This window comes from Chaetomium fimeti (genome assembly GCF_033439085.1).
Source record: "Chaetomium fimeti strain CBS 168.71 chromosome Unknown B0H64scaffold_1, whole genome shotgun sequence".
Lineage (NCBI taxonomy): Eukaryota > Fungi > Ascomycota > Sordariomycetes > Sordariales > Chaetomiaceae > Chaetomium > Chaetomium fimeti.
The window spans coordinates 10,958-842,595 of record NW_026944329.1 but is presented as its reverse complement, the minus strand read 5'-3'; the positions used below and the strand labels follow the sequence as shown (position 1 = coordinate 842,595).

Here is an 831,638-nt window from a genome sequence, read left to right as displayed (position 1 = left end):
TTTGGTACCGGTGGTGGCTAAATCGCCTCTTGCAAATCACGGCTCAGGGACCGATGCTACCGTGGCAGTCCCTCATGTCAGTGCGCGGTGCGTTTCACCGGGTCGCTTGGGCTAGCCGGCCGGACCCAGGCCGGCGATGTTTCCCACTTCATCGAACGATCTTTGGAATGATTCCCCGCGGGTGACAGGAAGCAAAGCAACGCAACCCATTGTGGGCTTGATGTCGCCTGCTCATGCAGTTAGCTCAAGGTTGCATGCGCACGCAGTGCACCGCAGCGCGTGTTCGCCACGAGCAGTTCCGGGAATCCGCGAGGCGGGTCCGTTTGGAAGTTTGGAACCTCCAGGCCCGGGGAGAAAAAAAAAAGGATTTTTCGTTTTGATGAAGAGACACACCGCAATCAAAAATGGGTCCATGCCACACCCACCTGAGGGCGACTGATTCTGGACGTACGCGCAGCCAACGTACTGTGTGAAGTGGTGTGCTCGGGATGCAAGCGAGCAGAAAACCTGGGGTTGGTGGGCCACCGGAACGACTCATGCGGAAATCTGGGGTGCATCGTCTTCCCCGAGCATGCGCCGTTGACGTTGTGCAAGCCAAGAGCTTCAAGAAGCTGTCATCGGCCGGATCACAAGCAGACTGATGATGATATGGAGAACGCACGGGATTTCTAAGTGTGCCGAGGCAGATAAGCCCCCGCATCTCCAATCCCCGAGCTGCAGCGGGGGATTTTATAACAAAAGGCAGGCGCAGTGTTGAAAATCATGGACGAAGATGGAAGGCGTTTACGGTGCCCGATGCTGCTGCCACACTCTCGCATGCAGTCTTACGCCGATTAGGGAAGAGGAGGAGGAGGGGGGGGTTCTTGCCAACTTCGACTTCACATCGAGTCGCCAGTCTACGAGCACACCACTTCCACTCCACTGCCGACACATCAGTAGCGCCTTCCACAACAGCGAGACCTCCCTTCAATCTTCAACCCGAGGCAAGAAAGAAGCCAGGCCACGCCTCGCATGTGGAAGGAAGGAAGTCAGTCTTCAAGCTCATGACGAACTCGAGCTTAGCGTCAGCCGGACCAACTCAACTCAAAGCTCTTACGTGTAGAGCTTCCCGGAACGAAGTGGTCAGCACAAGTGCCGTGGCTTGGAGTGTCGGACAGGAACGGCGCACAGCAACCTTTCTCCATCGAGCCGTCATCCCCAAGGACCACAGTTCTAGGCTTATGACGCAGTTCATCCAACTCTCTTAGAGGTCCTAATGCGTGATATCCCGAACCTCGACTCTCTCACACCAACAATCGAACCGGCATATGGTGGAGCTTTCTTCTGCCCCGATAGGAGTAATCCATGCTTTCCATTCCCGGGTTACCTCCTTTATCAGAGCATGTTCTCAGCTCTCAGATATTTGCTGCCTGCCGGGTGTCTTTAGATGGGGACGGTGGCGACCTAAGACTCGATGACGGCGGTGTCTACGGTAAACGTAGTTTCGTGGTTAAGGGAACCCGCCTTGTAGAACCCTTCTCGAGCCTCCCAGGAAAGCAGGTCTCTATTTAATAATTTCGGTAACGATGTGAAAAGCAGGCTACTGTCGAGTATATTAAGAGCGGTGCCCGACCCAGCGCCCAATCCTATCCCAGATCTGGACTCGCCTCCCATCTGCCATGATATCATCAACCTCAGAGTAGGATGCAAGCACGAAACCATATATTCATGTCTCTCCCTCTCTGGTCCTTATTTTCTTCTTTTTCTCATGGTCCGCCAACTCATCCGCTCTCGAAGTGAACTGGCCCGATAATGCCGCGGCGGTACTGGGCGGTTCATTATTTTGAACGCTGATGAAACTGAGTTTCTCGCTGCTATGGTGAACAGTTGCCGTTACCGTTCTCCCGGCCCGCAACCAAAACCAAACAAAACCAAGTACCATGGCCCGCTCGAGCAGTCATCGAAGCCCTGTAAGATACTAAGAGGCTGGGCAGCAACCCGTGTGGCAAACCAGTGTACAAGGAAACATACATGCAATGATAGTGGGTTGGTTTTGGTCAGTTCCAGATGGCCGGAGTCCGCGACTAGGCAAGCTGGGTTATACATATGTACCAAAAGCCCCATGACATCCACCACCAAGACCAGACGAGACATATAACACCAGCGTTTGTCACGCCTTCCGTCTTATTTTAGCCCCTTGTACGATAACGACGAGCCGTTAGACTGCTTGCCTCTGTTACAATATACTTGGCTTTCAAAACCATACCGGCGCCAGTCTTTGATGACCTACGAGCGAGTCAACTGCTGCACATAACGTCTGAATATACGGCGCCCCGAGAAGAAGAAGCTGAGCACGATGGCCCCGGGCTCGGGGATACCGTGGTCCGAGTCGGGGTTGTCTCCTAGCGGCCCGGTTCCTCTGAACCCTTTCTTAGGTTGACACAACGGAACAGCTACGCCTGGAAGTCGGCCGCCCTGGTGGCCACGGCCTCCTGTTCAAGTCCAGACGAAATTGACCAAGTGTACGGTAGAGTTGAGGCGGCCGCCCACCCATCTCTCCGTGTTTTAAAAGGCTTCTCTATTCTCGTAGGGGGGGGGGGGGGGGGGGGCGGGAGGGCAAGCGTTCCCGAGGGGGCTTGTTCAGTTGACGACATGAGACCACAAGTTCACCTTCACAGCACAAACAGGCTCCCAGCCCCCAATCCCACATTATAGCAGGTAAGAAGGCGCTGGTACCTACCCTAACGTGAATGTCATGCTCGGATTCCAGAACACGAAGCGCCGTAAATATCAAATAACCCCTTAAAAACCAGCGGTGGTCCTGATACAAAACAGAACAAGTCTAATATCACCCCGTAGAACGAGCAGGTATTGGCATTGTACTAGCAATAGCTGGTCCCCACTATATCATTCCAGGCCACTGTATCCTTTATTCTATTTCCAAACGCCTATGGAGGGACTTAGTGTCCATTTTGTAAATCCAATTCCACAAATGGCGTGCCATAACATGGCCACGGACTCCGTCTCCTCACAAGGACTGGATTGTCATCGCGTGATAACCTACCAGAGCAATGATGGGGCTGAAAAGTTCAATACAAATCGTTAGGAATGTAAAAGTGTTCCTAGTTGGTCAGGGGACAAACTTGTTCCATAGTATGAGCCCTGAGTTACCATCTCGATGGCGTTTGAGCCTCGCGTCTTCGACCCAACGACCAACAACTCTATATCGAAAGGCACCGATCATTTTTCACGGATAATGCGCTTCGGTTCAATAAACTGCTACATAGGGATGTGGTTCCTTGAAACAGGTCACGTATGGAGTCGTCCTCGAAGTCAAACTTGCTCAACTCATTTTTTCTCGTAGCAGTAGCCCTCTAGCTCCCAGACCGCTTTAATGAAATGTCAACAATAACTGCTGAAATCGGCAGTCTGTCAACAATAACTACCCCTGAATGACAACAGTTGCGCAGTCATTAACGCTTGATGCTCCCTAATGTATCATCTTTTCTAATTTATTTATATTCCTGCTGTCGTTCACTACTCTTTACTATCCTAGTCTTCTAGTAACCTCCACAGCAAGAGGCCGCTATCCGTGCCAATCTGTGTTTCCTTATCCATAGTTTTTCAGCGACATCAGCCTCAAGTTCTTCTCCATCTCCGAAACCGTGCATGCCCACCCTACATCGCCTTCACTTTTGTACGTTGTCATCATGCACCCCTTCGGTATGGAAGCAAGAAGGTGGCCTAGATGAAGAACGCACGGCCGTCAGATACGGCAGCATCCGTGACTCAAACGCGGTCCTTCAACACGCCACCTATGGCGACTAGTCAATAAAGGGAGCTTAGAAGCGAGCGGACCGTCGGCACACATACGCGCCGAGAAAAACAACGATGTCTCTCTTATGCGGCCTGTTCCCAAAGCAACTGTCAACACCCCTAGCAAGCCTCCAAACTCACCGTCCTCATCGGAATGACCGAGTCATAACGCGGCGCGTACAGCAGTACAGAGAGATAGATAGGGAGATAGTTAGAGCACATCGACATAGCCCGCAACTAGCAAGCCCCATCAACAAGAAATGTCTAGGGCGGGCGCGCCTCGCATGACGCAACCACACATCACACGACGAAAAAGCAAAGCCTCACGCCTCACTGCACAGTAAGCAACCCGGCTATCCCGCCCGGGGTCGGGGGTCGGTGGGGGGAGGGGATGCTCCGGGATTCTCCCATAGTTACCGGGGCGTGCATACCTAGGTACCGCCCGTGCTCGGCCGGAGGCCACCAACTACCGAGACATGAGACATGGCGGGGGAGACGGGGCCCCGACACGTGTGAGGCGGGCGGAGGGCGGTTCAAGGATCGGGGCTGTCTCAACGCCTCGAAATAACCCCCCCTCCCCCTCCTCCTCCTCCTCCTCCTCCTCCAGGACCCTTGCCGATCAGTGAGGACGGCAAGGCTGCACTAGTGTATGTAGTTAGACAGAGGAGATAAGAGACACATAATAGTTAGAACGACGACGGCGCACGGTCTGGCCTCCGCCCGGGGCCCATCCCATTACGTACCCGGGGTCTCGCCAAGCCTCCACACGCGGACATACACATAAACCCAAGTCGGGGCCCCGTCTCCCACTTTCCGAATCCGATTGGCGTCGGGGAGGGGGGAGGAGGAGTCAGTCATCAAAAGTGAATCATGACGGGGCGAGAGGGGGAGAGAGACTGTTCGTTCTGCTGTTCGTATTGGAGCCGCCGAGGCTGGTGGCGAGGAGTCAGCTAAACGAGAGATCGCGCAAATCCCATATGTGCTCATTTCCGACTTGGGGATGCCGTTCAGCTGGTGTCGATAGTGAAGTTTGATATCACACCTGCAAAGCCCCTCTCACCCCACTGAGGTGATCCCACGATGCCCGCCCTTTCAGGTGATTACTAACCGACCGAGGAGGGGTCCTTCTAACCCGAAGAGGTGCCGGTTTGTTCTTTGTACCATGAGGAGTGTGTGTCCCTGGGGATACAAGTGGGCGGGCCCGACTAATCCGGGCCGTCTGTTGTTTCGGGAAGATTCCGAGCCGGACACGCCAGAAGGGCAGGTGGGTGAGAGCCAAGGCTCGAAGGTGAGAGGACCGGAGAGTGGCGCTGCTGACCTGGAGGCCCGTCCTCCAAACACATGCAAACATGGGGATGCAGACACGCCATCTGCTACCGGACTCGGGCAGTGATATCATATCATCATGCTGCTCCCCGCCCTTGTGCAAGGGTGGCCGACGCCGCCACTCCCGTCAACGGGCCGAGTCAGCGCCCCCAGGCCGGCAACTGGACGCCCAAGGCGCCGCCCACAGGCGCCCTACATGTGGTCTGTGAGACACCCCGGGCGAAACCGACTCAGATGGAAACCCGGATGAGGCAAGACGCTCTTGTTCCGCGAGGCAGAGGAACGTATCGGGGCGTCCAGAAACAGCAATACGCCCTTGATAAGCACACTAACCAGCGCAAAACGTGGGGATCACCGACGAGGCGGTTCCGGCCTGGCCAATCGCAACCGTACGGCTTACACACAGGATAGGACTCGGGCCCTTTCGTGGCTTTCCCACGCATGAGACGAACAAAAATCCCACCCACCACCGCGGCTCGGGATTGGGCAAAAAGAAAAGCAAGTTGCTCCTCGCCAGCCTCAAGGCCGATGCTGTCGTCCCTTTTCAGCCGCCTCCGGAGCCCCGGGCTATCCCCAAAGCTGCACAGGATCGGCACGGAAACTTGGAAACCCGGAACCGTGGATCGGGGGCATCGGATTTGTGATGTGCCATGGGAACGGGACGCTCGAATGACAGACAGCAATCCGTTCCTGCGGTTCGTTCGTGCGGGATAGCTGGTTAGGGCGGTGTGACGAGTGACGACTGACGGGTGGTTGCGCCGTACTTTTGATCGAGTCATCGCCATCCGGCTAGCCTGGTCGCTACCGAGTCCTTGTTCTGCGAAATACCTACCGGGTTGGGTGGCAGCGGGGTCGACGGCGGCGGTGGTGGTGCGCAAGAATTCGGTCTTTTGTTCCCTTCCGACAGTCCATGGCATTCATCGGTCCCCCTTTCTGTCTGCCGAGGAATGGGATAGTCCACCTCACCGCTGATTTTATTTGTTGGGCTCCGGCTGACCCGCTTCTCGGTGTTTAGGGTTTCTTGGGGTGTCTTGGTGAGCCCAAAGGGAGGGGGAGGATCGGCCGTCCCAAACCCTTGGGACGTAGTGGATCGCATGATCTACCGGGCCAGAACTGTCACTGCTGCAAGAGCCGCAGAGCAGGGCTGACCGGAAAAAGAAAAAAGAAAAATACACGATGTAGATGAGCAGCGTCATTGTGACGAGGTGGACGATGGTCTGCCGTGCCGTGGGGGGGGGTCGACCTAGCTCAGAGAAACCGAGCGAGAATTCTGAGGCCCTGGGCAATGGGAAAGTTGGGAACGGACCATGGAATTTCGCCCGTCACCACGGCATCACTGCCGATGGCCTGCATATCTGACAAGCCACGCAAAAAAGAAAAGCGAAAAAAAATAAAATTTGATCATGGAAGCGCATGGCTGGGAGGGAAGGTGCAGCTGAGACACAGCTTGTTGAGGTGTGATGAATCCCCGCACGTGCATCCACCCCCCCTGGAAGGGAAGTGGAAGAAGTGGGACCCCGCAAGCCCCGGCTTTTGAAGACCCACTCCGATCCGATCGGGAATGTAACCTCGGAGCAACTGCCGGCCATAGCCCGGGAGCGACGGTAAGCTTATCTGGGTGATACATACATACATACATGTTTGCACCTCGCCAGAAAAGCGTTGGTCTCGGAAGATCCCATCAAAAATAGGGCGGGCCAAGGAGAAACCCCGTATTCGTACATGTATGTATGTACTGTGCCGGATCGTGCAGCGCATATTTTCCTTCTCAAGAGCATCACAGTCCGTTCTTGTGTAAGTGAAGTGGAATTTGTTCGTGTTCTAGCCCTCTGCGCCGCAAATATTTCACCCTCCATATCTCCACCACACTCCGCTATCTACTCGAGACCCAGCCGCGGAAGACGGCCCCGACCAGCCTGCACAGTAAGCTATTCCTCATCTTACCAGACTAATAACACGGGGTGGATCGGAGCCATGCTTCTTCGTCTGCGCGTGCTTCTGAACGTGGTAAATGCCCCGCTATCAGATCCCCAAAGACCCCTGCTGCCTAGCCCTTTCTAGCCTCCCTGCACAGCTATGCAGGCGTGATGATTTGGGTGTTTGGGTCTCGCTGCAAGTGGGAATCCAGCTTTGTGAGGGGTCGTGTGGATCCCGGTCTTGGAACGTTGGGATGCGATGCGGTCAAGGTGGCAGTGGGTGGACAGCAGTATCTGGAATCTCGCATGCGTGGCAATTTGTGTGCGCCCGGATGGAACCTTGGAAGACTTCTTGCAGTGCTTTGGCAGAAAACTTCATTTCCGGCACTTCCAGTACTATTAGAGCTTGAAGAAGAGGCAAAGAGCCGTACTGATCAGGCTAATCTTGAGGCCAGCTTTGGCCAATAACTAACTAACAAACATCGTCTAAATAGAAGGTAGAGAAAGCAAACCTTTGAATCGGAAGTCGACCAGCAATGTGGATACAGTCTGTGTGTCCACCTTCCATGCTACCACTACCTCCCGTCAGTCATTATCGTCGCAGGAAACTAAGTATAAAAAAACTGAAATGATATCAAATGCCAACCCAAACGCCCCCGTGTCTTTTTAGCCCCCCGTCCCATGTCCAGCTTTAGTTTGAGAACACCTAGAATGCGACGAGAAAAGGGCGAAAACAAAGTACAACCACGAAGGGGGGAGCGCTTTCTTGGGCTAGTTGGGATACAGACGCATAGGGAAAAAGTAGAAAGGCATCGGTTCCACGTGCCAATGCTTGACGCCATGCTTCTTGAACGCATCGTCCCATTCCGCCTCGAGCTCGCGGGGGATCGACCACCCTTGCTCGGCGCTGCGAAGCCGCATGCGCACCAGATGGCGTTTTTCAGTGCGAGCCTGCCCATTAGCAAAGCCTTCGCGGCGGTGAAGGATGGCGAGGTTGTTGACGAAATGCATGTCCCCAGCCTGCGTCTGGATCTCTAGCTGAGTGGCCTGCGCAATGGTCTCGATAGCGTCCAAAGCTTCGATCTGGCGCGCTGTGAGAGAGGGCAGGTGCTGAGGCCGGGGATGAGCCTCGCTGCCCAGGAGGGCGGCGCGACCAAAGTTCATGATGAGCTTCGAGTCCTGGTAGAAGATAACCGGACGGCACTGGAAGCGCGGCCTAGAAGAAGCCAAGCCAGTCAGCGAATTGTATCGATTGAGCCGCAGGGTGTCACCTACATGGCAAAAGGCCAATCGGACCGGGACAAGGTACGGATCACATCGGGCCGAGTGGCTGCCAGAACGTTGTAAACCGTGTAGGCCGAGGCAATGATGCACTTGCCGCCCGCTGCAGCGGTGCTGCGAGTCAACCAGCTAACGACATCGCCGGCTTCCTCGTTGTGGAACGTCTAAGAGATCCGGACGTGGTTAGCCGTCATCCGCATATGCACCATAGGGCGCACCGAGTGAGAACTGACAATTGCTTTGGTCGAGTGCCGATGATGCTCGGCCGCCTGCTTGGTGCTATTATCCGCAACAATATGGACTACCAAACCGTCAGCAAGTGCTGAGTTAGGAAGAGGAGAATGCCTCTTCACTTACCGAGCATGTTTCCACACTTATCCTGGCGGCCACGCTCTTCGGCAATATACGACTGAACGCCAAGATAGACCAGAGTCAAGTCCTCGACGGTGTAAGAAGCAGGGTTGATGCCTCGGATGACACAGAAACCCCTGCCATTGTGGACGTCGCCGCTGAGCTCCTTGAGCTTTGGGCCGAGCGTTGGGAGCGGGAAGTTGGCAGGCTCCACGAGGTCTCCATCTTGACCGAGGGCTGGCCGGACACTGTTAGCGGAACAAAACGGGCTGGAGTGGATTCTCGGCAGGAAAACACTTGCATTTGTAGCTCTCAAGAGCGGCACTAATCTCGGCATGGTGGGTACCACTCAAGTTCAGGATGTGGTTAGACGTCTTGTTGAAGTCGGAACCGGTCCATGATAGCTTATCCGGCAGATGGGCGGGGAAGCCGGCCGGAAGGGTGGGGGCATCGGCATTGGTTTTGGCATGCAGGGCCAAGTTGGGAGTACCAACGACCGAGGCAGTGGCCGCGGCGAGAACGGGTCCGGCACCGGCAGTGGGCATGTTGACGATGGGTTTCCTGTTCGGAGGTTAGCACCCTTCGTAGACGCACATTGCGGCTCCACGGCCAGCGCATCAGATTCAATGGGAAGGGTGCAGCGAACCCACCTCGAAAGAGAATCCGGCTTATCAACAATGGATCGGCGGGCAACGAGACGTTCCTTTGAGTGTCGAGTAACCGTGTGCTTGATATGTCGCAAGCGGATGGGTAACTGGGAGGCACAAACCGGGTAGACCAGAGAACGAGCGAATGGAGAGTTGATGGAGGTTGGAAGGACTCGATGTCTGATGGATGGGCAGAGAACAAAGTCCAAGCCGACTTATATAGACGGAAAGATTTGTTTTGGCGAGCAATCAGACATCCCAGGAGGGACAGAACGGCCAAACACTGCGGCTCACGTCGAACAGACAACAGCCTGCCCGCATCCCTTCTTGTTTGTGGTCGCGGAGCGAGGGCAAGTGCAGACCCGGCGGGCAACGGAGAGAGGATACCTTGAATAAGGCCGTTTGAGGCGGACGACCGAGGCCGGTAAGAAGAAAGAACGAGTGAAAATGAAGTCAGGGGTGACACTGAAAGAAACTAGGGCGGCAGGCACCCAGCCAGACAGACGGGAGAGCGTCAGGTAGCCCTACCCCCTTGGAGGACGGGCAGGTGTTGGGTTCCGTGGTTCCTGCTCCAGAGATGAGCGGGTTTAGGTAAGGAATGTACGGGGAGCCAAGGTGGGCAGGGGAGGCCAGGCTCGGCGAACGATAGGTGAGACTGGACGCAAAAAGAGAAGAAGGCGTTTGGGGAGGGGTGAAACTGTAACAGAAGGCATGTACCAGACACGGCGCTTTCCGTGACGGCGCCTGAGGGGGGCGGCAGATCGAAGGACACGCCCCTCGAGGCCGGCTAACTACCTTTGATTTGCACTTGCCGACATTGGAGATGGCCACCGGTCACGGAAGACGAGGCGGAGGGACCACCAGCTGATGATCACGAGCAGATGGCAGGGGCTGCTGTGGGATGGCGTTCGACCGCAGCAACCGGGGCACTTGCCCGCGAAACCTGGAAGCTCTTAGCAAGATCAGGACCCGCCGCCGGAGACACTAATCTGCTAGGCCATGCATCACCTGCATATAGGGCAGAGGGTGGCATGTCGAGACATCCAGACTGGTAGGTAAGGCAGGTAGCGGACTCGGAGACGGCCATCACGCCGAAGAAGAAGGCGTTGTTCGTCAGTAAGCGAAGCAACGGGTATCAGAAGAAGATGTGGCGCAAATCAAGGGTAACTGCGGAATAACCAGGCATAAATCATGCAGGCGCGAAGAAGCAGAGAAACCTAGGGAGGGAAAAAAAAGAAATCGAAAGATTTCCGAGTGGCACAAGCGACTTGGATAATACTGGAACCCACATGCAGTGGAAGAACCTGGTAGGTGGCCGTGAAGTGTAGCAGGTCGTTCTTTCCGTTGTACAACACAAGCCGTAGCTATCCCCGATTTTGACTCGGCGGGAAAAAACGAGCGGGCACGGAGAAAACCGGGGGCAGCCTGGAAACCCGAAGTGACATGCTGTTCTGGTGGGCTTTGATGGATGTCGTGCCTTCCTTGGACGAGGCCACATCTAACTAGAGGAAAGCATAAAGCAGTGTCAAGCGCGATCCTCAATGACGGAATACGTGGCTTGCTGTTCAGCTCGGCAGGCTGCGCAGAAGCTCGAAGGAAATTTGAATGCTGAAGAATCCCAGCAGGACCAGGTTTGGAATCGTATGCAAGAGAAATGTGAGAAGCCTGACACACCAAAAAGCCTCTCCCGTCCCTGACCTTCGACAAGATCTCATCTCGGACGCGGGCGGGACGGGAAGACATTGATACCCAAAAATTCCCGCTGTTGCAGGTGGCTGGTGCGACCGGGAATTGCCAAAGTGGTACACCAGCTGCATGAGATGGGAAATACGTAGCGTGATTGCGGTTGTGGTTGTGGTTTGTGGTTGCAATTGCTAGCGGCTTCTCGGGCGGTGTCGCGACGTTCGCAAAGGTGCAAATCGCCCGCGTGGCAAGCATGATCAAGCATGATCGCCTTCTTTTTTCTTTCCCTTTCCTCGGCCGCCCGTTCACCGGCCCCGATTTCCGACCAAAAAGAAAGGGTGCAAGCAAATCCGATTGCGGTTAGAAGCCTAGTTGGAGGAACTGGTTCTGGCACTCGACATGTGGGTGGTGGCTTGAGCCGGTGAGGAAATGAGACATAGGATGGAGAAGAAAGGGGGAAAAAGGACGAAAAAACGATAGGAACCTCACACATGGCCCGGGTTGTCTTTCCGGCGACCTGCAGCCACCCGACGTCCAGCCCAGCTGTCTCATGCCGGTGTTTGTGAGTTTCCAGCCAGCCATCGATGTGGAAGCAAAGATCGGATCGGATAAGAAAGATCTGTGTCCCCTTTGCCAAAACCCCTGATCCTGGGTTCTTGATGGGCTGGAGCGCCAACTCTGCAATTGGATAGGTGGGGAGCAACAACTGGGGATCTGCAGTCGCATCCGCTGGAACATGCCGCCATTCCGCGATTGGCTAGCGGTGGCTTTCACAGCACGATGGAGATGCGTCGTGATGCAGCCGAACCTGTGGTGTCTGCAGTCGGTGATTGGGGGGCTCCTTGGTCTTGTTGCAGAGTGTCCGATGTACATCCGGTTTCCATGGGATGGAGGGCACCACGGCACCAAGAACGAAGGAGAAGAAAAAACTCCGAGGCATCTCTCGAGTTCGTCTGGCGGACGACGCGTTCAAGAAGATGGACCTTTGGGTTGAGCATGTCGGGTATGTATTTCACAGCACAAACGGTCGTACCTTGCGTGGATCCCATAATTGTTCCTTGCCCGTGGCCATTTGTCAATGTCAAACCTCGAGTGCCTGGAACAACCAAGGAAAGCAGCGATTCCTTAAAACAAACCTTCGGCAGTAACGGAAGCGGCCCCTCATCGCTACCCCCTCACCCGCAAACAGTCGGTTGACCACCCCGGAAATGTTATCCTGTCACCTGCAAACCACGCTCACTCTTAGCCGCACAAATAGCATGTCCCGCCCACGAAAACAACTACGCCATGGTTCGGGGCTGCCAGTTGTGCTCGAATAGCTGGCTCGCATAGTAGTACTCGTCCTCATATATATCATGGGTCCACAGGCGCTCCCATTCTTTTCCTGCCACGACGGAGTCAGATAGGATCCCAATAATGGTGTTGGCCTACTTACTATGTTCGGCAACCATCTTTCGAGTATAATGTACGAACGAGATGGCTTCGTCGTCGAGCTCTGCTAGGGTCTGCAGATCCTGGTCTTTACACTCGCTAGAGAATGGGTAGATGGCTTTGTTGCAGTAGTGGAAGTAGGCAAGAAGGGTATTCGCCCCTAGTCACCGGGTCAGTTGCGAGTCATCTTACACTCCCCCCGTCGCGCGCACTCACCCAGGTTGTACTCCTTGACATGGGCCTCCCGTGCGAACCGAGTCTGGCGATAAGGTCAGTCGAGTCACAATGTTTCCGGTTCCGAGACGAATAAACGCACCTGCATGCCGTGTTTTTTGGCATAGTCCGCATCGTGCTTGGTTATCAGACCAATGTTGTGCAACAGGATGAACGTCACCAGATATGTGGTGAGCCAAGTCTTTTGCTTCTTTTCCTGCGTCATTTTCTGCAGCTCCTCGAGTGCCCTTCGACGAAGGCGAGGCTGGATCTGGTGAATAATGACCGAATCAATCTGCGCACCCATCACCGGGGGGAGCGGGATCTTCCCATGCAGCGGATTGTCCTGGTCATCGATGATGTCTCGTGGCATCCCCAACGTGTCATCACCTACGATCTCAAACGACTTGGTGGTCAATCGGACTGACATCCAGAGGTCGAGCGTCGAAACCAGCAGGCTTTTCTCCGACTGCGGCGTGGAGGAATCTCGTGCAGTTTTGATGGCTAGAGAATAAGTTCGCCAAAGGAGTTTGTCCCGTGAGCCCAGCAAGTGGTGGCAGCAGTCGACCAAGCCGATTTTGATATACTGGTCGAATTCGGCCTTGGCGTTATCCAGATTTACAATGGCGAAGGTCGGAATCTGGATCTCATGTTTGTTGCCATTCCTCGACACCCAAGACCTGTTGATTTTGTCACCTTGCTGAGGCTTGAACTGCCGAACCTGTAGTCTGACAGACTGGCCCGTGTAACCCTCAGTGACGCGGATAGTCCGCACTTGGCCGGCTTCCCAGTTGCCAATGTCGTCCATCACGCTGTCCTTCCAACGGTTAGTCCACTCCTGCCCCTTGACCTGGCCAGGCTTGAAGAGCTTCACGTCCGTGATCTTTAGACGCAAGCAGTTCAGCCGATATACCTTGGCACTGCTGGCAATCTTCTTGCACGATAAACACGGGCCTCCTTCGTTCTCTGGATCGAGATTGCACTGTCACGGAGCGTTAGGTTGGCCTCCAACAAAAGAGCGGGGGACAACATGTGCTTACCCGAATCCGCTGCATTCGACATCGGATGCAGCTGCCCATCTTCCTGGTCAGAGCCGTTTTCTCCCGCGAGTCTTGGTCCTTGAACGGCCCGCGCTTGACGGGAGTGGTTCTGTGTGCTGGGAAAAAGTCCAGATCCTGGGCACCCGCGTTCTCCGTTCCCGGGACAACATCGAAACATTGGATTGGGTGGAAGCGCGACGGCAAGTTCATGACCATCCCGTGCCCTTCATACGGCGATGGTTCACCGATAGGGTATGGAGTCGGGACGGCGCCTGTCTGCGGGGGCCCGTATGGAGGCGGTTGTATCCCAATGCCCGAGGCGTCAGGAGGGCTGTCGGCGCTGCCTTCGAATTTGACGATTGGCGAAACACTCGGGTAGATCATTTCTTCCCGACTTGTAGCGGGCTGAAGACCCATGACCCGCTCAGGTTGCAGCGGGGGGTAGTTTGATAGATACTGAGCCATCAATGCAGGGTGATCACAGGGATAGAGCGCACCCGGGTCTGAGGTAACGGGCGTGGGGAGGAGAGAGGCTTGGGCTTGCGGCTGCACTGAGACCACCGCAGTATCCAGCGCCGGGGGACGACGATCATCGTAATCATACGATGGAGGTGTTAAGAGTGGTTGGTACGCCGCTGGCAATGTCGTTAGCCTCCCTCTGCGGAACACTGGGGCATGGTACGAGGAAGGGAAACCTACCTGGCTGAGCCTCAAATGGTGGGCACATGGAGAAGCTCGCAAAACAGTCGGCTAGCCGCGTGCCCGTCCAGCCAGTTGTGACGTCCCTCCCAGGGAAAAGCCCATGCGGTTTGCGAGCAGTGCCTGCCCCTGCATCCGGCTGGCCAGCCGGCGGGCCAAGTGGACTTTTCTCTTGCCCATTATGCACGGGGAGGCCGTCGGAGTAAGGGAGTGAAGGCATCGAGGTACTCGGACTCAGTCGAAGTCTCTTATGGAAGTGATGTTGACCCTCCGGATCCTGATGTTGTGGTTGGTTGGCGAACGGGTACTGTTGGTTGCTAAGGTCCAATAGAGCGTTCACGGGTTGGTTTAGAATCAGAGCTGCCTGCTCCAGCACATACTGCCGAGATTCTGGACGCGTCAGATAGTGAGGACTAGATGAGGGCAGCACGCAAGGTGGAGGGCCCTGGTCGAGTATATACCGGTGGTCGGGTGGCAAAGATATGTTGTCTAGGAGAGCTGGCGTGTAGGTCAGGTCATAGAAGACTGACTCTGCAGGGGCCTCCTCGTGGCCATAAGCCCGCCGTTTTCTGATATTGGGATTCTAGACGACCATTGTCAATTCAATTCACCGCAGGTTGGACGAATTAAGAGGGAGAGCTGAGAATGGGGCGCGGACCGGTGAAGGTAGGTCGTGACGGGGCAGGACAGGGGAGAGAACCGGAGAGAGCTGGAAGGGGGATGTGCGTGTAAGTGACACGAGAGGGGGGGGGTGGACGGTGGGAGTGGAAGGGGACATGAAGCAGCCACGAGGACGATCTGTGATTGCCGCCATGCATCCTGCCGCCTAGCCTAGTATGAAAGACAAAATTCTTACCATGATGTAGACAAGCCCGGGGTATTATGTTAGGCAAGTCCGAGGGGGGCGATGACCCAGGATGTGTGAGGTGGAGAGGTACCCGGTCTGCAAGGGGGAAACAAGGGAGCAGAGGAAGCCAGCCAACACCTGGTCCGCGTCTCGGGACGACTAAAGGATAAGTCACAACCGTCCGAAGGAGGTGGGGAGGGGGGGTGAATGTGTGGATGCCCAGGGCTGAGCATCTCACAGATGCGCCATCGCCACGAGGGACGAAATAGCCCGGACGGGAAACGTGGAGAGTGATGCGGGCGCACCTGAAAACGGCACCCGATGCAGTTGGGGGGCGGCGGACAGGAGCCGCGACGAGGGGTGGGGTTGTAACAAGATCGGGGTTGAGAAGGGAAGAGGCAGGGGGTCGGCACGAGCCAAGAAAAACAGCCGGAAGACGAGTAGCACAAATTGCTGTTTGTCTAGTGACTACCACCACCCCCAGCGCCGAGGCTCCCTTTGGCTTCGGCTAGTGCGGCCGGGGATGAGAGGGTGCGGCTCCGGACAAAGCCGCCGACTTGGTCGGAGCAGATGGGGTTCCCTCGGCCGCGGCGAGACAGACCCGATCGGCACGAACACTGCGCGTTCCGAGGCGGTGCTGGACAACGGTCGGCCTCGACGCAAACTCGAGCTGGGCTGCCGACGTTTGGCGCGGCTGCCGCGGATGGGTGCGCGCGATGGACTGGCGAGCGGTTCGCAGGTCGGCTCGTCCCAACAATGAACTGGTTGCTCGGGAGTGGAGATCCGATACCGACTCGGTCGGCGGCCGGTGCTGTCCTGCCGTTTGAGTGCTGCCCAATAATGGCGAGGTCCTCTGCGAGGTCAAGCGGGTAATACACGCGATGTCTCACGGCACAGACCGAATGGGACCGTGGTTGTTGCAAGGTGGAGTCCAGAACAGCCGGTGAAGAATGCTATTGTCTCGTTTGCTGGCAAAGGAAGGAATCGGTGAGAGCTGCGAGGGGATGAAGTGAAGAAGAGAGATTCACCGGTCGCGGGGAAGGCGCGGCCTGACCACGTCTTGCCCCTTCACCCTTGTTGGTTCCTGGTTGACAAGTGGAAGGCGCGGCCAGTGAGCGGAGCAGCTCGGAGCAGGGGAGTGCAATTGCGGGAAAGTGAAATGCGACAGCGCCGGGTTTGGCAGTCGCAGAAGTCGGTCATCAGGCCACGGGATGGAACGTGCGAACGCCTTTTTTCTCGCGTCGCACAGGACACAATTCGTCTCTCATCCCGCCTCGACCGCCATCGCCAGGCTTCTCGGCGACTCGATTCGACGACCGACTGCCGGCACAACCATCTTACATGTCATGTCCCGGACCTGCAGAGGTATAATGACAGAAGGCGATACCCGCTTCCAATCCTCCCTCGAAGCTTCCAACAAGACCTGTTTCTTGTTCAGGGCCGGCGGGTAATATCCTTGCCCAACCGACGACGTGGGACTCCATCCTTGCAACCAATGGCAGATTTGCGAAGCAGCGGGGAAGGTTCTAGCGCGGGCCTGTTGTGCTTGGTGATCTTGGCACCACCTGACAGCTCCTCTGAGGCTTCACTCTTCCTTGCTGGCGTGCTGGCGCCCTCGGCCGCGAGCGCTGCACTTCGTGATCTTGGCTGCGATGGAGCCCTGACCCCGGGAACAAGACCGTCAGCCCGTTGCTTGTGCAACCCGAGACGCTCAAGAGCATCGGTCTCCACACCGATCAAGAGTTAGCTGACAAGGCCGTCGTCGACTGCGGTTTCAGGCTCGATCGTCCAAATTCAACAAACTTGAATCCAACAACGACTGCAGGACTGACTTGCAGCAGAGATGCAGTGGCTCCCGCTTTCCCCACAAACCTGGAACTCTTGCGTTATCAGGATCCACTTTATGTCGTCGACGCTGCCGGCAATGCATCGATGTACTCCCAGCCACGTCCAGTGGCCTCGGAAACGTGGTTTCGATGGTTCAAAGGGGGGCGATCACGCTTCAAACCGAGCCCCGGGGCTGAACCCGGTAGCCATCCAATAACCCGGTAGTATACCAAGTAGGAGAGTTTGGCACTTGACCGAGGCTCAAGGTTCCCATACTTGCATACGAAGCAAGGACCTCCTGTGCAGTGAGGTACTCGGAACTGACTGATCAAGATCGGGCCGACAAGCCAGAGGAGAGACGGGTCCGCCGAGAAACCCCCCCAAAAAGCGTGATTGGCTTTCTTTTTTTGGTGGGGTGGTCTGAAGAAGATTCAGCTGGCCGTTTTTCCCAACACAGGGGCACCGAGCCGGGATGCGAGGAGGGACTCGTTTTCAGGGTCCTGCCAGGGCTAGTTGGGTCCGGAAGCGACCCCAATCCCCTCAACACCTCAGGTCAAATGCCGACTGCAAAAACGGTGCAAGCAGGAGGCGGGCTGCGAAGGGGCCGAGGGAGGGTGCCCTCCAGCTGTTCAGTCGGCATTTCCGACCCGCTGAATCCGGCCCCGACCGACGAGAGACCCCATCGGAAGCATTGTTCGTCGTCGTTACCACCCCACCGGAAGAGTTGCTGACCACCCCCTGCTCACCGGTCAATATAACCTTGCAGATATTGCGGGCCCACGGGACGACGAAGGGAGGCCGGGTTCTGCAGCCGACAGCGCGACTGCCTCACCGGCATCACTTCGATCCCTTCGCGGAACTGCACTTGGGCCAACTCTGTCGCGTACCTGTCTGGAGCAGGTAGGTGGAGGGTGCCATCAATGAGCGCCCGTGTGGGAGAGACACGGCTGTCGGCCACCCGGGGAATTGCCCAAAGATGCCCCGCGCCTACGGTGAAAAAACTTTGCGGCCCAAAGGATGCTTGGTCGTTTAACGATGCGGTGCGGTTTCCATGCTTCCGGCACAAACATCTTCGGCCCCGGTTCTTGGGTTGCGGCCCTGTGGTTCACAAGCACTCGCTGTGTCACACCGGCACTCGACACCGCCCTATTATTTGTCGCGCTGTCTGCTCGGTCGAAGTCTGCCCGCCGAGAGACCTGACGGAGGGCACGGCCGCGGTTGTCCCAGCGCTTCGTGATGCCTTGGCTTTGAACAGCCCATTCCGCTTGCCTTCAAACATGCGGTGAACCGAACTAGCCTCCTGGAAACCCTCCACGGGCTGGTGAGCTTGCTCCAGACCAAATCCTGTGACGACAAGCGGTGGGCATACATGGCCCCAGCCACGATCACCAGATTTGACCCTCGTCCCCGCTGGTATAGAGCAGGATGCCATCACGGCTTGAACTTAACCAGTTTGATGGGATAGGGCAATCCATCTGTCACCCAAACCTGCCCGGGATATGATTGATCCCGAATTATTCGCCGATTCAAGCCGGCCATGTTTCTGGTTCCATAGGCCATCGCTCGAGGGATGACAGATCGATGAGCCCCCGCTTGCACCGGGCATACCTGAGTGCCGTTTCAGCGTGGACCATGTGAAGTCCCATGCAGACGAGTTCGGCACGCATCAGCAGGAAATGCTGCCGCGATCACACTCCCCTTCCCTCTCGCCCCAACCCCACGTTCCACAACTTCCAGAACAAATACGGCCCGAGACGGGTGGTCAGGACACCACCGATGCTCTGGAAATGCAGGCCGGCCCGCCTTCTAAACCTGGGTAGGCCCTGTGCTGCGTGCACATATCTCCCGGCTGACAACTAGAGGGTTCTAACCCTTCTCCCCACGCACTTGAATCGGGGACGACGAACTAGAGGGGGCGCGGGATGGAAAAGACCGAACCTAATATATTAGAGGTCTTAGCTGGCCCAGATAACTCTGACGCTTCGTTTCAACTCGTGTGCCGACCCCTTCCGTCAGCTTCAGTCGGGCCGTCGAACTGAGTTTCTTCGCTCGGCCAGGACGGGCGTGGCTGCGTCAGACACGGCGAAGAAGCTGCCCACCGGCACGCTACTTGTATGCCAGGCCCGGCTCGCATACGCCTGCAAGAGTCTAAAAAAAGGACAGGAGTGAAACCCCCCCCTCAACCCATCCCTGATCTCAAGGGCGATACGTCACTCTTTCTCGAACTTCCAAACCTCGGGGCCACCATCATCACTTCACTTTTCCTCCTCGGATCCGCACATCGGGGCGCCGTCCGGCCGATCCCCAAAAAAGTTCGTGGCTCATTCTTTTCTTTTCTTTTTTCCCACATTCCACTGCTGTGCATGCAGAAGCGATGCAGCCCACAAGTCAGACGCGGACTTGGCTACCAAACGGAGCCATGTCAAACCCTCCATTATGCGAGCAAAGGTGGAGCGCCCTTGCCAACTCCCTACGTACGGCCTACACAGTACGTCGTTAGCGCTTTCCTCAGCTTAGGCGGCCATCGGCCCTGCGGTCGTCATGCAGAACCCGAGCCATGAGACAACCTAGCAGGGTTCAGATCTGGTCCAACGGTGCACACATCTGGGGCAGCAGACAGACCCCTGACACCCTGTCGCGGCTTCCTCTTTTCATAACCTCCGGCCCGATATCCATCTGTCACTCATCTGTTTTGAGAAAAGACAACAGCCAATCAGATAGGGTCTCGGTTGAGCAGCTGGAAATGTTCTCTTCAGGTTTGCAAAAAAGTTCTCCCGGCATCGCGCTTGATTCACTCAAAAGGGAAACCGCTCAACATCCCTGTGTCCGAAGGCTGCAGTCCGCCCAAGTCGGCCGAACCTCGAATGGAAAAAATACCACAAAAAAACCGTCGTTTTCGCGAGCCGTGGGGGAAAGTGCGCTGGCCTGCCCGTGTCGGGTCCGATGGAAGCTGCGTTCGTCAGGGCTTCTTCGACTCGGCAGGAGCGTCCGGGCGGGAAGTTGCAGCCGGTGAGTTCCCCAGAAAGCCCGAGCAGCTAAACCCAAGAGTGACTCGGGCGGCACTCACCGCCAGAACCTCTAGGTGTTTCAGCCCGTACCTACCCATTCGAACCTTCCGTAAGGTAGGTAGGTACCTGAAGTGCAAAGCTGCCGGTACCTGCCCGGGGCTGTTAGGTAGGTAGGTACCTACCTGTGGCGAGGAGCTTCGGGCGTGCTTTGTCAACAGGCCCGGGGCACGCGGGCCGTGTTGACTGCTTCATCTGCTCACTACCTACAGCCCTGCCCAGGTTAGGTGACGATTAACCTCTCGAGAACATTACTCTCGTGGGTCGACTTGTGCAGCCGGTAGCTGTTTTCACAAAATCATAGCCTGGTCGAACCTCATACTCTTCGCCATGGAACTCAGCTCGGCAGCGATACACGATGTCATCCACCCCACGGCCGCCTTCAACCAGAACTCGGCATTGGCCCGACGTAGGGCTCCAGCGCCGTCAAAGGGTGTTCCTTGGGAGGATTCCCAACAAAACCCAAAGAACCGGCTCGACAGCCTCGACCTTCCTCGAGCGCCCCTCTTCAGGATTGACGGCTGCACAGGCCTAGGGACACAGTATTATGCTGTCCCCATCTTCCGCCCCGACATGCCGCTGATGCGCTTCGATGTGTTCATCCCAGGGGAAGCAGTTGCCTCCCCCGATCTCCGCGAGCTACTGGGTTTGGATACCGCCTTCCACACAAAAGACGCACCGAGACTCCGGCGACTGGGCATTTCCACCTACATAGTGCGCGTGCTGCAAGCCTGGGTTACAGAAAACGGCTATGGCACTTATTCATCGCTGTCTGAAACCCTCCCCTTCGGCTCCCGCATCATCTTGGAGTCTCTCCACTTCGACATCCGCAAGACGAAACCCTCCGTTGTGCCGACTTACTATGTGGAGAGGCAGCTGCTTGGAACGGCCAGATTAGACGAGAGCCTCGGTGTTGCCCCTGAACTCCTCCCGAAGGCCATCGACATCTCGCGCTTGACCATCCTCCGGATACTGTACGACAGTGTGTGCCTCGTCCGTATGCCGGGCCATGGGGCTAACCATGGGACTGGCAACCTATGGATCTTCAAGGCCCTGACCAGCAGCACCAAATATCTGTTCGTAGAGCTGCGAAACCTGCTGCAGATGGAACCGCACCCAAACGTTATTTCGAGGCCTGATTATCTCGTCACCAAGCGCTGCTTGTTCGGTGGCAAGACAGCGGTACTTGGCTTTCTTTTGCCCTTCCACGAGCCCGGTAGTGTTCGTGATGCACTGCCGCTGCTGCGTATCCACGGCCGTCTCAGCCTAGAACAGCAGCTGAGATGGGCCATTCAGCTGACTTCGGCTGTCTTGCACGTCCATGAGCGCGGCCGCATGTTCTATCCAGACCTGCGGCTTGATAATATTCTCCTCTCTGCCGCCCGCGATATCGTCCTGATCGATCTCGAGCAACGCGGCGTGTGGTGCGAGTTTTCCGCCCCGGAGGTCAACGCAATCGACTACGTGCGCATCCTGGCCGGCGACGAGGTGGATGAGGCCAATCTCACCATCCCGGAAGAGGCACGCAAGCGCTTCACCGCCATCCTCGACCGGCTTCTCCCGGGTTGGGATGTCCTCCAGGCATGCGAGGATTACTCTTCTCCGCGGCCACATGGATACTCGAACTACAACATCCCCTGGCTCGCTCTAGATGAGACGGAGCAGGAGGCCGCGACCGTCTACATGCTCGGTCGAGTCCTGTGGTGCATTTTCGAGGGCCAGAGCGCGCCGCAGGAGGCTGCCGTTTGGCAATCCTACCGCTATGAGCCGGACATCGAGTTCCCGGTCTTTCGCTTGACACCAGAGACGCTGATGAGCCTTATTGACCGCTGCACAAAGGGCAGGCGTGGTACGCTGTCGGACTTGATTGTCAGGCAGGGGAGCAGGCTTGTGCTCCGGGACAGGGAGAGCACTAGCGAGGAGGTACTCGGCGTGGCTCGCGGCTGGTGGGAGGCTGAGATTAGGGCCACGGAGGCGTTTCTCAGCGAGCGTGAGGAATTGAAGGCCAGCGGGCAGTGGGATGGGAACCACTTTGGGCGACCCAAATTGGCAGAGGTTCTGGCCGAGCTGAAGAAGTTCTACGAGGTGATCGCGTCCCCTACTGTTACGGAGGAAAGCTGAAGGGGGATCCGGTAATCGGCAAAGCCAGTCACGATACCCCTAGATCTTACTGTGGTGGGATACAAGGGGATATGGCGTTCGCGAATAGCTATCACTTTACTAGGAACGGCTTATTTTACAGGTCAGGGGAGATGGAAAATGTTGTTATAGAGTAATGGAATGTGTGAGCGACCTGCCTCGCATTTTGCGGGCATTCATTCTGATGCAACGCCTCAAAACGAAACCAGGTGAAACAACCGGTGTCTTTCATGGTTAACTGTACAGACCATTTCTCGATTTGAGAGGCTCGGGCTGTTCTGATCTTGTCATGACCCGCCAAATTATATATATCGTGGCGCTTGTACCCGGGGGCAAGTAAACAAAGTACCACTTGAACGGAGATGACATTTTTACATTCCATTGAATACATTACTACTACATGCAGATGAGATCGTTGATCATTACATCCCATCCCCATCTCCCCATCTCCCCATCTCCCCATCTCCCCATCACCACACCCTCTCCCCAGCAACTCCCCCATCCCCTCCCCTATTCCCACCACCACCACCACCACCACCACCACCCCTCTGCAAACCCGCAACCCGCCTCGCGTTCCCCACCTCCCACTCAAACTCCCTCAGCGCATTCAACTCCCCCCCAAAAAACAACAACGCCATCAACCCATCCACCGTCCCCGCCACCAGCCCCACACTGCTCACCACCACCAACACAAACCTCACATAATTTGCCGGAGCAAACCACACCCCGACCATACACCCCACGCCGATGAGAACAGAGAGGAAGAAGTGCCGCGCGCGCCAGGCGCGCTGCCGCTCCTCGCGCGCGGCGTAGGTCGCGATGACATCGAGGATGGCGTCGTAGGTGGCGAGGGGGAGTTGGGCGATGGGGGGCGGCGGTTGGTCGGTGGAGGTGCGCTGGCTGGGGGTGGGGGTTTGCAGTTGGAGGTAGGTGCCGTTGTGGAGGGCGGATTCGGTTTTGGAGATTCGGTGGGATGGTTGTGGTTGTGCGGGTGGTGGTCCTGGTGGTGGTCCTGGTGGTGGTCCTGGTGGTGGTGGTGTTGTGGTTGTTGGTGGGGTGGGTTCGGAGGGTGGTGCTTCGGGGGCGTTGGGTACTGCTGTTGTGGGGGAGGGTTCGTGTATGGAGGCTGGGTTGGAGGTGGGGGAGGGTGGTGCTGGTGGTGGATGGAAGGGCGGGGACGGTGGGAGTGGCTGGAAGGAGAGGGTGGCTTCGACGGAGAAGTGGTCGCTGAGAGAGCAGCCCAGGTCGGGATGCCGCATCATCATGCCCACGCTCGCTCGCTCGACACTCCAGGTGCCGCCTAGGGCGGTGGCGTCCCCAGAGCTGGCAAAGATGTAGTCTAGCCTCTTGCCGAGTGGGTCTTGGTGAGGGTCAGTAATGGAGGTTTCGAGGAGATGGGGACAACAACGCACCAGGTGTGTCGGGGGACACCGTCACTGGACGCCTGCCTGACCCTAGTAGCTTCTGCTGCGCCTTGGTCCACCGCCAGGTGTTGTACGGGCCGTCCGAAGTAGCTCCGTTCTCCAGGATGTTGAACTCGGCAGTAGGGACAGGGCGGCGGCGAGCCTCCTCTGCAGGGTGGTGGGACGGCCCCAACGAGCTATCCGGGTGGAGGGTGCGCCAGACATCGTTGACTGGAGCCAGGCCGGTGATGAGCTGGTACTCGGGTGACATGGGGACCATGTTGAAGTCGCCCATAGCAAGCACGAGATGGCCGCGCTCAGCAGCGCCCCGCAGCAACTTGGCCATCTCCCACGACTGGGCAGTGCGGTGGCAGAGATACGAATCATCCGGCTTCCCACCCTCGTAGGGGGCGTGGGTGTGAGTGTTGAAGACCTCCACGACCTGCTTCGCCGCCGGGCCGTAGCGGATCTTTGCGCAGGCGATGCCCTTTCCGACGTACCAGTCGCCACGCCAGAAGGCGGTGGGACGGCCATTCAAGGGGTAACGATGCATGGTGCTCTCCTCGATGGGCCAGCGCGAGAGGATGGCTAAACCGCCACCGAAGGCAGCACTGTGGTAGAATTTGCCATGGGGGAGGATGGATTTGGTTTTGTAGCGGATGCTCTTGTAGTCCTCTTCAGTGAAACATTCCTGCAGGGCGACGATGTCCGGCTGGGGGCTAGCTGTGGCAAGTTGACGGCCGATCTCGGTCAGACGTTGTCTGCGAAGCTTGGAGATGTACTTGAGGCCCCAGCAGTTGAGTGTGACAAGGTTGATTTCTTCCGGCGGGTACGGCATTCTGATCTCTACGGTTATGCTATGTGGTGGGTGTGAGTGAGTGATGTCGAGCGAGTTGTGAAATGGAAGTCACTTACGGATCTGTACTTGACTACGTCGTAGTATATACTGTTCGCCCACGAGATTGTGATCTACTCGAGCACGTTTCGACTGATGAGAAGCAAACAATTGGATGGATGTCACCGGGCGTCTCGGAGAGGTATTCGACTCAATTGTCAGACAATTACGTGATGAGGATAATTAAATGTGCTTGATTAGAATAACAGCATGAGAAGTAGATAGATCATGTCCGCGGAATATCTAGTGCCTGAAATTGTTGTCGATGAATTTGTCAACATGAAAGAGAAATCCCAACCCGAGGTGAAAGAGAGGAAGCTCACATGCACTCTGAAAGCCCCTGGGTTCAGCTGCTGGGTTGCCCCTGTGAGTCGCCTTCTCTTAGCGTTGCCCGCTGGAACCCTCGGGATGGCAGATGGGAGCCATGGAAGCCAGGAAAGAAAAGACCCACTGAAATTTGGCTCCCTGTCACGCTGTCGCATTCAATGCTTCGATTGGAACAAACCGACGCGGCACACGGAAACCGCGACTGGTTTTTGAAAGAGCTTGGTTGCTGGGGCTGTCAACTTTTCTTTACATAAACATACACAGAAACCGGCCATGTCAAATATTGACCCAGCAGCGGGGGTACCCGTCTCGGAGCCGCCGTCAAAAAGGCGCAGGGTGCACGATGATAGCCTCGATTCCACTCCCCGGTATGCGTCGCCCGACAGCGAAGAGCAGAACTCTCTGCCCAACACCGGTCACCTTCCCGACCAAAGGCTCTCCATCCGGCGCGGTCCCCCGAGCAGTCGGTCGCGAAGCAGGAGTAGAGACGGGAACGCCATGACAGACAACGACAATGAAGATAATAGAAGACGATACCGTTCCTCGCCGTCAAGATCTCGATCAAGTTCTCGCGCGCGGTCGACACCCCGTTCTCGATCGCAGTCAAGAGACCGTCGACGCTCCCGCAGCGCCTCATACTCCCGCTCCCGCTCCCGATCCGCATCCCACGACCACAGCCGCTCCCAAAGCAGAAGCAGAAGCAGAAGCCGAAGCCTATCATCTCCCTCCCACCCGCAACCAACCACCCACGACAAACCCGACCCCCACCACCACCGCCACGACAACCAACCACCCATCCTCCCCAACTACCACCCGCACCTCCTCCTGCAAGGCCACACGGGCGCCGTCTCGCAAGTGCGCATCTCGCCCGACGGCCGGTGGATCGCGTCGGCGTCGGCCGACGGCACGGCCAAGATCTGGGACGCGGCGACGGGCGCCCACCTCGAGACGCTGGTCGGCCACATGGCGGGCGTGTCGTGCCTGGCGTGGGCGCCCGACAGCAACACGCTGGCCACGGGCTCCGACGACAAGGCGATCCGGCTGTGGGACCGCGTCACGGGCAGCCCGGCGCACGCCGTCGCCCACCGCGAGAACACCGCCGCCACCGCGGGCATGATGGGGGGGAGTGTGGCGGCGGTGAAGGGGGCCGCTGCGAAAGTGGCGGCGCGGAGGGCGCGGATGGGGGTGCCTGGGGAGGGGGTTAGGGGCGGGAGGACGGGGCGCGGGCCGCTTTTGGGGCATCACAATTATGTGTATTGTCTGGCGTTCTCGCCCAAGGGGAATATTCTGGCTAGTGGGAGCTATGATGAGGCGGTGTTTTTGTGGGATGTCAGGGCTGGGCGGTTGATGCGCAGCTTGCCGGCGCATAGTGACCCGGTGAGCGGCGTGGACTTTTGCAGGGACGGGACGTTGGTGGTGAGCTGCTCGACGGATGGGTTGATGTGAGTTGCTATGGTTTTCTTGCGCTGTTTTGCTACCTCTGCGACCGACCCCGTGGCTGACAATGCTCTTGATAGTCGCGTCTGGGACACCTCCACCGGCCAGTGCCTCCGCACCCTCGTGCACGAAGACAACCCCGCCGTCGCGAACGTCTGCTTCAGCCCCAACGGCCGCTTCGTGCTCGCTTTCAGCCTCGATAACTCGATCCGGCTGTGGGACTACGTTTCGGGCTCGGTCAAGAAGACATACCAGGGCCATGCGAACAAGGGGTTCTCAATTGGGGGCTGCTTCGGCGTGCTCGTCGACCAGGACGATGGGGCCGCGGGGGACCAAAGCGTGGACAATGACGAGAGCCGGCGGCAGTCGTTCATAGCATCAGCGAGCGAGGACGGCGACATCGTCATGTGGGACGTCAAGAGCAAAGGGGTGATACAAAGGATCAAGGGTGCACACGACGGGGTGTGTTTCTGCGTGGATGTCCACGGTGGCATCATGGTCAGCTCAGGGCAGGACGGGTTCATCAAGGTGTTTAGACACCGCCCCAGGAGTGGCCCCGTTAAGCGGGAGGATGGGGATGCGAACGAATTCAGTGGCGCCAATGGGCACTTGGAGGAGGACACGCCTGACGCGGTGGCGGCAGCGGACGAGGAACTGCAACGGCAGGTTGAGGCCGACGCTGAGTCGCCAGGACAGCACGTTAAAGAGGAGCGGTTGTAACCGGTATGCAACCGGAACGTCTGCTGGATGGTCTGTCTAGCTGTGGGGTGCAGGCTTTGAATCATGATACCCGTTTAACAGCAAGCAAATCTTCGTTTCCCGGTCCTCCATCGTGATGGGCACGCGTTTAGCGATGCTGCCCTTTTTGAGCGTGCCTTCCGCTTACTTCTCCCATGCCTTTGCAGAGCTATGCGACTGACGCCATTTTTATGGAGGGTCTAAAGGCTCTGTCAAGTTCCTAGGCTTAATGATTGAGGCTGGGCTCCGTGTGTTTTTTCTTTTGCCGTCTGTCCCCCTCGCATTCAACCACTCTTCTCCTGCGCCCGCCCGGCCTCTACCACATCCACGTCCAGCTCCTCTTGAACCTCCAACACCAAAGCAAGACTATCGAGGAATGAGTTGACAGCGACGCGCAGCATGCGGTTGGTCGCGGCTTTGTATTCGATTCGGAGAACGGTCGGATCTGATGACCCCTCGGTGGCGACGGCCGAGAGATCACGCTTCACTAGTGACGATAGCTCCTTGTCTACTCTGAGAGCCTGGAGAGCGACCGAGGCGAGGCGCGCATCGGGGAAGGGGACGTCGAGGGTTCTGCGATAGGAGAAAGACAACATCAAGTTAGCGGGGTAAATTCTCTCCAAAACGTCGCAGGTAGTCTGTATGTATATGTTTTGATGTCTTCTGCTCAACATGTCTCATAATGTGACGTACAGCGCGCAGGGGAACCCGGCTGACGTGTCGGTCGCCATGGCTGTGCTGGCGCCAACAATTGTGGCAGTCAAGGGGGTTCGTCTCGAAGTGGTGACAGATGACGATGTTCGAATTCCAGAGCTGCACTGGTGGGGCAAACGGTTGGCTTTCTGATAAGATAACAGGCGCGCAGAAGGGGTCAGCAAGCACCCCTGTTGCTCACTGGCTCCACCAGGCCAATTGTCTCGCAGCCTGCCTTACTTGTTGCCATGGCGACAATACCCCCGGCGCAGATTGGACGATGCCAATTGGCCACGAGCTCCCAGCGCCGAAGAGACCCTGAACGAGCCATAACAACAGGCCCTGAGCCAAAAACATCACATCATTCATACAAAACCTCACCCTCAACCGTTGCTTGCGCACATCTCCTCCTTTCCAATTGCATCCCTCATGAACGCAGGTTTCCATTCCCTCAGCGCGTTTGCTTGAGCCCTGTATACCGACCAGCATTATTGGCGATTGCACTTGCTTCTTCGATCCTAATACCCTCGCGCGTTCTCAACTCCTCCGTGACTGCTGTCAACATCGCCACCTACAAAACAACGACCGCAACAAAGGAAGGCTCCTGCATCTGTTTTTACCTCAAGTGCTCGAAGTCGCAAGACTCGGCACATCAGATATTAGCAGGTCTTGTTGCGTAGTCCCTGCGCAGGCACGCCGCAGCACTTTCCTCTTCGATCAATACCAACAACGCATAACATCGACATCATGGCTCCTTCTTCTCGGCATCCCACAAACCTGGGGCAGATTATTGAGTATATTCCAGGTATGTGTTTACTACGAGGTTGCGCCGCCTTCGGTCCCCGGTCGCATTCGCGGCGCCATCACATGTGTTTTTGTTATTGTTGGCCTCGCCCAGCAACCATGAGGCGCAGTCGCATGGCTCGCAAAGATGCATTATTCTCTGGGTCTGTTGGAATAGTGCTAACCATTACAGACCGTCTCTATCTCGCATCCTACGTCGAAACTCCCGATGCCAACACCGTCTTCCCGTATCCCGACCCTCCTCCGCGCTCGCCAAGCAAGAGGTCGCAACGGTCTCTGGAGTCCCCCGCGCCAACACACAGCCAGAAGCAGCCCTACTACTTTACCGTAGACGACACTCTTCTCTACAACGCTTTCCACCACGACTTTGGCCCGCTGCACATTGGCCACCTCTACCGCTTCGCGCTGCAGTTTCACGAGATCCTCGGAGCCAAGGAGAACAAGGACAGGCCGATTGTCTTCTGGAGCAGGGCAGACCCGCGCAGTACGTGTCCTCGCTCCTCATTGTTTCCGCTGCTTGATGGTGTTTGCTAACGACCATGTGCAGGCCGCGCCAATGCCTCCTGCCTACTCGCGTGCTACATGGTCCTCATCCAGTCATGGCCTCCCCACCTCGCGTTGGCACCTGTAGCCCAGGTCGACCCGCCGCTGATGCCTTTCAGAGACGCCGGCTATAGTCAAGCTGACTACGGCATCACCGTGCAAGATATCGTGTACGGTGTCTGGAAAGCGAAGGAGGAGGGCTGCTGCGTCCTCGAGACCTTCGACCTCGACGAATACGAGCGCTACGAACGGGTTGAGCAGGGCGACTTCAACTGGATTACTCCCCATTTCCTCGCCTTTGCCTCGCCTCAGAGCACCCCCTCTGCTCGCACCATCGAGGGAACCGATGCCTGGAAGGCGTTGCCAAAGACGATGTCGGCAGTTGATGCCCACCCCACTCTCCCGCAGCCGTTCAAGAACGTCCTAGCGCATTTCACCGAGAGGAACATCGGACTCGTAGTGCGCCTGAACTCGGTTCTCTACGACTCGTCTTACTTTGAAGCCCTCGGCATCCAACATCTCGACATGATTTTCGAAGACGGCACCTGCCCGCCCCTCTCGATGGTGCGCAAGTTCATCCGCATGGCGCACGACATGATCACGGTGAAGAAGAAGGGAATCGCAGTCCACTGCAAGGCCGGATTGGGTCGCACCGGTTGCCTCATTGGCGCGTACCTCATCTACCGGCACGGCTTCACGGCCAACGAGATCATTTCCTACATGCGCTTCATGCGCCCCGGGATGGTCGTTGGCCCTCAGCAGCACTGGCTGCACCTCAACCAGGGGACATTCCGCGAATGGTGGATCGAGGAGCGCCTCGAGCGGAAGCTTCGCAAGGAGGCAGCCCTCGCCGCTGCACAGGCCCACGGCAGCCACCAGCCCAGCACCCCCGTTCGCGCCATGCAAAAGGCGCACATCGGCCGCAGCGCGAGCAAGAACGGGACATCGACTCCCCCCAACAGGGGCGGCGTCCGGACACCGCTTGGGGAGATCGACCAGGAGAGCGCTCGTGATAACACCATTGGCGTGCAAGACGACTACCTCCCTGCGCCTACACCCGGCCAGCCGCGCAAGTCTCAGCGGGCCGGTGCTGATCGCCACCATCCTTATAACCGCAGCACAAATGCGGTGCCGACGGTTGAGGAAGAAGGTGCCAGTCGTGAAACGCACGCGGGAGCCAGTTCGGTGCGCCGCTCGCGCGCCAACGAGTCTGATGAGGAGTGGAACTTGCGCATGCGGTCGCATCGCAAGGCATCGGCTTCGCTTTCACCAGACCGCCGGGAACGGTCTGTCAGCCACCACACCACGATGACAACTACAACCACCACCGTGTACCAGGCCATTGACAACGACGCCTCGAACGACATCGAGAACCTCGGCATGGCCGCCGCCAAGTCAAAATCGTACGACCAGGCACAGCGCGCTACTTCGGCGTCCGGAGTCCTGGCCAAGGTTCGCGGGACAAGCGGCTCTCCCAAGCGTGCCGCTGCTGCTGGTGCGGTGCGAGAGGCCGGTGTCCGCAAGACCAGCGGACGCGTCGGTAGTATCGGGAATGTCTCGCCCATCGCCGCCACAAGGAAGGTCAGTGGAACACACTAAGCCAACAGCTGACAAACGCTGCGTGGTCTTTTGTGCTTTCTCATATCCCCTTCAGCACGACGCGACCGACGTTCACGAGTTATGACGATACGAAACCTCCGCAATTCTCTCACCAATTTAATGATCTCCGACTTGAACTTCGTTGTTGGTTATGGGACAACCCCTACGTACTACTGCATGCCCGGCGTTGCGGAAAAACGGACCTGGGATGGGGTGAGATGATGGCTCCGGGGAGCGCGAGCGTTCATTATATTGCATATGATTGATGCATGCATCTTCTGGCAGGATTTTCGTCCTTCATCCATACCCTTTTTTTGCTCCTCTCCATCCTCTGGTTATTATCTCGTCTTTAGGAGCGGCTCTTCCGCCCGCCTTGGTATGATCTCTCGCCTCCAGGCGGTGATTCGCGGCGCGGTGGAGAGGTTTTGTTGTGGGATGAGGAAGGGCTACTTACCTCGACTGAGATAGATAGACGAGACGCATGGAGGGGGTTTGTTGTTTTCTTTTCTTCTTGCTTAAGTTGGAGTTTTCCGAGGTTAGTGTTGGCGTTTTGGTTTGCCTTTTTGGCGAAGACGGTGGAATGGGAGTGAAAGGGAAGGGAGTTCCTTTTGGAGACGTGTTTCCATGGGCTTGGGTCGGGCTTGGGTTATGTTGTTTTTACGCTGCATTTTTGATGTCCTGTCTTTTTGTTGGGGTTACAGTATAGCATTTGGGTTTAGCTTGTCTCTTGGGTTGTAGCAATACAAGAGTATGAGGTCAGTCTATGTGTTTGCTGTTGGTGGTGATGTTGACATTCATGTTGATGGTGACGTGTGGTGTTTTGTTTCAACGGTTGCCAGTCATTCCTCTAGCCTTGTGTCCCGGTTGTCTCTCGATTATGTCAATCGCCTTCGTTCCGGTTGTGGGATGCAATCCAATGTACCCTCTACTTGCTCACTTTGCCCTACCCGTCCCAACTTGGCGTCATCAAATGAAATCGACTCTTCTTAAAGCAGAATGGGCGCAGCACCGAGTCAATCCATGGCTCGACCAGGCTTTTGCAGCCCAACCGCCCGCAAATATGCAAAGCTGCGTTCTTTTTTCCTTTGTGCCAGAGTTACAGGTGGCTATGCTTGCTGCCTGCCTATCCGTCTGCCGCCCACCCTGTCGTGTGCGGGAGAAGGATGAGATAACACAGCCTCGTCGTTCCTCGTCGCCAACAAGACTGTTATTATTTGATATACGTTGCGGGTTACTCAGGTTAGTTGCAGGTTCTCTACACAGTGGCGTGCTGCGGATGGATTAGCCCCGTCCCGGTAATGGCGTTGTTGATGTTGCCAGCCCCGTCCAGACCTTGATAAGATCCCATACGGAACTCAACCAACATTGCCACCTAGAGTTGGAAGTGGCTTAATGCGGGTAAGAAGTTTGCAGCTGTTATTTGAGTTAGGAGTTAGATTTGTTCTAAAATAGGTTGGTATTAGTCCAATAATTGACCCCTTTTGGGGGGCGGCTTAGGTGAAGTGCTCATGAAGACATGAACTACCGGTATTCATTCTCTTGATACCTCCTGCTTAATCTCCGCTGCATTTGTGAGACCAAACAAGCCGTGTTGGCTACGGAAAAGACTTTGTCCGAGGCCGTATTGACTATTATGGTCAGGTCATGTAGTCGGCATCTCAGCCGCACTCGCAGCTGAGATCTCAACTGCTTCAACCCACTTCTGTTCTGCAACTCGTTCACTGCCGACGCCTGAAAGAGACGCATCTGTTACCTTAGCCGCCCGGGAAGAATGTCAAGAAGCGTGCACTTTCCAAAGGCAATCGACCCTTATACCGTCGGTGGTTGCCTGTGTTCGGACCCCCACGACGACAACATTTCGGACCCCGTTCTTCATTACATGGGCTGTCTCCGGTTCGATGAGAGAGAGAACTTCTTTAACCCTTCTAACCCACTATGGCGCCGATGTGTCACGGCCGCATCCGCCAGCGGGTCACAAAGTGAAGAGGCTGCGCGCCTGGTGGTCGAGGAGAAGCTGAGGAGCTGGAAGAGAACCGTCGATGAGAGACTGGAGAGGGCCATGCGTCTTCGCCGAGCGATGAATACAGACCTTCGATATAACGTATTAACAGAGAACTTTCCCAGAAGCCGCTGGCGCTGGAAATCGTCGGGTAGGGCTTATCTGGGCATGTCCCAGGATGGGGGCCCGGAACAGTACGATCCGGACGAGGACTCAGTTGCATATGTTGCCCATGTTGGAAGCACTGTTCCCCGTGTAGATGAAGATGTCGACGTTTTTACGGAACGCCAGCAATACGCGGAGCACCGCATATCGGTTAATCAGCTCTTGTACTGCCGAGATTTCGATGGCGCCCATGGGCTACTCGAGAATCTGGTGGGCGGCGGTATCAAGTGGATTCATCTGCCAGCGAATAACATGGCCGTAGGTTTATGCCTCAAACAGGGCTTGTGTCTCATGGCGACGGCGACATCTGCTAACACATTGGGTACAATTATAGTGGGCTGAAGTGCGTCCGTCTATCCCCGTCTTGGCTCCTCGACTGTCTTTGACATAGCAACAGGAGGCTGTTAGAGCATACTTTGGCGAGGGGGAGACATTGCGGCCTCACGGCCACCGCCTTCACAAGCTAATATTTGGTCATGATCAACTGTCTGCTGCGGCCCAGGCACTCTGTCCAGACGCATGGCAGACCAAACCCCCAGAGAAGCTGAGGCTCCTCAGCGCTCGATCCCTCCGTCAAACATGCAGATCTACAGTCTTCGACACGAGTAGGCTACAAGATTACAGGCCTTTGAGCTTCCACTACTAATACCTAGCTAACGTTTTGTTTCTAGAATCACGCCCGGGAGGCCCCCAGCCTGTCTCGACCTGTGTAACTCTGTTTGTATGTTGTTTTCACTTGCGGTTTCACACGAACAAGGGGCTAACTGGATGTTGACTGCGGCCTTCAGACGCCGTTCCTTTCCTGGGAGTCTGCTAGGCGTCAGGCTCTCATCTCGCAGATGGTCGATGCGAACCTCGGTGACTACAGAGAACGGCAGATAGCGGAAAACAGAGAGAAGTGGCGTAACCGCATCGCCAGACGACAGGGCGTCGTGCAACCTCTCTCTCAAAGCCGCATACCTCGTGCTATCAGTCAGTTTATATCGAACACCCCAGTCCTAGGCGGAAAACGGCGCGGGTGGCATTCCTACATCGACGAAGCAGGGACATTGCAAGTCCGCAGCCGGCTCGGCCAGTACTTGGTCAACTGTGCTAGGATGTACGAGGCCATGGCAACCTATCGTGATCGGCTACTTCTCGACAGGTACCTCACCGCCGACAAGCCGCTGCATCTCAGACGCACACTCCATCGAGCCTTCATGCCATCCAAGGTGGGAGATGTCAATACGCGTGATTGGCAGCAAGTTGTCCATCACTTCACCGCGCCCAACCCGAATTTCCCGCACGAGTATGGCCATGGCCTCGAAATGTGGCCCGACCACATTCTTGACGAGAGCCCATGCGAAAGCTGCGCGCTCAACATCGGCATGTCACCCAAAGTGATCGTGGTTGACCAGCTATGGATGTGGATTCTAGACCGACATACCATCATTACATGTTTCCCGAACCGTCATGGATCGGATCATGATGAATCGGCCGAAATGCACAGCGCCATTCGATCCGAGCTACGAGCGTCATCCAACGCTATCAACTCGGCTTTTGATGTTGCCTTGGCTATTCTCGACGGGAGTTTCAACTACCTCTTGGACCCGGAGAGCAACCCCGCCGTCAAACTACGCGATCGGAAACCCCCAGTGTTCGAGGCGTTCGAAGAAGCTCTTACTAAACTAGTATGACACCCAACCGTCCCCCCCGAGAGGGCCTTCACTCACCTTCTCACCCAGAGTCGCCAAGGGTCACTATCACGCGAGAAGCTATATCAAGTTGCAGACGTCATGCAGACACTCCACGGACGGGGCCATTTCCAAGGTCGTTCAGTCGAATCAGTCACCTGGGCTACCCATGCCATCAACCCGGAGAGTTTTATTCGCGGCAAGCTCCAAGACATGACCGAGGAGTTGCGGATGATGCTCAATATCACGGAGACGCACGAGCAGACGCTCGAGAGCCTAAAAGCGCAAGTGGGACGGCTGTTGGATTCCAAGTCTACCCATCGGCAACGAGGCTTCGAGGGTGGACAGGACCTAGACAACGGGTTTCCAAGTCTATCGAGTAGCAGTAACTCCGCCGGGGATCCGGGGAAGGGCAAGCACAAACACGTCATGTCGGGTAGTGTCCTAAGAGACGAGGAGACCCTGCGGAGGTTCGCGACCAAAGCGGACGAGGTTATGGCACGGATCCGGGCTCGGAAGGCTCGACTGGATGATATGCTCAGGGCTGCAGACAACCTGTCTGCAAGTGTAAGTCATGGCACGATCCACAGAGACACATGCACATTGGCCCGACGAGCCCTTGAAAATACACTGACAAGTAACTCGTCGGCATTCGGGAACCCAGATCCTCGAGTTCCTCACCGTGAAACAACACACGATGGCGACGGCGGACTCCTGGCGATCCCAGATGCAATCCACATTGACTTACAGGCAGAGTACGGCCATTGTTATGTTTACCGTCGTCACCGTCATATTTGTGCGTTCTCTCTCTCTCTTCTGAGTACCTCGCTACGCTCTCTTCCCTACTTTGTGGATGGGGTTTGACTCACTCTCTGTCGTAATCACAGGCACCGTTGTCCTTCATGTCCAGCGTCTTCGGCATGAGCGCGGCCGAGTTCGCCAACGATTCATGGTCACTAGGAGAGCAGTTCCGGCTGCTGTGTAAGTCTACGGATCCTCCCTGTCGAATCAAGCTCGCTGACAAAGAGGCACGCGATAAGTCCCAATCTCCTTCGCGGTAACCGCCCTCACCATCATCGCGGCTTTTAGCAGCCGCATCCAGCGCATCTTTCTCCTCATCTACCGCCTCCTGAAGGTCGTTCTGCTATACAAATCCGGCATCTACCGGCTCTGGGCGCAGACGCGCTTTTCTACCGACCGTTTCACCGACTGGGCGTCCGCGGTCGCCGTGGAAGCGCGGGACACGGAGCGCTACAAGATTGCTCGCAAGCGGCACCGTCGCGTCGCGCGTCGGGAGGCGATTCGGTACCAGGCCCGGCGGGCACACGAGGCCGAGAAGGCCAAGGAGAGGAACAAGGCTGCTGCTGTTACCGCCGCCACCGCCGCCACCCCGGCCCCCGCCATTAGCTCTGGTGGTGGTCTCGCAGGGGGGAGTAAAGGGGGCGGGGGGGGGGGGGCAAGGTGTGATGGCTGAGAAGACGGCCGCTGTGGAAGCAGCTGTGCAGGGCTCTCCTGCCGGTGCTGGTGCTGCTGGTACTTCAGTTGCGGTTGCGGGTGAGGACCCCAGCAACGTGGAGCAGGATGTGTCGTCGGTGAGATCGGGAAATAGTAGGCAGAAAACGCAGCCGCAGGGTGATGAGATTGTCTAGATCGTGTGTTCCTCGGTAAGGTTGTACCTTGGCTGCTGGTCGACAAATAGAGAGTCCGAGTCCGAGTCTCGAAGCTACTACTACATGTACCAAAAAGAATAGGGCTGTATGTCTGGTAACTATTATTATCTAGTTGGAGTATTTTATTCGCTATTATTCCTAACCACGACTATACATCCACGGGTTTGGGAAATGGATCAACAGTGCTTCGGCTAGAGAGTCACGAGAAGGGTGTCTCTCTGATATCCAAAGTATGAGACATGGCGCTGTATCCATCCCGGCAATGCATCTTCCCTCCCCCGCCCGGCAGACGGGAAGACTAACATAATTTCGACGTTCTTGGAGCGGGGACGAGGCAATGATTGAACCATGCCCGGTGAGAAACTCCCCAGATCCTGCATTTCGGCGCTGGCAGTGCAATGGCCGGACGGCTTGTTGTTCGGGACCCGCGGTGAAAGAGGACGGAGACGGAGGATCGCCGTCGTTTCTGCTTGGTTACCGCCTCGCCGGGACCGATCCTGCCAAAGTCCTGGCCTATCAGCAGCGGCTTTCTCAAACGGGCATGTGCAGAAGACGGCGAGGCTGAGGCCGTCATGACTAATTCTTGGGAGAGCTGCTCGGAGGGCTGAGGGAGTTTTCACGGTCCAATGCGACGTTCCAGGACCGCTGCCTGCAGATGACATTGTGGCCTGGGATGGAGGTTGACATGGCCGTTTCCTCCTCCCAAAGTGGTGTAGTTGTGTGTCTGTGAAATGGGGGCTGGGGGGGAATGCACAACCGTACGGTTTCGTGACCGCCCTGATGCCTGTCATCCGGTCTCACATCCTGACAATGGGATCCGGGCGCTCCCGTCAACGGTGGGCCGAAAAGATGAGATGCAGTTGGGCGCATAGACGAGCTCGATTTACACATGGAACCATCACCATTCGGCCTCTTGTGCATGTGAAAAGGGGCCATCAGCTGGCGAGATAAAAGTATGACCGCATCGTGGAAACAAAACAGGTTTCGGGGCAGCACTCGGTGATTCGAGTTATATACCAGGTGAGGCTTGTTGCCTCTCCATCGGAATTCGAGCTTACTCTTATTTCGGCTACGCAGGTAGTTGCAAGCAACACAATTGGTATCAACCCCTGAGTGAGCGGGCAAAAGGGGCATCACGGGTCAGTTCTTGGCTACCCCTGAGATTCAAGACGATCCCCAACTTGCCTGCGTCTCCGTGGGGTAAAAGGCTTCGGGGCCCCTATATTGGTAGACCGACGGTTGGCCGGGAGCAGGCCAACTTTGCCGCGATAAGCGACCGTCACACGAGCCGTTGACGGCCAACCTATGCCATCCGTCTGATGAGATTGGCCGGAGACCGATTACAGCGTGGTCGAGCCTCGTCTGCTTGCCCCCCAGCCGGGGGGGGCTGATTCTATGCCGCCGTAAATAGATGCAGCACACGATAGAATCCCGCTGGCACCAACAGCGGTTATCCGTCCAGTTAGCGGAAGCCTCCTAATAACGGGGCGAAGCTTTGGTGTTGTTCTCGAGGAAGGGTTTGGAGTGCCTCTGACGCCGAAATAGACGAAACTGGGCTTGTAGGCGCGAACCGGTGGGAGTGTGGAAGAAGCGGCCCCTTCTGCGGCCAACGACGGCAAACACAGCAGTGGAATCACGAAGCGAGGGAAAAGACAAAAAAGACTGGTGATATCGCGGAACCCGGCTGCAACAAAAGGGTCGCGAAAAGCGGCCGCATCCACCTCTTATATGAAGGGGAAGGGGGTAAAACCATCGATCGAGGATAGCGCAAGGCTCATTTCTCCGCTGATGGCAAGGCGGAGCCGAGTCGATGTTGAAGGTGAAATCGAGAAATGGAGGGAAGTTGGTGGGGGTGGGTGCAAGAGAACCGCAGGGCTGAGGGTCCACAAGCCAACATGGCCAATTAAACAACCTGGAGCTCGACGCTGAGTGGCGAAGCGGATGCACGGGCCATCTGGCCTTGAAAACGGGCCTGGCTGGGGGCGAGCTGGGGCCTTGCCGAAGCCCTTCGCCAAGGCAAGCACAGGTCCACGGGTGTGTGTAACTCTGAGAAAGTAATCGGGCTGTAACCACACACAAACGAGGCAACCAAATGTCATCGACAGATCAAACTTTTTTATCACGAACCGGCACCGAGAGCGGCATCTCCGGCCCATTCTTGCCTACCTAGGTACCTAGCCTCTAAGGAAGTTTGCTTCGCCATCCAAAATGCATGTTGGGGATTTGGGGACATGGCCTCTTGCCTCTCTTGCCATGGAGGTTTGACTGCCGGATTGCTCTTTCCGTTCACTCGCTGCTCGGGCTCCGCCGCGGCTGCTGTTTGTTGGAGGCCGTGACTATGATGGCAGTGACGACCATGGCCATGACAAATTCCCAGATGCATGCCAGTGCCAAATATTGCTCGCCGCAGGTCGATCCATGTGCTTCGCCTGGCGTGGCTTCCCGACCGTTTCGCAACATCCCGCATCCCGCATCATCAACCTTCGCTCATCTCACCATGGACCAATCGACTTGTTTTGTCGAGAGACAAGTTCCCGGAAGCGGAGAGCCGTGAAATGGCTGCCACCTTCGCTTTCCCAAAGACGCTTCTCTATACGCTCGCGGATTACCAGTCGTAATTCGGTACTGCAGTCTCTCCTGCACCATCTCCTTTTGCGTCACCCCGGTCTTACAGGCCCTACCCGTCGGTTGTGGGTTGCCTACCGTTCTACCATCTCACCCTTCCCCCCTTTCCTCTTCCCCAGTGTGACCCCCCATGCAGGTTGCTGCAGGAATAGGGGCACAGGTCAAAGATACCCGACGTTTCTGCTATCCGTGCTGCCAGGTTGGCTGTTCCCGTGGCTCATGAGCACTGCGGATCACCCGGCCTGGTGGGCAGGCCATCCTCCATGATGTCCTCAGTTCTCCTTAGCCAAGACGGACACCAACCAACAGCCCTAGACCATGCCGCATTCAGTCTTTGCCCAACCCATTGGGCCGGCCAGGGCACTTGAACCAGCCGTCATACTTGCCAGGTACCTACCTGCTCTACCGTCCGAGTCATATAAGAGACCCGTGACAACATTCCGGGGACGCTATCGTTGGTTTGGATACACACCTGCTACTCCCCTCGGCCCCGATTCTGACGCCACTTGCTCTTTCGACCTTCCATCTCCTTTCCCTATTCCTCCCGGGCTCCAATGTCCTTATCCCCGACCACACGACTGAGCAGGCTTTCCCTAGAGTGTAACTCGGTCATTCCTCTAGACAAGGGCCGGATGTCATCCCCACGCACACCCGCTCCGATGCCTGACTCCGGGCACGCTTCGGACGCCAGTGACTGGGAGATTGAAGAGGAGGAGGAGGATGAAGAGGGTACAAACGTTGTGTCGTCGCCCACGGGGTTCAAGTACAACGTATCCCGGCTCTCGCCAGAAGCCCGGCAGGCGGCCAAGGGGCTCTTCAACCAGACATCCCCCAGAGAACCCCCTCAGATATCACTCGAGCTCTGCGGCGTGAGAGAGGAGGACTCGGAAGGTGCCGGCTTCTTCTACGCCTTCCAGATGCACGAGGTGGTGCCGTGCTCTGTAAGGATCGGTGCCCGGGACAGCGGGAGGTTCTCAACCCCAAAGTGCGAGTGCCCCGATGCGAGATACGGCCAAGCAAGCCCCTGCAAGCACCTCATCTGGCTCTTCGATAAGATCTCAAAACAAGCCCTTTTCGATCACGATCCTGACTCAGAGCTCAACTTGACCGAGTTTGGCTACCCCGAAGAGCTGGGCGACCCGTTCGACCAGATATCACAAATCGGTCTCGACATCCTTGCCGACGACCTCCGCTGCGACGCCTCCGAGCCCGACAGCGACATCACCCCTCCCAACCCGACTCGTGTAAGAGAAGCACGAGAAATGGTTGCTGCGGTAGCGGGCGTCCAGCCCTACGAGCTTGACGACTACAGGCCGGACCTAGAAGTCTCGTACAACCCCGACAACCTGATACGCCGTGGCGATCTGGGAGCGACCTTGTTCTCTCTCATTCTCGCCTCACACTCGCTCGCAGAGTGGGTGCGCGCCGAGCTTAGCCCGTCCGACCCCGCGGTCGACCCCTTCCGAAGCATCCAGTACCGAGTCATCCGTGTCATACAGCAACTAGACGCATCCTTGGACCCAGAGCGCGACCCAACCGTCGCTGAGAGGCGAGAGAGGCGGACAGGGGCCCCTCGAAGCGTGGACTGGGCATGCCGTCAAATCCAGCACAGCGTAAGGCGGATTGAGAAGCTTGTCTCCCGCGGCTCCAGTCCACTTTCCGGGTGGGCTCGGTCGTCCGCCGCCCGGTCTCTTGTTGTCATTCTCAAGGCCGTAGTCGGACAGAAGGACCTGTATGCACGTCTGGTCGGTGACCATGACACAGGCTTCGTCTACTCGGCACTCGACATGCTTGCCGACCAGAGCCAGTATATCGACGCGCTTGAAGAGATCATGGAGAAGATCGGCGTGTACGGCGCACCGCCTTCCTATGTCGCCAATATGCGGGGTCTGATCGCCCGCATGCGCAGTCACAAGGTCGAGGATGTCGGTGCGGCCAGCGGGAGCGGCGTCCCAAGGAGCGAGACGCCGCCACTAGACCAACCATCTCCGGGCGCTGTCCAACACCCCGAGCCAAGCCGCTCTAGCAGTAGCGTGCGGTTTCTCACCCCCGATCTGCCGGCGAGCGCTCGGGGGCGTGGTGGTCAGGGCGGAGGCGGCCGCGGTAGGGGGGGTGGGAGGGGCAGTGGGAGAGGCGCAAAACGCCCGGTCTCCCAGGGCAGCTCGCAGGAGAGTCCAGGGGGGCCAAAGAAGAGACCTCGCGGATCATAAGCTCCGGAGCGAGGGTTCTTACAAACACAAACGAGCGCGACCAACGCGCGCTTATTTAAACGGTACAAAAAACGTCAGGCGCGCTGGCCGCCTTGATTCGATCCATGAACGGAAACGGTAGCGGATTTTCGGTGTTTCTGTTTTTCGTATATACCATTCATTCTGTTACAAAACCCCTCGGCTCAGTGCCGCTAGATACCATGGGTAATCGGGATGTCACTCCGAACAGCGAAGAGTGGCAGAGGAGACACTCGCTGGCGGGTGCACAGGGCTGTCTGTCTGTTGGACACCTAGATAGAGGCGTGTGACTGCAGAGCTGGTTGACCCAGCTTTGCTGCAATAAAGACCGATATCGCTGAATCCGTTCGAACACTCGTGGCGTGACAAATTGGATGTTTACACACTGACTTGAGAGCATTACCAACACCCGGCCACGATAGAGTCATCAAGCTGGATTACCTTCACAAGTGCCCATGTTTTGGTGCGAAGACACAGTTACAACCTTGGTGCTAATCCGGCCGTCTTTGAAATGACTCGGATGAACTCACCTCGCATGTCCAAGCCACCACGATCTGGAAACGGATTGGCAAAACATCATCTCCCGGTTGCTCATACGCAAAATGAATTCTCTCCAGAAATGCTCTATGGGGGTATTTTCCAATCAGAAACCAAAACCCAAAAAAACCAATCCAACCCGCAATGCGACGCCCCAACGCCACCGCTTCCTCTAGAATTTACGCTCCCTCCCAACATCACCACCCACCTCACCAACTAATCACCTCAACGTTCCGCTCGTATCCGTGACCTCCCCGCTGCCCGCCCTCTCCCCACCAACCGCTGTCCCAGCCCCCGTCGCAGTCCCAGCACCAGCACCAACACCAACACCCGCACCGGCATCAGCCCCAACCGCAACCGCAACCGCATCCTGCCCAGCAACCTCAACCTCCCCGCGCGCCTCGACATTGGCCACGGCACTCTGCAGCGCACTCGTCAGATCAACATGGAACAGCGGGCGGTTGATGCCATGCACGGCCACCGTGCGGCCCGCATGCAGCGCAGGCGCAGGCGCCGCCTCAACACCTCCCTTCCCATCATCACCCTCTGTCTCAGCACTACCGCCATCATCCTCCCCCTTCGCCGACACACCACTCCCGCCACCACCACTCCCACCCTCACCCCCAGCAGCAGCAGGCAACCCCGCCTCCAAATCATGCAGACGATGCCGATGCCGACTAGGCGCAACCGAAGACGAAACCCGCCTCAGCTCCGTCTCCAACAACTTCTCATTATCCTCCAACTCCGCCGCGGCGGCCGCACTCTGCGCGCCGCCAATCTCCGCCACGGAGAAGATACTCCGCCACCGCAGATGCGGCACGTCCGGGCGAGCGGTCGGGTATCCGAACCCGGCCGCCGCGAGCGCCCGCTTCGCCCACCGGTTGCTGATGCAGGCGATGTGCCAGTCGACGGTTCCCGGGGCGGCGTAGCGGTCGAGTTGGTTTCGCACGTCGATGAGCTGCTGGACCGAGGTGATGTCGACGTGGTTGACGGAGCTGAAGTCGAGGATGATGGCTTTGAGGGTGGGGCGGTTGGAGGAGTCGTCCTCGTCGTTGTTTTCGTCAATGGCGGCGGCGGCGGCGGCGGCGGCGGCCTTGAGCTTGCGCCGGGACGGGCCCGGGTCGTTCCAGGGCCGGTCGCCGGGGCGGTCGAAGCTCTCGAGGTTGGTGCGGCGCGTGTGCGCGAAGATGTAGTCCGTCATGTACCCCAGGCTGTGGCTCGCGTTGGTGTAGTTGAAGCCTTCGGCGAAGCGGTAGATGAAGATGCCCGGGTAGGGGTTGTCCAGCTCCACCTCCGGGTTGGAGCCGTCGGCGTGGGTGATGGGGAGGAACACGTTGCGGAAGGGGGCTTCCGGGGAGCCCGTGAAGGTGCCGTACTCGCCGCCCCGGCGCGAGTCGTCGCCGACCACGTGGTCGTCGAGCATGGATGCGACGCTGACGCGTCCGAGGAACCGGCCCTTGGCCCGCAGGATGCGGTAGAGCAGCATGGCGGCCGAGAGGCAGACGGTGGCGTAGATGCCGTTCTCGATGGTTGAGAAGACGGTGACGAGCACGCCGACGAAGAAGATGAAGACCTCCAGCGGCGAGACGAGCCAGAACTGGTAGACGGTGTTTGGCGGCGTGATCAGGTCACCGACGGCATGGATGATGACGGCGGCGAGGGAGGCGTTCGGGATGTAGTAGAACACCGCGGGCAGGGCGTAGATGGCGAGCAGGACCACAGCCGCGGTGATGACACCGGCAAACGGAGAACGGACGCCGGCCTTTGACTTGATAGCGGTACGGCTGAAGGAGCCGGTGGCAGCATATCCGCCCAAGAAGGGGCCTAGCATGTTGGTGACACCGATGGCGACCATCTCCTGCGAGGGGTTGATGGTATAGTTGTTCACCCGCCCGAACGACTTCGAGATGGCGATGTGCTCAATCAACAGGACGATAACGGTGGCGGGCAGATAGCTGGCGAGGTTGCTCGCGATACGCTGGTTAAGCACGGGGACCGCCGCATTTTGAAAGCCTGCGTCTCGGTTAGTCTTGACTAGTGCCTACCCAAACTTTAGAACTCACCTCTCGGGACGTCGAGCAGGATCTTAAATTTCACTTGGTCCTCGGGAAGACCCCGGTTGACGAGCCAGCTGATCATGGTGTACAGGAGGATGACAAAGACAGTCCTCAGGGTCGAGAGAAAGAAGGCTAGGCGCTGGTGCTTCGGCCACCGTTTCGCAGCGAGCGAGCAGCCTGCCCTGATCAGGTACAGCATCGTCAGAGCACTAAGCCCCATAGCAGCATCCAGAGTAGTGCGGGGTAGGCCTTGAAGGGTGTGGATGAAGACGAGGTAGGGCGCGTCGCGAGTCGAGAAGCCTGTGATGCCCATCATAGAAGGGATCTGACCGACCACGATGTTAAGGGCCGAGCCAGTCATGAAAGCCGAGAGGGCAGTGAGCGAGATCAGATCAACGATCCATCCGCAGCGGATGAGCCCGATAAACAGGACGATGGAACCGGCAAGGATCGCGAGAGCGGAAGCGATGACATGGGCCTCGACGTCGGGTAAAGCGACGGCCAGGTCGGCGACAATGCCACCGGTAAGCTGCGACATGACGGCGACCGGCTGTGTGATACCGTCAGCACTTCCCAAGTTGCACAAATTGGTGGAGCCCACTTACACCAATGGTGATATCTTTAGAGGTGGCAAAAAACCAGTAGACCAATACGCCCATGAAGGAAGAGTAGAGACCGAATTGGACCTCGAGATTTGCCAGCTTGGCGTAGGCCATACCTTGGGGAACGACGACAGCGCCAATAGTGATACCTATGCGGCAGTGAGTGATCTGTTCCTATAACTACCAGAAGAGGGGTTCTTACCGGCAACGAGATCTCCAATGAGCCACTGCAAGTTGTAGTGTCCGATCCAGGAGAGGAAGGGGAACAGCGAGAGGGAGTACTCGTAGAGCTCCTGGCCTGACGGAATGAGGGTTCTCAAGTAGTCGACAACCTGAGGGGGCTCCTCCACAAAGGTGTGGTCCGTCCGGTCGGACACCACCGAAGCCCCGGGCCTGTCGAGCTCTCGGAAAGGGTCTTCATCCTGAAGTTTGATACCTAGCACTTTGGCCACAGTTTGGCGGGCCCTGAGAGGCATCGCGCCGTCTTATGGCTGAGACTGGGCGGCGCGGGCTAGAGAGACGGTCCTAGAGATGGGAATATGAAGATGTGAGGTGGTGTGTGAAGTCGAGTCGTTCTTCCAAAGCCGAGAAATGGGAGATATCAATGATCTCGGTTTGTGCGCGGAGGTTGGAAGTACAGATCTGTAGTATGGGAAGATGAAAGCGGACGAGCAATGGGTTGGCTCGGGAGCGCAGAAGTTCGCACGGGGGGCCCGCACAAATGAACGTGAGGGGGCGATTATGGCGTGTGGTGTCGAACAGCAGTTGATATGCTGCAATGATAATGGTAGAGAAGGCCGAGACTCAGAGACCGGTATGGCGCAGTGTTAAAGATGCGGAGGAGGTCCGTGTAAACTGCCCGGCGGCCAGTGCTCGATGAGAATCCTAGTTGATAGGGAGCTCTGAGAGGGGGGCAAGATGGAGAGAGGCCAGCTCCGAAGATATTAAGAAAGTTGAGTGCTTTTGCAATTGTCATCAAAATAGATACTGTGAAGAAAAGGGTTGACAAGGGCTTGGCTTGTCCCGCTCCTCGCTACTACACTACCAAGTACATCGACAGAATGTGAGGAAGCGGGTCTCGGAACTTGCGGAGAGCGGGCACCAGCTGGATGGCGCAATCGCTGCCTTGCCTATCACAGCTTAGCAGCGGGAGTTTGACAGTGGAACTGGGGCATCTTGGAGATGGAACCAGCCGTCAGGATATTGCCATGGCAGAGTTGGGCGAATAAGCTGCCCAGAAGGGACGAGGTGGCCTTGCTTGTGCCCTGGCCGGGACGAGGGGCAACGGTACATGCTCCGTCCCTGCTTTGTCGGGGGTCCTTACCTCCGTACCTCCGTTGCGTCCGGGGCATCCCCGAGGAAGTCGGAGGTGGTTGAGACGAAGGAACACCATAACTGTACACAGTAGGTAGATATGCCGGCTGAATCGAGTAATTTTGTGGTCATGGATACGACAATGCTTTTGTCACTTGCGCATGCATGCCACCTGCGGACGCCGTGCAGCCCGATACTGCCCAGACCGCCCAGCGGCATACCCCAGCACCCAAGCACCCAAGCACTCACCAAGCAACCGAAGCACGCCCAACAACGGTTTTTCGGCGGCAAGAGGCACCGGTGCTTTGGCGCGCTGTGCTTGGGTCCCATCGAGAGCGCAGAAGCGGCGTCATGGTGGGCAGCCGTGTCAGCGTGCCGAGCTGAGCAACGAATAAACTGCCGGGATGGCGATGATGCAATTTTGCCCCAACGATGATGTGCTCGCCAAGTTCAGCGCCTCAAAGCTTAACCCCCACGTTAACTTGAGAAATCGTCCAGCTCAAGGTGATTTCTCTCGGCTAGTCCAATAGCCATGATTTGTAAACCATAACCCCGCGTGTTCGATCTCGTTAACCAGCTTCCTGGATCGAGGGACGCGGCTTCTCGCGGCTGCGCGGATTTCCAGCATCTGAGATCCGAATGGGAATGTCTGCCCCGCTCTGCCGCTTTGACCTTTGATCGGCCTCCTTCGCAGTCAGGCTCGGTCTCTCAGACAGCGCCGACTGCCCGTGCAACGGATGTGATCCGACAGATTGCGAGGTCATAGTCGCATCCTATCGCCGTGTTACCACCCAAGTATGACCGCATAGTCTCGACGAGTCGCCGGGACAAGCCGAGCTCCTAGCCTGACGGGGAATCCGAGTCGGTGTGAGATCGCTGATCGGTGGGGTGAGAAACATCATCGAGAGAAAAGCATCGTGGAACCTGCCGCGGGGCCTGATCAGAGCGTGGAGACGCGCGGCCAACGTGCCAACCCGGGATGGAGATCTGTCCGGTGTCAAGGATCTCATGGAATCGTGAACCTAAAAAGCTACCCATGTGACTAAGACCATGTTAACATTGTTTGCTCAACATCGACTCCCGTCGGGGCGCGACGAGCCGCGACGAGCCGCATCGGAGCTTGTGGACAAAGCCGCCCGTCTCTGGCATGGGCAAAACCCATCCTTCGGGCGCGTGCCATACCGACCAATCCCCATGCAGCCGATATCCTATTCAGGAAAGCGAGGGGAGGCCACAGGTTGAAAACGGATGAAACATCGCACACACATGGGCAAACATGTGTGTACCTGTGTCGCCCATCCGATTGAACGCAGCGCGCAAGATCTGGATCATCAGAATATATCCCGAGACATCGACTTCATACTTCCTCTGCCTCAATCGCCAGCGGACAAAATCACTTCACACTGGCCTGGAGAGGAGCGCCCTCCCTCGGTCAAGGCTCGTCGCCCATGATTCCAAAACTTTCTCCTCGACGGCCCCAAATCATTCTTGAAGACCAGCAAAGGGAAGTGGCTTGCTGGGGTTAAAATCCCCCGGTCGCATGAATCCAACTTGTTTGCACTTTCAAGTTTAATTTCGAGATTTCGGTTAGGATTCAGTGAGCCTTGTCATTCGGTCCGGTGCATGCGAAGAAACTCGGAGTGGGATGGACTCGAGGACGTTTTTGCTGTTGGCATCGCTGGCTTTTCTCCGAAGATTGGTAAGATTGGTTGAGATTTGCATTCTTGACTGAACATCGCAATTCTTTGCTTGCAAATGCTCGAAAGTTTCCGGGCTTCGGTGGCTTCCAAAAGTGCGGGGCAACGGCCGGGGAACCGGGCGAGCCTGTGTTTGGTGGGGCATAAACCGCCAGATTGGGAAGCCCCTCGTTCAGCCACGCGAGATTCAAGAATGATCCGCCAAGGATCCGCGCGTTCCATGCCCCGATGAGCGAAGGAACTCACAGGATCTTCGAAAAAAAAAAAGAATTCCAAGACGAGGCACCGAGGAGAATTCGAGTCCGTGAAGACTGTCACGAGGGTGGCACAGGGTGTACTTCGTACCATACGATGTACACTACAGAGGTCGACCATCGCACAGGAGGAGAACTTGCCGTTTCGGAAGTGCAGTTGAGTTCGTTATTGGCTAAACGGACGCGTTGTCGCGAAATGAACACGGCGGCTGGGCCGTCCACAAGCGCACTTCCGGGTTGCGGGCAGCCCGCATTCAGGGCGCTCACTCGTCCAACTTTTCCTCCAACCTCCTGCCAGGATTCAGCCCAATCGTCAACCACCCTGCCTGAGATTTGCTGTGGCAGAGCGCTGCCATCTCCGGCGTCGTTTTCGTCGTCTCGAAACTTTCCCAATTAAGAGTGTTTAAAAAAGCCCCCTTTACAATGACCCTGCGAGATTTGAATCAATTAGACAGGATGCCGAGTCCGACCAAGGAAACCCAGTCTCCGCTAGGCCCTCTTTCCTCGGCGATGCAACTCCACCCCCCGAGCTCTCCGGGCCCTCAACGAACACTCAGGAGATTGCAGTCGGCTCACAGCCTGGGAGCGAAGGCTGCAGCCCAACCGTCGCTCATTTCTCAGCAGAGACTCCAACTCCAACCGCAGCAACAGCCCCAGGTCCAGTTCCAGAATTTGAACCAGCACCTCCAACGGTACCCTCCTGCCCCGGCGAGAAGACATGTGAGCACCAACCGCTCGCCACAGAGAGGACGCTCCAACAGCGACGCACCACCGATCCCCAACGCCGCCCAGTTCAGTACCGCGAACATGACGGCAGCAACGGCGACGCGCCGTTCTGCGCTCGGCAGGCGGTCCCTCGCGGCCGACGCCATGACTTTGGAAAGGCTCCTGCGGGAAGGACCCCCCAATGGCGACGTGGCGGGTGCCCTCGAGAGCACGCGACTCAAGATCCTCGACCAGGGCATCAGGTCTGACGGCGATGGCATGGTGAGCGGCACCCCGAGCAGCCGTGGCGGCCCTAGCAGGTGTGATTTCTCGGGTCGCTAACTCGAGAGCATAGTCTTCCCTCCGTATATACGTTTGGCTCATCCTCCTGAACGCGCCCATGCTCGAAACCGACAGTTACCTTTCCCTCATCCACCGTGGCGCGTCCCCCGCCTATTCGAAGATCCGCAACGATACCTTCCGCACTCTATCCACCGACCCACTCTTCCGACGCCGTGTGAGCGAGGCGAGCCTCATCCGCCTGCTCAATGCCTTCGCCTGGACACTACATGATGCTCGCGAGGGGCGAACGCGCGACCCGAGCGTGGCTAGCAGTTCGCGTCAATCGCTCGACCAATCCAGTAGCCGACCGGGAACGGGCTACAGCAGCGATTTCGGAAGCCCAGCCTCCTCTCCAGCAGCCAAGAGAGCGCGTGCCCTAACACTGACGACCGAGGGCTCCGTCACCAGCGTGACGGCCGAACCGGGCACCTATGTCCAGGGCATGAACGTTTTGGCAGCCCCCTTCCTGTACGCCGCCCGCAGCGAGGCCGAGGCATATGTCGCTTTCCATCAGCTCTTGACCAAGGAGTGCCCGGGATACATCCGCGGTGCTATGGACGGTGTGCACAAAGGGCTGGCGTTGGTCGACAAGGTGCTAGCCATCGTCGATCCTAAGCTCAGCCTGCACTTGCTTTCTAAAAACCTGTCGGCCGAGATCTACGCCTTCCCCTCCGTTCTGACGCTATGCGCCTGCACGCCTCCGTTGCCCGAGGTCCTGAGGCTCTGGGACTTTCTCTTTGCGTACGGGCCGCATCTTAATATCCTTTGCATAGTTGCGCAGCTGGTTATGATTCGCACCAAGATCATGGAATCGCCTAGGTACGCCCGGCTTAACTTTCACTTTCATTGAGCAGCATAACTAACAAATGACCACTAGCCCCAACAAGCTCCTCCGATCATTCCCAGCGCTCCAGGCCGACCAGATCAAGGCCACGACGCTCGCCGTAATAAAAATGATACCCGACGATGTCTACGCCGAAATTGTTGCTCATGCCCGGTAAAGCAAGCCATGCGACCTTTTGCCAACGCGACAACATCCGACGGCGGACGGTCTAGCGGGAACGAATTTTGAATACCAGTCCCTTTGACCATGCCCGTCTGGCCTAATACTAATACACGTACCGCCCTGGAAATGAATTCCCCAGCGGCACCTCTATAAGTCGCCGAGCCGCGATTGACGTGCCGGCGTACTGGGGGGCTCGACCAGCAACGAGACCAAGCGATCCAGGACCGCGATATCCCGCTGGCCCAGTCTCAGGATCAACCCATTGTGCACGCCTGGTCTTCCGGCTGCTTCCACGGGAGCAACCCCTAGGCTTAAGGACCTTGGTGGTGATCACTCAAGATCCGCGCCAGGGGGAGGGAGAATCGGAAAAGCGAATGAAGCGCCACTAACGCATTTACCCGCATACCGCGCGCGGTATCGAGATGGGCGATCACCTATCGTAGGAACCGAGTTGGTTTGTTCGCCCATACATAGCCTATCCAGCCCCGGCCCCCTCCGGCTGGGGCGAGACAGCCGTGTGGAAGAATTCCCATTCCATCGGGGTTCAATCAGGGACAATAAACCAACCTCCCCAGCCGCGCCGATCAACCCCCAAGCGTCGCGAACGCGCCTTCAGACGCGCTGCCACGCGACACATCGCCTCAGAGAGTCGTCTGGGAGAGAGCACGTCATGCTGCACTACTTTTGTAGGGAGGGGTGGTAGCGCAGGCTACCTCCCGACGCTAGACAGACATGTGTTACCACTTGCTGCGGGGCGGGGTGGGTGTTGCCGAACGGCCGGGTTTGTTGTGCAGTTGCAATCATCCGGCGGATTGATGGACGGCTGATATCTGACGGAGGGAGGGAGATAACTACTTAGACGGTTGGAGGGAGAGACAAAGGAGATCGGCGCGCTCTTTGCTTTGCCACGTTTTTTCTTGGTTTCAATCGGCCGGCAAATCGGCCTTATTACACCAACGGCGCGGTTCGAGTTGGTGTGCTTATTAGCCATGGTTTTACAGCTGTTCCTCCCTTGCTTGCAGTTTGAGTAGGTACCTATGCAGCGATACATAGCATTCTTGTTAATGCTTTTCCGACTACACAGTATCATCAGTTTGTCACTCAACTTAATCCGTGTTTTGAGGTAGCATTGGCTCTCGGACGCCTTCCGGCCACATGCGAGTTTGCTTGGTACTCGAGCCTGTGTGCTCTGTAATCTGTAGAACGGGTGGTTCGAGTGCCCAGGCTGGTGTCAGTCGACGTTTCACCAACCCCTGCATGACCGTCGACGCCATTTTTGTGTTCAGGCAAGGGGCGTTTCTTGGGGTTTCAATCGTTTTTCTCGACGAGCTGTTTCCTCGGGGAAGTGGATATTATTCCATGAGAAGGGAGCACAATATTGAAGGTGCGGCGGGCGGGCCAACGAAGCGTAGGGAGAGTTAATATACTACTACAGCAGCCGGATTTCATGTTCCCTAATCGTGCTCTCCCTGGGCTGGTCAAATCACGCGCTAACCCTCTCATCGCACGCGTGAAACAGCGGCTGTGACACCGAGCCGGCAAGTTCTAGGAGCTGTGCTGACCGTTGGGTCTGTGGATGATGCTGATATTAATATATATACCGTGGTGTCCTGTACCTTGCATACGCTGTGTGCCATGACGCAGATCCTGGCCACGCTGTCTCCGCTCCCCTAACCTCCTCTAATTTGGACCCTACATCTAATTTATTTTTCATCATCCGGACGTCTGCCAACCCGACGTCAAGTCTAATCCCCAAAAACGATATTTTAGAACAGAAATCTCACCGCAGCCCGGTGGCTTCCGCCTCTGGCACGACCAGTACATTCCTCCGTCCTCCCTGTGCCACGTCGCTCGGCATCTCCCAGCGGCGTCTGATGCCCGCTTGTCTCTCGTTACGCCCTAGCTAGTACGGCAAGGGGAACGCTCGGTCGCGTCTCGCAGCCTCTGTCCGGCGGGTACAAAAGACTCGCGCCCGCATCACTGTTCGGTGTCCACCGGTTCCGCCGTTTTTGCCACTCCCTGGTGGAAACAACGCGACTGCCATGTGGATAACAACGGACGCACTATAACGAGGACGAAAATCGAAATTTTGATCGCTGGATGCGAAGGGAGAACGGGGAGGGGAAACGCTGAAAACCGACAAAATGCATCAATGGGTGGTTGTGTGGCACCTGGCCGTCAGCAGCGTGCTGGCGGCGGCAGTGCCGGTAGCAGACCGGCAAAAGCTACTGGGGCACCTTGCTCAGATGTCAGGCGTTACGCGACAGTATATGTCGTGCGGAGAGACGTATGGTGACGGGTGGACGAAGTGTGGGAGTCGGGTATGTTCCCTTCGCTGTTCGCTCACATGGAGATATTTGGTTTGCTGAATGATGAGATCAGAATAGCAAGTCCTGCTATAGTCCGGCTTTGGGACATGTAAGTTGGCCACCTCCGTTCCGTACACGGCTGCACGACTATAGCTGACCTGCAGTGAAGTCGTGCTGTGATGTCGACAACAGTTATTGCGAGGTGGGGACATGGTGTGCACCAGTCGCTGGGTATTGCTGCTTGGACGTAAGGGCTCGCATCGTCTCCGCCGAAGAATGGCAGGAATGCTGACAAGTAGCGTAGACCGAAGACTTGGAGACATGTGCTGAAAATGCAGGCTTCGTGTTGCCGGGTCTCAAGATTTTGGAAAGCCTCGCAACGACGGCACCCCCGGAGCCAACAATACTGAGGACAAGACCGGATATATGACAGGGCGAGTGTATCCAGTCTTGCCAACAGGAATAGAACCCTGGGCTCAGCGGCTTAAAGCACCAAATACCGATTCAGCCCCGAGATTCCACCGTTCTTTCGTATCTGCGGGGCACTGAGCATGATAGGAATCGGCTCCCATGAGATTTGAGCAGTCGGATTACCCGTGATGCTTCACCGAAAGCGGTGGCGGTGATGGCATAACGCATGAGGACAACCCCCATTGCCAGCATTCTGAGCCAGCAGCAAAGCGTAGCGCGCCACAGGAGAAGACGGATGGTGTGCGGTCGACGGTGCTGCCATGTGGCCACCTGAAGGAAACAGCCCCTGTGCCTGCCCCCCTGGATTGAGCCGAAAAGCAGATGGAGATGGGAAACTCAGTATGCTGTGCAACCGTCCTTGGCGAGTTTGAAGGCGTGGGCGAATAATTCTTGCATAGCTGTGTAATGGAACAGAATACCCCCGAGCACAGCAATGTGCCAAAGGTTGTGACTGCCACCGACGTAGTCGAACATGCCGGGGCGCCACCGCTCGGGGACTTTGCTGGCATAGACTAGAGCGCCGACCAAATAGACAAGAAGCGATTTGCCGATCGGAGTGTAAAACTCGAAGACCGCTTCGGGGTTGCGCGTGATCGAGAGCTGGACAATCGGGAGGAAGCCGGTCGCCGCGAGCGCGACGTAAAAGGCAACCCTCGCCCATGCCATATCCTGGCCGTTGAACCGGGGATGCCACGGAAGGACAACGCCGCCGATGCCCAAGAGAGCGGTGGTAACCATGTAGACCCAACGGCTCACGGGCTCGCAGTAGAAGGCGGTGTACTCGGTTGTCATAATGGAGGCGGCGATCAGCAGGGAGATGCCGGTATAATCCACACAAGCGAACATGGAGATGAGGCCAACATCGGCGACTGAGCTCATCGTGTGCCAGATGACACTGCAGATCAAACACTGGCAAGCGGCAAAGAAGAAGACTGCCGCGATGAAGATGTCGGTCTTGGAGCTCTGGGAGAAGTTTGTGCTCGTGGGGTAGAAGTAGAAGGCGATGGCGAGGACGAGAACGAGGCCGATAGTATGGGACCAGATATTGACGAGCTCGTTGGAGAAGGTGAAGGCTGACCTCACGCAGGCGAGTTTGGTCTCGGAGAAGCGGTAGCCCTTGGTGATGTGCGGGTTGGTCCTCCAGGGTATCGGCAGATCTTCGTACCGGATCAAGCCGTGCTCTCTGGCCCGGGTGATGGCGCGCTGAACATGGTCCTCGAGGGTCTCGGCGGCACGGATCGCTCTCTCGATGCCCCCATCGACAACGCGGTGCGCCTCGTCTATGAGGCTCTCGGCGGCATTCGCAAGCCCCTTCTCGCGGAACCTCGCCGCCTGCTCCTCCATCTCCTGCAGCATCTCATCGAGCAATTCGATGCCGACCTTTGCCTTCTCGTTCAGCGAGCCAGCCGCAGACAAGGCCTCGTGATAGCCAGATTCGAGTGTCTCCACCATAACGTGCAGTCGCCTCCGCCCGGCACCCATGACCTCCTCCGAGGCCTGCGAGCATCGTGTCCGAACAGCCTGCAGGGTCTCGAAGACGGCCGAGATGTTAGAGTCCAAGCTAAGTTCCGCATAGTTTTCCCAATCCTCGAGCCGCCGTTCGAGCTCGGTCAAGAAAAGATCCAATTTGAGAAGCAGGCCTTCCTCGCCCTCCATAAGATGGTTGACGATGGACTTTCTCCTCTGCAAGAAGTGGGAATGACGCCGCCTCCGGGCGTTGGGCCGACCCTGGGGCTGCGCCCCGGAAGACGCGCCTTTCGGAGCATCGTCACAGGAGCCAAAAGTGAAAGGGGCGGGACACCCCATGTTGGATGAAACATCCATGATGGAAAAGAGAAAGTATAAACAACCGGATATACCCTACACAGTCTGGTGCGACTGGAAGAGGTGTTCGGTTGGTGTAGCAGTAGATTGTAGCCAAACAGGAGGGGCACTGTTGTATGCAGGGCCGGCTCGAAGGCAAGCAACCGGGAAATGAGGGATCGGGTGCGACGTGTATTCTGGTGGTGAGGGAAAAATCGTTCCTGTTTGGTCGCCACTCGCTGTTTGGGAATCCAGGTTGTTGGTTATGGAAGAAGGGGAGATGGCTAGGAAGGGGAAATTCTAGAAGCGAACATCAGGGCAATCCCGGACAAAAGATCCGATTCAGTCAAAGATCTGTCATGGGCTGTGCGCATTGGTAAAACCAGGCCAGGAGGTTGAATGGAATGTCGGATGAGATGGAAGTAAATACCTACATGGGACTTCGGGAGAGGGGCTGCTGTCAGTTAGGTAACCGCTGGTTCTCCATGGCTGCAGCGAAGGCCGAGCCCAAGGCCTAGCGCCCGAAAGCGCCCGCTCTGGTGCATTCAACAATGTGCCAGGGCGCCAATTACTGCCGTTGTTGCCGCTGCAGCCCCACAAGCTCAACACCAATACTAAGCCAAGGATGTGTTGCTTTTGGCTTTCCTTTCGACAACTGGAACATCTTCCGACGCATGTGAAGCCAACCCCCGATAATTCGCCAGCGCAAAGAAGCTCATCATCACCACGTCAAAATTTGTTGGCCGCGTCCCTCCACTATCCCCACTTGAATTCGGACAACGAAATCCCGAGTGACTTGGCCCAACGCTCCCCACGACCGACTGCACCTCACTGCATTCCCTCACCACGAACGCACATCCGGCCCACATCTTTTCTTGAACCGGCGGCCCGATCGGCCGAACCGACTTCCGTCGCATCACTGCCCACCACCAGCCAACTCAGCAAGCCATCCAAGAAAACATCCAGCCATGGCGATCGACGACCACATCACCGACCCCTCGCTGGCATCGGCCGTCGAGACGTCCGGGGCCGCGCGGGAGCAGGCGCAGGCGCTCGTCGACCTGGTCGCGCAGGCCATCGCCGCCAACACCGCCGGGCCCCTCCCCGCCGACGCCCTGACGGAGATCTCGAAGCAGCAGAAGCTGCTCAACACCAACCTCGCCCACCTGCGGGGCCTGCACCGGGCCGCCCACTTCCGCGCGCGCGAGACCAAGAGCCAGACGGCCGAGGCGCGCCACGAGGTCGATGTGCTGCACCTGCAGCTCCAGAACCTGTACTACGAGCAGCGGCACTTGGAGGGAGAGATTGCCGCCTGCGAGGGGTTTGAGTGCGTGTTTCTGGTTCTGTTCTGTTATCCTTGGGGATTTGCTGTTGCTAACGGTCTTCTTTTTGTTGTTGTTTAGTCACACATACCAGCTCCTCCCGTTGATTCCGGTAGAGGAGTTCCTATCCCAACACCCCGAGCATGCCGACGCCGACGAGAACGCGCTGATGGTGGCGCGGATCAACCATGAGAGGGCAGAGCGCGAGACACTCGAGCAGCAGCGACTGGAACTGCAGAAGCGGAAGCAAAAGCTCATCGCCGAGAACAAGAAGCGGAGAGACGACCTGGCGAATCTCGACAAGGATCTGGAAAAGTTTATTGATGTAAGTTACGGCTGGTGTCACGGACGACCATGTCACTAATGAGTTGGTTCACAGGCCGCCAAACCCATCCAGAAGATGTTCGAGAAGGTGGTGTGAGGGTACATGAGCAGGATACGGCTATGATCGCCCCTACGATCAGATCGGCTATGAATGTGGATTGAAAAGCTTGCGGTCACAGACGCCAGGGACCCCACCCCTTTGTGGCGTTTATTGAGCCGTGTAACCTGGAAGCTCAGAGAAAGTCGAGCTGCTGCAGTGGGGGATTGAGAAACAGGCAAGGGCGTGAGCCTGGTTTACTTCGACGCCCAAACACCAACAAACAACGGAAACAAGCACACTGTTCGATCTAGGAGACACTGGGCAGCATGGACGTGAGGGAAGCGGCTCTCCCGTATCGGACCCGGATGGGGGCCGGCTTGTGGAGGCGGCCACCTCCGGAGGGCGTGTGGGGCAATATCGGGTCCTCGGCACCCTTCCGTCTGCGCATCCCGGGCCGCATCTCGAATTGGACCGTGCCTTTCCCGGCATCTGTTCGCCTGGAGAAGTCGTGGGTGGGACAGCTTCAACACCACTGAGACTTTTAACCCAAGTCTAATGCGGTCTCCCGGGGATGGCAAGCCTCTAAACCCAGCCCAGCCCCGACGTCGCAACATGTCGAAATGATGTGGAAGCATACGAGTGGATGCGAGCTCTCGGCCGCTGGAAACGGGACCTTACACAGTACACGATCGGGAACATGCATTTGCCCCATCGTTGTTGGTAACTAACCGTATGAGGAGAATGGAGGAACCAAGTACGCATGCTCCTTCAATTAGCCCGGAGATTAGATCGATAAGCGCTTGCGCGGTGGTGAGATGGCGGGGTCGGTAAATTCGCGAGCCCTGACAGACGCGTCCAAGACGCGAGAGAAATCGTTAAAATTGCGACGAGTGCTCATTGGTGTGACAACGCCGAACAAGGCTGAAAAACGGGACCCCAAGTGACGGGCCGGGGGGCGGGATCACGGCGCAGTCCGGTCGGAGACACGCTGCTCGCCAGCCGGAGGCATGCTCCGAATGGACAGTCGAACTTTTTGAACGTGGGGTGTTGCGCAAGCCTGTCATCAGTCAGCCATGTTTCGAGCCATCTTCCTTTCCCCTTCTTCTGCAGTGAATTGGGTGACACAAATGAAGTGTTGTGACCGGGTTCAACGCAGCCTCCCGGTTCACCAGCGATTGCTGACGGGGAACCCGAGCTTGTCTCAGACCCCCATGATCACCGGGGTATTGTACGAAAGGGCGCGAAAAGTACGAAGTCCACGGTAATGACAACGCACCACAAGGAAACGCGCCGAGCCGCCAAGCTGGATCACCAGTTTCCGCGGACTGAAGAGTTGACCAACCCATTGACCACCTCGGCCCCGACGTTGGTTCAGACCAGGGCCAAGCGAAATGATGTCGCCCAAGGCTGACAGGGGAGGAAAAGAAGCTTCAAAAAAGGTTTGCGAGGCCCTTGCCGATTGGGGCAATCGCCGGAAAAAGACTGAGGTCTCGGCGAGCCAATGGGTGCTCGTCACATCCTGGATTAAAATGAGATGATCGTGCAGGAGTTGCCGAGCTCGTCAGATGAGCGAGGCCTCCCGCAATACATGTCGTTACGCGGATCGTGCCCGTTGCGAAAGAAACCGGGCGTCGTTCGGCAATCGAGTGAGCATCCATCGCCAAATTGCCCAGCCCTGCGGAGTGAGGTCCATACCTCCGGGGTCGCCAAAGCCTGGACAGCATCGAGAAATCCCAATCGAAAGTCATCTTGCGTCAGCAACAAGGGCGGGCTGGTCAGCCCCAGGCGATGCAGAACTGACATCCACCCGACATCGTCTCAGAATTCGTCGGCAAGCATGGCTGAGCATGCTCGCAGAAAATTACTCGTACCGGGTCGTAACGCGCTCGAGTGTTCCCATTTCAAAGCACAGGTGGGGGGAAGCTGTCCCTGTCTTTTTTGCGAGTCCAATGGCACTTCGATGTGCTTGACAAGAAGGAGGAGCTCCCATCATAATTTCCCCAAAGTGGCATCGATCCACCAACCAAAACAGAGAGGTACGGGACGGGAACAACTTGACAGGCCGGGGAGGCTGGTAATTTGACCTTTCCCAGGAGCCCAGCTCCAGCTTTTTTGCCCGTGCTTTGGTAGCAATGACAAACGGCATTGTGCCGACTTGCCGGCTCGTTCCCGTTGCCCAGTCAGGTCCTTCGATATCTCAACAGGATGGCGATGCGGGTCATGCTGTGCGCAAGCATTCAGAAACAGACCTGGGGCCCCACACCAGGAGCTCCAAGCTGCCCGGAATCAACCTCCCAAGCGATTTCTGCCGCCCGACCGGCCGCAGCTCCCAACCGTTCATGCTGGCCGCGTGGGAAGCACGGGAGAAGCAATGGCGCGAAACGGTGCTCAACCCGACCTTTGTTTGACCTCCATTTGGAGTATCTCTTGACGGCGACGATGCAAGCATGGCTCGTCTTGGAGGGATACACCGCCGTGGTGGTCGGTGGAGTTGATCCCCACGCGTGTCTTGACGACGGTCTGTGGTTGGTGAAGGAGACCGTCATGTCCCTTTTTCTTGCTGCTAGGCAGGCAACAAAGCTGCAAGCGACAAGCAACCGGGCGAGAACTACCGCTGCTTGGCAGTGACTTGGAACCCGAACATTTCTCAACGTGACCCTGAGTTTGTCTCAGCCGCCCACTGATGGGAAACCATTGCTGCCGTCACCGTTGCGTCCTGTGCGTGTCGCCAAAAATGGAAGACTCAAAACGTTGAAGCAAGCTCCCGCGTCCTCGGTCCCTTCCCCGCAGTTTTCCCAGGTACATTGTAAAAAGGTAAGTTTGGTGGTGCAAGTGGCGTAGTGGCTCCGTCACTGCCCCCAAGAGCAGCACTGCCGAGTCGTGAACGAGGGCAGTGAGCCGTGACTCGGATGGCGACCGAGTCGAAGGGACCAATTGCGGGCTCCATCGCCAACCCGTTCAAAAGGTTGAGCAAAAATCGGCATCTGGAGCAAACATCGGTTTCTTTCCCGCTTGCCGCTTGCCGCTTGCCGCTTGCCGCTTGCTTGCGAGAAACGTTTCGGCACCCATGCTTCGCTCTCTCCAGGGTGGGAAATTTGTTACCCGAACAGGGCAAGCGTGAGATATTGGACAGGCTCACCTCACCGCATCCCTGTTCCTGGTGGTGCTCATCCAGCCTAGCCAAAAGTAACACCCTAGCCCGAGCACTGTGCATGGCGGGCTGGCGCTGAACGCGCGGGCTTGCAGTCCCCCCTTTTTTTTTCTGCTGATGGCCTGTCGTGGGTTTCATCGACGGCGACCCTCAGCTCCCAGCACGTTTCCCGACACAGTACAGATACTCCGTAGTGTACAAGCCCCAGCGCACCAGAACTGCGCCGCCTGACGGGAATCATTCCACCCCAATATTTCCCTCTTTTTCCTTCTTCCCTTTTTTTTTACCCTCTCCTCCCGCAGTCCCTCCTTCCCGTCGCTCGAAGCTTGCGCCTGTGGACCTGTTGAAGCATCACGCTGAGTGCATCTCGACTCGCGTCCCCTCTGTCCACACTGGCCTCCACCAACTCTCGACTTCTCACATCACGCGGTCAAGCTGTCGGTCACCCGTTCGCTAGCCCCGATCAATTCATCGGCGCATCTGATTCACAAGGGAATTCCAGCAACGCGACTCGCCTACCCGGTTCCCTCGCCTGGTCAATTCGCGACATAATTTGGGGCCTCTGATTCTCGACCTATTCGCTCGTGCAGTCAAACACCATGTCGATCTTTGCGTGGTGCAGCCGCCGCGTCGGAGGGCTGGCGATGCTGGGCACCATCTCGCTTTCATACTTGGTTATCTCGAACGAACTGGAAAACCGACGGCATACTTTCAAGTATGAAACACTCGACAGCCTTAGTGCGCCGCCGCATCGCGACCCGAAAACTGGCGGCGGCTTGCTCAAATTATTCTGTTACTACTGCCTACTCATCCACTTCCTCGTCTTCATCTTTCCGATCCGGTCCTGCTGGGCTGTTTTCAACATCACGGGGAGCCTGAAAAAGGCCGCGCGCACCAGGGCCATGAGGGACATCAAGTTCGGCCACCGCCGCCGTGGCTCGTCGACATCGCTCTCCAGCTCCGAGACGTTGACCTCTTCGCGCGATATCAGCTCCACCTCGAGCAGCGAGGCTGGCGATTTGGAACTCGAGGGCTACGGCGACGGCGACATTGCTCCCGACCGCGTCATTCACGCAATTGTCATCCCGAACTACAAGGAAGAGAACGACACCCTGAGGGAGACTCTCGAGGTACTCGCCTCGCACCCGCAAGCGCGCAACACCTACGATGTGAGTTTGCTCCCCTTCTTTCCCCCGCCGCAATGCCAGCTGGCAACTGTTCTTGAGTTCTCCACGCAGTCGTTTGTTGGAGTGGCGACAGGTGGAGTAATGATCTTCAGGGGAACATCTTTGCTGTTTTTGCGTTACCCGATAACTCCTCGGAGCTAACCACGGCGAATCAGGTCTACCTTGCCATGGAGCAGAGAGAACACAATGCCGAGACGAAGGCCATGAGGTTCACCAACGAGTTCGCCAAGAAATTCCGCTCAATTGACTTCACGATCCACCCTCCCGACATTCCGGGTGAGCTGGCTGGCAAGGGCAGCAACATGGCATGGGCTGCGCGGAAGCTGAGCGAGAAGTACAACCTGGGCCAGCGGAAGGACGTAATCGTCACGGGTATCGATGGTCAGTGTGCCCCGCCAGTTGGCCTGGATCAGGTCAACGGCCATTGCGCTATCTGTGCGTCAGGATTCGCTAACCAAACTTGCCCAATGCAGCCGACAGCCACCTCTCGTCCAATTATTTCGCCAGTGTGACCACCATGCATGTGGCCTATCCCGACGTGGCTACCACAACTCTGTACTCGGCTCCCATCATCTTCGACCGGAACGCCCACAACGTCCCCGCTATTGTCCGGGTCGCTGACATCCTCTGGTCGGCCGCTGGCATGTCCGGGCTATACGAGGGTTCAACAATTGCCCCGCCCACGTCCGTCTACTCCGTACCTCTCGAGCTGGTCGACCGTGTTGGTGGTTGGGACTGCGACTCGGAGGCCATCGGCGAGGATTTTCACATGTACCTCAAGTGTTTCTTCGCCCTCAACGGAAATCTCACCGTGCGGACGGTCATGAGCCCTGTCAGCCAAACGAACGTCACCGGTGGTGGCCGCGGCAAGGGGCTTCCTGGCATGGCCCAAGACGTTCGCGCTCGGTACAAGCAGGCTATGAGGCACATGTGGGGTGCTCTCGACTCCGGTTATGCTCTCAGGAAGGTTGTCGAGGTCTGGAAGGAGAGAAAGCACACCTCGAGGGCGTTCCGGCCGCTCCACACCTCAATGTGAGTTGCGCCGAGATAAATGCGGGTGGCATGCAATGGCTAACATGAGCTAGGAACGACGACTCGGACACCTATGTTCCGGAGTCGCAAATCGATGGGGTAGATGCTGAGGCTGTCCCCGAGAGCGGTATTTTCTCCGACGTTGTGTCCGATACCCTGAAGGAACCCGATTGGGAGCGCATTGCCTTCATGGGCCATCGTTTGTTCGAAGCCCACTTCCTGCCGGTCCAAACGACCATCATGATCGTCGCTTCAACTCTCTACATGTGGGCTGCCGACGGCACCGGCGACGTTCACGGAATTTCCTGGATCTTCACCGTGTGCAACATCCTCCGGACGCTCGGTGTCATGGAAGTCGCCTTGTACCTTTTCCTGTACGAGCGCTTCCACAAGATGTGCGTTGAGTCGCGCGAAAAGGAGATGGGCGACGCCGGTCTGTTGAAAGGCATGCATTTCTCGAAGAGAGAAGTCAAGACCAACTACATCGACTACGTCATGGTGCCGCTGGTCGCTCCGATTTTCGGTTCGATTCCGTGCGCGCAAGCGCAAATATGCCACTTCTGGACTCTGGATTTGGTATACACGGTCAGCAAGAAGGTGACCCGACGGAGGGCGAAGTCGATGACGGTTGATGCGTTGGTATAACACCGCATGCATGGATTACGACAACTTTTTGCTGCTTTCGATTTCGACGACCTCTTCTTTTTCCCCATTTGCTCACTCGGCTAATTCTTCCTCCCGGACTCGGTCCTGCCGTCCGATTTTGACGACAACTCGTGGCGAGAAGCTCGCCAGCATAACCATAACCAAACACACCTCCGAGTTCTGAACCCCGTTATCTTCGCTTCTTGGGAAATGTTTATTTTTGACGGACCCGGGCGACAGGCACTTGTCCCCGCCCGCGGTTTCGGCCTTTGTTCTTTATAAGCACGGGTTTTAGGGGCGCGCGTGTGTACATCAAGAGGAGGTAATGTTGATATGCATGGCATGGCATCGGCATTTGGCATCTAGATATGGGGGCTCGACTTTTTTGTCATGTTTTTGTCCCCGCTTTTTTTTTTATTGGCGGTTTCCACCGGAGTTCAAGGAGCAGGAGAGGGGAGAGATCATTATACCGGCAGGGGTTTTGGGGGGGGTTGGCATCACACACAAACGATATCCCGCCTGCTGGCGCCATTCGCTTACAAACTTTTTGGGGGAGGGGGGGGGGGCGGGCGCGGGAAATGGTGGCGCAGGCACACACGTTCTACATGACAAGACGAGCCGAGTCGAAAGGGAGTCACGACAACAGAGCATCGACCCGAAGACGAAGATGGGTTTTGTTTGCCGCCTGGGAACTGGCTTGGCCTGGCGCGGCGCGGCGCAACAGAGAGGAGGATAATGATGGCGAACGGGGCCCTACGATCCGTGACTGGGACGAACGAGGCGCGATTCCCAGGGGGCACCCCTAATATCAACACGTCTAGCCCCCTAATATTTAATCTTATAACCATGTACATACAAGGAGGACTCGGAGGGGGAACATCACGGCATCCGCTTCTCAGCAGGCGGATGGGGGTGTGGTGTTTTTCCTGGCCGGTTGGTTGGCACGGCGAGGGGACGGGGGGGAGGGGGGATTGGGGGGGAGTTGGGCGGAAGGCAGGCGCCATGCTACGGGGTTTATTATCATGTATCGTCTTTATTCTGGGGCCGATATGGGGTGCTGCTCTGGAGATGGCATTGGCGCAGAGAGGAAGAATAAATTCACCACGCTCGCTTTGGCCTGCGATTACAACAAACAAACGTTCACTAGTATTTGCTCCTCGTGACCTGCTTCTAGCAAGCTTCTGGCCAAGCTCAAGCTCGGTAGCGGCTTGCACATGTTCTCTGCGTCACTGCTTCGCCCCGCTGCTCCCAGCCCGGAAGAGAGAGCACGCAAGCTACGTTGGGCAATTATCTCACCCGTTTTTTGCTCGCCCGTCTTGTCTGGTATGTACCTTTATACATGACGTACGCAGCAAGGTACATACCGAGTAGCCCGCTCCTCTGCATGCGTGGCCCCCGCATGCATACATGCATGCATGCAATGCAAGGAGAGCAAGACGCAAGCAGTTGGGCAGTCTTTTTTTTTATTCCTTTCCGGTTAGAATTTACCCAATCCTACCACCCGGAGATGCAAGGCCCAGCCGGGCGTTGAGGGGTGGGGCCCTGAAGGGGGAGGATGGGGGTGGGTGGTTGCAAGAAGGTGTGGCGGAGCGGGGCGGGCTGGGCTGTCCCCCCATTCCTGCTGCTTTCAGTTGCTTGTATGTGTGTGCATGTGAGTGTGCCTTGGTTTGGTTGTCGCTCATGGTGGTAGTGGTGGTGGTAGTGGTGGTGGTGGTGGCGGGCTTGGCTATGAGGTCAGGAGGGATTGTACATACATGAGGGAGTGTGGGGGCGAAGGGAGGGGGAGTGGGTGGATGTTGTTCAGTGTGTTTTGCTCATTTGTTCCCCGAAAGGTTCTTTGCCTTGTCGGTCAGAGTGAGGAGGATGCGTATAATCAAGGAGAACTATCATCTGAGGCTCGTCTGAGGCGGATTGGACTGTCGTCAGCCAGCCTTACGCGGTTATCTTCAGCGTGGTCGCCGAATCACTTCCTAGGTAGGTTATCTATGGCGGGGTAGGTGGGTTGATTCGTAGTTTGGGGGCGGACAAATACGCAGTGACGCGGCTTGGGCTGAGTGAGAGGTGAGGTGTTTCCAGTATGTGGGTTTTTGCCGGAGTATCATGGTTGTGGCTGTGCTGAGGAAGGATAGCCAGATAGATGACTTGGCTTGCATTCAAGGGTGAGATGAGATGTAACGAATATTGTTAAGAAGATACTTGAAGGCTAAAAGAGCGAGGCTCTTGCAATCGAACCTGCGACGCTGCTTACTGGCTCTGGGTATGCAGTTACCGATCTAGGTTTAGCAGTGCTTGACTTTGGGTTCCGAGTTTAAAGGATCAGTTTCACATCCGACGTGACGCGGCCTTTACATAACATTACCCAGGGGAGGACCACCGCATCACAGGCAAGAAGAGCAAAGGATTAAAGGTCCGGATGCTGTCGGTCCAACCTCCTACTGTGAAGGGACTGAAACCCAGGGCACCAACTCCGTGCCGAGGGCACTCGGAGACTCGGGGTGAACCGACCAATCAACGTCCAAGCCGGGTGCCCACCCGGCCGAGTATCAAGACGCCAGCGCCGGATTGGGACCGCCGGGTTTGAGCCTCAGCGCCGAGTCTCCGGGTCCTCTCGGCGGTGGTTTAGTTTCTCAGACGGCCAACTAGTTAAAGAGACGGCCGTGATGTATGTTGTCCAGCGTAGCTATCACCATAGAAAACATACTGGAGACTGCGTAGCACTTGCTTTCAACCCAATATCCCCCACCATGACGGCCACTGACTCCCGCCCGACCATCCGTGTCGGTGTCTTCATCCCAACAGACTGCCAATTACTAGACATGGCCTGTGTCGACATCTTGGGCACCATGAGCCACGAATACTTCACCATACTCGGCGATGCCAGCCCAGCCCCGATCGCCAACCTGGCCCCAAGCGTCAAGATCTTCTGTAAAGCCAAACCCCTTACCTACCCGACTCACACCTACCTACCTACCCACCCCCCACTAACCACGCCCTACCCTTAACAAAAACAAACAGACATCTCCACCGTCCAACCCAACAACCCCATCCCCATGACCTCCGCCGCCCAACTAACCTGCACCCACCACCTCTCCGACCCCGCCGTGCAGCCCGGCGAGCTGGACATCGTCCTGGTACCCGGGCCCGACCCAACCACCGACTGGAGCAAGCAGCGCGAGGCGACGGGGTGGCTGGCGGGCCACGCGGCGCGGCCGACGACCGACATCCTGAGCGTGTGCACGGGCATCTACCTGTGCGGCGCGGCGGGCCTGCTGCGCGGGCGCAAGGCGTGCGGGCCGAGGGGTTTGCAGGCGGATCTGGCGAAGCGGTTTGAGGGGGTGCAGTGGGTCGGGGAGGAGGTGCGGTGGGTGCGGGATGGGAATGTGTGGAGTAGTGGTGAGTTTTCTGTCTTTCTCTTTCTTTCTTTCTTTCTCTGTAGCTCTCTCTCTTTTTCTTGGGGGCGTGTGCGAAGGGTAAAGAAGGGAAACCGTTTGGCTGATTGTGGGTGATGGTTTAGGGGGGATCACGAATGGCAACGACTTGGTTGCGGCCTATGCTAGAAATAGCGGCCGGTTCCCGGGGCCGGTGGCCGAGTTTGGCTTGGTGATGACGGAGACGGGGGACAGGCCGCAGAGGTATGAGACTGGGAAGACGGCCATAACTTTGGGCATCGTGTGGCAGATTTTGAAGGCTGCGTTGATGGGATTTGGAAAGAAAAAGACAGCTTGACGAGGGGGACGGCGGGTTGAGAATAAAATAACATGAGTTGTGGGATAAGCAGAGGAGCAAGATACACGGTTTTTTAAGGAAACATTGTAAAGATAGAGAGCTCTTGGAAGTTGTTCAATATTACCAATTCCATACCGCTTAGTTTTTAAAAGTGTTAAACTGTGTAGGTGCAGCCGAGGTGCCGAGTTAGGTTGAGTTGATAGCAGAGACAATGCTATTATTTCCCCCGAGGGAAGGGGCAGGAAAGCAAGAAAAAGTGTGAAAACGAAATGAATGGCAAATAAAAGGGCTGGGACGAAAGAAAGGGATCTTGCTATGCGAAAGGAAATAATCCTTTTGCCTCTCCAACTTTTACCATTCTCTTATTTCGGCCTGTCTTAGGATTTGAGGTCAGGCACTCGCTCTCCAACAATGGCGTCGAGCTGGGCGAGGTCCGTGTCAAAACATCATCGTGGGGGCCGCTAATCCAAAGGGAGCAGGCGGTGACCATTCTGGCGGGGTCTGGCATGGTTGGCCGGGGAGCCGGTGGGGGGATAAGGCCTTATCGACGGCAAACTGTGGGACGGCTCCAAATTTTTCTGGATTCGAGCTCCGGCGAGTGAAGGATTCTTGCAGAACCGACTTTTCGATCAGTCGGTTTCCCTTCGACTTTCTTCGCATCTTCATCCCACCCTCCGCAACTGAATAGATCTCCTGGTATTCCTCTAGTACATTCATCGTAGAGGCCAATTTCAATTCCCACCAGGCTACCCTTTTTTATCTACGGCCAATTGCACCTACATCAAGATGTCGCCGCTTCTGCCTGTCGCCGTTTACGGCCTTGAGGTCCCTACGGGAGAGCTCTTGATCCCCGCCGAGATTGAGTTCCCGGCGACGGTACGTTTATTGCGAGTTTACGGCATAGGCCTTGATTGAGGATCGCTAACGGTTTATCCCAGATCCGCATCACCATGGCGGCCATTGACCCCACCGCGGCCCCGGAGACCGACGGACAGGGCAATGTACCTTCGGTTCCTCGCTCGACCCTGAAGATCTACAAGGCCAATGTCGATGAGGACGATGAGGATGAGGGCGACTATCTCGAGTCGCTCCTCGGCGGCGGGGACGATGATGAGGAGTCGGACGAAGAGGATGAGGAGGTCAACGGCGGCCCCAGCGACCCCTCCAAGTCCAGCAAGGCGCGCCGCGCTGCCGCCATCAAGAAGATCCTCGATGCCACCCAAGAGGACTCGGACGATGAGATGGAGGATGCCAGCTCCAAGCCTAACGGCGCCAAGAGTAAGGGCAAGAGCAAGGCCAGCGATGAGGACGAGGAGGAGAGCGACGAGGAGGACGATGATGGCCTTGACGCCAACATGGAGGAGTACGTCGTGTGCACTCTCGACACCGAGCGCGTATGTAACCCCCCTCAAACATGTCCGAACTCGCTGGATCGAGTACACTAACACCCACCGCAGATCTACCAGCAACCCATCGACATCACGGTTGGTGAGGGCGAGAAGGTCTTCTTCAGCGTCAAGGGAACTCACGCCGTTTACCTCACCGGCAACTACGTCGTCCCCCAGGACGAAGAGGAGGACGATGACGAGGAATACTCGGACGACGAGTACGACCTCCCCCCTGGCCTCGAGGACGAGGATTCGGACGAGATGAGCGATGAGCTCGATGACATCGATGGTACCCCCCGTATCAAGGAGATTGACACCGATGAGGAGGAGGCCCCTAAGCTTGTCCAGACCAAGAAGAGCAAGAAGCGGGCTGCTGAGGAAGAGGCTGAGGGTCTCGACGAGATGATGGCCAAGGACGAGAAGAAGGCGAGCAAGAAGCAAAAGAAGCTCAAGAACAACCAGGGCGAGGCTGTCGCCGCCGAGGCCAAGGCCAAGGAGGCCAAGGAGTCGGCCGCCAAGGGCGACAAGAAGGTTCAGTTCGCCAAGAACCTCGAGCAGGGCCCGACCGGTCCCGCTAAGGACAAGGCCGAGAACAAGGGCGACAAGAAGGGTGCCCTCGGCGTCAAGGTTGTCCAGGGCGTCACCATCGACGACCGCAAGACCGGCACCGGCCGCACCGTGAAGTCTGGCGACAAGGTCGGCATGCGGTACATTGGCAAGCTCCAGAACGGCAAGGTGTTTGACTGTAAGTCGCCATGAGGGGAACTCTCCGTGACGAACTAGGCTAACGCGCAATGATGCAGCCAACAAGAAGGGCGCGCCGTTCTCCTTCAAGATCGGCAAGGGCGAGGTCATCAAGGGGTGGGACATTGGCATTGCCGGCATGTCCGTCGGCGGTGAGCGCCGCCTGACCATCCCCGCCCACCTCGCCTACGGCAGCCGCGCTATCCCCGGGATCCCGGCGAACAGCACGCTCATCTTCGACGTCAAGCTCCTCGAGATCAAGTAAACGGCAGCCCATGCTGGAACGCTTGTGAGGGGTCATATCTGGACTGCCTTCTCTCGGTATCCTAAGCGCGGCGTTGGTCGTTGCTTGTTCCTGTACTTTATGAGGATTCTATTTCTGCTGTCTGCCTCACTCGCGCCTCGAGATCGAGGGCGCTTAATTTCCTTTGGTTTGCTGTCCCCGCTGCGGGTTAATGCACAGCACCGTGGAGACTTCTGACCTGGCGCAGTCTGCGAGGATCCCTCGCTCTCTGGGGAGCAGACACGGTTTGACGGGATGACGACGTCTACATTGCATCTGGGTCGGCGAACTGAAAAAGTCTTTCGGAAGGTTTTCTTATCTCGTCATGCTTTTTTACTCCGTTCATAGGCGCAATGATATCTCGGCACTTTCGAAGATACATTCAGTCATTTGCTTCCGCTCTCTACGCCCAGTGCCGTTTGCCATGTCCATTATATCCTAGCTTGACTGGGCTTGTCTCGTTAGCTGGGGGTGTATGCCAACCCAGTAACTCCTGCCGTATCTTCTTGCTCTCCGTGTCACGAGCTTCAAGCTCGAGTTGCCCAGGGGGCAGAGGAAGGCGCCGCCGAGGGCAGATCACTGGTTTATCCACTCCTACCTTGACTGGATTTCATCTTTAGGCTTAATCACGCTCAGAATTGCTAGAGGCCTCTTTTGTCACCGGTTGCATCTCCCCGACATTCGTTAGCTTCAGGGGCTCAACCACATACCGCAGTATTATCAGGCCCGCGTTCCATGGACTGCATCAACCGTCATGAACGAGCATCTTGCCCGGGACCCAAGTCAGGCGGGCGACTCCTCTCCAGGTCCCGAGAACACGCTGGAAGTCGTTTCCGGTGGCTGTCATCCTGCCCCATCCAAATCAAGCTCTGCGCTTTCTGCCAAACTCCGCCGGCAGAAGGCTAAGGTGGTCACGGCTCTCAAATCACTGACCAACAGTTGTAAGTCTTGGTTGACACCGGCTTTACCGGTCCGATACTGATATTGGGATGCTAGCCTCGGAGCAGCTCGTCGCCGTAGAGCAACCCAGTCCATCCCCCGGGGAGCACGAAACGAAGTCCACCTTGATATATGGCATCCACAAAATGTCCAACGCCATATTCCGCCCTCCCCTGGAGCCGACCGTCGTTCGCAGGACGTCACCAAAGAGCCGGCCGCTGTTGAAGGAAACCTTCCAGGAGGCAGGGACGTGGCCAGATCCAGGTTCCGGCCCCGGTCCCACGCACACCACGACATCCAACACCAGCTCCAGCAAAACCAGCGGCTCCAACACCAACTCGGCCAAGACAACCCAAAAGACGTCGGCGGATTCCACGTTCAAGACACAAGACCCCAACACAGTAGACCGCGAAGGCAACCGCCCGCCGAACCGTCCCCCGCGTCCGGACACCCGGGCCAGAGCAACTCCGCCGTCCACCCCGAAACGCGCCAACAACCGTCAACTCGCAACCACAACCCCCAAAACAACCACACCCCCCAAAGGAATCACACCCCCCAAAACAACAACAACCCTCCCCACCCCACGTAGCAACACCAACAGACGCCCCACCCCCATCAACACCATCACCCACCTCCTCCACCCCTACCGCACCCCAATCTCCCCCCCAACGCCCATCCCAACGCCCATCCCAACGCCCATCCCAACGCCAACTCCCACCCGGGCTCTCACCCCAAACTCCTCGCCCCAAACCCCCAAGTCCACTCCCATCCCGGCCCCAACACCAACCCCAAGCATCGCCACCGCCGAACGCGCCGCCGCCGCCAAGGTCTTCCTCGAAACACACTTCGGCAAGCTGCTCGGGCCGGGCCCGTCGCCGAGGCAGATGCGGCAGCAGATGCTGGAGACGGAGCTGTTTAATCGGAATCGGGTTGGCGGTGCTGGGGCTGGCGCTGCGGGTGGGGGCGGTGGTGGGGGTGGTGGTAATGGTTTGGGTTTGGGGGGTGGTGGTGCGGCGGCGGCGCGGGCGAGGTTTTGGAGGCGGGAGAGTGAGTATTTGAGGGAGATGAGGGTTGTGAAGGCGGGGGGGTTGGGGTTGGTGAAAATAGGGTTGGGTTCTGGTTTTGGGGGGTGTTCTGGGTTGGGTTCTGGGTCGGGGGGTGAGGGGAAAGGAGTTGGGGACGGGAATGGGAACGGGAATGGCAATGGGACTGGTAATAGGAAAGTGGGTGGGGATAGGGATGGGGTGAGGGGGGAGGGGGATAAAGGTGAGAATGGAAATGGGAATGGAGTAGGTGCGGCTGGAGGAGCAGGGTTGTTGACCTGCCGGGGATACCAGACGGTGAGTGTGCTGGGAAAGGGGAGCTTTGGAGTCGTGAGGCTGGTCCGCGGGCGGGCGGGCAGGGTGTACGCGATGAAGGTTATCCGGAAGAGCAAGATGCTGAGGACGAGCCAGGAGGGGCACTTGCGGGCCGAGAGGGATATACTGGTGGCGAGCGAGGGGTCACGATGGTAAGTTCATATGTGTCGAGTCTCGAACGGTCGATTGCTAACCGTCTTAGGATCGTACCCCTCGTGGCCAGCTTCCAGGACCTGGCGAATCTGTATCTGGTGATGGAATACATGCCGGGCGGCGACTTCCTGAGTCTCCTGATCCGCGAGAACGTCCTGCACGAGTCGGTGGCGCGCTTCTACGTCGCCGAGATCGTCCTGTGCGTCGAGGCGGCGCACTCGCTCAAGTGCATCCACCGCGATATCAAGCCGGACAACTTCCTCGTCTCAGCCTCGGGCCACCTCAAGATCAGCGACTTCGGCCTGGCCTTCGACGGGCACTGGTCCCACGACGCGACCTACTACAACAGCCACCGGTAGAGCCTGGTGCGGAAGTTGGGCATCCCGGTCGACGGTGACGATGATGACAAGAACGAGAGTCGCGACCCCGAGGCCAAGAAGCGGTCCAGCGGTATCACGGCCGCCATCGCGAGACACGACAGGAAGATGGGGCATGACGGCGAGCCGTTGCTGGCCTGGCGCAACAGATGCGGGATCCGGCACGCGGCGAGGAGCGTTGTCGGGACCAGCCAGTACATGGCCCCTGAGGTGATTGAGGGGAGGAGGTACGACGCGCGGTGTGACTGGTGGAGCGTCGGTGTCATCCTGTTCGAGTGCATATACGGCCATACCCCCTTTCTGTCCGAGGACGGCCGGCACCAGACCAAGGACAACATCTTGCGGCACCACGAGACGTTCGGGTTCCCGCCGCGCCCTACCGTGTCCCGCCGATGCCAGCATCTGATGCTCTCTCTAATCGCGGACAAGGAGTATCGACTCTGCTCGGAGCGGTACCGCATGAAGGATTTAATCACGTCGTCGTCGTCATCCTCGTCGTCCGGGGCCGGCTGCAAGATTCGCGACTTTGCCGGCCGCTACGTGTTTCCCTACGACGCCGAAGACATCAAGGCGCACAAGTGGTTCCGCCACATCCCCTGGGAGCGGCTACACGAGCTGGAGCCGCCGCTTGTGCCCAAGCTCCGCTCGGTCGATGACACGCACTACTTCGAGGATGGCGGGTCGGTGAGCGACGGGAGCGAGAGCGCGGCCGCAGACGACGACGCCCAAGCCAACGATGCCAACGACGGCGCCGCCGAACGGGGCCCCAACATCCTTTTCTCCCCGCCCGCCTCCATCCCGGGCTGGACCGCCGCGGCCTACTACCCGCCCCCCGTCGCGCACGCCCACCCCTACCCCGACCACGTCGACGCCGCCGGCTATCTCCAGAGCTACAACCCCAGCGACACAAACTGCTGCTACTCACCACCACCACCAACCACCATCACCGCGGGCGCCACCCCCTTACAATTCCTCCCGTCCCTCGAATCCGCCGCCAGCCCGGCCCATTTCCAGCCCACGCCCCTCAACGCCCACCATGAAGAACAGCTCGCCTTCCTCCGCCCGCTGCGGTACGCGCTGCAGAGCCTGGCTTTGACGGTGCTGGCGACACCACCGCCGCCGCCGGCCCACATGGACGGCGTCGACACCAAGCTGCGCGTGCTCGAGGCGTACCTGGCGCAGATGACGCTGGCTGATACCACCGAGGCGGAGCGCTCGTATCTGCGGGGGTTTGTTAGGCGGTTTGGTGGTGGTGGTGGTGGTGGGAAGGGGCTGCTGGGTGGGGATGGCAAAGAGGGCCACGGGCAGAAAGAGCGCAGGCGGCCGCGGGATAAGTTGTTGAGGGATGGACGGACTCGGGCGGTTGCGATGGAGGTGAGAAGGCGGACGGCGTTTTTGGGGTATGAGTGGACGCGAATGAGGGGGGGGGAAGAGGAGGATGGGGATGGGGGTGACGTGGGTGGTGGTGGTGGGTTTGTTGCTGGGTTGGATGGGGAGGATGGGGGCGGGGAGGATGAGGAGAATCATGTTGATGAGGGGGGTCATGGAACCGGGGTACATGGACAGCAACGTCGGCAGCAGCAAGAACAGCGGGGGGGATTCCAGGCGTGGGGGGATGATGTCGCGGTTGTGCGGGCCATGTATAACGGTCCATGGAGCCTGCGGTGAGCTTCCCAGGGGGCTTTGCTGGGAAGATAGTGATAGGCAGCTGGGCTTCGTGTCTGCACAAAGGAGGAGAACTTGTATCGATAGAGCGAGTAGTTGGTTACATACTAGGCACCGAGACGAGTAGTAATAGAGAGCATTACCATGTGAGATGGATGAAGCCTTGCTTGCCTCGTGGCTGGCATAAATACCACAGGAACAGCACGAACCTGGAGCCTGGTTGGTATTGTTGCTACCATTGGTCCGTCGGGAGAGCCTTGCTTACTGGGAGATGTTCTAGGCGGTCTTATATGCAGACGGCCACGTTGTGATGCAGATTTGGGCAGAGAGCTGCCTAAATCAGGGGGGAAGCTGACAACGACAACAATCATGAATATGTATAGGTGTTCCCAAGCCTATTGGCCTTGCAGTGGTGTAGTCTAGGCGTTCGCAAAAGCCCAAATATGGCTAGAACAGGGTTAAGAAGGAATAATTGAGCGATGGTCCGCTAGAGTGTCCTCACAGTATAATTTTAGCATCATTATACCCCTATGTTTACTAGCTAATCCCAGTGAGTGAGTCAGTCAAAGGAGAGGAAGGACATAGTTATGTGTGCCTACTTAAGGCCAGCCTTCTGACTTCTAGCGGACTATTCTCCTTCCCCCCTCCTCATCATCCTCCCACTTAACAAGTCAATAACCGACCAAGAACAAAACAAAACAAAACAAAACACAACCACACCGTCGTCCACACCACAAAACAACATGGCTTCCACCACCGCCACTACCACACCACCCCATCCACCCCATCCACCCAACAACAACAACACACCCCCCGCAGCGCCGAAACCGCCCTCGACATCGCCGCCGACGTGATCCGCCTGCTCCGCGCCGCCAACGCCACCGTCGGCGTCGCCGAGTCCCTGACCGCCGGCGGGCTCATGGCCGCCATCACCTCGGTGCCCGGCGCCAGCGCCGCCTTCCGCGGCGGCGTCGTCACCTACGCCACGCCGCTCAAGCAAGCCCTGCTGGGCGTCGATGCTGCGTTGATCGAGCGGGAGGGGGTGATCCATGGGGATGTGGCGGCGCAGATGGCGGAGGGGGCGAGGAGGGTTACTGCTGTTGCTGGGGAGAACGGGGAGGGTGTGGGTGGTGTGAATGGGGGGGAGGAGGGGTGGGCGACGTGGGGGGTGGGTACGACGGGCGTGGCCGGGCCGGATATGCAGGATGGGAAGGCCGTTGGGACCGTGTATATCGGTATTGCCTCGCCGGAGGGTGCGAGGGCTTGGGGCCCGTTTATGTTCCCGGGTTCGAGGGAGCGCGTGCGCGAGGCGACGGTCGTGGAGGCGTTGGCTAGGCTGAGGGAGGCGCTCTTGGCTGAGGGCGGCGCTCGTGCCTAGGCAGAGCGGTACGGGAACATAGTTGCTCTGCTACTCGACAACAGCCACTGCCAGTCCTAGCCATCTTGAGATAGCCTATCGACCATTACCATCACCCGGTAGGCCAGAGGCATGATAACCAGCGGAAGGTTGATAAGGCTCTTCGAAGTTTCCCGGGGCAACTAGAGAGCGAGAAGAGAGCAGAAACGCTGACTCCATGTTAGCTGAGGAGACCACCTTTTAACTCTACCCCCTACCCTTTGGCCTTAGATACTGAGCTATATTGCTCGTCCTTTCACGGTCCACTGACTCCATGGTAGAGAATCTGACTGCTCCCCAACCTGCCGATCTCCTCAAGTGAAGTGAAGTCCCATTATCAGCCCTCGAACCGCTCTAGGACTCCTGACGTACTGCCACAGCAGCTTTTGCCATGGACTCCCGCCTCGTTCTTCAACAACAACTAACGAGGTTCGCTGGCTCAATGTTCTTCCACCGACCAATACCCAACACTCTCCCGGCTTCAGACCACACCTACCCCATAGTGCCACCCTTCTCATCTAGCGACGTACGTGGCCGTACCTTTAAATTTCACTCCCCGCACGATTGGCATATGGGGTAGCCGGAGTTTAAGGCGCAGCAAGCCTGATAAGTCTCCACGGATGATTCGGCCACACCTCCGCACTGTCTCACCGAAACCGGTCAGCCTTCATTCGCCCTTAGTTAGGCTCACGGCGGCACAGTAGCGTCCTAATACTCAACGAAGATCATGGGACAAGAAATGAAAAAGAAACGCACCGTGTCGTCGTCACTGAGCGTGCCGTTCACGCAGCACGTTTTACTGGGGCCGCTAAGGGTGCGGCCTAGGCCGTCTATGCACTGGCACCAGTTTGAGCACTCGGCTTCCTGCCGGGTGGAGAGGACGGCTGGGTTGGGCGCGGCAAAGGCCAGCGTGGTGAGGGTGAGGAGGATGGTGGTGACGGCTTTCATGGTGACGGTGACGGTGACGGTGATGGTGGTGGGTTTGGTGTTGGGTGTGGCGGTGCTGCTGGGAGTTGTTGTTGTTGTTGTTGGAGGAGGAGGAGGAGGAGAAGGAGAAGGAGGACAACGGACCGAAGATGCTTATGTCTAAGGGCCCTTGGGACAAGCGACAACTTACACCTGTTTGGGTAAAGGTGTTTAATAACTAATGCCAACAAACTTCAGCTGGACAAGAATTGGGAAGACTAAAGCTTTACGCTACCCGGTAGTTAACGAGTTATGGTATGAGCTGAACGGCGATCCAGGCCAAGAGAGCGCATGTAAGTGCCCATTGGTGCCGATCGATAGCTTTGTCTTAAAAATTATCTGTATCCGTACGTCTGCCCAAATTAGCACGAGTCAACAACATCACACCGCTAATGAGCATGCCCGGATTGAGCATTGGGCACCATCTTCGCGTGCCGCAGAGCGTTTGACTTCGACTCCTCTACCTACCTCCTCTGGGATGTCTTAGGGCGGATCGTGTAATCAAGAGGTTCCAAATTCGAGTCCTGGGCAGACCGGGATAATACACTAACTACAGAATAGGTCATGAGACACCCCTTTCCTCCGAGGTGACTCGGAAGTTGCCAGGAAGTTCCGGATTTGACTCCTGGACCGACCCTCCCCGTTTGCATGTCTCAAAACGATTCTCTTTCCCCCCCAAATCACACACACACATCCTCTTTCTCCCCCACTTTCACACATACACACACATGCGTGGTTGCCGCGGTAATCGAAGCACGAGCCCGTATGTAGTGAGGATGTACCGAGGTTCTTTGTATCCACTAACCCCTAAAATCACCACCTCCCATTCTGTATACCAGCGTGTAGAAACGGTAAGCGGGTAAGCAAGTAGCCATGTATTCTCGTCCTCTCAAAACACAAAAAAACAAAAAGGAAGAAACCAAACGCCCGCCAGATAAATTCATTTGTAACCGCTTCCAAACACCCCCATATGCACACCACCGCTCACGCACATTCTTCTTTCTTACCCCACCCCCGCCCCCCCTCAGAAACAAGCCAACCAAGCCCAACCACCGCCCCTAAATAGTCTCCCACCCCCCATTATTGATATCGGCCTCGAGCTTGCGCGCAATAAAACTCGGCACGCCGTGGCCGAGCCACAGGCTGCGCAGCATGGAGTCGTAGCGCTTCTGGTGGAGGAACAGCTGGCGGCCGTAGCGCAGGCCCATGTCGACCTCGCCGTACTTGTCGATGTAGGGCGCGTTGCTGAAGGAGCCCGAGCGGCGCGAGAGGTAGAAGACGCAGCACTTGCGGATGTTGATGAAGAGGCCGATGTTCTTCTGGCATCTGTTGCGGTGGTGTGCGTGTTAGTGAGTGCAGTCCGGGTTGGGGGAGACTAAGAGAAGGAGAAACTTACTTTTGCATATGCTGCTGCGACCCGCCGATCTGGGAGTCCTTGTACGGGCCTTCCTTGAGCTCCTTGGCGCAGCAGACGGCCTGGCCGCAGAAGATGTCGCCGCAGAACAGGCAGATGGTGGGGTCGGTAAGGTCCTTGCCCTTGGTCGGGCACCGGCGGCGCGTGCACTCCTCGATGAGCGTGTCGTAGTTCTTGGGCAGGCCCACCAGCTCGAAGATGCCCGGGTGGCTGAGCACGGCCGACCCCGGGAGCGACTCGTCGCCGCCGTTGTACGGCCACAGCGTCTGGTGCTTGACCCACCCGGCCACGAGCCGTGGCGTGTCGCCGGGCCAACCGTACCGCACGCCCTGCGCCGGCGTGAGCGCCGTGAGCATCTCGTCGAGCGAAGGGAGGCGCAGGGCCTCGGTGAGGCGCTCGAGCTCGCGCTGCTCCGGGTTGGGGCTCACGCGGCTGTTGAAGTTGACGCCGTACTTGACGTGCAGGAGCATGACGCTCTTGCGCAGGAACGTCAGAGCGTACTTGCGCAGGAGGACGTACCACGACTCCCACCTATCCAAACCGGGTTGCTCGAAGCCCTTGTTATCCAACGTGGGCCGATGAATCCCCGGTTCTGGTTCTGAAGCGCAATCCAAGTCGATCTTGATGAGCTCCTCGCAGAAGGACACGAAGTTGGCCATGGACGGGTCCAGATCCTCTTCGCGGGACAAGAACTGCAGAAACAGCGCTGCGGGCATATTGCGGGCGAGGTGGTAGACGACCTTTGTGATCTCGGCCAGGTAACACAGACGGACCATGTGCGCGATGTCATACCCCTGCGCCGGAATGACACCAAAGACGCATTCGCAGAGGAAGATGAACGGGTCCTGGCTGAGAAGAGGAGCGTAGTTGTTGGCCGGGAACCGGGTGTGCTCCGTCTCCTCGCCCAGGTACTGCGTGATAAACAACTGGCAGTGCTGGCGCTCGCTATCCCGGCGGTACTCGGTATCGATCTTATTCTCACCGGACTCGCGCAACCCCCCGACAGCAACGAAGGAGGTAACCGTCTCGCTGAGGATCCGGAGCTGCGTGAGAACCTGGTCCGGGATCTTCTCAAGGAACGTCATGCCGTACTCAGCCTCTACGCCGCGCTGCTGAATCTCCACGGCAGAAATGGAGAACCCAACGGATTGCGCCAGAACGTCGCTGCCGTACAGTTCATTGGCATCCTGCTCGGGGGGCTCAAATTGATGGCGAGACGTGATGCCGTTCTCCCTCAGCGTATCCCTAAGTCGGCGATAGACATTGACGAGCTCCCTCATCGGGGTGCTGGCGTCGGGGGTGGGCCCTCGGCCGCCTTGATCTGGGGCTGAAACCATCGAGAACGTCTCGCTAAACGGCGTGCCCGTGGAGACAGACTGGGCCCCCACGTCGACCCAGGCGTCGTCCAGCAGCTGCGACGACTTCTCTGCGAGGTTGTTGATCATGTGGTGAGCCGTGTAGGCAGCGAAGGCGTTCTGTACCGTGTCTGGCGGACGCGAGGCTCCGAGCGTGTAGTACGCCGAGTGAAGTTGGGAGTCGAGGAAGGACGAGAACGGAGTGGGCGGCATCAGGGGCCCCGGATACGACTCCTCTTGACCCTTCCAGATGATGGGCAGGAACGCATTCCCGAGTGCTTTGCAGAGCGGGCACACAAACTCGAGCCTGGCCGTCTTCTCCGGAGCATGTCGCGCGATCTGCTGGTTGTGTCGCCTCACGGTAGCGTCGTAGTAGGCTTCGAAGCAGTGGTAATGCATGATATGGCCGCAGCCAATCGCGACTGGCCCGAGGCGAGAGAGTTCCGCAGGGAACCCCTTGCCGATGACCTGGCGCTCCGTCTCAAACGTCTGACCTTGTTGGTTCACCTTCTGAACCACTTGTCGGTTCTCGTGGGCAACACCAAACGGGCGGATGTCCTCCGCAGATCGATCGAGGTTGTCCGGGGTATTGAATGCCTCCCTCACAAAATCGGCATCTTGCAAGTCCGTCTGCCGGAGGATATTGCTCTCGGTGAAGTAGGAGAACGTGCCGTATAGTCGTCGATCGTCCGTGTCCTCCTGGCACAGAATACAAGTGCCTGTCGGGTACTTCCAAAAGTCCCGGTGCTCTTCCATGGGCGGAACGACCTCGTCGTCTTCGAGGTCCTCCACCTCTCCCCAGTTGATATCGCCCTGGTTCTCCATGAAGCTCTTCTGCTGGGCCTGAAACTGCGCCATGACCCGCGCCTGACGGTCCAGTGCCGCCTGTTTCTTACGCTCCCGCTCTTCGTCACCACTGCCGGCCGCGGGCGAGGCCGTGCCCATACGGTCAACGGAAAGGCCGAGACGCTCGTAGCTGAACTCGAAGGATTTAGGTCTCTTCTGCCGCATTCGCCGAAGGATGGTGGCCACCTTCGGGTGGCAGGCCTTGAACTCGTCCTTGGAAGCAATCAAGTTCAGCAGGGCCACGATCGTCTTGGCCTGTGGAGGTTCAGGTAGAAGGACGGTGAGGGCTTGCTGGTTGAGGGCGGTAGCAATGAAGGACGGCTGTGGTTGGTCCTCGTCTGATTTGTCCTCGGCAATGGCGACGAGGACTAGGTGCAACACCACTTGCAAGAAGGTCTCGACGCGGGTGGCCGGGACCTGGGGCGTCAGGCGACCGTACACAAGGGTGTAAAGCAGCGAGTAGTGGATGATCTGTGCGAACATGCCGGTGGTTGTGAACTGGCTTAGCCCGGCGAACACTCCCGACGGGATGGGCCGCAGCTTGGGCTCGTAGACGACGTCTTCCACCGCCTTGCCGGTCTTCTTGGCCACGCACTTCCGCCAAGCCATCTCGGCCTCTTCCCGCTGGTTCTTATTATAGTGGGCGATATAAGGGTCGACATTCTCGATGTACTCCGGCTTGAGCTCGAAAGTGCCGACGTCGGTCAGGCCTTCTGGTGACTTGAAGATTGTCATTTCGTCCAGTATCTTGTGGAAATCCTCCTGCTCCTGGAACTTATCTGGGAGCTTCAGACAAATATCTGAGAAGGACAGAGGCTTGAAACAGAGGACGTGCGTGACGTCGCGGCGCATAGACGCAACGTGGGATGCGCTTCGGGAATCCTCGGCAGGGATGAGCGAAGTTCTGTCGCTAAGGAGGACGATGAGGAGGTGTATCATATCCTCGACGACATCCAGGTGTTGGATGTCATCCTGAGCCTTGGACTTTTGCTCGAAAAAGCCCCTGGACCACTTCTCCATGCCGAAGCGGTCGACGACAGAGGCGAGCACGCGACTGGGGTCGCAGATCACCAGGGCTGTCTGCAGCAAGAAGATGTCGCGGTGATGCGAGACGTCCCTCTGCCCGACGCCACGGTAAGTGCCGGCCTGGTGGCGCAGGCTGAGGCCATTTCTAACCCACATGCCCGCTTTCATCTGGGCGAGCCAGGCGCACACGCGGAGCGGGAAGTCAAAGACGGCCATCAGGTAGTCCTCTGGGCCGTACTCGTCGTCTCGCGGCATCGTCTTCTTTCCCATGGAGCGCGGCTTCATCATGAGCTCCTGACTCGTGAAGCTAAGTAGCGCCCTGAGCTGTTCGACAGGCATCGTTTTGCCGCATTCGACCAGCCACGAGAGGGTGTAGTGGAGAGCGTGATGGAAACTGATGGGCTCCTCTTCCACCACAAACTTGACAACGTCGAAGTTTCGGCCATGGCTCTCGAATTCAAAGTCGCCGAGGGTCTTGAAACTGACTTCATTCTTGATCTCGGATTGGCTGAACCTGCCGCGCTCGGCTCCGATCGAGTTGATGATGACGGTCTTTGCGGCGAGGCGGATCGCTCGCGAGACGTAGGGCGTATCCTGCTCTTTAACATTGCGGAAGGACTCGGCGAACTGTCTGCATAGCCTGTTAATCTCGCGCGTAACGAGAGAAGCACTAATCCAGCCGTCCGCCTCGTACTCGACATGTTCGCCGATCGCCCGCACGTTGGGGCATATTCCCTGATGTAGTTTGACAAGGTCCAGGAACTGCATCATGTACCGCTCTTCGGTCCTGAGGCGGTCTTGGACGTGGGGAGACCCAAAGAGGTACTTTAGGTCGAGGAAGAAGTGATACATTCTCCGGTTTGTGACAGAGCCGGTGTCAAAGGACAAGACGGCGTTCGACCCCACGTCCCACGGGTGCCCAACTTGTCGGGAAGTCAAGAAGGTGTATAGAATAGCCATCAGGCTGGTGAGGAAGTTGCCACGTTCAACAATTTCGGCGGTGATGGAAGGAGTGGTTAGCATCTGTAGCGAGATGTTGATGATGGAATGGTCGGGCTCCCGGTCGCCGATGAGGTAGAGTTGGGCAAGGGTGGTGTAGAGACCGGCAAAGCGTAGGCCGAGGACCCGCTTGAACTCCGGTATAGTGACCACGGTCGAGATGTAGAGCGATCGCAGATCGTTGCGCACCTTCTTCCACATCCTGAGGTCAAAGAGGATCATCCAGTCTAGGCGGACTCGCTCGAAGAGATCCTCAGCCACTGGGATGTCTTCTTGCTCCACGTAGCCACTGGGTGTAGCCAGCCAGTACTGGCCAGGTTTGGGAGGCGGCGAGGCCGGTGTCCCTGTCTGGCCAGGGGTCTTGGGGATTTCTAGATGGGCTTTTGCGTATACCGTAGGAGCGATGAGGGGTTCTGCTGTATCAGAGTCGGAAGGCGTGAGTTCGCGTTCGCGCGCGGTGCGACGGGGAACCGGAGGTGGTGGTGGCGGAGGCGGATAACCAGCGACTGTAGCCTCGTCTTCCTCCAGTGCTGTGTCTTGCCGCCAGTCCTGCATGGGTACATCGCCGTCTTCCCGGGTATCAAGCATCATGACGTCGTCGTCGTCGTCGCCGCCGTCTTCCTCCATATCGCTCCCCGGTGTGTTGTCTCCGTCTTCCTCGTCCTCCTCTCCATCGTCGCTCCCTTCGCCCCCAGCGGTGTCCATGCCGGCTGCACGGGCTGCCTGGCGAGCCTGCAGTAAAATTCTTGCCTGCTGGAGGTAAAAGTCTTCATGCGCTTCTCGATCTTGCTGGTCAAGCAGTTCCTCGTCATCAATCCCGCCCTTACCGACAATGGCATGCGACGCCGGGCTCCCTCTGCGCCACGGCCTGAGCATCTCCTCGCAGACGACCTGTCGTAGGAGCTGGTGGTCTTCACCCACGCTGCATCCGGAGATGTCCCGCAGCCACTCGATCATGGTGCCACACATTTGTTCCCTAAATGTGTCCCTAGCGGACCGGATGGTTACGGTAACCCTGATCCTCTCGAGGGTGGTGGCGACCTCGATGAGCTTCTCGATGCTCTTGTCGTACATCAAAATGCTCCTCCCGATACCGTCCGTCTCGTAGGCCTTGAACATGGCGTTGGCCATGGTCGTGCTGCACGCGCGAGCCACCTGGTCCCTGACGTCTATGACGGTGTGCTTCTCATCGTTCCACAACAGCACAGCGTACTCCCCTGGCGACTCGGTATCCCCTCCACAATATGTAGGCGACAGCCTCGACATCCTCTCGTCCTGCTCGATGGATTCGACTGTTTTCGTTTGGCGCAACTGCTCGGGAGAGCACGAGACGACGTCGCACAGATAGTCGAAGACGCGACCGATGGTCATCCGCGTGTTGGAAACGAGGTCCTCAGGCAATGCCGGCGCTTCCTTGCCCTTCCCCTTCCCTTCGCCCTCCCATATCGAATGTATGGTGCAGAACACGGGTCTGTTCCATGCCTCGGGGTCCCCGCAGTCACAGCACCCGCTGTTGCCAGGCGAGATGCTGATCCTGACCATGTGGCCGGTATGGTCGGTGGCGTCGAAGCATTTGCTGCACAGGCAACAGGTGTCGTCGGCACTGCATGTCCTGCACGCATACGAAGCCTCGCCCTGCCTGAATATGTGCCCGCAAGCCTTGCCGCGTGCGGCCTCGGTGTATTCGGCACCCTCCACTGCGCCCTGCGCCTCTCGAAGCTTGAGGGTTCCATTTCGCGCTGGACCGCCGGTCGGGAAGAAAAGGTTCATGTAGTCGGACTTGCCGCCGGCCATGCACCAAAAAAGGGCATTCAACAGCTCTCGGGCTGCATCTTCGGTGTATCGGTAGCCGTGGCGAACAGGTAGCTCCAGCAGCAGCTGACAAAGCTGCTGCTCCTGTGTCGACATCGGTGTCTCCATCGTGGTAGACAGGTCAGAAAGCCTACGTTACTGTCATGTGTGCAAAAGGTATGAATAGTGCCGCGAGATGATGTCGTGGCAAAACGTTGGAGTTGATGGGGGGAAAATCAGGTTGCTTGGTTGGTTGGGTTATCGGAGGGCTGATAGAGGGTGGGCGGTGGAGGAGGGGTGTCGAGTCCCTATCGTGGGGTCCTTGGCTTAGGAAGCAGGATGGACAGGAGCAGGCCCGGGCGTCTGGGTGGCGTGTGTTGGATGTACTCAAATGCTCAGTCTCTTAACAAACCGGGCCACCTGAGGTAGTCTGGGTGGGGGGAGAAAAGATCAATTTTTCTGGCTGCAACAATGCAAATTTATCAGACGTAGGGGGAACAGAAAAAGTAAGGAAAAAACAAGACAAGACTGAGGTTAGAACGTGATGATCTCACAAAGTAGTGGAGGTATGTAGAAAGGAGCAGCCACAGGCGAGTCTCTGGAACAGTGTTGCTGCAGTGGAACACAGGGCTTTGGCGGCATTCATGCGGGCAGGGGTCCCTTGGGGTTTCGGGCCATTGAGCGTGTGCGTCTTGCCTCGGTTTAGCGCCAATATCAAGCAGCCATGCGAGGACAATGGATGCCCGGCACCCATGGACAGGAATGTCGGGTGGAAGCTATGTATGTGAGATGGCAAGAGTCATCCTCTTCCACCAAAAAAATAACCATGAGGTCATTTCCTGCGGTTTTGAAGGGCGAAGCAGAGCTTTTACTCTAGCGCCTTCTCCAGTGTCGTAGAGACCAGAACATTAGTTTTGAACCTAAATTCACTGTCGACAAGCCAAGCTCTATTCTCTACAACCCTCTCCATAACCGAATGTACACGGGTGAAGCTCCCGTAACCCGGGGTTGGCGCAATACCCTCGTCCTTGTCTTCGTCCTGGTAGTTTTCGATGTGCCCCGTTGAAGTCTGCCTACTCGTCATCGCCACCCTCGATGTACTTGTGCCGGATGTCCTTCCATTGGCGCTGTTGGCTGCTGTCAGCATCCGTGCTCGAGGAAACGCAATTTGGAATATCCGTACCCCCCGGTTGTTGTTGTCCCAGACCCTGTCCATCACCTTATCGTAACCACTGCACATAACACTCAGTACCAAGTTCCCCATTCGTTCCCAGTTCAAGTGGTCACATACAGCTCGAAGGCGAAGGCGCCGGCGAAGACAACGCCGAGCATGGTCCAGTTCCTCCGGAAGAGGGTGCTAGTGACGAGGGTTAGCTTCGGTCTCGGTCGGCGGTTGCTGATCGGAAGGGACTTGCTTGTAGATTGCGGTAGCCTGTGGACGCGCCGTTAGCTGTCAAATTTCCATCGCTCACGATGCTGCACCATGCTCCAAACTTACCATTTTGAAGGCGGTTGTGATCCCAATTGAGGGTGGGTGTTGGGACTGGCGTTGTTTCGTGGGTTGGCAACCTGAAGAGCTGTTCCGGATTGTTTGCGCTGCGACGAGCAAAAACGACCAGTCAGTGAAGCCGGAAAGGCCGCACGGAAGTATGCGGGGCGCCTTCTTCATTGGCCCGAGCTCTCTCAGAGCCCAAAGCTTGGCGAAAATGACCGAGCGGCGATTCCAGAACCCCGCCAAGTATACCCAATTGAAGGTTGCCCGAGATAAGTCTATCAAATGCTTCAATTCACCGACGTCCTACCTATCACCAGGTGCCCCAGGAAATGAGGTGCTGGGAGGCGACACCACTCTCTGAGTCACAAAAAGAGGCCATAGCGCAGATGTCCTGGTACTGGAGAAGGGTGTGAAATCCAATCCTCCACGACCCATTAACATAAAGCGGTTTCACAACTTCGACTACTCTCATTCAAACAAAATCTCGATTCTCGATTTGTTTGACCAGAATTTGTCGGACCTCATTTTCACACTCTACCTTCATATTATCTAGGTGTATCACACTACACCTTACATCTTTATCACCCTACACCTCACCTCTTCGTCACATTGCACCTGACATCCATCATGGCTACAGGACCATCAGCCTCCGGCATTGTGACGGATGAAACCAGCGGCGAGCGTCACATCCCGGCGTCCAAGAGAGCCGACGGCAGCACGAGGAAAGCCAAGAAGATCCGCCCCGGCTACCTCCCTCCCGAGGATGTCGCAGTTTACAAGAACCGAAACATTGAGGCCTTCCGCAACCGCGGGAAGGGACCCGTCCCCGGTGCAGAGGGCTTGAAGGACGACAAGCCAGCCCAGCCATCTTCGTCTACCGCCAACAAGAACGCCAAGCGTCGCGAGGCACGCAAGAAGGCCAATGCCAGCGAGGAGGGGCAGGAGAAGCCAGCTCCGGCCGAGAAGGCCCAGGAGGAGGAGGTTGATCCCGCCGTCGAGAAGGAGAAGAAGGTCCGGAATCTAAAGAAGAAGCTCAAGCAGGCAAGGGAGCTCAAGGAGAAGAAGGAGACTGGCATGACGTTGCTCTCGGAGCAGATCGCCAAGGTCATGAAGATGAATGAGCTCATTCGGGAGCTGGATGCCTTGGGATTTGATGCCGAGGGCGAGCCCAAGGCTGAGGAGGCGGGCGAGCCCAGGGCTGAGGAGGCGGGCGAACCCAAGGTTGAGGAGGCGGGTAAGCCCGAGGTTGAGGGGCCGACCGAGTACAAGATTGTGGAGACGGGCGACCCCCCGACCAGGAAGCTGGTCACCGACAAGTGGGAGGTGTGGCAATGAATGAAAAGGTTGAGTTGAAGGAACAACTTTTGAACCGCTGGCTATCGACGACGCCGTCGATCGTATGCGTCAGTGGTTACGACCTGGTCTCTCCCCCCCGCCGACGCCAGGAGAGGTGCCGGGGACAGGTCAGTTCAGAGTAAGGTTCCCCACATTGGAGTCCCGCTTGTACATGCGCAGGTGTCGCTGGCGCCCAGCTCTAATGGGTAAAGCCACCACTGTTCATTCAACTTGATAGGGACCCGTGGAGTCTAGTGGGAGACCCGGTTGAGTCTAGGGGCTTAACCCAATACGCACACTGCGCACCCTCCGGGTCTCCAGATACTAAATTGATGTGGTAGAATATCTATTGGTGCCGTGATGAGTCTTGACCATGTCTAATGTAATGTTATCCTTGTGCTTTTCCCGGGCTCCGATAGCCGAACGTCACAGCTAGAGAACGCCACGAACCGAGCACCCGAGACATCACTTGGCAGTTGTGCCGGGGTGGGGTATCACCGATCTATATCAGATAGTACATCGTAGTCCTACATATTACACAAGCAGCCCCTGGTTTCACGCCGGGGACTTGATTGTCCCGTCCGCGGACGGCTGTTCGGGCTCGAACGTCCGGGGGATCAGGCCCTCGGCCATTTTAATCGCACCCTCCATATCCCCCTTATTGAACTGGAAGAGACCCTGGATAGCAGCGGTAGAGGTGTGTCTCTTGGGCACGTCCGGGTTCTGGCTGTCGCCGCCGAACAAGCCCAGCTCGTCCAACCGATTCAAAAACCGCTCCCGCCCTGCGTGGTCGGTGTCGATATCACCGTAGTAGCGGTCCCACATCTGAGCCGCCTGGTACCGCGTGGCCTCGCCGATGCGCACCATCATGTCGACGCGGCCCGGCCGAATCAGCGCCGGGTCCAGCCTGTCGATGTGATTGGTCGTGAGGAACGCGATGCGGTCCTCGCCCGCGGCCAGGCCGTCGAGCGCGTTGAGCAGGCCCGACGCCGTCACCGTGCGGCCGCTGTACCCGTCCGGGTCCCGCTCCCGGCGGTTCGCCAGCGCCGCGTCCACGTCCTCGAGCAGCAGGATGCTCTTCTCGGGCAGCTGTGTCAGCAGCTGCGCCAGCAGGTCGTCCGTCATGCCCATCTCGCTCAGGTTGATCATGGCCACGCTGTAGTCCAACTCGCCCGCCAGCGCCTGGATGAACGACGTCTTGCCCGTCCCCGGCGGGCCATACAGCAGATACCCCCTGCGGTACGGCACGCCACGATCGGTATACCACTGCTGGGCCTTCAAAAATTCCTTCACGTCATCCACCAAGCCCTCCTTCACCCCCTCATCCAGCACCACGCTGCCCAGGGGGCGCTTGAGGCGGGGCTTGCCCAGCACGGCCCACTCCATCTTGCGGGCGGTGTAGACGACCGTCTTGCCCTGCTGGAAGCTCTGGGCGAGGGCGTGGGCCTGCGTGAACACGTCGGCCAGCACGTGGCGGTGCACCCACAGCAGGGTCAGGGTCAGGGTCTCGTGCGGCTCGCCCGTCGCCGTCGTCGCCGTGCCGGCCTTCTCGCGGTTCACCGCGATGTACACCCCCGGCGCGTGCCGCACCATGTGCCGCCCGAACCCGGGCTGCACGCGGAAGTCGGCGTGGATCCGGCCCCCCGCCGCGCCGCCGCCGCCACCGCCGCCATCCTCCGCCATCCCGCGCGGGCTCAGCGACTTGGTGCTGGTGGTGACGGAGAGGTTGCGCAGGCGGGTCAGGCGCTGGGCGAGGAAGCCGCGGTTGTCGCGCGGCTGGGCCAGCCAGGCCAGCACCCAGCTGTAGGACGGGTCGCGCTTGCTGATCTCGATGTTGACGAGCAGCTGGCGGCGGAGGAGGCCGGCGCCGGAGATGAGGGCGCGGCGGCCGAAGGCGGCGGCTGCGCCGAGGCCGGCTAGCCCGATGCCGCCGGCAAAGACGGGGTTGGTGAAGAGGGCATCGAGGCCGAGGAATGACGGCGCTGAGGGCGAGGGAGACGGCGGTGGTGGGGTGGCGGGCGTAGCTGTGGGCGTCGTCGTCGGTGCTGGTATCGTGAGTAATGGGTGGAGTGGCTGGGAGACTGCGGTTGGGGTTGTTGGTGTTGTTGGTGACATTGTAAGTTGTTGTTTCTGGTCGCTACATGACGTAGCGACGTTCCGTGTGGAAGTTGTGGGTTCCCGCCGTTGATGTTGGATGGCGGATGGATGGTGGGGAGCTCTCTTCCGAACATGGCAATCAATTGATCGCCGCCGAAGACCTGAAATTTTAGTGGGTCTCGGGACGGGAATTCGGGCAACGAAACACCGACATGCGAGCATCTGAAGAACGCCACGGCGGGAGGCGGAGGGTCGCAAAGGGTGACCACTTCCAGCACAGGCCGGAGTTGCTACTCACGTGGGCACGGTCAATGATGGTACAACCAGAGATTGACCAAAAAGGGTTGTTTGTAGTATACACATATACATAAGGACCGGACCTGTCCCGGATATGGACGGGCCCGGACCCGGACCCGGAGCACTCGAGACCACGGTTTGCTCTATTCCCAAACCCCCAAACACCATCCAACACCAACCAAACCCTCTTAACCCAGTCTTCTCTTCTTCTTGCTCCGAGTACCACCAAACTTGAGTCTCGTCGAATCTGACACCCGCGTGATCTTGGGCCGCAGCAATTTACCCTCGTTCCCCATCAGCACCTTGACAACCGCTTCTCTGCCAGGCCCGAACCCCCGCAAGACTACCTCCATCTTGTTGATCTTGCTCGCAAAGCCCTTCTGGTGCATCTTGTCGATCACATAGGCACCGAGCTGGTATGCCGAATCGTAGTGCTTGCGCCCAGACTTCTTGAACCCCAGGTTTCCGCATGATAGGGAGAGCAGGGCGTCCCGGTTCGGCTTGGTAAGGGTGATGTGCGTGTTGTGCTTGTGGCTGTAGATGTGGAAATGGTAGGGTTCTGTGCTCTCGTCTTCCGGTGCGGCCAGATCCTCAGAGAGGGAGTCGGTGTCTTCCTGGCCCCCACTACCACGCTTCATATGCTGAAGGATGCGGTTCATTGAACCGCTCCCCAGCCCTTGAGTTGGCTGCAATGGCGGCTTCTGGGGATTTTGCGAGAAGATGTTGCTGGCGACGTTTGACTGGGAGAAGAGTCGGGTCCATTGCGGGACTGTCGTTGTCGGGCAGACGGTTTGGGAGAGCGGTCGGGTCAGCCCTGGCGCCAAAAGGCGGTTTATTGTAAGTCGGTTCATCGCCACCGGGCAATGGTCATCCGGATGACCTCAGTGCCTGGGCGGGAGCGGGGGATGGTGTTCGAGATTTGGACCAGAGGAACTGCGAACACGCGAAAGTCGAGATTGAGCCGCCGCTTCGTGGTTGGTGAATGGAGCACACTGGAAATTTTGGGGTCGGAACTTTCCGCCGCTGCGGAGGGTGGGGGGTGGGAGGGAAGAACCTGGAAGGGTCCCACCACTCCGGGAATTTGCCGACTCTTGGCAATGATTCTGGGCAAAAGAATTCCAGAAAGTCGCCTTTGAAGTTTGCCATCGTGAGCAAAATCCCTATCAACCAAAGCGAGGTTGCGCGCCGCCCCTCCCATCATCCATTTCTCCATCTTCTGCCACGCCTATCACTTCTATTGAGGGCGATTCGGCTTGTTCAGAGTTATGAATTCAGCACGGCAAATCCCCAGGCTTGTGCCCGGTGCCCCATTGAGGCCATCAGGCTTGCGGAGCTCCCGTTGCACGCCGCCCTCACAGTACCGTTCTCTCTCGTCTCGGGTAACACAACCCGGTGTTTCTGAGAGTGCGACATGCTCTACATCCGTGCTTCTCCAGCGACAGCCGCTCTTGCGCTCGACGCTCCCTGTCAATGCCCTCAGGTTAGACAGCATATCACGGAGCCACGCACGCTTGTTCCACGTCTCGGGCCGCATACAGCAAAAGGACGCCGCAGAGAAGGAGGCCAAGACACCACCAGAAACAAAGGAAGGCGAGGAAGAGAAATCTTCAGAGCCTAAAGAGGAGTCTAGGGAGAAGGCAAAAGAAGAGAAGGAGGGCGAGGAGAAGGAGGGCGAGGAGAAGGAGGGTGAAGAGAAGGCCGAGGGCAAGGAGAAGGAGAAAAAAGAGGATCTCCCTCCACCACCGCCTCATGGCGACAAGACCCCATGGCAGGTGTTCCTAGAGACCATGGATACCGAGCTCAAGCAGTCCAAGGAGTGGAACGAGTCAACCAAGGCCCTCGCCTCCTCCGCGAACGAGTTTGTCGAGAGTGAGCGCGTTCGGAAAGCACGACAAGCCTACGAGGCCACCTCGGGCGCCGTCTCGTCCACGGCTGCGAAAGCGGTCAAGTCGACAGCCGGCGCCATCGGGAAGGGTGCCACGTGGACGTGGGACACTCCTGTTATGAAAGGCGTGCGCAAAGGCGCAAATAAAACGGGCGAGGCGCTCGACAAGGCGACCAAGCCGATCCGGGACACCGAAGCGTACAGGAACGTCAAGGATGTCATCGACGACGGGAGCAGCTCCAGGTACGGCGGGTGGGTCGACAAGGAGGAGCGCAAGCGTCGGAGGGAGCTGCGGGAGCAAATGGACAAGAAGAATGGGGTGGACAATACGATCCACGATGAGGATCCCAAGTAAGACTCCTTGCCGAACACGTCCCGCAATTCATCTGCTAATCTTGGTAGTGCCGGAACCAACGTCACGCTTCACAAGGACGCCGCGTGGAAGGAGGCATGGAGGGACTTCAGAGATCAAAACAAATTCGTCCAGGGCGTATTCGGCATGAAGTCAGTGTACCAAGAGTCGGAAAATCCCCTGATCTCGACGGCCCGAAGCATTACCGACAGGGTTGCCGGCTTCTTTGCCGAGAACGAGACGGCCATGGTGATCAAGAAGCTACGGTCCATGGACCCGTCGTTCAAGCTGGAGCCGTTCATACAAGAACTCCGCGAGTACATTCTCCCCGAGGTCTTGGACGCCTACGTCAAGGGCGACGTGGAGACACTGAAGCTGTGGTTGTCGGAGGCTCAGTATTCCGTCTACGAGGCCCTGACCAAGCAGTATCTGCAGGCTGGCCTCAAGTCGGACGGCAAAATCCTCGACATCCGAGGAGTGGACATCCTCCGCGCACGGATGCTCGACCCTGGTGAGATCCCGGTATTCATCGTCACCTGCCGGACACAGGAGGTCCATGTCTACCGCAACGCCAAGTCAGGCGAGCTCGCGGCGGGTATGGAGGACAAGGTCCAGCTGGTTACTTACGCCATCGGCGTCACACGCATTGCCGAGGACGTCAACAACCCGGAGACGAGGGGATGGCGTCTGATCGAGATGCAGAAGAGCGGCCGCGACTACATTTAATCGGCCTGCATTTACGAACTCGACGCGTGTGTGACTCCCCAGGAGGGGGGCAAACGCCCAAGCACCTTGCCCAAGGTGCTGGTTACTTCTCATTCATTGTGTTCTATTGTCACAAAAACTGTATCATACGGCATCTGGGATCCTGTCGCCTGAGATTGCGGGGAGTTTTGGGGCTTATTGTGGTATAGAGCAGGAGGAGCAGGCGGAAGGCGTCTTGATGCATTTCTACGATCACACCACTCCGCGAGGGCCGATTGGAGACGGCCATGACATGAAAAGTATACTGTACAATATTGAAGGAGACGTGGATGCGACGGGAGGGGCGCGTCCTCGACGACCAAACGATGCATCCGAGACAATACATAATAATACCTAAAATATGGGTACGCAATCTGATATCATGACTAACTGCAACCCTTCTCAAGACAGTTCATATCGGCCTTTCTCTAACCCGCTACTCCATCTTTCTTCTCTTCCCCTTCTGTCCGCCCTCTTCTTCATCCTCACCCTTTTCATCGCCCTTCTCATCGCCCTTCTCGTCGCCCTTCTCATCGCCCTTCTCACCACCGCCCTCCTTACCCTTCTCAACGCCCTTCCCATCAACCACCTCCTCCCCACCCTCCTCCCCCCTCAACTCATCCCTCACAGCCACCAACGCCTTCCCCAACAAATTCAGCCCCCACCTCGCCCTCACACTCCCAGCCTTCGCCGCGCCAAACCCAATCCCCCACACCCGATCCATCGGGCTCGCCTCCACAATCTCCCTCTCCCCCGTCCGCAGCAACAGCTCCTTCAGACTGACGAGCCCCCCCTCCCCGGCCCCCTCCTCCCGCCCCGGCACCGGCACCGGCACCGCGACCCGCCACATCCCGTCATCCGGGTTAGCCGGCCGCGTGAACTTGAGACGGTTGCCGCGCCGCACGATGGCCTCGCGGTGGGCGTGCCAGACGCTGTCGGAGAAACCGGAGACTTTGCGGCCTAGGGATTTGACTTGCCGGGGGTGGGGGGCGGCGAGGATTTGGGTCGCCATGGCGGGGTCGTTGAAGAGGATGGCTTTTTGGTACATCATGTAGCTGTGAGGGGAGGGTTAGTGGGGGGTTTGGAGGGTTGGTTTGGTTTGGTTTGGTTTGGTTGGGGGGGGGGTTACTTACTGCTCGGCGGTTGGGTAGGTGATGGAGGGGTCGGTGTCGTCGGTGAAGGCGCAGGCGTACCATTGGGAGAGGTAGCCGACCAATGGGTCGGTTTCGCGCCAGAAGTAGACTGGGGATGTGCCGCTTGAGGTCGCGGTTTGAGGCTCGGTGGATGGGACCGTGGCCGCCGTGGCTGCCGTGGCTCTGGGCCGCTTGGTTACACGGTGAGCGGGCTTGGATCGTCTGGACGGCATGGCGATAGAGTTGGGGAGTTGAGCTTGGGAAAATGGGAAGGGGAATGGAAACGGAAACAGCTATTTTGCATAGAATCTCTCCTTGATTGTTGTAAATAAATGCAGGTTCAGAGTACTCCCATCCATGTAAGAACAACCAAGGATTATTCAGGTGCTTTGTTCTTGAGGCTGTGCCTTAGCGTCAATTTTGTTACCGGTGACTCAGTCCGGGGAAATCATGACCCGAGATTATTTAATTCAGTGAACTTCACAAACTGAACATGTCAGGACTGGAGGAAAAATGCACAGCGAGAAACTTGAACGGCAATGGAAGACGGCGATGGGAGGGCAGGCAGCGATACTGTGACCCTAACCCTCTATTAGCACCGGTGCAAGTGAATCTTCAATTGGGTGGGGGTGGGATTCAGGAAACCTTCATCACCCTTCCGTGCCCGCCAGGTTGTATCACTATAAAATATAGGACTAGCAATATCTCGACTATATCTGTAGAGCTTGAAACCAATCGACGAGATCTGGATCTCTGGTCTCAAGAGAGACCGGCCCTCACTCAACGCAACCTTATCAGCCTGACCTCCGACGTATGCGTGAACCGGCCGAGCGGTGGAGCGCCTGGCCTCCCTTGAAATGACCGGCATATGGCTGCAGGCACTGTCGGATCGCTATTGGCGCAAAGAAGCGCCCAAGAGGCCCCCAGCCTTACCATCACTTCTGATATCCTCTCCTGTGTATCATGTCCCGTGTATGTATGCACATAGTAGATAAGAACCGCACAGTATGTCGACGATGAGGCCATCCTGGCTGCTCCCCGTAAGCGTCCCAATGAAGAGCGAGCCGGCCCCGAACTCCGGAGCACCGGGCCCGACCTGCGTGGCAGCCGAGTCGGGGACGCCAAATTCGACAAGGGGAACCACGACAGGAGGGCCGTTGTCGGAAGGTAGGGATGCGGGTAGAGATGCAAGCTGCCATGCAAGCAACCAAGGATATTCGCCCATGCAGACGCAGCCAGGATCACCGCATGTATCGGCTGCAGGAAAATTGCCGCCGTGGTGCTGGTTTCGTCCTGCACGTCTTGCCATCAGGTTGGCTGCCAAGAGCGGTATCCGGCAACCTTGAAATAGCTGCCCTGCGACTTGGGCTCGGAGTTTGTCCCTTCCTAGCATCATCACCTTCGTGTCAACCAGTCCACACTTCAAGACACACATCGCTGGTAGTCGGTCTCCGTGGCCGCTGTCAGAGAAGAAACACCAAAGGCTCCGGACTTCACTTTGCACCTCGCATCTTAGCTCCGACGTCACGCCACGTTCCACGACGGTCCAATACCGTGATGCCAGCGATATATTGGGGCGATTTATTCGGTGCACGCTTCCAATGAAGCAAGGCACATGCCCGCCGCCGTGGAATCATCCACTCTAGTTGACGCCCCGAGGAGGCCATTCCTACCAAAGTCTCATCCGGTCCCTTGCCGCTCGGAGTCCGGAGAGAACAACCCACTCGGAACATGGGTTACCTTCACCGCTGGTCGAATACTTTCCCCTTTTGGTTGCGATATACCTGTGTGAGATTCAGCGCACATGGAGAGCAGGGGCTTACGATCCAGAGTTTGCTCTGCTGTGTCTGCTCTTTCTTGGCAATGCCAGCGGCGAGGGACGGTCCCTCGCCGCCAATTCCATCGTTCCACTAACGCCTTTCGGCATCTAGCGCGTTGTCGTCAGGATTGTTACCGACCGTGAGTCCTACACCGTCTGTTCCCGCGCATTGGATCGATCACGAGGGTGGCAGATTCTTCCCGCCACCATTCCATGTCGAAGGGTGTGTTTTTATGTTGTAATCGTGCTGTAATTGAGGGCATCATTTTCACGCCACCATAAACATAACTGTCGTCCGACGTTAGTTAAACGCGCTGGGCCACATTCACGGACCCGGGTGTCTGGAACTCCCAACCGCGCGGTGGCAGTGAAGTCTGTGCCGCTGAACGTACCTAGTCAGGCAGACAATTGGTCTCTTGCGCCTCTTTCTTGCCGTCATCATTCCAGGCATCCGAGAACGGGAGACGAACCAACAACTTACCAAGGGTTTCGTCAGCTTTATACTTTCCCCTTCCGACCTCTCCGTGGGGCGCCAAATCCATCCGTTACTCTCGCCAAGGGCTCATCCAACAGTAACCTGTGCCCACTCTTGCGCTCATACGTTGTCTCTGGTCTTTGGCTTCGGATCAGAACACCACAACAAGGTAATCGCGACCACTCTCTCCGACGTTGTGCCTGCTGACCGTTCGCATAGGTAGCAAGCGCCGGTTCGTTGGCTGCGTAAGAGGGTTCACAAGCTCGTAGTTTGTAAGAGCCCAGATCCTCCACGACAGGCAGACGTTTCGTAGGACAAACGCGCCGGCTGCTGTTGAACAGTCAAACTTCAGACCAATATCCGACTTGTTGCCACCTTACATTCGCTGTTCGGGGTGACCAGGTCGCGAGGCTGGGGGCTCTTCAAGGCGGGAAAAGGGGCCTTGCCTCATAAATACGCAGCTGCCTACCTAGTATCAGCTCCAGCGCTCTGCGTGGAAATCGACTCGACCTAGTTGTTTCTGTTTCTGTTCCTGCAGAAACCGGGCTGCCCGGGGAAACGGTGGCGGAAACCAAGTTTGCAAAAGTTTGCCGCTGCCTGTCGCAGAGATTGCAGTGCTGCCACCAATCCTCAGATCAGATAGGTGCACTGGTCCTTCCCTCCAGGGCTAGTGTTGACTCCGATCTCGCTCATCGCAACCATTGAGGAAGGAACGAGAAGCTGCTGGCAACTTGGCCACCTGGCACCGTTGAAGGCGGTTCACGTGGAAAAAAAACTGGTGCTTTGTCTTACTTCGGAAGGCTCAACCGTTCCAAACACTGGGAGCGTTGGGTTACCTTCCTGGCGTACGAAACCGGCGAAGCAAGTTCTCGTCGGATTGTCTGATCCGCGTGTGTGGCACGCCTAAGGATCCTGGGAAGCGACAAAAGAGTACATCGTCCCGCTGCAAAACGAGCTATCAGTTTTCGGGCGATTTTGAGCAGACCTACCTAGTCTAGCCTGGCACATCAGCCATCTCGGCAACCTCTAGGATTGATCGTGGGATTCCTCTCCCCCCTTCATCGACATTGCACCGGTCTCTCCCTCCATCATGGCGGATCCATATGGCATCGATGCGGCCGACGAGCCCGCTGGGCTGCCGATGCGCCAAGTCCTAGCAAGTCTTCATTACGCCTACCCAACCACCGTCTTCATCTACTACATGGTCACCTCCACCGTGGCCATATGCACTCTGCAAACTAGGTCTTCGGAAGACGCTCACCCGCGCCGCCGTCCGATCACGTGGTTGCTCGTGCTCGTTATCCTCACCTACTTTGCCCAGCTGCTCGCTTTGAGTATTCAGGGCGCCGTCCAGCATGTGTTCCCATTCGCCGAGCAGGATACCATCATCGGTCTTATGTCATGCGCCCTAGCATTCGGAGTTGTCTTTGCGGGTCTCTCGGAGGCGGCCAATCCGGTCTGGTATCCGTACATTGGATCCTTCGCGATAGCACTCATTCTCGAACCAGTCGTGGGGGCCGTGTCTCTGATGGCTCGGTCCACGGGACCTCTCAAGTTCATCGAGTTGTTCGACATCTCGGCCCTCGCCGTCAGGTACCTTGCAGTCGTCCTAGCCGTGGTCTTCTATTTGGAAGGGAACCACTACACCCGGAAGGAGAAGGGCACCGACTCGGAACGCCAAAGCTTGCTCAAGGCGAACGGCCATGCCAGCCACGATTCCGACTCGGATGATCAGGGGAACAGAACTCAGCAGAACGGGTACGGGTCGACGTCAGATGGCTCGAGCGATAGCAACCAGTCCTCCTCGAGCGATAGCAACCAGCCCTCCGACACCGACGACGACGAAAACCCTTACGAAAGACGCCAGCGGCAAGCGAGCGAGCAGATGGAAAAAAGGCTCAAGGAAAAGGGGAACTGGGTCACATATGCCAAGAGTTTTCGGGTTCGTCGTCCCCCGACCCTGTCTGATCCCGTCACTGACAAGCGCTTGTTTAGGTCTTCTTCCCGTACATCTGGCCCGTGAAGCACCGTTCGCTCCAGATCCGCGTAGTGCTTGTCGGTATATGCCTGCTTGCCATGAACTTCATCAACGTCTTGATCCCGCGCCAGCTGGGTATCATCATGGACAGTCTTTCCGGTTCAAACGGCAAGAACCCCTGGAGCGAGGTTCTCTTCTTTGCCGGCCTCAAGCTCGTGGCTTCCGAAGCCGGTCTCTCACTGTTACGCCAGTGGCTCTGGATCCCTGTTGAGTATTACTCGTTTGGCGCTATTAGCACCGCCGCGTATTCTCACGTTCTCAACCTGTCTTCCGACTTTCACGATTCCAAGAGCTCCTCCGACATCATGATGGCCATACAGTCCGGCCAAAGCATCTCCAACATTCTCGAGTCGATCTGTTTCCGGGCGGTGCCGATGCTCATCGATATGACGGTCGCCTTTGTATATCTCTCGGCAACCTTTGGTCCGTACGAGGGCTTCATCACCATCGCGACCGCCGCCATTTTCATCTATATCGCTACTCGCATGATCGCCGCACTCAAGGGCGCACGTAGGAATGAGGTAGGGGCTTGGTATAAGGAGCACTATGTCCGGCAAGCCGGAATTCAGGGGTGGTCGACGGTCGCCAGCTTCAACCAAATCCGGCACGAGGAAAACCGCTACTCGGACGCCGTCGAGGACCGTGTGGCCAAGACCCAAAAGGTGTACTTCGGCTACGTCCTTGCTTATGCGTTCCAGTTCTTGGTTCTCCTCTCAGGGCTTCTCGCTGGAGCATTCCTGGCAGTGTACCAGGTTACCCACGGCCAGGCCACCCCAGGTGACTTCATCATGCTGCTGACATACTGGGCCCAACTGGTCTCCCCTCTCACCTTTTTTGCTGGCCTCGGGAAAAGCATCTCGAGGGACCTCCTCCATGCAGAGCAGCTTCTGGAGATCATGCAGACCAAGCCAAGCGTGCTCAGCAAGGAGGGAGCACCGCCTCTGCATTTCAAAAACGGAGAAGTCCGCTTTGGCGGTGTCTGCTTCTCGTACGACAATAAGAAGGAGATTTTGAAGGACATCAACTTCACCGCAACACCAGGCATGACGGTGGCTTTTGTCGGTGCGACGGGGGCTGGCAAATCTACCATCTTGAAACTTCTCGACCGGTTTTACGACGTTACGAAGGGGTCGATTGCAATCGATGGACAGGATATCCGAAACGTTGATCTATACAGGTGGGTTGTGGTCCTCTGTGGATGGTGTATCACGTTGCGCTAAGACCTCTCAGTCTCCGAGCCCAGATCGGAGTCGTGCCCCAGGCTCCTATCCTATTCGACGACACCATCATGAACAACGTGCGGTATGCCAAGCTCACGGCGACTGACGAAGAGGTCTACGAAGCGTGCAAGGCTGCCAGCATTCACGACCAGATCTTGACATTTACTGATGGTAGGTGCCCCTTGACCCCGCAGGTAGAACGGCGGAACCAAGCTGACCGAGACAGGCTACCAAACCAAGGTCGGAGAGCGAGGCGTCAAGCTCTCTGGTGGCGAGCTGCAGCGAGTGGCCATTGCCCGGGCTATTCTGAAGAGGCCTTCAATGGTTCTCCTTGACGAGGCAACGAGCGCAGTCGACACAGAGACCGAGCAGAAGATCCAGGACGCTCTACGCACTCTCTGCGAAGGCCGCACGACTTTCATTGTAGCGTGAGTTGCGTTCTGATGGAACTTGAGGAATCCAGACTAACGGGCTTAGGCATCGCTTATCCACCATTATGAACGCCGACCGCATCATCGTCGTTACCGGGGGAGAAATTGTTGAGCAGGGTAGCCACGAAGAGCTGATCCGGGCAGACGGAAAGTACGCAGAGCTATGGTCGAAACAGATTTTCGTCAAGCCCAAGGACAAGGGGCCGCGCGAGGACAAGCCTGCCACCAAGGGGCGCAAAGGCCCAAATATTGTCAACGACTTGACCGCCGAGGCTACCTGTTCGGAACTTCGTAAGGTCAAATCGACCCCGACGACAAATGGCCAGGCCGAGAGTTCCGACAGCACCACAGAGACGAACAACCAAACGACTCCCGGGCACGAGAAAGAGGTATGAGCGAGAGAAACCAGTCGAAGCATGCATGTATCATTACCGCCATAACATACATACATACATACTTTGACCGTTTCTCCCCGCGCTGCCGCCTCTTCTAACCCCCACAGACCTCTCAGCTGAACCCGGGCGCGGCAACCTTTACGCCCCGATCGGCGGTTGCTCCGAGCCCAACCCGGCAACCCCATCGCTCCCTGGACGGCTTCTTCAACAACCCACCCGTGAGCCCAGAGCCCGTCCCTGCTGCCCCGCCGCCCACGCAACACCAAGTCCACTACTTCGCCGCCGCGCCGATGCTGATGGTGCCGATGTCGGCCTCGTATGCCCCCATGTTTCAAGCGCATCCGGGAGTGCTTTCCCAGCCTGTCTTGCCGCCACCGATCACGGGGATGGTGAGGAGGCGATTTGAAACAGTCGAGTCCAGCGTTGGCGAGGAAGATGACGCCTCAGAGCCGTCAAGAGAGAGGCGAATCCGGGTTAAGGAGCCAACGCGGGCGGATTCCGTTTCTACTTCTTCTAGCTCGCGTGCGGACGACGGGGGAGGGCCGAGGTACCCGCGATACTCGAGGAGGGTACAGTCAAAGAGTGAGCCGGTGACCGGAACGACGGAAATGGGTTCGGAGCTTGCTTGAGTGGGATGGATAGGTACTCTGCTTCGCCTGGTTTGGTGGAGGGGTCGATGGGGGTTATGAGGCGGGATAGCCATGTCAAGTCTTTTCTGCCTTGTTGTTGTTGTGTTGCATTTCTCGGTGGGAGTATGTCTTATGATACCTTTATGTTGTGTTCATGAATACCTACGGAGGGGGGTTGGAGTGGGGTTTTATCAGGTTGCCTGTCTGTTAACGTTAGGTTCAAGTCAGTCATGATAGAGGGTTGGAGGGTATGTTAGATAGGGCCTGGTCAAGATGAAAAACGGACTGGAAAATAGATTAGAATGGGCTGGGTTGGGCGGGAAAAGATTGTCCTTGTTTGGAGTCGTGTTGGCGGGCAAAATACTCTGGTTCTAGTCAGGATTGTGATGCCTGATTGCTATTTCTGAACGAGAAGCCATCATGTTATTCTCCTGAGTGGCCGATGGGTGTGGCCGATGGGTGTGGCCGATGGGTTCCTGATTATTCGCCAACATTGCTCTGCTGGTATTCTCGCAAGTGCAATCCTGGAGTTGTCTGTCTGGCGTACGGGGTTTCTTAGGAGGCTTCGTTCACTATTATGAACAAGAGGAGGCTAGGAACACTACTATCGATATGCCAACTGCCATCTGGCCTCTATTTAAGTATTAAAACTAACTAGCAGGAACTAGATCCTAATAACTCTACTTTAACTCATTCAGGTCGTAAATAACACAGGAAATTCGACGTCGTGTCATGTCGTGTCGTTCGTCAGTCGTGCCAATATCCATTTCCAGCCCCTTTTCTCTCCGATATTACGATAGTTAGGTAGGTGTCCGATCGATGGGTTACTCGTCAGTCAGGGGGGTTATGTTAAGACTGCGCAGTGAGAGAGCGGACGCCGTAGGTAGCGGTTAACGCCCCTAACGGCCATCATCACCCCCCTTTTGCCCTTTGGGCTCGATCGGCTCGGCGCCGAGGTTCATTTTCTGCAGGACATCGACGGCGAGCTCGTTTTCCGAGCGCATCTTGTCTTCTTCCTCATGTTTTTGCTGCTGCTGCTGCTGCTGCTGCTGCTGCTGTTGTTGTTTTTGTTGTTGCCGTTGCGCCTCGTCGTCTGCCTCCCTCGTAAACGACGAAGCTCCTGCCCTGTCTGGCGGCGGCTCGGCACCCTTTCCGCGCTCTACTGGGGAACGACGTGACCCATCCTCACCACTCGTCGGCCCGCCCTCCCCATCCCCACGCTCCCACCGCGGCAGCACCTCAGGCACAACCAACACCCCCTTTTCCTCCCCCTTCCCCCTCCCCCCACGACCCCTTCCCCTCACCCTCCCCAGCACCTCCCCCGCCTTCCCCCTTACCTTCGCGTACGCCTCCAACCCAACCAGCACCGCATAACTCTTGCTGACCGACACGCGGCGCATATCGGCGCCCGCATCCCGCAGCGAGCGCACAAAGGCGCGGAAGTTGCTCGCGGGCGGGCGGTAGTGGCCGCTGAGCGGGGAGAGCGAGGTCAGGCGGCCGTCGCGCACGCGCACGAGCCCCGCGGCCGAGATGCGGCTGCCCTGCAGGAAGGAGGAGTGCTGGAAGGCGCCGCTGTTCTTGATGCCCACGTACAGGCGGAAGGAGGTGTCGGCGACGAAGATCCAGGTGTTTTTGCGGACGGTTTTGCGGAGGAGCTTGTTGAGGATGGTGGCGCCCGAGAGGTGGTGGGTGATTTTTTGTTTGGTGCGCGTGTTGGGGGTGAGGGAGGAGGCGTAGCGGGCTGCGTTGGCGGAGTCTGTGGATGAGGAGGAGGTGGATGTGGAGGTGGTGGTGGGGCGGGAGGAGGAGGAGGACGGGGATGAGTCGGTGCTGGTGTCGCCGAGGAGGGTGGTTTGGTTCTCGCCTAGCGGGCTGTAGGCGGGGGTTGGGTCGTCGCTGGGGACGATACCGTGGATGGAGTCCTTCCATTTCTCGGTGGTGTCGATGCGCGCGCCGTTCTTGGCCCAGCAGAGGCGGCCCTCGGAGTCGACGTTCACGAGGTAGTACTGGCGTTCTTCTCGGGAGAGGTAGCGCACCTGCTCGCGGTCGAGGCGCTCGCGCGGGCAGGCTTCGATGTCGAGGTTCTTGCCCTCGCCGTAGTCGAGCCAGTAGAAGAAGTTCTCGTTAGTCTCGGCGCGCTTCCACTCTTCATGGTACACCCGCAGGTTGGCGCCGTAGCGGTGCTTGAGGTCGATCATCTCGAGGAAGTACTGCAGGCCCATCATTTTGGCGGTTTGTTTGCGGCGCGCCTTGGCTTCTTCCCTCCGCCTCCGCTCCGCCTTCTTTTGCTCTCTGGAATTCCGGTGGTCGCCCGAATCGGAGTCGGAGTCAGAGGAGGAGCTAGTATCGGCGTCTAGGTCATTCCCGGCGTGCCGGGCAATGGCGGAAACCTTCTTCCAGTTCTGGCGTGCTGTCGACGGCCGGTCGGCCGCAGTTCCTGGCCGTTCAGGAGAGGACATCCCGTTGGTGACGGAAGCGGCCCTGGCGCGGGGCGTGGTCATGTCTCTCCATTGTGCCTCCCGTACGGCATATATCCAACGGGTAGAAGCATCAATACCTAGCCCCTGAATCTCTCGACGGGCGCGGTACCCGCGGTATGTGCGCTGGATAACGGTGGCAGCCCGGTTGCGGAGCCCATCGTCGCTGCTGCCGGTACGGTGACTGAACCCGAAGCCAAGCCGGCTGGCGAGGGGTATATGGTGCGGTTGTTGAGGTTGCGGTCTCGAAGGAGATAATGGGCCCAGTACGGCGTCGAGACTCTGAGGCTGTTTATGGCGATGGGCGCGTTTCTGTTCGGCCTCCCTCTCTGCTTGTTTTTCTGCAATGTGGGCGAATTGCTCTTTTGTTGGCGATACCAGCGAGTCTAGATACTCCTGACGGCTTCGCGTCGAGTGTGCCGAATCGGCTGAGCCTTGCGACAGTGGGCGCTTTCCTTTTGGTCTTTTGTCTGGACTATCTGGAGGGGTCACTGACGATAGCGGGGCCACCGGGTCTTCCACAAGTTCATGCATCGACCGAGTCTCGGAATGGGAATTAGTGGTGTTCATGATTGGTCGATTAACAATCGCGGTTCTCTGTTTGAGGTGTCTTCACATCGGGTTAGGGAACTCAGGTCATTAAAGCTGCTAACAATACACTTTGTATATGCCGGTGTTCTCGAGAACTCGGCTGGGCGGCACTGATGAGAGTCGTGCACCGCCCGCTGCTTGCGCGTGCAGATGCTACGAGCGTGGGGCAAGCCGATGATCTGAGGGTGACATGTGGGTGCCAAGTCTCGGCGCCAACGGACTTTGACCGAGCCGCGATTCCAGCTACAGATTTACTGTGTAGGAGGAGCCGGGATTTCAAATAGTAATAGGACAAATCTAGAAGAGAAATGTTTGCAAATACTGATTATTGATACATGTATACAAACGGACAGGTTAAAAAAAAAGCCTAAAAAACCAAAACTCAACACCAGTCTTTGAGGTGAGAACAGCTTGAATCCTTGCAAGTCTGGGCGGATATTGCCAAGCCCCGGCAGCCGCTTGTTAGTGGAAAGCTTGGCCCGGAACAGGGCTGAGAACAGGGCCGGACCCAGGCCTAAATTTCCTCTCTCGGCGCCTCCGAGTCCCTCATTGTCGACATAGAAACTGCCTCCCACTCCTTGACCAGCTTCAGCGTGCTCTCACACTTTGCGCGCACAACGTCGAGACAATCCGACCCCAGCACCAACCGCACCGGCACCGCCCTCCCCTTGGCGACACCCTCCTTGGTCAACACGTCAACAATGACCTTGGCGCACTTGACGACGTCGCCTGGTTGGTTGCCGCTGAAAGCATCGAGGGCTGCGCGCATCTTGGCCGCGTCGGTCTCTTGGTGCATGTAGACGTCCAGCTGCCGCGCCGTCTTCACCCGATGATTCACCCCGTCAGCCCCGTTCGCCAGGATCGGCGTGCGCGTGTATCCCGGTTCCACGCAGCAGACGTCGACCCCGAAAGGCCGGAACTCTTCGGCCAAGCCCTCGGTCAGCCCGCTCACGGCGAACTTGGTGCTGCAGTCTGTGGCAGGCAGGACTTGTAATTAGCGAACCAGACCCTCAGAAAAGGAGACGAGAGAGGCCTCACAATGAGCAGCCGCGGCACCCGACAACCAACTCCCCAAGCTCCCAAACGTCGCCAGCGCCGCCATCTGCCCGGGCTCCTTGGCCGCCTCGCGCAGGTAGGGCGCCGCAGCCCGAGCGACGTTGAAGGTGCCGAGCACGTTGGTGTTGAAGATATCAAACACCTCTTTCCCGCTGTCCCATGACCACAACCATTAGCCCCGCCCCACTCCACTCCAACCCACTTCCTACCCTCCGGAAAGAAGAAGGAAGAACCCACCTCGCCTCCTCAACCGCCCCCTCCAACAGATACCCCGCGCAGTTCACGACGTGTGTGATGCGCCCGTGGACGGCGTGTGCCGCGCGGAAGGTCGCCGCCAGCGTCGCCTCGTCGCTCGTCACGTCCAGCGCCAGCGCCGTCGCCCCGGCCGACTCGAGCTCCGTTAGTCTGCAGGTGCCGCGCGCCGTCGCGATGACGTGGTGGCCCCGCGCGAGCGCTTCCTGCGCGATGGCTTCGCCGAACCCGGACGAGGCGCCGGTGATGAGGAAGACGGGTGTGGCTGGCATGGTGGTGGTGGTGGTGGTGGTGGTGGTGGTGAGTCTGTGCTGGTTTGTGGTGATGGCGAATTTGTTGGTTTGTTGTGGCTGTGATGTGATACAAGACCGGTTGGTTGTCAAGATGCTTCTGGCAGTGAGGGTGATGGTATTGCGATGGTGTTGAGATGCTGTTTAAGGCTGTCCCTTGGGGCGAGCACGGCTTTTATACGCATCGTTGAGTCGCCATCGTCGTTCACCCAACTGCACCCACGCCGTCGTAAACCAAGCTAGGTAAGTCCGCCATCACCGTCCAAGTCCGTGAACTCCCGTCACACAACCTGCCGACGCCCTAAACATCGTCATGAATGTTTTTAGCGGATGAACTCAACTCCGAAGACTGAATCCCGATATCGATGTTCTTCAACCTATCCCCGATGGTGGTCGAGTCGTACGCCCTTGGGCTGAGCAGCCGACAGGGGTTCATCGGCGTTAGCAGTAAATTTTATCGGCGATGGCTTTAGCGCTTCGGGCTTGGTACTTGGTACATACACCCGACGACGCCACCGGAAACTCGCGGAACTGCAGTCCGCTTGTTAACCTTTGCACAATCGAGGTTCTCTGCCCGCGAGTTCTCGGACATATCGGAGCCGGATGTTGGACAAGCTTGTCCCGGGCTCGAACTACCTCACTACGCATAGCAGGATGGCTTTCTACATACATCAGACCCTTTGATTTAAGCCTAAACTTGGATGCCCCAACAGATGTCTCCACCTCTTTTCATAACCTTTTAACTACGAATACACGTCGTCCTGCTCACCCCATCTCGTATTTTACCTCATAACTCACGATCGTAAGAACTCAACAATACGTACATTGACTAGCAGCCCTTCGCTCATCAGAAACGGGCCCTTCCCTTTGGATGTACCTGAACGCCTAATCCATCAGTCATAACTGGTTTGATACCTTTGGTAATACACCTCTGGGACCTCAGTTACAGTTGATCGTTTGGGTATTATACTCCACAGGTAAAAAACCGCCTCGGGCCCCAAGTTCTATTCATGTTCTTGTTGTTTCCGTTTTACATCCGGAGCCATGGCCGCGAAGCGGACACGCGAGATGACGATTTGACATGTGGCGCTCAGCTGGCTCCTCCGTAGAAGACATCCCATACCTCCTGCATACCGCCCATCCAGCGACTCGAGCGCCGTGCACCTTTTTCGACAGTGTAACACCGCTGCACCCTTTCGACATTGTGACACCGCTCACACGCTGTCCCCGCCCGCCTCCAGCTGCGTGGTGATAATAACTACCATTGGTCGTTGCCGACCGTCCCTCGCGTTCTAAGCCCTTTTCGGGCCGCTGCTCTATTTATGTGGCTTGTTGGGAAGCCAAAAACGACCATGGAACACTGTGTGCGACGCTGAGAATGTCTCCGTGTCTTACTGGGTGGACCAAACCCCAACAAATAAGTCGTGGGAGAAGATGTGCGATAGCCCGCGTATTTAAAAAGCAAAGTCGACCTAACCGCGCGCAGGCAAGCCGGGCGAAATGAGGCCGGCTGAACGCGGGCTCGACGCGGGGTTCTTCGGGCAGCATTTATATCGGTACCTGACCTTGAAGATATAAATCATGAAGATGTAGCCCCCCCCGACTCGCAAGGACGGTCAACTCATTATACTCCAACCAACCAGCACTTAACGCAAACCTGTAACGACGTGAAACTTTAGCCATGTCCTTCAAGTACAACCGTGTCCTCCTCGTCGGGGCTACCTCTGGGATAGGGGCGTCCATGGCCGAGAAGTTCATCCGCGAGGGTGCCAAGGTCATCGCCGTTGGACGCCGTCAGGAGAGGCTCGATGCCTTTGTCCAAAAGCACGGCCCGGATAAGGCCAGCGGTGTCCGCTACGATATCACGGATAGCGCTGGCTTGGATGCCTTCGTCGATGGGCAAGTGACACCATCTCCAACCCCCCAACGGCGACGCACACGCCCGAAGCAGGCTAACCTCCTCCCCCAAAAGCATCGTGAGCAAGTACCCCGACCTCGACTGCGTCTTCCTCAACGCAGGGACCCAGACCCCGATCCTGCTCTCGAAGCCGGCCGAGGTCGACCTGGATGCCTTCCACCGGGAGATCAGTACCAACTTCTCGCGGCCCATGGACCTCTCCATCAAGTTCCTTCCGCACCTGCTGGCGAAGCCGTTCCCCACCGCCCTACTCTTCACCGGCTCGCTGCTGGCCGCCGTCCCCGTCATCAAGGCGCCGGCATACGCGACCTCCAAGGCAGCCCTCACCGCCTACGTGAGCTGCCTGCGCCAGGTGCACAAGGGCTCCAACACCAAGATCATCGAGATCTGGCCGCCCCTCGTTCAGAGTGAGCCCCCTCCACCATCGACACACACACACCCCCCTCACCCAATCCATATTCGACTAACCACCCCCCCGCAGGCGAAATCCACGACTACATGGGTCCCGAGAAGGGCCGGAAGATGGGGATGCCGACGGACGAGTTCACGGAGCAGGCGTGGGCGCAGCTGGCGGCGGGATCTGAAATGGTGATTGTGGGGTCGCTAGGGCCGCCGAAGGAGTTCCACGAGATGTTGAGGCTGCGTAACGGCATATTCGACACCATGGCCAATGGCCGGTGGGGGCCTTGAAGGGGGCCCTCTGCTCCTGGGATTAGACGTTAGTTGCCTCCCTACAAGCTCTTTGGGGACCCGTTTTATGGTTCATGGGGACTTCTCGGGGGTGGTAATTTAATCTGGGCTTGATGTTCGTCTCTGAGAGTGACTCTCGTGTTTGTTGGGTTGGGCGATGAAGACGTGAATGGCTACACGGACGAAACCTTCGCTGTGAAGAAGAAAGAAGAAAAAGAAAAGAGGGTGGGTGGGCAGTGCATTCAAGCGTAAGCCACCGCACACCTATCTTGATGCTGAATGATAAGCGAGAGTGAAACCCAGTAGGCGGTTGAACCTCCAGCGCTCAGTATATCGACTATGAATATTTGGCTTCAACGGTGAGAGAAAATGGGGCGCAACAAACCTTCATTATTTTGCATCGTTTTTATCTTGTTTACCCGAAGGTTGAATTTACTCTTGTCGGCTAGGAGACGAGAGATGAAAAGAAGATCTCCACTGTGGGGCTATTCAGGGACACTTGCAGCTTCCCCAACTCGACTTCACCCGGCTTATACCACGTTGCCATTTCTCTTTTGACACAAGCCACACTTCGAAACCGGACAGCCTCATCATGAGATAAAATCGTCAATTGATTTGGTGTATACGCACACAAATGGGATACAACCATCTCAGCATGATTCCGACCCCCCCTCACAAACACCAACACCAACAACAAAAAGCTGCATCTCGCAGCCACCCTCCTCCACAATGAGACACCACCACCTCCTTCCCTCCCTCCTCCTCCTCCTCACCACAACAACCACCCACATCCCCCCCGCCCTCGCATACACCCCCCTCTCCGACACCTCCCTCCTGCACCTCCTCCCCCCATCATCATCAAACCCACCACCACCACCCCTAAACCCCAACCCCGACCAAAAACCCAACCCAACAAACCCAACAAACCCCAAAACCCCCAAAGACTTCGACCCGGACTTCGACCCGGACTTCGACCCCCACCACGGCGCCCTCCTCGCGCCCATCCTGCAGCCCCGCGTGCCCGGCACGCCGGGCCACGCCCGCGTGCAGGAGCACTTCCTCGCCTTTGTGCGCGCCCACCTGCACCCGGACTGGACGGTCGCGTGGCACAACACGACGGCGACGACGCCCGCGACGGGCGAGAGGCTGGTGCCGTTTCAGAATTTGGTGCTGAGGCGCGATCCGCCTTGGGTGCGCTCTTCTTCTGATGGGGATGGGGAGGGTCGGGGTGAGGGTGGGGATGGGGATGGGGGTGGGGGTGGTGAGAATGGGGGTGGGGGTTGGGGTGATGATGGGGGGGAGGTGGCGCGGCTGACGCTCGCGGCGCATTATGATAGTTTGTACCGGCCGGAGGGGTTTGTGGGCGCGGTGGATAGTGCGGTGCCCTGCGCGCTGCTGTTGGCGGTGGCGAGGGGGGTGGATGGGGCGTTGACGCGGCGATGGGAGGGCATGGTGGAGGAGGGGTTGGCCGGGTTGGAGGAGGAGAGCGGGGTGCAGATTTTGTTGTTGGATGGCGAGGAGGCGTGGGTGCAGTGGAATGCGGCGGATAGTTTGTACGGGTCGAGGTGAGTCTTGCTGTTGCTGTGTGTGTTTGTGCGTGGGAGATACTGATGATGGGCTTGCAGGGCGCTCGCTGAGGAGTGGGAGGCGACGCGGTACGAAGCCGGGAGTCGCTTCTCGACGCCGCTGGAGGCGATCAGCCTGTTTGTGTTGTTGGATTTGTTGGGCGCGGCGGCGCCCAACATCCCGTCCTACTTTCCCGGGACGCACTGGGCGTATCGAAACTTGGCCAAGATCGAGGGGAGACTGCGGAAACTGGGGGTGCTCGAGACGAAACCGAAGAAGTCGTTCCTGGCGGAGAGCGAGAAGGAAGGGGTGAAGTTCCGTGGCTTTGTGGAGGACGACCACGTGCCTTTTATGAGAAGGGGCGTCGACATCTTGCATGTCATTCCCACCCCGTTCCCGCCCGTGTGGCATACCATGGATGATGACGCGGCGCATCTGGATGTACCGACCATCAGGGACTGGGCAAAGATCATGACGGCTTTTGTGGCTGAGTGGATGGATGTGGAGGGATACGTGCCAGAGGTAGCGGCAGGGTCAGGGGAAGAGAGAGCTGAAGAAGTAGAGTCCGAGAAGGAAGAGCTGTAGTTTTATGTTGGAGCATAAGCGTCGAGGAGGATGTATGTATTATATAGAAACGTTGTATATGGTCTGCCTCTGTTGCCTTGAGCGACGCATCTTACAGTTATGAATCTTTAAACCAACTATCATGTAAACATACAAACCGTCCCAACTTCGGAGGATCAGATAACCATTTCTTTTAGCTTAACGAACGTCTGGTATTCTCGAGTTCAGACGGGAGCACCCTAACCCTGAATCTCGAATTGTGAATGGCGGTGTCAGGGAACGAATTTCGGTCATTGGGGCTCACAAATATTGGATGAAAAGTTTTAATCTGCGTCTAGGACTCGATTGTATTTTATACTGAACTTTACCTCACCTCCTGAGTTCAGTATAACATCACGCTCCAAGTGCCATTTAACACAGGGGAAGGACCCTTGGTGGGGTTTGTGTGGGGCAATTGGGGATGACGTTGAAACCGAGGTCTTGGCAAGAATCTCGAGTTCCACTGCCACATCGCCCATGTTTGCGCAAACTGGCAAGCAAGGGATGTCTCCATATCTCCACGACTCCCAGGATAAACCCTCCTTGACCACCTCCAAATTTGCGGGTCATACCTCGACGCTTATTCAAGAACTACTGTTTACAAACCTCACTATCAGCCCTCAAGCCGCGCTTAACCCGTCGAGATAGCCGCTTTTCCCGGCCTCGAACCGTCTTTGTCGCAACCACCACATCACATCGCAACAGTCGCAACAGTCGTACCTCCCGTTCACGACTCGTTCATTGCTCTAAATCATCCCAGAGGCAGCTCCGACGCCGAATGGCCTGAATGGCGCCGAACAACGAGCAAGACCAGCACCCACCACAACCAGCGCACCGGGAGCCACCGCCAGATCCCCTTCGCAATGGCAACCCCGACAACAACCACCCAGCCGACGGCGAAGGGACCTCGATACCCCCAAGCCCGCCACAAGTAAACGGCGACGAACCCGCCCCCTCCCGCGCCGCGCTCTTCCCCTCTGACAGCGCCTCCGAGACCTCGATCCCCTCAACCACCGCCGAAGCCGAAGACGAAGAAGGCGACCTGATCTCGCCCAGCGCATCCATCCCGCCCTACTGGTCCAGCGCGCGCGCCGCCGAGCAACTCCTTCTCCTCCAGCAACAACAACACAACAACAACCATAACAACCCGCTGCGACCGCACGGCCACGCCCCGGGCCACGCGCGCGGCGCGTCCTCGGCGTCGGTCGAGTCGGTGCTGCCGCCGGGGGCGATCACGCTGCAGGACAACGAGGAGGAGGATGACGGGGAGGATGAGGAGGGCGGGAGTAATAGGGGGAACGGGAACGGGAATGGGAATGGCGGGGAGCACGCCGGGCGGCGCAGCAACAGCAGCGAGGTGTACGGGCGCGACCGCAACCGGGCGTGCTGGGCGCGCAGCGTGCAGGTGACGGATCCCGTGGTGGTGAACGGGAGCGCGACGAATATCGGGGCGTTTGTGGTGTGGAATATCAAGGTGGAGGCGTTGAATGTAGGTTTCTTTCTCTTTGCCTGCCTGCCTTTCCGTATCGCGGTAAAAAAAAAAAAGGGAGGGGAGGGGGGTAGGGAGAGCTGGAAAACTACCTGCGGAACGGCATCTAACATTTACCTCTGCTAGGGCTCCCGCATAAACATCCGCAAGCGCTACTCCGAGTTCGACGACCTCCGCCGGCGGCTGGTCCAGACCTTCCCCGGCTTCGAGGCGGCCGTGCCGGCGCTGCCGCCCAAGAGCGTGCTGAAGCGCTTCCACCCGCGCTTCCTCGAGAAGAGGCGGGCCGGGCTGCAGTATTTCCTAAAGTGAGTCAGACCTGCTCTTGAGTACTAACACCAACACCCCCGTGGGGAGAGGATTCGAACAAGTGGTTGACTGACTGACTCTCCTACTTAAAAGCTGTATCCTGCTCAACCCGGAGTTCTCGGGGTCCCCTGTGTTGAAGGAGTTTCTCTTCTCGTGAGCGTGGCGTGTACCAATCTTAGTAACGACGACACGACTTTCAAAGTAATGATAATCTTGGATAACAGCCACATCTGTGTCTCGATATGAGAGTGCTTTTTTTTTTTAAAAAAAAAAGAGTGCTTGGTTTATGTGAAATCTCTATGTATTACCGCCGCAGACCATTACAAATCCAGGGCTTCTCTAACGTTGGCCGCCAGCCGCCAGCAAGGGCCATAATGCATGCATCAATGCCCTCCACGCCCGGAAACGAAGAACGCCATGCTCCAATGCAAACCCAATGTCCAAAGTCAAACAACTTGGCCCTAGGCAGCCACTTTATATGTTGAATGATCATCCCCCCATTTCAGCCACTTTTTCATCCTCAAACCCCTTTTTACTTTGTGACTCGGACTCCCCTTCCATGACAGCTCAGTCCACCTTACGGCCCCCACTTGGCGTCCCGTTCGGGATCCCCTGACTCTGCGCCTTGTTCTGCAGCTTATTCTGCATCTGCTTCTCATGGGGGATGGTCAGGCAGTTGATCCCGAGGAAGCGGCAGATGCTGGTGGTGACGAGCCACGCCCACCGGAAGTACACGACGGCCGAGAAGACCAGGTACCCGACCAGGTACAGGTACTCGAACTCGGCGGAGACGGCGGGAAAGCCAAAGCGGGGCAGGTTCCCGAGCACGGCGCCCCCGACCAGCGGCCACAGCATGACGGTCCAGTAGGGGAACGGCTGGCGCGTGAGGTGGGCGAGGATCATCTTGGTGGTCATGCGGCCGAAGACGAAGCTCATGATGATGCAGAACATGACGAGGTGGTTCTCCGACCGGAGGGTGGAGTAGGGCGAGTAGAGCCACGCGCCGATGGAGAGGGTGTAGACGGCCATGGGGGTCCATTCCAAGAACACGGGGGCTACGGGCAGGCCCTTTGCGCGCCGGGCCTTGACGACGTTGTGGATGCAGAAGGGGATGTGGGTGAAGAGCAGCGAGACCACGATGACGGTCACCCACAGGTCACGGATCGAGAGGCTGTCGAGCACTTCGTCAGAGACGCCCAAGGAGTTGAGCACCGAGATGCGCGGGCCCAGGAGTGTGGGGAGGGGCTGGGTCCAGATGGCCGGGCCGTAGTAGCCCGAGAGAACCATGAAAGTGCACGCGAGCAGGAGGCCCTCGGTCGGCCCGTTGACGACGCCCAGGTAGAGGGTGTGGGTGTGGTACGTCTCCCAGGTGGAGAAGAACATGGGCAAGCATGGGCAGAGCGCGGTGAAAACGCCCGACTTGGAAGTGCCGAGACCCATGGCGGCCGTCTCGAGAAGGCTGGCGAGGGTGCAGTTAAGGCTGTCGATGCCGTGGTCGAAAAGTTCGCCGAGACCGCTCGAGGTGCCGGTGCGGCGGGCCTGCTTGCCGTCGACATTGTCGAAGGTCTGGTACATGAAGAGGCCGAAGGCGAAGCTGTAGTATACCCAAGGGGGTGCCTGGAAGGTCAGCTAGGAACTGTGGAATGTGTGGCGGCGGCTGATCTCACTGGTCCTTCAAGATCCGGCATCATGACCACCAACAGGCCGACGTTGAAGAGGATGCACATGAACCCGAGGAGGGTTACCATGTTCGGGGCCAGCCATAGCGGCAATAGCTCGACAAAGGCGTTCCACTGCTCTCATATTTTAGCTGTGTCCTCTTTCTCGCCATCGATACCAAGCCGTCGCGCAGAGCACACGAAGCTTGCATGTAGGGCGGGGGTGGGGCAATGCGCACGTATGGCCGAAGGATGTAGTGGGATATCGGTGACTTGTCGACGGCGGAGTACTTGTAAGATTTGAGGTGGATGAGGGCATCATCTGATACGCACTCGGCGGCTGCTTTTCCTGTTGGGCCGCGGCGTCACGGTTAGCAAATTGTGACGTTGACATAAGTTCCATTCTCTTGCTCTGGACCCCGGCAGATGCAGGAAGTCCGCCGACAGCGGGAGCGCGGGGGTGGGGCTCGACGAACTGCTGTTGGGAGCCATGGTCGGCTGTCGGGGCGGGCGACGCGAGCAAAACCGGCTTCGTATGGGGTTGCTTTCGACGCGTAGAATGGACAGGCGGTGCTAGAAAGGGGCCAGACACGGAGATTTGAGGAATCTGGTTGAGGCTCTCTCTCCCCGGTTAGATCTGTGGATCTGGGAAGGAGGTGGAACAAGGGGAAAAAAGGTCTCGCGGCAACCGGCAGAGCACAGCAAGCGAATGCGTATGCCTTTGGCGGATGGGGGTCGCTATATTCCGTACTGTGTATGTACGTTAGCGCAAGCTACGTTGTCGGTTCCACGCGTCCTGCACCGACTGCGGCGGAAAGTTTTCACAATTCTCGTTGAGACAAGACCCAGGCCGTCGCGAATCAAATCTCCAGTCAAGGTTTCCTCGGTTGGCTGTTGAGGATCCACACCAATGTTAGCCTGAGAACCTGACACGTGAAAATAACGAACTCCTGGGCGGTGAAGCTCCGGTTTGTACAGAATACACAAACACCGTCACTTGAACGATAAAAATAAAAAGTTTGGGTCTGGCGATTGGACTGGATTCCGTTTGGCAACTGCCACTTTTTGGGGAAGATCATTTGGGGTCTTGGATGGATCGGTAGTTGTCACCATCCGATGTTCGGGTGCCTCGCCTACGTCAAGGAATGCATGATTCGCAAGAAAGGCACCAGTCCAGAACATCCAATGGGCAATTTTCCAGAGTTCAGATGAAACAACCAGATGGTTGCTGATCAACAGTTATCCTGACATTCTTGCCAATTGCCACCGGAGGGAACAACACGCGGGCATGCGAGCACTGGAAAATGTGTCGAATTGCTGAACTTGATTCTTGAAACCACTAATGCAATAATTACCCAATACTTCGTCGTACCCAATGATGCGTCAGACTCCGGAAGCCGACATTAAAAAGATAAACCATGACTAACACCGTTCCTGGTTGGGGCGATTGGCGATCCGCCGTTTTCCGCCAGCTCGGTTCCACCAACAGGGTCCTGTCCCATAGGCCCAGATTTCCCCGGATCGTCTAAATTAACTTTGGTCACCACCCAGCCAGCCGTTGAAATGCAGATATCAACCACACACACGCGAACAACAACCAACTCGACCCCTTACAGCAACACGGCGAACCCGGCGAACAACCCGCCGGCCACGAGGGCCAGGCCGTACGAGTTCGCGAACCGCAGCGAGCCGGCCGCGTTCTCGTCGTTATCGTTACCGTCGGAGCCGTCATCGAGGCCGTCGAAGACCTGGTCTGCCGGGGGCCCGGTGGCGGAGGGCACAGCGGCGGTGGTGGAGGAGGTGTCGGTGTCGTTGACGCGGGTCGGGCGCTGGGCGCCGCAGGGGTGGTCCTCGCGGCAGTCGCGCGCGCAGTAGTTGTCGGAGCCGCACTTCTCCACGCACTGCGTGCCCCAGGCCGTGCACATGTGGTAGGGCAGCGTCAGCGTGTACTCGGTCACGTTGGGCTGCTTGCCGTCGCTGCACACGCAGCCGTACGTGAGGGTCTCCTGTGGGTGGGGGAGGATTGTCAGTCGGGTTGCGTCGCGTCACGCGACCACACGCGCGAGCGCGGGCTGCGGGTTGTGGGAGGGTCTACGTACGGAATCGCAGGTGTTAACCTGCGGCTCGCCCCTCGAAGTCTCGAGGCAGATCGGCTTGCACATGCTGCGCTGGTCGCTGCACCACGCCGCTGTGACGGTTGTCAGTTCATGCTCCTCTGGAGGGTGGTCTGGATTCCAAGCGTACTTCTGAGCATCGGCGACACGGTCTCAGGATCGACCCAGTAGTCGGCCGAGACGGCCACGGCGCCAACGAGGGCCAGCAGGGTTGTCCGGAAGGAAACCATTGTGAATGATGAGAGGGTGATTCGCTGGAGGTCGGAGTTGTGGGAGCTGCGAAGGTTAAGAATTAACTATTAACTATGGATAGGCGACCGGTGACTGTCTGAACAAAAGTTATGTGAGCGGCCCAGACATTAAAGACGAACAAGAGTCCGAGAATGTCAAGTTGCTGCAGAGACCAGCCCGCATTCCAGTGGGGACGGCTTGACTTACAGTCGGTGTCGATCCGAACCGAGACCTCGTAAAAAGGGGTGTTGGATTAGATATAGAGAAATTACTCAATTACAGCGAGTGAGTGAGCCGAGCTCAAATATGAAGGGTTGGAAGGGGAAACGAAGGCGAGAAGAGGAATTAAGTGCCCGGCGACTGGTGTCCTTGAAACGAGGGGAGGACGCAGCTCTTGAGGGTATCAAGGATGATGAGAACGGCGCAGGAGGAAAAAACGCGAGCTGGCATGATAAAAAGGGAAGCACTCCCAGCAACCCCGGATCCAGAGTGGATGCCATGGAAGCTCCCGAGCCCGCAGCCTGTGTCGGATTGGCCGGTTTTGGCAGTTCAATCAACAAGAAGGTGTCATGATAGGTCGGAGCTCCCCCATCCCTGTCGTCTCGCCGTGTTCGCTCCGCCGCAGGGATCAGCAAGCCAACACTGAGTGAGCAGTCATGGCACTCCGCGATGCAGCCGTGGCAAGAGAAAACGGCGATGAGGATCGGAAGGAGGCTGGGCCCGGAGGGGCGTCTGTGGCACGACTCTGCCATTTGTTTCGGACGACGCAAAAGCAATCCGATCGCGCATCATCATCAAGTTTTTATCGACCACAACGGAATAGTCAAGTTCGTGAGTCGAGGTTCCAGAACGAGCCAGGCCGGAGTCATTACCCGAGGGCTCCACCACATATTGGATGGCTGCTCACCATCCACCTACACAGTAATGTCGTGTGCTCTTGCCGGGCAGTTGACAAAACCTGTTGGCTCATCCCAGGGAGGTAGGTGTGTTGCCTCAATTCATCTGGTTGCCTGTGCGGCACTCCCAGCTGCGAATCTATTTGTGCCTCGAGCAACGGCTCGGAAACGGCGCGGAACATGCTGCGCCAAACGGGAAACCTCTGTGCCTTGTGGGCCGAGTAACCCGAGGGATGCCATCTGAATCACGCTAGGGGCTTGCATTCCTCGTGTGGGTGCACCTATTCCTTTCCTCCTGTCAGAGAAGATCTTTTTGCTGCAGTCGGCGTCGTCTGCGGTGCGATAGGAGGATTTCGACGTCCGGCAAGTTGTCCATTTTGGATGTGTAAGTGTCGTTGTCTTCGATAAGGTATGCCCGCTGGTGCAGGAGGGGGTCGCATGCAGTGTTCCATACGAGAAACCCCGCCCAGAATGGAGCTCCATGGTCTCGAGACTCAACCGCCGAGTCTCGTATCTCGACCCCATGCTCATCATCATGCCTTTGCCACATACCGCCTCTTCCATCCAGACTTGCGTTCAGGCCGCTAAAGATATCGGACTTTTTCCATCTCAAAATACAGGGTCCGCCGGGTTTGGTTGTGCCGGATGTCCGAGCGTGGGGTGTTGTCGTTTGGTGGTGGGAGGAGATGGATGGATGCAGCTCTCCCCGCGAACGGCGGGGTTCTCTGGATGGAAGCAACCAATCGACGCTTTGAGCTGCTGCAAGAGGGCCAATGCACCCGAATGTTGATCTCTTGGTTCTTCTCATTGTTGCGTGCCAGTGACGGAGGTAGCAGAGCCTCTCTGTACACCCCCAACCCCCGCCTGGCATGGAGTCCTCGGTTGCCGACCGCTCATTGCCTGCGTTGGCGCACCTGTTCCAAGGCAGGGAAAGCTAAAACATGCATTATTCTGTAATGTGCGACCAAAACACACAACCAAAGTCCTCGAGTGACGACGCTCTTCTTCAGCTCAGAAGACGAACGAAGCTTTCGGTGCGCTTCAAGTCGGAATGCCGAGTTAGCTGTCTTCCAAATACCCATCGCAGCGTACGGAGACATGGAGTCTTCAGACGCGATAGGACCTATATGAATAGGTTATGTTGGTATTATGGTTTTCTTGAAATCGCACGATGCCCCATTCTGGAAGGTTTGAACTTCTGTTTGGTGTTCAGTTGGCAATTGGAATTGGATCGCCAAGCCCTCTTACAGGCTAGCCTGATATGGATTAGCCGCAGCGAAGGACATTGATCTGGCCCGTGCGTCTTGCCAAGGCAAGCCGTGCATGGAGCTTGAGCTGAACAAGTGTCCAGAGTTTTGGAAGCAACCGTCAGCCTTGCTGTTTACTCGCCGCTCTCTAGACGGGCAAGAAATACTGCCACGACAACCACACACAATGCGGTTTACACAGTCAATTGCTCCGGCGCTCTTGCTGCTTGCAGCGGGCGTTTCTCAGGCCGCCTCTGCTTGGGGGTTCGACGACGGCAGCATCCAGATTGCCGCAAAGAAGTCGGGCGAGTCCGTCAAGAAGTACGCGCCAATGCACGTTGAATCTCCCAAGCCCAGAGATGATAACAATTCTTCCCTTTTGCAGGTTCAACCAAAACAGCCCGCTCTCGAAACCAGTCTCCCTCGGAAGCACCAGCACCCTGAAACTGATCCTGACGGCCAAGGACGATGGCAAGGGGAAGCGCCCCCACCAGGCATTCCTCGTGCTGCAGGAGCAGGACACCGGGCTCGAAGCCCCCTTTCCGTTGACCGTCAAGGAGAGTGGAAAGGCAACTGTCCAGATTGTAAGAGCGCCGTCTTATCTTACAAAATAGAGACCAGATTGCTGACGTCCTCCCCGCAGTCACACAAGGACCTCCCTGTCCAGCTGGGCATCGCGACCAAACCCCTCAAAGCATCCGTCGTCCTCGCCTCTTTCGGTTCTTCCCAAGGTCTCGATACTCCTGTTTTTGAGGTCAAGGTTGAGCAGGATGCCAACGTGCCGCCTCCGACCTACGAGAAGCCTCTCCGTTATGGCAAGCAGCCCGAGATCCACCACATCTTCCGGCCCGACGCGAAGAGCCCGCCCAAGGTCGTCTCGCTCGTCTTTGGCCTGGCCGTGATTGCGACCCTACCGGTGCTGTTGATCAGCGTAAGTCATACCGCCCAGCCCTTTCGCGCGGCAATACTGACACCTACCAACAGTGGCTGTCTCTTGGCGGGAACCTCAACCACTTCTCCAAAGCCATTGGCGTGGCACCGCTGTCACATGCCACCTTTTTCGGCTCGATTATCGCCATGGAGTTCGTCTTCTTCATGTACTACACTAGCTGGAACCTGTTCCAGGTGCTGCCGGTCATGGGTGTGGTCGGTGCTGTCGCTGTGCTAAGCGGGACGAAGGCGCTTGGGGAGGTCCAGAGCAGGAGGCTTGCCGGAGAGCGCTGAACAACAAATACTACGGCTAACTCGTGGAGGGGGAGGGACTATAAAAATGCCCGGCCTGGTCACAAGCAAGGCGCGAGGGCGCAGTTGTGGTCTATGTGTATGAGTGATAAAAACGAGACGATTTAGTCGAGCAAGCGATGCAATTTTGGGCTGTTAGATATCACCCACGGGGCATGCGCAATACCTCCATCATGCCTGTATTTGGATGCCATCTACACAGTAAGCCTCGGTCAACTTGAGAGTTTGGGCGGGAACCGTTGTCTGAAGAGAGTTCTGAGTGTGTTGAGTTGTTGAACACCGGTGGTGAACCTGCACCGGATCTGCCAATGAGAGCGCATGCAGCGGCCTTTTTCCAGCCCCACCATCAGCCCGTTCATGCCCCACTTGGTCTATTTTGACCCCTGCATGTAAACAAATGGATTCCGATCGCGTCCTTGCCTCCAAGTCAATCACGACTGCCACGACTGCCACGGGCGACTCGCGACTTCCACTTCCCATTGTCTTCTCGCAACTCTGCGGAAAGCACGACCATCGTACGAGTACCATGCAATCCTGACCTGGACTTAACATCAGACGCACCTTCTCCCCTCTGTTTTGCAATTTGCAGCAGCACACCGACGTCGGCGTCGCTCCAGTCGACGGTAAACCCCGTCGAGGTACCCTCGATTGCACCTGCTGCCGGTCCACGCCCCGGTTTAACCAGTGTCGCGCTCGACGCGCTCTCGGCAGGCTCACCATGGACATCAACAGCAATATCAGAGGCAATCATGCGACTAGCAGGCCAAAGCATATTTCTAGGCTTAGAAAAGAAATGCTCCAACATCGTATGCACCAGAACCCATTCAGCTCACCACCCTCATCAACCGGCTCCCACGACACGGTTAGCACCACCACCGAAGAGCTCTCCCAGAACCTCTCCGACTTTTCTTTTAGCCCCGACGGCGAAGGCACCCGCCGCTTCGGCGAGGAAGTTCAGGCCACATCCAAGAGACACGCCTCCCGGTCAGGCCGCTTCGGTTCTAAGCAAATGGACGCGGTCCTCAACACGTCGGCAATTGCCCGCACCTTTCCGGAATGGACCGGCCTCCTGAACAAGGACAACGCAACCTTTACCCAGACTGGCGATATGACCGCACCACCTAGGCCCGTTTCTGCCTCCCCCGGTGGGAAGGAGAACATGCCCCCGGCCCAGGAACGTGCCGATGAGAACACATTCGAGGATATGGCCGAGATGAAGAGGAAGCGCTTCCGCGCTGACCTGCAAGCACGCGTAGAGAACGAGTCCGACTGCTCCACCATCCTCTCCCTCTCGCCCGCCCGGCCTGTCTCGGCCTCCCGCCGGTCTCGTTTTGCCCCCGCCGAGCCAGAGGTCATGATCTCCCCCGGATCTGGCAAGCGCTCTCTCCAGGACATGGTGTCCAAAATCCGCACCGAAAAGCAGACTAGCCAGCGCGACATCACCCCGAAGCGCTCGCCTGCTGTGCGCCCCAGTTATGACACCCCGGCCCACGCCCTCGTGCTCGACAACGGCATTATCACACCCACCAGCCGATCGTTCTTCTTGCCATCTTTCCGTCATCTCCCAGACTGGACGTCCGGCACTCTCAAATTTAGCACGATGAAGAACGGCGTTCCCGTCTTTGTCAAGTCAGACAAGTCAGGCGTCCGACTGGACAAATATGGGAGGGACCATGAGGAGATCCACGCCGTCGGAATCACCAAGGAGGACGAGGAGATGTTTGTTTCCATGGATAAGCTCCAGGAAGAAGTCCGCGAACTCCATGACCACGACGCAATGCTTCAGCGCGAGGCCGAGAAGCTGCAGCGGGAAGTCAACCAACTCCAAGGCGAGCTTAAGAGGCTCAAGACCAGGAAGCTTTCGGATAGTGCCATTGGTTCAGAATCCGACGCCTCATTCAGGCGCAGCGTTGGGCAAAACGACGACCTGGAGTACGAGATTGCGCAGCTGCGGGATCGTCTCGACCAGGCTAGTAGGCAGGTCGGCGTCAATGACATCCACAGTGCCGCCCTCGCTGCAGAGCGCGATGAAGCTTTGCACCAAGCCTCCGTTGCCCGCGAGCGTGCTACCAAGCTCCACGCCGAGCTTGAAGCCACACAGAAGGATCTCGAATCATCTCTTCATTTGCTGCAGGAGAGGGAAGAATTGCAGCTCGAGAACGAGGCCCTACTCTCCGAGAACCAGACCCTCAAACACCAACGCGACTCCGCGCTTCAAAACAACAAAACCCTCACCGCCGAAAACGACAAGCTTCGCCGGGAACTCGGTGGGGTACAAAAAGACATTCGCATGACTCGCGAGGAGCTTGCCTCTGTTCGCAAGCAGTACGAAGGCCTGCAAGATGAGAAGCGGCACATATCACAGGACCATGCCAGCATGGAGCGCAACAATGACCACTATTACAAGGAAAACAAAAAGTTGCAGGCACAGGTCGCCGCGCGTGATCAACATATCACCGATCTCAAGAGGGGAATCACCTCCCGAGACAAGATGCTCGATAACATCCAAGGCTTGACAACAAATACCGCCGTCCTCGAGCTGAATGCCGAGCTCCAAGCCGAAGCCGAGCAACTGCAAACAAGGGTCGAAGAGCAAGTCGCTGAGCTGAACCAAAGGGAAAACGAGATCAGCGCAAGTGAAGGTCGGATCCGTTCTCTCAAGGAACAGAACTTGGACCTCTCCATCGCCAATGAACGGCTGCGGGAGGAGAACCGACGCCTTCGTTCAGGCCACGAGGAAGCGAGGGGCCAGTGGGCCGACGAAAGGGATAAGCAGGACCAGTTCCTCTCCAAGAACATCATCGATGAGGATGCCGACGACTGCATCCGCTTGGACGATGATTTCAAACAGAGAGAAGCGGCTCTGCGGAAGAAACTCGAGCGCCGAGAGGCAGCCGTTCAGAAAGTCAAACGCCTGTCCAACAGAATCAGCGAGATTGCGGAGCAGGAGTTCACGGGGAAATCGACCAAAATTACCCGCATTGTTGAGCCAAAAGACGTACAAACAACAACCGACGAAATGACGGGGAAGAGCGGCGCCGTCAACGTTGACGACGACGATCTTACAAGGGAGCTCCACTTCACTGAGGAGGACTCGGACTTTGCGAGTGTGATGGAGGGCGAAATCGTCAAGCTGAGGCATACCTATCGAGAGCTTCAGAAACGGGTACAGCAGGATCCTGACACTGATCATTCGCTGCCTTCGCTTCCCCCGACACTTCAGAGGAGCAAGTCTGATAGCGGCGTCCCTTCCAGGTTCGGCCCGCAAAAGGCCCAGCTCCCCGGTATCCTCAAGAAGTCTAGTCAATTTGAGGACACCGGCCGCTTTAGCGTCAAGTCTGGGCTGAGCATTGCCAACCACCACGTGGAGGACGAGGCTTTCAACAACACGCGCACCCGGAGGTCGTCAATGGGTAATACCCAGGACCTCCCCCGCGCAGAATCCCGCCTCCGCCGCAACTCGGAGGCCGGCCGTGAAACGACGGAGGCCAACACCACCTCTGCCTTCTTCATGCCCGACATAACACTCGAGGGTCTCAAGCAGGGCACCGCTCAGGACCTGCCGCAAGAGCCCGTCCCATCACTCAGCAAGGATGCTCGCCGCTTGCTGGATGGCATCTGCAAGCACAATTCTGTCAACTGCAACATCTGCGTGCGGATTGCCGCCCACGGCGGAGAGAAGCCCGCCTCCGCCGCTACAACATCCGCCAACAAAATCTTCATCACCCCGGAGGACGTACGGCGCGGCAAGAAGATCGTCTCCGCCGAGAAGCCCATTCCAGTCTCGGACCGCGTCCTCACGGACCAGCCGCACACTCAGCAGCAGGCCGAAGACGCCACCGTCCGCCCGGCCATGGCACCCGGCGAGGCGCTGGCCGTCCTGATCAAGGAAACGCAGGACGAAATCGACCACCTCCAGATCGAGCTCAAGCGGCTCAACGAAGTGTACTTTGCCCTGGACAAGTCACTCGGCATGCGCGAGCGGCGACGCGTCATGGGCGACATCAAGCGCCTGCAGAGCGAGCTCGAGGCCAAGAGCGGCCACCTCTATCGCCTCCATGATGTCCTCGAGGGGCAGAAGCAGGCCGGTCAGTTGATGGAGGGGGAGGGTGTTGATGTTACCGTGTTGAGTGGGCTGCTGAGGGCGGAGGTCAATGAGACGGGGGAGAGCAGAGGGGAGTGGGAAGGGTTTGAATGAGTGTGCTTGCCGTCTTTTTTGTTGTTATTGAGAGGTGTGCATGGCGGGGGGGTTGTTTTCGATTCGAGTTGCTGTGTTGTGGGTACTAGGGGTCGAGTATCGGTACGGGTGGGCGTTTGGGAAATGGGTTGTCTATTTCCACACTTTTATTTTGTGTGTTTGGGTTCTGGTTCCGTTGGAGTACTGTGGGTTTGGCTTGCAACGGGCAATGTTTGGTCTAGGAGGGTCTGGTCCATGACCGGCTGAGAGTATAGTCAAGGAGTTACGTCTCAACTTGCATATTAGAGCGCTCCGTAGGGCGGGTTGGGTGTGGGAGAAGAATCGAAATCCTCTTTGTTCTCTGCCCCTCACGGCTTTCAACCGGAATGGGTTTAACGCCCTCACTCCTCAGTTAGGTGCTCTTGGAAACTGGTAACTGTGCCATCAACTTGATGGAACCCTCGAGACATTGGGCATCACTGAGACCCGTTAGCTCGATTGCATGCATCGTGCGTCCACGCAGGGTCCTTGCCAAGGCACCTAAATAAATCCAATATTGCCTTGGCTTTGTGTTGGATCTCTGCTGTCCTATTCTCTTCACTAACAACACAACGAGCTGCCTTTTCAAGCTGAAAATCAGGTGAGACGGGTGGGTGTTGACACCGAGCCACGATAGGACGTCCAGCTACCGACGTCCACGTCCACGTCAAGAGAGGGGAGGGGGTGTGTTCCTCTCTCGGGTGTTGTTCAGACGAGCAACCGACCAACCAACCCTCACAGCATCCCGCCGATTGCCCAATCGGGTATCCGATATTGCCAGGTGCGGAATCAGCATCAGCAGGAGAGAGGCCAAGACGGGCGGGCGAGATGTTGTTTCACCCGCTCTTCCTTCCCATCGTGCCATCCCATCCCACTCCCGATCTCACCCAGCAAGCCCGGCGGCCCGGCAGCCAGTGCGAAGAAAACACAGCCGATGTCTCTTTTTTTCCCTTTCCCTCTCTGCCCATCACCTTCCCAGACCGTCCGTCGCAGCCCTGGGACCAGACCGGGACGCTGACCAAGCCCCTCGGATTTAAGTTTGGCAAAACCCGACGCCGGTCTCAAATGGAGCCGCCCCCCCCCCCTCCCCCTTCCGTGACACAATACACAGTATGTATGTACAGATCCCGTTCGAGGGGGCCATCATCTCGAAGGGGAAGGAAACAACAATCCCCTCTCTCCTCCAGCCACCGCTTCCAGCCTCGCGCACGCCAAGACGTCCAAAAAAAAAAGCGGCAGATGTGTCAAAAATACCCTCCCTCAGTTCAGTTCAGGTTGCTCCAATGTGACCTGTGCCGCACCTGAAAAGGAGAGAGCGCCTGTGGCCCGTAAGCCCGGCCTCAAGAAACCCCCCATCGTTACATAGTCAATAGTACACTTCGTAGGCCCGATAACTACTGTGGAGATACTTGTCCAGTGATACAGTGGCCAAGTGCAGCAGCGGGCGTCCACCCCCGTCCCGCCTGCCTACCTGCCTCCCTCCTCCTCCTGCTTGCCGCCCCCGGAGATATCATATCACACACACGGCAGCCGGCACGCGCAAGTGAGGCCCTCGGCCCGGGAAGCGAACAAACATCTCTGTTTCGGGTAACCGCATTGGGGGGTGCTTTGCTTACAGACTTGGCTTTTTTTTCCTTGCCTGCCGGGGAAGGGGACCCGGGACCCGGGGAATGCCGCGACCGACGAGTGCCGATGCGGCCTGGGGGCGGCGGTTCTCCTGCACACACACACACACACACACACACACACAGACGCGCGCGCGCGCACTCGCCGCACAGACAAAGAAAAGCTGGGGAAAAGTACCGAGGCGAAAAGGGGCACGGTGAGGGATGCGGAATCGGGTTGTGGCGGTAGTCACGATGTCGCCGGCGCCATGGTGCCGTGTCGCTAGTCTACAAATACAGAGATCCTCTTCCGAGGATGGCGAGGAGGGGGCCGGGTTTGGGGCGGGCGATCTTCCCATTCAGTGTTGCTGCTGCAAGAGCTCAACGCTCACTTGTCTCTCTCTCTCTCTGCTGCTGCTCGATTGACGCACGCAGGGTCTGCGGTGCAACGGTTTCACCCCATGCGGTACCACCGGGGCAAATGTGCCGGGCCAGGTACCCATGGACCATGGGCCAGGAGCTGGCGGTCTGTTTGTCAAGCTCTGCTGGTCAGCAGTTTGAAGGGCCCCTGGGGGCCCTCTCTTCACGGCGGACGGCGCGGAAAGGGTGCTGTCACTTCCCACCAGTTCCCTTGCCGTCGCGAGGCCTATCACGGACTAGCCGGGTCTCAATGAGAGGGAGATCTCCAGACCCCGCATTGGCTGGGCCGCAGGGTGGTTGCGTGGCCGTGTGGATGTCTTCTTGTACTGCACTGTGTGTAGCGTGTGGTTCATTGTGTTCTCCCGCTTCATTAGGTAACCGGGCGTCCCTCCCAGGTGTCCTCTCCCGAGATGCAAAGAGAGGCCAGTCCCGAGTGTGGGATTGAGAATGGCAACCGTTCAAGGTCCCGGTGCCCGGGATATCGCAAGGGTTTGGGCTGCAGGCGCGCCATCCTCAACACACCCCCACTGCATTCTTGGCAAGCAGTGATTGGGGACGCTGGGAATCGTCATTTGGTGGGAAGCAAAATCCGAGATTTGTTGCTGTGATACAATAAGGGTCGCAAGCAGGGGGCCTGGCCGATTTGGGGCTGGACTCGGCTTTCACAGCAAACCTGGCGCGAAGCTGCCTCCGCTTTCTTCAGACGCCACCGCTGCCCTCCTGGAACCACAACTGCTGCAACGTCCCGCCGTGCCGCCGGGATCGACCTGACAGAGCCTCGACGTCCATTCTCGGTCTGGGAAGTCCATCTCGGATCCGTTCTTTTTCTTCAACCGGCAGCGACCAGAACCACGCAAGGGCGACATGGCCTCAAACGCTGCGGCAGTCGTGTCTTGCGGCGAGTGCAAACGGCGCAAGCAAAAGGTAAACGACCGCGAATGACCTGAGACCCACACCGCCACAAGGGCGACGGGCGGAAGAACGGGCGGGCTCTTACACAGAACGCTCTGGCTGACAGCTCAATCCAGTGCGACCGCAAGTTTCCTTGCAATCATTGCTTGAAGCGAGGAGTGTCCCACCTCTGCCGGTTTGCATCGAAACCTGCTGGCCTCAAGGCCAGAGATGACGGTTCAAATGACGGCCAGCCAAGGTTAGGCTCATGAGCCCGAATCCTTCGCGTCGCTGCTAACCGGTGACTCTACCGTTCTATCAGGGCATCCAGGAAGCGCAGTCTCGACAGCTCAGACAAAGGTGCGCCGTCCGACAGAGACTCGGATCACGATGACTCGGGCTCGGATATCGACGTGAGCGGCGCCTTGAATGGGCTAGGTTACCTCCCCCATCATCACCACTTAGTGCTAGGCCAGGGCCCTGGCCCGAAGGTAAAGTGACGCGCGCCGTGGCGGAGAGGCGCGAACCCCCCTTACTAACAGCCCAGCAGGCAGTCAGGGATATCGTGGAGGAAAGTGATGAAGAACAGTGTGATGAGCTCAAAGACGCCCTGCGGCTGATGCCGGAAAAGCGGTACACCGGTAATTCCAACCCTCCTATCCCACCAACGTTTTGCTGGTGCTGACCGGCGCAGATTGCCTCGTCGACAACTGGCTGAACGGCGCAAATCATCAGTATTACGCCTTGTACCCGCCCGAATTCAGGACTCAGTACGACGGCTGGTGGGCGACTCCGCGAAACAAGGTGACGCCGGAACTCACGAGCCTGATCCTGCGCGTTTGCGCATGCTCCCTCCATTTCATCATCGACGACAACGTCAGAGTGAGACTTGAAACCGACCTTGACACGGACGTCCTGACGTTCGCGGACCGCATGCACGCTGCGGCCCAGAAGCTCGGCGCCAGCATTCCCCTAGGGAAAGGCGGCCTCGTTCACGTTCAGCAGCTGTTCCTTACGGCATTCTGGTTCAAGTCGGCTGAGAAATGGGCGGAGGCCTGGAATGCTTTGAGCCGGGCCATCCCCGCCGCGAACGAGATAGGTAATACTCGACAATCTCGGCGCTCTGAAACCATGTCAGGCTGACGTAGTACAGGTCTGCACCAAGATTCCTCCTCTGAGGGTATGTCGGAATATGACCGCGAGATGAGGAGGCGCATGTGGGTTATCTTGTATCTGTGGGATTTGTAAGTGTCATGAGTGCCCCTGCCTATAAAGATGGCGTGTTAACGTTGTTCAGCGCGTTGGGTTCCATGCTATCTCGCCCGTTCATGATCGACCGCGCCCACAGTACAGTCGTGATGCCGACCCTAACTCTCGAGAACAACCGAGAGCGGCCCGACCAGCCTTCACAATTCCGCCACATGAACCTCCACTGCCAGCTGTGCATCGACTTAGCCGCGGTGTTGGCGAAGGACTCGGATTCCGAGACAGGTAAGGCAGAAGCAGCCCAACGGATGCAGGGCGCGGTGGAGAATTGGTTCGCGAAGCTCCCGGCCGAATACGCCGTGAAGTCACCCGAGACGCGATGGGACCGCGAGTTTGATTGGGTCGTGTTTCAACGCCGGTATCTGCACCTGATCGGATACATGGGTTTGTTCAGTCAGCTGAAGCCCTTCCTCACGCGGAGCTCGGCGAAACCCATGTCGGAACTCGAATCGAAGCTTCGAGAGGCCGGCGTCGATGCGGCGCTGGGCCTCATGGATGTGTCGTGGAAGCTTTTCGAAAACCTGGCCTCGGTGGGGGCCAAGTTCCATTATGCCATCTTTTGCATTTTCGACGCAGCAACCGTTATGTGTTCCGCATTCCTCCAGGACGAGGCCCGCAACCTCCCGCAGCGGGAGACGGTCCTCGAGGCCGTCAAGAAATCCTTGGGCATGCTCGCAGAGGTTTCTCCCGAGTCCAAGACGACGGCAGCGCTATACCGCATCCTCAAAGACCTCCTTACCAAACTGCCGCTGAGCACCAGAGAGCAAGGGGTGACTGGGGCGGCAAAACGGGTGAAGAACGAGAGGTCTACGCCGCCCAGCGACCGAGCTCTCGCAATGAAGTCCCCGAGCGTTCCCTCGTCGCAGCGTACCCGACCGGAAGGTCGTCGGAATCACAAACCCCGGCACCGCTCCAGCAGCGCCAGCTCCAACAGCGATTCCACGATGGATTCGTCCAAGTTCCAGCCACGCAGCGAGAGCTCCGTGTCGGTACCTGACAGCTGTCGGTCGATAAATCCCCGAGTATCATCGGAAGTTCAGCCACAGCCTAGGTCCGTCGTTCCATCGAATGGTGTGGCGCCGGCGGCTGGTCTTTCGTCTTCTAGCAACTTCGTGCCGGTCCACCCGGCGTACCCGGGAGCAACGGGCAGCTTCATGCCGGCGACAAACACCATGCCGGCGGCCGTCTACATGCCACCAGAGGCATACAACCCCGGTCCCGGGTACGTGCAGGAGCCCGGGTTTCAATACCCGTCGCAGAGTCCCGTGGATGCGCTTCCCTTCAGCCAGCCCGGTTGGCAGCCACCCCAGGCGATTGAAGGCCTGGGCAGCAATGTGCCGATGTACCAAAACGGCGGCCTTCCCGGATTCGACAGCTCGCCACCCCCGCAACAGCCCGCGTTGCTCGAATATTGGGGTTGGCAGGGCCTCGGACTTGGCCATCCCTCGACTTGGCCCGTGCCGCTTCCGGATCAAAGCGGGATGCGGCAGCACTACGTCGACCTGCCTGGGGGGTTTGACGGCCGGGGGATGTTGAATGATTGCGGGGAGAGCGCGAGCACCGATCTGAGTCGGTGACGGCCGACGACTGACATCTGTAATCTGATTGTTGGTTGATGATTCCCATGAAGAGTAGTTGGAGGTGTCGTCGGTTTACCGGATTTGGTAATTTTGTTGGAGGCTCGCCTCGCTGGGGTTCTTCGGTGGTTGTGCAACAGGCGCTGAAGGCCATATCTCGCTTGGGGTTGGACCCTGAGAAGGTCTTAATTGCTTAACCCGTATCAGTCAAAAGAAGGAAAATCAGTCAGCTTTGGGATTGTCAGGGTTTCATACGTTTTATGGGTCCGCGTTCATGCTCCCTTTTCACCTTGAGCTTGCGCAATTGTTAGGTAGAAGGGGGCTAAATCGAAAGGTGCGAGAAGTGCGAGGGAGGAACTACTTATATCACCTGCAGCTGTGTTCCCCGAAACGAGAACCAGTCGCCGAAGTTCCTAATTCTTAGTCACCTCCTGTCCCCTGAGGCCCCGAAAACCGTCGGACTCGGATTTGTGGCAACGGCCTGCATCACATCTGGGCGAGGGGGAGCTTTTTCGTAACACAGCTGGAACGCAACAGCGCTAAGATTGGGATCCCGGGGATTGGGAATTCTCACGACCAGTCCATGGACGATTTCTGATCCGGTGGCTTGGAAGTGTCTCGCCGTATTGCTGGTTTGCTGCCACGTGCGAACGGCTCGCTTGCTGTGCGCGTGGGTGACAGTATTGCCTGTCCCTCGTGGACGAGAAAGAGAGTGAGCGGGATCGGCTCAATCGGGAAGCCAATCTCAGTGGGTCACTGCACCAAAGCACATCGGAAATCTTTGCAGTCTTTGCCCACGCGGGTGGGTCGCGCCTTGGTGCTAGGAAGGTGCCAGACCGCAGTTCCTTTCGTCGGGTAGTCACCGCCCGGTGGCCCTTCCATGTTCGAGGGCTTTCGACTGGCTCCTATCAAATGTGGCGGTCTCGACCTGGTCGGTTGGTGAGAACAACCCCGCCGTGCCTGCCCCGCGAGGATCTGCCCTCCTGCCGTCCGCGTCCCGGGTCCGGTAATCGTCGGCCGCCGCTGCCCTCCACCGAACTCCAAATCCTTATCTTACATTAGTTGCGGTGCAATGCAACTCTGGAGAAGAGTCACGCCGGCTACGGTAAGTTGGAGAAATGCTGCAATACGTTGTCCACTCCGCACTTTGTCTGTCAGAGACAGCCCAAGAAGGGCATTATATTTGCGGTCGCTGTCTCCCCTCACCTCTAAAGTTTCCTTTGTAACATCGGCATCGCGACCTTTAAAAATGGCATCATCAAACGGAAATACAATCGACACCTCAACGGCCCCGAAGCACAATGCCTGGATCGGCAGTGCTGGGGCCGCCGGCCATGATCTCAGGAGTTAGTGCCGGTGAACCCCTCTCCCTCAGTTCCGTGGCTGACTCCAAAAAGGCGACACCATGACCACGCCGACGGCATCTATGCTAGCCGCGATTCAATCGTGCTCTCTCCTGGATAGCGTATTCAACGAGGACGCCACGACGATAGAGCTGGAGAGCCACTGTGCCGCTCTGACCGGCAAGGAAGCTGGCCTGTTCGTCTTGTCGGGAACGATGGGGAATCAGTTGGCCTTAAGGTCTCTGTTGACGCAACCTCCACACGGCGTCTTGTGTGACCATCGTTCCCATATTGTTAAATATGAGGCTGGAGGGTAAGCGCCCGTTGAGAGTCCTGTGCGTGCTGCTTCACCAAAGCCCCTACTGACCCGCCTCACAGCGTTTCGTCCCTGACGGGCGCCATGGTTAAGGCCGTCGCGCCCAAGAACGGTGTCTATCTTACACTAGAAGACATCAAAGCAAATATCTATCTTGACGACGACGTGCATACGTGCCCCACCCGCGTCATCAGTCTAGAAAACACACTCAATGGCATGATTATGCCTTTGGAGGAGGTTCAGCGCATCTCAGCCTTTGCTCGCGAGCACGGCGTCAAGATGCACTGCGATGGCGCTCGGCTCTGGGAGGTCGCAGCGTCGGGTGCGGGCAGCTTGGTCGAGTTCGCCTCGTGCTTTGACACGGTGACGCTCTGCTTTTCCAAGGGCCTCGGCGCGCCGATCGGGAGCATCCTGCTCGGCAATAAGGACGTGATCAAGCATGCGCGCTGGGTGAGGAAGTCCATTGGCGGCGGATTGCGCCAGTCAGGTGTTGTCACCGCTGCCGCTCGTGTTGCGGTCGACGAGACCTTTGGGAAGGGGCCCAACGGCGAGGGCGGCCTGTTGAAGAACACGCATACCCTCGCACAAGAGGTGGCCAAGATGTGGACAGATCTCGGCGGCAAGCTTGTTCATCCAGTGCATACCAACATGGTCTGGGTCGACCTGGAGGACGCCGATTGCCCCAGCGCCAGGTTCGAGGAGCTCGGGGAGGAGGCCGGCCTTAAGCTCATGGGCGGCAGGATGATCATGCATTACCAGATCTACGAGCGGCGGGACATTGTTGTGCCGAAACTGGCACACATCTTCAAGGTAGTGTTTGATAGCAAGACGAAGGGCGGTGCGAGATCTCAAGTCAAGGATGGAGAGACGTCCATGTATCGCTCACAATAGCCAGGACAAGTTCATCCTTGCCTCAAGACAAATGCCGACGAGAGTGAACGACCCACGGATGCGCCCTTGACCACAAAAGAAGACGCTGATGAACCCCGAGTCCCCGACATTCCGGGGTTTCCGGCGTGACCGAGCCGTTGTTGACATCCGCATCAAACCTCTCAACTACCGTGATGAGGGTGAGCAGATGGGCCCAGAGCACTATCCCTTGATAGACCTAACGGCCCCGCCATGCAGCGAAGAAGGGCCGAACGCTGCGGGCCGAGAGGTCTCCATGACTCGGCGTCAGCCGTTAGTGAAGTGGCCCACACCAGGAGGCTGGGGCGCACGAATGTCGGAGCTGTAACACACCAATACTCTAATTACACGACTCTCCTACGCATTGCATAGGAAAGGTGATGCTTAAGAATACATCATCGTGGCTCGGGGATCTGGATGGGGGCGACAGTAGACACGTGCTACCTTGAGATCGAACAAACCAAGGTGGCACAAAGCCAATGAAAGTAGTCACCGCCACTGGCATCGTTAGCCCAGCCGTCCCCGGCCATCAGTTCATCGCAAGTTTTCGGAGTTACGCGGTGACCCACGAAACTTGTTGGGAAATGCAAAAGCTCGGAACCAGGATGCTGGAATTGGCTGGGGAAAACGGGCCATTGCCGGCTGGGGAAACCTCGAGTTGCCCCGCACAACCCCTGTATGTCCCGCACCGGGCCTGGCTTGACGTCACTCAAACCTGGGGATTTCAGCGAATCGAGGCGCCGGATTCGGGGCGATGCCGGGGGTTTTGCTTGGTGGCTGCGGGGAATGCAACTCCAACACCGAAATTCTCGGCCCTCCCTCGAGCCTTCTTTCCTCCCGCTCGCATATTCTCGACCAGATGCAGTTATGAGAAGGTGCGAGGGGACTCAGGGGAAGCAATTGAGTTGGGTTACGCAATTATCATCGTCCTCAAAAAACGCGAAACTAGCGCATAGTTAGGTAGAAACTGGGAATTCTCACACAATCCCTAAAACGGCGATGCTTGCTTTTCGGCTCCGAATCCGTTTACAAACAAAAAGTTGGAGAAAGTGACCATTGTGATCAACTCCCAGGCACCCCTCGGACAGGGAGACCAGCCCAGCCCTCCCCGGATCCAGGCGTCACCCCAGTACCACCTTACGTATTCAACACTGAGCTGCAGCTTGCTGCAAGCAGGGTTGCACGTGCGACTTCTTGGTTCGCATCGAAAGGGTTCGCCAAAGCTTCGTTTCCCTCCCGAGAGCTCTCTCGGGACTAAGACGGCGTGCCTTCCGTCCGCTCCCAAAGCCCGATGACGCCGGCTCTGTGGATTTTCCCCTCTCTTTCTTGGCCAGCCAGGTGGATAGAGGGCCTCTCTCGCTAAATAGCCCGAAGTCCCCCTTGTTACCATCCCTACTCTCGTTCTCTCCCAATTCCTAGAGGGTTGTTTTGTTTGTACCTAGTCAAGGTGACCACCACGTGTCGAGAGTTACACCATGGCGTTCCGAGATCTTGCGATCGCGGCACTCGCCGGTCTCATCCCAAGCGCTTCGGCGCTGTACATCAATGGCTCCGTCACAGCACCGTGCGACTCGCCGTTATACTGCCAGGGAGAAATCCTGAAGGCCATCGAGTTAGCCCGGCCGTTCTCAGATTCCAAGACATTCGTGGATATGTAAGTTTCACTAGGCTCCTTAGACATTGGCCTATCCGCGGTGAGACATAGACTGACTCAGACACTTCCTTACATAGGCCAACGATCAAGCCGCTGGACGAAGTGATTGCAGCCTTTAGCCGGTTGGGTCAGCCATTGTCCAATAATTCGGAGCTCACTGCCTTCCTGGCTGAGAACTTCGCCCCAGCCGGCGGCGAGCTCGAGGAGGTGCCTACCAGCGAGCTCGAGACGGATCCGAGCTTCCTCGACAAGCTCGAAAATGTCGACATTAAAGAGTTCGTCGGGAAGGTGATCGACATCTGGCCCGACCTGACCAGGCGCTATGCCGGCGCGGGCAACTGCTCTGAGTGCGCCAACAGCTTCATCCCGGTGAACCGTACGTTCGTCGTGGCTGGTGGCCGCTTCCGCGAGCCCTACTACTGGGACTCGTATTGGATTCTCGAGGGCCTGCTGCGCACCGGGGGTGCATTCACCCAGATCTCCAAGAACATGATCGAGAACTTCCTCGACTTTGTGGAGACGATTGGCTTCGTTCCCAACGGCGCCAGGATTTACTACTTGAACAGGTCTCAGCCTCCTCTTTTGACGCTGATGGTCAAGACCTACGTCGACTATACCAACGACACCAGCATTCTGGAGAGGGCCCTGCCACTGCTGGTCAAGGAGCACGAGTTCTGGACCAACAACCGGACCGTGTCCATCACCGCCACCGACGGCAAGGAGTACACTTTGAATAGGTAGGCAAACCGAACGAGACGCACCTTGATGACCATTGGCTTATACTTGTGTTCCAGATACTCCGTCAACAACAACCAGCCGCGCCCCGAGTCGTACCGGGAAGACTATGTCACGGCCACGAACACGTCCTACTACGCGGAGTCGGGTATCATATATCCCGTCAAGACCCCTCTCAACGAGACGGAAAAGGCCGAGCTGTACTCCAACCTGGCTAGCGGCGCCGAGTCCGGCTGGGACTACACGGCCCGGTGGCTTCGAACCCCCAACGATGCGGCGAGAGACGTCTACTTCCCCCTCCGCTCGCTCAACGTCCGCAGCATAGTATCCGTCGACCTCAACTCGATTCTCTACCAAAACGAGGTGATCATCTCCGAGTACCTCGAGCAAGCCGGCAACTCCTCCGAGGCGAAGCGCTTCGCGGATGCCGCCGAGCAGCGCAGCGAGGCCATGTACGCGCTCATGTGGAATGCCACGCACTGGTCCTACTTCGACTACAACCTCACCGACAATTCGCAGCGTGTCTTCGTCCCCGAAGACGCCGACACCGCGCCCAGCGACCAAACCGCCGCCCCGCCCGGCCAGCAGGTCCTGTTCGACATCGCGCAGCTGTACCCCTTCTGGACAGGCGCAGCCCCCGCCAGCCTCAAGGCCAACCCGCTCGCCGTGCAGAACGCCTACGCGCGCGTGGCGCGCCTACTCGACACCAAAGCGGGCGCCATCGCCGCGACCAACTTCCGCACGGGGCAGCAGTGGGACCAGCCGAACGTGTGGCCACCCCTCCAACACATCCTGATGAAGGGCCTGCTCAACACGCCCGCGACGTTCGGCACGGAGGACCCCGCCTACGCCCACACGCAGGACCTCGCCCTGCGGCTCGCCCAGCGCTACCTGGACTCGACCTTCTGCACGTGGTACGCGACGGGCGGCTCGACCAGCGCCACGCCCCAGCTGCAGGGCGCCGCCCCGGGCGCCAGGGGAACCATGTTTGAAAAGTACGCCGACGACGCTACCAACGTCGCCGGCGGCGGCGGCGAGTACGAGGTCGTCGAGGGCTTTGGCTGGACCAACGGCGTCCTGATCTGGGCGGCTGACGTCTTTGGCGACCGCCTCGCTCGCCCGGACTGTGGTGACATCACCGCGGCGCATACCCATTCTAGCGAGAAGCGGGCTGTATCTGACGATGTGGCTGGTGTTGCTGGGGTGCGGCGTGGGAGGAGGGCGGTGGAGCTGGATCCGTGGGATGCCGCGTGGACGAAGATGTTTGGGCGGAGGAAGTTGAAATAGAGAGATAGAGAGAGGGTGGGTGGGTGGAAGCGGTGGTTGAATTGAGCGGAGTTGAGTGGGTTGGTTGGTGATAATGGTGTTCAAGACTGGAGGGATATATTCCTACCTATAGTAGTGGCCTTAGTGTTTAGTACCGGCGAGCCTGGGTGGTCTGGAGCTGCGCCTATGCGTGGCTTCGAAGCTGCCTGGGTGGGTTGCGTCGCATCCGTATGATACCTACCTAATGAATGACCTTGGCTTTTGCTTTCGCACATAGAGTACCTCGGTACTGGTGAATAATATCGGTAGCTTCTTGCTGCTGGATCCGAATAACCAAAGCGCTATGCGATTGTACTAAATATGACCTCCCTCCCAAGAAACAACCAAAGCCCAAGCCCACCCAGATCCCTCCCAGGGACTGTCCAAGACCATCGCCGACGCCAAAATCCCCCACACAACCACCCACCTCCTCCACGTCAACGCCGTTGAAAATGCAACCAAAGCCTCCCCGTTTCATGTCCTTCTCCCATCCCTTCCCGCGCGTAATGGCTAAAGATCCGCAACCCGCCTCCCCCGCCGACCAGCCGACCTACCCCGGCGAGGCTTCACGCTCGGTGAACCGCCGCTCTGGCCGGCAATACTACCACCCGCCGCAGAAACGACGGCAGGCAGATCCTCGACCATGACCGTTTCCTCCCCGCCGGACTTCTTCTTCCCCCCCGCCGAGTCCCCGTCCTAAGAGTTCTCGAGGTGCGACCACTCCGGGATGGCGCGGATCTGCTGCCACATGAACTTCTCGAGCTTGTTGGCCGACTTGGCGTAGGGGGTCGTCTCGTTGTTGTACTTGCGGCAGTTGTCGAAGATGAGCTTGGCGTCGCGGATGAAGTCCTCGGGCGTGTTGTACTGGTCCGCCTCGAGCTTGGTCTCCATGGTGGAGAGGTCCATCGGCTCCTTGATCACCTCGTAGTAGTCGAGCACCTCGTCCTTGTTGACGGGCGTGAGGAACGGCCAGCTCGACGGGTGGTTCTGCAGGTCGTTGAGCAGGTGCAGGAGTTGGTTGTAGTTGGGCCCGTGCCGCGGCTGGCGGGCGAGTTCGTCCATGTCGGGCGACCAGCCCGAGGCGCGGATCGCTTCGATGGAGAGCGGGTCGATCGGGGCGACGCCGTTCTTTTGCCACTGTTTTGGGGGCTGGTGGACGATGTGGGAGCGGGAGAAGGCCCGGATCTTGGCCTGGACGCATTCTTTCTGCTTGAGCAGCATGCGGCCCATTTCGAGGTAGCGGATGCGCGGGAGCATGGTGCACTGCATTATGGTGCCGCCTTCGTAGTCCTTGATATAGCCCATCCAGACCGACTTGTCGAGGGTGATCTCCTTAGTAAAGCCCTGCTTCTTAAAGTAGCCAATCGCGTAGTTATCTGCGTATGTCAAGAAATGCATGACGTCTGAGGTCGCCTTGACGTAGTCTTTGAGATGAGACATGAGATGCGCGCCGTAGCCTTTGACCTGCTGGTCGGACGATATGGCGCAAAAGACGATCTCGGCAAACTGGCGCCCCTTGAACGGCCGGTATGTGATGCCGCCAACCACCTCGAGCGGCTTCTTCACGATGGCGATGGACAAGTGGGTACGATCGTACACCAGGCGGGCTATGTAATCCTTCGGCATCTTCGGTAGTTGTTTCTGGAAAATGCACTTAAGGCCGGTGAGGATAATATAGCTGTCATGGTCGTTGTCGTTGTTGACCACTCGGAATTCGATCTCTCCATTGCGCTCTTCGATAACCGCAGGCTGGACGTGACAGTGTTAGTAAGAGGGTCCCATACGAGTTGTCGGAGGTGGGGCAAGAGAAGCCAAGGTTGGGCGCACCTTTTCCGGGAATGGGATTGCCGGCGTCTTCGCAGGCTTGCTCTCGGGCTCAGCAGAGTCGTCGTGCTTAACGCGCTTAGATATGGTCGGCGACGGCGGCTCGTCCGACGCCTTGCGCTTCCCCTCTGCGGAGTGTACGTTAGCGGGATTGTCTAGTAAATAAAAACATTAATATTATTTAAAAGTAGGGAACTCACTCCCGTCCTGCATATCGATAGAGCGCGGCGGTTCCGCGATGACAGAGTTGGCGCGGGGCGTGGATTCAAAGTCGCGGTTGATGAATGATGATGGGATGCGGAGAGGAGTGGATCTTGAATCCCCGGTTGCACCCCTGCCCGGGCCGAGCAGGGGCCACGTTTAGGCGAGCGGCAGCTCCTTGTCTCTGCCAAGCTTCAATGGGCGGGCTGAAGCAAGCAAGCAACAATCGAAAGCTGTCCAATTGACATTTCCAGTCCATTGACAGCTTGAGCACCATCACCAACTCGCGTCCTTCTTTCGGTCTTCTCGGGAGCTATCCATACTGCGAATTTGCAGCAACTCTCAGCTTCATTCAGACAACCCAATTTGCAGCACATGGATTCGTCACTGCATGAGGTCTGGCAGGCAGCAGCTGGCTCGCCCTTTGTCCCCACCGTTGGAAAGGACAGCCAATTCCTCGTCGCCTCGGTGCTTGTGCTTCTGGGTCTCGGGCTCGGTGGTGCATTTACTTTGAGTATGTTTGGTGCTCTCAATCCCCCTCGTTCTGGCAACCATTCCATCCTCCTTCATGTGCTAATTGTCTCAATTCAGACCGGTCAATTGTGAACCTGCCCGTCCTCGCCGTGCCCGCATCCCTGGCTCTTGCGTACGTCTCTCGCCCCCGTTCCGACTCGATTTCCCCAAAAACCGTCTAACAAAGTTGGCAGGTTTGGCGTGGTTTACATGTTCTGTGCGGTCGGAGTTTACGTCTAAGATACCCAAATCTCTCGTCGAGTCTGTACCGTAGCATTTTTCAAACACAAGTCGATTTTGCGCACTTCCAAGCAGACGTCCCCGTTGAGGCTTGTCACATTTTCCCCTCCACGCTCCCACATCACATCGTCATGGACACGCAAGGCTCTGCTCCCGCCCCTCCTATTTTCCGGGCTGTCGCCAGCTCTACGAGGCCGCTGTACCAGCTCCTCAAGGCGATCAATTTTACAAATAAGGTGCACGTCGATGTCACAGACAACGGCTTGAGGTTTGCGGCCGACCATGCTCGCGTCATGCAAGGTAGGCGCAACTATCTAACCCCTTAAGCCAAAGTCACCACGACTAACTGCGTAAGGGGTTGCCCATTGGACCAAGAGCCTCTTTACCAGCTACACGACGAACCTTCCCTCTCCCGCCACCCCCGCCGACGACGCCGAAGAAGATGACGAAGACGATGAAGTCACGCCCCCAACGTTCCAAATATCCCTCCCCGCCCTTCTCGAAACCCTCCAGATATTCGGCGCCGCCGACGCCGCGGCGCGCCAGGCCAAAGCCGACGTCGACCCCTACCGCAGCAACCTGCGCAACTACCGGTCCGACGCCTTCTCCAACCAGACGCTCGGCATGTCGGGCACCTGCTCGCTGGCCTACGCGCAGGAGGGCGAGCCCTTCAGCATCGTGCTGGACGAGGCCGGGGTCAGCACGACGTGCAACCTGACGACGTACGTGCCCGAGGCGCCCGACGACATCCCCTTCGACATGGACGACCTGTCCTTCAAGATGATCACGTCGGCGCGCTGGCTGCTCGACGCCCTCGCCGAGATGGCCCCGACCAGCCCCGAGAAGCTGACCATCGCCGCCTGCAGGGCCGAGCCCTACCTGCGCCTGACCAGCTCCGGCGGCCCGCTCGGCTCCAGCACCGTCGACTTCGCCAACGGCCGCGACCTGCTCGAGACCTTCTCCGTGGGGGCCCGGTGGGTGCAGACGTTCAAGTTTGATATCATCAAGTCCGCTAGCGAGGCCATGCGCATCGCGAGCAAGGTTAGCTTGCGCGGGGATGGGCAGGGCGTGCTCAGCATGCAGTTTATGGTGGAGGTGGAGGGGTCCAAGCCGTGCTTTTTGGACTTTCGGTTTGTGCCGTATGCCGTGTGTGAGGATGAGGGGGAGGATGAGGAGGAGGAAGGGCAGGAGGGAATGGATACGGAGGCATAGACGGATGGGAAAAGTAGTTTGTGATGGTGAAGCGCTGCTGGTTTTCGTTTGCGTGTCCCGATTCACCGTGTAGACTCGAGAGCTGAGAAACAGACAAATATACCGAGAGATTCGATTCGTCATAATCGCCTTCGATGAGACCCCGACGCCGTTCCCGTGTTTGCTTGTTTCGGCGGCCTTAGCGAGCGGGCTCTGAATACACGTGGCAACTGGTCGAAGCCGGCGCTGCTGCCGCCGGGAACGACTCCACCACCAACGGCAACATGGCGATGTTCCGGTTTGAAGTGGGACCGACTTGCTTGCCCTACGGTTTCTTCTTATCCACATGGAACCTCCTCCCTTGTATTTCAGAACCTACACAGCAACGAGCGCTCCCCTGGTCGTTCAACGCCAGAACCGACCGAACCTCTAACTGAGCCCAGGAAAAAATGACCTTGCTAACTTACCTTTTTTTTTCTTTCTTTTTTTCCAAAGAGCAAGTCATGTGACCCGTGAATGGCGAGAGCCAACCTTAACGGAAATTTGAAAACGTTAGCCAAAGAGCTTCCGTCACAGAGACGGTCTCAATATATCAAGTGGTTAAACCTCCACCCATTCCCTTACCCCTGTTTAACCAAACGAGGTGGGAGAAGTGGGCTGGACTCAGCGAATGACGATAACGATTTATGACAAGCGCTCGCGAACAAACCAACGGGTTAGGTTCTGTTGGAGGCCGGTGGACCTCCTGCATCACGTGGTGAGCGGGGCGTTGTTTGGGCGGAGGCAAGGTTTTCAACCAGATTCCAATCATCAATGGATCTCTGAGCTTAGCATTATGGATGAAAGCGAGCAGTTGATCAGGGAACCCTCCTCGACAACGAAATCCGTGTGGATAGGTACTCTTTGCAGCCTCGGGGATGTGTCGAAAATCATTCAGACATGAAGTTAAGGCTTGTCGTTTTTTCCGCGGAATGTCCTGCATTCGAAACAAAACCTACGATATAAACGCCGGGTCGAAAGCGTCAGTAAAGGGGGCACCAGCATCTGTCACGGCCTCATTACTCTGTTGCATAACTTGGGTTTCGGCGAGATGCGTTCACTGAGAACTCCCCGGGTTGCTGCCGTTTATTAACAACTCCATTGTCGGGGATCAATCTCCCTTCATGTCCCCACGTGTCATGTTTGCGAGCTACGCCAGTTTCCGATTCCAAGAGTTTGCTCCGCCAAGGGTGTGGCGAACTGGTCTGACATCCGCTCATGGCTCCGCATGATGTTCATGGTGTCTGCTCATCCGGTCCTCCATGATACGTCTAGGGGTCTGGCTAGCAGTTAGTTCGCTTGTTTTTCCCATCTTAATCCGTGACGTGTGCGCTGATGAGTGCATGGGGGACAAATCCTTGCTCGACGAGGTGACTGCCACCCCTCCTTACCACCCTCGTGCATTTGCGTTAGCCTTTCTATGCCGCCCGGTTTCCAACGAAGGCGATTTCTATGCACCTGTCGATCCGGGCTCACCGGTTTATGTCTAGGATGCCTATCTGCGGCACTCGTTCCATTTCCAGTTCCTTCAATAGATCTCGGCGCCTCTCTTTGCCGTCTCCCCCATTCCCGTGCAGCTGCCAAGGGAAGGGGGAGGTTAACACAGCCGCCGAGTTGGGTCTTGTTGGTTATGTTGTGGGTGGGACAGTGGCAATCTTGCTCACCGGCTGAAAAGCATCCTGGCAGCCGGTTCTGTTGGTTCTTTCTGCAGCTCGCAGAGTGAAGGAGCATGTAACCTTTCATCGAAACCTTCCACCCAATCGAATGGGCATGTGAAGAGTGACTACCTAGATACCTATCCAAGTACTTCGGGCCTTATCTGAGGATGATGGAATTCATGGCAATTTCGCACAAGTCAATCAACCAACAACAAGCAACGGAAAGAAAGGTATGGGCTGGAAACTTTGATAAGGAAGGGTAGACGAACAACTGGCATGATCAAGGAGATCGGGAGAAGACAGAAAGTACAAGCCACTAATCTCAACAACCGGGATTGATTGATTGTTTGAAGTTTTCGGGTCTTCTCAACAGGTTTGTGAATCAAGCGAGACCAATTACTAGTAAACACCACCATCAAACCGTCTCAGGCGTCTTGGTCGGCTCAGCGGTTTCGACCCCCTTTCTCTCATCTCCATTTCCCTCTCCAGTCTCACCACCAGGCTGGGCAGGCGCCTTGCATCCACCAAGAGCTGGGCACTGATACGTCCAATAACACTCGCAGTGGTTGAAACACCAGTTGTCGTCTGTTGTAACCCACGGGCCATCGCACCATGTGTTCCACGCGTTCACGCAATTGGGGGTCAGCCCGTCGGTGCAGTTAAGGGTCCAAAACCGTTTCATCAGCGCGTGAGCCGGATTGCGAGATGTGCCGGGTGAGCCAACTGGTGCTGCGAGCAGCGGCCGAGCGCTCAGAGCAAGGCCAACGAGGTAGAGTGCGGCGCCAGTCTGGAATGAGTTGGAGTGATTAGCGTACTGACTGTAGTATGTGTGAAAAAATGACCCAAATCTCCTACCTTCATTGTTCGTGGAGGGAGCGGTTTTAAAAATGCCGGCTGTGGTGGTGAATAGCTGGATTTGTTCGAAGAGATGCGGAGGATTCCTAACGACAGCCATCCACCAAAGTGGCTCAATATTTATACCTGAATTTGGACACTCTAACCGCCAATGCATTGTGATTGCGGCAACTCCAACATCCGGGAACTTTCGCAGCAGAGCCTGGTTCAAGGACTTTGCCAGTTCCGTACATCGACATGTTGAACATCCCGGAATGATGGGTTGGACCCGTTGGCTGCAAAGCAGATGCAGAACCGAGTCGATGGCTCAATAACGAGACTCCCCGGGTGTCCTTACCCGTGCACAATGACCGACATAGAACCAACTGCTTAAAGAAAGCGAGTCCTGCCCAGGCCCAATTCCTATTCCGTCACTACCTTCATCAGTGTCGGTCTCGGGCTTCGGCAAACGATTAAAACAAAGCTTCCCAGGCTACATACTGAAACGGAGAAGTAAGCAACTGTATTCACGAAGCCTGGGCGCTTGAAATAAGTGTACTTACCTACCTAGGTGCACCATACAGACCCCGCTATGGAACCTCCCGCCAACACCAACCCGCCGGGCACAAACGATGCCCTCACCGAATCCGAACCTGCTGCCAGCGACGGCGGACGCCCGACCCAGCGCTGGACCGTGGACGGGTACCCAATCGTCGACGGCAAGTACCTCGACCTCTCCGCGGGCGAGCTCAAGACACACGTGGCTGGTGTGGACCAGTTCAGGGGCGGCCCGCCGTCGGTCTCGGTCTACTGGCAGAACCGACTGGCCTCGGGCCGTGGTGACCAGTTCCTGGTAATTGCCAAGGTCGTCACACACGTGAGGGACCTCACCGAGTACCTGGCGCGCGTTGGTACCTTTCTGGGAAAGGGCCTGTGCAAGGTATGCTCGTTGAATGCGACGCGCTATGAGGTGTATGTGGTTGTGTCGTCGGAGCTGTCCGAGGGGGGATTTCGGGAGGCTTTGGCGAAGGATGGGCTTTTGTAGTAGGATGTTGTCCCATTTTGATTTAGTTGTATGTGGCGGATGAGCCGGCGCTATATGTGGGAGAGTGCGATATTCTAATATCACCTGAAGTCGATCTAATACGTGATAACAAGTGACTCTATTAACAGCCTACGTCCTTTATGGTTCATCAAGCTTAATGGCCTAAGCTACAAACACCAACACTAGAGAGCCGACATTACCTAAATGACGGCAACAACCCACATCATGCTAGAAACCAACCCGCACCCAGCATCCCAGCACCGAACCCAGCGCAATACAAACAACACAGGAACCACACAAGACGAAGAAGGACACAAAGCTTATACAATCCTAAACACTAAACTCCCTCAAACGACATCTCCCACACCAACGCAAGCCCATCACTCGTTGACGAGGGAGCTTAAAGCTTCCTTAGCAAAAACAATTATACTTAAATCATAGTCGTACTATGTATTGAGACCCAGTTCATGGAACTTGTTGTCTACCTACCTTTTGGCTCTACCGAAACATTCTTCCCATTGGCAGGCAGAGGTGGTCAGTGCAGTTGAGCAATGCAACGTCTTTCCCGTGTAAGTGGCCGTGGTAGCCCCAGATGCCACACAGGGAGGAAGAGAGAGTACGAGTATAAAAGGCATCTCTCCTCCTCCCACTGATCACTTCCAGCTTGCAGACCGCAACCCTACACCACTTACAGACTTCGAGTCTCTCCTTCCCCCTTTTTTGGTGTCTACCTCTTTCAGTCTTTCTTGGTGCCTCCCGTCCAAGTCCTGACCATAGCATGCCCGCCCGTACGTCTCCTACAGCCCGTCGCCCTCCAAATTGACGCCACCACACGCTGCGTCCTGGAGATCAACATCCCCATCCCACTCCCTTACCGCCTTGACCCGCAACTGCCCGCGCCTCCCTACATCCTTGACGACAAGAACGACAACGACAACGACAACGACAACGACAACGACAACGACAACGACAACGACAACGACAACGACAACGACACCACCACTCCCGAGGCCTTCCGCGACACTCATGTCCAGCCCCTTATCCGCCGCCTGATCCCCCAGATCGCAGCCCACCTGTTCGGCTCGGTCGTCGTCCCGGATGCGGGGTGACAGCTCCGACTCGGACCCTAACCATCTCGGCGGCCGGCTTCTCTCCTCCTGGGACGCCAGCATCGCCAGGGGGGTAATAAGCAGGACGACTTTGACCTTGCCGGCCGCGGGTGGTGATGGCGCGACCGCTTCGGGGTGGAATACCGCGGCGGCGCCGTGCACGCGTACAACGAGTTCGTCGACGCCGTCCAGGTGCTGCACGTATTTCGCTTCTATCTCGTTCGCGGCGTCGGCGCGGATGCTGCGGCGCTCGGGGCTTCCAATCCGAGGGTGCTGCGGTTGGATGTGGTGGAGGGGCATGTTGACGGCTGCGGGTGGAGGCGGTGGCAGGGTCGGGAGGGGGGGGGGGGTGGCGTTTGAGGTGAGGGGATATACCGAGGCTATGAGGAGGACGTATGTGAATCCGATTGTTGCGTGGTTGATGGAGGAAGGTGAGGAAGATCGGGCGCTTGGTGCTCAGGGGAAATCAGTTGAATAAAGATACTTGGGTACCTACTTGCCCTTGCCGAGGATCGAAGCTCACCTTCTTTAACTATCTTTCATAAAACGAGGGAAGATACTCGCAGTTTTGGGCTTGGAACCCCCAGGACTTTGACCAGCGAACGATTTCATTCCTCCTTCCCAGAAAAGAAAAGCCCCACAGGGGAGAGTGGACGGGATCCTCACTTTTCAAGTAGGTATGGTCGTATGTGGTGGTTGCGAGGACAAAAGATGGTTATATTCGGGGTCGTTGAAGCCGCAGGGGGGATGCTCCTTAACCAAACACAGCCAGATAGCAACGGCTTTGGTTAGTTGGCTTGGAATATTCGGTCCACGAACACTGGCTGAAGGTGTTGCTCATGGACTTGCTCTGCGAGTACCCCCCGAGACGATCAATCAGCTTGAGCACCGAGGGTGGATAGCGTGAGGTAGGTAGTTATAGTTGATGCGGTCCCCAGTTGGGCACAGCGGGAAGAAAACCCATGCATTTCCGAACATGCCGAAGCCGCACTACCAGCCCGAGTGGGATAGGTGCTTTGCTCTGTACGCCCTCATGCCAAACGACACCGACACCCGGAATCAATGTTATCAGCCATTGAGCATGGAGCCTTACTAGGAATCAGGAGAGGTGGGCTGGTGACAATGAGTTTTCCAAGTCCTCCCGGCTACTCTCCTGCTAGTCGGCATGAGAGACGACAAAATGCAAGGGCGTATGTACTTGATAAGGCACATCGTACGCCCACCCGGGGAGCTCCTCGATCTTATCCCACCACCTCCACCAACCACGTCCTCCATGGGGCCGGCCATTACCTATGGCACACGCAACAGCCCACGGCTAAAAATACCAACTAGAGAGACGGGAGGGGATAGGAGGCATGAGAAGGGGGAAACGTATTTGCAAGCCGGCTCCGTCCACTCCAAACTATCTCTGCCAGTATCAGTTCGCAGACCTACCTACCACGGAAACAAGCGTCCGAGATGAGCCAAAAGTTCCCGCCTCTTATGGGCCATCCCGGTGAGTTATGTAGACCGGTCGACGCCCTCCACCTACTTACTTTGAAGGGTAACAAGAGTTAAGTTAATCCCTACAGAGCATCCGGTCATTTCTGTTTCTATATACACGGGCACACACAAGTACCGCACAAGAACAGCACTACACACAGCAGCGCCGGCCGGGCGGGCTGCAACCACAGCTGAGTGAGCCGAGAGAAGGGGCGGCGCGGCGGGAGAAAGGAGAAAAACAACATGAGCGCTAGAGAAACGGAGGCGGGGGAGACAACCTGCCAGCAAGCTAGGCCATGCAACTCCGACGAGACTCGACAAATCCCCATAAAGACCTAAGCCGCATTTCCCTTTCTAGACCCCCGTCCCGATCATCGAGCCACTTCGGCATCTAGGAAGGGGGGCGGGCGACCCAAGGGGTTGGTCGAGGGCGTGGAGGAGAACGCCGCCTAGGCAACGAGCGGCAGAGGGGGATTTTGCTTTGGTTGGAGCGGCAGTTGCCACAGGGTCGGGACTTGTTGTTCATCGGTAGACGGCTGATTGATAGCTGTACGTCTTTTCTTCGTCAGTCTTCGGTTGTATCCGTGGTTTACTCCATAGAATGAGAGAATGAAGTGTACGAGACGGGGAGTCGAGAGCAAAGGGAGCAATTCACAACGCAATACACATTTACTGAGACCTTGGAAGATCCTTTCTTCATAGCTCCCTACGAACGATAAGAATGACCGCCTCCAACCGGACAGCTCTTCCGTCACCCGCCCTCAACTGTGGCGCCGACACCGGCATGCCACTGGCCAGATCGTCGACAGCGCTCAGTCACCCGCGTGTCAAGTGATGCGGACGGCGACGCACTAGTTCGAACCTTTTCAGCCCCGGCCCAAAGCCATGCACACATGTATGCAAGCGATCCCGATGCTCCATTTTCTTCCACCCGCGGTGAGACGGCGCGTATGGCCAAAGACCAAAGAAGCAAAGGCACGTCTGAAACTAGACAGCGGAAGACCTGGAGGCGTTGTGGAGGCACCTCAGGGCTGACGATGTGAAACTCCGTCTCACTTTCCGCATTTCTCCACGCGTGAAGCGAGGCTCTGTCCAATTCCCGATGGTTTGGGCCGACCACCTGCCACCTGCCGGGTTCTGGGCCCTGCGTGCGGCTCCGAGTAGACAACCTTCGCGCCGTCTCGCTCCCGATCTGCCAATGGAAAATCTTTGCGAGACGTAAAAGGTGGTGTCCTTGCACGCGGAGTCGGGATCGGAGACGTCTAGACGGGTGTCAGCTCGTGGCGTGGAACTTGTTTCCTGCTTTGGCGCTTATATCAGCGCCGCCCTGGCACGCTGCCTCTGTCTGACTCGCGTCGAGGAATGGATCAGCTGGTTATATCGTCGACGCGATCGCCGCGGAATGGATTTTGGGTTCTCCCTAGGCACGTCCTCGTATTTGTTTAAACCGCCCCATCTTACGGTTCATTCCCTCGACATCTTCTGGGGTATACCGCTGGACAGGCATCGCACGATGGAGAACGGCAACTATAGCGATCTCGAACGGGATGGAAATGATACGCCAAAGGAAACCCGGACTTGCCTGCCACTCGGCTTGATCAAGTCGTCGTTCGGATCCTTGGCCCGCTGTTGGGGCCCCAAGCAAGGCGGCCAGATGCCCGACCCTTTTGAGAAAAAATATGTCCACAAGCCGACACACGCCGCGTCGTCATTTCTCAAGACAGCCACATCAAAGGACATGCAAAACGCGAACGCCATCCTCTGACACCCGCTGTCACTTGGTCACCGTCGTCAGCATTGATCAATCAACAGCCCTCGGGGTCGTCGGCGTGGGACTTATGTGAACCAACACCGGCCGAGAAAACCGGCGAAGGACTCGGTGAAACGAGAGCAAAAAAGCCCGGAAGGAGGAGAGAAGGGGGCCACAACAGTGGCCGAGTCAACTATATTCAACGGTGGAAAATGGCACAGCGGGCTCAGCGGGCGCTGCGGATACGGCGGGGCTCGGGGAGTTGGTTTCACGGTTTGCGGATGAGGCACTTGCCGCGGCGGCGTCGAGTTCCCACGGGCTTGTCTCCGGGGTCGGCCGAGGGAGGCCGGGGCGCAACAAGGCGCAACAATGGGGGCCGGCCACTCCCAGTTATACATAGCAGCAGCAGCAGCAGCAGCGGAGCAACAGCAGTCAAACCTCTCCCGACCGGGCGGGAAAAAGCAACGGTGGAACACATGCGGGAGCGGGTTGGAGGTGCGGGCGGCTCTGTCATATTCTCGGCTTTGTGTTGGGTCCGCCGATCAGATGCTGCAGAGCGCCCCAGAGGGTCGCGGTTTCGGGCCTTGACTGTTGGTTGGGACGACATGTGAAGGCCAATGGGCATGGGGACCAGAGTGATGGGACTGTCTCTGATAGGAAGTTGCTGAGTCGAGGTGCCGCATGAACAGATCCAACAGCGAGCGGGTGGAGACGTCCGGCGATTTGGTTTTGCACAATTGAACCGAGTCATCCGTGGCGAAGTCCCAGGTACCGATTTTTTGAAACAGCAGCGCCATTGGTGCGCCGTGAAAGGATCTTATCACAACCATGCTGCCATGCTCTGAGGTGAGAGTTCCCGGGGTGCCGGGCATGGGAGAAGTGGAGGTCCGACAAGAAGAGACCCATTTTGGCGCGGCCGCCTCTCATCAAGGCCGCAGACTGGGCGAGGCTCGTTGCTCTTCTCGAGGCGGAAATTGAGGATGACGGCCGCTTCGTCCAATGCGGAGAGGAAGCGCGCCTGAGCGCTCGGTCTCACGGGTGCCCGGGGGCGGCTCTCATTGAACGGCGTTTTCGACGGGGATCCTTCGCCCGGTTAGTTACACAAAGCGGCGCCGGAATGAAGCCGATGACCTCATCGAAACAGTCTGCTCGTGATGGCCTCTTATTTTCCGAGAAGGAGCGCTAATGGCATCGCATCTTCGCCCGCACAGGCTTGGTGGACGAGGCGATATCACGTAACGTATCCGAACAAATTCATTAGTTGCTTGGTACGATGTCGCGGCAACGGTGAATTTCCGGCGGAAGTTCAGGGAGAGGAGACCGGGGGGTTGACGCTAACAAGGCCAATACCAAGCGGCCATGGATGGTGTTGAGACTTGGCCAACGCTCCTCGACGTTGCACCGAGGCAACAAGGCTCGCAAGGCCAGGCGAGCGTCTGGTTTTCCCCATCCACGTTAGTGGCATGATAACGAGCCGGGGAAGGGGAGGCTTGCTGCTATGGTGAGACGCGAGGACGCATGCACACATGCACGCATGGTCGGCTGTCGGTGGTCGGCGGTTGCTCGTGGGCCTTGCTCAAGCGCCATCAGGATGCGCACGCCGACGAAGGTGGAGAGCACCGCCGCAGGATGACGGCTGCCCTGGGCAACACAGGCACGAACTGGACCACAAGTCAGGAACGCGGCTCTTGGCCGCCGCAGTCTGGTCCAGGGTCTCGAGACGCTGTTCCCGATCAGGTATGTGTGGTGTTGGGTTGTGGCGAAGCTTCCCGCTTTTGCGCTTGCTGCTCGCCATCTGCTGCTCTGGTTGGCTGCGGCGGCTGGGCGCATGCACCGGCGCGGCAGTTGCAGTCGAGATGGTGTGCAGCTCGCACCAAAATCCCAGCGGGAAACTAGGACTGGCGGCGGGTGACTTGCGATGGTCCGGGCGATGCTCGGCTCGATTAACTTTGTTGCCTGGAGGAGGGAAACTGCCGCTCAGGCACTCCCGGGCAGGAACGAAACGACGGTTGCGATCTGGAATCATGCTCATCATCGCGGCCTACACTAGCCAACTACTGCATTAGCATGTTTGGTTTGATCGAGCTGTGGCGGAGATAAATCCTGGCCCCGGTCGCCGGAGGAGCATTCTCTGTCGGATCATTGGGCCGATAATCGAGAGACCGGCCTGGGGGCCGCTGGTTTTTGTCTGAGCTTGTTTGATGAGAAAAGCCACACTCGGATTTTGAGTTCGTGGGGGCCGATTTGGGAGGTCCAGGAATGGTCCGGGATGGCGGAGAGTCGGGCGATAAACCCTGGTGAACACACTTGGTCATCACCCGCCCGCAGGGAGCTAAACTCATTAGCGTCTGAGGACCCCTCGCAGTGCCCCCCTCAACCCTGGCGGGCGTGAAGAGCGTGCCTGGAGAATCCACTCCACGACAATGGAAGCGACCTTGAACCTCCGAGTCCAGTCCTTCCACGTGCGCCTGATGAGACGGACTGGCGATTCAAAGTTCGGAGCCGTCTCCGCTTCCTTTGCTTCAGGGGCGATGGTGCGTCAAAAAACCCGCCGGTGGAGATAACCAAATACACATCCTAGTATCGAGCGTAGAGGCTACCCATTGGCTTTCATCAGCGCCATTTCTCTGAATTGTCAGTGTTTGCTTCTGCTCAGGTGCTCATTCTGTGGGTAGGTGGTTTATGTTTGGAAATTGCTGACTATCAAGGGCGGCGGCGGGGAGTGGTGTGCTGTGGTGCTGAGAGAGCGCCCGTGGACCGGCTGAATTGGGGAAGTTGTGTCCAGATTCGGGCACTCAGGTCACTCGGGGGCTCGTGCACAGTGCGGCCCGTTCGGAGGAGAACTCGGCCGCTAACGCCGCTAAGCTAACCGAGCAGGGTGAGTTTCCCCACTGATCAGATCTCCAACGGCGGATTCGGCCAGTGCGGCATCCCCAGGCTGCCGAGATTGCACACTGTCCACTTGGTGCGGGGCACCTGGGCAGTTCCTGCCGCCCTGCAGAGAAAGTACCTTGCTCTCCCGCTCTCGTCTGAACTTCAGGGCCAATCCATTGAAACAAGCCCTGAGTGCAGCGGGAGCTCAGCCCCTGCGGTCTCCATTTTCATCATCGAAGATCGACGCGGCATTGTTTCTGGGTTGATACACGGCAGTCCAAATCCTCATTCCTACCATCAGACCTCCGTCCTCATCCTTACTCATCACGCATCACTCATCAACCCCGATAAATACGGATACCTACACGGTAATCCGACCGATAGCCGGGGCCGAATGGGGTTGCCGGCGTTAGGTTGGTGATTGGTGATTGCAGTGCGCTAGTTGGGAGGGAATTCGCTACTGCCCGCACATGGAGGTCACGGCGCAATCCGCCCCTGCCATGACTTCCATTCCATGCTCACCGTGCCTTCGCGGCGCTTGGGATGGAAGCAGCAACCCATTGAGCCATTGAGCCATTGTCCCGCACAAACCCGGGCTGCCCCGACCTAACTGACTGATCAACCGACCAACACCGAGCCCGATTCGTGTTTCTCGCAACATTTCCTCGCTAGTTCAGCTCTCAACTTCTCCCAACAGCATAATGTTGGTTGAGACTTATCATCACGGGTTCGGCCTGGACTAGCTTGGCTCGTCTTGCTGTCTTACTTTACATACCAAGTATGGGCAACAATCAATCACAGCCCAGGAACTGCCAGTAGTTAAGCTGCAACACCGAAAAAGACCAAGAGAAGCCACCGTCTCTCTCCACTCCAAGCCGAGGTCACCTCACCCCGCAGCAGGGGGGGCATGAATGAGCCAGAAACCCAGAACAGAGTTCCTTGCTCATTCATCCATCCATCCATCCCATAACGTCTTTTCTGTTGCCTGCTTGCCAGCTGCGCGGATCCGATCGAGCGCCGGGGCAAGCCAGGCACAACGTCGGGTCCTTCCTCCTGCTGCAGGATGCTGTGCGCGATCGCAGCGGGATCGTGTGGGCAGTCAGTGCGAGACGACTCAGACGACAAGGTCTGGGTGGGCGAGGGTGAGGAAACAAGGATCACTGCCGCCTTCTCCATCAGGTTACGCGTCGATCACTCCATCACCGGGTGATGCCCCTCCCCTCTCCCGGGCAGCCGGCACTGACGCCTCGGCGCAAATCGATGTGTTTTGTTTCTTCATGGCTTGCTCCATTGAGGGAGTCGCCATCGTCGTCACCATGGCTGCCGTTGCGGTTCAGCTCGGCGTATAGATGACACAGCTTGACCACAGCTCCTCAGACGTTTCGACGGCGAGGCCAGATGGTTGGCCAATTGCGGCACTGTAAAAATAACTAACCAGCGTAAGAAGCAGAGAAAGCAGCAGGCCAGGTGCGTGCGGGAGCAGGCCACCAGGCTCAAGCAGGCATGGCAGGGTCCCCCCCCTTCAGCGCCCGCACCCATCACTCATCGCTTCCTCCTCTCCTCTCACCCCCGGTGCCCCATCGCTCGCTTGTTGCGGACACACAGCGATGTGCCCGCCCCAGCCCTCTTGGCGGAACCGGGGCCCTGGTCTTTGCATTCTTTGCAGGTTTGGGTTGTGGGCAACGCCACACTCGGCGCAAGAGTCGCACACGCCTGGGGACTCGAGCCAGTCGCAGGGCGAGGCGGCCCCGGCGGGTGCCGTTCGTCGTGGAGACCACTGGCATGCAATGCTGCAATACGGCCATGCGCCGCTCTGTTTAATATTACAGCGTTCATACCCCCCCTCCCGCGCCCCCGGCCATGCCCTTCCCGGCGAGCCTGGCCTCTCTCTCCCTCCTCTCCTCTCACCGTGTGTCTGTATGTTGGGTTTGTCGTCACATTCTCGACCTCGACTCCAACAACAAGACGGCATTGGCATACGGTGACCGGGAAACTCGATCTCCTTCCTGACGCCCATCACTCATATCTGCGTGCCATGGTGCTACATCCCTAACCCCGTCTCTCTTTCTTTCTCTTTCCCCTCTTGAGCCACTCCCAGACAGCACCATGTTGTCCCGGCCGACCTTTAGCATCCGGAAGTTTATCCCGAGCCCCCAGAAGAAGCCTGAGGGGCCGGAGGGGGAGTACGAGGGATCCTACTTTTATCACGACGACGAGGAGGATATGGATACACTCAGCAAGATCAAGACATGGAGGCCACCAATGGGGTTGATGAAGCGTTCCAAACCAAGCATCGATATCCGCCGGAGCGAGGACCTGCACCGCATCATCTGTATCCCGCCATTGCCCGATACACCGCAGTCGTCAACTACTTCTTTGTGCAGCATTGACAATGGCACCGCCGGTTACGTTATGTCTGCCAGCCCGAGGTCTTCGCCTCCCCGTCGCCCCGACCGGAGTCCTTTGGGAAGCCCCTTGATGAGCCCCCAAAGAAGCCCACAGAGGAGTCCGCTCCTCCTACCCCAACAATTCGAAGACCAACAACAACCGCCACGAGGCAGGAGTCCGGTCTCAGTTCACACGCTTCAGAGTCCTCAACTGACGCCTCCCTCATCCCCTCCCCAACAAGCAGAAATGGTTCCGGAGACACCCCTGACCTCGCCGGATACCATGCCGTCAACGCCTGCGACCACAAACAGCAGTCAACCCACGTCTCCAGAGACAATCATGGTGGTGACCCCGCCACCCCCAGAAACACTCGTAGACAGCAACGATGTTGCCGTCTCTCCCGATGTTCAGATCCTCACGCCGGAGACGGACGAGGCGCCGGCTCTCAGCCAGGCCCTGAGCAACGCGAAACTATCTGACCATGAGCTAGACAAGTTCCCAAAGCCCAAGGAGCCGTCGCCCGTGTCGGTACCTGTGCGCAGGAAATCACAACGGCGGAGCCAGGGTTCGGTCAAGTCTGTCAAGTCTCCCACAAAGACGTCGATGAAAGACCCTTTATTACCGGCCCAGGCGCGAATCCAGTCCAACTCTCGGCCGAAGCGGGCAAAGTCAAAGAAGTCTCGGAGGAGGCCACGTGCCCCGGCAAGGCAATCGTCCATGTGGCAATTGACCGAGAGCGCCAAGGACTTGTTTACGATACGTATCTTCCACCGGATCGAGGTCGATGAGATGCTGCCCGAGAGCACGCTCCGGGAGATTCGCATGAGCAGGGCTGCTCATTGGACGAGGTCTCCCGAACTGGGGGTGACACACGTCGACAAGAGCACAGCTGCCGCGCCGATCGAGCCGCTCAGTCTCGACGACTCTCCCGATGCCGTGATGGAGGAGGACGTCGTGACGCCCCGTGCGTCCGTCGTGGACCAGGGGGCGGAGATCTATGAGGAGGACTGCAAGACGCCTACGGCGGCCCCGGAAGCGCAATTAAGCCTAACTCCAGAGGCTATCAACGTACAGGCACAGGCCGAGGAGCAGGTGGGAGAATCGCAGTTGTTGATGCAGCTGCCGGATTCACCGACCACGAAATCCTACGACGGAGAGGAAGATGACGGGAACCTGCCGATCATGATGATCGCGGAGGACAACCCGTCCGCTCAACCCCAGCCGGCCGAAGCCAAGTTGGCCCCGTCGCCGATGCCGCCGATGAAGGGTCCGATGCATCGCCGCATGCCGAGCAGGCAACTGCCGCCGCTCCCGACTATCCCCGAGATCGTGGCCACAGCTCCCGAAGAGACGCCGCTGTCACCCACTTCGGCACCGCCCCTCGGACCCGCCAGCAAGTCAAACACAGATGACTACATTTACCTCGACAGCAACCCCTGCACGCTGACCATGCCGGCCATCCGACACGGCCGGATCCGCCTAGCCAAATCCGATCTGCCAATTAACAAATTGGCCGCGGCCGTTGATGACACGCTCGATTGGACGGCGTTTCAGATGGCCATCCTCGGCGGCGCGGGCGACTTCTTCAGCGAGCCGACTGATTACTCGCGCCCTTCCGACGAGGAGCTCGACGAGCTCGAAAAGCTGGCGTCGTGGTACGGGGAGTTTGGTTTTGACGGGGCCGGCTCGCTGGTCGGCCCCAGCGAACCGCACACGCCCACCCAATCGTGGACGCCCGTCCTACCGCGGACGCCCGTGCTGTCTCCTCCCTCCCCGACCTCCACCCCTGGCAGCAGCCCGCGCACCGTCGTCGGCACCCGGAGCCCCGGCATCCGGCGGATCGACCCGCCCGCCGCAAAGGACAGCGAAAGCGGATTCAACAGCTTCTCGCTGGGCGACTCCATCGCCGGCCGCTTCTTCCCCTCTCCCTCCCTCGCCCCCGCCGGGCCGGGCTACTCGCGCCACCGGCGCAGCGCCAGCAGCACCACCTTTGGGCAGCCGCCGCAGAAGCCGAAGCAGCTGACGCACTCGGCGTCGTTTGAGAGCCGCAACCACGCTGGCCTCGCCATCGACTCGACCCGGCGGCCCAGCATCGACAGCATCCAGAGCCTGCCGCAGAGCCCCATGATGGACCTCGTCGTGAGCCACGATGTCGAAGGCAACGAGTACATGGTGCCGATGGGTTTCAACCTCAGCCACGACCTGGGCGATTTCCTGAACTGGCATACCGAACATATCTCCGGCGCTGGGTTTGGACCGGCCGAGGGGAACCAGATTTAATTCCTGGTTCGCCCCGAATAAACATATCATTGTCGCATATGGCGGGAACGCTATATGCGACCAGCCATATGCATATTGTCACATTACGTTGTATCTGTATTTTTACCACCTTCCTTCCCTTGTTTCCTTTTCCTCCATCTGTCATCCGTCTTTCCCTTCTTTCTCTATCCTCGTCCTCGTCACAAGCTGGTACGGCACGGTACTCGGTTCGGTCATTTGCACGGTGTTTTAGCAGGCATGCAGGCAGGACGGGGGCATCTTTTGACTCCGTTTTTTCTTTTTACCCTCTCTCTTTGGCAAAGGCGTTCTACTGGCCATTCCTTCCCGGTATCTTCATCTATCTGGCAGCATTCAGGGGGGCGCAAAGCGGCAAGGGGTGGTGGTTGCAAAACTTTGCTGGTTGTTGTTTTTGGACTTGGACTTGATACCACATTCCTTTTCTGGGTCTTCCTCTTCTTCTCATCTTTCTTTTTTTCTTCTTCTTTTCCAAAAAGCCTGGTCACCCACCCGCGTTGCCGGGTTGGTTTGGACGGTGTTTAGTTTGGGATGGGGGTGGGAGGTTGTGTCGACGGACAGACGAAGCACATGTCGTTTTACGCGGTGACGTCTCCATGATTTTTGGGGTATGGTGTTTTGTTACGGCGAGAAAGGCGATGTGTACATATAGTAGGGAGCTGCAGTTTTGAAGCAAATACAGGTATATACCTCATCATTCTTGTCCATCTTCATCGTCGTTGAATACAAATGCGTCAATTACTCCACCGACGACACTTAGCAACGCATGGCATTATCCACCTCAATCCCCTAGCTCCCGCCAGGATCGCATTGCATTTGCAGACGGCAGGTGAAAACATTGGACGACTCTGGCCTCCATGTCCCGGCAATCCATCGTCCCGCTCATACATTGCGTTGATGGGGTTCGTTTCTGCATGTGCTGGCATCTCAGTCTTACCTGCAGCAAAAGTCTCCACTGGCCACGACGTATCACGGAGTACCCGACAGGGGTGGTGGTCATTCCACGAGGTCATCACGGAGGCTGTGAGATGACAAGATGCGTGTGTGTTGCCAACAACGGTTTTTAGCCCCGATGATGGTTATATGGGGGTTTCATGTCCTGCGGCGTCCGACGTCACGATCCCCTCAGCTGAGCCGTAGCTGATGGTGATGCGGTGCGGCTGGCGTATTACCCCGTATTCCTCGCGCGTAAGGAAGCGTAAGACGGAAAGATGAATACACACACACACGAGCACTCACACGACCGGCCTCGGGAACACTCACCTTCCCATCACTTCAGTTAATCAACTCCCCCCTCTCAATTTCCCTCCTCCTCCTCCTCCTCGACAACCAATCCCTCGCATCATCCCCCCCCGCGGCACATCCCATCCCATCATGCGACCTTCCCCTGCCTGCGGGGTCAAGTCAAGTCAAGCCCGCCGATGATTGAATGCATGCGATCTCGTCTCGGTCCCGATCCTCCCCCGGAACCTGTCGGGGCCAAGCACAAAGGAAACCTCCGGTGGTCACTCACTCACCTTGAGCCTGCCTTGAACATCTCTGTCGCATCCCCCACCATCCCTGAGACTTTGGTAAACGCCCTGCCTAGCCATCCCCAATACTCTCCACCATACAAGTACTCCGTACCCACGGCGAGCCCGCATGCAACACCCCGAGACCCTTTTCCCCAAAAACCCGCCGCACGCTCGCATCCCACAAGGTAACAGACAAGTGAGAGTGGGACGAAGTACAGTGGTATTGTAGTTTACAGCGTCACATCCTGCCGCGTAAGGTAAGGGTACGAAGGTCGTGTAGGCGGAAACCGACCCCGCCAACTCCGCCGCGGCTGCGCTTGCTCCTTCTGCACTCACTTAAATCCAGGGCCAGGGGGCGGTTCGGGGTCGGAAGACAGACACACCACCACCACGGCTCGCAGTCGAGGCCAGAACAAAACAGGGGAAAACAACAAGACCGGGGGGCGGGAGGCCGGGGGATGGGTGACGGGGGGGGGAGGACAATGACGAACCCCGCCTCGCCGGGATGCGGATCCTGCGTGTGCGGTTGCGGTTGCGGTTGCTGTGTGTGGATGTGGATGAACACCCGCCGCGAGCAGGAAACGAAACGAAACGAAACAACAAGCCCGTTTGTGTGCGATTGTGTGTGTGTGTGTGCGGCCAGGTAAGCGACCGACCGACCGGCTGGCCAGCCGTTGGGGCCAGCGATCGTTGCTTCTTTTCACCTTCGTTTTGTTGGCACAGTTGGTCGGGTTGGAAAGACAAAATATGTACAATTGGGGACTCGGACCCGGGGGCCGGGGCCGTTCGTTTCGTTTCACCTTTCCCAACCCACACCCACACCCACACCACCACCACCAACCCACCCCGTGTCCGTTGGTGGGCGGCGGGTTGTGTGTTAAGGCATACCATACATGCCACAGGAGGTATGTGACACGGCCCGGGGGCAAAGGGCGTCCGGCTCAACAAACCCCCCATGCCGCATTCACAGTGGGCCCGGCATTCATCCGTTCAATCATCCGTTCAATCATCCGTTCAATCACTCATTCAATCAATCATTCGCCTTCTTCCCCTGGGAGGAGGGGAAGCGAGGAAGGAGGAGGCTTTTCCGCTAACGCAGGTACGGCCGGGCGGACGGGGCGGGCGTCAGACGGCAACCCGAGCGAGGGATTCCCGCGGGGTGGAGCTGGCTGGCTGGCCCCGGGGATTTTTGCGCGCGTGTATTTTCAGGCGGCGGCATCCCGAGTGGTGCGATGGTGCGATCCGATGGTGCGGTTGGTGGGTTGGTGAGTTGTTGAGTTCTCAAGTTGAAGGAGGAGGGGAACTTGAAGGTGGAGTTGAAGGATGCACTTTTGTTGCCGAGGGGAACGCGGCTGCGGGAAGGGCAAGCAGGCAAGGCACTCTGCGCTTCCTTCCCTTCCTTCCTTCCTACCTTGTCCGACTCATCGACCTACCTACCTAGGTGAGTGAGGGTGGGGTTGAATGGTGGGAGGGGGACTGCTGTGGGTGAGTGATTTATGCTAGGTGCTGGAGGAACCGACGGCGAGGTCATGGATGGGAGCTGTGGGAAGGAGATCGGGATGGAATCAACCATCAGCTGTTTTTTCGTTGGGTCGAGGTGTGCGAAGTTCGGAGTGCGGTATGAGATCTATTTTAATCGGTCCCTGAATCCGCTCCACTGCTTCGTACCCGGTAACACTTACACAGAAGTCGTTCAACAAGACACTCAGCTTTCATTAACTCAACACGTCAAAAGCTCCCAAAAATACCACCCAGCATTAAATGCGTGCCTAATTACCCCACCATCAAGCAATTCGAGCTCGCACAAAACCCCCGGCCACGGCGGCTGTTCAGGGCTTGCCCGGGGGAACCAACCCAACCTGATAAACCCGGTCGGTGCATTGCGTGCATGCTCGCGTGCCGTAAGCGCCGGGCTCCGCCGGGGCGATGCGCAATGACCCGGCCGCACAGCCATGCTGCGGACACGGAGGTAACTCACCCCGAACCGCAGACCGCAGATCTTTGGAAAAGATGGGGTTCGGAACCAGGCAGGCGAGTATTCTTGGTTTCCATTGTCAAGGATGAATGAGAGACGAGCCTCACCGCCGGGATCGGTGAGAACAAGTTTCGGCATTTTGAGCCGGAGTAACTCGGAAATCTCAACCACCAAGTCTCCGAGGGACGCCCGCCGAATCTCGTATCGGCGTGTGTGACTCTCGGCGGCTTACGGTGCAGACGCACATCAACTGTGTTGGACAGTTTACTTCCAATCTCGGATATCCAGACATCACATCGTAATCTTCCTCAACTCATCCGTCGCCTCTCCAAGTCGCAGTCACGCACTCCATCACTTCACGCCCTAACTCTGCAACGGCTTCCCCATACCCCCGTACGTAACCATCTTGGTGACTTGGTATTCCCCAATGCCGTATAGCGAGCCCTCCCGCCCAAAGCCGCTCTCCTTTACCCCGCCAAAGGGCGAGGCCGGGTCCGAGATCAACCCCGTGTTCACGCCCACCATACCCACCTCGAGGTGCTCCGCAACGCGGTATACACGGTGCAGATCCCGTGAAAAGAAGTACCCGGCCAGCCCGACAGGAGTGGAGTTGGCGATCCTGACCACCTCCTCCTCCGTGTCGAAGGCAAACAGCCCAGCCACGGGACCAAACGTTTCCTCGGCCGCCATGGCCATGTCGGTCGTCACGCCCCTCAACACGGTTGGCTGGTAGAAGTTGGGCCCTAGATCGGGGAGCTTGTGTCCGCCCAAGACGACCTTCGCGCCCTTCTGCTCGGCGTCGCGCACGTGCTGCTCGACCTTGTCGACGGCCTTGTGGTGGATCAGGGGCCCGTGGGTGACGCCCGCGCCGAAAGGGTTCCCGACGGTAAACTCGCGGACCTTGGCGGCGAACTTGGTGGCGAACTCGTCGTAGATGCCGCGTTGCACGAAGATGCGGTTGGCGCAGACGCATGTCTGGCCCGACGAGCGGAACTTGGAAGCGATGGCGCCCGCGACGGCGAGGTCGACGTCAGCATCGTCGAAGACGATAAAGGGTGCATTACCGCCGAGCTCAAGCGAGAGCTTCTTGAGTGTGCCCGAGCACTGCTTCATGAGCAGCTTGCCGACGGGGGTCGAGCCGGTGAAGGAGATCTTGCGGACGGCCGGGTCGGTGGTCAGGACTTCGCCCACCTTGGGGGTATTGTGGAGCGCCGTGATAACGTTGACGACGCCCTTGGGGATCCCGGCGCGGTGGGCGAGCTCGGCGAGAGCCAATGGGGTGTAGGGCGTCTCGCCGGGGGCTTTGCACACCACGGTGCAGCCCACGGCCAGCGCGGGGCCGACCTTGCGGGTGATCATGGCGGCGGGGAAGTTCCATGGCGTGATGAGCCCGCAGACGCCGACGGGCTCCTTCAGGGTGAAGACGCGGTTGCCCGGCACTGACGAGGGGATGGTGTCACCGTAGATGCGTGGCGCTTCCTCGCTGAACCACTCAAAAAAGTTGGCGGCGTACGTCACCTCACCCTTGGCGTCGGCTGTTGGCTTGCCGTTCTCCAAGGTGATGAGGGTGGCCAGGTCGTCGGCGTTTTCAACCATGAGGTCGTACCATTTCCGGAGCAACTTGGAGCGCTCGCGCCCTGTCTTGTGGCGGAACTCGTCAAAGGCGACCTCGGCTGCCGCAATAGCCTTCTCGGTGTCCTGGGTGTCAAACTCGGGACATGTACCGATTAGTTGGCCAGTGGCTGGATCTAGACCGGGAGTGAGCGGACTAGATCAGGGCAAGCATGGCCGAACAGGGCTTACCATGGACCTCGAATGTCTTGCCCGACTGGGCTTTTACCCATTCGCCATTCACGTAGCACACGTCTTGTTTGAAAAGGGAGGGATCTCTGAGCTGGCGGCATTGTTAGCCGCCGGATACTCGCATTGTCATCGACGATAACCGGGGAGATAACCGGGGAGAATGCGGTGAGGAGGTAATTACCCTGGGAGCCATGGTGGATGCCAGACGTGAGGATAAAAATGGATTAACAATGGCTGGCAACGCTGACCGCCGGAACTGAGACCTGACTGCTGCAGCCCGTGAGGCAGAAAATAGAGTCTTTTGTAGAACCGACATTCCGCCGGGCTGCGTGCGTCCTTCGTTGCGGATAACACGGAAGCGACCCGAGGTTGATGTGATGAGGAGACAACTCCGCAGCTGCGGAGGGCCGAGGGATGGAATGCCAAGGCGGGTTTGATCGGTCACTGGTAGGGCAACCTCGGGCAAGTAGGGAATTTCGTGGGATGGAATCGGTATGGGATTGGGGTTCAAATTGCTAAAATTTTGTTTGAGAACTGCACCTTCCTCGACCTCCATCCGACCCTTTGTCGCCGCTGTTTCCTTCCCGTTTGGATGACGTCGGTGTTCGAGGCCAATCGCAATTGCCAGATGAACCGCGGTTTGGCATCCTCAGGCAAGAACCCGGCTTAAGAGTGGGGAAACGGCGCCGAGCGTCGGGGAACGGCAGTGGAGACGATCCCGGAGCGCCGTGGCGCCCGGCGTCCCTCTCCAAGGCAATGATTCTGATTATCCGTCGCTCAGAATGCACCGAAGATTCTGTGACTTTTCAATTCTCCAGTTTATTTATTCTCCACGTTACTCAATCCCATTTTCCCAATATCCTCATTTTGGAGATTTCCATTCACTCCTGGAAGAACCCACTCTTTCCCTGCAGGTGCCTCGTGCAGTAACACCGGATTTAACCCTCCAAATGCCCTCTCTAGAGGCTGAGAAAACACCTCTAAGGGTTTGACCCTTCAGTTAGGTCCCTAAATTCTTCCATCGTACACAATTTCCACCGAATTAAACCTGGAAGTCTCGCCCCGCGCAATGCAACGGATTCCAGGGCTGCCGCCAGGTCTACAGTACCTCGGTAGCACAAAGACCAACATTCAGCCCACAACTCCAGGCTTGGATTTACCTTCAGCGTTTCGATAGTTACCTTCCTATTGAATGGAGTCGAGTCGGTTACCTGCGTACCCGAGTGGCTTGCTTCGACTGTCTCAAACCTCACGAGCAAACATCGTTCCCCAGCGTTCCCCAACGTTCCCCAACTCGCTTTCCCACATCCACGATGTCGATCAGTCAATTCGACCTGCATCCCAACCACTCACCGTGCCCATTCGGCAACCCAATGCTGCATTCCCGTACCACAACGTCAGCGGCTATTCTGTTTGTTTAAGTCTTGTGAGCTGCCGCCCCGCTGGCCATGCACCTTTTTGGCCGAGATCATGGCCGATTGCTGGAACTTATGGCCGCCGGTAGGTAGCGGTAGGTAGCCCTGGGGGTGAGCTGTGATGCGACCCCGGTTGATTGAGTCCAGTGAGGGGACATGAGCGTGGGCGGCGTCAGGAGTGGACCGTATATGAATGATTGTTTGTCTCCTGCCGGCCATACCGCCTTGGGAAGCCCGTTCAATTCCGCCTGGCGTATTTCCAGTATGAAACAAGTCGCCCTCCTTTATACCCTCGCCAGCCCAGCGCTGGTTAGGTCTGAGTATACCGTCGCCGCCTCAGTAGAGAGTAACGATGTCTTTGACGGCTATGTGAGCTACAGCATCGAGTTCTCGAGCTTCCCAGAGTTTGCAGGTAGGTATGCCCAGTCCCATCTCTGGCATGAACCATCCTCTAACCCCCCTAGGGAACAACACACATCCCAACACGTTCTCAGACATACTGTTGGACAATATCGCGCGCATCATCGGGCACAAGCCCTACATCCGCGTTGGCGGAAACACCCAGGACTATGCTCTCTATGACGCTTCCCTACCATACGCTCTCAATGGCACCTTTGACCCGGCACGGTCCGAGGACTACCCAACCACTATCACCATTGGGCCGTCTTATTTTGAGGCATACAACACTTGGAAAGACGTCAAATACTACCATGGATTTAACCTTGGTTTGGGGGGGAATAGGTCGAGCGGGTGGCAAACTCTGCTCGATACTGTGCCATTGGCCTGCAGAGCCCTGAGTGGCGGGAAGCTATATGTCTGGGGATACGGCAACGAGCCAGACCTGTATTCGACCTCGGCCCAGGGGCCTGTGAGGCCGTCTGACTGGAGCGAGGATGCTTACGTCTCCCAATGGCACAATGGCACCAGGCAGATCAAGGCCCTCATTGAGGAGCATTGCCCTGAGATGGCGGACGAGGATAGTTACGGCTACATGGCGCCCTCGTTCGCTGGCGTCGGCAACCATCTGAAAGCCGAGGCAGCATGGGCGGCCGGGCTCAACGACGACAAGAATGTCAAGCTATTCTCAACCCACAAGTCAGCCCTCTTCTTGAGCCACAACCCGCTAGCAATTACTGACCATCCCCAGCTATATCAGCGGCGCCGAAACCCCCGGGGTGACACTCCAGGGGACACTCATGAACCACGCCGTAACCAAGCGTTCCGTCGACGCGCACATCGAGGAGTACAACAAGATGCTCTCGCAGTCCACCGACCCCGTTCCGCCGCTCATCTTCGGCGAGACCAACTCCCTCTACAACCAAGGCCGCCCGGGTCTGTCCAACACCTTCGGTGCCGCCCTCTGGGGCCTCGACTTCAACCTCTACGCGGCGTCAGTCGGCTTCAAGCGCGTGCACATGCACATGGGGACCAACTATCGCGTGCGTCTCCCCCGTTTATCAACCCCCTTCCCAACAACCCCCTCTCCCACCAACCTTTTTTCCACACCCCACTCCACAACCACCCAACTAACCCCGACCCAAACCTAGTACGCCGCCTGGCAGCCCATCCCCACCACCCTCACCACCATCGGCACCAAAGCGCCCTACTACGGCTCCATCGCCGTCGCCGCCGCCCTCGGCCCCACCCCCGCCACAGTCGTCGAAATCCCCCTCACCACCACCACCCCCAACCCCTCCTCCCCCAACCTCACCCCAGAATCCGCCTACGCCATCTACACCGCCCACGGCACCCATCTCACCCGCCTCATCATCCTCAACCTGCACACTCACAACACCACCGTCGACGGCGCCGGCCTGACCCCCCTGCCCCACCCCCCCACCACGCCGCGCAACACCACCGAATACACCTTCCGCCTCCCCTCCTCTTCCTTCCCCGAGGGAACGCTGGTGGGAGTGCGGCGGCTGATGGCGAACGGCAGCGACGCGATCACGGGGATCAGCTGGGACGGGTGGAGCTATAATTACGAGCTGGATGGCGGGCGGCCGGCGAGGTTGGGGAATGTGACGGTGGGGGAGACGGTGGTTGTGGGCGAGGGCGGGGTGGTGAGGGTGGGGGTGCCGGATGCGAGTGCGGTGGTGGTGGATTTGGATTTGGATTTGGGTTTGGGTTTGGGTTTGGATTTGGGTTTGGGTTTGGGTTTGGATGGGGGTGTTGGGGAGGGGGGAGGGGGGATGTGAGTGAGATGGAGGGGGATGTGAGTGAGATGGAGGGAGAGGTGAGGTGAGATGAGATGGGGTGGGAGAGGATGGGATAGGGTTATGTTGAGGGGTGGTTGGTCAGGGGGTTTGATGTTTTCGTATTGTTTGTTTCGTGTTTGATGGTGTCATGACGATTGATAAACGACGACGATGGACGACCCTCGTTTTGACACGAATAATGTGGAAGGCTGTACGCCGTGACAGGGCAGCTGCATTGAGTGTATCAACTACACTGGACTGAACCGAGATATCATTTCGTAACGTGTCAAAACCACCAACTCCGTGATCGCGAGAGATCCAACTAGTGATGCCCAGAAATAGTAGCCCCAATCCCTAATCGGAGAACAAATACAAGCCACCTGGCCTTCCGGATATTCCAACCTAGTCCCCTACCGCGGGGCGACCTATGCCCCGGCCAGCAGAGCAGTGACTCTGAACACGGCTCTGGCGCCGCCCAATATATACTCCATCCCACTCCTCCGTCAGCCTCTTAAGAGTACCGAAGCGGCAGTTTCCTTTCTAACGTGTGGAACGCCTGTGTCCGCGGGGTAAACGGCGCCTGATCGGGCGGCGGCGTGGGCTGCATCTGGACCGAGACGCCCTTGTTCTTCGCAGGGTGGCGGCCGTATTCCTCGGCATCCTCATCGTCCGAGTCATACATGTCGAGCTCCTTGTTGGGAAGCATCGCCCAGATGGCAAAACCGGTCTGGTAGAGGTAGACGGCGCTGAACCCTTGTTAGTCGTCCGTCAAAATGAGACAAGGGAATGGATCCATTGGCTTACAGCATATACACCGTCACACCGAGTGTCCCTTGAACCATGCGACAGGTCTTGGTGACCCCGTACGGCTCCGCGAGACTGCACCCCACCCGGAGATGCCAGGGGGTCGGGCTTGGGTATCGCGGGTCGGCGTAGTCGGGCCCGGCTTGGCCGTAGACGCTCACGGCGTAGAGGGCCGTGAGGGCGATGCTGATGAAGGTGCCGAAGATGGGATAGAAGACCTTCATGATGGTGGCAATCATTTTGGCCAGGAGGACGAAGAGGGAGATGATGGAGATGGCGACATTGTAGTCGGTTAACCTGGTCTGGTTAGTCGTCCGGAATCTTGTCCACAAAAGACGAGGGACACTCACATTCGTGACCAGACAAAAGGGACGGCCGGCACTTCCTGGTAGTTGGCGTATGCGTAGAGAATCATGTTGGGGTTTGAGTTCAACTTGTTCTCATACCCAATGCGCCAGAAGAGCGAGCGGAAAGCGTCGGGCTGCTGGACGCCGAAGAGGACCAGCAGGGTGATGATGCCGGTCAGCTCGGGAATCATGACGAAGTACAGAGGCCGCCTAGCTCTCCATGGGCGATGGAGAATCCGGTATGTGCGCGCCATTGTTCGTCCCTCAAACGCCGGTTATGTATGGTATGGTACGGCCTCGGTGGTTTGTCTTTGTCGCCTGTGGCCCGTCTTGGTGCCTGCCGGTCTTGCCAATAATCGGGGTCCGCGCTGGATGCCGGAAGCCGCCAGGGAACGGCTCACATCGAAATCCTTGCAATCAATCGGGGATCGGGGGCGGGCTGCCGAATGAGCACTGCTCCGGCTGTCGGTTGTCGGCGACAGCAGATATCGCGATAATACCCCTCGCCGTTGCTTTTGTCGTAATCCGGGACAAAAAGGAGGGGAACAGGCGGCAGCCGCGATTTATTAAAGGGACCGCCCTCATTTTCTTGCGCTCGCAGGCCTCGCTCGCCGCCCGTATGTGGGTGGTGCCGCCCGCGACCATGGCAAAACTCCCTGGAGATGCGGGTGGCAGGTCAATCACAGCTCGACGCCCAATGAGAGCTCCAGATGGGCTCGCTGTGGCAGCGTGTAAGCGCCGAGTTGTCCAATCGTAGGGTGAGTCGCAGGAGCGGGGATTGGGGGCGGCAGCTGTTTATGGCTGGCAAGCCCTGCCAAGTTATCATGACAGCTGGCCAGTGTTACCCACCAGGCGCTGTGAGATGCCGCCAGTGACGGACATGAACTCGAGGGCGGGCGCTATGCGGCCGCTGCCGGTTGGTCGGGAGTCAAAAGCAGAGTGACAACTGCCGTCCAATCTAGCGCCTGGTCGCTTTCGAGGTTTCCGATCAATCGGATCCCCACAAGCCCCAACACGGCTTCGCCATTGTTCTGTGTGCGCGGGCGGTGCGTGATCCGGAAGCAACCGACTGGGGTTTCTTTCTTTCTTTTGAATTACGGTGTGCCGACCGACTGGAACCGGGCCGATCAAGTGTGTTCAGGAACATCCCGCGCGTCGCCAGTGGTTGATATATGTACTTGTACATACAGATCCGTACACTTAACTGATTCGTACACACATGCACCGCGCTGGCTTGTATTGTAACCATCTTCTGGGGAGGCATCAGAATAAAAAGCGCTCGAGCTCATCCAGAATGACGCTTCTCGCCCTGTTGGGCTGACCATCGCCGACATTCTGGATGAGGCGCATAACGTTATGCTTGCTCCGTGGACGAGGGAACGGAGCCGATGGCTGTCCCGTGCAGCAGCGAAGGCAGGACGGAACAAACTCCGATCTGTGGGCCGTGGCGCGATCTCATCAATCGAACAAGCGAGTGCCCAGAAAGCCTTGCTAACTATTTCCGTGGTGTGGCCGCTTGCATCCTCAAATTTTTCGATGTCGTCCCGAAACAATGGACACGGGCTGAAGGTTGGCTCAATGGTTCCTCAGTAGTTCACCAAGCGGTGTCGATCTGGGTATGTTGGTTGCCCTTCGCGCCCTTGAACGACGCCGCCAGGATCGGAGTCTAGCCATAACAACCTGACGATCAGCGCTGTGTCGCTGATGGGAATCGCGGAATGCCGCTGTCGGCGAATGGGAATTGCGTCTTCAACGCAGACCAAAACTGGGCGGCCACTGATTGGTCTCTTGCTCCAGGTCTCTCGTTGATGGAGCCAAGAAATAGGCCGTTCCAGAACGCGAGACTGGCGCCGCACAGAAGGGACACGACATTTCCCCAGACATTGAACCGCTGTATGGGAGCACGGGAGCCACGAGAGCCTCATCAGATTGGCAGAGAACGCGGAGGGGTCTCGCAGATAACGTGCGGCGGTGTCCGCAGAACTCATCCTTCACATCTCCGCTTTCCGCCACCAGGATGCAATCGTGCACACTCCGGGATATCAGGTGGAAGCCCCTCTTTTACAAACTGGGTATGAACCATTGAACTCTTCACGAGACAAGCGCGTTACTTGAACACGAAATGAATGAACGGCGTTCGATCTGCCATAACTAAACATACCTCCGAACCTTAACTAGCAGATCGGGGTGAGGTCTGCGAACATGCAAATGGAAAGCTTCCATCTCTCTGCTGCTGGGGTGGAGACTTCGTGATTGCAAGGGTCAACAAGCTGCTCCACAGCGGACCAAACGGCACAAGAAAACTCCAAGCTCCAGACCCCAATGGACCGCACCACCCCTGTCGCCCGCTTGGGTTCCCGTTCGCCGCCTGCTGTTCTAGGCGGACTGTCGAAGACTTCCTCTCCACTTGGACGCAATGTTTGACGGATCCGTATCCTCGTTCTTGCTGTGCATCAGCAGAATGCAGACAGGCGGACAAAAGACAAAACTGACAGCGGTCGCCGGAACTGTTCGGGAGGGTGTTTCTGCCTGCAGCCGGGGTAGTGGTATGTAATTAAGGTACCTACCGTACATACACGACTGACCACCTCAGCTCTTTCCTGCCCCTGTTTCTCCATTGCATCGCTGCTGCTGTTGCTGCTGTTGCTGCTGTTGCTGCTGCTGGCTGCTGCAACCTCTCCCAAGCAGGTCGCTCTTTCTTTACGTATAACGCCCGGGTTACCTGCCCCTTCCCTTCCAGGTTCAGTTCTCTATGCAGAACATGCCGTGCCATGCAGCATCACCTGCCCCTGCCTGAACACCCATTGGATTGAGCTTTCTTCTGCACCGGACGCTTTCCCCCGCGACAACCGAAGTGCCCTGCGGAGTGCCTGTCTTTCCATGGTCCCCGGGCCGTCGGTCGATTCTAGCAAGTTCATTTTACATGCAATGACACCAACTGAACACCGCACTCTTTCGGGTCCTCGAGTCTCAACTGCCTGCAGTGGGGTGCAAAAATCCACCGTTGCGAATACTGCTGCCATCCCTTTGAGCATACGCTGCCAACCGACTTTAGCTCCGTTGCGTGCTTTCGCTAGTACGGTGCAGTGGTGTAACTACCTACTGGAGGGCACCGAAAAAGCCCATCGCAGGCTGCCGCGTACGACAAAAGACGATATCCCGGAAGAGCTGAACCGTATGCTCGCCACAAGCCGGCCCCGACTCGCCGATTTCGACCATCCCGTTCGGGCCCAAGCCCTTACGCTCATCCATCTGTTTTATTCTTGATTTGACTTTTGCGTGCCAATGGGGCCCGCTGCTGGGCTCGCCTACCGATAACGTGCTGTCATCCGCCCCGGTGCCGTTACTGTGGTCCCGGGTCTTTGGTAGCGGACTCAGCCCTCCGTAGCCGTGTAGGTCGCTCAGGAAATCACGAAGTTCCTCGGCAGCGCCCCCCTGTTGGGAGAGCGTCGAGATACGCCGGTTGCCTCCGACATGACACTAGAGGGCCAACCCGAGCCCTGTATATCTTCTCCCCACGCCGCTGCCTCACCCCCGCCAAACCAGCTCCGCTCTGTCCCCCCGGGCGCATCGTCGACCAACGGCTGTTCTACTCCATTCGCTCATCCTGCTCGCCGTACGGGGAACGTTAGAATTAGCCCTAGCAGCAGTAATCAGCTGGACGAGCTTGCCGGGAGGATCGAAAGAGAAGACGGCCAGTCGACGCGAGCACCTGATACTAGCCGGCATCGGCATGGTCTGGCATCTCGCTCATTGACGGGCGAACTGTCTGAGCGTGGGCTTCTCCCGTCCGGAACTCGGGCCCCGGTGATCTCGACGGGACCGCCACTAGGACGCCCTCAGGGCAAGAGGTACTCGGCGACGGACAAGAGCGCCGCGCGCCCTTTCGGGTCGCCGACCAAGAAGCCCCGGCTTGTGGCGCCTGGAAATCTCTCATTACCGTCCCCCTTGGACGAGACGATTCCCGTCCAGTCGGCCGTGGCATCTCCCCTCTTCTTCTCCAACTCGCCGAGGCGTCTGCTCAATCGCCCACCCAGCGTTCCTACTCCGGAAGTGCCCCCCTCCAGAATGGGTGGCAGGAACGAGGCTCTCGGTGAAGTGACTACGCTCCGCTTGCCGAAAGGCCAGGTCAGCGTGACAAGTCCTGCGAGGTCGTCGGGCACCCCGCGTAGCTGGTCATCAACCGACCTTTCTAGTCTCTCCCGCAGCCCCGATGGTTGGCCACAGCCGTCCGTCGTTCAGCTTCTTCAGGGGATCGGGGTCGTCGAGCTGTTGGAAGAAGACGAACGGCCGACCTTCATCATCGACCTCAATGACCCGGCAAACTTCCACCCTGGTCCTCTGCATCTTCTCTACGCTAACGTCGCGTTGAGAACAACGCCCAATGTCCTACACTTGCTGCAGCTCAACCAAGCAGAATCGCGGCACAGCCCCGAATTTGCCGCGTTCAAGACGTGGGCCGCCAGTTTGGTGGGAGACAAGTCGAGTACCAATGCTGCTGCTCAGTCTGCCCCCTATGCTGGGTTTCCGTGGACTTTTTCGACCCTCCGGAGGCGCTTCCGAATCATTCGTGGATACCAGAACATGACCTTCAACGCAACGACCTCCCCGAGCCAAACACCAACATCCGAACCCTCGCCTGCCGCCGAACTGTTACCAAGCGGGCGCTGGCCAGAAGAGAGGCTCGCCTCGCCCGGAGAACGCAGCGATTACTTTGGGACAGCTGGGCGGACGCACCCCCGTTCTCACTCTGAGCCCCGCAGCAGGGCTGGCTCAACTGCCGACACTGTTGTCCGCCCCTTTGATGACCTGGCGCTCTCGTCTCCACCGCTACGTACAACGTTTGACTGGACTTGTATTCCCATCGACGACCCCGGCCTCTCCGCTCACCATCGGTTTGCACGGTCGATCGACTGGGCGTCCACTCCGCTCGGGCCCATCGAGTTGTGGCCGCTCGAATTGCGGATAATGTCATCTATGATCATGGGCAGCCCGCATCCGGCCGCGCTCTACTGGGGTCGAGACTATGTTGCTATCTACAACGAGGCCTACATCTCTCTTGCTGGCCAAAAACACCCCCGACTAATGGGCTCTCGGTATCGGGACGCCTGGCCCGAGATATGGGGCCAGATCCAGCCAGTTTTCGATGCCGCCTGGGATAGTGGGCATGCAACAATGAAGAACGATGACACACTCTTCGTATCCCGCCACGGCTTCATGGAGGAGGCCTTTTTCAACTGGGCAGTCATCCCTCTGTTGGGAGGCGACGGGACAGTCGTGGCCATCTACAACCCAGCGTTCGAGAATACGCGCCGGAGGGTCGTCGAGCGCCGCATGCTGACACTTCGCGAGATCGGCATCGAGACAGCGCAGGCCCGCGACGTGAAGGGGTTTTGGGCTCAGCTCCAGAAGGGCCTCGAGTACAATGAACTAGATGCTCCTTTTGCCCTCATTTACTCGGTCGGCGAAGATAGCGAGAGTGAAGTCTCGTCTCTAAATTCGGGGAGCGTCGCACACCCGCCGCAAATAGTCCTCGAAGGTTCCATCGGCACACCCGACGGCCACCCCTGCGCCGTTTCGTCTATCGATTTGCGGTTCAGCGACGAAGGATTCGCCCCATACCTAAGAGAATCGATGGCGCACCCGGCAACTCCTATCGTACTCAGCGAGGCTGACGGCACCCTGCCGACCGCACTAATAGAAGGCATCGCGTGGGCCGGGTATGGCGACCCGTGCCATACTATAGTCGTATTTCCCGTGCATCTCACGACAGCAGGAGATGCTGTGGTTGGGTTCATCGTTCTGGGTGCGAACCCACGGCGCCCCTATAACGAGGATTACCAACTCTTTATCAACCTCCTCGCCCGTCAGCTCGCTACCTCCTTAGCCTCTGTGGTTTTGTTCGAGGAGGAAATCAGGCGCGGACAGAAGGCTGCCCGCCTAGCCGCGCTCGATCGGCAAGAACTCTCATTGCAACTTCACCTTCGGACACAGGAGGCCGTCGAGAGCGAATACCGGTTTACGAGAATGGCTGAGTTTGGGCCCGTGGGCTTGTTCATTGCGGACGGTCACGGGCACATCAACTACTGCAATGAGATGTGGTACAGGATATCTGGGCTCCCGAGAAACGCCAGCACCTTCGCCGCGTGGATGCAGAGCATCCGGGACGAGGACCGGCTTGGCACAGAGCTCGCGTGGCGCCGTGTCGTCGAGGATAAGAGGGCCGTGACGCACGAATTCCGGTTCAACGGCTCCAGAGAACTCATTGATGGCCATCTGGTCGATGTTTGGGTCTTGATGAGCGCCTACCCCGAGAGAGACGGGTCCGGGGGTGTCAAGAGCATCTTCGGCTGTATCACCGACATCTCGCAACAGAAGTGGGCCGAAAGCGTCCAGAAGCAGCGACGGGACGAGGCGGTTGAGCTGAAGCGCCAGCAGGAGAATTTCATCGACATAACCAGTCATGAAATGCGAAATCCCCTGAGCGCCATGCTGCAGTGCGCCGACGAGATAGCGTCAGGTTTGAGTCGATACACCCAAGGGGACCCATCGATTCGCGCTCCCAGTGCAATGAACGCCTTGGTCGAAAGCTGCGTCGAGGCAGCCAGCATTATCTCGTTGTGTGCAAACCATCAGAAGCGGATCGTGGACGACATCCTGACCCTGTCCAAGCTGGATTCGAACCTGCTACTCGTGACGCCTGTCGATGTACAACCTGTCACGGTAGTGCAAGATGTGCTCAAGATGTTCGAGGCTGAACTCAGCTCAAATGGTATCGACGGGCAGGTAACGGTCGAAAAGTCGTACCGAGATCTAGCCGTTGACTGGGTGAAACTAGACCCTTCGCGTCTTCGCCAGGTTCTTATCAACCTGATGAGCAACGCCATTCGATTCACACAGAACCAGCCGACGCGATCGATCGCAATCAGTATCGGCGCATCTACAGACGTGTGGGAGGACGGCTTGCCGTACGTTCCTCCCCGAAAGCCACCAGCGGAAGATTTTACAGATGAAGCCGACTGGGCTGGTGGTGAGAAGGTCAATATCCACTTCGCCATCACCGACTCCGGCCCGGGACTGGATGACAATGAAAAACAAATCCTGTTGCAGCAGTTCAGCCAAGCAAGCCCGAGGACTCACGTCCAATACGGCGGTTCAGGCCTAGGGCTCTACATCTGCCGGACATTGACAGAGCTGCAGGGCGGTCAAATTGCGGTACAATCTACGAAGGGGCAAGGAAGCACGTTTGCCTTCTACATCAAGGGTCGAAAGTCAGACTTTACGCCCGTCGACTCGCCGCTTCCCACACCCACACTCACGCCCACGCCCACGCCCACCTCAAATGACAACGTTCCTCTCCCGGGACCTCTGCACAGTGTGCCGTTAGAACAAATACCGTCTCCCGCGAGATCTGCCACACCGACGACTGAGGCCGCTCAGCAACCGCTACCGCCATCCCCCATGGTGCAGCCGGACCCGTCCCGGCTCGATATCCTGGTGGTTGAGGACAACCTAGTGAACCAAAAGGTCCTGAAGCGACAGCTGGAGTTCGCTGGGAGCAACACGTACGTCGCCAACCACGGCGGGGAGGCTCTGGCCGAGCTCCGCCGTTCTCGCTTCTGGTACGAATGCGCCACAGCCCCAGAGAGCAAGTCTGGCGGGCTGGCGCCGCCAGATCCCGGGCCGACAAACTACAGCAACAATTGCCGGAATATCTCGGTCATCTTGATGGACCTTGAAATGCCCGTCATGGATGGCATCAGCTGCACCCGTGAGATTAGGCGGCTAGAAGCGGAAGGAGTCATCACTCAGCATATCCCCATCATCGCTGTCACTGCCTATGCGCGGCCGGAGCAGGTGGAGAACGCGAAGGCCGCGGGCGTTGTAAGTTCTTCCGTCTGATCTTTTTCGCCACCCTTCAACGCTAGCTATGATCCCGTCGCTAACCGCTGGATGTTTCTTGTAGGATGGCGTCATCTCGAAACCGTTTCGAATCTCGGAACTAATACCCAAAATCGAGGAGCTCGTGCTAAAATACAACATGGTGCCAGCACCATGTTGACACTGGGGGGATATCTTAGCGGAGAGGAGGCTGAGATCAGGATACTAGGCATTAATTTGAGAGTGGTATACGCGTGGATGGAGCTCTGAGAGAATGCACAGAGGCGTTGGGGCCGTGCGGGCTACGGACACTGAGGCGTTGAGTTGTCGCGATAGTCGAAAGAGGCAGGATGCAATGGGTGAATGAATGACTAGTGTGGGAAGATACTGTGGCGTTTTGTGATCTGTCTGACACGACTGGTGCTGCTTTGCGGGCGTTGGGGAGGGAAAAAAAAAGAGTTGGGAGTCAACAGCCAGGGGTGGACTGAGCCCGGGGGAGAGGATTGATAGGGAGAGGGATCTGTGAAGGGGCGGAGGATATACCACCTTGCAGGATATGTTTAGTTTGGGGTACCTACCTAATCATTAAGGAGCCGATTTGCTGTGTAGGATGGCAAACATGGTGATGGTGATGGTGATGGTAATGGATAGTTAATGTTTTCTCCAATGGCCGGGAAGATCACCCAAAATGCGTATGTAAAATAACTCCTTTGGCCAGTTCACCTCTGTGAATCCTCGGCGATTGGAACAAATGGTGGCAGGACTGAGTGGAATGTTAACTGTTTGTCAGATTATGTGGAGTACATACATAACAGGACGAAGAGACACAACAGCAAGGTCACCACTAAACTGAGTGGAAAGGATAGATAGGCGAACTCAACACGCGAGAGGTATATTATTAGTTATTAGCGAGTTTTGGGTCAGCCCTCCCTCGATCATCACCCTAAGTGGCGAGAAGGACAGAGAACACCCGTCCGATGGACCCATTCCTCAACCGCCACACCACAACACCGATTTTTTAATGTTTTGTGTGATTTTCTTTGGTCTCCCATCACCATCTCCACATCGTCCTTCGCATCGGACAGACAGACCCAAAGCCAACCTAAACGACTGTGCCTTCTCATTGTTGAGGGGAGGATAGGCGGGGGGTATACTCTGGGTATCAAAAACACAGGAACAAGACAGGAAAACAGCAATGGCAAAGCATAAAAAGCAAGAGAAACAAAAGCATGTAGCAGCAGCGCAACAAATGTGCGGTGGTCTATGTGCGAGACACCGGGGCGTTGTCTTTGTTCGCGTGCAGCCAGAAGCTGAGGGTATCAGAGAACCAATCTTGACTTGGGTATCTCGAAATGCAGATCCGATCCCGACCAAACCCGAGGGTAGAGGTAAAAAAAGGAGGGTATTATGCCTCTCATGGTGGCGTGCGTTGTTGGGAGAATTCGCTCTAATTATTTTTTGGGTCGTATTTCATCTCCCGTCCGATCCGATGCTCATGATCATAGCAGGCCGGCACCTCACGCACTGCGACGCGTCGCTTCCTAGGCGGCAGCGGTCACAGCCGGGGTGGCCTCGAGGGGCTTGGCGGGGGTCTCCTCCTCGGTGGTAGCCGGGGCGGAGGCGGTAGCCTCAGTCTCGGCAGGCTTGGCGGCATCCTCGGCAGCGGGCTCGGCGGCCTTGGCCTCAGTCTCGGCCTCGGTGGCGGGAAGGGCAGGGACAGCGGGGGTCTCCTCTGTCTTCTCCTCAGTCTTCTCGGTCTTCTCGGCCTTGCCCTTGCCCTACGGATGTGTTAGTCTCACATGTCTCCTCACATCCAAACCCTGGTGCATTTGCGATCAACTTACCTTGATGGTGGCACGGAGCTTGGAGAAAGCCGAGGGCGACTTGGGCTTCTCGGCCTCCTCATCAGACGAGGCGTCCTTCTTCTTGCCGAAGGCAAACGGCAGCGAGCTCTTGCGCTTCTCGCTCTTGACCTCCTTCTTGGTCTCGCCGTTGACGGCAGCAGGGGCCTCGACGGCCTCGGTGGGGACAGTCGCAGGGGAAGAAACCTCGGCAGAGAGAGGCTCGCTGGTCTCGACGGCAGGGATCACAGGGGCAGTCTCAGCGACAGCCTCAGTGGCGGGGGTCTCCTTGGAAGGAGAAACAGCCTCAGCCGGAGCAGCCGCCTTCTTCTTGCCGAAGGAGAGGTTGCCGAAGATGCTTTGGGGAGTTGTTAGCAGTTGCCAATTGAATTGAAGTAATTGCCTGCTTACCTGGTGCGCTTGACTTGGGCGGGGCGGGCCTCGGCCGCCTCCTTCTTGTCCTCCTCCTTGGCCTCCTCAGCCTTGTCCTCGGGCTTAGCCTCGGCGGCAGCATCAGTGGCAGCAGGAGTCTCGACGGTGGCAGGCTCGGCAGTAGGCTCAGCAGCGGCCTCAGCGGCAGCCTCAGCGGCGGGAGCCTCAACGACCTCGGCGGCGCTAGTCTCAGCAACCGGAGTCTCGGCCTCCGCGGGCTTAGCCTCAGTAGCCTCAACGGCCTTCTTCTCCTCCTTCTTGCCGAGGAAGTTGCCGAAGATGGAGGCACGCTTGCGGCTGGCAGAGCGGCGCTTGGGCTCCTCCTTCTCAGCCTTCTCGGCCTTCTCTTCCTCCTTCTTGGGCTCGTCCTTGACGGCCTCAGCGGCAGCCGTCTCAGCGGCGGGAGTAGCCTCCTCGGTAGTGGCAGCCGGCTCAGTGGCAGCGGCAGCAGGCTCGGCAGCGGGGGCCTTCTCCTCCTTCTTGACAGGAGCAGGCTTCAGGCCCTCGAGAGTCTTCTTGTAGGTCTCAGACTCAGTGACGGTAGCAGCAAGCTCCTTGGCCTCGGCAATCTTGGCCTTCACCTGAGCGACCCAGTTGTCACGGTCGGCAGCGTTGGCAGCCTTGAAAGTGTGCTTGTGCCCCTTGGCAGTGAAGAAGAACTTGTTGGAACCATCGACGGCAGGCTCCGAAGCGTCGGCCTGGAACACGTTAGCAGTGGAACTACAAAAAAACGCAACATTTATTTGTCTTACCAGGTGGATGGCGCCATGGGGAGCGGCCTTGTCACCCTTCTCGCTGTAGAAGAGGAGACCCTTGCCGGTCTCAGCGGCCCACGAGGTGACGTGGTGCGCAACATCAGCGACCTTGTCGGCCTTGAAGGAGCTGAGGGTCTTGAGGTCGACGGGGTCAGAGCCGAACCAGAAGAGCTGCTTGGTGTACAGGAAGTTCCTGATTGTGGCGTTAGCGACACAATAATGGCAATGCGACGTGATTGTAGGGCTTACTTGGGGAAGTTGGCGCCCTGGCCCTTGTGCTCGAGGTGGCCCTCCTCAACGGGCTTCACCTCCTCCTCCTTCTTGGCCTCCTCAGCCGGGGCGGCAGCGGCCTCGGTCTCGGCGGCAGCCGGAGTCTCGGTGGCAGCCTCGGTGGTAGTCTCGACAGCGGGAGCAGCAGCAGTCTCGGTGGTCTCGACGGTAGTCTCGGCGGCGGGGGTAGTCTCAACAACAGGCTCGGCGACCGGGGTCTCCTTGGGCACCTCGGCGGGCTTCTGAGTGTCGGCCATTGTGACGTTTTTGGGGGGTTTGCTTGAAAAGCAGGGTATCTCAAGAAAATTAGAAAATGGGTATCGGGTATCACTGAGAAGACAGAGAGCAAGAAAAAACAGGTGCCTCTGAGTGACGAATTATTATCACGGCGTGGCCTGCACTTGGTTCTTGGGGGTATCGACGAGGCGCGTTGTGTGCAAAGGAAAAAGAGAAAGAGAGAGGAAGGAGGGCCTGCCGCGTGATGGCCGCTTGGGGCTACTTATTTCGGCACGAGGCAGGTCACGGTTTGTGATGGGACGGCAACGGCTGGGGCCATTCTCGAAAAAACGGCAACGACTTGGCTACTGCGACTGTGTAGCTTTGTGCAGCCCCTCCCCCCTCCAGACAGACCCTGCTGCCTTCCCCCAGGTCTCTGACTGGTTCAATTCTGGATCTGTTCTCAAAACGGAAGCAAGCTCTGTGCGGCAAGAACGGGCAGTCGCCCCAATCACCGTCACGGAAGGTGCTGCCGTGCCCTGGGTTCGCAAAAGGGGCGTGCAACGGCTTGTCAAATGGATGGGCCAAGGTCGAGTCGCGACCAGAACACGAAATTGCTTCAGGCCGTTTCTGGCCAAGAATTCAAGGATCCAAGCTTGCCCTTGCACGCGCTCAAGCTGCAGCCCAGCGGACGACCCACATGGAAACGCTGCAGCCCAATGGCCAGTGCACCTCTGGGGTTTCTGTCAGCCCACAGCAGTGGGGGTACCTGAGATGCGAGTACCGGCATGCTCGCTGCATGTCGAACAGCTCCCTGCAGTTTAAGATGGAACCCACTGATGCACGCCGTATTCAGGCGTCTGGCTCCCGTGAGAGTGCTGCAGGCGGCGTCTAGCCCTTGTCAGGGTGACTTCGCTTGCAGGTTGCTCGTCTCCCCCACCAGGATGCGCCCAGTCTCCTTGTCGATCCGGTTTTCCAGGTTGCCCTCATCAAACACCGTCTCCATCGACTTCAGCCGTCCCCAGTTTGCATGTCACGGCACCTTTCGAAGCGCCGTTGGCTTGCGTAAACAGCTTGATTGCCGTTCATAAACTTGCACTTCAATTCATTCCACGGTTATTCTGGTGCACAAGTTGTAACTTCCATTGCTCAGTTCGCTTCGAGCTGGCCTGACGATCCTGCAAATCCAGAACCACAAAGAATTCCGCTCCTGGTCGCTGAGTCCCCTTTGTTTCCTGCATACTGTGTGGGTGCCGCCGGCCGGCCACTACCGGTGCCCAGAGGTTCCACCTGTAAAATTTGGTTTGGACGTAATCAATTTGAGGATCCACCGTTTCCATGGCGTTGCCGTTCAGTTTGCCATTTTCGCCATCGATACCATAACAGTCCACATGACGATTCGGATCAGAGTTCGGACGATTTCTAATGCTTGCAGTTCAGGCTTTCCCGGCACATGAAAAGAAAATGAGGTCGTTTATAGCTTCAATCATCGAGTCCAGGCCTTTCTCTCCTACCCACGGGTCCTCGCAGCGCGTTCCTGCATCGGCTCCACGCAGTAACTAAACATAATTTGAATCAGACTCGAGCCGGGATGCGAAAAGCGGACGTGATTTTCGGGAGTGTTGAAGATGTCGGTGTGCCTCAGATCATGGCTCAAGCAACCTGGAAGGTTCCCCCGCTCTCATGCATCTTGTTTCTCGGCTCATCGCGAAAGAAGGCTCCGGTAGATTTCCAAGTACTCTCTGACAAGAAATGCCACTGCACTGAAAAGAGCCATCGTGATCCTCCCAACAACGGAGTTGTCTGCACGGCGGATCGGATGCCATTCCCCATCTCTACCTATGAGTCGAGAAGACTGGGATGATAGGCTCGGCGTGCAATGAGCAGTGGGGCATCAAACAGGCCAGTCTGCGGAACAAAGATACCAGGAGCAAGAAAGTTATCGGGCCTTCAAATACTCGACTCCGTCGGCATCTTGATCAGTCTGTGACTGTCAAGATCTGGCAAACATCATTCGAGCCTGCATGACGCCTCCCACAGGCCTAGCCTCGCTCCAAGCCAGCCAAGGTTGTGTGCATTGGTCATGCAACTCGCATGATTCCTCACAGCTGCAAGTCTGCTGAGGGTCCCGTGCCGCCCACGAGCCTTCAAGGTGTCCCCCTCTAAAGCGATTGGTTCCTCCTCACTTCGGATGGGCTGTGATGCGGGTCCGACCTTTGGCTAATTCTTCTCCCGTCACCAATTTTGATGCCGACAGTCAGATGTCATCCCTCGGAGTTTCAAAAGCTTTTCGGGCATCATCTCGTTACCAGCGGCGGGCTGCGGCATGGTTGCCAAATCTTCAGACAAGGCGCTTGACTCTTGATCGTGGGCTTCGTATCTACAATATTTTTTTTCTGATTCCCAGCAAGCTTTTCCCCTGGACTCACCGCCCGTCTCCTTCGAACACAAGCGAAGTCTCCTGTTGATGGCATGTAACTAGGGGTTGCGGCCTTGGCGGGCCCCTCTGTCCTTGTCCTGACCTCCCCCCTCCACCCACAATCCGCGCCCTTCAACAACAAAAAGTTTAACTACTTCTCCCTTTGTTGGTGAAGCTGGAAAATAGCATAGGTTCCAAATCTATAGCCGGCTCTCTATTCATACTAGACTCCTATATAGACCGTGCTTCCAACAAAGTAGAATTAATTTCGACACTCTTTGCTCATGTCCTTTCCAGCTCTCGGTCTTGGAGATAACACGGGAAGAGCCTGGATGCTGGGTGGTCAAAGAACGCTACTCCCTTTACAGGTTAGCGCCGCTGATAGTGTTGATCCAGATCTTCAACGTTTCCACTTGCGGGGCTTCACCCAGGAATGATTGACCGACAATGGACTTTCGGATCTGCCACCATTCAGTCACATCAACCCTCCGAACCCCCCTCGGGTGACTCAAGCTGGACGGATCGTGTCTCCGTCAGAGGAGATGGTGATTTTCTCTCTGGGATGGCGACATTGAGGCTCCCATGAGAGCATCTTTGTTCATTAAGAGCCGACACATTGCATCATTGCATCATTCGCTCTCAAAATCTCACTTTTCCTGGGTCTGACTTGCGCAAAAGCCATCCTCCCCATCACACCCACTCGTCGACCTCTCATCGATAACGGCCGCTGCCGATCCCTCCCGATCCCTCCTTCGCGACCTGACACAACATCACACTCGTTTACACAAATCAACCTTCTCAAATGCAGTCCGAAGTATATCGACTTACAAGTTTCCACCACTTGCATTACCCAATGTGTGGGGAGGAGGGGGGACAAGCCTCGGCCAACCTCACATGTACCTTGCGCTCCTCTCAACCTGCCCGCCTGACCACCTCTCGCCCGACCAGAGAGCTCCTTACCACGCCCATTTATGCACGCCAACTGAACCGGCCGCAGCTCCGACCGATTGCACGAGATCACTCGTTGCTCATTCCCAAGAATAGGGTGGCAGGTCTGCACAGCCAACCTGCAGGGTGGTTGTTGCGCGCTCATCTCCCCGCATCTTGCTCAATGCCTCATGCCTTCTCCCGGCTCCCCCCACCCCTACTTCAGCATTTCGAGGCTCTGGCTCGAGTTTGGCTAACTTTCTCAAGCCCCCGAGGTCGGCAGGCCGATAGCCCAGACCATCGCGTACTTGTTCAATCGATGAGGCGGCCAGCGCCTCTCTTGTGACGAGCAGCCGCTCAATTCTCCAATCGCCATCGGCCAACGGTTCCGTTGCTGCCGTGCCGATGCTTGGTGAGGGGAGGGTCGGGTTGCACAGCCATTCCAATCGAGCAGGAGCGGCACGCGACTCGTTTGGCCACCCGTGGCGTCCCGTGGTTTGCACCACAATGCTGTATGGTTGTACATTGGTACATGTACAAGCAGATGCTGCGGGGCAGCGAATGGGGCAAAGCTCAGTGATGCGGGAATCAAGAGATCTCTGTCACCTCCACAGGAGGAAGGTGGACAAATGGCTGTGCCTTCAAGGTAGAGTAGAGCGACTGAATTCGCCTGCCTTTCTTTTTAAAGATACTCCCTGTGAGCAAGTGCTCTCGACAATATAGTGAGCAGTCGGCTAGGTCTAATATGCTTCTCTTTTTCGTTCTTTGCTCATTTCTTTCTCGAGTTTTGAGGCTCCCCTCCACCTTATCGCAAGCATGGCCCTTATCGGCAGGTAACACTTCCAAGTCGGATTATGCAGCCGTCTGATCATTGTTTTGATAAGACCTCCTTGCTCTTTCTCCCAGTCCCTGCCATTGTCGAGGCGCCTGGTTGATCTCTTCACCGATTCACGGTCGACGGTCACAGCAGGTTGCTAAAATCAGGGGCTTATTCAGGGGTAACCGGGGATGTCAACACCGACCCAATTCCATCGCTCCTGGATCCGTCTTAGACTGCCCCTGGCTGCATTCGCTGTGGAGGGGTCAGGGGTAATGCTGGGATGTCAATACTAGGATATCAAGACTGGGGTCCTTGGGCTTCGCGCCCGCATCACGCTTGGGGACACAGCAACGTCGTTCGCAACACCGTCGGCTCGGGGGTGTCTCAGATGTCAACGACGACACAATCCCTTAACTACTATGCAGCCCGTGAGAAGCCTTCTTTTTCCTGCTATTCCTCCTCCACATCAAGATTGTCGGCTTCTACAGACACGTCGCCCCTCTGCTATCCCACCTCAAGGAGGGTACTCTCCGGCCTTCTCTCTGCCACGCTGGATTTTGACCCTCTTAAACCTATGTATGTATGTATACATTGACCGGACACCCGCTGTTGGTCAACTAGATCCTAGCCGCTGGGGCAATTATTCCTACGTGGCGAAATGGTTTACATCGCAAGGACGCATCCTGCATCTATCTTATTATAGGCCCTCACACTAAGAGGGTTCGCAGATCAACTTTGATTTCTTGCATCTTTCTCCTTGTCGCTTTGTCAACCCACTCCAGTAGGGCTGGGAACGATTTGTTTCTTGTCAAATACAGCATTTCCATAGTCACTTTTTCATGGCGTGTCCCTTCCAATCCCGGTTGTTGACAGCCTTTGCTCCTTTTAGTATGATAACATCGGGTAACAAGGGTCACATGTTGTGAGCTGTCACAGTCTCATCCTGTTGGTTGTTGAACAAGACATTATCACCCGACTGCCTCACTTGTGTGTTCAACAGGTGTGATTCACTAGGTTATCACCCCGGGGTTTCTGCCGGGGCGTCGACGGGGACAAGAGGCACACCTGCCAGTTCTGCGGCTTGCAGCCTCTCGGTGCCGACATTCTCAGAGGGCACACCGGTGTTTAACAAGGCGAGAGACTTACCAGCCAGCCAACCCTGGGGTCCCCTGCTCAGGTTCTTTCCCGTACCGCGGGAGCTCAGCGGAGGCAAACTACGAATGGGCGATAGGTTTGAAAGTTGGTGCAGATGGAAGAAGTCAAGGAACAATAACAATAACAGGAACCGGTCGGGATTGGGTCAAGTATGAGGGCGTAGTTACTCTTTGCGCTGTAATAGGAGGTCCAACCGCTTTGATCCGAGCACAGGCTAGTTTCTCTGGCATAAACCCTGAGTTATTAGGTATGCCCCTATCCCACAACTTTCGCCGTGGAAACCTAGAACCCATTGCTGTCCGACCTACCACTTGGCACTGACCAGTCACTCCCCGCCCTTGTTGTAGAGCCTCCCTCTTTTCCCAACCTCAACTTCTTCGCCTCCTTTGCACGAACCCGCTCGCCCGCCGCCGAAAGCCTTGTAAGTCATGGATTCTTTCCTATTTGCTCTTGATACCGTCACTCTCGCAGAGCCCGTCTCGTATTTATTTCGAGGCGTTCCCCGCGCGAAGGGGGGACCAAAGACCACCACCCTATCCTCCCCCTTCAAAACTTCCAATCCCATCTGCAACGCCAGCTTACCTACCTGGCTACCTAGGTAGGTACCCAGGTAGCTCGGGTACTGAGGCAGGTACCCACTGTGAGTTCGAGCGCGGTACTGGGTAGCTCTTTCCCATTCAGAACCTGCCAGGGCCCACAGATTTGTGCAACAGGTCTGAGCGAGCTGTTGGATTCTCATTGCGTTTGATGGGTGTCCGGTGACCCTAGGGTCCGAGTCACGCTTCCGGTCCTCTGCCTGCTTCTAGACCAAACGGCACATTCCCCCCCTCAAAACCATCTTCTTCTCGAATTCATCGTCATCCCGAATCCATCATCATTCCATCGCATCTACTCTCTACGATGGCTCGAAGATCGAACAAAGGCCGCAAGGCCCAAAATGCTGACTCCAGTTCCGTTCTGCAGTCCCAAGAAAATCAGAAGCCGAAGAGACAGACCCAAAGGCCCAAACAACAGCAGCAGAAGAACCAGTCGCGGAAGGGCGGTCGCAAAAACAAGAATAAAGCGGCTCCAGCGCCCAAAACCCAAACCGCTAAGCTGGACCTCCCCGACCGCCACGTTCGTCCGAATCGACAGGCCAAGGAGAGCAACGCCCAGAAAGGCTCTAGGAAAATGAACAATCCTCAGGTGATCAGTCCTCAGGTATGTTTGGCTTTTTGGTTTCACATGGCATTTTCCCCCTCTCTCTGTTCTTCAATCAAGCTCACTAACGTCCCATAGACACAGGTCCCAGAACCAGGTGCGAGGATGCCGTGGGACCTGGATCCGAAATACGTAAGTGACCGTTCGTCCATTTGCTTGACACCATCCTCCGCCACCTTCCAAGAAGCTGACCAGACCTTATTTGAAGCCCAAACCGCTAACCGATTACTGCGCTTGGGGCTATGACCGTCCCGTCTATCATTCAATGCCTGGCCTTAACGTCGAGGTTGAATGGACTAAGGAGATGGCTCGAAGCCGTAAGCGCCAGCTTCGCTTGCCCTCTTCTCAAATGGCGGGGGAGGAACTGCAGGCGCTACACGATCGGTACTGGCAGGCAGGCGAGCCGGACCTGTTCAGGGCCAGGCTGGCAAACATCAACCAGTCCGGCTCACCCAAGCTCTTCATCGCGGTAAGTTTGATTCTCTAGGGGGCTACCGCAGCAGCCGTGCTGACCCTATTATAGAATTCGGCTGTCGATGCTGGTAGGATCACCTCGGTGAACGATAACTCCATTCTGGTCCGGCTCCTGCAAGTCTCCGAGCTTAGCGGCATGATAATCGATTTGATTAGCCCCAGCGTCCGTGATATCACGGCACTGGCCATGTCCTGCAAACGGGTGGCCGCCTGTACGCGGGCCAAATTTGTGCGTCCTATCCTACCCCCTGAATGCAATCCCTAGCCCGCGGTGCTAACGTTTATGGGTAGGACGTTTGGGACTTTAGAGGGGGCGTCTTCCCTACTGAGCCCTATGCCAAGAAACAAGACGAGGAGGGCCATATCATTCAGGGCGGCGGCTTTCGGTCCAACACCTTGATCATCAGCCCAACCTCGGACGAGCCGAGGTGCCCCAAGAAACCTTACATGACCGACTTCTGGCACATGATGCAGCTTTGTATGTCCTCTAATTTCACCGTTGGAACCAATGCTAACTGTGAGTTTGGTAGGCCGCGCTATTGCGCAAATACCATCGACGTTCCGTTCCATCGTCTTGGATCAGCTCCCCTTCTTTGACGTCGCCATGTTTGAGCTCATGATCAACACGATGCCGAGGCTGACGACAGTCACGATCACTCGGTGCTTGCTTCTCGACGTGACCAAGTTGAGGCCATTGCTCGGAGTCATCAAACGCCACCCGCGGCGCTTGGAAGACAGGCCGTCTCGTACGATGCCCAACGACCCCTGGGCCAAAATGCCCAAACAGAAGATGTCGGGGTTGGAGGCGCAGGCACAGGTTGAAACCTCGAGAAACAATGCTGGACGAGAGGGAACCCAACGGAGAAAAACACAGCAGAAAAAAACCCGGCAGGGTACCAGGGCGTACATCCGCCTGGACTTCTCGCCCTTCTTTTTTTCCGGACCTGAATCAGGTGCACGCCTGGGTACATACGGCGTGACTCATAATGAGCCGACGTTTAACACGCCCAAGGCCGTGTTTGCCTTGATTCTGCAGTGCCGGGACCTAGCCCGAACGGTGGGCATGGACCTGCTCAGTGATAGCTCGTCCTTTTGGGCCTTTGTTCGCCGGCTGCCCGGTCCCGACGTCCTCTGGGCCCTAAAGGCTCGGGAGACTCTGATGACCCGCGAGCATGAACTGGCCGTGGGCAAAAAGTCCGCCGAGATCATCTGGGACAGGTTTGCGGACGACCTCACGGCCGCCTTGACCGGGGACAACCAGACGCACCCCAGGATGCCCGCCACCATGGCGAGATATCGATCATATGAGATGACCGGGAAGTACTGGCGAAGTTCGGAGGAGTGCCGCATGTGCGGTTCGACCTACCCCGTGTCTCTCTTTCCTCTCCGGCGCGACACTTGCTGGGGATGCAAGATGGTGAGGTATGTCGAGATGATGGAAGACAGCCATCTCCGGCTCTGGCAAGAGAGCGCTCTTCAGCAATGGCGATCTGGACTTAATCTACCCAGGACGAACCTCAGGAAACTGCTCTCGTATAAGAAATCGACTTTGGATAAGGCTCTGGAAGATGTTCGGTGCGCGGACTGGGTAAGGGAGTACTTCCTCGACTTTAACCCCCCGCCGCAAAGCACGGCCGCGTACGACTGGGGAACCGGTACACCACCGGAACCATTGTACTGCCCTCCACCGCCTAGTAGTCTCAACCCGATCCGAGCCTCGATGGCTCGCTGGCGCTGGGATCGAGCTGCGGCTACCGCGGCCTTTGATTATAGGAAGGGGGGGTCCTCAGCGCAGCCACCCCTGCACCATACCGCTCAGCGCTAGTGACTCTACCGATCCCAACTACGGCGCTGAGGCGCAGGAACATTTTGAGAGCCGTTGGGAATGGACGGAACTGAGCGACAAGATTTTCACCGATATTTGGTTCCAAGAGTATCGAGACAAGGTGGCAGAGGATCGACTCGGTAACCTGCCTTCGAACATCACCGACGATCAACATCCCGCCTTCGAACGGGAGCTGAAGCGCGCTCGCAAGATGCCCGAGTACCGCAAAAGGGTCCAGGAGCGTGAGTGGCTCAAGCAAAACAAAGAGGACAAAACCTCGTACGCCACGCAGCTTAATCTCATCGAGGACTGCTTGTGGTCCATGTCGACGCTGACCCGCAAGCCTTTCAACCTGGACAAGCCCATACCCGACCCGGGTGTGGATCCGGTGGCGTACAATCGTCTACTGGATGAGCATAGTCGGATGAGCGGCTATGGCTTCAGAAAGGAGGGCTTCTGGCAGTAAGCCTGTCTATCGTCACACCACCATCTTCTGTCGTAGTGCGGGTTCTTCTCGACTTCTCACATTGACTGGAGGCACATGCATGCCTTCCAAACCACGGATTACTTGTGTCTTTTTTTTTTTGCGGCACTCGCCGAACAGATCTCACCCTTGTGGACAACCTGTACCTGTCCCTTTGTGTTTCCCATCTCTCCGGTGGAAGGGGAGGGGTGGTGGGGGATGGCCGGTAGAGGTATGCAGCAGGACGGAGGGTCCCGAGTCCGCTTTCTTTTCTGGCTGCTTCTCTGGCCGCTTTTCTTTTTCGTTTTTCTTTTCATTCCACATGGAGCCAGTCCTTTCGGCACCGGCATCGGCATAGTGCATAATCTGGCCGTGTTTCCGGCTCGCATACTTGCATCATCGGCATCGGCACTGGCGTTGGAGGTTGGTAAAGGCAGGCATCACATCACGACATGGCGCGGCGTTAGGTCCGGAGTTGGAGATCAGTTCACAACAAGGATGGATAGGATAACTAGGGAGTTTCGGGGGGCGGGAACATGAAAATTGGCGTTGGTATGGTATGGGATCGGGGGGAACGCGATGAATGAATGCATGGATGGATGGATGGGATATCTTGCCGCCGGAAGCCACTTTGCTTTGCTACTTAGTTACTTTGGGATTCAGTTTCTCCCCTCCCTATTTTAGAGAGAAGTCTTGCCTTTTCTGTAGGACAAGTGCGGTTTACTTTCTTGGGGTCTCGATCTTGCTTCGTGTGTGATGGTATGATATGAACACGTGATCCAGCGGCCGAGATATCTGAATCATTTGACTCCACGGTGATGCTTCCGGGTTTTAACCCCATGGCTTTTCGTGGGGTAATATCAATAAGGGGGTATCTAGTTCTTTTGTATACAAGCGCAGCTGATATAAGTACAAAGTCTTACACTGACGCACATACATCACCACCATCACCATCACTCCACTCCGGTAGAAGATGCCTTCCCCTGTTTCTCCTCCGCACCCGGCTCCAGCACCACGTCCTCAACTCCCTTCCCAGCACCAGCAGCAGTAGCGGCAGAAGACAACCCAACCACATTCCTCAACGTCCCAAAGCTCAGGCAATCCGCAATCCGCCCCGTCCCGCTGAACAGCATGACCAGCCTCTCTACACCACACCCCCAGCCTCCCGTAGGCGGCAACCCGCTCGCGAGAGCGCGCACGTAGCTCTCGTCGACAGCACTCACGGCATCTCCCGTGTCGGCGGCGGTCTTTGCGGCGAGCTGCTCGGCAAACTTGCGGCGCTGCTCGAAGGGGTCGTTCTCCTCCTCGTACATGTTGGCCAGCTCGCGGCCGGCCATGAAGAGCTCGGTGCGGGCCGACACGGCCTGGCCCGTGCGCGGGCAGGCGAAGGACTTGGAGAGCGGCGACATGCAGACCGGGTGGTGGGTGACGAAGAGCGGGCCGTGCGCGGAGCGCGGCTCGATGTAGGTCGCCGCTAGGTGGTCGAGGAGGTGCGGGAGGTCCGGGGTGGTGGTGGTGGTGTCGACGGGGATGTTGTGCTCTTTGAGGAGGGATAGGAGGTCCGGGAGGGCGGTCGGGGAGGTGAGCGTGGGGAGGGTGAAGCCGAGGGTTTCTTCGAGGGTGGGGATGAATTCGGCTTGTTGGAAGGGCCGCTCGAAGGTGGGGAGATCGATGGGTGGGAGGGAGGTGAGTTTGGTGGAGACGAGGGCCTGGCAGTGGGCGGCTGCGCCGCGGATGAGGTCCTCGGTGAGGGAGATGAGATCGGAGAGGTTGGCGTAGGCGTGGTAGAATTCGCAGATGGTGAATTCGGGGTTGTGCGTTTGGTCGATGCCTTCGTTGCGGAAGGCTGGACCGAGCTCAAACACGCGGTCTACGCCGCCCACGACAAGGCGTTTGAGCCAGAGCTCAGGGGCGATCCGGAGGGAGACATCTCTGGATACCGTTTTGGCGGAGACGGTAAAGGGGCGGGCGCTGGCCCCGCCGGCATCACCAGCCAAGATAGGGGTCTGGAACTCGAGAAAGTCTCGCTCGTGCAGAAAATCGCGCAGGTACTTGGTAAGGTAAGACCGTAGCCGCAGGATATCCCTCGTCCGAGGATTCACGAGCATATCAATGTGCCGATGCTGCATCCGAGACTCTTCGTCGATGAATTTGGTAGGGAGTGGGATCAGACCCGGGGTCAGGATCTCGGGGAGGTGCGTCGCCTGAATGGTGAGCTCGCCAGTTGGTGTCCGCGTGGCCTTCCCCTTGATTGATATGATATCCCCTCGCTTGAGCAGCGCGGCAAGCCCTTTTAACCCGGGGACGGTGGTCCCATCTACGAGCTTGCCAAAGTTGCAGACGCCCTGCACGCGCTCAAACTCGCTCCCTATGTCGAGGAAGACGAGCTTGGAGCTGGCGCGGCGGATGGAGTCCACGCGGCCGTGCAGTGTCACATCCTCTTCGGCAACGGCGCCCTGCTGAATACCGGCGTACTTCTCGCGGAAGTCCGGGATACGCATGGGCGGGCCATGGTGACGGAGGCGGGGGTATTTGAGGGCATTGGCCTGCTCCAGCTCCTGCTGCCGGGCCAAGTGGAAGAAGCGTAGGTAAGCCGGGTTGGGCAGACCCGCGGGCTTCCAGGAGTACGGGCGCAGGAACTGGAGACGCGGGGTTGGCCTCATTGCATCGTCTGGTAGTAGAAAGCAAGCCAGGTTAGCTGGTGTTGCATAACGTAACATGCAAAAAGAGACCACGAGGGGAAGTAGATAAGTCAGAAAATAGGCATTTTGATCATACGCGCAAGCGCGTCAGTCGCAACGGTTCTTGATGATGCGGTTCATCATTGGAGTCTACATTGGGAAAAAAAAATAGGAATCGTTACTCACAATTGTTTGGTGTTCCTCGAACTCTGAGAAGTTGAGGTTGTCCCAGGTTGGAGACAAATGCAAAGTTGTGCCTGGAAGTTTAACTTTTTGTAACTTTTTTGCGGGGATGGATCCCAGAAACCAGCCAACCAGCGCTGCACAATGGCCATCTTGGCACTCATTTGGTGGTTCTGCCGAGAATGTCCCGGGCTTGGCATGACGAGCAAAACCGCTGCGTTCACATCGAGATCCAAATCCAGGCCTTAAACAGAAGCCGACAAACGACAACTACAACACCAACTAAATCCCTTAACTAGCCATCACAGACCGGCGCAGCGCAAAACAACCCTCTAATCCGACACCATCACCAAAAATACCCCCCCAACCGCCAAAATGTCCTTCCTAGGCCTCGGCCGTCCGCAGCCCACCTCCGCCGAGAAGATCGCAGCGGTCGAGAACGAGCTCAAGGTGATTGCCGAGATGCACACACGGTAAGCTCACATCTTTCCCCCCTCCCGTTTCAAGATCCCAACCCAGCTCCCCCAATCCACCACCCCACCCCGGCCACCTCAAAAAAAACTAACACACAACCCCCAAACAGGATGCTCAAAGTCTGCACGTCCAAGTGCGTGGACAAGTCGTACCGCGAGGCCGACCTCTCCAAGGGCGAGGCCGTGTGCCTGGACCGGTGCTCGGCCAAGTTCTTTGAGGCGCACACGACCATCTCGGAGCAGCTGCAGAAGGAGGGCGCGGCGCGCGGGTTCGGCGGCGGGGGGATGTAAACTCTGTCACCCTGCCGATTGGGTCGCTGGGGCTGGGGCTGGGTGGGAATGGATGGGGATGGATGGATGATACATATACAGGCTTCTGATCCTGGGTGGAGGGCAGAGTAGAACCAGTGCCTGGTCGTTTGATTGGGTTTACCCTCCTTTTTTGGAGGCTGGCCTGGTGGAGGTGGATGGATTTGCCGAGTCGAGTCGAGCGTGTACGGATATGGGACGGGACAGGACGGGACGGGACGGGGCATGGAGCTATGATATCTCTGTTGTTTTGGGCAGTTTTACTGGTTCTGGCTGGCGGGTACCTAGATGGTCTGCGGACCGATGACGATGGCCGGGTCTGCGGTTTGGGCTACGGCGTGTACAATAGAACCGACTGAACACGGGAGGAGTAACTAGAGGTCCGGTGAGACCACGGATGGGGCGGGATTGTAACCATGGCATCTCTTCTCCGCTGGCGCGCCGACGCTATTTATCACTGCTTGGGCTATCCAATATCGCATCCCATGCAATGCTCCCATAAAACCAATGCCACTGCGTAATGCAACCCTCTCTAAAAACGCCCAACGCCATCCTCCAACCCACTGTTACCCACCCGACCAGACTGTCGACCACCTATCCAGTACAAAACCCCCGGCAGCTCTCACCCTCCCCCATTTGACTGGACGGCGACCCCCCTCGTGATATTCGGCCCCGTCCCAATCCCGGTCGCGGTCCTCACGAACCAGTGCACCCAGCTCTCCGTCTCGAGCACCTCCCTCAGCTCGTCAGCCCGGCGCTCGACGTCCTCGACCTGGGCCTCGAAGTGCGCGACCCCGTCCTCGACCTCGTTCACGCGCGACACGAGCGCGCCGATCTCGTACTCCAGCTTGGCGGCCAGCATCTCGACGTCCTTGACCGCCTCGGCCAGGCGGCCGCGCTCCTCGGCCACCAACTCGCCGCTGCCGTGCCGGGCGCGCTGGTACGCCTCCTCCATGGCGTCGTGCAGGGCCTGGAGTTCTGTTTGCTGGGCTCCGAGGGCCTGGTCGAGTGCGGTGACCGCTGAGAGCTTCCCCGACGCCCAGGGCGCGAGGCCCGTTTGGATCCGCTGGAGGCGTGTGTAGAGGCTGTAGGACAGTTCCGCTTGTGAGCGCAGGCTTGCCAGGTCGTTGGCGCCTGGCTGTGTGTCGGTCAGGGTAATGAGGTCTTCCCAATAGAGGATGGCGTCCTCGGCCGCGCTGAATGACAGCCGTCGTGGGTACCGGGCCTCGCCGAAGCGGCGGTTGAGGGAGGCGATGCAGTCGATGCTGCGACGACGCTGCAGGGACAAGAGCGGTCCGTCAGAACTCCGCTCAATGGCGAGGACGGGCCCCTGCAAGTCTCCATCGGCCACAACTGAGCCCGGGGCAGAGACATTGGTACTGCGGACGTCTTTCGCCATCTCGGCGAGCGCGCACTCTAACCTGTCCTTCTCCTCGAGCGTTTGGAAGGGCACCCCGTAGGGTTGGGCATAATCCTTGGCGGTCAACTGGTCTCCAGTTTCGTCAACACAGAAAGTAGGTATTGAAGGTGCCGACTCAGCAGTTTCGCCGTTTCTTACGGCGGGGGGATAGTCTTCCGGCCTGACCTTCCATGAGAAGGTTTTGCCAACGGCGACCGGGCTCGTCACAATAGCTGATGACTGGGCCAGCGTCGCAATACTCGGGCTAGAGTACCCGCTCATGGCCGTGTCCGGGGTCTCGTCCTTAGAAGGCCGGCCGGCGTGCCCTCTTCGGCTGCCGCCAACAGCGTCCCTAATGCGCCCCAGCCCCGAACGGGCGTCGTTCACTTTCCCGGCGACGCTCTTGAAAACGTTCTTTCGTAGGGCATCTCGGTCGCCACCAGGAGCGTCTGCGCCGATGGGCAAGGAGTTTGTTGGCTGGGGGGGAGGGCAGGGTGCAGGGGAGTCTTCTTTGTTGCTGGGTTCCGGCTCTTCCTCTATTGGTGCTGATTGTGTTCTCCTGCTTCCCACTTGAGGGCTTATTTCGTCTCTGAGCTCCTTTCCGAACGCTGATGGGGTATGGTCATGCTCGTGGTCCAGAAGGGTCTTTTTTGGCTTTCCGTGCCAGAGGAATTTCGAGCGTTCTCCGGAGGCCAAACTGATGACCTTGTTTAGGTCCAAAGTTTCGATGTCTCCGATGTTGGCCTTGTCTCGGCCGCCCACCATACCTATGACCAGCTCGCCGCGCTTTCCGCCTATCTCGGCCATTGTGGACTTGACGGCCCTCTGTACACCCCATCCGCCGTCGCCTGCCGCTGCCTTGGCCGTTACGCCGTGTAGTTTGTGTAGGGTTTGCCGGTCAAGGCGGCGCGTCCTTTCCAGCCTCATGGCCTTTTGGAAGGTGCCAACGCCTTTTTTCGTGCATTCAATATCGAAAACATCCTTGGACACCGGAGCACCCCAGTAGCTGAGCCGATTCCTTGAACCCAAAAGGGTACCGAGCAGGGCGGCGACTGTGGTTGGTCCTAGGATGCCGTCTGCCGGCTCGATGTTGAAGTACTCGGTGCCGATCTCGGTCCACCAGTCGTTGATGGCTTTCTCCGTGACGTCGCAGAGCAGACCGTCCATGTACTCCTGCTCAAGCATGCCGAACAGGAAGAGGGCCACCTGACATAACTTGACAAGCTCGAGGACAGCGTCGACGAAGGGTATCCTATCGCTGGTCTTGTACATTTGCATGAACTTGGCTCGGGTGGCCGATGTTGGCTCTGTCAGCGTGAGACCGGACCGTCCCGAACAGCCCAGCCGCTTCAAGTCCTCGTTGACGATGAACTCTTGGCGATGCTTCCGTATGTCGCCTTCTGGTACGGGAATAACAGTTAGGGCGGAGGGGAAACTGCTGAGGTTTGTGACCATGAGCTCCCCAATTTCGGTTTCCTTGGGCCGTGCGTGATATTGGTGGATGGCTCGGAAGTAAACCCTCAACCTCGGCGACCAGTCCCTCTCGTCTGCGGGCACCTCCAACACGCCAACGACCACCGAGTGTCTCGGGTCGCCCGTGTAGGTGGCAATGACGAGCGTGGGTGACTGGCGCGAGCACGCCCACTGCTCGACCAGGTAGAGCTCGTAGCCGGGGAGGACATGTCTGCGCTCGACAACGGCAACCAAGGGATCGCTTTCTAAGAACCTACACAAGAGCTGTTAGTCGCCCTGGGGGTGTGCGCTGTTGCGTGATCGAATGAAGCCTACTTGAAGGCGACGGGATCCGGGAGAACGACACGGCGCCGACCCGTGCTATGGGTGGCCGGAAGAGGAAGAGCGCTGCTCATGGCAGCGCCGTCCGGTGTATCTGGCGCGGCCGACTTCGCATTTCTCTGGTGGTTGTGATACGAAGCTGTGCGGGCCAGCGTCAGTTCCTCTTCCCGGTGCGCCCTTGGATCTACGGCGGTCGGGAAAGAGAGGCGGAGGGACATGATGTCGGGTGCTCCGTCGACGTCAACAGGGCAATTGAGCATAACAGGGACCCAGTAACGGCGCCCCGGGGGGGTACATCCATGTCAACGGCAGGGACCACGGCCAAGTTAGCGAAACACAAAGCGCCAAAGTCCAGGGCCTATCGTGGGGCTAACAGGAGCGGTGAGGGGAATGATCGGGGCAATATGCAATATGCCGCACTGTTGGGTTCAGAGGGACAAGGGACGAGATGAAGACTTCCACGAGTTTTGCTGTGCTGCTGGAAGCTACCTAGAACGGCAGTCGCACCCCAGGATGGAATGGTGTTGGTTCACGGGCGCAGGCAGGCATGCAGGCATGTGATGCAATGCCGTCTGTGGGATTCAAGGCCCTGGGGGCTAGACCAACACCGATTTCTGCGCATTGAGTGTACTGTGTATGGTACTCGCAGTGTATTATAGTACTGTACTGTACTCGCCAGGTATTTTACCAGACACCGCCAGTGGGCTTGGGATGGAAGGACCTGGTGCTTGCAGCGAGGGACCCGACGTCATTTGAGCAGCAAATTAGCGCCTGCCATCCAAGCGCGGCGCCGGAACTGCAGGCCCGCTTGCAGAGCCGAGCGCTGGGGGGGAGGTACCTACCTATGGACCGATCTCGATTTGGCCAGAGCAATGCAGTCCACAACGTGACAACCCAGAACTGCACAACGAACTTTGAACTTGGATAAGGTCAGGCGTCACCACAGAGGTCCGACCCCGCCGGCGACAACCTACCAACCCACCTTCACCAACATCCCTTACTCTACCGCCGGCAAGACAATGCTGGGCGCCTTTGCGCCATAGCCCACTGTTGCACCGCACCGTGCGCACCTACCTACCACTCACGGACTCGAGGACCTAAGCATCCGACCACCCGAACACCAAGTTTATAACAATGGAGGCAAAACACAGGCTGGAGTCCCTCTTGGACGAGCTGTCTAAAGCGAGCAGCTTGCCCAGGCTCTCATCAGCTGTCAGCGATGTCGACCAGGTCATCGAGCTGCTCAGTGATGCTCGGGAGCGGATCGCCGGAGGTTGGTATCCCCGACCCCCCCCCCTCCTCGTCCTCCCAGACGACTTGATGGAAAGCAGGCCACTGACATGGGCGCCACCAGCCATGGACCCTCATACGGCGAGTCTAAACATGACGAAGCTTCAGAACCCTATCAAGTTTGCGTTCGGGAAAATCAACGACGACCTGAAGGCGGCCTCGTCGTCACACAAGAAGGTTGGAAGGTCGTTAGACAAGGCATGTACCCATTCCCTCCGCCCCAGCCGCCCTCGTACGAGGCTCTAACATGCGTTCGCCTCCAGCACTTCCCGCTTAAACAATTGCCCACGGACGATGACGGTATGGAGGACCGTCTACCTCTAATAAACCGGGCCATCGCCATGCACTTGCTGCGAGAGGGCCAGTTCACAGTCGCCTCGACCTTCATAAACGAAGTCCAAACCAAGACCCCACCAGCCCCTCCTTCCACCTTTAGTGAACCCATGGACGAGGACGATGACGAGGACGAGGGTGAAGATGAGGACGAGGATGAAGAGGCCGCTGAAACCCACACCAACACGAATGGATCTCCGGTCGCCCCCGACGATGACGATTATGACCTTTCGTCTCTCCACTCTCAAGAACTCCAAGACAAGTTTGCCGAAATGTACACAATCCTACAGCAGCTAAAAGCACAGAACCTGCTCCCCGCTATCGAATGGGCGCGTTCGAACTCGGCCGAGCTCGAAGCCCGCGGCAGCAATCTCGAGTTCGAGCTCTCCAAGCTTCAATACGTCTGGCTCTTCAAAGGCCCTTCCGTCAACAACCTCCCCGACGACGAACACAATGGCCGCCCGGGCGCGCTCGCCTATGCCCGCCAGCACTTCGGCCGCTTCCAAGCCCGCCACCTACGTGAGATCCGACAGCTCGCGGCGGCCATGGTCTTCGCCCCCAACCTCCCGGACTCCCCCTACCACATGACTTTTGCCGCCATCTCCACCGCCTTTACCGATGTCGCCGCCTCCTTTACCCGCGAGTTCTGCAGCCTGCTCGGTCTGTCGGCAGAATCCCCCCTCTACCTCGCCGTCACCGCCGGCGCCCTGGCCTTGCCCCGACTCATGAAATTCATGCTCGCCACCCGCTCCAAGGGCACCGAGTGGACAACTGCGCAGGAGCTTCCATTCGAAACACCGCTTCCCGAGAGCATGCTGTTCCATAGCATCTTTGTCTGCCCAGTGTCCAAGGAGCAGACGACCGAGGACAACCCGCCCATGGTGATTCCCTGCGGCCATATGCTGGCACGCGAGACGCTGCAGAAGCTGTGCAAGGGTAACAGGTTCAAGTGCCCGTACTGTCCAAGCGAGGGGCTGTTCAAGGACGCCCGGAGGGTCGTCTTGTAGGGTGGCGCGGACTCGACGGGGGTAAGGGAGGTTGGAAGCGGAGTGGGCTTGGGGCATGACGCTGCCTGTGGCGACAGGGACCACCGACAGGGACCCACGCCTGGCCTGGGAGACGCAGACGTATCTCTCGCGCTTATCGTCGACCGGGTCTTCGATGGTCTTTTTCAAAATACCGACTCTTCCCGGGCCCTGGAGAGTCTCCTTCAGCCCGGGGGCGAGCCGGCGGACAGCGGCTTAGCAACGGCGACCTTGCTGCCCAACCCGGAAACGCTGCAGGGCGTTTACAACACGCTGGATTCGTGGGACGCCTTCTTTGCCTACCAGGACGCGGTGCGCCCCGGGAGGAGGCCTGTGGACTCTGGTTTGGAACGGCACCGCAGCTCGGACGAGGCGAGGGTTTACAGGGATAGCCAGGAGTTTGGTGATTCCGAGGCAACGGAGACGGATAGCGGGCGTGGCTCGACGGACGCGGTTGATACCGAGCTACGGTTTCTACGCTGGGGGGTCGGCTGGAGACACGGGACCGAGTTGGACGCGGATGTCGATGACCTGGACGTTGCGCTTTACGTGCCCACGTTGGGCGAGTTTATGGTCCGGTATGCGGGGGATATGGCCACATTGGAATCACCATCGGAATCGGAATCGGGGTCGGGATAGCGGGTACAGGGTGGTTTTCTTCTTCTTTTTTCTTTTTATCAGCGGCGTATTTTGCCTTTAGCAGCAACGGGGAGGATGGATGGGTTCAGGTGTATAACGAGTGGTTCAAGAGTTTTTTTTGCTCCCTTTTTGGGGGTATTTCGGGATTGTTTGGGCTATGGGCGGGGCATGGAATGGTTTGGGTGAGCTCACAAGAGTATCAGTAGCGGACAACGGTAACGGAGTCAAGGGCAAAGAGGTAGATTGATATCAATTGCTATACTTTGAACCAGAAAGCTCCGAGTTAGACTCTTTATGTACTACGTACCTATGTGCTGTACGCCGCAGGGTGTTAGGACCCGATTCTCTAACTTCACTTTGTCGAGACAGAGATAGCGTATCGAACTGCTTGCTTATTCAACCAAGCCCTTCCCTTCTTATTAACAGTCACTTCGCCAACAGCCATCACGACCAATGTACTTTGTACATGCATTTTAACACGTCCCGGCTTCGACCTGCTCTCGGATCTACCCCCTCATACATTCTTCATTTACCCATCCCCACCCTCCCAAGGTAGTCATCATCACCGTCTGCCGGGCCAGCCAGCCGACGAGCAGGCGAAGCGTGCGGTTCGATGCAAGCGCACAAGTCCTGATAGCCGGGCCGGGGGAAATTCCCATCCCACAACAACAAATTCAATTGGAAGCCACCGACCGACCTGATTGTGATCCAGGCTAAATCCCACCCTCGAAAAGGAAAAAAAAGAAACAAATGAGAAAAGAAAAAACGCCATTCTCCCCTCCGCCTTCCAACGCTTTCTGTGCCTCTCCCCGTGGGGACGGCACAGCAATGATGTGCTTGCCAAAATATGATAAGATAACGCCTGGGATCGTGTTCTTGAACACGCCGAAGCTTACAGAAGAAAAAAAAGGAAAAAAAAAAAGAAATCACAAAAATCAATGTGGATATCTATGCCGGCCAGGTGTAGCCATGGTGTTCCGCTGCTGACAAGTGAAACAACCTAGGAAATGCCTCTCCTCCCTCGGCCCTCTCTTTGGAGCTGGTGTTGTTTTGTTTCAGACTCCGGAGTCGTCGTAAATTTCGTTATTGGCGCAGGCGAGATGCGCCCCGCCCTATTTTCGGTTTCCACCATTCAATTCCGTATTACTCCCTCCCTATCATCTAGATACTCGCTTAATCGATGGTCATCCGAGTGGGCAGCGCCGTCTGCTGGTCGTTCATCTGGTACGAGTTGGCATCCTCCTTCTCCGGATCGGGGGCCGTGGGCCTGAGAAGGTGGGCCTTGAGCCCGGCGCCGAAGTTGCTCATGCAGATGAAGGCATTGATGATGGTCAGAATGATGAGGATGATGGTGAGCACGGCGAATGCCGTCAGTGACCGCCTGACGGCGTCGTAGTCCTGGCTGTGGCCCGGCTGGTAGATGCGCACCAGCTTGAAGAAGAAATAGGCCAGGCCACCGAAGTAGAGAAGGATGACGAAGGCGACGCCGAGCCGGTTCTCACGCCGGGTAAAGAAGGCGGCGCAAAGAAGAATGGCGATGGTGATCGGGATGGCGGCGACGTGCAGGCCCAGTTCGAGGTCGTTCAGGCCGTTGACGATGACGAGGAACTGCACGGTGAAGCCGAGGAAAAAGAAGAAATCGAACTTCAGCAGGGCAATATAAATCTGCACCTTGTTAGGACATGGCGTTCGCATACGTGGTCGTCTGAACTCACCTGATAGTGCAAGAAGCGCTTCTTCATGCGGTAGTCGGCACCGATCTGCTTCAGGATATCCCAGGCAAACTCTCGGTAGAGCTGGTAAGCGAGGCCACCCATGATGGCAGTGACGACGCCCACCACAGCCGGGACGGCAATCAGGAAGGGCCTGCACAGCGCCCACACGTTCCTGTCTTCCTTATCCGGCTTCAGGGCGCCATTCTTCAGGAGCGTATCGATCGAACCGTTGATTTGATCGATCTGGAGGATAGCGTAGACGAAAATGGCCAGGTTGGCCACGCATAAGCCGATGATCTGAATGGTGTTCTTGAGCCGCAGGGCGTCCCATGTGAGGAATAGGATGTAGAGGAAGCCGAAGATGAATAGGGTCAAAAAGGTCGGGATGGTGCGGTATTGTGACTTTAGCCTGTCAGTGAGATTCGACTCCTCCTGGTACTCCAGACTGAACTGGAATCTCCCAAACACGTATCTGCATCGTCATGTCAGTATTGCGTGGGTCTTGTTTTGTGGTTGCGGTTGGTAGCATGGCGACGTACGATTCGAAAGCGACACAGATTAGGGCCTGCAACCCAACGATGAGGAAGAAGAGCTTCGCCCATTTCGAGGCGAGGAACTCTGATGAAAAGAGTGGCTTCTTGCGCCCAGAGGTGGGCGGGACACCTGAGGCCATCATGGCGCTGTCTCTGTAGTTGTACGCCCCGTCAAAGCTCGAGATGGGCTGCGACCCGGCCAGATAGGACCGGCGAAGTTCCCGTTGCGAATCCAGGACGGGCGGTTCTGAATGCACTTTGGCGGTTTGATTTTGTGTTTGTCAAGCTTCTTTGTCAGTGGTTGTTTGCTTGGGTCGACGGGGCCGGTTGGTCGTCGAGGGTCGCTGAAAAGGGTTTGGTGGAGAGAGCAAAAGCTCGGGGGCGGTTGGCGCCTCACGGGGGGGATTGGTGGGAAAGCGAATGAATGGTGGTCAGAGTGTGGTCAAGCGCGCTTCTCTGCCGTCGCCGTCCGATTTTCGTCGCAGTGATCAAAGACGGGGCTCGGCTGGGTCAAGGGGGATTGTGCGTCGAATTCCGGCGGCCGAGGGCAGGCTGAAACACGTCGAGGAGCTGAGATGTTCGAAAGCACTTCGGCCACAAGGACTTGGCTTCTTTCCGGTCACGTTTTGCCGAGAGTCGACTTGCGGAGGCGGTTGGGTCGTTCGTGCGCCCGGGAAATGGCAGGGCAGAGTGGAGCTGGGAAGGATCCGATGAAAACGAAAAAGAGAGATTGGAAAGATGGCCAAATGGGCACCTCGAAATTGATAAACGATGGGATGAAAAAAGAGGGAACCAAGGACACGGCCCTGCGGGAGTGGGATGTTGCAGACAGGACTGGGGTGCTGGGGTTTGGCAGGTGACAAACGGGGCCAAGACAGGAACCAGGACTCTGGCGAGCATCAGCGAGAATTCCAAACAGGGGCTAGTTTCTCCCCATCAGCCTCCTGCAGAGCCAAGCTTGGCTGGCCGAGTTCGAGGCTGTGCCAGTTTGCCTACACTAGGTAGTTTATGCGGCCGCGATTCATTCAAAGCCTCCACTCTTTGTACAGAGTCTGTTGACGTCGTGTATCACTGTCTGTCGACCGGCCGGCAGTTTCGTGATCCCACCTTGGATTTGTTCTCTTTCCCTCCCGTCCCTTTTCTGATGTGAACAAGGCCAGGCGGCTGTCACGGTTTCGTCCGTATTTCGTTTGCTGCAGCGACTTGCACTGGCTCCACATGCCGTTTCGGACATGCAAACGGCTTTCACAGCCCAACCAACCATCTTGCATCGAGCCAACCGACCAACCAAGGTCATCATTTAGTTACAAGTATAGCTTTGCAGGCCTTTCCAACAAATCCATCATGATCATAATAACACGTCGAGCCCGCAGAGGATCGGCTGCTCCCATGGAACTATCCAGTCATTGAGTTCTGCGCCGTTCTTCGGCATCCCCAGCCTGTCCGCGGAGTCAGTCAGCCCTTTCAGCCCAGCCCCACGTGGGTCTGCTCGGCGAGTCGACCGGGGAGGATGGAGCTCGATATCCACAATAATCTGGAGGACTTGGGTTATTTTTTCGAGTGCTCGCACGACTCGCAGGACAGACAGTCTGCGGACTTGATTGAGGTTACTTCGTATGGGCCTTGCGATGGGCTCCGCTACACGCTGAAAGCAACACCGGGTTGGGAGGGGCGGCTTCGTTTTCACCGAAATCCATCTTGAATGCCAGGTTACCCTCCGCAGCAACTCGCGACAGGTTGAACCCTGAAGAAACCACGGCCTTGGGCTAAACAAGCGGGTCAGAATCCTTTGGCGGGAGACGCCGAGCAAAAGGCATTCATGCTGGCCGCATCACGGTTCAGCTTTCTCCGTGAGATGACGACAGAGGTGCGGACGATCGGACGCGCCGCAATTGATAACATTGCCCGTTTGTCGCAGCGATCGCTGTGCTCGCTGTGGTTCTGGGGCGCCACGAAAGAGCCCTGAGATGGGGAGCGGATGATCGGCGGGATTCCTGTCTGCACATAGGGCCGATCGCGGTGGTTCGTGGTCGATACGAAGTATTCGTGCGTCTGTCATTTCTTTCGTCGGTCCAAAGGTCGTGAGTCTCGAGTCATGGCTTGCTGCCGCTTCGCTCCTTAAAAGCATGGGAGGTGAAATAAAATCGATCATTCCGGGTTGTATAGAGGGGTGGGATGGAATAGCGAGTCGTTCTGAAGATGGGAAATTGTATGGGGAACGAAATACTTCTGTTTTAGGTAATCTGTAGCACTTGAGTACCTCCATTAGCTGGCCCGGGACATTCATACCTTGGGACGGGAAGGGAAAGTACTGCCCGTGTATGTACGGATTACGGCCGTCGCTGCGACATTGAGGTGCCAGGCTAAGTTGGTGGGGCATCCATCGCTAGCGGACCTTCTAGGCCCTGCCTGCAGGTGCCCATGACGCGCTCCATGGCGACCGAGCACGCGCCAAACATCTGGACCTTGAGTTACCTAACCTCAACCTCGACTCCAGCTCACATTCACCCCACCCTTAATATGGCCGAGATGGAGATAGACACAGGCGATGACGTTCTCAGGAAGGCCGCGCTGGACGGTTCTATGGACTAGTGAGTATCGCCCACCATGCCACAACTGCGACTCGCAATGGTGCTAATCCAGCATGCCACAGTTCGCTTTGGCCAGAGCTGCTCCCGACGGTCCTATCGCGAATCGAAAAGGTGAGTATCCCGTCAAGATCGATCTTTGATTTAACTAGCCTAAACTGGTCTTCTCTGGTCTGACAATGCCACTTTTCAGATTGCACATACCGAGTTCCCCATCCCCAATATTCCGCCCCCCGCCCAACCTGCGAGACCTCCCTCCCCACGCTTCCTCGCCCCGCTTCCTTCCTCCGACCCGTTTGATGCGCCAGACCAGACAGAAACATCGTCATCACAAGGGACAAATAAGGAGAATGCCGATCCATCTCTGCCCTCCGCTGCTGCAGGTGCTGGCGCTAGCACCAACGTTGCGTCCGCCGCGGTGGTAGGACCGGGCACACCCGCTCAGCAACCCACGCCGACCGCTTCCCTCCCGAAACCCATCGCCGATATGCTCGATGAGATTATATCCGTCTTGCGCACGAGTTTCCCCCAGTACCCACCGCACACCATTCAACGGCTATCCGAGCTAATCCTGCGCCCGCGCCAACACTATCGCCACTTGGTACCCTATCTCCACGCCCTCGACCGTGTTGTCCACGTAACCAGCGGCGCAAACACCTACCCGCTTCCCCCGGCCCTTCCCGACGTAGGCGCCATGTCCCTGCTAGCGAACGGCGCGGGCAGTGGGAGCACAGGGAATCTGTCTATCGACACAGCGGCGGCCAACAGCCTCGGGTCGGACGAGGCATTGGGCGGGGCCTTGTTGACGCCAATCCCCTGGCTTTCGAGGAGATCAAACGGGAGCGGCAGCGAAGACGGCAGTGAGGCAGGCGGCTCATCTCCGCTGTCCGCCGGTGAGAACCCCGAGCGACAGTTTCAGGCCCAACAGCAGCAGCAGCGACCAGGCGGCCATATCGAGGGTCGAGTGCGGACGGAAAGCACCGAAACTATCGAAGGGCCTAATGGGATTGGGAGCATCGAAACCGTCTCGGTGTCGGTGAACGGCATCCCGTCCACCGGCGCCGGCGTGGCCCTGCTCACCCAGCGCAGCGTCACCCAGGGGGAGCTCCTACGCCAGGAGCAGCGTGCCGGCCTCGTGCCGCTGAACCAGATCAACAGGCAACAGCAATCGCCGCAGCAGCAGACGCAGGGCGATTCCGACGCCACGGCACAGGAAGACGCCACCATGGGCGAGGGCGCCGACAAGGAGGAGGAAGAGACGCCCCACGTCCGGGGACCGGAGGAGATCGGCGCCGCCGACATGGGCCCGCAGAGCGCCGCGACGGCGAACTACATCGCCAGCGGCGGCAGCCCGATGGACGTGCAGGGTCTCGACGTGGAGGCGGCCGTCGGGCGGCGGGTCCAGTCGCCCCCCGCGCAGCAGCAGCAGGATGGCGACAACAAACCGGCCAGCGACAGCCGCGAGGGCAGCGAACCCGCACCGAAACGCGAGGCGGGTGACGACCTGGAACCCGAATCCCCTACCACCAAGAGGAGGAAGGACGACGACGAACCCGGCGCCCAGGAGAACAAGGACCAAAACACGACGACGACGACGACAGAGCAAAAGCCTGCCGACGGAAACGCCGCCCCCTCGGAACCAAAACGTGACGCCGAAGGCGACGTCGTCCTGCCGGATGCCGGCGCCGCCGAGGCGGGCAACGAGGGCGGGGCTGCTGCGGACCCCGAGAAGGGGCGGCCGGTGGACGGTACCAAGGGAGACGACGAAAAGGACACGGCTGGGAGTGGTGAAGGGGGTTCTGTTGTGACGAAGCAGGACGAGGCTGCTAAAGATCAGGCCGGTGGCTAGTGTGGCCCGGCTTTGCCGGTGGTCTCGGAGAAGGCACACGCCGCGCCGTCGTCGGTTGTTTTGCCTGCGCGGTGGGCGAATTGCGGAGCGGGATTGAGGGCGGTGGTGACGTCGTTGTTCGGCGGATGCTTTGGGAGAAGGGAATAGATTCGGGTTGGGTTCACCCGGCTCAGGGTTGGGTTGGTGTGTATCAGCGGTGCTTGTGTTTTAGGGCGCTGGATACAATACACCGCAGTGGTTAGTTGAACCGAGGACCGAGGGTCAGCAGAGCAGTGAGTGTCGGATACCCCGGGAACGAAGGTGTTGGTATCTCTCCATCTTCATTCATTACAAGCCAGACCCATGCGCCAATATCAACCATCAGCGAGAAATGCCAACTCCTTAAAGTACAAAAACAGGAGAGCAATATGAACCCCCCCAACCCGTGCTCTCTCCCTACTCCATGATCCTGGTAATACTCTCCCGCACAATAACACTATTCTGCTTCTCATCTCTCCTAACTCGGAAGAAGTCATCGCAGAAATCGCTGCACTGCATGTGTTTCAAAAACTCCTCGTCGTGGGTGATGACGATCAGCTGCAGGTTGCTCTGGGAGCGGCGGGCCTTGATGATGCCGTGCAAGCTCTCGGCCAGGCTGCGGATGTTGTCGCTGTCGAGGTTGGTGGTGGGCTCGTCGAGGGCGATGAGGCCGCAGTTGACGCCAAAGGACTCGGCCAGGGCCAGACGGATGATGATGCAGGCGAGGACCTTCTGGCCCGCGCTGCAGCGGCCGCGCATGTCCATCTCGGTGTCGCCCTTGACCATGGACACGCGGTAGTTGTAGTTGCGCTTGCCGCCGCCAGACCCGGCCCCGGCCTCCACGTCGGACCGGATCTGGATCGTGTCGATGTCGGTGCCCTGGTACGTGCTCTGCCACAGCTCGCCGATGGTGCGGTTGATCTCCTCCATTTTCAGGGAGTGGTATCGCATGATGGCGTGGTCAAGGGCAGCAGTCCCGTGGCCGAGGTCGTCGATGGCGGCCTTGGTGGTCTCGACCTTGATATGGGATTCCTTGTACTTGGCCTTGGCGTCCTTGAGCTCGATCTGGTATTCTTCATCCAGTCGCTTGAACTCTTCGTCCTTGGTCGTTAGGGACCCCACGAGGCGCTCCCGGTCGGCGGTGAGCTTGCCGCGGCGGGTTTCGAGGTAGCGGGCTTCCTGAGTGAGACGGTCGTAGTCTTCCTGAGCGTTGCGAGACTCGAGCTCGACGATTTCTTCCTCGAGGGCGTCGCACTCACGCAGGTTCTTGCGGTAGGTCAGGTTGTCGGCGATGTTCCGTTTCTTGGCGTCGCTGTTGTCGATCTCCTTGTTCAATTTGTTGATTTGAACTGTTAGATCTTTCATCTCGCTCTCGAGATTGGCGATCGTGGCTTCTAGGGTAGCAATGGCCCGCTGGTTCGAGGCCAGGTTTGAAGGACCGCCACGATCCAGGTACTCTTGGATGTCGGTGCTGACCATCTTGAGCTCGCTGAAGGTAGTGGCGATGGCATCTCTCTCTTCTGCGACCTTCTGCTCCTTGGCTCGCCCCTGTTGCCGAGCTTCCTCTAGCGCTGCACGAGCACTTGCAATCTCTGGCTCGAGACGCTCTACTTCCTTATCGGCCTCCTGGATGGTTTCCCGCAGGTGACCCTGCTCCTCCTTGTATCTGCGGATAGAGTCCTGGAGGCTCTTCTTCCGCTCCAGTTGCTGAACGGCACTGCTGATCTTATGCCTCAACTCGAGCCTCTCGACCTCGAGCTGTGCGGCCAGGTCTTTCAGGCGCTGCCTCTCGGTGGTGAGCTTGCTGAGCTTAGCTTGGGCAGTTCGGGTCTGCTCCGCGCAAGTGGTTTGCTCCTCGTTGATCTCGTCAGGACTCCGCATTGCAATGCTCGAAGACTGCTGCGACCTCTCCACCTGCCTCTCCGCCTCGATGATATCCTTATGCGTCTGGGATATCTTCAGGACGTTCTTGCTCAGTCCGTCAACCTCTTGACGCTTGTCCTCTGCTTCTCTGAAGGCGAGATCCTGGTCCTCCAGGCGGCGGACCAACTCCTCCCGCTGAGACGAGGCCGCGTCAATGTCTTTGGTTATTAACGGCAACTCAGTTTCAAGTCGCCGATAGCTGTCATACTGAGCGCGTACAGCTCTGAGAGTTTTGATCTGTTCAGTGAAGTGAACCTGGTCTTCCATTAATTCTTGCTTGTCCTCATCACTCAGCTTCTTCGCGATTTTGTCAAGGAGTTTTGACCTCGCGGTGGGCTGGTCCTTGAAATCCCGTTCGCAATAGTAGCACTTGTTGAACCGCACAGCCCGGTCCTTGATGCTCGCGTAGTGCTTCTTCATCTCATCGTAGAGCTTCAGATCCGTCTCCGTTTGGCTGAGCTCGGCCTCGATGCTTTCCATCTCCTTCGTGTAGTCCTCAATGGGTGGTGAGTCCGGGTTCCTCACGTCCTTAAGGGCTTTTGTGACGGCGCGGTTGCAGTTTTCTCTCTCCGTGGACAGCTTGCTATGCCGATCCCGTGCGTTTGAGAGTTTATACTCCACTTGCTTCAACTCCTGCTGAGTCGCATCTTTCTGCTTCCTACACTCGGCAACAACCGTGTTTTGGTGTTTGACTGCGTTCTGGAACTCAGTTTCGATAGTCTCTGGTTGCCAATCGTTCCCGACCAACGCCGAAAGTTGTTCGGTCCAAGTCTTCCTGAGTATCTCTAGTTCTCGCCGCCGCTCGGTTAGTTGTTTCTTTCGCAGGTCGAGCTGGGCTCGCTCGGATGCGAGTCTCGTGCACTCGACGAGCTCTCTGGCGAGCTTGGCGGTCTGCGCTTCGAGGTTCCAAATATCGTCGTTGACCTTCTTGATCTGCGCGTCCAAGTCCGCCCCTTGCTCCTCGGCCTTTGCTGTCTCAATCCTAGCCTCGAGCTCCTTCATTTCAGTCCGAAGCATGGCCTCGGCGCCCTCGTCGATATCCAATCTGCTGAGTTCGCCCTGGATAGTGGCCGATTCCTTGCCGACTGTGATGATGCGCTGCTTGGCCGATGCGCGATCCCGGATCAGCGATGCCTTTCGGCTATCGCGTTCCGTGATGACGGCAGACTTCTTGTCGAGCTCTTCAGAATTTTCACGCTGAATGCGCTCCAACTCGCGTTTCTTATCATTGAGGGTCTTTTGGATGCGTTCATTAAAGGCGGCGATCCTCCGGTCGTCTAGGTCCCCATCGTAGCCCCGGATTTCGTGGCGAGTAGCCGCCTCGTGGATCATACGGTCCTGGGTGACAAGCTGGCGCTCGTACTTGTCCTTGTCCGACTGGTGCTTGCCCTGCTCGGAGGCCTTCGCGGTATGCTGCTCCCGGGATGACTTGAGATCCCCCTGGAGCTCGTGGAACTGGGTAGCTTTTCTGTCGCGGTCGGCGACGGTCCTCTCGATCGTCTGCTCGTACTCATCAAGAGAGTTCTTTAGGACTTGGTCTGTGTCGGAAGATTCTTCGATGCGGCTGCGTAGCTCCTGGATTGCCTCCTTCTTGTACTCCAACTTCTCGGTCTTGGTCTGGAGATCGTTTACAATCCTCAGGAAACTATTGGCCTGCTCGTGTTTTGATTTGATTTTGGCGCCCTCTTCCGCCATTTGTTCTGTGAGCTCGTCGTACTTGCCCCGGCCCTCCTCGATCTCCCTCGTCAGCTGGCCCATGAGCTTGTTGACCTTGTCCGCCCTCTCCTTATTCGCCTTGTCCTGGTTCTCCTGCAACTTCAACTCACGGAGCTCCTCGCCTTTCTTCTTACGGAGAATCTTCAGGTTGTCGATGACCTTGGTGTACTTCATGGCTTCGAAAATCTCGTCGAACCGCTTCTTGAGGGCAGAGGGCTCGCTCATGGGCCACAGGGACTCGTCCTGATGGCAGAAGATGACGGTGTCCAGAACAGCCGGCGAAACACCAAGCTTCTCAGGGACGAGCTTGTCAAGTTCCATGACCCGTGTGGAAATGACGTGCCGCTCTCCATTGTTCCGCAGTAGCAGGCTCCCTTCCAGTGTTTTCTGCGACCTCGTGCTCTTCTTCACTATGAGCTGGACATTACGCGTCACAACGTAGGACTCGCCGACGGTCGATCGAAAGGATACTTTGACTTGGGCGCGAACATCCTTCTCACCAGCCAGTGTGGGGTCGTGGATGAAGGCGCCGCCCTTGCTGTTCGGGGGGAGTTCGCCGGTGGTGGCATACTTGAGGCATTCGATAATGGTCTAGAAGGGTGTCAGCAAAGCAACGGTGTGACTGAGATGGTCGAAAAATGAAAACCCACCGTTTTTCCCGAGCCATTATAACCAACGATCAAGGTCAGGGGGGTGTTAAACGCGATCGTTTCCTGGTGTTGCGGCCCGAAGGAGCGCACACCAAGAATCGAGAGCTTCTCTATCCTAGACATGGCGGTGCGACGGGGTGAGGCCCGAGCTGGTGGGGTCCAATTCCATGCAACCGTTTTAAAGGGGGAAAGGAAGCGGTGTTCCTGGGCCTCGGCTCTCGATGTCGATCGGATGCGAACGCGTGGTGCCGCGACACGGAGTGGAGGTTGCAAGCGCTCCTTCAACTCAAATCGCGAGATCACGGGACAAGGCTAGGCAGCGAAGTGGGTCCAACTTTAAAGACCCTTGTGGCCCGACCCGGCCGTGTCCGTCGACTTTCTCGCTAAGCTGACCGCTCTCTCTCATTGCCCCTTGAAAGGTGAACACCATGATTGGATTTGATAAAAGAACCGCGAACATACACAGTCATACCCTACGGCACCAGACGTAATCGTTCCCATCATGCCTTTCAACATCCTTCTTTCTCCCTAGGCATTCAACAACCATGAGGGCAAAATCGGATTGAAAACACCAACTTAGACTTCAAAAATAAAAATAAAAAATAACAACCACCCCCTATCTTACCCCCCCTTCCCTGGGTACCTAACTCATTCCCGTCATTTCATAAACTTCCCCGCCAACCCCAGCAACCCCTCCACACCCCCACCCGCACCACCCGCCGCCCCGCCAGCACCAGCACCCCCCTTACTCTTCAGATACATCTTCAACGCCATCTCCCCCGCCTTCCGCACCACGCTCTGCTTGTCCGCGCCCGCCTCGACATTGCCCTGCGAGGACTGGGCGTCGAACAGCTTGGCGGCCTGCGCCATGGCCAGCCCGACAAACGCGTTCTGGCTCTGCGGCGGGGCCGCCGCAGAGGAGTCGCTGCTCCCGGATGAGGTGAAGAGCTTGAGGGCTTGCATCGCGGCGGCGTTGCCTAGGGATGAGCTGGATGCGGGGGCTTGTTGGGCGGTGGCGGCGGAGGCGGCGTCGCCGAGGCCGAAGAATTTGCGGTGGGATTGGACTGCGTCTGTTTTTTAGGGGATAGGAGGGGGGAGGTTAGCTGGGGCCTCTTTGGTCGGGTGTGACAAAATAGGGGGTGAGGAGGGTGGTGGTGTGTGGTGTGGTGTGGTGTGGTGGTGTGCGCACCGTCCTCGTCGAGGTCCTCCTCCTCGAGCTTTGCCTTGGGCTTGTCCTTGAGCAGCGTGCCCAGGATGTCGTCGAAGAAGCCCTGGCTCTCGGGCGCTTCCTTGGCCGCGATGGAGGCCGCGCCGCGCAGGTCGTCGTCGTCGTCGTGTGGGTAACCGCCGCCGGCGGGGTAGGCGCCGCCGTGGGTCACTATTAGAGAGTTAGTGTCGTGATTCGGGGGGTGAGGGCGGGGAGGCTGGCGTACGGTTACCGCCTCCTTGCTGTAGGCCTGGATGGACGGGTCTGTTAGCCATTCCCATTCTTGGTTGTTGTGTCACTGTATTGGTTGGGGTTGTGTCTGTCACTCACCCTGGGGCCGCTCGTCGTCGTCGCCCAACACCTTGCCGACAGCCTTTCCGAGGAGCCCGTCCATGTTGGCCTCTGAATGTTCAAAATTGAAGAAGTAAGCGTGGTAAGAGAGGTTAACTGCCGCGGTCAGTACTTGGGGAAACCAAATACACCAAGCGAAGCAACGACTTACTATTGCTTCCACGGATGGTTTGCTTGTGTTGAAGTGGGTGCCTCCCAGAAGGCAGTTCCAGGTTGCTCGAGGGGTATAAGTATAAGTGGAGGGAGAGGGGTACGCTGGAGCTCAGCTGCACTTTGGCGGGGTAAGTAACGAAGGCAGCTGAAGGAGGGGAAGGTCTCCTGTCATTTCTGGTGTCCAGGCCATCGCGGGGTCGTGTTTGGGCCCAATTGGAGGTGTGGTTTAAGCAACGCGATCCCACAGCTTGTTTCACCTTCATCTTTCACCAATGACAACAAATCCGTCAAGACATCAGAGAATAATAATCAGGTCACCCCACGGCCCCACGCGTGGACCAGGTGATGAGGTTATGCGGGCCGAAGGCTGGTCACTAGAACTTTGCTGTGATTGTGTTTGTTGTTGTAGTTTTGTGGTATGTTCGGGAAAGTACTACTAAAATAGAGAAGTCCAATATCATAAGCAAGTCCCTTAGTATGTTTTGTGTTGTGACCCGTGCGCCCAGGACCAACCCAATACCTGTCATCCAAAGCCAGCCGTTGCCGTCTTATACATACATGACCGTTACTGCGTTGTGTTAATTTTAGGGGGCTAGCCAGAAAGCTGCTTCGTACGGCGCCAGCAAAGAGACCGCCGAAATCCCCGCCTTGACGACACCTATTAACGTATGCCGCCACAACCAGGTAACGCCGTAGAAACGGTTGACGTTCTGGGTCCCGTAGTCGTAGTCTCATTTCTGAGCGAGTCTCTGCGTCTAGCCGGTAGTGTTCCCCTTGGGCCCGAGATACTATGACGTTCCGTGCCGCCGTGGTCGAGGCCCCGACCCTTCGTTTGCCAAAGGCTGCATGCGTTGCAGGACGTTTTGGAACCACCAGGGCCCTGTCGCTTTTCCAGAGACCTTGTACCTAAAAGCCAACCAACTTTCGGAGGAAGGGCTTCGAATCGTCGCAACACACGCAACATGAATTACTTGACCAATTCAAAACAGGCGAACGACCTCTAGCCGATAATATCACCGCCAGGCCCAGGATGTTGTTCTAAGCCGCTTCCCACAACATGGCTGGCGCTCTTTTTCTTCTCCCTCTTCGCCCAGCGAAGCCCGCAGGCGTTGCAGAGGGTTTTAGGCCCGCTAGGCCCTTTGCGCCATTCGGGAGACTCAAGTGTTCCTAAGAAGTAAATCAGTGCTTGTCAACCTCCGAGCCGGAAGGGTATGAACTCACCGCAATCCGTACAGACGTATTCCTCGGCTAACTTGAGCTTCTTCTTCTTCTCTCCTGCACGCTGATCTCTGTCCACTGGGATGGCGATGCCGGCGTCTCCAGTGAGGACGCCAGCGTCTCCCGACACGAGAGTGGGGCTAGCCACCCCCGTGGTAATTCCATGGCTTCGTTCGCCTTCCTGATACCGGAGGCCGGTGAGCATCTCGATGGTGTCGGCATGGGTTACCCCTATCGAGGACCGCCGCGAGCCCGTCACGCCATCCATGAACCCGCCGTCTAGGGAGGCATCCCGCTCCCGAAGGTGGGTGGACGCATCTGGCAGGGGTTGGAAGGTCGTCGTCCCGAAGCGTACGCCGTTTTCGGACGGTGTGGTCTCTTGGCTCCGCCGCCACGTCCTTTCGGACTCGTCGGCGTCGTCCTGCTCCTCCTTTTGGAGCTCTGCGATCTTACGCCTGAGGCGCTCGTTCTCCATCTTGTGTTCTAGGAATGAGTCGAGCAGAGCCGCGTTCTTGGTGGGATACGGCCTGGCCATCATGAAGACAGCTTGGCAGAAGGGTGTTTGGTTGTCTGGGTTGGGCGCAAACTTGGCGGCGGCGATGTGGGCGTGGCCAATGGCTTCAAAGACGGCGTAGGTCCCGTCCTTCTTCCTCATCCTGTAAAAGACGCGGAACGGAGTACCCACGGCTATGGATTGGTTTAGCTCCGATGTGAAGACGCCTACGTCATCGGGGTGCAACAGCTCGCGCATGAGCATGTCACGGAGCTCGGCCGGCTTGTAGCCAGTCAGATGCTCGGCGCTCGGCGAGACCGTCTTGACCCTCCCTTCGGCGTCCAAGATGTGTAACAAGTCCCGGAGCTCGTCGACCACTCGGGCTGGCCAATTGGACCGCTTGGTGAACTCGTTCAACCCGCTTGGTTGGGTCTGGTTTCCAGTTCCCGGGGGCTCGTGGGCCGGCTCGGTGGCCGTCGTGTCATTGGGAGAGAAAGAGGACGACTGTGGGGTGTTCCCTACCAGGCCGGCCGAGGAGGCAGGGCCCGGCCCGGTTTCGTAGATCCTCGAGGCTGATTCAATTGGTTGTAGAGCCAAGGACATGTTGCCGTCGACAAATGGATAAAAAAATGAGCTGTCGAGCGGGAACAGCGTGTCGGTGGCGTCGGGATTCATCTGCATAGTCAAGACGGTGTCAGTAGGTCTGATGCCTCGCGAAAGTGAATTTAAAGGCGGACCTGCAGCGTGGACGTCTCGGAGCCCATGCTCATCGGCATCCCAAAGCCCATGAAGCTTGAGGATAGAGAACGCCGGTGGGACATGATGGCGAACGGGGGGTAGTATGGGGCCGTCGGGGCAAGAGTTTGGATTTTGGACGGGGGGGGCGCGGTCTAGACCCAGCAAGCGATTATGAGGTGCCTGTCAAAGCGATGCACGTGGGCATTGGTGGCGAATAACGATGAAAAATAAGATAAAACGACCGTCTCGAAGATGTTTAGTGCGCATAGTAGGTGCGCTTAAAAGAAGAAGAAAACGAGGGAAATGGAACCCGAGTCAACGGAAGGGACGGCAGGCCTACAATCAATTCCGTCAGTCGTTGTCCAACCGGTCCAGACTCAATGACTTGTCGACCGAGACTGTCGATCATAGCGGGAAGCGGCGGGGGCGGGGCTGTAGAGAATGGGATTCCTGATTTCAACATGGGAATCTCGAGGTCCCCGCTTCCCAAAGTCCCTTGGACCCAGCGTTTCCACCTCTCGGCAATCAGCAGGGGGGAGCACAGCCTGGCCAACGAAGCGCATCCACTGGGCTGGAATCAGTTCCGCGGGTCGCACACCACGCTACCGTCGTATCCAGCCGGAGTTTTTTCTCCTGTCGAGGAGACAAGGACGTCGAAGGATGAAGCAGCAAATCGGGTTCGAAACGGCTTTGCCGAGACCTGATTCTCATGACGAACGAAAAGTTGTAAAAGTAAAATGGAAAACGCGAAGAGGAGGGGACCAAAAGATAACAGAAGGAGCTCTCAGCTGCACACTTCATTAAATCCATACAGTTGGTAACCCGATTCAGCAGTGATTCAATTCATCCACCCATCACACAATCAGTCATTTTTCTTTCTCAATATACGAAATTAAAATATCACATCCCCCTTCAAAGCTGTTGACCCATCGCACTAATCTCCTTGACCGCCTCAAACTCCTGCACCAAGCCCTCAAACTTAGCCTTGCCCATCTTCCAGGCCACGGCACCCAGCGGCAGCCTCAGGGGGACCCGCTCTCCGCGACTCGCAATATTGTAGAGCGCATCGGCCACGGCGGCGGGCTCCATCATGCCCACGCCCGACTTGATGCCCATGTTGACGTACATCTCGAGCTTGCGCGCCGGCATGTCGGGGCCGGCATACGCCGGGTGCGCCGCCGTGCGCGCCTTGCTGTGGCCCTCGAAGTTGGTCCGGACGCCGCTCGGTTCAACGATGCACATGTTAACTAAGGAGGGTTGTTGCCATCTTCGTTAGCCATTGCACTACACACGGACAAGTGGGTACCCGACTTCAAACAAGCAGGGAGGCAGGTAAAGAGGTTGAAAATTTGCACTTACTCCCCCAGTCCGGGTGGACCTCTCTTGCGACGCTCTCAGAGAAACCCTCGACGGCGAACTTGCCAGCGTGGTAGTACGCATGCCCGGGAAAGGCGCACAGCCCGGCCAGCGACGAGATGTTGAAGATGACACCGCCCCTGGCGTCGTCCCCGTCCGCCTGCTGCTGCGGGCGCATGGCCTCCACGGCCCGCGTGGTCACGCGCGCGGTGCCGAAGAACAGCGTCTCCATCTCCCGGTGTGTTTCCTCCTCGGTGGCTGACTCCGTGTCGCCCGAGAGGGAGTAGCCGGCGTTGTTGACGACGACGTCGAGGTGGAATCTGCCGTCGCCGCCGTTCTCTGTCTTGGAAAAGTGCTCTGCGGCGGCGGTGAAGGCGGCGTTGACGGAGTCTGGCGAGGTCACGTCCAGCGGGAGCTTAAGGATGTTAGGGTTGCCGTCGGAGAGGTAGGCGAGGTCGGCTGGGTTGCGGGCCGTGGCGATGAGACGGTGGTTGGGCTTGCTGGCGACGAGCGTCGCGAGGGCGCGGCCGATGCCGGACGAGCAGCCGGTTACTGGAGATTGGGGTCAATTTTTGATGTCTTCAGGGGCGGGAAACGTCTGGGGGTACTCACTCAACCACACTGCATCGTCTGGAAGCTTGTAGGGCTTGGTGTTGACGGGATTCATCGTTGCATACACTACCACACTCGTTGGGTACTCTTGATCAGAGAAACACGTACTTGGCGCATACGGCAATGCAGGCTATTAATACTCGACCTACTCGACTTCAGCACACTACACTTCCTAGATGCTATTCCCGACGCCGTAACCTCGTCTCTCTCCCGTAGTATGGGAATCACCTCAATGCCCGTTATCTCCGGGCGCCCTCGCTCCTCCTCAACCGGCGAGCCAGATCCAGCCAAGCCCAACACGTTACCAAAAACCAAACCCAATCAACATCCAACTCGCCCCCCAGCATCTCGGAATCCAAGCCGTCTTGAGTCATGCCGAACGCAGGGCGTTGATGTGAGCCGGAGCCGGTCTACCGGCAAAGGAAGACGGCGAGCCGAAAACGGACGTGAGACGGGTCCGTAGGATTGGATCGCCGGAGCCCGCGCAATTTCCGGGCATCTGCAATGAGACGCCGAAACCGCATCGGCATGCAATGCGCCGAGAAGTTGCGCACACCAATTGCTGCCTCGCCACACGCCGGTCTGCCGATCGCATGACGTTCCCTCCACCAGGGAGCTCCTTCGAAAAAAGGAAACTGCGCCGGGAGCTGGATGATGAATAATGTTAGCTAAGCAACGAAAGGAACCACCGATGTGGAAAGCCATTCGTCGCGGCACGGTCCGGCCGGCCGGCAAGGCACTGCCGGGGCGGATTGCTTCTTGAACGAAGGGCGCGGGAGCTTGCAGGATGATGTCGGCGTCCCCGCGGTGATGATATCACAGCTACAAAGCATGCATATGAGACAGGGTATACATTTCGACACCTGAATAAGCTGCCGAGTTAAATTGTACAAATGGCTTTCCACTACCACTCAGCCACCTCCCCGCGGGCAGGCTTTTGCACACGGACGACCTTGTCGCAGTTGAGGAGGCACAGGGGGTCGAAGGCGGCTTTGATCTAAACGTTAGGGACGGTGGTTAGCGAGCGGTTCACTTTTCCGATCGGGGAAAAAAGGGGGTTGTTTGTTACCTTCCTCATAGCATCCACCGTCGTCTCGCCCAGCTCGTGGGGCAGGTAATCGCGCTTGACGAGGCCGACTCCGTGCTCACCCTAGAAGAGAAACCAGATTAGTCGAGCCAAGGGGCTGTGAAAAAGGTTGATTATCGGCTTACCGTAACGGTGCCCTCCATCTCGACGGCCCGCTTCACCATGCGGTGGACGCAGTCCTCGGCCAGCTTCCGCTCCATCTCATTGTACAAGAGAATAACTAGACATGTTAGCCGATACTCTCTCTATCCAGCAGGAAGCTAGTTAGAAACAGAAACATACTATGAAAGTTCCCATCCCCCACATGCCCCACAATCGAGCTGGTCAACCCCGTCGTCTTCAGATCCCGCTTCGTCTCCTCAATAATATCCGGCAGCCTGCTCATCGGCACGGCCACATCCCCCGTCCAGACATGATCACCGGGACGGCGCTGGCCCATGGTGGCCCACAGGGCATCCTTCCTCGCGGACCACAGCTCGGCCTGCTCGGCGTCGTCGCGGGCGAAGTCGAAGGACTGGCCGCCGGCGCGGCGGGCGACGGCGCGCACGAGGTCGACCTGCTCCCTGACGCCCGCGGGCGAGCCCGAGAACTTGAAGAAGAGCGTGGGCGCCTCGCGCCACTTGCGCGTCGTGTTGCCCAGCGCGTTGATGAAGCGCATCTGGTCGTCGTCGAGGATCTCGACGGCGGCGACCGTCACCCCGTCGCCCACCACGCGCGCCACGCAGTCGGCCGCGTTGCGGATAGAGGGAAAACTCGCGACCGCGACGGAGGCGGCGGCGGGCGTGACGCACAGCTTGAGCGTGGCTTCCGTCACCAGCCCCAGGGTGCCCTCGGAGCCGATGAACAGGCGGGTCAGGTCGTAGCCGGCGCTGCTCTTGCGCGGGCGCTGGCGGGTCTTGATGACGGTGCCGTCGGCGAGCACGACGGTCAGGGACAGGACCCACTCGCGCATGGTGCCGTAGCGGTAGGCGTTGGTGCCGCTGCAGCCCGTGCCGATCATGCCGCCGATCTGGGCGCCCGGCCCCGGGTCGGGGGGGAAGAAGAGGTTGTGCTCGGCCAGCTGCTCGTTGAGGGCCTCCCAGCCGACGCCCGGCTGCACCACCACGTCCAGGTCCTCCTTGTGCAGGGCCAGCACCTTGTCCATGCGGCTGAAGTCGACGCAGATGCCGCCGCGCGTCGGCGTGTAGTGGCCCTCGAGACTGGTGCCGCCGCTGTAGCCGACGACGGGGATTTGGCGGACGTGGCAGATCTTCATGAGGGCGGCCACCTGCTCGGTGGTAGAGGGGTAGACGACGCAGAAGGGCTTGTGGGCGGGGTCGGATTGGTGGGAGGACCAGTCCGAGGTGGCATGCTGCTTGATGTCGTCCTCGACTGTGCTGACGTTCTCCTGGCCGACGATCTCGACGAAGTCGGCCCAGGCGGCTTCGAGATGGGCCGGGTTGAGCTTGTAGGACGGCGGTCGTGTTGCGTTGAGGGGTAGCGTCGAGTTGGGGTCGACATCGCGCGGGTACTGGTAGCCGAGCAGCCATGAAACGGAGCCGACGAAGAAGAGGACTGGCACAATGAGCAGTCAGACAAGGAGCGCATTCAAGGCAAGGAAGGGTAAAAGCTTACCGAAGGTAAGACTAAAGTTCCTTGCGATATTCGACTCGGGCCGCGTCCTAGCCATGCGTTCGAGATCGGACCTCTCCCGCTGCAGACGGTTCATGATACTGTGGGTCAGCTGGCCCTGGAATGAATGCCCGCTCGGCCTAGGTTTGTTGCTGTTGTTCTCTGTCGATGAGAAGCGCGCGGGCACAATACGGAGAGAGAGACATGTCGACCGGCGAGCAGCAGCAGCAGCACCAGCAGCTGTCGCACCGACCGGAGCTGTCCAGCGCTGCCCCAGGCTTTTGGGCATCCTGCCCGCAAGCCGCGACATGGCGTATATCGGTATGTGTAAGGGTCAATTGGCCTCGGGTTCGGAGCTCGAAGCTAGCTCGGCCGCATGCCGTGTCGTCGGCTGTCGCTTTCGTCGCTTTCGTCGCTGGTCCGGGGATGTTGACCCGCGTGCCAAGGTCTGGAAAGTTGACGAGAGGGAGAAAAAAGATCGGAGCTCCCGGCAAAGTGGAACCCCGCAATGGGCCGTTGAGCAGGGGTCAGTCCCCGGAGGATGGAATTGAACACCGAAATCACGCCAACACCTCGAGGACATCTTGTGTGATTCGTGTAATAAAGATAGAATCAAGATAATTGATGTTCCCTTTTCTAAGAGGGATATTCCCACACTAGGCGATAACTGCCCGATACCAACTACATCGGTACTCTAACATTCGCAACACCAATCCGTGTAAGTCAGTCCGCTCTCCCCACGACCACACAGCAACCCCCAGCAACCCCCCACCTCCCCCCACTCTCACCACCCCCCCCCCCAACCTACTTCCACGACACATCATCCCCCGGCACGACATGAACATGAAACGTCGGCGCCCCATTCCCCCGCACATGCTGCAGGTATGTCTCGAGCTCGCCCTCGTCGCTCACGGGCAGCGGCAGCTCGCCGCCCTTGCCGTCCTTGACGACGCCCTCGATCTTGTAGCAGAGGCCGCCGGGCGTCTTCTGCAGGGCGGCGCTGCGCAGCTCGGCCATGGTCCGCTCGCTGAGCGTGGCGATCCACTGCGCTTGTACTCCCGGGAACATCATCATGGCGGCGCCGTTCAGCCGGAAGAAGGCGGCGATGGCGTTGGATGGGGTTGGTGATGGGTCTGGTTGCTGTGGCGCCTGTTGCTGCTGCTGCTGCTGCTGCTGCTGTTGTTGTTGTTCCTGATGTGGCATATGTGGCGCCTGATGCTGCTGCGGCTGTGGCGGCGGCGGCGACGGTTGTTGTTGTTGTTGCGGCTGCTGCTGCTGCTGCCGTTGTTGTTGCTGTTGTTCCTGTTGTGTCCGGTAGGCCGCCTGCTGGGCGGCGGCATATGCTTCCCGGTACTGGTCCTCCACAAATGGGCTCTGGCTCTGTGGCTCGCCGGACATGTTGGCTCCAAGTTGCGCATCCACCATCTGCTGGTCCGCCTGGGGGTCTGAATGGGCCAAGACTAGGCGGGATTGGACATGAGGGAAAGGCTTCTTATTCTTGCCGCCCGGTGGCCGGCCACGCCGCCGGGGTTGAGGTGGGCCTGCAGGTGTTTCCGTAGCGGCGGGTTCGGACCCAGGTGTGGCTGTTTGCGCGGTTTCCTGGCCTGCCTCCTCACCTGTGGCATCGGTCGGCTGCTTCGAGGCCGCCTTTTTTCCCTTGGCCTTTGGAGTCGGCGCCTCCGAGGGCGGCAGCAAAATGGCCGGAGTCTTCCCCAAGCGAAACACGTCATCTCGGTACCTCCTCGTCGCGTCTTTGCAAAGCACATTGACGGCCTTCACCTTGCGTTGGTACTCGGGATCGAGCGGCCCAACCGCGATGGCCCTGGTCAGCTCTGGTGACTCGGCAATCCATCGCTGCTTGAGCTCGTCGAAGAATTCTAGTCCTTCCTCCAGCTTCGATGTGAACCTCTCCTGGGCTAAAAGATTGTACAGCTGACCACGAACCAACCTCCCCTCTTCCGGGTTTAAGCCAAGAATGACTTTGGCATCGGCCAATTTCACGGAGGTGGCCTCGGTCCTGATCCTCTTGGTCACGTCGCAGGCAATGACCTCGATTGCCAGCTTCTTCTTCTCTATGTCAGTGACGTCCCACATGACAGCACGGAGGTGCATGGTCTCGCGGATCAGCTGGTCCTTGAGCGACTCCCACCTCTCGGGCCCGACGAGCGTCTTCTTGTAGACGGCTGCATCTACGCAAATGGTATAGAACTTCTCCCGCACCGCGAGGTAAGTCTTCCTGTCCAACTGCAGGATCTCTTTGGCCTCGGTGAGGGTGGTCTCCGACGGGAAGCGGGGCGGCCCAGGAGGGTCGGGGGGTAGGCCGCCGTAAGGCTTGGTGTGTCGACGCCGCTTCTTAGTGGCCCACCTCTCGTGGCTCTCGGCCTCGTAGGCGCGCTTCCGGTACTCCCTCCGGGCCTCGCGCACGGCGTTGAGGGTCTCCTCCTGCACCTGCGCGTCGGCGGGTTCCAGTCCGGTAGCCCCGTAGTTCCAGTAGTTGCTCTGGTCCTCCTGCGTCTCAACGCTAGCGTTGACGTCGTCGCCATTGGCATTCCCGGCGTAGTCTCCCCCGTCAGTCCCTGTGGCGCCGTCTTCGGCACTTCCAGTCCGCTGGCGCGCAGCAGCATCCGACAGAGGATATCCGCCGTTGGTCCGCATCAGCCATCCGTTTTTGGACCGAATCCGGGCAACCTCACGGTCGCCAACTTCGTAACCCTCGTCGGCGAGCATGGAGACCATCTCCTTCTGGGACAAGTTCCGCTCCCATAGCTCTCGGATTCGCGCGACGAGCTGTTCATTTTTGTAGGCGGGGTTCAGCTTGTTGGGGAATCCCCAGCGAGAGAATGCTCCCTGAAAGGCGCGACGACTGCAGCGGCGGCCGGGCCCTGGTTAGCTTATCCATACACGTGGGAAATGCGTGATGTGATAAAAGCGCAGTGGGTCTTAGTGAGTGGGTGCTGGAAAGACGGAGTTGCAGTGTGTACGGTGAGGAAAATTGGCCAGTTGACATAAAAGCAATTAGTGACTTACCTCGGAGTGAAGTCATGGTGCACTCGCATGTACTCCACCACGTCCTGAATCGGCTTGTTCTCTTCGACGTATAAGCGATAGCAGGTTAGCCGATGCTGTTCCCACCGGTACACCATGGCTGCGGTGTCAATCGCCCGAGATGGCCGACGTTTGTGAGCCGAGGTTTGCGATGGTTCAAGTTGTGGCTCGCCGGAGGTCTTGCGCGGTCGGGGGTGGAGGTTGCCCCGCAGGAAAGAGGAAATGACCCGCGGAAATCTGTATCCAGTCACCCCGGCAGTGAGTCTAGGCGTTCTCGCCCCGCTTATTTCATCCCTTTTCCTGTAAACAACATTTCCCTTGGACAACGGCGAGAGGCAGATGAAAATAGTGAAGGTGATGTAAACGAGAAAGGAAAGAAAAAAGAAGGGGAGGAAAATAAAGGAAGGGAAAAAATAGAACAAAAAGATCAGGTGTTATTGAGGGTTCTTCTGCCGGCGGTTCTTCTCCCACTGGCATTTCAGGGGTTAGAGAAGCAAAGCTCACCGCGTTCTCTGGTTACATAGGTATACACATAGATTTACTGAGAGGAAAATAAATACAGCTTTCGGAAGGATGAGAAAGGGGATAAGGAAAAGTACCCCCAATGCACCAACGTGACAAGAAGTGTTAGTAACAAACGGAACCGAGACTATATATAGGTCATGGTTCGTCTCCAGGAGAGAGGCTTGTTATAAGTTTGCTGCTTGCGAAGATAGTTTATAAAAGGTCTATTTAGGACGTCTATCGCTACACCATTAACCGCCCCAGGGTATCATCCTCCAACATCACCATCTATTAACCCCCCCCCCCCCCCTTCTTCCCAAAAGAAGTCACACACCCCCCCTCAAAAACCCCAACTCCTCCAACAGCGGCACCACCACCCCCTCCACCACCCCCATCCGACACCCCAGATCCCCCAGATCCGTATCCGGATCTGCGAAACCCTGCATGCAGAAGCGCACCGCGTCCCGGAACGCAAACGACAGGTTCCCCTTCTCCTGCTGCACCCACCGCTTCAGCGTCTGCAGATCGGTCGCCTCGTTGGGGCGCGCCCCGGGCCCGAGGTCCGTGTTGGAGCGGAGGGATTCGATGCGCCGCCCGGAGCGGATCTCCAGGAGGATGCGGGCGAGGGTTAGGAGGTTGATGCTGTCGTCGTGGGTGGTGGGGGTGGTGGTGGTGGTGGGGGAGAAGATTGTGGCTTGCGGGGGTTGCGGGGGTTGGGTGGGGGTGGGGGGAAGGGGGTTGGCGGTGCTGGTGTATGTTTTGCTGACGAAGGCGTGTTGGATGTCGGCGCGTTTGGCCTGTCCTATTGTTGTTGTTGTTGTTGTTGTTGTGTCAGGGGGTTGGGCGAAGAAGTGGATGTCGCGTCCGCTCCAACGGTCGCCGACCCACGGTGTCTTGTGGAGTTGGAGAAAGGATGCTACCAAGGTGATGCAGAGGACGTAGCGGTCCTCGTGCGTGAGGGGCTGCCACTTGTTGTCTGTCGAGAAGAGCACGTCCTCTAGTGAGACTAGGTCGTCCCCTACACATATTGACCGCTGCGCTGCCGGATATGTGCCCCGTAACACGCTTTGCGACGTTAGATCTAGGCAGAAACCAAGGCAAGCATTACCGGTGGAAGAGTACGATGAGCAGATGTCCTGTACTATATCAAGGCTGGAAATATTTTCCGAGGGTGGGCCCAAGAGCGAACAGTCTTTGGGAGCGGATGGAGGCGAGATGCTAAACTTGACACCAGCAGATCTAGAGACCCCTTGTCGTCAGCTTGTGTTCTTCTTTTACTTACCAGGGTTCGAAGCCAATGCAGTTGTGACTACTTACCTCGGCGGTATAGCTGGCTCGTCCAGCACCTTAACTTCAGCGAGATACCAGGTGGCAGCGTCTGTGTCTCCCGTGCCCTTGAAAGCCAACGTGAAATTGGCCTGGTCACCTCCCTGTCTATTGTTGCCGCCGTAGGTCCTTAACTGTTGCTTCTTCCTCCCCTTGGGGACCATGCGATGCTCGAGCAGTAAGTGAGCCCGGTGAGAGGCGTGAGCACCACAAGCCCAAGCCTTGCAAAGCACCTGATGGAGGTGAGCAGCGTGCTCATATACTTGCTGAAGAGGCGTGCTCAAGCTGAACTTGCTGCGTTTTTGCGCCGACTGTAGCGGAGAGGCTTGCTCCACATTCCTCGCTTTTGTAATAAACAGGTCCAGCTGGTCATTACACTCCTTGATACTGCTGAGTAGTTGGCGGATATCGCGTCGTTTTATCGTTAGCTTGATGCGCCGGCGGAACTCAAACTTAGCATGGCCTTGCTGCTGAGACCCAGGAACTGGCTGGTTTGCCTCCAGAATAGCCTCGAGGTCGTCGGCGCTGGTAGCCTGGGAATCATACGGCCGTGGTCAGAGTCTCGATATGTTCCCATGGTTCCATAATGATACCATCAAGCGTGAAAACATACATCGCGCCTGTCAATATCCAGATGCCTCGCGAGAGTTTTGACGCAACCCTCCATCTGCTTGATCGTGTAGACGTAGACCTGGTACGTCTCTCCTAGTTTGTCCCGTAACCCGCGGATCAACTCCGGGCTATCCCATAGTGTGCTTTGGGGTTCACTCAAGAGCTCTTCCAGCTCGGCTTCGTTTGCAAGGTCCACCAAGAGAATGCGGAGTGTCATCTCGTAGGACGAGTACTGGACCCAAAGATCCCGCCTTGCTTTCTCTAGGACATCCTGCCATTTGAAAAACACCTTGGCTCTGTCTAGGCCTGATTCGTAGTGCTCTATGGCTGAAATGACGAGAGGGATGGCGCCCAGCACCAAACCGGCAATTTCGAACCCGGACATGCCGAAGGGGTAACCGAACACATCGACTATGTACCCTAGCGAGGAGGGTTGTGACCGGGGTGGGCAGTTAGTTAGGTATGCATATGACAAATAAATGAACTTCAAATTCCAAGAAATTATATGTTGGGTTAGAACTTGAAGAACCGCATCGTTCGAGGAAAACAGGGGGATGAGAGGCTCTCCAGCACCATGAGGCGAGGCTCGACCGAGGCTGAGAGTGATTGGTGCCCGCAGTTGACCGCAGCGATTCCCCAATTCAGCTGAGTGAAAGTCCAGGGGGTATTCGTATGCAAGAAGCCTTCCTTACATTTGAACCCCTGCTCATCGGCCGTCGACATCACAGAACAGAAGTATTATTTCACTCAGACTGCTCACCTCAACCCTCCTCCACCCCCCCGGGGATTTTCCTCTTTGCCATGGATCCCGACATATTCACTCTTGCCAGTGACTGCCGGCAGTCGTTTGTCACCCTTGGCAAGGAGCTGCTCGCCCGTCCAACTGTCCTCATGCCGCGGGAATCCGTCGAGAACGAGGGCGGCCGGTTTAGAGTATGGTGTGGGAATCTCGGTGCCTTGCAGCAGAGCTTTGCTTCTCTGGACTATCGGCTGCGAGAATCTCCAGTCATATTATCCACTGTCTGCGGACTGCTCCAACAGTTGCGCTCCAACTTGGACGAGAGTAAGCGGGTTGCCCTGGCCGTACATGGCGAGTTAAGCTCATGCTGGCATAGGTATTTCCGTTGTGTCTGGCTCACGGCTTGCTTTCGAAGACCAGACGCAGCCCGGTGATTCGAGTGATGAGTCTGCCGATGATAGCGAAGACGATGATGGAAATCCCATCCGCCAGCGACACGAACTCTCGATGCGCCTATTGAGTATTGTTGACTTGGTAAAAAAGCTGTACGAACTTGGGTTCAGGATCCGCGATCCCCGTTTGCGGCCCTCGTCTTCCAAAGCAACCCGCTACCGGGAAATCGATCCAGACACGGGCGTCGACCTTTTCGACGCCTTCCCCCAATTTGACCGGCAGCATGTTGATGCGTTGCTCGAGTCTCTTCGGCGAGGGCGTGAGCCACCGTCTGCATCTGACGAGGACCCCGACTATCTCATGCCTCGCCTAGCGGCATCCATAACTCTGCGGCGTAAGCACTTCCGGTACTGGGAGAAGCATGGAAAAAAGCTGTCCCTCCATACCGTGCCACGTATCAAACCAGTCGAAGCCACCGAGGATCCCAGGCCCGCTAGTCAGGGGCAACGGAACCAGGTGCCCCAGCTGATCCGGCCGCTCGGTACCGACGAGCCGAAGACGTTGATGTCGATGACGGAGGCCACCAACCACCAAGACAATCTCGACGACATGACCGAAAGGGGAACCGTGGTCTCATACGCTTCGACGACTCTCGACGCCGACGGGCATCGGCTGGAATTGCCGAATCCTCCGACAGAGGCCCTCAGGGGAAAGGATTTTGTGTGTCCCTACTGCTCGGTTATATGCCCCGCGAGGTATGGACAGCGGAAGGCTTGGAGGTCAGTAAAGGCTTTTGTTCTGGTCAAGCTCGAATGGACTATATTTAACACTTGGCCTAGGTCTCACGTCTTGCACGATCTACAGCCATACATCTGCACGTACCAGGATTGCCCTGAACCGTCCCGACTTTACCGGTCCAAGAGGCAGTGGGCAGACCACGAAAGCTCAAGGCATAGACGGCTCTATCGATGCTATGAACACCCGGAACTACTCTATAAAACCCCAGACCGACTGAAGGCTCATCTGCAGCGGGAGCACTCCAGCCGCCTCACAGATGAACAGATCGACAGCCTCGTTGAACTTTCCGGCGTCAACATATCGGATGAGCGCTCTAATTGTCCCATCTGTTTCGAACCGGCACCGTTTGCCAAAGGCCTTGAGAACCACTTGGCCCATCACCTCGAACGGCTTGCTATGTTTGCACTGCCGAGGCCTGTCGAAGACGGCGCCTCTACCACGGACAAGCTGGATTCCGAGGGAATGGGTAAAAGGTCCTCTGACTCGGGGCGATCGCTTGGCCCGCCGGTATTTTCGGATCATGGCGCCCCCAACAGCGCTGCCAGTGACCAAAACAGCACGCCCAGGGAGCCCGAGAGTCTCATCCCCCGCCGCCTGGAGTGGGAAGTCTCAGCGGACCCTGAATTTCGACTTGACGCCCTTAGGGTCATCCATGATCTGTTCTGCCGACTCAACGGCGAGCTAAGTGAAAGCGCCAAAGACGACGAGAAGATGCTCGTTCGATCACCCCAGGAGCTCGTCTGCTTGGCGCTGGACGAGGAACAAAGAGTGGCAACGGAAAGCCCGTCTACCTACCGTGACGCTATGATGCAACGCATCTTGATCTACCAGGAAATGACCCCAGGCCAGTGGAGGGACAAGCTCGTCGAGCACGACTTAGGGAGGCAGATTCATTCCATACCCCCAGCCGGAGAGGGCGAAGTCCCACAGGAAGAAGGGCAGGTTGAAGAGACGCCGGAACAACGGCTACAAAAGCTCGATCGGAGGACGTTTGATCGGTGGAGGAAAGTCCTGCTAGGCAGTAGGCGCTTTGATGTGTGGAGTAATGTGGTCGACGCCGCGGAGGTGCTCCGACGCAAGGACCGCTTGAAGAGAGCCACCCTGCTGCTCATATTTGCAACCAAGGGGCAAAGCGCGCATTCAGGAGCCGCTGAGTTCTCTAAAGTGTATGCATTTGCGGAACTCGCACATACGTATGGCGAAAGAGGTCTATGGGACGAGTCTGGAAACCTGTTGGTGAAACTCGTGGAAATGCGAAAGGCAAGCTTTGGAGACGAGGATGAACCCACGCTCTTGGCCATGGAGCGTTTGGCAGCGATATATTTCACCTTAAAGCAGTGGAAGGAATCCGAGTCCCTATGGAAGGATATTATAAAGATACGAGAGAGAAAAGGTGGGATAAAGGAGAATGCCAAAATGCTGGTCAACCTCGCTTTCCTCGCGACAGTATATCAAAAACAAGATCGGCTGGACGAGGCTGAGACGATAAACGCAGAGATAGAGGAGCTGTCCTCCTGGGCCCTCAAGAGCGGCGGTCTCCTCGGTCTACACAGTGTAAAGGTCCTAGCGACGTTTTATGGTGGACGGGGCAAGTTAGATGAAGCCGTGGGACTGTTGGAACGGCTGCTAAAGGCCGAGAGGGTGCACCTGGGAGAAACGCACCACAGCACGATTGAGACTATGGGCCAGCTGGCGGTCCTCTTACATGATCAGGGTTACCTCGAGAGAGCTCTGGGCCTCATGCGGAAATCCGTCCAGCTTCAAAGAAAACACTCCGGCCGTATCAATGCTCGGCCCAGGGCAAATATCTCTTTGCTCGCCGAATGGGAGCGGGAATGGGAAACACGAGAGGATTGAAATATTAATAGAGTTCATGCGACTAGTTGATCCCGATGCTGGTAGTCTTGCTTGATGTGATCCCCTACCGTAGACCGCCACCCTGCACACTGCCCAGAACCGTGTTACTGCGTCGTTATATTGTTAACGCCTCAACAACCTCAGAAGAAGTCATGTGTGGGCGGCAAGGTGCATATTCCGGTCTCGGTCATGCTTCGGTTTAGGCTGGGGGTGTTGACGTATGTTAGTACACACACTTAACAACCCTGAAATAGACTCAGTTCTCTCGTATTCTCACATCGTATGTACCTACTCAATGGTTACTCAAAGTCTGTCCATCCACGCCTCCATATCAAGGTAGTGTGGTGTAAGTGGCTGGCCGCTACCATAGTCGATGTGGGAAAGGAAACACAAGCGATCCAAGAGACCCTTCACAACCTCCCAACTGTGTGGCTCGATGAAGTGTTAGGATATTCCGAGCAAGTGACCATAGGTTACCCGAGACGTCCACCAAACACTGATCGGATGAGAGGTTACCGGAAAGGTGGTCAACACCCGGGCCACACCATGCCCGTCATTAATACAGCTAACTCGGATACACAGAACTAGTACATACATTTGACCTTCCGCCCTCTAAGCCATTTATCTGCCTCTCTATTAATACAACTCCAACACGTTATTAACTCGTTCTCACACTCGACCAACCTCTCACACCTAATCAGCCTCATACACCCAACCAACCTCTAACAGCTAATCAACCTCTCGCGCCTAATCAAACTCTCATACCTAATCGCCCCTTCACACCTAAGCAGTCTCATACACCCAACCAACCCCTTACACCCAACCTCCCTCCCACTCCTCACCACCCCCTACCCGCCCTCTTAGCCATTTTCTCCGCCATCTCCTTCTCAATCTGCTTCCTCACCGCAGCCGCAGTCGCCGGCCACTTCTTCGCCCGCACAATCATATCCAGCCACTTCTCCGGCCGACGCCTGCCGCCGGGATAGACGTCATTCAGATACGCCTCGCGCTCCCGCGCAAAAGCGAGCAGCTGCTCCTCCATGCCCCACTCGGCCAGGGCCATCAAGCCGACGGGCAAGACACCCTCGCCCTGGTCCGGGTCGACGTAGCCGGCGGGCAGGCTGACGGCGGGGCAGCCCGACATGTTGGCGAGCCAGACGAAGGTCATGTTGCGGATGAGCTTGTTGGCGTCGACGCAGCCGTGGGCCTGGTCTCCCGGGGCGATGGGCCAGCCGGCGGCCGGGGTGGCCGGGGTGAGGAGCAGCATGCCCGGGTGGCGGGCGAAGAGGAAGGCCAGGTGGCGCATGATGACGGTTCGGATCTGCCCGTAGCGGATGTAGTCGATCGCCGGCGTCTGCACGCCCGCGCAGATGGTGACGCGGTTGGCTGGGTTGAGCAGGCGCGTGAAGTTGTCTGGGTCGTTGGCACGCGCGCGCGCGTCTGCTGCTGCCTCCGTCACGCACGTTGCTGAGTGTGCTAGCTGGCCCTCGCGCAGGAAGGGTAGGTCCACGTCTACGACCTCGTATCCGAGCGTGGTGAGGTGGGCTAGCGACTTCTCGAAGATCTCTAGCACGTTGGCGTCCGCCGTGGCTACCCACTTACGGCAGACGCCGACGTACTTCTTGGCGGAGGGATCGGGGAGCGTGGAGATGGCGAGAAGGTTCTGGACGGGGTCGTTGGGGTTGGGCTGCGACGCGAACCGGTAGGCGATGGTCAAGTCTGCGGCGGTTGACGCCATGGGACCAACCGTGCACATGGACGAGCTCATATGGCAAGCACGGTTGTGCGTAGTCTTGAGACCGTAGACACCACAGAAGGCGGATGGGATGCGGATGCTGCCTCCTAGAGTAGAGCAAAATGTCAGGCATCGTTTCCGAAGAAGTTGTTTAGCTTCACTTACCTGCGTCGGTCCCGATCGAAATCGGTACAATGCCGGCGCTGAGAGCAGACCCTGCGCCGGATGACGACCCGCCTGGGTAGTACGACTTGTTATACCAGTTGGTGGGAGTCCCCGTCGATGGCTTAATAGATGTTAGTTCTTATCACGAGCCCCAACCGGAGGGGTAGTTGATACTCACATTGCAGCCGTTCGTATCTACCACACAGTCAGCGAAAAGGCACTTCGAATATAGGGAGGCAGATAAACTTACCCATGCCAATCTCATGCTGGTTCATCTTGCCCACCATAATGGCACCCGCCTCCTGCAGGGCCTTCACCGGCCAAACAGTCTCCTTGCTCACCCTACGAAAGAACTCCTCCTCCTCATTCATCTTCATCCCCATCCGCGACACAAACCCCTCCACGGCCAGGTCATCCTTCACACCAAACGGCACGCCATCCACAAAACTGAGGGGCTCCCCCACAGCCCAGCGGGCAGTCGACGCCCTGGCGGCGGCCAGGAGCTCGTCGGCGTGCGTCCGGGCCCAGGCGTCCGCGTACTCGGACCGCAGCTCGCGGCCGGGGTCGACGAGCGGCAGCAGCGCGGTCACGACGTCGACCGGCCGCGCCGCCCCGCTCTTGTACAGCTCGTGGTAGTCGGCGACCGAAAGGAAGCGGCCGGCTAGCGAGGCCGGCTGCGGCTGGCGCAGTTCGGGTTCGAGCTCTAGCATCTTGCCTGGCGAGGTGCCGTCGGCGAGGGGGATGACGTCGGGCTGGTGGTTGGGGGAGGGGGGATGTTAGAGAGGGGGTGGCTTGGATGGGATGTGCTGGTGGTGGTTTCGGCCGGCCTACCTGAATTCGCCATGGGACGCCATCCAGGTCGGGGATGTACTTAGCCTGTCCGAACTTGGCGTTGTTCCAGAGGATCTTCTGGAGAAAGGGCAAGCGTTCGATTCTGGGCATGGTCAGCATGCATGGTTGGTTAAGGTACCATTGTTGCTAGGACACATGAGAGGAGGCACTTACATGGCCGAGGCAATGACAAGAGGATAGCCACGCATGGGAGGATTACGGTCTTCCTCAAGACGGTATTCCAACGCGGAGGAGGGAGCTTCCTTTGCGCCGGGATGGTTGGCGAATCGCCTGGTTTGGGAATCCATTCTTGTGTTGGCGGTCAATGAAATGGTGGGCTAGAGTTGCCTCCGGTGTACTGTGTAGTGGATGTGTCGAATGTCCACGAAGATGCGAAGATCGAGCGAGTTGCTGCTGACTAACCGTATCTAGAACATACCCACAGCTGCAGGTACCCGTACCTCCCAAGTACGATTTTGGAGGTTAAAATGGGATTCCCACGGATTTCACATGAATCCCGTCGCAGCTTCCCGCAACTCACAATCCCTGTTTTTACGTGAGTGAGCACTAACGGCCCCGCGTAGGATCAGGAAGGATCCCCAGCTGCGATTCGGTGAAGAACGAGTTCCGTCAATGCGTTTGGTTTTGAAGGAAGCTTCAATTGAAGCTCCAATTGGGAATTGAAGGAACAATGAAGTTAGGATGGGGCAATTACCATGGAAGTCGGTATCATGGAAGTAACATCCGCTTGGCGTTGTACCGAGCGGGAAGAACTTCAAAGCGGGAAAGAGCCGACTGGGTTCAGGGTTAATGTGAAGCCCCACTCGGACTTTGGTGATGGTGATGCCTCGGTTGATTGATAACGACGACGGTGACGAACAAGTGATCGTCGGCGGCGCGATGTATCGAGGTGGGATGGCGAAAGATGACGGAGAGCCCGGAATACGGGAATCCGGACAAAGAACTGTACTAAACTATGGAATACCGCGATAACTATGCCGGTGTAATCGCCTAGGCCGTTCCGTGTTTCCGTATCTCCGATTCAAAGAGGGTGAGATGTAGTTGTCGAACCTCACACGGCAATTCACAAAAAACCATAGTTATAAGTAGCATCAGGTAAATTCAGAGCAAGCAAGCAAGCTTGATCTACCTAACGCGAGGCAGTCTCGAGACCGCAGGCGAGCTCAACCACATATGGGAGCTCCACCTAATTCCATGTGTCCAGCCAAACCACGGCCATGTCTACCCACCGTGACCCTTTAACGATAGCGCAAAGAGTGAAAGAAGCAAGGGGCGAACCCCTAGGCCCGAGGAAGAGGTACCCAATACCTCGCCCAGTCCAACCCGATGATCCAATGCCATCGAAAAAAAAACCCGAACCCAAACCCCTTAAGTTCAGTGGCCCTCTAAATCCCAGACCCGAGCCGGAACCATGGTCTGCCGTGACGTGACGATGTTATGCTCCAGAAACCCCCAATCCAGCAAAGGGGTGATGTATCCCCACTTGACAAAAGCCCCTTCCCAACGTAAACCGAGAGATAGATACGATACCCAGGTACCAATCCGATCCGATCCGATCCGATCCAGTCCAATCCAATCCCCGAGAGGGAGAGGGAGCGGGGGAGCCAAAGCCAAAAATGACCGTCAAGAAGAGGTGAGGTAAAATATCATGCAAAAGAAGGATGCGAAAAAAACAAGAGAGTCCCCGTCCAGAAACGCCCTCGCAAAATGTAGGTAAGTGGGAAAACAAAAAGACCAGCCTCCGGTTCCGTGCCTTCCAAAGGACAGGAACCCCAGCCCTTGAACGCCTTCGTAAAAAGCAATTCCGGATGCCACGAGTGTGTGCTGGCTCGTGGCATCCGCCGTGTACTGGTTGTTGTTTTCGAGAGAGAGGAAGAATGAATCATGTCTAAGTTCCGCGGCCGATGTCCGGGTTCCTAAAAGGTTACCCAGTCTGGTCGGTCAAACCCGGCGGTGAAGTGTGATGTGTTGATGGAATACCAAATATGGGTCGGTGAGCCAGCGAATGGGTGAGTCGGTGGGTGTGAATGGTGAATGTTTGTGTCGGTAACTGTGATGTTGAATGTGAGGGGTTCTGTTGTCCTCCTCGCCGCTTGGTACTGTTTTTTAACCCAAGCGGAACGTAAGTGCGCCGTGGAGAGGACCGTCTACCGCGTGCTCATGCGGAGCAGCTTCGTCCTCAGCCAGAGGAGGAATCCCTGCCAATATCCCTGGGTCTTCCGTTTCGCACTGCTGACCCGGCGCGGCTGGGCCTGATCGAACCGCACCTCATCGGCCGTCACGCCAAACGAAGGGGGTGTGTGGGACATGACCGAAACGCTCTCGTACCGGCGGGCGGCAAAGCCCATCTGCTTATCGCTCTTGGCGGTGGTTGTGGGCGAGTCGCTGTGTCGCCGCTTTCCGATCCCAAGCACGATGCCACCGCTGTGGCCGGCCGGAGCCGAGAACCCGAAGTGCGGAGCCGATTGTTTCGGCTTGGTAGGTTTCGGGCCTGGCTCGGAGACGGTCGACAGCCCCGTAGGTGTCTTCTTGCGATGCATCGAGGGCCGGCTCGGAGTCTCGCCCTTCTCGATGCGGCTAGCCTCCTTGTTGTCACGGCGCTCGCGCTTGCGGATCATCTCGCGGTCATACTTTTCTTCCTTCTCGCGTTCGCGCTCCTCGAACTTGCGGCGTGCGGCGCGGATGCTCTCGCCGCGCGCGGCCGTGTCCCATTCGGAGTGATTGCGGAGACGGGGGAACACGCCCATGTCGAGCGATGTGCGAAGAGGCGATAATTGAGACTGTTGTTGGGGCGAAGCGATGACACTGCCGCCGCCCAAGCTTCCTGTGGGTGAGTCGAGAGTGCCGGTCAAACTGACACTCAAGTTGTGAGAATCGAGGTTGAGTTCGGAATGGCTCGGAGAGGAAACACTGTTGTGGGCGAGACGTGAAGAAGTTGCAGTAGTGCCAGAAACCGACCGACCAGTATTGATGCGAAGAGACGGCGGTTTCGATGCGGGCGTTTCTGGGAATGAGGCGGTCCGCTGGCTATTCAAAGATGGCCGTTGAAGATTTGCCTGCGAGGTCCCAGCGGGAGGAGGGTGCGTAGGCGCATGCGCTATGAATGCTGTAGCGCTGGTGTCAAAGCCCACATCGTCCTCGGTCTCGGTGATAGTGGGGGAGCAGTCCCTCCCATTGTCGAATGAGGCCAGAGAGTTGGCATATGACAGCGGTGGCGTGGACGTGCGTGGTGTCTGGGCGAATGGATGCACGAAGGCCGCGCGAGGGCCGCTTCCACCCGAAGTTTGGGAACCGGAACGACCGTGTTGAAACTTGAGGTTCGACCGGATTGCACTTCCCCCGCCCATCGCCGCAACAGCATCACCTTCTCCAGCTCCCGGGGCACCTGCAAAGCCAAAACTCACGTCTCTCGCCTGCCCTGCATAGCCCAACGCCCCGTCCCACCCGCCCGCCGCCAACTGCTCAATCTGCTGCTCATCCCAACCCCGATCCAAATCCAACGAGTTTTTCTCCGAGTGCGACAGCCTCTTCAATATCGGCTTCACCATTTTCCCTCTCGCTTTGGTAATCTTGGTGACCGAGACACCGGACTGACCACTTCCCACGGACGCCATGTCGGTCGGTGACCTAGGTTACCGAATCGCGGCAGCGCACGGATCGGAGATGCGGGGACACCGGGAGGAGAAATGCCTGCTGTCGCTCGAGAGGAAGCACCGGAGAATGAACGCGGGGTGTGAATGGCAATTGAGGAGGAGCCCCGCGACGTGCTTCGGCGCTGCCGCCGTGTCAGGCACGACACGACGAGCGGGAGATGGAGACGGCCACTAGAGTCCTTTCGAAGAGCATTTAAAGATACGACACTTTGGGAGGTAGAAATGAGGAGAGGATCCCGTCGGCGCGGCCGCGGGTAGAGTCCGACACGCAAATTCCCGACCAACACGCAGCAACACAGGCACGATGGTCGTGAGAGGCAAAACCAGGCGATTCGCGGTCGGTTTGTCGTCGCAGTCTTCCGGAGAAGCGGCTGCCTGATGTTGAAAGGTCAAGGTCAGCGAAATGGCGGCGCGGATGGGCCGGCAATTGAAGAATGCGGTTCAGAGAAGGGCGGGCAGCCGAGAACAAAGGGCGAGGTCCGGGATGAAGGTCGTTGTTTTTGCGACGAGACCGACAAGCCCGCTCATCACCACGCAGGCCAGATCGACGAACCACACCGATTTCATCAGCCTCATTCCCTCGTCCTCTCCATGTGCGACTGTGGGGAAGAGGAGGGGTTGGCAAGGGTGCCTTGCCCGGGGCTTGGGCTACGTGCGGGGCCCTGAAACGGCGGTCCAGTAGCGGTCAAGCAAAGCGCGCATCGTCACGCATCGTCAGCCACACGCTTTGCCCGTCGCGCGTCGGCTTGATTGGCTGGGCAGCCTGGATCCGGACAGCTGGATGGCTGAACTCGCATCGATTGGCTCCGAGAGGGAGGAAGGGCTTTCACCAAGAGGCCGGAAACACAACCAACCAGAGACATCATCAACACCACGGACACTTGCAACAACAGTGGCCACCGCTGGTTGCGGATTTTCCACAGACGTCGCTGTTGTTGTGGTTACGACTGGTGACAACATAGCCCAACCCAGACGCGGAATTCGCGACCCGTAACGGCGGTCAAGAGATGGCCCCCGGCCCGGCCAGGGGATCGAGGTCAATAGCGCCAGCCGGATACAGACGATCCTGACCTTGACGGTGGGCACCGCACCCGGGCGTTGGATCCCGCTGCCCCGCGAACACGGACGGGACCGGTCCACCTCACCCATCCAGAGGATCAGAGCGAGCAAAGAATGGGAAGAGCCGCTGATCGACTCCCGCCTGCTGTCTCAATTCCATTCCCCGGAAGAGAGATCTCACCTCCGCAGATTCTCGCCTGATGCGGGGTGAGAACCAAGATCGACCTGTGTCGTTCACTAGTGCAGTTCAGGCCCCGTGCCAGTGGCAAGGACATCAATTGATGAAGACGGAATAGACTGAAAACGGAAATAGACTAAGTGGACACGAGAAGGATGGAAGCAAACCGAGCGAAGGGCAACCCGAACCTCGCTAGTTAGTTGGGTCGTTACCTCGTTGCTGTATGTAGTGTAGGAAGAACCTTCGCTGGCATGGCGCAACAACAACCCGTGCAGAGACCCTCACCTGGCCCCGATGCATTTTAGCCTCCCGCTTCGCTTTCTCAATTCGTTTGTCCCCCGATGCAATGGTTGCGGGTTGCACCGAGCGGCGAACCCAACCCCGCGTTTCCGACTCGAACCCCTCCTTCCCCGCGGCCAAAAATAACACTGTCGAAGCAATATTACGACGGTCCTCGCCTTCATGGCTGCCACGAGCAATGAATCCAGGGCAAGCAAAACGAGAATGAGATTCACAACCCTCAGGCATGTTTCAAAAAAAAAAAAAAAAAATTGTTTGTCGTCCCATGTCGTCTGGACGGGCCGGGACCTGTTGATCTTTCGGTTGGTGGGTTGTGACGGTGGGGTTCGCCGGGATCGAAGCCACCGGCCGGGATCCCCGGATGGATTTTCAGGAGGGGCGGTGAGCGGTGGGGCCACGGCCAGACGAAAGGCGGTGGGAAAGCGATGCTGCCCTGTGCCTCCGGCAACTGCCGCGGGGACAATGTTCAAAAAAAAAAGGTGAGTTGCCCTTTGCGGTGACCGATCGTGTGTGTGAATGGTCGTGGATTGTTGTTGCATCCTTGGGGACGAGCAGTTGGCATTCTGCCGAAATGAGTGTCAGTGCTGAGGTGGTGAGGTTCTCATGGTCCTCCCGTCCAGCGTTATCGACCTGCCTTTCCGGCTTCGTTGCATACCCGGCGGTGTGATAGGGCCGGCTGGGGAGGATTCAGAGATAAGAGTCGTACTTTGTATGTAGATGCATGCTTCTCCTGTGCATGAGAACCTGAGTTAGCAGAAGGCATCCCACCCCCTCTAAAGGCGCCGAGCTCGCCCATCCGCTCCAGGGGCAGCGTGCTGATCTAGGTTGGAGGGCAGCATTGCAGCACAGCGAGTCTTTGGATGCCTTTTTAGCCAGTTATGAGTCTCCTGCCGGCTCAGCGCCCGGCGCCGTGTTGCCGTTGGCCAACCACGCCGACGCCGGACCGGAATTCACTTGATCGTAGTTCCGACGTCCCCCGTTTATCCGGGTGGCGGCGGGCTATGGTCTGAAAAGAATGAATCGGACCTCTTCAATCCAGGGCATCGCGAATAGATGGTGTGCTATGAGTCGACCTGAGGTTCACGTCATGAAAGAAGAACTCGGCCAGCTCGTAAGCCTCAGCTTACCCCGTCCGTCGGCCCAACCGCCGGCCGGCCAACACACGATCAGTTTTACCCACCGACGACTAGACATATCTCTCAACCGCCGAGACCGCTTGTGGAAGTCGATCGGCTACCACAGCCTAGCCCATCGAACAGTTACGTCCTTCTAAAAGGGAGTCGTTTTAGCGACTAAGGAGTTGGCAGGTCTCGCAAGCCGCAGAAAAGGGGAAGATCGAGATGAAAGCCGAGTGGTTACTTCTAGCCAGCGGCCTCCTTAGCGGCGGGGATTGCCCCTTCGACTAAGGAAGGAAGGGAAGGACCGCTCCGTCTCGGCTTGCCCATCTGGGATGCATCCCATAATTCGTGGAGTGTTGTGACATGGCGATATCAGATGGAAAATCAGCCGACTGCACCTACCTCAGGCCGCGGACCCGGCTTGCGGTCCGGGCCTCTCCGGTGATGGAAAGAGAGGCTTTCAACAAAGTGCTAGGCTGGTTGTTGGTGATGACCATGTGCAGGTTGCAGCTGGCCGTTCCCCGGTCTCCCCGACGTGGTTCGTTGTGATGAGAACACTGGGCGCGAGGCCGACGCCATCACAACCGTCATCAACTCGCCCTCTGGCTGGGCGGAGGGAGTTGAGCCTATAAACCGCGGTAACTTCGTTTCCCGGACGGAACAGTACGCCACTAAGGGGTTAGTGGCGTCGACAAGACTGGCCATCGTTGCCAATGAGGATTCTGAGACGCGTTGACACTGCTGGAGAGATCTACCTCAGAGTCGTGGGGGTTTCAACGGCCTCGACGGCGCCCTCAGTGTCCCGGGTGTAGTTTTCCCGTGCTTTCCCCGGGTTATTCAGAGAGCCACAGCAAGAAGGGACGCTCCATTACCCCCGAGTCCAGTGTGAGAATGACACCGTCATCGCCCAGAATTGTGGGCTCTGCCACACTGTGGCCTGCTCCGCATGCCTCGAGTAAACTTTCAGCTTCAAATCTTTGGCTCGATTTTCCGACGCTTCAGGGGTTCTTGGGGCCGTTCACGTACGTTGGGAGTCGCCGCAGAGCTTCTAGAACTACATCATGCCTGTGACAGGATGCCTATCACCCGCCTCTTGACTACCAACGACGGGCCTAGAACCTATGGGAGGCGGGGTATCCTGCTCAAACACGAGGCTTCGGGTGGGAAACCGAAGAGCGCCCCGAGTGGCGACGCTCATCCCGCAGTGTTTCGAGGTAGGTGTGTCGGGATATGCGGATCTAGATGTGCCGGATGGCGTCGACGGTGGGACGGAGAGACAGGTGTTCGACCCCAAAGTCGCCCTGCCTCGGCCAACCAGAGCCCAAAGGGCGTACTTTCCCCTCAGCTTGACAACACTGCTGACCTCGGCGGTTTGAATGTGTGTCATGAAAACGGCCTCGGCAAGCCAAATGGAGAGTCCCAATGAAGGCAAAGATCCTCTCATGTTTCGTCACCTTTCACACGGTCGTCCCCAACGTGCAACAGTGCCTCGCAAGAACCCCCTTCGTTCACAGGAACGGTGTTCACGTCCTATCAGCTCGTTTCCCTCGTTGAGTCGATGGAGGTGCTGGACAAAGGAGAATGGGTTCCGGCCACTCGGCACGCAGATCGAGTTTGGCGCTTGCCACAGGACGAAGGCGCATCAGAGCACCAACAAGCCCTCTCGCCGCTGTCCGTTGTCCGTCGTCGGCATCAAGCCTATGAGCGAGGGCGGCCCGAGTTCCCAAACGACATCCCTCCCGCGGCAAGAAGCCGGGATGTGTCTAAGTGGCCCGAAAGCTTAGGGTTAGACGAGGGCGCCGGACTTCGTAGGTATTGGCGAAACAAAGGCATTCTGACACTTGTTTGTCCCCTGTGAATTTGCGAGGTTGGGTCTGCAAAGCGCTCGGCCTCGTCTGACCGCCAGTCGCGGTCAGGCCATAACGCTCGCTCCGATCCTATTTTTGCCAACCACGTAGCCTGTCCGACCACTTCCAAACCAGTCGAGCTGAACGCTCGAAGTGCCCCGACTCCGGCGGCACGGTAGAAAATTTCTTGGGGTTTCGAATGTTGTTTGAAAGCAGGCCCCATGGTTTTGCCGCGTTGGTTGACAGGATTTGCGGCCCTGAACCCTGTACACTTGCATCAGCGAAGCCGGACAACGCACGATGTGGTAACAGAATGCAACCAAGACTCCAAGGCATATGCAGGAGGAAGGCGCGTCATGGAGAAGAGTGCTTGGGGGAAAAAAAAATCTGAACCCCCTTGCTAGTCGGTCATTCTTCCAAACCACTCTGCGCCAGCCAACTCACGAGCTCCGCCGTTTCGTTAGAGTACTGTGTTCGTTTTCGGAGGCTCTTCATCTAAAAATGACACGCCGACCGCATGAAGAGAGCCACGGGTCAAAGTCTCTGGGTGCACATCATCCAGATCGTCCGCATCTACCGGAAGAGCCTTCCTGCTTCCCCGGGCCTGTTCTCCCGCTTGATCCGCGCTTGGGCCGGTGGACCCTTGGGGACAAGGACGAGCCCCGGCAGGCAGTTGGGGGGCAGTTTGTGTGGCATGGCATATGTAATGCGTGTGATGGGCAGGCCTGCATGGTGGGCGGAAGCAAATTTGTTTTCCTTTCTGCTGATAAACGAGGGCAGAGGATATCTTGGAAGTTGCGCGTTGCTATCCGGGGGAGGAGGTGCAGGGTTGTTGAAGAATTTGGGGAATGAAACAGAAGTTCTGGATGTAACGCTGCTATCCCCATTTGACTGAGGGACGACTGGGGGGATGACGAGAGATGGCGAGGGACAACAACGTAATCTGCCTCCCGTTGTCTAAGTGAAGGGCTTGAAGAGACTTCCGGTCCGTAAAGGACAACCTGTCTCGAGATTGCGCAATGCGCTCCGAAAACATTGGAACCGTGGAACGGAACGGTGAAGAGCGGTTTCAAGTTACGAACGGCAGCCGGGAAACCTCGCGATTCCCCCATGCTGGGAGATGGAGGCTCATGCGGCGAACTTTTTGGAACCGGAAGAATAAAATGACTGTTTTAAATGTTTCGATTTTATATTCAATCCCCCATGTTAATGTTTGAAGTAAACTGAAGATCATTTATTTGGCAATCGTAGCCGAGACTTCGGGCGGGGAATGGGTAGGTCGCAGAAACTCAGCTCTGAAGTTGAGCTTGAGAGCGAGCTTGCTCAACAAAAGAACCTTGAAGGCTGTTCGTGCTTTCCTCCCATCGCCAAATGTTTCCACAAGACGAGCGAATTTCCGGGCGGGGGCCACGTAATTTCCCTCGCTACTGCCGCCATCAGCACTGAAAGAACGCATGTCAATATCGATACTTGTTCCTGCCTTTTGAAGACTCGGCGGCCCAAATCGACTGATCAAGGGAGGGCTGGCCCCCCACCGAACTTGCCTCGCCCCTGCCGTTTCGCGGGACAAAGCTTGGCAGGCGGTCGCTCCCGAAGCCGGCCGGCGGCCTGTGCGCCCTGCCCACAAAATTTTATTTTTCAGAAGAACCGGCGCTTCTTGTTTGTTTGCCACACAAGTCTTTCGGGAGATCGCCGTGCCCGCCATTAGCTTCAGCGGGCTCTCTTGCTAGCGCATTTCAGATAAATGGTTGCAGGCAGAGGATGTTTCCCCGCTGTCTTCTCGAGACTCCCACTGATCCAATCCAGACTTGGCAGGCCGCCCGCGCAAGGACTTCGGTTTCAGCACCCGGCTTGTTTATTTACCGCCCGGTTCAATGCGGCCAGCAGCTGTATCGGCATTTTGCCCAAATACCGGGATGACCACCTCCCCAGCCGGTAACTATCCTAGTATGCCTCTCGGTTGTGCAGCCGGCAAGGCTGCGGCGGTCGGGGGCTCTTTGATGAAACCTCCATATCAGATGCTAGGCAACAGTTGTCCGCCAACCGAGAAGAGGAATATTCCTGGTGGAGGGGCAATTGGCGCGAAAAACCAACCCCGGCCACCGAGCCAATGCTTATCACCCCAGCGAAACGTCCTCGGACTCGAGGACAGAGCTCGCCATCCTCGCCATGTCGGTCCATTCCATAACTACACACTACAGGCAGAACTCGGATGGTTTCGCAACCCTGATCGCGCAGGCAGGACTCCGGGCCACGGACCACGGACCACGGACCGCGTCCGAACTCGCCGCTGATCCCATTTTGTTGGCTGCGGGCTTGCTGCGGGCCGGCGAGTGGGGGCCTTTCACCCTCCAGTCCGGTCTCCAAATCCACGAACCCTGCCCGTGCGGAACCCTTGATGCTCACCGAAGCGTGCCGTCGCTCGCTCACCTGGCGCTGCTATTGGGCCTAGATGCGTGCGGAAGACTGCAACGGTGTTGTGTGCTTCACCTCTCTGTGGGTCAAACCATTGCCGACACCCTCAACACGGCCGAATAGGTTGATATCTCCGGAGGCACCTGCGGGCCGCTCATGGGATGTATGGGCGCACGGATCACGCATTCAAGGTGTAACGACGAGTGAGCAGTCGTTCCCACAGGGCTTTGCGGGTCTTGTATTCCGTGCCTCGACGTGATGAGTGCCGAGCCGGCTTCGACCGGACGGTGATCGGCGATATCAAGCCGTCCTCGCCACCGGAGGATACCGGATTCGACGAAAGACGAGAAACGAGAGCTGCGTACCCAACCGGCCGTCACAGAGCTCCCCGATACAACCAGGCACAATCGGCTCCGGGACGGGAAGGCGCAGCACAACCGTTCGCGAAGGTTCACACGGATGGTTTCGGCCGACCCTGGTCCAAGATTGCGGTTGGGGGGTTTGGACCCTGAGATGCGTCGACTCCAGGTTCTCCAAATTACATCCCGCACCCCTACCCCAGAGGGTTGCTCAAGGAGGCAGGCCCGAAGCCCAAACAGGGCGACGGGGCCTTCAGCAAGGTGACATGATAAGACCTTGTTGGTCCGTATTAGGACCGAGTCGAGGGAGACCACCCCTTGCGTTGCCGTTTGCTGTCACGCTTCTCGGCCGCGGGCCCAGGCGCACAAGGACATCCAAGTGAGTTTGCGAGACATTCTCCAACAGAGAGGATCCTTGGGGAGCTGGGGATTTCGCGAATCGTCAAAGCGACGCCAAGAGGTGCAGAAACCAACAGCTCCACCCCAGATCTTCGCTCTTCAGCCGCGCTCCCTTGCCTGGCGCGCGAACATGGGCCTCATAAGTCTCACCATGATCAGCCGCGCGGCTTGTTCGAGCAACGAGCGATGTGTTTCTCGGGGGGTGGAAAAGCGCGAATTTGCGACCTCGCTGAGCTCTGCGGCCGCACAGACTTCGATCAGGACATGGCCATCCCAACTGGATGATCCATCACTTGCAAACTGTACTATCGATGGATCCTTGGCCCCTGTGGGCCTTTGAACTCCAGCGCTGATTGCCCACCCCTTCGCCAATAACCGCTCCCGGAGCACTCCCCATGTGATATCGAGCAATCGCCACAGGCAGCCAGCGCACCCGTCACGAGAAGGATGCTGCCAAAGAAAGCCAGACGCGAAGGCTTCGCCCTCTCAACGGCGATCTAGCCCGCGGTGGACTCACCGGGCCGGCGAGAGTCTGGCAAGCCCAGGCGTCTCGAAGGTCGGAGCACGGGCGGCTCGGCCGCAGATTCTCACGTGGATTCCAAACAGCCCAAGTACGAAGTACATTCGTGGTACTCGGCTGTCTCTTCTCGGTCCCTCCTCCTGAGTGGATCAAGGGAACGCGACTCCGCACAGCCATTTCAAAGTCTCTTGTTCCTCCTCCCCCCAACTTCAATTTTGACCATCAACACGCACGTCAAAACGCTCTGGTGAGGCGCCATAGAAGAAGGGCGAGAAAACGGGCTCTGGGACAGCAGAGAGGAATTGCGTCGGTACGTCTGATTCGCTTGCATGTCAAAAAATTAAAAGCTGCACATCCGGGGGGGACTTCAAAGGGACGTGGGGTGGTCTGTCTCCTCCACAGGCTGTCTGCACACCCCCTCCTCCGAGGGTGCATGCGATACCCCGAAGGGAACATAGCCCCAACGGGCCTTGGCAAGCCATGGTGTGGGGCTGCGTAGGGGCACCCCCCTGCCTCCCGATTCGACATCGCTTGGCCTACTACGACGTGCGGTTCATCAACCAATCTGCGCAATGCACCTCATGTATGGACATGGGCTGGACGGCTACCCTGCCCTACATTTTACCTACCCGCGTCTCGCCCGCCATCTGGCGTTTCCACCGCACGAGAAGCCACGCACCAAAAGAGGGACTTGCCCACCAGCTGGAGCCAGTCCATGTACGGAGGGACGGGGATACGGGGGTACTGGGGTACGGCTGCACCTTAAGATTGCATCTCACTTCTGGTGGACTTGACCGGAGCACATTGGTGACATGCACGAGAGACGCTTGCCGGCCCGCGGCCGGCGTGCTGTACTTTCCAGGTACCGTCTCCCTCGTTACTAGTCCCGGTCTCGTCTCGCCATTCGCCCCTCCTCGTTTCCACAGGCACACTCGGCCGACTTGTTAAGTAACAGTCTCAATGCCTGCCTCGCCTTCTGCCTCGCTTGTTATCCTCTTGCACTTGCCTATATATCCCGGTGCTCCCTCCCGAGTCTAGACCCCCCCCTCCAACTCAGTCTGCCGACACCTCTTGTTCTTTTCTATTATTGTTTCTTTTTGTCGTTGTTCACCAGGAAAGAGACCAATCGGTCCTGGCAATGGTCTTGTTTCCTTGAGCCCTCGCCCATCTTGTCGTGTATACCATCCCTTGGCACCCTCCCCCGACGGCACATTCCCGTCGTGTCAGCAGGAGCAGCTTGTGTCGGTCGTTCCGTCTCCCTTCCGCCGCCCCAGTCCCGCCTTGAACACGGCCGGTCCTTTCTCGCCAAACGTCTACCACTGCTCATTGAGGTGTCTGATTCGGGGGTGCCTTCCTGTCCAAACCTTTGGCCTAGCAGGTAGACCTTTCGTTCCTACCCTCTTTGACGACGGCCCCAGTTGGCGTCGATTCCCATAATACGGCGGTGCCGTTTCTGCCTTCCGTCGCCAGACCAGCTGCACTCGCTTAACCTCGGAGCCGATCCGGTCTGAATACCGTCTTCAAATCCATTTTCGCAGTCCCGCCTCGACCAGGCCACTGCCATCTCGGCGACCCCGATTCACAGCTCAGCGAGACGTGCTCGTTGATATTCCGGGGCTGGAAAACGTCCCTGAACCACTTTAGTCATATTGGACCTTAGGACGGATACACTCCTCGCTTTCCGCTTTTTTCGCCTCAGCATGCCTTCATTAATGGATATTGTAATTCCGAGGCTGGACTTTCTCTGGTCCACCAAGTTCTGGGCTGTTTTTCACATAGTCCTTTGGTATGGTTGCTTTACCCGGGCTTGGCGTGCCGCTCTCGGCACCCCGTGGCCCTTTTGCTGCTCGCCGGCTAACGGCTTATTACAGGCTCCATCGATACGTGCGACTTATCGTCCATTGCATCAGCCATTGGTGCTACAAGTCAGTGGTGCCAAACTTGGAGAAGCCGAGATACACCTCCCAAGACGTCACGGTGATCATCCCCACCATCCATAACCGCCCAGAGGAGCTGCGGCCCTCGCTCGAGAGCATTCTGGCCTGCAAGCCGGCGAAACTAGTGCTCGTGACGACATGGAACAAGCACGAAGCCCTGAGCCAGGTCGCCGAGTCTCTACGGATGCCGGATTTTACTTCCTCCGTTGAAATCGATGTACTGCACGTGGACAAGGCGAACAAACGTCTGCAGGTGTGTAAGGCGCTCGAAGACGATCACGTCAAGACTTCCATTACGGTCATGGCCGACGACGACGTGGAGTGGCCTTCCACCCTGATGCCATGGCTTCTCGCACCATTTGACGACGATCAGATGGGCGGCGTTGGGACCTGCCAGAGGGTAAAGCGCGTCGTCGACGGGGATATCATGACCCGCATCTTCAACTGGCTCGGTGCCGCTTACATTGAGCGCCGGAATTTTGAGATCTCGGCGACGCACAATATCGACGGCGGCACTTCGTGCATGTCTGGGCGCACGGGTGCCTACCGAACGGAGATTCTCAAGAGCTATAGTTTCTTGGGCAACTTCAAGAACGAGAAATGGGGGAGGTACATCCTTAACGCCGATGACGACAACTTTGTCACTCGCTGGCTGGTCGCTCACCAGTGGAAGACCTGGATTCAGTACCACCGCGAGTGCGAGATTGAGACAACCCTCGAAAACAGCACCAAATTTCTCTATCAGTGCTCTCGCTGGGCACGGAGCAACTGGAGGAGCAACTGGACTAGCCTGGTCCACGAGAAATACGTCCTGAGGTATGCTATGCCTCCTCCCCCTTCTACGAGTTTGAGCTTCTGCTGACGACGGTAAAATCCAGTCAGCAGCCGTGGTGCACCTATGCCCTGCACATTGCGACTTTCACCTCGCTCGCGTTCCTTGTCGACCCTCTCTTGCTCTTCTCGTGCTGGTGGGGTACGGAGAACTGGGAGCTCAAGAATCGCTACATCCTGCTTGGGACGGAGATCGCATTCATGTTCGCCTTTACCAAAGTAGTGAAACTGGTTGGGCTGTTCCGCAGGAACCCGAGTGATATTATGTTCCTGCCGGTGTCCATCCTGTTCGGCTATTTTCACGGCTTGATCAAGCTGTGGGCGCTCTGCACCCTCAAACAGGTATGCTACGAGTTGCCCTCCTCCCCCATCTAACCATTTATCTAACCAAAAAATAGACGTCTTGGGGAAGCCGTGAGGACGGTGACGAGCACAACACTTTCCGTCTGCAGGAGAAGCCTCCTCGCAGCCAGAGCATGTCAACACCATTTGGGCCGGACTTGCCGAAAGCAATGCGGCACTCTCGGTTTTCACAGGCCCGCCGCGCCGCCATGTCGTCCCAAAAGCGCGACCTCATTGGCTGCACTGTGACGGCGGAAGTTCCCTTCCCAAAAGCCACCAAAGCTCCAATGCGCTAAGGCAGCATCGCAACAACAACCAACCAACGGGCACATTGGTTTTCGACGGTCTCCAACAAGAGACCTTCTCATCCTCCCGGCTCAACGAACATTACGACTCATGGCTGAATGATATGGATTTCATTTCGGTCTCCATGGCACCAGGGGTACAGGGTCGAGGTTAAACAGGACTCGACATGGGCTGGGATTGCTTCAGGGAATTTGGGTGACCCATGCCGGGGCGCATCTTCTTTTTCGAGGCACCATAAAATAAACGGGGATCGGATCGGGGCCGAGTCGGGAAAACAAAAGTTTGAGTTTTTGTTTCTCTTTTTCATTTTCGACCTCTGGGGGGAAGGATTTGGCTCTCCCTCTAAACGGGAAGCCGGTGTCTACCTAAATCTTAATGGTACCAATTGGCGATGGCTGGGGTGGTAGGAAGGACAGGACGATGGCATCGGAAGCTTGCGGCGCATAGCCTGGCTCCCTGTGGGCATAGAATGATACGGGTGTTTGTTTCTCTAGTTATTTCTCAAGCTTTTGTGTGGTTAACAAAAAGAGGAGCCGAAGGGAAGTTACAGCTGAAGCAGGAATTAATCCCAGGTTGGTTGTGAAGACACGGGGGAGGAAGGAAATTCGAGGCGCATTAGAACAATCCGTTAACTATAGTTAGGTAGACTAGGTGTTTAGACAAACGGAAATGCTCAGATAAAAAAAAATAAAGAAAATAAACAAATTAAACCAAAAAACAATGACCGAAATGGGGAAGCCCTCACTGTTGCAGCCGGGGCCTCTTGACGATCTGTGGTTGGGATCTTGATTCGCAAATCCATGATACTCACAATTGGCCAATCAAGGGCAAGCAAATATCCCAATCAGGCTACTGTGGACTGATCTTATCCCTTGTTAGGTGGTACAACATATCAATGCACGCCATTGTGCGTTTGCCTCGTGCAAGATGATGCTTCGAATCTTGGCCGGATGGAGCCCATGTGACACAACTTCAACCTGGACTAGGGCGCGATCCGGCATGATGATGCTTTGCCCGCAGGTGCGCGTTCCCATCGTATATCCGGACGAATTGTCAACAGGTGTATGTGTGTTTGGTGAGTTTTGGCGAAAACAAGCGAAAGTTCCCCAATTCTCACTCCCCGGCCAGACACACGCCCTCTTCCCACGCTGCTGCGGTCTTCCATGCCCTATTGACATCAGCATTGCAGTCCCGCGTACGAAAAGGGAATATCTTTGCCGTTCTGGTAGATATTTCACACAGTTGCCTCCGAGAGTTCACTTCCATCGAGTCACATGTCCCCTCGACGGCGCCGCTACATGTCATGCGGAGCTTACAAGTATACGAAGTACTATCTTACACAGCAGATTTCGAGGCGACAGATGTCACCGTTCGTGGTAACCTGCTCGGGGCCCTCGAAATAGAATGCCTGATCGAGAAGCACACGCAGTCAGGTCCCTGCCCCCCACGCCTCGAACCCTGGTCCCCGTCCTGCAGATGGACCAGCCATCGACTGCCCTGGCAGGCCTCGCGCATGAACGATCTTGCAGCTTGCCTTCACGATTGGTTGTCCCCGCAGACAGGGAACTCCGGACGAACCCCCCATGTGCGGATAGCAGATGGCGAGGTCCCGGACAGGGGCGGTTTCGTGCAGGTCGACCGAGCAGGTGCTGCAGCTTCTGAGTCGGGTTGATTCGTGAGTCGTGACTGCCCCCCTCCGCTGTCCTCGGCCCACTTGCTCCTTCCCCAGCGACCGGCAGGCATTCAGCCAAGGTAGCCTAGACCGTTGAGCGAGGTAGGGAAGGTACGTCACCGTCACTGGACTGTCTCACCTCACGGGCTGGGTCTTCGGCTTACCCATCTTGGATGCCTGGGGAATGCCCGTTCCTGCCAGCGATTGGTCTCAGGACCAAGAACTCATCACACACACACATGGCACACGAGGCGCGCTGGGTACCGTACACCGACGGCATTACGTGCTTCATGCACAGCAGACAACATCGGACCCTCCTTCGTGGCGCGCACCAAACACACCAGACACACGATCAAGCAAACCCTGCCAGCAGCGATCATCCTCGCGGCCTCTACCTGTGCGCCATGGATATGTGGTGCCAGAATCGCCTAGATGTTGGCTTGTCCTTTATAAAATACACCCCCGCTTCCCAGCCGCATGCGAAAGGGCGTTACTCCTGCCTCATGCGATTGCCGTTGTAACGGCACGGTCAGGAAAAGGCCGAGAACTTTCGCCTATTTCTCCACCCGCCTGTGAGGAGGATCATACCGAAACGGAATTGGAATAGCATCTACCCCCCCAGGAATGCTTAAAAAGGAAAGGGCACTTGTTCAACAATCCCCGGCTAAGCTCGGAGACTCGGTCTCACCTCATCATCGCTCGGTGGCCCCATGACAACTCTGGCTCCAGCTAACTCGGTCAGCCTGTCTCGGAGATCGGCCACGGAGACTTTTCAGTTGCTTGAGACATCGCATCGCGCCGGCACGCGACCTCGTTGGTAGACATAACCGCTGTGGCGTGGAGGCTCCTGATCGCCAAGCAACTGGTTTGGGAACAGTTCCGATCTCGTTCACACCCTTCAACACGAGGATGCCACTTTCACCCGAAGTGACGTCCACCACGATGCGGCACGCAACCCACTCGCTGCGCAAGGAGCAAGCACAATCGACCGAATCGTCAATCTGCATCGATCTAAAGCCGCCAACGCTCGGCGGAGTGGAGGGCCTGGTAAACAATCAGGCAATCCGAAGAATTGAAGAATTACCTCCGTCCAAAGCCCCACGACGATGCACAATGAGCCGCCTAATCCCTGCCATACCTCTCCAGCCAATCTTTCCAAAACACCCCTCGAGGGTGTGTCTAGCACCGACTGCAGCGCTGCTGTTTACCCCTCCCACCCAGGGAGCCGCGCCTTACCCCTTCCTCTCGGACCTGCATCTGCTGGGCCCACAGGCGTGTGGGAGTGTGGCACAGTTTGGGTGGGCTTTCAACGACGCATGTCTTGCAGAAGATAGTCAAGCTACTGCAGTCTGCATTTGTTGATGGGCGTGTCAAAGCAGGAAGAGCGGGATGACAGTGGAGCAAGACCGGGTTTCTCTCATCACCAATCTGCCTCAGAGAGTTGAGCGACGTCGAAGTCGACATCGAAGCCGTCAACTCGACGATCATTCTCCCAAACAGCTTTCGCACGTGGATGAGATGAGTCTGTGGCTGTGCCACAACGGAGCGGTTCCAGACTGGGCTAGTGAAGAGCCGTGGGATCGATCGGTGGTGCGCATGTGCTCACGATCAGCACTCTCGTCGCCGACCACTCAGAGATTACCCTCGGCCTGGCATGTACTGGGGTCAGGGTTGAGGGGGTGTTGGGGGAGGGGGTGGAGGCAGACGGAATCCGAAAAACCCGCGAGTTGCCGGACTCCGTAACGGTGCCCAGAGAGACAGCGCTGGAGCAGGGCATGTACCAGGTAGGTATCTCGTTCTTTTCCCTTCTCCCAGCGCAGAGACGCGTCACCAGTTTTTGAGACACTCTTACCAACCGCAGTTTCACGCCAAACTACTGCTATCATCGTCTCATTGCATTATTTTTCTACTCTGCCGCCCTGCAGCTCAATGTGCATTTGCCAATATGCCGGATGTCGCACCCGCAGGTCCAAGACATCCAACACATGCAGGCGATGCCACCTCATCCAGCATTGGGAGGGCTTTCCGATGCAGGGCTTCCCGCCGTAGTGCACCACCACGGCAAGCGAATGCACGCCCACGGTGTCGCGGCCCCAGTCGTTACCTGATAATTCCCACGGCAGTTGGGGGTTTTCTTGACAAAAAGACGATGCAGGCTGTTGACGCGGAGGCAGGCTGGGATGCCGCGGGACGGAGACTGACGCAAGAGCCTGGGGAAGCGGCAGCCAGCGTGTCAACAAGCGGGGACACAAAATGCAAAGAAAACAAACCGGGCGCGGCACGAAACTGATGTTGCGTCATGCTGCTGTCCCGGAACAGCGTGGACCGTGTGGGTTTGCGAAGTCGGCACTCGGGGCACGGCATGGAAGGGACTGCCGCAATGCGACACCCCGAGCCTGCCGGCGCCGACTCCATCGGCGACAACCCCCTTTCGGTGACACCAGGAAGGTGGGCTCGGCGCCGGATGATGGCAAGTGGGTGGGTGGATGGACGGCTAGAATCTGCGGGCATGCACGCGGAACCCGAAATGGCGATGGTTGTCTTGACGCGAACTGCGTCACCAAACGCCCGCGAGATTACTTAGCCGGGAGAGTGACGGCGATCTCAGGGACCCGCCGGCGGCGCGATGATGATGCACTCCAGCGCCGGCCGACGGCTTCACGTGAGAGCGACTTGTCAAACCCGTGGCGTTTTGTTGGCGTGGCTTGCCGTGCCTTGGACAAGTGGCAACGACCTACCATCGGAATGGCCGGTTAAAAGGCGTTCATGCCATCATTCCGACATACTTCCTCCGTGGTCGTCGGAGAGATCAAGCCACCGGCCACTCTCATAGGTTGGTCTCGGCCGGCCTGCTTCTGGAACTTCCTGATCGACGGTTGTGGTAACCGTGGGAGGGAAGCAAAAAGAAAGGAGAAGATCTACGAAGCGAGAAGCTTATCAAGATGCCAAGGCCAGCCACGATCCCACGGTTTGCTCAACGCCGGTTCACAGCACGCTACCGAATCATTGACTGCGGACGATTAGGATGGATGAGGATTCCTTATTTTGTTTTTTGAGTTATTGCGCGCAGAATATGGATTTGGCAAGGCCACTTCGGTTTCTGTCCTCTAAGGATCAATCTTCGGAAAGAAGGCCGGAGGAGTTGAGCCAAGTGGCTCCTTGGCGAGAACCATCGGTAGCTCCGAAGATGGAATGGTGAGGCCACGATGGGCGGCACACTGGAGCAGACGCACTGCAGTTTCCATGCCCGGCAGCAGCCAGAGCTCTTCCGCCCGCTGAGATATGCAAAGCAAGGCTTGATGCAAAGCTGAGGTGTCACATTCCGGACACCTGTCCATCTCCTTCTGGCTGCAGGCCGGCTGGAACTGTCGAAATATGCGAGCGGGTTGCGGCCAAAGTCCCGAAGCGAAACATCAACGGCGATAGGGTGGAATCCGGCAGCCCCCTCGGCGACTCAGGCCGGGGATCCGCAATCTGCCCCGCATCCCGCCGGGAGACCCTTGAAAAAGCACGGCCTGTCAACGGTCGACGGCGCGGATCGCAAATCTGGGGCCGCTTGGCTCAGGCGAGGGCCGGGTCTAGGCCGGAGGAGATCACGAAAATGAAACGAAACAAAGCCGGGTGTGAATTGGTTACCTAACTTAGCCGCACCAGACCAGCAGGGTGTTTTGTTTCGGTGTTTGTTTGAGGGTTGCGTTTCTGAGTGTTTACATAAGAAATACACGAAGGTGAGGGAGTTTGTGGGATTGTGGGAGACGCACACACGCACATAAGTTGCAATTTATGCAAAGTTTTGACATATTCCTCCCCCATTTTTCCTTGGGTCGAATGATTGCTGAGTTGACGGCCGAGCTATCCCCTCTTTTTTTCCCGGCTCACATAATCTTGTGGTGTCTGGACCCTGGGCGCTGCCGCCAACATGCACGCAATCAACCGCTTCAGAGTCGCATGAGCGGGGCCAAGCCCTGGGCCCGGCGTTTAACCAACTTGGTCCCCCCTCGTTCCAGCACGAACACGGCGGGGTGATTGGCCGGGTACGGGAGGCGACGGAGGAACCGAAAGGGTCCTGCAAGTCAAGCGGCATCCCACTACCACAAGGGAAGGGAAAGCGGCGTGTTGTGATTGATGGGACAACGCCAATCCTTGCGGCGATTGCCTCTCGAGACGTGTTGTATGCGGAAAGTATGTGCGAACGGGTTGATGGCACAAGGCAACCTCCCGCAAAGGCAAGGCAACTGGGTGCTGCTTCTCCGAGGGATTATTGATGGCGATCCGGACATCGGAGAGATTTGGCGGGGGGTTGCAACCAAGTTGGGAAAGAAACTGGGAATGGGAGATCTTGTTATCTTGCTTCTCGCTCTCGCAGCTGAGCCGAGATGGTGGGCTGGTGGGTTGGATAGATGGAGAGATGGGTTGATACTCTCTCACGCCACCGCTGGGTTTCAGCTTTGCTGATACATACTACATCAAATATCCTAATCTAGTCTCACGGCAGGTCAAGTGATACGAGGACGACCCCTAAAACTTGATTCTTTCCCTCGGTCGCCTTGCACAGCAGCAGGGAGGGCTGGAATCTGGGCTCGCTGGGAAGCGAGCCTGGTGAATCAAGGCAAAGGCCAGGAAGGGACTCGCCGCCTGCGAAAGTGAGGGAGTTTGTTACGTCTTTCCTTCCCGCGCGCCCAGTGTAGGCGTAGCAACCTACCTATTCCGGAGACTGCGACACCCGTTGCAGCGTCGCACCGCCCGTGGAGCCTGCTCGACGCGCAACAAGATTGCGATGGGGCCTGAGGACTTTTTGTGATGAGAGCAATTGCTTGAGGAGTTGCGCGCTCCAGTTGCGCCATCTTGGGTCATGGGCGATCAACTTCTTGTTGTTGGTTCGGCTCGGTTCGGTTCGCCTGCTTTTTGACTTTCGCACTCCTCCCCTCACTCCTCCACCACCCCTGAGCCTTGTTGGTGATCGCCCTTGTGTGGAGTTGTGCCCCCGCCGGGTTCCTCTTCTTTTGCTGTGGCTTCGGCCCGCGTCGGGGGATCGGAGGGCTCTGGGAGGGGCCTGCGGAGATTGCGCTTGCTTTTTTGGCCTGCCTTGTTGGTGGTTGTCGTGTGAGGTACCGTGGATGTACCTCATGTACTTCTCATGTATATGGGGGAGAGGCTCGTGGGATGTGGAGATGTGGATATGGTCGATAGTGTTGCCACGGAGTGTTCCGTTTGGGGAGACATTCGAAGTGGATGTGAGTGGGATGGTTTTACAGGGGACGGAACTTGTTTGTCGTTAGTGTGGAAAGCTGGCCGTGGGGGAGTTGATGAATGTTAATGAGACGTGGCAAACTCGTTCCTAGGAAGTTGGCAGCGTAAGTGTGGTGGTGGCTACGATTATGACATACACTACGGAGTTTGAACCGCTATCTTTGGCTTGTGTCTGAACATCTGGACGAAGGAGTCGTATACATAGGAACAGGTATAAGGGAGCGATTTCTTGAGGGCGGGACATGGCGATTGAAACCTTTTTCGTAAAGCGGTGTTCTCATTTCATGCTTTCATGTTTGGATATCATCTTTCCGATAAAAGTACAACTAGACTTGTCCCTCAAGCAAGCCTCAATGCCGACGCCAGCGCCAACAGGCCGTGAAATGCATCCAAATACCAACCATGGGTACACAGTCCGTCCCTTACATGACACGCGCCCCTGTCGTAGCCAAGATCCGGTTCATGTCGAACTCTTCCCCGGCTGTGCTCCCCACTCGTCTACTGCACCCGTGGCGCAATCTGGGGGCCTTCCTGCGGCTATCGTGGGTGAATCTGCGAGATGCCGTCCCGGGGATGCCCTTCCGCCCCCTGGTCCGGTACAGCACCGCTGGAGGGCCGTGGGTGTAGGCAAGCTGGGCGGAAACCGGGGGTTACAGCCAACGAACGACCCCAGACCGGAGGGTTTAACAGTTTTGACCCTGGTCATATACCGGATGGGTCTGACCTCGGTCTGGCCTCACCGTGTCGTATCCCCCGGACTGGGAGTAAGGTGAGCAGCGTGGGTGAAAGGGGCCGGAGGCTACTCCGGCCCGAACAGAGGCCAAGGCCGGTCGTCCCCTGCTGAAGCGCCATGTGATATTGTCTCCCATCCTTGCCTGGACGTTGTGTCTCACACGGCCCGTCCCTCTCCTGCAGGAGGTTGTGAAACAAAACAAGGCAGACCACACCGCGCAATATAATACGCCGTACGGGTACGGTGCCGAGATACCCGGCCTGGTCTTGTGCCCTGGGGGGCGGTGTGGCTTCGTGACCGGTGTGGCTCGCTCAGATCTGGTTGGTCTCGCTTCTTAGTCGGTGAGGGGAAACCAATAGAACCCGTTAGGCGCGCGGCGTGGCTCGTTGGTCTCGGGGCCACATCGCGGAGGCCAAGATATAATCTGTACCGCCCTTAGCCCGTGCCTGTCCCCTCGGGACAGCCCTGCTGAGGAGGGGGGCCGAGAGACTGCGCCAGCCACTCTGGTATAAGACCTCACCCTCACTTCCCTTCGGGCACTCCCGGCGCTTCCAGCTTCCCCTCACTCTCCAGCCCTTCCCCGGGCGTCGTGGCAACGCTACAGGCACTGCTGCATAGCTCAGCATCCCTCTCTGCCTGTAGCCCCTTCACGAACGCGATAATCTCCAACGCCACCTCAAATGGCGGCAAACATGAGGCATCAACGGTCAGCCCAGCCTTCGTAGGCCTCGCCAGGCCAAGCTCCGACCCGCCGCCCCGAGCCCAGCACGACCCCATGCCCGTCCCAGGCCCAGCTCCGCCACCGACTTGGGTTCCAGGACCGTACAGACTGAACGCCCTCCCCCTCGCCTCCCCGTACCCTCCCGCACCCCGTCCTATAATAGACGCACCCGTCGGCTGTCTCCCTCCTCCCTCTCCGTGACCACCATCACCACCATCAGCACGACCGCCATCCTCACTCCCCACCCCACCCCCGCCCCCCTCCTCTTTTGACCACCCAGACGACGCCGACGCCGACGCCGACGCCGACGACAGCAGCACCGAGTCCAACCCCCCGACACTAGCGACCCTCCTCCTCGGGGCGCCACCAACAGCCCTCCCCATACCCACACCACCCACACCACCAACACCACCACCACCACCACCACCAAAACCACCAAACCCTCCACCACCTCGACCGCCACCCCCACTCCCACCCCCGCCCGCCCTCCGGCCCCCGCAAGCCGCGCCCCCGCCGCCGCCGCCGTCCGCACAGCACAGCACGACCCCGACAAACAGACGCCCCGCGCGGGCGGCCGCCTCCTCGAAGGTGTGCAGGGCGGCGCGCCCCGCCGCAGTATCCGGGCAGCAGGCGGGCAGCACGGCGATGCGGGCGCCGTTGCGGGGGCGGGTGAGTAGGGCGGTGAGGTTCTCGCTGCTGCAGGGTGGGGCGGGGGCGGGGGCTGGTGTTGTGGTTGCTGTTGGGGAGGGGGGGATGGTGGTTGCTATTGTTGTTGTTGTTGTTGGGGGGGTGGGTTTGAGGGCGGTGGGGGTTGCGGAGGTGGTGGAGGTGGAGGTGGCGGCTGTGGAGGCGGTGGAGGCGGAGGAGATGGAGCCGGAGCGGGAGATGGTTGGTGAGTAGGAGGAGGAGGATGAGAAGGAGGGGGATAAGAAGGAGGGGGATGAGAAGGAGGGGGGCGAGAAGGAAGTGGATGAGAAGGAGGGTGAGGGTAGGGGGCTGAGGTCGTGGATGGAGGAGTCGACGTCGGAAGAGAAGTAGCGCGGATGTTCGGGAGTCAAGAGCGGGTGGTGCTCGTGCCGGCGTTGGTGCTTGTGTTTGGAGGCGGTGCGGTTGATGCCGCAACAATTGCTGCTGCTGGCGGCCTCCCGGCCAACACTGCGGACGTCGACGAGTAGTGAATTCTCGCTGCCGAGGAGAAGCGTCAGGTACTCGGCTACCGTCTCCTTCCCGACGCCATTCCAGCCGTTGATGTACACCAACGGTGCAGGGGCGGGATCCATGGGCCGGCAGAAAATATCAGGCGTAGAGACAGACGGGGCCAGGCGGGGACGCCGGTTGGGAACGTTACTCATTGGGTCAACTTGGTGTTGCCGTTTGAGTTGTTGTTTCGACCGTTTGGCTCGGTGAGATCACGATGTGAACAGTGTCCATGGCAGTTGGGCCGAAAGGGTGGACGACCACCGTGCACGCTCACTGGCATAGATATACACACCAGAGGCGTTGGGCGGCTCTCGTAGTCCCCGTGGTTGAAGGTGAGGGGCAGTTGAATCTGGACTCATCGAATAATCGTGGTATTGACTCAGGATCAGCTGCGAATCGGCCTAGCCACTCTAACATCAGACGGCGGAGACAAAACATCGGCCTCGGGAAAGGCCTAGGATCTAGGGGGCGAGAAACTTACCCGCGGGAGGGCGCAGTCTTGTATTTCCAACCAGCAGGCACTTTCAATCGATGGCCACAACTCGGACACGCCATCTCGATAGCAAACACGGAGCACATATTCCGGTCAGCGCGACTTACACGGTACACGACGGAAGGGTAAACGCGGGTTCTCACTAGCAATGTATTTCGCCATCAAAGACATACTGCGGAAGTCCAGGGCAAGGCCCGCCATACAAAAGTACATGATGAGAGGGGTCGATTAGTAGTCAGGGGCAGTCCCAGATCATGTGAGCGATGACGGCAAAGAAGAATGATTTCGTGCGCCCCACGCTCTTATCTCACGCTTTCCCTCCGAGGTACTCGATGTTTTGTTTGATTGCCTCCGTGAGCTCTCCCTGGCCGGTGTAAACGTGTGCCACCGTCTGAGCCCATACCTTCGGGTTAGGCATGGGCAGGTCGATTATGTCGCCCTTCTCGATGTGGCCTGAATAGAGAAACGCGGCCAGGACGGGGAAGAAAGCGCGTGCATACTTGGCATCTGTAGGAGACTTGTTAGCTACGGCACGATCATGACAACCGGAGAAACCACACTGACGGATCGGCACTGTATTTGTGCTCTGGACGTGAGATCTGTCGCGATCTAGACCGTGCTTGGCGCTGGCCGCCACCGATGAACGCCGCCTGCCGGTTGGAAGAGGGCTCCGGAGAGGAAGCTCACTGGAAGGCCGCCTAGGTCCAGCCGATGGGGGCGGCAGCTCCGGGATGGTAGCCCTAAGCCCATCCATATCGAATGTCCGCCGAAGGAGAAAAGGTTCCCGATTGAGCGCGCACGGTCTCACGCGTGCACGAATGGTGAGCTGGCTGCTGTCCCCGGACGGCCGTTCCAGGGATGCCGCATCACCGTCTGTCGAGGAGCTGTCGCTATGTCTCCGAAGAGCGACGGCCGACACTAAGCAGTCGGCGATGGCCTTGTTGCCAAAGTATACATGGCCCCAATCCTGGAGGCCTTCTCGGATTTGTTGGCTGTTACGCCGCCCACTAGGGGAGGATAATGCCGGGAGCGAGTGGCGGCGGTCGTCGATGGCGCTAGTGATGGCGGGTGTCAACGGCGATCGTGGTAGTCCGTCAGGCAACCCCCCGAGCAGGATCTCTCTCGTTCGGGCCGCGAGGGTCTGCGGGCCGGTGTACTGCATGAGCTTGGGAGACAGCGGAGAGGGTGCCGGAGCACGGGGCAAGGGTAAGCTGGCGGCAGACCCGCGTCGAGCATCTGGGTTTTGCTCGGATATGGGGGAGAGCGACCGGGCCGTGGTTGGCGACTGCTGGGATCCCCGCCTCCCCCGAGGATCTACGCGGTCCAGCCTATCCACCAAAGCTCGCTCGTGGGCTCTCATGGGGTCATAGCCAGGCGGTGTTGGGTGCATAGGGCTGGGCAAACTCAAGGATGCCGAGTAAAGAGGGCTCGTCGCAGAGAGCGCGGTGGTTCCGGGAGAGGGCTGGGGGTGATCGCCGCGGCCGGTCCAAACCGGACGCAGCTCGGGTCGAGACCTCGTCTCTGTCTCCATCCTGGGTGATGGCGTGTGGTAACAACTGATTTCGGTTCAAGTGACTCTTGCGTCTAGTTGGTTCGACACCACGGTGAGAATATTTCTGGTGGTGTTGAGTGCAACCTTCCAAGTGCTGAGGAACATGTCGACGATAATGGGGGTGGCGGCGTGGCTGGCGACGACGCCTGCTTTTGTACTTACTCCCTTTCTTCGGCAGTGAAAGAATGCCGCCCTCAAAGCAGCCCGTATCCCCGGTGAGTCAGCCAGAGGCAATGATGCGAGACAAAGCTCTGGGCGACTCATCAGTTCTGGGGGGAGGTGGACAAAGACCGGGGGCGTGCAGAGTGTGACGAGCTCGCAGGAAAGATAGCGGGAATCACGGTATGCTGTGCGTTCCAGAGCAGAGCGTCGTCACTAGCCTCCTGAGTTGTGCAGTCTCCCGGCACAACCCGGGATAGAGGACAAAGAAAAAAAAAACCCAAGCACGCCACTGACAACATTTGTTTGCAGCATCCTGAATTTCGGAACCGAGGTTCAAACGTAGCTGTTGTTGAAGCCTTTGAAGACCAAATGTCGAATATATCAGCATTTTATGATGTAGGAGTGATGATTACTGCTTGTCTTCGTCCGATACATTTTGAGGAGAACCCAAACTTAATTCAAGAGTTCATGAAAGTTGAGGATTGGGTTTGGAATGCGGGCGTCTGATGCTGGAATGTGACAGGGAGCAGGCATGCATCCAGTCTTGGCAGCCTGGAGAGCTTCTGAGGGTTGCTATTGGCCGGATGGGGCGCACCTTGGCGGCTGGCGGCCTTATCGGGAAGTCGCAAGCTGGCATCGCCAACTTGAAACTGACAACTCCTCCACTATCACTTCTCACTTGGCAATTACTGCCGGGTTTCGGCATTAGGCAGTCGCAACTTCCGCATGATCGTTTGTTGAGGAGAACGAATGTTATCCTGAAATTCTGAGACGCCGATTTCCCCCCCTCCTCCCGTTTATCCCATATTCCTCAGCTTAGGTCTTTCCACATGGCTGATTTGGCCGATGACTTGGCGGCGGCCGCGGCAGCGGCAGCAGCATCGCCGAGCTACAAGCAATTGAAGGAGGACTTTGTCTCAAACCTTTCGGGCGGGTCCGTGGTGGAGATTGCCCAGGTTTGCGCAGTGGCACCGGTATGAACCATCAGACGGAACTATCGAACGAGGCTATCACGGGGATGTCGCTGATCAACCATCCCATCACAGGTCGTCTCCCTCCTTTGGTCTGCCCTCCAAGCCCGACAAACGTTTTTCAAGCCGTATAACCCGATAGCCTTCGTCGTCGACTTCCTCCTCAACGTGGGAGCCCTCCTGCTCTCCGTCACTCTCTACTCGAGCGTGCCTCTCCTACTCAACATCCTCCTCCTGGCACCCGCCGCCGTGGTTTATTTCAGCCCCCCGAACAACCCCTCGGCACGCAAGAAAAAGCCCCAGCTCCCGCCCAATGCGCAGTCCAAAACATCGCCGGGGCTCCCCGGTGCCCTCTCCACCAAGCCCTTTCTGACCAACTACCGTGGCAACATGATGGTCGTCACCTGCATATGCATTCTCGCCGTCGACTTCCGTCTGTTCCCGCGCCGGTACGCCAAGGTGGAAACCTGGGGTACCTCGCTGATGGACATGGGCGTCGGGTCATTTGTCTACTCGGCCGGCGTCGTCGCATCTCGGCCCGTGCTCAAGGAGCGCGCCGACGGTCGAACCACACCGCTAGCTACTCGGCTGATGCGGTCACTGCGTCACTCTCTACCGCTCCTCGCTCTGGGTGTTGTGAGGCTGCTTAGCGTCAAGGGCCTGGACTATGCCGAACACGTGACGGAGTATGGCGTGCACTGGAATTTCTTCTTTACCCTGGGCTTCTTGCCACCTTTCGTGGCGCTCTTCCAGTCGGCGCTCAAGTTGGTGCCGTCGTATGCCGGACTGGCCATCCTGCTTGGTACCTTGTACCAGGTGGTTTTGGAGACTACGGAGCTGAAGGCGTACATCCTGGCGGGACCGAGGACCGACCTCTTGTCCATGAACAGAGAGGGAATTTTCAGTTTTATTGGATACCTCGCCATTTTCCTCGCCGGCCAAGACACGGGCATGCTCGTCCTACCGAGGAGCCTTGCCCGAGACGGTGCGTCCGGAGCCACTGGCTCTCGGCGCCGCGCGCTAGTGCTCAACTTGGCCGGGTGGTCGGCGGTCTGGATAACCCTCTACCTCCTTTGCACCGACTACACATACGGTGCGGGGTTGACGGTATCCAGGCGGTTGGCAAACCTGCCATACATACTGTGGGTGGTGGCCTCCAACAGCGGGCTCATGTTGGCCTTTTGCCTGGTCGACACGCTTCTCTTTCCTGCATTCTACAAGGCGCAGGACGCGAAGTCGGAGAAGGAGGCCTACGACACGGCAACGAGCCGTGTGCTGAAGGCGTATAACCGCAACGGCCTGGCCATCTTTCTACTGGCTAACCTCCTGACGGGGCTCGTCAACATGACGGTGCGCACGCTGGATGTGGGCAGAATCCCGACAATGGGGCTGTTGGGTGGGTATATGGCCGTGTTGACGGCTGCTGCGGTCGGGTTGGACATGTACGATATCACTATCAAGTTGTAGATGGGGCGTCTACTGTGTAAAAAGAAGATGGGATGGTGAGTAGCCCTGGATTGGGCATCAATATTTAGATAATGTCGGCTTCCGAGGTGTGTAACAGTGTAAGACAAGGCTGTTTGCAGCGGGCGAGTGCGGCCGGCTCTTGGGTTCGCGAATTGCCGGTTTTGCTTTTCTCTACTGTGGGTTGGGGTTTCCCCTCTTGGTCACAAACGAGCACCCAAACGACACATTGAAAAGGTTCACTTTCAAAAAGCAAAGTTGTTCCCACGTCGTCGGACGCGGTGTTACGAAACACGTCATACCTGACCAGGTAATACATACATGCCTGTAATATATTGACCAAATACACGGGCGCATGCTGGACGCCTCCTCTCCACATGCCGGGCAAGTGCATCTAAATATTGCGACCTGTGCTCGATCTCAATGCCGCTTCGATCTGTGCTTCTTTTTTTTTTCAATCTCCGATCTCACCTAATCTTGCTGTTCCTGCAGCCGCGGGTGCATGTTGCTGCAAGGGGGCCAGAAAACACGGCTTCTCCGCCCCTGACAGCGTCGTTCAGTCAGCCCAGTTTCTGGGCTTCTGATCCTGAAGCGCGGCTGCGATGATGGGCAGGGGCCGAGGGGTGATGCCACGCTTCTGGAAGTCAAGGGTGGACGTGACTCTGTCTCGTTCAGGCAAGGGACTCCACCGCGAGATCAGCCGCAATTCCGAAAGGGACGATGGGATGCCCTGCTTTGGGACGATGCGATTTGTTCACGGCGTTGCCGTTTTCGACGGCCGTGGGGGATGCCGTCAGCTGGTGCATCCCTGCGTTTCGATATGCGCCTCATCTCCGACATCAATGCGTGCCGCCGTCCACGTTTATATTAGCCTGGGATGGCCTGATGGGCGACGTTGGTACAGATTATTCTGTACTTGGTAACTAGTTGTGGGCAGGTTGATTGTTGTGCTCCATGGGCAGATTACCTTGTCGTTCAACATCGGTGTCATGCGGAGACGGCGATACGGGCGAACCGGCGTTTTGCGCAAAGCCCGCTCGTTCTCAAGGTTGGATTGTGAATCCCTCGGTTGTGGCAACCCTCTCACCGCGTCCCTGCTCCCTCGGATAGCTCCCGAAGGAAGTGATTATCCCAGAGCCACGGGCACAGCCGGCACAACTCAAAACAAAGCCGCTTACTGTGTACTTGTATTCTGTGCATCGTGTCACAATGTGCATCTCGACCGCCCCTTTGCCGAAACCGTTTTTGATATCCCTCTGTCGGTGTCCTGGAGGGGTTCTTTTGGGATGATGGAGTCGGTGGAAAAAGGTCCACCGCATTGCAAACGGATACCCCTGAACCATGTCTCAATCCCGCTTGGCCCAGGTACGGAGGCGCTTGCTATTAGGGGTCAAGACGCACAGTGTGCTGGATGGACGGATCGCTTGGCACTGCGACGAGGATCTGCAAAACAGCCCTTGAGGATCCAATCATGCCCGCATATGCCTCGAAACATCAGACGGAAAGAGGCACACTTCATGAAGGGGAACTGGCTGAGCGAGGCGGCGATGTTTCGTGAGCGGGATGCAGTTGAGTTGTTTGTAATCGCCATCTGTCGTCGTCAGTGATGCAAGCCCGTCAGCCCAAGGGTGTGAGTGCGTCGGGTGATGTCAGGATACGGGTCGACCGCTCAAGCTGGAGGAAGAGGTTGATCCATTACACAGTTGTTATGGCTTTCATGCGTCCGAAGGCAAGTTGTGAGATGAACGAGGCTTGTTGGCGCGTTGGCTTCCTCTCCAAACGCGATGTTCCGTCGAGGTCTGGTTCACAGCCCGCTCAACGGCCCACTAACCACCGGCCATTGTTGACAGCCGCGTCTGCGGAAACGTGAAAGGTGTGCTTGAATCGAGCGACGGCAGCTGCTGGAGGGTGGCTTGGGACTGGGGAATTAAAGGGCTTCGAGGTAAAAACTGACCGGGCTGGTACGAGTCAGACCAGCGGAAATTGGTGGCAGTTTATGTATCTCCCTCGATGGCGCTAACGGCGGCCTGTAACAGCTTTAAGCCAAAATTCCCACTGTACAAATGCTGCAGAGCATGGACATGTTGGCCAACATCTTGGCCGAGTTGCGGGCGGGAGGAACTGGGGGAAGGAACCCCAGCCGAGAAACGGGCAGCGCGGGCAAGAGCGCCAAACAATCACCCACATCGACAACAAACCCATTGGCTCTCCGCTCCCAGCTCCTCAAACCTTCCCTTCCTCCCTCACCGCCCTCTTCCTCCCTCCCCCCCTCCTCCCCCTCTCCACCGTCGCGCGACGGGAGAGCGATCCGCACGGAGCACAGGGCTACCCTCCGACCTCCAGACTCTGCCGTATACCGAGTCCGCCCCCGAACTTTTTAGGCGCATTGTCCTGCGGGTGCGGCGCGAGTAAACAAGGCCCACGACTCAGGCTTCGCAGTAGCTCCTCGCGACCCCAACATCACCGTCGCACCTGCGAGTCTAAAACCCGACGGCAGGCGATCAATCAGCACGCGGGATTCCCGACATCGAATCGCAGCACAAAATGCCAATCGAATTGGCCCATTGATAGTACGAACCGCCAATCGACTTCTGGACTTTAGCACCACGCAAACAGGGAACTTCGAGGGCGCTGCACCGCCGCCGCACAGTCGGCGATTTTCTGTCTCATCTCGACCGACCGCGATTTCCTGGTTTTGCTGAGAGGAGAGGTCCTGTTCGACCCCCCAAATCATCCCGCTTCAACTGGCACCAATCCCCCCAACCAGGCAAAAACATTTGCTAGTGCTGCACGCACTTTGCTTGCCTGTCTGCGCGTCTGCGGAGACGGAAAATGTCCAGTGCTTTCCAAACAGTGCCCCATCATCCAACATCAGCTGCTTCGCAATTCGGTCGACAATACCCGTCGGCCCATCCATCTCCGACACGGGAAGGGCCCGGCTATCATGCAAATCAGGAACTCTCGGGAGCCTCACCAGCATCGTCTTCCGGACGACCTCCTTACAGACCCAGCACCAACGACGACGCGGACCCCTCTCCCAACGCTCCAATGAGCTCCCGCGCCGCCGTCGCCTCACCGGTGACAATTCCGGTGCATTCCGCCACAGATCCTTCTGAACTACAGTTCGCGGAGCGAAGGCGTAACATGCCGACCGCCGTCCCTCCGCGGACATCAAGTTCCCGGCGGACTCAACCTAGCGAGCGCTCCGCTGACCCGTCCCGCCGAACCCACGCCGATTCCAGCCGCGACGCGAACGGCAGGATAGATCCGTCCGAGCAGAGCTCCCGCAGCCGACGAGCAAACCAAGCTTCCCAGGATCAATACGGGGTAAATGGCACCCGCGATGCCCGCGGAAACCCTTCGGCGACAGGACCAGCCCGCTCACCGCCTCTCAACGCGCATTCGACCAACGGACCGTCAAGGGAGGCGAGCGAGATTTTGAACAGCATCTTGATTTCCCAGCCTGAAGTTGACATTGAGAGAGAAAAGGAGCGCCTCGCCCTGGCCCAGCCGCACCAAGATGCGGGACTGCACGACGACGATGCGGCATCACCCCCCGTGGTTGCAATGTCCGACCCCGCAGAAGACACGAGGCGCAGCGGGAGAAGTCGGCACGATCACTCAAGACGCGAAAAGCAGACCAAGTTTGGCGAGTTCATATTGGGGAATACAATTGGTGAGGGTGAGTTCGGGAAAGTCAAACTCGGCTGGAAGCAAGAAGGAGGTGTGCAGGTACGTCGTCGTCCGAGTCACCCAATCCGCTTGTCCCGCTAACCCGGCCATCAGGTCGCCATCAAGCTCATCAAAAAGGACCAGCTAGGCGGCAACCCCTCACGCATGGCCAAGATTATGCGCGAGGTGGCCATCTTGAAGCAGCTAACGCACCCCAACATTGTCCGACTCCATAAGATGGAAGAATCGGATAGGCACTATGGAATCGTGTTGGAATACGCCTCCGGGGGCGAGCTGTTTGACTACATCTTGAACCACCGATACCTGAAGGACAACGCCGCACGGCGGTTATTCGCCCAGCTCGTGTCAGGGGTGGGTTACCTGCACAAGAAGGGAATAGTGCACCGCGACTTGAAGCTGGAGAACCTCCTACTGGATCGGAACCGCAACATCATCATCACAGACTTTGGGTTCGCTAACACGTTCGACCCGCACGAGGAGCTGAGCGAGGAGGAAGAGCTGAACCTGACAGATCGCGAATTCGTTAAGCGCGTGGGGCTGGACAAGGTCAAAGCCAACGGCTCACGAAAGGGCGACCTAATGCAAACCAGCTGCGGCAGCCCCTGTTACGCAGCGCCGGAGCTCGTAGTTAGTGACTCGTTATACACCGGAAGAAAGGTGGATGTTTGGAGCTGCGGTGTTATCCTGGTAAGTGGTGCGGTTCGTGGTGCAGGGAGTTAGTTGGCGCTAACCTCTACATCTCCATTCAGTACGCGATGCTAGCTGGTTATCTTCCCTTCGATGACGACCCGGCGAACCCCGAAGGCGACAATATCAACCTTCTCTACAAATACATCGTCAACACCCCCGCTAACCTTCCCCGAGTACGTCACTCCTCACGCGCGCGACCTGTTGCGGAGGATTCTCGTTCCGAACCCGCGCAAAAGAGCGGACTTGTTTGAGGTGGCCCGCCACAGCTGGCTTAGCGAGTACGCCCATGTCGTCGAGTTCATTACGTCGAGCACCACGAGCCCCAAAGATATCCAAAACACGACGGTACCCGCAGAAGAGGAGGAGAACCCGTCCCTCGGGCGGAGTTCGTCGGTGCGGGAATCGTCAAAAAAGACGGCCGTTTCACCTCCAATTGGCGGGTTGGTCAGCAAACAGGGCACCATCGATGCGGACGCAGAGGCTACCGCGCAAGCCAAGCAGCAGAGGGACAACAAGCGTCGTACGGTGCAGGTGGAATATGTGGCGCCGAATACGACCACACAACGCGGCGAATCGTCGGGCACTCAAGCATCCGGCAGCCGTACGCGTGCTCGTCCCGGGAGCCAAGGAGCTGTGGAGGTTGCCGACGTTGGCTCGACATCATCACCCAAGGAGAAGCCGTTGCCTCAAAATCACCATGCGGGTGCAGAGTCGTACGCCAAGCCGCCGGTCGCGTCGAGGAGGCCGCCGAGCACTCACCGCAATCCGAGCTCATCAGCCGCAGCCGTTCGCGGCGCACGCGAGGGCCCGTTCATGCCGACAGTCCCAAGCACCTCTTCCGCCAGGCCCGCAACCGGCGGCTCCATGCAGTCGACCGGCTCTAAGGGCCCCGGGGCGGGCGCGAAACCCTCGTACAGTCAGCCGGTGCCCCCCGAGGTTGCAGATACAAATGCCCACGGAAGGATCCAACAACCATCACGAAGCGGCAGCAGCTACGGAATCCCCACATCGACATCACAACCCCAACCCCAACCCCAACCTCAAGAGTATGGGCGGCCCAGCACCACTCTACCTCCCAAATTCGCCAGGCTCTCCGGCCTTGGTCCCGAGACGGGTGATACCAGCCCCGGAGGCGCTTCGGGCGGGGAGGCCAAGGGCCACAAACGGTCTAGCACAATGGGCGAGATTGGCGGCAAGCTCTTCGGCCGGAGCGGGTCGCTGTTTGGCGGTAAGAACCGCAAACGGGCGGAGCAGCAACCGGCCGGGGAGAAGGGCAGGAAATATCCGCCTGTCAGCATGAACAACTCGCTATCAGGAGGTGATGAAACGCGGCCGTCTATGGATTCGAAGCGCTCCCGCAGGTCCTTCTCTATCGGCCTCGGTAAGAAGACATCGGGCAGCATCAGCGGCTCGCAGAAGTCCCAGGAGAAGCACGCGAGACGTTTTTCGTTCATCCCGGCATCTTTCTCGCTCAAGGCGATCGGGATCGGCAAAGATGACCCGCAGCTCGATTCACAGCAAGACCTACCTATCCAGGAACCCCCGACCGTTGACCAATATGGTCGGTACACGGACCAGGACATGGTGCGGGAACAGCACGTGGATGCGTCCACTCTAGATGGCATGTACGCACAACTCCATGAAGAATCCCGCACGTCGATCGATCCCTATGGGCGTCAAGAGCAGTACCCCGCCAACGGGTACGGACATATGTCCGCCAGCCAAGGCTATGTGCCGGCTCCGCTCCTAAGCGGCGGCTCGGATGGGTCGGTGGACAACATGCGGCGCCCTGCCGGATCTGCGCCGCAGCTCCCACAGCTTTCCCACCAGGACGGGGCCTACGACGGGCGCCGGGTTCCTGGTGGCCCCAAAGCCAACCGTGGTGTTCTGCAGAAAAACAAGCGGTTTGTCGACGCGTGGGACACTGACTCGTATTCACGCGGCCACGACCACTCTGGCAGCAGCGGCCCCGCGAGGAAGGTTATGGACTTCTTCAGGAGGAGAGGAAAGGCCAGGGGTGGCGAGATCGGGTGAGCCATGCTTGACCGTCGCAAAACGTCGGGTACTTGGCGTGTACCCGCCCTCCTTTAGCAACCCGTACCGGAAGTCGCGGAGACCGGTGGGATTGATGGCTGTTGGAGAGTGGCGCCAAGAAGAAGTTGACGACCGAGGAATCCAGGTCGTGTCGGGGGAGGGCTGGACCGCACTGCACACAACCCTTGCATTGCAAAGTCAAATCGCAACTCCATGCTCTCCTTTTTCGTTGCGTTGGGCTTGAAATTGAGACCAAAATGATACCTACTCTGTTGTTTTCCTCTCTCTCTCTCTCTCACAATCCTCTGTTTTTTTGTTATCATATCGCAATATATTGCTCTTGTAATACAATGGCGGTCGGGCGGTCGGTGTTGGTGTTGGTGTTGGTCGTCGGTTGGGTGTTTGGTCAGTGTCGGGGTGGCCTGGACACATATATCAATCAGCAAAGCAATGGTATTTATTGAGATTCCTGCCCCTTTTCTTCAACTACCTCTTTCTGCGCACAAGAGCGGAGCGGAGCGTGCGTGAGCTAGGCGCTGCGCATTCGGTAAAGCCTGGGGATGTGGTGGTGTTGGGCGGGCTCGTGGGTGGTTGGCTTGTATTTCTGATGGTTGCTTGGTTTCATGGACATATATTTGCTGTGTACTTTGTCTAGTTTGCCAGCCTGCCCATCTAGTTTTGTTTGTCTTTTCCAGTTGGATTTTCTGGGTGCCATTTGCGTGTAAGATATACGATGTCACGAGGAGTATCATCAGCCCGGGCTTGGTCCCCCCCCCCCCGAGCGGGATGCCCAATGGCTGTGGTTAGCGGTTGCTGGAGAGCGCCTTGGTTTTTCTGTGGTTTATTTTCCTGACCACTAACAATACTGTATCATGGCAGCTCGGCGTTATTATTCCAATTCTCATCATGGCTTGTTAGTATCGGTTGGTCTGGTACTGAAAGGTTTGTTTATTTAGCAAGGCACCCTGTGTAACGAATGCATTCTCGTCTGCAATACTACCTACCTATCGTTGCCGGTATTATAAATATCTCGTGTGCATGGTTGTTCGGTACTGTTACTTTCTGATGTGAGGAGAGGGTATATCAAGAAGTTGACTCTTTCCCAAACAGGAGCCGAAGTTCTGGCTAAGAGTTTAAGACGCGAGTTCACTTTCACTACGAACCATAGGGAATACTAGTCTGCCACGGCAGGAGGAGACTGTGCCAACTAAAACATGCATGCTCAATATCTTTCTTTTGTGTCTTGTTTTGTTACTTTTGGCCTGTTGAGTAGAACTACGTCAGCCGCATGATGCCCAAACCTAACATGGGTCTTCGGCTGGAATATACCATTCTGTTCCGGTTGTTAGTTAAAGCCAGGAGGAGGAAGGAAGACAACAAGAACTTACTATCAAACTGCCATGGCAAGATGCCGACGTGTTTTCTCAAGCCTCCCTCGAGACACACACATCGGCTGAATTCTGCGCCGTACGGCTCTTTTTGCGTCCTCATTCACAAGGTCTAGCCCCAGCCCAGCGCAGCAACAATTCACTTCCCTCAAGTGCCCCTAGCCCATCGTGGTAGCCACCCCATCATCACAAACCATCATCCTTCCCGGCCCCGGGACTGCGGCTGCGACTCCTCCCGCTGCGCGCCCCGCGATTCGACCCCCGCGGTCCGCCGCCGCCGCCACCACCGCCGCCGCCGCCGCCTGACCCGCCGCCGAGCCGCCCGCTGTTGTTGTTCTGCTTGCCCGGCGGCGGGCGCACAAACGCAAAGTCCACCTGCACGTTCTGGTCGAGCAGCTCCGTGTCGTTGGCGCCGTCGATGGCCGCGCGCGCCTCCTCCAGCGTCGTGTACTCGATCAGCGCGTAGCCCTGTGTTTTGCGTCGCGTTAGCAAGGGTTGGCGGGGGAAGGGGGGTGGTGGGGGGATCCGCAGCTCCAGATGGTAGGGAGTGTGAGGCCTCGTCCGTCCGTACGTACCTTGACATAGCCCGTCCTGCGGTCGAGGTTCAGGTGCACGTTGCGAATCTCGCCGAACTCGCCGAACTTGTCGTGGATGGCCTCCTCGTCGGCCTCCTCGTGCACGTTGGTCACCATGACGATCCAGCCTTCGATGGAGCGCACGGCGGTGGCTTTGGTGAGGGTCTGCATGGCGGCCAGCTTGGCGGAGCTGTTGCCGTTGTTCGAGGGGGCGTCGCCGGGTCCTTGCTGGACGGGCTCGTCGAGCTCCATTTCTTCCGAGGCCATGTTGGATGGATGGAGGTGGGTTTGGTTTTGTGTTGGTGGTGAAGGGTAATGTTACTGTATGGGTTCGGGACCGAGGTGGGAGAATGTGAAATAGCGTTAAGTTTTGAGAAAGCGAGGTTGTTCGTGGGTCGCGGATGGATTGTTGGGCTGGCGATAATGCTGGTCGCGGGTCCGGCGGGGTGTTGTTGCACTGCACTCAGTGGGCTGGAGCAAAACTGGAGAGAACTCAAAACACCCTAACCCTGGGGAAGGAAGCCATGAGGGAAGGGGTTCAGGGGCATGGGATGACAACAAACTACCTGTGAGGCACAAAAGAAGGAAACGGTTCGGGTGGTTTACGGTAGAGTTTCCTGTAGGTTCCCGCCGGATCACGGATCTCGAGCTCAATCTCTCTCTCCCATCCGTCTCCCTCAACACACGTGGGACTGAACCAAACCGGAAAGTGTAACGATGAGGTGTATGATACTAACCAAGAATAACCCTTCTAAGATGTACTCCCAGGTCCCAGGTGCCCACCAAGTCTATTCCATAGGTAGCCACGCCATGCCATCCCATACCAATGTGTACCACAACCCAACCCCCCTCCAACAGACGCCATCATAGCTCATGACCCGAAACGACCCATAACGCCCTGAGAACCGCCAACCCGCCGCCCTGCGTCTCCAGCGTCCTTCCTCGCCCGCGAAGATTAGGGTCCCAAACACCCGCCTTATCCGAATCCACACCACTTCCCCCCATCATAGGATCCGTCTTGTTATCCCGGTCCCGTCCACCCAACCCACCCGTACCTCCAGTCAGGGGTTTCTGTCCCCCCTCCCCCTCTTCCTCCAGACTCGGCATCGGCACGGGCCGCGGGAGATCCACCTCGCGCATCCACACCTCATCCATGGGCACGCCCAAGTTGCGGTAATCCACCACCTGGCCATCACCCTCCTCCTCCTCCTCCGCCGCCGCCGCCGCCGCCTCCACCATCTCGGCCTCCACGGCGGCAAGCCTCAGCAGCCCCGCGGTCCACCACATGCCAAACAGGCCCCTCGCGTCGCGCGTGCCCAGCGCCGCGCGCGCGTTGTGCCGCAGCCAGGGCACGTACCGCCTGCAATCGGCCTCATGCCTGGCGCGGACGGCCTCGGCTTCCGCTTCGGCTTCCGCTTCCGCTTCCGCTCCGGCGGGTGTGGCGACGGCGGCGCGGGAGCGCAGCAGGGCGCCCGGGGCGCAAAAGGCGGCGAAGTGGTGCATCCAGATGCCCTTGAAGGTCTGGGCGTCCTGGGAGCAGGACCCCAGGGCGTCACAGGCCTCTTCGAGCACGCCGAGGCGGCCGAGGCCGCGCCAGGGCGGGATGGGGCGGGTGGGGTCGCGGCCGTCGTCGATGGGTCGGTTGCGGGCGAGGTCGTAGCCCGTGGCGCGGATCACGTTCTGGATTAAGGTGTGGCCCTCGCGCAGGTAGTGCTCCCGCGCCGGGCCGCCGGTGGCTTGGTATAGGCCGAGTAAGCCAGTTAGGACTACGCCCTGGTTGTAGGTGTAGACCATCTCGTCGCGCTCGTCGCAGTTCGTGTTGTTGCCGCCGGAGTGGTGGCCCGAGATGTGGAAGCCGTCGGCGTAGAGGCCCTGGTGGTTGGTCATGTTGGAGGATGCGAGCCAGCGGTGGGCTTCCTGGGCGGCCCTGCCGAAGATGGGGTCGTGGGGGGGCCATTCTGTTGTGCGGTGGTTGTCGGTGAGTGTGGGATTGGCACCGCTGCCGAAGGGGGAGGCGTTGGGGTCGCCGGGGAAGTGGAGGTACATGCCAATGGAGGCGGAGATGAACAGTTGGTTGGTGATGGCGTTTTTGTACGGCATGAGGCGCGGATTCCAGAGCATGCCGCCTCCGCAGAGCTTCGTGTCCCATCCCCGGGCGGCAAGCTCCCAGAATATCCTCGCGCGATGAGCGAAAGCGGGTATCCAGCGACTTCCATACCACGCCTCGGCCCCGGGGGTGGTTCCCAACCCTGCGGAGGCCGTACCAGAGAGAAACCTGCTGTGCTCATTGATAAACTGGATAGACTCAAGCCAGCCCAGCACGACCCAGAGCATGTCGTCGTAGGCTTGGTTGCGGAGAGAAAAGGCGTCCTCGGCGAAGTAGTAGGCAATGACGTCCGCAAAATACCCGGCAATGACATCCTCCTTTCTGCTGGTACATTCTACGCCTTGGTTGGGACGGTTGAGTTCGAGTTCGTCAGAGATGGTCCGGAGCGTAGCGGCAACATGCGTGCTCATGACGGCACGGGTCCAGTCGATCCCGTGAGGCCAAGTGCCGAGCCAACGCTGGAAGTAATTATCCTGCATGTCGCTCAGTGCCATGAACATGTCCTGGAACAGGTCGATGTCTGGAAGGGGATGGCGTCCCGCATTGCTGCCGTTTCTATCTTTCAGCTTCAACAGAAGTGACGACCAGGGAGAGGTAGCGCAGACGGCCGTGGCCGTAGCTACGACCACGGCCCAGGTAATAAGCATGCTGGCTGGGCCAGGGAGCAGACGGAGTGCCCTTTTGGGCTAACAGGAGAAGTTAAGAAAGTCTTTGTCTGGGTAGAGGTAGTTGTTAGCATGCATATCCTGGGGGGAAGGGGAGATAGTGTAAAACGCCGTACTCTTCGATATAGGAAAACAGGTTGATTCAGATTCAGGATCGGGTATGGTCTACACAGTACAAACCCAAGGTCTAACGGTTTAAGATCGAAGTACGTAGGTAGGCTTGAGCGTGACACAGTTTGTCCCTGCAAGAAACCGAAACCAAGTCGTGTTCAATAACTCGGTAACAGCCGAAGCAAACTTCACCGGGTAGTCAACGAGTAGCGGCTACCAGAGCAGCTTCGAGTTGATCAAACCACGACCAGATCATCATGCTATCATGTTGGTTGTGTTTCTCGAGATACACCGTTTCCAACTTGTTTCGGAGTCTTGTTTCGGAGTGTGGTGACGCCCGGGTGATGGATTGAGAAGGTGGAAGAGAAGATCAGTGGACGGTGTCCTTAGGGTGGTGAGGCCGCCCTTTGGAACTCGACGAATGTTGAAAGAGAGCGACCAATATACGCCGGGAAGCACAATGCTAAAAAGGAACCACGAGACCAGGTCACCAACAAAAAGGAAAAAAAGTTCAAGACATTTGAGCGCCTGTGACGCCTGAGACCATGCGAACAACCCAGACCCGGGGCTGGAGTGTGCCAAGGAAGGAATCAGGGCTTGGAACGGCGCTGCAGGCGGTGTCTCCAGAAGGGGTGGAGGGTGGGCAGCACTCAGCGTGCAGTGGCCGGCTGGTGGCCGGTGAGGTGGTACAAGGGTTCCCCACCATGCACTATGCGGGGAGGCGGGCATCCATGTGCAGCAGCGGGGCGGCTTGCATCGTTCTCCTTGAAGGGTGGCAGGCACGGGACGGTCTGATCTGCAATATTCAGGGGAGCTGCGTGAACCGCCCCTGATAAAGTTGAGACGACGTTTATCTTGGATGGGTGGGTTGGATTGTCCAGTATCGTTAATAGTTCGGTCCATGAATAGATTCGTGACAACTTGTCAAGCCGAGTTGCGCGCAATGTATATCTGTAGTCAAGGCAAGTGCAGACGTCGTAAATATGATAGATATAGTGTATCGCTATCGAGAAAAAAAGGATGAAGTAGGAATTACATATACTGACACTACAAAGTGTTCAGATGTAACCAAAACCCGAGGACGAGATGACTCAGTCCCATAAACGCCATGCGCCCTCCCGTTAAGCAGGAATCCACCACCATCTATACACCGTTGAGGGTAGTACAAGACGCCGCCCAAGCTGTATACCGCGCTCTAAATATGCCGAGGCGCGAGCCCCATCAAACAAACCGCCGCTCGAATTCGCTTAGGAGCTTCGGTGTGATCTCGTCGCTGCTCATGCCATCCACCTCCCACAGCACGCCCTTGCGAGCGTAGTGCTCCAGCAGCGGCTCGCTGGTCTCCTGGAACTTCTTCCACCGCGCGCGGTACACCTCTTCGCTGTCGTCGGACCGGCGCTCGAGCGGCTCGCCCGTGATGTCGTCACGGCCGGGTACCTTGGGCGCGTTGTATGACGTGTTGTACACACGCCCCGACGGCTCGTGCACCCACCGCCCGTTTATCCGCTCCATGATGACCGAGAGCGGCGTCTTGATCGACACGGCCAGGTTGATGGGCACGATCTCGTCGAGGCGGTCGGCCTGCGGGGCTGTGCGCGGGAAGCCGTCGAGGAGGAACGAGGCGGACGGGTCTTCGTTGATGCGAGCCTGGCCGTAGCCGCGGGCGTGTGCCGGGGAGGAGAGGAAGGCGGCCATCTCGGCATCGTGCTGGAATGACTGGCTGGGCTCGGAAATGTCGACGGAGGAGGAGGATAGCGTCATGATGTTGCCGGACGGGTTGCCCGAGTGGAGCCACCCGCGCTGGTTGAGCTCGTTGCTGATGAGTCGGAGGATGAGGTCATCCGAGACGAGACCGCCGGCCTTCATCGTGCTCTCCACCTTGATTCCTGTTGATCATATTTGTTAATTCGGTAAACGTAAGATAGTATCGGCGGGCTAATGCACGCACCGAGAGGTGTGCGTTGCTTGACATTGTGCCGCAGCAGGTCTCCGGAGCTGATCGAGGATAGCTGTGGAAACCTCTGCAGCAACCGCTCCGATTGCGTCCCCTTCCCAACTCCTGGCGCGCCTACAAGAATAACTCGGGCTGCTTTTCGGAAGCGCATAGTTTGACGGTGGAGCGATTGCGTTGCGTGGACGGACGTGGACGGGCGTGAATGGATTCGGAAAATAGGCGGGGACGACGCGGCCCAAGGTCGGCCGATTGTACTTGTAGTTCTGGCGAGTTTGGGAGCGAGCCACAGTCAACTTGGGCTGTCACAGCGATCGGAGTGCGGGGAACAACCGATCGGCACGCAATCGAGACGCAACCGAGGACCGAAAAGCTACAAAAACTCCATGCTTGGCAATGTCAAGTGTCAAAGATTGAGATGATGGATTACGGAAGAAATCGCGTGCTTCATTTCATCCGGCGCGCACCTGCTTGTCTAGATTATGTAGCGAAAAGAAGCGCCGCGGGGAACTTTAACTCCCGTCTCTTGGCATGGAGATGCACAGGTCGCTCACCTTGGGAAAAGATTGGCAGGGTCAGCCTCCTCACCAAAATCCCGACCATTTTGTTGAGCCGCTGTTACTGAGGAACACCGATGTCGCCCCCAAACCAAGGCCGGGGCTTTTTCTCGGACTCGGCCTTCCGACGCCGGAATGTGCGGTGGCGTTGGTGGGCAACTCTTATCGTTATCGCGTGGGAACTGCCACCGGAACCCGAAAAGCATCTCATGTTCCTCTGTTCCTGAAACCGGCTTTGAAGAGAGCACCCAGGTTGTTCCGAACAATTTGCAGCGCGAGAATACTCAAAGCTGGGATGACCCCTCAAGACTGAGGGACGACGGGTCAGTGGCATGCAATCGTCTCGAGGTTGTCAACTCGGCCAAAACGTGTCAAGCAGCCATCGGTTGCGGGCGGCAATGTGTCAAAGATTCACATGTACCACTTCAGAGTCCGATAGAACCCGACCGAGCCCGACTGCATTCATCCATCAATGAACAGTGGGTGCGTGGTTTGAAAACGGTCATGGAAATCGTTCTGATAGATCACGTGATTTGCATCCGTGTTCCTGACTCGCCAGCTGGCCTGTCGGGGGCGACCGCGGGGCGGAATGGAGCCATCACTTGCATCGAAACGCAGCGAAACGTGGATTTCGATGTCACTGCGCCCCTTTTGACAGCGGCGCCGACCAACTCGCCAACTTCATCTTGATTCAGTAAACCCCTGCCTTTTGTCTCTTGATCTCGTTTCTCCTAGACGGTTTTACTTTTCTCTCTTCTACGCTGCTCGGACACCACCCGGGCACCCTTTTTGCCACGCAACCAACGTTCTCCCGTTTCCGAGATTCCCGACCGGCGTTTACCGCCGTTATCGACGTTTGACTTTTAAGCACAGCAACACGCCATTTCCATAACGCATCCCTAAACGCAACCCCATAACACATCGGCGCAGTCCCCTTGATCTCCATTTCCGATAAAAACTCTTGTTCCAAACGAGGAGTGACGGCGCTACATACGGACTACACTACTCGCAGCCCTCCCATTCCAAGACAACCGTGATGAGCGCCTCGACAAGAGTTGCGCGCCGGGCGCTGGTTGTCAACCCTTTCCTGGGCACTGGTGGGTCCTCTGCGTTTTGAAGCTATTTGCCATTTGGATGCGCATCGCTAACGTCGGTCGCGCAGGCCGTGCTTTGCCTCGATCCGCGCTCCTTGCTACCTCAATCCATCTCGCCCGCAATGCACAGAACCTGGGCCCGGCCTCTGCCCTGCTAATCCCAATCCGAACCCTTACGACGTCCGGCACAACCACCCATGGCCCGCCCGGAGGACCGCCGCCTGGCTTCAATTCGGATGAGGCTAAGAAACCCCTTCCGAGGGAACCCGGAAGCGCCACCAAGCCCGCAGTCAAGGCCGCCGAGAAGCCCAAGACGGAGGCCGGTGTGAAAGAGGGGGGCAAGGAATCGAAGGGAGCGCAGGCCGGTTCAGATGCCTCGCTCACACAGCTCGCCGCCCAGAAGGAGAGCGCTGTAGAGAAGGCAGAGGGCAAGAAAGAGGAGAAGAAGCTGACGATCGGGCAAAAGATCAAGAAGGAGGCCCAGCATTACTGGGATGGTACGAAGCTGCTGGCGGCCGAGGTCAAAATCAGCTCGAGTCTCGCGCTCAAGATGGCCGCCGGGTACGAGCTGACCCGGAGAGAGAACCGCCAGCTCCAGCGCACCGTCCAGGATCTCGGACGGCTAGTCCCCTTCTCCGTCTTCGTCATCGTCCCGTTTGCCGAACTCCTCCTCCCGGTCGCCCTCAAGCTCTTCCCCAACATGCTGCCCAGCACCTACGAAGGCCAGAAGTCTAGGGACAAGAAGGCGTCGACACTGCGGGCCACGCGCCAGGAGGTTAGCGATTTCCTTCGACAAACCCTGAAGGAGACAGGGCTCCCCCTGACGCAGGCGACGGCGCAAAAGGAGGAGTTTACCAACTTCTTCCGGAAGCTCCGTGCCACAGGAGAGACACCGACAGCCGAGGACGTCATCAAGGTGTGCAAGGTCTTCAAGGATGATCTCACCCTCGACAACCTGTCGCGGCCACAGCTGGTGTCCATGTGCCGGTACCTGAACCTCAACACCTTCGGCACCGACATGATGCTCCGGTACCAGATCCGCCACCGCATGCGCCAGATCAAGCGGGATGACCGTGCTATCAGCTACGAGGGCGTCGACAGCCTTTCCGTTGCTGAGCTCCAGGTGGCCTGCGCCAGCCGCGGCATCAAGAGCCACGGCGTGTCCCCCGCTAGCCTCCGCGAGGATCTGCAGACTTGGCTCGACCTGAGGCTCCGCGAGGGTGTGCCCTCGACCCTGCTGGTTCTCAGCAGCGCCTACATGTACGGGCAGACCTCGTCCCAGGAGGGCGTGTCGAGCCAGATCCAGGCGTTGACCGGTGTGCTGTCGTCGATCCCCGAGGAGCTCTTCCACGAGATCGAGCTCGAGGTGCACAACGCCGAGGGTGCCGCCACCAACAAGCAGCGTCTCGAGGTGATCAAGGAGCAGCAGGAGCTCATCGATGAAGAGCTCGAGCAGGACCAGGAGAACCAGGCGACCGGATTCGCCTCGCCCCGGGATACCGAGGACATTGACGACAAGGAAGAACGCCAGGCACACGCTGCAGCCGACGCCACCATTGAGAAGGCACAGGTCGGCGAGGCGGTGGATGCCGAGAAGGATATGCTCAATGCTGCGAGGTTAGAGCAGGAGCAGGAGAAGCGTGAGGCGGCGCAACCCAAGTCCAGCGACAAGTGAGCGCTTAGAACGGGGTTCGCGGTGTAACATTGGTATTCCCACACGAGGATGCTTACAGTCCTTTTTTTCTCCTTTGTATGTCATGACTGAGTAATTCACATGGCACTGGCGAGGATTCTGTATGTATAGACACAGCGGCCAAGCTGCGAAATCAGGCTGGAGTTGGGGTCTGGGTTTCGGTGGAATTCTTTCTTTTGTCTTGAACGGTCCGGGATATAGACCTCATCTCATCTAGACACCGTGGATAGCATCAACTCTATCGTTTGATTTCTACTATATCCGAGTGTCTTCCTAGCCTACACAGTAGAAGTTTCAACACGTTCGGCCTGGCGCAAACGAAGCAGCAGTGTCAAGTGCCAAACGCTTCTGGTTGTTACACCGTATTTTGCCACTCTTCAAAGGGACCAGTGACGCGCCAAGCACGAATACGTCCTGCCCGTAACTTACCTCGATGTCTGGGCCCAAACCGGCAGCGCTAACTAACGGGCGAGCTCCTCCCCCACCATCATACGTCAATCGCCAAGCACCCTGCCTCGCACTGCCGCACTGCCGCACCACAAATCACCAACCTTCAAACATTCATCACCTATTACCGATTGAACGCCAGCTCAGCTTCCAAGGACATCCGCTCACTTCGAAACGCCTTAGCTTGTAGCCGGTACCTTTTGACAATACCAACCCGAACAACCTCCAAAGATCGATTCCACCATTCCCCGCGCAACCTAGCACCGTTCCGTCGAACCTCGTAAGCCGACAAGATGGCCGGCGGCGAGGACAACTTCTCCAATATATCCTGGCACAGCGAGCAGAATGCCGATCGAGCAGGGACGAGCACATCCGCTTCACACAACCCCGTCAGCAGTCCCGGATTCTCCAGCCATCAATCAGATGATGCCATTAGGACAGACGATGAAAGGGACGTTGACTACGGCCACTCCGCCGGCGAGATCCTCGAGTGCACAGTCGCGGAGCCACACAAGGAGAACGACGGAACCAAGGACACTTATGTCTCTTATTTGATTACCACAAATGTAGGTTGGCTTCATAGCTGTTGTTGGTGCCGCCAGCTGACCCTCTAGACCACCTTCTCAACCTTCCAGCGACCAACCACGACCGTCCGCCGCCGATTCACCGACTTCGTCTTTCTCTACAAGTCCCTTACTCACGGCTACCCGGCATGCGCGGTCCCCCCATTACCAGACAAGGAGCGCATGGAATATGTCCGGGGCGACCGGTTTGGTCCCGATTTCACTGCGCGGCGGGCCTACTCCCTCCAACGCTTCCTGTTCCGACTCACTCTCCACCCCGTCCTCCGCCGCGCGAGCATATTGCATACCTTCCTCGAGACTCCCGACTGGAATGCGACTATGCATAGCCGAGCAGGGCGTCTTGGTACCGCTGGAGTAGGGGGTGACGCCCTCGGGCAGAGCCAGTCCGCGAGCAGCAACGGTAGCGGCGTTTTTGACTCGTTCGCCGACAGCTTCATGAACGCCTTTGCAAAAGTGCACAAAGTCGACCCTCGCTTCACCAAGATCAAGGAAAGGTCAGACAAGCTCGACGAGGACCTCAACAATGTCGAAAAGGTTGTCGCCCGTGTCGCCCGGCGAGAGTCGGACCTCGAAACCGACTTGAAGGATCTCGCCGAGCAATTCCAGAAGCTCATCACCCTCGAACCGGGCGTGGAATCCTCCGTGCACGCTTTTGCCGCCTCGGTCGAGGACACATCGGCCGGCCTCAAGAAACTCAAAGACCACACCGACCAAGACTATCTCACCTCCCTCCGCGACATGGTCGCCTACAGCGGGGCCATCAAGCACCTCCTCAAATCCCGCGAGCAGAAGCAGCTCGACTACGAGCAGCTCACCGAGTACCTCAACCGCTCGACCGCCGACCGCGACACGCTCGCCTCCGGGCACGGGTACTCGGCGGGCCCGCTCTCGGGCGCGCTCGGCGGCGCGGGCGGCTTCATCCGGTCCAAGATCGAGGACGTGCGCGGGGTGGACCACGAGCAGGCGCGGCGCGACCGCCAGCGCAAGCTGGAGCTGCGCATCGACGAGCTGACGGGCGAGGTCGAGCACGCCCGCACCGACGCCGACCTGTTCGCCGACCAGACCCTGCGCGAGGCCGACAACTTCGAGTGGATCAAGAAGGTCGAGTTCAAGCGCCAGTTCGCGGGGCTCGTCGACGCCCACGTCGACTTCTACGGCGGCGTCATCGACGTCTGGGAGGAGTACGTCCGCGAGATGGAGAGGGAGGGCGTCGTGCTCCCGGCTTAGTGGGGCCGCCGAGCGGCGGTGGGCGAGGCCTGGGCGGTCGTGTCCATGGATGGGGCCGATGATGATGGGGCCTATTATGATGATGGGCGTCTGGAGTTGGAGGGGGCTGATATCGCGACCGGATCTGGCTCGTTGCCGGAGGGGTTCGAGGATACGGCTGGGGTCTGGGGAAAGGCGCGATAGCGGGTGGGCGGCTTGGTCAACCAGTTGGAGGGATAGCGAAGGAAGTATCGCTATTGCTTGGGAGCGGAAACAGCCCTTGTATCGATACTCAAGCTCTGGGGTCGTGGCGTTCAAGATTGGCTTTTTGCAACATTGGTTAGGGCGGGTTGCGTGCGTTTCTCGGTGGGTGGTAGGAATCAACTGCATTTTACCTTAGTTCCACAGAGCAAGCAAGCGTGTTTCATTGAAACAATGATTGTGTTCTCAAGCGCGACATGACCACAAGGCACCGTATCCCACAAGCATGCACGCACGCACACGTTTATACACATCTATCCGCTATACTTACTACCTAGGTGCCAAACGATATGCCCAACCAGACAACAAAAAACGCCTTAACGACGCGCGACACCCAACGACGGAAAAAACAAAAACTACCGACCCCCAGCATGCAACGGCCTCTGGTCATCATCCCCATCCTCCTCATCACTATCCCCCTCATCGTCACTATCCCCAATAACATGATGCTCCGCCGACTCCTCACTATCCCGCCGCCCAGGCAATTTCTCGCTCATGCGAATCGGCGACACACTCCCCTCCGACCCCGACCCGCTCCGATCACGGTACTGGCCCCCCACACCCCCGGCACGACCCCCAAAATCATCACTATCATCATCCCCATCCTCCTCGTCACTCTCCCCCGCAAACGCATCATACAGCTCCCCACCGCGTGTCCGGCCCCCACGCCGTCCACCCATACCACGAGCACCCACACCCATACCACCACCGCCACCAGCACCACCACCACCGCCACCAGCGACGCCCTTCTCACCACGATCACCGCCGGCGAGGGCGTCGGCCTCGTCGTCGTCGAGCAGCTCGAACTCGTAGTCGTTGCGCGGGTTGTTGCGCAGGCGGCGGCGGCGGGCGAGGTAGAAGTAGACGGCGAGGCCGGCGCAGAAGACGACGATGAGGACGAGCGAGCCGTAGATCCAGGCCTGGGTGGCGGCGGAGACGCCGAAGGTGGGCAGGAAGGAGGGCAGCCAGGTGGACGTCTTGTTGGCGGAGGACGAGGACGGCTCGGGCGGGGCCACGGCCTCGCCCGTTGCGGTGCCCGTTGGTTTTGGGTTGACGGGCCGGTTGGCCTGGTCGGTGGTCGACGGGGTCGGCTTGGCGCCGACGGTGCTGGTGGGGATTTTGGCGTGGTCGTCGTCGTCTTCTTCGGTTGGCATCGGGAGGACCTTGGCTTTGGAGGCGTCGCGGGTCTCGCCCCAGAGCTTGAGGTGCCAGTCGATGAACTTTCCGCTGTGCGTGTTGTCTTCGGTGTCCCTGACAACAATGGTCCAGGTGCCGGTGCCGGATTCGCCCCTGGGAAGGTTAGTTAAGGGGTTTGGGTGGGTGGGAGAAAGGGGAGTGCTTACCAGTGAGCCACGCTCATGAACGTCCAGTCATCGTAGCCCTCGGTGGATTCGTCGAACTTGCGCGTCACCGACAGGTGGCTGACGATCTTGTTGGGGCTGATGAGGTCGACGCTGATATCACCGCGCCGTCCGTGCTCGACATTCATGGTGACGGTGATGTGTTCAACACGCGCAAAGTTGGCATCTTTGAGCATGTCCTCGGTCACCTCAAAATCGACAGAAACGCCCTTGTCACCTTGGGGGATCGATTTGTTGACGTGGATCCAGGGAGTATAGAACCAAGCCTGTGGCTTCACCTTCTTCCAAGTCTTGGCGGCCTTCACAATGGCAGCGCTGTCCAGCTTGCCGTATCCAAAGGTATGACTGAACTTCTTGCCGATTGTGGTGTCCTGGTAGTCGCCCGTGTCTAGGTTGACGGGCACCGCGGTGTCCATGGCGAGGTACTGCATGTCTCTCCAGGACAGGTCCGGGCGCACCTGAAGAGCGAGGGCAAAAATACCAGCTGCGAGCGGGGCGGCCGCAGAAGTGCCGCCGTGGCCGTTCGAGCAGGTATTCTGACCGACATCCGTGGTGTGGATGGCGTCGCCGCCGCCGCTGGAGTAGGTCACGACTAGCCCGGCGGAGCACTTCTCAGAGTAGCTCGGGTGCTGGCCTTTCCTGTCGATGGCGCCGACCGTAATGCTGTAAATGCTGTTGGTATAGCCGTCGAAGTTGCAGTTGTCTTCATTCTGCGCCCCGTTGCCGCTGGCAAAGACGTAGATGGAGCCCAGACCCTGGCGGCCGTTCTGCACGGCGTTCAACATGGCGCGGCGGATGAGAATTCCGGGCGCATCCATGCTCTTTCCATCGTCTGGCGGCCCCCATGAACAAGAATAGATCTGGTTATGCTGAAAGTCGTAGTTCATGGCTACGGCTTCGTCCGCATCTGAGATCAACTTGGACAGGATTCGGAGGCCGGCAATCTTGGAGTCATATGCCACGCCCAGGCCGCAGGCGTTATTCCTGCCGGCCGACACTTCACCGGCGCACCGGGTTCCGTGCCTGTCGTCTGACAGGCGGGGCTTCGGCTCCTCTGTTTTATCGTTGAAGTCGTAGGAGCCCAACGCGTAATAGTTGTCTTTCAGGTCATCGCTGTACATGTCTAGGCCGTCGTCGACGATGGCAACCGTGGTATTGCTCCCCGTAACGCCCTCGAGCCACAGGTCGGCGACATTGACGTCGTGACCGACTTGGACGGTATTGAAGAGATGCCATTGTTTATGGAAGATGGGGTCGTTGATTTCCAGTTTCCGAGTTAGATCGGTCTGTTTGCGGACGGCCGATTCCACCGGTTCATCGACAGCCCTCGAGGGACGGGGCAGAGGTCCTGGTTGTTCGGGAATGATGCGCTTTTCCCACGGTTGTCGAAGCCCCTGTTTCTCGGAGAAGAGAACGCCATCGAGGACGTGTCTCTCGCCTACCGACCGCCTCTTTCGTCTTTGGGCCAGTTCTCGCTTGACGAAATCGTGATCGGCTCGTTTCGTAGCGAAGATGTGATGGTCCTGGAGTTCACCGAGGGGGCCCTCGTGCGAGAGCCCCAAGCTCCTGGCTACCTCGTGAGGCGATGTGTTTGCATCGAGATGGAGCACATAGTAGTCGTTTGATTCCCAGTTCCGCGGGAGAACGTGTGTAGCTGTCGCGAGGGCGGCAAGACCCAGCAGCGTCGCACCTGACCAGATCTTCATCGTGTTGGGAGGTCGAGGGCGAGGGCCTGGCGTTGAACCCGGCGCGGGTATGAGAAGAGTCGGTTACGGATCGAATGAGCGTACATATAGGGGCGATTTGAAAGCCGGTTGTTGTAGCGTCTTTTGTTCCTGTCAAGACGACGGTGGCGCGGTAGGGTGGAAGGCGGGTTGCGACGAAGGCGTCGCAGAGTCGCAAGTAGGTCGGTTGCAACTCGAATTGAGCCAAGGACCTGTGGCGAGTGCACAAGCCCGGTGCAAAAGGAGGTCAACCCACTGTTTCAAAACTTCCAACTTTCCAAACTCTCCGAGTCCCGCAGTGGATTACACATTCAACTGCCGGACCCAAAAAAAATCCTCTTTTCAAAACGATGGCCTTTGTGTGTCGTAGGTAATGGAGAGGTGGCCTTGGAGTTGCAGTGTCAGCCACGTCCCGAGATGGAGAGTCGCCAAGCGTTACACGGGATGTGGCCTCGCAATCTGCAGGCAGTCCCTTGTGAGCGGGCTTCGGCGGGCTTCGCGGCCCCAAAAGGTGCCTGTATAAGCCACGAATGGGAGACCAATCAAAGAATATTCCGCTCACGGACAGGCCGGAAGGGAGGGTGGGCAGTCGGGCTGCCAAGCCTCAGCTGGGGGTCAAAAATAGGTCGGTTACTTCCTGCTTGCCTGCCGAGGAGAGGACGACTTCGCATCGTCCTCACCATGATCATCCCGTCTCATGATTACTTTGTACAGTCGTTCAATTTATTTCTATTCCCATCATCGGTTGGGATTACGTTTCTCGAAAGGTGATCTCAAAGTGGAATATGGTGGGACGGATAGCCCCGCTTTGTCTGATGTTGGTCCTTAACAATGAGGACCCGAGCTTAGGTTGCTTCATGGCAGTTGAGGTTCTTCCGTTCAGATCATTTGTCGCCGGACTTCCATGTGGGAACTATCCGCAGTGGTGGAATGTTACCAATATCCCATTCTACGAGGAGTCCTTCCATGGCTGCCCCTTAAACGATTTCTTCCTGGGAGAAGTTGTGGTAAATAGTCAACGCAAGCCAGACTCAACTTTTGGAATCATCGGCTCGACCTCGTAATTGAAATCAGTGACTAACCGGGAGATCACACTGTCATACAAGCCGGTGACTGAAGACGAGCAATGAGCGGGAGTCCGCATTGGGCTTGTGGAGGACAGACATCCATGGCATGGGTATGTGGTCGAGTAGAATTCCTTGTCTGACCAGCGCCGGGTGTAAGGCACACAAGCACATAACTAGTGCACATCCATGCCAGCTATCCATTGTCACTAGTGCGCAGGATCTTCGAACCTGCGTGCGGAAGAGCAAGTCATCCAAACCTGGCACCTATGTACCCTCCTTTGTAATCCGTACCTGACGTCGCAATCGTCCAATCCCTCGTCAGTCGGTTCATCCCGTCTCCATGTGGGAGCCATGTGCGTATGATGGAATCGAGAGGAGAAACCCCAGACATCTCGCAGGCCATCAGTGGTCGAGATAGACGACGACGACTCTACCCCAAAGCCTTCGATTCCGTCCCTGACTTTCCCGCTTGTTGCACAAATCGGCAGCCAGCCACCAGCATTTCGGCAATGCGCTTGAACCAAGGTGAGTTGTTGAGGCTCGCCAAGCACTTGGAGATGTGGGCACAAAGTGGGCTTCCCGCCTTCTGATTTTGGGCGACCCCTGTTGGAATTCGTCAATCAGGGCCCGTCGATGCCAGCCCAACCACGCCAAGCCAGATCTTTCCGCCCAACCTGGAAGCTCCAGTGGCTCCCCCAGCTGGCCCTGCCCGAGGTGCCGAGTCTGGCGTTGGCCCGCTGTTCCCAGCCGGGGCTTTGAAGCCGACTTTTTTTTTGCCGCCAGGCCACCCCGGCCACCTCGATTGCATCCATGGATCCATGGATGCAGGTGGTTAGTTGGGTCTCGGTCGATGGCGTTGTGGCCGACCTCCCGCCCTGGCAGAAAGCTGGGTATAACTGGCCGACAGCCCCGGGGCATGCGCTGGTCACGGCTTCTCGAGCCCGAAGGTGCATGTGTCTCGCGAATATTGGTTGGTATGGTTGCCCGCAGCTCGTGGACGAATGGCAAGTCGTGAGCACCGCCTGCGAACCGGCATTGACTCCCCGACGAGCGGTCAGCCCACCCCACAAGCGAGCCCCAGTACACCAAGTTCCATCCGAGACAGTCTGGCGCCGAGCTCGAATCCAAGCCTCCACGCCTTGCAAGAACCCAACCGTCCGACATGTCTGCTCCCTACTGGGGCCAGCTCCCACCACCTCAGGCGGGCCAAACCAGAGCTCGCCGCTTGTCCGAGGAACAGGACCCGTTGACAGATCGGCGCCAGTCATTGGACGCCCCGGTCCAGGGACAACCGCGATCGAACCGCATTTCCGTTCAGACTACAAAATCCGATGCGCCGACCGATTCGACCTTCAGTCCCTTCGTGTCGCCAACCGCCTCTAGTTTCCAGGGTCAGGGACTCACACCACGACCGCCGTCTCTGCCGTACGCCGCCGACCAATACCCACCCGAGCTACTCGAGAACCGTCGCCGGCGCAAGAGTCGAAACCAGGAGCAGGAGGCCGATTATGCTGCCGTGACCGACGCGCTACCCCCCGCCGCTCCCGACGTACCCCGCGCTCCGCCTTCGAGCTCCAAGTACCCGCCTGCGAGCGGCGGACCATTATACCAGAATCAACCGTCGCCCCAAGGAATTGGTCGCCAGGGCAGCCAGAGGGAGACTGAGGAACACCGCCGGAGGGAGAAGTACCCGGTCTCGGACCGCACCCGCAATATGTTGGAAGAATCTGCCATGCCGCGGCCCCAGAGGGTCACCACCGATCCCACCCTCGGCAGGATGTCCCCGCTGCCCAATGGCCGCCGGAGGTCTGCCGCCGAGCAGTCGCTACAAAGGAGCGCCCGTCGCACATCGACCAGCACCGCAACAGACCGACCCAAAGCGTTCGCAGACGTCCGATCACCACTTCAAAGGCTTGAGCTGACGCTCGACAGCATCTCCAAGGAGGACAAACGGGCGCGTGTCGAGGCTGCCGAGAGGGCTGCCCGAGAGAGAGCAGCGGCGAAGGAGGGGATCGCTCAAGACGAAAGGAGCCCACAGCAGGTGCGCTTCCACGAGCGACCAACCCCTGGGGCCGCCGGGGATAGCCCTGCCATCCCGATAACACCCACAAGACCGGCGCAGCATTCTGCGGGACAGAATGCGCAAAACGGCCCCCTCTCGCAGAACCCTCCCGATGAAGGACGGAGGCATAGCACATCTGGCGGACCGTCCCCGAGGGGACCAAACCCCGAGTCACGGATTCCCGCCCCTATCCAGTCGTCCGGAATCCCGCAGCGCAACCTCAGCTTTCGCGAGCGCGCCGCGAGGACGGACGGAAAGATACCCAATAGCCTCGACTCTCCTGCATCCAAGGAGACAACAACCCCCACGGCCGGCCCCGATGGCCGCACTCCGCCGAGGAGTGGCAGTAATAGGTTAAGGAAAAACCCTCCGGGCGACATGTGGCCCAATCGCATCTCGGAAACGGACGAGATTTACAACACGGGCGAGGTAGTTGCCCATACTCCGCGGGTGGTAGGCGGGCCTGGCATGCCCACCAACACCCGAGCCACCAACCCCCCTGAGCGGCGCCAATTCGAGCCAGCGGCCAAGGCTCCCCCCACCAGGGATCCTAACCTCCTTGACGACGATTTCGCCGAAGAGTTTATGTTGTACCCGTCTACAGGGAAACTAACCAAATCACCCAGCCAGAGAAAGGCTAACCAGATTCTGGGCCGTGGTCCGACCCAGACGGCTGCGACAGATGGGGATCAAAACGCTGTCTCGTTCAGGGCCATGACCTCCCCTGCTGCAGCCATGAACCCCCCGGCATATCCTCCCGGAGGAGAGACCCGCGAACCTCATTTCGGGCCTCCTGGAGAACACGAAACCCACACCGATGCCAGCGGGCAACGGCACCACGTATCGGACTACCTCTACAACGCCCGCGATAAGTTCCAACCCGGCCAGGGCATCTTTCAGCCGAGCAAGTTCCTGGAGGAATGGAAGGGAGCGAATGTAGGGGCCCTTTCAGGCGGCCTCCTCGACCTCGAGGATGTGCCGGCTTCGGGGGAGAAGAACGCCGCGTTGGTGGACGCATCACAGTCCCGGCTGCGGAGTAACAGCCTGTCGTCACGACCGAAGAAAGCGGAGGCATTTGAAGGAGAATATGATGAGACAAACAACGGTACGCGTACCCCTAATCAACAGGCAGTCTATCCTAGCATTCGGGAGGTGCAGAGCGGGGATTTCCACCTTCAGTCCACTAGCAGTTTTGGTGCCGGTTCCTTGTTCGAGCCTCAACACCTCGCTTCTCGGCGAGCGAGGGCCCGCGCTAAGCGTTGGGACGGGTTGCGTCCCTTCAGCCCGAGTCCTTCCGCGAACGATTCCCAAGACAGTCTCGGCTGCTTTTCGTTGTCTAGCAACGATGCGGCCTTCTCCCGACTAGCTTTGCCATACTCCTGTACAAAGACCCTGCTCTTTGGTTTCCCATACCTTTCGGGGGAGCAAGCTAACATGATTTGTGTCTAGCTCCGACGAGATTCAAGCCGCCGCTCTATCTCAAGTGCGGCCCGCTGCTACGGTACTGCGGTATCCGACATGAGCGGGTGCCGAACCGGCCCTCCCGGACCGGCGCTGCCGTTGAACGGGAGATCTGGAGGGGCTCCATCATGATCGTGACGACAGATTCCGACTCGTCTTACGATATCGCCCCTATCCTGAGACTGTTTGCCCAGCCGATCGAGCTGCTCCCGCCGCCGCCGAGGGAGGTTCAGGGCGACCTGGCGCCCGAGTACATCGACCCGATCGCCGGACATCCCAAACTCGGCCGAAAAGGCGAGACCTTGTACGTCCGACCGGTCGACCATCTCGAGGAGGGCAAGGACGTCTCTAGGAACGAGACAGACGAGGGACTGTATGAGAAGTCACGAAGCCCGCCGGAGGTACCCTTACCCGATGGCATGATCGACCCCCCGGGCTCGTTCGCCGCTCGGAGGAAGCGGGCCGAGATGGACGGTGAGAAGGCCGGCAAGTACAAGGACATCCGGGGCTTCAGGCTGCACACCGAGCGCGGCTATACCTTCTGGAGGTTCAACGTCGAGGTCGAGCTCCGCGATAAGCAACAACGCATCGCGTACCGCATCAACCGCGGCCCCTCGACGGGCTTCTGGGTCCCCGCCAAGGGCCAGAGCATGAACATCATGTTCCACAGCTGCAACGGCTTCAGCCTGAGCGCCGATTCCAACCAGTTCACCGGGCCGGACCCGATGTGGCGCGACGTGTTGAACAGCCACCAGAGCCAACCGTTCCACGTCATGATTGGCGGCGGCGACCAGATCTACAACGACCGGTGCATGCAGGAGACCACCATCTTCAAGGACTGGCTGATGACCAAGAACCCGCTGCACAAGCACAACGCGCCCTTCACGCCGGAGATGCAGAGCGAGCTCGAGGAATTCTACCTCGAACGCTACGCCATGTGGTTCTCGCAGGGCCTCTTCGGCATGGCCAACTCGCAGATCCCCATGGTCAACATGTACGACGACCACGACATCATCGACGGGTTCGGCTCGTACCCCCACCACTTCATGAACTCGCCCGTCTTCTCGGGGCTCGGCAACGTCGCCTTCAAGTACTACATGCTCTTCCAGCACCAGAGCGTCATGGCCGAGACGGAGAAGACGGAGCCGAGCTGGATCCTCGGCACGCGCCCGGGGCCGTACATCACCGAACTCAGCCGCAGCTTGTTCATGTTCTTGGGTGGCAAGGTCGCGCTGCTGGTGGTCGATTCGCGGACCGAGCGGACGCGCGAGGAGGTGATGCGCGAGGATACGTGGAAGAAGATTATGGACCGGTGCTATGGGGAGATCGACAAGGGGAAGATCGAGCATTTGCTGGTGGTGATGGGCGTGCCCATCGCGTATCCTAGGCTGGTGTGGCTGGAGAACATGTGAGTTGTTTCGTAACAAAGGTGCTCGAGAATCGTGCTGACTAGCGTCCTTAGCTTGACTTCCCGCGTCATGGACCCTGTCAAGGCGCTCGCCAAGCTGGGCATGTTCGGAGGCCTGCTCAACCGCTTCGACGGCGGCGTCGAGGTCCTCGACGACCTCGATGACCACTGGACGGCCAAGAACCACAAGCAGGAGCGCGCCCTCGTGATTGAAGACTTGCAGGATTTGGCCGCGGACAAGTCGATGCGCGTTTCAATCTTGAGGTGAGTGTTGGAGATTCCAATGCAAGTGGTTGGTTTACTGACTTGTCTAGTGGTGACGTCCACCTGGCGGCAATCGGGCAGTTCTACTCGAACCCCAAGCTCGGCCTAGCCAAGCACAAGGACTTCCGCTACATTCCCAACATCATCTCCTCTGCCATCGTCAACACGCCGCCACCGGACCTGCTCGCGGACGTGCTGAACAAGCGCAATAAGGTGCACCACTTCGACAAGGAAACGGACGAGGACATGATTCCCATTTTCGGTCACGGCGTCGACGGCAAGCCGCGCAACAACAAGCATCTCCTCCCGCACCGCAACTGGTGCGCCATCCGCCAGTACGTGCCCGGCCACACGCCCCCGCCGACACCTGGTGGGTCGGCCTACGACATCACCTCGCAGTCCGGAGAGGTCCGCAAGCGGAGAAGCAGCATCTTCCGCCGCCTCTCCATTTCCAGGTCCAAAACCACCGGTCCCGACGGCGGTCCCAAGGACAGGTCCCGCCCTCCCGTATCGGGCGGTCTGCTGAAGTCGCTCTCCCGCCGCGCCGTCGCCGCCAGCGCCGACGACCTCGGCAAGCCCGGCCCGCCCAAGCCAGGCTTCCTCACCCGCACCATGTCATCATCCTCCGTGTCGAGCCGCATCGGCGGGCTCTTCCGCCGCGGCAGCAGCGCCAGCAGGCGCGACGACGGCGGGATCAACGGCACGTGGGGCGCGGACACGGACGAGGAGGAAGCCCAGTACCAGCAGCAGCAGCAGTTCGACCATCCCCGTGGCGGCGTCGGGATGCGCGGCGGCCTAGGCGGCGAGTACGCCCACACCACCCAGACAAGCGGCGGCGGCGGCGGATACAACAGCGAGTACGACCAGGGCGACGAAGGGTTCTTCACCGTCAAGCCGGCCCCGCCGGCCCCCTCCAGCGGCGGCTACTCGGACGACTACCGCCCGCCCGTCCCGCCCAAACCGGTCATGACGGGCGGCGCAGGCGTCGGCCCGCAGCAGCCGCAGCAGCAGGGCCAGGGCCAGCAACAGGGTGCCGGTGCCGCCGGTGTGGGAGAGGAGGCGGGCTTCGTGCCGAAACCGTTCCACCGCGCCCCCACCACGCTGTCGGTCAAGCAGCGCAAGACGTTCCGGCCCGAGGACTATGCCGTCGACCTCACGGGTGCCATGGAGGTCACGCTCAACGTGGAGATCAGTCCCAAGGATCCCGGCGGGAGCACGGTGCCGTATCGGTTGGTGGTGCCGCGGTTGTGGTATGAGTATGAGGGGGAGGGTGAAGAGGATGGGGAGGGGGAGGGGGAGAGTGAGGAGGGTGAGGGGGTTTCTGGTGCTGGTGCTGGTGCTGGTGCTGGTGCGCAGCAGAGGGGGGTGGGGAATATGGGGTTGGCGCCGCCGGGGGATCGTCCGGGTGTCGGGTTTGAGAAGGGGGTTGGTGTGGGTGAGAGGGGTGGGGAGGTGGAGGGGGGTATTGGAGGGGGTGTGGTAGGGGTAGGGGAGCCGAAGAAGGCGGGGATCAAGAGGTTGTTGAGTTTGAGGAAGAGTGGATGAGGGATGTGAGCGTGTTTGACACAGCTGGGTTTTTGGGTATGATATGAGAAGATGGTGGGGTTCTTTTGGCGTTTCATGATATGAGATATACGGTTGGGTGGCTGACATGATTTGATGGAGATATGAGTGATGGATATGGACACGGGGTTCTTCCCTGATCGGTCGTTGGTCCCAAGGGGTTTGGTTACTTTTCTTGAGCTGGCGCTGGTTACCCGGTATTTTTCTTTGAGTTCGAAACCAGGGGGGTAAAAGAGTCGAGATAGGACATCTCAGGATGTATGAACTAAGATACTTGATAGAAAGTCATTCAAGTTTCTCATAACGGTATAGTCTGGAACACGAGTCAACGATGTACTTAGTGTGGCAACAGCAAAGAGTCTCGGGCTAGGCCTATCACCCAACCCTCAACCACAACGATAGGAAATTAAAATCGCCTGGCTGTTCGGAGAATGAGAAAGTACCACAACGAGAAACGTATGACGTGTGAACAAAATTCACAACTTTATTCTATACCTGGCTTTTGGGTTTTACGTTCTTCTATTTTCTTATGAGGCGGGCTTCTCGGACTGCCATAGGGACCCCCCGGGGGTTTTCTTGCGTACAGTGTTCCTCCCTAGCCACAACTCATCATGAAACAAAGCTGGTTTGATGCTTGTGAATGGTAGTATAGTGGCGCAGCCGTTGTGGACTTCGGTCAGTTGTGGCTCGAGATCGGATGATTCACGATCGCCGTGACGTCACATTGCATGGAGCACCCTCCCCACCTGCCGATACAAGATGTGTTCTGTTTGTGACAGAGCTGCATGACAAGAGGCAGTCTTCCTCTGCTTGTTGCCCAAGTGTTGCATTGAGTGATTAAGTGTCTTACAGACCCACACCATCACTGCGCTGATGACTGCTCGGGGTGAGATCTCGTTTCCGAGGTTTCCCAAGCTTCTGTGGTTTAGGCTTGGCATTGCCGTTGAGGAAAGGCCAAGTTCGAAGAAGCTTTTGTGTGGCTCCTTGGCGATGCCTGGGCGGCTTGGTATCTTAATCTTCAGACTTGAGCTCCTCTACACTTGTATCCTCAAGTGCTTTATGCCGTGAATGAGCAGATGGGCCATAAAATTAACAGAATTAGAGGGTGCCCCTTGAGCAACCACGGGCAACCAACGCTTGCTTCTCTCTCTGATGTTTGTGGAGTTGCCGATTGGGGCAGGTTTGGGGTGTCTCCCGGTTTCCACAGCATACTTTGTGGGGCGCCCCAGTCAGTGCCCAAAACGGAACGAGACACTTGCCTTCACTGCGCCCCGGCAGGGATAGGCCACTGTTTGGCAGCTTCCCATCCGAGCCATCCTGCGTATAAAGCATCCGCCACAGCGCAACGGTTCCTGCCCTCCCCCTCTCACATTACACACCCAGGGATCAGTCCATCTGGCCGCCATCTGCTTCACGACCATCGCGTCGAGACTTGCCCGAACAACACCCAATTCGATGAAGGAAGCTTCCAAGCAGCAGACCAAATCGCATGGCGACATTCATCGCTCGCCGAGAAGACCAGACTCCAACCCGGTTCCCGTAAAGGGTGGTTCACACAACCTGGAACCCTCCAAATCCAGCAATGGCAACCCAGCTTCGTCCTCGCCCAACGGCACTCCCGGTGGCGGCGGCCCCGGACTCGAATCTGCTCAACCGGCACCGGCTACTGACCCGGACAGTAGTAGTAGTGGCCACGCCATCAATACATCGCCGGCTGCACAATCGGGGTTTGTCTTAGGGGACGATGAGAAGCAGGATGTCAACAAAAAAGAAAAGAAGCCCGTCATGCAGCGGTTCTGGTACACCACCAAGGCGATCGTGCTCTCTTCCAAGATCAACGTGCTCCTCGTCTTTGTGCCGGTCGGCATCGCCGTCGCCCAGATCCACAGCATGTCCCCGGCTGTCATCTTCGCCATGAACGCCGTCGCCATCATCCCGCTGGCCGGCCTTCTGAGCTTCGCTACCGAGTCGGTGGCCCATAGACTTGGAGACTCACTTGGTGCTCTGCTGAATGTCACGTTTGGTAACGCTGTAGAGCTGATTATCTTGTAAGCTGGCCGCCGTCCGGACCACGTATGCATCTCAAGCTAACAGTCTGCAGCATGTACGTTGCTGCAAGCACCACCCATCCCGCCAGCACTTCTCTCGCATTTAGACGGTGCCACGGACCGCTACTGACTACTGATTTAACAGCATTGCACTCGTCAAGGACCAAATCCGCATCGTCCAGGCCTCGCTCCTTGGCTCTATCCTGGCCAACTTGCTGCTGATCTTGGGCATGTCGTTTTTTCTCGGAGGCTTGCGTTACCGCGAACAGGTCGGTGTCTGGCCGTTTCTCTTTGGCCGGATGTATACTGACCGTGTTAGATCTACAATAGCACCGTGACTCAGATGAGCGCCTGTCTGCTGAGCCTGAGCGTCGTCAGCCTCGTCCTGCCGGTGCGTCGAAATCTAGAGCCATTGGGCCACCACGCTAACCTGTCCAGACCGCTTTCCACGCTTCGTTCAGTGACATCAACCTTGCCGATAGACAGTCTCTAAGGGTTAGCCGCGGAACTAGCGTGGTGAGTAGACTTGCCCCTAATTACAACGGGCGGAAGCTGACGTGAAGCAGATTCTCTTGCTGGTGTACATTGTGTACCTGCTCTTCCAGCTGATCTCGCACTCGTACCTCTACGAGTCGACGCCCCAGCACATCATCGATGAGGAGGCAACGCCCGGCCCTGCGGCCAACTGGCTCGACTCCTCGAGCTCCGACAGCAGCTCCTCCAGCGATTCGGATTCGTCAGACTCGGAACACTCCCGAAACACTATGTCGAAGCGGATGAGACGGGTTATGCGTCGCCGCCGGAGGTCCAGTGTAGTCTCGTCGGATACCGGCGAGCTTAGTCCCGTTTTTGCCCGTACACCCCCGACAGACGATCCTAAGTCGGAAGAATCCTCGTCTCGCCCGCCCATTCTTCATCAGAAGCCGAGCGGCGGCGGAAGCGATGAGATGGAAGAAGACAAGTCCCATCGTCATGGGAAGCGCCACCGCCGTCGACTGCCGAGACGGAAGCACCGCAAGCGCAAACACTCCCCCGAAGCCGTGGTCGAGGAGAACACCGAGGCTGAACCTTCGGGCGGTGAAGCTCAGAGAGTCGAGTTCGCTACCGACACGATCGATCACCAAAACTCGACTGGGGAACCACGGACTCGCAGCCCCCTTCAAGGCCTGCGTAGCATGTCTTTCCGGCCTGTCGTCAACAGTCTGGCACCGACCGTCTTCACCCAGTCCCAAGATGCCAACGCGCCGAACGCCCTTGCCGGCCCGATTCCCCGCGTGCGCTACGGCATCCGCAGGACAAACTCGCTCCCGGACCGGCTAAGCCAACACTACCGTCCCCCCGGCGCTATGATGCCCTCGCAGATCCCGCTAGCTCACCCACCTACGGTAGCCCTTGCCGAGATGGAAAATGTTGGTCAACTGTCGCGCACTGCGGCCGTCATTCTGCTCCTCGTCTCGACCGCCCTGGTCGCCGTGTGCGCCGAGTTCATGGTGGACTCGATCAACGGGCTCGTCGAGACGAGCAACGTCAGCGAAATCTTCATTGGCCTCATCATCCTGCCCATCGTGGGCAACGCGGCCGAGCACGTCACAGCCATCACGGTGGCCATGAAGAACAAGATGGATCTCGCTATCGGCGTCGCTGTCGGCAGCTCCATCCAGATCGCCCTCTTCATTACGCCACTGGTTGTCATCATCGGGTGGGGCTTGGATCGTGAGATGACACTCTACTTTACGCTATTCGAGACGGTCTGCCTGTTTGTCTCGGCCTTCATCACCAACTTCCTAGTGCTCGACGGCAGGAGTAATTACCTGGAGGGCGCGTTATTGATGTCGACTTATGTCATTATCGCCGTCGTGGCTTTCTTTTACCCCAGACCTGAAGAGGCATCCGCCTGGGGTGCTTAAGCCACAAGGAAGCTCTGGTTGTGAGACTGGGATCAAAGACCCTTGGGATGGAGGAGTCGCCGGTTGCAGAACATCCGGGACACCCAGCATAGCATATGTAGGTATCCATGAGCTAGCTGGAGCACTAAAACCACTAGCTGGTCAATCATAAAAGGGATCTTCCCACTAAATTTATATTTTTGTATCGTGATTCTCATGTTGGAGGGTGAAAAGTTATCCAACCATCGTTCTAGAACATGCATATAAACTATACTGCATCTTCGTGAGCTTCCCTCGGGATGCGGCCGGGGCCACCTGCTGAAATGGAGGCGTCATCCTCCAGGCGGTGCCGGCTCAAAGAGGCCGCCCGTTAGCGGGTGTATTAACACTGTGGGGGTACATGCCTTTCCAGTGGGAGCACCTTCTTGGCGCAAGCACAGCCATTCTTGGGGCGGTCACTCGCTGCATTCAACCATCAAATCAGCACCATCCGAGCACCCCAAGCTCTCTCCTTTGGGACTGGGCAATAACTCCCGCGTGAGAGCGTATTCGACTACGGGCATTCAACGCGCCGTGTTGTATACGGAATCGGTCAATTGAAAGGCCATCCACATAATCTGGTTAGTTGGATCAAAGCACCTTCCCGCGACCGGTTGGCTGCATTACCGACGACAAACACGTTCCCAGCCCGCCTTTGATGAGTGGGATCTGACTGTGGCTTAGACTTGTCAAGAAAGAGCAGACCGGAACTGCGATACTACATATTTTGCTGAGGGGATTGTGTTCCCTTTCCCCCACCGCACTTCCCAGCTAAACGACACATCGCCACATAATTACAGCAAACATGTGTTTCGGTAGCAAGAATGACGCCGGCGAGGCCGAGGCACCTCGACCCGCCCAGACCCAGCAACTGCATGGCGGCCAGAAGAGGGCGAGTCTGCCTCCCCAGTACCTCCAGCAGCAGCAGCAGCAGCAACAACCGCAGTTTCAGCAGGCGCCGAGTCACGAGTATGCTCCTCCTGCCGGCCCCCCTCCATCCCAAAGACCTCCGGGGATCTCGGGGGTTGACGACTTTGCTCCGCCGCCGGGCCCGCCTCCAGGCCCGAGGCCAGGGGACGACTTTGCTGCCCCTCCGGGTCCTCCGCCGGGTCCAAGACCCGCGATGCCTGGCGATGATTTCGCTCCCCCTCCTGGACCTCCCCTGTCACAGAGACCTCCGGTTGATGACTTTGCTCCACCACCTGGACCTCCCCTGGTTACTTCCACCAGACCCGGGGACGACTTCGCTCCTCCTCCGGGACCACCCCCTTTCCGTGGGCAAACAGGCGGTGACGACTTTGCCCCCCCTCCCGGACCACCTCCCGGCCACGGAGCCCCGGCTGGGCAGGACTTTGCCCCTCCCCCCGGCCCTCCCCCGTCTCACAACATGAGCTATATGGCACCACCGCCTGGCCCACCGCCGGGTCACAACGACATGAGTTACATGGCGCCACCACCCGGCCCGCCGCCAGCTGACAAGCCGAAGCATGACTGGTAAGCATCTCTCTCCTCTTCGCCTCTACTGTCCACTACTAACAATCCCCAGGGAGGCCGTCGTGCCGGATACATCGCTCTTCCCGCCGCCGCCCAGCTTCTTCTCCGGCTTTGACCGCTCCCCCGCCAACAACGCCACCGAAGCCGAGGCCGAGGCCGGCGAGCAATGGTGTGCCCAGCACCCGCTGACCGCGCCCATCAGCCTGGATGGCCCGGCCGTCAACGCGCTCAACACGCACAACCCGCGCATGATGCAACCCGACCTGTACCGTGGCATCCTCGCCTGTGTCGCGCCGGGTGTCTGGCAGGGGAGCACCGACTCGAGCGCAGCCGACTCCACGTAAGCACCTCCACACCTTACCCCCCTTATCATCAACCATCAACTAACAAACCCACACACAGCATCATCGCCTACCCTCCCCTCTACACCGTCACGCTGCACTCCCCACTCGCACCCACCAACCCCACCCGCAGCAAGACCATCTACTACGAAGTGCAACTCACGCACGCCAACCCGTCCCGGGAGATCCAAGTGGCCATGGGCTTCACGGCGCTGCCGTACCCCTCCTTCCGCATGCCCGGCTGGCACCGCGGCTCGCTGGCCGTGCACGGCGACGACGGCCACAAGTTTATCAACGACCGCTGGGGCGGCAAGGCCTTCACCGCGCCCTTTGCCCGCGGCGACCGCCTCGGCGTGGGCATGACCTTCCGCGACGTCGGTGGCCGGATCGACACCGAGGTCTTCTTCACGCGTGGTGGGCAGGAGGTCGGGCGCTGGAACCTGCACGAGGAGACGGATGCCGAGGAGGACTTGCCCGTTACGGGGCTCGAGGGGTATCATGACCTCAGCTGTGCCGTGGGGACGTGCGGGCAGACCGGGTTTGAGGTGCTGTTTGATCCGGCGAGGTGGATGTATCGGCCGGCGGGGTATTGATAGACTCGCCGGGGGAGGTTTGCCACTAGGGACTGTATGTGATATCTGGGGTTGATTTGGGGTGGGCGAGGTTCTTCCTTCCTTTCAAAGAGAGCGATTGCTTGGCCTTGGGCCTGTGACTGTCGTAGCGTCTTGTAGTGTTTTGTAGTGCTTTGTAATACACCTATCTCATAGACACCGTAACATCCACCCTCTCCACCTCCTACTCTCCCTGTTCCGAATACACGCGCGGGTATCAAGCAATCCATCAATCAATCAATCCTCCAACCCTCCCCACTCACCCTCGGGCACCGCACCGGCCGACTCCTCCGGCCCCTCCTCCCGCCGCTGCCTCTTCCGCCGTTTACTCGCCTCAACCGCCTGCGCGCGATTATGCTCCCTCCGCCGCTCCCACGAGCTCTTCGTCGTGATCGTCGCCTTACCACCCGTGCGCCGCGACTCGACGCCACGCACCTTCAGCTTGCGCTTATCCTCCTTGGCGACCTTGGGCAGCGCATCCAGCAGCCACTTCTGCACGGCCGCACCCTCAGCACCGGCCTTCCCAGCCTGCTTCTCGCTCGCGGCGATGACGTTGGCGACGCTCTTGACGAAGGGGATGTCGTCCTTGGTGTAGAAGGTGACGGCGACGCCGCCCTCGCGGCCCGCGCGCCCCGTGCGGCCTGCGCGGTGCACGTAGGCGGCCGCCGAGGTGGGCACGTCGTAGTTGACGACCCCGTTGACGCCGGCGAAGTCGACGCCGCGCGCGAGCACGTCGGTGGTTACGAGCACCCACACCTCGCCCGCGCGGAACCGCGCCATGATCTTGGACCGGGCTGAGTCGGCCATGGAGGAGTGGAGTACGGCTACTCGTGCTGAGCCGCCCGCTTCGAGGGGGATGTCGTACTTGAGCTCGTCGTGGAGTGACTGCGCCCGCTCGATTGTCTGCGTGAAGACGAGGAATGGTGGTCGGAGCGGCGGGCCTGAGTCGGGTGACGAGACTGGGTGCAGGAGCTGGCGCAGGGCGAGGAGCTTGCCCGGCTCGGTGGCGGTGTAGGTGAGTTTGTGGGTGACGTTGGGGACGGCCGTGTCTTTGAGGCCGACGACGAGCCGGATGAGCGGGCGCGGTGGGCTGTCGGTCTTCTTGGCGCGCTTGGAGAGGTGCTTGGTGACGAGGGCCTCGACGTTGGAGGCCATAGTGGCGGACCAGCAGGTCAGGCTGACGTTGGGGTGGGTGCAGGCGCGCCAGATAGCCATGGTTTGTTTGCGGAAGAGAGGGTCGAGCAGGACGTCGGCCTCGTCCAGAATGAGGGACCTGACTGAGGGTAGGATTCTGCGGGCACCGGATTTCCCAGACAGAAAATTGAGCAAGATCTTGGGCGTCGTCACGAGGATATCGACCCTTGCCAGAGGCTTGGCTTCTTTGCTGGTTTTGCCCTCCTCTCCTTCTGACTCTTCCTCGCTCTCCTCATCGCTCTCCTGCTCACCCCCACTGCCTTCCTCCTCATCCTTGCTCTTCTCGTCCTCTACCTCCTCCGTAGCTAGCCTTAGCGCCCGCTTCATCAGCACCACCCTCACGCCGGTCCCAATAGCCAACTTCCGCCCCTCATTCACAATCTGGCTCGCCAGCTCCCTCGTCGGTGCAACAACAACCGCTTCCAGCACGTGCTGGTCGTTCTCCCTCCCCTCCTCCGCACGCCGCCTTAGCACGCCGTCGATAGCCGGAATGAGAAATGTAATGGTCTTGCCGCTACCCGTGGGGGCAACAGCGAGGAAGTCCGCCCCGTTGTCGATGTTGGGAATATCCGCGCCCCCAGACTTCTTCAGCGCCGTGGCTGGCCGCAGTAGCAGGGGCAGACTGGCCATCTGAACCTCGGTCGGCACACGGAACCCCTGCGCGGCAATATTCGCTGCCAGCTGCTGGGACACGTCGTATGTATGCCGGAGCTCGCCAAACGAGGCAAGTGGTTGCGGGAAGATCTGCTTCTTGTGCTCGTCCTTCTTGTCCTTCTCGCCCTTGCTCTCGGGCTCCTTCTTTTTTTTCTTGCTGCTCTTCTTCTTTGACGCTGGCTCTTCCTCCTCCAGATTCACCTCAGCTTGGGGTTGGCTTGATAGAATCATGAATTTGAGACGGTGCGAGCGCAGGATCTGACGACACTCGTCCTCGTCTAGGAGCTTGATCTTGCGCTTCTTGGGTGTCTCCTCGACGTCGGTCGGTGCAGCTTCCGGGGCGGGCTTTTTCGGGGCGAAGTAATCGACATCGCTGAGCTCTTCCTCGTCTTCATCCGGCTCGTCATCCTGGGCACCCCGTCTTCTTTTCCTCTTCTTGCCGCGGGAGCTGATGGGGTCGTGAAAGAGCTGCGGGCGGGGAAGGGCGCCGGCCGATGGGAGCTGGGTCGTGGCACCCGCGGTTTGGGCTTTGTTTTTTGGGTTGGGCTTGATGCCGCGAGATAGTACTTTGAGAATGTCCATGGCGGAGCAATTGGAGTACCACGCGCAATTGAACGTTTGCGTCTTCTTGGATCAATCTGAAGATAAATTTTGGGCGCCGCGAACTCGATAAGAAAAGTTCTGCCCCACAACAGCTGGGATTCTTATCGGTGGGTCTGGTATTGCGGTGGTAATAACCGTATCCTGTAACATACCCCTTCCCCTTTGATGACCACGGCTGAGCATGAGAAACTGGGATATTCCCGATTGTGATGATGATACAGGATATAGTCTTCATTGCAACCGTCTAGTGCATCTATATGCCTCTATGTTTCACATATAATACACCTACTCTACAGCCTCGCCCACAACGTCCTCACATCTCCCGCACAGCTCATCCTCCTTGGGCGCAACATACCTCCAGCACCGCGGGCACTTGGCCTGCTTGGGCGGGAGCACCCACGCCTTGCACTTTTCCCCGCCCAGCTCAAACTCCTCACAGTACTTCCACTGCGCATCCTCTGGGACCGACCCATTAAGCTCGACGGACGACACCACAAACATGGCCTCCAACTCCTCTTGGAACCTCTCGAGGGTCTGCAGTGCCTTCCCCTCGGGCACCTCCAGCACCACATCACACTGCAGCGACGAGCCGAGTACCTTATCGCCCCTAGCCGGCTCCGCCGCCGCCTTGATCGCGGCGTGCGTCCGCATCAGCACCGGCACGGCCTCCCTCAGCTCCGCCTCGGCAAGGGTAAGCCGACTCTCCTCCACGAGCGGCGCATCATAGAGCTGACGCAGCGGATGCACGACCGATTCGTCCTCCCTTAGCCACTGCGGGCGGTGGGCCCAGGCCTCCTCGACCAGGACGGGGGTGACGGGGGCGAGCATGCGCAGGAGGCCGAGGAAGAGGGGCTCGAGGACGCCGCCGCCGTCGGCGCAGTAGAGGCGGTCCTTGAGGGCCTCGAGGTAGAAGGCCGACAGGTCGTTGGTGATCCAGCGGTTGAGGGCGCCGACGGCCTTGTTGAACTCGTGCGCGTCGTAGTGCCGGCCCGCCTCGGCCATGACGTCGCGCAGCTGGAGGAGCGCGATCTGGTCGACGGCCGTGAGCGGCGCGGTGCGTGCCGAACGGTGCATCGACCCTGTGAGCATCTTGATGGTGGTGCGGTACTTGAGCAGCGCTTGGTGCACTGACTGGAGCACGGTCTCGCCGAGGACGATGTCGCGCGTGTAATCGCTGCCGGCGACCCAGAGCCGGAGGGCGTCGGGCCCGAGAGCTTCCTTGATGGGAGGTGAATTGGGTTTTTGCTTTTTGAATTTGAGGGGCGGGACGAGCGAGCCGTTCATGACCTCGTCGGCCGAGATAGTGTTGCCAAGCGATTTGGACATCTTTTTTCCCTTCTTGTCAAGGGTAAAGCCGTGTGTAATGAGGGTCTTGAAGGGCGACAGGCCGAGTGTATTGGTCGTAGACTTTGCGCTGTGGTCGGCCGTGGCAGCCACGCGAGTGAGCAGGCTTGACTGGAACCAGCCGCGGTGCTGGTCAGAGCCCTCGAGATACAAGTCAGCTTGCTTGTCCATCATCGTCCAACTGGTGCCGCTGTCGAACCAAACATCCATGGTATCTCGCCCACGCGAGTACTCCCCTTTTCCCCGAAGCGACTCGGGAATCCATGCCGGGTCGTCTGGGGCATCCGTCCACCAGGCATCTGTCCCCCGCTCCTGAATGACTGAGATTATGTGGTCGATAACTTCGTCGCTCATCACGGCGTCACCATTCAGCTCGTACAATGCGGGTATTGGCACGCCCCAGGCACGTTGTCTCGAGATGCACCATTCGCTGCGGCCTTTGATGAACGCCTCGAGCCTGTTCTTTCCGTTCTCGGGCACAAACTGCACTTGGTCGATTGCTCCCAGCGCATCTTCCTTGATGGTATCGACGTCAGCAAACCACTGGGCTGTGGCCCTGATGATGATAGGCTTCTTGGTGCGCCAGTCGTAGGGGTACTTGTGCTGGTAGTCGTGGACATCCATGACATCGTCTCCAAGGATCTCGATTACAGCCTCATTGCCACCGCCGTGGACCGAGATGCCCCTCAGACGATCAGGCTCAGGAGGATAGGCCTCCTCGGTGAACAAACCGCCATCGTCCACCGGCGCAGAGACCGTGACCCCGAGAGAGCGGCAGGCCAAGTAGTCGTCGAACCCGTGGCCTGGCGCGCAATGAACAAGACCACTTCCCGAACCGTCCGTTACGAACGAGCCGTGCATGAATGGCTGAGCCTCGGCCGACTCCCCACGAAGTCGGTTGATGTACCGCAATTGCGTTAGCTGGCTGCCGCTGAACGTGCCAAGGAACTCGGGGGTTTCCTCCCCTAACAGCTTCGCGACTCGCTCCAAGCAGTTCTCCGCCACCAAATACGCGTCTGCACCGGCCCTCACGACATGGTACTGCAACTCCTCATTAATCGCGATCGCCTGATTCGCAGGCAGCGTCCACGGCGTCGTCGTCCATATCACCGCATACAAGTTCCCCGAAATGTCTTCCAACCCCGGCATCTCGTGATAACCACTGACCACCCGAAAGCGCACGAACGCCGCCGTTGACACGTGAGCGTCATTGTACTCCAGCTCGGCCTCGGCGAGGGCGGTGCCGGACGACGGCGACCAGTAGACGGGCTTGTACTTGCGGTACACCAGGCCGCGGCGGGCCATCTGGCGGAACAGGCGCAGCTGGCGGATCTCGTAGGCCATGTCCATGGTGGTCCAGTGGGCGTCCCAGTCGCCCATGACGGCGTAGGTGCGGAAGCTCTTCATCTGGCTGGCGACCGTCTTGGTGGCGAGCTTGCGCGCGGCCTTGCGGATGGCCCCCGCCGACATGCGGTCGTCCGCCTTGGGGCCGACCGCCTGGAGCTCGATCGGGAGGCCGTGGCAGTCCCAGCCGGGTATGTACGAGACGCGGCGGCCTGGTGTGTGCATTCGTTAGTAGATGTGGGGAGGGAGGGGTTCCTGAGATGAGGCGGCTGCATACCTTGCTGGACCTTAAAGCGTAGGATCATGTCCTTGAGGATTTTGTTTAGGGCATGCCCGGCGTGCAATTTGCCATTGGCGTAGGGCGGCCCATCGTGCAAAACAAATTCATCTTCGGCAGGGCGATTGGCCGCCTGCCACTTGTAGAGATCATCGGCGCATTGTTGGATGTACTCCTCCCGGTTCTGCTGGAGAGGACGTGGTCTACGACGCGTGAGCGAAAGAATATTGTAACCGAGCGGGAACAAGTAACATACGGAAATGTCGACTTGGGCAGCCGTAGCGTCGATGCCCAGCTCTTCGACATGGTCTCTGTCACGTCATAGCGGGGAGTGACTGGTCGTGAGAAGGGAGTCGGAGAAACTCGAAATAAATTTCGGGCTCGGCGTTCGGTGGACCCAAGCTCCCGACGTCGCTGCGGCTTGGCCCGGGTCGGCAGGGGTCCACAGGCCCGGCCAAGGTGCACCACCGGGAATCACTCCGGATCACAAAGCTTAAAAATTCCAGATACTTCAAACGTGGGGATTTAATGGATCAAATCAGCCTCTTAATCTTAAAGCCGTTATCAAGAGGATAGCTTCGACTCAGTCATAACTGCATAAAAGCTGGACTACCCGGGCCGAGATACCACGCGAAATGCAACCGGTAAATGCAAGGACATACATGTACATCATGAGGGGAATATGTTTAGCCCAGCCTGTCATCACTCCAAACGCCAGACCTAACCTTTTGTCCGCCTAATCGATTCCGTAAAGTGCCCCTGAAAACATAGCGCCAGCCGCTCCAAAGCTGCTTAATGACACCACCGGTTTTCTCCAGACCTGCACGGCCTCACCAAACGGCGGCAGGCCGCGGTAGAAGAAGGCACCGGCACCCATAGCCGTCAGCCCCAGCCCGGCCCCGAGAAACAGCAGCAGGTCCCCGCTTGACCCGACCTTGGCACCCCTACTCGCCAACACCTCCCTCTTCTTCCTCGCCGTCCACCACTGGCTCCAATACTCCCCAACCAACGGCACCTCTCCCAACACCCCCCTCACAAACCTCATCCCCACCGCCACCGCCGACACATCCTGCCCCTCCTCCACCCACGGCAGCATCCTCCCCTCAGGGAACACCTCCCCCCGAAACCCCCTCACAAACTCACACAACCCGCCATACCTCCCCTCCATAACCTCCCTCAACCACGGCCTCGGCACCTCCGGCACAAGCATCAACACCAAGTACCCAAACGCAAGACACCTCACCGCCAGCCCCTGCCCCTCCCACTCCACCTCCCCCAACACATCCAACACCCCCGCGGCAACCCCCTCCAACCGAATCCTCATCTTCTGCTCTGCACTCAGCGCCGCCCCCACCCCCTTCTTCTCTTGCAGCCCCTCCGGCACAGTAACCCAACCCTCCGCGGCCAGGCGGTCCCTCTCGGCGCGCTCGCGCGCCCGCACCGAGTCGGTGTCGAGCGCCGACAGGCCCAGGGGGGCCGCGCGGCGGGCGTGGGCGGCGCGCAAAGCGGGGGGTTCCGTCCAGGGCAGCGGGAGCGGGAGGAGCGCGCTGTAGGCCGGCCGGGTCGTGGTGCTGTAGTTGGCGGAGGAGACGTAGAGGGATAGGGAGAGGAGGGGCGCGGCGTGGGCGGTTAGGAAGGCCGTGTAGGCGGTGCTGTCGGCTGTTTGTGTGGTGGTGGTGGTAGTGGTGGGGGGGTGGGGGGTTGTTGGTTGTTTTTGTTTTTGGGGGGGTGAGGGGGGGTGGGCGAGGAGGTGGGTTGTGATGGAGGAGAAGCCGCTTGTCCAGGTAGAGCTGGAGGGGTTGTAAAGGGCGGGGAGGTGCTCTGACGTGGGGTGCGTGGTTAGCGGGAGGTGAGCACGAGTGGGTCTGGGCTGGGTTCGGGGTACGCACGGGTTGGAACCGCCGAGGGGCTGCTCTGGATGAGCTGGTAGTCGGCCGGACTAACGGTTTGGGCGAGGTATGCGATGGCGGCGATACACTCGGCGTCGATGGACGGCAGGCCGAATGCCGGGCCCCAGACATGGAGCTGGAGGACCATGGCGAACTATGACAACTGACGTAGGTAACTGGGGTAAATTGCAAGTGCCGTGCGTGGGTGACAACCTACGCCGGAGCAGAATCTCCTACTTGTAATATCAAGCTTGGCCTAGATTGGGGCGGGATCGAGTCGATGCACTGATACAACTGGTCGTGTTTCTTGCGGGTTCACGTCTTCACGTGGCGATAAGCGTCGAGAAAAAAACCGATAACCTTCACCCAAGCCAGAATCCGACTCGGGAAATTTTCCAGAACGCCGCTGCTAGCGGGGAATGCCAAATTGAGCTCAGTGGGCCCTTCTCCAGTTCCGTCCCGCAGCCGCGAGTTTCCCCCCACGAACGTTACTCCACCGTCCTGAGATTCGGCACGACAAAATTCTAATTTCGAGTTCTTTCGCATGTGGAGCGATCTCGTCTCGATGTCTGAGTCGCATGAACCCCAAAGTCCTGCGTCATTCAACCCCTATCTTACCCACTGTTCACCGCGAGCCGTTTCAGACCCGCAAATTGTGTTCGCGACAGGAGATGGCAAGTGACGTTGCGCAGGTCTCGGAGCGGAGATGTGGGAGAGAGGTGGGAGAGGCGCTTGTTGACAGCAACAAACACCTCAATTCCCAAAGGAGCAATCGTTCCTTGCAGCCCCCTGTCTCGCCCGCTTGGCACCGCTGCTCCCGTGGCTCGCCGTGCCGTCTCAAACACGCCGCCGCTCGATCTCGATAGCGAGGGAAGCGAGCGGATGGTGCGGCAGTCTCCTGCGCATCGCTTGCGACCAAGCCCAACACTGTCGCTTTTCGACCGGACTGGGCGGCGAGAGCAACAGCCCGGTCGCCCGAAGCTCGCTGCCTGCCGTGCTCCCCTCACTGGCTGCCTCGATTGAACGGCGGGCAACACCGGATTTCTGTTTCACCCAGGTGGACCGCGATCACCAAATCCCCGAGCCCGTCATTACAGACATTGAACATCGCACAATCAAGACAGGAGAGGCGCTGATCTCCCGCGCTCGATCTGTTGCGCTGGCCAAGGGGCCACGCCCGGCTGTGCCGTCTGGGTGCTGGCCTCTCGGCTGTCTTTGCCGTGTATGTATGTAGGTACAGTAGGGGTCTCAGTCAGTCATTTCCGCCTCAGACACAGGAGCCCGAATGCCATGATGTAACCGCTGTATGCCGAGAGCGCGCCGGCAGCGTCGCAGCACCGGCGGGACCTGGTTGCAATTGCGACAACCCACCCCCGCCCACAGAGGGAAAAAGCAGGGTGTCGTGCAGCATATGATCTGAGATGAGCGTTAACGAATGGTTTCATCCACCAGCACAATCCAACATGGACATGGTCACACGGTCGCATTTCGAGAGAGTGAAGCAGCAGTTTTTGAAATCATCAGTTATCGTGTTGGTATTATTGCCTAATGCCAGGTATGTAATCTGGTGCAAAGGAGAGCCCAACGTGCCCTCATCCGAAATCCCCGTCCCCTTCGTCCGCCGCCCCTCACTCGTCGCCCTCATAACTCTGCCCCCCGCGGGGTATCGGCGACGTGGTATCATATGACGCCGGTAGCCCAAAAATGCTCGTAGTGATACAGTGAACCAATCCCTTTCTAATTCCCAGATGTGCCGAAATGTCGTAACACTTGATATCGATGTCGTCGCCCCAAACAAGATAGGAAAAAAGCCAGAGAAAAACAAAAAGACCGTTGATTAAATGTCCGTATTCCCAGGTGGTGGTACAAGGGGGTTGAATGCGCCCATGTGCGTTGCGCCGATAAGGTTGAAGGTGAAGGCGGTGAAAGCCGAGGACTCCCTGAGCCGGCTCTCGGGATGCATCCGCAAGGAGATGGTGTGATGTCGACGGCTGGCCCGCGATGATGCAGCCAGGTGGAGGGGAAGGTGGTGGCGGCGCCAGCCACCTCAGCCGAGATGTGTGTGCAACACAGCATGCTGCGTGGTTGAGAGGCGGAGGGCTGCTTGCCGGGTCGGCCAATCAGAGGCTAAAAGCCATGCGTGGAGGGTATGGGCGGGTGAATGGCCGGAGTTGAGGCTGGTCGAGAGGGGCTGTTGCTGCATCCCGAAATATGCGGCTTAGAGGCATGCAAAGGTACGATGGCGTGCAGCTCAGGAATGCTGCGTCCGAAACCAATGCAGATACCAATGCAGATGACAGCAGAGTGGGAGCGTTGTGTAGCAAGCCCCGCGTGCGCGACCATGGAGACATCAGAACGTGCGGCTCGCGGCGATCTCCCAGAAAGAGATGCGCGAAGCCTGGTAACCGAGTGATGAAACATGCGACATGGCGAATCCCGAAGGGGGTCGCACTGGTTGGTGACCCTTTCCTTAACCCCTCTTGGGAAGAGGAGGCAGAGGCCTGCTCGGCGGCGGGCCGGGGCAGGGAGGGAGTTGAGACGGTCTCTGAGAGGGCATCATGGTGAAGGTTGACTGGTTGTTGATTGAGGAAGCCAGCTTGACGGTTGGTGGGTGTTATGAGGCGAGGCCGTTGATGTTGGTCGTTGGTTGGTTGTTGTTGTTGGTGCTTACAGGTCAGAGCCGAGAAGCAGTTGTGATTAGGTAGATAGTCGTTAAGAGAAAGCTAGGTTCTCGTGTAGTGTTGTTCTGAAGAGCGATGTTGTTCGACTGTCGATGGGTTCAGAGGTGTGGACGAGGTAAGGGTGAGAGGGCAGAGGCTGCTTTTATGTATGTCGCCATGCCCGACAACTTCTCAAATTACTCTTCCAAGCCAAGCAGAGAAAGGAGCAAGTTCACTGACAGGGCTGCCAGGACTTGTGGGGCGCCAGGTACCGCAGGTTCCTGAAGGCCGAAGTCCTCGGTACGGAAAACGGAGCGCATGGTACTTTGGGAGCCAGGGACGTCCCCACCCGATGCTGCCCGAAGATTCCGCCAAGCCCGAGTCGTGCAGCCGTGCCTGAAAAGTACCTCGACTCGCCGCGGAACCCCAAGTTGCGGTGACGCAGCCATTGCTTGGCGAGAGCCGGGTTCTCGATGACCACCACAAAGAAATGAAACGCTGCATCAGAGCCGGGATAGCTCCCTGTCGTTAATACCGCCTGGCCCCGGTCGGGAGACACGACAGGACGGACAGGTACAGTACTTCGTTCATGCCACATGTGCGCGCCTCCACGCCGACTTGACGCCTTGAATTTTAACGAAAGAGCGGTCGACAAGACTCCATCGCGGAAGCAAAACGGCCGCCCGGTTGCCTGGTCGCCGCCTGGTCGACTCATCATGATCCGCCGCCGGACCGCCGGCAAACCGAGGGGCTTCCATTCATCTCATGTCAGTGAGCCAGGCGGCCGGCGGCCGAATGGGTTGGGCATCTCCGCAGGCAGCATACAAACCCGCATTCGGCAGGTCTTGCATCGTCAGACTGGGCACACTGGCCTGGCGGCGCAAACGGAAGCGCCCGTCATGCGGAGTTCGGGGGTTGCAGCGAGCAGCTGGACCGTCCGTTGCGTCCGAAATGAGCGCCTCACAGCTGAGCTGAGGGCGATCGTGGACAATGCAAATCGAGGTAGCAATTGGCCTGTGGAGACCTCCGTCCAAACGGACTCGGGTTGGGAAGCCTTGTGTGCGCCCGCGAACCCCACAGGCAATTTCAACAACTTTGACAAATTTCTCAACGGTGAGAGACTTGTGCGAGCAAAATTTACACTTGGGGCTTCCAGGGGTGGATCATCGCAGGGCTTTCGGCAATGTTGACAGCAATGCATCAGGGGCCGCCAATTCCAAAGATTTTCATCAGGGGTACTGACAATTTCCGGCGATACTGGCGGTCTGTGAAGGTTAGCATGGAGATGTTTCCAAGAGTTCCATTTGCGATTTGAGTTTTCCCGGGGAAACTGCGCTCTCGCTGTTTCAGAAACAATGGCCACTGCGCCGAGACAGCGTTGAATCGGGGAGGGGATGGAGGCACCCATCTGGCGAAGCGGCCGACACAGGTCCGTTTGTGGTCAGCCGGCCACTTCTGCGGCCTTTCACAAAAACAACCTCGCAACCCCCTGCCTTCGGCCCTCGTATCCTCCGTCCGGGGAGGACGCAAAACTGCCACGTCTGTGAGCGTGGCTTGGAACATCACGCAGCAAATGCGACACCCAATTTTGGGGCACCCCGAACGACAGATCAACGACCAGGAGCGTCCGTCGCAAGACAGCCTGGTCGCAATCGCATCATCCCTTTGTTCGTTCCTGAGCCTTTCCTGGGGAAGCCAATCACGGCGTGGTTGAGGCGCCGCAGCTCCACATGCATTCTTTCTTTTTTCGTCAATTGTCCTCCATGATCTGGGGTACGCCAAGACTGCGTTTCCAGGGCTGTGGTCGGAACCAGACACGCCAGAATGGAAATGCCTCCTTTTTCGTTTTCTCCTTGTTCACCCGGCCACGCCGACCGTCCCGGCTCGCGCAGCCGCGCGCAACTTACCCTCCAGTTGTCTCATGTCTCACGCTGCTCCGAACAGTGGCATACAGCCGCTTCGGCTCCAGAAGATGCAGCATCTCCAGTTTTTTCGTTTGTTTATTACTCAACATCAACAGGCAGCGACTGCGGAGCGACGTGCAGCGCAAACCGCTGCGCTGTTTGATGGTCGCCTCCAAGGCCGCAACAACTCCGGGCAAGGTGGTGTGAAGGCTGGCTTGGCCCAGGAACAGGCTCGGGAAGCGCGGCCGTGATTGGACACCAAGGTGTGCACCCGCGAACAGACCTTGGTACCTGACCTGGGCCCCACGCATCGGGCACGCAGGGCTATCCTTTTCCCCGCACTTTTTCGGTCATCCGACGGGATCTGTGACGAAGGAAATGCCATCCTCCCTTCCCTTCGCATCCGCTTAGGGGGGGCAGGGTTGACAAGACATGCCGGCGAGTGACCAACACAACGTGGGTTTCAATGTTGCCTTACCGCAGCTGCAGTAGCGCCCAGGGCGCCTGGCATGTTTTCCAGCCCAGCAGCTTCCCTCTTTTGGAAACCCGCGATGTGAACCCCGCTCGCTGCCCACGTTTCCGGAGCGTTGCCCGACCATGACTCACATATGTACGCAGGACGCACGCCGATGTGCTGGCATTCCCAGCTGCCGGGGTCGGATGTGGGCAACGGTGATCAGGCAGGATGGGTGGGAGGTGTAAGCAGGGTGAGTTTTGAACCCCGGAGGATTTGGCAGGTGTGAGTCCCTTCCGAGCTAGTGAGCGAGCCAAGGAAACGTCAGGTAACAAAGAACACTTACTGTGAGATTAACTTCACAGTCAGCGGCCGCAACGGAGACGCTCGCAGCGTCCGCATGATACGCCCTCAACTTGATACCCTCAAGGTCCAGCGTCTCGCTCCAGCCTCGGGATATCCCGTAGACGCCCAGGCGCCGGCGGCAGCGCCAGCGGCAGCGCAGTGATTAACGGCAAAAGCCAGCCGCCGTACCATCAGCGCTTAACGTGATACTGCCGCGCTTCTACACCGACGGCGCTGTGATAATGCTACAACGACATACTATCTCGACTGCAACCGCGAAGCGGCTGTTCAAACATGTCGTCTCAAGCCGAAACGCCGTATTTTTGGCAGCACTTACACAACATGTTTCCCGCTCGCACGCCAGCGGCGGAGGCGGGTGCTGAAGGTGGCACAGCCAAAGCCGCATGTCGAGGTTGCAGCAGACAGAGCCGACAACCGACCGTCGCACGGGGTGACAACACGAAAAGGCGCAGCCCACGCAACATAATTACCCGCTGTATAGGCAAGGTATGCGCGCGCAGCGTGCGTGAGTGTGTGAGTGCGAGCGATATCAGGTGCGTCAGCAAACGAAAAAAAAATAATGCGCAGTCGGTATGGCCCCGAAGTCAGACGCCAAATGGTGTGCTCGACCAGGCCGGCCGGACGATAACGAACGACGTCGTGCTCGGTGGGACGAATCTCACTCAGCAACTCTGTGCGCGGGCGGAATTCGGGGATTATTGCGCTGACTCGCGATCGCATATCGGGGATAGAGCTCACCGAGGTCAGCTCGTCCATCGCCGGCCCCCAAAACGGACTCAGGCACGCACGCAAACGGTCGCGAACGAGTGTCGCCAACACCAGAACGGAGCAACGACCGTGCGGACGAGACCCGGCAGCTTGGAACCAATGTCGTCCGTCGGACCCGCCCAAGCCGCAACCGTCGTTCGTCATCGCCAACTCGACACGCAAAGCCCTGGCCTGCATGGAAGAGGCAGGTATCAGATGCTGTTCACCACGAGGGAAAAAAATTCTCTCTTCCCGCTCTGGGGCAATTCTCCTGGGATGCTCCCCGTCCAACGGTTTGAAATCATCTCGCATTCCTGAGCGGTGAAGGTCGTTTGTTAATCTATCCCGGAGGGCCAAGGATCATTTGCCCGGCAGAGGTGGTGTAAGAGAAAGCGGTCATCTGACACGGACCACCCAGCCAAAGGGAGGATGTGTCCCATCCCACCCACCCTGTGTCCCTGTCTCGGCCTTGGCTTGGGGGTCGCACCCAGCATTCCCGTCCGGCGTGGCCGCCGCGCAATGTGGTTGGCCCCTCGGTGTAGCAGGCATCCCCCCGGCTTTTCCAACCTTCCAGAAGGTCAGAAGCCTGTTCCACGATGGGGTTTGCTCATCTGCCATCGCCCATCACTCACCGCCGGTTCTTCGCTCCGATTTCCAGAGGACCCCTTTTCTTGGCTCCGGGATGCCGGGGTATGAGAGACACAGTCAGTGCATGAAGCATGTCACAGAGTGAAATGTTTGTTGAGACCGTTTGTGCCGAGCAAGAATATCTCCGAGCCGCCAAGTGGAATGGAGGCGGTGTCCTTTTCCACGTGTCAGCCCAACCAAACATTTCCTGATTCCGAATGTGACAGGTCGCATCCATGCCCAACGGAGCTGAGAAGGGTGTCCGTGATTCCTTTTCCGGCTCGCAGATGATTTGATGACCGCGCTGCCGGGCTCAGGCAGGGACGCCCATCTGCAAGATTGCCAGCCTTACGGCTTCTTTGGGGCACCCAAACTTCATGACACCCAATCCTGTGCAGCCTGGCGTATCCGGTTGCGTCAGTCGCTCCTGCAGTCAGCGGGCACAGCTCGGCGGTGCAGGACGGGAAGTCTGGAGATCCCCACCACCAATGCTTATCGCTCGTGTCCACTCTGCTGGCCCGAGAAGAACGAAAGAAAACGGATCTCTGTCGTCATCCCAAATCTTAGTTGCTTCATCCGAACCGAACATCGAAGAAAACGTGGATTGGGGGTCTCTGTCCGGCAATTCGGTTCTCAGGGTCCGCCGGAGGTCCACCTCGGACACCGTGCTTCCTTGGAAAACTCGTGAAAAAAAAAACGACACAACCGCAAATGAGATGAGGGTGGATCATCTCTCGGCATGCTCACGAGGGCAAACACCGAAGACCGCGGAAAAGAAGGAAGAAAATTTGCTACGTTAGCTGCCGTTACCCGTACGCCGTCGACCATTCTCCAGGCGTTCAGCTCAGGGTCCTGCCCATCGTCCGGGGGTCTGCCTTGTCGAACGAACAGACCATGCCGCATCCTCACCAATGGCGGGCTGAGAAAGGACGATTAAAAATCCTGAAACCAGGGGGAAAAAGCCGAGGTCCCCACGCACAGCTGACTGGCCGTGCTGGCCTGCGTGGCTACATCCCTGCGCTTCCACGTGGGAAATGGCGGATGGCGCAGGTTGCACCAGAGTTGCCCCTGGCCGATCGCGCGCGCGCACACATGCACAAAAGAACCCCAGCCCCGGTTCGGATGAACTGGTTGATTGATGAGAGGCCAGCTTGGCTGTCGCAAACGGCAAACCCCGATGAGGAAAAAAAGGGGCAAAGGGGTCTGGAATCATGCACCACCTCCTAAGTGGCGTTTGCGGCTCAAATTGTCGCGTCGGAAGAGCAGCCGTCGCGCCCGCCCGCCCAGCCGCAGCGGCGGCGTCGGAATGGGGGCGGGCGCCACTCAGGGACAAAGAAATTGTAGGTTTCGGCCGCCGTGTTGTGGTGGTGCTTTGGTGCTGGAAGAGGCTGGAAGGCTGGAAAACGATGGCGCTGCCGCGACCACGGAAAACGGGACCAACCTGGGCCCTGGATGCGCCCTCGTTCCGCTATTTCGGGCAAAGGCAGGGACGGGCTGCTGCATTTCCTGCGGCCCACTGCCACCCTGAAAGTCATGGCGACGCACGGACGGAGCAATCGGTTGCGAGTCGACGTTTGACCCTTTGCCCGAGCCATCGCGGCGTCGTATCTTGGCTTGTCGATAGCCTCCTGTGGTGGGAGCCAAAAAGGGAACCCCGAGCCGCTACCGAAACACCATCGTTACCCTCCCAATTCAGCCGAAGGCGGTGTTTCGAGAGAATTGCAATTGCCCTGGTAGCGTGGGGGCTCAAGTTTGGGGGTTTGGGGGTTTGGAGCCGCCGTCCCGTGTTGAATCCGCAGGCCGAGAGGCCGGAGAGAAGGATAGACATACTGTACTTGGCACGGACGAACTTGCAACCCCGGTACATTAACAGACGCCTTGCCTGTGTTATTCGGATGATCGCTGCATGCTATTCTTGGCCATCCGGAAATGGGCTCCCTATGCGCCCAAATGATGGGGTTTTGTCTGGAGGTTTGCTCAATCAGTCACCCAAGAAGTCTGGGCGGGCGGCCGCGTGGCAGCATGGTCTGATGCACGGCCGTGGCGTCCGATATATCGAATGAGGTGTGCATCGACCGGCAACCGAGGGAGGGCTTATCGCAGCCCAGCTGACGCCAACGGAACTCTCGAGCCGCCCGTCGATGAGGCCATTCGACAATCGGGACGGTTCGGAGAGAGGAACGGGAGTACCTGGCGGTAGCGTCCTCTTGCTCGGCCGTTTTGGAGTCGCGTTCCCGGCCCAACATCTTTCCGGCGCTGTGGCTGAACGCTCTTGGCCTCTTGCGCCCAAGATCGCCGTTTACGTCGTATGGATGTACTGTACTTGGGACGTGTAAGACGCACTTTGCCATTTGAGGTTGGTATGAGAGCTCGCCCCAGGACAGCTTGGGCAGGATCCGGAGCCCCGCGATCCATCAGCACAAACCCCAGCTTAGCTCCTCCGTCCCAAGCCGGATTGCTAAGACAAAGCATCAACGCTTTCAAATCGCCGATTTGACAAATCCCCGATCATGATAATCGCGAGTTTCACCTGCCTCTGGCGCGATAGCGATTGGCGGGAGCGGGGCTGAGTCTGGCCAACTCCAGGTTGAGAAACGGTGATCGCAACATGTCTATCTCCTACGAGGCATCTGCAAGCGAGGAAGTGAAACAAGTTTGCGGGGTATCTTCAGCTCATCAGCAGCCCAAGCTGGCGAAAAAAGCGATGTTTCCTTGTTCAATGACATCAAGCGGCAAGGACAAGCCAACCGGCGGCGCGATCGCAATCGTCGGGCCATCTCCCGCCCCCGCGCCGACCGACCGGCAATTGGGTGCCGCCTCATAGCGCATCTACTTCCCCGGCCGCCTCAGGGAGCTGGGTAGATGCGATCCAGTTCTCCATCATGGCCTGGCCACCAGGCCGGCCGGTCTGGTCTTTTGTCCGAGCTGGGACAGCTGAACCACCACCTTTGTCCGCGCCATCGCCGCGCCGCTTGACCACAAGGCACAGCACCCGCCCGTAGATGGCGAAGCCCTCGTACGAGATATCCATGGCCATCTTCTTTTTGTCGTCCCGCTCTGCCGTGTCACCCACGGCGGCCGCCTTCTCCTTGCGGCGCTTGGGTGGCCGCTGGCCAGTCGCGGCATCGCTCTCGTCGCTCTCTTCATCGCCCACAAACAGCTCATCGGCCGATGAGCCTGAATCATCGATCACCTCCACGTCGCTCCCATCCTCGGAGCCTCTTTCCGGTTCCTGCCCCTGTTCACGGGGGCGTCGTCGTTTTGGCCTCCTATTGGTGGGTTCCGAGTCTGCAGCTGTTTCATCTGCCGTGGGAATGTCGGCCAAGTTGACGGCGTCTTGGTCGTCGTCCTCCTCGCGGATCGTCGGTACGTCATCTCCCTGCGGGAACTGGCCCTCGACGTCGATGGGCTCCTCGTGGGATGCGCCCATCAGCTTGGACGAGTTGGAGGTGAGCCTTGTCTGGATCTTGTCACGGAACAGCTTCCTCTTGTGTAGCAGCGAGTGCCGCGTGTCGGTCTCGGTCAGGAAGATCGACACCTCGAAGCCATCTGGGGTTGCTCAGCATATGTTATTGCCCGGGGAATGGTGACTCGACAGCGGTGTGTCAGCCAAAATGCGTAGCGCCGTACCCACCTTCGACGACCACGTCCTTGATGCTCCGTTTCTTGCTTTTCTTCTTGCTTCGCTCGCGCTCCTGCTCCTCGCGTAGTTTCGGTAAGACCAGCGGCCGCACGCTCTCAATGACCTTGGGGAGGATGGGATCCCGCGGATTGAGCAGCCAAGACTGCGCCAGTGCGGGGTTGTCGAGGTAGATGCGGCATTCGAGAACCGAGTACTTGGTGATCCTGAGGTAGCGGCGTATCGGTGCCATGACGTTGACGAGCTCTATGACGAGAATTGTAAGCAAGGAGAGAAGGCCGCTTTGATCGCGATGTGAGACGTGATGATGCCGTGTGGTGGGGCTCCCTACTGGGCTGATGGCCTGTGGCTGGGAAACACTTACAACCTCCATTTGGAAAGTCCAACCAAACCTGCAGCAACAACATCTCCTCACTCTTAGAAACAGACAGCCCGAAGTATTAATCCAGAGCTATTCCTTATTCCAGCCAAATTGGCCGATCCATTGTGTATTTGACTGTGGCCCCGTATAGTTTCTCTTATTTGTTGCATACCGTTTTGTAATAGGTATTTTTATCACAACGAGTACCCAACAATTACTCCCTCTTATCTGTGTCTAAGCCTCTGGTTTTGTTTTTTTACTAGGCTGTCCTCTAAATCTGTCCCTCTCTTCTCTAGGAACACAACGCCCGGTTGCCATAGCATCTCTCGCGTGTATCGTAAACTTGCATAATGCCATAGTAACATTAACTAAGGTATCATAGGTGGTGAGAGACATTGTCGCTCTCGTGGACTACACCCCTTGTTATATCGTATCTGAATATAAACAGTTTGTCGATGTTACCGACACCTTCTCCTGTTTCCGATGGAGGGCCCGTCGTAAGTATAGCATCGTTCAAGGAAGAAACTCCAACCAGCACAACATGACATCGATGGTTATTTGGATCGTCGAGAAGAAAGGCTGGGGGCAACTTACACTAAACTAACAAGCCATGGCTAACCGCTATCCATTATATAGGACTGTAATAGTGTTCGATGCTCTACTCTCGGAATTTCGGTCAAGAGGGTAAGGTAGCTGTGAATGGAGAATCAAGACGCTTACATGTGTACATGCACTTGGCAAGCAAAGCTGTGAGATAATACTACATTGGCTGAACATATCAACCGCTCGAGAAAGGTGCAGTGATAGGAAGCGAAGTGCTAGGTCCTCCACATGTTACAAACAAGAACAAAGATACTAAATAGAGGAAATGAGGAGGGCCGGGTCATGTGGGTGATTTTATAGCTTTCAATCCTAGCCACTCACCTCTAGCTGAGAGAGTACTAACTCCTTATACAAGACAGTTATCACCCCTGGCCTACTAATTAGATAACCACAGGCTCACATCCGTTCTTATCATTCACTAATTGAACTTCCTATTTATTTGTAAAGAGACCTGGAGGTGTCTTTTACTTCATGAGACAAAATAAACACAAAGAACCAGCACAAAACCACAACTTTCAAGCCATGAAAGTCTCGGCGGCAAAAGCTCACCGGCTAGCCACCCGAAGGGAGGTATCCGGCTACGAAACCCCGTTGGGTTTACTCCGTATTAAAGTGAAGGGTGGCGGACCCCAATCCGTTCGCTCGAAAGGTGCCCCGGGCCACGGCTCGAACCCGCAGCCTACTTGTTCAGGAGGCGGGGAAGCTCAGTTGCCCGGGGCGGTGGTCCTCGTTGGAAACTGACGGCGCAAAACTGCTATAACAATGGGTCTCGGGGTGTCCCGTGCCCTGGAACTTGTGAAATGGGGGAAGAGTACTTGAATTGGGACAACTTCAAACTCTACGGTTGGCATATCGGAGGCTAATAATATAGTGTAAAACGCCGGCGTCTCAACGCCCTCCCGCCCATAGCACCAACTACTGGGGTGTAACGGAGATTCGCAGACTGTATTCACGTCGAATCTAGACCGTGCCCTCGCTTCTATGGGGATCATGTAGACTTCTTCTCTATAATCTCAGTTGCAGGGCAGTCAATGATCATCTTGGAGCTCCAGAAGCTCGTTCTATATCTGTCGAATTTCCTTGCCCACCATCTCAGGCCTCTCCACCTCCCACTCATCCCTCAACACAGCAAACAACAAGTCACACACCAGCAGACTTTGCCCCAAATTCCACACCAACGTGATGGCGTAGAAGAAGTTCGCGTTTCCGCTGCCGGCGTAGATCCACAGATAGTAAAACGCCGGCCCGAGGCAGGTCGCGTACATGATGACGGCCGTGCTGACAAAGGTGTACCGCATCAGCGGAAACACGTGGCGGTACAGCGGCACCATGGCCTGGAACAGCGCGGCGTCGCTGATGCTCGGATACGGCTTGAAGATGGCAAAGATGCCGAGGATCAGGGTGAGCGCGACCAGCGGCTGGCGGCGGATGCGCACCGTCAGGCCGCCGACGTAGCTCGACAGGTGCAGCCAGAAGACGGCGAGGAAGAAGGAGCGGAACGAGTCGAACATCTCGATGAAGAAGTACCACCAGAGCCCCACGTTGGGGGTCAGGTCCGAGAGCGTCAGCTGCACGCCGTAGGTCGACGGCAGGAACTCCCACGAGCCGGTGACGAGGTACGACAGCTGGAAGAGCGCTGCTAGTACGCCGGCGACGGTGGATGCGCAGATGGCGGCGAATTTGGGGGCAGATTTGATGGCCCGCCCGGAGTGCTGTCTGTCATAGGATAGGAGGACGAGCGGCGGGAGGAGTAGCAGCGGGTACATGGAGAGGTAGCTAGCGAAGGAGATGGCGACCATGGCGCCGAAAGGCGCCCCCGACACGGCCTTGGCGACGGCGTGGAGAATGGCGCAGGTTGTAAATACGCTAGTTGACCGTCCGAGGCATGTTGCCACGGTGAAGGGGTTGAAGAGGAAACTGAACCAGGTTAGGATACGCAACGGGAAAGGGGTTGAGAGGGGGCGCATACACTGCAGCAATAACCAGCCCGCTCCATCGCTTCTCCCGGCGCGGCGAGGTAAACAGAGCGGACGAGCCCGCTTCACCAGAGTCTGCAATCCGCCACAGCGCGCTGGCGCTTAATAAATCCACGGCGATGTAGAGGAGGTAGGTAAAGATCGGGAGGCGCGTGATGCTCGGGAGTAGCGAGAAGAGAGGAAGGAGGAGTGGCGCCTGGTGGTAGACACCGCCGTCGTAGGGAGAGACATTATGGTTGTATAAAAAGAGGCCTTCCTGTACTGTAAGGGGTCAGTATTGGAACAGAAGCGCAGGTTGAAGGCGAATAGATGGCTTACATCGCTTGAAGCTCGTGACAGGAGTCGAGATCTCGACGCGGCCGGTCAGCAGATCCGGGAGTCCGGGAAGAAGCGTGAAAATGACAAGGCGCAGGACGGCTGCACCAATATACAGACATGCCGTCCGCCCCGGGGTTACCTTGGCGCCATCCATAGTTCAATGCGCCATGACCGGGACATGGGAAGTGAAGAGGCCAAATTCGAATTCGAGATGCGGGTTGGAGTCGTGTCGTGTCGGCGAATCAGTGGGGAACAGGCAGGGACTCTCCACAAGCGAACGGCCGCAGCACAGTCTTGGCAGGGACGAAGCGCCATCTTATCGGCCGGAGCGGTGAAGAAGGGCATAAAAAAGTTACTGGATAAAAAATTCCAAAAGTTTGGCGAATGGCCCCGCTACCCAGGAAGATCTTCTTGCAGAGGGTTGAGCGACAGATTCCGCCGCCCATCAACAAAACCAATTGACACAATGGGAAAACTCAAGAAGAAGGGCCAGTCCGGCCAGGCCAAGAACTACATCACGCGCACGCAGGCGGTCAAAAAGCTGCAACTCAGCCTTCCCGACTTCCGTAAGCTATGCATCTGGAAGGGCATCTACCCGCGCGAGCCTCGGAGCCGCAAGAAGGTGTCTAGGTCGGCCACAGCCTCGACCACCTTTTACTACACCAAGGACATCCAGTACCTCCTGCACGAGCCGCTGCTGCAGAAGTTCCGCGACCAGAAAGTTCTCGAGAAGAAGATCTCGCGCGCCCTCGGCCGTGGTGATGTTGGCGACGCCGCCCGGCTCGAGCGCAATGCCGCCCGCCCCGACAAGACGGGCAAGCCGCGCTACACGCTCAACCACGTCATCCGCGAGCGCTACCCAACCTTCATCGACGCCCTGCGCGACCTGGACGACTGCCTGTCGATGCTTTTCCTGTTTGCCAACCTCCCGTCCACGAGTGCCGTGCCGGCCAAGATGATCGCCCGCTGCGAGCGCCTTTGCCTCGAGTTCGAGCACTACCTCATCACCTCGCACAGCCTCCGCAAATCGTTCCTGTCGATCAAGGGGATATACTACCAGGCCAACATTCAGGGCGAGGACATCCTGTGGCTGGTGCCGTACAAGTTCAACCAGAGGGTTGTCGGGGATATTGACTTCCGCATCATGGGGACCTTTGTCGAGTTTTATATGACGCTGCTCGGATTTGTCAACTACAGGCTGTACACGGCCGTCGGTCTCAAGTACCCTCCCAAGTTCGACCAGCTCAAGGACGACCAGGGTGCCGAGCTTGGCGCCTTTGCGCTGGAGGGTGTCAACATTGCGACGAACGATGACACCAAGGCCATCACGAGTGGCGAGGTGGAGCACGGACCCGACCCCAAGGTCCAGGCCGAGGTGGACAAGATTGTGCAGCAGCTGAGGGTCGAGTCGGACGACAAGGCGGCTGAGGAGAGCTCTGCGGACGATGTCGAGGGCGAGGAGAAGCCTAGCGATGCCATTGACAAGTTCGAGCCTGTCGCCCCCGGCGGCGATGTTCTTCCCCAGCCGTCGTACAGCAGCAGCGACCCGGCGCAATTGTTTTCCGGGCTCACCTTCTTCCTGTCCCGCGAAACACCGCGGCAGTCTCTGGAATTCATCCTCCGCGCGTTTGGGTGCAAGAGGATAGGCTGGGATTCTGTGCTCGGCGAGGGCTCCTTCACAACCGACGAGTCGGACCCGTCCATCACACACCAGATCGTCGACAGGCCGGTCGTCCAGGCCGCCATGAGCGAGGAGGGCGACGGCGAGGACAACCAGACGTCGCAGAAGGTCGGGCCCAACCACCGGTACCCCGGGCGCGTGTACGTGCAGCCGCAGTGGGTGTGGGACAGCGTCAACGACGAGGAGCTCAAGAGCCCCGAGGTCTATGGCCCCGGCGCGGCGCTGCCGCCCCATCTCAGCCCCTTCGTCAAGCCCACGCAAGGGCAGTACGACCCCACCATCCCTCTGGAAGAGCAGCAATCGGAAGGCGAGGCCATCGACGCCCAGCTGGAGGATGCCAACGAGGAGGCGGGCGAGGAATCCGAGGTCGAGAACGACATGGACGTTGCCTCGGACGAAGACGAGGAAGAGGAGGACGAGGAGGAATTTGGCGGGGTCTCCGGGTCGGAAGAGGAGGAAGGCTCCGAGGACGAGGAGGAGTCGGCCACGCTGCAGCGGCAGCGCGAGCTCGAGGCCGAGATCTCGGGCAAGTCGGTCAAGGGCGACAAGAAGGTGGACGCCAAGACCAAGGCGAAGCTGGAGGCCAAGAAGGCGCTGGAGAGGAAAAAGAAGGCTGAGGCCGAGGACCTGGAGCGGGCCAAGGGTATGCTCAGCAAGAAGAAGCGCAAGTTGTTTGAGCAGATGCAGTACACGAACAACAAGAAGAGCGCCGAGGACCTGAAACTGCGGCAGAAGCGGAGGCGGTTAGAGAAGGAGAAGAAGGTGTAGTGTTTCCTTTGGGTTGGAGTAAATATAATGATACCACCGAAGTGTTCCTCGGCGGTGACGATGCTTGTGTCGGGATGGTATGTTGCGCTGTTCCAGATTGGGTGTAGACACTACGCCACAACAACGAAGCTGTAGTTGGAATGTGCTGTATGAACTAGGTGGAGAGGTTGGAGGGAGTTGAGTGACCAAGTTGGGAGCAGCCTTCGCCTCTATACCTGCCTTCCCGTGTTCGCCACATGACTGTCAGGGACGGAATATACAAACTACATCGTCCGGGTGTGGTACCGAAAGTAGAAACGGCTCGGTTGGGTGTCGGGTTATATACCTCGACGTGCGTGGTAACTTGACTCACTCCAGGGGGCTAAACTCGGGAGGGGGGGTTGATTGCGCCGAGACGGGGCAAATGCAAGCACTGACAATTGCAGTTGTGAAGTCCATTTTTGCTCTTAACAACCAAGTCACATGTGCAATATCGTTCATTTCTTCAGTCCGTCTTCATCCGATGATTCTCATTCTGGGTTTGGTAGTTATCAACTGACATTCCAAACAAAGTGACGAGGCAGAGGAGATTTGGTTACCCCACAAATGATTTTACAAACGGACCGGTCCTGCTTTACGCATTCTATCCAACTTGCCTTTCCAGTCTCACTAATTCGATCTAACATCCAACTCCATTAAACCCGGATTTCATCCCCATTCATTCAATGCCATAGCCCACGCCGATACCGAAACAATACAAAACAAAACAACCGCGGGAACATCAACATCAAACTTCGACATGCACCAACCACCACCACCACTCTTCTCAACCTCCCCGATCCCAACCCCAACCCGCCCTTCCCACTCACCACCACCCCCCCACATAAAATCCGAACCCGACCTCGACTCCGACCTAGACCTAGCCTCCAACCCAGCTGCAGCACCCAACACCAACACCTACCCGAACCCCACCAACACCAACCCCCCCACCAACCCCAACACCAACCCCGACTCGGCCTCGGCCTCCGACTCGGACTCGGACCGCCTGCACGAGACGCGCCCCAACCGCTGGCGCGGCCACCCGTCGACCTGGCAGGCCTGGACGGAGCGCGACCGGCGCGCCTGGCTGGCGCTGGAGAACGCGCGCAAGGAGGACCTCGCCGTGCACTTGTACAATGCCTTCGCGCTGAGGCGGGGGTTGAGGGTGGGGCCGGATGTTGAGGATCGGGGTCATGGTCATGATGGGGAGGGGGGTGGTGGTGGTGGTGGGGAGAATCAGGGTGGTGGTGATGGTGATGATGGTGGGGATGGTGGGGAGGGGGGTGTTGGTGGTGGGGGCAAGGAGAGGGGTGAGAATGAGGGGTGGGAGCCGGGGAAGTTGTGGACGGCGTGGCCGATGCGGGCCGATGAGGTGCCTGGGGATGGGCTGCTGCCGCGGACGGCGGATGTGAATGAGCCGTTTACCTTCCGGCGGCGGGAGCAGGGGCGGGGGTTTGCGGGGTGTGAGTTGGAGGAGGAGATCTCGGCGACGATTTTGCGGTATGCAAAGGAGCGGTTTCGGGAGAGGGATTTGCAGGGTTCGCGGGTGGATGGAGAGCCGGTGATGCCGTCTATCGAGACGGGTGACGCTACTACCGAGGGTGAGACGGACGCGGAAGATATTGCGGAGACGACCGGCCAGGACGAGGAGACGGACGAGCCGCGCAGGACACCCCGGCGCAAGCGGCGGGCTGTGTCGCCCACTTTTACACCCGTCGTATCGGCCGACGACGAACGGTCGTATGCGCTGCTGCGGCCGGCTACGCGTCGGATTATGTCACAGTTTGACGACGCCCTCATGATCCTGCACAACCAGCGCATGGCTGGCCTTGGTAACATGTCTGAGTCCTCTGCTAGTGACGAGGACGAGACAGACGCCGAGGGCTGGCAGGAGAAGGCGTCTCAGGTGCCGCCAAAGTCGCGAAAGGGGGGCCGACCCAGGAAGGTGCATGTCCCTCGGGAAGGGGAAACAGAGCAGGAGATGTTGATCAGGCTGGCAAGAGAGAATAGGAAGAAGATACCGACTTTCTCTTCGGGAGCAGAATCGGGGGGGGAGGCCGGCCGCGGCAGGAGCAGGAGCAACAGTCTTGGCAGGGGCCAGCGCTCAGTATCGGTGGCCTCGAGGGCCACTTCGCGGGCAAGTTCTCGACCAGCAAGGTCTAGAAGTTCCAGCGCCTCACTCGAGGCCAACAGGGAGAAGCTGCTCGCCAGATGGGGCCTACGTAACTGGCGGGACGTGCTGGGTGCCGCCGCCCTGGCTGGTTTCTCGCCGACAGTCATCGCTCGTGCCACCCAGCGATGCTCGACACTATTTGGGGAGGGGATGACAATACACACACTGCAAGAGCGGTCTGCTACATCCGGTATGGCCGGAATAGAGACCATGCGGTATGTACCCGGAGCGTCTCTGCTGGTATCTTCAGATGAAGACGATTCTTCCCAGGAGGAGCTGGCCCAGTTCCTGACAATCAGCCGCCAATCGAGCGTCAGACCGGCTGGCTCGTCGTCACCGGAGCCAGAGTCAGACGCGCCGGCAGCCCTGGTGTGCCCCTATCCGGACTGCCATAAAGCTACCCGGCCGTTTATGAGGAGGTCAAATTTCGACAGACACCTCAGGGACATGCATGGCGATCAGCCACCTGCCGCCACAGAGCCAAATTATACGAACGAAGAAGCACTACCTGCACGCCGTAGTCGGTCGGGAACACCTGCAATTGCCCATCGTTGCCCCTACCCCAACTGCCCCCGGGCAATCGAGGCGTTCACAAAGCGGAAAAACCTGTCTCGACATCTCAAGCGGGTACACGGCAAGCGGGCGGCCGAGTTTACGGACGATGAAGAGGACAGCGCGGATGAGATGGACGGCGGCGTACACGTGGACGGGTTCCTCCAGCCGATCAAGATGAGGAAGGGGTGGCGGGGAGAGGACATGCAGCAGCGTACCCGGGCGTGCAGGTCACGGAAAAAGGCTAGGGCGGAATCCGAGGAGCTTGATTCAGCGTTTCTGTAGATGACACCGAGCAGACCAGAGAGACGACCAAACACACACACGAAGCACGCTCACTTCTTCTCGCGTGCCTCTTTCTCAGCAAACTGCCTCTCCACCTCGTCCGCAAACTCCCCTATCGTCTGAAACAGCCACTCAAACCCCAGCTTCCCCTCCCCCTTCAACTTCTCATAATCCCCTCCCACCCCATACCCCTCCGGCCTATCCCCGCCCCTCGCAATCCACACGCTCCTCAACCCCAGCTCCTTCGCCGGCACATGGTCCACCGGCAAACTCCTCGCAACATGCAACAGCCCACCCGCCTCCTTGTCCACCCCAAACTCCCGCCGCACCCCGTCAAACAAATACCTGAAGTTCTCCACACTCGGCTTGTAACTCCCGATCGCCTCGGCCGTGTACACGGCATCGAAGCGCACCCCACCCAGCGGGCCCGCCGTGGCGCGCGCGATGTTGGCCTCGTCCACGTTGCTGAGGATGACCAGCTTGTAGAAGCGGCCCAGGCGGCGCAGCCCGTCGACCGTGTCGGCGAAGGCCGGCCAGCGGCCGGGGCCGGAGGCGATGTCGATGCTGGCCAGCAGCGTCTCGCTTGCCTCCCGGGACAGGCCGGTTTCTTTTGCGAGTTGGCGGAGGGATTCGGTTAGGTTGGCGTTGTAGCTGAGGGTGGGCTGTGAGGCGGAGAGGGCGTTGGAGTGGTGGTTGAAGCGGAATACCGCGAGGGAGGGGTCCGCGCGCCAGGGGTGGGAGGATGGGAGGGAGGTGAGTAGGGGGGCGATGTCGGTGGCTAGGCCGCCTTGCCAGTCGATGAGCGTGCCGTAGCAGTCGAAGGAGAGGGCGCGGAAGGTGGTGAGGTCGGGGTGGGAGGCCATGGTGGTGGGTGTGGTGGGTGATGGTGATAGATGGTTGTAATGATGGGTAGAGGGTGTGATGCAAGACGGGTAAGAAAGAGTTTAACTATTAGAGGTTGATACTGTTTCAACTTGTACCCTTTATACAGTTTACACACCTTTTTGATGACGCCTTTAACACGACTGATCCGACGCCTGTCGTCACCCTCTCCGGAACACACGCCGGTGGTCGAATCAGCTATCACCCCCCCCCACCGCTAACCTGCCGTTCCGGCACCTGCCCAATCCGCACCCGGCGAGCCTGGCCGACGACTCACCGGCATCCGGGTTTGGAGATGTCATGCCATGTAACGGTACTTATTCTTTGCCCCGCAATTGAAGGTGAGAGGAACACTCTGTTTCGTGCTTGTGCAAAGGGCGCGCCCTGCAGTGCTTAGGGATTTGCATTGTACATGTATGTTGATATCAGCATCGAAAAGTAAAATATGAGTGAGGTATTGCATCATCTCACCCTCAAATCCCACCCCATTCCATCACATTTCACAGAGCCGTCGCCAACCCCAACCCCGACAGCCCTCAAGCAGTAACGGTGCTGGTGGATCCCCCCTCCACCTCCACAACTCCACACCCACGATCAAAAGCCCTCCCCCGAAACCGGCCCTTCACAAAACAAATCCAAAGGCAAGGTGGCCGAGCGGTCTAAGGCGCCACGTTAAGGTCCACCCTTAATCTCCCTTCTCATCCGAGAAAATCCGTGGTCTCGAAAGGGGCGTGAGTTCGAATCTCACCCTTGTCAACACAACACCAACTGTCCCGGTTCAGGGGCTTGACTTTTTTCTTGTTGTATGAATGGTGCGGTCGAAAATGTGGAATGGACTGTCACTCAGTGGGATTGGCTGGACAGAGATGCAGGCTGCTGCAATACTCTCATTTTTACCGTAGCTAGTAACTGTCTTGTCAACTGCCTCGAATTTGGCAGAGATAATACGCATGGTTTGGTCTTGTATCATGCATCCAGCACCGCCATGAACGAGACGCTCGCCCAATAATCTGGACATGCCGTATCATAACAGTAATAATTCTGAATTGAAACCGCCAACTCGAAGCGAACGGGTATCGGTGCTCAGTAACCCTACAACCTAGACAACTGCCTGCCAGCCAGCCAAAACGCCTCCTATTTATACCCCTAGCCCACACAGCCGAGACCACCTTTCTTCCATCACAGTTCAAAAGAACGCCAACTCCCACCAGACAAAATAAACCCCAGCATAAAAGATTGACTCCACCGCTAACCACCAACCCTGAAGACCATGACCATCAACCCCTGAGACCATCAACCCCCAACCCCAGCCTAACGCAACCGCGGACTCTTCCTCCTAGCGGAGCCCCGCATCGCCGGCGGCGGGACGTTCTCGGCGCCCTCAGCCACGGCGCCCATGCCGCCGACGCGCTTCGCCAGCCGGGACGCCCTGGCCCTGGTGTTGGTAGTCGGCTTCAGCAGCGGCAGCGGCGTGGCCGCGTCGACGCCGGCCGCCGTCGGCGATAGCATGTTGGACGCGGGATCGAACATGATGGCGCCCCCCGCGGCGGCGGCGGCGGCGCCGCCCGCCGACGCCAGGTTGGGGTTGAGCTCGCGCAGGCCCTCCGAGTGGTGGCTGCCGGAGCTGGTCGGGCGGGAGGGGGATCGCACGGGTGTGAGGTTGATGTCTGGCAGGACGATGGGGCTCGGCCTGGTCGGGCTGGGCGACTCGCGCATGGCGGCGAGGAGCAGCTCGTGGGCGGCGGTGCGGGGCAGCTCGGTGGGGTAGTCGTACTTGACCTTTTCGGGGCTCTCACCTGTCGGCTCGTACTCGGCTAGCTCCGTGTTTTGGACGTTGTCTCTGAGCTCCGACAGGGGCTGGCAGACGTTTTCGTCGAGCGGCTCGAGCGCGTTTTCGAGTGTCTCCGCATCGGCCTTCATCTCCTCGCCGAGGGTCTGCACCCTGCCAAACGTTTCCTTGAAATGGCCGGATATGTTGTTGAACGACTGCTCCACCGTTTTATTTAGGCCCTGCACCGACTCGGCGTGCCGTTGGTGGTGATTCGCATTGTGCGACTTGGCCCGCGATACAAAGTCGTCGAGGTCTTGCATCTGCACGTCGAGGTCTTGTATTTGCTCCTCGACCACCCTCACCGTCTCGGCGTGGACCGACTTGGTGGTGGTTTGGATCGAGTTGCTGTGCTTGCTCGCGACCTGGGATTGTTAGCAGAGCTTACTGAAGGTTTGACATCCTAACTTACTGTCCAGTCGTCCTTGAGCCTGTTCTTCAGCGCGTCCCTAGAGCTGGTTACCTCCTCGAGCACCTTGTTGTCTCGCTCGCTCCACGCGTTCATGCCCGTAGAGTATTCGGCAATGCTGCCCTCAAACGTCTTGTTGGAATCCGCAATGGTGTCCTGTATGAGAGCTGCCTTGTCGGCCAGGCGAGACTCTTGAAGTTCGGCTTGTGAGTTGATGAGTCTCGTCATTTGCGAAAGAAGGGTCTGCCGCTCCGCTGCCGCTTGTGTCCGTTCTTCGTCCAAGACCTCTTGTATCCTCGTCGAGACCGATTCGTTCGACTCGACGATGGCGTGGCTCGCCTCCTCCAGCTCATGTTTGAGCCTGTCAGACTCGGCCTTCTGCGCGCGTATGTGCCGCAGCAGTTCCTCAAAGACCGACTTGCAGTCCTTCCCCAAGGAGCTGTATGACGTGTGTAGCTGGCTGTGAAACGTGCCCAGCTCGCTCAGCACGTCCCCAGCGATTCGCTCGGCCGCCGCGGCAATGGCCTGGAGACTCTCACCCACGCGCTGTTTCACGTTGTCCCGAACAACCTGGATTTCTTCCAGCACCGTGTCCATTTCCTCCTTTGACCGCTCCTGCTGCGCGGCGAGCTGTGTCCTTGACTCAGCAAATTGGGTCAGGTTCTCGTCGAGGAAGGTCTGGGTTGACGAGAGCTTTTCCAGCTCGTTCTTAACAAAAAGCTGCATTCGCTGTGAGACGTGAGAGATATGGTCCTCCTGACCCTGCCGGAACTCCTCGATGCGGCCCTCCACGAGCTCGGTGATATCGGCGACGTGCGCTTGCGACATGTTCCACGTGCTCCGGTTGAGGTTGTGCAGGTCCGACTTGCGCCTGTTCTTAGCCCGCAGGCTGCTGATGTCGCCGACCGTCCTTTCCAGCGTGCTGAGCAGGTCGCCCCCGAGGAGCGCCAGCTGCTCTTCCGTCTCCTGGTGGGCTTTGCGGAGGTGTGTTTCTTCGGTGAGTGCCTTCTTGGTGGCAGCGAGCACTATCTCGGTCTGCTCGAGCACCTCCTTCGCCTCGTCAAATTGAGCCACTGTCGCTTCGTGGTCCTTTTTGAGCCCCATAAAGTTTGACGTTACCGACAAGAGCTCCTGCAGTTTGTTCTTCAGGTTTGTCTCGAGCGTCTCGATTTTGGCGCCCTGCTCCTCCGTCAAGATGCGACGTGATTCGTTTTGCACTGTCAGTTCCTCGTACATGTCGTTGGACAGGTAGACGCCGTTCCGCTGACGTGTCGCAATTAGTTCGGCTTTCAGCCGCTCGATCTCGATGGTGAAATCTCGCAGAAGCGTCTTCTTGTTAGTGAGCGCGTTCAGCTGCGGCTTGTTGCGGATGTTCTTGGCCCGGAAGGCGTAGTCTAGTGTTGAAATGGTCTCTTCGAGGTTGCTCTTCGCTGGGGATATCGTCGCGATAATGCATGTTTTTGTCCGGCCGCCTAGCGAATCTTGCAGCAGACGAGTGAGCTTTGACTCTCGGTACGGAATGTGAGGGCTGCGGTCAACCAAGGCATTGATGACCCGTCCGAGGGTGAGCAAGCTCTTGTTGATCAGCCCTGCCTCGGCCGCGCGCTTGTTTTCCGCCCCCGACCGCTGAATGTTTTCGCTGCCAGCCAGATCGACCAAATTCAGCTTGCCCAACATGAGAAAGTCCTCCCCGTTCTCTGTCTTTTGTTTCGCGTAGACCGTTATCGTAAAGACTGTGTGACTTCTGCTGCTCAGGTCGTTGCACTTCGTGGCTGCTACCTGCCTCTTGATGCTGCCTTCTCGGAGCCATTTGAGGCCGTCACCGGCGTTCAGAATGTACCTCTCCTCCATTCCTTGCACCATTGTCGTGGAGTGCCCCTTTCGTGATGTATCGTCGTAGATCTTGAGCTTCGCGCTGTCGTCAGATGAAAGGAGGTCCCGCAGCTCCTCGTTGTACAGTTCGATGAAAGAGCACCGGACCGAGTTTTCTTGCTCGTCAAGCTCTAGCTTCTTGAACAGGGCTTGGAGCACCCGAGGGATGATGCCGGCGTTATCGGACAGCATACCCATGGTCTCGGTCAGGTCGCCGGACATTGTGTATGTTTTGCCGGTGCCGGTTTGGCCGTAGGCAAAGATGGTGCAGTTGTAGCCCGAGAGCATCTGCTGGCGTTAGTGATATTCCGAATGCGGCTCGGATTGCCTACCTCGTCCAGGACCGGCTTAACCACTTCCTCAAAAACCATGTTCTGGTCTGCGGCTTGCGAAAAGGCACGGTCAAAGTTGTATGTCTTGTCGCTGACCGAGTTTGGCCCCATCGAAAGCTGGATCAGTTTCCCTTTGGTCGCCTCTGTCCGCACCACCACAGCGCTGTTCTCTTTAACTTCCCGATCGTTCCTCCCGCGACACCTCACGACGACATTGATGTTCGTAGCCTCGCCGTCGTCGGGGTCAAAGTCGCGCTCCTTGCGCTTCGCACCTGTCGTGGCCGATGTTGCTACCGACATGAGCGAGTCCGCTGGTGATGCCGCTCGCGCCAGCCGCGAAGTTGGCGCGTGGCGCCCGGCTCCTATCCTCGACGAGCTCGCTGCTGTAGTTCGTACTCCAGGGCGGAGGCTCGGGCGCCCGGGACCCAGCCGAGATGGCGGCGCCATTGACGTGTTTCTGCGCTCCATCGGGAGCGGGTCGCGTAGGTTGTGATGATGACTGGGTCGAATTATTTTTGGGAATTAACACGCGGTACTTGATTTTGAGGAGAACATCCAAAAAAAACTGAATTGGAGGCGCGTCGTGCTTCGTTCTGCAGGCAGGGGATATTAAAGTGTGTGGACTGTGGTCTTTGCTATCGGTATCATGGGCAAAAATGGAGGTGTGTGCTTGCTGCCGTGGGCCGAGTGGGGATTGCAAGGGTGCGACAGGCGCGACGCACACAAACACGCACGGGCTGGGGTGCGATTGCCGTAGCAACGCCTGCCCCACATGCCATTCCTGGTTCTCGCCAAGCCAGAAAGGCAGCCTGAAGCCCCCACCTGCCCCTCCATGGATCTGCCGCGTGCTTGCCGGATCCATGACGTCCACCTCCCAGCGGCCATCTCACCTGCCACGATCACGGGGCTTTCCGGACCATTTCGGTCAGGTAACTCTGTACACCTCCGATTTGATTCGACTCGATAATACTCAGCTGTTTAACTTGACTTAATAATACTCAGGATTTTAACTTGACTTGATGATAGCCGGCTCTTTGACTCAATAATCCTCCGCCGTTTGGACCGCGCGAGACTGGTCACCATTACGAACCGGCCCCCGGCCGATGATCTCCTCTCTCGAAGCTGCGCTCACGCCGTAGCAGCACACAAGCTGGGGCATTTCACATCGCGAGCATCTCCGACAAACAACCACCCATCATGTCATCGCTTTTCTCGGCCCAGCTTCACCCTGGCCGGGCTCTAGGCTTTCTTGTCCTCGGAGCCTCGTTGCACGATGTCTTGACTCGCCTCAAGGCCGAACCTCAGCGGTTCCCGAAGCTTGACCTCATGTACACCCCGACCGACCCGGTGAAGCAACCCGTGATCCTCGGACTGCCGGCGAACGGAATACGGATGCGTTTCGACGGTCCCGAGCAGCGGCTGCGGCTGATCGAGGTGACCGACTTCACCAAGAACCATATCTTTCTCAAGCCGGCCAACGACAAGGAGCGGGATCTTGTCCGGCCCACCACAGAAGACGTACCACCGGCCGATGCCACACCCGGCCCGACATTCCGTCACATTTACCAGCGGTTTTTGGGACCTACATACGATGGAGAATACCTGCCGTCTGCCGAAATGTACGTGCTGTCGTACCCTGGCGTGGCATTCACGTTTGCCATGAAGAAAAAGGAATACTCGCCGTCCAAGGATGTTGTGTCGTTGCTGCATTCAACAGCCATCCCGACCTCCATGGCTGTGTTTAGCGGCGACTCGTGGGTCAAGGCCCGCGGCACCATGTGGACAGAGACACTCCCTAGCGTTAAGACGTTCGCACCGCTTGCCAAGGGCAAGGATACGAGCCCGGATGAGGTCTCACTGGTGAGGATTCACGGGGGCGGCAAGCTGCAGCTTTTTCGGAAGTGGACCAACAATTCCTTCTGGATTATGCTCAACGAGACCACCCCGCAACAGTTGGTTGCCGAGCTCGGGCCGCCCGACGCCATCTACCGCAAGAGTGACCAGCGGATGTATATCCACAAGTTGCGGGCCACCAGTAACACTATGGCCGGTCCCAGCGGCAACGACCTGAAGCGACCGGATGACCTGACAGACACCGACCAGTCCTCGCACCCCGCGTCAGACGAGTATGACTCCAACGATGAGGCAGTCGAAGACGACATCGCCGCCAACATATCCGGCGAGTGTTTTTACAACTATTTCTACCTCGGCTTCGACGTGCTCATCTCGACACCCAACACGACCCCCGGACCCCCGCCATCAGGAGAGGTCAACCCCGATACCCCCAAACCGCCTTTTAGTTCTACCACCGCCGACCGCTTGGTTGCTACAAAGGTTATTCTCCACGGCAATGTCCCAGGCTCCTACCCGTTCAACCGCCACCGCCGTTGCCGCTGGGAGATTAGCTACCTCTCGTCGTCCAATGACAGTGATGCCGCAAACTCGGAAACCCCCTTCACAGAAATGGAAGAGAAGCTCCGCAAAGCGTGGCAGTTCATCTACCCATCCGAGGCCGAGGCTCAGCAAAAACAGCGGGGTATGGTGCTCAACCGCGGATGGGGGGACAGTCCAGGGAGTAGCTGTGAATTGTTGGGTGGGTGGGAGGAAAGCGGCGGAACGAACCCTGGTGTCGGCAAGGGCCGCGGGGAGGACTCAACCACGACGCTCTATGGATTTCCGGGATTGGTGTTTGAGGTGTTGAAGAATGGTTGGGTGAGCGCGGTGACTGTTTTCTGAAGGCGGGTTTTGGTTTAGAGGTGTTTGGGGCGTTTGAATCGGTATGGGCATGATGGTTAGAGGATGGGGCCCGGCGAAGGGTTATGGGTATTGGATTTGTCCATGGCTAAAGGTCTGGGCGTGCATGTTCTCGAGCAGCCAGTAGGTAGTTTTGGTATTGGAATACCTACCTAAAACTGACTGACTGCCCCAAGCGCGTTACTATTTATGTTTTATCTAGCCACCGACGGGAATGTTTTTCTTTATTCTAAGTTGTTTATTTCCTGCGAGTGTCACCCAGTTCCGGCTCACTGTATGCGTATTGAATGGCTAGCGAGCACCTATCTAACGTGCAGTGCGGGCAGAATTACCCAGGAAGCGGCACCTCATGCAAGCCTTCATAGGTGGTATCCATCCGATTCGACGTTCAGATTGAGTTGAAGGATTCCAGTTCCAGACCAGGCTCCGAGCACTGACACCAGCAACAGCTCCCCGCCTGTTGGCGGGTAACAGTGGGTATATGGCGGCCTCCCTCCAGTCAGGTGCTCTGCTTTGTCCTTGGACCCTGCCGAGCCTGCTCACCGACTGCCGAGCCGAATTTCGCAGGGCCCGGTTTCCCCTGCAAACCAAACTTGGAATGTTCAAACCAACTGATCTCGGCGAATGGGAAGACCCAGCGACCGCCTCCTGACGTCGACCTTCACATGGTTCCCTCGCCTTGCGAACCGCGTCCCAGCACCCACACCCCGTAACAATGCATCGAACCTAGTGACAGCTAGAAGCCCAAGTCCCGTCGACCAGTTCCTGTGGCACAAGAGGCATCGACGGGCGCAATGACGGACCAAGATGCCAGCCCACCCCCAAATCTGCGCCCGCAGCGAGCTGCACGACTACCCAACTCTCCGTCTCGCGGCGCCGATGCTCGAGATCCTTCCTTCCTAAGCACTGCGGGCCCACCGATTGCCGACGTCGAAATACACCGCCAAAGCGCCCGCCCAAACCTCGCCAACCGCAACTTTGCCGAAAACCGCCTCTCGGGCGTCCATCGCGCCCACAAGCATCGCTCTAGCGGAAGCTTCCTCCTCCCCGACCCGGTGGCCCGCCACAATTCTACCCGCCGCCGCGACCCGGATCCGCACACACCGGAGAGATGGCAGCGGAGGTCCTTTGACCAACAGACGTTGGCAGACTCCCAGCATGGCCAGGAACCGGTGCTGGGGCCTGCCTCCAGCAGCACGCAGGGGCCGTCTGGTGCGCCTAGGCCGAGCGGCCTTCCTGAAGAAGAGTCGAGTTCGACAACAATCACAAACCGGAGGTCATTAGCCGGCGATACTATGGTCGGCTCTTCCTCCGGGGCGAGCACCCCGCAGCTGGACGTCGAGTCGGCCCAGATTGTCAGCATGGCTCTGAACCTGAGCGAGTCGAGACGGCTTGCTTCTCGCAGGAATATCTCGCAACCTACCCCGCCAAGATTGGCTCCCCTCCCAGACAATGCGCATGGAGGGAGTCTCAGATATCACCTCCAGCAACAGCGAAAGATCTCGCGGACGGTGTCGCCTAAACCTGACAGGTCGCCGAGGGTCGGGATTGGGAGGGTTTTCACACCTTTGCAGCCTGCGTTTGATCCCGGGACAAGCTATCGCTACCATTTCTCCACTTCCACTCTCGCCAGAGCCCAAAAGGCCAAAGAGTACCTGGACCTGATGGCACAATATCGCCGAGTGCTCGAGTTGGTACCCCAGCTAGAGCCCGAGGCGACAGCGAGGCCATGGTCTGCGACGCACCCGGCCACGCCGAACAGCTCGGGCTCGGTGTCTCGGACGACGACCAACGAGTCAGAAGCAAAGATTGGGCGACCTTATAACCCGCTCCAATACATACGGAACCGGAAAGTGCGAGCCCGCGAGAGACGGACTATTGACGGTGAGGAGCAGGGCTTCACCGATGTTATGAAGGTGTCTGAGTGGGTCGACGAGGTGGCCAAGTGGGTGGCCACCGGGCAAGCTCGCCAACCCGGGAACCCTAATCTGCCTCCGTTCACGACTGCGCAGGCGGCTGAGTTGCAAGCTTCTCCGCCACCGGCGAACGTGAGAGCGGCAGCCGCGACGAAGCCTAAGCGGCCCCGGGTTGACTGGGTAATTGACCCGGCAGACATGCTGGCAGACGTACACTGGCTTGAGCTTGATGACAACAAGAGGCTGGTGGAAGACCGCCACTGGAGGCGCGTCTTTCCCCAAGGGCCCGAGGCACCCAGGCCCATGTCCCGCGACGAGGCGGCCCGTCTAACAACTCCCGGTTCGGCTAAGGTTTCGCTAGAAGCCCACACCCCCGGCGAGAAGGCGACCCCGGAACCGCCAGCGAAGCATGACCACGAACATGTACTTATGGCAGCGAGGGACCGGGCCCAGCAGAAATTCCGCGCGCTCAAAGGCTCACATCACCGGCATACCAGCTCATTCACCAACCGTGACTTGCTCCGCCTCCATCGGGGTTCGGCATCTGAGTCGTCTGATACTGACAGCGATCGCCGACGGCGGGCGAAGAGCGGCATTCCTCCCAATACCGTTCGGTCCGTTCTGGAAAAGCAGATGGAGGAAATGATTGCTCGTGAGCAGTTGGAGGCCGAATCACACCCGCTTTACGATCATGAGGCGAAACGTATGAAGTTCGCACCGATGACCCCAGATCGAGATCCGAGCGCGAGTGGACACCACCCTGCAGACTCCCGCGCAGAATTGAGCGATACTGAAACTAAGGGTGCCGGACTGAGGCCGCACCCGTTGGTGAGGTCACCGCCATCACACGCCGGGCGAGCTAGCTTGGAAGTCCCAACGAGCAGACGCTTCTCGGTTGACGACGATACGTCGCAGCCAAACTCCCCGAACTTGCGGCCGACCCCTGAAGTCGGCTTGGTGCCGGCGCTCGGCATGGACCTGTCGCCCATGTCCAGTAGGGCAGGATCGCCGCACCGTAACCCACTGACGAGGGTCAAAGGCATTTTCCGTGAACGCAGCAAGGAACGCAACACGGATGCCCACCATTTGGGGGAGGACGGGGGGACTCTGAACCCCCAAGACCACTGGACCGGAACGCCGGAGCCGACTGGGAGCGGCGTCTCGTCACCACAGCGGAGGCCCTCGAGGAGTCCGATCGGCGAGCGGATACTGGGCCACCGGTCGCATAAAAGCCTCAGCAGCGCCAAGCTGCGCGGGGAAGATGGCGGGATAAGCTTCCGGTCGCTACTCCGCGGCCCGCGCATCGATACCGTGCTGCGCAGCGGCGTTTCTAAGGTCAGCGATATGATATGGCGGAAAGACGGCGATGACTCCTCCGGCACCTCGTCCGACGACTCTGAGGTTGAGGCCAGGGGCAGATCGCGCGGGCCTCGACATGGCCGTAGCCGCTCAGCGCAGGACGTAAAGACCTTGCTCGACGCTCCGCTGCTACAAAACTACGAATCTACTTCTCAGACCCAGCTTCAGCACCCGTCGGTACGGCCCATCAGCCGACGATCTTCGCGGTTCGACTTGCTCAAGCCGCCGAGGATTGATGTGCAGAACGCGTCCCCAAGTACCTCGCCGCCCCCAGTCCAGGTACGCAACCAAGCGCCTGTCGGGTCGGACACGGAGTCGCAAGCCGGGCCGGACGACACCCGCGCCGCCTCCATCCGCCTCGACGCGGCGCTCGCACTCCCTCACCGTTCCACCATACCCGCCAACCGGCAGTGGTCGATCGCCGATCGTAGCATAGCTTCCGGCTCGACCGCCGTCTCCAAGCGCGAAATCGCCCGCCTCCGCACTCTCCTCCTTAGCTCGGGCATCCACGCCATGGAAATGGACCGCCGCGCCAAAGCGCGCAAGCTCCTCCCATCACCAGCCATTGCCCCAACCACAACCACCACCACCGCCACCGCCACCGACCCCTCCTCATCCCTCACCTGGCCCGAAATCGCCCGCCTCGCGCCCGACGCCGCCACCGAGCAGCGGCTGCTGACCACCCCGCTGGCACAGGTCGAAGCGTACCCGATCGCGGCGCGCACGCTCGCGGCGTCGACCCAGGCGTCCACCTCCCATCTGCACACGCTCTCGTCGCGCTTCGTGTCGGACACGGCGCCCGCCCTCCTCCGCCGCGTCGAGTCGCTGCGCGGCAAGGTCGCCCACGAGCTGACCGACCTCGCGCAGTCGGCCATCGACGCCGCGGATGAGGCGAACCATGACCTGGTGGTGGGTCAAAGGTTGAAGGTCAAGCATGTGTTGGATGCGATGGATAAGATGTTGCGGAGGAGGCGGAGGCGGTTTAGGTGGATTCGGCGGGTCGGGTGGCTGGTGGTGGAGTGGGTGTTGGTTGGGTGCATGTGGTATGTGTGGTTTTTGGTCATGATTGCGAGGGTTGGGTTGGGGGTTGGGAAGGGCGCTGTGAGGGGGGTGAAGTGGTTGTTGTGGTTGTAGCTTTTTCTATGTTTATTATTTTGCATTGGTGTTGTTGTTGTGGTTTTCAGGGGGAGGGGGTTTGCATAGCCTGGTTATGGGCGGGAGCAACTAGTTACCTCTTTGTTTTTGGGGATTTGGCGAGCATTGCTGAGAGCTGAAGCGCGATACCCAGACGTGTAGTTTTTGTAATATTTTATGCCTGACTTGGTAATTTAACCTTGGATTTTATATGTCTTGACTTGACGTGTCATGATGGACTCGCTCTGGACGTCACATTGTGTGGACGCTGCTCAAATTCCACCGGATAACCACCAACAAATCGACCACTACATTATCCGCAGCATGACTTAACTAACCACCGAAACCTCTTTATTATTAAAACAATTCCAAGTCGAAGCCCAACATCGCTCTACCCTAGCCCTACGGGCACTACTAACACACCATAACGACACTACAAGAATACGCCAAATCTCGAACGGAAGCCCCAATCACACACACGAACACCACCGCCACCACTGTCGGCCAGTCTACTCGATCCTCTTCTTGCCCTCCTCGGCATTGATATACCGCGCCGTGCTGAGTCCACGCTCGTGCCGCGCCACCAGCGGGCCTAGCAGCGCGTCCTTGCGCACCCGGCTGATGGTCTCGTGGTACCCCTCCGTCGCCCAGGGGCGCGGGTTCAGCTTGGGCCAGTTAACCTATGTGGGTGGTTAGTATAGTACTTAGGTAGGGGAGGGTAGGGGGTAGGGGCTTACATAGAGCATCCCGTTGCTAAATATGAAGCGCACGCTCCACAGCGTGACGATGGCCCAGAAGATGGTGAACAGCCGTAGCGGCCAGACAGCCGCGTCAGGGAGGCGCGGGGTGTAGGTGGCGACCAGGACAAAGAAGAAGCCAAAGGCGGCGATGTAGGGCACGCTCTGAATCCAGACCGGGCGGCGGTCGGCAAAGATGAATCCCGACCCGATGCCGCCGGCGGGGACCTGGTAGGCGCCGAGGAAGAGGTCGAAGGCGTCCTGGCGGGGGCCGTCGAGGAAGTTGTTCTTCCAGTAGCGGGTGACGGCGACGTTGCCGTCCTGCAGGGCGCCGCCCTTGGTGCGCTTGCCGAGGCGGGTCAGGTCCGTCTTCATGGCGCCCGTGCCCGAGTAGGCGTTGGAGACGACGTCGGCGTTGTCGGCCCACATGTTGCGGAACATGAGCTCGAAGGCGTCGTCCTCGTCGGCGAAGCGCGCCCCGCGCGGCAGCAGGCCCAGGTCGATGAACATGCGGTCCAGCGTCCAGCGCGCCAGCATGCTCTGCACCACGTTGGTGCGGTCCAGGCAGTCCATGCAGTTGGAGCGCACCACGCTGGTCTGCAGGCTGCGCACCTCGAGCCGGCCGTCGATGCGGCTGCCCGGCATGTCGGCGGCGCGGAAGTACTGCTGGGCGACGAGCGCCTCGCGCATGCGGTCGATGAGCAGCTGCGCCCGGTGCATCTGCATGCCCTTGGTCTCGGCGTGGAAGTCGAAGTAGACGTAGTGCAGCCGGTCGAAGGGGGAGCGCTGCGGGCCGCCGCCCGTCTCGATGGTGTGAAACTTCTCCTCGGTGCGCTGGTCCGCCTGCACGCGCTCCTTGGGGTTCGACACGAGCATGTCGACCATTTGTTCGTAGGCCTCCTTCACGGGCTTCTCGCGGCCTTTTTGGTTGACGAGGTTGACCAGGTAGTTGTCGCCGTAGATGCGGATCTGCTCGTCGAAGTGGGTGCGCGCGGCCGGGAGCGCGGTCTCGAGAGCGCGGAGCTGCAGCTTCGGCGTATACTTGAGCACGTTGACCTCGGCCCAGTAGGCTGGCACGCTGCCGCGGGTCTGGACGTACGACATGATCTGCATGTCCTTGCCTTCGGTGGAAGCGTTGCGCTGGACGCCCGGCCCGGCGCTGCCCGCAAAACCGCCCAGCCCCGCAGTGCTGTCGTTGAGGATCAAGATTTGTTCCGTCTCGTTGTAGTTGGCGGCATTCCCCTGGTCGTCAAGACCGCGGGTGAAGTAGCGGGTGCCCGCCCGGTTGCGAGACCGCCGGGTGATGAGCGCTATCGTCAGGGGTGTGCCCTTGAATGTTGTCGGGTGGATTTCGAGCATGCCAAACATGACGGGTAGGATATAGGGGTCAATGCCAGGCTGGGGTGCCGGCTGGCCGCGGCCGCCCTGGTTGCGGAAGTCGATCAGGTCGGTCTGGACGAAGCGGTTCCAGAAGAAGCGGTCGTCGGCGCGCTTCCAGAGCGGGCGCTCGGCGTCCTGCTGGGCCTGGCGCTGGAAGCTGTTGGTGAGATCGATCGCGTATGAAAAGTACATGGGGCCGGACTTGATGAAGGTGCGAAGCAGGGCGAGGAAGCGGTCCTCATCGGGGTCGTGTACTTGGCGCTCACGCAGCGGGAGGAGCTCGGTCGAGACGACCTTGTACACCATGTGTCCGCGCAGGCGGCCCACGGGCTGGGCCTTGGTGATGACGATGATGTACTTGTCTGAGCGGTTAGCGCCCTGTTAGCATCCTGACCATACCACGCCCTGAGCCATCGTGAACATACCCAACCGCAACCGGATCATGCCCAGGATACCCGAGATGCTGGTGACGCGGGACACGCGCTTTCCGGCGAGGAGGGATGCATCGCTGAGCCGGATGTCGCCCGTCGGGCGGTCGATGCAGAGGGCGGGCGAATTGGGGCTAGAGGGCGAGGAGAAGATGTACGAGTCGGATGCGGTTTGCACGTTGATGTCGCGGAAGGGAAGCGCCATGGTTGCGACGGCCAACGATGTCGGCGGCGAAAAGGGGACAAACTCAGGGGTTTGGATGAGTTATTTGCATCCCGTGAGGTTCGGGTTATTGCGCATAAAATGCAACCGTCAAGTGTTGCCGTCAATTTTGTACAATTTGTGTTGGAGAATCTAAAATTGGCCGTTTCAATCCCATCCCTCAGTTCGGTGCAGTGCCTTGAAGCTGACATGGATTCTTGGCTGCCAACAACAGGCGTGGCATGTGTTGCCAGATCGGCTCAGCTTCTGGCCAGGTCCCAATTTCTTGGCATCTTGAAGGCGGCGCTTCTGGCTGCCGGTGCCGGCTGGTGCGGGATGACGGCCACACAGGGGTACGTAACCAGGTCGCCGTTGCATCACGTGGAAGTGCACGGACACTTTGACAAGCCCGGCTGCCTTCTCTCTTCTGCGCCTGACGTGTGCACCGCCGCTGACCAGTGACAGTGAGTGGCCAGGCCCAGGCTGCGCTCAACAACCTCCAACCAGCTCTGTTCGACGAACCACCTCATTCAACTTTAGTCCCGTGGTTCCCTCGACATCCCCGACTGACTGCGCCCTTTGAACGGTCGACCATTCCATCGCGGCCTTTATCCGCGACAACACTGCTACACGTCTACCGTACAGCGAGCTTTGTTCCCCGCGACAGCTTTTCCCGGTCTTTTAGAGCCGAGCTCCCGTACCGAACCGACAATACCGCCTCAGTCGGCTTTGAAGTCGGCCGCTTCTCCCACAACCACAACCACCATGGCGACCCGAGGCCCCCCTGGCGCGCGCGGAATGAACAACCGCTTTGCTCAGTTCAAGCTGGTGTTGTTAGGTGAGACGGCGCGTGCCTCTGGAAAGATACACCACCATACTTACTCGACGCAGGTGAATCTGCCGTGGGAAAGAGCTCGATCGTGTTGCGATTCGTCAAGGTGAGCCGACTTATTTGCGCGCACGATGAGCGCGGGGACTAACGAGAGTTAGGATCAATTCGACTCATACCGGGAATCAACTATCGGCGCCGCCTTCTTAACACAGACCATTTCGCTCGACGAGAACACGACGGTCAAGTTTGAGATCTGGGACACTGCGGGCCAGGAACGGTATAAGTCGCTTGCGCCCATGTATTACAGAAACGCCAACTGCGCAGTCGTCGTCTACGACATCACCCAAGCCGTGCGTACTGTTTCTACCTCGTTTACATTATCTTTGCTAACTCGACTAGACATCACTCGACAAGGCCAAGTCGTGGGTGAAGGAGCTACAGAGGCAAGCCAACGAAAACATCATTATCGCGCTCGCCGGGAACAAGCTGGATTTGGTGACAGAGCAGCCCGACAAGCGAGCGATCGAGACGGCTGACGCCGAGGCCTACGCGAAGGAGGCCGGTCTTCTTTTCTTCGAGACATCGGCAAAGACGGCCGAGAACGTGCAGGAGCTTTTTACTGCCATCGCCAAGAAGTTGCCGCTTGACCAGGTCGGACCGAGGCACGCCCGGCCAGGCCAGCGACCCGGCGTCAGCCTGGCCCCCGAAGGGGCAAACACCCAAGCTGGCGGGCCATGCGCTTGCTGAGGGACCGGAGAAGAGGGCTGGGCATTTCGATGGGATTCTAAGATGCGACTGCAGAGAGACTGGAGACGGATAGCGGGAACCGGACCGCGGTCATAGAGCAGGTCATGCGCGTTAGCTGGGTTATGACGGAGGGAGTGTTGGCATCACACATCTGGGGCGGAGTCTGCTGGGGGGATGGTACGGATGCCGTTTAATACCTTTTTTTTACGGGTTTATGTTTGTTTTCGGCACACTGATAGCTCGCCCTATAACGTGGGGTGGCGGGTAAGAGCCTGGGCAGGTGCTTCCGTGTATAGTAAGCAGATAGAGCAACAGCTTGCAACGACGCGGTAATCCTAATGAGGCTGATGATGGATGTAGTGAGCGCTGGAAGTATTGTTGACTTGCAAGGATGCCTCACAGTTAAACTCTTATACTGTGTACTAACTAACTCGACTTTAATGGATCGACAGATCTGTAATTCCATTAATGCTTTTTCCCTTTATCCCCCACCTGCTCAGATTCTGACATTTCGGCGCGTGTTTTGAGCTGGATGGATCCTGCGGTGTTGGCAGAATGCTCGCTGGCCTGTTCCGCCAAGACCCGCCTTGCCAGGGTCAGTTCCCGCAGCTGTCCCGGAACTTTGCCGAGCTCTTTTTTGCTCCCACTTTCAAACCACCACATCAACATTTCATTTGCGCCCTCTCGGCCACCCCATCCCCTCATGTTGCGGACATCGCTGCAATCCGTGAGGGCGCTGGGCAGCAGGCCCGCCGCCGCTGCTGCCAGCCGCCAATGGCCGGTTTCCGCAGCCCGGCGTGCAGTCGTGTCTGGGCAGGTATGAGGTCATGCCCGGGCATTATTATACCCACGTTATGAGCTAACCTGCTCGATTTTGTGTGTGCGTGTTAGAGATTCTATGCCTCCGACAAGAAGCGCTCAGATGAGACCAAGATTCCTGCATCCGAGACTCTGACGGCCCCGTCGACACCCCCTCCTCCGCCCTCCCTCGACACTGCTGCTTCGACGACCATCCCCTCCAAGAACGTCCCCCTCACCCCTCCCTCCCCTGACTCTGTGGCCACCGAGGCGGCCGATATTGCGCCGCCGCCGCCTCTACCGACGCCGCGCAAGAAGAAGGGCTTCTTCCGGAGACTGCGCAACTTCTTCCTGACGCTTACCCTACTGAGCGCCCTCGGATTCGGCGGCGGCGTCTGGTACTCGCGTATCAACGACAACTTCCACGACTTCTTCACCGAGTACATCCCCTACGGCGAACAGGCCGTTCTCTACCTGGAGGAGATGGATTTCAAGAAGCGCTTCCCCAACGTGGCCAGCCGGGTGGCAGGCAGGCGGCCCGACGGCGAGCAGGTGACGGTGCCCGCCCAGAGCGGCGCTTCTTGGCGTGTCGCTGACACGAGGGAGACGGCTGGCAGGCAGTCGAGCGCAGTTCAGAAGGTGGCTGCTGCCAAGGAGCCCAGCAAGAAAGCTGAGCCGGTTGTGGCTGCCCAGCCCAAGGAGACCAAGCTGCCCACGGCTGAGGCCAAGGCCGAGGATCTCCAGAAGTCGGCGCCTGCACCTGTTGCGGAAAAGAAGCGCACAGCAAAGAAGGTGGCGGAGAAGAAGGCCGTGGAGAAGAAGCCGGTGGAGAACAAGCCCGTGGAGAAGGCACCCGAGCCCGAGACGGCGCTCGTGCCCGCGGCCACGGCACTCGTCCCCACGCAGAAGCCGTTCAAGGCTCCCGAGGTGGACGAGCCTTCGCGGTGGCCCCCAGCTTCGCCTATCGACCCGCTGGCCGTCCCCAACGCGGCCGACCCCGTCGTGCAAGACCTGGTGCGCATGCTAAACGACATCATCACTGTGATCAACCACGACGGCGCCAACGACAGGTACGGCGCGACGATTGGCAAGGCCAAGGGCGAGATCAGCAAGGTCGGCCAGAAGATCCGCGATATCAAGACGTCTGTCGAGAAGGAGGCTGCCCAGCAGGTCCGGCAACGCGTCGACGGCTTCGACCAGGCCGCCAACGACTTGGTCGCCCGCCTGGAGGCCGCCATGTCGGTCCAGGAGCAGCAGTTCCGGCGCGAGTTCGAGGCCGAGATGGACCGGCTCCGGAAGAGCTACGACAACAAGGTGCAGCTGATCCAAGAGCGCGAGCGCCAGCTCGCCGAGGAGAAGCTCAACAACCAGCTGCTGGAGCAGGCCGTGCAACTGCAGCGCGCCTTCACCCAGGACATCAAGAAGCACGTCGAGCAGGAGCGCGACGGCCGCCTCGGCAAGCTGAACGAGCTCACGGCTGCGGTCGACGGTCTCGAGAAGCTCACCGCCAGCTGGAACGACGTCATCGACGCCAACCTGCGCACGCAGCAGATGCACGTCGCCGTCGAGGCGGTGCGCGCCAGCCTCGAGGACGCCCACCACCCGCGGCCCTTCATCAAGGAGCTGGTCGCGCTCAAGGAGATCGCCGCGCAGGACCCCGTGGTCGACGCCGCCATCGCCTCCGTCCACCCGTCGGCCTACCAGCGCGGCATCTCGACGCCCGCCGAGCTCATCGACCGCTTCCGCCGCGTCGCCGCCGAGGTGCGCAAGGCCTCGCTGCTGCCCGACGACGCGGGCGTCGCCAGCCACGCCTCGAGCTACGTCCTGAGCAAGGTCATGTTCAAGAAGCAGGGCCTGGCCGCCGGCGACGACGTCGAGAGCATCCTCACCCGCACCCAGACCTTCCTCGAGGAGGGCGACCTCGACAACGCCGCCCGGGAGATGAACGGCCTTACGGGGTGGTCCAAGACGCTCAGCCGCGACTGGCTGGGTGAGGTGCGCAAGGTGTTGGAGGTGCGGCAGGCTTTGGAGGTATGTCTTTTTTTGTTTTTATGACGTGTTTGTTCGTGTGTGTGTGGGCACGCTGCTAACTGATTGTCTACAGGTCATCCAGACGGAGGCGAGGCTACAGAGCTTGAAGGTGGAATAAGCCCGAGACCATGGGCGTTTCTTTTGTCGATGTACAGATTACATTCCTGCGTTAGATCTGTTAGGTAAAGAAAGGTCTGGGCTGGTTGTGGTGTATCAAGTAGTCAATAGACGCGAGTTGGCGATTTAACTCAGAGTGCGTCGTAATTCCTCAGCTTGGGTGATTCGACGAGTTGTTTTGTTGTTGTGGTGTTTTCTTGGATAAGCGAAGTCGGAGTGTCCCACCTTCATTCCACTCACCTTTCAAGGTTATGGATTCTTCTCTTTCATTCAACAACCATCAATCGATAAGGCGTCGAGGTTCAGCTCAGCTATTTCGGGATCGATATCGGGGACATTTATCTCAGTAAACCGAAACAGATTGGAACCTCACCGGACCGCGCGGTCAAACCCGAGACATGCCGCCGATATAAACACTCACTCACGACTTTTCCTTCACACCTTGACATGCGAGTAGCGAACCGAACCACCATCAGGACCATCACCACCCAACCCATCCACCGCCAACCAAATCCCACCACAAACACCATATCCCTATCCCCATTCTCCCGCCGCACCCACAAAATGGCCACCCCAACCCCCTCCCCACCAGCACCAGCAAGCTACGCGACCGCCCTGACCCGACTCGCCCAACTCCAATCCAACCGCGCCGTAACCTCCCTCTTTGACCCCCCCATCCCCACCACCACCACAACAGGAGGAGGAGCAACAGGAGCAGCCGGAGCCCCCAAAATCGCCGACATCAACGCCCTCGCCATCCCCGAGATGCTCGCCTGGCTGCGCCGCACCGGCTACACCCCGGCCTCGCTGGCCGCATCCCCGCTGCGCTGCGTGCACGTCGCGGGCACCAAGGGCAAGGGCAGCGTCAGCGCACTGGTGGCGGGGGTTTTGGGGCAGTATCACCACCACCCCCGTTCCAACAGAGAAGGGGAGGGAGGGGGAGCTGGAGGCGGGGGGGTGGGGTTGTATACCTCGCCGCATGTGCTGTCGGTGCGGGAGCGGATCGTGCTGGACGGGGAGCCGATTCCGCGGGAGAAGTTGGGGCGGTACGTGGGTGAGGTGTGGGAGCGGTTGACGGAGGCGGCGCGCGCGGAGGCGGTGGTGAAAGGGGTGGTGGTGGAGGAGGGGGAGTTGGAGGGCCCGGCGACCAAGCCGTTTTATTTTCGGTTCTTGACGCTGGTGGCGCTGCATGCGTTCTTGGAGGAGGGGTTGCCGAGTGCGGTGGTGGAGTGTGGGATTGGGGGGGAGTATGACTCGACGAATGTGCTGCCGAAGGAGGTGGTTACCGCGGCGGTGGTGACGCAGTTGGGGATTGATCATGTGGGTATGCTGGGGGATACGGTTGAGAAGATTGCGTGGCATAAGAGTGGGGTTTTTAAGGAGGGCGTGAAGGCGTTTACGAGGAAGTTGCCGGAGGGGCAGGCGGCGGTGATGGAGGTGTTGAGGGCGCGGGCGAAGGAGAAGGGGGCCGTGTTGGTAGAGGTGGCGGACGAGGAGGTTGAGCGGTGGGGAGGGGTGGAGGGTGCGAAGCTGCAAGGCCCGTTCCAGAAGTATAACATGGCGTTGGCGGTATATGCCGCGAGGGAACACCTGCTGCGGACGGGCGTTAAGTTGGAGGGACGCTTTGGAACAGATGAGTGGTCGCTGAACGATATTCCTCCGGAATTTGTGAAGGGGCTGAAGGAGGCAGCTCTGCGCGGTCGTTGCGAGATCCTCAAGGATGAGGATGGCATTGAGTGGCACGTGGATGGTGCACATACCGATGACAGCCTCGCTGGGGTTGGGCGATGGTTTGGGAGCAGAGCACGGGGCGACGAGGTGCGGGTGCTAGTGTTCAACCAACAAGAGAGGGACCCAGCCCCCTTACTAAGGGCGCTGCTGGCTGGCATTAAGGATACCACGACGTTCACCCACGCTATCTTCACAAGAAACGAGGAGCAGAAGCCAGAGGGCGAGAAACGCGACCTCTCCATCCAGATCAGGGCACAGGAGACGATGCGGGAGGTTGACGGCGCCACAGAAACAACAGTACAAGATGCTGTGCAGCCTACGGTCGAGCAGGTCAAGTCTATCGTGGCCCAGGCGAGAAAGGACGGAAAAGTGTGCAAGGTCCTGGTCACCGGGAGCTTCCACCTGGTGGGCGCCGTGCTCAAAGTCATCGATCATGTTGAATACTAGGCTGCCAATCTATGCAAGAACTCCATCCCAACCAATGCCGCGAAGCCAACCTGTACAGTTGAATTACAAGGTAAATCACGGACAGTCGATGAAGACGTGCCCGGGTCGACTTTTGTGCTCTACAGAGCATCCGCACCCTCGAGAATTCCCAGGGCACCACCGACAAGGTGCAGGCTCCCGGTAATGAGCGCCTGCACCTTGGGTCCGTCCTCCTTCGCCAAACCACGGGCTGTATTGATAGCGTCCTCGATGGTCGGGATGAGCATGATGTTGGCGGACGGGTCGAGTTGTTTCCACTTGTCGGCAAACACCCGCTGCTGGGTCATTTTCTCGATATCGGCGGGATTGTGTTGGCGGTTTACAAAATCTGGAAGGTCAGCACACGGCAGCAGCAGCAACACCGGGATTTACATACCCCTTTTGTAACCCGTCGCCGCGTAGGTGACGTTCGTGCAGAAGATAACGTGCTCGAACCCCTGCCCCGAGCTTTTCACGATATTGTGGAGTCCATCAAGAAAGTCCACCGCTTCGGTGCGCCCTTGCTGGTTGAAGACCAGCACCTTAGGCCCTCGGTCGGGCCGGCCGGCGCACTCACCGACAAACCAGCGGGCTGCCATCTTCAGGCTGTCCACCGTATGTGCCCCGTCGACATGCCATATCACGCTGTCTTCGTCCTTCACCTCGCACCTGCCGCGCCAGATGACCTGCTCAAGCCCGTCAATAAACTCCCGGGGCAAGGCTTCGGGGTTAGGCGAGAAGGAAGGATCCAGCTTCTTCATCACAGTCTCTGCCAGTGCCACCCCTAGTGTGGCATTGCGTTTCTGGAAAGCAGCATCAGGGCGGATATTGACGCCCGCCAGGCGCGGGTCGACATCTAGCACCTTCAGATCCACCTTCTTTTCTACCGCCCGCTTCTTGAGCACCTCCCCGGCTTCGGGGACCTGCTCGATCGTAAACGCTGGACTTCCAGGCTTCATGATTCCAGCCTTGTGCCAGGCAATTTTGTCGACGGTGTTGCCCAGAACAAAGACATGGTCAATCGCCAGCGTGCTGATGCCGCTGGCCACGGGGCGCTCCACCACGTTGGTGGCATCGTACTCCCCGCCGATGCCGGTCTCGTACACGGCCGCATCGACCCCCTCGGACAGGAACACGTGGTAGCTCATGAGGGTCAGGTACCGCGAATAGATGGGCTTGCTCCCAGGCGCGGCCGCATCCGCCGCGACATCCTTATTCGCCTCCAGCTTGTCCCACACCTGAAAGAAGTACTTGGCAAACAGCTCCTCGGAGATCGGGGACGAGTCGATGCGGATGCGCTCGCGCACGGCGATGAGGTGCGGGGAGGTGAAGAGGCCGACCTTGCGCGGGCCGCCGCCGCCGCCGCCGCCGCGTTGGCGGTAGCGCGACAGGACGGAGTCGACAAAGGCGCAGGTGCTGCCCTTGCCCTTGGTGCCGGCGACGTGGACGATGTTGAGGCGGTCGAGGTCGCGCGGGGTGTAGCCGACGCGGGCGAGGTAGGCGCGCATCTCGCGCACGGAGGCGGCATCGGGCCGGATGCCGGCGCGGCGGCGGGCCTCGATCACGTCGAAGGGGGTTTGGAGGGAGTTGAGGGCGTCGATTGCGTCCTGGACATGGCATGGGCAGTAGTAGTAAGCAATCTGGACGGTGTCATGATTGATGGTTTTATGGCTTTCGAGCTGCGCACATTGTAATTGCGGGTGGCGGTTGCCATCGTTCTCGAAAATGGCCCGAAGCCGGATATCGCGCGGGTCAGTGACCGTGGGACGATGGCTGTCCACCGCGCATGACGCATTGAAGGGTCGCCGGTTCTAGTGGGATCCTCCTTCCTGGATGCCAATCACCTAGGAAGTTAGGAGGTTAATGGGATTTCGTCACGGGCATCGAGATATGCAATTAGATAACCCCGAGGTTTTCCATCGATGGCTGCGATAGACCGGAATACTCCGGGTTGCGTCGGGCCATGGAGCTGTCGCCGACACCGCTCACGACGTCACTTAACTGCCCCGCAGTTGATGGTTCGTGCACGACACACACACAGTCTCAAACCTCGAAATTGCTTGCTGCAACCTCCCATCCGAGACTCCTCCTTTTCTCTCTTTGCGCAACTCCACAAACTCCATCAACGGCAAGGTGGCCGAGCGGTCTAAGGCGCCAGGTTCAGGCCCACCTGAATTGGCTCATTGAGCATTCCTGGTCTCAGTAATGGGGCGTGAGTTCGAATCTCACCCTTGTCATCTTTTGCATGTCGGAGTTGGAGTTTGGGTGGGATGGCGGGAGCTCTGATCTCTTTTGCTTTTGTTGGTGCGGGGTGATTTGGATGAGGGGCATGCATCCCAAGTAACAGCTCCCTCCTTGCTCGAGGAACCCCCTTGAGATCAGATGGCAAATGGCAGATCACCCACTCGATGCTCCTCTCACCAGACAGGCCCCAACCCAAAGGCCTCGATTTGAATTGAGCCCTGCGAACTCGGCGAACTGCCGTGACCGGCGCGGGACTGGTCTCGCCCGTCTGCAATGCTACCTCCCCACGAGCTGCCGGATCACGCGCCAGGCGATAAATAGCGATAAATAGAGCCCGTCTGCATCTCGTGCATTGGTACCCGCTCGGCTTCTAGAGCTCTGTCGTGTCGTGTCCGCGATAGTTACCTGCGAAGTACTTCGTACCAGGCACGGCGCCTTCATCAATTGCTCACTCAATCAGCCCACAATGCTTTCATGCTGCATCTCGACACCCTAGTCACCCACTCTCCCGGCGCCCCCGAGCCAACGCAGCGGATTCTGCGGCAAATTGCCCCTTGAACCTGCCCCATTGCCCCTTTCTCACCGACATTAACCACCTTCTAGATCGTGGATAAAGAAGTCTCTGATTCTCAGCTGACAGGTCTGGCCTGGCAACCTTCGTCGTGACAGCCACCGAGCGGATCCCGACCGCCAATGCGCTCGGCCCATGATTGGCGCGGGTAAAATGCCAGGATAAATCGCCCGCAAGACTGTTCGTGGGGTTTCGCGGGAGCTTGCTGCATGGCAAGCATTGGCAGCTGCAACAAGCGTTTCGGGAGCTGGCGGCTGGCGGGTATGCGCGGGCTCACCACCAAAACCATGGCGTAATCGGATACAACCAGGCTCGGTCCTCGCTGCGGTGGAGAGGCGTGGTGGGGAATGGAGGTGGGAGGAGGTGGGAGGCGACCGTATCGAGAGCTCCCCGCACCCACCCCAACCAAAGCCTGTCTGTCTCCTTGATACGGTTGGACAAGGAGGGGCATGCCCTTCACTCCTGTTGTGCCTGAGTTCGTTCTGGGCAAAACCAGCAGGAGGGCCTGGGTAAGAGATCTCCGAGCAACGGTGCTCACCCTATGTGTGAGCGAGCGACCATATTTAAGCCCGTCCTCCTGTTGAGTTCTCCTCCTCGAGCTCCTTCTTCCATCTCCAACTCTGCCGACCCCTCCTGCCGAACCATTGTGCAGTCACACAATCCGTCCCCCATCCGACTCACTCACCACCATCACAATGGCTTCCGTAAGTCACAATCCCCAACCAACTCCAACTAAACCAATTTCCCCCTCATCAACCCACTAACAAACCTCCCCTAGAACCTCTCCTTCATCCTCAACAAGCCCAACGACGTCAGCTTCGAGGAGCGGCCCGTGCCCAAGCTGCAGCACGCGCACGACGTCCTCGTCGCCATCAACTACACGGGCATCTGCGGGTCCGACGTGCACTACTGGCAGCACGGGGCGATCGGGCACTTCGTGGTCAAAGACCCCATGGTGCTCGGCCACGAGTCGGCCGGCACGGTGGTGGAGGTCGGGTCGGCGGTCAAGACGCTGCGCAAGGGCGACCGCATCGCGCTCGAGCCGGGCTACCCCTGCCGCCGCTGCGCGCCCTGCCTGTCGGGCCACTACAACCTGTGCCCGGACATGGTCTTCGCCGCCACCCCGCCCTACCACGGCACGCTGACGGGCTTCTGGACGGCGCCCTCGGATTTCTGCTACAAGCTCCCCGATAACGTCTCCCTCCAGGAGGGCGCGCTCATCGAGCCGCTCGCCGTCGCCGTGCACATCGTCAAGCAGGCGCGCGTGCAGCCGGGTCAGAGCGTGGTGGTGATGGGGGCCGGCCCCGTGGGCCTGCTGTGCGGGGCGGTGGCGCGGGCGTTCGGGGCGACCAAGGTGGTGGCGGTGGACATCGTGCAGGGCAAGCTGGACTTTGCGCGCGGGTACGCGGCGACGCACACGTACCTGTCGCAGCGGGTGTCGGCGGAGGAGAACGGGCGGCGGCTGGTGGCGGAGGCGGATCTGGGCGGCGGCGCCGACGTGGTCATCGACGCTTCCGGCGCGGGGCCGTCGATCCAGGCGTCGCTGCACGTGGTGCGCATGGGCGGCACCTACGTGCAGGGCGGCATGGGCAAGGCCGACATCAGCTTCCCCATCATGGCGCTCTGCCTCAAGGAGGTGACGGCGCGCGGCTCGTTCCGCTACGGCAGCGGCGACTACAAGCTCGCCATCGAGCTCGTCGCCGCCGGCAAGGTCGACGTCAAGGCCCTCGTCAACGGCGTCGTCCCCTTCAAGGACGCCGAGGAGGCCTTCAAGAAGGTCAAGGAGGGCCAGGTCATCAAGATCCTGATCGCCGGGCCCAACGAGAAGGTTGACGGCGCCATGGACACCAGCGTGGACGAGAAGAAACTCAAGGAGGCCAAGGCGGCCGGCAGCACCGGCTGCTGCTAAGGGGATGAGGGGAATGGTTGCATAAGTGTCATGGCGTACGGTGCATGGGTCGGTTTTTTTGTTCATGATCTATTGGCGTCTGTGTATGGGAATCTAATGAAAAACGACTTGGAACTCTTCCTCTGCTGCCTCTCTCTACATCTAGAGCATACCCATATACCGCGTCGTGATCTTGGTGTCCTTGGTCGCACCCCTGACACCGATGCTCACCACCTCGCCGGGCACGATATCCACCAGATTGTCATCAAACTTCACCTCGTCATCCTCACACTCCACCGCCACGCCCTTGACCGGCACCTCGGCGCTGACCTCGACGGCCGACAGATCCGCCGTGAGCTGCGCCTTGAGCGCCGCGGGCTTCTGCAGGTGCACGTACTTGAGCGGCTCGGGCCAGTTGACGTAGCGCGCGATCTGCTTGCCGTCCTTGACCAGGTACGCCGCCACCACGATGCGGGCCTCCTCATCCACATTCTTCTCCCGGACGGGCACATCCAGCGCGGCAATCTCGGTCGACCTGTTCTCCGGCAGCAGCTTCGCGGCCGCCACCGTCTCGGAGAAGGTCTCCTCGCCGCTCACCACATCCCACGCCTTCAGCACACAGTCCACCGTCAGGTCTTCGACCATGAGATTGCTCCCCCACACCTCGATCTGGGTGGTGACGTCGATGTTGACCCTGGTATGGCGGTCCCGCGGGTGGCGGTGGGTGCGGCGGGTGATGCCGATGCTGACGGGGGCCATCTCGCGCTTGACTGTGAAGTAGGCGAGCTTGGGGCGCAGGTAGTAGTCGGCGATGCTCCAGCTGGTGACGGGCCAGCAGTCGTTGGTCTGCCAGACGAGGGCGCCGCCGCAGTACTCGCGGCCCGGGCCGCGCCACTCGCGCTTCCAGAGGCGGTAGGCCGACGCGAGGCACTCGGCCTGCATCAGCTGCGTGCTGTAGACGAACTGCTCGAGCGGGTCCGGCGCGTACCGCAGGTTCTCGACGAGGTAGAGCGCGATGCGCCGCTCGTGGCCCTCGGCCTTGTTGTGGAAGTCCACCGTCGACGACTGCGGGTACCGGTCCGGGTCGTCCTTGCCCAGGGGCAGGTACGAGTCGATCGTCTTGACCGAGGGGAAGGCCTCCATGCCGAACTCGGACACGAACCGGCCGACGAGCTTGTCGAAGTTCTGCCACTTCTCCTGCGTGCCGTGCCACACGTTCCATTGGTGGATATCACCGACCGTGGCGTCGTGCGTGTTGAGCCCGGCACCCCAGGGGGAGCCGGGGTGGTAGAAGGTGCCGGGGATCAGGTCCGCGCACGCATCCGCCAGTATCTTCTCGTAGATGTAGCGGGCGGGAAAGTCGGTCTTGAGCCAGCTCTCGGCATCCTTGTTGGCGTAGTCGTACGTGAGGCCTTCGGACTCCTGGTACTGATAGTCCTCGTTGTTGCCTGCCCAGATGACGATGGAAGGGTGGTGGCGCAGCAGCTTGACGTTCTCGCGCGCCTCGCGGTTGATGGATTCGCGTAGCGCCGGCCACGCCGGGTAGTTGCCGCAGCCGAACATAAAGTCCTGCCACACGAGGATGCCGAGCTCATCGCAGGCATCGTAGAAGGCCTGCTCCTCGTAAATGCCACCACCCCAGACGCGGATCATGAACTGGTTGCCCTCAGCAACTAGCTTGACCCAGTCAAAGTATCGCTGACGGCTGATACGCGGGATGAAGTTGTCGGCGGGGATCCAGTCGCTACCGCCGCAGTAAATGGGGATGTTGTTGACTTCAAAGAAGAAGCTCGTCCCTGGCTGCTCCTCAAGGGGGCGTTGGATCAACTCGGCGCGGCGGAGACCGATCCGCTTGGAGAGAGTGTCGACCTCCTCATCTCCGGCTAACAGCGTAGCCTTGATGTCGTAGAGGGGCTGCTTACCATAACGGATGGGGAACCACAAGGCGGGGCTGTCGATGAGGAACGAGACAGTGACTGTGTCGGCAGACCTGACATCAGCGGTCTCGGTTGCGACCTGCTCGCCATCCAGCGAGATGTCAAACCGGACCTTGTTGGCCTTCCGCTCGACTGCCGCCGTAACCTTGACGGTAGCCCGGCTGAGTGACTTGTCAACGACCGTGTCCGCGTAGAGGTCTGTCAGGCGCGAGTCGTAGATTTCCAGATTAACGGGGCGCCAGGGCCCGCAGGTCATGAGAGTTGGACCCCAATCCCAGCCCTGGAAGGTTAGTATCATGGAGTCAAAAAGGGGATCATGATGGCCTACTCACCCAGTGATACTGCGCCTTCCGTACCCCCAGCCGCGAGACGTCGCCGTTCCAGCAGCCCCACTTGTGGTCCGGATGCTGCTCGACCAGCTTGCACCCCCGGAGGTAAGCGCTGTCGAAGGTGATAACGAGCTCGTTCACCTCCTTCAAAACCGAAGTCACATTGACCCGCTCGGGGAGGAACATGTTGTCAGCCTCGAGGATAGTGGTGCCATTGAGCACAACCGTTGCGAACGTGTCGAGGCCATCGAACGCAATGACTGCCTGGGAACCCTCGGGCACCGTCTGGGCCCTGAAGGTGGTCCGGTAAGTCCATTGGGCTTCACCTACCCACTGCACAGCAAGTTCATTCTTGCCTATGTAGGGGTCCGGGATCAGGCCATGGTGCTGAAGATCGAGGTGGACATTGGTTGGGAACTGGCTGACGGGTAGGAATTTGGAGTCGTCCTTGTCGGCCTGCCGGAACTCCCAGTTCTTGTCGAGGGGGATTACCACGCGGAGCGTCATGGCGGAGGAAGGAAAGACGAGGGGCAGGGGAGAGGGGCAGCCAGCGGGCGGGGTATGCCTACAGTACGAGTAGACAGCAAACAGGTTTTTGTTAGGTACCTAAGTTGGCTGAGGAAGGAACGAGTGCCGTCTGACAGAACTCAGAACGGTGACATTGGTTGAGGAGGAAAGCGACGGGCAGCATCAACCGCGAGCCAGGTCAGTTTATATGTTGTGTTTTCGTCCGTGTAAGTCATCCTGATGCGACCTGGCGTTTGAGTTGCCGGATGTGCACCCGCGGGGCCAGATGCCCCGCGGCAACGAATGGCGTCTCTCATGCAGAAGCCCCGATGATCCCCACAGCTGCCGCAGCCTGGGTTGGTGTGAATCCTTGTTGGGAGGTACCGTGGTACCTCGACCAGAGAGTCAGTGCACTTCGTATGTCGATGTCCCCTTTGGATGCCCCCCACATTGCATTTACCCTGCCGCGTAGCCGCACAGCCTTGACCCCGGAGGATGCACCTCCGGCACGCTTCGGGTCAGACAAGCGCGATTTGCCGCTCCCCGCGGCTACGGAGGTATGACTCGGGGGGTATTCCTCATGGCGTTTGAACCTTGCACCTTTCGACTGAAAGACCAGGCAGCTCGATTTAAAACCGATCATTCTCAATGGATGCCTAGGTAATACCTAACCGCTTCAATTGAATGAATACCTACCTACCTACCAGCTGTCTGGAGATACAGCGCGTTGGGGGACGGGAAGTCGCGTGTTGATGGTTCCATCCCTCGTGTCAAATTTCCCCAGCTCGTTCTCTCAGCCGCAACCTTGCAGCTTCGAGAGCCATGACAGCGTACTGAATAACTACCTACCTAGCAGTTTGGAAACTGCCACATGTCCTCCCTTAGCGGCCCAATCTATCGGTGCATATCCTTGAGCATCCTTCAAATCGATCTCGGCTCCATTTTCAAGTAGCAGTTTGGCAACCGCCTCATATCCGTGTTCAGCAGCCAAGCTCAATGGCGTTCGGCCAGAACTATCCTTCGAATCAACCTCAGCTCCACCTTCGAGGAGCGCTTTAATCATCGTTTCCACATCGCTCCAATCTCCACGTTCAGCAGCCCAGCTCAATGGTGTTCGGCCAGAACTATCCTTCGAATCAACCTCAGCTCCACCTTCGAGGAACGCTTTAATCGTCGTTTCCACACCGCTCCGATATCCACGTTCAGCAGCCCAGCTCAATGGTGTTCGGCCAGAACTATCCTTCGAATCAACCTCAGCACCACCTTCGAGGAGCGCTTTAATCATCGTTTCCACATCGCTCCAATCTCCACGTTCAGCAGCCCAGCTCAATGGTGTTCGGCCAGAACTATCCTTCGAATCAACCTCAGCTCCACCTTCGAGGAGCGCTTTAATCGTAGTTTCCACACCGCTCCAATGTCCATGTTCAGTAGTCAGGCTCAATGGTGTTCGACCAGAATTATCCTTCGAATCAACCTCAGCTCCGCTTTCAAGTAGTAGCTTGACAGCTGCCTCATATCCGTATTCAGCAGCCAAGCTCAATGGTGTTCGGCTATGATTATTCTTCGAATCGACCTCGGCTCCGCTTTCAAGTAGTAGTTTGATAGCTGCCTCGGATCCGGAGTACGCAGCCAAGCTCAATGGTGTTTGGCCATGATTATTCTTCGAATCGACCTCAGCTCCGCTTTCAAGTAGTCGTTTGACAGCTGGCTTGGATCCGGAGTACGCAGCCAAGCTCAATGGTGTTTGGCCATAATTATCCTTCGAATTGACCTCGGCTCCGCTTTCGAGTAGTAGTTTGATAGCTGCCTCATATCCGTAGTACGCAGCCCAGCTTAATGGTCTTCGGCCCATCCGATCCTTCGAGTCAGTGTCGACTTGGCCTGTCGCGAGGAGTAGTCTAACCACTGTCTCATGGCCGCGCTCAGCGGCCCAGCTCAACGGCGTTTGGCCGCCGTAATCCCTCGAGTCGATCTCGGGTTGATGTGTTTTAAGCAAGATTTCGGCAAATGCCGCCTGTCCGATTCGGGCGGCGATGGCCAGTGGTGTTCGGCCGAAGTTGTCGCGCGCATTCGGATCGAGGTGTTGCAATAAGTGAAGCACTTCGTGAAATCCGAATGCCGCGGCAAGGTGCAAACCGTTCTGCCCAATGGCTTCCCGCTCGGATTTGGCAGGGAGACGTGAATTTCTCCACCGGTTTTGAGTCAGAACGCTCCGCGCAGGGTCGGGTGTTTGGTGCCTTTCGCAAGCGAAAAAAGCCACCTCTGATGGGCACTCCAAGAACTCAATTACCACGCCATGCAATTTTGACGATTTGCGAGCATGGTAACCCCAGTTGAGAACCGCATAGGCAGCGAACGGATATGCGTCTAGATTGAATCCCGATGCACCCGAGCCGCAATCCACCGTGCTGTCAAAGGCCGAAGATAGGCAGGTGATGCTGCAAATGCAGGCCCTTGTGATATCGGACTGAGCCTCGGGAAACCAGGTACCTTGCGTTTGCTCAAAGTATTCCTGAGTCGTGTAATGAACTAGCCGGATGATGCCGTTTTGCTCGTTGACTGTAACCAGCCCGGCACATACCGAAACTATGAGTTTGATCCCAGGAAAGTTATCCTCGCTGAGTTCGGAGGCGTTCTGCTCAACCGCAAGCGCGTGTTGGAGTTCCACAGTGGTGAGCGGTCGCTCAGCACAAGTGATCCACGACAGGGCGCCTTTGGCCAGGTCCCGAAAACCTTGCTCTTGTCCCATGATTCGCGCCATGGTTTGGTCGTATGCGTTTGCAATTTGCTTGCCATTTGTGCCTTCCCTAGAGGCCTGCCCCTGAAACTCTGCCAGCGCATCTCTAACCTTCTTGGGTGTAACCTTGTCGTTGAGCAGGCCGAGATAGATTTGTGCCAAGAGAAACCTGTGCCAGATACATCATAGGTTAGTATCGAGACCCGACCACAGAAGACTTGGGAGGAATTGGATACTTACATTCCCTGAACCGCGGCGGTGATACCGGTGACAATTTCTTCCTTCAGCTGCGGGAACTTCTCAATGTGTTCCCGCAGCGGTGGCATATGACGGTCGATGTGCCCTTCGATGTACCGCCTTACATCTCCATCGCTTGCACGGACCTCCACCATCATGCTTTGGGTGAACCTCGCCGTGATTTCCGGAATGTCACGCGATGTGGCGAAGAGGTTTGCTTCATACTTAGCCCGGAGAGCGAACATTTCCGACAGGAGTCGGTCGCGACATCCGTCAGACGCTTGGCATTCATCAAGGGCGTCGATGACGAGGAAGACTCGGGTGTATCCCGAAGCTACGGAATGGAGAGACTCCAAGATTTCGTCGAATGATGGCCGCGTCTTTTGGCGGCTATGCCTGTCATGAAGTGACTTTAGGGTCTGCGGGAGAGTCGACCTGCCTTGGGCAAGCTGCTTCAGCACACTGCTGATAAGGTCTTCGGTGTTTTGGCGGTCCTTCCAATTGCAGTATAGGTAGGCAATTCCGATGTCGCTGTTGTTCCTGAAGTCTGCGATAAGCTTGTTGACGACGATGGAGGCGAGCATCGTCTTTCCCGACCCGGGCATGCCTGGGCAGAACAGTGTCTGCTGACGACCCTCCACCCATTGCCTGAATTCGTTCGTATCCAGAAGCCACTGGCCGGTTCCGGGTTGCCGTCGATTGAAGTAGTCACTATGTTGAGGGCCGTAGTTGACCGGTGTAAGCCAGTCGAGGATCTCAAGATGTTCCTTGTTGTCGAGTGTCCATCTGATTGCACCAACGTTCTCTCTGCATTCCTGAACATCACTTCGAACTATAAATTGCGTTAGAAGATTATTGTAACGCCGTGTATTTTTAAATCTACTCACTATGGTCAAGGATGTGCTTCACGGTACTCTCTGCCCTCACATCACTCGGCTGGACGTGGCTTAGAAGTTCCCTGGCAAAGGCAGCCGCCACGGCCGCTGCATGTTTCTGCCACCTGTCGTTCTTGTGCGAGTCTGCATAATCGCATATCCCGCGGATGACCATGCAGGGGAAGTTATCCATCAACCCGGCCGCTTCCATCTCGACGCAGAGGGCTTGGTTCTCCAGGGATCTTTTGATCCGGTTGCGGACCATGGCATCCTTTACGACTTTGTTTCCCGATGCGATCAAGCCGTAGTGTACATCCCCATCATCGGCAACCCTCGGCGTCATTTTCGCGATCCTGGTCTTGTCGCAGTGAGGGCAATCGTCTTCCTCTGTTGCAAACCCCGTCTGCGGGACCACGTTCTGGACCGCCGGTTGTTGCCAGATACCGCCGCCCACGCTTTGGATCCACGCAGCCCACATCGCCACCAGCCACTGCACTATGATGCGGAGGAAAAAGCCGTTTTCATCTGCTGATCGCCCTGTTCCCTGTCTTGCTACAGCGTCATGTCCATCGTCATGCTCGTCCTCCTCTTCATCGGCCGCAGGGTCCTTGGTGACATGACTGTATTTTGCTTCGAATAGCACATCTTTGAGCGAATCGGTTCTCAGATAGGCCGACGCCATTCTGGGGTACTTCTGCGCCAACTGGTCTAGATATTCGGGCATTCGTGAGCCAGTTCGCTCGTGTTCCGCTTGCAGCTTCCTAGCAGCCGTAAGAAGTGACCTCGGGGGGTTATTCAACGCCCCCGTCCGCTCGAATTTGCCGCCGTCTTTGGCCTTGCCGAAGTCGTACTGGACCACGCCTGGGTAACTCCCGGTGGGTGTGCTGACGACAACATCGCCGAGCTTGACGTTGGGCGGGATACCGCCGCCAATGCCAACCATGAGGCCGAAACGGATGGATGGGAAAGTTCGGATCATCTGCACCGCAACGGTTGCTGCCGAGTTGTTACCGGTCTTTCCGATGGGCAGACAGGCGATGACGATGTTGTGCCCGCTTATCGAACCAAGGGTGTATGCGTTCGTATCGTCGCCCGGCGTTGGGAGATCGGAATGGGTCTGTTCTAGCATGGCCGTCGCTGCGGTGAGCTCCGAATCTAGGGCACAGACCCATCCCACCGTGTAGTCGTCGTGGGCCAACGATTTTGGATTCGGCGTCGAAGCCATCGCGGTTTGTGCGGGCCGATTACCGATAATCGGAAATGGGCTTTCGATCGTGGGCGGCCAAAAACGGATTTTGGGATTCAATGATTGTGTAACGTTGAGTGAGTAGGGCGAGGCTCAGCCTCAGCGTACCTCGGATGAGGAGGAGGGTTTGAAGTCACAGTGGCTACGCCCAATCCACGCCCGTTCTGTCGGATCATGCGTGAGTGGTGCCCAACGAGGCTGTTGGGTGAGAGGGGGTACCGTGCAGGGGTCAGGATTGGGTGATCTTTGGCCCAGGAGGTGATGAGAGGCAGGCCACAGACGCGTTTTCATAGGTCCTTACAAGAAACAAAGTTGGTTGTCTCAGGTAGCCTGAGGGTACATACTAGGTACCTAGGTAGCTATTTTATAGGAGCGATAACAGAGCAATGCCACCCCTTTGCGTTTGCGAACTAGTAATTGCCTCGTACCAAATTCAGTGTAGCAACAGAGGCCATCATCTTGAGCGGGTGCGTGACTCGCAGCTACTATAATTTATGAGTGAAAGCCACCCCCTCACGCTGCAATGGCCTTGGTAAACCGCAGCGTGCCCACATAAGCGAACTGCAAAGTGGTGGCTGACCACCAACAACGATGCTGAGCCGGCGCCATAGCTCCAATCATAGATCCGAGCCCGGGCCCTGTCTCGAGATTTTGCGGCACTATTCCGAGCTTGGATGTCGTGCTCCCAACCGGCAACAAGCGTGGAACCCGATGAACCCTCACCCGCATAAGGTCATTGATTCTCACCTGCATGGCCTGCATTACGCCTTGGCTTTTTCCCACACGACCTGTGCAGCCAGCCACCAAAGCGCAAAGTGCATAGGCAGTCGAGACGGCACTGTCAGCTACCCAGGTATGTACATAAACACCCTTAACATTCTCCCGTGCTGACGGGACTCTCCCTTGTCTCCACGTCTTCTTTCTCGCCACGCCGCATCCAATATCTAGAGAAACACGCCGGCCTCCCTGCCATTACACCAGTACAATGAGGACTGATGATATCATCGCTGCGCTTGCGGGGACATATTCCCTGATAAACAGCACCGCGTAAGTGGCACCGCGTCTTCCTTTCCTCACGCCTACTAACGGTGAACTAGCTGGCAAAATGGAACGGAACTGCCCAGCCCCTGGGGCAGCAACCCAGTCGGCCTCCTAACCTACACCCGTTATGGTTACATGGCGGCGAACACCGCAGCCACGGAGGAGAGCCTGCGGCCGGCGAACATTCGCTGGCCCCCGAAAGACACCGACGCCGATGAGGATTGGGTCTTGGTGGGCAGGCACGCCATGTCGTACGCAGGGCCCTTCAGTGTTAGCCCATCTGTGCCGGCGACAAAGTATAGCGGCCAACTCCTACATGGCCCTATCGTAGCCGCAAGTGTGCCGGCCATGGTCGGGTCGACGTCGAAACGCAACTATGTTGTACACGAACGGGAAGAAGCAACTTATTTGTTAGTCTCGGTCGCGTCGGATGACCCTACATTTAGGTCGGAGATATGGTGGAAGCGGGTGGTAAAGGGGTAGATTCAACTTTGGGTTGGTAGAGTTGCGGGGAATTACCGTTGCAATGTTCAAGTCTACCTCGGAGCGTGAAGGCAATCTTGCCGTAAAATAATAGTCAAATGCATCACTGGAGACCCTCCCTCAATGACCTTCAGGCTTTGTAGTTGCGTTTCTCAGGGCTTGCGCTCGTAAAGCTGTGGCCGGCTCCAACGCCTTTCGTTGGCACTTTCGGTCAGGTTCCGTCCGGATCCTCAGGAAGGTAGGTACTTAGAACTCTCTCAGGATGTATTGGTGGGTGTTTAGGATCAACCTGGATCAAGCATAGCTCGTTGATCAACCCGTCCTCGAGACAAGATTTCAGAGTTATCGTGGAGGTTTGTCCACTTGGGAAAGGCTCATCGGCCACACACCAAATCTCGACGACGGCATCGCAACTCTTGCGGACAGCATCACGCTGCCATGCTCGAGAGGGCCCTTCGCACGTTGAATAGGCCAATCGGAAACCTACCACAACCATTGCGCCTAGCCAATGGTTGTCCTTTTCCCTTACCACACTCGCAAATGGGATTGATCAATATGGTTGGCCGTCACTACGTTGGGCTCCCCTTAGGCTTTGCGTCCACTGCATTTGTCTTTTCGACTGTCTCCGGCTGATGCTTCCGGGGGTTATTGACTGCACGCGACACCCCGTTAGTGACATCCTCAAAGCTCCATCTCCCTGAAAGTGATCTCGATAGGCACCATGAAGTTCCGCCATCGTCTTAAACGTCTTCGCGAGCGCTACCGGCGGTTGCGAGGGAGCCGGCCAACAGGTGCCGAGTCTTCCAATCTTCCCGACCCCGAAGGTGACTGCGTGCCCCCCGTCGAGCATGACCCGATCAAAGCATTCACGAATTGGGCCCACCCCAAACCAAGTATGATTAAATATGCCCGGTCCGGGCATGCCACGCCTCCAAACTGTGTCGACCCTGAACCCGAGACTCAAGAACCGTCCACAGGCCTCTGGGACCGCGCGTACAAAGCACTCGGGGAACAGGAGCCAAGGCTAGTTGAGAAGTATGAGGACTTGCTATTCGACGAGTTAGAGACAATAGGTGTGTTCGCCCCCCTCCCCCCTTTAGCTAGCGCTGACTTATCACCGGCGTAGATGGTACCGCGGACGGGGCCAACGATACTATGACTGCCAACACGAGCGACAAATTGGGCCGGGAGCGATTGCAAACAATAGTCGAACGAGGCCTGAAGCGGTTGGAAGAAAAGAAGCTCAAATACACTATTGCCGGCCACGAAATCGCCGTGGGGGACCGTATTGCTCAGGCTGCCGACCTGGTGCTGTGGGCCAAGGACTGGATTTCTTTCGCCACCAAGACCTCGCCCGAGGCCTCCATCGCCTGGGCTGGCATTTCCGTTGTCCTCCCGCTTCTCACGAACCCCAGAACCGCCGAGGAAGCCAATCGTGACGGCTTTGCTTATGTGACCACTCGGATGAGCTATTATGCGGCTTTTGAGCCTCTGGTTTTCCGCCTTGGCCAAAGTTGCAACCCCGGCGACGAAGAGCTGATGGCCCAAGTCACTACGCACATTGTGGACCTTTATGAGAAGATTTTGGAATTCCAACTCCGAACCGTACTCAGATTCTATCAAAGTCGCCGTCGGGGACTTGCACGGGATATGGTCCGGTACGATGACTGGGAAGGGTGGCAGAGAGATATCACACGACTAGAGGATGTTGTCAATCAAGATCTAGAGCGTATCAACGCTTTCGTGGCGAGAGAGAAGCTGGAGGAACACAACGAGAAATTGGAAGAGCTGAGGAAGGCGAGCGCCCGGTCCCTCGGCGCCATGCAGGGGTTACTCGCTACTCACCAGGAGCACCTCCAAGTTGCGAAACAAGCCCTTGAGATCCAGACAGGCATGGTCAAGCAGAATCGGACCGACAAGGAGGAACAGTGTCACCAATTGTTCCGCCTGACAGCAGGGACTAAGGATGTCTCGTACGAGTGGTACAAAGACCGCGTGGAAGACAGGGTGGAAGACACCTGCCAGTGGTTTCTCGGACACGACAACTTCAGACAGTGGCTCGATCAAGATTCGGGGCCACTATTGGTTTCAGCAGACCCCGGCTGCGGCAAGTCAGTGCTAGCAAAATATCTGATCGACCACGCGCTGCCTAGGCCACCCAACGGCAGTATCTGCTACTTCTTTTTCAAGGACCAGGACCAGAACACCGTCAGCCAAGCGCTCTGCGCGCTACTCCATCAGCTCTTCACGCACAAGCCTCTTTTGATCCGCCATGCAATGTCGAAGCATGCCCAAGACGGCTCGGCTCTGGTCAGAAACACCGCAGCGTTGTGGAGCATTTTGGAAGACGTTATACAGGATGTACAGACGGGGCCCGTTATCTTGGTCTTGGATGCGCTGGACGAATGCCTGGAACCCGAGTTTCGGGACCTAGCCCGGAGGCTGAAACAACTCCACCGAAAGATGCGGCATCAATCTCACGGCAAGATCCGGACTCTGCTAACTTGTCGACCATATGAGGGTATCGTCGCAGAATTCCGGGATCTCGTCGGCGATTTCCCATTCATCCGCATCCCAGGTGAAGATGAGTCAGATGCCATCGGCAGAGAAGTGAATCTTGTTGTCGCCCATCGAGTCGAGCAACTCGCGCAGGAGAAGGAGCTCGGGGATGAAGTCAAGGGACGCCTGAAACAGAGGCTACTTGAGATTAAGCATCGCACCTACCTTTGGGTATATCTTGTGTTCGACTTCCTGAAAGAGTTTGATTTCAAGAAGACCATGAAGGGTGTCGATGCTAGCATTGCAACGCTGCCTGATAACGTCAACCAAGCATACGAGAAGATTCTCACCAAGTCTCGCGAGACCTCCATGGTTCGGAAAGCGTTGAGCATTATTTTGGTGGCAGGCCGGCCTCTAACGCTATCGGAAATGAACATCGCCGTCAACACAGACACTGATGCCAGCACCCCGGAGGCCCTCGACCTAGAATCGGAAAAGGATTTCCAAGCACGCCTGAGGAATTGGTGTGGACTGTTTGTCTCGGTGTACCATGGCAAGATCTATTTCCTCCACCAGACAGCCAGGGAATTTCTGCTCGCCCCTCCATCGCCACTGATGGCAGCCATACCGACTTCACATTGGCAGCAATCTATCACAGCCCGCAGTGCCCACCAAGTCCTTGCTGAGGTCTGCGTTGCCTACCTCGATCTGTTCAATTCACCCGAGACTTCTCCGAGCGGTTCATGTGTCGGGCTTTTGGATTACTCGGCCAATTACTGGGCTGACCATTTCCGTGAAGCTTCGTTCAGTGGTTCGATTAGCACTGTCCATCGCGCGTTAAGGATCTATGACATGGATCTGGAAAGCGTTTCAAAATGGTACCAGATCTACAGGGATTCGCATTTTGGAGCTCCAAGCAAGGCAGAATCTCTCCATCTCGCAGCATACTTTGGTCATGAGGTTGTTGTCAAGTTGTTGCTAGATGGAGGTGCCAATATCGAAGCGGAGGACAAAGATGACGAAACACCACTTGCCTGGGCTGTTGAGGAGGGCTATGAGGCTGTTGTCAAGCTTTTGCTAGATAAAGGCGCCAATATCGAAGCGGAGGATAACTTTGGCCAAACACCACTTGGCTGGGCCGCTGATAGGGGCCGTGAGGCAGTTGTCAAGCTTTTGCTAGACAAAGGTGCTGATTTCGAAGCGAATGATAATTACTATCGCCGGACACCACTTGGGCAGGCCGCTAATCAGGGCTACGAAGGCGTTGTCAAGCTTTTGCTAGATGGTGGTGCCAATATCGAAGCAAAGGATAAGGATGGCCAAACACCACTTGTCCGGGCTGCTGATGAGGGCCATGAAACCGTTGTCAAGGTTTTACTAGACAAAGGTGCCAATATCGAAGCAAAGGGTGCAGATGGCCAAGCACCACTTGCCTTGGCCGCTGAAAACGGTCACGAGGCTGTTGTCAAGCTTTTACTCGACAACGGTGCCAACATCGAAGCGAAGGATAAATCTGGCCGAACAGCAATTGCCTGGGCTATAGATGAGGGCCGTGAGGCTGTTGTCAAGGTTTTACTTGACAGAGGTGCCAACATCGAAGCGAAGTATAAAACTGGTCGAACAGCAGTTTCCCGGGCCACAGATGAGGGCCGTGAGGCTGCTGTCAAACTTCTGAAAAATAGATGGGCCAATACCAGTTAAATTTAGGGCGGCCTTGTCTGTGTTGGCAAGGTCGGGTTGCGAATTTGGGTCACGTTGCCAGGGGTCATGCCTCTTGTCTACAGGAATCCGGCGAAGGGGATGGGCTAGATCTGGGTCGATCTAATTAAATGCTCGGGTGGGGATGGCGACATTTCTGGCGCTGATTGTGAGTCCCCAGTCTACCAAGCAGTCCCTACCACGGCCTCCATTACGCTATGCTTCTGCCTTCGGCCACTCTACTGACGCGTCTGAGCTCGTGCCTTGACATTGGCAGGGTGAGTTCGGAGATCTAGACAGCGGGACTGAATCCCATGTGTTTTTACGGAACTGGGGCAGCATCAAGCTGTGGTTCCAGTCAACTTTGACGCTTTTGGAGGACTGTGTCCGAATCATGGCCACGGCCCTGGCCGCGTGTATCGTGTCCTTGGGCGTTGCTGACGAGCATGGCATGGCTTTCAAGGGGGGGGATGGACAGGGAGCGAACAAGGAGGTATTGAGGAGGGAATGTCTTAAGGAAATCTATTCCTAGGGTCTCCACACCCTCAATTCTATCACCCCCGTTCTAAGTTGCGCAGCGTTTTCTTCCGCGCCGGCACCTCAACGGCGACGGCCTTTCCATCCTTGCCTAGGTCAAAACCTTTGGATACATCGGTTACGGCTTCAGCTTGAACCTGGATTACTAACGAGTTGGACATCTCTCCCTTTTCAACACCACGTTGCGGAAAGCCTCTCCCCTTCATAAACATTGCGAATACCAATTATTCGAAAACACCCAGAAATAAGGCGCAGCACAAGCCGTGAACTCCCGCTCGGATGATGCCAAGTATGAAGGATTCGAACTCGAACCCTGGTTCGTATTCGTATTCGCGGGGACTTGCACACCTTGGACCCGACTCTTCGCAAGAGATATAACTAAGGGAGCTCCTCATGATCTCCCTTTCATAACCGTAACATCTATCCAAATCTTCTTGTGCTCTCTAGGTACTCGACCATCCTCCATATCCATACTTTCCCCCTTTATAGGCTCCGCGATGTCACCTCTCGCTCCTTTCCAACTCACTGTCCATCCATTTTCATCCCCAACTCACGACTCCTGTGCCTACGAGAGGGGTTCGGCTTCCGCTAAAAATGCCCTAGTTTTCATTGGCGGACTGACTACCGGGCCACATGGAACAAATCTCACCGCCCTCGCAAAGACGTTGGAACAGTCCCCCTTGGACTACTCGCTCTGGGAATTCCGGATGCGCAGCTCATACTCTGGCTTCGGATACTCCAGCATCGCCAACGACGCCGAGGACACGGCTGCCCTGGTGAAGTATCTGCGCGGCATCGGCAAGGAGAAGATCGTCCTGATGGGCGCATCGACTGGTACCCATGCCCAGTCTATAACACGGCGGACATTTAAGCTCACTAACACGCCCAGGTTGCCAGGACTGCCTCGAATACACCAACCGCGACAAGTACCAGACGCCCCTAGTGGATGGCTATATCCTCACCAGCCCGGTCTCAGACCGCGAGTCCGTCGTCCTGTTTATGTCCCCCGGGGGATCCGCCAAGAGCATCCAAGTGGCCAAGGAAATGATCGAGGACGGCCGGAAGGACGAGCCAATGCCAAAGCAATATCTCCCCTTTTTCCTCACGACACCAGTTACCGCTTACAGATGGCATTCCCTCGCCGCCGAAGGGTACGCACACCCCAGACCCCCCACTCTCCACCCTCCCTATATCCCACCCCAACAACTAACACCCCCTGACTCGTAGCGGCGACGAGGATTACCTCTCCTCCGATCTCTCCGACGCAGCGCTCGCGGCCACGTTTGGCAGGGTTGACAAGCCCATGCTGATACTGCCGGCGGGCGAGGACGAGATGGTCCCGCCCACGGTGGACAGGAAGGCACTGCTTGGGAGGTGGATGGCGGCGTGCAGAGACGGGGTTGCCAGCGACTTGTCTGGCTTTATTCCGGGCGCTGATCATAGTGTGACGGGTGCGGAGGCGCAGGAGTGGATGGCGGAGCGGGTGAAGGCATTTTTGGGACGGCTTTGAGATGGGGTGAATGTTTTTTTCGTGCAAAATGCAACCATGGGAGTAACTGAGTTTGTGGATAATCCCAGTTGTGGGTAGCTCTCATCGGAACTCGGATCAACCAAGTTCAATGAAACCTGAAGGTTCCGCCTTTGCGATCACCACAACCATGCCGCACTCCCCAAGAGCTCGCTCCGCAACCACACCACCCCCAACTCCCCCATCCATCAACCACAAAAAGCAGGCAACTCCTCCCCACACGGCAGCTCCTCCAACTTATCATCATCGGGCCCCTCTCTGTTCAGACAAGTGCACGACCCGCCACGGCGCCGGCTGATCCAGTAGGTCGGAAGCGGGTGTTGGTTGAGCGCGTCGTAGACCGGGTCGTCCGTCGATTTGGGTACGGGGTACAGCGACATGTTCCACTCCTGGCAGCGGCTTAGGGCCTCCTGCCAGGGCACTGGGGTCGGCATATACCGAACGGTTGACGTTTGTGCGATCGCGGATGGGGTAAGGCGGAGGGCGAGAAGAATCGTGAGTCCGGTCGTGGAGAGCATTGTGGAAGTGATGGGTACGTGTGGTGTCGAGGGTTGGTGGTTGGTGGGTGACGCGAACAGAAGCCGGTATGACCAATTCAGTATGTTGTCACTCAAGGCGAACACACGCTTGAAAGTCTCAGACCATCGCCTTAAGTCTGTTTAAATCTTAACACGAAGACGGTGAGCGGGGGGAAGGTTACATCTCGGCGAGAAGTTGTCCCGGCGATGTGCCTTCCTGCAATAAGCAGAATCAAGACCACAGAGCCAGCTTACCCGTTTCCCCCAGACCTCCTCATGGTTCGTCAAACCATACCACTTCTCGGAGTCAAGAGTTCCGAAGCCAAGTTGCCCTGCAAGCTGCCGGAGGCAGAGCGTCTCCGTGAACGTATCATGAGCTTTCCCGAGGTATCCGTCGGAGCAGTCTCAGTAAAAGCAAATTGGTGGTTACTTAGTAGAGTTCTACAAGTGCTGGCTCCCGGTACTCGGACAATTTCCGTGACGGATGCGGGTGGGAAAGTTGGGTTACGCTCCGTGTGGAACCCGCGACCAGATCGACAACTTTATTTTGTCGAGCCCCCGCATTGCAGCAACGTCGCTGCTTTCGAGCTCTCGCCATTGTCCTCGAACTGGGGTTTTAGAATAACTCCCTATCAGCTTAGGATTGCATTAGTCCACTTACAGTGGTACTTAGTAACAGGGGGAGGAGGAGGGGGTTCAGCCCGGGAATGGTTCGAGGCGTGGGGCAGCTGGGGTGATTGTAATGCCGGTTGCTGACCACGCCGCCGTGATGTCACCGCCATCCTGCCGGCTCCCGAATCCACCTTTGCGTGCGGTCATTTCGTCTTCAAGAGGGTTCGGCGGTTGAGAAGTTACGTCTTTGGATCGGGCCGGGTTCTGGCGGGTACCGTAACCGTCGCCGAGACCCTCCCGGCTGGCGGGGTACGCTGGTGCGAATTGCCGAAACGCTCAGGTCACGGCGGTGTCGATAAACTCGGGCCCCCGTACATTGCACTACGTAAAAGCCGCAGAAGAGTAGGCGAGTCGACGGCGTTGACTGGAAGCGGAAGATTTGAATAATCCCGACACCCGCGCCAAGTACCGACTGCCTGTGAGGAATGGAGTCTGGCGAGGTTGCGCGCTGCGGGGAAGGTGCCGTGGAACACGAGTGGGGCCGGCAATGACGGGATCGTGGACCTCGCTGACGGCAAACGACATCCAGTGCATCAAGCAACCGGTCAAAAGCTACCTCATGAGGTATGCAGTCTCTCACAAAGGTGTTCACTAGAGCAACACCTTTGTATCCTTCTCGACACATCCACAACACCCGAACTTTGTCAGCCATGTCTCGCCCAGTCAAGGTCGCCGTCCTCGACGACTACCAAGGGATTTCTGAGCCCAAGTTCAAGGCCCTCGACCCATCCAAATACGATGTCTCATTCTTCAAGGACACGCTGCGCCCCTACAACCGCCCCGACACGCCTCAAGACGTGAAAGGCAACCTAGTCGCGCGCCTCGAACCCTTCACCGTAATCTGTATATCCCCCCTTTCCCAACCCTCCGGCCACCCCCAGACTAACCCCCACCAGCCACCATGCGCGAGCGCACCCCCTTCCCAAGCGAGCTCGTCTCCCGCCTACCCAACCTGCAGCTACTGCTCACAACAGGCAACCGCAATCTGGCGCTGGACCTCGACGCCCTACAGGCGCGCGGGATCCCCGTCGTGGGGACCGGCCACCGCGCGCCCCCCGGGAAGGCCGGGCCGGCCCTCGCAGACAGCACGACGGAGCACTGCGTGGCCATGGTGCTCGCCGCGGCCCGCAACCTCGCCCAGGACGACGCCGCCGTCAAGTCCGGCGCTTGGCAGACCGCGCCCGCCGTCAGCTTGCGCGGGAAGGTGTTTGGCGTGGTGGGCCTCGGCCGTCTCGGAGTGGCTGTCGCGCGCATCATGAGTGTTGGGTTCGGTATGCGTGTGGTTGCGTGGAGTGAGAATCTGACGCAGGAGCGCGCTGATGAGAGGGCTCGGGAGGCGGGGCTGCCGGTGGAGGATGCTGAGGGTCGGAAGACGTTCGCGGCGGTCGGGAAGGAGGAGTTATTCCGGACTGCGGATGTGGTCAGCATGCATCTGGTGCTGTCGGATCGCTCTCGGGGGATTGTTACGGCAGCGGACCTGGAGATGATGAAGTCGACAGCTATCTTTGTCAATACATCTAGGGGCCCGCTAGTGGTGGAGGAGGATTTGCTGGGTGTGCTAGAGAAGGGCGGCATCCGGGCAGCGGCGCTGGATGTGTTTGATCTGGAGCCACTGCCCCTAGACAGTCGGTGGAGGACAACGAAATGGGGCCAGGACGGGCGAAGCCGGGTACTGCTGACGCCACACATGGGATATGTCGAAGAGGCCACACTAAATGCGTGGTATGACCAACAAGTCGAAAGCCTCCAGCGGTGGGAGAAGGGCGAGGAGTTGGTCGAGCGTCTGTGCTAGTGGGAGCCAAGCCCATAAGTACCAAATGCTAGGTAAACAGGAAACAGCAGAAACTGGGCCGTCAAATCGAGAATCTGCGGGCAGTCCGCGATTCTGCGGGTGGCACTTGCATACAAACGGCGAGACACAAATTTATTGAACGAAAGTTTAATTAACACGCTGTGTCAAAAAAGCCGAGGTTCCCAGTGGTGAACACCGAAACCAAATTCCTTCACAGTGCCGAGCCAATTGCTGCTGCTGCTCTACAACTCCCCATCGGCATGGCTGTACCTTCCATCTTCAAATTTCATCCGGTTCCAGAACGCACAAATCCGGAACTTGGGACCGGTTTGATCATTCGCTTCTACCAAATAAATAGCCGATCTCGTTCCTGTCCAATTCCACCAGTCCCCGTCAATTCTTCTCTCCCAACTCCGCCATTCATCGTGTCAACGTACACTACCACTTTCTTCATCGTTGATTTTGATCTTTTTTCCCATATATAGGTTCGCGGCCCTATCACCTGCGTGTTTTGCAGTGACCAGCAGACTGCCCAGGCCCCCCTCTAGCGGACCGATGGCGAATTCAACACAGTCCACCATGGACCTGCCGGAAGTCAAACAGGAGCCCGGTGAGTCACGGGTGCCTCTGGCACTCCCTGAAGTAAAACGCGAACCCGACAATGCCCAGGTTTTACTGGGCTCTGGAAAGGTCAAACTGGAGCCCCAAGGTAACTTATCCTTTGGCTCCAGCGCTATTAAGTTGGTTTCGCTAACCGACGGTCAACAGAGAGCAAAGGGCGCAATGTGAATCAACCCACAGGTCGACCTGCCTCCCGTTTGTATTTTCCTATTGTGTTACCTGAGAATGTACTAAATTGTGCAGTTGAGCCAGGTGAGATCCCCTCGATCGCGACTGTCTTCCCGCGCGCCCTCTACGAAACACCCTCGGCCAATCGCCCGGACACCAGCCATCATCAGTCCACCGAGCCCAAAGGCAGTGGCGCTCCCCGCTCGTGGGCTGCTTCTGCTCATAACCAGGGAAGCCCGCTAAGGCGCGCTAAGGAACTGTTCGAGCAGGCACAGCTACGCCTGCGTAGGGAGCGCAATGCCCGTGCCGGCCCTAGCGCCCCTAACGGGGCCGCCGCTGGGCAAACATCGGCATCGAGTGGCCACAGAGGCACAGGGAATCCAGGCTTATCTGCGATTACGAATTCGCAGGCCTCCGTGAACACCAGTGCTCCCGCCCTCAACGGAACTGTTCAATCTGGCCATTATCCAAGCGTGCTAGGGCGCCTCTCGAGAGAGTGCCAGATGCGCCATTTCAACTTGGAGTGGCAACTTCAAACTTTGCAGGGCGGCAAGTTCACTTGCCACGTAAAGCTGCGCGATTTGATTGTCCGGGGCGACAAGCAATACGACTGCGAACAGCTCGCAAAGGAGGCAGTCGCCCACAAGGCCATCGCAGTTGTTCAGGCGTGGCCCATCGACCATTTCCCGTCGGCATCCTCGCGTGCTCATAGAAGAGCACCGGGGCAGATGGAGGGCCGTTGGGGTAGCCGAAACGGTCCAACCACGAAGCAAGAGGGCTCCTCCCTGATGGAAGCCCTGGGCCATGGTAGAGCCATGGCCCTGACAGCCATGGGTCCTGGAGACAGGTGGACCGAACAGCAGGCCGCCCTGCTTGATCATATGAGTAGAGTCATGGGCATTTCGGTGCCCGTGTCCTCGAGAAAGAACCCGGAGGCAACACAAGCATTCCTCGATGGCGTGGCCGTCGGCACACGTCTGGCTGGTGCCGGCATCTCCGGGTTCTCAATGCGGAACCGGTCGCGATCGCCGTCTATCTTTCGGGCCTCCTCCCCGATTCCCTCCCGGGCCTGCTCACCCCCGCCTCGCGACAATAGAAGGCTGAACTCGTCTCCGCCAAACCGCCGACCGCCTCTGTCCTCTCCCCGCCTACCCGTTCGTAGGCGGGGTAGGTTGAGCCCACCCTCGGTGCACGACCGGTGGGTGCATGACCGTTACAGAGATGACAGGCGGCCTAGCCACAACTAGAGAGGTGGTGAGATGGTCTGGGCCCCATCTTGGCCCAGCGATGGGTCCTACGAGGTCCCTTAGCTTGTCAGGCCTACGTCAGCATAGTTATCAGCGTTGTTCTGTTGGAAGAAAGCAGTGGTGTACCAGCGCTCGGGACGACGCCGTAGCAGGTCTTCACGGGTAGAACAGGCGTATTACCGAGCCTGACGGCTCAAGCTCATGTAGAGTAGCAGTCTATCATATTTGTAGGACATTCCACTGGCTGCGGCTCGCCTTCTTGAGATTGTTTCGACAATAACCAGGTCCTCCCAGCATTGTATGAAGCAACACATCCAATCCCACCCACTTGATCACAACTTGCTGGGCATTCGTGTCGCTCCATCCAACCTAATCACTACCCCGTTCAACATGACATTTTCAATTGCCTGCCGGACCAGCGAAGCAAACTCCTCGGGCTGCCCCGGCCGCGCGGGGAACTCCATGGCCTTCTTCAGCCCCACGCGCACCTTGTCCGACATGTGCGCCGTCATGTTGGACTCGAACATGCTCGGGGCAATGGTAACAACACGGATGCCGAACCGCGACAGGTCCCGCGCCATGGGCAGCGTCATGGCCGCCACGGCCCCCTTGCTCGCCGCGTACGCCACCTGGCCCATCTGCCCCTCAAACGCCGCCGCGCTCGCCACCATCACCACCACGCCGCGCTCCCCATCCACACCCTCGGGCTCCACCGCCCCCAGATGCGGAAGCACCTGCCGCACCAGGTCCAGCGTGCCCCGCAGGTTGATGCGCAGCACCAGGTCCACGTTCTCCAGCGACACCGGCCGCAGCTGCTTGTCCAGCACCAAGCCCGGGAACCCCACCCCCGCCGCGGGAATCACCCCGCCCAGCGGCTTGCCCGTCTCGGATGCCCACGCCACCGCTGCCGCCACCGCGCCGGCGATGCTGTCCGTGTCGGTCACGTCGCATGGCAGGAACTTGGCTTGGGAGCCGCCGAGTTCTTGGACTAGCGCGCTGCCGAGCTCTTCGTTCATGTCCAGGATTGCTGCGTGCCCGCCGAGCGCGCAGATGTCGCGCACGCAGGCCCGGCCGAGACCGGAGGCGCTGGTGGTGGGTGTTAGTAGGAGATTTGGGACTGACAAGCTAGAGCTCTTGGGGGTTGTTGGGGCCAAGTTGGGTGCTTACCCGCCTGATACGACGAAGGTGCGGCCTGAGATCTTCATTTTGGGGTGTGTGGTATGGAGATGGAGGCTTTGGTTTCAAAAGTAAGATTCACGGTTGAGAGGTGTGGTTGTGAAGTGCATGTTAAACGGGATGAGCCGTTCAATGGCCCGCGCCAATGCCGGTCGTTCCCCCCTGCCGATATGGGGAAATGCATGGGATGCCTCGGCTCCAAGTCAGGACCCCGGTTTCCAATGCAGGGTGCTTTTGTAAGTTACGTTCTCTTTCGGTATGATACGGGGAAATTTCCCAATCGTGTTTGAAATTTGGAAGAACCGCGCCGCATTGTTGGTTGGCTGCGCTGCCTGTGACTGACCCCACATGTCACTGCAGGCATGACCCGGCAGCATCCACTCAGATAACGTTCACTCGAGCAACATCGCGACAAGCAGCAATCAGGAGACAAGGTACACGACGCGCTGGGAAGACCCGAGAACGATAGACGCAAGATTGGGAAGGCATTTAAAGTTGACACACAACACCAACCGACAACCGGTAATCGACTGCGCGCGCGCAACAATATCTCGACCAATATTCCACAAACTCTCGTCGATCACGCATGAGCAGCTTCGAGTTGCCGGGCATGACGCGCCCGCGGGGGTCGTCGGGCGCCAGTGAGGACAGCAGCAATGGGACGGTGCGCGAGCAAGAATTGGGGAGCATGTACGACTATCTAGCAAAAATAATATTAATAGGGCCGAGCGGGGCGGGCAAGTGAGTGGCCATAGTCCCGGAACTCCCGGCGTCCGCTAACAGAACCTAGATCCTGTCTGCTACATCGGTTCGTCAAGGATGAGTGGCTCGTCGAGTCCTCCGCAACACTAAGCGTCGAGTTCGCAAGCAAGATCATCAAGGTTGGCACGGGGGCGCGGAGGAAGAGGATAAAGCTGCAGGTACGCTCAACATCCCTCCCCGCCCGTACATATCAGACCCTCTAGACATATAACTAACACAGCTCTCCCAGCTCTGGGACACGGCAGGGACAGAACGCTTCCGGGCGACAACACACGGATTCTACCGCAACGCGGCGGGCGCGATTCTAGTCTACGACGTGACGTCACGCTCGTCATTCCACAGCCTACAACCATTCCTCAACGACGCGCGGGCGATAGCGTCGCGGGAGCTGCCGGTACTGCTGGTCGGGACCAAACTGGACGTGTCGGGCGACCCGCTGATCGACATGGGGGTACCGCCACCGACGCCCGGGGGGAGCATCAGCTCGGCGACGGCGTCGTCGTACGCCAGCACGCCCGCCCTGTCGTCGTCGTACTCGTCCACCTCCACCGTCCACCCGGGCCTGGGCGGCCAGCTGCGCGCCACCGTCGCCCCCGACGGCCGCGCCGTCTCCGCCGTCGAGGCTAGCCGCTGGGCTAGCACCATGCACATCCCCGTCACCATGGAGGTCAGCGCCCGCAGCGGCGACGGCGTCGACGAGGTGTTTGGCCGCCTGGCGAGGATGATCCTGACCAAGATTGAGTTGGGCGAGATCGACCCCGATGACCCAGAGAGTGGGATCCAGTATGGAGATGCTGGTGCGATATGGAATGCTGGGACTAGCGACGGGGGGAGTGTCAAGAGCACGATGACGGCGGATGACGTGGGCCGGAGGAGGAGGAAGGGGAGAGGGGCCGGGCAAGGGCTGAGGGAGTGGGAAGAGGTGTTCACATTGACCGCAAGGAGGCGTAATCGGGGGTGTTGCTGATGCACCGGAGAGTTGATGATACCATATTCTTTTACCTAATACCGGCCGAGCCGGCCCCGGCTGGCTGGGCTGCTGAGCGTAACGGAGGAGGCTCGGTTACTTCGTAGTCGGCATGTGGGTTCGGCGGGGAACTGGTTTTCTATTGCATGGAGTTGGACGGAGATAGACGGTGTCTTCAGATACCCGAATAATGAGCCCTTCTTCTTTACGCGCTGCTGACGCGGCAGGGTGATGAAGCTGCGTGGTGGGCGGGTGTAGGTATCGACATGACAACGGTGTCACAACTGGTTACCCGAGCTCCAGTCCTATTTATTCCTGTGGTACGTTGGGTCAGAGTGTATCATGCGGGTTTTATAATGGCGAATTCATCCGCGGCTTTCCCCATCGATCCCGCGGCGGAGTCCAGCCAGGAAAGGCAACCAGCACGGTGTCAGGGACAGCCGATGCCACATACATCAATCAAAAATCCCAACCTTGGAATGCCTCTCTTTTCTACAAATGACCACAGGTACCACGATAGCGGCATCGTATATTGTTACGAAATATCGCCATGCACGCTGGACAACGGGCAAGACTTTGAATCACTCCACCTGGGTCCACCATAATCCATTCCCAGATCAACTTCGACAATTCTGGAAAGCCTAGGACGCTGTTTGCCATCCGCGCTTGGTAGTAGTTGAGGACATTCATCAACCGTTGATTGAACGGCTACGCGATAACCTCGAACTAAACCCTCTCGTCCTCATCTAGCATCATCTTGAGGGATCTAGCGTCAATGACGACTTTCTCGATCCACTTATAGGAGGATGGTGCGTCGGTGCCTTTCTAGACACCCGTATTGTCTCTGCGCGCTAGGGGAAGCTGTAGCAGGAGAGTGGCACTCACCAGTAATTCGCGCAACTTCCGCAACTCCTTCTCGCTACCTATCCTCAATTTTCTGCACGACCTCCTTTCTATTTTCCTCCCACTCCTATGATTGCAGGTTGGTGTCGCTGACCTGCGCTTGAGGGTTGCTGGAGTCTAATTCCCTGAGATTGTCGTTGAGCACCTGGAGCTTGTCCTTGATATGTCGCTTCACTTCCCTCCCGACCCTGGTCTTGGAGACGTTTCCCTTGACGTCGATCAGCTCCTGCCGCAACTGCAGCTGAACCCCGCCGCCCTCAACCTCGGACTTCTGGATAATTTGCCGTATAATGCCGTGTGCCGAATCTTTGTTGTTGTTGTGACGAAGGATGGTGGCGCCCTTGGCGTTCATCTCGCTCCATACTTCTCCCTCTTCCAATCGACCATCTATCCCGTGGGTGAACCTGTCGTCGTCGTTTCTGAGATCGTCCCACATGGTCGTGCCGATTATCACCCTCTTGTAGGCATTCTCGCCTAGGATCGTCTGGAGGAGACGTGTTCGTTCCCGCTCGGTGCCGCCGATTCGGTTGGCTGTAATGGGGTGGAAAAGAATGAGGCCGTCGAGCAAGAGGCGGCGTTCTCCGGAATTGTATAGCCAAAGCCATTTCGCGATGATTTGGAAAATCTCGACGTCGGACCTCTCGTCATCATCGAATCCCGGGGTGTCAACCAAGACAATAGAGTGCCCATCCACCTCGAATCTGACCACCTGAGGCTCTTGGGTGCCTGTTATGCTTGTTAGCCTGTTCATGCTCAAACGTCTCCGTTGGCGCCGGAGACGGGGGGCTGGACTGTCCCACAGGATCTGAGTGTGCGTCCAATTTTCAAATCTGATTGGCCAGACGCGATCGACGCAAATGTTGTTTTCCCGGACCCGGTCACACCGATCAGCCCAATCAAAACCTCTCGCCCCATCTCCCTGAACCAATGGCACAATGCAAAGAGAGGAGATTCCAACGAAACCGACGAGAAAGCCGAGCTACGGGATTTTGTTGATATGGGCCGGCGCACTGAAGGGCTCGAATCGAGTTCGCGTTGCCTAGGTACATGTAGGTTGGATTGCGTTTTGCCCTGATTTCGACAATTTGAATTTGCGCCCGAGTCCACCTGGCCCTCACCGGTGCCGGTTAGTGTTGGGCATCCGTCAGTTTTACTGGGCTCCAATTGGGGTCACACCCACCAACGTCGAGCCGACACGTTGGGAAGCTTGGGGGTGCGTTAGGTTCGGGATGGGCCGGTATTGTCGAATTAACGTGGCATCATAATATTTCACAGATTGAAGCCGTCCCCTCGCGTTTTATCCACGCGCCGACTCCTTAATGGCTCATCACCCATCATCAACACAAGCCCAGTTTTATCTGTCGCGTCACGCGTGGTGTCCGTGCTTTCGTATCTTTCCATCCGTCTTGGGGACTGGAGGTGACGGGTCTCAACAACATCGATCCTTATCCCCCAAGAGTCGACGATGCCCGTGAATATGGCGTCTCCAGAGGTGACCCTCCTCCTCATCGGGCCCACCGGATCAGGGAAGTCCGCTTTCGTTAAGGAAGTAGCCGGCCTCGGCGGCAACGATATCCAAGTCGGGCATGGGCCAAACCCCTGTACGTCCCCTCCAACGTATTACTCTTATCAACAGTTTGACTCAGTCAGGACTGACCAAGAATCCAAGGTACCTCACGTTGCAAGGTCTACAGGGTCCCGTTATACGGGACCACATTCGCTCTCATAGACACTCCCGGCTTGGAAGACGTGGCAGGCGCGAGTCGAAACCTCGGGGTTCTCCAGGAGATCGTAAACCAGCTTAAAGGCCTCGGAAACGATGCCAAGGTTACCGGCGCTATATACTTCCACAAAATCACCGACAAGCGTTTTACGGGGACAAGCAAGTTCAACTTCGACATCTTCAAAGCAATATGCGGCGAGGCATTTTACCCGCGCATGGCCTGCGTCACCACTATGTGGAATCACATCCGAGCCGAGAAAATGATGCAATACGAGAATTTCGGCGAAGAGCTGAGGGAGAATTCTCTGAAATTCAACGGGAACAGTGTGGCCGTCTTTGACCTCCGAGGAGGCGACCCAGACGTGTATTTTGAAGTCCTCCGCCACTTTGCCCGCTTTGGCCGCGGTAGTCACCGCCCGCTTCAGCTAGAACAGGAGGCACGCGATCCGAAGCGAAAGGGGGTTAAGAAAACGATGGCGGGCAGAGAGGTAATGAAGAAGGTGAACACCGGGTTTTGTGTAATTCTATAAACGTCTTAGAACTAAGTGAACAATAAAACATTTAAGCTACTTCCCGACCCAATCGCAAATGGGTCCGGGTGCGTGCTAGTCTGCGTTAAACAACTTGAGTGATTGATCATGGATTGCTTTCCGGATCCCAGAGCGACACAACCTTGCAAATGCCATGGGTTGCTGTTACTGCCACGGTAAAGACCTGGGCACAACAGGCTCAAGTGCAGAGCACTCGCTGGGTTATTATCACGGTATTGGTGGGTACCAACCAACTCAATTGACTTCTGGCCCCTCCTACCCTCCCAGTCCTTAAATAACAGACGGGATAGCATGTAACAACCGACGAAGCTACCTATCTACCAAACAACGAGGAAAGAAAACTTTTGAATCGGAACTTTGAAACGAAGAATTAGCAACTCTAGGTCTCGTATTGATCTCCGAAGGGTTATACCCATGGCAGACTATAAGTTCTCAAGTGACTATTAGGAAAGGTTCACGACTTACAGACAAGGAGTTTAACTTTTTCAGCCGGAATTCCAGCATGTCGAGCTTCTCATCCAGCAGCCTCTCGTCCTCGCGCCACTCCTTCCACTCCCTCCGAATGGTAGCATCTGAACACCGTTTTCCAGGCCGTTGGGGGCGAGTTTGCTGGTGTTCCTTGATATCTTTCCTGGTTTTCTTGATACTTTTCAAGATCTCACTCTTCACCTCCTTGCCGGCTGACGTAGTGACGACGCGCGGGTTGATCTCCAACTCGGTTTGGAGCAAAGGCTCGAGCTTTCCAAGCCTATCTGATGTCTTGATGATCTTCCGGATGATCTTGTGCGTTGACTCTTGGTTGTTTTGATGTCGCACAATCTGGGTGCCCTTGCCAACTAGCTCGGCCCACACACCCCCTGCAGCTTTCCGGCCATCGAGCCGGCTTTGCATAGCGTCTTCCGACTTCATGTCGTCCCACATGGTGGTCGCGATGATGATCCTCTCGTAGGCCTTCTCGCCTAGAATTTTCTGGAGGAGGCGAGTACGTCTCCTCTCGGTCCCGCCGACCCGGTTCATAGTAATGGGGTGGAGCATGATCAGGCCGTCGAGGCGGTACTTTTTGAGATATCCCTTATCGGCCAACCACTTGACGATGTCTTGAAGAATCTCCACGTCAGACCGAGTGTCGTCATCGAACCCGGGAGTGTCTATCAGAACAACTGTGCGGCCGTCTAGAGCAAAACGGACGATCTGGGGATCTTGTGTGCCTGTAGACCATTGTTGAATTAGTTAACCGCGGCTGGTGACAATGGGTTCCCTCACATGGATTCACGCCATGCCCGACCTGCAACTTGGTTGGGTCGCCAACCGCGACGTTTGCAAATGTCGTCTTGCCGGCGCCGGTCAAGCCCATCAAAGCTATCAGGGCATCGGATTTGCTTATAGCGTCTGCCTGCGTCATCTTTCTCGATTAATCCGACCGAATCCAGTGATTGATATGAAGAGTTACTGGAAACTTTGGGTAGGTAGTCAATAGGCAATGGTTTGTGGGAGGTCTGGTTCAAAAGAAAGGGAACAAGAGGCTCTCCATTGTCCCTCTTTTCTGTCTCCCTGCTCGGGCCTGGGGTCTCCAAGAATCAACGCGCGCCAGGGTTGGTTAGCAGGCCGCATTGGGCCAGTCGCCAGGAGGCTCCGGTCGGGCAGCGCCGTCGCACCGCCCAACATCGAATCACACATGAACCCGCCGCCCAACATTGAACTGATACGTCAAGATTAAACAGAGGCACGAGCCACGTGAACCGACGAGTCAAAGGTTAAGTTAATGCGCTGGCCACGACAAGACCTATCAAAGTGCACACCCGTACCCAACCTCACCTCGCATCCCTGCCTTGGTAACTGATCACGCCAAAGTTAGATACTACATATTCCTGGACTTATGCGTCGATCCGTCTGCAATTTCATCATGATCTCGACCACCAACAACGAATAACTTGGCGAGCATCCGCACGTTCAGCTCCCTCGAGTATCAAATCTCTTTCCTAACCCCGTGGGCTTTCCTAACAACTCTCATCTACACGTCAAGTCGCTAGAATCCGATGGATGTTCCCTCCATGGTGTACCAGGGTGTAGTCATTTTACTTATTGGCCTTCATGGGACCGGAAAGTCGACTTTCGCGGCAGCCGCAGCGGGGGCGGATATTGAGGTTGGGGATGGTCTTGATCCCTGTAAGTTTCTTATATGACCGTGCCAACTCGGTAGGTACGTAACTACTCGCTAATTAAACCTGGAAGGTACGAGCAAATGCGAGAGATACATTGTCGAGCAAACATCCGATGCTCCCCAGTTCACCATCATTGACACTCCCGGCTTTGCGGATAAGAACACGACCGAGGAGAACATGGATGTCCTTCGGCTGATTGCTGAAGAACTCCGCAACATGGGACAGGAAAGGGTCAGCGGCATCATTTTTTTCCACAGCATCGAAGGCGCCCGTCTGACGGGGGTCGACCATGCCAACCTCCGGATTCTTAAGTCGATGTGCGGCGAAAAGTTCCAACGCCATGTGGCCTTCGTCACAACCAGATGGGATTGCATGAACGACAGTGAGGACGAGAAGCTCGTGACCCGAAACAACAATATTGAGGTAGAGTTCAAGAAACTATTGCCAAAAGGTCCCGAAATCTTCAAGTTTCTCAACGATGGAGAGAGCCATCGACCTGTACTTGAGCACTTTGCGCAGTTGGCCAGAACCGGCACTGTGGCACCTCCGCTTCAGTTTGCGGAGGAACTCGAACGGTATTACAATAAGTGGATGTCGAAGAGAGCGGCGGTGGAGAAGACGAAGGCAGGGAAGGAGATAAGAGCCACATCGAGAAAGGTGGGCGGTTGGAATTACTGCACGATTCTATAAATTGGTACTCATGATAGTAATAACGCCTATTTTAGGAACGTCATCGGATTTTCAAGTTGCTCAAATTTAGAGTCTAGCCCTCCCACCTCTGATAGACTGAAGCAATACTTCAGACCAGGTTTGGCCGACGCCCAGGCCATAAACTTTGGCTGGGATCATGGATTGAAATGTCGCTCCCGCAGCGCTCCTAACAATCGAATCAATCCAACCACACCCTAAATGTGATGGGATTGAATGGGTGAATTGTGATCTGAATCACATGGTTTCCGGTGAACTCTTAACATGAATACAACCATGCCCCTAACAACAACCCAGCTACCAAGGAGTCAAACACTTCGATTCCGCAGCCAATTCTTCAGGTAATGGACCTTTGATATCGTACATATGGAGTGGCTCGGCATCTCCACAGCCGGGCAGTTTCGCAAGGCTGAATGTCCTCTCGCACAGGTACCATTAATTACCGCCACCCCACCACCACCTAGCCGCGTTTTCCTTCACTCCAACGACAGTAGGGGAAAAAGCCCACAGCTTTAAACACGTTGATAAACGATGATATGATATTTGCAGTCCGAAAGTTTTGCTGTAGACCCATTTCACACTCTTACGCCCGTTGTACCCGGTTAGATCGACTTGTCCATTTTCTCGAACTAGCAACCTTAGGTAGGTACCTAGGTACCACCTAACCCAACCTATCAACGTAGACATGTTTTTCAGAAGTGTAATCATGACTAGAGACTGCGGCATGAATCACAGCGTCTGTGCCGGCATTGCTGCTGGGTCCTTCTACACCGGTACCACCGTGGGCTGGGACTCGTGTGCGCAAACAGCCCGGTAGTTGCCCAGCCTACCCCTACGACGCGTGAGCCAACATCACCGTGGAGATGTACCCTTGCTACAGGCCCTGGGCCAAATACGCTCATCATTCACGGCTCCGCTAACACTTGACGGTTATCTACCGGCGGAATGTCAACGAGACGGGCGAAGACGAAACCGGCCCGTTGTGCATATATTATTATAGATGCGGTTCTCCTCGAAAAGCTCTGCTGGGGAATCATGATCGGAATACCCCAGGTACGTCTATGGCGCGAACCCGATCCGGGTTCATATCACCGGAGCGGGTTAGGATGTCCCTGCCAACGGCACCTGGGATCCATAGTGGTTCGGAATTACGGGGCGCAATGTCCTAGTTACTATTACGAGTGACTTGGAACCGACGACGGCGTTGGTTACGTTAGATAGCTCGAGAACGAGTTTGGTGGCTATAACGACTGCGACTGCACTTTGTGCTTCTGGGGCGGGCGTGTCCACCACTACCCTGGGGTCGTTGCCAGTGGCCAAGAGGAGAAAGCCAGGCAGTTACCTACCTACTTAAACAAGATGGAGCGTCTTGGTGATACTGCAGGGTTGGTGCTGTAGAGCTGCGCCGCGGGCCGCCCCCAATCCGCGGCCGTCCGAGGTAATTCTCCTCCGAGGTAAAGTAGAACTATCTAGGTACGATCTCCGACGTTCGTGCCGTAGGCCCACACGGCCACGTCCTGGATGGTGGAGTAGGCGTCCTCGATCGACGACCTCCGACTTACTCTCGTCCACTGAGTTGCCGCCATTACCTACCTAACTACCTACCTTAACTATCTAGCCTCCATGCGCTCCCACCTCTTTGTTGAGCAATCCGTGGGATATAGGTGTTCGCAGGACACCCCGGGTTTCGGTTTGTCAGACCGAACAACGTTCGCCGATTCTTGACTGGTAATTATGCCATGTTCTTCAGCCTAGATTCGTGTGATTTGTAACAGGGTTAATAGTGGCTGGAACAGCATTTTATGCAGTTTGTTGCACATTGTTCTTGGCTAACGTAAGTGGTAGGTACCTACCTAGATAGGTACACCTACGTATTTAATATAAGAAGTTCGAAGGCTTCCCGCCCCTTAGCCTCAGGAAGATATTCAATCCTACCTCTTTACTCAGGTTGTTTTTGCTAAGCAAACGGAAGTGTTGAGGTACCGTCACATCATCGTCCTGCGGGTCTCCTTCAAGTTCTCGATTGAAGAGGCTGTTACTCTTGTTCCCTTACCCACCTCTTCATCAAACAGAGACGGCGGGCTTTGACCACCAGCTAGGTACCTACATGTACCTAGGTACGCAGCATTTCAACTCCAGATCTTGGGCTTTTCCCCGCCTCGTTCTCTTTAATTCATACGCTATTAACCCGCAACTCTCAAAAGCGACAACCTTTTTTACGTCACCTTTTTAGGCATAGGTTAAAATCGTCGGAACCTGAGTTTCCAAGCCACGCGACCCCCAGCCGACATAACGATTCGAGTTCCCAGCAGTCATGTGCCTCCCCGTCCCATACACCAAGGAACGGGACTGGTCGGACGACTCGGAGCAGTCCGTCGACAGCGATGATGAGTACCCCGGGCCCGAGGACTCCGAACGGTTCAAGGTGGACTGGTCCATCGACGTCGGCAATGAGAGCGAGGACTTCGACAGGTATGGCGGAAATGGCTTCTGCTTGATCCGGCTCGGCGACTGCATCGCTGATCGTTTCACGATTCTACACAAACTCGGCCATGGTGGGTTCGGGACTGTGTGGCTTGTTCGCGATGCCGAGGAACGCCATGGCCGTTACGTCGCGCTGAAAGTCGTGTCGCATTTGCATTCCGAAAACTACGAGGTACAAGAAGTTCTCGACCGACTGAAGAAACACGAGGGCGACCATGGCCACCCGGGGGTGTTCCTGATCGAGCTCGAACGCCTATTCCACAGGAGCAGCGGCCGCCGTCACTTGTGCCAAGTCTTTCCGGTACTGGGGCCGCCTCTCTCTTCATTGAATTTGGGCAATACCGCGCTGCTATACCCAATGTTTGTTCGATATTTTGCCCGGCAACTTGCCAGCGGCCTCGCCACTATGCACTCCTTGGGTGTTTGTCACGGAGGTAAGTTTTGACAAATCACCCACAACTTAATTCCCAATTCCGATGCATCACTAACGCCAGGTTTCTACGTGCAGACCTCACCATGTCTAATCTCTCCATCCGGCTCCGCAAGTCGTTCGACCATTTGACGGAGCAACAACTACTTGCAGATGACATGTTCGGTAAACCGCGCGTGAGACCACTCGACCGCCGCTTTGGGTCGCCCTATGTGGTCGCCGCCGCCGATCTCACCCGCCTGCCGGTGGAGTATTACTCGACCAAAATCAGCATCCTGGACTTTGACCAGGCATTCCTGACCAGCAACCCTCCTCGGAAGGTCGCCGGCATCCCGGCGTCTTACCTCGCGCCAGAATCCATCTTCGCCCTCACCAACAGCCCTGCGGCGGACGTTTGGGCTTTGGGGTGCATTTTATTCAACCTGAGAGATCCATTCCCGCTTTTCTCAGACATGCTTGGCAGTGATCCCGAGGCAAAGGCGCGGAGGATGCAATCAGCCTTGGGCCCCTTGCCGAAAGAGTGGATGTCAATCCAGTTCCTTGACGGGTGGCCCGTTCATCCGGAGCTGGAACCTGATCTTCTGGACGAATCCAAGCCTATCGAACTTCTGGACAATCCTCACTTATTCCCTCCTCTCGAAAAGTGCGTGGACCATTTTCGTGAGCCACGTCGCCTGGCTGGCGGGATGCACCCGAAGACTGGGCGCGAGCTCTTTTGTTTGCATTTTCCGTGCTTTACCGTGGAGGAACGTGCAGAAAAAGAGAGGTTTGAAACCGAAAATACACCACTGATCGAGAAGGCGGACGCAAAGCTTTTCTCCAACCTTCTCCGGGAAATCTTTAATTACGACCACAAAAGTCGGGTTACTGCAGGCCAGCTCCCAGAACACCCATGGATGCAGGAAACAGACGAAGAGCTTAGTGCTTTCGAAACGTTGCTGATGGCGACCGATAATGCAAACGTCCCGCCCCGAGCTGACCATGACCGAGTACGGGACTTGGGCAATACGGCGGGCGGTTCGGAGAATCAAAGCCCAAGCTCCGGACCCTGTGTGGACGAACCCGGTCCCGAGGAGTGCTGTCGAGAGGAAAAAAGCCCGGGTTCTGCATGGGAAGGAGGCGTGACGGAGGAAGCTGCATGTAAGGAGGATGAGGCAGCGAAAGGGGAGGAGGGGGGGGACAAGCGACTGGTAAGGAACCGACTCTAGAGGCACAGTAAATGAACAAAGGAACAGGCCGAAAAGACGGTTGACACGAACACGCAGAACTGAATTAGCTGCCCTAGCCTAGTAGATGCCTGCCGCTAGGTACCTATCTGAGGTACTCAGGGTGGAGGTTCCCAAGCGAGGATATCCACCTTCCGGCACCAGGCTCTGTATCTCGGGCTCATGAATTTAAGCGGCTTACCTACTTATATGTCCATTTTCCCATCCTTTAATGTAGCGAAGTGACCGTTCCCGGACATGGAAGCATCCGGATCTAATCACTAAGCAGACATGATGTTCCGGTCCACATCCCTGTCCTCAACCCGCATCGAAACTGCGTTGTGTCCGATACTCTCGAGGACCAGGAAAACAAAGGAACTGGCACACGAAACCCAAATTGACTACTAGGTACCTAGGTACCTAAGCAAAACCTAACGAGCAAAGAAAAAACAACGAGATACAAAAAGAACAACAGAAAATCAGAAAACCACAACCGGAAACACCCCTAATAACCAACAATCAAATCAACCCTTACCACCCCGCCCACTCATCCAACAACGCTTCACCACCCCCAGTCTACCCACACATTCCAACAACTCCCAGCATGCTAACCCAACATACCTACTTCCGCGTAGACTCTTCACGCAAGGCGGGCCACTGCTCCCGGGGTCTCTGTGCCGACCGCACACGCCCCCCTGTGGTAGTCGTAGGACCCTGGCTGTCGATCGTCGGCTTTGGTGGCTGGGCAGCGCGCTTGTTGCTCGTCTTGGTGTTGAGGATGGGGGGAGGTGGCGGATTGTTATTGGCCGGGGCGGTCTTGAGGGGCGTGGGTGGGTTGTTGTTGTTGTTGTTGTTGTTGGTGGTGGTGGTTGTTTTGGGAACGGTTGAAATTTCCGTTGTGGTTGGCTTGTTGGTGGAGGTGGTGGGGGTGGTTACCAAGGGGGACTTTTCGCTGGGTGGCATGGGGCGGGCGACGGTGGCGGTGTTGCTGTGAGGGCTGCGGGGGGTGGTGAGTCTTGCTACGTGGGCGAAGCTGGGGGTTACCCGGCCGCTGCTGTGACGTCGGGTTGTGTATTCGTTGTCGTTGTTGGCGATGTCATTGCTCGGGGAACTGGAGCGAGTGTCGGTAGCGTCGGCGGTACTGTCCTGCTCAGACAGATACTCGAGGATGGAGAACCTGTTATTGCTCTCGCCAGGTACTTTGGAGCCCCCTTTGGCAGAACCGTTCCATGTGGGGGCGCTGGAACTGGAGCTGCTAGGATGGTTTGCCGAGCTGCGCCCTACAGCACCAAGGCCATCCCGTCAATATCACTGTCCAAAAGCTAGACCAGGGGGTGGAACTTCTGAAGACGCGGGACGCCGAACGGGGGAGGCTTCGAGCCATGTGTTCAAACAACGCCAGAGGCAGAGAGACTTACCGGCCAGTTCAGGAACACCACTCTCAGGGCTATCAAAACGGTTCATGGCCTCCTTTCTGGCAATCTTCTGCTGGTTGCGTTTCTAGATGTTGTAGATCCTGGCGTATTCCTGCTTGGGAGGTTGGAGGCGGGTCGAATGTTCGCTCAGACCCTTTGGTTTCAGACGTTCAAACGGGAATCCGACGGGATACTTCTGTCTATCGAACATCTCTGCGCGATTTTGTGGCCCGTTGAGGACAAGGTCTCCCGAGGCCACCGCCGTGTTAATGTGAACGGTGCTATTGAGGCTTGGGAATTCTTCCGATTCCATGGTTACGGTGAGGTGGGGATCGTCTGACATGATTTGAATCTTACGCCCACTCCCAATAACATTTGAAGGCTGAGGATGTTTAGACTCATGGTGGGTCCCCCCTGTAGTGGTATTGTGGATGTCGTTCCTGAGGGATCGTCAGCCTTTATGTTGTGATGTTGAATGTTTACCGTACTCTCTTGTACACCTACTTGATACTAGCCGTGCTCCAGCCACCTTCGATTGCGATGGTCCTTACAATGTCGACGAGGACGTCCTTGTACTTCGTTGGCAGGCGTTCTATGCTGCGGTTCCCGAACCTTATGTCCGGTTCTTTGTATGGGAGTTCATCGAGGGCGGTGTGGTCTAGTAAGATCGGCTTCTTTAATCTGTCATACTTCCTCAGAGTCTCAATGGTGTGCCGTGACTTCAATTTGGGCTGGAAGCTGGACATTGTTCGGGAGTAGACAGGTCGCAGTGGCACTTGTGGTGGGGGGCGCGGACCGATAACAGAATGAAGAAAGGGAAGAGGATAAAATAGTCCAAACGATAACCAAAGGATGGACGACGGGGGTAGTTGGGGGATGAAAAGAAAGGGGGGAGACCCGAACAATGGGTTGTAGGGAAGAAGATGGGCCGGGGTTACGGTGGGATGGGCGGGAAAAGGGGGCAAGGCAATGTGTGACGACGTTGGTAGGGTTCAGCACGAACAAACGCACGCTTTGTAGCCCTAGGCAAGGGTTATGCTGGAAAGCGATTTGGTGATTTTGTGAAATACCGAGAGAAAGGATAATTAGAGCTTCACGGCATGGCGTGTTTTGGATGATGCCGCCGTCCCTGCACATCGGCCAGCGAGTGACAACAACAGCCCTAGAAACATCGAGAAACTTACCTAGCCACATGCCAGGGTCTCTCTCGGCGGCCGAGCATGATTGCGGCGGTGGCCAGGAGGTGTGCCGCAAGACAGCTGAAGTAGAGTTTCAGTTCCGGCTCAAGGTTGGCACCGTGACCCCGGAGTCACCAAAAAGACTCGAATAACAAATTCTTTGCCGGCGTTTTACGTGGTTAAGGGAACGGACTTTACGGGTAGATATGTGCCTGGGATTCACATATTAAGAACATGAAGCCACGGATTGGGAGTTGTCTCCTGAGTGTCTAGACGCACACCGTTTTGTCAACAGTCGGGTTTCGGTTGCACCTCGGAAGGTAACTGGACCGCCCGCTAAATCCAACACCTCACACACTGTCCGCATGGCTGGGAAAATTATTTGCATACGAAACCTGGTACACCTGGTTGGTTCCCGAAATAACCCATTGGATTTTCTCCAACATACATGGTCTGGGCGGTTGGGTCGTCTTCGAGGCCCAGACTTTCAGCTCAGGGGCTCGGCGCCGGCCCGTTGGTTGCGAAGAACATTTTCTAAAACCTGGTGTTTGAACCAACCTGAACGTATGTGGTCCAAACCTGCAAGCGCTTGCCGTGCCGCTGCCTCAGAACAGCGCAGGGCTGGGGCCCGGACATTTGAAGACTGGGGCCCCAACTTTGGGCCTTGGGCCACCAACTGGCATGGAGGGTTTGGTCACTGGCATGGAGGGTTTGGTGTGGCAGTCGGAAGCGTTATCGCTGCACTCGAAAATGACACGTGCACGGCAGCCGCCAAGGTCACGTGGGTTGCCGCGCTCAGGCCCGCTCGCCCCGCTTGGAGTTCACTCCCGGCCAATCATGTCGGCAACCAGAAGACCGACTTGCCTCGTTCGCGCCCCTTTCGTCAACCTCTTGAGTCTTGACGCCGCCTTGTCGTCGTTCACCAAACGATCTCGCCATGACGGTACGATGCTTTATTGAAGACACGGACAAAAGCGCCACCCAACACGATGGAACTGAAGACCTGGTTGTCAATGATAGCCTCATTTACCGCTTCCTGTCGCTTCTCGCTCTGAAAACCACAAAGCGCTTCTACGGCTCCAATGGCCCATGTGCAATCATCTCTCCACATCTCATCATCAAGAGGGGTCCGTTTGCCCATCTCACCGAAGCCGCCACTCTGAGATATCTCGCCGAAAAGACATCCATCCCTGTACCACGCCTGCACTGTGCTTTTGTCCATAATAATCGAGCTTCCATTGTCATGGAGCGTCTCCAGGGCGTCACCCTCGGAGTAGCTTGGAAATCACTGTCGAACGCGCAACGCGCTGCCATTTTTGAGCAGCTTAAGTCAATATTCCGGGAATTAAGGTCGCTCCCACCACCTCCCGGTGTAGGAATTGAAAGCTGCGTGGGCGGCTCCTTGCGCGACTCCCGCATCCCTCGATCCTCACCCAGATTCGGACCCTTCAAAACGGTTCAAGAGTTCCACCTGTGGCTCCGCGAGGACCTTCGGCCGGAAGACCACCCAAACCGTAAAGACGACCAGGATTGGAAGGATATCAAACGAATGGTAGCTAAACAGGACGGCCCATGGCCGCCACCGGTGTTCACCCACGGAGATCTCCACCCCTCCAACATTATGGTTTGTGGCGATTGCGTTACTGGAATCATTGACTGGGAGTTTGCTGGCTGGTACCCCCACTACTGGGAGTACACTTCTGCATGGTACGGTCATCATACCCGGCATGGGTGGGAAAACGAGATCCTGAAGTTTCTTGATCCGTATCCCGAAGAGCTGGAGATGGAGAAGACGCGTCAAAGGTGGTGGGGAGACTTTTAAAAACAGATGTCAAATTTTAGGACATAAATTGTATTGAAGTTGAAGTCCCGCGCATCAAGTCTTCGTCCGGATACTATCTCCAAAAGAACCCCCATAAAATACCCCATTTTGCAGGCATGACCGAGTGCCTTACATTCTGTCCACCCGCCCCTGATTAACGAAAGTCACCTACCAGGTAGCTCTGGTTGTCTAGAACACAGTGTGGACCGCACCTTGTTCGTGTACCTGCTGCAGCCGCCTGCTGGGGTGGTAGTAGCCTTGATTCGGGCGACGAAGACCATTGCGCGAAGCGCTGAGGGTTTCCAAGCGACAAGATCATGCGCGTCTCCCTCGTGCAATTGTGCCGTTTATTGGCTCTCCAACCCCCGCCAAGCGCCACCGCATGTGTTGTGCCGCCGAGCTGGGCTCCGTCGGAGGCCAACATTAACGCCGACGGTTGATATCAGGAAAGATGATGGAAGACGTCAGTGAAGGAATAGAAGATAAGAAATCTTGCTTCCTAAATCTTTTGCATCTTGTGGTAAACCCATTCACTGTACTATTGTGCCTCGCACCGATCCCGCATCTTCTCGTTTCTCATCCCACTGGGCTGCTGCTGGCGATCCACGTTTCTTTGAACACCGCTAAGGACTTCCTTTCTATTCTCCGTTACCTTCTCATCATGGTTTCAAACAAGAAACGGCTGTATATAGCTTTGTACCCTAGTGGAGTGGCTAGAAATGACGAACGGAAGTATTTCACCCTTCCCTTTTCCCCCTCTCCCCTTATTCCCCCGTGCCTCGAACTTACGACCAACGCGTGGTTTAATACTAGATATCACTGGGGCTTCCTGACCGGACCCAAGATTGAAGACGAAGAGGAAGTTCCGGGCACGCGTTACCATGTCAAGAACCACCCCATACAGGGCTGGGTGTACGAGGAACGTCACGTCACCAACGTGCAGTCCACCGTCACCCTCCTCGCCCGCATCCTAATCGCAAAGATCGAAGATGAAAGACGGCTCGTCGCAAGTTTCCGGAACACACCCGTCGTTCAGGCCGACCCCAATTGGCGCTGCCGTGCATGGGTCCGGGCGGTCCTGGCGAGCATCAAAAGGGATGGCAGGGCGGTTGGAACTTCCAATCTGAGTTGGGCCGAAATTGAGCCTTTGGCTCGCGACTACGTGGCGAAGAAGGCCGAAAGCGGGAGGTATGGCGTGTCTCAAATCGAAAACATGAACCAGCCGAAGCCGACATGGGATATGCTCGAGGACAAGGAGATTGTGCCTTAGACAATCGAGTGCTGTCCGTCCGTGAGTCGAAGACAAGGGCTGCTGCCCTGCCAGTGCCCAGGGCAAGGGGATTCAGCTTTTCCATGTACTATTATTTGCATTCCATAGGTATCAATTCCGTGTTCCGCGCGGGGTTTGTAGGTATTGCAGGGTTGGATTAGGTACCCATGGCATAATGGCAACCTGGGTCTCACGGGAGAAAATAAAATCCCTGTTTACTTTCACACTGTAGCCTGTTGACGTCCCCTGAGAGCAACGGCTGCGAGGATCTGCCATGCCGTGTACAGAATACCTCTTGACTACTTAGGTACTTGAACGGCAATGATTTCGTTTGGACACCGTGGGATGAGGGGTTGAATGGGCCAAAACAGTCCGCGGTTCCGGGTTGTCTGCAGTGAGGCCTACCACAGCGTTAATGTTACACCGGCCTCGTTCGAGTCAGCCCAAGGGGACGTGGTCCAATGAAACAAGAAACATTGTTCCCTCGTGCCTGATCAGGTGAGTTGCACGAGCAAATGCACAGTTCTTCAACCCCGCTCACTTCCATCTACCTCTGGTCACTTGTTGGGATTTGATATTGCTTGACCCGGTCTGGACCCGGCGTCCACCACTCTTCAGTTTTTGTCTACCTCATATTCCATACCAGAGTGAACCGCCATGGCTCAGAAAGCAACACCCCCAAAAGCCTTCCACTGCGAGATGTGTCCCGGTAAATCATTTCGAACCCGGGACGCGCTCTCTGCGCACACCAGCGCTAAGAGGCATTGGCACTGCGAACCATGTAAGCGGTTCTTCGGGAGCGTGGAAAGCCTCGAGCAGCACCGGACAAATGCCGCGGTTCACAATAAACCTTCTAGAAATCCCCAACCACCCGCTCGGCCTGCCCCAATGGCCGAGACGGGTCCGTTGGCTCACGTCAACCTACCCGCGGGAGGCTATCCATCCGTTCATCGAGTTCAGCCAGTCCAGCCCCTTCCGCCCGTTCCGCCCTCGCCAGAGGTTGTCACTGTAGACGACGGCTTCGCCCGCTTCATGGCCGGGCTCGAGCTAAGAGCCCAGAGCCTCGGACTCCAAACCGGCCAGTCCGCCCTCGGCCCCACCTCCCACGGCGCCAGCACTTACACCCTCATCCCCGCGCCGGCCGAAGCACCAGCCCTCACCCATACCCCCCCTGCCACCACCGCAACCCAACCCGCTCCCCAACCCGCCCCTCCAACAGCAGCAGCAGTAGCAGCGGCGGTAGCAGCAGTAGCAGCAGCAGCAGCACCACCACCACCCCCACCCCCCCTCAAGCACCGCGGCATAACCTACACAACCCTCACCCCCACCGAGCAAACCGCCCTCCACCCCCTCCTCCTCAACCACACCCACCCCCCGACCCGCCTCAGCCTCGAAGGCTACGCCCTAACCGCCTGCCCCCCCAAAACCATCCCCACCCCGCCACGCAACCCCCTGCACCCGCGCCACCACGCCGTCGTCCTCGACTGCGAGATGGCAGGCACCTCCCCCTCGCGCGCCGACGACTACCCGATCTCGCTGTCGCTGCTGGACTTCTTCACGGGCGCGGTACTTGTCGACGCGCTCGTGCGGCCCGCGGGCGGGGTGGTGGTGCGGGACTGGCGGAGCGGGATCACGGGGATTACGGCGGGGAGGATGGCTGCCGCGGGGAGGGAGGAGAGTGGGGATGGGGAGCCCCTTGTGGGGAGGGAGGGGGCGAGGGAGAGGGTGTTGGAGTTTGTGGACGCGGAGACGGTGGTGGTGGGGCAGGCGGTGCAGTTTGATTTGAAGGCGCTGGGGTTGGTGCATGGGAGGGTGGTGGACTCGGCGGTGGTGACGGCGGAGGCGTCGGGGAAGTTTGCGAATAGGGGGGCGGGTGGGGGGAAGATGAAGATCTCGGGGCAGGCGGGGTTGGAGAAGTTGTGTCGGGAGCTGTTGGGGGTGAGGATTCGGAGGAAGGGGCAGTCGCATGATAGCTTGGAGGATGTGCTGGCGACGAGGGAGGTGGTGGTGTGGTGTCTGCGGCACCCGGAGGAGTTGAAGGCGTGGGCGGAGAAACGTTGGCAGGTGGGGAAGAATAATAAGAAGGCTGCGCAGGGAAAGAAGGGTGGTAGCGGGAGGAACAAGAAGACTACGGCACAGCCGAGCAATGCCAGAGCGGCGCCAGATAACGCTTATAGGGGGCGGGGGTGGGATTCGGATGATGGGTTGCTTCGTTGGGAGGATGTGGTCGACTACGACTGCTGGCCCAAGTCACCGCCCGACTGGTCCGACTGATGTAGCCAATTGGGATAGATTTGGTAACACACATTCCAGAGTGGTTCACAGTACATGTAATCGACGGAGCCGCAATGGCGTTCCCTGTCCCGAAAGTTCCCCTTCTAGGACCGGACAGAACTAGTAAATTGACAGCGACATCTTTGTTCCCACAACCTGGTTGTAATGAACCCTTCCGCGGTAAGAGAGAGATTGGATCGTTGATGCCGGGGGCGGAGGGGTCTGACCAACACATGTGTGACAGGTCAGCTTCGCCAAAGCCCAACGCCTTGATATTGGCACCACATATGTATTCTGAGTCGAGGGAGGTGGCTTTGGGCCGGACAAACCTCTCTGTAGTCAGGCTTCGAACCAACGGTTAACTGTGGGGTGTGTTGGGCGACATTCTGGCGATCAGCTCGCAATATACGGCTCGAAATGCTCGATCATCCTGCCTGGCTCGGTCCCTGCAATCCTGGTAGAAACGCCGCCAGTCAACATCCAAATCAGGAGCTTCTTCAGGATTTGAACGGCTAGGATTGATACCTACGGCAGATAGGTGGTACTACCACACACTCCTTTGAAGTCTACAAGTGAAGCCCTTCCCCGACCCAGGCACGTCGAACCACTATTCACAGCTCGATATGGCCGTCTGGCCCCTCGTTGGTCACATCATACTGCGACACTATGTCGTCGAATCCATCACAGTATGACCAGTCCATCCTGGAGCGTAACCAGAAAGCTGCGCCGCGAGCAGCAGAAAATGCGGGATCATCTGGCATTACAAGCTCAACCTTGGGCAGCGTGGCAGCACCGTGATCAGTCCGAACCTTTGGGATACTCTCGGCGACGCTCCGGACAACGTCCACGAATTCCGGCCGATCAGCTGATTCGCCCGCAGTGAGGACGATAAAATTGGAATATTTATACCCCGTGTTCCTCTTTGAGAACTCAACAACGGATGAAAGTAGGTGGTCCCGGAGTGCATTCCAGAAATGCTCGGTTGTGTTTTCGGGGACCTCATCCAGGCCATACTTGGTGTCGACCGTGGGGAGGTAACTCTCCCACGCGCGATGGTAATAGCACCTTGTGGCCTGGAACGTTGTATACAGAGAGTGGTTGGTAAGACTCCACAAACCGAGTTAGCAGCTTATCAGGATATGGACAGAGAGCGGGAGGCCAACCTGATGAAGAAGACGATTTGGGGCCAGAGGTCGCTTGTGTCATCCTCGTCCAGTCTGCACCAACGTTCCTTACATAGCCGGTGCCCGTTCGCCGCCAACACCCCGCTTGGCTCGCTCAGGTAGATGGGACCGCTGGCCTCCCAGGTCCACGGCTTCAGCCCTGCCGACACGAGCGCATCGTTGATAACGCTGTCGACAGGTATGTCATTTTCCCACGCCGCTACCCAGGGGGCCGTGACGGAGACGACGTCTATGCGTGCTTCCAGGGCGGCCTCCGATTCAGCCTTCAGTGCGGTTACGAGCTGGGCCAAGATAGTTGCCTCGTCAGTGCCGGCAAAGCCCACGAGACGTCTAAGCAATCGCCACCAGCCTAGCCATTTGCCAGCAGCCCCAAAGAGACTTCGCCAGTACGGAGTTTGGGGCGCCTCTACTAGCCGTGCCATGAGCGTCATGTATTCGGGACTTGCTGGCACTTTCGCCAGGTTGAGTATTGTCCCGTTTTCGAAGCGGGCGACCGAAGTCCTGTGAGATTGGTGAGTCTCATGGCGAAGAAGACATGGAAGATGGGCCTGTAGTCTCTCTTACCCGTATGATTGGCCTAGGTTAAACCCAATTGCAACCTCACTTCGCAGTGGGTATAAAGAGTGTAGATGTTCCCCGGTCTTATCGTGCTGACACAGCGCCACAGTCGAGAGGGATAAAAGGAGAAGGGCAAGGACTCTAGGCTGCCCGTATCGCCCGGCCGTGCGCTGTAACCCGCGTTCCCTGCAGCCCATCATCGGTGCCATGCTGCTAGATGGTGTTTATCGGCGACATGAATGTGTGCTGTTATTCGTTGTGTCCCATACCGCCCCGTAACAGTTTCTGGGGCATGGATGGAGAACCCACGTCGGGCTGTTTGGTATTTTGGCAGGTCCGGAGCCGTCCGCATTGAGGTTGGTTGAAAGCTGAAATGCTGGGTTCTTGTGTGTTCTCTGGGTTGGTCACATTGCTGCCGCAATATTGTCGAAGCGCCAGTCCCATTGGTCAACGGCGCCATTATTCCAGTAGTGTGGGGTAGCACGGAAGCCCTCTCTGAGCCTTTTGAAAACCAAGTCCCGCGCGTAGAGTATTGCCCTAGTTTGGTGGACAAAGTCTCGATCTCGATGCAGTGTAACCCGTAAGCCTACCAGGTCTTCAAAGCGGATATTGCGTTGGTGGCAGAGGTTGCTGTGCCATAGGAACCTCCCTACCTCGTTATGGTTGTACTCAAGAGCCAATAGTTCAACAATGGTGCTCGCGGTTTGTCGTCTTGCTAGCAGAGGGGCTGATTCAGAATCCCAGAACTTAAACATCACCGCCCATGGCCTGGCACTGCTTTCAAGTGCGAAAAGATGACGCCTCTAGACCAATCCAACAATGATACTTCCCATGCCGACCTTTTCTTAGACCAAGAAAGGCCAAGTTGTTGTCAAGCTCGAGCTATTACCTACTGAGCCCTGGCTCTGAACTTACACAAAGGCGCCGCATGCGCTATTGAGCCATGGATGTCAGCCGAAGCCAATAGGTGAAGCAAAAATGGAACAGAAGGGAGGTTACAGCGAGTTTCAATATTTTACCAGTGCTTATTGACCCGCCGAAAAGAGATAGTTGCTAGGCTAGCGAGGGTGGTACTCGGGGCGTATTCCTCGGCCCCTGGGGGGATAAGTACCCTCATGGACGCGGACGAGGCCCATCATACTCCCTCTTCCCGGTCCATCTTCGGGGCCTAGATGTTCCCAGTCTAGTTCAACTCTCAGAGGAACATGTCAGGAGTACTCCGTGTCGCCGTCGTGGCTTTGGTCGCCATGGGCGGAGCCCGCGCCGCCGGACGTGGTAACTCTGTCTACTTCTCTGGGTCAGACCCGTGCCCGGTTCTGTGCGACGCGGCTGGTTCTAATCCAAGCAACTGGACGGTATACCATTCCGTCGAGCGAGTAGCATACTGTTCGAGCCCTCTCGCCCTCTCTTTTGCTATCTTTAACCCACTGGATGACCCCAAGACAGCGAAAAGCATTCGAACCTGCGCTCTCGGCTCGGCTCACGCCAGCAAGGGAAACAACGCAGCGCCTACGTCAAAGCAGGGAACGAGGGACATCCATGGCAAGTCCGGATCTCTTCGTTTTCGATCAGGCAATTCTACAGAGGGGGGAGCATCAAGGGATCAGCAGGCATCGATTCAGGCCGCGTGGAAGAAGTCGTCCCAGACCACGGATAGCGCCAACGTCATCTCTCAGGCGCAGCAATTACAACAATTCCTCGATTCGGCGGCAGCTATCGTCTCATCGTTGGGGCCCACCATCATCTTTTCGTATTGGCCGGATAGCTCAACATCTGTCGGCATCTACGCCGGCACCGGAGTTCCAACACACCCGTTAATCACCGAGCTTGACAACTTCATCCGCTCCCATGGCTACTCGGGTGATGGCTTAATTCAAGCATGCAGTACTGCAACATCTGGACCCGCGGCTGGAATCGTGGTCAGCACTGGCCCGCACGGCATTATTACAGCCCAGCGAGCGGTCAGGGACTGGGCCAACTCCAGCTGCGTCTCTACTGGATACGACGGTTTTCAGCCCCTTTCCACTTCTTTGCAAGTCTCTACTATTGACTCAGTGCCCCTGACAAGGCGCGCGATCTGGAGGCGGGATGCTTGCCGAACAGTCGGTGTTGAGGCCGGCGACCTGTGTGCGGATCTAGCACGGAAGTGCGGCATTTCGGTGACCGATCTCCTGAAGTACAACCCCCAAACCAATTTCTGCACCACTCTGAAGGTCCCGCAGTTGGTCTGCTGTTCTGGAGGAGACTTACCCATCCCCAAGCCAGACGCCAACGGAAACTGTGCCACTTACACGGTCCAGAGCGGGGATAGCTGCTGGGGCATCACCGAGTCGCTGTCCGGTCTCATCTCGACAAACGACATCGAGAGATACAATACCGGGACATGGGGATGGGGCGGCTGCGGAAATCTCCAGGCCAACACAGCTATTTGCGTGAGCTCAGGAAGGCCGCCGTTACCACTGCCGGTCAGCGACGCAGAATGCGGGCCCCTTAAACCGGGGACAACAGCACCCAGCGCTGGTACCGACCTCGCCTCTGTCAATCCTTGCCCGCTGAACACATGCTGTAACGTCTGGGGTCACTGCGGTACGACAGACGAGTTTTGCCGCCCTATGCCGACCGGACAAGCACCTGGAGCTCCCCAGCCCCTTGGAGGGCCCAACTGCATCTCGAACTGCGGAACCGACATTGTGAACAACGTAAGGGAGAGAAACAACACCAGTGCTCGTGCTAGTGTTCCTGAATAAAAGGCCACGGCGACTAAACATACTACAGGACGTCCCCCCAGCAACCTTTTTCAAGGTCGGCTACTTTGAAGGCTATGGCGTCGCGCGACCGTGTGATAGGGTCGACGTCCGGACCGTCAACTACGACGGTTACACCCACATTCACTTCGCTTTCGCCACCGTCACTGCAGATACGTTTGAAGTGGACATGGGGCCTACGCTAAACCAGTTTCATTATTTCAAGCAGCTCACCAGCGTCAAGAAGATTCTCTCCTTTGGCGGCTGGACTTTCTCCACCGAGTATGTGACTTTATCCCCCCCCTCCCCGTTGGAGAGTAAAGCGCTGACTCTAAACGCCAAACAGCCCCGAGACATATGGCATTTTTCGGGCCGGCGTGCAGGGGGAAAACCGAAATACGATGGCTAGGAACATCGCTAATTTCATTATTAGCAACGACCTAGATGGGGTCGACATTGACTGGGAGTATCCTGCCGCTCCAGATATCCCAGACATTCCTTCGGCCGACCCGACCGAGGGTTTAAATTACTTGAGCTTTCTCATCGTCCTCAGGGACCTTCTACCCTCCAGCAAGTCCGTGTCATTTGCGGCACCGGCTGGGTACTGGTATCTGAAAGGGTTCCCCATGGAGAGCATCGCCAGAGTCGTCGACTACGTGATTTACATGACCTATGACCTCCATGGACAAGTAAGTACGCAACTGCCGTCTGATCAGGCTGAGTCTAACGTCTTCCAGTGGGACTATGGCAACAAATGGGCCGACCCGGGGTGTCCTGCTGGCAATTGTCTTCGCTCGCATGTCAACATGACCGAGACGCTAAACTCTCTATCCATGATCACCAAGGCGGGCGTGCCTTCAAACAAGGTTATCGTTGGCGTCTCGAGCTATGGCCGCTCCTTCGAAATGACGGCGGCTGGCTGCACGGGGCCCATGTGCACATACACCGGGCCCGAGTCAGGGGCTACGCCAGGCAAGTGCACGGGAACGGCCGGCTACATCGCCAACTCGGAGATCAAAGCCATCATCCAGGACAACCCTACCGCGGAGATGTGGTCAGACGGAGACAGCATGAGCAACATTCTGGTCTATGACTCGACGCAGTGGGTGGGCTATATGGACGACGATAACAAGAAGCAGCGCGCCGCCAAGTACAGGGCACTGAACTTCCTTGGGACGACCGACTGGGCCATCACGCTTGATACCGAAGGGTTAGAGGCGCCGTCGCCAATTACCATTGGCCCGAATGACACTTTCCCCGCTCCGCTGAACGCTGTTATCCCACAACTGCACAAGTCCTGTGAGCCGTTCAAGAACATCATCTTGGAAGCTTGGAACGAGGCCGGTGAACTCACTACGGCGCCTCCCAAATGGAGCCGCTGGAACAAGTACCAGAACGCTCTGAACACCTACCTTGGGCCTAGGTCTGGCCAGGTGCCCCTCGTCAACGACCACATCTGGCGTGAGTACCTACCTTTGGCAATGCGCGGCCCAGCTGTGATGTTTGCTTAGCCACCTGCTTACCCTCCGTCTTTTGGTAGGCAATTTCCAGCGTCATTACCAGGCACACTACGGTGGCAGCGGTTCCCAGCGTGGCTTGTACAACTACTACTACTGCGATGTGAACGAGATGCCCGAAAAGGTGAAGGACAAGATCAGGCGAACGCCCTGCCCGTACAACGACAGAAGGAAGCGGGGCACAGCCGCCATCACCTGGCGTTTCCCGGGCTCGGTTTGGTCCGAGTACTACACGCTCCTTTGCCCCTGGTGGTTAGGGACCATACCCGGTGCCCCGGCGTTCAGCAGCCTGAAGAACGTCGCGAACGAGGGCGACTCGTTCGAGACGCTCAGGACGCAGATCGACCGGTGGTCCAACAGCGTGCGCGCTGTCACGATATACCACGAGACCGCGCACTGGCAGGATATATCGTGGCCGACCTGCGACGCCAATGAGCTATACGCACCGGAGGACATTGCGTCCCACGCCAAGTACGGCGGTACCAACGGGTACGAGTTCAACCTCCGCAACGCCCATTCCTGGGTAAGTCGCCTGTCCAAGCAACATCAAACAGAACGGTCTCCCCCCCTCCCGCCCGGTGTAGAGTCCTGGACGTTATGGAACCTAAAGGATGCTAACATAGAAGGGCCTGTGACAGACGTTGGCGTCCACAGCGATGTGGATGATGCAGCGCTGGCGAAACATCGGCGTGCCCATGCCGAGAAAGCCTATTCCCACCCAGCCCCCCACGGCGTGGGAGGATACCGAGGACGGTGTTGGCGACGATGAGACGTGGTTTGACCAGGTGGACTTGAGTTGTCGGTTTCCCTCCTTTTCCTACTTATTACGTCGACCGATTACTCACTCTCTCCGGCCTGGCATGGGGGCACTACCGTACTAGCATTGGATCGCTGACGTCTTCAAACTTTCAACAGGGTTCGACCCAGCGCAAGTGAATCCCAACGACTTCACTCCCTTGAACCACTATGGACCATTACCCAGCAATGGCATAAGGTATGATCGACCCCTTACTCTGCTTGCCGCCTTTACTCCCCCCGGTCGCCCGCCGAGGACTAACGCCGCCGTCTGCACCGAAACGTAGTGATTGTACCGAGGGCACGTACGACTTTGAAGACCAGTGTCTCTTAGTTTGCGACCATGGAGAAGAGGGAAGCGCTTGCTCAAAGAACGCAGACGGCACCTGGGAGTGTAAAGGATGCGACAAGACACCGACATCGTGCACGGCTGGCTTGCACGACGGCTGGGATGCCTGTTATAGCAACTGCCTGAACGGGCTATGCTCCGAGAATGTGGGAGAGGACGGAATCAGATGCACCTGCTAACCGGCTTGGGTACGGCTACCACCAGTGGCGATGCACAGTCAACAAGATGAACATCGAGAATCACGTCTCTCGTTATCTGGAGGAAAAGCAGAGGAACAAGCGACACTGTCTTTGGATAACGCTAGTGCCCTGGACAGCTTCACAGAGCTATCGTCTTTCTAGTTTCGCTTTAATGATTTCCTTATGGGACCCGAGCGCAAATCATGAAACGGTCCACGCATCTTACACATTCGATTACATGTAGGTATGCTAAGCCCCCGAGGTATCAATCAGACAGCCATCCTGCAAACCATCACCACAAAACATTAGGAAGTGCCCCTCTAGCTGCTGACAGCCTGTATCCTACAACTGTTCATGCCGCGCCGTCAGTAATTCCGAACGTAAATGGCCAAAGACGACCCGAAACCGGCCAGGTCCGCGGGAAACGGAAACTCGGTGTAGTCCTTGATCATCTCCTCCACGCGGGGAGAGATATTATCGGCTCTGTAGTTACCCATTAGCTTGCCATTGCCCCGTGGAGTCGTGGACACGGCTCTCTTCAAAAACGAAAAACAAAAACCACAAAAGAAACTCACCGCTCCGCCCGACCAACCCAATCCCCCTCGCGTGGAATCTCCCGCACCCTATTCCACACCATCACCGCGGGCCGCGCAAGATCCGCCACGACCTGCCGCACCGCCACATCCGGCGCGAGCGAGAACACCACCGCAGACTCGTCCACCTCGAGAAACCCGCGCGGGTGGTCCAGCACCGTAACCCCCACCTCCGCCAGCACCGCGCGGTCAACGTCCTGGTATGCGGGATCCTGCGCGTAGCAGCGCACCACTCCCGCCGTCTCGGGGTCGCGCCGCTGCGTATGCGTAGTAAAGAAATCCCGTAGGCTCAGCACCAGCGCGTGCTCCGCCGCCACCCGCCCGGCATCTTCGGTCGTCGAGAGCTGGTTGCACGCGAACGCGACCACCTTGTCGACGTGTGGTAGGGGGGCGAGGCCAGCTGCTTGCCGTGCCTCGGCTGCGCTATGCAGGGTTGCCACCAGCTCGCGGCAGGCCGCGCCGCTGTTCCATTGAGCTTGGGCTTGCTGTAGGGTGGCAAGTGTCTCTGGTGCCGAGCGGGGAAGGGGGGGTTGTGGGACGGGCTCGCCGGTGCCTGGGTGTATGGGGATGGGTACTGCGCGTACGGTTATGGGTAGGAAGGCCTTGTCATGGTCGAAGTCGTGGACGTTGATGAAGGCGGTCGAGGTCAAGTAGTCTGCCGGGCGGAGGTCGATGAAGAGCATGGCGTCCATCAGCACCGAGCCGTCGGCGCGTTGGGGCCAGTGTGGAGGGAGCGGGTGCTTGACGCCGAGCTGGATGGGGAAGTCTACGGTCCTGCCGTCGATACCCGTGATGGAGAAGTGTAACGAGAGCGGCGCGGTTTGGATACGCCGCATGCCGGACTCGTCGATCTCCCGGACCAGGTCGCGGATGGCGGCCTTGGTGAAGAGGGGCGTGCCGGACTCATAGATCGCGTTGATGGGACCGCACAGCCCGTGGATGGTAGCTCGGTTTCCGGCCCACCGCTCTATCTCCTCCTCGGGTACTCCCATTTGTCTCTCCTCATTTTCGATCTCATCGATAACATGGCTGGGGATTGGGAGAGGATAATACGGCATGACTTGACTTGAATTTAGTCAACGTGATGGTGGATAATGAGAAAACAAGGAGAACGAGTCCGGTACTGCCCGTGCCCCGACCAGATGCGGCGTGGGGGCTGAATTCCCGAGAACCGAGCACCGAAGAACGGGGTGGTTGGTGGCGGTGTTCAGCTGTGCCGCACCGGCCCCGGGCCCCCCTATGTCTCGGAGGCGTTCACACAGCCCCACACTAACGCTCAATAGAGCACAATGGCAAAGACAGTTGACACCGGAAAGCTTCGGTCTCGTATTGTTCGGTTTGGTCAGTGACACAAGGACCCGCCCCATACACTTCCAGGAACCTTCTGTCACCTAATATTCATCCCCCCGGCCTGCACCATCTTCTTTTCCTCGAAAGCGCGCGTGCATTTTACTTCCTTGACCTTCCCAGCAACTTCAACAACTTCGACTTGAACCCCGAGGGCTTAGGCTTCCTAGTGGCAACGGGGCGCGGGGCAGGGACGTCGATCTTCTTCATGTTACCAAGACAGCCGCAATGCCCAGGCTTGAGTTGAAAGCAGATTCCCCAGGTCGCGTCCTGGCAGGTATCAGCATTGGCACCGGGGCCGCACTTCTTGATAAGCTCGGTCTGGCAAGGGTGGTCGCAATCGATCCACCCAGCATAACGTCTCCAGGTGCACATTTCTTTTAGTTTCGCGTGGTGCTGCGAACGAGTCGATGAGAGGGCTGCCGCGTCGTAGTTGTTAGCAATGGCGGTTATTAGTGTTCTGAGAAGTAAGAACACCTACCCGGTGTTTGTGAGTTGCCTTGCGGACCGGGGTGCAGCGGCTTAAATGCTCGAAACTTTATGATGAATTCTGTGGGTTGTGGTGGTGGCCGTGCTGCTGCTGCTGTGGTGATGATGCTGGTGCTGATGTGTTTATGTTACCTCACCCTGGGAACCAGTGGTTATCTTATATTGGTCTACACCGGACTAGCTTTCCACAACTCTTGCTGGGTGCCCGACGTGATCGCGTGCCTGAATAGGTCGGGAGCCAGCAGGGCCGTTTCACCCCGTCGGCGTCGTCGTCCCGGCCGCCATGATGTTGATGCATCACAGGGCGGTGGTGCGCGTGTTGGCCTGGCCCTGACCACCCTGGCGACTCGTAGCTTAGCAGTTACCAAGAAAATAATTGATACGCGACCCCTTTTCCATCCAATTAGCGGGGACAACTGACCGGGAATGGGGGTAGTGTTGACCGCAATGACCGCGGTTGTTTGGGATTCTGGCCCCCAATTGTAGGAGTAACGGCAAGCCAAACAACCCTCGCCACCAAGGCGCCCAGCCCCATTGTATCCAGTCCGGATCTATTCACAGACCTCAACAAAATCTCAAATTCATACCCGAAGCCAGTTTGTTGACATAGGGGATGGGAATGCCGCCTCCTAACCTAATGGAGGATCTGGGAACCCCCTGGCTCAAACAAAAGGCAGCCACCCCTTACTTTTCTCCATTAACTCCTCAAGCCACCCCGTAGCGAAGCATGCTGGTTAGGAAAGTCGTGACGGGCACGGTTCAGCTCCCATCAATTGCGTGGCTCAACCCACAAAAATGGCGTCGTCTCAGGATCGTGATGCCAGTCTCGAACACCCCGGAAGCCCGGTGGATCCAGGCCCGCCGGGCAGTGAAACAACTCGACCTTGGTCCCCAGCCCAAGTCCGCCGGGATTGCAAACTATAGGAATGGCTACCCGGCCCCCAACTAGGAGAAGGATACCCATAAGGCCCACCCACGAGCCGTGCAAAGACTTGGACAAAACACACGACGGCCCAACGGCAAAATCCGATGCGTGTTGGGGATGTATGTATCTATCTAGGTACCGTGCCTAGTGCCACAAGCAGATAGCCGTTGTTGGGTTTCGCATAAAAGGAACGAAGAAGGGATGAGAGAGGTTCCAATCCCATGGGTAAGCCAGGAACACGGGCTGAAAGTCGGACACGGTCGGTTTACATCCTCGACGGCAGTCCCTAGTGGCCACGCCTGCTTTCTGCTGTGAGTTTGTGCATCCTACGTTTTCCCCTTCTTTCTCGCCCCCCAACATTGTCTTACGCCTACTGAACGGAAACCCTGATCGTGCCTTGCTCGGAGCTTGGCACTCGCATACCTGCTGCCTTGAGGTCCCTTACAGACCCCGAGACTGGTGCGGTTCCCGCGTAAGGAGTAATGTTCTTTGATCATATCCCTATATCTTGTTTTATCACCGATAGCGCTTCTCAGTCAACATACCCGACCAGCCGTCTTGCCGGGTAGTCGGGTGGACGTTTCTAGAGGCCCGAGGGGTAATAACCGGGCGATGGATCATACCCTGCTTGGGCGCCCTTCCAAAGTTAGCAGTTGAGACATGCATTGACAGGACAACACACTGCAGCCCCGGTTCCTGGAGCAGCAACGAACCGCTACAAAGCGCGCCAATAGCACGTGTGGTGTCTATTCTCAGTCTTCCCCCTTTACCCAGTGCATTCATACTATATCTTTTTGCCATCCGTGTTGTCTTCCGGTTTCTAACTACGGCAGTATCCTCGTGCACGCCAGCTCCTCCGAGCCCAGTCGGCGGAAGCACCGTTTGGGATAAAGGTATTATTGGTGCGCGTCCCGGGGCTAATATATCCTAAAACAGCCCACCGCCCCCCTTTCCCCGGGAAAAGGGACGTCGGCAGTGACCGGGAATACCCCACAAAATCGGAGATCCCGAATATGGTTGCATGAGGCAGGCCGGACGATGATCATCGCGGATCTGCGGTGATGCTTCAGCCTAAATATAATGCTCCATCAGGCATGATCTCGAGTGTTCCCTAAACCTGGAAGCTTCCGTTGGTCCCGTGGTGTTGGGCCAACTCTCCACCAGAAACTACCGGCATGCAACCTCAGTATAACCTAGTTTCGGGAAAATGGCTGTCAGTCGAGTCAGTCACGTCAATCTCAGCCTGGCCCTGGCCATTTCGCAGCGGATCGTCAGGGCATCGCGATGCTAAATCTGGGGAAGGTTTGACCCGGGCTCCGGCTATAAATACCGGGTGTTTCTTCTAATTATTCACAAAACATCCCCATGGTTCTTCGTTGTTTCCACATTCAACACTCACGTATTCACAATGGTCCAACTCTCCCTTCTCACGGCCGCCAGCCTTATGGTGCCCGGCATGCTCGCCGCCCCCGCTGCTGAGCCGGCCAGCAACCTCCAGGCCCGCTTCGACGGAAACGGCTTCAACAGCTGGTCGGAAGGCGGCAGCAACATCCGCTGCGTGAACGGCCAGGGCGGTTCCTTCACGGCCGACTGGGACAGCCAGGGCGGTTTCGTCTGCGGCAAGGGATGGAATGGGCAGGGCGCCAGGTGAGCTCACCATACATCAGCCAACAAACAACGACAACAAAGCACCTCACTAACCAACCAACCCTCGCCATCTAGAACCATCACCTTCAGCGGCACATACAACGCCACCGGGCCGGGCTACCTGGCCATCTACGGGTGGACGCGCAACCCGCTGATCGAGTACTACATCGTCGAGTCGTACCCGGAGCTGGCGCCCAACGAGGTGTGGACGTCCAAGGGCGAGTTCACCATCGACGAGGGCACCTACGAGATCTTCACCAGCACGCGCGTCAACAAGCCCTCCATCGAGGGCACCCGCACCTTTGAGCAGTACTGGTCCGTCCGCAAGGAGAAGCGCGTCGGCGGCACCGTGACCACCACCAAGCACTTCGATGCCTGGAAGGAGCAGGGCATGACCCTGGGCACGTACGACTCGGTTATTGTGGCTGTGGAGGGCTATACTGCTGATGGTGGGCCCGGCAGCAGCGGGTCGGCGAGCATCAACATCGAGTAGGTGGATGGATGGTGGTGGTCTGGTGCTGTACATAGGAACCCTCGAGTGTGATCACGACGGTTGTTCTCGCTGTCCCTCGGATGGGAGTTGAGGTTAGGCTTGGCAAAGCTTGTCTATACAAACGAACAGTGTGTCTGGGTTCCTCTTGGCAACTCTCGGCCGTTCTCACCCCTTGCTCGCGGATGTTTACCTTCGTGATTGAGATATTTTGCCAATATGCACTCTATGTACAACGGCACGATGTTTGAGTTTAAGTTCGCATGGCTTGCTTTGGCCACTAAAGTACCTCCCTCACACGAGCACTGGCAGAACAGGTTTGCCAAGTCTAAGCCCCCCTCGTCTTCTTTTGGTGGTGTGCCGTCAAGTGTGCGTAGTGTGCTGCATCACCCTCTCCCGATACTAAGGATCTTCGTAAAGATCATTCCAAAAGAGAATATCTTGTAGGAAATCCTCTGGGAGAGCCAGAGATGCAAAATTCTCCCTTTTCGGCGTCCGAATTCCCACATGCACATCAGCAGCAGTCTTCCGCCCAAACCATCCCGCCATCTCCCAGTCCACAAGGCCAACGATTCTGTCATTGTCAACGATGGTGTTGGACAGGGAGAAATCGTTATGCATGAAGCCAATGTCGGAATCTGCGTTCTGTTTTGAGAAGATGATCTGCTCCTCAAGCTCCTGGATCCCCTTGTTCTTCACCGGATTAGGGTCTGGTACGGCATAAGACCGACTTTGGCCAGCTGGAGAGGGGATCGATTGCAGACGGCGCAACACCTCCCTGGCCTGGTTTTTGAACGATTTCTTTTGCTCCTTGGAGATGTATTGCCAAGCGATATTGAGACCAACTCCCGGTATCCGTTCTTGAACGAAAACCTGATGCTTGTCAATCTAAATGGTATCGTCAGTTTCGTACCAGGTTTTGGTGGAGACGCAACCCCTGACTGGAATCACGCGGTTTAAAAAGACGCACCTTTCCCGCAAAGTAGATCTGGGGAACTCTGATACCCAACTCACTGAGGGACCGCCGGACTACAGCCGTAGCCACGACCTCGTTCTCGTCTGCCAGGGAATAGTCCCGTGTCGATCGCCGTCCCTCCTGTTCAGGGTGAAGGTGGCATGACTTCACGATAACCCGCCCCAGAGCGAAGACGTCGCGCCCTCCATCGAGATTTTCGTAAATCCTGTTCGTTTTGTCGCATTGGGATAACACCGACGACCAGTACGCAACGGCTTCGGGTGAGGTGGACAGAAAATGGGCAGGATCTGGCTGGAAATCCCCGGCCGTGGGGTGATAACGACCGTAGAAGGGCACATCTGCATAACGGTCATCGAGGGGGATCCTCTCGGGATTGGCCTCGTAAGGGTTCATTTTGAGAAAGCCGTGAATGATTTTGGAAAGTTGGCTGGGGATGTGCGAACAGAGAGGTTGATCGAACGAGAGAGTACGAGGGGCACCGCCGCACCACCATACCGGCCAAGCCAGGGACGGCCAATGAATGATCGCACCAACATCTTGCCAGGTTCCACCGCCTTCCGACAAGATCCAGAGCGCGGCCTTCAAGAGGCCCACCGACAATCCCCTTTCGCCAATCAAGTGTAATACATATCCCGCGAGTGGCTCCCATGGCCCGAATTCGGCCTCTGGTGCCAACAGCTGCCTTGCTATTCGTGCTATGCTCCCTCAGTAGGCTCTCAAGGCTCACTTGTTGGTTCCTGACCGAGAAAACGTCAACACGATGTTGGTTATGTTGGCCCAATTTGCGGCCACCGTAAGGTATTGTAGGGAGGCAGCGAATTACCCAGGCAGTGAGGGGAGCAAATTGCAAAAGACCATCGGAGCGAGAGGCCTAGGCCTGACCGACCGAGGCTAGGTAGTCAGAAGTCGGGCGATACGCCTTGGGATGTTGCCTTGTCATCCTGGGCTGATCAGTTCCATGTGCGGCGAAGCATTGCAGTTGAGGTCGGCTGCGACGGAGTGACATCTGGGGCAGGGCGAAGACTTCGAGGGGAAGAGGAATATAAAAAAGACTCTTCATCCAGATTCTAACTACCTTCCTCTTAAACCATCACACTCTCAACTCATTTCTCAACAACCCTTCAAGACGAAGCTACAGAACCCGAAAAACAATCCTTCCACTCTTATACAACAACCCACATCCCACCGTTTCCACTAACGATAACAATATGGCTGACCGCTGCCCCGTGTGTAACGGCTGGATGAATACCACCGCCGGTGGCGTCCACAACTGCCCAGGCAAGGCCAAGGCGGTTGCCGAAATGTTCGCCTGCGAGGATGATGTCCCGCTCCTCATCGACGTAGCCACGTAAGTGCACGCATTGTCGGACGGAGAGCCGTTGTTTGTGAGTATTTGCAGCTGACCCGAGTAATTACTACCTAGCATTGGAAGTTCTAGCTAGGCCCGAGGTACCGGTTGACAACAAGGATGGTACCGTAAAGCCCGGGAAATAGACTTGAGTGGGTTGACGGGCTTGATGGAGTCACGGCGGGGCTTTTGAAGCATGGACAGCATGGTCGGCGACAGGGGAAGTTGCTACTCGTTTTGGATATTCATTGTCTGAGGTAGCTTGGCAAATCATGACGATACCTGGTTTTCTATCTCGTTTGGATTGTGACTCCAACGTCCGTGGGTAGCCGGATTCAACTCCTGGCGGGCCAGGATATCCCAACCACTAGTTGCCGCCCTCTCTACTCATATATGTAGCAGAGCGGTCCATCAATCGTCGACACAAGGTCCCTAACAGGTTTAGAAGGGGAGAGCAGTCCAAACGGCACCGCCGTGTCCAGGGTGACATTGTCACTCGGGGGCGCTGGAACACGAAATGTTAGCAGAGCACCAACCCCAAGAAGCCCTTACTCACTGTTCGCCGCCGTCTCCGTTCCCCAAACTTGGTACGTCCTATCCCGCGGATCCCCCAAGTTCTGCCAGATGGTCCACAGCCTGTCCATCTGCGCATGATGCAGCCAAAAGATCGGATCCGCCGGGCTGGCAAACACATCCAACGCAATCGCGCCCACCTGGAAGTGCCCGGAGCCGTGCACACCTCCCTGTGGCTCATCGAGCTGAACATTAAAACACGCCAGATCCGCACAGCCCAGCAAGGCCGTGACATTCGTCGGCCGGGTGTCGCCCGCAAAAGCCGGACTCACATCCCGGACCAGACAGCGCGGGTTATACCCGAACCCCCCCTCCGGCGCAGCAGGCTCAAACGACACGGGTCCAAGGTTAACCGTAAACCGGTCCTCCGTAAACGGGCCCGAATGAACACAACCACCGCCCGTCGCAGGCGGGAAAGTGCGGGTCAGCGCCGGCCCGGCGACGGACAGTGGCGGGCGGCCGGGGACATAAACACCATTACTGCCCATGGACCAGGGCGAACCGTCGAGCACGGAGGACGCGGCCGGGTCGGTGTAGGAGAGCGTCCAGTCCCAGTAGGGCTGGGCGCCGCGGTAGCCGCACTCGGTGCGCAGGGCCGTCTCGTACAGGTGCACGTAGAAGCGGTGGAAGGGCAGGAAGAGGCCCGACGCGTGCACGGCGGGGGTCAGCAGCATGTGGCTGCCGACGAAGTCGTCGTAGCGGTTGCGCACGCCGGGGATGGTGGTCGGCGGGGTGATGAAGGTGTGGTTGTTGTGCAGGCAGTAGACGGCGTCGATGTAGGAGCGGCGGTCCGCTTTGGAGAGCGCGCCCCTATGGTGGGTGGGTGGGTGTTAGTCTTATATGTGACGGGGGTTCAAGACGGGGAACTGACCATTCTCGGCGCCGGAGGATGTTCTTCTTGGTGCAACCTGTCTGACGGGTCTTTAGGGTTGCGTGGATGTACTTTTGGTACTCCCTTTGGAGATGGGCAATCTGTTTGGATGCCACAGCCTCGGCATCATGGCCATTAGCAACGTTGCCGGGCGCAGCACTGGCCAGGGCGCTCAGGGATAGCACGTTAATCAAGAAAGCAACGGGCTTCATCTTGAGATATTTTCTGGTATGGAAATGTGGCGGCGCACTCACTCCCTTCATTGACGGTGGGTTGCTGGGGGAAGCATCCCTCCTTATACGCACGCAGACTATCCCTCGGGCTTGTCCAACCTATCCTGCATTCACCTCTGGCGCTGAGCTGCAGCTGGCCGTGGATCCCAAACCCAAATCGAAGCATAATGATACCCTCCAACGCCGAGGGGAGGCGGGAGCGGCGCGTCGGCCCAACCAACACGTGCGGCTACTGCAATGTCACGCTGATGTTGGCTGGGAGGTGCGTCAGCATGCGGGATGGTTCAGCATGGCTGTCCCGGGCCCGTCCCGCGAACCAGGGGGCGGCTTCAGGTGTGTGGAGGGGAGCCCGCTCGTGCTGACAGTGCATCTCCCCGCGACAACGGACCGGCCAGGGCAGGAGAGTCAGGAGTTTATGGAGCCCGAGCGGTGGATTATCGGAAGTTGCCTACCTCGCTCGTTCTCAATATGAGTAATGGAAACCAGAAGGCTCATTCATATCTTTGTACCAAGAACCATCCCATCAACCCTTCCATCTTGCGATCTCGCCGACATCCCCTGTCCCAATGGCAACCGCCGTGCCGTCCGCTTCGGCGGAGCCGGGGACAACCCCGCTCCACGCCATCCTTCACCACCATGCACGACTTCTCGTTTTGTCCCCCCTGTTCCTCCCTCCCGCCTCCTCGGTGTCCCTCCTTCTTCCATAGGTCCCTCAAGGGTAGTTACGTTACGGTTCGGACACACCAACAACTAAAAAGAAAAAGGAAAGAACCGAAACAAAAGGAGAAAATAAGAAGAAAAACAAGGAGAAGCCATTTATCCCGCGCTGCGCGCTGATAGTTGTTCCCCTATCCACTTCAGCCCACCCAACGAATGTTGAACTCCCGTCTCACTCTAATCCCATCACTGACGGTAGCAGTCAAGGATGCAACCATGTCCCGACATCCAGTTGTGGAAAATGGGATACCGATCGACTATAGTGGCTTTAAAGTTTAAGAGAAATGTGGTGGGATCAACTCGGGAAAAGGATAGCGTGTTGGGTACCTACCTCGGTACCTTGCGTAAATATCATGGCGACCCATGTCGAACGGACTGGGTACCTAGGTAGGTACATACGTAAGTACCTAGGGGAGCTCCAAGTATGCCGTAGGGAATTCCATATCGGGGATAGGAAGTCTATAACAGACTGGTATCCGCGAGCTCCGATGCCACTGCAGGTCTCGACTGGACCACGGGGTTGTATTCGTGTACAGGCTTGACCAAGGCCCTTAAATGATAACCCCATACGGAGGCAAAAAACCGGTCTGCGAGTGCAGCTGTCCACCAAACGCCACAATAGTAAGGAAAGAAAAGCACACTCTTTTTGATTCGCTACTAAAGGGACGATGTGAACTATAAGAGACGCTCGTCAAAGTCAAGGAGGCTATTAACATGAGTCCCTGGTTTAGGACTTGAGGCTGGGAATATCTTTTGCATACCCCCATAAAGGAACTTGGGCGTGACAGGAAGTAGGCAGCGGGACACGTTAGAGAAAGCCCTCGCACCTCAAATTAGTGTCTGGGCCGTACAATTCCACCACCGCCGTATCCCTAACCTAGCTCAACCCATCCCCACTTGACACGACCCCCGACATATCCCGCCCCAACCACTACGCAGCCACCCCCTACACCTCAACCCCCCCCCCCCCCCCCCCCCGGCTTTTACTACCTCCCCCCCTCCCACAACCCCTCACATAAAAGCCGCGGTACTCTGGGTCGAATTCCCCGGCGCCCCCGTCGCGGCGTACTTGCGCACGCCCGTGCGCTCCGCCTCGAGCGCCTCCCGCTCGCGCGCCGCGTTGGCCTGCCGCACCACCGAGCTCTCGAACTTGGACAGGAACCGGCTCAGGCGCGACTTGGGCTTGGGCTGCGCGTCTGGGTTCGGGGCCACGCGCTTGTCGACGTAGACGTATTGGCGGGGTTCGCGCGTCGGGGGGGTGGTGGTTTGGTTGGTGGCGGTTTGGTTGGTGGTGGGTGCCGTGAGGGTGGTGGAGGAGGTGGTGGAGTGGAGGGAGGGTTGTTGTTGTTGTTGTGGTTTGGCGGTGCTCATTTTGGTGGGTCGGGGGTGGTTGTGATGTCGGGGTGATGGTTTGTTGTGGTTCAAGTTGGCTTTTGAGTCTGGGGGTTGCTGTCCGAGAGCAAAGAATCAAGGGACAATATTGCTTTATATCACATCCCCTGAAGCTTAAATGTCGTTAAGCACTATGGCATCCCCCTCGGATAATGACCAACGACCGGCAGACGACCTGTACACAGCCATCCTTGGCGGTGGTGCATTTGTCGACCAGCGGGCCGCGGGCCCTTTTCGCTTCGGTTGGCATCTAACGTGACAGTCAACCTTGAACATTACTGGCGTGCCTGTGTCGAAACCCGTGGGAGGATGGCTGGATTTGCAAAAGGTGTCTTCACTCGACCTCCGGCTAATGTCTTGTTGGGGGCCGCATGTTGTGCATTGGGGCTGTGCAAACCACCTTCACCAGCGGTCCGAGTTTGGTGAATGGCAAACCTCCCGAGTTTAAGCCTGATGAAAGGCTCGAAGGATTCCGGGAGGCGTCAGGTAGACCCTTGGTGACATAACGTTTCCTAAATTCGTTGGTAGAGAGCACGAGGGGTTGATGAAGGGTTACAATAGAGTGTCAAGAGAAACAAGGACCGGGTTGCCACATCACGAAGGGTAGGAGTTTCTGGGGAATATGGTGGTTGCTGGGTAGGAATCAGACAGCTCGTTATTGTGGGTAGTGGGATGGGCAGCAGATCCCCAACTCTTCTCGTACGTCCCAACCGTCATGCCCTCATTCGCCTCCGGGGGCTCAGGTTGTTCTGCAATTTATTTTGTTTTGCTGTCCTTGACCCCCGCGAACCCAGCCCCACCGATCCTTCGCACGGCAGGCTTGGGAGGCCTCCAAACCCTGCGATATGCCGACCCAGGCCCACGTCTTTCCCCCATGGATAAGACGCTAGCAGGGCTCAAACAACGCCCGGGCTGTTCTTCCAAAGCGGAACCATCAGCACCGGGAGGTCACGGTCACGGGTGAACCTGATGCGACCACCACAGCTCCGCAGCTTCTCGAGGCGGATACAGTACCCGCGCATGACGGCGTGGATGTCCTCGTCGCAGCAGCAGCATGTCAGCCGCACGTCGATGCAGCCGATGCCGCGTTGAACAATGGCGGAGATGCAGAACCGGACGCCCTCGGGGCCCGCGGCGGTGGTAGTCGTCGAAGCGGGCGCGGAGGACCTTGTCGTCGAAGATGCGCGTGAAGAACTCGATGGTGAAGGAGGCCGGGATCTTGCTGTCGCGTACGTCGAAGCGTAACAGGTATTGGGTGATGTTTAGGCGGGTCTTGATGAAGTTGCGCTGCGCCAGTAGGTCCTCGTCTTCTGTGCTCTCGTCCGGAGTGTCCATGTCGGCACTCTGTCCGCTTGAGCTCCGCTCGCCGATGTTGAACAGCTGGTCAATCTTGTCCATGATATCGATGGCGATCAGGCAATCGTGAAAAAGCCCCGGTGTGTGGGGAAGGACGCGAGCGACCTGCGATTCTGTCACTTGACCTTTCTCGGAGCCCTCAAGAAACACATCGGTAATCGCGAGGCTGGCAGCATAATCGTGGATTTGCTGGTCAACCCTGGAGGTTTGGGGTGGCATCTTGTCAATCTCGAGAGTTCGAAAAGTCCGAGTGTTGATGATGGACTGGTGAGATGGTGGGTTGTGTGTGCTGATGTGTTGTCGATCAAGGTGGTAGGTAAGCACAAATACAACAAGAGAAAGCAAACAAAAACCTGGAAACAAATTCATGCATTATTGTGTGATTAGGGCGTTAAGATGGTGGAAGCCGAGGTCGTCAGTCGGTCCATGCTCATTCCCCCTCCTGCGACCCGGCTCGGCCTAGTGAACCCTAGGGGAATCTGCTTTGCTATTCCAGCACTGATGAGGCTTGGTGGGTGCACACTTTCACAAGGTCTCACTAAAAGCTTGGAAGGGAAACTGAGGAAGTAACAGGTACCTCACTGTACAAAGGGTCCCATCATGGAAGGGCAAGGCAATGGTATCACACCGAAACAATAGAAGGTAGGATGGTGGGTTAAACGTGTGATAGAGGCAAAGGGTGGAAGAGCAAAAGCCAAAATGAGAACCTATCAGGCTGGCTAAGGTAAGGTACCTAATAGTTGGAGGTGAGGTCCACAAAGGTGATAATGGCGGATAATAAGACAGCGCATGCATATATTGACCTTTCACAGCGGATCGCCATTGTCTTCAAGCTGCATTAGTTACCACGTCCTTCCAGTCTACATGGACACCTTTTCCTTTAAGTGTCCAGTGAACCACACTAATACTTTCAACGAAGAGAAGAAAAAGAATCTTGACATTCTATGGATTCTATGTTGAAGGTTTATCCCCGACAGCAACTATCAACATGGTGCCCAGACATACCTTACCTATTCTGACATCGAAAAAGCCTTCAACAGACCCTTCCGTGGCTCGCTCTCTTTCTTTTCAACACGGACGCGTTGGGCTATTCCGTTTGCCAATCAGGGGGCTGTTGGGTGTCAGCTTGTGAAGATTGTGAGCATCCAAGCAAGCCTGTCGGCTGAGGAGCACAGCTTCACGGCCACGCTGGGCCATTTCTGTTTCATACGCGGTCAGTGCTTCTTGGCGAGTCTTGCTGCCGCCATGCCATAGAGCCAACTGTTGCGCAAGGTTCTTGGCATCCGTAAACCCCTGATTCGCGGCCTCGCCCCGGTCTACAGGTATGGCGGGGATTAGCCTTGAGTTGGTTACGATGATGGATCTGTTCGCCTGTCACAGTCATGACACTTACACATGGTCATAGGGTGAGCTGCGTCCCCGAGCAGCGTGACCCTGCCGCCGAAACCATCCCAGCTGGTTGTGGGCCAGTCGGCCAACCTGACAATGCTGACTTGGGTGTCGTCGGGGATGTCGTCGATGACCTTTCGCAGGGTGATGTGAAACCCAGTATCCTTTGCCGCCATGTGCTTGATCCTAGCAAGCCGAGCCGCGTTGGTCCGCGGCACCACGTCTTCTGGTCCCTCAGACAGCCAGCTCACGTCAAGTTGAGCCTCGTAGTACGGGTTGCTGGTACGACGGCTCCCGTTCACCTCTGGCGTTGAGAGGGTTGAGAAGAACATGTAATATCCCGTAGCTGGATGGCTACCCTGGAAGATGACGGGGTGAGGCAACTGGTTCAACGTGTCCTCTGTTAAGCGGACGGTAACGGCGAGGTAGTGGGCCGGGACTGGGTTAAGGCGTCCCACCCGGTCTCCTACCAACAGTCTTCGTACTCGACTCCCGCTGCCATCTGCTGCAACTAGTACAGAGCCTTCCACCTTCGTTCCGTCGGAAAAGCACACGGAGACGCCAGAGTCGGTGAGCTTGAAGCTCACGACCCTTTTGGTCCACTTGACGTCAATATCGGTGGCGAGCAGCTCCCGGAGCCGTCCGCGGTCGACGCGGCGGCGAAGGCTAGACGGGATGGTGAGCCATGGCTGCGCTGTTTCGAGATTGAGGAACCCGGTCCCGATATCTGGCCATGGTTGTATCTATGAGCTCGGGCCATTGGAAGGATAACTCTGAAGGACCTGGTATTTGACATCAGGAAATACGTACCACTAGTGGGTCGCTGCCGGGGATCAACCTGAATTGAATCTAGGCGGTCGAACAAGCTGTTTGGCAAACAGTGCCTCAGGGCTTCCGAGTTGACAGAAAGGCCCCATCCAGAGAACCTTGCGTGAAGATTCTGGTCACGCTCGTAAATACAGAACGGGGCCCCGGACTTCTTCAGTGCTTGTGCCAGTGCGAGGCCTACAATTCCGGCACCGGCTATGATAACAGGCAGTTGACATGGTTCGGACATGATCGAGGTTGACGTTGAGGAGTAAGTAGGTATTTGCTCTGTAGCAATGGGGATGTGTGTTTTGAATGTGTGTGGATTCCGGTATCGAAGAAAGCTGATCACTGAAATTCGAACGCGACACAAGAGGAGGCATCTGGTCCCTATATACACCCAACTAAAGTCTTGTCCAAATGCTCAGAAGTGACAGCAGGACGACCTAGGTCCTTAGGCCACGGTGAACGCGCAGGGCGCCAAAGGTCAGGTCCCGTGTTGGCCACTCACCATATACCCAAGTACCTCCTTTCCTTATTCCATTGGTCCTCACTGGTGCAAAAGTGTCGTTGAACGGGCAGACTCTTAGGTTGACCGATTCTCCGAGGCGATAAACCTTTTGAGGCGTGTGAATCTGCTGGCTCATCGGGTGGCAGGGGGCTGAAAGCCATCTTTGGTGCGTGGAATATCGCTGCGACTGAGCCAGGACAACGGCGTCGAACCAATGAAGTCCAAAACGTGCAACGGTGAGTCAGTAGGTATATGTAATTCTCCGGGGCTGGGTGAACAAACCTGGTGATTGTTGATGCCTTTGATCGGGCTCACCGGTCGCCTCATTGAGTGTGACTGGCTCCCGAGTCAATTGTAATTGCCCTTACGAGGTCAAGTGGGATTCTGGGAAGGCTCACTCAGGTATGTCAAGTGCCCCGAGGCGCCACCGGAGGCATATAACAATTGAACGGCCGGGTATACTTCGTACTTGCTTAAACAACCGGGCACATAAGTACCTTGGTACCCGAGGTACCTCCCTGTGCATCACCCATGCATGGAGCCTTGTATCCGTCTCAGCCGTGCGCCTAGACGGTCCAGTAATAAGGCACCTTCCATTTCGTCCCCGTCGTACTCGCACACACCCCCCCGTGAGCACCAACCTCTTTCCTCTATGGTCATCAGTCGTGCGGGGTATTTTGGTATTTAGGTCGATGCATTGCAGCCCGAGCCTGTCAAGAAAACCGACCTCTTTGCTGGCCTTCATCCCAACACTCATGTGGGTGTTGAAGCTTCAACTCTGCAAACGCTCACCGCCTCTGGCTCAACATGAGGTACCTACATACGCGTGCCGAGTTCATTCCTTACTTTATCTAGATCAACGACTGCACACTCCACTACCGCATACCACTAGTATCACCTAACGACAATGCGTGTGGCCCGACCACTCTACGCCTTAACGGCCAGCGAAACCCTTGACCTTTTGAAGGGCAACACGGTAACGGTTGAACAATATGCGCATTCTCTGCTAGGTCGCGTCAAGGAGAGGGATCATATAATCAAAGCGTGGGCATATCTCGGTGAGTCGGTCCCCATCCATTGTCAACGCTTCCCTGGTGGTCCTGTCTAGGCACCTTCGCTGATAGTCCGTTCGGCAGATCCCGAGTCGGTTCTCAAGCAAGCTAAAGCCCTGGACCAGATCCCCGAAGACCGGCGAGGGCCCTTACACGGCATTGCAGTCGGGATCAAGGATGTGATGAACACCAAAGACATGCCCACCCAATTCGGTTCTGTATTGTATGAAGGCCACCAACCTGGGTTCGATTCATCGGCTGTGGCAATTCTGCGAGCCGCTGGCGCGCTCATCTTCGGTTCGCTGACTCCTGTGACTCCGAGGGTCTCCAAGACTCCCCAGTCAGTCGAGTAATAGTTGACCCATCCCGCTAATAATGTGATTTCTTAACAGGCAAGACAACCACGACTGAGTTCACAGTGCCCAATTCCGGACCTGGTACCACGAATCCACATGACCCTAAGCGAACACCTGGCGGTTCCTCTTGCGGTTCAGCCGCGGCCGTGGCCGATTTCCAAGTCCCCATTAGCCTCGGATCCCAGACTGGTGGAAGCCTGATCCGCCCGGCTTCCTTCACTGGACTTTTTGCTATGAAGCCGACTCATAATGCGATTTCGACAGAAGGCCAGAAGGCATTCTCCCCCAGCTTCGACACGCTGGGTTTTATGACTCGCAGCATGGACGATCTGCGGCTGCTTGCGACGGTGTTTGGCCTCAAAGACGACAAGTCTCCCGAAGACGTGGCTTTAGAGAGACTGTCGGTTGCCTTGGTCAAGAGCCCAATGTGGCACCGAGCAGGGCCCGGCACGGTAGCCGCCATGAAGAACGCAGTCGCTATTCTTGAGGACAGCGGCGTCAGAGTCGACGAGGTTTCATTTCCGCCCGAGTTCGGCGTCGAAGAAACTATAAGGGAAATGCAACGTGTTGTCATGGGAAGTGAGGCCCGGGTCTCCTTTCTCGGTGATTATCGGATAGGTAAGACGAAGCTCGATAGCAAGATTTGTGACCTTGTCGAAAACAGCTCTGGCATCACCCATGAGCAGAGGATACAAGCCCTCGATGGATACGCCAACATGCGGGCCATCGCCGACGGGCTGGCCGCCAAGTACTCCGTGATCATCACGCCCAGCGCCGTGGACGAAGCTCCGCTTGGATTGCAGGACATGGGGAGTGCGGCTTTCAACACTCTTTGGACGGTAATTCCCCCCCTCCGCCCCCCCCCCCCCCTCCTTTCCCACGCCCCCTTTCCCCCACCCCTCTTCCCCCAAAGCAAGAAAAGCCGCGTGGATCTCCTCAATTCCTAGCTAAACTGATTCGTCTAGGGGTTGCATCTGCCTCTTATCAATATTCCAGCATTTGTGGGCGCCCACGGGATGCCTATTGGAATCTCGCTCGTCGCTGGCAGATTCCACGACCAGTATCTCATACGCCTCGGGACAGCACTCAGTGAGCCACTCATGGCTGTTGGTGGCTGGCAGGAGGCGCTCTGTTCGGTACGCGAGAACCAGCACGTTCCCGAATATGCACATGATATGACCGCCCAGACATCCCGGGTGTCGGTGTGTTCCATTTTATGATGGCGAGATTGGTCGGTTCCCGAAACCCCCCCTCATCAAAAAGGCAAAAAAGGAAATGCGGTCTGCCCGGATGGTGGGCGCGCGGTTTCATTGGCCGGATCTTGAGTCACCGGCTTGGGCACCATCCGTGATACACCCACTAGCCGGGCATCATGCATGGGCGCCGCGGCTATCCAAGCCGGTGTTGCCAGCGAGATTATTGAGGCTCGTGGAGAAGAGATGTGCTTATCGAGAATACCTAATGAGAGAAAACCGGGCATGCGTCCCCGCTTGGCTGCGGCGTGGTTCTAACACTGCCGTTTGTGAGTTGTGACTGTGCATGGTCCTGAATCCTGGAGAACCGCTCTCTGTGCGGCCTCAATGGCGGCAGGGAGCCTTCTCCTCGCCATCATGGATAAGGCTCGACTTCGGGTCGATATTGGGGTATCACGGCATGTATGATATGCGGGGTGCCCGAGCCTTGGTTGCACATGGAGAAGCTCAACCTTCCGCACTTTTCCGTGGTCAGCTTATTGTCGCAACCCTTACAGCCCTGCTCACGGTTGTTTTGCAAGTTACACACTCCCAGATTAACGACCACATCGACCGCACTCACGACGAACCTCCATCGCTTACTCCCGCCGGAATACCCTTCGACATAACCCCAACGGAGAGCAATGCGGCTCTTACGGCGCCGAGACGATGGCCGATTCGAGCTTACCAGAAACTTAGCAGAGGACAAACGGCCTCAGTATGCTATACTCTCTCATACCTGGCTTCTGGATAACGACAAAGAAGTCACTTTCGAGGACCTCTTGCTTGACGACTTACCAGCAACGAAAGAGGCCGGTTCTGCAAAGATCAGATTCTGCAGTGACCAAGCAGGCAAGGATGGGTTGGAGTACTTCTGGGTTGATACGTGTTGTATCGATAAGAAAAGCAGCTCCGAGCTTCAAGAGGCGATCACGTCCATGTTCACTTGGTACCAGAACTCGGCCAGGTGCTACGTCTATCTGACCGATGTCTCGTCCGTTGATGGGACAATCGTTACCGGAGGGGGTAGCAAAACATCTTCATGCTCGTGGGAGCCGGAGTTTCGTCACAGCAAGTGGTTTACTCGGGGCTGGACACTCCAAGAGTTGCTTGCTCCTGCGTCTGTCGAGTTCTTCTCAGCTGAAGGGATCCGGCTTGGAGACAAAACGTCACTTGAACCATTGCTTCACGAAATCACCGGCATTCCACATCAGGCCTTGCGCGACAACACTCTCACTAACTTCACCGTTGCCGAGAGGCTGTCGTGGGCTGAGAATCGAAAGACGACGCGCAAGGAGGACAGGGCTTATTGTCTCTTGGGCATATTTAACGTCTTTATGCCGCTCATGTACGGCGAAGGGGACTATGCATTCACTCGCCTGCGAGAACATATTGACAAAGGCTATGTCGAGGATGCAGCGCTAGATGAAACCCTCTCGGCGCTCCCTGTGGCCTCGGAAGCGGCATTCAACTCGTTCAACAAGCAGCATGAGCCAACGTGTCTCCCGAATACCAGAACTGAACTCCTGCATGACATCGCACAATGGACTGATGGCCTTGATGACAAGTGTATCTACTGGCTGAGCGGGATAGCTGGTACGGGAAAATCAACAGTAGCACGCACTGTTGCAAGAAGGTGCCACGAACGAGGCAGACTGGGGGCCAGCTTCTTTTTCTCCAAGGGAGGCGGTGATCTCAACAATGCCACCAAGCTGGTCACGACTATTGCCCGACAACTGGCAACGGCAATACCGGCGACAAAAAGACACATTTGTGAGGCCATCATGAGGCAAAAACACATTGCGGAGCACTCCTACTGGGATCAATGGGATCAATTGATCATAGGCCCCCTTTCTCAGCTCCATGGCCACTCCTCCCCACCCACCATCGTTATTGTGGCTGACGCCTTAGATGAGTGCGAGAGCGAGAGGGATATCCGAGCCCTCCTGCGGGTCTTTCCCACCGCTCGGTCGCTCACCAAGGTTCGGCTGCGGCTACTGTTGACCAGCCGACCAGAGATAGCCATCCGCCATAGTCTCGGGGGGATACCGGACGCGGAACGTGAGATCTTCGCCCTCCACGAAATCTCACCCGATCTCGTCAACCGCGATCTCAGTCTCTTCTTCGAGAGTAACTTCTCCGCCATCAGAGAAGAACGTGGCCTCGACCAAGACTGGCCCGGCAAGCGCGTAATTGAACGGCTCGTCGAGATTTCGTGTGGCCTGTTCATCTGGGCCTCGATCGCGTGCCGTTTTATCCGCGAGGGCAGGCGGCTTACAATGAGGCGGGTCTCCATACTGCTCGATGGGCATCGCACTGATGCAGGCCCGGAGAAGCAGCTGGACCAAATATACACGGACGTCATCCGTGATTCCATTCGCAAAGACTACAACTACGAAGAGAAGGCGGAGATTTGCATCATACTTCGTGAGGTACTAGGAAGCATCGTTGTTCTCGCCGCACCTCTGTCCATGCTCTCGCTGGCCAGCTTGCTCGGCATGCCCCTGAGTGATATAAAGGAGACGCTACTCGATCTGCACACCATCTTTCACATCCCCAGTCAGCCGACCTGGCCCATCCGCTTACATCACCCAACATTCCGTGACTTCCTTCTTGACGAGGAGCGGTGCGGAGACCTCGACTTTTCGGTCAACGAGAAACAGGCTCATCGGGACCTTGCCGAAGGGTGTCTGAGGGTCATGTCAAAGATGCTCAAACGAGACATCTGCGAACTCGGTTCGCCCGGGACACTGGTGAAGGATGTGGACGCAGAACGAGTACGCCGCCACATCCCCGACCACCTGCAGTACGCATGCCTTTACTGGGTCCAACATTACCGATCAAGTGGCCTAGTTCTTTCCGACGATGGCCAAGTCGCGACCCTTTTCCGGGAACATTTCCTCCATTGGGTCGAGGCTATCTGCCTCATGGGGAAGAGCTCCGAGATGGGTGCAATGATACGACTCTACCATTCTATGCTCGAGGTATGTTACCACATTCGGGTCGAGCTTCATACCTATTTTGCAGTCTCCTGACACAAACCTCCGATCCAGCCGACATCGAGTGTACAGCAACTGCCGTTTGTCAAAGATGCCAGACGATGGTTCTTTGCCTTTCAGAATATCATCAAACAAGCGCCACTTCAAGTGTACGGCGCAGCCCTTGCCTTCGCCCGTCCGAACAACCGACTCAAGCAACATTTCAGAGGTCATATGCACCCTTGGATCAAGGACATATGGGTTGCTCCAGCTGATGTCCGCGAGGCCAAAGACGAGTTCAACTACGTCAACGACCTAGCATTCACACCCGACGGCAGACAGGTCGCCTCGGGGTCCAACACCGAAATCGCCAGATTGTGGGACGTGCCGTCCAAGAGCGCGCTGTGGAAATTTGAGGGGCCGACTGACAAGGTCAGCTCGGTTTCCATTTCGCCAGACGGAACCCTCATCGCCGCGGGGTCGGATGATTTCGGTGTCATGGTATGGGACTTGAACACGAGGGCGGTGCGTTATGCCCTCCGCAAGGCCCATTCCCGCTGGGTCAACTCGGTCGCCTTTTCACCGGACGGCAAGGTCCTGGCGTCCGGGTCGATGGATGAAACGGTGGCGCTGTGGGACGCCGCAACGGGGAGTGAGCTCAGGAGGTTTGACAATCAGTCCAGTTGTGTAAACACGGCCGCGTTTTCTCCCGACGGTTCCCTGATCGCAACCGGGTCTGTTGATCAGATGATACGGGTTTGGGATGTTTCGGGGGAGTCAGAACAACTCTGCATGGTGCTCGACGGCCATCTAGGCTGCATCAACTGCGTCAGGTTCTCGCCGACTGGAGAGCGGCTTGTCTCTGGGTCGGATGATATGACGGTCAGAGTGTGGGACCTTGCGACCAAGACCGAGCTCATGTCGATGAGCGGGCACACAAAGAAGGTTATGGCCGTCACATTCTCCCTGGATGCTCAACTAATCGTGTCTGGGGCGGAAGATATGACCGTCCGCGTTTGGGATGCGTCCAACGGCACTGCTCTGCACACGCTCAAGGGGCATACCAGTGGCATCAACGCGGTTGTATTCTCCCCAAGTGGCACACTTCTTGCATCTGCATCGTTTGACGATGACATGCGGCTATGGGATGCAGAGACCTTCGCTCCATGTGGACAGCTCGAAGACTTCGATGTCGTGGATGATATCAACTCTGGTTCCCCTGGCGGGTTGCTCGGGCGCGCTCAACACCCCAGGCCCCTCAACACTGGGCCCGCCAAGTTCAAAGCACATTCGAGTTCGGTCACTTTCATGACCTTTTCTCCAGATGGCCGCTTCCTAGCTTCCGGTTCGGAAGACGGCGCTGTCAAGCTGTGGCCCAAAGACGGCGGAGGCAAGAATCTCGCCCTTCGAGGCCACCGTTCCCGCATTCACCACCTTGCCTTCTCCCCCTGTGGTCGTGTCATGGCGTCAGCGTCGTCCGACAAAACCGTTAGCGTCTGGGACACCGCAACCGGAACGAAACTGCACACGCTCGTTGGCCATTCGGCCGGCGTGTTCCGCGTCCTCTTTTCACCCGACGGCGAGCTCCTAGCTTCGTGCTCGGCTGACACGACAACCCGGATCTGGGACGTAGAGAGCGGGGCAGCGTTGGCTACCTTTGCAGCCCACCAGGGCGTAGTCACAGATCTTTGCTTCTCACCGGACGGTCTATCCCTTGCCTCCTGCTCGGCAGACACGACCGTCGTTGTGTGGTGTTTTGAGTCAGGGGCTGCCCGTGCTGTCCTCCAGGGCCACTTGGCCCAGGTGAACTCTGTGGCGTTCTCGTATGGGGAAGGCGAGCTTCTTGCGTCTTGTTCCGAGGATGCCACCATTCGGGTGTGGGACTGGCGGCAGGGGGCGACCGTCCGGGTGATCAAGGGGGAACAGCCAATCAAGTGCGTGTCGTTTTCGCGAGACTGTACGTTGCTGGTCTCTGCCTTGGCTGATGGAAGGGTTGGGATTTGGGAATGCGAAACGGGTTTGTCCAAGGGCTTAGTCGAGACTGGCGTCGTGGTTCGAAGGGTCTGCTTCTCGGATGACGGCCGATACGTCCATACGGACCACGGGACATTAGACACAAGTTCCTTCCCCCTCGATGGTCGCCCGTCCTCTTCCTTTGTTTGCTCTACACCCCCATGCTCTTCTCGTACTGTTTTTGCGACCTCAAACTGGGTAAAGAGAGATGAGGAGAACCTGATATGGGTTCCTGATGAGTATGCTGCCAGTGCTGTGGCTGCTTGTGATGGGTCTGTTGCTATGGGACACTCATCTGGTGCGGTTTCGGTAATATCTGTCGATGAAGCTTAGGATCTAATGTTATGGTAATAGCGTTGCGTTCAATTGTAATGGAATGACTGGGACCCAGCGTCATGGGTCTCCATCAGCCTTCGCTGGAAGCCTAAAGGTTAAACAAGCTCATCACACCGTCAACGGAACCGAAACCCGTCTCCACCCAGGCAGGCTGGCAACGAATGACGGCCAGCCGAACATCATGTACGTTGGGCTTCGACCTTCCATGCAGTAGCGTGCTCCGTCCCTTGGGAGGGTTCCCGTTCCGCGCACGGTGGCGGACCTTACCAGATTGCATTAATAGGTAGGTATGTACATCACCTTGCCACATGAACACAAGTTCAATAGGTATAGAGTTGCAGCCTGGGATCTGGCCCCGGCCCAAGGGTGAAACATGGCAAACGGCCACCGTTCTCGCAACCGCACGCACCAACAACCGTCTCTCAACCTCCCGCCGTGACAAAGCTTGACAGTCCGAAAATGGAGGACATGGATAAAGGCATGGACACGTCACAATTAGCAAAGTCGCCGTGTGTGAAACGTGGGTTGGGTCCGCTACCGCGGCATCGCGGCGGTTTACACGCCCCACGGCCCAGAGAAAGGCCACTAAGCTAACATCTAACAGCACCCGGGGGCTTTACGGAATCACCCGTCTCCGACGACCCCTGGCATATGGCGAGTTGGATTCCACGCCGAAACTTGGGACAACCTCGACAGCGGAGCCGTCGGACCACAAGCATGGCTTGGAACCTTGCACGTTCTTTTTTTACGACACGCTGATGGGTCCCAATGTGCTGATGACGGTGCCAAATTTGGACGACAGGCCCCGGTTACAAGGTGCGTGGATCGACGGTTTCACCATGAAGATGTGGAGCGGTAAATACCCCGTTGTTCTCCCCAGAGACAACGCAGCGACAGGGCCCCAGGACCGCGACTACGGCGAGATATGGCGAGCCGCGACCATCATTCGATGTCTACGACTGCAGAGGTACGAAACGTAAGCGTACGAACCTGCGGATTGCCAGATCCAATGCGATGATGGCAATTCTATCAACGGTTTGGTCCAAGTGGGCGCGGGATTCGAGGAGCAGCGAGCTCGTTGAAGGGAACTTTGACATGCAGGACTAGCAGAAGAGCCACAAGGCCCCGTTGTATTGAAGTGACCTACACAAGTTAATAGCTTTGCAATACATTACCAGCGCGGCGGTCTCTTCTCGAGAAAGGCCGAGACTCCTTCCACTTTGTCTCTGCTACTGAAGGCAGAGTAGTAAAGCTTCCGCTCAAACTCTTCGTCTCGTCCCAGAGAGTCCGCTAGGATGAGGAATTAGGAAACAGCTGGAAGATGGACACTACATACGCGGGCAGGTACTTACCGCGGCAAATTGCCTCTTTTGCTAGGCAGAGCGAAGAGCTGCTTTGCTGGGCGAGGACACTGGCCATCTTGACTGCATCGTCAAGCACGGCTCCGGGCTGGGAGAGCTCCGCAACCAAGCCCATCGACAAAGCCTCCTCGGAGGAGATGGGCTGGCCAGACAAGATAATCTTCATTGCCTGGGGATATGATCAGACCCGAGACAGCAGTTTGTGGTTCTTCCAGGTCTGGCAGCACCCACTCTGTATTTTCCCACGGCACTCGTTAGGCGTTGAGTCCCCCCGGCGCCTGGTATCAAGCCAATCTTGACCTCAGGCAAGCCGAACTTGGCCGACGTCGACGCGAATATGAGGTCGCACTAGCGCGTTTCATCAATGATCAGGGGTTCGGGGTTGGAGAGTCGTCGAGGCGATGCGGCTGAATAGCGAATGAAACATGGCACCCACCATCAGCGCAAGTTCGAAGCCGCCGCCGAACTAGAGTGTAGAGAAAGTTGCTACAAGTCAGCCTCGACTCTTGATTCGCAGGAAAGAACTCAGTTCATTGGCTGGACCGCCCGGGAAACTCACAGCAATACCCTCGACCGCCGCGAGCAGCGGCTTTTTCGTGTTGGCCATGCCATCGCACAAGTCCTCCAGATACCGGCACTGGGTTGCCGTCTCCGTGTTGAGAGTGGCGATTTCCTTGAGATCTGCGCCAGCTGAGAGCAGCAACCGCGCCGCCGAGGTGGCAGCACAATTGCAGGTCGTCAGCTTGGGGGCCACGAAAGGGGGCTTTCCCCTCACAGCCCGTCTTATGTCAGAAGATCATCGGCATTGGGGCCTACCACAGAACAGCACGTCGGTGCCGGTCACGACAATCACCCTGACACTGTCGTCATGGGATGCGGCGTGCAGCTCCTCGAGGAAGCGGTCAATGACTTCTTGCGACAGCGCATTCCGCTTGGTTGGCCGGTTGATGGACAGCACGCGGACGTGCGCCGCTGGATCGCTGCGCAGGATGGAGGATGCCATCACGTCCGCTCTGCTGTGACCTTCTGGTTGCGGTTGCGTTGTTGGCCGCCGGTGGCCGCAGAAGAGACCGAATGATGTGAAAGTTCTTGGTCAACGGCACGCATGAACTGGCGGCGCAACCTGGCGTAGATGAGGCGACATCGACCTTCTGTGTATGAACACAGGAGGAAGCAATCAGCAGACTTTGTGGCATGTGAAAGAGGGGGTGGGATTTGTTTCGTGTCGCATACGGACACTTGGCATGCCGGGAGACGCTGGAGTTGCCCGTCGTGGAAACAGGAAACCAATTCGTCCGAACTTCAGTTTTGGTACCGAGGAGGCAAGCAACCCGGTTCCTAACCGGGCGTGGAATCGAGTGTTCTTGGACGACCAGGCACGAGACCCTGATTGTTTGCTGCTCTGTCATCGTCACGTAAGGCCCATTCCCCCCCGAGCCCTCGACCGAAGCTGGCACTTCTGACCAGGGGTACCTTGCATGGCTGTAACATGCTGTGGATTCAAGGCCGTTGCTGGTCTTGGAGACCCGCCGTTGCAACGTTTGCGGGCCGCCTAACTGCAGCCCTCCATCGAGATGGCCCCCCTAACGGTCCTGATCGCCCAAGACACGATCTCGACCCCCTTGCGTTCCGCCGTTAACCTGATTCGCGCGAATCAACTGCTCACGATGCACTGCTACACGCCAAGGCAGGTAAGGCCCAAGGAAAATACGTACCGGGCAAGGTCGCCGGACGGCGCTCCGCAAGTTTGATACGACTGTAACGGATAACTCCCTCAAACCTTTCAAGATTGAAGGGCTCTCTCTCAACGGCCCAGCCTCCGAGGCTACCTGGCCTACACCCGCGCAGCTCACGGCTTCCCTTCCTAGACGGGCCCGATGCAAGGGGACCGATCCGGAACGGACCTCTACGATCTGGCTGTGTTAGGAATACGGCCCCGGTATGGCGCGCAAGGTACAGGACTCCAGCAGAGCTACCAGCGCGCCAAAGGGGTGAATATGGGACGACGGATGTTACGCGCGCGGTATCGAAGAGACGAAATGGTCTTTCTTTGTCTTGGTGGTCAGCTTAAGCTTGGCTGAGGTGAGAACTTAAAAAGCGCCTTCGCTCCTGCGCCCCAGGCGGATCGGCCCCCATGGCTGACATCCACGGTTCTTGGAAACCACATATTACAATCCTCCGTATCTGACATACCCCCCTCCCCACCTTGGAGTTGGGATCCGCGAGCATGGCTCAAAAAACAATGGACAATGCCCAATGCGTGCCGGAGTCGTTCACGACCGGGGAGATTATTCCATGTCCTTTTCCCACAGTCACAGCGGCGATCCGTCACGCCACTAGCAACTACCCAGAAGCGGTCGCCGCTATTGACCTCTCCCAGGCCGGCACCCGCCGCGAAGTCTCGTACGCACAACTCGAAATCCGTGCTCGATGGCTAGCACAACGTCTCCGGATGGCTGGGGTTGGCCCCGGCGACCGCGTCCCGCTCGTGGTAAAACGAAGCATCGAGATGCTCGTCGGCATCTACGCTATTCTGCTCTGCGGCGCGCAGTATGTGCCTCTGGACGGCGGAGTCGTCACCCAGACCGCCCTGGAGACTGTCATCTCCCAGTCCGGCGGCAGCAGGGTTGTCTGCACAAAGTCCACGAGGAAACGGCTGCAGCAGACACATTCCGACATGGTTCGAGGATGCCGCCTGCTGTGCGTCGAAGATGAATCCGAACCCGAACTGGAGAAGGAGGCCGAGTCCATCGATCTCGCCACACCCGAGAGCGGGTGTTATGTAATTTACACGTCAGGTTCGTGGGAGCCCCGCAGCCGAGTTATCTACGTGGTCAACATCCTGACGTTGGAATAGGGACCACAGGAACCCCCAAAGGGGTTGACGTTACACATTCCAACGTTGCAAACTTGGTGTGCATGTCACCCGGTGGCCTGGGGATTCGGCCCGGGACGAAAGTTGGGCAGGTCCTCAACATCAGTTTCGACATGGGTAAGCAAGCGTCCCGTCACAGCTTTACCGTCAATAGGGATCCAACTAACAATGGAATAGCTGCTTGGGAGATTCTAGGTTGTCTCTGCAATGGCGGCACCTTGGTAATACGTGGTTCAGACTGGGTTCCCACGTTAAAAGAGGTAAACAAAACATACTGGTCGCCCTCTCCCGGTAGTCATGCGCGTTCTAACACCGGAATTTAGATCGATACTTTAATTTGCACACCCTCGATCTTGTCCCTGAAAGCAACAGAAGAATTTCCAAACATCAAGGTCGTTGCGACCGCCGGTGAGCCCAGCAACCAGCTGTGAGACAACCCATGCATGGCCTAGACGATGCTCCCTATCCCGATAACTAAAGCTAACGGCCGGTTACCTAGACTTGCGGACAAGTGGGCAAAACACGGGACCTACTACAACTGCTGCGGTCCCACTGAGACCACCATCGTAAACACCATGGTTCAACACCAGCCAGGGAAACCCCTGACGATCGGCAAGCCCACACCAAACAACTCAGTTTATATCATGGACGACGATCTCCGACCGGTTGCCGTTGGCGAAATTGGCACATTATGGGCCGGAGGGCGAGGAATCTCCAGGGGCTATGTTGGTTTGCCGGACATGACGGCTACAAAATTCCGGGAAGATCCATTTGCTCTTGACGGGTACGTTACCTACACAGTCAACCCACCGCTGGTACGATTCTTGCTTGCTCACACGTCGCAGGTCGATGGTTTACAACACAGGGGACCTTGGAAGGTGGCTTGAATCCGGAGAGATTGAGATAATGGGGAGGAAAGACGACCAGGTCAAAGTGAACGTACGTATTGGGTTTTTGCTATTTTACCATAATGACTACAAGCTGATCGTTTCAGGGGTTCCGGGTTGAACTCGACGGTGTTGCCCACGTTATGGCAGCAACTCCGGGCGTCCAGAACGCCTACGCAATCCTGGTCGACGGCGATATCCACGGCTTCCTCCACCCCGCAAGCTGCGACACGCAGCAGGTGATACAACAAGTCGAGCAGGTTCTCCCGTATTACTCCCGCCCAACACACCTCCACAACCTCGAACATGTGCCCCTTACACAGAATGGGAAAGTCGACAAGGCCGCCCTACGCGTTATTGCCATTGAAGGGAACGCAGAGGCAATCGCTATACCGGCTACACAAGATACCAGCTCATATGCCCCATCCGCATCCACTCGTGACAATTCCGATCAAGAAGCCGGAGTTGTCGATGCTCAGGAAAAGGGCTCCATCACCACCATGACGAGCGGAGCGTCCACAACCACCCTCGACATGGTCAAGCCGGAAGGAGAGGCTGTGACCCTAAACATCGAAGGCGACCTTCCGGAGAAGGACCACGCAAAGTTCTTCCGGAATCTCGTGCACAGGGCCTTCATCCCGTACCGTTTTCTACTCATGCTGGTCTACCTAGGCAACGTCGGAGCGTTGGTTGCCATGTACGTCAACGGCATCAACCGCCCCTGGATCGGGAACATGGTGGCTATCAACCTCCTCGTCGCGGTGCTCATCCGCCAGGACATGGTTATCAACCTGCTATACACGGTGTGCTGCTCAGTACCCAAGACCTGGCCCCTCTGGTTCCGCGCCTCTTGCGCCAAGATCTACCACCTCGGCGGCGTCCACGCCGGTGCGGCCACTTGGTCCAGCCTGTGGCTCCTCGCAGCAAACATCAGCGACGTGTACTGCTTCGCAAGCCACGCCTGCAGCAGCTACCCTTACCACTCAGCAGCCTACCAAGCCATCTCCTGGATCCTAACCGCCCTCTTCGCGAGCGTCATCGGCTTCGCCCTGCCCCAGTTCCGCTCCACCCACCACGACTTCTTCGAGCGCTATCACCGCTTCGTCGGGTGGACCATGCTGGCGCTATTCTGGGTACAGACCTTCCTCGGGCTGGCCGACGAGGTCACCCGGGGGGCATCCCCCACCTACGCATCCGCGCTCGTCTCGGCCCCGCCCTTCTGGATCCTGTCCGCCGCGACCCTCAGCATCGCGAGCTCCTGGCTCTGGCTGCGCCGGGTGCCCGTCGAGGCCGAGGTGCTCTCGGACCACGCCGTGCGCCTGCACTTCGACTACACCGTCCCCGTCAACGGCACCTTCACGCGCCTGTCCTTCCGCCCGCTGCTGGAGTGGCACTCCTTCGCGACGGTGCCGGCGCCTGAGCCCGCGGGCGGCCGCGCCGCCGGCTACTCGCTCGTCGTCTCCAACGCCGGCGACTGGACGCGCGCCTGCATCCGCAAGGGCCCCCAGCGCGTGTGGGTTCGCGGCGTGCCGGCCTGCGGCGTGATGCGGATTGCGACGCTGTTCAACCGCGTCGTGGTCGTCGCGACGGGCTCCGGGATTGGCCCGCTGCTGGGGCATATCCAGCTGCCCAGCTGTGCGACTGCGTGTCTGTGGAGTACCAAGGATCCCGTCAAGACGTATGGTAAGGAGTTGGTCGATACGGTGCGACGCCAGATCCCGGGGGCGGTGATTTGGGATACGTCGGCGCAGGGCCGGCCCGATATGGTCAAGTTGAGCTACAACCTCGCTCGCAGCTTTCAGGCCGAGGCGGTCATAATCATTGCTAATCGCAAGATTACCACCAAGGTTGTGTATGGGCTGGAGACGCGGGGTGTGCATGCTTACGGTGCCATTTGGGATAGTTAGCGGGGGATGTGTTTGAGAGCGAGGTTGAGGTTGCCTGGGTTTGAGGGAGATAGCAGTGAGCAAAGGCTGGCCTGGGGCTACTCGTATTTAGTTGGGCAGGACGCTGAAAAGGTCAGAAAATAGGGGGACATTGCTTTGTTATTCTTCACCCCACTTTCATCATGGAGCAAACACCAAGTAGGACACACGACAGGTCAATGTTGACGTAGCCTTGATCATTTCTGTATCTTGCTCTAGAACATCAGGGCCTAGGACATACACAAGCAGAACTGTATCACTACGACTTGATAAAAGTCTACGGGCCATAATTATAAGCTGTTTGTCAGTTGATGCTACACAAGCGCTTCTGGGTTACCCTTTAGTTGTTCGTACAGTCATAATAAGATCGGCGGATCTACCGTAGGCTTTGCTGGTTCTGAGCATACAGGTGTTGTTGTCCCCATGCGTGTTCGGTTATATTTGGTGTCATCACATGGCATGGCGTGAAGTCCCGGATAGATGTAGGAGGTGGCTCGTGTACTTGTCCCCAGCACATTCTTCGTGACGTCTGTGGTGCCCTACACCAAGATGATATATTTCACATTATAGGGCCGTGGGTCGTTTACTCGTGTATAGGTAGCTACCTACGTAACAAGTCACACAAGGGTTCCGTAGTACTCTCATGGTAGCTTAATCCCTGACGGCCTCAAGCGCATTCCTTCATCATTCTTATGCATCATCCGTTTCCATATGCGAAGCTCTTCCGCCCTTTCAGCGAACATGAAAGAAAATGCCAACGTGATACGCCAACAACGCATCCCACGGGGGTGTTACTGATCCCCTGATGTTACGGGTTGTCAAACACTCGGGCAGGCGTACCCAACTTTGGCTTCTGACCCCCTCCTTAGAAAAGTAAGGTTGACCCCCAGCAAACAGGATCATAATACCATAGCCCCGAAACCAACAGCTTCCATTTCTAACCTCACTTGCAACAACACCAACAACACCAACGTCATGGCCCATCTCGCTAGCATGCACTACCAAATAGTAGACCCCCCCCCCGCATCCCCACCATCACCACCCCTCCTCCCAAACCAACCGAACGCGCCCCCTCCACCCCCGTCCCCGCCGTACAGCCTGCATACTGGTCCCACGCCTGCCAGCGGGCCATCCCCACCAACGGAGCTCATCACCAGCCACTGCCAGCCTCGGCCTTCCTAAAGTCCAGCATCCTGTGCTCTCTAGAATGCGGGCGGGGCATCAGCCGCGACACCGCGCTGCTCGACGCAGACCACCAACCTATCGCCCTTATGGGCGGCAAGAACCTGCTGCCGGCACGGCTGGAGCGGTGGTGGATGGAGTGTGGGGTGTGCGGGGAGACAAAGAGAAACTTCCTGCTGGATCATCCTGCGGTTAAGAAAGGGAAGAGAGCGGAGATGGGGGGTGCTGGGGGAGGTAACCTGCGGCTGGTTCGGGTTGGGGAGGATATCATGGCGGTTGCCGGAGAGATGAGCGGGTTCGAGACGAGGGTTGTGACGGAGGGGGGGAGATGTCAGTCGTGCCTTTGTGAGTTTACTTCGGAGGCCATTGCACGAAACGGGTATGGGGAGGATGTGGAGTGGGTGGCGGGGAGGGATGGTGCCTATCATGGGCTCTGGGAGTCGATGGTGCCGGCGCGGACGCTGGGGATGCTTGGGGCCGAGGAGTTGAAGCGGAGACAGTGGTTCAAGTTCTGAGGCGTGTCGCAGGAAGGCATCCCAACTCTCTTGTCGTGTTGATCACGTTTTCTCTTCCCGTCCCCGCCGTTTTCTTTTTTTGTTTCTGCGGTTCCACTACCTAGGGCAATACGCCCTACGATTAGTCGTCTCAGCTGTCTAAAGAAGAGCTGTTTTTGCGAGAATTCGTGGCTTTATTCTCCGCTTTCAAGGTTACCACTCGAGGTTCGCGAGCGGCGGTCGGTGGTGGTGGCGGGGGAGGAGGAGGGTGAGAAGGGTGGTGAGGGGACGGTGTCGGCGCGGCTGCTGCCTGTCGGGCTCTCCGGGTAGGCGAACCCCACGTCGCTCAGGGATTTGGGGTAACTGGCCCAGGCGTGGGGGGATGTGTGCGCGTGGCATAGCTACCTATATGATGGGGTGTGAGGAGGGGGGGTGGTATGATTTGGATGAGTTTATGTGGGAGAGGGTGCTGGATCATGTTGCTGTTGGGTTCGCGGGGCATGGGACACGAAGTGGTCGTGAATAAGGGGCGGCGAGCTCGTGTGCTCACTGGCGGCGACGAGTATGGTACGGGAATGCGCTGTTGTCTTTGTTTTAGGATTGAGCAACGGCCAGCACTCGGCTAGACATTGTTTCCTTAGTTAAGTAGGTAGGTATCTTTGTTAAGAAACCAACCGCTCCTGTGATGGCCGGTCATTGCCGCCGTCGATGATGACAAGGGCGCAACCCCCTTTGCCGATATACTCGTCCCAACGAAATTGCGTGGGCGGGTGAGAAATAGGCATGAACCTTAAGTTCCATCCCACACCCACCTCAATTCAGGGTCAAGTTCGCTCCCAGCCAACCTGGGTTCCAACTATCTTGCAGTCTTTCCCATCGTTTTCTTTACTCTGCTCGGCGAGTTCGCATCTAAATTCACAACTTGTTGATCCCTCATATTTGCCTGGACTCTCGTTCGCATTGCCACTCGCGGTCATACCATGCCGCACAACGAGTTTGTCAACCCGGCGACCGCGGCTCATATTCTCTGTCGAGCGCTAGCCCTTCTCTTCGAGCTGGCTATCTTGATAATTCTCATTTATATCAGCGCGACTGAGGGCTACACAAACGGCGTCAAATATGCTGGCGTAAGTCGAGTCCTCTTCCGCCCCCCCTTCCTCGGACCGGCGAGGCTACCTAATCATTATCCCCCTTTAGGTTATCTGCGCGGTTTTGTTCGATGTGAGTCAGGTGGTGACCCTGAATGATCGTCGTCGTCGGCTACGCCATATACCTCCTCCATGTGTCGTCCTCTTGGATTTCGATACTTTTGGCCGGCGGCATTGTATACGATTACCTAAATGCTTGGTCTCGCGGCTTCGAAAAGAGCTATGGCTCATCCCTGCGCTACAGCGCTCTTTTTGAGAAGCATATTTACCTGATATGTGCCGTTCTGTAAGATTTCCATTCAACGCACATGCACTTCCCGGCGGTCAAGCGACTACCTAACTACCGCGCAGTGCGATACGCGGTGTCCTTATAGTTGTCTCGCTGTGCGACTTTTGCCTTCGGAGGCGCCTGGACGGTCCGCAGGCGCCGCGCTGACACTTGGCCACTTTGACGGCAGTCGTTGTATGCACGTGGAGATGTCAAAGAGGTGGCGCCCGGCCGCGTATGTCCCGGTTTTCATGTTATCTGATCCGCTTACTTATTACCTTGACGACCGGAAAGAGCGGAGGCAACTTGAGGACAAAGGTTAGGTAGCGAGAACATGAGTTTGGGGTATCCACGTTTGACCTGATGCACCTAGTTTTGCGCATGTAAAGTTCCCCGTTGAGATAAGTTGCCGATTGCTCGGAAGGTAAACTTCCTCCGGACTACTAGAAAAAATAGGAAATCGGAGTCGCCTTGCAAATTGATCTCCAGGGCTGGGACTGTAAAACCCCACCCATACGAGACCTATCTTAATTGGCCGATTCCTACATTGGGAACTGACCTTTACACAGTGAAACAGGTTTCATGTAAAATGTTCAAGCTACTGCTCTTATGATTGTGGCATAACTGACCCTGGTTTCGGAACACCCGCATTGTAGAAGCTGTGGGCGCCTTAATTTTCTTTTACTGGATATACCACTAGGGTGGGCTTGAATTCTCAAGAAAGCTTTGTTGCATTTACCATATAACATAGGTGATTAAGAGAAATGGTAGGTACCTGCCTACTTATCCATCTATCCCGATTTATTTTGCAGACCCGAGGTCACACCTTGCCAAATCTCGTACAAAACCGCCTTGACATTATCCGCTCTCTTTTGTCACATACAATTACCTGGCATACTAATATGAACAATCCAACATCGATGCCCATGGCGGATGTGACAGATGGCGTGCTACTCCAACACCTTGCTGGGGACCTTGAGAGGAGATACCAGAATCACAAAGTGGACATAGAGGCTCTTTGGCGGTCATTTGACAGAGAAAAGCGTAGCAAATGCCTTACTACCAAGCCAATGAACCGGGAAGACCTGTATCAAGCCACGGGTAAGCAGGATACAGTCCCGGAGTGGAATCTGCGTGATATGGCACAGTCGGGACCCGACTTCGACCTCACCCTTCTCAGAGACCGTGCCACCACGTCCCTCGTGGAGCAGTATCATGGTCCGATGCCGTCGGGTCGCCTTGGTGACCGCGACGTGATTTTCCAGAAAACCGGTACCGCGAATACAGAGCCAATTAACGCTCGCCTGGATGTGTACGCTTCCTTCGAGAAGGAAGGAGATAGCTACGGGCAGCTGGTTACACCGGAAACACTCCCCGGGGGGTATGATGAGTGGACTAAGGCCGTAGAAGACCATACTTTCATTCCCGAGCCCACGGCTCGCCTTGTTTTGAAGCGACAAGTTATCTTGCTCCAACTTCTCCTCTCCCTGACCCAAAAGATCCTTTTAGACGGTTTCAGTGATGGCACCTTCTATTTTAGCAGGTCTCAGCCAAGGATGTTGGGGGCCATGGAAAAGCTGACCGTCGGGGAAAGCCCGTCTGAGCTCTCCCTTGCCGACGTCGTCGCTAGTGCCGAGGAACAAAACAGAGACATCAAACAAAACTTTACTCTCCTCTGCACCGAACCCTTCATTCTTGGATCCACGGTACACGCGCAGTTAAACACACGGGCGGAGCTACTGGCGGACGAGAACGGCAAGGTACACACGATATATGGCCGGGACAAGTACATCAGCGGCGTCCTCCTTGAGGTTGTCCACGATGCGGTCCAGCAGACAGCGATTTCGGACTACACCTACCGCCTCCTCAAGCTCCTACAAGACAACCCGGACGACAAGGCCTACCGAGCCGTCATTTTGCAGCAAATTTCCAACGTCTGCCATTTTGAATACGGCCGTGTCAAAGCCGCCTTTCAGCGCACCCTCCACCGCGGCGTCAAAACAAGAAATGGCAAGGATCTCTTCAAGCGCCAGTCTGGCGCGCTGGACAAGTTCGGAAACCCCCGGGTGAAGATGGCATTCAACCCCGGCGACCTCGCTAAAACGGACCCGGGGCTTTATTGCTTGACGCGTTTCTGCCTCCCCGAGACTGGTTATGCGGAAGGCGCCTATTGGTTGTCGAAGATGGTTGAGGTCGAGGTCAAACAACCATCACTCGGAGACTGGCTCGCTAAGATGCATACCGCCGCGTTTTGCGACCTCGTCCTGTTACTCGGGTTCATCCATGACCTCAACTTGGGGCTTACCCTGCCCTCGACATCGCGCCAAAAGGGGCAAACGTTTGTCGCACGGTCGCAGGACCTGGCAACCGAACTGTTGGCGCTCAGGAGTGAGGTCGACATCCGCGATTTCACCGCCCCGGTCAGTGCCTTGCTCAAGCCGGGCTCGTCCAAGGGCGCCCTCCGGGCACTTGACCAGTTCATTATCGACAAGGTCGGCACGAAAATGGGGTTCCTGTACGATGACTTGGTTGAGGAATGTCTCGGCTCCATCGATGGCGAGTACGAGCGGGAGAAGGTTAGGCTGGCCAGACAAGAAAAGAAAAAAGAAATCGAAAACGCCGAGTGGATACCATTCCCCGTATCGGCCGAAATGACAACCGAGAAGCGCATCGAACAACGGCGGGAAAAGGAAAAGACACGGCCAGCCCACGCCTCCCCGTACGACATCAGCCCGGCTGCGCCGCCCGCCGAAGAGTCGGTGGCCGAATCAGCTACCTCGGTCTTCAAGGTGAGTGCGGCAACGGCCAAGGTGTTCTCGACCCTATTCGACAACACGCAGTCGCGTGGGGCGATCAACTGGGTAGATTTTGAGAGCGCCATGGTCGAGCTACGCTTCTCGATCAAGCCCACGTCGGGGTCGGCCTACACTTTCATTCCGGCCCTGGGGACGGGGCTGAAAAAGTTCAATGCCCATCGCCCACACCAGGGGCGTATTGAAGGCTGGCGTATCTTGCACCTGGCCAAGCGGCTGACCAACATGTATGGGTGGGGGGAGAAGACTTTCGAGATTGCCTAAGCTGTCACGGTGTCGGACAAGACACAAGACTGTTGACTTGTACATGGTGCGGTCCGTCTGTGGAGGGGACAATTTGGAAGGGTTGGTCCGCCTGTAGTTGCATATATGTAAGGGCCGGTTGCCGGGATGAGGTCATCGATGCTGCCGAGGTTGCATGGAATCGGACATGTCCACCCGGGCCGAGACAATGTGAACTTAGACGTGGTGATTATGCTGCTAGACGAATATAAAATAGACCACCGCTTCTACCCTATTATTGATGATCCTGATCCTGAAGATAGGGGCCTTACTCTAGCCGGGGTTTGGTTAGCTGGTGGTGCCTTGTACACAGTAGGTGTGTGAATTGTAAGGTACAACCGTACAACGTCATTGCATATTCCGCGGTCATAGACTTCATCATGACGGCTTCACTGGATCGTGACATCATGACCACCTCTGTTGTCTGAAAACAAGGAAGATGGCGTTGTGGGGGGGTAAAAGCAGAATACTTTGGGATAAGGACTTAAAACGGGGTTTCGTCTCACCTGGGAGTCCCTCAAAATAAAACACGCAGGGTACTCAAACTGCCTACCTAGGTACACAGGCAGTAGTACTACTGCAATAAACTATTCTTCCCAACAGCTTGCTTGCCTCGCACAAATGGCCCCTTTCACGGCTTCTCGGATTGCCACCCTGTTAGCTCTGACAAGCAACGTGCGCGCCGTCCCCGTCGTATCAGAGCCTACAACAACGGTCTTCTCGGAGCCGACGAACTTACCCTCTCCCTACGCGATCTCTCACTCCAATGTGACGTCTCACGGCCCTTACGACGGCCCGCCTGCCACCACAACCGGTGCCCTTTCAACCGATGTCCTGGCGCCCTCCATCGCTGCGGCACCGCCCCCGCCTGGGATTGTTGAGTATGAGGCCGACGGCGAGCTCCATGGCGATCAGCCGATGCCTTACACCCCTAGCGGAGGGATCGGCACCAACGGTTCAGTGCCCATCTACAAAGTAGCCAGCGACTTCGACTATCAGTCCCTCGCGCTGGCACTTTACCACGAATGGATCGAACTGGACGCGTTCCACTGGGGACTCGCCACGTTCTCGGACGAGGAGTTTGACGCGTACGGTATCACAGCCGAGGATCGCCACCTCCTGCAGCACATGGCCGACCAGGAGATCGGCCACGCATCGGTGATAGCCAACATGCTGGGCCCCAACGCACCCAGGCAATGCACCTACAACTACCCGGTCTCCAACGTGCGCGAGTACATCGACTTCAACCAGAAGCTCACCCGCTGGGCCGAGGCCGGCGTGTACGGCTTCCTCCCGCACCTCAACTCGGGCCCGGCCGCGGCGATGCTGCTGCAGAGCATCACGGTCGAGGCGCGACAGCAGCTCATCTTCCGGCAGTTCGGCGGGCAGTTCCCCATGCCCGAGTGGCACACGCCCGGCATCCCCCAGAGCTGGGCCTGGACCCTGCTCGCCCCCTACATCTCGTCCTGCCCCTACAACCAGACCCGGCTGGTATGGCAGAACTTCCCCGCCCTGCACATCCTCAACCAGCCCAACCCGGCGCGCATCAACGGCGCCGACGTGTGGAACGAGACGACCGGCGGCTGGGCCAACACGCTCTCCACGGCGGACGTCCCGGCCGACGAGCTGTGCATCAACGCGACGGACGAGACGCTCGACTGCCCCGCGGCCATCTCCAACAACCGGTCCATCCCGCTGTCGTACCCGGGGCGCGAGGTCTTCTTCCGCTGGGACGCGCCCGGTCAGCTGGTGGGGCCCAACAACAGCTACGTGACGACGACCAACGTCGCCGAGCCGCGCTTCGCCGCCTGGCTGTCGCAGCTCAATGTCACCTACACGCCGCTGCTGAATGTCAGTCTGCAGGAGATGACGGCGTATACCATCCAGCCGAATGTGTCAACTTGGAAGGGGGATCCCGCGGTCAATGGGACCATGTTCATCGCGTTGACGGATACGGACTTGTTTGTCACGCCGTATAATGTCACCATGATCAACCCCCATGTTGCCGCTTTGGCGGTGTATCAGGCCGGTTGAGGCTTTGGGGGGTTCTCCTGATGTGGGAGTGTAAGAGGGGGGGGTGGGGAGGCAAATGGGGGCGGAGGTGGGATGATGTGGTGACGGTGGTTTTGTTAATGCTGTTGGTTGAAATACGATTTTCATCTTAACGCCGCCCGTGCTGGGGAGACTTGTTTGATGTGAGTTAGTGATGTCCCGAAATGTTCGCAGTGGGCACCACATGTGATGACCAAAAGGCCCTGGTGACAATACCTGTCATGACTCAAGACAACTTGCCTTGACTCCGATGCAGAGTCCCCCGGACTGAGCAGCGGTTGTCCTCCTCCCCCCTTGCCACGTCAAGACTTGGGACTGACCACAGAAGCAAGCATCCATGATATTAACCGACCCTCCACTCAGCGAACCCGAGTTTTACATTGGCTTCGAACCGAAGGCGAACCGAACTCAACGGTACTCCTAGAAAGTAAGCAGGCCACACGACAACCTTCCGCGTTGTACCGTCCAACACCATCGCGAGAGACTCCTCCCTGTCTTGGCATCTCGTTGGTTCGCAACTTTCGCCCGAGCTGAAGCACCGCAGCATTCATTGGGCGCATTGACAAGAAGGATGCGGGGTGCATGGGACTCCAAAGGCTGAGACGCTGGGAACTTTTACGCAAAAGGAAAGCGATGGGTGTGACGCGTCCTGGTTGCGTACCAGCGGACTGGAAAACTACCCGTCTGACATCCTTGATCATCAACTCCACGACCGATGTAACACCCCTTGTCCATGGACTGGAATCGGCGGTGGTTATAAACTGACACGGAGAGCCAGCTTAGGGTTGACAGTGAGTTGAGGCGGCAAACATGCAGAATCCACTTCATAAGTTCTTCAACGCACTTCGATCACCATTATGCAACTCTTCACTACACTCGTCTTTATAGCGGCCACTGTTGCAGCCATGCCGACGGAACCGCAGAGCAACGAAATGAACTTTGTTGTTGTAAGCTTAAACAGCGTTCTTTGTTGGCTATGGCTCTGTCCACTAACATGTCAACACTTCAGAGGAGGGATACTTGGAAGAGAGCTAGCTGCGCCGTTGAACTTCCCAGTACGCTTTACTCCTATTCCCTACTTCCCAGTCGCCACCGTCCTCTACTAACACAATGACACCACAGAACCGAAATGCGCCAATGCTTGCTGTGAGCTGGCCGGCGGGTGCAGCTCTCTCAACTGTGCCGATTCCTACGTATGGATTGCGTATCCATTGTTTGTGGAATGAACAAAGATACTAATGACAGATACAGTGCAGGATGTTTGCCCTCGACCAGCCGGAATGTGTGTGCAAGTGCCATTATGGATGATCACCGCTCAGGGGTTGGACTAGGGCTCGGCGGAAGGGCAGCATATGGCCGGGACATATCTATCATTAGTCGAATCGGTTGTGAATATTCCAATTGTTACGTGGTATTTGCTTTAATAGATGTCTCCTTGATCTTATTCCTGACGTACGCCTCTCTCAACTCGAAAAACAGTACCCCCCAACTACCTCACGAACAGTACCGGTTCTGCGTCACCCAGTTGCACATGACGGTGCCGACACAGCTGCAACACTTGCATGCCTACTGAAGTTAGCATCATCTCACGGTAACCTGTAACGATGACCTCCAACAGGAGCTACCTACCCTCTCTTTCCTCTGCGTGTCGTTCTCCCCCTCGATGCAACCGAGCGTACGCGCGCTCCAGCGGAATTGGTTGTAACAAGCGTTGGGGTTGACCACCGCCGCACAATCGTCGGTACGAAGAAGCTCTCTGGTGCATTCCGGGAAGCTTTGACCCAGAGCCGCCCCGAGGAAGAGGGCAATGAGCCCCGAAGAAGTTGTGAGTTTCATGATGAACAGTTGAACGTGGATGAGGAATTTAGGGCAAACATGGACCATTGACGAAATACCGAGCGTCCGTATATCAAGGACAACTACAGCGATATCACGGCGCATATACCGATTTCACGTGCTGATGGCGTCCCACACCATTGTCTTGGAACGACATTAGGCGGGGACAACCGGGTCAATCGGCTGTCTGCCGGTGATTAAAAGTATCAAAATAGAGTTGGCTGCCACGTTCATCCGTGATCAGCTCCTGCCGGCAGAATGTTTCACTCCCGTTTACCGAGCCGGGCGTCACCAGATCGTTCAGCCATGGTGATGCAGTGAACATGACTGGCCAGTTTTGGTTCCAAAAGAACTTCCATCTGCAGCCGGATACATCACTACGACCCCCTCGTCCCGGTCCTCTCAACCGCTACCCATGTCTTGGGAACTGAATGTCAACAAGCCGAGCAATTGGTGGATCTGTAATCCCGGTTATGAAGCTAGATTAACTTGGAAGCGGCTCGGTTGCCGGAACGTTTACCATCTCGCCATCCTGCGCAGCCCTTTGATCTGTCTGGTGCATACCGGGATCGGCACTTGCCAGCTCATCGTTCCATTCTTCTCGAAGAATCTGGACCTTGGACATAAGTCGGTTGGCCGCGTTCCACCTTTTCAGTTGTTCCTAGTTCCGAGGCTTTCTTGAACCACTGCCCCGTACCAACCCCCAACAATCGGCCGCATCACCAGTTGAACATGAAGTGGAACACCATTACGGCCGCCCTCGGGCTAGCTGCCCCCGCGACGGCGCTGCTTCGTTTCGGCTGTGCCCGTCTAACAATCCAACGTCTAGATCCTCTGGTCACCCCGGGCCAGAACCCATCGCCGCATCTTCACCAGATCATCGGAGGGGTAGGTTCATCTCCCTGGTCTAAGAGTCGAACTAACAGCGTAGGACTCGTTCAACGTGTCCATGGACCACCCCAATCATGACCTCGTCAAGCAATCCACCTGCACCAGTTGCCAGTTCACCGAGGACTTCTCCAACTACTGGACCGCCGTCCTGTACTTCCGCGCAAGGAACGGAACTTTCAAGCGCGTTCCCCAAATCGCCCAAGCTGGCATGGAGGGCACCCAAGGGGGCATGGTAAGCCAGCCTAACACATCCCTAAGAGATAGATGACACCCACTGACCACCTACCCAGGTCGTCTATTACATGTCCGACGCCCTGTTCGACACGGCCCAGCGCTCCACCGTAACGGCCTTCAAGCCAGGCTTCCGTATGCTAATCGGCGACGCGTCATACAAGACCCGGGACGAGGCGCGCGACTTCCGGCAGCTGACATACACGTGCATGGAAAACCAGGCGTCCCGGCAGCCCGAGAGCATCGGGTTCCCCAAGACGCCATGCAAGCTCGGCATCATGGCCAACCACCGATTCCCGACCTGCTGGGACGGCGTCAACCTGGACACGCCCAACCACCAGGACCACGTCGCCTACCCAGAAACAGGAACGTTCGAGTCGGGCGGGCCGTGCCCGGCGTCGCACCCGGTCAAGCTGCCGCAGATCCTGCTGGAGACGGTGTGGGACACGTCGGCGTTCAACCGGGCCGAGGACTGGCCCGAGGACGGCAGCCAGCCGTTCGTGTGGTCCAATGGCGACTCGACGGGCTTCTCGTCGCACGCCGACTACGTCTTTGGCTGGCAGGACGACTCCCTCCAGCGCGCCATGGACGCCCACACCTACGTCTCGGCCCCGATGCTCAAGACCCAGAGCATCGCCCAGCAGAACAAGTGCGTCGCCGAGGAGATGGTCCACGAGGACTTTGATGGCTGTAAGTGCTCCTCCTGCTGTCTCTTTGTGCCTGTGAGTGTTGGGGGGGTTGCTAACTTTGGCCGTGATACAGGGCTGAAGGAGCTGCCGGGTGGAAACCCCATCTTCTAAGCCGCGGGCAAATGGAAAAGTTGTGAAGAGCACTGGGTTCGATAGGAGACAAATTGAGAGACCTTGGTTGCCTACCTAAACAACACAATGATCCAACATTTGCCCTTGTCTCGTACAGTCCAAAACATGGTATTGTTTTTAAAGCTGGATTCGGGATCTGGGCTCACAGTCCTCTCCTTCATCAGGATCATATGGGTGATTATTGACCCGACCGGGCGGCGAGTAAACTCTGTCAGAGCAACCTATCTCCTTATTCACCCCATCTTGCTTAATGCATCCCATCCCGGCTTGGCCATTGCGGTGTGACCGCGAGGCTTTTCGAGCGGAGAAACCCGTCCTCACTTCCATCTCGCAAGATCCTATATAGTATGTGCATAAGTACTTTATCCAACGTGTTCCTCTCTTCCCCGCCCAATCTAACATGCTTGGAACGCTGGGTCCAGGCTTGCAATGATAAAGATTGTTATCCCTTTACAAATGACGGTATCGACTGCACTTTGGGAATCTTTGCGGCCGTCACGGTTCGTTTCTGAGTTGTTAAGGGCGGTAGTCGACGGCCGCTCGTTGTCTTCATTCAATACGTTAAAGCACTGCTCCTCGTCCGCAACGGAGGTCCAGTCGCCATCAGTATCGCTGTCACTTATATTGTCCGACTATCTGCATCGTGTGACGCGAGAGTAAAGAGAGAAAGCTGTGTTTAGTGCCGGCCCACGTGCCGTCAGTACCGCTGGGCCCAATAGAGAACAAGGGGGCAGAGGAGATACGGAGCTCCTCGTGGTATTATCTACTGGTTTTTCGGAAAGCTTTACCAGGGGCCCAGCTGCTCTGCCGGCCGTTTGGCAGGGTGGTATATTCGAAATGGCTGGTACAGTTCGGCGGCGGGGAGGCCAGCCCGGAGCTGACGCACCTATATATTGTCTAGTGGTTTTGCCCGCGATCTGTTGAATCCGCTTATATTGTTGTAAGTACTTACATTCGGGCAATACAATCGCTTTCCAGGCATACGGCTGTTGCAGTCAGGCAACACGCATGTTAAGAAAGGTGTTCGGGGTGCTGTAAATGATAATTTGAAAGGTCAATGCAATCTATAATTGGGCAATATAAAGGCTAAATAGCATGCAAATCAACACTGCGTTTGTACATCGTTAGATATACTTATAAATAATTATACTTTCTTTGCCCTCAGTGGGCTAAAACTACCAAATGCCAGGAAAGCTAGAGATAGGTACTATCTACTTCCCTTATATTCCATCCTTTGCTACGATTATCATCTAGCAAGAACGGCTCATCATATGCTTCCTTTGGTAGCGAACGAATCGTGAGTCTTTCGGCACTGGCTAGACACGTGGGTCCCGGATCGCCGACGACAACCTCAGAAAACAGTTGATCACCCTAGCCATGTGGCCCGCGATTTGGGCAAGCTCCGTGTCAGGGCCAAGAACGGGTGAATGTCAACTTGAAGCCTGTGCAACCAGGGGCAAAATGCAAAACTATACCTTTATGTATTTCCCTTTCATTTCTAGAACATTGCTGGTGGTGTATTATCGCAGAGTACCTAACAAGCCCGAGTTTGGGCGAATTTGGGTGCCAAGATAAAAGAAGTGTGATCTTCCTTTTTGACTACAACTATAGTTGTCGTTGCTTCGGCGGGTCCAAAACCTCACGTCACATTCTAGTTTTGTGCTCTAATTCGCGATTGGGCTCATGGGTCTTTTCCTCGTGATGATTGTCTTCGTTTCTAACTGCCTAGGTAGGTAGGTACCTATTGATGAGATTTGGCGATGATTGAGCTCCGCCGCTCCGGCGGAGCAACCCCTGTTCTTCTTCGCCCTGTTCTTGCCGATGGCCCCTCTCTCAGGTTTCGGCCTAGTGGTTCCCAGGCGCCATGTTCTGAGTTACGGCGAGACCGAGACGCTTCTTTGAGCGGACAAAATCGTACTCGCTTCCGCGATCCTGCCAAGCTCGAGGCTCTTTTCCGACAAAAGGTTCGGAGTCATCGTGAGACCCGCCATCTTGGTCGGCTATGCGTATTGCCGGGGTATGATAGAATAGCACGGCTCGTTCCCATTCCGGTAGCCAGCGCTCGATGATAATATGATCCTGGTCCTGTCATCATATACATCAGTATACGGCGTGAGATGCGGTGGATCTAAAGGGAACTTACGCCGTGTACCAGAACGCCCCCCTTGCAAGGAGTCTAAACTGTCCATGTCGAGGTACTGCGCGATATGCACGTAAGCGCGGGTCTGTTGTCGTTCTCGTCGGCGTCGGGTTCCATCTTCTCCCTCGTCTCCCTCTTCCTGTTTTCTTCTTGTATAGCTGGCTCAGTCTCTTCCTCCTTCAAACCAGCCAGATCGAACTCCTTCACAAAACGGCCGCTAAACCCGTTTGCTCGAGCCTGCGCCTCGCGCTGCGACCTTGTCCAATGTTCCACGCCCTTACCCCGGCCGTACATGCGAATAGCTTCCTTGGCCTCCCGCTTCCGTAAATCGTAAAACAGGTGCAAAGTGTCAAACACCTTGTCCGACTCACCCAGCTCCAGCCGATCTTCCTCCAGCGCTGCCTGCACTATCTCGCACCTGGCGACCGTCGCGGCGAGTTCGTCCATCGTAGGTGCGCGCTCCTCTTTTGGAACCGGCTCTGTTTTTTTGGACGTCTCCCGTTCTAAATCCTCCTTTTCAATCCGCGTCGCCTCAGGCTCCGCGCTGTCCTCGCCCTCGTGTCCGAATAACCTTTGGATCATCGGTTCGGCCCGGCGACTGATCTTTTGAGGGTTCGTCTTCTCGGCCTTCTCTTCAATCCTGTCACGAACGTGCTTGACGATCTCCCACATCAACCCCTTGCTCATGACCGGGAATATCATCCGGTACGCAGCAAAGATTTCTCTGGCTCCACTTTCTGCCTGTGCGAGCACCTCTTCTCGGGACAGCCGATCCTTTTCCATTGGCACTGCCTTCGCGGCCCCATACTCGTTCTTCGCTTCTGCCGCGAACCCCAAAAGTGCAGAACAATGTGAAAGGAATTTCCCGAGCAGCATGCTCTGAGTGTCGCTAGTAACCCCGTCATGGTTCGTTTCTGGGTTGTTGAGGTCGGCAATCGACGGCTGCTTTTTCTCGTCATCCAATGCGTTGAAGCAGTGCCGCTCGTCGTCCGCAATGTAGTCCCGGGCGTCGTAGGTATCGCTGTCCCCTTCGCCATCCCCCAGCCTAATATCGGCATCAGGTGAATGGAGAGCAAAGAGAGAAAGTTGTTCCTGGTGGCGGCCCACGTGGCGTTGGTAGTGCTGGTCCGAACGGAGAGCAAGGTGGCAGAGGGGACACGGAGCTCTTGGTTGGATATTTTCCACTGGTTGCCGGGAAAGCTTTGATAGGGCGTCCAAGTCCTTAGGCGACTGTTCGGCAGGTTGGCAGGTTGCCAAATGGGCCCTATATTCTTCCCGCGACGTGGAGACCCATTCGCAGCTGGGGCACGTGTATACCGCCCAGTGGTTTTGCCTGACGTGTTGAATCCACTCATGCCGGTTCGAGTACTCGTTTTCGGGGGTGATGCAATCCTCCTCTAGACAAACATCTGTTGGGGTTAGTAAACGGGTGTCTCACGAAAGGGTCTCGAGGGGCTGCAGATGATGATATAAAAGTTCAATAGGATGGATACGAAACGCGCGCCTTACAAGGTTTGAGGTCATCGTAAACATGGTCTCTTTGGGCTCGGTCAGCTGGAACCAGAGAAATGGAAGATGGGAGAGAAGTTCGACCTACTCCCATGACGCTCGGTCCTTTGCCACGACTACCATGTAGCAAAGAGGGCACTGGAACGGCCCATCATGGGCTTCCTTGGGAAGCGGGGGTATTGCGAGTATGTCCGCTTTGCCTAGACATGCAGCACAGGACGTCTGCGACATGCCGGCATCCGAGCCATCATCTTTGAGGATCGGGAAACCCTGGGAGCCTGCGCGTCCTTCTTTCGGGTGACTCGGAGTTGAGGACGCTACGGTTTGGTCTTCCAGGCCTCTTCCGGCGTCGAGCTCAATCTCGCCTGGCTTGTGTGAGAGCTTTTCGTGCTGAAAAAGGCGGTGCTTCAGATACTGTCGCGTCCTGCTGATTGATTTGCCGAGTCGATCCGCGAGCCACGGCTTAACGCTCCTGTGTGTGGAAGCCACACGTCGCACGTCGAGATGCTCCAATCGTGATGCGTCGGAGGGCTTTGCTGCCATGATGCGGTCGTGCGGCGCTGGGTTCCGGATTGCCGGCTTGAGCTCGACGAGGTAACCGACCATATTAACCATGCTGATCGCGATCTGACCAAGCTGCGTGTCAGCAACATCAAATTGGTCCAGCTCGCCCTCTTCTAGCTCCAGGTCCTCTTCTAGCTCCTCCTGATCCCACGGAGTCCGCTCCCCTCGGACGATGGCCGACGCAGCCTCGATCATTTCGATGAGCCCCTTCACCAGGTTGATGACGGGGATTTTGATGTGCGAGGCATCTCGAAGCCGGTAGTCCAGCGAGCTCATATCAGGCTTGTCCGCCCCGACGCTGGAAACCCATAGCTTGAAGCGGTAGTGCTGGTCGATCATTTGAATCGCAACATTCCGGTCCGGGAAGTCCAGGTTGCCCGAGTCCAATTTGGAGCCATCCTCGGGGCCCACTAAAGCGTGGAAAAGGGTGAGACATCTCTCGACAACACCCGAAATAGTCTCCGCCATGGCCTGAGAGTGGGGAGGGGGGGCCGGTTATTTGAGTATGATGTGACGTTGGTGCTGTTGTTGTTGCTGTTGGTGTTTCTTGCATTCAACGTCCGCGGAGGATGACGGTGTAAATACAAACAGGCTCAAGAAACGCTGACGAGCGGGGTTTGAAGTAGCACAAAGCGGCTGCTGTTGGAAGGACAAACTCATAACACCTCGAAAGGGTTAGGGCCCTTTCATTTCTGAACGGTTGGTACGGAACCATGTTTTTCCTTTCATGCTCAACAGCTGCGTTCCCGTCCCCCGCCAGTTATTGATCCCAACAAGACAAGACGGTCGGCAAACGCAACACCCAGCCTTGGCCCCCAACAAAGCGGTCGACAACGCAACATCCAACCCCAATCTCCAACAAAGCGGTCGACAAACACATGATCAAACCCACCGGGGGTTCACCATGTCCGGCATTGAGGCCATTGGCATCGCTCTCGGATCAGTGTCCGTGCTCATCTCCTTGCTTCAAAGCTATGGCAAAGGAGCTTCGGTGTTCAGAGTGTGGCGGAATTACCGCCCGGCGATATGGGAGCTCACCTTGGGCCTACAAGTCGAGGAGTCCAAGCTTCGCAATGTATGCCATACGCTGCTGGTTGGGCGCGTTCCGCATTCCGATCTCGCGGACATGATGCGTGATCCAGGCGGAGATCTTTGGAAGCAGGAATCTCTCAGACAAAACATGCGGGCCTTACTCGGGACGTCCGAGTTAGACAACTTGAAGGTCTTCGAGTACATCCTCGAGCTCAACTCGAATGCGATTGCCGAGATCCGGTCGGCAATAGACGCCCAAAATAACGGCGAGGCCTCAAAACTCACCCGTGCCAGATTCACCCTGAACAACGCGCGCTTGCTGGAGCTTCTCTCTGTCGTCCGAGCCGCCGTAGCCGACCTAGACACTCTCGCAAGGCAGAGCAAAGAACGCGAGCCGGAGCACAGGGCGCGCTCTCAAACAATACTCTTCTCAGAGTTGCGGGACATATCGAGCAGCTTCTATCGCGCCCTGCGGGGAAATTTCCGCTGTTCTTGCTCACACAAGATCGGGTTGGAGTTGCAGAGCCACTCGGCCGACATCATCCCTACGGACGACAGCGACAAGATCATGAAGGATCTTTCGTTCCAGGTAGCCATCTCGTCTAGATCGACAAGACACGGCGACCAGGCGAACCCCACGGCGGTGCTAAACTGGCAAGGCATTATCGTCAAAGCATGGACACCTCCCACAACCCCGACCAAGGGACCCACTGTGGCCCCGGTAAAGACCGACACGAAGAAGGGCATCTTTCCTCTCCGCCTTTCCCGATCCACAACCCCAACAACGTCCACCGCTGTGGGCACCAATATCACCTCCACGAATCTGCTCCCCGCCGACCCGCCCCCGGACACTGCCAGAAGCGCCGCCTACTCCAACTGCCACGGTAAGTTGGACCTGTGCAAGAAACTTTCCGAGACCCAGAAACAAGCAACATCCGACATCTACGGAATCCTCGTCGATTACCACCCGCAACCCTCCAGGACTATGAGATACTCCATCAGCCCCGCCCCGTGCATCGAGGAGTCACGGGCCTGGTCCGTCGTCTCCCTCCGCGACATTCTCGAACAAACGAACCGCGTCCCGCCGCTATACCTCCGCGACCGCGTCCGCCTAGCCGTCACTATCTCCTCGAGCGTCCTCCAACTACACGGCACGCCTTGGCTCCCGCACATCCTGACCAGCCGCCACATCTTCTTCCTTCAAACGAACGACGCTCTAACAGGAACCACGTATTGCCGCCCCGTGCTGCTCCGACACTTCCCCGGCGGCGAAGCACAACCACCTGAAGCGGGACCGACGATTGACGGGGGGTACAGGTACAACCCGACGCTGCTGTCGCTAGGGTGCCTGCTGATCGAGGTGCTCCTGGGACAGCCGCTCCACTCGCCCCAGGCTAGTACTGCTTCGCGACCGGACACCGGCGTAAATCTGCTGTCGGACCGTGATGCGGCGGAGGGCCTGCTGCCCGAGGTGAAGCGGATGAGCGAGAGCTGTTATACGGCGGTGGTGAACTGTATTGATATTGAGGGAGAACTGCATCGGAGTTGGTGCGGGTTGGAAGATTGGGACCTGTGCCACGAGGTGTACTCGCGGGTTGTTGTGTTGTTAGAGGAGGAAGCAAAGAGGTGAGTGAGTTAGTGTGGGAAGGGGGTCGATTTCCTGGAAAAGCATGAGTTGAAGGCTGTGTCTTGGTGGGCCCCAGGCAGAGGCTTTTGGCCTCTGTCACCCGATCCTCCTTCTTTAGTTAAATTCTTGTAGTTAAGGTGCGAAGGAAAGCGGTATTTCGTTGACCAAGGCGGGGAAAGGATTTGTCAAACTTCACCACAACCTGGAACCTTTTTATGCACATGGGAGGGCGTCTAGATTAGAAATGAAGCATGGGCCGTACATTGGGCCCCCACAGACACTACACGGAAATAGAGACTAAAGGTGGGACAACCTGCTCAGCAAGTGGTATTTTGAATTAAAGATAAACAACACCATGGGTTCATCTTCATGTCGTCCAAACGTAAGCCGTTTAATCGTCTGAGCACAGGATGTTGTTTAGTCGCACACCATGATCAGCGAAAAGCAAGTGGTATTAAGTTGAACCAAGATCGTGAATCCCAAAGACACATTATCTGACTCTGCTGTGAGCCATCGTGCCCTTTTTGTCTCATCCCACTTACCCCTGAGCCCCGTAAATATCATCCAGCAACCCCCAGTGCACCACCATGAATGACATCGTCACCCTCAAAACCGCTGCCTACATAACAAGCGGCCAACCACGCGGGGAGAGGAGCGGGTCATTGTGCACAAAATGAAAGTTTTACTCAAATCCTTCCCCTCTTCTAGTACTTGTCAATATCCTCTGCCCGCAAGCGACTCCTCTTCCTTTTGAGACCCTGATCAGAAACTGCTTTGGCTTCGTCTTCTTTTATTCGGGCATCAACAACTCGATCTCCTCGTGACTGTTCTATTTCCGTGGCCGAAGCCACCATGTCACCCTTTTCGCCAGCCGACGGAGGTGCTGCCTCCGCCGCAGCCACCAACTGTGAGGACCTTGTGGCCGGTTGAAGGTGACGGGTTGAGAGGTGGCGAGACTAGCGCGTACATCGCAGCCACTGCCCACCCGCGCAATGCCTGCAACCATGGAAAGTATTCCGGGTTGACTGAGACAGAGTGACAACCACAATGATGCCAACACCTGTGTCCCGCAGCCGCCACTACTTTCTCCTCTGTGGCCGGCAACAGTACAGGCCTCGAGTCCAGACGACCAAAGCTAACGGGCGTTTTGTCGTCGCCGTCAGCAACGCGCCCAGCCCCGAGTTCCCTGGTAAGTGCCCCCAATGAGCGGCGTACACGTCGACAGCTTTGACTAACCCACCCCCAGTGGACCCGACTCTCCACTACTTCGTACGCACTCGTCATGCCCACCGTCAACCTTGAAGACCGGGAGGATGCGTTTGCTCTAACCATGGCCACGCACAGTTGTTCCTGCACTCGCCCCTCCTCAGCACTCTCGACGCCCTTAGCTCGTCCACTACTCCCTCGCCGGGGGCTACTGCAGTTTTGGTTGGCTTGGCTCTCGGGCCTTTTGGGCATACCCACGCCCCCCATGTAAGTCATCGCTCGGCCTTCGCAACATCCTATGATGGCTAACCTTGCATGCCGTCAGCATCATCAAGGTCAATCGCTGAAGTGCCCGTCTCCGCGCCTCAGGTTTGCACTCGGACACTTTAACAAAAGCGACACCGTTAACCATGATAAACAGCATACCCACAACTATCCCTTGACCGGTCATCCTCCGTTTGGTGGCGGTGCTCACTTCTCTTTGCCGTTGTTTGGTTCCGTATGCTGTCACTCGAAGACGCGACTACGAATCCAAGCCTGGCCGGCTAACACGCAACGTGATCTCATCAGCAGTATCCCCAACCTGACGCCTCGCGTCCTTCCGTGCCGAATCAGGTATGTGTTCACCCTACCGCTGGCAGGGTGGCAATGTGTTACTAACCGCACCATGCAGCAACCTTATAATCACAACCATGTCGAATCTTCTCCCTTGGGCCCGCGGCGCTACTGATATAAGCCCTTACCCTATCCTAGGACCTACGACGGTGGTCAAAACTCACCGCTGATCACACAACGTACAGTACAATATCCAGTTGGAGATGCTTGTTGCCCCGGTTTCGGACGATCCCATCTTCAATCCCGGTGATCGGCGAATACAATATCATGAAACAACCAGGCGCCAAAACACAAGCTTAGCTAACGACACACTGAAGTATTCAACTCCGTACCAGGAGCTTTATTACCCCTTCGTTGCGTCACGGGTAAGTATCCTTGAGTGAGCCACATCCCCTTCGTGAGCCAGCCAACGCGGAGTGTCCAGTCCAACGACCACATACTGTCGGCTTCCCCTGTTGCCAGCCCAGTCCCGGCGAACTCGTTGCCCGCTTCCGACGTCCAGGCACGATATCCTGATGAGACAGCATCAGCAGGACTGTGCTTCACTGACTTGAGCAGCCATATACATCAGCAGAACGGCCCTTCTCCGTCGCCTTTACTCCCTGTATGTGTTCACCCCACAAGCTTGCGCAATGAAAAACAGCTCGCCAACTCATATTGTAGCAGGGCAACTACCAGTCGACCCCTACGCTTGGTACCGCCGCACCGGGGCAGCCATTCTTTGTCCCGGTATGTCCAATCACATCAAAAATTAAGGCGAAAGCGGAGGATCTCTAACTGACGACCTTATCTCGGTCAGCTAAACTGCTTTCCCTCCTAGGAACCAAGATATATACGTACTATGCTCAGCGTCGACCAACTCTCCATCTCGTTGTCATCTGCACATCACAGTCTCAATACGACACCTCTTTCCCCGCCACGGACTTTCAAGTATGTGCAAGCCTCGAAAGTCTTTGGCCATCCGGTAGCGTGATAACTTGGACAAAGTACAGCACCTTTACACCCCCAACGCAAATGCGTATACTGGCGACGACGTGGTTGGCTCCCGGGTGGTTGTTTTCGGAAGCTCACTGCTTACTGGCCGGGATGTGGGCTTCGTTCCGAGGCGGGAACATCGCACTCTCGCGCGCATGGCTCCTGCTCACCCGCCAATCCAGGTGAGCCGGGTGAGCTGGGTGAGCCGGGGTGAGCGCTCCCCGCTTTTGGCTCACCCGCTCCGCCCAAAACAAGGGGTAAAAGCAAAAGCGGTCATCTATATTATTATATCTAGGAACTCTTTAAGATACTAGCAAAGACAGCGTCAAACTATATAGTATGCGGAGAGTTCCAGGATGGGGCTGTATCTGAGCCTCAATTTTTGGATATCAATTGGTGCCGGTCTGGCAAAGAAGGTTGCCGGGACGGAGACACCGTTGTGGACCCTGAGCTTTGCGGTCAGTTGGGCGTTTATTCAAGAAAACGATCATTGAGTCGCTGACGATCCCTTCAGGAAGCTAACACCCCTGCAATTGCGGGATTCTGTCAAGGCTTCGGACCTCAGGGCCAGGAGTATCTAGCAGCGGCGTAGTCCAGTCGACCGGAAGTGACAACGGCTGCCTAGGTGCTTACCTTGTTTGGTGTCAACAAAGAGGAGAAGTAGTAGAGTTGCCCTTCCATTCTTTCATAAACACTAAGAATCCGCCGTGTTTGGAGATCGAGGGGCTGGATATGTTGAACTACATAGGGTGCCCGTATCCTTGTAATAGCAAGGAATTCCTCTTTTGCTTGCGCACAACAGGATACCATCGCGCTTCAAAGCCGAGTCGGACGCGTCCATTATGCAAGATGTATGGTTACTATCTACCGACCGGCCCAGTGTCTAGTATGTATAATCTTTACATCAGTATGTCTAGAAGCCGGACCAACCCCCGGACAAACGCATGCAGAGTGTCGGGTCTCAGCAACATGCGTTGTCGGAATAGCGCGGTGTGGGAGAGGGCATCCGCGCTGAAAGTTGCAAAGTGGAGGCCTCACTTTCGTGAATTTGTAATCCCTATTAGCGACGTCAGCTCCTCTGTAGAGTGTCATTCTCGGAATTGGCTCTTACGTGGAGTTAGGACTTTAAGGCACAATTATGTCCGCGTCCAGTCGAAGCATTGGATTCGGCCCCCTTTACCGACGAAACTGCACTTGGCGGATGTCAAAACAAATGGGAAGGGAACCAACAGGTGAGATTAATATATGGAAATCCGTTACTCTTCCAAATAAGAGTAGACTACAACAGGAGTTCGGAGTTTAAGGTACAATTATGTCCGCGTCTAATTAAGGCATCGGATTTCGAAAGACAGGGAACAGAACTATACAAGTGTTGCTGATGACGAGTATTACGTGGAGGAAGGTGGCTGAGGATATCGAACAGTCTTGGCTAGCCCAACATCATGTTCAGAACAAGTGATCATCTCGTGATACAGAGATGCCATAGACGTATAAATAGGTCTCGCAAAAGCTCTCTACCGTTAGATTAGAGACTTAGACTTCCCTTACCGCGCCCACCAACATCACCAATACCGGTAAAGATTCCCAAGTCAACATGCGAGCGAATCTCATTGCCCCCTGGCCCCTGGCGATCGCCTCGTGCACCTTGGCCGGCCCTACCCTCGCGGGATCACAGCCCTTCGACACGAATGAAACCTACGATTACATCGTCGTCGGGTCGGGTCCTGGCGGCGCTCCTGTTGCCTCCCAACTCTCCAAAAACGGGTATTCGGTTCTTCTCCTGGATGCCGGTGACGACCAGCGACGCAATCTCAACACTAGCGTTGCACTCGCTCTTGCCGATGTTGCAGCCGAAGACGAGAAGCTGCGTTGGGATTTCTTCGTGCGATACCACGCAGATGACGAGGTTCAGAATAGTAACCGCTACTTGACTTGGGAAACCGAAGACGGGAACCACTATGTCGGCCAAAGCCCCCCTGAGGGTGCCAGACCGCTGGGTATATACTACCCACGGTCGGGAACGCTGGGCGGATGCTCTGCTCATAATGCTGGTGCCGCAATCGTTCCTCAGGATAGCTTTTGGGACTACATCGCCAACATCACTAGTGATGCTTCCTGGGGGTAAGTGCATACATCACTCAGCACAACTCATAACGACCAGTTGCTTACCGGAATACCAGACACGAAAATATGCGTCAGTATTTCGTCCGCTTGGAAAACAACACCTACCTCCCTCCCGGAACACCGGGTCACGGGTTTGACGGTTGGCTCGCCACCTCGACTCCCAACCCCGAAATGGCGTGGGCAAACCGAACCGCCGAGTTATCCATCCTCGGCGAGTTGGCCGCCACTCTGGGACATGGCAGCGACCAGGCGCACCTCTTCGAACGAATGCGAACAGACGCCAACTCGGCGAGCCCAGACCGAGACCAGCAACAGGGCCTCTTCAACTTCCCCTTCCACCACACACCCTTGGGTCACCGGACCAATGCCAATGACCTCTTGGAGGCCACACTTGCGGAGCGTAAGACGGACGGATCTCCAGCGAATCCGCTCACGATCCAACTCGAGTCCCTGGTTACCCGTGTTCTATTCTCGCACGACAACGACCGGACCAGCGGAGGAGCCAACTCTGGTAGCCAGCCCCGAGCAATAGGCGTCGAATACCTCCGCGGCAAGTCCCTCTACCGCGCCGACCCTCGCTCCTCGGCAGGAAAGGCCACCACCAACCCGACAACGCACAAAGTCTTCGCCCGCCGCGAAGTGATCCTATCCGGAGGCGTCTTCAACACCCCGCAGCTCCTCAAACTGAGCGGTATCGGGCCCCGCGAAGAACTCGACTCCTTCGGTATCCCAGTCCTCGTGGACCTTCCCGGCGTAGGCGCCCGCCTGCAGGACGACTACGAAATCAGCCTCGCCGCGACCGCCTCGGTCGACCTGGGGCCGGCATCCCCGGCGCCGGTCCAATGCACCCTCGGCGTGGGCGACGATCCATGCATCGACCTGTGGCGGCAGGGCCGGGGGCCGTACGCCATCCCCGGCCCGCCGCACGCCACCCATCTCCGGACTTCCGTCTCCCGGGACGGCGAGAGAGACCTGGTGTTGTGGAACCCGCCGGACGTGTTCCGGGGCTTCTTCCCGGGCTATTCTCGACCGCAGGGAGACCCGCCGAGCACGTTTACCTTTGCCATGGCGCATACGCAGGGACGCAACCACCGTGGCGGGACGGTGAAGCTGCGATCGGCCAATCCGAGGGATGTGCCCGAGATATTCTTTGACTTCTGGGCCGAGAATGCCGACGTGGATCTGCAGGCTCTGTATGAGGGCGTTGAGTTTGGAAGGGGGGTTTTGAGGGGGGTGGAAACTCCCGTTGGGCCGTTTACGGAATTCCAGCCTTGCGTTGGCGAGATTGGGACGAACTGCACCGAGAAAGCTACCAAGGAGTTTATAAGAAGGCAGGTCTACTCGCATCATGCTTCGTCGTCGGCGGCTATTGGTGCCGATGATGATCCGTTTGCGGTTCTAGATCCCAGGTTTCGGGTTCGGGGGGTGAGGAACCTGAGAGTGGTAGATGGGAGTGCGCTACCCAGAGTGCCGAGTCCGTTTCCTATTGTTGGCCAGTTCATGGCGAGTTATAAGGCGGCTGAGGCGATCTTGGAGGATGCTGCTACTAGGAGGGATTAGATAGGTAGAGAGGAAGATTTGGGATGTGGTTATGCTTAAGTCGGTACCTAGGTAGTTACCTAGGTATGATAATATGCCGTCCAGTCGTTTCCTCACTAACCGCCCTCACCGCCACGCAAATGCACCGCACGGTGAGCCCAGCCTTCGACAGCACTACCAGCATTTCAACACAATCAACTCCCGTCCCGCTCCCACAAACTTAACACCCAGTTCGCACCACGATTCTCCGTCGTACCAGCTCTCCCCCTGCACTGGTAATTGCACTGCCACTCGCGCACCTTCTTGCTGCCCAGCACCACATCACTCAGGGTGCCACAAAAGCATCGGCTGCCATGCTGCGTCCCAAAGTGCCGCGGCCCGCTATCGACGTCGGCGCTGTCCGAGCAAAAGCTAGCGCAGACGTCGTTGGTGATGTTGGCCCCCGCTGCTCGGCGCCGGCGAGGATGCGCACACTCGAGTCATAGTAACAACCGAGGTACGTCCAGCCTGCGACGACGATGGTCGTCCGGGTGAGTGGTGGTGGTGGTGGTGGTGGTGTGCTGCTGCACGGGTTATTGGCTGTGTTATTGCTGCTGTCGTCAGGGGTGGTGATGGCGAGAGCGGGGATGGTGTCTTCGACTGGAGGTGGGCGATCTTGTTGCGAGTAGGCCGCCTACTTTTACCGGGGCCGCGACGACGACGAGCAGAATGCAGGAGAGGATAGAGGTGGGGAGACTGAGGTTGAGCATCTTGCGCTGCGGCGGTGCTGGCGTGTGTTGGCAACACTCTAGCCGTGACTGTTCTATCTGCTTTGACGAGCTGTGGCACCTTTCCGAACGCCGTGTCGTCGCCGGATTTCAGGTACTTGACAGCCTTCCAGATATTGCCGTTGTCCGCGAGAAACTCGTCCCAGTGCTTTTTCTTCTGTTGTCGGATAGCGTCGTGGTACTGCTTTGCTGCCCCTTTTGCCGTTTCCTCCAAGTCCACCAAAGCTCGCCCCGCTCGTCGTTTGGCCCGGGCACGGTTCCTCCAGTATGTGTAAATACGACGTAGTTGTGTAAGGTCGGCTGTCCACTACCTCTTGGTGTATAGCGATGGTCTGGCTTTCGGTGTCAAGGTTTGGACCGCTTCTAGGACCGCCGACATTAGTCGATCCGTCTGCTGCTGTACAGTGCACCTAGAGTGGTGGGTATCCAGTGCGCTTTTAATCCTGATGTTTATCTCCTTCCAAGGTGCATTCTTGACGAGAAGGCGGTCCCGTTGATTTGGTACTGGGACCAAGGGGTCAAAAGTCGTCTCAATCGCGTAGGTACTCCAACCACTCTCATCCAAGTCAGTGGTGCTAATGAAAATACCTACCTCATATGGACACATACCCACCGACGGCGCCGAATGTCCGTGTCCCGGCACCTTCCGGTTCCCGGCCCGGCCTGTTGGGAGCAACATTTGCCCCAACCAGGCTCCTGTGCCTCCGAATGTCGACCCGAGATGTAAGTGTCCTCTTTCCCCCCATCCCGCCTTGCCCCAGCTAACCCCGCGGCCCAATCCACAGACCGGCGCAAAGTCTATAACCGGGCCGATTCGAAGTTCGCGGACGGTTGGCCGCCGGCACCAACCCGCCAAGCCAGACCCGACGGCGTGACCCGCCAACTGGCCTACGAGCTGCTGGCTCAAGACGTCGCAAAATCACTGGCGATCCAGGATCCCCAGAGCAACCGGGGAACCAAGGCCAGACACTTGCAGACGGCAAGATTGCTGTGAGTCTCACCTCTCGTCGCCCGGCCGGGGAGTCGCGGGATGGTCCTCCGCCGCTCGGGCTGGCCGCCCGTCGCCGCGCCGGCTGCGGGTCCGGCCGTCCGCGCCCACCCAGCCGACCCGGGGTGCGGGCTCCACTGGGCGACCAACGTCTAATTCGGCTGTGGGCCGAGCCGCTGTTGCTTATCGTAGAATACCTGGAGCCATGGGGCCTGCCTTCCTTGTGCATTCTTCGGCTGGTGTCGAGACAGTTGAACCACGCGGCGCTTCCCGCTCGACCCAGCGGCCGGACGCAGATCCCCCCGTCCTTCTCCCAGAGAGCGCGGTTGCAGGCCCTACGGTCCCTACAGCCCAGGGGGTTCGGGTGCACGGCGGGAGAACTGGTTGGCTTGCTTCGGGCCCACGGGGACTCTCTGCAAGATGTCACGCTAAAGACAGACAGGGTTGGCGCACAGCCTTGGGTGGCATCCACGACGAAGCGCCGATCCAGACGCCAGGAATGGAAGTCTAGCGTGAGGGGAAGATGTTGGCTATCACGAGCCTGGCGGCAAGGGGTTCGTGAATTGTGACTTTTTGCGGGTTACTAATAACGTCCTTCCTGGTTCGCCAAACTGGACGACCATGACCAACGGTCTTGTAATTGGGGATAGGGCCGCGTAGGATCAACCGCTTGGGTTGATATCCACGGGTTCAGTAACCCAATGAGAGAAGCAGTCGGTGACTCTGAGAGGACTGGAGTTAGGTTCCAGTTATTCGTGCCACTGTCTCAAAATTGCATATCCTGAGATTAACTCACGCCATTGAGACGCCGCAATATTGCAGCCTCCAATGCATGGGTACCTACGGTAGCTTGGGCGGTGCTACTGACATGAGAGAAACTCCAAGTCGTTTTGTGCTGCAGCGGGACTCGAATCTGACCAGACGGTGTAAACCACCAAAATTGCAAGCATCTCCAACATGACAACATTCTGTCTTTTCACTTATAGTCCCGACGTTCGTTGTTTTATCCTGGATACTAGCAATTAGTAGGTTCCAGGTTGCTTTAAGACCACTCGTCTTTTCAGTTCTCTCCTGAGGCGGTATAATCCCTATCAACACTTCAACGCACTCCGCACTCCGACGCCACTTCTTTTTCTGGCTTATTGGGAACACCCATCGAAGACGATCAAAATCATCGCCGCCTTGGACTACACCTCACAAACTGTACAGACATTCCGTGCACCTTGCAGTGCTCTGCGCTTTTCCGGATACTTGGTGCTACCGTAATACCAGTCGTCGTTGTCCGACTCGCACTGTTGAAAAAGGGAGAACGGTCGGCTGCACTTTCGGAAATTGTTGTGTTTGCCAGGTGACAGCTCGCTCAAGTCGGAAAGAAATCCGCGCTCAATGTCGTCCGGAAGGACCGGATGCAACTACGATCTGTCTGGCGGCTGGCATCGCGTTACGCAGCTGGTACGCGCAGGAACTGTGAGACCAATGCCCAAGACAAAAAGGAAAGATAAACGTACTTCATAGAGAGAGAAAAGGAAAAAGAAGCAAGAGCAACGAAGCGAAGTGCCACTCTGCTCGATGTGGTTAGACGGACAGGGATGCCCATAAGCCACCGCAAGAATGCCTCCCTCGATTTCATTCAGGAAGGAGGTCAGGCTCCTTCCTTCCAGTGATGACAAACCACCTCCGGGAATATTTCGCAAGCATTGCTCACTGCAGTCTGTTGCTTGACTGCCCATTCCCAACTGCATGTGGCATCTGAGACTTTGCAAACAAAATCCAAAACGTTTCGTCTCGCCCCAGCTTTGGCCACATCCGCCGCGCTCAACCCCAGTATTTGCACGGAGCGAAATCCTTGTTGCACGGAGTAATTAGGCCTGATACAGCTAGCGGTCTCACAAAACTCCAGACTCCCTTGCTCATCGCCACATGGCCCACAGACTTGAAGCAATCACTCCCCACATGCGCCACCTATTCAAGCTCAGTCTTGAGTCAGGGTGCTCCCTGCGCTGTGCTTGACTGAGCCTAGTTACTCCGTGCAACAAAGATCTCACTCCGTGCAAATATTGGGGTCGGCCACCCGGCACCCGGGAACTCAGGCGAAACTCCATCTCGACCAATCGAGCCAAACCCAAGAAAATGGCCAGCCAGGATCTGCAACCGGTCTGGGGAAACAAACAATCCTCATCACCCCCCCCTTTGGCCAGCCCGATCGGTGAAGATTGAAGATCGGGTTTGAACTGTTCTCGCGCTCTCCTTTTGAACCGCCAGCCCGCAACCTCCAGCATCCAGCCAACACTCCACCGCCGCTCCTCTCCATCGCCATCATCGTCCCGGTGCAGCGCATATGACGGTGGACCACCGCAAGAGGAGGCTGCCGACGCCTCTGAAGTCGCCGCCATGAACAACACCACCGATGCTGACAATCCCGAGTCTTTGGCAGGCAGCATTGTCCTTACCTGCATCCTGGCTCCCCTGTTTGCCGTCCTTTTTGTGGCCCTCCGCTTCTTCACCGCCCGGAGAATCCTCCGGACCATTCACGTAGACGACTGTATGTGCCGCCCCTCCTCGACGACGACGTTGCTGACCCAAGTCCAGGGCTCATTCTAGCGGCACTAGTAAGCCTGTTGTTGCGGGACTGCTCCACCATGCAGGTTGACTAAATCTTCATAGGTCTTCTCGATCAGCTACTCGATTTGTATCGCCATCCGTATGTGCCGTCGCACCAGATCATGCCCACCTAAACAAGCACTGACCATATACAGTCACCAACCATGGCTTGGGCTACCACCGCGCGTACTTGGCCGCGCAGGGACTAACCAACCTGCGCACGTTCATGATGGTGCGTCGTCATCCTCGACTTCCCCGGGTGGGCGCTGGCAGACTGACGCAACTCCCAGCTCTCCATCCTCTCCATCGCTATCACCGGTAACATCTCAATCCTCTTCATCAAAACGTCCATCCTTCGCTTCTACCTCCGCTTCTCAACCTCTCGCCGCTTCAACATCGCCGTCTATATCCTAATGTTCCTCGTCATTGCCGCCTATCTGACCGGCGCCTTCGGGTTCCTCTTTGGGTGCCAGCCCATCAACTACCAATGGGACTATGCCACGATGGAGGGCAAGGGGAGATGCCTCGCCATGGATCCGTGGTACGGGTGGCTCGTCGCGTTCAACTGCATAACCGACGCCGTGCTGCTGGTCCTGCCCGCCTGGATCATCGGGCCCTTGCGGATCGGCTTCGCCCAGAAGGCTGCGCTTGCGGCCATCCTCGGAACAGGTGGATTGTACGTTGGGCAATAGTTCTTTTTGGCGGCCCAATGCTTGCTTGTCCTTGTGCTAACACCCGGCAGCGTCTTCGGCGTGAGCGTCATGCGCTTCGTCATCGTCGCCCAGGGGTGGGGAGACACGGACTTCACCTTCAAATTCGCGGTGAACTACATCTGGAGGTATGGCGAGCCCCCTATCGGACGGTGCCACACCGCGGGACGCATCATCCGACCAACTAACCAACCGCGCACAGCATCATCGAGACCAACGTCGGCATCGTCTGCGCCTGCGCGCCCTGCCTGCGCGCCCTCGTCGGCCGCTACATCCCGTCGCTGATGCATCTCGGCCGGAGGGACGAGGCCGTGGACCTCTACACCATCCCCGTGTCCCAGGTGGCGCAGCGGTTGCCGAGCTCGCCCGCGCGCGGGCGGGATAAAGAGACCGGGACCGACTCAACCAACTCGACGACCTCAATGCCGGCGTCGCCGAGCTGGCGCAATACATTCTTTGGCCAGGGCGCCGGCTCCAGCAGTCGGCGGGAACAGGTATAGCGGGTGCGCTGCCGTCTCTCGGTAGTTGTGGGACACCTTCATCGTTGGCGGGTTTTGGATCGGCACGGCGTTTGGGGACTGGAACAAGTGAGTTATTCTTAGTTATTGGGCCGGTTTTGCACATCGATTCGAGGGTACGGTCTCTGGGATTGCTTGTGTATCGTTTGATGATGCGGCGTTGGGCTACAATTTTAATGAATACGCTTTAGTCTATAAACACTGCAGCACACTTTGAGGGGGTACTTGCTTTGCCGGTAATGCTACTCGTATTTTAGAGACGGCGGTAAATGTGAACAATACTAACCCCCCTCGCGTGGCGGGTTGACCCCACGACCTTCCCTAGCCTCCAGTTTCCGTGGTCCCGGAAGCTTGTCATCTAGGTAGCCGTGTTATTCTGGGCCGGGGTAACGCCATCGTTGTTGGTTGAGCTGGCCCTCGCCCCTGGCAACTTGCGTCTAGCAGCGCCGATGCACATGCCAACCTTGGACGCGACATTCTTTCCCAACCCCTTGACACATTTCCGCTTGGTACCGCGCGTTTTATACATAAATAGGACGAAACAAAACAAAATTGGGATTCCGATCAACCCCCCAAACACGGACGCAATGATGGCGACGTCTGTTGGTGTGAGATGCTGGTCCGAACTTGCCGAACTTGAGGAAGAATGCGGCAGCAACCACCAAGACGTGTACCAGAGTGGATAAATCGAGCTGGCGACTGGCGCGGCGACCACCATCCGTGTGAACGACAGGGCAAGCGCCAGTACTGCGGTGTTGGGTTGGGTCATCATGAGTGGTGATAACTCGCCGAGAGGGATTCTTGATATGTCGAATGCCGGGGAGGGAAACACGGTGTAGAGTAGGTGGAGAAGATGCGCTCTACTGTTTCCGAAACTTGGTAGCGCTGGGGAAGCATAAATAGGTAGGGAGGTACTTATTTATAATTGAATCTTGGAAGTTCCAGTATCTCTGTTTCTTCGTTTTAGATTAGACCTCTACCCCGGCCCACCAATGACCCTTGTTGTTTACAGGAACACTTGTATCGTGCACTGTGTCAATGTAGTGTGGGGGGCATGGTGAAGCGAGTCGAACACTCACCTAAGTCGGTGAACAACGCGTGGGGAATGTGGAATTTGTAGGGAGTATTGTGGTGTTTTTAGTCGGCGAGGGGCCCCTTCACGGTTGCCTTGCACCTTTCTCGTCTAAAGATTGCCATATTGATTCTTCGGCCCAGCCTATCCCGGGTCGGATGTCAAGATGGTTTGCCCTCAGCGCCGCCACGCGTTACCATACATGTCATTGTTCACCCCTCGGCACCGGGGACTTTGGCCTTCGATCAGAGCCCCGAGAGAGTAACGTTACAGCATGTGGCTGCGCACCATTCAACCTATGGAAACTTCAGAGAGGCTGTCGAGCGACGTTGAAGCGTGCGTGTTCCCCTTTAGGCGATATTGGGAACCGGAACAGCAGAGTTGCCTCAAGAACATGGCTTGGTCCGGTAAGGGTATGGCCTCGGTGTCTCGCTCGGCGGCACAGCATTCCACAGTCCCGGCTTCTAGGGTCCGATGGGTCGAGGTCGGAGTGTATAGGATCACGATTCGTTTTATTTCCACTACCTTCGACGCGTATATTCTTACCTTATCCCCTCAGTGGTGAGACTTCCTTTCAGTTTCACGACAACCCGCGCCACGCCAACGAACATTAACTGCCTTCAATAGGTAAGTACATACCGAGGTAACTGGATTGTGTGGATACCGACGAACACCGTGACCCCACCGCGCTCATTGACCATATACCCGGTCCCCGGAGACCTTGGTTAAGAGTCGGGAGATGCAGAGCTGGCTTGGGGGACTAAACTTCGATGGTACGTAGGTACCTATCCAACTTGCCTCATTCACTTGAGCCGTGTGCAGGCCGCAGAACCGTTGTAGGAGCAGATAAGTAGTGGGTCGGATAGAAAAGCGCAAAAGTGATTCCGCCGAGGCGATACACGCATCAACAAGGTGGAGTAAACCTGGCGCCTTTCCTTGACCCTGTTTTCCTTCTTTTTCTTCTTCTTTTTCTTGTATCTGTTTCCCCTCTTCCTTTCTTCCTGCCGCGGCAAAGGACTGTATCTCGAGTCGCTCATTTATGAGCCGTTACATGCTTTGCACTCGTCTTACACAGTATTTACGAGGAGCGAGTCAGCTCTTTACCAGAAACAAAAAAAGCGGGTGAAGCGCACATCTTCATCAATCGTTTAACCTTAATGCTTTGAGCGGTTCCAGACCCCCCGTGGGGAAGCAGAGGCCAGTGCCGAATTTCCCCATATACGTGTAAAAGCACTGTACCGCCCGCGCGAAGGAGCGCAAATCCCTCCAAGATGGGAATCAAATGATCGACAATCATGGGTCGCAGTGCAACCCCTCGCACTTCCAATTCTGGGCGCTGAAAATTTTCCCCTCGCAGTGCGAGGCTTTGCAAGGCCCGGCAAGCGTCCCTACCAGGCTCGCCAGGTAACTCGTACTCGCACTAGTTAGCACATAGGTAGTTATACCGGACGAGCAGGTATACAAGCTGCGCAAAGCCGAAGGCAATGAGCCTAAGGATATCGCAGGGCGAGGTTATCTAAGAGCATATCCAGCTCTCGTTTTCGTCGTACGGGAGCCCGTTTCCCTTTCGAGGAAGACGATGTCCGAATGTACACTGTCGCTCCACGCAAGGGGCCAGCCACGTGAAGTGAGCGGGGACCAAAAGTCAGCCGTTGATTTCTGACCGAGAAACGCTGGTCTCTGTAACGTGATAAGGGATCCTATTGGTGGCCTCTTGACTCTGGATGTCCACAGGAAGACGCGAAAGGATGCGGTGCGACGTTGTGTTGCACCACTTCCTTGGATATGACGTCGCGAAATGGCCGAGGTTAAGGATTGTTCAGGATTCCCATCCATGCTCGAGCTCGAGTTCGAGCCCATGGAGCCATGGAGGAGGTCGGGGAAAACAGCGGAGTTCCGGGGAAATGGTGGGGCCCCAGGTTTTGGAATGACTGTTGATTCGTTCAATCGCTTCCATCTTGTTGCCTCCCAGGAAGGATCTTGGGGAGGGACGAGGGGAAAGAGGTCTTGGTATGTTTGCCAAGGAACGGCTAATCGGCACTGATCAAGTATTCAGCATGCACATCAACTGTATTAGGTAGGTCGTTAGTGAGACGCGTTGGACCCCGGGCCTTCTTAAGCTTCTCAAGCTTCTCAAGCTTCTCAAGCTTTTAATGTCCCCGCCCTTCCTCCATCCTCCTTCACCACAAATCCGAGGTCCATAGGGGATTCCACGCCCAAAGGAAAAAAAAAAGAAAATGGCCAAAGACGCGACAGCGGTCGAACCGACGGCCTCTCATGGCGAGAAGCCGGTGTCGGCTCAGGAGGCAGTGAGCTCGACGCCGGAGGACGTGAAGATGGAAGACGCTACCGCGACCAAGGGTGGCCGTCGCAGCTCGGTCGCCCTCAATGTTATCGAGAATCCGCTTACTGTAGGTCAAAGTTTCCGGCTGTCCTCTCACCATTGACAACAGCAACTTACAAAATCAAACAGCGCGTTTCTTCGGAGCAGGTTGTCGCCGACGCCAGGCGATTCGCCGAGGAACATGGCATGGCCGAGCACGTCGATATTTTCGGGCGTGGCGCCCTCGTCGCCCGCGACATGGATAACTTCGCGAGCGTCCCCGGCCTCACCGAAGAGGAGCTCGCAGCCCTGGAATATGAGAAGGCTCACAAATGGCACGGCACCTCCTCGCTCTGGTACGCCATCGGCTTGTGCGCCATGGGCGCCGCGACCCAAGGCTGGGACCAAACTGGTACCAACGGCGCCAACCTGACTTTTCCCCAGTCGCTCGGCCTCGATATCGAAAATTCGGCCACGGACCAGTGGATTCAGGGTCTCATCAACTCCATCATCTTCCTGACAGCCGGTCTTATGTAAGTTCATGTTGCCCATTGCAAACCTAAACCTTGCGCAGCAGTGTGCAATGCCACTGACACAGTCCTGGCAGTGGTGCCTTTATCGTCGATCCTCTGAATAAATACTTTGGTCGGCGCGGTGAAATCTTCATCACCGCTGTCTGTCTCACCCTTACCCCGATCGGATCTGCCTGTGCACAGTCTTGGCAGGGCCTCTTCGCAGCCCGCTTCGTGATGGGCATTGGTATTGGCGCAAAGAACGCGACTGTTCCTATCTACTCGGCCGAGATGGCTCCGGCCCGCATCCGTGGTGCTCTCGTCATGTTCTGGCAGCTTTGGGTCGTTATCGGTAAGCTTCCTTGCCTACCTACCTATCTAGTGGTTTCCAGGTTCAGGCAAACTGATTTTTAATGTTCCCTACCTACCTAGGCATCTTCCTCGGTCTCCTTGCCAATATCGCCGTCTTGGGCGTCGAAGACAACCTCGAGTGGCGTCTACAGCTCGGCTCTGCCTTTATCCCCTCGTTGATCCTCGCCGTCGGCATCTACTTTTGTCCCGAGTCCCCGCGTTGGCTCATGAAGCACGGCAAACAGGCCGAGGCATTCCGCTCCATGTGTCGCCTTCGTGCACACAACATCATCGCCGTCAGGGACTACTACTACTCCTGGATCATCTACGAGGAGGAAGCCCGCTTGGCCGCCGGCTCCACCTACTTTACCCGTCTCTGGGACTGCTTTGCCGTCCCTAGGATCAGACGCTCCAACTATGGTGCCTCGACGGTCATGATTGCCCAGCAGATGTGTGGCATTAACAGTGTGTTTTCCATTCTTCCCGCGTCCGCATGCCAACATATCCGCTGACGCCTCACAGTTATCTCTTTCTACAGCTCCAGCATCTTCGAAAACGTCGGCTACTCGCCGCACGACGCCCTTTATGCCTCTCTCGGCTTTGGTGCCGTTCAGGTCCTCGCTACCATTCCCACCCTATTCCTGATTGATACCAAGGGGCGCCGCACTCTCTGCATGATCGTGAGCTCTCACTGCTTGAACCCCCCCCCCCGGTGCTGTACCCCTTGAGCTAACCATTGCACTTCCCCACGCCATTTAGACGTTCCCATTTATGTGTGTCTTTTTGCTTGCAGGTGGTCTCTCTCTGCTCAACCCCAGCGAAGACAGAGCAGCCAAACTCGGCCCGGTCGTTTTGTTCGTCTATCTCTTCACGATTGCCTACTCGCTAGGCGAAGGACCGATTGCTTTCCAGTATTCCGCCGAGGTATTCCCTACCATTCAGCGTGAGCAGGGCATGGCCTGGGCCGTGTGCATTAACAACACCTTCGGTAAGCTTTGTCCCCCTTGAGTATCCATCGGTGCGCTTTACTAACTGTAACCTTCAACAGCCGGTGTCCTTGGTCTTACCTTCCCCCGTATGCAAACCGTCATGACTCCCACCGGAGCTTGTATGTCCCTCCCTACTCCAGTGCTATGTCCTTGCCTGGTCGCTAACAATAGTCCACAGTCGGGTTCTACGCTGGCCTGAATCTTATTGCCTGGTTCATGATCTTCTGCTTTGTGCGCGAAACCAAGCAGCTTACCCTGGAAGAATTAGACCGTAAGTGGACCAACTACATTCAACTCCCTCTCTCAGTTTGGCAACACAATTTCGATGCTAACTCTCGTTCCCAGAGGTCTTCTCCGTCCCGACGAGCCAGTTCATTAGCTACGAGCTCAAGGTTACCATACCTTACGTCTTCAAGCGGCACATCCTCCGCCAAAACATCCCCAAGCCCGCTCCGCTCATGGAGAAGAGCGCCCACAACACCGAGTCGAGCTCGGCCTAATGATCCAGGGGAACACTCAATGATGGATTTCCTTCTGCGTGGTGTGTTGTGGTTATACCCGGCTCGCACGTCAGTGCAGCTGTAATTGTTTGGTCGGTTGGTCCAGGTTGGCTCCTATTCGGGGCTTGCATCAGGAGTTCCACTCCTAGATTTGTATGTTAGAAGGGCCTCCTCCTGGTTAAGGTTACCTTAACCCAAGAGCCTAGCTTTATCTTAAAGGCCCTCTGGCAAACTCGCAATGCACCTTCTTCCTCATTAATCGTTGGCCCGGGGCAAGCCACGCCCGCCTGTGCACTCTACTACTTGACTAGGACCGAGCATCCGGTTGCTGTGCCGAGTCGGTTCCTCTACCTATCTTTTTGTTGACACTACCTAGTTATAATTGCGGATCTTTTTTTGAGAATGCAAGGTGTGTAAAAGTGATTGTTGCTAAACGGGAAATCGGGACTGTTCACACCATGGCCCACCTCTGTTTCAGGGGTCAACAAATACCCCTTTTCCTGGGGGGGAAACAAAGACAAGCGGCGCCGTGCTTGCAAAATCAGTAAACACGGGCCAACGCTCGCCTGAAGGTTTGCCAGCCGAGAACCGGTTCGCGTTCCCGGACCGGGGCGGCCTCCGGAACGACTCCAAATGGCGCCGGCGACGGAGGCCGGAACGCGTAGCCCATTCCACCTCGTTCACCCCCTATAGTCCCCCAGTACGCGCCCCGCACATTCGCGATGGCCCTGCATATTTGGCGCCAGGATCCTGTTTCCGGTTCGGCCTCAGTGCTGGCCTGGGTCGCTTATGTTGTCTGTTGTGGCCTCCCTCTCGGCCTCTCCCCTTAAACCTTAGAATGCCGTTCTCCCTACCTTCTTGTCCCTCTTCTTGCTCTCTACGCCCGCTCTCTGACTTACCAAAATGGCATAACAAAAGATACGCTTCTCCAAGGTAGATAAGGAAAAGCTTCTTATACATTCTTCCACGCTATTATAGGTATAGATAGTGCCATCGAGCAGTAGGCCAATAAGAAGCTGTGATAAATCCGGTCGGACCTGACTCTAAAACGGTTCGGTAGAGGTATCCTACCACATCTAGGCCCGTCTCACACTAACCTTTCAAAACAACAAAATATAAATGAGGATACACTTCGCTAGGTAGTGACGGTTTCAACATAGGGTGTTTAAATTGGAAAGACTCCTAGTTTTCCCTCTTCGTTACGACGTAGAGTGCGCGCCCCGGAGGATGGTACGCTGAAATCTCTCTTTTAAGGGAAGAAGGTGTTGGAATGTATACTAGTTATTTATTTCGTGTACTATTAATACGTAACCACCAGTTGGCCGATATGAAACTTTCTCCGTTGAGCCCAGCGAAGGTTGACCTCTCAAGACAGTTGTACTAATGCTGCCGGAGCTTGCGGGCCCGTGGAAGTTTAATGATGGAACCGGCAGCGTTATGGGGGCATTTGTGAGAGGGTCGGATATGCAGGTGGCTACGATTAACGCCGTTGATTATTGTGGCAGGCGAGGGCTTCCACAAGAAGGCCACCATCCTCCTCGAGCGAGCCAAGGGGCAAGCGTGGGGGGGCCGTGCTTGTTGGATGGTGCTGGCACGCTGCGCCGGAGGCACACTGGAGGCATGGGTACCTAGGTAGGTAAGGTACCTTAGGGAGCTTGTCATTGGGTACGGAGGTATGGGACCCGGACTGTTGAGTCCAAAACCCAGATTTTATGACTAGGCTCACGGTGACGTGGAAATAGCGAACCTTTTTATTGACAATAGCCCCGCCCAGTTCTTCCGTGACTGGTCTGCATGCATCGAGCCCGCCGCAGTTCCGGTGGGACGGCTCATGTAGTTGGTAGGTACACACCTCAATCTTCAGAAGCATGATTCTGGCATCGATAAAGGGAGAGAAGCATCTTAAGAGCAGCAAGTTCTTGCTTCTCTCCTCCCAAAATCACTTACTCAAGGTTCTCACAGCTCACACACTTTTCCAAGTTACCGAAGCCTTGTCACCCAAGACAACTTCTCTGTGAAAGAACGACGCGCCCTGCTTTCCATTGCATGTACCCACCATGTCTTCCTCCCAGCCCTCCACCACCGTTCCCCTCTCGGTACCCTTCACCATCGACACGGTCCTCTCGGGCATGCTCGCCTTCCCCGACTCGCCCGACATATACCGCATCCGCGTGTCGCGCGAGCACGCCGGCAACAGCGGCGGCCCAACCGTCAAATACCTGGCCGCGCCCAACACGGCCCGCCTCTTCGCGGGGCCCGTGGACGCCCAGCAGCGCCGCCTGACCAACCTCGCCTTCGACCACGTCCCGGCAGGCGACTGGGTCGTCGGCCGGCTTGCCGCCCCCGCCGAGGGAGGCGCCGAGGCCAAGCTGGAGCTCGCCTCCACCGATGACGGCCCCGACGCGCTCGCGGACCTCGACCTGGGCAGCGCGGACCCGGCCTGGTGCGGCACCACCATCGACGAGGCAGACTGCCCCGAGCCGCCGGCCGGCGCGCGCTGGACCACCGTCGCCAACTCGGCCGGCCAGGAGGTTACCGTGCCCAAGCCGACCGAGCTGCAGTGCATGGGCTATCTCTCGGCGGCCGTCGTGCCCGCGCCGCCGCAGGGCGTTGACGCCGAAGTGGTGGTGCGCGTGTCGGAGTGGATGCCGGGCCACTGGGAGGGCATCGAGAACGAGGCGCGCACGCACCACATCATCGCGACGCGCGACCCGGGCCTGGCGCCGCGCTTCCTGGCGTACGTGACAGAGAACTGCCGCCCGCGCCGCGTGGTCGGGTTCCTGCTCGAGCACGTCCCCCGCGCGCGCGAGGCCGGTCTGGCGGACTTGGACAAGTGTAGAGCCGTCCTGGCGCGGCTGCACGCGCTGGGGATTCCGCTGCGGCGGCTCGCCCGGGAGTCGTTCCTCGTGCGGGAGGACGGCTCCGTGCTGGTCCGGGGGCCCTTTGATGGGTCGCCGGATGAGGGGGTGGGTGAGGAGGTGTTGCAGGCGGAGATGGAGAGCCTCGAGCGGGTGCTGGCGCAAAGCCCGTCTGCGTTTGAGCGCCAGGCCGCGAAGATGCTCGCGCGGGCTGACCCCGGGAGGGTGGACATGCTGAGCGCGTTCCAGAAGGCGCATGGCTTTATAGTGCCGTTTGCGGTCTGGCAGGAGAGCCGGGCAGGACGCATAACCCTCACGGTCGAGGAGCATGGCATATTGGCCAAGGAGTGCGAGGACAGCGGCTTCAAGTGGACCAAGGAAATGCAGGAGCGGGCTGAGAAACGGTTTGGACCCTCCGCCACACAGGGGGTGGGAGCCTGAGGGGGGGTTATCACGAGTTGCCGTCAATAGGGGGTGGATTCTCACGAGGATAGTCACTCCTGTAATGACCTCATTGTCTGTTCCCTGGCATCCTTCTGTGGTGCTACGATAGATACGTGTACTTGGCCATAGTCTGGAATGCTTTATTGGCGAGCTGGACGCACTCTGCCACAAAAAGCCCCCTATTTGTATTATGTAGGATACATCCTGACTATCTAGGTACCTAACACTCAATCGTCATAAAAGACCAAGGCCCTCACCTCGATACTCTCCCTCCCCTTGGTCCCCTCGGGCGTCGCCGGGTCCTGAAACGCGGTATGTGGCGACAGCGCCGCGATTCCCTGCTTGCCCCCCGGTTTCCCCTCGGCCCAGCTGTCAAAGCACTTGATGAAGATGGCCTCATCCGGCGTCATATCCTTGACATAGTAAAACCGGTGGCCCTCCCCGGGCAGCACGCCGTACGTCTCCCCCTTGGCCTCGTACCCCTCGGTGCTCTCGCGCTTCTTCGTCGGGTCCGGCAGCCTCTCCTTGCCCCGATCATCATCATCCCCGTCCGCCCGATCCTGCACCGGGTACAGCAGGTCGAGCGGGACCAGGTCCTCGGGCGCCGTCGAGCGCCAGTCGACGACCGCCAGCGGGTAGTCGGTCGCGGGCCGCCGGATCGGCCGCCATATGTTGATCAGCTGGTACCGCTTCGCCAGCAGCGCGTCGACGCCCTCCGGCGGGAGGTCGGTCACGTGCCGCCGCACGCGCGCCACGGCCGCCGCCGGCGTCTGGTCCACGTGCACTTGCATGACGGGCTGCCGCGGCGACGAGGGGTCGCGCTTGCGGATCGTGTGGTCGAAGATCTCGATGCGCGCGATGCGGCCGGGGAGCTTGGCCCGGAGGAGGGCTTCGACCTCGGCGTAGTAGGGCCCGCGCACGGCGGCGTCCGAGGTGAAGTCTTTCTCGTTTGCCGGGGAGTGGTAGAAGGCGAAGCCGGCGACGTCGATGTCGCTGCCGAGGTGGCCTGGCGGGGAGTCGGGCTTGACGTGGTCGCGGAGGTTGGTCACGGTGCGTTGTTCGCCGCACAGGGTGAAGGAGGCGTAGGCGCCGTCGACTTTGGTCCAGGGCTTGACGCCCGGTTTGATGGACGTCGGGTCGAGGTAGTTGAATTCTCCGGTGGTGGTCATTGTTACGGATGGAGCTCGGACTTCGGGTTGGGCGTAGGGAGAGTCTGATAATGATATTGTGGTCGGGATAGGAGTGCCGTGTAAGTGTGTAGATGAGATGAGATGAGCCCTCAAGATGGGATGGAGCAAGATGAGATGCGATACCTCTAACCAAAGATGCAGTGTCTGGTTTTACACCTCAAGAAAGAGGGGACTTTCCGGGGATGGCGGGCTTAAATCGTCAAGAAGCAAAGGCACGTCCTGTCGACGGTGACATGTCGAGGATTAATAATTGGACAGTGGCAAGGGTTGGAAATCAAAAATGCAGCCAAGCCGGGGAACAGAATTTGGAGATGGTTGGGCGAGATGGTTGGGCGCCACCAGGCTCAGTTCGTAACTGTGCATGATACGGCAGGCACTTAAGCCTGACGGGTGTCGAGCCAGCACAGAGAAAGGGGTTGATCCGGTTGGACGAGGCAGATAGAGAACATCATCAGGCAAACCAAATCCCTTCTCATTAGTATTCATAGCCATAACCCATAGCGTGATATGTTTATTCCAGGAACCGCCCCATCCGCCCAACCCAGTGACATGCCGTGAAACCATCCCCAACCGGTTAGTAATCATGATATACATCTATTCCATACCAGACGTAAAACCCATCCACCCATTTAGTATGGTAAACCGCCCATTTGCAGTCCCCGACCCACAACCATGACCTTCCATCCACCCGCTTAACTATCAAAAATCGGCCCGTACGCGGCAATGCCACGTGTCTCCAGGCTGTACACCAGACTGCGGGTCATCTTCGGGTTGCTGATGACACACACGGCATCGGCGCCAAACTCCTTGTACAGCCGCAGCACAACGGGCAGCATATCCACGCGGCCCGTAACCGACGTATCGATAATTACCGGCTCGGCATCCATGCGCTTGACCAGATCCAGCGTGCGCTGGCCATACGTCTTGAGCGGGCTCTTGGTCTGCCACACGACGCGCATGTCGGGCCGGCGCGGGTCCTCGATGAACGACAGACAAGGCCCGATGCCCGACCCGGTAGTAACAACAATGATGCGCTCAAACATGCGGAACACGTAGCCGAAGCCGTAGGTGGGCACGCCGCGCTTCCACAGCCGCGTCGGCGGCTGCGCGATGGCCTGGCGCGTCCAGTCGCCGGCCTTGGAGACTAAGCAGGAGAACTTGGTGTCGGCCGCGTCGAACTGGTCCGTGAAGCTCGCGAAGCTGTGCCAGTCGCCGAGCGGGTGGCGCGCCACGCTGATGCCCTGCCCGAAGTGCACGGTGGCGTGCGAGAAGTGCAGGCGCACGGCGTGCGGGGAGAGCGCCTCGGCCTTGACGGGGACGCGGCGGAGGAGCAGCCAGGGGTGGATGGTGGCGGCGGTGAGGATGATGAGGATCCAGAAGGCGGGGAGGTTGATTAGGAAGGCGGAGAGGGAGGGTTCCTGGGCGCCGAGCAGGAAGATGAGCACCCAGAAGAGGGCGAGGATGGCCCAGTTGGCGAAGCGGTGGGTGAGTTCGAAGTAGTCGTGGTACTTGGCCCGGAAGACGGGGTGGGCGACGGTGATGATGGCGAGGAGCAGGGCTAGGACGAACCAGACCAGCACGAGCACCGCGATGGACGCGGGCGAGGGCACGAAATGGTAGGTGTAGAGCCCCGCGAAGCCGATGTACCAGACGCACGAGGCCACGCCGGCGCCGCTGTGGACGCCGCCGAGGTGGAAGATCTTGCAGGCTAGGCGGCGCAGCCTCACGGGCGCCGAGCGCGGGACGGAGCCGAAGGTGAGAAACAGCGAGTTGACGACCAGCGGGTGGCGGCAGAGGCCACAGACGGCCAGGTTGACGGCGGCGGCATTGACGAAGTCCAGGGGGGCGGTCCCCTTGACCATGAGAATGATGAAAGCGATGGCATTGCCGATGAAGGCAATGCTGAATAGGCGGCGGTAGACGTTGAGCGCCGTGTACCGGATGAAGCCGAAGCGCTTGTGGGCGAAGTCGTCGATCTCGGCATTCTGGGCTTCGAGGTCTGATGAGACTGAGGAGTAGCTCTCCCGCTTTGCTTTCGCGACGGACGAGACCGACCCCGAGAACGCGTATCTCTTCTCCTCGTCGACAGTGTATACCGTTTCCGTGGTGTATGCCGTGTCTGAGGACGCTGTTGACGTGTTCCTTGTATGTGCCGGGCTGACAGTCTGGATGTCGTTCTTGACGGGTGGTATTGTTGATTGCTCCATGGCGGTGAATGGGCCTCTGATTCAAGTCCGACTGGTTACGAGATGCAAGGACCAACTGAGGGAACCAAGACTAGCCATATATGCGATGAGGGTGGTGTCTCGGGACGGACCAAGGCATGGGTCGCGGAGTTTCTCCCCGTGCATGACATCTTGCTTGATGGTCGATCGATCCTCCAAGGCCACCAATGCGGGTGTGAGAGGATACTAGTTTGACTAGTGATGCATGCCGGTGGTGTGGTGTCATCGGCGGTTCCCCGCCGCATCTTGAACCCAACACATGGTTTTGCGGACACTTCAAGAAATCACCGGAGTTTCTCGCCCTTGTCCCACTCCCTCGCCGCAGACCGAGCTGGGTTCCCCGCCCAACGTGCCAGTCATCGCTGCTGCTTTCGATCAATGGAGCTTGAATCGGCAGACTCGGAGTCGCATGGGGGCTGTTGGGGCCCTGGGGGGGACGGCGATGGTCCACCGGGGGGGGGGGCCGAGATGCCAATCGGAGTTGGTGTCCGAACTCCAAGTCAGCGATCTTGATTGTCGAGGCTCAAGACACGTTCGCAATTGTTTGCAAGCTCCGAGAACTGTCGGCTAGTGATTTGGAATTCTTCAGTGTCATCGATGCGGTTTGGTAGTTTTAACGAGCTGCCCTCCAAGCCCAAACGCCAAATGCCATCCATCTGTCAAGCTGGCTGGACCGGGGTCAGGCCGGTCACTCGGGTGTCGTTCATGAATCCATGCCATGGTCACACAACAGCTGGGGCTTGCAGTTTTCACTTGGCCGTTCCCAGGACTGCATCGGCGGTTGCATGTATGTACATGATTAATTATCGGCTGACATATTCGCTCGAATTCTTCGGATGTGCACTGGGTGATGAATGGGACAGAGCTGTGCCGCAGTCAGTCCCGCGATCAACAAAAGAATCGGATCCATGGATTTTTGGTCGGAGTGCGGACAAACTCTGGCGGCTTCTCCACCTGCTGAATTCAGCAGATTCTGTTGGCGACCGGGGTCAGAATCCGGGGGTTGCATCCCCCTCAACCTGTCGGACCTGTCGGCAGAAAACTTAAAAAGACATAAATCTTGCCATTGCCCCGATTTCATGTCACAGCGACGCGATGCGTGCGGTTGGACGCGGTTGGAAAACCCGCATGTCGACATGCCGAGATTGTTTGACGAGCCCGTGTTGTGGCGTCGCAGATGCACTGTGGGACGAAGGACGGGGCAGCCAGCAGTTTGTTTGTGCTGTTTGTGCCAGGGGACGCCGAGGCGCACTGTGTGCTGTTTCACTGTATCCAGAATATCCATCCAGGTGGGGCGAGTTTTGGTTGTCTTGAGGTTGTCACAAACTCGCAAGCTCTCCAATCCCGTGCACTCCCTCACCTCAAACCCTGCTGAGTGCATCTCGAGTTGGGCAGAGATGGCGACACGCGGATAACCGCCAATGGCATTTTGACACCAGCACCAAACCCTTTCTTTGGCTCAGAGAAACCCTCGTTCGCTCAGCCAGGGCTTCGGATTGGCGTCGGCATTGGCAATGGCACCTAAGCTGAGCCACTTCCCAATTGCGGCTGTGCGCCTGCGCAATCAGCGACTCGACTCGTCACCTCTGGTCATTTTACCATGGCGTTGAAACTTCAAAGGCCGGAATTTAATCCGCAAATTGCTCCCATTCTTTCACATTCCCGTCGGTATCAATAAAGTTTTGAGCGCTCATAATGGACGACCCGAAAAGAAAACAATGTTGGGAGTGCCGTCGCCGCCGGTTGGTGTGCGACTTTGCGCGTCCCAAGTGTGAGAAATGCCAGTCCAGGGGGGTGGCTTGCCCGGGATATGACGGCAAAAAGCCGCTGAAGTGGCTGCAGCCACAGCAGGTGAACTCCAAAGGGCCCGAGAAGATGGTCGTAGCTCGGAATTCCGTGCCTCGGGCACTCAAACCGGAGGGCGACCACCAGATGACCGTCATCGTGGAGGCCATCGAGTACTGTCAGTATCCTACCTACCTACCTTGGAAGGCTACAGGGTAGCAGTAGCTAATGCATACTTGCCTTAGACAATGCACACATCGCTCCCGATCTGATCGCCACAGGGTCTCGGGGACCCCGGACTCCCTACTGGATGCCTCCTATCACTGCTTCCATCCTCCCTCGGTCCTTCACCCAGTCCATTGTTTGCACCTCGCTTTGCCACCGCATCCTGCAGTCGAGTGATGCAGCTCCGTCAGACCAGGTTGTGCTTGCTCGGAGACTGCAGCGGCATCGCGGTGACGCCCTCCAAGCTTTAACGGCCGACCTGGGGAAACAGAAGGAGCCTTCAGATGTAACTCTAGCGTCGGTGCTTACTCTGCTGCTCGTCGAGGTAGGCATTACACAACCGTCAAATTCAGCTCTTCAACCCTAACACTGTTACAGATTCAACAATCCTTCGAGCCACCCAACTGGCGAAACCACGGCAACGGCGCGGCTGTCATGATCGAGCTAAAAGGAGGCTTGCAGTCTCTTGTGCTTTCCCGTCCCTTTCTCCGCCACCTCTTCCGATATTATGCTCTGTAGGATTGTCCAGTGTTTTACCTTTGACCACTGTACTTGTTGCTAACCCTCAAAAGCATCGAAGCGATAGGTAACACAACTTCACCCCGGGTCGAGATGCGCTCAGCCCGCAGCCAACTCGAGCTGGTTTCCCTGCTCCCGGTCTTCTATGGAAACGGCCTCTCCACATGCTTCCCGTGCCCTCCCGATTTGCTCGCTGAAATCATCCACATCAACCACCTCCGGTCCGTTTTCCAAGGAGGCGCCCTTCTCTCGGCCGACAAGGACTCAACTCCGCGAGAAGAAGACGGCCAAGACCCACAATACTCGGCAGCTATGGACGTCCTCCGCCGCATCAGGTCATTTTCGACCGATAAGTGGGCTGCCGAGGTTACCGTCAGTATCACCAGGGACGAGAATACCGCGCCTCCCGGTTTGAGCGGTTGGCACGCAATTGCTTGCATCTACCAGTCGGCTGTCGCCATCTATTGCATTGCGTCCCTACTCCACGAGGCGGTGGGCAGCCCAGACCAAAACACGGAGCTAGTGGCGGATGCACCGCTCACTCGTTGGGAGGTCCTCACCGAGGTGAGGAGCATGTATGCCTCAACGCTGCTCAGCCGGCTTCACCAAGTCAGCAAGTGCACTCAACTGCGCAAGCTGGTTCTCTGGCCCTTGTTCGTCATGGGTGTTGAGGCGGAAGATGAGGAGACGAAGCGGTTTGTCATGGGCGAGTTACGGTGGATCAGCAATGCCCTCGGCACCGCTGCGCCCCTGGTAGCGAAAGATTTGTTGGAGAAGCGCGTGTGGAAGCTTGGGATGGGGAAAGGGGGCTGGGATGCCATGTTCGACCAGTCTTATGTCTTTGTTCTTTAGTTGGCGGACAACTTAGCAACCTGCACGATACCCACCCACTTGGGTATTCCACGGCTCCTTTTCCCGGCGGATGCCACGCGCTTGAGTCAAATTGCAATCCGTCTACGAATAGCCCGTCTGGTACCCTGCGCGACGAAGCTCGACGAGGCTCTCACGCTATTCGCCAAGCTCCCCGAGCACGGCCACGGCCCGCCCCGGGGCGTCGGTTGATCAGGTCTTGGCCCCCTATGTTTCCTATCTGGGAACCGCTAAGCATTTTTGAACACGACGGACACGACAATAGTATCAACTCCTCGGGTCAATGCTGACGATTCTATGAGATGGCCCGGAAAGAGGAGCGAGATCGAGGTTGAATTACAGCGCGCAGTCTCTGCAACGGAATACCTCCCGGAGAGTATATAATGGCCGCCGGGCACCACCTTCGGGGGGTGGGACGGACACTCTCACACATCGTTCAAGTGTCGTCTCAAACTCCGCGTCCACGCACCATGGCCATTTCGTTTCGACGCCTCCTTTCTCTTGTTCCCCTGGGTTTGGTTCCCTCTGCCGCGGCCACCACATTACGCCCACGCATCTTCGCGGACACAAATCGAGACGGATTCGTCAACCAGCTGGACGAGCCCCACAAGCACGATTGGACAGCTTCTCGTGGAGCTATCTTTCTGCCGAACATCGGTGATTCCGACCGCAGATGCCCGGTCGCTGACCTAACCGGTACACCTCTCTCCAACGACGAGCTCTGGCGCTGTCACGATGCCTCCGGCGACCGCCTAATACCCTCGAGTGCTGCTTACGCCGCGCCGCTCCTTACTCTCCCACTACCGAATGTGTCCGACAACGCGGTAGGACACATCTACACGGAGCCTGCCCACACCCGTGACCGCGTCCGCCTCTTTTGGAAGGAGAATGATTGGAGCACCGGTTACTCGACTGTTTGGGCAACTGTAGACCGTCAGGTCACCTTCAACGCAACCAGCCTGCGAAATGGCATCACCCTCGCCATCGACGGACGCGAGCTGGTGACGGATGAGGCAGTCTGGGACGGCTCGGTCAAGGTTGTGTTCGAAGTCACAGACGGTGACCGAAAGGCCCGCGATTTCGTTGCTATGAAGCAGGCTCCGGTGCTGATACACCATCATTTGCAACAAGCCGAAGTTGTTCTCGCTACTGCCCCGGGGGACAATCAGACTATTGGATCCTCGTGGCAAGGTCATTTCGTCCGCGGTGTCGAGAAAGCGATTGACGGCGATGTGCCCACGGTTCTGTTTAACCAGAGCACCGACATATGGGCCCAGGACTTCCTCGAGCCCGGATACGCTAGCATGCCTGGCCCAGACGGCCCCATTTCCATTCGCGTCCTCCTTCGCTCCGCCCAGTCTACACGGGAAGCCGGTCGACAAGTATTTTCGCAGCTTCGGAGCGCCGGTATTGGAGGTTTCCAGCCTGGCTCAGGCTCCGGGTTTGGCTGGGAAGAGATCAACTCGGGTGGCAACATCGAGACAATCCCGCCATACACCTCCCGCAAGGGCAAGCGCTGGCCCAATGGCCGTGTCATCATGGGCCACCATTTCGGCACCTACCCAGCCGAGTCGATGGTGAAATTCCTCCAAAGCCAAAAGGCCCAATCCCCGCTCTTCCTCGAAACAGGCTGGCTCGCCGTCGGCCACGTCGACGAGCTGGTCCAGTTCCTCCCCGCCAACACCAGCCTCGGCTTCACCATGGCCGTAGCAGACACCACGTCCGCCACCGCCCTCCTCCGCGAGGCTGACGCCTCCGGCCACGGAACCACCCCCTTCGTCTCCTACACCGGCGACGCCACCCCCGACGAGCTGACCATTTTCCTCGACCCCGCCTTCCTCCACAACACCTCCGTCTCCTCCCTGCTCTCGGACCCCTCCTTCCACGACACGCAAGCCTACGCCCAGCGCTACATCGACCGGAACCTCGCCCTCCTCCTGAGCGAGATACCACTCCAGGACAGCGACATCCTCCGCGTCCCGACCCTCTTCAAAGACGTCAACTTCCCTTTCTTGCCGGCCACGCCCGACGGCCACCCGCCGCGGTTATCCCCGCTGCGTGAGGGCGAGAGGCAGCTTAAGGCGATGGTGCCCCAGGCGATCAATGGGTTGGTGCTGGGGAATGGGAAGTATCTCGCGCCGAAGCAGTGGGGGCCGGTGGTGGATGGGAGGGATATCTTTGCTGAGGCGGTGGAGGAGGTTTATGGGAGGGTGGGCATGAAGGTGGAGTGGGTGGATGACTATATGAGCCATCATGTTAGGGGCGGGGAGGTGCATTGTGGGACGAATGCGTTGAGGGAGATGGGGGCGTGGTGGGAGGAGTAATCGGTGACGGGGTGTCGAGCTGGGGAAGGGTGATGGACGGTTTTAGCACACTGTAATTTGAGGGAGGGCCGTTGGGTTGTTAGAGTAGAAGGTTACTGTTAGATATACAAACGCGAAGTTTAGATACAATCAACTCTTCTCCCACACCCTCCCGAGCTCACGGGTGTCAATACTGTTTCTTCACCTTGCACTTCTCCCCATCCGACCCGACCCTCCTAAAGGTCTTCCTCAACACCGGCACCTCCACCGCCACGGCCTTCCCATCCTCTCCCAGCTCAAAAATAAGCAGATCCGCCGACTTCCCCCCGTACTTGGCCAGATCCAACGACCCCCACGACGCGCACGTCTCACCCGCCGGCACCCCCATCGCCCCAAACGCCGCCCGAAACGCCACCTTCCCTCCCCCCTCCAGCCCCATCGGGTACAACCACGCCCCAAGCCTCGCCCCCTGGGGCCCCAACCCCGCACCGCCCAGAAACTCCAACAAATCCACCCCATCATTCACCCACCTCTGCACAAACAACCCCGGCTCATCATCCACCACCCTCAACTCCACCACCGCCTCCCCCTCCTCACCATTGTCACCACCCGCAACCTTATACTCCCCCGCAAACCTCCCCCCCACCTCCTCCCTCCCCGCCTGCTCCGCCGCGCCCAACCACACCCGATCCAACACCCCCTGCAAAAACCCATACGTCCCCGCAGCCCCCTCCCCCCCAATCAGCATCGCGTACCCCACCCCATGGTCAGGCGACAGCGCCAGCAGGCTCTGGTACTGGCCGATGGACCCCTGCTTGGAATACACATCCGTGACACGGGTGGTGTTGGAGGGCGGGGAGACGGAGATGGGCAGGGCGAGGCGGGCGATCTCCCAGGGCCGGCCGACTGAGAGGGTGGTGCGCGCGGTGTGGGTGATGGGCGCGAGCCAGCGGCGCGTGGTGGGGGGCGGGAGGAGGGTGGAGCGGAGGATGGAGCGGCCGAGGTGGGTTAGGTCGTGGGCCGTGGAGAGGTAGCCGCCGCCGCTGTGGTGGGAGGGGGGGTTAGTTTAAGTTGTTAAGGGGGGGGTAGGTTTGGGTTGGGAGGGGGATAGGAGGTGGTGTAAGGGATGAGAGGGGTGGACTGGAGAGTGGGATGGAGGAAAGGGACTTACGGAGCTTCCTCGCCAAAGTCCCAGTCCCAGGCCTCGAGGACCACGGCGTTGGTGTCGTTGATGGGTGGCGAGAGAAAGGTGCGGGTGAGATTTAGGGCCTGGATGAGATTCTTGTCGACGAGCGTCGAGAATTTCTTGCCGGTGATCCCCTCGACGGCATAGCTGAGCAGCTGGAAGGCCATGTTGGAGTAGGCGGGGGTGTGGTCGCTAGGTGCGATCGGGAACGACTTCGATATCATGGCGAACGTCTCTGTCCGGTTTTAGTGCTACTCATTAGAGCTTAGAAAACACAAAGACGTACCCTCCCTCGTGCATGGCCGGACGTTGATGTTGCCACACTGGATCTGCTCCGTCTCATTCAGGGCCGGCAACCCAGGAGTACCTTCCGGGATGAGAGCGGACACGTCCCCGAGGGCGTCTTTCTCTTGTTAGTAATTCGCTAATCATGGAAAATGACGAACAAAGGAACCTACAGTCTCGCGGGATGCCGCCCATATGGCCGGCAATGGCGCCGAGGGTGACCTCAGACCAGTCGACATCGTAGACCGGATTCTGCACCTTGAGCCGTGCGAGCTCCGGGACGTGCTTGGTAATGGGGTCGTTCCAGTATCCGTCGCCCAACTCTGCTAGGGTTGTGTACACACTCATGAGCTTCGAGATGCTGGCAAGGCGGAACACGGTGTCGGGGCCGATCGAGGGTCCATAGTAGTGCTCATGCAATATCTCGTCCGAGTGACGGGAGAAGACCTGTATCGCAAAGACTGTTCCATTGTCCAACTGCCCACTGGAAATGCCTTTGGAAATCTCATCTTCGATGGCGGTCTTAGCCTCGATGAATGCCGTTGCGGAGCCGGGATCGACGATCTGCGGATACGCCGGTCCAAAGATGGGACAGTCCTGGCCAAGCCCGAGGGTAGCAAATGCGCCCAAGAGGGCGAGGTGGCTAAAGAGGCCCATTGTTAGTTCTCCTGTAGGCAATGGGGTAAAGGATGAGAGGTATGAGATGGGCGGAATCAAGTGATAGCTGGAAAATGCTCCGTCTTATCCTTTCCCGCGAAGGTCCAAGGCCCGAGAGTGCGTCCAGAAAGTCCATCCAACCCGGATTCCGGGCCGCCCCAATGCGACAATGTCCCCGTCTCCTCAACTGCGCCAAGCATTCCATTGGATCCTGAACAAGGTTTCTTACGCAGTCGAACCTTGCATTTCGCTTGGGCTGATCCGATCCTTTGGGTTGGTTTCCGCGGGAAAGCGACGTCAGCTGCGGGCCAAAATTTAGCCATGAGGTTGAGGGCCTCCTTGTAGGCATTCTCTTTGACCATTACTCCGTCGCGCTGTGTACCAGAAGGGAGGCATTGCTAGTTGTACTTCACTTGTTCTTCCCGGCCGCGCCGACCTCTTCAGGGGTACTCACCCTCATCACGCACAAGGCTCAGGAGCCCCTTGCAGGGCATTCAAGCGATGAGCCTAGCCTCCACCTCGGCTACAGCTCCATTTAGCCGGTACTCCTTCTGACTTCCCAACGAAAACCATCACCACGAGACAGACACCCTGAGTCCTTGGTGGAATCGCCTCCACGAATCTAGCCGACGTCTTCACTCACAGTTTCATCGGATAACAGATAATTGCCATGTCGTTAAGTATCACTGTCAGGCAGAGGCCACTAGTTCAATACCTGGGGTCTCTCTTTTTCCCATGATGTAGTCCCTTTTCCTCATTGTCGTGGTTATTACTTTCCCCACATGACAACGATGTGTTTCGTGGTTAGACAAGGGGTTGGGGTTGATGTGAAATCTTAATAGCATCGGTGGGCGTGCTAAAACCCCCACGGGCAATACCTGTGCAGCCAAGCTACCTAGACGATGTCCCTTTAACAGGAGAGCGAAGAGTTTGGCCGGGTAAAACACCAGCATAATTACCCCAACATGTTGCCGGGGGAAATCTCGCAATCTGGCTACAAGCTTGACTTCCATAGCACTCAACCACGGTTTTCGATAGTTCAGAATGGCCCGCCTCCATGTTCTCACTCTGACAGTTTCCGCACTCCTTGTTCTAGCACAGGCAGCGCAGATACGGTGGATGCCCCTCGGCGACTCCATCACCGATTATGGCTGTTGGAGAGCCTGGATCTGGGAGCGGTTCCAGAAGGACGGCCACGATGTCAACATTGTCGGCAGCCAGGTGGCAGGCGAGGACTGCAACGGCCTTGCCTTCGACCGCGACCAGGAGGGACACCCAGGATTCCAGGCCACCGACATCGCGGCCAAAGGCCAGCTCGTGGATTGGTTGAAGCAGAACCCGGCTGCCATCGTCACCATGCATCTCGGCACCGTTGATATTCTCCGGGGGATGCTGAGTGGACTGGAAGTGCTCACGGCACTGGGAAAGCTGGTTGACCAGATGCGAGACAGCAACCCAGCCATGAGGATTATTGTAACGACCCATGTGATGCGGTTTTCAAGGCAGGGCTAACACCAAGCAGGTAGCGCAGTTGATCCCGTTGCCGGCCATGGATAGTGAGGTGCGGGAGTTCAACGCAGCGATTCCGGGGTATTTTGCGGACAAAAACTCGACGGCCTCTCCCATATGGGTGGTGGACCAGTGGACCAACTTTACCAGCGCTGACTTGTACGATGGCATCCACCCGAGTGCGTCTGGGGACGTCAAGATCGCCGACAGGTTCTACCCAGCCTTAGTCGGGGCGATTCAGAGTATTCAGGGAGAACTGAGGGCGTAAGGGACGTCTCCATTTGCTCATATATCAACCGGTCATTTCCACTGAGTCTTGTCAAATGTAGCAAGTCCTCAACTTCAACGCAGTCATTAGGATATTAGGGACAAATAAAATATATACAAAGACATGCTCGGCTACCCCAAACATACCTAATAATAGGACCGTACCAACCAACAACCTGAAACTCCCCCATTCACTTCCCACCCCCACTCTTCCCGGGCCACTCCCTCCTCCTCTCAGCCCTCACATACAAATTATTCGGCCTGATCAGCTGAAACATGGGATCATACTCGACCGTCTCGGTCTCATCCTCCCGCTCAAACTTGTACCGATACACCAACTTGGGCAAAAACACCTTGACCTCCTGCAGGGCAAAGTTGAAGCCGATGCACGAGCGCGGGCCCGTCGCGAAGGGGATGTAGGCGGCCTTGTGGCGGTTGCGCACGGCGTCGGTGTCCCACCGGTCCGGGTCGAACCGCGCGGGGCTGTCCCACACGGCCGGGTTGTTGTGGATGTGGTGGAGGGCTGGGATGACCACCGCGCCGGCGGGGAGCTTGTAGCCGCCGGGGAGGATGAGATCGCGGAGGGCGGTGCGCGCGGGCTGGAAGGAGGGGTTGTGGCGCCGTTGGGTCTCTTTGATGTACTTGTCGAGGAAGGTGAGCTTGCTGGTCAGCTCGGCGGTGATTTGCGTGTTCTCGTCGAAGCCGTTGTCGATGAGTTCTTGGAGGAGCCGGTCTTGCATGCCGGGGTATGCGACCAGGCCGTAGATGAGCCATGAGAGGAGGGAGCTGGTGGTGGTGAAGCCGGCGCCGGTGGCTACCAGCAGCGGCTCGATGAAGGAGGTCTTGGGGAGTTTGTTGCCCTTGTTGTCGGTGGCGCGGAGGACGTAGTCTGGTAGCATCTCTGTTAGTGGAATTCATAGCACACCGAAGAAGAGGTCAACCGTACCTATCATGTTCTCTGCCTTGAGGGCAGCATCTTGGAGGTCAAGGTCCTGGATCCCGCCACGCTTGGCTTTTTGGATGGGCTCTTCCATGAGGTTCGCGAGGCGCTCTTTCATGCCGCGTAACCGTTTGGGATCTCCAAACGGCAGCGACGCATACCAGTCTCCCCGGGATGCGACCTTCTTGTTGAGCTCCAGGGATTCCGCTATCAGCATCACGAGCTCATGGGGGCGTGCGTCTACCGCGGTGAAGTGGTTGAAGTCGAAGCCAAGAACGAGCTTCCCGACGGCCTGGGATCCAAGCTTCAGCATGTAGGGGTAGACGTTCCAAGCCTCATTCCGCTCGTCCATCTCGTCAAATACATTGAACGCGTCTTCGACTGTCTTTTGCATGGTAGGGGCGTAATGCCGAACCGCCTTGGGTCCGAAAGCTGGCGGAAGGAATTTGTGGACGATGCGCCACTCCTCGGTGTTGGTATCACCGAGGAAGACGCCGGCTTGTTGGTTCCTGATCGGGTAGAGGGGGTGGTCTTCGTTGATCACCTTGGAGAAGAACTCGCTCTCTGCAAAGGCGATGCTGGCGAGCGCGGGGTCATTGGTGTGATAGATGGTCCGGCCCATAGTGCTTGTCTTGAACATGGCGCCATACAAGTCAAACAGCCGTTGGTGGTTGCCGAGATGGTCTGGGTAGATCTCAAAGAAGGAGCCAAAGTACGGTAGGCCCTTGGGACCAGGAACCTCCCTGACCTTGCTGCCATCAATGCTGATGGCGACAGCTTCGACTGCAGCCAGGACTTCTTGGACCGAAGAAAGATTTACATTTTGTGATGAAAATGAAATGCCTATTGCGTGTGAGTTTGTGGTGTCTCATATGGGGATGTCACCGAGTATAGTACCTTTGGGCTCTACGATGCCAAAATAAGCGGCTGTGATTTCTTGCAGGTCCGTGAGCTCTGCATCCACTGCAACGTCGATCTCTCTGGCTGTCGTAACATCCTCACCAAGGAGGTAAAATTGTTTGTTCGGCATTATGAGAACAGAGGGTTCGGGGAAATAGTCCGAGGAGTTTAGCAAGTAGGGGCTAGGTATCTGGTTCGGGGCAATGATGAATAACAAGAATAGGGAGATGAGCGTTCAGTTTAAAAAAGAATTCCAAAGACAGATTATTAGGTCCTTTAGCAGTACGTAGTATGCATGGCTGGGCGACGTCTTCTTGTTAAGTATTTTGAGTGATTATCAAGATATCTTGAGGCATACCCTTAGGCCAGCAAAACCTTGCGAATCGGATCGGCATTCAAACGCGCGCCGACCCGGTGGCCACACGGAGCGGGCTCGCGAAAGCATGGAATATTCGATACTCGGCATCTGTGGATCGTGACGAGATGCCGCGGCATGGCGTTCACTGGGTGCAGGGATTACCTGGTCGCCGTCGCTGAGTGGGACCCAAGTGCCGGCCAGGGGTAAGTTCTGATGCTACACTGGACGCGTTCATGCAAATCATGTTCAGGAGTCGGGATGGCCGAACTCCACCCCGTTCCGGACGAGGACCCCTGAAAACCTCGTTCTCCCAGTTGTGTCCCGAGGCAAAACGAGGCTTTATCACGGAGATTGCTGTTAATCCACACAAGGGTGTTCTCGCTCCACCACACCACTCCTAAGTCCGGATGCCGGCGCACCGGGTTTCAGAGCGCCGCCCAACGCCGACGCAAACATGGTCATCATATGGATCATAAGCGTGACGGTTTGACACTTTTTCGTCACTCGTGCTCACCGGCTCCTTATAACAACATAACCAGGCACGGCGCGGAGGTTCGCTTTGGTCACTCTCGTGCTCCCTAGGTATTCAGTAACTTCGGTTCATGCTTCACACCTACAATGGCTCCCCCTGTAACCAGACAGACACTCCCGATGGAGTACACGGCTGAAGACGTGACTGCGCACAAGGGCAAATCCGACAATTGGATGATTATCCATGGCGAAGGTTAGTAAGAATGAGTGAACAACCTACCCATTGACCGTTACTAACAGACTCGTCAGTCTTTGACGTCTCACGATACATTGAAGACCACCCCGGTGGTGCCGATCTGCTCGTGGAAGCGGCCGGCACTGACGCCACAGAGGACTTCGACAATGCAGGTCACTCCGAGGATGCGCTGGAGATTATGCGGGAGTTGTGTGTCGGCGTGCTGAAGGGGTACAAGAAGCCGGCACCCAAACGTGTTGTCCAGGTTCCACGAGTCATTGAACCGGCCGCCAAACCCCAGCCTTCTTCCACCTCTCAAGCGGCGAAGGTCTTGACCGTTGCGACTTGCGTCGTAGCCACCCTGTGCTCTGCTGCCCACTACTCTCAGCATCGCAGCACCATCAAGTTCCCCAAGATCCTCCCATCAACGACGACACAAAACTTTCCTCACCTTGGCACCACAGGAAGTGGCGGCTTTTCAGTCGGCTTCCTCGCCGCATCAGCACTGACTGCCATCCTCGCGGCAGCAGCAGCCAACAAGATCTCCAAACTCACCCAAATTCCCTCCGGCTTCATCCGCTTTCCGCCGCACAAGCCCTCGACCAAACCCCGACGGACACGGCCCACAACCACCCTCTCCAAAACCGAAACCAAAACCACCCCCACCACCTTCCTCAACCCGCAAACCTACCAAACCCTCCCCCTCACCCACAAAGAAACCCTCGCCCCCGGCGTGCTCCGCCTGGTCTTCGCCCTCCCCACGCCCACCACAACCCTCGGCCTCCCAACCGGCCAACACGTCTCCATCCGCGCCACCATCGACAACAAGCCCGTCACGCGCTCCTACACGCCCATCTCCAACGACACCGACCAGGGCATCCTCGAGCTCGTGGTCCGCTGCTACCCCGACGGGCAGCTGACGTCGCGCTACCTGGCCCACCTGCGCGCGGGGGTGGACAGCGTGGCGTTCCGCGGCCCCAAGGGCGCGATGCGCTACCGGCGCGGGTGGGCGGCAAGGATCGGCATGGTGGCGGGCGGGACGGGGATCACGCCCATGTACCAGGTGGTGCGGGCGATTTGTGAGGATGAGGGGGATGAGACGAAGGTGAGTTTGGTGTATGCGAATAAGGGGGAGGGGGATATTTTGTTGAGAAGGGAGTTGGAAGAGTTGGCGGGGAGGTTTCCGGAGAAGTTGCGGGTGTGGTATATGTTGGATGTGGCGCCTGAGGGGTGGGGGTATGGGGTGGGGCATATTACGAGGGAGGTGGTGCGGGAGAGGATGCCGCTGCCGGGGGTGGGGAGTAAGGTGATGGTGTGTGGGCCGCCGGGGATGGTGAATGCGGCGAAGGGGATGCTGGGGGAGGTGGGTTTCAGAGTGCCGGGGGCGGTGGCGAGGATGGACGACGATATCTTTGTGTTTTAGACGGTTGGTTGGGGGTGTCATTAGGTGTTGGGACTAGGGTAGTTGGTGGTACACTAAAACAGTAATACGATTAGATCATAGAGTTGTGTGATAGAAGCCAGCGCATTTTCTGTGTTGGTGACCTTCTCTCCGGACCATGTGGCGCTCGTGGACGGTATTGTGTCCATATGACAAACTCCCGTCAGTACGGCATACTGGTATTGATGATGTTGGATCGTGCCAACAATGCGGACACACGCTTACTGTTACCTTGAACACACCAACTGCTGCGAAACCATCCCACAAAGGCGTGGGTGATGAGGACGGACGGAGCCTTGAAACGTAACCTGGATCACATGGTGTCAGGATAATAATGCGTTGGTATATGTAAAGCCCATGGGGATCCTCGATCTTATGCCATTTCTTTTACTCTAGCATCGGTATTGATCTATCTTCCCACACTCTGTAACAACGACTCCTCTCAGCACGATGACCTTTGACGACGTTAATCTCCCCAAAGGATACGAAATCCGCAGGCTCGGGCTTGGGCATCTCGGATGGGTCCAGGCTATCATCGCCCACACCATGAGCTTCGACTCCCCTGTCTGGTCCAACGTTGGTTACACGGACGGGGCAACCCAGCGCGCCTACGACATGTTTGACGCGATAGAGTACTCCTCGATCGAAAACATACGATCCGGCTTGTCTTATGGCGTGTTCTCAACGGAGAACAAGTGGGCAAATCCAGACGAGGAGGGAACCCTAAAATGGGATTTCGACGACCGGTCTGCGGACAGAGAGAAGCTCCTCGAGCAGATGGACTTCCCACTCGTATCAATTGCCATGTCCAAAGACGTCGTCAAGTCCGGGTGTGTACCCAGAACCAATGTTGAGGCCTGGAGTGAGATCGTGGACGGCCATAGAGACATCAGCGACGGGCTCAAAGCCGGCGACAAGCGCCCCGAGTCGGTCTGGGCACCGACAAACAGAGGAAATGTGGTGCGGAGGAGTGGAACGCACACCCGCGGCGACCATGCTGGTAAGGGCCTCTCAAAGGCTCTAGCCCACTATGTAATGCACAAAATCAGGGAGCACGACAACGGATACAGGGCCATCCTCATTCACACCGGGAGTGAAGCTGTCGACAAGGTCTGGTTGAGGCCGCCGGTGCCGTTCAAGAGCGAAGAGATTAGCACGTTCTCTACTGCTGGATATCAAAAGAGAAACAGCCACACTGGTGCGTTGTACAATCCATTTGGGAGCGCCGAGGTGGTGAGTAGGCGCATCTGGATTACCTGGCCCGAGGAGGAGGAGGAGGAAGGAAACGAAGCCAAGGTGCTCGAGTCACGAAGGATGAGAGCTGTTGTGATAGCGGATGATGACTCGGAGTGAAAGCAAATCGGTGTACGAATAGGAGGTGTTCGAGAATAAATGTGGCGTAGCCCCTGAATAAGACAGGACCTAACCAGCGCAAAAGAGGCCGATTTTCCACGTGAACGTCGACCAAACATTGAGTAGAGGGGGGGAAAGGAGAGTCATCCGGAAGCTCACGACCTGTACCTATCAATTTACCTTCTTTTTACCCGATTTCTTTCTGTTTATCCGTTCTACTTTTTTCTTGTTTTCCTGCGCCGTTCGGCTTTTCTTTTGGCGCTTAGGAGCGGGCTCACTTCAGCCCTTATTCTCCGTTAAATCCGACGGTCCACTTTTCTGTTACGGACCTTCTTAACTTCTCCCTCCCTTCATTCACTCATTACCTACCTATAATTACATCATGATCGCCCATCTGACACGGCAGCACAGCGCACCCATTCCCCGTCCTTACTCCCATTGAATTCGTAGTGAACCACATCAAAATGCAGGCTCCAGTATGCCGCGATTGCTTTACGGGTACTCTCCGTGACGACGCGACCCCTACAGGCCATGAGGAGGTCATCTACGGTCTCCCGACCTACGTCACTCGCCCCGAGCCCGGCGTCAAGCCCCTCGGTACTGTGGTTTTCATCACGGATGCCTTCGGTTGGAAACTACGCAACTCGCGGACCCTGGCAGACGCCTACGCCAAGCGCGTTCCGTGCATCGTCTACGTGCCGGATTTTATGAACGGTATGTCCTCTTGGGCCCCTACCTTAGACCCTGGTACCTAGGTACCTAGGTAGCCACACAAGAACGCTCCCCCAACTCACCTCTCTCCAAACCACCTCCAGGCCACGCATTCCCCGAATCCCTCCTCTCCGCGGTCGAACCCCCACCCACAGTCCCCCCAACAACCCTCACCGGCCGGCTCTTCACCCATCTCCGCAGCGCCCTCACCGCCCTCCGCCTCCTCCCCACCGTCCTCCTCTTCCTCTTCCGCACCCGCCAATCCGTCACCCACCCGCGCGTGCTCGCCTTCCTCACCGCGCTGCGCACCACCACCACCACCACCACCACCACCACCAAAGTCGGCGTCGCCGGCTTCTGCTGGGGCGGTCTGCACACCATCCTCCTTACCCACGACGTGCCCCGCAACCGCTACCGGATCGCCACCGCCGCCCAGCAGGGAGGGAACGAGGGCCCGGGGGAGGAGGAGCGGCCGCTGATCGACTGCGGGTTCACGGCGCACCCGTCGCTGCTGAGCTTCCCGGCGCACATCGAGCGGGTGGAGCGGCCGCTGAGCGTGGCGATCGGGGACGAGGACGCGTATGTGGGGCGGGAGAACGTGGCGTTGATGGAGCGGGTGTTGGGGGGGAAGAATGAGGCGGATGCGGAGGGTGGTGGTGGTGCTGGTGCTGGTGCCGGTGGGGATGGGGGGGAGCCTGAAGGGGTTGTGCTTGGGCGGGGGCCGAGGTATGAGATGGTGATGTATCCCGGTGCGAGGCATGGGTTTGCGGTTAGGGGGAATCGGGAGGATCCGGCGCAGAGGGAGATGGGCGAGCAGTGCGAGGACCAGGCTGTGAGGTGGTTTAGGGTGTGGTTTCGCTGAGCTGGGGTTGACGGAGGATGGCGCGGATGGGGGATTAATGCAGTTGAGGTTATGTCGTTGATGTGTGAGCTGGCTGTTGGTCTGGGTTTGGTAATTACTGGTGGGATATGGTAGTAAATGACCCAGCTATAAGCACTTGTGCCTTTGAGAATATCGTATGCGTTTCATACCATTCAATGTTTGCTTCTTGGTCTTCCATTCACAACTGGGTTCCTTTGCTGAAGAAAACTCCAACTTGTCCTTGACCGGTCTCGTTCTCATCTTTAGTCGACCAAGTTGTGGGAAATTGGGAAATATTTCAGTCCCTCGAGCTCAAAAGAAGGGTTTAACACTGCATTCAAGCGATGCTCCCCCCCCCCCCCCCCCCAGAACTACACAGATCACAATGTCGCATAGGGGAGATGATGGCGTCGGAAGTGAGCTTCGTTGCAGGAGGTCCCACGACCTCAGTGTCAATGCGCCTACACGCGTGCCCCTCGAGGCAAATGGTCACCGTCACAAACACTGCCAAATACGAAGTAGAGCGGTTCCTCCGACGATTGAAACAGAGTACAATTGCTTGGCAATGTTTACTGACCCCTGAACCCCTGAGGGGTGCCGGGACCCTCACATTGAATACAAGGACTGCGATTGTAGGAGAACGCAACTGAAAAAGGGAAAAGCTACAAGCCACCTCCTCAGTTCAACATCATCTCCCCCATCGACTCAACCAAACCACCGTCCAAGTGAACCATTTCAATCAATACAAAAACTGACCGACGAAGCAAAATAGACCAGGCCTGTACCCCAACCTGTAGGGTACCCCAATAACCTTCATACGGCGGCGGGAGAGGAAAGGGAGCAGAGAGAGAAAGCAGGTTGAGGAGAAGGGGGACAAAAGGGAGAAGAGAGGTAGCAAACAAGGCGAGAAAATGAGGATCGGACAAGGTGGAAAAGGACATACCTGGGCGGGATTGTCTTGGCGACAGCACCCCCGAGGGAATGCTGCCGAGCCCCGGCACCACGTCAAGGTGCAATCCCATCGCCGGGGTACCTCTGGGGTTCTGAGGATGGAGGTCTAATATATGAAATTGTCCCCAGAGGCACCACCCGCCGCCCCGGACGACGGGTGGAGCTGCTGCGTCTCCGCCGTGTTCACGCAAGCAGCCTAGACGGTGGCGCCGTAGCTACCTTGCCGTCTCTTCAAGACTTGGAGTGCCTTGGGTCTGAGTCGGCTCTGTCGCAGACTCTGACTGCGCCGTGCGAGGCTCGCTCACTTCCCCGACTGGTTTCGACATGCGCCCGAGGGCCTCTGCCAATGACTCTGTCGCATCTTTCACGGCGTGAAGGCAATGCCTTACGTCGGATTGATGGCTGTTCGAGTCAACCTGGGCCGTTTTGAGTTCGTCGGTGATGGCCTTCAAGGCGTCGACGGTCGCCTTCGGAACATCGTCGAGGGCCTTCAGCCGATTGTCGACCGCGTGAATACCATCGCCGAGGGCCCGAAAGCGATTGTCTAGGGTCTGCTGACCCTTGGCGATCACCTTCACCTCTTCGCCAATGGAACTCAGACGGTCGGCGATTAGCTGAAACCCCTCAGCGATGGTCGTTTGGTTCGCGACGATGGCTCTCTGGCCATCACGGATTTGCTCTACAAGCCCGGGAACCGGATCGGGGGGAGGTGTTGGTGGCCTGTTAGGCTGGCCGAACCGAAGCAAAGAAGAAATTACCGGCAATGCGGCAATAGTGGCCCAGACCGACTGCCAAATGCTAACGAAGCTCATGATGTTTTCTTCAGTGTCAGAAACAAAGTTGAAGAGTGAGCTTTTGGTCTGTTTGGTGAGGAGAGAAGGGAAGCGAAGAGAAGCAAAGGGAGGAGGGAAAAGGTATTTTAACGAGCGGTCTATGGCAAACGACGCCTTCCATGGCAGTCAATGCCCGACCGTTCCGTCTTGCACCCAGACGATGGTTGTTGTTCTGAAAGCGCAGGAGGGGGACAATTCCGTGAAGAAGGAGGCCCGTTCCTTTCTTACAAGGGCCTTCCTGGCAGCGGCGATTCAAACGAACCGGGAAGCTACCACGCAGTTTACAGTTGGCACCTGGCCAAGAAGCGGTGCCGTCTCTGGCTTGTCTTTGAGAAAAGATAGGGAAGTAATGGCAGTGGCAACCAGCAAGCGCGCCGTGGGAAGGAGCGCGATGAGTGCGACTGTCGCCTCCGCCGCACAGAACCCAAGAAAGGAAGTTACAGCTCAGGACCAGTGGACGACAGGGACACGGACTACACCGGGGCCCGCCCCCGTTCCCGCCAGCAGTGCGTCCGCCACACCGTCACGCACCGGGCCGGGGAGGCGGAAAGTCAAAGTCAGATATGGCATGGCTCTCCTGCAGAGAGACAAGGGGTTGGGTGTGGCACAACGACGAATTCTTCAGGAAGAATAGAGAGCGCCAGGTTGGGGACAGCTGCCCCTCGACCTTGGTTATCCACAGGATGCTTTGGTAGACTTCTGTATTGCTATGTGCCCGTGTCCAAACGCCCTTTAGGACTAGGGTTTGTACGACTCCCATGACCTTTTGACCGCACCCGGAGGATGTGTTACCATGTCCCGCCTCATGCGGTAGGAATCCAGACTCATTAGATGCCCAAAGGCGTCGAAATTTGCATCAGTGGCGGATCGGCCACTTCCTAGTTGATGATACGAGGTAATGGTAATGAACCAATACCTGGTCGTCTGTTCTGTGTCGGTTCCCACGTGCTCTATTGTAGTTGCGTAATCCGTGAGACAGCGGTAGCATGACTCGACAACATCACGGCATGGTACAAAGGAGCGTGGATATGCACGATAGGTGCAGCTAAGAGCCTTGACCGAATGAACACATGGACGCGACGATATCTTGACGTGTCCGCAGAGCTCCCGCTCCTCATGGGCCAAGGCCTCTCGCAGCGTGTTGTCGGCCCATCCGGCGCTACTTAGGGTACGCGTGGCCGATAAAAAGAACTGGCCTTGGACGATACGGGCTGACCATCCTTCTCGCCACGGGACCAATTTTCCTTGCCATGGGTTGAAGAACATGGAGCTAGCTTCGACGGTGAAACTCCCCAAGGGTAAACCGTTTGGGGGCCCGAGGAAATGACGGTTCATGACAAGGCGGACGCTCTCGTAGTCGAGGACAAAAGTGCTTCCTTCAAACCAGTGACTGTTGTGACATGGGCGGCCGGGTTCCCAGGTGATTGGCGGCCAATAAGCTGTAGCACTGGTGGGAGGGTCGGTAGTCGGACCGTGGCTACGGATGCGGTGGAGTAAAGAGCAGCCGTGGCAGTACCACCAATGCTGCCCCAAGTCCCTCTCAAGCAGCAGCTGTAGAGCTTCGCGCTCCGCCGGGTTCCTGCCAAGGCCTGGTGCTGCCTCTGGAAAGACGAGGCCAAACAACGCTTTGCAGGTCAGCGACAAGCCCACGGCTGCAGAAGGCGGCAGGTGTTCCCGGCAGAGGTACAGAACAACGTCGGCAGGCAACCACAGAAAGCCCGAGAGCGGCAGTGGTGGTGACGGTAGAGGGGACGTCGACGGGGACGGCGGAAGAGACGACGAAAGAGATAGTGGAAGAGACGGCGGAAGAGACGGCGGAAAAGACGGCGGAAGAGACGGCGGGGGGAACAGTTGAGTATACCGTGGAGGGCGCGGTGGAAGAGATGGCGGAAGAGATGGCTGAAGGGACGGAGGCGGGGACGGCGCGGAAGGCGACTCTCGGGTCTCGGCCGGGGTGCAGCACGTCTCGCGCCGCGGCTGCCGGCGGAAGCATGAGAGGAAGTTGTGGAAGGTGAGGCATCCCATTTTATTTGTCAACGGTCGAACTGTCGATCCCAAAGGATGCTTGGGGGTCAAGTTGGGCAACCAGGTAAGGTACTAGAGGTTGGTGGCAAATGGGAACAGTTACCTATAGAGCATGCCAGGATGGCCGACGCTCGCACGAATGATGACGCGCGGGGGCCCGATAGGGGCCACCTGACCACAGATACCCGATGCATCCATGGTGTGTTTCCTTGATACCCGGGGGTGCCGTGTACATCGTCCGCTGTCATATTTTCGCCCAAAACAACACAAAATTGGGGTTACATGGACTTGAGAGGTAACAGTATCTTTTAATTTACATGATCATTGCAAAACCCATCGCCAAAACTACAACCAACACGGCAGTGCTTTTGGGGATAGCGATCGATGCGGCACCCTCGAGCGGGTCAGGTTGGGGGTCGCCGTTGGCCTGGTACGTCTTCATACAAACGAACTGAACCTCGGGCTCGGTATCGTTGTTTCCATCATAGACAACCGTGAAGACGGGCGTGGATCCAGCGCGACCGCCGAACAGCGGCTGGAGGAACTCGGACGCAGGCGGATCGATAAAGTAGTATTGCCGCATCCTGGCCACCGAGTACATCTGGAAGGCCTGCGGCAGCATTGGGCGGCACGATTGTTCGCCGAGGGCTTCGTGGGTTACCGTCCGTGACTCGGGCCCGGGCAGGGCGCCGCCCGTGACGTTGATGAAGGTGGAGAGGTAGTGCCCGCCGCACAGGAAGGCGTCCTCGCGCATGCGCGTGTTGATGTGCCGCGTCAGCTCCCTGCAGCGGTCCGATTCATCGTCCTGCGAAGAAGAGGAGGCGTTGCTGAAGCTCTGGACCATATTGTAGATGGACGCTTGACAGAGTTCGTCGACAACTTCCCCGCACAATGTTGACTGGGAGCGATTCGATTCTTCGTCGTCGTCGGAAACTGGGAACGTCTGTCCTTGGTACTGCATCATTAAAGCGCACCCGGACGGATAGTCGTCCTCTGCTAGGTCGGGGTCCGCGCCAACGAAGAGCTGTAGGTCCGTGTACTCGTAGGCCGGTAGGCCAGCGACCGTGAAACCGCGCTCGTCGAGGCCGTCGATGAGAGTAAGACTGAAGTTCGCTGAAGGGAGCTCAAGGACCTGGGGCGCGATGCCCACGCTGACGGGCGCGCCAGGAAGACCCTCTGCATTACAGACGCTTTTACTTGACGGGCTGCAGGCGAGATCCTCACATGTTGATAGGCTGATGGATGGGTTCGGCGTCTCTGGCAAGTCACTTGTCCCCTGAGCTGCCGCTCGAGCAGTAGCGAGAGCGACTAGAAGAGGGCTGTGGTGAACTTTCATGTTCGCGGTGCTGGCGGAAAGAAGTCAGGGGTTGAAGTTCCGGGAGAAAAACGGCAAGGTGCCCGGTTAACTGCCAGCAGTTGTGCAAGTGGGTAAAAGCGCAACTTGTCAATAATATTGCAAATGATGAAACTCAATCGTCCAGGTTAGAGTTTAATTAAGAGTATTAAAGATGGCAAAGGTTGCCATGACGTACTGCGTTCAAGGCGGATATCAACCTTGACACTTTTGTCCGAGGGGAGTCCCCTGATAGGGGCGATTTCGTGAGTGCGAGCGTTGGGTTACGTTGCCGTTGGTTCCCATCAGGCGGTGTTGAGGTACATTTGTGGAGTGTATTCCCCAGTTCCTTGCTGTGTTGTTCGAAGGAAGCTTGGCCTGACGCAAGACAAGCATCGAGCCCCTGTCTGTTCACCCCCAATTCGGGATGCCAAGTTGTTGATGTCGCCTTGCCGCGGGAGTGCGGCACTCTATTTACTACACGTGGACGACGACGATCCCTTCTCAGTGCCGAATGCCGAGCGTCAAGTGTTGCCAAAACGTGTGAACAGAGGAGCATTAAATACCAAGGTTATAGATATTATTCCTGACTTTGTCCTACATGTAACGTATTATGATAGCTGTACGCTGTAGAAGCCGTTAACCCTGATTAATGATTACTATTATTAATTAGCAACAACGGCGAGCAATAGGAGGCAAGATGCTTCGAGGCGATCTTGAAGTTTTTGGCCCAAAATCTACAAGCCCTGCACTTACATACGGGTCGGATACATGGTATGGATTAGTGTAGTGAGTTCGGTACCATGTGTGCTTGAGGTTTTCTCAACATCACAACTCGGCCCATGGTAATCTCCTCGGCAACTTACAGCCGTGAAGGTGCTTAAATGTAACGACATTGAGGCGGACATGAAGTATCTCAAGGGCATGCGGCCAATTGAATCATGTTTACGTAGCTATGGTAACAGCAGCTAGGCAGCCGTTTGCCTTAGCAACCTGAAGCTGTGGTAGACTGAGAACCGGCCTCACCGGCGCACGATCATCCCACGCCGCCGAGTTGCATGGCCCAAGGTTTTTCAAGCCCTGATCAGGGGTTCCTGGGATCTCACCGAGCGCCGCCGTATGTATGCAACCCACCAATGTGGTACTATCTCACCACGCCATGTCTCAAATGGTCCGGATCGTCCAGAGATGTGAAGTCTTGGCCTCATCCTTTTTACACACATTTACGAGCAAGGCTTCGTGATATCCAACCGCAGCCCAAGCGTTGTATTTGCGGCTGAAAGTAGAAGTGAGTGACAGAAGGGTGACTCCGGGACACCGAGGTCTAAAAGCGCCTGTACTAGGGCTCTACGGGGTTTAAACAGGACTTCAAAGTTGATGGACCGGGAGTGAGGACGGAAGTATAAAGAGACCGGCACGCTCTCGCTTCAAACTCAGATGGCTTCTAAAATGCCACAGCCCATCAGAGTCAGGTCTCAACTTCCGGCTCACTTCTCACTTGGTTAGCTCCAGCCTGGTGGTTGGCAAATTCCGTCTCCTTGAACATACTAGACGCATCTTGCTATGGCTACTACCGGCCTTGTGGTCTCGATCATTGGGACGGGGGTCAGCATCCTCTCCTTCCTTCTCGGGCAGATTCCCTCTAGCGACAGTGGCACTGCTACCGTTAGTTATGTTATCGCCAATGACGGTGCAAACGGCGACCTCACCGGGGCCGGAGGGCACAAGCCCGACGTCCGGATGTGGGATCAGACGGCCGAGTTCCTCGGAATCACGACGCAGGACGGCGACAACTGCGGGGAGGGGTGGACGACCTGCACCACAGATGTGAGCACCCGGGAGGCGCCTGTATATACCCTGTTCACGGGTAACGACGATGCCATTTGCATTGCTTGGACGGGGATCTCCTTCCCAGGAGGCAATCAAAAGTTTGGATTCCATCCGGGGCAGTGGGCCCGCGGATGCGATATCTATGGCAACGGAGGCGGTGCTTGGTACGTACAAGTCCTTCCGGAACGCCAACCCTCACCTACTTATAAAACGAATCAGGTACTATGCCGGCACGACGGTCCCCGGCCTGAATGACAACGAGCATACCGTGTACTGCGCCTGGGTTGACGGCAACGGCGACGTCGAGACGACAGGCTTCCAGGTCCACTGGCCCGAGTTCGACGGCAGCCAGTCCGACGCCCGGGACATCTCGTACTACTGCGACAACCAGTCACCCGTCAGTTTCCGCACGGAGCCCGACCCGAGCACCATCTGGACCTGGCAGCGCAAGCGCAACATCATCACCAACACCGCCTCGGCGGGCCCCGGCCGCGAGGCAACCCGTAAGCGCCAGGCACAGCGCTTGGGCTCCACGTTCGAGAACGACCCGCGCATAATCAAGAGCCGCCGCGCCCAGCATAGCGCCTCCGAACTATGCGACCCCAACGGCAAGGCCGCCGGGCAGAGCTTTGTCTCCTACGCCGAGAGGATGTTCTGCCACATGCCGACCAAGACGCTGTACCCGTTCTGCGAGGACGTCGCCGAGGGTGCGTGCTGGTCAGACGCCGACAATGCTGTGACGGCCAAGGGCAGCAGCGCGTTCCGCATGCGGCTGCCTGACATGAGCCATATCAACAAGACGATTGTGTGGGAGTAGTGGGGTGTTGGGGGGACATGGTGCTTGGGAGTCCCTGTGCTAATACCTACCTACTCGTGTGAGGGGAGTCTGGTTAGCGAGGAGGAAAGGTCTGCTTCCTTGGGAAGCACGTGGGGGAGACGGGGTTGCTGGATAGGTACCTAGGTAGGTAGATATTCAAGTATGAGCGCCAGCACGGGCTGGTTAGGTTCCCCAGCGCCTCCCCTTCAATAAAGTAGGAATAGGAAAAGACATATTTACCCTCGGCGTTCCTTCGCACCATTCCCCGTATTATTGGGACAAGAAGACCCAAATGATAATGACCCCGCTGGCCGAACGCCTAAAACGCCGGTGTCTTGGAGCGAGCCTCCAAGGTGACGAGGTGAATGGCCCTCGAGCCTTTTAACATTACATGGACCGTACCACTGCAGCAATACATCAACTACCCAAGTACCTACCTCAAGTTAGATACACCTATTCAAACACCCACCCACCGACTCTCGATCAGAGCCCTGCTCACCACTCATTACCGCCCGCTCCCACATAAAAACATCCGGAAAGTCTCCCACCTAAACATCCTTCTTCCCCCCCGAGGTATACCTAATCCCGCGCGTCACGCTCCCCGTCAGCAGCCGCCACGCATCCCCCGCCCAATTCGCGCCATTCACCCACGGCGCCTTCGCCCCAACCTTGGGCATACGATCCAGCGCCGAAACCATATAAGTGGAGCTCAACTGGACCGCCGGCGCCGCGGGCATGGTCGCGCGCTCAGCGGGATCGATATACGGCAGCGCGCCGGTCGCCCCGCTCCCGTCCATGTGGCGCATCACGGCGATCAGCTGGCGCGCGCGCACGTCGGCGCCGGGGGTCCACGTCGCGGCCGTGTAGCCCGTGATCAGCCCCGCGTTGGGCACGCCCTCGAGCATGCAGCCGTTCCAGATGTAGCGCTGGCCGAGCGTGTCGGAGACGGACGTGCCGTCGACGCTGACGGCGATGCCGCAGAGGAGCGCGAAGTACAGGCCCGTGGCCGTCACGATCATGTCCGCTTCGAGGGTGGTGCCGGATGTGAGTTGGATGCCGGTTTCCGTGACGGTCGAGATGGTGTCGGTTACGACCTGGGCTTTGGGTTTGGGGCCGTGCAGGGCTTTGAAGAAGTCGCCGTTGGGGCAGAAGCAGAGGCGCTGCTCGAAGGGGTTGTACCGCGGGTTGAAGTGCTTGTCGACGTCGAAGCCTGCGGGCAGCTGGTCGCGCATGTTGTTGATGACGAGGCGCCGGCCGCGGGTTGGGAAGGTGGTGAGGAAAGTGACGAGCAGCGTCTCGAGGAAGATCTCCTGCCACCAGTGGATCTGCGCCGCCCACGACCGCGGCATGAACCGCGACAGGAAGGTGACGGTCGTGTCCTTCCCCGGCAGGTTGAAGATGTAGGAGGGGCTGCGCTGCAGCATCGTCACACTTTCGGCCGTCTTGGCGAGCGCGGGGAGGAGGGTGACGGCCGTGGCGCCCGAGCCGATGATGACGATCTTCTTCCCGGCGTGGTTGACTTTCTCGTTCCAGAACTGCGGATGCACGACCTCTCCGCCGAACCTCTCAATCCCCGGGATCACGGCAGGCAGCGGCCGCTCGTAGCTGTAATAGCCGCTGGCGTTGATGATCCACCAGGCCTTTATGATCTTCGTCTCAATGCTGCCATCCTCGCCCGTCACCTCGACCTGCAACGTCCAGCGCTGCTCCTCGCTGCTCCAGCTAGCAGAAACGACGCGGTGGCGAAACCGGATCTTCTTGTCGATGCCCTCAGCGGCGGCGCAATCCTCGAGATAGGACTTGATGGCCGGCGCCGGCGCCATGCTGGTCTCGTGCGGCCAGGGGCGCCACGAGAACCCAAAGACGCCCATGGGGCTGTCGGTGCGGATGCCGGGATACTTCCAGAAAGCCCATGTCCCCCCCAATTTCGTGGCGAGACTCGAGGACGGCGAAACTGTGGTGCGGGACCTCGGTCTGCAGCCGGTAGGCAGTATTGATTCCAGTCAGGCCGGCCCCAATAACGACAACGTCGAAGGTTTCGGGCTCCATTTTGGTGGTGAATAACACCTTTGACCGTTCTTATCGTTGTCGTCCTTTTGTCAGTTTATTAATCGCTGGCTTCAGGTTGCATGTGCCTTTTGATATTAACGGACGGGGGAGGACGCAGCGGTGAATCGCGATATGAAGTCGCACGAATTATAAATCAACCTGGGAAATTTCCTCCATCTTCAGACGCCACAACAGCTAATTTAGTTAGGCTGCCCCGTTCGGAAAAGATCCGACCGGTTCACCGTTCCTCAGGGCCGAGACTCTTCGTCAACCCTAACCCCTATTTGCAGGGGACCCGTAGCTGTTTCCTGTGTGCGGAACTATTGCCATGAGGAAGAGCCTGTTCTCCACGTTTCTGTATCGGTAGGAGTTGATCTAGTTGTTGTGTCTTAGCTTCTCTCTTATGGAATATACTGTTTAGAGCCAATATGGCTATCACTTGGCCCAAGGTGTCAGCAAGGCTGACAGACCCAGGGAAAGGTTGACATCACCCGGCTTCCGCAAAGCGCGGTGGATAGACACTGCAAGAGACCACTAGCTTGCACTTGAATGAAAATGGGCTGGGTTCATATAATCCCTTACAACGTGTGTTCTCCGGCTCAAGACCCTGGAAATATAACCGGTCCGCTCCTTGAAGTAGACCTGTCGCTTTCGAGCTGGAACTTGGTGCAAGTCGCGAGCGTGCTTCCGATTTGGCGGTAAAGCCTGTTCTCCTCGCGCTGGTTGGTTGAGGCCCGGACCTTGGTACGGAACTTGGTGATATCATTTCCTTCTTGGAACTTCGCAGCCAAGACGGGGGCACCCTCGTCCTGATGAGGTGCGACCGCTTGGTGATTTGTGGTGTCCGACGGGGAGAGGGCTTACGCGAGCCGCGGAGACCTGATGGTAGGCTGATACCGTGTAATACGGTGCCTCATAAGCATGGCCTGTGATTGGTACGGGACCAGTCCGGGCGCATCCGGCCATGTTCCAACAACCAACAGCAGGAGGCGGGCGGCCGCCGTTGGACCATGGAACCGAGCGACACTGAGAGAGCATAAATGAGCAGCCAAGATCCCGCATCGACGAGGGAGGGGCGCTGACCAACGTCGACCCATTCAACTGTTTAAATAAACACGCACGATGTCGCAGAGGCCCGAGGGATCGAGATCACCCACGCCGCCGGCGTCGATGCCCGCCATCGTCATCAAGGCCAACGAATTCCACGTCGACTCTAAAACCCCGTGCCGGCTCGTTTTTGTGATCCCCCTCGAGCTTCCCTCACTCCTCGACTCCTCGGTCCCGCCGCCGCCGTACTATCCCCCTAACAACATCGATCGGTGGGCCCTCCAGGATTCGACTATGACGGCACTCCGGCCCGCGGTCGTCGGGGCCCTGTACACGGTCCTGGGTCCCGACGCGGCCATCTCGGAGATGGTGCCGCGCGGTAACCGCGACTGGATCCAGAGGAGCCCGTTCGTGTCCAGGGTGGTTACCGACAGGTCCAAATTCGACCCGGAATCGGGCGACTGGACGGACCAGTACGGCGCTATCGGCTCCGGCGCGAAAGCCTATTTCGAATACCTCGACCAAATCGCCATCATTGAGGCCTACCGGATCAGGGTCGACCAGGGTATCAAAGATAACAAGACGAACGTGCTGGTGGTTGAGCTCAAGGCAATGCCGGTGCTGCACGACGGGAAGGTGGCGTTTGTTGCGAGGAAGTATGGGGACGCAGAGCAGAAGCATTTTAACCATAATATCTGGCTGGATGAGTGGTAAAAGGGGTTTACGGGCGTGTGTGATTTTACTTTTCCTAGCAGACTAACGACAGACCTTGTGATGCCTTTTAAATGACTGGAGCAAGTTGAGGTTCCCTTTCTTGGTCTATCTCGTGCTAGCGGGCGCCGCCACCTTTTACCGCTCTCCCCTCACCCCCCGTTCCCCTTTCTACAAACGAATGTCACACGGCATAAGCCCACCAGAAAGTCAAGCTGCCAGCGCCTGAGCAATGAATGGACCCGACGTGGGGTACAGTATCCTCCTAAACAAGCCATCAACCACCGCCCACCTCTCTTTCTCCCCCTTCCGGCCCCCCACCGAAACAAACAAGGAACACCACCTCCTTACTCAACCCCCAATGCCCATTAACGGCGCGAACCCTTACCACCGCTTCTACCGTCCTTCATCACGGTCCTGCGCCACCTCTCCCTCTGCTTCCGATTGTCGCTCGCTTGGCAGTCCGGGCAGATGTTGGGATGATGAACCTCGATGACCTGGCTGCGTCCGTCGAACACGCACTCGCCGTACACGTGGCGTTTCCAGATCTCACACGAGTGCGGCATTTTCCTGAGCTCGCGCTCGGCGTGGCCGCAACGGTAGACGAGGTGCTCCCATATGCACATAATGTTGCCTTGTGTACGTTTGGTTCGGGGTCTGTCGTGGGGGGTGGCGTATGGTGGACTGGGTGTGTCGAAAAGTTGCGGGTGAGGGGTGTATGTTGGTGGTGTCTCTCTGAGCCAGCAAGAAAAGGGCGGGCTTTTGTCGCTCTGAGCCAGCAGAGTGATGAGGTGTTTTCGGAAATGTGTTGGGGTTCAAGGAGGGTAGGGCAATCGGAGACTGAGTGGTGATAAGAGCGTGTCGAGCTTGGTTCAACATCATCAACCAGCCCGTGTCAACGGAGTGGCCTTATACTTTTCTGTCTTGCTGCTCTCCCCTCTTCGCCTCCACGCGCTGCTGGAATCTCTAGCTTCCTGGCTCCGAGGCGGCGCCGAACCACATCAAACGGGGCCCAAGGTCTCAAGCCCAAGTGGCTGCGACAGCTTGTCCTCGAGTTGGCCAGTTTCCGACAACCTGATAAAGCGTTCCCGAGACACAAGTGGCCCCGCATGGCCTAGAAACTGGCTTGTTCGGCGACATTGAGAGGGTGGATAGAGATAAAAGCAGGATGATGGGCACGGCCCGATCCCCTGGAGACCCCAAAGCCCCTAACACTCAGACGAGGAACGGCCATCCGTGGACCACCGGCTATGGCCTGGCTGGTGATGTTTCGGCCATTATTGGGATACTGAACCCGTAGTCCGGCCGAGGCTGCGCAGTTGGCCACTCACACCCCCCAATACGAGACCTTTGGAGCTCATGTCCTCAGCACCGCGGACTCAACCAGGTGCCGATTTGAAGCTGAGCCAACAACCGCACCAAAGTAGTAACAGAGTTTCGGTGTTGGCCGTGATTGGGCAAGGGTCGTTGTTCCATGCTATAGTTATTGGGACCGTTGGAGCTCGACAACCACCACTCCGTCTTGGGCCAGCTTTCTCGACCAAATTTCAAGATCAAGTTGCGACCAGGGCCGGTATGGTTGGGGCCAGTAGGGTTGGGGCCGCGGGCCGGCAGCATTGTACGACGGTAGGATCGGGGCCGTAGCGGACGCGGCACTCTGGTTTCGGATCATCCAATGTCCCAACATCCAACGTCCCGTGCCAACAGAACCCTAAGGTACCACATACCAAAGCACTCATAGGTTGATTAGGGAGGTAGGTACCTAGTGATTACCCACAAATGTGCAGGTTTCAAGTGGGGCTTCCGTTTGTAAACGCCAAGGCGGACAATCCATCTGGAACACACAGTTCGTGGCATATTTTGAACCAAATGAAACCAAATGACCAACACCCAACCCAAGGTCGAAGTTAGGTACCCAACACCCAGGACCCAACACCTAGAACCCAACGACTAACAACTACCAACATCCAATACGGCGGGCTGACAACTTGAAAAAAATGACCCAAAACATTCATGTTACCGAAAGGCAGCCCCCGGGGCGAGCACACAGTGTTGGTCTTGTCGGCCTCCCTCCTCACATCCGTCGTCGCATATACCTCCACGCGGGTGTGGCACGGTTTGACGGCCACCCATACACGTACCTTTTGGGCGGCCGCAACAGGTCGGTTCGGTTGGTTAGCATTCAGCTTGCACCAGACCCTTCCAACTTTCAATCTCCTCCGACGCGCAACTTCGCCGGCCTACTCCGATCTTGCCGTGCCCTGTACGTCGAGACAGCAGCTCTATTCTATTCGGCCAACCGATTTGTCGTCTTCTACTCGCCTCGGGACTCATTCAAAAACCTTCGCGCTCTGTCACCAACATCCCTCGCGTCTCTGACCAGTTTAAAGATCGTTCTCAACCAGTCATGCGACGAGCCGATTGACCCGTCACGGTTTCCTCCATATTGCTGGTGCTGGGACCATCCAGACGAGTCCTGGTCTGCCAACCATCATTGTTTCAAAGACCGCTGGCCGCGCCATGGTGCTCAGCCCCGTGATGGCCAGCACCGCCGTCCCTTGCTGGACCATCCCCCGGCCTCCCATTTGACCGTTTCCACATCGGCCGAGCATGAAGTCCAGGCTATGACGGGCGAGTGGTCCGATGCGGTGGCCTCCATATCGCCCCATATCGGCATTGGGCGTCTCGAACTGTTCTTTGTTTGCGATATCGACCCTCAGAACACATACGCATTGGAAGCAGCCCGGCTTGCTCTCGCCCCGGTCACCCTCTTCCCACGTCTCAGAGACTGTCATGTACGGTTGTCCAAAAAGCCCAGCTACGCGCTTCAGCAGGTTGCCCAAGCTGCAGTCCTCCAGGCCTGCGACAAAGCCTCCCCCGCCCGACTTGGCCCTGCCGACCTCAAAAGATCCTCGGCTCTGACAAACCTTCCGCCTGAGTTGCGTGTCCGTATCCTCGAGTATACCGACCTTATAACCCCCTGGAAAGAGGTTACATGGAGTAGACAACATCGCGGCTACCAACTAGTTCAGTCGCTCTGCTCCGCCTTCTCGTCGCGTGATAATGGGAAGTGCCCAGCTGATGTTCACAATGGTTGCCGGCTGCACCGTTGCGACCCCGACCTGGATGCCGACCTGGGTTATGCACCATTAACTGGTTGCTGCTTTTGTCGCGTTAGACATTCTGCAGCATCCTTCGCTTGCAATTGCTGGGCTCCTCCGACGTACCTGTTTCTCATCTGCCGCACCCTGTACCAGGACGCCGAGTTCGTCTTCTTTTCCCGCAACCGCTTCATCGTCCACGACTTCCACGCAAGGGAGCCCTGGTACCTGCCGGATATACAATACGAAGCCGTTACCCCCAGACAATCCCAGCACTAGCACCGAAAGCTACTACCCATTCGACCGTCTCGCCGCGTCCGAGTTCCTTCGGGACATCATCCCCACGCACTGCCTGGCTCACCTCCGTTTTCTCGAGCTAGTATTCCCCCCCTACGTGCCCCACGGCTGGCCCGGTAAGGATCACCCCGCGATACTGGACTGGGTCGCCACCGTCGGCTGGGCACGGAGCCGGATCAACGCACCCGCGCTCACCCTCCGCGTCGTCATGGCCGACTTCCACACTGGCCCGGCCACGGGCCGTACCGTCATGACCGAGGCTCTGGTAGACGGTATCGGCATAGGGCAAAGTTGTATTTTCAATCCTCTGAAGCCCTTGATCAGGGAGGAGGGTGGTCTAGCAAACTTCTACATGCAGGTGGCACACCCCGCGAGATGGACCGAGGATTTCCTTTACCTTGTTCATCGCGCGGAGGTAACCGGTGACCACGAGTTCCTGGAACGGTTGCACCGCGATTTCAATGAGGCGATTGAGCGCCGTGTGCGGGGCCCAGCGGGCTTGAGACGAGGTAATCGGGACAACGCTGAGCCGAGCGAGAGCACCTGGCAACGCTGGCGTGGGGTGGACCTTCACAGCGCTTAAAACGTTCAAGATAGCATTGTACATAGAATGAAGTACCTTTCAGGAGCCACGATAACCTTTGCTTGGTTGGCTGGTTGTTAAAATGTCAAACCTGAACCACGTTGATCGGGGTAATCGATCAGCCGAAACCCGTTGATTCAGGAGATTAACCGAACGAAAGATGGGGGAATCGGTCACCATATTATCAGACCAAATGAAGATAGCGTAAGTGCGACCTTCACCATCCCCACTCACGGCCAACCCATCCCGGTGCCTTGGGCTTTCCCATCACTCCCAATCCCCGTCCCCTCGTACCATTCTTCCTCTCAGCCACAGCCCCACCTCGAGCCATTTGACTACCTCGGTGCCTCTCATCGACGTGTTGCAGGATCCATCTCGTCCACAAGCCCCCTGACCACCCAACCGTCCCCGTCCCAGTCCTGCCATACCCTAGATAGATCACCAACCGCCACACCAGCAACCCCACGGGCAGCCACCCAGCAACACACGCAACTAACCCCGCGAGGGTACCTTATGCACGGGCACTAAATGCAGCACATGCTTGCCGCGCCCCTCGACAACGTACACAGACGACAGACGGACGGGCGGACAGGCAGACGGGCGGACAGGCAGGCCGGCATCAACACTCGTTGTCTACCGCCGGCAACGAAACGCCGTCTAAACCAGACCATGAAACATTCCATCCCATCTTGGCGGCGGTCGTGATCCACTTACACTTTTCTGGGCCGGGCGCCCGGAGCCCATTATGGAAAGTGGAGTAGCCGGAGAAGTGGGCCAGCCGGGACGAGCCGGGGGTGCGGGGTCGGAGCTGACGCCCGGGGCGGCCTGCGTATCATGTGGGCAATTATGCGGAAGCAGCATGTCTCATTGTGGAACGGATTTGAAGTTCGGGACGCATCCATGCCTACTGTCACACCGTTGATGACTTGCTTTTTCGGAAAGCCCAGGTTCTGAACAACGACAAACATGGAAGAGTGGGGTTATCATAACTCGTAGCTACTACTGTGTAGTACTCTGTGCCGCACCTTTTGCGTCTACAATAGTTAAAGGCAAGCAGCTTCGATCCAGAGAAATCCGCCAAGAATATGAAAGGGACTTGATCCAGCGTCCGGGACAGACTCGCTGCAGCAGTCGCAAGCCAAGGCCCAGTGCGTCCAATACCAAGAAAAGCCAAGTACGGCCAAGCCAGCCTCACTGGGAGTCACGGTCCTTCCCGCCCTCGGCCACGACCCAAGCGTCGATGTGGGGAGTCGGCAGCTGACCGACGTGGCAGTGCAACCCGCTGTGCGACTGAGCGTCGTCACGCAGTGTTTCGGCCAAGCGCTTGGCCACGCTCTTGCCGGGGCCCGTCCATCCCTTGCGCCCTTGCCTGCACTCCTCCACCATGACGCGCTGACATGTGGTTCTCTCCCTTTCCAGCAAAGAGCGACGTCTCGGGCTTTTCCCATTCGTGTTCGTCATGTGCCCTGTCGGGGCCCCGTTGCGGGTGTTGTCTCGCCTTGATCCCGGGCTCGCGCGGGGAAGAACGTGGTGGAGGTTTGGCGGATTTAGGAAGTCGATGATAGGTGGCGCGACCACGAGCGAGTTAGGCGCACGAAGAACGGAAACTTTGCTTGGCCGGCTTTTGGTGCCTTCATATCGAGGCTGTTCAAGGACATGCTTCGCTTCCTGTCTGAAGCCTCGGCGGGCTTGGGGTCCGTGATCGAGCGCTGCCTGCGTTTCTGCGGCGTGGATGGGGCTGTCCGCTCGGGCAGCGTTTTCAGAGAACGGACTTCGGGACCGGTGGGCTCTACGGAAGCCGGGGCGGGGGGTGTCTGCCCGTCTCCGAGCTCAATCTCGTGAGCAACGAGTGAAGTCTCGCTAATTGGGGGTTTGCAATCAACCTCAGAGGTGTCGCTGAGTGAGGCCTCAAATTTCTCTCGCATGAAGGCGAACGGAAAGTCAACGTCGTCCCCGACTGCTTATGAGGTTAGTCGTTGGTGTAACTCACACGCGATGGCGATAGGAAACGTACCATGAGCGGACCACAAGCGTGCATCGACTGTGTATTTGAAAAGGTCGTTGTTCACCGCTTGGTAACCATTCTGGCTGAGCCAGACTGCAACCCACTCCTCGGCGGCTTTAACGGCGTCCGCCTTTTTTCCAGGTACGAGGAGCTGAGTGTCTCTACTGGCAGCGAAATTCAAGATGAACTGGCGCCTCGAGTGCTCAGCCGCGGTTAGGGCCTTGAGCACATTCATCCGCTCCAGGTCCAAAAGCGTAGTTCGGCGTCTGTTTTCTCTCACAGCAGCGTTTGCTGGCCTAGCCATGCCGCGTGGTTGAATCGGGTTGGTAACTCGTGTCAGGGATGTCGACGATGGCGGAAGGGGCGCTGTTGTTGTTGTCGCATCGAGGTCGGCCAGTGCGATAACTGACAGCGTTGGAACCAGCAAGGCAACGAGCTCGAAAGATGACCGATCGTGTTTATAAGGGTACACGCAAAGTGTAACTCGGCGGTCAAGATCAGATGGATAGAAATGTACAGGTGGAGGAGGTCCAGGACGCGGTGGGCGGAGGTGGCGGCCGTGAGAGCTGGGGCACGATAAGCACGATAAGACCGGTTACCGTTGTGCTGTCGAAGAAGTCCTGAGAAGATGTTTGTCGGCCGAGAATGACCAACCCGAGGACGGCCGGACTTGACACTCACTCAGCCCTTCCGCTTCAGGGGCCAATCGAAGATTAACCAAGACGTCGGGACCCTTCCCGGGGACCGCTGCCAAGGTCGCCAAGTGCACCGTCGTACTTGGCGACGGCAGTCGACAGAGAACCGGGCAGCGAACGTGGGAGACAAAAAGAGTTGCGGGGAAGATGGAAGCGGAAGTCATCGTCATTCCATGTTTCAAGAAGCGGGCAGGTCCCCGGATCAGCGCTTGCTTTCCAGAAAGTTGTTCTCAGCCAGGCTTGGCTGTTCCTTCCCCTTTCATCGCGTCACGTAACCGCGCACTTCGCGTTGCTCACGAGTTATGGGAAAGCGCAACCGAGCTGGTTGTTGGGCCAGAGTCTGGCCCGGACTGAAAGCAAACGACTTGGCGGTCGATCCCTGCTCTTCTGGAAATTCCCAGATGCTGGAAGATGGCAGGGATGGAATCCCAAGCATGTGTTTTTGGTCGCTCGCACGATTCGCGCGCCGGAATCGCCCGACGGTCGACTCACCGACCAACAACCCAACTGTCCGCAAGCTTCTGTTTTAGTTAACTCGCAGGAGGTTTGTGGAACAGCGCGCTTTTTCATTACCTCATCCAACCCGAGAAGCTCTTGTCTTTTTTTCTCTTTCGTTTTTCCCCCCCCCCAGCGGTGCCCAACTCGGGGTCCGTCCTGCATGCAGCTGCCAAGCAAGGCTAGAATCGAGCCCAATCTCTTTCTTGCGACTTACGAACACGATTCAACATTCAACGCGCTTGGTGCTTCGTAAGACCCTTGAACCCGACACGGGCACTGACTCTTGATCACTCTGCCATCAACTGTGTCTCGTTCCATGCCCGGGATCTGTCCCTATTTGTCCCCGGCAGGAAGGAGTTATCCTCGATTACCAAAAACCTCCTTGAGATGATCACCACATGTCGTAGGTGTTGGGGTATATGAGCAGACCGATCCGACAGGTCCCCCTAACGGCAACCGGTCTCCGTTTTAGGACCTTCGATACAAGATCACATCAGCGGGTGTCGGATTCTAGTTATTTCGGATCCTCATGCCGGCACCACATATTCGTCGTGTAACAAGGAAGCATCAGTCGGCGCAGCATGTCTCAAATGGATGGATCACAGCAGCTTGCCTCGTGGCTGCACCAATCAATCCTGTGCTGAATTGGGCTGTGGGACGACGACTTTCAACTCGCAACCAACCAGGATGGTCACATCAGAATAGCATAGTATACCTCGTGTTGATACGGGATGGCTAACACGAGCCCGGCCATTTCTAAGACAATCGGCGAGAAGGAGTCACTGAAGGAAGTCCTTCAGGTTCCGTGTTGCTATCCCGGTCACCCAATGATCATAAGATACGGGCAAGTGGCCGGAGGTCGAGAAAATGTGGTCACAAAAGCATACGTAATGCATGCTTAAGTCGAGGTACCTATGCTGACACCTAAGTTGCACGCAGGAATTTTGCTGCCCCCCGTATTCCTCCCTTCCACCAGTCTACGCCGGTAACTGCCCCTGCGTGGCCCAGTACACGTTGTAATTCATGCCATGCGCATCGTAAAACGGCCCCAGCTTCACCGTCTTCCCGTCCGCAGTCGCCGTAAACATCAGGCCCTCGCTCCCCTCACGCTTCACCGAGTCCAGGCTCAGGTTCGGCACCGACGACAGCGAATCACTGCCATAGTCCCCAGACAGCACGACCGGCCCGTACGCCACCGCCGCGACGTCGGGCTTGTCGTTGGCCGGCACCGTCCGCAGCGTCATGGGCAGGCGCACCGTCACCTTGTCGCCCGCCTTCCAGGCGCGCCCCTCGATGGACGCGTACGTGCCCGGCTCGGTGGGGACGTCGGCCTTCTCGCCGTTGATGCTGATCTCGGCCTGGTCGGTCGTCCACGAGGGGATGCGCACGAACAGGGCCCACCCCTCGCCCGGCTCCCCGCCCAGCGTCAGCGTCGTGGTGTCGCCGGCCGGGAAGTCGGTCGCCTGCGTGACGGTCACGTTTTGCTCCGCCCACGTGAGCACGGATGGTGTGAACAGGTTGACGAACAGGGTCGACTCGTCGTGGAAGTAGATCGAGTCCATCAGCTTGGTGTTGGTCTCGAGCGCGGTGCCCTGGCAGCACCAGAAGGAGTCGTAATCGGTGCTCCACGTGCCGCCGCCCCACGCCGGCCCGACCCCGCGCCTCCCGCCCGGGTTGAGCGGCGTGAAGTAGGTGACGTGGCCGTGGTTGTCGGCCGGGTCCTGCTGCCCGAGCAGGTGGTTGAGCAGCGCGCGCTCGTAGAAGTCGAAGTAGGCCGTGCTGGCCGCGTCCAGCGGCCACAGCTCGCGCGTCAGCCGCAGCATGTTGTACGTGTTGCACGCCTCGGCCGTGTCCTCCTCCAGGTACGCGGCGATCGCGTTCGGGGGGCGGAAGTGCTCCGCCTGGCTGTTGCCGCCGATCGCGTACGTGTGCGCGTCCACCGTCATGTCCCACGCGTTCTTGGCGATGTCCAGGTACCGCGACGACCCCGTCGCCTTGTACTCCAGCGCCGCCCCGATCCACTTGGGCACCTGCGTATTGGCGTGATGACCGTTGAGCTCGTCGCGGTTGGCCGCCAGCGGGTCGAAGATGGCGGCGTGGTCGAACCGCTGCGCCACCTCGAGCCACCGCTCGTCGCCCGTCTGCTTGTGGATGTCGGCTAGCACGTCGTTCATGCCGCCGAACTCGGTGCCCAGCATCGCTTGCATCTGGCCGTAACTCAACTTGCCGGTGCGCGAGTCCACCCACCCGGCCAGCGCCAGCAGCACGTCGCGCGCGTTGGTGTCGTCGAGGTGGCGCCACACGTCCAGCAGGCCTGCCATGGTTTTGTGGATGGCATAGTACGGCACGTTGCCGTTGTCGAGGGTGCGTGCCTCGAGGGCGACGAACTCGGACTCGGGAAACCCGGAGAGATAGCCGTCAGTGAACCCGGCGGCGCCGTTGTTGGCCTGGCACTTGGCGAGCTCGGCGACGAAGTAGGCCGCGCGGTCACGGCACTCGTCGTCGCGGAGCGACGCGTAGCAGAAGGCCCACGCGGTGAGGTAGTGCCCCTGCGCGTGGGTCCGGAAGGGGAAGTTGGGCGCGTCCCAGCCGCCGTTCGCGGTGGCGCCCTGGGTCGACAGGCGGTGGTTGGCCCGGAAGTTGTAGAGCAGCCGGTCGACGTCCACCCATTTCAGGTAGCTGACGGTGCGGTTCTGGTTATCCATCCATCGGCTGTCGGTCAGGGCGATGCTGCTCATGTCGAACGGCTGGGGCCCGGACGCTTGCCCCGCGGCTGGCTGGACCCCGATGAAAAGGCCCACCTGCAGGAGCAGACCGGCGAGGCCGGAGGAAAACATGGTGATGGGTTGTGTCCTTCGGCGTCTTGCTGATCGACTGATTGTTCTTGTTGAAATGGCCGGTTAATTCCCAGTGTCGGGTCAACCCTAACAGGATGAGACTTTCAAGCAGAAGTGTGGTTCGATATGAGAGGGACCACGGCCTTATATCTCCAAACGGCCAGCCATTGCTGAGTCCATGCCGATCGTGCAACCGGGACAGACTATCTATCTGCAGAATCGCAATACCATGAAGCCAAGTTCGCAAGTAAGTCCGTAACTGGCAATCTCGGCCTTGCCTATCCCTTGGCCGAATTGCCGCCAACACGGGAAATCCACCGCCGTGAATAGGAAACAGTGGCGTTGGAAAGACCCTATTAGCGGAAAACAGTCACTCCGTCGTCATTGGAGAAGCTGATAGAGGCGACATCCTTTTTGAGTCGGTGGTCAAATCGCGGAACCATCTTATGGGGGCCATGATTGGCGCGGCTACCCGATATCCGCGTGCGACCTTCCGGCCTTGGAACAAGCGGCGGGCGGGATCCGCAACGCCGGGCCCGTGACCAAGCCAGAGATCCCGGAGCGCCAGATGAGAGGCTGAGGATAAGGTTTAACCCCAGGTTTTGGAGTTCCACGCAACAGGGATAGTAACAAGCACGACAAGGGTCTCATCTCGAGTTATAGGATAATGGAGTACACAGTAAAGGAACCCGCCCCATTATCTTGGACAACACTGTAGACTTCTAGGGATGATGAGTCTGCACTATATACTAATACACGCAATAGTTTAAAACCTTTCGGTAGACCAAGTCCAAAGTGCCAAGCAGCTGAACCCACCGAAGTACTTTGTCAGCTGGCAACGACAATAGAACGGACGACTGTGCATTGAGTCGTGTTGATATGCGGCGTCCCCGGCACCGAATCACCATGATGGATCGGAAGCAATACCTTCAGGCCTCCGTTAATGGTATTCTGCAGTCTCAAGGTATGAACCGCGCTGCACTCGCGGCTAGTTCGTGTTGAATACCTACACAACCCGAAGGCTCAACGGCCGGGCATTTGCTACCCGTCGAGGGTTGCTGTATCGGCCACAGACCAAAGTTGACAACCTATGACGTTCCTAGACGAACCTCGATCATCCTCAAGTGCCATTCCCGGTGAATTGATGCATTTGATGCTACCATTCCATGACGTAGGTGAGCAACATCGATGACCAGCACACGACAGCTCCGTGACGTTGGATCAGACGGAAACTGAAAGTTTAAAGGACCTGGTTGACCAACCGGGGGCTATAAAGCTGAGGGAAGTGCGGCTTTTCCAGTTGTCCGTCCTGGAAAGCCTTCGATCCTTTTAGTTCAACGCGCTTCCCCAATCCCAACCTACCCTCCCATCCCTAATTCCAAGCCCCCATTCACATAATCCCTTGAGACATTGAGCTGGCGGCGAGACAAAATGGGCTCCATTTCAGGTGGCGCTGCTACTGAAGTCTTTGACCGACGTGGCGATTTGAAATTGGTCGTCGGGGAAGACAACTCGGAAAGGGGCACCTTTCAGGTCTGCTCTCGTACTCTCGCGCGCTCATCCCCTGTTTGGGATACCATGTTTTACGGTCCGTTCCGCGAAGGGTTTCCTCAACAGAACAGCGACGAGTGGACCGTGTCGCTCCCCGAAGACGACCCCGACGGGCTTAGAGTCATACTCTCCGCTTTACACGGCAAATTCGACGCCGTGCCAGAGGGGGGATCCCTCGACTTCATCGTCAACCTCGCCGCTCTAGCGGACAAATACGACACGGTCGCATCTTTGAGGCCATTTTGGAAGGTTTGGCTTGGTTCTATGTATTATCCTAGCGAATCTAGCGAGCGTTCCCCTCGGCACATGCCTGGACATCGACTCGTTCAACACCTCTGGCTATATTATACGCTTGGGTGCGGACGTGAGTTTCAGTCGTTCTTCCGCACCCTGGTGCATCGTACAAGCCTAGACAGTGGCGGACGGCCGCAGATCACCGCCGCGGATCTTTTGCAAGGTCTAAGGCTGGATGATTGCTATCTCGATTCGAACAAATATCTCGGCTTCATACTAAATGCCCACAAGATTGGTTTGTTCTTCCAACGCTTGGCTACCTACCTACGGTGCTCAGATCGCCCGCTTACGGAACCTCAACTAACTGCGATGCAGACGAGATTAAACAAAGACGGCTTACACTACTAAGCACGATGTGGATCAAGCTCCAAAACTTCATGAGATACTTGCCGGGGCCGATATGCAAGGCACAACAGGGGGCAGTCGCTTGCGATTCTGCATTCCGCGACGCGGTCCGGGGTGCCATGGAGTCGGTCGGCGTTAAGCACTGGTACTGCACGGGAGGGCAGAACTTTCCGGAAATCCCCCCTCTAAGCGCGATCCAACTGTACGATATACTCGACGAGATTCGAAGACGTGCCGATAGTGTCTTAGAAAGGCGGGTGAGACACCCACGTTCCGCGCACGCCAAGTGTGTGATCCGGCCACATCTTGCGCTTGTCCAAAGCAACGGTCTTCCAGAAGACGAAGCGCTTGCATGGGGTTATCAACGCCGTCTTGACAAGCGCGCCGAGAAGTCGGGGCTTGGCTCCGCGGCGGATTGCACTGTTGGCTATTAGATGAGGGTCGAATCTACAATAGAAAGGCAACCAAAGTATGAAGTGTGATTTTGTGTCGTTGTCAGGGGGGCGGGCCGCTGCTGGTCGGGCCCACCTACTTAGGCACCTACTTAGTACAGAAGACTCTCAACCCCGCGGCGAGTTGGGCAACTGTTCATTCCATGAGAAGTACTCCAGGCAGGCTGTGCTGATACATCTCAAATTTGGCGAGGCCCGGGCCCCGGACCCAAATCTCGACCTTTAAACGCGTTACGTCCAGATCGCATTGCTTGCTAAAGTAGAAGCAAATATATGAGTAGTTTATTACTAACCGTTTGTTTGTTCCATGTTTGTAACGTAGGTATTTCAACCGAACCACCCATAAACAGCTAGAAGGGCAATAACTGAAGTGAATTGAAAATAGGTACATATGTACTTGAGTATGTGGTAGGTGTGCGGGGGGGATTTCAAGTTCCGCCGGGCATTGAGTGGTTGAAGTTCTCGGGGAAGGAACGGTCCCTTATTCTGCGACCTGAACCTGCCTTCCTTCCTCCATCGACGCGTAGGTACCCACCAAACCACGGTTTGCGATTAATCGACTCCATCTTCTCCAATTGTTAGAAGCTGAGGAGCGATCGTCGCCCGCTCAGCTCTCCAAATCTCCCGAAAACGCTCCCCTTCACGGGTTTCCGAATTCGCTAACTTCGGAAAGCCAAACTGATCGAAACCGCCATTGACGCAAGGTGTCAGGCTTGGTAAACAGGCAAGTCAAATCCTTTCCTTCGAGCCATTGCAAATCACAGAAGTCGCCATCTGTCTGTTCCACGATGGACACCGATGTTTTCAACGCCCGACTTTCCCCCACCAACCACCTCAACCCAAAAAACCCGAGGACAAACCCACAAGTCTAACAGGTCTCAGTTATTCCAGTGGCGATGGGGAAAATTGACTTTTCCGGCAACGGCGCCGACAGGGATAGCGATAGCGATCGGCCGGCAAAGAGACTTCGCGCAGCAGCAACCCAGCTGGACGCACTCGGCTCTGCCAATTCGACCGCACCCGCCATCAACCCTTTTTCCTCTGCGCGGGAGGTTCCAGTCTCGACCAATCCCTTTGGCTCAACCGACCACCCCTTGTTCGGCAGGCCAGGGCTGTCGAACTTGACTCCTTTTGGAACGAGCGCGAGCCAACCTCGGCCTGAAACATCTTCAGTTCCCAGCGACTTTCTCGCCGACAACGCAGCTGTCGCTGGCTCCAGCCCTAGAGCCGAAACCGTCCTCTATGGGTTGCATCGGGCAGAAACCGTCTCGGTCAAGCACGACGAGTCGACGACCGGGCAAGAAGGAGGCAATAATGTCGGACAAGAGCCTGGGGAACAGCCCAGCCCTGAGAACGGTGCCGAGATCGTCCAACCCAAGACCGAGGAGGACGCCGTTACCAACCCCATCGAGTCATTCGATGACCACGGGAACTTGACTCTGATTGTTGGAAAAGCAAACGCGCAGGTGAATTTCCGCGTATGCTCATACTCCCTCAGGCGCGTATCAGCCAGATGGCATGACCTACTCTATGGCCCGTCGTCCGATCCCAAAGACAGGGAAGGGCTGCATGGCTGGGTGGTTCGTCTACCAGAGGACGATCCGGAGGCCATGCGCATCGTCCTACGGGTGGTTCATGGCGACTTATCCAACATGCCGGTGATCTTATCTCAAGATGCGCTTTCCCATCTGACCGCCCTGTGCGAGAGGCACAACATGGTGGGACTTTTGAAACCGTTTTGGGGCGGTTGGGTAGACAAATTGCCTGAACCAACTCTCGATCCCACCATTTTCCAGCACCTGGGGATCGCCAAGAAGCTTGGGCATCTGCAAAGGTACATGAACATCCTGATCAGGATTCGGTATTCGTCTCAGAAGCGCCCAGATGGCAGGCTATGCTTGGAGAGCCATCCCGATGTTGACCTCTACAATGACCCTTACCTGCAAAAGTTAGGTATTCTCAGTAAGTTTGCGACGTCATGCATGCTACTGGAATTGATGCTAGCCAATACTGACCATTGTTACCTTTCAGAGCCCTGGGAAAACGGTCGCCTAAGAATGCTCCACGCGGTGAGCATCGAACTACGAGCGGCCCTGGACAAACTCTTGAACCCGGCGGTCACCAACTGCTGCTCTTCCAAACGCCAGGACTGGCAACAGACCTGCGACTGCGCGATGCTGGGGGGTGTATACCGTGCACTCCACGGAAAGCACTGGTATTCTGGCGGTGCCCAAAACTGGGAGCAAAGTTTGACGGTCAGTGTGCGTCAACTGGTCGCCATGATAGACGAGATTCGTACTGCGGCCGTCGGAGACTCCCGGATGAGGAGAAAGCAGGGAGATGCACACATGGCTTGCACTCCGTGGACCCCCATCTGCCTGACTGACATTATACGGATGTCTGCGTGCGAGATTAGCCCAAGTGGTAAGGCATACTTCGAAAGACGCGCCAAGAAATCCGGCCTTGACGTTCTGGCTCCCGAGCCGTATGTCATCCCGGCTGAAGACATGTTGTCACCTGCACAACCGCTCAGCAACGCTTCCGGTTAGAAGTTTTCAAACATTCACATATCCGGAAACGCGGAGTCTACACGGCCCCGAGGTCCTTATCTTTTGTTGAACATTCGTGCATCTTGGCCAGCTTGTTGGCAACGTTCAGAATTGACATTTGAGGTCTTCCTGTTACCTGTTCTTCCCTGTGTTCGTGACACAGGTAACGAGTCGGTAGAGAATGCCTTAACAACCGCAGACTTGTGAATTATCCGCCCCACATTCAGATGAGCAAGCAGCCTGTATTTTGCCCAGGATAGGGGCTCATCAGCAGTCTAAAACCATAGGATTCCAAATCTTTTTGAACCTAGCCCTAGAGTAATGCCATCAACTAATCTCCAAATCGCAACCTACCTAGTTCCCTCGCCAAGTCCGGCCTACGTCAACACCAGGCACAGGTATTATCTCTAGCCACGAACAGAACCAACACCGGCCTCAAAACCAAACTCAATAGTAAGGCACCTCATACCAGCGCTGCCAAACCCCTCTCAACGGCTCAACCCTGCCGCTCCCCTCCCGACCCGGTATATGCTCATACTGCGCCTTCAGCGCCCGCTCCTTCTCCTCCATCCACTCCTCCTCCCACTTCAGCCCCACACAATAAACCGACTTCATCTCCCCGCGAAACGGATACGCCGTCTGCACCCAGAGCCCGCCCAGCCCGCGCTCCCTCGCCAGCTCCTTCCACGGACTCGCCGCGCGCCAGTACCCCCTCAAGATCCGCGTCCCTTCCTCCTCGCTCAGCTCCCGCCGCACGTCGGGGTGCACCAGCGGGTAGGACATGACGACGCGCACGGCGAGCGCGGGCAGGTTGAGGTGGTGCGACGCCCATGCCACCGTGGCGCGCCACTCGCGCTGCAGGGAGCGTCGTTCGAGCGGCCAGTCGTTGGGCACGTAGGGCGGGAAGAGCAGCTCGAGGAAGCGCAGGTGCGCGAGGCAATGCGTGGGGACGACGGCGCGGAGGAACTCGGAGGCCGCGAAGCGCGTGTGCACGTAGTCGCGCTCGTTGGTCGGGGGGCCGTCGAAGGGCTCGTCCGGGTCGAAGCGGGGGATGGGGTCCGGGGGGAAGTGCGCGGGGAGGTGCGAGGCCCGGTGCGCGGCTAGGTAGGTGCGCAGGTTCTGAGGGGGGATGGCGTAGAAGTCGTGGACGACGAAGCGGTTGTGGGAGAAGAAGATGGTTTCGGCTTCGTGGCGGAGCAGGCGGTTGATGAGGAAGAGGCGGGTTGGTGGCACCCAGCACTTGCAGGTCGAGGTGTAGGCGCCGTGGAGGCGGCGGCAGAAACAACCGTGGACCCGGCGTATGTCTTTCCCCGGTATGTATTCCTCGTCGTGGGTGCATCTGATGAGAGGGCAGCCGTGGTGGATGTGAGGTGGGCATCCGCCTTCGTACATTAAGCAATTCGGACTGAATATGTAATAGCGGCGGTTCCGTCTGCACCAAGTGACCTCTTTCCAGGGGGTTACGAGGTCGGTGTACTCGAGGATGCGGAGACGTAGCTCGGCGGGTAGGTTTGTTAAGAGCGGCGAGAGAGGTGGGGAACCAGGGCGGGCTGGTAAGACGGCTTCTTCGGCCAGCCGCTGGAGAGGCCGATTCGGTGCGCTGCAGAGCCTTACATGGCAGTCTTTCAGGAGCGGGAATAGAGCGAGCGGGGCAACGAGACGTTGGGCTGCCTCGAGGGCGTATTCATGCGCAGGGTCGATATCGCAAACGAACCAGAGCTCGAGACGGCCGGGGGTAGCATGGGATGACAGGTAGGCGGCGGTATTGTGCCACTCAGTCAGCATGGGTTGGGTTGCCAGTCTGGTCGCGGCGGGGGTTATCCCCGAGAGAGAATCCAACAGCGGACGACGGTGCTCGCTCCCGTGGTGTTTGGCGCAAAGTTCTTGGGCCATGAGCCTGTGAAAACAGCAAGGCGGTGGGTAACTCGGAGCGTTAGTTGGGTTGTGGCAGGAAGATTCGTTGAGAACGATCTTCAGGTTGGTCAGGGCGGCGATAGAGGTTGGCGACAAGGCACGGAGGGGCCTGAGAGTGCGTTGGTGGGTGTAGAAAAGAATGAACCGGTTGGCCGAGTACAGCAGAGAGGCAACCTCGGTGTACAAAACGCGGCAAGACAGCAACAGGCCCATGAAATTGCGCGAAGGTGGCGGCTCATAACGGGACAGGCCGGGCGAGTCCTTGTGACCGTTAAGGAAAAAGGTGTATGGGTACCCGTCAAACCGTGCAACGTCGATATGGAGATATATGAAGTGACGAAGGTGAGGAGTGAGGGTCAAAAGGCCGGCCGGTCGTGGTGCCGTAGCAGAACCCGAACGTAGCGGGCAGTCCCGAGAGAGTTCGGGTGGCATGTCTGGTACCGAGAACGAGTATAACATCTTGAACCTACGCTGTTCATGCAGCTCCCTCAGAAGTTCAGACACCGGCTCCAACGTTGCGGCCCGGAGATGATTCTGCCGTGTCTGTGGTGAGGTGAGAGGGGGGTACGAAGGAGGTCCGGATCTGCACCCAACGATGCCCGGAATTGGAAGATGCCCAGTGGCCTGCATGGGCCCACAACACAGGCGGACGTCTTCACCAACTGGCACCGGGTTCGGCCAACCAGAATCTCTCATCTTTTGAGTTGTGTTCAATATTGGAGCAGAACTGCATGTATTGGCTCTGATTTCAAGTTTGCGTTATCAACAGCAGCCATCGAGACTGCCCCAATCTCTCCCAAGCCTACGCCAGACCGTTACGGCGTTACCATCCTGTACCCAAGTCCTGCCCCTGGCATATCTAAAATACAGTTTTGTACCACAAAAGAATGGTATTTAAGGACCCAAAGACGACCTAAACAAGCAAACAACCCCAAGTTCCCAACCCAACTCAGCCAGCTACCTTATCCACCCTTGAGGCCACCAGCAGCCCGTGCCCCTTTTCCTTCTTCAAACCATCCCTTACGCCCTCACACCCATGCGCATCCGCCTCCTCAACCGAGCCGGCACCACCGCGCGCCTGCCAGCACCCTCAACCTCCCTGCCCTTGCCATTGCCCTTACCCCGACCCTGCTGCTGCTGCTGCTGCTGCTGCTGAGCAGCATTAACCCGCTGCAGCATCGCCTGGAGCTGGGCGCGCGTGGCCGCCGCGTTCTGGCCATTGCCCTGCTGGCCGCCCGTCAGCAGGCCGAGCAGGTCCTGCAGGTTGAGACCGCCCGCTCCCGCGCCGGCACCGGCTCCCTCGCCCGCTCCGGCTCCGGCTCCGCCGGTGAGTAGGCCGAGGAGATCTTGGAGGTTGAGGCCACCTGCGCCTGCACCTGCACCTGCATCTGCACCCGCGCCAGCGCCGGCTCCGGCTCCCGCTCCGGCTCCCGCGCCGCCGCCGATCAGGCCGAGCAGGCCTTCCAGGCCCAGGCCGGCGGCGGCGTTCTTGCCTTTGCCCTTGCCACGACCGTTGCCGTTGCCGTTGCCATTGCCGTTGTTGCCCTTGTTGTCATCCTCATTTTCATTCTCGTTCTCGTTTTGGTTCTCCTCTTCATCATCGTTTCCGTTGCCGTTGTTGCCGTTGTTCTTGCCCTTGCCGTTACCGTTGCCGTTCCCATTGCCGTTCTCATTTCCCTTCCCCTTGCCATTGCCCTTGCCCTTGCCACGGCCGACCTCGGTGCCGTTCTCGCCGACCGTGCCGTTGGCGATGGGGAGCGCAGCCGGCGGCGGCGGCGGCGGCGGTGGCGGGACGACCTCGCCGGTCTCCGCTGGGTCGGCAACCTCGGCCGTCTCGGCGGGGTCGGCGACCTCAGCGGTCTCGGTGGGCTCGGCTGCGCCAGGGGTGGGGGTCACGACCACACCGGCGTCTTCTCCTTCGCCGGCGTTTGCTCCTTCACCGGCACCTGCGCCCTCGCCTGCTCCCACGCCTTCACCGGCACCGGCTCCTTCGCCTGCTCCCGCTCCGGCGTCAGCGGCCGCGGCGGCCGCGCCACCCGCGCCGCCGAGGTTGAGGTTACCGGAGAGGAGGCCCTGGAGGAGGCCCTGCAGTTGGCCGAGGGCGTCCTGGCCCGCCCCGCCGGGGAGGAGAGCCTGGCGCGGCTGGACATGAGCGGCGTGGGCGCCAAAAAAGAGGGCGGCTACGACGGCCTGCCGCAAGGAGAGAGTGGACACCATGATGGGTGGTTGAAAAGTAAAAAAGGTGTTAACAAACTAGAAGATAATGGAGGACCAGCTCAGAGAAGTCTACGCAGTAGACTGAAAAGGGAAGTGAAGGGAGTGAATGATGAGCTGGAAGAGTCTGGAAGCCATCCGATCACCAACTCGGCGGCAAAACGCAGCTCATATAAACTTTTCCCGACTCTAAATTAAGGTCGTGATCATCGCTGCTTGTTCCCTGGCTTCAGATGAAGCCGGGATGGAGAAACACGGTCGAGACAGCTAGACTCGCGCAATTGACCCAACCCGGCGGCAGATACAATGCATCATGAGAGTGAGCGAACCAAAGGCGTCGTCGTCAACACATCTTCCTGGATTTGAGCTGAGCCCCGCGGCGATCAGTCGGTTCTGAGACCTGGTATCAGGGGTCCTGAACTGGGTTCCTGGCGCGCATTGAGCTCTGCCGCTCAGATCAGAAGATCTCAAAGCGATCCAACCGCAAGCTCTCCCGAACGGGTGCAATGTCGCGGGTGCCTGCCAAGAGTTGGTCCGTCTCAGGGGTAAATGCCCCTGTTTGGCCTTTGAGGTGTTTCATCTCTCCCCCCGGGTTCTAGACCATGCAGGGTTACTGTCACTGCCGTAAAGAAACCAACCTCGGGACTTATGGCGATCCGGGGGGATGGTAGTGTTTTGAGCCCCATCGCGAGTGGGATGGCAGTTGTTTCGGTCCGGATGAACACCCCTCCCAACGTACCCCTTTCTGGGTTGACATACCGGCGGAGAGAATGAGTTGGTGGAAGCTACTCAAATCAAGGCCAGAAAACACTTACCGAAGCAACAAAACGTTTGAGAAATGTTCCTAGTGTAGCCCATCTGGTAAAGTAAATTTTCCTACCTGGTCGAGGGGTGAGCTCAACATCGCACACCGAGACGTCCAAACTCAGAACTCAAAACATGTTTGAGCCTCCACGGGTTGGAGCTTAGACTTATATTTTGAGGCAAATTAATGGTTTTGCATGAGTAATGGGCATGTAAGCTAGATGAGGAGCTAACTAATACATAGTTCGCCTTGTCGAGGAAGCGGAAAGGTCCCCAATGTTTTGTTTCTCAACCACAGCCCCACCGTTTCCAGAGAACCCCCCGTGTATCCTAGGTGAGATCGCATCCGGAAGAGGCAAACGAGCGCCAAGTGCAAAGTATGCGTAGTGGTTTACTTCGACGGCTTTGACCTGCTGAAAACGAAGGATGAGCATGGTCAGAAAATAACAAAGACCCGTCCGTCCGTCATGGTGACGTTAACAAAACTAAGAATCTCGTCAAAAAGGGAAATTGTGAATAGCTTTACGCTATAATCGTTGAGATGCAATTTCCCTTCCAAGCCATTACATATTAGGGCACGATATGTAGAAAGTGTCATAGAGTAAGTCCAAGGAAAGACAAAAGAATGAATGATATTGGAAATGCCCTTATATAGGGTTAGGGTATACTAAATACAAAACTTGGAAGCCTCCTTGCGGGCTTCAACAAACCGACACTTCCAGCATCCAAATACCCCCAGCAATGTTCCCGCTTGTTAAACAAGCCACTGACACCAAGCATCAATAGCTCAAACCTCACAACAGCTGCGCCGATTTGAGCAAGTTTTCCGCATCCAAACCACGCCCTCGTTGGCCCGTGTGCCTCGCTGGCGCCAGACTTACCCTTTTCAGCGACGCTGACCACGGCCACGGCCGGTGATTGGGCCGCGCCAGACACAGCTGGATGCCAGAAGGGCGGGCCAGGCGGGGTAAAAGCCAGGCTGATGTGCCCCTCAACCCGCGCGCCCGGGAAGGAAGCTCGCTAAAAGAATTGGCTTTGGAGCTTGGTACGAAGGGGAACGAGTCGGCATGTGGTAAACTTGCTCAATTGGCTGTTGCTGGCGTCGATGGCCGTACAACCGACTGGGGTTGATTGGGTCCCCGCGAAGGTGTCCCAGGCCGTGCAGGCATCACGATGATGCAGAGCCGCCTTCAAAGGGCCTCGAACGAAGCCAAAACGGCTCTAGGCATAGGTGTGCAGAGGCAGGCGGCGGAAGAAGCGGCGGTATAAGTAGGCGGGTATGTTCGCCTGCCGGTGAATACATTGAACATGAGCAATGATCTCGCCCTCCTGCTTTTGCCCGCCGCGTCGGTAACTTCTATCCAATTGCTCAAATTCCATCCCCGATTCGCCCAACCGGTACATGCTCTAAACCAAAACGCCGCCAAAATGGGTATCCAAGCCTTCCTCCTCCTCATGGCAGCAAGCCTCGCCGAAGCCCACTTCGGCATCGAGTACCCCCCGATGCGCGCCAACACGCTCGGCAGCCAGCAAAACACGACATACTCCCAATGGACCAACCCCTGTAAGCCATGAATTCTCCCCCCCCCCCTCCACCACCCACCTGCACACATAACTAACCCCCCAAACAGGCGCCGGCGTCCCCGGCAACCTCACCACCACCCCACCCACCCCCTGGCCCCTAACCGGCGGCAGCCTCAAACTCTCCCTACACCACCCCTGGACCTACCTCTTCATCAACCTCGGCCTGGGGCCCGACGTCTCCAACTTCAACTACACCCTCACCACCCCGCCCTGGAACTCGACCGGCAACGGCACGCTGTGTGTGCCGCGGCTGGCGCTGCCGGCGGGCTTGCCCGTGCGCGACGGGACGCGGGCGAGCTTGCAGGTGGTTACTGTGGGGGGCGATGGGAGTGCGTTGTATAATTGTGCGGATGTGGTGTTGAGGGAGGGGGCGGAGGTGTTGGCGGGTGGGGAGTGCGTGAGTAGTGAGGGGGTGGAGGTTGCGCCCGTCAGGGTGGGGGGTGCGGGGGCGGAGGGGGATGCCGAGGGGAATGCGGCGTCGTCGGTGAGGGGGGGGGATATGGCGGCGGTGATGTCGTCGGTGGTGGCGCTGGTGGTGGTGTTTGTTTTGGGGATGGGCGGGTGAGATGGTGTGTGCCCTGGCGGGCGGGTGGGTAAATAGAAATAATGGAGGGTTGAGTGATGATGTTGCGATCGATGCGGTTGATGTTCGTTGGTGTTGGGCTTTTGTGATGTCAACCCGCCCGCCCAGCCAGCGGACGACGGTGGGGTAAAATGTTGGTACAATGCTTATTCTTCGTCGTTTGCCCTTCACCGATCCGTCCCCTGCTCGGCAAACAGCTGGTTGACAATCTCCTTCATCGTCAACCGCTCCCTCGGGTTCGGGGCGAGCATGCCGTGCACCAGCCGTTCCAACTTGTCGTGAACATCAAGCCCGTTCCGCACCGAGTTGACCTCGCCGAGCCAGGCGCGCATCCGCGACACGGCCGTGACCTGCCGCTGCCGCTCCTTCTCGTGCACGTCGGCAATGGTCCAGTACAGGTGCCGGGGGTGCTGGCGGTGAGCCCGGATGTCCGGCCACGAGATCTTGCCCATGACATACAGCATCACCACGCCCAGCGCCCACACGTCGCTCGGCGGCCCACGCTGCCGCAGACCAATGTATTCCGGCGGGACGTACCACGGTGTGCCGCCGCCGGTGCTGGCGCCCTTCTCAGACGACAGACCCATGTCGCAAACGACAGCCCCACGCTCCCGGCTGTACAAGATATTTCCCGGCTTGATATCGTTGTGCTCTAGCCGCAAACTGTGGAGGTAGTGCAAACCGCTGGAGGCGTCTTTCAGAATCCGCAGCGCGTCGGACCGGTCGCCCGAGAACAGGTCGGTCCCGCTGGTGCGCCAGACACCCCTGGCGGAAAGATCCCGCCCATCCACAGGCTCCATGTACAAAGACAGAAACCGGGCGTCACCGCCGTATATTTGCACGATGTTTTTGTGCTTGAGCTTCTCCTGGTTCTCCAGCTCCCGTAGCCAGGTCTGGGCCTGTCGGATGACCGTCTTGGCGAGGGCGCCCTCGTTGGTGTGTGCGGTGGCGGGCACTGTCGTCTTCAGGACTTTGGCGACGACGTAGCGGCCGGGCGCCTCGGAGTATTCGGCGGTAAAGACACTGGACAATGTCGTGGATGCAATCGGATCTTTTTTGGTGATTGTGTAACCGACCAGCCCCGCGCCACGTGAAACCTCAAGGGTCTCGTCTGACTGCAGATCCAGGAGCGGGTGCCCAGTGGACGCCACGAGTTCCTTTCCTTTGGCACCTGCGGGGAGGAACCGGATAACACTGTTCTCGTTTTTGTCGCCACCGTTCGTCGGGCGGCGCCGCTTCTCGGGACTCGCGGGGCCGTCCTCGTCGGCGACAAACAGCCTTTTGCCAGACGAGTTCACCACCTCACTCGTCCCCAAGCCCGATCCCGACCCCGACGCCGAGGTCGAAGTCGACGTGTCTGATGAGGAACTCGAGGCGGTACGCAATCGCACCGGCCGCCTCTCGAGAAGACGGAAGTCGAGCAAATCGGTCCCGCCCATCGTAATCCGCCAGGTGCCTGGCGTCAGAGGCTTGTGAAAGTCAGGATTAACTTGGTACTGCGACCCGCGTATTTCCTCAGGTTCCTGAGATACCCTGGAGAGGGTGAACGGGACGTTGGACCGGTTAGAAAGAATCTGGTTGTCGCTGGCCGGATCGTAGTAAATGATACAGGCCAGCCGGCGGTCCGGATTCCGATAGTCGGGGATGCTGACGGTGAAGCTGATATCGCGAGCGGTCTGGCGGACGGCCAGAACCTGCTGCGTCATCTCCTCCGCCTCCGCGGCCTCGGCGCGCAAAGAGAGCGGCATCACATTGCGATCCTCGCGAACGGTGCGGTCCCGAGCCAGAGGCCTCATCAGAATGCGAATGTCGTCATCCGGGGGCACCACCAGCTTGTCCAGCGGAACTGCGCTGTTGATGGTGTTGAACTCCTCCATGCGGGACCGCTGGAGGCGGGCCTGGATCTCACCTTGCGAGAACGGCTCCGTCTTGTCCTCGGAGAGCTCCGAGTACTCCCTGATGTCGCCCATGGCGACTCACCAAAGGGATGGGATCAAAGGATCGGGATAGTGAATGTGTACACAGTGGTATGGTATGGCGGCCAGCTCAGAACGAATCAATGGCGGGGCTCAGGAACACGGCGCAAACAATGAGCTGCAGCGAATGGATCAGGCAGCCAGAAAGTAGCGGCGCTGCGACATGAGAGATACTTGGTAGATGCAAAGAGCAGAAAGGTCCAGGAGGAAACGAAAAGGGAAAAAGAAGGCGGGGGATGAGGCGACAGATAAACAGACTCGACCAGAAGCAATTCCCAGTCCCGCATGCGCTTGGTTGAGTGATGAAGAGCCACGGTCTTGAAGAGGATGACCACAGAACGGCCACAGAAGCGCAAGTCAGATGGGCCCGGTGAGGGAGCGCGGGGAGTGGAGGGGAGCCCTGCTGATGGGGCATCAGCCTCACAAGGCGTTTGATGATTGGAGAGGTGGCATCGAAGCCCTCAGAAGAGAACAGGCGGCGGGTGCCTGGCACCGGGCCGTCATCGCATGTGGTGGGCTATTAGCGAGCAGCCTTCACTGCGCCCTAAACTCGACTTTGAGCTGCTGCGCTGCGCAGATGACATGGGCGACGCGGAAAAACACCGTCACTCGCGTTGTCCAGGTGTCTAGCTGATTGATGAGCGAGTGAATGATGAAGAGTGGGCGACCGTTGGTCTGATATAAGACCCGGATGCTCCCGTCAAAATGTCCAGTCAGGCTTTCCAGGCTTTCCACGCTTGCCAGGCACTCCAGAGCCATGGGGTTGGTTGTGCCTTGCGATTGCGAGGAAGTTCCCTCCAGCCAGGCGTCAGGGATCACAAGAACCGTGAGGCTTTGGGGAATCGTCCGAACGCCGAAGCTCCAAGCTCGAAAGCTGACGGGGCGGATTGGGCGGGGATGGGCGGGGAAGGTTCCCCCGAGTGCTGCACGTGCGGGGTGGAAAGGAATGGTGGTGTGGTGCCAGCTGGTAAGCTTCTCTGTCAGCCCGCGGCGGCCGCTGTCATCTGGCTCGCCCGGCCGCCCGGCCACGGCTGCGCGTCGAAAATCCAGGAATTGGATCTGCATGCATTGAAGAGGCTCAGGGCGTCAAATCGGGCAGGACACCAGGGCGGTGTTGGTTGGTTGACGGCCTCAGGCATGAATTGCATCAGAAGCCAGTTTGCCAGAATTGGTCTTCTGCCCACACCCTCACAACCTCGCACCCTCTCCCTCCCCTTCTCCCTCGTTCGTCAGGTCATCGCAGCCGACTTTGGGCCAAAGACTGGCCGGCTAGATCAACCGAGGCCAGACTCGAAGCGCTGGCGGGTTCCATGTTGGGCCAGCAGTTTGGCGAGTATGGCTTGACTAACTCACGGCTCAGGTTGACATTTCAAAGTCTGAGGTTGGTGATGGCGTTGAGACCGAGAGAGGGAAATGCCCTCCGGGGCTTCCCTTTGCGAGAAAATCAGGAGAGGGGAGCGCTGAGAACACTGATGGAATCACCCCTTTGCCCTTCTGCCCTTCCACCATCTTAGGACTGATCCGTCTTCGGACTGATCCGCATTCCTGCATGCGGATGACCAAGATTGCGACGCACAGGTGGCACCGCCGCAGGTTGCCCTCGGTCCTGATTGGGCTTTTTGAAAGCCCGCATTAACCGACCCTTTGTTGATTGGCTGAGACGCCACTAGCGCTGAATCTGGGCCGTCAGTGGGGGCGGTGTGCTCAGCCGGTTTTGAAGCCCGCGCGGGTATGATTGGCCAAATCTGCGGCAACTCGGAACTTGGCGTGCCACACGGTTTTGTCTTTCCGGATCGGGCAGCCAACACCTCACCCTTCGTTCCCGGCCCATTTTCCAACACCCCGTCGCCCCCCAACCCTGGTCCACCACGACGACCCTTCACTCTGTCTCATCAAGAATCATCGCCCACTCACAGTCACCGTTCTACATTCGGCAAGCGACAAACCTCCAAACCAACCCGCTCAATTACTATACCCGATCTTCAAAATGTTCTGCAACATACCCCTCGTCTAGATGGCTCTCAGCGCGAACTCGACATCCGCGTGTCACAATCTCAGAAAGCATACCCTCTCTCCGGTTCTCGATCTTGGTCTCCTCCTCTCCCGTACTCACCCGACCCATCCCTCACCTTCACCCTCGCCCTCACCCTCACGTCCCTACACAAATCCCCAGCTCCCGGCAGCCGGAGAATGGAGGATCCCGACAGTTGTTGGACATGGCCCTTCTGGAAGTTTGGGCTGAAGAAGGACGACCTCTTCGGAACGCTGCACGATCAATATAACACGGTCCCCTCCCCGATCCTCGACCCCGAGGCCTTTCACCACGATGTCTACGAGATCTCGCAGCAAGCCGGCTCCGCCGACGAGTTCCACCATCTCCTCCACAACCGCAAGGAACAACGCCTGCGCGAGCTGAACGAGACGCTCGAGTCCGCCGCCTTTGAGATTATCGCCAACCCTTCGCTCATCGGCACCGAGCAATGGCAGCACGCCGTGCAGCTCTTCCGGACGAAGTCGCTCGATTCCCTCGTGCGTTACTACGCATCCTATCTCCCGTCCGACCACCCATGGTACAAGTCGGATTCCGCGTCCAGCTCCGATGCGGGCAGCAGTGTTGGCTCGCTCACGGACTCGCACGCCTCGTTCTTCGAGGACGAGGAAGTCCACATCGTCGATGAGCCGTTCGAGTACCCGAGCTTTCCCCAGCAACACATCCCTGCCTCGCCTCGGTCGATGACCATGTGCTCCGACTCGTCTGTTGCTTCGCCAATTGGTGATGCTCATCACGAGTTCGACTTTGAACACGCAACGCCTGCGCGCTCTCTGTCCTTCTCGGAATCCGAGCCGGACTGCTGTGCGATGGGCGGGTCAGACGCGCCGTGCGATTGCGGACGCGACTCCGGTTATCTATCTACCTCTACCGCCGAGACCGCGAGGTCCGGTCATGGTGTTGACAACAACGATGCCAACACTGCCCACACTACCCCATCAACCAAATCACGCAAGGGAGAGGTCACACTCCCGCTACATACATCCGAAGTCACAGACTCGGAGACGCCGACGCCCAAACCAGAGGCGCATTCGGCGTCCTTCTTTGCTGACACGAAACCATCACCAAACCATCACCGACGACATCGCAGTCTCTCACCATCCCGCCCGCAACCCTTGTCCCAACGCGACCTCGACGAAGTGCTCGTCGCCCACCGAGACCCGCGCCATCCGCAACGGTCAAAGCCCAGTCGGAGGGAAAGGGAATGCAGCCCGGCGGTACAGCGGAGGAGGAGAGGCAGCCCGGCGGAGTCCGGCGCAAGGATACAGAAACCGCTCGCCGAGACGGCGCGGTCAAGAACACGGGGACGGAAGTGGGCCGAGGGCAGCTAGCACAGACGGCGGCGTTTATGGCGTTCAGGAGGCTTGGTGGATTGGCGCGCCGATACCCTCTGGACAAATGTCCTGTTGTACATATTTTTGCTTGTTTATGACGGTAATGTTTCTACACCCCAGGGTCATGATACGTTTTGGTGTGATACGATGCTGCAAGTGCAGCCATGCGTGATGTGGTCGGTGGTGGCCGAAGCTATTCTCACCAGCAACCTCAGGCTGCCGGGCAATGCCTTCGGCCTACCTGCCCCTTTCCAGGGCCTGCCATTCATCGTCTCTCTACTTTGCCTAGGACTTGGAGTGCCTCGCCGTCGCGAGGCCAATGACACGTGTTTGCTAACCTTGTCAGGACACCCTCCCCGAACCCAATTATGCACAATGCCTACCGGCGCCTGATCACACAAATCCCCAATTCCCCAAGCCTTGTCCCACCCCAAGCACCAAGCTAACTCCCTTCCAGCACCACCCCCCAACTGCCAACTGCACAATCTGCACTTTGACAACCCACAAGGCTGTCATCGGCTTAGCCAGGCGCCGGATGACGCTTCTGCCAAGCCAACCCGCCGCTGCGCCCGATGACTGCCATGCGAACGATTTTAAACCCAGCCGCGGCTCTCGTTAACTTTCCGCTGACTGTGGCTGTGGCGCAGACCACTCTCGGCCCTTGACTCACGGATCTTCCAGTTGAGGTAAGATGACAGGATGAGTGAATACGCGATACGGAGGGTGAACACGAAGGAAATATCCTGCCCGCAGTGTCTCCCCAAGAATGTTAGTATCATACCCGTCCTCTGGGAAGTGCGGCAGGACGGGCTAGCTTTGTTCCTCAACGCTGATGAACAACTGCGGTGCCGTGTAGTACCTAGGCAAACGCCGGTTCCTCTTTCTTCGGCCCCATGACGTCCCCGACGTTCTCAGACGCCCTGGGGTACAAAGTATCTTCCTTCCCGTTTCAAACGCAGGTAAGTGAGTGAGGTGGGTGAGGTGGGTGACATAGACGACCCAGGTGACAGCCGCGGGGGGCTGCCGGCGCGGTACTTGTGTGTTCCAACCGGGGCTGTCTGCCTTGGTACACGCAGGCGTGTCCCGAGCACGTGTCAGCGCGGGAAGAAGGCCGCCTCGGGTAACGGGGATTGCCGCCGAATGTCACCAACTGAAGCTTGTCACCAACTGAAGCTTGTCACCAACTGAAGCTCGCTTGTTGGATGCGACTGAATAAATAGTCGACCTGGGGTTGCCAAGTGCAATCACACTCCCCCCAAAAGGGAGAAGGGCAGCGGCGCAGACTGCTTCTTGTGAATAAGGCAGACGCCGAGGCTCCCAAGATTGGTTGGTGACTTTCTCTACGGAGTATGCAACGCACGGTTTTGGCATGTAGGTAGGTTTGTAGTAAATACATACCTTACCGTGTAGGTATCGACCCCAACCCTCCGGCCCGAGTTTGGTGGTGCCCGTGCATCGCCGTGCAGCTCGGCCCGGAGGGGTCCGGTGTTCGGTATTGTGGAACAGGGCAAGACCCACAATCCGGTCGCGATCCCACGCCTCTTTTGGTTCCCCTCATTCGCATCCCCACCCCCGATCGCGGGGTTTCAAAATCGACATCAACCAGCGATGCGCATTCGGAATTAAGCACTTCTCTTCTCCGGCCCGACCCCGCGATGCGAATTAATCACCCATTGATGACAAACATTGCTGACGGCAAACTAGAAGCTGGGGAGGGAGGGAGTACGGTTTGCTGTATGTACAATCTTGCGCGCCGGATGTAACTACAAATACCTACCTGGGTATTCGTACCTCACCAGCAGTTCTTGGTTTTCCTATCTCGTCCATCGTGTGTGTTTGTTTACCTAACCCGGCAAGAATGGCACCCCGCACTAAAATCCGAAAGCCGATGCGGGTACGGATAATGCTTTAATGTCGTCACAGCCAACGATGATTGCGACGGGAGTGCAATCGACCCACAAGTTCGAGGGGAAGCTCTTCCGCGACGGGAAAGGAAAGGGACAGAAATGGAACCATAAGTGGTGCCGTCATCGGGGAACTATGGGACATAAAGCAACAAACGGCCCGCTCTCCCTTGAGGGGTGGTGGATAACTCGCTATTAACCATTGCCATTAACCCCTCAATCAACTCCTGCAACAAACACACCATAACCCCCCCCCCCGCCACCTCTCGAAACGACCTAATTCAACCCCCGAAACTTCACGAAAGCCAAAGTAACCAAACACCAACCGCCGCCATGTCTGAACCGGTAGTTCCCACCGCCTACAGCCCCAAGAACATGAAGTTCCGCTACCTGGGCAACACGGGTCTCCAGGTGTCGGTCTTCTCGCTCGGCGGCTGGTTGACCTACGGCGGTACCCAGAAGGGCAGCATCGTCAAGGAGATTCTCCAGACTGCCTGGGACCATGGTGTGGTATGTGATACTTGTCTACTCTAGCTTGCCCAAGTCTTTGAGTATCTCCAAACTAACCTCGTAACCCCCTCCCAGCAAACTTTCGATACCGCCGAAGGCTACGCCGCCGGCGGGTCCGAGGTCGAGATGGGCGCGGCCCTCAAGGAGCTCGCCTGGCCCCGCGACGAGTACGTTCTGACCACCAAGATCTTCTTCGGCACCGCCCGTGAGGAACCCAACACCAGAGGTCTCAGCCGCAAGCACATCATCGAGGGCCTCAAGTCGTCTGTCGCCCGCCTCCAGACCCCCTACGTCGACGTCGTATTCGCCCACCGCGCCGACGCCGCCACACCCATGCTCGAGATCGTCGAGGCCTTCACCCAGGCGATCCGCAACCTCAACCTGGCCTACTACTGGGGGACGTCCGAGTGGAGCGCCGCCCAGATCACCGAAGCCATCCAGATCGCCGAGAAGCACAACCTGATCGCGCCCGTGGTCGAGCAGCCGCAGTACAACGCCTTTCACCGCGAGCGCTTCGAGGTCGAGTACGCGCCGCTGTTCCGGCAGTACGGCTACGGCACCACCACCTGGAGCCCGCTGGCCAGCGGCCTGCTGACGGGCAAGTACAACGACGGCATCCCCGAGGACTCGCGGTTCGCGACCAACCCGGCCTTCTTCGCCGACACGGTCAAGAGCCTCAAGAGCGACGAGGGCCAGGCCAAGCTCGACAAGGTCCGCAAGCTCACCAAGATCGCCGAGCGCCTCGGCGTCTCCGTCTCCCAGCTCGCCCTCGCCTGGACCGCCACGAACCCCAACGTCAGCACCGTCATCCTCGGCGCCACCAAGATCGAGCAGCTCACCGACAACCTCAAGGCCCTCGACGTCATCGACAAGCTGACCCCCGAGATCCTCGAGGAGATCGAGGCCGTGCTGGATAACAAGCCGCCCGGCGTCGCCACCTATGGGCGGAAGCGGTAGATGGGTGTTGTTGGGTTTGATGTATTGAGTCGTTGGTGAGCGCATGGTTTTCAACCCTTGGTTGAATAATGGTGCTTGAGAGGGCAGGCCTATGAAACGGGACTGTTACATTGCGCTATATCACACCATACACCCTATTTTACATTGGTTAAAGAGCCCGATCATACCAAGGTACCTGAAGACTTGGAAAGTGAAGAGAAATGCATAACCAACCATAGACGGCAATGTTCCAATACGGGCATCGACAAGGTCAAGGCAAATTACAATCGGAAGCACATTAAAACATCTAGTCACGATGCGAAGGCAGCCAGTTGGGTTGATTGATTCTTTTCCACTAAAGTCTCAAACCCTAGGTAACCTTTCCGATGTCAACCATCCCTACCGCCCGCGGCCCCTCTCCACGGGCGTATTCCGGCCCCTGACCTGGTCGTCTGCGGTCAACGCAACGCCTCCCCCCTCCGCCACTCTGAACCGCCCATGCCACTCCCGAACTCCCGAATTCCCGGTCGAGTGATGGGTTGGTAGATATGATGTGCGCCTTGAGCATCGTCCTCTGCCGGCTCGCCCGAGGTAAGCTAGGCCTTGCAAGTGAACTCTGCCGTCGTCATCATTACATCGAATTCCTCATTGGTGGGCAAAGTGCCCTTGAAAGTCACATGGAACCTGTATTTGCCGGCCTCGCTGATCTTGCATTGCCAGTCGTACGCGGCCTTGTAGTCTCCCCCCTCCTTCGTCGCTGTGACAGTCGAAACGCTCGAGCCGAGTCGCCCAACGAACTTGATATCTTGTGACTTCTTTAGGTAGCCGTTTTCTATCTTCATCAGGAGAAGGCAGGCCTGGATGCTGGACTTCGGCTCCCCATCTTTGGCCGGGAGGGTCACGGTAGCACCCATTGAAAATTCGGCCCCGACGGTGGTGTCTGCGGTTCCGGACACCTCGATGTACTGACCCGGGGAGTCCTTAATAAGTTGCGCCAGGGTCGACATGGTTGCTAGGTGGTGATTGGTAGAGGCGAGTAATATATTCCGTTAATGAGGGCCGATTGTGTCTAGGCTAAGAGTGATAGGCTGCTGTTGGTAGGCTGTTGACTGTTGGTGTGTGATGTTCTGAGACCTGGCCTAGAAAACGCAGAACTATGGTCTACTCTTATACCCAGGTCTAGCCATTCTACATCCCTCGTCGTCCGTTGAGGCACATCCGCCCTGGGCACCACGGTCTTTGTTAACTACAAGCAGAGGCAAGAGACTCTCCGGCTGCTTCACTCCACGTGCTGCACAGGCGCATCCGACTAGTCTCCATCCAAAGGAGATGTCACGGTGGGAATCCCGTATAAAGAGGCTAAAGATGGCCTGCCTACCAACGTGATGAACCATGTGGATCCGAGGATAAAGCCCTCGGATATTATGACTAAACAAGTTCGAACGACCCAAGGATGATGGAGGTCTGAGAGCCGATATATGGGGATATCGTAGAAACTAAGAGGGCGGGCACCTAGCTATGGGCGTTACAGTTTCGGAGGAAATAAGTTCTATGAAAGGCGTTGAAGGGGTTAGTAATTAGCGTCCTCGGACCTCGCAAAAAGACCTAAGGGCATCCGCACGGTATCCGATGTTGTCTTTGACTATCATGTTGCCTCAGTGACTCGGTCAGCTAGGTAGGTAGGTACATACCTACCTACCTAGGTACCTAACCAATCCCACCAGCCATCGACAGCGAAGTTCCGAGAGTAGCTTCTACAAGTTTAAACTACCTACATGATACATTCAGAAGCACATCCCAATATCCAATCACGATGGGAGGGCGACCAGTTTCGTTTATTGATTCATTTGCCCAGATTATCGAGTCCTAATCTTTTTGATGTCCACCATTACTGCCGCCTGCGGCCCCCATATTCCGGCCCCTGCCCTGATCGTCTGCGTTCAACGCAACGCCTTCTCCCTCTGCTGCTCCCGAACTCCTGGATGAGCGATGGGTCCGTGGACTTGATGTGTGCCGTAAGCATCGGTCTATACCCCGTTGACCATGGGAGTGGGGTCGTTGCAGGAGAATGGCGGCGACCAATGATTTACGTCCCTGATTGACTCTCCCGTCGGCAAAGTGCCGTCGAAAACAAAGATGAGCCGGTATTGATCGGCCCGGCGGATCCGGCAATCTGACCATGTGAAGGTCATCACGTAGTTCCCGCCGACCACGCTGGATTCTGCTGCCACAGTTGAGGAGGCATAGCCCCGGTCTAGATGTTCAGATACCAGGTTCCCCGTGTCCGATGCCCTGGTCAGTGAAAGGCAGCCAGAGATCTCGGGACGCTGGTCTCCGCGCCCAACCGGGAGGTTCATCACGGCGGACACCGTGAACTCTTGGTTGACGACAACATTATTGATAACAGTCTCCGTAATATAGCTGCCCGGAGACTGTCGGAACCTCTGCCCTAGTGTGCCCGACATGATTGCAAAGTGGTGATCGGTAGATGTAGGCGAGTAGTATATTTCGTTTATGAGGCCGGTTATCTCTTCTCGGGAAAGAGTGGTAAGCTGCTGGTTGTTGATGTGTGATTCTCTGAAACCTAGCCAGAAGATGCCGAAAATGGCCTACTCTTATACTTGGATCTATACATTTTGGACCCGTTTTCATCGGTCAAGGAACATCAGAACTGCACGACACTGCTCCAAGATCTTTGTTTAACTACCTAAATGGAAGCAATGGTAAGAGACTCGCCGGCCTTAGTCCACACACTATACAGGCGTATCCAACTGATCTATCTCTGAAGGAAATTCCACCGTGGGAGTCCCGTATAAAGAACCGGAATAGGGCTGCTTACGGACATGGTGGAACATATGAGGTTGAGGATAAAGCGCTCGGCTATCATGACTAAACAAGTTCCGACGACCAGACAACCGCCGTGGTGGGAGGGGTGGCACATGGAAATATAGTTATAGGCTAATAACGCGGGCGCGTACCTATGACTGTCGCAGTTTCGGAGGAAACTAGCTCTATGAAAGGCGTTCAGATGGTCGGTAATTGGCGTACTCGGACGTCGCAAAAAGGCTTATGACTAAGTATTCGCGAGGTATCCGATGTTGGCCTTGACTCTTGCCTCGGTGACTCGGTCAGCCGGGTCTTATAGGTAGTTTTGACAAGACGACTCTATCGGAAGGGCACTCGTTACTAGGTTAGGTGCCCAATGCCGCCAGGCTGGGCCATGGTACCTAGGAGGTCGCTTGACCAGATGGCTGCATCCAATACAAGTCACCAGCGTTATGGTTCCAGTACGAAAGATCATCGGCCTTATACCCTTTGGTCTGAGGTACGCTTGATGATGAACCATTGCAGGTGCTCCCAACCGTGACCCTGGAGTTGGGACTATAGTTTGATTCAAGTCTCAACATACTCGCGAGCGTAAAGCAAACCATGCCATCTTGTTCCCTCTTTCTGAAAGCCTCGGAGTTGCCAGAGAGTGTATCTAGACAAGTACCGCGATTAGCGAATAGTCTCACGTTGCAATGGTTTTCTCTACAGCCTTAGAACACACGATCACCCTACTTGAACGAGAGCACAGATAAAACAGAATATTTGTGATTTTATGCTTAACCCAATGCCAAAATCCCAACCCTGCTGGTCCTCGCCGGACCTGCCGCCCGCGGCCTGTTCCCGTTGGGGTCTCCTGCCCCCCTGTTACCCTGACGCCGTCTGTCCCTGCCATGATGTCCCCTCCTCTGGGTTCGGAGTGCGCGTGTTGCGCACCTCGCGAGTTTCGTTGGAAACGAATGAGAATGGGAGCCGTCGACCTCCAATTCACCCCCCCCCCCCTCCGGGGTACTTGAAAAGTCGGTCCAAGATGCATTAGTATACCTGAAATGTCGGGGTATAAACCGACCCAACTTCCGATACAACCAAGTTTCCTTCGCCGCGAACAAGCTTGACGCATAACTTGTAATTTCCCCGTTCGGTTACCTTGAGGTCCGTCCACTCGTATGTCGCCGTCACATTGCCGTGGTTGTCTGTTGCAAGGCCACCTTTCGTTGTCACCACCGTCGTTCCCGTGAGAATCGAGTCCTTGTCAGCGAGCGCAGAGTCCACGAGTCTGATCTCGGCCTTGAGTCCATCGTTCTTGAAAGACCGAACAAGCTTATCCGATCCACTGAGCGTTAGGGTCGCCTGTGTCAGGGGCTTTAGGGGTTGATTCGGGATTTGCTGCCCGGTCGGACTTTGGGGAACAGTCAAGACCGTCATATTGCCGTTGAATGATATGGCTGCAGCTAGTGTTTCTTAGACTGGAGTTGCTTGTGGCTGTATGTGTGTTGTGAGCGTGGTTTAGCCTCGTGGACAGGTAGAAGAAAGTGAAGAGTTCATCGAGACGGTGAGTGACCTCGAGTCACACAAGCGGTTATGCAAAGAGTAACGAGGCTCGTGACTTCAAACAAACACCGCCTGGGACGTGATGCGGCTTTCTCAAACTAACCCAATTATTCTCAACAAAAAGAACAAGTCCGATTAGTCGTGGTAGGTGGCATGCGGGCGCGCAAAGACAAGGTCGGGTGACGGGAGTGAGATTATCGAACACCCACTGATATGAGACCACAACGAGTCGATATAAAGAGCGTTGGAGAGCCCATGACAACATGAGACGACGGCCAAAAGAACTTCATATAGTGGGTCTACGTGTCTTGTGGGAATCTTTTGACTTTATATCCAGCGGCTGGGATTCTTCGAGTACGTGACACAAGCAAGATGCCTTTTTGGTCAATGTTAGAGGCTCATAACATCACAACAAGTGTTAGTCCACGGTGATTAATGGCAAGGATCTGTGTTCCGCCGCCCCCCCCCCCCCCCCCCCACCCCACCCCTCCCGACTGAGTACCTAACAACAGCTCACTGAGGGCAATGGTTGAAACATCAGATTAGTGTTCAGGCTACCTTATTTTGTTGGATTCGTGATACGAGTGCAGTCCTTGAATCTATGCTTAACACCGAATAACCTCGGAGGCACCCGGGCTGCATCCGATAGTACGAGGCACCCCCCCGGGAGTGCGATTTTCCGGCTTACGCTTCGGACTTCACCATAAACACGAGAGCCGATTGGCCGAGCGATGTGCTTAGCAAGCCTGAGCTCGGCAGCCCGCATCTTATGCATACGGTTCTCGAGAATCCCACTCTAGCCCCACCGCAACGTCAGATGAAGGACGGAGGATCGGCTCGGAACGGAGTGGGAAGCGGGCAAGAAGGGGGTTGACATCTGTCTACAAATATCCAACCATCCCGCTTATCTATAAACCACTGCTTCCCGCTCCTCCGCACCTGCCACAGACACACACAACACCAACACCACCACCAACTCCAAAGTCACCATGTCGGAACAGATTGTCTTGTTCGATATTCCCAGCAGGGAGCGCAGCTGCTGGTCGCTCAACCCGTGGAAGAGTGAGTCCTTTCGCGAGACACCTCACCAGTCACCACTCTGCATCCATCTCTCCCCGTCTAACCACGACACACAGCCCGGATGCTCCTAAACTACAAGGGCCTCGACTACCGCACAGAATGGGTACGCCTCCACCGCACCCACCCATCCCCCCCCAAAACAACGCCTAACCCCTAACCACCACCGCACAGCTCGAATACCCCGAAGTCAAGCCCGCCCTCGAACCACAGTAAGCCAACCCCCTGTCTCCCCCAGCACCGGGCCATCTCACCTCATCCCCCCCGCACTAACCCCTGCCTTCTCACAGCGTACCCCCCAACCCAACCGGCATCCCCTACACGGTCCCCACCATCCGCCAGCCCTCCGGCAGCTACATCATGGAATCGCGCGCCATCGCCAACACCCTCGAAACCCTGCACCCCTCCCCGCCCCTCCACCTCGACGCGCCCGTGCTTGCCGAGCTCGAGGCGCTGATGCAGCGCATGATGGGCCAGCTGGGCGCCGAGATGCTGCTGCGCGTGCCGCAGCGGGTGCTGGGCCCCGCGAGCGTGCCGTTTTGGATGGAGGACCGCAAGGCGTGGGTGGGTGGGGTGGAGCTGGAGGCGTATGCGGCGGGCGTGGATCGCGGGAAGATGTGGGAGGAGGCGGAGGTGGTGTTGAGGGAGGCGACGGGGTTGTTGAAGAAGGGGGGTAAAGAGGCGGAGGGGCCGTTCTTTTTGGGGAGGGAGGTGAGTTATGCGGATTTTGTGTGGGGGGGGTTTTTGGTGTTTGTGAAGGCGCAGGGGGAGGACTTTTTTGAGGAGCTGTTGAGGAGGACGGGGGATGCGGAGGCGCATAGGAGGTTGTTGGAGGCGGTTGGGCCGTGGATGAAGAGGTCGAGTCATTAGGTAACTAGAGATTGGTTGAAGGTGAAGAGCGAGGTGGAGACGAGGTGGTAGTGTAGACGGCGAGACAGGGTACTGGGTAGCTTCCTGGTAGATGGAAGGATCGGGTAGCTTGTTGAAAGATGCTTGGTATTATTGGTTGGGTATCATCATGTAGGAGCCACCGTGAGACCCTAGACTATGAAAGCAATAACCCCTGCCGAAACGCCCGCCACCATGTCGCTTCCCCGTACATGCTCTGGTCGCTTTGTGAACTATCCTGCTTCGCGATGCCATCCCAACTCCCAGCCGCCTTGGCCAGATCATCCATGCTACTAGCAAAGCTATTGGAATCATAATCCTTCAGATTCTTGCCGGGGCCTAACATCCCATCGATGACGCCCCACAGTTCCCTCAGCGCGAGCTGCTCCCTCTCTTGATCTCCCTCGCGGCCCAGCCCCAGCCGGCTGTCCGGCCTGACGGCAAGATATGGCGTGGTGTACTCCTCGTCCTCCTCCTCCTCGGACGAGCCGCGCGACGAATCATGCCCCTCGTCGTGGATGTAGATGCTGGGCACGTCGGTGTGCACAGAGTAGATGCTGCTGCTTGCGTCCCACGGCGGTGGGGCGAACGGCTGCGGGTGCGGCGCGACGGCGGGCGAGGGTGGCCGCGAGGCTTCGAAGTGCGGGCCGGATGCGTCCCATTGAGGGAGGGTGACGGGGCGGGGCCGTAGTCGTGGTGGGATTGGCGGTGGTGGTCGCGCGTAGAAGGGGGAGGGTGATCGTTGGATCGACAAGGGCGAGACAACTGGTTCGCGTTCGGGATCGGCTCGTGGCGGCGAAGGCGACCTCGAACGCGCCGGTGGAAAGATGGCAACGTAATTGCTGCGTCGGGCGTTGTTGTCTCGGCCGCGCCGGGTCATGGTGTAGGTTGACCTCCGCAGGCCAGGGGCTGGCTCGGGAGGAGGTGGGTCCCTCGAGTACGGCGGCGGCGCGGGGAGCCCCGCGGTGGGATCGGTGTGCGCCCGGGCCGGGAACGGGCGGATCGGGGACGGCGGGAGGAGGCAGGGATTGTAGAAGTTGAAAACATCAATGTCGTCAATGTCGTCGAGCTTGAGTTCGGGTGGTCGACTTGGTAAGACTCTGGGAGAAAGACTGTGGTAGGAGGGCCGAAATGGCCGCTCTACTTGCTGCTGAAGGTGCTGGGCATGACTCGCCACCAGAATTGGCGGCGGAGAACGCCTTTTGGGGATCACCAAAGGCGGGAGAAGGTCTGGGCGCATTCTGAATCTTGGTGGTGCCGATTCGCAGCGGGGTTGTCTGTCGCGGGATGGAAGGGAGGAGCGTCGAGGACGCCTATACGGCCTATTTGGCTTCCATGACGGGCGGTATATCTGGTTGGAGGGTGCCATCACCGGCAGTGTGGACTTGGAAATTCTAATTTGGACATTGGTGTGGGTAGTCGGGGCACTCGATGAGCAGGAGCGGAACGACTTCTCGTCGTGATTCTCAGGGGCTTATGTTGACTTTCAAGTAAGCATTCAAGTCGCTTTCCTGACCCTCCAAGGAAGTTCGTTGTTTCCCTGGCAGTCCTCCTCACTCGCCCCAAGCGGTCGACATGCTTCCCCTGGCTTATCATAGATCGTTCGCCGTCGCGTTCCTCGGCTTGCCAACCCAGAGCCCGAACCGGGGCCCGACGCTGTTGTTGGCAACGGGGAATGTCGATCTTGGCGGTCGACCGCCAGCCGGCATGGGTTTAGCGCCGAGGACGCCGGTGGTGTTCATTGACAATAATAGACGCGGCCTTAAGAGACGCCGATCTCACCAAAGCTGACCCGTTTCAAGCCCCTGAATCCGGGTCAACCCTAACCCTAGCGCCTCGTTGGTGAAGGTTTCAAGGCTTTCTTGAACGAGTGGGAGGCGGTGGCGGGATGAGTCAGGTCTGAGTGATGGACTGGATACTTTAAAAGGCGACCGATAGCGTCTCTGGCGACCGGAGCATGACATGTGCTGCTCGGCCCAGCTCAACACCAAGCCATCTCGCGCATGGACCTTGTGGGGATGCTTACGAGTGTGTGGAACAGGGACTGGAGACGGCGCTGCTATTTGCAGCGAAGATATTGACACTAGCAGTAGCTCAGAGCGCCGATCACCCGCCTGGGCGGCTGGTTTTGGTTCAGCCATTCTCCTTCATTTCTCGATTTGAAAATGTTGACTCCGGAACGCGATCGCGTGATCGACGCCCCGAGCCGTCATCACAGCTGGGAACGCCTATCACGGATGCTCCGGACCGGCTGCATGTCCATGCCCAACACCAAGCGCGCCAGGCCAATGACGGGACGGAGCCTCATGCCACTTCCTCCTCTCGGTATAGCACCACCGACACCGGTTAAGCGCCGGGTGGTCTCTCGAGCCGAATGACAAGATTTGCGGACAACAAAAAACAGCACAAAGCGCCTCTCGCCTCCCGCCTCCCATGGACCCCAGTTTTGCCCCAGGGAATGAACGCCGACAAACGCCCCTCCAATGCAAAGAATCCTCGACCAGTCCAGTTGATAAAAAAAGGAATCGGCAAGACCTTGTGCTCGGTCACCAGAAAGAAGCCCCCAAATTGGACCGAACCCAAAAACCAACCCTGTCCCGTGCCGTCCGGACGAGGCGAGGTAACGTTGACATTGAAAATCAACGTCAAAGTTATTCGGGGAACGGAACGGAAGCCAAAAAAAAAAGATCACCCGTTGCACCACCGCTGCAGGACCAAAATCACCAACCAAAATCACCACCAAATATCCCCCCTCTGCACGCCAGGAACGGTGATGCCGACGGGCATGCGGCCGCCGTTGGCACCGTAGCCATGGACGATGCCCCCATTGGCGGCCCAGACGGGACTGCCGACGCGGCTCCTGACGGTCGGGGTGCGGCGGCGCAGCTCCTCGAGGCGCTTGAGCAGGCGCGCGCGGTTCCACAGGCGGCGGACGTGCAGCTGCTTGACGGGTGATGATGACATCGACGACGACGTGTGGTCGTGGTGGCTGTGGCTGTGGCTGTGGAAACTGTCGTGGAGGCTGCTGCTCTTGTTGTGGTGGTCGTCGTCGTAGTAGTAGCCGTCGTCGTCCTCGTCGCCCACGGCCGTGGACGAGGTCGAGGCGGCCCGCGGCCGCGGCGTCGGCGCGGGCTCGAACAGCAGCATCGCGTCGGCCCACCGCGCTGCGTGGGCCTCGTGCTCGTCCATGAAGGTGAAGGTTACCGCGTCCTCGTCGTCTGGCAGCCGGCAGGTGATGAACCTGGTTCGGGGTTAGCATCCTCTCTCTTGTGCCCCTTTTCCCTGTTCTTCACACACACACAGAGGCCACGCAGACGGACACACGCACGCACGCACGCACGCATACACACAGACATGAACCAGCACACATGCACGCATACACCCTATCTAGAGACAAGATCCAAGGGCGGGTAAGGGCAGACCGGGTCAAATGTGTGGCGTGGCGGCCGTGGCTGCTGAGTGCATGCGCGGTGGGATGACTGCAGGAATCCCCGTGTAACGGGCCCTCGGCTCATGCTTACTTACCAGGTGATAAAGTTGGGCAACGACAGGCTGACCTCCTTGGTGGTGGTGTGAAGCTGGGGCGAGCGCTGGTAGCCGGGAATGGTCTGGTACTGCGGCGGCCGCAGGTCCTGGGCGCGGAGATAGGCGGCGTAGGCGGCGGCCACGGCGCGGTCCGAGAAGACCAGCCGGATCCGGTCGTCCGTGACCGAGACGTCGATGGCGACTAGGTTGGGCATCTTGGCTGTGGTGTGTGTGTGTGTGTGTGTGTGTGTGTGTGTGTGGTGGTGGATGTGTTGAGAGACTCGACTGGGACGTTGAGCCCTCGGGTTGTGTTTGCGGAGGCTCTCGATTCTTGAGGGCCGGTCCGGATGTCACGGTGAGAGATGTGGCGGTGAGTCGGTGAGTGGCTGGAAGAGGGCTCGGCGTTTGCTCTTTGCTTTGCGGGTTTCGAGGTTAGTCGGCGCTTGCTTGAATCAGGAGATTTTCGTCTTGACGTCTGCCCTGCTCCTCAAGAGTGCCCTTTTAGAAGGGACACTCAGCAGCGGATCTCCCTTTGAGACGAATTCGAGTCATCATGGCCTGTTCGTCTCTGCCGCGCTGGCAGTCGGTCGATGGCGGTTTTGCTGGTCTGGACAGACAGGGGCCAATCGCACGGCTCCAGTTGTTCGGCTCGTTGTGTCTTTGGCTTGACCTGCAGATGGGTGTCCACTCGTCGCTTTCGGACAGCCAGTAAACAGCGGTCCAAATCAGCCACCATGCTGCTCCAGGCCCATTAGCCCAGTGCCAGCGCCTGACCGCTGGCCACACATGGGCTGGTTCCACCCTCCATGAAACGCGGCATCGTCAGTTGGCAGTTTGTGAAGTTTCAGTCAGGTACAAATGGGCGGGCTCGCCCGCATCTCCGGACCTCGTCCTGTCGGTCGACCTGACGGCAAGACCTGGGTTCTGTCGGACGAAGATAAGAACCCAAGTTGCAACGAGTCAAGGACCTGGCGCTGGGCTGCCCTCGATGCGCATCCGGGCTCCCGAACGACGGCCGGGCGCGGGAAATGCGGTGAGGCAGGGCCACAGGAGGTTGGATTTTTGCATCGGGCCCGGTTGGCGGTCAGTCCACTTTAAGCCGCAATGTTTATGGGAGCATCGCGAAATCCTGTCGGGACCTAACCACTCCCGTGATGCCCAACGTGGTGTTTCAAGTCAGATGCACAGCATTCCACTTTATGGCTTGCATCATCCTCTCTCGTCGCTCATCGCGCGGCCATCGCGCTCTTGAAGGGCTGCCAGAAGTGAGGACGGCCCGGTCCACACTCCGGATGGTTGCACTGTTGAATTGCTGCCGGACCGGCTGGCCGGGCACGGAGTTGCTCTCGGCCGTTCCCGAATGCCGGATGCCGGATGCGGATTCCGGAGGAAGTGAGCCGGTCGAGCCGAAATGCAACTTGAATGTGTGTGTGTGTGTGTTCTTGCTTCCTTTTTGAGAAAGCCGAGAGCCAAGCACCAAAAAACTCTCCCTCTCAAATTTCTCCCTTGTGGGCGCGCCCGTCAACTGCTGCGGGGCCACGGGGCATGCAAGGGTTCCAACTCGGCGGGCGATTTCGGAACGCCACACTCAGAAAATGCGGGGGTATCTGTCGCTCAGCCCAAGTGCAGGTGCGATCGTCGGCTGATAATTACTGCGTAGATGAAACTTGCTCGCTCAGGGTTTCGATGCAGGACTCGGCGCCATCAAGCTTTGAGGATCTTATCATATCCCGTAAGGGATGGACATAGACTGTAAACAAAGGATGTCGGCACATCTGTCGATGGTGAGAAAAGCCGGGGTCAGTCGGAGGTTGAGTATTTTTGGGAATTCCACGCCGCAAAGCCGCTAAAACCGCTGCAGAGGGTGGGGTGTGAGCTCGGACAGCATGAATGCTTTTAGAATGTGGGCCGAGCCATCAAGGTTCTCAGTCTCCCAGCATTGCAGGAGCTGAACGTGGGGGGCAGCGCCAAAGTTGATGAAAACCGAAGTCGATGAAAACAACTCGTCAATGACTCTCGATGTGTGGCCGTGATGATTGAGACTTCGAGGGTGAATGAGTGAGAATGTGACAATGCAGAGCGGGAAACTGACAGAATCAAGATAAGATGGCCATATGTGGTAGATTATTCTGTATTACAGAAGTTTGTACAGTGAAAAGAATTAATCGTAATTCCCTAGTCTCTCCTTCCCCATACCTTCCTCGACCGAGATGGCTAACATGAACCAAGTCTCGGTTGTTGATGAGTGAAACTAGGATGAAGATGCATTAGGCATAGGAGTGCCCCTCATTCAGAGAGCCATGGCGACAACGGCGGCGACGCCGGCGAAACCCAAACCGGCAACCTCGAAGTGGGGAGCAGCTGCGGTGCTGGTAGAAGTGGTGGTGGCGGCGTCCTGGGCTCCAGTGCCCGCGGGGGCCCCGGTGGGAGAAGCAGTGATGGCGCCCTCGCAGTGCCAGTGGTCACCGTGGGGTTCGCAGCCATAGGACTCGGTCGGGCTCGGTGCCAGAGCCCCCGTGCCGGCGGCGTCAGTGTGGGTGCTGTCGTCGTCGTCCTCGTCGTGATCGTGGTCGTCCTCGTCCTCGTCGTGGTCATGAGCGGCAGAGGTGGTAGCGGCAGCGGCGGTAGTGGTGCCGACGTCAGTGGGAGCATCCGTCTCAGCAACGGTACGAGCACCCTCGCAGTGCCTGAGACACTGGTTCAGCATCACGCATAACGACACGACATAATGCCCACGTGGGTGGGATGCAAGGCGGCTTACCAGTGATCACCATGCGGCTCGCAGCCGTACGACTCGGTAGGGGACGGGGCGAGGCCGGTGGTCTCGGCCTGACCCAGGGCGGTGGAAACGAGTCCCAAGAGGACGGCAGCGTACGCAATGGCCTTCATTTTGATTTGATTTTGCGGGATGTGGTATCCGGGTGTACGAATGGAGGGATGGACGAATCTGGGAGCGGGCCGTGAGATCGGAAGGGCACAAGCATGGGAGCAGCTCACGGAGAAGCACAGAAGGGGGGCATGATATATGCGCCATGTGGCGTGCCCACTGGTGACTGATGCAGGGCACCTCAGCTCATCCCTCCCTCCCTCCACTCACCAACCACCGCCATCAGACTGAAGTTGGAAAGGGGGGCCTTGGACTGCAGGAATGCGCTCATTCAATGTGCCGTCGCCAAGAGCACAAGGCACGGGTTGGGAAGGAGGTCGTCTCGTTGTGTCACCATCATGGGTGTTCTCGTCATGGGTGTGGCCTGCGGGAATGCGTCTTTGGTCCGAATTCAAGCAAATCGAGCGAATCAAGTGAATCGAGTAGTCCCTTTCAGGTTACCGATGCCGACGGCGTGGGATGTCAGTTCCTTCGGATTTTCTTGATATCAGGTCAACCTTGAAAGCTGCCTGTTCGTTGGTTGCGTTGAGGTGGTGAAACTGGGGCAAAGGGCACAGAACCGGGCGCTCACTGGCGCTGTTGGAGGGGCTGAAGTCTTGGCTGGAGGGTTGGAAGCCATCAAGGTTCTCAGACTGCCGGCCATCAAGGTGCGCGGGTAAAGATTGCGCGCAGTCTGGGCAGGGAAGGAGCCAATCAGATGTTGTGCATTCTCTTTCTTTACCCTTTTTTTCCCTCTTTCCCACATCCATCCACGCCCCCCCAGGCAACTCTCGGTCACAATCCCTTTTTCGAAGGTGGATTGTGGTCGAGTCCACTCACTCCTCCAACGCGGGTCGCTTGCAACATTCATTTTTGCTGTCGACACCCTCCTCCCCCTTCCGACCTTGGTCATTTTTGTATTCTTACCTCCTCTCCTCCCTTCACACGCCTCCTCTTCTCACCCTACCCTCTCTTTGAATACCAAGACCATCACAGCCCTTGCCGCCTTGCGTGCAGAAAGCTTGAACTTCATCCATACCACGGAATCGGGATTGGGCTAGTAAACTCCCGGCACGAAAGAACTTGTGGTGGGACTGCCTTGCTTGCTCGCCCTGTTCTCGGCGTCTTCTCTTGGAGCTGCACTACCACTTCGCTCAGGACCCCTGTGCAACCCCCCATCCCCTTCAGCCAACCGATAACTAGTTACGCACCCTCGAAGAAATAGACGAAGCCACAGTCTACTTGTCTCAGACACCCCGCGTTCTCTGTTCCTCACCCCTGGAGCCCCGACTCCTCCATCGGTGGAGAGTTGCACACACCTGATATACCCTCTCCCGCTCCCCCAGTCGGTCCGCCCTCTTCGAGTTGCCGAACTTGTTTTCTCCCTCCCCTCCCGGACACGTACACCATGGCTCGGCTTTCATCTGCCCTCCGGGCGTCCGTCCTTTACGGCCTCCTCGCCGCGACCGGCGCACCTCTCGCACAAGCTGTCTTACCGACTGCCCAACCAGTCCATCAACGGGCGCCCCACGTGGATCCCTCTGTCTCGGATCCTAACCCGGCCACCATTACTGCCGTATCAAAATGTCATATGCATGGTACAGCGCAGTATGTCACCCCTCCGTCCTCAGCCACGTACTCTTCTGACGCCGGATCCATCTTGTAGATACTGCCAAGCAGGTACTTCTGAGTTTAGGATATCGGGCGACGTCACCGCCTCGTCCTACACTGAATGCCACAACCATGGCGCCGACATGTAGCTCTCACTCCATTCCCCTCACTAGTGTTCGTTGACCAACATCGCCAGGTATTGCATGGCCCCTGCCGGCGAGGTACAAGTCGTTGCCGCACAAACCGACGGCCCAACGCCAACTCAGGCCTCCGTGACGAGCTTCACTGCCATCACTGACTGTCATCCGCATAGTACTTTACTGTGAGTAATCATCACCTCTCTGCCGTTTCTTACCCATCCTAACCCCCTGTAGCTACTGTATGGTTGGCACAGTTGAGTACGAGGTGCACACCACCATAACGGTTACCCAAGATATCCCACCCGCTTTCACGGGTTGCCACAGCCACGGACCCGACACGTAAGTGATGATATGTGCCACCCAGCCGCACCAAAACCCTGACATGATCTAGCTTCTGCATTGGCCCCAACGGGGACGAGGTGGAAGTCCATACCGCCGGACAGGAGGACGAAGGCGAGAACCACGAGGGTGGACCCTTGGGACAGGACTGTCACTTTCATGCCGGTTTCGAGTAAGCACCCACACACCCAGTGCTCTACACCATGGGATGCTAACCGGCGCAGGCACTGCCCTGGCGCTGAAAACACCTGTGAGCGCGTCGACAGAGACTACAACATCAATCTTCGCGTCGGCCTGCTATTCGCCATGCTCGCCACCAGCGCCATTGGTGTCTTCAGCCCGATCCTCGTGGCTTCCTATGTCTCGCCGAGCCACCCCGTCTTCACCATCCTCCGGCAATTCGGTACTGGCGTCATCATCTCGACCGCTTTTGTTCATGTGAGTCATTGGTAGCCCCGGTCAACGTCGACAAATACTAACGCAAAGTCCTAGCTCTACACACATGCCACCCTCATGTTCACAAACGAGTGCCTCGGCGAGCTCGCGTACGAGGCCACCTCGTCCGCCATTCTCATGGCTGGTATCTTCCTCTCCTTCCTAGTCGAGTACTGCGGGAGCCGCCTCGTCCAGTGGCACGAGGCCAAAGCCAAGTCAAGCATTGTCGAGTCGGCCGGACACGGCCATGCCGCCCCCGCTGCCCGTACCGACATGGTCAACATCGCCGTCCTGGAGGCAGGCGTCATCTTCCACTCCCTCCGTAAGCTTCCTTCAAACCGCCCCTTATCAACCGCAACCAGCCCAGCTAACAACCCTCAGTCATCGGCCTCACCCTGGTCGTCGCCGGCGACAGCTTCTTCCTCACCCTCTTCGCCGTAATCGTCTTCCACCAGATGTTCGAAGGCCTCGCCCTCGGCACGCGCATCGCCGCGCTCGGCCGCCCCTCCCCAACCTCCGCCCCGGCCACCGGCCACGGCCACTGCCACGGCCCCACCCCCGCCGCAGCGCCCATTACGGAAGAGCCCAAGACGGCGCGCGCGGCGACGGACACCTCCAGCAGCAGCACGCACACGGCCGTCCCCAGCCTGGACGGCCCTCCCGCCTCCCCCGCACCAACGCCCGTCTCGATGCGCAAGAAGCTGCTGCTCGCGCTCGCCTTCGCGCTGGTGACCCCCCTGGGCATGGGCATCGGCATCGGCGTGCTGCAGAACTTCAACGGCAACGACCCGTCGACCATCATCGCGATCGGCACGCTGGACGCCTTCTCGGCGGGTATCCTCGTGTGGGTGGGTGTTGTGGAGATGTGGGCGCACGACTGGATGCTGGGCGGGGAGATGACGCGCGCTGGGCCGGTCAGGACGGTGATGGGGCTGGTGGCGTTGGTGGTGGGTATGGCGGTGATGAGTTTGTTGGGGAAGTGGGCTTGAGGGTTGTTTGGGTGGGTTTATGATGAGGGGGGTGGTTGTTAAAAATGTGGTTTCCAATGGGGTCGGGTGCGGAGTTGGTGTGTTTACATTGGGGGTGTTTGGCGTTGGGGTGGAATATTGGGATATTTCATACCCATCTGGTTTATGCTCATAAGTACATTGCAACATCTCCCCCAAGTAAAGGGCGGAATACCAAAAACAATCAAATGCACATCATCAAAACTGTGACCCTATCATTTGTTGATCGCTGTCTGTGAACCCGCCAGAGCGATTTGATAGGCGTGGCGCGCTGCAGTGAGGCCGACAGCGAAAGGGACCCCATCATTGTAGCACCCAGACAACCGCGTCGTTTCGGGCCCCCTTCCACCATCCATCCCATCCACGTCAATTCCAGGCGCGGAGAGACGGCGACGACAAGCGATGGTGGCCTCAAAAATCACCCATGATTACTACGCCGTCCTCGGCATCACACAAACTGGGGATGAAGCCGTGATCAGGGCCAGCTACAAACGCCTGGCCAAGCTGCGGCACCCCGACAAGAACCTCGCCAACCCGAATGCGACTGCCGAATTCCAGTTGGTATGCTCCCGAACATCCAGTCCATACTCTCCGTATAATGCTGACATATGTGCCCTCGCCCGCAGCTAAACGCCGCCTACTCGACGCTAATAGACACGACCAAGCGGCGAGACTACGACACCTTCCACTACCCCTTGGTCCGATCGAAACAACCTCCCAAACCACCACCACCAACCAACCCACCCCCCAAACCACCCAACCCTACCACCCCCAACCCCCCCTCCCCCGACGACAAAACCCGCCAATACACCCTCCGCCTCGCCCAGCTCGACGCGACCCTCAAAACGCTCCAAACCCGCCAAACCACCCTCACCACCCCCCTCACAACCGCAACAACAGCCCTCAACAAAGTCCTCGCCTCCCTCGCCAACCTCGACGCCCAAGCCGCCCAAGACGAAGCCGAAGCCGCCGCCGCCGCCACCCCCACCCCAACCCCCCCCTCAACCTCAACCTCCTGGCTCCCCTTCAGCTACCTCTTCGGCAGCAGCAAACCCGCACCCCCACCGCCCCCACCCCCCCAAACACCCGAACAGATCCTCCAAGCCGAAGCGCGCGCCCGAAGGGCAGTCGAGCGCCGGACAGGGCGGATCGTGCTGGAAGCGACACAGGCGCGGCAGGAGGCGGTGGTGGCGGGGTTGCGGGAGCGGGCGGCGGGGGTGGAGCGGGAGATGGGCGAGCTCAGGCGGGCGCGGGCGGAGGTGGTGAGGTTGAGGGCGGCGGCGGAGGTGGTGGAGAGAGTGGAGCGGGAGAGGAGGGAGAGGGAAAAGAAGGAGAGGGAGGGGAGGGAGAGGGAGAGGGTGGAGAGGGAGAGGAAAGAGAGGGAGAGGAGGGAGAAGGAAAAGAAAGAGAGGGAGGAAAGGCAGCGGAGGATGTGGGAGGAGGGGGAGAGGAGGGCGAGGGAGGAGAGGGAGGAGGCGGAGCGGAGGATGAGGGAGGAGAGGGAGGAACGGGAGTGGTGGGAAAGACAACGGAAGATGAACGAAGAGTGGGAGCGGGTAGAGAGGGAGAAGAGGGAAGAGAGGGAGAGGCAGGCGAGGGAGAGACAGACGAGTGAGAAGCAGGCAAGGGAGAGGCAGGCGAGGGAGAGGCAGGTAAGGGAGAGGCAGGCGAGGGAGAAGGTAAAGAGGGAGAGAGAGGAGAGGGAGCGGAAGGTAAGGGAGGAGCGCGAAGAACGGGAGAGGCGGGAAAGACAACGGAAGATGCAAGAGGAACAGGAACGAAAGGAGAGGGAGGAGAGGGAGAGGAGGGAGAGGGAGGAGCGCGAGGAACGGGAGGAACGGGAAAGACAACGGAAGATGCAAGAGGAACGAGAGCGGAAAGCGAGGGAGGAGCGCGAACAGGAGCGGATACGAAAACAAAACCTGAAGCTGGAGAGGGAGAGAATAGAAAGAAAAAAGAAGGAGAAGGCCAAGAAAGAACAACTGGAGCGGGAACGGCAGCGGAAGGCTGCGGAGAAGATAGACGAGGTGCTTCAACGGGTGAGACGCGCGCAGGAGGAGGTTGGTGTTGGTGCGAGGGAGGGGTTGGGGGAGGTCAACGGGGAGAGGAAGCAGGGCAAGGAACCGGACCAAGCGGGGGAGCAGCTCAAGGAGCCGGATCAAGGACGTACGCAGCCTCGGCCGGCCGCAAAGGCTGGCAAGAAAAAAAAGAAGCCGAACCCGTCCGCCCCTGGCAACAAAAAGAGCCCGGGTGCGTCCGCGCCAGGAAACAAACAGGAGGCGGCCTCGCCCGGCCCTGGCACCACGAGCGCCGGCGGATCATGCGAGCACAAGGGATGGTGGGGCCGCCAGCAAGGCAGCCAGCTGTGTTCCCGTTGCCAGCAGTCGACATCGCGATTCGCTTTCCAGTGTCCTGGCTGCCAGATAGTTGCGTGTGCACCATGCCGAGATGCCTTGAAGGCTAAATGAGGATAACTGGGGGGCCAGCCTGCTCGTCTTGGGGATTTGTAATTAACACTCATCAGCAAGGGTGGCGAGAGTGGGCTGTGTAAAACATCACAGTGTTTCTTAGGGTATCTCGAACAAGGCACACTTCGCGGCCACTCGACTTAAAACCAACCCAGCAACATCTTTTTATACAAAATCCGCTCCTGCATAACACAGCTAAAGGCCCGGACCCCAGGTACTCCCCGCCCGTCCCCCGTTTGCCTCAACCTCGTATCTCCCCAGACTCTCCTGCCAAGTCTGCCAGTCAAACCCCTCATCCATATTGGTATCCATGTCCTCGCCCCCCATGCTCGGCAGGCGCAGGATGTCCGGTGAGCCAGTCGTCGGCCAGAGCCAGGGCGGGAGGTTGTCATCATTATTCGGCGTCGCCTGCGCCATCCCCTGTGGCGTTTGCTGCTGATGCTGTGATAGATGCGCGGGTAAGCTCATCGAGGTCGACGTCCTACCCATTGGTTGGAGGTCAGGTACCGGGGTGGTCGGGTCAAAGTTTATCGAGCTGTCAACTTGCGAGGGGTCGCCTGTCTGGTACGGGAAGAAGGCGACGCGGGCGATTTCATCGGGCTGCGCGGAGGCCCAGAGGGGTCCAAAGTCGGTGGGGATGAAGGATGGGTTGGACATGGCGTCGTCGAGGTATTCCATATATTCGGGTTTGGCATAGGCCGCGGTCGCAGCTGGGTGTATGCCCATTGTATTTTGGGGCATGGTCTGACTCCGTGCTTGTGTTTTGGGCACTGGTTCTTGGTGTAGTTGGAGGTCTTCCTGTGATGGTGCGGGCAAGTTCACTAACTTCCGCCACCGCTCGAGGGCAGCAGCGGCTTTCATAGAGGCCGGGATGCCGCCAAAGCTGGTTGGAGGGGTCCTGGACTGGTCTTTGAGGTCTAGTTCTCGCGCTGCCTGTGGGTCGGCCCGCAGGCGGGCAATCTCGGCCTCGCGGTGCTTCTTGACCCTGAGATACAGCTTCCTCAGGGGCATCCACACGGCGTGATGGCTCGTCAGCTTCTCTAGCTCGGCTGGGTTGGGCGACAGGAATGTCAGGTTCAACGCGTTCCAGGCTCTCTCGGCCTTGGGGCCCCACGGACGGTGCGAAACTTCGATTAGGGTGTAAGCCAGCGCGTGCCAATGGCTCCAGGTCTGGAACAACCAGCGCCACTGCTTGCAGCGGGGGTCTGTGTTCAGGATATGGCTGTACTCGAACACGTCGAGCGCGGCGTTGAGCAGGCGTGCCCGGACATCCTCGGAGAGCACATCGTCACCGGGCCCCGGAAATAAAACTGGCTGGTAGATGACGAGGGTCATTTTGGCGACGATGATGCGGGTGACATTGGATGCCACCCAAAACATGGAGTTCGAGCTGTCTTTGTGCAATCGTTGCTCCACCTTGCGCGACGCCTCGGTGAGGAGCGCCTCGCGCTCCTCCAGCGACTTTCCGGCATCGGAGGGGCAAGCGGGGGTCATGCCGGACGAGACAATGTGTAGGCGTCTTGACAGAGAGCAAATCTCGTAGCGGATAAGCGAGAAGGCCATGTCTGTGGTGCCCTCCCTCGGTTTGGGAAGACACTTACTCTCCGGGGAGATGTCAGTATCGTTGATGTTGAGGGGAATCTGTGTGTCGAAGGTCCCCGAGACGATGGTGAGATCCGTCCCCTGATCCTCGGCGGACCGAAGATCCAGCACGCACACGGCCCAGAAAAGGCGCCGGCGCATCTCGATCTGGAAGGGCGTCAGATTCGGAAAGTGAGTCCCGTCGCGGTGGAGGCCCAGGGCCTGGCTGAGGCGGATGAGCAGGGCGGTGAGGGTCCAGGCGAATCTGGTGTCGTCGTGCCGGCGGACGAAAACAAGGAAGAGCATAAAGGCCTGGATGACGGTGAAGTCGGGTTTGGTAAGGAATTCGGCCCTAGCCAGGGCCTGTTCCACGGCGAAGCGGTATTTCTGAATCAGGGCGATTTTCTCGGTACCAAAATTGAGTTTGACCTGCAGGTGTTAGGAGAAGCACGATGGTTTGGGGTACATGTACACACCTCCTCCTCGTCCAGCGAGGTGATCGAGGCATAATAGATAGAGAACATCAATGCTTCCATCGACGGTGTGAGTCCGTCCAGGTTGTATCGGAGCTCCTTGATTACTTTACTCATGCTGGGGACATGGATGACCTTGAGTATGGGGTCGACATTCTCTTGGTAGACCTGCCAGATAAAGGGGATCTGGGACGGTAGGGGATGGAGGGGCCTCAGCTCGACGTCGGCCGAGCGGTATCCGAGAATGAAGGACTGGTGCTCAATTAAGCTTTTATCGTGGCTGATCGATTCGGGGGTGGCTTCCACGTCAGATTCGATGGATTCCTCGTCGGTGAGATCTTGCGACGCCTTGCGCAGTTCGTCCAGCTATAGTACGTTAATCCTTAGTGTCCCCAGCTTCGTAAAGGAGAGAAGGCCTACCTCGTCGTTTATCGACGACCACAATGAGCTGCTGACATATCGTGTCACGCCCCTCTCGTTCAACACTAGCCGGCCAAACTTCTTGTGTACATCAGGAGAAGCTTTGCCGACCGAGTCCGTTTCGGAGATGGACGCGGACGTCGGCCTAGCCTGGAGCCGCGCGCTGGGGAAACCTGGCGAGTCATGGTTCACGGTTCCATTGCCGCTGCCGCTGCCGCTCGTCACGCCGGGCCCGGACCCGGGCCCGAAACGCCCTCCCAGGGTATGTTCATCCTTTTGGTACGCAGCCCCGGCCTCCGGCGAGTTTCCCGCACTGTAAGGCTGGCGTACCGACTCGACCTCGATCTGGCCGCTGAGGTCTTCGACGATGCCTTCCAGCTTCCGCAACCGCTTCATCAACTCCAGCTCGCGCTCGCTCGACGGCTGTTTTGCCGGCGCATTGGGGTCCTTGGGGCGGACGCGTCGTGGTGCCCGGCCCGGGGCCGGGAAGATGCAGGGGATCTGGCCGCGGCGGCAGTTGGAGCATGGCATGTGTTTGTCGCATCGAACCTAGGCTAGGCAGTTAGTTGGGAGCGCTCCGTAGTGGCACAAAGGGCAGCGCACCTTCCTCCTCCGGCAGGTAACGCAGCTGCGCGGATTGAGGGCGGCCGACGGGGCAGCGGTGGGGGAATAGACAGAAGCACCCGGGGGTGGGTGACGGGCCAAGGCGATGATTTGTTGGGGGTCATAGCCATCGTGGGCGCCCGTGGTTGTGGTAGTGTCGGCGGTTGACCTCGGGGTGTCTTCGGCCGCGGAGAGCTGCACGGTCGAACTTCCTCCCTCGGTCATGGTGGCGACGGCGTATTGTTGGCGGATGGAGGGGCCGGGAACGGGATCCGACGGATTTGGGAATCAGAGCGCTGCTGCTGCTGCTCGATTGGCGGGGTCAGGAGGACACGGCTGCTGCAGCGTGACGAAATGCATATGAGCGTTGTGAATATTCAGACGGCCGCACTGGGATTACGCCTTGTGTTTCAGTGCTAGAAATATGTACGGAGCGGGAGGTGTTAGGAAAGGCGTTTCGCAAGTTGAAGACGGGATTCTTTGTGGATGACCGATTTTGGAGAGTTGATTTGGGAATGAAATGCCTGATGCGAAAAGATGGTGGGGTCACAGGATCGCCAAGCATCCCCCGAATGGCCAATGCCTCTCGCCCGGCTCGGCAGACCTTGATAACCCGCCCGTTATTCCCGGGGTCCAGCCCAAATATCGTTTCCCCCCCGGCGAGCCCGGCCGTGCCCGGTTGACTCTGTACTTGTAGGGAGGGAGATATTCCGTACCCATGTCCCCATGGTACAGGATGAGTCAGGCCGCGGCCTCGGACTCGAACTCAACGTTTAAGTTGGTGTAGTCAGAACCTCGATATCGGGATGCTCCTCGAGAAGGTTGACGATGGGCATAAAAATCTTCCCGGGCTGCCCGTCTTCCTCGGCAATGACGTCCCTCACGTCATCCCAGGACTTCCACTCCCAGCGAGCACATTTATTAGGTTCCAGGACCTGGGTGAAATTAGCGGGGAGAAGACTCGGAAGAAGACAGAATCTGGGACCAGGATGCGCGGCAAAGAGAAACACACCTGCGGGTCTTGAGTGTCGTCAAGCCTTTGACATAGCACAAAGATGGTGATGTAATGTTTCTCCGGACTGAAGATGTCGTTTGTCAAGGTGAGGAGCTTCTCGGCCTTGACGACTAGGCCCGTTTCCTCCAGTGTTTCCCGCTCGGCGCACGCGAAATAACTCTCTCCCATCTCAAGATGGCCTCCCGGAAACTGCCACTGTCCTGTCATGTGTCAGAGTCAAGCAGCCTGGACCGAAACCACGACGTACATACTTACCGTCACCATGAGACCCCTTTCGAATGCCCACGACCATTCGCCCCTGTTTGTCACGCACAATGGCGGCGACCCCCACCCGGACGACCGGTTTTTGTGTTGCCATGGTTGCTCTAGGTATCAGCGGCGTCTGCTAACAACTGTAACTGTATAGTGTCTGTCACGGTCTCTATGATGGGTTGACGCGACTTAAGTGCGGGGAAAATGACTGCTTGCCTCGCCCCTGCACGTATACAAAATTATACTTTCAGGAACTCCCTGACCTGCCTGAAGAAACGTCGACCGGGCCGGAAGGGGCTGTGGAGTTTTCGTGTTTCCGTGCTTTAGCGAGTTTAAGATCCACGAATTGGGAAGGAAGATAGGCCATTAATCCCCTTGGTGTGGTGCGAGAGGGGGCCACAACCACGTGCGAGTCTGCCTCGCGAAATTTTAGTTGCCTGATTGAGCCTTCCCTTTCCAATAATTCCAAGCGCTGTTTGTTTATTACACAACCGGGAGCTTTCTCTGTCTTACGGCCCGCGAGATGGAGCTAAAAGACTGTGATGGAACTCTCTCCCATACTTATCGGCCTCTACCGAAACAACACCCTGTTCCTGGTCCTCGTCTCCTTCCCACCCATCTCCCAGCTGCACCGGAACATACCCCGCCCCTTCCACCCACGTCTTCGTCCGCCTCCGCAAGAGCTTCCTGGCCCCGGGATCCGCCGCCGCCGCCGCGACGCGCCCGACGCTCGTATCGTTGACCATCTCCTCCAGGTGCGCGAATAGGCGCCGGTGCACAACCCCGGCCAGCAGCCCGCCGAACAGCAGCGCGACCCACGCCGCGAGCACCACCGCGGCGGGAGCGGCGTACCGTGGGTCGTAGGTGATTCGGCGTGCGTAGATGGTGGCTCTCGTCGTCGGGGGATCGTCGCCTGCCTTGGATGGGCCCGGGGCCACCCGCGAGTTGGTGCCCACGGTGGCGCTGGCCATCATGCCGGTCCATAATCGGCCAAGGCACATGGAGTGAGGGCGAAAAACGCCAGATGCAGAGGAGTGATCACCAACACGAAGGCAGTCCGGGCAACGATCAAACCCTCAATGGCTGCATGAGGACTCGGATGACGACCATCGTTTAAAATACCCTAGACCAAACATGAACGGGAGAATGTTAATTCAAATGTAAACTCTTTGACAAACGCTATATCGCTAATGTCAACACCTTCACTCCTCTTCCTTGGGGACTTGGTCATAAACTTCATCACCAGTGCGTTCATTCCCTGTGTTAAACACGCTCCTGGTTAGTGGTCTTATAGCACCTCTGACACCTAATTCAACTCACATTGTCTGATCTTATTAGTGATCGGTCCTCTAGCAGGAGCCCATGTCATCTCCAGTGGTTGCCCCGGCTGTGGCTTTTTGAAGTTCACCTCGATGGCACTAAGCGGATTCGGAGGCGCCGTCACCCCCGCCGCTTCCCCTGCTTCGACAGCAGCCGTCCACATAGACGTCGTGTAAGCGATGAACTCCCGCCTGCCGACGGCAACGTAATTGAGTTCTCGAAGCTCAGCTTTGTTGTCAAAGACAGCCTTGGTGACTATCTTTCCAAGGAAATGCCAAAACGGCCCCGGGTAGTCCCAGTCGTATTTGTAGCCGACGTACCGAAAGATTTCGGTTTGTCGGGAAATCGTCACCCTCCCATGGTCAGCGTCGAACCGAACAATTCGCGCCGGGGACTGTAACTTACTGTATCACGACATGGGTAATACCACTTATGTCAAAGTCGTTGAAACGCCCCCCTGTCGTAGCTTGGACCTCTGGAACTGGAGCATCAATGGCGTCATCTGGCGGCACTCCCAATTGTATATTGCGTAGTGAAGGGTCGTCATCTTGGGTCTCCGAAGAGCGTGCGGCATCCGGGTCTACGACGGAGGCATCCATTCTCGCCGCCAGTGCCCACAGCAGTGGTTACAAAAATCAAAAATGTAAGCTGTAAGAGGGGAGGGGGAACAGGTCAAAGATCCCCGTTATAAAATCGGTTACAAAATCCCAGGTTCTGGTGGAGCAGAAAGTATTTGAGGTGGCTTCGCCCCGGCTCCTCGTTGTTAGAAGAGTTGAGAGGATGGATATATGGTCCTGCGAATCATGCCGCCGCCACCACTTCAGGAGGCCGTGGGGCTTGGCGGTGTGGTGAGGTTTCGCTGTTTCGGCTCAACCCAGCTGAGGTTGTGAAGGGTCGGTGTCACGTGGTTCAAAACCGGTAGTTAATGCCGACTGTTCCTTGTTGCTGTTGGTTCTAGAGGAACCTGGGCAGCAAGCCTCAGTACCGCCATGAACCCAGCCATGGTTACTGCCGCCGACCTATGGGCCATGGCCTGGGGTGGACTGAACCCAAGGTATAACTACGACTCACGAGCCATTGGAGTTCCAGGCCATGTGTAACCACATACAAAACTATTATTTGGCCTGTGGACACTGGTGGTCAGACGGCTGGCGGTAGTGTACAACTGCAGCCGCCACAGGCCCGGTTGCCAAATGTGTCCGTCGGACATGGGGCATCGAACGTACGAGAGATCCAAGGGGGGGCTACTGTGAACGTTGCCTCTATCCGTCACCGTCGGACTCGGAGTAATCAAAGTTGAATGGCTTCAAGTTGTAACGGGCGTCACGGGGATCTCTTTGGGATGGATCGCGGGCACATCTTGTCATTGCGAATTTCGAGTTTGCCTTTTGTTGTTAGTTCCTTGACGCAACCAGTCTACAGAAGCTATAATAATACTCGGGATAGTTGGGAGAGCATGACGCTTCAAATCGAAGAGGTACTCCACGGAGATGATCGATATCACAGAGAGGTTCTAATCGAGTGTCTTGTGCGTGTCCTCTTGTTAAAACCCGATCACCTCCTAGGTGGCCAGTCATACTAACAAACGCAGAATCCAGATTCAGTCTAAATGGTAAACACCGGGTATCAACCCCTTTCCAACCAGCCATCCTGGTATTTACATGCATGACCCCCCCGTATCTAGCGATTGTGCCGGCCGTCTGTATCATATGTAGTAGTAGCCCATCCAAAATCATCCCGTCATCCAATGCAAGTCATCAACATCTGTACATACATGTCATGCCGAACCAAACCCCTATTAACAAACCTCACCTCAGCCCGCCCGGCCCCTTTTCCACCACAAACCTCACCGGCTTCCTCGCCTTCCTCGCAGGCGCCCCCTTAGGGGGTATGACCGGCCGCAGCACAGGGCCCGGCCCCAGCGGCCTCATCCCGCCCGCAATCATCTTCTGCAGACCGCCACCAACCCCCCCAAGCCCAATCTTCCCGCCCTGCGCCTGCACCAGCGCCGCCCGCGCGGTGATCGGTCCCCCACCACCACCACCAGGACCAGGCTCAATAACCCACTCCCCCTCCTTCCCGCCCTCCCCGCGCCGCTCATCAAACCCCCACCGAGACACCCCGCCACCCACCAACCACCCCCCCAAGTTCTTACACTGGCTCACATCCACCCACTCCAGCCGCGAGCACCCCTCCAGCACATTCTCGACCCCATTCCCCGTCACGCGCACACAACCCCTCACACTCAACCCGCGCAGCTCATTCAGATGCAGCGCGACGCACCCCAGACTCGCATCACTGACGGCGCTCCCACAAAACGCCATGCGCAGCTCCCTCAGCGCGGGCAAGCCCAGCGCAACGACCTCGGTCGCCGTGTCCGACAGCGCGCAGCAGAAGGACAGGTCGAGGTGGGTGAGCGCCTTGGCGGCGCCGACGAGGGCGACGACGCTGTTGTCCGACAGGTAGGTGCAGTCGGCGAGGCAGAGGTGGGTGAGGCGGGCGAAGCGATAGGGCGCCCAGGCCTGGAACCCGGCGTCTGTGACCGACGTGCAGCGGGTTAGGCTGAGGGATTGGAGTCGGGAGGAGGCGTGCGCCGCGAGGTGGGCCATGGAGCGGTCGGTGACGTGCTTGCAGTAGGAGAGGTTGAGGCGGCGGAGTTGCGGGCAGCCGATGACGGTGCCCGGGGGAGGTGGCGTCGGTTGGGCGGCGGGCGGGCCCGGTTGGGTGCGCTGGCCGCGGCGGGGTTTGGCGCCGGACGGGGCGATGACGACGTTTTTGTTGGCGCCGCCGTCGCGGGAGGGGGGCGGGTTGGGCACGACCCAGCCGACTACCCTCGCGAGCAGGTTGTCGCCGACTTTGCGGCAGTTGCTCCAGTCGATCTCCTCGAGGCCCTTGGCGCACTCGCTCATCTCGAGGATCTGGGAGGCTGACACGTCCCAGACGCTGCGCATACGCCAAATCTTGATGTTCTTGCCGCAGGACTTCCACAGCGCCTGAAACCCCTGGTCCGTGATGTGGAAGCAGTTGCTGATGTCCATCTCGATCGCGCGCGTGCCGATGAACGGGGCGAGGATGTTGGTCAGGGACCAGTCATCGACCTGACGGTTGATCCGGCCGAGGTCGACGCGCGTGCAAAGCTCGGGGCTGGTCGTCAGCATCTGGCGCCACTTCTTGCAGACGCTCCTGAGGCGGATCATTTCGAGTAGATCGAGGTGGTTGAAGATGACGATCCAAACGATGTCGGGGAATGTGCCAGTTTCCTTTCCTTTGGCCCCCTCGACCTGCGGAAAGATGCGTGCGCGTTTGGCGGGTAGGGGAGAGTCGTCGAGCGATATGGGGGATAGCAGAGGCGGGGCGGGTGTGACCGGTGGCACCTTGATCCCGCCCACGATGACACTGCAATCCGTCTGCGGAGTCGGCGGAGCGAGAGAATTGCGGCGCCTATTCCGAAGGTTCTCCATGTCGACACTCAAATACGGGTCGGGGTCGGACGGCCGCCGAGTGTCTTCCTCCTCTAGGGGTGGCGAGACCGGTTTCGCCGGGATGCTGAACGTAACCGTGGGGGCCGCTTGTTCCACCGCTCTTGTTTGGTTCCCGTTTGCTTCTACATCCTTCATCTCCACGTCTTCTGGCTGGAAACGCTCCCTGGCGGTCTCCTCCACCTGGGACTTGACCTCGGGCGGACACCTTCTCCACAGTTCGTCGACTACCTCGCCGGGGATTATGAGACATTCGACATCAGAAACAGCCCGCACTGTCGCCGTTCTCCACTGAGAGAGACCCAGGCTCGCCACCTCCCCGAAATACTGCCCCTGCTTCAACCTCGGGCGCGAGTAGGTTGCTCTCGTTGTCCGCCTGAGCGTGGGGCTCTGCGGTTCTTGCACCACCTCCGCCTCGCCGCGGACAATAAAGAAGATGTCGTTACCGGGGGCGCCCTGCCGAATAATGTCGGTAAACGGCGGGTAGGATTTGGGCTGGGCGCTGAGCCCGAGGAAATGCAAAATGTCGACCGGGAGGGTCGCGAATAGGGGAAGCTCCTTGAGCGTTTTGCGGACGTTGACGTAGCCACTCCCGAGTGCACTACCGCCGATTGCCGGGTCTTCAACCACCCCCGGGCTTGGTGACTTGCGTTTTTTGGTGTTCACCACCCCTCCCTCCTTGATGACTCCCACATCTCCCGTGCTGACTTCGCCAGGCGCCGCCTCCCGCGCAAGATTCGCGGCGCTGGTATCTGGAAGTTTGCCAGTCTGCCCTCCCTCTTGCCGCTTTTTTTTGAGAATGGCTAACCTCTCCTGCGCTTCTTGTCTGATTGTCCGCTCCATCTTGGGGAAGTTGGGTAGCTCGGCCTGCAAGTCCTCCTTCTTTAGCACGACCAACAAACATTTGGTCCTCGCAATAATGGTTGCCGTCCTCGGCATATCCATAAGCACACCGATCTCGCCGAAAAAGGCGCCAGGTTTGAGCTCCGCATAAACCGCCTCCCCGTCGCGAGACGTGACAGCAACGACGCCGCGGACCAGCCAGTACATCGCTTTTGCGTCATCTCCCTCGGTAAGTATGTGGTCGTGTGCAGAATGGATCTGAGGGCGCAGGTGAGCGCCAATTGCGGCGAGGAAATCGTCCGGGGCGGACATGAAGAGCGGGAATGATCGGATGCGGTCGACCAAGTCGAGGGGCATGTCCGAGATGGTCGAGGCCGTCAAGGGGGATGGGCGCATAGGTCGTGTCGGGTTTGTCTCGACGTTGAAGGACCGGAGGACAGATGACACGGAGTCACGCGCCTGCTGTCCTGTCTGGGCCCCGGCGCCATATTGTGCGTGATGGTGGGCGAGGGCGCGGTAGGGCGATGCCGCTGGGGGCGTTCGACTGCGTCGCATCACGTCTCGAGCCGGCCGGGAGGATTGCCTCCCAGGTCCCGAAGCGGGCGGTGGATGGCGAAACCGTCTCGAACGTCCGATTGCCCCAATTCAGTCTAGCACCCAGATTGCGGATGACGTCTCGATGTCGCGCTGGCCGGTAGATTGCGGAGAGCCGGCTGGATCGAGATTAGGCGCGAACTCTCTCATGCTATTGCCGCCCCAACCACGGGTTCCCCAAACGGGAACACCAGGAACCGCGGTTGATGCGCTCCCTCCGGCCCCCTGGTCGTCGTTTTGGGGTGAGGGGGGCAATCAACTTTGCGCCGAGAATTGGAGATACGCCGCCGCGCGGGTACGGGAAGAGGACAGAGATACCAACGTCGATCGCGTTCGTTCGTTTTTGTATCGAGGGTTTTTGCCGGCGACCCACCGGACGAGGCGCCTTGGGTGTTAGTCGAATGCAAACGTGATATGATCGTGAAGTGGAACGTTCGAGATAGACGGTGTCTGACGGGAAACTTGGTTAGCCTTCATGCCTCCTGCTGGTCAGAGTTTTCCCCGGCACCTCTTACATGCTGGGACGGGTTGAAACGTCGAGACGCGCGCGTGGCAAGATGGAATTTGGAGATGGTCGAGATGTGGGGTAAGAGGTCGGGATGAATGGTTCGGGAACAATTGCTTGTGGTTTCAGCCGATCAGCCCCGCGAACCGACCAAGCTTGCGAGAGGCAGTATGTACCGGAACCAGGTCTGACCGGAACGATGGCGGTGGAGGTGAGATTGGTCTGAGTAAGGTAAGGCGGCGTTGAAGATGCGTTCCCGGGCTGGGCCGTCTGCGGTCCAGCGGCAGTCCTACAGTCCCGCAATGCTGCAGCACTGCAGTCTCGTGCGACGTCACCACGGATAGGGCTAATGCGCCGTAGGTAACACGGGGTTCAGCGCTTCAGCGGACGGGCGGTGGGAATTGGCGGGCTGAGCATGGCGAAAATAGGGCGACTTCGGAAAGCGGCAGAAAGACAGACGGTTACGTGCTGCTCAGAAAAACACGCCGACTGGTGGTTGCGACGTCTTCTTGTCAACGACTGTGTAAAGGGCCTGAGGGGAGGAACTGCCCGGGCGAGCTCGGCCCCTGAACAGGGTCGCAGGTCGCAGCGCAGTCAAAGCTTCAGCAGTCAAAGCTTTCAGGCCCGGGCCGTTTTGGTCATGGCGATGTAATGATGGAGCCGGATCTGTGGATGTTGCAGGGAGCTGTTTGGTTGCGCGCCTGCGCTCGGCTTTTGAGGGTCCAGAGCCAAGGTCGACTGCGGGGCAACTGAAACACGAAACGACTTGACGACGAGGTACCCACGCACGCCACGGTATCATCACAAAAGACGAGGACAAGGTAAAGAGAGGTACGGGGACCGGCGAAAAAGTCAATCTGCCCGATGGTGCGCTGTTTTTCAAATCGTACCGAGACATCTACGAATAGCTAACGGAGCTGTAACGCTAGTCGGGCACTTGCTTTTCAGATGGCGGTCTGCACTTTCTAGTTAGGAGCGGTCAAAATTCCCAGGGACGCGCCCACACCATCTGCACCTCGAATTAGTGTATGTCGTTCGCTCCACCAGACGGAATCGAGAAAGACACTTGCGAGTTCCAGCGAGCGCTTACTGTGTAGAGGTAGTTGCTGTGTATTTCGGTTCCGTCGCCTCCCAAATCATAATTTGGATGACTCCATCCATCTCTTCGTCGGGTGCAAGTCATGACTTCCATGATTTCCCAGCAACCGATTGCGCGATTGCCAGCCGGACGAAGCCCCTCACACCCGTCAGTTTCAGTCCGGGAGGGGTGAAAATTACCTGGATGAAGGAGAGCGAATCAAATCACAACAGTCATGGGTTCCCCAGAAAATGCACGGACCTGAATCGGGAGCAGTGCCGTGCCGTGAGTGCTTCCAAAATGCTTCCATGGCGGGCCGTGCATTCCTCCTCGGCGCCAGGCTGTCGCTGATCTTCCCCATCCCGGCCAGCTTTTGCCTTGGTACTCGTACACACCACACACACACAGTAATCTGTACAAGTTGTGTCTCTATAAAATCCCAAAACTGGTAGCTTCGAGCACAACGGACCACACCCTTTGGACAACAATGAAAACTGCACAGCAGCCGAGGGCGAAAACGCAAATCCGGGCCCGGCAGTTCACTTTCTTTTGGGGGCTGAGATTCCTGACTTGGCAGAGCTTACGAATACAGGAAGCCCGAGGAAGGGAACCTGCCTTGGGAGGTACGTAAGATACGAATAGACACATCGCAGCCGATTGCGCGCTTTTTGGGTTTGGCAAATAAATAGCACGGCTTTTGAGAGTCAACACAACCGGCTTCCTAACCTTCTTCTACATATTATCCGGTAATCGTCTTCGCACATTTGCTGCTGTGATAAGATGGAACTGCCCAACTGGCTCAGCATGTCCGTTTGCCCCACCCTTTCGGTTTCAGTCCAACTAACAGGCACAGTGTGCTCCTCCTCCTGAGCTTCACCTCCTTCCTCCCCCAGCTCTGGCTGCTCTGGGTCCGGAAAGACAGTTCTGGCCTGTCGCTCTTCTACGTGCTGTGGAATCTCATTGTTGCAACCGAGCTCTTTACTTTATCCTTCCTTCTCGTGGTTAACTACGGAGATCCCGGCGGACCCGTCGACATCTTCGTTCACTACCCGCTAAGTGTCGGCGACCGCATCAACTTGGCCCAGTTTACCGTGGTCTGGGTCCTCTGGGTCGTCATGTATGCGGATGACCTATTCTCGCGTGTGTTTGGACAACCTCCTTTTTCTAACCGCACGGCCAACCCAGTTTCGCTACATGCCTCGCGTGGCGTTCCAACACCGACCATGGCCGCCGCAAGGCCGTATCAGCCATTTATGTTTTGTTCCTACTAATATCAGTCATTCCTGTATTCGTCGATGCTCTCAGGGAGCACTCGACCGACCGGAACCACACTTGGGTTCTCGCACTCTTCGGCGGTCTTCACGTCCTGTTCATCAATCCCATCGTGAACTTCCTCGGCATTGCTGCCCTGTTCGCCCAAGCCCGCATCCTTATGGGGCGGACGCCCGGCTCAGGACTCGGCGCGCTTAGTCTGGTGGGCCTTGCCACACAAGGGGCCACTTTCGCCCTGCTCGCTCCTCTATGGTTATGGCGGTTGTGGTTTTCGTGGAATCAGATTCCAAATCAGGGATGGCTACATTGGCAGGTGTTGGGGCAGTGGTTCCGTATGGTTGGTTTCGTGGCTGTTGATTACGCTGTTTTTGCGGGTGCGCAATCCGTCTTGTTGTTTATAGCAGTGCGACGCGAGCTTCACAACTCTGGTGCGTCTGCTGGTGAGACGGCGCCATTGTTGGGGAACTGAACAACTTGGAAGTTTATCAATAGGATCAAATGAGAATATGCTTGGACTCTCCTGGATTCCACCATGTTAAACTTCACCGCTTCCGAATGTGTCACGACCAACTTCGGCCAGCCCATTATCGCGTGGATTTGTGGCCCTCTCCGAAATCACAGTCGGGGCGAAAAGGGCTGGTTTTTACTCCGAGGTGACGGTTGTTAGCTTGGGACACTTGAACACTTCCAGGTTGAGCCCGGCCGTTTTGCCGATGGGGTGACAGGTTACACACAACAACCCTCCGAGTCTTCAGCTCGGTATGCAACAAAGCATTGCTAAATGGGCGTCGAATTTTAGTGCTCGCGTTTGAAATGCTGAACGCCGAAATGCGACTGCGCCACGTTGGCTGGGCTTAACGAGGGCAAGGCTCAAATCCTTGACTCGGACGAAGATGAGTTGGATGGTTCGAATGTTTGCAGTTCAGAAACAGGATCATCAGTCGGACTTCGGGGGAAAGACCTCCTAAAGCCGGGATAGGGTTAGGGTTACCATGACCCCTCGCAGCCGTTGGAAGCTTCCGGAAAAGCCCGGCCCAATCCTGTCCGTCAGCTTAGCAAACGCCACCACAGCGAAACGTCATTCCGAACCGAGCGACTCCTCCACATCAAAACCTCGAATCACGCCCAGGATCGATACATTTGTTCCTGCATTCGCCAAACTCACCATAACCCATCGAGAGCAAATCACAATGTTCACCATCACGGTCCGCGCAGGCCCTGGGCGCCTCGCCATGAAGGCGCCGCAGCTTGCTCGCGCATTCCACCAGTCCGCACCGAAGAACAGCTTTTTCACCTCGAGGACAGCGGCGCTCGCTCTGCGCTCCAACACCAAGTCCTCCAGCAACATCCTCACCAAGCTGCAAGGTGCCTCTCGCGGCTACAGGACACAATATGAGACCTACGTCGACCCAGCGACCCGCCGCAAGGAGCTCTTCCGCAAGCTCATGATCGGCGGCGCCATTTTCGGCGGCACTCTGGTCACCGTCAACGCCATGTTCAACCGCGAAACGAGAGACGATGGCGGCATGCCGCCGTTCGAGCGGTCGTACCTCAACCGCACATTTATGCACACGGGTCTCGGCATCGGCATCATCGGCATGTCGGCCTACCAGATGATCCAGAGCGGTTTCGTCTATCGCATCATGGTCACCAACCCGTGGGTGGTCGGCATCGGTGGCATTGCGCTCAGCATCGGCAGCATGATGGCTACGCGCGCAATTGACCCGGACAAGTGAGTCACCCTGGCTATCTGGCAGAAACAAAAACGCTGAACTAACGTATTGCAGCTACCTCCCCAAGTACGCCTGCTGGGCTGTCTTCAACGCCACCCAGGCGGCCCTGATCGCGCCCCTCATGACGATGGCGCCGCCCGCCCTCCTCGCCCGCGCCGGCCTGTACACCCTCGCCATGATGGGCAGCATCTCGATCGTGGGGGCGACCGCCAAGCAGGACAAGTACATGTACATTGGCGGCCCGCTCCTCGCCGGCGCGGCCATCGTGGCGGTGTCGGGCTTCGCGCCGCTGGTCCTCCCCGCGACGGCCGTGCGCACGCTCGCCTTCACCGAGAACCTCTGGCTGTACGGTGGCCTGGCCGTGTTCGGCGGGTTCACGCTGTACGACGTGCAGAAGGTGCTCTACCACGCGCGCGCGGCGCAGCGCGGCGTCATCAAGGAGGACCCCGTCAACGAGAGCATCAGCCTCGAGCTCGACTTCCTCAACATCTTTGTGCGCATGGTGCAGATCCTGATGATGCAGCAGCGGAGGAAGTAAGCGGGACGCTGGGATACCTCGGACGGGAGTGAATCATTGGCTTGGCGGTTCGGGATAAGCAAGCGAATCCTTCTCTCTACTCGGTGTTTTTTCTATGTTTTGTGGATGATACCGCGCACTGGTTCAGGAGCGTTGGTATTTCCACTCATGTATCAGGTAGTCATTTGACGTAGCCAGCAAAAACATGTGAAAGAAAAAAAAGAAAAAAAAACTGTCAACTTCTCCACCTAACCAACGCCCGCCAATTCCGAGTTCTGCACACAAAGTATCAATAGTTATCTCGATCCGCAGATAACAACCTCACCCCAACACTTCCCACCCCACCAACCAACCCCTCACTTCAGATCCGGAAACGGCCTCAAAAAGTGGCTCGGGCACTCATACCCATGCGGGTTCTTGCTCAAGTACAGCTGATGATAATCCTCGGCGTCCCACCACTGCTGCGCCGGCAGCAGCTCGGTCACGATCTTGCCGCTGCCGCCGCCCCACCACTGCTCGCCCGCGCGCCTGGTCACGTCGCGCGCGACCGCCTCCTGCTCGGCGCCGTGGTAGAAGATGCCGCTGCGGTACTGCGACCCCCGGTCGGGCCCCTGCTGGTTGGGCGTGGTCGGGTCGTGCATGCGGTAGAAGAACTCGAGGAGGGTGCTGTAGGAGAGGCGGGTGGGGTCGTAGATTAGGAGGGTGGCTTCGGCGTCTGGATGGCAATGGGATTAGTTAGTGCGGGTGTTGGGGTGGTGGTGGTGGTGGTTGGTGCACGTACGCCCCGTGTTGCCGCTGCACACGGCCTGGTAGGACGGGTCGGCCGCGTCGCCGCCGATGTAGCCCACGCGCGCGTCGTATAGGCCCTTGTCGGCAAAGTGCTTGCGGTAGAGGTGCTCGACGCCCCAGAAGCAGCCCGCGGCGACCGTTGCGCGCTCGGCGCCCTCGGGAATGGTGACGGGGGTGGCGCTCATTCTGCTGGCTGTTGTCGAGGCGAACGGTCGGAAGAAGCGGGTGAGGAATTGGGGGAGGGCTGTCATCTATGCTGGTTGGGAGGAAAGTTGAGAAAGTTTTGTAGGGCGGTCGCGATGTGTAAGTTGGAGTTTTGGTGGGGGTGTGGCGGGGCTGTTGGGGTGATTGCGACAGATGCGAGTGGGTTTGCGTGCGGTGAGAGACTGTAGCGTTTGGAGAGATGGAATTGAATTGAATTATTATGATGGATATTGTGCGGTTACAAGACAACTAAATAATGAAATACTAAGCTAAGCAGTGGTTGGATTTGGAACCTGCGATTCCATTCGAAAGTTTAGCTGTCGTCGACTTGTGACGTCGGCAGCGCAAGCTTTACTGTGTAGGCAGGGTTGTCGCGGGACATGGATGACAAATCCCGTGGGCTCAGCAGTTCGTCGAGATTGATTCCAAAAATGAGCAGGGGTGTTGCTTGGCACCTGGGTTAGGGTTCATTCTGACATTTGAAAACACCAACCATCGATTGGCACCCATTCGCGTTCTCACCCCACCCCAAAATTAAACTGCCTCACCAGTGGGCCAGTGAGGCAGTGTCCGCCAGCCTTGCGCAGTGCCGGTCGTTTGGCTGGCTGCTGCCTCCTCCAAGCGGTTGTTAATCGAGTCGTTTGATCTTTTTTCTTCTCATAATACCAAGATTCCGTCCCTTAAGACATTTTGTAATTCAAGGTTTAATTTACCATAGGCAGTTCCCGGGTCTCTCTTCACGGTCTCTAATTCTGTCCCATGAAAACCCACCATCACCCCCCAGTCGAAAATGTACCAGCCCCTCAGCACCAGCCGGCGTGAAATCCGACTCCTTCAGATCGTCCAAGGTTCCGAGGATGGCCCAATCGAGTGTTCATTGCACACGGTCGACTTTGATGACATCGACTTTGAGTTTGCCGCATTGTCCTACGTTTGGGGCGATGAGAGTATAACCAAAAACGTGTTGGTTGATGGGCACCAACGAGCTGTGACTACGAACCTGGAATCGGCCCTGCGGAACTTCTGGCGCTACTTCGCAAAGAATGGCGTCAATACCATCAGGCGAGCGAACTTGGTGTCATCTATGATGGACCAGCCCGGTGGTCTCGCCGGACTTAGAAGGTATCTAGGCTCGGAAAACTGCGATTTGCACCACGAGAGCGATGCTGAGGATGGCGGAGATGCCGAAGATGATGAAGACGCCAAAGATGAGGGAGATCCTGAGAGTGGGAGAGGTACTGACGGCGAAGAAGACACTGACGGGGAGCAAGACTCCGAGGAGAGTGGCCTAGAATACGACAATGATCCAAATGGCACCAGCATCAAAGATGGACTCATGGTTGAGAGAATTCTCTGCTCTCACCGACGCGCGAGGGTGGGCGGTGGCAACCTACCGATCTGGATCGACGCCGTTTGCATCAACCAAGCCGACCCAGCCGAGAAGAGCAAGCAAATCCCTATGATGCGGGATATCTACGCGAAGGCAGCATGCGTTTTCTCCTGGCTCGGCCCCCCGGACCACAGGAACGTCGACCTTGCCCTGAGCACCATCCGGAAGCTCGCAGTGCACTTGCACTCGGACGGGTACTCGAGAGCGGAGCTGAATCGTGATCACCCGGAGCTGTGCAAAATCCATTACAACCACGTTCCTTTCAACAGGTACTGGGAAGCCATTTCGAATTTCGCCAACGCCGAGTACTTCGAACGTCTTTGGATATTCCAAGAACTGTGGGCGACGGATGATGCCATTTTCCTCTGTGGCGATGAATACCTCCCAATGAGGTCCCTCACCCGCTATCACGCCTGGGCAGTCTCGCTCGCGCAGGGCGGTGTCGATCCTCCGTCCCCTCCCCTGACAATTCCCATTTTCGCTCCCATAACCCAAGTCTACGAGATGAAGGCCGGCCTAAAGCACGCACCGGTGGGGACTCGGTTGTTTCTCAACATCGTCCGTCAATGGCGCTGCAAGAACCCACGGGACAAAGTCTTTGCTTTGTTTGGCATATTTCGAATGGACCTCACGCCGGACTATACCATGCCCGTGGCGGAGGTGTACGCAAGCTGGGCCACAAATCCGTGTCAGGATCTTCCTCTCGGGTCACTGTTGTTTTACTCGGGCATCGGACTCTACCCGAGACCGCCAAACAACCACGGCCTTGCTTCATGGCAACCCAATTTCGAGGTCGTCGGCGAGCAGGTGAAATCGTTCGACGCTTCCTACGCGTATCAGTATTTGGACATCGAAGTCCCGGCTAGGTTTCAACCCACCGTGTCTCAGACGCGAGGCCTCACTTGCTTTGGTGCCCGCGTGACAAAGCTCAGCCGAGTTGTAGCAGAGGCGCCCAAACCGACGCTTGATACCTCTGCCCGCGTCGGAGATCTCGAGTCAAAGCACTTGCGGCTTCCCACCCGTCAATCAATGCTCCCGGTGCTGAAGTACCTCGTGGACCACAGACGCCGGCTCTGGGCCCCCGCCTACCACCACAAGGGTTCACCGCTCTGGGGATTTGTCGAGACCGTCAACGAGAGTGTGGGCGGTGGTTCCCCAGCTACATCGGACCTCACGCCTGATATTCTACGTGGGTTTTCCGCAAGGAGGTTGATTAAAGCGGCACAGAGCCAGATCGCGTCGACCATGGACGGGCCAGACGACTTCACCAAGGAAGAGCTGCAATTCATGGGGGTTCAGTCTCTGGGGGAGCTAAACGACTGCCTAGGCGACGTACCTTGGAGTTCGGATAAGGGTGTCCCCCGCACTCCTGAACTGAAAGCAAGGCAGAAGGATGCCGTTTCCCAGTTTGTCAGCCGTCTGTGGATTTTCGCCTTTACCAAGAGTCTTTTCCACACCGAAGACGGACGATTGGGCGCGGGCCCTCCGGGGATGGAGGCGGGCGACTGCGTGTACTTGGTTCACGGGTGCTCGTGGCCGGTGCTGGTGCGTGGGCCGGAGGGGGGGCGCCGCCACGTTGGAGTATCGTACATCCCCGGACTATCGGGTGCCCAGAGCTTTCAGGTTCTCAAAGACAGGGCTAAGGAGGTCCAACCAGTGCACTTGGCCTGACGGAGTGACCGGAGGAAGGGGCGGAGAGACGCAACCGGTGGATGTGGCGAGAAGGACTGACGGCAATGAGAGCGCAGACAAGGACTTGATTTCTTCTTGCTCTCGTTACCGACTTACTGGTTCGTCAACAGAAAATAGACGGAATACATCTTATTGCTGGGCGATAATTCCGTAGGCACACGTTTTAATTTCCCCTGGTTCGGGGGAGAAAGGAACGGATTGCTGCTGGTGGGTTCTGCATTCTTTCGTGCTCGAATAACAGGTTTTGAACTTGAGGTGAAAGAGCACTGGAACCTATTATGGGAATCACGGCTTGGAGTTGTAAGCTGATGGGTACCTCCTCATCAAACCAAATGTAGCTGCCATTGTCGTATGTCATTTACCCCCTATGTACGCCCGTCAAGACTCAACCCAACGCCGTTTACATGTGCCAACCCGATTACCTAGAACTGCCGCGAAATATAAAGAGAAAGCTGAGAAAGGGAAAAGTCTACAAGAACATGTTCCTGCTGTCGGCATCCTTCTTGCTCGACCCGGGCGCCGTGTAGTCCACCCCGCTCAGGTTGGTCAGGTCACTCTCAAACATGGCCTGGATCTTGGTGATCTGCAACAGCTGCTTCAGATCCAGCTTGGCGCCGTCAAACGCGGCCAGGCTCTCGGCCGCCTTGATGGCGTTCTTGATCTGCCGACCGTTTAGGTCGGTATCCGCCAGGGTCGACAGGCCCTTCTCGTCGATGTCGACGCCGCCGGGCACCATGCTGCAGAAGTTCTTCCAGATCTGGCGGCGCGAGTCGACCGACAAGTCCGTGTAGCGGATGGGGATGTGGATGCGCGACTTGAAAGCGTCGTCGAACGTGTTGACGCGGTTCGTGGTCAGGAAGAGGATGCCGGAGTAGTACTCGAGCACGCGCAGGAAGACGCTGACCATGGCGTTGCGGTGCAGATCGTGCAGCGAGCGCCGTTCGAGGAACACGTCGGCCTCGTCGATCAGCAGAACGGCGCGCCACGTGGACGTCATGTCCATAATGCGCGTCAGGTTGCGGTCGAGCTCTGCGCTGGAAGTTCCGACTGCGCGTTGTGTTAGCAAAGTGTGCGGAAACGGAAGGGATGCTGAGGCACTTACGATCGCCAGATGAAACCATGTACAGTGGTCGCTTGACAAACTCGGCGACACATTCGGCGGTCAGAGTCTTGCCCACGCCAGGAGGCCCGTGTAGCACGCAGACCAGGCCCATTCCCTTGCCCTTGACGATATCGTCAAAGCTCTCACGCTTCTGCGAGTGAGACGACACAAGGGCTTGCACCGTCTTCTTGACGGCAACATCAAGCACCAGGTCGTCAAAGCAGCCCGTGTTCCACTCGATTTCCGAGATGTCTTCCACAAAAAATTCCAAGAAGCGCTTGGCAGTAAACGAGTACCCGCGGACGGTGGCGTTGGTGAGCACGAGTTGCTGGTCTGTGAGCTTCTCATACTTGCGCTCGCCATCGGTCCCCGCAAACGTGAGATTGCCCACGGCCCTCTTCCGGCTCCGCTCCATCTTGGTCGAGTCGTCGTTGAAGTTCTTGGCGGTAAAGGAGTCGTTGGGCTCCAGCCTGTGGTATGTCTTGCAGTCGATCATGACGCGGCCGTTGACGGTGAACCGGGCGTAACCCTCAGGCGTCTTCTTGATGGCGATGCCGTCATAATGAACAAAGTGTTGGCCGATGTGGGCCTCAAACTTCTTACCGCGCGCAAGCAGTTCCTCCTTGAGGTCGCTAGCGTCATCGATGAGATCGATGGGGATCGCAGCTAGATCGCTCAGCTCCCTCGTGCCCTGGTACTTGGGGACGGCCAATTCGATGGCTCGAGTTCCCAGCCGCTCCCCGTCAAAGTCGACAAATTCTGACCGGAGACCCATGCACGGGCTGAGTTCGCTCGCGTCGTAGTACGTGTCGTTGATGCGGAACGCACGGTTTTGCGACAAAAGCTTGCAGTAAGCGATGGTTCCGGGAGGGAAAAGGGTCCAGAGCCTGTCGTAAGCGATGACCTTGTGCGGCTGGGAGGTGCACCGCTCGTAGGCGGCAATGTCGAGCTCGAAGTGCGTCTTGATCCAATTCAGGAGCAACTTGAGCTGCTCGAGGGACTCCGGGTCCTCGGCGAAGCGCTCAAGGCCCTCCGTCTCAAGCTTGGTGCGGTAGTAAAACAGAGAATGGTACGGTGCTTCGATCTGAACATCGTCCACGTCGATGGGATTTCCGGGGTACTTGCCGATAACGTCGAAGAGGAGCTGGCGGAGTGGTTGAGGGTTGACATAGAGGCTCGTTCCGTCGAGCTCATCGTCCGAGTCGTAGGTGCGGACCATGCAAAAAGCAAACAGGCGCCACCAGTCCTTCTGCTTCGGCTTCTCAACCTCGGTCTTGCGCTCGGCAAAGTAGGCCTCGTCGTCGTCATCATACCGCCTGTCAAGATGCTTGATCTCGCACTTCATTGTCTCATCCTCGGGCTCGGTGGTCTCGTCTTTGCTGTCATTCTCCCCGTCGGCCTTGGCCTCGTCTGTAGTCTCATCTTTCTCTGCCTTCTCCTCCGTCTGGGATTCACCATTTACTGGCTTCTCGTCATTGACACCGTTGGTACCGTTGACGGCGTCCTCAACCTTTTTGCCGTTGATGCTAATCACTTCGATCCTCTGGCGAGCCTCCTCGACTGCCGCAGAGGGAGTCTCGCTGAGGGCTCCGGGCGCCATAATGATGATGGTTGGTCGGTGTAATGCTGACCCGGGTCTGGGTCAGATGAAATCCAGGTATCGATCGAGTTGGGGTAAATATTGAAGTGAACGGGATTTGACCGAGTGGTTGTTGAACCGTGAATGCGAGGGTCAATAATTCTCATGCGGAGATGAGAGGGAAAAATATGGGTGTTGATGGTGGGAAGGGTGAATCTTTTATAAGATCGGTTTGGGTACCTATTGATACCGTATTCGGTGGTGGAAGGATTGAGGGTGAGCCTGAACCTGACAGGCGAACAGGCGAACAGGCGACAAGGACCGAGTCCTTGCATGAACGAGGCTGCGCAGGCGCCAATGCAAAGCGGTCAGAACTTGAGCGCACTGTTTCCCGTCTTGAGCAGTGAGTAAGGAAAGAACACATCACTGAGCTAGGCAGCAGGCGACTCGTCGTCCTCAAATCCCAAGAAAACACCAATCACTTGGAAATGCACAAAAATGTGGATCAAAAAGACAACGGGGTTCCTAAACTGTGACTCGTCACCGGGAATCGTTGCGGTCCTCTTTTTCTCTTTCTGTTTGGTTAGGCAGAACTTCCATCCGACCAAGTCAACGAAATCGAGGGCGGTGGGTGGTGCGCGGTGCGCCAAGCACGGCCGCCTGTGGCAGGGCGCCCTGCAGCTCTCCGATGCCGATGGAAGCAACTGGGAGAAACCGGGAGGCAGCCGGCTTCCTCTGCTCCGCTTCCGCGCATTCCATGCCGGATTTGACACCGCGATTTCGCATCCAGGAGCATGCAGCCGCCTTCGAGGAATTCTGTCACAAGGCGATGCAGGCATCAGCAACAGGGATGTGACCGAACGCCAATCTCTCAACAACTGCAAGGCAGCCTCTCTCTAGGACTTTTCCCCGCATTGTAGCGTGCCATTGCGCGAAGTCTGACATCCGACTCGGACTCAGCAGCCAGCGATCTCCCCGCCCGGCCCCGTCCCGGACCCCGCTCTCCCGCACCAAAGCCGGTGGGTGACTCAACCCCCGGCCCCACCCGCAGTTGCCTCCAAGCCGGACTCGGCAAATTCCATCCTCCACAACCGCCCATGGAAATGCCCACCCCAACCAAAACCACCTCGTTTCCATCCCGCTTTCCTCACAACTTCGACCCCGTCCCCTCCCCCCCACCATCCTCCTCCCCCTCCTCCCCATCCTCAACCCTCTCCTCCCTAACCACCTCCTCCCGCCCCCTAACCTCCACCTCCCTCGGCCCGCCGCCCACAAAGCGCACCAGCACGACGCGCTCCGCGTCCCCGCCGCGCCCGCTGCCGCGCAGCTCCGGCCCCGGCTTGTCCAGCCCCAGCACCACGCGGCCGTCGCGCCGCCGCACGAACAGCATCGACGGGCTCATGACCTTGTCCGACCACGGGATAGTGCTGGTGCTGGTGCGCGCGTCGTTGCCGTCGTCCGTGGCGTCGTCGTCCATGAGGGATGGGGATGATGTGGGCGTGCGGTGCAGGAAGGCGAGCAGGGCGGTGCGCTGGGCGTGGTAGTCCTCTGCTGATGCCGGGGTGGGTTCCGTGTCCTTTTTGGGGGAGGGTGAGGATGGTGGTGAGGGCGGGTGCATGAAGCCCGCGATGAGCTGCAGCAGGTAGTACTGCGGCGGGAAGAGGATGATTTCGCCTGCCCGCGCCCGCGCCAGCCAGGTGTGTGTGCTGTCGAAGGCTGCGGCCGTGTGCTCGAGCCCGCCGTCGTGCGTCGGCGTGGGGATTAGCGCCTGCTTGTGCTGTAGCAGGTCGTTGCTGCTGGGCGGTAGGCTGAGCGGGAGCATGTAGAGGTACATTTGGGTGGTGAAGCGCTTGGGCGGGCCGTGCGGGGTGATCCAACGGGTGAAGGGGAGGAGGTTATCTGGGGTGGTTGTCAGTGATGGTGTTTACAGGATGACGAGAGATGAGGGAGGTGTGAAAACGGTGACATACCCACGTCGGGCTCGCCGCCCTGGTTTCGCAGCCATTCAGTGAACTTGACCGTGTTCCCATGGACCAGCTTCCGGCCGGTCTCTCTAACATCGTCGGGGATCTGCAGAAGGCCTTGGTCCCGGGTTTGGCCTATCCTTTTGGCAAGGAGAATGCCGCTCTCCTCAAACGTCTCCCGGATAGCTGCAAGTCGATACGCCGGGCCATCTTCATGCAGCGCTGGAGTATCAACGGCAGGTAGAGGACCGTCGTGGAATGAAGACAGGTTTCCGCCTGGGAAGACATGCGCCGATGCGAAGGAGCTCGACGTCTGCACTCGGTGCAGGAGCAATACTTGATTGGTTGGCGAGAGAAGGATGATGCTTATCATGTGTTAGCAAACTCGACCTTGACAATGTCGGCCTTCGGCGTTGTGCACTCACCTTGAGCTCGGCCGGACTTGTGCTGGCGGCTTCTTCGCCTTCTTTTCACCCTTCCGGCCTTGATCTTGATCAAACATTGTTGAAAACAATCTCTTATCCCGGCTCCCTCTTTGTGGGACGGGTATGTGTGTTCTGAGTCTGATACCCCTTGCCGTTGAATTCAATCGATCTTGAAATCTGAATGTACAAACAGTGGATGAAATCGGGCGATACGTTGCTACCTGACAGCAGTTGCCCTTCAATGACAATGTTCGGAATGATTGTATCGTGGAGAAAGCTGTGCACCCAGATAAGGTGGGCTTCAAAATGTTCATCCTGCGAGATGGTCCTGACAGCTGCACCCGAGTAACCGCGGGTTTTAGGTGTCAAAGAAAGGGAGCATCAGGAGCGCTGAAACTTGGCATGCGGTTGAAGCCGAGCCGAGGCTTTCCAGCCTGTGACCACCGACCTCCCCGCCTCGCCCCACTCAGCGCCGATCCAAGATCCGGGGTAATGGGACGACACGACGACAAAACCGGTAGTTCGGAAGGACGGAGTTTGCGATGGAACGCATTGGTAGACCTCGTTACTCATTCTTAGAATCGTACATGATATGCAAACATAAGAGAACGCTCGCTAAAGTAGAAAGCGAATCAGCATGTCGCTGAAACCAACCCCCAAACCCCTGATTCGCAAAGTAAACCTGGAACATTTCCAACTTGACTCCCTCGTCCACCGCCCCCTTCAGCCCAAGCCGACTCAAAGCCTCTTCCTTTCCTTCCCTCGGAAATTCACCCTCCAAAGACAGCACACACTCTTACTCTCGCACCACTTCTTCACATCACCCGGCGCCACCTCCCCATCAAACCCAACCCGGTCCAGCTCCCCCGCGTTCAGCCACGCCGTGAGGTCCTCCAGAATGATGGGGTCATACATGAGCATCTTCTCATGCCAGCTGGGGTTTGCCGGGTCTTTCGTCGGCGGCGCGCTAACAACCGCCCGCGTGATGTAGCTGAAGAGGGACATATCCTCCGTGGTGGGGCTGGCCATGAGGGACGTCTCGGTGTCTTCGGTGATAGATAGGTCTACAGCGGGTGGGGACGAGAAGAGCTCTGCTTGTTGATCGGGGGAGGAGGGCGCGGTGGACGCAAAAGGGTCGTCTGACTCGGAGTCGGGTATTTCGAAGACTTGTTTTGAGGGCGCCTTGCGCCGCCGAGGAGTGGCCGGGGCGGGTTCGGTGTTGTTGCGCGGTGATTTGGCGCGCTTTGGGGAGGCCGGCGCCTTTGCCTTTGTCGTCCGTTTCGTAGGAGGTGCGGCTGCAACTTTCTTGGGCCTGCCCCGTGGCCGCTTCTCGACCGGAGGCCCCTCAATCTCAACATCGCTGCTGGCAACTGACTTTCGCCGCCGGGGTTTCGGAACCGCCGGTGCCTCCGTAATGTCTGAAACCGATGCGGCGGAATCCTTCCTTGGTCTTCCGCGGGGCCGTTTTTCAGGCTGTGGCGCTTCGTTTCCGGCACCCTTGACCACGCCCGTCTTCTTCTTTCCTCTTTTGGTAGGTGATGGTGCTTCGGCAGCTTCAGTCGTTGCTGTCGCAGAATCCTTCCGAGGCCGACCCCTTGGTCGAGAGGGGGAGGCAGCCGCGTTCGCGGTGGACGTTGACATAGTGGCTTGGGTAGACATGCTTCCAGGGGTGATCTTGTTTCGGCTTTCCCAGCACTGGGTCAAGAGCGCAATCATCGCCGTTCTTTTCTTCATTACCTTGAAGCCGTACGATGCCACCTCTTTCGCGAGGCGTGCATCAGTGTAAAGCTCAAAGCTTGGCGGTGGTGGCGGTGGTGGTTTTTCTTGCTGCGGGCTATTGGATTGGGTGAGAAGAAGCTGGTGCTGTTCCTGGTTACTGGGCGGCGGATCAAATTCAGGTTCCTGTGGTGGGGTTTGCGGGCGGACGTTCATCCCAAGGTCAGAATCACTCCGCTGTATGGATTGACTTCCTGGGCGCGGCGGATATGCGAGCTGCGATTTTGGCAAACCAACTGGTGGAGAAATACTGAGATCTAACGCGTCATCGGACATTTCAATCTCAATACAGGCATTCTCGACGAGTGGCTTGTGGATCACCGCCGCGTCGGGGTGCAGGGACGGGCCCTTTAACCCAAGTTCGGCTAACGACAAAGGGGAAGAACGTGTCAAGTCCAGCACCTCGGCGTCAAGCAAATCCCCATCGCCGTACCGAGCCCCAGCTGCCCACAGCCCTGCGCCTGGTCTTTTCCGGATAGCGAGGTTGCTGTTTCCGGGGCTCGGCGTTGTGAACGGATCGCTATCCGCTTGATTTGACACTTTCATGGCCTCGTGCAAAGCTCGGAGGAGCACTGGATCGTCCTCAGTTGCCAACTGACTTGCGGTTCCAAACACAAAGTCCTGGTTAGACACCTCCCGCATGGCGCTCGTTGGGGACAGGAGTATTGGCTTAGGCGGTGGTCCCTTTCTCTTCGTTGCCTTTGGCTTGGACCCTTTCTTCGCGGCTTTCGGTTTCGCGCCTGCGGGCTTGCTTGCCGCCGCCGTTTGCTCACCAGGGACCTCGGGGTGACTGGGTGGGGTGTCTTGTTGCACACCCACAGTTGACCGCTCTTCCTCTTCCGGACGACGGTAGGCCGCTGTTGCCAGCTCCGTGATGGTACGTGGCTTTTTCTTCACAGCCTTGGGTTTTGTTGGGGATGCCTCGGGTGTCTGTTGTCGGTTCCCAGCGGACGCTACCATTTCGACGAGCTTCCGCTTTCCCAGAACATCCATATTGGCCGAAGGCAATGCGGCGCTCACATGGCTGTGGGCTTCCATAGCTCGGCCATAGGTGTCTTGGAGAGTTTTAAAGACGTTGTCCTGCAGGGGCAAGACAGAAGAGGAGAGTCCTTTCTCCGTGGATGAATCGGCGAGGGAATGAATGCGCGCGCTCTCCTGCGGAGGCGTCCAGTCCATCCTTCGTGCCATCGCTGGCTCAAAAGTGGCCGGCGGGGCATCTATCGGATCCGCAACCAGTTCGGTTGGTGCCACCGGAGCTGAGGTCGGGGGAGCGAAATGCCTGCTAACAGTTTCTACTTTCTTTTGGGGTTGTGCTCCCTTTGCCGTCGGCTTGGTTACTTTCCCCTGAAGCAGCGTACTTTGTGCCAATGCCGCGTCCTTGGTTGGCCTCGCCTTTCTCCCAGATTTCTTGAGCGGTGCACCTGCAGCCGGCGGCGCGTCCACAACGGTCGCGGCTACGGCCGTCGAAGGCTCAGTTTGTTGCTTGTTCGCCTTTTTCTTCCCTGCTCTGGCCGTCCTCGGCCTTTCCTTCTCCCTTGCTGCCCCGCGGTTCGCGGGTTCGATGGCAGATTCAGATTCAGTCGACAAGCGGGGGGCAGAATTCGCGGGTAGGTTCGTGGAAGCGGCGGTCCGAGATAGCCCTAGTTTATCTATCCCGGTATCCTCTAAATCAAGGGCTCGCGAGGATTGCCATATGCTTGCGGCGCTCGTGAATGCGGTTGGTGCATCGTCGGGGACTGGGGCGGCATTGCTGCCGCTGCGCAACGCAGGTTGTTTGATCGCTTTCGGAAGTAGATCGCAAATCGATGGGAAATCGGGAGACGAGGAAATGACGAGAATAGAATCATGATTCGCCATCTTGCCGGGAGAAGAAAGCAGGCCACCGGTGGTCGTACCCGATGTCTCCGGCAAAAACACCCCGCCGCGCCAGGCGCGTGCGACCCTTGCGCAAACAGTCCTGAGGGGCGACAGCTTCAAAATTACACCCTGGTACGGGGCATTATCGTCTTGTGTGACTATTGGTCTGTTTTGGCGTTAAATCGTTTGTTGGCTATGATGTTGTTGGTTTGTAAACATTTGGGGCTGTCAACAAACAAAGGCAGCGACCTCGAGAGCGGGCGAAGCCGGGGTGGATCTGTAATTGGCGAGCGGGTCCCGCCCTTGCACGAACATCTCGCGCCGTCAGCTGACTGGGCTTCCGCCCCACACCTGCAGGCTGGTGGGGCATTATTCTGGCCCGTGCCCGTGCCCAGCCCACAGCACCCACCAAATCAGCAAAACTAATCGAAATTCGAGACTGCCTTGAAATTCTGCAGTCCTGCTCTCCGGAACCGCAAAGAACACCCGAACCCGTCACTTCGCAGCACTCATCACAAGCCGCAAAGATGGAGAACGACCGTGGCGAAATCGTCGACCTGTAAGCCCGCTATGCCCGACGACAATTGCCCCGGCCGCGGCCCGCGATCTTGCTGACACCAGGCCTTCCTCCAGTTACGTCCCCCGCAAGTGCTCTGCGACGGGCAGAATCATCCGGTCCAAGGACCACGGGTCGTGCCAGATCACCGTCGCCAAGGTCGACGAGAACGGCCGCGCCATCCAGGGCGAGAACATCATCTACGCTCTGTCGGGTTTCGTCCGCGCCATGGGTGAGAGCGACGATGCTCTCAACCGCCTCGCCCAGCGCGACGGCCTCCTCAAGAACGTCTGGAGCGCCCAGCGGTAGATTGCTCCTGCTAGGGATTTGGAGGGGAAGATGGTGCGTTCGACTCGTCTTTCGGCGTTCGTTGCCGCCCAATCGCTAACACGGCCCAGATGTGCGTTTAACGACCGGAGCCGCGACATGAATTAGATGGAGGGCAGCGGGACGACGGCCGAGCATGGATTTGGGGCTTCTTCTTTTGGAGGGCATCTTGCCGGTTACTCGATGGCGTCAACGGACATTGTCTCTCGGAACGAATAAACTGGCATCGTGATCACATCCCGACTTCGTTCGGCTTTCTCTCGACTCTCGACCTCGTGACTGCCACCGGCTAGCGAAGGCTCCCCCGATCCACCCCCGGTATTTGGGGAGTCTGGGCTACTTCGATAGCTCCCACGCCGTAGATTAAACCCAGGCCACGAAAAAGCCGTGACGAAGAAGTTGCTCGTCATGGTACAGATACGGGTCTGACATTTTTAAAACCTCGCCGCACGCTCTCAGTCACTGCCTTCTCCTATCGATCAATGAAAAGTTGTGCTTCGTGACCCATTGCTGCGTCGGGGCAATGTGGTCTTCCCTGCGTGCTCATTTGCTCCAGCGGGCAGTGCTCTTTGTTCCCCGATGTCCACCCCACACCGCCGATGTATCTCTCCCAATGTCATTAGCCCCAGTTCGGTCTTTTGGTGCGAGCCGCGTAAGCTCTCCGGCAGCAAAACAAGGCATTTTTACTGTTTCCTGGCAGTGTGGTGGTATCGAGCACCGAGTGGTGAGCCTCAGGGCTCTCTTACCGCCTCGGCCTAGGTCAGGCCACTGAGAGGGGCAAACCGATGACCGATGGGGCTGGCCACGAGCTCGCCATTATGGATTAGAGCCGATTTGTGAGAAGTCCACAGGTTTGAGCGTCCCCTTCGTGTACCGCGACTTCATGCCAATCGAGATGCCAACACGGCTACGGTGATCCTGGTTCTTGGTTTGTTAGTACCGAGGTCAAAAGAACAGCAATGCCAGACGGCTTGTGTTGGTTTCAAAGTCCGTCCAGTAGGGAATGGCCCGGAATTCCTCTCATGCATCTTGCATACAAGAAACCCAGCGGTCAGGCTGATTCTGAGTTCCTAAATCAGCCCTACCGATCATTTTTTAGTTGATGTTAGCCAATGGCTCATCATCGAAACAGACTTTGGGGCGACCGCCTTTTCCCAGCGTTAGGTAGGTCGGTACGTAGGTAAGGTACCTGTCCAACCACCTCCTCGTCAACCGATGATTTCACATAAGAACGAGCTCCGTCCCGTAAAGTTCTACGACGAACACGACAAAGTCTGACAGCCATGTCGTCCGCGGCCGACCGATCCGGCGTCAACACCGCTGACTTGGTCACGCTTTTGATGGCCTTGCGATGACTGTGATGAGGGACGCGGTATCCAGGCGAGGAAGATATGGGGTAAAGGAATATGCAGATTCATAGACCATGGAAAGCGAGTGACTGGTCCAGAGCTTACCACCGGGCAGCTCTCTTGGACAGCTCTTGAACAGTCTTGCTGCGCTCGCTCTCCGTCCGTGGTTTCGCCGAACGTGGATCCTACAAGAATTGTCGCTACCACGCGCGGATCCTTTGGTTCTTTGCGGTGATTTTAGCCTTTGTTGGGAGTGCTTCTGCCTCGGCTTTCGGCACCTGAGAAACATCTTCCTCTTACATCTGGTTCGCACCTTTCAGATGCTTCTTCCTGAAAACGGCCCTTGTATTCCTCGGGTTCAGGACAACCTTGAGCAATATGCAACAGTCGCTGATCCCGAACATATCATTTACATCAGCAAGCTGCGATGGAGTGTTCAAGCGGGACAACGTGACACCAATATGCTATTTGAAACGAGGCTGTGGGAGGCGACACGCACCATAGCCACGGACCCCAGAGACAAGGTGTACGGCCTCCTCGCTCTTGCCCCTGAAGCCGCACGGAAATAAATAGAGTAAATTTGGTTTTTTTGGGCTTCAGGATGGCTTTCGTTTTGTCCCTACCTTACACTTACATTCCAGGACTCGAAGTTTCCATTGTTGACATCTGCACTTGGAGTGCGGCTTTTCTTTTGTCTATGAGGTGGTAGTCATCTTAAAACTAGCCAAGGACTGGGTCTAGAAACCTTGAGAACGAACCAGCTTTGGGAATATCCAAACAGACCAGCCTAGCCTGCCGGGTTTGCTGCCAGACAGGTTGTTTCGAAATTGCTACCTCAGCAGCTCAGGGACTTTTGAGAAGACGTCACCTCCACCCCACATATTCCGCGGTGGCACTCATATATGGAAGGACATTTGAATACTACCCACATTTCGATTATGTGGTTTGCTAGTTGGATCTGCTAAAAGGAACCGGCGAGGTCATATGTTGACGTCATGGGTTGGGGAGAGCACCCGGGCTGAAAGCTCCCTTTGCGTCACCACCAATGCAGGAGGGACTTGTATTGTGGATTTAACCAGTTGTATATATAAGTAAACGTTTGTTGCCAACATTAAATCCGGAGAATTTGTCAAATCCAGCTGTGAAGTAACTTAACCCATACACGTATACTATCCGTCACATCTAAAAGCATCACCACCATCCACAATGTCAGACACCCACTTCAGCAAAGGGGGCAGTTTCGAGCCCATCCCACAAAAGGCACAGGCTCAAGACTTGCCAGGGTAAGACCATATCAGATCCCATAGTATGAATCGAGAGCCTTTGACTTACTGCTTATTATCAGACTCGAAAAGAAGATGGAACCGTCCAGCGAGTCAACAAAGCTGGAGGGCGCGGGCCAGGCATACGAATACCTGGCCGCCGGCAAGCTCAAGGGCTGCAAAGCTCTCATCACGGGCGGAGAGTCAGTTATCCAGTGTCCACATTGCTAGCAGCACATCCGTGATATTGACATGGCATGCAGTTCCGGCATCGGCCGCGCCATTGCCGTCCTCTACGCACGGGAGGGTGCCGATGTTAGCATCGTTTACCTGCCTGAGGAGCAGCCCGACGCCGAGGATACCAAGAAGATGGTGGAGAAGGAAGGCCGCCAGTGCCTCCTGATCGCTGGTGACCTGATGGACCATCGCAGGTGCAAGGAGGCCATCCAAAAGCACGTCGACGCGTTCGGCATCATCCACGTCCTCGTCAACAACGCCTCGAAGCAGATGATGTGCGAAGACTTTGCCGAGATTGACCTGGACAACGTCGAGAGCACCTTCCGGAGCAACATCCTCCAGATGTTTGCCATGTCCAAATACGCTTTACCGCATATGAAGAAGGGCGGATCGTAAGCCAACCCCTTTCCCCCACTCCACAGACAGTCCGCCATGCCTGCCCCGGGAACCGACCACACTAACACATACCACCTACCCTAGCATCATTAACACCACCTCAACCATCGCCTTCCGCGGCACCAGCTCCATGGTGGACTACGCCGCGACCAAGGGCGCTATCGTGTCCTTCACGCGGTCGCTCGCTCTGAACCTGATGCCCAAGGGTATCCGCGTCAACGCCGTGGCGCCGGGCCCCGTCCACACGCCGCTGCAGCCGTCGTCGCGGCCGGCCGAGCAGATGGCCGAGTTCGGCACCAAGTCGGGTATCGGCCGGGTCGGCCAGCCGAGCGAGATCGCGCCGAGCTTTGTGTTTTTGGCGAGCAAGGATGCCGAGCTGTATTATGGGCAGGTGTTGCATGCTTATCCGTTGGGGGATTAGGGGGGGTTCAGTGGCTGGGGGTGGACTTGGGGAGGAGTGTCGTATGTGTAGGGGCTATGTGTTTGTAACTTTGTATGTTGGGTGAAAGCTAGGCCGTCAAAGATGCGATTGAGGAGCTGAAGCGAATCTCATGGAATTAAACTCTCTCATAGTGTACCTCTACGTATTGGAAATTTACACGTGCATCTTCCTAAGCCCCTGAACGCCCCTTATCCGCTAAGTCCGTGGCCAGTGGAAGATAGGTAGCAACCTGCTCCCACATTGCGAGGCATCTCATCACTTCAGAAGTTCCCCCTCATCAAGGCGGACACCTCCGGAAACCTTCCCGGCTCCTCTCCTTCCAGAAGCGGCTCTCCCACCTTGCCCGTGAACACGGCATTCATCCACGCGGTCGTATACGTCGTCAAGATCCGCACCATCCTGGTCGGCGCAATCGTGCCCAACAAATCCGCGAATGGCGCCGTGCCTTGCCCCGCCGCCTCGAGCAGCGTGGGCATGTCTGAAAAGGTGTAGTGCGTCGTGTTCTCGATATACAAGAGCAGCTTCGGCCCCTCCAGCCGCGGCCACGTCGACAGCCAGCTGGGACCGGCATAATCCTGATGGGACAGGAATAGCACCGGTTGGGACATGACTTCCACGGGCTCGGACAGCCCTGGCGGGGGCGGCGATCCGAAGATGGTGCCGTCCCAGTTGATGGCGCCGCGGATGCGGGGGTCCCGGCTGGCGGCGATGATAGCGGAAGCACCGCCAGCGGAGTGCCCCAGCATGGCGACGCGGTCGGTGGGAAACGGTCGCGGCCCGCGCTGGGGAAGCAGCTCGGCCATGGCGGTCGCGTTGCTCAGCTGGTCGATGACAAAGGATGCGTCAGCGGCGCGGGTGTACGTGTCCCAGGTTGGGCTGTCTAGAATGCTGGCGTTGTTGTAAACAGCGTGGCCATCGGGATAGATTATGATGTTGGCATCCCCGGGGTGATCGATGGTGATCACTGTGAAACCTTCGCTGGCGATGGCTGAGGCGAGGACGTTGTAATACAGGCGAGGGATGCTGTAGCCAGGGGAGAAGAGCAGGATAGGGCTGTCACTCGGGTGCGAGCAACGTGAAACTTTGAGGGGGTCCGGACACACTGGCAGGTGAGCCTCTAGCAATAGGGGTGAGAGGTTGACCGAGATGTTGAAGGTCTGCTTGAGAAATGGACCCTGGTAGTCGGCAACTTCGCTGGGCATGTCGGGAACAGACACCGTGGATGCGCACGTAGAAGGTTGAAAGACGGACAGCATCAATGCCCGAGGGGTTGGCGCCGCGGCGTAAGGGTCATCGCGGGCGTAGTCGATCAGGGGCCCAGTGGTCAAGGTGACATTGTATCTACCAGGAGGGGTTGGGACTAGGTACTCTGCGGTTGTGCTGGTGAGCAAGAGGACAAGAATCCACGGAGACCGCATATCCATAAAGTTGCAGGGCAGAGAGCGTTGTAGCTGAGTTGTATCGGACTTATGGAACTTTGGAAACTCGGGCGGGTGAAGGAGACGACGAGAGTAAGAGCCGCCAAAATTCTGATGAGTGTTGAGGTCTTTGTCTCGAAGACTCGACGTGGTTTAAATAATTACGAGACCTCGCCCCTGGTAAGCCTCTCTTCCCTGCTCTATCTCATAAAACCTCCTAGATGGTATCACGGTACGAAGTATGTACCAGTGTGTATCATGCAACGAGAAAGACAACAGCTGCGCGTTTTGATTGGCCACGAACGGCAAGTGGAGCTCCTCTCGGTGTTTTTATGGAGCCCAGCTCGGTGTTTCTTGCGCTAAGCTGGATTAAGCAAGTTAAGTGTGAGTGAGATTCAGGGGTGGGAACCATCTCGGTCTTGAATAATACATAGTTACCCACCCAAGCGTGAGAAACCAGACCGAACGAGTGTGTGCTGAGAAACGCTCACTCCTCCCTCACTCCTGCCACGTCAGCTCTGGAACCATCATGGAGTTGCTGCCAAATAACCACCGACCCCCTACCAACCCAATATCCGGCATTGGATCATCCGCCCTCGCATTAAAGCGGTCTCGCGTTGTTGTTTCGCAGTCGAAACGAGGCTGTGTGACCTGCAAGTACGGGTCTTTATACCCTGTTATCTCGGTGGTGACTAGCGAGTGTCTCCTTGGATTCGACTAACCTGATGCAGGACACGTCGGGTGAAGTGTGACGAGCAGAAGCCTCTGTGTCGGAGATGCGTCCAAGCAGGCCGACTATGTGGCGGCTACAAGTACAACCACGAAAACAAGGCGTCAGCGCCTTTGCGGCCTGCTCTAAAAGTGGGCGTTGCAGCGGATAGCCACACGGAGAGGCTCAGTTGTCTTGCTGCTCATGTACTGTGTCTCGACAACAACGGCCATCCTTTGCAAGAAGACGGTGTCTGGGGCCGCATATTTCTCCAGCTATCGAACCAAGTCGAATGCGTCAAGGCCGCTGCCACCGCGTTTGGGGCTGCCTATGAATCATCGCTCAACAACGCCATCGAAAAGCGCCCCTGTTCTGCCTGGCATTACTACGGTTTGGCTCTGACGAGGCTCCAGTCGGATATCAACAACGGGACTGCCGGGCCAGAGTCCCTAGCTCTGGCATCAATGGTCCTCGCCTGCGCCGAGATCTTAAGCCAGCAGGAACGAAATGCGTTCGCCCATTTTCTTGGGGCCGTACAGATTTTGACCACTTATCAAGATGGCCAGGGGGCTTCTAGGTCATCTGCTGGCATTCTCAGCACAATCAAAGACGAACTAACCAAATTTGACGTCTTGATTAGCAGTTATGCCATATCCCAGACGCCGGCATTTATGTACATGGAATCTCAATGGCAAGGAGCCGCCGCCGGAGACGACGTGTTCCGTGACCCGGAGCTTGCCATCAACGCCGCGATGCTCTGCCTTCACCGGTCATACCAGTTCATGGAGTCGGCTGCCAAGCTACGGTATACGTATCCAAGCTGGAAAGCGCACGATCCCATCATGTGCAAGGGCCAATCCGACGTAGTAACCCAATGCCGCTCGGTTCTCGATGGCCTGGCGGCGCTTGCCACGACACTGCAATCCCAGTACTCTTCCGCGACGTCTACGCTGAGAGAGGCGGAGACGCTGGCCGAGATTTATGCCCTTCGCACCCAGCTTACGTCAACCATAATTTACCTCATGTGCGTCGACAGCCCGTTCCAAACGGGGTACGACGAACACCACGACCGATTTCAAGGCATTGTAAGTGACGCGGCAGCATCGGCGCGGTTGAGGCGGCGGGCCCAAACCAGCGCTTTCAAACGCTTCTCAACGCGTCCTGGCGTGGTAAGCTCTCTGTTCATTGTCAGTATGAAGTGCAGAGATCCGGCGCTGCGTGCGTTGGCGACGACGCTGCTCAACGAACAAGGTCGCGAGGGGCCTACCGATGGACATATCATGGCCGCGATCGGTGCTCGAGTAGCTGCCATTGAGACATCTGCCTGTAAGGCTTCTTCCGGCGGCTCGCTAGCTCCCGGTGACGTCCTAGAGGAACAGAGGGTTCACGGCTACGGGGTTTCCCCTCCAAGGTTGAATGGCGAGGGCCGGCGAGTCGTTGATGTTGAGTTCAGCCGGCCAAAGATACCTCTCGTGCAGGGGTGGGGACATGTTGGTTACGCGTGTCTGGATAACTGGATCTTCTGGTCGGAGGCCATCGACTTTTAGGTAGACTCGTGCAATTGCCGTAGGGTTGCCTTTGTATACATGTACGCATCCCTTGTGTATGGGGGCAGCATCATTTCCTGAACTGCCCCCCTCATGAATCTGCGTGAAAGCTTCCGCTCAAATGACCTTCTTTGACAATTGGGCAGAGACTCTGGCGAAGTCTCGGGTGTTGCCCTGGCATTTAAGAAACCAATTGTGGATGTGGCTGGTTGGCGGTTGGGTTCCAACGTCAGCACCCAAAAGTGAAACAGCCACCACGATCCTGATGACTTCCTTGCGCACCAACGCATATTAAAGTACTTGCTTACCCATCCACTCTTGCAGTACCTGACCAAAGCCTCATAATCTTGGGACATGACTAGTTTGTTTATCTTTGTGGACCTGAGTATCAATTTACGATGAGTACCGAAACCATGCTGCTGGATGAAGCCATCGTGGCTGGTAAGAAGAAAGTTTTGTTTCCCAACCAGCGAAGGAATGCTAAGTCCAATATTTTACATCTTAGCGCTTCCAGTGTCAGCCGGTAGTAAGGTCACCTCGGTGACTCGACATGGCGAAACAAATGTATCCCAGACCCCCTAACCACCTACCCCCTTAGAGGTGCTAATCCCCCATCTTTCTTCCAAACAGTGGTCAACCGGGGTGAAGATTGATGTCACAACCGGAGATGAAACCAAAAGCTTCTTCGCAAAAGTACCTCATCATCGATTTGCCCCTTAGTGGTCAACGTGCCGTCACTTACACCCTCCCAGCTGATCGAGCGCGAAGACTACGTCCCCATGGCCAAAGCCGAATACGAAGGCCAAAAGACCATCTCCGCCATTATTCCAGACCACGCCATAACCCCCATCGCCTGGGGCCACTACGCAAACGACCACACCAAAGCCTGGTTCCTAACCCACTTCCGGCCCCTCAAACCCTTCCACCCCGACGACGAATCCATCTCGGAGCTCCTCACAATTCTCAAAACCCTCCACCACGCCTCCACCTTCCCAACAGGCGACTTCGGCTTCCACACAACCTCCTTCTTCGGCCCGCCGCCGATGGTCGTCGACTGGACGGCGGACTGGGCGCAGTTCTGGGGGCGGGAGCTGCGGTCGTCACTGGCATACGCGCAGCGGATGCGGGGCACCGACGCCGAGCTGCAGGAGCTCGGCGAGCGGTTTCTGGACGGCGTCGTGCCGCGGCTGCTGGTGCCGCTGCAGACGGGCGGGCGGGCCATACGGGCGGGCCTGTGTCATGGGGATCTGTGGGACGGGAATATCCAGGTGGACGCTGAGACGGGGCGCGTAGTGCTGTTTGATCCATGCCCGTTTTATGGGCATTGTGAGATGGATCTGCAGTGTGTGCGGGCGGAGTGGGGGGTGGTGAATCATGGGTTTGTGAAGACGTATGCGTCGGAGCTGGGCAAGTCGGAGCCGGAGGCGGATTTTGAGGACCGGGTTGCGTTGTATGCCATGTGAGTTCTATGTTGACCTTTTGTGTGTGCCTTGGATTATTCGCTGATTTAGGGATCGATAGACGGAACGATCTACTGACAGTAGGGATGTATGAGCACCGGGTTCATTTATTAGAGAGGTACGTTCAGTTATACCAGCCCTATAAAGGTTCAGGGCGCTGACACGCTATAATTTAGGGTCAAGGAAGAGATGCGCAGGTTGCTTGTTAAACATCCTGACGGTCTTTCGGGGTTCGAGGGTGACTTGACCCCAAGTAGAGATTACGAGCCGGAGAGCGATTCAACGCCGGGGGCTAAACTATGAGGACGGTGGCGAGGTTACTTAGTGGCAATCTGTAGCTAACACCTTGAACCTTGGATCCGGCTTGATCCCGCCTAGCTCATGTCCGTTCCCGCAGCTTACAAGGTCCGATGTGGCTCTTGTTTCAAAGGATAAGCACATCACAATCTCGTCCTTTTGTCCCCTGTCTATCTCGGTATTTTAGTCGTTTCCCTGGGGGTTAAGGACGTACAATATCGCTCATTTCCCTGTCGCCGGAGCAAAGACTTCGATGTCTTCCCCGTCATCCACCACCTCACTTCCACTCCACTTGTCACCAATGTCTGAAGCGTCCAGACCCTCCACCACCACGTTCTCCATATCAACCCCCTCTCCCTCCTTCTCATCACCAAGAGACTCCCCAAGCATCGTCCCCCTCGTATAATCATCCTGCCCCACCCCCTTCTCACCCGCCCTCAACCACACCTTCCGCACCCGATACGCAAACACAAAGTCATCCCCCCCCTCAAACTCCATACTCTCCCCCCTCTCCCATTTCACCCCCCCAGCCGGCCCCGACGCCACCAACACCGACGCGCCCATCGCATCCACCGAAACCTCCGTCTGCGCCGCCAGCCCCCTCGTCCACACCCGCTTGACCTGCGCCCCCGAAACAGTCTTGACGCCCACCACCACATATACCGCCCTTCTCACCAACGCCCCCTTGCCAGCACCCATCCGCCTCCTCACCATCGGATCGCGCAGCGCAGCCGCAAGGTACTCCTCGCTAGGGAACCACTCCTCGGTGCGCACGCTCGCAAAGCGAAACACGTCCTGCGTGGAGCGGGATGTTTCAAAGTCGAGGCGGACGCCGAGGAGCTCGATGAAGCGGCTCCAGACGCCGAGGCTGCGGGAGAGGGACTGGTCGCGGGTCCATTCGACGTTGTGTTTGAAGGTGGAGGTGCGGTTGGGGCCCGCGAGGGTTTCGGGTTTGGATTCAGAGGAAAGGGGGGGCGGGGAGAGGGTGGTGGCGGAGAGGAGGGCCGGGACGGGCCGGGAGGGGGAGAGGATTATGTTGCCGAGAGCGATGGGGCCTGAGGGGGGGTAGTCCCAGGAGGGGGCGAGGAAGTATTGCTTTTTCTGGGCGGCCATGGTGGACGGGTTGGTGGTGGTGATGGTAGTGGTTTTGGGGGATGGGTTGGAATACCAAGGTGGGTGCGGAGGTTGGGACAGAAGGGTTTGCTACTGCAGCTTTGTGTCCGTAACCTTTGTGTGAGTACAGAATAGATGTGGGCTTTTGGCGCTGGCGAATGGCGAATGGCGGCAAGAGGCAGTGTCTGATAGGCTTCGAGAGACGGGCCACTGCAGCCCCTTAATCACAGCGGCGGTTGCCTGATGGCCCCGAGAAGAGGCAACCCCTAGCCTCGAAAGCCTCCCAAGGTACGGCTTCTGCTCGTAACTTGGAACGGTCGGAAGTTTAGAAAGTACTAGTACAACAGCTAGGCAAGTGGTAGCTCACCACCAAGTACCCCATCCAGTAAATGTATACGATAGTTTTAAACAACCTTGTCCTGCTTTAAATAGGGCATGTATGTAGGTATTTTACAATAGCTGAAGATGAAATGCAAACTCGAGGGAAGCGGGTGTAATTACGTCTGAGTCCCGATCTTCAGCTAGCCGATTCGGATTCGCGGCCGGCGGCCCCAAGCAAAAATATGAGAACGTAAAAGCCAAAATTGAACGTGACTCCGACGCCTAACTTTGTGCTGACTGATAGCGTGGTGGCGGTACTGATCTTCCAGATTACGACAGCTTGGATTGGGAGGTAAGCTACCACCCCGCGGATCGTGATGACTGCCATGGCCATGAGCAGGTTTCTCCAGTCCGACCTTCGTACAGATTCAGATACGACAAACGGTAGACCTAGCACTGCGATGGGAACAGGCATTACGCCAACGGCCACGCCGACTTTAGCGGCGTCCGAGAGGGGACTGGTGAACAGTTTCCAGAGCGCGACGCCCAGGGCGGAGCAGAGGATGGCCCTGGCCGCGTCGAACCAGAGAGGGTGAACCGGGAGGCGGATGCGGCAATTGTCGTGGAAATCAATCCAGGTAGACGAGTCGTTCTGGCTGGACTGGATACTGTTAAACCACGTGCTAGTGCCGAGGACTCGGAGGCGAACAACAACCAGCGCGAGTCCGATTCTGGCATCAACTGGGAGTGCACTCGTCGAGATAGCCCATATGGCCACACCGATGCCAGCGAAAAGAGCCGCCTTGACGACTCGTTGCAGGCGCTGCAGACGAAAGTTCTCGAAAGTGAGTCCTTTTGTCCACAGGAGTTGTGTTAGCAGCTGCAGGCTGGCGGTAATGCCGATTTTGGCCTCGTCGGTGGCCGGTAGTGTCGCAGCAAGCCAAACGGCTACGCCCACGACAGCAAAGAAAACAACCGAAGCGAGGTCACGCGAAAGGGAGCGTATGACCTGCGTCCAGCGCCTCATGCGTGCGACAAGCATATCCCAGCGCATGCTCCGGATGGTCTGGGGTGTTTGGTAGGCGGCGATAGCTAGCGGGCGACGGAAACGGATGAAGTAGGCGGCGGCGGTGACCCCGAGCGAGATGCCCACCCACATGGCCACAGTCAACTGCTTGTCGAACTCGTTTAGGTTCATGCCGAAGAGCCCAGACACAAAGGTCAGAGGGATGAAGAAGAATGCCAGGTTCGTGAGCCTCGTCACCACCTCGGCCTGCTCGATCGCCTTCTCGCTTTCGAGGATGCTCATGGATGACATGAGTACTTGGTATGTGCCTTCAAGCCGCGCCATCGTGGCCTCGAGCTGCTTCTCGGCCTGTTTCAGCGCTCGGTCCCGCCTGGGCGTGTGCGACGTTGGAGGCGAAGCGGTGTTGGACTCGGGACTGCGAGACAAAAAGTATCCAATCGTTTCTGACTGGTGAAAAAGATGGTTCCTCCACCCCGGCGGGAAGTCTCTCCAGTTCTTGGGGCTGTTCACGTCCTTTCCCATGGAGAGCTCAATCTCGTCCAGAGCCTTGCTGATGCTCGCGAGAAGCTTGCGCTGGTCCTCGAGGACAATAGCTACGATGGTGTCAATGACGGCTTCAACGATCTTGTCCACTGGAGGCGCCATATTCGCAAGTCTCGAGTTGCTAATGAACCTATCGGGGTAACTGCTATCGTCCTGGAATGCATGCTCGGGTGAGCCTGGCTTGCTCTCAACCTCGCCGCCCGTCATGAGGTTGTAGTGAACTTCGGTGATGCGATATTGTCTGGGCTGATCGAATATGAGAATACCTGAGATCTGGTCAACACCCGGTATGTCACGGTCCCACGTTCGGCAGTCTGCAAGTTTGGGGAGACCTTACCTATCAGCATATCCCCTAAGCTTTCATGGTAGAAAGATATGCACTCTTGAGCCGCGTGCGTGAACATGTCTTGGACACATATCTTGGTTTTCAATGCCGGTTCGGCGACGGTCGACCTTTCGTCAACTTGCGAGGCGTTGTGTTGTCCTTCGATGTCTTTTTCTCTGCACGACTCATCGAGGACGGATGTCGTTGTCCGAGAATGTCCCCCCTCGATGTTCGGTTGGTATGGGACGCCGATGTCAAACTCGCGTATGGGATTGTATGACCGGAAAGGCTCCGTGATATGATCGTAGCGTTTGTGATCCAGACGTGAGGCGGCTGGGTTGGCGTCGTCGACATTGAAAGGGCTATTGGACGTCCTCAGTTTCTTCTCATGTAGCCATGCCTCCTTGGGCTGAGCTGCGGCGCGGGACCACTTGGCTAGAAACAAGTGATCGTCGTCCAAAGCGCTGTCGATTTGCGCAAGGTTGTCACACAAATGGGCGCTGATGAAGGCATCGGGCAGGCTTGGAAGCAGCTTCCGCAGCTCTGTTATGGTCGACTCGGATAACCCTTCAACGAGACACAGTAGACCAACGCCGGGCTTTCCGTCATTCTCAAGGCCCTCGAGTAGTGAGACTGCCTTGTCGACTGCCTGCATTGACCCATTCGCCAGAATCTTGTATACTTTGATATTACAATCAAGGCCGGGATCGGGGGTTGGGCTGTCTGCCATCTTGACCGACAGGTTGCCGGTTACTACCTACCTACCTACACTGCCGAATGCCGATGGTTGTTGAACGGTGCGAAGAGAAATGAAGGACAATGAAGGACGGCGCTGAAAACCCTCTTCAGCTCGGCATTTATGATATTACCAAAAGCCCACCTGGATTAAGCGCTGTGGCCGTCAGTTCATGGCTTGTCGTGCTGTGGGTCGAATGACCTGTTGTTAACCTCTCAGATTCCCGGTCGTTTACTTGAACTTGACCGTGGCGGTCGCTAATAGGTAGGGAGCCAGTAAATGATCTGCAGCTGAACGTTTAAGAGGTTCGCAAGACACATTTCTGAATCCACCACCTCATTCTGTCCAAGCCTCGATGCATCTGTGCCTCAGGCCTTGATCCAAGGAGAGATCTTTTGCAGGGTTCACCTCGGACGGGGAGGTCGCATCCTGGGCCGGGCCGCCTCCCCATTCTACGATTGGAGTGATCCTCTTGTGCGGGACCTGCTTGACACGGGCCCCGAAGACTGCAATTAAATTTAACGTCGCGGAAGATCTTTAGGACCTTGGGTTATTCCCCCTCTCGAAACCCAACAAGATGGAACGATTTCGCGCGAGGGTGCGAAGCCCCCTGCATTACGCTCCTGTTTTTGATATCGACGCGGGATCTGGCGACCCAACCAGGTAAACCTTTAATATATACCCTGCCCAGAGGCGTCTATGACCCATCAAACCGCAGAGATGTAGCAAGCTTTCGGGGTTCCTATCGCTTTCCTTTCCTTTCAACCGTTGTGGGATCCAGTTGGCTCTTTGGCCGCCAACCGTTGTTGCCAGTTACTAACATTCGTTGCTAGCTGTGCCCGAACAGATGACTGGGTTTGGCGGTTCCAGGCTCTGGTCGACGCACACATTCCAGACACTGCCGAACGCCTGAAAGTGGCGGTGCTGGATACCGGACTAGACGTTAAACACCCAGAGTTTGCTGACGAAGATCGACTCAAGGAACGCCGAAGCTGGGTCGGCAGTGCTGCTGACGTTGATAGCAGTGGGCATGGGACGCACATCGTCAGCACCATCCTGTCTCTCACAGAGAACGTGGACGTCTATGTTGCCAAAATCTCGGAGGGCAACACGTTTGAAACGACGGAGCAGATTGCTGAGGAGTGCGACACCCCTATAGTCCCTGCATAAACGTGGCTGAGAAGATTCACCTTGTCTATTCTAGGCAATCCAAGTTGCGAGCGAAGAGTGGGACGTTGATATCATCTCACTATCCTTCGGCTTGCGCCACAAACCCCAGAAAGTGCAAGACGAGATCAAAAAGGCCGTCGACCGAGGAAAGCTCATCTTTGCCGCAGCGTCTAACAGTGGCGCAAACGACCCTCGCGCGTACCCAGCTAGCCAAGAGGGTGTGATTTGTGTTCACTCGGCCGATGGGCTGGGCAATGCATCGTTGTTCAACCCCACCGAACTTCCCGGTCCGGACGATGACAACTTCTGTTTTGTGGGGGAGAATATCGAGGGGGCTTGGCCAAGCAGCATGCCGGACCAAGCCGGTGGAACAAGGCGCATGACTGGGACTTCCTACGCTACCGCTGTTGCTATTGCGGTTGCTGCGCTCATGATTGGTTTTGTGAGGGAGAATATGCCGGAGCACGTCAACTGGGACATTCCTCCGTTGAGCCTTGCCGGCATCAGGGCCATCTTCCACACCATGTCAGAACAGAGAAACGGGCAACGTTACGACCTAGTAAACCCAGTCCGGGTTTTCGGCGGGGATACCCCAGCCGAACAGCAGGAAGTACTAGAGGCCATTCGGACAAAGCTTGAACGTGCGAACGTTGGGCATGTATCGCAAGAGCTGCAGGGATGGCATAAGGTTGCATTACGCATTTTGGACTTTGTATTCCCTAGGTGGTGGACGTGGAGAGCCTGGTTATGGTCTACGACGAAGGGGATCTGGTAGAAGGAGTATTCGAGGGAGGGATTCTTGGAAGCGAGGATGTGGGTGATGAATACCTTACAGTTAGAGCCGGCGACGGGGACATTCAGGCATAGTCCACCATTATTGGGATGTGGGAGTTTACATGGAGGTTAGATGCCAGTTGGGTATGTCTCATGCTATGTACCTATCATTCAGTTTACTTTGCTCTCTCACAGTTCCCACAGTGAAGGTTGTGCAAGCTCAAGAGAAACGCCCAACACAGAGCCCAGGTGGCAACTAGCGCTGAACTCGGCAACTCGTCGGTTTCCAGAGCCCCTGATTCGTTGTCTCCGCTGTCCTGCATGCGGCTGGCCATTAGTGAGAGCGACCCTTCATTCGAACCGGAAGGTCCCTGGCCCCTGAACTCGGCGCGTGTTACCCCTCCTGGCTATCTCAATTCTTACACGCCGCCAAAAAGTCCAGTTTGAGTGAGCCTGCGAGGGTGCCTACAGCATCACATCACGAATCGAGACTTCTTGAGAGAAACATCCGAGGGTTTTCAACGACAACACGAGACACAAGCGGTGAAGGAAGAGTTCCGACGGGCATAAGTAACATCTTGATCCCCTGGGAATCAGCGTTACCATCTCGCAAACCGGACGGACTCATCGGAAGCTCACGACGTCTCCGCCTCCAAAACTTGCACTCCACCACAACTTCTCCAACAGTAACACCATCAACGATCAACATGCCACCACCCGAGCCCGAGGCCTCGTCGCCCATCACCACGGCCGACGTGGTCTTCACCGAAGCCACCCCAGAGCAACGCATCCTCTCCTGGGAACTCAACGGCGCCTCCTGGGCCCCACCCATGACCGTCAGGCAGTACGTCGGCCGCGAGACCGCCCTCTCCGAAACCACGCTGTCCGCCAACGGCGGAACCAAGTACTTCATCCTGCACCCCAAGGACGACCCATCCACCATCGTCTCCGCATGCGAGGTAACCGCCAAACGCGCCATCGTCGCCGACGCCAGCAGCGGCGACGCCAGCAGCGGCAGTGGGACCACCCGGGAAGTGGCGGCGTACGCCATCGCCAGCGTCTTCACCAACCCGCGCTTCCGTGAGCGCGGCATGGCCGGCCACATGCTGAGGTGTGTGCAGGATGCGGTTGACGCGACGACTGAGTGCGGCGCGCTGTATAGCGACATTGGCCGGGTTTACTACACGCGGCTGGGATGGAAGGACTTCCGCAGCCCGCAGGTCTTGTTGGCTCTTGATGATAACCTACCCGCTGCCTGCCCTGACGGTGTGGCCCTCCTAAACGCGGCGGATGTTGCAACGCTGTGCGACCGGGATGTGGAGGTGGTTAAGGGCCGGTTCCAGCGGCTGGCGGAGTCAGGGGACGGGAAGACGCATGTTACCTTCTTGCCGACGCCCGAACAGATGGCGTGGCATTTCACGCGGGATGCGTACGTGTGCAAGACGCTGCTCGGGAGGGAGGTGGTGCATCGCGGGGCCAAGACGGAGGACGGGGCTAGCTGGATTTACTGGGACCATGACCTGCGCGACAAGAAGTTGAAGGTGCTCAGGATTGTCATGCGTGAGGGGGGTGGGCCGGAGAAGCAGCGGGAGGATGTCAAGAGGCTGCTGCTGGCTGCGGTAGCGGAGGCGAGGGAGTGGGCGTTGCCGAAGGTGTTGGTTTGGGATCCCAGCAGAGAGGTGGCCGAGATTGCAACTGGGATTTGGAAGGAGTTGGGTCCCCAGGTGCAAGTCATCTTTGAGGAACGCGAGGACGGTTCGATCCCCAGTCTGAGGTGGAAGGGCGGCAAAGGATTGGAGGGGGTTGTGTGGGAGAGCAACGAATATTATGCTTGGTGCTAATGTTGATTAGACGGAATAAGTGAGGCGAACACGTCCGAAAGATCCCGTTACGTTTGGCACTTGAACCTGTTTTCCTGGAAATGCCTGACCAATGTCTGCCATAACCGCCTCAACAACACCGAGCCATTTGGTCACTCGCCGGCAAATTGTTGGCCGGCGATAGGGGCAGATTTCAGCCGTTGGCGGACATCAGGGCTCCCTCCGGCACCTCGCCGCCAAATCCCACCCCTGATTACCTCGTCGAGACGGGACCTTCAGGGGTGGAATGGGCAAGAGTTAACATCACAACACGCACTGGGCTCAACCTCAAGATAAAATTGCTCTCACCCAGCCCCGACCACGGCATCAACTTGGGTGGGAACGAACAGGCTGCCAAAAGCCACCAAGGCGGAACCTGCACACTCTCGGTTCTCTGACCCCCAAAAGCACGCAACCGTCTCTGAAAAAGGAGGGGGAAGTTCCAGGCCTTCCTCCCCCGGCAGAATCCACGCGGGATGCAGTGTAACGGCGATGCTTAAGTTCAGTTCAGCTTGGCCAGACTTGGCCTAAAGGAGCCCAGGGGCCCCGGTCACGGTGCCCTGTGATGTGCCATGATTGGAGCGCCCTCCTCCCCCAAAACGCGCCAGATAATGCACAGCATGTTGCTGTGAGGGCGAGAACGGAAACACGGTGAGAGCGTTCCCGGAGTCGGCGTGGTGCTTCGCCCCAATCCAACCCCATGGGGAGCCTCGTGGACTGCAAGCTCTCGGACGTGATATCGGAGAGAGACGGAAAGCCCAATGACCCCCCGCGCGGGGACTTCGGAAGCTTTATCATGCCGCGTGGTCTGCGGCTGAAGCGCGCCGCGTTCCTGAAGAGACAGAGGGACAGACTTGCCCTGAAGCCACATCGTGGCCGAGTTGCTGGATGGCCAGGCCCAGACCTTGTCCCTCACCTCGGACTCTTTTTTTCGATAGCATCGCACCTCGTGGAACCGTTTAGTTCACGATAGCATCGTTTCTTGGTTTCGAACAACGGTTTCTTATAACCCCAAAAACGCCCAGACCGTATTCTCCTTTTGTCTGTCATTTTTCCACGCTTTCCACTTAGCCGCACTTCGCCTGATATGCATCCACTTGGTCTGCTCTTGCCAACCATTCCAGAACCCAGGGATTACTGCGCCATACTTGATGGATCCCAGAACGCCCGCGCCTAGAGACCCCCGAGAGCTAGACGAGACATCGGCATCCGCCGTTGGCCAGCTGATCTTCCCCTCCGCGTTCGATGCAGTGACAGAACATACCTCGACCGGACTCGCCAACCAGCTCCAGACCAGGCCCCGTCTGTGGGACACCCAGGCCGTAAGACGCTTCTCGTCGCCATCGGTCAACGCCAACCAGCAGCAGCTCACCAAACACATCAACAGCGCGAGGACTGCATATGCGAGAGCCTTTGTGGCCATCCAAAAGTCCATCAAGGACGTCGATGCCGCCGCGATACTAACCCATACTTCGGAGACGGACGTGGCAGAGACGGCGCTCGAGCTGTTCAAGTCACAGTCGAACGAGGACAACGGGCGTGTCTCGCGGTTTGTCGATATCTTGCATTACTACCATGGCGTCTTTGACGTCCTCTCGCAGGCGGGCGACTTTGCCTACCTGGCGGTGGTCTGGGGCGGAATGAAGATGCTGCTGATGGTAAGTTAGAACTTCAGGGGCTGGGCACCCCGAGTCCGACGGTGCATGGACTGACACGGAACAGATGGCCAAAAACAGAAAAGAACTCCTCGTCAAAGTCACCGACATGCTCGTCGAGATCGGCATGACGCTCTCCCGCATCGAAGTCTATGCCAACCTCTTCCCGACCGCCCGCATGGTCGAGCTCATCTCGATGCTCTACGCCGCCGTCGCCGACTTCCTCGAAGAGATCATCCTCCACTTCAACCGCAAATCCCCCCTCCGCAAGCTCGTCTCCTCCTTCATCCGCCCCTTCGACGAAAAGTTCGGCCGCGCCATGGACCGCATCCACCGCCTAGAAACCTGCATCGAAAAAGACGCCGGCCTGCTCCACGCCCTCCAAAACGCCAGCATGGCCCAGCACCAGCTCGACGCCTACCTCCACGGCGCCCACCTCACCGCCACCCTCAACGCCCACGCCGTCCCCCACCCCCTCGAAACCAACACCACCACCCCACGCCCGCCCCTCCCGGACATCTTCCACCAGATCAAAGCCACCCTCTTCCAAAACTTCCGCTCCCAAGCCTCCTACCACGAGTCCCTCGCCGCCACCTACAGCGTAACCGCCCGGGCCTGGGAGGAATGGTTCGCAGTCGAACAACAACACCTCCCCAGCTCAGCCTCCCCCTCCAGCGGCACCCGGCTCAGCCAGGGACTCTGCGACGCGCCCGACCACCAGCACGCATTACAATGGGTGGCGCAACAACGCACCCTAACCCCGGGGCTGCCGAGCGTCTACCTGATCTGGGCGCAGGGCATGACGGTGCACGCGGCGGTGGCGTCGCTGGTGCTGCAGGTGCTGCAGCAGCGGCCCGGGGCGGCGGCCGAGGTGGGGATGCTGGACGTGGGCGTGTTTGACCGGGCGGCGGTGAGCGTGTGGAAGTTGTGGGAGGTTTTTGTGCATCTGATGAGGGTCATGGGCGGGTGTTTGGTGTATATCTCGATTGGGTCCGCGGGGGAGGATGAGTTTGCGATTGTGGAACGGTTTGTCAAGACGGTGAGGAGCTGGGATGGCCCGCCGATTTGGGTGACGATGATTCATCCGTATAATGAGGGGTTTGTGGGGATAGAGGAGGCGACGGATTTGGATGGGCTGTATGATGTGCATCCGTCGCTGACGACGACGGATGCGCTGCATCATGTGTTGATGTTGGAGCTGGATATTCACCAGGTGTCGGATACGATTCAGACGGTGCTGTGGGAGGCGGCGTGGAGGGAGACGAGGTACGCGTCGGTGGGGATCAGTTACAAGAGCGTGGTGAAGGTGATATTGGAGGTGGCGGCGGAGTTGTCCAGGACCGAGGTGGATGGGGTGCCGCTCCTGAAGGACAACGACCGGGAGCTATGGATGGGGGGTGTGCAGAGGTGGATCGATCACCCGGTTGCGTCCAACTGCACGCGGGAACTGGTCCAGCGACACCTCGACATCGTCCCGTTGGCCCTGCCGGACGACATTCGCGCCGAGATCAGCCGACACCTGAAGTGCCTTGTATTGTGCATCGACGAGAGCAAGGTCAGCTCGTTCGCCTCGCGGTCCATGACACAGGAGCAGCGCTACCGCGTGTGGGACGAAATGAAGGCGGCTATCGTCCCGGGGTCGAAGGACATGTTCTGTACGACTATTCGGGAGTTGCTCTTGGATGCATTAGAGAGCTTTGCTGAGGTGCCCTGTCAGAACCCAAGGCAAGCGGGCTCTGTTCTGACCAAGCTATTGAATATTCGTTTTGGGCTGGGTGGTAGATGGACGAGTTCCATGTCAAACGACGAACAACTAATGGTCAGCGGGATTAAGGAGGCAGTCATGACGGGGTTTGCACACACTATTGTGGCCTTGTCGGAACCGGAAGTAGTGGAAGAGGTTACGAAGTGATATTTGGTTGGGAAAAGGAAGATACCTTGGGTTGCATTTTTTGGTGTATTGGTAGTTGGGAGTAAAGGTGGGAGGTGAGGGATTGGAGTTGTGGAAACCACTTGAGGAATAACAGTTGTCAAACAGCGTTAATTATTTGGTTAGGTACATATGGTCCGCATTAGTTATAACTTATTACTAGTAAAGCTCCTACCTACCACTCCCCGCCCCTTTCACTTAAGATAGTACGCCTCCGCAGCTGCCATGTACAGTCAAGTCTGATCACAACGAAGCGACGACACAATGATACGTCTTCGCCAACACCACCATTTCGCATCAACTTCTTTTCGGCACATCCTGGCCCAACCCAAGGGGCTAAATACGGCATGATTAGCCATGCGTGAAGTGCAAGGGATCTGACACAAACAGCGAGTGCCATTGCACAAGGAGAGAACCAATACCGGAAGCAAACTGCAGGAGGATGAAGGATCCGTGGCGATGATTAATCGCCCACCTAACTACGGTACTGGTTGCATGCCGAGTAGATCTGTGCTGCATTACACAGTAAGTCCCCTGACCACCAAAATAGTCGGTGGAGATATCATGAAACTAGGATTCAGGAGGTTTCGGGTGTACTTGACACTATCAACCAACGAATGAAGCCTTGGCTATTTCCAGCTAATCCTTCACTGGTTCCCTCCCGAGATAAACGCATGCGCCATGCCATGATCCTCGCCAATCCAGCCAGTCTGACTAATGTAACTGGGTGTTACGCTCGGCCTCTCGTTGGCTCCATGATCTTCGGCTGGGCAGCAAGATGTGCTGTGCATTCTTGGCGACGCCAGATTTGGCAGACCGCCCGCTGTAAGAAATTGGAGATTGCCTCTTTCTCGCCACTCTCCCCAAGCCAGGGGGGCTGACTGAGCTTACTGGGTGTATTACCATTCGATTACATATCTCGCGCGCGGGAGGAGAACGAACTTCAAACGACGTCAAGGGACTCAATTCTCCAGGGCAACAACTTATTGATTGTGAAAAGGTTATACTTTGGTTGCACCGTCCCGCCCGTTCGGTACAAAAGTACTCTGTTTTACCTGTACGGTGCTTGCATGCAAGGGGGGCTGCCGCATTCGAACCCGACTTGGCCGTTTCCAGTAAAACCGCGCGCTCGGAAGCACAATGGCTGGCGTACCAACCGGCCGAGGCTGCGACGCATGCCGCAAGCAGAAGAAAAAGGTACCTACCAGACGAACCCCGGGCCACCGCCAGGGCCGCCACTGGCCCCTCGTCGGGCTGCCAGTGCCGCCCGTGGCGAGAAACCTAGAGTGATGTGATGAATCCCGCTGACCTGGAACCAGTGTGATCTCGCCAAACCAGCCTGCTCGAGGTGCACACGGCTCCGCATTCCCTGCATCGGCTGCGGGGAGAAGCGGTACAAGTTCAAGCATGCTCATGCAGCCGTCCCGGAGCCGGCGCGTGAAAAGCCGGCTTCGGGCTCAGAAGGTCCCAACCGACCAGCCGTTGCGGCCAATGCGGAGCCTAGGAGTATAGCCCTTCGACGAGCCCCAAGCAACGGTCTCACACGGGGAACGGCGGCGTACATAGCCGTGCTGGAGGTATCAGACCTGCGATACGACCTTGCCGGGTGTGGCGCCTTTCTCAAGGATCTTCCTCGGCGACTTGGCCGCAACAAAGCCCTGGACGCCTCCATCGGCGCGCTCACCGCGCTATTCCCCAAGTTGTACACGGTAGAGACGTCGAGGGGGATGTTGGCGGCGTATGTCTATGCGTTGGAATGCCTCAGGTATACCTTGGCCGACCGTGCCACCGCGCAGACTCCAGAGACGCTCTGTGCTATCTACATCGTCACCTTGTGCCAGGCAAGTACAGTTTCCCAGAGACCTGTTCCCAACACAGAATGCTTGCCCATTGTTGGTCGAGCGTTGTCGTCGAGTCATTGTCGTCGTGTCTAACTGGACGCCCCTCCGTCAAGAGCTGGATAGGGGGAACCGACGATAGCCCGGTGGCCCATTCCGAGGCCGTGATGCACATCCTGAACTGCATAGCGTTGAATGGTTGGCGCGGCCGCTTCGAGAACCAACTGTTCCTCACGCTTGCTGTTTCTGTGGTAAGGACCATTAACCCCCTAATCGCTTCTGGCTTCTGCAGGACGATAGTAACACGAACAACCACAGCTTCCGGAGAGCATCTACAACCCGAAAATCAAGCCCGGACCATGGTTCCGGCGAGTCATCGAAACCTTCGCCCCGCTTGGGACCACATCTTCGAGGAACGGCGGACCCGGACCGGTGACGAGCGTGTCGACCCTAGTGAGGCTCGTCGAGTTTGTTCGGGACCCACGGGGCGATATCGCGGATATTGTGATCGGGTACGACACGATGCTGCGCGAGACGGCACAGGCACGCGACAACCTGCGAAACATGGTCGGAACACCGTCAGGAAGCGACTCCTCGAGCGATGGCCTGTCCCTCCCATCCAGCCCTGGAGGCCCGGACATGGAGAAGATCCGGCTACTCTGCCAGGCCCAGTACGCGGTCCTGCTGGCGGCTACGATGCTAGTAAACAGCCTCCTCTGCGCGATGCTGCCGGACAACGCCGAGCTTGCTGGGCAGGTGGCCGAGTACCCGGATGAGCTGGTGGCGTTAAACGAGCAGACGGCCAAGTATAGGCCGGTTGGCGCCGGCTTCATGCCTACCTGTCTGCTCATGGCTTCTGCCGCAACCACCACTCCGGCACACTTGGACAAGTTGCATGGGGCTTTGGCCGAGTTTGGGCCGTACCCGGAGGACTCGAAGTGGCACTACTGGGCGGCCGAGATGAGGGGCTTGTTCCAGGATCTGCGGTACAAGATGTCGTTGATATACCACGAGACAGAACTAGGAGACCTTCCGCTCTATGAAGGTCTAGCTACAAAATAGGTAGTCTTCAGATACCCCCACCAAATCACCACCGCAAGATACAGTCCAAACTCCCGAGCCCAACCGATCCCATAATTACCGAGGACGGGAGTGTTCCCAAATGGACCGCAACCCAGAACCCACAATGTCTCAGTCATCAGTCAGGTCGATCTCCACCCGGCCGTTATCGAGCCGCAGCTCCTTGCTAGGAGCCAAGGCCTCGTCATCCGCGGCAGCCAGTGCCTCGCTCTTGATTCGGCGGCGATTCCCAGTTTCCGGTGCATTGGCCACCCCGGTGGAATCTTCGCCCTTGACGCTATCAAGAGAGCGCTATTGTCAACCGTCAGCTTGTTCTTTATATCATGCACAAGCACTGGCGGGCGTCATCTCGTGTTTACTTACCTGGTTCTGCTCCTCCATCAACGCGGCCAAGGGCTGCCGTACCTCGGCATCGGTCATGTTGGCAACCTGTTCATCCACTCCAGGGCGAGGGATGACTCCTTCCTTGATAAGGCCCTCTGTTCGTGATGATCGCGTTCGTTAGCCAGGTGATACAGTTGACGCTACCGTCACGGGTGTGTTTGAAGGTCGCCTACCTTTCGATCGATAGCGGAACTCAAAGACGGCGAACGGTCGCTTTTTGGCGTCGATATAATGGTCTTTATGAGCGTTGACATTCCTGGGGGTTTGCTCCGGTGAAGGAATATAACTAGAATAAATGAGAGGGTTAGTATTCGACACGACATGTACTAACCCAGCCCCGCAACATGACGCTCGCCATGAGGGGGGACATACCTTGTCTTGCAATCGACCGCCGTGCCCTTCAGTGCTTTCTCAGCGATGATAGGGGCTCTGGTATCACGGTCGTCGCTGTCTTGAGGGCGGATGTCATATTTGACGGCATCGCCATTTTGCTTTTCTATGTAAAAGAAAGCAACCCGGAGGGTCCCGCAGTGCTTGAGGACCTTCGCGTCTTCTTTTGAAACCTGTCCAGTCTCCACTACATCGGCTGGCCGATAATAGGTAAGCCACCGTGGAGTATTTAGAGTGTGATTGGGTTCATACATACCGATCTCAAGCGGGGAGAATAAGAATGAGTTCCGCTGATACCCATCGGTTGCGTTACCGGAATAAACAGCGCCGACAGTTGTGACGCGAGCTCCTCGCACCGGATCATACTTCATCTCGTAGTTTGCAGCGAACTTTGTGCCGTCAATCCAAAATATAGACCGAATCCATTGGTCCGACCTCTCAACGGGAGGTCGCACGAGATAGTGAAAGCTGAAAGGCGCCCCATGTTTCGCTTCGATATACTTGATGATACAGGGCGGCTGAGAGACACGGCCAGGCGGTACATGAAAATTATTGAGGTTCATGCCCTGCACTTGATTGTCGGGGTCGTCGTACTCGGCGGCTGGCGTTCCGTCCACATTGACCCAGACTTCGAGGCCGGGCAATGAGCTGATGATGGCCATGGTGTTTGGTGCTTGGTCTCTCAAAGTAACCTTCAGTTGAGATCGAGCTCGGTTCGGGATCTGGGGAATGCAACGAGAAGTTGCGAAGTGAGCTGAGTTTGTTTTCTAAGCCCGCAGTGCGCGTTCGGAGACCTTCTTATAACCACCTAGGTACCGGGTTGTCAGGTGATCCCAGGCTTCTCGGCCTTTACTCCATCCTCTGCATAAGCTACAAGGTAGATCTGTGGAGTGTTCCACCGGCAGGAAACAAAGCAATATGTACCAATAACAATTCCGGATTACCGCCCTCACTTCGCCGCCTAGTATTTACAAGAACGCTGTCCACAACCACACACGATCCACACCTCACGCGGGTTAAACACTTGTTCCAACACGAAGTCTTCACAGTTAATCACATCGTGGCCTGAGCAGAACAGTTTCGGCACCACACCTTAAATGTCGGATGCGATGCCGACGTCACTGGCATTGTGCAAGTAACAAAAGACCAAAATATAAGTCCATAGAGGTACGATTACCAACCCTCCGTGTGTAGCTGCTGATCACGAGAACCCTCATCCATAACTTCCCCCGAGCTCTGTCTCCCATATCCTAGCTAAAAGCCCTCCCTCTCCCACCAAAACCACCATCCGCCTATATCAACACCCACACAGTTGTTCTTACAACCAAGCAAGCCACAAGTCGCAAGCCGCAAGCCCCCAGACAGCCATCCAGACAGCCGCCAGCAATCAGACATCAGTCCGGTTTGTCTCCTCCCGCCCGTCCTCCGTCCGCCGCACCTTGTACCGGGCTGTGGGCTCAGCATCGGTTATGGCTTTCGCCGAACGCTTGGTTCTTGTGGCGGGTGCGGTCTGTTGGCTGTTCTCGCTCGGTGGAGTGCTGTTTTACCAAGGGATGTGTCAGTTGTGTCATGGTTCAATAGCTAGAAGTAGGGGTGGAACGCACTCCGCCCTCTGCCGGTGCCTCAGCTCGCCGCGGCCGAAACGGAAGCTCTGGCTTCTCCCTAGCCGAAGGCCAGGGGTTCCCGCGCATTGCCTGGGGCTCTCGTAGCCGAAGCGGGAGTTCTCTTGGGCCTTCCTCCTGCTGTGGAGCGTCGGGACGGGGGATGACCCCTTCTCTCATGAGGCCCTCTGTTTATGAGCGTCAGTCTGTTGTTTATGGTAACCGCACAATAGTGTGGGGTGGGTAGCGGAAGGGAGGTAAGCGAGTCGTGGGTACTGACCTCTCAACCGATAAATGAAGTCGAAGACTGCAAAGGGACGCCGCTCCGGGTCGCTGTAGTTCCACTGACGGCGCCTACGAGGCTCTGGGGGGTCTCTTGGTCTGGATGTGAGACTGTGGGTTGTCAGTCCAGAGGCCCAAGTGACTCACTGACAGTCGGGACGACTGGTCATGCTAGGCTGGACTTGATTTCCAGAAGATCATCACCTACCTAGTTGCGCAGTCCGTCGTTAAGCCTTTCAGCGCTTCCTCCGGAAGCTCGGTAACCTTGAATTGTGTCGTGATCTTGTGCGGTTTGAACGAATTCAGGAACCGGCTCTCTTCCATATTCTGGACAACAACACGCAGCATCCCACACTCCTGTGCTAGGCTAGTTTGACGTTGCAGGTCCCGGGTAGAAAGGTCGTCGCCTTGGGCTACATCGGGATTAGCAATCAAGAACGCGGGTGGCAATCCATAGTAAGTCACGACATACTCAGTCGAAGCTCCTTGAACTGGTAGTTGTGCCTCCTGTACCCGGACGATTGGTTCCCAGATGAGAAGCCGCCCACTCTTAACCTCCATGCTCTGGATGGGGCGTCGGGATACTCTTGACTACGGTTCGCAAGTTCTCCGTCGATATAGAAACCGAAGCCTAAGTGATGACTCTGTCCTTGGACGTCGGCTTCTTTGACAACCACAAATTCAAATTCTTCGCCTGGTTTTGCCTCGATGTACCGAACGAGATGGGGCAGCGGACCCTCATAATCAGGGGGGAGGTCGAAGTTCTCCCTGACCATGGTTCTCGAATTGTCTTCTTGCGGATGAGGGTGCTCGTGCTCCTCAGCCGCCACGCCGTTTGACTCGACAGTGACACGAAGTCCCGGAAGCGAGGTGATGACCGCCATGGACACGTAGTTGTTGGAGTTCGTGATGTAAGAATATGAGGTAGCAGATGGGCTAGAGATAAGTGTCACGGTGTTGGTAGAAACGATCTCCGATCCGATGTGGTTTCGGACTCTTGACACGAGACAACAGGAGAAGGCAAGGTTGGCGATGAGGAAAAAACACAAATAAAGAGCAGTGAATGACAAGAGAGCTTTAAATGGCTTGGTGGGCAATGGTTTGATAGGAACTGATGGTTTGCTACCGACGCACTATAGAAACCTTCAACAACTATCCCTTAATAAATCAACAATCATGAAGTTGTGTGCCTTTTGTTCAAGTGCGCTTCCCTCCGTGCGGTGTAACCTCCTGGTGATTGTGGGGTTGAAGATTGCCTTTAGTGAATGAGACAAGCCATGTTAATGGCGGACAAATGATACTTTGTGACTGAACCGTGTCCACCGTTGCCGCTGATTGCTAGTCTGCTGCCAAACTCGAACTGCGTCCTGCAGGTTGAAAACACCATAGCAAATCCCGCTTAGTGTCACAAACAAGAATGGGTCGGTGCAGTGACCTTTAAAGCAAACACCAAGCCGAGCAACTCTCATCCCATCTCCGTTGCTCTCAACCATTCAAGCCAGGTAAAACTGGCTCATGTTGCCATCCAAGCGGAACTCCAAAGGCCTCAGGGCGAGTGTAGTGACAAACTCTTTGTCAAAGTTTTCCAACAAGTATGTAGCAATCATGTTGACACCTAAACAAAGCCCGGTCAGCGGTCATGCATCTCCAGTCAAACTCCACATCAGGAAAGGCAAACTCACCCGCACCAGCTCCCCCGGCCGTCCACAGCTCGCCCTTGCCCTCCCCATCGTAGGGCTTCTCCTCGACCACCCAGCGCTGATCCTGCCACTTCACATCAGGGTGCATCTTCTTCGCCACCTCCTTACACTCCCTGTTCGTGGTCGCCTTCAAGCCGTCCAGCAGGCCCGTGCTGGCCAGCCACATGCTGCCGGTGCAGGTAGTCATCCAGACGCGGGTCCTGGGCCAGGCCTCCCTCATGAAGCGGTCGGCCGGCGCGGGGCGGTGCGTGAACATGGGGCCGCCGGTGATGACCATGTCCAGGTCGCGCGGGCAGTCGTCGTACGTCATGTTGGGCACGATGCGCATGCCGGGCGTCGTGAAGGTCGGGTCGAGCGTGCTCGCGAGGTAGAGGAACTCCATCTCGACCGCGTGCGGCGCGAAGACGCTCCATTTGGGCTCGAAGGAGTCGATGGCGTTCATGTACGCTTGCGAGAGGTTGCCGATGAGGTCGATGCCCACAATGTCGGAGAGCTGGACCGTTTCGAGCATCACGGCGATGCGGAGCTTTTTGGGGGCGGAGGTGACCATTGTGATGGTGTGGTGTGGGTGGTTTGTTGGATCAAGTTACGTTCGTTTGGTGGATTGTGTTGCGATGAGGTGATCTCCATTGAGGTGATGGAGGAGTGCTCCTTTATACCCATTCATGGTCATGGCCAACGTATACTCCGACCTGTGTCGCTCCTAAGGCGGCTTGATGTCGTGTCCCTCGAGGCTCGGCGCGTGCTCCGACCGCCACCGGAGCCCGGAAAGCGGTTGAAACACCCCCCGACATTGTGATGTCCAAGGGCCACGGACAGTGTCTTGTCCCGATCCTCCTCGGCTACGAGTTGCGTTGGCCTGACCCAGTTCGATGCTAGCCCCGAGGGCCCTCGGAGCTTATGCGACGGGGTCGGAACCTTGGGCCACCCGGCGGAGCAGAGGCTCCATCCTAACCCTAGGCGAGAAGCGAGGTTCTGGGACGGTGTAAAGGTTGAGGAACAAGGGAACTGCAATATCTTGATCAATTTGCACAGGCGCAGGCGTGCAACATGGTGGCGGTGACATACAGCCTCTCATCATCTGAACCCGGCAGCGAACATCGACCAGGCCATGGCACCCAAGGAGCACCCGGGCACAGTCACTACCGCCGCTCATCAGTAGCAACAAACTTAACACTCTTCCTCCTCTCCCTCTCAACACCAATCCCCCCCCTCCCCGGACTCGAGCTCAGAATCCCCGTCCCAACTCTCGCTCCGCTCCCCAACCCGCCCCCGCTCCCCAACGTCTCCCTCACCGTCTCCACCGCCCTGCTCTGCGGGATATCATTCCCATCACTCCTAACCGGCAGCGCAGGCTTCCCACCGCCATAATGACCACCCACACCACCACTACCCCCACCGCCACCACCAACTCCAACATCCACCTGCTGCTCCTCCGCAAACTGTCCCGCCAGATGACTAACCTCCGCGGCCGTGCCAACCCCCCTCTCGGCAGCCGCCGCCGCCGCCGCCGCCACAGTCGCCTTGGCAACCGCCCTCGTCGCCTCCCGCACGACACGGCTCGCATCCTCGGTACGCGTAACCACCGTCTCAGCACCAGGCCGGCCAGGTAGACACGCATGGCCGCACCCATCGAGCGGACAGCAGCCATCTGAGGGCTCCGACCCGGGCGCGTCGTCCAGCGCGGCGTGCATCCCGCCCTCGAGCGTCGCGTGCCACGCTTGCAGGCAGGATGAGTGCCCGCCGTGGCCGCAGCCGGGGCAGTACCACCATGTGGTCAGCGTCGGTTCATCACTTTCTGCCCGCTGGTGGTGGTGTTGTGCAAACCAGGGTTTGGGGTGGGGGGAGGTGGGTAGCGGCATTGCAGCCGTGGGCGCGACGGCGTCTCTCGCGCCGCAGACGGCGCACGGCGCCATGACGGCTTTGCAGCGCTCACAGCGCCAGACTGACTCGGTTGATGACGCGCGGCGGTCGACGTCGCGCGGCTTGTGGCAGCTCGTGCAGGCAAAGCTCGCCTGCACGCCCTGCTGGGCGGAGGTGAAGATGGCGGGGTAGTTGTCGCCCCAGGTGGCCAGCGAGCCGCCCGGCCAGCCCTTCATGCACAGCTTGCGGAGCAGGGCGGCCTCGGTGAAGAGCTTCATGCTCATCAGCCGGGCGTGGTGTTGGCGTAGGATGGCAGTGGCTTGGAAATGGTCTAGAACGCCGTCTGGGAGGAGCGGCTTGAGGAGTAGGATGATGGCCGAGGCGTTGAGGGCGGAGGACTTGGTTTCGAAGGCTAGGGCACGGGAGATGAGGGCATAGGGCTGGAGAGGCGTGGATGAGACGGCCGAGAAGCCGGAGGCTGGGTCAACGGGGTAGGGGTAGGGGTGGTCGTCGGGCCAGCAGAGGTAGTCCGTCTCGACGATGAAAGGGGATTGGTCGTCGTCGGGGGACATGGGAGATTCGGGGGATGGAGGTTCCAACAGGGGTGACTCGACCACAAAGTCAGCATCTGTCTGTGAAGGGAAGCGTGACTCAAAGCTGTCCGTGGTGGTTTGTGTGATGGCGTGGTGCTCATCGGTGAAGCCCGTCATGTCCGTCTCGGTTCTTCCGAGCATCGTGCGGAACGGCACATCGGGGTTATGTTCCGTGGCCCTCCGGATTTCCTTGCCGCCGATGTGGTCTTGCAAGGCGTCCTCATTTCCATCGCGAAGCCCGGCGACAATGGCTGCGCGAGCCGCCTGCCCTGTTAGGCTGCCGTCCGACGACGCCGTGAGGCCGGTCGCCCGCCTACTATCGTCTGAGATGGAAAAAAGGTGGACGTAGCTTTCCTCGGAGTCTTGTCGGAGAAGCGGTCTCCGCGTTGTGCCCGGTGACCCCCGCTCACGGTGCTCGTGCACTTGAGTCGGGTTAGACCTCGGGCTCGGGACCTTGACCGGCTTGCCGAGGATGGCTTCGGTATCGTAAAAGTCGTACCCTTCCGTGCTTGCATGTGTCGCCCCGCTATCATGGCTTGCGACGGAGAGCGGCACCGAGTCGAGCCGTTTGCGTATGACCAACGAGGGTGGATGGGCTGCTGGGGGAAGCGTAAAGCTCTCGGGTTCAACGATTGGGGTCAGCTTTCTCCCGCGCTCTCTCTCCGCTGAATGTGGCACCCCTGGGTCATCTGGCACTGGGCGCGCAACGGGGGTGGGGACATTGGATGTGCTTTCCAGCTCTTCGGACAGCAAAGATCTCGGATGCAGTGCCTTGTCAAAGCTGGCGATGGATACGACTTTCCGGGGTGTTTCCTCTCCATCGACCGTGGTCTGTATCGGCGCATTAAAGAGTTCTGCTAACGCCTTGGCCTTCGCTTTCGCCTTAGCCTCGCTCTTTCTTTTTGCGGCGTAGTGGTGGCGGTCCATGCGGCGATCAAGGTGGTACTGTGCACGCCTGTGAAGTAGCATGTCGACCGCATAGGCGAGAATGCGCCAGGTTTGCGCAAGCCGAAAATGCTTAACGCTCGCCGCAGCCCTGGCGTAGTGTTCGAGGATGGTTGCAACGCGGTCAGGGAGGGAGCCTGAACCAGCTGAGTAGGGTAGGTCCTTGTGCAGTGCTTCGAGGTAGTTCATGGCTAGGTATCCGTACACGTCCACGTTGGCAGTAGACGGGACGTGACCAACAGCCATGGCTTGCTGAGGTTTGTAGGTGCCGGTGGCCTTGATGGTTTGCTCGAGTGACATAATCTCTTCCGTGGTCGGACCCGCTGGCGGTGTCGTACTGAGTGTCGCTGTGGAGCGGGTGCTGGGTCGGCGCCTGCGGCTGCCACGGCGTTTTGGCCCTATGAAGCTCCCCATAGCATCGTCCTCGGAATCGCTGCGGCTGACACTGAATCTAGGGGTTGTGGGGCTCGAGCTATAAGAGGGGACTCCGACATCATCGTGGTGCAAAACGTGGGGTCGTGGCCTTTGGGGAGGGGGACGCTCATCAAGGAGCATGAGCACATCACCCCTAGGGGAGAAGGCCATGGTAGATACCGCTTGGCGGTCGATGACCTTGGGAGCGAACGTGATGTCACACTGGCTAAAAATTCCGTCCTGTCCCGCGGTCCAAAGAAGGTACTGGTCGTGCCAGAGGATGGCGCTGGGCGAGCTGTCGAACCTCTGTATCTCCTTGTAGGGCATGGTGGGCCGCGCGAGGTCCCATATGTGTACCACATTTATACCGTAGCGTTTTTGGCTGGTTTCGTCATAAGATATGGCAAGTTGCGAGGCACGCTTTCCTTGGGCGGTGGCCGACCATTGACCCGGACGCCAGGCAAGCGCGCCAGCAGGAGCCGGGGTTGAGAGAGTCCACTTGGGTTTCTGGCGCTTGTCTTGCTTGGACATGTCCCATATGTTGCACTTGCTGTCGAGACCTCCGCTGACAAGGTGGATACCGTCTGGGTGCCACGCCATCGACATGCACGCCTTCTCGTGGGCCTTGATGCGCAAGATAGGCGCGCTGGGCTTCCGCATGTCCCACTTGAGCACGAAGCCCTGCTCGGTGGCGGAGGCGAAGAGGAAGCCGTCCCGTGGGCTCCACTGGACATGGTGCACACCGTCGGCGTTGCACTTGAACGCCTGGATGGAGCGGAAGGTGGCGCCGGTTCGGGTCTGGGTGGGCTGTCGGACATCGAAGCAGCGCACAATCCCGTCCTGGCTGCCCGACAGTAACCACGAGTTCCTGTGGGGGTTGATGTCCAGCGCATTGACCTGGCGGGAGTCTTCTCGTATCTGGACACAGTCGACCGGGGAACCGATGGCGGTAGTTCCGGCGCGCACCAGGTCGTACTGAAAGATCTTGCCGCTGGCGCCGGCAGTGAAGAGGGCCTGCTTGCCTTGCGGTTCACCCCACTTGACGGCCTTGATGGACAGCTGGTCGGCGACGGAAGTGGTAGGGATGTTGCTTCGCTGAGAAGGTTGGGCATTGAGCAATGCGCGAAGGTCGATGCCGTCCTTTACAGTGAGGCCATCGAAAGTGACCGTCTTAAGCACATGGCGCCCAGCGAGCACAGCGGACCGTCCATCGGGAGAGCGGTCCAGAGAAGCTATCGGGACACCAGCATCGTAGACGGCATCCTGAGATGCAGTGGGGCGGTAATGGGGAGCAAGAGGTGAGCTAGTGATAGCAGCTTGAGGGGGTGTGTCGTGGGCAGAATCCGACGTGGTCTTGCCCAACAACTTGCGCATGATCTTGCCCTGGTTGCCGATGCTGTACATAGGGTCGCTTGGCGTGTTTGCTTTGTTATGGAGGCATTCTGTTGTCCAATCACTAAACCAGCGATGGCAAACCTGTGTGCCGCATTGGCTTGTGTCGGTTGCGATGAATTTATTAATTCGTTGAATCGATGATTGAAGATGGAACGGCCCGCGGAGCTGAGCGGCTTGGTGTTGAATTGGCCCGCCAATGCCAAGCTTCACCGGCAGGGGCTCGGCTGGGCTCAGTTAATTTTGGCGGGTCGCCCCGCGCGAGGGGAGGAGCTCTGCGGTTCAGGCCGCTGGCGGCTTGTGCCTGTTGAACTCACGCGCGCGCTTGGACTTTTGCCTCGTCAACCTTGATCCACGGATGCACAAGAAGAACTTCCAAGCCCTCGACCGAGAAACGAGAAAGCACCAGACTTGCATCTAACATCCCCTACCCCGTTATTCCACACCTTCTAGCCCCCAATCATTCCACCACCGTACAATACCGAAATCACAGCATCACCATGAATCCAGACCGGCAAGCCATGATCGACGGCTCCAAGTCACCGCGCAAGGACAGAGACCGCGACATCACAGCGCCACGCTACGACTCGTCGAACCGCATCGCGAAGTCTTCCCGCCAGCTACCCCCGAGAAATAATCCGGCAGCCGCTGTTGGCAGGTACCTCACGCAGGACCAGCAGTCGGAGCAGTTCATCGCCGACGAGGACAAGTTTGTTTTGAAGCAGGCTAAGAAGAAGGCCGATATTCGCGTTCGGGAGCAGCGCGCCCAACCCGTCGATTACCTAGCTTTCGGCCTGCGGTTTATCGATCCCGATCGCGACTCCTTCGATGATGACGAGGACGACATCGAGATCCAGATACCCGCCCCAGAGGCCGTGGTGGAGAGCCTGAACGAAGCGCAGCTAAAGGAACTCGAGGAGGACGTTCGGTCTTACCATACCCTTGAACACAACGCGCGGAACAAGGAGTATTGGACGGCCCTGCTGGCGCTTTGCTCGGATCGCCGCCAGAAATTAAAGCCGCAGGGTCCGGAAGGACGAGCGGTGACTTCGGTGGCATCTGACGTCGACCGGATCCTCAGCCCAAAGACCCTGGAGCAGCTAGAGGGACTGGAAAAGCAGATCAAGGCCAAACTGCAGTCGAACGAGCCGATCGACACGGATTACTGGGAGGCATTACTAAAGAGCCTACTGGTCTACAAGGCCAAGGCCAAGCTAAAGAAGGTGTGCGCCGTGATCAAGGAGGCTCGGGTCGAGATGCTCAAGGCGCGGGATCCGGAAAGAGCAATGGCACTGGAGGCTTCCGATGGGTTTTCCGACCGCGTCCCCGAATTACTGCCGGGCGCCCCCAAGGCCGTCGCTAAGCCGGCCCCCTCGACAACCGTGGGCGTGAGCAGTTCCAGCGCACCACCGCCAGGGACTGCTCGCTTTGCGTCGGCTGGGAATGAGGACTTTTCGCAGGCGACCAAGGCGTTGTATGACCGCGAAGTTGCACGCGGGGTCGGCGAAGGCGAGGAGATCTTCGCCGCGGAAGAAGCTGTTCCGGGCATCCAGAAGCCTCTCTGGGCCGATAAACACAGGCCCCGAAAGCCGCGCTACTTCAACCGCGTGCTGATGGGGTACGAGTGGAACAAGTACAACCAGACGCACTACGACCACGACAATCCGCCACCCAAGGTCGTCCAGGGCTATCGGTTCAACGTCTTCTACCCTGACCTCATCGACAAGACCAAGGCGCCGACATTCAAGATCATTCGGGAGCATGGTCGCCGAAAGGGCGAGTCATTTGCCCCCGCCGGCAAGGAAGACACCTGTCTCATCCGTTTCATCGCCGGCCCGCCCTACGAGGATATCGCCTTCCGAATCGTGGACCGGGAATGGGACTACAGTGCCAAGAAAGAGCGAGGGTTCAAGAGCAGTTTTGACAAGGTACGTCCGGTGTGAATTCACGTGTTGTCTTCCTCATGCTGCTGTGCCGCATTTGCGGGTTGGAGATCGCGGGGGTCGCATTCGTCTCGGGCCCGGCCCGCGGCCTGCATCATCCCCTTACCAATGCGCGCCACTTACGCGCATCTCTGCCTCGGTGGTGAACGGAACACCGACCTCGCGACTGTCAAGCTTTGCGTTGAGCTGCGTCGAACATGGAAGTCGAGTGCTGACTTGAGCTTAACAGGGCATCCTGCAACTGCACTTCCAGTTCAAAAAGGTATGTAAATATCCAAAGCGGGCAGACGTCCGAGACATGCCGCAGCAGCCAAGCCGGAGACTAACATTGCGTGCAGGTTTATTACCGCAAGTAAAGTACTCTCTTCGGCAAGTCGGTTCCGGCACGGCATTCGTCGATCCCGGAATCGCGCCTTGGAACGGACGGCTTCCGAGCTGGGAGTGGGCCGACCGAGGCGGCGCCGGCCCGTTCAAGAGGCCCCATCTCAGTCGAGCCGGCCGTTGTACCTGTATGATCTCTCTGCCGATACTGCAGCGGACTGTCCCACTACCGACCGGCCACAGAGCGAGTTAATGAGAGTTGATGCGAGTACAACGTCCAGCCTTGCCTTGGTTGTGTGACGCCTTGCTCTGGCCAGCTCATCATTCCGCCATTATCTCCGCCGACGCGCGGGCTCTGTTCCGTCACGTCTGAGGATGCTGTCTCCCGGCTTCGGGCGTGGAACGCGATCGCGCCACCCATTCCCTCGTCTGGGCAGATCACCTTTGGGAAGAACCACGCCGCGGCGCTGCCTACTGGGCCGCCTGTCCCCTGGGCTGGCCTGCTGTTCCTGAATGTGAAGGTCATGTGTGGGGACACGGAGCCGTCGCGGATAGGCACCGGAATGGAGACTGGCTTCTACTGTGTTGCCGACACGTTCCTGTAGCTTGTTTGAGGCTCACTCCCCACACCCTTCTCTTCGCTGACGTTCCTGGATCCCGCCACCGGCTTCCTGCTGCTTGCCCCATAGCAAGCATCCAGGCAGCTGCGCAAATGCTGAACCTGCATGTTTCGACAAGCCTTCTAGAATGAAACACCGGTTCTGCAGCCCAGATTCCCCAGAGATTGCCGCGAGGCCTGGCACGGTGCGAGATGCCGTCGGCTGGCCAGGCGTTGCATCGCCATTGGGCGTGAGCGACCAACTGTCCCAACCCGCATCCATGATTGGCCCAGTCAGGCACTTGACCGGTGACATGCACCCTTCCGGGGCTTGTTCCCTGTCTCCTCCGCCATTTTTTGCTCCCTCGCCCACGGAATTGTTCGCTTTGATGGAGCAGGCCGGCGGTGGCTAACAATCACAAATACTGCACGGCCGACGGCAGGGAGAGCAGCCGGGCTCGACAAGCTGCTGCTGGTAATGAAGTCGTTGAGAAATCGGCAAACAGTCATCAACCTCTCAGCGCAGAGACGGACTCCTGCGTGCCCCACCAGCAAGAGGTGCTGGCTGATGATGCGGTCGGGAAGTTCCACTCGCGGGCACAGGGTCGGGACCGGGGTCGGAGCTGGGGTCAGGGCGATCTCAAATGTCGCCTCTCAGTTCTCATCCCGGTTGAGCTTGGGTCGGCCGCAGTATGCGGCATCGCATGTGGGGGACGGCATATTGGTACTGTGCGCCAGGCCCGCGGCTGCGAGGCTGGCCGGATCGGATCAGAGCGACCCCCCAGGTTGTGGCTGCTCGACCCCGGCTGGACAACACCGTCTTCTAAACTGTGGAATGCTTGGAACAGGCTCAGGCGCCCAATCTGCGTTTGCATCTCGCCCTTTTTTAGCACACACGCACACACAGGCACACGCACATACGAATACGCACACCCCTCTCCCTCACACCACACAGGCAACAACAGGTACAGAACACGCAGCCACACGGTGTACACCCTACGCCCCGGGCCACACCCAGCGAGTGCAAAAGGATTCGGTACATGGTACTTCACCCGAAGCACACGGCGGCGGCATCTCGCTCCTCCTTCGGTCTCCACGCACACTGGTAGTGCAGACTTGCATGGTACTCACTAGGCACGTTGCCTGCTCCGGCATCGTGATGTAGACGCCCGGTCAACCAGTCAGTGAGCTGGCAAGGTCAACCTTACACCAGTATCTTCAAACACCCCTGCCTGCGCTTCCGCCGCGGAAGCTCACCAAGTCCCCGCTACATCCTAGCCTCCGGGCTGCTAAAGGTACCAAGATACAAGGCGCCCGCAATCTGCATAACCCCTGCTAGGGATCGCCCCTTCCGGGCTCTCGACAGCAACTGGCAGATAACTCCCGGGACCCCAGCCCATTCGCCGACCAACAGATCAGCCTTGATCCTCAACGAGGACTGACTACTTCTCTCCGGCCGGCCCAACCTCCAACGAGGATTTCTAGCACATCAAACTTATCTTGTCACCCTCTCGCACACTTCCGCCGTTGTCCACTTCACATCTCTTTGTCCTCGTTGCCTTGAGCAAGACACCAATCTTGTACCTCGACTCCTCCTGTTCGTCGCAGCTTGACCGCCGGCCTTCTCTTCTTTTATCCCGCCCCTCCTGCCAGGGACCATCTCGAATCGCAATCGCCGCGCAAATGGCGGCGCTTCCCAGCATGGGAGCCCTCTACATCTCATCCCCGCAGCAAGTGTCCCGCTCCAGTGTCTCCTCGGATTCAGCCCAGGTGGAACACCAGCTTGTTGCCGGTATGAGCGCCCTCCAAAGCCACGACAATGACGGCCATCGCGCCTACGTGCCAAGTCATTGGAGCGGATGTCTGGGATCACAGACCAGCAGCGACGAGTTGGACAACTACGCACTCCACGGCTCTCCCGCGCTCAGCAGCCTTCCTCAGACGGGCTCGAATCAGTCGTCTCCCCGCAGCTGGGACTCGCCAGAGCAGCTTGGCCCTACCCCCTGGGAAGCAGCAACGGAGCAACTCCACAGCCGGTATCCCGGGTTAGACCCGCAACTTTCGGGTTACCTTCCCAACGGCGACATCCCGACATCCTTCCCCGCGGACGCAATGCCGTTTGTACCATCCCAGACCTTTGACGGAGCAGACGACTACCAGCGCGCCCGAAGCCAGACCGAGCCCTACCCAGCCGGGTATCACACGTCGCCCAGAGACGGATACCCCTCGACTCCTGAGAGCGGTCACCCGTTGACGCCATGCAGCACGACACTCTCGATGCCGATGGATGACATGGCGAGTACTCCGGACGATGATATCGATAGCCAAGCTCCGACGTTGGTCAACATTGCAAGCGAGACTCGACCTCGCAGCAAGCGAAGCTCTGCTGCTTCACAGCCCCAAGCCGCCGAGGGGAAACCCGAAGAACCACCATACGCTCAGCTCATCTACCGCGCATTTTTGAGCACGTCGCGGCAGGCCATGACGCTGCAGGAGATTTACCAGTGGTTCCGCGAGAACACAGACAGGGGAAAGAGCACCAACAAGGGCTGGCAAAACAGCATCCGGCACAACTTGAGCATGAACCAGGTGAGTCTGCGGAGTGCATTCTCCCCATCAGCAACCACTAACAAACAACGCCCAGGCCTTCACCAAGCGCGAGCGCAGAAACAGCACGACTACGCTCGACGCCAAAACCGGGTCCACGACGCCCAATCCCCAAACTGAGACAAAGAAGTCCACCGAGTGGTACCTCGAACCCTGGGCCGTCGCCGGCGTGCAGAGCACAACGCGCTACCGCAAGGACAACCAATCCCGGCGCAGCGCCGCAAGCCACGGCGGGCTGTCCTCGCGCGTGTACCGGAACTACCCCCGCCCACCACCACCACTCGTTCGGCAGAAAGGGTGGCCGGGTTCTCCGCGGCAGCCGCCAGTCGCTCCGCAGTAGCAGCAATGCTGCCCCCAACCAACCCCAGCTGCAGCACTACCAGTTCCCCCCTTCGCCCCACCACCACAACGCCGCCAGGGGCCCATTCATCCACCACCTCATGAACGACCCTTCCTCATCACCCTCCCCATACGGCGGGCCCACATCCTTCTTCCACCAGAGCCCTACCGAAACCCAGAGCATGGAGCGAACCGGCAGCAACACAGGACTAAACTACGACTACCCAGAACCGCAACTTTTCCCCAACACCTCCGCCTCGGCACCCACAATCATGGCGCGCGCCTCCAGCGAGCCCGGCGCCGCGCTCGACGAGCCCGTGACACCGGAACCGCTGCCTCTGTTCCACCACTCCCCCTACGGGCAACTTCTCGGCGGCGGTCCCGTGTCCCCGCCCCCGGGGAGTTATCACCACCACAGCCACCACCACCACCAGCACGCGGCCTCCCATGGAGGCGAAACCCACGGCCTGCCCTTCGCACCGAATACCGCCGCCTACCCCTTAGCTCTACCGGAAGTCTACGGGGACGCGATGGACACGGACGGCGGCGCCTATGCGCACCACAACCCGCACCACCACCTTCATCATCACCACCACCAACAGCAGCAGCAGATCCAGGGGTGGGTTACTGCTACTGCCGGTGGCGTTGTTAGCTTGGAGGGCATGGGGCCGTGTGGCGAGGACGCTGTTGCCGCGGGGTATGGGCTTGCGCAGGGGTTCTGATGAACAGTATTGGGCTGCACATGCCAGGGGAGTAATGTTAATGATAGTGGGTTTTCTTTTTTTATTTTCTTTTTCATTGTGATGGGAGGGTTTTGGGTGGCATGTACTGGCTGGCTGGCTGGGGTTTAGCCTGGGGTTTTTCCATTTTGGTTTTCAATACTCGCCTCGCTGGACAGGGTTGGGCCTGGAAGGAGAGGGCGGGCGGGTGCTTAATCCGGCATGTTGTTATTTTTCCCACTGTACGATATCGCCCGGCATTCTTCCTTACTCTGCGCGGGACAATACCCCCCGGTTGGTTGGCTGATCAGGTACTTCTTTTGGTTCGCGGTTGGTTTCGGTTGGATGGGTTGGCTTTATTGACATGTTGAGACACAAAGAAAAAGGACGGTGGGATGGGTGGGGAGGGGAAGCGGCGGCAGCGCAATAATTCGTGTCCGAGTAGGTAGTTAATGTTGATTTACCCTGCATAGCTCATAGACGCATTTGAGTTTTCACGTTCTTGGTTCCTGTTTCTCACGAGTCTCACCCGATGAATCATCCCCATGTTGGAGCGCCATGGTATCAGCGACTGGCTGTCTGCTGATGGAGAAGCTAACGGAGCATCGGAGGCAGTTGGCCCGACGAGAGCATACGCAGCTCAACCCCATCGAGGTCCCTCAACCAGGTACCCCGGCTGAGCTGGACGACCGAATTCCTGCGCTTTTCGGCGCCTAGATCCCAGCAACTTTACCTCGCTTACCTACCCAGCCAGCGTCTTGCCACTTGGCCTCCCTCTCCGGGTGCCGGCTGGCCGAGCGAGTTCGTCTCCCTTGTCTCGCCTGGACTGTAATCTGGGTAGTCCCGGCCTTCGTCAGCGCGGGGTTGCCGGGGATGAGAGTGGTGGATCACCCCCGAGGGAGGGAGGGGTATATCACAAGGCTTGGTGTTGATGGGGAGGGACGGGGTGGGGGGGTGCAGAGAAAAAGGAACGGGACTTTGACGGTTCTGTCACTTTTCAAGTTCTTGCTACGGAGCCTGTTGGTTGATGATTCGATAGTCCCCCCCCGCGGAGATCATGAGCAGGTTCTTTTGCATCTCTTGGCTTTTACGGCTATCGAGAACCACCACAAAGAGGGAGACTCGGATGTGACAATGCTGCCGGGGTAGGTGGTGACTTGCGCGTTTGGACTGCGGACTTCGATGGCGCTCAAGAACGGGAGGCCGCATCTGGCGCGGCCGCTCGTTGCACAGCAGCCTCAAGACAGCCATGGCGCAGTACGCCGTTGGATGGCACTGGGTTTTACACGTGTGTGCAGACTTAAAGGGAGGATATGTTGTTGTTGTTTCCTTTGTTCATCACCATGGTATGCATTGTGCTGCAGAATGGCTGGTACAGACGATGAGCTGGTGATGCCATATGGCTCAGAATAGAAGTCGGGTCACTCTTACACAGAGCTTCGCCCCATTAGTGCAGACCAGGCTGTAATCCCCCGGTTCTAGGAAGAAACAAGCTTCCAGCGCCGCATGGCGGTCAGACTCGCTGTGTGCAAGTCGGTCGGCTGGCGCCGGCAGCCAACAACGTCGTGCCCCCTTCGCTGTATTTTCTCACCACCAGTCGGGTTTCCTGCTCTTTGCCAAGGACCGAAAGGAGGTGTCGGACCCTGACGCACGCCATTCTCAAGCCACGCCTGGTCCAGCCGAGTTGTGATTCGTCTGGCGGCTAGCAGCGACGGCACCTGTCTTTGGCCGCGGCAGAAGGGGCAGAGCCCCCGAGTGGCTCCCGTGATGGGGTTATTGGGGAGAAAAACGGCAGGTGCTTCGGCCTGTCCGAAATCTATCGGCTCCGTTTGAGAGGGGGGGAGCATTCTGGATTCATGAGATGCGAGTTAATGCGATGGTGTTGAGGAACGCAGCCAACGGCGTGGAAATCCGATCGAGATCGCCAGCGTCAGTGATTTGACAAATATCAGCGGTGCGGCGTCAGTCGACGAGTCGAGATGGGGCGGCAGGTCAGGGGAATGCTGAAAGTTGCAAACAGTCACCCGAGCGTGGTACCTCGGGTCCGGCAGCCACTTGTCAGTCAGCCCCTAAACCCAATGTCTCACACCACCTCAAGGCTCAGGGCGGTGGGCTCACCTGGGGTCTTTCCTGTAATTCTTTCATGCACACGCACGGCGCGTGAGTGGATCGTTCTAGTCTAATAGTTGGCTAGGTTATCCGGGATGATCTCGATGGTGGCACGGCGGGTTGGAATGCACATGATGCATCTCAAGTTGTTCCTGGGTAGGGCAGCGAATCACATCCTTTCCGCGGCAGATCCTGTCACAGAGGGATCTCCATCGACAATGTGAATGACCCAGGTTCCTTGGTTTTACCCCGGAACGATGAAGATCTCGAAATCTGTCACTTCCACGCGGGACACGGCATTTTAGAGTAGGAGTGCAGGTTTCTAGTATTGGACTGTAACACCAAAAAGCCCCCGCCTTCCGCCCCAAGTATGCTCACATCTTGTTGTACAACGTTGGGTGTTTCGAGAAGATGGCGGTCACGAAGGGGGCCGGGGATCAAGATCGTGCCTTGTCTCAGGCGGTTGAGATCCTGTCTCGGGGATAACAATAAACAGAAATAAGGCTCCAAGCCTCAGCAGAAAAGCCGTGTCTCAAACCCCGTCCTTTTCTGGATGGCGGGAAGCCCCGTGGTATGTGGCTGATTCAGTGATTCTTGTGCTGCACTTCCCCCTTTCCGCCCTTTTTGGCACCTTGTCGAAGCTCGAGCAAATAATCTGGAGTTTCACAGCAGCAGTGTCTGCAGCATGTCGGCGGAATGGCGACGATGGCAGCTTCGACGTTGGAATGGATGCGCTGCTTCGAGAAGGAGTTTAGAACGATAGATCACGGGGTAAGGAAGTGAAACATGATCGCTGGCTGCTGTTTTTCTGCGCATCGTTGTGGTGGGCACTATTCTCAAATTCTTGCAGCTCGTGTTCTTTTTTTCGCCCATCTCCCTCGCATTTTGCAGCGTTCTGCCCAATGGGGGTTTTCCGTGTACTTCAAAACCACCCAAGAGAGGGAGGCGGAGAGGGTAAGAGGCTCAACTCGGCGTGTGGCTCTGCCGTTCTTCCCCCGATCTCAAACCATGCTGTGCCACCATGCCGTGTTGGACAGCCCTAGCGTTAGGAACCGTTGGGCGGCGTCTTGGACGGTTGCGGCCCGGCACCAGTGGCCGTTCCTTGTCTCATGAGTCACGAATGTTGGCCGAGTGAGACTGGGTCGAGGAAAGCTCATGCAGCCAACGTTAACTCCCGCCGCCAATGACGCGATCCCCAATCAAGCTGCTGCTCGAGGCCAGGGATGGGACTGCCGCCATTATTTTTAACCCTGTCAGTGCCGGCCTCGCCGAGGCGGAGCCAACGCGCCTCATGGCCAGGGGGGGTGGTTCAGCAGCCAACGGAGGACGGAATCCGCTGGACGCCGTTCGATTCGGCGTCGAGTGGGCCCGATTCACGCACGGATTCCGTCCCCGATCGAACGGACTCCGACTCCGACTCCGATCCATGCCTTGTGGCGCTTCTTTCAATGTTGGCAAGCTTCACATTGGTTTTCCTGACGCGTGTAGTAACACACCCGAGTAGCGTGGCATTCTTCAGCAAGAAAAAAGGGGGTCAAGTCGGCTGCATCATTACATTAGGCATTGCCAGCCGGTCTTGTGTCGCCAACTTCAGACCTGCAACATAGGCGCTGTGCCGCCGTTGCAATGTCCCGAGGCGGCTAATGCTCTCGAGAGCCAAGCTCATCGGAACGGAAATCGTCCGAATGTCTCACTCGGCCGCTGTGGAGATCAGCCTCAAGAGACTCGAAGAGGCTCGAGCGTAGATCGATAGTCCGCCTTCCAGGATAAAGATTGCGACTACTCTTTTTTCACACAGTAATAATGGTCGGCGGCCAAGGTTCGTGACAGAGAAGAAAGAGGATAAGGTACTCCGGAACCTTGAACAGTGCCAGAGACTCGCGAGATTCGACAGGGAGGGAGGGTGGAGGGAGAACACCCTTGCAACCAGATTTGGATGGTCATTGGTTACCACTCTGTCGGGCCCGTCAGTGCGTCTGGGGTGATCAAAGTCCCTGAGACACTGTGCCCCCCGGGTGCCCCCCCTGTGGCGTATTCGGGAATGAGGAGGATGACGATCGCGGGGAAGCCATCGAAGTCATGTGGGCAACCACAGAGGAACCCCGTGCGGCCATCTCCGGGCGACGGCATGTATGATGCCGATGCTGTCGGATTCTGCCGCCGCCCGATGAGATCCAAAGTCGAGGCAAAGGTGTGCGTGCGTGCTCCCAGCACATACGGTAACGATCGGTTTACCCGTACGTTGGGCATGGCTATTTTCATCAAGTCTCGAGCCGCCAGCTGAGCGACGACGAAACACCGCCCCCATCATCCCTTCCAACAGTTGCTCAGCAGCACCTGCCGAGTAGGGGGTAGCCTGTCAAACACCGATTAAACTTCTGCCGGGCCCGAATCCTCGAGAGAGAGTGAATGCAGGACCAGTTTCGTTGCAGATGTTGCATTCGGGGTCCAAGTTCCCAATTTAGATGCCCGCATCACCGACTGATGCCCGGCCGGAGCCCGAAACGCCACAGACTGCCAACCAGCCAGCCCACTCGGCACCGGACGCTGGGGTTCAGTTTGGTTTCTGCACGGCATCACGTACACTGTCGCCCACGCAGAACCTCCTGCGCGTGGTGATCTGTGTGGTGTCACCCGCAGACGCAGCCAAGAAAGCCAACCCCAGATCGAACCAGCCTTGCCAACATGTGCAGCATCCGCTGTTGAGGAAGCAGTCGTTGGAATCGACATCGGCATTGCCTGGCGCAGAGTAAACGGTACTGGCACGCCAGGGTGCCTATTTTTGAGGAACTGTCGACGGATCCGGCAACCACCAACTATCGCGGGAGGACCTCCCTGGCGTCTCATGTTCCTGCGTCGCCGAGGCCGCAGTAGTAATGGTGGCGGTACAGTGGCTACCAGCGGCACTCCCAAAAGCGGCACTCTACCCAAGGGTGGCGTCGATCACCCAACAATGGTGGTGCCCTTCAACCTCCCCGCCTTCTTGCCTTCTTCAGCAACTACCTAGCTAGGTAACTTGAGCTGACCAATACCTCGGGGCATCCCAAAAGGAAAATGCCTAGGGGTTACCCGAATGTCCAATCTGGGTGATAACGCGCGTTCGAGTACTAAGTGTCGAAAATGACCAACACGCCTCGGCAACGCCTCCTGATGACGAGGACTCCCAGCAGGGGCGTGCAGTGGCGTAAATTCCGGGTCGAGGCCCTGAAGGCGTCAACATGCAAATCCGGATGAAGTATTCCGTGCGCCGTGCGGCCGCATTTCACACCCAGAGGCTGCAAGGCTGACGCATTGTCGACTGGGAGGGTCTTGTTGGGAGTAACCGTTCGCGCTCCCCGCGGCTGTCATCTGCAACCTGTGGCTGAAGCGCAGATTTCTTCCCCAGACCGTTGGACAAAGCCATTTCTTGCGGTAGGGTCCAAGCCACACAGCCCGCCCTAGCCCCAACTCAGAAAGAAGCCGTTGGTCATGGAGCCCCCTTGCCCCTTTGGCTTGTAGTCCCTGAACTGCCGTGTCACAGGCGAGGCAATAGCGCCATCAAAAACTCCCTCACAGTGGGGGGAATGTCCGGCAGTTCAGCCCCAGCTTGGAGCGCGAAACGGGAAATCAGCCTGCAGAACGCAATGTCCGTCTTGTGCTCTGTCATGTCTCAGATTCCAACAAGCCAACCGATCTCGCTTGCGGCCTGTCCGCGTTGCTCCGGCCACAGTGATAACTGATGAAAAGCCCCAGGGTCCTCGACTCCCCGGTCGCAGATCACCCGGCATATGCCGCTCGATCGAGATTGGATCGGCCTCGGCAACCTGGTTCACGGGACCGGTCTCACTGCGCTGCTTCCATGCTGCATGGAACGCTGCGGGGGACGAGCCGGGTCCCTGGTGTCTTGGATGACCGGCACATTCTGACCTGGTCGATAAACGGCGAGCAAGTGACTCGAATCCCGAACAGTGCCAGACAAACGGCGGCGGTACTCAACACAATGCGCTTGTTCTGGCTCCCGTTCGGGCTCCCGTTCGGAGCCTCGAAGGGGGTCCCGGAGCCGAAATCGTGAGCGCGCCTGTTCTCGGGCCGATAGGTAAGCTGCGGCACTGCCAACATGAACGGCAAACAGTGACTCGCCAGTCTCCTCTCCCCTTAGCGATGAATGATTGACCACCCGCTCCCACCAAAAACAGGACTGCCAACTTCAAACAAGGCAGGTCAGTCGAGGGAGGGAGGAGGGAGGGGGCTACGACTCGGGAACGCTCCACGTCGCACCTCACGGCTCGCAGTCCGCGGGCCGCAAATCGCAACTCGCTAACCCGGGGCTGACAGATGGCACCTTTCCACTCCAACCCCCGCGAAACAAAACACAGCAATCGAAAAGAAACAACAACCGAAAAAAAAAACCCCTAAAAAAACTCGACCCCTGTCCATCCTGCACCCACACTGGCACACCCGCCCACCCATTGCCTGAACACCCTGACCTCATCCCCGCGGCATGCGGTGTCCCGACCGCTAACGGGGGTGACTCTCGCGGGCGGGGCCACAGATCGGGACGCCTGCATGGTACTACTCCACCGGCATCGGGGGGGTAGGGAGCCCGCCCGTCTAGCCCCCGACCTGCTGTGGGCCTCGGGTGCGCACGCCACGTGGGGTCGTTGTCGGTGGTCGCTGCTGCAGATTGGGGAGGGATTGAGACCGGCGATGGGCCTCTTTGCTTCCCCTCGGGCGGTTATTGTTGCGAGGTGGGAGGTGGGGAATCGGACGATTGAGCTTTTGAAGGGGGGGTTGCTGTGCAGTGTGCAGTAACGACGTGTTCGGTTTGGGACACTTTTTTGGTGGCTCGTCCGGGGCGGATTGGTATCGGATCATGGTCCGGGGAGCATGCAAGTTACACACGAGCTGTCAGGAGTTGACGCCGTGGAAGTGGTTCCGCAGATCCGATCCTGGCGGATGGCACGGCAGATGACGTTGGGTTTCGTTTTCCTGGTAGCCGGTCTCTGGCGGTCGTTTTGTGATGACATTGCGACTTCTGAGTGCGTTGATTCGTCGAGCAATGCTATTCAGCTTCTGACTTCCTTTAGGGTTACTGGTCTCGTGTTGTTTTTACCAGTGAAGTTGAAGACACTCTGCTCTATTCGGGCTGGGGGGTAGTAACAATTGAGAGTCCGGCATCGCCCTTTACAATCGCGCGACGGACCCGTACCACGAGTGCCAGAGGCTCAGAGCAGCGTCAAGGGGTCTGAAGGCTCTCGGCCGCAGATTTGATGCACACTAGGGTGTCAATGTTCCGTTCCCTGAGCAGGGGATTTTGACTCGTCTAGCATGTGCGCGCGGGGAGAATCGATGCAAGTCCCGGACACGACAGGATGCATGTCAGCATCGGACATACATCCATTGCATCGAGGGCCGCGGAATGGATGGGCCGGGTTGAAGCAGCCGCCTTGAGATGCCGGCCGCTGGTTGAGTGGCCTGGTTTCAGATCATATAATAATCAACCCATTAGATACCAGCGGTGACATTCTCATCCACTTTGACGCGGAGAAAATGTTCCGGATGGAGGGGAGCATGAACTCTTCGTCCTCCAACCAAGCAATTGGGAGAGAGCCCGGATGCGGGTTTGCGTTGCCCCGTTCTGTAGGAGGTTGACATTGTGCCGTGATTCAAGGGTGTCTGAGTTCAGCCCCTTGGTCCCAGGTACCTAGGGACGCCGCGTTCCCGCCATGTCAACATACTCGCGGGGGTCTCTTCTTTTCTCGGGCGAAGCAGTTATGCTGTCCATCTGACTGATCACCTCCCGACTCCGTGTTCCGTGCTCTGAGGCTCAAATATCGGAAATCAGATCGAGCCATGACCGGTTCCGAGCACGTTCAGCATCGGACGTGATGCCGCTCGCCAAGTTGCATCCAGGGCGGCATGTTCTACGAACGGGATAACCGCGTAAACAGGCCTGGGCTGCCGTGCCCTTTCATCTGTCCAGTCGACTTAGTCCAAGCCTCGTCATATTTTCTACCCCTGACGACGATCCCTGAACGATCCTAGGGCTACACGTATCGTCGTCAGTATCGACTGGTCCTTCCGGACCACGCAGCTGCAGCACTGGTATTGTTGAGCACACCCGTTCCCTGCCGACAGCTGCGTCATCCTTTCCCCGTGTCAAAGTCGAGCCGACTATCGGATGTCACACTAGATCCCGCACCGGCCCCGGCCGTAACGCACCTTTACTCGGCCCTGGACGCTGTCCTCTCCTCTGCCGCAGCGGACGATACGCCCGGTTTCCATTTCGAGCGGGCGGCACCCGAAGAGGATGGCGCCCCATGCAAGTTGTGGCCGCCTTGCTCCCAAATCATCCGGTTGTGACACGGTTGCGTTACAGTCTTTGTTGTCTGGTAACACCCAGCAACCCAGTTCTTGGACGGCCTTTTGTCAGGCTTTGCGCCAAGCTGGGCTTTAGTTTCACGGCACGCTGTTGTGCACCGTGCCTCCAGATAGGCGGCACCCGGGTGTAATCGCATGATGCATGGGACTTGACTGGCGGGCGTACAAACGCAGCCCTGGGCGACGGGGAGCTGACACGTACTGCTGAACGTGGGGGTCCCGGGTAGCTTTCCGCGGCCCGCTTTCATGTGTCGGTGGAGCGAGACCAGTGTAATTCCCAAATGGAGTCGATATCTTTGCGCCTCAAAACGCCGGGTGGTGGTCCGACCGACAAAGCCCCTGATGCGGCGAGTAACTCGGTACCTAGAAAGGGCGGACGATCAAATTGGCGGAGCGGATAGCGGGCAGAAGCGTAAGCAATTTTCGACACGGTAGCATGTCTGTGTGTGGTGGTGCTTGTTATTTACAACTTCAAGGAAATGTGAATCTTTGACGACATTCCGATGTGCCCACCCAGCGTTAGAATTTCCGCTTCTTCTTCGCCGGCCCCGCCGCCGCTCGCTTTTCCATCTCTTTCTGAAGCTCAGCCCGCTTGCGGTCAGCTCGTTCCTGTGACGTTTCTCGCACTTGTTCCTTCTTGGGCTCCAAGGCAGGGGTTTTGCTTCGGCCCCTTGCCTCGTCGCCCGTACTTGTCACAGATGCATCTGGGCTCGCGGCCTTTTTCCCAATCATACCCAGCTTGTTCCTCCTCGGCAGCTGGCTTGATGGCTCATCCGGGGGGGCCGCCGGGGATGGTGAGCGTGTCGGTTTGGGTGGAGCTTCAGGCTTTGGCTTTCCACCAATTTGGCCCAAGCCACCCCTTTTAGAGACTGGTTTGGGGGGTGGAGGCGGGGGGGACTGAGCGGTATCATTCTCATCCACTTCCGAGGCAGTCTCGGAGTGGGTATCAGAGGTCGCGGCCTGGGCTCTGGGTGACCGCTCCGGCATACTCGGAGAAGGAGGAGAAGGGGACGGCTTCTTATGCCTGCCAATCGCTCCAAGCTTGGGCATCGCTGTCTTGGGCTTGACCGGAGACAGAGCGGGGACTGGGGCTTCCGCCATGTCTTCACCGTCTGATGTCTCATCGTCGTCCATCACTCGTGGGGGGCTGCCGCGTTTCCGAGTGGACTTCACGCCTGGTGGAGTGGCCTGGATTTGGAAGTCATCATCCTCTTCCTTGGCTGCCTCGGGTTCCCGCGGCGTTGGGATAGTTTGTGATATCTCCTTCTCTGCGCGAGCCGACAGAAGAAGATTCCTGCCTTTGGATAGGTTCGTCCACCAGCCATCTAGCGCTGTTGATGCCTCCAGTTCCAAGTCTGACTTGTATTGCAAGCCGGGTGGGCCGAAGACCGAGCTTAACATGGATGAAACGTCGGACGATTGCGTGATGGCGCGAAGGTCTGGGGTTTTGCTCCGGAAATCGGACTCTGAAAAAGGGGCAAGTCCCTTGACTCGTCCCTCGGCCGTGGCTCGAGTGACCTTGCGCTTTCCGGATAGCGCGTTGAAAACGTACTCAAGGCCGGTGCCTGTACCTTCTAGTTTGTCGATGAGCCTAGAGATGACGCCATCCTTCTCTCGAAGGAGCGAGACGAGCTGGTCGATCTCCCGCATGCGTGCCTCGTGTGCTTGTATCATTGGGAGCACAAGCTCGGAGGCGAGGGTTGATTGTGAGCATTTCTTCAAATGCATTGGCCACTTGAAGGGCTTCAACGGCTTTGGAAGTACACAGGTGACGTGGACCACGAGGGAGTCGTCATCATCACCCCTCGTGAGCGTTAGAGACGTATTCCCGTGCTCGGCATCGTTGCTGTCAAAAGCGGCCCGCAGGAGTTCAAGCATCTTTCGGATCTGGTCGGGCCCATCACTGGGGTCAATGCTTGTGTCCTCCACCATCCCCCGTTTTATGATAGGCCTCCTTTCCAGGCTCTCGACCCAGAGGTTGGCGAGGTCGGACAAATGGACGGTGTATGAGTCGGCTGTGAAGGCTGTCGAGACCAGAAGGGTGGGGATTCCGGGGGCCGTGGCCGGCAGCAGCCGCCAAGATGGGTGGCCAGACATTGCAAGAAGGGGTTGGTGCTGGGCACCGAAAGAGAGACGTAACACAAGCTCGGCAGTCGCACCCACGCGACAGCGCGAAGTCGCAGAGTTGCAGATTGGCTGTCGGTCGAGGTACCAAGCACTGAGCCGCAGTGCACTGATGTACCCCGAGATGAGCCTCACGGCAACGGAGAGCAGGGAGAGGGCGCCACAACTTCCTAGACAGGTAAGAAAGGGCACTTCGCAAGCGGGAATGTCCAACGGCTCACCAACCCCAGATCAGGTCACAAAGATGGTCGGCCACGCAGACGCGCCGTGGCTAATTTCCCCCAGAACTGCTGTCACCCGGGAGAGTGCCGCACTGCAGTACGATGGTTGTACGGATTAGAAACGCAAGGTTAACCCCGCGCGGGATGGATGATCGGAGTCGAGATGACGGCCGTCCTGTGTCGCTGACTGTTCGCTTCCTTCGCAAGGAAAATAGGCCGCGAGGGTGGGAAACTGGAAAATTGCAAAACGGAAATCCAGGATCGAAGTTTAGAAGAAAATATGTAACGACCACCGTTTTCAGGCGTGAAAATTCCAAATAATAATTCGAGAACCTGGAATATTGATGTTGAAGATCGCAATAGTTTTGTGTCGACACGATGTTCCAACAGGCGCGATATCAAATCTTCTGGTGGGAGTCAGACCTTGAATCTTGATTGTTGAGGCGAGAGAACTTGGCGTTCAGGCAGATGTGGAACGACGCAGGTGGGGGTGGGACGTTGCTGAGGTGATCGGGTTTGTGGCTCAAAGATTGAGGGTTAGGGCTTAACGTCAACCCCTGGACGACAGCATGTTGTCCCTGATATTTACCCTAGCATCCTCCTCGTCATCATGTTGACCTGCCGAAGGTATTAATTGCTAATTTGGGCCTTGGGAGTGGTGCGAAAGGAGGCCGGAAAGGAAAAGAGGGTAACTCTGACTCCAGACCTTCACTCGGCAAGCCGGAGCACCCGGCAGCAAACTTTCTAGTTCGTATACCTGCTTATTATCTGTTCAGAACAACCTAGTTACTTGGAGTAGTTATGGTGAATAGTGCTCACAAAGACTGTTGTTGTTCATCCGGTTAAGTAAGACCTCTCGACCAAAAAGAATAAATACCTAGGTAGTATCTAGTGCTTGTGTATACATTATTCCAACACCACTATGCCCTAACGCGTGCCGGAGCCTCTCTACCTGGGCACGCCAGATTTAGCTCGTTGGTATACTGTTTTCGTCCCTTGTTGAAGTGGATCACCTCACTCTTCCCGGGGGCAATTACCAACTCCTAGCTTCTCCCGCAAAAGATGTTACCCTCCACGGCAGAGTTTTGAGCTACCTCCGCCCACCATGGTAAATAAAGCACTGAAGTTTCCGTATCCTCCGGGAATGCTTCCGGTATTGACCCCAAGTAATCCAACAGCCCATGCGGCAAACTTGGGGAGTGGGGGGTGGTCCTTATGACAACCATGGCGTCTGGGCCAGGTACTAATAGCAACGTCAAGGATAAGGGATAAGGACCATGGTTTCATGACAAGGGTAAGAAATGGAAGGAAGCTTTCGAAACGCTCAACTCTATTCACTACAGATACCAGCTTTCCGTCAAAGTCCAGAGGTGTTCTGCTATCCTAACAGGCCAACTCCACCCTGTGTACATACGGCGCCTAAGCTCCCAAGTCTCTCGCTAGCCCACGGTAGCTCTCTAGTTCGGGGTAAGCTTCAAGAGGCGGCCGCTAGGACCGTCCTCGATGACCCAGATGGCGCCCTCGCTGTCCTCCCGAATACCGCGCATGCGCTTGCCCATCGAGAAACGCTGGGCCTCCCTGGCGGTGTCGCCGGTAATGGTGGCGCGCACGATGGACTGGGAGCTGAGGCCGGTGATGATGGCGTTGCCCGTCCAGTCGGAGAACAGGCTGCCCTTGTAGATGATCAGGCCGGCGGGCGAGATGACGGGGACCCAGAAGGCCTTGGGCGGGTTGAACTCCGGGCGGGTGCTGTGGGCCGGGATGGTGCGGCCGTCGTAGTGGCGGCCCTGCGACACGAGCGGCCAGCCGTAGTTGGCGCCCCGCTCGATCAGGTTGAGCTCGTCGCCGCCCATCGGGCCCATCTCGACCTCCCAGAGCCGGCCGTCGGCGTCCCAGTCGATGCCCAGCGGGTTGCGGTGGCCCAGCGACCAGATCTGCGCCTGCACCTCGCCCTCGCTGGCGAAGGGGTTGCCCGCGAAGGCCGTGCCGTTGTCGTACAGCTTGATCATCTTGCCGAGGTTGCCCGTCATGGACTGCGCGGGGGTCATCTGGTTGATCTCGCCCGACGAGATCCAGAGCGCGCCATCGGGGCCGAAGAGCAGCCGGCACGCGAACTGGAGCCCGCCCTGCGCCCGCTGCGAGTGCCGCCAGATCACCTCGAGCTCGGAGAGCGCACCGCCGCCGTTGGTGTCCAGCGTCAGCTTGGCCCGCGCGACGGCTCCGCCTGCGCCGCCTGAGCCGGTCTCGGCGTAGCTGATGTAGACCATGCTGTTCTCGGCGTAGTCGGGGTGCAAAGCGACGTCGTGGAGACCGCCCTGACCACCGTAGGCAACGGAAGGCACGCCGGTAATGGTACCCTTGGCCTTGGTGGTCGGGTCCACGAGCCGCATGTTACCCCGTCTCTCGTTGACGAGGATGCGGTTGTCGGGGAGGAAGGCAAACGCCCATGGCTCGGTATGGTCGGTGATGGGTGTCGACGTGAACGGCTGTTGGCGAGTCTCCAGCTTCTCCGCTGGGACGGCCAAAGCACCCGTCACCAACGCCAAAGCGTACGTGACAGAGAGTCCGAGATGCATCGTTTTCGGGCCCGCCTTTACTTTCCTGTGTGCTGTGTTCCTAGACAATCGAGATGGAGGGTGGAGTGGTTCAACCCGTATAGAAACTCTTAAGCTGGGTGTCCCCGCCAGGTGTACCTCGGTAGGTATATAAGAATCCGAAAAATGGGAGGGTTCGAGCAAACTCTCGTCCAATTTCAGGCTATTGCCGGCCGTTAATGACTGGATATATACAAGTACCAGGTCAATCAGAGGGTCCGTACTTTATAACCCCGGTACCGTAAGAAACAAGTTTCCCTCTCGTCCCTTTCGCCCGTCCCCTGTACGTCTCCAGCGAGTCGACAGGTTTGGCAAAGAGCAACCTAGGCAAAGGTCCGGCGTGGCATCCATGCCACCCTAATTCGGCAACACGTTTTCTCTGTTGCCATGACTGCCGACGCCAAGACTGATTTGTGTGCTGGAAATTCCTGGGCATCAATATACTTCTTGCACCATCCGGGGCTTCTCGATCCGTCCCCGCCATCTTGGCGCCCTTGGGACGTGTGATATCCTTGTTGAGCATAACCTCCCCTGCTCTTATGTCTCGATATGGCTTGGGATCTCCCTCGCCCATTGCAATTGCCGACTTTCCCACGTGACTGTTCGGGACAGGCTATCCATATCATATATACCGGTCATTGTCTGGGAGCCGATAGGCCATGCGGATTCATGCAGCTTCATGCAAAGTATGATGAAATTGAGGAAGCCAAATTGTTCCCTTTGCCGCGGAGATCTTTGTTGGTCAAACACGGGCCTCATCTACGTAGGTATATTTAAGATAGGGGTCTACTCTAAGTAATTGTGGCGAGCGTCGCCCGGTTCGGCCAGTGCTACACTCGGGTCGGTCGGACTTCCACCAATAGTTCCAGATCGTCATCAGCATCCTAAGCGTCATCACACCCAGAACATCAATACTGAACGGCCAACCCCTATCATCATCCTCTTCCTACCCTCACCCTTCATAGGCTGTAAAAAGCCCCAGCCTCCAACCCCGTACTAGAAGTTCGATTGGCACCATGGTAACTTATAGCATATGGTATCACGTTAACTGCCTTCGGGTAAATGGTGAGGCCGAGGGCGATTTAAAGTACAAGAAGGTTCAAGCCTCCACGAGCTAAATATATACATGCTGAATCCCGCGCGACAGGTGCGCTGATGATGATAAAAAGGACCATTAATGCCGTGTTCCATCCATCTCGGCAACTTCGCGCTCGGCTGCAAGCTCCGGTCTTTCCACCTTACTCCCTTGAAGCTCCGCCCCAGTGTGCCATTTTGATGTCCCCATATTCGCGTTTGTAACCTCTGGCCCAGAGTCTCCATAGGGATAGCCGTTGGTGGCTGCTAGCTCAGAGGCCTTGTTTTTCCGCCGACGGATGAGCAGCCAGGCGGCAGCGGCAAGAATAGCGAGCCCGGCAACGCCTCCAACAACTCCTCCGACGATTGCACCGACTGGAGTGGAGTTGGAGTCCTGGGAGTTGTTAGGGGCGGCAGGGTCACCGTTCTGCGAAGCAGATGGTGATGGTGATGATGACGATGATGACGGGTCTTGGAGTCATGGTTGTTAATGGGAGCCCCTGGGCCGGCTAGACGGTTTGCGGACATACCTGTTGACTGGGCGGCCAAGAACAGCCCGCGCACTCTGTCCGACGACCACTCGACGTTGTCAAGGGAGCTTGAATCGTTTGTTAGCATGGTAATCTGTCAAGTAAAGGGAAGGTGACACCAACCCGTTAGTGTACCATGCCTTGATCTCCGGAGCCCGTTCATAGGCCGGGGCATGGGCGTCGTAATAGTCCTTCCATTTCATCTCAGTCATGTCAAACAGCTGTAACCCACGCTCAGCCGGGTCCTTCGCGGTTAGATCGCCGGCCGCGCCGCCTATGCTGAGCATTTGGCTGTCACCGATGGACACACAGCTAAACATTCTGCGCTTGCCCGCCGGCGAGTCTGGGGCTTTAGTCCATACAAAACCTGGCAGGCTGAGGATATAAGCATCATTATATATGAAGTTGTTCCTGTAATCAGTCCCTCCGCTTATAAAACTAGGATGCGTTAACGATGGCAAGGCTGAAGCTAGCGTAGTAGAGGACATAAAACTTACATCTCGTAGCCTCCATCGACGTTTGCGAAGCCGGTAGCACAAAATTTAGACCGGGGGCGAGGGATGCTACCCGTCGCGGTCTGCCAGTACGCCTGTTTCGTCTCCGGATCGAAGAAGGTCAAGTTGCGAAAGTCAAATGCCGGCGCGTCCGGGAAGGTCGTGTCCTGTATGGGCACCGGAGCAACTCCGCCCAGTAGCATGATCAACCCATTAGGCCCAAAGTTTGGGACCCAATGGGCCGAAGCGCCGACCAGAGTGTCATCGGGGCTGAACCCGAACTCCGTGGCCCCGTCCCCCCATTCCCTTGTCCTCATGTTGAAAGTCAGCATCCCCGTTACCGCCTGGTTGTGGTACGGCTGCCTGCCAGGATCTGTCGCCCCGGAGGCCAAGCCCCCTATTACGAAAGCCGTTGTGTTGGTGCTTGCATAGGCGCTCAGCCGGGTCATGTCGAGTTGATCGAACAAGTTTGGGTTTATTGAATGCTCCTTAGTCCAAACCCCGCCATCGCCGGCATCGGGTGTGAATTTCCAGAGTGTGTTCCCCGCCTCCACGTTGTCGCCAAAAGCCCCCCAGTTACCGCCCCAGAGATAGTAGTGGCTCGCTTCGGGGTCTGTCCAGACGGCCTGGTCGCGCTTTGCCTTCCATGGCTTGGCGATCTGTCGCAAGAGCACATTGAAGGTGCTCCATGACTCGGTGAGGTCGATGCAGAGTGTGTTATTTACTAGAGTGTATTGTGAATTCGAGCTCTTGTCGATATGTACCTACTTACTAGCAACCTCCGACTTACCTGGATGGCTGATAGGGCTCTGGGCGCTCGGGTCCAGCCCATCTATCTTCTGAGAAAGCTCTCCTCCGTCGATGTAGACGTAGTTGCCAAGGACAGTCGCTTTCGTCGCATATGTCAGATCATTCCATCTTACCGCGTTGGCCAGTGAATCTGGCAAGGGAGTAAGGCAAGACGAACCTGTAAGGCCAGTTCTTCGGAAGAAATTCTCACCCGAGGGTATGTCGCTCTTGATCTGTCCGGCGGCAACACTCACCAGCCCAAGGAGGAGTGCAGATGCGCGCCAACAACGTATGCCGATTGAGAATGCCATGGAATAAATCCAATGTGACCCTCGTCCGGACTAGAAGGTGATTAGGGGAATGGGAACAGAGGTCCCGGCCGCGGGGATGTAGTCGACCCTGAGTACCGTTCTCGATGAGCGTCGCGCACAACTTGGAAAGAGCCGGAACTTGTTGACGAGGGCTTGAGAAGGAAATGGAGCCTCGACGCCTCGAATTCCCCCTTAACCCCGGTCAGCGTTTCCGGTCGATCGGCACCTTTGGGTTACAGCAGATCCCTCCCGTGCCACTGCCCTGCAGCCGATCAACGCTACGCCAAATATGGGCGGTGGTTTGCGTGGTCAACCCCTAGTAGATTTCGGCTTCATCTGCACAGAGTACACTGCACATGGAGTATTTAGTAGATCCTAGCAAAGTTATCTTTGTTGTTCCCTTTTTCCACGGCCCGGCGCGTCGATTCGCCGTTGAATTTGGAGGCTTGACCGAGGCCCTCCCTGGTCACGAAATTAGGAGCTAGTGAGCAAACTAGGCGCAGAGGGTAGTAGTGAGTGTGTCTACGGGGGCAACAGATGGCTGTGTTTTACGCGAGAAAGGCGGAGCAAAGAAATTACAGAAAAGCCTTGCAGGGGGACACCAGCACTGCAAGCAGTTCGATTGGCCACTGCGAGCCGCATCACGGGCCGGCCCTCCTCAATAGGTACGAAGCGCTGTGGCAGGTCCCACAGCTTTCACCTGTTCTGAGCCGTGATACTCGAGAGTGTGACAAGAGGGGGGCGAGGCTCTGTCAGCCCGGGCCCCTTATCAGTCGCTGTCACGACACACTTGCTCATCACTAACCCCCTCGGACCTCACAAACCCCCATCAGAAAGTGCCTACGCTGCTAGCTAGCTCCTTAATACCTTGCTTAATTCACATCTTCGATCCTCCGCTTCAGCAGCATTCGCCTCGCCTCGTCTGGGCTTGACAACCTCGGCTTCCCGAGCCGCTTGATGTACTTCAGGACGGCCCTCGCATTGACGCTGATCGCGACACCCATGGGGCACTCGCCTTCGCTGTTGAGCGGCCCGGCCATGCCCAGGTCCAGCGTCCCGTGCAAGGCCTCAAAGGCCGCGACATTGTCGTATCGCGCCGCGAGGTGCATGGGCGTGTCGCCGAGGACGGGCTCGGGAAAAAGGTAGGGCGCGTCCCCGTCCTTCGGGTCCCTCGTGATGGCTTGGGTCGGGTCGAGTTTGTGCTTCTCGACCAGGAGAAGAATCAGCTCCGGCGCGTCGGCGGCGGCGGCGCAGTGGACTGCACCCAGACCCTCGGCTGTTGTCATCTTGAGGATAGGGGCCACTACACGGCCGGCCTTGATAATGCGGTGGACAAGGGCCGGCGGGCAGCGTTGTCGAATGGCGTAGAGAGCTGCGCTTTCGCCTCTGTCACAGGTTTCGAGGCGGAGAAAAGGCCCGAGGACGCCCTCCTGCTCGGAGAAAGCCGCTGGGGATACGAGGTACTTGATGGCCTCGGCGTTGTGGCCTATGACGGCATAGTGAAGTGCGGTGCGGCCTTCGACATCTCGTGCGTGAAATAGGAGGGCACCTATGTTTGTCCTATTCAACAAGAAGCATGTTAGCAATCACCTCATTTAAAACAGGGCAATATAGGGGGAAGTCACTTACCGGTGCTCATCTGCAAATCTGCGGAGACGGTTGTTGAGTTGCGCTGCGTTTCTCGCCACTGCCGAAGCGAAGATCTGAGCTAGTTCTATTCGCGTAAAGATAAACCTTTCCGCACGAAGGGCCATGACATCGCTTTGGTTCACCGCGGTGCCGAACATGGTGGCGTGGCGGTAGTGGATGATTAGGACTCGTACTTGGAGCTGCTGCTGGTGAAAATGTGCATCACCAAGACAAGGGACTAATTAACAGGACTAACGGGCGTGGGGGTTGACATATACATAGGAACGAAGGCTACTTTTAATTGCTGTGGTGCATTGTGACCGGCCAATTTGGTTTAAAAACAAGACCATTGAGACAGCAACGTTGCTAAGAGATCGGCGTCTCAAACGCGGTGTTGTTATTTGTTTCTGGGTTGTTGTTCAAGGAACAAGTTGGCACATTTCGAGGTCATTTTGTAACAGCGAGTATGTTCCTCTCCAGTCTTTGTCGCGGTCAGACTTGCCATTTTCAGCGCAGTTGAAACGACTTGAACTCTATCTCTATCCTTTACCCGCTGCCAGACCTGGTGGCTGTTGGACTTGGCCTAGGTGATGCTACACCAAGCTGACGGCCATCAAACTTCATCCCGGCAGGCGAGCATTAGCTTTGTGTTGACTCTCGGTACGCGACCGCGGGATTAGAAGATAGCACTTCTCCAAACGAACCCAAATAATTTCCGCCCAGCCCGTCCACCCAAGCGTATGGAACAGATCGAACATGGTCCCCATGGCTGCCTCCGGATCCGGCATTTAAGCCCACCCCCGCCTGTCACTCTCCCTCGCTTTTTCGACACTCCCCCCCCCTTGTATGCTCCTCACGACCTTTTATCTTAATCCTGGACCTTCCCACCATTGCATCCCCGGCTAGAAACCGCTCGTTTGGCATCAAGTACAACCCGGATGCCGAACTACCACCACGGCCGCGAACTTGAACCAGCCTTAGTGTCGGGAACGCCGTTATCGTCACCCATTCCCAACTCCCCTTCCTTGCCCTCCCTCGCATTCGGCGACCGCGACGACACGACGGCGAGAAGCCCTTGAGGTATGTGGTGCCACCCCATTTGACCAATCTATTCGAGCTGATGAGAGCACTGGCAATGTCCAGTGGTAACTGGAGTCCGGTCTCTACCAGCCGGCTTTGGCCTCGAGGAATGGGGAAGCCACCCAGTGGCGAGTCTCCGGGAGGTCCGGAATCGTGAACGTGCAACGAAGGAAGATCTTGGCGTCAGGCAACACTGGACCCAACTCATCATGATTCAGAACACAGGGGGGAATGAAGATGGCCTTCCTTGACGGCTCGAAATCCCGATACACAAACAGAGCGTGGTCCGCTAGCCGCATCCGTTACAACAGGAATTGACTCGACGACGGTCGTTTGATATCTTTTCCTTCTGCTCGCGGCATGCAATGATCGCAACCTCGGCCGCCCGGCGGTTGCGCCGTCTTCCACGAAAGGGCTAGGTACCTACCTAGGTAGGTAAGGTTGTCAATTTGGATCCCCCTTGTAGGCACCGTCCAGGCAAAGCAGACAGCACTTCGTACCCAGAGAGCGTGACCAAGGAGTTCGGACAAGAGCTTGCACCACACCCCCACCCCCTTCTTTTTTTGGGGTTCGAAAACCGGGAGAAATAACTTGGCAATACCACACCGTCTGGTACAATGAGGGGAAAACGAGGGCGAAGGATGAGTGCCAGGGTGCTGCACATGGCTCGGATGATCCTATCCTCATCCGCCGGAAGAGGCACCCGCAGATCATCTGACTGGTCTACATCTCACATACATAGTACCACGAACTCCCCGCGGTAGATAGGGAATAAGCCCGAGCCAGTTAGAGGGACACCTAATGTCCACAGTGGCCGCCTTAAGAATACGAAAGGCACACCAAAGTACGAGGGGGGCGTTGTGAGGGCAGCAGATGGGCCGGCGCTCGTCCGAGTTGGGTTTCGTCTCCCTCATATTTTTCGAAGGAGGGAAACATATTCTAACATGGAGATGACCTGGCTTGGGCTTACCGATAAGACCAGAATGATTCCAGTGCTTACCAATTGTGTCGTAGTGGAAGGTTTGGGTGGCTGACGCTTGTCATCATCCATTAATATACGCCAACTGGCTCAACACCAGTGTGTGGGTATAGTAGTTTGCAGCAAGTACGCTTACATTACGAAAAAGGAAAGTGTGATTTGAGATCACATATAAGACGTATAATTGTACTTCTCGGTACTCTACGGTGACTGATGGTCGGGGTTTTTAGTGCGATCGAAGGCACAGGTACATATCTGTACATACCTACATACATTGTGTGCATTGTGTGTGGCAATCCGGATATTCGGGAACCACCAGCACGACGTCTTGTAAGCCCCGGGCCACGAGCTGAGCCTTGTTGTGTAACCAGGCCCAGACCTGCGCGGCCTTTGGTTACCATGCATCGCTGTCGAGCGGACCACCTGCATTTGCTGACAACTTGCCTATTCTACGACGGCCGTTTGTTCTTTGAACACAAGGTCTAGGGCGCGAACATTAGTCTGCTTCGACCAGTTCGAGAGGCCAACTTGATCACTTCCCGGATCCTCTGGCGGCTATGTTTGGAGTCATTCCCCTATTCCATCGCGGCGCCGACAGCCCGTTGGCTCTGAACCCGGAGGTACTGGGCTGCGTTCGAAACACACTTGGCTGCGAGACAGCGTGGCTGCCGACCACGCAGCCGTCGATGTCGCCAACGAGTCGTCTCGAAGGCGCGTCCTTCCGGGCACAGGTGTCTCAAGAAGGACCCCAGCTGTCAGCTATCCCTCTAGAGCACCGGTATGTCGATGCCGACAAGTGAGACTTGTGTGCCTCTTCCAGAACCCCTGATGACGGCCAACAGCCATGGCGACGGCCCTCCGGAGGCCGGTAGGAAGAGTTGGAACCTCAAGATAGACCGTCGTCGTCCCCTATAAGAAGACCTTGGGACAGCGGGTCAAGGTCATATTTTCCATTCCATCTCACACATCACCATCACTCCGCTCACGCATCTCTTCTCAAGGTTTCATCTTCTCATCCACACGCCGGCCGTGCTATTATTACACGCAACTCCACCACTTACCAACTCAACGACCACTTCCACCTCCAAACAAATACCAAAACAGTCAAAATGGCCAAATGTTCCAGGTGCGGCAACGACACCAAGAAGCCCCGTGGCTTCGAGGAAGTCACCATCAGATGCGACCGGTGCGAGAACTCCTCGGGCTACCGCCTCTGCCCCGGCTGCACTCATGGACCTGCCGGCCTTGTCCTTGTGTGCTGCGGCAAGTGCAACCCTACTGGCAGGGTCAAGTGCGAGATTTGCAAAGGCTCCGGTACTCGGAAGGTCAAGAAACCCTGCACCCGCAAGCACGGTTAGGGGTCTGCTCTATACCATCAACAATGGTTTATGATCGGGGGAGAGGGGCGGGGGGGTTCGTTGGGGATGAACAGGAGTCTGGTCGCCAGGTTGGGGTTTGGGAATAGTCGAGTGTGGGTCTCCCTTGATGGGATAGGGGGAATTCAGTGAGCTGGCCTCATTTACCTAGATTAGAAGGGACATGTATCTGGAATACATACCAAGACATCATCTACACCTGGACATGTTGAGTTCTCGGTCGTGAATAAAACCCTAACAGCACAGATAAATCGGTTTCACGACGTTTGGCATGTGACGGACACGGATATTGCAACACCCCAATTAGGAGGCAGATGATACAGGTCACTTAACAGGGAATAATGGGAGTTGTCGAGTATGAGTTGTGAGTGTAATTCAACTGAGAACAAGGTGGTTCAACCGTCATATCGCTCCTAATAGGTACTACTAATATGAAAGCTGTTGGGTATAAAAGTATAGTTCACATATCATCCTCAATTCCAAAAACAACCCATTACCCTCACATAAAGGTTAACGACCCACCTTAGTGACCTCCACTAGAACCTCAGTATCAACTCTCACCTTCCCACTCTGCACCGGCGGCGGCCGCTGAAGCATATCCCCCTCCCCCTTTCTCCCGATGCCGTCCACCTCCCTCCCTGGATTCACATGCTCAATCAACTCAACATCCACCCCCCACACATCCCCAGCCCCCTCCTCAATCTCCACATACCCCCCCATCCACCCACACCCGCCTCCCCGGCCCTCCCGCACCACCCAGCCCACGCCCCGTCCTACCCCCCCCAACATCCCCCTCAATCCACACGTCCCTCTCCATCGCCCCGAGCGGCCCCAACCTCAACTTAGTCGGCAAACTCCCAATCGTCGGCGGCCCCCCACGCCCATCATAGCCACCATCCCCCACAAACGTAGCCGCACTCCGCCTCCTCCCACGCCTCCCCCCACCCCTACCACCACCAGCTCCAGCACGCCGCCCATAAGCAGAACCCGACGAACTCGAACCCACCGACGCAGAGGACCCCCACAATCGGGGAAAGAAGCGGGCGAGGAAGGGCTTGAGCACGACGACACAGGCGCAGACGATGGCGCCGTTGACCTCGACGGCGGTCAGGTAGGAGAGTTCAGCTGCGACGTAGGTGAAGTCGGGGTCGGATTGAGCGCGGAAGAGTTGGAGCAGGCGGAGGATGGAGATGAAGCAGACTCTGTGTTTTGGATGGGCGGTTAGTAGGGTGGGGGGTTGGAGAAGGGGGTTTGGGTGGTGGGGGGGATGATTCTGGGTTGGGGTTGGGGGACGGGACGGGTAAAAAGGGGGAGGGTGTTTGGTAAGGGGTTCAGGGGTTCGGGGGATCGGGATCAGAAGTTATTGTGGGGGATGTGCGTACATGAAACCGAAACCGAAGACGGCTGAGAGGATGTATTTTTGCCGGCGCGGCAGTCGGATCGTCCAGACGACGGGCATCGGGAGGAGGAAGATGAGGAAGTCGGTGACTGCGTGATCGTTAGCACCGGGTCTTTGGCTCTGACCCCCCTCGGTGATTGCAGTAACCCACCCATGTGCAGCCCAGTGCTGGACCACCAAACACTCTGCGGGTGGCAGTACTTTTCCGTCACCCTAAAATCCCAGTACGAATATAGCGGTATGCAAGCGGTAAAGGTCACAAGCGTCATGTAGGTGTGCGAGATGACCACGATGCCGAAAAGGATCTGGCCGCCCAGGCGCGCCCACTTGAAGGTGAAGAGGTGGATGTAGAGCAGGAGAATGGCCATCTTGGAGAAGCAGAGCGACAGCGAATAGAAGAGAACGCCGTACCAGGCTGCCTAGGGGTCTTGTCAGTGATTACAGAGATGATATGGTGCTAACCGGTGGGAGCTCACTCTTCCCCAAGCCAAGGCAGAGGCCGTATCGTTGGGATCGAGGTCCCAAACATGATAACCGGCACCATGAATGGCTTCTAATACATTGTTAGCGTGGGTATCGGCGATAGGGCTGATCATACGAACGTTCTATTACGCCGCCACAGGTCGCTCCTGCGAATATCTAGGTTTGTTAGCTCCTGGTTCGGCAGTGAAATGCAGCGTCGTAGACACACCAAGGCAAGGAGCACGCTCCAGTCTGACGGCCCAAGCACCCGGATTATGACCCCCCGCGTGTAGAAGCGCAGTCCAACAAAGAAGGCGGCAATAAACCAACAGATGGTTGACGAGATGATAATGTTGAGCTGGAGAGAGTCGTGGGGGAGGTTCGGTGGCAGGGGTGGCGGTGCTCCGGGCGGGGGTTGCTCGGCGTCGCTCATGATGTCGGTATGGTGTAACCCGGCGTGTGGGGACTTTGGCTGTGACGCCGAAGTGACATTCTTCCTCGTTCAATTGTCCAGACAACGACCCGGGGCAACGGTCGTCCGGTCGGTACGAGCAAAGACTGTGTCTTTGGCAGGTTGTCGATATTTGCAAAATGCAAGAAACCAGAGACCGGGAATCGGATTTGAGTGTCACGCACGAGCTTGGCATCCGTCCTCCTTAAGCGACGGGGAGTCAATTTCTGTCGGCAGCGGTCCGCAAAAGGGCGGCGTGTTACTGCCGAGCTCGTCTGTCAAGATGCGGGACGGCTGGGGATGTAACCTATTGGGGCGGGCGAGACGTCTGGGGAAGAAGCTGAGCTCGGTTCCAGCTCCTCAGCATCGGCAGTTCTGAGCTGTCGCTTCCGAGGTGACTGGAGCTGCTGCATACCGGGGGCTTAATGAAGCAGTTTTAGTTACCTTAACGAAGCTTCATTTTTGACAGTTAAACGTGATATGATCTTCGAATACAACAGAATAGACGTGGGGATTTGGGATGAGATCTGAGTACAACAATTAATTGACCAGTTAAGATGGTATGATCGCCCGCTAACTAAAAGTCGTCAGGCTCAGCAGCTTTCCATGACGGACCAAGTCCAGCGGGATTTGGGGGTCGGGGCCGGGGGCTGGTCAGGGGTCGAGTCAGGGGTGACACCTCGGCCATGCCCTGCAGTGGCTGCCCACGCTTTGGGAGGGCAGACAGATGGGACGGTTGCATCTGTTTCTGCAGCTAAGAATGGTGTTCACGACCGATTGGGAAAGGGAACGAATGTTTTCGTCCGAACTGCAGCAACTGTCCGATCGATCGATAACAAGTCCGGTCATCCGTGCAGGCGGAGGGAGTCTCGACTCAAGCCGACTGGTTGAGAGAGAAAGCCTCGCCTCTTGAGATCCCTCGTTGGCTGTTTGAACTCTGGTAGAGGCAGGTTGGTCTGTCACTTTTTGGTCCACTTGCAGTGTGAGTGTCAGCATGCCAACCCAGAAGAACTGTCCCCCGCCCCCATGGTCGGAGATTTGATTCGCGCAACAAAAGTTCCCGATTCCTGTGCTTGCAGAACGGCGCATGCAGGAGCACCGACCTCAAGACTCGTGGCAAACGGGGAACCGCATGAGCATGCTGCTTCTCCTGCCGGGGGAGGTCCGTGGGCCCTGTCATTCTAGGAAGCTGTCGTGTTGCTCCTTTCGTCTTCGCCCACGCTCGGGTTCCAACCGTCAAGACTTTTGTTGTTGGAGCATGACTCGCACGCTTTGGGTTTCATGAACCGAAAAGTGGTTGGCGATGGTATTGGGTTCGTTGGCTCGGTAAAAAGACCGATATCAGCCGGACACACCTTGCCAATGGAGCTGCGGCCGTCGCTACCGGAGAATGTTCCGACCCGCGACACGAGAATCCTGGAGTTTTGCTCTGCAATCGGTAAGTACTTTGTAAGGGGTTTGGGAAGAGTATCGGTGGCCCCCGGGTCGATTACATAGCTTTGTCATGGTAAATCCAGTTATTCCACTAGGTTCTCGAGGCTTTGTCCGTTTATTCGTAGTTTTTACTGGCATTTGAGGCATGATTAGGTACAAAGAATCATGGTATCAGCTCACTGCCTAATCACGTCAGGTATCGTAAATGTTGAAGTTCACCTCGGTGCGCCTTCAGTCCAAACGATCTGGCTCAAGTCCCCTTCACTCCAATACCCTCGACCTCCCCGCTTGTAAATCTCGGCCCGTTCCTTCCGTGAACGCTTCATCTTACGCTTCAATTCGCCATCGTTGCGCCGAAAGCGGTCGAGCCACGCTTTTTGCCTCGCTCGAGAGATGATAAGCTTGAGCTGGTCATCGGTAACTGTAGCCTCGGAAAAGTCCCAGAAAACGTAGCCACAGCGCCGGAGCCAGGTGTGGTCCGCATGGGCGATGACGTCCTGGCGCCAGCAGTCCTCGTGAGATGCCCGCCATATACGGAAGGGGGCCGACCCGTAGACATCCGGTCCGTTCGAGTTCCACTCATAATTGACGGAATACGCCCCGTTCGGGAGCGTGGTGTCAATGTGGTCCCAGAAGTAATCCCAGTCTGGCCAACCCGAAACAGTCGAGCCATAGCCCCCAAGGGTCGTCCCAAGCATATTTTTTGTGCGCGGCACTGAATCACCGAGAATTTGACGCCGCTCCCCGTACGTCGTCGCTTGTTGCAATTGGTAGAGAAATTTCAACCCACGCAAGAGCTTTTAACAGGGCCGTGTTAAAAACGCAGTGATTCACCTCGAGGAAGGGGCAGTTCTTACATATCCCTGTTTGTGTTGATTCTGGTCGGCTACTGTTCGCCAGCTTATAGACTTACAACCCCATTCCACATCGTGGGCAGCGACTTCGTCGAATGCTGTTGCAGAGTTAGCGTTATTGCGGACAAAAGGATGCGCGCCTACGGGGCGGCTTGTTGAACGCGGGACTCACCTCGGGACAAGACGCGTTCAAAATAATCATGGACGCAGGCAAGTTGCTCGTTAACCCAGGGGGCAAACCTCTGGAAGAAGAAGATAGTTATGGATGACCCCAGCTTGCCGGCCAAACGAGTGTTATAGGAGCGACGAAATAAGTTGCAGTAACGCACATAGCGGTACATCGCGCGGTGGATTCGATAGACCTCATCACTGGAGGCAGCCGTTTTGTCCTTGCGCTGGAGGCCGAGCTCCTTGTCTCCGAGGGGTAGGGTGTCCCGGATAAAATCTCGGGCGAAATGTTCGATCATGGTATGAGTCCTGCTCACCATGTTGGCGAGGTCAATATTGGCAGGGCCTGACTGGTCGAACACGGCGGTGATTTCCCTATACAACATGCTCCTTCTGAATTCGTAGTCTTCAACGCTATCGTCTAAAAGGAGGAACCTTATCTCGCGCTTGCCTCGGTGGCGCAAGTCGGTTGTTGCTGCGAGATACGCCGGAAAAGCATAACGCCGGATCTCGTGGGGGATCTGGTTGCGAAGAATGGAGCGGACAATCCTGTCACGGTCCTCGTCGAAGGCGGCGTAGAAAGAAGAGTGACTAAAGATGGCAGATGCCAGCGACGGCATGGCGTCCAGTTGGGATAATACGATGGACAGCAGATGCAAAGGCATCTGAAGAACGGGGCCGCTTGCCATGGCTATGATGAAGAAGTTAGGCAACCAGGCTGAAAACAAGCAAAAAGACTAGTACCCAGGTAGGTACCCAACTTTAATTGACCCAAGTCGGGGATGCCTACCAAGCTGGGAGTTTCGGTGAACACTGAACGGTGGTGTTGCCGATGGATCGAGTCGTGAATTAGCTGTGGGGGGCGATGAAGTAATGGAAAACAATGACAAGTGATCGTAACCAAAGACCACACCTAAATGGCTCCCGAAAAAGAAAACTGAAAAGGGCCAAAGTAACTACCCGGAAATGAGATTTAATGTTTTCAATAGCATGAGGACGGCGTCAAAGTTGAGTCACGGAAGTGGGAAGCCTGGGATGAGGGCATGGGGAGCACTCACCCCCCGCAGAAGTCGCAATTCGGTTGGCTACCAGGGCTGCGTAGCGGGGGCGCCTTGCCGCCGGCGATTTCCTTGCTCCCAGCACCGCCTCGACCAACACATTCTTGGAGCCCTCCCCGGAGCACAAGACCCACCTCACTTTTGTTTAGACGCCGTCCACCGAGCGACAAAACCCGGCCGTTACGCACAATGGATTGAGCCCGGCGCCCCGCCTTACGGGCCACAGACCGGCCGGCCGAGGCCGCTGGGCCGCTGAGAAGGTCTCATGGTCGTGGACGACGACTAAACACCAGTCGTTGGTAGTTGCTATAACATTCCCTTTCGTCATGTTCAAATTCGTCTAGGTTGTCTACAGTAATCTTTTACTCTCCGCCATTGCTAAGCCTTCATGGCAGATCGAATGATCTCGAGAGGGCATAATTCTGGGGTTGTTGGTACCTTGGTACCTTAGACTGTAGACACGGGGTGACTGCGGCCTTGGTGGAGTCCAGAAGGTCAGAAACGTGGGCGGGCGCCTGTTTTGCTTCTAGTGCAGGACTGCGGGTGGGTGGTACTTAAGCTGTCTTCAGATCCGGTTGCTAGCCAGGTCATAGAGTTGAAGCATCCCGTTTGAACACCAACTCACCTCTCCTCGAACCAGCTCGCACGTTGTCGTTGTCGTTGTCTTGTCCATAATCCGTTTTGCTACCCGTTCATCACATCCCCCTGCCTAGGTACCTAGGTACCTACCTTGCACATGAGAACTTGTCCCCGGTTATCAATTCATCAATGTCCTACTCGGGTTCTTTTGGACAGGTCCCTAGCCCCCGTGGCCGGTCTAGTACCTTTGGACTCGACCCAAGCCCTCGCGGCCGCTCAGCTAGCCGGCACGACGACGACATCTTCGGTAGCCCGAGATCACGCTCCTCCAGGAGCAAAAGCCGGCCTCGGCTTACGGAAGCCGAACTCGGCTATGACCCGCTTAACCCCATCTTTGGAAGCTCCCGCCCTCCTCGTTCTTCCAGCCGATCCCGCCGTCCTAGTCTTTCTGTGGCTTACACCGGGGCGTCGTTTCTCTCTCCTGGCTCGCACGACCCTGACTATCTGGTTCCCATATCTTGGTCTCCAGCATCCCGCAGTCCTCGGTCGACCTCTCGCTACCCCCCTTCGGCTTCCAAATCAGGCTCTCTATCGTATACCCCGACTGGGATCACCGCAGACGACAGTGGTCGAAGCCGGAGCCGGTCAAGACGCAGATCATCCATTAGTCTCAGCGACGCTCCACCCTCTGGCGTATTCCCTTTTGAACTCGGCACGGACGAATTACTAGGGTACACACCGGACGGCAGCTCGCGACGGCCAAGGGCAGCAAGCTCGGAACGGCGGGCACAGGAGCCCTTTAAGTCAAGAAGTGGAACTGCCTCCTGGTCCGGTTCTGGTGACTACGCATCGGGATCACTAGACGACGATCCATATGGACCTAGCGGAATCTCGCGAAGGCCCACAGCCCCGGCCTTAGATCAGCCGTTCAAATCCAAGTTCTTCGGGAGTGGAACCTCCTCTTCTTCTGGGTCTGACCCTTCAATTCCACGGCCCCTCGAGGGAGACCCGTCATTCACGGGCGGGCGAAGGTCACGCTCGAGCGGCCGAAGCAAAGACAGCAGCCTGTTCGGCCGTGCCAGTGGGGAGGAGGACTTTGCGCTCCCGCTGCCGACTACTTCTATTGGTCGGACTGGCGGGCCCCGTGGATATGCTCAAACCCAGCCTACTTCGTTCAAGTCAGGATTCTCGGACCAGATGGAATACGATGAGAATGGCCAAGAGCATTTTCGACCCGGAACCGAGATCCACGCACGCCATAGTGCATACAAGGACAACAATAGACGTGCAAGGTTTGCCATTGCTGCGTACAAGGACAAGAAAATGGAGTTCCCTTCACGCAAGCAGGTCCTTTCCGGGCCAGACGCCGCCATTGGCGAGTCCAACCGTTACGGTCTGGGAGGCAACTTTACCATCCCTGAGCGTGAGTTTAACTGTTAACGGTGACATCGTGACCGTATCATCGCTGACCACCTCACCATATAATCAGACCAAAAGCTCCGCTCTCTTGCCCACGACGGCTTCAAACACCGCAGAGCGTAAGCCACCACTGTCCCCCCCCCTTCGCTAAATGCCTTGCAGCGTGTACATGGACTGACTTGTGTTAGCGAGACCATCGGCAGGGAGTCCTTCAACAAGGACTATGCCAATGTCTGGGAAAAGAGGGCGTTACAAACGGAGCAGAAGAGTGATCTGAACCACGAAAGGGTCGCCCGGGAAATCCGACAAAATGCCAATGACTGGCGTGACACCCGGGAGAGGCACGCCGAGGCAATGGTCGATTTGGGGTTTCCAGAGACTAGCCTCACCCCCTACAGCTCATGGGGCAGCGGTGGACGCAGTCACCGCAGCTGAGGATCTCGTGCCCCCATTTGGGCCTTTACTTTCTGTTGACCGCGTCATCAAGGATCCAAGTCCGGGGTAGGTTTGCCATTGGTTTGTTTCACCCCCCTTCTATCTAATAGTGTCGTGCTAACTGAGTTGGTGTTAGAATTGCACAACTGTCCTCACCCGATTCTGAATCTCTTTTGTTACCTGATAGATCTCCGCTGTCATTTCATTGCTACATAGACTGTTTCTTATGTTCTATTGTTTGGTGGTTTCGGTCGGTTGTGTTTACACCGTTTCTTTTTGTTCTTGTCCATAGATCATGGAGCTGGGGACCAGGTGCCAATGGGATTTATCACTTAACCAGCTGTTATCTCACAACGTCGTACCATTGATAGCAACTCCCAGATCAGCCTCACCTACAAGAGATATCCTACTACTGGGCTTTTATACGGGACCTATTATTGGTACCGAGGAGCTGGGGGCGAGTCAACCCGCGTTAGAGCCTCGGTATAAGCCCCCCCCTTGCTGAGGTACATAACCCCTCTACCTAGGTACCCAGGTATGTACTTGGTCAATTCCATGGATAGTGACATTCCTGGGCGACATGAAAGGGGCTTGGATACTCTATCGTCTAAAGCGGATCACTCACTACGCAGTCATAGCCATATGAATTAGATTTGTTGAGCAACAAGAAACGGGGCATTGTAGCCTGATATCCGTCTAATATTGCCCAACAAAACAGGCGTTGCTAGAAATCAGTTCGCTGTGCTGAAGCAGACCCTCAAGTTCAAACAGCACATTGGCGAACAGACCCGCCTCATTGCGCCGCACTCTCCCTCATCCCCTTGGTCCTCAAACTCAACTTCATCTCCCCCTCGGCAAATGGCAACAGCCCCGGGCCCCCATTCGCATTCACATTCACCGCACTCCCATTCCCATGCCCACTCCCAACCTCCCTCCCACCCCCACCAACAGCCGCCCGCCTCAACTCCTCCCTCTGCCTCCCCGCCACCTCACTCGCATCACTCCCCCTCCGACTACCCCCACCACCCAGACTACTCGCATCATCCGCCAACGCAGCACCCCCCACCCCCCTCACCCTCCCCGCCCACAACCCCCTCACGCCACCCCTCTTCCGCTCCGGCACCTCCTCGCTCCCCGCACTGCACACATACAGCAAATACTTCAGGTTCGGCAGCGTATGCCTAATATCCACCACCCTCAGCGCCTGCGAGCTACACAGCGCCTCGACATCCTTATTCAACAAGAACCAGGCATAATCAAACCGAAAATGGGCGGCGGAGCCGCCGCGCGGCACGTACAGCGGGAACTCGCGCTGGGGGTCGGGCAGCTGGGAGATGTCGTCGCGGATGCTGGAGCGGGAGCCGAAGGGGCGGATGGCGTAGGGGAGGGGCACCGAGAGGTAGTACTGCAGGGCGTCGGTCAGGTGGGCGACGTGGCCGAGCGCGGCGGAGAGGGCGTCCTCGCTGAGGGTCGGGGATGATTTGGCGGCCGAGTCGTAGGTTGTGTTGGGGAGGGGGAGGCCGCAGATTTGGAAGGAGAGTGGGGGGCCGAGGGGCACTGGGGCGATGTTGTAGATGCGGGAGAGGTCGTCGCAGATGCGGCGGCGTTGGCCGCGGATGTCGGCTTGGGTTTTGGTGAGGAGGGTTTGGGATTCGGTGAGTTTGTCGGTGGCGTGTTCGACGTCCTTGGCCGCTTTGGCTTGGGCGGCGCGGCCTTGCGCGATGGCTTCCTTGCGCGCTGCGATGGACGTTTTCAAGTCCTCATTCCGCTTTGTGGCCAATGCCACGGCCCGCCGCTGCTGTGCCAGGTATTTGTTTGTCAAGGAGAGTGTGTCCTCGGCTTCAGGCACCTCATTCTTTGCCTCGCGCTCCAGGAGGTCATTGATCTGTTGTGTGAGAAGCTCGCGGGTGGCGAGCGCGTCTTGAACCGAGTTATCCAACGTTGCGAGTCTCATCAGCGCGTTGTAGGACGAGGTGGGTGCCGGAGCGGTGTGCTTTGGCGGCGCGGGCTTGCCGGATAGTTCGAGCGAGTATATGCCGTCGACTAGATGGAAGACTATGCTGTTTGGCGGAAAGTGGACGTCCTGCAGCGTACCTAACCAATTGAGGGCCCGCAGGTCAACCTCATCCTCCCGCAATGCTGTCCATGTATCGTTTCGTTTTGTCCAAATTTTGACCGTCACCTGAGGCGATTGCGTGATGGCCGAGTCGAGGTCGGCAAGCTCGAAGAGACGGAAGTTGAAGTTCTATGGCAGTCAGCTAGGCCCGCTCCTTGCGGTCGTGTATGAAACAGTACCGTTGCGCGTTCTTCCACCTCGCTGATGTAGATCGGTTCTTTTTCTCCCTCGACGTGCAACGAGAAGAATGCATCGGCCAGCTTGCTATCGAAGGCATCCTCAAACTTCTTTTGACGGGTCGCGGGGCTGGTATTCGGCACATTGGTGCTCCTCCGTCGGGCGGTCGGCGGGCGCAAGTCTTCTGACGACAGGGCATGGTGTAGTTGGGGCGTGTTCCGCAGCGACTCGAGCTTCGCAGGGCTCTGGATGTTTAGGGCAGCGTCATCGATCGTGCGCCCGCGGGGTCGAGAGAAGGCGACGTTCCTTAGCGCAATGCCGCGTAGATGTCGAAGTTTGCGATTTTGCGGTAGCAGGAGTGGGCGCGAGGACTCGGTTGACATCGTGTCATGTCGAAGGTGGTTCGAAAAACGGGAGATGGAAAGGGGTTGCGCGAGGCGTTGGTGATGCTGTTGATGACGATACGACGCATTGGCACGGAGCTTGCTTGGCTGGGGAAGCTTGTGGGGAGCTCCAGCTGCATGGAGCGTTGGCGCACGAAACTGGATGGTCTGTGCAGGCTCCGCTTCCCGACTTGACAGGACCTTGCCTGACGAAGCACAGACAGGGTCATGGGCTCTGGAACATCCCGCAAAAACAAAGAAACGAAACAGGATGCCAGAGTTTATTCGGACGTTCCTTCCTTCCTGGACTTCAAGATGGAAACCTGGTGAGTGCAAGAACGATCTCGCAGCAAGCAAACTCCATCTGGTCGAATCAATTCGCAATTCGTACATGTACACAACATACATAACATAACGCACACTCCCAACATCCATTACGCCGGCCGATATGGGCGGTAATACGGCGCTGCCGGTCTTTCCATCTCAGGCACCGTCCCGTGATTCCCAACATTCCCATGATTTGCATCGTGCACCCCAAATCGATCGTTCACCGCCGTCCCCAATTTCTGCCCACGATACCAGCCGGGGATGTCGCTACTATTCGTGAAGTCGCCGCCAATACTCATGCTGTGCTTGAGCCCGTACAGCCTGTCCAGTTCCTGTTCTTCCCGCCGTGTCTTGCGCTTCCTCCACCAGTAGAACAGAGCGCACACGAGCACCATGAGCACCGCCACCGAACTCGCAACTCCGATGGCCACTTTAGCCCCCGAGCTGATTCCGCCTTCTTCGGAGGACGATTCGTTTTCTTGTAGGGTGGGGGTAATAGTTGGAGGGCTGACGCCAACGTCCACTTTGTCGCCTGTTGTTTGCGGGTTTTCGTCAAGGACAAGAGTCTCACCTCCAGAGGTCTCGGTTGACTTGGTGTCGTCGTCGTCGTCGCTAGCACTTGTCTCCTCTGATGTTGGTCTGGCGCGGTCCGTGGTTGAGGTTCTCGTTGCACTTCTGCGGGAGCTGGTTGTTGTTGACTTGGGTCGGTCACTGCTCTGCCAGTTGATCTGGATCATTGGCGCGAATAGGCTGAACGCTGTGATGGAGGCTTCATCGTCGGGGACCGTCTGGGACGCAACGTCGCCGCTTTTGCTCCCGTCGCATGTGACGATAGGTATCGTGGTGGAGGTAGCCACCATGGTGCATGTCTGGCCGTTGATGTTGGCGCAATCATATCCACTAACTCCGCGTTAGACCACCCCGTTGCCCTCGAAAAATGTCGCGAACGAACCTTGGACAGCAGCCGACCGCCGTCTCGCCATCTCGTAGCTTGAACTGCACCGGCCAGCCAGATCCTCCGCCGCTGCCCCCCGTTGCCGAGCAGGCGGTCGCGTACCCAACCGGGCAATTCAAGCCCGGCGAGTAGAACCCCCATCCGGATAGCGGCGCGTCCCTCTCCTCGGCGCCCTTTGACGTTTCTGGCCAGCATGTCGTGGCATCGAAGGCCTTCCCCCCAGCGCAGCCCTGCCCGAGAAAGGCAACGTCCTTATCACCACCGACCCCGAAAAAGTCTGCTATCGCGTTGCTTCCCGCGCCCACCGCGACCGTGCATTCTGGCGGCGGCGTGAACGTCGTCGTCAACGGCCCAAGGTTGTTGGGCGCCTGCCCGATGAGGACTGACATGTTGGTTGATGGCTCGTTTGGTGTTTGATCCCTGAACTGTGACTGAACTTGTCGCAATCAGGAGACGCTGCCAAACCCCCGGGTCCGTGGTGGATGCGAAGATTTTAGATGGGAAATGCGCCGCTTGAGCGACCCGCCAGGAATCTCCCCAAACGGGCTGCGATCTCCCTTGCGGACTCCATTCCCACGCGAGCCTTCTGCTCTTCTGGGACGAACCCGACGAGGGACCCTCCATTGGCCTGCTGGAATGTGCCTCGTTTCAACCCCCCGACAAAACGCAACATCGTGGGCGGATTTTGGTGCCGAGCGCGTCTTGTGTGCCATCCGAGCGATCCTCGCTAAGTTAATCCCAGGGACGTGGTGTCGATCTTCTCCCAGCCCGGATTTAGCCCCCGCACTTTCAAGCCCCTGAAGATCTCCCTCGGGAAGACGGCAACACCCAGCATTCATCAACGGCGCGGCAGACGTCAGGCCGTTGGTGACAGTTTCGGACTCGCCATTTTGGGGTCGGCTGATGGTCCCTGATACCCAGCTAGTGTTCCGCCAGACGCTCTTCCACGGCGGAAGCTGGTTTTGTTGGCTGCTCACGAACGCCGAACCGCCCGATCATCCAGCGTCCCCCGTAATATCCCAGCGGTAATGACGTCGCAACCAGGCCGTTAATCCATCACAGCGTATCAGTCCTGCTAATATTGCGAAGGGTTGATAACCAGGCAACGGAACATGAAACCTTCATCGAGGTATGGGAGACCGTGAGTGCGTGAGTGGTAACCCTGGATGTGAGGCGGGTGCGGCATTTGATGTTATCAACCGAGGGCAGGTCGATCGCTCAAAGTTCCTCGAGTGGGATGTGGACCATGTGGTTGCTTCGAGACGGCACTGGAAGGGATAGTTGGGCGCGTGGGCACCATGGACAGGAGCAGCAAGTTCTATTTTGGTCACATGCTCCCAAAGTTAACTTGCCAGCGGTTCAGGTTGAGTGAGCCTCTCAACCAATGATAAGGAGCGATGCCTTGGGCCGGCGAAGCTCTCCTGGTGTCGCTTCAAGTAAGGGGTTGAAGTACACCACAACAGTAAGGGGCTGACATGACATATCCAAACCACAAAATTTAACTTTGAGAGAAAACACGTCGCCACCGCGGGGTGGATGACCGAAGTTGAGTGTCGCCTCTTTAACGATGGCAATCCATCGACCGAGTCAACGCGTGTCAGAGATTCGTCTTTGTGACGTCACTCTGTTCCAAAGTCATCGAGATCCTATAACAACGTAGCGAACATGACCCCTCCTTTCTTATCCACAAGCGACACCACATTCCACATTCCCATTAACCCGCATACACCACACCCAGGAAACATGCGCGCGCTACAAAAGATCACGACTACCCTCCCACGGGCAACCGCCCTACGAGGCATGGCCACCCGCCCAGCCACTGTCGACACGCTCCGCGCCCACCACAAAACATCACCCAGCAGCTCTCCCGCCACCCAACCCATCAACCACCAACCCTCCAACCAAGGCGTCTTCGGCGCCGAGTGGTCCTCACACTTCAACCGCCCAGAAGACCAACACCGCGACCACAACCGCGCGCGGGCCTCCTGCTACAGCACACAAATCTACCACGGCCAGGCGCGCCCCTCCGACCGACGAGGAATCCACTCCGTCGGACAGGACCGGGTGTCAGCCCCTTCCGCAGCAGGCGCCGCCCAAACCTCAGGCCCCGTCACGGGCGCAGGCACGGGCGTGCTGGTGTCGGCGCAGATGTTCGGCACCGAGGTGAAGGGCAACCCGACCGAGAGCGAGGCCGACGTCGCTGCCGACCGCTCCGACGAAGATCCCCTGCCCCCCGGGCTGCACCATACCATCCGGATGGGCGCGGGGGATGCGGCGCCGCTGCCGACGGAGAGCGAGGCCGATGTGGTGGCGGATCGGGGAGGGCCCGAGGCGGATCCGTTGCGGGCGGGGGGAAAGGGGATGGGGCGGGGTTGAGGTCCGCTGAGGAGTGGTTAGGGGGTTGGTATGAGGTGGTTTGGTATTGGGGGTTGGGCGGCTGGAAAATTGTGTTTGGACGGGCGTTTGGGGAGGGTATTTGGGGTTGGTGTTTGTTCGTTCATTCAGGGATACGGACCTATCTTGAGGTGAGAGGTCTTGGTAGGGATTCGACCTCTACGACGAGCAAACAAGTCATTCGTTCACTCGATGGTATAACTGAAAAGGCGGGATGGAACACTCCAAGCTGTAGGCGTTATCGCATTCCCAAAAATACAACAATGGTTCTTCAAGGTTGTCAACCGAAGCTTGAATGGTTGGTACCGCCTAGGGTGTTCGGTAAGAAGCAATACTTATTCACCCCCAACTTCCTAGGTCCTGGATCCTCATCAAGACACAAGTTATTCCTTAACCCGATCCCACCGTCTCCGCAGACCCCCTTCATCTTCTCCCCACTCTCGTTGCAAAAGCAACAACGAGCCAATAAGCTCAAGGCCCGCATGGCTCAGTGGTAGAGCGTGTCACTCGTAATGACAAGGTCACTAGTTCGATTCTGGTTGTGGGCAAAGAATTCCCATTCTTTTTTCCGTTCTTTTCTCAGATATTAGGTTCTCCTCCTTTTTGAGGGTGTGTGTGGTGAGGAGATCAAGAGGCAAGAACATCGAGAACACAAATGCGAATATTGGCTTGCTTCAGTTTAAACGTTAAGCGGATCGCATCTAGTGATGATACTGAGATCTGCTCCAAGGTCTCCTGATGACAGTGCACTCCTTAACGTTGTGTTAAAATCTGGAATAAAAGGGATGAACGGGCACCTAGGGTACAACCCCTTTTTCCCACAGCCCCCTTTTCCCAGCCCTAGCAGCTCGACTTCCGCATCTTGCAACACTTCTCGCCGAACTGGGCACATTCCTTCCATTTCCCCTCGCCTATAACCAGAGCCCCAACAATATTCCTAGAATTGGCAACACCCCCAGAAGTCCTGAGTGTGCTGACGGGCGTGATCCTGGCCCGGTTGCCAGTGGTAGAACGAAGGTGGTAGCGACAGTTGGCAGCGGTGCGGTCTGCATTGCGTCGATGGTCACCACGTACGTTGGTGCTTCGCTCGTCAATGCTGCCGTCACTCGTGTGGCATTGTACGACGACTGCTGCGCAAGCAGGCCGCTAGGGATGGGCGCGAGGGTGTAGCTCTTGCTTGAACATGTCACGGTGTAGTTGTTGATCCTACTTGAGATGAGGCCGTAGAATAACAGGCAGTTATCGCACCTAGATCGTCGAGTACCGGAAGCTTAGAGTCCACCTTTGGGAAACAAGAACATCATCATGTTGGGGGAACACTTACGCCTTAATAACTTCAGCATACCCCGATGTGCAAATGCACTTGTAGTATCCATCAGTTCCATGAGCTTCCTGCTCCCGTTGACATTCATCACCGAATTCCCTCCTGGCATCACAAATCCCGCCTCGACCATAACATATTTGAGATCCTTCTGCGCTGCGGTCAGGGGCAGAGGGACTAGTGATAGAAGCGGCGCTTCGACTACTAGTAGCAGTCTGCCCGGAAATGAAAGGCGCGAACAGGCCCAAAATGAGGACTATCGGGGCAAAGAAAGACGCCATTTTCACGGAGTTGGCGGGTGGAGCGACATTTATAAGGTATTAATGAATATTAGGTCGGGGTGGGTGGGTGCGCAGGGTCACCACAGCCTTAAAGCCTTAAAACATCAATGTCGACCTTGTTGTGGGACAAGCAGTCAAAGCTTTGGACATCACACCAGGGAGGGCAAGGCTCGGGTTGCAAGCCACTTAAGAACACAAGTTGCGTCGCCTTTCATCTGGCCCAGCCCTCATCCCTGCCGACGTGCTGGTGTGGTTGCATGGACAAATCACCAAGTGGGATCGACTGCCTGCATCAACATGCAAGAAAGCGTTCAGCTTGTGCTTGGCACCCTTGGCCTTTAATCGGAAACCACCGGCCCATTGGACAAGGGCGATCGGTGGCTTTGGGTGGCTTTCTTCGGTCTGACCGGTGCCCTGAGATGGAATGGAAGTCCGAGGAACCTCACTGCCAAGTGACGTTTAAACCCCCTTCACGCGCCATTTACTTCAACCTCACCCGCCCATCTTCGGCCCCTCGCCGCTCAGTGCCTTCACGTTTTTGCTACCCGATGGACGAAAAACGCCACACCTCTTCTCCTGACCTTGTGGCGTGTTGAACTGGGGTGGCACAATGACGGACTACTCAGTCGGATACACAGCCGGCCTGATCGCTTTGGCCATCTTTATAAGTAAGTTTTATTCTACGGGGTCTAGTAATAGTCATAAGACCCCAACCCCAACCTCGACCTATCTTGTTTCCATCCCCTACGCCAAGTGCTAACCTGGACGGCAAAGCACAACTCTGGCTTCCAACCGCCATCTCCTTTCTGCTTGCCGGAGTGCTCCGCGATGAAGAAACCGCGGCAACATGGTACGTAGGACTTGGGTGGCCCTCTTGCTCGGTCCCCTCGTGCCCAGCTGCTAAGCACCGGAGCTTAGGTCGGTGGCAGCAAAGCTTCTCCAGTCATCGCATTGGACGACGATTCTACGGACCGACTCAGTGCGACCGCATGCTGTTCGAAGGCCCGTTTTCCTCGCCTCCCTCGCTATTCCAATTGCAACCGTCTTGATTGCCGTCTCTAGCGTGGTGACCCCGATCGGTCTTCACGACGCCCTTGAAATCGGAGAACGAGAGGTCGGCGACTTCTCTTATATCCGCGATAGCAGTGCTTATTTCTACGGGACGAGTCCTCGCCGTAATTACACCTTCTCGAGACAATGCTCCTATCGCTTGAATCCTGCACCATGCCCACTCACAAACGGTACACTCATCTTCAGCCTCGGTAGCAGTGTCGCGTCATGGGACTATCCTAATAACTTGACCATGGAGATCCCTCCCGTACTTCGCGAGCTTTATTCAAGCGGTACGCGCGGGATCGGCACGACCGTGTCCAACTTCTTCGATATCGAGTGGCGACAGCTAACTATGAGGGTCGACGATGCTGGGATTGTGAACCGCGGATCTCCGTATACCGTCAACATGTTCCGTCAAGTCGATAGCGTCGCCTTGGAGGACTCGATCAAACTGGTCGAGGGTCTCATCGTCGACACGCAGACCGGCGGCGTGGGCTTTCGAAACCACACGATTCCTCAGCCTCCTGACCGCAATGTCACTTGGCAGGAGGATATCCTATTTATCGAGCCCGTCACCGCCTGCGTTGACACGAACCTGACATTCGACTACACCGAATCTGAAAACAAGAACATCTCTTCCTCGGGGCCCACTGACTACCGTCTCACCGACCGCGGCGGATTCGTCAACCTGAACCGCGCCGATCTCAACCGCACGTTTCCGTATTACGACGGCAACCCGCAAGCGAACCCGGACCTCAGGGGCAGGGCGTACCTCGCAGCTCTGGTGAACAACTACTACACCATGCTCTATCTTAATGTCACAAACCTGGGAAATTCTAGCACGGGCGCCAAGTCATTCCGCTACCTGGATTCGGCCATAGACAAATCCTTTCCCCTGTGGACCACTACCCTCACCAACTATAGGGCTGCCTCGTTTTTCAACGCCTACGGGGGTTATCTTTTTGCCACCGGCTCGGGCGGAAAGATGAGATATCCCAATCCGTTTAATGTTACCAAGAGCAGGCCCTGGTTTGAATCGATACGTGCGTCTCTTTATCCCTCCCCAGTCACTTCATTGCCTCGTTAACATGTCTACCCCCCAGCTATCATCTGCTCCGGCGCCGCTGGCGGCGACATCGCCAACGTCACCAACATCTTCGTCGCCTGCGGCCTTGTCACTGGCCCCCCCAGGCGGGTGGACGGCGGTCCGCCCGGCATCTTTGAACAGGGCAGCAAGTGGACCACGCCCATTTACTCGTGCGCAACGGCCGTCCGCGCAACCATCAAAACAGTAACCTTCTCCACCGACCCCGGAACCAACCCAGCACGGCAGTCCGCCGAAAGCGCCCGCGGTCTGACCTCCTTTCGCGTCACCAACATCACAGCCAAGACATACCCATCCCCCGACGCATACCCCCTCTGGGCGATCGAAGACAGCGGCTACGAACTAAGCGACATCACCCCCCTCTGGGGCCTCATCTCGCCAGCCTACCCCGCCGCCAACTTCCCCAACATCTCCGTGGTCCAGCAACCCTCCCTCTACCTAGTCGGCCTCGGCAGCGGCTCCGTCATGACCAACCCGACCTTCTCGACCTACGACAACAGCCCGGGCTACCAGAACCTGCCCGCGGCCGACTTCCCCTTCCGCGTCGCCAACACCGTCTACGCCGGCGACGCGGGCACCTCCAACGGCGTCAGCAGCTCCGACTGGCCCTTCGACCTCGTCGGCCGCGCCGACATGGCCGTCTTCACCCGCTGGCAGAACCTGACCGCCACCGCCGACGGCGCGAGCCGCATGATCAACCTGCTCTGGACCGACCTCGCCGCCTCGGCCGTGGTCGGCACCAAGGGCATCGCCACAAGCCCCGCGACCGAGGATAGCCCCGCGCCGGTCGTCCATGTCTACCCCGCCGTGCACAAGGTCAAGTACCACTACGCGTACGGCATCCCGGCCTTTGCGCTGCTGGTGGTGCTGGGGCTGGTGACGGTGGGCGCGCTGGTGGTGTGGGCGATGGGGTTGTCGAGTTTGGCTAAGCTAAGGATACGGCTGCAGCAGCTGTCGGCGGGCAGGATCTTCACGATTGTGCTGTACCCCGGGGAGAGCGACTTCAAGATGACGCCCAAGGAGTGGGGGTTGATGAGCGGGGGGAAGACGGTCAAGTTTGCGGATGGGGAGGGGGCGGCGGCGGTTCCGACGGAGGAGGATGCGTTGACGACGCCGACGACGGCGGGTGGGGCTGCTTCATTGGCTGGGACGGATGGTAAGGTTGATATTGTGGAGGATGTGGGATCTGTACATCATATGCATGATATGTATGACGGCCAGCAGCATGGCGGGTATATCGCTTTGGACCCCCTGAGCTATGGGAATAGGTGAGCAGGTGACTTGACTCTGCTCTGGGATAGTTCAGGTTACCTACCTAGGTGGGTAGATGTATATTCATATACTATACACAAAAGAAAGACATAACGCAACATTGCAACAACCAACTAGGCTTGTAATAGAACCATGAGCCAGGATTTCCGCTTGTTCCCACAATACAAGCACCATGTCTTCATATCCCCAAAGCTCCTGGCTCGGATTCAGACAGCTCCACTTCGAGTTTCAAGGTTTATTTCCTAATCCATCTTCAAGTTCTACATATCTCCTGCCCCTACACTTCGTTTTCCCCCGACGCGGCTGCCTTGCCTCAGGGATGAAACCATGCAACACACCCCCTTTTCACCTCCACCGACAAACCTGACCATCACATACGACCATACCCACTTGAGAATACGGGATCCCGTCCGCTCTCCCCTAGTCAAACAAGTGAGGGCCAGACCAGTAGTTGGGTCGGTGACGACCAGCGAATCCCTGGTGTTGTATGTTTTTGACCTTTTTACTCGTCTTTCCAGGTTTATCCCAACCTATCCCCAAATCCAATTCTAGGTTTAAGAGTAGGACAGTGAAAGCATGGGTAGAACGGATGACACGGTGGCGGAAGAAGCACGCCCTTCCAGCAACGCAAAAAAAAGAAGGCTTCTTGGCGATTTGATTACCGGTACAAGCGTGATTATTTCTTGTTCATTTGGTATATATCTTGTTCCCTCCGGCCCACCATGTGAGCGAGAATTGCCAAAGGCTCTCAGTCTCCAGGTGTTGAACGTCCTATCCTCGGCGGCTGAGGCGTGCTTGCTCTGCGCGGCACGAGATGGATGATGTTGGTCGGGTTGTTGATGAGGGTTAGACTGCCTCGTTCTGTGGTTGGTTTACATCCAGACGCCTTGTCAACATTGCAAATCGTATAGTTGATCGCACCGCCTGCATGGGTATTAGGGGACCAGTTCTTGTCATCTGATGGGGACTTTCCCCCAGGTAGAACGAGAGGTTACTCTTGTGGATATCGAAATACAAAATGCTGTTCTGACTCTCCCACTGCCTTACACGCACTGCGAGTACCACTGGTTGGACGCCTGGCAAGTGCCCTCGGAGCAGCAGGTCGCACCGGTCCACCCCTGCCCTCCACACTGCGACCACTTCGCCGCGCAGTCACCGCCCGGGTTCGGGTTGCCGCCGCCGCCGTTGTTGCCGCCGGTGCTGATGTCCGGGTGCGCGTTCTTGGCGAGCATCTGGGCGAACTCGTCGAACCAGGCGCCGGCGCGCGGGGCGCCGGCCATGCCGCACTCGCCGTCGGACTCGCCGCCGGGCTTGATCCAGACGACGGCGTCGACGTTGGCGTTGCCGGTCTCGGTGGTGAAGGGCTGGCCGAAGCCCGAGGGGAAGACGTTGCACCACTCGCCCCACTCCTCGCGCGCGCCGTCGAGCGCCACGCGGCCCTGGTCGATGATGAACTGCGTCGGGAGGCCGCGCTCGCCGAAGGCCGCCGCGAGGTTGTCAGCGTACCGGGACTCGTCCGGCGACGGGCTGCCCTCGGTGTAGGCCGGCGGGTTGTCCGTCTTGTAGGGGTTGTAGTTGGAGACGTTGCTCGCGTAGCCCCGGATGCGGTTGCTGCTGCCGGCCTTTTGGAGAATGGTGGCGACCACGTCGGCGGCTGGTGAGGTGGTGGTTGGTTAGTGAATGCCCGTGCCTCTTCCGCACACTAGCACAGAAGAATGAGACTTACTCAGTTCGAGGTTTTCCGGCCAGCCAAGCCAACCGCCGTTGGCCACATCAAGGTAGAGGTGGACGTTGCTGGCCTGGAGCTGCTGGATGGCGTAGGCAATACCGTCCTGTTGGGGCTCACGGGCGTTTTGGCAGAACTCGGTTTCGCCAGTGACCATGTTGCCCATGGCATCGGGCTCGAGAACGACGGCGAACTGGAGATCCGACGCTGCCTTGAGCTTCTGCGCAAACGGCTGCACGTACTCGGTGCGGTACCGAGCGAGACCACCGTCGGCCAAGCTTAGCTCACCGGAAGAGTGGCCGGCACTGCAGTCACGGTCGGGGATGTTGTATAGAACAAGACCGACAATGGGGTTCTCGCCCTTCTCCTTCGCGGCACGGGCATTGGCAATGGCGTCGTCGATATCGGTCAGGAGGGCAATGTTGGAGATCCAGACGAAGGTGCCGACCTTCTCCTGAACGAACTTCACCTTGTCGGCACTAGTCTGGTCTCCAGCCGACACCAAGGCCTCGCGAGTTTGCTCGAGCGACTCGCTGTAGTTTGGGTTGACGAGCAGGGTGTGGCCAGAGAAGGGGTTGCCAGACTGCCGCGGCTCAAGCGCGGGAAGAGCCGAGGCGGTGGCGAGGAGGCCGGCGAGGAGAGCAAAGGAACGCATGTTGACCCGTACTGCTGATGATTATCGGCTGGTAGACCTCTGCAAAGCACTCTTCAATCGGCCTGTTGGTCGGGGTATTTCAACTATTTCAGCTAGGGCATCTATGAGTGGGGATCGGCATGATTCGTCCTATTGTGTCTGTATACTACCTCCAGTCTGTCTTGGTACGACTATCTCTACTCCGTAGTGTAGCGTCCGTTCCCTTTTGGTCATTCTTTCGGAGCCAGGACGGAGAACCTCCCGGCGTTCCCGAACGTTGGTCGACAGGGAAACCGTTGCCATGTGAGCGCCAACTCGACGGTGCCACTTGGCAGTATGCTTGGCAGTGCGAGTGGTTGAGGTCTGCGTTTGGGATACACGACGAGGTATGTATACTTTCATCGCACGGTTACACTTGCCGGTCGGCGATATAGTATTCGTATCTTGGTACTGGCCACCCAAATTTGGGAGGATCACACCGTCACCGCATGTGGCTCTGTAACATGCGTGGTCCCTGGCCCGGGGCGAGTGAAGACTCTCGGGCTCCCCGATGGCACGTGGTTCTTGGCCCTTGACCAAGACGTCGACCAGTCGGTGGAAACTCGCGTGAGCCCCTTGATCGGCCCGCTCACGGATTTGTCGCCGATGTTCCGACGCGGAGGAAGCTCCCGCACCCTGATGCGGCGTGGGAACTGACGGAGCCGCGGAGCCATTTATACCGCTCTCGTGCCATGGTCGTTGGAGCTGTCTCACAAACTCTCGTCGACGCAACTCCCGCGCTCCACAACCCGGCCCTAATGCTGGTTCGCGTTAGGCGCACCAATTAGCTTGGTGGAGCCGGTCTCTCTTTCGGCGACAAGCGCTTGGAATGTCACTCTCGCTGGGCCCTCGTTCCCAGGTCAAGCAAGGAATACTCCGGCGAGGTCCTCCGGGGTCCTCAGGGGCACCCGCAACCGGGATCCGACTCATCGCCAAGAGCGGCCAGTTGTGCCACGCAGGGGATGCCGTTGGAGATACCCAGCACCAGGAAATCATTCACAATGCATCGATGCAATGCAATGTGGGGAGTCGCTCTCCGCGTCACTTCCCCGGGTCGAACCACCGGTGTCCCCTGAGGTGACCGACATGACCAAACACTCATTCAGGACACTCAGCCGCACCATGCCGCCCTGGGATCAGGTCGGTACAGGATCCGCAGTCCTTTAACTCTGACGCGACGGCCCACCATGGCTTCTAACTACGCTCCTCCAAAGGTGCATATTTCGCTGAGAACCACCCTCGCTTGACGACTTGGACGTGCACCAAGGCCGATGGATGCACTCCCCATAATACGGCCCTCGTCATTGACAGTCTCGCCCATCCCGTCTACCAATGCAACAACCCTAGCATCAACTGGGGCGACTGGGGAAATGCGCCCAATGCCACGGTTTGCCCTGACGCGGCGATATGCCAGGAGAACTGCATCATGACGGAATCACAAACGATGAAGATTACGATGTCTTCACCGACGGGAGTGTCCTGATTATGAAGCAGCTCCACCCTGACGGCTCCCTCGCCGGCCCCAGGCCCTACCTCCTCTCCGAGAGCAAGTACGAGATGCTGAAGCTCACCGGACAAGAGCTCACTTTCGACGTCGACGTTTCCAAGTCGCCTTGCGGCATGAACGGCGCTCTCTATCTCTCCGAGATGGCCCAGGACGGAGGCAAGAGCGAGCTAAATACCGGCGGTGCCCGGTACGGAACCGGATACTGCGACGCCCAGTGCTTCGTCCCGCCTTTTATCAACGGCGAGCCTAATTTTCAGGGCAAGGGCTCTTGCTGCAACGAGCTGGACGTGTGGGAGGCCAACAGGCCCGCCACCTGTATTGTGCCTCACACCTGTGGACCCCCTGGCTTGTATAAGTGCGAGAGCGAGGAGTGCGAGTTTGAAGGCGTCTAAGGTAAATGGGGTTGCACCTATAACCACCTATATCCTCTCCTACGGTTGTAGGGCCAGCTACCTAATTACCACCTAGGTAGGTAGTTTACGTTCCGTATTAACTTAGTCTCCATTCCCATCGTTCTCATTTATGAAAAGGGACAATTGATTATAACATAAACCCCCAGGTTATTCCGAGTAAGATGGAGCGGAACGGTCAGTAGAACCCCTGGCTGTAAAAGTACAGGAAGGCCCGATGCCCATAAACTCATTCATTACTGCCGTCTCAGACCATGCGGCCTAAACTGCCTATGCCCCCCGCCATGGCCACCACTCCCCACATACATGGGTTTACTGCCACATAGTTATCCCATCAACCAATCTCGTTTGAAGGTTCGCATGTCCTCATATTATAATGTCCGGTATCCTATAATCATTTCGCACGCACAGTCAGTGCGCCACCCTTGACGTGTAACCGGAGCGCTGTCTTACATGTGTTGGGTAGCTTGCGGGCTGCAGTCGAGTAATCTGACCACGCACTGCTGTTGCTTTGGCCGCGGTTCTCTGAAGGGGCTTGTCCTCCAACGGACCCGGAAGCCGGTGTGTCACCACCACCTGGCACTCGTGGGCCCTGCGGAGGCCGAAACACCACCGTTTGGTCGCGAGTGGGCTGGGGCGGGGCCCTTGTCGAACCGCCGACGCCCTGTGTGGTCCATTTGGGGTCATAAAATGTGGTGTACGGTAGACCCTGTGATGGCTCTCCCCTGGAGGGCGTGGCTTCGGCCTGGGTGTCTTCAGCGGTGGCATTCACTCGGTCCATATTGTCTGCCAGTGACAGAATGGTTTCGATACAAACTCGAAGATGGTCAAGTGTCGACTGATGTAAACGGAGTTTCAGCCAGAGACTTTTATTTAGCTGGGTTCGTCAACTTTAAGTAGGTTGTGAAGGAGGGACGGGACAAAAGGGTGTGTCGTCGCCTGCGCCGAGGCAGGGGGCGGGGCTGATCGCTACAGGTAGGTGATAGGTTGTCTTCGTCCGCAGTTATACCTTGGTAGGTACCTTATGCGCACAGCCACTTAGGCGGGTAGGCGGAAATGCAGTTGTGCTACCATGATTCCAACGCCTCGCCCACGCACTCGCCCATTCAGAACGCCCCGTCGGTCAACCCAGCGCCAGGCTTGCCACCCACAGGACCAAGCCACGATGCCACAAGTCATGCTTTTTCTACCCCGCCCTCTTCCGTGTCCGTGACTTGTAAATTTCCCGTTTGTTTTGGGGCCAGCCAAAATCCCAAACCTACCTAGTTCCTGTCGTCCTCTTTTGAAGTACATCCAGTCACCTAGGTACCCATGGAAGAGACAGAGACCATGGAAATTCAAGTTGACGGCGCTGACGTCGGAACGCCGGTGCCCGTCACCGCTGACAAGGACGATGCGACAATCACGACCGGTACAACAAGGGCACGGACTGAGGCAGCCATCCCTACGCAGCAGACGGGTGGCCTGTTCAGGGACTCGAATATTTGCATTGCTGTCGATGTCTCGGGCAGCACTTACGGCGAGACGCTGACGGCGGAAAAGAAGGCGGTTCGCAGCATTTGCTCGCTCATCCCTCCTAAACTGCTCGACAACGTCACCATTCTGCCCTGGAATGACAACGCGCATCAGCCGCTCCCAGTCGGCCGCTTAGATGACCTGGACTCAGACGGTGGGACGGATCCAAACGCTATCCTGGCCGATCCAGATTGTCGTTTCCAGCTGCAGAAATCGTCCTTCTGGTTCCTCCTGACGGACGGGCTCATCGACACCCCGCTCGTCCACCAGTTCGCAAGGAGTCTGGCCGACTACGGAATGCACGGGAAGGGGGCTGTAGTCGCTGTCTTCGGTGACCAGCTCGAGCGGCCTAGCCAGTGCAACATCACCGTCGGCCTTTCCGTCTTCGCCGCCAGCCCCCACGTGGCGTTCCTCTACACCAATGTTGAATTTAACAAGACCTATGTTATTCAGACAAAGGGCTGCTTTTCCGCCCTGCTTCCGCCCGGATCTCAAAATCCACATTTCGACTACGATACCCCATGGGAGGACTTGCCACAGACCTCGTATGAGAACTTGATGAGAGTCCATGTGCCGCCCCCAACGGACCTTGATCCCAATGAGATCTTGCTGAATGGGGGGAAGTTCAAGCTGGACCTCGATGCCTTCCTCGAGAATCTCCCCGTTTCTGAAGAGATAGTGGGCACAATACTCGACAACGAGGAAAACTTGAAGACGGTTACGCTCACGGCTAAATCAAGAGGTGTCGAGGGCAAGCTCCTGGACTGGCTCGGCAAACTCGACCGGACCGATGGCGTCCTTGACAATGGACCAGGCTTAAAGGAAGCGCCACAGAAACCGTCGCGGCTTTTTGACAAGGTAGCGGCAGACTTGGCTTCGGATAGCGGTAAGTGGGATGTGCGATCTTCTCTAATCTCACGCCCACGGTCGTAACGCTGATACCACAACTCTCTCAGGAGGACCTGCATTCGACATTGGTGAGGAGTCTAGGTCTAAATCAGGCTCGAGGTCAACTGGACTTTACAGTAATCGGAGTAAGCGGGAATGTGACTCGGGCCATGATGCGCCTCGTCACCGTCGAGAGTCCGAATGCTTCATGAAACGGCTTTCGGCAATGTCCATCACGATCGCCTCCGACAACTTCCGCGGCATCAACCACGGCGATGAACGCCTGACACGCTTGAAGGCGAAGGAAAACGGGCCCCGGCCAATCAAGACCGGGTTCGCCTTACCATCGAACCCAAAACTCGCGTATCGAGCATCATGCACGGTCTGCAGCAGCAATTCCGTGGTTCATCTCCTCTTGGTTGCACCCCCAACGGCCAAGAGCACGCCCAACTTCCCTCGGCCGGGAAGCATGTCGACACTTGCCTTTCCCCTGACCATGGGTAACTACGCGGAAACTGATGTCATCTCACGCATCCTCGCATGTAGTAACTGTGTCGAGAGATTTGGGCACGGATTCTCCAGCCCCGATAGCGAGACGGTTGTGTCGGCCCTGCCCCTTGTCTCGTACATTGCAAACAAAGCCGCGTGGCTGCAGTCCGTCAGTCTCGCAACCCAACACAGATTCGCGCACGCCGACGCACCGCTAGTGTTCTTTAGCATCCTCTATGTCAAATTAGAACACCTGTTGCACGCAGGACTCGGTACGGATGGGAAGGAGGATGGCATTGAACGGGAGCAAGACTTGGCACTGCAGAGGGCAATCAGATGGGAGCTGGACATGCTGCTTTCCGAAGCAGAGGTTGAGGACATACCGCCCCCGTTGACCGGGGCAGATGAAAATACGAGCATGGGTGTTGGCCCGCTCCACGAGGTTATCATCCGCGGGTTCCGAGATTGCCTCACAGTCGACCACAAACCCCCTACGCTTCTGCGCTATCCCATGGACGGCTTCATCGTGGCCAACGCAGCGCTTTCCGACTCGCGCCACAAGGGCCTGCTCAGCGCCGAGAAACGTAGGACGGTCGTTTTCCTACGCTTCCTCTACCAGCTGACCCAGGCATATTGTCGTCTGGAGAAGGACGCTGACGCCGTCACGCTGAACACGGCCAAGGCTTTGCTGCTCCTCGTCGACAACCCCAAGGCTGCGCGGTCACTCTTCCGGTGGGACTCGCTGCGCAAGGTATCGGTCCACTTCAAGACAGTAGATGAGCTGGCGGCGTATTTGCGAACTAGATTCACACAGTTCGAGTACAAAGTCTCCATCGCCGTTCGCGATCTCGCCGAGACACCACTGCTTCCTTCGACAGCTCTTGCCGACTTTCGCCGCCTTGGGGTCCTTTTCGCCAATGTAGAAAGTCAAGCGCACCATAGCATCGCCGTCTTTGTGCATCACCTTCTCCGCTGGCCCAACATCGACGTGGGGGTTTCGCCGGAGGATCGGTTTGAGAGGATAAGGAAAATACCTGAAGTGAAGGTTGCTTTGGGTGATCCTGAGGGCCAAAGCGCGCGATCAGTCCAGAATTTGATTAGATCGCTGCCCCGGTTGCACGTTATGTTGGGACAACGGGAATAGTTCGAGCCACTCGAGGTACCTACCTATTTATTTCTCCCGACTTTGAGCAAACCACTATGCCTATATAGATCACTCATCTGCAGACTCTGTCCGTTATCTCAGGAGTTGAGATCAAAATTCACACTGCTCAGGTCGGCGTCTTCCTCCTCCTGGCCCTGGGCATCGCTCTCTTTTTTCAGACCTCGCCTCGTAAATATCACATAAATCACAACTGCCACCACTGTGGTCGGTACTGTCAACACCACCCACACCCATACACGTTCTGCACTGCCCATCCATGCATCTTGGTCGAAGAACGGCATAGACAGGATCGCCTGTGTTGGCCGAGATGGCACTTTGTCAGTTTCTGATGTCGCATCTCAAGACGAAGGAAAGGAAGATACAGAAGCACACTCACAGCATACGACGTCGCCGGCAAGAAAAACAAAGTAAGAATAGCAATCTAGCAATATCGTCCATGTCAGCGCCAAAGAACACTGGCCTCTCCCGGAAGGTTGGCCGCTCGCCTTAATCTCACCGTCTTCATGGAAATGCTATCCATCCTCATATCCCTCGCCATCTGTTGCGATTCTCGAGCCATACGACCTGAAAAGATCTGCTGGGAGCGTGTGGATTTCATGATCTTACGTGTTGCCACACCATTTTTGACGAGGACCTTGTCGTTTGCGAGGTGGGCTACTTCGAAGAGCTGTGAATTTGTTAGGTTCAACAGCTCACAATCATTCTAGAGCCTAGACAAGGTTTTGGGGGACGGTGGGTACTAGAACCCGATCCCGATCGGTGGGCAACAAATATGTGAGTCGTACCAACTGAATGACTCTGAGGACTTTCTTCTCCAGCTCCTCGACGACTAGAATGAGTCCCTCAAAGAGGCAGCCAATTTCGGCTAAATGGGACGGCAGAGACATCGGCTGCTGGCTGGACACTCCATGGCACTTTGAGTGGTCTGCTGTCGTGTCTTCCAGACCGCGGATGATGCGCAAGGCGGTCTGCAGCTCTGACTTATACCGTTGCACATGCGCTACCAGGGCGTGCAGACTCTTCGTTATCTCTCCGTGATGGGGGGAGAGCTCCATCAGAACAAGGGTTTCTAGAACCTGACGCTCCTAATCAAGTCAGATAGGCGTCTTGGAAAGATAAAGAGAGACAGACTAGAAAACTCACACGGGCGAGGACCTCGTTGTTGAACCCCTTGATTACCTCCTGCCACCACCTCTCCGCGCTCGAAAGGATAACCAGGTGTAAAGCACAGGGGCACTCTACCGACTCTATACCTCTTTCTCCTTGACCTAACACCTCCTTAAGACGGACATACGGCTTATCCAAGTACTCAAACCACCTGCCATCCTGAGAGTCGATGCACAGCGCAGTGGTAGTTTGCTGGCCATGGCGCATGTGAATCGCAATGCTAGAGGACCGTACGTCCTTCATAACGGTCTCTAGGTGCAGGTATCCTGACGGATCGTTTGGGTTGTTGTTGCTGAGAGCATGCCGCTGCTGGTCGTCGCTGCAGGGAACTGAGATGCGAATCGGGACGACATACCATACTAGGCGTGCCTCGCTTGGCGTGCCAGGCCGGAGAGTCCGTGACAGCAGGCCGAATGGAGTTATTTTACCCGCCCCCGACATCATCGCGACGACAGAAGGTGATACCTCCAGCCGTGTTAGCAGCCAGCGAAAGGCCCTGGCGGATATCTGGAGCCGCTTGTGGTACTCAGGCCGGGTTGGTCCGGCTGGGTTCAGTGGGAAACGACGGACAAAACTGCCGAGTGGTCAGAAAGAGTTGTTCAAGACACACGCAGGCACGGCGAGCAAAAATGGCTATACCAGGCCGTGAACGGGTTGCATTTCAACACCTAGGAGCAATTGTCAGCTGTCAACTGGCTATCTCACGGTTTTAGCCAGAACCTAGCGCTCACTAACCTCATGGAATTCGGTTGAGTGGTGATCATCAACAACAAGTTCGCGTACTAGGTTCCCGTAAGTCTGCGTACCTTACATGTACATGTACCTAGGCAACAGAGCCTAGGTACCTAGGTACCATACCATCTGCTGCATGGCACACGGATTACATTCCAAAACAACATACCTTTTAAATCATGTTGTCGACTGATGACCGGGATCGCACTGTTCTTTGATAGAAGCTTTTCAAATACGACCAAGTCTTGAACTGCATCCTTCTCAGAGGTTCTGAATCGTGTTAGAAGCTTGAGGTACCAACTACATAGGTATTCGCAAGGCGCTGGGGTGCCTATATGTACTTGGTGGGTGCACATGTGGCCGGAGTAACCGAAATGAGACTGGAATGCCTACAGGCTCGGGCAGTAGCTCTCAGCGCATGACGGCCAGGTCAGATCTCCCCCGCCCGTCACGGAGGTGGCACTTCGGCTGCTAGTTGCACGCGATCTGGGAGTTGGCTCAGGCTTGATGCCAGTGTCTTCAGCAGCCGGAGTAATACCAATCAATGGTATCGGCCGATCCATCTTTAGTCGGGGTTGGGCCTTCAGCACGCCACGTCTTCCATGGAGTGGTCGACGCTTAGGGATGCGGGATACTGCTAATGATTTATGTGCGGGGTATGTCATCATCAAGAATCAACAGGGCGGTGTTGCGCTGCAGAGATTGGGCACCACACTTCGCCACCGCCCATTTGCGGCTGAGAGACATGCCGTGGTGGACTCAACCACCTATCCAAGGTCTCGCTCGGGCCACACGCCCCTTTTCCCCCTCACCTCACTGTAGACGGCTTGAGGATTTCTAGCGTTTTACTCATACGGTTAGTCATATGTCTACCTCGGTACCTACATGTAGCGTCTCCCTACCGTATCTGATGTTCTCTTGATACGAAGTGTTCGGTGCTACGCACGACGACCTTCCTTGTTGTCTCTGCATTTCCATTGAACGGGGCAGACATTCCTTGTGACGTCGTGCTCCAAGAGCTTGACCAAGGATAGGGAGTATCACAGAGGCTGTTCAAAGGGACGCATTTCGCCATCCATTATCCAAAGGGTGAAAAGGGGGTTAGGCCGGATCAATAATAGGGTCGGTGACGACCAGCGAATCCTCGGTGGTGTTTGTTTTTGCCCTGAGTCCCAGCCTTTCTGACACCAATTCGGCTCCATTGTGTCCCCTTCACTGGTCTTGGCACTATTTATTTACTACCCCCTTTTAACGCGACCATCTTGTCCGACTAAGATATGGTACTAAGAATGAAGTTTCCTGAGCATATTCTACACCGCCCCCTTGTCCATGGCCCAAGCTTGATATATAACCTTAGTGAATATACCTTCTAATTCGAATATAGTGAAAATAGACGAACAAGGAACCAATGAAAGAAAGTCTTTTGCTGCTGGAGTTGCACTCGACCGAAAATCAGTCATGCGTCAAAAAAGGAGAATGGCCCAGCCGACTGCAAAACGGATACCGACCTCTCGGCTTTCCCCAGACTTCCCCAACTCCAACGGTGCGCCTACTTTATCCGGAGACCTTTCCACTGTGAATCTGGGCCTTTGGGCCGAGAATAGCGACTGAAACCAGCCCAATCGGACACTTTAGCCGCTGGTAAAATGGTAAACACCGCCCATTATTCAACTCCCGACACCCACACCTTCTGACCCCTCGATATGATTACTCTGGGAGTTGGAATAGGGTTTTATGAGCTACGAGAAAAGTAGGTCCCATGACTGGGCGCCGGGCGGGAACTACTTTTCTGGGAGGCTATAAGGGACCGAATAGGACATCTATCCATCTGCCCACTTGAGCGCTAATAGCAGGTGCTGGTAGGTTACACGCGGATGAAGGGATCATTGGCATCTAAGGCCCTCAACCGGGCACCGAAAAGACAAATGATAAAGCAAGCTCTTCCACCGCTCACTAATACCCACCTCCCTTCCGTTTAGCTCTCCCAGCCATCTTTCACCCACCCATTTACCCTCACCATGCTCAAGTCTCTCCTACTCACCGCGGTTCTCGCGGCCGCCATTCCGCTAGACGAGGAGTTGTTCGGAAGGTCGTTCGATCTGGGAAGCAAGATCTACCCCACAGCCCACGATAGCCGGGGAGTAGCAGCAGGGTCGCCCGAAGGCAACGGCTTTCACAGCGGCTACTTCTACTCCTTCTGGTCCGACGGCCGAGGCAGCGTCACCTACAACAACCTCGCCGACGGGTCCTACAACAGCCAGTGGAACAACGTCGGCAACTGGGTCGGCGGCAAGGGCTGGAACCCTGGCGGACCCAAGACGGTGCAGTACAACGGCACCTGGAACGGTGCCAACGTCAACTCGTACCTCGCCCTCTACGGCTGGACCAAGGACCCACTGATCGAGTACTACGTTGTCGAGAGCTACGGCTCGTACAACCCCAGCAGCGGCGCGCAGAGGAGGGGTACCATCGAGAGCGACGGCGGCACCTACGACATCTACCAGACCCAGCGTGTCAACCAGCCCTCGATTATAGGGAGGGCCACATTTATGCAGTTCTGGTCCGTCCGCCGGGCCAAGCGTGTTGGTGGTCAGATCACCACCGGTACTGTAAGTCGCAACCTTGACTTTCTCTGACCCGTTCCCTTTTGCCGCTGTCCTGGTTGATCATTGCACCCCCCGAGACCACGCTTTTACTTCCAAACCCCCCGGCACAGCCCCACGAAGAATAACATGACTGACATTGCTGGTACTTAGCACTTCGACGCCTGGACCCAGAGCGGCCTGAAGCTGGGTGCGCACAACTACATGATCCTTGCCACCGAGGGCTACCAGAGCACTGGGTCGTCGAGCATCACCGTTAGCGAGGTTGGGGCGGAGGGAGTGCCGTACCCCGACGAGCCCGACTCGGTAAACCCGAACAACTAGGGACGTCATATCATGGATGTGTGTCACAATGGTGGGAGTTAAGAGTTTATATTCTTTTAGCTCTGGTTTTGACTTTTATGCTAGTGATAAAAATGAAACCCATCAACTGATAGCGAGGTGGGGAGTTATAGGAGAGTCATCAATGATGTTCCATACCATGAGTCCACCGTTGCCGACGGCCGCAAAGACCACGTGTGACTCGGATGATATACCAACCAAATGTAAGCATTATCAAACCGGCAAAAAAGGACACCGCCACCAAAGACTCAAGAGATAAACCCCTCAAACCACCTCCCCCAGACACCTCCCCCAGACTCTCCCCCCACCCTCCTCATCTACGGTATTGAACCTCGCCCTCCCACCCCTCCTCCAACCTCTCCAAAACCGCCTCCGTCGCCCAAAAGTCAAAAGCCCAACCACGCCCATCTCGATCACCGCCGAGCGAGCACCACTCCGCCACAAACAGCACGTCACACCATATCGGCGCGATGTTGGTGGCGCAGATGACGTTCCGCGCCACCGCCGTGCTGCTGCCGCAGACCAGCCGCCTCACGGGGCCGTCGGGGAGGACGCCCTTGGTTGCCACGCGGTAGCTGGGTTGCGTGGGTGGTGGGTTAGTCTGTGTTTTGTGTTTTGTGTTTTGTGTTTTGTGTTTTGTGTTTTGTGTTTTGTGTTTTGTGTTTTGTGTTTTGGGAGTGTATCGTAAGAAAAAGAAAAGGGGGGTTTACGGAGGTCCGCCATCGGTGGTGTCGTTGCAGTACCAGGTCTGGTTGAGCAAGAGGCCGCCTGTGGTGCGGTTTAGCTGGATGGAGGTTTCGATGGGGAGGTTGGGAAGGGCGCGGGGGCCTTCTGTCGAGGTGCAGTGCCACCACTTGTCGGTGGCGTTGTCGAGGATGGGGTCGTCAAAGGCGCAGGCCGTGGTGAAGCCGCCTAGCTCGTTGTGCAGTTCGATCTCGAGCGTGCGGTTGTAGGGGACGAACTCGTCGTTGAAGGGGATGTTGTTGGGGGGGAAGTTGGCAAAGGCACGTTGGGTGGCCTGGTAGAGGAACTTGTTCAGTGTCCAGACTCTCTGGAATGAATCTTCCAACTCGGGTAGGCAGGTTTGGTTGTTGGCGTTGCGTGGCGCTACCTGCCTGTCGGCATGTTTGGAGGCTCTGGCTGTGTCAGTTCCAGAGGCAGACGCGGTGGCTAATATGAAGGTAAAAATACTGGCACACTTGGCCAAGGCATGTAACTGCATGGTAATGGCATCTCTAAGCAGAGATAGATAGCAATAGAGAAAGGGAAACCGACACCACTCATCGTGCCGAGATCCCGTTGCGTATATCTCCGAACCAACTCCCACATGATCGTCGGGTGGGACAACCGCAGAAGCACTGCCTGTTTTTGGCTCCGACCGGGGCGAGGGTCCCCCGCTCATCATTCCAATATGTTCAATACTACGTCGGGAAACGTACGTTCGTTGCTCTAAAGTGAGGGGTCCAAAGCCAGGCCACAGAGTGTATTTAGCCCTCACGTCAGCCTGCACATCTCACCTTATTCACATAACTATTACCAGCGCATATTGCGAGTCAAATGTAGGTACCTGGGCGCATAATAGGATCTTGATATCCCTTACCTAGCCAACCCTCGCCCTTCGCATTGAAGCTCGGGTCCTATGTAGGAAAGGTTACGTAGCTGTCAGACTACACGTCCTCCGTCTGGGAGTCTCGGGCTTCTGTACCATTAACGAGCTCGGGTCAATCCTTTTGTTTCTCGAGTTACGAGACTTGCAACACCCACGTGTTTCTCTCCATTGAATCTGCTCAGATCCGTTACTTCCATCTTAGAACGGCTTTGATGACTTTTCCGGAATGGGTATCGGCAATCGCCTTCTCGTGGTCCTCAAAGTCGTAGTACCGGATGAATTCCTCCATGGGGAACTTCCCCTTCATGTGGACGTCCATCAGGTATGGGATGAACTATTAAAGTTAGCACGCTTAACAACCATACCCATCCCAAACCAGCTCACCTTTTCTGGCAAACTATCCCCTTCCACGCACCCAACATACTCCTTCCCGTACGTGAGATGCTCCATAACATCCACGCTCACGCACTTCCCAAACCCCGGTGCCCCAACCGTCGCTCCACGCCCTCTCGTCCCCAGGGAATCTATCATGGTCCGAATCACGGCCGGCACGCCCGTGCGGTCCACCGCGTAGTCCACCCCAAGCGGCGGGCAAATCTCCCTGATCTTCCCCACCACATCGTCCTCCGACCCCAACACCGCGTGCGTCGCCCCCAGCTTCACAGCCAACTCCAGCCTCGCCGGCTGCAGATCCACCGCAACCACCGTCCCCGCCCCCGCAATCTTCGCCGCCGCCATCACCGCCGCCATCCCGACGGACCCCACCCCAAACACGGCCACCGAGCTCCCCGGCCTCACCCCAAGCGAGTTCAGCACCGCCCCGGCACCCGTCTGCATGCCGCACCCCAGCGGCGCGTACAACGCGAGGTCCGTATCCGGCGGCACCCTCACCAGCGTCGACCGGTGCGCCAGCGTGTGCCGCGCGAAGGACGACTGCCCGAAGAAGGCGCTGAAGACGCCCTGCCGCTGTCCGGAGCAGCCTGCGGCTGTGGATGCGAACATGGAGGGCGTGCCGTCGGGCCGGCGGCCGCCAAAGTTGCGCGCGTTGAAGCTGTGGCGGTAGGCCGGGTGGCTGGACGTGCATGCTGCGCAGGTCTGGCAGTGCGAGAAGGAGAGGAGGGCTTTGTCGCCCGTGTTGATGTGGGTGACTGCGGAGCCGGCGGCGAGGACCACACCCGCGCCTGCGGTGTGTGTGTAGAGGTTAGTCGCTATGGACTACGAGGGCGTGATGAGGGGGAAACAGAGTGGGGTGAGGTATCTCATACCTTCATGTCCAGGCACGGCGTTCGGCTCGCAGGGTAGCACGCCCGTTGCGAAGGACAGGTCGGTGTGGCAGAGCCTGGAGGCGTGGATCTCGACCAGCACTTCGTCCGGCTACATGTCATCGAGCTGGACTTCACGCAGCTCGAACTTACCGTTTAGCTCGGGCACGACGAGGGCGGTTGTGGTGCGGGACATGATGGCTGCTTGTGTCGTGACGAGGGTTGTTCCTCCCTGCAGAACTTTTAAGAGTCGAGGTTAAGCTCAGACAGATTCTTTGGGCTATGCAGATGTCACGAGAATGCCCTGGGAGCTTCGGAGGGTCCTTCTAACAGTACAGTTGGACCTATGATCTGAGCTGGGAGGTGAGCGTGTCGTCAGCTGGCGCCAACGATGCGGTTCCCAGTCTCCCGTGTGCTCTCCCGTCCCCACAACAAAGTGGATAGAGGGTTCGTCCCTTCTTCCCGGCTCTGGTATGTGGTGGTTTCAGGTCGGACCTCTGGCTCCCTCAGATTGTCAAGTCGGAGGACGGAGTGGTGGTGGGAGATGTGGGAGGGAGCTGGAGGATGTGGGAGGAAGTGGCCGGAGTATGTGGGAGGATGTTACGCGTCCGGTCTATCGGATCCCACAACTATGGAAATGCTCGGCAGCGAGTTACCCCATGGGGCTCCAGTTTTGGGTATCCGGGGTGTCGGGTTGATCTTAGGGGTAGGATGGGGGAGGGTGGTGTGGGGATGGGGTAACGACGGGCACCACTCGAAGTTTAGCAAAGTCAAAAGGGAGCGGGAAGTTTGGTCAGATGCGTCGCTGAGCTTGGAAGTCAAGATGCTCGACTGCCGGTTTCGTAACCGCAGCTCCTATACACGGATTCTAGCTATAGCTGGAGGCAGGGGAGAAGATGATGTTGCTTCCCCTGAACGCAACTCTCACTCCCTTTTCACGTCCGCCAACGAACGTGATCATCACATACGACCATATCCACAAGAGAACTCGGGATCCCGTCCGCTCTCCCCTCGATAAACTTGTGAGAGCCGAACTAGTAGTTGGGTCGGTGACGACCAGCGAATCCTCGGTGTTGTATGTTCTTTTGCTCTCCGGTCTCTTTTTGGTTCACCTCTTGGTAACCTCAGGCGTCAGAGAGAAGGCGAGACGGCAGCTCGTGAGGAGAATCAACGCATGGATCAACTGTCTAGTTAAACTTCTATCATGTGAACGTAGTTGCTGTTGTCCATTGGTCCAAGATGGCTGGGTGCGTTGAGCATCGGATGGATATCCTGAAGAAGAGCATTGTGTGTTAAGTTGTTCAATTTGGAACTATAAGCGGTAACGACGCTGCCAACCCCATCGCCAACCCCAGCTGCAAAGCCGTCTTGCACAGATAGAAGCAGCCCTAAAAACAATGGTATAATACTCACCCGGTCCCACACCACTTCTCCAACCCCCTTTCCAGACCAACAAACATTGTTCCGATAACCTTCTCGAACCACACACGCCACTCCAACAACCCCAAGCCCTACCCCTTCCTCGCCCCACCCCCCGCCAAAGGCGAAACCCGCCACTGCTTCGTAAACGGATCAAGCCGGTCCCTCTCCGCGGCCAGCCACTCCTCCACCACAATCCGCCTCCTCGCCTCCGACCGCGGCGTGATCGCCACGGCAAACCCCACCGACTGGCACACAAACTCCTGCGTAAGCCCCCCCTGGCCCAGAAGCACCGGCCGACCACTCACAACATCCACCGCGGGAGCAAAGTCCAGCGCCCACAGCATGCGCGCCACGCCCAGGAACAGGCTGCGTTCGGCGACGTGGGATGCCCGGGCAGATGCGGCGGCCGGCGCCAAAGGTGAAGTTGGTCGCGCCTGCTCGGGTCCGGGTTGGCGGTGGCGGCGTCGGCCAGGCTCTGGCGGTCGTTCGCGGTAAGCGGGCCGGGTCGAAGCGGCGCGGGTCGGGGTGGCGCGCTGGGTCCGTGTTGATGGCCCACACGTTGTTGACCACGCCCGCGCCCGCGGGGATCAGGTGGCCGTCGTACCAGTCGTCTTGGGTGGCGGCGTGCGGGACCGCGCCCATGATGGTGGTGGGCATCCACCGGAGGGATTCTTTGACGATGCCGCGGATGTATTGCAGGTTGTGCTCGTCGTCCATGGTGGGCATGCGGTTGGGGCCGACGACGCGGTCGATTTCGGCTTGGGCTTTTTTCTGCACGTCTGGGTAGAGCACCATGGCTTGGACGAAGGCGTATAGAGTGCTGGAGGTGGTGTCGGACCCGGCCTCGAGGAGCGTGCCGGTGATGTAGGAGGCCTGGTCGTCTGAGAAGCCTTCCGTCTTTTGGGCGCCGACGAGGTCCTCGCTGAAGCAGCGCATGATGGTGCCCGCCTTGGTCTCCTCCTTGGCCTTCAGCCAGTGGCCGAGGTACAAGCCCTTCTCCTTCCTGTGCAGTTCCTTTGCCTTCGCGCGGACTGGCAGCAGGAAATCAGGGAGATAAGGGAACCAGGGGAAGAAGTCGACGAGGGCAGCCAAGCCGGTTTGATTGAGCTCGGCAAACTCGGAGAAGCCTTCGAAGAGCTGCATCATCTTCTCGTCCTCGTACGCCGACGATCGCCAGCCGAAGACCATGGTGGTAGTCAGCGAGTTGGTGTACCGGCGGATGTTGTACATGCAACGCTCGGGTTGTGTGATCATATCGTATAGCATTTGCTTGTTTTCCAACATCTGGTACGGGACGTAGGACTTGGCAGCCGAAATGTTGAGGAGGGTATGAACCAACTTCCGGCACATGCGCCATCTTGCATCGTAGCCCATCATGAGGACACGGAGATCACCGCTGCAGAGCGTCTGCCCGATATACATCTCCTGGCGATGAGAGTACATGTTGCTCTTCTTGTCCAGAAGGTCTTTGACCGCCTTGTCGCTCGAGAGGACGATGAGTGTCTTTGTGCCGAGGATCAAGCTGTAGACAGGGCCGTACTCCCGCCCCCACTTCTCGAATTGGAGGTGCGCATCGCGGGCCGGCATCTATGGGGCATCAGTACCAAGTTTGAACAAGCCTTGGAGTTTGCATGCTTGGTGAAGGTTCCCAATGACAGGCAGTGTCGGTGGGCCTGGAGGTAGGTTTTTAGGCCTCCTGCCTGAGAGCAAGAGTCTAACAACGATTGCTACCGCCACGAAGACGGGAAACACAGTTGTAAGTAGAGTCATGGTGTATAACGACGGAGAGGCGCCGACGTAAGGAGAGTGGAAATGTTCGCCTCTTACACACTTGGTGTGTTCGTCTGAAGACAGCCGGCGGGAGCCCGACACTCAAGTACTCATCTCAACTTCATTCACACCAGGAATTGGTACGTCACAGCCTCCATGTCGGCGCATCTGACTACTCTAAGTTGGGGCCCCGATCCGGATCGGCCCACCGTGGCATTTACGGCGACGGCATTGGTGGTATTCGAGGTGCATTAGCGCGGGTTAACGGGATGGTTAGATAGGTCGGACTTCGAGATGGGAGTTTGAAGGGTGGCCGCGGAGTTGCGGAGTGGATGTGGGAGGCTGCCGCCTGGGACTCTCAACTCCCCCAAAAAGAATGCTCCCCCCATTTTGTACAGTGGAGTATCCGTATCCTAGTCCCCTGACCTCGCCCGATTTGCAACCCGTCATATCCTAAATCACAGGGCAGTGGGGTCCAAGTTGCTCAACATCACCCGACTGACCTGCCTGTCCTTAACCGGGATCACCCAATGGTGAACTTTTGAAAGTCGGTAATCAAGTCGTTGACCTGGCGCATGCTGGTTTGGTCATACTTCTCCAGGATAGGCTCGGCGGACCTGGCTTTACCACGACCGTTGGCCGATGTCGAAAAGAGACCCGGCAGGCTAGCATTTGCCGAAGACATATCCGCGGATGCCACCGTCGTCGCCGATAGGCGGTCCGTGAGGAGACTCCCAAGCAGCCAGTACTCGTGCGAGAAGCGGACGAAACCAATGCGCTTCCACATCAAGGCCGGTGCTGGGCAATCCTCTTGGAGTAAACCGTGCGGGGAGACGGCTGACGGCACCTCGGCGTACTTTTCCCAGATACCAATCCAATTCCGCAGTCCATTGCGGATGGGGACGAGCTGACCTTCGACGGCAAATAGGTTTTGATGCTGAAAGATCATGTAATGTATCGCTATAAAAGGATTACACTCGTCAGCGCGCTCGACAATCCGAGCCAGATAGTTCTGTGTGGCTTACCTGACACCATCGCGAACAGGTTCAACGGGCCGAGTTGGGAGTATTGCTGTTGTACTTCTTGCGTCAAGTTGTCCAGACACAGGTTCTCGATGGCGTCACGAAGAAGCAAGGTGCAAAACGGGCTGGTCAACGGCATCCAGCGATAGATCTGGTCGATACATTCCTCTGCCGTTGCTGCCTGGAAGCAGGCCTCGGGACTCGCCATGGACATCTTCATCTCCTTGATGACCATCCGATGGGGGAGGTTGTTGAAGATGACGAAGGCCGTATCGAGGAGGAATATCCATGTGAAAATCCTGCTGTTCGGTCAGCGGTGACGCGGCTTACTCTCCGGGCAACCACGAAAGACGCACCGAATCAGTTCCTCTCTCATTACGAATTCATACCAGCTGAATTCGTGTTTGGGTTGGGCGCTATAGTCCATGTGCCTGGCCGTGTCTATTCCAAGGTCTCGTGCGGTCTGCGCACTGGTGAGTAAACATTGTCGAGAGACTGTTTCTATGTGGGGGAATCTTACTGATACCACAGTGCTGAACCGGTGCCGTCTGATTCGCCGTTTACCGGCGTCCGTCCCCTCCCAGTTCTGGTAAAGACAGACGTGGTAGGCAGCTTGCAGGGCCTGGAGCTTCTGGCGGTTTTCACTGGTGCCGACGGGGACTGTGATATCGCTAAAGGCGGGGGGGGTCCATGTCGCTACAGAAATCGTCGTCGGTAAAGACCATCTCCTCGACACAGTTGAACCACATTCTGGCATCATCGATGTCCACGGGGTCTGGGGATACACAAGCCCCTGCCGTTCTCGTCAGAGCGAACTTTAAGATGAAGGCAGGACCTCAGGGCGCTTACCAATCAGAGCCATGGTAGCCAGCAGAATCGGTTTGGTAACCGTCGGGTTAAAGGTGGGCCGGTGAAGGAAATTGACATTCGGATGCCAAACAGACCAGTACAGCTCGATGAACTTGGCAAACCGAGGAGGGGAAAAGAACCGCAAACATTGTTGTTCAAGGGCCGTCGACCAATTCAGTGTGATGGTGCTGTTGTTCGGCTTCACCCTTACGACATTTTTAACGAGCAGAACGACCTGCTGTAGGTTGACGACGATGGGGTTGTGCAGCCAAAAGGACCACGAAGACAGGCCGCCGCTTTCCGGCCCGACACTCGAGACGAAGCCTGGAATTTGCGAGGGCAGTTCTTCTGGTGGTAGAGATGGCGGTGGAAGAATGCCTAACGAATCGAGGGACTGGTGGTCGAGATACGACTGATGGAATGTCGAGACGATCTGTTGGCGCTGGGCCAGGGTAGCGCACTCGAACGACGTGACCAGGCCGGTTCTGCTCGTGAAGTCACTCAAGAAGCGGAAAGAATAACCTCGGTAGCGGGAAGGGAGAGAGTCACTGGGGGGGTTATGATGGAAGGGCTCGGATTCGACGTCAAGAGTCGCCGTCGTTGCGCTTGATTGCGAGGGGCTGACAGCAAACCAACTGTCCGGGATTTGGAACTGCGAGACTGTCTCCTGGATTAAGGTATCGAGGTCGTCAAACGGCACATGGTCGAAGGTGGAGTCGGCGAGGACTAGTTCACTGGGCCCTTGGTCTGGCTGCGGAACGTGATTGCTCACAACAGTTTCGTCGGGGTTGCTGTGGCCAGATGCATCGTCGATAAGCGGGGGTGCTGCTGCTGCTGCGGGTTGGGATGACGACGGCGGGGCTGGCGGGTTTGAATAGTGGCACACGACCGAGCGTCGCTGGCAATTGAAGCACGGCTGGGTAGAGTTGCAAGCCTTCTTCTGGCGGACGCAACGATCGCAGGCGCGGCGGCGACTAGAGGACGGGGTGGAGGGGCCATCGCAGGTCTGGAGATGACGCTTCAGCACGTCGGACCTCTGAAATGAGGCACCGCACACAACACAGCGATGAGGGCGTTCCGACGTATGCGAGCTGCGGTGCCTCTGCAAGTGCTCGCGTCTCTTGTATGTCTTGAAGCAAACAGGGCAGCGGTGAAGGCCTAGAGCATCGGCCATAGCTAATAGCTGATATCAAACTGCGGCATCCGCCATTGTCATGTGTTGTTTTGATGAAGTGTCAAAGTGTCAAATGGAGCTAAGCTTTCAATCCCCGAAGTCAAATGCTGTCAGTGTCCGGGCCCAGATCGCCCGGGCCACGAAAATTGCGGGGAAGGGAGCGGCATTGGATGGAGAGTTTTCGCATCGCACAGCAGGCGCGCTTGCCTAGAACAGGCTAGGCCGCCAGCGAATGGGGCGATTTCGAAGATCGGCCGGGGGCCAGAAACTGCGGGGAACCAACCGATTTGACCGCGAGTGATCGAGAACAAGGATGGGACTCGAACAACTCGACTCTGGTCCTAGTCCCAAAAGCAAATGAAAGGGCGAAAAGAATGGAGATGTAGCTGCGGTGAATGCCGTCCAAGAACAATATCATCTTGCGTTCTAATTTAACGAGACCCTTGTGGAACAATCGGCACCGAGTGTAGATAAAGACACAAAGCACTTCTCAACGCTCTTTTCGCCCGCAAGGGGGCAGCTGGGCGTCGGGTACCAAACCCTGGCTAGGGACAGACCTGGCAGGTAACGATGAAGTTACGAGGCACGTGCGGGGTTAGAATCCAACTCACCTACCGAGGTACCTGACTCGATCGAATTGCATGTCACTTTCGAGTTATCAGTATCACCCTGGTAAGATACCTAGGTACTTATGTTCTTTGAGACCTTGACAATTGCCCAACTACCTGACCACTAGTACCGCAGACCAAGTTTCCAGCAACCATCCGTGCCGGACCGCTCCGCCGTCGGCAACCCCGGAACGTCTCCGACCCCATCATCCTCATCCGCCCAGGCGAACGCCAACGAGATCCCCGCGGCCGCAAAGACACTCTGCAGCTCATTCGTTTTTTCCTCCCCGGAGAATACCACCAGGTGTGCATTACAAGGCTCATCAGTGTAGAAAGAGACGATCCTAACGGATCGCAGGCGCGGCAACCCCCCGAGGGCGTCGCGGGCCAGACACCTCAAATCCGCCTCAAAATCCCGACAAACCTCCAAGATGGACAGGGCGACAAGCGACGGCGGCAGAAACTCGACCAGCCCACCCGCCAGCGGCACCAAGGGCGGCCCACCATAATGCCGGCTGTAGATGGCACCCTGCGAAACGGACAGCTCCTCGAGCCGCACAAACCCGCTCAGCGACCCGATGGCGGGGGGCAAGAACGAGTGGCGGCGCGGAAGTATGGTCAGGGCCACCGGAAACCGGAGGGACAGGCGGCGGAGAGTTGGGTGAGTGCGTGCCAGGCCGGCGACGAGGTCGCGGTAGTACTCCGGGCCCGGTTCGTCGTCGGTTTCGTGCGACTCCGTGTAGCTCAGCTCGTGCAAGGCCGGGGCCGACCGCAAGAAGGCGCTGAGGTCGTCGGCGCCGAGGTTTTGAATGACGGCCTTGCGCAGCGTGGTGAAGGGGCCGTCGCGGAAGGGCGGGGGGCCGAATGCGCGGCCGGCCACGACGGGGGCGTTAATGGTTTCGTTATGCGCGTCGATGGCGTGGATGGTTTGTAGGTTGGGCGCGAGGGCGATGAGGGGGGTGATTAGGTTATAGTGGCCGCCGCCGTCGTTAGATATGAGGCCGATTGTTTCCAGCGCCGGGAGGGCGCGCCCGCTAGACAGGAGGAGGCTGCCGGAGGACGGCGAGAAGTCGCCCATGAGCAGTAGCGTCCTGACTTGGGGGCACAGGAGGATGGCCAGCTGCACCAGGGTGTGGTGGATGTCATCGATGGTGACCCAGTCTTCGAAACCGGGCATGTTGCGCACCCAGTCCTTGTATCCCGGGTGGAATCCGTTGAAGGCGACGACCCCGAGATCCGTGCTCGCCTTTGTAATGGCCGACTCGCAATCAGCCTCCAGTCCCCCGTCCCAGGGAAGACATTGCTCGGGGAATGGCTTGGGTGTAACCAACTGTAGAGCCCGGACACATCCGGCGAGGTCGGGGCGTCGGATGATGGAGCGGAGGAAGGACGGAAGAAAGTCGTTGGCGCAGGGCCACCTTGCGTCGCTGTACATGAACGTGGGGTCTTCCGGGCCGCAGTGATAGTACCAGGGCAGGTTCCCGGTTGCGTAGTAATGAAAGACAAACGGCTGCGCAATGCCGCATACGGACTTGGAGACCCGGCAGAGGCGCGCCAGAGACGCCTTATCCGCCAGCAGCTCCTCCATGTCCGCGTTTGGGAAGAACCTCGGCGCTTGGCAATGGAAGCAGAGAAAAGAACAGATGCGCGCGAATAGTTCGACAGGGAGGTCCTGTATGACGGCCATGATTCGTAGCGGCACAAGGCGGGTATCGACGAGCCCTATCTCTTCGGGTCACGATGTTGAGCGGATTATTTGTTGAAGCCGTTCTTTCCTCTAGGTAAGCTGGAGAGTAACCCCTCTAGAGGGTAAGAGCGGTTGTCTATCGGCTCGGGGGAAGGAGCGGGCTGTGGATCGAGCCGACCAGGGGCGCTAAGCCGGCAACGTACCGTTCGCCTCCGGCTTACTCGCCTGGGGCTGCTCCTTTTGCTCAAGCCGGGATAAATGCCCCCGGGGCGTAAGCCGTCAACAGCCTTTCAGTGTCGGCATGGGGCGGTAAGGTTCGGACTGGGAGGTTAGGTGCCTAGGTACCTATGGCTGTTGACAAGGGGAAAGAGAACTAGAAATCATAGGGGGCGTTATGTAGGTTATTAAAGACGGAGCGTAATGGTCGCATCATTGTGGGGTCCGCGGCGTCTATCCGGTCTCGTCGTCTAGACAGACATACAAGGTAGGTAACAGAGTTTGTTCGGCTTTGTACAAATTGTTCGGGTCTGGCGCGGTTGTACATAAACGGAATTTGCACGCCGATCAAGGAAGTCTCGCAGCTATCACGGTTCATTCTTTGGCCAGAAGTTATATCACGCCTGATTAGCTCAGAACACCGCCACTTTGTAAACTGTGTGAAGCCTCCCAGAAACAATACGGCGTGCTCAGATAGGTACCGGAACAGGCTGATCCCCCCGCCGCTGGCATTGCTACCTCCCTAGGCATTCTATATCCAAGCCTATCCCAGGTCATTGAAATGGAGACTGCGGCAAGTGACTCCCGGACTCGTTCATATTGGCCAGCCGCCACAGGTAACCGGTCATTTGAGTCATAATCCGGATCTTCGTGATCCAAATAGCTAATTCGAATGCACCTGAGCTTCGGCACCTTACTCGGCGCGTCTCGGGCCAGGCCCTCCAAGGCTGCCATAAAACTAGCATCCGAGAGATACAGTATATGCAGCTTCTTGATCGAGCGAGGCAGAAACTTGGCCAAACTTATCCCTGGTGTAATGGAAGAGATGTTGCCAGCATGGGGTACGTGGATTTGGCTGATGGCAAGCTCTTCGAGGCGCTTAAACATGCGCAGCGACGGGATGGCGTGCTCCGTGACGCGGTCGCCTCTAGGGTCACCTTCCGCCATGGCCACCAGAACTAGCCGGCGCAACGTCCCTCGGACGGCGGTGATCGGCTTCAGAAGCTCACAACCGGTGATGGATGTCGGTCTTCCGAAATACCCGTGGTGTGTGTACTCCAACTCCCACAGATCCAAACAAGAATCCACGAGGAAGGCCAGATCGTCCGGACTCATGTCGACGGCAACCAGCTTGCGGACATTAGGCATGGGGTTTACCCAGAGGCTGAGGCCGATGGTCTCGGTGGCCGGGCCGGGATATGTCAAATGTGCGGCGTAGAAGGTTTCGACGTTTGGCATACTGCACAGCATGATCTGACCATCCGAAACGTGCTGAGTCCTGCTATGGGAGAGTAGCGCAATCCGCTTCAGCGATGTTAAGTGTTGCCCGCTCGACAGGGCCAGACTCCAAAACTGTTCTCGCTGCCGTCGGTCTACCTGTAGGGTGTCTGCTGTGATGATGGAACGCTTTTCAAGCGGATATCCGTATACAAGCGTGTTGACATTTGGACAGAGGAGAATGACTAATTGCTCCAGCGTATGATGAATGGAATCTGTTTGGCTCTCGTGGTTGGGCGGGCCAACGCCGGAGGTTACCGAGTGTCGGCCACGGAATTCGGGATGGAAAACGTTGGTATCGATTAGGCCAATATCCACGCTTGCCTTGGTGATCATTTGGAAGGCTTCTGACGTGCGGCTCATGGCAGTGGCACCCTGGGCGGTTCCACTGATGACCTCCATGTCGGGGGCGTTGAAGTCGTCGACGTTGGGTGAAGCTACGAGCTGGAGAGCTTCAACTTGGGCGGCCAATTCGGGCCGTCGGATAATGGAACGGAGAAAAAGGGGCAGGTGGTCATTATCGTGAGATGGACGACAGCCTTTGCCAAACTCGTCTGCGTAGGGTCCGTACGGGTCAGTCAGGTCTATCGCGCAACCCGTCTTCTCCGACACGACGAGCCGGATCATGTTCCCGGTGGCGTAGTAGTGAAATATGTAGGGTTGTGCCACGGCGTGCATGTATTTTGATGACCTCGCGAGCCGTGCTAGGGCAGCTTTTGCTTGTCGCTCGTCCGTTGTGTCGGCGTGGGGGAGGGCGTCAGGCGAATGACAGTGCATGCATAAATTGAAGCATACTTTCCACATGAGCTCGACGGGGAGGTGTCCCATGTTTATGAGTTGGCCGCCCGTTTAGAGGGCATTGATTGATGCGGATGGCAGGGCGACGTGGAAAGTGTGCTTAGGTACCAGTGGTACCGTAGGCTTTTGTGAATGAGGCGGGGAAAGGAGGCCGGGTTTCGGGCATTGCAGTGTCTTGAAGCGAGGTCGCCAACTGTCAACACATGGTGGTGCGGTTTAACTAGGGGTTAGGGTTGTATTGGCCGTTGCGCATAGGGTTTCTTGGGTGCTCCAAACTCCCAACCCTCTTTTTGATTTTTATCATGGAATAAATTCGTCCGTCGTATTCCTTGGTGATTCAGGGCGACCCAACGCGCTCTCAGCTCGCGTGAAACTGGGCAGCGTGGTTTGAGAAAAGAGCCCGCTGCTGGCTGCGCAAGCAGGTATTGATTGGCTCCCAGGCGTGCCAGGGCATGTTCGGGGAAGGAACCAAAGGAGCAGCAGCCGAACCAACAACTTGAAGTTTCGAGCTCTGTAGGTACCTACCCGTAAATCTGCCCAAGCCCAACTTCCACGCCCCAAACCCAAACCCAAAACCGAAACCCAACATTGCCATTACTTACACCCACGCTTCGGCATCCCACAGCCTCACATCAAATGCCATGGCGACAGACTCTGCCAAGTCAATCCACCATGACCTTCCCGGTTTTCTGCGTCTCCCCCCCAAAATCCGACACTCCATCTATCTTCTCGTCTGGGGCACCCCCTGGGAAATCATACGCGATGGCAACCAGATCAATTTATTTTTCGAGTGCTCCATGCCAGAAGTCTTTGACTTGTGCGGGCCGTACGACCCGTCTACCAAGAGCTACAACATCCCACCAGTCGGCTTTCGCGGCCTTCTGCTCTCCTGCCGCGCCATCCACACGGAAACCTCGGCTCTCCTCTATTCCTCCAACATGTTCTTCTGTCATTACGAGGCCTTGCGCTCGCTAGCACCCCTCCGAGAGCTGAGACCCGAGTCAGTCGCATCCATGACCCGCCTCAAAATCATTCTCAACCAGTCATCCTGCCATTCCCGGGGCTCTCGCGAAGGAAACAATTGCGAGTGTTGTGATGAGACGCGGCTCTACACGGTCTACTACCCGAACGAATATCCCAAAGAAAAGACGGATTGCAAGTGGCGTCATCATGGTGTCGAGCACGATGATCCACTCCGGCGATCCCACCCGTCCACGAAGCCTATCATCGCGGAATGGTACAAAACGGCTGCCCATCTAGGCCCGCTGATTACCCCGGGACAACTCGAACTATACTTTGTGTGCGACGTGTATAGTCGAGATACTCAACTAGCCACCATGGTGCTGGACGCGTTCCGCCATTTTCCCCCGCTCAAGGACTGTCACATAAGACTGTCCAGGACACCAGATCCCGCACTTCACAATCTTGCGCAAACCACTGTTCTAAAGGCCCGCGGCATAAAATCGAGAGTTCCACCGCCCCCTCTTCCGCCCCCGCCGCCTACTGGCAATTGTCTTGTTGGGTTACCACGCGAGTTGCGTCTGCGCATTCTCGAGTACACAGACCTCGTAACGCCGTTGAAGGAAGTCATGTGGACGAGATCGCACGGCAAATACCTGGCAAGCCGCCCTTCCTGCCCGAGTTGGGAGGGGAGGGGAGACCATATGTGGGCGCCCGATATTCACCACGGTTGCCAGTTCACTAGCTGTTCGCAGAGGCCATACCCTCGCAAGACCATGGGGTGCTACTGCCAGCTCACGCATTCCGCGGCCTCGTCTACCTGTCATTGCTGGGCGACGCCCACCCCGCTGTTCCTCGTCTGCCACGCCCTGCGCCATGACGCGAACCTGGTCTTCTTTTCAGAGAATCGGTTTGTCGTCATTGATAGCCCAAGTCTATCCGTCTTCGGGCCTCCGCGCGAGAGTGGTTACGATCGAAACCGGTTCGCCGTAAGCCAGTTCCTCACGGACGTTGTCCCGGTGGACTGCCTCAGCCACCTGCGCCTTGTCGAGATGGTGTTCCCCCCCTACCTCGGCCACCACTGGCCGCGGAAGGGGGACCCCGTGCTCAAGGACTGGTCGGATACCATTAACCAGGTCAAGGACCATCTCAATCTGCCCGCTCTCACAATACGCATGCTCGCCGTTTACCGCGAGGGTGAAGATCACTATGACACGGGAACGCTAACGAGCTTCGAGGCGACAGAGGCCGTTGAGGCATACTTCCATGTTTTGAGACCTCTGGTCCGCTTGGGCGGTCGTGATGGCCTGGCTGGGTTTTACGCCGAGCTCACATGGCCATGGCGACGAACAAACGCGACTAGGGAGAGGGCGAGGGAGAGGGGTTGGGATGGTTGGCAGGAGATATGTTCGTGGATGACGGGGAAAGAACGTTGGTTGAAGGAGCGAGCCGAGCGACTTGTCCTGGGGGACCGATATGACCATGCCCGTTTGAAAACCAAGGAGCCCAGTGCGGGCGCTTGGGGTTGGATCTTCGCGCGGGATGGCTAGACGAACCGCACGGAAACACCACACTCCCTTCTCCGAAACAACTTGCCCAAGAATAAGATACTCTGCGGTGGTGGAATCGAGCCAGCGGCAACTTCGGCAAGGAGAGGCCCCAGCTTTCGGGCGATCTATGCCCTGATGGAGCTGGGCAAAGTTTTCGTCGAATGGTTTGAAGATTACAACACATTACGACAGCTGTCGTCTACATGATTGAATCCCCTCACTAAGAGGCTGAGACCGCGGTTGCATTTTGCCCCTCGACAGCACTCAAAAGCAACCTCCAATTTTCTCTAATGGGCCATTCGACACAGACTTGCATACGTATCAGAGACGTCGTACTACCACACTTGCCAACGTCCGACCCACCAAGGTCCTCGACTCCTCATGCAACATCCAATATCTCCTACCCTTAATTAAACGGGCGCATCTAGACTTCAAATTGGTGAAAGGGATGCAAATCCAACCCACCCTAGCTAGCCCAACGTAACCCAACTATGCTCCTCTTCCCCTCTCTAGAGTTGTTACGAGAGACTATGAGTTCAGTTCAGCTCTCACCAAACCCGCATTGCAGAGCTGCTAGAGATGAATCGGGCTACCTGTGCCTCCTTTACGGCGTCTTGCAGCTCTGCGATATTATTCTCGGCCAACCACGATGCCCCGACGGGACATGCCGCCATTCCCGCGTCTGCAGCGCCGTGGGGCTTCATGCTGCAGGCGGCCCGCGATGGCCCAATGCCGAGCGAAGATCCCCTCCCATCACGGTCGAGCTTAAACGGTGCGCGATCTCGGTCTAAACGTTCGTGCTCCAACCACGTCGAATTGTGAGACCGTGTTGCCAAGCACCGGAGGCATGATCGTCACCAATGACAGGTGCGGATGCTTGACCGGCCCGTGATGGTCGTCTTGCTGCCCTGTCCGTGTTGTGCGATCGGCTATCGTGACTTATACCATTTTTTGTGATACGTCCAGACATGCATGCAAAAGGTGGAGAGACGCGGATGTTCAGCTCGCACCTAGGCCTGCAAGAAGGACAATCCAGCCTGTTAATGGTGATGAAACGTCACCCAGCCAGCCGAAGCCGGCGCGGAGAGTGCTCTCGCATCTGGTCTTGCAAGATGGAAGGAGAATCCAGTCAACGAGTGGTAATGAATCGTCACCAAGCAAGCCGAAGCCGGGGCGGAGCGTGCAGTAGCCGCGGGTATCGCGATGCTCCTGGTTTTATGGCGTAGCCGATGGCGGGTAAGGGAGTTACTCGGAACTCGGCCGGCAACGTCGTCCCCTTCTCGCTGAGCAGTACGAGAGATTGGGCTATATAAACCCCCTTCGCTCCGCGCTGTTCCTCCCGAATCCTCAACCAGCATCAGCCTTCATTCACACTCAAATACCATCTACAACACAACTCCTCAAGCTTTCAAGTTCTCATCCAACAACCGCCCAAAATGACTCGCGCCTGCTTCCCGGTCCCCGGCGAGCCCAACCAGGCCTACTTCTTCCACGGCGCGACCTACGCCAAGATCAAGTTCACCCCCAGCACGAACGATGACGAGGTCATCTTCGGTCCTACCGATATCGCCAAGGAGTGGAAGACCCTTGTCCAAGCCGGCTTCAGCACGGTAGACGCCGCTCTCCCGGTCCCGGGCAAGCCCGACGAGGTGTACTTCTTCAGCGGCACCCGCTACGTCCGCATCAAGTTCGTGCCCAGCTCCCCCGAGGAGAGCATCGTCTTCGGCCCGGCCAACATCGCCGACCACTGGAAGTCGCTCATCAAGGCCGGCTTCCAGACCGTCGACGCCGCCTTCCCCGTGCCGGGCCACGAGGGCGAGGCCTACTTCTTCAGCGGCGCCAACTACGCCAAGATCAGGTTCACCCCGAGCTCCGACGACGACGTCGTCACCTTCGGCCCCACCAACACGGCCGGCCAGTGGAAGACGCTGAACGAGGCCGCCTTCGACACCATCGACGCCGTGCTGCCCGTCCCCGGCAAGCCGGGCCAGGCCTACTTCTACAGCGGCAGCCAGTACGTCAAGATCGAGTTCGTCCCCAGCAGCGGCACCGAGAAGATCGCCTACGGCCCTGCCCGCCTCTACAAGCTGTGGAAGTCTCTTGCCTGGGGCTGGTAATCAATGCCGTTCTGCGGCCCGATGGTATGGTCGGAAGGGGGCATTGCGTGGACGGACTGGATTTGTTCACCCCATGTCACTTCCTGTACCTAGCCTCTAGAGTAGTGTGATAGCTTTGCTTAGTTGACAATGTAACGAGCACAGAAAAACCTCACTTTGAGGAACAAATAGGCCCTTGGGGTCGTTCGCTGCCAGTGCGAGTGATTGTTGAGTGTGAGGTTTGAGCCAACTGCGCCGTCTTGTCGTGAATTGATGTACATACCACCCTAAGCGACGGAGTCGTGCTACGTGAAGTGAAGATGCATATACAGGGCTGGTCTCTGACTGGGCTAAAGCAACCAACACGTTGTGCAAGGGACCGGCTGCTTGCGAAGAGAGGTGTCGAGGCCCCTATTGGTTCCGTACCCAAGTACATACCGCCAACGGCTTCGTACCTGCAGCCAACAACCTTTACCGATCCACATCCCTGAGGCAAGTATGTACCTCCGTACCTAAGTATAGAAGGCGTTAGTTCAACATGATGATTTCTGGGTTGTTTTACCGAAATTAGAAGATCACCTCTGCAGCACTGGGTCACAACGGCAATTCCACCCCCCAAACAGCAGCAAGGCACACAATAATGCAAGCGGTCAACACCACCAAGGCAGGTCAAATCAACTCAGAGACTCGTGTGTATGTACAGCCCGTGTTCCATGCTCAGGTCAGGTCGACACAAAAAGGCGATTGCGTGCACAAAGAGTATGTACAAAGGTCTGCAGCTCGAATCGAAAAGAACAATGAGAGATTGCGCAAGCCATAGTAGTTCTCCCCCCTTCCCCTTCCTCCCAACGCTAGCGTGTCCATTTTCGCTCCCCCCCCCCCCCCCCACCCTTCCTTGGCTGTGCTCACCAGCAGAGCGTCCTCAGTTGGCGTGCGACCGGCCTCGACTCGGGAGACGGACCGCTTAGGAGACGGTGATGGAGGCGGTGCCGCTGCTCTGGTAGCCCTCGGTGGCGACGATCTGGTAGTTGTGGGTGCCGAGCTGGAGGCCGGCCTGGGTCCAGGCGTCGAAGTGGGCGCCGACGTCGACCGAGCCGGAGGTGCGGTGGCTCTGGCGGACGGACCAGAACTGGTCGAAGGTGCTGGTGCCCTCGATGGACGGCTGGTTGGTCCGGGTCGTCTTGGCGATGGTGTAGGTGCTGCCGTCCTGGTCGATGGTGCCGAACTGGCTGGCCCCCGACGACGGGTCGTAGTCGCCGAACGCCTCGACGATGTAGTACTCGATCAGCGGGTTCTGTGTCCACCCGTAGATGGCCAGGTAGCCGTTGCCCTGCGGGCTGAACTCGCCCTGGAAGTTGATGGTGCGGGCAGAGCCGGGGTTCCTAGAGAGTGGAAATCATATTAGCCAACCCTGCAACATGTCATTGTAGCTGTCGTTCAGGGGTCGCATACCAGCCCTTGCCACCGACGAAGTTGCCGCAGTTTTGCCAGTTGACGCTGTAGGAGCCGCCAGCGCCGTTCTCGTAGTTGACGGTGCCGCCGTTGTCGGTCCAGAAGGAGTAGTAGAAGCCCTCGTGGGTGCCAGTGCCGCTGGGAGTACCGGCACGACCAGCGAGCTCACTCAGCTGGGTCCCGTTGAAGGGGAAAGCGAGGGCGCCAGCGGCGCCGAGAAGGACGGCCTTGACGGAAACCATGATTGCGACGGCTTTGATGAAGCTGGAGATACTGGAGAGGCTGGTCTTTGCGGTGGGCTGGCTAGAGCTGTGAGGAGGGAATCGGATGGGCAGAGGAAGGAGGTGATCGCCGTTCTTATACACCTCGACAACCGTTAGACGCGGCCCTATACCCCCTGCTCCTCTGTCGGCTGTTGAGAACAGGGCCAGGGAGTTCCTCGCTCGCCATCTTTCCCGTGATAGGCACCCGTGTGGACCGCATTCATTGGCGTCGATACTCTCCGATCGTCCTTCAAGATTCGTCACCGGGACTGAGGCGGGCGCAACGGGGGCCGCCCGAGCGCGGGAGTCGACGGTTTGGGCGCTGGTAAACTGGGGCCGGTGACGATCGCCCCCAATGCTATACAGGGGGTCGCATAGTTTCGTCTGGGGTACCGCCGCCTCCAGAGTTCGAACACGAATGAAGGGGATACGAGATTTAGCCTGAATCTCGGCCCACGATGATCAGCACCAAACATCTGGACATGGCCGGCGTCCCCGCAAAAGCAGCGCGGCCTTTGCCGGAACCGGGTCGTCTTGTTCATGGCTGGTTCCGAGATTCCTACATCTAGAAGGTTTGGGGAAGATCTCTGGTTTCCTGCTCGACCCACTCGAACCACACTGGGGCTCCGGCACCAACGCAGCCAAGGAGCCGCTTCCGATGCATGACCAACCCCTGACAACGCTTGTTTCCTGTAAATTGTTCCTAGGCACGCCAGGGCAGCATCACTTTTAACCATCTTCAGCACCCACCCTGAGCCACCTCACTCGCGCCCCAATCCATGCCCTCCGTTCCGGCAGGGACCCCATCGAAGCCATCGAAGAAAAAGCCAAGAAGCTTGGCCACTATGCCGGCTACCATTGCCGGCTTCTGCCGGCGCTCAACTACCGGATTGGGGCGCGCTTGAGGGCGGCTATGGCCGGGCCCACGTGCCATTTCCTTCATCAGCCTGAACAACTCGGCCGTGATCGACGTCCGTGTTAATCCCAACGATGGCAAAAGAGTCGTGAGATACCCGTGTGTAGATCCTGAAACCGCCGCCCCGGTGCTTGGAAACAAAAGCCTGTTGTTTCCTCATTGTGGTCAAACTTGCGATTGGGAGAATCCCCTCGTGAGCAATATGTTGGTCACCCCTATTTTAGGATATAACCCACTTCGTTGGATAGTGGTTTGCCGCCTGCGCGGCCGGGCGCTTTCAGGGCGTCTCGCCTAACGTTAACGGCTCCAGCTTGGCTTTTCCACTTTAGCCGATATTTCCCTGCTGTAACCTCAGACTTACACAGTCGATGCCAGAACGTCATCTCGTCCCCCAACGACGCGAACCCAGCACCTAGTGGCGCGAGACAACCGAGCGCAAGACTTGGGTCGTATCCATGATCACCATGGGATCGCGGATGGCGTGCCGGCCAAGACCCTCTTGCCGGTACTGTTAAATGGACATTTGCGGGGAGTGGTATCGCACCACAGATGGTACTTCGTGCCCACCGTCGGAGCGCGTCTTGCGAAAGGTTGTCGAGAGTGGTTTACCCAAGGTCGTGGGTAGGACTCGAATCGGGTGTAACGTGCCCCGGGTTCTCCCAAAAACGGTAGAGACCGACCCACGAACTGCAGATGTCCACAGTCAACGAGGCGGACAGTGAATAGCCTCGCCCGAACGTCCCTGGAACCTCGTTCCTATCCTGCCTGTAGCACACCGACAAGCCACAAGGGTGGCAGCTTGGGGCTAATACACCCCCAGCTCAACGCCGGCCCGAGGGAAACGCAAGGGTCCCCTAGGAGATGACAGGGTTGTTTGAATCCTGCTCACGCTTCTGTTCGCAGAGTGGGTGGCTATTTGGACGTCACTCGACCATCGCCCGTTGCAGTATAATTATACCCGTTCTACCGTTTCCTTACTGAAGCGGAAACCCGGCTACGGAGACGCGCGGCGGGCTTTTAATATGCTGTCTTCACTCCATCCGGGTTTTCAGATGCCATGTTACTACTTTTGGAATGTTGTATGTATCATGTCTTCCTGCCGACCGACACAGAGCCGAGACCAATAACCGGGGGACGTAATGCGCTGCAATACATCCGGATCGGGAGAACATCCGTCGGCCTCGTCCGGGGGGGAAGACCTCCAAGAGATTGTGTACGGCTTTGTGCCTCATCTGCCCCGATGGAAAGTGGGAACCCGGATCTGGGACACCTCAAGTGGCAAGGTAGGTCGGTACTGACGCGCATGCTCCACGGGTAGTACTGATTAGGAACGGAGGCGTGTCACTTCTACCCCGTCGCATCCTGCAAAACAACGAAAGGCGAAACGCTGATTTCAACCTCAAATCTTAAGCAAATCCCGCAATATGTTCCTACGTACCTCTCCTCTCACTCTCAACCCTGACCGATCTCACCACTCTGGCACTCACTAACGAAGGGCTTGTGCCCGTTCGAGAGACTCCCACACGACGGTGAAATCAGCCAACTCTCGACGACGACTTCTATCCCGTCCCTATTGTGGAGACCGGTTGTGCTATTGGAACTAGTTCCTATCGCATTATCATAATGTTCAGTTCCAACTTTGATCCCTTCACCTCGAAGTCTCTGAGGCGTCTAGCTTGTGTGCTCGGTTCACTTCTCTTTTCACAATACACCCGCCCTTCCAGCCCGTTTCCCTTATTTCTGCGGACCGAGACATTGGGCCTTGAGGGTGCCCCCGAGGGTGCCCCCGATGGTGTGCTCGAGGACTAGCAGAACGTAACCTCGGGCTGTGCGGTACAACAGGAAGCGAGTTCATCTTTGACTATTTGCATGCATTACTACTGTCACAGCATCTCTTCTCTAAAGACCATCACCCCTTCTCCCCGTCGAACCGGGATACGATTCGTAACAGCTGCGGCGCGCCTCTACCATTTTACCCCTAAAATATGCCGGGTTAGGGTTGTCGTCCCGAGGCCAGATTTGACTGGATATAGTAATCTTTTCTCAGTGCCGAATTACTTACCTACCTAGGTACTGACCTCTGCAACTGCGAGTCAAAAGTGTTTTGCCAGCAGCCAGGGACGTACACGCTAACACACCTAGGTAGGTCCCCTCTCTGCTCAACCACCAATGCAACCTTAATACATGACTGCTCAACTAGAGTGGTACCTCGCACCTTAGCTCGCCTTGGTGTGTTGCCCAACCGCCAATTCCATTACTACTACCGAGGTAGCCAAGAATAAATGGCTTTGTTATTGCATTTTTGACTATGAGTATACTACCGACAGGTGGTAACAATACTCCCTCTCGGTAGTATCACTCTAGGGCTCAACGCAACCAGGTTACTTCTCGACTGGACCTTCCCCCAACCCCAGTTTGGGGACATTTTGGGGGCGCTTGAGTGTCATTGGGGTAACCCCCAACCGAGGACGGCAGAAACCTTAAATAACCGCCTTTGTGCCCGATTGGGAGGCCAGCCACCCAAGTTTGGAAGATTGCGTGATCGAGTCTGCCCCGCACATCATGCGCCCTCGACCTGTTGAATCTAACCTCCTTTCTGTACCAAAATGCACTCATACTGAACCCAAACACCACAACAGTATCGGTATTACTATCTGAGAATCTCTAGAGATGTGCTTCATCGAGGTTCCTGTCGTGACTTCGCCATTTGCGAATCTCACTCCCATTTATGAGGTCGACCCGGATGCCGATGTGTTGCTCATTGTTTCCGGGCAGCCACCCAACCACTGGCAGGCTTTGGCACCGCAAGATGGGCTCGGGATACGGTTCAACGTAGCCGATGACCAAGTCAAACCTCGAAATGTCACAACGTCTGTCGCTCAATCGGGTCTGCGCATCAAGGTCTCCTCGAGACATCTCGCTCTCGCATCGCGCGTCTTCAAGAACAAGCTGCAGTTCGGCACCGGAAAAGGCGCGCGGCAGTCAGATGGCCGAATCCATCTCAAGTTGACCGAGGAATTCGACTCCAAGGCTGTCAGCATTGTGATGAACGTAATCCACAGCCGCGGATCCAAAGTCCCCAAGGCCGTGGACCTCGAAACACTCGCACAAATCGCCCTTGTCGTCGACCGCTTCCAGCTGTTCGACGCGGTCGAGGTGTACGCCGACAGGTGGATCACCAACCTCGAGAGCAGCAGCCCCGACACCATCGACCGCGACCCCATCCCCTGGATCTACATCAGCCACATTTTCCGGCACGCGACCATCTTCCAAACCGCCACCAAACTTGCCGCCGCCCAATCCACCGGCCCCATCCCAACCCACGGCCTGCCCATCCGCGAGAAGATCATCCGTAAGCCCCCCCTCCCCTTCCACTCTCAAAACCATCACCACCACCCCAACACTAACCCTCCTCCCAGAACACATCGACACCACCCGCCAAGCCCTCCTCACCCGCACCCTCACCCACCTCCACCACGCCCTTGACACCCTCGCCTCCCCGCCACCATCCCCCTCCCCATCCCCCAGCACCACCACCAGCACCACCACCACCACGACGGCCCCCCTCCTCCTCGGCGAACTAATCCAGTCCCTGCACCCGCACCGCCTCGCCTGGCCGTGCCCGACCGCACCCTTCACCGGCATCAGCTTCGCCGCCGTCGCGACGGCTGTGGAGGCCGGGCTGGTGGGACATCGCGGGCGGGAGCGGGTTGCGAGGGAGAGGAGGAGGGAAAAGGCTGCGGCGGGGGTGAAGGTGGAGGTGGAGCCGTGGTATATGAAGGGGGTTGGTGGGAATCAAAGGGGGGATGGGAATGGGAATGGTGGTGGTGGGAATGGTGGGGAGGGGCCGCGGCCGGGGTGGGGGGTGGTGGGGGGGATTTTCCCGATTACGCCGGTGGCGTCGCCGGAGCCGAGGTTTGGGGGTGGGGGATTTGGGGGGCGTGGGGACGGGGAGGGGGATCATGTGGAGGATGCCGGGGAGTTGAGGGGGGTTGTGGATGGGTTGGAGGGGCTGATGCGGTTCGGCGGTGAGGTGGAGGGGTTGGTGTTGGAGGGGAGGCTGGGGTATTTGCTGTATTGATGTGAGTGTCCGGGAGGGTTGTGGGGTCGTTTATGGTTAAGATGTGAGGGGGGCTGTGACAGAAAAGTGTAGTGTACTTACCTGGTGATTGGGAAGAGAGCCGATGCGGTGTTGGAAACAAAGGGTGTTATTGTGAGTCCATAGGACGGCCGTTTTTTGTTTAGCCTCCGAAGTCTTCTGTTTTATCTGTTTTAGCTAGTCCGTAGCAACCTCCGTTAAGCATCCGTCATCTCAACCAACATTACATATTAAGGAACGAGTAATTAGATCATGTCCGTCATGCGCCGAGTCCGAATATGCACCGAATCCCAATATGCACCGCCGAACCAAAACAAAAGACCCCCCCCCTACTCCCCATCCCACCAGTTCGAATTACCAGCGCCAGGCGCCCTTGCAGTTGCGTATTCCGGCCCATGATGGTTGTCCCCGGGAGACTGACTTCCGAACTGACCGCCTAGTATTGGTACCCCCCAGACTCCTTGTAAACATAGGAAGTGGAAGGCTCGTCACCGCTCGCCTCCCTAACGGTGCCTCCGTCATCTCCGGCGCCGCTTGGATGCTTGCCGGTACCGCTTGTGGCTCGACTGACTTTCGCGGATCCAAGTAGCTCATGGCGTGGTGGGTGTATGCCTTCGGCGGGTGCGTCATCCCCGATCCCATTGCCGCCGGCGGGGGAGCCATGACAGGATTCGGATATGGATCAGTGTCGCCATAAGTCTGTGTCGGGGCTGCCGGGTCTCCGTATGAATTAGAAATGCCGTATGTCTGTGGAGGTGCGGCCGGGTCTCCGTATGAATGGGAAATGCCGTATGCCTGCGGCGGAACCGTAACCGGGTTCGGATATCCGTTGGACGCTCCATATGCCAGCGGTGGCATCATCATCGGGCTTGGGTATGAGTCTGAGGTGTCGTATACCTCTGTCGTGTCTCCGGCGGAAGAGCTGGTCGCGTCGGAGGAGCCCGAGGACCCCGAGGAGTTGGATGTAGAGGGTTCGGTGTCCGTCTCCGACACGCTTCGGGACACTGGTGACGGCCGTATAGTCCTGACCTCTTTCCTCATCCTCGAACCCCGTTTGCACATTTGCACCTCCTTCAGTGGCCCCGTTTGTGCCCGGCAACAGGTGTACCAGATGAGGACTATGGCCAGGGCCACCCCGAGGCAGACTCCAAGGGCAATAAGTCCCGCCGGTTGAGCTTCCTCTGGTGACGATCGGGGTTTGAGGTTCCAAACCAGTGTGGGGGAGGAGGGAGGAGGGAGGGAGGTATGTGGTTGTAATACAGGCATCGTGAGCGTGGTTGTGCTTGTTTTATGATAAGAGAGAGAGACGCCAACTCGTGTTCTTGGCCACAGGTGGTTTCTATAATAGACCCCCTGTTAATTAGTAGCAAACGGGCCAGAAGACAGCACCGTGTTGGGGTTTTTCAAGTCATTGTGTGCCTGTATCATGAAATTGACATTCGGATATCGCCTGAGTTGTCAGGTGTTATCCGACTTTCCCAGCAGGCGAATCGAACATGGAAAAGTCGGTGAGACATGGGCCGGCTCCAGGGATGCTTGGGGACGGTGTTGTCGCCTTGTCACCGGGCGATTTGCGCCGCATCCAGTCGCTTAACAGGGGGGGTTCTGGTATCCAGCAGCCCTGATGTCCAATGCCGGAAAAGTGCAAGTCGGTGGATGCACGACGACTTAGTCGGGACCTGGATTCCACTAGCCGCCGCGCCGGGTGGTTGCCCCGGGCCCACCACGTACCCGCACGGTGCTGCATCGGATCGGATCGCGTCGGATCGTGTGTAGATGGTTTGCATCTTTAGAATGCGTATGCAGTGAAGCCGTTGAGTCTACCAGCGGTCTAGACCAGGCGTGAGCCTGTTCCTCGTATGCCAGCGCATATCACGCCAGGGGTTGCCCTTGGCGGCGAGGCACGGAACCTCGAGATCAGCCTCCGAAAACCGATGGCTACCTCAAGATGATACGCAAGCTGTCGATGTGACTCGGATCCAAAACATTGGCGGGACAGGATAATAGGCAAGGCTGTGGCGATCTCTGTGTGCGACATGGAGGCTCAGCGCCAGCGGACAAGTGGCTGGGTATCGTTGGGCCGCCATCATGCCATGTACCTCATTCGGTTTGGGCTGCAGAAGACCAGCGGAGGATCCCGACAAAAGGACGCCAGTGAATCAATGAGAAGCTGCCAAATCAGGGGTGGCGGCTGCACTGTGGTGTAGTGTAACGAGAATGGAATCGACTAGACCGAGCCGGTGAACGCGTGGCATGTTGACGGTCAGAGGTAAATAGACACCGGACGTAAACCGGGTGACAGAAGGCTCTGGGAGAAATAGATGGAGCGGTGATTGTTGTTCTCTGATTAGCGATGTCCTGAGAGAGATGTGTGTGCATTTCCCTGCAACACGGAAACATGAACACGGCTCCTTCGGTAAACAAACCTCGCTCACATCGGAACTGACATTCTCCCAGTTTTCAACGCCGCATTGTCACCCGAGGATCTCTTCCACATGGTCGCCTTGAACCGTCCAAGCCGCACTGTGTCGCCTGCACTTGATATGATGGTATCGACGGAGCCACTTTTCACCACCGCGCGATACACTTATCAGCTGCACGCAGTCCCGACCGTTGTCTCGAGACCTAGGGCCAATGGACAACATCTTTGATTTTTGCAACCCCGGAGACGGCCAGGTGATCGACCTAGCAAAAGCGCGGGAGAACAAAGCTGTTTTCCATGGCGACGATCATGACCGTTTTGAATCCCCGTCGAGAAATCTGGAGAGGCGTTGTCGACATATTCTTGGACAGCTCCTCGACGTCAGTCAGGGCTTTTCGCAACCTGGTAGGTCGGTACCTGATCAAAAGTACGTGGCCATGCAATCCCGAACGGCGAGCCCCGGCGGAATACTAACAAATTGTTATTAGACTCTGGTGGTACTCTTGTGAGTCTCCGGAGTTTGCACTCTCGTCCGGCTTCCCAGACTCAATGCTCTGCGCAGGATGAAAACAAAACAACGGGAAAAAAAGAAAAAGAAAAGAAAAAGGGAAGAAAAAAAGAATGCAATGCATCAGGGTGGCATCCCAAGAACCCGCAAACTCATGGTCCCCCGACAGCTTATTTTCCTGAGATTTCGTCCCGGTGCTCAATGGTGTTTCGGTGTGACGGAAGTGGTGAAGCTGGGTGACATCGGGCGACGAGACCGTGACCGATGAGGAACCCCAGCCCCCGAGCGAGGGTGTTTTTGTGATTTGAAATGGGAACCGAGCAAGGCTGTGGCTGAGCTGTTCAAGACCATGGAAGCCGGGAGCGGCCCGGGGCTGTCGCAGCGCTGTCCCGCAATTCCGCCTCGCGCCCCCCTTCATGGATGCCACATTCCGGCTGTTGCACCGCATTTTTGGTTGAAGTGCGCGTGGGCGCAAGCGCTGCTGCCACTGGACAGATTTCCCCAGGTTCGCTCGGAAGCCCTAAAATTGCGACCGAATGGGGCTCAGTGCCCTGTGTCTCAAACGGAACCGCTAAACACGGCCCCCAGCTGAGGATGGTTAGGGCCGGTGGCCGGTGAAACTCATCAGGCCGGTCTCCTGAACCGAGGAAGGGTGTGGTGGTCATGGCGGAGAAGCACCATCTCAATCGTTTCCCTTTGTGGATAATAGCATGCAGCTGGAAGAGGAAGTTATTTTGAGGTTTGCGGCTGAAGAGTGAATCGGGTACTAAAACCTCGAATCTTCCAACTCCCATTCCTCCATTTTCCGTACCTTCCCCCCACCATTTGAGTGACAGTCAAGTGCTGGACCGAAAGTACCCGCAAAACAAGCATCGCCATCCGTTCATTCCAGTTCCCACCCGATTGCGGGTCCGAAGCGGGAGGCGCCGCCCACCATGCCCCCAGCAGAACAACCACCTTTGAATTTCGGGGCGCCTGGACCTTCCTCACGCGAAAACCCCAACACAACAACATGGTTCGAAAATTATTCGGATAATGGGGCTCCGCCCGCATACACCGCCCAGGACAGAAACAACGCCGACCCCAGCTTGACCGCCGCATTTGACAACCTCCAGTTGCCCACTAACCCCGTCAACCCCGAGGTCGACACATGCCTCGCCCACCTGAAGTTGTTATTCGCCTTCCAGTGGATGAAGGAGGATGTTGGGTTTACCGATGGGCTCTGGGGTCTGTGGGACGATCTCGCCGGCCCCATCGACCCCGTTCTGAAGCGACGGCCTGAGAAGAAGCCCGAGAAAGGGGCGGGAAATGATGGTGAGGCTGCGGCCCCCGAGCCAAGCGTCGAGGAAAAGATGCGAAACAAAAACCTGGAAATCCTCAGTGAGATTCGTGAGAAGCGATGGGCCCTCTTTGTCGCCAGAGCCGTGGACCGGTACGAGGCCTGGTGGCAAGCCATGGCGGCAATGACGGGTGCAAGCCCGCTGAAGGAACGCGACATGACCCCAGACTCTTTTGCGTACACGTTGTTCCCTTTTAACATCGACGGTACCGTGCGCTGGGACGAAAATATGCTGCCGCCGCTTGGTGAGTTTCCCCTTCTTAGACGCTCCATATCTCACGCCCATCGCTGACGAACGGCACAGACGTCCTCATGGTTTGGCACACTCATATGCTGAACCCTCGCGCATTCCTCGAAGACTGCATTCGGGCTGGCATGGGGAGCTTCTGGGGCACCGGTCTACCGTGGCACGTCGTCGACAAGGCCATCGACACCCACTTTAATTACAACGTCTCAGCCGAGTGCAAGCGTCGCTGGAGTGATGACACCGGTCGTGCTTGGGACAACGCCCAGGACCCGATGGACAAGACCATCCCCTGCCCCCGGTGTAGCACGGCAGTAAAGATCCCATGGACGAGATTCGTCGAGGGCTACCAGGACGGCCCGTCTGACCGCTCTGGCAGCGGCTACGGTGACGGAAAACTTCGATACAGGTGCCGAGTCTGCGACATTGTGATTCGCAAAGAGCTCCTCGCCGTCCACAAGTTTATCCGAGACTACCACGATCTCACCGCCGCACCCAAATCCGAACGGCGTCCCATGCCGGGAACGCTGCTCGACCCCAAGACGGGGATTCCCACCACAGAGTCAACCACGGGCGCCAAATCAAAATCAGACCTGCCAGCCCTCACGTTTCCCAACCGGATATTAAATACCTGGAGTATTTTTGGGAGTTTTCAATGCCCAAGACTTAACACGTACTACGACCACGCCGGCCCCACGATGCACGATGTTCGCAAGGCCCTCGAGGAAGTGCTAGCGATCGGGAAACACATCAAAAAGGTCGACGGGGTAGAGTCGTCCGGCCGGTACGTGCTGCCCAGTGTATCGCGGATTGCCGTCCGCAAGATGATGTCGCGGTACTGGGAGAATTTTAGTCCGTTCGCCCTGGACCTGGGTGGTGCTGTCATGCGCCAGGGCGTCTTTGGCGAAAAGATGTGCAAGCTGGACTGGTTGCACAGCCCCTCGGCCCAGAACACCATGGCCCGGCTGCTGACCAAATACGACCGGTTTCTTCAAATCATGGCCAAAAACCCGAAAAACATTACGGTGCCCACGCTGGACGTTGATCTTGCCTGGCACACCCACCAGCTGAGCCCAAGCTGCTACTACAACCACACTGTGGATCTTGCAGGGCGGTTCATCGACCACGACGACAAGATCGCCGACCACACGCTGAGCAAGCAGTTCGAGTGGACCAGCAAGGTGTACCAGGCCTGGTTCGGTGAGGTGTACAGCGAGTGCACTTGTTGGTACTGCGAGTGTAAGTCTCCAACGAGCCGCCGAGACCCGAACCCAACACTGACCATTCCAGCCATACGCGCCTCTCACAGCAGCAGCCTGGGAAAGGTCCTCGGCATGTCCAAGCACGACAAGAGTGCGGTCCCCATCGCCCCCAGAATTCCCATCCCCATTTGTAAACTGACACCAAGTGAGCAGTCGCCGAATCCTTCCACGCCACCGGTGCCGCCGCTCTACGTATGTTCCCCCAACCCTCCCAACGACCCCCTAACACACATCCCCCCCCCCCCCCCCCCCCCCCCCCCAACACACACACACACACACAAGACACAATCCTAACCCACCCCCTTCCAGACCCACCCTCCACAGGCGCGCACATCTCCGCCCACCCCGCCGTCCAACCCCACCCCGAACAACCGCAAAGCTCAGTCGCCTACCTCACCCAGCGCCTCGCCGAAGCCCACAACCGCCAGCTCGGCCTGGCCTACGCGCGAGCGCGCGCGCGCGCCGAGAAGAAGGGCCGCCCGCCGCCCCGCCGCGACGACGAGGTCTACTACGACCACTGGGGCTTTCCTTACCTCTACACCGCGCCCTACGCCTACCCGCTGTGGTGGACGCCGGGGCTGTATTATGGCTGGTATCCGGGTTATGTGGTGGCGTGCGCTGCGGGCGTGGCGGCGGGGTGTGCCGAGGGGACGTGTGGCGGGGGGATTGCGGCGGGGGCTTGTGGGGGGGCGGGGGTGAGTTTTTTTTTCTTTTTTCTTTCTTTTCTTTTTCTTTTTTTTTCTGTTTTCTTTTCCGCTTTGGGGGGGTTTCGCAGCGTGTGGTGTTTGGGAGAAAGATATGCTGACTTTGTGGCCGTTCCATAGGGATGTGGTGGTGCTGATGCGGGAGGGGCCGGCGTCGGTGGAGGATGTGCAAGTGGAGGTGGAGGTGGAGATGGAGGTGGAGGTGGTGACGGTAAGTTCGACTTCGTTTGCCTTGCTCGTGCCGCAACACCCGGTTTCTAGAATGGATTCTGACCTGTACACAGGCGGAGGAGGCGGCGGCGGCTGTGGAGGTGGCTGTGGTGGTGGTTGTGGTGGTTAGTGCGGCGTCCTTCGCCCTTCGAGCGCAAGCCTTTGGATACGCTCTCGCTCGCGGGGTGGGTGTTTGGATATTAGGATGTCGGTCGGCATGGTCTTGCGCAGCACAAACGAACAGCCTCGCCGGAGCAACGGAAGCGCCGGTCGAATTGGGGGCTGCGATATTGTGCCTTGATTACGAGCGACAACGGGATTCCGGGTTCTTTGGTTTGTCCTTGCTTTTTATCGAGCGAATTCACACGAACTTAATCTGTACTTTGTTCCAGTCAAGCACTTGCGGGCCGAAGGGTGAGCTCTCGTTGCTGGGTGTTTTGACGCTAACTATCGCGCCTCCTAACAGTCTCCTGCTTGGCATTCGCGTGGTCAAGTATATGCTTAACCTTTAGCGAACGTTCTGCCCGGTTCCCGCGACAAATACCTTGTGCCTCTTTTGCCCCCACGGGGATCTCTCGCTTCGCCATGGGTTACCACGCACCACACGGAAAAGCATGCGCGGGAGCCCGCAAAGCATCACGTGGAAATTCCGCAGGAAATGGCGCACGTCTTCCTGTCGAGGGGGGAGGTGGCGCCGGTCCCAGGCTTCCGGGTCCTCGGGCCTTGCTTGTGATACTGCAGCAAGGTCGCGTCAACACACAGTGTGAGACACGCCGTACCATTCAGTTGGGCCGATCCCGGGAGTGTGGTACGCAAGATTGTTAGCTCCCGTGCCGCAAGCGAATGGCCGCTGAAGAGCTGCCGCCATTGGTCTGGGTGTCGCTGCCAAGTTGCGGCGCGCCGCTTGGCTGGGTCGGGAGGTTTCCGATCTCCCCGAGGCTCGCAACTGGACAGTGACCGGACAGTGTTCATCCCAGGATCCATGAAGGCTCCCTTCGTTTCTGCAAAGTCCCATGTTGCCTTTTTTCGGCATGCCGACGGGACGGCGCGCGGACCGCCAAGTTAACGCTGGAAGCCGGCAACTGCTGGCCGCCTTCAGGGGGCTGACCCGACAGTCTGGTTTTCACACGCCCCTCTCATGCATCGTTCCACCACTCCGGGACCATGTTTGCGGGAACTTGCTGAGTCGGTGCACAGTCTCTCGCCGGCCGCCTGGCTTCAAATTACCAGGGGCCGCATCCCTTGCACAGATTCCGGGGTTATCAGCTTCCCCTCGGTTCTCCCGCACTTCTCTTAAATTTGTATTTCTCTCACATTTTCTTCAGCAGGTCCTTTTATTTGTATGTACTCGCCATCGGCTGCCCTCAGCATGGCGGCCTTTGACCCCATCGAGTTCTTCGGGATCGGGCACGGCCGAGACATTGCCATCCCTCGGCACACAAGGGCTGGAAGTCAAGATTCTATCAGCCTCTCCTCCCCGGAACCGACGTCGCACGCTACTTTACCAACGAGGCAAGTCGAAGGCATCTACACGATACAGCTCCCTCGATGCTAACTCCCATCAGCGACTCAGAACAGCCCTGGCTCGCTCAGTTCCAATCCAGGCCCATACTGAAAGAACCAGAGCCCTCGTTTCACCGCACCTTCGCCGACATCACCCCGGAAAGCTCAGTTTACATACCAGCCTCTAGCGTCGGTGTTCCCTTAATCGAATCTCCGAATGTCTCCGTCAACTCGAGCTGGGCATCGAACCTGGACCGGCCGTTCTCCATTGGTCGATACGTAAGCAACCACGAGCGCCATGAAACGATACTGCTGTCCCTGTCGGCCGCTCCTCGCCGCCCCATACCACCCATTCCTGATGTTTCGAACACTTTGCCTCCCTCCAACAAGCCCGGAACAGAAGAGCGGCTCGGCCCATTCGAGATCGAATCCGCGGAAAAGGGAATTCCTAATGACAGCTCATTGCACCGTTATTTGACAGACATTCAACCCCATGAGCTGCTCTCCGTTGCTCTCGAACAGAAGAGCCATCATCCGAGTGAAAGGAAAGCCCAACGTCCACATCAAGACAGCCAAAAGACGGACGCCTCCATCTCTCTGTCCGCTACCTTAAGCGGAGGAGAACAGCTCGAGCAGGTCGACGTCATCCCCTCACCCACCGAGGTGATGCGCAGGTCGTATGTTTTCCCACTCCCCTCTCCCGTCCCAGCCCCTCTTCTGACATTGCCCTCCCCAGCCGCGAAATCCAACAACAGCGGGCCGCCGGGCATCCACGGTTGTACAAAATAAAGCGACTGAGGTGCAACGAGTCACCACCCGAGGGACACAGAGACAAGATGGCAAGGCGACGATGAACGTAGACGCAAGCTTGGGTATGACGTAACAGGATTAGGCGTCATCGAGCATTGGTTCCTGTGTTTATTTGAGGCTATATAATAACTGAATCACCGAGTTTGATTCGAGGGCATTGGAGATGTTTACATGGTTCGAATTCACGCAATGATTAACGGACTCATATTCCGACCAAGTTTGCGTTAAGCACATTGTGGAATAGGAAGGGTGAGTCAAGGAAGTTACCATATCAGCGTCAAGGCAGATAGATGTGAGACCAAATCACTTCGCTATCTATGAGAAGGGTGCCCAGAACATATGTGTATAGTGTACCAAGACCTGCGTGTTTACCTATAGGCGACACAGTTTCCCCCCCAAATACCGCCGCCTCTAACGCCGGGATACAACCCAACCCATTTTGTTAATAATGTCAGACGACTCCCACCATCCAACCAGGTCTCCCGACAACCAGTCCATCCCTTACCGGTACACTATCATACAACCATACCACTCGAGTCCCTAGGTATCTGATCAATACCTAGTCATCAAACTCGTCGATGTCGGCCCAACTCATGCTGGAAGTGGCGCAAGACGGCTCCCGATCCCAGAAGGACACTCTCTTTTCCTCTGTATCCCTCTCCGGCTTCTGCTCCGGCTCCTGCTCCAGCTCAGTCGCCTTCGCCGCGGTACCTCCCACCGTAGTCGGCCCCGGTTCGTCATCATACTCGTCGATGTCGGCCCAGCTCATGCTGGAAGTGGCACAAGATGGCTCGCGGTCCCAAAACGACACGTGGTTCACCTTGGCGGCCCCCTCCGACTGAGTCGCCTTCGCCGCGGTGCTTTCCATTGTAGTCGGCTCCGGTTCGTCATCATACTCGTCGATGTCGGCCCAACTCATGTTGGAGGTGGCGCAAGACGGCTCGCGGTCCCAAAAAGACACCTGGTTCACCTTTGCAGCGCTCTCCGCCGTAGCCCGCTCCGCCTTCTGCTCGGCCGCAACAGCCCGCAGAAGCGCACCGCCCTCCTCCACCTTGGCGGCGATCCTGTTGAGCAGCTCCATGTCGGGCATCTCGATATCAGACTCGTCGTCCTCGGGGATGCACTCCAGCCCCAACCCCCCCTCATCCCGGCATTCCCCCTCCATATCCCGATCCCTATCATCGTACGGATCCCCCCCAATAAGCGTCTCATCCCCCTCCCCCTCCACCACCTCCTCCCGCCTCAACAAATCCCACCCAAACACATCCAAAAACCCAAAACACCCCTCCGCACAGAAATGATCACACTCCACCCCCGCAAAATCAAACACATCCGACCCCTCCGCATACACATTAAAGCAATCCACCAACCAGTACTCCTCCCCCCCGGGCGTCGTGAGCTTCAGCTCGGGCACACCCGCCGCCGGCACCGGCGCCTGGTCCCGGTCGGCGTACCCGCCCCACGTGCAGCACCACAGCTGGCCGTGGGAGGAACTGCTGCGCGCGTCGGCTTCGCGGTATAGGTCGAGACGGCCCGTGGTGGGGGAGATGAAGGATTCGGTGGCCCAGGGGGTGGTTTCGAGACCGGTCCAGGAGTGGGCGGTGGCGTTGGGGCGGTAGGGGCAGGGTGCGTGTTGTTGTGAGTTGTTGTTGTTGGGGTGGTTGGAGGAGTCGTTGGGGAGGTCGGGGTCGGGGAGGTGTGGGTAGGCGGCGCGCGGGGGGAGGCGGACCAGCGGGTGCGTTGCGGCCTCCTCCTCCTCGCCGACTTGCTCGGCTTGCTCCTCATTCTCCTCGGCCTGGTCCGCCTGCTCCTGGGTGTCGTCAACCTTGTAGTCGGCGGTGTAGCTGTCTTCGCTAGTGGGCTCGGGGGTGGATGGGCGCTCGAAGGGTTCGGGCGTCACGTCGGCTTGGTAGTCGTCCTCGTCTTCTGGGTTCTCGACAAAGTCGGAGCTGGCCTCGCTCGAGAACTCGTCGGTGTCGAAGCTGGTTTGCTCCGCTTCCTCGCCGTCAGAGTCACCGTTGGGGGGCAGAAAGCAAGTGTCGACCTGCTCGCCGTCCGGGGAGGCAGTGAGATACTGCTCGTGGGCGTCTGGATTCAGCACCAAGCGGAGGCCGACCTCGGTGTGAGGTTGGCAGACGCGTCCGTCAGGGAAGATTGAGTAGTTGAGTTTCGCGTCGTGCTGTTCGGCACCTAGGATGGGGTATGAGGCCATGAGATCCTAGTTCATGGTCTCGCCCTCACCCTGGACCGTGTGCTCGGCACCAACTACTTCGGTCTCTTCCATGATGCGGATGGGAGCAATCTTCCCCGCGTTGGCTCCTGCTACCGCCTCGCCTTTGGTAGGTGTCAACGAGTACTCCGTTACTGGTGTATCAGGGCATGGCGTGCTGCTAGCGGATGCTACGCTGCTTCCCGAGCTGCTGCTGCGCGAGTGGTTCCAGCTGGCGGAATCCCTCATCATCTGGATACCCTCTGCGGTGCGGTGCTTGCTGGGAGTCTCAACCATCTGTGTGGTGGGAGTCCCGGCCTCATCTACGGGCCGAGTCTCAACCTCCTGGATGGTTGAAGGCGCAGTCGCCTTCTCAGCGTCTTGCATCCGCAAAGGGCCGTCGATCGTAAGCTCCCGCGCAGCCTTTGCTAGGCGCACATTCCGAGGGTTGAGCCGCGGCGTCGGCCGATTCGCGAGCCCTTCCTGCAAGATTTCACGGTCCGACTTGGCCTTCCTCTCAACAAGCTGGGGAACGGACCATGGGAACCCGATGTTGAAAAACTCCTCAAATCTGACGTCGATGGTGCTTGACACGGCGGCATCATAATCATCTTCATAGATGACCGGGTAGACCGGAACGGCCGGCTTGGGGGTGGTGGCCGCCTCCTCGCCCTTGTGGGAGGCCCCCATAACATAAATTCCGAGCGGATGGTCCACCTCCTCGGCTTCCGACTCGGTGTCTGTTTCAACTTCAAGGTCGTCATCGTTCTGGAGGATTTCCCCGACGACAGCCTGATCGTCGGTGTCAGAATCCTCCATCACGGCCGGAACAGCGTCAGTGTTGGCGGCGGGAGGGATGTCTTGAACGGTGGGCTCTTGATCGTTGAGTGCAGTGACCTCAGTGTTGAAGATGGTGTCCTCGTGAGGAGGAACCGTTTGCGTGGGCTCTTGGGTGTCCTCAAGGTTGGTGTCAAGGGCGCACTTGATAGCGACAGGCTCGATGCAGACAATAGTAGCCACCTCGGGAGCCTCGGCGCGGACAATGGTAGGCACCTCAGAACTCTCGGCCTCCGCAACTGGCGAGTCGGAAGCACTGTCGATGGTGGTGAAAGTTTCAGCAACCGGGGTCGGCTCAGGCATGACGAGTTCAGCCTCGGATGTGATGTCGAGGGGAGGAGAGACACGCTCAGTCGGCGCAACCATGACTTCAGCGCAAGCGACTGTCTCCTCCCCCTGGAGGGGGGTAATATCCTCCGTGACGATGGCATCCCGGGAAATCTCCAAGGGGGACTCGATGTTCAAGACAGGAGTGGCCTCGGTAAGCAGGGTGCACTGAGCAACGACAGTGATGGTCGGCTTGGTGGTGTCAACCGTTCTTTTGGTGACAACGTCGACCTGGGTAGTAGTCCCAATCGGCCGAGGGGAGGAAACGTCCGGGTGGGCAACTTGCTCAGTCGATGGTTTGGCGAAGATGGGAACCTCGTCGGGCGCAGCGTTGGAGAGGCCGCGATGATTAATGGTCTCGACGGCTTCCGAGTTGCGGCAGGTAACCGCCTTGCCAATGGCTTTGATGAAAGATTTGACGCCCTTGGCGGTGGGCTTAAACGGACCGCCCCTAAAGACAGCGCCGAAGGGTTTGCGGACGATAGCCAGCGGCGAAGACTTCTTCTTGCCAGTCGTGGTCCTCATTGTGACTGGATGGCCGGTGTGATCTGTGTCCATGGTAGGCTTGTCAGTTGCTTGGTCATGCCTTGATGGGAACCTCGGCTTGTTTACGCGACCAGGGAAAATTTGAACGCGTCGTAGCCGAGGTGAGGGAAGGGATGGGTGGGTATGGAGTGATGGTGGGGTGTGATGGTAAACAAGGGATCCAGGTTCGGTGGTTTCGCGATGATGGGCAGCGGGCATGTCTGAGATGATGTGATGTTTTACTAACCTGAATGACCAATCGTGGTGGTAGGGGGAGAAATCAGTGATGAAATCGATGGCATTACCGCATTAACTGTCGGGTGACTTTGTTGTTGTTGTCAGCCCGTGTCTTTATGCGTATGGACACTCGCGAAGGAGAAATGTATGAAAGAAAAAGATGCGGAAGAAGAGAGCGAAGTAGATTGACGGAATATGTTGATGAAAGTTGCTTGCCTCCTGTTGGCAGGATGTTGATGATTGGGAGATGGCGAAGGAAAATTGCTGAGAAGTGTGGTGTGGGAAAATCGCAGACTGCGGAAGCTGAGGCGTAAAGCTGGGATTCGGGGAGATGAATTTGGTTGGAGGCAAGCAGAATGAAATGGCGAGGAGAACAGTCACTTATAGCCGTTGCTGGGGACTTGTTGCGGTCAGGTGCGGTCTGATGTTCTCACCGGAACAGCCTCGAATAACCTGGTTGTTCAGAGGCTCAAGTTGGATGAAAAGAGCCTCACAACAGGATGGGACTCACAGGGGAATTGTGAATCAGGGACCCGAAGCCAGGGTAAGCCCAAGCCATATATACAGTGTTTCGACACACTGTTACACGACTTCAGTTGTTCAGGCCGTTTTGTTGCGTCACCCAGTCCCCCTTCGACTATTCGTCTGGACCCCGGGAAGTGAATCAAGTGAGTTCTGGCCTTCAGGTACAAACGGGACAGTCGTCGGGACTTCACACGGTAGCCGAGCCGTGTCTGTGGCCCTATTCATATTTTTCCACTCCCACCATTTTCTAAGAGACCACTTTGAAGCGAGGCCAGTGAATGGAGGGCGGTTGCCAACGGTACATGAGTGGTGCTCCACCGCCGTCTTACACGTCCTATCAGACCAAACCACGACTAGAGCCACAGCCGACGTTGGTCTTTGCCCAAGCCGCAAAATCGCAACCACATGGTTTACTGAGGTCCAATCTTGTCTTTCTGTCTCATCCCTACCCGACACATGGAGACGGGTCCGTTGCTTGCGCCATCAACTCCTCTCTATGTACTACTTAGGGCATCATGGATCCATCGGGATCCAGACCCCCAGCCTACCAGCCTAGCATTCATCCAATGGGAAACTTGCTTCGCCCCAGCCGATGCACACAAAAATAGTGAATTGCCTACATCGGTCGCTAATTTCACCATGGGCTGAACGTCGGCCCCGCTGAGCAACACTGACTGGTTAGGTAGCAACGTGAGGGCCGTGCGGTTGCTATGCGAGACTGGTTTGGGATAGTGCAGCCGGAAGAGCTTCAAGTTGTTGTTCTGTTGATAGTGAGGCGCTCGAGGACATAATTATATCATTCATGTGGTCGGGGGCAGCAAAACCCCCAGAACAAAGTGACGGAAACCAGAGCCGTGCAAAACCGGAGGCACGAGTTCAGTACCGTACCGGAGTTCCCAAGACCGACGTCGAATCGTCGCACACTCGTTCTGATTTGCCGCTCCATGAGCTGTCAGGTACGGTACCTATGGGCTCTAACTCACCGCCTCCCCCATAAATTACGCCATTCCGCGACTCTTCTCGGTGGATCCACGCGATGATGTGTCCACCCCAGGGCTTCATACTTGCAATCTTGGATTTGATTGCAGGAAAGGGTCCTATGCTGCTTGCGCTGACCATTAAAACACCTCACCCTCGCTCAGGCACACGGGTTCCCCTTCCCACCAACGGGTTACCCCGTATGTGATGGACTCGGAGCTAACGCCAAGTACATCATCACGCTCAACCAACAGCAGCTCAACGCCCCAGCGATCCATTCCAGGCACAGAATTCCCCTCATCCACCCCAGACGACGCCCTCCCAAGGATGCTCAGCCAATAAACGACCTATTTCCCAGCCACCAAGCCGTACCACCCACAAACAGCAATGACGAACCCCGAGACGGCCCGCTGGACGGCCTTGCCGCGACAGCCCTCGCGCCAGAAGACGTAGCCGTCCACGGCGCCGACGTAGCCGCCCAGAATCACCATGACGGTGTCGACCTCGGCCAGCTTGTGCTGGAAGTAGAGCGTGAAGAGGATCAGGCCGAGCGCGGTGGTGCGGCCGGCGCAGAGCTGGAAGATGGTGCGGGACTCGTGGGCGTCGCTGAAGCGCCGCGGCAGGCCCATCTCGGCCGTGGCGGCGCGGGCGTCGAAGAAGGGCCAGAAGCCGCCGAAGGTCATGGCGCTGGCCACGAAGAGCGCGGGGATGTGCGCGAGGTGGAAATGGTCGAACATCTTGTGGGGGGGGGGGGGGGGGGGTTGCCGAAATTGGAGTACTGGATCGGGAAGCAGGACTGGGAATGGACATAGAGCACCCAAACGTTTACTCTGTTGTAGGTCATCACCCTAACTAAGACCTTTTTCAGCAAACGATGATCAGTGGAGTCTGTCTCCCATGACAGTGGCTGGTGCTGAGTGAGACGATGGAAGGATTCGAAATACGACCTTGGCATATCCCAATTGGTCAGTTCGACAGAAGAGCAGATGCCCCGTATGCTTGTGAATATGAACCACAGGAAGCCTAAGAGGCGAAGACACGTTCGGGCGGCATTTGTGCATTGTAAATATTAACCTCCAACCCCGGGAGCACTCCCCCTCCCTCGGGTCTTTTGCCGTACAAAGGATTATCCACGCCGCCAAGGGCATAGTAGTGCCCTCTGCCAGTCGAGGTCCAAGGTGTAGCCTGACAATAACAGCGTCAACACGTATTGCTGTAGTGTGACTGCACTATTCGATATGTCATCTTTCACATATGAGCGCTCAACCACAGCTTGCAACTCTGGTCCCCTGCCGAGGTGGCTAGACAAGTAGGCGATGTGTATTAGAGCCTTGCGTGGTGTCCAAGTGACTGCCATACCCGACGGACAAGAAAGAGAACAGAATAAGTCCAAAACAACCCTCGCTCGATAACGCAGTGGCCAGGCACGGGGTGCTATGAGACAGGCGCCATGAAACAGGCGCCATGAAAAGGGTGCAACTTGCAACCCTTTGAGTTTACGCGCCAGGGCTGGGAGGATCTGCATGTTTGGATACGCAGATAACGAAGCCAAGGAGCGAGATCCTCGGGATCGCAGCGATCCGTTCATGTATGTACGGACCTAGATCTACCTATGTACAGATTACCCAGGTACATTGAAGTACCAGATGACTGAACAACCCCGGCGATGAGACAGGTTCAACAGAGGCTTGCCGTCGCAGTGTTACCAGCGGATGGGTGGCGTTCCACAGATGTTGTCCAAACCATAGCGGACCGATTGGCTTTGGAACCTGTTGTTGGAGAATGCCCCCTTCAAACTCGTTGTTGGTGGGAATAAGTCGAAAGTTCCAAATCCAGGTTCAGCACTGTTGGAACTTTGGAAACGCATGACGTTGCTGCCGAAAGTGGAAGGAAACCGCCTCAATCACGTGGGACAAGGGATGATGTGAGCTTGTTGCCGGAATAATACCCCACAGTCTGTGACAGGAGAACGCGATGCTTGTTCCAGGTAGCGCCAGGCACGAGGCAGCAGCAAAGTCGAGACCCTCCAAAACCCACGCAACCAGGAACAATTTCTCAGCCATCCCGGCCGCTGCCAAGTACTGTGGTACGATTCCTTTGGCCGTATGGATAACTTCCGCAAGGCCGTCAAGGTTGAGGCCGGCTGACGTTGAGCTTTCGAGACGTGTGAAACGAGGATGAGAGATGTCGAGAGACGGGAGTCCAGGCGATGCCCAAAAATTCCTGTTGTTCGGTGCTCCCCTGTTCCTGCCAAGTCCTGGCAAGGGGGAGAAATGCCGACAAGGTTGCATGCCCCGCGAAGGCCCCACATCCTGTCCAATCCGCTGATCCTTCCCTTCTTTTCCAGAGGCAAAAAGGCTTGGCTCAACTTCCTGTTTCAACTTCCAACCTTCGTTCCATGTCTTCAAAGTTCCCGTCGTCTCAAGGTCCAATAAGTTGGAGTGACCCCGGTGAGATGGCTTGCATTTGCACGAAGGCAGGGGGTTTTGCCCTTGGACTTTGTTGTCAAGTTCAGACGGGACAGCGGTTGACCGTCTGAGGCGGACCTCAACGGTTCCAGCCCAACGACTTCACTCGAGCATCACTCCTGCACCGCTAGAGCTACCTAGAGGGCTAATCGCGCACGCGAGCACAGAGGGACTATGGCACGATTCATGTCCTCCCCACCCGGCCGTTGACTTGCATCCCACGCTTTCGAGCTTGGTGCGCCGGGAACAGAGTTTTCTGTTTCGATCACAAACTGCCCCGCAATGATAGTGCTGTCCACCATTTACCACCATGGCGCTAACAGCGGGACCTGAGACAACAAACGCATCGCATCCCCCATGCCCACCATCTTCGCACCAAGAGCATGTTTGAGCCATCCGCAGGAGAACAGACAGTCGGCGCTGACAGGGGCATCCATCTCTTTGTTCAACCAGCCCTTCTTCGCCCCAAGCTCAGACGAACCCTCGCCCCGGCGGATGGCTTCATGATGGTGCCCGCCACCTCGGACGACTATAATAACCTCCAAGTCGTCCGCCAGTCTTGACCTCCCAAGTACTGTCATTCCGAACCGCATCATTCGCAGTGCTCGGCCTTTCTTCTTTGGACCAGGCGTCCTTCCTATTCCAAGCCCTCGCCATTCTAATAGGTATTCACCGTCGCTGGCCGACAACATCTGCTTCTCGCCAATATCGCCAGCACGATCCTACACGCCAACACTCGGCTCCGTTGATCAGAGTCACCATCATGGTCCAGCTCTCTACCTTCCTCGGCGCTCTCGCCCGTAAGTCCGACCGGGACTTGGTGACGTCGCTCCTTTACTGACAGCTGCCAGTGACCGTTTTCTCCGTCCAGGCCGTGCCCGGTCTTTCGTCCCGCCAGAGCATCCCGGACCCCTCCGGCGAGAAAAACGTCGGAAACGGAGCTGCCATCCAGTTCGTCGGCGGGCAGTGCCTCGGCGCGGCCGATTGCGCCTCCGGATGCTGCGCAACCCTCCCCCAGGGCGGACAGACCATCGGCGTCTGCTCCGGCGTCGGTGCCCAGAACCAAGCCGGCAAACAGGGCTGCGGCTTCGAGGCCGGCGGCGCCGACAACCAGGGCGGAGATCAGGGAGGGGATCAGAACGACGAGGAGGGCGGAAATGAGAATACCAATGGGGGAGGCAACCAGAACAACGGCCAAGCCGGAGGCACCGTCCAACCCAGTGGCATCACACCCGATCCCTCGGGCGCTGCCAACGTCGGGAATGGCCAAGGCAAGCAGTTCATCACGGGCGAGTGCACCAGTGATGCCGACTGCGGCTCCGGTTGCTGCGCGTTGGTCAATACCGGCGAGGCGAACTTTGGTGTCTGCTCCGGGCCGCAGGCCAACACCCAGAACGGAAAGCAGGGTTGCGGATTCCCCGCCGGCGGTGAAAGGATCTCCGGCTCTACTTGATCAGTCATTGTTCTGTTGTTGTGTAGGAATACCCCCTTTGTTCGGTCCTTGTTGCCTTGCCCTCATTGTTGGTTCTGTTTCACGCCGCACAGCATCAGCATCCTCTCGACGGGTACCCCCCTCTTGTGTATACTTCTGTACAACCTACTCTTAGCTTGATGAATGTACGAAGTACTTGCGTACGACACCACGGGCTGCAGGCAATGCGTTGAGACTAAACCGCCGTTTAAGATGCGACTTTCTAATCTCATCAAAACGACATATGCGCGATTATATCCAAAATTCCAAACAGAAACAAACAGAAACAAACAGACGGTCGAAAGACAAAGTCGTCCTGCACTGCCGTGAGCGATGGCGGCTGATAACCGCACTGAGCCACACCAACCCCGCGGATGTGCCCCACCAAGCCGCTGGGTGCGCCTTGAAGGAAGGAAGCAAGCACTAGGTGGAAATCGGGTATTTATTGTAGGCATCGGCTGGGCATCCTCCATTCAGATTTCTTCACCCCAATCCTACCAAAATATACCCAGTCTCAGCTCTTCTTCTTCAGCCTCTCCAACACCTGCCGTTTGGTCGCGTCGTTTTGTGTCGAAGATGGCTCCCGCGATGACGGCCCCCCTGTTTGTGCGGCCGATCGGAGGGATGACGGGGATGCGAGAAGCCATGGCAAGTGTTAGCCATCACGCGTGATCAGTCGCTCGAACGACATGGACAACATCCCTGCAGGGGGTCAAACGAGTCCGAACCTGCCGTCACCACAGAAGGAAACTGCCCACTCCCGAGAGAAGTCGAAATCTGCTGGGTCGGTGCAACCCGCGTGGACCCCAGCCTTGGCTGTGCGTTTGCACGGCTTGCGGCGATATGTACATACAAGCAAGTAACGTCCACGGTTCCGTTGGTGTCCCTGCAGTCGAAAGCGCGCGCCTGGAGAGCGGTGGAGCTAATGATGGGTTGTGTGGGTGGTGAAGAACAGGACACTCTGTGACGCACACCGCATGCAACAACGCAAATCCAGGCCAACTCGACGTCAAGGAGGAGGAAGGAGCATATGGGGGTATGGATGATGCGGATACGGAGTCATCTGGAAGGGCCCATCCGGCATCCGTCGAGTGTTATCGAGAAACTGCACCCCTCAGTTAGTGAAGGTCCCGGGCCACGACGAGGGAACACATTTCTCAACATCCTGATCCTCTAGCGAGTCATTCTAGCGATTCCGTATCCTTTTACAGCGTCATCAAATAGAGCAGCGGAATTGGAATCGTTCGTCACTTACCTACACGGCAGGATGCAGCCATCATTCCTCTTACACATCCTCACCCTCTTCCTCGGGATCCTGGCTGTGGTCAGCAATGCCCGTGATGCCCCGCAAAACCTCCAGGACTTCTACGACGCGGTGCGGGCCAAAGGCCACTGCTCCAACAAGCTGGGAACGGGCTTCTACAGCCGCGACAACGGCTCCAACGGTGCGTGCATCTCACACACCCCCAACCACCCCAGCCCTCCCTCCTCCCCCGTCAATCTAAGCTAACCCCCCACCCCCACAACAAGCAGACTTCGCCTACTGCGGCGACCACCTCGCCTCCTCCGGCGTCATCTACCTGCAGGGCCCCAACGGGTCGCTCGCCAACCTGGACGTGGACTGCGACGGGACAGACGGCGGGGCGCGCGACGACGGGCGGTGCCGCGCGGAGCTGAGCCCGGACCTGCAGGGCAGAACCTCGTTCCGCGACGCGCTGTCCGCCTACGGGCGCGGCGTAGGGGACCTCAACCCCTACGTGCACCCGTACGTGGTGTTTGGCAACGCGGGCAGCGCGAGCAACGGCACGCGCGGCGGCGGCGGCGGGGGGAGAGTGGCGCGCGTTCGACCCGGCGGCGCACGGCATGCGCCCGCTCAGCGTCATGGCCGTGCTGTGCCCGGACCGGCGGCTGGTGTACGGGGTGTGGGGCGACACGAACGGGGATGACGGCGACAAGCCCATGGTCGGGGAGGCGTCGCTGGCGCTGGTCACGGCGTGCGGTGGGGGCCGGGTGACGGGGGCCAACGGGATCGACGAGGACGCGGCTCTGTTCTTGGGGTTCACGGGCGACGAGGCCGTGCCGGGCCCGGACGGGGCGGATTGGAATGCGACTGACTTTGACGCGTTTGAGGGGAGCATCGAGGGCTTGGGGGACCGGCTGGTGGAGCGTGTTCGGGTTGTTGGGGACGCGGATGCGGCGTGCAGTAGTCGGCTGGGTTGGGCCGTGGCAATGGCCGCGGCTGCTGTCGTTGCGGTGTTGGGGGCTCGTGGATTGCTTTGATGGGTAGTGAAGTACTAGTTATGTAGGCAGCGTGCAATTAACGTCCGGTTTCACGTTCTCTAGGCCGTTTTCCGAGCCGTTTTCCGGGCCGTTCTCTAGTTGAAAGCCAGTGGTCTCGGCCCACCAGCGTTCGGTCAGAAAGGAATGGTAATACCGTCATTCTGTTTTCTGCTGCCGCCTCGGGCCGTCTCGCGCCGGGAGAGCAAGCACGGTGGGAAAGTTGGTTTGGTTGGGATGGCGGAACTCTGCGAGCCCGCGTTGAAGACGCCGCCAGCATCCGGACCACCCCGCGCCCCGCGTGTTTTGGCACTTGAGTCATGGGAGCAAAGTGGGACTTCCACCCACCCCTGAAGCCCGCTGCGTGGACCTGGCCTGTGCCCCACCTCGGAAGCCAGCAGCGAGAAAAATTTCGAACTCGATCGTGTTGTGCTTGATACTCTTCCGCTCCGGCGACAAAAAGCGACGGATTACCAAGGAAGTCTGCGATGTTAGCATCTCGGCCGCTTTCCGAGCCTAGCTTCGTTCGCAGTTTGTATTTTCGTCACTCCATCTGAGCCGGTAAAACACGCTCTTGTTGTTGGATAATGCTGAGCAACATTGGACAGGTAGGCCCATCACGCGTGTCGCGCGTCTTTGGAGTTGAATTGAACGTGGTCCCGGCGACGGCACGAAATACCGCCCGACCGCCCGACCACCCGACCGACCGACCAACTCTCAGGTCCCCTTTTCTTGTCGCAGCAACCCTCCCCAGCCACTCTGAGCCGGAAACGGATCTCCTGGTGAGCCTCTCTTCGGGGAGCCTTCTTTTCTCGGCACGTCTTGTGTTGGGTCTCGGAAGGGGCTGGTGGTGGGCCGGGGGGAGCGCTTGTTCCCCCTTGGAATCGCTGCAAGACCAACTCTTTGCTTTTGGGCCATCATAGTCCCCGTCTCTGGCTGCGTTCACGCGCGGGCATCACAGAGGCGAGGCTCCAAGTTTCCCGACATTCTCAACATACCCCTTTATGGTCCGAATATAAACACGGTCGACAACCACAAAGACCCGCCCCGAGAATGCAGTAGCCCGGGTATTCAGCCCAACAAGTGGGCTTTGTGCGGACAATTCAGGCCCAGGAAATGTATGGTCGCGGACAAATAGATAGCTAGTCAGAAGCTCCCGCGGAGTCAAAGAATACCACATATCCTGCCGCTCGAGCCTTTCTCCCTTTTCGAGTATAACTTCGGGGTCGAGGACCCCTCTTGCGACATCGATCACTTGATAGCTGACACGCAGCACCTGAGCACCTCTTAAGACCAACCGCAGCCATGGCTTCCCGCTGTGAACTTCCGTTCTTTGGCTCCAGGCCCGACCTCCCTACGGTGGCCGAAATCCTTGCGTCGAAGGAGCAGCTATCCCAACCGTATGGCACCAGGGTAGTCCGCGTTCGCGATCACTTTGCCGTCAAGTTCGGACAGTCGAATGCCCTCCTCCAGGAGGGTGAGAACCAACTCTTTGTGCAGGAGTCCAGCCGCGTACCTGTACCGACCGTTTATGCCGTATTCCACGATGAGAAAACAAACTTGAACTTCATCGTGCAAGAGTATATCCCCGGCCAGCTTCTTGGGGCCATATGGGACGGTCTTAGCTACGAGGAGAAAAGTGTCATCACGTCACAGCTCCGTCGCAACATGGACGAATTACGCGCAATCCCGTCACCAGGCTACTGCGGTGGGCTTTGGGGGCAGCCAAACCTGGACATCCACTTCGGAAACCCGGATAGGGTCCACGAGCCACACTCGGACAGCGCCATCTCCGGCCCGAAAGCGACTGAAGAGGAGTGGGCGGATACCATGTGCCGCCGTCTCGAGCAAAGAGAGCACGGACCGGCAAAAGGTCGTCCGTACTACATGACTTGGCTCCGCCGCCTGTATCGTATCGTCTTCAGAGGCCACCGCCCCGTCTTCAACCACGGCGATTTCTCCCCGGGCAATATCATGATTCGAGATGACGACAAGTCTGCCGTAATCATCGACTGGCAATATTCTGGGTGGTGCCCGTCCTTTTGGGAATACTGCGGCGCCATGGAGCAACTCTCTCACAGGAGTGACTGGGGCGAGTGGCTTCCAAAGATTCTCGACGAGTACGTCGCCGAGTTAGGCTGGATGGTTTTCCACCGAAGTCTACTATTGCTGATAGGTTGACTAACTTGGGAGTCAAATTAACTCTGTACGAAGGCCGAGTTCAGAAGTAAATATAACCCCCCCCCCTTCCCACCCCCTCCCCCGCGCCCTTTTTTTTTTCTTCTTTTTTCTTTTTGCTCGATTTCTTTTTATTTATTCTTTTTCCTTGTTTTCTTCTTGGAAAAGGTTGGCCAGAGTGTGGGACGCCAATGGCCCCTGCGCCTGCCACCGCAGCCACATCGTCAGCGTTGCAAAATTCACTTTATTCTGATCAATTTAACAGTATTCAAATCGCTAGATTCAGCGTGTTTGAACGGTTCTATCCTAGTACATTTGTAATCGCTATCAGATTAGGTGCGTACTTATTTATTTACATTGCCCCTCGCGAGCGACGGGATTCCAACAGCAAGTTCAAGGTTGGCATGGGTCTGAGCTTCGCTACAAGATGCTGAGCTGTTGTGGCTGTTGTGGCTGTTGTGGCTGTTGTGGCTGTCGCTGTTGTCGGTGCTGCTCTTGTGGCTGTTGTGGCTGTGGTTCCTGTGGTTGGTGTTGTTGGGGTTGTTGCTGTTGTGGCTGTAAGACTTGTGGCTGCTGTGGCTGTTACGGCTGCTGTCGCTGGAGGGGTTGACTGCTCGCTTGGAGAAACAGTTCCACATTTGTGGTGTTGTGTGTTTTGGCCGTTGTTGGGCTGTGGCTGTGGCTGTTGTGGCTGTAGCTACCGCTATTGTGGAAGTGTTGTTGCTCTTTCTGTGGCTATTGTGGCTCAACGTGTTGTGGCGATGCGTATTGTGGCTGTTGTCGCTGTGGCAGGTGGGTGTTGCCCCTGTTCGCTGTTGTGGCTGTTGTTGTTGTGGCAAGCCTTGGAATGAGTGCGATGGTGACAGGCATGTGGAATGTTTGTGGTTGCTGGAAGAGATCATCGGTCACGGGTTATACATCTTCACACTCATCACTCATCAGTCATGTCGTGGTATTTCTCGTCAATTCATGCTATCAATCTTTCACCCGGCTCGCCTGCCCTAAAGCTCTCTCAAATGTGAATCGAAATCCGCAGCCCTTCCCCTTGTACCTATGGCCGTCGACTGCCCTTACATGCCGGTGATGTGCCTGATAGCCCCCAGCCGCGGAATGACGCTGCCATCGTCGGAGGCCGTCAGAGGCTGAAGGACCCCGGTGGTCCGCAGCTCGGCAATGGTGTCAACGACCCAGTGGTGGCAATGGCGAAGGGGCACACCAGGGTTGATCCGCTTCAGATTGTCATCCACCTGCTGCCCGGGCGGGGAAACGAGCCGGCAGGCCTCCTCCACGCTGGTGTCCTGGTGTGCCCAGCCAATGTGCTCAATGGTGTCCCCGTTCATAGAGATGAACGGATGGCAGCAGTCCTTGGCGTTGAACACCATTCCTGAATAGAGATCGCCGGTAACCTGGGACATGCGACCCCAGGCCAAGGTGTTGTTGTTGGGCTTGAGTTCCACGCAGATGGCGTGATGGGGCAGATCGAAGGTGAGGTAGGTGGCCAGGTAAACGCGATGGTGGGTCCGCTCGGACGGCTCAGTGTTGTTGCTGTTGTCACCGCCATGGTCACCGGTGGTCGTGGAAGACACATCGGTGGCGATGTTGCAGCCAGCGGCGGTGTTGGCTTTGGTGCCGGCGGCGGCGTTGGTCGGCGTGGTGTCGGCGGTGTTGGTCGACATGGTGTTGGCGGTAGCGTTGGCCGACATGGTGTCGGCGGCAGCGTTGGTCGACGTGGTGCCGGCGGCGGCGTTGGTCGGCATGGTGTCGGCGGTGTTGGTCGACATGGTGTTGGCGGTATTGGTCGGCGTGGTGCCGGCGGCGGCGTTTGTCATGGTGTCGGCGGTGTTGGTCGACGTGGTGCCGGCGGCGGCGTTTGTCATGGTGTTGGCGGCAGCGTTGGTCGACGTGGTGCCGGCGGCGGCGTTGGTCGGCGTGGTGCCGGCGGCGGCGTTTGTCATGGTGTCGGCGGTGTTGGTCGACATGGTGTCGGCAGCGTTGGTCGACGTGGTGCCGGCGGCGGCGTTTGTCATGTTGGTGAGCATGGGGACTGAACGGGGGCCCAACGCCAGGTTCGACACAGGGTTCAAAACGGGAGCGGACATGTTGCCAGTCCCGGCAAGGATTGAGGCGGAAGCGTCGCTGGAGTGGGTGACAGGCGTGGTGCTAGTCGTGTCGGCCATTGCGCTGGTGTTGTTGGGGCTGTGGGCTTTATTGGAGTTGGTTTTAATAGGAGTTGCCGGCTGGGTTGCTGATGTTGGTAACAGATTTGATGTCCCAGTGGGAAGGAGTTGATGGTGGGATGAGAATGGGAGGAAGTAGCAGGAAGTTGGTCTCAAGAAAAGGGGCGGGAGGGTTGGGCTCAAGTTCAAATCGGCGAGATTGTCCCGCCGGCTCAGTCTTGCCACGAACAGATGTGCAAAGGAACCTGCAAGAAGTGACAGCTGACAGGGTTATCATGTTGAAGAGAAGCTCACCGCCGTCGAATTACATGACAGAGCACACCAATAGCCGAGAACCAGGGCGCGCACGCAAGGCACTTCAAACGAAAACGACAAACGACGAAGCAGGCATCCGTCTGCGTCACTCCCAAGCCACTGGGCTGCTTGCGAGCTGCTAAAAGGCTCCTGTGAGAAGAATTATACAAACGGGATAACTCCCTAATGATCGATCTCACCCGGGTTCGCTATGGATCGATGTGAACGAACTGCGCAATCCCTCAAACCTTCAACTGTACCGCCATGGGGAGTTGATCTGTGGAGGACGTGAAGTCAACATGAGATCCCTCCATGCGTCCGGACACGGGTGCACTCCTCCATTTGACAGGGGGTCGGCAGTGGGAGGGGGACGGCAGAGTGCCGTGGCCGCAGAGTGGTGCATTAGCGTGTGGGGCCGCTCGTGTGGGCCGGCTGTCGGGCCCTGAGCCCATGTCAAGCAGAGAGAAACCTGTCTTCAAAGACCGGGAAATTATTTGGGATCGCTGATGGTTACCCCTCCATGAACGAGCAGTCGAATATTGACGACGCGATTGAGGGGTAAGACTTCCGAGGCGGTGTGACGATAAACAGTGCTGTCGTTTTATTCCACCCTTTTGCGGTTGCAAGATCGGAACCGCTTCATCGTCATTCCGTTTCCGTTTGCTTCCCATGTCACAGGATCTTGGTTTTGTTTTGCTGAGTTGCGAAATACCGCGACATGTCTGCATCGGACCGTTGGCTTCCATGATCTTGAGCACGGGGTAAAAAAGTGGAACCAAGAAAGAACAGCATCGAAGGAAGGGAACCTAGAACGGCCTTAGGTATGGTCTGCTGGACGGATGCAAGTCATGATATTTGATGCATCTCATCTTTGGTGTTGCGGTGTGACAAGGCTGGATCAAACGGAAGACCAGGGGTCTCCCCGATCGAGCGGCCAATTGTGGGGCCTGCCGATCTGATGAACACCGATTGGGACGGAGGGCTCCATCTGGCCAAAAATAAATAGAGGGGCACAAAATTGTCAATGAGGAAGAACTCGGCCAGATCGAACTCAAACTTGTTCGCTGTAAGTGTATAATAATGTCCTACTATCAAGGATTTATGGGCTACCCAATTCGTTCTCTGTCGCAGTACCTGCTGCGAGAAAAACAAGGGCGAAAGGCGGTCGCTGTCGTCTTGAAAGGTGTGGAAACGGTTTGTGCCTCACTTTTTTTGGCCAGAGGGAGGACCGCTCTGGTCCCTGCTGCCCGTGTATGCAAGGGGTCGGGGTGACTAAGCCCGATTAGGACAAGGGCCCTTTCCGCAAGACAACCTGAGGGACTGCAACTTTGCCTCTCGGGGCTGAACCCAGCCCTCCAGTTGAATTGGATTGGTGCAAGTGAATGGATGCCAAGACATGGATCGGCTCTCTGTCGTGGCGAGGCTAGCTCATGGGATTGATCACCTGTGACCTAATTTGGCTTTCAATGGTCGCGGGCTGAAATTGGTGGTTTACACAGTACGAATACAGAAGCTGGGATTCTAATTGGGCCTAAAAACACAGTGATTACTCCATTTAATTACTGTGTTTACAACATTTTGGGGCGTTGGGCGGTCCCTCCCAAGAGTGTCGTGCCCGGGCACGTGCCGGGTTTGCTCGCGCCCGAGCTGGCGATGGATGGCATCATTTACGTCATCCCAGCTTCATGAAGCCATGTTCGATTCAAACTGGAAATGCAACTCACAAGTTGCTTACACAGTATTTCGTCACTTCGTCCCAGGAGCGCCAGGTACGTCTGGTGTGTTCGGCCGTTGTTGACTCACTGTTGGAGTCATGGTCTCGCGGGGCAACCGGGTCGGCCTGGGCGGGGTCGGCGAACTCACCGGTGCCGAGCATGCTCTCGTTCGTCACAGACGCGGATGGTGATGAGCCTCAACTGAGGCTGGCGGTGTGCTGTCAGAGATGGGCTTTGTGGTGGGGTTGAGTCCCGTGCGTGTCGGGCGACGCGGGCGCGGACATCGCTGCTTAGCCTAATCGGGCCTAGCTAGGCTTTTCGACCCCCCACCCCGCAGTGATGGCAGAACGCTGCCCCGCTGGAGATTGCGGCTGCCGGTGGTACTGGAAAACTTCACGTCTCGGAGAAGGTTCGGGGACGCCGGTTCGGGTAACCTGTTGGCAGAACCTGTCCCCCTCAAAAAACTGGCTTCCTTCCAAATTAGATACCTATCGTGATAGACGGACAACTCCTGTAAAAACTCTGGTGGGTACGGTAGGCCAATTCTTTTTGTCGGAGCATCTGAAAAGCACCCGCACCCGCGTTTGCGTTGCTGTTTTGGGACCAACCTGGAACTGTCTTTGCCGGGGACATGGCGGGGTAGCTCTGCGATGGAAGCCCGACCAGTCTCGCCGCCGCGCGTACCCGTCCCTGCTGTCGACGTGGTCCAGACAATATTCGTTGACCCCTCCGAAGTACCCCACCAAGCACCCCTGTGCAGTATCCCTGGGCAGCATCCTTTGGCAGAACCATGTCAAAAACCACTGCCAAGCACCCCGCCACCCCGCCAAGCACCCTGTCAAGCATCCTGTCAAGCACCCGTTGGGCTGCTAGCGGATGCGCTTCCTTGCCTGGGGGGCCTTCGTCTGGCGATCCTCACCGAGACGGGCAGGGCGGGGCAGGAGTTGGCCGTCTCCGAGGGGAATGGGCTGGAGCGAAAAGGGGGGAGGAGGGATGGTACGAAGAAGTCAAACAGAAAAGCGAATCGAGACCGTCTACCTAGTTCGCGATTCAACAGGGCCACCGAAGACCAAAATTGTACTGAACAAATTGAGCAAACGGGAAAGGAAGATAACGGAATGAGTTCCACGCCTAGGAGGACCTTCAGCTCAAGCTCCCACTCTCCCGGTGGTATGGCTTCCCCAAAAGCCGTCTGCTTGGCTGACGTGTTGGGCAGGGGGGTTGGCGGGCCGGAGGGGCACTGATGAGCAGCGTGAGACATTGGGGGCCCTGGGGGAAACTCATGGACGCCGCTGAAGACGGCAAGGGTGGGGCCACTGCTGCGGGACACAGGCGGTCGCAATTCCAACCGCGCACTCACTTCCAGTGGTACGAGTAGATGCATTGAGGCCAGGAGCTTGCCGCATTTGCAGTGCCAAGCAAATTCCGCTCGGCTCCGCCGAAGTGATTGAAAGGATGGCGTTCACAGCGCAGGGCAGGGAAGGCTCTCGGGGGAGTGGTTGCTGGTGACATGGCCGGGAAGACGAGTTCTTGTTGCGTCAGGACCTTCGCAGCGCTGCGGAGCAGGAATCCAAGGACCGTCGGGCCTGAGCGCTATCGGAAATGTCGTTCGTGGTGAGTTTTTACGGGCACCGGTCCGTGGTCGGTGTCAGTTGCTGGTCATTGTCCAACTCTGCCGCATGTTTGCGCGTCAAGAAATTCTAGGCCAGGAAGACAGAGTTCGAAGAACTGATTCTGAATTGACCTGTATATCATGCAGTGGTATGACTCCCTAGCACGCCGCAGCCAGAAATGCAAAGCCTGCTGCCGATGCAGCCCGAGCCTTTTATGGCCCTCATCCTGTCTTCCTCGTCCGAGGTGGAAGATTATCTTCGGTCGACAGAATCGTTCGTTCCTCGAAATCCCGCATGCCAAATAACCCATCGCTCCCGCAAGGAACGCTCCTACATCACAACACCAGAGTTGCTGGCAATACGGGGCCAGAGCTCGGCGGCCTCCTTCCCGACAGGGCCGGTGATGGCAGAGCCCTTCATCTCGCCCTTGGGGTTGACAATCTGTGGGATGTTAGACCTTGTGGCACAAAACGGGACACACGGCATGGCAGGGTCGAGCAGCCCTCGGACGAACAGAGGCCTGCTCTTTCCTGCAACCCGCCAAAGCACGTACCACACCAGCGTTGTCCTCGAAGTAGAGGAAGACGCCGTCGAAACGCTTCCAGGGCTTGGCCTGGCGCACGATGACGGCGGGGTGGACCTTCTTCCGGAGCTCGGGCTTTCCTTTTTTGACTGTGGCCATCACCATGTCGCCGACACCGCCGGCGGGCAGCCTGTTGAGACGGGCACCGATACCCTTCACGGAGATGATGTAGAGATTCCGCGCGCCGGAGTTATCCGCGCAGTTCATGATGGCGCCACTGTCCTCCCGTTAGCGACAAACTCCGTTATTCCCAACATATTCTTGATTCGGATCGGGTCGGTCGGTCGAGAGGTCGGTTTTCGGGCTGGGATAATGGGATCGCACGTACACTGGGAGACCCAGGGTCATCTTAACCTTGCCACCGGGGGCACCACGCCTGTTGGCAGAAGTTAGCAATGTAAATTCAGCGTCCTTTCGGCGCTTTCTCAACAGCTGCTACCCGCAGTTAACCGCCGCTCCCCGGGTTTTGCGCAGTCTCCTGCCAGTTCGCCCACAAATTCCCCTCCATCGCGAAATTTCTCGCAGCACTGGAGAGCGGCGGTTCGGCATTCGGCGGTAGCTGTGAGAGTGGCACGAAATCAACAAGACGGTATAAACTTACGAAAGCTTGGCCATTGTGAGTGTCTGGGTGCGGAAATGCGACTTGACGATGGGGAGTCGAAAGTTCGGGAAACGCAAAAGGCACCGGAAAATTGACTGCGATTCGCGATAATTTTTGGTGTGGGCCGGAAACCCTACCAAGTTTGTGAGTGGTCACGTGGAGGAGTTGCTGCTGAGGAAGGCGACTTCCCACCTACCCTAACCCTCTGAATGGGCCCAAAATGCATGCATGTGAGGGCTCAGCAATTCGGCCCAAGAGCCCGTCACCCTCAAGAACAAAAAAGCCCGAACTCCAGAGTGCAGATGTCGACCACGGAAACTTCAAGTCCTCGACTGTAGGAACAAAACGAAAGCCATCCTGCATCCCAGAGGAACTAGATTTACTCCATTTACTTTTCTTTTATCCCCCTTTCTTTTATTTGCTTTCTTTTATTCAATTTCTCCTCTATTTGTTCTTTTTGCTGGATTTATTTCCTTCCAGGTTTCTTGCGAGTTCGGGTTTGTTCGGCCAGAGGGTGCCCGTCCAGCGATGTCCCTTTTTTTAGTGGAGTCATTGGCGCTGGGGCAAACTGCCGACGACGCGCAATTCCCCTTTGGCCTGGCGACTCGCGCTGTGAGCTTCGACGTACTGGAGCGGTCGGTACACAGGATCCCACATCTGCTCCATAATCCATTCATCCAGCTCTTTCTCATCTTTTGGGATGCCTTCTTCCGTCGCGACCCCTTCCTCCACGGCAGCTTGAATCACCTCCCTCGCAACTCTGACGCTCACCTCGCGCACCGCACCAACACCCGGCAGCAGCGGCGCCGTATCATTTCTCAGTGCCGGACTGTGCCCCACCACACCATTGACTGAGGCAATCAGCATCTTGTCCGTCACAAGTCTGGCTCGACACAGCACACTGCCGAGTCCTATTCCCGGGAAAACGACGCTGTTGTTGCATTCGGCCACCTCGATGTGCACCTCTTTGCCTTCCGGGCCCCAAGGGCCCTTGACGGGTTTGAACGGACTGCCCGTGGCCACAAGCGCCTTGCCGCCAGTCCATGAGAACAGGTCGGCCGGGGTCGCTTCATGCAGCTTCGTGGGGTTGGAGAGCGGCAGGATAATGGGTCGGTCGACATGGGCTGCCATCTCGCGCACGATCTCCTCCGTGAACGACTTTGGCACGGTGGATGTGCCGATCAGCACATTCGGCTTGACCTCCTTCACCACTCCAAAAAGGTTTGTCTCCTTATCGGTCCAGTCTTCTGACCTGGCGTAGGTTCTCTGGGCATCCGAAAGCCTCTCGATTTGGTCAGTCAGAAGCCCCGGTTTGTCAACAAGCCTACCCGACAGGAGTCACATTAGCGCGCGCAGGAGGTCGGACCGGAAGGGAACGCACCATATCTGCCGTGCGGCTTCCTCCTTGGTGATGCCACGCTCAGTCGCGATGGCGTCGCGGACTTGGTCTGCGATACCGACACCGGCCGTCCCTCCACCAAACACAACCATGCGAAGGTCACTCAACTTCATCTTCGACACATGCAGGCCGGCGAATATAGCGGCGAGGGTCACGCACCCAGTTCCTTGGACGTCATCGTTGAAGCAGGGGATGTCTGGCCGCCACCTGTCGAGGAGCCGCCGTGCTTTGCCAAGTCAGATTTTGCCCTCTGAAGGTTCTAGACCCCCTCACCGTTCTGAAAGCCGAAGTCTTCAAAGTGTATGAAGGCCCTCGGGTACAGCTCCCGGGCAGACTTGACGAAGGTTTCAATGAACCTGTCATACTCCTCGCCCCTGACCCGCTTCTCTCTGAGGCCGAGGTACAGCGGGTCTTTCAACAGTGTCTCATTGTCCGTACCGCAGTCCAAGACCACAGGCAACACCCGATTCGGGTGTATGCCGGCGCAGAGGGTCATGAGGGCCAGCTTGGCGACGGATATCAGAATGCCCCCGCATCCCTGGTCTCCGATGCCGAGGATCTCTTCGCCGTCTAGCTCAGTTAGCTCATGCCCGCAGCGAAGGTCAAGGCTCAGAAGGAAGTTGATGCCGCACCTGTCACAACAATATAGTCAATGTCGTCGGACATCCCCCACAGCGACAGATCGTGATGCACCCGGTCGATGTCGTGCACGTTCAAGAACACCCCCTGCGGTCTCCTAAACAACCGCGAATAATTCTGGATGGCGTCTCCCTCAGTGGGCGTGTACACGACGCTAAACATCTCGTCGAGATGATCCAGCAGCAGCTACTCACGTGTCAATCCCCGCACTCTCCCAATTCCCCGGCATCCTCCCACATAACACCACCGACGCACCTTGAAGTACAGCACCTCATTCTGGTCCTTCATGGACGTCAGGAAGGTGTTCTTGGCAAGATCGTCCGGCCGCGCCGAGTACTGCTCGTAGGCACGCTGCACCTGCTGGTCCAGCGTCTGGACACTCTGCGGCAACAAACCTGACAACGCGAAATCGTGACGCTCCTTCTTAGTGAAGGCGGACCCCTTGTTGAAGTAGGAGTGGTTTAGCAGCACGGTGCCTTTGAGCGCGCATTTCAGTGGGCCACTCGTGCTGAGCGGAAGGTGGCTGAATTTCGGCTTGGCGGAGTCGTCGTCTTCATGATGAAGTTGGGGAGGCATGGTCACAGTTACAATCTGTTTACATTACTTGGTTGTGGGCCGGTCTGAAATAATTCGAAGCCGCTAGGATGGTTCGCGAGAAGGCTGGTTGGAGTTCGCTGGTCGGGCGAGGGGGTGCCGGGATGACGGGATGACATCTTTCGTTGCACCCACCACACGAGCCAGTCGACCGGCGTTCGGCGGACCGGCAGGCCCCACAATCGGCCAGTCGATGGACCGGCCCTTCCCCTTGGAGCCGTACCAGGATTTGGGGGGTTGGGTCAACTGTTGATTGAGAGTTCGAACTGTCCGGAAGACGCTCCCAAAAGAATTGGCTCACCGCTTTCCAGATTCCAGCGGTTCTGCTTGGCAGAAAAGGGCCCATCGACACTCACAGCTTAGTTAACGGGCGGTGAGCCAGTTCTTTTGGTTGCGTCATCTGTATGTAACGAACTGTGAAACCACAGTTGGCTCGCTCGCAACAGTTATTGGCTCTCTCGTTACCCCACCTTGTTTGGCCGTAAATTACCGTTAAGTTACAGTTGCGCGGTTCAAACGTTGAATCTCGCGTTCAAGCGTTGAAAGCTCAAACACTTCACGGGCAGCTCACTACCAAGACCGCAACCCGCAATGCGACTTCCTCAACGTATATATCACATCTTCCTTCCTTCTTCTAGACAGGTGATAGATAGAAATTTCATTTTGTTCAATTGACTTCCACCTCGCCTGTGACCGTGACGTTGTATGTTCGACTCCCATTTCCAACACGTAAAAATACAACTTTCGGGTAAGGGCCCCTAAAAATACAGCGCGAGAGCCTGGAGCTTCAGGCGCATTTCCATTTTGCAGTTCTTCCATGCACGGACCAACTATCAATTCATGGTTGATGAGCAAGCGAAACGTTTGAACTTTCTGACGTTTCGGCCCGGATCAACATTTATAGAAATTCAACGTTGGAAATTAAAAGCGTTGAACAGCGAGAAAACGATAAATGGCTGGCGACGGTAAGGATTTTACCAACCGCCGCTCAACGCATCACCAGATTCCTAGCTTTTGACTGGCGCAACCATTCTTGAACTGTCAATACACAGTTGACCCCCCCCTCCCAACCAAATCGCGGTACGGAGGTTTGTGCACCGAACGGCAACTTCTGTCTCTGATGGAGAGCGGAATACAGGGCTCCAGGTCTCGGTCTTCTCGCTCGGCGGCTGGTTAATGTATGTCCTATAGCAGTACCCCGAAGGGCAACATTGTTAAGCAGGTCCTACGGACTATGTCGGACCATGGCATTTATATATAATGTACTCACCCAGCCAAGCTTAACCAAGTCTATATTTAGGGTCTAGAGTAACTCCTAACCCGCCTCCAGTAAAGCTTTGATACGACCGAGGCCTCGGTAGACCGCCGGCGTATCCGAGGTCGAGATAGGTTCTGTCCTGAAGGAGCTTACGTAGCCCCGTAACAAGTATGTTCTGATTACCAAGACGTATGTACATAACCAGGTACCTTACCTTGGGGACCAGTTTTTGGACATCTCCGGAAACCCTGTATTTTCCCTTTATGGTTGCGCCCAACCAGAGTCCCCGTATCCCGATACCGATTCGGCTGGCGGCCGCGGCGCCATCGATACAGGACGACCTGCCCGAAGTGTGATTTGCTGGCGCTAATCAGCAACACTTATCGGCACGCGGCCGCGTCCTGAGGCCCCGCGTCAACCTCCTTTTCACTCTTTAATCCTCCCCAAACCATACGTACAGCCATCCGTCGCCGACCTAGAGCCTTGACAAGACGATCCCTCCGATCCAGCTCGCTACTACTCAACTTCAAAGCTATCCCGGCAGCCCGTTTGTTTCAGCACAGCAGACACCGAGCCGACCGGCGGCATGGACCCTATCAGCGCGGTCGGCTTCGCGGCCAGCATTCTGACTTTTATCGACTTCGGCCACAAGATCGTGACTGGGACCCTGGAGGTACTCAAATCGGGCAGTCTCACGAGGAACACAGACATCACCATTGTCCTAAACGACTTTCACGCCGTCGTGAAGGCGCTGGCTCGGCGGCCCTCGGGCAAGTCGGCGCATGAGATCGCGTTGGAGGATCTTGCCAAAAGATGCCAAGAGGTAGCGGGGAGGTTGTCCGACCTCCTAGGGACGCTGAGAACAAGACCCGGAGGCTCGTCCTGGGAGGCCATGAAGCTGGCTCTCCGTTCCATGCGGAAGAAAGGCGACGTGGCAGACCTGGAAGAGCGGCTGACCAAATATCGCTCCGAGCTTATGATTCATTTGGTTTCCATCCTCAAGTAGGTCTTTTACCATACCATCATCCGACTACTCTTTCATATTAAAGCCTTGATTCCCAGCGAACGGCAGCTATCCATTCAGATCCAGTTGTCCGACTTCCAATCGCAGATCCAGAAACAGTCGTCCCATCCGACGACGAAACAGATGCAAGTTTTCCGAGACGACGTCTTGAAGGCTGTCAAGGACGTCCTCCTGCAGCAGCAGACAGACCCACCCCCGGCGTTCGAACGCTCCAGCGGCGGCGGCGGTGCTTGTCAAAGCGCGGAGGACGGGGACCGGGAGCGTGACTCCGCCGCCAGTGACCACTTGCAACTGCTGCGCGCGGCACTGGAAAAGATTGACGACCTGCTGAGGAGCAATACCGTGCCCTCGCCTGAGATTAGGGTTCTCAGGCAATTGTTTTCCCCGTCTTTGTATCGGCGGAAACACGACGTGGCTGAAGCCAGCGGTAACACGTTTGAGTGGATCCTGGGCTCTGCGACCTATGGCTCGGAGGATTCGGAGAATAAGGGGGGAAAGGATAGGGACCAGGTGAAAGATCGGGCAACCCGCGCAAGACGCGCGGCGGCGTCCCGCTTTCTGCACTGGTTGAGAAACGGCAACGGCGTATTCCACATCTCAGGCAAGGCAGGGTCCGGAAAATCGACCATGATGAAGCTCCTGTTGGAAAACGAGAAGACCAAGGAGGAGCTGGAGAAGTGGGCCGGCGAGAAACAACTCGTCTCTGCCCATTTCTTCTTCTGGCTATCCGGCGACGAGCTGCAGCGTTCGTTAGAAGGCTTCTACCGCGCCGTCCTCTTTGAGATTCTCATCAAGTGCCCGGAGCTGATACGAGACGTCTTCCCCGAAGCACACAGGAACTTCTCCCAATCCAGAATCGAAGGGTCCCTCGACGAGCTCTTCGTTGATCCCCGTAGTATCCGCAAAGCATTTGAAGACCTGGTGACCAAGTCGCCACCGCCCGGGTATCGATTCTGCATCTTCATCGACGGACTCGACGAGTACGGCGGAGACGGCGTCCATGAGAGGGAGCATCAGCTCTTGGCCGATTCTCTGAGCGTCTGGGCCGCCCAAGACGACATCAAGATCCTGGCCAGTTCCCGCCCGCACCGGCAATTCGATGACACCTTCTCAGACGAACTGCGCATCCGTCTGCACGAGTTTACGAGGTCTGATATCGTCCTCGCGGCGCGCGAAATGTTTGAGAACGATAGGTGTTTCAAGCAGCGCCCGGAGATCCGGGACTGCTATGCGGGCCTAATCGAGAATGTCGCCGACGCCTCTGACGGGGTGTTCTTGTGGGCATCCCTCGCGGTTCGGGCCCTTCTTAACGCTGCCGGGCGCCACGATCCCATTGATTCCCTCGAACAACAATTGGAATACCTTCCGAGAGAATTTAACAAGCTGTACGAGAAGTTGTTCATGTCCATCGAGGACGCCGATCGGGCCATGGCCTTCAGGATGCTCCTTCTGGTTGCCGAGTGTCGCTCACTTATGCTCCCGCTGAACGCGCTGAGCATGACATGGCTGAGGGATTTGGATGAGCCGGAGTTTCCGACTAACCGCGAAATCAAACCATACACGGACGAGGAAATCGAAGAAAGGCATCTCCAAGCAAGATGTCAAGTCGAGGGCTTCACAAAGGGTCTGCTCCAGATTGAGACTTATGCGAATCATCCTTTCTACCAGGGGCGGGTCGCGTTCTTTCACCGTACCGTCCACGATTTTGTTGCGCAAAGCCCAGCCATCCAAGAATTTGCCACGAGGTTTCCCAACTATACCGATGTGTCGACTTATGCCCGTCTTTTTCTGGCCGAGCTCCACTTCGCAAGGTTGGAACGCCACTGGCATTTCCTGCAGGAATACCGGGACTTTTTGACACAGATCCGGGTTGAATTTCAAGAGAATGGAAACCTTGACTATATCCTGGATGGCTATGATCGAGCCATGGGGCAGTACAAGCAATATGGTGACGGAGGCATCTCTCAGCACCTGGATAGTAGCATGCTTGGTGGGGATGGGGGGGGTGTCTCATTCATTCACTTCATGGCCTCGGCCGGCTTCACGGGTTATGTCGAGCGAAAAGTCACCGGCAACCCCAGCCTGCTCCAGCCGCAGGGGGGAATGTCCCTGCTCTTTTCTGCTGCGTGTGGTAGAGAACCGGCCCTGGTGAAGTCTCTCTTGGCCGCTGGCGCACGCCCAGACCACCTGGTGGAGGTGGACAGGCCTGGCACGTCGGCGCGTGTCGAACATACGGTCTGGCACCTGGTCTGCACCCGTTTTGCCTGCGGGGTGATAAACCGCCCGCTTTCCTTGGACCTGCGTGCCGAGTGCGAGGTCATCCAGTACTTCATCGAAGCAGGCGCAGATTTCAACTGCTTCGCCCTCCTCGCTCGCAAGAAGGTGAAGGGCGGCTTGGAATACTCCGAGGGCCATCCGACGCATGCAATCTCCCTGCGGGCCCTGATTCAACAACTGGACCCGCCTAATGTCCAGGTGCTCTTGAAGCTGATGGAGGAGCCGAAGCCTGCACATAACAATATAATTTCGCGTATCATCGGCACCTCATGGGGATACCTCGTCGGGGCAAAACCCGAACCCGCCCCGTTCCGCCCTGCGGACGATTACGCTCCTTTCCATCTCGCAATGGACCCAGCTCCTATAGATAGAAAGCCGGGAGATAGATCCCCTCCCTTCTTTGTCGGGGCCGTCCAGTGGCGGAGCGCACTGATGGACCGGCGTATCATGATGAGGCTGTGTTGAATTACCTAGGTAGCTAGCATCGTGCCCATCACCCTTCTCCGACGTTACGTCAATTTGTGATGCCACTTTGCGTGGCGGTTAATTAACATTTGTTGTTCCTGCATCCATACTCCCCAGACTCCCATCCCCGGTTTGAGTGGCCGCTGATAGATGTATTTCGTTCACCTCCTGGTTCCCGGCTATCTTTGTGTGTATTGTCGTCCGGTTCGACATCGGTGGGTTCAGGGTCACGGTTTCCTTTCTAACACTCTCTCAGCTCTTTGTGGACCAAATATTGGAACAGATGTAAACGCATCCCTAACCACACATTACACCGCCAAAGAACATGTTCCTTTACTCGTCAATTTGTAGCAAGATTTGTCCTCCTGAAGACAATTCCATATTTGAAGTCGAATCCAACACGCTCTTCCCCTCATCTTGACACCAACTCCATCGACCGACAGCTCTAGTACCTAGGTAACCTCAACCACTAGTACCAACTCAAACAGCAGCAGCTACATCTCCAGCAACACCCATAACATGGCTGACTCCGAATGGGAGATGGTCAACCGCGATGGTGCACCTTCGGAGCGAACCCACTACCGTGTTTACCTGGTCACCTATCTATGCACCAAGGAGACCCATCACGCCATCTGCGTGGAAACCGATCCGGAACAACGGTTCTCGTCCTGGGGCCACCTATTCCGAGTCGACGGCGACCTGTACAATGGAATGCGTTATGATTTTGATAAGTGCTGCCACCCGTTCGAGTCCTCGACCGGGCAGACCATGGAGCACATTGGTTGGGTGCGGCGCGAGGCGTCGGTTAAGGAGGTCTGCGAGGGTATCCCCGCGCCCCCGAAGCAGTGGGGTGATAAACTGAAACAAATCGACCCAGACGTGCCGCCTCGCCATTCCCACCACTGGGCCGCTGACGTTGTCACTGCCCTCAAGACTACCGGGGTCCTTGAGCCTCTCTTGGATACCGATGACGGTCGCGTCATTGTCCGGCCTAAGTTGGTGGTGGACAAAAAGCAACCAGCACGGGTCTCGGAGCTTCGGTTTCTGATTTGATTGGCTTGAGAGGGGTAATTAGAGGAGGGACACGTCATGGTACAATGGGAGATGTTGGCGCTGGGTGAGGATGTTGATAGCATAGACTGACGGGAAATATGATGAAATTAACTTTGAGATTGCGTCGCTCGGTAGCCACGCGGTCGGGTTGGTGATTGAGACCACAGTACCTGTACGTTGGACATGGAGTGCTCAAAGAAACCGGCCTCGGAATGGGTTGTACTGGCCACTGGCCACGGCTGTTGTGATGCTATGTAACGGTGTTGATATTATTGACATCGAACTTGGTAATAACAAATATAAGAAACTGATATAAACATAAGAAACTGGTTAAAGTACACCGGCGCCTACCCAGGCTCCGGAAAGATGTGAATGATGACTAGGACGGCTGGTCAAGGTCCTCTCCCCCCATGACCGGAGCAGCCTGCCACAGCATGGACGACATGTTCAGCTCGATGGCCCCCTTCTTCTTGCGCTCCACCTTGGCATTGACAGTCCGCTGATAGTCCCTCTCCCATTTCTCAGTGAAAGTGACGCTCCCCGACACCATGACCTCGTGTCCCGCACGATATGTCCAGGCACTGGCACCGCCCTGCCGACCTCGCTCCTCCCCCTCCTGTTCCCCGGGCGTCATCACCTGCACCCGTATCCTCCTCTTGGCCACCCTATCCTCCCCCCGCACGGGCACACTAACCTCCACGGTCCCGGGGTTCTCCCACGCCCTCCTCGCCGCCTCCACCAACCCCTTCCCATCCCCCTCCGCGCCCCCATCCGCCCGCACCCCCTGCAACAAATCGACAAACACGGCCCTCGACACCCCCTCCACCAGAATCCGCACCACAAACCCACACTTCAGATGCCGATTCCAAAACGTCACCACCGCCAGCTGAAACAACCCCCCCCCTTCCTTCTTCCCAGCACCATAATCCACCCCCCCCAACCTCAGACTCCGAAACTCCCCATTCCACTGCGCCCTCGCCCCGCGCACATCCAGCACATCATACCCCGGCGCCACCAGGTCCGGCGCGCGCACAAAGACAACCTCGTCCGCGAGGCGCGCCGACGACGACGCCCCCGGCCGCGGTGTATCCGGCGCCGCCGTGTTGGGGACGTACACGCGGCGGGGTTTTGCGGCGGCGCGGTCGGGCGCCGACACGGTGGTGGGGGCGCGCGAGCGCGTGCGCAGGAAGATGTTGGGCGTGGAGGTCTCCGTGAGGAGCAGGGCGAGGCGGGATGTGGGGTCGTGCTCGGCGTGGCAGTGCAGCACGGCGAGGTGGGTGCCCGTGCCGTAGCCGCTGCCCGTGCGGGTCAGGTCGAGGGTGATGTGCAGGCCTTTGTTGGTCAGGGCGTAGTCGGTGGTTTGCTGGTGTGGTGCGGGGGGCGAGGCGACGACGTGCGCCATGCCGGCGAAGTCTTTCGGGGAGGCGGCCAGGATGCCGGTCGTGCCGGCTAGGTCGTCGTAGTCGATTTCGTCGAGGTCCGGGGGGTGGGTTTGGTAGTTGGCCGCGTGGGCTTGTGAGTCGCCGAGGGTGCCCCAGGCGAAGATGGTGTGGTCGTCGGATCGCTTGATGATCTCTTCTTGCAGTCGGAGGAACGCCTTGTCGCCCTCGCCGTAGATGATGGGCATGTTGACGCCGAAAAGGCCCAGGAGGGAGTAGGTGAGATCCTCGGGCTTGGTGGTGGTCCGGTTCGCGGCCCAGGACATGCGCTGGGCCACGCTGGCGTTCTGGATGAGTTTTGGCTCGAGGAGAGTCAGCTCATCCACCCCGGTAATCTTGGCCACGTGCTTGACGAGCGAAGATTTTGTCCCAAGTAGCCTCCATCCCCTGGCGTAGAACACCACCTTCCGCGGAGCCAGCAGTTCTTGGAGTGTCCAGCCCCGAGTGAACCACCGGCTGTTGGTGAAGTGGTCTTTCCATGTCATGTAGGCCTCTGTGTAGTCGTCGAAGTGAACGTCCTCGAGGAATGCATAGCACACCGCTGCTCGTTGGTACCAGCCGAACATGGAGTTCACCGCCTCGGAAACCTCCGCGCTGCTCCGCTTGTCGATGCAGCAGGTGTCCACCCAGACATATCGATATCCGTCCTTCTCTGCTTGGCCGCACGCGTAGGCAACCTTGGCGTAACCGGCCTTGTGCTCGAAGGGATGGAGTGTTACCGAGGGTACCACGCTGCCTTTTTGACTCCTCGTGTCGGAGTCGTCGCTTTCGTAACCGTTTGTGAGGGCCGGAAGGGGTGGACCCCGATTCGCGCGGGCTCGGTCTCCGCGAAAGGCCATCAACATGGTCGAGAGTAGCATCAACTTCATGGCGTCTGGGGTGTCGGCATTGCGCGGCATCATATCTACTGGAGGTTCTTGTTGTGATCGACGATATCTCGCGATGGCTTCCATGTCATGAAGCGTCATCTCTTCGGTCCCCCATGTATGCGAGAGGATTGCATATTCGGGGATGTCAGTTCCGTGGAATTCTTCCACCTCTCGTGTTGAAACATTGAGCAGTCTCATTGCGAAAGGTGGTGTGTGGTGTGTGATGTGTGTAACTGCGTTGTGTTGTGTGTGGTGTATGTCCTCAATGGGTTCTGTGGTGTGTGTAATGCGGTCTGTGTACTGCGGTGTGTGTAATGCGGTGTGTAAGTAAATAAATGGTATGCGGTGAGTGTGTGTAACGTGAGTGGAGAAAAGAAGAAAACAGTTGATTTTCGTTCTTGTGGGAGAGACCAAGGTTGTTGAAAAATGGGAGAGAGTTTGCAGGTTAATTTATCAATTTACTTGAAACCCTTTCTTTTAACTTTATCACCTATGAGACCATGCATGCCTTCTTAGTGTCACCCGTCGCGTTTCCAGGGCGAGTCCAGGTGGCGGCGGTTTGTTGGAACGACTGGGAGCCCAACAGGTGGTCCAATCAGGGGCGAGCATGGGGACTCCGGCCCCTGAATTTGAATGCCCTCGAGTCCCGTCGGGTGCAGTCAGGCTCCGAGGCCCCGCTCACGAAGCCAAGACTGCAGCTTCACGAACTGTTGCTCCCTGAGTCGCTGTCGTGAACTGGTGGGTGGTCGACGTGGTCCATCATCTGGCGTGGTCAACCATGATGATGTTGGCCATGGGGCGACTGTTGATCACACTTTGTTTACCCTTGTAAGCTGTGCCTTAACAACGAGACTAATGTCCGAACAGCGAGTGAGAAAACGATGCCCAACCTGCCAATCGAGAAACCGTTCAGTCTGCAGCGTCAACATTCAATCACCCCTCGGAGTTGGCTCGGGCATTGCGACATTGCCACCTCTTCCCTCCCTCTCCCCCTCCCCCCTGGAGCATGAACTCGGAACAACGGTGGGGAGCCTGTGAATATTGAACCCGTGAACATCAATATCGAGTCCCGACTCGAGTAACTCCCTTCTCTGACTTGATTGGCTTGTGGCCCAGCTCTGCAGGAGACAAAGACATTGTTATTCCGCCTTGATGGTTTCCGCAACCCTCTGAACAACCTCGGCAATGGATAATTGAGGGGGTGAAACGGTTTTCTACGGCAAATTTTCATAATATAGATTCGTTCGCTCTTATAATTCAGTCAAAATCAACCATGGGGTGTTCGTCAAGCTGCAGAACTTGGCCAGTCCGATGTCCAAGTGTCGTTCAAATAAGAGTGTGGTGTTACACGGCGGCGTCCGGGTTTAACCCTGCGTGCAGCTGCGAAAACGCACCGAAAACGGGGTTGCGGTACATTATGTGTGACCACAACTCTGAACTTTACATCACGGGTACCTATGCAGATATGCAGAGCAACCTCGTACTGCTTGTAGGACTGCCAGGACTGCCAGGTCCACAGGCCCAACGCCTACGTCTGGGGCCATAGCAACACCAAGCCCGGATACAGGCGCAGGATGATGTTATTCGAAGGACCAATGTTGTATTCCTATGCCCTTCGCGATACCCAGCAGCAATACTAAGTAGGTATTAAGTACGTGCGTAAATGCAAACGAACCACGCCAAACTCATATTCCCAATGTCCGCAATCTAACCATGCACCGTGAGCGCCATGCAAATGCAGAAGACATGCTCCGTCCCAATGCCCAGAGTGCCATGCTATCCTAGCATACAAAGAACCATGCGGCCTGCTTTTTCTCGGCCAGGGGAAAATGTCCAGTCCAGAGAAGAAAAACGAGAAAAAGAAAAAGAAAAGCAAAAAGAAAACAACGCAATCACTCTGTATACAGCCACAACCCGTCCCCTGCGCAACAAAAAAGATCATGATAAACTGCCCAACTTTTCGCAAATGCTTCGATTTCCAACGCCGCCATCTTCCATATTGAAACCCAATCTTGTCGCCTGCCAGCAGGCCCCCCCCAAATGTGATGTCTTAAAACTTTCAAGGCATCGGTCCCGGTGGCGGCCCAGGAGGAGGTGGCCCATGCGGCATCGCATAGAGGTACGACGGCTGCTGCAGGAACCCCGGGTGCGGCTGGGGGTGCTGCAGCATCATGGGCGGGCCCTGGGGCAGAGCCAGCAACCCGGAGCCAGGCTGGCCGTGCATCGAGGCCGGCGTGGTCGGGTCCGACGGCCCCGCAGACCCAGAGTCTGTCATCTGGCCCATCCCGTTCGGATCGCTGCCGTCGGCGTTGGGGTTGCCCGCCGCCTTCTCGGCCTTCTTGTTGGCCAGCGTCGTGCGCCGCTTCTCCACGGCCCCTTGCATCTCGCCCGAAGCCCACCGTCCTGTGTGTCAAGGTTAGCTGCCTGGCTCTGTCAGTGTGAGGGAAGGGTATCGACTTACTCCTCATGGACCAGCTCATCTTCTCCGACTTGGTCATCTCCGCGTACGGCTTGTCGAGGTCGCCGTCCCCGTTTGCCGCCGCGCCCAGCTGAGCCTCGTTCGCCGCAGCAGCCTTTTTGCCACGCGGTCGCTTTGGCTTGGCGCCAGACGCCCCGTTGGACGGCGTCGATGCCCGCGAGGGAGCCGACGAAGAAGCCCCGTGGTTGGTCAGCTTGATTTTGGTGATGGGCTTCTTCACCAACGGGGGAGGAGGTGGCGGGGGGTGGGTGCCGGCGACGAATGCGGGTGCCGCGTTGAACGTGTGCATGTACGGACCCGCCTGTGTGGCCGCGGGTTGGGAACCGTTGCCCGCATCCACCACCATGGGGCCGGTCACGAAGTTGTGGTAAAACTTTGTGGCCACTGGCGGCTGCAGCGGCGGGGGGCTGGCCGGGCGTGGAGAAGGTGACGGAACGGAAGCCGGGGGTGGTGGTGCTTGGGCGACCGGTTCCTTCTTCCTCGGCCCCCGTTTCTTCGGCACGGTCGCGGCACCGTTCGGCTTTTGAACAGCCGCGCCCCGGTTCCGCCGCTGGGCGCGGGTTTCCAGCTCCGGGTCATTCTCGAGCGCAAAGTTGCGCTTCCGCTTCTCCCGCAGCGAGTATGTCGACTCGGTCGTCTCGGCCGTGTGGGCCGTGCCGTTGGACGACGAGGTCGACGGCCTCGAATCGGGCTGCGTCGAGGCGTTGCTGTAGAAGGACGAGCTGACCATCTCGCCGCCGGCTTGGTGGCTTGGCTGCAACCCTTTCCCGTTACGGGCGCGTTTCGGCTTGCCAGCCTCGCCGCCGAACCCAACAGGTACCGACGTTGGTGGCTCCGGCACAGACAGTGCACCCCTGCCGCGCCTGCGCGTGGCCTTGGGCTTCTCCGCATCCCGTTCCTCGTCTTCTGTCCGGTTGCCGTCCGCTCCGGCGCCTGGGGCGATCTGGTCTCGTTCATCTAGTAGCACGGCGGCGCGTGCACGTGCAGCGCGCCCTTTTCGGGGGGATTCCGAAAAGCTCTCGGCGAAATGGCCTTGCTCCAGCCCGTCCAAGTCGTCCCCAGTGGCGGCGGCGGGCTTTCTTCTTTGGCGGCGCCCGGGACCAAACACAGCAATACCTGTCGGTGTGCCGGCCCGGCTCGGATCCTGGCTCTGGTCCGAGACGTGGCGCGGCTTCCTGGTTCGCTTCCCTTCGACGACGTTCTCCTCGGCAAGCTCTGCCCCCTTTTCCGTCCTCTTTCGCAGTCGGTTCTCGGGCATCTCCCACCGCTGCTCCTCCGGGTTCTGCCGGCCAACCTGGGTAGGGTGGGTGTTGAGCTTGAAGCCGTACGCGTGGGCCATGACACGGTCCTCCTCCTTCTGCTGCTCCAGCAGGGGGTCGTCGACGTAGGGGCGAGGAGCGCGTATTCCGCGTACCTCAAATGGGGCCGGGCCTTTGACCGGGTCGTCGAAATGGCGCCGAGGGGGTAGTGGTTCGTCTGCCTTTTGGCGATTCTCCCAGTTAATGACGGTCTTGTCGTGGGCCCGGCGGCGCTTCGCATTATCTTCGTCGTCCAAGAGCTTCTTGAGCTCATTGTATTCCTGCTGGTACGTGTGCAAGGTTTCCACCGCTGCAGCGACGGTCTCGTAGAGGCGCTCATTGGAGAAGCCTTGCCACCCCTCAAACGCCTCGGCGAAATCGTTGGAATCGCGAATCTTGGGGAATAGGTATTGCGTGTGCGGATTCCGCGTCACCTCCACGGGCTCGCCAGGGCTGTCCGCCTTGACCTGATCATCCATCGGCTCGTCTGCATCTTGTTCGTCCTCCGGTACGTCATCCTGGCCCATGGCGTCATCAACAGGAGCGGGCGAGGGGGCCGCGGTGGGAGGGCGAGATTCAACCGGCTGTGAGTCTCGAAGGGCTGGTTCCTCAACGGAAGCGGTGGTCATGAGTGTCGGTGTCCTGGCCACGACCGTGGAACTAGCTGTGGATTCTGGAGTTGATATCGAGGTAGGTGAGGCAGATGTTTGGGCGTGGGCGGACTTGTACCGGCGAGCGCATTCGTTATTAAATGCCCGCATTGAGATGGGTTTTTCCCCCTTCTCTTGTCTCCGTTTTGTTTCCTTGCTGTAAAGAACAATGAACTCGCTGTACTTCAAAGGGCGGTTTGGGTTCCATTCAGTGCCGGTAGGCTTCCTCTCCAGAGGGGAGGGAACAGGCGTAGGGGTTGCGAGAGGGGTAGGCTCCCCCTTGACAGTTTGGACTGGGTGCACCCACTCCGTGTACGGGCCCGGGAGAGGAATATCCTCTTTTTCATATGGTGTCAGCTTCAGATGAGATGCGAATGGAACTTCGGCACCGTAAATGGGCTCTAGCGCCTTGACCCTTGCAGGTCCTGTCGGCTTTGACCCCAGGAGTAACGCTGGGAGAGAAACGGGGAGCGCAGGTGCCACCGCTTGCGAAGCCTGAGGCGCCGCGGAGGTCACTCTTGATGTAAGGGCGAGGACCTGACCGAGCTTTGGGATTTCAAGTTTCGTTGTTGATGCTTCCGGGGACGTCCCATCCCGTTTGGGTGATTGTTGGGGCGAGCTCTGCTCCTCACGGCCAGCCTCGTTGATTTGGCCGTCGAGGGGTTCTGGAAGGGCGGTCTCGCGGTCTTGCATAACGGCGGACTCAAAGTCGTCTGACTTGATCGCCTCATTTTCAGTAGTCGGCTCTGCTTTCTCGGCCTCCCTACCAGTTACGAGTGAAAGAGGGGTCGGGGAGAGCTGAGGCTGAGGTTGGTCGTAAGAATGATCGGGGACGATGGCATCCTCAATCGCCTCGTCACCTTCCGCCACGATAGACATGGCGTCCTCGATTGGCTGGGACGGCTGTGCCGGGGGCGTCGGCGGCTGCACTTGAACGCGGGCAGCGTCGCTCTCACCTGAAGAGCTCGGACGCGACTCGGGATCCTGCAACGAGGAATTCTCGGATGCCTCCGACAGGGGTGTCGGGCCGGTGTTGGGCACGCTGACAAGAATTGTATCTTGTACCTCATTGTCGGATGGTTGGTCGACATAAGGTGTGAGATCCGCGGACAACTTCTTGGATGGGTTGCGGCGGCGAGCCAGAGGCATTCGAGGCGGCACTGGAGACTTGTCGATGCGGTGGCGCTTACTGGGGTTTGAGGCGACGTCTTCTGATTCATCGCCGGAGTCGTCATGGCCGCCTTTCCTCTTGCGGGTGCGAGCGCCGGGGGTAGCAGCGGGTTTGACGACCAAGTCGTTCTTAGCTGTAGGCAGACCGAGGTCGTCATCAATCATCTCCTGCGTGTAATCGATACGGGCACGCTTCCGCAAAGAATGGCCGCCTTTCGAATGACCCTCATCATCGGCGGCGCCCTCATAGGACGCCTCAAAGGTCCTTGACCTCTTCCGCGCAGGGCCGTGGGCAGCCATGATAGAGCCTGCTGCCGGTGGCGACTCGACGTCGAAGGAAAAGGAAGGAAATGTGGAACTGCGAACTGGACGATCAGCCCGGTCAGCCCGGTCAGTCGCGGGAGACGAGGCGCGATAGGATGTTGGCGTGTTGTTGGCCTGGCGGGCACCGAGTCTACCCCCTCGCTGCGGTGCAGTAGATGGCACCCTGTTTGGGGGAGGGATGTTGGAAGGCTCAGGAGTGCTTGGTGCGACCGTGTCTGAAAAAGGGAGTGTCTGATGTGACGAGTAAGAGTGAGAATGGGAGTGAGACGGAAGCGTGGCACGTTTCTTTGCGCCGCGCCCGCGAGGGATGCTGCTGCGGCCGCGGTCCATGGAGGGCGGTTGTAATTCAATTTGATCGCCAGCGCCCCTTGCACGACCGTCGTCAGGTGGATGCTGCATCCAGGCGGTGATGTCGATGAGGGTTGTGTAGTCGAGGTGGTGGGTGTGTGTGTAAGAGACGGATGGCTGCGGCGAAAAAAGAGAATCGCACTAAAGCGAGTAATACTGGGGCTGGTTTCCAACGTGTCAGGGTAAAGTCAGATGGGCTGCCAAAGCTCCCAAAGCCAGGTTGGTCGCTTATTTGCGTCTTGCAGAGAGAAGAATGCAGCCCTTTGGATGCCCAAAAAAATACAAGAGGGTGGCGGAGGGATGAATGAAGTATTCAGTAGTGATTATTTGTATTGTTGGATGGCCACAATAGCAATGCGAGTGGTGAATATCAGACCGAGTACTCAGCGTGCATCGCCCTCCTTGCGTGTTAGATTTCTTCTCACGTCAATTTCTGGAGGTTCCCGAATAAGCCACGCCCAATCGCATTCCGCCAGCCGTCTTGGAGGAAAGCCCCACCTCCACAGCTGCCAGCAGCTGACTTTCCTACCCAAGTCGCTTCAAACTCCGTCCGAGTGCTGCTGGGACAAGCCAATGGCTGGGGGCGCGCATCAGACCGAGGCCCGCATGGTTCTGGTTGCAGGAGCTTGCTTGCAGCCCGGCCCGCTTGCAGAACCCCCCAACCAACCCAACCTCTTGCCTTGTCTTTCGTTGACTGACCCAGGTGAAGCCCGTGACGCAACATAGCGGCTCCCGTGCCCCCCCACTTGGTTTCAGTGGTCAACGCGACATCTGTGCACTGCACCGCACTGCACGAAGCACCACCTCACTCCATCGCGTCGCCTTGCATTGACTGCGCATTCGTTATTACGTAGGCACGTCGTTACAAATCTCGAGTTTTGCAACAATGGCTAGCAAACGAACAAAGGCCCCCCCCACCGACGACGAGCTTGGCGATCTGTTCGAGGGCATCGGCGGCGACAAGGCCATCAAGAAACCCACAAAAGCCAAACCAGCCACGGCCAAACCCAAAGCCGATGCTGCTGATCAAGATATCCTCGCCGAGCTCGAAAACCAACTCGGCGAGAAAGCCCCAGAGCGGCCGCACACTCCCCGCGTCCGAGATGTCGCAAAACGAACGTCCACCAACACACCCCCTCCCGTCACCGACGCCGCACGCAAATCCGCCGAGAGCACCGGGTCGCACCGTGCAAGCCTCACCCCGAGCGCTACGAGCTCCGAACCGCACGACAGCGAGAAGAGAGTACCCGCTCAGCAGGCACAAGCAGCAGGGGGTGGTGCGCCTGGCGGCGGTTGGTGGGGTGGCATCTTGTCAACCGCATCGGCTGCCATGAAGCAGGCCGAGGCCGCCGTCAAGGAGATCCAGCAGAACGAAGAGGCCAAGAAGTGGGCGGATCAAGTCCGCGGCAACGTGGGAGCGTTGAGAGGTTTCAGTTCGTCTCCCCTAACCATGGCCCTAAACCAACAATACACAATACTAACAAACGTTCTCCCCACACTCCAGGCGACGAGATCCGACACCGCGCCCTCCCGACCTTCACCAACATCCTCCACACCCTCGCTCCCCCCATCTCCTCCCACGAGCGCCTCCTCATCCACATCACCCACGACCTGGTCGGGTACCCGTCCCTCGACCCGCTCATCTACGGCGTCTTCAACCGGGTCATGGCGCAGGTGGAGGGCGGCGACCTGATGGTGATCCAGCGGGGGCAGGAATTCACACTGCGCAGCCCGTCGGCCGCGGAGAAGCCGGCGGGGGCGGCGCTCTTCGGCGGCGGCGCGCAGCAGTCGGCGGCCGGCTGGCGCGACGGGCCGTGGTGGCGGCAGGCCGACATCGCGCGCGACCTGGGCGTGGTGCAGGGCCTGGTGGAGGGCACCAAGCTGTGCCGGGCCAACGCCGAAGGGTACGCGGCCGACTACTTCGCCGCGCACGGCGGCGTCGCCGAGGCCAAGCAGCGCGCCGCCGAGCCCGTGAGCGAGTCCAACCCGGTCCGCAGCTCGGACATCTTCCTGTCGGTGCAGGCCGTGAATGTGCAGGCGGACAAGGCGCTGTTCGCCGGGTCGACGGCGGTGGAGAGGGAGAAGGAGACGTCGGTGGTGGCGGAGGAGGACGACGACGCCGAGGGCGAGGTGTGCTTCGCCGTCTACCTGTTGGACCCCGTGCACGAGATCGAGTACGCCACCGTCAGCCAGCCCGTGCGGGCGCGGTGGATCCGCTGGCTGGATGCGCCCGCCACGCCGGTGACGCCGGCCAGCGGGGACGAGGAGTTCCAGGCCGAGTTTGGGCGGGTGCCCGACGAGATCCGCGAGATCATCGAGAGCGGCGGCGTGGACCCCCGCGAGTGGGTGGCCGAGTGGGTGGAGGAAGCCCTGGGGCTTTCGGTGGGCATCGTCGCGCAGAAATACGTCGCGCGGCGCATGGGCGTTGGTGAAGGTGGTATTGGGAAGGGCAAGCAAAAGGTCGAGAGCGTCATGGAGAAGGGCGGGAACGAGGCTGCCAGGGCTGGTTTGATTTGAAGAGAGGGGCAATCTGGATGTTCAGCACGGGTATGGAATTACAGGGGCGGGATGGTCTACCTGTAGATCAACTAGTTGGAGTGTTATTAGTGCGGAGGTGCTCTGGGACTTGACCTGGCGTTGGGGGGTTGGAATGAGAACCTGAACAATTCAAACCACTAGGTATCAGTCTAATGACTTATACGGGCCTGTCCCAGGTTCGTATCCCGTGACCTTGCAAGCCCACGACATCACGGTGAGATAATAACCATGATTTAGCCCAGCACCAAATCCATAAACATATTATTCCCGGAATAATACTGCAGTTGGCTCTGGCCAAGACTCTGGCCACTCACCGGGCCGGGTGAGCCAGGGGTGAGGTTGGCGACCTCTCTCTTCTGCCTGCCCTACCTTCTTATTATTTGCTAACCTTACAATGTTCGTTCGACAGGGTTTGCCACGCATCGCGCCCAGATTTATGACGCTGAATTTTAATCCTCGATCCGGATTCCGGGAGACCCCATACCGCGATCATGATGGCAACACTGAGGCAGAGCTTTCTTGGCCAGTATTCGGCGACCAAACAAAAAGCGATCCAAGAGGCCAGGGCCGTTCAATCCGCGGTCGTCGAAGAATGCGGCAATGCTGGCAGAGACCCTCCGCCGTATGAGCTCTTGGAATTGATCGGCAAGGGAAGTTTCGGTCGTGTATACAAAGCCACTAGCATCAGGTCCAGACAGGCCGTCGCCGTTAAGATGGTCAGCATAGACGATGGAGATAGCCTCGAGCCTGGCAGGGCAGACACGTTCAGCGACATTCTCAAGGAGGTCCAGACACTCAAGCTTCTCGGTGACAGCGGCGCGAAGAACATCAACACTGTCATCGATACCCTGCTCGTTGGCCCTACCATATGGATCATCACCGAATACTGCGCCGGAGGCAGCGTGTCCACACTTATGAGGCCGACTGGCGGCCTGACCGAGAAATGGATTATTCCCATCTTGCGGGAAGTTGCCGAGGCCGCCTACTGGGTCCATAAGCATGGTGTCATCCATCGAGATATCAAGTGCGCCAATGTTCTCATCACCGAAGCTGGAGCCGTTCAACTCTGCGACTTTGGCGTTGCGGGGCTCCTTGAAACAAAGTTCGACAAGAGGAGCACTGTAACCGGAACGTTGCACTGGATGGCCCCCGAGCTCTTTGACTCGACCGTTTCATACGGCTCCGAGGTTGACATCTGGTATGCCTACCTTACTGTATCCATCCAAGCATGTTTCACCCCTGGGACATCGGTTCCCCTCGTGCACTATAGATTTGGCAGGCAACCTGACAACTGACAATTTCCGTACAGGGCCTTTGGTTCGATGGCTTACGAGATGGCTACTGGGCTGCCACCGAACGCGGGCCCAATCGGTGATATTTCGCAGTTCGGTTCATACCTGAAGCAACATTGCCCCCGTCTCATAGGTGATCAGTATTCGAATCAACTAAAGGACCTTGTCGCGTTTTGCATGGTGGAGGACCCGGCCCTGCGCCCTCACATCGAACGGGTTCAGCAGCATCCGTACATCCACAACTCCGAGGACGACTACCCGACCATTTCTCTCTCAAAGCTTGTGAACGCTTACAAGGTCTGGGAGATACAGGGCGGAAACAGGCGTTCACTGTTTTCCGCCGGCGGCGCCCAGGGTCCAGCCAACGACCTGTCACCTTCCGTTGTCCCTGACGACGAATGGAATTTCAGCGCAACCGAGGAAAGCTTCGACTTCAACAATGCGGATGCTCAGGCTGTCTTTGATGTCTACGGCCCAGACGTTGACCTTCCCGGCTGGCAAAATCAGAAACAAGCCCGTCGTCGCCGACCTCCCAACATCAAAACGTTCAAAGTGCCCCTCGAGAGAGTGTTCGACCCGCACACAATCTCCAACTATGACGACAATGCTCGAGTTTTCTACTCCAAGGCCCTCCCATCACCGATTACGGATCTCCCCCTACGAAAGCCCCCGGAGCAGCCGACCATCCGAGAATCCCTGATCGACCTTGACCTGTCGTTAGATGGAGGCGAGTTGTCACAATTCGCTGACATGGATACAATAAAACCAGGGGCGAGGCCAGCAACAGCCCTCGTCGAGGGCGTTGATCGGCGACGGACCCAGGATTGGTCATTCCCGTCCATGACACCTGCGACGGCAGCCCCTGACATGGCAGCCCCCGAGCTCAGCAATAACCCCCAGCCCATTGGGGTTGCACAGGATCCGACGTCAGCCTACCGGCAATATGATCACGCAAACAGTCAAGACTTGGATCGGATGACACCGACAGCTCACATTAGTCGTCTTTCGATCGTGAGCCTGATTGACCTCGATGCGAGTCTTGCAATCGACACGACAGAAGCCAGCCGTCCATCCACGGCGGGTTCGGACGCCGCATCGACGAGCTCAGACCTGAAAACACCATTTGATCTCGAGCGGCATGCTGTCGACACCAATTTCGGGCCAAGACCTAGGGAGCCGTCCGTCTACCTGAACGAGGATCTTTACCCAAGCTCTCCACCCAGAACCCACGACAGCTCTTCGCCCTCACACATGAGTGACATGACAACACTGGATTTGGCCCCCGACCCCAGTCAAACACGTCTACCCCCCTCCTGTCCGGTCCCTGCACCACCATCCGCATCTGTGATGCAGGGTTACGCTTCACCGGAGGAAACGAAGGACGAACTTTGTCGAATGATAGCGAGTTTTCACGAGCAACTTCAGTTGACCGACCAGGTCCTGAGAACTATGCCCGTCCGTTCCAGGGGCCGCTAGAATGCGCGGGATCTCTCTTCATTAGCACGGCGGCGCGTGTACATCAGAGGAGGACACCGAGTTTATGCTCAGCTTGCAGCAGTCTCGTGGTGGTATTGCAATATCTGACCTGGGTGGTTTCAGGCACGCTCAACAACAAGATCTTTGATCCAGAGATAAATGCAAGACGCATGGCTACGCCACATGAGCCGCGTGCTCACCCCGCTCACCCAACTCGCCCCAGCTGGCGCGAGCAAAAGCGGCCTAGATAAGTCTAATTCTAGACCACCATAACTCCGAGTCTCAGGGGATTAAGTGATACGGCGCCTCAGTTTCTAATCTTGTAGCTGGATGAGAGAACGTGCTCTGAGGCACTATGAGCAGCATCCACGATAGCTGTGCCCCCCGGGTTGGCCAACTTTGACTGTTGCTCTTTCTCCGATTCCCTGGAATGGGGTTAACAACGAAACTCGGAGATCGAGCTCGAGCATGCGGACAGAGACTCACATTGTCAAAAGCTGGGCGCTCAGAACAAAGAGGGCGACGGAGGCGGCAGCAAAGCTCAGGTAGCCAGCGATGGCGTCCCTGTCGCAGGTCCGGTCACCCTCTGCATCCAGCCCGTCCGAGACAACAGCCAAGGCACTTTGGTACTCGGCGAGGCCAGACTGGAGGACAAGTCCGAGCTGGGAATGCACGACGGCAGCGTCGGCAATGAGGTACCCGAGCTGGTTAGCATGGTGCCCGAGCTGCTGGAGTCTCGATGATAGTGCGGCTAGGGATTGGTGAAATTCACCGTCATCCTGGACCGCCTGAAGGACTCGTTGGGTTTGGGTGACCATCGACTGCGCCTTGTCAAACAAGGCCGAGCAGGTGGATGCGGCATTTGCTGGTGAAAACTGGTCCATGGCTTCGCGTTATCTTGAAAGAAAGAAAGAAATAGCAAAACTACAGGTACCTAGATAGGGGTACCCTGGGCATGGCCGAACTGGCTGTACAAAAATCAACCTTGGACTCCCTCGATTATTGGGTTACAACTGAGCTTGAGCAACCTCTCGAGTGCGGGGTTTCACTCGTGCATTCGCTAAGGTACCTGATAGGTAGGCAGTTATGGATTCCAGGGAATCGGCACAACCCACGCCGAGAAGTTTGGGAACCAGTAACCTGCATGCCTGGCAGCAGTCAGTCTCCTATCATTGGGTGGTGGTGAGCAAGCGCACACAGCGAGGTTAGAGGGGAACTCGTGCCCATAAGCTAATTCCACAGTATAATTCCAAACCTGTCTCCACGAGCAGTGATAACCAACAAGTAGCCGTCAGCACCGGTGTTTAAGTTGCCCGTATCCAACTAACGGGCGGGGGAGGCTTGTAAGAAGTTTACATATTACAGCTGTGTTGATGATGCAATGACACAAACTGAACCCAAGATAGATATGTCCCATGATATCACAATCACAATAACGGACGAAAGAATGACACAAGCTCGACTTGTAACTTTTTAAAAGAAAACCCTTCTTGTCCCAGCCCAGTGACGCAGCCATCGAGTCACTGATCACCTACCTAGGTACCGTGTACCTTAGCGATTACTTAAATCACGGCCAAGTCAATTGTTTGTGTCATCATAAGTTTCTCGCATGTTCGACCTTTGATCTTAGGTATAAATCCTGTGATATCCGATACTACTACCTACCTAGGTACTATCATACTTTGGTTCTTTGCCCAGCTTCGTCTTGGTAAAGACTTTCAACCCAGACCCTCAACAACGGCCCCGTTCCAGGCCACGATTTCAGTCTTCCTGTCTCGCCAACCACCCGAAAACTAAAACATACACATAAATACCAGCAGCCCGTACGACAGGCGCGATGGCTCGGCCAGCATATCTGCTCTCGGCATCAATATAAATACTTGGTCTGGCAGAAAATGCATTCACCGCTGTCACTCCCACGGGCTTCAAAGGGGTATTGCGGAGCCATCTGTACGCCGCCAAGGATGACCTTGTGAAATCTCCCGGCCCCTCGGTGCTGTTTAGAGTTGCTTTCGCCGAAGACATCTTTCTCGACTCGGCCAAGTTCCCCGGTCTGAGCGCTGAAGCCGTCACGGCAGCCCTACAAGGCCCAGAACTCTCGGGGGCCCGCACATTGAGTCTTTGCACATTGAGTCTTTGCCCGGACTGGAGCAACACCGACGGGGCAAATCTGGCACAGGCCCTTTGCGTGCTACCACGTCTTGAGGTTCTCTACGTCATGGAATCCCCGAGTAGGGCAGACGAGGGCCCGGTGGGATAGTTCTACATGGCACTGGCGGCGCATTCGCGATGCCCGAGTAGCAAGATATTGCTGGCCGGCGCCACCTCCTGTGCCCTGAACCGCCGGGGCCTGGTTGCCAACGACCGAGTCCTTCGTCCCGCCACCGTCCTTCCCGGTCTCGCAACTCATCATCACTGATAACCGCCACCCATCTATGAGTGTTGGAGGTGGTGGTAGTGAGGTATATCAGTACACAGATCCGGCAGGTCCCCTAACGGGAACCGGTCTCCGTTTTGGGACCTCCGATAATGAGCGACGTCAGACGTGACCAACCACTTTCCATGCATTACCTCCCTTTGACAGACGCCTTCTTGACCCCTGGCCGGTTTGTCAATGGCCTTGTGGGACTCTTTGCACACAACGACGACATGTGGAATCGGAAAACGTGGTCGTTGTCCGTAGCCCACATGTTCGCATGCGTAGCGCCGACTGTCGACAACCCGTCCGCCATCGAAGTCGGCACTCTTCCAGCAGAAATATTCGCCGGCCGCGATACCGGGTTATCAGAGACGGGCCGCTTAAGCAACTTAAGATGCTTCCCAAAGATGCGCAGTCTCCTACCCAGCACCTGGAGGGTCGTAGCCTCCATTACCCCTTGGACTGCGGGATCCGAGCTCTCCGTGCCCACTGGCACTCTAAAAGAACTCCAATATGCGTTCGTTCGCCCCAAAAATAGGGTCATCAAAGCAGAGCCAGGGACTGCCGATTTCTTCGGCTTGCGGATGACCTGAAGATGCTCGACATGGAAGGGTTCCTCCGCATCACCGCCCCAGGCGCGAATCTCACGGGCCTGGATCGTCAACTCGAAGAGGCCCAATGCCGAAATTATCATCATACTATGCGTCAGGAGAAACATGACTAACCCTGGCCGTTTATCTCACAAACTATCATGAACCCCCAAACCGCGTATAAACTACTGCGCGAGGCATTTGACCAACCAGAAGGAGAGGTAAGTTGCCTGCTATTAACCCAAGTCAAGCATTGGACATGGAGTACCTGATTAGGTAGGGACTCATCGTCGAATAGCCACCAGTGTATTATTCCAACCCCATGCTAATGCCATATTACTGGGGCATGATCTGACCGAGTTTGAAATGCCCCTTGAAAGGGATGGACATATTTCTCATATATTTTTCCACGAATTGTACCACCAGTGCATGTCACTGTCCAGCTTCCCTGAGATCAATCAAGTCATGTCCTCGGCGTGACATTCTCCATGTTTCGCATTGGAGTTTGGCTGCGACCTCACGACCCGACGGCATCCAATCACCTTGGGTGAGATAATCATCACCCTAAAAGTAAATGGAGCGCTCTCTGACTTGCTGACCTGCACAGAGGTAGCTGGGAGGACGGGAGCAACATGGGTCTGACCCTGCATCGGTGATGTTCAGCCTAAGCTTTAACAGGGTGAGTATATGGTTCATTATACAAGGCAGCGACACGTGCTGCGACAATCCACCCTAGAGCTCCGCGGTTGGGCGATATTGGCTCGTCCATCCCCATTTTATCCGGCACGGAGCCTGCCTGACATACATGAAGCAAGGCCCTGCGGTGCCATCATGAACGACGATCCCCCGCCTCCCCAGTCGGGAAGCCCCTTTTGGGGGCGAGCTAGAGCGGGCCACGCATAGATATTAATATACTGACCCTTCCATGCTGTCCTTCCAGAACGTTTCCCAGCGCCCACCACCCAGGTTTCCTCTCTCCACACCACCATGCGCGTCTTCTCCAACACCTCCTCCCTCCTCTCCCTCCTCCTGCTGCTCGGCGGCAGCCAGGAGGGTGAGGCCTCGCCCGCGCTCGAAAAGAGACAGACGACGGGCCAGTACTGCGACACGGCGTCGGGCATGTGCTACCTCGAGTACTCGTGGGGCCCGACGGCGCCCGTGTTCCGCGTCGCGGTGCCCGACACGGCGGCGACCGACACGGACTTCGACACGCTCCTGCAGATCGTCTCGCCGGCGTCCTTCGGGTGGGTGGGCTTCGGCTGGGGCGGTCGCATGACGCTCAACCCGCTGACGGTGGTGTGGCCCAACGGCCAGAGCGCGACCGTCTCGTCGCGGTGGTCGAGGTACGTCTCTCATCATACTCGCCCTTGATACACAAGCACCTCTCCCTCCCTTCCTTCCCATCTCCTTCCTTCCTTCCCATCTCCTCCCCTTCCAACCCAACCCCCACCGCGCGCAGCACCACACACCAGCAAAACCAACCCAAACTAACCACATCCACCCCCCAAACAACAGCGGCCGCACCCTCCCGCAACTCTACCCCGAAGCCACCTACCGCACGGTCGGCGCCTCGCGCAACAGCACGCACTGGACGGTCGAGACGGTCTGCTCCGGGTGCAGCAAGTGGAGCGGGGGCCGGCTGAGCACGACCGGGGTCAACTCGTTCGCGTGGGCGGTCAGCGAGACGACGGTGGCGCAGCCGGCCAACACGGCCAGCAGCTTCCAGGTGCACGACAACATCGGCATGTTCTCCGAGTCGCTCGAGCCGGGCACGGTGCCGGCGGCGCAGTTTGAGGAGCATGTCGGTGGGGCGAACTAGAGGGGGGGGGGGGGAGATCCCATGTTGGAATAGGGGTTGGAATGGATGGGATGGTCTGAGTGAGGATGAGACGGAGGGGTATCATCAGGAGTGGGAGGAAAAGGGCGACAAATAGTGTTCAACTTGGCGCTGATTTGTAGTATTAATAGGATGATAACACAAGCCAAAAAACAGACGAACCACACCAGTTCCAACGCCACCCGGACGCCGTCTATAACCATGCATATGCGAATACATGTTTTGACCTTCTGACCCCCTTCTCACTCACCCTCATCAACCCAACATCCCTCAGGCAAAAGCACCCACAGCAGCCATCAACCCCGCCCCACCAAGCACCGCCAAAAAAGCATTCACCCGCCTCCGGCCCTTGAGCACCTTGTAACTCTTCTCGCTCAAAAAGTCCTCGGCCAGCAGCTGCACCAGACCGGCAAACAACAACAGGCCGCTCGAGATGGCGTTCATGAAGCCGACCATGAGTAGGCCGGTCTGGCTCATGGGGTCGTAGAAGCGGTGGATGAAGAGGCCGATGGCCTGGCCAATGGGTGTGGTGGCGCCAAAGGCGAGCACCATCAGCCAGGGGCGCGGGGACGAGCGCGGGAAGTGCAGGGCTGCGATGCGCGTGCCGAGGGCGAGGCCTTCGAAGGATTCTAGAGGGGGGTTAGTTAGTAACTGTATGAGAAGGGGTCTGTCTGCGTGTGGAGGAAACGTACGGTGGAAGGAGATGGCGATGAGGAACACGGCAAAGGTCGGGCCGGTGGCGACCGACAGCGCCATGCCGATGAAGACGCTGTGGAAGAGGATGCCCGCCTCGAGGAGGACGCACTGTAGCATCATGCGCTTCTGCTCCTCCGGGCCGGGGATGTGCTGCAGGGCCGCAAGCGCCGGCTCGGGCTTGTGCTGGTGGTCCGAGTCCGCCCTTGGGTGCAGCTCCTCAAAGCTGAGCTCCAGATCCAGAGACTCTCGGTCGTCGTCTTGTCCGCTGTCTCGTTGGGTTTTGAGTAACCCCTCCCTAGCGGGGGCCATGGTGGGTGTCGAGCCCGGGAGAGGGGAAGCCCCCGCCACCAACCCCTCCGTAGCTTCCAGGTCGTCAAGCGCAATGCTGGCGGGTCGATCCCGGCGCGCGTGTCGCGAAGATTCCCCCTCTTGTGTGTGACCACCCCCGTTTCCATCGCCGTCCTCGCTGTCCTCCTCTTCCCATGCGTGGTGTGAGTGCGAATGACTGGCACCCCGGGTCGTCAGATATGATTCCAGCGCCACCACCACAAACGCCGACACCATGGCAATCAACCCCGCCAACGGCCGGTATCCTTTGCTGAAGACGTGCGGAAGACATGGATCGGTCAGAGAGGTAAACGCGGTCGGGAGAAGGTGGACAAAGGCGGTGGCCATCAGAACGCCGGTTCCGAAATGCTGGCAGAGGAATATGATGTTGCGCTGGCGTTTGCTACCCTTGGTCAGGCGCTGGGAGAAGAGGGGGAACCCGCATGCTGTTAGGGGTATTACAGTCAGCGTTGAAACCCCCGGAGAGGACGGCAATTGGGCATCATTGACATACACAGAGTGCTCAAGGTGAGGATGAGGAACAGGGCGAAGACGTGGATGCCTGTGTCGTAGGACCCCTTCTTCCCCGAACCGCATGCCGGTCGCTCGTTGGCGTCATCGCGTCTCGAGAGCTCTGCGAGGAGCAGGTCGGTAGGTATCGAGGACCATCGGGGATCTGTTGCGGGGTGCGGGTGTTTGTTAGCAACCGAGGTTCCCGGCTGGTAAATGGCATCGCAATGTGGTGATGTGGAAGATTGGGGAGGTGCATGTAGAGTCCATCATGTCGGGTAGAAGGTTCAACTGACCATCTGCCCGCAAACCGAGCTTCTCCATTCTCTACTTCGCACCTTTCAGTCTAACTAACATGCAAATGCAAACCCTGAAATTGTTTTTGGCGATCACTGCATTGTGGCGTTGGGTAGAATACCAACGGCGGGGTGGCTCTTTGAGACACCAACATCCAATGCGCCGTGATGACTTTGCCGTTGAGAAATGGAGCTCCAGAAACTCTTGGTTGGAATGGAACGCTGCGATGTTTCGAGGTGCCATCCCGTGCCTGCCGCCGAGACGCGGCCTTCAACTGCGCCCGTTCCAGGCCCACCGCTCTCAAATGCCCCTGACGAAATGGTGGGGTTCCCCCTAACGTTAATTTTAGCTGACGTCGGCTCAACCTGGAACTGGCATCAATTTTGGTCGATCTTTCCATGTTCGTACCCATCTTCGTTATCTTGAAGACGGGATGTTAAAACCATCGCGGTGGAATATGCCTCACCGACGACGATGCAGGAAGGGAGTTGCACGGTATTTATTTCCTTCGTTTTGAAGATTGCAGCCTCCCGATTCCTCAAGCGGCATGGAGATCCCAAAAATACTCCATATTTACCATCAAGGTACTCCCCAAGTAAGCTTATTTCCTACCTACAGTTCAATACTTGTTTGTTTGTTAGCGCGGCTCCTCTGACAGGGGTCCTAGTTCAAAAGTCAAAAACCCCTACCTCGACAGCCCAGCAACCGATTAAAATGCAAAGAAATGCAATATCTAGAACCGTTAGTAAAGACCATTCCAATCAAACCTTTTTTTCTGTTGAAAAAAGCGCCGTTTTGTCGTTGAGTTGGAGATTTTGGCAAGGACCCCGGTCTTGAAGTCACGCGCTAGCGAACTTTCAGGGAGAGGACTGTACTCCAACCGTCCAACCCGATGCCGTTATGCGCAGCTCATGCCCCAGGAACAGCGGTCCCCCACGGGAAGGCGGTCGTCACGGGCGAGCCATACGACCCTAAGTCGTTATAGTCCTTGGTCGTCTCTGTACCAAAGAAGATCTTTTGCACATACGGCAAGATGGATGTGCTAGAATAAGTCACGAGTCAGTTTCTGGTCCTTCATTCTCATCACCGTCACGCCGGCACCCGTCTCATGCGTCCTGTGTCTCACTTACAATCCGCTCATATCACAATGCCCGCCCCCACGCACGCTAATGGCGATCTTGTCACCCGCTCCCAGCCAGTCGTACACCACCTTGGCCGCCGGGTAGACGACGACGGCGGTGCCCTTGCTGTTGACGAACTGGTCGCCCGTTCCCTGGTCGATCACCAGCGCCCTCGGTGCGATGGCCGCCGCGATGGTGTGCGCGTCGTACGGCAGGTTCTCGGAGTGGTTGACAAACGCCCCCAGCTTGCTGTTGGTCCACCATCCGGCACCCTGCTTGCTGTTCTCGAGGTTCTCGCCCTGCCCGCTCATGGTGTAGTACCGGTACGGGCCCATGCCCTGCACCCCGGAGGACATGGGCATCGTGAGCGTGATGCGCGTGTCGAAGAGCCCCGCCGCGAGCGCCGCCTTGCCCAGCCTGGAACATCCCGTCACGCCCACGCGGCCGGCGTCGATCTCGGGGACCGTCATGTTGATGGCGTCGAGGGTGCGGTGGAAACCCCACGCCCATGCCGTCAACACACCTGCTGGAGTTAGCCCCACGCCGCGCGATATATGTCAGAAGACAAAATGACAGCCCAGAACGCACCAATGTCCCTCCCGTTGTAGATGCTCCAGAACGCCCCCGTCTTCGCATTGCTATCGGGCGACACAGAGGTGTAATCAAACTGCGCCACCGCAATGCCCGCGCTCAGGTAAGCCTGGTTCTGCATCCCACCAATGTTGATGACCACCGGCGCGGGCTTAGACGCGGACGCGCCCGACGGCAGGGTGACGGTGGCCCTGAACTGGCCCCTCTTGCCCCCCGCGGTCACGGCAATGTTAAGCGTATTGCCGCTCCGCGTAGCCTCGACCGTCTCCTGGCTGTGGTCCGGGTAGTAGCCGTACTGGTACTCCTGCAGCATGCGCACGATCTCGGGCTGCCGGCACTGGTACCACTCCTCGGGCGTCCGCACCCGGCCCTCGCCCCGGCCCGCCATGACGTCCTGCGCGTTGTCGGGGGTGGTGTACTGCAGCGGCAGGAAGGGGTCCGGCAGCGTCGACTGCTGCGGGAGCTGCTGCCAGGTCGGGAACGGCGAGGGGATCGGGGCGCACTCGATCGTCGTGTTGCCGCCGCCGCCGCCTTGTCGGGGGTTTAGGGGGTGCGCGACGGCGACGGCGACGGCGCTGCCGATCGCTGCCGCGGCCAACAGGTGGAGAACGGACCGCATTGTTTCCTTGACGATCGTTCTGGGCGGCTTTGCTCACCTAGTGAGAAGATCATATCATGGTGAGGGTCGTCGGGTATATCACCGCCGAAACACGGGGTCCATTCGCCCGGGAGGTGCTGTCAATCGCTACAATAACCCCCGAAATATAGGCATCCCGTCGCCCGGACCTTCTCGGCATTGGGTCCCAGTGTTGGATCGTGTGGGGTGACATGCCACTAAGCGTATTAGCCATATTGGATCGGCCCTGGCACAATTGCCGGACCCGAACACCAAAAGCTTGGACGGGCCACTGCGCTGAGGCTGTGAATCCTTAAATCTTTACAAGGACGACCAACCCCTCTATAATAGAACAGCGGTCGGCGAGGGGATTGGAAGAGTAAATGAAGACAAAGTCTTCGGCCGTGGCGGCCCCGTGTCCCCTCCTTTTCGGCCAAAGGGGAGATGAAAATGTGATCTATCTGCTTCATTCGCTCATAGGCCGCATCGATTCCGCTTTCATCAGCAGGCATGCCTAGGTAGACTTGTTTCATACCGAAGCAACATCACAAGGCGCTCACACCTAGCTCTGGCCAATCCCTTGAGGCCTTCGCGTAGTGATGTGACCCCGGACCACCGGGAGGTTTCCGTTCATGGCGGTCACGGAGGATATTGAAACGGGGCATTGAGTCCCACGGATGGTAGCGTCATCCGCTTCTAGGCAGGGCGCGGATAGGAACGAACCAAGCAAGGTCTCCCGCAGTCCCTTTCCCTGCAACAAACATATCGGGGCGGCATATTGCGCTACTGCCGTCGGGAAGATTGTGCGGGGGCCATCTAAGGTTGCGGGATGCAGAAACAGATCCCGACAATATGTAAAACCGGGCAATGGATCCATCACGGGTGTCCAACCCCGGATCATTACTTAGTGCTCACCTTTGTCTTGGGGGGCCACGGTCGAAGATGGCACCACCGGAATCCATTAAGAATGCCGTGGGTGCAACGTATTCGCAGGATCCCATCTCCTGGCAAATCGAGTTAAACTATGCGAGTACTAGTCTAGCTGAGGAACGTAAGCGGAGAAGAAGAAGCGAAGAGACAGAAAGGAAAAACAGAAAAGGGGCAAAAAGAAAAGAAAGCGTATGTGCATATCCCGTTCTAAATACCGCCGAAGCTTTAAGCTGCTCACCTATTCCGTACCTACCATGTTATGATGTCCTGGGCTTGATCTTCCGTCCATTGCTTCACACTACCCGACCTAGAGCCTGGGTCTCCATCTGATACAAGTAACAGCCAGGGTACCTAGGGTAGATGTTGAATTTCCCAACCACTCTTTCGCAGTCTGCTTGGGGAGCCTGGTATGAGCCTGTTAATTAATTACCCAAGTTTGTCTTTGGCGCCCCAATTCCGAAGAGTGGTAAACACCGTCAAATTGTAAGGGCGAAGGGTCTCGGAGTTTCTATCCTCCCAAACAATCGTTCGAGCATCGGCTTTCCAGCACCCACCCAATTCAAAGATCACGACAAGGTTCATCAATCAGGATTGCCGGGCTGGTTGATGAAACTGGAAATGAACTTTTGACAGCGTAATAACACAGGGTTACTTGATATTACTCCGTATAACAAGCCTTATTGCTGTGTAGCATGATCCGCACAAGGGGTCGTCCAGATCGCTTGGAGTTTTATTTCGAGTTCGCTACGAGCCTTGGCAAATGAGATTCTCCTTCTCCATCATAGTGTACTTGTAGTGTACAAGGTACAGCAGGTGGGCCGAGTGGTTTGCCCGGTGGAATACATACAGGATACAGCTTTCTGCCTATCCGTACTCGCCATTGGAAATTCGAGGAAGGGTCTGAAAGCAAAGAGTGATAACCTGAGCAACAACACCCAGACAAAAACAACCCATTCTCTCTCAGTGAGAACTGCAAAAGCCAACGGCAATGATAATATTCCCGCCGAGGTCATTTTATTGTGTAAGGGTTTGAGCGCTCTAGCGTGGCACCTCGGACTTCTCAGCTTGGCCCTCGAGGCTGGAGGATAGGATTAAGCCCGGCGAGGAAAAGAGCAGCGGTGTCACGAGACTGGAAGTGAGGAAACTGAAATTGGTTGAACGGTGTTGGCCTCAAGACACACAAACAACAGACCAACAGCCGCGATAGGGCCGGGGAGAGTTCTGGACTCGGAAGTTGGGCGGCGTTCTCAGCGGGGATTCGGTGGATTGTTTGCACGACGAGCTGCCAAAAGCAAGCACCAATGTGATATGATAGTTTTGCAGACAATGTCTCATTCTGCCAACTGCGGGCGGTCCCTTATCGTTTTTCTCAAGCTCACGTATGCAGCCCCGGACCAATACCGGCGTTACAATAAGGTTAAGACGGGCGTGCAAGCTGCACTTATGAGTAGATCCGGAACCACGGAACACTGCAGGGAAACTATTGTCCCTTTTTACTTTCTTTTTTCCTCTTTGCATTTGCGGGGTAGGTAGGTAGGGAGTCAACGCAAGGGACGTGTTCGGAGAACCCAAATCGGGCAGAAATGGGCTGGGAGAGACTCGGCACGAAAAGGGGTGGGTGGCTGCTGCGCTGGTCCGGGCCTGGTCACATTCTGTGCCATTGTGGCTTGTGAAATCCGACAGGAGTCGTCAGCCGGTGTGGTTTGCTCCGAGTCGGACTTGTGTTCAGCTCCCTCCATTCAGCCATTCATCCAGCCCCCGGGCCATATCCCAATTCCGCAGTCATGCCTTTGACAGGTCACAGTTGTATTTCCGGCAGGGCAGAAAGCCGTCTCTCCCCTCTCCCTGACTCGACTCTGACACCTGTCTTTCAAGCTCCCCTCCAGCTCCCCTCCAACTACGTCACTGAGGGGGCCGTTTCTGGGATTAGAGACGTTAAAGTTCATGTTTCACACAACGTCCGTCTAGCCGGAGACGCTAGATATGCCGGTCATTGAGAAAAGAAAGGTTTGGGTAAAAAAGAAATGGAAAGCCTGGGGAACTGGGGGACGGGCCATGGACTCGGAAGCAGGCGCTGAGGCGAGGCCGATCATGGAAAACTCTTTTCTTTTTTCACCAACAAGGTTTCCCGACTCCGCCGAGTGATCCTGGTCCATCGGATTGCCAAGGAATCTTGTCCGCCCTGTACCCGCCCTTGCCATCCCTGGCTGGAGAGCTTGGCTTGGAGCTTGGCTGGAGCTTGGCTGATGATGAGCTGACTGCCTCCTGTCATGACCGTGACGGGGAAACTTCATGTTCCATTGATACGCGCCCCATCATGTGGATGACCCCGTCGTGCCGTCCCAGCTTCGGGCATCCTCGGGAGCGACCCAAACAACAGGAACCGTCAGTCAGACTTGGCCGTGGAGTCATGACGATGGCCTTAAACTGAATACAGCAGCTTGACGACTGCCAAACACACCATTGTCGATCTCTCATCTTGTCTACCGTTGAAGCAGGGCTCGGAGCGTCCGTTCGGGGACGTCTGGTGGTTCTTGATCCCCCTCTCTCGGCTCCTCCAGCACCCGTCGGCAGTCGGAGTACGGCGAGCACGGGTGTGCCACGGAAACATTGCGGGTCCCCCACCCCCCGGCATCTCCCATGCAATATGGGGATCGACACAAGCTGCAGCCCAAGCATGCTCGGCATGGAAGGACATGGGGGGGCTTATTCGTCCGTTCGCCGACCAGCCTGCTGCGTGTGCGACCGAATCTCAGATGCAGCTTCAAAGCCCCAAGCTGCACTTTTAGCAGAGGCTGAGGCTTTACAAGACCCGAACTGACCTGTCGAGAAAGAGGACTCGACGAAGCAATGATGCTGTGCACTGGACCTAAAAAATAAAGAAAGCCGCAGGGTCTCGTCTTCACCTCGGAGGGTCTCCGTGTTCAAGGCAGCCAATGGAAGCCAATCTCCCCATCCAAGCGCCCACCACCGACAGATATCGGGAAACACCAAACATGACCCCGGCACGTGGGATTCACATCCCCTTCGGCCAGTGGGGGGCCCAGCAAGAGAGCGAGCAAGCACCTCATGATCGTCCAGGCACCATGACCATGTCCTTATCAGACGAACGGATGGGTGGATGGATGTACCTTCGTACCCAGAGCCCGTCCCCTCGTCACCCTCCCCACATGCCTGCGATTCAAGAGAATCACATCTGAATCAGACTGCTCAGAAACGACCGAAGGACCATGTCGGAGATGCGGGCGCCGTCATTGGCCGCCACAAGCCCTGTCACTCCTGTCCGAAGCCCTGACCGACGCCGATGTGAGCAAGCAGCCAAAACCGGCAGGACCGAGACTCGGAGCTTTGAGCACTCACCAGTGTTTCCTGGTTCCCATTCCCGGCAGCCCCATCGGTGTCCCAGGGACTGGGGTCTGGGACTTGACAGGCGTGGGGCCCATCGAGCCCATACCCACACCGGATCGACGTTCCTGCAGCTCTTTCGAGCAGTCACGGATCGAGAGTGCGACAACACGGTGCACCCACGATGTCACCATTACCATGGATCGAGCCCTTGGTTTCCGCCCTTGCGTTCGGCCGGGATCCCAGCTTGGCAGCCATGCTCCATCGTCCACAGTCCCAGGTAGACAGGAGCACAGGAGGCGTCTCCCAGCGCCGACGCATCATCTCCGCCCGTGTGCTCAAGCCGCCCGCCTGCCTGGCCGCCATGTGCGTGCATTACATGGGTGGGTGCCATGGTACCATGCCGGCCCACGATCTCACACATAACTACATATTCCTCGCCCACCCCCCGTCCGGGCTCTCAAGCCATGCCGTCTCTTTCCACGCTCGCCGTTTGAGGAACCAAGTGTCGACCGAACGTAACCATCCCGAGCCATGATCTTGCCACGCGACTCCGGGGCGCCTTCTACGGTGGGGTCCGAGTTCGGGACCACGCCCGACACCAAGCCCGTGGCCCGGCTCGACGCCGTCGGCATCTGGTGGATCACCTTCGCCGGCATCTGGACGACCCTCCTCGTCTGCGGCATGACATTCCTTTACAAGAAACGCAACACACCGACGCTGAGACTGCGCGGACTCTCCTTAACCTTCGCCGGCATCATCCTCCTTCACTTCTACTGGCTCTCCGTCCAGATCGGCTACAGCGTCGGTCCACTCGCTCCCGAGGTTGCCGAGTTCTGGATCATGAGCATCTGGTATCCCTTCGGAATCGCCCTCTTCCAGGCCGGCAACAGCCAGTTCCTCCATGTCGCCAAAGCCCAGAGCCGCTTCGCCCGGCCGCCGAGCCAGATGAAGACGCGCTTCGACGAGAAGCGGCCGGCGGGGAAGCCGAGCCTGCTCCAGCGCCTGCGCCAGATGGAGTACCAGAAGCGCATGTTCATGTTTGTCACGATAGGCATGGCAGTGCAGGTGAGACTACCCCTCCACCACACCCTCCTCCCCCCCCCCCCCCGCCCTAGCCTCCCTTGGTATCGAGTCTAACGGCGGGTTTCTAGTTATTCGTGGTCATCATCATCTACATGATATCCCGCAAATTCCATTCCGACTTCGGTATTCCCGGAACCGAAGTATACGGCAGCACGCCCATGGAGATTGCCATGAAACAGGGCAGGGGTTGGGAATGGTACGTATCTACCACTAGACATGGTGCCCCCCCCACGCGTCTCGGACAATACTAACGCCTCCAAGGTGGCCCTCGATCGTTTGGCAGTTCGTCTGGGCCTGGATTGTGGCTCCCATCATTCTCTGGCAGTCCCGCGGGATCCACGACACTCATGGCTGGCAGTACCAGACCATGGCCTGCTGCATTGCTGGGTAGGTTTACCCTGTTCTTGCTTGACAAACTCGGCATGCTAACTCCTTGGATAGCCTTCCGGCAGCGCCCATGTGGCTGATCGCTCTCTACGTTCCTGGCATGGCACCGGTAAACCAATACTTTGTGCCGCCGCAATGGTATGCCTCCCCGGCACGCAGCCCCTTTTCACGCAGTCAGCTAACCGTAGCAGGATCGCCCTCTCTATTTTCGTTATCGAGGTCTGCACCGTTTTCGTCCCCTGCTGGCAGGTCCGGAAACATCAAACCCTGCGCCAGGAGACGCTCGAGTCCATCGCCAACTGGGAGTCTAAGAAGCAGTTCGGCGCCAAGACGGAGACGTCAAGCGACCAGGGCTCTTCGGGCCCAATGAGCACGACCTCGACCAAGGTCGGCGAGTACTCAGGTTTCGACTCCTGGAAGAAGCTGTCGAGCTTGGAATCCGGCACCAACCAGGCCAACCTCAGCGGCGTCCCCGACGAGAGCGTGCTGACCATGGCCGCGCTCGAGCACGTCCTGGACAAGAACCCGGAGCCGCTCCGTCAGTTCTCGGCCCGGCGCGACTTCTCGGGCGAGAACATCGCCTTCCTGACGGCCGTGTCCGAGTGGAAGCTCGCCCTCCCGTCCGACTTCACCCGCAGCCGCTACGACGCCACCCCCGAGACAGTCCGGGAGCAGTTCACCAAGGCGCTGCGCATCTACACCGAGTTCATCTCGCCCCGCGACGCCGAGTTCCCCATCAACATCGCCTGGACCGACCTCCGCAAGCTGCAGGGCATCTTCGAGCGCGCGGCCCGCAGCACCGCCGCCGCCAACGGCTCCTCCTCCACCGCCGACGCCGTCACCCCCTTCGCCGACCCCAACGACGACCCCAACGACGATTTCATCCCCTCGCCCCCCCGCGCCGCCCAGCAGCACCAACCCCCCCACCCCCCACCATCCCGCGACTCCCAAATCCACATCCTCCAACCCGACGACGCCTCCAACGCCGCCCCGCCCACACCGACCCCCTCCACCAAGAACAACCGCACCTCCCACATCCCGCTCACCGTCAAGATCCTCGAACCACCCACACCCACAACCAAATCCGCCCTCCCGCTCTACGCGGGGGACATCCCGGCGGCCTTCGACGCGTCCGTCTTCGACGCCGCCCACGCCAGCATCAAGTACCTGGTGCTGACCAACACGTGGCCCAAGTACGTGCGCGAGCGGCGCAACTCGGAGAGCAGCAGCAACGGCAGTGCGACTACTCCTGGTGCCGGGGATAGCAGTGGGGCTAGTAATAGCGGGCGGTCGGATACCGTGCGCAGCAGTACGAGGCGGTCGGGGACGAGCCGGGCGGGGAGTTCGGTGGGCGGGGGGAGTGTGGAGAGTAAGTTGAGCTTGAAGGGGGCGTTGGGGTTTTTGAAGGGGGTTATTCGGTGATGACCTCTCTTTGAGTCTTCTTCTATCTTGTGTTTCTTGATTCCCCTTTTATACTCCTTCCCGAGTCCATCCACCCTTGGCTCGGATGATGCGAAGCACGTCCATCGTTGACTTTTCTTTTTATAACTGTTTACTGTTTTTACTATCTAACTACTTGATACCGGCCGGCGGCCTGTCGCTGGCAAAAGTTGGATTCTGTCTGGGTTTGGAGAGGCATGCTAATGGGGGGCGAGCTATTAAGATTGGGGGTTTGGGCGGTCAATGTGTCTGTCTGCATGAGCTGGGTTGAGGAGGCCGATGTTGGGATGAGTCTGTTTTTGCGTACTATACCCCTTTTGTGTATATCATCTATTAGTCGTAGTCGTAATATCGTCGTTTATGCCCATGGCACACTAGCGATTTTCTCAAGACACTCTCCTGGGCATTTCACTTTTTCACACATCATCGGCGCATTTTCAAACCCACCGATGCATAGCATGAGTCGCGTCTCACTCATGGCCAGCGATCGGAATCTCCTGTTGCACGCGTTGTAATAATCAAACTCCGGCCCCGCTTGGTTCCCCCCTATCTGTCTGCCGGGCCCGAAGGGGATCCACGATCTGGACGATCGGCACATGCACCGATCTCAACCCCACGTCCCAACCCACGCCCCAACCCACGGGTCGAGTCCGATCCGAGACTCCATCTCACATGACAAAAAGCAGATCGGTATCTACCGGCAAAGAAATGACAGTGGTCAGCAGGGCGGAATTTGCGGAAATGAAACTGGAATCGACACGGGAATACGCACCGAGCGGGTGGCTGCACGACAGCTGCGGCTTCTGGGTGTATTTGGTCTCGAGCACGTCACGGATGCTGTTGAGCAGCTGCACGTAGCTCTGCTGCGGGTTCTGCTTGAGCGCCGAGACGAAGGCCCACGACATGGCGCCCGTGGCTTGCGAGGCGACGGTCGCGTCAGCGCTAGATGCGAGTCAGGTCAGCACTTGTCTAGTAACTACAAGGTATCAACTCCCCCCTCAAGACATCAACCCCCCGCCAAGACACTTGAGGAAGATATAGCGAGTACGCACGATGTCTGATCGTCCTTGCTGCCGCTCCACATGATCACGTCGGCGGGCGACGTCTTGGTGCGCTTGGTCTGCTCGTAGGCGTCGTTGCCGCGGAAGGCCGTCTTGGCCAGGCCGAAGACGGTGCTCGCGACGCTGCCCATGTCGCCGCGCGCGTAGTGGCCGACGGCTTCGAGCAGGCCCTGGCCGGCTTCCTTGGCGAGGTTGGGCTCCTTGAGCACGCCCTTGGTGCTGTACATGTACGGCAGGTCCATGACCGAGGCCGAGTGGCAGCTGTCGAAGATGGCCGTCAGCCGCACGCCGGGCTGCAGCGGCTTGACGACGATCTCATGGATGTCGTCGTCGACGATGTGGCCGGCGGACTTGAAGTCGACGGGGTAGATGACCTCGTCGTAGCCGTCGTCCTCGTCGCCGGTCAGGTCCTCGGTCTGGCCGCCGTGGCCCGAGTAGTGCAGGAAGAGGGCGTCGTTGGGCTGCGCACCGCCCACCAGCCACCCCATGGCGCGGATGATGTTTTCCTTGGTCGGCTGTAGGACCGGGTTCTGCTGGTCGTCGGTCAGCATCACCATGTCGTCGCGCTTGTAGCCGTGGTTCTCCATCAGATAGGTCGACAGGTTCTTGACATCGTTGATGCACCCGCGCAGCTCGCCGTTCTGGCCAAAGTAGTTGATGCCGATCAGCAGGGCGCGGCGACGACCCGTGCAGTTGGAGTACTGGAACGTGTAACCCTGGGGCGCTCCGTGGCCGAACTCCTGGCTGCCCGAGGGCGGGGGCGGGGCGGCGCGGGATGGACCGGAGCCTCCGTATCCCGGCCCGTGGGCGATGGGGTAGCCGTAGGCATCATAGCCCTGTGGCGGGGGGCCTGGGGGGCGCTGGTGGTGGTGCTGCTGCTGCTGGTGATGCTGAGGGGGAGGGTGACCGTAACCCGGCTGCTGGTGCTGCCCGTGCTGCTGGTATTGCTGGTGGTGCTGCTGTTGCGGAGGCGGGTATTGACCGTAACCTTGCTGCGGCGGCGGTTGCCCGTATTGGCCCTGCCCGTAGCCGCCGCCCCCGTACTGTTGGGGAGGGGGTTGATGGTGGCCCGACCCAGAACCGGAGCCAGGTCCGTAACCTTGACCAGGGTATCCGTAAGACATGTTGCAGCGGCCGGTAAAGGTAGGTGGTATGTAAAAACAACAGAAGTAATTTAAATTCGGGGGCCACTCGGGGTCTTAGGTAGGTGTTCGAAAATGTATCCCTGGTCGCTGGTCGGTTGGGTACCGGAGTGGTTGATGATGACCGTGACCAGAGCGGGCTGCCTCAACATGCAGTGGAATGGAAGTCGGGTTGCGGTCGGGTTTGGAAGGTCTCTTCACACGGAACGCGGCAGAGCGGCCGACGCGGGGCAAATGTGCGGGGCCAGTGTTTGGGTGGAAGGCCGGGGGCGGCTGTCGGTCGGCATGGTCGGCGTGTCGGCGTCTGACATTGGTGGGGCGCAGGAGCTGAAAGGTGGAAATGGGACGGGAATGGGCTTGGGACCCTGAAAATGCTCGCTCATCATCAGATGCCAAGACCTTTTACACGGGTGCTTCGGCGTGCCGAGCCTGCTCAAACAACATCCCGCCTTCCACCCAGTCACGTCACCCAGTTTCTCTCCCAAGCACTCGCTGCTTGGCTGCATGCCTTGCGTGCGCGGCAAAGAGGGAAACCATAAACCATGCGACCTGATTCCTTGACCCACAACCTGACAGGCCGTTGTGATCCGACTGCGGGCTTGGAGGTGTTACATGTATGCTTGGTGGTGGGGTGAACCCCTCCAAGTTTCCATTTCGGGTTGCCCAGGGCACCTCGCTCTTTGCTCCATCTATCGGGAGGGAGCCAACGAGGGTGCCAGCAAAACAGTCATAAAACCAGAGGCCACCGCTGGATGAGAAATATTCAGCTCCGATTCCCTCATCTGAGACAATCTCCCCAGTTCTTTTCTCATTTTTTGAACGTACCGTTACGTACTTGCTCAGCGCTGCATGGCCTTCTTCAAAAAGTTCACCGACGGCATCGCCGATGACCTCGGCCGTTTGGGCCTAGGGGACAAGAACAACGATCGCAAGGATGATGCCTCCTCTTCAAACCGCGATGGCGTAAATCCGTACCCTCCCAATCAGTATCCGCCCCAGGGTTACGGTCAGTCCAGCCCTCAGCCCTACTCGGGCCACTACCAATCCCCTTCGCCGGGCCAGGGCGGCCACTACCCTCCGCCCCAGGGCCATCCCTACCAGTCGGACCACGCTTCGCCACCGCCCCAACCCTACGCCTACCCCCCCGAGGCCGGGCCCCGACCCCCGCCTCCGTACACCCCGCCGGCCGACAAGCCCCCGATTCCCTCGGGCTGGACTCCGCGCTGGGATGACCACTACCAGCGCTGGTACTGTGAGTTTACTGTCGTCGCGCTGTGTTCATAATGAGTCAAGTGGACTAACTCTCGCCACAGATGTAGAGGAGTCGAGCGGGCGTTCCCAGTGGGAAGTTCCCGGCTACGACCACTCCTCTCCTCGTCCCCACGGGGATGACAGCCGTGGTCACGGTACTCCGGGTGGCTACTCCCCCTATGGTGCCCCCACCCCCGGTGTTCCCTCGCCGGGCTACGGTGGCTCGTATGGCCCCGACTCTAGCTACGGCGGTCAACCTGGTTATGGCGGCCAGCCTGGCTACGGCGGCCAACCTGGTTATGGCGGCCAGCCTGGCTATGGCGGTCAGCCCGATCCTTATGCCGGCGCCCAGCCGGGTTACGATGACCAGCGCGGCAGCCACAAGGAGAAGAAGAGCAATAGCGGCATGCTAATGGGTGCCGCTGGTGGGCTTGCCGTCGGTGCTGTCGCCGGCGCCGTCATCGCCCACCAACTCGGTACGTCATCCTCCTCCCTTAGACCCAGAAAGTCCCTCCACTGACCCTCGTCTCCCTTATCCCCTCAGGCGACGATTCGTCAGACGACGAGAACCACAGCAGCAGCAACCAAGCCGCGTACGCCGCCGCCCCGGCCGCCGCTGCCTACGCTCCCCCGCCTGAACCCGCCCCGGCCCCCGTCATCTACGAGACCAACAACTACTACTACGGCGAGGCGCCGCCTCCCGCGCCGCCCGCCGACGACGGGTTGCCGCCCGGTGTCATCCCGACGCATGATGCTTACGGCGAGGAGATTGACAGCAGCGACCGCGAGTCCCTGCGCGAGGCCCGCGACGCCTACGAAGAGGCCCTCGAGGATGCCGCCAGCTCCTCGGCCAGTAGCAGCGAGCAGGAGGCTCTCGAGGAGGCCCGGGAGGAGTACGAGGAGCAATACGAGGAGGCGTATTACGACGAGTAGGCGGTTCTGACCTCGGACCGCGGCATATTATAGCGTAGCGTTGGCATTCACATTGCCCATGTCCATTTGAAAACCGCGCCCGGCTTGAGCACAGTTGAGCCCTCATATTCAGGGGAGGATTGGTCAGGAGACGAGATAGTCCTGCAAAGTACTACTACACGAGTTGAAAATTGCTTGATTCGGTTGAAGCTCCAAGCTGCCCCTGAACCCTACCCCTGTGTCGGATTTGGCCAACTGGCCCATCCTATGTATTCAAGTTCCCCAAGTATTTGTTGATCTTCATGCTGGCATGGAGCCGGATAAACAACTGCTGCCCTGGCACGCACAGCACGTTCCTGGGCATGCGGGTAAAGGCAAGGTGACGTGGCACCCCCTCACGGTTCATAACAGGCTCGGTATCAGTTTGAGGCTCCCCGAGGGCAATATCGGCCATGTGCCTCGCTAATATCTGCAATGTACATCAATATGCTCCGGGCTATGCAGCTGGGGTTCCAGAAGGCGGATGATATACTGTATCATGGAGGGTTAGAAGGAGGAGATGCTTGCCAAGTGTTTCGGGCCCATGGCTCCGTAATCAAACATGGGCTTTTTAACAGATATTCACATGTGGGTAGCATGCCGAATTTGTCGTACTGACTACTGTCTTGCTCCGCTGTCAACCTTCAATGATTCTAGTGGCAACACCTGGTTGGACCCCGAACCTTTACTCTCCTAGTCACACAGGCTAGCTAGGGATCGCATAATGGCAATCCACAATCAGATACTACATGGGCACGACCATGGGCACACACACGGGCACGCACACGAACACTGCCTAAAGATGGCGCGACGAGAAGATGGGACGCCGTGGTGGACAGATTTCCCCGAGCCGATATCAACGGCAACCCAAGTTGAGCCTCAGGAGGTCTTCCAGCTGCTTCGGGACCACGAGCTCCCAGCTAACAAGCAGCGGGACTTTTTGCTGGTGGACGCGCGCCGCGCCGATTGCACGGGAGGAACAGTGCGCGGGGCCATGAATTTGCCAGCTCACAGCTTCTACCCAACGCGCGGAACTTTGTACGACCTGTGCAAGCAGGCGGGGATTCGAAGGGTTATCTTCTATTGTGGTGAGTCTGCATTTCTAATCTCGTTGCAGTCGAGCTGTCCGGGACGCTGACCATGTCCACTCCCTCCTTATGGTAGGTTCTTCCCTTGGTCGAGGTCCCCGCTGTGCTGCTTGGTTGCAGGACTATGTTGACGAGGTCGGCGGTGACTTGAAGTCGCAAGTGATGGTCGGCGGCATCCGGGGCTGGGTGAAAGCGTACGGCGGCAGCATGATGGATGGCTATGACGAGAAAAGGTGGCGGGCGGAGGATAGGTAGTATGTAATGCTGGGTATCTTTGCGCCGCTGGATCTGGCCTGTCTTCCCCAACTGGCTTTGTACCGCAGAGATGAACGCCGTGCACCCGAATCCCGTTCCCAAGTTTTCCATCGCAAAAATCATATCCCCGGTATGAACGTTGCCGGCCGTCGTCCACCCCCCAGCCCAGTTTGGCAAGCTGCGTCGTGCCACTGGCTTAGCGGCCGCCCCGATCGTCGCCACCAATCCTCTCGAGAGCCTCCAGCATGACGACTGAGTTGCCGCGGATAACAACCATTCCAAGCTTTGCCTTCTCTCCGTTATCCTTCTCTTCGACGGCGTCGTCTAGTACGATGTTGAGGAAGACCTGAGTACCGTTAGTTTCTGCCATCCATCACGGTACTGTAGCGGTCGTACATCATATCCCCGGAGGACGCCAAGAACCTTGCGGCTGCCGTTCAGCTGGACGAACAACCGCTTGTCGAGGTACTGTTACAGCGCGATGGATTAGCGTTGATCTTGCAGAGCGGATGGGGAGGGAGTATTGTGGGATTTGTAACTGCACGAGTTATGCAACTGTGTCCGAGCGATGAAGAGGGATAACGCACCTTTTTGAGTTCTGGTTGTGCGGGTGCCATTTTGTCGTGTGATGCCGTCCGTCGTTGAAGGGCAATTAATTGTTGGCGCGATAGTCGAAGTGAGTGGATGCTTTGGCGCGTTGCCGAGTCTGGAAATCTGGAAGGGAGTTCGTTGAACAAGTGATGTCACGTGGGGCACTGATAACGAGCAACGATAAGGGATGCATGGCAGACAACCTTGCCGGCCGCTGTCGCTCTCAGGCCCCCAATTCCTCTTTCCCGTTTGGCATTTTACATTTTCAGCAATCCAGCAAAAACAGCTTAATTTTGTGTGCGACCATGAGCTCCTTCGGCCCGAAGAGAAAGGCGCGCATTATCCAGACGTTTGAAGATGACGGGGATGATCTGAAAGCGGCATCTGGCGCCGGCGACGAGGAGCAAAGCGACCGTAAGTTGTTGACTGCCATTGCTCAAGCATCTCTGAGACGCCCTCCGTTGCTGATTACCGGTCCTACAAAGAGCGAGCAAGCTGATGCGCTGCCGGCAGAATCGGCGCCCCCAGGGCGCATCAAGTTTGGCCGTAACAAGCCCGCCAAATCCTCCACGCTGCGCAAGACCATCAACATCAACGATGACGAGATCCAAGGAGGTTCGGCATCCGCGCCCGCCTCCGCCGCGGGTGGTGACGACGATGAGGAAGATGGATCTAGTGCGCCTGTCGTTATTCGTCCTACACTCGGCCGATCGAGCTCGACAAAAGTGAAGAAGCGCCCGGCCTCATCTCGACTCTCATTCGGCCCAGGCGGGGCCTCGGCGGACGCGGCCGACGACGATACGGGAGGGGCGGTCACCAAACCATTCACACCAAAGAAGCCTCTTGGCCAGCGGTTACTCCAGAACAACACGCTTCGCAAGTCGGCATCACTTCAAAACTTGGCGGGCAGCCTCCCCATGCGCTTTGGCGCCCAGGAGGAGGGTCCGAAATACAGCAAGGAATACCTGGAGGAATTACAGAGTGCGACCCCCAACACGCCACAAAACCTGGCATCCTTACAAATCCACGATGACGGAGATGAAATGGAGCTGGACCAGTCCGAGCTGGAGGGCGCGTTGGTCGTGCAGTCCACGGACGTCGCAAAGCCACAGTCAACGCAAGGCGCGACCGCTCAGGTCCTGACCGAAGCCGAAATCCGTGAGCGCAAGGAACGGCGCGCGCGGTTAGCCAAGGAGGCAGACTTCATTTCGTTCGACGACGACGGGTCCGACAATGAAGAGGTCCCAAGCGGGCGGGTGACGGTAGACTTTCCCAAGAAAAAGAAGGATTCCCGGTTAATAGCTGAGGACGAGGACCTTGGCGAAGGGTATGACGAGTTTGTCTCGGATGGCGGATTAGCACTCGGCAAGAAGGCCGAGCGAGACGCGGCACGGCGTCACAGGAAGGAGATGGCGGACATGATCCAGGCCGCCGAGGACGGGTCTGATGCCGAGAGCGACGACAGCGAAGCCGAACGGCGAGCCGCGTACGAGGCTGCACAGCGGCGGGCGGGCATGGACGGGTTACACCGGCCTGACGATGATCACGACATGGACCACGCCGGCGGACCGGATGCCGTCCCGCGCATGAAGCCGCTACCCAAGTTGAACGAGGTACTGCAGCGCATGCGCGAGATAGTGCAGGGCCTAGAGAACGAAGTTACACAGAAGCAGACGAGGATAGGGGACCTCGAAAAGGAAAAGGAGGACATCCTCGCGCGGGAGAAGGAGGTTCAGGAGATTTTGAATCAGGCGGGCGCCAAGTACCAGGCTGTTGTAGCGAGTGCCGGCGGGAATGTGGGAGACGTCGCCCAGATGGTGACTCAGTCGCCATTGAGACCATTCCCGCCGGGAATTGCGGGTGACTTGCCCGTGGAACGGGGCCTAGAGAGCTTTGGTGCGACACCCACAAGGCGGGACGATGTGGAGATGACCTCATAGGTCTTGGTGTTGGGGGTGTTGGGTGTTTGTAATGTTAAGTCGATACGAGTCCCAGCGCGAAAAAGACTGGCCATATCCGAGTACATTGTGATCTTGACTGTCTAGAACGATGAATTCAACCCGTATCTGTTATGCCGACGCCGATGACTATGGTACACTCCGAAAGCTCCCAGCGAGCACACACGACCCTCCACGAGGGCTATCTCCAAAAACCGCGAACCCAGTGACAACACAAAAGACAGCACAGTATCCCCTCCCCGCCCTCTCAGCCCGCCGACTGCTTACTTGGACCTGCTTACGCCAGCACCAATGACACCAGGCAGCGTCTCCTCGCCGACGCCAAACAACAAGCTGATGGCGAACGACACAGCGCCGACGATAACGATAGAGAAGCCGGCAATCATCCAAAACTGCACGCTGATGTCCTCCTTCTGGCACATGCTGCCGCCCCACTGCACCGTCTTGCGGCCCTTGGTGGGCGCGCCCTCGCGCTCGACGACCGAGGCCTTGCACACGCACGCGAAGCAGCTCGCCGCCGCCTCCGAGCCGGAGCTGTTGCCGCGGCCGTACTTGTCGACGCACTCGCCGTGGCCCGAGCACGAGTCGGTCCCGGTCATGCAGCTATCGAGCGATCGGAAGCACTGCGGGACGGGCTTGGTGCGGCGGGCCGCGGACCCGCCGTCGCCGCCGGGGGCCGCCGCGGGCGCGTTGGTGGGGGCGGAGGTCGTCTTGGCTTGTGTGTTGTCTTGGTCGGAGATGACCATCTCGGCGTCGCGCCGGCGGCGGAGGTCGGAGCCCGTTCCTGCGGCGGCGGCGCTCCAGTGGCTGAGCTTGGACGAGCGGCTAGATTCGGGTAGGACGACCAGCATGACGTCGAGGTCGCCGTCGGCCACGAACTTGTCTAGCCGAGAGAAGTTATCGAGCAGGGAGTCGACCGTCTTGGGGGACTGTTTTTGGAGCATGTCAGCAAGCTTGTCGGGGAACGAAGGGACGGGAGTGGCTAACAGCTCGCAGGTCGTACTTGACGACTGAAGACGGGCCGGTCCAGCAATCCGTATCAAACGGATTGACCATCGCGGATATGTCGCATTGATGCGACGACGCAACCCCCATATTCCGGAAGAGCGCCATCAAATGGTTATTGGCGGTGGACGAAGGAGGATCGGAGATGGTGAACGCGGCTTTCTGCCCCAGTTTCTCTTTCAGCCGGTTAGACTGTTCAGCCGCAGCACCTTCGATAATGACGACAAGTTGAGAGGCATCGGTCTTGTCGGCGTGAGTAAACAGCGGTGTTGGGTTCTTGCCGAATCTCGCAAGCTGATCAACCGCGACTTCGGTGTCGATGGAGCTGGGGATGTCGCGCAGGTCGCTACCGTATCGTTGCCTCGATGTCTGCTCATCAGTATCAGCATTGGAGCAGAATGCACACATCAATCGGCCCACAATTACCCTTTGAAGAAAGATATGACGGGCGACTTCTTTGGGGATACTCGGTGTCTCAGAGGAGGCCTGCCATGACGACTGGAGCATGTAGACCTCTGCATCCTGCTGCTGACCTGCAGCGGCAGCGAGGCCGGAGAGAGCGGCCGCTGTTAGGCCGGCGACGAGCCTCATGGTAAACAGCCAATTCCTGATGTCGTTTAAGCGTGGTGAGGGGCGGCAATGAAGAAAAAGGCGTGGTGATGGTTGCAGGACGACGGGATGGCTGACGAGTCTTGGTCGGCCCGCGTGCAGTTGATTGATTGTTGGTGCTGCTGGTTGGTTGGTCTCCAGGTTGCGACCCTTGCAACGGCGCAGCTGCTGCGCGGGTTCGTTGGTCTGTGCACCAGCGGCCACCCCACTTGCATCTGGGACCCGGGCCCACCAAAGAGCCGGCTCTCCAAAGACAGAGCCCGTCCGAATGGAGGCCAAATCGCGACAAGACAAATCGAGGTTCGACTCAACGCCTCCGCGGCCTCGCATCTCGCACCACACCTCATACTACCGAATATCTCTGGCTTGTTTACCGCTACTGGATGGAAGCACTATATCGCAACTTTATACCGGGCCCTGTAACTTTAGCGTGGTGCCCCCTCCGCCCCTCCGACACCCGACCACGTTGAATTTCCCGATCAGCCCTTCGTTCTTCGAATAATCCCCCCAGCGCTCCTCCTCGACCCATTCTCCGACCTCGCCTCCCCTGGCCGCCGGGTTGGCGCGCCACAACCATCCGCCATGTCACGAATCTCCCGTCCATTCCGGACGCTCTTCGGCTCCGCCAGGATAGCGGCTCGTCTGTCGGGCGGGCAGACGGTCCATGTCGAGAGAGTCAAGATTAGGAAAGGGAGGCCAACCACTTGGTTCTTGTGGGGATTCATTCTTTCCCTCTCGTGTGCTACTATCGCTGACCACTGTCCGATGCAGAGGAACCGTAGTCAAAGGTGTCATAGCCTACCAGTTAGTCATGTGGTGGGCTACGCCGGACCCCTCGTCTCCCGAGCACACGACCGTGAAGGATGAGGACGATGACCCAGTCTTCATTCCACTTCCCCTAACGACGAAAAAATACCCACAACAACCATATTCCAGAAGGGACCCAGAATGGCAGGCATTCATCAAATTGTCCAAGGATCGTGAACTACAACGAAGAATCCGAGGTAGGCCCTCCCAAACTCCACAAGACGCCTTTCCGAGTTCTCACCTTTCGTGTAGATCATGTAGCTCAAATCGTTCTTGACGCTGCCTCGCGGAACCCTGTGCTCACGGCCAAAGTCGGGAAAATTATGGGGGTCGGCAGATGCTGGATGGATATCGATTACCCTTATATGGCACCACCTGTCTATGAGCGGACTGGGTATGTCATGCTGGCCGCCATCACCTCGCTGGAGGTGGCATTACTGACGCATATGACAGCATATTGGTTACGGATGACGCGATGGCCTTGGTAACCATGCCCTACGATTCATGGGTCGCAAAACAGATGGAACGTGTCTTATGGCCGAAGCCTCTTGCGCTCGGCTTCTGGGCCTTGGGTACGGCGACAGTGAAGCAGACGACCCTCGAAGTTGCAAGGTACTTTGGCTTTGCTTCCGAAGAACCTAGGCGCGCCCAGACGCCTACAAACCCAGCGACTCCTCCTCCTTTACCTTCTGGGCCCGGTCCCGAGGTACAGAAAGCGCTTCAGCAAATCCGCCAGCAAGCTACTAGACGGCCTGAAGAAGTAAACGACCCGGGGTCCATGTCTTCCTCGGCGAGTGCGCCATCGGCCCCCTCTTCAGCGCCCCGCGACAAGCCCATGCCTGTGCCGGACAAACCGACCCTTGGTCAAAACAAACAGGACACGCCCGATCAGAAGTCGTGGCTTCAGGAGATGGTGCTCTCCGTTGCAACCTCCCAACCCTGGAAACAATTGAAACAAACCTACTCTCGGGAGCAGCGGCCATTCAAGGCCGACCCTCCTCGGGGATCCGTTTGTGTCTCGGGACTCGTTGAGCTGGAAACGTCCAAGTCTTATGTCGTTTTAGACGTCATGACGTATTATGACCCGAAGACCAATGCGCGTGCCCCGGGAACCACGGCGATATACTTCCGGAAAATTCGCGCAAAACAGCAAACGCCCTTGCGGCGCTAAAAAGCGTCGGCCCGTCCTTCTTTCACCTCTGGCGCTAACTATTCTTTTTGTTGATTTTCTCCGAGACATGGAGCAGGCGTTGTTGGCACACGGAATCGAATCTCGGAATAAACCGGGGAGCAACAGGCGGCATGGGGGTTTGCAATCGAGATACCATAGAACATTGGGTCAACAGCGGACTCGGAATGTGAGCTCTCTCACAGCGATAGTTACAAATATGGATTTATATATCCGGCGGGGTTACAAATACAACAATGCACAGCACTGGCCTCCTCTCCTCAGCATTTCCCCTGAGGTTGCCATGTTGATCTGGACCCACCTTAGCGAACCGGGGCCGAGCGGATCCATCTTTCCGGGAGCGGAGCCGGCGCCGGATGGGCCGGATCACTTACACCGGGCTTGAGATCGGCAATCTTCCCGCGATTGTTTCTAACGGCCGAACGCCTTCTTCCCACGCTTACTTCAGCGCGGTATTATACGGAAGCGCGATCATATCGTTATCGTAGCCGGCCGCGGAAGGAAACTGAGAGTGACGATCCAAGGCAAAATGTATCAACGCGGCACCCCCTAGGCCCCTGCTCCGCTGAAGGGGCCATCACCATATTGTGACACCCTCGCAGCATCCGCTTCATCATGACGTGACGTTCGAAACAGCGAAACAGAATCTTCTAGCCGGGAACCTCGCAATCTCCGATCCGCACCGCATCTCGGAAACGCTCCGTGAAGCCGGCGTCCGCTCGCTGGGCACCGGGCGACCCGACACATCTCCCGCTGATCAGTACTAGAACTCCTGTTGATCGCCACCTCGGCCTCGGTATTCTTTCCGCTTGCCATACCGTTCACTCTAAACTCTCCACAGTTCGGCTCCCTGGTAATCAAACGTGGCTCCAGACCCCTGGGAGGGTGTCGGGACTCGACATGTCTTGCTGCGTTCGGGCTCGGGGAGCGGAGGGTGCTGGAGATTGGGAGGCAAGGTTTCCAACCGTCCTTGGCCGCGTAAATATGGGACGCTGCCCCCCTTCCGAACATGTTTTTCAAAAGCCAAGAGCCAAGCGCTTCCAAGATCAATAGTCATGGCGACACGATCAACATCTCCCCAGCTGCCGAGCTGCCGCATAGGATCGACCCGTAACGACTCGGACGGAAGACGGCTTCATGAAGACCAAGTCGGGGAACATGGCCCGCCAACACCTGTCTCTGATATCTCGGTACCCATATCGCCGAACACCCTCGAAAACACATCGCAGCCCCCCGTTCAGAATCTGAGACAAACGGTAAAGCGGCAACTTGACCGGTTCACATCCATATTCTCCCAGAAAGATAACGACATTACGACTGCGCCGGTAAAGGATTCAGAGACCGACTTATCCTCCGATGACGAGAAGCCGAGCCCACCAACAAATCAGAAACAACAGGATGTCCCTCCCGAGCCGCCTTACCATGTCTTCACGACTGGAAAGAAATGGCAACTGGTCTACATTGTCTCTCTAGCAGGGCTGTTCTCGCCTCTGTCGAGCAACATCTACTTCCCCGCCCTAGGAGACATCGCCGAGGTGGGTGTCCGTTTACGAAGGCCCGAGTGTTGGTCTAATGTCCGTAGGAAACCGAGACAGACATTGCCCTGATCGCACTCACTGTGACCGTCTACATGATCGTCCAGGGCGTGGCACCATCCTTCTGGGGCCCGCTGAGTGACACCCGCGGACGTAGAATCACCTTCATCGGTACCTTTGCCGTCTATCTGATCGCCAATATTGCTCTGGTATTCAGCGATGAGTTTGAAATGTTGATGATATTCCGGGCAATCCAGGCTGCCGGAAGTGCAGCCACCATCTCGGTTGGTACGGCAGCTCACCGCATTCTGTGATTCTGGTGTGAAGGGATGGCTGATGAGTGGCAGGTGCCGGTGTGATTGGCGATATCACGACGTCGAAAGAACGGGGCGGGTTCATGGGCAGTTTTGGCGGCAGTAGGTGATCTTATCCCTGTACGGAATACTTGGTTGTGACCATGAGCTAACAACGATCTACCCCAGTCCGCATGCTGGGTCAAGCCATCGGGCCCGTCATCGGCGGTATCGTCACCCAGTTCTTCGGTTTCCAAGCCATCTTCTGGCTTCTCTTCATCCTCGGCTCCGTTGCTCTGGCCCTGATCATACTGTTTCTCCCCGAAACCCTCCGTCGCATCGCCGGGAACGGAAGCGTGCCACTCGACGGACTGAACCGCCCTATCGTCTACCAACCCCTGAAACAGTATTGGGAGGACCGACCACACCCCGAGCACGATTCAGAAGAAGACCCCCCGAGAGTCACGCTCGCATCCATCCTCTCCCCACTCCGGTTCCTTTTCGAAAAGGACGTCTTTTGCACCCTCCTCTTCGGCGCCGTCGTCTACACCATCTGGAGCACCGTCACCTCGTCCACGACCGCCCTCTTCCAGCCGCGCTACGGCCTCAGCGACCTCGAAGTGGGCCTCGCCTTCCTGCCCAACGGCGCCGGCTGCATCGCCGGCTCCTGCATCACCGGCCGGATCCTGGACCGGGACTACAGCATCATCGAGGCGCAATACCGCCTGGCCAGGGGGCTGCCGGCGGACGCGGCGATCAACGGCAAGAAGACGGGCGACTTCCCCGTGTCGCGGGCGCGGCTGCGGTCGGCGTGGTACCAGGTCGTGCTGTTCGTGCTCGCCGTCGGCGGCTACGGCTTCGCCGTCACCAGCCCGCTCCTGGCGTCGGTCCGGGGCATGGCGCTGCCCCTGTTCCTGCAGTTCGTCATCGCTTTTACTGCGACAGGGCTCTTCACCCAGAACAGCGCGCTCATGGTCGACTTGTACCCCGGAGCCAGCGCCAGCGCGACTGCGGTGAATAATCTCATCCGCTGCGCCCTGGGTGCGGCGGGGGTGGCGGCGGTGCAGTTCATCATTGATGGGATTGGGGAGGTGGCCACATTCCTCATGTTTGCTGGTTTGACGGTCGTGCTGACTCCATTGTTGTGGCTTGTGTGGGTGTATGGGGATCAATGGCGGATGGCGAGGGCAGAGAGGCTCGCCCAGGAGGAGAGGGAGGCGAAATGTGTCGATGGGGGAGAGACCGGGAAAGATGGTGGGATGAGGTGACGGTTCGGGCCTTGATAGCAACAGGGTGGCGTGTTTCTGCTTTTAATACATGAGATGATGTCATGGGAATCGGTTTCAGACACACCAGACCAAGCGTACCACCATTGACGTGCCGTCCGTCTCTGGGGAAGTTGATGATTTCCAGCCTTGTCCCCCAACACCACTCACCACCTGCTCCTTCGAGGACACGTACACACTTCGCGGTAACCACATCCTCCCAACCATGAGCCCCTGTGCTACCCCAGTGAGGTATCGTGAGGCATCGCCCATGACTTGGCTGGCCGGGAACTCCCGAACATGGGCTAGCGTAAAGAATTATACCTCTCTATCCCGTTAATAATTCCCGTGGTGGGTCAGGACTCTTCCTGTGTATCATTGTTTTCCCACGCCCGGGCGGTGATCGGAGTACAAAGGAATAAACCACATAGGTAGGTGCTTTGTAATTTACGGGCACATCGGTTTAGCGGAAAATAGCTTATAGTAAGGGGGAGATATCGCTTCAAGTCACCCTCAACGCATCTAAACTACCCAAACCCAATCGCCACCTCCCCGACATCCACATTCGAGCTCCCTAGCATTGACATCGCCATGAAACGTTTCGGCCCGGAAGTCCGGGAGAAGATGAGGAAGATCAACCTCACGATGATGGCAGTCAGACTCCGTCGTGTCAACGTGGCGTTGTTGATCACTGTTGCTGTTAGTCTACATATCGGGATTAGGAGGCTCGCCGGCGCCGACTATTACCTCTACTGGTTTCTCGCCCTTTTCTGCTGGCGGTATCTCCGGTTTGTTGTCAACCTGACGGCATTCTGGTGTTATCCCCCAGCACCCAAGCCCAGCAAACCGACTTACACGCCGTCCAAGGATGTCACAGCAGTGATCCCCACTGTCAGCACAGATCTGGAGACCTTCCACAAAACACTCGCATCTTGCGCAGATAATGGGCCGGCAAAAGTTATCGTGGTGACTGCCGGCAATGAGCTCTTCGCTAAAGTGTCTTCGTGTGTCGACACGGTCAGCTCCAAGTATCCATCAATACAATTTGTGGTTGAAACAGCTCAGGTTCCTAGCAAACGGGGCCAGGTCGCCCTTGCTGTGCCGCATATTGAGACCGACATCACGGTTCTTCTCGACGACCATGCTTTCTGGGGTCCACGCTATCTCGAGACGCTACTCTACGCGTTTGAGGACCCATTAGTGGGGTTGGCTGGTACCAACAAGCGTGTCCAGCGCAAGGAAGGCCTGGGTCTCTGGGGCCGGATCTGGAACATGCTCGGGGCAACCTATCTCTGCCGGCACAACTTTGAGATTCGCGCCACCAACGCCGTAGACGGCGGAGTCTTTGTTGTCTCCGGCAGGTGCTCAGCTATACGCACCGATATCCTGCATCATCCCGAATTCCTTCCCCATTACACTAATGAGAGGTTCTTCTTCAGCATGTTCGGACCCCTGAACCCGGACGACGACAACTTCATCACTCGCTTCGCCGTCCGCCACGGCTGGAAGATCAAGATTCAGTACGCCGAGGATTGTGTATTGCACACGACAATTGGTGTCGACGCAGTCCCGCACACCAAGTTCCTAGGCCAGTGCAAGCGTTGGGCGCGGACGACTTGGAGGTCGAACCTCTGCAGTCTCATCACGGAGCGTAGCGTGTGGGCATGCCAACCTTATTGCGTCTACGCTGTCTATCTTACGTCGCTGACCAACTTTGCGGCCGTTACGGATGGCCTGCTCGTCTACCTCTTCACGAAATGCTCCGCCTACACCACCACCACGTTCGCGGGTTTGGTATGTTGGATTTTATTTACAAAGATGGTCAAGGTGTTCGACTACTTCCGCCGTCATCCTCAGGACATATTTCTCTTTCCAGTCTATGTCTCATTTGCCTACTTCCACAGCTTTATCAAGCTCTGGGCTCTGCTGACCTTTTGGGACTGTGCTTGGTGCGGGCGGAATCTGGCTCAGATCAAAGTCGCCGACAACGACGCCGATGTTATCGAAAACGAGAAGCCTATCCAAAAGTGGTTCGCCTCCCTCCGCTCGATTCGCATCCGCATCCAAGGCTCGCACACACAACACACGGCGGACATCTAAGCATAGGAGCAACCCTAAGTTATTATGTGAGCTGGGGCCGCCCCCGCAAGTCGTTCGCCAACCTACAGGCCGACCATAGAGCCATTAGTAGAGTCACGGCTAACGTGACCGGGGCGGAGGAGAAAAGGAGAGGTTGGGTGTTAGGTCAACTTCAATCGAATGAATTCCGGCGTGGGAGGATAGGGAGGGGGTGATGACAACTGCTCGTCAAGGCGGGTTCACGGGCCTGGTCATGGCTCGGGTTCTTACCGTAGCAATGGTATTCTATATCGAAGGCTGAGATTGAGCAATGTAGACGAAGTAATTCGAAAGTAAATCGTTTCCCATATGCCGATGCACTGCTGCTCTGTCTGATATGCCACACCCACTCACGTCTGCTACCATACGAGAGGATTGCGGGCTTGGTTACATAAATGCAATAGTTAGTTAAGCTATAAGTGAATTAAAACACAGATATCCTCAACTAAACCCGATCCATCGATACCAACTCCCAGAATCACATCTTCTTCATCACAGACCTCAGCGCTATACTCTCGATACTCACGACCTTCCCATCCGCGTCCACATGGAAAATAAACTGATCCAGCGGGTGCGTCCCATACACAACCCCCGTGAACGACACCCAGGTCCCGCAGTCGGTCGAGAACATGTTGGTCGTCCGCGCCGGCAGGTTGAGGTCCTCAAACACGGCCTTGAAGGCAACCCGCTTGGTGCCGTCCTCCGCGACCGTCTCCAGGCCGGCGGGATACATGCGGACGCTGGGGTTGACGGGCGCGTACCCGCCCTGCATGACGACCGCGTTGGTCATCATGTCGGTGCCGTTGCTGACCCAGTTCTCGACGCCCAGGCCGGGGCGGTCCGCCTGCGTCGTCAGGCGCAGCGACGTGTTCCTCCCCTCGTCGACGTACTCGCCCGAGAACTTGGCCTCGGCCTGCTCGCGCGCGGCCGCCTCCAGCGCGGGCACCAGCTGGGCGCCCAGGATGTCGGCGACGTTGAAGTTGGAGTTGCCGGGGATGGCCTCGCCCGCGTGCAGGACCGAGAAGCCCACGTCGTAGTCCGGCAGCAGCACGAGCAGCGACGAGTAGTAGCCGATCGAGCCGGCCTTGTTGAAGGCGTCCACGACGTGCTTGCCGTTGGCGTAGGGCACCGCCACGCGGCGGACGCCCCAGGGGTAGCCGACGCCGGCGAGCAGCTCCGATGACATGGTGGCAGGCTTCAGCCACCGGCGCGTGACCACGGGCGCCAGCAGGGTGGAGCGCATGATGGCGCGGCCGAGGGAGGAGATGTCGGCTATCGAGGAGTACATGTTGCCGGCGCTAGTGCGTGCAATCGAGTCAACAATTGTCGTGGAGGACACGTCACCACTGGTAGGCTGGGGGATATGGGAGAAGAAGGGCGGCTTACGGATTCTCGTCTCCCAGTTGGTAGTTCCACCCAGATTCAGATTGGACGCCGGGAATGATGCCTTGCTCGACCGGGGGGTCTCGGTAGTAGGTATGGTCCAGGCCCAGGGGCTGCAGCACGCTCTCTTCCATCATTGCCTGGAAACTCTTGCCCTTGATGGCTTCAAGCGCGTAAGCCAAGATCTGGTAGCCCGTGTTGGTGTATGCTGGAGTGGCAAAGGGGGCGAATGACGGGTAGGCTCGAAGCAGGCCATTGAAGAATTCTGTTAACAGTTCCCTTGTTAGCGTACCAAAGGTAGCTATAGGTTTGCATCTCGTCTCGAACACTCCTAGACTTACCAGTCCTGTTGCACTGCGGGTACTGTCCACATTTCGGTAGCAAGGGGTCGGACTCTTCCAAGGGCGGAAATCCCAAACCCACCGCGTCACTCTGGTTGAACTCTTGCGTGACCTCGCTCATTAGGCCATCTCAGCACTGTTAGCCCTTTCCATCGGCAGCTCTCTTTGCAGACTCACAATCTCGAATGGCGCCAGACAACTGCCCGGCTAGTGCGCCGATAGTCACCTCGTCCCACGCTACGTTTGCCACAGGATCTTCCTTTGCCCTGTCCGCAGCAGCAGCCAGTTCCGGGATGTACTTGGTAATCGGCTCGTTCCATTTCACATCACCATCCTGCACCAGCCACGTATAGACGGTAAAGACCTTGGTGAGGCTGCCCAGACGATACACGGCGTCGGGGCCGGCCTCTTTGACGCCGGATGTGTTGGTGGCCCTCGCGAGAGACGCCGCTGTGTGATGCCAGCTGAAGATTGTCGGATCCTCCTCGCTCGTACTAAACACTTCGATGCTATAACTCGTCGTGTTGGAGCCGATGGCGGTCGAGTTATTCTGGTCCCAGGCAGTGAATGTGGCGGTCAGGTTGGCGATGGCGGCCTGGATCGCGGAACTCGTCTTGAAGTTGAACGGCTTCTCGTAGACGGGGCCGAGAGGAGGGCAATTAGGCCCCGCCAGTACGGTTGTGGCAGCAGCCACAGAAAGGAGGAATGGAATCTTCATTGTTCGCTCCGTATCTTATCACAGCACGCGCGAACTGTACGAAATGGCGGTCAATCAAATCGACCTTGGAGTTTCCTCTACCTCTACAATGTGTCTCGCCTGGCGGGAATTGCCGCCTTTATACCAATCCCCCCCTTTCCCGTTGCCATTGGCCAATTGGTACGTCGCTGCGGAACTTGCGCGTCTCGTAACGGTAACAACGACGGCCAGGAATGGAAGATGAGGGCCGTCCCTGCGTCGATAGCACATGAGGAGCAGCCCCTTCGGGAGATGATCTCGGCTCAGGGGTATGCCCCAGACACACGCTTGCCACCCGGATGCTTGGGAAGCAGCGGGACGGAGCCAGCCGAGATTCCTGGGTTGGAACAGAGATGTCACTTGATGATGTCCCATGTATTATATGTGATATTATGCATAAATAGTTTAAGGCGCGCTTGCCATGTGCTTGGGCTATAACGTTGTTGCTGGTGCCTTCGGAATCCGGATCAGAATAATCAATATGTAAAGACTTGCCGCGGCTCATTGCCTTGATTGATAGTGATTGTCGATCCATTCATAATAGAGTTCATGTTAATAGCAGACCCAAAACGGCTAAATCACACATATTGCTGTGCTTCAGGGCTGCCAAGCATCTCTCTACCACTTTGAGCGTCATGCCCGTCCGGGTAATTTCAGACCATGGCTAACAAGTCGAAGATCCGAGTGGAAATCCTCCTGAGTGGTTGATGACAAGATTCAGGGACCTGGAGTCAGGTGAGTCGACAATGGATGTCCATTCGCGAACCATACTCTTGAACCAAAAGTTGTGTAAGAGCTACATAATATGGCCCAGATGGGTATCTGGGATCGCCAGCTCTTAATTACCAATAACTACATACTTGAAACGCTAAGTATGATTGTATCTAGCCTCCGAGGGTCATCAGTCATGAAAAGGAAAATCGGCTGGTCCATCTGTCCTCCTAGTACCCCAGATTTCGTTTGTACACAGAATTGTCATAACATCATCATCTCATCATCTTTTGAGCGCAGCCGGCATCATACAAAAGTTCGCAGGCTCTCCAAGCCTCCACACCCCTGCAGGCGTGCATGTACATTGATCAAGCCGTGCTCAGGGCCGGCGTCAAAGGGGCGGACAATCCACATGGATCTCCGTTTCCTCTCGCGTGGCCGCATCGATTCCGGCGCTGATGACCAGTTAATTATTCGCTCCTCGTCAAACTCAAATAGGGGCTGTTCGTAACTTACTTTGTTGCCGGGCCGATGGCTCGGATACTGTTTTGGGCGGTGATGCTGTCCCTTCCATGGCACTGACGCTCCGTGGCTCGCTCGAACCGGGCGCAGGGGTTGCCGACTCATCAAACATGGAAAGGTACGACGTTGGGTTTTCCGACCAGGCCTCCACGGGCTGGGAGTGGAACGGCGCGGCCTCTGAAGTTGGGATAGGGACTAGCAGTGGCGGAGGCTGTCGAGGAGGGGCCGGCGACGGTGACGGTGGCGTTGAAGAAATGACACCCCGACTCCGATCGGGTAGCACCGAGGTTGTGTTTCCGCCCTCCGCTTTGGCGGCTTCTGGAGAACCGCCGGTCGCTCCTAGCGCCGATGGTGAATCCACCTCCTCCCTCTTGCAGCCCACGGCATCCGCCCAAACAAATTCCTCGGCCTTGTTCCATCGGCTCACGGCCGTATCGATGATCCTCTGCTCCACCGCGGTTTCCAACTTGATTCCCAACATGGACCCGACGAAAATCAAATGGTGCGCCAGCATCTGACACAAATGCTCCTTCATGGCCAACCACAACGTCGGGCTGCGCTGGAACTCGGGGCTGAGCATCTCGGCCGAAGGGAGCCGAGGCGAGTGATCCTCCAACTGAGAAGCCGAGTAGCCTACACCGAGGACGGCGCCCAAGACGAGGAGGAATAGTACCTGGCAGGACTCGCGGCCGATGCGAGATAGAAATTGCGGGGTGAGGATGCGGTCGAGACGTTTGAGGAGTCGATACCCTGATACCTGGCCCGCGGCGCAGATGTCACGGGCCTGGATGACTTTGAGACTGCTGTCGCGCCAGCGGGCGTGGGTGAGGGATGTGGCGAGGAGGAAGCTGCGGAAGTCTGCGAGCAGGCCGTCGGTGCCGGCGGCGGTGTCCTCTGGGAACTGGAGGCCCAGGAGGCTGGAGCAACACAAGCCGACGATGCTGCCGTTGGGGAGGTGGAAGTCGGGGTCGGTGAGCCACGATACCATGGTGTTGTTAAAGGCTATGGGGTTGGACGTGAGGGAGAAGTTGGCAGGCGTGGCGATCCGGCCGAGCAGCTTGCTCATGGCGAGCATCAGTGATTCGGTCTGCATGGTTGTGGCGGCGCCGAACCAAGAGGACGACGGGTCAAAGATGTTGACGTCGGCGAAGCGAGTCCGGACGCAGTAGCAAAATGAGAGGACCTTTCGCTCGGAGCCCTTTATGGCGGACTGCAGACAAGGTTGACACGGGTTCTCGAGAGAGCACTGTATGGGGTGTGTGTGAGCGAGATAGACCGGGAACAGCCGAGGCTACCTTAGTTAGGTAGGGTACTACACCCAAAACAGGGAGGTACCTAGGTAGGACCTAGGTAGGGAGGCTTGTGTGATGGATCGGGTTGAACACACCTGGATCTTAAGCATCCGACACCTCAGACATGCACCTTGACGTCTGACCCCCAACACTTTCTCCCTCTCCTCGATGGTGAACTTGGCTCTGATAGAGGACCGGGGTCGATCGGCGGCGGTTGTTCGAAAACAGTGGACGGACTCTGCGAGTGAGATGGCAATGGCAGTTTGGTGACTCCCGGTATGATGACTTGCAGTTTGATGGCTTGCAGTCTGATCGGGGCCATAGTGAGCAGGATCGGAAATGGACATGGAGTTTTATGTTTCCCAGGACCCGGCTGTCTGGATCAGGATGGGATGCATTCGATCAGCTCTGATCTCAGTCCGTGTCACGGGGATTGCCTGCCACTGTCTGGGGCTTCTGGGCTTTCTGGGGCTAATTTCTATGGAGTGGCGAGCTTGGAGCCACCAGAGAGGACAGACGAGCTGAATTCCGGGAAGATGGGAGACGTTTCGGGCCATGGTTGTCTTTGTATGTCCCCACTCGCGGTGTGTCTAGAATTAAGTATGAGCTGGCTGACGGTTGCACCATGTGGCGTCGGGGACGAGAGCGGCAAGAAGGGTGCCAGAAAGGTGCCCAGAAAATGAGAAAATGCACCCGCGACTGGGGCTCGAAACACTGCCCATCACCGAGCTTCCCACATCTGGTTAGTCTTGTTTCTGCAGTGGGATGGATGGCGTTCCTTGGCGGCATGGAATCAGGCACCGTCACTTGCGGGACTCGGGAGGAAGGTGGGGACATGTTGCTTGTTGCCGAGCGCGACCAGCTGAGCAAGAAGGGCCAAAACCAAGGAAAACGGCTCGAACGGGCAATAACCCTAACCCGCAACACACAAAAAGACCAGAGAACGCGCAAGGGGAATTCACCGAAGCACGGCCCACCCGCATCCTTCTGCCTGCCCACGCTGCCCTGTGGTTCTGGAATTTGGGCCGTTGCTTCTGACTGGGCGTCGGACTGCACCAATCGGGTGCAGGGGCTTGGAACTCGCAAGCTGAAAAATTTAGGTTGTGGACGGAACCCACTGTGCCCACCACCTTGGCCAGCTGAAAGCCAGCAACTGACTGCCGGAAATCGGTAGTTTGCGCCCGTTCTGGATCTGGGCGCGGTTTGAAATCCACATTCTTCCAAATTTCGAATTTCCGGGTGCACGGGGCACGGGACATCCAGCCACAACCCGCAAGCGTCGAACGTTGGTTGAGACCGCGACGGCAGTGGCTGCACCAGCCGAAACCCGCATGCGTTCGTGCCGTTGTCATGGGATTGGCATCATTGGATTGTTGTTTTTCGGCCTGCAACCCGGTGCCACGGTGGCGTTGCGACGGCGAATGTTTTGCCTTGGGCGAGCTAGTCATGGTCCATGCCCGCCTCAGAAATGGAACAGCTGCGAACGCATGTCGACAGTTGAACATGGATTCTGCAAAAAATGGCGTCGACGAATCAATGCAAAACCCGCCGGGTCCGACGTCGATCGGCCCGTCGGGGTGACCTAACAGTTCCAGTTAACTATCAAGAACGGCAACCTACCATCAGTCACAGCTGGAAGTCCAGCACGACAACGTTTCTTTTTCTCGACAAAGTCGCCTCTTCTTCAGCCAACACCATCACCGACAGAACCATGTCCTGCTCGAGTCTCGCCGAGTCGACCAGTGGTTCGCCCGTCAGCTTGTTGCCCCTCCAAACCTCGTCGTAACTGGCATAACCGCTCGCTTTGGACGCCTTCAGGACCCGCATCTCGGATGCTCCGAAATCCGGGAGCACAATAAATAGGTCGCCGGTTTTGCTTATCGCTAGCCGCCCACGGGCGCTTCCAGTAACGGGCCGGATGGGGCGCCGAGTCCAAACGCCTAATTAGGGGTCGCGTTAGCCACTCACCAACCATCTGGCGCCTCACCCGCGCCGGGTTTGAAAAAGGGAGACTCACCATGCGGCGACCGGTAGTAGTGTTTCCACATTGGGCATGCACCGTGACCCCCGTCTAGGGTGTCCCTATTCAACACGTGGACCCCTCCCTCTTGGTCGACGGCTTGCGCCTCCTGGTTCGTGAGACCCGAGCCCTTGGGAATTTCAAACGCGACGATGCCCTCGGCATTATTTGTGATGGTCTCGCCGGCGTGCAAACGGGCGATGACCTTACCGGCGCCGTTGCTCCACGTGTTCCCCATGTCGTCACTATACGCATAGCATATATCGTGGTTATTCTCGGCGCCGTTGGGGCCAGCCTGCTGCTTGTGCTTGGTGTCTAGGGGGTCGTCCCAGCCCTCGTAGTACACGAAGCCGCGGTACACCCAAGTGACGTGGAGCCTGCCGCCGCGCCAGCTCATGCCGTGGACGTACGGGTTGCTCTGGACGCCTGTCAGGTGTGTGCCAACAAAGACGAACTCGCGTTTGTTGGGCACGTACATGTACAGGTGGTCGTTACCGAGCCCGGCTTTGCCATCGCGGAACGAGCAGAACATGGAGTCGCCGCTTGACCCGAAACGCGGGTACGTCACGTCTTTGAACTTGGGATCCGCCATTGGCAAACCGGGGAGGTGATGGAGGGTCGGCGTGAAGAGGGAGGGCCTCCATTCGAAGTCCTTCGGCCTTGTGGCCACGTCGGGGGCGGAGAAGCGGTATTTCAGCCTTTACAACTGGCGCGTCAGTAACTCTCGTTCGTCCGTTCCCGAGCGACAAGCTGATGACTATTTTTGCTACTTACGCGTCACAGTGATGGTCGAAGGAAAGATGAATTGTGCCATCCGCTGGGCAGATGCCCATTTGGACGGTGTTGTGTCCATCGTCCGTCGTTTGAGGGTAGTCGCCGAGCACCATTACGTCCCACTCGCCAAGCGGCAGCTGTCTCCTCGCGACATGGACATAGAGAGGCTCTGGAGAAGTGTCCGACGGCTCTGATTCGAGGAAAGAATAAAAGCATGCGTACTGAAAGCCATTGAACGTCACAATGGCATCCTGCTGGAACGAGTAGCAGTTGATGTTGAACTTGCGCCGAACGGAATCTTGGCCGAGCGCCGTGACATTGGGCTCCGAGAGCATCTCGGCGTCGGTCGAAAGCTGCGAACCGCGTCAAATCTATCCGACGGCTGCCCCTGCGTGCTCTGCCCCGGGGAGCTGGAACAAACACACGTGCTCGAAATAACACCGCGGCGGCCTCGTACCCTACGCAGAGTGTCGCCCCCTCGTGAGTGGTGTTCTCCAACACACGGGACAACCACCTGATGGCCGCTGATTCGTGGAGAAATGGTGTCTGGAATAATCCACGACAGGGATCGGCGCCTGCCACCCAAGCATCGCAGGCCCCGGCAGTGTGGGAGGAGTGAGCAGCACTTGCATGAGACCATGCCGCTCAGTTTGGAGAAGGGTCTGTACTTGGTACGGCAAAGAACCGGTAACAGGTTGGATAAATTGGAGTTCTCGTCTCGAGCCGCGTGCCATGGCAGCTTGTGATTGGAGAACCCTTCAAGTATCACCCCCAAGGTTGGAGCAAATGGTGCCGGTTTTAACCAAAACTGTTACTCAGGAGACGCAAGGGCTGACTTGAATATTATACAATGTAGAGTTCCGTTGTTCAACGCTTCTCCTCGGTGCTAGGAGCTTCCAGCTCGCCTCGTCGTCCTCGTTGGACTGAAATCACAATGACCGAGGCAATCAAGCCAAGACTTCAGGGAAGTGATGGACATCCTTGGCGCCTTGTTTCCCCATGTTTGTTCTCCCTGCCCCCTCCCCCGCCTTTTTGCCCCAGCTCCAGCTCCGCAGTATCCCCGTCTTCCTCTCCCCAACCTTCCACCTTGGATCGACCCCACACACCGCGAATAGGCTAATACGGGCATGGCATCCAAGAACAGCAACGCGAGGCCAGTCGTTGTGCCAGCGTGCGAGCCGGCTTGTTCTCTGCGGTCTGCGGGAGAGTGCTATCCAGACTTGGCACACACCGTTACCCTCTGCCGAGAACTCTAACAAATTGGAACACATGCATCTCCGAGAAAGACGTTTCTCCTTCCGTGGGCTCGGATCTATCAGAGATGAAGGCCGAGCTGCCGAGTAGAGTCGAAGGTGTCTGTCCAGTGACCGGCAGGCTGCTGCTGCTCGGGGAATTGCACGCTTCAGTTCAACACGTCCGGCTGCCCCAAGGCCGTCTTGGCTCCCGGGCAGTGAGGAAAACCGTTAACCTGCTGCAGGGTGAGGACCCCCGCCGCCGCCTCCTTTTGGTGGAAAAAAGGGAAAACGGATGGTGGCCCTGGAACTCTCCGTCTTAGCGCAGAATGGGGGACCACATCGAGCACATGTCACTTTCAAGCAAGAAGCCGGTTCAGTGCTACCTTGAAGCGAGATCGCCGTCAGCTATCTGTTTGAAAAGAAACACCAAGCTTCTCCGCACCGTCAAGGGTGGGATTGCACATGGGGTCTTCCGGGATTGAGAACTGGGACCCCCCAATCAAGGTCGAGCATGCCGAAGGAGTGACCACGGGCCCCGGTCTCCCGCTCGCGAGTGCAAGCCTGATATCGCGGAGATGCAGTGCGACTACAAAAAGGCCCGGATTGCTGTCGCCGATGTCTCACTGCTCCGAGTTCCGGCATCTGGGGTCCGTCCTTTTCCACCGCCGCCTTTAATACCAAAGACCCCCCCCCCCCCCCCCCCCTCCCCCCGTCCGGGTCTCAGCCGCGAGACTGAATTCACCTCCTTGTCACGACTTCACCCATTGACGTCGATAGACAGATATCCACCATGTCGCTCTCGACAAGGATATTGCAGAAAATCGTGCGGAACGAGGCCATGGCCTCGGATCCGCCCGAGATCTACGGCTGGCGTGTGTATCTGCTTGCCTGCTCAGTGAGTTGCCATCAATCACCTCGATGAGGTTTGTTTACGGCTTCAATTGCTGACCTCAGACTCCCCCGCGTAGGCCTGCTTCGGCGCCATGTCCTTCGGCTGGGACTCGTCCGTCATCGGCGGTGTTATCATCATGGACCCCTTCGTGAAAGACTTTGCCCTGGGCGATCCCAAGTCCGTCGCATCTGCCAATCTCGCTGCCAATATCGTCTCGACTCTCCAGGCCGGTTGTTTCGCCGGTGCTCTCGTGGCCTCTCCCATGACCGACCGCTTCGGCAGAAAATGGTGTCTCATCGGCGTCGCCATGGTCATCATCGTCGGCATCATCATGCAGGCGGCAGCCAACGGCAACCTAGGGCCCATGTACGCCGGCCGTTTCGTCGCCGGTCTCGGCGTCGGCGCTGCCAGTACCATCAACCCCATCTACGTCTCCGAGAATTCCCCACGTGCCATCCGCGGCCTGCTCACCGGTCTATACCAACTCTTTATCGTTACGGGTGGCATGATTGCCTTCTGGATCAATTACTCGGTCACCGTCAACTTCCCCGCGACCAAGATACAGTACATCTTCCCACTCGCCATCCAGGCGCTTCCCGCCGTGCTGCTGTGCGTCTGCATGTTGATGTGCCAAGAATCTCCCCGGTGGCTGGCTCGCAAGGACCGCTGGGAGGACACCAAGCACGTCCTGTCGCGTATCCGCAACCTGCCGCCCACGCACCCGTACATCCAGGACGAGTTCCAAGAGATCGTCGACCAGCTCGAGCACGAGCGCAACCTAATCGGCGACGCCACCTTCTGGAACCTGCAGCGCGAGATGTGGACCATCGCGGGCAACCGCCGCCGCGCGCTCATCAGCATCATCCTCATGATCTGCCAGCAAATGACCGGCACCAACGCCATCAACACGTACGCTCCCACCATCTTCCAGAACCTCGGCCTCACGGGCACCTCCACCTCACTCTTCAGCACGGGCATCTACGGCATCGTCAAGGTCACCAGCTGCATCTGCTTCCTGCTCTTCATGGCCGACTCGCTGGGCCGCCGCCGCAGTCTGCTATGGACTTCCATCGCCCAAGGCCTCGCCATGTTCTATATCGGTCTATACGTGCGCATCGCACCGCCCAAGGCAGGCGAGCCTGTCCCGCCGGCCGGATACTTTGCGCTCGTATCCATCTTTTTGTTTGCCGCGTGAGTTTGCACCCTGGTCCCTGCTCACCCACCCCATCATCCCACCACATAACTGACAACCCCCCAGCTTCTTCCAATTCGGATGGGGTCCCGCCTGCTGGATCTACGCCAGCGAGATCCCCGCCGCGCGCCTGCGCTCCCTCAACGTGTCCTACGCGGCGGCGACGCAATGGCTCTTCAACTTCGTCGTCGCCCGCGCCGTGCCAACCATGCTCATCACCGTGGGGAGCGACGGATACGGGTAAGCTTTAACCCCCCATTCGGAGAAAAGCAAAACAAAGCTGAAGCTAACACACGTGGTCTCGCGCAGGACGTACCTCATTTTCGGCAGCTTCTGCTTCGCCATGTTCGTCTTCGTCTGGTTCTTTGTGCCCGAGACCAAGGGCATCTCGCTCGAGCACATGGACGCCCTGTTCGGCGTCACCGACGAGTCCAAGCCGTTGACCACCGAGCAAGCGGTCAGCGGGAACGAGAAGGTGAAGGAGAACGCGAACGGGAAGGACCAGGAGAAGGACAAGGACGCGCCCCACGCCCTCCAGACGGAGGTGGCGTAGATGCGTGGCGTGGAAGCGGCTTGGGAGGGATGCGACAGGTCCCTGGTGGTGTATTTTCGTTGATTATCATGAGTACATATTGACCATCGACCATACACGGCCCCTTGGGGCTCGGCCACATTGGTACATGTTGATCGTGATCGTTGTTTTATACCCCTACTGGCAGTCTCGGGTCAAGTAAGACGTGCATTCCATACACCATCACATTGTGGACGTGTATTAAACCTCATCATACACGAGGCGCCTAAAAGTAAGAGGCGCCGAGTCTCGTCATTATTGGGCGTTGAGCCTTATCTCATTGGTATCGCGATATCATCCATAATGTGGCTAAAACAGAAAATGCAAATTGGGTGTGGCACCCACTAGGTTATTTGCTAGTGAGATGCCAATCCGGCCATCTGGGCCGCCCCAAACACCCGACTACATAACAATCATGACGTGCCTAGCACGAATTAGCAGGGCAGGCAATATTGGAGCCCTTGGTGCCGCCGTCGATGCCAGCAAGCGTGAGGATAGCACCAACGACGCCGCCGAGACCCTCGCCAGCAATGAAACCTAAGTGGGAAAAGCAGGTTAGCCTTATGCACGTGTGAATTGGTCGAGTGGGCGGGGAGAAACTTACCAGCAGCGACTGCGTAGCCGTAAATATCCCAGGTCCTCATGTCCCACTTCCTCCAGAGTGCGGCAACGATGGCGCCGAGCAGCGCAGCGTTGGCGAACACGGGGGCGGGAATGACCCAGGACAGGGCGATGGCGCCCCAGTTGGGCAGCCACTTGCGCCACTTCTCGCGCTCACCGACCAAGAAAAAGTGGCGGACCACGACCTGGATGATGGAGACGACGCCCATGACGATGGCAAAGATGCCGCTCTTCAGCGGGATCTGGACGTTGGGGTCGGTGACGGCCTGCGCGACGGCGGCCCAGGCGGACACAGAGGGGACAAGGAAGGGGCAGTGGGCGTCATCCGCCTGGTTCGGCTCCCAGATGCACGGGTAGGCCGAGGTGAAGAGCACGAACAGGCCAGGGCCGAGCCAGACCGAGCAAAAGCTGCCAAGGGATTGGGCAATCCACTGCTTGATGGGAGAGGTGCCGATCAGGAAGCCGGTCCTAAAGTCACTAACCAGGGCCGTGGCCATGTCGGCACCGCCCGAGGCGAGGGCGCCAGCCACCAAGTTGATCTTTTGCGCATGCTGGATCGAGTAGCCGCTGTTCGACGTGGCACCGCCGAAGATGAGCTGCGACGCCTTGGAGGCGGCCGTGAGCGGGGTGGTGTCGGTGACGGCACCGATCTGGATGGCGAGGAACGAGAAGAGGAAGGCGAGTACGATGGCCAAGATGGTCAGGCCGGGGTGCATCTCCCACTGGAAGTGGAAAATGATCATGCCGACGACGAGGGTGACGAGCAGGCCAAGGGCCCACATCCACGTCTTGACCTGCTGCTCCTCCGGGAAGGGGTCTTCGACCAGGTTCTCGTCCTTGACCTGGTTTGAACCATGCTTGGCGAAGAAGGCGCTCGACTTGCCCCGGGAAACAAGGGCGGAGTTGATGCCCGCGCACGACTGGTTCCAGATGGACTTGGCGCCGGACCAAATGGCCTTGTACTGAACAAACAGCTCGGCCATGGAAGAGCACACCATGACCATGACACCGGGCCAGAGGAGCCAGTACCGAGGGGAAGGCGTCTGCTTGCCGAGGTTGCTCAGAGAGGCGAACGAGTAGTAGCCGTCCCATTTCGGGTCGCCGTCACTCAGGTCGATGCCGATACACTCGCCGTAGTGCACCAGGGCGGGGCCAATGATGGCCCAGGCCATGACGGAACCAGCAAACATGGAGATGGCCGGGTTCAGGCCGATCAGGATGCCGGAACCGATGAAGGCCGGGGTCCACTCAAAGTACCAGCCCCACGACTCGATGTTCATGGCCCAGCTGGTGTGACCGCTCCAGATGTGAATCCAGGTGAAGACGTGCCAGTCGTAGAGAATGCCGATCGCGTAGTATGACCCGATACGGTGGACGAGGGCGCCGATAAAGCAGATGGCGAGGCACTTGAGCTTCTTGATGGCATCGATGCTACCCGCAGCGCCGGCGTGCATGGAGCGGATCGTCAGCGCGACGGCGGTCGGGGTCGGGAACATGAGCTTTAGCTCGCGGGCGACCTGAATGATGAAGAACTTGCGGAGCGGGGTGACGTAGAAAATGCCGATGAAGGAGGTAACAAGGGTAATGGTGAAAATAGCACCGATATCGTCCTGGGGCGAGTGGCCTTCTCCCATGACACCGAGGCGGTACATGGCGGGGATTGCGGCCACGAAGATACCGCCGGTGCCACCGGCGCCCGTCGCAGCAGCTTGAACGATGGAGTTTTCCTGGGGGCCAAAAAGACCGCCGATGATGGGGACCTTGGCCTTCGAGAGGAGCTTCAAGACTCCATAACCGAAGATGGCACCAAACATGTTGGCGCTGAATGTAAAACCCGTCTTCAAACCTGCCGGAAGCGTCAGTATTGGCAAATGATTGGGCTTTTTCTTTTTTTTGGGGGGGGGGTGGGTTCGTGGCTCACCGAGGTATAGGTTGGATGCGCAAACCAAGGAGCCCAGGAGACAACCAACAACGACGGCCCTGATGGTGAGCGGGTTATCCTCGTCCGGGATCGAGGCGTCCATGATGAGAGGGCGGAAAAGGTCATCCTCTTCCGGCTCGTCACTGTCGGTCCCGGCCTTCTCGACCTCAACATTGTGTGACTTCAACTCGGCAGTATCCTCAATGGGCGGCTGGCTCTCCGAGAACGGGCGAACCGTCCCGGAGACCGCAACGGCCTCGAGGGCCTGCTTCTCAACAGCCATGATGGCTAGGTTTCTGTGTCGAGCTGTCACTCAGATTAGGAAGCGCGCGACCGCCAGTTGGGGGTAGACTCCCAGCCTGGTTTGGCGGGTGAGCGATTGACGGTGCCGGACGGGAATGGGGTGTGAGACGAGGAAGACCGATGAAAGGGAAGCGGGAACGCGATGGCATGCAGTGTGTATTTAAAGCGGCCAAGAATCGAGGTTCGGTCGGTGGTCGGCCGGTCACAGCTGCATCCCTCCAGACGAGCTGCCCAGTGCGGTAACTCGAGGCCGGACCGGAAGCAGTGGTGTGTGTTCTGGCCTGCCCTTTTCCCTTTTCTGGCCTGTCCTTATCCGGGTGCCACTCGGGGGGCAAGCTTCCCTTGCGTTCCTGCCATGTGCTGCTCCATGTTGGGCCCCCGTGATAAGGGATGGGATGGGATGGAAACACCCACTTCTGCCGGGGTTGTGTTGTGTGGGAGTGTGGCAACGCACCAATGCGCACACACAACCGTCAAACTGAGGTGGGGTGGTCGCGCACCGAGGCCAGGACAACTGGGTGAATTGAGCGGCCATTGGCAGTCTGCGCGCGCAGTGATTCGCCGGAACGACGAGAGCAAGCCCAGATTAGGCAGGTCGACAGCCACCATTTCGCGATGTAAAGAGGAAAATTGGGGCCGGCCACCGGCTCCCGAAAACAACGGCATGCGACAGATTGAGGGTCGTCGATCTGGCAGGTGGGTCTCCATCTCATTTGTGGGGTATTTTAGCCTTCCTCGAGCTCCTTCCCGGAGGCTTGGCCGACACGATCAGAATCTCGTTTTCGCACAGTGCATAAGCCCACAGGGAGAGTCAATTGACCCAGGAGCTGGCTCAGCTGGCTTCCTATCTCTGATATCTCCTAGGTAGGTAGGTAAATATCTGTTACGGCACGCTTCATTCATTCACAGCTAGACCAGACCACAACCCGAACAGAGCTGGGGAAGGGAGGCGATCAGCAGGAGACAATCGCCGCTTCCTGGTCAGTGTGGGCGCGTCCATGCTGGGTGGCAGAGGCGAGTTTCGAGGGCAAGGGCAGGCAGGCATCTGATTGGCTCATTTTGCGCACTCGTCGTCGAAGAAGGCAGGTTGCCGGCTCCGGCCTGCAGATGCCACCATGCCGGGAACAGCAGGCAGTTATCCGGCTCGCTTACGGGGACTGTGTTCGCTCGTTCGCTTCGCGCCCTTCCAGGATCCCCGCTCTGGTTGAAACGACCACAGGAATGAGATGATCCTCGCAGCACCGAATGCGCCCAAGATCCCAGGCCCACCGCCGAGCGGATTCCACGGCCGTAACCGGCTTGGGCAAGTGTCATTTTTTCTGGGTCTATTGAGAAATGTGAGTCGGGATTTTGAACAACTTGATGACTCGAAGGGCGCAGTTGGGTCGAGGATTCGAGGCCCATGTATGTACATCCATACGGCCGCTGCAGATCAACAACAAACATCGTTACCGCGAGCTGGAAATTGGGTATGTGGCAACCCGACGAACATGGGATCGAGCGTGCAGCAACTGACGGTGGGCGCCGTAAAAATTGGGCTCCCTTCCACCCAGCGACCGTATCGAATGATGCCATGCGTCAAAGGATTCGAGGATTCTGAATGGGCTACTAATTTTATCACAGACCTCAACGTTGAGATATTGGCAGGCACCACACGTCCCAGCATCAAAGAGGCAGGTAAATGTTCAACATCACCCCTCAACCTGGTTGCCATGTGATAAGTGTCCGTTCTTGGACCCCACGTCCCCACCATCCATCCGCCCGTCGCGCCGTCTTCCCTCGTAATCGACCCGATTTCGGTCATGCGCGGAACATCCCGGTGCCGATTGCTCCAGAATGCCTGAACGAAGTCACAGATGGTGCATGGGTGAGTCCTCCAGCCTCGCAATTTGTGGGTGTCCCAACATCTCGGATCCACGCAGGCACCATGCCGGCGTGCGACATCACTTGCAGCAGTTCCAACCTTTTCCAATCTGAGGACGACTTCACATGTCTCGGGCCCGTGCCGCAAACCGTCACAAATGTGGGGGGCCTGGTGAACGATCAAGCAAGGGGTAACACCCAGAGAGAACCCCAGGGAACTCAACTCGCTTTGACTTGGATCTCAGCCCGGGCCGAGGAAATTATGAACTTCGTTTCCGGGCAACTCTTTACCCGCCTTTATATATAGTAGGTACACAGGACGCCTTCCTTCGTGCTTCGGTCCTCTGTTCTTGCACCTTCCCTCTGCCTCGCTGCCCTCGCACCTGATGGGCGGTACCAGCTGGCAGGCAGGATTGAGGAAGGAGCTCGTATGCGTGTGTCTTCGGCGGTCGGGTGAAGGGTTCGGTGTGGCAGGTGTCCCTTATTCCCGGTTATCCTACACAGGAGCAACGGCACCAACACTCGACCACCTGCCAATCCAGGCAAGGGCAAAGACTGGTCGAGAGGGCCAATCATCTGGCGGAACAGGCGAGTCTCCTTGTCGAGTGTGTCAAGGTGTTCGGCTGTGAAGCTCAAGTGGCAATTACGAGATCCCACGGCATCCTGAGGCTGCTGGCTGGCAGCGACTCGAGGACTTCAAGTTGATTCGAGCATTCTCGCCCAACATCGGCCCGGTGCCGCCAAGCCGCAAAAAGCTTGTCTCCTGCCAATTCTGCAACAGCCCGCTCGCGAGACGCCGTTCCGGGTGGAGTACAGATGTACCGGCTCCCGGAAGGGTTGCCTCGGCTGCACTGCACGCCGGCACTGCTCTATTGATCATACGATTCCTTCTGCTGTTGAGAAAACATAGTAATACATAGCGAACTGGCGGGTTTGACGGATCTCAAAGATTCATATTGGGGCATCCATGCCAAGGACTCAAGGCTAGCGAGGGTCGCTAAGCACTCAGGCCTTGCGCTCAAGTGGGATAGGACGCGGCAATACAGCGTGATGACGGCAGAGCCTAGCAGTCAAAACTCAAGAGAGCTTTGAAGGGTGTATACCATGAATGTGTACAGCAGCCGCCGGTATTCATGAAGGAATTCAAGTGTAGTTGGGGTGATTTCGGGCTCGGCCTGGGAACTCAAAGTACTGGGAATAAGAGAGGTAATCGTGAGCTATTACCAAGTGGGAGGACGTCTCATTCCAGGCAACGTTGTTCATGATATGTTACTGTATTAGCCCCCTGAAACGACCTGGTATACTATAATATATGTCCAGACTGGTGGTTCCTGGTAGCCTTGAGCGGTTCCAGTTAGGTAGGTAGGTGCCTACCTAGTTCTCTAATGACTCCGTGTGCTTCGGCCAGAGTCTCATAGCGTAACCTCTATGAAGGGTAACGGCGACCGTTTCCTTTTCGTGGCTGGGAACTTGAAGCGGCTGTGACTTCAACTAATATACACCAGGCCCGATGGTTCAAAGAGGAATAAACTGAATAGGTAGGTAATACCTACGGTAATGCTTCATTGGTAAAGTTCAGGCATAGGTGGGATTGGTTCCTCCCTCTGCTCTCGAACCCAAGGTTGTTACCCAAAAAGTGTTGTTCGTTCTTGCCATGGCTGAATTACAAGGAAGGTCATCAGTCGACCAAACTGTTCATACCTGCCCGCTTGCCGCGATCTAATCGCCCGCAGCTGCCGCATGCATTTTCCAAACTCGCCGTGCAAGCTCAGTTTCTTATGCTGCACCTGTCGAGACCCGTATCCTTCGTTCCGTAATCTCAAGTTTCAAACTGAATTGCGTTCTAAGAAAACTCCTGCCTTTGAGAATCCCATATCACGGACTGCTGCTCCATCGAAGCATTTATCGCACAAAATGCGATTCGTCCCAGCTCTCGTTGCGGTCACCTCTGCGGTCTGTGTCCTTGCAAGACTCTTGCCGCCCTCCTCACCCACCTTCGTTACCGACCGCCCCGGTACCTTTTCATTAAAACAAGTGCGGAACCTCAACTTTGTCCGTAACGGCCCGGCCCAGCTGGCCAAGATCTATCACAAATACCACACCTCTCTTCCGGACGATCTCAAGGCGGCCGTCAACCGAATCGGAAACCAGCCGGGGAAACGGTCGAATGGCAGTGTCGAGACGAATCCAGAGGGACACGATGTTGAGTACTTGACGCCGGTTTCTATCGGCACCCCCGAGCAAGTCTTAAACCTTGACTTCGACACGGGATCCAGTGACCTCTGGGTCTTCAGCTCCGAGACCAAAAACAGCGATGTTGAAGGACAGACGGTCTACAATCCGAATAAGAGCAGCACGGCTGAGAAGCTTCAAGGCTACACGTGGCAGATCTCTTACGGAGATGGCAGCTATTCCGGCGGCACCGTTTATAGCGACACAGTCACGATTGGCGGCCTAGCCGTCCCATCTCAGGCGGTGGAAGTTGCAACGCGGGTTTCGGACGAATTCACCTCCGACCCCAATAACGACGGCTTGCTCGGCCTGGGGTTTAGCTCCATCAACACGGTCGAGCCGGAGGCGCAGAAGACCTTCTTCGACAATGCCAAGGCCAGCCTTGCTTCTCCTCTCTTTACGGCTGACCTCAAAGCCAGCGCTCGTGGGTTCCTACGTGCCATTCACTCTCCTTCTACGAAGCTTGCAGACTGACATTATGATACCTGCAGCTGGCCATTTCACTTTCGGATATATCGACCCGGACGCTTATACTGGGAACATCACGTACGCGCCGGTGGACAACAGTGGAGGATTTTGGGCCTGGACATCATCGGGGTATGCGGTTGGGTCGGGGGGATTCGAGAATACCACGTTTCAGGGCATTGCGGACACGGGTGCGTCCCTACTTCTTCTGCCCAGCTCCGTGGTCTCGGCCTACTACGAACAAGTCAGCGGCGCAACGTACGACATTATGCAGGGAGGATATACACTCCCGTGTAACGGACCAGTACCTGATTTTGCCTTCGGAATTGGAGACAAGGGCGCCATGATCACTGTGCCTGGTGATTACATGCAATTCGCCCCAACGACCTCGGGCGGGACAACCTGCTTTGGGGGCATCCAGCCGGATACAGGAATTGGGTTTTCCATTTATGGAGATGTCGCTCTCAAGGCTGCTTTTGTCGTCTTTGACGGTGGCAACCAGCAGCTGGGGTGGGCATCCAAGACCTTACCGTCACACACCGGGACGACAAGAACCTGAAACTCTGATAGGGACAACTGAGGCGGTCCTGTGGGGGACAAGGAGTTCCAACCGTCGTTGATGCCTCAAACTCGGCGACACGCGCACCGAGTTGCGGGTCGCGTTTCATTTATTCTGTTTGCATTGCTGTATCCCCTTTCTTTTCCATTTCTGGGCCGCTTTAGTCCAGGACAGGAGCATATGTTATTTAAGTAAGGGGTCTGGGACTAGGAAGATCTGTATTAGCTGTCGTTCGGCGGTGGCAAAGTCAGGAGCAAAGAAGAATGGAACCAGCTAGACATAGTTTACTTGAGACTCGGTTAGGTATGGGCCACAACGACCTGTTTTGCCAAAGACGTTTCTCGATGCAAAAGGGCGTTTTACTCACATTTAATCAATGTAGCAGTTAAGGGCTTAACACAGCAGGATGCGCACATTCTTGGCAGAATGGTTGTTGGAATGTCCCGATTAGGCAAAAATGAGGTCGTGCCCGGGTTCGAACCGGGGTTACTGGAAGGGTTGATAGAAATCAAAATCCAGAGTGATAACCACTACACTACACAACCTTTGTGTAGAAGGTGCCACATCAAGATCCTAAGATACTATTATGGAACTTGACGGTTCACAAAATAACCACGAGGCAATGTTTGATCGCGTTGCCCTACCATTGACTAATAACCTAAACCTCTGGAATGTTCCGAGTCATCGAAACTCGAATGTCACATCAAATAGCATGCATAGACAATTACACCTAGTGTGCAATTCAAGCGAACCGGGGATATAGGAACCAGATTGGACGTCACATTCGTTGCGAGATACCTGTCACTAGAGGTAGCGGACTACGTGCCTCCCAGTCGAGGCCAAGCACACGGAACGCGAGACGTGAGGCCAAGATTTCTCCTGCAAATCGACGAATGCGCAGCGGCCAAGAACTGGGTAGCTTGGTAACTCAAGTCGTGTTTCTGTGACACTTTTACGGGTTCCAGTCCAACGATCTCTCAACAGCCGAAGACCACTCCTCGACCACGCATTGTAGAGCGCCTTTTAGTCATCCAACAGAAAACTTGTTCCCCGGGTATTGCCATCCTCAACGCCTAGATCCCATGTACCCCGTATCCCACATATCCGTGAAGTGCTAGCGCGAAAGCGGAGGCACGAGCCATTCAAGGTCTTCACGAGATTTCCGAGTCCCCTAAATCCTCCTCTTCCCCGAGAGCAGCCTCTTCGTCGAGAGTTGGGACCTCCACCGCAAAAACAGCCTGGGTCTCGTTCGCGTCGGTCTCCAGGAACGCAAAGGCGACGGAGCTCATGTCAGTCACACCCTTTTTGCCAAGAATGTCGGTCTCTCGTGCGTTGATGGTTTTCCATCCCTGGGTCAAGTCGCCGGGGTTTTTGGGGAGGGCGTAAGCAACCTTGACGTCGCTGTCGCTTGCGGGAACGGCGACTAATTGGGGCGGGCCGATCGAAGTGGTTAACCCGTTTGGGTAGCGCTCGCGGAGGATGGAGAGAAGCTCGGCGGTGAGTCGGGAGAAGGGCCAGTCGAGCATCGCGGAGATAAAAACGGTATGGATGCCATATTTCAGGCGGATCGTGACTTCAGGATCGTCCACGCTGTTTGCTTTGCTCGGCTGAGAGAGGGTTTCGTTAGTGGGGCGTGCAAATCGGCCAGATGACTTCTTGGACAGCGGGGAGTAGGCGAGGAGTCATACCATGCTGGATATCCGCCGTGCTTCTCGTTGTTTTTAGAATTGAGGGGAGGCGTTCGACGGTGCCGAGATGTTGAGAGCTTGAGCAGTGTCAGCGGCGGTCGGCTCGCCCTGCCAAGTGCCGGATGGAGGGGCATTTCGTCAGTGGCCCGACCCCAACCCGCTATGTATTTGAGCTGGGGGGGGAGCTTGGACCACCATCCATCTTGAAGCTTCAATTCTTGGGAAGCATTTTCACGCGCTGCATCTGATCAACTTGAGGTACAAAAAAGTCCACGCACGCTGGCGCGACGCACTCCAGATAACACAGCTCTGTCGAACCGCCAACTGATCCGATTTCACACACATTTCGTCTTGCTAAGACCGGGCCAATCCTTCAATTGTACCGACAATGGCTGCTACAGACGACAAGGCACCCTCGCGGATGCGCGAACTGCCGCCCCCTCCGTCTCGTGCCGAAATCGACGAGCTGTACCACAACGCTCGCCTCTCCCTACCCGCCCCACTGAGACTTCCAATGGCCTCGTCCCTGTCGTTCTTTGCTGGATTCACCCTGGGAACGGCACAAGGCGGCAAGATGGCAGGTCTGCAGTTTCGAGCAGAGCACGCGCACAAGCTGCCGACTAGCACAACGGGCTGGTTCCTCTACCACAAGAGCAAGAATTACCACATGGCATATGGCGGAATCCGCGAGGGTTTCAGGATGGGGTTCAAAGTGTCCTTCTGGACGACGGCCATGTTCGCAATCGAGCAAATGTTCGACTCGTACCGCGGAACCGCTGACATCTTTAACACGGTGACATCGTGCGTCACTGTGGCAGGGGGCTTTAGTCTTTGGAGTATGGCTCCTTTACATCTTCTTGCGACATGTTGTCTAATGGCTGCTAATACCACGACTGCATTGCAGATCGTTTCTCTTTGCCAATGACCGCTCGGACGACAAAAGCCGCCCTTGCCGCTGGGTTTGTCTACGGAGGGCTCCAGGATGCCTTGGGTGTGGTGAGGGGTCGCCCCATCGGATACGTCGACTGGGTCAAGCGGCAGCTGGGCGCATCGCAAAGAAAGGAACCGAGAACACCATAAGGAACACACTTATCCTGCCGCGAGTTAATCTGCTCTGCCGGACTGGTCGGCAAGTTTTGGCTACGGCCCGACTCGACGGACCGAGATTCGCTCCGCTTTGCCCGGCGTCCTGGCCCAGATGACGGCAACCCCCACGCCCCCTCAACGCCGATAGCGGTCAGCTGACCCTTCTGGCATATCAATCACCATATGGACGCCGATATCAACCGCGCTCAATCCCTGGTCGATCGTCCGAAGCGAGGATTTGGTTGCTTCGAAGTATCGCTGAGATCTCCCGGCGTCCTTAAGCCGGGCGTGGAGTTCACCTGACCTGGTTTGACACTGCGAGTGGGCCCCGAGTTTTATCCTCCCCAAACACCCAAAGCCGCTTTTGCGCTGCACTCGGCTGCTTGGCAGGGCCCCGCTTCAGTGGCTCTTTGTGCTCTGGACGCTTAATGTGGGCCGGATTGCGGTGCCGGGAGAGAGTGAACACCCCACATGTGCGGCTATCTGCGGTTTTCTGAGAGGAGACCAGCGATAACATCATCGGCGCATCGCGCGCCACGACAACGGCACATTGCGACGCCAATGAAGATTCTCATCTTGTCCCGTAATGGCCCCGGGATTGGTGGGTTATGGTGCGTTTCGGTGCGTTTCGGGGATGAATGGTCTGCGATACCGGTGGGAGGAGAACCGAGAAGCGGGTTGTTCGCCGATTATATCTTCACAGTTCGTCTCATCAATGGAAACCCAGGGCAACCCCATTGATGCAGCGTCCATCCTTCGATACCCCTCGCCTAACCCCCACCGAAGTTGTTCATTGGATTCTATCATATCTTTTGGCCGTCCCCTCCACCCTCCGCCATTCGGGTTTCCTACAGTGAAACGATTACCAGGAAGCATCACGGTATCACTTTGCCATGGCGCCCCTCCCCAGATCGCTACCTGCCGGCATCCTTCCGCCAGGTAGCATGACGAGGGCAAGACCGATCGTTACAGCCATCCCCGCCACAGCAATCGCTTCTCCGTCTGGTCAAGATTGCTTGCCACAAACACGTCGGAACTCTCACATCACCAGAAAATCAACACCCACATCATCACGGCCTTTACACTCATCTTCCAGCAATTCATCACCTTCCGTGCATTCAACGCTAGGCGCTCCAGTCCCTGTCGACTTGTCATCCCCCACGCCTGAGCATCATCCAACAAAGATGCCTCAGCCGGCGCCGTTGGGTGTGCTGCCATTAACCAATATTCTCCGGTCTCTCATGACGACGACCGTTTCGTCATCCCCGCTCCTGCTCCCGCCGTCCCTAGCCATGATGTCCGTCCTGGCGAACACCTCTGTTGCGGTTCTCAACCCAGACAGAAACCCCCTTCTCCGCTTCTTCCTGAAAAAAACATTCTATGCCCAATTCTGCGCGGGCGAGAACCCGCTGGAAGTACGACGGACGATCGAATCGCTGAAAGCGATCGGCCTAAGCGGCGTCATTCTGGGTTACGCCAAGGAGGTCGTGCTCACCGAAGCACAGATGAAGGATCTCGCCTCATGCAGCACTGGCGCTGTTGCCGAAGACTGTGTACGAACCGAGATCACCCCCTGGGCCAATGGCACCATGGAGACGGTACGCCTTGCCTCGCCGGGCGACTTCGTCGCGCTCAAGTTCACCGGCGCCGGCCGCCAGGCGCTTCACGCCCTCTCTCAGCGCCTGCAGCCTTCCGAGGCCTTGGCCTCGGCCATTGACAGCATCTGCCAGCTCGCTGCATCACGCGGTGTGCGCCTGCTCTTTGACGCAGAGCAGCAGGCCCTCCAGCCGGGCATCGATGACTGGTCCCTCGCGTACATGCGAAAGTACAACACGGGGCAGAACGCCGTTGTCTATGGCACATACCAGGCGTATCTCAAGTCGACGCCGTCGACGATCGGCCGGCACCTCGCCGCCGCCAGCCAGGGTGGCTTTACCCTCGGCGTCAAGCTGGTCCGTGGCGCCTATTTGGGTTCCGACCCCCGCCACCTCATCCACAACACCAAGGCCGACACGGACGCGGCTTACGACGGCATCTCCGAGGCGTTGCTGCGGGGCAAGTGGAGCGCGGGTCTCGAGCCACCGCGGGGTGAGAAGGGCGGGACCGCCGCGTTTCCCAACGTGAGCGTGGTCGTGGCCACGCACAACCGGGAGTCGGTGGTCAAGGCGCGCAAGGTCCTCTCCGAGATCAACACGGACGTGGACGTGGCGTTTGCCCAGCTCCAGGGGATGGCGGACGAGGTCAGCTGCGAGCTGGTGACAACCCGCGCCGCCAACAGGGCGCCGCGCGCCTACAAGTACCTCGTCTGGGGCTCGACGGGCGAGTGTATGAAGTATTTGCTGCGGAGGGCGCACGAGAACCGGGATGCGGTGCAGCGGACCCGGGCGGGGCGGGATGCCATGCGGGTCGAGCTATTTCGGAGGGTGAAGAGCCTTTTTGGGCTGTCGGCGTAGGTGGGGCTTTTTGCTGGCATCTCATATGTAGTCGGGGCATAGGAAGGGCGGGAGTTTGGGGCGCACTGCATTTTTATCGGTTTTTTGATGCCATCATGACCCCGCAGCATGTATCTGCGGACGACTTTCTAGTTTAGAGGGGAGCGAAGCTGACTGGTAGACGGCTGCTATAAAACGTATTCCCACAATACTGATCTCTCGCGCCATCCCCCACTGTTTTCTGATCGTCTGATAAATGGTTGTGCAGGGGCTCGAGGGAGCGGCTCTGGCTCGTTGGTTTGAGCCTGTATTTCTTTTTGTCGGAGGGTGACCCTTGCTAGGAGTAGCCAGAACTCCTCTCCAAAGAAACAGGAAGGTTTATGCGACGATTGTATGGACTATCCGGCGCCCGGTTATTGCAACCTTGCTCTTGTCGCCGAGAGCCACTTTCACTTCCAAACAGTCTTCTCACGAAACCGTTGTGGCCAAGGAAACGAAATTGTGGCTCCACGAGGGTATTCTGTTGCGTCCTGGCCCCGATTTGCCCCCCCTTTCTTGCGGGGTTTGCCGTTGGTTGAGCGTCTGCTGCAGACAGCGTTCAGGGTGCGGTAACGAACCCAGCAAATCATTCCTCCCATCAAAGCCCTCGCAATGCCATCCCCATAATGGCAAGACTCTCGCTCTGTTGTCGTTGTTCTTGTTCATCCGCAAGACGCTCCAGCGACGGAACCCCGTTGAGCCTGTAGTATTTGCGCACCTTTGGCCACTCGGTCGTTTGGGCAAGCTCGGCATCCGTTAAGGGGGTTGGGGTTCCCTTCACGTGTTGCTGTATGTGGTCCCAGATGGCTTCTTGTGTTTGTGCTTGCGTCGAGGCTTCTACTTGCGCGGTCGATGACGACAGTACGACTTTGACCACGATCAGGTCTTTTGTCTTGCCGGGAGTGATGCCCCACCTTCGGTACGCGTCTGCGATCTGTGCAAAGTTAGTACGACCTCGGTCCTCATGGGCGTGGTGATTGAAAGGGAAGAGAAAGTATGTACGTTATTGTTTGTGTTCAAGGACACCACGATTTCCGAGTGAACATTGGGTGTCCGCAGCGTCCCGTCCAGCAACATATTGGCAGCGCTGTAGACAGCGGCAAGTAGGTGGAGCCTGGAGATGACGGATGAAGCATCGATGAAGGCATACTCAAACTCGCTATTCCGAGAGAGTAGTTGCGTATGGAGAAACTCGCAATTTGAGACGTCCCGAAAAAAGGCAGCGTAAATCTGACAAGTTGGAGGGATGTGTTCAAGATTGAGCTTTTCAAGAGCCATTGTTTCTGCTTTGTTCGGGAGATTTCGGCGTTTTCAGGCAGGTCTCTTCGATTGTAGTGGGTATTACGTGAATTCGGGTTTCAAATGTAAATTCAATCGGTAGGGAGTTAAGACACGCAGCGTTTGAGGAGTGCATTTCGACGGGCATTTCGAGCCGACTTGGAGGGGCAGCGCGGGGTTGACGCACCGCGACTGCCAAGGCTGCAGTTAACCCTAACCCAACCTGCGGAATGGTTTTGCGAAATCTGTCATCCGATCAGCGGGCCGAAAGAGATGAGACGGGATTGTCCCCAAGCATCCGATCGCAAATAAGAACCCTGCGAGCCACAAGGGGATGGTAGCCTGCGGCTTGCGATCGCGATGGCGCAGAGGTTGAACTACCCAAGCCTCTCCCTTCCCTGACAGCCTGCGCTGAAGCGACTGCGAACCACACTGCTTTTTCGCGATGTCGTGCCGCGACGCATGTCGAGCTTTTCGCCACGAGTAGTTACCGGGCTCACGAGTGAGTTAAGGTGCCGGGGTAAAAATTGACGGATGGAGCCCGCCCAGACCTCGAGTGAGGTGGTGCTGCAGTCCATGTGTCCATGCTGGGTCGGGCCAGAAAACCCGGCATTCTGGACGCGGTGCACCCAATTAGCAGATTCCCTTGGCAACAGGGCCAGGTGCCGCCCCTGAACATCTGGATCTGGGGACGCGGCAATCTCCATTTCTCCCACCGGTCTGCCATCGGCAAAACCCGTCCAGCACCCGAATTCTCGACCCGGCCAACCAACCTGAGGCGCGGGCGGTTCCCCCAGGTTTTGCACGCGTTTCCGCATTGTGCGCCGTCCAACACAGCATCGACAATTGAAGGGTCTCCCCCACCGACGCCACGCCGCCCCGAGTTGGCGCGGCACAGCATCACGCCCAAGTACCGGGACCTGCCGGTCGCCGAAACATACAATACACCATGCCTCAAGCCCGCCCACCCAAGCGACCCAGCGACGCCGGCGATGGGCCAGCCGATGCTGCCTCGGTGCCCAAGGTGAAACTGGCGCGTCTCGAGCGCGGACCCGAGGAGTTTTCCAATGTCGTGAAGAGCAAGCTGCAGTCGTACACGCGCACCGGGCAGGCGTGCGATCGGTGTAAGGTGAGTGCATGGTGGCCGAAAATCCGGGGTGTCCGTCTGATGGGTTCGGGTCGCTGACCGTTCACCTTGTTGCCCGCAGGTCCGCAAAATCCGTTGCGACGCCCTCGCCGAAGGCTGCTCGCATTGCGCCACCCAGAATCTCGAGTGTTACGTGACCGACCGCGTCACGGGCCGCACCGAGCGGAGGGGCTATCTCCAACAACTCGAGCGCGAGAAGGGTGCCATGCTCGTCCATATCCGCGAGCTCGAAAAGCTCCTGGAGAACAACGGCGTCGAAGTAAGGCCGTGGCAGTTTCCCGGGTACACGACCACGTATCCCCCAGATATTCCCCGCGACCACCTTGGCGTTCCCGACCCGTCTTTCAAGGACCAATGGCAGCAGGTCGGCTTGGTATGGGTGAAGAACAGTCAACAGAAGCCGCCATCCAACAGCGGCAGCACCCATACGCCATGGTCGATGCTCGCGTCCAGGCCGAAAGACAGCTACTTGGGTGTGTCCTCGGACAGCGCACCTCTCAGCTCCATCAAGGGAACCACCTTATCCATCCTCGGGACCACGATTGACCTGACATGTTTTGACGCCCCGGACATCGATGAGCCTCCTCCCGGAGCCCCCATCGGCTCGCCGCTTTACAACAAATCCGTCATGGCCCTGCTCCAATCCTGCCTCAACATCAACCCCCCGCAGAGCAATGTCGAGCTGCCCTCGAGGAATGATGCGTTCACATATGCCGAGTGGTATTTCCTCATGGTCTGGCCATTCCTTCCAATCCTGCACAAACCCTCTTTTATCCAGCTTGTAAGTCACCCACTGCCCCCGACGTGGTTAGGGCCGTTACTGATCCCCGCCGCAGTTGACACGTATTTATGACGACCCAACCTTCAAGCCGACAGTGCCGGAGCTGGTCGTCGTGCACATGGTTTTCGCCACAATTTATTTTCAATACGGCGTTAGGAACCAGGAGGAGCCCGAGAAGCATGCCCAACTCAACGAACTGTCCAACAAGCATTACCACTGGAGCTTGAACAAGTTTTTTGACCTCGCCACTTCTCATGCGGTGACGTCTGTCCAGGCCCTGGCCATGATTGCATCGCATACTCGGAACTTCCCCAAGCCCGAGTGCTCTCTGGCCGTCGCCAGCTACGCGTTTGGGAAAGCCATCGAGATGAATCTTCACAGAGCTGTCAAGATACCAGGTGGCGGGACAACAATAGATAACGAAGTGCGCAAGCGAATATGGTGGGCTACCGTCGCCATCCTGTGCACCCTGAACGGCCGACTCGGCCGGCCGATGCCCATCTCGGTGGAAGAGTTTGACGTCGGCTTCCCTCTCGCTATCAACGATGAGTACATTGGAGAGGAAGGGATATTGGATCCTTCCAAGATCGGCCATTGCAACTACAGTGTCGGCCTGACAGGCTTCAAGATCACCCCTCTTTACATCGAGATGTATTCCAAAATCTACAGCGTGCGGCGAGACCCTAGCAAGTACGTCCAAGTGGTCAGCCAACTTGAAGAGGCGTTGCGGAACCTTTTGGATGAGCTGCCCGACGAGCTGAGACTGGACAAATGCCAGCCCACGAGCCAAATCTTCGCGCTCTACACCCAGGCATTCTGTCTCGAATTCACCCTCTGTCTCAGGCACCCCTCCGTTTGTCTGGCTGATGATGCCAAAATCGTCGCCGAAAACACTAGGGTCTGCGAGGAGACGGCTCGGAAGCTTCTCAAGGTGGTTGGATCGCTGTTCAAGTTGAAGTCATTGGACACAACCTGGTACCAGCAGGCGGTCTACGTTGGTGCCATTTTCTCGACACTCGTGGCACACTGGCAACGGCGCTACGAAATAACCGCCTTTGAGGTTGCCGCCCTTCGTGAAGACATGTCACTGTGGTTGAACATCATCGGGGAAATAGGTCGACTTTTAGGTAAGCACCCATGGTACCCGTCGGCGGCTTTTCGCCCATGACTGACGCAATAGCAGGCACGGGCAATCGTCTTGCAACCGAGATAGGCGCCATCATTGAGCGAACCATCAACTGGATCGAGCAAGACATGGGCCGTAAGTCCGGGTCACCAGCCGGCCAGATTCCCATCAAACAGCAGTCCCCATCATACCAACAAGCCGTGAAACCAAAACAACAAACAAGCAACGCACTAGTTCCCGGCGGTGTAGGCGCGACTACCGCCTCCGAGCAACGGAACGGTGGTACCACAAACGGGAACTATTACGAACCCAGCGTCACCACCGCCGCCGCCTACCCGTCTCTCAGCTACGGCGATCAGGCCGCCGGTGGGGTTGCCGCTAACCAGAGCAATACCGGGGCAGTCGACTCTCCCGATGGGGCACAGTATCTCTATGCAGCAGCCTCGGCCGCTGCAGCGGCAACCGCATCGAACGCGACGGCGGCAATGGAGCAAGCGGCTGCGGCGCAAAATCCCCTGATCGCCTTCGCTTCCCAAGCAACACAACACGTCGCGGGACAGGCGACAGACAACTGGCCCGCGCAACCCCCATTAATGGCGCATAACGCGCCCCCCACCAATACATGGCAAGACTGGACAAATGCGATCCAAGACACGCAGGACCGGTATAGCGCCAACGCCCTCCTCACGCTCAACTCTGGACGGCCGGGCGATGTCGGCACCGGCGGGGTCGTCGACCACGTCAACCAAGACGACGCAATGGGCAGCGCACATTCAGGACAGTGGCCCCTCCTAGTGTTTCATGACGGATCTGGTGGTGTGAGCGGCCCATGAGGGCATCCTTTTCTTTGTCTTTATATACACCTTTTCCCCAATCGCTATTGATACCACGGTATATGGATTCTTCCTTTCGGTCAGCATGAACTCGGCTTGCTTGCTGGGTCACCTCTCGTCTAGGATCTGTCTCGGCTTTTTGTGGAGCTAGGATGATTTGGCAATGTGGTATAATATCTGGGTCTCACGCATTTCAGTTAGAAACGGCGGGAGGTGTTCGGGGGTCTCTAAATGGAAGCAACAGGCAACAACATACTCTCGGCTGGTTTTTTGGGCCACATGGTCTCGGCGCTCTGTATTTCCGGAACTAGTTTCAAGGTGTCGTCCGTGGGGGATCGGACCTCATCTCTAATTGCCTCTAGGTTGAGGCCTTTTTCTATGTAGTTCACTCGGGGTGGTGGAAAATACAACGAAGTGCGATCCCGAAACTGCGATCCCGAAACTGCGATCCCACTAGGGGGGGGGTGGGGGGGACAAGAACCTCGCATTGCTCGGCTTTCAAAACGAAGTTACCAGACCAGCCGGGAGCACACCATCAACACCACGGCTTCAAAATGGGTGACGCATCGGTCAACCAAGTAACTCCTCCACCACTAGTTGCAGTCTGTGACTTTCTTCGTCACAGCAGAGCCTGCTTGTCAGGGCCTTTGAACTGCACCGTCCCCGGCTCGGTCTGTCCAGCGAGGGCGCCTTCGTCCTCTTTGGTCTGACCCCCGTCACTAGCCGATTCGGCCTGCAGGAACTGGTTGCGGCTGCGGCGGCGGCGGATGAGATCATCGGCATAGCGCACGATGGCGAGCGCCAGCCCGGCCGCCAGCACGGCGATGTTGATGGTGAAACCGCGCCGGTACAGCGGGCTGTCGTCCTGCCTGAAGATCTGCGCGCCGTAGATGCCGGCGATGTTGGCACCCATGATGACCCTGAGGGGAGTGAGTTAGCCCTTTTGTTGAGATGCGTTGGCATGGAAGAGGCAAGATACGTACATTGCCATGGCTAGGGCGCGCACTTCCGAGTCCTCGCAGGTGAGGGACATCCAGGCGATGTTGAGGGGGTGCGAGAAGGTGCCGAAGGTCTGCGTCCAGACGACACCGAAATAACGGACGCCCCGGAGGCCAATGAGCTCGGTAAACACGCGATTGAATACATAGCCCAGTAGGTGGCAGCAGAATCCTGCTATGACGGTTTCACCACGTTTGTTGCTAGGGGTTTGTCAGGTCAGCAGCTATCCAACAGAACAGGTATTGGGGTGATTGGGTGAGGGAGAAGCATACAAGTGATCAGAAACATAACTGAAGGTGAATGAAACTGGAATCTGAAGGAAGAGACCAACAGACGCCATGGCGTTGCTAGTCAGGGCACCGAAGCCGAAGCTATTGACGATAGAGGGCGAGTAAGTGTCGAAGGCGCGTTGCGGGCCATTATTGGACAGGGTGATCAGGACATGACACCACAGACGCCAGTCGGCGAAAGCACGCTTGAAGGCACCGAGATTGATGTTCTTCTTCTTCTTTCCTTTCATGGGGTCATCGAGCAGCACGCGGGTTTGCAAGATATGCAACTCTCGCTTGGTGAAGAATGTGAAATGGGGAAGAAAGGTCGGGGACGGGTTGCGGAATGAGTCGGGCAAGCAAAAGCCGAGGACGAAGCCGCTGAGGATGGTGAAACCACCCATGATGACGAACAGCCAGAACCAGCCGGCTCGGTCTGCAACGCCGCGCATGTGCAAGATGCCATACGCCAGCAGCTTAGATGACGCCTGGCCGAATTGGTTTCCAAAGTAGAAGAACATGACGCGCTTTGCCGTCTCCTTGCGGGTATACCATGTAGAGAGCGTCCATAGACCGCCTGGAATGAACCCTGACTCGGTAATTCCAAGCAGGAATCGTGTTGCGATGAATGATCCGTAGCTATTTTGGAAAGCCTGGAAGGTACTGACGGTCCCGAACAGAAAGAGCTGGAGCGTGAGCCACTTTCCGGGCCCGACACGGTACAGGATCATGTTGGACGGGATCTCAAACAGCACGATGCCCAGCGATAGCATCTGCTGCCCGACGTTAAATTCGTTTTGTGTCACCCCAACATCTTGCATGAAGCGGTCGGTAATGGCGTTGGCAATGTTGCCACGGTCAAGTTCTACATCGGAGGGTGTGTTAGCCTCAGGGGCTACAACGTGAAGGGGGGTCTGGGTATGGGAGGTTGGCGGCAGGTAATGATTGGCACCGACGTAAACAGAAGAAGCCAAGGGTCAACAGTGGCATAATAATGAAGTCTAGCCTATCACGAGGGGAGGGGTTCGTTAGCGGTGACAACCAAAGGCGAATAGTCGGTGATTATACACACTTCCGCTTGGCTTTGGCTTCCTCCTCGGGAGACCAATCCCGTTGCAGGGCAAGAGACTCCTCATCCTCACGGGGTGGCGGATACTGGCCCGGATCTGCCGATTTAACGTCGAAGCCGGACATGTTGTCGGGATGCCACACTGTGTCGGCTCTTAGCAATGGCCCCGAGACTTTGGTCCGCGGTCCGCGGAAATAGTAGGCAAAGGGTGAAAGACAATCAACTGAGTGGGTGTGAAACGGCCGTGGATTGACTGCCGACCTAGGCACCTCATGACTTCAAAGATGCCGGATCTCCGGCCGCCCTTATACCTCCGGGCAGTTCACTGCTCACGCGGCTACAGGAATTGGCTGTAGCGGCCCTCATCATGACCCCGTTTGAGCGAGATGTTCTGATTTGTTTCTGGGCACATATGAGAACATCGGCAATGTCCAGCACGCCATACTTTCAGCAGGCAGGCAGGCATATTCCGTGGGTACATAAAGGCTTGGAGATCTTGGCCGGCCATGTCTAGCAACTTTCATTCTTGCTGCTCCCAGGAGCGTGGACAAGGTACTCCGTGTCTTGCCGACAACAGCCTCCACACTTGGCAGGCCTAAGGTGGGCAACCAACTACCGATATCCTCTTCCTATTGTTTCAAACAAAGCTTGGTTCATATGGCGTCATTGTAGCCTCCTATGGTTCCACCGTGGGGGGTTCGCAAATAGCTGTTTCTATATCTTGGCTGCCTTGGGACTTGGGTACATATCGACCGGGTTTGAGCGGTGGGACTTGGGGCACCGCCAACACACACAAGGCGAGAAAAATGGGTGGTTAGTCTCAAATCATCTACTAATGGCATTGCTGACATATTAGAGTCCCGGGAGAAAACAGATCGAGACGCACGGTTCCGATCATCTGTTACATCTTGATTGTCCACCGGGTTCAACCCCCCGCGCCGCGCCGATGGCCCCTCAGCCCAAGAGCTGCATACAACTTGGCGAACGCCAGCAAAGGCCGGGTCAAGCTCTTTTTCGAGCGTGCCAGGCGTTCTTGGCCCTTGGCGGGCGACCCCGTGGATATGCCAAGTGTGGTTGTCAGCATCGCCAAGAGAGTGGGCTCGGATGGTGAGAGGGTCTCGTTGGTGGTGAGCGGATTTATTCCTTTTACAAGACGAATATAATGCGGCACTAGACCTCGATGGGCACTCGGCAACACGAACTTGGAAACGCGCGAGAACAATCAAGCATCCGAATCGGCAACGGTGGTTGGTGCTGTCACTGCATTCTACCTTGGTTCGGTGGCCAGCTTGGGCGGGATTTGCTCGAGGTGGATGTCGAGAAAAGTAGGGGGATACGGCAACACACACCGATTGGTTGGACGCAGCCCGGATAGATATCAAGAAAGAAGCAAGCTTTGCCTCGTGGTTGGCAAAGTCGCGATCTGAGTGGCGTAGGTTGTGAGGTTGTGGTGTCGTTGGAGCGGCCAGGGCTGATGAGGCACGAAAGGTCTAGAACGTCGGAGAACAGCGGTGGAATCCCTGCAGAGGTACAGGACGTGAGTACGCATGTACCCTAACCCTCTATCTCAGCACATGGTTCGACGGGCTGCCCCTGACGGCCTCCAGGGGTCGCGCCAAGCCCGCCTCAGACGCGGGACCCTTTTCCAACATTTCCATTTTTGGTTTGTTTCACTTCCATTACCCGACAACCGTCAGCACCATCTCCAGTCGTTTGCTTCTTTTCTTTGTATTTTTTTCTGGCATTCTTGTATTGCACAAGCATCGGGCAGCGAGTGCCCGATGCTGTTGTCTTGATGACGCGTCTGACCCCGACGGCGCTCCTCCGCCATGCCCTGCGAATCTTAATTCCCGTGTCGATCGGACTGACCGTTTATCTCTACCTCTACCCTGTCTTCAGCACATGCGCATTCCCGCTGCCGCCGGGCCAGAACAGTGCTTCCATCTCGGCCGACACCGGGCGAGCAGCATTCTTCGAGACTGCCAAACTACACTGGCAATCCGCCACGGGAGCCGCTGAGAAGGTGAACTCGACTGCCTTCGTCCCGTCGCGACCACTTGCGCCGTTCCGTCTTCTCGCGCTCGGCGACCCCCAACTCGAAGGCGACACGTCCATTCCGACCGACTACCTCGGTGTTTTCCCGCACGCGAAGAGGCTCTTCCGGCATGTGACGTTCAAGTCGAACCATTCGTCGTTGCGACAGCGCATTCGGCAGAGCTTCCATGAGCTCGTCGACGTCGTCTTCGAGGACACCTTCGATGCGCTCGAATCGCTTCGCAAACGTATCGACCTAGTCGGCAACGATTTATATCTCGCGCATATCTACCGCACGGTACACTGGTGGTCACGCCCGACCCACGTAACCGTGCTCGGCGATCTGTTGGGCAGCCAGTGGGTCGACGACAACGAGTTCTATCGCCGCGCCAGCCGTTACTGGGACCGCGTCTTCCGTGGAGCGGAGCGTGTGCCGGATGAGCTGGCGGCTTACCCGGCCGAAGAATATGATCTGGCCGGCCATCTCGGAGGTGGACCCTTCAACGAATCGACCGCCTGGACTCGGCGCATCATCAACGTCGCTGGAAACCACGATATCGGTTATGCGGGAGACATCAACGACGAGAGGACTGAGAGGTTCGAGGCTGCGTTTGGCAAGGTCAACTACGAGCTCCGCTTCGAGCTGCCCCTAGCCAACACATCCGCCGCCGAGACCACCTTCGAGGCTGACGGTAGCTCTAGCCGCCTGGTACCCGAACTGCGCATCATCGTGCTGAACGACATGAACCTCGACACCCCCGCCATCTCCACCAAGCTGCAGGACGACACGTACTCGTTCATCAACAAGGTCATCAACACCGCCGCCGCCGTCGAATTCGAGGGCCACTTCACCGTCATCCTGACCCACATCCCGCTGTACAAACCCGAGGGCGTCTGCGTCGACGACCCCTTCTTCGACTTCCACGACCACGACGGCAGTCTCAGGGAGCAGAACCAGCTGAGCGGCGCCGCCAGCAAGGGGTTCCTCGAGGGCATCCTGGGCATGTCGGGCAACGCCAAGGCGGCAGGTCGCGGCCGTGGCCGGCCGGGCATCATCCTCAACGGGCATGACCACGAGGGCTGCGATACGTGGCACTACATCAACCAGTCCATCCCGGAGTCGGATCAGCGCGCGTGGGAGGTGAAGCGATGGCGGCAGGCGAACGGGGCCGGCATTGTCGGCCAGGATGAGCTTCCCGGCGTTCGGGAGGTCACGGTCCGCAGCATGATGGGTGGCTTCGGCGGCAACGCCGGCCTGCTGAGCATCTGGTTTGACGAGGCCAGCTGGGAGTGGAAGACCGAGTACGCCACCTGCCCGCTCGGGACCCAGCACTTGTGGTGGCTTGTGCATATCTTGGATTTGATCGTCGTCATCGGCATCTTGTTGCTTGTTGTTGTGACGGTGCTGTCGGCTCTTGGATTTAACGTGGACAGTGCTGTGGAAAGGTCAGTGATCAGGTTGTGCACACCGCAGAGGAAGCTTGCCGGCCCCGACACGCCGGTTAAGGGGGTCGATGTGGTCAACGGCGGCGGCCCGGGATAGTGGGCGGAGTCGTTGCTGTATTAATCAGTATGTAATACCCCATGTATAGAAATCACACATAGTTCCATGACTACATTTGACGGTTCTACGTCAGCCATCGCACCATCACGCCGGCCTACACCGAACCGTTGCGCAGGAGGGATGGCTGAAACCTGCCCTTATCGAGAAAGCCTCTTGTTATAAACTGGTCACCAACAACAAACAGTCCTAGAAGTAAAGCAACGCGAGGGCGGCTAAGAACACAAAAGGTGTCACGCGCCAGTTAGCGCCCGCCTGGCACGGGAGGTCCAGGAACGCGTGACGGTCCTGACGGACAAGAAATGAAGACACCGGTTACGACTTGGCCGATCAGAAAGAACCACAAGATCTGGCAGTCAAGCCTCCAACCCAACAACATGTTTTCTCCTGGGTTTGTCGAACCCACTCGCGCTATCCTTGGAACCGTCGAGAATCCCTATTCCAAGCCGACACCTACGATAGGACTCCGCTCTAGGTATGGGTTTGCTCTCTGTCCTGTTCATTGATGCGGGAGCTTTGCCTGAGATGGTCGTTAGCATCAGGGCTATTGCAGCGCTGCTGGCGAACTTGCCGGCGTGAATCACCCATGGCGGACCGGGAGCACTCCGCCATTTCTGACTGAGGTTGCATCTGCTGCTGCTCCATCCGCTGTTGTTGCTGTGAGCACTCCGCTTCCTGCTTATCCATCTGCTTTGACTCCTTTTGTACTTGATGCTGCTCCCGGCCTGCATTCTGCTGGCTGTTCATCCGCTCCATTTCGTCAGCGTGGACCCCAGATCCATCCGTATGCGACCGGGCCTGGTTCTGGTTCTGATTGTGCTGTTGGGCATGGACGTCTGCGGCGGCATTGTCTGGCCTCTGGTTGCAGTCCTCGTGGTTCCTCTCTTCCCGAACTTTATCGATCTGCGTCACCGAGGATGCGGCTTGTTGTCTCTGGCCGTTCACGTCCGTTTTGTCTGTGGACATGGACAGCTGGCTTCTGTCCTGGCGGGCCGCCATTGCCTGTTGCTGCTCGCGTTGTTCTGGTTCGGTTCGCATACGGCTCCAAGCCTGGCCAAAGGTTCTCAAAAGCCCACGGGCCCTGACGCCGAAGTTGATCTTGTTTTCCGAGTCCATCAGCCCCTTACCCGCACCGTGGTGCAGGGTTTCCATGGCATTTTGTTGAACAGCGGGCATTTTGTTCGAGCAAGAGATGATCGAACCCTGGGCACTGCGTTGAGACTCAGGGGCCCTTGTGATGTGAATCAACCCCTCGAGTTGCTTATCGGAGCCTTTGGGGCCGGCGAGATGGCCATTTCTGTTGTCTTCGTGGCCCATGGACATTGTCTGGGAAGCGCCCGAAGACTCGTTCTCCTTCATCGCATCTTGGTGCATAGGCTGGCTGGCGGAGGAAGATCCATGCGGGTCGTTGGAAGAGACACCAACTTTTACGAACGGCTGCATGGAGCCGTCAAACGACCGTTTCTGATGCGTATCTCCAGTCACATCGAGGTTGTCCGCGCTCGCCGCCGGGGAATTGGTGCAGTCACCCCCAGGATTGCCCCGTGGCAGCGCGCTGGCAGTGCTGACGGCAAGGGCAAAGGTAACCACAAGACGAGTGATCTGCATGTTGGAGAGTAGAGCTCGGTCGGAATGCAAGATTTATGTCTGATAACTGATGGCCTGGGAAATTGAGGGTAGGCAATGGAGAGACTTGGACCACTTGAATTGTCACTGCATTGAGTTGGTTAAGAGGAGCGAGGGGAGAAGGGGGACTATATAAGCTGGACGAGCTCATAATCGATTTCTCCGGAATGTCTTCACCGAAGGCCTTCTATGACGCCGCCATCGGAATTTGGCCAAGGGTGATTCCGTTTGCTCTCCAGCCGTCCTCAACAACCGTTGAAACGGGGTGTTTGGCTAGGACAAGGCAAGTATCCGTACTATGTCCATTGAATTCCTGGACCATGACCAGCTCAACGTAGTGGCAGAGCCAGCGTATCGAGTGGTGGAGGGATTCTACAGCCTCCCGTCTTCCGCTTTTGACATCCCATGGAACTCCATGCGTGGTATGACTTGGTGACATCCGTGAGGGTCCATGCAGAAGGTGGCCTAGAAGCGGCAGACGCGAGTCAGGGGAAAACAGTAGCGAGGGCCCTTTTTCTCCTTCCGCTAGGTTTTCCGACCATACCTTGTCCAACTCATCCTACCGTTTCCCCCAGAGAGCGGCGGTTGTCGAAGTGCACACAGCAAGGATGGACTCTTACACACCGGACTCCTTACACACTCAATGCCTTCGGTTCCGTGGTGACTCCCTTTGACCTCCGGGAGATATTGACTCTCAATTGTGCGCCAGTGGTTTGGTAGGCCAGACCGAGCGGGTCTGATGGTGTTTGTCTAGTGTTCCTTTTCTTCGCCGAGTTCTTGTTGTGGGTGCTGGGGACACCTTAGTCTGATCTGAAATCGGGCCGTTGAACGGTTGCTCGCTGACTACTAGCCTGTCCGACGTTGCTGTAAACAACCGCAGGGAAGCTGCGTCTAGAAAGATTTTCTGTGTACTTAACTGTGTTATGATACGTGTTTGCACTTCCGTGTGTTCCGTTGCTCGCCGGGTGGGTAGATGCACAGCTCTAGGTAGGTATTTGGGAAGAGACCCTGGCTGGCGGTGGACCTGTTGGAGAGTCCACCGACAGTGTGGATGTTGTACATTTTAACATTGTATGAGGTGTATGGTACAAGGCCGAGAAGTTTAGTCTCCCGGGCGATTACGCTCCTCTGCAGCTCCCACCTATATTGTACACAACTTTGTGCTCCGGGTGCCCCTGGGGGGAAAAAGTGGGGTTTTGAGTTTGTTGACACATAGCGGGAGGCAGGGTCAAGCCCCGCGCCGTTAGTCGCGCTTCGTCTCGCCGTCCTGAGGGTCTCCCCCCTTTTGTTCTTCGGGCGGGGTGAACCAGCCGAAGAAGGATGTCTTCATGCTCTTCATGGCCTCCTTTTGAGCCTTTTCCATAGCTTCTTGTTCCTCCTTGAGCCACTTCTCGCCGTTCTTGCGGATCTCCTCCTCGAGCATCAAATAGTTCCGCATGCCGCGCTCACGGGCGATATCTTGGAGCATCTTTCCCTTGGCGAATGCCTCTTGGGGGTTCTCTTCGCCCTCGGGTGCCACCATGAGGCTCATGTTACTCGGCTTGAGGCCGAGATGGCTGCTGAGCCAGCTCATGCCGCCTCCGCGGGAAGACTTGGCCTGGACCCGTTTGTTGTGCTCCGCGCGAGCAAGAGCCTCCCGGCGGGCAAACTCGGTGGGGATGTGGTGACCGTCGAAAGACTTGATGACTTTGCGCACATCGTCGTACTGCATTGTGTGGATGAACTCGAGGAGCGGAACCAAAGACACTAGCTCCTTGTCCTTGGGGTCACCGGTCCACTTGGGCAGGATGATGGCATTTTCGGGCTGCTCGCGCACGTGCTTGGCGTTGGTGTCGATGACGATCACCTTTGACAGATCACGGTTGAGATATGACAGATCCTGTTCCACGGTTAGCATTCAGGGTCTTGATCGGGTGCAACGCGGTTGCCAGCATCGATCGGCATTACCATACCTTTATGATTTCACCATCCTTGTACTTGGTCGCTTCTCGGAATAGCGGCCACATGATGAAACGGTACGGGTCAAGCTTGCGCACCAGGGGCTCCCCATTGGCGAACGGGACGGTGGTGAAGAGGACGATCTCGTAGTACTGGCTGAGGTAGTGCAGGAAGTAGTCCACACCAGGGCGTTTCGCCACCCGCCAGCCGTGGTCTCGACTCCACTCGCTGTGTACTAGCATGTCCTCCAGACTGATGCACAGTGTGTAGGGGCGCTCGAAGGACGGGTCGGGATCCGGGAGGAGCTTTTCGAACGCTGGTTCCTGGTAGTATGTTACGGTATCGCCCATACGGGCCATGGCGCGCTTCCACCAAAGGCCAACGTTCCAGCCATTGGGCACGTCGGGGTTCTTTGACAGCTCCTCCTCGTCCCAATCCCTGCCCAGGTATGCCACACCACCGACGGCGGACAGGCCGGTGAAAGCGAGGGCCCACAACACAAGCTTCTGTCGGCGGCGCTCCGTCGAAGAGACATACGCCGATGCGGGTAGCTCACCCTTGCCTCGACCCCCTCCGCCACCAACTTTTGGGGCTCCCTCCTCTTCGATGGCAGCCAGCGCGGACTTGTCTGCGCCAGAGGTTTCATATTCGAGCGTGGACGGGATGCCTTGTGTGAGGTTGGGAAGCTTGGACAAGTCTGGTATCGGCTGTTGGTCAGACTCTTGTGGCGCTGCAAGGTCGTCCGCGGGTGGATGAGCGGGCTCCTTCGGAGGTTCGGGAGTCGGTTTGGGAGCGGATGCGGAGGTAGAGCTGCTAGGTGGTGGTTGTGACGGTTTTTGTGTGACCGGGTTTTGTGATTTCGAGAATCGCGGTGGTTGCGAATTGTTGTTCTTTGCCATACCCCGACTCCAGATGGCAGGTAGGCTCCGCGGCCGAAGCGCAGATGGGGTTGTGAGGGTCGCCGCTCGGAGGCTTGCTGCCGGGCGCGCGGCAGCTCGCGACAGCATCATGACTGTTGCCCCGTTTAGGTGCGGTAGGCTCTGCTAAAAGGGGGAACCAACGATTTATCCGTTTCGGGGATGACCCAGGTGCAATTGGCTGCCCTTGGTGCTCAAGATGCTAGAGAAGCTGGAGTCGTCATCCGGGCCGCTGGTGGTCAGCTCCAAGCCTGCAAAAAATCCGCCCTCGGCCTCGCAGCGCTGTTTAGGACCTGGTGGATTTTTCTGCCCTGCGCTGAGCACGGACCATTCAGTCAATCAGGCTAACCAAATGCGACCAGCTTTGTGGAACCGAGTTTCGTCATGGCTCGAAATCAGCAAGCCACCCAGCGCCCCACTTTGATTCGCCCATTTGCCCCGCCAAATCTGGAAGTTCCCCAAGCCGTGGCGTGTCTCCGAGTTCGCCTGCGTCAAGACCCAGACCCCGAGGTCGCAACTAACTCGGTTTGGGAGTTTTACACGGTCTCTCGGCTCTTTCTCGAATAATATTTTCACAGCGTGTCCTTGCTCCTCGCGATCGTTCCTGTGCCGACTACTCAGGCTATCTTTCCCGAGGCTGCGCACATCTCGGTTCCATGTCTCTCGCATCTCAAACCTCCCCTCAACGCCAAACTCCCTCTCTTCTCGACACTTCCAGCCATGCCTGCTGCAGATGCATTCTAGGGGGTGGCTCAATTGCTGTGTATTCCTAGTACCTGCGATGGGACCCCTCCCTCCCCGAACTTTACCTCCCCTCCGAGCATACCGAGACTGCCTGCAGCTATCACCTTCACGTCTGCGCGCCTCCTCCTGCTTGACCAAATTTACCCCAAGTGCGTTTTCTGATCTCCTCCGAGGCACCTGTAGAGGCGAAACAAGTTCCTAGCCCGGCGGAACAACAGCACACCTACTAGTAACATCACGACACCCGACATTTTCACGCGCCCCTCATTACAACGACCACAATGCCCTCCAAACACCCCCAAGCAAAGGGGAAAGCGAAAGGGAAAGGGAAAGCGAAAGGGCAGGGGAAAGGGAAACAAAAACACAACGGCAACGGGGGGCCACACAGAGCCGCCCGCAGTCCTTCTCTTACACCGGCACCCGTAGGCTCAACCCCTGCAACCCTTCCAAGTCCAGATGGCCCGTTGAACCCCGGCGATGAAGTCCCCGAGATCTCGATGGATGGCCTGGCAATCGACGACCCTGACGCGGCCGAAGCCCCGGCACCAATTCCACCCAAGAAGAAGAAGAGGGAGCCGTTTCGATTCTTGGATCTGCCTGCGGAGCTGCGCATCGAAGTGTACACGTACTTCGTGGCGGCCGACGATGTCGTCGACCTCAACACGCAGAACCACAAGTACCTCCGCAAAAAGCTTTCGATACTCAAAACTTGCAAAGCCATACATCGAGAAGCAACACATGTGTTTTACAGCATAAACACGTTCCGGATCTTCCCCACGCAGGGCGGGCGTTACTTCAAAACCAAGAAACCGCTGCTCGCGCGTCTGAAGCCGCATCAGCGTAGGTCCCTCAGCTCGCTGGAACTACGTCTCGGCCCGGGTTGGACGGACCCGCCACGTGGTTGGGTAGTGAATCCGGCGCTGGGTCTCAGCGATTGCGTTAATGTGCATAAATTGACTGTCTTCGCCGAGATCGATCCCAGCGAGAGCTATTATGAGGGATACCGCCGGGCTGACGGATTCTACGAGGGATTCTGTAGAGATCTGTTGCGCAATGTTTTGACGGAACTGTCATCCCTGGACTGCGTTCACTTTGACGGAGGACCCGGCGTCAAGAAACGCGGCGCCATGGTAGCGGGTCTTATCCAGGTCGCGGAGGAAATGGGCAAGGAGATCCGTTGGGGCCCGGAAAGGGGCTGGACGGATCAGGAGGAGGAGGATGATGCCCCAGCAGCCTTAGCGGAAGCGGCCTTAGCGGGTGCGGCGATGCCGTAACAACATGTAGGCTATTGGCCCCGGAAGGGGTCGTGTATGATTTGAGACTAGCGCTACAAACCACTCAAAGTCTGAATGATATTCACCGCTTCACGCCTGGTCCCCGTCACGATGTCACGGGCGCTAGCGACGCCGCTGATCAGCCCGACATTCGCGCCCGCATATGTTGCAGTCCACCCATCGGGGCCCCATGCGGAATCTCCTTGGCTGACGGCATCGTCATGGCGCTTCTTGATGTCTTCGAACGCGGTACCGGCTTGCTTCTCAGCCCAGCTTCGATTGACAATGGTGCGCGGGCTGAACTGTTCCGGCCAACCAAAGGTGCCACGCAGATGATTATACAGGTGAGTCCTGACCGTGTTTGCGCCGCCATCAGTCGCCCTCACCACCTCGTCCTGGTACCCCTTCTTGATGCGCGCTTCCTGCGAGGCGAGGAAGCGCGTGCCCATGGCCACGCCCGCAGCACCAACTCCCAACGCTGCCACGACGCCCCGTCCGTCCGCGACACCGCCGGCTGCGATTAGCGGGATGCCCGACTCCCGCGTCGCGTCGGCGATCTCCGGTAGCAGTGTGACAAAGCCGATGCCGTCGGAAGCGCGGCCATGCCCGCTAGCCTCGGCACCCTGAACGACGAGAACGTCGGGTGGGGATGCGCTGCGTACGGCGTCAAGCGCCTCGCGCAGCGTCCCGATCTGCAGCCAAATCTTGGTTTCTGGCGATTCCCCGCGCAGCCGCTGAGTCCAGACATCGACGTCCGTCTGCCCGTGTCGAGGAGCGAAGAGCCAGACCGCAGCAGGCCGGTACTGAGAGACGGTTGAGGCCGAGATGTCGAGGTTCCCATTCCAAATCTGGAAGCCCACTCCAGCCGGGAGCGTGGTTCCGTGCTGCGGGATGCCGGAAGACGCGATCAAAGCCTTTGCCGTCTCCAGGTCCGCCGCCGTGCTCTCGGGTTTCTCGCCGGGGCCAATGAAACCGAACCCTCCGGCGCAGGACACAGCGACGGCCAGCTCGGGGCCCGACATGACCCGCATCGGCGCGCCCACGATGAGCGGGGTGGCTGTCCACGGGTATGGCGCTGTGAGCTGATCCCGAAGGCTAACGGACTGAAGTTTGTGTTCCATTATTAGGCCCGACTCAATGGTCTTAGCTCTATTGTCTGAAAACGATTTGGCAGTGATCAGGCTGGAGTGTGGTGGATGACTCGGACTGAATGTGCGGCGGAGGAGGTGGGGACCGTGGGGTTGGGGTGATCTCGTGCTCCCCTTCCGCCGATTCCAGGAACTCGGAGATTCGGCTATTGGATGTGTTGACAATGCAGGTTGACGGTTTCCGAAGAGTAAAACCGAGGCCCATCGTCGATGACCCGGAACCGTTTTGTGCAGGCCCATTGCGATTTTGGGGAGGCGACGTTGGGGTTGAGGTGGGTTCATGACTTCATGTTGAGGATGATAAGTCGTTTACAGATCGTTACAACGCACAGTTAGCCTTGGCAATATGAAACTCTTGCGCGCATGGCTCCGGGTCACCCGCCAATCCGGGTGAGCCGCCGGGTGAGTGAGCCGGGTGAGCGCGGGCCCGTCAAGATGGCCGGGGGTCGTGATAACCCACCCCCCCCCCCCCTCAACAACTGAGACCCCCGGCGATTAGGAAGAGAACTCGAGGAGATGGAGCGCCACAGCCCCCATCGCATCAGCCAAGATGTCCTGCGCAGGCAAAAGGACATCCTTCCCTGTGCAAGGAAGCGGCAACCCCTTCAGTCCGACATCAAACGACCGTGCCGCAGAGGACGCAGCGAACAAGAGCTGTGTGGGATAGCCTGGATAGGTAATACCTGGTAGCTCTGTACCTCCATACCTGCCAGGTAGTGGCCTGTGCGCTGGCCACCCCAGACCAGGATTACCGACCGAGGTAAACAACCACCCACATTTTGAATACGAGATGCCTCCTGCATCCACATCCATAGCAGAATTGAGACTCCGAAGCAATTGACCCAGCCTTGTTCCACTGCATCCCACAAGCTGGCTTTATTTTCCCTGGCCGTCCCCGGTACATGTAGCCGCAAAGTTGAAAGCACTTGGAAGGGAGTGTTGACAGGGCCGAGACAGAAATCTGAACGGCGGCCAACAATTGTCTACAGTCTCAAGCAGGTATGGGGTGTTGCGAGTTGGGTCTTGGACCGTTGGTTCATCCCGACTATGTTTTTGCACGTATTGGGCGGCGGCCTGGGCGACTCTGGCTAAGTCGGTGGCTTGGTTGGTTGGGTCGATCCTAACGCCTCAACCTCCGACGCTCCTTGCCCTCCTACTCTTCCTCTCTGACCAACCGATCTTCCCGAACCTTCCTGGCCTCGCCCAAACCCACCTCGTGGGCTCTGGCGATAACCTGGCCCCCGATGATGAAACGGCGCATCGGGCGCGGCGACTGCCAGCCATCGCGTCACGGGTGCGACCAAGCCTAAGGAGAGGTAGTATCATGGCAAAGGATCGCCGCCGTCTAGGACGGATCCGTGGCCGACTTGGTCTTCGCCAGTTCCATCGTCTCGCAGCCACCAGGTCCTGTTTCGGAACCGCCGGCTCTAACGCTGGTGGCTTCGACCTGTTCCTATTTTCGTCGCGAAACAGGCGAAAAGGCTATGAGAGCTCAGAGATAGGAGGCGGGTCCGGGTGCGGATTCTGCGACCTGTTTCGGGAGACCTTCGTTGTTGGTGTTTGTTGGCATGACCTGATATCGTTGTTATCATCTAGCGTAACTACCCTCGCTATAAAGCTATTGATATCCTGCCTCTCAAGTCTAATTCCTTTCCTCCATCATCATTATCACTCGCACCTTCATCTCCATCTCATCCTTAAAAGCTCTCTCAAATCAACATCGTCTGACACACTCGTCTCGCTGGCCGAGGACTGTTCCATTCACGGTTCGTATTCTTAGGCCCCGCCCCCCTTCCGTCCTCCGCGCTAGAGCTTTTAAAGTTGACTAAATCGGCCCAGTTCAATCGCACTTTTTATCTCGATACACAACAACCGTACCAGCGTGGTATTCTCTCGTCCACAGCTCAACCATGTCTCAGAATCTCAGTTGCCCTAAATGCCACAGAAGAATGGTCTCTACGAGTACAGGCTGGGGCTGCAGGGGCTGTAATTTTACGATTTCCGGCTGGAATGGAAGCGTGGGCAGAGGCAATGATGGATTACTCTGGTGCTACATCAGGGGTGCCTGGTCGAATCATGCTTAGGAGAACTTTAGGAAGGTGATGATAGCTTTGAAATCGAAGGATGGGCATGGAGCTGGCCTCCCTCTGCCATTGTTCCTCAATTGGGGTGCTACACAGGTTGTCAATTACTTCATCCGCTGCTCCGATTCCCGCTTCAGCTTCTAGGCTTTCCAGCACAGCCTCAGAGAGCCACGTCCCGATGCAATTCGGAGTATACATCTTGTATATTCCCCGAGCTCTGCAAGCCCCCGAAATCTCTATAATATACAGTAGTTAGGCCTACTTATTTAAGGTATTTATTTACCCTAGTTAAGTCCTGCAACTAATCGACCTGATATAATTACCTGGTAGGTAGTAATCGGAGATACCGCCCCGACCCATTAACAGAAGAAGGGCATGTCCAAATGAAGATCGTGTGGATGGCTGTAGGCGCACTGAGCTTTTTGACTGGTCCGGACATACCTGCGGCCCTATACTAGGTACGTAGGTAGCTCGCCCTAGCTCGCGCGACCAACTACGTCGGATGAGCCAGCCTGGACTTGAAGCGGCCAGAGCATGCGGAACCACACACACGTACCTAGAATATAGCACTCATGCGCGCATGGCTCCGGCTCACCTGCCAATCGGTGTGAGCCGGGTGAGCTGGTTGAGCCAGGCTCAGTCATGACAAAAGAATCGATCCACCCTGTCACGGCAGCCACAGGCAGTGGCTGGTAAGCTCTTGAGCACTTGAGAACACGAGGCACTGCTTGGCACTGCTTACGGGAGCATTCTGGGGTCTCTTTTGTATATACACACTCGCTTTCTTCTCTTGGTCATGGGAGCTCTGCAATGTACTTTTACCTCCCACTCCATACGCTACCAAGGGGCTCTCTGCAGTGAGACGCACCACAAACCTGATTTTGGTCCTACCCAGTACCTTGTCAACACACCACTTCTCGATTAATTCTGCAATAGGTTACCCGCATCACACGACTCCAAAAAAGGCCACGACTCGGGGCACGTGCACTCAATGGCAGGTGCTGCCGTCGTGTGCACCCCGACGGCGGGCGCCGTCACAAGTGCCATGCGTCTCGAGCGTCTGCCGGGTCGCGCCGGTCACCACGTCCCAGCGCCGGACTGTCTTGACATAACCGCGATGCCCCTCGAGCAGCTACCATGTATCTCGAGCCCTTCTCCACCCATGCGCCAAGTCATGTGTATTGCAGCAGATCTCTCGAAGCGAGTCTAATAAGCAAGGCGATAACCTCAATAGCTGCGTTATGCGCCTCCCCGTCCATCACGTTCGGTGGGCCGGAAAGCAGTGATGGCTGAAACGTTGCGGCCAGCCGCTCAGCCGTCACTCCGTTCACATCTGAGTGGTAAGAAAACACGTCCATGAGGTCCAAAATGTAGAATAGCAAGGCGCGGTTAACCGCTGGAAGTGCCACGCATAATTCTTGGGCTCTGCTGGCGCATTCCTTCTCCTGTGCTTCGTCTAGCGCAGAATTAGGGTTTGCAAAGGATCCCAGTGTTGTTCTGAACCTTTCATAGTTAGCTCGTGGTATGACTGACTCCGGGAGGCTCTTGAGGAATCGCAGCAGCAACCCGGCAGCGTCGTAGACGGTGTAACCTATCCATGAGTGGCCCTTGCCGTACGGGTATGAGTCAAAAACCGACTGGAGATGCATTATGCGCGTTGGATTGCCATTCCGGGTAAAGATATCGACAGCGTCGGTGCCTAGTGCGATGATCGGTATTGTTCAAGAGGCTTATAGGAAGGCTTAGGCCAACATACCACTTTCTTTCAGAAACACCCCAGTCTTTCCTACGACAATAGGGATATAGCCGTAAATTGGCCCGCAGTCGTCGGTCTCTGACAGGCTAATTGCTACGTTGGCGTGGTTGAGACCGTCGTATAACGGCGCACCGAAAATCATCAAAGGCAGCTCGACCCTGGGGCGTGATCGCTGCAGGTAGCTCCCAGTGAGCTTTCCCAAGAGCCGTCGAGGTGTAGACTTTTTGGCCTCTTGCGGAGGAGGCCGCGATGGGGGTACTGTGTCCACATTCGACGTGGGCTCGACCGCCGGGGGCTCAAACTCGTACGACTCGTTGTTGCTGATGTCGCCAGCGTATATGGGAATAGCCAGAATGGCGATCTGCGATATTTCTGATAGACTGAGCCCCGAAAGCATTGACCAGGATGCCGTTCTGCCTGCCGAACTCATGATGGAAAAACAGTCTGAGCCGTCTCCAGACGCGTTTCGGTAGGCGCGAGAGGTCATCAGCAGCTCTTCGAAGGCGAAGACCCGAATTTCCGCGGTTGGTCCAGGACGTTTTGTTCCGGAAATCTGATCCCCATTGTCCCTCGTTGCGCACAGCGGCGGAAGCGTAGGGTGATACCGAGTGGTTGGGCTAGGGTTGATTCCATGGCCTTGCAGCTCCAGCGTAGTGAGCCTTTGGTTGAGGAAATCGTAACGGCCTAGGGCTTGCTGCACCAAATCGCACAGCCTGTCCACTTTGTCTTCTGCGTCGTCCTGCTTTTGGCTGTGATATATGTAAGCATTGGTATAGGGGTGGAGCGAGAAAATCCCAACACACCAGGACAAGATGGTCATCATCAGCGATAACGAAGACTTATGCGACTCCAGTCTTTGCAGAACGTCTTTGATCTCTTGTTCTTTGGATAGCCAACGAAGCCGATCCAGAATGCCCATGTCAGCTTCGGACTCGAGGCTCTGGGCAAAGCTATTGAGTTCCGAAAATGTCGTGACGCAAGCGGCGAGTGTAATGATGACTTGGTCCACGAGGATGAGCGACGTTCTCGACCTCGAGGCACGGGATGTTCCGATTACGAAGAGCTGCAGCTGGCTTAGGACAGTGCGGATGTCCTCGATTTGGCTCCTAATTTTGTGATAATTATCCGGCGCGTTCCGAGCCTTGCTGACGACGTGGGTGAGGACCTTTGTGTAGGCCCGGGAATTACCCACCTACGGGTACCTATAGGTCCGCCAAGCTTTATTTGGGTTCTACCCACCCGACCCGAATGGAAAACGGGTTTGGGTGGGTTGGACCTAGAATGAATGGGTTTTGGGTGGGTTGGACCTAAACGACTTTGGGTTGTAGGTAGGTTGGACCTAAACGACTTTGGGTTATAGGTAGGTTGGACTTAAAAGTGATTTTAATATTTATTAATGTTAATTATAAGAATGAGAAGATTAGGTATAACTTAGTTTTATTTATAATATTAATTTAATTATAATATTAATAAGTTTCTTTATATTATATATAATTATTTATATAATTATATTAATTTAGAAATAGAAAGTATAAAATAATATTAAAGGTTAATTTAATATATATAAACTATATTATAATCTAACTACCCTCTTCTATAGCTACTAGCTATTATATATAGTAATTAACTTAATATATACTCTTATTATATAGTAGATAGCCTATATAAGATAGATATCCTTATTCTAAATAGTAACTTATTTACTATAGATATATATAAGGTTTATTACTAAATATTATTAATAGGTAATTATATAAATAATTATATTAATATATCTATAAATAGATTAATAAGATATATCTCTACTATCTCCTATAGTATATAGATAGCTATTAACTGGAAGTATAAACTAGTTTTAAAGTCTATATTAACTTTATAAACAACCCTTTCGAATAGCTTATAGAGTATTAATAGGTTATAAATCTTCTGGTATTATCGAATTTCTTATAGTATAGTAGCTAAAATTGTTAATATTAGAGGTTTATTAAGAGATTGAAATAATTATAGCTTACTCTCTAGAGGTATCCTTCTTTTAATAGAAGGATTAACTATAGTTATAGCTATAGAAGTATTAGTAGTTAATATTATAGGGAGAGTAGTAATAACTATCTATTTAGGTAGTCTTTATTAAGATATCTCTTTAAAGTTTTAGAGAATATTTACTATAGGATCGATATTTATACCGCTATTAGAGAGGGCTTCGATAGAATCTAAATATATTTAGAAATAGATAGTTATAGAATGTGACGAACCTGTCTCTGGACCCGTCCTGTTAGGGTTCAGTATCGGTCGAAGGTATTCTCTCAAGGGTGCTTAGGTTCGGTGCAGCCAAAGGGTGCACAACAAAGATTTGTCTCAACAGTAGGCTCTCGAGCTTGTAGCGAACTGTAGTTGTGATTGCTAACTGGAGAACTCCCAGAGCTCTCCAGAATGAGTGACTATATACTATCTAAGTGTAAGTGGCTCTCTGAGGCTCTCACAGAGCCTCACAGAGCCGGGCTCCTTGTGGGCCCTAGGGAGCACATTCCTATTGGCCCCTTTAGTCCGTCCCGTCCTGGCTCTCTGTGGCTCCCACGGAGCCACGGGGAGCCCTACTCTCATTGGTTCCTTAAGGATGGGTCATGGGGCGGCCCGCGCCCTTAGTTGGTCTCAATCCGTGACACGATGCCCCTCCTCCTTGGGTCGGCGCCCCGACGACCTTGCTTTTAGCCGCCTTGCATGAAATAGTGCCAACATCCTCTCTTCCCGTAAGTCGTCTCCCTTCGCTCGTTACTCGTCGTCATGTCTAAGCGCGTGTACAAAAGGAAAAGCGATACCGCGACCAGTACTCAGCGTCGACACCGCCTTGCTACCAACTCCTCCGTACTCGGGATCCCTATGCCTAAGTGTTCTCGTTGCCTTGAGAAAGGCCTTGACTGCACGGCGACTGGTTCCTCCAAACGCTGTGGTCCTTGCAATCGGGCGAACTGCTCGTCGTGCGACGTTTGGGGTATCGATCCTGCGACGTGTGCGTTCCTCCTGTCCTTTTACGGCCGCGTGGTGCTGACCGTCGTAGTCCGGTCTTTTATTTCGGAGAAAAAACAACTGGACCGGGAGAAACAAGAGACCCTGGCCAAATTGCTTCGTCTTGAGAGTCAGTCTCGTTCCCTCGAGGAGCGGGTGAAGCAGGCGATGTCCCGCGAGCTGCGGGACATTTCGGAGCTGGAAAGGGAAGAGGCATCCTCCGTTCCGGCCCCCTCGTCCGCTGCCGACGCTCCGCCTGTCAACTCCTCGAATGCTGATCCTCCTCCGTTCGATCCCTCTTGGATCCACAAGTTCGTTTTCTTTACTCCCCTCCTTGCTTCTTTGCTGACAGTGCTTAGTTTTTCTTCGGACGACCCCTTCCTCGCCGGGGTCGACTTGTCTGTGGGGCTTCCTTTGGTCGGTCCGGATTCCTCTGGTGGAACTCCTGGAGTTTCTCGGGGCAGTTGAGATTTGTAGCTGGTTGCCATGAATTGTCTTCTGGGCCGAAGTCCAGCCACTTGACCAAATACTCCAACTGTCCTTTCGTAATGCGTGAATCTAGGACTTCCTCGACGTCCCATTCCTCCTCTTCGTCTTCTGCCTCGGCGTCCTTGTCGAGTCGTGCGTTCTTGGGCGCTGGTTCCAGAAGCGAGATGTGGAAAACGTTGGTCCGTAGTCGCATTGTCGAGGGTAACGCGAGTGCGTAGTTGTTCTCCGAAATCCTTTTGTCGATCTTGAACGGTCCGATTTTGCGAAAATCGAGTTTCCTGCTTGGTCGCTTCGTGCGAAGATTTCGAGAAACGAGGTAAACTTTGCCCCCCTCCTCTAGGCGAGGTCCCTCGA

At 57.3% G+C, this 831,638-nt stretch overlaps 298 protein-coding genes and 4 non-coding genes across 302 annotated transcripts; 154 read left to right on the top strand and 148 right to left on the bottom strand.

Moving 5' to 3' along the window:
• Nucleotides 1-5,269: 5,269 nt before the first annotated feature.
• Nucleotides 5,270-6,222, bottom strand: B0H64DRAFT_5419 (uncharacterized protein). Its single transcript, XM_062808406.1, has one exon. It carries the CDS (start codon nucleotides 6,036-6,038, stop codon nucleotides 5,352-5,354), a length of 687 nt encoding a protein of 228 aa, XP_062663537.1. The 5' UTR covers nucleotides 6,039-6,222; the 3' UTR covers nucleotides 5,270-5,351.
• Nucleotides 6,223-7,582: 1,360 nt separating this feature from the next.
• B0H64DRAFT_448054 (uncharacterized protein) lies at nucleotides 7,583-9,214 on the bottom strand (the record flags this gene model as incomplete). The annotated part of the gene is made up of 5 exons (XM_062807037.1): nucleotides 7,583-8,253; nucleotides 8,313-8,482; nucleotides 8,552-8,619; nucleotides 8,676-8,917; nucleotides 8,967-9,214. 5 exons carry the CDS (start codon nucleotides 9,212-9,214, stop codon nucleotides 7,809-7,811), a joined length of 1,173 nt encoding a protein of 390 aa, XP_062663536.1. The 3' UTR covers nucleotides 7,583-7,808.
• A 2,704-nt stretch (nucleotides 9,215-11,918) lies between these two features.
• On the bottom strand, nucleotides 11,919-15,261 carry B0H64DRAFT_379742 (uncharacterized protein). The gene is made up of 7 exons (XM_062802691.1): nucleotides 15,041-15,261; nucleotides 14,383-14,965; nucleotides 13,684-14,318; nucleotides 12,747-13,625; nucleotides 12,647-12,689; nucleotides 12,435-12,590; nucleotides 11,919-12,383 (listed from the first exon to the last, which is right to left on the bottom strand). Exons 1-7 carry the CDS (start codon nucleotides 15,194-15,196, stop codon nucleotides 12,280-12,282), a joined length of 2,556 nt encoding a protein of 851 aa, XP_062663535.1. The 5' UTR covers nucleotides 15,197-15,261; the 3' UTR covers nucleotides 11,919-12,279.
• A 4,999-nt stretch (nucleotides 15,262-20,260) lies between these two features.
• On the top strand, nucleotides 20,261-22,300 carry B0H64DRAFT_5161 (uncharacterized protein). The gene has a single exon (XM_062808369.1). It carries the CDS (start codon nucleotides 20,452-20,454, stop codon nucleotides 22,240-22,242), a length of 1,791 nt encoding a protein of 596 aa, XP_062663534.1. The 5' UTR covers nucleotides 20,261-20,451; the 3' UTR covers nucleotides 22,243-22,300.
• Nucleotides 22,301-22,730: 430 nt separating this feature from the next.
• On the bottom strand, nucleotides 22,731-24,948 carry B0H64DRAFT_470153 (Endonuclease/exonuclease/phosphatase; the record flags this gene model as incomplete). Its single annotated transcript, XM_062807817.1, has 3 exons — nucleotides 24,579-24,948; nucleotides 23,673-24,520; nucleotides 22,731-23,620 (listed from the first exon to the last, which is right to left on the bottom strand). Exons 2-3 carry the CDS (start codon nucleotides 24,499-24,501, stop codon nucleotides 22,731-22,733), a joined length of 1,719 nt encoding a protein of 572 aa, XP_062663533.1. The 5' UTR covers nucleotides 24,502-24,520; nucleotides 24,579-24,948.
• Nucleotides 24,949-24,971: 23 nt separating this feature from the next.
• Nucleotides 24,972-27,193, top strand: B0H64DRAFT_448038 (WD40-repeat-containing domain protein). The gene is made up of 2 exons (XM_062807036.1): nucleotides 24,972-26,327; nucleotides 26,403-27,193. Exons 1-2 carry the CDS (start codon nucleotides 25,159-25,161, stop codon nucleotides 27,040-27,042), a joined length of 1,809 nt encoding a protein of 602 aa, XP_062663532.1. The 5' UTR covers nucleotides 24,972-25,158; the 3' UTR covers nucleotides 27,043-27,193.
• Nucleotides 27,036-27,900, bottom strand: B0H64DRAFT_379728 (transcription factor Pcc1-domain-containing protein). Its single transcript, XM_062802690.1, has 2 exons — nucleotides 27,754-27,900; nucleotides 27,036-27,633 (listed from the first exon to the last, which is right to left on the bottom strand). Exons 1-2 carry the CDS (start codon nucleotides 27,789-27,791, stop codon nucleotides 27,345-27,347), a joined length of 327 nt encoding a protein of 108 aa, XP_062663531.1. The 5' UTR covers nucleotides 27,792-27,900; the 3' UTR covers nucleotides 27,036-27,344.
• A 471-nt stretch (nucleotides 27,901-28,371) lies between these two features.
• Nucleotides 28,372-30,828, top strand: B0H64DRAFT_4980 (protein-tyrosine phosphatase-like protein). Its single transcript, XM_062808333.1, has 3 exons — nucleotides 28,372-28,558; nucleotides 28,730-29,041; nucleotides 29,105-30,828. The coding sequence occupies exons 1-3, from the start codon at nucleotides 28,501-28,503 to the stop codon at nucleotides 30,697-30,699; spliced, it is 1,965 nt and encodes a 654-aa protein (XP_062663530.1). The 5' UTR covers nucleotides 28,372-28,500; the 3' UTR covers nucleotides 30,700-30,828.
• Nucleotides 30,829-31,315: 487 nt separating this feature from the next.
• B0H64DRAFT_4982 (uncharacterized protein) lies at nucleotides 31,316-32,348 on the top strand. The gene is made up of 2 exons (XM_062808336.1): nucleotides 31,316-32,097; nucleotides 32,163-32,348. The coding sequence occupies exon 1, from the start codon at nucleotides 31,463-31,465 to the stop codon at nucleotides 31,982-31,984; it is 522 nt and encodes a 173-aa protein (XP_062663529.1). The 5' UTR covers nucleotides 31,316-31,462; the 3' UTR covers nucleotides 31,985-32,097; nucleotides 32,163-32,348.
• Nucleotide 32,349: 1 nt separating this feature from the next.
• B0H64DRAFT_4983 (uncharacterized protein) lies at nucleotides 32,350-36,204 on the top strand. Its single transcript, XM_062808337.1, has 9 exons — nucleotides 32,350-33,121; nucleotides 33,198-33,206; nucleotides 33,261-33,468; nucleotides 33,535-33,584; nucleotides 33,652-34,533; nucleotides 34,588-35,103; nucleotides 35,201-35,332; nucleotides 35,424-35,517; nucleotides 35,577-36,204. The coding sequence occupies exons 1-9, from the start codon at nucleotides 32,471-32,473 to the stop codon at nucleotides 36,008-36,010; spliced, it is 2,976 nt and encodes a 991-aa protein (XP_062663528.1). The 5' UTR covers nucleotides 32,350-32,470; the 3' UTR covers nucleotides 36,011-36,204.
• Nucleotides 36,205-39,242: 3,038 nt separating this feature from the next.
• Nucleotides 39,243-41,149, top strand: B0H64DRAFT_4976 (uncharacterized protein). The gene has a single exon (XM_062808331.1). The coding sequence runs from the start codon at nucleotides 39,386-39,388 to the stop codon at nucleotides 41,039-41,041; it is 1,656 nt and encodes a 551-aa protein (XP_062663527.1). The 5' UTR covers nucleotides 39,243-39,385; the 3' UTR covers nucleotides 41,042-41,149.
• Nucleotides 41,150-41,816: 667 nt separating this feature from the next.
• B0H64DRAFT_437206 (sulfate transporter family-domain-containing protein) lies at nucleotides 41,817-44,731 on the bottom strand (the record flags this gene model as incomplete). Its single annotated transcript, XM_062806228.1, has 4 exons — nucleotides 41,817-43,609; nucleotides 43,660-44,203; nucleotides 44,259-44,404; nucleotides 44,458-44,731. The coding sequence occupies 4 exons, from the start codon at nucleotides 44,729-44,731 to the stop codon at nucleotides 41,817-41,819; spliced, it is 2,757 nt and encodes a 918-aa protein (XP_062663526.1).
• A 3,081-nt stretch (nucleotides 44,732-47,812) lies between these two features.
• On the top strand, nucleotides 47,813-49,925 carry B0H64DRAFT_4945 (rab-GTPase-TBC domain-containing protein). The gene is made up of 3 exons (XM_062808324.1): nucleotides 47,813-48,507; nucleotides 48,581-49,386; nucleotides 49,445-49,925. The coding sequence occupies exons 1-3, from the start codon at nucleotides 47,944-47,946 to the stop codon at nucleotides 49,566-49,568; spliced, it is 1,494 nt and encodes a 497-aa protein (XP_062663525.1). The 5' UTR covers nucleotides 47,813-47,943; the 3' UTR covers nucleotides 49,569-49,925.
• Nucleotides 49,926-52,447: 2,522 nt separating this feature from the next.
• Nucleotides 52,448-54,345, bottom strand: B0H64DRAFT_4920 (hemolysin-III related-domain-containing protein). Its single transcript, XM_062808319.1, has one exon. It carries the CDS (start codon nucleotides 54,175-54,177, stop codon nucleotides 52,690-52,692), a length of 1,488 nt encoding a protein of 495 aa, XP_062663524.1. The 5' UTR covers nucleotides 54,178-54,345; the 3' UTR covers nucleotides 52,448-52,689.
• A 779-nt stretch (nucleotides 54,346-55,124) lies between these two features.
• B0H64DRAFT_369312 (Fms-interacting protein-domain-containing protein) lies at nucleotides 55,125-55,899 on the top strand (the record flags this gene model as incomplete). The annotated part of the gene is made up of 3 exons (XM_062802021.1): nucleotides 55,125-55,483; nucleotides 55,560-55,803; nucleotides 55,858-55,899. 3 exons carry the CDS (start codon nucleotides 55,125-55,127, stop codon nucleotides 55,897-55,899), a joined length of 645 nt encoding a protein of 214 aa, XP_062663523.1.
• Nucleotides 55,900-59,592: 3,693 nt separating this feature from the next.
• B0H64DRAFT_314697 (glycosyl transferase family group 2-domain-containing protein) lies at nucleotides 59,593-61,857 on the top strand (the record flags this gene model as incomplete). Its single annotated transcript, XM_062800215.1, has 4 exons — nucleotides 59,593-60,210; nucleotides 60,336-60,561; nucleotides 60,654-61,212; nucleotides 61,266-61,857. The coding sequence occupies 4 exons, from the start codon at nucleotides 59,593-59,595 to the stop codon at nucleotides 61,855-61,857; spliced, it is 1,995 nt and encodes a 664-aa protein (XP_062663522.1).
• Nucleotides 61,858-62,230: 373 nt separating this feature from the next.
• Nucleotides 62,231-63,419, top strand: B0H64DRAFT_4840 (uncharacterized protein). Its single transcript, XM_062808308.1, has one exon. It carries the CDS (start codon nucleotides 62,593-62,595, stop codon nucleotides 63,226-63,228), a length of 636 nt encoding a protein of 211 aa, XP_062663521.1. The 5' UTR covers nucleotides 62,231-62,592; the 3' UTR covers nucleotides 63,229-63,419.
• Nucleotides 63,420-64,601: 1,182 nt separating this feature from the next.
• B0H64DRAFT_437201 (class I glutamine amidotransferase-like protein) lies at nucleotides 64,602-65,583 on the top strand (the record flags this gene model as incomplete). Its single annotated transcript, XM_062806227.1, has 3 exons — nucleotides 64,602-64,782; nucleotides 64,873-65,250; nucleotides 65,372-65,583. The coding sequence occupies 3 exons, from the start codon at nucleotides 64,602-64,604 to the stop codon at nucleotides 65,581-65,583; spliced, it is 771 nt and encodes a 256-aa protein (XP_062663520.1).
• A 722-nt stretch (nucleotides 65,584-66,305) lies between these two features.
• On the top strand, nucleotides 66,306-68,184 carry B0H64DRAFT_4822 (uncharacterized protein). The gene is made up of 4 exons (XM_062808306.1): nucleotides 66,306-66,459; nucleotides 66,522-66,977; nucleotides 67,041-67,716; nucleotides 67,775-68,184. The coding sequence occupies exons 1-4, from the start codon at nucleotides 66,370-66,372 to the stop codon at nucleotides 67,978-67,980; spliced, it is 1,428 nt and encodes a 475-aa protein (XP_062663519.1). The 5' UTR covers nucleotides 66,306-66,369; the 3' UTR covers nucleotides 67,981-68,184.
• A 568-nt stretch (nucleotides 68,185-68,752) lies between these two features.
• B0H64DRAFT_448017 (kinase-like domain-containing protein) lies at nucleotides 68,753-72,493 on the top strand (the record flags this gene model as incomplete). The annotated part of the gene is made up of 8 exons (XM_062807035.1): nucleotides 68,753-68,939; nucleotides 68,995-69,338; nucleotides 69,696-70,050; nucleotides 70,231-70,447; nucleotides 70,498-70,803; nucleotides 70,867-72,080; nucleotides 72,120-72,280; nucleotides 72,392-72,493. 8 exons carry the CDS (start codon nucleotides 68,753-68,755, stop codon nucleotides 72,491-72,493), a joined length of 2,886 nt encoding a protein of 961 aa, XP_062663518.1.
• Nucleotides 72,494-73,668: 1,175 nt separating this feature from the next.
• Nucleotides 73,669-74,126, top strand: B0H64DRAFT_379670 (uncharacterized protein). The gene has a single exon (XM_062802689.1). The coding sequence runs from the start codon at nucleotides 73,689-73,691 to the stop codon at nucleotides 73,866-73,868; it is 180 nt and encodes a 59-aa protein (XP_062663517.1). The 5' UTR covers nucleotides 73,669-73,688; the 3' UTR covers nucleotides 73,869-74,126.
• On the bottom strand, nucleotides 74,110-74,905 carry B0H64DRAFT_470140 (uncharacterized protein). The gene is made up of 2 exons (XM_062807816.1): nucleotides 74,643-74,905; nucleotides 74,110-74,528 (listed from the first exon to the last, which is right to left on the bottom strand). Exons 1-2 carry the CDS (start codon nucleotides 74,832-74,834, stop codon nucleotides 74,436-74,438), a joined length of 285 nt encoding a protein of 94 aa, XP_062663516.1. The 5' UTR covers nucleotides 74,835-74,905; the 3' UTR covers nucleotides 74,110-74,435.
• Nucleotides 74,906-75,910: 1,005 nt separating this feature from the next.
• On the bottom strand, nucleotides 75,911-82,412 carry B0H64DRAFT_313987 (uncharacterized protein; the record flags this gene model as incomplete). The annotated part of the gene is made up of 2 exons (XM_062800184.1): nucleotides 75,911-76,178; nucleotides 76,249-82,412. The coding sequence occupies 2 exons, from the start codon at nucleotides 82,410-82,412 to the stop codon at nucleotides 75,911-75,913; spliced, it is 6,432 nt and encodes a 2,143-aa protein (XP_062663515.1).
• Nucleotides 82,413-83,010: 598 nt separating this feature from the next.
• Nucleotides 83,011-83,948, bottom strand: B0H64DRAFT_379663 (cytochrome b-c1 complex subunit 9). The gene is made up of 5 exons (XM_062802688.1): nucleotides 83,782-83,948; nucleotides 83,699-83,715; nucleotides 83,575-83,640; nucleotides 83,467-83,515; nucleotides 83,011-83,410 (listed from the first exon to the last, which is right to left on the bottom strand). Exons 1-5 carry the CDS (start codon nucleotides 83,782-83,784, stop codon nucleotides 83,357-83,359), a joined length of 189 nt encoding a protein of 62 aa, XP_062663514.1. The 5' UTR covers nucleotides 83,785-83,948; the 3' UTR covers nucleotides 83,011-83,356.
• A 94-nt stretch (nucleotides 83,949-84,042) lies between these two features.
• Nucleotides 84,043-85,458, top strand: B0H64DRAFT_379660 (uncharacterized protein). The gene has a single exon (XM_062802687.1). It carries the CDS (start codon nucleotides 84,406-84,408, stop codon nucleotides 85,111-85,113), a length of 708 nt encoding a protein of 235 aa, XP_062663513.1. The 5' UTR covers nucleotides 84,043-84,405; the 3' UTR covers nucleotides 85,114-85,458.
• On the bottom strand, nucleotides 85,450-87,403 carry B0H64DRAFT_379659 (BCS1 N terminal-domain-containing protein). Its single transcript, XM_062802686.1, has one exon. It carries the CDS (start codon nucleotides 87,226-87,228, stop codon nucleotides 85,669-85,671), a length of 1,560 nt encoding a protein of 519 aa, XP_062663512.1. The 5' UTR covers nucleotides 87,229-87,403; the 3' UTR covers nucleotides 85,450-85,668.
• A 137-nt stretch (nucleotides 87,404-87,540) lies between these two features.
• On the bottom strand, nucleotides 87,541-88,526 carry B0H64DRAFT_379658 (uncharacterized protein). Its single transcript, XM_062802685.1, has one exon. The coding sequence runs from the start codon at nucleotides 88,356-88,358 to the stop codon at nucleotides 87,696-87,698; it is 663 nt and encodes a 220-aa protein (XP_062663511.1). The 5' UTR covers nucleotides 88,359-88,526; the 3' UTR covers nucleotides 87,541-87,695.
• A 118-nt stretch (nucleotides 88,527-88,644) lies between these two features.
• B0H64DRAFT_333217 (uncharacterized protein) lies at nucleotides 88,645-90,854 on the top strand. The gene is made up of 2 exons (XM_062801076.1): nucleotides 88,645-89,743; nucleotides 89,795-90,854. The coding sequence occupies exons 1-2, from the start codon at nucleotides 88,773-88,775 to the stop codon at nucleotides 90,468-90,470; spliced, it is 1,647 nt and encodes a 548-aa protein (XP_062663510.1). The 5' UTR covers nucleotides 88,645-88,772; the 3' UTR covers nucleotides 90,471-90,854.
• On the bottom strand, nucleotides 90,432-91,854 carry B0H64DRAFT_448002 (uncharacterized protein; the record flags this gene model as incomplete). Its single annotated transcript, XM_062807034.1, has 2 exons — nucleotides 90,432-91,543; nucleotides 91,622-91,854. The coding sequence occupies 2 exons, from the start codon at nucleotides 91,852-91,854 to the stop codon at nucleotides 90,925-90,927; spliced, it is 852 nt and encodes a 283-aa protein (XP_062663509.1). The 3' UTR covers nucleotides 90,432-90,924.
• Nucleotides 91,855-92,530: 676 nt separating this feature from the next.
• On the bottom strand, nucleotides 92,531-93,241 carry B0H64DRAFT_4691 (uncharacterized protein). The gene has a single exon (XM_062807785.1). The coding sequence runs from the start codon at nucleotides 93,054-93,056 to the stop codon at nucleotides 92,583-92,585; it is 474 nt and encodes a 157-aa protein (XP_062663508.1). The 5' UTR covers nucleotides 93,057-93,241; the 3' UTR covers nucleotides 92,531-92,582.
• A 1,764-nt stretch (nucleotides 93,242-95,005) lies between these two features.
• Nucleotides 95,006-98,628, top strand: B0H64DRAFT_313456 (uncharacterized protein; the record flags this gene model as incomplete). Its single annotated transcript, XM_062800163.1, has 6 exons — nucleotides 95,006-95,857; nucleotides 95,911-97,130; nucleotides 97,184-97,344; nucleotides 97,400-97,601; nucleotides 97,651-97,993; nucleotides 98,107-98,628. The coding sequence occupies 6 exons, from the start codon at nucleotides 95,006-95,008 to the stop codon at nucleotides 98,626-98,628; spliced, it is 3,300 nt and encodes a 1,099-aa protein (XP_062663507.1).
• Nucleotides 98,629-101,924: 3,296 nt separating this feature from the next.
• Nucleotides 101,925-103,307, bottom strand: B0H64DRAFT_379641 (uncharacterized protein). The gene is made up of 3 exons (XM_062802684.1): nucleotides 102,990-103,307; nucleotides 102,735-102,904; nucleotides 101,925-102,668 (listed from the first exon to the last, which is right to left on the bottom strand). Exons 1-3 carry the CDS (start codon nucleotides 103,274-103,276, stop codon nucleotides 102,211-102,213), a joined length of 915 nt encoding a protein of 304 aa, XP_062663506.1. The 5' UTR covers nucleotides 103,277-103,307; the 3' UTR covers nucleotides 101,925-102,210.
• Nucleotides 103,308-104,736: 1,429 nt separating this feature from the next.
• Nucleotides 104,737-106,087, top strand: B0H64DRAFT_4568 (uncharacterized protein). The gene is made up of 3 exons (XM_062807353.1): nucleotides 104,737-105,193; nucleotides 105,267-105,619; nucleotides 105,694-106,087. Exons 1-3 carry the CDS (start codon nucleotides 104,976-104,978, stop codon nucleotides 105,900-105,902), a joined length of 780 nt encoding a protein of 259 aa, XP_062663505.1. The 5' UTR covers nucleotides 104,737-104,975; the 3' UTR covers nucleotides 105,903-106,087.
• Nucleotides 106,088-106,426: 339 nt separating this feature from the next.
• B0H64DRAFT_470128 (peptidase family M28-domain-containing protein) lies at nucleotides 106,427-108,182 on the top strand. The gene is made up of 2 exons (XM_062807815.1): nucleotides 106,427-107,467; nucleotides 107,528-108,182. The coding sequence occupies exons 1-2, from the start codon at nucleotides 106,632-106,634 to the stop codon at nucleotides 108,051-108,053; spliced, it is 1,362 nt and encodes a 453-aa protein (XP_062663504.1). The 5' UTR covers nucleotides 106,427-106,631; the 3' UTR covers nucleotides 108,054-108,182.
• A 362-nt stretch (nucleotides 108,183-108,544) lies between these two features.
• B0H64DRAFT_470127 (Phox domain-containing protein) lies at nucleotides 108,545-110,203 on the top strand. The gene is made up of 3 exons (XM_062807814.1): nucleotides 108,545-109,560; nucleotides 109,687-109,865; nucleotides 109,960-110,203. The coding sequence occupies exons 1-3, from the start codon at nucleotides 108,859-108,861 to the stop codon at nucleotides 110,021-110,023; spliced, it is 945 nt and encodes a 314-aa protein (XP_062663503.1). The 5' UTR covers nucleotides 108,545-108,858; the 3' UTR covers nucleotides 110,024-110,203.
• On the bottom strand, nucleotides 110,078-111,873 carry B0H64DRAFT_379633 (uncharacterized protein). Its single transcript, XM_062802683.1, has 2 exons — nucleotides 111,534-111,873; nucleotides 110,078-111,483 (listed from the first exon to the last, which is right to left on the bottom strand). Exons 1-2 carry the CDS (start codon nucleotides 111,612-111,614, stop codon nucleotides 110,434-110,436), a joined length of 1,131 nt encoding a protein of 376 aa, XP_062663502.1. The 5' UTR covers nucleotides 111,615-111,873; the 3' UTR covers nucleotides 110,078-110,433.
• Nucleotides 111,874-112,868: 995 nt separating this feature from the next.
• On the bottom strand, nucleotides 112,869-113,947 carry B0H64DRAFT_4452 (uncharacterized protein). The gene is made up of 3 exons (XM_062806832.1): nucleotides 113,769-113,947; nucleotides 113,624-113,712; nucleotides 112,869-113,530 (listed from the first exon to the last, which is right to left on the bottom strand). Exons 1-3 carry the CDS (start codon nucleotides 113,866-113,868, stop codon nucleotides 113,135-113,137), a joined length of 585 nt encoding a protein of 194 aa, XP_062663501.1. The 5' UTR covers nucleotides 113,869-113,947; the 3' UTR covers nucleotides 112,869-113,134.
• Nucleotides 113,948-115,759: 1,812 nt separating this feature from the next.
• B0H64DRAFT_379623 (Oligosaccharyltransferase subunit Ribophorin II-domain-containing protein) lies at nucleotides 115,760-117,476 on the top strand. Its single transcript, XM_062802682.1, has 4 exons — nucleotides 115,760-116,333; nucleotides 116,398-116,596; nucleotides 116,656-116,943; nucleotides 116,997-117,476. Exons 1-4 carry the CDS (start codon nucleotides 116,089-116,091, stop codon nucleotides 117,234-117,236), a joined length of 972 nt encoding a protein of 323 aa, XP_062663500.1. The 5' UTR covers nucleotides 115,760-116,088; the 3' UTR covers nucleotides 117,237-117,476.
• A 496-nt stretch (nucleotides 117,477-117,972) lies between these two features.
• Nucleotides 117,973-121,750, top strand: B0H64DRAFT_428130 (uncharacterized protein; the record flags this gene model as incomplete). Its single annotated transcript, XM_062805829.1, has 1 exon — nucleotides 117,973-121,750. The coding sequence occupies one exon, from the start codon at nucleotides 117,973-117,975 to the stop codon at nucleotides 121,450-121,452; it is 3,480 nt and encodes a 1,159-aa protein (XP_062663499.1). The 3' UTR covers nucleotides 121,453-121,750.
• Nucleotides 121,751-123,075: 1,325 nt separating this feature from the next.
• On the top strand, nucleotides 123,076-124,149 carry B0H64DRAFT_4284 (uncharacterized protein). Its single transcript, XM_062805842.1, has one exon. The coding sequence runs from the start codon at nucleotides 123,391-123,393 to the stop codon at nucleotides 123,937-123,939; it is 549 nt and encodes a 182-aa protein (XP_062663498.1). The 5' UTR covers nucleotides 123,076-123,390; the 3' UTR covers nucleotides 123,940-124,149.
• On the top strand, nucleotides 123,942-127,228 carry B0H64DRAFT_414142 (uncharacterized protein; the record flags this gene model as incomplete). Its single annotated transcript, XM_062805013.1, has 7 exons — nucleotides 123,942-123,963; nucleotides 124,163-124,277; nucleotides 124,762-124,876; nucleotide 124,975; nucleotides 125,080-125,484; nucleotides 125,539-125,629; nucleotides 125,683-127,228. The coding sequence occupies 7 exons, from the start codon at nucleotides 123,942-123,944 to the stop codon at nucleotides 127,226-127,228; spliced, it is 2,295 nt and encodes a 764-aa protein (XP_062663497.1).
• A 1,249-nt stretch (nucleotides 127,229-128,477) lies between these two features.
• On the top strand, nucleotides 128,478-129,778 carry B0H64DRAFT_437179 (pyridoxal phosphate-dependent transferase; the record flags this gene model as incomplete). Its single annotated transcript, XM_062806226.1, has 3 exons — nucleotides 128,478-128,574; nucleotides 128,626-128,884; nucleotides 128,950-129,778. 3 exons carry the CDS (start codon nucleotides 128,478-128,480, stop codon nucleotides 129,776-129,778), a joined length of 1,185 nt encoding a protein of 394 aa, XP_062663496.1.
• Nucleotides 129,779-130,883: 1,105 nt separating this feature from the next.
• B0H64DRAFT_351375 (glycoside hydrolase family 37 protein) lies at nucleotides 130,884-133,715 on the top strand. Its single transcript, XM_062801464.1, has 3 exons — nucleotides 130,884-131,450; nucleotides 131,528-132,187; nucleotides 132,245-133,715. The coding sequence occupies exons 1-3, from the start codon at nucleotides 131,272-131,274 to the stop codon at nucleotides 133,470-133,472; spliced, it is 2,067 nt and encodes a 688-aa protein (XP_062663495.1). The 5' UTR covers nucleotides 130,884-131,271; the 3' UTR covers nucleotides 133,473-133,715.
• A 471-nt stretch (nucleotides 133,716-134,186) lies between these two features.
• On the bottom strand, nucleotides 134,187-135,527 carry B0H64DRAFT_369288 (Bromodomain-containing protein; the record flags this gene model as incomplete). Its single annotated transcript, XM_062802020.1, has 3 exons — nucleotides 134,187-135,239; nucleotides 135,318-135,442; nucleotides 135,515-135,527. 3 exons carry the CDS (start codon nucleotides 135,525-135,527, stop codon nucleotides 134,187-134,189), a joined length of 1,191 nt encoding a protein of 396 aa, XP_062663494.1.
• Nucleotides 135,528-136,399: 872 nt separating this feature from the next.
• Nucleotides 136,400-137,480, top strand: B0H64DRAFT_369287 (Rad1/Rec1/Rad17; the record flags this gene model as incomplete). The annotated part of the gene is made up of 2 exons (XM_062802019.1): nucleotides 136,400-136,568; nucleotides 136,624-137,480. 2 exons carry the CDS (start codon nucleotides 136,400-136,402, stop codon nucleotides 137,478-137,480), a joined length of 1,026 nt encoding a protein of 341 aa, XP_062663493.1.
• A 2,912-nt stretch (nucleotides 137,481-140,392) lies between these two features.
• B0H64DRAFT_379574 (uncharacterized protein) lies at nucleotides 140,393-141,167 on the top strand. Its single transcript, XM_062802681.1, has 2 exons — nucleotides 140,393-140,503; nucleotides 140,562-141,167. The coding sequence occupies exon 2, from the start codon at nucleotides 140,583-140,585 to the stop codon at nucleotides 141,033-141,035; it is 453 nt and encodes a 150-aa protein (XP_062663492.1). The 5' UTR covers nucleotides 140,393-140,503; nucleotides 140,562-140,582; the 3' UTR covers nucleotides 141,036-141,167.
• A 665-nt stretch (nucleotides 141,168-141,832) lies between these two features.
• Nucleotides 141,833-142,444, bottom strand: B0H64DRAFT_369284 (uncharacterized protein; the record flags this gene model as incomplete). Its single annotated transcript, XM_062802018.1, has 1 exon — nucleotides 141,833-142,444. One exon carries the CDS (start codon nucleotides 142,442-142,444, stop codon nucleotides 141,833-141,835), a length of 612 nt encoding a protein of 203 aa, XP_062663491.1.
• Nucleotides 142,445-150,221: 7,777 nt separating this feature from the next.
• Nucleotides 150,222-153,292, top strand: B0H64DRAFT_4056 (uncharacterized protein). Its single transcript, XM_062804458.1, has one exon. The coding sequence runs from the start codon at nucleotides 150,357-150,359 to the stop codon at nucleotides 152,916-152,918; it is 2,562 nt and encodes an 853-aa protein (XP_062663490.1). The 5' UTR covers nucleotides 150,222-150,356; the 3' UTR covers nucleotides 152,919-153,292.
• Nucleotides 153,293-154,709: 1,417 nt separating this feature from the next.
• B0H64DRAFT_4087 (uncharacterized protein) lies at nucleotides 154,710-155,715 on the bottom strand. Its single transcript, XM_062804666.1, has one exon. The coding sequence runs from the start codon at nucleotides 155,402-155,404 to the stop codon at nucleotides 154,784-154,786; it is 621 nt and encodes a 206-aa protein (XP_062663489.1). The 5' UTR covers nucleotides 155,405-155,715; the 3' UTR covers nucleotides 154,710-154,783.
• Nucleotides 155,716-156,785: 1,070 nt separating this feature from the next.
• Nucleotides 156,786-158,418, bottom strand: B0H64DRAFT_369282 (Aldehyde/histidinol dehydrogenase; the record flags this gene model as incomplete). The annotated part of the gene is made up of 3 exons (XM_062802017.1): nucleotides 156,786-158,170; nucleotides 158,226-158,316; nucleotides 158,407-158,418. The coding sequence occupies 3 exons, from the start codon at nucleotides 158,416-158,418 to the stop codon at nucleotides 156,786-156,788; spliced, it is 1,488 nt and encodes a 495-aa protein (XP_062663488.1).
• Nucleotides 158,419-159,904: 1,486 nt separating this feature from the next.
• Nucleotides 159,905-161,838, top strand: B0H64DRAFT_314456 (uncharacterized protein; the record flags this gene model as incomplete). Its single annotated transcript, XM_062800203.1, has 5 exons — nucleotides 159,905-159,954; nucleotides 160,015-160,052; nucleotides 160,135-160,735; nucleotides 160,788-161,079; nucleotides 161,188-161,838. 5 exons carry the CDS (start codon nucleotides 159,905-159,907, stop codon nucleotides 161,836-161,838), a joined length of 1,632 nt encoding a protein of 543 aa, XP_062663487.1.
• Nucleotides 161,839-162,349: 511 nt separating this feature from the next.
• Nucleotides 162,350-163,243, bottom strand: B0H64DRAFT_369280 (uncharacterized protein; the record flags this gene model as incomplete). The annotated part of the gene is made up of 3 exons (XM_062802016.1): nucleotides 162,350-162,584; nucleotides 162,643-162,939; nucleotides 162,993-163,243. The coding sequence occupies 3 exons, from the start codon at nucleotides 163,241-163,243 to the stop codon at nucleotides 162,350-162,352; spliced, it is 783 nt and encodes a 260-aa protein (XP_062663486.1).
• A 1,948-nt stretch (nucleotides 163,244-165,191) lies between these two features.
• On the top strand, nucleotides 165,192-166,360 carry B0H64DRAFT_3779 (uncharacterized protein). The gene is made up of 2 exons (XM_062802548.1): nucleotides 165,192-165,535; nucleotides 165,583-166,360. The coding sequence occupies exons 1-2, from the start codon at nucleotides 165,406-165,408 to the stop codon at nucleotides 166,254-166,256; spliced, it is 804 nt and encodes a 267-aa protein (XP_062663485.1). The 5' UTR covers nucleotides 165,192-165,405; the 3' UTR covers nucleotides 166,257-166,360.
• On the top strand, nucleotides 166,245-171,509 carry B0H64DRAFT_3859 (uncharacterized protein). Its single transcript, XM_062803110.1, has 2 exons — nucleotides 166,245-170,873; nucleotides 170,956-171,509. The coding sequence occupies exons 1-2, from the start codon at nucleotides 166,464-166,466 to the stop codon at nucleotides 171,049-171,051; spliced, it is 4,506 nt and encodes a 1,501-aa protein (XP_062663484.1). The 5' UTR covers nucleotides 166,245-166,463; the 3' UTR covers nucleotides 171,052-171,509.
• A 693-nt stretch (nucleotides 171,510-172,202) lies between these two features.
• Nucleotides 172,203-174,708, bottom strand: B0H64DRAFT_3824 (pleckstrin domain-containing protein). Its single transcript, XM_062802866.1, has 5 exons — nucleotides 174,148-174,708; nucleotides 173,896-174,091; nucleotides 173,123-173,841; nucleotides 172,715-173,069; nucleotides 172,203-172,648 (listed from the first exon to the last, which is right to left on the bottom strand). The coding sequence occupies exons 1-5, from the start codon at nucleotides 174,423-174,425 to the stop codon at nucleotides 172,412-172,414; spliced, it is 1,785 nt and encodes a 594-aa protein (XP_062663483.1). The 5' UTR covers nucleotides 174,426-174,708; the 3' UTR covers nucleotides 172,203-172,411.
• Nucleotides 174,709-180,605: 5,897 nt separating this feature from the next.
• On the top strand, nucleotides 180,606-183,670 carry B0H64DRAFT_414134 (uncharacterized protein; the record flags this gene model as incomplete). Its single annotated transcript, XM_062805012.1, has 6 exons — nucleotides 180,606-180,821; nucleotides 180,984-181,037; nucleotides 181,429-181,608; nucleotides 181,671-181,857; nucleotides 181,910-183,073; nucleotides 183,153-183,670. The coding sequence occupies 6 exons, from the start codon at nucleotides 180,606-180,608 to the stop codon at nucleotides 183,668-183,670; spliced, it is 2,319 nt and encodes a 772-aa protein (XP_062663482.1).
• A 795-nt stretch (nucleotides 183,671-184,465) lies between these two features.
• On the bottom strand, nucleotides 184,466-186,630 carry B0H64DRAFT_421384 (uncharacterized protein). The gene is made up of 2 exons (XM_062805530.1): nucleotides 186,535-186,630; nucleotides 184,466-186,338 (listed from the first exon to the last, which is right to left on the bottom strand). Exon 2 carries the CDS (start codon nucleotides 186,328-186,330, stop codon nucleotides 184,621-184,623), a length of 1,710 nt encoding a protein of 569 aa, XP_062663481.1. The 5' UTR covers nucleotides 186,331-186,338; nucleotides 186,535-186,630; the 3' UTR covers nucleotides 184,466-184,620.
• A 217-nt stretch (nucleotides 186,631-186,847) lies between these two features.
• Nucleotides 186,848-187,738, top strand: B0H64DRAFT_3633 (Tim10/DDP family zinc finger-domain-containing protein). Its single transcript, XM_062801796.1, has 2 exons — nucleotides 186,848-187,004; nucleotides 187,115-187,738. Exons 1-2 carry the CDS (start codon nucleotides 186,907-186,909, stop codon nucleotides 187,293-187,295), a joined length of 279 nt encoding a protein of 92 aa, XP_062663480.1. The 5' UTR covers nucleotides 186,848-186,906; the 3' UTR covers nucleotides 187,296-187,738.
• Nucleotides 187,739-187,935: 197 nt separating this feature from the next.
• On the bottom strand, nucleotides 187,936-190,724 carry B0H64DRAFT_369275 (uncharacterized protein; the record flags this gene model as incomplete). Its single annotated transcript, XM_062802015.1, has 2 exons — nucleotides 187,936-190,438; nucleotides 190,501-190,724. The coding sequence occupies 2 exons, from the start codon at nucleotides 190,722-190,724 to the stop codon at nucleotides 187,936-187,938; spliced, it is 2,727 nt and encodes a 908-aa protein (XP_062663479.1).
• A 794-nt stretch (nucleotides 190,725-191,518) lies between these two features.
• B0H64DRAFT_3586 (CTLH/CRA C-terminal to lish motif domain-containing protein) lies at nucleotides 191,519-193,405 on the top strand. Its single transcript, XM_062801652.1, has 3 exons — nucleotides 191,519-191,779; nucleotides 191,861-191,994; nucleotides 192,060-193,405. Exons 1-3 carry the CDS (start codon nucleotides 191,641-191,643, stop codon nucleotides 193,134-193,136), a joined length of 1,350 nt encoding a protein of 449 aa, XP_062663478.1. The 5' UTR covers nucleotides 191,519-191,640; the 3' UTR covers nucleotides 193,137-193,405.
• A 1,360-nt stretch (nucleotides 193,406-194,765) lies between these two features.
• B0H64DRAFT_3580 (uncharacterized protein) lies at nucleotides 194,766-196,367 on the bottom strand. The gene is made up of 3 exons (XM_062801632.1): nucleotides 196,048-196,367; nucleotides 195,509-195,980; nucleotides 194,766-195,458 (listed from the first exon to the last, which is right to left on the bottom strand). Exons 1-3 carry the CDS (start codon nucleotides 196,182-196,184, stop codon nucleotides 194,967-194,969), a joined length of 1,101 nt encoding a protein of 366 aa, XP_062663477.1. The 5' UTR covers nucleotides 196,185-196,367; the 3' UTR covers nucleotides 194,766-194,966.
• A 2,194-nt stretch (nucleotides 196,368-198,561) lies between these two features.
• Nucleotides 198,562-200,478, top strand: B0H64DRAFT_437161 (uncharacterized protein; the record flags this gene model as incomplete). Its single annotated transcript, XM_062806225.1, has 3 exons — nucleotides 198,562-198,632; nucleotides 198,695-198,743; nucleotides 198,823-200,478. The coding sequence occupies 3 exons, from the start codon at nucleotides 198,562-198,564 to the stop codon at nucleotides 200,476-200,478; spliced, it is 1,776 nt and encodes a 591-aa protein (XP_062663476.1).
• A 435-nt stretch (nucleotides 200,479-200,913) lies between these two features.
• On the bottom strand, nucleotides 200,914-205,272 carry B0H64DRAFT_447957 (AAA domain-containing protein; the record flags this gene model as incomplete). The annotated part of the gene is made up of 2 exons (XM_062807033.1): nucleotides 204,786-205,272; nucleotides 200,914-204,726 (listed from the first exon to the last, which is right to left on the bottom strand). The coding sequence occupies exons 1-2, from the start codon at nucleotides 204,906-204,908 to the stop codon at nucleotides 200,914-200,916; spliced, it is 3,936 nt and encodes a 1,311-aa protein (XP_062663475.1). The 5' UTR covers nucleotides 204,909-205,272.
• Nucleotides 205,273-205,442: 170 nt separating this feature from the next.
• Nucleotides 205,443-206,386, bottom strand: B0H64DRAFT_369270 (uncharacterized protein; the record flags this gene model as incomplete). Its single annotated transcript, XM_062802014.1, has 4 exons — nucleotides 205,443-205,855; nucleotides 205,975-206,163; nucleotides 206,219-206,242; nucleotides 206,323-206,386. 4 exons carry the CDS (start codon nucleotides 206,384-206,386, stop codon nucleotides 205,443-205,445), a joined length of 690 nt encoding a protein of 229 aa, XP_062663474.1.
• Nucleotides 206,387-207,127: 741 nt separating this feature from the next.
• Nucleotides 207,128-209,137, bottom strand: B0H64DRAFT_3439 (uncharacterized protein). Its single transcript, XM_062801294.1, has 2 exons — nucleotides 207,718-209,137; nucleotides 207,128-207,663 (listed from the first exon to the last, which is right to left on the bottom strand). The coding sequence occupies exons 1-2, from the start codon at nucleotides 208,886-208,888 to the stop codon at nucleotides 207,497-207,499; spliced, it is 1,338 nt and encodes a 445-aa protein (XP_062663473.1). The 5' UTR covers nucleotides 208,889-209,137; the 3' UTR covers nucleotides 207,128-207,496.
• A 666-nt stretch (nucleotides 209,138-209,803) lies between these two features.
• On the bottom strand, nucleotides 209,804-211,125 carry B0H64DRAFT_3437 (uncharacterized protein). The gene is made up of 3 exons (XM_062801287.1): nucleotides 210,914-211,125; nucleotides 210,305-210,853; nucleotides 209,804-210,192 (listed from the first exon to the last, which is right to left on the bottom strand). The coding sequence occupies exons 1-3, from the start codon at nucleotides 210,966-210,968 to the stop codon at nucleotides 209,858-209,860; spliced, it is 939 nt and encodes a 312-aa protein (XP_062663472.1). The 5' UTR covers nucleotides 210,969-211,125; the 3' UTR covers nucleotides 209,804-209,857.
• A 615-nt stretch (nucleotides 211,126-211,740) lies between these two features.
• On the bottom strand, nucleotides 211,741-214,062 carry B0H64DRAFT_3468 (uncharacterized protein). Its single transcript, XM_062801348.1, has 5 exons — nucleotides 213,615-214,062; nucleotides 212,283-213,554; nucleotides 212,126-212,220; nucleotides 211,983-212,063; nucleotides 211,741-211,910 (listed from the first exon to the last, which is right to left on the bottom strand). The coding sequence occupies exons 1-5, from the start codon at nucleotides 213,919-213,921 to the stop codon at nucleotides 211,818-211,820; spliced, it is 1,848 nt and encodes a 615-aa protein (XP_062663471.1). The 5' UTR covers nucleotides 213,922-214,062; the 3' UTR covers nucleotides 211,741-211,817.
• A 353-nt stretch (nucleotides 214,063-214,415) lies between these two features.
• On the bottom strand, nucleotides 214,416-216,967 carry B0H64DRAFT_379534 (uncharacterized protein; the record flags this gene model as incomplete). The annotated part of the gene is made up of 2 exons (XM_062802680.1): nucleotides 216,639-216,967; nucleotides 214,416-216,474 (listed from the first exon to the last, which is right to left on the bottom strand). The coding sequence occupies exons 1-2, from the start codon at nucleotides 216,752-216,754 to the stop codon at nucleotides 214,416-214,418; spliced, it is 2,175 nt and encodes a 724-aa protein (XP_062663470.1). The 5' UTR covers nucleotides 216,755-216,967.
• Nucleotides 216,968-217,462: 495 nt separating this feature from the next.
• On the bottom strand, nucleotides 217,463-219,677 carry B0H64DRAFT_428107 (uncharacterized protein). Its single transcript, XM_062805828.1, has 3 exons — nucleotides 219,100-219,677; nucleotides 218,478-219,019; nucleotides 217,463-218,399 (listed from the first exon to the last, which is right to left on the bottom strand). The coding sequence occupies exons 1-3, from the start codon at nucleotides 219,481-219,483 to the stop codon at nucleotides 217,487-217,489; spliced, it is 1,839 nt and encodes a 612-aa protein (XP_062663469.1). The 5' UTR covers nucleotides 219,484-219,677; the 3' UTR covers nucleotides 217,463-217,486.
• A 110-nt stretch (nucleotides 219,678-219,787) lies between these two features.
• On the top strand, nucleotides 219,788-222,910 carry B0H64DRAFT_379530 (uncharacterized protein). The gene is made up of 3 exons (XM_062802679.1): nucleotides 219,788-220,161; nucleotides 220,214-221,009; nucleotides 221,070-222,910. The coding sequence occupies exons 1-3, from the start codon at nucleotides 219,900-219,902 to the stop codon at nucleotides 222,883-222,885; spliced, it is 2,874 nt and encodes a 957-aa protein (XP_062663468.1). The 5' UTR covers nucleotides 219,788-219,899; the 3' UTR covers nucleotides 222,886-222,910.
• Nucleotides 222,911-223,598: 688 nt separating this feature from the next.
• Nucleotides 223,599-226,188, bottom strand: B0H64DRAFT_3381 (amidase signature domain-containing protein). Its single transcript, XM_062801176.1, has 6 exons — nucleotides 225,791-226,188; nucleotides 225,617-225,719; nucleotides 225,036-225,537; nucleotides 224,964-224,980; nucleotides 224,786-224,906; nucleotides 223,599-224,727 (listed from the first exon to the last, which is right to left on the bottom strand). The coding sequence occupies exons 1-6, from the start codon at nucleotides 225,922-225,924 to the stop codon at nucleotides 223,724-223,726; spliced, it is 1,881 nt and encodes a 626-aa protein (XP_062663467.1). The 5' UTR covers nucleotides 225,925-226,188; the 3' UTR covers nucleotides 223,599-223,723.
• A 1,465-nt stretch (nucleotides 226,189-227,653) lies between these two features.
• On the bottom strand, nucleotides 227,654-229,367 carry B0H64DRAFT_3377 (uncharacterized protein). Its single transcript, XM_062801165.1, has one exon. It carries the CDS (start codon nucleotides 229,249-229,251, stop codon nucleotides 227,785-227,787), a length of 1,467 nt encoding a protein of 488 aa, XP_062663466.1. The 5' UTR covers nucleotides 229,252-229,367; the 3' UTR covers nucleotides 227,654-227,784.
• Nucleotides 229,368-230,623: 1,256 nt separating this feature from the next.
• Nucleotides 230,624-231,732, bottom strand: B0H64DRAFT_3356 (uncharacterized protein). The gene is made up of 2 exons (XM_062801127.1): nucleotides 231,462-231,732; nucleotides 230,624-231,390 (listed from the first exon to the last, which is right to left on the bottom strand). Exons 1-2 carry the CDS (start codon nucleotides 231,621-231,623, stop codon nucleotides 230,809-230,811), a joined length of 744 nt encoding a protein of 247 aa, XP_062663465.1. The 5' UTR covers nucleotides 231,624-231,732; the 3' UTR covers nucleotides 230,624-230,808.
• Nucleotides 231,733-238,999: 7,267 nt separating this feature from the next.
• B0H64DRAFT_3320 (glycosyltransferase family 2 protein) lies at nucleotides 239,000-240,940 on the top strand. Its single transcript, XM_062801029.1, has 4 exons — nucleotides 239,000-239,271; nucleotides 239,357-240,238; nucleotides 240,301-240,595; nucleotides 240,652-240,940. Exons 1-4 carry the CDS (start codon nucleotides 239,186-239,188, stop codon nucleotides 240,889-240,891), a joined length of 1,503 nt encoding a protein of 500 aa, XP_062663464.1. The 5' UTR covers nucleotides 239,000-239,185; the 3' UTR covers nucleotides 240,892-240,940.
• A 2,391-nt stretch (nucleotides 240,941-243,331) lies between these two features.
• Nucleotides 243,332-244,069, top strand: B0H64DRAFT_3121 (uncharacterized protein). The gene has a single exon (XM_062800157.1). It carries the CDS (start codon nucleotides 243,483-243,485, stop codon nucleotides 243,933-243,935), a length of 453 nt encoding a protein of 150 aa, XP_062663463.1. The 5' UTR covers nucleotides 243,332-243,482; the 3' UTR covers nucleotides 243,936-244,069.
• A 573-nt stretch (nucleotides 244,070-244,642) lies between these two features.
• Nucleotides 244,643-245,505, top strand: B0H64DRAFT_3119 (uncharacterized protein). The gene has a single exon (XM_062800156.1). It carries the CDS (start codon nucleotides 244,827-244,829, stop codon nucleotides 245,328-245,330), a length of 504 nt encoding a protein of 167 aa, XP_062663462.1. The 5' UTR covers nucleotides 244,643-244,826; the 3' UTR covers nucleotides 245,331-245,505.
• A 3,332-nt stretch (nucleotides 245,506-248,837) lies between these two features.
• Nucleotides 248,838-250,953, bottom strand: B0H64DRAFT_3113 (uncharacterized protein). Its single transcript, XM_062800153.1, has one exon. The coding sequence runs from the start codon at nucleotides 250,627-250,629 to the stop codon at nucleotides 249,079-249,081; it is 1,551 nt and encodes a 516-aa protein (XP_062663461.1). The 5' UTR covers nucleotides 250,630-250,953; the 3' UTR covers nucleotides 248,838-249,078.
• Nucleotides 250,954-252,680, bottom strand: B0H64DRAFT_3112 (uncharacterized protein). Its single transcript, XM_062800152.1, has 2 exons — nucleotides 251,535-252,680; nucleotides 250,954-251,477 (listed from the first exon to the last, which is right to left on the bottom strand). The coding sequence occupies exons 1-2, from the start codon at nucleotides 252,499-252,501 to the stop codon at nucleotides 251,278-251,280; spliced, it is 1,167 nt and encodes a 388-aa protein (XP_062663460.1). The 5' UTR covers nucleotides 252,502-252,680; the 3' UTR covers nucleotides 250,954-251,277.
• An 834-nt stretch (nucleotides 252,681-253,514) lies between these two features.
• Nucleotides 253,515-255,122, top strand: B0H64DRAFT_315420 (GPI-anchored wall transfer protein 1; the record flags this gene model as incomplete). The annotated part of the gene is made up of 2 exons (XM_062800242.1): nucleotides 253,515-253,658; nucleotides 253,731-255,122. The coding sequence occupies 2 exons, from the start codon at nucleotides 253,515-253,517 to the stop codon at nucleotides 255,120-255,122; spliced, it is 1,536 nt and encodes a 511-aa protein (XP_062663459.1).
• A 689-nt stretch (nucleotides 255,123-255,811) lies between these two features.
• B0H64DRAFT_3103 (uncharacterized protein) lies at nucleotides 255,812-256,836 on the top strand. The gene has a single exon (XM_062800146.1). It carries the CDS (start codon nucleotides 256,109-256,111, stop codon nucleotides 256,724-256,726), a length of 618 nt encoding a protein of 205 aa, XP_062663458.1. The 5' UTR covers nucleotides 255,812-256,108; the 3' UTR covers nucleotides 256,727-256,836.
• Nucleotides 256,837-257,951: 1,115 nt separating this feature from the next.
• On the top strand, nucleotides 257,952-261,667 carry B0H64DRAFT_447945 (uncharacterized protein; the record flags this gene model as incomplete). The annotated part of the gene is made up of 3 exons (XM_062807032.1): nucleotides 257,952-258,851; nucleotides 258,906-259,499; nucleotides 259,575-261,667. 3 exons carry the CDS (start codon nucleotides 257,952-257,954, stop codon nucleotides 261,534-261,536), a joined length of 3,456 nt encoding a protein of 1,151 aa, XP_062663457.1. The 3' UTR covers nucleotides 261,537-261,667.
• A 923-nt stretch (nucleotides 261,668-262,590) lies between these two features.
• On the bottom strand, nucleotides 262,591-263,766 carry B0H64DRAFT_447939 (uncharacterized protein; the record flags this gene model as incomplete). The annotated part of the gene is made up of 4 exons (XM_062807031.1): nucleotides 262,591-262,869; nucleotides 262,925-262,996; nucleotides 263,119-263,392; nucleotides 263,500-263,766. 4 exons carry the CDS (start codon nucleotides 263,764-263,766, stop codon nucleotides 262,838-262,840), a joined length of 645 nt encoding a protein of 214 aa, XP_062663456.1. The 3' UTR covers nucleotides 262,591-262,837.
• Nucleotides 263,767-264,288: 522 nt separating this feature from the next.
• B0H64DRAFT_3058 (uncharacterized protein) lies at nucleotides 264,289-266,357 on the bottom strand. The gene has a single exon (XM_062800123.1). The coding sequence runs from the start codon at nucleotides 266,251-266,253 to the stop codon at nucleotides 264,364-264,366; it is 1,890 nt and encodes a 629-aa protein (XP_062663455.1). The 5' UTR covers nucleotides 266,254-266,357; the 3' UTR covers nucleotides 264,289-264,363.
• A 998-nt stretch (nucleotides 266,358-267,355) lies between these two features.
• On the bottom strand, nucleotides 267,356-268,839 carry B0H64DRAFT_379494 (P-loop containing nucleoside triphosphate hydrolase protein). The gene is made up of 2 exons (XM_062802678.1): nucleotides 268,331-268,839; nucleotides 267,356-268,268 (listed from the first exon to the last, which is right to left on the bottom strand). Exons 1-2 carry the CDS (start codon nucleotides 268,485-268,487, stop codon nucleotides 267,604-267,606), a joined length of 822 nt encoding a protein of 273 aa, XP_062663454.1. The 5' UTR covers nucleotides 268,488-268,839; the 3' UTR covers nucleotides 267,356-267,603.
• A 660-nt stretch (nucleotides 268,840-269,499) lies between these two features.
• B0H64DRAFT_333147 (LETM1-like protein-domain-containing protein) lies at nucleotides 269,500-271,931 on the top strand. Its single transcript, XM_062801075.1, has 2 exons — nucleotides 269,500-269,987; nucleotides 270,053-271,931. The coding sequence occupies exons 1-2, from the start codon at nucleotides 269,927-269,929 to the stop codon at nucleotides 271,657-271,659; spliced, it is 1,668 nt and encodes a 555-aa protein (XP_062663453.1). The 5' UTR covers nucleotides 269,500-269,926; the 3' UTR covers nucleotides 271,660-271,931.
• Nucleotides 271,932-272,180: 249 nt separating this feature from the next.
• Nucleotides 272,181-274,282, top strand: B0H64DRAFT_351320 (uncharacterized protein). The gene is made up of 2 exons (XM_062801463.1): nucleotides 272,181-272,690; nucleotides 272,739-274,282. The coding sequence occupies exons 1-2, from the start codon at nucleotides 272,418-272,420 to the stop codon at nucleotides 273,933-273,935; spliced, it is 1,470 nt and encodes a 489-aa protein (XP_062663452.1). The 5' UTR covers nucleotides 272,181-272,417; the 3' UTR covers nucleotides 273,936-274,282.
• A 104-nt stretch (nucleotides 274,283-274,386) lies between these two features.
• B0H64DRAFT_3032 (peptidase S8/S53 domain-containing protein) lies at nucleotides 274,387-277,731 on the bottom strand. Its single transcript, XM_062800114.1, has 2 exons — nucleotides 275,519-277,731; nucleotides 274,387-275,465 (listed from the first exon to the last, which is right to left on the bottom strand). The coding sequence occupies exons 1-2, from the start codon at nucleotides 277,240-277,242 to the stop codon at nucleotides 274,532-274,534; spliced, it is 2,658 nt and encodes an 885-aa protein (XP_062663451.1). The 5' UTR covers nucleotides 277,243-277,731; the 3' UTR covers nucleotides 274,387-274,531.
• A 1,587-nt stretch (nucleotides 277,732-279,318) lies between these two features.
• Nucleotides 279,319-285,318, top strand: B0H64DRAFT_3001 (uncharacterized protein). The gene is made up of 4 exons (XM_062800096.1): nucleotides 279,319-281,770; nucleotides 281,839-283,258; nucleotides 283,313-283,522; nucleotides 283,573-285,318. Exons 1-4 carry the CDS (start codon nucleotides 279,490-279,492, stop codon nucleotides 285,065-285,067), a joined length of 5,406 nt encoding a protein of 1,801 aa, XP_062663450.1. The 5' UTR covers nucleotides 279,319-279,489; the 3' UTR covers nucleotides 285,068-285,318.
• Nucleotides 285,319-286,339: 1,021 nt separating this feature from the next.
• Nucleotides 286,340-289,288, top strand: B0H64DRAFT_379479 (Sodium/calcium exchanger protein-domain-containing protein). Its single transcript, XM_062802677.1, has 5 exons — nucleotides 286,340-287,133; nucleotides 287,279-287,402; nucleotides 287,453-287,524; nucleotides 287,572-287,649; nucleotides 287,700-289,288. Exons 1-5 carry the CDS (start codon nucleotides 286,541-286,543, stop codon nucleotides 289,038-289,040), a joined length of 2,208 nt encoding a protein of 735 aa, XP_062663449.1. The 5' UTR covers nucleotides 286,340-286,540; the 3' UTR covers nucleotides 289,041-289,288.
• Nucleotides 289,289-289,741: 453 nt separating this feature from the next.
• On the top strand, nucleotides 289,742-291,614 carry B0H64DRAFT_2949 (uncharacterized protein). Its single transcript, XM_062800069.1, has 3 exons — nucleotides 289,742-290,552; nucleotides 290,605-290,892; nucleotides 290,955-291,614. The coding sequence occupies exons 1-3, from the start codon at nucleotides 289,864-289,866 to the stop codon at nucleotides 291,484-291,486; spliced, it is 1,509 nt and encodes a 502-aa protein (XP_062663448.1). The 5' UTR covers nucleotides 289,742-289,863; the 3' UTR covers nucleotides 291,487-291,614.
• Nucleotides 291,615-291,741: 127 nt separating this feature from the next.
• B0H64DRAFT_313459 (P-loop containing nucleoside triphosphate hydrolase protein) lies at nucleotides 291,742-293,934 on the bottom strand (the record flags this gene model as incomplete). Its single annotated transcript, XM_062800164.1, has 2 exons — nucleotides 291,742-292,389; nucleotides 292,570-293,934. The coding sequence occupies 2 exons, from the start codon at nucleotides 293,932-293,934 to the stop codon at nucleotides 291,742-291,744; spliced, it is 2,013 nt and encodes a 670-aa protein (XP_062663447.1).
• Nucleotides 293,935-294,138: 204 nt separating this feature from the next.
• B0H64DRAFT_379472 (tRNA synthetases class I-domain-containing protein) lies at nucleotides 294,139-297,254 on the bottom strand. Its single transcript, XM_062802676.1, has 3 exons — nucleotides 297,177-297,254; nucleotides 296,921-297,123; nucleotides 294,139-296,855 (listed from the first exon to the last, which is right to left on the bottom strand). Exons 1-3 carry the CDS (start codon nucleotides 297,224-297,226, stop codon nucleotides 294,241-294,243), a joined length of 2,868 nt encoding a protein of 955 aa, XP_062663446.1. The 5' UTR covers nucleotides 297,227-297,254; the 3' UTR covers nucleotides 294,139-294,240.
• A 184-nt stretch (nucleotides 297,255-297,438) lies between these two features.
• Nucleotides 297,439-299,181, bottom strand: B0H64DRAFT_379471 (outer mitochondrial membrane transport complex protein-domain-containing protein). The gene is made up of 2 exons (XM_062802675.1): nucleotides 298,810-299,181; nucleotides 297,439-298,741 (listed from the first exon to the last, which is right to left on the bottom strand). Exons 1-2 carry the CDS (start codon nucleotides 298,955-298,957, stop codon nucleotides 297,657-297,659), a joined length of 1,233 nt encoding a protein of 410 aa, XP_062663445.1. The 5' UTR covers nucleotides 298,958-299,181; the 3' UTR covers nucleotides 297,439-297,656.
• Nucleotides 299,182-304,219: 5,038 nt separating this feature from the next.
• Nucleotides 304,220-305,297, top strand: B0H64DRAFT_2870 (uncharacterized protein). Its single transcript, XM_062800037.1, has one exon. The coding sequence runs from the start codon at nucleotides 304,467-304,469 to the stop codon at nucleotides 305,256-305,258; it is 792 nt and encodes a 263-aa protein (XP_062663444.1). The 5' UTR covers nucleotides 304,220-304,466; the 3' UTR covers nucleotides 305,259-305,297.
• A 3,088-nt stretch (nucleotides 305,298-308,385) lies between these two features.
• B0H64DRAFT_369245 (uncharacterized protein) lies at nucleotides 308,386-309,439 on the bottom strand (the record flags this gene model as incomplete). The annotated part of the gene is made up of 2 exons (XM_062802013.1): nucleotides 308,386-309,116; nucleotides 309,202-309,439. 2 exons carry the CDS (start codon nucleotides 309,437-309,439, stop codon nucleotides 308,386-308,388), a joined length of 969 nt encoding a protein of 322 aa, XP_062663443.1.
• Nucleotides 309,440-310,941: 1,502 nt separating this feature from the next.
• On the bottom strand, nucleotides 310,942-312,702 carry B0H64DRAFT_379452 (GPI transamidase subunit PIG-U). Its single transcript, XM_062802674.1, has 3 exons — nucleotides 312,466-312,702; nucleotides 312,141-312,408; nucleotides 310,942-312,088 (listed from the first exon to the last, which is right to left on the bottom strand). The coding sequence occupies exons 1-3, from the start codon at nucleotides 312,617-312,619 to the stop codon at nucleotides 311,233-311,235; spliced, it is 1,278 nt and encodes a 425-aa protein (XP_062663442.1). The 5' UTR covers nucleotides 312,620-312,702; the 3' UTR covers nucleotides 310,942-311,232.
• Nucleotides 312,703-312,853: 151 nt separating this feature from the next.
• On the top strand, nucleotides 312,854-315,264 carry B0H64DRAFT_379451 (Pescadillo N-terminus-domain-containing protein). Its single transcript, XM_062802673.1, has one exon. The coding sequence runs from the start codon at nucleotides 312,932-312,934 to the stop codon at nucleotides 314,912-314,914; it is 1,983 nt and encodes a 660-aa protein (XP_062663441.1). The 5' UTR covers nucleotides 312,854-312,931; the 3' UTR covers nucleotides 314,915-315,264.
• An 872-nt stretch (nucleotides 315,265-316,136) lies between these two features.
• On the top strand, nucleotides 316,137-318,051 carry B0H64DRAFT_379449 (uncharacterized protein). The gene has a single exon (XM_062802672.1). The coding sequence runs from the start codon at nucleotides 316,290-316,292 to the stop codon at nucleotides 317,940-317,942; it is 1,653 nt and encodes a 550-aa protein (XP_062663440.1). The 5' UTR covers nucleotides 316,137-316,289; the 3' UTR covers nucleotides 317,943-318,051.
• On the bottom strand, nucleotides 317,968-319,155 carry B0H64DRAFT_2845 (Haloacid dehalogenase-like hydrolase-domain-containing protein). Its single transcript, XM_062800024.1, has one exon. The coding sequence runs from the start codon at nucleotides 318,803-318,805 to the stop codon at nucleotides 317,993-317,995; it is 813 nt and encodes a 270-aa protein (XP_062663439.1). The 5' UTR covers nucleotides 318,806-319,155; the 3' UTR covers nucleotides 317,968-317,992.
• Nucleotides 319,156-319,464: 309 nt separating this feature from the next.
• On the top strand, nucleotides 319,465-319,580 carry B0H64DRAFT_t17. The gene has a single exon. It is a non-coding gene; the product is annotated as a tRNA-Leu (tRNA).
• Nucleotides 319,581-319,988: 408 nt separating this feature from the next.
• B0H64DRAFT_2821 (P-loop containing nucleoside triphosphate hydrolase protein) lies at nucleotides 319,989-323,941 on the bottom strand. Its single transcript, XM_062800022.1, has 3 exons — nucleotides 323,266-323,941; nucleotides 321,065-323,221; nucleotides 319,989-321,017 (listed from the first exon to the last, which is right to left on the bottom strand). The coding sequence occupies exons 1-3, from the start codon at nucleotides 323,731-323,733 to the stop codon at nucleotides 320,136-320,138; spliced, it is 3,507 nt and encodes a 1,168-aa protein (XP_062663438.1). The 5' UTR covers nucleotides 323,734-323,941; the 3' UTR covers nucleotides 319,989-320,135.
• A 184-nt stretch (nucleotides 323,942-324,125) lies between these two features.
• B0H64DRAFT_379443 (uncharacterized protein) lies at nucleotides 324,126-326,435 on the top strand. Its single transcript, XM_062802671.1, has one exon. It carries the CDS (start codon nucleotides 324,463-324,465, stop codon nucleotides 325,999-326,001), a length of 1,539 nt encoding a protein of 512 aa, XP_062663437.1. The 5' UTR covers nucleotides 324,126-324,462; the 3' UTR covers nucleotides 326,002-326,435.
• Nucleotides 326,436-327,380: 945 nt separating this feature from the next.
• Nucleotides 327,381-330,428, top strand: B0H64DRAFT_314209 (uncharacterized protein; the record flags this gene model as incomplete). Its single annotated transcript, XM_062800193.1, has 1 exon — nucleotides 327,381-330,428. One exon carries the CDS (start codon nucleotides 327,381-327,383, stop codon nucleotides 330,426-330,428), a length of 3,048 nt encoding a protein of 1,015 aa, XP_062663436.1.
• A 509-nt stretch (nucleotides 330,429-330,937) lies between these two features.
• B0H64DRAFT_447925 (SAC1 family phosphatidylinositol-3-phosphatase) lies at nucleotides 330,938-333,391 on the bottom strand (the record flags this gene model as incomplete). Its single annotated transcript, XM_062807030.1, has 3 exons — nucleotides 332,971-333,391; nucleotides 331,166-332,907; nucleotides 330,938-331,108 (listed from the first exon to the last, which is right to left on the bottom strand). Exons 1-3 carry the CDS (start codon nucleotides 333,176-333,178, stop codon nucleotides 330,938-330,940), a joined length of 2,121 nt encoding a protein of 706 aa, XP_062663435.1. The 5' UTR covers nucleotides 333,179-333,391.
• Nucleotides 333,392-333,643: 252 nt separating this feature from the next.
• On the top strand, nucleotides 333,644-335,151 carry B0H64DRAFT_379439 (ras family-domain-containing protein). The gene is made up of 4 exons (XM_062802670.1): nucleotides 333,644-334,013; nucleotides 334,067-334,113; nucleotides 334,166-334,357; nucleotides 334,407-335,151. Exons 1-4 carry the CDS (start codon nucleotides 333,941-333,943, stop codon nucleotides 334,752-334,754), a joined length of 660 nt encoding a protein of 219 aa, XP_062663434.1. The 5' UTR covers nucleotides 333,644-333,940; the 3' UTR covers nucleotides 334,755-335,151.
• A 238-nt stretch (nucleotides 335,152-335,389) lies between these two features.
• On the top strand, nucleotides 335,390-337,830 carry B0H64DRAFT_379436 (mitochondrial inner membrane protein Mitofilin). Its single transcript, XM_062802669.1, has 3 exons — nucleotides 335,390-335,571; nucleotides 335,646-337,583; nucleotides 337,657-337,830. The coding sequence occupies exons 1-3, from the start codon at nucleotides 335,458-335,460 to the stop codon at nucleotides 337,699-337,701; spliced, it is 2,097 nt and encodes a 698-aa protein (XP_062663433.1). The 5' UTR covers nucleotides 335,390-335,457; the 3' UTR covers nucleotides 337,702-337,830.
• A 126-nt stretch (nucleotides 337,831-337,956) lies between these two features.
• Nucleotides 337,957-339,878, top strand: B0H64DRAFT_351281 (Mur ligase; the record flags this gene model as incomplete). Its single annotated transcript, XM_062801462.1, has 2 exons — nucleotides 337,957-338,613; nucleotides 338,650-339,878. Exons 1-2 carry the CDS (start codon nucleotides 338,148-338,150, stop codon nucleotides 339,876-339,878), a joined length of 1,695 nt encoding a protein of 564 aa, XP_062663432.1. The 5' UTR covers nucleotides 337,957-338,147.
• B0H64DRAFT_379433 (Mur ligase) lies at nucleotides 339,848-341,342 on the bottom strand. The gene is made up of 2 exons (XM_062802668.1): nucleotides 340,294-341,342; nucleotides 339,848-340,245 (listed from the first exon to the last, which is right to left on the bottom strand). Exons 1-2 carry the CDS (start codon nucleotides 341,042-341,044, stop codon nucleotides 339,998-340,000), a joined length of 999 nt encoding a protein of 332 aa, XP_062663431.1. The 5' UTR covers nucleotides 341,045-341,342; the 3' UTR covers nucleotides 339,848-339,997.
• A 681-nt stretch (nucleotides 341,343-342,023) lies between these two features.
• On the top strand, nucleotides 342,024-342,133 carry B0H64DRAFT_t18. Its single transcript has one exon. It is a non-coding gene; the product is annotated as a tRNA-Leu (tRNA).
• Nucleotides 342,134-343,406: 1,273 nt separating this feature from the next.
• Nucleotides 343,407-344,620, top strand: B0H64DRAFT_437123 (chaperonin 10-like protein; the record flags this gene model as incomplete). Its single annotated transcript, XM_062806224.1, has 2 exons — nucleotides 343,407-343,415; nucleotides 343,490-344,620. 2 exons carry the CDS (start codon nucleotides 343,407-343,409, stop codon nucleotides 344,618-344,620), a joined length of 1,140 nt encoding a protein of 379 aa, XP_062663430.1.
• A 120-nt stretch (nucleotides 344,621-344,740) lies between these two features.
• Nucleotides 344,741-347,665, bottom strand: B0H64DRAFT_379428 (glycoside hydrolase superfamily). The gene is made up of 2 exons (XM_062802667.1): nucleotides 346,869-347,665; nucleotides 344,741-346,816 (listed from the first exon to the last, which is right to left on the bottom strand). Exons 1-2 carry the CDS (start codon nucleotides 347,370-347,372, stop codon nucleotides 344,762-344,764), a joined length of 2,559 nt encoding a protein of 852 aa, XP_062663429.1. The 5' UTR covers nucleotides 347,373-347,665; the 3' UTR covers nucleotides 344,741-344,761.
• A 323-nt stretch (nucleotides 347,666-347,988) lies between these two features.
• Nucleotides 347,989-348,459, bottom strand: B0H64DRAFT_379426 (ankyrin repeat-containing domain protein). Its single transcript, XM_062802666.1, has one exon. It carries the CDS (start codon nucleotides 348,433-348,435, stop codon nucleotides 348,214-348,216), a length of 222 nt encoding a protein of 73 aa, XP_062663428.1. The 5' UTR covers nucleotides 348,436-348,459; the 3' UTR covers nucleotides 347,989-348,213.
• A 647-nt stretch (nucleotides 348,460-349,106) lies between these two features.
• On the bottom strand, nucleotides 349,107-352,446 carry B0H64DRAFT_369231 (ankyrin repeat-containing protein; the record flags this gene model as incomplete). The annotated part of the gene is made up of 4 exons (XM_062802012.1): nucleotides 349,107-349,175; nucleotides 349,276-350,278; nucleotides 350,350-351,178; nucleotides 351,234-352,446. The coding sequence occupies 4 exons, from the start codon at nucleotides 352,444-352,446 to the stop codon at nucleotides 349,107-349,109; spliced, it is 3,114 nt and encodes a 1,037-aa protein (XP_062663427.1).
• A 1,006-nt stretch (nucleotides 352,447-353,452) lies between these two features.
• On the top strand, nucleotides 353,453-358,191 carry B0H64DRAFT_447903 (uncharacterized protein; the record flags this gene model as incomplete). Its single annotated transcript, XM_062807029.1, has 6 exons — nucleotides 353,453-353,514; nucleotides 353,592-353,918; nucleotides 353,955-353,979; nucleotides 354,135-354,229; nucleotides 354,679-355,064; nucleotides 355,118-358,191. 6 exons carry the CDS (start codon nucleotides 353,453-353,455, stop codon nucleotides 358,189-358,191), a joined length of 3,969 nt encoding a protein of 1,322 aa, XP_062663426.1.
• A 1,031-nt stretch (nucleotides 358,192-359,222) lies between these two features.
• Nucleotides 359,223-360,629, top strand: B0H64DRAFT_447890 (uncharacterized protein; the record flags this gene model as incomplete). Its single annotated transcript, XM_062807028.1, has 3 exons — nucleotides 359,223-359,559; nucleotides 359,615-359,876; nucleotides 359,953-360,629. 3 exons carry the CDS (start codon nucleotides 359,223-359,225, stop codon nucleotides 360,233-360,235), a joined length of 882 nt encoding a protein of 293 aa, XP_062663425.1. The 3' UTR covers nucleotides 360,236-360,629.
• B0H64DRAFT_437118 (uncharacterized protein) lies at nucleotides 360,442-360,771 on the bottom strand (the record flags this gene model as incomplete). The annotated part of the gene is made up of 1 exon (XM_062806223.1): nucleotides 360,442-360,771. The coding sequence occupies one exon, from the start codon at nucleotides 360,769-360,771 to the stop codon at nucleotides 360,442-360,444; it is 330 nt and encodes a 109-aa protein (XP_062663424.1).
• A 1,322-nt stretch (nucleotides 360,772-362,093) lies between these two features.
• On the top strand, nucleotides 362,094-363,235 carry B0H64DRAFT_369228 (D-isomer specific 2-hydroxyacid dehydrogenase; the record flags this gene model as incomplete). Its single annotated transcript, XM_062802011.1, has 2 exons — nucleotides 362,094-362,286; nucleotides 362,340-363,235. 2 exons carry the CDS (start codon nucleotides 362,094-362,096, stop codon nucleotides 363,233-363,235), a joined length of 1,089 nt encoding a protein of 362 aa, XP_062663423.1.
• Nucleotides 363,236-363,491: 256 nt separating this feature from the next.
• B0H64DRAFT_379413 (uncharacterized protein) lies at nucleotides 363,492-365,475 on the top strand. The gene is made up of 4 exons (XM_062802665.1): nucleotides 363,492-363,720; nucleotides 363,772-363,944; nucleotides 364,004-364,036; nucleotides 364,100-365,475. Exons 2-4 carry the CDS (start codon nucleotides 363,791-363,793, stop codon nucleotides 365,269-365,271), a joined length of 1,359 nt encoding a protein of 452 aa, XP_062663422.1. The 5' UTR covers nucleotides 363,492-363,720; nucleotides 363,772-363,790; the 3' UTR covers nucleotides 365,272-365,475.
• Nucleotides 365,476-366,693, bottom strand: B0H64DRAFT_379412 (uncharacterized protein). The gene is made up of 2 exons (XM_062802664.1): nucleotides 366,439-366,693; nucleotides 365,476-366,357 (listed from the first exon to the last, which is right to left on the bottom strand). Exons 1-2 carry the CDS (start codon nucleotides 366,474-366,476, stop codon nucleotides 365,604-365,606), a joined length of 792 nt encoding a protein of 263 aa, XP_062663421.1. The 5' UTR covers nucleotides 366,477-366,693; the 3' UTR covers nucleotides 365,476-365,603.
• Nucleotides 366,694-366,781: 88 nt separating this feature from the next.
• On the top strand, nucleotides 366,782-368,430 carry B0H64DRAFT_379411 (P-loop containing nucleoside triphosphate hydrolase protein). The gene is made up of 3 exons (XM_062802663.1): nucleotides 366,782-367,188; nucleotides 367,238-367,367; nucleotides 367,439-368,430. The coding sequence occupies exons 1-3, from the start codon at nucleotides 367,034-367,036 to the stop codon at nucleotides 368,174-368,176; spliced, it is 1,023 nt and encodes a 340-aa protein (XP_062663420.1). The 5' UTR covers nucleotides 366,782-367,033; the 3' UTR covers nucleotides 368,177-368,430.
• A 533-nt stretch (nucleotides 368,431-368,963) lies between these two features.
• On the bottom strand, nucleotides 368,964-370,269 carry B0H64DRAFT_2609 (P-loop containing nucleoside triphosphate hydrolase protein). Its single transcript, XM_062799990.1, has 2 exons — nucleotides 369,880-370,269; nucleotides 368,964-369,805 (listed from the first exon to the last, which is right to left on the bottom strand). The coding sequence occupies exons 1-2, from the start codon at nucleotides 369,992-369,994 to the stop codon at nucleotides 369,147-369,149; spliced, it is 774 nt and encodes a 257-aa protein (XP_062663419.1). The 5' UTR covers nucleotides 369,995-370,269; the 3' UTR covers nucleotides 368,964-369,146.
• Nucleotides 370,270-370,556: 287 nt separating this feature from the next.
• B0H64DRAFT_437112 (uncharacterized protein) lies at nucleotides 370,557-371,332 on the top strand (the record flags this gene model as incomplete). Its single annotated transcript, XM_062806222.1, has 2 exons — nucleotides 370,557-370,680; nucleotides 370,749-371,332. The coding sequence occupies 2 exons, from the start codon at nucleotides 370,557-370,559 to the stop codon at nucleotides 371,330-371,332; spliced, it is 708 nt and encodes a 235-aa protein (XP_062663418.1).
• A 43-nt stretch (nucleotides 371,333-371,375) lies between these two features.
• B0H64DRAFT_379403 (P-loop containing nucleoside triphosphate hydrolase protein) lies at nucleotides 371,376-372,956 on the bottom strand. Its single transcript, XM_062802662.1, has 3 exons — nucleotides 372,617-372,956; nucleotides 371,819-372,561; nucleotides 371,376-371,708 (listed from the first exon to the last, which is right to left on the bottom strand). Exons 1-3 carry the CDS (start codon nucleotides 372,753-372,755, stop codon nucleotides 371,667-371,669), a joined length of 924 nt encoding a protein of 307 aa, XP_062663417.1. The 5' UTR covers nucleotides 372,756-372,956; the 3' UTR covers nucleotides 371,376-371,666.
• Nucleotides 372,957-374,410, top strand: B0H64DRAFT_379401 (P-loop containing nucleoside triphosphate hydrolase protein). Its single transcript, XM_062802661.1, has 2 exons — nucleotides 372,957-373,519; nucleotides 373,586-374,410. Exons 1-2 carry the CDS (start codon nucleotides 373,390-373,392, stop codon nucleotides 374,203-374,205), a joined length of 750 nt encoding a protein of 249 aa, XP_062663416.1. The 5' UTR covers nucleotides 372,957-373,389; the 3' UTR covers nucleotides 374,206-374,410.
• A 2,039-nt stretch (nucleotides 374,411-376,449) lies between these two features.
• B0H64DRAFT_379397 (kinase-like domain-containing protein) lies at nucleotides 376,450-378,523 on the top strand. The gene is made up of 3 exons (XM_062802660.1): nucleotides 376,450-377,141; nucleotides 377,216-378,327; nucleotides 378,403-378,523. The coding sequence occupies exons 1-3, from the start codon at nucleotides 376,538-376,540 to the stop codon at nucleotides 378,406-378,408; spliced, it is 1,722 nt and encodes a 573-aa protein (XP_062663415.1). The 5' UTR covers nucleotides 376,450-376,537; the 3' UTR covers nucleotides 378,409-378,523.
• Nucleotides 378,524-379,088: 565 nt separating this feature from the next.
• On the top strand, nucleotides 379,089-379,440 carry B0H64DRAFT_379396 (uncharacterized protein). Its single transcript, XM_062802659.1, has one exon. The coding sequence runs from the start codon at nucleotides 379,121-379,123 to the stop codon at nucleotides 379,334-379,336; it is 216 nt and encodes a 71-aa protein (XP_062663414.1). The 5' UTR covers nucleotides 379,089-379,120; the 3' UTR covers nucleotides 379,337-379,440.
• Nucleotides 379,441-381,644: 2,204 nt separating this feature from the next.
• Nucleotides 381,645-382,778, top strand: B0H64DRAFT_379391 (serine/threonine protein kinase). Its single transcript, XM_062802658.1, has one exon. It carries the CDS (start codon nucleotides 381,873-381,875, stop codon nucleotides 382,755-382,757), a length of 885 nt encoding a protein of 294 aa, XP_062663413.1. The 5' UTR covers nucleotides 381,645-381,872; the 3' UTR covers nucleotides 382,758-382,778.
• Nucleotides 382,779-383,253, top strand: B0H64DRAFT_379389 (uncharacterized protein). The gene is made up of 2 exons (XM_062802657.1): nucleotides 382,779-382,893; nucleotides 382,970-383,253. Exons 1-2 carry the CDS (start codon nucleotides 382,874-382,876, stop codon nucleotides 383,226-383,228), a joined length of 279 nt encoding a protein of 92 aa, XP_062663412.1. The 5' UTR covers nucleotides 382,779-382,873; the 3' UTR covers nucleotides 383,229-383,253.
• B0H64DRAFT_379386 (uncharacterized protein) lies at nucleotides 383,254-384,469 on the top strand. The gene is made up of 2 exons (XM_062802656.1): nucleotides 383,254-383,489; nucleotides 383,571-384,469. The coding sequence occupies exons 1-2, from the start codon at nucleotides 383,419-383,421 to the stop codon at nucleotides 384,025-384,027; spliced, it is 528 nt and encodes a 175-aa protein (XP_062663411.1). The 5' UTR covers nucleotides 383,254-383,418; the 3' UTR covers nucleotides 384,028-384,469.
• A 446-nt stretch (nucleotides 384,470-384,915) lies between these two features.
• B0H64DRAFT_437106 (ribonuclease H-like domain-containing protein) lies at nucleotides 384,916-386,301 on the top strand (the record flags this gene model as incomplete). Its single annotated transcript, XM_062806221.1, has 1 exon — nucleotides 384,916-386,301. One exon carries the CDS (start codon nucleotides 384,916-384,918, stop codon nucleotides 386,299-386,301), a length of 1,386 nt encoding a protein of 461 aa, XP_062663410.1.
• Nucleotides 386,302-386,776: 475 nt separating this feature from the next.
• Nucleotides 386,777-388,393, bottom strand: B0H64DRAFT_379382 (uncharacterized protein). Its single transcript, XM_062802655.1, has 3 exons — nucleotides 388,050-388,393; nucleotides 387,465-387,986; nucleotides 386,777-387,408 (listed from the first exon to the last, which is right to left on the bottom strand). Exons 1-3 carry the CDS (start codon nucleotides 388,250-388,252, stop codon nucleotides 386,913-386,915), a joined length of 1,221 nt encoding a protein of 406 aa, XP_062663409.1. The 5' UTR covers nucleotides 388,253-388,393; the 3' UTR covers nucleotides 386,777-386,912.
• An 868-nt stretch (nucleotides 388,394-389,261) lies between these two features.
• B0H64DRAFT_447872 (putative class V chitinase) lies at nucleotides 389,262-393,931 on the top strand. The gene is made up of 7 exons (XM_062807027.1): nucleotides 389,262-390,742; nucleotides 390,819-391,069; nucleotides 391,134-391,476; nucleotides 391,525-392,248; nucleotides 392,328-392,827; nucleotides 392,943-393,132; nucleotides 393,356-393,931. Exons 1-7 carry the CDS (start codon nucleotides 389,291-389,293, stop codon nucleotides 393,625-393,627), a joined length of 3,732 nt encoding a protein of 1,243 aa, XP_062663408.1. The 5' UTR covers nucleotides 389,262-389,290; the 3' UTR covers nucleotides 393,628-393,931.
• Nucleotides 393,932-395,394, bottom strand: B0H64DRAFT_2471 (uncharacterized protein). The gene is made up of 2 exons (XM_062799937.1): nucleotides 394,203-395,394; nucleotides 393,932-394,110 (listed from the first exon to the last, which is right to left on the bottom strand). Exons 1-2 carry the CDS (start codon nucleotides 395,276-395,278, stop codon nucleotides 393,993-393,995), a joined length of 1,194 nt encoding a protein of 397 aa, XP_062663407.1. The 5' UTR covers nucleotides 395,279-395,394; the 3' UTR covers nucleotides 393,932-393,992.
• A 2,813-nt stretch (nucleotides 395,395-398,207) lies between these two features.
• Nucleotides 398,208-399,284, top strand: B0H64DRAFT_447866 (concanavalin A-like lectin/glucanase domain-containing protein). The gene is made up of 2 exons (XM_062807026.1): nucleotides 398,208-398,628; nucleotides 398,704-399,284. Exons 1-2 carry the CDS (start codon nucleotides 398,390-398,392, stop codon nucleotides 399,119-399,121), a joined length of 657 nt encoding a protein of 218 aa, XP_062663406.1. The 5' UTR covers nucleotides 398,208-398,389; the 3' UTR covers nucleotides 399,122-399,284.
• A 236-nt stretch (nucleotides 399,285-399,520) lies between these two features.
• Nucleotides 399,521-400,487, bottom strand: B0H64DRAFT_437101 (kinase-like domain-containing protein; the record flags this gene model as incomplete). Its single annotated transcript, XM_062806220.1, has 2 exons — nucleotides 399,521-400,006; nucleotides 400,089-400,487. 2 exons carry the CDS (start codon nucleotides 400,485-400,487, stop codon nucleotides 399,521-399,523), a joined length of 885 nt encoding a protein of 294 aa, XP_062663405.1.
• A 1,190-nt stretch (nucleotides 400,488-401,677) lies between these two features.
• B0H64DRAFT_379372 (uncharacterized protein) lies at nucleotides 401,678-403,263 on the bottom strand. Its single transcript, XM_062802654.1, has 3 exons — nucleotides 402,887-403,263; nucleotides 401,999-402,825; nucleotides 401,678-401,947 (listed from the first exon to the last, which is right to left on the bottom strand). Exons 1-3 carry the CDS (start codon nucleotides 403,147-403,149, stop codon nucleotides 401,826-401,828), a joined length of 1,212 nt encoding a protein of 403 aa, XP_062663404.1. The 5' UTR covers nucleotides 403,150-403,263; the 3' UTR covers nucleotides 401,678-401,825.
• Nucleotides 403,264-404,831: 1,568 nt separating this feature from the next.
• B0H64DRAFT_379369 (uncharacterized protein) lies at nucleotides 404,832-405,506 on the bottom strand. The gene has a single exon (XM_062802653.1). It carries the CDS (start codon nucleotides 405,205-405,207, stop codon nucleotides 404,848-404,850), a length of 360 nt encoding a protein of 119 aa, XP_062663403.1. The 5' UTR covers nucleotides 405,208-405,506; the 3' UTR covers nucleotides 404,832-404,847.
• Nucleotides 405,507-406,124: 618 nt separating this feature from the next.
• B0H64DRAFT_369209 (uncharacterized protein) lies at nucleotides 406,125-406,803 on the bottom strand (the record flags this gene model as incomplete). Its single annotated transcript, XM_062802010.1, has 2 exons — nucleotides 406,125-406,265; nucleotides 406,342-406,803. 2 exons carry the CDS (start codon nucleotides 406,801-406,803, stop codon nucleotides 406,125-406,127), a joined length of 603 nt encoding a protein of 200 aa, XP_062663402.1.
• Nucleotides 406,804-407,533: 730 nt separating this feature from the next.
• On the bottom strand, nucleotides 407,534-409,125 carry B0H64DRAFT_421345 (uncharacterized protein). The gene is made up of 3 exons (XM_062805529.1): nucleotides 408,784-409,125; nucleotides 407,978-408,700; nucleotides 407,534-407,900 (listed from the first exon to the last, which is right to left on the bottom strand). Exons 1-3 carry the CDS (start codon nucleotides 409,028-409,030, stop codon nucleotides 407,653-407,655), a joined length of 1,218 nt encoding a protein of 405 aa, XP_062663401.1. The 5' UTR covers nucleotides 409,031-409,125; the 3' UTR covers nucleotides 407,534-407,652.
• A 636-nt stretch (nucleotides 409,126-409,761) lies between these two features.
• On the top strand, nucleotides 409,762-412,196 carry B0H64DRAFT_333079 (amidase signature domain-containing protein). Its single transcript, XM_062801074.1, has 4 exons — nucleotides 409,762-410,349; nucleotides 410,428-410,640; nucleotides 410,736-411,538; nucleotides 411,665-412,196. Exons 1-4 carry the CDS (start codon nucleotides 410,199-410,201, stop codon nucleotides 411,917-411,919), a joined length of 1,422 nt encoding a protein of 473 aa, XP_062663400.1. The 5' UTR covers nucleotides 409,762-410,198; the 3' UTR covers nucleotides 411,920-412,196.
• A 1,030-nt stretch (nucleotides 412,197-413,226) lies between these two features.
• On the top strand, nucleotides 413,227-417,344 carry B0H64DRAFT_351251 (WD40-repeat-containing domain protein). Its single transcript, XM_062801461.1, has 3 exons — nucleotides 413,227-414,933; nucleotides 415,003-416,100; nucleotides 416,188-417,344. The coding sequence occupies exons 1-3, from the start codon at nucleotides 413,269-413,271 to the stop codon at nucleotides 417,253-417,255; spliced, it is 3,831 nt and encodes a 1,276-aa protein (XP_062663399.1). The 5' UTR covers nucleotides 413,227-413,268; the 3' UTR covers nucleotides 417,256-417,344.
• A 373-nt stretch (nucleotides 417,345-417,717) lies between these two features.
• B0H64DRAFT_369205 (uncharacterized protein) lies at nucleotides 417,718-418,365 on the top strand (the record flags this gene model as incomplete). The annotated part of the gene is made up of 3 exons (XM_062802009.1): nucleotides 417,718-417,767; nucleotides 417,863-418,225; nucleotides 418,263-418,365. The coding sequence occupies 3 exons, from the start codon at nucleotides 417,718-417,720 to the stop codon at nucleotides 418,363-418,365; spliced, it is 516 nt and encodes a 171-aa protein (XP_062663398.1).
• On the bottom strand, nucleotides 418,356-420,112 carry B0H64DRAFT_379355 (ClpP/crotonase-like domain-containing protein). The gene is made up of 6 exons (XM_062802652.1): nucleotides 419,436-420,112; nucleotides 419,179-419,309; nucleotides 419,056-419,085; nucleotides 418,851-418,967; nucleotides 418,611-418,788; nucleotides 418,356-418,548 (listed from the first exon to the last, which is right to left on the bottom strand). The coding sequence occupies exons 1-6, from the start codon at nucleotides 419,620-419,622 to the stop codon at nucleotides 418,430-418,432; spliced, it is 762 nt and encodes a 253-aa protein (XP_062663397.1). The 5' UTR covers nucleotides 419,623-420,112; the 3' UTR covers nucleotides 418,356-418,429.
• A 591-nt stretch (nucleotides 420,113-420,703) lies between these two features.
• B0H64DRAFT_333073 (AMP-binding enzyme) lies at nucleotides 420,704-424,589 on the top strand. The gene is made up of 7 exons (XM_062801073.1): nucleotides 420,704-421,417; nucleotides 421,477-421,611; nucleotides 421,672-421,754; nucleotides 421,818-421,921; nucleotides 421,994-422,278; nucleotides 422,340-422,433; nucleotides 422,489-424,589. Exons 1-7 carry the CDS (start codon nucleotides 420,847-420,849, stop codon nucleotides 424,286-424,288), a joined length of 3,072 nt encoding a protein of 1,023 aa, XP_062663396.1. The 5' UTR covers nucleotides 420,704-420,846; the 3' UTR covers nucleotides 424,289-424,589.
• Nucleotides 424,590-426,962: 2,373 nt separating this feature from the next.
• B0H64DRAFT_447836 (uncharacterized protein) lies at nucleotides 426,963-427,746 on the top strand (the record flags this gene model as incomplete). Its single annotated transcript, XM_062807025.1, has 4 exons — nucleotides 426,963-427,109; nucleotides 427,180-427,203; nucleotides 427,349-427,416; nucleotides 427,482-427,746. The coding sequence occupies 4 exons, from the start codon at nucleotides 426,963-426,965 to the stop codon at nucleotides 427,564-427,566; spliced, it is 324 nt and encodes a 107-aa protein (XP_062663395.1). The 3' UTR covers nucleotides 427,567-427,746.
• A 1,053-nt stretch (nucleotides 427,747-428,799) lies between these two features.
• Nucleotides 428,800-430,680, top strand: B0H64DRAFT_379343 (uncharacterized protein). Its single transcript, XM_062802651.1, has one exon. It carries the CDS (start codon nucleotides 428,955-428,957, stop codon nucleotides 430,473-430,475), a length of 1,521 nt encoding a protein of 506 aa, XP_062663394.1. The 5' UTR covers nucleotides 428,800-428,954; the 3' UTR covers nucleotides 430,476-430,680.
• Nucleotides 430,681-430,794: 114 nt separating this feature from the next.
• On the top strand, nucleotides 430,795-432,752 carry B0H64DRAFT_2339 (uncharacterized protein). The gene has a single exon (XM_062799767.1). It carries the CDS (start codon nucleotides 431,115-431,117, stop codon nucleotides 432,525-432,527), a length of 1,413 nt encoding a protein of 470 aa, XP_062663393.1. The 5' UTR covers nucleotides 430,795-431,114; the 3' UTR covers nucleotides 432,528-432,752.
• Nucleotides 432,753-434,039: 1,287 nt separating this feature from the next.
• B0H64DRAFT_437091 (uncharacterized protein) lies at nucleotides 434,040-434,381 on the bottom strand (the record flags this gene model as incomplete). Its single annotated transcript, XM_062806219.1, has 2 exons — nucleotides 434,040-434,111; nucleotides 434,175-434,381. 2 exons carry the CDS (start codon nucleotides 434,379-434,381, stop codon nucleotides 434,040-434,042), a joined length of 279 nt encoding a protein of 92 aa, XP_062663392.1.
• Nucleotides 434,382-435,113: 732 nt separating this feature from the next.
• B0H64DRAFT_447833 (uncharacterized protein) lies at nucleotides 435,114-436,303 on the top strand (the record flags this gene model as incomplete). The annotated part of the gene is made up of 4 exons (XM_062807024.1): nucleotides 435,114-435,269; nucleotides 435,313-435,504; nucleotides 435,563-436,193; nucleotides 436,266-436,303. 4 exons carry the CDS (start codon nucleotides 435,114-435,116, stop codon nucleotides 436,301-436,303), a joined length of 1,017 nt encoding a protein of 338 aa, XP_062663391.1.
• A 2,197-nt stretch (nucleotides 436,304-438,500) lies between these two features.
• B0H64DRAFT_369198 (uncharacterized protein) lies at nucleotides 438,501-441,005 on the bottom strand (the record flags this gene model as incomplete). Its single annotated transcript, XM_062802008.1, has 3 exons — nucleotides 438,501-439,873; nucleotides 439,903-439,919; nucleotides 440,062-441,005. The coding sequence occupies 3 exons, from the start codon at nucleotides 441,003-441,005 to the stop codon at nucleotides 438,501-438,503; spliced, it is 2,334 nt and encodes a 777-aa protein (XP_062663390.1).
• A 317-nt stretch (nucleotides 441,006-441,322) lies between these two features.
• B0H64DRAFT_379334 (uncharacterized protein) lies at nucleotides 441,323-443,264 on the top strand. The gene has a single exon (XM_062802650.1). The coding sequence runs from the start codon at nucleotides 441,442-441,444 to the stop codon at nucleotides 443,197-443,199; it is 1,758 nt and encodes a 585-aa protein (XP_062663389.1). The 5' UTR covers nucleotides 441,323-441,441; the 3' UTR covers nucleotides 443,200-443,264.
• Nucleotides 443,265-444,048: 784 nt separating this feature from the next.
• Nucleotides 444,049-445,132, top strand: B0H64DRAFT_437087 (uncharacterized protein; the record flags this gene model as incomplete). Its single annotated transcript, XM_062806218.1, has 8 exons — nucleotides 444,049-444,103; nucleotides 444,171-444,207; nucleotides 444,270-444,385; nucleotides 444,443-444,465; nucleotides 444,541-444,669; nucleotides 444,728-444,901; nucleotides 444,973-445,017; nucleotides 445,076-445,132. The coding sequence occupies 8 exons, from the start codon at nucleotides 444,049-444,051 to the stop codon at nucleotides 445,130-445,132; spliced, it is 636 nt and encodes a 211-aa protein (XP_062663388.1).
• Nucleotides 445,133-447,586: 2,454 nt separating this feature from the next.
• Nucleotides 447,587-449,676, top strand: B0H64DRAFT_351245 (GMC oxidoreductase-like protein; the record flags this gene model as incomplete). The annotated part of the gene is made up of 2 exons (XM_062801460.1): nucleotides 447,587-448,113; nucleotides 448,173-449,676. 2 exons carry the CDS (start codon nucleotides 447,587-447,589, stop codon nucleotides 449,674-449,676), a joined length of 2,031 nt encoding a protein of 676 aa, XP_062663387.1.
• Nucleotides 449,677-453,477: 3,801 nt separating this feature from the next.
• Nucleotides 453,478-455,621, top strand: B0H64DRAFT_2209 (uncharacterized protein). The gene is made up of 7 exons (XM_062799573.1): nucleotides 453,478-453,952; nucleotides 454,000-454,019; nucleotides 454,075-454,111; nucleotides 454,167-454,243; nucleotides 454,302-454,687; nucleotides 454,754-454,849; nucleotides 454,924-455,621. Exons 1-7 carry the CDS (start codon nucleotides 453,802-453,804, stop codon nucleotides 455,219-455,221), a joined length of 1,065 nt encoding a protein of 354 aa, XP_062663386.1. The 5' UTR covers nucleotides 453,478-453,801; the 3' UTR covers nucleotides 455,222-455,621.
• Nucleotides 455,622-458,394: 2,773 nt separating this feature from the next.
• On the top strand, nucleotides 458,395-461,245 carry B0H64DRAFT_470031 (MFS transporter). The gene is made up of 9 exons (XM_062807813.1): nucleotides 458,395-458,722; nucleotides 458,785-459,167; nucleotides 459,242-459,498; nucleotides 459,579-459,962; nucleotides 460,020-460,177; nucleotides 460,257-460,485; nucleotides 460,546-460,605; nucleotides 460,665-460,757; nucleotides 460,832-461,245. Exons 1-9 carry the CDS (start codon nucleotides 458,549-458,551, stop codon nucleotides 460,984-460,986), a joined length of 1,893 nt encoding a protein of 630 aa, XP_062663385.1. The 5' UTR covers nucleotides 458,395-458,548; the 3' UTR covers nucleotides 460,987-461,245.
• Nucleotides 461,246-462,795: 1,550 nt separating this feature from the next.
• On the top strand, nucleotides 462,796-464,400 carry B0H64DRAFT_2127 (uncharacterized protein). Its single transcript, XM_062799458.1, has one exon. It carries the CDS (start codon nucleotides 463,044-463,046, stop codon nucleotides 464,283-464,285), a length of 1,242 nt encoding a protein of 413 aa, XP_062663384.1. The 5' UTR covers nucleotides 462,796-463,043; the 3' UTR covers nucleotides 464,286-464,400.
• B0H64DRAFT_2128 (uncharacterized protein) lies at nucleotides 464,401-465,730 on the bottom strand. The gene has a single exon (XM_062799461.1). It carries the CDS (start codon nucleotides 465,455-465,457, stop codon nucleotides 464,516-464,518), a length of 942 nt encoding a protein of 313 aa, XP_062663383.1. The 5' UTR covers nucleotides 465,458-465,730; the 3' UTR covers nucleotides 464,401-464,515.
• A 187-nt stretch (nucleotides 465,731-465,917) lies between these two features.
• On the bottom strand, nucleotides 465,918-467,532 carry B0H64DRAFT_379315 (uncharacterized protein). Its single transcript, XM_062802648.1, has one exon. It carries the CDS (start codon nucleotides 467,338-467,340, stop codon nucleotides 466,171-466,173), a length of 1,170 nt encoding a protein of 389 aa, XP_062663382.1. The 5' UTR covers nucleotides 467,341-467,532; the 3' UTR covers nucleotides 465,918-466,170.
• Nucleotides 467,533-469,635: 2,103 nt separating this feature from the next.
• Nucleotides 469,636-471,084, top strand: B0H64DRAFT_314730 (fungal-specific transcription factor domain-containing protein; the record flags this gene model as incomplete). The annotated part of the gene is made up of 4 exons (XM_062800216.1): nucleotides 469,636-469,666; nucleotides 469,734-470,038; nucleotides 470,092-470,228; nucleotides 470,286-471,084. The coding sequence occupies 4 exons, from the start codon at nucleotides 469,636-469,638 to the stop codon at nucleotides 471,082-471,084; spliced, it is 1,272 nt and encodes a 423-aa protein (XP_062663381.1).
• A 488-nt stretch (nucleotides 471,085-471,572) lies between these two features.
• Nucleotides 471,573-473,426, top strand: B0H64DRAFT_314625 (uncharacterized protein; the record flags this gene model as incomplete). The annotated part of the gene is made up of 1 exon (XM_062800210.1): nucleotides 471,573-473,426. One exon carries the CDS (start codon nucleotides 471,573-471,575, stop codon nucleotides 473,424-473,426), a length of 1,854 nt encoding a protein of 617 aa, XP_062663380.1.
• Nucleotides 473,427-473,592: 166 nt separating this feature from the next.
• Nucleotides 473,593-475,533, bottom strand: B0H64DRAFT_437078 (beta-lactamase/transpeptidase-like protein; the record flags this gene model as incomplete). Its single annotated transcript, XM_062806217.1, has 4 exons — nucleotides 473,593-474,448; nucleotides 474,577-474,826; nucleotides 474,878-474,994; nucleotides 475,050-475,533. 4 exons carry the CDS (start codon nucleotides 475,531-475,533, stop codon nucleotides 473,593-473,595), a joined length of 1,707 nt encoding a protein of 568 aa, XP_062663379.1.
• A 909-nt stretch (nucleotides 475,534-476,442) lies between these two features.
• B0H64DRAFT_2095 (SGNH hydrolase-type esterase domain-containing protein) lies at nucleotides 476,443-477,410 on the top strand. Its single transcript, XM_062799395.1, has 2 exons — nucleotides 476,443-477,006; nucleotides 477,056-477,410. The coding sequence occupies exons 1-2, from the start codon at nucleotides 476,578-476,580 to the stop codon at nucleotides 477,308-477,310; spliced, it is 684 nt and encodes a 227-aa protein (XP_062663378.1). The 5' UTR covers nucleotides 476,443-476,577; the 3' UTR covers nucleotides 477,311-477,410.
• Nucleotides 477,411-477,500: 90 nt separating this feature from the next.
• Nucleotides 477,501-479,580, bottom strand: B0H64DRAFT_351232 (cytochrome P450; the record flags this gene model as incomplete). The annotated part of the gene is made up of 3 exons (XM_062801459.1): nucleotides 479,147-479,580; nucleotides 478,256-479,092; nucleotides 477,501-478,198 (listed from the first exon to the last, which is right to left on the bottom strand). Exons 1-3 carry the CDS (start codon nucleotides 479,277-479,279, stop codon nucleotides 477,501-477,503), a joined length of 1,668 nt encoding a protein of 555 aa, XP_062663377.1. The 5' UTR covers nucleotides 479,280-479,580.
• Nucleotides 479,581-479,713: 133 nt separating this feature from the next.
• B0H64DRAFT_351229 (uncharacterized protein) lies at nucleotides 479,714-481,636 on the top strand (the record flags this gene model as incomplete). Its single annotated transcript, XM_062801458.1, has 2 exons — nucleotides 479,714-480,231; nucleotides 480,288-481,636. Exons 1-2 carry the CDS (start codon nucleotides 480,126-480,128, stop codon nucleotides 481,634-481,636), a joined length of 1,455 nt encoding a protein of 484 aa, XP_062663376.1. The 5' UTR covers nucleotides 479,714-480,125.
• A 598-nt stretch (nucleotides 481,637-482,234) lies between these two features.
• Nucleotides 482,235-483,199, top strand: B0H64DRAFT_379303 (uncharacterized protein). The gene has a single exon (XM_062802647.1). It carries the CDS (start codon nucleotides 482,270-482,272, stop codon nucleotides 483,005-483,007), a length of 738 nt encoding a protein of 245 aa, XP_062663375.1. The 5' UTR covers nucleotides 482,235-482,269; the 3' UTR covers nucleotides 483,008-483,199.
• Nucleotides 483,200-483,264: 65 nt separating this feature from the next.
• On the top strand, nucleotides 483,265-484,755 carry B0H64DRAFT_470021 (Alpha/Beta hydrolase protein). Its single transcript, XM_062807812.1, has 2 exons — nucleotides 483,265-483,721; nucleotides 483,823-484,755. The coding sequence occupies exons 1-2, from the start codon at nucleotides 483,472-483,474 to the stop codon at nucleotides 484,578-484,580; spliced, it is 1,008 nt and encodes a 335-aa protein (XP_062663374.1). The 5' UTR covers nucleotides 483,265-483,471; the 3' UTR covers nucleotides 484,581-484,755.
• A 991-nt stretch (nucleotides 484,756-485,746) lies between these two features.
• Nucleotides 485,747-486,934, bottom strand: B0H64DRAFT_447812 (uncharacterized protein; the record flags this gene model as incomplete). The annotated part of the gene is made up of 2 exons (XM_062807023.1): nucleotides 485,747-486,391; nucleotides 486,896-486,934. The coding sequence occupies 2 exons, from the start codon at nucleotides 486,932-486,934 to the stop codon at nucleotides 485,747-485,749; spliced, it is 684 nt and encodes a 227-aa protein (XP_062663373.1).
• A 64-nt stretch (nucleotides 486,935-486,998) lies between these two features.
• On the bottom strand, nucleotides 486,999-488,510 carry B0H64DRAFT_379298 (uncharacterized protein). Its single transcript, XM_062802646.1, has one exon. The coding sequence runs from the start codon at nucleotides 488,387-488,389 to the stop codon at nucleotides 487,103-487,105; it is 1,287 nt and encodes a 428-aa protein (XP_062663372.1). The 5' UTR covers nucleotides 488,390-488,510; the 3' UTR covers nucleotides 486,999-487,102.
• B0H64DRAFT_379297 (uncharacterized protein) lies at nucleotides 488,511-490,105 on the bottom strand. Its single transcript, XM_062802645.1, has one exon. The coding sequence runs from the start codon at nucleotides 489,723-489,725 to the stop codon at nucleotides 488,703-488,705; it is 1,023 nt and encodes a 340-aa protein (XP_062663371.1). The 5' UTR covers nucleotides 489,726-490,105; the 3' UTR covers nucleotides 488,511-488,702.
• A 1,180-nt stretch (nucleotides 490,106-491,285) lies between these two features.
• B0H64DRAFT_447811 (uncharacterized protein) lies at nucleotides 491,286-492,369 on the top strand (the record flags this gene model as incomplete). The annotated part of the gene is made up of 2 exons (XM_062807022.1): nucleotides 491,286-491,716; nucleotides 491,772-492,369. 2 exons carry the CDS (start codon nucleotides 491,286-491,288, stop codon nucleotides 492,367-492,369), a joined length of 1,029 nt encoding a protein of 342 aa, XP_062663370.1.
• Nucleotides 492,370-492,917: 548 nt separating this feature from the next.
• Nucleotides 492,918-494,418, bottom strand: B0H64DRAFT_437069 (uncharacterized protein; the record flags this gene model as incomplete). Its single annotated transcript, XM_062806216.1, has 2 exons — nucleotides 492,918-494,267; nucleotides 494,338-494,418. The coding sequence occupies 2 exons, from the start codon at nucleotides 494,416-494,418 to the stop codon at nucleotides 492,918-492,920; spliced, it is 1,431 nt and encodes a 476-aa protein (XP_062663369.1).
• Nucleotides 494,419-495,410: 992 nt separating this feature from the next.
• Nucleotides 495,411-496,379, top strand: B0H64DRAFT_379293 (uncharacterized protein). Its single transcript, XM_062802644.1, has one exon. It carries the CDS (start codon nucleotides 495,541-495,543, stop codon nucleotides 496,177-496,179), a length of 639 nt encoding a protein of 212 aa, XP_062663368.1. The 5' UTR covers nucleotides 495,411-495,540; the 3' UTR covers nucleotides 496,180-496,379.
• A 1,665-nt stretch (nucleotides 496,380-498,044) lies between these two features.
• On the top strand, nucleotides 498,045-500,179 carry B0H64DRAFT_379291 (uncharacterized protein). Its single transcript, XM_062802643.1, has 2 exons — nucleotides 498,045-499,501; nucleotides 499,551-500,179. The coding sequence occupies exons 1-2, from the start codon at nucleotides 498,174-498,176 to the stop codon at nucleotides 500,155-500,157; spliced, it is 1,935 nt and encodes a 644-aa protein (XP_062663367.1). The 5' UTR covers nucleotides 498,045-498,173; the 3' UTR covers nucleotides 500,158-500,179.
• A 1,169-nt stretch (nucleotides 500,180-501,348) lies between these two features.
• Nucleotides 501,349-502,466, bottom strand: B0H64DRAFT_369176 (uncharacterized protein; the record flags this gene model as incomplete). The annotated part of the gene is made up of 3 exons (XM_062802007.1): nucleotides 501,349-501,549; nucleotides 501,753-502,114; nucleotides 502,172-502,466. The coding sequence occupies 3 exons, from the start codon at nucleotides 502,464-502,466 to the stop codon at nucleotides 501,349-501,351; spliced, it is 858 nt and encodes a 285-aa protein (XP_062663366.1).
• Nucleotides 502,467-504,213: 1,747 nt separating this feature from the next.
• B0H64DRAFT_447801 (uncharacterized protein) lies at nucleotides 504,214-506,585 on the bottom strand. The gene has a single exon (XM_062807021.1). The coding sequence runs from the start codon at nucleotides 506,190-506,192 to the stop codon at nucleotides 504,333-504,335; it is 1,860 nt and encodes a 619-aa protein (XP_062663365.1). The 5' UTR covers nucleotides 506,193-506,585; the 3' UTR covers nucleotides 504,214-504,332.
• Nucleotides 506,586-507,623: 1,038 nt separating this feature from the next.
• Nucleotides 507,624-508,341, top strand: B0H64DRAFT_369174 (uncharacterized protein; the record flags this gene model as incomplete). The annotated part of the gene is made up of 2 exons (XM_062802006.1): nucleotides 507,624-507,992; nucleotides 508,315-508,341. The coding sequence occupies 2 exons, from the start codon at nucleotides 507,624-507,626 to the stop codon at nucleotides 508,339-508,341; spliced, it is 396 nt and encodes a 131-aa protein (XP_062663364.1).
• Nucleotides 508,342-509,241: 900 nt separating this feature from the next.
• On the top strand, nucleotides 509,242-511,579 carry B0H64DRAFT_428024 (uncharacterized protein). Its single transcript, XM_062805827.1, has 2 exons — nucleotides 509,242-510,796; nucleotides 510,866-511,579. Exons 1-2 carry the CDS (start codon nucleotides 509,731-509,733, stop codon nucleotides 511,381-511,383), a joined length of 1,584 nt encoding a protein of 527 aa, XP_062663363.1. The 5' UTR covers nucleotides 509,242-509,730; the 3' UTR covers nucleotides 511,384-511,579.
• Nucleotides 511,567-513,879, bottom strand: B0H64DRAFT_379283 (uncharacterized protein). The gene has a single exon (XM_062802642.1). The coding sequence runs from the start codon at nucleotides 513,754-513,756 to the stop codon at nucleotides 511,831-511,833; it is 1,926 nt and encodes a 641-aa protein (XP_062663362.1). The 5' UTR covers nucleotides 513,757-513,879; the 3' UTR covers nucleotides 511,567-511,830.
• Nucleotides 513,880-514,083: 204 nt separating this feature from the next.
• Nucleotides 514,084-515,514, bottom strand: B0H64DRAFT_428022 (uncharacterized protein; the record flags this gene model as incomplete). Its single annotated transcript, XM_062805826.1, has 1 exon — nucleotides 514,084-515,514. The coding sequence occupies one exon, from the start codon at nucleotides 515,512-515,514 to the stop codon at nucleotides 514,318-514,320; it is 1,197 nt and encodes a 398-aa protein (XP_062663361.1). The 3' UTR covers nucleotides 514,084-514,317.
• Nucleotides 515,515-517,743: 2,229 nt separating this feature from the next.
• B0H64DRAFT_437061 (uncharacterized protein) lies at nucleotides 517,744-518,464 on the top strand (the record flags this gene model as incomplete). The annotated part of the gene is made up of 2 exons (XM_062806215.1): nucleotides 517,744-517,879; nucleotides 517,947-518,464. 2 exons carry the CDS (start codon nucleotides 517,744-517,746, stop codon nucleotides 518,462-518,464), a joined length of 654 nt encoding a protein of 217 aa, XP_062663360.1.
• Nucleotides 518,370-520,808, bottom strand: B0H64DRAFT_1848 (kinase-like domain-containing protein). Its single transcript, XM_062798985.1, has one exon. The coding sequence runs from the start codon at nucleotides 520,450-520,452 to the stop codon at nucleotides 518,650-518,652; it is 1,803 nt and encodes a 600-aa protein (XP_062663359.1). The 5' UTR covers nucleotides 520,453-520,808; the 3' UTR covers nucleotides 518,370-518,649.
• Nucleotides 520,809-521,996, top strand: B0H64DRAFT_1861 (uncharacterized protein). The gene has a single exon (XM_062798998.1). It carries the CDS (start codon nucleotides 521,164-521,166, stop codon nucleotides 521,800-521,802), a length of 639 nt encoding a protein of 212 aa, XP_062663358.1. The 5' UTR covers nucleotides 520,809-521,163; the 3' UTR covers nucleotides 521,803-521,996.
• B0H64DRAFT_379281 (uncharacterized protein) lies at nucleotides 521,918-523,994 on the top strand. The gene has a single exon (XM_062802641.1). The coding sequence runs from the start codon at nucleotides 522,190-522,192 to the stop codon at nucleotides 523,837-523,839; it is 1,650 nt and encodes a 549-aa protein (XP_062663357.1). The 5' UTR covers nucleotides 521,918-522,189; the 3' UTR covers nucleotides 523,840-523,994.
• A 2,085-nt stretch (nucleotides 523,995-526,079) lies between these two features.
• B0H64DRAFT_315310 (NADP-dependent oxidoreductase domain-containing protein) lies at nucleotides 526,080-527,213 on the top strand (the record flags this gene model as incomplete). Its single annotated transcript, XM_062800235.1, has 2 exons — nucleotides 526,080-526,256; nucleotides 526,332-527,213. 2 exons carry the CDS (start codon nucleotides 526,080-526,082, stop codon nucleotides 527,211-527,213), a joined length of 1,059 nt encoding a protein of 352 aa, XP_062663356.1.
• Nucleotides 527,214-527,455: 242 nt separating this feature from the next.
• B0H64DRAFT_1932 (uncharacterized protein) lies at nucleotides 527,456-528,354 on the bottom strand. The gene has a single exon (XM_062799114.1). The coding sequence runs from the start codon at nucleotides 528,197-528,199 to the stop codon at nucleotides 527,789-527,791; it is 411 nt and encodes a 136-aa protein (XP_062663355.1). The 5' UTR covers nucleotides 528,200-528,354; the 3' UTR covers nucleotides 527,456-527,788.
• Nucleotides 528,355-529,219: 865 nt separating this feature from the next.
• On the bottom strand, nucleotides 529,220-529,657 carry B0H64DRAFT_369165 (uncharacterized protein; the record flags this gene model as incomplete). Its single annotated transcript, XM_062802005.1, has 1 exon — nucleotides 529,220-529,657. The coding sequence occupies one exon, from the start codon at nucleotides 529,655-529,657 to the stop codon at nucleotides 529,220-529,222; it is 438 nt and encodes a 145-aa protein (XP_062663354.1).
• Nucleotides 529,658-532,359: 2,702 nt separating this feature from the next.
• Nucleotides 532,360-533,602, top strand: B0H64DRAFT_447791 (uncharacterized protein). Its single transcript, XM_062807020.1, has 4 exons — nucleotides 532,360-532,631; nucleotides 532,706-532,752; nucleotides 532,821-532,858; nucleotides 532,937-533,602. Exons 1-4 carry the CDS (start codon nucleotides 532,559-532,561, stop codon nucleotides 533,514-533,516), a joined length of 738 nt encoding a protein of 245 aa, XP_062663353.1. The 5' UTR covers nucleotides 532,360-532,558; the 3' UTR covers nucleotides 533,517-533,602.
• On the bottom strand, nucleotides 533,603-534,774 carry B0H64DRAFT_447783 (uncharacterized protein; the record flags this gene model as incomplete). The annotated part of the gene is made up of 1 exon (XM_062807019.1): nucleotides 533,603-534,774. The coding sequence occupies one exon, from the start codon at nucleotides 534,772-534,774 to the stop codon at nucleotides 533,692-533,694; it is 1,083 nt and encodes a 360-aa protein (XP_062663352.1). The 3' UTR covers nucleotides 533,603-533,691.
• A 1,315-nt stretch (nucleotides 534,775-536,089) lies between these two features.
• B0H64DRAFT_1795 (uncharacterized protein) lies at nucleotides 536,090-537,423 on the bottom strand. Its single transcript, XM_062798889.1, has 2 exons — nucleotides 537,060-537,423; nucleotides 536,090-536,775 (listed from the first exon to the last, which is right to left on the bottom strand). The coding sequence occupies exons 1-2, from the start codon at nucleotides 537,272-537,274 to the stop codon at nucleotides 536,268-536,270; spliced, it is 723 nt and encodes a 240-aa protein (XP_062663351.1). The 5' UTR covers nucleotides 537,275-537,423; the 3' UTR covers nucleotides 536,090-536,267.
• Nucleotides 537,424-539,078: 1,655 nt separating this feature from the next.
• Nucleotides 539,079-540,077, bottom strand: B0H64DRAFT_1800 (uncharacterized protein). Its single transcript, XM_062798900.1, has 2 exons — nucleotides 539,821-540,077; nucleotides 539,079-539,746 (listed from the first exon to the last, which is right to left on the bottom strand). The coding sequence occupies exons 1-2, from the start codon at nucleotides 539,946-539,948 to the stop codon at nucleotides 539,350-539,352; spliced, it is 525 nt and encodes a 174-aa protein (XP_062663350.1). The 5' UTR covers nucleotides 539,949-540,077; the 3' UTR covers nucleotides 539,079-539,349.
• Nucleotides 540,078-541,160: 1,083 nt separating this feature from the next.
• Nucleotides 541,161-543,664, top strand: B0H64DRAFT_1743 (uncharacterized protein). Its single transcript, XM_062798818.1, has 8 exons — nucleotides 541,161-541,533; nucleotides 541,592-541,681; nucleotides 541,733-541,858; nucleotides 541,911-542,015; nucleotides 542,068-542,187; nucleotides 542,240-542,453; nucleotides 542,508-542,772; nucleotides 542,832-543,664. Exons 1-8 carry the CDS (start codon nucleotides 541,334-541,336, stop codon nucleotides 543,437-543,439), a joined length of 1,728 nt encoding a protein of 575 aa, XP_062663349.1. The 5' UTR covers nucleotides 541,161-541,333; the 3' UTR covers nucleotides 543,440-543,664.
• On the top strand, nucleotides 543,631-544,204 carry B0H64DRAFT_379261 (uncharacterized protein). Its single transcript, XM_062802640.1, has one exon. The coding sequence runs from the start codon at nucleotides 543,860-543,862 to the stop codon at nucleotides 544,085-544,087; it is 228 nt and encodes a 75-aa protein (XP_062663348.1). The 5' UTR covers nucleotides 543,631-543,859; the 3' UTR covers nucleotides 544,088-544,204.
• Nucleotides 544,205-546,022: 1,818 nt separating this feature from the next.
• On the bottom strand, nucleotides 546,023-549,387 carry B0H64DRAFT_1691 (fungal-specific transcription factor domain-containing protein). The gene is made up of 4 exons (XM_062798732.1): nucleotides 549,003-549,387; nucleotides 548,400-548,948; nucleotides 547,983-548,345; nucleotides 546,023-547,935 (listed from the first exon to the last, which is right to left on the bottom strand). The coding sequence occupies exons 1-4, from the start codon at nucleotides 549,225-549,227 to the stop codon at nucleotides 546,121-546,123; spliced, it is 2,952 nt and encodes a 983-aa protein (XP_062663347.1). The 5' UTR covers nucleotides 549,228-549,387; the 3' UTR covers nucleotides 546,023-546,120.
• Nucleotides 549,388-549,490: 103 nt separating this feature from the next.
• Nucleotides 549,491-550,722, bottom strand: B0H64DRAFT_379258 (NUDIX hydrolase domain-like protein). The gene is made up of 3 exons (XM_062802639.1): nucleotides 550,273-550,722; nucleotides 550,015-550,217; nucleotides 549,491-549,937 (listed from the first exon to the last, which is right to left on the bottom strand). Exons 1-3 carry the CDS (start codon nucleotides 550,373-550,375, stop codon nucleotides 549,776-549,778), a joined length of 468 nt encoding a protein of 155 aa, XP_062663346.1. The 5' UTR covers nucleotides 550,376-550,722; the 3' UTR covers nucleotides 549,491-549,775.
• B0H64DRAFT_379256 (uncharacterized protein) lies at nucleotides 550,723-551,403 on the bottom strand. The gene has a single exon (XM_062802638.1). The coding sequence runs from the start codon at nucleotides 551,268-551,270 to the stop codon at nucleotides 550,779-550,781; it is 492 nt and encodes a 163-aa protein (XP_062663345.1). The 5' UTR covers nucleotides 551,271-551,403; the 3' UTR covers nucleotides 550,723-550,778.
• A 68-nt stretch (nucleotides 551,404-551,471) lies between these two features.
• B0H64DRAFT_414065 (uncharacterized protein) lies at nucleotides 551,472-556,466 on the bottom strand (the record flags this gene model as incomplete). Its single annotated transcript, XM_062805011.1, has 6 exons — nucleotides 551,472-551,503; nucleotides 551,541-551,544; nucleotides 551,678-551,780; nucleotides 551,995-552,189; nucleotides 553,435-553,793; nucleotides 553,893-556,466. 6 exons carry the CDS (start codon nucleotides 556,464-556,466, stop codon nucleotides 551,472-551,474), a joined length of 3,267 nt encoding a protein of 1,088 aa, XP_062663344.1.
• A 1,992-nt stretch (nucleotides 556,467-558,458) lies between these two features.
• Nucleotides 558,459-560,278, top strand: B0H64DRAFT_379247 (uncharacterized protein). The gene is made up of 3 exons (XM_062802637.1): nucleotides 558,459-558,894; nucleotides 558,942-559,205; nucleotides 559,274-560,278. Exons 1-3 carry the CDS (start codon nucleotides 558,869-558,871, stop codon nucleotides 559,827-559,829), a joined length of 846 nt encoding a protein of 281 aa, XP_062663343.1. The 5' UTR covers nucleotides 558,459-558,868; the 3' UTR covers nucleotides 559,830-560,278.
• Nucleotides 560,279-560,550: 272 nt separating this feature from the next.
• Nucleotides 560,551-561,631, top strand: B0H64DRAFT_315715 (inhibitor of apoptosis-promoting Bax1-domain-containing protein; the record flags this gene model as incomplete). The annotated part of the gene is made up of 2 exons (XM_062800253.1): nucleotides 560,551-561,092; nucleotides 561,148-561,631. The coding sequence occupies 2 exons, from the start codon at nucleotides 560,551-560,553 to the stop codon at nucleotides 561,629-561,631; spliced, it is 1,026 nt and encodes a 341-aa protein (XP_062663342.1).
• Nucleotides 561,632-561,966: 335 nt separating this feature from the next.
• On the bottom strand, nucleotides 561,967-562,584 carry B0H64DRAFT_314345 (peptide methionine sulfoxide reductase MsrA; the record flags this gene model as incomplete). The annotated part of the gene is made up of 2 exons (XM_062800197.1): nucleotides 561,967-562,325; nucleotides 562,392-562,584. 2 exons carry the CDS (start codon nucleotides 562,582-562,584, stop codon nucleotides 561,967-561,969), a joined length of 552 nt encoding a protein of 183 aa, XP_062663341.1.
• A 549-nt stretch (nucleotides 562,585-563,133) lies between these two features.
• B0H64DRAFT_1592 (heterokaryon incompatibility protein-domain-containing protein) lies at nucleotides 563,134-565,844 on the top strand. Its single transcript, XM_062798562.1, has one exon. It carries the CDS (start codon nucleotides 563,394-563,396, stop codon nucleotides 565,662-565,664), a length of 2,271 nt encoding a protein of 756 aa, XP_062663340.1. The 5' UTR covers nucleotides 563,134-563,393; the 3' UTR covers nucleotides 565,665-565,844.
• Nucleotide 565,845: 1 nt separating this feature from the next.
• On the bottom strand, nucleotides 565,846-568,592 carry B0H64DRAFT_1591 (P-loop containing nucleoside triphosphate hydrolase protein). Its single transcript, XM_062798560.1, has 2 exons — nucleotides 566,788-568,592; nucleotides 565,846-566,732 (listed from the first exon to the last, which is right to left on the bottom strand). The coding sequence occupies exons 1-2, from the start codon at nucleotides 568,385-568,387 to the stop codon at nucleotides 566,155-566,157; spliced, it is 2,178 nt and encodes a 725-aa protein (XP_062663339.1). The 5' UTR covers nucleotides 568,388-568,592; the 3' UTR covers nucleotides 565,846-566,154.
• A 921-nt stretch (nucleotides 568,593-569,513) lies between these two features.
• B0H64DRAFT_437039 (uncharacterized protein) lies at nucleotides 569,514-570,832 on the bottom strand (the record flags this gene model as incomplete). The annotated part of the gene is made up of 3 exons (XM_062806214.1): nucleotides 569,514-570,265; nucleotides 570,337-570,695; nucleotides 570,756-570,832. The coding sequence occupies 3 exons, from the start codon at nucleotides 570,830-570,832 to the stop codon at nucleotides 569,514-569,516; spliced, it is 1,188 nt and encodes a 395-aa protein (XP_062663338.1).
• A 437-nt stretch (nucleotides 570,833-571,269) lies between these two features.
• Nucleotides 571,270-574,635, bottom strand: B0H64DRAFT_379233 (structure-specific endonuclease subunit SLX4). Its single transcript, XM_062802636.1, has one exon. It carries the CDS (start codon nucleotides 574,386-574,388, stop codon nucleotides 571,494-571,496), a length of 2,895 nt encoding a protein of 964 aa, XP_062663337.1. The 5' UTR covers nucleotides 574,389-574,635; the 3' UTR covers nucleotides 571,270-571,493.
• A 171-nt stretch (nucleotides 574,636-574,806) lies between these two features.
• B0H64DRAFT_379232 (40S ribosomal protein S21) lies at nucleotides 574,807-575,508 on the top strand. The gene is made up of 3 exons (XM_062802635.1): nucleotides 574,807-574,947; nucleotides 575,022-575,286; nucleotides 575,343-575,508. The coding sequence occupies exons 1-2, from the start codon at nucleotides 574,916-574,918 to the stop codon at nucleotides 575,251-575,253; spliced, it is 264 nt and encodes an 87-aa protein (XP_062663336.1). The 5' UTR covers nucleotides 574,807-574,915; the 3' UTR covers nucleotides 575,254-575,286; nucleotides 575,343-575,508.
• A 2,146-nt stretch (nucleotides 575,509-577,654) lies between these two features.
• On the top strand, nucleotides 577,655-579,130 carry B0H64DRAFT_379227 (uncharacterized protein). The gene is made up of 4 exons (XM_062802634.1): nucleotides 577,655-577,903; nucleotides 577,966-578,085; nucleotides 578,146-578,511; nucleotides 578,600-579,130. The coding sequence occupies exons 1-4, from the start codon at nucleotides 577,827-577,829 to the stop codon at nucleotides 578,934-578,936; spliced, it is 900 nt and encodes a 299-aa protein (XP_062663335.1). The 5' UTR covers nucleotides 577,655-577,826; the 3' UTR covers nucleotides 578,937-579,130.
• A 12-nt stretch (nucleotides 579,131-579,142) lies between these two features.
• B0H64DRAFT_428003 (PAF acetylhydrolase) lies at nucleotides 579,143-580,424 on the bottom strand. The gene has a single exon (XM_062805825.1). It carries the CDS (start codon nucleotides 580,379-580,381, stop codon nucleotides 579,218-579,220), a length of 1,164 nt encoding a protein of 387 aa, XP_062663334.1. The 5' UTR covers nucleotides 580,382-580,424; the 3' UTR covers nucleotides 579,143-579,217.
• A 480-nt stretch (nucleotides 580,425-580,904) lies between these two features.
• B0H64DRAFT_447740 (uncharacterized protein) lies at nucleotides 580,905-582,631 on the top strand (the record flags this gene model as incomplete). Its single annotated transcript, XM_062807018.1, has 2 exons — nucleotides 580,905-581,032; nucleotides 581,107-582,631. The coding sequence occupies 2 exons, from the start codon at nucleotides 580,905-580,907 to the stop codon at nucleotides 582,629-582,631; spliced, it is 1,653 nt and encodes a 550-aa protein (XP_062663333.1).
• A 371-nt stretch (nucleotides 582,632-583,002) lies between these two features.
• B0H64DRAFT_379221 (Fructosamine kinase-domain-containing protein) lies at nucleotides 583,003-584,786 on the top strand. The gene is made up of 6 exons (XM_062802633.1): nucleotides 583,003-583,072; nucleotides 583,137-583,195; nucleotides 583,262-583,324; nucleotides 583,384-584,090; nucleotides 584,153-584,209; nucleotides 584,268-584,786. The coding sequence occupies exons 1-6, from the start codon at nucleotides 583,030-583,032 to the stop codon at nucleotides 584,392-584,394; spliced, it is 1,056 nt and encodes a 351-aa protein (XP_062663332.1). The 5' UTR covers nucleotides 583,003-583,029; the 3' UTR covers nucleotides 584,395-584,786.
• Nucleotides 584,382-585,688, bottom strand: B0H64DRAFT_1527 (uncharacterized protein). The gene has a single exon (XM_062798462.1). It carries the CDS (start codon nucleotides 585,499-585,501, stop codon nucleotides 584,611-584,613), a length of 891 nt encoding a protein of 296 aa, XP_062663331.1. The 5' UTR covers nucleotides 585,502-585,688; the 3' UTR covers nucleotides 584,382-584,610.
• Nucleotides 585,689-585,959: 271 nt separating this feature from the next.
• Nucleotides 585,960-588,447, bottom strand: B0H64DRAFT_447737 (uncharacterized protein; the record flags this gene model as incomplete). Its single annotated transcript, XM_062807017.1, has 2 exons — nucleotides 585,960-587,658; nucleotides 587,730-588,447. The coding sequence occupies 2 exons, from the start codon at nucleotides 588,445-588,447 to the stop codon at nucleotides 586,019-586,021; spliced, it is 2,358 nt and encodes a 785-aa protein (XP_062663330.1). The 3' UTR covers nucleotides 585,960-586,018.
• A 583-nt stretch (nucleotides 588,448-589,030) lies between these two features.
• B0H64DRAFT_447730 (peptidase S8/S53 domain-containing protein) lies at nucleotides 589,031-590,942 on the top strand (the record flags this gene model as incomplete). Its single annotated transcript, XM_062807016.1, has 4 exons — nucleotides 589,031-589,116; nucleotides 589,287-589,611; nucleotides 589,658-590,281; nucleotides 590,347-590,942. The coding sequence occupies 4 exons, from the start codon at nucleotides 589,031-589,033 to the stop codon at nucleotides 590,488-590,490; spliced, it is 1,179 nt and encodes a 392-aa protein (XP_062663329.1). The 3' UTR covers nucleotides 590,491-590,942.
• Nucleotides 590,752-592,354, top strand: B0H64DRAFT_1505 (uncharacterized protein). Its single transcript, XM_062798423.1, has one exon. It carries the CDS (start codon nucleotides 591,105-591,107, stop codon nucleotides 592,236-592,238), a length of 1,134 nt encoding a protein of 377 aa, XP_062663328.1. The 5' UTR covers nucleotides 590,752-591,104; the 3' UTR covers nucleotides 592,239-592,354.
• A 611-nt stretch (nucleotides 592,355-592,965) lies between these two features.
• Nucleotides 592,966-596,022, top strand: B0H64DRAFT_379214 (uncharacterized protein). The gene is made up of 2 exons (XM_062802632.1): nucleotides 592,966-593,914; nucleotides 593,979-596,022. The coding sequence occupies exons 1-2, from the start codon at nucleotides 593,408-593,410 to the stop codon at nucleotides 595,821-595,823; spliced, it is 2,352 nt and encodes a 783-aa protein (XP_062663327.1). The 5' UTR covers nucleotides 592,966-593,407; the 3' UTR covers nucleotides 595,824-596,022.
• On the bottom strand, nucleotides 595,979-596,447 carry B0H64DRAFT_379211 (uncharacterized protein). The gene has a single exon (XM_062802631.1). The coding sequence runs from the start codon at nucleotides 596,239-596,241 to the stop codon at nucleotides 596,017-596,019; it is 225 nt and encodes a 74-aa protein (XP_062663326.1). The 5' UTR covers nucleotides 596,242-596,447; the 3' UTR covers nucleotides 595,979-596,016.
• A 265-nt stretch (nucleotides 596,448-596,712) lies between these two features.
• Nucleotides 596,713-598,741, top strand: B0H64DRAFT_447728 (uncharacterized protein; the record flags this gene model as incomplete). The annotated part of the gene is made up of 4 exons (XM_062807015.1): nucleotides 596,713-597,038; nucleotides 597,161-597,691; nucleotides 597,796-597,930; nucleotides 597,998-598,741. The coding sequence occupies exons 1-4, from the start codon at nucleotides 596,982-596,984 to the stop codon at nucleotides 598,739-598,741; spliced, it is 1,467 nt and encodes a 488-aa protein (XP_062663325.1). The 5' UTR covers nucleotides 596,713-596,981.
• Nucleotides 598,742-598,870: 129 nt separating this feature from the next.
• Nucleotides 598,871-600,195, bottom strand: B0H64DRAFT_437027 (uncharacterized protein; the record flags this gene model as incomplete). Its single annotated transcript, XM_062806213.1, has 5 exons — nucleotides 598,871-599,050; nucleotides 599,123-599,238; nucleotides 599,317-599,429; nucleotides 599,516-599,729; nucleotides 599,790-600,195. 5 exons carry the CDS (start codon nucleotides 600,193-600,195, stop codon nucleotides 598,871-598,873), a joined length of 1,029 nt encoding a protein of 342 aa, XP_062663324.1.
• Nucleotides 600,196-600,792: 597 nt separating this feature from the next.
• On the bottom strand, nucleotides 600,793-602,300 carry B0H64DRAFT_447722 (uncharacterized protein; the record flags this gene model as incomplete). The annotated part of the gene is made up of 4 exons (XM_062807014.1): nucleotides 600,793-601,071; nucleotides 601,363-601,527; nucleotides 601,625-601,829; nucleotides 601,889-602,300. 4 exons carry the CDS (start codon nucleotides 602,298-602,300, stop codon nucleotides 600,921-600,923), a joined length of 933 nt encoding a protein of 310 aa, XP_062663323.1. The 3' UTR covers nucleotides 600,793-600,920.
• A 207-nt stretch (nucleotides 602,301-602,507) lies between these two features.
• B0H64DRAFT_427996 (uncharacterized protein) lies at nucleotides 602,508-608,335 on the bottom strand (the record flags this gene model as incomplete). Its single annotated transcript, XM_062805824.1, has 3 exons — nucleotides 602,508-603,031; nucleotides 603,099-603,642; nucleotides 604,412-608,335. The coding sequence occupies 3 exons, from the start codon at nucleotides 608,333-608,335 to the stop codon at nucleotides 602,910-602,912; spliced, it is 4,590 nt and encodes a 1,529-aa protein (XP_062663322.1). The 3' UTR covers nucleotides 602,508-602,909.
• A 288-nt stretch (nucleotides 608,336-608,623) lies between these two features.
• B0H64DRAFT_1429 (mid region of cactin-domain-containing protein) lies at nucleotides 608,624-610,718 on the top strand. Its single transcript, XM_062798303.1, has 3 exons — nucleotides 608,624-610,251; nucleotides 610,496-610,528; nucleotides 610,605-610,718. The coding sequence occupies exons 1-3, from the start codon at nucleotides 608,824-608,826 to the stop codon at nucleotides 610,620-610,622; spliced, it is 1,479 nt and encodes a 492-aa protein (XP_062663321.1). The 5' UTR covers nucleotides 608,624-608,823; the 3' UTR covers nucleotides 610,623-610,718.
• A 670-nt stretch (nucleotides 610,719-611,388) lies between these two features.
• B0H64DRAFT_1424 (uncharacterized protein) lies at nucleotides 611,389-612,609 on the top strand. The gene has a single exon (XM_062798286.1). The coding sequence runs from the start codon at nucleotides 611,664-611,666 to the stop codon at nucleotides 612,348-612,350; it is 687 nt and encodes a 228-aa protein (XP_062663320.1). The 5' UTR covers nucleotides 611,389-611,663; the 3' UTR covers nucleotides 612,351-612,609.
• A 259-nt stretch (nucleotides 612,610-612,868) lies between these two features.
• B0H64DRAFT_369138 (uncharacterized protein) lies at nucleotides 612,869-614,853 on the top strand (the record flags this gene model as incomplete). The annotated part of the gene is made up of 3 exons (XM_062802003.1): nucleotides 612,869-613,774; nucleotides 613,830-614,041; nucleotides 614,085-614,853. 3 exons carry the CDS (start codon nucleotides 612,869-612,871, stop codon nucleotides 614,851-614,853), a joined length of 1,887 nt encoding a protein of 628 aa, XP_062663319.1.
• A 5,226-nt stretch (nucleotides 614,854-620,079) lies between these two features.
• B0H64DRAFT_369136 (uncharacterized protein) lies at nucleotides 620,080-621,270 on the top strand (the record flags this gene model as incomplete). The annotated part of the gene is made up of 4 exons (XM_062802002.1): nucleotides 620,080-620,171; nucleotides 620,480-620,584; nucleotides 620,692-621,006; nucleotides 621,135-621,270. The coding sequence occupies 4 exons, from the start codon at nucleotides 620,080-620,082 to the stop codon at nucleotides 621,268-621,270; spliced, it is 648 nt and encodes a 215-aa protein (XP_062663318.1).
• Nucleotides 621,271-623,632: 2,362 nt separating this feature from the next.
• On the bottom strand, nucleotides 623,633-625,638 carry B0H64DRAFT_1346 (XRCC4-like factor-domain-containing protein). Its single transcript, XM_062798183.1, has one exon. The coding sequence runs from the start codon at nucleotides 625,414-625,416 to the stop codon at nucleotides 623,839-623,841; it is 1,578 nt and encodes a 525-aa protein (XP_062663317.1). The 5' UTR covers nucleotides 625,417-625,638; the 3' UTR covers nucleotides 623,633-623,838.
• Nucleotides 625,639-626,977: 1,339 nt separating this feature from the next.
• On the bottom strand, nucleotides 626,978-628,426 carry B0H64DRAFT_351152 (Glucose/Sorbosone dehydrogenase). Its single transcript, XM_062801457.1, has one exon. The coding sequence runs from the start codon at nucleotides 628,238-628,240 to the stop codon at nucleotides 627,122-627,124; it is 1,119 nt and encodes a 372-aa protein (XP_062663316.1). The 5' UTR covers nucleotides 628,241-628,426; the 3' UTR covers nucleotides 626,978-627,121.
• Nucleotides 628,427-629,345: 919 nt separating this feature from the next.
• Nucleotides 629,346-631,638, bottom strand: B0H64DRAFT_1311 (uncharacterized protein). The gene is made up of 6 exons (XM_062798126.1): nucleotides 631,324-631,638; nucleotides 631,147-631,245; nucleotides 630,360-631,080; nucleotides 629,986-630,300; nucleotides 629,863-629,930; nucleotides 629,346-629,803 (listed from the first exon to the last, which is right to left on the bottom strand). Exons 1-6 carry the CDS (start codon nucleotides 631,454-631,456, stop codon nucleotides 629,433-629,435), a joined length of 1,707 nt encoding a protein of 568 aa, XP_062663315.1. The 5' UTR covers nucleotides 631,457-631,638; the 3' UTR covers nucleotides 629,346-629,432.
• Nucleotides 631,639-632,188: 550 nt separating this feature from the next.
• On the bottom strand, nucleotides 632,189-633,071 carry B0H64DRAFT_379192 (uncharacterized protein). Its single transcript, XM_062802630.1, has one exon. The coding sequence runs from the start codon at nucleotides 632,740-632,742 to the stop codon at nucleotides 632,329-632,331; it is 414 nt and encodes a 137-aa protein (XP_062663314.1). The 5' UTR covers nucleotides 632,743-633,071; the 3' UTR covers nucleotides 632,189-632,328.
• Nucleotides 633,072-636,145: 3,074 nt separating this feature from the next.
• B0H64DRAFT_379191 (uncharacterized protein) lies at nucleotides 636,146-636,524 on the top strand. The gene has a single exon (XM_062802629.1). The coding sequence runs from the start codon at nucleotides 636,254-636,256 to the stop codon at nucleotides 636,500-636,502; it is 249 nt and encodes an 82-aa protein (XP_062663313.1). The 5' UTR covers nucleotides 636,146-636,253; the 3' UTR covers nucleotides 636,503-636,524.
• Nucleotides 636,525-637,030: 506 nt separating this feature from the next.
• B0H64DRAFT_313827 (uncharacterized protein) lies at nucleotides 637,031-638,814 on the bottom strand (the record flags this gene model as incomplete). The annotated part of the gene is made up of 8 exons (XM_062800178.1): nucleotides 637,031-637,254; nucleotides 637,286-637,443; nucleotides 637,513-637,722; nucleotides 637,903-638,008; nucleotides 638,071-638,338; nucleotides 638,396-638,472; nucleotides 638,522-638,558; nucleotides 638,611-638,814. 8 exons carry the CDS (start codon nucleotides 638,812-638,814, stop codon nucleotides 637,031-637,033), a joined length of 1,284 nt encoding a protein of 427 aa, XP_062663312.1.
• Nucleotides 638,815-640,405: 1,591 nt separating this feature from the next.
• On the bottom strand, nucleotides 640,406-642,322 carry B0H64DRAFT_1269 (uncharacterized protein). Its single transcript, XM_062798059.1, has 3 exons — nucleotides 641,293-642,322; nucleotides 641,124-641,218; nucleotides 640,406-641,063 (listed from the first exon to the last, which is right to left on the bottom strand). The coding sequence occupies exons 1-3, from the start codon at nucleotides 641,975-641,977 to the stop codon at nucleotides 640,482-640,484; spliced, it is 1,362 nt and encodes a 453-aa protein (XP_062663311.1). The 5' UTR covers nucleotides 641,978-642,322; the 3' UTR covers nucleotides 640,406-640,481.
• A 792-nt stretch (nucleotides 642,323-643,114) lies between these two features.
• Nucleotides 643,115-644,927, top strand: B0H64DRAFT_447710 (uncharacterized protein; the record flags this gene model as incomplete). The annotated part of the gene is made up of 5 exons (XM_062807013.1): nucleotides 643,115-643,518; nucleotides 643,552-643,757; nucleotides 643,788-644,348; nucleotides 644,415-644,463; nucleotides 644,533-644,927. The coding sequence occupies 5 exons, from the start codon at nucleotides 643,115-643,117 to the stop codon at nucleotides 644,777-644,779; spliced, it is 1,467 nt and encodes a 488-aa protein (XP_062663310.1). The 3' UTR covers nucleotides 644,780-644,927.
• Nucleotides 644,928-645,253: 326 nt separating this feature from the next.
• B0H64DRAFT_351139 (UV radiation resistance protein and autophagy-related subunit 14-domain-containing protein) lies at nucleotides 645,254-647,552 on the bottom strand. The gene is made up of 2 exons (XM_062801456.1): nucleotides 647,075-647,552; nucleotides 645,254-647,024 (listed from the first exon to the last, which is right to left on the bottom strand). Exons 1-2 carry the CDS (start codon nucleotides 647,453-647,455, stop codon nucleotides 645,573-645,575), a joined length of 1,833 nt encoding a protein of 610 aa, XP_062663309.1. The 5' UTR covers nucleotides 647,456-647,552; the 3' UTR covers nucleotides 645,254-645,572.
• A 163-nt stretch (nucleotides 647,553-647,715) lies between these two features.
• Nucleotides 647,716-649,526, bottom strand: B0H64DRAFT_1154 (uncharacterized protein). The gene is made up of 2 exons (XM_062797856.1): nucleotides 648,735-649,526; nucleotides 647,716-648,682 (listed from the first exon to the last, which is right to left on the bottom strand). Exons 1-2 carry the CDS (start codon nucleotides 649,124-649,126, stop codon nucleotides 647,890-647,892), a joined length of 1,185 nt encoding a protein of 394 aa, XP_062663308.1. The 5' UTR covers nucleotides 649,127-649,526; the 3' UTR covers nucleotides 647,716-647,889.
• Nucleotides 649,527-650,480: 954 nt separating this feature from the next.
• Nucleotides 650,481-651,113, top strand: B0H64DRAFT_414038 (uncharacterized protein; the record flags this gene model as incomplete). The annotated part of the gene is made up of 1 exon (XM_062805010.1): nucleotides 650,481-651,113. One exon carries the CDS (start codon nucleotides 650,481-650,483, stop codon nucleotides 651,111-651,113), a length of 633 nt encoding a protein of 210 aa, XP_062663307.1.
• A 494-nt stretch (nucleotides 651,114-651,607) lies between these two features.
• Nucleotides 651,608-651,679, top strand: B0H64DRAFT_t19. The gene has a single exon. It is a non-coding gene; the product is annotated as a tRNA-Thr (tRNA).
• A 96-nt stretch (nucleotides 651,680-651,775) lies between these two features.
• B0H64DRAFT_379178 (uncharacterized protein) lies at nucleotides 651,776-652,941 on the bottom strand. The gene is made up of 2 exons (XM_062802628.1): nucleotides 652,456-652,941; nucleotides 651,776-652,379 (listed from the first exon to the last, which is right to left on the bottom strand). The coding sequence occupies exons 1-2, from the start codon at nucleotides 652,731-652,733 to the stop codon at nucleotides 652,043-652,045; spliced, it is 615 nt and encodes a 204-aa protein (XP_062663306.1). The 5' UTR covers nucleotides 652,734-652,941; the 3' UTR covers nucleotides 651,776-652,042.
• A 177-nt stretch (nucleotides 652,942-653,118) lies between these two features.
• On the top strand, nucleotides 653,119-656,464 carry B0H64DRAFT_351128 (uncharacterized protein). The gene is made up of 4 exons (XM_062801455.1): nucleotides 653,119-653,401; nucleotides 653,508-653,583; nucleotides 653,652-654,829; nucleotides 654,890-656,464. The coding sequence occupies exons 1-4, from the start codon at nucleotides 653,344-653,346 to the stop codon at nucleotides 656,161-656,163; spliced, it is 2,586 nt and encodes an 861-aa protein (XP_062663305.1). The 5' UTR covers nucleotides 653,119-653,343; the 3' UTR covers nucleotides 656,164-656,464.
• Nucleotides 656,465-657,147: 683 nt separating this feature from the next.
• Nucleotides 657,148-658,584, bottom strand: B0H64DRAFT_447692 (1, 4-beta cellobiohydrolase). Its single transcript, XM_062807012.1, has 2 exons — nucleotides 657,890-658,584; nucleotides 657,148-657,817 (listed from the first exon to the last, which is right to left on the bottom strand). The coding sequence occupies exons 1-2, from the start codon at nucleotides 658,542-658,544 to the stop codon at nucleotides 657,207-657,209; spliced, it is 1,266 nt and encodes a 421-aa protein (XP_062663304.1). The 5' UTR covers nucleotides 658,545-658,584; the 3' UTR covers nucleotides 657,148-657,206.
• A 1,385-nt stretch (nucleotides 658,585-659,969) lies between these two features.
• B0H64DRAFT_447688 (concanavalin A-like lectin/glucanase domain-containing protein) lies at nucleotides 659,970-660,697 on the top strand (the record flags this gene model as incomplete). The annotated part of the gene is made up of 1 exon (XM_062807011.1): nucleotides 659,970-660,697. One exon carries the CDS (start codon nucleotides 659,970-659,972, stop codon nucleotides 660,459-660,461), a length of 492 nt encoding a protein of 163 aa, XP_062663303.1. The 3' UTR covers nucleotides 660,462-660,697.
• A 1,093-nt stretch (nucleotides 660,698-661,790) lies between these two features.
• B0H64DRAFT_427980 (uncharacterized protein) lies at nucleotides 661,791-664,934 on the top strand (the record flags this gene model as incomplete). The annotated part of the gene is made up of 2 exons (XM_062805823.1): nucleotides 661,791-662,880; nucleotides 662,951-664,934. The coding sequence occupies 2 exons, from the start codon at nucleotides 661,791-661,793 to the stop codon at nucleotides 664,513-664,515; spliced, it is 2,655 nt and encodes an 884-aa protein (XP_062663302.1). The 3' UTR covers nucleotides 664,516-664,934.
• Nucleotides 664,935-665,031: 97 nt separating this feature from the next.
• Nucleotides 665,032-666,335, bottom strand: B0H64DRAFT_1026 (uncharacterized protein). Its single transcript, XM_062797676.1, has 2 exons — nucleotides 665,680-666,335; nucleotides 665,032-665,621 (listed from the first exon to the last, which is right to left on the bottom strand). The coding sequence occupies exons 1-2, from the start codon at nucleotides 666,145-666,147 to the stop codon at nucleotides 665,247-665,249; spliced, it is 843 nt and encodes a 280-aa protein (XP_062663301.1). The 5' UTR covers nucleotides 666,148-666,335; the 3' UTR covers nucleotides 665,032-665,246.
• A 1,899-nt stretch (nucleotides 666,336-668,234) lies between these two features.
• On the top strand, nucleotides 668,235-669,657 carry B0H64DRAFT_989 (glycosyl hydrolases family 11-domain-containing protein). Its single transcript, XM_062809065.1, has 2 exons — nucleotides 668,235-669,044; nucleotides 669,192-669,657. The coding sequence occupies exons 1-2, from the start codon at nucleotides 668,454-668,456 to the stop codon at nucleotides 669,360-669,362; spliced, it is 762 nt and encodes a 253-aa protein (XP_062663300.1). The 5' UTR covers nucleotides 668,235-668,453; the 3' UTR covers nucleotides 669,363-669,657.
• Nucleotides 669,651-670,716, bottom strand: B0H64DRAFT_379148 (uncharacterized protein). The gene is made up of 2 exons (XM_062802627.1): nucleotides 670,091-670,716; nucleotides 669,651-669,955 (listed from the first exon to the last, which is right to left on the bottom strand). The coding sequence occupies exons 1-2, from the start codon at nucleotides 670,600-670,602 to the stop codon at nucleotides 669,694-669,696; spliced, it is 774 nt and encodes a 257-aa protein (XP_062663299.1). The 5' UTR covers nucleotides 670,603-670,716; the 3' UTR covers nucleotides 669,651-669,693.
• A 410-nt stretch (nucleotides 670,717-671,126) lies between these two features.
• On the bottom strand, nucleotides 671,127-672,447 carry B0H64DRAFT_447678 (uncharacterized protein; the record flags this gene model as incomplete). The annotated part of the gene is made up of 4 exons (XM_062807010.1): nucleotides 671,127-671,323; nucleotides 671,374-672,170; nucleotides 672,255-672,328; nucleotides 672,368-672,447. 4 exons carry the CDS (start codon nucleotides 672,445-672,447, stop codon nucleotides 671,177-671,179), a joined length of 1,098 nt encoding a protein of 365 aa, XP_062663298.1. The 3' UTR covers nucleotides 671,127-671,176.
• A 1,315-nt stretch (nucleotides 672,448-673,762) lies between these two features.
• On the bottom strand, nucleotides 673,763-675,443 carry B0H64DRAFT_414031 (cytochrome P450; the record flags this gene model as incomplete). Its single annotated transcript, XM_062805009.1, has 3 exons — nucleotides 673,763-673,948; nucleotides 674,037-675,260; nucleotides 675,393-675,443. The coding sequence occupies 3 exons, from the start codon at nucleotides 675,441-675,443 to the stop codon at nucleotides 673,763-673,765; spliced, it is 1,461 nt and encodes a 486-aa protein (XP_062663297.1).
• A 170-nt stretch (nucleotides 675,444-675,613) lies between these two features.
• Nucleotides 675,614-678,488, bottom strand: B0H64DRAFT_447660 (uncharacterized protein; the record flags this gene model as incomplete). Its single annotated transcript, XM_062807009.1, has 6 exons — nucleotides 675,614-676,403; nucleotides 676,469-676,764; nucleotides 676,822-676,928; nucleotides 676,986-677,125; nucleotides 677,166-677,258; nucleotides 677,315-678,488. 6 exons carry the CDS (start codon nucleotides 678,486-678,488, stop codon nucleotides 675,967-675,969), a joined length of 2,247 nt encoding a protein of 748 aa, XP_062663296.1. The 3' UTR covers nucleotides 675,614-675,966.
• A 732-nt stretch (nucleotides 678,489-679,220) lies between these two features.
• On the bottom strand, nucleotides 679,221-680,783 carry B0H64DRAFT_369116 (uncharacterized protein; the record flags this gene model as incomplete). Its single annotated transcript, XM_062802001.1, has 1 exon — nucleotides 679,221-680,783. One exon carries the CDS (start codon nucleotides 680,781-680,783, stop codon nucleotides 679,221-679,223), a length of 1,563 nt encoding a protein of 520 aa, XP_062663295.1.
• A 559-nt stretch (nucleotides 680,784-681,342) lies between these two features.
• Nucleotides 681,343-683,202, bottom strand: B0H64DRAFT_937 (uncharacterized protein). Its single transcript, XM_062808997.1, has one exon. The coding sequence runs from the start codon at nucleotides 683,103-683,105 to the stop codon at nucleotides 681,408-681,410; it is 1,698 nt and encodes a 565-aa protein (XP_062663294.1). The 5' UTR covers nucleotides 683,106-683,202; the 3' UTR covers nucleotides 681,343-681,407.
• A 409-nt stretch (nucleotides 683,203-683,611) lies between these two features.
• Nucleotides 683,612-686,376, top strand: B0H64DRAFT_351122 (uncharacterized protein; the record flags this gene model as incomplete). The annotated part of the gene is made up of 2 exons (XM_062801454.1): nucleotides 683,612-685,318; nucleotides 686,206-686,376. The coding sequence occupies exons 1-2, from the start codon at nucleotides 683,717-683,719 to the stop codon at nucleotides 686,374-686,376; spliced, it is 1,773 nt and encodes a 590-aa protein (XP_062663293.1). The 5' UTR covers nucleotides 683,612-683,716.
• Nucleotides 686,377-686,954: 578 nt separating this feature from the next.
• B0H64DRAFT_351120 (Hemopexin-like domain-containing protein) lies at nucleotides 686,955-687,838 on the top strand. Its single transcript, XM_062801453.1, has one exon. The coding sequence runs from the start codon at nucleotides 687,022-687,024 to the stop codon at nucleotides 687,700-687,702; it is 681 nt and encodes a 226-aa protein (XP_062663292.1). The 5' UTR covers nucleotides 686,955-687,021; the 3' UTR covers nucleotides 687,703-687,838.
• Nucleotides 687,839-688,645: 807 nt separating this feature from the next.
• Nucleotides 688,646-689,417, bottom strand: B0H64DRAFT_469959 (endo-beta1,4-xylanase A; the record flags this gene model as incomplete). The annotated part of the gene is made up of 2 exons (XM_062807811.1): nucleotides 689,134-689,417; nucleotides 688,646-689,063 (listed from the first exon to the last, which is right to left on the bottom strand). Exons 1-2 carry the CDS (start codon nucleotides 689,373-689,375, stop codon nucleotides 688,646-688,648), a joined length of 660 nt encoding a protein of 219 aa, XP_062663291.1. The 5' UTR covers nucleotides 689,376-689,417.
• Nucleotides 689,418-692,836: 3,419 nt separating this feature from the next.
• B0H64DRAFT_469958 (uncharacterized protein) lies at nucleotides 692,837-694,660 on the top strand. The gene is made up of 2 exons (XM_062807810.1): nucleotides 692,837-693,664; nucleotides 693,732-694,660. The coding sequence occupies exons 1-2, from the start codon at nucleotides 692,983-692,985 to the stop codon at nucleotides 694,391-694,393; spliced, it is 1,344 nt and encodes a 447-aa protein (XP_062663290.1). The 5' UTR covers nucleotides 692,837-692,982; the 3' UTR covers nucleotides 694,394-694,660.
• Nucleotides 694,661-694,765: 105 nt separating this feature from the next.
• On the bottom strand, nucleotides 694,766-695,677 carry B0H64DRAFT_314076 (uncharacterized protein; the record flags this gene model as incomplete). Its single annotated transcript, XM_062800188.1, has 2 exons — nucleotides 694,766-695,308; nucleotides 695,441-695,677. The coding sequence occupies 2 exons, from the start codon at nucleotides 695,675-695,677 to the stop codon at nucleotides 694,766-694,768; spliced, it is 780 nt and encodes a 259-aa protein (XP_062663289.1).
• Nucleotides 695,678-696,721: 1,044 nt separating this feature from the next.
• On the bottom strand, nucleotides 696,722-697,910 carry B0H64DRAFT_379132 (uncharacterized protein). The gene is made up of 2 exons (XM_062802626.1): nucleotides 697,309-697,910; nucleotides 696,722-697,204 (listed from the first exon to the last, which is right to left on the bottom strand). Exons 1-2 carry the CDS (start codon nucleotides 697,787-697,789, stop codon nucleotides 697,002-697,004), a joined length of 684 nt encoding a protein of 227 aa, XP_062663288.1. The 5' UTR covers nucleotides 697,790-697,910; the 3' UTR covers nucleotides 696,722-697,001.
• Nucleotides 697,911-697,926: 16 nt separating this feature from the next.
• On the top strand, nucleotides 697,927-703,392 carry B0H64DRAFT_351109 (uncharacterized protein; the record flags this gene model as incomplete). Its single annotated transcript, XM_062801452.1, has 8 exons — nucleotides 697,927-698,925; nucleotides 698,985-700,163; nucleotides 700,215-700,277; nucleotides 700,340-700,378; nucleotides 700,496-700,823; nucleotides 701,011-701,101; nucleotides 701,202-701,392; nucleotides 702,618-703,392. Exons 1-8 carry the CDS (start codon nucleotides 698,277-698,279, stop codon nucleotides 703,390-703,392), a joined length of 3,315 nt encoding a protein of 1,104 aa, XP_062663287.1. The 5' UTR covers nucleotides 697,927-698,276.
• A 313-nt stretch (nucleotides 703,393-703,705) lies between these two features.
• B0H64DRAFT_447633 (uncharacterized protein) lies at nucleotides 703,706-707,337 on the bottom strand. Its single transcript, XM_062807008.1, has 3 exons — nucleotides 705,662-707,337; nucleotides 705,179-705,529; nucleotides 703,706-704,752 (listed from the first exon to the last, which is right to left on the bottom strand). Exons 1-3 carry the CDS (start codon nucleotides 707,309-707,311, stop codon nucleotides 703,973-703,975), a joined length of 2,781 nt encoding a protein of 926 aa, XP_062663286.1. The 5' UTR covers nucleotides 707,312-707,337; the 3' UTR covers nucleotides 703,706-703,972.
• A 2,061-nt stretch (nucleotides 707,338-709,398) lies between these two features.
• Nucleotides 709,399-709,788, bottom strand: B0H64DRAFT_313971 (uncharacterized protein; the record flags this gene model as incomplete). The annotated part of the gene is made up of 1 exon (XM_062800183.1): nucleotides 709,399-709,788. The coding sequence occupies one exon, from the start codon at nucleotides 709,786-709,788 to the stop codon at nucleotides 709,399-709,401; it is 390 nt and encodes a 129-aa protein (XP_062663285.1).
• Nucleotides 709,789-710,095: 307 nt separating this feature from the next.
• B0H64DRAFT_650 (uncharacterized protein) lies at nucleotides 710,096-710,764 on the bottom strand. The gene has a single exon (XM_062808567.1). It carries the CDS (start codon nucleotides 710,637-710,639, stop codon nucleotides 710,178-710,180), a length of 462 nt encoding a protein of 153 aa, XP_062663284.1. The 5' UTR covers nucleotides 710,640-710,764; the 3' UTR covers nucleotides 710,096-710,177.
• A 1,518-nt stretch (nucleotides 710,765-712,282) lies between these two features.
• Nucleotides 712,283-715,270, top strand: B0H64DRAFT_414022 (fungal chitosanase of glycosyl hydrolase group 75-domain-containing protein; the record flags this gene model as incomplete). Its single annotated transcript, XM_062805008.1, has 6 exons — nucleotides 712,283-712,319; nucleotides 712,371-712,925; nucleotides 713,946-713,953; nucleotides 714,264-714,435; nucleotides 714,524-714,762; nucleotides 714,824-715,270. 6 exons carry the CDS (start codon nucleotides 712,283-712,285, stop codon nucleotides 715,268-715,270), a joined length of 1,458 nt encoding a protein of 485 aa, XP_062663283.1.
• Nucleotides 715,271-716,572: 1,302 nt separating this feature from the next.
• B0H64DRAFT_369105 (kinase-like domain-containing protein) lies at nucleotides 716,573-717,698 on the top strand (the record flags this gene model as incomplete). The annotated part of the gene is made up of 2 exons (XM_062802000.1): nucleotides 716,573-717,387; nucleotides 717,614-717,698. 2 exons carry the CDS (start codon nucleotides 716,573-716,575, stop codon nucleotides 717,696-717,698), a joined length of 900 nt encoding a protein of 299 aa, XP_062663282.1.
• Nucleotides 717,699-717,757: 59 nt separating this feature from the next.
• Nucleotides 717,758-718,431, bottom strand: B0H64DRAFT_632 (uncharacterized protein). The gene has a single exon (XM_062808542.1). It carries the CDS (start codon nucleotides 718,345-718,347, stop codon nucleotides 717,790-717,792), a length of 558 nt encoding a protein of 185 aa, XP_062663281.1. The 5' UTR covers nucleotides 718,348-718,431; the 3' UTR covers nucleotides 717,758-717,789.
• On the bottom strand, nucleotides 718,432-719,830 carry B0H64DRAFT_619 (uncharacterized protein). The gene has a single exon (XM_062808517.1). It carries the CDS (start codon nucleotides 719,620-719,622, stop codon nucleotides 718,516-718,518), a length of 1,107 nt encoding a protein of 368 aa, XP_062663280.1. The 5' UTR covers nucleotides 719,623-719,830; the 3' UTR covers nucleotides 718,432-718,515.
• A 3,519-nt stretch (nucleotides 719,831-723,349) lies between these two features.
• On the bottom strand, nucleotides 723,350-724,562 carry B0H64DRAFT_379103 (60S ribosomal protein L23). Its single transcript, XM_062802625.1, has 4 exons — nucleotides 724,429-724,562; nucleotides 724,156-724,203; nucleotides 723,798-724,044; nucleotides 723,350-723,685 (listed from the first exon to the last, which is right to left on the bottom strand). Exons 1-4 carry the CDS (start codon nucleotides 724,440-724,442, stop codon nucleotides 723,575-723,577), a joined length of 420 nt encoding a protein of 139 aa, XP_062663279.1. The 5' UTR covers nucleotides 724,443-724,562; the 3' UTR covers nucleotides 723,350-723,574.
• A 144-nt stretch (nucleotides 724,563-724,706) lies between these two features.
• B0H64DRAFT_379100 (uncharacterized protein) lies at nucleotides 724,707-727,420 on the bottom strand. The gene is made up of 5 exons (XM_062802624.1): nucleotides 726,722-727,420; nucleotides 726,460-726,652; nucleotides 726,101-726,397; nucleotides 725,810-726,053; nucleotides 724,707-725,752 (listed from the first exon to the last, which is right to left on the bottom strand). Exons 1-5 carry the CDS (start codon nucleotides 727,040-727,042, stop codon nucleotides 724,978-724,980), a joined length of 1,830 nt encoding a protein of 609 aa, XP_062663278.1. The 5' UTR covers nucleotides 727,043-727,420; the 3' UTR covers nucleotides 724,707-724,977.
• Nucleotides 727,421-728,715: 1,295 nt separating this feature from the next.
• Nucleotides 728,716-732,420, top strand: B0H64DRAFT_379096 (uncharacterized protein). Its single transcript, XM_062802623.1, has 2 exons — nucleotides 728,716-729,320; nucleotides 729,381-732,420. The coding sequence occupies exons 1-2, from the start codon at nucleotides 728,905-728,907 to the stop codon at nucleotides 732,082-732,084; spliced, it is 3,120 nt and encodes a 1,039-aa protein (XP_062663277.1). The 5' UTR covers nucleotides 728,716-728,904; the 3' UTR covers nucleotides 732,085-732,420.
• B0H64DRAFT_427961 (uncharacterized protein) lies at nucleotides 732,399-733,228 on the top strand. Its single transcript, XM_062805822.1, has one exon. It carries the CDS (start codon nucleotides 732,604-732,606, stop codon nucleotides 733,135-733,137), a length of 534 nt encoding a protein of 177 aa, XP_062663276.1. The 5' UTR covers nucleotides 732,399-732,603; the 3' UTR covers nucleotides 733,138-733,228.
• A 123-nt stretch (nucleotides 733,229-733,351) lies between these two features.
• B0H64DRAFT_469948 (heterokaryon incompatibility protein-domain-containing protein) lies at nucleotides 733,352-735,850 on the bottom strand. Its single transcript, XM_062807809.1, has one exon. The coding sequence runs from the start codon at nucleotides 735,641-735,643 to the stop codon at nucleotides 733,517-733,519; it is 2,127 nt and encodes a 708-aa protein (XP_062663275.1). The 5' UTR covers nucleotides 735,644-735,850; the 3' UTR covers nucleotides 733,352-733,516.
• Nucleotides 735,851-737,028: 1,178 nt separating this feature from the next.
• B0H64DRAFT_379090 (uncharacterized protein) lies at nucleotides 737,029-742,064 on the bottom strand. Its single transcript, XM_062802622.1, has 2 exons — nucleotides 737,907-742,064; nucleotides 737,029-737,848 (listed from the first exon to the last, which is right to left on the bottom strand). The coding sequence occupies exons 1-2, from the start codon at nucleotides 741,763-741,765 to the stop codon at nucleotides 737,505-737,507; spliced, it is 4,203 nt and encodes a 1,400-aa protein (XP_062663274.1). The 5' UTR covers nucleotides 741,766-742,064; the 3' UTR covers nucleotides 737,029-737,504.
• A 262-nt stretch (nucleotides 742,065-742,326) lies between these two features.
• B0H64DRAFT_469946 (maintenance of telomere capping protein 1) lies at nucleotides 742,327-744,407 on the top strand. Its single transcript, XM_062807808.1, has 2 exons — nucleotides 742,327-743,147; nucleotides 743,219-744,407. The coding sequence occupies exons 1-2, from the start codon at nucleotides 742,601-742,603 to the stop codon at nucleotides 744,229-744,231; spliced, it is 1,560 nt and encodes a 519-aa protein (XP_062663273.1). The 5' UTR covers nucleotides 742,327-742,600; the 3' UTR covers nucleotides 744,232-744,407.
• A 212-nt stretch (nucleotides 744,408-744,619) lies between these two features.
• Nucleotides 744,620-747,261, top strand: B0H64DRAFT_447595 (serine/threonine protein kinase). Its single transcript, XM_062807007.1, has 2 exons — nucleotides 744,620-745,450; nucleotides 745,562-747,261. Exons 1-2 carry the CDS (start codon nucleotides 744,744-744,746, stop codon nucleotides 747,018-747,020), a joined length of 2,166 nt encoding a protein of 721 aa, XP_062663272.1. The 5' UTR covers nucleotides 744,620-744,743; the 3' UTR covers nucleotides 747,021-747,261.
• Nucleotides 747,262-747,327: 66 nt separating this feature from the next.
• Nucleotides 747,328-747,904, bottom strand: B0H64DRAFT_369096 (uncharacterized protein; the record flags this gene model as incomplete). Its single annotated transcript, XM_062801999.1, has 2 exons — nucleotides 747,328-747,445; nucleotides 747,507-747,904. The coding sequence occupies 2 exons, from the start codon at nucleotides 747,902-747,904 to the stop codon at nucleotides 747,328-747,330; spliced, it is 516 nt and encodes a 171-aa protein (XP_062663271.1).
• Nucleotides 747,905-750,577: 2,673 nt separating this feature from the next.
• Nucleotides 750,578-751,848, top strand: B0H64DRAFT_351081 (uncharacterized protein; the record flags this gene model as incomplete). The annotated part of the gene is made up of 2 exons (XM_062801451.1): nucleotides 750,578-751,372; nucleotides 751,545-751,848. The coding sequence occupies exons 1-2, from the start codon at nucleotides 751,017-751,019 to the stop codon at nucleotides 751,846-751,848; spliced, it is 660 nt and encodes a 219-aa protein (XP_062663270.1). The 5' UTR covers nucleotides 750,578-751,016.
• A 43-nt stretch (nucleotides 751,849-751,891) lies between these two features.
• B0H64DRAFT_379078 (Zinc/iron permease) lies at nucleotides 751,892-753,875 on the bottom strand. The gene is made up of 4 exons (XM_062802621.1): nucleotides 753,696-753,875; nucleotides 753,404-753,565; nucleotides 752,559-753,335; nucleotides 751,892-752,495 (listed from the first exon to the last, which is right to left on the bottom strand). The coding sequence occupies exons 1-4, from the start codon at nucleotides 753,721-753,723 to the stop codon at nucleotides 752,137-752,139; spliced, it is 1,326 nt and encodes a 441-aa protein (XP_062663269.1). The 5' UTR covers nucleotides 753,724-753,875; the 3' UTR covers nucleotides 751,892-752,136.
• A 730-nt stretch (nucleotides 753,876-754,605) lies between these two features.
• On the bottom strand, nucleotides 754,606-756,205 carry B0H64DRAFT_414012 (uncharacterized protein; the record flags this gene model as incomplete). The annotated part of the gene is made up of 4 exons (XM_062805007.1): nucleotides 754,606-754,738; nucleotides 754,827-755,340; nucleotides 755,406-756,033; nucleotides 756,110-756,205. The coding sequence occupies 4 exons, from the start codon at nucleotides 756,203-756,205 to the stop codon at nucleotides 754,606-754,608; spliced, it is 1,371 nt and encodes a 456-aa protein (XP_062663268.1).
• Nucleotides 756,206-760,708: 4,503 nt separating this feature from the next.
• B0H64DRAFT_357 (uncharacterized protein) lies at nucleotides 760,709-763,302 on the top strand. Its single transcript, XM_062801610.1, has 5 exons — nucleotides 760,709-761,367; nucleotides 761,454-761,581; nucleotides 761,647-761,772; nucleotides 761,827-761,910; nucleotides 761,964-763,302. Exons 1-5 carry the CDS (start codon nucleotides 760,834-760,836, stop codon nucleotides 763,192-763,194), a joined length of 2,103 nt encoding a protein of 700 aa, XP_062663267.1. The 5' UTR covers nucleotides 760,709-760,833; the 3' UTR covers nucleotides 763,195-763,302.
• A 501-nt stretch (nucleotides 763,303-763,803) lies between these two features.
• Nucleotides 763,804-765,617, bottom strand: B0H64DRAFT_365 (metacaspase-1). The gene is made up of 3 exons (XM_062801860.1): nucleotides 764,265-765,617; nucleotides 763,985-764,154; nucleotides 763,804-763,906 (listed from the first exon to the last, which is right to left on the bottom strand). The coding sequence occupies exons 1-3, from the start codon at nucleotides 765,395-765,397 to the stop codon at nucleotides 763,881-763,883; spliced, it is 1,329 nt and encodes a 442-aa protein (XP_062663266.1). The 5' UTR covers nucleotides 765,398-765,617; the 3' UTR covers nucleotides 763,804-763,880.
• Nucleotides 765,618-765,853: 236 nt separating this feature from the next.
• On the top strand, nucleotides 765,854-767,787 carry B0H64DRAFT_469939 (uncharacterized protein). Its single transcript, XM_062807807.1, has 3 exons — nucleotides 765,854-766,667; nucleotides 766,729-767,142; nucleotides 767,211-767,787. Exons 1-3 carry the CDS (start codon nucleotides 766,265-766,267, stop codon nucleotides 767,597-767,599), a joined length of 1,206 nt encoding a protein of 401 aa, XP_062663265.1. The 5' UTR covers nucleotides 765,854-766,264; the 3' UTR covers nucleotides 767,600-767,787.
• Nucleotides 767,788-768,419: 632 nt separating this feature from the next.
• On the top strand, nucleotides 768,420-768,960 carry B0H64DRAFT_414009 (Rhodanese-like domain-containing protein; the record flags this gene model as incomplete). Its single annotated transcript, XM_062805006.1, has 2 exons — nucleotides 768,420-768,705; nucleotides 768,782-768,960. The coding sequence occupies 2 exons, from the start codon at nucleotides 768,420-768,422 to the stop codon at nucleotides 768,958-768,960; spliced, it is 465 nt and encodes a 154-aa protein (XP_062663264.1).
• A 196-nt stretch (nucleotides 768,961-769,156) lies between these two features.
• B0H64DRAFT_316099 (uncharacterized protein) lies at nucleotides 769,157-769,431 on the bottom strand (the record flags this gene model as incomplete). The annotated part of the gene is made up of 2 exons (XM_062800274.1): nucleotides 769,157-769,306; nucleotides 769,357-769,431. Coding segments are annotated over 2 exons (225 nt in total), but the record flags the coding sequence as incomplete, so codon positions are not given.
• Nucleotides 769,432-769,803: 372 nt separating this feature from the next.
• B0H64DRAFT_379060 (nineteen complex-related protein 2-domain-containing protein) lies at nucleotides 769,804-771,574 on the top strand. Its single transcript, XM_062802620.1, has 2 exons — nucleotides 769,804-769,965; nucleotides 770,065-771,574. The coding sequence occupies exons 1-2, from the start codon at nucleotides 769,857-769,859 to the stop codon at nucleotides 771,489-771,491; spliced, it is 1,536 nt and encodes a 511-aa protein (XP_062663262.1). The 5' UTR covers nucleotides 769,804-769,856; the 3' UTR covers nucleotides 771,492-771,574.
• On the bottom strand, nucleotides 771,558-773,234 carry B0H64DRAFT_379059 (uncharacterized protein). Its single transcript, XM_062802619.1, has 3 exons — nucleotides 772,941-773,234; nucleotides 772,497-772,883; nucleotides 771,558-772,438 (listed from the first exon to the last, which is right to left on the bottom strand). Exons 1-3 carry the CDS (start codon nucleotides 773,103-773,105, stop codon nucleotides 771,773-771,775), a joined length of 1,218 nt encoding a protein of 405 aa, XP_062663261.1. The 5' UTR covers nucleotides 773,106-773,234; the 3' UTR covers nucleotides 771,558-771,772.
• A 700-nt stretch (nucleotides 773,235-773,934) lies between these two features.
• On the top strand, nucleotides 773,935-775,101 carry B0H64DRAFT_314595 (uncharacterized protein; the record flags this gene model as incomplete). The annotated part of the gene is made up of 3 exons (XM_062800209.1): nucleotides 773,935-774,103; nucleotides 774,183-774,324; nucleotides 774,384-775,101. 3 exons carry the CDS (start codon nucleotides 773,935-773,937, stop codon nucleotides 775,099-775,101), a joined length of 1,029 nt encoding a protein of 342 aa, XP_062663260.1.
• Nucleotides 775,102-777,065: 1,964 nt separating this feature from the next.
• On the top strand, nucleotides 777,066-778,328 carry B0H64DRAFT_379056 (major facilitator superfamily domain-containing protein; the record flags this gene model as incomplete). Its single annotated transcript, XM_062802618.1, has 1 exon — nucleotides 777,066-778,328. A coding segment is annotated over exon 1 (1,069 nt), but the record flags the coding sequence as incomplete, so codon positions are not given.
• A 475-nt stretch (nucleotides 778,329-778,803) lies between these two features.
• B0H64DRAFT_447564 (nucleotide-diphospho-sugar transferase) lies at nucleotides 778,804-780,482 on the top strand (the record flags this gene model as incomplete). The annotated part of the gene is made up of 1 exon (XM_062807006.1): nucleotides 778,804-780,482. One exon carries the CDS (start codon nucleotides 778,804-778,806, stop codon nucleotides 780,310-780,312), a length of 1,509 nt encoding a protein of 502 aa, XP_062663258.1. The 3' UTR covers nucleotides 780,313-780,482.
• A 326-nt stretch (nucleotides 780,483-780,808) lies between these two features.
• On the bottom strand, nucleotides 780,809-782,772 carry B0H64DRAFT_447562 (beta-lactamase/transpeptidase-like protein; the record flags this gene model as incomplete). Its single annotated transcript, XM_062807005.1, has 4 exons — nucleotides 780,809-781,628; nucleotides 781,717-781,978; nucleotides 782,055-782,183; nucleotides 782,232-782,772. 4 exons carry the CDS (start codon nucleotides 782,770-782,772, stop codon nucleotides 780,809-780,811), a joined length of 1,752 nt encoding a protein of 583 aa, XP_062663257.1.
• A 770-nt stretch (nucleotides 782,773-783,542) lies between these two features.
• On the bottom strand, nucleotides 783,543-786,094 carry B0H64DRAFT_379054 (uncharacterized protein). The gene is made up of 3 exons (XM_062802617.1): nucleotides 785,411-786,094; nucleotides 784,018-785,269; nucleotides 783,543-783,956 (listed from the first exon to the last, which is right to left on the bottom strand). The coding sequence occupies exons 1-3, from the start codon at nucleotides 785,660-785,662 to the stop codon at nucleotides 783,808-783,810; spliced, it is 1,653 nt and encodes a 550-aa protein (XP_062663256.1). The 5' UTR covers nucleotides 785,663-786,094; the 3' UTR covers nucleotides 783,543-783,807.
• Nucleotides 786,095-786,918: 824 nt separating this feature from the next.
• Nucleotides 786,919-788,812, bottom strand: B0H64DRAFT_227 (uncharacterized protein). The gene is made up of 4 exons (XM_062799664.1): nucleotides 788,535-788,812; nucleotides 788,110-788,462; nucleotides 787,333-788,033; nucleotides 786,919-787,255 (listed from the first exon to the last, which is right to left on the bottom strand). Exons 2-4 carry the CDS (start codon nucleotides 788,442-788,444, stop codon nucleotides 786,942-786,944), a joined length of 1,350 nt encoding a protein of 449 aa, XP_062663255.1. The 5' UTR covers nucleotides 788,445-788,462; nucleotides 788,535-788,812; the 3' UTR covers nucleotides 786,919-786,941.
• Nucleotides 788,813-790,134: 1,322 nt separating this feature from the next.
• On the top strand, nucleotides 790,135-791,981 carry B0H64DRAFT_414000 (general substrate transporter; the record flags this gene model as incomplete). Its single annotated transcript, XM_062805005.1, has 4 exons — nucleotides 790,135-790,239; nucleotides 790,313-791,427; nucleotides 791,495-791,668; nucleotides 791,738-791,981. 4 exons carry the CDS (start codon nucleotides 790,135-790,137, stop codon nucleotides 791,979-791,981), a joined length of 1,638 nt encoding a protein of 545 aa, XP_062663254.1.
• Nucleotides 791,982-792,262: 281 nt separating this feature from the next.
• B0H64DRAFT_208 (OPT oligopeptide transporter protein-domain-containing protein) lies at nucleotides 792,263-794,988 on the bottom strand. The gene is made up of 3 exons (XM_062799374.1): nucleotides 794,542-794,988; nucleotides 792,604-794,466; nucleotides 792,263-792,536 (listed from the first exon to the last, which is right to left on the bottom strand). The coding sequence occupies exons 1-3, from the start codon at nucleotides 794,822-794,824 to the stop codon at nucleotides 792,424-792,426; spliced, it is 2,259 nt and encodes a 752-aa protein (XP_062663253.1). The 5' UTR covers nucleotides 794,825-794,988; the 3' UTR covers nucleotides 792,263-792,423.
• A 3,633-nt stretch (nucleotides 794,989-798,621) lies between these two features.
• Nucleotides 798,622-799,963, top strand: B0H64DRAFT_447557 (aspartic peptidase domain-containing protein; the record flags this gene model as incomplete). The annotated part of the gene is made up of 2 exons (XM_062807004.1): nucleotides 798,622-799,363; nucleotides 799,431-799,963. 2 exons carry the CDS (start codon nucleotides 798,622-798,624, stop codon nucleotides 799,961-799,963), a joined length of 1,275 nt encoding a protein of 424 aa, XP_062663252.1.
• Nucleotides 799,964-800,423: 460 nt separating this feature from the next.
• B0H64DRAFT_t1 lies at nucleotides 800,424-800,508 on the bottom strand. The gene has a single exon. It is a non-coding gene; the product is annotated as a tRNA-Gln (tRNA).
• A 213-nt stretch (nucleotides 800,509-800,721) lies between these two features.
• On the bottom strand, nucleotides 800,722-801,759 carry B0H64DRAFT_379040 (uncharacterized protein). Its single transcript, XM_062802616.1, has 2 exons — nucleotides 801,652-801,759; nucleotides 800,722-801,570 (listed from the first exon to the last, which is right to left on the bottom strand). The coding sequence occupies exons 1-2, from the start codon at nucleotides 801,652-801,654 to the stop codon at nucleotides 801,115-801,117; spliced, it is 459 nt and encodes a 152-aa protein (XP_062663251.1). The 5' UTR covers nucleotides 801,655-801,759; the 3' UTR covers nucleotides 800,722-801,114.
• A 280-nt stretch (nucleotides 801,760-802,039) lies between these two features.
• On the top strand, nucleotides 802,040-802,731 carry B0H64DRAFT_314078 (uncharacterized protein; the record flags this gene model as incomplete). Its single annotated transcript, XM_062800189.1, has 2 exons — nucleotides 802,040-802,487; nucleotides 802,556-802,731. 2 exons carry the CDS (start codon nucleotides 802,040-802,042, stop codon nucleotides 802,729-802,731), a joined length of 624 nt encoding a protein of 207 aa, XP_062663250.1.
• A 1,190-nt stretch (nucleotides 802,732-803,921) lies between these two features.
• B0H64DRAFT_413996 (FAD-linked oxidoreductase-like protein) lies at nucleotides 803,922-805,190 on the top strand (the record flags this gene model as incomplete). The annotated part of the gene is made up of 1 exon (XM_062805004.1): nucleotides 803,922-805,190. The coding sequence occupies one exon, from the start codon at nucleotides 803,922-803,924 to the stop codon at nucleotides 805,188-805,190; it is 1,269 nt and encodes a 422-aa protein (XP_062663249.1).
• A 603-nt stretch (nucleotides 805,191-805,793) lies between these two features.
• B0H64DRAFT_169 (kinase binding protein CGI-121-domain-containing protein) lies at nucleotides 805,794-806,674 on the bottom strand. The gene is made up of 2 exons (XM_062798731.1): nucleotides 806,211-806,674; nucleotides 805,794-806,142 (listed from the first exon to the last, which is right to left on the bottom strand). Exons 1-2 carry the CDS (start codon nucleotides 806,484-806,486, stop codon nucleotides 805,807-805,809), a joined length of 612 nt encoding a protein of 203 aa, XP_062663248.1. The 5' UTR covers nucleotides 806,487-806,674; the 3' UTR covers nucleotides 805,794-805,806.
• A 465-nt stretch (nucleotides 806,675-807,139) lies between these two features.
• On the top strand, nucleotides 807,140-810,827 carry B0H64DRAFT_469927 (uncharacterized protein). Its single transcript, XM_062807806.1, has 4 exons — nucleotides 807,140-807,615; nucleotides 807,695-808,414; nucleotides 808,470-809,541; nucleotides 809,598-810,827. Exons 1-4 carry the CDS (start codon nucleotides 807,436-807,438, stop codon nucleotides 810,371-810,373), a joined length of 2,748 nt encoding a protein of 915 aa, XP_062663247.1. The 5' UTR covers nucleotides 807,140-807,435; the 3' UTR covers nucleotides 810,374-810,827.
• A 15-nt stretch (nucleotides 810,828-810,842) lies between these two features.
• On the bottom strand, nucleotides 810,843-812,835 carry B0H64DRAFT_351035 (major facilitator superfamily domain-containing protein; the record flags this gene model as incomplete). Its single annotated transcript, XM_062801450.1, has 5 exons — nucleotides 810,843-811,293; nucleotides 811,357-811,572; nucleotides 811,645-812,506; nucleotides 812,598-812,647; nucleotides 812,714-812,835. 5 exons carry the CDS (start codon nucleotides 812,833-812,835, stop codon nucleotides 810,993-810,995), a joined length of 1,551 nt encoding a protein of 516 aa, XP_062663246.1. The 3' UTR covers nucleotides 810,843-810,992.
• Nucleotides 812,836-814,350: 1,515 nt separating this feature from the next.
• On the top strand, nucleotides 814,351-816,362 carry B0H64DRAFT_379032 (uncharacterized protein). Its single transcript, XM_062802615.1, has one exon. The coding sequence runs from the start codon at nucleotides 814,506-814,508 to the stop codon at nucleotides 816,285-816,287; it is 1,782 nt and encodes a 593-aa protein (XP_062663245.1). The 5' UTR covers nucleotides 814,351-814,505; the 3' UTR covers nucleotides 816,288-816,362.
• A 143-nt stretch (nucleotides 816,363-816,505) lies between these two features.
• On the bottom strand, nucleotides 816,506-817,928 carry B0H64DRAFT_447548 (uncharacterized protein). The gene has a single exon (XM_062807003.1). The coding sequence runs from the start codon at nucleotides 817,911-817,913 to the stop codon at nucleotides 816,777-816,779; it is 1,137 nt and encodes a 378-aa protein (XP_062663244.1). The 5' UTR covers nucleotides 817,914-817,928; the 3' UTR covers nucleotides 816,506-816,776.
• Nucleotides 817,929-819,174: 1,246 nt separating this feature from the next.
• Nucleotides 819,175-820,876, bottom strand: B0H64DRAFT_413991 (HAD-like domain-containing protein; the record flags this gene model as incomplete). The annotated part of the gene is made up of 2 exons (XM_062805003.1): nucleotides 819,175-819,810; nucleotides 819,884-820,876. The coding sequence occupies 2 exons, from the start codon at nucleotides 820,874-820,876 to the stop codon at nucleotides 819,175-819,177; spliced, it is 1,629 nt and encodes a 542-aa protein (XP_062663243.1).
• A 757-nt stretch (nucleotides 820,877-821,633) lies between these two features.
• B0H64DRAFT_86 (uncharacterized protein) lies at nucleotides 821,634-822,830 on the top strand. Its single transcript, XM_062808893.1, has one exon. It carries the CDS (start codon nucleotides 821,812-821,814, stop codon nucleotides 822,802-822,804), a length of 993 nt encoding a protein of 330 aa, XP_062663242.1. The 5' UTR covers nucleotides 821,634-821,811; the 3' UTR covers nucleotides 822,805-822,830.
• Nucleotides 822,831-822,857: 27 nt separating this feature from the next.
• B0H64DRAFT_413988 (uncharacterized protein) lies at nucleotides 822,858-824,192 on the bottom strand (the record flags this gene model as incomplete). The annotated part of the gene is made up of 1 exon (XM_062805002.1): nucleotides 822,858-824,192. The coding sequence occupies one exon, from the start codon at nucleotides 824,190-824,192 to the stop codon at nucleotides 822,858-822,860; it is 1,335 nt and encodes a 444-aa protein (XP_062663241.1).
• Nucleotides 824,193-826,778: 2,586 nt separating this feature from the next.
• Nucleotides 826,779-829,050, bottom strand: B0H64DRAFT_379023 (Rho GTPase activation protein). Its single transcript, XM_062802614.1, has 3 exons — nucleotides 828,596-829,050; nucleotides 827,793-828,541; nucleotides 826,779-827,735 (listed from the first exon to the last, which is right to left on the bottom strand). Exons 1-3 carry the CDS (start codon nucleotides 828,709-828,711, stop codon nucleotides 827,209-827,211), a joined length of 1,392 nt encoding a protein of 463 aa, XP_062663240.1. The 5' UTR covers nucleotides 828,712-829,050; the 3' UTR covers nucleotides 826,779-827,208.
• Nucleotides 829,051-831,638: the final 2,588 nt, after the last annotated feature.

Excerpts from the sequence above, each read along its gene's own strand:
- B0H64DRAFT_1154 (XM_062797856.1), bottom strand. The coding sequence starts at position 649,126 with ATGTCAGTCCTCATCGGGCAGGCGCCCAACAACCTTGGGCCGTTGACG. Across the intron at positions 648,683-648,734 it reads GCGGTCGGCTGCTGTCCAAG|TGGATATGATTGCGCCAACA; the intron begins GTTCGTTCGCGA and ends ACGCGGAGTTAG.
- B0H64DRAFT_379389 (XM_062802657.1), top strand. The coding sequence starts at position 382,874 with ATGACCGAGTGCCTTACATT. Across the intron at positions 382,894-382,969 it reads ATGACCGAGTGCCTTACATT|CTTGTTCGTGTACCTGCTGC; the intron begins CTGTCCACCCGC and ends TGTGGACCGCAC.
- B0H64DRAFT_379096 (XM_062802623.1), top strand. The coding sequence starts at position 728,905 with ATGGACCCTATCAGCGCGGTCGGCTTCGCGGCCAGCATTCTGACTTTT. Across the intron at positions 729,321-729,380 it reads CATTTGGTTTCCATCCTCAA|CGAACGGCAGCTATCCATTC; the intron begins GTAGGTCTTTTA and ends CTTGATTCCCAG.
- B0H64DRAFT_379633 (XM_062802683.1), bottom strand. The coding sequence starts at position 111,614 with ATGGTAACCCTCCTCGGGTTCATGTGCATCCTCTTCAACGTCGGCCTG. Across the intron at positions 111,484-111,533 it reads TGCCGGATCTTGAAGGACCA|GCACCCCCTTGGGTATACTA; the intron begins GTGAGATCAGCC and ends CTGACCTTCCAG.
- B0H64DRAFT_4980 (XM_062808333.1), top strand. The coding sequence starts at position 28,501 with ATGGCTCCTTCTTCTCGGCATCCCACAAACCTGGGGCAGATTATTGAG. Across the intron at positions 28,559-28,729 it reads GATTATTGAGTATATTCCAG|ACCGTCTCTATCTCGCATCC; the intron begins GTATGTGTTTAC and ends TAACCATTACAG. Across the intron at positions 29,042-29,104 it reads GAGCAGGGCAGACCCGCGCA|GCCGCGCCAATGCCTCCTGC; the intron begins GTACGTGTCCTC and ends GACCATGTGCAG.
- B0H64DRAFT_379256 (XM_062802638.1), bottom strand. The coding sequence starts at position 551,270 with ATGTGCCTTGGCCGATTATGGACCGGCATGATGGCCAGCGCCACCGTG.
- B0H64DRAFT_447872 (XM_062807027.1), top strand. The coding sequence starts at position 389,291 with ATGGGCGGAGCCCGCGCCGCCGGACGTGGTAACTCTGTCTACTTCTCT. Across the intron at positions 392,828-392,942 it reads TCCGCAACGCCCATTCCTGG|ACGTTGGCGTCCACAGCGAT; the intron begins GTAAGTCGCCTG and ends GGCCTGTGACAG. Across the intron at positions 393,133-393,355 it reads CTCCTTTTCCTACTTATTAC|GACTAACGCCGCCGTCTGCA; the intron begins GTCGACCGATTA and ends TCGCCCGCCGAG.
- B0H64DRAFT_2209 (XM_062799573.1), top strand. The coding sequence starts at position 453,802 with ATGAACAACACCACCGATGCTGACAATCCCGAGTCTTTGGCAGGCAGC. Across the intron at positions 454,244-454,301 it reads ACCTGCGCACGTTCATGATG|CTCTCCATCCTCTCCATCGC; the intron begins GTGCGTCGTCAT and ends CGCAACTCCCAG. Across the intron at positions 454,850-454,923 it reads GCGGTGAACTACATCTGGAG|CATCATCGAGACCAACGTCG; the intron begins GTATGGCGAGCC and ends AACCGCGCACAG.
- B0H64DRAFT_379303 (XM_062802647.1), top strand. The coding sequence starts at position 482,270 with ATGTTTGACGCGATAGAGTACTCCTCGATCGAAAACATACGATCCGGC.
- B0H64DRAFT_5419 (XM_062808406.1), bottom strand. The coding sequence starts at position 6,038 with ATGCCATGGACTGTCGGAAGGGAACAAAAGACCGAATTCTTGCGCACC.
- B0H64DRAFT_4945 (XM_062808324.1), top strand. The coding sequence starts at position 47,944 with ATGACCCTGCGAGATTTGAATCAATTAGACAGGATGCCGAGTCCGACC. Across the intron at positions 48,508-48,580 it reads GGTCTGACGGCGATGGCATG|TCTTCCCTCCGTATATACGT; the intron begins GTGAGCGGCACC and ends TCGAGAGCATAG. Across the intron at positions 49,387-49,444 it reads AAGATCATGGAATCGCCTAG|CCCCAACAAGCTCCTCCGAT; the intron begins GTACGCCCGGCT and ends AATGACCACTAG.
- B0H64DRAFT_3119 (XM_062800156.1), top strand. The coding sequence starts at position 244,827 with ATGCAAAGAAAACAAACCGGGCGCGGCACGAAACTGATGTTGCGTCAT.
- B0H64DRAFT_379054 (XM_062802617.1), bottom strand. The coding sequence starts at position 785,662 with ATGTCCATTTCCGATCCTGCTCACTATGGCCCCGATCAGACTGCAAGC. Across the intron at positions 785,270-785,410 it reads GTCGGATGCTTAAGATCCAG|TGCTCTCTCGAGAACCCGTG; the intron begins GTGTGTTCAACC and ends CACCCCATACAG. Across the intron at positions 783,957-784,017 it reads GCCATCGGCCCGGCAACAAA|CGCCGGAATCGATGCGGCCA; the intron begins GTAAGTTACGAA and ends ACTGGTCATCAG.
- B0H64DRAFT_470021 (XM_062807812.1), top strand. The coding sequence starts at position 483,472 with ATGCAGGCTCCAGTATGCCGCGATTGCTTTACGGGTACTCTCCGTGAC. Across the intron at positions 483,722-483,822 it reads CGTGCCGGATTTTATGAACG|GCCACGCATTCCCCGAATCC; the intron begins GTATGTCCTCTT and ends AACCACCTCCAG.
- B0H64DRAFT_333147 (XM_062801075.1), top strand. The coding sequence starts at position 269,927 with ATGAGCGCCTCGACAAGAGTTGCGCGCCGGGCGCTGGTTGTCAACCCT. Across the intron at positions 269,988-270,052 it reads CAACCCTTTCCTGGGCACTG|GCCGTGCTTTGCCTCGATCC; the intron begins GTGGGTCCTCTG and ends TCGGTCGCGCAG.
- B0H64DRAFT_351251 (XM_062801461.1), top strand. The coding sequence starts at position 413,269 with ATGCCGCTCATGTACGGCGAAGGGGACTATGCATTCACTCGCCTGCGA. Across the intron at positions 414,934-415,002 it reads AGGTATGTTACCACATTCGG|CAACTGCCGTTTGTCAAAGA; the intron begins GTCGAGCTTCAT and ends TCGAGTGTACAG. Across the intron at positions 416,101-416,187 it reads GACAGCTCGAAGACTTCGAT|TTCAAAGCACATTCGAGTTC; the intron begins GTCGTGGATGAT and ends GGGCCCGCCAAG.
- B0H64DRAFT_447791 (XM_062807020.1), top strand. The coding sequence starts at position 532,559 with ATGTCGGAACAGATTGTCTTGTTCGATATTCCCAGCAGGGAGCGCAGC. Across the intron at positions 532,753-532,820 it reads TCGACTACCGCACAGAATGG|CTCGAATACCCCGAAGTCAA; the intron begins GTACGCCTCCAC and ends ACCACCGCACAG. Across the intron at positions 532,859-532,936 it reads AAGCCCGCCCTCGAACCACA|CGTACCCCCCAACCCAACCG; the intron begins GTAAGCCAACCC and ends GCCTTCTCACAG.
- B0H64DRAFT_3586 (XM_062801652.1), top strand. The coding sequence starts at position 191,641 with ATGGAGGCAAAACACAGGCTGGAGTCCCTCTTGGACGAGCTGTCTAAA. Across the intron at positions 191,780-191,860 it reads TCGGGAGCGGATCGCCGGAG|CCATGGACCCTCATACGGCG; the intron begins GTTGGTATCCCC and ends GGGCGCCACCAG. Across the intron at positions 191,995-192,059 it reads TTGGAAGGTCGTTAGACAAG|CACTTCCCGCTTAAACAATT; the intron begins GCATGTACCCAT and ends GTTCGCCTCCAG.
- B0H64DRAFT_379078 (XM_062802621.1), bottom strand. The coding sequence starts at position 753,723 with ATGGAGAAGCTCGGTTTGCGGGCAGATG. Across the intron at positions 753,566-753,695 it reads GCTCGGTTTGCGGGCAGATG|ATCCCCGATGGTCCTCGATA; the intron begins GTCAGTTGAACC and ends ACCCCGCAACAG. Across the intron at positions 753,336-753,403 it reads CCTCACCTTGAGCACTCTGT|CATGCGGGTTCCCCCTCTTC; the intron begins GTATGTCAATGA and ends TACCCCTAACAG.
- B0H64DRAFT_351152 (XM_062801457.1), bottom strand. The coding sequence starts at position 628,240 with ATGCATCTCGGACTCTCTGTCACGTACGCTTTGGCGTTGGTGACGGGT.
- B0H64DRAFT_3439 (XM_062801294.1), bottom strand. The coding sequence starts at position 208,888 with ATGCAGATGAATCCCGACGCCACCGACACGCTGTTCCCGCTCGACAGC. Across the intron at positions 207,664-207,717 it reads ATACGTCTGTACGGATTGCG|GAACACTTGAGTCTCCCGAA; the intron begins GTGAGTTCATAC and ends TTTACTTCTTAG.
- B0H64DRAFT_379452 (XM_062802674.1), bottom strand. The coding sequence starts at position 312,619 with ATGGATGGCGCCAAGGTAACCCCGGGGCGGACGGCATGTCTGTATATT. Across the intron at positions 312,409-312,465 it reads TGTCACGAGCTTCAAGCGAT|TACAGGAAGGCCTCTTTTTA; the intron begins GTAAGCCATCTA and ends GACCCCTTACAG. Across the intron at positions 312,089-312,140 it reads GGGCTGGTTATTGCTGCAGT|TTTCCTCTTCAACCCCTTCA; the intron begins GTATGCGCCCCC and ends AACCTGGTTCAG.
- B0H64DRAFT_619 (XM_062808517.1), bottom strand. The coding sequence starts at position 719,622 with ATGGCCGACACGACTAGCACCACGCCTGTCACCCACTCCAGCGACGCT.
- B0H64DRAFT_379397 (XM_062802660.1), top strand. The coding sequence starts at position 376,538 with ATGTGCCTCCCCGTCCCATACACCAAGGAACGGGACTGGTCGGACGAC. Across the intron at positions 377,142-377,215 it reads CTTGGGTGTTTGTCACGGAG|ACCTCACCATGTCTAATCTC; the intron begins GTAAGTTTTGAC and ends TTCTACGTGCAG.
- B0H64DRAFT_1269 (XM_062798059.1), bottom strand. The coding sequence starts at position 641,977 with ATGGCAAGCGGCCCCGTTCTTCAGATGCCTTTGCATCTGCTGTCCATC. Across the intron at positions 641,219-641,292 it reads TGAACGCGTCTTGTCCCGAG|CATTCGACGAAGTCGCTGCC; the intron begins GTGAGTCCCGCG and ends ACTCTGCAACAG. Across the intron at positions 641,064-641,123 it reads ATCAACACAAACAGGGATAT|CTCTTGCGTGGGTTGAAATT; the intron begins GTAAGAACTGCC and ends CCCTGTTAAAAG.
- B0H64DRAFT_2339 (XM_062799767.1), top strand. The coding sequence starts at position 431,115 with ATGGCCCCTTTCACGGCTTCTCGGATTGCCACCCTGTTAGCTCTGACA.
- B0H64DRAFT_379742 (XM_062802691.1), bottom strand. The coding sequence starts at position 15,196 with ATGGCGGCAATCACAGATCGTCCTCGTGGCTGCTTCATGTCCCCTTCC. Across the intron at positions 14,319-14,382 it reads ACCATTTGAGGCTCAGCCAG|CGGCGTACCAACCACTCTTA; the intron begins GTAGGTTTCCCT and ends CGACATTGCCAG. Across the intron at positions 12,591-12,646 it reads TGTCAAGGAGTACAACCTGG|GGGCGAATACCCTTCTTGCC; the intron begins GTGAGTGCGCGC and ends CCCGGTGACTAG.
- B0H64DRAFT_469946 (XM_062807808.1), top strand. The coding sequence starts at position 742,601 with ATGGCTAGCAAACGAACAAAGGCCCCCCCCACCGACGACGAGCTTGGC. Across the intron at positions 743,148-743,218 it reads GGGAGCGTTGAGAGGTTTCA|GCGACGAGATCCGACACCGC; the intron begins GTTCGTCTCCCC and ends CCCACACTCCAG.
- B0H64DRAFT_379401 (XM_062802661.1), top strand. The coding sequence starts at position 373,390 with ATGGATGTTCCCTCCATGGTGTACCAGGGTGTAGTCATTTTACTTATT. Across the intron at positions 373,520-373,585 it reads TGGGGATGGTCTTGATCCCT|GTACGAGCAAATGCGAGAGA; the intron begins GTAAGTTTCTTA and ends TAAACCTGGAAG.
- B0H64DRAFT_379641 (XM_062802684.1), bottom strand. The coding sequence starts at position 103,276 with ATGCCAGCCACACCCGTCTTCCTCATCACCGGCGCCTCGTCCGGGTTC. Across the intron at positions 102,905-102,989 it reads GGGGCGGTTGAGGAGGCGAG|CGGGAAAGAGGTGTTTGATA; the intron begins GTGGGTTCTTCC and ends GTCATGGGACAG. Across the intron at positions 102,669-102,734 it reads GGGTGCCGCGGCTGCTCATT|ACTGCAGCACCAAGTTCGCC; the intron begins GTGAGGCCTCTC and ends TGCCTGCCACAG.
- B0H64DRAFT_379291 (XM_062802643.1), top strand. The coding sequence starts at position 498,174 with ATGACCCAAAACATTCATGTTACCGAAAGGCAGCCCCCGGGGCGAGCA. Across the intron at positions 499,502-499,550 it reads TTCCACGCAAGGGAGCCCTG|CACTAGCACCGAAAGCTACT; the intron begins GTACCTGCCGGA and ends AGACAATCCCAG.
- B0H64DRAFT_470031 (XM_062807813.1), top strand. The coding sequence starts at position 458,549 with ATGGCCAAAGACGCGACAGCGGTCGAACCGACGGCCTCTCATGGCGAG. Across the intron at positions 460,178-460,256 it reads GCCGCACTCTCTGCATGATC|ACGTTCCCATTTATGTGTGT; the intron begins GTGAGCTCTCAC and ends CACGCCATTTAG. Across the intron at positions 460,606-460,664 it reads CATGACTCCCACCGGAGCTT|TCGGGTTCTACGCTGGCCTG; the intron begins GTATGTCCCTCC and ends AATAGTCCACAG.
- B0H64DRAFT_333073 (XM_062801073.1), top strand. The coding sequence starts at position 420,847 with ATGGCTCAAAAAACAATGGACAATGCCCAATGCGTGCCGGAGTCGTTC. Across the intron at positions 421,755-421,817 it reads GGGTTCCCACGTTAAAAGAG|ATCGATACTTTAATTTGCAC; the intron begins GTAAACAAAACA and ends ACCGGAATTTAG. Across the intron at positions 422,434-422,488 it reads ACGACCAGGTCAAAGTGAAC|GGGTTCCGGGTTGAACTCGA; the intron begins GTACGTATTGGG and ends TGATCGTTTCAG.
- B0H64DRAFT_3377 (XM_062801165.1), bottom strand. The coding sequence starts at position 229,251 with ATGGCGTCCGTGGGAAGTGGTCAGTCCGGTGTCTCGGTCACCAAGATT.
- B0H64DRAFT_989 (XM_062809065.1), top strand. The coding sequence starts at position 668,454 with ATGCTCAAGTCTCTCCTACTCACCGCGGTTCTCGCGGCCGCCATTCCG. Across the intron at positions 669,045-669,191 it reads GTCAGATCACCACCGGTACT|CACTTCGACGCCTGGACCCA; the intron begins GTAAGTCGCAAC and ends GCTGGTACTTAG.
- B0H64DRAFT_3437 (XM_062801287.1), bottom strand. The coding sequence starts at position 210,968 with ATGAATCCCGTCAACACCAAGCCCTACAAGCTTCCAGACGATGCAGTG. Across the intron at positions 210,854-210,913 it reads AGACGATGCAGTGTGGTTGA|TAACCGGCTGCTCGTCCGGC; the intron begins GTGAGTACCCCC and ends CCCAATCTCCAG. Across the intron at positions 210,193-210,304 it reads GGTCCACCCGGACTGGGGGA|TTAACATGTGCATCGTTGAA; the intron begins GTAAGTGCAAAT and ends AACCCTCCTTAG.
- B0H64DRAFT_428003 (XM_062805825.1), bottom strand. The coding sequence starts at position 580,381 with ATGGATATGCGGTCTCCGTGGATTCTTGTCCTCTTGCTCACCAGCACA.
- B0H64DRAFT_379451 (XM_062802673.1), top strand. The coding sequence starts at position 312,932 with ATGGGAAAACTCAAGAAGAAGGGCCAGTCCGGCCAGGCCAAGAACTAC.
- B0H64DRAFT_4284 (XM_062805842.1), top strand. The coding sequence starts at position 123,391 with ATGGCGAGGAGGGGGCCGGGTTTGGGGCGGGCGATCTTCCCATTCAGT.
- B0H64DRAFT_447801 (XM_062807021.1), bottom strand. The coding sequence starts at position 506,192 with ATGTTTTCCTCCGGCCTCGCCGGTCTGCTCCTGCAGGTGGGCCTTTTC.
- B0H64DRAFT_351375 (XM_062801464.1), top strand. The coding sequence starts at position 131,272 with ATGGCGTTCCGAGATCTTGCGATCGCGGCACTCGCCGGTCTCATCCCA. Across the intron at positions 131,451-131,527 it reads TCCAAGACATTCGTGGATAT|GCCAACGATCAAGCCGCTGG; the intron begins GTAAGTTTCACT and ends TTCCTTACATAG. Across the intron at positions 132,188-132,244 it reads AAGGAGTACACTTTGAATAG|ATACTCCGTCAACAACAACC; the intron begins GTAGGCAAACCG and ends CTTGTGTTCCAG.
- B0H64DRAFT_1743 (XM_062798818.1), top strand. The coding sequence starts at position 541,334 with ATGGCTCGGCTTTCATCTGCCCTCCGGGCGTCCGTCCTTTACGGCCTC. Across the intron at positions 541,534-541,591 it reads CATATGCATGGTACAGCGCA|ATACTGCCAAGCAGGTACTT; the intron begins GTATGTCACCCC and ends TCCATCTTGTAG. Across the intron at positions 541,859-541,910 it reads CATCCGCATAGTACTTTACT|CTACTGTATGGTTGGCACAG; the intron begins GTGAGTAATCAT and ends AACCCCCTGTAG.
- B0H64DRAFT_227 (XM_062799664.1), bottom strand. The coding sequence starts at position 788,444 with ATGCTCTCGGAGCCCAATGTCACGGCGCTCGGCCAAGATTCCGTTCGG. Across the intron at positions 788,034-788,109 it reads TTCGACCATCACTGTGACGC|GCTGAAATACCGCTTCTCCG; the intron begins GTAAGTAGCAAA and ends CCAGTTGTAAAG. Across the intron at positions 787,256-787,332 it reads CTACTACCGGTCGCCGCATG|GCGTTTGGACTCGGCGCCCC; the intron begins GTGAGTCTCCCT and ends ACCCCTAATTAG.
- B0H64DRAFT_2609 (XM_062799990.1), bottom strand. The coding sequence starts at position 369,994 with ATGGGGCGAGAGGTTTTGATTGGGCTGATCGGTGTGACCGGGTCCGGG. Across the intron at positions 369,806-369,879 it reads TGGACGCACACTCAGATCCT|GCACCCAAGAGCCTCAGGTG; the intron begins GTGGGACAGTCC and ends CAAGCATAACAG.
- B0H64DRAFT_379436 (XM_062802669.1), top strand. The coding sequence starts at position 335,458 with ATGTTGCGGACATCGCTGCAATCCGTGAGGGCGCTGGGCAGCAGGCCC. Across the intron at positions 335,572-335,645 it reads GTGCAGTCGTGTCTGGGCAG|AGATTCTATGCCTCCGACAA; the intron begins GTATGAGGTCAT and ends TGTGCGTGTTAG. Across the intron at positions 337,584-337,656 it reads AGGTGCGGCAGGCTTTGGAG|GTCATCCAGACGGAGGCGAG; the intron begins GTATGTCTTTTT and ends GATTGTCTACAG.
- B0H64DRAFT_3580 (XM_062801632.1), bottom strand. The coding sequence starts at position 196,184 with ATGATGGCCTCAGGTGTCCCGCCCACCTCTGGGCGCAAGAAGCCACTC. Across the intron at positions 195,981-196,047 it reads ATCTGTGTCGCTTTCGAATC|ATACGTGTTTGGGAGATTCC; the intron begins GTACGTCGCCAT and ends ATGACGATGCAG. Across the intron at positions 195,459-195,508 it reads AGCGCTTCTTGCACTATCAG|ATTTATATTGCCCTGCTGAA; the intron begins GTGAGTTCAGAC and ends AACAAGGTGCAG.
- B0H64DRAFT_469927 (XM_062807806.1), top strand. The coding sequence starts at position 807,436 with ATGCCTCAAGCCCGCCCACCCAAGCGACCCAGCGACGCCGGCGATGGG. Across the intron at positions 807,616-807,694 it reads AGGCGTGCGATCGGTGTAAG|GTCCGCAAAATCCGTTGCGA; the intron begins GTGAGTGCATGG and ends TGTTGCCCGCAG. Across the intron at positions 809,542-809,597 it reads GGAAATAGGTCGACTTTTAG|GCACGGGCAATCGTCTTGCA; the intron begins GTAAGCACCCAT and ends ACGCAATAGCAG.
- B0H64DRAFT_3859 (XM_062803110.1), top strand. The coding sequence starts at position 166,464 with ATGACACTAGAGGGCCAACCCGAGCCCTGTATATCTTCTCCCCACGCC. Across the intron at positions 170,874-170,955 it reads ACGCGAAGGCCGCGGGCGTT|GATGGCGTCATCTCGAAACC; the intron begins GTAAGTTCTTCC and ends TGTTTCTTGTAG.
- B0H64DRAFT_4691 (XM_062807785.1), bottom strand. The coding sequence starts at position 93,056 with ATGTGTGTCTTGAAGTGTGGACTGGTTGACACGAAGGTGATGATGCTA.
- B0H64DRAFT_379132 (XM_062802626.1), bottom strand. The coding sequence starts at position 697,789 with ATGCGGTGCAACAGCCGGAATGTGGCATCCATGAAGGGGGGCGCGAGG. Across the intron at positions 697,205-697,308 it reads CCAGAGTCTAATAACAATTT|CTGTCCAAGAATATGTCGAC; the intron begins GTTAGTATTCCG and ends GACGTCGAGGAG.
- B0H64DRAFT_1311 (XM_062798126.1), bottom strand. The coding sequence starts at position 631,456 with ATGGCATTCTCAATCGGCATACGTTGTTGGCGCGCATCTGCACTCCTC. Across the intron at positions 630,301-630,359 it reads GTCGATGGAGGCTACGAGAT|TTTTATAAGCGGAGGGACTG; the intron begins GTAAGTTTTATG and ends AACGCATCCTAG. Across the intron at positions 629,804-629,862 it reads CTTGGCCGCCCAGTCAACAG|ACCCGTCATCATCGTCATCA; the intron begins GTATGTCCGCAA and ends CATGACTCCAAG.
- B0H64DRAFT_4976 (XM_062808331.1), top strand. The coding sequence starts at position 39,386 with ATGTCCTTATCCCCGACCACACGACTGAGCAGGCTTTCCCTAGAGTGT.
- B0H64DRAFT_379315 (XM_062802648.1), bottom strand. The coding sequence starts at position 467,340 with ATGGTCAAGGGGACCGCCCCCCTGGACTTCGTCAATGCCGCCGCCGTC.
- B0H64DRAFT_1026 (XM_062797676.1), bottom strand. The coding sequence starts at position 666,147 with ATGATGTCGGGGGCGGGTAAAATAACTCCATTCGGCCTGCTGTCACGG. Across the intron at positions 665,622-665,679 it reads ACAACGAGGTCCTCGCCCGT|GAGCGTCAGGTTCTAGAAAC; the intron begins GTGAGTTTTCTA and ends TGACTTGATTAG.
- B0H64DRAFT_632 (XM_062808542.1), bottom strand. The coding sequence starts at position 718,347 with ATGATCTCTTCCAGCAACCACAAACATTCCACATGCCTGTCACCATCG.
- B0H64DRAFT_379227 (XM_062802634.1), top strand. The coding sequence starts at position 577,827 with ATGTCAGACACCCACTTCAGCAAAGGGGGCAGTTTCGAGCCCATCCCA. Across the intron at positions 577,904-577,965 it reads CAGGCTCAAGACTTGCCAGG|ACTCGAAAAGAAGATGGAAC; the intron begins GTAAGACCATAT and ends GCTTATTATCAG. Across the intron at positions 578,512-578,599 it reads CATATGAAGAAGGGCGGATC|CATCATTAACACCACCTCAA; the intron begins GTAAGCCAACCC and ends CACCTACCCTAG.
- B0H64DRAFT_379403 (XM_062802662.1), bottom strand. The coding sequence starts at position 372,755 with ATGACGCAGGCAGACGCTATAAGCAAATCCGATGCCCTGATAGCTTTG. Across the intron at positions 372,562-372,616 it reads CGGGCATGGCGTGAATCCAT|GCACACAAGATCCCCAGATC; the intron begins GTGAGGGAACCC and ends AATGGTCTACAG. Across the intron at positions 371,709-371,818 it reads AAAAGTTAAACTCCTTGTCT|TTCCGATTCAAAAGTTTTCT; the intron begins GTAAGTCGTGAA and ends TTCGTTTCAAAG.
- B0H64DRAFT_379413 (XM_062802665.1), top strand. The coding sequence starts at position 363,791 with ATGGCGAATTCAACACAGTCCACCATGGACCTGCCGGAAGTCAAACAG. Across the intron at positions 363,945-364,003 it reads GGTCAAACTGGAGCCCCAAG|AGAGCAAAGGGCGCAATGTG; the intron begins GTAACTTATCCT and ends GACGGTCAACAG. Across the intron at positions 364,037-364,099 it reads CAATGTGAATCAACCCACAG|TTGAGCCAGGTGAGATCCCC; the intron begins GTCGACCTGCCT and ends TAAATTGTGCAG.
- B0H64DRAFT_379391 (XM_062802658.1), top strand. The coding sequence starts at position 381,873 with ATGACGGTACGATGCTTTATTGAAGACACGGACAAAAGCGCCACCCAA.
- B0H64DRAFT_379426 (XM_062802666.1), bottom strand. The coding sequence starts at position 348,435 with ATGATTAAAGCGCTCCTCGAAGGTGGAGCTGAGGTTGATTCGAAGGAT.
- B0H64DRAFT_379382 (XM_062802655.1), bottom strand. The coding sequence starts at position 388,252 with ATGGCACCGATGATGGGCTGCAGGGAACGCGGGTTACAGCGCACGGCC. Across the intron at positions 387,987-388,049 it reads AACCTAGGCCAATCATACGG|GACTTCGGTCGCCCGCTTCG; the intron begins GTAAGAGAGACT and ends CCAATCTCACAG. Across the intron at positions 387,409-387,464 it reads CAAATCGTCTTCTTCATCAG|TCTTACCAACCACTCTCTGT; the intron begins GTTGGCCTCCCG and ends CGGTTTGTGGAG.
- B0H64DRAFT_1932 (XM_062799114.1), bottom strand. The coding sequence starts at position 528,199 with ATGTCGACCCTGGCGCAACTTATTAAGGACTCCCCGGGTCAGTACATC.
- B0H64DRAFT_379090 (XM_062802622.1), bottom strand. The coding sequence starts at position 741,765 with ATGCAGCATCCACCTGACGACGGTCGTGCAAGGGGCGCTGGCGATCAA. Across the intron at positions 737,849-737,906 it reads GATGAGCTGGTCCATGAGGA|GACGGTGGGCTTCGGGCGAG; the intron begins GTAAGTCGATAC and ends CTTGACACACAG.
- B0H64DRAFT_379411 (XM_062802663.1), top strand. The coding sequence starts at position 367,034 with ATGAGCAGCTTCGAGTTGCCGGGCATGACGCGCCCGCGGGGGTCGTCG. Across the intron at positions 367,189-367,237 it reads GGGCCGAGCGGGGCGGGCAA|ATCCTGTCTGCTACATCGGT; the intron begins GTGAGTGGCCAT and ends AACAGAACCTAG. Across the intron at positions 367,368-367,438 it reads GGAAGAGGATAAAGCTGCAG|CTCTGGGACACGGCAGGGAC; the intron begins GTACGCTCAACA and ends CAGCTCTCCCAG.
- B0H64DRAFT_3001 (XM_062800096.1), top strand. The coding sequence starts at position 279,490 with ATGTCTGCTCCCTACTGGGGCCAGCTCCCACCACCTCAGGCGGGCCAA. Across the intron at positions 283,259-283,312 it reads CTGGTGTGGCTGGAGAACAT|CTTGACTTCCCGCGTCATGG; the intron begins GTGAGTTGTTTC and ends TAGCGTCCTTAG. Across the intron at positions 283,523-283,572 it reads ATGCGCGTTTCAATCTTGAG|TGGTGACGTCCACCTGGCGG; the intron begins GTGAGTGTTGGA and ends TGACTTGTCTAG.
- B0H64DRAFT_379343 (XM_062802651.1), top strand. The coding sequence starts at position 428,955 with ATGTTGGGGGCCATGGAAAAGCTGACCGTCGGGGAAAGCCCGTCTGAG.
- B0H64DRAFT_2128 (XM_062799461.1), bottom strand. The coding sequence starts at position 465,457 with ATGACCACCACCGGAGAATTCAACTACCTCGACCCGACGTCCATCAAA.
- B0H64DRAFT_3058 (XM_062800123.1), bottom strand. The coding sequence starts at position 266,253 with ATGCTTATTACCTGGGCCGTGGTCGTAGCTACGGCCACGGCCGTCTGC.
- B0H64DRAFT_379369 (XM_062802653.1), bottom strand. The coding sequence starts at position 405,207 with ATGAGCACCGCCAAACCACAACAACAACAACAACCCTCCCTCCACTCC.
- B0H64DRAFT_469939 (XM_062807807.1), top strand. The coding sequence starts at position 766,265 with ATGGCCTTCTTCAAAAAGTTCACCGACGGCATCGCCGATGACCTCGGC. Across the intron at positions 766,668-766,728 it reads CCACTACCAGCGCTGGTACT|ATGTAGAGGAGTCGAGCGGG; the intron begins GTGAGTTTACTG and ends CTCTCGCCACAG. Across the intron at positions 767,143-767,210 it reads CGTCATCGCCCACCAACTCG|GCGACGATTCGTCAGACGAC; the intron begins GTACGTCATCCT and ends TTATCCCCTCAG.
- B0H64DRAFT_379192 (XM_062802630.1), bottom strand. The coding sequence starts at position 632,742 with ATGACAACAGCCGAGGGTCTGGGTGCAGTCCACTGCGCCGCCGCCGCC.
- B0H64DRAFT_379191 (XM_062802629.1), top strand. The coding sequence starts at position 636,254 with ATGGCCAAATGTTCCAGGTGCGGCAACGACACCAAGAAGCCCCGTGGC.
- B0H64DRAFT_1848 (XM_062798985.1), bottom strand. The coding sequence starts at position 520,452 with ATGGGCGACATCAGGGAGTACTCGGAGCTCTCCGAGGACAAGACGGAG.
- B0H64DRAFT_379479 (XM_062802677.1), top strand. The coding sequence starts at position 286,541 with ATGAAGGAAGCTTCCAAGCAGCAGACCAAATCGCATGGCGACATTCAT. Across the intron at positions 287,134-287,278 it reads GCTGTAGAGCTGATTATCTT|CATTGCACTCGTCAAGGACC; the intron begins GTAAGCTGGCCG and ends CTGATTTAACAG. Across the intron at positions 287,403-287,452 it reads GCTTGCGTTACCGCGAACAG|ATCTACAATAGCACCGTGAC; the intron begins GTCGGTGTCTGG and ends TGACCGTGTTAG.
- B0H64DRAFT_379574 (XM_062802681.1), top strand. The coding sequence starts at position 140,583 with ATGGAACCTCCCGCCAACACCAACCCGCCGGGCACAAACGATGCCCTC.
- B0H64DRAFT_2949 (XM_062800069.1), top strand. The coding sequence starts at position 289,864 with ATGTGTTTCGGTAGCAAGAATGACGCCGGCGAGGCCGAGGCACCTCGA. Across the intron at positions 290,553-290,604 it reads GACAAGCCGAAGCATGACTG|GGAGGCCGTCGTGCCGGATA; the intron begins GTAAGCATCTCT and ends AACAATCCCCAG. Across the intron at positions 290,893-290,954 it reads TCGAGCGCAGCCGACTCCAC|CATCATCGCCTACCCTCCCC; the intron begins GTAAGCACCTCC and ends ACCCACACACAG.
- B0H64DRAFT_650 (XM_062808567.1), bottom strand. The coding sequence starts at position 710,639 with ATGAACGGATCGCTGCGATCCCGAGGATCTCGCTCCTTGGCTTCGTTA.
- B0H64DRAFT_428024 (XM_062805827.1), top strand. The coding sequence starts at position 509,731 with ATGGGGAAAATTGACTTTTCCGGCAACGGCGCCGACAGGGATAGCGAT. Across the intron at positions 510,797-510,865 it reads GCAAAAGTTAGGTATTCTCA|AGCCCTGGGAAAACGGTCGC; the intron begins GTAAGTTTGCGA and ends GTTACCTTTCAG.
- B0H64DRAFT_379372 (XM_062802654.1), bottom strand. The coding sequence starts at position 403,149 with ATGAAGGGAGTGAGTGCGCCGCCACATTTCCATACCAGAAAATATCTC. Across the intron at positions 402,826-402,886 it reads ATCCTCCGGCGCCGAGAATG|GGGCGCGCTCTCCAAAGCGG; the intron begins GTCAGTTCCCCG and ends CACCCACCATAG. Across the intron at positions 401,948-401,998 it reads AACGGAGACGGCGGCGAACA|CGCCCCCGAGTGACAATGTC; the intron begins GTGAGTAAGGGC and ends TTCGTGTTCCAG.
- B0H64DRAFT_3112 (XM_062800152.1), bottom strand. The coding sequence starts at position 252,501 with ATGGAGACAGAGACGAGGTCTCGACCCGAGCTGCGTCCGGTTTGGACC. Across the intron at positions 251,478-251,534 it reads CACAAATACAGTGCCGATCC|ATGCCAAGTATGCACGCGCT; the intron begins GTCAGTGTGGTT and ends AGTCTCCTACAG.
- B0H64DRAFT_379297 (XM_062802645.1), bottom strand. The coding sequence starts at position 489,725 with ATGAAAGTTCACCACAGCCCTCTTCTAGTCGCTCTCGCTACTGCTCGA.
- B0H64DRAFT_1346 (XM_062798183.1), bottom strand. The coding sequence starts at position 625,416 with ATGTCTGGCCACCCATCTTGGCGGCTGCTGCCGGCCACGGCCCCCGGA.
- B0H64DRAFT_379658 (XM_062802685.1), bottom strand. The coding sequence starts at position 88,358 with ATGAACCGACTTACAATAAACCGCCTTTTGGCGCCAGGGCTGACCCGA.
- B0H64DRAFT_447595 (XM_062807007.1), top strand. The coding sequence starts at position 744,744 with ATGATGGCAACACTGAGGCAGAGCTTTCTTGGCCAGTATTCGGCGACC. Across the intron at positions 745,451-745,561 it reads GGCTCCGAGGTTGACATCTG|GGCCTTTGGTTCGATGGCTT; the intron begins GTATGCCTACCT and ends ATTTCCGTACAG.
- B0H64DRAFT_379023 (XM_062802614.1), bottom strand. The coding sequence starts at position 828,711 with ATGGGCATTCTGGATCGGCTTCGTTGGCTATCCAAAGAACAAGAGATC. Across the intron at positions 828,542-828,595 it reads ATGATGACCATCTTGTCCTG|CCAAAAGCAGGACGACGCAG; the intron begins GTGTGTTGGGAT and ends CATATATCACAG. Across the intron at positions 827,736-827,792 it reads GGTGTTTCTGAAAGAAAGTG|GCACCGACGCTGTCGATATC; the intron begins GTATGTTGGCCT and ends TCATCGCACTAG.
- B0H64DRAFT_4840 (XM_062808308.1), top strand. The coding sequence starts at position 62,593 with ATGATGGCGAACGGGGCCCTACGATCCGTGACTGGGACGAACGAGGCG.
- B0H64DRAFT_379663 (XM_062802688.1), bottom strand. Across the intron at positions 83,516-83,574 it reads GGCGCCTTCGCCTTCGAGCT|TGGTTACGATAAGGTGATGG; the intron begins GTATGTGACCAC and ends TGTTATGTGCAG. Across the intron at positions 83,411-83,466 it reads GGGACAACAACAACCGGGGG|CGCCAATGGAAGGACATCCG; the intron begins GTACGGATATTC and ends AGCAGCCAACAG.
- B0H64DRAFT_447548 (XM_062807003.1), bottom strand. The coding sequence starts at position 817,913 with ATGCAGATCACTCGTCTTGTGGTTACCTTTGCCCTTGCCGTCAGCACT.
- B0H64DRAFT_379247 (XM_062802637.1), top strand. The coding sequence starts at position 558,869 with ATGGAACTGCCCAACTGGCTCAGCAT. Across the intron at positions 558,895-558,941 it reads CTGCCCAACTGGCTCAGCAT|TGTGCTCCTCCTCCTGAGCT; the intron begins GTCCGTTTGCCC and ends TAACAGGCACAG. Across the intron at positions 559,206-559,273 it reads TGGGTCCTCTGGGTCGTCAT|TTTCGCTACATGCCTCGCGT; the intron begins GTATGCGGATGA and ends CGGCCAACCCAG.
- B0H64DRAFT_379103 (XM_062802625.1), bottom strand. Across the intron at positions 724,045-724,155 it reads ATGACCCTGGGTCTCCCAGT|TGGCGCCATCATGAACTGCG; the intron begins GTACGTGCGATC and ends ACGGGAGGACAG. Across the intron at positions 723,686-723,797 it reads TCGAGGACAACGCTGGTGTG|ATTGTCAACCCCAAGGGCGA; the intron begins GTACGTGCTTTG and ends AACATCCCACAG.
- B0H64DRAFT_2870 (XM_062800037.1), top strand. The coding sequence starts at position 304,467 with ATGTCGTCTCAAGCCGAAACGCCGTATTTTTGGCAGCACTTACACAAC.
- B0H64DRAFT_379412 (XM_062802664.1), bottom strand. The coding sequence starts at position 366,476 with ATGAAGATCTCAGGCCGCACCTTCGTCGTATCAGGCGG. Across the intron at positions 366,358-366,438 it reads ACCTTCGTCGTATCAGGCGG|CGCCTCCGGTCTCGGCCGGG; the intron begins GTAAGCACCCAA and ends ACCCACCACCAG.
- B0H64DRAFT_351128 (XM_062801455.1), top strand. The coding sequence starts at position 653,344 with ATGACGGACTACTCAGTCGGATACACAGCCGGCCTGATCGCTTTGGCC. Across the intron at positions 653,402-653,507 it reads CGCTTTGGCCATCTTTATAA|CACAACTCTGGCTTCCAACC; the intron begins GTAAGTTTTATT and ends TGGACGGCAAAG. Across the intron at positions 653,584-653,651 it reads GAAGAAACCGCGGCAACATG|GTCGGTGGCAGCAAAGCTTC; the intron begins GTACGTAGGACT and ends ACCGGAGCTTAG.
- B0H64DRAFT_333217 (XM_062801076.1), top strand. The coding sequence starts at position 88,773 with ATGAATTCAGCACGGCAAATCCCCAGGCTTGTGCCCGGTGCCCCATTG. Across the intron at positions 89,744-89,794 it reads ATCCACGATGAGGATCCCAA|TGCCGGAACCAACGTCACGC; the intron begins GTAAGACTCCTT and ends TAATCTTGGTAG.
- B0H64DRAFT_447633 (XM_062807008.1), bottom strand. The coding sequence starts at position 707,311 with ATGAGGACCACGACTGGCAAGAAGAAGTCTTCGCCGCTGGCTATCGTC. Across the intron at positions 705,530-705,661 it reads TAGTTGGTGCCGAGCACACG|GTCGGCCTCCGCTTGGTGCT; the intron begins GTCCAGGGTGAG and ends CCTCACACCGAG. Across the intron at positions 704,753-705,178 it reads ATGAGGAGCAAGCCGAGCAA|GGGTCGGATGTGTTTGATTT; the intron begins GTCGGCGAGGAG and ends GTGTATGCGGAG.
- B0H64DRAFT_4452 (XM_062806832.1), bottom strand. The coding sequence starts at position 113,868 with ATGGTTTCCTTCCGGACAACCCTGCTGGCCCTCGTTGGCGCCGTGGCC. Across the intron at positions 113,713-113,768 it reads CGTGTCGCCGATGCTCAGAA|CGGCGTGGTGCAGCGACCAG; the intron begins GTACGCTTGGAA and ends CAACCGTCACAG. Across the intron at positions 113,531-113,623 it reads AGGTTAACACCTGCGATTCC|GAGACCCTCACGTACGGCTG; the intron begins GTACGTAGACCC and ends CCCCACCCACAG.
- B0H64DRAFT_379281 (XM_062802641.1), top strand. The coding sequence starts at position 522,190 with ATGATTGGCCAAATCTGCGGCAACTCGGAACTTGGCGTGCCACACGGT.
- B0H64DRAFT_357 (XM_062801610.1), top strand. The coding sequence starts at position 760,834 with ATGATCTTGCCACGCGACTCCGGGGCGCCTTCTACGGTGGGGTCCGAG. Across the intron at positions 761,368-761,453 it reads CGATAGGCATGGCAGTGCAG|TTATTCGTGGTCATCATCAT; the intron begins GTGAGACTACCC and ends GCGGGTTTCTAG. Across the intron at positions 761,582-761,646 it reads CAGGGCAGGGGTTGGGAATG|GTGGCCCTCGATCGTTTGGC; the intron begins GTACGTATCTAC and ends AACGCCTCCAAG.
- B0H64DRAFT_379471 (XM_062802675.1), bottom strand. The coding sequence starts at position 298,957 with ATGGTCCTCCAGCTCCATGTCTGGGGCCCGGCATTCGGCCTGCCGTCC. Across the intron at positions 298,742-298,809 it reads CCCCTCGGCGGTTCCAACCC|AGCACCTCCCCGCCCTTTAC; the intron begins GTGCGTACCCCG and ends ACCCCACGTCAG.
- B0H64DRAFT_4087 (XM_062804666.1), bottom strand. The coding sequence starts at position 155,404 with ATGGGGGGTTTGTTGAGCCGGACGCCCTTTGCCCCCGGGCCGTGTCAC.
- B0H64DRAFT_365 (XM_062801860.1), bottom strand. The coding sequence starts at position 765,397 with ATGTCTTACGGATACCCTGGTCAAGGTTACGGACCTGGCTCCGGTTCT. Across the intron at positions 764,155-764,264 it reads AGCAAGGACGATCAGACATC|CGCTGACGCGACCGTCGCCT; the intron begins GTGCGTACTCGC and ends ACTCGCATCTAG. Across the intron at positions 763,907-763,984 it reads GTCGTGCAGCCACCCGCTCG|ATACCGATCTGCTTTTTGTC; the intron begins GTGCGTATTCCC and ends CTTTGCCGGTAG.
- B0H64DRAFT_2845 (XM_062800024.1), bottom strand. The coding sequence starts at position 318,805 with ATGGCCTCCCACCCCGACCTCACCACCTTCCGCGCCCTCTCCTTCGAC.
- B0H64DRAFT_4822 (XM_062808306.1), top strand. The coding sequence starts at position 66,370 with ATGTCGCCGCTTCTGCCTGTCGCCGTTTACGGCCTTGAGGTCCCTACG. Across the intron at positions 66,460-66,521 it reads AGATTGAGTTCCCGGCGACG|ATCCGCATCACCATGGCGGC; the intron begins GTACGTTTATTG and ends GGTTTATCCCAG. Across the intron at positions 67,717-67,774 it reads GAACGGCAAGGTGTTTGACT|CCAACAAGAAGGGCGCGCCG; the intron begins GTAAGTCGCCAT and ends GCAATGATGCAG.
- B0H64DRAFT_4568 (XM_062807353.1), top strand. The coding sequence starts at position 104,976 with ATGTCCTTCAAGTACAACCGTGTCCTCCTCGTCGGGGCTACCTCTGGG. Across the intron at positions 105,194-105,266 it reads TTGGATGCCTTCGTCGATGG|CATCGTGAGCAAGTACCCCG; the intron begins GCAAGTGACACC and ends CTCCCCCAAAAG. Across the intron at positions 105,620-105,693 it reads CTGGCCGCCCCTCGTTCAGA|GCGAAATCCACGACTACATG; the intron begins GTGAGCCCCCTC and ends ACCCCCCCGCAG.
- B0H64DRAFT_379660 (XM_062802687.1), top strand. The coding sequence starts at position 84,406 with ATGGCTACAGGACCATCAGCCTCCGGCATTGTGACGGATGAAACCAGC.
- B0H64DRAFT_4982 (XM_062808336.1), top strand. The coding sequence starts at position 31,463 with ATGTGTTTGCTGTTGGTGGTGATGTTGACATTCATGTTGATGGTGACG.
- B0H64DRAFT_379670 (XM_062802689.1), top strand. The coding sequence starts at position 73,689 with ATGCAGGATGGGAAGGCCGTTGGGACCGTGTATATCGGTATTGCCTCG.
- B0H64DRAFT_379178 (XM_062802628.1), bottom strand. The coding sequence starts at position 652,733 with ATGGCGTCTTTCTTTGCCCCGATAGTCCTCATTTTGGGCCTGTTCGCG. Across the intron at positions 652,380-652,455 it reads TATGCTGAAGTTATTAAGGC|GTGCGATAACTGCCTGTTAT; the intron begins GTAAGTGTTCCC and ends TCGACGATCTAG.
- B0H64DRAFT_3381 (XM_062801176.1), bottom strand. The coding sequence starts at position 225,924 with ATGGATTCCCAAACCAGGCGATTCGCCAACCATCCCGGCGCAAAGGAA. Across the intron at positions 225,720-225,790 it reads CTTGTCATTGCCTCGGCCAT|AATCGAACGCTTGCCCTTTC; the intron begins GTAAGTGCCTCC and ends GACCATGCCCAG. Across the intron at positions 225,538-225,616 it reads GCGTCCCATGGCGAATTCAG|CCCGACGTCATCCCCCTCGC; the intron begins GTAGGCCGGCCG and ends CCCAACCACCAG.
- B0H64DRAFT_379221 (XM_062802633.1), top strand. The coding sequence starts at position 583,030 with ATGAGTACCGAAACCATGCTGCTGGATGAAGCCATCGTGGCTG. Across the intron at positions 583,325-583,383 it reads CCAAAAGCTTCTTCGCAAAA|CTGATCGAGCGCGAAGACTA; the intron begins GTACCTCATCAT and ends ACACCCTCCCAG. Across the intron at positions 584,091-584,152 it reads CGGGTTGCGTTGTATGCCAT|ACGGAACGATCTACTGACAG; the intron begins GTGAGTTCTATG and ends AGGGATCGATAG.
- B0H64DRAFT_427961 (XM_062805822.1), top strand. The coding sequence starts at position 732,604 with ATGGCTGACTCCGAATGGGAGATGGTCAACCGCGATGGTGCACCTTCG.
- B0H64DRAFT_421345 (XM_062805529.1), bottom strand. The coding sequence starts at position 409,030 with ATGTCCGAACCATGTCAACTGCCTGTTATCATAGCCGGTGCCGGAATT. Across the intron at positions 408,701-408,783 it reads CCGGCAGCGACCCACTAGTG|ATATCGGGACCGGGTTCCTC; the intron begins GTACGTATTTCC and ends AACCATGGCCAG. Across the intron at positions 407,901-407,977 it reads AGCTCACCCTATGACCATGT|ACCGGGGCGAGGCCGCGAAT; the intron begins GTAAGTGTCATG and ends CCATACCTGTAG.
- B0H64DRAFT_3320 (XM_062801029.1), top strand. The coding sequence starts at position 239,186 with ATGCCTTCATTAATGGATATTGTAATTCCGAGGCTGGACTTTCTCTGG. Across the intron at positions 239,272-239,356 it reads GTTTTTCACATAGTCCTTTG|GCTCCATCGATACGTGCGAC; the intron begins GTATGGTTGCTT and ends GGCTTATTACAG. Across the intron at positions 240,239-240,300 it reads CACGAGAAATACGTCCTGAG|TCAGCAGCCGTGGTGCACCT; the intron begins GTATGCTATGCC and ends GGTAAAATCCAG.
- B0H64DRAFT_379433 (XM_062802668.1), bottom strand. The coding sequence starts at position 341,044 with ATGAGCTACCACGTGTTCCTGTCCGAGGGGGTCGATGCGGCCGTGTAC. Across the intron at positions 340,246-340,293 it reads GGCGACGGGTTACAAAAGGG|ATTTTGTAAACCGCCAACAC; the intron begins GTATGTAAATCC and ends CTGACCTTCCAG.
- B0H64DRAFT_379728 (XM_062802690.1), bottom strand. The coding sequence starts at position 27,791 with ATGGCGACCGACACGTCAGCCGGGTTCCCCTGCGCGCT. Across the intron at positions 27,634-27,753 it reads GCCGGGTTCCCCTGCGCGCT|AACCCTCGACGTCCCCTTCC; the intron begins GTACGTCACATT and ends CTCCTATCGCAG.
- B0H64DRAFT_1429 (XM_062798303.1), top strand. The coding sequence starts at position 608,824 with ATGAATCCAGACCGGCAAGCCATGATCGACGGCTCCAAGTCACCGCGC. Across the intron at positions 610,252-610,495 it reads TCAAGAGCAGTTTTGACAAG|GGCATCCTGCAACTGCACTT; the intron begins GTACGTCCGGTG and ends TGAGCTTAACAG.
- B0H64DRAFT_3032 (XM_062800114.1), bottom strand. The coding sequence starts at position 277,242 with ATGAAGATCTGGTCAGGTGCGACGCTGCTGGGTCTTGCCGCCCTCGCG. Across the intron at positions 275,466-275,518 it reads TTCATGAGCGTGGCTCACTG|GGGCGAATCCGGCACCGGCA; the intron begins GTAAGCACTCCC and ends TAACCTTCCCAG.
- B0H64DRAFT_1861 (XM_062798998.1), top strand. The coding sequence starts at position 521,164 with ATGTCCAGTCAGGCTTTCCAGGCTTTCCACGCTTGCCAGGCACTCCAG.
- B0H64DRAFT_447866 (XM_062807026.1), top strand. The coding sequence starts at position 398,390 with ATGGTCCAACTCTCCCTTCTCACGGCCGCCAGCCTTATGGTGCCCGGC. Across the intron at positions 398,629-398,703 it reads TGGAATGGGCAGGGCGCCAG|AACCATCACCTTCAGCGGCA; the intron begins GTGAGCTCACCA and ends CTCGCCATCTAG.
- B0H64DRAFT_3113 (XM_062800153.1), bottom strand. The coding sequence starts at position 250,629 with ATGAGTAACGTTCCCAACCGGCGTCCCCGCCTGGCCCCGTCTGTCTCT.
- B0H64DRAFT_2471 (XM_062799937.1), bottom strand. The coding sequence starts at position 395,278 with ATGCCGTATTATCCTCTCCCAATCCCCAGCCATGTTATCGATGAGATC. Across the intron at positions 394,111-394,202 it reads TGGGTTGGTCGGGCGGAGCG|AGCCGATAATATCTCTCCCC; the intron begins GTGAGTTTCTTT and ends GGGTAACTACAG.
- B0H64DRAFT_3468 (XM_062801348.1), bottom strand. The coding sequence starts at position 213,921 with ATGTCGCGGCTTGCGGGCAGGATGCCCAAAAGCCTGGGGCAGCGCTGG. Across the intron at positions 213,555-213,614 it reads GAACTTTAGTCTTACCTTCG|TCCTCTTCTTCGTCGGCTCC; the intron begins GTAAGCTTTTAC and ends TCATTGTGCCAG. Across the intron at positions 212,221-212,282 it reads GGGGGATGGGAACTTTCATA|TTATTCTCTTGTACAATGAG; the intron begins GTATGTTTCTGT and ends TAACATGTCTAG.
- B0H64DRAFT_379060 (XM_062802620.1), top strand. The coding sequence starts at position 769,857 with ATGAGCTCCTTCGGCCCGAAGAGAAAGGCGCGCATTATCCAGACGTTT. Across the intron at positions 769,966-770,064 it reads CGACGAGGAGCAAAGCGACC|AATCGGCGCCCCCAGGGCGC; the intron begins GTAAGTTGTTGA and ends CGCTGCCGGCAG.
- B0H64DRAFT_3779 (XM_062802548.1), top strand. The coding sequence starts at position 165,406 with ATGTTTGACGGATCCGTATCCTCGTTCTTGCTGTGCATCAGCAGAATG. Across the intron at positions 165,536-165,582 it reads TGCCTGCAGCCGGGGTAGTG|CTCTTTCCTGCCCCTGTTTC; the intron begins GTATGTAATTAA and ends TGACCACCTCAG.
- B0H64DRAFT_379293 (XM_062802644.1), top strand. The coding sequence starts at position 495,541 with ATGTCGCAGAGGCCCGAGGGATCGAGATCACCCACGCCGCCGGCGTCG.
- B0H64DRAFT_208 (XM_062799374.1), bottom strand. The coding sequence starts at position 794,824 with ATGGCTGTTGAGAAGCAGGCCCTCGAGGCCGTTGCGGTCTCCGGGACG. Across the intron at positions 794,467-794,541 it reads CGCATCCAACCTATACCTCG|GTTTGAAGACGGGTTTTACA; the intron begins GTGAGCCACGAA and ends CGCTTCCGGCAG. Across the intron at positions 792,537-792,603 it reads CGGCTACGCAGTCGCTGCTG|GTTTCATTGCTGGCGAGGGT; the intron begins GTAAGTTTCTCC and ends TTTCCCACTTAG.
- B0H64DRAFT_379232 (XM_062802635.1), top strand. The coding sequence starts at position 574,916 with ATGGAGAACGACCGTGGCGAAATCGTCGACCT. Across the intron at positions 574,948-575,021 it reads CGTGGCGAAATCGTCGACCT|TTACGTCCCCCGCAAGTGCT; the intron begins GTAAGCCCGCTA and ends GCCTTCCTCCAG.
- B0H64DRAFT_351139 (XM_062801456.1), bottom strand. The coding sequence starts at position 647,455 with ATGTCAACCGAGTCCTCGCGCCCACTCCTGCTACCGCAAAATCGCAAA. Across the intron at positions 647,025-647,074 it reads AGGTGGAAGAACGCGCAACG|AACTTCAACTTCCGTCTCTT; the intron begins GTACTGTTTCAT and ends TGACTGCCATAG.
- B0H64DRAFT_379623 (XM_062802682.1), top strand. The coding sequence starts at position 116,089 with ATGGAGCTTGAGCTGAACAAGTGTCCAGAGTTTTGGAAGCAACCGTCA. Across the intron at positions 116,334-116,397 it reads TCGGGCGAGTCCGTCAAGAA|GTTCAACCAAAACAGCCCGC; the intron begins GTACGCGCCAAT and ends TCCCTTTTGCAG. Across the intron at positions 116,944-116,996 it reads TACCGGTGCTGTTGATCAGC|TGGCTGTCTCTTGGCGGGAA; the intron begins GTAAGTCATACC and ends ACCTACCAACAG.
- B0H64DRAFT_447692 (XM_062807012.1), bottom strand. The coding sequence starts at position 658,544 with ATGCGTTCCTTTGCTCTCCTCGCCGGCCTCCTCGCCACCGCCTCGGCT. Across the intron at positions 657,818-657,889 it reads GCCGGAAAACCTCGAACTGA|CCGCCGACGTGGTCGCCACC; the intron begins GTAAGTCTCATT and ends CCACCTCACCAG.
- B0H64DRAFT_448038 (XM_062807036.1), top strand. The coding sequence starts at position 25,159 with ATGTCAAATATTGACCCAGCAGCGGGGGTACCCGTCTCGGAGCCGCCG. Across the intron at positions 26,328-26,402 it reads TGCTCGACGGATGGGTTGAT|TCGCGTCTGGGACACCTCCA; the intron begins GTGAGTTGCTAT and ends TGCTCTTGATAG.
- B0H64DRAFT_379659 (XM_062802686.1), bottom strand. The coding sequence starts at position 87,228 with ATGTCACCAACAACACCAACAACCCCAACCGCAGTCTCCCAGCCACTC.
- B0H64DRAFT_379386 (XM_062802656.1), top strand. The coding sequence starts at position 383,419 with ATGGTTTCAAACAAGAAACGGCTGTATATAGCTTTGTACCCTAGTGGA. Across the intron at positions 383,490-383,570 it reads GCTAGAAATGACGAACGGAA|ATATCACTGGGGCTTCCTGA; the intron begins GTATTTCACCCT and ends GTTTAATACTAG.
- B0H64DRAFT_4983 (XM_062808337.1), top strand. The coding sequence starts at position 32,471 with ATGTCAAGAAGCGTGCACTTTCCAAAGGCAATCGACCCTTATACCGTC. Across the intron at positions 33,469-33,534 it reads ATCTACAGTCTTCGACACGA|AATCACGCCCGGGAGGCCCC; the intron begins GTAGGCTACAAG and ends TTTTGTTTCTAG. Across the intron at positions 35,518-35,576 it reads AGAGCAGTTCCGGCTGCTGT|TCCCAATCTCCTTCGCGGTA; the intron begins GTAAGTCTACGG and ends GCACGCGATAAG.
- B0H64DRAFT_2095 (XM_062799395.1), top strand. The coding sequence starts at position 476,578 with ATGGCCCGCCTCCATGTTCTCACTCTGACAGTTTCCGCACTCCTTGTT. Across the intron at positions 477,007-477,055 it reads ACCCAGCCATGAGGATTATT|GTAGCGCAGTTGATCCCGTT; the intron begins GTAACGACCCAT and ends AACACCAAGCAG.
- B0H64DRAFT_1795 (XM_062798889.1), bottom strand. The coding sequence starts at position 537,274 with ATGCCCAACCTAGTCGCCATCGACGTCTCGGTCACGGACGACCGGATC. Across the intron at positions 536,776-537,059 it reads TTGCCCAACTTTATCACCTG|GTTCATCACCTGCCGGCTGC; the intron begins GTAAGTAAGCAT and ends ACCCCGAACCAG.
- B0H64DRAFT_5161 (XM_062808369.1), top strand. The coding sequence starts at position 20,452 with ATGGAACTCAGCTCGGCAGCGATACACGATGTCATCCACCCCACGGCC.
- B0H64DRAFT_469948 (XM_062807809.1), bottom strand. The coding sequence starts at position 735,643 with ATGAGACTGCTCAATGTTTCAACACGAGAGGTGGAAGAATTCCACGGA.
- B0H64DRAFT_4920 (XM_062808319.1), bottom strand. The coding sequence starts at position 54,177 with ATGGATGTTTCATCCAACATGGGGTGTCCCGCCCCTTTCACTTTTGGC.
- B0H64DRAFT_470128 (XM_062807815.1), top strand. The coding sequence starts at position 106,632 with ATGAGACACCACCACCTCCTTCCCTCCCTCCTCCTCCTCCTCACCACA. Across the intron at positions 107,468-107,527 it reads GATAGTTTGTACGGGTCGAG|GGCGCTCGCTGAGGAGTGGG; the intron begins GTGAGTCTTGCT and ends ATGGGCTTGCAG.
- B0H64DRAFT_86 (XM_062808893.1), top strand. The coding sequence starts at position 821,812 with ATGCCCTCCAAACACCCCCAAGCAAAGGGGAAAGCGAAAGGGAAAGGG.
- B0H64DRAFT_3121 (XM_062800157.1), top strand. The coding sequence starts at position 243,483 with ATGCCACTTTCACCCGAAGTGACGTCCACCACGATGCGGCACGCAACC.
- B0H64DRAFT_379396 (XM_062802659.1), top strand. The coding sequence starts at position 379,121 with ATGGGGGGAGGTGGCGGATTGTTATTGGCCGGGGCGGTCTTGAGGGGC.
- B0H64DRAFT_421384 (XM_062805530.1), bottom strand. The coding sequence starts at position 186,330 with ATGAGGCCAACCCCGCGTCTCCAGTTCCTGCGCCCGTACTCCTGGAAG.
- B0H64DRAFT_469958 (XM_062807810.1), top strand. The coding sequence starts at position 692,983 with ATGTGCTTCATCGAGGTTCCTGTCGTGACTTCGCCATTTGCGAATCTC. Across the intron at positions 693,665-693,731 it reads CATCCGCGAGAAGATCATCC|AACACATCGACACCACCCGC; the intron begins GTAAGCCCCCCC and ends CCCTCCTCCCAG.
- B0H64DRAFT_379443 (XM_062802671.1), top strand. The coding sequence starts at position 324,463 with ATGTCATCGCTTTTCTCGGCCCAGCTTCACCCTGGCCGGGCTCTAGGC.
- B0H64DRAFT_1591 (XM_062798560.1), bottom strand. The coding sequence starts at position 568,387 with ATGGCGCCCGGAGCCCTCAGCGAGACTCCCTCTGCGGCAGTCGAGGAG. Across the intron at positions 566,733-566,787 it reads CATGGTTTCATCTGGCGATC|TCGGAACTTCCAGCGCAGAG; the intron begins GTAAGTGCCTCA and ends CACAACGCGCAG.
- B0H64DRAFT_1527 (XM_062798462.1), bottom strand. The coding sequence starts at position 585,501 with ATGGCCGCCCAGAAAAAGCAATACTTCCTCGCCCCCTCCTGGGACTAC.
- B0H64DRAFT_1424 (XM_062798286.1), top strand. The coding sequence starts at position 611,664 with ATGAAGTCGTTGAGAAATCGGCAAACAGTCATCAACCTCTCAGCGCAG.
- B0H64DRAFT_3356 (XM_062801127.1), bottom strand. The coding sequence starts at position 231,623 with ATGGGCGAGCTCGGCGCCTTTAGAGGGGGTGGGATGCCTTCTGCTAAC. Across the intron at positions 231,391-231,461 it reads TATGCAACGAAGCCGGAAAG|AATGCCAACTGCTCGTCCCC; the intron begins GCAGGTCGATAA and ends TCATTTCGGCAG.
- B0H64DRAFT_379530 (XM_062802679.1), top strand. The coding sequence starts at position 219,900 with ATGGATCCCGACATATTCACTCTTGCCAGTGACTGCCGGCAGTCGTTT. Across the intron at positions 220,162-220,213 it reads GCGCTCCAACTTGGACGAGA|GTATTTCCGTTGTGTCTGGC; the intron begins GTAAGCGGGTTG and ends ATGCTGGCATAG. Across the intron at positions 221,010-221,069 it reads GGACAGCGGAAGGCTTGGAG|GTCTCACGTCTTGCACGATC; the intron begins GTCAGTAAAGGC and ends CACTTGGCCTAG.
- B0H64DRAFT_379439 (XM_062802670.1), top strand. The coding sequence starts at position 333,941 with ATGGCGACCCGAGGCCCCCCTGGCGCGCGCGGAATGAACAACCGCTTT. Across the intron at positions 334,014-334,066 it reads GTTCAAGCTGGTGTTGTTAG|GTGAATCTGCCGTGGGAAAG; the intron begins GTGAGACGGCGC and ends TACTCGACGCAG. Across the intron at positions 334,114-334,165 it reads TCGTGTTGCGATTCGTCAAG|GATCAATTCGACTCATACCG; the intron begins GTGAGCCGACTT and ends AACGAGAGTTAG.
- B0H64DRAFT_379298 (XM_062802646.1), bottom strand. The coding sequence starts at position 488,389 with ATGGGATGCCTCACCTTCCACAACTTCCTCTCATGCTTCCGCCGGCAG.
- B0H64DRAFT_379059 (XM_062802619.1), bottom strand. The coding sequence starts at position 773,105 with ATGAGGCTCGTCGCCGGCCTAACAGCGGCCGCTCTCTCCGGCCTCGCT. Across the intron at positions 772,884-772,940 it reads GTCATATCTTTCTTCAAAGG|ACATCGAGGCAACGATACGG; the intron begins GTAATTGTGGGC and ends ACTGATGAGCAG. Across the intron at positions 772,439-772,496 it reads TCAAGTACGACCTGCGAGCT|TCCCCCAAGACGGTCGACTC; the intron begins GTTAGCCACTCC and ends CTCCAAAAACAG.
- B0H64DRAFT_379261 (XM_062802640.1), top strand. The coding sequence starts at position 543,860 with ATGGTGGCCTCAAAAATCACCCATGATTACTACGCCGTCCTCGGCATC.
- B0H64DRAFT_379283 (XM_062802642.1), bottom strand. The coding sequence starts at position 513,756 with ATGTTATACTCGTTCTCGGTACCAGACATGCCACCCGAACTCTCTCGG.
- B0H64DRAFT_379148 (XM_062802627.1), bottom strand. The coding sequence starts at position 670,602 with ATGCAGTTACATGCCTTGGCCAAGTGTGCCAGTATTTTTACCTTCATA. Across the intron at positions 669,956-670,090 it reads ACCACCGATGGCGGACCTCC|CTACCGCGTGGCAACCAAGG; the intron begins GTAAACCCCCCT and ends CACGCAACCCAG.
- B0H64DRAFT_351320 (XM_062801463.1), top strand. The coding sequence starts at position 272,418 with ATGGCCGGCGGCGAGGACAACTTCTCCAATATATCCTGGCACAGCGAG. Across the intron at positions 272,691-272,738 it reads CTTATTTGATTACCACAAAT|ACCACCTTCTCAACCTTCCA; the intron begins GTAGGTTGGCTT and ends CTGACCCTCTAG.
- B0H64DRAFT_4056 (XM_062804458.1), top strand. The coding sequence starts at position 150,357 with ATGTTGTCCCGGCCGACCTTTAGCATCCGGAAGTTTATCCCGAGCCCC.
- B0H64DRAFT_379472 (XM_062802676.1), bottom strand. The coding sequence starts at position 297,226 with ATGTCGAAGAGCTGGGCATCGACGCTACGGCTGCCCAAGTCGACATTT. Across the intron at positions 297,124-297,176 it reads CTGCCCAAGTCGACATTTCC|ACCACGTCCTCTCCAGCAGA; the intron begins GTATGTTACTTG and ends CACGCGTCGTAG. Across the intron at positions 296,856-296,920 it reads ACGCTTTAAGGTCCAGCAAG|GCCGCCGCGTCTCGTACATA; the intron begins GTATGCAGCCGC and ends TGCACACACCAG.
- B0H64DRAFT_379428 (XM_062802667.1), bottom strand. The coding sequence starts at position 347,372 with ATGACGCTCCGCGTGGTAATCCCCCTCGACAAGAACTGGGAGTTCCGG. Across the intron at positions 346,817-346,868 it reads GGAAGGCGCAGTATCACTGG|GGCTGGGATTGGGGTCCAAC; the intron begins GTGAGTAGGCCA and ends CTAACCTTCCAG.
- B0H64DRAFT_379032 (XM_062802615.1), top strand. The coding sequence starts at position 814,506 with ATGACGCGTCTGACCCCGACGGCGCTCCTCCGCCATGCCCTGCGAATC.
- B0H64DRAFT_3824 (XM_062802866.1), bottom strand. The coding sequence starts at position 174,425 with ATGGCCGACACTCAGAAGCCCGCCGAGGTGCCCAAGGAGACCCCGGTC. Across the intron at positions 173,070-173,122 it reads GCCCAAGTCAAGCGCACCAG|CATCTTCGGCAACCTCTCCT; the intron begins GTAAGCAGGCAA and ends AACTCCCCAAAG. Across the intron at positions 172,649-172,714 it reads AGCTCCGTGCCACCATCAAG|GGCAAGGGCAAGGCCGAGAA; the intron begins GTAAGTTGATCG and ends ACACATCCGTAG.
- B0H64DRAFT_470140 (XM_062807816.1), bottom strand. The coding sequence starts at position 74,834 with ATGAAAGCCGTCACCACCATCCTCCTCACCCTCACCACGCTGGCCTTT. Across the intron at positions 74,529-74,642 it reads CGCTCAGTGACGACGACACG|TGCGGAGGTGTGGCCGAATC; the intron begins GTGCGTTTCTTT and ends TCGGTGAGACAG.
- B0H64DRAFT_3633 (XM_062801796.1), top strand. The coding sequence starts at position 186,907 with ATGTCCTTCCTAGGCCTCGGCCGTCCGCAGCCCACCTCCGCCGAGAAG. Across the intron at positions 187,005-187,114 it reads ATTGCCGAGATGCACACACG|GATGCTCAAAGTCTGCACGT; the intron begins GTAAGCTCACAT and ends ACCCCCAAACAG.
- B0H64DRAFT_1592 (XM_062798562.1), top strand. The coding sequence starts at position 563,394 with ATGTACCAGCCCCTCAGCACCAGCCGGCGTGAAATCCGACTCCTTCAG.
- B0H64DRAFT_2821 (XM_062800022.1), bottom strand. The coding sequence starts at position 323,733 with ATGGAGCGCAGAAACACGTCAATGGCGCCGCCATCTCGGCTGGGTCCC. Across the intron at positions 323,222-323,265 it reads TTAAGCCGGTCCTGGACGAG|ATGCTCTCGGGCTACAACTG; the intron begins GTAGGCAATCCG and ends TAACGCCAGCAG. Across the intron at positions 321,018-321,064 it reads GGCTCAAGGACGACTGGACA|GTCGCGAGCAAGCACAGCAA; the intron begins GTAAGTTAGGAT and ends TAACAATCCCAG.
- B0H64DRAFT_379100 (XM_062802624.1), bottom strand. The coding sequence starts at position 727,042 with ATGCCTCCCCAACTTCATCATGAAGACGACGACTCCGCCAAGCCGAAA. Across the intron at positions 726,653-726,721 it reads ATGAGGTGCTGTACTTCAAG|CTGCTGCTGGATCATCTCGA; the intron begins GTGCGTCGGTGG and ends ACACGTGAGTAG. Across the intron at positions 726,398-726,459 it reads TGACTATATTGTTGTGACAG|ACGGCGAAGAGATCCTCGGC; the intron begins GTGCGGCATCAA and ends TAACTGAGCTAG.
- B0H64DRAFT_379494 (XM_062802678.1), bottom strand. The coding sequence starts at position 268,487 with ATGCGCTTCCGAAAAGCAGCCCGAGTTATTCTTGTAGGCGCGCCAGGA. Across the intron at positions 268,269-268,330 it reads CAAGCAACGCACACCTCTCG|GAATCAAGGTGGAGAGCACG; the intron begins GTGCGTGCATTA and ends TATGATCAACAG.
- B0H64DRAFT_169 (XM_062798731.1), bottom strand. The coding sequence starts at position 806,486 with ATGGCTCTTGAAAAGCTCAATCTTGAACACATCCCTCCAACTTGTCAG. Across the intron at positions 806,143-806,210 it reads CCTTGAACACAAACAATAAC|ATCGCAGACGCGTACCGAAG; the intron begins GTACATACTTTC and ends AACTTTGCACAG.
- B0H64DRAFT_351120 (XM_062801453.1), top strand. The coding sequence starts at position 687,022 with ATGACTCGCGCCTGCTTCCCGGTCCCCGGCGAGCCCAACCAGGCCTAC.
- B0H64DRAFT_379449 (XM_062802672.1), top strand. The coding sequence starts at position 316,290 with ATGCGGGCCGATGAGGTGCCTGGGGATGGGCTGCTGCCGCGGACGGCG.
- B0H64DRAFT_2127 (XM_062799458.1), top strand. The coding sequence starts at position 463,044 with ATGTCTTCCTCCCAGCCCTCCACCACCGTTCCCCTCTCGGTACCCTTC.
- B0H64DRAFT_1800 (XM_062798900.1), bottom strand. The coding sequence starts at position 539,948 with ATGAAGGCCATTGCGTACGCTGCCGTCCTCTTGGGACTCGTTTCCACC. Across the intron at positions 539,747-539,820 it reads GAGCCGCATGGTGATCACTG|GCACTGCGAGGGTGCTCGTA; the intron begins GTAAGCCGCCTT and ends CCAGTGTCTCAG.
- B0H64DRAFT_379214 (XM_062802632.1), top strand. The coding sequence starts at position 593,408 with ATGGATCCCAGAACGCCCGCGCCTAGAGACCCCCGAGAGCTAGACGAG. Across the intron at positions 593,915-593,978 it reads GAATGAAGATGCTGCTGATG|ATGGCCAAAAACAGAAAAGA; the intron begins GTAAGTTAGAAC and ends GACACGGAACAG.
- B0H64DRAFT_1505 (XM_062798423.1), top strand. The coding sequence starts at position 591,105 with ATGCCACCACCCGAGCCCGAGGCCTCGTCGCCCATCACCACGGCCGAC.
- B0H64DRAFT_937 (XM_062808997.1), bottom strand. The coding sequence starts at position 683,105 with ATGGGACACCTCCCCGTCGAGCTCATGTGGAAAGTATGCTTCAATTTA.
- B0H64DRAFT_379355 (XM_062802652.1), bottom strand. The coding sequence starts at position 419,622 with ATGGCATCCTCCATCCTGCGCAGCGATCCAGCGGCGCACGTCCGCGTG. Across the intron at positions 419,086-419,178 it reads CGGCGGTCGAGGGTATTGCT|TTCGGCGGCGGCTTCGAACT; the intron begins GTGAGTTTCCCG and ends TCTACACTCTAG. Across the intron at positions 418,549-418,610 it reads AAAAGAGGCAATTTGCCGCG|CGGACTCTCTGGGACGAGAC; the intron begins GTAAGTACCTGC and ends TCCTCATCCTAG.
- B0H64DRAFT_470127 (XM_062807814.1), top strand. The coding sequence starts at position 108,859 with ATGGCGCCGAACAACGAGCAAGACCAGCACCCACCACAACCAGCGCAC. Across the intron at positions 109,561-109,686 it reads TCAAGGTGGAGGCGTTGAAT|GGCTCCCGCATAAACATCCG; the intron begins GTAGGTTTCTTT and ends TACCTCTGCTAG. Across the intron at positions 109,866-109,959 it reads GGGCTGCAGTATTTCCTAAA|CTGTATCCTGCTCAACCCGG; the intron begins GTGAGTCAGACC and ends CCTACTTAAAAG.
- B0H64DRAFT_3103 (XM_062800146.1), top strand. The coding sequence starts at position 256,109 with ATGCGGAGACGGCGATACGGGCGAACCGGCGTTTTGCGCAAAGCCCGC.
- B0H64DRAFT_379233 (XM_062802636.1), bottom strand. The coding sequence starts at position 574,388 with ATGGCGAATCATGATTCTATTCTCGTCATTTCCTCGTCTCCCGATTTC.
- B0H64DRAFT_379258 (XM_062802639.1), bottom strand. The coding sequence starts at position 550,375 with ATGGCAACACAAAAACCGGTCGTCCGGGTGGGGGTCGCCGCCATTGTG. Across the intron at positions 550,218-550,272 it reads AAAGGGGTCTCATGGTGACG|GACAGTGGCAGTTTCCGGGA; the intron begins GTAAGTATGTAC and ends GACACATGACAG. Across the intron at positions 549,938-550,014 it reads ACGACACTCAAGACCCGCAG|GTCCTGGAACCTAATAAATG; the intron begins GTGTGTTTCTCT and ends AATTTCACCCAG.
- B0H64DRAFT_379211 (XM_062802631.1), bottom strand. The coding sequence starts at position 596,241 with ATGGCACTCGCTGTTTGTGTCAGATCCCTTGCACTTCACGCATGGCTA.
- B0H64DRAFT_428107 (XM_062805828.1), bottom strand. The coding sequence starts at position 219,483 with ATGTCCGGGTTCGAAATTGCCGGTTTGGTGCTGGGCGCCATCCCTCTC. Across the intron at positions 219,020-219,099 it reads TGGATATTGACAGGCGCGAT|GCTACCAGCGCCGACGACCT; the intron begins GTATGTTTTCAC and ends TATGATTCCCAG. Across the intron at positions 218,400-218,477 it reads GAGCCAGCTATACCGCCGAG|ATCTGCTGGTGTCAAGTTTA; the intron begins GTAAGTAGTCAC and ends AGGGGTCTCTAG.
- B0H64DRAFT_1691 (XM_062798732.1), bottom strand. The coding sequence starts at position 549,227 with ATGACCGAGGGAGGAAGTTCGACCGTGCAGCTCTCCGCGGCCGAAGAC. Across the intron at positions 548,949-549,002 it reads TTACCTGCCGGAGGAGGAAG|GTTCGATGCGACAAACACAT; the intron begins GTGCGCTGCCCT and ends TGCCTAGCCTAG. Across the intron at positions 548,346-548,399 it reads GGTCGTCGATAAACGACGAG|CTGGACGAACTGCGCAAGGC; the intron begins GTAGGCCTTCTC and ends AACGTACTATAG.
- B0H64DRAFT_379334 (XM_062802650.1), top strand. The coding sequence starts at position 441,442 with ATGTCCGGCATTGAGGCCATTGGCATCGCTCTCGGATCAGTGTCCGTG.
- B0H64DRAFT_333079 (XM_062801074.1), top strand. The coding sequence starts at position 410,199 with ATGCGTGTGGCCCGACCACTCTACGCCTTAACGGCCAGCGAAACCCTT. Across the intron at positions 410,350-410,427 it reads CAAAGCGTGGGCATATCTCG|ATCCCGAGTCGGTTCTCAAG; the intron begins GTGAGTCGGTCC and ends TCCGTTCGGCAG. Across the intron at positions 410,641-410,735 it reads CGCTGGCGCGCTCATCTTCG|GCAAGACAACCACGACTGAG; the intron begins GTTCGCTGACTC and ends ATTTCTTAACAG.